General features: G+C 44.6%; 1 protein-coding gene across 1 annotated transcript; it reads right to left on the bottom strand.

The window, feature by feature from the left end:
- Nucleotides 1-362,954: 362,954 nt before the first annotated feature.
- BBOX1 (gamma-butyrobetaine hydroxylase 1) lies at nucleotides 362,955-1,067,115 on the bottom strand. The gene is made up of 8 exons (XM_085643632.1): nucleotides 1,066,961-1,067,115; nucleotides 1,042,430-1,042,866; nucleotides 978,478-978,592; nucleotides 691,965-692,163; nucleotides 485,782-485,887; nucleotides 431,729-431,925; nucleotides 399,927-400,093; nucleotides 362,955-363,676 (listed from the first exon to the last, which is right to left on the bottom strand). Exons 2-8 carry the CDS (start codon nucleotides 1,042,814-1,042,816, stop codon nucleotides 363,513-363,515), a joined length of 1,335 nt encoding a protein of 444 aa, XP_085499758.1. The 5' UTR covers nucleotides 1,042,817-1,042,866; nucleotides 1,066,961-1,067,115; the 3' UTR covers nucleotides 362,955-363,512.
- Between the last annotated feature and the right edge of the window lie 86,318 nt (nucleotides 1,067,116-1,153,433).

Here is a 1,153,433-nt window from a genome sequence, read left to right as displayed (position 1 = left end):
GTACACTGATAAGTTAAGAAACTCTAACTTTGTATAATGACATTTGTATAACATCAACCGTACACATGACTATGCCGTTTAGCTAGATCCACGCGAACTCTAGACCTTAAGTAAATGGGCGTAATTATCCCTTGTTTTACCGAACCTTTTTCAAGTATCGAGTGTGTGTTCCAATGAAATTCTGTATACGCTACGCCATCAACTGTCACGCCAACTACATGTAACTATGTACAATTGTGTCAGATTACTCCTGCCTGTCCTAAAGACTCTGTACTTTTAAGGAATGCATGAAAAACATTTACGGTGTTATGGCTAAAAGGTTAACGAAGGTGAATGTCGGCCAGGCAAGCTGGCGAGATATGTTAAAAGGGAGGACTGTGGAAATGTAGTTTACAACTGAACATCATCTGCGCCATCTTGCCTCTCCCCAGCGCGACGCACAGGAAAGCGCACGGCAGCCATTTTAGGCACCCTGGTCTCTCCCTGCTCATTGCCGATCACCAGCGCGTCCCCCAGGCGCTGCAAGCATTCCCCCGCGCGCCGGCCACCCCCGCTCTCTCATACACGGGCCATAAACCCTCTCCTTCTGCGCGACCCTGCCATGGAACCACATCCCACGCCTGACCGACATCCCATACATGGTCATGCATCTCTTTGATAACCCCCTTCCTCTGCGCCCCATTGTCCGAACCGATCCCAGGCCATCACCTAGCCCTGCGGATACAGTTTATTGCCCCTACTGTAAGGGAAACACCCCACATCAAAGGGATTACAGTAGATCAAGGCCCCCCACCCCCTGAGGCCCGACCGGTCGCACACACCCCCGGGAATTGGCGGAATGTCCAGCTGTGTGATAGCCATCTCCTACTGTGGGTGGGGTGGGGACTTCCACTATAGATATGTGTGGGAACGAGCTCGAAGTGGGGATTCCGAGGATGTTCTTTCATGTATCAAAACAATCTCAAGAATGTGCCATGTATGATAAACCTGCAATAAAGTCATAAACCTGTGTATAAGAGGCCAGGCCTCAGAGATGCAGTTAGAGCACCTCGTGACGATACCTCGCTGTCTGATCTGATGTGTTCCAATCCGACGGAATAAAACTTTGTTTCCTGCCTTCCAGTCTCCGGCGCCTGCCTCTTTATTGGTTTAGCATCGAATGGTATAAGAGGCGATTACCGCCGGGCAATACTTGAAAGGTTATCGACTACGACTGCCGCTACCATTTAACAAACTCAGCAAAGAGGAGTGTGGAGGATGTATCTCACTAGGGAAAAGATTTGAGATTACTAGAGTAGACACAAAGGGTGAAGGGGATGACAGTCAGGTATTAATGTGAGGGAGTGTACGGAACTCTAAACCTGGGGCCCTAGACTCGTTTCAGTGCTAAGCTGCACTGGGTCACCTCTACCCATCCACGCCTGCAAATGTGTTCCACAGGGTGATGCATACGTATTAGAAGGGGCGAGTTCCGCTCATGGACATCTCCCTTTGCCCACAACCAGTTCAGGGACCCCAATATTTATACAGTGTTTAAATAATGTATCCAAATTATATGCAAAGGTAGAGTAGGATAGTGAGTGGTTTAAGTTTACTTTCTTACTTGCCGAACTCGCCGTGGGGCTTCTCCCCGGCTTGAAAGTGCATAGCCTCTGACATGTACCATATATGTATTTTCCAGGTAAGGGGTCTCCCACAAGGGGAGGTGATGCGAGAAATATGGGTGTAACAGGGAGGAGTGACTAGGTAGTATGGTGAGGGGACAGAGGGAATACAGTGTAGCAGTGCGGCCAGGCTGTGATAGCGCAGGTGCCACAGGGAGGACAAAAGAGAAGTAGCCCAAGTAATTCAGGCCAGCAACCATGAAAGATGGAGTGGAAAAGAAGGGGGTAAACAGACTCCCACAAAACAAGTGATATGTACTTGTTTCACCGAATCCTTGCTTTAGAGGGGATCTGGACTTGTCCCTTTCTTTGTGTAACACTTCCACCACTTGATGCATTCCTTTCCTCGCCGGTCGGATTCTCTCCTCTGCCCTTTCCCAGCCGCTGACTTCTGTGCTGGTACCCAGGAGGTTTCCATGGGGAGGAGGGAGTAAAAGCCCAGTTTAAAATGGAGAGCAGCACAGCCTCAAATGGCACCTGCTGCACCCTCTATAAAATTAATAACATCTCATATAAAGATTTCCCTGGGGTACAGCAATGGAGGCGCAGGCTAAGGGGGTGAGTGAAGGGGAAACAATGGGAGAGTGGGCATTTGGGAGTGAAGAAGCAAAACAAGAGAGAGAAAGAGATTGAAAAAAAACTTGCACTCAAAGGAGTGCATACTGAAAAAGAAAAAGGTAGTTCCCAAAATGAGAGCAGTGGAAGGATACAAGCCATTCTTCAGAAGGATGCCAATGAGGCTATGTTCCAGAGAAAGGACAAATACAGGAAGTTGAAGGCATGCCATCAAAGCTCACTGTAAGTTTTTGGGATGGTCCCGAAGATGTCCTTCGGCTGTCTGCAGATGAGAACATGTTGTTACGATGTATTTATAAGACATGCCAGGTAACGCCATGTTATCACCTGTACCGTTAGTTGGTACATTCCGAACCACCCCCACAGTTTATGGTTTGTTCCAAGTCCCTGAAGGGGACATTAGAATGTTGGTGACTGAGAGATGTATTGATGGAGAGAGGAGCGAGGAATAAAGGACTTAACACTCACCTCGTAGTGTGGTACTTCTTTATATCACTGGCGACGATCTGTGTGAGGGGACAGATGTGCCTTGCTCCTCCCCTTCTGTGTGTACTCCATCAGCTGTTCCTGTGAGCATTTCTGGACATCGAATCCTGTGACTAAAGGACTGGTTGATGATCCTGCGCAGTGACCTGTGGCCCTTGTCTATGAACAGTAATACTAAACAAACTTGGTTCGCGGCGCCTAGCGTGAAGTACTTATTCACGAGCGACGATTATTGGTCCTGCCGTGTGCCTGCCACGAGGAGCTGGTCGAGGTGATTTCATCTTCTGTGGGGCCGTGTTGCTGTATCGTTGTATCGCTGAAGCGGCCGGAGTGACCTCATCCCTGCTGCGGAGCGTGTCGTCGTCCTGAGAGGCAGATTCCTATCAGGAACTTCGAGGTGGTCGTTGGTGACTGGTGAGAGTCCTGCTGGGCACACTGTGGTCAGTTCCAGTCACCCAGAGACGCGCTGACTCTCCTTGCTGTGGCGCACCATGCTCTGTTCCAGTCAGCCAGAGATGCGCTGACTCTTCTTGCCGGGGAACTGAGGGAGCGAGTCTGTCTACGCACCAGCAACTGCGAGACACTAGTCTCCGCCTGACCCGGTTGCCTGGTTACTTCAGGAAGCTTTCCGGGATGCCGACGTGCAGCCCTGGGTGCCGGTAAGGTGAACTTCGGAGACACGCACTCCTTGGCGTGTCTCAGTAACTTTTCGGTGACACGCACACCATTAACTACGAGAAAGATTAGCGCCACCATATAATTTCAGTGAGTAGTGTTGTGCGGAGACACGCACTCCATTGCGTGTCGAGGCAGCCTTTCGGTGACACGCACACCAGTGCAGCGGCAAGGGATATTTATTCTAATGACTATATATTCACCAAGTTAGCGCAAGTTACGTCCAGGGCTAATCTTCACACTATCTGGAGGGTATTCTGCAGAGACACGCACTCCATTGCGTGTCGAGGCAGTGTCAGTAACACGCACACAAGTAGAGGAAGGCAGTTTTAAACCCAGCCAGTCAGTCTAAAGCAGTTTAGAACTACGAATCGCGCATAGCGTGCATTATACCTCTATAATCTTTGTCATGCAAAAGTGACGAGTATTGACAACGCACTGACACTGCCGCCATCAGCTAGGAAATGCGTACAACCTATTGAACCTGTTGGGGATGTTCCAATGTACTCTAGCTGCAATGTGATGCACAATATGTTTCATGTAAATTGAATTTGGGTTCGTTGCGTATAATATTAGGCTTGCACATATGTAATCTTGAGGGTTCCTCGGGGTGTTGTTTACTAGTCACTTGCCCAACGATAGCCCATGTAACCTTACATTTGCGCAACATCAGTGTCTTTTCACAGTATTAGGTGTCTTCACGAATTTCCCCACAATGGCGGCGGCCAGCATGCTACAACCAACCCCATTCTTGAACGAAATGGGGGAACCAACCATTCCGTGGGAAGATTGGGAGAAAGTGTTTGAATCTTATCTAGTGGCAATAGGAGGGGAAAAGTTCAGTGCTTTCAGGAAACAGCACATATTGCTACACAACTTGGGTTCAAGTGGAAGGAAAATGCAACAAGAAGGGGCATCTTGCAAGAGTATGTGGGTGCTTTCCTAAGAAAGTGGGGACGAGCCAAGCCACCTCAACGCCAACGCAGGTCAAGAAAATTGTGTTACAGGTTAATGAGGAGAACACTCAAGTGCACCAGGGGTACCCGGTATGTGAGGTGTCTGTCGATGGGAAGAATGTTAAAATGTTTGCTGATTCATGCTCGCCATTCACCCTGGTGAACTTCGCGGATTTCCGAGCGGTGTTAGGAAAAATGCAAGACAAGCTGGATGAAGCGGATATTGCTCCTAGTGGCTATAATAGGGATCCTATACCTATGAGAGGAATGTTTAAAGCGCTGATTTCTTTTAAAGGCCGTCGCACAGTAGGAAAAATTTATGTGGTGGAGAATGGGTCAAACCTACTGGGATGGCAACATCAAAGAGAACTAGGAATCAAATTAGACCCGAACAATCCGGAACAAGTTCTGGTGGTAAATCCTTCAGGTCAGGGGGAAAACGTTCCAAATGAGTTTCCGGAAGTATTTTCAGAGACTTTAGGATTACTCAAGAACTTCCAACACAAAATTCAATTGAAACGGAACGCCACACCAGTGGTTCACAAGACCAGACCAATTCCACATCTGATGTGGGAACCACTGAAGAAGGAGCTAGACAGGCTACAGAAACTTAACATCATCCAGCCGGCGGCTGGTTCTGAATGGGTTGCACCGATTGTCATTGCCAAGAAGGGTCATAGTCAGGACATTCGTGTGTGCATTGACCTATGAGATCTGAATAACAACGTATTAGTGGAAAGACACCCCTTACCCCGCATCCACGAGATGCTGAGCACCATGGGTGAGGCTACATGCTTTAGTGTTCTGGATCTCTCCATGGCATACCATCAAGTGGAGTTGCATCCAGACTCCATGAAGCTCACGGCTTTCACCACACCCATGGGCACCTTCATGTTCTGTCGCATGCCATTCGGGTTGGCCTCTGCGGCAGGGGTCCTTCAAAAGATCATGCAGCATGTGGGTTCACAACAAACGGTTGCAGAATTTAACGCTCTCAAATCCATGTTGTCTATACAGTTTGAAACCGAAATGGACACAAACTCTTTACGTTTGGAATTGGATATTGACGAGGATCTGAATATAAATAGTGGTTTAAAGGAAAGATCCAAGTTCATACCAACAGGCACACACCCTAATATTGATATCTTTTGGGAAAAGGTCAGCCAGGATCTATATAGGCTCCAGGCTACGCACTTTAGAAACCATGACACGATACACAATCTTACCATAGCCGAAAATCGCGCATTAAGGGAGTTAAGATCCAATTCTGCACTAGTCATTCGCGAAGCAGACAAAGGAGGAAACGTGGTGGTTATGAATACAATGGACTATATAGGGGAGATTGAAAGGTAATTAGCTGATACAACCTGCTATACGAAGCTGACTCATAACCCGATGAAATCATTATGTAAATACATCAATGGCAAATTAGTTGAATGGCGGGAGACTGGGCTACTTGATGGCAAGGAATATGAATACCTTGCTGTCGGGGAACCCACCTTCCCGTGTATTTACATTCTGCCCAAAGTTCATAAGGGAGCCCCCTTCCCACCTGGTCGACCAATAATTTCCGGTATTAATTCCCCCACAGAGAGATTATCGGAATATGTGGATGGCTTTCTACAGCCATTGGTACAAAACCTACCTGCTTATGTGAGGGACAGTAAGGACATCTTATCCAAACTTGAGGGCTTAGAATGGACGGATACCCTAGTGTTCACCACCCTTGACGTGTCCAGCCTCTATACCAGTATCAAAAAGGAATTTGGCTTCAGGGCCTTGGAATTCTTTTTGGGACAAAGGTCGGCTGTCCATCTGTCCCATAATGAGATGCTAATGGAGATGACGGACATCATCCTGTCCAAAAACTACTTTCTCCACGACAACGAATGGTTCCAGCAGACACAGGGTACGGCCATGGGTTCCAGGTTTGCGCCCGCTTATGCCGGCCTTTTTATGGGCTGGTTTGAGCGGGTGCACGCCTGGGGCCGACATGCCTCCACATGGATGGAATATGAACTTTTCTGGGGCAGGTACATTGATGATGTTATCATCATCTGGAATGGACCTGTCCCTGAACTGATGAGTTATTTTCATTTTCTCAATGACAATCCATACAATATAAGATTTACGATAAACTGGAGAGTAAGGAGAGGATTGACTTCCTGGACATCCAGTTTTTTGTACATAATAACTCAGTACAGAGTACAGTCCACCGCAAGAGCACCGCCTGCAATAGTGTATTACGCTATGACAGTGCTCACCCCCGACACGTTGTTAACAACATCCCCTTTGGGGAAATGATAAGAATGAGGAGGATTTGTAGCACTCAGGAGGGATTTATCCAAAATGTGACGGAAACCAAAAAGAGATTCATTAATAGAGGTTACCCTGTGCCACTTATGAATAAGATCGAAAAGAGGGCCCTGAAGGTGAAAAGAGAAAGCACCCTAGAGAAAAATACATCACGAATAGGATACAAGAAGCAATCCACCACTGCCCTTGTTACCACCTACAATAGAGACAGTGGTCGGATTTATAATATCCTTAGAAAACACTGGAGATTGCTCTGTGAAATACCGGGCTTAAAGGACGAAATTCCTAGGACACCCAGGGTCACCTACAGACGAGGTCACAATTTGAGGAATCTATTATGCCCTAGTTTTGTAACGTCCCCCAAAACTCCCAATTGGCTGACAGGGGGTCAAGGGGGTTTCTTCACATGCATGAAATGCAATGTGTGTAAAATGGGAATAAATAGGACACGAACGTTTCAATACAATACTGACAAAACACACAAGATCAAACATACCATTACGTGCAAATCCAATTTTGTAACATACGTATTGGGCTGTCCGTGTGACATCATCTATGTAGGCAGTACTAAAAGGGAACTTAAAGTCAGGATACAGGAACGCCTGAGAGCGGCAGTGAAGGGTGACTCTAAGTATCCCCTTACCACACACATTCAGGACAAAGGGCACAAGCCCAATGAATTGTGGTTCTTCGGGATAGACCATATACCACCATCCCCTAGAGGAGGAAATAGAGAGCTGGAATTAAGACGAAATGAGGCAGGTTGGATATGTAGACTTCGATGTGTGGAAATGGGGCATAACACTGAATCTGAAATGCATTACTTTCTCTAGAATAGACTTTATGAAAGACTGATTCAGGTTTATTGTATGTTACCATGTATGTTATCATATGAATCTTCTGTATCATTTCACCATCACTGCTTACTAACCTCATTTTCCTTGACTGCTACCTTGGTAATGCTAATGTCTTTGTTATTATGTACAATCTTGTTGGATCCATGGGTCCTTGTGTATGAATTTGTAGCGGAGCACCCTGATAATTGCTACGCCTCCTGTATCCATTTACCAGCACTACCTACTACTACTTTGGTAATGCTAATGTTTTGTCATTTATTTACAACTTTGTTGGACCTTTTGTCCTCTGTGTATGAATTTGTAACAGAGCAACCTGTTATTCACTACAGCTATTATTTATTAATCTCTCGCTAATGTCCATTACATTAACCATGTTGTCTCTTCTTGGTGCGTCAGGCTATGTTACTGGACTCGTTGAATCCTAATGGGTGATCGGTAACATAGTAACTTATCACTAATGATAGTTATAATCCTGTTTGATCCTCATAAACAAAAATGTATAACATCGGTTCTTTCACACAATTTGTTAGATGCTTACACTCCAATGCGACCCCTCACGACACTCCATACATGAGTTGACACTCTGGAATACGTCCTGTATGCACATCGGTTTTCCTGATCTGAGATATATGATTGGTACTTTTGAGCAAATACGGTGTACTTTACCTTTCTAATATGGCCGCCAGTTTTGATTCTTGCTGTTATAGGATGCCCGTGCCCTGAATAAGCTTAAAATGTTATCGATCTTAAATCCGTTGGGCATTTTATCCCTATGTACACTCCTTTCCCTGTTTTCTGAGACACACGATCAGCTCCATTGAGCTAATACGGCGCACTTTACTTTCCCAACATGGCAGCCGGCCTTGACGTTCGCCGACATACGAGGCCCGTGCCATGAAAAAGCCCAAACTACATGTTACTGATTTAATTCCGTTTGGTTTTTTATCCTTGGTTTTTTGAATTATCACACATATCGGATTTAAGATAATAGGTTGCAAATTTGTCTACCCATAAAGCTGATACTTTCAAGTATGCCTATTCCAACATGGCCGCGGGGTCGCTTGCCTTCTGATTTATCACGGAGTTGTGACTTGTTTGTGCCAAAACACCACTAATGGGCTGTCACCTGCTTAGATATACAGTGCATACATTGCTCTTCGATCGCTGATCGCTGGTGTTCACTAGTTATAAAATATCCAATCGTATGCTTTATTTCGCATGAGATTAATCCATACGTTTTACCCTTCTAACATGGCAACTGAGTTTACCCTCAGCTTCTTACCGACTGTGCTGTGATGTGAATCCCCGGCAGCGAGGCACGGGACTCAGGTGTTTTGAGTTCACACAGGGTCAAACACTATTTAAACACGCGAGCACGAGTCCTGCTTGTTACAGACCGCTAACGGATTGGGTCCCGTCCAGGATTTTGAACATGCGGAATCGGGTAGGTTTTGTAAGAACTTTGGATTGTGTCTCATTCCCTGGTTTTGAGCTGACCTAACTTGCCTTTTCTACTTTAACAAATTTAAATCTCTATTGAGCTAATACTCAAGGGCTGGTGGTATTTTAGTAACATGTCTTTATGTCAAAACAACATCACCCAGAATCTCTATGTTAGCACTAGGACCTACTTATAAACATAACCTTAAATCTTAAAACATTATGGATGGTGATATTGGGACCATTCCATTTTATACTGTTAGTTTGGTTGTAACTAGGTTGATCAGATACCTCATTTGATTTATTAGGTTATTCTTTTTAGTTTACAAATATGGGTTTACCAACATATAAACGAATGAGTGAGTGTGTCTAAATAACTTAACACACTTTGATTCCTTTTGAATTATTAGACTGTTGTGTTCTTAATTTTAGGCATTTTAAAGACTTTGACTCTTATCCTTATCATTGGATATACTTCTGACCCGGTGCTATATTGAAAAAGACGGGACCAGCGATTGCCATTTGTCTGACATAGACCTGTATCCTAATCGACATATTCTCTATTTTATGAATGTAAGTACACATACCCCCAGGGGGAGCTCCCCCTTTCTTTCTCCTTTTTATATAAAAAACGTCTTCTTGGGGGTATATATGGAATACTTGCTTAGGACTAACACGCTTACTAATGCGTACTATGAAACCATTTTATACGCCTTTTTTTACGCTTATCTCCTTGTTAAACTTCTTCCGGTCAGGACTAAGGTTGTCACAACAAATAACGTATTTATGTTAAATTGATATTTACAATCATTAGGAAATTCCTCTGCTTAATGCCCTCTCACTTTGACTTCTTCTAGTGACGTTGAATGATGTTCTAGAAATTTCAAGAAAACAAACACACACAGATTGACTGTTTCTTACGGTGGGTACACCCTTGGGTCTCTTCTTTCTCTTGTTGCTTTCCTTTTAAAACTTTATTGAGTCAGTTGAGAACAAACTCATAATTTTTTCTGACCAAATTAATTACGGTCAATGCAAATTTGGCTGAGGAATGAGACTTGGGTTAAGAAACCAATTGTACTCCATAAACATACACTCTTAAACTGTTACTTAACCAGAAACATGTTAATATGTTGATAGGTTGTTTTTATCTGAAAAATGACGAACATGAATTTACAATAACGGTTAATTCACCTACAATCCTGTTTTTAGCTTGTTTATGTCTTCTGTGTATTGTTAAAAGTAACGTTTTTTTCTTTTTGTAACACGCTTTTGAATTTGTCTTGTGTCAAAGATTATGTTTGTTGGATTTGTATATATTGGATGTGGTTATTCGTGGCGTTTATATATTGTTTTATATATACATTTTGCAGCCCTGAAGAAGTCCCAAGTTGGACGAAACGCGTCGGCTGCTTTGGCTGTTCTTAAATGTCACTTTAACAAATGAATAATAAAGAAGAACTTTTGAAAAAGAAAACATATCATGTACATGGACTAATTTGATATTATTTACATTTGTGGAAGTGGTGCGCCTTTTGCTGTTTATGTCTCATTTTGCCCCAGTATCTGGGGAGGTATTGTGTCAGCGGGTACTACTCAAGAGCGCACACACAGGGTGAATTTGAATTTGTCACCAATTAATTTAATGGGTTAATTGATAATCCGGTGCTGTCCTAGAGGGATACCGCTGACTCTGTTCCTTCTGTCTCATATTGCTACACAACTTGGGTTCAAGTGGAAGGAAAATCTTTGAGTCACTACCGGAACCTGAGGTAGAAGAGGAGGATGAAGATGCTTATGAAACGACGTTGTCTAAATTGCAAAGTCACTTTGGGGACAAAATTAATATAGTCTTGGAAAGACACAAATTCTTCAGTCGGACGCAGGGCAAGCAAGAAAATGTTTCCACCTACATTGCAGTTCTCAGAGGTTTGAGCAGACTTTGTGCGTTCAATGATCTCAATGACTCACTGATCAGAGATCAATTAGTACGCTGTACAAACAACAAAGTAATACAAAGCAAGTTATTGGAGAAACAACCGGATCTTTTAGAAGCAGTTAAAATTGCGAAATCCATTGAACACACGGCAGTCTGTATGAAGGAAATAAATTCAACGGAGAATAACGAGAGAGTATCAGAAATAGCCAATCTGGAGGAGGAATCTGAGGTGTACAAGGTCAAAAATGTACCGCTAAAGAGAAATGACAATTGGCGAAGCCAGGCAGTGGACGCGGAGAGTGGGAAATTGAAATGCTATCGTTGCGGCAGCAGCAATCACTTGGCAAATGATCTCAACTGTCAAGCCAGACATGCTTGGTGTAGGAAATGCAACAAGAAGGGGCATCTTGCAAGAGTATGTGGGTGCTTTCCTAAGAAAGTGGGGACGAGCCAAGCCACCTCAACGCCAACGCAGGTCAAGAAAATTGTGTTACAGGTTAAAGAGGAGAACACTCAAGTGCACCAGGGGTACCCGGTATGTGAGGTGTCTGTCGATGGGAAGAATGTTAAAATGTTTGCTGATTCATGCTCGCCATTCACCCTGGTGAACTTCGCGGATTTCCGAGCGGTGTTAGGAAAAATGCAAGACAAGCTGGATGAAGCGGATATTGCTCCTAGTGGCTATAATAGGGATCCTATACCTATGAGAGGAATGTTTAAAGCGCTGATTTCTTTTAAAGGCCGTCGCACAGTAGGAAAAATTTATGTGGTGGAGAATGGGTCAAACCTACTGGGATGGCAACATCAAAGAGAACTAGGAATCAAATTAGACCCGAACAATCCGGAACAAGTTCTGGTGGTAAATCCTTCAGGTCAGGGGGAAAACATTCCAAATGAGTTTCCGGAAGTATTTTCAGAGACTTTAGGATTACTCAAGAACTTCCAACACAAAATTCAATTGAAACGGAACGCCACACCAGTGGTTCACAAGACCAGACCAATTCCACATCTGATGTGGGAACCACTGAAGAAGGAGCTAGACAGGCTACAGAAACTTAACATCATCCAGCCGGCGGCTGGTTCTGAATGGGTTGCACCGATTGTCATTGCTAAGAAGGGTCATAGTCAGGACATTCGTGTGTGCATTGACCTATGAGATCTGAATAACAACGTATTAGTGGAAAGACACCCCTTACCCCGCATCCACGAGATGCTGAGCACCATGGGTGAGGCTACATGCTTTAGTGTTCTGGATCTCTCCATGGCATACCATCAAGTGGAGTTGCATCCAGACTCCATGAAGCTCACGGCTTTCACCACACCCATGGGCACCTTCATGTTCTGTCGCATGCCATTCGGGTTGGCCTCTGCGGCAGGGGTCCTTCAAAAGATCATGCAGCATATTTTAAAAGGGGTGCCGAAAACGCTTTGTTTCCAAGACGATGTCCTAGTGTACGGGGCCAGTGTGGAAGAGCATGACAATATCTTGAGACAAGTCCTGTTCAGGTTCAGAGATGCAGGACTTACACTGAAGAGGGAGAAATGTCAATTTGGCGTGGAGTCGGTGGAATACTTGGGACATTGCATTTCTAAGGATGGGTTCAAACCTAAACATTGCCTAGTGGAGGCAGTAAGAGATGCACCTGCGCCTACGAACAAAGAGGAACTTAAATCATTTTTAGGGTTGGCCGAGTACATGGCAAAATATGTGAACCACTTTGCGGATATAACTGCCAACCTGAGGGATCTCACGAAAAACAACACGCAATTCAAATGGGCAGAGGAACATGAAACGTCATTCCAAAGAGTGAAGAAGGGCATACTATCAGCTCAGTTTTTGTGTAACTTTGAACACAACCGTAGAACATTTCTTACAACGGACGCTAGTGAGAAAGGACTAGGAGCAACGCTCAAACAAATTATAGAGGGAAAGGAGAGAATCGTTGCATTTGCTTCAAGGTCCCTCACTAAGGTTGAAAAGAACTATTCGGTGGTGGAAAGGGAAGCATTGGCTTGTTTTTGGGGAGTGAAACACTTCAAGTTTTTTCTGTGGGGCATTCAATTTGGGTTATGCACCGATCACAAGCCCCTGGTTTTCATGTTCAACCCGAAGAATTGCTGGGTGGCTGCTGGGTTTAGAGGGTTTCTGTTTCACGATTAGGTATGTCCCGGGGGTCCAAAATTCGGCAGCTGACTTCTTATTGAGAAGTCCTATTGACAAGGAGGAGCAGTTTGAGACTCTTGAGTACCCGGTCTTACAGCTCAGTTTAGACACTATCACCACACAGGAATGGATAGAGTGCATGAGCGCAGACACCAACATGACACAGATCATTGACCTCACAATAAAGGGCTGGCCCAATTCCTCCGACCAGGTGAAGGTAGAGTTGAAACCATTCTGGGAGGTACGTATGGAGCTAAGCGTGGACCATGGTATCCTGTTCAGAAACGACAAAATAATTCCACCAGAAACCATGAGGGACAGAATAATTGACCTAGTACATGAGGGCCACTTGGGCAGGAGCTTAACGAAGGCAAGGTTGAGGGAAAGATATTGGTTCCCCAAGATGGACTCACTAGTGGAGGCTAAAGTTAAAAATTGTATCACATGTTCTAACAGTGACAAGACTAGAACGACCAAGAAGCCACCCTTGTCCCCCGTATCTGTACCGGACAAACCATGGGAGAAGGTTGCGTTAGACATCATTGGTCCCCTCAACTTCAAAGGGGTGGGCAAACAATTTGCATTGGTGCTGGTCGACTTCCACTCCCACTGGACGTTGGTCAAAAAGGTCCATCAGATAACGACCATATCGGTAATTCAGTTTCTGAAGGACACATTTGCACAAGAAGGCATACCGTCCTCAATGATAACGGATAACGGGGTCCAATTCACGTCCCATGCCATGACAGACTTTTTGTGTAAACTTAACATACCACACTTGAGAATAGCCCTATACTGTCCCAGGGCAAATGGTTTGGTGGAAAGGATGAAACGCATGGTTAAAGGGTGCATACAACTGGCGGTGGTTAACAGAATACCCACTGAACAAGCGTTACAGGAAATGTTGTGGGCGTATCACACCACTCCTAATTCGGTCATGGGAGTCTCTCCTTTTTCAGCTCTGAGAGGGAGGAAACCAGGTACCAAATTCTTCCCGTATTGGCTAGGAGGGGGGTCCCATGTCACAAGGGACAAGCACGCTTTCAGGGACAAAATCGATGCACATCAAAGTAGATACAAAACAAAATATGACACCAAACATGGGACCAAGACTCCATTGTGGAAAGTGGGGGACTGGGTATGTGTTAGGATGCCGAGGAGGTGCGAGGGGGAAACCAAGTTTTCAGAACCTATGCGCATCAAGGTTGTAAGTAACAACACAGCCATATTAGAGAATGACCAAATGTGGAGCATGGACAGGTTGGTAAAAACGCAAAGCACACACAATCAACCTGATGACCAAGCAGAGGTGCCACATAACCTTGACATCGAGGGGTTACCTGTCACACGAAGAACATGCAGGGCTCCAGGGTGGCACAAAAATTTTATTGGGTATAAATAGAATCTCTAGCCAGTTATGTTAGTTATTTTTCATTTGCATTAAGGGGGAAGATGTGTTATGATGTATTTATAAGACATGCCAGGTAACGCCATGTTATCACCTGTACCGTTAGTTGGTACATTCCGAACCACCCCCACAGTTTATGGTTTGTTCCAAGTCCCTGAAGGGGACATTAGAATGTTGGTGACTGAGAGATGTATTGATGGAGAGAGGAGCGAGGAATAAAGGACTTAACAGTCACCTCGTAGTGTGGTACTTCTTTATATCACATGTCTTCTTTACATGTTTGCACATGCGCTTAGAGACTGCTGCAAGTTCAATTTATGGTATGCTGCTGGGAATTACTAGCGAGGCTCCATAACACAGCTAACCCCACCTTCAAAGCACGTTAAAAAAACTGAATACATCAGAACAATAATGAAAAATATAATACCTTTCTTTAGCTCTTAAAATATTTACGAAAGGCTGTGGATTTAGCATATTTTTCTAGCACCGCATCCTGCCAAAACTGACCTCTCTGCGCAATGCATTCCAGTGTACAGTCAGAGCATCCATATTTGTAACCTCTATAGGACATTTCCTCAACGTTTTTTGCATTTTACTTGCTGGAAATGTGTATATTTGTTAGTAATCAGTCTCTCAAATGCATATCTGTTTTCAATTCCAGTGAATTGATAGCACTATCAATTTTGGATAGTAATAGCAATACGATTAAGTTTTACATGTCCCGGCAGTGAAAACTCGTAAATTCGTTTTTATTCTGTAGCAAGCCTGACTTTCACATAAGAAAACACTGGGTTATGTTATAGCACCTTATAATGCTTCATTTTGGTTTGAGAGCAAGTAGGAAAATGATACACTGACTGATTTTATTTCTAATTCAAAATCCAACTCAATGGTAAAGTCCGATTTTATGTTACTGCCTCGAAAATGGCACTTTTGGAAAGTTGTCGTTTTACTGCCTATGCCAAATGTGCTTTCTGCCAGTGTCTTATGCCAGCTGACTGGTGAATGACTTCCCCTGGGGTGAGATGTGGATTGGTCCCAGACAATGGAAAAAAGGCTTGTTGTGGACTTTTTGCTTCTTGAGCTGGATGGTCGGGGGTGGCTGTACTCATCCCTTTCCTGAGCTTCAAAGGCTGTCTATCCTGCCACTGGCAGATGTAGCTCACACCTAGACCAGCCGCCCTTTGTCTTCCTAGTCAGCTTCGCTTAGAATCTAGAGAGAGGCAGGAACTGCCCCAGTACTGGTTTAAAGTGACCACGAGGGATAGTCACAAATCTAGGTAGGCACAGGAGCTCTGACCAGGGGAAGAAAGGTGCTGCCATGTTGGATTTGGGTAGACGGTCACTGTGGGATAGTTTGCGGTAGAACACACCAAAAGTCCTACAAAAGTGGGCAGGGCCTTCCCTGGGAAAATTTTACCCCAATGGTTAGGGAGTGGCCAGGAGTATTCCCCAGCCACAGGCTGGCACTTTGCATAAAAGTGGCATACCTGGAAACCCCTTATTAAGATTTCTACACCCGTGTGGATCAGATAAAGAACTGCCCTACTGTCTGAAGGAATACTGAACCCTTGAACCAAGGAGCCCAGAAGGAACTCTATGTTGTCCCTGTGATGGGAGATTCCCTCAGTCTACTAAGTATTTTATTCTGTTTTGCTCTCTATATTCTGCTTTTAGGTAACGGTCTCTCCAATAATAATCATCTGGAGGGCTTACTTTTCCTTCAGAACTCTGGGACTCCTGCAGTGTGTTATTCACTTTTGAATTTTATCACACAAGCACTGAAAATGAGAAGAGAATATGCAGTGTATTTTGAGTGATGTTAGTATTTTATTATTGAAGTATACCTGGTGATTACCTTTTTTATGATGAGTTTAATAATTGTTTCCTTTTTTTATTGGTCACAAACTTTTATCCTCTGTATCTTGTAATGGGGTAGTATAGCAATTCTGTGATTGATGTGTTATAGTATTTATCGTCATAATATGCTCTTTGACCCTGTGTTATTGCAACTCTAAGGGTCAGTTGGCTGACTTCTTGTTTGAGCTACATGGACACAACATCCATCCAGAGGCCTCTCCCTCTGCACTTGTCCAGCTGGTAAGTTCCAACTGGCGCTGCCCTGGATCATACTGCTGGCTTTGCTGGAGTGAGTCCTAACCCACAAGTGATGCCCCTCAAGTCCTGGTCCATTGGCTCGTGTTTAAGTGAACTCCTCCTGCCCACACTGCAAAATCTGGGAGTTAGAAACCTTTTGCTAACTTTTCCTCCAGAGAACAGGTGGGAGACAAGGACCATCATCAAACCGTTGCAGTCGACATCGAATCACCTGTTGGATTTAACTTGCTGGTTTGCCCCATTGAAGGAGATCTGACGTCCCAAAAAGTTTCTAAGTAGAGTGTTCCAATGGGAACAAGGCCAAGAAGCAACCCCTCAACTCAACGGCTTCCTAGGCACAGGCTTCGCCCACTCTAATATTTCCCACCTTCGTTGCTGACTGCACTGGTACCCTGCTCTCCAGCAACTTGTCATTGTCAGCCCCTCTCCAGTTCCAGCTAAGAGCTTGCCCCAATGACATCTTGTCGATAACCACTTTTCTCCAGAAAAATTTCTAAATTCAAAGGTAAACTTTCAACTGGGATGAACCTGGTCCCTGTATCTGATCCACACTCCTTCACTGTCTGCCTTAACTTTTGTCTTTGATCCTGTGTCTAGTGTGGCCAGATAACCATGGCTGGCACTTTATACTTTTTTTTTATTTTGACATTATGTTGGTACTCATATCACCATAGCATTTGCAAGTCTCAGGCCGTTTAAACCTTAATATCCACCTCGTGGTCTGTTACTTTCACATTAGGCCCCACCGCTCTGACCCAGCCAACTGACCCATTGCCTAGAGTGGTGCCAGGTGCCTTGCTGTAATCATAGGACCTCTTGCTCTATCGGAACTTTTCACTCCACCTCCACTCCACCTGGTGAGCATTTCACATACCTTGGTTGTTCTTCCAATCATGCACTCTATATCAAGTCAACAAATCGAATTTACCGCTTTGGGCCAGTCTGTGGCACATGGGGGAGACGGATAAGTCCAGTGTTTACAAATCTCACTCCTTGCTAAAAGTATCAGGTAGAACAAGAGGCCACTCTGCTCCCTGCTCAATAGACTACGTGAGATCATATCCATCCCCAATTGGACTAATACAGGTTTTAATGTTATAGTAACTCCCATGATATCATTTAAGATGTTCTCAATATCCTCCCAGAATACCTTGATCCTAGGACAAGTGAAAAAGACATGTTCTTCATTAGCTCTTAAAAGACCCCATCTTCTACACTCGAGGGTAGGCTGTAGTACGAACTTTGCGATTTTTTTTGGGGGGTCAAATATAATCTTTTGATAGTAAAGAAATACATTTGTTTTAGATTTGCTGGCTTATCGAAAGTTTACAATAATTGCAGAGTATTTTGCCATTTTGATTGACGATCCATCCCCTGGAAAGTATCTTTCCACACTGAATATGGTAACATAATTTTTTGTGCTCAGCCTCCAGAATGTTCCGGCACTAAATAACTACCTCCTTACTTTTGGATCCCACATCCTTGAGGGAGGACTCAAATTACCAGTAACCCCCGGTCTCATGAGCAGAACTCACAAGCCAAGAAGACAACTGCTCATATTTCAACCATTATAGGGAGTCTCTAGTTTTAGCTCTTAAAACATCCCAAGGTAATCCCCCTGTACTGTTGTCAATTTACCCAGGTGGTAATCTCAGCCCACCTTAATGGAAGACTCAGCCCAGCCTTCAGGAATTCTAGGGTACCAGGTGAATCCCATATAGGTGCAAAATCAGAATAAAAAACGTCAGTTTAGGAAGGATCGACATCTTAATCAGATTCACACGCTCATAGATTGTAAATGGCAAGTTCTTTCCTCTAGCCAATAGGGCATCTACCTCCTTTACCACCTGTTTAAAATTGTATAATGGTATTTCATCCACAGGCTAGAGAATAGCAATTCCAAAGTATTTTATCGCTGTCCTGCTTCCCTCATCCAACCTTCCACATTGCACCACACTACCTCCAACTTAGAGTTATTTAACAAGTATCCGTAAAAGGACCCAAACTCCGCCAACAGCCTCTGCACCCTAGGTATGGTTTGAACAGGGTCAGATGTATAAATGATCAGATTGTCGGCATATAAGGCAATCCTGCTGCTAAAATAGGGGGAGTGAAATGGGATAACCTTATTATCTCTTCAAAGTAACTGGGCACATGGCTCAATATAGATGTCAAACAAAAGAGGCAAAAGGGTGACAGCCCTGCCTAGTACCCCTTTGATTACTAAAACTCCTAGACAATGCTCCATAAAGGAGAATTCTAGCTGATGAGTTTTTATAAAGCCTCCGAAGTGTATAGATGAAACAGGAGACGAATCCCAATATTGACAACGCCCCCCACAAGTATGCCCAACATACTCGGTCGAATGCCTTGGCCGTATCTATCGTGGCCACAGCCAAGGTGATTGAGCGAGCATTGGCTAGATCAATAGATCCAATCAACTGCTGCGTAAGTTACGATCCGAGTGCATCAGTTGGGCGGCCAATCTAAGTCATCTCCATGCCAGAATACTCATAGAAACTTTATAATCTGTGTTCAGTAGGGAGATTGGGTGACGGGAGTCTGCCTTCCTGGGATCCTTAGCGGGCTTTATAACCAAAGCAATCATAGAATTTGGGATCTGCCCCACGATATGTTTCCCATTCTTGAACAATCTCCTCTATTAAGAGCTTATAGAGTTGTGATAGAATGGCATCTGGGTCGGCAGCTTTCCCGTTCTTGATATGTGAGAGGTGTTCCCTAATTTCCCCTTTGGGTATTGGTGCTTCCAACCATTCTTTACCCTCCACTTTGAGCCCCGGAAGCTCTACACTCATCAAACATCCTCTAAGCCTATCCGAGTCCAGGAAAACCTTTGCTGCATATAGTTCAGAGAACAAGGAGACCAAAAGGGCCTGCATATCTTCAATCTCATTCGAAACATATCCCTGATGTCATTCCTGTACCTCACAACCCATGCTTTCTAGGCCAGCAACGCACACACACTCAAATTGTCTCATACACCCAGTTTGCCAACACTCTCGAAACTTCGTATCCAATTGATTTTATAATTTAACGGCGCCTCCTCCAATTGTTTTAATACGTTTTCCCTGTCCCTATCAAGCCCCATTCTTTGGAGTTTTTTGCGATGTCCTGTCTGATCATGGCTACATCCTCCTCTAAAAACTTTAGTGCGGGCAGCCACTTCACCACGTTTTTGTACTAGTGCAGTACAGGAGGCTTGGATATCCGCCTGATTGGCCTCCGATACCTTGAATCTATTTTTCATCTCCCATTTTAGGCTAAGGACTATGGCGGCCAGTGATTCCTCATGTTTCCCCCTAATTGCTCCACCTGCTTCCATCACCTGCTGAGAATGCTCTGCTACTGATCCTGGCTCGTCTGCTACTAAAAGTGCCTCAAACCTGTTACTTATAGAAATCTGAGCTATACATCATAAGCTATCGCTTGACCCACTTTCTGTTTCAGAATTCATAATTTTGCTGGGCGGGGTATCTCTGCCCAATAACAGACACAGCAGTAACAGTCTCTATGTTCAAGAACCTCTGGCTCACGCCCTCTTCCAAACCCCCCTCCACACTTTGTGGGGTCAGTAGGGTCAGGACTTTAAAGAAGGATTAAACGGAAAGGGTGACCTTAATCTGGGGAGGTGGAATCTTTCTGCACCTTCTGTGAGGCCTCCTACCAGGCAGCTTTGAAGTTTTCCCAAATTTAGGGTGACGGTCTCAACATCCGCCGTTCTTTGAAACAAGCATATCGGCCCCTTCACTATATCCTTAGCACTGGTGGCCACATATATTGGGGAAAAATCAATCCCCGGTGTTGTAGTTCTGATATGCAATGTGTACCTTGTGGTCTTACCGCCAGCCTTATCAGCCTTATCTATGGGCTGAGGGTCTCCTGACCTTCCTTCTGACTTGTGCTGCCTCTGCCACAACTGCTGCGAGCCTTAACGCGGGCAGCCCTGCTACGCTGCAACTCCTTGGTGACTTCCTTCCAGTATGAGATCCCCACGCTAGCCGCCTTCGGAGTGAACACTGTTGCGGTCGTCTCGGAGGGCCCCCGAGGCAAGGCCATCGGGGTCAGAATATGCAGGCCTCTCTACCTGGTACGGGCCACACGGTGGGGACTGGGAAGCTCACTGCATAGAAAAACACATTCCTCCCCAAGGGAGATTGCAGCTGCTTAGCTCACAGCCGCTGTGTTCACCGTACTTTTTGCTTTCGGGCACTATTTTTTAAGTCTAACTTTAAAAATTAATATCTCTGGTTTTACCAATTGAATTTTTGTTAATTTGGTATTATTTTTTTGAAATATTGTCTATCTTTATAAATTGGTTTGGGATTTTTTGTGGGTTTGGTTTCACTTCATAACTGTTTGAGTGTTGGATACATACTTTACACATTGCATCTAAGTTAAGCCTGACTGCTTTTGTGCTACCAGAAGGTTAAGCACAGGTTGATTTAGTCACTTTTACAGTTCACACTGATAAAGATTCTGATTAATATTTAAGATGAGTTCTCACCACCCCTCAACTAATACTCCAATCTCTTTCAATAAGCTATTTAGTATATATTAACTGTCTATGGACTGTCTCTATAGCTTATTCCAAACCAAATATATGGAGTAAACATATTAACTGTACTTTGGGATAAGTTGCTAGACCCTCCAAAACAAGCTGACGGTCATCTGTGCGGAGGATGACTCAAGGAAGACACATTTTCTGGCCCACTTGCGAGAGTCGGTTTCCAACAGAGGAAGTTGAGGGCTTACCTCTATCCCAAAGTGTGCTATCAGACTGGAGGTTTGGGAGAACTGTGTTCCAACCGAACGCTGTGGTGAGCTTTGGGGCTCTTGGCTTGGAGATGGGAGCCTGCCCTGATGGAGCCAAGATCTGCAGCCGTAAGCTCAGAGCTGCAGCGGCCCACTCAGAGTGGTTGGGAGACTCTAGGCCGGTGCAGAGGCCTGCCTCTGGGATCTGAGAGCTGACGCTGCTGCCGGCAGTATCAGGCACCAGGAGAGGCCCGACTTGCACAACTAGCCTGCCCTGCTTGAGGCGTGGCTTCTTGGTGGTGTGGGGCGGGCCTTGGAAGGCAGCTATAGACAACCATGGGTCCTGAGGCTGCCTGGATTGAAGAGAGACCACTGGGATGGAAGTGGCCTGCTGCAAGACTGGTGCAGCTCAGGACCCCTCTGCCAGCTGGTTATGAAGGAAAGGTGAGTGGAGATGGTCTGGGAGGGATCATGGCGTGCTGTGGGGCTAAATGATGACCTGCTGAGTTTTTAGAGGTCTTGCGCATTGCATCCGGGTTCCCAGGGGACACAATTGCAGTGCTTTGGTTGCAGGGCTGCCCATGGGGTCTCGGGGGCTAGAGCATCATTGTGCATTGGAGGAGACATCCCATTATTTGAAAGGTGGCCTTGAGCAGACGCCGGGCCATCTCTGGAGATAGCACTACCCCATTGACACCTCCTGGTGTAACAATTTTAAAAAGGGGAAAAGGAAAGCGCTGCAGTCTAATAAGATTCCAATCAGCACTAAAAAATATGGAAAATAGCTGGTGCAAACTGTACCTTGGAAGATATCGGCCACCTCATTGAGGAAAGCAAGTCCATTCTAAAATCTAAAGAAGCAATTCTGTCTGATACGGCTGGCCCTATAACAGTGCCTGATATGTTTAGGCAGGAGAAGACAAGAAAAGGCAATGATTTCTTTAAAGGAGGAGGATCTCATGAAATTACTTCTGGCCCTAATACCTCCCTTGAAATAGTTGATTTTATTGGAGTATCAAAGCCTGCACGCTTGCCGCTGTCCCCAAAAATCCCTATCCTTCCAAATACTCCTTGTAATAACAGGTTTGCACCTTTGGATGTTCCAACCCCCCACCCTCAACTTATCTCCATGAGTACTGAGCAGACTAACATCCAGACAAACACTGAAGCTATTGATAGTATTGATACTAGCGCTATGAATTCTGCAGAGAATGGAGGCTTGTGTTATCTATGACGTGACCTGCAGGAACTAAGTTTCAAAGCTTACTGAGAGAATTGATGAACTTGCTAAATCTCAGCCTAATGAAATTGTTAATTGTAATTATGTGGCAGGAAAATCTTTATTAGGGAACTTTAGTTGAATTGCTAAACCTCTCGAATTGGACATGCCCACACCGACCATCGCCCCTGGCTCACACACTCACACTAAGACTCAAACCCACTTCTTTCAAACAAATCTTAGAGCTCACAGCAAGGGTAACTCAGGTTTCAATATCTTCCGGGAGGGCTCCATTAACTACCCAGATGCTTGCTCTGATAATAATAATCTACTTACTAGTAGCAATAGATTATCATCATGGTCAACTAGGGCGAGGCACCCTGCCAGATGACAAATCGATCAGTCCTCAGGTCGGTGCGGGCTAGTTCATCATACTCAGCCATTTAAACCATACTTCCTTTCCACTAATGGACTAACTCCCCCACAGAGGTTGGTGATAGACCTGGAGGGTAGTTTACATGACCCCGCCCCTAAACATGATCCTGGTGCTCTTTAAGTTAATGAGTCCCTAGTTAATAAGGTCATGCATTTGGTTAGGTTCAAGCACAACTGCCTATCAGTAATAAGATCAGATATTGTGCATGTCAAACTTTGTTCTCCGGGTCCACATCATTTGATTATATTTTTGTGACACTAAGCAGCAAGACCCTGGTAGATGGGCTTATTAACCTAGAATTATGCACTACTTTAATGGGAGGACTTCCTCATTCACTTAGACTCAGGTTGTACCCTCCATCTAGTTCTGATGTTTCTAACTATCCAGTGTATCATTATCCCCCTGCAGGCAGCACACAAAAATACAGGAGTGGAAGGGTCAAGCTTAAACTTAAATGACTAACCGAGGCACCAGGCTGATCGAACTCCGCTGATTAGTAGTGATGAAATCAATACAATTGACAGCATGGCTCTGCAGTTAGCCTGGCAAAGCACCACCCTTATGATGCTGCTGGGACGGGGTAATCTACTTTAGAATGTTTTTTTGGAGGGGTGAAATGGGAAGGCAAACAGGAACCATTCAGATGAGTGTTTGGCAGGGGATGCCATGAGCCACGAAGGTGCTCCCCCAAAAGCAGATCTTACCATGATATCATGGAATTTGGCCGGTATAAAAATCTAAACTTTGTGACATTGAATATGGTACTTATATTGGGTACTTTGATATAAGTGCATTCCAAGAAACCTGGGCTGTAGATAAGGTGGTTTTAGTTCTTATAATGTAGAATCTATACCACCCCCAAAATGTGTCAGTTTCCTTAGGGGGGCTATTAATATTGATGAGAAATGCTGTTCCAAGCACACAGTCATTGTTAAAAGCGGACTCACCTTATTTAATGTGAATTATCCTCAAGTTCTCTTCTGGGTTCAATATGGTAATATTCAATGTGTACATGAGATTGGCACCTACCGATAACAATTACCCTGTTTTGGAATTCCTTGATGATCTAATCGAATTACATCAGAAGCAGGCTTACGTCTTTGTTACTCGAGACTGTAATGACACATTTGAACCCTCAGCTTGTATTAATACTCTGATTGAGCTGGAGGAACATACCAACTTTAACTGGCAAACCACTGAGGCATTTTTCCAACATAGCCTTCAGCTAGATTCAATTGTAGTGGTTAGAGGCCTAAGAGTGTGTAAAGGCTGTACCCATTCAGATCAGGAGATGGCACCCACCTTTGGCAGGGGGAGTATAAGAGTATTATTGATTACGTGCTTGTTGATCTAAGGCTTTGGCAACTTCGTCATGACATGAAAGTCCACAATGGTGCTGACAGTGATCATAACCTTGCATGGGGATGTCTTTAGTGTGGCACCTGTTTAACTGAGGTACCTCTTCCTCTAAAATCCAACAACTATAGACAGATTGCATGGCCCCAAGTATTGTCTAATTCAAACCTCCTCTCTGAAATGTATTACTGGCATGTTGAATACTTGACTGATTTCGTAGGTTGCATGGATTTTATTCATTTATTTATTTATTTGTGTTTTATAGATCGCAAACTTGATCCGTTAGTGTATCAGAGCGCTTTACAGGATTAACAAGTTGTATACAAGAGACATAAAAGAGGGGGTGGAAACATATAGGATAAAAACATGTAAATACATTTTACGGGAACAAGAGGTGCCAGATCCCAGGGTGGGATGCCCGGATGTGCCGGGTGGATAGCACCCAGTTAATCCAAGGTGTGGAAGTAGAACAAAGCAAGAGTTAGGAGAGGAATTTGCCCATTAGGAAGGTTTTGGCCTCCGTTTTAAAGCGTGCCAGGGATGGAATTATTCTAATGGCGGGTGGGAGTGAGTTCCATATTCTTGGTGCAGCCCCAGAGTAAGTTTTTTTCCCCGCAAGCGTGCTGGTTGGAGCAAGAGGTCTCTGGTGGACTGGGAGTTTCTGTTTCTCCGGATACCACAAGTTTCTGGATGAGAAATGCAGGGGAATTTTTAGTAGAGAGCCTTGTGAGTGATATATGCCAGTTTAAGTTGGATTCTGGCCTCAAGAGGAAGCCAATTCAGAGCTTTCAGGTGTGGTGAGATGTGGTCGAATTTCCTTGAACCTGTTACTAGTCTGGCGGCCACGTTGAGGCAGGCTTTTAATGGGGCCAGGAAGGTCTTGGGGAGACCCGAGAGGGTAGAGCAACCATATTCCATTCTAGAGATGACTAGTGCCTGGACGACTGCCATTTTTAGGTCCGGAGTGTCAAGGAAGGGTTTCAGTTTTCTTAGGTAGCTCAGGTGAAATCTGGCTGCTTTGGCCTTCGAGTTGATGTGGTCACGCATGTTCAAGCTGCAGTCTAGGGTTATTTCAGGGATTTGGCGGAGTTCACTATGGTCGGTGGGCAGTTTAAAGCTGTGATCGCCTTAATCCATTCCTGAATGTCAGGGTTGGTTTTGGGTGGGGAGTTTAGGAGAAATTTTGTTTTTTTTTGCATTGAGTTTGAGACGGTTAGAGGTGAGCCATTGGACAGTCAACTTCAAGGCCTCATTCAGGGAAAAAATCTCCTCAGGAGAAGAGATTTTTTTATGTAGATCTGGGTGTCGTCGGCATACATGTGGTAGGAGATATTTGCGGTGTGTAGTACTTTAGCTAGCAAAGTTTGAGGTAAAGATTGAAGAGGGTAGAGGACAGGGTTGATCATTGGGTGACTCCAACCGTGATAGGAGAGGGAGTGGACTAGTTACCATTGATTAGGAATCGCTGTGAGCGGTTCTGGAGAAAGAACCTAAACCATTCAAGGATAGGGCCATCCAGTCCCATCCTGAGTTTGAGGCATTCAAGGATTTTTCCTGGTTGGCCGTATCGAAGGCCGAGGATAGATCTAGGAGGATTAGGAGACAGGTTGTGCATTGATCAAGGGCTTAGAGGGCATCATCTATGATGTGGAGAAGGGTGGTTTCAGTGCTGTACCCAGGCCTGAATCTGGATTGGAAGTCGTCTAGTAGGTGGAAGTTGGTGATGTTATGGCTCAACTATTAGATATAGGTCTAAAGTTGTCAGGGGAAGCGGGATCCAGCGTAGGTTTTTTAAAGATGGGGAGGACTCGGCCGGCTTTCAGAGAGTTAGGTATCTACCCCTGCAGAAGGGAGGCATTGATTACTGTAGTCCAACTAGGAATGATAGATTGAGAGGCGGCGGCTAAGCAGTTAGAGGGGAGTGGGTCATTAAAGTGGTCATTCAGGTTTGAAGGTGAATAGAGTTTTCGAGACGGAATGTTCGTCATAAACTTTGAAGTTGGTCCAGTGTACTTGGTTTTTGGGTGATGTCTGGGGGGGCAGTGCGGAGAGCGGAGGTAGATCCGGAAGGGGTTGGGAGCAGGTGGCGGATCTAAGTATGTTTCCTGGGGCAGTAATTTTTTCAGAGAAAAAGGAGGAGAATTCCTCGCATGATATTAGGGATTTAGGGGTTTCTTTCGATGTTTTAGTCAGTTTGTTGTATTGGTGTTTGAGCATTTCGAAGAGCTTACGAGGTTTGTTCTTGGCGTTCCCCAGTTCTGATCTGAAGAATTCTTTTTTTGAGTTGAGGATGTTCCTCTTATAGACATTTCTGGAGTGGCAGAGAAGTTTTGAATGTGCGGCTGTAGGGTGCTGTCTCTAGTTTCTTTCTGCCTGCCGGAAGGATGTCCTTTCATTGTTGGGGGACCCGTTGAACCAGAAGTTTCTGTTTTTGTTTTTGTTTCTTTTTAGTTTTAGCAGACCAAGATCATCAAGAATTTTAGATATAGTCGCGGAGTAATGTTTATTGAGGTCGTTGACCATTGTGATATGGGGGGGGAGGTCAGACTTGCAGTGAGCAGCCAGTTCCGCTTGATCAAGATTCTTGGTGTCTCTAACCCACGTTTCGGAATCACAGGTTGAGGTACCATGTCTTGTGGGTGGATGATGACATTCCTATCCTAAAGATCCATGAGAAGCTCTTCCCTATATATTGGGGCCACTTTTATAAAAATGTTATACATAAGCAAACTCCCTGTGTCAAAGTGAAACCTTGGTTTAACCAAGGATGTAAACAATCCAAATGAGCTCCACAACTGGCTGTTCAAATGCATTGACGCACGGAAATTGTAAAGGTTAGAAATAATTATTTAATGACACTTGAGATGACTAAGGGTCTGATTACAAGTGGTGGAGGCGCGGTGGTGGTCGGAGACCGCCGGACCTGTGGCCTGACCGCCGTATTACAACTACGATAGTCAGACTGTTGTGAGACCTCGGCAACCATGGGGAACCACGATCCCTGGTGGTCTTGAGGCTGCAATATGCTTGGCGGTGTCGCTGCTGAAATGACAAGCATATTACGGGTTTCCTCACCGCTAGCAGTTTCATGGTGGTGAGTCAGCCATGCACATGCTGGCAGTCAGGAAACAAAGGGCCCCCTGTTGCCTCAGCCCCATGGGATGCATGCATGGGTGCACATGGTGTGCCCCTCTGTGTGTATGCACCCCCTTTCCTGCACGGCATGGACTCAACAGTCAATGCCGTGCAAGAATGGGCTTTGGCGTTCCCATTGTGGTGCCTTTTTGAAAGGCTCCACTGTGGGAACGCCAAATGACCACTTGCCAGACTACAAAATACTCATAATCTGAAAGGCGGCCTATGGCCCTCTTTGGCAGTCTTTGAGTGGGGCGGCAGTGTGACAGTCCTCTTCAGGACTGCCAAATTCGTAATCAGGCTTTAAGAGTAATTGGCAAGACACCAATTGACAAGTTCTACTCTGTGCCCCTTGAACAGATTATAATAAAGCTTTTTGGCACACCGAATCCTGGAAGGTACAAAAACTCTTTCTTATTATATCCAGCCAAGCCAGACAAGTGGGCCTCACAGTTTACAAGCTTGGATTCCTTAGCTGGTACAGCTGATCTGTTCTTGGTCCCAAGTCCCAGGAACACCACCCCTGCCACCCATAACATAACTGCAAACTAGCTCTAACCTTTAGCTTATCTGATTCTCTTGTTGCTATTGGTCGTCTCAAGCCGGCAAAGGTACCCAGCCCAGATAAGATCCTAGGGGATTTATTTACATCTGAGGCAACGTCTGGTCTCTTATCCAATGCCATTGCCCACGTGGAGAAATTCCTCATACTTGGAGGAGAGCCAAAATTATTCCAATCTACAAGAAGGGAGATAGTGACAACCCTTCCAACTATCACCCCATCAGCCTTATGGATAATCTGCAGGAGATTTTTGCTAGGCAGGTTCTTGATAAGTTGTTAAATTGGGTGAATAAACATCATATATCGTTACCCCTCCAAGCATTCTTTTGTGCAAAGACCAGTATTGTTGACGAGGTATTTAGATTTGCCATCCTGTATTGGAAATAGGGTTTGCTCAACTAGAAAAATCGTTTTGTAGCCTTGATCTATGCGCTACATTTGATCATGTCCTGCCTGGTAAACTGTGGATTGTTTTTGATGAAACGGGTGTCCCTGCTAATCTCATTGTGCGTTTACATGAAAATAACTATGTGCAAGTACGCTGGGTAGATAAAGGCAAATTTACTGACTGCATTCCTATAAATTGAGGTATTCTTCAAGGGTGTGTTTTAGTGCTTACATTATGTCCTTTATATGTCAACAATGTGGCCATTTACCTACTGGGTTGTTTGAATAATTCACCTGTCTTGAATGGCCTACTGGCCCCAATCTTACTTTTTGCTGAGGATTTGTTACTTATTTTCAAGATACCAATGGGTCTTCAAAACGTAATAGACAAATGTATTAAGTTTTACAACCATAGGGGCACATGCATCAAGCCTTTCTCCATTCGTAAATTGGCTGAGTCGCAGATTTTGCCCATTTGCAAATGTAAAAAGGCCTTTTCAGATGCATGTACCTTTTGTAAAACTCAATTAAGGTCAGCACAATTTTTTTGCGATTACCTTAATTGTGAATGCATTTAGAGAATCGCAATTTGCTTATCCCTACTTACCGATGCATGTAGCCTTTCCGAAAAGCAAACTGTGCATTTAGGAACTGCTAATTCATTTGTGCATGCTTTGAAAAATGCACAAGAATGCATTTTTCAAAGTGCCATGTAGCGCACACATGCCCGTAGATCATGAGTGTGCTTCACATGTGCACACTTACCTTTTTTGGGATGGGCGTGCTTCAGGGGGGCCTTAGGCCCCCAGGCACACTTGGATTTGCATTGGCAATTTGTGATTACCAGTTTGGTAATCGCAATTTGTGAATGCATTACCATTAATTGCTATGGGCCTGTAGGTCCATAGGAATGAATAGAGTCACATGAGATAATAGATATTCACAATTTCTGAATCGCTATTAGCTAATGTTAAAGAATCAAACATTTTATTGCGATTCCTACATGCATAGGCATTTGCGATTACCAAATAGGGATTCCGAAAAATTGCTATTTGGTAATTGTAAATGAGGTGTTTGATGCATGTGCCCCTAAGAGTCTTAGGGCCAGATTTATCAATAGTTTTTCCCATTCGCAAATGGGAAAAAGCCTTTTGCGATGTATCCTCCCAAAAAGCATTCTCAAAATAGGGAATCGCAAAAATTGCAATTCCCTAGTCTGCGAATGCATTTAAGGAATCTCAATTTGCGATTGCCTAAATTAAATGCAGGAAGTCAAAAAAATTGCGACCTCCCGAATCAAAAATTACCACCAGCTTCAAGTTGGTGGTAATATGCAAATTCCATGAAAAATGCACTTTTTTGCATTTTTCAAGGTGCCATGTGGTGTACATACATGCCCTCAGGGAATGTATGTGCGCCGCATGTGCACACATGCATATTCCAGGGGTGCAACAGGGTGTCCACTTGGCACCCTTGCACCCTCGAAATTGCATGCGCAATTTGCGAGTACTTCTTGGGTACTCGCAAATTGCGCATGCAATTCCCATGAATGGGAAACCATTCCTTAGTTGCGACTAGCAATTTGCAAGTCGCAAATAAGGAATATGTAGGAATTGCAATTATTATTGTGAAACCTAGATACATTGCATTTTGCGATTCCATAATAGCGAATCGGTAAAATTTGCTATTATGGAATCCCAAAATCCAATACTGATACATCTGGCCTTTAAAGCTGAATGTAGCAAAAACTAGGTTTATGGTATTTGGGGCTAGATCAATCAGAATTTGTGTTATGCGGGTGGGGGCTGATATGTTAGAGCGTTTTCAAAGCTTTGATTATTTGGGAATAAAAATGTCTGATAATTACGCTTGGTGCTCTCAACTTAATTAGAGCTTTAACCTCATTCAACACAGGTCCAAAGCTATTTTACACATGCACTTTAGAACCAGCTCCCACTTAATCTCCCCTGCCTTGAAAGTCTACATAACCAAGGCTCAGATTGCCACCCTTTGTGGAGCTGAATTGTGGGGCTAAAATGACTTACCGAAATTAACTATTGCTGAGAATAGTTTTATAAGATCCCTTATCTCAGTCCCAACAAGTACTCCCCTTGTACCTTTATTTTTTTATACTAGGCTCAAAGGAATTTCAGATGTGGCAAAAATGATGCAATTGGTTTCTCAGTTAAGACTATGGATCACTCCAGAGCTAATTGATTATAGGTAGTCTGTAAAAGAACTAATGAGTCTGACAAACTCATCGAAAGTTCCTTGGTTAAAGTATGCATCTAGTTGGCTTGCAAAATTGGGTCTAATAGGACTGTGGGAAAAACCAGAAATTATCTGCAAGGCTGATGTTGCAGCTCTAAAGTCTTGTTGCCAGGCATTTGTTTATGATCACTATGTTTTGAACATGAACAATGGGGGCCTAACCTTGATTTTAAGTTTACATTGCATTTTCAAGAGTAGTTAGATAGTATCACACACATCCCTTGCTAAAAGCTTGTATGTTAGATTCACATTGGACAATTTACCGCTTAAAGTGTTAGTAAAGAGGGGATATTTCCTGGTACATGTCCCACTTGCGCTGTAGGTCCCGAATCGGAGGAACATATTTTGTTCTCTTTTCTGGTGTACCGAGGCACTCGTTGCATGTAGCTCTGACCGGTGTGCCTTAATTTAGGGAACAGGAGATATTCAGTAGCTTTTAGGGTATCAAAAGCTGATACCTCGAGCCATATAGTATTTGATGTAAGTTGATTTTTATTAATTGTCTGGTTCAAGAGAGATACTATCTTTATTTAGTTTGCTGTCTTTGGCTGTCGGATGTTTTTGTTACCCATAGCTGCAATATCGTCCCCCAGTAACAAAAGTGGGACAAAGCTTTCTGCTAGACCCCCCCCTCCGTGCCAGCCAAGCTCTTTGCCAGTACCATGTGAATATATAAGTTAATTACAGTTATTTGAAACCATTACAAATTATATATGTGGACAGCAAACCATGTAAATTAATGTATTTATGGGCAATTATATAAAGGGGTTTAATCCAGCAAGCATAACTTTTATCGAGCATAAAGTGTACATATAGACTATAGATCTATCTATCTATCTATCTATCTATCTATCTATCTATCTATCTATCTATCTATCTATCTATCTATCTATCTATCTATCTATGGTTACTATTGTTACTATATATATTATCTACTGGCGGTCGCCAGTAGATAGTTATAGTTAGGACCGAGTTTCCATAGAAAATCTGAAAATTCTATTTTGAATAACTTTGGCGCCGGTTGACAAATCGTCGTGAAATTTTCAGAACTAATGGGGTGCTCCGCTCAGCTCCTACCCTCAAAGTCTCGGGGTGATTCGTCAAGCGGGGGCTGAGAAAAAAGGGGGTCCCAAAATGCGTTTTCCCCATGCATTTTCCCATAGGACCTTTAGTCGAAGGTACAGCCCGAACGGCTGAACAGAATTACTTGAAATTTGGCAAAGAGGTAGTCCTCAGGTCAGGGATGTGCCCTTTGCATATATGGTGTCAATCTGTTCAGTAGTTTCTGAGGAAATTGCAGCTAAGAGTACATAAATATCTATATGCGTGCACGGTGCCGTGCGCTAGCGTAATTCTGATTGGTGGTTAGATGTCAGTCAACATTCGAATCGGTCGAAATCAGGAAGTGTCGGACGTCATTTTGTGTGTGGCAGTGAAAAACAAAGGTGGAGAACGTAAAAAGAGGGCAGGGTAGAGAGTTCCTGACCTCCTAGCCTTTGTCAGGGGGTCCCTGATAGACCCCGAAGGGTGAAAAAAACATTTTATTTTTTTTTTCAAAAAATCGCGGGGTGCGCGCACGGTGCGCGCACGGCGGCAAAAAATTCCTAAAGAAAATAGAATTAAAAATCAAGTTTAAGTGTTTAGATGTTGGTTGGCTCTAAAAAGAGCCGTTGTGTTCATTGAGAGTTTTTTGGTACCTATAAGTAAGTACCAATGCAGAGTCTTTAGTTCAAGAGGAAGACTCTGTTCCCTTCATCTGTGAAATTTACACCGTCTCCTCTATAAATGCCTTGCCACTCCCCTCACTATTTCTTCTTATTACCTGGGAAAAGGAACTGAACAGGTATCAATTTTACTTGAAAATGGCAGAACAGCAGTCTACTTCAGGGAGTGAGGAGGAGATCTGGATGAACTCAGAAGCATTGGTTCATAGTAGTTTGTGTTCCAGAATCTTCAAACACCACACCCACTCCCCTCACTATTTCTTCTTATTTCCTGGGACAAGGAGCTGAACAGCTACCAATTTTACTTGAAAATGGCAGAACAGCAGTCTACTTCAGGGAGTGAGGAGGAGACCTGGATGCACTGAGAAGGTGTCTTTCAGTAGAATGGCAATATGAAAAGAAAGATAGTTGTAAAATGGAGGCTTACATACTTTTTTTTTAATAAAAAGAACTCATTGGCTGTTTCAGACCATTCAACACTAAAAACTAGGCTGTATGTTTACATTTTTAAAAGCATGTTTTGTATTGGTTCAGAAAAATGTGTTCCCAAAGAACATTACTTTGGATTTGCTGTTAGGTTTGAAAAGTCAAGCAATCTTGCTCTTTGGATTAGAAACATTGTGTGCTGAGCTTCTGACCTCTCTGCTCACACCTGTGTTCCATGATCTGTTGCTATGCTAGCAGGCAGAAGTCATGTTGAGGGTAGGAATCATTTGGAAAGGGTTGAAATTTGCAACCAATAGAAATGTGTGTTTCCATGTAAAAGAAAGGTGGATAACGTGAAAAGGGGGCAGGGTAGAGAGTTCCTGACCCTCTAGCCTTTGTCAGGGGGTCTCTGAAGGATCCCGAAGGGTGAAAAAAACATTTTATTTGTTTTAAAAAATTTGCGGGGTGCGCGCACGGTGCACGCACGGTGCGCGCACGGCGGCAAAAAATTCATTAAAAAAATAGAATTAAAAATCAAGTCTAAGAGTTTAGATGTTGGATGGCTCTAAAAAGAGCCGTTGTGTTCATTGAGTGTTTTTGGGTACTTACAAGTAAGTACCGATGCACAGTCTAAAGTTCAAGAGGAAGACTCTGTTCCCTTCATCTGTGAAATGTACACCGTCTCCTCTATAAATGCCTTGCATGTTGTAACGCAAGTTGTTGTGGTATATAGAACCCATACCATAGTCTCTGAGGAAAGCAGAAACAGACTTATTGACGTGCTTTCTTGCTTTCTCAATCTGCGGACAATATTGGTTGGACCAGTTCCACTTTTGCCTTTGGCATATATTAGAATATACAAAGGTAGTTTGTGGAAAAAGTGACATCAATTGCACAAAGGTGTCCTTAACAAGCATTTCCAGACCTACCCCAGTTATAGTGCCTAGGTCATTTCCACCACAGTGCACAATTATAAGGTTAGGCTGTGGGAGATGTAGAAAGGATTTCACCAAAGGCATTAATTGGTGCCACTTTAACCCTCTCTGACCAATCCATTTAATGTCTACATTTGGCAAAGCAAGGTCATTCACAATACCTCTTTTTTCTGCATACTTTTCACTCCAGAAGACATAGCTATGACCTACAATCCACACTGTGAACATCTTTCAAGGAGATCTGGATGCACTCAGAAGGTGTCTTTCAGTAGAATGGCAATATGAAAAGAAAGATAGTTGTAAAATGGAGGCTTACATAATTTTTTTTTAATAAAAAGAACTCATTGGCTGTTTCACACCATTCTACACTAAAAACTAGGCTGGATGTTTACATTTTTAAAAGCATGTTTTGTATTGGTTCAGAAAAATGTGTTCCCACAGAACATTACTTTGGATTTGCTGTTAGGTTTGAAAAGTCAAGCACTCTTGCTCTTTGGATTAGAAACATTGTGTGCTGAACTTCTGACCTCTCTGCTCACACTAGTGTTCCACGATCTGTTGCTATGGTAGCAGGCAGAAGTCATGTTGGGGGTAGGAATCATTTGGAAAGGGTTGAAATTTGCAACCAATAGAAATGTGTGTTTCCATTTGAAAAAATGTGGGAAGCAATGTGATTTGAAGTTAACATGTATATGTGTGAAAAAACAGAGGGAAAGTTTGCCATTTACTGGTTCTGGTGAGAAGTGTACAGCTCAGGGATTCTGGCTCTGATAATCTGCTGTGTGAGTGCCACATTTCTTTCTCAACTAACTACTTTTAGGCTCATTTCCTTTGCTCTAGTCTAATCACTCACCCAGGTTCCACATGCTCATGGTCTCAAGTAGCTGTTAGGACATGTGCTCTTTTCTGCCTCTCTAAACTATAAGGAAAATGTGTCAGGCTGTTACAGTAATTATCACTTGCTCTACCACAGTAGTAAATGTGCTTTGAAATTGCCAATCAAATATCGTTTTCTGCCTAGAATCACACCATGAGTCTGTCTGCACACAGAAATTGTTGTCAGAGATTTAATTTGTGTTGCTCTTGTTCTGTAAGACTTGCACTCGTAGGAAAGGGGCAGCTTGTTTTCTTGAACTGTGCTGGTTAGCATTCAGCACAACTCACTATCTCACAGATGAGAGGCAAATGCTAACACATTTGAAATCAACATGGTAGATTTTCCTTCCACTCCTGCAATGGGTGAGGTAGTTCCTACATGTTCAAAACTCCAATTAACCCTTACCACACATGTACTCTTACATACATCTCTGCAGTCTTCATGCAGTTGAGCAAGCGTCCCTGCATATCTCTCTTGCACCTGACAATACACATTCTCCAGAAGCACACTCTTAGCACACAGGCAGCTGATTTTCCTGCACTCCCATGCTTAATATTCAGCACTGTGTGGTATTTCAGATAGCAGTGTGTAACGCTAACACATTCAACATCACCAAGGCTCATTTCCTTTGCTCTAGTCTAATCACTCACCCAGGTTCCACATGCTCATGGTCTCAAGTAGCTGTTGGGACATGTGCTCTTTTCTGCCTCTCTAAACTATAAGGAAAATGTGTCAGGCTGTTACAGTAATTATCACTTGCTTTACCACAGTAGTAAATGGGCTTTGAAATTGCCAATCAAATATCGTTTTCTGCCTAGAATCACACCATGAGTCTGTCTGCACACAGGAATTGTTGTCAGAGATTTAATTTGTGTTGCTCTTGTTCTGTAAGACTTGCACTCGCAGGAAAGGGGCAGCTTGTTTTCTTGAACTGTGATGGTTAGCATTCAGCACAAATCATTATCTCACAAATGAGAGGCAAATGCTAATACATTTGAAATCAACATGGTAGATTTTCGTTCCACTCCTGCAATGGGTGAGGTAGATCCTACATGTTCAAAACTCCAATTAACCCTTACCACACATGTACTCTTACATACATCTCTGCAGTCTTCATGCAGTTGTGCAAGCGTCCATGCAGATCTCTCTTGCACCTGACAATACACAGTCTCCAGAAGCACACTCTTAGCACACAGGCAGCTGATTTTCCTTCACTCCCATGCTTAATATTCAGCACTGTGTGGTATTTCAGATAGCAGTGTGTAACGCTAACACATTCAACGTCACCAAGGCTCATTTCCTTTGCTCTAGTCTAATCACTCACCCAGGTTCCACATGCTCATTGTCTCAAGTAGCTGTTAGGACATGTGCTCTTTTCTGCCTCTCTAAACTATAAGGAAAATGTGTCAGGCTGTTACAGTAATTATCACTTGCTTTACCACAGTAGTAAATGGGCTTTGAAATTGCCAATCAAATATCGTTTTCTGCCTAGAATCACACCATGAGTCTGTCTGCACACAGGAATTGTTGTCAGAGATTTAATTTGTGTTGCTCTTGTTCTGTAAGACTTGCACTCGCAGGAAAGGGGCAGCTTGTTTTCTTGAACTGTGATGGTTAGCATTCAGCACAAATCATTATCTCACAAATGAGAGGCAAATGCTAATACATTTGAAATCAACATGGTAGATTTTCGTTCCACTCCTGCAATGGGTGAGGTAGATCCTACATGTTCAAAACTCCAATTAACCCTTACCACACATGTACTCTTACATACATCTCTGCAGTCTTCATGCAGTTGTGCAAGCGTCCATGCAGATCTCTCTTGCACCTGACAATACACAGTCTCCAGAAGCACACTCTTAGCACACAGGCAGCTGATTTTCCTTCACTCCCATGCTTAATATTCAGCACTGTGTGGTATTTCAGATAGCAGTGTGTAACGCTAACACATTCAACGTCACCAAGGCTCATTTCCTTTGCTCTAGTCTAATCACTCACCCAGGTTCCACATGCTCATTGTCTCAAGTAGCTGTTAGGACATGTGCTCTTTTCTGCCTCTCTAAACTATAAGGAAAATGTGTCAGGCTGTTACAGTAGTTATCACTTGCTCTACCACAGTAGTAAATGTGCTTTGAAATTGCCAATCAAATATCGTTTTCTGCCTAGAATCACACCATGAGTCTGTGTGCACACAGGAATTGTTGTCAGAGATTTAATTTGTGTTGCTCTTGTTCTGTAAGACTTGCACTCGTAGGAAAGGGGCAGCTAATATGATAGGATTTTAAATGCTCAAAAAAAATATAGTAATATATTTAAATTACATAAAGGTATTTTTTTTTTAGTTTCTTTTAGGTATTGGTGAACAACACCGAAATAAATTAAACATGCCTATAAAATCAAGAAAGAGAAAAGAACAGCAAAAACATCTATATTTGAAGACAACTGGACAACACAAATTAGTTGAAGAACCTCATGTTGGAAAAAAGAAAAAGTCTTCTGTTACGCAGACTAAGGATTTTTTTAAAAATATCTTCAAACATAGAAAAAATTTAAAAGATATATCCACTGGAAATAGGGTTTCAAGTAGAAAACAACAAGACAATACAAAGAAAATACTAAATGCTAATGTACAATCAGAAGCAAGAAAGAATGACTTAAAAAGAAAAACAGAATTTCAAAACATTCGTAGAAAAATGTTTCAGAGAAGAGTGATGTTCAATTTGCTAATGGATGTGAAAAAATATAGGAAGAAAGCAACATTTTATAAGAAAAAGAAACATATTGAATCAATTGTTGCAAAGGCTTTGGAATTAAAAAGAAAACTATTCATTTTAATTTTGAACAGGATCCGTACATTAGATAAAATAGTCAATGTAATGAAGTCAAAAAGCAAAAGGAAAAGAGTAGTGAAAAAAAATAACTTTTGTAAAGTGTTCTTAGGAGAATGGAAGCATAGTTCAAGTACTGAACCATTTTTTAATGAAGAGAGTTATCTTCAAAGTAATAGTTTGCTGCATGCAGTTGACACCAGTGGTCGAGCTTATGAAGTTAAGGATGGTTGTGTAATGGAAAAGGAGAAAATGGTTCCAAGAAATGAGGAAGAAGTATTAGCTGATGAGGTTATGGGGAAACGTCCTAAAGCCCCAGTGTAGACTTGGAATTGTAGTAGTATTTGTACTGTACGACAAGAATCTATTGATAAATTACGTGACTTTCTAAGAGAATATAGTAAAAAAAGTGTTAAACAGAAGATTAAGGTGCTTCAAAGACTAGATCCATGCAGAGTGAGAAAGAATACTGGTTTGCAAGGACATTCTCTGGTTTGTCTTTCTAGGAAAGTTTGTCAAAGTGTTTTTCACCATTTTAGGATGCTGGCAGTACATCATACTGAAATGAGAAAGTTTGTGAGAAGATTGTATTTTGCTAAAAGTCCAGCACTAAAGTTAAATGAGTTGAATAGTGCTCTGTTCCGTGGATCTGTATCAGATGTAGAGAAGGTTATTGATGATATTCAGTTTTGTTACTTTGGTCCAGAGCAAGAAAGTGCAGGAATTGAAACAGTTATTGAGGAAATTGTGGAAGAGTAAAGATTTTGAAGATCAAATGACAAAATTTACTATCATCTCTAATGAAAGACCAAATATTACTTGTATTTGTTGCTGGAGAAGCCATTATAAAACTCAAACAAGGAATGTTGATCTCTATAAAAAAAAGTGAAAGAGAAAATAATTTTGAGTGGAAGGATTTTGCTACATATTTATTTCTTGAAATTGTTTTGATTTGGGTGAAGATCAGCGTATTTGTAAATACTGTTATAACAAGTTAGAAGAAAATAAAATGCCAGCTAGAGCTGTACATAATAATTTAGAATTGGTTGATATTCCTGCAGAACTTAGGGCCATATGTAGGTAGAACGTGTTTTGTGATTCTCTAATTGCAATTTTTAGGGAATCGCAATTAGAGAATTGCAAAACGGAATGTAGGTAGGATTAGCAAATAATTTTGCGAATCCTACATATTCCTTAATTGCGAATTGCAAATTGCAATTCGCAATTAAGGAATACCTCCCCATTCATTCCTATGGGCCTAGAGGCCTATAGGAATGAATGGGAAGACATTCTCAATTTGCGATTCTCAATTAGAGAAACGCAAATTGAGAATGCAATTTCAAGTGTGCCAGGGTGTCAAAAGGACACCCTGTTGCACCCCTGAAATGAGCATGGGTGCACATGTGGCACACATACATGCCCTAAGGACATGTGTGTGCACCATATGCCACTTTGAAAAATTCAAAAATATGCATTTTTGAAAGAAATCGCAAATTACCACCAACCTGTAGTTGATGGTAATTTGCGATTCCTTAAGGCTAAATTGCACTTTTTAGGTGCTTCTTACATTGCATTTAAGGAATCGCAAAATTTGCGATTCCTTAAATGCAATTGCAAAATAAGGAATCGCAAATTTAGCGATTCCTTATTTTGCACGCAGATTTGCCTTCCTACATACCACTTAGCAAAATTGCGATCGCAAACGCCGAAATTCGGCGAATATCGGCGTTTGCGATCGCAATTTTGCTTTCTACATATGGCCCTTAGTGATTTAAATACGTATGAGTCTATACTCATTCAATGTGTCCATCCGTTTCAGACTATAGTTCGTATGGAGCCCAAAACAGGTAAATTACCTCCTTCAGATTTACAAAGAGGTTTAAAAGGAAGAGTTGTCTATTTGCCATTAGATTTGAAAAAAAATATTGAAACAATTGATGCAGATAGTTTGGAAACTGAACCATTAGTTATTCTGGTTAATGGTGTACCTACGAAGAATAAGAAAATTTGGCAGGAGCTAGTAGATGTACGAAAAGTACAAAGAGCAAATTTATATTTGAAAAGAAATAATAAGTACTATGAATCAATTTATATGGATTAAGATGAAGAAGTTTTACTAGCAGACACAGGAATACCAACTGGGCAAATTGAAAAAGTGGATAAGTCAAAAGAAGAAGAAATTTATGAACATTTCAGCATACATCCTCTTCATTCTAAAGAAGTTATGGAAAGACTATTGATCTGTTTCAGATGAAAAAAGCAAAAGGAACTCCTGTGAGTGTATGGGAGGAGAGCTTGGAAGCTTGTTGTTTTCCCCAGCTGTTTCCTACAGGAAAAGGTGGACGATATGATGAACGTCCAGTACAGATTCCTGCTTCTGAGTATCGGACTACAAGATTATATGCAGAAGATCCAAGATTTCGTCAAAGTATTCCTTATTTGTTCCATCTTTTATTTGAAAGTGACTTGTCTGCACTATCTTATGCAGTAAATCACATTTTAAAAACTGGACTACATCTACATAATGTGTCTGCAAAGGATTTTATGAACAAAGTGCAACAGCGAGATGATCATTTGGAATCTCAATTGATTAATCTGATGGCTTGTCAGCGTGGAACTAATGAATATTGGTACCGACGCCATGGAGAATTGAAATGTATGTTATGGAATTTAGGAACTTAGGAATTTAGGAACTCCTACATGGTTCCTTACCCTAAGCTGTGCTGAGTACGCTTGGGATGATTTACTGGATTTTCTTTGAGAAGCAAATTCAAATATTGAAAACATCCAATACAAGACAGCAGGAGAATTGTGCTCATTGGATCCGGTTAATGTTTGCAGATATTTCAATCATAGATTTGAGGCTATCATGTCCTTCATCTGCAAAAAAACAAATCCACCTCTTGGAGAAGTTGTGGATTTCTTTTGGAGAAAAGAGTACCAAGCAAGAGGTGCTCCTCATATTCATATGCTGTTGTGGATCAAGGATGCCCCAAAATTTGGAACAGATTCTGATGATGCAGTTTTATCTTTCATTGAAGAATATGCAACATGTGCTATACATTAAAGCACAGAAGAAAAAAACTTAAAAGAGCAAGTTTTACATTTCCAAAGTCATCGGTGTGGAAAATACTGTCGCTGAAAGTACAAGAGTAAAGATAAATTCTACACAAAATATCGATTTGGATTTCCACGACCTGTTCTTTCAAAAGGAAGAGTAAACAGTTTTATGTCAGCTGTGCGACATACCATTACAAGAAAATCTCTGAAAACAACCTAAGAAGAAAAGAAGAGTCAAAATATATAATTGACTACAACCCAGTCATTTTATCCATGTGGAATGCTAACATGGATATTCAGTATGTAGCTGACAATTCTATTGCTGTTGCTCGGTATGTCACATCTTACATCACTAAATCTGAGAAAACGTAATTGAAAGAAATGTGGGAAGAGATTTCTCACGAGAAGACTGTCAGTAAAAAGCTATACAGTTTCAGTTTAAAGATGTTATCGCACCGAGAAATTGGGTCATACGAATGCTCAGATAGGTTATCATCTGCAAGTCTGTACTCCAAATCCAGAAGAATAATTTGGGTAAGTTTAGTACTTGCAGGAATGCGAAATCGGGTACTGAAATCTATTCGAGAAATTGAATGTTTAGCAGAGAACGAACCAGAAAGTACAGACATTTTGAAAACAAATATGTTGGACACATATTACCCAAACAGAAGTCATCATCTTGAGAACATGTGTCTCTATGAAGTGCTGCAGAACTACATTTATAAACGGAATGCCACAGAAGACATCAACAATGGAAAATATAAAGTCTTTGGTGAGGAAGGATGTTTGGTGAAACAAACAAAAGGAAGTTTGATTAATCACAGGAAGCTGAGTTGCGACACTACTGACAAAAAGGAATTTTACTACTTAGCACTTTTACAGCTGTTTAAACCATGGCGTTCAGAGGATGAATTACTTGGAGATTTTCAGAGCTATGAAGATTCCTTTAATGCATGCAAAGATAACATAGAATGCAGTACTTTCTCAAATTATGTACAAATGTTAAATGAAGAAATTGAACAAGAAGCTACAATTGCAGCTGAAGTAGCTAGAGACAGTTCTCAAGACAGTCAAAGTTCTGGTACGCTCAGTCAAGATCCTCTAGGACAACCAATCGTAGAAAATGAAGCTGCAATAGCCATGACTGAAGTGGAAACAGCTATGAATCAAGCTCAGGAAGATTTAATAGACTTACCAAATTTGGAACAACAACTGAATGATGAACAACAACAAATTTATGAAGAAGTCACAAAACAAATTGATCATGGATTACTACATGAAAATAAAGAGTGCTCATGCACAGCATTTGAACCAATCAGAATGTATGTGAGTGGACAAACTGGAACTGGAAAAAGTTTCTTAATTAAAGTAATTAGAAGCTACCTACAGAAAAAAACTGATTCAGTTTTGTCTTGTGTTGTTACTGCTCCAACTGGGTTAGCAGCATATAACATAAAAGGAATTACCTTACATCGTTTGCTAATGTTACCAGTAGAGCATGAGAACAAAATAGAATACCACAAGCTAACAGGAGAAGCATGTTTTGAAGTTTCAAGACTGTTGAAGAAAATGAAAGTTCTCATTATTGATGAGGTAAGACTGGTATCAAACTTAATGCTTGCCTTTGTGCATTTAAGAATGCAGCAAATTCTAAAGACAGACTATGACGTGTTATTTGGAGGAAAACATGTTATAGTTTTTGGGGATCTACTGCAGCTCACTCCAGTTAAAGGACAACCAGTATTTAATACTCTTACACATGAAGACATGAAAAAGTCATTAGGAAGTATAGGTAATGTGAATATTTAGTCCTACTTTGAGTACAAATAACTCATTACCAATATGCGGCAAGCAAATGATGATGATTATGCAAGTATTCTCAAAGATATCAGAATTGGACTACTCACAGAAAATTGGCAGAAAAGCTTTACAGAGTCGATTGCTATGTAATTTGTTTCCAACAGAACAAATAGTTCCAGAGAAAATATACAAGAAAATTGCAGAAAAAAATACTGTAATCTGCTTAATGCCAACACTACATGAATGCTCTATATTCAATGAAGAACTTTTGAAATTGGAAAATGAAGAGATTATGAAAATGTAAGCCGTGGATAAAATACAGCATGAAGGAATAACTATTACATTGACAGGCAAATTGAAAACTAAATTGGATTCTCTAGAGAAAAACATATCAAAAACAGCTGGTTTAGAAAAGAATCTTTATGTATGTATGAACTGTCGAGTAATTTTAAGACGTAATTTGAATGTAGAAAAAGGTTTAGTGAATGGAGCTATGGGTAAAGTTGTGGGTTTTGTTAACTACCAGAAAAAGATGGAATTGAATTTTGTAAATAAAATTTGATCAGATTGAAGAGGTTAAAGACATTGTCGTTGTTCAGTTCGTTTTTTGCTTGTGAAAGACTTATATGTACGTGTTAGACCTGGCATCATTGGCATGAGTCTCTCCTCCATTTTTTTCTGTTTGCCTCCTCTGTTTACGATGTTTTTGCTGGATTATTGCTTTGGGCACTGTGCCACTGCTGATCAGTGCCACAGTGCAAGTGCTCCCTATGTTAAATTGTTACATTGATTGGTGTTACCATGATTGGCTTGGTTGACTTACTGTTCACACCCTAGTCTAGTGCACTGCGTGTGCCAAGGGTGTGTAAGTTAACTGCTGCTGGTGGGCTTGCAGCACTGGTTGTGCCACCCACAGAAGCAGCGTGTAAAATGTGTCTCAGGCCTGCCACCGCAGCGCCTGCGTGCAGTCCCTGACTGCCATGTCGACTTGGCAAGGAAACCTACTTGCCAGTCTCTAAACCTTCACTTTGCCACATTTCAGACACCTCTATGGTAGGCCCTAGGGCAGGGTGCATTGTTGGTAAAAGGTAGGTCATGCCCTGATGTGTGTGGCATGACCTAATAGTGAATTACAGCCATTTTCGTTTTTCACTATTGAAGGGCTACCTGCCTCCAATAGGCCAGACTGGGCAGACTGATTATTAACTCCATTATAATCCATCTGACTCAGGGAGCATGGTAGCAAGTCGAGTTTAGTATCCCTGAACTCAGAATTTAATAACACACCCTTTAGGATGGATGGTTTTTAAATTCTATGTTTGAAAATAGCACTTTTAGAAAGTGGCTATTTTCTTGTCCAACTATCTACCGGTCTCTGCTGGTTTGGTGTGTGTGTCAGGGGCTGGGTGGCTCCAGAGGTCTGAATAAGTCAGTGTGGGGTGAATGGGGCGTTTACACATAGAGTGAGGGAAGAGTAGCCTGCCCTGCCTGACACAATACTGGCTCCGCCTCCTGCTGGGCGACTGATAGCCCTGCTCCTGCCAGTGACAATACTGGCTCCGCCTCCTGCTGGGCGGCTGAGGACTCTGCCCTGCTCAGTGAATAGGCCAGGTGCCTCTGCCTGGCAACACCCACAACAAACCTGAGATGGTGGGAATCTCCCTGCTTGGACAAAGGGAACAAAGGGAAAAAGGGGTATAAGAGAAGGACCCCTGAACCAAGAACTCAGATCACTTCTGACAAGGAAACCTGTACCAAGGACAAGAAGCCTGCTGATCTAAGGACTAGCCTCCCCTTTCTGCCAGAGTGCTGTTTTGCTGTGGAGGAACCTGAAAGCTGCTTCTTTATTTTTGCCAAGGAACAAGGAGAGAGGAACTTGGTGTGTACTCTCTGAACACTTGCTAGGAAATCTCCAAGGGCTGGAAGAGTGCCAGTCTCCTGCTGAAGTCACAGGGCCAAAGGACTTCACCATTTGCTGAATTGCTGGAAAGTGTTGTTTCCAGTACACAAGGGAAAATCTGCAGTCTCGACGCCAGCAGCAACGCCAGTGAGCAGTGGGTATCGGCCCCGGCTCCAAGTGACCCCGTCTCGACGCCGGTATCAACGCCAGTGAGGAGTGAGTATCGGCTCCACCTCCAAGCGACCCCGTCCCGACGCCGCTGCTGATCGCATCGACTCGACGCCCTTCTCGACGCCGTGAGCACTGCTCCGGCCCGACATCCCTCGACACCGCTGCGGATTGACCCGACTCCGAGGCACGATCGACGCCGACCTCGACGCCGACATCTCGACGCCGTGGATCCTCGTTTTCGTCGTTTCTCAAGGTACTGTACTTGTGGGGTCTGTTGCGACTCCAGGCTCGACGTAGCGCTCCTCGCGGTCGACGCCGAACCGTGGGAATCTTGTAGACTCGACGTCGTGTGACTCCTGTGGGGGTTACATTGTTGCCAAAGAACTGTGCTCAGAAGAATACTTTGCTAAAGAACTATTTGCCAATAAGAAACCTTACTTGAACTATTATTTTTCCTTCCAAAGAGTATTTATTAAGACTGTGGTATATTTTTGTCGTTATTTGGTCTTGTGCTAAGCCTTATATAAAAATACTATTTTTATAATAACTTCTGTGTCGTGTCCATCTGTAGTGTATTCACTTTATCACTGTATGTGGTCATAAATGCTTAACACACTGCCTCTGAGATAAGCCTGTCTGCTCTGCCAAGCTACCAAGGGGGTAGCAGGGGTTATCTGAGTGTGTAATCCCCTTTCCCTGACTAGAGTTGGTAGGTCCCTATTTGTCAGAAGTGTATACCTCTGCCAACTAGAGACCGCCGGTTCTAACATTGGTGGCAGCGGTGGGATTTGAACTTTGCATTTATGACTCATGTGCAGTGATTAGTGTACGCTACATAGTGAAAGCAGACCATAACGCAGCCACAGTCTGTTTGGTAGGATATTCTATTTTTGTTCTCCGCTTTCCTGGAGCTTATTTTTTTAAACACTGCCAGTTTTGACCATGGAGAATGCCGGAGCTACTACACCTGTGGAGATTGTTGTGGGGGAATTTGATAAGGAGAAGATAGATTCCTACACGCTAAAAGATCTAAAAGGATTTTGCAAGCAGTTTAAAGTTCCTACCACAGGTGTCTCAAAGAAAGAGGGCTTCTTGAAAGCGCTAAAGGCCTGGTTAGAGGCCAGAAATCCCTCTGATCCGGTGGGGGTACCGGAAGAGGAAGAAGAAGAGGAAGAGGAAGAGCCCACAGGTGGGCCAGTGTCATCTCCAGGCAGTAGTGCGTCCTCTAGGAGCCTTTCCCCCGAAGAATTAGAAGACAGGGAGAAGGAGAGGGGGTACAAGTTAGAAATGGCAAAACTTAAATTAGGAGGGCAGTTGGAATTAGAGAATGCAAGAAGCAAGAGAGAAGCTGAAATGGAGAGCAAAAGATTAGATTTTGAGAGAGAGAAATTAGCGTTTGAACGTGAGAAGATGGTGAGGGAGATGGAGCTTAAAACTAAGAGTTTAGAGTTGAATCCCTCTGGTGGCAGCACTCCATCCGTGCCTGCAGAAAGTAGGTTTTATTTTCCTAAGGATGTGATCAAAGATTACAGTAAGAATGAAGATATTAGCCAATGGTTTAAAGCGTATGAGTTAGCATTGTTGGCCCACCGGAGTCCCTGAGAAAGATTGGGGAACGGGGTTGTGGAGCCGCTTTACAAATGAAGGGAGAGATACCTTGTTGAGCCTTCCTGCTGAGGATAGGATGTCTTATACTCATATGAAAGATGCTTTAATGCTGAGATATGGCTTAACTCCAGAAAAGTACAGACAAACCTTTAGAGAATGTAAGAAGTTGCCTGGTACTACGTGAGTTGAATATGTGTCTTTTTTCTGCAGAACCATGGATGGTTGGATAAAGGGTAGCAAGGTTGATAGTTATGATGCTCTTTATGATTTGTTTGCTTGGGAGCACTTGTCTAATAACTGTTTTCCAGAGCTACGCCAGCACCTTGTTGATAGCAAGATATCTAACCCTAGAAAACTTGCTGAGGAGGCGGACCGCTGGGTCAGTACCAGGGTCCACAAGGGTCCAGTGGGAGACTCAGCCAAAGGTGGGCAGGGTCCCCAGCAGAAGAGTGGGGGGGACAAGGGTAAACAGAGGGAGTTTCAGAAAGGGCCCCAAAGTAGTCCCCAAGGGAACTAAGGGAAGGGTTCCCAGCCTCCCCCTGTAAAGAAGCCAGAGGCCCCGACAGGTAAACCTGTTCACAGGGGCCCCTTGACCTGCTATGCCTGTAAGCAGGTGGGACACCGTTATTATGATCCCCAGTGTCCCATGAAGGATTCGAATGCACCGCCGCGTGCACCCCCTCGTCAGGTAGCGAGTGTAGCCCTGGGAGGGGATGAGATGGGTGCCCCCGGTGGGTGGGGTCCCGCAGAAATGTCCCTGGTCTCTTTAGGAGACGTGGAAATGGTCCCTCCAACCCCTCTGCCTAGTAACACTAAGAAATATAGGCAGTGGGTGACCATTAATGGCCATAGGGTGGAAGCTCTCAGAGACACCGGAGCGAGTGTGACAGCTGTCAAGTGTCACTTGGTGTCCAGAGAGCAGGTGGTCCCTCATGCATTCTACCCCGTTGTAGCTGCTGACAACTCACAGAGTCAGTGTGAGGTAGCTCAAGTTCCCTTTGAGTGGGGGGGGGGTCTCAGGTACTCTTCAGGTTGCTGTGAGGCCCGCCATGCCTGTTGATTGTCTCTTGGGCAATGATTTGGAGGACTCCCCTTGGGCTAAGGTGGAGAGAAAATCGCATCTGGAAATGTTGGGTCTGCCTGAGTGGGTGTGTGCGACCACCCGGTCCATGTCAGTTAGTAAGGGTGTTGATGGGGCCCTGGAGCCTGAAAGTATGGCCCAGGTCCCAACCGTGAAGAGAAGAGGCAGGGGGCGCGGGAAACCGTCCCCCATCGTTCCCGCGGTCCAGGAGGGAGCAGACCCTGAGGGGGATGCCCTGGAACCAACAGGAGAACAAGTGGCCGAACTGGGAGACCTGCCCGAGCTGACCCATTGGCAGCAGGATGGTGGTCCCTCCAGGGAGGAATTTTGTGCTGAACAGAAAGTGTGTCCTTCTCTTGTGGGTATGAGGCAGCAGGCCTCAGCCCAAACGACAGGTGATCAGTCAGGATCACATTGGGTCTACTGGGAGAACGACCTCCTGTATAGCGAGCCTAAGGCTGCTGAACCTGGGTCAGCCCGTGTGCTGGTGGTACCCCAGCGCTTCAGAGCCTTCCTACTGGGGTTGGCTCATGACGTTCCGTTAGCTGGACATCTGGGGCAGGACAAGACCTATGACAGGCTTGTCACCCATTTTTATTGGCCCCAGATGAGAAGGGATTCAGATATCCATTGTAGGACCTGTCAGACTTGCCAGGCAAGTGGGAAAAGTGGGCGGAAGCAGAAGGCTCCCCTCCAACCTTTTCCCGTCGTCAGTACCCCCTTTGAGCGAGTGGGAATTGACATTGTGGGGCCACTGGACCCCAAGACAGCCATGGGCAACAGGTTTATCCTGGTCTTGGTGGACCATGCCACCCGGTACCCGGAAGCCATCCCTCTCCGCACAGTGACGGCCCCCGTGGTGGGACGGGCACAGATGGGTGTTTTCTCCCGCATGGGGTTCCCCAGAGAGGTGGTGTCAGACCGGGGCACCAACTTCATTTCGAATTATATGAAGTCTCTGTGGAAGGAGTGTGGGGTAACCTACAAGTTTACCACTCCTTACCACCCTCAAGGTAATGGGCTGGTTGAGAGATTCAACCGGACCCTAAAAGGCATGATCATGGGTCTTGAAGAACCAATGAGGCGTAAATGGGACGTCCTCTTGCCATGCCTGCTGTTTGCTTACCGTGAGGTACCACAGAAGTCTCTAGGGTTCAGCCCCTTTGAGCTTTTGTATGGTCACCCGGTAAGAGGACCTTTGAGTCTGGTCAAAGAAGGCTGGGAGCAATCTCCCAGGAAACCTCCCCAGGATGTATATAGTTACATGCTGGCCTTTAGGAACCAGACTCGGCGCTTCAGAGATCTTGCTCAGGCAAATCTGGCGGCCAGCCAGGAAGAGATGAAGCGGTGGTACGATCAGAATGCCACTCTGGTGGAGCTTTAACCTGGTCAGAAAGTTTGGGTCATGGCCCCTGTGGAACCTTGTGCGCTCAAGGACAGGTGGACTGGACCATTTGAGGTTGTGGAGAAAAAGAGCGATGTCACCTACTTGGTGGACTTGAAGTCTCCCAGGAACCCCTTAAGGGTCCTGCATGTCAACCGGTTAAAGCCCCACTTAGAAAGGTCCGAAGTGGGCATGCTCCTTGCCACAGATGCTGGGATGGAGGAGGAGAGTGAGCCTCTTCCTGACCTCCTGTGTGCAAAAGAAAAAGATGGGTCAGTGGATGGTGTTGTCCTCTCTGACACACTGACCCCTGAGCAGCAGCAAGATTGTCGCCATCTGTTGGTACAATTCCCTGATCTGTTCTCCTTAATCCCTGGTGTCACTCAGTGGTGTGTCCATGATGTGGACACTGGGGACAGCACTCCTGTGAGGCACAAGGCCTACAGGGTGACTGAAAAGGTCAGAGCATATATCAAGGAGGAGGTCTCCAAGATGTTTGCCTTAGGGGTGGTTGAGTCCTCTAGCAGTCCTTGGGCCAGCCCAGTGGTCTTGGTCCCAAAGGCTGCAGCGCCTGGTGCTTCACCAGAACTTCGGTTCTGTGTGGATTACCGAGGACTCAATTCGGTCACCAAGACTGACGCGCACCCCATCCCCAGAGCTGATGAGCTCATCGATCGGTTGGGGGCTGCCCGGTACCTTAGTACGTTTGATCTAACGTCTGGGTACTGGCAGATCGCCTTGACTGATGGGGCAAAAGAGAGGTCTGCATTCTCCACACCAGATGGGCACTACCAGTTCCGTGTGATGCCCTTTGGGATGAAGAATGCCCCTGCCACATTCCAGAGGTTGGTTAACCAGGTATTGGCCGGGCTGGAAGATTTCAGCACCGCCTACCTGGACGATATAGCAGTGTTCAGCGCCAGCTGGGAGGAACACTTGCGCCACCTCCAGGAAGTGTTGTTGGCCCTGCGCAGAGCAGGCCTCACAATCAAGGCTAGTAAGTGCCAGATTGGGCAGGGTTCAGTGGTGTACTTGGGGCACCAAGTAGGGAGCGGCAAGGTGGCCCCCCTGCAACCCAAGATAGATACCATCCTGGCTTGGGAACCGCCCAAAACCCAGACTCAGGTGAGAGCCTTCTTGGGTCTCACGGGTTACTACAGGAGGTTTGTCAAGGGGTATGGCAACATTGTGCACCCCTTGACCTCGCTGACTTCCAGGAAGCAGCCGAGACTTGTGATCTGGACTGACGCCTGTCAGAACGCCTTTGACACCCTGAAAACTGCAATGTGTACAGCACCGGTCCTCCAGGCACCCGACTTTTCAAAAGAATTCATTGTCCAGACAGACACTTCAGAGCATGGTGTGGGGGCTGTTCTAGCACAGATGAATGAGGAGGGCCGAGACTTACCTGTAGCCTTCATCAGCCGGAGGTTACTTCCCAGGGAACAAAGGTGGAGTGCGATAGAGCGTGAGGCATTTGCTGTGGTCTGGGCGCTGAAGAAGCTAAGACCCTACCTGTTTGGGACTCACTTCCGGGTTCAGACAGACCACAGGCCCCTCAGATGGTTAATGCAGATGAGGGGTGAGAACCCAAAGCTGTTGAGGTGGTCCATTTCCCTACAGGGGATGGACTTTACGGTGGAACACCGCCCTGGTACAGATCACGCCAATGCTGATGGTCTGTCCAGATTTTTCCGCCTTAGTGATGAGGACTCCCTGGGTGAAGGGTAGTTCTCCCCACATTTCAGCTGGAGGGGACACGTGTTAGACCTGGCATCATTGGCATGAGTCTCTCCTCCATTTTTTTCTGTTTGCCTCCTCTGTTTACGATGTTTTTGCTGGATTATTGCTTTGGGCACTGTGCCACTGCTGATCAGTGCCACAGTGCAAGTGCTCCCTATGTTAAATTGTTACATTGATTGGTGTTACCATGATTGGCTTGGTTGACTTACTGTTCAGACCCTAGTCTAGTGGACTGCGTGTGCCAAGGGCGTGTAAGTTAACTGCTGCTGGTGGGCTTGCAGCACTGGTTGTGCCACCCACAGAAGCAGCGTGTAAAATGTGTCTCAGGCCTGCCACCGCAGCACCTGCGTGCAGTCCCTGACTGCCATGTCGACTTGGCAAGGAAACCTACTTGCCAGTCTCTAAACCTTCACTTTGCCACATTTCAGACACCTCTATGGTAGGCCCTAGGGCAGGGTGCATTGTTGGTAAAAGGTAGGTCATGCCCTGATGTGTGTGGCATGACCTAATAGTGAATTACAGCCATTTTCGTTTTTCACTATTGAAGGGCTACCTGCCTCCAATAGGCCAGACTGGGCAGACTGATTATTAACTCCATTATAATCCATCTGACTCAGGGAGCATGGTAGCAAGTCGAGTTTAGTATCCCTGAACTCAGAATTTAATAACACACCCTTTAGGATGGATGGTTTTTAAATTCTATGTTTGAAAATAGCACTTTTAGAAAGTGGCTATTTTCTTGTCCAACTATCTACCGGTCTCTGCTGGTTTGGTGTGTGTGTCAGGGGCTGGGTGGCTCCAGAGGTCTGAATAAGTCAGTGTGGGGTGAATGGGGCGTTTACACATAGAGTGAGGGAAGAGTAGCCTGCCCTGCCTGACACAATACTGGCTCCGCCTCCTGCTGGGCGACTGATAGCCCTGCTCCTGCCAGTGACAATACTGGCTCCGCCTCCTGCTGGGCGGCTGAGGACTCTGCCCTGCTCAGTGAATAGGCCAGGTGCCTCTGCCTGGCAACACCCACAACAAACCTGAGATGGTGGGAATCTCCCTGCTTGGACAAAGGGAACAAAGGGAAAAAGGGGTATAAGAGAAGGACCCCTGAACCAAGAACTCAGATAACTTCTGACAAGGAAACCTGTACCAAGGACAAGAAGCCTGCTGATCTAAGGACTAGCCTCCCCTTTCTGCCAGAGTGCTGTTTTGCTGTGGAGGAACCTGAAAGCTGCTTCTTTATTTTTGCCAAGGAACAAGGAGAGAGGAACTTGGTGTGTACTCTCTGAACACTTGCTAGGAAATCTCCAAGGGCTGGAAGAGTGCCAGTCTCCTGCTGAAGTCACAGGGCCAAAGGACTTCACCATTTGCTGAATTGCTGGAAAGTGTTGTTTCCAGTACACAAGGGAAAATCTGCAGTCTCGACGCCAGCAGCAACGCCAGTGAGCAGTGGGTATCGGCCCCGGCTCCAAGTGACCCCGTCTCGACGCCGGTATCAACGCCAGTGAGGAGTGAGTATCGGCTCCACCTCCAAGCGACCCCGTCCCGACGCCGCTGCTGATCGCATCGACTCGACGCCCTTCTCGACGCCGTGAGCGCTGCTCCGGCCCGACATCCCTCGACACCGCTGCGGATTGACCCGACTCCGAGGCACGATCGACGCCGACCTCGACGCCGACATCTCGACGCTGTGGATCCTCGTTTTCGTCGTTTCTCAAGGTACTGTACTTGTGGGGTCTGTTGCGACTCCAGGCTCGACGTAGCGCTCCTCGCGGTCGACGCCGAACCTTGGGAATCTTGTAGACTCGACGTCGTGTGACTCCTGTGGGGGTTACATTGTTGCCAAAGAACTGTGCTCAGAAGAATACTTTGCTAAAGAACTATTTGCCAAGAAGAAACCTTACTTGAACTATTATTTTTCCTTCCAAAGAGTATTTATTAAGACTGTGGTATATTTTTGTCGTTATTTGGTCTTGTGCTAAGCCTTATATAAAAATACTATTTTTATAATAACTTCTGTGTCGTGTCCATCTGTAGTGTATTCACTTTATCACTGTATGTGGTCATAAATGCTTAACACACTGCCTCTGAGATAAGCCTGTCTGCTCTGCCAAGCTACCAAGGGGGTAGCAGGGGTTATCTGAGTGTGTAATCCCCTTTCCCTGACTAGAGTTGGTAGGTCCCTATTTGTCAGAAGTGTATACCTCTGCCAACTAGAGACCGCCGGTTCTAACAGTACGTAGGAAGCAGTTTCCATTTTCTCTAGCATATTCTGTAACTATTCACAAGTCTCAAGGATTAACTGTAGATAGTGCTTTTGTAAACATTGGATCTAGTGTGTTTAAAGAAGGTATGGCATATGTTGCTTTGTCACGAGTGAAAAAATTATCTGGTTTATTCATGATAGACTTTGATGACTCAAAAGTTAGTGCTGATGCAAATTGTGTAAAGGAGTATAATAGATTAAGAAGAAGCTATGCTCATCATTTAGGTCAGTATCCTGTGTTTGAAAAACGTGTTGTTTGTCGGAAAAGGAGAATTGAGAATATCTGTAATGAGGATGTACAGAAGAGAAAACAAAAGGAGAGTGATGTGATTGCAAGCAAAAAGAAAAAGGACAATGTTGAAGAGGTTGTTGGCTGTCATTTTGAAAATAGCTCTGGTGTCAACTGCTAGGCTAATGTAGTGCTGAATGTTGTATTTTATCTTGAAAGTTTGCAAGAGCAGATAATACTAAATCATGAAAAAAGATTTTGTTCTCTGCTGAGTTTCCTTTATGAGAAGCTGAGTAATGATAAAACTAAAATAGAAAGTGCTTCTGATGTTAGAAATCTTTTAGATGTATGTTCTGGATGTACACAGTTTACTGAAAATGTCCAGCAAGATGCACAGGAATTCTTAATGTATATGCTTATGGTACTGGAAGATGAAGGGGTAGAAATAGAAAATATGTTTGGTCTCTCTTATAAATGGGAACATTGTTGTGAAAACTGTATGAACACATGCAGCACTAATGTTGATTCTGAAAGGTTCATACATTTAACACTACCAGAGAGTAAAGCAGTGACTTTTAGTAAATTAGTTAAAGATGCAAATCACAACATGGAATGTTCTCAATGTAAATCAGAAATGTTATCAACGTTATTTTTAAATAAATATGGAAAGTATATAATTTTAATGATGCAACGTTGTAGAGCTGATGGAACAAAATTGGACACTTTAATAAAGAAGTTTACAGGAAACAATTATCAATATCAGGAAAGACTTTTCTTGCAGTTGCAATAATTTTCCATGATGGACCTTCTATAACTTCTGGTCATTACACAGTTTATCTAAAATGTGAAAAAGGCTGGACACTGTGTAATGATTCTCAATTGATTTTCAAGCAACGTTTGCCTGCAGAATTACCAAATTCATACTTAATTTTTCTAAAACCAAAATTTTAGATACAAATTGCAGCATCTGAAGAAACCATTATTTCGATTTTATAAGATTACCATTGGATATTTCACCTAAAAAGGGTTTAAAAATGACCATTTGGCCTCATGGAAAGGTAAATGTTACTATTGTGGACTTCTTTGACAGATATTATTTTGGTGTATGTGCTTAAGCAACAAGATTTACAGACGTTATTTATTGCAAATAGTTATTGATCTTAGAAGATATTTTTAATATATATGTGACATTTCTATCAAGGTATGTTTTACTGAGGATAGATTCAGGGTTTTTTTAAACAATCTTTCAGATTGTTTATTTTTTTGCCTGCTGTTAAGTGATGAATGCAATTGATATCACTATTTTCAGTGAAATTTAATATATTCTGAAAACAGCAAAAAAGGGCAAAAAAATTACATTGTTAAATATGAAAATATGTGGATTGTATTCTAAAATGTATTGTTAAATATTACTACTTTTTTTCTTTTTTTTCAGATCGAGAAAGAAAATTTAGGAAATTGAATCCTTTTTTCTTGCAATTAAAAAAACCCATTTATTTATAATTAAGTTATTTTGTTGGTCAGGTAAGTTTAAAATATCTGTATTTCTCACCCCTTCACTTTCATGATCCCTTTTGTTCACTTCTCCTCACTCTGTTTTTCTCATTCCCCTTCTCTCTCTCTTCTTCCTTTACTGCTCTTTCGTAACTCCCTCACTCCTTCTCTACTACTCCCCTAGGTTTACTGCCTCCACCACTATTTTTTCAACGATGTTTCTCTCCCTGTGTCCATATGTCTCAGTCATTCTAACTGCCTTAGTCCTTCTCAGTTCCTTGCTCTCTGTCTCTGTTTCTGTTTCTCTCCCTTTGTCTGTCTTACCCTTAATTTACTTAACATCTCTGGGGAAGATTTACAAGCCCCCTGTGCCACCACTACGTCACTTTTCATGACGTACTGGTGGGGCAGGGGGCTCCTCCATATTTACAAGGAGAGGAAAAGCCACCCTGCGTGACTTTTCCTCTCCACTTCACACGCAGCACTGTGCGTTGAAGGGGCGGTCAATGGGTGTTGTTGTGGGTGTTCCCACGCAACACCCATAGAACTAGACACATCTCCAGATTTACGAGAAATCGTAACTCTGGAGATGCGTGTGAATGCTACTCCACCCTAGAGGTGGCGTAGCGAGGTACAACGAGGAGAAATGTTTTCATTTCTCCTCGATTTTTCCTCTTTCAGTGTGTGCTGCATGCTACAGCACGCATTGAAAGAGGAAAAAGCCTCTTGTGATTGTTTTTGTGCAGGAAGGTGTCGCTTTCTGCAGAAGAAGAATCTCCCCACCACGCAGGCATCCTTGCAGCATGGTGCAAGGGAGACTGCACCGGCGCATGGCTGCAGTTTGTGCGCCAGCGCAGGGGAAGCATAGGGATGCGATATATTCTTGTAAATATGTCGCATCTCTGTGCTTCGAAACTAACGCAGCACGGCACAGCAAAATTACTTGCTGCACCGTGCTGCGTTAGTTTGTTATAAATCTGCCCCTCTGTTTCTACCACTCCTCCTCTCTCCATTACTCATTTTCCATCTATGTTAATTTTTTAACCTTCTCTGTCATTCTCCTTCCCTCACCTTCCCTAATTGTCACTTTCCTTTACTCATAGTCACTCCTATTCTCCTACTTCACTTCCTCCTGTCTGTATCTCACACCCCTTCACCTTTTCGCATTCTTTCCTTCACTCTCCCTCACTCTGCTTTGCTCATTGAAACCCTGACTCCCTTTCTCTCACTCCAGTTTCCTAAATCCCTCCATCCCCTCACTCCCCATCTCTCACTTTCTCTTACCCCCTTTTCTATCCTCAGACCTGTTATCTCACCATCACTCCACTTCTCTTACTTTCAATCCCTTTACCCTGCTGTACTTCATCCGCTTTGTCTGTTACTCCCTTTTCCTATCTCCGTCCCTTACTCTCCTTTTCTCACTCCCCCTCCCTCTCTCTCCATTACTCACTGCCATTCCCTTACTCATTTACTCTTCTTACCTGTATCCTCTACCCTTAGTCCTTTTGTTGCAGTCAGTCTTTCACTTCCCTTTCATGACTGATTATACTTTCCTTTTCTCACTCATTCTGTCAGTCCTTTCCTCCTCTTCACTCAGTCATTTCAATCATTTCAATCATTCATGTATACACTACACATTCATTCAATACAATTACAACACAGTATGTTAAGAATATAGCTCTTCTTGGAGAAGTGAAGTGAGTTCTGAAAAGAACTGTTTTTTTTGTCTTTTTTGTTTTGTAATTTTTTTTAGTTTTTTAACAATTTTGTATTTTTTTGTTTTTTTTTAGAGCAGCAAAAAAAAAACAGGGAATGAAAAAGTGTTCAACGGGAACAAAAAAAAAATGGAAAAAATTATACGGTGGAGCATGTGTGCTGCTGGATTTTGTTCTCTATTAAGTTGATGCTGCTCTCACCATAACAGAGAACAACATTGCACACATTGCACCGTATATGAACCTTCTGGAACAGAGGGTGGATATCCAGAGGTCTTGATGCAGGTGAATCTGCGGCCGCAGATGATGTGCTCGGCTGAGCTCCTGGAGGGTTGTCTCTTGTGGCTCTTGTGGATTCACGGGCATAAGCCACAGGATGCACTTTTTAAAAGTGCCTCCGCATAGTAAAAATGCTAAAGGAGTATTTTTTGGGGGGATCTCCTCTAGAAAGGACAACTCCACAAACAGTGCAGGTGACTTTTGGGGCATTCACCTTCTTCTGCCCCTCTGGAAAAGTAAAGAACTTCCATATGAAGGAGTCCTTTTGTTTCCTCTGGCTTGGTGTCACAAAGGTCTCCTCTTCACTCTCTGTAGAAGATTGCTGTTCTGCCATTTTCACATAGTGGAAAAGCTCTCCAGCTCCTTCTCCCAGGAAATAAGAAGAAATAATGAGGGGAGTGGGTGTGGTGTGTGAAGATTCTGGAACTGAAACTACTACGAACCAATGAAAAGTGTTATTTCGTAATCACATGACTTGCCGTGCGCGCACCGTGCGCGCACCGTGCGCGCACGGAGCACGCACGGAGCACGTACGCATGCGTGCACGGAGCACACACGGAGCACGCATGCATGTGCACACGGAGCACGCACGGAGCACGCACGCATGCGCATACGGAGAAGGTGCGTAAAAACCCTAAAAAAAAAAAAAAAATGTTTATACGTTTATGGAAGATATTAACTATGCTGTTCAACTTTATCAAAATTTAAAAAAAAAGAGCTGAGCCATTCCATATTACAGGATACAGTCAATCTATAACTATATATATAGGTAGTTTATTGTAAAATAAATATATAAAAAATATAACAATACATACATAAATTAGCATTTAACATTTTTTTCAAATTCAGTAAAAAAACCCATAGGTTTCACACGCGTTAAAGTTAGGAATTAGCATTTAAAAAACCTTTGAAATTCACTGAAAAAACCATAGGTTTCACACACGTTATAGTTAGGTATTAGCATTTACAAAACCTTGCAAATTCACTGAAAAAACCATAGGTTTCACACACGTTATAGTTAGGAATTAGCATTTAAAAAACCTTGCAAATTCACAGAAAAAACCATAGGTTTCACACACGTTATAGTTAGGAATTAGCATTTAAAAAACCTTGAAAATTCACTGAAAAAACCATTTCACTCGTACAAAACCATTGAAATTTCCCGTTATAGTTGGTTCAGCTAACTATAACTCGTGCGCCCGCAATCCACTGCTGATGACGTCACATATTACATCACTCATGACATGGTCAGTGACATCATCCATTCTCAAAACCACACATACTCCAATACCAATAACAACATACCCACTTATTAACTCTTAGGTCTACATACACCTCCACTCATTCACCTGTACAGTCACTCATACTTACAGTCACTCCATACAAGACTATCATATGCATTTATACACCTATATAGACACTCACACACCACCAATCATCCATTGAGGTACTCTCACACCTAGTCAGTCATGCAAATAATCACACTCCCATTTACTCACCTATGCAGTTATACACAGTCAAGTTCACTTACTCATAAAAATAGTACCACATTCTTATGCTCTTATAGAATCATTGATACAAGCACACACTCATCCATACTGTCACTCTCACAATCACACACTCTCACATCTACCCACTTATATACTCTTACACGCATATATACTGCCTTTCACATATGTAGTTAGTCCCAAATGTACCACTGAGATATACATTCAATCCCTAATACACCCATACATACACTCACTCAACCATACAGTTCATCACAGATGAACTCTTAAAACCATGCACCCATAGAATCACCCACTCACACATTTATGCATAGAGTCACATACACCCTACCCACACAAACACTCAGGAACCCATACAGATACTCAGACAAGCAATCAATAACTCATATAGACACTCATATAGCTATTCACAAAACCATGCAGCCACTTATACACCAACATACAGACACATACAGACATTTACACAGTTTAGTCAGTAGTCTGCAGTAAGATACATTTAATGACTCACTTATAGAGTCAGTTACGCACCACAGAAAATCATCCATTTACACACTTGTACACCCACTTATTCTTCAACAGTCCTTTCCGTATATATATTAAACATATTAAAATTGTTCAGAAACACATACTCAATGGATGATGTCATCAGTGATGTCATCAGTGATGTCATTTGAGATGTCATCAATGATGTCATGAGTGATGTCACTGACCATGTCATGAGTGATGTAATATGTGACGTCATCAGCAGTGGATTGCGGGCGCGCGAGTTATAGTTAGCTGAACTAACTATAACGGGGGAATTTCAATGGTTTTGTACGAGTGAAATGTCCAGCTAACTATAACATGTGTGAAACCTATGGTTTTTTCAGTGAATTTTCAAGGTTTTTTAAATGCTAATTCCTAACTATAACGTGTGTGAAACCTATGGTTTTTTCAGTGAATTTGCAAGGTTTTTTAAATGCTAATTCCTAACTATAACGTGTGTGAAACCTATGGTTTTTTCAGTGAATATATATATAAATATATATAGATCTAGTAACCACAATCCTGTAATTGATTCCACTTAGCAACCACACAGGTACGGACCACGATATGGAGATGAAATAATCCTTGTATTGTAGATTTAAATGTGCATGTGCATAGTTTCTTCCAAGCAAGTGCCCAACCTGACGCCTTTCAACTGCCAAACAGCGGTCTTGATCACATGATGCACTGGACCTATCAAATCATATATATAGTGACAAACTGTGAGCATGTGATCCAACAATGCAAATTAGATCAAAAATGAACAGTGGAGATCGAAACAATCCTGTTTCCTAAATTCAGCCTAATAGAATAAATATGTATACGTATTTATCTATAGATAAATAGATAAAATCTGGTTCATAAATAATAGCATAGTGCTTAAAGAACCATAGCATTCCAAAATATATTCTACGGCAATATTTGATCATCCTGTACAACTCATTTAATATATCTCTAAAGTGCTATTGTTGAGTACAAGTGCAAAAAGTGCAAACGTGAAAGTGCTAAGTGTCAATATTAAATATATAGCAGCATATAGCAGACATCTTGTATTTATCCTCATTATACAAAGCCCGTGCAAAATTAGCAATTCATTTCTAATATGAAACTTCCACAGTACAAGCATGCTTTCATGAGTAATGTAATGTGAAATGTAGCCACTTAATGAAATTACATGCAGAATAGATCAAATAATGAGGCAAAAAAATCTATCCAAAACAATATTGGACCAGTGTCCGTACTGTATTATAAACAATGTGACGCAATGATAAGAACCGGCCAAAACTCCGTAAAACCCTGTAAAATCTGGGGAACCCCAGATAAAACCAAGTAAAACAGAGAGCTGACCAGATAAAACCATTATGTCACCCATTTATATCCTCACCGATTAAGAATAATGCATAAATATAGTAGCTATAGTTTTACAGTACTTATGTTTCAAACAGATAAGTAAAAAATTGATTAACATAACATTAAATAAAATATAAGAATTTAAGACGCTAAAAACCGGGTCACCTCCCACTAAAACCAGGTAAATCTAGGCAAACCTAAAATAAAACCTAGCCACAGCAGAAAATAAAACCAGTTATACAGCGTCATAAAACCCTCAGAATGAAATACAAGTACCCATGGCTCTCACATTGACTATAAAAAGTTATGTAAATCTTCACCGGTGTTAGGCCATTCGGCATTTTAGTATCTAGTAACATGATAAACTCTGATTCCAGTTGTCTCAGCCTTTTTTCCCTATTTCCCCCCCAGCTACATTTGGGTACTGAACTTATGACATAGTAGCTGAGGTCATTGAGATTATTATTGTGTACTAGTTTTAGATGCCGTGCCACAGGATAGTTTGGATCTGAGTTAACCACTGCTCTTAGGTGTTGGAGAATCCTGTTGAATACTTGCAATTTGGTACTGCCTACATACATTAAATGGCAAGTGCATTCTAATATATAGACTGCATAGTCAGTTCTACAGGTATAGTGACCTTGTATTTTCATAGGCTGAGGACTGAAAGCAGTAACATATTCAGAAACCTTCTTACCAAACTTACAGTCATGACATGAACTGCACTTAAAGAAGCCTGATCTAGCTGATAGCCAAGTGTTAGATGTAAGTGCTTCAGGACTATCCTCAACAAGTGCATCTCTCATTGATGGTGCTCTTCTAAAAGTAAGTATTGGAAGCTCAGGCAGAATTTATGACATGGTTAAATCAGACCGAACAATCGGCCAATTTTTGTACACAATTTTGCGAACTTGCCTTTCCTGTTGGCTGAAAGTTGTAATCAATCTGATGTTATTGATAAGTTCAGTATCTTTAGGAATCGTATCATCATTAGTCCGACTAGAAAAGATGTCAAGACTGGATGCTGCCATAAGGCACCTGTGTAACTTTTAGCTTTGTCAAGGGCTATTCTCAATTCATTTGTCCTATAGCCTCTGTTTAAAAATATGTCATAAGCTTCAGCCTGGCAGTTTCTTAGATCCTTTTCATGACTGCAAATACGCCTGATTCTTAAAAACGCACCATATGAAATGATCCGAATAAGGTGGCGAGGGTGAGAACTATTCGCATGAAGTACAGAATTGCCAGCTGTTATTTTTCTATGCAACCTAGTCTGAATTGAGTTGTCCCTTATATAAAACTCGACATCCAAGAATTGTACCTTTTTATTACTGATGTCAGTTGTAAATTTAAGATTAAGTGTGTCGTCATTAAGTTTGTCAACAAACTTTCTAGCCAACTCTATAGACCCTTTCCAGATTAGACAAATGTCGTCAATGAATCTCTACCAATGGAGTACATGTTGGTCAAAAACAGCTTTGTGGGCAGTTCTAAGGACATGCTCCTCCCACCAACCCACATGTAAACATGCGTAGCTGGGCGAGAAGCATGCTCCCATCACCACACCACGCAGCTGCTGTAACACTTCCTTATTGAACATAAAATAGTTGTGGGTCAAACAGATTTCAATCATTTTGTTGTGTTCATGCATATGAATACTTATTTTTTCCCAAAAATAGCGAACTGCATTGATACCGTCAGCATGGTGAATACTGGTATACAGTGAACAAATATCCATAACTATTAGATAACAGTCTTCCTCCCATTTTACTTTTTTGAGTTTACTTAGAAAGTGTCCAGTGTCTCTAATAAATGAAGGCAGATTCTCTACATACTCATGTAGGAAATGATCAGCATATTTGGACATAGCTTCCAAAAGACTTTTCTGTGCCGAAATGATTGGTCTGCCTTGAACTGGTACCACATTTTTATGCACTTTTGGGATGAAGAATAGTATTGGAATGATAGGATATTCATTTTTTTTAAAACAGTATTCATTTGTAGTCAATAGACCCACTCTTTTCCATTGAGCTAGTTCTGTGAAGACAGTATCTTTAATTTGTCTTAATTCCTGAAAGCTGGCTTTTCTGTAACATTCAGTATCACTGAGATGACGCAGTGCTTCCGCCATATACAACGACCTTGGCCACAACACAATGTTGCCCCCCTTATCAGCTTTGTTGATTATGACTTTTGTGTTTTTTTGTAATTTGTGAATGAGTTTGGAATATTGGATTTCAGAATATTTCCGTTGTCTGTTCTGTTTATAACAGTACGATTGAGTTTTTTCAAATCCTCGACCACACATTCAATAAAAACATCAATAGCGTCCCTCGGAATCATTGGGATGAAAGTGGAGGGAGGTCTGAAAGGGCTGTCTACAGGACTGTTGCAGATGATGCCCGCTTCACGTAGATTGTCCTGTGTTAAGTTAGATGGTGTTTCACTTACTCCAGCCAGTGATTGTGCTAATAATAAGGTGCCATAGTCTGATGCTTGTAAAAAATTAGAGCATAGTCCTTGAGGTGCCCTGACATTAGATGTGATTTCCACTGCATTCTTTAGTTTGAGCTTACGAATGCATTTGAAAACATCTACCCTCATCTGGATGTATTTGAGACAATTGGTGGGACAGTAAGACAAGCCAAGTGCTAATAGCTGTTTTCTGCAACGGATAGGGTTATTTCAGATAAATTGATCACCGTGATATCTGTCAACTCCGATCCTGTTCTTACTTCTTGCTGTTGAAGTTTTTCTTGCCTTTGCCTTTGTAGCCTGAGTTTCCGCCACTGTTTCCTGCATCGGTTCCTTCTGCACCTTGTTTCTGCACAAGGTTGCGTGGTCTTAATGTTTGTCGGCGGTCTTCCACTAAAAAAGTAAGCTCTTCTCCCGGGGCGAAATCAGTGGGTAATTGTATTGACTTATGCCCAAGATTGTCCTCAGAGTCACCGCTGCTTTCTGCACTGCTGATTTCGGCAGAAGATGATTGTAAATTCACTTGAGCTGTCGATGTGGATGTGCCGCCTTTGCCGTTTTCTTTGGCAGGCGCCCGCCGTTTTATATTATCGAATTTTTTCAAAAAATTAAAAATGCATCCTGTTTTTTAATCGCGCTTATCTCTGGCAAATTTGAAAATCTTTCTTTCTTTTATGCTTTCCTCTTGTGTTTTTTAAATGAATTTCAATCTCCTCCTGCCTTTTCATTACTTGGTCTTTGTGCTCATTAGCTTCCAGCATAGCGTTGATTTCCTCTATCTCCTTGAATATTTTAACTCTATCAATCTCGGAGTACTTTATTAGTATGGATACCATGTTCATTGATGCATCCAGATTGTTGGTTGCCCACTCTTTTAACATCAAAGGATTCGGGTTTTCGAATGAAGGGGCAATCATAACCCGCAAACCTCGCGGAACTCTTCTAACCTCCTTGTACTTTCTAACGATTTCTTTTCCCACCACTTAGTCATCTCAGTGCGGAGCAATTTTTCTAACTTTTTTAGCATGGTTTTTATGTCATTGTTAGTGTTCGAATTACTGGTTTGATTTTTTTGTACTTCCGGTTTGTTGAGTAAAGTGCGTCTGCCACTGCTTCCCGGTCCCTTAGCGCGTCTGCTGTGGATATCATATTTGTTTAAGTAATCTGCAATCAGTCAGTGGTCGCCAGTAGGTAGTTATAGTTAGGACCAAGTTTCCATAGGAAGAGCATTTTTTGTTTTGCTTATAACGTTGGCTTTGTTTGATGAATCTTCATGACATTTTCCAAACTAATTATTTGTTCATATCAGCTCCTATTTTAAAAGTTTGGGGGTGGTTCATCAAGGGGGGGCGAGAAAAAAGGGGGTTCCCAAAACATGTTTTCTCCATGTTAATTTCCATAGGAAACTTTAGACCAGGCTACAGGTCGAACGGGTGAACGGAATTACCCCAAATTTGGCAGGGAGAAGGGTCTTGGTCTAGAAAAGACGCTTTTGTTTATTTGGTGTAAATCCGTTCAGTAGTTTTGGAGAAATATTGAATTTTGCAGAAATGGATATTTGGTAATTCTGCCATCGTATTGGCTGAGGTGTTACGAGCATGAGCTTGATGCTTATTGGCTGCGAGCTGTTGCAACCAGGAACTGTTAGCAGCCATTTTGTGATTCCGTTGAAATGAGTAAGGGGAAAAAGGGCGAAAAGAGTAGGAAACAGAAGGATAGGAGCACTGTAACCTCTGTGGGGGAGAGCAAAGCGAAGTAGTCACTCCTACCGGACTGAAAGTGCGGTGTTGCTCAGCTGAGATGAGATGCTGCTACACTCAGGTATGAAACCGAGAGCCTAAACCGTGAGGTCATTGCTGTAAAGTGATGTGCTCTGGTCTTTGTAGCATACCTGTGGAAGTAGTGTTAGTAGGCGTTTATACCATACAGGGAGTGGGAAGCGAACTACTGACCTCTACCATGCGTTTATACTATACCGGAAGTGGGAAGTAAAGTACTCACGCCTACTGGTGTGAAGACTCAAGGATCAAACTGAGCTGATTGCTGTAAAGTGATGGGCTCTGGGCGTGTAGCATACTCACCGCTGTAGTATAACTGTGTAAGTAGTGTTAGTATGCGTTTATACTATACAGGGAGTGGCATGCGAACTACTTACCCCTACTGGTCTGAAGACTCAGGCATTGAACCGTGAGCTCATTGCTGTAAAGTGATGTGCTATGGGCACTGTAGCATACCTGTGGAAGTAGTGTTAGTTTGCATTTATACAATACAGGGAGTGAGAGGCGAACTACTCACCCCAACCGGTCTCAAGACTAGTGGATGAAACCATGAGCTCATTGCTGTAAAGTCATGTGCTCTGTGTAGTATTCCAATGTAAGTCATAGTAGAATGTTAGTATGTAATGCTACTATAATGTAAGTATGTAATGTTAGAATTTAGGGCTGTCATGAGGGGAATCTTGAGGAGTTTGTATACGGTGCTGGAGAAGACGGTTGCCTTGCTGTCGGGTCTTATTGGTGGCTGTTTAAGCTGTCTTCTTTTCCTGCAATAAATCTACTTATCGGATCCACTACTGTCTTCCTCTTCACTACATAAATTTGGTGACGAGCGGAAGAAGGTAGAAAGAAGGCAGCACTCACCAAGATTTTGAGCTTTCTTGCGTTCTGCTGAAGACCCGTTTTCTTGGTGAAGCTGTTTCTACTCATCCCAGGGTCGTCGGCTCATCGAACTATGTGATTCTACCTCTGGTAGGATTTATATTTTTTTTTTTGGGCTTCCTCTGCCTCTTCACTACACTCTGGTTGCTGTACTACACGTGTGCAAGTAGTGTTAGTATGTGTTTATACTAATTCTGTAGTTATGCAGTAACCAATGCATCATGGCCCTATGGAGCGCCACCTCCCAGGCGCAGCTCGTACAATGTCCCGGGGTGTGCATCCGCGGGACATTTATGTTTGCTATTACAGGGCGGGAGCATGGCTTCCATCCTGTGATAGTAAATTGTTGTTTGCCTCATTGACGTGAGAGAAGGAAAGCCTAGTATCGCTTCAATAAAGCGGCTCCGGATGGTAAACATGGAGAAAAAAAAATGAAGCGGGGTCTCACCCGTTCATTTAAATGAACCCACTGGTGGGTAATGTTCCGGGGCCAATCCTATTATTATATTGCGGGGTCTCTGCAGCACTGGGGACCTTAATCTCACATGTAAATTAGGCGCGGGAGGGCACAGAGACGTTTCGCAGCCTAGGGGATCGACACCTCCCCAGGTATTGTTTACGAATTGTTCGGGGGGCTTCGAGGCCAACTCAAGACCGGGGATCGGCAACCTCCGGGGCTTTACTTAAATATGCAGGGTGGGCCTCGCCAGTCCTTGAAGCCTCGGTGGCCCTAGGCAGTGCCTTATTGGTTCTGTAATCACACGGGCAGTAGTCATGGTGTTATAAAGTGATACACTCATAGAACCCTTGCCGTTGTAGAATTACCCAGGCTTCATTTATGTAATGGTCTGTTGGTTTATATTTGGTAGGTGCACCGCAAAATTACAACTGTTTTCCCTCATAACCTCCTATCAACCGCCGATTTTCACAATAAACTACAGACAAGTGTGGCCAGAAGACCCATACACTCACTTATTTATTGGTAAAAAAAAAAACTTTTATTAAAACAACACAAATAAATGGAAAGGTAAATTTATTCGAACAAACAAAAGTAAAACATGAAAGAAGTGGGTGGGACTCCATCGGAAGCAGCGTAGAAAACCTGCAAGAGAAAAAAGAAACATAAGTATGTGTGCCATGTCCAAGAGAAAAAGAAAGGTAGTCAGAATGAAAGGAAGAATGCGAGAAAGGGACAGAGAGCGATTCGGTGGTAGGGAGAAGGGGAGGGAGAGTTAAAAGAACAGAGGGAGGAGGAGACAGAGCGTCGGCCTACTGCACCCAGCCCTCACTGTTCTCCTCCCATCTCCCGTGTTTGTGGGATGGTGGGGACCACGAGAAACAGTGCGGTCCAGAAAGTCTTTAAAATGAAGCAGAGATATGAATGAGGCCAGAGATTATATTATTATCTACGGCAACATCGCTTGCCTGCACCTGTGCACCCAGGGTGTTGCACCCCAGCCCCTTCCCCCGCACTGTGCTCAAATGCAGCTCCAGCACACGAGACTTCACTGCTCACCTGCCACAACCGGTGTGTCCAACGACGTGCCGGTGCGAGCTCCGACTCCGGGGTGCCTCTCAGGGTGGCACAGCAGGTCTCCGGTGTGAGACGGTGTCTTGATTCCACGATGGAAGGCGTCAGAAAGGCCAGAGCATCATTACCGGTTGAGCATCTGTCTGAAAAGGGAGAAATAATATAATGGTGGAAACGTCTTAAGGTAAATGAAGGTTTATTTCAAGCTTAAGAGAGTAAACCAGTCGAGTGCATCCTTCCTTCTTGAAGTACGATCTACCAACTGTTAGTGGTAATCGTGGTTCAAAGAGGAGTTGGAGTGTACGAGAATACACAAGGTTAAATAATAACATGTTATGCCAACATTCACATACAAAGGAACAGAGCGCATGCTAGAAGCATAATGTGCATGTGCAATGCAGTGGCGCAAGCCTGTGTGCATGTACACCTAGTAGTCAGCTCACTACAGTGCCCCAAAAGCCAATGCCACTTGTCTGTAGGGCAGCGCTGCCCGTTGGCTCAGGCCAACAGTACGGTCCAGCAGGTCCTTAAAATGAGACAGAGATGTGACTGAATGAGGTCAGAGATCACATCATTACGCACGGCAACATCGCTTGTTTGCACCTGTGCACCCAAGCTGATGCACCCCATCCCTCCCACCGCAAAATGCTCAATTGCAGCCCCTGTGCACCCAGGCCCCACTGCTCAACTGCTGTCATTGGTGTGTGTCCAAACACGACGGGCAGCAGGGTTCACGATTCAGATAGAGTTTCGATTGCAAGGATGGTGTACACCTCATGGATCCCTTTTTTTATTGCGCATTGTGATATGCGAGGTAGATGGATCCATATCACCTGAAGCAGTGTGGAAGAACTGGGACATGTGGCGTTGTCGTTATCCTATTTATACGTACGCAAAGTGGGCTGGGCTTGCGTACGCCAAGCCAGCGTAGGGGTGTGAATAATTATTCCAGGGACCTGGGCGTTGTTCAGTTCCTGCCTGGGCAGGAAGTGTACTTATGTGTGTGTCCCTGTTGCAGTTTTGACATCATACAAACCACAATTTACATTAATGTAGCATGTACCGGGAGGGTGGCAACTATCGCTAATGAGATGCTGTCCAAAAACATTGAATGGACAACATCACATGTCGTTGTCAAGCTGGTGGATATGCGTAGACATGCATGTCAATGGTGTGTGGTATTATTGAAAGTGTTGCTATCGCGAAGCGCACACATGTGAATGTGCTCGGATGGAGGGAGGATCAGCAGTGAGGTTACGTCATACACAGTGATAACGCTCATTGCAGTCAAGCAATGCATGTCAAACGTGAAGCTGAAAGTCTGACATTTGACACACTACTATACTGGTAAAGCCTGACAACAGAGCATACTGCAACACAAATCTAAACATGACTCTTTACTGTTTGTACATGTGATCTAGGATGTGCACTCTGCCCGTGGCTGATGATACCCCTTCGAGCCACCAACACCCAGGCCGAAAGGCAGCACAATAATGCACGCACACACACACACCAGGGGCATCGTGTAACACATATCTGTTTCTTGATGTAATGTTTCAGATGCATGGCTATCACACTTGGAAGGCTACTGTAAAGAGCATTATTATTGATCAAGATAATTGTTGCATGTTGTGTGTACTATAAGATATGTATACACAGCAAAACACTTTTCAAAAAAGCTCTGTAAGCAGAAGAGGTGTCTCTCATCAAACGGTGTAGAGAGAATGACTAAAATGGGTGGGGTCCTCCATCTGATCCAATGGGAAATGTTATAAACCAATCAAACGATTTTTTTAAGGTCACATGGCAATCGCGCACCGAGCGCGCAATGAGGCCGCACCCGACGTGATTTTGAGAAAATATATTTACCATAGTATAAGTGTATTACAGTTAGAAATATATAAATGTGGAAAATATTTTAGATTATCGCTTGCTCTCATATACACTTTAAACGTATTTAGATATAGTTTTGAGACATAAAAAAATAAATGAGGGAATGGCGTACCCGGCATAATACCATACGTCTATGACTTAACACAGGGCCTGGCAGCGTGCACTCGTCGCATACGGAATGCACAGCCGGTGGGACCCTATACGTATATGACGTAACACGCGTATTGGTACCGCGCACCCATCTCATACCAAACTAGGAGCTGGCGCGATCGTATAAGTATATGATGTTAGGTGGGACATGGTGCTATGAAGCCGTCAGATACGAAATGCGCATCCTTAACGAGTTTCGCAATACGGCAGATAGGATTTGCGTGGGGATGGAGCTTGGTACACTACCGGTACGGGAGTCTAGTTTTCTCCCCCCCCCCAAAAAAATATACATACTGTTTTTTGAAGATATAAAAAATTACATAATTTTTCAAATTTTAAAAAAAGGATAATAGAGTTCAAAAACATTACAAAAAAAATAGAAAAAATATAGGTTTTATAAATAATAAAATTAGAAATTAACATTTAAATAACCTTTGAAATTCACTGAAAAAACCATAGGTTTTACAGACGTTATAGTTAGGAATTAGCATTTAAAAAACCTTTGAAATTCACTGAAAAAACCATGGGTTCTACAGACGTTATAGTTAGGAATAAGCATTGAAAAAACCTTAGAAATTCACTGAAAAAAACATAGGATTCAGGGACCTTATAGTTAGTTGGACATTTGACTCATATAAAACTAGAGAAATTCGCCTGTTATAGTTAGTTGAGCTAACTATAACTCGCGCGCCCGCAATGCACTGGTGATGATGTCACATATTACATCACTCATGACATGGTCAGTGACATCACTCATGACATCACTGATGACATCTCAAATGACATCACTGATGACATAACTGATGACATCATCCACGTGATAATCTGATGCACAAACTTTGATACACGCCCGCTAAAATACAGACTACTATTTTTTAAACCATACACACAAGAATGCCAGATACTGCATACCACCCACTATTTCCTTGGTCTACACACATCCAGTCACTTATACATGCAGTTAATCATCAATACAGTACTATAATATGCCCTTATACACATATACATACAGTCACACTCCGCCACTCATCCATACAGATGCTCACACACCTAGTCAGTCATGCAAAAAATCTATCACATACCATTTACTCATGTATACAGTTATACACACCAACTCCGTTATTTATACACGCACCACATTGCTTATTTATGCAGCTACTAACACATACTTACTGTCTTATACAATCACTGATATAAACAGACACTCATTTATACACCCACTCCTGAAATAACTTACTCTCACGTACAGTCATTTATATATTCCAACACTCACATATACTGTCTTAAAACATATGTAGTTACTCACACATATACAACTGAGAGATTCATTCACTCACCAACACACCCATACACACTCTAACTCACCCATACAGCCCTTCCCAGATGCACTTTTTAATCCATACAACCAGTAAATCACCCACTCAGACATCTATGCAGATAGTCACAACCCCCCACCCACCCATACATACACTCAGGTACCCATACAGATACTCAGACAACAAATCGATAACCCATATAGACATTCATGTAGCTACTCACCAACCCATGCAGCTGCTTACACACCAACTGAGACACTAATACAGACTTTCACACAGTTTAGTCACTAACCCATACATTCAGCAACACATGTTCAATCACTCACTTATACAGTCAGTCACGCACCTACTAAATAATCCATTCAGGCACTTGTAAATCCACTCTTTCTTCAATACACCTTGGCATAGATATATATGAAAAATATTTAAACTTTACATAAACACACATTCACTGGATGATGTCATCAGTGATGTCATCAGTGATGTCATTTGAGGTGTCATCAGTGATGTCACTGACCATGTCATAAGTGATATAATATGTGACGTCATCACCAGTGCATTGCGGGCGCGCGAGTTATAGTTAGCTCAACTAACTATAATGGGCGAATTTTTCTGGTATTATATGAGTCAAATGTCCAACTAAAAATAACGTCCCTGAAACCTATGTTTTTTTCAGTGAATTTATAAGGTTTTTTAAATGCTAATTCCTAACTCGCTTCTCACTCTGTCTTAACACAAAACTTCTCCTTTTTAAATCCATTCTTATCATTCATTTTATCCCTACTCTGAACTCTACTAATCATGTATGAAATCATGAGCATAAACCTAACACAACTACAACATGAGGATTTTTTTTAACTACTAATCTTGGGTTCCTGAGTAGCCTGCTACTTCCCGAAAAAGCACTTCAATGCTTCATTAGGGGTCGTAAGAGCTACATAAATACATTTACAATTTACAAATAAGGAGTGTGAAAATGACACCAGTCTCAGACACCCTTGTGCTTCTCAACACAAGGCGCGTCCTCTATTCACACGGTGTGTTTTTTGTCTGTTGGGTGGTCTTCCTGTGCTTCCTGTTGAAACAGCTTTCTGAATCCCTGTTAATTTTGCCTGACCTTGAGGCACTGTATTTCGTAGGGAGTTCATTAATGAACAAGCATTGGCATAGCCAATAGGTCTCACCTTTGAAACCTTATAAGTGTTGAGCCATGAAGCACATTATCTAGGTGGTGTGCCGCAAGGGATTGAAGAGCTATACAATTACTACACACTCAGGAAACATTTATGGACACTTTCCAAAGCTTTTTAATGCACAGACAGAAAGGCAAGTGACTCAAGACATGTCAAACGCACTATAATATTCTGTGTTTGACTGCATCATTAGAGTATTAAGCAGCCTATGAAAAAAAGCAGTGAAGTACTTTCCAATGGTGAAACCGTCCCAACCCTCCTCTACCAGGCTTCCAGTCACCAGGCACCCGTCTCCAGATTTTTCCATTCAAAATACTGCTCGCACCATCCGTTGACTTCTGTCGCCCCTGCCCTTTAAACCAGCCACTTGGGTATAGGAGTACTAGGCATATCAACAACAACAAAATACTCTCATTTGTCAGGTAGAGGTGAAATAATGTATAAGCAGGAATGCCGTCGGCATTGCTTAATCTCCGTGCACCTAAAAACAAATAAATTAATCTGACCTTGTGTAATGTAACTAGCGCTCATTTAAAGTGCTCCAACACCTTCGTATGGCTCAAGTTCACATTATATAATAACAAATAACTCACTGTCCCTGAGGAGATCCCGTGAACGTACTTAGAAATTAGCCCTCTGAGAGGAGGAGGACAACAGGGAGAGGCAGCGGGGTGAGCATGCAGCGACATGGGAGGAGGTAGGAGGGACCAGTATTACCTCCATTGGGCAGGCACATGGAAAAAAATCAATAAACAGAGGTAGTGTTGGCATCACTTAAACTTCGCACACCTAAAAACAAATAATTACCCTGACCTCGTGTAATGTAATCAATATCTTTGAGTCAGTCAAGTTTGGGCTCTGTAAAAATGGCCTCAAGAATGAATCTGACATTGTGTAATGTAACTAGCGCTCCTGGTTGCTTGAGATCACATTATATAACAAGCGTCAGAGAAAATTCAACAGGAGTTGCCCAAGCCTTGCCCTTAACTATGCTGCAAGGTTGGGCCGCTGACTGTCTGGTGACCGAAGCTCGCTAAAGCAACAAGCAGCGAAGCTGGAGGATTTTGGGGGAAATCTTTGCATTTTGAAGTCAGAAAAAACTTAAAGAGGTGATTTCAAAAACAGTGTCTGACATTGCAACTCGGTATTTGAATGAGAAGGGAAGATTAAGTGATGGACGCTGAAGTTGAACCACCAAAGTCAGGCAAACAGCATCACAAGCAGGAATCAAAGTAAATAAATAGTCCCCCAAATTAACACATTAACACAGAAGCATCATTTTGACAGTAATTGGGCAGTACTCTCTATGGGAGGAAACCAAACACAAAAAAGAGGGACAAAGAGGAAGGATTAACCACTAGCAAGTAAGCATATTTGAGAGACAATTGAAGGGATGAATAATGCAATGGGCAGGCTTTAAGCCCACAGAGTGAATCCAGCATGTCTCGAGAAAGACAGCTCATTCATTCCTAGGCTCGACCTAAAAAGGGGGGTTGAGTTGAAAAACTGCTCAGAAGTGCTGTTCATTACAGATACAGAATTGTTTACCTGTCTGTAATTATTTGTAACCATAGAAAAAATGAAAGATGTGTTTTGATTAACTCTGCGTGCTGACACAAATCCTTCTAGAGGAATATCCGTAATCTTTGGAATGACGTGTGTTTCCAGTACTGATAATTGAAAAATATTAACTAAAGAGCTAAGATGATTACATTCAGGCTTAAGTACTAAACAAATTCAACAAACTTTACAATATGTATTTAATAAGAGTATGGTAAAAAAAGCATTGTTTTGTTTCGATGTGGTTGGAGCAATCCATTGATTGCCAGGTAGGTGTAGCTTTACACGTGCAGCTACATAGATACAAATAAACATCTGTAGGTAACTACTTTAATGAAAACAGGATACGCGAAGACACACACAGGAACCATGTTAATTCAAGTAAGATTCTTCAGTGAGCCACCCTAGGAAGTAGCATGTGCCAGCAAACATGTTAGTACTCTCCTTGCAGTTCTTTACTGCCATGACACAACCCTAAATACCATCAATCGAATCCCAAATAGGTGCACCAGGACATTGAAGGTTCTGATAAAATACAACAATAACACGACAATCCAAACAAGTTTTCAGGTGCAATTGTTAATTTTTAGGCATTCTAAATGTAGAAAAGTGCAAATTATACCTTTATGTTGACGGAAAATTGTACAAAAGAAATGTCCTAATACAAGAAGACTTGGTTATAGATTTCTTGAAGCAGCACTAGTTAGTCCATTTTCAGAGGTGTGGATAGCTGTTAGTAATTGTAGATGCTGATTAGATTGAAAGTGTGAGCGGTGAAATGGCGTGAAGAATAGTGATATTAGGAGTATGGTAGTGTGGGTGCTGCCTCAATTGGTAAAATGTTGATGATTACTCAATGCAATTTTTACTTGAGTATGAAATATCTAAAAAAAAACAAGAGGCGTTTAGCAAAACAGGATCTGTTTGTTTAATTAAACATAGCGGCCGGTAGAGCAGTTACGGGCACAGGGTCTAAGGACTGTTTCAATTTACATTGAGTTGGCATCCTTCTTAAATGCAATTTTCTTCAGTTTGTAAAGTTCTCAGACGAACCATATATGTGAGGAATGTTGATTGCTGCCTTAGAGTCAAGATTAATGGTCAAATGATTACTACTGGTGGTTCTCGACCTTACATGGGTAAAATGTTTCCAGATGTCTGGCATGGGAAGTGCATGATCAGTGTGTGTGCTGTGTTCTGATTTGCTATACACTCCTATCTCATGTGGCATCTGAATTTATGTTGTTTTAGGAGCACGCATACCCCCTCCGGCCATGTGAGCTTTATTGGGGTCATTCTCCCTTGACCACTGTAATAGCGATGCAGCTATCTGTGGGATTAAATTAGGATTTCCTATTCATGCAGTTATCTGCCAGCTATGTGCCATCCTACCTGTGACCTATAAATCAGTAACGCCAGGCTTGGGTCTCAGAACTAGCCTGACTATGTATTTGCGAGCCGGGTTGAAGTTGAGTTCACGACAGGTGATTTCATTACTAGGGACATGATTTAATTTTCATAATTGAATGTGTCGTTTTCCATATTAACACTACTGTTTTCCATATTAACATTTTAAAGTATAATATATGAAGGCTGAGTTAAATAAGTTTCCACCTCTTCTGCTTATAAAATTGCTTTAAGCTTACGTTACTGAGTTTTGATCCAACAGCTTGATTTACATTTTTTAATACAATGTTAAGGGACTTAACAGACAAACCTGAGGGCTAGTAGAAGTATGGGAAAGTAGATGCACACAAGGTTTGCTTTAATTGAGTGCTTAGAGGAGTTAAGTTTTAATGACAGCCTGGGATAGTAAATTTTCAGTTTGACATTTTTGATGCATATGGATGTGGAGGTCTCAAAAAATGATGAAGAGTGAAGTTGGGTGTCATAGGGTCCGATTCACAGAACTAACTTAAGACAAAGTCCTAAACTTCCTACCATTTACTCATTTTGGTATTCACAGAAGGCACTTACTAATTTTGGTATTCACAGAAGGCACTTACTCATAGATAAGTAAGTGCCTTCTGTGAATACCAAATAGAGTAAGTGCCTTCTGTGAATACCAAAATGGGTAAGTGCCTTCGGTGAATACCAAAATGGTAGTAATGTTAGGATTTTGTCTTAAGTTAGTTATGTGAATTGGGCCCTTAATGTGATCAGGGGAAGGAAGATGTAGTGAGGACCGGGTCTCATAGTGGAAATTAGTTGGGTAGTTTTTCAAGGATATTGAAATGAAGGATCTCAAAATGATGATTGATGGAGTGTGCTTACCTATATGAGGAGGTCTGGCAGTGTGATGTAAAAGATATAATCGCATGTTCACTGAGACATGAAGGAGAGGCGGTGAGACAAAAAACATGTAGATGTAGAAAACAAAGATCTAGATTGTTGCAAGGTTATAATTGGGGGTTATAATTAAGCCTGGGCAAAGCACTACGCTACGCTTGCGTAGTTTGCGAAGTTCGCGCTACTTCGCACTACGCGAACTGCACGTAGCACAGTGCGAACACGCGTAGCGTAGTGTTGCGTAGTGCTGCGGTCATTTTTTGCTTGCTCGCGGTCCTCAACGTCAAGTTGGCGACCGCGAGCAAGCAAAATGACATCCCGGCGAGACTTTTTCCTTGTTCGCGATTAGCAACTTCAAATTGGCGATCGCGAGCATGGAAAATAAACCTCCCGGCGAGATTCCCAATGCGAGGAGGTCAGGTTTCTCATTGCGAGTGGTCGCGTATGCCCGCGACCGCTCGCGATGAGAAACTACCAGTTCGCGTTGAGAAAGCTGAAGCTCGAGTAAAAATCTACTCGAGCAGCAGAAAACTACAGCTCGCACTGTGCAAGATGCCACTTTCAATGATTGCACAGTGCCGGTTGCTTGTCCGCACTGTGCAATCATTGAAAACGACATCTGGCACAGTGCGAACAAGGTACTACGCAGTTCGCGAAGTGCTACGCGTAGCTCGCGTAGTGCGAACTTCATTTTGCGTAGCCTTGCGAAGTGCTACTTCGCGAACTACGCCCAGGCCTAGTTATAATGGGGTTTGCAAATTTGAGAGATGAGGCTAAGAGAGGGAAAGACAACTAAGAGAGGATCTATCAGTGCTTTAGTATTGGGTGAGCAATATATGCTGAAACTACCAAAGTAAATGATACAGGATTTGGAAACTGAAATTGAAAAGATGAGGTTTGATATGTCAACAACTACATTTTTGTTAGTGACAGCGGTAGATTGGTGTTAATATGGATGACATCGGTTGGGAAAAGGTTGTAAGTGAGCGTATACATTTCGGGGGTAGTGAAGTCATGAAAGTAAGATGGAAAAATACTGTATTGCTTATCTCTGAGGATTTATGTTTGATGTCCACAGCTCTTTTTAGCTCTAAAAGGCTCAAGCAGGAAATATGCACAGAAATGTCCCCTATTCTGAAGCCATCATTCACTACGGGACACTGGAGCTAGATGCCACGGGAGGGTATAAGAGGATGCCAGCACCTTGGTCCCCTGGAAGAAGTACTCTCTGCTGAATGCTACAATCTGCCATGGGCAAGCTCCAATCCAATCAATGCATCGTTCTAAGTTTGATTTTTTGAGTATAATTGCATTTGATAATTAGTAACACCTGTTTTGTGCATCAGGTATGGACAACAAAACATTTAGTAAACATCACGTTATAATCATTAACAGTTTTATTACTATTGGGCCCGATTCACTAACTTCTGTGAATACCGAAATGAGCAAGTGCCTTCTGTGAATACCAAAATGAGTAATTGCCTTCTGTGAATACCAAAATGGTTGTAAGTTTAGGATTTTTTCTTAAGTTAGTTCTGTGAATCGGGCCCATTGTTTCCAAAGGGTATGCTGCTATGTCCATGCAATCAGGATTTCAGTGCTATGCGGAGACCATGCAAATATCAAACAGGAAAGTCTGGAAGGCAATAGCAAGTCACAGTTATAGTGCGACGTGAGGTCAAAGAGCACAACCCTCGGAGGTGTTAGGAAAGATAATCTTTGGGCAGCTCAAGGTGATAAAAGTATAGGGCACAGAAGAATTTCTTTAAGCATCACTGATTTGCATTCTAGTCATGTGATCATGCATCCTACTTCTTGGCCAACCAATTGAAATTGTGGTGCTGTGCACGGTCAGGAAAGGTTCATGTAGGAAGGCAAGGTGTGGTGATGATTGCATTGGGGACTAGGGGTGTCCAGGGCTGCTGCTCTGTCATATGGTTATGTGGTTATAAGAAGGGCATAGGTTGAGATATAATGTTTCTAGTCAGGTCAGTCTGTAACTGTTGATTATGCTGTTTTAGCTAATCATTCAAGAATAGTGTGTTAAGGGAGAGCTACACAGACATCAGAAGGGCAAGTATGATAATGGTTAAATGCAGGCAATTACCAGAACAGAAAGGGGCTCCCCTGGTGCAAGAGAAGGGGATGCACCCCATCCTAGTATTCTCAGATATGTACAGGCTACTGTAGAATATATTTTAGTGGCACCAATGTAGATTTGAATCAAAGGAACAGGGGTTTTAGCATCTTGGATATCCAATTTGGATTTTAATGTTTTGTGAAACCCTCTTACAGAGGAGACAGGAGCAATCATGAAGCAAAGAGGCCCCCAGTTGGCAAAAACACATGTCCCGCCCTCAGGGTCAGCACAAGCTGATAAAAAGAGCATATCTCACCATAGATTTTCTTTTAATAGATAACTCCGGCCATGATTATGAGCTACATGGTCTTTGCCACTCAAGAGATTTTGGGGCATATTATCAAGAAACGGCGTTGAAATTATCGCCGCTTTAGCGGCAGAAAACTGCAGCTAAAGCGGCGATAATGGGCTTGATAATATGCCCTTGAGAATTTCCATAGAAGCCCATGTCCTGGTGTCAGCATGGGCTTCTATTGGAATTCTCTGCGGCATATTATCAAGCCCATTATCGCCGCTTTAGCAGCAGTTTTCTGCCGCTAAAGTGGCGATAATTCTAACGCCGGGCTTGATAATATGCCCCTATGATCTTAGATGATAGTCATGAATGAGAAAAAGGTCCCATGGGCTGCAGAGAGAGAGAGCACATTTTAGAAAACTTTACAAGGAAAAGCAAGAGAGGCCACTTTCCAAGGTGAAGTCCTAGGCAATGAAACTAATCATTAACCGAGAATAGCAGGGAAGAGTCTTGTTACAGCCTGTCAATCAGTTGGCTTGATAATAGAGCTGCAAGTGCACAACAATGCAATGTTCAGATATCTGATGAGCGATATGCAGTGCTTCATTTACAAGACATCATGTAGGGCCGCAAACAGGGATTTGATCTCCATTGTAGATCTACTACATAACCACAAAACTGCTTTCTCTGAAAAATACTAAAATATCAATTTCTGCCCAGAAGAGTAAGCCTTCTTCATTCGGTAGTTTTAGTTTGTTTTTGAATAGCATGTGCTAATAACCCTCTAGTGAAGCTCTACTCCAGGAATTTTAATTTAGTTAATCAATAAATTAATATATGTATGTAGATTTGTAAAGCTTGAACCTACCCAAAAAGCAGTAGGATACTGAACTGAGTCGAAGGCAAGGATACAGCGAGCAAGCATTTAAGTAACTTATTAGTCGACTTTCACTTTGTCATGATTTAGGGTTCGTTAAAGATGTATGTCTCAAAATATTTCCTGAATTGAGGCATACTTGGGCAATCCATGTGGATTTGGAGATATTGTTCTAGACCATAGCTGCATGGTTAGAAGAGGACTTTTGCCTTCTCTGATTTTCACATCTTTGCCGCTCGTCTGATGGTGCCTTGACTGCGGGTCTGACGAGTGCCAACCGAGGTGGTTTCTAATCTTGATGGGTTTGAAGATGGTAAGGGTTGGCAAGAGGAGGCAATGGAGTTGTAATAGGAAGGAAGTGATAGAAATATAGTTTTTTAGGTCCTTGATAAGACATGCTCTGATGCATAGAATGCTTTTGAGAGCAGTTCTGAAGTTGCTTTCTGGGAGGAACAGTTTTGATTTCTAGGAGGAACAGTTTTGACATATCTTGTGTATTCTTAAGCTATATACATGAAAGGTAAGATTCGCTTCTAGGATGAATCCAGTTGAATTTTCATTGGGAGAAAGTTTCTGTTCAAGTTTCATGTCAATGGGCCAGTTTTACACTATTGTTCTTGGCAAACAGCAGGAATTCTGTCTTGGTAGAGTTTGTTTCAGGTGAGTGTTGAACATACTGGTCTGGATAAGGTGCAGGCTGTGTTGGAGCATTGGATGCCTAGACAAGAGAGACTTTGAAGTAGAGTTGTGTCTTCTCAGCCTAATGGTGAATGTTGATATTGCAGCAATAGCAGCTCCATGTAGAGGCTGAAGATGAATCCCTGGATTACCTACAGGCCGTAGGGGTCTTCTGCCACTTGGAAAGGCCAATGTTAAAAAACTGTTGTCTGTTGGAATGATAGGTAGAGAATCATGGAAGGGCATTGGTGGTGCATCTTATTCAAGACTTCAAGGTATGAATGAGAGTGTGGTGGGTGACAGCCTCAAAGGTAGTCAAGAGGTCCAGCAAGATCAGCAATATGTGGTCATCATCCATGGTCATACAGGCATCATTTACAATATGTAATGTAACTGTCTCCATGCTGAAGCATGATCTGAAGGCCAGATTGCTAGTCACACCGGATTTGTGTGGGGCTGAGGTGATCTTTGAATTAGGAGTAAATTGCATTTTCAGTGATCTTGCTGCTGAACAGTAGGTGAGTGATATGCTGTCTCTAGATTTTCTAGAGGAAAAGAGGACATTTTTCTAGATCCCCTGGCACCAAGGTCATTGTGCCACTCGTGGAAGTTGTAGTTCAACCATTCCACAACTTACTGCACCCTATTTGAGTGAGATGTGTTTGGTAACTATTAATCCCATGAGACATTACAGGGATATTTACTCATGCACCATGCTTACCATGACTCTCCAATACTGACATTTTATTTTTGAATTCCACAAGCCTTCTTTTGTACAACAAAGCTCCATGGTGCTCCAGCTTGGCAGTTCAGCCCTGCATCCAAGGTGGAAAATGTTCTGTTTCTTTCTCTCACCTATCTCTTATTACCCTTAACTATCTGTTTATGAAGTCCTGTAACCTCTTCCCCCAGGTTGCATAATCAATTGATGTGAATGTAATTTCCTCCATCAATAGATCTCACATGGGTGGATGTGCTAAATGCAATGCCAAGTGTTACTGGAGGTGGTTGTCAAAATTTACACATTTGCCCATTCCACCTCTCTTACCCAGGGATGAAAGGGACATCATAGTGCTGAGACTTTATTACAACAGAATGTGTCCAAGGATAGGTAATGTGACATTATTTCCACAATCTATGGCACATGGATTCTGCTGAAATAACCATTTACAGAGTCATCCTGAATCCTCAGACTTGAGGAGTTCATCATTGTTAGACCGGTCAGACTTTAGGTGCTTTTCCTCCAAACATTTTGCCTACTTATCTCCAGTTTTGTGCTGGAATTTGTTTTTTTTGGCCTTTGCAATTTACCACTGCTAACCAGTGCTAAAGTACTTGTGCTCACTTCCATAAACATGTTTTGATTGGCTTACACCTGATTGGCACATTCAATTTACATATACGTCCCTTGTATAGTGGTATACCATATACCCAGGGCATGTAAATTAAATGGTACTAGTAGACCTGCAGCACTTATTGTGCAACCATGTGAAGTAGCACCTTGAAACATGTACCACACCTGTAATTGGAGCATAAATGCCGTTTTAAACTGCCAATTTGACTTGGCAATATAAACCCCTTGCCAACCCTGAAACTGTCCTGGCATTGAATATAAGTCACCCCTAAGGGAGGCACTAGGTAGCCCATGGGGTAGAGTGCATTATAATTAAAAGGTTGGGCATTTACTTTAAAGTTTTACATGTCCAAGTAGTGAAAAACTTCTAGATTCAATGTCACTACTGTGAGGCCTATGGTAGAGCGCCTCATTTAAGGGTGGGCGTAGTTCGCGAAGTAGCACTTCGCGAAACTACGTAAAGTGAAGTTCGCACTACGCGAGCTACGCGTAGCACTTCGCGAACTGCGTAGTAACATGTTCTCACTGTGCAAGATGTTGTTTTCAATGATTGCACAGTGCAGACAAGCAACCGGCACTGTGCAATCATTGAAAATGGCAACTTGCACAGTGCGAGCTGTAGTTTTCTGCTGCTCGAGTAGATTTTTACTCGAGCGGCAGCTTTCTCAACGCGAACTGGTAGTTTCTCATCGCAAGCGGTCGAGAGTATACGCGACCCCTCACAATGAGAAACCTGACCTCCTCGCGTTGGGAATCTCGCCGGGAGGTTTTTTTTCCATGCTCGTGATCGCGAACAAGGAAAAAGTCTCGCCGGGATGTCATTTTGCTTGCTCGCGGTCGCCAACTTGACGTTGAGGACCGCGAGCAAGCAAAAAATGACCGCAGCACTACGCAACACTACGCTACGCGTGTTCGCACTGTGCTACGTGCAGTTCGCGTAGTGCGAAGTAGCGCGAACTTCGCAAACTACGCGAGCGTAGCGTAGTGCTTCGCCCAGGCCTAGCCTCATTATTCAGAAAACTGTAGGGGTGCATCATAGTCACCGTTAGTCAGCACCCAGTTATGATAATGGAATTTATTAATGTGTGACTAAGAAATGTAAGAAAAATCTGCTTATAATAGAGTGATTAGAAATGTAACCACGCCATTTATGATGTCGTAGTCAATTGCAAATGTATTTTAGCCAATTCATAATGATTGATTTTGTGTAACGTGATGCATTAGGTTAAAACGTGCACCATATTGAAGTCCGCACATGCAGTTTGCTTATTCATATAGGAAGTGTAATGAACATCAAGCCTTATAGTGTGATTTTAGAAGAGTGAGTTTAAATTGTGCAAAGGCCTGATCGCATATACGTTTAAAGAGAAAGGCCTGTTCATTTCTTATGTTAGCTAAATATTGTAGGCCGAAAATGATTTCCCTTGTTAAGGCTTTCGGTTTCAGGACGGTAGAAAATCTCAGAGAAGTGGAAAGTTTCTCGTTCCCATGTTTCTGTTGCAGGTGCAAGAATATTTAGCTCGTTAGAGAGACTAACCCTTTGTTCTAGGAGTTAGGATGGTATGAGAAGCCAATATGGGAGTATACTGGAATGTAGGGATGATACTTTCGGTAGAGAAGATGCCTGAGACCCAAGGATGAGTGAACCGTCGTTGGAAGGGAGACAAGTTTCACTGGAAAAGTACTCGAAGAAGACCTGGCTGAAGAGGTGTGCCGGAGGGCGTGTTCTATGTTTTTGGGATTTTGAATTAGGGACAGTGCCCCGTGGGTTGAGCAGTTGAGGTTTGGATGGGGAGCTAGAAAGAGCATCTTAGAGTGAGCTCTGACTAAGTGAGTGCACTTCTAAGGAAGTCTTCAATTCTGACACCTTTTTACTCTTGCCTGGGATAATGCTAAGTAGGGATTTCACCTTAGAGATACAGTAGGGATAGACTAACTGACTTTGGGGCGTATTTACTGGGACAGCGATAAAAAAGTGCAAAGCGCGCTTAGCGCTTGTTTATTTATCGCTGTCTATCGCAGGAATTTATCGCCCTGGTAACTGGTTATTACCAACGCGTTACTCCAGGGCGATAATATTCCAGGGAAATGGGCCAACATCGCTGGAAAACCAGCGATGTTGCTCCCAAAACAGAGATAGCCTTGGTGATACGACCCTGTGGTCATATCACCATAATTCCCATGTTAGCTATGCCTTAGTCAGGAATTTACAACAAACATTAAATTCCTGCGTTGAGGCATAGTTAACGGGATTTAAAATATCGCTACCCCTCGAAGATGATATCACGAAGCTGGGGTAGCGATATTTTCCCATTTTGTTTTGTCAGGCACGCCTCCTTTGCATCTCATTAGAGATGCAAAGCGAGGCGTGAACAAAACGGGAGCTGAAACAAGGAAACACGCGCTAGCGTGTCCTTGCAAATAATGCGATATAATTATCGCCACTTTTCGGCCGAAAACGGCCGCAAAAGCGTTGATAATTATGTCACCAGCCCTTGATGATATGGCCCTTCCCTTTAGGTAAATGACTTCTAATGTAGAGATTGGAGTAATCATCGCTTGCCTTATGTTATTGGAGCTGACAATTCTTCTTATTCTGAGTCGGATGAGACTCCTGCGTAGAATGTTCTTTGTATTAGTGCCCATTTATTTCCTTAACCTTGTGCTGAGGTGTTTGTATGTGCATTTATTTTTGGCTTTGTATTAAATCCCTAAAAATTGAGATTTGGAGTCAGTGGTCCTTTGGAGTTAAGATTTGATTTACAAAATAGTATGAGAAATCATTCACTGGGTCGACATTTTCTTTAAAAGAACTGCACACTGTGTCCATTGTGTTTTTTCTTAATATGGTTATGTGTTATGTATATAATGTGTTGTGATATGTAAATATATATGTTAATTTTTTATGATCACTTCACGTCACTAACTCAACTGCTATTATATATGGTTTATCTGTGTGTGTGTATATGTACATATATATGTTCCAATTGATTACACAATTTTCAAATACTTTATCATAAAATCATATTGTGAAATACATTATATGAATTTTTTCTTTGGTTTAGAATTAAGTTAACATTGAATGTTGGTCTCATAAAGCGAGAGATAGAAGAGATTGGAATATTTTATACTTTGTGTTAAGAAACAGGTGGAAGAACCACTGTACCCATATAAGAGAAATATTGAAAGGCGCCATGAAGGCGAGGATGTTAGATGTAGTGAGATTGAAAGCAGAGGTAGATGAGATAATAAATGGAAATATTCCTCTTGAAAGGGTTGACATTTACGAGCAAGATGAGTTACTTTTCGTAGCGAAGGATGTGACTCGCAAGGCAAAAATTGCACATGAGAAACTGACAGAGTTGGCCAAGAAGTATGAGGTGGATTTGTCCAAAATGAAGGCATTGCAGGGAAACCATAGGTTGCAATATGGTGACCAAAAACTGGAAGAGAAAAGGGTCATAGGGCTGAGAACACACAGCAGAGATTTGATTATAGCGATGCGTGCATGGATCATGCTTGAAAATGGGAGGATAGATGGTCCAAGAAAAAGAGTTCCAAAAGGACAGTTGGAAAGACGCCACCTCGCCACCTCCAGGTGGAGGGACGGTAGGCATAGGGAATTTTACTTTACGAGAGGTACAGAATGGAGGGTACGTGCATGTGTCTTGGAGTAGGGGTGATTTGGCTGCATTTACGAACGATTTCCCTCGGCTGAGGGAGAAGCCTGTAGAATGGTACAAACAGGTTGATCGCTTTGTCAAGATCTCAAAAGTGTTGTGGATTGATTTGAACACGTTGTTTGACATCGTAGTTTCAGAGGACTTATGGTCCGCATGTAAGATTGCTGTTGAATGGCCGAATTCAGAGCCAGAAAGGAATCCTATCACAAATGGTCCATCACCCATAGTTATGAAAAGGTTTGAGCAAGTGATCACCTGGTTAAAATAGAAAATTTCGCCTCAGGATATTGATTGGGTTAAGATAGATCGGACAGTCCAAGAACCAAAGGAGACGGTGAACGAGTACTATGAACGCCTTTTGCAGGCCTTCAAACAGTACAGTTGATTAGATGCCTTAGATTCAAAAGACATGTGACAGTTTGTTTCGAAGTTAGTGTTGGGTTTGAGACCAGAAGTTAGTCTCATGATACAGCAACATCTGATCTGTTGGCAGAACAAGCCAGTGGATGAGCCAGTGGATGAGATCTTGTGGTATGCCAGATACTGCAGTGATGAGGTAGATTCAAAGCACAGGAAGTTGAAAGACAAATTGATGCTTGTTCAGATGCAAACGGCTCAAGTTCAGCCTAGCGGAGGGATGTTAGGAAGGAGACAGGGAAATAACCAAGGAGGAAACCAGAATGTCCAAGGTCAGGGAAGACCAAAGTCAGTTGATCCTAAGACAGGAGTGGATGTGGCGACATTGAAGAAGACCACTGCATGTCATCTTTGTCACCAGATTGGACATTGGAAACACGAGTGTCCTTTAAATCCGATTAACCAAGTGCAACAGGAAGTAGAGATAGTTCAGGTACCTGTACCTGAAGTAGTCCCTACAGTGACTAGACCAAGGTCGATGAAAGGGGGGACGTTTAGTCTGCAGGTACAAGTTCCCCAGCCACCTATGGTTCAATATGTTCAGCAGGGAACTCGGACTTATCAACAGATGCCCTTGTTCGAAGGGTATGAGGAGTTCAGCCCAGATCCGTTGGCATGACGGTGCCTGAGAGGGGTGGAAGACTGCACATTTGAAGCAGTCTTGGAGGTAGACCAGAGGGGACCATTTGTGGAAGCAGATGTTGATGGTCACCCTACCACCTTTTTGGTTGACACTGGTGCTACCCGGTCTACTGTGAGATCCGCATTAGTCCCTAACCTACCAATCGTTCCAAATTGTTGGAGTAGCAAACAAGAAAATGACCAGTCCACTGACAGAGCCAATTCCTGTGAGAATAGGAACTTTCCGAGATCGACACCAGTTTGTGGTGTGTGTCTCGAGTACAGTTTGTATGTTAGGAAGACATCTGTTGTGCAAATTAAATTGTACCATCCACTGCACACCGAAGGGAGTTGAAGTACAGACAAAGGATGATGATGCGACCTTTAAAGTTGCAAATCAGCACTTGTGCATAGAAATGTACCCAGCATTGACAGTGGAGGAACTTCCACTTGATTTGAGAGATTCAGTGTCACATGAGGTGTGGGACTTCACTGGAGAAGAGGTTGGGTTGATCAAAGGTGTAGAGTCAGTGGAATTCCCTAGGATGCCCCAGTACAATTTGTCACCCGAGACTATTGCAGGGATTAAGCCTGTAATTGAGTCTATGATCAAGCAGGGAATTCTGAAGGAGATCATGGGTAGCTCATGTAATTCACCTATCATGGGATTACAGAAACCGAGTGGGAAATTCAGGATTGTGCAGGACCTGCGAAAGGTCAACACGATAGTTGTTCCATGCTGTCCAGTGTTACCGAATCCATCTGTGATTCTGTATCAGATTCCATGTGAAGGTGAGTGGTTTACAGTGATTGATTTGTGTCAAGCATTCTTCTCGATTCCACTCCATGAGGAAAGACAATTTCTTTTTGCTTTCCAGCTGGAAAATTGTGTGTTACCGTGGTGTCGTATCCCTCAGGGGTACACAGAGAGTCCATCAATCTTTAATCAGATCTTGAAGAAGAATCTTGAGAGTCTTGTGTTGCCCCGGAACTCTGTTCTGGTGCAATACATCGATGACTTGCTCATTGCCTCAGAAACAGAAGACGCTTGCAGGATTAACAATATTGCCTTACTGAATCATTTGGCAGAGAATGGACACAAAGTGTCCCCAAACAAATTGCAATACTATTTGAGTGAAGTGCAGTATTTGGGTCACAGAATTGAGAAGGGCAAGAGGAAGGTGTCACCAGATCACATTGAGGCAATTATGAACATGCCTGTGCCTACCACACAGAGGGAAGTCAGAATGTTCTTGTGGATGGTTGGCTACTTTCGCCAATGAATTCCCAACTTCTCCTTTGAAGCAAAGCCTTTACAGCGGCTGACACAAAAGGATGTGAGTGATCCGGTACCATGGGATAACGACTGTTTGATGTCATTCTTAAGGCTGAGAGAGGCTATGTGTCGTGCTCCGGCTTTGGGAATGCTGGATTACAACAAGGCTTTCTTGTTGTTCTCTTGCGAGAGAGAAGGTTGTGCATTGTCAGTTTTGACTCAGAATAATGGAGGTGTCCGTAGACCAGTTGCCTACTTTTCAGCTAATTTAGATCCAGTAGCTTCTGTGTTGCCCGGATGTCTCAAATCCGCTGCTGCAAGAGGTGTCAGTATTGAAAGGTGTGAGAGTATTGTCATGGGACATCCACTTATAGTTTATGTGCCGCACTCCATTGAACTGTTGATGATGAGGGCCAAAACACAGCACCTCACAAATAACAGGTTAACATACTATGAGCAAGTTATACTTACCGCAGAAAATGTGACTTTGAGGAGGTGTTCTGTTTTGAATCCCGCGATATTGATGCCCATTCCAAATGCAGATGGTGAAGATTGTGAGGACCATGACTGTCTGGATGTGTCTGAACTATGCACCAAACCAAGACCAGACATTGTTGATGAACCACTCCCTGATCCTGATGAAACTTTCTTTGTGGACGGTTCATGCTTAAGGGACAATGTTGGTCAATTAAGAGCAGCGTTTGCTGTATGTACCATCACTGGAGTTGTTGAAGCTGCTTGTTTAGAGGGAGTACACTCCGCACAAGTAGCTGAAATCATTGCTTTGACCCGTGCCTGTTTGGCTGCTGATCAGATTCGGAAAACAATCTACACTGAAAGTCAGTATGGGTTTGGTGTGGTTCATGACTTCGGGCAGCTATTGTCACAGAGAAGTTTCATGGCATCTTCAGGTACGCCCATCAGAAATGGGGAATATGTGAGACAATTGTTGGAAGCATTAGTGTCCCAAGGAAATTGCGGTTGTCAAATGTTCTGCTCATAGTAGAGGGACTGATTTTGTTTCATTGGGTAATAACTATGCAGATGAGGTTGCCCGTTTCTGTGCAGAACAAGGATGCATATTTACAGGAGGCTACACTGAAGAAAGCCAAGAAAGAACCACGCTTAGCATGATGTTAACCATGGCAGACACTTGGGAGGAACTAAAGCGCTTGCAGGATGAGGTTACTGACCAGGAACGAGATTGCTGGATAAGGTCAGGATGTGAGAAAGGAGACGTGGATGTGTGGGTCTCGAGTGATGGTCAAGCTGTGTTGTCAGAAAGTCTGTTAAGCCCAATGGTAAGATTGATACATGGTGCAGTACATCTTGGCAGGGATGCAATGGTGCGAGTGTTTAGACAGACATGGTACAATCCAAAGTTTCGTGCAGCGGCTGAAGCTGTATGTCAGAGGTGTGTAACGTGTCAACAAATGAATGCAGGAAAGAAAACTGCTGTAACTTTGAGCCACATTGAAAGGTCAGGAGGGCCTTTCAATAGAATGCAGTTGGATTTCATTGAAATGCCAAAGTGTAATGAGTTGAGGTACATATTAGTCATGGTATGTATGTTTTCAAGGCGGGTGGAGGTTTACCCAACACGTAGATGTGACACACTTACCGTAGCTAAGCTATTGTTGAGGGATCTCATCCTGAGGTTCTGTTTTCCGACCTCTTTGGAGTCGGACAGAGGGACACATTTCCATAGTTAGATCATGAAGTTGCTCTGCGCCGCATTGAATGTGGATCATAGGTTAAAATGCAGCTACCGACCAGAGGCTTCTGGGATCGTGGAGCAGGTTAATGGAACCTTGAAAGCACGGATGGCAAAAGTGTGCACCTCGACCTCTTTGAAATGGCCTGATGCACTGCCCTTGGTCCTCATGAACCTTCGTAGTGTTCCAGATAGGAGAACAGGGTTATCACCTCACGAGATCTTGATGGGGAGGGCAATGCGATTACCAGCAATACCTGCTACCGCGCTAATTAGCATCACTGATGATTTAATTCTCGATTACTGCAAGGGACTGGCTGATGTAGTCCGCTCTGTGTCTCACCAGGTGCAAGCAGCAACAGTTCCAGCCTCAAGTGACCTGTGCCCCGACCTGTGCCCGGGAGATTGGGTGCTAGTTCGCATACACGTGAGGAAGAGCTGCCTGGATGTTCGTTGGTGTGGCCCGTACCAGGTAATACTGGTCATGAACACGGCAGTGAAGTGTGGAGGTTGCCAAACTGTGTGCATGCCTCCCATTCCCGCAGAGTTTCAGCATCCTTGGAAGAAACAGCCCCTCTTGTGAATGAAAATCCAGCTGAGGTGGCAGGGCCATCTGAGAGGGCAAGTCAAGCTGTGAGGGTTGCTGATGCAGTTGATTATGCACTGGATCGAGCTGAAAGGGGTTGTGGCAATCAAAGCCCCGAATTTGACTTGGACGGAGAAAGTATTGCTGTGGGAGGAGTTGAGTCAAATTCAGCCGAAGCAGAAAGTAGTGCACAGGGTACCCATCGGGAGAGCAGAAGTGCTACGAGAGCAAAAGAGGTTTGGCCTGTGAGCCAGAGGCGGTTGAACCTAAGATTGGCGCCTGAAAGAGATCTTGCCCCAGTTTCTGAAACGTCTGAATCTGAACGGAGTGACGAAGAGCAAGCCCGAGGTGGTCTGAGAAGATCCAGGAGAATAAGAGTGCCGTGTCAGAGATACGCCTCACCGGAGTGGAAATACGTTGTGACTGATGCCAGGAGTGGTGAGCTCGGTGAGGCTGAGGTCCATGACGTTGGTCAGCGAGTTTCCAAACCTGAAAGTGGATGTTTTGCTCTTGGTCCCGGGAGTGGAGATCAAAGGAATACTGACTCTCACTATTCTGAATCCTCCACGTCTAAGTAGAATTCATGAACTAATCCTGGAGAAGCTGGTTTTTCCAACATTTGGTTATGTGCCACCACACCAGGAATTAGTGTGGCTTTGTCTTGAACTTTTGCAGCATGTTTTAGAGATTCTGGGAGCTGATTTTATTTTGGACTGAAAGTGAATTTTGTTGTAATTAAAAGTCTATAAAGAAGATAACCTAGGCCCTAGTGGAAGAAGAAAAAATTTAGGGACTTTCCGTCAGGACGACAAAAGAGGGCTAGGGAAGTCTTTTGTGGACCGTGTAAATAAGGAACTGAAATTGCAAGGGGATTTCCAGCTCTTGAAGTATTGTTCGAACTGGTTAGCAAGCAACGTTTGAAGGAGAAAAGAGACTCTTAATTGTTTGCTGCTGAAACCAAGAACTTTGAGAACTTTGCGAGATCATGGGTGCTGGAAATACTCATCGTAGATCCAAATTAGTAGTAGGTGCACTTGTAGGTGGAGTGATAGTCTCTATAATTGTAATAGTTGTAGCTTCATATATCGTTTCACATGAGCAGGAAGCGGGGGTACAGGGAACACCTACATCTACCACTTCTAGCCAAAAGGAGGTCACTATAGGAGCTGAAAGAGCTTTACTAATGGAAGAGAATCATAGATTTCACATAGATTTGTCTAGAGGTGATTTTAAGCCTAATGGGTATGCGAGGCGAGGCTGCTATATGAGTACGTGGATGCGATGGATGCGAAAGACTGTTACGTGTGTATGCAGTTCCCTGCCTCAGTGGACGAGGGTATTAGATATCACCATCTTCCACTAACGTATGGAATTTCATGTAGCTTGTTCCTTAGTATTTTTTATGACAGAGGTCAGTTTGAGTATTTCTTTTCCAATTACGATGCAGTATTTCCTGAAGTTCCAGCTTACAAGCATTTGAATAAGTATGATTATTATAAGTCAGAAGACAGACTTCAGAAGTATTTCATACCGTCTTTGGAACTAGATACGGCTTATGCTCATCGGCATAACTTGACCTGTTCATTGTCAGATGTAGAAAAGAAATGTGTAGATCAGGTAGAAGATAGATATAGAAAACTAACACAAACACAAGATACAGGAGACAGTCCAGTAGATTGGACTGATGAAGAAAGGTTACACAGAGCCAAAGGGAGTTATGGTCCTATTGCATTGGACAAGGAGCAGAGAGTGAAGTTGTGTGTGAGACGTTATCAGACCTACTATGAAAAGGTTCCGGTAGGACAGGGTACGTGTGATCATGTCTTCACCATGGAAGATTCTGCTAAGAACTTTCTGCAAGGCTCAGTGCAAGTGATTCCAACTGTTTATTATGTGTGTGGAAAGAATATTAATAATCCACATTTGTAAAGCACGAACAATCACACGTAAGGGTCTCTAGGCGCTGGGGGCCGTCGGGAAGATTAAGCAAGCTATTGCCCAGAGTCACATGGTGCTGGGTTAATCTGCCATCGGCGCCGGGGATCGAACCGTGATCCCCAGATTCCAGATTCAGTCGCCCTGGCCGCTGTGCCACACCTCTTCCTTGCCTATGTCAGGTTGCCTGCGAATTGGTATGGTACATGCTATTTGGGAATTATCTTCCCGAAGATTTACCATGCAGAGGATTTGGAGTTTTAGGAGGATGGACAGCATTTGAGAGCAAAGAGAGCTGCGAGTGCAGGAGCCGTGATTGGAGACATCTTTGGAGCAATGATACCGAGTTTGGGTGTGGTTTTGAATGATGTGAAGATTAGAAGATTGGCGACTGTGGTTGATGAGTTGTCAATGAATACAGCGAAGTCATTTTTACTTGTGGATGGAGAGATGTTATCGATAAGGACGATGGTTTTGCAGAACCGTCTTGCTTTAGATATATTATTAGCAAAAAAGGGCGGAGTCTGTAAATAATTGAAAGTTCAGGAATGTTGTACGTATATTCCAGATAAAAGCAAGGATCTGGAGAAATATATAGACGACATTACCACGATCCATCATGAGATAGAGGATTTGACCGAAGAGGGTGTGTGGAAAAATATTGGTAAAGGATTTGGTTGCGTGGGAAGTTGGTTTGCTAGCTTGGGAAAAGGGTTCCTTGGCTTTGTGCTAAAACCACTCATCATTGTTGTGGTCTGTGTGGTTTGCTTGTGGGGAGTCATCAGAGCTTATAAGTGGTATGGGGAAACAGAGTTGAGAGAGCACTCAGAGGGAGTGAAATGCGAATGGCCAGACTGCAGGACAGTCAATATCAGAATCTTAAGAATCGGGAGAGACTCCAACGGGGGAGGATAGCAACAAGTACTGTTTAGGTCGGTTCTTTCTCCAAGGGAATTGTGAAATGGTGTGATAACATTAGTCATCAAAGTGGGGAACTGATAGAGCGCCACGTTAGTCAGAAAATTGTAGGGGTGCATCATAGTCACCGTTAGTCACCACCCACTTATGTTAATGGAATTTATTAATGTGTGACTTAGAAATGTAAGAAACATCTGCTTATAACAGAGTGATTAGAAATGTAACCATGCCATTTATGATGTCGTAGTCAATTGCAAATGTATTTTAGCCAATGCATAATGATTGATTTTGTGTAACGTGATGCATTAGGTTTAAACGTGCACCATATTGAAGTCCGCACGTGTAATTTGCTTATTCATATAGGAAGTGTAATGAACATCAAGGCTTATAGTGTGATTTTAGAAGAGTGTGTTTAAATTATGTAAAGGCCTGATCGCATATACGTTTAAAGGGAAAGGCTTGTTCATTTCTTATGTTAGCTAAATATTGTAGGCCGAAAATGATTTCCCTTGTTAAGGCTTTCGGTTTCAGGACGGTAGAAAATCTCAGAGAAGCGGAAAGTTTCTCGTTCTCATGTTTCTGTTGCAGGTGCAAGGACATTTAGCTCGTTAGAGAGACTAACCCTTTGTTCTAGGAGTTAGGATGGTACGAGAAGCCAATATGGGAGTATACTGGAATGTAGGGATGATATTTTCGGCAGAGAAGGTGCCTGGGACCCAAGGACGAGTGACCCGTCGTTGGAAGGGAGACAAGTTTCACTGGAAAAGTACTGGAAGAATACCTGGCTGAAGAGGTATACCGGAGGGTGTGTTCTATGTTTTTGGGATTTTGAATTAGGGACAGTGCTCCGTGGGTTGAGCAGTTGAGGTTTAGATGGGGAGCTAGAAGGAGCATCTTAGAGAGAGCTCTGACTAAGTGAGTGCACTTCTAAGGAAGTCTTCACTTCTGACACTTTTTTACTCTTGCCAGGGATAATGCTAAGTAGGGATTTCACCTTAGAGATAGAATAGAGATAGACTAACTGACTTCCTTTTAGGTAAATGACTTCTAATGTAGAGATTGGAGCTGACAACTCTTCTTATTCTGAGTCGGATGAGACTCCTGCGTAAAATATTCTTTGTATTAGTGCCCATTTATTTCCTTAACCTCGTGCTGAGGTGTTTGTATGTGCATTTATTTTTGGCTTTGTAATAAATCCCTAAAATTTGAGATTCGGAGTCAGTGGTCCTTTGGAGTTAAGATTTGATTTTGTTGATTATGTACTAAAATTTTAATTTCCTCCCCTCTACAATATTTAGCAGATAAAAAGATACTGGCGACTAGAGAGGATTCATGGTGATGGTAAGGTAGATAAGAATCCGGCTTCATCATCTACAAATCCCAAAAGATAACTTTGGGTTGCCTTATTACATTGAATAAGTGCTAACTTTTGATTGGGACCAAGGAGCCAGTTATTTTTTTGTATCTATGAAATTGTAATGAAAAATCCCCCTTAATTGTAAAGTCAGATTTGTAATTAAAATTTTGAAATTGCCACCTTAGAAAGTTTGCATTTTCCCGCCATTAACCTTTTTGTGCCTGCAGCCTCTCTTGGGAAGACCTGGGCGGAGCTCGCAGAGTTTCTGAGGTGATGCCCTTAGATTAAATCAACAGACAGCAGAGCTTCAAGAGCTAATTTATAGCAGCTTTATTGTACAGCATGCCAATTAGAGACCTCACGCATAGAGGAGAAACAACCAACTGCCAAACTTCAATAAACAACATCCCTGCAGATGCTTACATTCTAGATCTCTGCATCTTCTCCTAGCAACCAGAACTTAGAAGAGATGCTTATTACATAACACCACATCACTTTCCCCTTACAACATCAAAATCAGAGAAAAAGTATTAACAAAATCAAACATAACAGACCTCAGCTTGACCGGACATAAAATGTCTATTGCTATGTCCACCCACGGGCTACGTGCTTGCTCTCTATTGCTGATCTGACGTGATCACCATAGGTTGTGTTCTGCACTTCATAACCTTGTCACTAGAAGCACATTGAGAACAATCATGCACAACCCTCTCTATGTGTACATTCATAGCCAGATACAGTATGCCTCTCTGTTCCTCTCCTTGGTTTTAGCAATTCCCATATGACTAGCATGAGCATTAGCCACAAGTTTGCTTCTCAAACTCTCAGGAACAACCAATTTACTTCCACGTATTAGCATACCATTCATTACAGCCAAATCAACGTTGACATGCAAAATCATATGAGATCCTCCACACAATTCTGTCTCTCTCCCCATCCACATTGCACTTTAGCTTTCACTTGTTTCAATGTTGGGTCATTATCTAGGCTTTCTTTCCACAACGCTTCAGAGATTAGCCCATCACTAATCATACAGATATTTACCTCCTCATCAAGTTCCTCTCCTGCAAAAAAATCACACTCCTCAGACGAATCAGAACTCTCTCTAGTTCCACACAGTCTGGAAAGACAGTCTTTCAAAATGGTTTTAGAACCAAGTAAGTATGAGACCTTGAACTCGATTTCTTGCAACACTACCACCTGTTACCTTATCCTATGAGAAACAAAATCAACACCTTTCTTACCAAAAACTCCTTTCAATGGTTTGTGATCAGAAATTACCTCAAAGCACTTACCCAACAAGAATTTTTTTAGTTTGCGTAATGCCCAGTTAACACCAGCAGCCTCTTTCTCCACCACTGAGTAATTGCATTCCGCTGCCCTCAAAGGCCTGGAAATTAACAAAATGGTTTTCTCAGAACCTTCCACATTTTGCAGTAAGCCAGCCCCTAACCCCTTAGAACTCACATCAGTCATCATATACGAGATTTTAGAGGGATCAAAACTAGCAAAACTGGGAGCCTGTTTCAAAGTTTCATAATCACATCAAACTCTTCATTACATGCTTGACCCCACACAAACTGTCATTCCTTTTTTAATAAACCACGCATGCATTCAGTTTTTTGTGCAAAGTTCGGAACAAACTTATTGTACAATTCCGCCATCCCCAATTCTTCTTTATCCTTGGCATGGTTCAGAATGGAGATGGCATCTACCAACAATGGTTTGGAGTTAATTCCTGACCCAGAGATCAAGTGCCCCAAGTATTCAATTTCACCAACATCAAATTTGCATTTTTCAACCCTTAGGGTGAGGCCAGCAACCAACAGTTTTTCCAAGACAGTAGACAATCTCTCATCATGCTCTTTTAAATCAACCCAATAAACTAGTACATTGTCTTGATAAAACTTAATCCAAACAATACTCTTCAGCACACATCCCATCACCCTCTGAAAAACAGAGGCTGCGGAGATGAGTCCAAAAGGCATCCTGAGAAATTTGAAGGTTCCGAATGGTGTGATAAAAGTTGTGAGGTCCTAAAATGAAGGATGAAGCTTGACCTAATGATACGCTGAAGAGAGATCCAACGACGAAAAATGTTTTGCTTAACCCAGAGATTACAACATTTCGGTAATGTTAGGAAGTGGGTAATGATCAACCACTACCTCCTTGTTCAGCTCGCTCAGATCAATGCATAGCCTAGCCTCTCCATTGGATTTGCAGGCCATGACAACAGGAGAAATCTACTCAGTGGCCTCCACCTCCTGAATGATCCCATTCTTTACAAGTTAGTCCAATTTGTTTCTCATGCTATCTTACACGAATAGAGGAACACCCCTAACCTTCGCTTCTCTAGGAACAGCGCCTGACCTTATTCTTATGTGATGGACATAGTTTTTGAGACAACCCAACTTCTTCATAAACACCTCTGGAAACCTTTTGACCCAAGTTTCACTCCCCCACTCACAGTGTTAACAGCTGGTAACTCTTTTAGGCACACTGAGGGAAATTCATTGAGGTCTAAGTATACATACAGATCATGCTGGTGAAACCAACTAATTAAAGAGTCCCCCTTTACGGAGATATACATTTTTCCAGGGACAATTCTCCCCTTAAATTCAATTGTGGCCCAAAAATATTCCAAGAGATCAATAATTCCTACTCCATAACCCTTAGGTTTGATGTCAGGCTTGACTAACTTTACTTTACCTAACAGTTGCTGGTCATAGATTCCCTTGGGAATAAGCGTAATCTTAGCCTCTGAGCCAAAAAGCATGTTCACAGACTGGTCATTAATTAACATCTCTTCAAATGCACCTTCATTACCTGGTTCTTTGACCTGGAGAATTACAACATTCTCACTAGACTGATCATAAATCTCCACTTCCCTGACTTTCTTTTGCTCCTTGCTTGAATTGCAGCACCTCGAAGAATGTCCCTTTTTTACACAACTGGAACACGCGACCTTCCACTCTGGACACTCCTTATGGTTGGCAATGTGACCAGAACTCACACACCTGAAACATTTTCCTTGAAAGGTTTTGAAATTAAATGTTTCAGTCTACATCATGGCCTCATCAGATCAATTTTTGAAAGGCTTATCAGAGGATTTGTTACACACCTCTCTGACTACATCACCTTCACTCTTTGATACGTTGCTTTCTTTACGGATCGTGCCCACGCAGGCTTTTGAATGCTCATGAATTTTCAAGGTAGTGATTACTTCTTGCAGCGAAGGATTGCCTTTTTTTGCCACAAGCTGTCCTTTGCTTTGTCAATAATGTATCCCAGCATTAGTTGATCTCTTAACCCTTCCTCTACGGTTGCACAAAAATTACAAGTGGATGCCAATTTTAGCAACATGGTGATGTATTGCTCAACAGATTCTTCCTGCATTTGCATTCTCTTTCCAAATTGGTAACGTTCCAACACCATACTCACTTTTGGAAGATAATGCAAATCCATCTATCTGATGCAAATTTCTATTTCATTCAAAGCTGAAGTTTCATTGTCAGGAAGCTCAGGGAGATTCTCAAAGACTTCTTGTCCCTCTGAGCCTTCACAATGCATAAACAAAGACAACTTCCTTTCAGCGCTCAATGAAGTTCCAGACACTCTAGCATAATTAGCGAACACCGTCTTCATCTATTTTAACCATAGGATGATAGGCTCACCTAGAGAGGATAAGAAAAACAGAGGAACAGTAAAAGTTTGCATTTTGAAACTCTAACTGGGCCCCCCTTAGAGATGTAATGAGGCACCACCCAAATACAACCGTCTCAATACTGGCATGAATATGCAGCAAAACATATAAATGAAAATTATAAAATACACTTAGAATACAAATCTCCCTCTCTCTTTCGTCTTCCTTCGAGTTCATGGGCCACAAGTGCTGTGCATGTCAGTGTTGGGAAATAAAACACAGTATACCTTTCCTTTCTCAAAACAGACACCGTATAACCAAAGCGACAAACAAGATAAGTCATGCACATAAGCAAATAATGAGAAGAGCTGTGTACATCAAGGAAATTACCCTGTGACCACAAAGAAATATTATAAATAAATCTGAAGAAATAGCTAAAAAGTGGTATCTTTACTTATATCGAGTGGGATCCATAATCATTGGTGGTTCGTCCATTGGGGGCGTTGGGGCGTAGCCCCCCCGCCGTAGCTCCCTCGGCGTTTCTAAACTTAAGTAAATTCAAAGACGCCGAGGGAGAACCAACTGACAATCATGTCAGTCAGCATGACGTCGGACCGCCCACCCCCTTCAGAGTCTGAAGGGGGTGGGCGGTCCGGCGTCATGTTGACTGACATGATTGTCAGACCAGGGGCAACAGGCAGCAGCACAAGTGTGCATGAGTGGGGAAGGTGAGCGAATTTTCACCCGTGCCCAGTCATGCGCACTTGTGTTTGCACTGGCTTGCGCATGCCCATTAGGAGCCCCTCGGTCTCCTAATGGGCAGGCGGCGGGCATAGCGTAAGCTGTGCCCTCAGCCAATCCTGGCGCTGCTGGCAGCGCCAGGATTGGCTGAGAGGGGTTGGCAGGCCCCTCCAGTGCCGTTCGTGAAGGCGCCCAGGAGAGCAGAGGTCTGAGAGGTGGCGTGGACCCGTGACCGGCTGTGAGGTAAGTTTTTTGTTTAATATTGGTCTCAAAAAATGTGGCAGTCATAATTTATACACGCCTGCAAATAAATTATATTTTGTATCCTAATCAAGTTATGAAATAATGTGTATACGTATTTTATGTTAAGGGACATTTGAAAGCACTGGTACGCTTGGCGCTCTAACCATATTCGCACACGTATTTATATTATTGTGTATTTTATATAGAGCTACGATGCTGACTTCTCTCTGCTTCGCAGCACTAATATGGAACCTTAATTATAAAATAGCGTGAATGATTTATTAAAACTTGACATATATGTTGCACCGCATAGGTAATATTTTGCAACTTTATTAGCTAAAGAACGATATTATTAATCATAATGCCATTATATAATTCCGAAAAAAAAACAGTAACAAAAATTGTAGCGATATTAACCCTTATAATGTTCAAAATTATAATGTTGCGTTTTCGAACAGATGAGCTTCACAAGAAATATATTTTTTCTGAGAAATGTCAATTAAGGCACCACGTTCGTCTGTGAAAACATTCGCATTAGACAAGGTACTCTTCAATAACCCCATCTCTGAGAACTCGCTTGAATTCATGTGCCTTTAAATCGCTGTCTACAGTCACTGAACACCGCCGATGCGGATTCTGTTCTAGAAACAACGTCTCTTTCTTTTGGGGGGGGGGGAGTTTTAGAGCTCGAACTCGACCGAAAAGTATTAGAGCACTGGTTGCGCTACAGACGGGCTCATTGATTTTGTTAGAAATGGGGAGGTAAAGTGGTTTGCCCAGAATCACGGGACGTTGAGTTTCGCTGCTGAGACTCGAACCTGTTTCTCCCGCTTCAAGGTCGATTACTCTAGCCGTTAGACCACATCCTCTTCGGCGTGAAATGTACAAAAACTCAAGGCCGCACCGGGAGGACCTCCGAGAAAAGAAAAGCTCTCGGATATTTACCGTACCAGGTTCCTAAATTTCTCCTTTGCTTTCTTTCTACGCCGTACATTTTGACCAGGATTATTAATTACTGCTCACCGTGGTAGTGGTGGAGTCTGGAAAAGTAAAGGCCAAGTGACTCACAGAGACTGGTGAAGTATGTATAATAGAACTAGATAAAAAGAGTCTAAAAAAGAACTGGCTAATTGTGTGTTACATAATTGATCAATATGACCTCTGGACACGTTTTAATAGTGTCTCTGGGAAATGGTTAATAGAAACTTCTGCTTAGTGATTCTGAAGGAAATGTTTAATAGTGGGCTAGGGAACTAGCTAATAGCGCTCCATGTAGTTGGTAAATAGTGCCTCAAGAAATTGGTTAATAGATACTAATCGATCTGGTGGTTAAAAGTATCTCAAGAAACTGGGTGATAGTGTCTGAGAAAACTTGCTAATAGTGTCTTGTGGAATATGCAAAACATGTGCTGCAGAACTGGTTATACGAGTATCATGCAATTAGTTAATAGTGTCCCAGGGAATAGTTTAGTAGTGTGTTATGGTGACATTACACTTATACCCAACTTTTACGGCTCACTACTTTCAAATGTCACCAGCCGCCACTGTCCATAATGAAGTATTACCGTGGCCACCACGGGTAGTGTAGATTCCCAGACGATGAAGCGGGCCTTGTATTATCAAAGTGCTGCTTCAAACCCATAAGTAAGTCAGACAAAAGAAGGCAAATTAGTGCAGCAACTACAAAACGGAAGCTCCTTCAGTAATGCCTCAGAAGACGTGAGCCGCTACATGACGTAAAGAGTCAGGCAATAACAGTAAAGTTCTGCGCATGGACGATCAGTATGTCAAGCAAGAGCAGGCAAGTTTATACGTACTCCACAAAATGTCGGGTCCGTATGTAACGTCTCACACGACATGCGTCACTGCGTGATGTAGAGAGTCAGGCAAGGACAGTCAGGTTTAGCACGCGACCAGGGGCGCAAGTTATCCTCCATCAACAGTACCTGCAAGTGGGGGCTCAACCAAAGCCCAAATCGAAGTAGAAATTAAATGTTCCTCTACTCGGCCTCAATACGTAAACTCGGGACCACGCTGCTCCACCCGACCTCAGTGCACGGAATCCTCTTATTCCTGGAACACGATAGAGAGCAGATGCAGCCACTCTCGCTTCAAATCACGCTCATCCCAAGCCGGATGCTGACATGAAGTTGCAGACACGGAGAGAAGGTGAGCTACGAAACCTCTTCATGTAATAGATGCTGAGTAGGAAGGCTGTGTTGAGGTGTCTTGCACCAAGAAGATCTATGTAGAATGTTCACTCATTGCCAAAATGAGGTGATCCCTTAGAATAAATCAAAAGGCCGCTGATCTTCAAGAGCTAATTTGCAGCACCTTTATTGTACAGCACGCCGATTAGAGACCTCACCCACAGAGGAGAAACAACCAACTGCCAAACTTCAATAATCAACATTCTCCCTGCAGATGCTTACATTTTAGATCTCTGCATCTTCTCCTAGCAACCAGAACTTAGAGGAGATGCTTATTACAGAACACTGCAGTTTCACTCCATTGAATTACTGAAAAACTCAGACAAATTCCACAGAGTTCCGCGAACAGGCGGAGTATTGCAGCCACACTTAGTCATGATTAAAGAAGATGTCTCCTCTCCTTAACCACAGCCGGGAATGCTTTTTCGCACTCCCCTTCCACCTGCGCTGAAGGGTAAACTTTATCAGCCCATAATCCTTACCCCTAAAGTGGCTGCTGTCATAGCGCATCTGGCTCACCTTTCCGTGAGTGTATTACTCAAACTTGATTACAAACAACATGTTCAGTTCCCTTGCTGTGGACTCAGTCTCTGCACCGACACCATAACATCACTGCATGCTGCACACAGTGCACAGGAAACGTGCAGCAATAGAAAAGGTTCCCTGGCACTGGCTTGTTAACTCAGCTGTTCGTGCTCACTGTTCCGTAACGTTAGTGTGGTCAACAACCTCTCTCACCAGATTCTTGACCACACTGTCTCAATCAAGCAGTCTCACCTTTTGCAGCAGCCCATCTCCCAGTATCTCAGCCCTTGGGTAACTTCACCTTTTCCAATATTCATCCCTCTCCCTTTTCAGCCTTAACTTCCCCTGCAGCCTCTCCCCACTCCAGAGCACAATGGACAAACTCCTGTCTGAGCAGGATGTAACCCTTTCTTCAAACTATTGATCAGACGGTCTGAATCAGATGTAGCAGTTTCACCCAGACAGCCACCCCTCTTCTCCAGAGCCGCAGCCTCGCCTTCCCCAGCATCACCTCTTTTACCCAGGCTCCACACCAGATAGCCACATTTCCTCCACACCTTTCCCTGCAGCCACCCCTTGCTGTAACTTCAGCCCCCCGGGGTTGCAAATAAACCTATGAGACTCGGGCTGCCTGTGCTGAGGGGTCTCCCTGTCTCGGGCACAGGCAGAGACACCAGTCGGTACAGCACCAGGTGCAGCAACAGATAGCAGGCAGACTCCATGGTAATGCAGTGGCTGTAAAGGACAGTTCATAATGATGGGCGCATGGCAGAGACGGGAGCAGGAGCGGCTAGTGATCCTGCATGACATAAGGTTGCTGCCACTCCTGACGTCTAAAGGCTACACGGAATTTTAAAAGTAATTTAACACCAGAGGGAAGCCCCTGTACACAACAGATATTAAAACTGAAACTGTCCCTGCTCCGAACAAACTTGCTGTAGCTAATGAGAGTTGAGTGTTAGATGCGGTCATCTGATGATACCGCTAGTCATGTGAGGAGGAAGTTGCCAGCGCCAACAGGAGCAGCGTTGAGAAGACTGTATCTTTTCTTTGAGCTCATGTTTTATTGCTGGTGGGGGTGAGTGACCGCACCAAACCCAGCACACTCCGCTCCATCGGCAGTAGCCAAACTCTGCTCGCCAAACAGAGCATCGGAGTGGCAAAACTCTGCAAACTCCGCCAGTGAAGTGGAGTATACCACCCATGCCTAGCCTTGGGTCATATGACTGGGAGTAACTGTCAAACTGCCAGACTAGAAATTCCTTCCAGACAGTCACACAATAGAGGGATAAGGTGTGCCTGAATGGGCCATTTGCTAGCAGATTGGGGAAGGAGCTGAGCACAGCCCCACCTACAACTTAATAGGCTGTGCTCTACCTTCACAGAAATTACTTATCACCTCCACAGCGTGGAGCCAGGGGTGGCGATTCAAGAAATTGTATATGCTTCAATGAATCTTTCTAGAATCTTCTTTCACCTTCCAGAGGAAGGGACACCCGGTTTAAAAATATGACTTTTAGACCAACTCTTCAGTTCTCTCCTGGACCTGTGGAAATACTCTGAGAGGACTGCCTGCAGCTGTAACCTGCTGTGGACTCTGCAAGACTGCTTTGTTGTACCTGGACAGACTGCTTTGCTGCCTAGAGCTTGCCTTGAACACTCAGAGGCCAGCCCTGCTGCTGAGCCCTGCATCTTCACTTGACCCCAGGACTACCAAAGTGAATCCAAGGGCTAGTTTGCTTGCCTCCTGATCTGATCCACAGGGGCACAAAAGTCTCCCCTCATCTTGAACCTGCATCAAGACCCAGCCTGAGTGAGTCCTGGACCCCCAAGTGGTGCCCAATCAGTCTTAGACCGTTAGCTGTTATGCTAAAGGTGCTCAGATGGACAAAATCTTAAAAAATGAGGACTTAGAAACTTTTCAGCTAAAAACTGCTCAGCGAACCCGAGAGAAGAACGAGACCTGCCAGCTCATATATCCGCCTGAGGTGCATCGCCGGTTGGATTGAATTTTGTGGCCTCTTCCCTGGAACAGCAAACACTGTTCAGCGGTCATTCGCCAAAGCGGCATCGGAGCCCCTGGAACTGTCTTACATGTTAATTATTATAATTCGAATGAATAAAAGTATATATACTTTACTGTAAGAGTTTTTGATTAAGAATTTATTGTGTTGGCTTAGAAGAGTTGTGTGTTTAGAGCTGCATGATAAATGGGGACTCTTTTGCCTTTACATAAATTCCACTTCCTGTTGGTTTGTTGAACTGTCTTTGGTTACAGCCTCCTGCTTCATCACACTGGAGATTTTAAACTTCCAAAAAAGAGACTAATTTAGAACATAGAAATCTTCACCCCACCATTGACCCAAGGCTCACAGACAATGACGCTCCCTCCTCAGGCATCACCTGCAGCATTTTTCTCAAAATTAGTTTTAAGTCAGAAGGTTAGCGCTGACTTAAAACCCATCTACTTGTTGCGTCTGAACCGTGCTTCATTGTGACATATTTTTTTACTTTGACTCAGTCTCGGGTAACTAGATTTCCACCGTTGGTGCTTTGATCTTTTAGGCGTTGGTTTTTACTAACAACTTAAAAAATTCATAACTCCTATTCCATTGATTGGATTTTCGGCATTTTTTTGTCAAACTATTTATTAAACTGTACTCTATTTTTCCAAATTGGTGTGGAATTTTTCTTGCATTGTGTTTTCACTTTATTGCTATTTGTGTGCTGCATGAATACTTTAAACATTGCCTCTAAGATACGCCTGACTGAATTTTGTACCACGATATGCAGAGTGAAGCACCGATTAATTCAATTGTGGCTGTTGCTTGACCAGGGCTCACATCAAAGTCAACCAACTATCCCATTTCTCACAATTATGCCTACTTTTGTAAGAAACTCAACAATATGTTGCTTGTTGTTCTTTTTAACATGGTGGTCTCCGTTTTGGATTTTCCACTCACTCTGTTTTTTTCTTTAGACTAGGTGCCTGTGATGTACTAGTTCACTTCACCAGAATCATTCAGAATAAGAACTTTGTTTTTCCTTTGATGTCTTGCCTGTTGGCACCAGTGGGCCACCGCTACTATCATTAAAAAGCACCTTTGGAAAACCCTGCATTAAAGTATGGCCAGATTATGAGACAAAGCAAACACCCCTTTATCTACTCAGGTAAGAAAATACATTTTGGGAAGGAGGAATTGCTGTTTATTTTCTGTATGTTGCCAGAAAGCTGCAGGCAGGAGGAAGCTAGCTGTGGAAACTGAGGACATATAAAAGAAAGCACAAGGAGACAGGTAAGCGTAGTTAAATGGGACAGTAAAGTAGTGGGGGAAGTTGGAGAAAATAGAGAATACAGAAGACCCTAGTGCATACTGGTTGTTAAAAGTAGGTAATATTAAACACAAATTACCAGCAGAACCAGCAGGAATGGCTTGTGTTGAGGCTTGACCATGACCCTAGAGGGTGTGGGGGGGTGAGAAGGTGGGTTTTCCAAAAACGAGAAAAATAAAGAGGAAACCAAATAGGTTAGTATATATTCTTTAAAAGAAAGGACATATTACAGACAATCAAATCTACTGCCTGACTACTCAATCCTTTCCCTCCCTTAATTTCAAACCTAAAAATAAAATAACAATGATACAGAAGCAGTGGCTGGGTGATGGCGCACACTTCAATTGGGTTAATTAATGTCCATACAGCAAACAAATGATGGACGGAATGCTGACAATGCAAACATTCACCCCCAGTCAAAAGATCTGGGTTAAATCCATTGCTCCTTTGCCCACTACGCCACTCCAGTTTGGACCCAGCCATATGCAAATCAGTCTTGACCCTGTGCCCCATGGGAACAGTCCAGACCGAACTGCCAGGCCAGGTCCTCCCTGGACCGGAAACAAGCATCCTGGGACCGGTATCAGGGCATGTCACCCTTCTTCACCCAGGCTAGCTTGAAACCAGTGGCGCATTGAGCAAGGGACCCATGTAATTGCTGTCCATAAAATATACAAAAATGTGTCTTTGGTGCTTCAGGAGGAAGGAGAGCCACCTAGTCTCCCACAAAACAGAAGAAGATCTGAGTTTTCTCCTTACACAATTTCTTGAACAAGCTCCAAGCACTTAATAGTACAATAACAAATGTGATTTCGGTAATTAATGTCCAATGTCTTTTATTCAGACATAAGTTATTATTCCTCTATTATTTCATCTGTACAAAATTCTTGGTCGACAGCAACTTCCCGCCAAGCCAACAAGTGTTTTGTCCATTTAGTTACAACTGGACTTCATCAGGGCTGTAAAGTGAGGGAATGAAGAAAGTCACTGAATTGCAATACACCCTTCACCAGGTCACCAGGTGTTGCAACAGTAGTGGTAGAAAAGTTCTGTAATTCATCCATATTAGTTATTGAATTCGTGATCAGTGCAAAATAAAGGTGAAGAAATATAAAGATTGGAATAGAAAGCCGTGAAAGTGAGGGAACGAGTGTAATAAATCCCTCTCAAACCACACATGTGTCAAAATGCCCCCATCCTTCAAAGTAATCAAAAGGCCCATATCGTGCTCGATATTACTATGCCATTAACAAGTCACATTATTCAGCACTTCGCTCACCTCATAGCAATTGTTATTATGTCCTATATTCAATTATCAAGGTAAATCCAAATCCAAAATCTAAGGATCAAAAAGAACCAGTATATAACAATCGCGTTTTAACATTCCAGTTATATATGCAGTCCATCCAAACAGTAAATGCACTCACCCGTCTGTTACTCTGTATTTGATTACAGACTCTATACTTATTAGTATAATCCCACTTCGCAACCTGTAGGGTTAAATGAATATTGTGTCACTTCCACGTAATCTCATTGAAACTGCGCGTCAGTATTGTATGTGTCAAGATACCAAACTAAATTACATCTATCCATTTCAACGTTAAAATCAATGTGCAATTAATCGCATTGCATCCACATTCTCTCTATAAATCACTATTTGGCTGTGCCTATGTTCTTAAGTAATTGAAACAATGACATACATTCGCCCGATAACTCGGCACGAGAGGCCTCCAAAATTAGAAAAAACTACAAGCCGTGTGGCAAGGACCATAATAACTGTGGCGTGCTCGATTACCATTATCGACAAACAAACTAACATCACGTACCGATAGGTAGAGTGCTCCCGTCGGCTGAAAATCTCCCGGCGTTGTGCATCAGCGCCATCTTGCACTCGCAAGTTCAAGTTACCCGGGACCGTAAGTAAAATCAATCGTAAATGGCAGCCATATTGTAGTGTGTATACACCTAACATGTATCACAAATTGCATATAACCTTGTTTATAGAATTGCTTATTAATATTAAAACACATAGTATGTGTAGCAAGTATCTTAAATCTGTAAATTTTGAAAAACACAAGAGTCGATCAGCAAATTAACAAAGGACTAAAAAAAACAATATTACAGGCGGCCAACTTGTAACTTTCAAATGGTATCTAGTTACCATATACCATTCTTCAAACTCAATCTCGTAATAATATCATGCAAAGAGTACTTGCATTGAAAGTAATAAAACATATAGTACGTGTAGCAGGTGTCATAAATCTGTACATTTTTAAAAAACGAGACAGTCGATCATCAAATAGACAAAGGACTAAAAGAACCAAAATTATTGGCGGCCATCTTGTAATTTTCAAATTCTATTAAATACCATATACCATTCTTCAAACTCAATCACATAATAAAAACATGCAAAGAGTACTTGCATTGAAAGCAATAAGTATGACTGCCATATCCACATATATGATTAGAACATCGCAGTGTGAATGTTTATCCATGTCCGCGGTTAGCTACTCTATATCCGCGTTTCACGTAAAATATCGCTTCACTAGTTACGATCCAACCCGCATGCCAATGTTAATGAACAGAGTGTATTAGTAAATATTACACAAGAACCCCGAACCATAAAAAAGAAGATATAAATAAAGGATAAAGAGTGAAGAAAAGAAAAGGGGCATTTGTACCACAATGGTAATCAGATTCCCAAAATCATGCAACAGGAGAAAGATAGGGAACAATCATTTTCTCATTTCTTGTTAACACAATAGTCATCATTCAATGCAAGTATATATCACATGTCGACAGAACCACATTAACAGCTTTGTCATTCTTAAAAGTTGCACAATCTTGCCGAATTAACCAAAATTATGTCGTGTACATCACTATTTTCAACTTAATATTCTTCAGATCAGTAGAGGTTACAGAGGAAATTTGCTATCATAAGCAATGCCAATGCATTATTCGTATCCAAAGTATTGTTTTCTTTTTGGGATTGGCCAATACAATAAAACAAAATAATACAGACAGATATCACAGATAGTTTTGATACATATAAAGTGTAATGTACTGAATTAAACCATACAGAAGTTAGTCTCCCAGGAAGTAATGTAACTCCCGGTCAATATTGAGACCATCCTCAATTGCTCTGAGGCGCATTATCCACACCGCCTCTTGACAAAATAATCTTAACTCTCTGTTCCCACCCCTCACTAGAGGTGGTATCATTTCAATGCCATGAAAGTGAAAAGTCCTATGTCGGTCCTGCTTCTCGCAGGTCATTGTGTGAACTGCAAATGGATACCTGGGGTCACCTTGTTTGACTGCCCTAAAGTGTTCTTGTATCCTATCTTTAAGCATTCTGATAGTGCTACCCACATAAATTCGATCACATTTGTAAATTAAAACATAAACTACAAACTTTGTGTAGCAATTGATGTTAGTAATGATTGGAAATTTTGGACTATTATTATAGGAGAATTTCTTTAACAACCACACAAAATATACATAACAAACAGTATCCACATTGATGTGAACCCTTGTTCCGTAGTGTAAGTCAATCCTGTCTCCTAGTCTGAGTTGAATAGCTCGGGCTGATCATACCTCTCAGCGTTATCCCCTTACGGAAGGTAATGCTCGGATTCCTGGGGATAAATGTGGCAATATTTTTTTCTCCCATTAGTAGATACCAATGTCTTTTCAGTATTCTACTGATGTCCCCTGTAATGCTCCCAAAGGACATGATTGGTCTTATCAGGTCCTGTTGTCCAGTATAGGTTCTTTGATTGTCAAAGAGTGTATCTTCTCTATTCAGTCTCATGGCTTTGGTGGCAGCTTTTTTAATAAGCTGTTCACCATAACCCCTATTTCTAAATCTCACTTTTATATCCTCAATGTTGCTATTAAAATAATCATTACAGCTACAATTGCGCCTTGCCCTAACCATCTCGCCATATGGTATTGCTGCAATATGATGGTTAGGGTGCGTACTAATGGCATGTAACACTGAGTTGCACAATGTTTCTTTTCTGTACATCCTGATGTTAAGTTGGTGATCATGTATATACAATTCTACATTTAAAAATAAAATCCTCTGTTTGCTGTAATGCATGGTAAATGCCATGTTGTAGAGGTTGCTTTCCAAGTGTTGTTTGAAAGCATGTAATTATTCATCTGTTCCAGTCCATATTAGTAAAATATCATCTATAAACCTGCCCCAAAAATATATACACTGTATCCAATCACTTCCTGGTCTGTCCCAGATCCACTCCCTCTCAAACCAACCCATGAAAATGTTGGCGTAAGAGGGAGCGAACCTAGAACCCATAGCTGTACCACTTGTTTGTTGGTACCATCGACCCTCGAATAAGAAAACATTGTTCTGAAGAATGATCTCAATAATCTTTATGATCATTTCAGTATGTAAAAGTAATTCTACAGGTCTCTTATGTAGAAAATGTTTGAGAGCAGTCATACCAAACTCATGAATAATGTTTGTATAAAGGGATATGACATCCAACGTGACTAGAGTCATCTCCAGCCCACACCCATACCTAACACCCCTATTTACTGACACCACTCACGCAAAGCCGCTCAATATACAACCGCCTATATCATCCACAACCCCCAACTCGACTCAGTCTCAGAGACCCAGAAACAAAACAGCTGCAACACCCGCCCGAGACGCCTCTTCCCTTCGCTATATAAAGACGATCACGACTCAGTCTCAGAGACCCAGAAACAAAAGAGCTGCAACATCCGCCCGAGACACCTCTTCCCTTCCCTACCTAAAGACAAACCAACGACTGGCCCTGCTGGAGAGCCAGCTAGAAACAGTCATTCTGGGCCTCTCCGAAATAGTACGGAACCTCACCACACTCCGAAAATCCACCCAACATCCACTTCCGATTCCCCTATCCGCCAGCACTAATCACTCACGGCCTCATGAGACCCAATGGCTCAGCTGGAACAGAACCCCTCTCCCAAACCAGGCTGAAAGACCCATAAGAACAAGAGCCTCCTTGTCCACTAAAGAAGCAATAGATCTTGCCTCCACATTTGACACAACCACTACTGTCACCCCCAGATCCAAGATTCAGGTGATCACTGGTATGGGAAGAGACTGCCCCACCACCAGACCCTTAAGACCCCCAGCCCTACTCACTAATATCCCCAGTGCTCAACTAATGAAGAACCCCAATAACGAGAGATCCAACACCAACTGCATTCTCATTAACTGCAGGTCGGCATCCAAACATGCAACGAATTGGCAGAGACCAACCTCACACATGACATTGACATCATGTTCATCACCGAAACTTGGCTAAACGAGTTCTCTCCCCCAATTATGGACATGCTTGTGCCCCCAGGCTTCACTATCTTACACAAAGACAGAAAAAACCAGAGAGGAGGGGGCATAGCAATCATACACAAGAACAGTGGGCCCGATTCACAGAACTAACTTAAGACAAAATCCTAAACTTACTACCATTTTGGTATTCACAGAAGACACTTACTCACTTCAGTATTCACAGAAGTTAGGAGTCCTAACTTTAGGACTCCTAAATGCCTTCTGTGAATACCGAAAGTCTTAAAATTAGGGTTTTTCTCAGTTTAGGAGTCCTAAAGTTAGGACTCCTAACTTTACTACTACTAAACTGAGAAAAATCCTAATTTTAAGGCTTTCGGTATTCACAGAAGGCATTTAGGAGTCCTAAAGTTAGGAGTCCTAACTTTACTACTACTAAATTGAGAAAAATCCTAATTTTAAGACTTTCGGTATTCACAGAAGGCATTTAGGAGTCCTAAAGTTAGGAGTCCTAACTATACTACTACTAAACTGAAAAAAATCCTAATTTTAAGACTTTCGGTATTCACAGAAGGCATTTAGGAGTCCTAAAGTTAGGACTCCTAACTTCTGTGAATACCAAAATGAGTAAGTGCCTTCTGTGAATACCAAAATGAGTAAGGGCCTTCTGTGAATACCAAAACGGTAGTAAGTTTAGGATTTTGTTTTAAGTTAGTTCTGTGAATCGGGCCCAGCATCTCTATAATGGAAACTGACGCCCTCAAATATAACTCTTTTGAATGTCTTACTACAACCATTAAGATGAGTGACAACAACTCACTACTCTGTCATCTCCTCTACCATCCGCCAAGAAACACCTCCTCCTTCGGAGAGCACCTCTCTCCGACCTATTAACTCATTCCTCACTCCATGGCCCAAACAACATACTTCTAGGCGACCTCAACTTAAACTGGAAAGATGAAAACATCACGCTAATCAAAACCCTCAATGATCTTCTAAACAACCTCAATCTCACCTAACACTGCACTGAGGAAACCCACAGCAAAGGATCTATCCTCAACGCCATTATCGCTCATGCAGACACAGTCTCCATCGACCACACCTTGCCTGTGGACTGGTCGGATCACCATATCATTTTGTTCCACCTAAACCAAAGGATCCAAGACAAACCCGGGACTCGGGACACACCGCGCTGGGTGAGAAATATAAGCCAAATCCCTCTTGTAGACCTGGAGGAAAGGGTAAGCTCCCTCCTCCCTTTACACACGGATGAACTATCAGCAACTGAACTCACTTTTCAGTACAACTCCACCATGACCTCCATTATGGACCAAATTGCTCCCCTGAAACTAAAAAGAGTCAGGAACATTCCTTTCAGATCATGGTTCAATTCAGACTTAAACTCAGAAAGAAGAGAACTAAGAGCGGCAGAAAGACTGTGGCAAAACAACCTATCCACAATCCAACGAGCTAGACTCAAAGCCGTAAGAGGGAGATACAACAAACACATAAAAAAGGAAAAAAACGTCCTTCTTTTGCAATGCCCTGGACAAAGCTAAGAACAGACCCAAGGAACTATTCAGCCTCATCAAGCAACAAACCTCCAAGCCCCCTACGACACAAGTTAACGTCACCAAAGACCTGTGTGACAACTTTTCCAATTTCTTCAATGACAAAATCTCCAAGATAGAACTCTCCTTGGTCATACAGAAAAGCCCCCACAACAGTAAATTGCCCACTGAGTCAGAAGATTTCACACCTAAACCCCCCCAACTTATGGAAATCCTTCAACCCCATCTCCGAAGCAGAGGTCAACAAAATGATCTCTAACACCAAACCCTCAGCACACGTCATGTATCCCTTACCGGCCCAACTGGCCAAAAAGCTCAAATTATGCCTAGCCCCGCACTGGACTAAGATTATAAACAGCTCCTTGAGCACTGGAGTCATGCCTGACTGTCTTAAAGTCGGCCAAGTCACTACTCTACTGAAAAAACCTGGCTCAGACACAAACGATCTGAACAACTTCAGACCCATCTCACTTCCCTCTCGTAACGAAAATTCTGGAAAAATGTGTTCTCATCCAACTCACTCAACACCTAGACAGCACCAACCTTCTTGATCCTCATCAATCGGGGTTCAGAAAAGGATACAGTGCAGAGTCAGCGATATTAAATGTAATAGACGATATGCTCAAATCCCTGGACAAAGGCCATTGCTGCCTACTCATACTGTTGGATCTATCGGCAGCCTTCGACACGGTTGACCACAAACTACTCATCAAAGCACTTCAAGAAAGGGCGGGAGCAGACGAGGTAGTCCTACAGTGGTTCACCTCTTTCCTACAGAACTGCACCCAAAATATAAAAATCAAGAACTTATCGTCTGACCTACCCCCTGTATGTAGGGGTGTCCTCCAAGGATCAGTACTCTCACCACAACTTTTCAACATATATATGGAGCCCCTCACCTCCATACTAAAAAAGAACAACATTCCCTTCCACCTCTATGCAGACGATACCCAAATTTACCTGGAATCCTCCTCCATCGAAGACATCCAGAGACTGAACGCCACCCTACAAGAAGTCCAGCACTGGCTCTCACGCAACCACTTAAAACTAAATCAGGACAAGTCGGAAATCCTCCTCATCTCTAACAACGAGGAAAACACCCAAATCACAGAATGGCCATCGAGGCTCTCAATCATAACCTCACCCTAGCTGATTCCGCAAAATCATTGGGAATCACTCTGGACCCCAAACTAGACATGAACATACACATCAGAAACACTGCAAAAAGTGCCTTCCTCAACCTTAAACTGCTCAACAAAATAAAACCCTTCATCCCTCTTAGTGACCTCAAACAAGCTACACAATCCCTGGTACTGTCCAAACTGGGCTACGGAATTGCAACCCTCACAGGAGCACCGAAATCCCATCTAGCTGTACTCAGATCAACTCTGAATGCAGCAGCAGAATGGTCAGTGGTGTAAAGAAATATGATCACATCTTGCCTGCACTCAAAGAGCTAAAATGGCTCTCTGTCGAAATGCGTGCCAGCTTCAGAACCGCTTGCCTCATGCACAAAGTGTTGCACACAGGGAATCCCGCCTACCTGGCTGCTAAACTCCAGAAGGCCGGGCAGTCAAGAACCCTGAGAAGCACAAACACTCTACTCCTTATCCGCCCGAAATCTCGCAGACAAAAAAACGCATCTCGATCATTTGCAGGAAATGCGCCGAAAATATGGAACTCCCTTCCAGTCCAAATCAGGACTAACCCCTCCTACATAAAATTATTCCAAAGGCAACTCAAGGACTTCCTCCTCAACTGATCTCCCCCATATGGATATCTACAAGCCAGTCGCCAAAGACAAACCATAGTCGCATAAGGACACTTTGTCTTCAATGACCTCTACCACACTCTCCGCATTGACCACCTCCCGCCCCCCACTCACCGGTCGAACCCATCCATGAGTCATGGGGTTCCCTACGACTACCTCAGAGGGGTGACAGATTTTCCCTTTACATTCTACCGCGATAACTGTCATATGGTCCCTGTACAGTCTACTGCGATATCTTACTTACGAGTGACATGTTTTTATTATTTATTTATTTATTTTGTTTTTTATATATACTAAATTTCTTAATGTATCCTATGAGTGATTCTTGTTGTAAAGCGCTCCGATACCTTCGGGTCTGGTTAGCGCTATATAAAACTCGTAATAAATAAATAAATAAAATAAATCTCATCATCCCACAAAATGTCATTCATCATATTTAAAACATGCTTTGTATCCCGAATATATGATGGTAATAATGGTACTAAGGGTTTCAAAAAAGTATCTACAAATTGCGACAGGTGATCTGTGGGGCCCCCTATTCTGAATACTATTGGCCTGCCTAGTAGAAAGGGGGTGGATTTATGAATCTTCGGTAAAGTGTAGAGACATGGCAATCTTGGTCTATCAAGCTTAAGAAATGTATATTCCTCAAGAGAAGGCAACCCTTGCTCAGACGACTTTCTGAGTTCCTTATTCACTGTATTTGTGATGTGTGCTATCAGATTAGCATCCAGAGCTGTATAGCATGTTGTGTTCGCCAACTGTGTATAAATTTCATTATTGTAATCCGACCTGTTCATGACCACTATACTCGTCACGTTTCAGCAGTACAAGTGAGCGTCTCTCTTGTTCAGTGAGATTGTACATGCCTAGGTGTCTACTTCTAATCTTATTGATAGGTACACGATGCAAGTCATCCCACACATTTACTAATAAATATAGAGTCTGTAATCAAATACAGACTAACAGACGGGTGAGTGCATCAACTGTTTGGATGGACTGCATATATAACTGGAATTTTAAAACGCGATTGTTATATACTGGTTCTTTTTGATCCTTAGATTTTGTATTTGGACTTACCTTGATAATAGAATATAGGACATAATAACAATTGCTATGAGGTGAGCGAAGTGCTGAATAATGTGACTTGTTAATGGCGTAGTAATATTGAGCACGATATGGGCCTTTTGATTACTTTGAAGGATGGGGGCATTTTGACACATGTGGTTTGAGAGGGATTTATTACACTTGTTCCCTCACTTTCACGACTTTCTATTCCAATCTTTATATTTCTTCACCTTTATTTTGCACTGATCATGAATTCAATAACTAATAAGGATGAATTACAGAACTCTTCTACCACTACTGTTGCAACACCTGGTGACCTGGTGAAGGGTGTATTGCAACTCATTGACTTTCTTCATTCCCTTACTTTACGATTCTGTTAGTTTCAGCCCTGATGAAGTCCAGTTGTAACTAAATGGACAAAATACGTGTTGGCTTGGCTTGAAGTTGCTGTCGACCAAGAATTTTGCACAGATTAAATAATAGAGGAATAAGAACTTATGTCTAAATAAAAGACATTGACATCAATTACCGAAATCACATTTGTTATTGTACTATTGAGTGCTTGGAGCTTATTCAAGAAATTCTAAAAATAAAATAGTTGATCAGTCTTGCAGACAGTTTCTTAGAAATAATAGTGCTCCTCCACTCGCTTAAAATAATTTTTCTATTTTGCCACTCTAAAATCTATGGGCGAAGTCAGTCTCCCTTCATGCACTGCACTGTACATAAGATGGAGCGGAGCTATGTATAAGAGGGGTGAGGAAATGGTTTCTCCCACTGTAACAGAAAGGGGTGGGGAAAGACAGCTACATCCAGGAGTAAGTCAGCTTTGGAAACATGGGCTATAGAAAACACAAGGACCAATTTGGGGTAACAAACATTAAAGTAGATTTAGGAAAACTGCATTGAATTATTTCAAGTAACTATAACTTGTGCCCTAAGGTAATTATAACTCACACACTCGCCATGCACAGTTTTCTCATCAATAATGTTACTGCAAATGTTACAGTGATATTATCAATGATGTCATAGAAGATGTCTGAGTGATGTAATATCTAGGGTAATTATTAGTGCACGGTGATGGCATTAGTAATAGTTACCTCAGGGCACAGATTATAGTTACTTGAAATAGCTCTAACCATTACAGCTGAATTTCTATGGTTATGTGGGTGTAACCTCTGAACCTAACTATAATATCCCTATAACCTTTTGTTTTTTACTGATTTAAAATAAAAAGAAATCTGTTTCCTAGCTATGACCTTTGGTTTTCAGTGAATTTCTTGTTTTTTTTTATGTTGAACAAGCTGTCCATTCCAGTAAACGGTTGGGGGAAGAGGTTGGACGCAGGGCCTAGCCTGGCATTGTTCTGCTCCCACCCGAGTTTCCTGGTCATGCACCCCTCCTCCTTGCCATCTAATGTTCAAGTCCATACCCCTGCTCCCTCATTATAGCCCTGTGTAGCCATTGTTACGCCACTGCCCTTTCCGCCTGCCCTGAACAGTTAGGTTACTTCCCAATCCACCTCTTCTTTACCATCTGTTGTCTGAGTCCATGCACCAGGCCTCTTCTGCCCTGCATGGTCAAATATGCTGCCACTGCCCTCCATTTAGCGTGATATCCATGCTCAGTCCTCTTGGCCTCCTTTTCCCAATTCTGTGTTCCATCATTATCCTCCTGCTTAGCCCCTGTTCTTAACTTGCTGCCCCCACCCTCCTTCACCTTGCGCTCTGATATCTGCCTGTATGCCCCTGCTCCCTCCTTTTTGCCCATCATGTTCCATGGACCTGCCACTGCCCCTACTATCTACTTTGGGTGTTCTGTTGAGCTCCCACTGCCACTCCCACCTGCCTAGCCATATGCCATATGGCTGCCATCTGTTCCTGCCACATCCATCCTGCCTGTCCGAGTACTACCCCCCTATCCCCTCCCTCCTGTCCTCAAGAGCAATTTTGTTGGAACTCCCTTCTGATCTCCATGCTCTGTTGTGCTGCAACTACTCTTCTTATCTGCCATGCATGGTCTGTTGTGAAGCCCCTTCCCCTGCCTTCTCTTGCCTGTGTCCAGTCCCTACCTCTCCCTACTGTCCTTCATGGTCATTTGTGCATGCCCCTGTCCTCTCTCTCTCTTGCCCACTATGGCTGCTGTGCTGTCACTAACCCTCCCACTTGCCATAGATAGTCTTCTGTGCTGCCACAGCCCCTCCCACCTGCCCTGTGTGGTTGGCTTGCTACCCCTGACCCCCTCCCACCCTCCCTGCGTTGTCTGTCTTTATGCCATTATAATCTTACTATTGCCCTCCATGGTGTTTTGTGCTTCTGGTGCCCATCCCTTCCCTCCATTGTCAGATTGCTGCTCCTGCCCTAGCCTCTTCCCCCTGCCCTCTGTTTTCCATGTGCAGGCCATTATCCCCTCCCTCCTACCTTGTCTGATCTGTTGTCATGCCTCTGCCCCCTCAAATCTGCCCTTCATGGTGTGTTATGCTGCGACTGTCCGGTATGTTCAGCTTGCTGCTCTTGCCTCTGCTGTCTGTTGTCCTTGTGCATGGCCCTGTTCTCTCTCTATTGCTTACCATGCTATGTTGTGATACACTGCTGTCCCGCTTGCCCTGTGTGGTGTACTGGGCTGCTGCACCCCTGGACGCCTGCGAAGTAAAATCCATTTGGTGGTCCTGCCCATCTCCCTCCTTCCCTCTGTTATTCAAGTCCATATATCTACCCCTATCATCCTGCCCTCCATGATCCAATGTACCAAACGTGCCAATATTTAGAACTTGATAAGAGGGAAATTTGGGGGGAAAACAGGGGAATTGATTCTCCCCATTGACTTAAATTGAAAAAGAGGGGATTTTAGACAGGAGACAAATAACAAATAAAGTCCTTTTGGGCTAAAAAACATCGGGAATCTCCTGCCTGAACCGTGTCTGTTGGCATGTATGTTTGTACTTCCACTGCCTCTTTCTTCCACCTTCAATGGTCTGTTATATTGCCACAGCCTCTCTTGCCTGTCCTGCATGGCTGGTTTGTTGGCCCTGCCCCAATTTCCCCTGTTCTCCATGGTATGTTGTGCTGCCACTGCCCCTCCTCCCTGCCCAGCCTGATCAACTTGTTGCCTTTGCACCCTCTTTCCTGCCCTCAATTAACCAAGTCCTTGTACCTGACGTCTGCCTCCCAACAGTATTCTAATTAACAAATAAATTGCGAACATTCTATATTAATTACAAGAGTGTGGCATGCCTGACGTCATCTTGATGGAATCAAAACTGTAATAACCAAAACATTTCCTCTAGAAATTATAAAAATAAGAGGGTCTTATTCCCATGGAAATTATGGTTAGTGCTCTAAAAGACTAAAATGATGACATATTTTCTGAGCTCTCAAATATCAACAAAGCACTTCTAAATTATTTGCTATCTTTATGTTTTTCTAATCCAGTTGATAACTAGATTATATGTTACACATACGGGAGAGGATGTGATGTTCCAGCCAGAGCTGCAGACTTTGCAATCGTGCAACCAAGTCGAGTTTCGGCGTCATCTCGGCATCATGTGACTATGAGCAAATTACATAACTTCACCATTCCAAAAACCAAAATAAATGTGTCCTTCTGTAATGTAACTGCTGCTCATGTAAAACACATCAATATCTTTGGGTGAAGCTATATAAAAATGCAAAAAGCTACTGAATCTCAAACCTTCCTGCAGCACTGCCCTATGTCAAAGGAAATGGGCAGGAATGCGCTGCATCTATGAGATATGGCACAGTCCTGTCTTCTTTTACTGCACTGGCACACCAATGGCAGTCTGCTCTTAAATCAGGTTGTTTTTGTGCAGGTATAACATCTTCCTTCTCAAAACAACTGTTAAGTGGCCCATGGGGAGGTGTAGGCTTTTGACGCATTACGTGGGAATATCCACTGTAACGTCCATGGCACACCTCCCTATCGCGAATATATGACGTTACAATGCAAACAAATACAACGCATGCTTTTACAATGAGACTTTTACAACGCAACTGACATTACATCGCAAGTTTTTACAACGCATACCATTACAACGCAAAGGTAGTATAATACATTGAATGATCCATTACAACGCATACTTCCACAACGCACACTTTTACAACGCATTATTGTTTATTTGTATAATAAACCCCTAGAGTAGGATGCAGGGAAAATAGAGGTTTTGGGTGGGGAAGTGTATTAAAACGTGGGTATTCTAAAGTAATGCATAAGTATTAATATTAACACTCGAGTGCTAAAATTAATACTCACTTATCATATTTGTGAAATAAAAACATGCCAATTATACGACGATATTTAATAAAAATACCCATAAGTAAAATTAATACTCGAGTGATAAAATTAATCCCCGGGTACTTTTTTAAACCAATAACATATTTTGTTGTTTAATATAACTTTACTAAACATTACAAAATATATAAAACCCATATAAAATAAATATAAATAAAACTTGAAGTAAATAATAAATATTTTATAAACCATATTTTTCCATCATACACACTTAACCAAAAATTTCAAAATTTTCCAACATATACACCAAACAACTAAACAAACATTAATACACTTAATTTCACAAAATAAGCCACCATTAATAATTAGTCAATTTGCACATAAGAATAACACAATAACGGATTTAAAATAACATTAATAATCAGCGGATTATGATCCGAAATTATACGAGGCGAGATTGAAATCGAAGTATTATCAACAAAATGGTCAGAAAGGAAAACATAATCCAAACAGACCATTTTTTTGTGGGGGGCCGAAAAATATGTGTAGCCATCTAGCTAATTCTTGTGGTAAGACCACAAATCGATCATTGAGTGCTCCTGGACCAATGCTTGCAGTGCTCTAAATACTCTCGGTTTCTTGCCCGCATATTTTATTTGACCTGTTATGAGATTAAAATCTGCGGGAAGATTGATATTAAAATCACCGCATAAACAAATAGGATGGGGCCAAGAGGCTAATTCTACCTTTAGATAATGCAGGACTGCAGGATTGTCAACATTTGATCTGTATACAGTGCATACTGTCAAAGGTCTACCATTAATTGAGAGCTCAGAGATAGCCCAACGGCCTGCATTATCTTGGGAAGTTCTGGCACAGAAGCCTAACCCCCTCTTTGCCAAAATTGCTACCCCTCTAACCATAGAGGACTGTCGAGAGCAGCCAATTAGATCATACCCGGGTATTTTCAATTGCTCGCGGTTGTTCCATGGAATGTGTGTCTCCTGCAGACATAATATCTCTAAATGCAAAACCTGAACAACCTTTGAAAATAATGCTCTCTTCTTTCCATCATTGAGGCCACACACATTCCATGTTGCTATACAAATTTTACCCACTGCCATCGAATACTAGACACAACAATAAAACATGCAAAATGACTATACTGATTGTAGTAATGAGGACACCATGATGAAAACTAGTCAATTTGTCAAGCTTTTTTCCTTTTTTTCATGCACCTATTACCCACCCCCACCCCCCTCCCCAAAAAGCAACCCATCCTTGACTCCCCCGAGCCAAGGCCCATCCCTCCCACCCTGTCCCAGTGAGGCCCAAACCCCCCACCCAAGGCATACAGACCGAAGTCCGGGCGATGGAAGTGCTGGTGTTGGCCGAAAAGTCCTCCCCCGATGACACTGCAAACTGAAGAACACCCCAGGTAAAGATGCTAAAAATAAACCTATCATATCAGAATAAGCTAGGAGAAACAACAGCAATTGGGGATCCCTGCACAGAGGAGTCTGGATCAATAAAAGTTATAACAGAACAGAAAAAAAATAACTTAGATCCGGGCTACATCTGCTTACTAAATTGAGTCCAAAAATGATTTAGCCAAAACTTCAGACTCAAAAAATTGAGTCCGAGTCTGATGAACCACTTTAAGCTTGGCAGGGAAGAGTAGGAAAACCTGCGCCCCTTTAGACTGGAAAGGAGCAATAAGTTGGCGGAGCCGCCACCTCCGTTCGACAGTAGCTGGACAAAAGTCCGGCCTTACAAAAAATTGACAGCCCTTCCCTGACCGGTGCCTGTCCGGTCTGGCTAAATCATATATTCTTTCTCTAGCTAAAAAATTGTGCAAAGAAATTAGGATAGCACGGGGTCTGTTAGGTGTTTGATCAGGACGATGTTTAGGTTTAAAGGGAAATCGGTGCGCCCGCTGGACTTCCAGCTGCCAGTCCCATTCCTTAACCTCTGGAAATGCTTCAATGAAAAGATCGATCACAAACTGCCTAATATCAGAGCCTTCCAAACCCTCGGGAACCCCCAAAATTCTTAAGTTGTTGCGTCTAGCCCGATTTTCCATGTCCACGAGCTTCCATTGAATGTCATCCCGCTGAGACTGAATTGCGACTATGGTGGTCTTTTGAGTTACTAAGTCATCTTCCAGTGTGGATATCCGCGTCTCCGCTTCTCTGACCCTAGATGCTATATCTGTGCAGGTTTTAATCACTCTTCGGAGTGAATTCTGTATCCTACGGCATGCCCCCTGTGCTCTAGCACTCTCCTGACGTGTCTCCTCGCGATGCGCCATTAATGTTTGGTAGATTATGGCTAATGTCATGGGGCCAGTAATGGGGTCCATCTTAAGATCGAAGTTGTTTTTAGCCTGATCTTTAGGATTAACATGCAAACCGGGCTGTGCTGAAAAAGAATAGTCCCAGGCTAGGGAGCCTTCCTCTATACCAGGATCCTGGGGTGCCCGACGAACTGTAGGAGGGGCAATCAAGGGGACAGATGGATTCAAAACATCGTTGATTCGCCAATCACCTGCCTCGCTGCTCTCGTCGTCGTCGTCAGACCAAACCTTATCTAGCACCTCGTCATCAGCAGAGGACCCCATATGATCTGACAAAGAATAAAAATTATCCCCGTCAGTATCAGCATCGTTATTCAGAGACCCAAGGGGTAGGGAAGCTGATGGAGTAGTTATTTGGGGAGAGTGGGCTGCCTCTGCTGGCTGTATAATGGATGGAGAGCCTGGAGGGACTACATCTCCCAGCATTCCCTTTGGTTGCACTTCAAGAGGCGACACAGACTTTGAGCGCTGGAAGCTTCCCGCCGTGCCCTTCAAAGAGAGCGCCGTCGCATCGGGATCGGGATCCACAGTATTTCCAAGCACTACGGGAGTGGAGGGAAGAGAGGAAGATTCGGTGATGACAGAACCCTGTAAGTTTTTATTTACAGTTCCGGCTGTCCGTGTTTTGAACATTGCCGGCACCGAGGGTGATGAAGGTTTCGGTGTTTCCCTACTCTGCAGCCCGCCTGACCTCGTTTGAGGAGCTCCGAGAGTGCTGGGGCTGACAGTGCATCTGCCGCCGTTGTGGCCGCAGCCGCCGAGGTCGCTGATTTGGATGAAGCTCGAGGCGGGTTCTTCGTCTTCGGGGGCATCACCGCAGCACTGCCGTCAGTAGAGTGGAAACCAGGACAGCGATAACCAAACACAGGTAACGTGGCAGCCTTCAGAGTCAGTCGGGTTATCAGGGTCTGCTGCCGTAACTTGCCATAATATTAGTTGACCCACCAGAGCATCGTAGATTAATCTTCCCCCATGCTATATAAGAGAAAGGATTTAGTACGTCATCGGGGGTGAGAGAACGTCGAGGACCAGCTCACTCGACCAGAATGGCGGCCGCCATCTTGCCTCGATCCGCCATCTTGCCTCGAAGCCTCCTAGAGCATGGACATTCGAGAGAAAGCTTTTGTCTGAACAACTATATCTAGACCATATGCGCCCATGGGTAACTGAGTTTTTAGACTTGAATAGGGGGTCAGCACAGAGCAATATCATTTAGGATACATTTAAGGCAGGAATTCGAGGTGAAACAAAAAGCTTCTCGTACTCTCGGCAGAGGCGATTGTCTGAGCAGACTAATATTCGGGTCGACGCACTAAGGCGTGCAGAGGTCCTTCTTACTGAGGCAATCAGGGAGGACCGCGATATAACACATCTTCAAACTCAGGTTGCGATTATTAGGGCTTCTTTGCTCGAGTTTTTCGGACAGGACCTGGCTGCCAAATATTCTCAGTATCGTCAGATGATGTTCGAGTTTGGTGAACAATCTGGTAGGGTCCTGGCCAAACGCCTCCAGCAGCGGGCCCATGCTAATCGTACTATTAAGATCAAAGATACTCAGGGTCACATTCAGGACACTCCTGAGGGAGTTCTGGCGGTTTTCTCTGAGTTCTATAGCTCTTTATATACTGAAGAACTTAATGATACTAATGCAGATAACGAGTTTGTTTCCTTTATAAATGATCTTAATACCTCAAAAGTTACAGACCAGCAGAACACTATTTTGGCAGCTCCAATAGAATGGGAGGAAGTCGAATTGGCGCTGGACTCACTAGCTAAAGGCAAGGCGGCTGGCCCGGACTCCATTCCTCTTGAGTTTTATTCCATATTTCGTACCGAGATACGGCAGGATTTTTTAACCATCCTCAGAAATGCACAATTGGGCCGCATTCCAGACTCCTGGCGCTCTACAACTATTATTCTTTTTAAGAAAAAAAATAAGCCAGAGCTAAATCCTGCATCGTTCCGCCCGATTTCGTTGATTAATACTGACAATAAGATTTTTGCAAAAATCCTAGCTACAAGGTTAGCGTCAGTGATATCACCTTTAGTCTCTATACGCCAACACGGTTTCATCCCTGGTAGAGACACAACAGACCATGTTCGGCGTGTTATAGCTTTGCTGGACTGGGCACAAGTCACGGGCTCCCCCCTGGGTGCAATCCTGTTAGCCGCTGAAAAAGCGTTTGACAGGGTTGCTTGGGGGTTCCTTTGGCGAACCTTACCCTGGAAGTGGTTTTGCTCAGAGTTTATCTATGCCCTGCAGTCACTATACATCAAACCTTCTGCAACCCTATCTATATCAGGGCTTATATCAAGACCGTTTGATATTAGCAGGGGCACTAGGCAGGGTTGCCCGTGCTCACCCCTCCTATTTGCACTTTATATAGATCCGTTTCTGTGCAAACTTGAACTGACTTTAAATATTTCCCCTGTCAGGATTAATACGTATGAGTTTAAAATTTTGGCATACGCCGATGATATTTTGGTCCTGACTAGTGACGTCTTCACTGCATTCTCTGCTATTAAGAACTTAGCACAGCAGTTTGGCCAGTGTTCGGGCTATAAGCTTAATGCCCAGAAAACGCAAGTGGTTCAATCCACAGCAATGGCCCCATCCGATGCACCAGTGGTTCAAAGTGCTCAGTATTTAGGGATTTTAATTACATCAGCAGTAGATAAGTTGCCCGACATGAACATTTTGCCTATTATAGACTCCGTTGGCCTAACTCTGCAAAGACTAGATAATTTACATCTATCGATCTTTGGTAGAAGGAATGTCCTAAAGATGTTAATCTTACCTAAATTTCTTTACTTATTTAGGACTATCCCATTAGAATTTGCTCTAGTCTTGTCCGTGCGGAGAGATGCTGTAGCAGATTTCTTTGGGGATACCGCCAGCCTCGGTGGTCAGCCAAATGGATGCAACTACCACTGCATAGAGGTGGGTGGTCTGTCCCTAATTTGTTGTTATATAGCTGGACAGCTCTATTGCAACATTTAGCTGTTCCACTGTTTGGTGATAGAGCAACACTTCCGCTTTGCCGGGCACCCTCTATATTTGAAATTGGATTAGGAGAGGAGGCCAAGGGAATCTTACTATCAGTCCTCGAACCTAGTTACTACAAAAAAACTAAGTTTAAAGTAATTATCTCAATGTACTCAGTGTGGAGGAAGGTACGCCGTAGATGGTCCATTGCTAATGTTAATTATTTCACCCCTCTGTCGTCAGCTAGACTGTTACCCTCCATCTTTCAAGATCAAACTACATTTCGGTGGAGGCAGCTTGGTATTACTACTCTGGGCGATTTAGCATATGAGGGCACCATGGCATCTTTTCTTTTTTTGAAAAATAAGTTTAGTTTGGCTACTCATGAATTCTTTAAGTATCTGCAGCTTCGGTCCTATTTAGGTAAACTGTCAGCCAATACTCCTACTCTGTTTGCTAAGCACAATCTTATGGTTATGATCTTGAAGAACTCAAGGATAGGCCCGCTCTATCAAAACTTACTGCTCGGCCTTCCTGACGATCTCTCCCTTTATAACATCAAATGGGGAACTAAGCTAGGTAAGACTAGTATAGATATTACGCATTCATTAGAGCTGTCTAGCACAGTATTAATCTCAGGAAGCCTGCGCTCCCAAAGTTATATGGCCCTATTTGATCTTTACTACACCCCAGCTAAAATATCTAAATGGGGTGGTAGGGGCCTTTATAGTTGTCCGAGATGTGGTCTACCAGCAGCTAATAATGCACATATGTTTTTTGCCTGCTCAAAATTGGCTCAGTTCCTTCAAGATGTTCAGGTATTTATGAACACAAGTCTTAAAATTCCAGTGGAGCTATCCCCCGAATTAGTTATATTAGGTTGTGAGTCAGACTATTCGGCATTAAGAGCGAGCCATACTACAGCCCTAATATTTATAGCTATGTCTGTCATACGACTGTGTATTACATCGGAATGGGTTAGCTCTACCCCTCCTACCTTTTTGAATTGGAGAGCAAGGATGTTAGCCCTCCATAACTTAGAATTAGCTGTGTTTATGAGGGGTGGTAGGAGAAGACGAGAGAGGGGGGTAAGAATTTGGGCTCCTGTAACGCAATGGTTGAATAACTGAAGGATATATTTAGCCTTATTACTGCACAAATGTATTTTTTTCCCTTTCTCTTTCCTTCTCGTGTTCCTTCTTTCTTTGCTTATTCTTTTATATAGTAGCCAGTGCTGCCACGCGTTATGTATAATTTTTGTCTTTTATTGTCTTAAAACTTTTTTTTTCTCATTTATAGATACCTATGATGTATTAATATGTTATGAATCATTGTAATGTCTTCAAGTTGTTCAATAAAAAAATAAAAATAAAAAAAAAGAATAACACACAACTAATAGAAACACAAAAAGTAAACCATGATTTTTAAATGCACGGAAACAAAAGTCCTACAACTCTTTCATTGAAATTACTTTGACCCGGAAATAGCCAAAACGGATGTTATAACATACGAAAATAAAAAGCTATGAACATAACATAACAAAAAAATTATTTACATTCACACACAGCATTAAAAACACAATAAAAAAACATGCACAAGACATATTTTCATTTCAAATAACGTTCAACACAACAAAACGTATAAAAGAAGCCGTCCACCATTTAAAAAGTTGTAGTTACCTGATTACCAAAGACTGCACGTGCATTTTCGTACTCAAAACTATAAACCTCAGAGAGAGCCATCTAAAACACCAAGTACAAACTGTAGAAATGTTTAACTATTTAACAATTTTTCTATATGCAAATATACTAAAATAAAGCATATTCATTTTTTTCCAGTTTGTTTGAAAACTTTTCAAACTTCTACAAAATATTGCAAAATACTCTGTTTGGGACAATATATATAAAGTAAGTGAATAAAACTATATACATATTTGTTTACCGCTTTTAAACAAATATATAGTAGTGGGTTTATAAAAAATATTCCAAATAGAAAGGATACTTCCTCAAGGAAAATAATAAATAGTTTTATTTTGAAAATTGTATTCCAAATACAAATACTGATTACCTTTCAAAAAATGTTATAAAGTACGACTTTAAATTACTATTCCAACTCCAATAGGTGCTTGCCTCAGGGAAGGTGCAGGATAGTGGTATATTAAAATTTCTATTCCTACTCCAAAGGGTGCTTGCCTCAGGGAAAATGATGGATAGTGATAGAATTGAATTTACTATTCCAACTCTAAAGGTGCTTACCTCAGAGAAGGTGCAGGATAGTCTTTTAGTTACAATTACTATTCCTAATCCAAAGGGTGCTTGCCTCTGGGAAAATGCTGAATAGTGGTGGGGTCAAAATTACTATTCCAACTCCAGAAGGCGCTTGCCCCAGGTAAAGTGCAGGATAGTGGTATGTTAAAATTACTATTCCTACTCCAAAGGTTGCTTGTGTCAGGGAAAATGCTGGATAGTGATGGTGTTAAAATTATTATTCCAACTCCAAAAGGTGCTTGCCTCAGGGAAGGTGCAGGATAGTGGTATGTAATTAGTATTCCTACACCAAAGTGTGCTTGGCTCAGGTAAAATGATAGAGAGTGCTAGTACTAAATTTACTATTCAAACTCCAAAACGTGCTAACGTCAGACAAGGTGCAGGATAGTCTTGTTGTTAAAATTACAATTCCTACTCCAAATCAATCAATCAATCAAGATATTTGTAGAGCGCGCTACTTACCCGTGAGGGTCAAGGCGCCAAGAGGGCTTGCGCTACTCCTCGAAGAGCCAGGTCTTGAGGAGTCTTCTGAAGGCGAGTGAGTCTTCAGTCTGCCGTAGCTGGGTAGGTAGGGTGTTCCAGGTCTTTGCGGCGAGGTATGAGAAGGATCTGCCGCCGAAGGTTGTTCATTCGATGCGGGGGACGGTGGGGAGTGCGAGGCTGGCGGAGTGGAGCTGGCGGGTGGGGGTGTGGAAGCGGAGTCTGCTGTTCAGGTAGGCAGGGCCGGTGTTGTGGAGTGCTTTGTGTGCGTGGTTGAGGAGTTTGAAGGTGATCCTCTTGTCGACGGGGAGCCAGTGTAGGTTTGTCAGGTGGGGGTGATGTGGCTGCAGCAGGGGACGTTGACGATCAGTCGGGCGGAGGCATTTTGGATGCGCTGTAGTCGTCGTAGGTGTTTGGGTGGGATTCCGGCGTAGAGTGCGTTGCCGTAGTCCAGCCTACTGCTGACGAGGGCCTGTGTCACTGTTCTTCTTGTTTCGGTCAGGATCCACTTGTAGATCCTGTGAAGCGTGCTGAGGGTGTTGAAGCAGGAGGAGGAGACGGCATTGACCTGTTTGGACATGGAGAGGTAGGAGTCGAGGATGAATCCTAGATTGCGTGCGTGGTCGGTGGGTGTCGGTGCTGTCCCGAGAGTGGTCGGCCACCAGGAGTCGTACCAGGCCGAGGGGTTGGGTCCGAGGATGAGGACCTCTGTCTTGTCCAAGTTCAGTTTCAGCCGGCTGCTCCTCATCCAGTCGGCGATTGCCTTCATTCCGTCATGGATGTTGGTTTTGGCGGTGCGCTGGTCCTTGGTGAGGGAGAGGATGAGCTGAGTGTCGTCAGCGTAGGAGATGATGTTGAGGTTGTGGTCGCGGGCCACTTGTGCGAGGGGGTCATGTAGATGTTGAACAGCGTAGGGCTGAGGGTGGAGCCCTGGGGGACGCCGCAGATGATGTCGGTGGCTTTGGATCTGAAGGGTGGGAGGCGGACGCTCTGGGATCTGCCGGAGAGGAAGGATGAGGTCCAGTCGAGGGCCTTCTCTTGGATACTGGCTTCTTGGAGGCGTGATTTTAGAGTGCGATGGCAGACCGTGTCGAAGGCGGCCGAGAGGTCTAGAAGGATGAGGGCTGATGTTTCGCTATTGTCTAATTGCCGCCTGATGTCGTCTGTGGCGGCGATGAGGGCAGTCTCGGTGCTGTGGTTGCGATTGAGACGGGTCCAGTATGTTGTTGTCTTCGAGGTGGTGAGTCAGTTGCATGTTGACGATTTTCTCGATGACCTTCGCCGGGAACGGGAGTAGGGAGATGGACTGGAAGTTCTTGAGGTCCTTGGGGTCTGCCTTGGGCTTCTTGAGGAGGGCGTTGATTTCGGCGTGCTTCCAGCTTTCCGGGAATGTCGCTGTTTCGAAGGAGATGTTGATGACCTTCCATAGTTGGGGGGCGATGGCTGCATCTGCCTTGTTGAATATGTGGTGTGGACAAGGGTCTGTCGGAGATCCCTAGTGGATGGAGTTCATGACCTTGCGTGTCTCATTGTCGCTGATGTTGGACCAGGAGGTAAGGCGGTTGGCGTTGTTGGTGTTCGGAGGAGGGGTGGAGTCTGGCGTGGTCGGGTCGGTCGTGGTGTTGAAACTGTTGTGGATGTCAGCGATCTTGCGGTGGAAGAAGAAGGCCAGTGAGTCGCACAGTTCCTGTGAGGGTGGGTTGTCGTTGGTGTTGGTGCTGGGGTTGGATAGTTCTTTAACAATGCGGATGAGCTCTTTGCTGTCGTGTGCATTGTTATCCAGGCGGTCTTTGAAGGAGGACCTCTTGTCTGTTCTGATGAGGTGGTGGTGTCTGCGGGTGGCGTCCTTGTGGGCTGCGTGGTTGTCCGGTGTGCATTCGTGGAGCCATTTTTTCTCCAGTTTTCAGCATGTGCGTTTGGAGGCCAGGAGCTCATCGGTGAACCAGGTGGCTCTCTTGCTGGCGTTGCTGTTGGGGGTTTCTTCAGTGGGGCGAGGGTGTTGGCACAGTCATCGATCCACTGTCTGAGGTTGCGGGCTGCGGCGTCTGGGTTGGTGGGGTCGGTCGGAGGGTTCTGGGAGAGGGTGGTGATCAGCTGATCTTCAGTGACTTTGCTCCAGCCGCGGCGAGGCAGCTGTTGGGTGTGGTGGTACGTGGTAGGTTTTTTGAAGGTGAAGTGAATGCAGCGGTGGTCGGTCCAGTGGGGTTCGGTGGTATGGTTGAAGGTGACGTGGGTGCTTGCCTCAGGGAAAATGCTGGATAGTGGTGGGTTTAAATTACTATTCCAACTTGAAAAGATGCTTGCCTCAATGAAGGTGCAGGATAGTGGCATGTTAAAATTACTATTCCTACACCAAAGAATGCTTACCTCAGAGAAGTGCAGGATAGTGGTGGAGTTGAAATTACTATCCCAACAACAAAGGATGCTTGCCTCATGGAAAATGCAGTATAGTGGTGGGGTTAAAATTACTATTCCAACACCAAATGATGCTTGCTCATAGAAAATGCTGGATAGTGGTGGAGTTAAAATTGCTATTCCAACTCCAAAAGATGCTTGCCTCAGAGAAGGTGCAGGATAGTGGTGGAATAAAAATGACTATTCCTACTCCAAAGGATGCATACCTCAAAAATAAATGCTGGATAGTGAAGTTGTTCAAATTACTATTCCTACGACAAGGGATGCACACCTCAAAAATCGTACTAAATAGTGATAAAAATGAAACTACTATTCCTACTCTAAAAGATGCCTGACTCAGTAAAAATGCTATTGTTAAAAACTAAGGGGTCGATTAGCATGGCGGGCGGAGGCACCACCGTGGAGCTGGCGGTGGTGGAAAATGCTTTTTCCGCACGCCAGCAGTGGTCTTCATGCCCGCCATATTAGTATAGCCAAACATAGCCCACTTCCCGTCCGCCGTGGTGCGACTCGAACCCCCATCAAAGTGCACCCGGAGACTCACCGTTGTGCGGAATGACATCCCATCTGCTATATAAATCAGGATGCCCCAAACATCCAGTCGCACCGCAGCGGAGAAACCGCCCAACCAGAGACGGTGGAAGCACTACAGCAGAGAGCGAAACCAGAGGCCCGGTCCCTTCCACCCGGTCCTGACTCTACACGTCTTCCCGGTGCTGTACCTGATACATTATCATCAACTCATGGACCGTTGCCGACGACGCCGCAGGTATGCAAACACACAATTCCACACACAACCACAAAACACAACTCATGGGCTGCTATAGATTGCCTGTCCACACTAGACACCCTGGTGGGCACAGGAACACATCCACAAGTGTACCCACACATGTCCAACCTGTCACAAAGTTACCCGTCCGCATCCAGGTCACCCATCTACCACGATCATGAAGTAATGTCCCGGTCACGTCGCCGCAGCGGTGAAGACGCCTGAAAACATGCGCACAATGCAGAAGGCAGGGCCAGCGCCAGGCCTGGGAAGTGCACAAAGACCACAGGGCCACACCTCCACCCTCCACACACTAGGCCCCCCCACATGAAGGGACATGCCATGTGCCCCTCCTGTGCTCCCCCATGCACAACAACCAGCCAGGTGAACCCACACCCTGCACCACACACAAAACAACTAGGGAGACAGCCACAGCAGGTGTGGCTGCAGAGGAACACACAGCACAGAAGCACAGGGCAAGGGCAACCCACAAACCTTAACAACACCACACTCATGGCAAGAAAACTGAGTCCTAGCACAAAATGAACACACACAGTTAATGAACAATCACTCTACTGGACACACAGCCTGCCAAGTCACACAGACATATCCCACACTGACACACCGCCACATACTCACCACATGCCAGCAGCAATGGAGCACAAGATATAGGAAAGCTAAAGTGAGGTGCACACAAATGAAAGGCCAAGGAGCTAACCACCAAGCATGTGTACATCACATGCAAGAGAAGAAACATATAACAACACCCTCAGCCCATCAAATCACACATGGCTGGCACAGTGAGTGAAGTCAAACCACAGTCACCTCAGTGCAACAACTCTGAAGTACTGGGTATTTTAAGCCCAGCGGTGCAGGGGAACACACCCTATGACTTCGGGGTTCTTCCTGTTTCAGACCTACAGAAACACAGAGTCTTCTGGGTGAAGTCAAAGATCAGTTTATTGGCTGCAGACCAATTATAGGCGTCCTAGAAGTACAACAGCGTGTATGTTCTCAGGAGACTGCTAAAAATCACAGAAACGAGCTTCTTCTTAAATACAGATTTTCCTGCCTCAGGCATACATTCCTGGGTTTATGGCATGGTCATTCAAAGTGTACATTACAAACGAAAAAGCAGAGTCATGATGACCATCCCACATTCCAGTGGAGCCAGCCCTCAATTATTTACACAGCAAGGTTCAGATCCCACATTAGATATCGATAGGCCCCAATAAACATGAGCATCTCCTGTTTTGGGAAACAAGCCATAAAGCAGGAACAGTCAGATGTGAAAGAGATTAGCCGGAGGCTCGTGTAGGATGAAAAGACTTTATGGTGTGTCAAGCCCTGATGCTAATCACAGGTGGCCAGAGGACGGGGAACTTGTGAGACCAGTTTGACCTGGGGCAGCGGAGCCAAGCTGCCCAGGTCACAGAAAAGTCAAGGAAAGGCACATGTGCTCTAAAAGGCCCGTTTTAGCTTCATACTATATAGCCTATGTGAGGGCAACCATAAGATGCTCACCGTTACAAAATGGAACCCACGCAGTGATGTGAGATAGCGTATACACAGTGCATTCATAGCTAAAACGTTACAGAAAGCACTTGTACATACCGCATTAACCATTCGCGGTTCACTACTATCGAGATAGACAGGGGTAGGGCCCTATCTCCTACGCGGTCCCAAATTCTAAAGTACGACAGACCCTCCTTTTGCCCTTACATAGGCAATAACGATACTCATTTCAATCCGAGTCTAGGTCAATATTCACGAAGTCATGGAGATGTTGCTGTAGCATCATCCTATTACTTAGCTCGTCCCTCGATACAGGTTTCCTTACACATAATGTAGCACAGAGGCCACATATCGCAGGAGCACACTGTATGCACAGACAGAACAGGAAAAGGATGGCTAAGATCATTCCAATGACCATCAGAACTTTCCAACCCCAGGCAGATATCAGTTCCCAGAACCATCCCACCAGTGACCAATCTCCTTTATCCACGTGTATGGACTCAGATATTTTATGCAGTTTGGAGATGGCTTGATAGACTGTTGGAGCGTTGTCTGGTATGAAAATGCAACAACTGGATTGGATAACCTTACATACCCCACCGCGGTCTGCAAGTATGACGTCTAGAACCATGCGGTTCTGCAAAGTCATGAGGCGATCCGCTTGGAGCTTAGCTGTCAAATTACCAAGGGCACCAGCCGTAACATTAACAGTGGACTCAACCACACGAGTCAGTTGTCTCAGGTTCCTACTATTAACCATAGGTCCCCAAAACGGCAGGAAACCCAAAAAGAAATCTCCCGCTTCCTGACCGGCAGTATCCTCCTTACTAATCACGCCTCTCACAACACTGGTCTTGTGATAGTCGGAGGCGGCAGTAAATGTTGGCGGTAGCAGATTTGCAATATAACATGTGCCCGAGAAATCAGGGAGCAACCATGTATATGCTCGGTCATCGCAGATAAAATATGTACCCTTGGCAGCCAAAAACGCAGGGGAAAACTGTGACGGAAAAGTGTACGTTTCAGTACAGTCACTTCTTCCCAGTTGAGCCCTAGGATTCTGACCATTACCTTGCAAACAGAACCGACCTATGTGGGGTACGACCCAGATTGGGGATGAGATTTTCCGCTGTCTTTCACCTAGACTAATACTATACCCCGTCGCGTTCCACCCTACATAAGCTCTCAGCTCTTCTTTGGGAATGGATGAGTATGCATCGATAGCTCTACTCATATCGGCAATTCCTTTCACTAAAGCTTTGTTATTGGTACTAGGTCTGATGGAACGCGGTTGTCGCGGGGAGTACGCTTCTAGTGCATAGAGAAACATGGTCTGGAATGCCCATGGCGATCCATTGTAACTATACGGCAGCACCAGATAGGGAATACCCTTATTAATGGTATGTGGCATTAAACCACACACCCAACAATTGGTTGTATTCATGACTAGTTGGTGCTGGTGCAGGAGCTGAATAAACGAGTTATTCACAAACTCTGATCGTCTAGCTTGTTCATGTTCAGGCAGAGGGTGAAAAGAGTGTGAGGAGATAGTAGGAGGAGGCATAGGCTGTACAGTGGGTGCAATGGGCTCTTGAGAGGAGAAGAATACAAATCCTACAGTAAACACTACCATACTACATAATACAAACAGGCATAATAATACAAAACGTTTGCGTGTCATGATTTCACACATTCTTGTTTTAAAGTTCGTTTCCTCAGTGAGTCTCTCCATCTTACAAAACTCCATCCTCTAATCGTGCCGCTCGCGGCGGGTGAGTATCTTCTGCTAAGGAGTACGCCTGTCAGTCCAGGGAACGCCCTAGACCAACCAGAACCGTCGACCTAACGTCTTCGGCCTGTACCCCAAAGTCTTGGCACCGCGACCCTGCGGCTGAACCCGGATGGTGGTTCGAAAAACAAAAATCAAGAAAGTCCTTCAGATGGGAGAGCTCTGGTTATCAAAAAATAAAAAGGTAAAAGAAAAAAGAATATTTATTTGTCCGTGGGCCTTGGCCTCAGATTGTAACGAAAACGGCCAGGCACTGTTTGATCTTGAAACAAGAGTTCAGGCTCTGTAGTGTCCAATCGAGCTGACGGTGGCACAGCTTCTTGCAAAATATCGTCACTTTCCTGCGCTGAAGCTGTGCCTTTTATGCGTGCATCACTGAATGGCACAAAACGAGGTACAGTGTCTGTTTCAGAGTCTGCGATACCCTCCTGGACCCACTGGTCATACGGCAGAGGCAAAGGGATCCTTTTCACGTGGGTGCCGTGGATCCAGTTTTTCTTCCCCTTTACTCGAACCGCTGATCTCGTAGATAGGAGCACGAGATGAGGGCCGATCCAACGAGGCTCATCGTTGCTCTTTCGCTGAAAATTTTTCACCAAGACCCACGTGCCCGGGTCAATAGGGTGTCCTGGAGCCTCAGAAGCCGGGGGGAGAGTATCATGCACCTGTTGGTGTAAAACACGCAGTTTAGCTGTCAAATCATACAAGTAATCAAGTAACACTGGATGCTCGATCTCACTGAATTTCATCGGTCTTGGCACACCCCATACATTGGCCGGGCGGCCAAAAACGACCTCGTAGGGACTAAGTCCCACTCGTGAATGCACGGTCATTCTAGTGGACAGGAGTGCTAAAGGCAGGGCGTCAGGCCATTTAAGACCTGAGCTCGCTTGGATTTTGGCCAGCTTGAGTTTGAGAGCGCCATTGTAGCGCTCTACTAATCCATCTGATTGGGGGTGGTTTGCAGCGTGAAACTTCTGCCTTATACCTAGTCCCTCACACACATTCTTCATCACTTTACCCACAAACTCACTTCCATTATCACTCCACACCATTCTTGGCATTCCAAACCTAGGGAAAAATTCCTTCACAAGGGCCTTGGCTGTGGATAGAGCAGTCTTATCTTTTAGAGGCTAGGCCTCTATCCATTTTGAGAAAGCGCAAACAACCACCAATACATATTTCAGGTTGTTGCACCTTTCCATGTGGATAAAATCTAGCTGCAAAACTTCAAATGGATATGATGGAGGCGCAAAATGACCAGCTGGAGTTGGGGTTCCCCTACCAGGGTTGTACTTCAAGCATACCATACAATTCTTGACCACATTTTCTGCACACTTAGGAATTCCAGCATTCTGCCATACTGGAGCCAACAACTTACAGATTCCTTTCGTACTGATGTGTGCCATTCCATGTGCCATAGTAACCACTGGACGTCACTTGTAACAACAGGGGAACCCTACTCACAACGGAACCAGGGTAATGATTAGATATGGAAGAACAATGGTTCCAGTGGTTAATAAAAAATGATTTAGGCAATATATATATGCACAATGGCAATGAATTTGTAAAGGACTTCGTAATGTCAGAGGACAGAGAGAAAACTCTACACAGTTGAATCAATACTGTATTTTATACACAGCAATAAATGGTATATACATTTCTTTTGAATCAAAAACATACAAAGTGTTTTAACCGTAAAAAGGTTTTTTGGTGCTCGGTGTCCCCAAGTGAAAATTGGAACCCAAAAGTGACTGTACAAGATAATAATGTTTTTTTAGAAAAATAGGTTTCCATAAATAAGAAAAAGAAACAGAACGACCATATCAATACAAATTTTTGAACAGTTTATGTATGCAATGATACAGGCTGAATTGTGGTCTGTTCTGTGTGTTTGTCGACGGCGTTTCGACCCTCCTGTGAATGCGGGGTCTCTTCAGGACTTAGGATACTGGGACATCTGAATGTAAAGGGCACAGCTAAAGTGAAGTGCTTTCGTGAGAGGTGAATTAAAAAACTCACGTGAGGACCCAGCCGGGTTCTCACGGAGTGGCTGGCTCTTTAGATAGGGAAGACAGGGCACAAAACAGCTCCTCTGATACGTTGCTACAGCCGTAGCAATATGAATCCCCTTATCTCTTCTTGGCGTTTTGGGGATCGGACACACGATAATGAAATTAGAGATCAATCTTCTAATCGATGTAGCGGTCTGGATAAGCTACAGATGAACAGGCGTACGATGCGCTCTTGGTATAGTAACCACTGGAAGCACATATGCATCAGGTAACAACCATCGCCTATGTTCTGACAAATCAATCCAACAACCATTCTCATCCAACTTACCCATACTTTCTCTCCACTTGCTTAACTCTTTCTCTGTGGCTTCAGCTTGAAGGGACTTTACACGTTCTATTGTGTTTTCACACATTCCAACATCACCAACCCATCTGGCAGGGCCTGCAACATACATTCGAGTCTTCACATCTTTTGCTGTTTCTTTCGCGACTTCATCAGCAAACGCATTACCACGACCAACATCATCAGTGATTTTCTTGTGCGCACTGCATTTCATAATCGCAACTTGTAACGGTAGGGTCAGTGACTCAAGGAGATCATTCACCAACTTGCCATTCTGAATCTTAGCTCCATGCGAAGTCAGGAACCCACGTTCCTTCCACAATCGCCCAAAACTATGAGCCACGCCAAAGGCGTACTGGCTGTCTGTATATATATTCACTTTCATTCCTTCAGACAACACGCATGCTCTCGTAAGGGCAATCAATTCTGCTGCTTGAGCCGGATTCTGTGGCACACGCGCAGTTTCAACAATCGTGTGCAAAGTCGTGATAGCATATGCAGCAGTCGTATCACCATTTGGAAGCTTGAAACACGAACCATCCACCCATAAGGTACCATCACACTCAGTCAGGGGAGTATCTTTGAGATCTACTCTTCCTTTCGTCTCTTCTTCTGTTCTGAACAGACAATCATGTTGCTCAATCTCATCTAGGTCTACTGGAATTGGTAATAGTGTAGCTGGATTCAACGTGTTGCATCTCTTTATGTGTATATGGTTTGCTAACAGTGTTAGCTCATAACCAGATAATTGCGCACTAGTTCAGTGCTGCGTATTGGTCCTGTTTAACAATGTGTCCACAGCATGTGGAACCATGACAATCAATGTATTATCCATTACTAGTCCAGCAGACTGTCGAATAGACATAGCTGCAGCGGCTGTGGCTCTCAAACAACTTGGCAATGCCCTCGCTACAGGGTCCAAGGTTGACGAAAAATACGCGCATGGACGTGGTCTGTCGCCAAAAGGCTGTGTTAACACTGATAATGCACAACCATCTTTCTTGTGAACATACAATTTAAAAGGCTTGCTGTAGTCAGGGGTACCCAACACAGGAGCTGAACACAATGCATTACGCAATTCCAAAAAACTCTTCTGACACTCTTCAGACCATGGGATAGGATTCGGTGTATCCTTACATGTTAATGCTAACAAAGGTTTTGCCAACAAAGAAAAATTAGGAATCCAATGCCTACAGTATGAAGTAATACCCAAGAAAGCACGCACTTCTCTCTGTGTTCTTGGCACACTCAACTGTGCAATGGCTTGAATTCTTTCTGGGGTCAGTTTCCTTCCCTCCTTCGATAAGAGATGACCTAAGTAGGTCACCTCTTGTCGACAATATTGCAATTTTGAGACAGACACTTTGTGATGGAAGGCAGACAAATGACGCAACAATGACAAGGTAGCGTGTTTGCAAATCTTTTCAGTATCCGCGGCGATCAGTAAATCGTCGACGTACTGAATGAGGATAGCGCCATTGGGTAAAACCAGTGCATCAAGCTGCGCTTTCAAAGCCTGACTGTATATTGATGGGCTTTCACAGTAGGCCTGGGGAGCGCGTTTAAAGCGGAAGCTTCGACCTCCTAAACTAAAGCCAAAACTGTCTCTGCTCTCCTCTGCAATTGGGATGCTAAAGAAAGCCTTCTTTAGATCGATCACTGAGAACCATGCGGCGGAGGCTGGAATCATGGTTAACAAGGCAGTTATATCAGGGACAACTGGAAACTGCGGTACAACAATCTTATTAACCTCTCTAAGATCAATCACAAATCTGAAAACAGGTGGCTGTGAAGGATCCGTTCGTTTTAAGACAGGTAAAACAGGACTATTGCAAACGTTGCCTCTTGTCTCTTCAATTACACCCTTCTTAATCAAATCACTGACAATTTCTAACAACGCTTTCTGACCCTCATTGGAGATCTTATACTGGGGAATATGTGGCAATCTGACATTGGCTTTTAAAGTGACCACATATGGCGGTATTTCCAAAAGACCCACATCATTGGGACCAGTAGCCCAAAGGGCATCCGGAAGGGATGACAATTCAGGTGGCATTGCATTTTTAGACAAATACATCGGGGAAATCACTTTCTTGCCTAATGTAAGCTGTACTCCTGAGGGAGAACAATACAGCGTGGCATGCAATCGTTTTAGCAAATCTAAGCCTAGCAAATTTTCACCACAACCTGTTGTTAAAATGAGGGGTGCTTTCAGCTCACAAGGTCCAACAGAAAGCGACATAGGACTAGAAATCGGGTTCCGAACTGGGGCGCCAGAAAAACCTACTGAGACATTCATTTCGCCAAACAAAGGCGCGCCAGGGAGTTTTGAATGCATGATTGAACTCTTCGCAGCACCAGTATCCAGCAGAAAGGGCTCCGTTACATTTGCTGTAGTTACTTTAACATAAGGTCCGCTCTGATCCACTGGCACTGAAACAACTCCCTCTCTCTGTCTACGGCTGTCCTAGTAATTTTCATCCTCTACATTGTCATCTTCTGCATAATAATCATTATTGTAATACTGAGCTGTATTACCAGTTGCATTGGCTTGCTGATCAAAGCTATTTATGGCATTTTGAGGCGGAAGAGGACGCGCGTTCCGGAGAACATTTCCACGCCCTCTGTCTCTAGGAGCTTGCTGACCACCTCTACCTCTTGCGCCATACGCATTACTGTTACGCTGCATTAATTTAGGGCAACTATATTTAAAATGACCTTCCTCTTTGCAATATGAACATTGGTTGGGACCTACAGGGATTCGTGGTTGATAATACCTTGTGTTTGCCTATAATTATTCTGTCCTCCACGTGGCGGATAGGCCTGCTGCAAAAGGACCTTTGTCTTTAGTTCTTTCGTTTTCTTATCTGTTCTATCCTTCTCATCTTTGTCTCTATTCTCATAATACTGTGCAGTAGCCAGTATTTGCGCTGAAGAGGAAACAGCCCAAGAACTTTCTGAGTCTTTAAGTTTCTTACACAACTCAGGGAGTAGATTTTGCACAAATTTATCGACAAATAACCGTTGGCCACCTTCAGTGCTCATGTCTTGACCACTGTGGTCGATAAACGTTTCTTCAAACCTGGTGAAGAAATCGGACACTGTCTCATCTTTCTTCTGCTTACATGCTGATAGTTTATCCCAATTTACGCGCATCGCAGGCATTATAGTTTTCATGTAGGTAATAATTCTACCAGGGAGCGCTGCTATGAGGGGCTCAGGTTTTGCACCACCAACTTGTCTAGTGTCTGCGGCAATGATATTAGCCCATGTGTCCCCTAGTTCTGCAGCGTGATCTACATTACGAATGGATCCCCATAAAGGCTGTGGAACCACATTCCCAAACAGCATATCTATGTCGGCTAGATTCATTACACATGATTCTGCAGTTTGTGACAACTCCTTATAGTATCCTGCAGGGTTTTTACGGGGGTCAGGCAATGTCTGCTTAAGCGCTAACACCTTGGATCTCTTCCATGGGACATGCACTCAAACACGCTGAAAATATGGCTGAACAGGTGGGTTAGCAGCTAGATCACCAGGTCTCCAAACTGGAGGAACCTCGCGCATCGGATATTGGCGCGCTTTTACCCCCTTCCCTACAGGGAAATCCTGGTCAAACAATGATTGCTGACAATCGCCATTTCTGAGGGACAGTAAAGTCTCAACTGCTTTATCTACATTGGGGCCCACAATTACACCTGTTCCGAAATCAAATCGCACTCGACACAATTCCTGTGGTTTTGGGTTTGCACCCTTATCCTCCAATTCCTCACAGAGGAATTCACACATTTTATCAAAAACATACCTCTGTTTTGGGGCATCCCATTGATGAAAAACATTAACAACCGATTCCACATCATAGCATGAAGGGAAACCAATCCACCTACGTGCCAGATGATCTAACACCTCTTTCTCTTCGGGACCAGGCAGCTGACTACGCAATTGCTTACGCTGTAAACCAGGAGTCGCACTAGATGACCCAAAGAGAGGCGACATTAAACTGGTAACTACATTAGCTAGTCGTTGTCGTGCTGAAGGAGAAGTTGAGGCAAAAACAGGGGGATAGACAGAGGGAAGAAAAACAGATTCAGATACAGGTACCGGGGTAGTGTAAGAAGGAGCGCCAGGGGAAACCACTGGCGTGTTAGACAAAGTCGCAGGAAGCGCTGGGGTAACAGGTAGCAAAACTGGTGGCCCTTGAGAGGGCTGCACTGCAGGGATAGGAGCCAGCTGAGGAGGAGCTGGTAGCTGCGGGAAGGCTTGCGGCATATTTACTAGAGGCTGCGCATTTACAAGCTGTGGAGGTGCGGTGGCATTTTGCGCATATGGGGGTGGCGAACTGAACAAATCGGACATTAGGGAATCTTTCTCATTCTCTTTTGTCTCATCTTGCACAAGGGGTGCCAGAACAGGGTAACATTTATCAATCCCTAGTTTGCGCTGCCTGTGCAACTGTTCCTTCATTTGTTCCTCCTCATTATCTTTAAATTGCACAGCTGCTTGCATCACTGACATACCTCTCTCTCTCTTATCTCTTTTCGCTAGTTTAATTTCCTTCTGTTTGGCTTCCTTTCGCCATAGGCGGAAAGAATCAAACATCGCCGGCCGGGCTTTCTTTTTAAACAATTTAACTTCCAAATTATCTAAGATATCTGTATCGAAACTACCATTTTGGGGCCATTTTAACCCACCGTCCTTTCTGGTGTATCGGATCCATATTTCATTATATGCAATGGGGCCCACGCCATGTTTTACATAAAGCTCATAAGTTGGAGTTCCAATTGGAGGAACTGGACATGAATCCTCTAACTGGAAATCCCTTTCACAACCCAAACAAAACAATCTACAAAATACACTAGAACCAGCCATCTTTGCTCACTAGTCTAGTTTCAAACGTCAAAGGATTATCGAATACGATAGTCTCGTGAATACACGAGTCCTCTGGCTTTGGGACTTGCAAGCACCAAATCGAAATGATCCCGAAGGATACCAAATTCAAACTGGGAGACGCTCCACTTATACTTAACTGAATATTGATGATCGATGTCGTCACCAGAAGACTCTCTCGATTGTTTCGCTCTACCAAAATCGTCAAGGGTCCAAAACAGGGCGATTAATCAGGGCAGCAGTCCTTCGTAGCCGTCGGGACGCGGAGAACCTCGCAGAAAAGACTTTCGGACCACGTCGACATGCAGGGGTCGATGAAGTGGTGAAGTGGCGGCCTTCCTCCAGAATTTCCACACGAAGCTCCTCACGAACCTCTGGCTTGGACCGGTACCGCTGAAATCGCGCCGAGTTGGGCACCAACTGAAGTACTGGGTATTTTAAGCCCAGCGGTGCAGGGGAACACACCCTATGACTTCGGGGTTCTTCCTGTTTCAGACCTACAGAAACACAGAGTCTTCTGGGTGAAGTCAAGGATCAGTTTATTGGCTGCAGACCAATTACAGGCGTCCTAGAAGTACAACAGTGTGTATGTTCTCAGGAGACTGCTAAAAATCACAGAAACGAGCTTCTTCTTAAATACAGATTTTCCTGCCTCAGGCATACATTCCTGGGTTCATGGCATGGTCATTCAAAGTGTACATTACAAACGAAAAAGCAGAGTTATGATGACCATCCCACATTCCAGTGGAGCCAGCCCGCAATTATTTACACAGCAAGGTTCAGATCCCACATTAGATATCGATAGGCCCCAATAAACATGAGCATCTCCTGTTTTGGGAAACAAGCCATAAAGCAGGAACAGTTAGGTGTGAAAGAGATTAGCCGGAGGCTCGTGTAGGATGAAAAGACTTTATGGTGTGTCAAGCCCTGATGCTAATCAGAGGTGGCCAGAGGACGGGGAAATCGTGAGACCAGTTTGACCTGGGGCAGCGGAGCCAAGCTGCCCAGGTCACAGAAAAGTCAAGGAAAGGCACATGTGCTCTAAAAGGCCCGTTTTAGCTTCATACTATATAGCCTATGTGAGGGCAACCATAAGATGGCCACCGTTACAAAATGGAACCCACGCAGGGATGTGAGATAGCGTATACACAGTGCATTCATAGCTAAAACGTTACAGAAAGCACTCGTACATACCGCATTAACCATTCGCGGTTCACTACTACCGAGATAGACAGGGGTAGGGCCCTATCTCCTACGCGGTCCCAAATTATAAAGTACGACAACTCAGGGAGACAGCAAGGCAACCCATGCATAGGCACAGGGATGAAAGGAAGTGTAAGACATCAAACAGTGAACAGCCACATATCTGTATCGAACTACTTGACCGGAGTATGTCAGTAGCACAACACACAGGGCCCATTCCAACACTCCATGACTGTCAAACACAAGTAGGAATCTTCACACATACCACTCTCATCACACCTTCAGCACACAACACCAGTGTCAAACACACAAAAGGGTGCCAATAATGTCCAGTCAATACACTGACAAACAATCACACTCCCTGGGGGTTTTCCACAAACATCACACACAGACAGGGATGCCTGAAGCAATTATTGCACAAAAGCAACAGCCAAACACATAACCCAACAAAACCACACACAGAATCACAACAAAACCAGACATGACCTGTGCAGCAAAACTGTTGAAAGGCAATGAGAGCACAGACAGAACAGGAGTGCACAACCTCATCAGTCAGGAACAATGCACAGACAACATACCACAACACAGACAAGAAGTGCACCATCACAAATCAATCATCGACACAAACTGGGAGAAATGGGCCTACAATGACAGACAGACATACCACACCATCCATCAAGTCAACATGGTGTCACAGTGTACCACATGCCTGAACATGCACACGAATGACAAGAGACAACACAAATATGAGAGGAGAAAACACCAAGGACGCACCTAAAACAAGCACAGGAACTAGAACAGACCTAAGTTCATGTGACAGACACACAAGTAAGGCACACCACACTAGCAACACAAATCTGAATGAAACACACCACACCAACAACACCCACACACTGACATGCAAATAGAACATCACACACAGAGCATCTATCAGCTGCAAGAGACAACACAGCCCAAACATTGCACACAGCCACATCAAACACACAACAGATGCACATGCCAATAAATCACATTGCAAAAACACCGGACATCAGGGGATGCACACCAGGCAAGGACAAGACAACATACACTCACAGCACTGCATGCACAACAAGCAGTGTGTGCACACCAAACATACCAGTTCGACACACATATGAGTGACACACCATGAACACCCACAACAATCAGCACAGCACACAGGCAACATCACACTCAGGAAGTGAAGCAGTACCTCAGCAAACACACATACAGCTAACCCAACAGCCACAGATGCACAAGTCTCGGACCCCAAAGTGGACACAACATGACCTTAGGACTGTGCAGCACAAACAGTTGAACTGCATATGAGCAACCATGACTACTAATCAGTACAAGAAAATCACATTTAACCAATTGGGGAAATGTCCTGAGTGGCACATTGCTCCTGTGCACAGATCTGCACCACAAAGCACAGTGTTACAAATGAAGTGATGGGGAGGCACACACACAGGCAACCCAAGGGGACAGATGACATGAAAGTGAAGTGTTGTGTGCGTCAGTAGTAGATATGGCAGGAGTGTACCATCCACAAATAGATGGAGTGCAGACTCACAATGGGTATGCATCTGAAGCACAGATAGGGAATGGTATGACACCACACACTACATGCCATACTGGAGGCAATAAAGCCCCATGTGACAGCAATGCATGAGAAAACACACCCACAATGTCAGTGTGGCTGAGCAGGTCTGCACAGTGACCACAAACAGTATCAAGGCACATGGCTGATCAAGAAAACACAACACTGACTTGCCAGTCACACACTCTGCATACTCACAATTGCCAAAACCAACAAGCAGGAGTCAGCCAGAACTGCAAGGACACACCAACACACTGCACAGTGCACAACATACAACACACACATGTGCACACAATCACAGGGCTGACCATTCACACAAACAGGCACTCTACTCCTGGGTGACACGTGTGTAGTTGACATTGTAGGGGCACACACACATCAACACTCCCGACAAAGTCACCCCATTCACACTGCACACTTCTTGACCACCCAAGTGCACACATTGAAAGTAACCCATGTGATTAGGATGACTACCCATCACAAGATGACTATACACCTATACTGTTAGGCACACATAAAGTAAGATCACACATACATGATTTTCCTGGCCCTCCTGCCTGCAGTCCTGTGGATAGAATCCCACTCTGTGCTGGCAGTACCTCCAAACCTGACATGTGTACAATATATCTAACATGAACAAAGAATGATTATGACAACAGTATGTCATCGACAACCACCATCGACAACCACCATCATTGCACCCACAAGCATCAGAGTCAAGAAGAACTGAAGTCCCTGTCACCCCTGTAAAAACTAGAAAAAGTGAGACAAGCCATTGGCAGTGTTGAAGTGGCATACAGAGCATGTGTCACAGTAAAACATACCCACACAGAAAACACTTTAATCAGTAAGGACACTGACAAATCAGACAACAAGAGCAACTGTCTTTATTCACATATTGGACAGATAGGCACTTATATCAGACAAGAGCAAGGCCAATGGCCAGCACAAAGTGCAGAGTAGTTACATGAGATGCTGCACAGGCAAGTGGCAAACAACAGTGAATAACAAGGCCAGTGGCCAGCACAAAGTGCAGAGTAGTTACATGAGAAGCTGCACAGGCAAGTGGCAAACAGCAGTGAAAAACAAGGCCAGTGGCCAGCACAAAGTGCAGAGTGGTTACATGAGAAGCTGCACAGGCACGTGGCAAACAGCAGTGAAAAAAAACAAGGCCAGTGGCCAGCACAAAGTGCAGAGTAGTTACATGAGAAGCTGCATAGGCAAGTGGCAAACAGCAGTGAACAAAAAGGCCAGTGGCCAGCACAAAGTGCAGAGTAGTTACATGAGGAGCTGCACAGGCAAGTGGAAAACAGCAGTGAAAAACAAGGCCAATGGTCAGTCCAATGTGCAGAGTAAGTCCATGAGAAGCTGCACAGGCAATGGGCAAACAGCAGTGAACAACAAGGCCAGTGGCCAGCACAAAGTGCAGAACAAGTCCATGATAAGCTGCACAGGTAAGGGGAAAATAGCAGTGAACAACAAGGCCAGTGGCCGGCACAATGTGCAGAGTAAGCCCATGAGAAGCTGCACAGGCAATGGGGAAACAGCAGTGAACAACAAGGCTAGTGGCCAGCACAAAGTGCAGAGTAAGTCCATGAGAAGCTGCACAGGGAATGTGTGCGACTGTACCCTGCCAAACAGTCAGAGGGGTAACAATGGGCAGGACAGGCACCGCTGTGGGCGAGACAGGTGTGTGAGGGTGACTTCCACTCAGACTTGGCTGTCTGTCGGACTGGGAGCTGGATGTGTGTCAGGGACAGTTGGAGGACTTGACCAGGGAGAGAGAGAGGCCCAGCTGAGGTAGAGGCATCAGTGGCTTGGGAATCCAGAGGGCTGCTTGGACCAGGTGGTGTAGTGGCATGTGGAGGTGGAGTCATGCTGCCTGGAGACACAGTGTGGGTGGGAGATTGTGGTGGGGTGCCTTTCCACTTCTTGGGGAGTCACAATGGCTTCCCTGTTTTGGGATTAATGACATGTGACGTTGACACAACAGGCACACTCACCACCAAAGCTGCATCAGGTGCAGATGTTGGTCCTTCCTCTGGGGACATGCTGGATCCAGCTGTTCACTTGGCCTGGCCTTGCCTTTGCCCATTCATCCCCTGTTTGCCAGGTTTACCCCCTACAGTGCCCTCCTTTCCCTGCTTCACAGGGCTTTGGATGGGAGTTGAGGTTGCGGGTGAATCTGCCTTGGAGCTCTTATGTGTATTTTAGCAGGCACCACCATCTCAGCGGGCACGAAAACTGTCTGCTTTTCTTTGCGAGGCGCTTTAGAGACAGGAGAGTCCTTGGCTGGGTATGCCTCTGAGGCATGTGACCCTGAGGTCTGCTTCTTGGCTTTGTGGCCCTTGGTGTCACCAGACGGGCTTTTGTCTTTGCGCTCTGGGGTGGCTTTAGTTTTCTGTGGGGATGGTGTCTTCGCCCTGGACCCCTTGGGCTGCTGCTGCTGTGTGCTTAGTGTGCTGTATCTTGCCCTTGATGTCTGTTGTGCGTGGTCACTATCGTCAGTTGTGGCCACTGGCAGGGGGGTGGACAAAGGGACTGGAGCTAGACTCCGAGATTGTGCCAGTTGAAGGGATGCCGTCACTGTGGAGGACAAAGACTAGACAGTCCGGTGTAGCCCACCCACGTCTCAATGTATGCCCTCCATGAAAGCAACCACCTGTGCCAACTTTTTGTTGTGGTCTATGAAGGCATTGAGTAGAGCTGTCTGGCCCACACACAGCTGGCACAAAAGGTCCACAGACTCAGCACTGATGGCAGCAGGGTGAACAGGGACAGGGGCAGCAGTGCCTGGGGTGAAGGACACTCTTCCCTTCTTACTGTTGCGAACACGGGCAGCACTAATGGAAGTAGCTAGGAGGGTGGGCACTGTACACTGTGTGGTGGAAGTGGAGGCAGAGTCCCCGTTCCCTGTGCCCGCCAACATGGGTACGTCACCACGGGTGTCAGATGACGTTGAGGTTTGCGTCTCTCGCTGTGATTCCTCAAGCAGACTCCTGTCCCCCTCCGAGGCGCTGGTCACATCTGTGTCACTGTGCTCCTGTCCAGCTGTCGTGCTTAATGCCTCACCACTGGTGTCCGTCCCTTATCCTTCCGTGCCCATGGGAGATGCTGCATGAGAGAGAGAGATGTAGGGTCAATTCATTGGTATCAACAGAACAATCATATTCAAGCAAAGCATCACTGAAGATGATGAAATCTACATGTTGCACACCACCCTGTGCAATAACATTGTGCAACCTCAATTTTTAACTCGAACATTGCATGTCAACAAGCAAACCAGGCATAAGTGAACAATGCGATGACCATACAGCACAATATCCTGCCGGTGGCTTCGTTCAACCAGACATAGCTCTAAGCCCCAGTGTCATCTCCGCCACGTTCTTGCTCAGCCGGCAGATGTCATCCCACCTCTTGTGACAGTGGGTGCGCCGTCGGTTTGAGACAACCAGAGCCCGCACCTTGCATGCAATGGCCCTCCACACGGCCTTACGCTTATGTACTTTGAGCTGCAGGCATGGAAGACGAGAGGTGGAAAACATCAGTGACACAGTGTTATGTACCAGTATCTCTCAGTACAGTAGCATGATACTAACTCATACCAAAGCCACAGATATGTCTAACAGAGACAAAAATGCATCTCACATGGAACATCAGCATGGGAGTACCACACGTAAATGCATGCAGGTGTGAGGGTGGACACAGTACCTGCCCATCTCATACACATGCAGGATGCTATCACAGAAAGCTACGTGTAGCCTGCCCATATCTACTGTTCATTTTTAGGTAGAGCAAGACATACATTACATATCAATATATGTTTGGGGGTAGACTTACTGTGTCCAACACTGCGCAGCCCTCAATGTCCTTGCCCTATGAATGGCTCTCTGTGTCATTGATGTCACATTGAGGGACATGATCTCACAAACCCACACCCTTCTCACAAAGCCCGTTGTTTCCAATCTACAGGGCTGAGCTGGCACATTGATGGAGAGTAGGGAAAAAAAGACACATTTAACACTCTGTACATTCAGTGATCTGTCCTTGTCAGATTGGGCGGTGACTGTGCAGGTCAGGTGGGCTCACACTGAGAAGGACAACAGGGACCCACACAGCCATTCACAAAAGCAATCACTGTCCTGACTCATGCATTACCAACTTGCTGCATCACTGTATGGCTGACCAGACAATACATTACCCTCAAATCTTGATGTGCAGGCAGGGAAACGTGAGAAATAGGCTACACACCCCTTCCCCCTGAAGAAAGCATGCTACGCAGTGCATGACAAAACCCCACACTCTCAGGCACATACTGCAGCTGCTCAACTTCATGTGTGCCCCCCCGCACTCTCACTCACACTGCTGAAGACTTACCACAACATTTGGGGCACAATATAGCCTTGGATACTGTGTGAGCACCTAGTCCACCAAGACCTCCAGCTCCTCGCTGGTGAAGGGACTGGCCCGGATCTTTTCAGTCCTCGACATCACTGTGGCCAGGAGACAGCAACAGCAGCAGTTGGTGTTGAGGGGTGACAGGCAGGAGTCCCTGGATACAGCAGCAACAGCAGTTGGTGTTGAGGGGTGGTAGACAGCAGTCCCTGGATACAGCAGAAGTTGGTGTTGAGGGGTGGCAGGCAGCAGTCCCTGGATACAGCAGCAGTTGGTGGTGAGGGGTGGTAGGCAGCAGTCCCTGGATACAGCAGCAGCAGCAGTTGGTCGTGAGGGGTGGCAGGCAGCAGGCTCTGTGATCTGTGGTACACACACATATATAGCCCTCTGGGCTAGTTTCAGTGGTTCTAAGCTGCTGCAATTGGTGTTCCAGGTCAGCCTTTTTCAAATGCATCCAATGACTGGCTCTGCGGTGGCGGAGCACACCTACCACGATTTTCTAAATTGCATTAGGCTACAGCGATTGCGGTTCCCATTGACTGTAGGGCATGGTCCATGGCAGTGACACACCTCAGGGGCCAGGTGTGCACTACTGCGGTGGTGCATCTTTCAATTGCATCCAATGACTGGCCCCGCGGTGGCAGATCACGCCTAGCGCGATATTACAAATTGCATTAGGCTACGGTGATTGCGGTTTGCATTGGCTGTAAGGGCATGGGCCATGGTGGTGACACACCGCTGGTGCCAGGCGGTAGCTATCGCGATATGGGTGCCATACATTGACATACATAGAGCATGCCAACCGCCATTTGAGCATGTGTATATGCCTATCACTACCGCAATTGCGTTTTGGGCATTGGTGGTGAAACACCGCTGGTGCCAGGCGGTAGCTACTGCGATTTGGGTGCTATACATTGACATGAGTGACTGTGATTTGGGTGGCAGAGCATGCCAACCACCATTTGGCAATGCTCTAATGCCTATCATTACCGCTATTGTGTCTTGGGCATTGGTGGTGACACACTGCTGGTGCCAGGCGGTAGCTACTGCGATTTGGGTGCCATACATTGACATGAGTGACTGTGATTTGGGTAGCAAAGCATGCCAACCGCCATTTGGCAATGCTCTAAAATGCCTATTATTACCGCGATTGTGTCTTGGGCATTGGTGGTGACACACCGCTGGTGCTAGGTGGTAGCTACCGTGATTTGGGAGTCATACATTGACATGAGTGACCGTGATTTGGGTGGCGGAGCATGCCAACAGCCATTTCACAATGCTCAAATGCCTACCACTACCCCGATTGTGACTTGGGGATTGGTGGTGACACACCGCTGGTGCCAGACGGTAGCTACCGCGATATGGGTGCCATACATTGACCTGTGTGACATTGATTTGGGTGGCAGAGCATGTCAACCGCCATGTGAGCATGTGTATATGCCTATCACTAACACAATTGCATTTTGGGCATTGGTGGTGACACACCGCTGGTGCCAGGCGGTAGCTACTGCGATTTGGGTGCCATACATTGACATGAGTGACTGTGATTTGGGTGGCAGAGCATGCCAACCACCATTTGGCAATGCTCTAATGCCTATCATTACCACTATCGTGTCTTGGGCATTGGTGGTGACACACTGCTGGTGCCAGGTGGGAGCTACCGCAATTTGGGTGCCATACATTGACATGAGTGACCGTGATTTGGGTGGCGAGCATGCCAACCACCATTTGGCAATGCTCTAATGCCTATCACTACCGTGATTGTGTCTTGGGGATTGGTGGTCACACACCGCTGGTGCCAGGCGGTAGCTACCACGATATGGGTGCCATACATTGACATGAGTGACCGTGATTTGGGTGGCAGAGCACTTTGACAGTACCTATGGACACATCATGCTGTGTCAATGACCAATGGGCAGTTATCAACAGTGCACAGTGGACACATGATTAATGGCACATCATTGTGCACACAATGCCAATGTAACATTTAGCCCACTGATGACTACACATGCCATGTTTGTGTATGTGATTTTGTACATTGGCATGTACTCCCTCACATGTCACTTGTGATATTGATTGGCATGTACACAGAACAGTGTTGTGATGAACTCTCCAATGTGTACACATGTCAATGTGTGAAAGTGCTGAGAAAATCACAGTGATGTATGTCTTAATGAACAATGTGCAGATTTGACTGTCTACTTTTCTTGGCTCATGCACACACTTGTTGTTTACGCACAGCCTGTGGTCATTGTGTTGTTGATGAGTGCCATGTTCAACTTACGCCTGAAGGTGTGGCAGGTACAGCAGCTAGGTATGAGACAGTAGTGTTGCAGTTTCACACATATGCTGTATGAAATACTCTCAGGCCTGCTCATGCTAGATGTGGCCATATCCCTTTGTGCATTCTCATAGTCAGATGTTGTTTTGGAGGTACTTGGTGTGTGAAAGGGGACAAGTGTATGAGTAGTGTAGCTGAGGGTGTCCCTACATGTGAGCTGCTCTGTTACTCAAATGTGATGACAGTCATTGTTGGCATTGTGTCAGTCAAACCGTAAGATGTTGTACACATCTTATGGTGTATTGCATTGACATGTGTTCACTTTCCTCTCAACTAGGAGGAGACCAAATCTGCATCGTACCTTCACAGTGCTAGCAGACATGGAGAATGAGGAGGTCATCCGGAAATTCCGTCTGTTAGAGCCACCCTACAAAACCTATGTGCTCTGTTGGAGCTTCACCTGCAGCCTCGCAGAGCATATCCAACAGCTTTCACCCTAACGTCTAAGGTGATGGCAGTCCTGTATTTTTTGCCACTGGATCATTCCAGCACATGGTGTCCAGCGCAGGTGGGATGTCGCAGCCTATGTTCAGCATGGTGCTGCGTGATATCCTGTCTGCTATGATGATCTACAAGGACAGATATATCTATTTCCCCAGGGGGCGTGAACTGGCAGCTGTGAAGGGAGATTTTTATGCCCTTGGAAACATCCCCCATGTTGTTGGTGCCATTGATTGCACCCATGTTAGGCTTGTTCCACCACAGGCACGTGAGCACATCTACAGGAATATTAAACATTTCCACTCCATAAATGTGCAAGTGGTGTGCCAGGCGGATATGATCATCCCGCACGTGTGTGCCAGTTTCCAGGCTCAGCCCATGACTCATACATCATGCATAACAGCATTGTACCACAGCTGATGGCTAATCTGCTTCCTGAGCCTGCATGGATTGTGGGCAAGTAAGCATTGTCAAATAGCGTGCTGTGTGTATGACATGCTGTCCTCTGCCACAGTAACATTCAATTTTTCTCTGTGTTTATCACACTTAGGTGACTCTGCATATCCCAACGGTCCTTGGTTGCTGAGCCCACTGCAGAATCCCAGGACACCAGCTGATGTCAACTACAATGATGCCCATGGGAGGACACGTCGTGTGGTGGAGCGTACTTTTGGTCTCCTGAAGTCAAGATTTCGCTACCTGGACAAAACCGGAGTTGCACTGATGTACTCGCCCAGGAAGGTGTATCAGATTGTAGTGGCATGCTGCATGCTCCACAACCTGGCGATTCGCAAGGAGATCCCCCTGATCCTGGATGATGATGAGGAATCAAGGCCCCCACCTGCAAACTAACCCATGTCCAGTGACGAGGATAGTGGAGAGGAGGAAGGTTTCGACCTGCATCAACAGCTCATCAACTGCTACTTCACTTGAAGGTGAGTGCTGATGTACAATGGACCCATTGTCTGATGATGTTGCTGTTGTTGTGAAGGTGTATGTGAGCTTTGAGACTGCAGCCGGTTGTTGACTCAGTGGTGGCTGACAATCTTTCTGGGACAGGGTAGTTTGGAACATCTACCGGATGTATGTTGGCACTGTTTGCTCATTGTGATGTGTGCATGATGGATTAGCTTGATGGTAAGTGTTGTGTGATGTCTGTGATGCCACACCCAGACTAGTGAATATTGTTCTATTGTGTTTTTCTAGGTGCCTTCAGCCTCTCCTTGCCTGCATACATACCATACTCCTGGTACATTGTGATCATGGTGAAGACTGCACATCCTGGATTAAACACGGAGCAGAAACAACGACATGTGTGTAAGGTGTATTTATTTACAATGGTGACGTGAGGGGGTCAACATTACATTTACATTGAGGTGATTAGTGAAGCAGTGAGTTGACAGTTATGGTAAATGAGAGAATCGAGTAGTCACCAAATTTTTGTGGTGACCCAGTCCAACAGACAGATGCCATTCACAAGGCAGTGTGGGGAAGGATAGTCCAAAACGTCAATGCATTAGTAAAGTGGGTTGTCATCATGGCTGGCTCCGTGTCTGACGTTTGGCAGGTGCTTTGCCACGGGATACTCCCAGGGATTTCTTGGGATGGCCCCTTCGTTGCTTGGCAGGGGACTGCTCTGCTGTAGGGCCAGTGGGGTCTGAGGACTCACCCCTCTCTGTGGCCGCAGGGGAGGATGTTGAACTGTCATCCTGCGGCCCACAAGGGGGAGGTGGAGGTGTTGTTTGTGGTGCAGGCCTGTCCCTCAGTACCGTCACAAGCTGGCCCAAGAGATCCACAATTTGGCCCATGTGGGTGTCCATGGACCTCATCAGCAGGAGAAGCTTGGGGGAATCTTCTTCTGACCAGCCCGTTCATCACTGGGCCCGTTCATAGGCCCCAAGGACTCTGTTTATGTTGTCCAGGGCTTCGGTCCCAGACTCTGGTTGTCTGTGACTGACCCTGCCCCTCCCACCTGCCCTGCTGCCACGGACCTGTTGCCTCACCTCAGTGGGCCCTCGCATCCTCTCCCTGCCCTCCTCAGTTAGTTGTGTGGGGTGGTCATCCTCTGGGACAGTGTTGCAGGCAGCACTGGTGGTGGTGGCGGTAGAGGACGCACAGGCCGTAACAGCAGGGGTCTGCAGAGACGTTGGTGTTGCTACAGATGTGGTGGGGGTATGATGTGGTCCTGGGACCTATTGCGCCCTAGCTCACCAGATGGGCCGGCTCCAAGCTCCTGGTCCTCTGAATCCTGGGAGTCAACATCCAAGAGTCCATGTTCTGGTGGGGGGGGGGAGACTGGCTCTGCAGGTTGCTGGTGTTGTCCTCTGCAGTCAGTTCTTGGTCACCTGTGGGTCAGATGGGAAATGGTCATTGTAGTACACCCTGCAAGCTTTCTGTTAGCTGTGTATTATTCACTGTTTGTACACCACACAGTTGACTAAACATCACATTGTTTGTATGTATACTGTGCCTCCTGAGATGATGTTGAGGTACATGCATTACTTGTCCATGGTGTGGGGTGTCAAAACATACCATGCACCACATGCATATTTTGTGATTACAGGAACACAGGAACATGTTGCCATCTAGGGACTAGCGCAACAAAGATTTTCTGTGAAGCCTCTTTGTTGATTACTCTGCCCTGGCAGACGTTACATCTGAGCATGAACTGGCCATTGTCATTTCATGCATACCTTTGTCATTTCATGTGCATTTCTGAATTTGTATTACCAACCATGCTCTCTTTGTTTTCATATGGTCCTTGCTGCTCTGGCCCCATGGCACTTACACATGGCATTCAGTGCTGTGCATGATTGTGCACAGACTTTCTTCTACATGTGAATTGATTTGTCACACTTGTGTTGCTGTGACAGTTTCATTTGCTTAGCTGTCTGCACATTGTGAGTGGCAGTAGGATTGGTGTGTGTATTTGTGCAATAAGAGGGCTGGTGTTGTCATATGCCAACATGCTTTTTGGGAGGAATGGCTGGGTGCATGTACTGGCTACTTACCTGTTATGTTTTCAAATGTGGCTTGGATTTGTGACACATCTGTGTGTGTGTGTGGTGGAGGCTTCCTTCTTGCTCAGGGGTGGGACAAGAAAGCATGATAGGTCTACCTACCTGTTAGTTTGAAGTAGACAGTGCAATGACTGACACATTCATCTGGGTGGGAGGGAGTTCTCCGTCTTGATGAGCTGGGGAACAAGGGGCATGGTGGGAGTAATACTGCAGTCTTCCCACCCCCAAACCCCTCTCCCTGTGAAGATGTCTACCTACCTGTAAGTTTGTTTGTAGTGATACAATGGCTCCCAACTGCATCTGGGTGGGGGAGTGCACCATCCTGCTCAGGTGTGGGACAGGGGGCCTGGTGGGAGTTGTAGTGCAGTCTTCCCACCCCCAAACACCCCAACCTGTGAAGAGGGTTACCTACCTGTTATTTTTAAGTGTACAATGCAATTGCTGACACATGCATCTGGGTGGGAGGGATTGCTGCATCTTGATGAGCTGGGGAACAAGGGGGCATGGTGGGAGTAGTAGTGCAGTCTTCCCACCCCCAAACACCCTTCCATGTGAAGATGGCTACCTCCCTGTAAGTTTGTTTGTAGTGATCTAATGGCTGCCACATGTTTCTGGGTGGGAGGGAGTGCTCTATCCTGCTCAGGGGTGGGACAGGGGTGCCTGGTAGGAGTTGTGGTGCAGGCCTCCCACCCCCAAACAGCCCTCCCAGGGAAGATGGCTACCTACCTGTGAGTTTGGTTAATGAGATACAGTGGCTGCCACATCCTTCTGGGTGGGGGAGAGCTCCATCCTGCTAAGGGGTAGGACAGGGGTGCATGGTGGGAGTTGTATTGCAGGCCTCCCACCCCCAGACAGCCCTCCCTGTGAAGATGGCTACCTACCTGTAAGTTTGTTTGTAGTGATACAAAGGGTTCCAACTGCTTCTTGGTGGGGGAGTGCTCCATCCTGCTCAGGTGTGGGATGGGGGCCTGGTGGGAGTAGTAGTGCAGTATTCCCACCCCCAAACACCCCAACCTGTGAAGATGGCTACCTACCTGTTATTTGTAAGTGTACAGTGCAATTGCTCTCACATGCACCTGGGTGGGAGTGAGTGTTCCATCGTGATGAGCTGGGGAACAATGGGGCATGGTGGGAGTAGTATTGCAGTCATCCCACCCCCATGCCCCCTTCCCTGTGAAGATGGCTACCTACCTGTAAGTTTGTTTGCAGTGATCCAATGTATTCCAACTGCTTCTGGGTGGGGGAGTGCTCCATCCTGCTCAGGTGTGGGACAGGGGGCCTGGTGGGAGTAGTAGTGCAGTCTTCCCACCCCCAAAGACCCCAACCTGTGAAGATGGCTACCTACCTGCTATTTGTAAGTGTACAATGCAATGGCTGACACATGCATCTGGGTGGGAGGGAGTGCTCCATCCTGATGAGCTGGGGAACAAGGGGGCATGGTGAGAGTTGTTGTGCAGGTCTCAAACCCACAGACAGAACAACCTTGGTAAATGGCTGCCTACCTGTTTGTTTGTAGTGATCTAATGGTTGCCACATGCTTCTAGGTGGGGGGAGTGCTCCATCCTGCTCAGGTGTGGAACAGGGGGCCTGGTGGGAGTTGTTGTGTAGTCATCCCACCTCCAAACAGCCCTCCCTGTGAAGATGGCTACCTACCTGTGAGTTTGGTTGATGAGATACAATGGCTGCCAAATACTTCTGGGTGGGGGGGGAGTGCTCCATCCTGCTCAGGGGTGGGACAGGGGTGCCTGGTGGGAGTTGTGGTGCTGTTTGCCTCGACACATGCCACCCTGTAAATGTTGTGTAGCTTTGGGGTGATTCAGACGAAGTGAATGTTACATCTGTGAGACCTGTGTTCGGTATTGTGGTGCAGATGGATGGACTTGGGCTCAGGAGGTGCAGCTTTTTTTTTTCAGTGTTTTATATAGCGCGAACTTGACCGAATCCAATCAGGTATCAGAGCGCTTTACATAGCACCAGTTACGTTCATGAGGACACACATTCATTTTTTTGTTAGGCACGGGGAGATTAAGTGATTTGCCCAGAATCACAGGATGTTTAGCGTCGTTACCGAGACTCGAACCCAGTTCCCCCAGGTCCGAGCCTCCGAGGTCGAGCCCTAACCGTTGTACAAGACAGTACATAGCAGTGTGATGGTATACATTTGTTTGTACTTACCGGCCTGCACTCCCCCGGCTATTCCTGTGAGACTCTCTGGATGCAGTATGGAAAGCACCTTCTCCTCCCATGAAGTGAATGTTTTTAGTGGAATGAGAGGGCCACTGCCAGTCCTCTGAGCCAGCTGTCTTCAGGTCATGCCACCGCTACATGATTTCATTTCTGTTGCGCGGGGTGGTCCCTACTGCATTGACCTTGTCAACTATCCTTACCCACATTTGTGTTCTGGTGGCTAATGGTGTCTGTTGGACCAGGTTACCAAACAATTGTGGTTCAACTCTGATGATCTCATCTACCATAACCTTCAACTCACTCTCTGTGAATGTTGGCCTTTTCTGTGGTGCCATGGTGTGTGATGTGCCAAGAGGTTAGAGGTGCAGGTGTGGAAGTGGTAGTTGTGGTGGTGATGTATATGGTGTGTGATGTGCAAAGGGGTTAGAGGTGCAGGTGTGGAAATGGTGGTGGTGGTGATGTATGTGTGGTGTGATGATTTGCCTCTCCTTTCAGCTGTGGTGTTTGTCCCTTCACTTCTGGAGTATTGCAAAGGATTCTGGTCAGGGAAAGGGCTGGTATTATACTCAGCTATATGGGTGTGTCAAAATGGGGTATTGCTGTCAGGTGGGTTGGCCTCGGATTTGTACTTTTTGAACTTGCAATGGGGGTGTGTCTTTGGGATGTGTTAGGTGTTTTTGGGGGCAGGACTAGTTTGCTGTGTGCACTTGGTGGCCTTGTTGTGTGTTTTTATTTCGACCGCCATTTTTTTTCGGAGCGTCCGCAGCAGTGGCTATGCTACAGCCCTTCCGCTGTCTCCCATTCATCACTGTTTGCGACCGTGGTGGTCGGAAACAGCGGAACGTACCGCAGTCACATCAAGGATATCCTAATTTTCCGGCCAGTGTCTCGGCTGTCCTGGCGGCGGGTTGGTGTGTTTCCGACGTAAATCCCAATGCCACGGACGGGTTTTCGCCTTCTCCGCCAGCTATGGGCGTTTTTTCGGTGGCTCTTACCGCCGTGGTAGTTATTTTTTGGGGCCGTTGATCCTAATCAGACTGCCGGTTTTGCTGCGGTACCGGCAGGCGGTTGTTTTCCGCAACCTAATGGGCCCCTAAATTACTAATCCTACTGAAAAATTAACTTATCTCAGTAAAACATGCTTTTACAAACCAAATATATTTATTCTTCTTTTTTATATATCAACAGATTACTACTTCATCCAACAACTAAATACGAACAATATTTGGACTGAAAATATATATATAATTTCCTAAAATATTTACACAAAAAAAACAAGTAAAGAAATGATATAGTATGCAAACACAAATGAAGCACATTAAAAAACAACATCATTATAAGTTATAAACAATGTTCAGATAATTTTTCTTTCAGCTTTCAAAACTTTTCAACGAAAATAAAAAAGAAAAAACATAACAAGGTCATTTTCACATCAATAAATTATGCATTAAAATGTTTACTTCTACTATTATAAATAAATGCATTTTTTTTGTCCCACAGAAAAATACATTTAGCAGATAAATATAAGATTTCAAAAACAAAAGCCAATCCAAAAACTTAACTATGTTTCTCTCCCTAGGAAACCTTTTCAAAAATTATATATATGTAATAAAACACATTATATATTTTTCTTTTTAGAACCACCGAATAAATCAATCAATTTTCCAAAGAAAAATAATCAAGCAACATCTAATTCAAAGGTAAGTAAAACTCAAATATTATTCTATAAAACAAAATAACTTTTTTCTACCAATAAAGCTTGATTGTTTTTGTAAAAAGCCAACAAAGATAGAAATACAACACATTAAAAACACTAAACGGAACTTGAAAATGCATAAATTGTAAACTGTTAAATTGATTACATAAAATATACTATCATTTTTCCTCTAAACAGGTATCTAGTACAAATTATTTGAAAAATAACAATAATTTACATCTTTTTTCTCTTTTCAGAACAGAAAATGTCTACCCCTTCAAAAGAAGCCAAATACATCACATCAAAACAAAGGAACAGACTGCTGAACCATAGTGGGTATGTTTATTGTAAAGAGAGACTATCTGAGCCCAGGTGCCATTGGAGGTGTGTGCAATACTACTCAACCCATTGTACAGGCAGAACGGTTACTCATGGTGACACTGTTTTAAGAACCACAGACCATAACCACTCTGCCTCTTCAATGGAGATTGAAGTTAGAGAAAGAATTAATGAAATTAAAGATATTGCATCCACCTCCAACGACCCCTGTGGTGTAGTTTAAAAGGAGGTATCCCAACACATTCCCCCACATGTTGCAAGTAGTGTGCCCACCATACCTAATTTGCGAAGAATTGTTCAACGTCAAAAACAGACAAGTAACCCATAAAGAGTAACACCCCAAACCTTCTGTGACATAATAATTCCACCTGAACTCTCTGTTACTGTTTCTAATGAACCTTTCCTTATGCATGACAACCAAAACCCTCAAAAGAGACTACTAGTCTTTAGCACACTCCATAATCTAGTAAGGTTAAAAAACAGTGATATTTGGATGATGGGTGGAATATTTAAAAGCGCGCCCCATCCATTCACCCAAATATACACTATTCACGCATACATTAACAATACAGTAGTTCCCTTAGTTTACAGTTTGCTCCCTGATAAACAATCCTCATTATACACTGAATTATTGTCAGTGATAAAATCTAAAACATCCAACAAAAATCTGAGATTAGTAATAATTGACTTTGAATTAACTTTGATTAATACAATAACCAAAACATACCCAGATGCTCAGTTTCTTTAGCTTTAGTACAGGCGGGACAAGAATCTAATAATAAATTAACCAATTGCCATATCTGAATCCAACATATAAACTTTTAGCAAGAGGGGCCGAGATTTGATCCGGGAAGGGTTCAAATTGTGAACATGATTTTATAGCTAAAAATTTGGATGTTAACTGACCATTAGTTAATTTATTAATTTATTAGCATAGTGATCTCGCACCACCTCCCAGGACCTGGCTTTTAATCTCAGTAAATCACTTCTTGTGGCCCTATCTGAGCGTTCCCATTGGTCCAACATATTCATTGATTTGCACCAGTCTGCGATATATTTAAAGCACAGTAGTTTTTTTGCACCATTGTTCATCAATACCTCCCGTAAGGAGTTACGGTAGTCAATGAGTTGGGGGGTTATCCATTGACACAACCAGTAGATTAAAGGTTTCAGAGAAGCCATGTCACCAATTCATTTCATCCCAAGATCACAAAAGAGGGAAATTAAAGGAGTTGTGATGGGTACCGAATGAGAGACCTAACAAAGATATTTTCACAGATCGTTAATTTATTAACAGTAGTATAGCCCCATATCTCTGCTCCGTACAGTGCTCCACTTTGGGCTTTTGCACGATAGATTTCCAGTGCTGGGGATAGGGATTTGGTGTAAGATTGTTTGTGGAATCTTAGTATAGATTTAGATCTTTGACATAGGGTTAGGTAGCTCTTTCTTAGCTGGTGTTCCCAACTGAGTGACTCATTCAATCCTATGCCAAGGTAATCGAAATATTTTACCCGTTCAAGGGGTTCGCATGCGATCTTGATCTCCTGTAGGCCTCCCCGTACTTTCCCAAACACCATATAATTTGTCTTGGAGGTGTTAAGTTCCAATCTCCTGTCCTTGAAAAATTAAAAAAATCTGTCCAATAAAATTTGCAGACCCGTAGGTGTTGTGGATATTAATAAGAAGTCATCTGCAAAAAGCAGGATAGGGACTTTCTCCCCGTTCAATGAGGGGGAGTCATTCCTACAGCACATTAAACTACTCGCCACATCATTAATGAACAAAGAAAACAATGTGGGTGCGGGGACACACCCCTGTCGCACCCCTCGCTGTATCGGTATCTTCTCTGTTAGTTCACCATTTTCCCCCCATCTGACCTGGGCGTAGTTGTCCCTGTGGAGTCTGGCTATCACTGTTACCAAATCTACTGGAGCACCTAGATCGAGCATGATCTTCCATAACAAGTCACGCAGTACTAGATCAAAAGCAGCTCTCAGATCCACAAATGCTACATAGAGCTTCTGTTTTCTGAGTAGCACATATTTCCATGTTAGTAAAGTGATTCTGAAAGCTTGGTCACACGTGCTTATTTTAGAACGAAAACCCGCCTGATATGTGGACAATATCATGTTATCGTCCATCCAAACATGAAGTTTGTCAAAAACTTGTCTAGCAAAAATCTATTGTAAATTGTCAATCAGACTGATGGGTCTATAATTGGAGGGGATAGCAGCATCGCCCTTTTTGAAGATGGTAATTATCTCAGCTCTCCTCCATGTTTCTGGAATATCCCCACCAGCCACTATGCAATTAGATAAAGGATTATAATAATAATTTCTGATTTGTACAGATCACCCCGGTATCAGGTCAGGACCAGAAGCTTTACCCACCTTTAATCTACTGATCGCTGACAGGGTGTCATCTAGGCTAAAAATCAATGCTGCGTCATTTTTAGTCGCCACAGGGGCAATATTTACAGAGTTATGATTGATCATGTGGGTATTTAAGCTACCCTGGTCCTCCGTCCTGGAATATAGTTTTGAAAAATGGTCCACCCAAGCCTCCGGCTGAATATGATAGCTGAGAGTAGAAACATTCTCCAAGCTGCCCTTTGAGACTATATGGCAAAAAGCGACTATCTTTGCATTGTGCAGCTAAAACCAGATCTTGCCAATTTTTATCAGCAAACTCTTGCTTTGCTTTGCTTAGCGCTGCTTTATAACTGTTACGAGCAAGGGTTACTTCGGCTCTACTGCGCTCTCTGACTACTAGTTGCAGAACCCTCTTGGCTCTCTTACTTTCATTATTAAATCATTTATTTCCCCCTGTGCTAGCAGGCCTTCTGCCAGAACTATTTTTGGTGAAAACAGTTTGTAAAACTCATGATGCACCGATGTAATATGCGTTAATTCAGGGGATTGTGTACTTCTCACACTACTACACAGGTTAGTCCTGATCAGCTTGGACTTTGGGCCAAGTAACTCTTTTACGGTCCGAAGTTGCATGGGGCTCTTCAATTTTAGAGATGTAACTTGAGAAATTCCTATCCATGTCTGTGCCCCTCATTTTTAGTAACAAAGAATTATGGTCGCTATCGGTCCTCTGTTCGATAGTCATATCCTCCACTAACGACCACACTCTTACATCAACAAAAATATAATCAATAATACTTGTGCAGGCGCCCCTTTTTAAAAGTGGCATGTCTTCCTAAATCAGATGCAGTTCTCCCATTACAAGTCCTCAGGCTCCTACCTGTAATTAAAGAAGCAATCTGCAATGAGACAGTTGATAGACATCGGCCATATTCACCAGCAACCAGGTTAAGAATACCCCATACCTCATCCTCTTCCTCGAGTAAAGTGCTTAGTAGGAAAGAGGGTTTGAAAGCAGCGTTAAAATCTCCGGCAACTATAATTTTAGAATTAGATTGATGGACTCCCACCAAGTCATCTAGCAGTGAAAGTACAGGAGATTCGCTGCTATATGATTCTGACCTAGTATAAACATTAAACAAGGTCAAAATTAAGCCGGTCGGGAAGACTAGCTGGATCCCGATAACATCGTGGGAATTTATTAATAATTGCTTATACTTGCAGGCTAAAGTATTTTTTACAAGGATTAACTGCCCACCGCTAGCCCTACCCATTGTTTTGGGTGGGTTAGCTTCCACACTATATGTAGTATAGCCATTTATGTGCATCCGATCTCCGGCCCAGGTCTCTTGAAAGACACAGATATAGTTTTTTCCTATGTAAGAGAACCATTCTGGATCTTGGAGTTTAGAATGGATCCCCGCCATGGTCCAGGATATTAATGTTAATCTATTATTTGCCTCGTTTTTGACTATGGATAAACACCCATGAGTATCTACACTACATGATGGATCAGTGTCACTGATTGAGTCAATCGGGTGTATTGTTGGAGAATATTGCAACGAGGGCATGGTCGTAGCTGTACTAGTGGTATTATTGGTTAAAACATCGGTATTTACAGTCAATTGCAAATTGCTAATAATTGGTTCAACAATATGGTTACTACCCTGAGGCTCAAATATTGGCTCATTATCAGTAATCAAATGATCTGGGTGGAAATAGCTCTTGTTATTCGCTAATTGAAGGCAGGCTGGAGCTGCCGTATTGAACTCGCCCCTTGTGTAGCTAATATGAGATCGTGGTTGCGTGATCTTAACTGGCATTGTTGTTGATAAGCTACTATTATTTTATTATTTAACCAAAGCACTTCTGGGCTACAACAGGAAAAGCTGGTAATATTCCTGAGTCAATCTGCCTCTTGTAGCTCAGAAGCTGACCTCTGTATTAGTTTAGGGCACTGTCGTGTATCTGTCTCTGGCCTGCAGTACTTTAAATGAATAGATAAGTTGCTTTGAGGATTTGTCCTGATGTCTAGGGCCACTAAGTCATCGGCCATCCTGGCATCTTTCAAGATAAGGCCAATCTCATCAAAGGCAGAGTTCTAGGGAGAGATTCTTTGGGCGTGGGCAATATCATCCCTGGTAACTGAATAGCAACCTTTAGTGTGCCTGATCCAGTAAATAACTTTATTGATCAATGAATCTTCAGATTCATACTTGATATTGGCTGCTGTTTAGGGACCCTGATCATAGCAACTTAAAATATTTTGCTAAAAGCCCTGTTTCTAGGGCAAGGAGTGGGAGTATAATTCCGTTCTCTGCTTGTTGAAGCATTTTGGGAATTAGGAGTCAATGTCGGACTTGATTGCTGTAGCGGCCAGGGATTAGATGATCTGGAATTAATTAGAGTATTATTATTGCTCAGCTGAAGAGAATTAACTCTTGTGCTTCGCAGGGGGTGCCGGGGACACTGGAAAAGTGGCTGAGAGTATCGGGGTCCACTATTGCTACTAACTACCTCAAGTGGTTCATGGGTCACCTGGGGATAGGAAAACTGCTGTGCTTCTGATGATTTAGTCAGGGTGGTCTGGGTAGACTGGCTATGCTGAGTAATTGATTTAATTCATGATTTTGAATTTACTTAATGTGGCAGTCAGTCTAAGTATGGCTCTTTTCAGCTCTCCTACTTTGGTTCTCAGTTCGTTAATCAAAGTAGTGCACTCCGCGTTTGTGTGTGCTGATAATCCAGGTAACAAGGTTTCTACAGGGAGACTAGACGGAGGGATCAGAAACAATAACATCATCATCACCTAAGTCAGAAAATGGCAAAAAACAATTACTACAATGAACAATGTCAGTTATAACACATGAGGGAGCACATGAAGAAGATGAATCTGTCACATCCAGACTAGGTGGCTTCCCCAGGGTATTAATTGTAGCCTTTGCATGTGCTGCAACCTTTCCAAACATGCTGGGTATAGGATAGGATAGGATAAGATACAGATTTTTATAGAGCAGCGAATGCTGAAGCGTATTGGCGCTGATACAACACAAAGGGGGACGAAATCCTCAGATGCAGGCCTCTTGAAAGAGCCGTGTCTTTTAAAATTTTTCTGAAAGTTTGACTGTTTTGTATAGATTTTAAGGAGTGGGGAAGTCTATTCCAGAGTCCAGCGGCACAAACCGAAAAAGCTCTGCCGCCCCATCTAGCTTTCCTGATCCGATTGATCTTGATGAGACTCTGAGTGCTAGATCTTAGCACACGGCCGGCGGTATAGGGAATGAATAGCTTCTGAACATCCCTGGCACCACCTCCGAAGACAGCTTTATGTACTAGGCATATAGCTTTAAAATCTATGCGCAGATGGACAGGGAGCCAGGGTAATGCAGTAATTCCCCCTGAGATCGATTGATCTCTTGGGACGTCCAATAATAACCTTGCCGCAGCATTTTGGAGAGTCTGCAACCTTCCTAACTGCGTCTTGTTTATCCCTAGCAATAAAGCGTTGCAGTAATCTAGTCTGGATAGGACCAGACCTATTACCACAGCTTTACGCATTTCAGCGCTGATGAAAGGAAAAATCTTATGCAACGTCCTTATTAGGAAGGAGCAGGATGATGCAAGGCTGTTGACATGAGCTGAAAAATTCAGCTGATTGTCAAACAGCACGCCCAGATTTCTTAATTTGGGCACGGGGCAGTGACACTACCCAGCCCCTGCCAGCCACCAGGATCTGTTCCACAGGGGACTTCCATGACCAAACTCAATAATCTCGGTTTTCTCGGTGTTAATCTTCAGGAAGCTCTCCTGCATCCTGCGTATGCACGGCTGGGCAATAGATGTACCCACTGGGATTGAATGTGAAGTAAGTTCGGGCTCTCGGGGTACTGGTGGATCCGAAAGTAACAGTTCTTCACATTCAACAATTAAAATGACGATTCAGTCAATCACACAATTCCCTCCAACAGCTTTTGCCATCCTTTTGGTTTTCTTGGTTTTTGTGGCGACTGAGGACCCCTCAACTGCCTTCCTCTTCCCCGTAATGAATGTTTCTAAGCTTTTAACAGGATGAAAAATTCCTTGGAAAGCAAATACGGGTAGTGCAGATGGTAAACTTATTTTTCCACCCGGTCACCAAAACCTATACCCCCAACACTGTAGTACGAAAGTAGCCAACCAGTTTAATTAATATTAGGATGAAAGAACAGTCATGATGATAAAATAAGTGTCAATGAAATGTAATAGCTAATGGAAGCTCGTTAGCATACCTTTTGGCAGTCAGTTATTAGATGGCTGGCCCAGCCCAGACTCTTCCAGACACTGATGGGCAAGGAAGGGCCCGCCCTTGGCCCGGGCTTCGCCCGCGTGCGTTCCGCGCCACGGGAGCCTGCAGCCGGTTAAAAGCGGGCGCATCCTGGTGCAATGATGACGTTGCAGCAACGTTGCATTCTCGAGACAGCGCATGGATTCTGGGGCAGTGAGTCCTGACCCCCGTTATCGATGCCGGGATACTGATGAGGAGTGCGGCAACCGATCTTTCCACCGCCGCAGGAGTCTGCAGCCGGTTAAAAGCTGGTGCCTCCTGTCGCATGATGATGTTGCGGCGATGTTGCGCGCTCGAGACAGCGTGATGGATTCTGGGGCAGTGAGTCCTGGCCCCCGTTAGCGATGCCGGGATGCTGATGAGGAGTGCGGCAACCGAGCTTCAGAGGATTTCTTTCTTCAACTCTTGGATTACATTCCATCCATTACTTCACCAAGATTCCTTTATTTTTTGTAAAATCCATAGTAAATAATAAAGAATCCAATTGCAAAATCCATAAACCGATAATAAAGATATTAATATGCACAGTAAAAACAGTGCATATCCTAAAAAACGCACCCAATAAAAAAAATCCCCAAAAAAAGATATTGTTATAAATACATCTAACCACGACGAAAATAAAAGTATATATCTTTTTTTTTAAAGTGTGACGCTAAACTAAAAAAGTACACTTTTCAAAACACTTTTGTTTCATAAAGTGTTTAATATATATATCATTAACCACTTTATGACACAAAAATAGTTTGTGAAAAAAAGAGAACCGACGTGGGCCTACTACCGCAACATTTAACGGCGGAAATTAGTTGGTAAACATACATCAAAAGTACCTATAAACGCCCGCGGATAGATATGGTTCATATAGACCGATTTCATTGATTAACGTGGAGGCTAAGATATTGGCGAAGGTGCTTGCCACTAGATTAGTCGCAGTCATCTCTTCCTTAGTGCACCCGGATCAATCGGGCTTTATGCCCGGTAGAAATACGGCACTTAACATCCGGCGTCTCCATAACGTGCTCGCACGTAGAGACTATATCGAGGAGGATGCTGTGGTCCTTTTGTTGGATGCGTCCATGGCATTTGACTCTATTGAATGGCCATACATGTTCGCGGTCCTGGAGAGGTTGGGATTTGGTCCGAAAATTTCTAGGCTGGGTGCGGTTGCTTTATACTGATATACAGGGTCAAATACGAGTCAATAACTACACCTCCCGTGCCTTTACGTTGCGAAGGGGCACCCGACAGGGTTGTCCACTTTCGCCACTGATATTTTCCCTCGTGCTGGAGCCGCTCGCGGCGTGGATACGGCGGGATGCAATGATAGGAGGGCTTAAATGGACAATGGACCACGAAGACAGAATATCGTTATATGCTGATGATATACTGCTACATCTCGCCTCCCCTTATACATCCATCCATGCTGTCCTGAACATATTTACAAACTTTCGGAAATACTCCGGCTATGCCATTAACTGGAGCAAATCTGTACTGTTTATGCTTCGAGGAAGGGCTCCCCGTCTTCCGGCGAACTGCACGATAGAGGTGGCTAGAGATGGTTTCCGGTACCTAGGGATCTATGTCACGACGGATCTGGCCCTGTTTCACAGTCATAACCTGGCCACTCCGCTGGCACGGTTGCGAGTGGATGTAAAGCACTGGAGGTCCTTGCCGCTGTCACTAGTGAGACGTGCAGCTCTCTTTAAGATGTTGACTCTCCCGCGGTTCTTATATATTCTTCAGAACTGCCCGAACCGTGTTCCAGATGCATATTTCGCAGCGGTGGAGAGTGAGGTCCGTACACTGCTGTGGGATGGCAGAACCCCACGTGTGTCACTGAAAAAGTTAACCAGGGGGTGGTATGATGGTGGCATAGCCCTTTCAGACCTTAAACTATACTACTGGGCTTCGCCACTGGTGGTGGTGAATCACTGGAAATACCACTCTCCCAATGACCCGGCATATGGGCTGGACAGCTACCAAACTGGACGCGCCGGCTACCTGGGTGCACTGTACTCCAAAGTCAAGAAGCAGAGGTTTATTGGGCCCACTTCTCGCACAATAGATATCTGGCACCAGGCGAACTCCCGTCTGGGTTGGGTAAATACACTTACAAAAGCGACACCATTGTGGCAAGCCCAGGGACTGGGTACCCTGTGTCATCAACCGGGGTTCCACAAGTGGGACACCATCGGAATCTCAGTAGTGGGGGATTTGATCAAAAAGGGTTCCATCCTTAGCTTCGAGGAACTTAAGGAGAGCTACCACATGGCACAAGGGGAACTGTTCCGCTATTTGCAGATCAGACACGCCCTCCTGGCGGCTTTCACAAACCTCAAAGACATACCAGAATCGTCACCCTTAGAGGACCGGTTGTTAGATGGGCCACTGCACTCGAAGGCCATAACCCTAACGTATAAAAAATTATGTAATAACTTGCCCAACACTTTCGAGAAACTTAGAGAGAAGTGGCAAAGCGACTTGGGGCCCATTCAGGAGGAAGAATGGCAGGAGGCATTAATGTCCCCTAGAGAAGCGGCTATCCCCCTCCGCTTCCGACTGATTCAACTCAGGATCCTACATAGGTCCTATATGACGGGGGTCGTCCTGGCCAAAATAGGCACTAGGGCGGACGCGCTCTGTCTTAGGGGGTGCAAACAAACGGCCACCTTTTTCCACATGATCTGGGAATGCCCTGCTGTGAAGCCGCTATGGGAGGGAGCCACAACCAGAATTCAGACTGCACTGGGGAAAAAGTTACTCCTCACACCTCAGCTGGGTTTACTGAATATATGGGCGGCTACAGACCTCATGGAAATTGAGCCACAGATGACGACACTAGGATATACCCTGATTAAGCGTGAGATAGCACGAAATTGGGGGCTGCAGACATACCATCTGTTCGAATATGGGTGAGGGAACTTGATAGGTGTATGGTGGCGGAAAAAGAAGTATTCCTAACAAGTGGCTGCCCCAAAAAGTGGGATAAGAAATGGAAGGCATGGAATAGCTATCGGGGAAATATATGCGTACCACCAGTAGTGGAATTAGAAATGCGAAGAAACGAACTCAGGGATGTGCTGCAATTGTAACTGTAACCCATTATCCCCTACCTATATGTATTATGGTCAGAAACTGTATTGGCAAGGTATGATGTACATGACTGTTACCAAAATACCAAGTTCAATAAAAAGAATAAAAAAAAAAAAAGGACCGATAAACACATTTGCTTCATCTATCTACCTCCCTTGTCTCTCCTTACAATAAACATTACCACTACACAATGCTCTCCCTTGCTTCTGTTCTCTCCAGCGATGATCTCTGTAATGATGAAAGTTACGTTAACGCGTCAACATCATTTTTTTTTTAAAGATAAAAGAAGGACATTTTCTCACATTGAATACAATGGAAAAGTGTGAGAAAATTTTACAAAAATGTATTATAAAATGTTACTGTACATAATAAAATACAAAACTATGTTTTTAAAAATATTTATATGTCTACTCTATTTTTAAAAAATGTATTTCGATAATTAAAAATATGTACATTTATTAATGAAATTTTTTTATAAATTCATTACGTCATGTATTTGTTTATACATGTTTATTTATGTCCCCAAAAATATATAAATGCTAAATAATTATTTTGTAATTTACACATTGAAATGTATATATTTTATATATTTTAAACATGAATAATTATTAATTTACATCTACTTCACATTAGATTATACCTATAATTTTACCCCATTAAAATCTTAACCATTATAATATTTAAACATCACAATACTTATTTTTTCATTGCTAATTATTTAAAAATAACATATTTACTTCATACATTAGCAAAAATTAAATGTTTACTTAAAAATGAAATGACACAATTACAAACAATTTCCTTTACATATTAAATATAAAATAATAATATTAAATATGAAATATTAAATCTAAACTTTACACTTGCATGTCGATATCCGTATATTTTTACGTACGAATCGTACAAGTCCCGTCCCACCGGTGAAGTACGATTCGTACGTGAAAAATACATACGAATCGCTTCGGGAAAAGGTCCACGAGACGTACCCGGACAGTTTTACATACAAATCGTAAAACTGAAGTCCGAGCGCACAAGTACGATCCGTAACGCCCTTCCGATTATACAAGTGTATGTAAAACGTCCTGTATGGAGTGAACTCTGTACCACTCGTATCCCGGGTAAACTTGTGCCCGGGATACGAGTCGTACAGCCCGCCCCTCCCCCCGCGTATGTCCACATGTGCCCCCGTATGTCAGCACCGTACCCCCCGTATGTCAGCACCGTACCCCCCCACATGTCTGCACCGTACCCCAGCCCCGTACTTGTACGCACCGTACCCCAGCACTGTACCCCAGCCCCGTACTTGTACGCACCATACCCCAGCCCCGTACTTGGACGCACCAAACACCAGCACTGTACCCCAGCCCCGTACTTGGACGCACCGTACCCCAGCACCGTACCCCAGCCCCATACTTGGACGCACATTACCCCAGCACCGTACTTGGATGCACCGTACCCCAGCCCCTTACTTGGATGCACCGTACCCCAGCTCCGTACTTGGATGCACCATACCCCAGCACCGTACCCCAGCCCCGTACTTGGATGCACCGTACCCCAGCACCGTACCCCTGCCCCGTACTTGGACGCACCGTACCCCAGCACTGTACCCCGCCCCTGTACTTGGACGCACCGTACCCCAGCACCGTACTTGGATGCACCGTACCCCAACACCGTACCCCAGCCCCGTACTTGTACGCACCGTACCCCAGCACTGTACCCCAGCCCCGTACTTGTACGCACCATACCCCAGCCCCGTACTTGGACGCACCGTACCCCAGCATCGTACTTGTAAGCACCGTACCCCAGCACTGTACCCCAGCCCCGTACTTGGACGCACCGTACCCCAGCACCGTACCCCAGCCCCATACTTGGACTCACCGTACCCCAGCACCGTACTTGGATGCACCGTACCCCAGCCCCTTACTTGGATGCACCGTACCCCAGCTCCGTACTTGGATGCACCGTACCCCAGCACCGTACCCCAGCCCCGTACTTGGATGCACCGTACCCCAGCACCGTACCCCTGCCCCGTACTTGGACGCACCGTACCCCAGCACTGTACCCCGCCCCTGTACTTGGACGCACCGTACCCCAGCACCGTACTTGGACGCACCGTACCCCAACACCGTACCCCAGCCCTGTACATGGACGCACCGTACCCCAGCACCGTACCCCAGTCCCGTACTTGGATGCACCGTACCCCAGCACCGTACCCCAGCCCCGTACTTGTACGCACCATACCCCAGCCCCGTACTTGGACGCACCGTACCCCAGCACCTTACTTGTACGCACCGTACCCCAGCACTGTACCCCAGCCCCGTACTTGGATGCACCGTACCCCAGCACCGTACCCCAGCCCAGTACTTGGACGCACCATACCCCAGCACCGTACCTCAGCCCCGTACTTGGACACACCGTACCCCAGCACCGTACTTGGATGCACCGTACCCCAGCACCGTACCCCAGCCCCGTACTTGGATGCACCGTACCCCAGCACCGTACCCCTGCCCCGTACTTGGACGCACCGTACCCCAGCACTGTACCCCGCCCCCGTACTTGGACGCACCGTACCCCAGCACCGTACTTGGACGCACCGTACCCCAACACCGTACCCCAGCCCTGTACTTGGACGCACCGTACCCCAGCACCGTACCCCAGTCCCGTACTTGGATGCACCGTACCCCAGCACCGTACCCCAGCATCGTGTATGTACGGACCTTACAACAACATTGCGTATGCGAGCACGGTACAACAACATCGCGTATGGATGCACCTTACATACGCGAAAATGACTCGTACTGAACCAGGCCACAGTAAAACAGCACAAGGAGGGTCAATTCGACTCGCACAACATCACAAAACACGTCTACAGTACAAAAAACATCAAAATGACTGACCTGGCATATACAAACAGGTAAACAGAGGCCCAAACTCACAACACCTCTTATAACAAACCCACCAAAAATTCAAACTCAGGCCCACCCACAAATGGACCAATAAAAAGGGCCCACACACACAAACCATGAGCCTTTGCAACAGACTCACAGCAGCTACAGAGCACACCCCAACAACTGCACCCATACACCTTAACATATACACCTTCACACACACTCCTTCACACATACCACCTCTTCACATTCTCACACACACCTTCACATTCACACACCAAATCACACTACACCCACCAGCAGGCCCTGTCACACACACCCCTTACACAAGCACACACCGCCGGGGCAGGCAATGGACTTACCCACTCTCACAATGGACATGTGACACAACAAGATCAATCCATAGCCAAAGAAGCATCCAAGCCAAAAATCCACATGTCAAACACTCAGGAGAACATATCAATCTGTCCCCCGCAACATACCCATCCACAAGTGAACAGTGAGGGGAATGCTAGGCACATACAACTACCTGGAGGAACTGTGCCAACTTGAACATGTATGAAACATAGATGTCGCATGAAACAGCATTAACATTGTCTCTCTCTCACATACAGGGCAACGTAATGGATCTCCACCCAACAATGGGGGGGAAGAATCCCAGTCCCAGGCTCGGGAGGATCCTGATCCCACCGGCAGCGACGCCTCTCAACACTCCGTGGATGACCCCAACCCACCTGGACCCTCTGGTGTCCAACCCCCTGCAGCACCTGCCTCAGGTACATCTGTGCCAACCACCACCCCCATTCCTGCCACATCCCAGGAGACACCCAGGAGCCCTGCCCGCACTGAACAACTGAGCCAGTCTGACCTGGAGGGACAAGGTTCGCCGGGAACCCAGGAGGAGGCAGACAACCCCGCAACTGCCATCCCTCAGGGGTCCCGTAGACCCGATGTGCCCACAATGGCAGACCAGGCTCGTGTGGGCAGGGGTGGTGGGTGTGGAGGTAGGCGGAGGCGAGAACCTGACCAGCCAGCTGAAGGGACCGGTATGTCACACATACGCAACATCATGGAGGCATACCGGCGTGACACCAGAGCCATCAGCCAGGTAGTGGAGACCCTCACAGAGATTAAGAACCAGCAGGCCGAGCAACACACCAGCCAACAACAACACCAAGGACGGATCGAGGCAAGACTGGCTGAGCTCCTGGCGGTGCAAACGGACATAAGCCGGTCACTCCGTCGAATCGTCGACAACATGGGCAGGGAGGAGGAGGAGGATTCGACCAAACGGAGCGTCCCAAGCATCGTCAAGGCCTGCATCTGAGGGTCCCGCGAGGAAGGTGGGTTGTCCACGGAAAAGACCGTGAGAGGCAGCGGACCATCCACATCTCCCAGGTCACCTGGCCTGGCACCTGGCCTTCATGCGCAACAGCAGTACCTCATTCACTGACATTCTCTGCCACATGGACTTGCTGGTCACAGTCTGACCAATGATGACAAACACTGTGTTCTGGACTCTGATGACTTCAAATGCAAAGGATCCCATCTCCCCCTGCGAACTTTGGATTCTAGGCACATTGTATAGCACCTATTTTTACCCACAATAGACGCCCCCCACCGATAATAAAACTAATTTTCTTTAACTAGATGTTGCAGTCATTTTGCATGAGTCCACAACATATGCGTGGGGAAATGTCAAACTATGCCTGAGTGTTGAACTAACTCCAGCCATCCATACCCTGGGATCTGAGTCCGGTACAGGACACACATGGGTCACAATGTATCATCCAATACAGACATGGAGCACAACACTCACCCGTGATGGCCTCAAGCTGCTGAGGGGGGGCTTGCAATACGGTGCGGACAGACCAATTTGGAAGAGCATCATTAAGGTGTAGAGGTCATGGCTCATGTGGAGGTGCCCGGGGAGGGAGTCCCAGGTATGTTTAGCCAGGTGGGAGAACTATGTCCTGCATGCTGGACTTCGGTGGATGTGAAGAATGTTGGCCAGGGCAAGGTTGGATGCACGGAGTTGGCCCAACGGGGTCTTGGATGACAGATGTCCAAGGTTGGTTTGGGGTCTGGGGTTATGGACTGCCTCCTGAGTGTGGGTGAGGAGTCTGAAGTTCATCCTGCAGCAGACAGTGATCCATTGCAGCTATCTCAGGTGGACGGTGATGTGGCTGGGGCACGGGATGTTGAAGCTGAGGTGTGTAACCATATTTATGCGTGTGCTTGGGTACTCTTAATTTTGACTTTGTGTTGCTTTTGCCACAATTACTTAGGGAGGCTAGTGGTTTTCTCCAACCCTTTAGCACTGTAACTAATTTGAACTCCATAGATACCGGGTGTACTCACCATATGCGCCTATTATCTATTAACAATACCACTGCCTTGAACGTAAATTCCAAAATATACCTACCTGTTTAATAATATCCCTCTAGAATTTGCAAGAGCAGATTTGCTTAGAATACATGGCAAGATTTCCTCTTTCATATGGGCAGGTAAAGGGATTAGCTTGTCCTGCAAAAAATTAAGGCGTAAATTGCAGTATGGGGTCATGGGCTTACCTGATTTACAGCAATATTGTTGGGCTTACCAGCTGAAAAATTGCAGGATGCTATTGCTCACTCCCGATAATTTGTTAACAGGGCTCCTTTAAAGTTTTCAAAAAAGTAAGTTTGAAGACCTTACGTATGGCGTCTAAATTATGGTCAAGTTGTCGAGACTGCTTGGGACTCTCGTATCATAGTGGGTGGGCGCCTGTATGGGACGCCCCCGGAACTCCGGAGTGTTTTCTGGACGTTTTAGTTCGTCCTTTGATAGAGGCTTGAGTCACGTACTGGAAGGACATTGTTTTGGGTAATGAATGCCATCCTTGGGATTACTGGAACAACATAACCAGAGGCGCCCTTTCGAGGTTTAAATTCTATCAGATCGTTTCTTGGTGTAAGGGCCAATGTTGGTCTGTATTGGAGGAAAGTTACTTACAAGATGTGGCCCCGAGGAAAAAAGAAGTGGCTCTCTGGTATTGTCACCTCTTAGCTGCAGCAGACAGAAAGATCGATAAGCCAACTCGAGTCTGGGAAAACTACTTGCCGATAGAGGAGCTAGATGATATATGGCAAGTATCTATAGACACTCTTTACCCGTTAATTAAATCTGCTGCACTCAGAAAGAACCACTTTTTCAAAATCCACATGCTATACTAGTCCCCTCTAAAAATCTCAAGAATGAGGGGTGGTGGAGGAGCAAGATGTCTCAGATGTGGCTCCCTGAATGTAGATGACATCCATATATTCGTCTCCTGCTCCAAGTTATATGAATTCTGGAAAAATGTGGGTAAGACCATCTCAAGGGTGCTGGGTTCAGACGTAGAGGTAAGCCCATCTCTTATACTCTTTGGGGTAATTTCTAAATCTAGGGGGAGGTGTGTTCCAAATGTATTGCAACATAGGTTGGTGTTCTATTTGATCCTCCTGGCTAGGAGAGAGATATGTAAATTGTGGCGTCAGGTGGCACCACCCTCCTGGAATGCCTGGTGGAATTCTGTCACTTATTTTAGAGCTTTGGATCAAAGGGATAATGCTTATAGAGAGAGGCCTGCCACTGGGTTATTTTGGAATTTGTTGGACGAGACACCTATGGATTAGACTAGATCAGATTAGGTTTCGGTTAAGTTCCAATGATTAAAACCTCTTGGTCAGCTAAGGATGTGTACTTTGGGTATGAATAACAGCTGAGACTGAAAACATCAAGTCATTAGCATCAGCGGTGGATCAGGTCGAGAGGTTGCTATGGCTACGGAGGTCAAATTAGGAAAATGTAAAAAAAAGTTTTAAATTTAAAAAAAAAATGAAATTACACAATAACGAACAATTTCCATTACATATTAAATATAAAATAATAATATGAAATATTAAATATTAAATATAAACTTTACATTTAATCATTAAAAATTGTAACATAAATATGAATTCCTGAGTATTACATTTTATTTTAAAAATCAAAACAATCATTTCTATAAAATGTTACCTAATACATAACAACTTACACTTATTATTAATATCTGAGTATTCATGTATCCAAAAATATACCAATTCCATACAAAAATTAGTATCATTATTATCATAAACATTGAGCATTTAATAGCAAAATTAATATCTGAGTATTAAAAAAATCTTAAAATAAAATTCACAAAAATGTTTTCCATTAATTTTTGCCTAATAAATAACAGCTTAGGGGTCCATTAGGATGGCGGGCGGACTGCTGAGACTGGCCGCCAGTGGTGCGGCGGTCCCGCCATGACAATTAGGATGCCACGGTGGCGGTGGCATCCCGCATATATTACATTGTGGCGGGCGGTGCTGTAGCAGCACCCGCCACAATGCAATATATGCATGGTGTGCATTGGCATGCACAACATGACAGGCACCACACGGTGCCTGCCCCTAAGTTCAGCTCCCCACCCCGCTGGGGGCCCACAACGGGCCCTCAGAGAGAACGCCGCATGCCTTTCGATAGCGTAGTCTCTGCCATGGAAAGGCATTGAAAATGTCTCATACTAATATGGATGGCGGTGCCTGCACGATACCGCCAACATATTATGGGCCTTTTCCGCCCGGTAGGCAATCGTGACGATTGCCTACCGGTGGAAAAGTTGCAGACGGTCTTTCCATCCACTGCAGTACCACCTGCCATGCTAATGTGGCGGGGGTAAAAGGCCGTCCGGCGGGGTGATTTGGCGGGTGGATCGCCACCGCCGGTCGGGTGGTGGCGATCCGCCCGCCATGCTAATGAGCCCCTAAGTATTAATATACAAATTCAAATTTTGTGTTTAATATACATGTCTGAGTATTCATTTACCAAAAAATACACCTATTCCATAAAATGATCATTGTTATTATTATCATAAATATTAACTATTTAATAACAATATTAATACCCAAGTATTCATAACTTTAATACTTAATATTTGTTATATTATTAAACATACATTATCAAAAAGGAAAACAAAGACTTACCATACAGTACTTACCAATGCGTTGTAAAAGCATGCGTTGTACTTGCGTTGTAATGGCATGCGTTGTAAAATCATGCGATGTAAGTGTATCTGCATTGTAATGGTTGTGTTGTAAAGGCATTGCGTTGTAATGCCTGCATTCTAAAGGATGTCTCACTTTATCGCAGTGTGAGGTAAAGCAGTGACTTGCACTTCGTTGCCTCACACCATATCTACGAGCCCATAAAAAGCCACACAGGGTGGCTTTACATGGACTCGTAGATATGTCGCTGCAGTGTGCGCCACCGGAGCGTCACTGAAAGTGGAGTTCCGACAGTGCACTGGGCTTATGATTAAGGCCAAATCCTTCGGCTACATTTGGGCAATTTTTTAATCTGGTGGCCATCTTGGGTGGCATTTGTTATGAAGCCCCCTAATTTCCTCATTGGCTGCAGTATCCTCAGTAAAAAATGTTTTCAGTTTTCTACTCTGATCCCATCAAGATGGCGTACATAAGTGCCACACTTTTGGCATAATTCAGAAGGTTAGCACTCTAGTCGCTCATTAGAACACTGTAGTAAAGTGTATGATCACCGGGGGATTAACTGGCAGTCTGCTACTTCTGTATAAAAAATCGATGATTCAGTCTGCGTGTCAGAATGTTTTAATGAAATGGAAGAGAAAGATGTTTGAGAACTCACTTAAAAAGTATCCTAATTTTTCTTTCTACTGCACTAACCATAATTTCTATGACAAAAAGAACCCCCTTATTTTGTTCCTTTGTAAATTAAGGGCCAGGTGTATCAAAGGGTTTTACCCATTCTGTGTCTATGGGAAAATGTTTTCGTACATAAGACCTTAAATGTTTTAAGTTTTACCGGTTTTACTAAATCAAGATGGCTTCATGTGTGCCATACTTGTGTCATAAGTAAGACTGTTAGCACTCTAGTTGTTCTTTGGAACACTCTTGGAGGCTGCAGTAGAACACAAGGGAATCGACTGACAGGCTGCTTCTGTTGAAAGTACATGTTTTACTGAGAATGTCAGACTTTATTGTCATATGGCTGAGAAATATAGTGTACATTTACATAAAATATGCTCTCATTATAGCTTCTAGACCACCTTCCATAATCTCTATGGGCACAGTTTTCTCTCAAGCATGATTCATGAAATCTCAGCAAAAGGCTTTTTCACAGGGTGAAATTACCTTAGAACACACAACAATTCAAAAAATTAGTAAGGTACCATAAACAAATGATTTATATTGTAACTAAAATCTGTTATCACTCTTTATACGTACTCCTTTTTGTGACCCTCAAAACCTGTCTTTTACTACAATGCATTTCAGTAGGGTGCTATCAGGTATATTGGTCTCAAGATGGCTGCCTGCACTTCCTGGTTGAAGTTCTGACAGCCAATCAGATCTCACCATGTGATCTGTTCTTAGTCTCTGCACAAATATACAAATTTTATGCTATGTTATGTTAGGAGGGTTTCATAAAGCATACGTAAACCAACAGGTCTCTTGGCGCTGAGTTAGTGGCCAACACTGAATCTGCATCTAGCTGAAGGCTTTAGTAAAAAGTCCATGTTTACAATTTTTTTCTAAGACATATGAAATTTGCTGACTGCCTAATTGCAATTGGCATGAAGTTCCAAAGTTGGTGTCCTAGCGTGGAAAAGCATGAGTCACCCATCCTTTTGCGTCTTAATCTCAGGGCCACCAATAGACACATTTACGCAGATCTAAGGTTACATTTTGGGCAAAATCTGTGGACCCTTGTAGAAAGGTATTTGGGACCTTTATTGTGAATTGCTTTGAAGAGAATGCATCCTGTTTTAAACATGGATCGCTGTGCTACTGAAAGACTGTGATTTTGGTTGATAGGGAGACCCAGGTTAGTAGAATTGGCATAGTCAATTCTAGACAGGATCAAGGCGATAATCATTTGAGTGCTGGTGTCCCTAGTAAAAAAATCTTCAGATTTTTCTGAATTTCCTGAGTTGGGAAAAGCAAGATGACATAACCATGCTTATCTGTGATTGCATGGATAGGTCTGCGTCCATTTGAATGCCAAGACTTTTTACCATGCTCTTGGGGTTAGGTGGGGGACCTAGCTCTTTAGGCCAGTAAGTAGGAGTCCAGTAATTTAATTTATTATTGGAGATGACAATCTATGTTTTATCAGAGTTGAGTTTTAACTGGTTGCGATTCATCCAGTCTTGGATGAATAGCAAAGTATTCTTAAAAAGCTCCTTAGAGTCCAATTTCTTGTCAATTGTAAAAATCAGCTGCATATCATCCGCATAATTATAGATTTTTACCTTAATTTGTTGTAAAGTGTGTATCGGGGGTGGATGTAAAGGTTAAAGAAATGAGGGGACAGGGAGGAGCCCTGTGGTACTCTATGGTTTGTGATAACTATAGCAGAGCTATAGGGTATGAGACGGATATCTTGCGTTCAGTCTTTTAAGAAGGATTTCATCCACTTTAATGCAGTTCCCCTAAGGCCTGCCTCAGCCATTTGATCATCAGATATCATGATCAGCGGTATCGAATGCTGCCGACAAGTCCAGTAGGAACAGTGCTTGTATGTATCCCTTATCAGCCACTTCTTTGAGGTCATGCACTACACTTAAAATGATTGATTTGATGGAATCAGAGGGCCGAACACCTGCTTGGTGGGGGTCTTGGAAGTTGGACTCTTCCAAAAAGGAACAAAGTTGTTTAACTACATGTGCCTCTAGAAGTTTGGCTGGATAAGGTAAAAGCGATATGGGCCTATAGTTGTCTAGCCATTGACGGTTCACACCAGGTTTTTTTTAAGCAGGATTATGACTGCTTCTTCGAAGGCGCGGGGGACGACTCCTCACATAAGAGATAGGTTCAATGAAGACAGACTTCTATCTGGGAAGGACAAAAAATGCGATTTTTGTATGTGAGGGGACAAACATATTTATGTGAGCCTAATTTTACTTTATTTAGTAGTTCTGTGAGTCGTTCTTTATTTATACATGGGAAGGTAGAAATAGTAGTAGGGTTACTATCTTCCTGTGTGTTTTTCATATCCTGTAGGCTAGGGACAATGCAATCTTGTATTTTCTTTAATTTGTCTAGAAAAAGAGACTCAAATCATGGCACAATTTCTGAGAGGGAGTGGTAGGAGGTATTACTCGGTTGGGGTTAGATAAATCCCCTACTATATTGAAAATGTCTTTTACTTTGTTGTCTGAGTTTATAACTTTGTTAGTGAAGAAGGATTTCTTTGGCTCTAAAAGTTTATTTTAGACTACCAAGCTTACAGTAAATAATTTCTTAGTTTCTAGTGAGTATGGTTTACGCCATTTCTGTTCTGCCTGACGTGTTCTTAGTTTGGCTAATTTTAACTCAGCGGAGAACTAATTGGATGCCGCATGTCGCCGAGCTTGACTGGGTTGAATTTGCCAAAGGGCATGTATATTGCTTGCCTTCAATTGCCAATTAGAGATCTTTCTCATACTTGTCAACGTTGTCTGTCATGACAGGCAAATTGAGTGCCAAGGTATTATTGTGAAGGGAAATCAAATTTGGGAGATTCCAATTTCAGGTCATAATTTTGATGCACGCAAGATGTGGCTAAAATAATGTCACTTAAAGTAAAGCTGATAAGGTGATGGTCTGACCCGATGCAGGGGTTGATAACTAGATTCTGGAGAGAAAGGTTGATAGACCATACCTGACTGAGCGTATGTCCTTTAATATGTGTAAGCACATGTATGTGTTGTTCAAGATTCAAACTCTGTAATATTTCAGTCAATTCCCTGGAGCCCTTGCTCCCCTCTTCTTCATTCGCCCAATAATTCAAATCTCCAATTGTCAAGTTTTTTGTGTGATCCACAGTCAGTAAGGCGATGCTTTTTGAAAAATGTTCAGAAAACTCCAACATCGCTATTGGCGCCCTATGGATAATTAGACACACCAATGTAGAGGTGGGAGAATCCAGTTTAATTGTTATATTATCAGCTAGTGTGATCCCTAGTAGAGAGATGGCTGTGAAAGAAAGGCACTTTTTAATAGCTGCTGTCACACCGCCCCCTCTTTTTCCAGAAGGTCTATTTGTCTGTAAAAGGTAATAGTTGTCTGGTAGTGCATCTAATATATATGGGGTGGATACATCTGTTAACCAAGTTTCTGTCATAAACAGGATATCATGAGAGAAGGTGTCAAGCAGGTTGAATAACTCTAATTGATGTTTAACAATGGAGCGGGTGTTTAAATATATTGTTTAAATCCTTTAATGGATGGTTGTAGACTGTGGAGGCAGTATTCTTATGACTTGGTAAGTATTTTTCAAGCAAAAATACACTTGGGTCCATTGCTGGGCCACAGTTAAGAAAGATGAGTCTGTTGAGCTTAAATTTAACTGAGGGGTCAAGTTGCTGCTTAGCTTGTGGGGCCAGAGGTTTCAGTTCTTCAAATGTACAGATACGTTTTTGGGCATAGTAACTGGCCCTTGGCCCTGTGCGGCTGCGGACGAATGCAGACGGATTTGTGTTTGGCGCTCCTTCTGCTTGCCAGCGGCGCGTCCGCGCTGCCGCCATTGTTTGACGATCCGCAGAGTACACCAAACTCCTACCCTCCTCTACCGATTGGTTGCTCCCTGCCCAATCAGCTTCTTACCAACTCACTTGTTGGAGGCAGCTTAAGGCCATCAGAATGCCACAATTCAACTACTTACAGCCTCATGCATCAAGCCAAAATCCAGTCGGTAAAATACCGATTCGCTAATAGCTCCCGGTATTGAGTTAAAAATACCCAATCCCAATGCATCAACCCCAAATCAAAAATCGCTATTTAAGGAATCCTTAAATAGTGATTCCTTAAATAGCGATAGCTTTTAAGGAATCCCAAATTGAGATTCCTTAATTTAAGGAATCTCAATTTGGGATTCCTTAAATGCAATGCATGAAAGTTAAAAAATTAGCGAATTCGCTAATAGGGGGAGCAAATTACCATGAAGATGAACTGCATGGTAATTTGCTAAAAGTTTGAAAAATGCACTTTTGTGCATTTTTCAAAGTTTCATGTTGCGCACACACATGCCCTTAGAGCATGTGTGTGTGCAACATATGTGCACATATCAATTTCAGGGGTGCAATAGGGTGTCATTTTGACACCCTTGCACCCTTGAAATTGCATGAGCAATTTGCGAGAACCTACTGGTACTCGCTATTTGCTCATGCAATCTCCAATTCATTCCTATGGGCCTGGAGGCCCATAGGAATGATTGGGATGGCATTCCTTAATTGCTACTCGCAATTTGCTAGTAGCAATTAAGGAAAGTTAAGGAATCGCTATTTGAATAGCGATTCCTACATGCATAGCCTTTTGCTATTCCTTATTAGCGATTCCTTATTTTTCGCTAATAAGGAATTGCAAATGGCATTGTTGATGCATGTGCCCCTTAGAGATTTAAGTTCAAATTCAGCAGTAGAAATGATAAAAATAATATACACAGTGTAAAAGTACCAGTTTAAAAAGGTAACACGAGTTGCAGAGCTGCGTGAAGGCTTCTAACACCATGTCTGTGCTTCCGCCATTGTTTTAAGACCTGCGGAGTACACCAAACTCTGCCCCTCCCCTACCAATTGGTTGCTCCCGGCCCTATCAACTCTTACCAGCTTACTAACTAGAGGTGGTGAAGGCCGCCTGGACGGCGCAATTCAACTACTTAAAGGCAACAATACAGATTCAAATTCAAATTCAGCAGTAGAAATGATAAAAATAGTCTCATTGTAGAAGTAACAACTAAAAATGGTAACACGGGTTGCAGAGCTTCTAAAATGTGTTTTTCCTTTATTACCTCCAAAACTACTGAACAGATTTACACGAAATAACACAAAGGGCTCCTTCTGACCTACGAGCTATCTTTCTGAAAAATATGGTGTAGTTCCATCCAGCTGTTTGGGCTGTAGTTGTGTTCAAAGTTCCTATGGGAAATTGCATTGGAAAAAAGTGTTTTGGGACCCCCTCTCCTTTTTCTTGGCCCTTGTGTAATGAATCACCCTGAAACTTCCAACACAGCAGCTGAATTGTACTAATTTGGAAAATTCTGTGAGGATTTGTCAAACAGCACCAAAGTTATAGGAATAGTTTCTCCTATGGAAACTGGGTGCTAACTATAACTACCAGTTATAGTTAGAGCAATCAGAAGAAACTATAACTCTTGCCCTAAGGTAACTATAGCTCACACCCTTGCCATGCACTGCTAATTACCTCACAAATTACATCACTCACAACATCTTCTATAACATCATTGATAATATCACTGCAACATTTGCAAAAAACTCATTGATAAGAAACCTGTGCATGGCAGAGGTGCAAGTTATAGTTACCTAAGGGCCTGAGTTATAGTTTCTTCAGATACCACTAACTTTAACTGTTGAACTTCTATGGTTTTATGTGTGTGAAATGTGAACCTAACTATAACGTCCCTGTAACCTACATATATAAAAATACATATATATATATTACCAAAGTGTCTGTATGGGTGTGTGAGTGGTCGTGAGAGTGTCTGTGTCTGGGAGTGGGTGTGAGATTGTCTGTATGGGCATCAAAGTGGGTGTGTCATTGGTGATGTTACTGACCATGTCATGAATGATGTAATATGTGATGTCATCAGCAGTGCATTGCAGGGGTGCGAGTTATAGTTAGCTGAACTAACTCTAATGGACAAATTTCTCTGGTTTTGTATGAGTGAAATGTCCAACTAATTATAACGTCCCTGAAACCTGTGGATTTTTCAGCGAATTTCTAAGGTTTTTTAAATGCTAATTTCTAACTAGAACGTCCCTGAAACCTATGTTTTTTTTGGTGAATTACAAAGGTTTTTTAAATGCTAATTTCTAACTATGACTACAAAGGTAAGAAATGTGAAGAAAGAGGAAGAAAAGCACAGAAAGAAGAAAGACAAATGCAGAAAGAAGCAACAGAAATCTAGAAAGACAAAGAAAAGTGCAGGAAGAAGCAAGAGATGTTCAGAAAGAGCCAACAGAGGAGCAGAAACTCCTCCTGTGCCCCATGTTTTTGCTGACAGGTGGTAACTGACTCTGACTAACCAGGCCTAGAGCCAGTGCTATGCTAAAAGACACTTAGAATACAGTGTAAACACTTACAGACACTAGGGAACACTATGCGTTGGGGTACTACTGTGATTATCATGACCACCTCTGTACTTGCCATGAGTTAGTGCCTGGGTCATTGCATGAGTACATGGGAAGTGACTGGATGATTAGAGTGCTGCAAGGACAGTGCATGGTGATTTTATAACTGCTTGGGTTTTGGCAGAGTGATTGGATAAGTACATGTTGCTGGATGGGTGATTGGAGGAGTGCATGGGTAGTGACAGGGAGATTGCTGGAGTTCATGGGTACTACCTGGGTAATTGCAGGAGGGAATCAGTACTGTGTAGGTGGTTAGAGGTCTGTATGGGTAGTGCATAGGGGATTGTAGCAGTGATCAGTTAGTGCCTGGATCATTTCATGAGTACATAGCTACTGAATGAAATATTAGAATACTGCAAGGAGAGTGCCTGAGTGAATTTCTAAGTGCTTGGGTATTGGCAGAGTGTTTGGATTAGTACATAGTAGTGGCTGACTGACTGGAGGAGTACACGGGGAGTGACTGGGTCATTGCATGAGTACATGGGTGCTGATGCGATGACTAGAGTACTGCAAGGCGAGTACATGGTGAAATTATATGTGCTTGGGTTTTGGTGGAGGGATTGGATAAGTACATGGTGCTCGCTGGGTGATTGGAGGAGTGCATGGATAGTGACAGGGCGATGGCTGGACTGCATGGGTAGTGCTTATGGTATTGTAGCAGTGCATGGGTCATTGCACAAATGCATGGGTAGTGACTGCAAAGAGCGTGCATAGTGAATTTATAAGTGCTTGGGTTTTGTCGAAGTGATTGGATAAGTACACACATGTTACATCAGGCCCGCCCATCCCTTCACCACTGTGCAAATGCGCCTCCTGGTGGGTTTTAAGTTGGGGGATTAATTCCCCTTGAATCCTGAGGGTCCCTGGGGGCCAACTAGCTCACCAGGTACCTCCAGTAAGCGCCACAGAGCTGCGTTGCAGAGAGGTGGTCTGAGGCCACGCCCCTTTTTACACCTCTCTGCAGTGCTTACTGGACGTACCAGGTGGGCTAGTTGGCCCCCAGGGACCCTCAGGATTCAATGGGACTTAATCCCCCAACTTAAAAAGTGCCACAGGGCACATTTGCACACTTTTCACATCAGGCCCCACCCCCTGCCTTTACCACTGTGCAAACCCACCCCCTGGTGTGTTGTAAATTGGGGCATTAAATCCCCATGAGTCCTGAGGGTCCCTGGAGGCCAACTAGCCCACCAGCTACCTCCAGTAAGCTCCACAGAGCTGCATTGCAGAGGGGGAGTGGCCTCAGACCACCTTTCCGCAAGGCAGCTCCCTAGCGCTTACTGGAGGTACCTGGTGGGCTCCAAGGAGGCGCCAGGGGACACGCACAGGAGCAAGCTGTCCCCCACCCCAGACGGGGGCTCTCTTGCATCAGCCCAGCCAGCTGCAGCCCACCTCCGCCACCACAGCCGGCAGCATGTTCTCTTACCCAGGGCAGCATGGGCCGGCCCACATGGCCTTCTCCCTCGCCAGCCCCAGCAGTTACATGCCGCACCGCCCTGTCATCACAAACAGCACCTACAACGGGCTGCTGAGCGGCGCATCGGGGAAGAGCTACCCGACGCCCGGTTACCCTTACAACCAGCAGTACGGCCACTCGTACCAGGGCGTGCCCTTTTACCAGCTCTCGCAGACCAGGCTGGTGCCGGGCAAGGTGCAGGTCTACCTCTGCAACAGGCCGCTCTGGCTCAAATTTCACCGGCACCAGACAGAGATGATCATCACCAAGCAGGGCAGGTGAGCGGGGCTAGGGGCAGGGGGGCTGGGGAGAGAAGCATAGGGTCTGTGCGGGCTGGGGTCTTGAGAATGAGGTATGTATTGGTGGCAGAATGGAGCATGGGTTCTGCACGAGTCTGTATGAATCCTCTATGGGGCAGGGGAGTGCAGCATAGACTATGTGCGGCGTAAGAGAGGGGACCCACATGTACAGGGTAGGCGAGTGATCTTGCAGAGTTGTACAGACCAGGAACATGGGGTTTGGGGTCTGTAGAACGGGGCATAAGAACCGACCTGGATGTCTATGTGGAGAAGGGCAGTCTGAGGAGAGTGGTTCTGTGGTTTGTGAGGGATGTTAGAGCCAAGCCTCTAGTCTGTGGGGGACACAAGCGCAGATATGGGGGTTTGTGCAGGGTATAAGAATGGAGTTGGGGCATTTGTGAGGTATTAGATTGGAGCCTCTGGTCAGTGCGTGGCAGGAGCGCAGATCTGGTGTTTGTGTGGGCTATTAGAATGAAGCTGGGGCATTTGGGAGACATTAGAGTGGAGCTTCTTGTCTGGGCAAGGTACAAGCGCGGATTTGGGGTTTGTGTGGGGTATTTCAAAGAGCTGGGGCATTTGTGGGGCATTAGAGTGGAGCCTCTGATCAGTGAGTGGCAGGAGCGCTGATCTGGTGTTTGTATGGTGTATTAGAGTGAAAGTGGGGCATTAGAGGGGAGCTTCTCGTGTGTGCAGAGCACGCACTGTGGATCGGGGTCTGTATGGGGTATTAGAGTGAAGCTGGGGCATTTGGGGACATTAGAGTGGAGCTTCTGGAGTGTGCCATGCAGGAGAGTGGTTTGGGGCAGAAGAGTGGCACTGCGTTCTGGGTGTAGTAGGCTATCAGGGACAAGGGCCAGCAGGATCTCACCGAGGTAGGTGAGTGTGGCCGTGGTGTGAGGGACAGGAGCTCGGAGGGTGCAGGGAGTTCTCACCCGCCCTAATCAAATTCAGCCCTGCCATTGAGAGGAGAGAGCGAGGGGTTTGGATTAACCCTCCTGCTCTAAAGCAGGCTCTAGCTTTGTACTCACAGGAGGAATGCCACTGTGCCCGAATGGCCAGTCCAGCCCTGGTCAGGATTCCAAGCAGACGCCCGCTGCACTTGCAGGCAGGACCGGTGTCTGCCCGGGTTATTATTATTATTATTATTATAACATCTATTGAGCGCACTGTTACCCATGGGTGTCCTGGCGCTATGTGAAATCTTACCTGAGGACCAAAATCATTCTAATCAGCAAACAACCAAGTTTTTAAAGCTTTTCGGAAGGCTAGAAGGCTCGACATACCCCTCAGATACGGAGGAAGCTTATGCCAATCTCTGGCTGCATTAACTACAAAGCTTTGTCCACCCCATGTGGTCTCCTTTACAAATGGCACATAAACCAGTTTGGCTTCGGATGAACGTAATGTTCTATTTGGAGTATACCAGTACAGCCGCTCTTTTAGATAGGTCAGTACTGCTCCATGAAGTGCCTTGTGAACAAGACACAGTGCTTTGAACCGAGTACGCTTCCTGACTGGAAACCAGTGCAGTTTCCGTATCTCTTTCACTATTAGAGCGTATTTTGGAATGCCCAACACCAGTCTAGCAGCGGTATTCTGCAGGAGCTGCAGCCTCAGCATTAAGCCCTCCTGAATGTTAAAATGCAGACTATTGCAGTAGTCCAGCCTCGACATGGTGAGTGCAGTGATAACTGTTTTACGGCATTCTGTGGGTAGCAATGGCAACATTTTCTTGCAGGACCTAAGAACAAAAGACGTAGCCGAGGTCACTGAATTTATTTGATCTTTAAAATTGAGCTTCTGGTCCACCCACACCCTAGGTTTTTAACCTTCCTGTTGGGTGCAGGGAGGGGTCCCAGGGCGTCTGGCCACCATTCCGGTGTCCAAAAGTTGGGATCAGTGCCAAAACATACCACCTCCGTCTTGCTGGAGTTCAATTTAAGGCATTTTTGGGCCATCCAAATCCCTACGGCATTCATACACCCTTTAAAACGGAGGGCCGTGCTCTTTACCTCAGATGGGAGAAGAGACACCACAATTTGCGTATCATCCGCATAAGTAGTCGGACTAAACCCAAATGATCGAATAAGAGGCGCCAGAGAGGATACATATATATTGAATAATGTCGGACTCAATGAGGACCCCTGCGGGACCCCACATGGCAATGAAAAAGGTTCTGATACAAATTACCCCAAAGCCACCCGCTGACTCCGGTTCGAAAAAAAATATCCTTAGAGTCTCCAAGCTGAACCCTGTACACCAATCTCCTGCAGCCGGTCCATCAACAGATCGTGATGGACTGTATTGAATGCTGCAGAGAGATCTAGCATAATCAGAGCAGCCTTGCCACCTTGATCTAAAATAGTCCGTATCTCTTCAGTAGATTTCAAAAGTGCCGCTTCAGTACTGTAACCCCCTCGAAAAGCCATACTGAGTTTGATCCAGAGCTTGTGTAAGTTCCAGAAATTGTCTAAGTTGCGAATTTCCATTTCTCTCGATAATTTTAGCTGGTATCGGAAGTCTGGATATTGGCCTGAAATTACTAGGGGGCATATTATCAAGAAACGGCGTTAAAATTATCACCGCTTTAGCTGACACTAAATCAGCGATAATGGGCTTGACAACATGCCCTTGAGAATTCCCATAGAAGCCCATATTCTGGTGTCAACATGGGCTTCTATTCGAATTCTCTGCGGCATATTATCAAGCCCATTATCGCCGCTTTAGCGGCAGTTTTCTGCCGCTAAAGCGGCGATAATTTTAACGCCGTGCTTGATAATATGCCCCTTGGATCCTTAATGTCAAGATTGGGTTCCTTTAATAAGGGCAGAATAGAGGTTTTTTTTCAGTCTAGCGGATAATAACCCTCTCTATACATCAAATTCAAGATGGGTGTCAGGACTCGAGCAACTGGCTCTACTGCTAACTTTAGGATCGCTATCGGACAAGGATCCGAAGGGGAACCGGATTTCACCTGCATAAGAAGATTAACAGTTTCTGTAGTTGTAAGCTGGACAAAATTGTCCAGTGACCCTTTCTTATCTAGATGCAGGTCATCCGCTTGGCCCGCCATAGTCTTAGGGGTTACATTAGTGAAAATGGAGAAAATAGCATCCACTTTTGCATAAAAGAAACTGGTCAATGTTTCACAGTGCTCCTGACTAGGTGTAAATGTAATGGCCACTGGGTTGGCCAGGCTAGTGACTGTATTGAATAATTCCCTAGCTGAGTTATTAGTCCTATTTATCTTCATGGAACAAAAATAGAAGGGTTACGCAGTTCTCGCTAGATTCGGCTGCACCGTGACTCCTCTGCCTGGACTCCCCAGTTGGCTCCAGCTTGGAATTGGCTTGTCCTGGGCTGCACGCAATATGGAAGATGCAAATTAACCCGGGTACGGGCACTCTGGCTTCTTAGGGGTATATGGAACATATGATGTGTTTGAATATTGACCAGTTCTTGGTGTTTTGTGCTATATGACTCATTAATAAAAAAATTAGAAGTCCGACCTGCAAAACAGATTTTTTATAAAATCTGTAGAACACATTCAAGCGGTCTTTGGTGGTAGTTTCCGCCAACATTGCTAACGCTACTGGCATGCACGTAGGCCCAATTTGAAGACGGGGTAAAACTGCAGCCAGGGCAAATACCGTAATTATGATGATCAGCAGGAGTCCATTGGCATTTTTGACTGCTGAGGAGCAAGAAGGCGGGAAGATGACCTCCATATGAGAATCCACCCCTTTCTCTGTGGAGGTGAAGCCCAGGATGCAGAGGACACACAATTGATGGACGGAATGCAGAACAAATCAAAACATTCACCCCCAGTCATGAGATCTGGGTTAAATCCATCATTCTTTTGCTCACCATGCCACCCCAGTTAGACCTGGCCATATGCAAATCAGTCTTGACCCTGTGCCTCATGGGAACAGTCCAGCCAGAACTGCTAAGCCAGGTCCTACCTTGACCGGAAACAAGCATCCTAGGACCGGTTTCGGGGTTTCACCCCTCTTCACCCAGGATAGCTTGAATCCGGTGGCACAGTGAGCCCCGGACCCACGTCTGGGCATACTCGGCACACTTAGGGCGAGGAAGCAAAAGACACACAATTGATGAATGGAATACAGAACAAATCAAAAAATTCACCCCCAGTCATGATATCTGGGTTAAATCCATCATTCTTTTGCTCACCATGCCACCCCAGTTTAGACCTGGCCATATGCAAACTAGTCTTGACCCTGTGCCTCATGAGAACAGTCCAGCCCGAACTGCTAAGCCAGGTCCTCCCTGGACCGTAAACAAGCATCCTAGGACCAGTTTCGGGGTTTCACCCCTCTTCAGCTAGGATAGCTTGAATCCAGTGGCACAGTGAGCCCTGGCAACAGTCCATCATATATATATATATATATATATAGTCATAAGCAGTGTATTGCAACAGGACGAGTTATAGTTAGCTCAGCTCAGCTAACTATAACTGCTGAATTTCTCTGGTTTTCTACTAGTGAAACTAGAGGCTAACTACAACGTCTCAGCAACTTTGTTCTTTTCAGTAGATTAATATATATATATATATATATATAAATTCACTGAAAAGATCAAAGTTGCTGAGATGTTGTAGTTAGCCTCAAGTTTCCCTAGTAGAAAACCAGAGAAATTCAGCAGTTATAGTAAGCTGAGCTGAGCTAACTATAACTAGTCCTGTTGCAATACAGTGCTTATGACCTCACATATTACATCACTCATGACATGGTCAGTGACATCACTCATGACTAGGGGTGGGCGGAATTTGCGTAATCGCGTTACGCAAATCTCCGCGAAACGGTAAAAAATCTCCGCGAACACGCAGAAATTCCGCGAACACGCGGAATTGCTTGTTCGCGATACTTTTTTCCTGTTCGCGATCGCTGTTTGCGTGCTCGGGGTGAAATATCTCGCGAACACGCATATTGAGAACGCGAACAAGCAAAAAATTTCGCGAAGTCGCGGAACGCAGATTTTTGGGCAATTTCGAGTTCTCCGCGGAACGCGAAATTACCCAAATTCCGCAAATTCCGCGAACGGAACGGAATTTACCGCCCAGGCCTACTCATGACAACTCAAATGACATTACTGATGACATCATTCAGTGACTGTGAGTGTTTTTAAAATGTTTATGAGTGTTAAATATATATACCAAGGTGTATTGATGAATCAGTGGGTTTATGAGTGCCTGTATGGATAATTCAGTGTGTGTGTGACTGACTGAATAAGTGAGTGATTAGGTGTCTCAGTGAATGTATGTGTGAGCATCTAGGTTTTGAGAATGTCTGTATCAGTCTGTTAGATGGTGTCTAAGTGGGTCTATGCGTTGGTGAGTGGGTACATTAGTGGCTGTATGGGTGATTGATTGGGTGTCTGAGTACCTTAATGGGTGTATGAGTGTCTGTGTGGGTGGGTGAGAGGGTGTGTAACTGCCTACATGGATGAGTGAGTGGGTGAGTCAGTAGCTGTATAGGTTAGTGAGTGTGTAAGTGAGGAACTGTATAGGTGACTGAGTGTGTGCATGGCTGTGTCAGTGAGTGAATGGATGTGTTAGTGGTATATGGGTGAGTAACTGGATACTTGAAAGGCAGTATAGGTGAGTGTTGGAGTATATTAGTGACTCTATGCATGAGTGAGAGATTGTGATAGTGGCTGTATGGGTGAGTGTGTGTTTGTGTCAGTGACTGTATAGGTGAGTGAGTATATGTTAGTATCTGTATTAATAAGTGTGTGGGTGTGTGTATAACTGTATAGGTGAGTAAATGGCTGTGTGATTGACTCTAGGTGAGTGGGTAGGTGTGTGAGTAGCTCTATGAGTGACTAACAGTGTGTGAGCGACTGTATGGGTGTTTGAGTAGATATATCCATGGCTGTATTAGTATGTGAGTTGGTGTGTGAGTGGCTGTATGGGCGACTGAGTGGATGTGTGTGTAGACATATGATTCAGTGAGTGGTTGTGTATGTACTAGTATGGGTATGTCAATGCTTTCAAGAATGGTAGTATATATGGGGGTGTGAGTAGGTACATCAGAGATTCTGTAGATGATGTAATCAGTGATGTCACTAGAGATGTAATCAGTGATGTCACACGTGATGTCACCGACCATGTCATGAGTGATATAATTTGTGAGGTCATGAGCAGTGCATTTTGGGGGCACAAGTTATAGTTAGCTGAGCTAACTATAGCTGCTGAATTTCTCTGGTTGTGTATGAGTCAACCTTGAGCCTAACTATATTGTCTCTGTAAGCTTTTTTTTTTTCAGTGAATTTCTATGTTTTAAAAAAATTCAATTTCCTAAGTATAACGTCCCTGTAACCTTTGGTTGTTTTAGTGAATTTCTAAGGTTTTTTTAAAATGCTAATTTCTAACTATAATGTCCCTGTAACTTTTGGATTTTACAATGAAATGTTATTGTTGTTTTATTCTATTTCCTAACTATAACCTCCCTGTAACCTCTGTTTTTTTCAGTGAATTCCTAAGGTTTTTCAAATTCTGTTTCCCATCTATAACGTCAATGTGACATATGATTTTGTAATGAAAATTTTATGGTTTTTAAATTGTATTTTCGATCAACAATGGCTCTTTAAGGTGTATTTTTATAAGTTTTTATTTTCTTCAGTGGATTAATAAGCATCGTTTTTTTTCTTTAGGTTTTTTATATTCGTGACAACGTTGCGATGATCGTGATCATGTCGTAAAATCACAAAACAAAAGCAGACATTTAAAGACCACCACCACTTTCCAAAATTTTAACTTGAAAAGTTAGTTCTAGGGGGCATGGCCAAGGCAACCATCATGACGGTCGGTTGAAACGCAAGCTCCACCACGAACCATCCTGATCCAGCAGCCATCCACAACACCAGCTGCTGCTGCTTATTCCCCCACATCATGACTTACCCGGGCGGACCCCCCGGTGGCTCCCTCGGCTCCAGGTGGCTGCCAAATGATTGGATTACCGCGCCACTGCAGAGGCGAGGGGCTGGGCCTGCACAGCAGTGGAAAGCCTTCCCTGAGGCGAATGAACCGTCGAGTGCCGGGGTGGGCCACTGGGGAACTCCAGAGAGGTGTGGAGCGACAATGCCCCCGCAGACTCATGGTGGGCTGGGGAGCCCCCCTGATGACGAAAGTATGCAATATTCCAGAAGGCTTGTGCCGTGGCGGCCTGGTGATCCCCACAGCCTGACCTGCTCCACTGTATGCCTGGTCGGAGCCCTCCTCCCCTCTCCTACCCTCCTTCGGTGGTGGTCTCCTGCCACAACCTGTGGTGCCTCCCTTGGGAGGCCTGACAGAATTGAGTTTCCCGTTCCATTGGGACCGGAAGTTGGAAAAAGCGCCTGTGGGTGAATGGAGGACTGCGGACTTGTCCAGCCTGAAGATGAGAAAGTTATGCCTAGGGCTGCAGGCTCGCCTGGGGCAGCTGCCGATACCATTGCGGGCCCCCCTTCCTCTGGTGCCTTGCTATCCCGTGCGGACACTGCAGACACTGACCTCGCTGCATGGGTCAGTACAGGGTTGGTCCTTGGTGCCTCCCCTGGAGTGGCAGACTGTGGGATACGCACTGGACCAACAGTCCGGAACTGCAGAACATGGGCCTGCAGTACCGCCTCCTTTTCCCAGCCAGACTCCGATTCTTTTTCCAGAACAAATACATCTTCTTTGACACACCAGAGGAAGCTTGGCAATGGCTAACGGAGGAGAGGCTGCTGCAGGAGCACTCCTCACCCTCCTCCAACAATCGAGGTCTGACTGTGTGCCCTGCTGCCCGCTCCCAGCCCTGTTTCAGGGGGCAACGCCACTGCTCCCAGAGGTGATGCTGTGGAACTCACTCAGCCTCACCACTGGGTTCCCACTAATCACTGCCCTGTCTTGGAAGACCAAGCAGAGAGAAGGAAGGTTGACCCCGGGACGATCGTGCAGCCTCCATCCCCCTCTTGATAAACTCCTTGATTCCTCGGCCAGACTCAGACCTTTCCCACAGTCCTGTACTCTGCCTGCCCTCTGTCATGGAACTTGACACCTGAAGACACCGCCATGGTTCCCCTGTGCTCATCGGGGCAAAGTTGGCCACTGGTCACGGGTCCAACCACCTCACCCGGGACTAATATTGACCTTTCAGTTGCAGCAGATGTTGATAAATCCTGTCTCCACATTGGTTCACCCCAAATCCTGTTGAAGACTCACTAATGCAATACTCAATGTTGCCTTCACTGTTTTGATTTCCTTCGGCAACAGATGCATCCAGGGCAGAAGTATGGGGAGGCATGGGAGTTGGGTGGTGGGGTTTTTGTGATAAGTATTTGTTGATTGTTTATGACCTTTCTTTCTCTCTAAGTAGCAGCACACTTGATAGCTTCTTTTGTGCCATGACCCCCACAGCCCTACCCAATTTCAGTGTCTCCCAAACACCCACTTCATTGCCACACTGCTCCCCCCTGAAACCCCTTGCCGGTTGTGCAATCCACCCTGGATCAAGCGCTCTGCAGTCTTTGCATTTGCCCATCACCATTTGCCGGATGTCCTCCTCCTGCAGTAAACCCACCTTCAGGGGGAACGCCGTCCTTTCCTGTCCCCCAAAGGCTATGACAGGGTCTTTTATATGAAGTACTCATGGGGGTAGGTGGGTTCGCCATCCTCCTGCACTGTTCCTTTCCCCTTGTGGTCTCCCAAGTTTCCAGCGATTCCCAGGGGCATTTTCTAAATTTGGAAGGCACCCTGAAGGGATGAATGATCGTATTGCTGTCCATCTACGTCCCCTGTGCCGCCCTGGCAGGCTGCCTGGCAGACCTCTTGACACTTCTCACCCCCTGCTGATGAGTACAGGCCCCAGCTAGGCCCGTAGAATACAAGGGTTCGCTCTCCTGTAACAAAAGCTAGAAGGAAGTTGGCACGGAAACTGCAAATACAAAGACAGAGTTTATTAACCCTTAAGGGTGGTCCTACAACCTACACAACACTCTTCAGTATTGCATAGAGTAGCACAAAGAACTTGCGTACGTGGTCCCCTTTTATACACAACAGAGGGGCTCATAAGTGGGTGGATACAACATAGAGCAAAATTCATTACCATTTATGGACATTTTCGATACAGGATCTATATATGGGCGGAGTTAACAATTTCCTGAGCCCGCGAAAACATGGTCAAACAAGAACTAACTGATAACAGATGTGGTCAAGTCTGGGCATGCGCCAGACGGACAAAGGAGCTATTTATAGACTGTTACTAGGCGGATTACAAGAGCAACTAGCTAAAAGGTAGGACTCTTCTCGTGCAAAGCACGTGGAGACATAATCAATATAAAATGGAGTCCCGACATTAGTCAACATAAGACAAGAAACACATTTTGACTCTAGAGAATTCATGTCTTAAGTGAATGCTTAATCATATCGCTGTTTTAGTTTTCAACAGACGACCCTTTCAGCATTTACTGAAGACATTCGGCTTGTTAGGATAATCATCATATATGTCAATTTTCATCATCTCTTCCACCTCTTTGTTTAAATGTTTCTGATAGGTGACATTGGCAATAGCTTTCTTATCAGGAATACAGAATGACATACATAAAGAACAGAGTAAAGGACCACACTGAACACAGATGCAACAGGAAAACAGAACTGCTACAATAATACAGAGACCAGTTAAAACTTTCCATCCCCATGTAGTGATCAATGCCCAAAACCATCCAGAAAAGGTCCAAGTGCCATTTTCTGTATGAATTTCAGCTGCGATTTTATGCAATTTATTAATAGCGTTATAGACTGATGGCGTGTGGTCAGGAATAAATACACAACAGCTACTTCCGATAATCCTACATGCTCCACCTCTGTCTGCTAACATAACATCTAATACCATACGATTCTGTAACGCAACAATTCTAGTGATTTGCAATTCTTCCGTAAGATTCCCAAGAGCAGCAGCAGCTTGATTTGTTACAGCCTCTACAACTCTTGTTAATCGTCGAACCTTCCTACTATTTAAGGCAGCTCCAACAAAGAAAAATAATCCTAAGTTAAAATCAACATACTGCTGTAAGCTAGTGTCAGCCTGGTCAACATCATCAATAGATAAAGTACGTTTATACCTATTTACAGTTACATTATTCAATAACTTCAAGTCTTTATGATAGGATGCAGGTGCTAAGAATACAGGGGGTAATAAGAACGCTACATAACATACTCCGGACCAGCCGGCTGGTAAGCGATAATAACCCTTATTCCCACATACGAAATACGTATTATGGGAAGCTAAGAAAGTACTATTATTTAATCCATCTATATTCAAAACAATAATACAGTCACTAACACCAACAGGAATATGACCCACACTCTGAACACACAGGTCCGCTTGAGCTTGTGCCACTTGAATCACAAATTGTTCATTCCCAGCAGTGTCTCTGGTGTTCGTGAAGATGTAGGGGATCGATTCATTATCTGGTCGATATTCTTCCCACTCCCATATTGTCCCATTCGCTTGTGGATAGCCTTCTTTATCTTGATGACATTCCCTATTAAGTCTAAAAAGTAGTCGTCCCACTGTAGGTTTCCGTGTGGCAAAAAGCAAAGTGTACCATGCTCTACAAGAGCCGTAATGAGAGAAAGGAAGAGGTATGAACGGCGTTCCTCCTTTCTTCTGATGAGCTGGCATCATACCACATATCCAACAGTTCGTAGCATTTGTAGCAACATGGGTATGATGCAACATCTGGATGAAAGTATTATTCAGATAAGACTGGCGATGCTTTAATTCTTGATACGGAAGGGTGTAAAAGTAGTGCTCCTCAGGCACTGGAGTAGTCAAAACAAGTAACTCACGGGCAGGAATCACATCCTCAACAAACCACGTGGTTATACCAACAATGGCTACAATGATAATAAAACTTGTCGCACAAAAAATCTTCTTCTTCTCCATTTTATAGCAAAAGTCAATATCTTCCTGAAACTAAAAGGTTGTCAGAACTCTTCCCCTTAGGCAGCCGTTGATTTCTTCACCAGCGGGCCAAGACGGGTGTCACTACACTAATGCAGGGCTGATCTCCCCCCCTTGCCTCATTGGCTCTCCGTTTCACTAACCTAAGGGCCGTTCTGACAACGTGTCCTGATACAGAAAGAAATCACTTCCTCGGTCTGAGATGATATCTTCTGCCTCCAGGAATCGCCCGGTCCGGGAAGAGCTCCTTAGTGTCGTTTGGTTCCACAGCACGGCTTGTCTCTGCCATCAGGATTTCTCGATGGTCGGTCAATACAGCAGGCTCCACTAATCCAGGCGGCACTTTGCGACAGTGCAAGGAGTGGATCCAGTTCTTCCGATTGGAGACTCGCACAGCTGTCCTTGTTGCGAGCAAGACCTGCTCAAGACCAACCCATCTCGGCTCCAGACTGTTCGTCCTTTCAAACACCTTGATCATAACATGGTCTCCAGGCCGGAGGTTATGTCCTTCACCTGTGGACCGATCAGGGAGCGCTTCTCGAACCTGTTGATGAATAGAAACCAAATTATCCGTTAACTGTGCCAGATAATCATTCATCATTACACAAGGTACATCATACACTGACTTCGGTTTCGGTGGACCCCAAATATTCATTGGGCGTCCGAACACGATCTCATATGGCGTGAGACCGGTCCGAGAATGCGGTATCGATCTAATTGACAATAATGCCAGCGGTAAAGCGTCTGGCCAAGTCAAAGAAGTCGAAGCTTGGATCTTAGCGATCTTAAGCTTCAAAGTACCGTTATATTTCTCAACCAATCCCGCAGACTGAGGGTGAAACACTGCATGAAATTTCTGGGTAATTCCCAGTCCTTTCAGGACATACTTGATAACGTCTGCTATAAAATGAGGTCCATTATCACTCCACAACAATCTACAAACACCATATCGAGGGAAGAACTCCTTCAATAGCATCTTGGCTGTAGTCATTGCAGTATTGTCTTTCGTAGGGTATGCCTCAACCCATTTGCTGAAGGCACAAACCACTACTAGAACATACTTCAGATTGTTACAGCGCTCAAGCTGAATGTAATCCATCTGCAAAACCTCAAAGGGTGCAGTAGGTGTTGCAAATCCTCCTGCTGGAGTTTGTGTACCCTTTCCTGGGTTATACCTCAGGCAAATCATACAAGTCTGCACTACCCTCTTTGCCGTACTAGCGATCTCCGGATGCTCCCAAACTCGTGTGAGTAATTTGACAATTGCGGAAGCTCCGACATGCGCTAGTCCATGTGCCATCTGAACCATAGGTTGTACGAAAGCTGTGGGTAACTTCCATTTATCCATCTGCTTACTTCTCCAACACCCTTCATCATCTAATTCTCCATCATTGGACCATTGCTCCCGTTCCTTATTGGAAGCGGTTCTCTGTATCTCCAGCACTTCTCTCCTAGCATCGTGCCATCTTTCTGCCTGTGACTTCACAACATACATTGCAGTAGAGCCAGGCTGCATCGCAGTCTCTCGTGCCACCCGGTCTGCCAAAGCATTCCCTTCTCCAACTTTATCAACCACCTTTTTATGGGCACTACATTTAACTATAGCAATCTTCTTTGGATATGTCAATGCAGTCAAAAGGTTGTGAACTAACTCTCCATACATTATCTGTGCTCCATGTGACGTTAGGAACCCTCTCTCCTTCCAGAGTAGGCCAAAATGGTGCGCTACTCCGAAGGCATAGCGGCTATCTGTATAAACATTCACACAAAATCCTGCACTGAGCTCACATGCTCGTGTTAATGCTATCAGTTCCGCTGCTTTCTGCGGTATGCGTGCTGTTTCCACTATTGTTTGTAATGTGGTAATTGCATACGCTGCTGAAGTCGTACCATCTGGTAGCTTCAGGCATGATCCGTCCACCCACAGTTCTCCATCTACATCTGTAAAGGGCGTATCCTGGAGATCAATACGACCCTTTGTCTGTTCCTCAGTCACAAGAATACAGTCATGTGCCTTTCGTGCTTCAGACTGAGTTTCCGGGAACGGCAACAATGTGGCTGGATTTAACGTTGCACACCTCTTTAACGTAATATGAGGAGCCAAAAGCGTCAACTCATGTCCCGTTAAACGAGCACTGGTCAAGTGCTGCATCATTGTCTGATTAAGCAGAGCATCAACAGCATGGGGAACTAATACCAACAGCTTATGAGATAACACAATTCCCTCGCTTGGGCGTATTGACACAGTTGTCGCCGCAACCGAGCGAAAACAACCAGGCAATGCTCGGGCAACAGGATCAAGTACAGCCGAAAAATATGCACAAGGGCGCTGCTTGTCGCCGTGCATCTGCACTAAAACTGATAATGCACATCCATCTTTCTCATGTACATACAATGTAAAGGGCTTCGTATAATCAGGGGTCCCTAACACTGGTGCTGAGCAAAGGGCTTGTCGCAATTGCTGAAAGGCAATTTCACACTCATTTGACCAGGGAAGAGGAATTGGGGTATCTTTTGTCAAAAGTGCTAACAATGGCTTAGCTATGTGTGAAAACCCCAATATCCATTGCCTACAGAAAGAAGCAAGACCCAAAAATGCACGCACATCCTTCTGTGTGGAAGGTACTGGCGTGTCCAAAATTGCTTGAATACGATCTGGTGTGAGTGCACGCCCCTCCTTAGACAAAAGGTGACCCAAATAACTCACCTGTGGTCTACAGAATTGCAATTTCTTCCTCGACACTTTGTGATTGTGAGATGCCAAAAAGGAAAGCAAGGATAACGTGCACTTCTCACACAGCTCAGGAGTGTCGGCCGCCAACAAGATGTCGTCGACATATTGTATAAGGGCGACACCATCAGGCAGAACAAAGGAATCCAATTGTCTTTTCAACGCTTGACTGTAAATACTAGGACTCTCTGTATAACCCTGAGGGACTCTACAAAATCTATAAGACCGATTATTCAAAGTGAAGCCGAAGAGGTATCGGCTATCAGGATGAATAGGAATCGAAAAGAAAGCATTTTTCAAATCGATAACCGAAAATGTGGTCGCCGTTGGCGGGACCAGAGTAAGTAATGTCGTGATATCAGAAACCACTGGATACTGAGGTATCACTATCTTATTCACCTCCCTTAAGTCAATAATAAAACGATAAACCCTAGTATCGGTATCTTTCTTCAAAATGGGTAAAATAGGACTGTTGCAGACGTTGTAGGGAACTTCCTCCACTACTCCCACCTTAATCAAATCCTGCACAATCTGTATGAGTGCCTCCTCCCCCTCCTGGAAAATACGATACTGAGGGAGGCGTGGTAATACCGCACCCTCCTGGACGCTAATGTGGACAGGCGGAATCACCATCTGTCCCACATCAGTATCCGAAGTGGCCCACAAAGTACGAGGGAGAGAAGCTAATACAGTATCCTCTGCAACCACACACATCCGTTCTGTCATGGGGTGATTATCATTTAGTATCACATGTACTCCAGTAGGGGAGCAGCGGATCGTAGCTCTGAAATGCTTAAGCATATCAAGACCCATAATGTTGTCAGGCGTGTTCGGGGCAAGCAAAAACGGACAAGGTGCAGAAAGTTGTTCAACACGAAATGCAAGGGGTCGGGATAGAGGGCTTCGAGAGAGTGTACCATCAAACCCTACCGATGTAACCATTAAGCCAGATGGGGGAGCCCTCGGAACCAATTGTTTGGACAGCGCACTGTGAGTAGCCCCTGTATCAACTAGGAACTGATTAGTAGAACCCAGAACATTTGCTGAAACATAAGGACCCCTCTGATCAACCGGCACTTCAACTGATTCCAACCCCCATCCAACGCAATCCTACGCATGCTGCGATTCATGGTACCCAGAACGATCATTCCCAGCCATTTGATACTGATTTTGCCGATCAAATACATTAGGTTAGGCTCAAATCGAGCACGATCATTGGAATTCCCTCTGAAATTCGAAAAGCCCCCTCTACCTCTCAGCGGTCCCTGACCACGTCCCTGACGGGGTGCATATAGTACCAGACAATCCCTGGCCCAATGACCCAACTGTTTACAATACGCACATTGATTTCTATTAACATCTGACCGACCTGAAGTGGGACCATAGAATCCTCCTCTACCTCTCTCAACACCCCGACGAGGCGGACTATACACTTGTGCTAACATCACCTTAGTTTTCAAATCTTTCGATTTCTTCTCCTCATTCCCCTTCGCTTCTTGTTCCTGACGCTCATAATACTGAGCCATAGTCAGGAGGGATGCCGGAGACGAGGTGGACCAAGAACTTTCACTCACCTTTAATCGAGCTGCTATTCCCGGTAATAAATTCGCCACGTATTTATCAACAAAAAGATGTCGACCCGTATCATCCGTTAGCGACTGACCACTGAAATCATGAAATGTTTCCTCAAAGCGCGTAAAGAAGTCTGAAACTGATTCATCAACCTTCTGTTTACACGAGGCTAACATATTCCAGTCAATCTTTTTAGGGGGAATAATCGTTTTCAACTTGATCAAGATAGCAGCAGGGAGATCTAAAATAATCTGGGGCGGTTTTTGCGCGGGTTTTCTCTCCCTATCCTCATCCTCAATCTCAGACCACTTGGCCTTGAAAGCGGCTTGATCATCCACCTTCCGCACAGATCGCCACATATCCGGTGGTAAAATGAGCCCAAAGAACAAATCTATATCTGCTAAAGTCATAGTACAAGAATTCAAGGCCCCTTCCACCTCTTCGTAAAAGGCCGCTGGATTCTTGCGGGGGTCAGGCAATGCATTCTTTAATGCCATAACATCAGTCCTATGCCAGGGAGTATAAACCCAATTATACACAAAATATCCCCTAGCATCGGGGGAAGACATGTCTGGACTAGTTCCTGCTCCTTTAGGAGGAACATACAAAGGTGCCGCCTCTCGCATCGGTTTAGCATGCACTAGTTCACTCTTATCTGAATGGGAGGTAGACGATTGTTTTCCGCCGATGTGTGAATCCGATTTCTCCTTCTCCCCTGTCTTTTGGCGCGCTCTCTCTTTAAGTTCAAGCATCGCGTCCCGCAATGTAAACAGCCGTCGAACCGCATCGGGTACCTTGGAGGGAGAAAAGACACCGTTACGTAATGCTTTAGAATCTGATACTACATCATCAGGCTCAAAAACATCAGAATATTTCCGAAAGGCAGTAATCACTTCATCAGAAAAAGTTTCAACAAAATACAACTTTTCTCTATCCTGCCAATTGTCCAAAAATTCCAATAATTCAGTAAGAGATAGCTTGCCTTTAAGCGCACGAAAAGAAATTTTCCGAAGCTCACCCATACGATCAGTTGATAACATGGACCGCGTGTCTACCTTATCCAAAACCGATCCAGAATCCTGTGACCTCGGGGCAGACGCGCCAACATAAGGGGGCGGAGAGCGATCTAATAAATGAAAATCATCTTCGAGATTAGTAAGGACAGGATAAAGTGGCTGGCGGACAGCATATTGACCTGAGACTTGCAACCTACGCTCTTTCTCTTGTCTCTCAGCCAGTTCTCTTTCCTCCCGACGCTTCGCTTCCTGTGCTCTCATATGATCATTTTTCTGTTGCTCTTTATCAATCAGCGCTTTCTCACGTTTCTCTCGCTCACGCACTTCCTTCACCCATAACCGTACACATTCAAACATGTCTTGTCGAGCACGCCGTTTACATATACACTGTTCCACATACTCAATCTTACGCATATCAAACGATCCATACAAAGGCCATCGTAACTCAGGATCCTTTTTGGTGTATTTCCTCCACACTGTGCTTTACATTATAGAGGAAAGACCATGCTTGTTCTGCTTGGGTTTTCGGATCAGATAGAACCCACTCATCAGGGCCTCACTAACCCAGCCAGAACGTTACCCCCTCTCTAGAACCTATTTACAATCCTACAACCACATATATCTATCACCTAAGGACAGGGGATTCCTACTATGTATACCAAGATCTCACAATCGGCGGCCTCGCGATCCCCTACGAATCCAGACCTCTCTGCCCAAACGACAGTATCACAAGTGGCGGCCTCGCGGTCCCATACGAACCCAGACCTCTCTGCCCAGACGACAGTATCACAAGTGGCGGCCTCGCGGTCCCATACGAACCCAGACCTCTCTGCCCATACGACAGTATCACCAGTGGCGGCCTCGCGGTCCCATACGAACCCAGACCTCTCTGCCCAGACGACAGTATCAGCACAAGTGGCGGCCTCGCGGTCCCATACGAACCCAGACCTCTCTGCCCAGACGACAGTATCAGCACAATCGGCGGCCTCGCGATCCCCTACGAATCCAGACCTCTCTGCCCATACGACAGTATCACAAGTGGCGGCCTCGCGGTCCCATACGAACCCAGACCTCTCTGCCCATACGACAGTATCACAAGTGGCGGCCTCGCGGTCCCATACGAACCCAGACCTCTCTGCCCAGACGACAGTATCACAAGTGGCGGCCTCGCGGTCCCATACGAACCCAGACCTCTCTGCCCAGACGACAGTATCAGCACAAGTGGCGGCCTCGCGGTCCCATATGAACCCAGACCTCTCTGCCCAGACGACAGTATCAGCACAATCGGCGGCCTCGCGATCCCCTATGAATCCAGACCTCTCTGCCCATACGACAGTATCACAAGTGGCGGCCTCGCGGTCCCATACGAACCCAGACCTCTCTACCCGGATGGCAGTCTCATACGACAGTTCATCCTATGGTTACCATAACATACAAAAAGGGCTCACTATTCATCAGATCACACAAGGATTGTCAGTTTGAGTACAGCCTGTTCTCAGGTTCGAGGGGCTCCTCTTTCCCTTATTCAGTTACCACTTACCTGATCAGGGTTAACATCTGTTCATGTAGCCGCAGCTGACTAGAAGAATAGGCTACCCTCTTATACAAGAACACGCAGTACATGTTGGTTCACTACAAACTGAATATTTTATTACTCATTACATACATAATCACATAACATTACGATATAACACATAACCTGCAAAGAAAAGTGAAAGATTAAGTTGTACACTCTAATAAGAAAGGGTCGACATCACCTTAGTAGTATGTAGCCTGCACTCAGTGGTCATCTAGGTTCCCTTCTCGTCTGTATCTCGGCTCGCCGGGAGTCACCCTTCTTCGAGTCACTGGAACCTCTTCCTTATCGGCTACTCTCTCCTCTCTGGCTATTCTGCTAGGAAAGCATCTGTCTCTCGGTTCTTCTCCGCCTTCAAGATGGCGTTTGTCTTCCCTGGAATAAGTAGTAGCTTTACTGCTAACGGCCAGATGCCGCCTACGGACTGAACATGTAACTGCCTAAGACTTTCACTAATATAGAGGTGCATTTCCTCATGGAAAATTCCGGCCCGTAACCTGCCGCCCACCAAATTCTTGTACCTCCCCGTACCAAGGACACGTTCCCAGCCGGCCGGCCTGATGTAGTGTCTTCGGCATGAAGAAAAATACAATCCTTCGATAAGGGCCGGCCTGAACCGGTTCTCTCCAAGCGAATAACACCTCATAACTAAAACATAGCTTTTGGCCTAGAAGCATCCCAAGCTGCCGAAGCAGAAAGAAAGATGGAGTCTCTCCCGTTTGAGGCCTAACCGGCCTGAATTCAGCACAGCTCCATGAAATACCCTCACTATAGGACAGGTTATCCCTAATACTAACAAATCTATCCCCTAGGCTATATATGCAAGCCCTGATCTATGGGGAAGGGCACAGAATCATATCAAAGTGCCTAGTAAATAGGCTCCATTCACTACTCTAACCCTTAGGCTTGAATGATAAGAGACTGAAGTCACATCCAATCACTTGTTAACACAAGAAGGCCAGGAAAATCGAGCAGAACATTTCACCCTTGACTTCAGTCTATTATACATTCATTAAATGGAACTAACATCTGTGGAAGAATAATATGAAACAAAACTAACTGATCTATGTCGAGTACCAGGTGTGCAGAATTGAAGTAGTGAAGGAACACACTGAATAAAGCAACAGATGGAAATCAAAATGGCGATAGTAATCAGAATACCTCCTAATATTTGACGTAAGAAATGCAAATCAGGTAACCAATTAAAGAGCCAGTCAAACCAGCCCTGATCAATGTGTTTTCTTACTTCTTCTGTCAAGTCATGTAGCTTGTTAATGCGAGCTCGAATGGATTGTGTATGATCAGACAAGTTAAAACAACAAAGACCCTCAAAATCGGAACAATCGTGTCCATGTTTAAGCAAAAGATAATCAATGGCCGCTCGATTTTGCAAGATAGCCCTTCGTTCACCCTGGGCGTCTAATAGCATGTCCGACAGGACTGTGGAAGTATTATTAATGGATTTCACCATCCAGCAGGCCATTTTCTCAATAGATTTGGCATTATAAACTGCCAAAGCGGGAACACCAATAATTGAAACAGCCAGGCTAAGATATTCGGACTTAGAATATAAATGCAAAGATGAATCACAATCCTCCTGTAATCTCACTGTATCTCGAATCACACGAGAATTGGCATTCGGATGTGACGAGAACATTAGTAAACTGAGTCTCGTAATGGCACAAGGGCCACCAGAAATATTTGCGGGGACATATGGCCAGGAAGTATCACCACATGAGAAAAGCCATCCGGCAGGTAGTAACATCGTGCGATAATGACTAGGGGTAACTACCAAACTCTTGCAAGTCATATTGTTCTGGACCGAAGCACATGTTTTCGGTGTCCTTTGAAAGCACAAAGTTCGCTCATGAAGGGTGAAGGAAGTAACACCTTTCAATTTCAGACGCAGACATTCAGAAATTGCACTAGGATTGCACGTAAGGAAAAAACACATATCTCCTTGTGTGATATTATAGGTAACTATTTGGGACTGGACGGGGGGTATCTGGTCTGGTAGTTCAGTACATAAGGGGCAATACGCATGGGTGGCAAAATCGCCCAGAAGAACATTGGGGCGGGCCTTTGAAATGTTAAAAATATTAGTCAAAGTTTCCAGCGAGGCAGGGACAGCAACCAGACAGGTCGCTAAGATGTCGTGTACAGATCTCATCGGCGTCAAACAAAAGTGAGGGGCATCGGTCACCCTTTTCGCCAGTAAGGTCCAAAAGTTCGATGATGAATCCCACGCAGCGAGGGAACGCGACACTTGGGTGCGTAGCTCATCCCGGATTGACGGGATTCCTCCTCTCTCGTCGAACCAACCCGAAAATAGTCCGACGACGACACATCATGCAGCAGCAGTCCAAAGAATGATCTGAAAGAGAATCAAATACAGGCATTAATCATTCTCGTAAGTAACATTTGTCAGCCGGGACCGCTTCCCAGCTATCTTTCCCTGGTCTCATAACTAAAATGGTGTTGTCATGACCGGTGGCGATGACCTCTGCTTGTTCAGGGGGATTCTTAGGCGACTGCACCCAAACCCTGGCCCCAGGGTTATCTGTGGAGCCAAAACCTTTCTGGCCTCGTACAGTTAGCAAAGTTGGGGCAGTGCCTTTTACCATCCCACCACTGAAGACAGGCATTATGAGTAATCGAGCCACTCGGTCAGTTCGATGGATCAGCAAGTCAGCCTCACTGCTATTCAGCAGGAGCACCTTAATCTCTCCCTGATAATCACTGTCAATGACCCCTCCAAGTACCTGAATGCCTTTTACAGCCAGCCCCGATCTAGGGGCGATTAATCCAAAATTCCCGGGTGGTATATGAACACCAACACCGGTCGCGATGATGACCCGATCTTTACCTTTTATAACGGTGTCATCCATGGCATGCAAGTCTAAACCTGCCGACCCTGGGGTCGCTCTACATGGAGCCATAGCTCCGGGAGTAATTTCCCAGTACATCACAGTCTCTCTGATTTCATTTGGCTGAGCATTAACATTCGGAGGGAACAAACGCATAAGTGGAGATTCAGCATTTAGAAAAGGACGATTATTCAAAATTAATAGCGCTTGGGGCAAAAAGTCTCGCCAATTCTTATATTTGTCATCTGTCAATTTACGCAGCTGCTCCTTCAGCAGACCATTCAATCTCTCCACAAGACCCGAGGCCTGCGGATAGTATGGGATATGAAATACCCAGTCAATATTGTTTTCCACACAGAATTCCTGTACCAATCTTCCACGAAAATGGGATGCATTATCAGATTGAATTTGGAATGGCACACCATAATACATCATAATCAATTCCAATGTTTTAATGGTATTCAATTGGGTAGCTTGCTTACAGGGAAGGGCTACCAACAAGCCACTGTATGTATCGACAATAGTGCAAACATATTGACAATTCCTACTCATGGGAAGTGGACCGATGTAATCAATCTGCCAAATTTGAGCGGGCAGTTTCCCGCGATGTAAATGACCTTTAACAATTTGGGGCACTTTGCGCTGCCTGATATGCTGACAAATGGGACAATGTAAAATAGCATTTTTAATTAAATCTAGGGGAATATAAATTCCTCGATCAGCAGCCCACCTGCTAGTGGCTTTCTCTCCAAAATGTCCTGCCTTCTGGTGGGCCCATTTCGCCAATCCCGCAATATCAGAATCTTGCCTGTCCACCACTGCCTCAGTAATTTTAGATTTCTCATCTGCAATGTTATGAAAAAATTTGTCAAGAGAATCTATCGGGGTGTGAGCATCCACATGGAAGATTGTAACAGTACTCTGTGGGAGCATCTCCCAAATCTCCTGCCATAATTCTTTTCCCCACAATTGTTTTGAATGCAATTCCCAATTATGGAAATGCCAAGTCGGTAACCAAACTGCCAGTCCATTGGCAGTAGACCAAGAATCGGTGAAAATATGACATGTGCCAGGTAACTCTTGTTTCAGAACTTGATAAACAGCATAAAGTTCAGCAAATTGACTGCTCTTACCCTCACCAGTTGTACTCAGCAATTTTTGTGTGATCGGATTATAGGACACCGCTTTCCAGTGCCGTTTCGTCCCTATGAACCTTGCTGAACCATCCGTAAACCAGACATGGTTTCTGTCCTCTGCGGACAAATCATCAAAAGGTCTACCCCACTTAACAGGAGACTCCTGTACTAAAGGCACGGAACATTCACTCTCAGTCTCAGTCGATGGCGCCCGCGCCACCTGCTCATGCAAAGATGCAACTCCTTTTTGTCCCACACGTGCCCTGTCTTGTATATACCATTTCCATTTAATCACACTCGCCTCTTGAGCATGTCCAATTCGGTGAGTTTTCGGCGAACTCATAACCCACTGCATGATAGGAATTTCAGGTCGCAAAACTATATCATGACCCAAAGTCAGTTGCTCGGTATCCACCAGAGCCCAATAACATGCAAGTAACTGTTTCTCAAAAGGTGTATAACGCTCACCAGCATCAGGTAACTTTTTGGTCCAGAAACCCAACGGCACTCTACTCCTGCCTTGCTTCTGCCACAAACTCCAATTCGCATAAAGGCCCTGTACAGACACATTCAAATCCACCTCACCATCACGTACGGGCCATAAATCCAAAGCATGTTGAATTGCCTCTTTTGCTAGGTTGAACGCATCTTGCTGTGGTTTATCCCATTCAAATGCATTCTTTTTACGAGTGACACGGTACAAGGGGGCCAATATTTGACTCAAATGAGGAATATGCTGACGCCAAAAACCAAATAAACCAATGAAGCTTTGGGCTTCTTTCCTATTCCTCGGAACTGCAAAATCCAGAATTTTCTGTTTAACCTGAGGGATCACTTCACGGTGTCCTGCATGCCAATTAATACCCAAAAATTTTACAGCCTGGGACGGGCCTTGTAATTTATCCGGATTGATTTCCCAACCTTTCTCACGCAGGCACTCAATGACTCTGTCCAATTGGGTCTGAACTTCCTCTTGTGTTTCGCCTTGGATCAAAACATCATCAATATAATGACACATCTGAATTTGTGGATGAACCGGTACCTCAGCCAAATGCTCTGCCACCAACCGGTGACATATCGTAGGACTATGTACATAGCCCTGAGGAAGACTTCTAAACGTCATCTGACGCCCATTCCACGTAAAACTGAACTGTTCCTGACACTCAGGGGCAATCGGAATCGAAAAGAAAGCATTAGCAATATCAATGGACGCATACCATGTACCTGGATGTTTTTGGATTCTTTCAATTAGGGTAATAACATCCGGTACTGCAACAGTCAAAGGGGGTGTGTGTCTATTCAATTCTCGATAATCAACAGTCATGCGCCAAGAATTATCACTCTTACGTACAGGCCAAACAGGATTATTCCAAGCAGAAGTAACTGGGGTGATAACACCTGCATCCACCAACTCCTGAATAGTGGTACTAATCTCTTCATGACCACCCGGAATACGATACTGCTTCTGACGAACCACTTTTGTCGCCTGGGGAACTTTTATGGGGGGCATTCGTAAACGACCAACCCGCACAGGCCTGGACGATATATAATGCCTAGTTCCAAATTGGTAACATCCATCATCTAAGTGCAAAGTCATTCCTTTCAAAATATCAATTCCAATTATGAATTCTAAGAGTGGCACCACTAATACAGAGTATTCTTTTCTAGGAATTCTACCTATTCTCATTTCAAGTAAGGTTTGAACTGCGGGAGTTTCCTTTCCACCTAATCCGGTAATTGTAAAAGGCTGACCTTTAAACTTCTTTGATTTTCCATGAATAAGAGTGGCCTCCGCTCCTGTATCTACCAATGCTCGGGCCCTTTGGACATTACGATGTCTCCAATAAATATCAATATCTACATAGGGTCTACTATCTCTGTGAGCCCATCTGTGTACTGGAGCTTGACCTATTTCCTAGTCATCTTTACTACGTTCTGTGTACCAGGATAAATCAGGATAAAGACTCTCACGTTTCCTAGGTATCGATACCTCCTGTTCATATCCATCTCCATTACGAAATGGATTACTGTTCCCTGCATTGTACTGCGGGTTTCGATCGGCCAATGTATGTCGATCCTCTCTCCTTCTCAACTCAGGGGATTGATCCCTATCATCTCTGCGTCTGCTATTAACATAATCGTCTCTCCCCCTCTCTCTTTCCCTCTCACGACGGGGGGACAAGTCACGCACATAACGTCGATCATCACAACGATCAGAGCGCCCACGGCGGTCGTCATCACCGCTACCGTCAGAAAAACCACGATCACACTCAGTCGTCCGAACACGCCGGGCACCCTCTTTCCGATCCAAGCCACGTTTGCGAAACATTTCCCACAAACGAGAAGTAGTCTCACCATCAATGTCCTCTTTCCGCACACCATCGGCCAGAAGACCAAGAAACATATCACGTCTAGTAAGTTTATTGTCACCAGGAGTACGAGTGTCAGGCCGGGATTGCCGTTCAGGTTTAAACCACTCACCCAACTCACCGAGTTGGCGTACCGATTCAAGCACCACAGATAACATGTTACCAGTCTGATTAATCAATAAAGTCATCATAACCTGCTTATAAGCAACAGGAGAAGAACGAATAATACGATTCCGCACAGAAGATGTCAAGAAACCATCAAGCAACCTGTCAGCAGTATTCTGAAAAATTGCCGTTTTCTTCACCTCCTCTTTGAGACGTTGCGTAGCATCGCGCAAAGTATACCACGGTTTGTCATTCACAGGCCAATCAGATTCAGTAGGATATTTTTGATTACAACCCTCAGTCGCCAATTGAAGCAAAGAAATTTGACCACCAACATTAAAGTTGCGAAAATGATCCTGTACAGTAGAATCCGAACTCAAGGAACAAAACTTCAAACAATCGCCAGCATCCAACATAATGCAAGCAGCGCCCAGTTCATAAAGGCGCACCATCCATGTGAGTAAGGACTCACCAGCTCGCTGCCGAAATCTTTGTAAAATATCACTAATTTCTTGTTGAGTAAAATCCTCCAAAGAGTCTAAAGCAATACCATTCGGAGCACCGGGAGCCTGCTGCAACTTCCGCCGAAAAACCGGATGTACCGAGACCGCGGGACGAGCATCACAAGGAGCTCGACCAGTACACGTAGAGGAACAATCAGTGTAAGAAGGATCGACCCCACTCGAAGGACGAACGCAATCATGGAGTGCACCATCAGAGGCGCAAGAAGCAGATTTACAATCACGGCCGGAGCGAGAGGACTCGCGCTTGGCAAACTCCTCACCCGAGGAAGGAGAATCACTGGAGTTCCAGATATTACCATCCCATTCATCAGGATTCCAATCCAGTCCGGCTTTCGCCACGACCAGACGCACCTTTCGCTTCGAAACTCGACCACGCCGATTTTTGTATTTATAACGAGCAATTCGCACAGCCGCCCTCTCGGCAATAGTTTGGTACGTATCAAGTTTGTCGGCAAGCAACTTATTTTGACACCGCAACAAAGTATGAGCATTCTGAATCTCAACAAAATTCGCTTCCACATCCTTATGCACATTCTGTAATTTCAACAGCCTCTCATGCAGGATCCTGTACGCAGACAGAACAATCCAACCTCTGCGCCCCAAAACGGGAAGGTCATCACCCTTAGATATGGGCGCCTTCTGTAAACAAGCGATCACATCAGCCGGCTCCGCCAGTTACAAAAAAGAATTCCAATTCTCACTCAAACCAGTAGAATCAGCCCACTCACGGGCTAAGGCCTCATAAGGCGTTGAATCCCAGCCGGGAATATCAACGGGCAACTTAAAAGTAGATTTCGACTTTCTAGAAAACATGTTGGAAAATAAAGAAAAAGAGAGAAAGAAAAAGAAGAAAGAGAAAAGAAAACTACACTCACAGTTATGTAAAAATAATACACAAACGAAACCACACACGCACCAGAAGCAAACACAATACAACCACAACGCACACAGGTTTCGTAAACGGTTCGTGACGCCAAATGTTCTGCTTGGGTTTTCGGATCAGATAGAACCCACTCATCAGGGCCTCACTAACCCAGCCAGAACGTTACCCCCTCCCTAGAACCTATTTACAATCCTACAACCACATATATCTATCACCTAAGGACAGGGGATTCCTACTATGTATACCAAGATCTCACAATCGGCGGCCTCGCGATCCCCTACGAATCCAGACCTCTCTGCCCAAACGACAGTATCACAAGTGGCGGCCTCGCGGTCCCATACGAACCCAGACCTCTCTGCCCAGACGACAGTATCACAAGTGGCGGCCTCGCGGTCCCATACGAACCCAGACCTCTCTGCCCATACGACAGTATCACCAGTGGCGGCCTCGCGGTCCCATACGAACCCAGACCTCTCTGCCCAGACGACAGTATCAGCACAAGTGGCGGCCTCGCGGTCCCATACGAACCCAGACCTCTCTGCCCAGACGACAGTATCAGCACAATCGGCGGCCTCGCGATCCCCTACGAATCCAGACCTCTCTGCCCATACGACAGTATCACAAGTGGCGGCCTCGCGGTCCCATACGAACCCAGACCTCTCTGCCCATACGACAGTATCACAAGTGGCGGCCTCGCGGTCCCATACGAACCCAGACCTCTCTGCCCAGACGACAGTATCACAAGTGGCGGCCTCGCGGTCCCATACGAACCCAGACCTCTCTGCCCAGACGACAGTATCAGCACAAGTGGCGGCCTCGCGGTCCCATATGAACCCAGACCTCTCTGCCCAGACGACAGTATCAGCACAATCGGCGGCCTCGCGATCCCCTATGAATCCAGACCTCTCTGCCCATACGACAGTATCACAAGTGGCGGCCTCGCGGTCCCATACGAACCCAGACCTCTCTACCCGGATGGCAGTCTCATACGACAGTTCATCCTATGGTTACCATAACATACAAAAAGGGCTCACTATTCATCAGATCACACACGGATTGTCAGTTTGAGTACAGCCTGTTCTCAGGTTCGAGGGGCTCCTCTTTCCCTTATTCAGTTACCACTTACCTGATCAGGGTTAACATCTGTTCATGTAGCCGCAGCTGACTAGAAGAATAGGCTACCCTCTTATACAAGAACACGCAGTACATGTTGGTTCACTACAAACTGAATATTGTATTACTCATTACATACATAATCACATAACATTACGATATAACACATAACCTGCAAAGAAAAATGAAAGATTAAGTTGTACACTCTAATAAGAAAGGGTCGACATCACCTTAGTAGTATGTAGCCTGCACTCAGTGGTCATCTAGGTTCCCTTCTCGTCTGTATCTCGGCTCGCCGGGAGTCACCCTTCTTCGAGTCACTGGAACCTCTTCCTTATCGGCTACTCTCTCCTCTCTGGCTATTCTGCTAGGAAAGCATCTGTCTCTCGGTTCTTCTCCGCCTTCAAGATGGCGTTTGTCTTCCCTGGAATAAGTAGTAGCTTTACTGCTAACGGCCAGATGCCGCCTACGGACTGAACATGTAACTGCCTAAGACTTTCACTAATATAGAGGTGCATTTCCTCATGGAAAATTCCGGCCCGTAACCTGCCGCCCACCAAATTCTTGTACCTCCCCGTACCAAGGACACGTTCCCAGCCGGCCGGCCTGATGTAGTGTCTTCGGCATGAAGAAAAATACAATCCTTCGATAAGGGCCGGCCTGAACCGGTTCTCTCCAAGCGAATAACACCTCATAACTAAAACATAGCTTTTGGCCTAGAAGGATCCCAAGCTGCCGAAGCAGAAAGAAAGATGGAGTCTCTCCCGTTTGAGGCCTAACCGGCCTGAATTCAGCACAGCTCCATGAAATACCCTCACTATAGGACAGGTTATCCCTAATACTAACGAATCTATCCCCTAGGCTATATATGCAAGCCCTGATCTATGGGGAAGGGCACAGAATCATATCAAAGTGCCTAGTAAATAGGCTCCATTCACTACTCTAACCCTTAGGCTTGAATGATAAGAGACTGAAGTCACATCCAATCACTTGTTAACACAAGAAGGCCAGGAAAATCGAGCAGAACAATGCTTCACATACATATCCCTATTAGGAGTCCCCTCTGGGGGGGGCTGGAGCAGATTCCTCAAGATTTAACCGGTTTCCAAAGCAGCAGCACCACTTACGGAGTGCGCTAAAAGCAGGCATGCTAAAAAATAATGCAAAATATGCAGTATTATCAAAAAAATGGCACTTAAACTTTGCGCCGTTCAGATTTAAACAACTCCGGAGAAATATCTCCACATTACCTGCCTATATGTGTTGCAACGCATATATTCTCACAGTAATCAATACAAAATATGACCGGTCATCACAAATCAAACTCAAATAGCCAACCCAGGCTTCAAAACTCGAAGCAAGTACCGTACAACGGTTCTTACCAATCAAGAGTGTCCAGATTCCAACTGCCAAGTTCCAAAATTCGCCCAAACGGCTATCACACGGCAAACCGACAGAAGAGGTCTCAGTCGAGGACCGGCGCCACCCAGATGGTCAGCTCGGAAGGGAAGGAAGAAACCTCGGGATGCCAGGACTAAAAGACGCCGCTGGCAGTGATCACATCCCCGGCCAAATTCCTCACCTTCGTCACGACCAGTCCTTCGAGCATCCGAGTCGCCGATGAGCCCCACGTGACGGGCGCCAATTGATGATTACAGGCCCCAGCTAGGCCCGCAGAATACAAGGATTCGCTCTCCTGTAACAAAAGCTAGAAGGAAGTTGGCACGGAAACTGCAAATACAAAGACAGAGTTTATTAACCCTTAAGGGTGGTCCTACAACCTACACAACTCTCTTCAGTATTGCATAGAGTAGCACAAAGAACTTGCGTACGTGGTCCCCTTTTATACACAACAGAGGGGCTCATAAGTGGGTGGATACAACATAGAGCAAAATTCATTACCATTTATGGACATTTTCGATACAGGATCAATATATGGGCGGAGTTAACAATTTCCTGAGCCCGCGAAAACATGGTCAAACAAGAACTAACTGATAACAGATGTGGTCAAGTCTGGGCATGCGCCAGACGGACAAAGGAGCTATTTATAGACTGTTACTAGGCAGATTACAAGAGCAACTAGCGAAAAGGTAGGACTCTTCTCGTGCAAAGCACGTGGAGACATAATCAATATAAAATGGAGTCCGGACATTAGTCAACATAAGACAAGAAACACATTTTGACTCTAGAGAATTCATGTCTTAAGTGAATGCTTAATCATATCGCTGTTTTAGTTTTCAACAATGCCGCAGGGTCTCACCATGTTGGGTGGTGACTTTAATGCAGTCCCCACACTAACCCTCGATTGCACCTTCCCCACAGCCTCTAGGGGCTCTAGGACCAGACTTCTCAATGACTGGACTTCCTCATGGGGCTTCTGTGATGCTTAGCGGTCCTGGCACCCGACTCGCCGCCAATTCACACACACTTCAGCCTCCCATCACACACACTCCTGCATTAACCTGATTCTTCTACCGGCTCCAGATTGCCAGTGGCTGAACTACATTGACATACTACCCAGACGGGTCTCGGACTGCTCTCCCTTACTCTTCTGCCTGGGACACTCCACTTCAACACTGGGACCCATGTGATGTGGCGCATCAAGGCATGGTACCCCTTTGTCCAAGCACCGAGAAAAGAACTCCAATCCTATTTCCGTAATAACTTGGGAACGGTGGCCCGAGTGAGCACCCTGTGGTCCACCAGCAAAGCCACCCTCCGCGGATTCGCAAAATACTTGGTTAGGTTGCAGGAGCGTGAGCACCTCTCCCTCATCACTCAGCCAGAAACCCAGGCCTCACGCCTGAAACAGCGCCTCCTCTCCGACCCACAGGAAGCAATTTCCCACCAGCTGCATTTTGTCCAGCAGGACATACTCTTATACTCCCTAGTAGCTGCTAAGCTCCTCTGACGTGCAAGGATGGTCAACATTTATAGCAGGCTATACGCATCATGCCCTGCCAGACATTCCCCAGACCATTGTCCTTTACTACAAGGAATTGTACTCCGTACTTAGGGACAAGGACTTGACGGCAAGCAGTTGCTTCGTAGACTCGATCAACCTCCCGTCCCTCTCCAGGGAAGACTCCAAACTACTTGACGATCCTATTTTGGTGGAGAAAGTTGGGGACACTCTCTTAGGACTGAGTCCTGGGAAAACTCCAAGCCTGGATGAGTTCCCTCTGGAATACCTGATGAAAAACCGAGACTTACTTCTCCCCCAACTTTTCGTGGGACTGCTTTGATTGGCAGTCACCCATTCCTCTCCGCAGACTGAGCTTCAATTATTTGGGCATGTGGGAAGCTCTGCACCTAAAGGTCACCTGGTCCCTGAATCTACAACCGCTGCTCCGGAAAGTAAAAGTGGACCTGGCTAAGCGGCAAAGCCTTCCACTTAATGTGATAGGCCGCATAGCCCTGTACAAAATCATGATATTGCCCTGCTTCCTCTACATCCTCCTTGTTAGACCTGGCATATATTGGCATGATTACCCATGACTTTTTGACTCTACCTCTTTTGTTTTAGATGCTTTGGGTACTTTGCCACTGCTGAGCAGTGTCAAAGTACAAGTGTTACCTATGTAAAGTGTAATGGCAATTGGTTGGCCATGATTGGTATGTTTGCCTTACTAGTAAAGTTCCTAGTGATGTGCACGGTGTGTGCCAGGGCTAGCAATGCAAAGGCGCGCAGAGAAGGGAACTCAGGCCTGCAGTGAAGGGCCTGCATGCAGTTTTCTAAGTTAGAGTGTTGTCCTGATAAGTGCAACCACTTGTCAGGCCTTTCTTTCCCTTTTACATACACATTGGGCACCCCTGTGGTAGGTCCCGGGTAACCCCTGGGCAGGGTGCAGTGTAGGTAAAAGGCAGGACATATACTGAGGTGTGTGCTATGTCCTGACAGTGAAAAACACTCCATTTCGTTTTCACTGGTGAAAGGCCATTCTGCCTATAGAACAGAATGGGGGAGGCTGGGTATTGTGTTTTGTTAGCCTAGTTTCCTCTAAGTTTATAATGGAGAGGTGAAGTTTAGTATGTATGAACTCACAGTGTCATAACACATCTTTCTATGAAAGTGGTTTTGTCACTGTGTGTTCAGAAACCACTCTTTTAGAAAGTGGCTGAGTTTTGTGCTTTAAGCATTTCTGTGTGTCTCTGCTGAATGTGGATTCTCTGTCTGGATCTGAGAGGTGAGAGGAGCTGGGGGATGTCTTGACCCAAGGGAGGGGTTGAGAAGGCACCGGGCTGACCTGCATCTGGAGAGTAGGCGAGGAGAAGCCCCAGGAGGTGAAGAGGCCTGGGTTGCTGCTATAAAACAATTGACCCTTCTCCTGCTGATTGATTAATGATCCAGACCCCCAGTGTCAAAGGGAGAAAGGTGACACTGGAAGGGAGACACCCAGAACTGATTTAGGTAGGGGTCAGGGACCCCCGAGCACAATGAACTTCAAATACATTTAGGGGTGTAACTATGAGAGCTGAAATCCCTGAACGTTGGAATGGAACAGAAATGGATTGAGACTGAAAAAGCTTGGACCCATTTCGTGGTCAAGAGGAACCTCTGCTAAGGAAGGAACAACTGAAGAGACTGCTGGGGTATGACCAACCCTTGCTTTGTGATCTGGGGCTGGTCTGCAGTTTGCTGTTCTAACCAAGGGAGAGGCTGTTGGGACTGTGCTTGGTGCGCTGTGTCCCCCTTCTTGATGAAGACTATGCTTTGTGCTGTGTCCTGTAACCCCAAGGTGAGCTGGCTCCCTGTTTGGAAACACAGGAACATAAAAGTTTCCGGAGACGTTTCAAGCGACGCGGTGGGTGCGTGTTGTGGCAGCTTGGACCCTCAGAAGGTGTGCCCTGGGATCTTGGGCAAACGAAGGAGGAGTGAGACTCAGAAGTGCTGGGTGTGTTTTGTGGTGCACCACAGGCGCTGGTGAAGAGCGCCTGGTCGGCGTGTGCATCAAAGCTGGAGTGAGTCTCGGACATGCAGGGTGCGCGTCGTGGTGCACAGGAGGCGTTGGTGAGGAGCGCCTTATCAACATGTGCATCGGAAGTGGAATGAGTCTCGGACACACAGGGTGCGTGTCGGGGTGCACCGGAGGCTTTAGAGAAGAGCGCCTGGTCGGCGTGTGCACCAGAGGAGAAGTGAGGCTTGGACACGGTGAGCGTGTCATGGTGCAGCCAAAGGCGTTGGTGAAGAGTGCCTAGATATCGGGGCACCGGAGTTGGAGTAATTCTCAGTAAAGCAGCGTGTGTGCTTTGGTGCAACCTGGGACTGTGGAGGTGATCGGCTGATCATCGTGTGCACACGGTGTGCGTGTCTGGATGTATGATGTTACAACGCATGCTTTTACAACGCATGCTGTTACAACGAATTTTTTACAACGCAAATGCAGTGACAACACAAGTCTTTACAACGCAAGTCTTTACATCGACTTGCACTAGATGGCGTGCTAACATTAAAAAAGTGTAATTTACTATTCTAACTCCAGTCCACGTAACAGTAGAGAAGGTGTTTGGATAGTAAACTACACTATTTTTAATGTTAGCACGCCATCTGGTGCAAGTCGATGTAAAGACTTGCGTTGTAATGGCATGCGTTGTCAATGCATTTGCGTTGTAACAGTTTCGTTGTAATGGTAGTGCGTTGTAAAAGTTGCGTTGTAAAGGTCGTTCCCCGCGTGTCTTGGTGCCAACTGAGACCACAGGAAGGAGTGCCTGGTGAGCGTGCACTCGGAGTCGACAAGGAGTCCCATCAGCATTGTTTGTGTGGCTTCGTGGCAGAGGCGACCCGGGGGGTGCTGTGGTGAACTTGCGCCCGGAGTAAAGTAATCTCGGGGGCGTGGGGTACGTGTGCCCCATGGCCGCCTAAGACCTTCTTAACACTAGCAGCCCGGACTGGCAGCCCCGGAGGAGCTGAGCTGCCCGGCCAAGCTGCTGAGGCCCATTGAAAAAGTTCTGCATGGAAGGCCCAGTTCTTGGAAGGAGGAGAGGAGAGTGGGGTCGCACCCCCAGGTAACGTGGATCACTACCTGGGTGGGGTGCGGGCTCGGACGGAAACTCTCTTGGCCTCTCAGTCCTTCTGATGATCTGAGCCTTTGCGTCAGCTCAGATTGGGGCCCGTACTGACGAAAGGAGTGGCAGTACTGGGGCCCGAGTAAGAAGCTGTACCTTGTGTCATCGTTGATACGTGTGGGGGCAACTGTTATCGAAGAGGCTGATTGTCGTAATACACATTGCCAATATTGCTGCTAACGAACTGCCAGACTGTCTTATGACACCTGACATTATTTTAGCATAATGAAGTACCCGATTGTAGTGCTACGTATTGCATTATTTCCCCCTTGCGAAGTACATGATTGTAGCGACCCGCATTGCATTATTTCTTCATTGCAAAGTACGTGATTGGGGTGTGTCGCATTGCATTATTCCTTCATTGTGCAGTACATGATTGTAGCGGTACGCATTGCATTATTTCTCCTATTGCAAGGTACTGGGACGTATTGTTACGTACTGTATTATTTCTCCTTTGCCTAGCACAGGATTGTTTCATTAAGTATTGCACTATTGTTAGTCTACTGCAACGTGTGTGATTCTAGCATAACGACCAGCATAGCATGTTGAAAGCGGTGGTTGGGATTTGAACCTACCAGCCAGCCCGAACGAATATTACCTTTTATTCTATGTCGGCTTTTGTATCGTGTGGTCTGATCGTATAACTTTTTGTATAAGGTTTATACTCTTTTTAATCAAATTTGTGTGGAGTCCATTTGTGGTGTCACCAGGGGGTTGCTGTGGGCGTGGTTGCACATACTGTACGCTTGTGACTTGGAGATAGGCCTGGCTGTTCATGCCAAGCTACTAAGGGGGTGAGCAGGACTAATTCAAATGGTGTCCTTTCTCGGCCTAACATTGAGTGGGGATCCCCGGGTCTCTCACTTGGTGACAGTAGTGGGGGACTGGGACTCCGGCTTCCAACACTCCTAAACCTTCCTCTCCAGATTCCGAGGTCTTGGTTCCGCAAGCTGAAAAGTGATGCACTGACCTTTTTATGGCGGGGATCACGGCTGCCACTAGCACTTATCCACTGTCAACGAGGCCCCTTTTATGGTGGGCTAGGCATGTCTAATTTGTACCTCTAATATCTTGCCTCTCAGCTCCTCGTCTCCCACGACTGGTCAAACGGGCAATGCTCGGACCCGACATATAAATTAGAACTCTTACGGCTCATCTTCCCTACTCTTCAGGCATTGCTATATGGCTCCCGATCCCCTCCCAGTTGCCCATGGTCACACAAATAGTATTTCTAACTTGGCACGCCTCTCTACGGCATGTATAATGGGATGGTAAACTCACACAACAAACCCCTCTATGGCATGACACCTGGCTGAAGGAGGTGGCAACATTCACCGGCTTCAAAACATGGGACAGCATCAGGATCTCACAATTAGGAGACGTGTGGTCAGGAACACACATACGCTCCTTCTCAAATCTGCATGAGTCATTTACCCCTGCACATACCCAATTCTACAAGTATCTCCAGGTCAGGCGTGTGTCCACCTGATAATCTTCTCTGATATTTTACAGAGGAAGAGAAGAGAAACTCTAATGAACTGAACAACTGTTGAACTTGGTTGGATACGAAAATATATATACATTCAGTTAAACAAATGTTTCCAGTCTCTGCCAAGGGTGTTGACAGCAATAATACCCACTTAATAGACATAATCTACACTACTACTTTGTGTACATAATAGCACTGAATACACACTGAGCATCGCATGAGCACGCACTGCTAACGTGCTCATCCTACAGCCTTCCTAAGTTGTTTGAGCGACAGGAAGTCACCTCCATTTGAGTTTGTGGGACTTATTTATGAGCTACTGAGTCACTTTTGTGCCACTGATGATTAACTTTTTGTGACTCAGTGGAGGCATAAAATATGTGCCACGTTGCTCCATATTTATGAAGTGATGCATCTACGTAAACCACTGCGCTACATTATACCTGCATCATGTATATTGTATGCAGGCTGGGCGTTCCCCCGCATCACAGCCTCGTAGAAGTGGCACATTGTAATCTTTAAGATTTCAGTGTGCGAATTTTAGGATGCAACTGCGTCAAATCCTTACGCCTACCTCATAGCAGGCGTAAGGGTAACGCAGTGCTATAATCATAATCATAGCCCACCCCCCTGCATTGCTGGAATTGTGTCACACTTCTGACACAACTCCAGCAATGCATCAGTTTTATGCTGACAGATATGTCAGTAATGCTGACGTATCTGTCATTCCTTGCGACATGATGCGTCATACAGCAAATATGATGCATCTTCATGTCACAAGGAGGGTGCAGTGAAAACTGTAGCATCTCTGTTTTCACGCAGCGATGCAACAGTTTTCATAAATAAGGCCCTGAATGTTATTGTATAGCACAGCCTCCATCACTCTTTGGATCTCTTAGCTGGTAAACACTGCAGGGCAGATTTAACAAGCCCCTTGCGATACTTTTGTGCAGCGGCGTAAACAATGCCCCACATTGCGGCCCATTTACAATGTGATGCATCTAGGGAGATGCGTCACTTTGTACAGCCCTGCTTCACATTATACCTGCTTCAGGTATAATGTATGCAGAGAGGGCGTACCGATGCAGAAAAGCCTCGTACAAGTGATGCAGTGGAATCTATAAGATTTCACTACATCACACTTCTAGGACGCCACTATATCAAAACCCTACGCGTGCTTGGAGCATGCGTAAGGAGTGACGCAGTGTATTACGAATAGGCCTCCTCATGCATTGGTGGAGTCGCGTCGTGCTTGTGACACAACTCCAGCAATGCATCAGTTTTATGCTGACAGATATGTCAGTAATGCTGACGTATCTGTCATTCCTTGCGACATGATGCGTCATACAGCAAATATGATGCATCTTCATGTCACAAGGAGGGTGCAGTGAAAACTGTAGCATCTCTGTTTTCACGCAGCGATGCAACAGTTTTCATAAATAAGGCCCTGAATGTTATTGTATAGCACAGCCTCCATCACTCTTTGGATCTCTTAGCTGGTAAACACTGCAGGGCAGATTTAACAAGCCCCTTGCGATACTTTTGTGCAGCGGCGTAAACAATGCCCCACATTGCGGCCCATTTACAATGTGATGCATCTAGGGAGATGCGTCACTTTGTACAGCCCTGCTTCACATTATACCTGCTTCAGGTATAATGTATGCAGAGAGGGCGTACCGATGCAGAAAAGCCTCGTACAAGTGATGCAGTGGAATCTATAAGATTTCACTACATCACACTTCTAGGACGCCACTATATCAAAACCCTACGCGTGCTTGGAGCATGCGTAAGGAGTGACGCAGTGTATTAGGAATAGGCCTCCTCATGCATTGGTGGAGTCGCGTCGTGCTTGTGACACGACTCCAGCAATGCGTGACTGTTGCGCCAACAGATGAGTCAGAATTTCTGACGCATCTGTCAATCCTTGCGCCATGGTACCCCGTATTGTAAATATGGCGCATCTATGGTGATGCAAGAGTTTCAGAGGCTGGCGCAGGGAAACTGATGCATCTATATAGATGCATGAGTTTCTTGTAAATAAGCCCCCTAGATTTGGTAAATTGATAAAAGAATAATTTCACGACATCAGTCTTTGTTTATCAATGTTTTAACTCAGGTACAGTGGCACAACTAACAAGTAATGCATAGTAGATAGGCTAACTGGTATAATGTACTCATTTATGTTGTATGGATATATTCGATCATTTGTGCATCTGTCCTATAGTTGAAACGGCTTTCTCTTTCCTAAATTTAGAAATAAATAGGGGAAAGTCCTTCCTATAAATCTTCCACTTTTTATGGATTCTGATAGTTGCATTTTATTTTGTTTTAGGACCTACAACTCAAATAAAATAGAAAGCGGTTGTAGGAAATGTAACGTATAGTAATGACAACTGCGACCACACGATGGTAGCAAAACCTTAAAAACTTTGGAAAGTAATGTAGAAAATAGAAATCGTGTTTTGAGTTCAGCTATATTCCAGAAGCTGCGATATATTTTCTGCTTCACTTCCTCACCTGACAAGGGATTCTATTCTCCTTATGGAATTATCGAGAGTGGATGAATCTGTAGAGAGGAATGGAGCTCCCTGTGCAAATGCACACAGTATTCTTTTTTTCGTCATGGTAAATCATTTTGCCCCCTTTAAGACAGAGTTACTCCACCAGTTTAGGAATGCCCACAAGCGTCCATTTTTCTCTGCACCCATACATGTATTTACACCGGTCAGCATTCGTTTTGGGAATTCCTGGCGTGCGTTACAAAGGTAAATTCATGCGTAAACGTAAGAGTGAATTTACCTTTGTTAGTCAGGGTCTTCCATTTTTTTACATGTGTTAAACTGTACACATAACATAGCTTTACAGATAAAAGTGAAGATAATCATTACTATTATTGCTGTCATAAATGTATATTTATTAACCCAAGAAACAGAGACGTGCATTCATTTGAATTAAATCAAATAGACAATCACAAACACAAGTCTCTAGTTACTTTCATAGGGCCATATCAGCAACCGCCAGCGATAATTATCGCTGTCCATGCTTAGCGATAATTATCGCTGTCCATGCTTAGCGATAATTTTCTTATCGCTGGCTATCTCTGCTTTTTATCGCCCTGGTAGTGCGTTATCATCAACGCGCTGCTCCAGGGCTATAAAAATTCCAGAGATAGCGATGTTATCGCCGTTTTGCAGGGAACATCGCTGGTTTCCCAGCGATGTTCCTTGCAAAAGGGCAATAACCTTGCTGATACGACCCTGTGGTCATATCAGCATAAGCCACCCCTAATGTTAGGGGTAGCTTAGTCAGGATTTTAGCAGACGTAAGGGGCATATCAGCAACAACCGGCGATAATTATCGCTAAGCGCACTTAGTGTTAGGCTAATTATCGCTGGCTTGCGTGGATTTTTATCGCTGAGATAGCGTGCTATTAGCAACGCTTATCTCAAAAGCGATAAAAATCCTCACGCTAACTGCCTAACACGAGATTATCACTGGAATCCCAGCGATAATCTCACGCAATGTGGCGTTAGCTTGATGATAGGGACTCACATACTTAGCCATGATATCCACCTTCCATAGGATATCATGGCTAAGTCAGTCCTGACACACAAGATGATGGACGGAATGTTGCACAAAGGCAAAACATTCACCCCCAGTCACAGATCTGGGTTTAATCCATCGTTATTTTGCTCACCACGCCACCCCAGTTCAGATATGGTCATATGCAAATCAGTCTTGACCCTGTGCCTCATGGGAACAGTCCAGCCCGAACTGCCAAGCCATGTCTTCCCTGGACCGGAATCAAGCATCCTAGGGCTGGTTTCTGGTTATCAGCCATCATCAGCCAGGATAGCATGACTCCAGTGGCGTAGTGAGCACGGGACCCACGTCTGGGCATACCCTTCCCACATAGGGTGAACAGCAAAACACACAATATGATGGACGGAATGTTGCACAATGGCAAAACATTCACCCCCAGTCACAGATCTGGGTTTAATCCATCGTTATTTTGCTCACCACGCCACCCCAGTTCAGACATGGCCATATGCAAATCAGTCTTGACCCTGTGCCTCATGGGAACAGTCCAGCCCGAATTGCCAAGCCATGTCTTCCCTGGACCGGAATCAAGCATCCTAGGACCGGTTTCAGGATAGCATATGGCTGGGTTCAAACTGGAATGGCATGGTGAGCAAAAAAACGATGGATTTAGGCCCAGATCTCTGTACTGGGGTGAATGTTTGACATTGTTCTGCATTCTGTCCATCAATTGTTGTTTTTGCATTTGTCACCCTGAGTGGGACGGGTATGCTCAGACGTGAGTCCCGTGCTCTCCATGCCACTGGAATCAAGCTATCCTGGCTGAAAAGGGGTGAAACCCCAAAACCGGTCCTAGGATGCTTGGTTCCAGTCCAGGGAGGACCTGGCTTGGCAGTTCGGGCTGGACTGTTTCCATGAGGCACAGGGTCAAGACTGATTTGCATTTGGCTGGGTTCAAACTGGAATGGCATGGTGAGCAAAAAAACGATGGATTTAGGCCCAGATCTCTGTACTGGGGTGAATGTATGACATTGTTCTGCATTCTGTCCATCAATTGTTGTTTTTGCATAAGTCAGTCCTGAAGCAGGCGTAAGGAAAGTAGCAATAACAGGGGTTATCGCTACTTTTCTTGCCGCTATGCTTCATAGCGTGTGGCTTGATGATAGGAGAAATGTCGCTTAGCGACATTTTTCCTGTCATGTCAGGTCACGAATGCCCACTTTGCATCTAATTAGTGATGATAAGCTGGGCGTTAGGAATTCCTACGCTAACGCAAGTTTTCACGCGTTAGCGTGAGCTTGCTAATTAGGCGATAATATTATCGCCGCTTTTCGGCTGAAAACGGCCGCAAAAGCGGCGATAATTCTATCGCCTCGCCTTGCTGATATGCCCCTTCGTTTTTGGAGAAAACAGCAGTTTTCTCCAAAAACTAACGCCTGTTAAAATGCAAGGGTATCCTTGCTGATAGCGCAACGACGCGTTATTGCTCTCCTGACATGTAGTGTATGTCAGGAACGCACACTTTGCATCTCATTAGAGATACAAAGGTAGGCGTAATGTAAAAGGGTGCTAACATGCGAATACGCACCCTCTTGCTGATAGGGCGTTGGTTTTATCTCTGCTTTTCTGGCTTTTAAAACCAGAAAAGCGGAGATAAAGCTCTTGATGATATGCCCCATACTTCTTATTTTTCACATTAGAAGCTGAAAGGATAATATGTTTCAGTAACAGCAATTGCGATAATCTCACGAAATGTGGCGTTAGCTTGATGATAGGGCCCCACAAACTTAGCCATGATATCCACCTTCCATAGGATATCATGGCTAAGTCAGTCCTGAAGCAGGCGTAAAGAAAGTAGCGATAACAGGAGTTATCGCTACTTTTCCTGCCGCTATGCTTCATAGCGTGGGGCTTGATGATAAGAGAAAAGTTGCTTAGCTTCATTTCTCCTGTAATGTTAGGTCAGGTACGCCCACTTTGCATCTCATTAGAGATGCAAAGCTGGGCGTTAAGAATCTGGGCGCTAATGCAAGGTTTCACGCGTTAGCGTGACCTTGCTAATTAGGCTATAACATTATCGCTGCTTTTCGGCCGAAAACGGCCGCAAAAGCGGCGATAATTTTCTATCGCCGCCTTGTAGATATGCCCCAATGTAGGTTGACTTGATGGCAGAGAAGTAGAGGTAAGTTCAAGCAATAGCATCAAAGAACCCCATAGGTGTGTGCTCTGCCTATGGGTGGCACCTGCATTATGCACATACCTGCTGTTTTGTCTAACCAGTATCTGTGGTGTGACTGCAATGTTATGTTAAATAATGCTATTTCTATTTGTAGGGCACGCATATCACCCGGAAGTGTCTCCGGTCCCCTCTGAACGGGGAGTGCTGGTGTATCTGGGGCCTATTGTAAGAGCCAGGGTTTTAGGGGAATATTATCAACGGCCAGCGATAATTATCGCTGTCTGTACATAGCGATAGCAATATTATCACCAGCTATTGCTGAATATTATCGCCATGATAACGCTATATTTACAACGCATAGCGCTATGGCGATAATATTTCAGCGATAGCGGTGTTTCAATGGAACATCGCTGGTTTTCCAGCGATAGTCCATCGAAAACAGCGATAACATTGCTGATAGGACCCTGTGGTCCTATCAGCATAATCCATCTACCATTAAAAGTATGCCTTAGTCAGGAATTTAACAGAAGTTAAATTCCTGAGTTAAGGCTGAGGTAGCGGGATTTTTTTTATCGCTGCACCTCCTTGTTAATATCGCGAAGCTGCCTTAACGATATTAGCATTTGTTGTTTTCATAGACATGCCTTCTTTGCATCTCATTAGCGTTCGAGGCGAGGCTGTGAAAAAACGGGCTCTACATCAAGGAAACACGATATTGCGATATAATTATACCCACTTTTCGCCCAAAAACGGACGCTAAAGCGGCGATAATTATATCGACAGCCCTTGCTAATATGCCCCTTAGTTTCTTCTGGAATTCAAGGATGGAGCTGGTGGCTCTGATCAGCATTGCACGAATCACAGGGGATATTATCAAGGGCTAGCAATATTTTTATCGCCGCGTTTGCGTCCGTTTTCAGACGAAATGCGGCGATAAAAATATTGCTTTATTTACAAGAGCACGCTAACGCGTGTTTAATGGGATTAGCGCTGGCTTCAACATCGCATTGCCTTGCATCGCTAATGAGATGCAAGGGAGGCGTGTCCCGTGAAACAACATGGGATATTATCTCTAACCCAGCTTCTCTCTATTTACAGGTGTATCGCTAACATGCATAGCGATATTAAAATCAGCGCTAATCGGGTATTTTGCCGATTTGTAAAGCCTGCTATTTTTCTTACTAATCCATATCTATAATGGAAGGTGGATTGTTATGCTGAGTCCACGTCTCCCTATCTACAAGGTTTTCCCTAACGTGGTTTTCTATCGCTAGAATTCTGGCGATTTTGAATCTTTCGATGCGCGTTGGTAATAGTGTGCTAACCGGGCGATAGTCGGCGTTAAAATTTTACACGCTAATTGCGGCCAGCGATAAATATCGCTGCCGGTTGATGATATGCCCCCACTTTCGAAATAGTTCTGGTGAACCTGGGCTTCTATGGGAATTCTCAAGGGCATATTATCAAGCCCATTATCGCCGCTTTAGCGGCAGTTTCCTGCCGCTAAAGCGGCGATTATGTTATCGCCGTTCCTAGATAATATGGCCCTATGATTTTGCACCTAATTGTGTGTGTGCGCGCATCGAAATGTGGTTTTTGTTCCAAAGGGCTTTACAACATAAAATCGTCTCCAAACGTCTCTTGACGTTACATCAAAGGTGATTTTACAACTGAATGCGATTTTGCACCTAAAAGTGTTTCAAAGCTCCTGCTAATGTTGCAAAGGAGAATTTTGCAGCTTACCCTGTCAAACAGCCTCCCAGTCCTGTCTAAGTATACTGAAACAAAACCACAAAAGCTGATTCTCCACAGCAAGGCTCAACCACACATACATATGACTTAATGAAGCCGTAAATGGTAGACTGTCGGCGTGCACAGATGGCACCCTGAAGGTGGGTTGATAGGGGCATAATAGTTTTTCAGCCAGAAATATAATGCTTATTCCTACATCCTACCAAGCACAGGTGGAGCCCCACAGTATGGCTCTATGAAGGCGCCAGTGGTAGGCTGTGGTGTGCTCAGATGGCGCCTTGGGGGAAAGGGGGGCTGCTAGTGGCCATAATAGGTGTGTAGCAAGAATTATAATGCTTATACCCCCTATCTCGCAAGTTTAGGTGGAGTCCCACAGGAGGGTCTTGTGCTTCCTAGGCCTATTAGGGAGCAGGTACTTTAAAGATTATTGCCTGTGGTCTTATGCCCTTTGTGTACCATAATCTTTATAGCTCATTGACTGCCCGCTGATGCCAATAGGCCGGTCTTATTTTAACAATATTTTATCATGTTTGTATGGCTGCCTACTTCGTTTAAGCTTGTCATGGGTGTCCTTTAAATTTGTGGTCAAACTCTTGAAAATAAAGTCTGGGCCGAGGGATGAAGCTGCTTTTTGATTTCTGGCACTTTTTGCATCTACTATGCACCTTATTTTGCATTATGCAACGGTTATACGTTCAAGTTCTAGGAGTCCCATGTTAGTGCTTACATTGGGAGGTTTCCCTAAATCTTGTTGTCACCCTAGGTGTGTGTGGGGGGGGCACTACCGTAGGATCCTGCTGCTTTGCACCTTGTACTTTACAGTACTTTACAGGACTAGGGTGGGAGGCAAGGGGAGGCCCTAGTGGACGCTCCTCCAGGTGTGATGCTTTACGTTTTTACATTTTGATCGAATGGTTTTGTTAGATGGGCTTATGTACAACTTTTTTTCTTTGTTTTTATGTTTATGGATTTATTAACTAATAAACTTAAGCTTACTTCTACACACTATTGACCTCAATCGTGATGTATTTCAGATCTGTAATCACAGCTACTTACTCCTAGTCAAAGCACACATCTTCTATCCATTCCCGAAACAGAATTGCACCGAAGCTGGATCACCTACATGAGATGGTACAGAGTCTGGAAGCCGCACGTCCCAGCTCTCGCCCACAAGCGATATCTTTCCAGGGACGGCTCTCTTTCCCTCATTGCACCTCACTCAACGCACCAATTCAAAGAGTACGCATCATGCACACCAACCTCAATGCTTTGCAGCATTCCTCCATGCACTTTACCTCTAACTCACCCCATACACCCATATACCCTGGGGCATATTCACAATAAAGTGGCAAAGCTTGCCGTTAAGCCAAGAAGGCTAACGACACGCTTCGTCACTTTAGAAACGCAGGGCTGCACCATATTTACTAGAATATGGTGCAGCCCTGTGGTTTCAACTGCGGTGGCGCTAAATTAATCTGCCTACCGCCAACACAGGCACCCTTGCACCATAGTGCAAGGGTGCCTGTGTTGAGGGGAAGATTGTTTATGTGCGGGAAGGTCCCCCTTCCTGCACATAAACAATCTTTAAATGCCATTTTGTAACTTCTATGTGTGCAGCTAAATGCAATACATAAGCTGCAAAAAGGCATTTAAAAAAAAAAAAAATTATGTGCAGGAAGGAGTACCTTCCTGCACATAAACAATCATTAGCGTTTTGCTGTTTCTCTGTGTGCAGCCCAAGGCAGCACAATTGGAATCAGTAAAAACAAAGAGAAATAAAGCATTTCCCCTCGTTTTGCCTGTTTAAGACCAGGTTTTTCCCTGGTCTTAAGTTTGCCACTGCCTCCTATTCACGCTGCTCTTGTAGATAGGGGGCAGCGTCAAAATCAATGGGTTTTTCAGTGGAACGCCCACCACAACACCCACTGCCCCCCCTTCACGGTAAGTGTCGCATGAAAGGGGGCCTTATTTACAAGGCAGCGTTAAGCCACGTTAAGTGGCTAAACGCTGCTTTGTAAATAAGGCAAAGCTTTCGCCATCACAACATCACTAAAAGTGACGCTGTGATGGCGATAGGGGCTTGTAAATATGCCACTCTATGTTCAATGTTCTCACAACATTTCGTCTTACTACAATCTACAGTCTTTTAAACACATTCAAACTTCAGCCTACCATTGCACCCCGAGAAGAATCACTTCCTGTCAGCCCAGTCGCCCATTTCGTATATATCACATTAAGACTGTCAATCTGAAATATTGGTATGCAACTTTTAGATCTGCCCTGAAGCAGGACTTTAACCTTGAAGATATTGCACCAACTTAAACATTGTTTTCATTTTCTATTTTGCTATCCTACCTCCAGGAAATAGTATACCATCTCCCATCTCAATGGAACAAAAACTGTTGGAGAGTTGTATTTAAGTCTAAACTCATTACACAGTATCTGAACCATTGAGGTTGAACCTGTATGCCACTTATGTGATAAAAAAGAGTTTTATTCATGATTTCCATGATAATAGTGCCTTATCAAACCACCTCCTTTGTTATCAGATTTCCCTAAGAGTAGAGACACTTTCATTGCACCACCAGCCAGGAAATCTGTCGAGAAAGAACCAGTACTCCTGACATATTCGATTAATCCTCCTTCTGTTAATCATGGATCTTAGACATTTAATAGGCTTCAAATAAGAAGATAGCTGTGATGTTGGACAGTATGGAAGCATTTTTGGCTGTGTTATTGTTGGACCTGGCCCTTTTTGCAGGGTTATCCCTAAAGTTTTTGCTTTCTTCCTCCTATTTTTTCTGACCTGTTTTTGTTGGTTTTAGGACTCTGGGCACTTTACCACGTAGAAACCCATATTTCTAACAGTTATACTTGATCAGATGCCATTAAGTAATTTATTATTTAGCTGTACAATGGAAAACAGAGAAAAAGCCATGTGTTTTGCAGCAGAAAGTAATCAGTGCATTATAAAGAGAAGATGCCGTTCAGGGCTGAAATTGTTCATTTGGCATGAAAGCAGTCATGACCGATTTGGCAGCACATATATGTAGACTACCACCGCAGTCTACCATGCACCCCTGCTACGTTGAACATTCAACCCAGCCGTAAATGAAACTCTTATAATTACACACAGATTTATCTGTGGCACACAGTCACAAAATGCTTCAGAGCAGTGCTCCAGAGACTGAAATTCTGAGATACAGTTCCTAACTGATTTATTGCAAAGATTTGCAAACCAGATAGGTTTCAGGTACTTTACATTCCCGAAAGGATGTCTGAATGTCAAGGGATATGAGGATTTCATTAGTAGAAGTTCTGATCCAAGCAACATAACCCTGGCTTTTACACTGTAAGAGCTCCATGCAAATCTCTCGAAGAACCAATCTGAATGTGAACAAAATTGTTTTGCTTCATCCATTGTTTTATGATGGCTCAAAAACTTGTCTTTCCTGATCAGATATGTCTTTATATCTTTTTGACTGATTTAAAAGAATGATATCGGCCTAATTCACAAACTGTACTCTTAAATAAGTTTACACCTTTGAGGAAGTTTACAGCTTTTCGGTATTCACAACCTGCACTTTTGCAGTCACTTACACTTTTGTAGTGAGTCCGGCACCACACATGGCCAACCGCTGGTACTGCAACAACCTCCCATAAAACAATCATGGAAATATGTTAAATTAAATTAACATTATTTTTCTGAAGTTTAAATTAAAAAATAAATGACCACCTAAAGTAAAAAAAATGCAATTAATAAATATTAAAAGTGACATACAATTGATGAAAATTACTTTAATCATGTTTAAAAAATGTATTGTTACATTCTTACTTAAATTCAAAATAGGTTATTAAAATATTTCACAATAAATAATAAATATGTACTATTTTTATATATTTTTGTGAAAAATATTATGCATTTATTTATATATTCAACAAATTAAAGTAATTTAATTTAACTTAACATTATTTTCCAAGTGGCTTTATTTTATGTCCCTACCTCCCTTATTTTCTACGGGACGGTGATGCAGTACCAGTGGAAGGTCACATGCAGTGCTGGACTTACTTCTGTGCTTTTTTTTTTTCTTTTTAGGTTTCGCCTGCACATCGCTTTGCTGTGCTTGTGAAATCTATTGTATTAAATATATCTTAGAAAGGACTTATGTCCCATTCCCTTGCTTACAATGTATTTCATTAGTTGTTGTGCTTGACACTTACTTTTCCTCCTTTTCTATTGGCTGTAGCATGCTGTTTCCTTTTGTTCCTGTGTTGTTATTCATGTGCTTCTCTTATCAGTTTACAGTCGCAGAAGTATTAATTCCATCTGCTTTTGTAGAATATAATATAATGCTTTCTGTTTAGGATTTCTTTTGAAAATACAGTTCTTCACACATGCATTTGCATGTATTATCCCTGTGCTCCTCATCTGACTCCCCCCGAACTCCTCATTGTTTACTTAAGTATGTCTGGTTGACTCAGAAATGACTGGCAGCCCATCTCACTCACAAAACCTTTGACATTCGTTTATAATACTGTTAATCATTTATTTCAAATGTATTTAAGTTGTTCCTTTTCTACTCCTTAGCACCTTTTTAATGCATGCATTGCGACTTGCAAATGCACGCCTTGCCATGAGCCATTGACATCACTGTTGACAGGCAACACTTTATTCCCATAAATACTGGCCATACCCAAAAATGAGGGCTGACAGTGAAGTGCTCCCGGTCCGAGCCGAACCATGAGGGTCCTGGCTGTATTGTTCTAGTAAGATGTGTTTTCTCAACACCCGTCTTGTCTGAATATTATCGTTGTGTTGTCAGCGGCAAAGTGTTTTGGACATTGACTCTTTCTCCACACTCCGTCCCAGAGTTCTGCAAGTTTTAAGAGCAACTCTCTGTAGTTGTGTTTAGATAGAAACCACGAACAGCATGTTAAGAATTTTGAGCCAATATTTTTGATTTAAAAGAACTGTGTTACAAACAGAACGTTACTACTTGTTTCTCTCTCCCAATGGTATCGGGATGCATGCTTCTCAGGTATGAAGCAAACTGATTAAACACAATGCATTCTATTCAATCATATCCGTCAATGAAAAATGTGTTCCTTTTTCCATTTTAGTAGTCTTGGCACACCTAACTAGAGGATGACTTTCCTGTTAAAGACCATAGCTTTGATCCCACAGAGGTCTATACTTTTTTTTGTTTGATTTTATTGGGGATAGCAAGAAAAAGAACAGGAAGACAGTAAATACAATAAGTCCTATTTAACAAAGTAATTGTAAGGGAAGAAGAATATGTAAAGATTAGACCTATCAAGCTGTATATAAACAAAAAAATATATGTCCTATATACACCAAAAGGAAGGGAATGGAATAAAGGGGTGGAGAGCAATATATAATTACTCTATGATATTAAAGTGAAAATATTAATAAGAGATTTAACACTGAAAGCTTAACAATCAGGAAAAAAAAACTAAAATAATTAATAGAAGTATGTACAAATATTTACTAATTATTTGGAAAAAAGAGAAAGGGTGAGGTGAAGGTGGTTTTCGTACATCATCTGATGTAGTAATAATTTTAATCGTAGAAGTGGCAGATAAAGATAAGTATGTGGTTACAGGAAGCCATAAGAGATCTCTTTTAATCGCTAGAGATATGGCAGAAACGTAATTAGTGTCTAATCTATGATGAAAACATACAGCGTTCCACCAGTATTTAAAGGTAACTTTATCAGCTTGTTTCCAATTTGAAGTTATTAAATGAAAATCCTAATGCAAAATGCAAAATGCTGATAGCTAGACGGGAGAACATGGCGGCCGGCGGCCGGCGGTTAGCGGGTCGCGGAGGCTCCTGAGGTCGGGACGGTTTTTTACATTTCGTAGTGGTGCGCAATACCGGTACTTTATGTGAAATATATATCTTGAAGCTGTGGACACAATCTGGATATAATTTAGGATGTAATTTAAATTTTTTGGGGAAAAGAAATCGAGAAATATTGTAAGTCACCTTACCGGCGGACCGTGGGCGGGTCTTCGAGTAGGTCTCGTCCGAGTCCCACTGTCGAGGGAGCGGAGGTGAAGCAGTGTGTTCTTCTGTGTTTTCTCCGCAGAATATTCCCCCGAGAGAGTGGCAGAGGTGGCGGGGCTTGTTGCAGCCACCCCGGACGTGGCATCCCTGTTGGAGGAGCGAGGGAGCGAGCGTCGGGAGGAGCGGGTTGCTTTCTGGTCCCGGGTGGCCCTGGAGCTGTGCCGGGGCGGAGGGCAGCAGCAAGGCTTCCCGTTCATGGTGGTAGAGGGAGAGGAGCAGCATGCGGCAAACTTGACAGTTCAAGAAACAATCTGAGGAGAAGCGAAGCACAAGTGACCCCCTTGGAGAATTTAGACTCTGATACACACCTACAACAACAAGTAAGTGTTCTATCTGCTGAACAGGGCGGGGGGCGGTCTAAGAGAGGCTCTTTAGGGAAAAAGAGGGGGTTAATTGGTAAACCACCACCACGATACACTCTAAGGAGCTCAGGACGCGACCTATTCTCTGGGTCACCAGAGGTCGCGGAAATAGGTGATTCCAGTGTTTTAACTTGTAAAGCCCTCCTTGCAAGTCTTTCCCCCAATGGTAAGACTCAAACACATTTTGAAAAATTAAATCTTAAACTTAAGGCAAAAAAGAAGTCAACTCAGGATCAGAGGAAAAATACAATAAACCCTACCTCCTCATTAAGAGATTATTTTAAGGTACTGCCAAGCACATTGATACTTAAACCGGTAGAGAGTATGTCTAAAGAAAGCAGTACTGGTAATTTGGTTGATTCTACTGAGCGAATTCAATACTCCGAGGGTATATTAACCCCCAATAAGTTTCAGTTATTGGCAGACCTCTCAGTAGAAAAGGAAGTAGGGGGGTCTGTGATACAAGACACAGCCAATAATTCATCAAGTCTGGAAAAAGATGGGACCTCTCTAATTAATTCCCAAGATGGGGGAAAGGAGAAGGATCGACATGAAACAACAAGGGAAAAAGTGGGGGGCTCAAGTACTCAGCGGTCAACCTTAGATCTCCTACAGGCCCTGACGGAGGAGATGAGGAACAGATTCCAAGTCTCAGAAAAAAATTAATCTGACATCAAACTTTTCTGCGGAAAAATGTAAGAGAAGCTGGATTCTCTAACAGTCAGAGCCGCAGCATTGGAGATGACGGTGGCCGAGTTAAAAACAAAAGTGGATGAAAATGTAAAAGTTCTTAATAAAATAAAAGAACAAGAAGCCAGCCTACAGGATGAGTTGGAATCTATTGAGAATGTCCAAAGAAGGAATAATCTTCGCTTACTCAAAGTGCCTGAGGGGGTCGAAGGTGATAATATAAAATCATTTGTAGTAAAATTGATTAAGCAAACAACTAACATTGAATGTTCAGAACAAGTCCTCTTAGCAGATATTCAAAGGGTGCATAGAGATCCTTTTAGATTGAGCCCGAACAAGACCAGACCTAGAAAAATTCTAATCCACTGTTTGACATACACTCTAAAAGATAAAGTATTAAACAAAGCTTTAAAATTGAATACATTAAGTGCAGAAGATTTCACTTTCCAAATCCGCTCTGATGTCTCCTCTATAACCGCATCTAAACAGTGGGAGTTGGGAAAGCTTCTAGAACCTCTTAGACAGTCAGGCGCAACGGCTCAACTCAAATTCCCAGCAACACTAAAAGTGATGTTTAAAAATAAAATGCATACATTTAGACGAGTGGAGGAGGCAGAAACCTTTTTACACCATATCACCATATCACAGCTCAAGAATAATGAACTGACGGTTTGAAGAGAGGAAACAAAAAAAAACTTATCAGCTTTTATTTAGATTTTTTTTTTTTAACGCAACTTTATCAGCAACCTTAGCAGTTCATTTTCAATTATCATTTGGTATAAGCTACTAGCTATTAAAGGATCTTAAGAAAGTAATAACCGTCCGGACCAAAGGAAGGAGAGCCTCAAAGGCCAGGGTAGGGCCATAAGAGAAATAGTGGGGGTTCTCCAGGGAAGCACTAGGGTGGGAGGAGGGGGGGAGATGGGTAGTGCACTAGGTGGGGAGCATAAGGGGAAAAAATGTGTGTCCAACTTGCCATGTAAAGTTTAATAAAATTGCACCATTTATCTTAATCAGTGATGACACAGGCCTCAGGTGATCATGCTACATATTTGAGGGTCTTGACATGGAACCTAAATGGGTTGAGGGTTAAACACAGGATGGAAAGGATATTTCAGTATTTAAAAGATGTCCCGGAACAAATCCTAATCCTCCAAGAAACACATTTAGTTGAAAAAGAGATGAGGAGTCCGTGTAAAACTAAAAATTGGATTAAAGAGGTTATCTGCACTACACAACAAATAACAACTAAGGGGGTAGCAATAGTTATAAAGAAACATCCTGCTATATCAGTGGAAGGTTTTAAAGTGGATAAGATGGGAAGATGGGCCGTAACAAACATAAGGTTTTACTCTCATAAATTCATGGTGGCAGGATACTATGGTCCTAATTTAGACGATCCAGCGCCGTTAAGGGGTCTATGTGCCAAGCTATTGCCATTTTGAGAACCTTTGATACTGGCAGGCGACTTTAATTTAGTTCTGGATCCTGTGATGGACAGATCTTTGAATAGTAAAACATTACAGAATTGCAAAATGAGATCCCTACTGAAAAATACGATGAAACCGTTAGGCTGGACGGACATATGGAGAGAAAGAGAGGGCGGTAGAAGAGGATATACGTTTCATAACAAGATGCAAGGCCACAGGTCTAGATTTGATTTTTTTCTAATCAGTGCGATGTTGAGGGGTTGGGTGACATAAACGAAACATCTTGCGGGCCATGTATCTGATCATATGGCTGTAACATTAACGTTGAAACTCCCTAGTAAACCAACAAATGAAAGATGGACGCTAGATCGAGCCATCTTGTCTGAGGAAGAAATAATAGAAAGACTAGTAGTAGAAACCAAGATCTATTTCTCAACTAACTTAGAAATAGTATGGGATGCCTATAAAGCCTGCTTAAGAGGTTGGATAACGTCGATCCAAATAGCTAGACAGAAGAAACATAAAGCAGAGATAAAGGAAATAGAGGATAAAATTCAGGAGTTAGAGCACAACCTCATTGTCCAAGGAGATAGAACACAAGCGAACATTACTGATAGACTACTATCTCTCAGAATGGAGTTGTCAGGGATATTGGATGCGAGGCTGCAAAAGAGATGGCAGTCTAGTAAGATGGCATACTTTGAATACGGGGAAGGTTCCGGCAAGCTTCTTGCCTGGAAAACTAAACCAGAACTAGCAAGAAGCAATATCAAGGAAGTGGTATGTAATACTACTGGTAAAGTGTGTCAGACTCCCGTAGATATCGAAGAAGCTTTCCGAAAATACTTCAAGAAAGTTTATAAAGAGGAACTTACACCACAGGAAAATATAATAGAATCTTGGCTCCAGTGTTTTCCCTCTAAAAAATTTAGTGATGAGGCCTTAAGTAATTTTAACAAATCTATATCTCAGTCTGAGATTAAGAATGCAATAGAATCAGGCAAGAAAGGCAAAGCGCCAGGGCCAGATAGGCTTCCGGCCGAACTATATAAAGCCCTGGCTGAGGTTCTGATTCCAGTATTGGATAAATTGTTTATTCACATTTTTGAAAAAGGCGGGAATATGCCCCCCTCATGGGATGAGGCCACGGTTGCCTTGATTCTAAAACCATCTAAGCCTGCAAATCAGTGTGACTCGTATAGACCAATTTCTCTGCTTAACCTTGATTATAACATCTTTGTCAAGGTTTTGGCAGAGAGGTTGAATGGTATCATGAGTGGTTTACTACATCAGGACCAAAAGAGTTTTGTCAGAATGAGAGGTATTCAAGAGCTAACTTATAATTTGATTGGCGCTATTGATCTTGCCACATCATATAAACTACCATTGGCCACTATTACGCTGGACGCTACGAAAGCTTTCGATCGGGTCAATTGGGTTTATTTAACTAAGGTATTGGAGAAATATAATCTGGGCGAAAAATTTTGTAGGGTCATCTACTCAATCTACCAAGCCCCGATAGTTAGAATTTTTATAAATGGTAATCTCTCCCCTTCTATACATGTGCAAAGAGGGACAAGACAGGGATGTCCACTCTCGCCAATGCTCTTTAATTTATATATAGAGTCTTTTGCAGAAAGCATCAGGAGACATGAGGATATACTCCCGTTCAGATTTGGCAATTGGGTAAAAAAAGTTTCATTATATGCAGATGACATCATGGTATATACCTCAGATCTTGAGAAAACCATTCCCATTATATACAGCCTAGCTCAACAATTTGGTAACATCTCTGGGTATGAGATTAATCAGTCAAAGACAGAGTGTATGGCCTGGAATTCCACAGTCAGTTCTTTTCAATTAAAAAGAGAAATTAGATATCTGGGAATAAAAATTACTCAGGATATCAATGATATACCCAAGACAAATCTACGCAAAATAGATAAAGAAATCTCCGATTCTTTAAAAAGCTGGGCATATTTACCTTTAACATTAATAGGAAGGGATAATCTAATAAAAATGATGCTTTTACCCAAATTGATCTTTGCATTCCAGAATATACCGCTAGCCTTCAAAAAAGAAAGTTTGAGGAAAATCCAGTCAAAAATTAATTCATTTATATGGGCTTCCAAGGGTATTAGAATATCCTGGAAGAAACTTCGGAGAAGGAAGAACACGGGAGGTCTAAGTGCGCCTGATATAATTATCTACACATGGGTTTTTCTAATGAAGGCAGGCAAAATGCTTATGAATGAGCCTAATTTCTCAGATATAGGTAGGATGTTTAGGGAAATGTTGCAAGATCCAAAAGGAGCTGAACATGCTTTTCTATACAAATTCGGAGACCCACGCTTTTTTAAGAAAGTTCGACTGAAATCTTTAAGGGACTTTACAAACACTTGGTGCAAAATCAGAAAGCTGTTAAAAATTAGCTACTATAGCGCTATGGCGCCTATTGGGATACACCAGGATCACCTGAGTGGACTAAAGATTCATTAATAACATCTTTAAAATCTGCCGGAGTAAATTGCTGGGCCCAACTTATTCCAGAGGGATGTCTGCTACCTTGGGAAGATCTCAAGATTATAACGGACAATCAATTATCTAAATTTGAATATATGCAAATAAAAAGTTGGTCCCAGGCGGTTGGTATTTCGGTGGGTTTTACAAATGAGCTAGAGACCATTTTGAGAATTGGACAACGGAACAAAAAAGAAGTGGCAAAACTTTACTGGCTCCTAATAGATCTGGCAGATGGTTACTTTATTCTTCCATCACAACTGTGGGGCGAGTGATTGCCGGGCGTCAGCATGGAAGCTATATGGCAAGTATCTTTTGACCTACTATATTCTACAGTCCAAGCTGCCAATTTAAGGAGAAACCACCTCTTTTCTATTCACAGGGTGTATTGGTCTCCTTTTAAGCTGTCGAAGTTTGCAAAGGGTACTATTCCATGCTGCCCAAAATGTCGGAAGGATAAAGCTAACAATGAGCATATGTAGATAAACTGCCCTAGATTACAGCAATTCTGGGGTCCTGTAATAAAAGGTATGGAAGACATATTCAGGTTCGATATTCAGGTGAGCACTTCTTTCATATTCTTTGGTATCTTACAGAATAACGAATTGTTACCCTTGGATAATAAGCTGTGTTTCAATCTTATCTTATTAGCTCGCAGAGAAATTTGTAAATGTTGGATCAAATATACCCCTCCGACATTTCAAGACTGGTTAAATTCTATTAAATATGTAATGAAACTGGATATCGCCACAAAAAAAGAAAAAAGCAAAAAGAGGGCCTTCTGGACACCATGCCTTGGCTGGTTAGACAGTCTTTAAATTCAGGGGTATGTTTGTCCTATGATTATGCCTCTACATGGAATTACTTTACCACTCAGGCTAGTTCTTGGGCCGTATAGATAGAAGAATGGAACGGACCAATCACGAAGTGTAAAGTGCAAACCATTAACATCAGAGTTCTCTTTCTGTTGTCAATATAAAGGCGACAGCAGAGCAAATCGAGTTAGCGCTGTAAAGACTTAATGGCGTATGAGGACATAAAAAAAAAAAATTCAATGAAAAGCAACAGCTGAAAATAGATCGAGGAGCTTAACATTTGATTGTGACTGCGGCCATTGGGGTGTCAAAGAGCCTAAGAATATATTGGTTAAAGAAAAGGAAATATTGACTTTAAAAATCTTCTTAATTTGTGTCTAAACCATATGCCAAAACTGATAAATAGGTGGACATTCAAAAAACATGTGCTTTAAATCAGCAATGGGGCAGAGACAAGACCAACAAGTAGAAGGGGTGTTTAATGAGAAAGACGCTAAAGTCATTGGAGAGAATAAGACTCGTTGATAAACAAAATAAAGGGTTTTTGTGGTGTAAGCAGCTCGAGAGATTTTAGGAAATTTCGACCATAACTTATCTCATGAGTTCTATACTTTTTGAGATGTTTCATTTTGTTCTTTTCAGTGCCAGTTATTTTGACCATTTATTAGGTAGGATGCACTGTGTTTTTTTCCAGCATTATTTAAGCTCTTTTGTTGTGTGCCAGAATCAATCATACTATCTTGCAGAAAGCAAATAGGAAGTGGGCATCGTTGAAGCGGATGAACCAATCTGGTTCTGACTTCGCAAGTAACTCTAGCACAGTATTTTAGGCTAATTAATAAAAATTATGATCAAGCAACTACAAAGGCAATGTGCAGCTTTACTATTTCACATTAACAGACAACTGATACCACGCTGCCAATTTATGGGTAAGAGGTAAGATTGCAGAAGAGCACTTTTGTTTTATTTTCTTAAGACCGTAGGACACTTTAGCTGGGGATGTTTTCTCGTTTGGTTTTATTTACTCTTAACCAGCCTTGAACATCTTAGCAGAGGGACAATGCACTATTTCTCTTTTGATAGACACAACATACACAATGTACACTAGCTACTTAGGTGAGCATATTTTTATTTTGGCGAGGTTATGCTATTTGCCAATCTTGTTCCCCAAAAGATGGCTGCCTCAGGTCCATATGATCCCAGTCCATATTTAATGCTCCTTATTGTAGTCCATTGTCCATCTCTAAGAATGCTGCATAATATTGCAGCTTCAACTCCAGTCTTGAGCTATAACATGACATGCTCGTGTAGTTTCAATGCATTTTCTCATGGGAGTTGTAGTTTACTAAGAGCTGGTTTGACTGTTTGGCTGGTTTTACCAGACTTCATAAGCTGGCATTCCTTGGGTGGCATTTATTGTTTAGAATCTCACCACATTTATGGTGGTTTAGCATTACAGAACGTTCAAGCATTGGGACGCATATGCTTTAATGTACACACAATCCGCGCGTATCAGAGGTAAACACCCGTCAGATTTGTTTTTTTATCTAGCACTCCTGTGTTTTTGTCCATAACTATACATTGTGGTGTTTCTTTTACTACAGAACACCGGTGCCCAAAATGACAAATCCGAGTATATAACTTTTCAGGCAATGGAGTAAACTCTTTTGCACAAGTGCAGAACGTGTGCACATTCGCTAGTGGGAAGTGTACTGAGCCGTGCAGTTCTATAATTTTAATGCAGCTGCTTTCTCTGATGGAGGCAGATGTTGATTTATTGGCCACACGTGATTCACTTGCGCACATCATGAACAAGGGCCTTTGTGCTGTATGTGATAATCTTAAACCAAGGGTAACTTCAGATTACCAACGTATGCACTTGCTGTCATCTCTAGGCCAAGGCCTTATGTGTGTCTCAAGTTAAAGGATTAGCACCAAAAGAAGTTTCATGTGCAGGGACACAAATAAAACCATCTAATGATCAAGTTCACTCACTGTGTGATGTTGTGCATGCTGCCAATAAAACAATCTAATAACCAAGTTCGCTCAATGTGTGATCTTGTGTATGCAGAGTCCAGTGGAGAGTTTGAGGCTTGCTTTGAAAATAGCACAATATATTGCATTTTTCAATAAACAATTAATAACACTTTAACAGAGTTTCAGTAACTTATTTGCACAACTACTCACAAAACTACAAATTACAACACAAGAAAGTATTATTAATCACATAGGCCAAACCTAATGCATTTACCAATGCTAGATTTAGTAGTAACTTACACTCAGAATTTGTGAGTACCGAAAAGTAGTAAAGTTGCTCAAAAGTTAACCTTGTGAATCAGGCCTTTTATCTTTTTAGATTTGCTGTACTATTTAGTAGTTGTTTTCCATGAACAGAGGACATTTAATTAAATCCAGGAGAGGAGAGGGAGCCCACACACTGTTGTGGTGAACCTGGTGGGTGTAGTCAGTCAAGTTCTCAGCAATTTGCAGGATTGGAGAGGTTTTGCTGGACCGGATTCAGCAGTTTCAGGGGGACTCAAAGAATGAGCCTGTTCTAAATTTAACAAAACATGTCGAGCAGGGAAAGACAAGACACAACAGATACCGCATCTGATGTTGTCTAGTGGCAATAGCTTTCTCATAATCATTATTTAAACAAGTCTAATGTAAAATCTATCAATAAATGTGGCAACCTAAATGTGCAGCCCTGAAAAAGCACATGGTCTGGGGAATTAAAATAATGCCCCCTGTGCCCATCCTTAATGATGGCCCAGGTGATCAGGTACCTGCCCGTTAGTGCCATAAAGGGCAGGTCTTGCTTAAACAGATCAGGTGAATAAACAGGCCTCATGTTGAAAAGGAATCATGAGTAGTATTTAAACCTGTTGACCCAAGATATCTTGAGATATGTGAATCAATGTTAGGTGTATGGGAGCAAAAAATTAGAACCTTAAGTGAAAGACACTAGCTTTTGGGCACAGACAGTAAAATTATGGTGGGTTAATACTAGATATTTTGGAAATGAATCCTATTACATCACTTTCCTGTGCTCCAGAGGTAAATACTTTGCTGTCCTTCTTTGCTGCCCAAATGTTCAATTGAGTAGAGTGGGGCCATGTTTTTTTTGTCTTCAACACTGACAGCCCCAACTCACTAATTAATTCTATAGATAGTTTATTTGCAGGTTGTAGCGATGATAAAACCTTCATTTGAATATGAAAATATGTATCTCACGCACTATGTTCTACAATTTGTCAAGGCATTAAAAATGAAAATATTAAATAAATTTAACCAAAGCACCAAGATTTGGCATTTCAATTACATTCATAAACACAATAGTTCTATCATACTCACAAATATACCCAGGCTACTCACAAATGAAGCAATGGATTTTCGCTTTGCATTATTAAGTGCCGAACAACTGAGTAAAATGCAGGAAGCGGTATCAGGAGCCTCCTTACATAGTGTACAATCATAGGTCTTGCAGCCATCCCTGACAGTTTCCACTTTATCGCAGCCAAAGTTGCAATAAACTTATTGCCCCAATCACAAGCTGGTGTAAACAGCCCACAGCACCAGTTTACCCATGATAGCAGCCGCAAAACAACAATGCCCAACAGGCCGACGTCACGAACACAGCAGACAACCAATATCACACCGCACACAAAACCGCTGGCTGTGCTGCACCTGTTGGCCCCTGGTACCCCCTAACCAACAGGAGTCACAGAGCCAGCCACATCCAAGTCCCTTACACCTGTCCTGGACATCACCATCAGCCTGGTACCCCAGTCCCCATACGTCTAACACAATACGCAGGATCCGCTCGAGACCAAGCAAGGACCATACGCCATAGCTGGATGCATGTACGTGTTGGGGGCAATCCACGGCACACATGTCATACCTGTGCCCCCTGGTGACACAGCACACAATCACTGCAACAGAAAGCACACGTTTCACATCAATGTGCAGGCAACAACCGAACACCGTGGAACCTCCACCAATGTTGCCTCCAAACCCAGCCAGTGTGCATGGACCCTTCATCCTCCGACAGTCCATCAGCAACCAAAGTTCCCAGGATGGCACCAGTGGAAATGCACAGCCCTTGGCAAGTTCCAAATGAACACCCCACTCACCTCAACTTCACAACCATCCAACTCACAACTCTGGCAATGCACACAACACAAAATCACAACCAACATGCAAAACAACATGCCCACATACCAGACTCGACAGAACAACTCACAATGGTAACTTGGGCAAGCCGCTAACATGAGCCATCAATAGCATGGCACCTCAGCCACACACTGGCCCAATGTGGGGAGAGGTGGCAACCAGGCATGTGTGAAGGATGCAGGAGAACCATGATTGGGAAAGTACACAATGCCAAGAGTGGCGGAGATGTGCTGGACAGACTGCAATATGCCGAACACACCCATATCCATGGTGACATACACTGCTGGTGCATGGAGTGTAGTGGACAGTGGATGCAACCATGTTACACCAGCCAGCGGGGGAGTTCATGGAAATGTTGCCTGTTACACCCCCCGTAAGAGTAAGCGGAGTGATATGGCATGGCCTACACCAGGCCAGCGTAGGGGTGTGAATAAAAAGCACGTAGCCCTGGGTGTGGTCCTCTTCTTGTAAGCCCAACGTCTCTGCCTGGGCGGCGCCTCTCATCACGCCATGAGCGGATATGCCTGCGATCCTGTGCGCCTGCCGTACTCCGGCCCGCTGGACCCCAAACCCATCAAGCCCGCCCCTGCGTAGCCAGGCCACACTGATCACCTTCCAACACCGGCGTGTGACAATGAGGGCCCACCACGTGCCTGTACAAGCTCCAAGCCTGAGGCCCGTGACCTTGGCAGCCTCTCAGACCATCACGGCCTCCACGACACAGGCCCGCTTTAGTCCTTTCTCGTTGACATACTCTACTGCCGCCTCCAGCCTACACTATGGTCAAGTAGGTCACACATTTGGAACTGAGTCTTGATTACACCATGGCAGTGAACATTAATTAAGGCAGAGTTCATGTCACTATACTCCCTTTGATGTGGTGCCACCAAGTCTGTGCATAACATCACAACCACACTTGTCTGTGGGCATATGCAGACTACTGCCCTCGGCCTACGCTGCGCACGAGTAGGTCACAGACTTGGAACTGAACATCGATCATTCAAAGGCAGAACACATTTCATCGCACGCAAGGAGAGGCGTAAGAGGATGACGTGTTGCAGTCCAGAGGGAATAGGATCACCTTTACGTCGGTGATTGAACACTACCGACAACTGCCCTGGTGTCACTAACACTGTGCATCGCGAGCCAACGATGGGTGGGTGTGGTCCCCTGCTGACTACTGCCTTCGGCCCAAACTACGGCCAAGTAGGTCACACATTTGAAACTGAGTCTTGATCATACATTGTCCGTGTATGCACAAAAAGGAGGATTCAACTTCACTGTACTCCCTTTGTTCAGGTGGCAGCAACCATGTGCATAGCATCCCAACGACACATGACTGTGGGCCCTTGCTGACCGCTGCCCCCGGCCTAGACTGCGGTCGAATAGGTCACACACACCTTTGAATTCAGCCTTGATTTATCTATGGCACACTTTATGTCATTGTACAGGCGTCATCACAGACTACATCCCCTTTCAGCCCCTGTGCCACTATGTCTATTCCCTGAGACCCATGGACACTCTCTGATTCGACTTTGGTGGCGACTGAGTCCATGGACTTGGGGTTGTCGTCGCCAACATGGCGATTATACTGACTTTTTGGTGAAAACGTGGCCGTGGCATTCCACCCCTCCATTTGCTGCTTCCGGACAGCTTCCACCCTCTGCATCATGCCCTGGAGGACACTTTCCACTGTCCCCCGCAACCCTCTGCAACACACACCTCGAACATTGATGAGGACCCGCTCAGGCCGCATGGCCCATCTGACTGCACCGCAAGTCACCATCCTGGCTGGGTGCCTGTGCCGGGCGCAGTGCATCTGGGGCCACTAACTCTGTGCTGCTCATGTCTGGGACCCCTTTTTCTGAGATATTGGATGGACTCTGAGGTGATGGCCTTGGGGTCATCAACGCCATGTGTCTGTGGCCCTGCGCTGTCCGCTGCCCCTGGCCTCAACTGCGGTCAACCAGGGCTCACACATCAAATCGAGTCCTGACCGGCCCGGACGTTGCATCACCGCAGGAGGCACACACCACCACCGCCAGGACCAACTCCAACCGCCATCTGCCAGAGTCGAAACGGTGGTCCTGACAGACTGACAGAGTTGCTCACACCTGTCGTGGATGTCATCATCAGACTGCCACCCTGCTCAGCACTCCAGGTGCCACTGACTCAGTGCACTGCAAGCCATTGTCCGTTACTGATTGAGTTTTGTGTTGTTGAGAGTTTGCGCATCAATGTCACCTCAAGCAGTGTGGGAGACCTGGGACGTTGATGAGGAAGATGATGCAGGTCTAACACACCCCACTGCATCTGCATCAAGAAACTGTCGAAGGGACACAATCCGAGACTTTTTCTTCACATGGGCGCGCTCAGCTGTAGTGCCCCAAACTCAGTGCACAGCAACTCATGGACACTTCTGTTTGCTCATTGTGTGCCCTCTGGACTTGCTCAGGCTACCTCCAAGATGCTCCGCAGTTGTCCCCATGATGCTGGTGTTGTGTGTTTACGTATTCATTGAGTTACCTGTTGTATTTGTTGCCAGCGTCCAACAACTCCCTGAGGGCTGGCCTGCACCCACCCCACACAAATCCAGCACAGGCGTCACTGTACATGTGGCCCTGCCAATAAAGGTGCCGGGCGCACGTGCCCGTAGCCAGTTCAACATAATATCTGCGTGTGTCCCTGTGGTCTTGTTGTATGCATGAGGGCCCAGGGTCCTACGACATTACATTGTGCTGTGTACAGCGGATGCAGGCATGTCACCGCAGGCATCGGGTTTGAGCTTGGACATGGGCTGTTGTAGGGCATCGGTGTCGAAGGTGTGGTGGTCCTCCCCGGCATCACAGATGTGTTGTTTTCTGTGCTCTATTGGAGGTGGTGTGTGCCCCTCTGCAATGTGAAAAGGAGATGCATGTTGACACTATGTTGACATGTATGTTGGCGCTTTTTTCTGGGCTACATGCAGACTGTATGACAATGTACAGTGTGACTGTTTGGGAGGTGCTGACTACTGCTGCGGGACAGTGTACATTTGGACTACATGACGGAAGTGAGGTCATACACGTACATTTCATTTCATGGTTTCCTGCTCTTTCAGATGTAGTAGGCATGTTTCTGTGCATGTGTGGAGCCAGTTGTGTCCTCTGTTCTGCAGTGTCGGCTTTGCGCATTGTACCATGTTGTCGTCAATGTGGGTGTGCTGTTCTTGCTATGTGTGTGTGCTGCAGTGTGCCAAGGGGATGAGGGACATGATCCAGGGTAATTGTGGGTGTGCAGTGTGCTACACCTCATTGTGCATGTGTGCCACTGTGGCCATCTCCCCCCGTCCTCCCAGTCCCTGGTCGTCACTCACCCTGTTGATGTTGTGTCAGGTCCTCTCGAGCTGTGTCCGTACTCCCTACTCCTTGCATTGTCTCCACACTGATGACTGTGGCTTCGGTTTCCTCCAGCTCCTCCTGTGGCGCAGGACAGCCACCTCCTGTCGCCGTTGCAGCCTTCCTGCTGGCAGCGGCTTTGTGCCTGGTTTAGGTTGTCACATCATGCCAGCGCCTCTTGGCCTCCTTGATTGGCCTCCTCGGCACTCCGACTGCATTCCAGGTGGTCTACTTGCGGGTCAGTTGCTGGTAGTGTTCTGTCACCTCCGTAACGCTGATCTGGTTTTGCTGCGGACTGCACCCCGTCTTCCTCTCCCCCTTCTCTTTGGCCGTCCCCGTCCCTGTTGTTCTTTGCTGGTGGTCAGTGGGGGTTGTGGGGTTCGCGTTGGCCTCTGCGCTGGGTCAGGGTGCATCCATGTTGCTACGTGCTTTGGCTTGTTTCTGGTGTGTTGTTTCTGTGGTTTTTATGGTGCATTTTCCCACCAGACGCGTGGGATTTGCAAGCCTGTGGCTGGTTTTCACTACTTTTTGTTCCGCGATTGGCCCCTTCGCATGATTTTCTGCGCTCACGTTTCATATTTTGTGGCGTTGCGTTGATTTTTGCGAGGCCATTTGATGCGATATCTGGTGACTATCGCATGCTACCGCCGCGTTGTGAATACTTGGTTGGTACGGCGTAATTTTCCTGCAATAGGCTGTGATGTTGAGAATTGCGTTTCGCTACTCTTGCGGTAGTTATCTCATGTTCTTGTAAATATACCGCCATGTCTCTAAGTGTTCAACTCAAAATTGAGTAAAAGCACACCTGGCAGCTGTATCCATAATCACCTCTCGATAGACAGCTGGAATATTTCCTACGTAAGCTTTGCAGCAGTGAATATAGTTTAATTTCCTCTACAGACCACTGCTGGTGGTGGTGTAGGCAACCTAGCATTTCACACTTATATCACTGAAAAACATGTCTTAAAGCAGGCTGCTAGTGTCACAGTTTTACTTTTCACAGGTCCCTCATCTGCTACAGATGGGTTTTATTTGGCGCAACCCTTATTTTAATTCATGGAAACCACACATCAGGATATTCAGTTTAAGTTGAAAAAAATCAAAGGAAGCAAAAGCAAAGTAATTCATTTACTGGAAACAAGCTTACAATCAACATGCTCTATGTGATTCCACGGGCAGGTCCTCAGTATGAGTGGCCCAGTAAATGGGCTGGAATTTCTCCACCCCTACAGTTATCAATATCCTGGTTACTCCAGAGTTAGAGAACATCTGGCCATTGTGAGTTGAACCCTGAGGGCCCAGTAAAACAAAAGAGGAATTACTGGGAATTGGTAGTTTTAGGTCTGATTTCCCTGGTGATTCCTAATTTTGGGCCAAACTTTTTTCCAGGGGTTATGGCTGTGCCTGGCATTTGAACTCCGTAAAATCAGATGCCCATATTTTACCAATATTTATTCTAAGGGACCGATCCCAAAGTTGTTCGGAAGGCCTCTGAATCGGATCTGGCTTTCCCGGATCCGATTTGTAGCCCTTGTCCCTGACCGAATCGTACACAGGTCCAAATGACCGAGACAAAGATCGCGTACAAGTGGACCGAATTGTTTCTAGGACCTGAACCTGTCCATACAACTTGATTGTAGCCGATCCGTGCCACGTAATGGAGCCAAATTCTGACTGAGTACGATGCACGATTCGTACAGCCACTTTGCCTCAGTCTCAGCAAAACTAAACGAAACGGCTATCGGAATAGTAATTCATGGGACGTAGCAGGCCCTCCTTCACCCAGGCCCTCCGAATCTGTCACTGGGGTGTGCCCATGGGTCCACCCGATCCAACATGTACAGTGGTGCCCACCACAGGGTGAACGCTTTTCCCGACCCACCCCTTTTTGCTATGTGAGCTTGTGTACACGTCTGTACACATGCTCCCATAGAGTTCAATGGGAGTCTGAGTGAACCGAGTCCGTAAGCGGCTGCGTCATACTCGCTCATTCTCGTATCTGACGTGAGAGTGTACGAGGGAGACATGAGAGTTCACTAGGTCCGAAGTGGAGGAGCGAGCGAGTGCGAAGTGGTGTGGCCTGGGATGAAAATAGCCCCGCAGCCACAGCTGCAGAGAGTGTTGGCCCCTTGCCCCATGCTGGGACAGGGCGGACATGGCGGAGTGGAGCAGTGGCACAGTAGTGCTGCAGGTCATGACGGTGACGGTGCAAGAGGAGCAAGCGGGGCAGCAGCAGGTGAAACACGGAGTGAGGACGGCAACTACCCGTGACCCCGTAACCCTAGAGGAAGAAGCAGCAGCAGTGAATGGTGAGTGGCGCGAAGTGCGCTGAGAAGCCTGTCTTTTTATGTCCTTAAGAGCCTCCAGCAGGACAATTAGCATCAGTCCCTGGGTTTTGGACGAGGACCCCGTTTCCCGTTCTCCTCTCCTTCCATCTCCTCTCATCTCACCTCCCAGGCAACGAGGGCTGTCAGGTGCAATAGCCACCAAAGAAATCAAGGGGGAGAAGGATTAAGCAGCAATCAGCAGCAACCAGCAGCAGCAACCAGTAGTCAGCTATCAGCGGCAGCGGCAAGAGCAGGGATAACGAAAGCGAGCGTGGTCACCGTTAGGGGTAACTGTGAAGTGCGTGTCCAGTGAGTCTGCAGCTCATCTGCAAGCCCTGCTCTATTCCTCCTGCCTCCCAACCTGCTCGTGCTGCCTACTTTGGCCTGCCAAGTTCAAAGGCCAAAAGCCCGTGCCTTAGGCTTCCAGTAACTTACCCGAATACAGTGAAGCATGCGATCAGGGAAGCAGAGAGGCACGGCCACACTAAGGAAAAAGAAGCAAAGAGCGGTTCACGGGACACTTACTGTAAACATCAACCAGATACTCGACCTGCCACAAAATGTACCAGTAAGCACTACAGTCAACACTCTCCACCCTCTTACACCTGAAGCTAGATCTGCAGCCTACAAGTCAATTGGCCTACAACCAAAAATAACGTCCAAATTTGCCTTTCTGAAAGACGCCGGGTCAGCTGTTTTCTCTAGTAATATTAGTATTAAGGGCTTACCTGCTCCTCTGAGCCCCATCGGGACCATCTGCAAGGGGATCCCCGACGCTAATATTCAGCTTGGTAATTCGGCAAATCAGACAGCCACAGCCACTATGCTCCATGGGGTAGTTACTACTACTATTTCTACAGGCAGACTTGGGGACCTATTAGCAGCCCCGGCTGGGTAAGGGTATAAGAAAACCGGGAACACACCAAACCCCCTACAGATAAGGACCACTCTCGCAGCCACTCTTGTAGCCATTCCTCCTGTCAACTCGGACCTTATATCTGAGCTCACTAATTCACCAATAAAGAATGGCACACAGGGCCAACTTAGCGCAATAACAGACAGAAGCGTGGAAATCTCCACCAACATACCCCATGTACTGAAAGAGAATCCACAACAACAAGGGGATGGTGCGAGTGAGTCCACACCGTGCACATTTCAGGGGCAGGGGCAGATTCTGTCAACTCCCGACGTTGAGGATGCTTGCAACCTGGAAAGAGATATCTCCTATATTCAATCAAAAGAGTGGGAGAACATGCTCTCATCGTAAGGAGAAGAAGCCCCCAATCCCGTCGTGCCCTCACCGGTCCCAAATGGGGGGAAGGAGGAGGAATTTAAACAGGAATCGGCATGGGCCACAGTTTTGGACATCCTACAAAGGTCAGCCGATGCTATGACATACCAAGCTAATAAAATGGATATACAAATCAGCCTATTAAATACATTGGCGGTGTACGTCGCTAACATAGATGATAACATCACAAACCTAAATAATTTGATTAGGCAAGCTCAATCGGCTGCAGACTATCCACGACAAGGTGGCGACTGCTCACCAATAGTAGACAAATTAAGCACGCTCCCAGAGATGATGGCAAAGCTTCTGGTGAACTTAAAAGAAATCACCAATGCAAAGTCTTTTCCTCAAGCTAAGGAGTCGGTGCCACAATCCCCACTAACAATGCCCAAGAGGTGGCAAAACCAGGGGCTAGGGGGGGCGAGGCAAGGGCTATGCCAATGCCCCCGGAAACAATGACCATAAGTGGCGTAAGAAATAACCACCAAGAGTCCCGAGCTGCTGAAAACACAGTGCCTACTTCAACTCTTCCATTAGACAAGGAAACGGAGGATTTCAACTGTAAGGGGAAAAGGGAAAAAAATCGAAAGGGACGTACAAAGATCCGTCGTATTGTACATGACTCGAGTCTTTATCCACTGTTCAACACTCACACACGAGTAGCCTCGACCGGACTTAAGGATTCAAATGGAACAAATGACGCAGCTAAGGAAGCGGAGAGATACATTACTCTATTTGGCAACATCAAAAAGCAACAGCCTGGTTCTCCACTTCTTAAAGAGGTGAAGGCTGCTGCCAGGGAAGACCTTGAGCCTATTAGAGCAAGCATTGCCATAGCCAATAGGTCTCGCCTTTGGGACCTTTGTAAGTTTTTGGACACAGCGATTGGCTTTTGCAATGTTTTAAAGCTATGTTTAAGAGCTCTACAGCACCACTCTACAGTTACTCTACAGCACCACTCTACAGCACTTCTCTACAGTACCCCTTTACAGCATCATTCTAAAGCACCACTCTGCAGCACCCCTTTACAGCACCATTCTAAAGCACCACTCTGCAGCACCATTCTGTAGTACCCCTTTACAACACCATTCTGCAGCACCATTCTGAAGTACCCCTTTACAGCACCACTCTGCAGCACCACTCTACAGTACCCATTTACAGCACCAATCTAAACCACCACTCTGCAGCACACCTCTGAAGCACCCTTCTGCAGCACCCCTCTGTAGCACCACTCTGCAGCACCACTCTGCAGTACCCGTTTACAGCACCAATCTAAACCACCACTCTGCAGCACCACTGTACAGCACCACTCTGCAGCACCACTCTGCAGCAACACTATAGCACCACTCTACAGTACCCCTTCACAGCACAAATCAGCAGCACCCATCTGCAGTCCCCTTTTACAGCACCAAATCTAAATCACCAATCTGCAGGACTACTGTACAGCACCACTCTGCAGCACCACTGTACAGCACCGCTCTGCAGCACCACTGTACAGCACCAATATGCAGCACCATTGTACATCACCACTCTGTGGCACCACTCTGCAGCACCACTCTGCAGTACCCCTTTACAGCACCAATCTAAACCATCACTCTGCAGCACCACTGTACAGCACCACTCTGCAGCACCACTCTGCAGCACCACTCTGCAGCACCGCTCTGCAGTACCCCATTACAGCACCAATCTAAACCACCACTCTGCAGCGCCAATCTGCAGCACCACTGTACAGCATCATTGTACAGCACCACTCTGTAGAACCACTCTGCAGCACCACTGTAGAGCACCACTCTGCAGCACCACTCTGCAGCACCACTCCGCAGCACCCCTTTACAGCACCAATATAATCCACCACTCTGCAGTACTACTGTACAGCACCACTCTGCAGCATCACTCTGCATCACCACTGTACAGCACCACTCTGCAGCACCACTCTGCAGCACCACTCTGCAGTACCCCTGTACAGCACCACTCTGCAGCACCACTCTGTAGTACCCCTTTACAGCACCAATCTAAACCACCACTCTACAGCACCACTCTGCAGCACCACTCTGCAGCACCACTGTACAGCACCACTCTGCAGCATCACTCTGCAGCACCACTCTGCAGCACCACTGTACAGCAGCACTCTGCAGCAGCACTCTGCAGTAACCCTTTACAGCACCAATCTATACCACCACTCTGCAGCACCACTCTGCAGCACCACTCTGCAGCACCACTGTACAGCACCACTCTGCAGCATCACTCTGCAGCACCACTCTGCAACACCACTCTGCAGCACCACTCTGCAGCACCACTGTACAGCACCACTGTACAGCACCACTCTGCACCACCACTCTGCAGTACCCCTTTACAGCAACAATCTAAACCACCACTCTGCAGCACCACTGTACAGCACCACTCTGCAGCACCACTCTGCAGCACCACTCTGCAGTACCCCTTTACAGAACCAATCTAAACCACCACTCCACAGCACCAATCTGCAGCACCACTGTACAACATCATTGTACAGCACCACTCTGCAGCCCCACTCTGCAGTACCCCTTTACAGAACCAATCTAAACCACCACTCTGTAGAACCACTCTGCAGCACCACTGTAGCGCACCACTCTGCAGCACCACTCTGCAGCACCACTCCGCAGCACCCCTTTACAGCACCAATATAAACCACCACTCTGCAGCACCAATCTAAATCACCACTCTGCAGCACTACTGTACAGCACCACTCTGCACCACCACTCTGCAGCACCACTGTACAGCATCACTCTGCAGCACCACTGTACAGCACTACTCTGCAGCATCACTCTGCAGCACCACTCTGCAGCACCACTCTGCAGCACTACTGTACAGCACCACTCTGCAGCCCCACTCTGCAGCCCCACTCTGCAGTACCCTTTACAGCACCAATCTTAACCACCACTCTGCAGCACCACTGTACAGCACCACTGTGCAGCACCACTCTGCAGCACCACTATAGCACCACTCTACAGTACCCCTTTACAGCACCAATCAGCAGCACCCATCTGTAGTCCCCTTTTACAGCACCAATCTAAACCACCACTCCGCAGGACTACTGTACATCACCACTCTGCAGCACCACTGTACAGCACCCCTTTACAGCACCACTGTACAGCATCATTGTACAGCACCACTCTGCAGCCCCACTGTAGAGTACCACTCTGCAGCACCACTCCGTAGCACCCCTTTACAGCACCAATATAAACCACCACTCTGCAGCACTACTGTACAGCACCACTCTGCAGCACTACTCTGCAGCACCACTGTACAGCACCACTCTGCAGCACCACTCTGCAGTACGACTCAGCACTACCCCTTTACAGCACCAATCTAAACCACCACTCTGCAGCACCACTCTGCAGCACCAATCTAAATCACCACTCTGCAGCACTACTGTACAGCACCACTCTGCACCACCACTCTGCAGCACCACTGTACAGCATCACTCTGCAGCACCACTGTACAGCACTACTCTGCAGCATCACTCTGCAGCACCACTCTGCAGCACCACTCTGCAGCACCCCTCTGCAGTACCACTTTACAGAACTAATCTAAACAACCACTCTGCAGCACTACTGTACAGCACCACTCTGCAGCCCCACTCTGCAGTACCCTTTACAGCACCAATCTTAACCACCACTCTGAAGCACCACTGTACAGCACCACTGTGCAGCACCACTCTGCACCACCACTATAGCACCACTCTACAGTACCCCTTTACAGCACCAATCAGCAGCACCCATCTGCAGTCCCCTTTTACAGCACCAATCTAAACCACCACTCCGCAGGACTACTGTACATCACCACTCTGCAGCACCACTGTACAGCACCCCTTTACAGCCCCACTGTACAGCATCATTGTATAGCACCACTCTGCAGCCCCACTCTGCAGTACCCCTGTACAACACCACTCTGCAGCACCATTCTGAAGTACCCCTTTACAGCACCACTCTGCAGCACCACTCTACAGTACCCATTTACAGCACCAATCTAAACCACCACTCTGCAGCACACCTCTAAAGCACCCTTCTGCAGCACCCCTCTGTAGCACCACTCTGCAGCACCACTCTGCAGTACCCGTTTACAGCACCAATCTAAACCACCACTCTGCAGCACCACTGTACAGCACCACTCTGCAGCACCACTCTGCAGCAACACTATAGCACCACTCTACAGTACCCCTTCACAGCACAAATCAGCAGCACCCATCTGCAGTCCCCTTTTACAGCACCAAATCTAAATCACCAATCTGCAGGACTACTGTACAGCACCACTCTGCAGCACCACTGTACAGCACCGCTCTGCAGCACCACTGTACAGCACCAATATGCAGCACCATTGTACATCACCACTCTGTGGCACCACTCTGCAGCACCACTCTGCAGTACCCCTTTACAGCACCAATCGAAGCCACCACTCTGCATCACAACTGTACAGCACCACTCTGCAGCACCACTCTGCAGCATCACTGTACAGCACCACTGTACAGCACCACTCTGCAGCACCACTCTGCAGCACCCCCTTACAGCACCAATCTAAACCACCACTCTGCAGCACCACTGTACAGCACCACTCTGCCGTACCACTCTGAAGCACCACTCTGCAGCACCACTCTGCAGCACCGCTTTACATCACCAATCTAAACCACCACTCTGCAGAACCACTGTATAGCACCACTGTACAGCACCACTCTGCAGCACCACTGTACAGCACCACTCTGCAGTACCCCTTTACAGCACCACTCTGCAGCACCACTCTGCAGCACCACTCTGCAGCACCACTCTGCAGCACCACTCTGCAGCACCACTCTGCAGCATCACTCTGCAGCACCACTCTGCAACACCACTCTGCAGCACCACTCTGCAGCACCACTGTACAGCACCACTCTGCAGCACCACTCTGCAGTACCACTCTGCAGCACCACTGTACAGCACCACTCTGCAGCACCACTCTGCAGTACCCCTTTACAGCACCAATCTAAACCATCACTCTGCAGCACCACTGTACAGCACCACTCTGCAGCACCACTCTGCAGCACCACTCTGCAGCACCGCTCTGCAGTACCCCATTACAGCACCATTCTGAAGTACCCCTTTACAGCACCACTCTGCAGCACCACTCTACAGTACCCATTTACAGCACCAATCTAAACCACCACTCTGCAGCACACCTCTGAAGCACCCTTCTGCAGCACCCCTCTGTAGCACCACTCTGCAGCACCACTCTGCAGTACCCGTTTACAGCACCAATCTAAACCACCACTCTGCAGCACCACTGTACAGCACCACTCTGCAGCACCACTCTGCAGCAACACTATAGCACCACTCTACAGTACCCCTTCACAGCACAAATCAGCAGCACCCATCTGCAGTCCCCTTTTACAGCACCAAATCTAAATCACCAATCTGCAGGACTACTGTACAGCACCACTCTGCAGCACCACTGTACAGCACCGCTCTGCAGCACCACTGTACAGCACCAATATGCAGCACCATTGTACATCACCACTCTGTGGCACCACTCTGCAGCACCACTCTGCAGTACCCCTTTACAGCACCAATCGAAACCACCACTCTGCATCACAACTGTACAGCACCACTCTGCAGCACCACTCTGCAGCATCACTGTACAGCACCACTGTACAGCACCACTCTGCAGCACCACTCTGCAGCACCACTCTGCAGCACCCCCTTACAGCACCAATCTAAACCACCACTCTGCAGCACCACTGTACAGCACCACTCTGCCGTACCACTCTGAAGCACCACTCTGCAGCACCACTCTGCAGCACCGCTTTACATCACCAATCTAAACCACCACTCTGCAGAACCACTGTATAGCACCACTGTACAGCACCACTCTGCAGCACCACTGTACAGCACCACTCTGCAGTACCCCTTTACAGCACCACTCTGCAGCACCACTCTGCAGCACCACTCTGCAGCACCACTCTGCAGCACCACTCTGCAGCATCACTCTGCAGCATCACTCTGCAGCACCACTCTGCAACACCACTCTGCAGCACCACTCTGCAGCACCACTCTGCAGCACCACTCTGCAGCACCACTCTGCAGTACCCCTTTACAGCACCAATCTAAACCATCACTCTGCAGCACCACTGTACAGCACCACTCTGCAGCACCACTCTGCAGCACCACTCTGCAGCACCGCTCTGCAGTACCCCATTACAGCACCAATCTAAACCACCACTCTGCAGCGCCAATCTGCAGCACCACTGTACAGCATCATTGTACAGCACCACTCTGTAGAACCACTCTGCAGCACCACTGTAGAGCACCACTCTGCAGCACCACTCTGCAGCACCACTCCGCAGCACCCCTTTACAGCACCAATATAATCCACCACTCTGCAGTACTACTGTACAGCACCACTCTGCAGCATCACTCTGCATCACCACTGTACAGCACCACTCTGCAGCACCACTCTGCAGCACGACTCTGCAGTACCCCTGTACAGCACCACTCTGCAGCACCACTCTGTAGTACCCCTTTACAGCACCAATCTAAACCACCACTCTACAGCACCACTCTGCAGCACCACTCTGCAGCACCACTGTACAGCACCACTCTGCAGCATCACTCTGCAGCACAACTCTGCAGCACCACTGTACAGCAGCACTCTGCAGCAGCACTCTGCAGTAACCCTTTACAGCACCAATCTAAACCACCACTCTGCAGCACCACTCTGCAGCACCACTCTGCAGCACCACTGTACAGCACCACTCTGCAGCATCACTCTGCAGCACCACTCTGCAACACCACTCTGCAGCACCACTCTGCAGCACCACTGTACAGCACCACTGTACAGCACCACTCTGCAGCACCACTCTGCAGTACCCCTTTACAGCAACAATCTAAACCACCACTCTGCAGCACCACTGTACAGCACCACTCTGCAGCACCACTCTGCAGCACCACTCTGCAGTACCCCTTTACAGAACCAATCTAAACCACCACTCCGCAGCACCAATCTGCAGGACCACTGTACAACATCATTGTACAGCACCACTCTGCAGCCCCACTCTGCAGTACCCCTTTACAGAACCAATCTAAACCACCACTATGTAGAACCACTCTGCAGCACCACTGTAGCGCACCACTCTGCAGCACCACTCTGCAGCACCACTCCGCAGCACCCCTTTACAGCACCAATATAAACCACCACTCTGCAGCACCAATCTAAATCACCACTCTGCAGCACTACTGTACAGCACCACTCTGCACCACCACTCTGCAGCACCACTGTACAGCATCACTCTGCAGCACCACTGTACAGCACTACTCTGCAGCATCACTCTGCAGCACCACTCTGCAGCACCACTCTGCAGCACTACTGTACAGCACCACTCTGCAGCCCCACTCTGCAGTACCCTTTACAGCACCAATCTTAACCACCACTCTGCAGCACCACTGTACAGCACCACTGTGCAGCACCACTCTGCAGCACCACTATAGCACCACTCTACAGTACCCCTTTACAGCACCAATCAGCAGCACCCATCTGTAGTCCCCTTTTACAGCACCAATCTAAACCACCACTCCGCAGGACTACTGTACATCACCACTCTGCAGCACCACTGTACAGCACCCCTTTACAGCACCACTGTACAGCATCATTGTACAGCACCACTCTGCAGCCCCACTGTAGAGTACCACTCTGCAGCACCACTCCGTAGCACCCCTTTACAGCACCAATATAAACCACCACTCTGCAGCTCTACTGTACAGCACCACTCTGCAGCACTACTCTGCAGCACCACTGTACAGCACCACTCTGCAGCACCACTCTGCAGTACGACTCAGCACTACCCCTTTACAGCACCAATCTAAACCACCACTCTGCAGCACCACTCTGCAGCACCAATCTAAATCACCACTCTGCAGCACTACTGTACAGCACCACTCTGCACCACCACTCTGCAGCACCACTGTACAGCATCACTCTGCAGCACCACTGTACAGCACTACTCTGCAGCATCACTCTGCAGCACCACTCTGCAGCACCACTCTGCAGCACCCCTCTGCAGTACCACTTTACAGAACTAATCTAAACAACCACTCTGCAGCACTACTGTACAGCACCACTCTGCAGCCCCACTCTGCAGTACCCTTTACAGCACCAATCTTAACCACCACTCTGAAGCACCACTGTACAGCACCACTGTGCAGCACCACTCTGCAGCACCACTATAGCACCACTCTACAGTACCCCTTTACAGCACCAATCAGCAGCACCCATCTGTAGTCCCCTTTTACAGCACCAATCTAAACCACCACTCCGCAGGACTACTGTACATCACCACTCTGCAGCACCACTGTACAGCACCCCTTTACAGCACCACTGTACAGCATCATTGTACAGCACCACTCTGCAGCCCCACTGTAGAGTACCACTCTGCAGCACCACTCCGTAGCACCCCTTTACAGCACCAATATAAACCACCACTCTGCAGCTCTACTGTACAGCACCACTCTGCAGCACTACTCTGCAGCACCACTGTACAGCACCACTCTGCAGCACCACTCTGCAGTACGACTCAGCACTACCCCTTTACAGCACCAATCTAAACCACCACTCTGCAGCACCACTCTGCAGCACCAATCTAAATCACCACTCTGCAGCACTACTGTACAGCACCACTCTGCACCACCACTCTGCAGCACCACTGTACAGCATCACTCTGCAGCACCACTGTACAGCACTACTCTGCAGCATCACTCTGCAGCACCACTCTGCAGCACCACTCTGCAGCACCCCTCTGCAGTACCACTTTACAGAACTAATCTAAACAACCACTCTGCAGCACTACTGTACAGCACCACTCTGCAGCCCCACTCTGCAGTACCCTTTACAGCACCAATCTTAACCACCACTCTGAAGCACCACTGTACAGCACCACTGTGCAGCACCACTCTGCACCACCACTATAGCACCACTCTACAGTACCCCTTTACAGCACCAATCAGCAGCACCCATCTGCAGTCCCCTTTTACAGCACCAATCTAAACCACCACTCCGCAGGACTACTGTACATCACCACTCTGCAGCACCACTGTACAGCACCCCTTTACAGCCCCACTGTACAGCATCATTGTATAGCACCACTCTGCAGCCCCACTCTGCAGTACCCCTGTACAGCACCACTCTGCAGCACCACTCTGCAGTACCCCTTTACAGCACCAATCTAAACCACCACTCTGCAGCACCACTCTGCAGCACCATTGTACAGCACCACTCTGCAGCATCACTCTGCAGCACCACTCTGCAGCACCACTGTACAGCAGCACTCTGCAGCAGCACTCTGCAGTACCCCTTTACAGCACCAATCTAAACCACCACTCTGCAGCACCACTCTGAAGCACCACTCTGCAGCACCACTGTACAGCACCACTGTACAGCACCACTCTGCAGCACCTCTCTGCAACACCACTCTGCAGCAACACTCTGCAGCACCACTGTACAGCACCACTCTGCAGCACCACTCTGCAGCACCACTCTGCAGTACCCCTTTACAGCACCAATCTAAACCACCAATCTGCAGCACCACTCTGCAGCACCACTGTGCAGCACCACTCTGCAGCAGCACTCTGCAGTACCCCTTTACAGCCTTAATCTAAACCACCACTCTGCAGCACCACTCTGCAGCACCACTCTGCAGCACCACTGTACAGCACCACTCTGCAGCATCACTCTGCAGCACCTCTCTGCAACACCACTCTGCAGCAACACTCTGCAGCACCACTGCACAGCACCACTCTGCAGCACCACTCTGCAGCACCACTCTGCAGCACCCCTTTACAGCACCAATCTAAACCACCACTCTGCAGCACCACTGTACAGCAACACTCTGCAGCACCACTCTGCAGCACCACTCTGCAGTACCCCTTTACAGAACCAATCTAAACCACCACTCCGCAGCACCAATCTGCAGCACCACTGTACAGCATCATTGTACAGAACCACTCTGCAGCCCCACTCTGCAGTACCCCTTTACAGAACCAATCTAAACCACCACTCTGTAGAACCACTCTGCAGCACCACTGTAGAGCACCACTGTAGAGCACCACTCTGCAGCACCACTCCGCAGCACCCCTTTACAGCACCAATATAAACCACCACTCTGCAGCACTACTGTACAGCACCACTCTGCACCACCACTCTGCAGCACCACTGTACAGCATCACTCTGCAGCACCACTGTACAGCACTACTCTGCAGCATCACTCTGCAGCACCACTCTGCAGCACCACTCTGCAGCACCCCTCTGCAGTACCACTTTACAGAACTAATCTAAACAACCACTCTGCAGCACTACTGTACAGCACCACTCTGCAGCCCCACTCTGCAGTACCCTTTACAGCACCAATCTTAACCACCACTCTGAAGCACCACTGTACAGCACCACTGTGCAGCACCACTCTGCACCACCACTATAGCACCACTCTACAGTACCCCTTTACAGCACCAATCAGCAGCACCCATCTGCAGTCCCCTTTTACAGCACCAATCTAAACCACCACTCCGCAGGACTACTGTACATCACCACTCTGCAGCACCACTGTACAGCACCCCTTTACAGCCCCACTGTACAGCATCATTGTATAGCACCACTCTGCAGCCCCACTCTGCAGTACCCCTGTACAGCACCACTCTGCAGCACCACTCTGCAGTACCCCTTTACAGCACCAATCTAAACCACCACTCTGCAGCACCACTCTGCAGCACCATTGTACAGCACCACTCTGCAGCATCACTCTGCAGCACCACTCTGCAGCACCACTGTACAGCAGCACTCTGCAGCAGCACTCTGCAGTACCCCTTTACAGCACCAATCTAAACCACCACTCTGCAGCACCACTCTGAAGCACCACTCTGCAGCACCACTGTACAGCACCACTGTACAGCACCACTCTGCAGCACCTCTCTGCAACACCACTCTGCAGCAACACTCTGCAGCACCACTGTACAGCACCACTCTGCAGCACCACTCTGCAGCACCACTCTGCAGTACCCATTTACAGCACCAATCTAAACCACCAATCTGCAGCACCACTCTGCAGCACCACTGTGCAGCACCACTCTGCAGCAGCACTCTGCAGTACCCCTTTACAGCCTTAATCTAAACCACCACTCTGCAGCACCACTCTGCAGCACCACTCTGCAGCACCACTGTACAGCACCACTCTGCAGCATCACTCTGCAGCACCTCTCTGCAACACCACTCTGCAGCAACACTCTGCAGCACCACTGCACAGCACCACTCTGCAGCACCACTCTGCAGCACCACTCTGCAGCACCCCTTTACAGCACCAATCTAAACCACCACTCTGCAGCACCACTGTACAGCAACACTCTGCAGCACCACTCTGCAGCACCACTCTGCAGTACCCCTTTACAGAACCAATCTAAACCACCACTCCGCAGCACCAATCTGCAGCACCACTGTACAGCATCATTGTACAGAACCACTCTGCAGCCCCACTCTGCAGTACCCCTTTACAGAACCAATCTAAACCACCACTCTGTAGAACCACTCTGCAGCACCACTGTAGAGCACCACTGTAGAGCACCACTCTGCAGCACCACTCCGCAGCACCCCTTTACAGCACCAATATAAACCACCACTCTGCAGCACTATTGTACAGCACCACTCTGCAGCACCACTCTGCAGCACCACTGTACAGCACCACTCTGCAGCACCACTCTGCAGTACGACTCTGCACTACACCTTTACAGCACCAATCTAAACCACCACTCAGCAGCACCACTCTGCAGCACCAATCTAAATCACCTCTCTGCAGCACTACTGTACAGCACCACTCTGCACCACCACTCTGCAGCACCACTGTACAGCATCACTCTGCAGCACCACTGTACAGCACTACTCTGCAGCATCACTCTGCAGCACCACTCTGCAGCACCACTCTGCAGCACCATTGTACAGCACCACTCTGCAGCATCACTCTGCAGCACCACTCTGCAGCACCACTGTACAGCAGCACTCTGCAGCAGCACTCTGCAGTACCCCTTTACAGCACCAATCTAAACCACCACTCTGCAGCACCACTCTGCAGCACCACTCTGCAGCACCACTGTACAGCACCACTCTGCAGCATCACTCTGCAGCACCTCTCTGCAACACCACTCTGCAGCAACACTCTGCAGCACCACTGTACAGCACCAATCTGCAGCACCACTCTGCAGCACCACTCTGCAGTACCCCTTTACAGAACCAATGTAAACCACCACTCCGCAGCACCAATCTGCAGCACCACTGTACAGCATCATTGTACAGAACCACTCTGCAGCCCCACTCTGCAGTACCCCTTTACAGAACCAATCTAAACCACCACTCTGTAGAACCACTCTGCAGCACCACTGTAGAGCACCACTCTGCAGCACCACTCTGCAGCACCACTCCGCAGCACCCCGTTACAGCACCAATCTAAACCACCACTCTGCAGCACCACTGTACAGCACCACTCTGCAGCACCACTCTGCAGCACCACTCCGCAGCACCCCTTTACAGCACCAATATAAACCACCAATCTGCAGCACCACTCTGCAGCACCACTCTGCAGCACCACTCTGCAGCAGCACTCTGCAGTACCCCTTTACAGCACTAATCTAAACCACCACTCTGCAGCACCACTCTGCAGCACCACTCTGCAGCACCACTGTACAGCACCACTGTACAGCACCACTCTGCAGCATCACTCTGCAGCACCTCTCTGCAACACCACTCTGCAGCAACACTCTGCAGCACCACTGTACAGCACCACTCTGCAGCACCACTCTGCAGCACCACTCTGCAGCACCCCTTTACAGCACCAATCTAAACCACCACTCTGCAGCACCACTGTACAGCACCACTCTGCAGCACCACTCTGCAGCACCACTCTGCAGTACCCCTTTACAGAACCAATGTAAACCACCACTCCGCAGCACCAATCTGCAGCACCACTGTACAGCATCATTGTACAGAACCACTCTGCAGCCCCACTCTGCAGTACCCCTTTACAGAACCAATCTAAACCACCACTCTGTAGAACCACTCTACAGCACCACTGTAGAGCACCACTCTGCAGCACCACTCTGCAGCACCACTCCGCAGCACCCCTTTACAGCACCAATCTAAACCACCACTCTGCAGCACCACTGTACAGCACCACTCTGCAGCACCACTCTGCAGCACCACTCCGCAGCACCCCTTTACAGCACCAATATAAAACACCACTCTGCAGCACTACTGTACAGCACCACTCTGCAGCACCACTCTGCAGCACCACTGTACAGCACCACTCTGCAGCACCACTCTGCAGTACGACTCTGCACTACACCTTTACAGCACCAATCTAAACCACCACTCAGCAGCACCACTCTGCAGCACCAATCTAAATCACCTCTCTGCAGCACTACTGTACAGCACCACTCTGCACCACCACTCTGCAGCACCACTGTACAGCATCACTCTGCAGCACCACTGTACAGCACTACTCTGCAGCATCACTCTGCAGCACCACTCTGCAGCACCACTCTGCAGCACCCCTCTGCAGTACCGCTTTACAGAACTAATCTAAACAACCACTCTGCAGCACTACTGTACAGCACCACTCTGCAGCTCCACTCTGCAGTACCCTTTACAGCACCAATCTTAACCACCACTCTGCAGCGCCACTGTACAGCACCACTGTGCAGCACCACTCAGCAGCACTACTATAACACCACTCTACAGTACCCCTTTACAGCACCAATCAGCAGCACCCATCTGCAGTCCCCTTTTACAGCACCAATCTTAACCACCACTCTGCAGCACCACTGTACATCACCACTCTGCAGCACCACTGCACAGCTCCCCTTTACAGCACCACTGTACAGCATCATTGTACAGCACCACTCTGCAGCCCCACTCTGCAGTACCCCTGTACAGCACCACTCTGCAGCACCACTCTGCAGTACCCCTTTACAGCACCAATCTAAACCACCACTCTGCAGCACCACTCTGCAGCACCACTCTGCAGCAGCACTGTACAGCACCAATCTGCAGCATCACTCTGCAGCACGACTCTGCAGCACCACTGTACAGCACCACTCTGCAGCAGCCCTCTGCAGTACCCCTTTACTGCACCAATCTAAACCATCACTCTGCAGCACCACTCTGCAGCACCACTCTGCAGCACCACTGTACAGCACCACTCTGCAGCATCACTCTGCAGCACCACTCTGCAACACCACTCTGCAGCACCACTCTTCAGCACCACTGTACTGCACCACTCTGCAGCACCACTCTGCAGCACCACTCTGCAGTACCCCTTTACAGCACCAATCTAAACCACCACTCTGCAGCACCACTGTACAGCACCACTCTGCAGCACCACTCTGCAGCACCACTCTGCAGTACCCCTTTAAAGAACCAACCTAAACCACCACTCCGCAGCACCAATCTGCAGCACCACTGTACAGCATCATTGTACAGCACCACTCTGTAGCCCCACTCTGCAGTACCCCTTTACAGAACCAATCTAAACCACCACTCTGTAGAACCACTCTGCAGCACCACTGTAGAGCACCACTCTGCAGCACCACTCTGCAGCACCACTCCGCAGCACCCCTTTACAGCACCAATATAAACCACCACTCTGCAGCACTACTGTACAGCACCCCTCTGCAGCAACACTCTGCAGCACCACTGTACAGCACCACTCTGCAGCACCACTCTGCAGTACGACTCTGCACTACCCCTTTACAGCACCAATCTAAACCACCACTCTGCAGCACCACTCTGCAGCACCAATCTAAATCACCTCTCTGCAGCACTACTGTACAGCACCACTCTGCACCACCACTCTGCACCAATCCAAAGCACCACTCTGCAGCACCACTCTGCCACACCACTGTAGAGCACCACTCTGCAGCACCACTCTGCAGCACCACTTCCCAGCACCACTTTACAGCACCAATATAAACCACCACTCTGCAGCACCACTCTGCAGCACCAATCTAAACCACCACTCTGCGTCACCACTCTGCAGCACCACTCTGCAGCACCACTGTACAGCACCACTCTGCAGCATCACTCTGCAGCACCTCTCTGCAACACCACTCTGCAGCAACACTCTGCAGCACCACTGTACAGCACCACTCTGCAGCACCACTCTGCAGCACCACTCTGCAGTACCCCTTTACAGCACCAATCTAAACCACCAATCTGCAGCACCACTCTGCAGCACCACTGTGCAGCACCACTCTGCAGCAGCACTCTGCAGTACCCCTTTACAGCACTAATCTAAACCACCACTCTGCAGCACCACTCTGCAGCACCACTCTGCAGCACCACTGTACAGCACCACTCTGCAGCATCACTCTGCAGCACCTCTCTGCAACACCACTCTGCAGCAACACTCTGCAGCACCACTCTGCAGCACCACTCTGCAGCACCACTCTGCAGCACCACTCTGCAGCACCCCTTTACAGCACCAATCTAAACCACCACTCTGCAGCACCACTGTACAGCACCACTCTGCAGCACCACTCTGCAGCACCCCTTTACAGCACCAATCTAAACCACCACTCTGCAGCACCACTGTACAGCACCACTCTGCACCACCACTCTGCAGCACCACTCTGCAGTACCCCTTTACAGAACCAATGTAAACCACCACTCCGCAGCACCAATCTGCAGCACCATTGTACAGCATCATTGTACAGAACCACTCTGCAGCCCCACTCTGCAGTACCCCTTTACAGAACCAATCTAAACCACCACTCTGTAGAACCACTCTGCAGCACCACTGTAGAGCACCACTCTGCAGCACCACTCTGCAGCACCACTCCGCAGCACCCCTTTACAGCACCAATATAAACCACCACTCTGCAGCACTACTGTACAGCACCACTCTGCAGCACCACTCTGCAGCACCACTGTACAGTACCACTCTGCAGCACCACTGTGCAGCACCACTCTGCAGCAGCACTCTGCAGTACCCCTTTACAGCACTAATCTAAACCACCACTCTGTAGAACCACTCTGCAGCACCACTGTAGAGCACCACTGTAGAGCACCACTCTGCAGCACCACTCCGCAGCACCCCTTTACAGCACCAATATAAACCACCACTCTGCAGCACTATTGTACAGCACCACTCTGCAGCACCACTCTGCAGCACCACTCTGCAGCACCACTGTACAGCACCACTCTGCAGCACCACTCTGCAGTACGACTCTGCACTACACCTTTACAGCACCAATCTAAACCACCACTCAGCAGCACCACTCTGCAGCACCAATCTAAATCACCTCTCTGCAGCACTACTGTACAGCACCACTCTGCACCACCACTCTGCAGCACCACTGTACAGCATCACTCTGCAGCACCACTGTACAGCACTACTCTGCAGCATCACTCTGCAGCACCACTCTGCAGCACCACTCTGCAGCACCATTGTACAGCACCACTCTGCAGCATCACTCTGCAGCACCACTCTGCAGCACCACTGTACAGCAGCACTCTGCAGCAGCACTCTGCAGTACCCCTTTACAGCACCAATCTAAACCACCACTCTGCAGCACCACTCTGCAGCACCACTCTGCAGCACCACTGTACAGCACCACTCTGCAGCATCACTCTGCAGCACCTCTCTGCAACACCACTCTGCAGCAACACTCTGCAGCACCACTGTACAGCACCACTCTGCAGCACCACTCTGCAGCAGCACTCTGCAGTACCCCTTTACAGCACCAATCTAAACCACCACTCTGCAGCACCACTCTGCAGCACCACTCTGCAGCACCACTGTACAGCACCACTCTGCAGCATCACTCTGCAGCACCTCTCTGCAACACCACTCTGCAGCAACACTCTGCAGCACCACTGTACAGCACCACTCTGCAGCACCACTCTGCAGCACCACTCTGCAGTACCCCTTTACAGAACCAATGTAAACCACCACTCCGCAGCACCAATCTGCAGCACCACTGTACAGCATCATTGTACAGAACCACTCTGCAGCCCCACTCTGCAGTACCCCTTTACAGAACCAATCTAAACCACCACTCTGTAGAACCACTCTGCAGCACCACTGTAGAGCACCACTCCGCAGCACCCCTTTACAGCACCAATCTAAACCACCACTCTGCAGCACCACTGTACAGCACCACTCTGCAGCACCACTCTGCAGCACCACTCCGCAGCACCCCTTTACAGCACCAATATAAACCACCACTCTGCAGCACTATTGTACAGCACCACTCTGCAGCACCACTCTGCAGCACCACTCTGCAGCACCACTGTACAGCACCACTCTGCAGCACCACTCTGCAGTACGACTCTGCACTACACCTTTACAGCACCAATCTAAACCACCACTCAGCAGCACCACTCTGCAGCACCAATCTAAATCACCTCTCTGCAGCACTACTGTACAGCACCACTCTGCACCACCACTCTGCAGCACCACTGTACAGCATCACTCTGCAGCACCACTGTACAGCACTACTCTGCAGCATCACTCTGCAGCACCACTCTGCAGCACCACTCTGCAGCACCATTGTACAGCACCACTCTGCAGCATCACTCTGCAGCACCACTCTGCAGCACCACTGTACAGCAGCACTCTGCAGCAGCACTCTGCAGTACCCCTTTACAGCACCAATCTAAACCACCACTCTGCAGCACCACTCTGCAGCACCACTCTGCAGCACCACTGTACAGCACCACTCTGCAGCATCACTCTGCAGCACCTCTCTGCAACACCACTCTGCAGCAACACTCTGCAGCACCACTGTACAGCACCACTCTGCAGCACCACTCTGCAGCACCACTCTGCAGTACCCCTTTACAGAACCAATGTAAACCACCACTCCGCAGCACCAATCTGCAGCACCACTGTACAGCATCATTGTACAGAACCACTCTGCAGCCCCACTCTGCAGTACCCCTTTACAGAACCAATCTAAACCACCACTCTGTAGAACCACTCTGCAGCACCACTGTAGAGCACCACTCTGCAGCACCACTCTGCAGCACCACTCCGCAGCACCCCTTTACAGCACCAATCTAAACCACCACTCTGCAGCACCACTGTACAGCACCACTCTGCAGCACCACTCTGCAGCACCACTCCGCAGCACCCCTTTACAGCACCAATCTAAACCACCACTCTGCAGCACCACTGTACAGCACCACTCTGCAGCACCACTCTGCAGCACCACTCCGCAGCACCCCTTTACAGCACCAATATAAACCACCAATCTGCAGCACCACTCTGCAGCACCACTGTGCAGCACCACTCTGCAGCAGCACTCTGCAGTACCCCTTTACAGCACTAATCTAAACCACCACTCTGCAGCACCACTCTGCAGCACCACTCTGCAGCACCTCTCTGCAACACCACTCTGCAGCAACACTCTGCAGCACCACTGTACAGCACCACTCTGCAGCACCACTCTGCAGCACCACTCTGCAGCACCCCTTTACAGCACCAATCTAAACCACCACTCTGCAGCACCACTGTACAGCACCACTCTGCAGCACCACTCTGCAGCACCACTCTGCAGTACCCCTTTACAGAACCAATGTAAACCACCACTCCACAGCACCAATCTGCAGCACCACTGTACAGCATCATTGTACAGAACCACTCTGCAGCCCCACTCTGCAGTACCCCTTTACAGAACCAATCTAAACCACCACTCTGTAGAACCACTCTGCAGCACCACTGTAGAGCACCACTCTGCAGCACCACTCTGCAGCACCACTCCGCAGCACCCCTTTACAGCACCAATCTAAACCACCACTCTGCAGCACCACTGTACAGCACCACTCTGCAGCACCACTCTGCAGCACCACTCCGCAGCACCCCTTTACAGCACCAATATAAAACACCACTCTGCAGCACTACTGTACAGCACCACTCTGCAGCACCACTCTGCAGCACCACTGTACAGCACCACTCTGCAGCACCACTCTGCAGTACGACTCTGCACTACACCTTTACAGCACCAATCTAAACCACCACTCAGCAGCACCACTCTGCAGCACCAATCTAAATCACCTCTCTGCAGCACTACTGTACAGCACCACTCTGCACCACCACTCTGCAGCACCACTGTACAGCATCACTCTGCAGCACCACTGTACAGCACTACTCTGCAGCATCACTCTGCAGCACCACTCTGCAGCACCACTCAGCAGCACCCCTCTGCAGTACCGCTTTACAGAACTAATCTAAACAACCACTCTGCAGCACTACTGTACAGCACCACTCTGCAGCTCCACTCTGCAGTACCCTTTACAGCACCAATCTTAACCACCACTCTGCAGCGCCACTGTACAGCACCACTGTGCAGCACCACTCTGCAGCACCACTATAACACCACTCTACAGGACCCCTTTACAGCACCAATCAGCAGCACCCATCTGCAGTCCCCTTTTACAGCACCAATCTAAACCACCACTCCGCAGGACTACTGTACATCACCACTCTGCAGTACCCTTTACAGCACCAATCTAAACCACCACTCTGCAGCACCACTCTGCAGCACCACTCTGCAGCAGCACTGTACAGCACCACTCTGCAGCATCACTCTGCAGCACGACTCTGCAGCACCACTGTACAGCACCACTCTGCAGCAGCCCTCTGCAGTACCCCTTTACTGCACCAATCTAAACCACCACTCTGCAGCACCACTCTGCAGCACCACTCTGCAGCACCACTGTACAGCACCACTCTGCAGCATCACTCTGCAGCACCACTCTGCAACACCACTCTGCAGCACCACTCTTCAGCACCACTGTACTGCACCACTCTGCAGCACCACTCTGCAGCACCACTCTGCAGTACCCCTTTACAGCACCAATCTAAACCACCACTCTGCAGCACCACTGTACAGCACCACTCTGCAGCACCACTCTGCAGCACCACTCTGCAGTACCCCTTTACAGAACCAACCTAAACCACCACTCCGCAGCACCAATCTGCAGCACCACTGTACAGCATCATTGTACAGCACCACTCTATAGCCCCACTCTGCAGTACCCCTTTACAGAACCAATCTAAACCACCACTCTGTAGAACCACTCTGCAGCACCACTGTAGAGCACCACTCTGCAGCACCACTCTGCAGCACCACTCCGCAGCACCCCTTTACAGCACCAATATAAACCACCACTCTGCAGCACTACTGTACAGCACCCCTCTGCAGCAACACTCTGCAGCACCACTGTACAGCAGCACTCTGCAGCACCACTCTGCAGTACGACTCTGCACTACCCCTTTACAGCACCAATCTAAACCACCACTCTGCAGCACCACTCTGCAGCACCAATCTAAATCACCTCTCTGCAGCACTACTGTACAGCACCACTCTGCACCACCACTCTGCACCAATCCAAAGCACCACTCTGCAGCACCACTCTGCCACACCACTGTAGAGCACCACTCTGCAGCACCACTCTGCAGTACGACTCTGCACTACACCTTTACAGCACCAATGTAAACCACCACTCCGCAGCACCACTCTGCAGCACCACTGTGCAGCACCACTCTGCAGCAGCACTCTGCAGTACCCCTTTACAGCACTAATCTAAACCACCACTCTGTAGAACCACTCTGCAGCACCACTGTAGAGCACCACTGTAGAGCACCACTCTGCAGCACCACTCCGCAGCACCCCTTTACAGCACCAATATAAACCACCACTCTGCAGCACTATTGTACAGCACCACTCTGCAGCACCACTCTGCAGCACCACTCTGCAGCACCACTGTACAGCACCACTCTGCAGCACCACTCTGCAGTACGACTCTGCACTACACCTTTACAGCACCAATCTAAACCACCACTCAGCAGCACCACTCTGCAGCACCAATCTAAATCACCTCTCTGCAGCACTACTGTACAGCACCACTCTGCACCACCACTCTGCAGCACCACTGTACAGCATCACTCTGCAGCACCACTGTACAGCACTACTCTGCAGCATCACTCTGCAGCACCACTCTGCAGCACCACTCTGCAGCACCATTGTACAGCACCACTCTGCAGCATCACTCTGCAGCACCACTCTGCAGCACCACTGTACAGCAGCACTCTGCAGCAGCACTCTGCAGTACCCCTTTACAGCACCAATCTAAACCACCACTCTGCAGCACCACTCTGCAGCACCACTCTGCAGCACCACTGTACAGCACCACTCTGCAGCATCACTCTGCAGCACCTCTCTGCAACACCACTCTGCAGCAACACTCTGCAGCACCACTGTACAGCACCACTCTGCAGCACCACTCTGCAGCACCACTCTGCAGTACCCCTTTACAGAACCAATGTAAACCACCACTCCGCAGCACCAATCTGCAGCACCACTGTACAGCATCATTGTACAGAACCACTCTGCAGCCCCACTCTGCAGTACCCCGTTACAGAACCAATCTAAACCACCACTCTGTAGAACCACTCTGCAGCACCACTGTAGAGCACCACTCCGCAGCACCCCTTTACAGCACCAATCTAAACCACCACTCTGCAGCACCACTGTACAGCACCACTCTGCAGCACCACTCTGCAGCACCACTCCGCAGCACCCCTTTACAGCACCAATATAAACCACCACTCTGCAGCACTATTGTACAGCACCACTCTGCAGCACCACTCTGCAGCACCACTCTGCAGCACCACTGTACAGCACCACTCTGCAGCACCACTCTGCAGTACGACTCTGCACTACACCTTTACAGCACCAATCTAAACCACCACTCAGCAGCACCACTCTGCAGCACCAATCTAAATCACCTCTCTGCAGCACTACTGTACAGCACCACTCTGCACCACCACTCTGCAGCACCACTGTACAGCATCACTCTGCAGCACCACTGTACAGCACTACTCTGCAGCATCACTCTGCAGCACCACTCTGCAGCACCACTCTGCAGCACCATTGTACAGCACCACTCTGCAGCATCACTCTGCAGCACCACTCTGCAGCACCACTGTACAGCAGCACTCTGCAGCAGCACTCTGCAGTACCCCTTTACAGCACCAATCTAAACCACCACTCTGCAGCACCACTCTGCAGCACCACTCTGCAGCACCACTGTACAGCACCACTCTGCAGCATCACTCTGCAGCACCTCTCTGCAACACCACTCTGCAGCAACACTCTGCAGCACCACTGTACAGCACCACTCTGCAGCACCACTCTGCAGCACCACTCTGCAGTACCCCTTTACAGAACCAATGTAAACCACCACTCCGCAGCACCAATCTGCAGCACCACTGTACAGCATCATTGTACAGAACCACTCTGCAGCCCCACTCTGCAGTACCCCTTTACAGAACCAATCTAAACCACCACTCTGTAGAACCACTCTGCAGCACCACTGTAGAGCACCACTCTGCAGCACCACTCTGCAGCACCACTCCGCAGCACCCCTTTACAGCACCAATCTAAACCACCACTCTGCAGCACCACTGTACAGCACCACTCTGCAGCACCACTCTGCAGCACCACTCCGCAGCACCCCTTTACAGCACCAATCTAAACCACCACTCTGCAGCACCACTGTACAGCACCACTCTGCAGCACCACTCTGCAGCACCACTCCGCAGCACCCCTTTACAGCACCAATATAAACCACCAATCTGCAGCACCACTCTGCAGCACCACTGTGCAGCACCACTCTGCAGCAGCACTCTGCAGTACCCCTTTACAGCACTAATCTAAACCACCACTCTGCAGCACCACTCTGCAGCACCACTCTGCAGCACCTCTCTGCAACACCACTCTGCAGCAACACTCTGCAGCACCACTGTACAGCACCACTCTGCAGCACCACTCTGCAGCACCACTCTGCAGCACCCCTTTACAGCACCAATCTAAACCACCACTCTGCAGCACCACTGTACAGCACCACTCTGCAGCACCACTCTGCAGCACCACTCTGCAGTACCCCTTTACAGAACCAATGTAAACCACCACTCCACAGCACCAATCTGCAGCACCACTGTACAGCATCATTGTACAGAACCACTCTGCAGCCCCACTCTGCAGTACCCCTTTACAGAACCAATCTAAACCACCACTCTGTAGAACCACTCTGCAGCACCACTGTAGAGCACCACTCTGCAGCACCACTCTGCAGCACCACTCCGCAGCACCCCTTTACAGCACCAATCTAAACCACCACTCTGCAGCACCACTGTACAGCACCACTCTGCAGCACCACTCTGCAGCACCACTCCGCAGCACCCCTTTACAGCACCAATATAAAACACCACTCTACAGCACTACTGTACAGCACCACTCTGCAGCACCACTCTGCAGCACCACTGTACAGCACCACTCTGCAGCACCACTCTGCAGTACGACTCTGCACTACACCTTTACAGCACCAATCTAAACCACCACTCAGCAGCACCACTCTGCAGCACCAATCTAAATCACCTCTCTGCAGCACTACTGTACAGCACCACTCTGCACCACCACTCTGCAGCACCACTGTACAGCATCACTCTGCAGCACCACTGTACAGCACTACTCTGCAGCATCACTCTGCAGCACCACTCTGCAGCACCACTCAGCAGCACCCCTCTGCAGTACCGCTTTACAGAACTAATCTAAACAACCACTCTGCAGCACTACTGTACAGCACCACTCTGCAGCTCCACTCTGCAGTACCCTTTACAGCACCAATCTTAACCACCACTCTGCAGCGCCACTGTACAGCACCACTGTGCAGCACCACTCTGCAGCACCACTATAACACCACTCTACAGTACCCCTTTACAGCACCAATCAGCAGCACCCATCTGCAGTCCCCTTTTACAGCACCAATCTAAACCACCACTCCGCAGGACTACTGTACATCACCACTCTGCAGTACCCTTTACAGCACCAATCTAAACCACCACTCTGCAGCACCACTCTGCAGCAGCACTGTACAGCACCACTCTGCAGCATCACTCTGCAGCACGACTCTGCAGCACCACTGTACAGCACCACTCTGCAGCAGCCCTCTGCAGTACCCCTTTACTGCACCAATCTAAACCACCACTCTGCAGCACCACTCTGCAGCACCACTCTGCAGCACCACTGTACAGCACCACTCTGCAGCATCACTCTGCAGCACCACTCTGCAACACCACTCTGCAGCACCACTCTTCAGCACCACTGTACTGCACCACTCTGCAGCACCACTCTGCAGCACCACTCTGCAGTACCCCTTTACAGCACCAATCTAAACCACCACTCTGCAGCACCACTGTACAGCACCACTCTGCAGCACCACTCTGCAGCACCACTCTGCAGTACCCCTTTACAGAACCAACCTAAACCACCACTCCGCAGCACCAATCTGCAGCACCACTGTACAGCATCATTGTACAGCACCACTCTATAGCCCCACTCTGCAGTACCCCTTTACAGAACCAATCTAAACCACCACTCTGTAGAACCACTCTGCAGCACCACTGTAGAGCACCACTCTGCAGCACCACTCTGCAGCACCACTCCGCAGCACCCCTTTACAGCACCAATATAAACCACCACTCTGCAGCACTACTGTACAGCACCCCTCTGCAGCAACACTCTGCAGCACCACTGTACAGCACCACTCTGCAGCACCACTCTGCAGTACGACTCTGCACTACCCCTTTACAGCACCAATCTAAACCACCACTCTGCAGCACCACTCTGCAGCACCAATCTAAATCACCTCTCTGCAGCACTACTGTACAGCACCACTCTGCACCACCACTCTGCACCAATCCAAAGCACCACTCTGCAGCACCACTCTGCCACACCACTGTAGAGCACCACTCTGCAGCACCACTCTGCAGCACCACTTCCCAGCACCACTTTACAGCACCAATATAAACCACCACTCTGCAGCACCACTCTGCAGCACCAATCTAAACCACCACTCTGCAGCACCACTCTGCAGCACCACTGTACAGCACCACTCTGCAGCATCACTCTGCAGCATCTCTCTGCAACACCACTCTGCAGCAACACTCTGCAGCACCACTGTACAGCACCACTCTGCAGCACCACTCTGCAGCACCACTCTGCAGTACCCCTTTACAGCACCAATCTAAACCACCAATCTGCAGCACCACTCTGCAGCACCACTGTGCAGCACCACTCTGCAGCATCACTCTGCAACACCACTCTGCAGCAACACTCTGCAGCACCACTCTGCAGCACCACTCTGCAGCACCACTCTGCAGCACCACTCTGCAGCACCACTCTGCAGCACCCCTTTACAGCACCAATCTAAACCACCACTCTGCAGCACCACTGTACAGCACCACTCTGCAGCACCACTCTGCAGCACCACTCTGCAGTACCCCTTTACAGAACCAATGTAAACCACCACTCCGCAGCACCAATCTGCAGCACCACTGTACAGCATCATTGTACAGAACCACTCTGCAGCCCCACTCTGCAGTACCCCTTTACAGAACCAATCTAAACCACCACTCTGTAGAACCACTCTGCAGCACCACTGTAGAGCACCACTCTGCAGCACCACTCTGCAGCACCACTCCGCAGCACCCCTTTACAGCACCAATATAAACCACCACTCTGCAGCACTACTGTACAGCACCACTCTGCAGCACCACTCTGCAGCACCACTGTACAGTACCACTCTGCAGCACCACTCTGCAGTACGACTCTGCACTACACCTTTACAGCACCAATCTAAACCACCACTCAGCAGCACCACTCTGCAGCACCAATCTAAATCACCTCTCTGCAGCACTACTGTACAGCACCACTCTGCACCACCACTCTGCAGCACCACTGTACAGCACTACTGTACAGCATCACTCTGCAGCACCACTGTACAGCACTACTCTGCAGCATCACTCTGCAGCACCACTCTGCAGCACCACTCTGCAGCACCCCTCTGCAGTACCGCTTTACAGAACTAATCTAAACAACCACTCTGCAGCACTACTGTACAGCACCACTCTGCAGTACCCCTTTACAGCACTAATCTAAACCACCACTCTGCAGCACCACTCTGCAGCACCACTGTACAGCACCACTCTGCCGTACCACTCTGAAGCACCACTCTGCAGCACTACTCTGCAGTACCCCTTTACAGCACCAATCTAAACCACCACTCTGCACCAATCCAAAGCACCACTCTGCAGCACCACTCTGCCACACCACTGTAGAGCACCACTCTGCAGCACCACTCTGCAGCACCACTTCCCAGCACCACTTTACAGCACCAATATAAACCACCACTCTGCAGCACCACTCTGCAGCACCAATCTAAACCACCACTCTGCAGCACCACTCTGCAGCACCACTGTACAGCACCACTCTGCAGCATCACTCTGCAGCACCTCTCTGCAACACCACTCTGCAGCAACACTCTGCAGCACCACTGTACAGCACCACTCTGCAGCACCACTCTGCAGCACCACTCTGCAGTACCCCTTTACAGCACCAATCTAAACCACCAATCTGCAGCACCACTCTGCAGCACCACTGTGCAGCACCACTCTGCAGCAGCACTCTGCAGTACCCCTTTACAGCACTAATCTAAACCACCACTCTGCAGCACCACTCTGCAGCACCACTCTGCAGCACCACTGTACAGCACCACTCTGCAGCATCACTCTGCAGCACCTCTCTGCAACACCACTCTGCAGCAACACTCTGCAGCACCACTCTGCAGCACCACTCTGCAGCACCACTCTGCAGCACCACTCTGCAGCACCCCTTTACAGCACCAATCTAAACCACCACTCTGCAGCACCACTGTACAGCACCACTCTGCAGCACCACTCTGCAGCACCACTCTGCAGTACCCCTTTACAGAACCAATGTAAACCACCACTCCGCAGCACCAATCTGCAGCACCACTGTACAGCATCATTGTACAGAACCACTCTGCAGCCCCACTCTGCAGTACCCCTTTACAGAACCAATCTAAACCACCACTCTGTAGAACCACTCTGCAGCACCACTGTAGAGCACCACTCTGCAGCACCACTCTGCAGCACCACTCCGCAGCACCCCTTTACAGCACCAATATAAACCACCACTCTGCAGCACTACTGTACAGCACCACTCTGCAGCACCACTCTGCAGCACCACTGTACAGTACCACTCTGCAGCACCACTCTGCAGTACGACTCTGCACTACACCTTTACAGCACCAATCTAAACCACCACTCAGCAGCACCACTCTGCAGCACCAATCTAAATCACCTCTCTGCAGCACTACTGTACAGCACCACTCTGCACCACCACTCTGCAGCACCACTGTACAGCATCACTCTGCAGCACCACTGTACAGCACTACTCTGCAGCATCACTCTGCAGCACCACTCTGCAGCACCACTCTGCAGCACCCCTCTGCAGTACCGCTTTACAGAACTAATCTAAACAACCACTCTGCAGCACTACTGTACAGCACCACTCTGCAGTACCCCTTTACAGCACTAATCTAAACCACCACTCTGCAGCACCACTCTGCAGCACCACTGTACAGCACCACTCTGCCGTACCACTCTGAAGCACCACTCTGCAGCACTACTCTGCAGTACCCCTTTACAGCACCAATCTAAACCACGACTCTGAAGCACCACTCTGCAGCACCCCTTTACAGCACCAATCTAAACCACCACTCTGCAGCACCACTCTGCAGCACCACTCTGCAGCATCACTCTGCAGCACCACTCTGCAGCACCACTCTGCAGCACCACTCTGCAGCACCACTCTGCAGTACCATTGTACACACCACTGTACAGCACCACTCTGCAGCACCACTCTGCAGTACCATTGTACACACCACTGTACAGCACCACTCTGCAGCACCACTCTGCAGTACCCCTTTACAGCACCAATCTAAACCACCACTCTGCAGCACCAATCTGCAGCACCACTGTACAGCATCACTGTACAGCACCACTCTGCAGCACCACTCTGCAGCACCACTCTACAGCACCCGTTTACAGCACCAATATAAACCACCTCTCTGCAGCACCATTCTGCAGCACCACTGTAGAGCACCACTCTGCAGCACCACTCTGCAGCACCACTCCGCAGCACCCTTTTACAGCACCAATATAAACCACCACTCTGCAGCACCACTCTGCAGCACCAATCTAAACCACCACTCTGCAGCACCACTGTACAGCACCACTGTGCAGCACCATTGTACAGCACCACTCTGCCGTACCACTCTGAAGCACCACTCTGCAGCACCACTCTGCAGCACCCCTTTACAGCACCAATCTAAACCACCACTCTGCAGCACCACTCTGCAGCACCACTCTGCAGCACCACTCTGCAGCATCACTCTGCAGCACCACTCTGCAGCACCACTCTGCAGCACCCCTCTGCAGTACCCCTTTAAAGCACCAATCAAAACCACCACTCTGCAGCACCACTCTGCAACACCACTCTGCAGCACCACTCTGCAGTACCATTGTACAGCACCACTGTACAGCACCACTCTGCAGTACCCCTTTACAGCACTAATCTAAACCACCACTCTGCAGCACCACTCTGCAGCACCACTGTACAGCACCACTCTGCAAAATCACTCTGCAGCACCACTCTGCAACACCACTCTGCAGCACCACTCTGCAGCACCACTCTGCAGCACCACTCTGCAGCACCCCTCTGCAGTACCCCTTTAAAGCACCAATCAAAACCACCACTCTGCAGCACCACTCTGCAGCACCACTGTACAGCACTACTCTGCAGCATCACTCTGCAGCACCACTCTGCAGCACCACTCTGCAGCACCCCTCTGCAGTACCCCTTTACAGCTCTAATCTAAACCACCACTCTGCAGCACCACTGTACAGCACCACTCTGCAGCACCACTATAGCACCACTCTACAGTTCCCCTTTACAGCACCAATCAGCAGCACCCATCTGCAGTCCCCTTTTACAGCACCAATCTAAACCACCACTCTGCAGGACTACTGTACAGTGCCACTGTGCAGCACCACTGTACAGCACCACTCTGCAGCACCATTGTACAGCGCCACTCTGCAGCCCCACTGTACAGCACCACTCTGCGGCACCACTCTGCCGTACCACTCTGAAGCACCACTCTGCAGTACTACTCTGCAGCACCCCTTTACAGCACCAATCTAAACCACCACTCTGCAGCACCACTCTACAGCACCACTCTGCAGCACCACTCTGCAGCACCACTCTGCATCACCACTCTGCAGCACCACTCTGCAGCACCACTCTGCAGCACCACTGTACAGAACCACTCTGCAGCATCACTCTGCAGCACCACTCTGCAGCACCACTGTAGAGCACCACTCCGCAGCACCCCTTTACAGCACCAATCTAAACCACCACTCTGCAGCACCACTGTACAGCACCACTCTGCAGCACCACTCTGCAGCACCACTCCGCAGCACCCCTTTACAGCACCAATATAAAACACCACTCTGCAGCACTACTGTACAGCACCACTCTGCAGCACCACTCTGCAGCACCACTGTACAGCACCACTCTGCAGCACCACTCTGCAGTACGACTCTGCACTACACCTTTACAGCACCAATCTAAACCACCACTCAGCAGCACCACTCTGCAGCACCAATCTAAATCACCTCTCTGCAGCACTACTGTACAGCACCACTCTGCACCACCACTCTGCAGCACCACTGTACAGCATCACTCTGCAGCACCACTGTACAGCACTACTCTGCAGCATCACTCTGCAGCACCACTCTGCAGCACCACTCTGCAGCACCATTGTACAGCACCACTCTGCAGCATCACTCTGCAGCACCACTCTGCAGCACCACTGTACAGCAGCACTCTGCAGCAGCACTCTGCAGTACCCCTTTACAGCACCAATCTAAAGCACCACTCTGCAGCACCACTCTGCAGCACCACTCTGCAGCACCATTGTACAGCACCACTGTGCCGTACCACTCTGAAGCACCACTCTGCAGCACCACTCTGCAGTACCCCTTTACAGCACCAATCTAAACCACGACTCTGAAGCACCACTCTGCAGCACCACTCTGCAGCATCACTCTGCAGCACCACTCTGCAGCACCACTCTGCAGCACCACTCTGCAGTACCATTGTACACACCACTGTACAGCACCACTCTGCAGCACCCCTTTACAGCACCACTCTGCACCACCACTCTGCAGCACCACTCTGCAGCACCACTCTGCAGCACCACTCTGCAGCACCACTCTGCAGCACCACTCTGCAGCACCACTCTGCAGCACCACTCTGCAGCACCACTCTGCAGTACCATTGTACACACCACTGTACAGCACCACTCTGCAGCACCACTCTGCAGTACCCCTTTACAGCACCAATCTAAACCACCACTCTGCAGCACCAATCTGCAGCACCACTGTACAGCATCACTGTACAGCACCACTCTGCAGCACCACTCTGCAGCACCACTCTGCAGTACCCGTTTACAGCACCAATATAAACCACCTCTCTGCAGCACCATTCTGCAGCACCACTGTAGAGCACCACTCTGCAGCACCACTCTGCAGCACCACTCCGCAGCACCCTTTTACAGCACCAATATAAACCACCACTCTGCAGCACCAATCTAAACCACCACTCTGCAGCACCACTGTACAGCACCACTGTGCAGCACCATTGTACTGCACCACTCTGCCGTACCACTCTGAAGCACCACTCTGCAGCACCACTCTGCAGCACCCCTTTACAGCACCAATCTAAACCACCACTCTGAAGCACCACTCTGCAGCACCACTCTGCAGCACCACTCTGCAGCATCACTCTGCAGCACCACTCTGCAGCTCCCCTCTGCAGTACCCCTTTAAAGCACCAATCAAAACCACCACTCTGCAGCACCACTCTGCAACACCACTCTGCAGCACCACTCTGCAGCACCATTGTACAGCACCACTGTACAGCACCACTCTGCAGTACCCCTTTACAGCACTAATCTAAACCACCACTCTGCAGCACCACTCTGCAGCACCACTGTACAGCACCACTCTGCAAAATCACTCTGCAGCACCACTCTGCAACACCACTCTGCAGCACCACTCTGCAGCACCACTCTGAAGCACCACTCTGCAGCACCACTCTGCAGCACCCCTCTGCAGTACCCCTTTAAAGCACCAATCAAAACCACCACTCTGCAGCACCACTCTGCAGCACCACTCTGCAGCACCACTCTGCAGCACCCCTCTGCAGTACCCCTTTAAAGCACCAATCAAAACCACCACTCTGCAGCACCACTCTGCAACACCACTCTGCAGCACCACTCTGCAGCACCATTGTACAGCACCACTGTACAGCACCACTCTGCAGTACCCCTTTACAGCACTAATCTAAACCACCACTCTGCAGCACCACTCTGCAGCACCACTGTACAGCACCACTATGCAAAATCACTCTGCAGCACCACTCTGCAGCACCACTCTGCAGCACCACTCTGCAGCACCACTCTGCAGCACCCCTCTGCAGTACCCCTTTAAAGCACCAATCAAAACCACCACTCTGCAGCACCACTCTGCAGCACCACTGTACAGCACTACTCTGCAGCATCACTCTGCAGCACCACTCTGCAGCACCACTCTGCAGCACCACTCTGCAGTACCCCTTTACAGCTCTAATCTAAACCACCACTCTGCAGCACCACTGTACAGCACCACTCTCTAGCACCACTATAGCACCACTCTACAGTTCCCCTTTACAGCACCAATCAGCAGCACCCATCTGCAGTCCCCTTTTACAGCACCAATCTAAACCACCACTCTGCAGGACTACTGTACAGTGCCACTGTGCAGCACCATTGTACAGCGCCACTCTGCAGCCCCACTGTACAGCACCACTCTGCGGCACCACTCTGCCGTACCACTCTGAAGCACCACTCTGCAGTACTACTCTGCAGCACCCCTTTACAGCACCAATCTAAACCACCACTCTGCAGCACCACTCTGCAGCACCACTCTGCAGCACCACTCTGCAGCACCACTCTGCATCACCACTCTGCAGCACCACTCTGCAGCACCACTCTGCAGCACCACTCTGCAGCACCACTGTACTGAACCACTCTGCAGCATCACTCTGCAGCACCACTCTGCAAAACCACTCTGCAGCACCACTCTGCAGTACCATTGTACAGCACCACTGTACAGCACCACTCTGCAGCACCACTCTGCAGTACCCCTTTACAGCACCAATCTGAACCACCACTCTGCAGCACCACTCTGCAGCACCACTCTGCAGCACCATTCTGCAGCACCCCTCTGCAGTACCCCTTTAAAGCACCAATCAAAACCACCACTCTGCAGCACCACTCTGCAGCACCACTGTACAGCACCACTATGCAGCACCACTCTGCAGTACCCCTTTACAGCACCAATCTGAACCACCACTCTGCAGCACCACTCTGCAGCACCACTCTGCAGCAACACTGTACAGAACCACTCGGCAGCACCACTCTGCAGCACCACTATGCAGCACCACTCTGCAGCACCACTCAGCAGCACCCCTTTACAGCACCAATATAAACCACCACTCTGCAGCATTACTGTACAGCACCACTCTGCAGCACCACTCTGCAGCACCACTGTACAGCACCACTCTGCAGCACCACTCTGCAGCACCACTCTGCAGTACCCCTGTACAGCACCAATATAAACCACCTCTCTGCAGCACCACTCTGCAGCACCACTGTACAGTACCACTGTACAGCACCACTGTACAGCACAACTCTGCAGCCCCACTCTGCAGTACCCCTTTACAGCACCACTCTAAACCACCACATGCAGCACCACTCTGCAGCACCACTCAGCAGCACCACTCAGCAGCACCCCTTTACAGCACCAATATAAACCACCACTCTGCAGCATTACTGTACAGCACCACTCTGCAGCACCACTCTGCAGCACCACTGTACAGAACCACTCTGCAGCACCACTCTGCAGCACCACTCAGCAGCACCCCTTTACAGCACCAATATAAACCACCACTCTGCAGCATTACTGTACAGCACCACTCTGCAGCACCACTCTGCAGCACCACTGTACAGAACCACTCTGCAGCACCACTCTGCAGCACCACTCTGCAGTACCCCTTTACAGCACCAATCTAAACCACCACTATGCAGCACCACTCTGCAGCACCACTCTGCAGTACCCCTTTACAGCACCAATCTAAACCACCACTATGCACCACCACTCTGCAGCACCACTCAGCAGCACCACTCAGCAGCACCCCTTTACAGCACCACTATAAACCACCACTCTGCAGCATTACTGTACAGCACCACTCTGCAGCACCACTCTGCAGTACCACTGTGCAGCACCACTGTACAGCACCACTCTGCAGCACCACTGTACAGCACCTCTCTGCAGCACCACTGTACAGAACCATCTGCAGCACCACTGTACAGCACCACTCTGCAGCACCACTCTGCAGTACCCCTTTACAGCACCCCTTTACAGCACCACTCTGCAGCACCACTCTACAGCACCACTCTGCACCACCACTCTGCGTCACCACTCTGCAGCACCACTCTGCAGTACCCCTTTACAGCACCAATCAAAACCACCACTCTGCAGCACCACTGTACAGCACCACTCTGCAGCACCACTCTGCAGCATCACTGTACAGCACCACTGTACAGCACCATTTTGCAGCACCTCTCTGCAGCACCACTGTACAGCACCATCTGCAGCACCACTGTACAGCACCACTCTGCAGCACCACTCTGCAGTGCCCCTTTACAGCACCCCTTTACAGCACCACTCAGCAGCACCACTCTAGAGCACCACTCTGCACCACCACTCTGCGTCACCACTCTGCAGCACCACTCTGCAGTACCCCTTTACAGCACCAATCAAAACCACCACTCTGCCGTACCACTCTGAAGCACCACTCTGCAGCACCACTCTGCAGCACCCCTTTACAGCACCAATCTAAACCACCACTCTGCAGAATCACTGTACAGCACCACTCTGCAGCACCCCTCTGCAGCACCACTGTACAGCACCACTCTACAGCACCACTGTACAGCACCACTCTGCAGCACCACTCTGCAGTACCCCTCTACAGCACCAATGTAAACCACCACTCTGCAGCACCACTCTGGAGCACCACTCTGCAGCACCACTCTGCAGCACCACTCTGCAGCATCACTCTGCAGCACCACTCTGCAGCACCCCTCTGCAGTACCCCTTTAACGCACCAATCAAAACCACCACTCTGCAGCACCACTCTGCAGCACCACTGTACAGCACCACTCTGCAGCATCACTCTGCATCACCACTCTGCAACACCACTCTGCAGCACCACTCTGCAGCACCATTGTACAGCACCACTGTACAGCACCACTCTGCAGCACCACTCTGCAGTACCCCTTTACAGCACCAATCTAAACCACCACTCTGCAGCACCACTGTACAGCACCACTCTGCAGCACCACTCTGCAGCACCACTCTGCAGCACCACTCTGCAGTACCCCTTTACAGCACCAATCTAAAGCCCCACTCTGCAGCACCAATCTGCAGCACCACTGTACAGCATCACTGTACAGCACCTCTCTGCAGCCCCACTCTGCAGTACCCCTTTAAAGCACCAATCAAAACCACCACTCTGCAGCACCACTCTGCAGCACCACTGTACAGCACCACTCTGCAGCATCACTCTGCATCACCACTCTGCAGCACCACTCTGCAGCACCACTCTGCAGCACCATTGTACAGCACCACTCTGCAGCACCACTCTGCAGTACCCCTTTACAGCAACAATCTAACCCACCACTCTGCAGCACCACTGTACAGCACCACTCTGCAGCACCACTCTGCAGCACCTCTCTGCAGCACCACTCTGCAGTACCCCTTTACAGCACCAATCTAAAGCACCACTCTGCAGCACCAATCTGCAGCACCACTGTACAGCATCACTGTACAGCACCTCTCTGCAGCCCAACTCTGCAGTACCCCTTTACAGCACCAATCTAAACCACCACTCTGCAGCACCACTCTGCAGCACCACTCTGCAGCACCACTCCGCAGCACCCCTTTACAGCACCAATATAAACCACCACTCTGCAGCACCACTCTGCAGCACCAATCTAAATCACCACTCTGCAGCACTACTGTACAGCACCACTCTGCAGCACCACGATACAGCACCACTGTACAGCACTACTCTGCAGCATCACTCTGCAGCACCACTCTGCAGCACCCCTCTGCAGCACCACTCTGCAGTACCCCTTTACAGCACCAATCTAAACCACCACTCTGCAGCACCACTGTACAGCACCACTCTGCAGCACCACTCTGCAGTACCCCTTTAGAGCACCAATATAAACCACCTTTCTGCAGCACCACTCTGCAGCACCACTGTACAGCACCACTGTACAGCACCACTCTGCAGCCCCACTCTGCAGTACCCCTTTACAGCACCAATCTAAACCACCACTCTGCAGCACCACTCTGCAGCACCACTGTAGAGCACCACTCTGCAGCACCACTCCGCAGCACCCCTTTACAGCACCAATATAAACCACCACTCTGGAGCATTACTGTGCAGCACCACTCTGCAGCACCACTGTACAGCACCACTCTGCAGCGCCACGCTGCAGCACCACTCTGCAGTACCCCTTTACATCACCAATCTAAACCACCACTCTGCAGCACCACTCTGCAGCACCAATCTAAATCACCACTCTGAAGCACTACTGTACAGTACCAGTCTGCACCACCACTCTGCAGCACCACTGTACAGCACCACTCTGCAGCACCACTCTGCAGCACCACTGTACAGCACCACTGTACAGCACCACTCTGCAACAGCACTCTGCAGTACCCCTCTACATCACCAATCTAAACCACCACTCTGCAGCACCACTCTGCAGCACCACTGTACAGCACCCCTTTGCAGCACCACTCTGCAGCACCACTCTACAGTACCCATTTACAGCACCAATCTAAACCACCACTCTACAGCACCACTGTACAGCACCACTCTGCAGCACCACTGTACAGCACCACTCTATAGCATCACTCTACAGTACCCCTTTACAGCATCAATATAAACCACCACTCTGCAGCACCAATCTAAACCACCACTCTGTAGCACCACTCTGCAGTACCCCTTTACAGCACCAATCTAAACCACCACTCTGCAGCACCACTGTACAGCACCACTCTGCAGCACCACTCTACAGTACCCCTTTACAGCAACAATCTAAACCACCACTCTGCAGCACCACTCTGCAGTACCACTCTACAGTACCCATTTACAGAACCAATCTAAACCACCACTCTACAGTACCCCTTTACAGCACCAATCTAAACCACCACTGTACAGCACCACTGTACAGCACCACTGTACAGCACCACTGTACAGCACCACTCTATAGCACAAGTTATGGTAACTTTTTAGTAACTGTGGACATTAGTAAACAGCACCTTCCTAGGTATGTCCACGTAGGTTACCAGTGAAGCTCAGTTTTTTTTGTATTCATGGTACCTCTACATTGCAAAAAAAAAGATAAGTGTGGGCAGCTTGTATAGCACGCCCCCCACATGTGTTTGAAATGCATTAACACCTTGCTTCTAAAAGACGGCCAACTGAAGCCGCCAACAAGTCTGGAGTGGTGTGAAGCGTTCCAATAGTTTGTAACTGGATTTGAATGGGAGTCTGGAGTGGCACAGTAAAGAGAAAAGCCACTTTCTTCTAAAGATCGTTGTCATAGAAAGGGATGTAAATGTGGCTTTGATCAACTTGCACATATGGGGGCTGTTTAAACTACAGGCTGGCAATTGTCTTAAACAGAAACAAATGTTGTACGAAAATTAACATTTCATTTGCGCTGTAACAGTTTTGTTTGTAAAAAGTGTCACGAAATCTCTCCCATAACTGCTTCCTTTTAAGACCCACTCTTTAAACCTATATGCTAAAATTAAAGCAGGCATAATGTAGCATTGTGGAGGTGGGGAGTAGGGCCTTTCTATTGAACGCACGTCATTGGCAGTGTTAATGTGAGCAGAGCGCGTCCTGGAACGATCCCACGGCCTTATCTGTTATACCCACTGTGCAGCCGAGGAACCAAATGTTGATGTGAAAACTTCCTGAGGAGGAGCACGTTAAACATTAATAATTTAAAGCGGGTCTAGAAATTAATTAAAGAAGTGCGCAAACATTTGGGAATGCCTAAACTTCTTGATAAATACATTGTTTTTCATGTTTAATAAATATTGCATTACCTCTTGCACATAAATAAAAAGACATGGAGAGAAAAAAACGTACGGAAAAGAAAACCGAAATAGCCGTTATAGAAAGTAGTGTATAGAAACAAAAAACATAGTAAGACAGAAAGAGGTGTAGATAGATACGGAAGCATAGACAGTGATACAGAGAAATAGAGCGAGAATAGGTTATCAAGAAAAACACACATGTTATATTTTAGTGATTTTGCCTGTATTTTTAAACAGCACAACTGTGACAGCACAGTGCGTGAGAGAAGCCAGTAGATGGTAGGGATGAGGGCAGAGTCAGTAACTTCAGCGCTCAAGCAGGGAGTGCCCTGGAGCTATCCCAAGGCCTTATCATTTGTTATACCAACTGTGCACCAGCGTAAGTAAGTAAGTAAAAGTTTATTGTTTCTGATTAATTAAAACCATTACAAAAGTTCATGATAAGTACACATTTCATCTGTTTCTAAATTTGAAAACAGTTTTAAAAAGAGAATAAAAGTTAAAAAGTAAAGGTTTAAGAATGTTCATGATCCCTTGATTTTCTGTGCACCGTCATCTGTTTTAGGTTGTTTGAGCTTAACTAGTTTCAGGAATTTTACCAACAGTCCTTTCAGATGTAAAAGTCTTGGGTCAAAGCATGCAATGACTGCTTGTCTCCGTGTACGTATGTTAAGGTAGTTTTCAGGAGAGCTACTCTTTCCTCTTTTAGCTTTTTGCAGGAGCATATCAGATGTTCCATATCTTATTTCCCTGAGCCACACAGCCTACATGTGGGCCCACAGTTCTTTCTCAGCCACGGTTTTATGTGAGGTATGGCTGGTAAGATTCCGAGCCTGTGTTTTGAAAATGCTTCTTTTGATTTCCTGCAATAACCCAGTCCGAAGTATGCCTGTAGCCCGGGCGATTTATAAGAGCTCAGTATCATCCATGCGTGGTGTCTATGAGCGAAAGTAGCTTTATCCTCTGCAAATGAGAGTCGCTTTATGTTCTTATTTACAACACGTTTAAAATGTGTGTTCGGGAGGGAGGGAAGTTCCCCATAGATCTTTTAGACCTGTCTTTACTAGTGACTCCTATAGGTAGTTTTTTGCAAGTGCAGTGGAGCTGCCACGCAGGTTTTCCCAAAGCTGGTGATTCAGTGTGTTTACAGGCGAGTTCTTTATTTTATACCGTAGAAAGGAAATGGTCCCAGAACAAAGATGCTTTAAAAGCCTGAACAGAATCAGCAGTAATGAATATTACAACAATGAAATAGCATCCAAGTGTTATTTAATCACACCTAGATGGGAACACATTTATGTAGAAAAGGATTCACAATATTCAATCAGTGCGGGGTGCCACGGGATAAGGGAAGGGAGTGATGGATTGGGTAAGGTAATGGGATAAGTGACATGAAAGTACTTATAATACTCGTACAAATCAATTGTTTGGCACGCAGTATTGTGCCAATTAATCAGTATGAAATTCATTCACAGAAGAAATAGATGATTTGACAAAAACCATATACGATCAAAAGAAACCAGTGCACATTGCACTATTGTGGGTATTGGCAAAGTCTTATGTCGACATTTCGACCCCTAAGCATTGGTAGGTTGCTGAAGTCCTTACTGGCGGGGTCTTCCTCAGGACAAACAGAATGGTGGAGCAGAGAGGGGAGGCACCTAAAGAGACATTGGGTAAGTATTAAAAACTGTGTCGAGTCCCAAGCGAATTTATTTAGGGAGACTGGGTGAGCGAAAGCATCGCCATAGTTACCATATTAGAAACAAGACATCTAGTCACTAGGAACTTTCGCGTCCGGGGGCGCAGGGCCTGGTGGGCTCCAAGGACTGTTAGGGCGGAGTACACCTGTAATAAATTTAAGGTGTCATTGTAACCATCCGTGAGCGGGCTGAATGGATTCAAATTGATTCAAAAATAGAAATAAATGTCACTTACTAATAATGATCAAATCAACGAGGAGGTGCTATTTACTCCAACATCACACGCCGTGAAAGACATCGGTGTGACAAGTGAAATTAATCACGGAGGAAGTCGGCCTCTATGAATAAAATGGAAAAGAATACTAGTTTAAAAACAGATGGAAATCCCAACCTAGAGGATATTCAGCTAAGGACCTAGTCCCCTAATCTGTCATCCATAACAACGATTTAATGAGGGAAAAGTCCGCACCGTGGAGTGTGGTGGGACATACACTGTATCGGTATAACTGTGCATCAATGATAAAGGTGAGGACAGGAGGTTAAAAAATGTCTTTCTAGAAAAATGCCCGAAAAAACAAGTGTGATTGAATCGCATCACATCCAGGATAAAAGGAAATACACTTAGACAAATCCGGTATACATTTTCGATACCGATGGTGATTAACCTTAAAGTGTTAAAAAAACTTAAAAAAACTACAGAGTGTGGAAAATAATGACACGCAATGCAATTATGCTCGCAGCGTGAGAGAAACAGTTTAACAAAACAGACGATCCCATACCTTAGGCGGCTGCCATGACCTGTCGTGCTCGCGGTTTCAGACAAAGCACTGGACCCGTTGGGAGAATTCACTAATAAGGAGACGCCGTGCGCCGCGTGACGTTCAACCAGGCGCAGCAGCTAGATGCTAGCGGCGCCGGTGTAGTAGAAGAAAGACACCGTGAGTAGTTCAATGGGGAAGAGGGCAATGGGCTCGTTAATCCATCTTGTTGACATAAAGGGGATGATGGACATTAATTCCGAGCGATAAATTAAAGGCTAAACGAATGGTTGCACAATAGTTAAGGGTGTATTTAACAAATATAGATGAATCTACAAGTCTCGATTGAGGCCTCTGGCGTGAATAAAGCAGACCGGTTCGTGAGCATGAAGGGACAGAAAGTGGGCATACCTAAGGGGGGTACATCGCAATAGATCATGGAAATACGTATTTACAGACAAAAATGAAAAACATATTTGAACAAACAGACGACATCTGGATGCGCATTGATTTTTAACACACATGTCGGCCTATGTGAATAATCATTGACCCGTTTTACTATTGACAGTAACAGAGTATTATCATGGATAGGCATAGCAGTTAGAACACAGGTGACATATAAATATAGATATAGCATACATGAATCGCATGTTTCAAAATTGTTAAACAGGCAGATGCTTTAAAGACTCCATTAGCAACAGAAGCGACACAAAAGCTGGATGGATCGAAAAACAGTGGCCAGCTTTTTTTTAGTTACCAAGAGTGGCTAATTGGGCATTACTAGGATCTTGTTCGTTCAGACCCATGTTAACAGTGTCAAAGCGAATCATCCATTTGGACTCCCTGATGGTGAGAATAGAGGATATATTGCCACCCCTAGGGCCCAGTTCAGTCTTCTCCACCACAATCCATTGCATTTGCTCGGGGCTGTGTCCTAGTTCATTGAAATGTTCAACTAGGGGTGCTCCGGTCACATTGCATCTTATTCTACTTTGGTGCTGTAGAATTCTCGCTTTAATTTTTTGCTGTGTTTGGCCAATATATAATTGGCCACAGGGGCAAAGGATCCCATAGATAACGTTAGTCGAATTACAGTTGGTGTGTGAATGTAAAGTGATAGTCTGATGTTTATAAACAAACTTTTTGGATTGAATTGTAGTTGGGCATGCTTTACACGATCCGCACTTAAAATGACCTGTGACGGGTAGTAGATTCCAAATTGACTGGATAGTTGGTTCAACCGGGTCCTCAAGGAAAGAATTTACCACATGGTCCTTGATGCTCATGGCTTTTCTGAAGGAATGCATAGGTAAGTTCAGTTGATTGATTTCAGTTGATACAATACCCCAATGCTTGTTAATTATCTTTTTCATGGCATTGCTTCTAGTTGAGAACATTGTCACACATATCATCTTGTTGCTCGTTGGTGATGTAGCAGGGTCTTTAGCTGTGAGCAAATCATCACGTGGGTTGTACCAAGCCCTCTTCTGGGCCCTCTTAACCAAACGCTTCGGATAGCCCCTAGCGATTAGTCTGGCACTCAGGTCCTCGGACTCTGTCATGTAGTCCACTCGCTTTGTGCAGTTCCTGCGGATCCGCAGGAACTGACCTACTGGGAGATTATCACGCAAGCCACGTGGGTGGTAACTGCTGTACCTTAACAGGGAATTCCGTTCAGTTGGCTTCCTGTATAGGGTAGTGAAAAGTTTGGCATCTTCGCTGAATATTTTTAAATCAAGAAATGGTATCTCCTGTGTGTTGAACTGAATGGTAAACTGGATGTCTTGGTCACATCGGTTAAGCCACTCATGGAACAAATTAAGTTGAGGTATATCGCAATTCCAGATTATTAATATATCATCGATATATCTCTTCCATAGATTAATGTGTCCAGAGAAGGGGTTGTTGTAGAGGACGAAACGCTTTTCAAAATTGTCCATATACAAGATCGCCAGGTCTGGGGCAAAGGCAGCCCCCATCGCAACTCCTTTCGTCTGTACGTAGTACTTTCCTTGGAAATAGAAGAAATTCTTCCTCATAGCAATAGTCAAAAGGGCTATAATGAAGTCAGTAGGTACCCTTATCGGTGCTGGTCTGGAGTTCAAGACTTCTCTCATAACTTCCAATGCTGGTTCCTGAGGGATACTGGTGTAAAGTGAAACAATATCACAAGTAACGAGTATTTGCTCGCTGGAGTCGAATGGTTGTTGATCCACCATGTTGATGACTTGCATGGTATCACGCAGGTACGTTTCTGTTTCCTCAGCCAACGGTTTTAGAAAAAAATCTATGTACTTACATAGAGGTTCCAATAATGAACCACAGCCCGATACAATTGGGCGCCCGGGTGGATGAAGAATATCTTTATGTATCTTCGGTAGGGTGTAGATGGTAGGTAGTCGTGGGCATTTCTGGTTCAGGTACTCGAATTCCAATTTGCTTAGAAATCCAAGATTCAAAGCTTCCAAAGTGATAAGATGGATTTCACCCATCAAGTCCTTGGTGGGGTCGGACTTGAGCAAGGAATAGCTGACACCATCTTGCAGTTGTCTCAAAATTTCAGATTTATAAGCGGTCGTGTCCTGTACCACTATGGCTCCCCCCTTATCAGCGGACTTGATCACAATGTCCTTGTTGTTTTTAAGGGTCACGAGTGCAGTTTTTTCAGACTTACTGGTGTTGGGTATAGTGTGTTTGTATGTCGACAGTAGGGTGTTGATATCCTTCAGAACCATGCTCTCATACGCCAAAATCCTACTACTCATGGCATTGGCAGGTGGGAAGAACTTGGATGGAGGCCTTAGCCCTGTATGGGATTTAGAGGGATTATCCTCAGCATTTCTGAAAAAATATCTGAGACGGATCTTATGAAAAAATCCATAAAGTTCTGTCTTGAGATTGAATGAATTTGGATGGGACGAACGATAGACCTTTTGAAAGAACAGCTTGTTCATCTGTGTTCAGATTGTATGAAGAAATGTTGACCACTGGATTATTATTGGGCTCTACCATCTGTACACTTTCCTCCTTGTTGAGATCTCTCCATGATTCTCCTGTTGGAAACGGACCTGTTTGGGGGTCGAGCCTCTGCCTCTGTCCCAATTCGTACTCGGTGGGTTCTGCTGGCCTCTCAATGGTCCTCTTGGCCAGTTGCCGCCTCGTCCTCGCGGAGGTCTCCATTGGCCTTCCCCTAAAAAAGGAAAATAACCTTGAGGAGGGTACCAGTTATCACGATAGTTGTCACGGTAGTTGTAATCGTAGCTCGGGCCCTGGACCTCCGGGTCACTGTCTGAGCTCACAGTGGAGTCAGAAAAATTAGTGTAGTTCCTCCTTCCTCTGAAGGCACCTCTGCCTCGTCCTGTAAAACGTCCCGAATTGTCTTGCTTGTAATAATCCTCGTTGAGGTAGGGGTACGTATTCTTTTTCTCATAAAACCTGATATCCTTGGAGAGTTTGTCTAGCTTCTTATTCTGCGTAGTAGTTTCAAAGTCTTTTAATGATTTGGTAAGATTCTCCAGGGCACTTTTAGCATTGATCAGGGTAGAATCTCCTGCGATCTCTTGTTTAAGGGCAGCGATTTCCCTCATCAAAACTTGGACCTGTTCTGCCGCTGTCTCCACTCCTAACACCATCCAATGTCGCGAAGCGTTGTTTGCAATGAAGCTGAAGCCTTCTTTAAATTTAGGTATGTCAATGAAGATGGCAGGTTCGTTTTTAATCTGTAGTCCAACCGGTATTATGCTAGCCTGTAAATATTTAGTAAGCAGATGACCATGAAGTTTAGTGCGGATTAATTTCTTTTCTAGACGTTCGAGTTGTGCTATTTTATCGTTGAGCGTAAAGTCAATATTTGGTGTATCAGAAGACAGAAAAAGATTCTGCGTGCCAAACAATTGATTTGTACGAGTATTATAAGTACTTTCATGTCACTTATCCCATTACCTTACCCAATCCATCACTCCCTTCCCTTATCCCGTGGCACCCCGCACTGATTGAATATTGTGAATCCTTTTCTACATAAATGTGTTCCCATCTAGGTGTGATTACATAACACTTGGATGCTATTTCATTGTTGTAATATTCATTACTGCTGATTCTGTTCAGGCTTTTAAAGCATCTTTGTTCTGGGACCATTTCCTTTCTACTGTTTAATACCCAGGTCCCAGCGACTTTTTGGGTTTACCCTTTGTTTAAACGCTTTATTTTATACCAGCATTTGATGTATGATCCTCGCCTGGCGAGTAGTTGCTTGGTTAAACCAAATTCTAGCCGGATTTGAGCCTGTGAAGTATATGATGGTAAGTTTAGGAGAACTCTGTAAGCTTTTGAGATAGTTATGTCCAGCAGTTTTGCATCTGTACCTCTTAAGGCTTCACTACCGTAAGTAATTGATGACTCGATTTTTACTTGAGCGACTCGCAGTAGTGGCAGAAGAGTTGGCCCAGACAGATTGGTTTTAAGTTGTCTGAGAGTTGTTGCAATCCTCTTGGTGGCCTCAAGATGTTTTGAAAATTGGCCGCCGCTGTCGACAATGACACCAAGATATTTGTATTCAGAGCAGTTCTCAATTGCCCTTGTACCAAAAGACCAGGAGAAGGATTTTCTTTTTTTGGATATTGTCAGTGTTTTGGTTTTTTCAATGTTGACTTCGAGCAGATTGTCCTCAGCATATCCGTGCAGTACATTGATAAGGTGTTGCAGACCTACCTTAGTGTGACTAATCAGAACCACGTCGTCTGCATAGGATATGCTGGGCAAGGTTCGACCCCCCAAACGAGGGGCGTGTGCGTTGCAGGACTCTAGAGCTGGTGGCAAATCAGATGTGTATAGGTTGAAGAGAATTGGTGCTAAAACGCACCCCTGCTTAAGGCCGCTTGTGGTTGTTATGCGCCTTGAAAGGTGGGTGCCGTTTCCGAGCTTCACTTGGACCCATGTGTTGGAGTGCAGTTCTATCAGAAGATTTAAGAGTGGTGCGGGGATCCCCCATAAAGCTAGTTTCCTCCACAGATTTGCTCGATTGACATTGTCGCAGGCTGCTTTAAAATCTACAAAACAGAAGTGGAGGCTTTGTTTAGTCTGTTTTGCTTTATCAATAAGTAGTGATAGAGCTAAGAGATTTGTGGTTGTTCCAGCGTCTCTGCAGAATCCTGTTCGGCTAGGTGGAATTAAGTTGTTCTTAGTAGCCCATTCACGCAGCTGAATCAATAATAGCCCTGCGAAATACTTTGCCTCAATGTCCACTAGAGCAATCAGGCGATCGTTTTTAGGAAGAGCTCTGTCGCCTGCTTTGTATATTGGTGAGATAACTGAGCCCTTCCATGACATTGGGAGGACCCCAGACAGGCTGGCCGAGGTGAAAAGTGGGGTCAGAATTTCTGACCAGTACTCCGGATCGTGTTTAAAGAGAGCTGGTGGTATTCCATTTGGCCCTGGTGCTCCATCTTTCCTCCCTTTGTGGATTAGTTCCCTGATTGTGACTGCACTGATTTCAGGTGCTGCCTCTTCATGTAATGTTGTTATTTGCTGTGGGTTGGTCGCTTGAACATCCTGGCGCCTAATTGCTCCGACAGCCTGTTGATTAAAGTGGGTAGTTAAGAAGAGTTCCCAGGAGTCATCTGTTACATGTGATGTTATCCCTCCATGTTTGGGGTTTAGGAATTTATTCATGGTGGACCAGAAGCGCGCACTGTTATTTGCTTTAATGTCACAGTGAAGTTTAGCCCAAAAGTCATCTTCTTTGCATCTTTTGATCTCCCATTTAAGTTTTTTAAGGTCAGCCTTACGTCTGCAAAGCTGTTTAAGTGTGCTTGTGCCCCCCTGATGTGTCCTCTGAAGCCTTAGTAGTCTGTTTATGGCATTTCTTTGTTGTTTCAGGGCCGATTTCTGAGCCCTGGATATCTTCCCTGTGGTCAATGAGCAGTGTGACGGGTGGTGCTGAACTGTGGTAGAGTAGAGGTTTGAAAATACATCTGTAAAGATCTCCCATAGGGCTATAGGATTACCCATGGGGTATTTCAGACTGTTTAATTGAGATTTTGCTGCTGAGCATACCTCCTTTGTGTTTGCCACTGAGGATTTAATTCTTTTAAGGTTTATTGTGTGGCAAGCTTGGGATCCTTTAGGGTTAGGAAGGGTTAACCCTATAGGATCCCAAGCTTGCCACACAATAAACCTTAAAAGAATTAAATCCTCAGTGGCAAACACAAAGGAGGTATGCTCAGCAGCAAAATCTCAATTAAACAGTCTGAAATACCCCATGGGTAATCCAGCGAGCAAAGGAGCATTCACAGCGATAGAAGACACAAATGAAACTGACGAAGAGGGAGGGGGAGAAGGGAGGGGGAGTGCGAGCAAAGGAGCATTCACAGCGATAGAAGACACAAATGAAACTGATGAAGAGGGAGGGGGGAAGGGAGGGGGAGTGCGAGCAAAGGAGCCTGATTACAGCAATAAAAACACAGATAGCAGCTGTGCACGTGCACGAGCTCGAGAACGCAAGCTGTAGGCTAGCAAAATCCTCTGGTGGCACTTTTAAAACCCACTTACAAAATGTCTCGAAGAGACAGCATGCGCTGTTTCAAGCGAGACCTAAAAAGGTGAAAAACAGGGCTTTATGACAACATCCAACTCCAATCCTCGGACCCCACATCCTTATCTTGGGCGGAGGGCTCAAAGCGCACCTGGCAAACAGAACATTTTGACAGCACCAAATCACCTAATCAGGCTCAAGCTAGCACCTGGCAAACTGAACACTTGGGCAGCAGAAAATCATCTAATCAGGTTCAAGCTAGCGGGGTGCAAATTGGCAATGGAGAAGCCCAAAAGAGCCAAAGAGTACCGAGCAGGTCTGTTCCTCCATCTGAACACAAAGCAATCAAGGATGTAGCCCCCAGAACCTTCACAGGAAACTTCTCAACGCACTCCATGCTTGGGGCAGGGCCTCTGGTGGGATACTCTGAGGCAGCCCCTGGGCAGGGAACTCTCTATAGGGAACCTAGTCAAAGAAACCATATTAATTGCGACACAGAGAATATCCACTCTGCAATTAAATCTGAAGGCCTTCAGACCACTAGGTCAGATCAAGCAATTCCAACATACACTCTATTTTATCCAGAGTATACAGCAGCTTTGACATCTTAAATTGTGGGAATATTATGAAACGGATAGAAGCCATAGGCCTGTGAAAACGAAGTTACATTACAGGATATTATCTCTATAGAATGCAGACATCGTACTATCTGGAGATTTCAACATGTGGCTGATGTCTGACCTACAATAGGTAATAAAGATGCAGGAAAGCGACTGGGCCATACTACCGCAGGATCGTCCTGGATGGAGCAAGGAGGACCCAAATGGCTGTGCACTCCATGGTAATTTGGAACATCTTGGCCTTAGAGCCCCTAACTGGCGTTTCCTATCTGACAAGCCACCTGGTCTCTCATTTTAATTTAAAACCAGCTTGTCTCTACTCTGAAGGCTGCTAAACAGGAACAACGAAGGGCTTACTGGAATTCCTTCTGGGCCAGACTATACCACGACATAAGGTCAAACAACTCTGCGAGGTTTTGGTGCACTTTAAATAGTTTAGGGGGCAGAGTCCCCAAAGTTGCCTCATCTAAGATATTGGAATATGAGTGGTACCTCTAACTGTAAAGTCTTTTCAATGACCTACAAGAACACAACTACAATCAGGTCACTGGTACAGAGGACAACAAAGCACCCAAAGCTCAACCTTCGATTGAGGGCAATTTACCTCTTGAGCACTTCCATACAGCGCCAATAATCCAAATGCAGACTGAAATTTACAATCAGGTTACTGGTACAGCGGGCAGCATAGCTCTGGAGGTCCAAACCTGGATTGAGGGCAACTTACCTCTTGAGCACTTCCATACAGCGCCAATAATCCAAAAGCAGATTGAAAAGGGATGAAAAGATGGTGAAGTATTTCGCAGGGATAATACTAAACTCCCTTATGGCATGGGCCGAAGCATGCTCTATAATTCCACCAGACCGAACCGGATTCACAAGCAATACTGGCACTACGGTCAATCTTATGGTACTTTCCCTTTTAATCGACCATGCAGGGGGTTTATTGATTATAAATCGGCTTTTGACAAGGTCAACGGGTCAAAGCTGTGACAGAAGCTTTCCTTATTGAACATTCCAAACAGCTTATTGAGAGCTGTGCAGCTTTTGCATCAAAACACGTGGGTCAGGATCAAGACTGGAGACGGCTCAAGACTGTCAGAACCAATTTCGACAATGCAAGGCCTCAAGCAAGGGTGCGTTCTGGCCTCCACACTTTTACATTTATTTTTATCTGATCTCCCAGAAGCCCTGAATCTAGCTAACTTGCATCCACCCAAAATAGGTAGTCTTCACCTATCAAACCTATTGTATGCCGATGACGTGGTTCTTTTAAACCACACAAATATAGGACTACAACGGCTCTTGGATGCAACCGCTGTATATTCAAACAAGAATGGGCTTCAGATCAATAACAAGAAAACTAAAATCCTGGCGGTTCGTTCAGGAAGGCCCAAGAAACTGGCATGGGTCTTAAACTCGGAAAGAATAGAAGAAACCAGCTGCCACAAGTACTTAGGAGTCTTCTTTAATAATAATGGCAGATACAAGAGTCAATTGGGTGAACACTAAAAGAAAGGAACTGCGTTAGCATTTGCACTCAGCCCAACATTCGCTCCAACCCTTCAGGCGGCCCAGGCAAAAGGTTTTCCAACTCTAACCTATAGAAGTGATGTGCTAAAAGGGCTAGACAGTGGCAAACTAGACAAATTAGTCGCAAAAGTTTTTAGAACAACGTTCCAGCTACCTTCCCACACTTCTCCGGCACAAATTAGGCTGAATTCGGTATCTCTAGACAGTCAATGGGCCGAATGGCGACTTTTCTAATGAGTTGTCTCAAGCTGAGGGCGTCAAAGGAGGGCAGTCTGGCTTACCACTTATGGGCCCAGCTGAGCACAAGATGATGGCCAGCGGAGCACTTCTATTGGTCCTACGGGCTTAGTATCCCTGGCCTGAGCGAGCTCTGGAACTAAAATGCAAACCAAAATGAATTCAAGAGGCTAGCAAAACTCAGTGCGAAAAGACTTTCCTCAGCAGAAGATAGGGCTAGCCTCTCTGCTAGAAGTCACGGTTGGATGACTCTTAGCACGTACGCACAGTTGAAACCTCAGAGTTATCTAACTCTCACTTTCAGTGCACGCACCAAGCTCTGCTTCTTAAATCTGAGAATGGGGTTGATTCCATTGACCTGCCATCTTCCCGAATGGAAAAGAGACTGTGCCCTGCTTTGCGGCAAACACAGGGAAGATCTATTGCATGTACTGTGTTTGTGTCCTAACCTCTTGAAGGAAAGAAGGTCTCTTCTACGAAGGGGTTGGATCGACAAGGAGGTTAGATCCTGTAGAGGCGCAGTGTTGGCATGCTTTGATCCTCGGAAAATCATCCTAAACTGCGCATTGGTTAGGTTTATGGATCGCTTTGCAAAAAAACTAGCAAAGGGGAGATGCTCAACGCTTCCTCGGCCTGAGACCTAGACCCCTTACCATATTAGTTGCTGAACAAACTCCTCGTGTGGAGCGGACAGGCTCATGGACAGTTTTTGGACAAAAAAATATTTAAAATTGTCATCAGAAGGGGTGTAGCCCACAGGTTAGCTAATCCGGGACTCAAATGTTATTTTAAACTAGGACTGTAGTCCCCTAATGGGAACACCACTATAGGAGTTATCGATAGTGCACTTACAGTAGAGTTTTATATGTCATGATGTCGGGTGCTTTTATCTACAGGAACCTGGGATTTATTATCAATTTTAAATTTTGGAACATTTTTATTTGTAGTGTTTGCAAGGGTTTTAACAAATCATGCAATAAAGTTTCTTCTTTCTTCTACTCGCTCGAACGGACTTCCGGAGCACGTTTTAGTCGGAAAGCCCCCCGGATCCAAGTCGTACAGAGGCCTTTCCGAGCGAGATCAGAATCAGCCCTTAATATTAATAAATCATATTTAAAGTACCAATCTGAATAAGAAAATAATTCAAAAGACACATTCATATTGATAATTAAAATATTTAACAATAAATAAATATAACAAACGCTTTTCAAAATAAACAAACACTTTCACCATAAAAAATCAACAATATATAGATAGCAAATAAACAAACAATATCGTAAAATGAACATTACCTATTCAAAAACATAAATTAACAATATTAAATAAAACATAGAATTTCGTAGCTTACATTTTGATAAGTGAATAGATGATCCAAAAAATACAACCACTAACAAAAATTGTGATAACTAAAAAGCCGCCACAAATAAGCGAAAATATATACGAGAATAATAGAACATCCAATACGACTCCAACAACCCAGGTAATCCTGCCCAAACCCATAAATATTGAAAAATTAAATAAAAGTTTCAGGCGTACAGTAAAAACAAGGAAGACAAACTATAACTTTGGTTACAAAATAACTAAATGTGTTTTCCTTGAAAATAAATAAAAAACATTTAAGTTAAAAATATCATCCAATGTTCGAAAATAAAAACTATAACTGGAAAACCCACCAAAAAGCACAACTCTCTTATACAACAATACATAGAAACAAAGAATTAAAATCGATGTTAAATAGATACAACAGACATATAATTACTAATAAACATTACATTTTACAATAAGGCCTTCCCCAATAGCACAAACTATTTACCACATGCTGCTACACTAAAAAAGAATTAATGGAAACAGCATTCAACTACAAAAATTGCTTAAGGGCCTGATTTATATATTTGCTACATCAAAATGGCGACAGAGTATCCCAAGATAATGGTCCGCCCACCAAATCTAGCTGCAGGCAGGTCTTAGGTTTAATTATGCCGGAGATTACTCCATCTCTGTGATGATTAAACTCCTCCTTAGGTGGGTAGAATTAGGGGACAGTTTTCCTTGCCCGTCACCACCACGAAAACCCTGGTGGTAATTGGCAGTAAGAACTGAGAGGAGAGGACTCTCATGGCTTGGAGGCATTTTTTTTCATAAAGCAAATCCCACTTTCCAATTTTCTTATTGGTAATTAAAAAGAAAACTGTTTGAAGCAGGGATCCATCATGTTGGCAGAGCCCTGTACCAAACTGTAAAGAGCATTGACAGTTAGTCCCTGACAATGCTTTGAAAATTACCTCAAGTTTATTAGTCATGGCAATGGAGCAAGGGGTTGCTGCCCACCTAAAACCTTCCCCCTACCAATCACTCATTAGCACATAAAACAGCAACTGGAAACTACGACTGGAAATGTCACAAAACTCACAAAACGATGAACAAAGGCTAAAAGATCAAAGGAACTGGAAAGAAAATTACAGAAAAACCTAAAAAGAATTCCATGCATAGAAACCAATTTAAAAATGTATTTTATGTATTAATGTTTCTAAAATAACATGACAAAAATGTTTTAGAAACGTGTGTTTAAAAAATGTACAAAAATATTTTATGTATAAATATAAAAGACTGATTCAAATATAAAACTATTTTTCAGTGCATTTTAAAATGTTGCTTGAATATGAATCTACCTTGAAAAAACAAAGACAAGAGGGATTTGGCAAAACAGGAACAGACAGGTCTGAGGACTGACTCAATGTAGAATCGTTGTAAGGATCTTTATATACATTTCTAGGGGCATCATAAAACTATTCATAGAGAGGAATGTGAGCCTAGTCATGGAACCATAAATTATTTCCACCTGATAAATGCAGTTGGCTCTCGTCATGCGTGGACACGATGCGGGCCAGTGGGTAAGTGTCCACATGTCCAGCATGGGAAGCGCTTGACCACTGAGTGCATTGTGTGTGCTATGTTGTGATTGGCTGAGTATTCTTAACTTCATGTGGCCTCTAACTTTATGGTGTTTTGGGAAAGTGTGCTCCTACAGCCATATGTGTTTCATTGGGGCGAATCTCCCTTAGACCATTGTGGTGTCACTGCTAATCTTTTTTGTGGACATTTTTGGAAAGAGACATTTACATGCTTGTATGCCTGCATAAAATACAGAAAACTTTGTCATAAAGTAAACTGTTGTGCATATAATCATTGGTATATGTTCTCTTACGATCAGTTACTAACATTCTCAACCATCTTTACATCATGACAAGTCAAGAGTTGCTTACAGTATGTCTCCGCTTGCTTTTACGAAGGGTATTTCAGTGAATCTTAGCGCATGTGATAATGATTATCAGCCAAGGAATAAGTCAATGTTGCAAAAATCAACAAAAAAAATCTATAAGACAACTGGGTTAATATGAAAGGTTGCACATGTAGTGTTCAGTTGTACCATCGCCAGTACTTATTAAACCGTGCATATGGGATTGGGGCATATGGGGTGTGTGTGTGGGTGGGTTAGACCGGTGGCTCTTTTCTAGGCTGATTATCAGGATCACTGATATAACATCGACTCTCATAACATCGAACTACAGAATTATTGATTTAAGGTAAAAAGGAAACAGTCCAGAGATCTTGAGTCTGGATATAAATCCCTAAAGTTCTGGAGGAGTTTTGCTCGAGGCTCGGGAACTTTTCAGCCTCAAAGGAACAAGTGAAGAGAGGGTTGTGAGCATATATTCCTCCTTTCCAAACACGTATATATACCCATCAGTAGGTTAATTCCTTTTTTGGATGTAACAGAATTCAAGTAGGTTGGAGTGAAAGTAGTTATTTTTATTTATCACTTAACTGACTCCATTTCACTCATTATAGGTTTTTCATAGAAACATTGTGAAAGAGAGAGAGCCCACATGTGTTTCACCCCGTGTGGCGAGTAAGGCCAGGGCTTTCTCAAGGCTGTTGAGGGAAGAGAGAGAAGTGTACATTTTGGGGCATATGACTCCCAAGCGAAGAAGAGGGACACCAGCCAAGGGTTGGAGTGAGGGAAAGCATTAAATAGTGTTTTTACGGTGTTGTCAATTTCTTACTGGATACAAAAGTGCCATAAGTGAGAGGTTTAAAGAGTGAAGAAGCAGTTACCTTTAACCAGAGCTGTAGAAAAGGGAGGAAAAAGTGCCAAGAGAATGGGGTCATTAAGTCCCTTGTCTATTCTGATAGTTCTAAACTAGAAGCCAATGTGTGAAAATAGATGGTTACAAACAGTAGGGAACAGCAATGCTGGCATGCGGCATATTGCAAATTGTTTCTGTGCAAGTAATACACAAGTGTGATGGGAGTAGCGAGAAGACAGACTAATCGCATTATGGTCTTAACCAGAGATCTTGGGCATGCAGTATTGAGGGGTACATGCAGGGTCAGAGCATGCTTGATGGTAGTGAACGCTAGGTCGACTAATGTAAAATACCTATTTAAATCTTTCCAGCAGGATAAGGTATCAACGTTAAATTCATAAATTTTCAACGATTGTTGCATAACATTGTAAAACATCCAAATCTGCAAAAACAAACATATTTTATAAACGATTCATAGTCATCATTAGAAAACATGAGAAAGAGATTCTCAATGATTATTTAATTATTATTCAGCTTTGTATACGAAGACGCCCAAAAAATATCGAGCACAGTCACTTTGGTTTAAGGGTACAATCCCTTTAGTTCAGAAGAGGTAATCTAATGTGCTTGGTTAGGGAGGGTCGTGTTATTAGGTAATTTTTAGGTAATTATTTTTAAAAACTACTGTTATTGAAAGGCTGACAATTTTCACAGATGTGCGTAAATGTAACATTATGGTGAGAATGGAAGGCGAGAAAGTATATCCTTTTTGGATTCTAGGAGAAAGTGTTTCCATTTTATACAGTACAAAGCATTTTTGTTAATCTGTTGGCAACATATTTGCATTCATTGAGAAGGACGCCACTTGTTAGCTGATTTCAACAAGGCATAACTTCAGTAACATATCTGTATTCAAAGTTATCTGTTTTCGATATTCTGCCACTTGTGCTTGGACAACTTTTAACTATTTTAAACCGAGGAGAGACAGGGATTCCGTATTTAATAACAGTATAAGATTAGATTCAATTTAGGGTGCTTGAAAGCATGATTTTAAGCTATGGCAGAGTGGTGAGGAACCGAAACAAAGTTATACGGAGTGAAAAAACATGTCACTAGTACCACGTTACGTAGCAGTCATCCTAGCGCTGTACTGGCATAAGCATGAGACAGCGCTGGTCAAAGGATATGGAGGGGGTAACTTACTTCAAGATCGATTCAGTGTAGTCTACAGTGAATCGATCCTGAAGTAAGTGACCCTCTCTTTATAGAATAATCGAGTCAACAATGTTGTAAACAAAAATATTGACATACAATCCACAAAATAGAAATAACACCAATATCGATAAAAAATATAGTTTTAATAAATCTTGATTACAAAAATATCGACAACAAAAATATCGAGGACAAAACTATTGAACACAAAAATAGCGATAACATTAAAATAAAATGAAAGACATAAAAATACGATACAAAAAATATCAACAACACAAACATCAATAAAATACATATCAACTATATTGAAAATAAAATTGAAACATAAAAAATACTATTTACATTACTAAAATAACATATACCAATTAATTTAGATAAACAATAAAATGAATTACGAATTAACCACGTTGATTTGAACAAATAAATTAAATATACAAAAACAAATTAATAGACAAACAATATAACATAAAAAATAAATCCAAAGTAAAGAAAATAAACAAACATAAATATATATAATGTATAAAAAAAGATTTTTATCTACATATAAAACAATAGACAAAATAAAAATAAACAATAAATAAACAGAATAAACATTAAATAAATCACAAAGTAACAGCTAAAAATTTCAAAAAAGCTATCTCAACCAATAAATTTAAAACACACAAACACAAACCAATAGAAAACTCTAATTAATTAAACAAAGACTATAAAAACAATCAAATATTTAACATAAAACCTACTGTATAACGGATGACCACGGAGGAAGAGCGAACCTTCAAGAGGGAGAAGAAAAAACGAAAAACAACTACACCAAAAACTATTCCAAACATAAAGGTAAGCACAAAACTTTATAACTAAATACATTAAAAAACGTGTAAGATTTTAAAACATAATTTCCTTCATATTTGACATATTCAACAACACTAAATTTGCTTCTAGAAAATTAACCACAAAGATTTACGTACACAACAACAATAAAATATATGACTACACCAACAACTAACAAAAATTAGTTAAAAGAACTAAGCTGAATAAAATAGCCAAACATAGCTAAAAAAAAATCTTTTATTTTTAACAGCTTTTAAAAAAATCGACATAACCAGAAGATCTATCAAGGACACTCCATCAACTAAAAATGAGTAAGTATATTTATTTAATTATGAATAAATAAAAATAAACACTTGGGGGTCAATTCCGATCCTGGATTTTTTTCCCCGTACGACTCGTATCCGTATTTTTTTACGTACGAATCATACAAGTCCCGTACAAACGGCGAAGTACGATTCGTACGTGAAAAATACATACGAATCGCCTCGGGAAAAGTATACGAGACGTCCCCGGACAGTTTTACTTACAACTCGTAAAACTGAAGTCCGAGCGCGCAAGTACGATCCGTACCGCCCGTCCGAAAACAAAAGCGCATGGAAAAGGCTCCGTACGGAGCGAACTTTGTATGACCCCTACCCCGAGTACACTTGTGCCCGGGGTACGGCCCCCCAGCCTCCCACCCCTCCCACGTACGTCCGCACCGTACACCCCACCCCCGTATGTACGGACCGTACCCTCCACCCCCTCGTATGTACGGACTGTACCCCCCACCCCCCGTATGTATGGACCATACCCCCCATCCCCCGTATGTACGGACCATACCCCTCACCCCGTATGTACAGACCGTACCCCAGGCATACCCCCAACCCGCGTATGTCCGCACCGTACCTCAGGCATAACCCCACCCGCATATGTACGGTCCGTACATACGCGAGGATTGGTTACGCCTGGGGTACGTTGCGGACATATGCGGGTGAGGGGTACGCCTGGGGTACGGTGCGGACATACGCGGGTGCGGGGTACGCCTGGGGTACGGTGCGGACATATGCGGGTGGGGGGTACGCCTGGGGTACGGTGCGGACATACGCGGTGAGGGTACACCTGGGGTACGGTCCGTACATACGGGGGGTGGGGGGTATGGTCCGTACATATGCAATGTTGTGGTACGCACCGTACATGATGACACGTACGATGTGGGTGATGGCGTGTACGTCGCGTAGCGGGCCCCCTATTCCTCGTGCATCGCAGAGTACTTAGCTTTTCCGGCACTTTTTGGCTCCTGTAAAAATATAGCCGTGCGGAGTGCTGTAGGTACGAATCGTACTTGCTGGTCCGTAAAACGCTGCCTGACTCCGTGCGGACGTCGCGTACGCGCTGGTCAGGATCAAAATTGTATGTATTTTTTAGCCGTACGGTGTTTTTTACGATTCGGACGGAAATGGTATTTCTGTACGAATCGTACTTGCTGGTTTGTACGGTGGAATTCCCGGGTACGAGTCGTACGGAGAAAACGCTCCGTACGACCATTCGTACGCGGGTTTTACAGGATCGAAATTGGCACCTTAATAATATAAATAATCAAATTACCTAAATTTACAACGTAATATTTTATTTTTCACAGATTATAATTCACAACAACTCCACCCAAAAAAAACCAAAACAAACATTACGTTTGAAAAAAATGCCAAACCAAAATAATATAAAGTTATAATACAAAGGGGCATATTATCAAGACAGGCCATAAAATTATCGCCGCTTAAGCGGCAGAAAACTGCCGCTAAAACGGCGATAATGGGCTTGATAATATGCTCTATGGAATTCCAATTGAAGCCCATGTTAGATTTGAAGGACATCTAACCTGAGCTTCAATTGCAATTCCATAGAGCATATTATCAAGCCCATTATTGCCATTTTAGCGGCAGTTTTCTGCCGCTAAAGCGGCGATAATTATATCGCCTATCTTGATAATGTGCCCCAAAGTATGTATATTACATAACCAACAATTAGACCTAAATATTAGAAAACGATAAATTTAATAAAAAATGAATTATTACTAACAAGTACTTTTTCTTAACTGACATCTTCTACAAAATTCAACAGAAAACAACATCAATGAAGGAAACTTCACCAACTGCATTCAGTAAGTATTTTTATTTGTTCAATAAAAAATAGACTTTAAAAGCAAAACAAATAAATAAACTAAAACTATAAACCTTTAACTTCGAAAACAGAAACAAAAGCAACATTACAGAAAAATATAAAAATTAAGTATATAAATTAATCAACAAATACAACAAACTAATTAACAAAATTAAAATACATTAAAAAGCAAATATAACTAACAAATATTTTTCTCTTGCCAGCATTTACAAAGTACAACCTACAACTAAATCATCGAAAAATACATCAACGAAAAATAGTATTTTTTTCCCAACTATGTAATAACAGAAGCTAAATAAATAAAATAACACAATAAAATGTAACACTTTAATAACAATACTATTTTGCTTTTATACCAACTGAAAAAATAAATAGATAAACATCAACAATAGAAAGAAGATCCATCAAGAAAATAAAAACAAAGTACATGTACGTTTCCTTCAAACATATTAATTATACAAAATGTTTATTGTTTAAAATATTATAATTAAGAAACATCACAGATTAACCAAAAAATGGCAGAGGGAGCAAAATGTATTACTTCACAAAAGGGGAAATGTCTTCTCTGCTACATGGGTCACACTTATAACCAAGAGAAAATGAGTGGAAACAAATCACGTTGGAAATGCAGTAAATTCTACTCTAACTCTTGTTATAGTAGAGCCACTACAACAGAAACCAATGTAGTAAATGTCAAAGAACATAACCATCCCCCCAATGTAACTGAAATTAAGGTCAGAGATTCTCTTGAGACAATAAGAGAAGCAAGTACCAGCTCGCAACAACCAAGTACCCAAATACTTAAAAATGTGTTTAATGTTACAAGACAACTACCGTTCATCTCCACTCTGAAGAGATTAATTTCCCGAACTAAAAGAGCTACAGCTCAAACACCACCCACCCCTCAAACCTTTGCTGAAATACAAATATTACCTGAATATACCATCACTCACAGAGATAAAAAGTTCTTTCTCCATGAGAACAAAAGTCATGAAAAACAAATTCTCATCTGTGCAGCAAATAATTACTTACAAAAACTAAAGATCTGCGAAACGTGGATGATGGATGGCACATTCAAATTTTGCCCCAAGCCTTTTTATCAATAATACACAATCCACAGCGAATATGAAGATACTAACATACCCCTCATATATGCACTACTCCCTAATAAACAGAACACCACATACATAGAGCTCCTAACAAGTAAAAACAATACACCAATATCTACTTTCCGCTAAAAAATCATCATTGATTTTCAACAATGATTCAATCAATTTTAAAATTATACCCACACACTGCTATACAGGGTCACTATTACCACTTTAATCAAAGTATCAGGAGGCACCTACAAAAATCTACTTTAAGTATAGATTACGCCACCAATAGCAACTTCGCCTACCAAATAAAAAAATGTATATCTCTGGCCTATGTACCAACAACTGAAGTAGCAACCCATTCCAATTTACTTCTTGAAAGCCCTTTCTATCAGGCAAATGAAACACAACTAACTCCCTTTCCTCCACTACTTTGAAGATACTTGGGTGGGAAGGTTACATAGGTCAGGGCACATTAGGCATCCCAAATTCCAAATACCTTGGTGCAACGTATATGACAGCACTCTAGCTCAAAAAGCAAACACAAACAATGCAGTGGAAGGATGGCACAATGCCTTCCAAGCCACAATTGGAAGAGGACAACCAACTCTACACATACTTATAGAAGCTATTAAAAAAAGAGCAAAGCTACAAGAGCTCAGATTCAAGCAATCCCTAACAAAAATCAGCTCCAGGCTAAGCAAACAAACTAAAATGATGTTTGAATATCTACAACATAAAACTAGACTATTTGCAAACACCGAGAGGCAGATTTATAAGAAAGTGACGTATCTGTATAGATGCGTCACTTTCCCTGCGTCACCCTTGGAAACCCTTGCGCCACCATAGATGCGCCGTATTTACAATACGGCGCACTATGGCGCAAGGATTGACAGATGCATCAACAATTCTGACGCATCTGTTGGCGGAAAAGTCACGCATTGCTGGAGTCGTGTCGCAAGCATGACGCAACTCCAGCAATGCGTGTTGAGGCCTATTTCCACTACACTGCATCACTACTTACGCCTGCTTCAAGCAGGCGTAAGGTTTTGACGCAGTGGCGTCCTAAAAGTGGATTGCAGATTTCACTGCGTCACATTTACGAGGTCTTCCTGAGTGGGAACGCAGGTATAATGTGACGCAGGACTTTACAACGTGACGCATCTCCCTAGATGCATCACGTTGTAAATAGGCTGCATTTTTTGTGCCGCTGTTGCGTCAAAAAAAGTGACGCAATGGTGGTGCAGGAAGACGCAAGGGGCATGTAAATCTGCTCCGAAAGGTCTAGAATACTTAGACATGATAGCTAAACAACAATATTAAACACCATAAACAGTTAAATCTGCAAAACATATAAACAACATAGTTCTACTCTTTTTGAAATCAATAATTATAACTATGGGGCTGATTACGATGGCGGTCGTAGGCCTCTCCGCCGTTTAGTTACTCCTGCGGCAGCCCTCGTAACCACCATATTACAATGGGAAAGATAGCCCATTTCCGGTCTGTCGCGGAGTTTCCGTATCCGCCAGATTTTTGGTTCCGCAACAGTGCCGGAGGGAGCCAACAGAGAAAGACCGCAGTGCGGAATGAGGTCATTGAAAAAAGTATACTTTATTACATCAATTGCACAAAAGACCTGCTTGTGATTGCAGTAATATTGAAACATTTTGAAAGCTGAAAATACATTACAAATCATTTATATAATGATGCACATTTAATAAAATTCATAATATTGGTAAAGCAAGTATTTTACAAGTGTATCGTTGATGCAGATACTACCACTTTAGTATCCAAGAAAAGAGTTGATTCAAGAGTTCAAATTCTTGGCAACCTATTTTCTATTTATATAATTTTCAACATGCATTATACACTTTCCACAAATGTATTGATGTTCTACAAAACCCAGTTATATGTTGGCGCATTTTGGTGTATCTTAATTTTCTCAACACCTTCTTCAAGACTGTTATCATATTCACAAATTTCTCATTATTTATCATAAAATCATGTATCTACAAAACAATAAAATACAATTAAAATGAATTTGTTCATGGTGTGAATTAAACAACTTCTAATCTTGGTTCAGGGTAGCCTAGATTCACCCATATTATCTCTAAGGTGACTGCTCATAAAGTTGGTTATTAAGTTCTTATTACAAGACATCATGCTAGTCTTCATATCTATACATGGAGGGGTTTAAATTACAGGTCATTTTTAATTGTGGAACACCCCACTCAAATGTAATTTAATGTGTAATCCGTCTGGATCTGTTATCACCCATTCAATACTTTTATTACACTCCCCTTATTTTGATAAAAAGGCAGAAATCTCACCCAGGTTATCTGCATATGATGTTTAGCAGATTTTTCTTCTGTTCACCTTGTCCGCAATTATTCCAAGGGAACCCTGCAAATCACAGGCTTGTTAAGCTAATGTATGTTTAGCTTTCACATTGTTTTAATATTACTGCAATCACAAGCAGGTCTTTTGTGCAATTGATGTAATAAAGTATACTTTTTTTCAATGACCTGGTGTAGATGTTTAATAATGTAGTGTTGAGCTTCATGGTTCAGTGCAAACTAGTGATAAGACGAAAATGTGGTCACAAAAGGGAAATTTTCTTATGCAAAATAACATTACACATACATGGACCTGGTGTCAGTAGAAAGAGCCAACACAGGCCAAAGCTGCATCCCTCAACATCAAATACACAACATATCCACATACTAAAACATTAGATAGCAAACTCAGTTGGACATCAGGGGGACTCACACCGGGCAAAGACAATGCAACATACACTGACAGCAGTGCATGCACAGTAATCAGTGTGTGAACACCACCAAAACCAGTATCACACATATCTGAGTGCTCCACCATGAACTTCAACATCACAAATCATCACCGACGCACAGATCACATCACACTCAGGATGGGTAGCATTACCTCAGCAAACAGACATACACTTTAGCTATCACCTACTGCTGCACAACTCTAGAAATACACAGATGCATGGAACATGACTAGAGGACTGTTCCGGAAAAACATCTGCACTGTACATGAGCAACCATGACTGCAATCAAGTAGAAGAAAATAGCACATAACAAATTGTGGAACAGTCCTTTAGGGGCACATTAGTCCTGGACACAGATCATCCTCCCACAGTATAGTGGAAGCAATGGGGAGGGTCACACACTGGCAAGGCATGGGGTGGAAGATATTAGACTGAAGTCGTGTGTCCATTAGTATTGGATAGGTGAGGAGTGCACAGAGCAAAAACAAATAGAGGAGTAACTCACAATGTGTAGGCATCAAAAGCCACTCTGTGATGTGTCTTGTACTGTGCTGACTAGTGGTGTGTTCTTGCTGTAATGGCATCACCTGACAAGTAAATGTCATCCTCTTGTGTCTTTCTAGGTTCCTTCGCCCCATCAATGCCTCATCACAATCAAAGCTTGTGGTACATTGGAATCCGAGTTGACATTGTACATACTGTGATAAACATGGAACTGACACAAAGGCATAGGTGTATCAATAGTGTTTATTTTCAATTCGATTGGATCAAAATTAAAGTGGATGTAAGGAAATGTGTGCATAGTGAGTGTATGAGTTGTCAGTGATGTCAAAAGAGACCAATAGAGTAGTCTCCACATTAATGGAATCACACAGTCCAACAAACTCTTGCCATCAACATGGCAATGTGGGATTGGATAATCAACAAGGTCAATGTTCAGGGCAACACATGTGCCATCGTGGATGGCTCAGCAACTTGGCTTTGGTTGGTGATTTGCCATGTGATCCTCCCGTGGTGTTTCTCGGACGGCCCCTCTTGCATTTGGCAGGGGGGGCCTCTGCTGCAGGCTCAAAGGTGTCTGAGGAGTCATTGTCACCCATCTCTGTGGCCGCAGCTGAGGTGGTGTGTGTTTCAGCAGGCTGGCCACTGGAGGAGGGTTGAGCCGTCATTTGAGCAGCATGTATCTCCCTCAGAACACCCACAAGCTGGTCCATGAGATCCACAAGTTGCCCCATGTGTCTATGGACCTCTGCAGCAGGCGGAGCTCAAGCAGTTCTTTGACAACCTGGCCCATCTGTCCCTGGTTCTGTTGGTATGCTTCAAGGACTCTTGCAACGATGGCCAGGGCTTCTGTCTCAGTGGCCTCATGTGATTGTCCCTAGTAGCCCTCCCACCTGCCCTGCTGATACAGACCTAAGGCATTGGCTGTCTACGCACCGGCAAACTCTCTCTGGCATCCTCTGCTTGTGTGGTGGTGTTGCTAACCACTGAGCCAGGGACAGTGTTGCAGGCAGCAGTGGTGATTGTGGAGGTGTCTGCAGCACAGGTCGTTGTAGCAGGGGTCAGCACTGTGGTTGTCGATGGTCTGTTGATTGTGGTGGTGGTGGGGACATTAAGGCCCTGAGATGGAGTGCGCCCTGGCAGTCCTGAGGGGCCAGGTTGTTTCTCCTCCTCCGAAAAACGTAGAGGATCAGCATCAGAGAGTTCACGTTCCGGGTGGGGAGACTGACTCTGCTGGTTGGTGGTGTTTTCAGCTGCTGTTGCTTGGGGATCTCCTGTTAAACAGAGGTGAGATTGTCAGTTAAGTGGACTACACAAGCTTGGTGTCAGACTTTTGAATGTTAAATATGATACGCCAAGCATTTTACATTGAAATCACTTGGTACTGCTGAAAGATTATGAGCATCATGACATGATTGGTCATCATCTACCAACTTGGTGCACATCAACTTTGGTTTATGCATGGATTTTGTTTACTTTTCAGATAATCTGTTTCAGCAAGGCAAAAACTTGACAATTGTATTATTTAAATGTGCTTTCATATCATGTGGTTTTGTTTGTTTGACAGATTGACCATGCATGTTTTGGGTTCATATGAGCCTTCATACTCTGAAACCATGGCACTTACACATTGCATTCTGTGCTGTGCATGATTGGGCCCTGAATTTACTTCACATATGACTTGGTGAGTCAAAGTGTAATTTCTGTGAAAGTTACATGCGCTTAGCTTTCTGCACACTGGATGTAACATTTGGATCTATACAGAGTTAGCTGCCATGTGAGGGATGTGGGGGTCATATGGCTCCATGCATTTTGAGAAGGATGACCGGGTGCATTCACTGACTACCTACCTGAAGGGTAACACAGTGGAGGGATATGGCTGCCACGTGGTTCTGAGAGTGGGGAGTATTCCATCCTACTCAGGGGTGAAACAAGAGAGCATGAGAAGGCTACCTACCTTTAAGGTTGAGGATAGCAAAGAAATGGCTGCCACATGGTTCTAGGTGGGGGGAGTGTTCCATCCTGCTCAGCTGTGGGACAAGGGTGCCTGGTGGGAGTTGTGGTGCTGGCTGCCTATCTGCAAACCCCCTCCCTGTTGAGAAGGCTACCTACCTGTACAATGAAATGGCTGCCACATGGTTTTGGGTGGGGGGAGTGTTGTGGTGCTGGCTGCCTATCCACAAATCCCCCTCCCTGTTAAGATGGCTACCTACCTTTAAGTTTCAGGAGAGCAATGAAATGGCTGCCACATGGTTCTGGGTGTGGGGAGTGTTCCATCCTGCTCAGGGGTGAGACAAGAGAGCATGAGAAGGCTACCTACCTATAAGGTTGAGGAGAGCAATGAAATGGCTGCCAAATGGTCTGGTTGGTGGGAGTGTTCCATCCTGGTCAGCTGTGGGACAAGCATACCTGGTGGGAGTTGTAGTGCTGGCTGCCTATCCACAAACCTCCCTCCCAGTTAAGAAGACTACCTCCCTGTGAAGTGGAACAGAGGAAGGGAATATGTTACACATGGCTCTTTGGTGTGGACAGTGTTCCATCCTGCTCAGGGGTAAGACAAGAGAGAATGAGAAGCCTCCCTACCTGTAGGTTTGAAGAGAACAATGAAATGGCTGCCCCATGATTCTGGGTGGGGGGAGTGTTCCATACTGCTCAGCTGTGGGACAAGGGTGCCTGGTGGGAGTTGTAGTGCTGGCTGCCTATACACATGCCCCCATGGAAATATTGCTAGCTACCCTTGAGTTGATTCAGAGGAAGGAAATGGTAGATATGTGAGACATGTGTTGGGAAGAGTATGTTGTACCTAAGTGCATTTATGTCTAGGAAGTGTAGCTTTCTAGTTGTGCAAGACAGTACATGGCAGTGCGATGGGATACATTTTTTGGTACTTACCAGCCTCCACTCCCCTGGCTATTTCAGTGACACTCTCTGGATGCAGTATGGCAAGCACCTTCTCCTCCCATTTTGTGAATGTTAGTAGTGGAATGGGAGTGCCACCACCAGTCATCTGAGCCAACTCATGGTTCCTGTTGGCACGGTATTTCACCCTGGTCTTGAGGTCATGCCACCTCTTCTTGATGTCACACACTGTGTGGGCAGGGTGGTCCCTGCTGCATTGACTTTATTGACTACTGGTGTCTGTTGGACCATGCTTCCAAACAAATGTGGTTCTACTCTGATTATCTCATCTACCATCACTGATAACTCATTGTCAGTGAATTTTGGCATTTTTTTCTGTGCCATGGTGTGTGATGTGCAAATGGGGGACAAGTGCAGGTGGGAAGGTGATTTTGGTGATGTGTGAGGTGTGTGTTGGTGTTGTTGGTGGTTGTGATGGTGTGATGTGTGATGATTTGCCTCTCCTTTGTGCTGTGGTGTTTGGCCCTTCACTTCTGGAGTTGTGCAAAGGATGCTAGCCAGGGAAGGGGTTGGGTTCATACTCAGCTATGTGGGTGTGTCCAAATTGGGTATTCCCGTTAGGTGTGTTCTCTGTGTTGACCTGGGATGTGTATTTTTGTATGCCATGGGGGTGTGTCAAATGTTTTTGAAGGCAGCCACACTTGGAGGTCTTGTGGTGTGGTTGCATTTGACCGCCATTCTTCTTTCCGTGCAACTGCAATGGTCTGAACGCAATGATCATTCCGCCAGCTCTGCCATTCATCTTTCCACGCGACCGCAGTGGTCGGAAAAGACTGACTACAGCAGTCGGAGGGCTTTTCCATCCGCCATCGTAATGATGTCGTAACTATGTCATGTAAAATATAAAAAAAACACACAAATATATATGACATATTATAATTATTGAATAAAAAAATACAAATAAATCAATGTAACTAAAAACATTTCCCACCCATAATAATTAAAAATAACTTACAGTTATGTAACAGTAGAGGAGCCTGGAAATCCAATAAATCCATAGAAAATAATTCGAAAAACAAATCCATTTGAACAGGGACCCCCAAACAAAGGCAAAAATACAACTGTAGAAAAAATTCTTGAACAACACATTCCTGTCAATAAGGAAATTCTCAAAACCCACAAATTTGTGTAAAAAAACCTCAAAAATTAAACTGTAGAAAAAAGGCTCCGACACAGCAATCCTCTCAATAATGAAACCCTCAAAAACCTGAAAAATAGCTCAAAAAAGAAACGCTCCAACGAACCTGAAAAATAAAACGAAATGTAAACCTTCTTTTTCTCAAAAAACAAAATACATTATCCTTTTTTGTAAAAAAAAATAAAAAAGTGTCGAGACCACCATCCGTTCACGATCAGGAAAATCTGTAAATAAAACAAAACAAAACAAAACCCACCCACAATAAAACGTACAAACCCACAAACATTAACATTAACAATAACCACAAAATAACAAAGTTAAAATATACATAACTAACACTACATAACACTCTACTCTAATCCAACTCTACGGCAAACACATAAAACACTAAACTACCAAAATAACACCTAACTACACCAAAAATGAACAAACATGGTTCTCACAAACTTAACTAAATTACTACTACCTCGCCCTACCCTAAACCTACCTTCAAAGTTAACTAAAACAAACTTACCTTAAACGACGAAACGCAGCTCCGAACCGCGAGGTTCCGTCTTCCAAAATGACCTAAAAATTAAACACATAGAAAGCGAGGAAATTAGAAAAAAAAATGGCCAAGTAATAAAAATGAAGAAATTACTTACTCCCCATAGAAAACGATGGCGAAATATTATGAAAATACAAAAAAAATCTATATTTTTTATATATCGTAATTTTTTTTACAAATGTTCCGCAAAGATGCAAAAAATTGTAGACTATATATTAAATATTATATTATCAAAAAACAATAGATATAATATTTAATATATATTAAAATGTATGTTTATTTAATGTACTGTAAATTTACCCAAAATATTAAAATGCATAATGAAAACCAATATGTGAAAATATATATTTGTAAACTATGTAATATAATAAATATTATTTGAATACAAATAATATTCAATATACTAAATAATAAAAAATATAACAAATCTGTAAAATACATGTTACATAATTGTATTAAAAAATAAAATTATATTAAATATATTAAAAAATTGTGTAAAAAAATAAATACAAATGTTTACATTTTGACATAAAATATAATAACCAATAAAAGGCAAAGGGGTCTATTATAATAGCGGGCGTATCGCCACCGCCCGTATGGCAGTGGTGATCCACCCGCCATTATTCTCAGCCCGCCTCCCATTTCCCCCCGCCATATTAGGATGGCAGGGGGGACCCCAGCGGACGGAAAGACCGTCCGCTGGTTTTCCGCCAGTCTCACAGGAGACCAGGCGGAAAAGGGGTCTAATATGGTGACGGTGTCTGCAAGGCACCGCCGTACATATTAGCATGCAGGCGGAAAGGTATGCAGTTTTTGCCTATGGGGGCAAGTAGCGGGCCCCCAGGTAGTTGGGGGGTGGGGTGTGCACATGGGGGGTACCTATGGTACCTCCCTGCATTGGTACGGACAAAGTGGCTGGCACCGCACGGTGCCTGTCACCTTGTGCATGCCAATGCACGACGTGCATTCCCAGCATTGTGGCGGGTGGTCCTGTGAGCACCGCCCGCCACAATGCTGGGAATAGGGGATGCCACCACCATGGTGGCATCCTAATTGCGGGTACGGGACTGCTGCACCACTGGCGGCCAGTCCCAGCACTGCTAGGGTGTGCCCGCCATCGTAATAGGCACCAAATTGTTTACAATAAATAAACTATTGATATATTCAATTTACTATTACATGACTATACTTCAAAAAATGCAAACATTTTCAATCATGTTTTAAAAATATATGTATATTAAATATATTGTTAATTTTGCAATTCTACAATAAAAATGTATGTTAAAAACATTGTAATTTTACAAATCTACATGAAAAATGTATATTAAAAAATATAAATTTTCCTTAATCTACATAAAAATGTACATTACAAAATATTAATTTTCCAAAATCAAAATACCTGGATAAAGTTTTTAATATTGTGAAAAAATGTATAACAAATGCAAATGAGAACAAATGAACTGTAAAACAAAAAAAACCATGTGTGACCAATAAAGATGTTTACAAGAATAACTAACTTACATCACCTTTCTTATTTAAATGTACATAGAAAATAAAAAATTAAAATAACTAATAAACAATAAAAATGTATTATGCCTAACTCCAAAATCAACAAAACTCATGAAAAATGCTGGAAAATAAAGTAAATTAAATTACTATTACAACTCCAAAACCAACAAAACTCAGGGAAAGTGCTGGATAATAAAACAAATGAAATTACTATTCCATCTCCAACATCTCCAAAACATAATAAGCTCAGGGAAAGTGCTGGATAATAAAACATAATAAATTACTATTCCAACTCCAAAACCAACAAAACTCAGGGAAAGTGCTGGATAATAAAACAAATTAAATTACTATTTCACAACTTCCTAGCCACCCCGAAACACACCAAATGACCCTTCTCCTGCCGGAGCTGCATCTTCACCACCCTCCGAACCACCAAACTGACCACCGCGACAGAACGCAGCCACCTCAGATGCATACTACTGAACACCCACTCCACACGCAAATAGGTCATCGAACTCTGGGACCAGCTCGACACATCATCCCCGGACGTCGCCATCCTGACAGACACCTGGATGAACGCCTCCTCGGCACCCGATATCGCCATAGCCATCCTGGATGGCTACAAGATCACCCGCAGGGACCGCACCAACGGAGTAGGAGTTGGAATCGCCATAGTCCACAAGAACACCCTCAGGGTCTCAACCAGCACCGATGACACCCTCAACACCGCCGAACACCTGCACTTCCAGATCCACATCGACCCCAACACCACCCTCAGAGGAACTCTCATCTACAGACCCCCCTGACCCCTGCCTCAGTTCTGCGACTCCATCGCCGACTTCGTCAGCACACATGCCCTCGTCTCCACAGACTACATCCTCCCCAGAGACCTGAACTTCCACCTCGAGAATAGCAACGACACCAACTCTACCACCCTGATTGACAACCTCGCCAACCTCGGACTCACACAGCTCGTCACAACGCCAACCCACTCTGCCGGCCACACGCTTGACCCCATCTTCTCCGCCAGCTCCCATGTCACCTTCAACCACACCACCGAACTCCACTGGACTGACCATCGCTGCATACACTTCACCATCTGGAAACCTACCACGCACCACCGCACTCAACAGATCCCCCGCCGCAGCTGGAGCAAAGTCACCGAAGACCTGCTAAACACCACCCTTGCCCAAAGCCCACCTGCCGACCCACCGACTCCGACACCGCCGCCCGCAACCTCAGGTGATAGATCGACGACTGCGCCAACACTCTCCCCCCGCTCAAGAAACCCTCCAACAGACACACTAACAAGAAAGCCAGCTGGTTCACCACAGACCTCCAGGCCTCCAAGCAAACCTGCTGAAAACTAGAGAAGAAATGGAACGGCGAACAGACACCGGACAACTACGCAGCCCACAAGAACGCCATCTGCAGACACCATCACCTCATCAGATCTGCCAAAAGGGCCTCCTTCAAGGACCACCTCAACAACAACGCGCACAACAGCAAAGAGCTCTTCAGCATCGTGAAGGAACTCTCCAACCCTAGCTCCAACACAACGACATCCCACCATCGCAAGACCTGTGCGACTCCCTTGCCACCTTCTTCCATCGCAAGATCGCAGACATCCACGATAGCTTCAACAACCAGGGCGCGCAGGCAGCCACCGACACCTCAGACAACATTGCCACTACCCGCATCAATCTCCTGCTCGTCTGGACCAAATTAAACGACGACAACACCATCAAAATCATGAACACCATCCACTCCGGCTCTCCGTCAGACCCATGCCCTCACCACATCTTCAACAAAGCCAGCGCCAACATCACACCTCATCTCCGCAAGGCCATCAACATCTCCTTCGAGACCACAACCTTCCCGGAGAGCTGGAAGTACGCCCAGATCAACGCCTTACTCAAGAAACCCAAGGCAGATCCGAAGGACCTCAAGAACTTCTGGCCCATCTCCCTGCTCCCGTTCCCGGCAAAGGTCATCGAGAAGACCATCAACGGACAACTGACCCGCTACCTTGAGGAGAACAACATCCTGGACCCACCCAGTCCAGGTTACGCAGCAACCACAGCACCGAAACTGCCCTCATCGCCGCCACCGATGACATCAGGGCCCTGCTGGACAACAGCAAAACTGCTGCCTGAAGCTGAACTCGGACAAGACGGAGGTCCTCATCCACGGCGCCACCCCCTCAGCCTGCGACTACTCCTGGTGGCCGACCGCACTGGGAGCAGCACCGACACCCACCGACCACGCATGCAACCTGGGGTTCATCCTCGACTCAACACTCTCCATGACAAAGCAAGTGAACGCTGTCTCATCCTCCTGCTTCAACACCCTCTGCATGCTCCGCAAGATCTACAGGTGGATTCCCACCAGAACTAGAAGAACGGTCACCCAGGCCCTCGTCAGCAGCAGACTGGATTACGGAAACACCCTCTACGCAGGAGCGTCGGCCAAACTCCTGAAACAACTTCAACACATACAGAACGCCACGGCACACCTGATTCTCAACATCCCCAGCAACAGCCACATCACACCCCACCTGAGAGACCTGCACTGGCTTCTCGTCACAACACCGGACCGGCATACCTCAACAGACGACTCACCTTCTACACCCCGAACCACCAGCTCTGCTCAGCCAACCTTGCCCTTGCCATCGTCCCCCGCATCCGAAGAGCAACCACCGGCGGCAGATCGTTCTCCCACCTCGCTACCAAGACCTGGAACACCCCATCCTCCTATGGCAGACCCAGGACCTACTAACCTCCAAGAGGCTACTCAAGACCTGGATATTCGAGCAGTAGCAGCACCCCCCCCCCCCCAGGCCTTGAGAAATGCGCTTTACAAATGTTCTGATTGATTGAAAACAAACTAAACTCCGGTAAAGTGCTGGATAATAAAACATAATGAATTACTATTTCCAACTCCAAAACCAACAAAACTCAGGAAAGTGCTGGATAATAAAACTAATTAAACCACTATTCCAACTCCAAAACAAAATAAAAATCAGGGAAAGTGTTGTATAATAAACCAAATTAAATTATCATTACAACTCAAAACAAACAAATAAACCCAGAGAAAGTGCTGGACAATAAAACATAATATATTACTATTCCAACTCCAAAACTAAAAAAACTCAAAGAAAGTGCTGGAGAATAAAAAATTATAAATAAATATTACAACTCTAAATTTATAATCAATAAAATCATTATTTGTATCAAATGTATCTTTATCATACATTTTGAAATTAAAAGATTAATAATTCTTGTCTATAGAATATTTTTTTTAAATGAATTACAAATATAGACAAATTTACTCAAACATCAATATAACCTCAATATTTCTTTTTCAAATTTAATTTTACAAATTAAAAAAAATATAACATTTTGCAATTTCTACTCTGAATAAAAAAAGTATTTTAAACAACATTAAAAAACGACCCCTACCCATATCCCCTCCAAAATCAATACCACACTACTAAATTCTCTCAAACAATTCTAAACATTTTTAAAAATTGACATTAATATTTTTAAATTACTCGCTACCCTAATTCACTATAAACAAAATAACCCGCTGCAAAAACTTTACAAATATTATAAAACATTTCTATTTTAATTAGTTTTTTTAAATACTCCACATACATATCCCCTAAAAAAAATCTCAGAAATAAATATTTGAAATATTAGAAAAATACTTTTACATTATTTTGCATTTATTTTTAAATAACTCTCCACCTTTATACACTATAAGCCCAACATCCCACTCTTAAAACTTTACAAATGTATTTTATATATATAAATTGCATACCACATTTTTTAAATTACTCCTCACCCTTATCCCCCATGAACCCAACATCCTAGTCCTAAAATGCAACCAAAATATAAAAAATATTTAAAGTTTAATCCTAAATTTTTAAATTACTCCCCTATAAACCCAACATCCCGCTCCTAAAATCTAATTAAAAATAAAATAAAACACATTTTTTAACATATATTTTTTCAATCTATAAAACATATAATAATGAATACTAAATTAATAATAATAAAATACTAACATTAAAGAAAAAAAATCAACATAATTTACAATATTTTTGACATCGAAATTTACAAAATCGATATTTTTGCACTACATAAAATTTGATATTTTTAACTACGAAAAAAACGTACCTCGATATTTTACACCATCGAGTCGATAATAATTCAGTTCGATAGTTCTACGTCAATATTCTGTCTCTGCAACGGTTATCCTCTATATGGTATGTATTATCTATTGACCTGTCTCGCGGTCACCACAGCCCTTTTCAATGTTGATGATCCCTCCCTTCTCCCGGTGACTATTCCTCTGCACCAGCTTCCCCTCCCTCAGATGATACAGTACTGGCCTCTGGGTCCCCACCTATATAACAATATGGATCCTCCCAGCTCACCAGAACCTCAGACCATTTGTCGGCTATAGGGAGCTTCCTCACTTCCCTGGTCTCTTCCTGGATCAAAGCCCTCTCCTCAGCCCTAGCCCATTGCGTCACATCGGTTCCCCATGCGTCTACCACCGGGCCAAATGCTGATTTCCAGGTCATACCTATACGTCATTTGGCTAACACCAGTGCCAGAACTAAAAACCTTGGGGCTTATTTACAAGGCACTTGGGCCACTTTTGTGTCAGTTTTCCCATGTTCAAAATGATGTAAAAGTGGTGCAAGGGCCTTGAAAATAACCCTAGAATACAGGTTTCTAAAGAACCAGGTGGAGAGTGCCCAATGTCGCGTTCAGTGCCTCAATCACCGTGTCCCAAAACGGGCACAACTGAGAGCAGCCCCAAACCATCTTTCATCGCACCACCAGGCAGGAAATCTGTAGAGAAAGAACCAGCACTCCTGACATATTTGATTAATCCTCCTTCTGATAATCATGGAACTTGGACACTTAAATAGGCTTCAAATAAGACAATGGCTGGTATGTTGAACAGTAGAAAGCATTTTTGTATGTGTTATTGTTGGACCTGGCCCTTTTTGCCAGGTTATCCACATACTTTTTGCTTCCTTCCTCCTATTTTTTCTGACCTGTTTATGTTGACTTTAGAACTCTGGGCACTTTATCACGTAGAGACCTCTATTAACAGTTACACTTGATCAGATGCCATTGAGTAGTTTATAATTTATCTGTGCAAAGGAAAACAGAGAAACAGCTATGTGTTGCAGCAGAAAGTAATCAGTACATTATAAAGAGAAGATACGCTTCAGGGCTGAAATCGTTCATCTGGTATGGAATCAGTCATAACCAAATTGGTAGCACATATATGTGGACTACCACGGCAGTCTACCATGCACCCCTGCTACTCTGAACATTCACTCCGGCCACAAATAGAACTCATATCATTAAATACAGATTTATTTGTGGCATAGAGTCACTAATGCTTCAAAGCAGTGCTCCTGAGACTGAAATTCTGAAACACACTTCCCAACTGATTTATTGCAAAAATCTACAAACCAGATAGGGATTAGGGACCTAACATTCCAGAAAAATATTGTCTGAATGCCAAGGAATATGAGGATTTCATTAGTAGAATATCTGATCACAGCAACATAACCCTGCTGTTGCACTGTAAGAGCTCCATGCAAATCTTTCCAAGAAAATTGCCTGCCAGAACCAAGCTTAATGTGAAGAAAATAGTTTTCCCTTTTCCATTGTTTTATGATAGTTTAAAAACTTGTCTTTTCTGATCAGATGTGTCTTTGTACCTTTTGTATGATTAAAAAGAAATACATTGGCCTGATTCGCAAATTGCACTCTTGAGTAAGTTTACATTTTTGTGAAAATGTACTGCTTTTCGGTATTCACAGACTGCACTTTTGCAGTAAATCCAGTACCACACATGTCCAGCCACAGTTACTGGAACACCCTCCCATAAAAAATAATGGAATTATGTTAAATTTAATTAACATTGTATTTCTGAAGTTTAAATTAAAAAATAAAATCCCACCAGAGAAAAAGAAATACAGTCATAATTATTAAAGGTAATGCATACAATTAATAAAAATTACTCTAGTAATGTTTTTAAAAAAAAGGTTTATTTAGTAGTAAATTACACTTGAAATTTGTGAATACCAAAATGTAGTAAACTTACTCAAAATTTACCCTTGTGAATCAGGTCCTTTACCTTTTTAGACTTGTTGTACCATTTAGTTCTTGTATCACATGAACTGAGGAAATGCACTTAAATCCAGGAGAGGGAGCCTACAAGCTGGCATACTGGGTGAATGGGGTCAGTCAACTTTATCTATTTATTTATTTATTTGAGTTTTATATACCGCGGGCTAGACCCGGAGGTATCAGAGCGCTTTACATAAGGACCCACAAATTACGAAATTACATCAGTTACAAGTTACATCAGTTACAAGAAAACATTTCAAGAGCGTCGGAAGATGAGATAAATGGAGCTTAGAAGGGTAAGGGGGTGGGGTAAAGGTGTAGGAGGGAGAAAGGATGGAGATAGGATGGATGGAGAGACGGAGGAGAGTCTGCCCAAAGTCCGGCTGGGTTGGTGATGGGCGAGGGGTAAGTCCACAGCCCATCTCCTCTATAGCTATCAGGTAGCTCCACAGGGCATCGGTCAAGCAGCTAGGTCTCAATGAGAAAACAGTTAGAGAGCAAAGAGGAGGAATAAATGGAGCGTAAAGGAGAAAGTGGGTGGAGTAAAGGGGTAGGAGGGAGAGTACGACAAAGAGACTAAGTAAGGTCTGCCCAAAGACCGGCTGGGTAAGTTCTAAGTGATTAGCAGGGTTGGAGAGATTTTGCTGGTCATGTTCAGCAGTTTCAGGGGGACTCAGTCGAGCAGGGAAAGAGAAGACATAACAGATACAGCATCTGATGCTATTGCTATCTAGTGGCATTAGCTTTCTCATAATTATTAATCAGAACAAATCTAATGTAAAATCTATCAATAAATGTGTCAATCTAAATTTTCAGCCCTCAGGAATCACAGGGTCGGGGAAATCAGAATAATGCCCCCTGTGCGCCTCCTTAATGATGGCCCAGGTGATCAGGTTCCTGCCCTTTAGTGCCATAAATGGGCAGGTGGTGCTTACAAGCATAAGGTGAAAAAATAGGCCTAATATTGAAAAGGAAACATGAGGTGTATTTAAAACCTGTTGTACTAAGATATCCTGAGATACGTGAATCGATGTTCGGTGTATGGAAGCAAAAAATAAGAAACTTAAGTGAAATAGACTGGCTTTTGGGCACAGACAGTAAAATTTTGGTGGCTTGATATTAGATATTTTAGAAATTAATCCTATTACATCACTTTGCTGTGCTCCCGTAGTAAACACTTTGCTGCCTTTCTTTGCTGTGTGCTATGTTATGATTGGCTGAGTGTTCCTAACTTCATATGGCATCTAACTGTATGATGTTTTGGGAGAGCGCGCCCCTTCAGCCATGTGTGTTTCATTGGGGCCAATCTCCCTGGACCATTGTGGTGTTGCTGCCTATCTTTTTTTGGGGCATTTTTGGTAAGAGACATTTACAAGCTTTTATGCTTACATAAATTACAGCAGACCTTGTCATACAGTATACTGTTGCACATTTATATGTTATCTTACAATCAGTTAATAACATTCTCAATCGTCTTTACTTTATGGCAATTCAAGAGTTGCTTACAGTATGTCTCCCCTTGCATTTGCGAAGGGTATTTGGGTGAATCTTAGCGCATGTGATAATGTTTTCAGCCAAGGAATAAGCCAATGTTGCAAAAATCAAAAACAGTCTATAAGATAACTAGGTTATAAAGACAGATTGCACATGTAGTGTTCAGTTGGACCATCGCCAGTACCCTCTTAAACCGTGTATGTGGGATTGGCGCATATGGGGTGTATGAGTGGGGTGTTAGGCCAGTGGCTCTTCTCTAGGCTGGTTCTACTCTATATGGTATTTTTTTTCTATTTCTGTCAGGGTTACAGCTCCTGTCTTGTACGATGAGGTGGAGGGAACTGCTACCGCCTGACAATAGCACTAGGGGTGGTTGGCCTGGGTCATGGTCACCAAAGCCCTTCTCAGTGTTGATGATCCCTCCCTTCTCCCGGTGGCTCTTCCCCTGCACCCGCTTCCCCTCCCTCAGATGATGCAGTACTGGCCTCTGGGTCCCCACTTATATAACAACTGAATGCTCCTAGTTCACCAGAATCTCAGTACATATGTCAGCTATAGGGCCCCTCCTCACTTTCCTAGTCTCTGTCTGATCAATGCCCTCCCCTCAGCCCTAGCCCATTGCAAAAATCATCTGAAACTTAATGCAGACAAGACCGAGGTCTTGTTTTTCAGTCAAGCATCTACTTTCCTGTCGTGCCTCTGGTGGCCGAGAGAGTTGGGCCTCCCACCCGTACCTAAGCACTCAGTTAGAAATCTTGAAGTTAGGTGGGAGAAGGGCCTCTTCTTCACAGTGCAAGTCCAGCAAATCTCTGCTGCCAGTTTTGGAAAAATTAGATCCATCAGGAAAGTTTTGTGTTTCCTTCCAGAAAAGAGCAGTAGGATTATGGTCCATGCATTAGTAACCTCTCAGCTGGATTATGCCAATTGCCTCTACCTGGGGTTGCCTGGCTACCTGATCCCCAGGCTGCAGATGGTTCAGAATGTGGCTGCGAGGCTAATCTGCCGGGTCCCATTTCACAAGCATATTCCCCCACACTTGAGACAGCTTCATTGGCTTCTAGTGGCCAGGAGGATTGAGTTTAAGGCACTCAGCCTCACTTTTCGAGCCATTCATGGCAAAGGCCCAGGCTACCCCAGGCTGAGGCTTAGTCTATTTTGACAGGAGCGTATCTTGAGATCAAATCAGTAGTGTCTCCTCTGTGTCCTATGCTTCGCAAAGATGCAACAAGGGTGCAGGTCCTTCACAGTAAGAGCAGCCAAACTATGGAACGCCTTGCCTAGCCACCTGCGCTTGTTAGAAACTAAACATGAGTATAGAAAGGCCCTAAAAACCTGGGGGCAGATTTATAATAACTGGCGCATCCCTGCATATCAGCAGGGATGCGCCAGTTATTGTGCGCCACAGCTCCGCCACCATGGATGCGCCGCATTTACAATGCGGCGCACCATGGGGCAAAAACGGCACAGATGCGTGACGCATCTGTGCCGTAAAAGTGGCACATTGCTGGAGTTGCGTCACAAGCGCGACGCAGCTCCAGCAATGCTTTGGGGGGACCTATCTTCACAATGCTGCATCAATCCTTACGCCTGCTTCAAGCAGGCGCAGGGTTTTGACGCAGCATGGGCTCAAAAGTGACTGAGTGAAATCTTGTAGATTTCACTCAGCCACTTATAGGAGGCGTTCCTGCGACGGAACGCCCCCTCCCTGCACAGGTACGCCTACTGCTGGCGCAGGGCTTTACAACATGACGCATCTCCCAGATGCGTCACGTTGTAAATACCCCGCAGCATGGTGCAGGATTTGCGCCGCCGCTGCGTCACAAAAGTGACGCAACGGCGGCGTAAATGAGGCGCAAGGGCCTCATAAATCTGCCCCCTGGCTCTTTAGGCAGGGGGAGTACTATCATGAGCTGCTCAGTCTCTCTAGTCTGTTTTGCTACCACCGGGCACCGCGGTTGAGGTAGCCGTGTGCTTTATAAATGGATATTGATTGATTGATTGATTGCCTCACATCTAATCTCCATGCTTCTACTACCGGGCCAACAGCCGATATCCAGGCCAGCTATGCGTCATTTGGCTAACAACACCAGGGCCAGATCTGCAAACCTTGTACCCAATGTATGTGTCTTCGGTCTGGGGAATAAACCTAGAATACAGGTTTCTAATGAACTGGGTAGAGAGTTCCCGGGTGTAGTGTTCAGTGCCTCAATCACAGCGTCCCAAAATGGGCACATCTGAAAGCAGCCCCAAACCATATGTATGAAGTCAGCGTCCAAGTGTCCACATCATTGACACGCGTGGGGCCTACTGCTGTATACCACCTGGAACTTATGCAGTGTAATATATTTCATGGGCACATAATTAAATTGAGTGCTCCATTCGTAAGAATGTGCCCTGTTGATAACTGTCCCCAGCCATCACCAGCCCAGCTTTAGCACAGGCCGACAGTTGTCTGGCTGTAAAAATAGATATGGGTTCACCGTGGGGGTCCCACCAAAAGAAGCGCTGGGGCATACAGTGGCATTCCTGCTGTCTTCAGCACACATCTGCACCAGCACCTCAAGACCGCTGACAGTAGCACCCCTGGATAAACGATCATCACCGCCGGGCACAGTAACTTCCCAGTAGGGTTCCCAAAAGGGTTAATTGGCCCATCGTCCCCAGCTCCCCCGATTCACCACATCAAGCCACATTGTAATCCACTAGAGCTGGGAAGCCAGGAAGTGCAGCTCAAAATCTGGGGCGCCTAGTCGAACCTTCGCAGGGGGCCATCAGAAGACAGCCAGTGATACCAGGTGATGACCGCCATCCCATATCAGGTCTCGCAACAAGGTGTCCAATTGTTTAAACCAGGAGATTGGCACCCCCATGGGTAGGTTGACAAAAGTAGAGAAGCTGCAGGAGCATAACGATCTCAGACACCAAGATCCGGGCCATGATGGGCATAATAAGAGGGTACCAGAAAGGTATGCAAGACTTCAAGGACCAAAGGGATTTCCCTAAATTACCTTCTCGAAGCTCCTCCAGAGAATGGAAAATCTGGATTCCTAAACAGAGGAAGGAAGTGGGGGCCCATGTTAGTCCAGAGGGAGGTCCGGTAGTCACTTTGCACCAGGGGGTAGCAGGAAAACATATGTTTTAGGTGCATGAACTCTGAGTCCTGACACGGTCTCAAAGTCCTTCAAAATGTCTAGCGCTTGTGTATTGCCCATGTTACCATCTCTTAAATAGAGGAGTATATCATCCGCATAAAGTGAAAAAATGTGTTTGGTTTCATCGATCTCTATACCAGAACCTCAGGCTTCCTGTCTAAAGAGCTCTGTGAAAGGGCTCAATGGCCAGAGAAAATAACAAGGGGGGCGACTGACACCCTTGTCTAGTGCCTCAATGCACCTCATATTGAGGCGAGTATGTGTTACGGGATACAGTCGGAACACAGCGGCCTCAGCCACGCATGATCTGATATCGCAAGCGAAACTACGCTTGCCTTAACCACTCATATACCTTAACCATGCACATGCGTGGTTGAAGCATATGGGTGGTCTAGTCATTGGCTGGCTGGCGGAAGCAGGAAGAAGAAGGATCGGGAGAAGACGTGATGCGTTGAGGTAAGTGGGGTTTTGGAGAGTGGGGGTGGTTGGGGGGTGTAGTTTTCAGGGCTGGGGGGTCAGGTCGTTTTCAGTGCTGGGGGTCGGGTCGGTTTCAGGGCTGGGGCTGGAGGTGGGGAGTTTTAGGGCTCAGGGCATGGGACAGGAAAAGGCAGTTTCCAGACCTGTGAAGGGATATGGCTCCATTGGGACCACCTTACTGAATTGACCTCTAAGAAAATACTTAAGAAATTAAACTGGACAGTGAGCTGTAAACAGGCTTTTGACACTCTGAAGGAAGCGATGTGCTGAACATCCATTCTAAAAGCTCAAGATTATTTTAAACAGTTAGGGCAAACACATGCCTCTGAACATGGGATAGGGGCGGTCCTATTCCAAACCAATGACGATGGCCATGACCAACCTGTTAATTTAATTAGCAGGAGGAAACCGCGTTGGAGCAGCGTTGGAGAGCCATTGAGAGGGAAACCTCTGCTGTGGCTTGATCCCTTAAGAAGTTGAGACCATACTTGTTTGGCTCTCACTTTCTTGCTAAAAGTGACCACAGGCCATGAAAATGAAAGGTGAAAACCCCAAGCTGTTGAGGTGGTCCATTTCCCTACCGGGAATGGACTTTACAGTGGAAAACAGACCTTACTGACCATGCCAATGCAGATGGCCGCTCCTGGTTTTTCCACTTAGAAGATGAAGCCTCTGTTTGGAAAGGTTACTCTTATTCTTTTTCATTTTGGAAGAGGGTTATGTAGCAAAGCGCCCTTTTTGCCTGCTATTTGATGTGATTTCGACTGATAGAGCACTGGTTTCCTGCTAAACAAATTGGTACAATTGTTTCCGCAATTAGCAATACCTTTGGTACTCCCAGTAAGACCTAGTAAGTGGTACCCCTGGTACTTAGGGCAAGGATGCTAAAAAGGGGACTTAAGGGCTACAGCACACATTGTGCCACTCTAAAGGACCCCTCACAAAACACATACAGACTGCCACTGCAGGCTGCATGTCTTGGTGCAAATAAAAGTGAAAAAACAACATGGCTCACATCCCCATGTGGTATGCCCACAGACACTGTATGCAGTGTAGGTAAGTCATCCCTACAGCAGATGTTAAGACCATGAGGCAGAGTGCAATATACTACATTGGAGGGCCTATCTGCTCGAGCAGATACCTATTGATGGTTAGCTCTATTTCTGTCAGTACAAGTGAACAAGGAAGCCATTTTTGAGTACTTCTGTTGGACACTGGTGAAAACGAATTCCGCAGCTTCATGATGGCTTCTCTGAAATTAGGGATGTTTGGTATCAAACATCTCATATTAATAAACCCCACTGACGCCAGTGTTGAATTTATTGATGCATGCACACAGAGGGCAACTTAGAGGTGCCGCCTGAAAACCTACCAGCTACTCGTGTTCTGATGACTAGTTTATGCCAGCCTGCCGCCAGAGACAGTTTGTGACCCCCAAGGGTGCGGGATTACTTTCGCAGGAGGCCAGAAACAAAGACTGCTCAGGTAGAGTGGGTTAAACCCCCAATCACAGGATGATCTGCAGATTATCATTCCAGATCTTATATTGTCTAGGACAGCTAAGAGGGTCACCTCCATACTGTTGGTGGCTCTTACACCTGTTTGAGATGGGTCTAGCAATTTATTGGTTTTGAGTTGGTTAATTGTTTATTAACCAGCTTCTCCATAACTTTAGATAGGTAAAGGAGTTGGGAGATTGGCTTATAGTTGGCTGGATTGTGGACGTCCGTGCCTGCTGTTTTCAGCAGAGGGGTCACAACGGATTTCTTCCAGATTTCTGGGAATACAGCAGTGTCCAGAAATTGGTTGAGTAGTTGGGTTACATGTGGGCATAGTGTGTGTATGATCTGAAAGAAAATGAAGTGTGGGCAAGGTTTAAGTGGAGACCCTGATTTAACTTCCCCATTGCCTTTGCAACCTGTTTCTCTGTAAAGGGAAAAAACTTCCAAAGCGGGATCGTGCATCAGGGTGAAGATCCAAGGATTCCCAATTGGCCTTGTCTATGGGGGGTGTATTGCTGAAGGTAGAATATATCTCGCTGATTTTATCAGAGAAGAATTTGCTTATCTTCTCGAAATATTCTTCTGAAGGAGGCAAGGTTTGGGACATACTTGCTGGTTTGCATAGTTCTTTTGCTATTTTATACAGCTCTTTAGGCGAGTTGCTGTTCTTGTTTATTCTCTTTGGGAAATAGGTTTTCTTAGCATTCTTAATAGCAATGTTGTAGATTTTCATCCCTACCTTATATACCAGCCGTGTCCTTATCCTGTTTAGACAATCTCCATTTGTGTTCCAGCATTTTGCACTTTCTTTTTAGTGTCCTGGGTTCAGGCAAATACCATTTCTCTGATGGTGTTCTCCTTTTGGGTTTGAGTTTTAATCTAGGTGCATATTGATCTAGTGTATTTGAGATCTCAGATTGAAAGCTTACTGCTCCCATGTTGAAGGGGAGTGCACCTAGGGCATTTGGATCATTAAGAGAGGAGTGGAGTTGAAATGAGCCAGGAGTAACCCGCCTCCATGCTCTGTTTGCCACTGATGGTGGCAAAGGAGGGTGTGCTGGGGTTGCCAGCAGGCTGAACGAAAAAGAAATTAACGAGTGGTCTGTCCAGGAGAGAAGCCTGACCTCTTGGATATGGGTGGATTCTATATTACAAAACACTAGGTCAAGGGAATGCCCTGAAGTGTGCATGGGTCCTTTAACAAATTGTTTTAGTTGCAGATTCTGCGTGTCATTTTCCAGATGTTTTGCCACAGGATTGTTTATTTTTTCAAAATGAACATTGATGTCCCCTATTACTACAAAATGCTTGTGTTTCAAGCATGAGGGGAATAGTTGGGTGAGCAATAGTACACTGAAAACTGATTGATATCCAGGTGAATTATAGATTAACACTCCACCTAGTGTTATATGGCCACCTCCGGATACCTGAAACGATAGGATCTCATGTTCTCCTAGCTGTGCCACTGTACTAGGGAGGCAGGTAAAGCAGTCCTTAAACAAAATTGCAGGTCCTCCTCCCTTCCATCCCTGCCTATCTTGTTTTAATAGTTTACATTCGATAGGCAAAGCATTGGCGATATCAGGGGAAATATTGTCATCAAGCCAGGTTTCTATGATGAAAACTAAGTCGAGATTCATCTCATTTAAAGTGTCTCAGATCTCAAGGGAGTGCTTGGGTACAGACCTAGCATTGACATAAATGCAGTTCAATTTGAACTGGTAGTCAGTTTCTCTATGTGACCAATCTGACTGTGCTTGGCAACACCGTTTGCAGCTGAGATATGAAAAGGGTCCTCCATATTCCCTGGGTAAACTTTCATACAGGGTGCTTTGTTACATGGTATGTGCCTAGATAATGCAAGGAGTGTCTCTAGAGTAGTGATAGTATCTACTGTGGTCTGGTTTGAGAGGAGCAGGGGTTCTGGTCCCTGGTCCCGTTTGGGAGCAGACGGGCGCAGGCGGACTTGCCTTAAGCGCACCTTTGGCTGCGCTCGTTGACTGCGCGTCCGCTTTCACCTCGGTCTAATATAGGGGAGAGTGCGGCAAAACTAATCCACCCGCCTCGTCACCCGGAAATGGACTGGGTTTGGCCCTCCACACAAATGGCAATCTGCAGCGGGAGACCAGGGTGGGGAGGCAGGTAAGAACAGCGTGATTTTTATCTGTGCTGAAGTTTCCTAAAAGAAGTTAAAATATGTACAAATCTAAAATGCTTACATATGTTAAAAATTCACCAGTAATAGATCAATTAGCCAAGAGGCAGCAGCCTTACCACGATCTGCAGCGTTTCCACTTGCACATCGTCTAATATAGGGGAGAGAGCGGCAAAACAAATCCGCCCCCCTCGTCAACCGGAAATGGACTGGGATTGGCCCAGGGACTATCTGCCATGCCCTCCTCACAATCGGCAATCAGCTGCCGTAGACCAGGCCATCGAGGCAGGTAAGAACAGCATGATTTTTCTCTGTGCTGAAGTTTCCCAAAAGAAGTTAAAATATGTACAATTCTAAAATGCTTACATATGTTCAAAATTCGCCGGTAATAGATCAATTAGCCAAGAGGCAGCAGCTTTACCACGATCAATAATACACATGATGAAATGTTAAATAATGTATTAACTAAATAGAAAAGGAAGCTTGATCCTAGGATAAATCTTGAGATTCCGAATGAGGCATCCCAGTGCTACAGTGAAGTAGTGAGTAGACAAATTAAAATAAAAATGCAGCTATTTTCTCAATCGCTTCTTTCTCACACTCTAGAATTTTTTGACAAGTCCATATTCTTTTTTTTAAAATATATTTTTATTTGCATTTCCAACACAGAACATAATAAGTATGCCACATTGAAACGTCCATCTCCTAGTACTCTGCCTCCACCCACCGCCCCCTCCCCCAGCCTAGCCCCAGACACCTCGATACATTGATATAGAAGCACCCACCATCCATGGAGGCCTCTCGGTGCATCCAAGTCGTTCCCCTATGCAACCAGGCTGTCAGCACCGCCCTCTCCTCCCCCTCAGAGCCCCCCATCTAGGCCATGATATCGTCGCCACTTCCCCCATACTCTGGCGAATTTCTTCGGGCAGCCCTGTGCTTTGTATGTTACTCTTTCGGCCGCCATATACATGTCCATCCCCCTCCTCCAGTCTTCGAGCGTCGGGGGATTCGGGGCACCCCATTCCCGTGCCACGTCTCTCTTGGCCACTACTAACGCTAGCGTCAGGAAAATGAGCTGGGGTCGAGTCAGGTCTATATCATTCGTTAGCCCTAGTAGAACTAATTTGGGCTCCAGGGGTAGGGTCATCTCAAGTACGTTCCCGAGTTCTCCCACTATCCTGGCCCAATAACTTTGGAGGACCCCACACTCCCAGATGATGTGGTAGAAGTTGCCTTCAGCATGTCCGCATCGCAAACAGCTAGGGTCAGTGGCCCTCCCCATTCGGTGTAGGCGGAGTCGATCATAGTAGACTCTGTGTAAGATCTTATGTTGGATGAGTCGGAGCCGAGATTTTATTGCCACTACCCTCGGGTGCATCAGGGCAGTTTCCCAGTCAAGCGTGTCCATTTCTCCTACATTCGATTCCCACATATTCCTCAATTTCACCAACCCGTCCGGCATGTTGTTAAGTAGGTTTTTATAAGTCAAGGAAACTATCTTGGTCTGCACCTGTTCCTGTAATAGGCGGCCCTCCAGCGGCGAATAGTCCGGCAAGGGGACTGACAACGCCTCTTCTGCCTGCCATGCGTGGCGTAGTTGTGCATACTTTAAGAACTGGGAGCAGTGCAGGCCGTACTCTGCCCTTAATTCCTGGAAGGACTTTATGGTGCCCTGGCGCTGGAGGTCACCCAGCACGGAGATGCCAACATCATCCCACCGTCGGAATCCTTTCCGCTTATGTAACTCTCGCAACCAGGCACACCTCCAGATGGGGGTTTGTCTAGACGGTTTGTGCCGCCATCCAATTCGTCTTGTCGCCCTATCTCAGAGCTTTACCGTCACCCTCGTTGCCGATAATAGTGCAGCCTTCCCCCTCCCTCCATAAAGATTGTGCAGACATGTGCGGCGATCTAATTTTGCCCTTCCCAGTCTATATGTGGGGTGGTCCGCCGAGGCATGTAACCAGTCGTTTATTGGCGTGAGATGCTCCGCCCAGTAGTATGCCTCTACGTTTGGGAGCGAGATTCCTCCATTGTACTGGTTTCTCTGTAGCGTCTCCAGCGCTATCCTGGGCTGTTTCCCCAACCAGAGCAGCTCTCTCAGACCCTTGTTTATTTCTTGAAACACCCGACACGGGAGGGGGAAATATTCGTTTTGTAGTGCATAGAGGAATCGCGGTAAGGTGATCATTTTATACATTGCCGCCCACCCTAACATTGTGAGTGGGAGGGTCTTCCATCTGGACGCATCCTCCTTAAAGTTCAGTAGAACCCGTTGGATGTTCTTCGCATATGAGACAGAGCTACTAGTAGTTATGTAAATACCTAAATATACAAACCCGTCGGTCGTCACCCGTAGTGTCTCGGGTATCGCCCTCCCCAAGTCTCTCTCCCCGGGATTGTACAGGACCGATTTATGCCAATTTTTAGTATAGCTCAAGTTCGACCCATAGCGCTCGAACAGAGAGAATAGTCTCGGGATCGAGACCTCCGGGGATGTAACATACAGCAGGATGTCATCCGCGTACAGCGAGATCTTCTCTTCATATCCCTCACCTTGATAGATTTTAAAACCAGCTATCTGGCTATCCTGCCGTATTTCACATGCCAGCACTTCTATGGTGAGGGCGAATAGTAGCGGGGACAGAGGATATCCCTGACGGGTCCCTCTTCGTATGGGGAAGTCTTTTGACTTTAACCCTTGCTTGAGGGTCCGTGTAGAGAAGCTTGATCCACTGTCTAAATTTTGGACCCAATCCAAACTTTATCAGCACGCTATCTAGGAAGGGCCAATGCACCTCGTCAAACGCTTTTTCAGCATCTAGGGAGAGAAAAACATGCGCGCAACAAGTCCATATTCAGACCAATTTTGGATATTCATATTTACTTATTTCAACAATGTGCTTGGACATTAAAATGGCTTTTTATTGCTATTACGATAGCTTGGGCTATCATAGTTAACATTTGGGAAGCTAAAGATTTTCCTCAGTATGACATGTGAATTATTAAAATGTTAAACCTGTTGAATTTGTACCTTTGCACTTGTGCTCTGTAATCTCGCTCCTAGCGTGCCCTCACTTCCTGCTTGAGCACTTCCGGTGACAGTTACGGTCCAGTGCTCAGAAATAGCCAGCTGCTGAACAGCAGGGCTGAGCAAGCCCGTCTGCGCCCAAACAAGACCAGGAACTCCAGCTCCTAAATCACGGTACAATGCTACTTAAAAAAAACATAGCGGCCGCACTCAAGTCGGAAGGGTTGTTATGGTTACAAACGGGAACTGGACACCAAAATTACACAACCCTCTACCCGAGGCCGCATCGGCCTGCTAGGACTTAGATTTGCCACCCTCAATACCCGTTCTTTGCAGAAACATAATCTTGAGGTCTTCTCGCTACTTTAAGATGACACTCTGGATATTTTAGGAATCACAGAGACTTGGCTTGAGGAATCCTCAACCCCGGACCTGGTAGCCGCTATGCCTCCGAACTATGCGGCCCTCTACCACAATAGACCTAGCAGCTCTAGAGGGGGTGGGGTCGCAATCCTTTACAACCATCTTCTTAAGGCTGAGACTCTTTGCGCAGAATGCATAGAGGGGGCTGATGTGTTAGGGGCGAAGTTCTTCTGTCAGACTGCCTGTCTTGTCATTCTAATAGTGTATCACCCCCCGTGAACACCGTCCAGGTTCGCTGAACTCTTTACGGAACTTGTATATGATATCCGCTCACCGTACCAATGTATTGTGGTGATGGGGGACTTCAACTTCCACTGGGATCAGACTCCCAAAGAGAGCCAGGCTAAACAATTGGAAGAGACTTTGATCTCACTAGGACTCCGCCAACTAGTGAATGGCCCCACCCATGAGAAGGGCCATACACTTGATCTGGTTTGGACATCCCATCTGTTCACCAGTCTCTTGCTTATCAGTCCCTGCTCTTGGTCGGACCACTATGTAATTAGCGGCCGGTTCCCACTCTTTAAGCAAGTAACCCATCCACCTCCGGAATGGAAAGTGTTGCGGAGCTGGAATAAAATCAGAGCTGATGACCTGGTTACTATCCTATGTAAATCTGCCTCTTTAAGTACAACTCAGGGAGACCTTGACGCACAAAGTGCTTCCCTGTCGCCAAGGCTGAAGAATGCTTTTGATACGGTAGCCCCAGCACGCCGGGAAAGAACAAGGGATAAAGGTAAAGGGGCCCCCTGGTTCAATGATGCTTTACGAAATATGAAACAAACTCTTCGCCAATGCGGGAGAGCCTGGCGGAAAGCTTATGACCCAGGCGCTCGGTTAGAATACCACTCGATGTTTGCAGTCTATAAAAAGGCAATTCTGACAAGGAAAGCAGAAGTCTATGAAGCAAAGATTGCGGCTGCTAACAACACACAAAAAGAGATTTTCCATATCCTGAAAGAGTTAGGACAAAATAAGGAACAGAAGCCTTCTGTAACGCCCTGAACGTCTCAGGATCGTTTAACAGACACGACAATGAGGACGCAACCACTAGTGAAGGGTTAGTTGTTTTAATGAAGGCAAATATAATACAAAGAATAAACAAGTTATAGTCACTGGAATCCTCCAGGCTAAGTACGTTACCAGCCCACAGCACGGATGGTCCTAACCGTCCTCTGCATATATGCCGGTCCCGGCGTATGCCAACAGAGGGCAGAAATGAAATGGCCGACAATGCCAATCGGTAGGCTGTGAGGGGCACGTAGAGTGTTGGGGAGAATCGAGGAGTCAGGGAAACACCCAGCCGGGGTCTCTACCTGAAGGGAGCAGCCGCTCAACCTCTTCCTCAGACTGCACCGGGACGCGGAGTCACCTCCTGGTGATGCGTCACCGATACCCCAATCACAAGCAAGAAGACTGAACCGAGAGCAGCCGCTCGATCGATCCTGTGGACTTCCGAGTCTGTAACGCGGCAAACACCTCCTGGTGTGCGTTACAGCTGGCAGTCCCTGTGTCTCTGGTCGGGCTGGGAGTTACGACTCCAACCAGCAAAAGCGCCACTGCGCTTGGACTCAGCCGTGTCAAAAAGCGAAGCTCAATGGTTGACCGGTAGAGCTTCCGGGTCCTTCACAGGTGACGATGGGGCAAGACACGGCCCAGGGAGTAACGACTCGACCTACCTCCGTTCTTGCCTTACTGGAGCACCACTCCGGAACACTGCTCTTCACGAAGCAGGTACGTCGGTGTGAACACAATATCCGACAGCGTTGTACCTCCCGGTTCCTCCCTTTATAGGGCGTGTTTTCCTTGAGTTATGTAACCGCTCTCCTGTTTACATAAGGGCGTGTTTCCTTGAGTTATGTAACAGCTCTCCTGTTTACATAAGGGCGTGTTTCCCTTGAGTTATGTAACAGCTCTCCTGTTTACATAAGGGCGTGTTTCCCTTGAGTTATGTAACAGCTCTCCTGTTTACATAAGGGCGTGTTTTCCTTGAGTTATGTAACAGCTCTCCTGTTTACATAAGGGCGTGTTTCCCTGTATGACAGGAATTCTTGACAGTACATCCTCCCTCTCAGCGGCTCCCCACGGGTCCAGCGCTGGCAGGAAAACGCCGATGGAACAAGGAGACCAAGCGCGGAGCATGAACCCCTTCAGCCGGTTCCCATGAATGCTCCCCCGGGCCATAGCCTTTCCACGCAACCAGGTACCACAGCTTCCCCCTGCGCCATTTGGACGCCCGTATGCCCGACACTTCATACTCCACCTCCGACTCCACGCATACCGGCCGAGGTGTCCCAGACGGCTTGGAGGGTGCTGGTTTGAGCAATGATACATGAAAGACAGGGTGTATCCGCAATGACTGGGGCAAGCACACCTTCACGTTCACGGGACCCATACACTTGGTAATTCGATAGGGGCCCATGTACTTGGGATGGAACACACTGTTCTTTCGAAACCTCATGTTTCTTGTGGATATCCAGACGTAGTCTCCAGTGCGGTACAGTGGCCCGGGCCTTCTCTTCCTATCTGCCGCAGCCTTGTATCTTCTCTTGGCCTCTATTAGGACAGCCCTTGAGCGCATCAATGTGTCTTTTATGTGTGCCACCCTGTCCGCTGTGGCGGGAATCCTGTCCTCTCTGAACGGATGTAGAAATGGCAAGAACCTGGGATGTTGGCCATAGTTGCTATAGAACGGAGATGACTGTGTGGAGCTGTGAGTGGCGTTGTTATAGGCTATCTCTGCAACCCATAGCAAGTCGACCCATTCTTCCCTGCCCTGGTCCACAAAACATCGCAGATACTGTTTGAGCGTTTGGTTCAGGCGCTCGGTTTGGCCGTCCGTTTGAGGGTGGTAGCTGGTGGACAGGGCGGTCTTAACATGCAGCGCAGTGCACCAAGTCTTCCAGAATTGCGCAGTAAACTGCGACCCCCGGTCCGACACGATCACCCCAGGTAATCCATGCAGTCGTACCACATTCTTTAGGAGTAGTGACGCCAATTCCCCGGCCGTAGGGACTCTCTTGCAGGGGATGAAGTGCCCCATTTTCGTCAAGTAATCCACCACCACCAGTATTGCCGTCATCCCCTGGTCTACCGGTAGGCCCACCACGAAGTCCAGTGATATGCTATCCCATGGTCTATCCGGGGTTGGAAGTGGATGTAAGAGCCCTTGGGTTCGGCCATGGTCGGCCTTCATGGTAGCACACGTAGGACACTCCTGTCCCCACCTCCTGACATCCACTCTCATGGTTGGCCACCAGAAATGCCGTCCCATGCTAGCCACCGTTTTTTCAAAGCCCAAATGACCTGCGCATGGAGAGTCATGGCACCAGATGAATGCTTGTTTCCTTAGCCTAGGCGTGGGTATCAATAGGCACCTGCCCTTCAGGGGTATCCCGTCCTTCAGCTGCCATTCTCTGTGACTGAGGAGCCACCTCCGCCATGCGAATGACCTGATCCCTCTCTTTATTCCCCTCAGGAAAGTATCCGGTTGGATAACCCCCAATACCATCCTCGGGGAAATGATGGAACGCTCGGTCGCAGGCAATGGTTCCTTAACTGCAGATTGACGGGACAGGGCGTCCGCCTTTCGGTTTTCCGTCCCCGGCCGATATGTGATGCGGAAGTTGAACCCCGCAAAGAAGATCATCCACCGCAGCTGCCTGGGAGAAAGGTGTCTAGTGGCCGTCATGAACTGTAGGTTCCGATGGTCCGTGTACACCGATACCACATGTCTTGCCCCCATCAACCAATGCCTCCATTCGGTGAAGGCGTCCTTGATTGCGAGAAGCTCCTTCTCCGCAATATGGTAGTTGCGTTCGGCGTCGTTGAGTTTGCGGGACATGTACGCAACGGGATGAAGCACCCCTGTGTCGTGGTTGCGTTGGGACAAGATAGCCCCCAGCGCCACATCCGACGCGTCCGCTTCCACCACGTAGGGGAGATCCGGATCGGGGTGAGCCAACACCGGCGCCTTACCAAAGGCGCTTTTCAGGGCCTCAAAGGCTTTGTTCGCTTCAGGGGACCAGACAAACTCCTTGGACTTCCTCAGTAGCTGTGTGATTGGGGCCACCACTCCTGAAAATCCATCTATGAACCGCCTGTAAAAGTTGGCGAAGCCAATGAAACTTTGGACGTCCTTCACGCTTTGGGGCACCGGCCATTCTTTCACCGCCTTGATCTTTCGTTCTGCCATCTCCTGTCCCTCTGGACTCAGCATCACTCCGAGGAATTCCACGGATGTGACGTGGAAGTCACACTTGCTGAGTTTACAAAACAGCATGTTTTCCCTCAGCTTTTGGAGCACAGCTTTGACGTGGTGTACGTGCTCCTCCACACTGGACGAATAGATGAGGATGTCGTCGATATATACGACCACGTAGATATCCAACTCCTCTCTGAATACCTCATTCAAAAAGTACTGAAAGGCTGCCGGGGCGTTGCACAGACCGAACGGCATGACGAGGTACTCAAAAAGGCCGAACCTGGTCTTAAAGGCGGTCTTCCACTCGTCTCCGTCCCTCATGCGCACCAGATGGTATGCCCCTTTCAAATCCAACTTGGTGTAGATACGAGCTTTCTTGACCTGTTCCAGAAGTACACTGATGAGAGGCAAGGGGTACCGATTTTTTATGGTTATCGCATTCAATGCCCTAAAGTCCACACAGGCTCTCAGCTCCCCATTAGCCTTCGGGATGAAGAAGAGTGGCGAGGCGGCCGGAGACTTGGACGGGCGGATGAATCCTAGCTTGAGGAGTTTATCCAGGTACCCCCGGAGATGCACGTTTTCAGGCTCCGTCAGGGCATACAGCCTGCCGCTGGGAACGCTGGCCCCTGGCACCAGGTCGATCTGGCAGTCAAACTGTCTATGTGGTGGTAGCACTTCCGCCTTCACCTCATCAAATACATCCTCAAAACTGTGATAAGCCTGGGGGAGAGCCACATCTTTTTCTGCCGCTGTAGCCACCGTCTGACTCCCGCTCTCATCTGCGTCAAGGGATTCCGTTCTTATTCCACAATGCAGGATGCAATACGGTGACGTCATTTCGATGCGATGTGTTGGCCAATCCACAAAGGGGTTGTGTTTCTGTAGCCACGGCAATCCCAATATGACGCCATATTGGGGCGCTCGGATGATGTTAAAATCGATTTGTTCCAAATGGTTCCACCCATATCTCATCGGAAGGACCCCCGTGTGCTGCCCGATGGGCCCCGTCACCAATCGCCTTCCGTCTACCGCATAGACGTCTTCGGGTACTGCTTTGGGAAGAAGCACTAGCCCTAGCCTGCATGCCTCGTTGTGGTCCATAAACATGCCAGTGGCCCCTGAATCCACCATGGCCACAACGGGTATCCACTGGTCATGCACTCCCACGTGCACCGTGATAAACAGGTGTCGTTGTCCCTTAGTGACCGAGTTGGAAAGTGAAGGGATGGATGAGTGACTCCGAGATGCCCCTTCTCTGGTCTTGGAGTCCTCTAGTTTTCCGCCGGTATGTCCACCACGGCTGTTACCGACCGGTTGGCCCGATAACGTGACGTCTTCGGTTTGGCAGGGCATTCACGTACGTAGTGGCCTTTTTTGCCACAATATAGGCACAATCCTTGTTTACGGCGTGACTCTTTCTCCGTGGCTGTGAGGCTCGCTCTTATTGCGCCGATGTCCATGGGTTCTCCCTTGGATGCGGTGGAAGTTTCAGGACTTCCCACCGTCACAAAGGATGGAAGGGATTTTCCTTTTCTCCCATGATCCCCCTTTCTTTCACTTAGCCTATGTTCCAGCCGTAATACCAGGTTGATAAGGCCCTCACACGTCTTGGGTTGAGGGTCAATATGAGCCACGGCGTCCTTGAGCTCATCGCACAGCCCTTGATGGAAGAGCGCCGTCTGTTTAGCAACAGGCCACTTGGTTTCCGCAACCAGCCTTCGGAACGCGTTGAGATACTGCACCAGGTCGTTGGATCCCTGTCTCAACTCAAGCATTTCACGGTCCGCCGTGTACGAGTCAGCCCTTCTGTCGAATACCTTCAGGAATTCCTCGCGAAAAGCACCCCAATCACATAAGAGGGGGTCGTCCCTGCTCACCAGAGGTACGGCCCATTGTGCCGCGTTTCCAGCCAAATAGGATATAAGGAAAGCCACACGAGCCTGACTCGTGGGGAACGCCTTTGGTTTGCACGATAAATGTAGCGCCACTTGTGTGAGGAATACCTGCACTGTGTTAGGATCCCCACTGTACCTCTCTGGTGTCGCCAAGGGGATGGCTACCGGCATTTCCACTACTACCGCAGGGGTCTGATTCGTGAGGGAGGTGCTGGGCGTGAGCGGGTCCAATTGGATAGCATCCAGTCTGGCTTTTACATCGGCTGTTTCTTGCCTAGAGGCAGCCACTTCAACTTGCATGGCCGCTAAAGCAGCCAGCACATCATCAAGTGTTGCCATGTCTGTTATCGACCGGGAGACAGTTAGTGTTATTAAGGTCGGATATTTTGTAACGCCCTGAACGTCTCAGGATCGTTTAACAGACACGACAATGAGGACGCAACCACTAGTGAAGGGTTAGTTGTTTTAATGAAGGCAAATATAATACAAAGAATAAACAAGTTATAGTCACTGGAATCCTCCAGGCTAAGTACGTTACCAGCCCACAGCACGGATGGTCCTAACCGTCCTCTGCATATATGCCGGTCCCGGCGTATGCCAACAGAGGGCAGAAATGAAATGGCCGACAATGCCAATCGGTAGGCTGTGAGGGGCACGTAGAGTGTTGGGGAGAATCGAGGAGTCAGGGAAACACCCAGCCGGGGTCTCTACCTGAAGGGAGCAGCCGCTCAACCTCTTCCTCAGACTGCACCGGGACGCGGAGTCACCTCCTGGTGATGCGTCACCGATACCCCAATCACAAGCAAGAAGACTGAACCGAGAGCAGCCGCTCGATCGATCCTGTGGACTTCCGAGTCTGTAACGCGGCAAACACCTCCTGGTGTGCGTTACAGCTGGCAGTCCCTGTGTCTCTGGTCGGGCTGGGAGTTACGACTCCAACCAGCAAAAGCGCCACTGCGCTTGGACTCAGCCGTGTCAAAAAGCGAAGCTCAATGGTTGACCGGTAGAGCTTCCGGGTCCTTCACAGGTGACGATGGGGCAAGACACGGCCCAGGGAGTAACGACTCGACCTACCTCCGTTCTTGCCTTACTGGAGCACCACTCCGGAACACTGCTCTTCACGAAGCAGGTACGTCGGTGTGAACACAATATCCGACAGCGTTGTACCTCCCGGTTCCTCCCTTTATAGGGCGTGTTTTCCTTGAGTTATGTAACCGCTCTCCTGTTTACATAAGGGCGTGTTTCCTTGAGTTATGTAACAGCTCTCCTGTTTACATAAGGGCGTGTTTCCCTTGAGTTATGTAACAGCTCTCCTGTTTACATAAGGGCGTGTTTCCCTTGAGTTATGTAACAGCTCTCCTGTTTACATAAGGGCGTGTTTTCCTTGAGTTATGTAACAGCTCTCCTGTTTACATAAGGGCGTGTTTCCCTGTATGACAGGAATTCTTGACACCTTCCTTCTGTATGGAAGATTGCAATAAGTTCCAGGCCTTCTTTACATCAAATGTGAATGAACTTCTGACGGAAATCCATCTCTCTCCTATGCCCCCCTGCCCTTTAGCACCAGTACTCCCGCCCCCCATCTTTGATAAACCCCTTGCCACCTTTCCCATGCTCACGCATGATTCTCTGTCTCTACTAATAGGGCGAGTGAAATCAGGGTCGCCTGCTGACCCCTGCCCACTAAGGATTTTCAAGGTGGCATTTCCCGGGATAAAAAGCGAGGTTCTATCACTCCTTAATCAATCCCTGGAAGCAGGTCATGTCCCCAACAACTTCAAGGAAGCCCGCGTCAGCGCGCTCCTAAAAAAATCTGGGGCGGATACAAAGAATTTGAAAAATTTCCGGCCAATTTCCCAACTGTCCTTCCTTGCAAAAGTACTGGAACAGCACGTGTTACATTCATTTTCACATCATCTAGAGGATAACCATTTCTTAAAATTTAACCAGGCTGGGTTTAGAACCCACCACAGTACGGAACTGGCTATGCTGTCCGTACTAGATGAATTAAGACTGGGGGCAGATACGAAAAAACCATGTGCTCTGGTCTTGCTGGACCTATCCGCGGCATTCAACACGGTCAATCATGACCAACTATTGTCGAGGATCTCAGAGTTGGGCATCCAGGACACGGCCCTTGCGTGGCTTACATCCTTTCTTAGGGGCCGCTCCCAGAGAGTAAAGCTGACTGACCATGTGTCCGACCCAGGCATACTCTCATGTGGGGTACCACAGGGCTCGGCGCTTTTGCCCCTCCTTTTAAACGCCTACCTCCAGCCCCAGTTAGCTGCGCTGAACCAGATGGAGTGCCGGATCTACAACTATGCTGACAACACTCAAATTATCATCCAGATAGACAACTCCTCGACTGCCCACTCAAGAGTTCAAAATATTCTGAAATTCACGGTCAACTGGACGACGGCCAATTCCCTCAAAATTAACCCAGATAAGACTGAGGTATTGGCCGTCAATACTGACGCCAATCCCTGGAACGATCTCTTTCGGCCACAAGAGCTAGGCACCTATCCGGAGCCAGCCTTGGCCGTAAAAATTAAAATTGGGAATTAAAATCGATGCCAAGCTTTCCATGATCCAGCAGGTGTCAGCAGTAGTGGGCACATGTGTCAGCTTGTTGAGACAGCTATGTAAACTTGCCCCCCTTCTCACCTTCGCCACACTCAGACTGGCGGTATCAGCCATGATACTGTCGAGATTGGATTACGGCAATTCCCTATATATCGGCCTCCCGGAAAAACTACTGGCCAGATTACAGGTTATCATGAATGATGCCGCCAGACTAATCTTCAGAGTACCTAGACGAGCTCACGCCACCCCACTTCTACGTCAGTTGCACTGGTTTTCCGGTCAGGCAGAGAACAAAGTTTAAAGACCTCTGCATTGCTCATAAAGCCATCCATGGCCAAGCCCCGAGGTATATCAAAGACCGCCTAGTCAAATACACCCGAGTAGGATACAACGGTCTGCGGAGGCCAGCCTGCTGGCCTGCCCCCACTTCTGCTTGTCCTCCAAAGGAGGAAGAGCTTTTACAACCTCCATCCCCCTAATTGGAATAAATTGCCAGAGAGTGTACGCAAGAATCATGCTCTCCTTCCATTTAGGAAGAAGCTAAAGACAGTACTCTTTTCGGAAGCCTGGGGCACAATTTAATCTATACGGTCTCCACACGTGCTAGGGCAGGGCTCTCTCATAGCGCTTACAGACCTGAAGGTGATAACACACTTTATAAATGACAATTACAATTACAAAACATATGTGAGAAGGCAAGAATGTATTTCAAAAGAATGAGTTTTCTGCAAAAATTTAAAAAATATATAACGTGTGGACAGTTTGTATCCTCTGAATTTAGTATTGTAAATATAGATGATAGAAATAATGAAATGTAAACGTGTATCTACAAGTATAGTAATGGTATCTTTACATTTATTAGAAGTCAATTCAAAAGACAAAAAAAACAAATGATCACTTCAGTCTAGCATAAAGTGATCACCCTACAAAGGCCTCGCCCACACTAAGAACTGGGCATCTCTCATCTTCCCAAACAAACGAGAAACCCACTGCGTTTTCCATTTCTCTTTGAGGCCTGGGGATCAGCCTAAATGCAGCAGCTGTGTTTAATACATCATATTGAATTCACACCGGATTCTCTGAGAGGCCCCTGGCAGGAATGGGGGGAAGGGCCCCCTAGCACCGCAGGTGAAGCAGTGGTGCCCGGTGCGCCTCACGTAGGAACACCTATGTAGAAGTTGTAAGCACATTTCCTACTTCTTCCAGGTTACCAGATAACTTCCTATAACTCAATATAAAAATCTAAATATTCAAGTGAGTTAGTTTAGTTGCTTTGGTATAAATTAACTGAATTCCTGAGCAAGCTATTGGAGAAGCACATAAACCCACATCTCTCCAATTATGTCGAACGGACGCGTAGCCTTGACTCTTCCCAGTCGGGTTTTCGGCCTAACTACAGCACAGGATCAGCCCTTCTAGCGGTCACCAACAACATCAGGATGACACTAGATAGGAGCCATTCCAAAATTTGGGTGCTGTTGGATCTATCCGCCGCGTTCGACACAGTTTCCCATCAGATACTGCTCAGGAGGCTGGAGGAGATTAGACTTAGAGACTTGGCTCTTCAGTGGATGACGAGTTTTCTATCCTCCCGTTCGTAGGCTGTCAACCTCGGCCCATATCGCTCAGCCCCAACAGAATTGACCACGGGTGTACCTCAGGGCTCTTGTTTGAGCCCGACTCTGTTTAATATCTACGTGGCTCCCTTGGCCAACCTGTTAAGGAGTTGCGGGTTTATTCCCATCTCCTATGCTGACGATACTCAGCTGCTTTTTCCGTTTCCTGCACTCCATCAGTGCAGGAAACCTTCTCTTCGGGAATGAGAACTATTTCTCAGTGGATGAGGAGTAATCTCCTTCAGTGCAACGTGGGAAAGACGGAGATCATGCTTTTTGGGGAGGCCCAATTATTGTGGACCCCTAGTTGGTGGCCAACTGATCTGGGTACCCCCCCCCCCATTCCGAAAACCTGAGTCAAATATCTTGGCGTTCGCATTGAACAGACCCTCACTATGAAGGAACATGCTGCTCAGACAGCTGGCTCCTGTTTTCAAGTGTTGGGTCTGTTGCCCCGTATCCTCCCTCTGCTCCCTGATTCGACCCGGAAGACACTGACCCAGGCACTTATTTCAAGCTGTCTGGATTATTGCAACGGTCTGCTGGCCTCCGCTAACGAGGCCGCCTTTGACAGACTGTAGGTTGTCCAGATTATGGCGGCACGCCTGATCGTCAATGACCCCCCCAGGACTGCCTTCCGTTGCTTGCTTTACAAGCTTCACTGGCTCCCTATACGGGAGCGAGTAAAGTTCAAGGTCTGTTGTATTATACATAAGGCCTTGGCCAACTCTGGCCCTACTTATCTTGTGGACAAATTCATCCTTTACATGCCTCGGAGGTCTCTTCGCTCAGAATCTAAATTCCTACTTGAGGTACCTGGAATTAAAAAGGCCCGATTGGGTGGCAAGTCCCTATCTTATCTGGGCCCCCGCTATTGGAATAAACTTCCTTTTCAATTGAGACAGTGCACGGACAATCTCCATTATAGGAAGCAGCTCAAGAATTCGCTCTTATGTTTTTAATTATTAACAGACTGTTCGCCATATGCCGCCCGTCCAAGCGCAGAGATACCCCTTCGGGGGTCGATTCTCGTGCTCTATAAATAAATAAATAAATAATACGGCAAATTCCCTTGCGTAATAAAGGAAATACCAGGACTACACAATGCTGACTCTGATGGCACAAGCACTACTGAGGAATGTAATACAAATTAACATACAAGGAAATTTGTAATGTCCTTTTTCATGTTCTTCTGCTCCATCTTTCCCACTTCTCTAAAAACAAAACAGGCAAACATTGTTTTATTCCCCCTCTATCCCCCTCTAAGTGCAAACAACTTTGTGGCATATTACCAAGGGCCTCATCGCCGCTTTAGCGGCACTTTTTGCCGCTAAAGCGGTGATTTTTTTATCGCCCCATCAGCAAGCTGTCGCTAACAGCAGTTAGTGACAGCTTTCTGACGAAAGTGACCGGTTTGGGTGCAGCTTTGCATGTCAGCGATATTTATCGCTAATGACATGCAAAGTGGGCGTTCCCAACATCAAAGCGACTGAAAACAGTCGGTAACTCACATTCCCCTATTACCAAGTCCCGCAGAGCGAAACAATAAATCGCGCTAACGGCGAATATCGCCTGAAAGTTACACCTGCTAAAATCCCTACTTAGGCATGCATATAATGGGAGGTGGATTATGGGGTTACGGCCAGGATGTTCGCTGGTTTTTCAGCGATGTCTGGCTGTTTTTCACGCTATCGCTGGAATATTTAACGCCATAGCGCTATTCTTTGCTAATACAGCGTTAGCGTGGCTAAATATTCCAGCGATAGCCGTGATAAAACTATTCGCGCTAAGCGCGCTCTGCGATGTTTATCGCAGTTTGTTGGTAATATGGCCCTTAGATACATTCTTTTGAAATGTGAACAGTTTTGGTGCATCAGTTCATCAACATCCAGAGACCTCAATATCTGTTAATTACTCCAATATATCAACTCCATTCTGTCAGTAGACAATAAAAACATAATAAAAAATCTCATTTGGGGAGTATCGCATGACAATAAAATCATATCGCAATCGAGTTGCAGTTACTGTGCTACACTTTGGCATAAAACAATTAGCGAATATTTAACAGTGAGGAGGGAATGTCCACGATTATAAAATATCAAACAGTGAATAGGGAATGTTCATAATGTAATCTTTTCTAAATATTACTTTACAATGGAATCATATCGAAATCAGGCTGCGAGAGCTATACCCCTATTGACATACTAAATTCTCATCTAAAAGTTGTTGCTTCACTATAAAATCGTATCAACAACAGACTATGCTTGTCATGCCCCACTTTAACATAGTCCAAATATAAAATAATAGGAAGTCAAAAACAAATGTTCATTTTTAAAAACACTATCACTCCTTTAATCACAATGCATATTTCATTCTCAATTTCAGGGCTTGGGTAATAAAATTCAAGACTGAGCTGCATATCAAAGCAAACCCTTCTGACGATTAGTGAAAGACCTTCCTCTAAGAATGGGTGTAAAAAGCATATTCTAATAAAAGTATACAGGGTACAGAAGAGGATAAAGTGCTTGGTTCACTGGTGTGACTTCCCATCACATGGGCAACACGGTAATGAGGGAAACCAAGTGCCTGTAACAGGAATGGCTACTTGAAAATTTCTTTTATTCCCTCTAAGACGTGTGAGATAAAATCAAAGTTCCAGCTCACTTTTCTTCTCCTGCCCAGTGGTGTGTGAGAGGGACTGATCGTGACTCTGTGGAGAATCTAAGGGACACAGACTACGCTGTACTTCTTGCCCCAGGTGAAACCCACAAACATTGGGAAACATGTCTGGGGCTCGCTGATTCTGATTATTATTCCAAAAATGTATTTTCTTCTTCAGGTTAAATTTAACCCTGGGCGTAGTTTGCGAAGTAGCACTACGCCAAGCTATGCAAAGTGCACTACGCGAGCTACGCGCAGCACTTCGCGAACTGCGTAGTATCCTGTTCGTACTGTGCAAGATGCCGTTTTCAATGATTGCACAGTGCGGACAAGCATCCGGCACTGTGCAATCATTGAAAACGGCATCTTGCACAGTGCGAGCTGTAGTTTTCTGCCGCTTGAGTAGATTTTGACTCGAGCGGCAGCTTTCTCAACGCGGACTGGTAGTTTCTCATCGCGAGCGGTCACGAGCATACGCGACCACTCGCAATGAGAAACCTGACCTCCCCGCGTTGAGAATCTCGCCGGGAAGTTTATTTTCCACGCTCGGGATCGGCAACTTGATGTTGCTGATCGCGAACAAGGAAAAAGTCTCTCTGGGATGTCATTTTGCTTGCTCGCGGTCGCCAACTTGATGTTGAGGACCGCGAGCAAGCAAAAAATGATCGCTGCACTACGTCACGCTACGCTACGCATGTTTGCACTGTGCTACGTGCAATTCGCGTAGTGCGAAGTAGCGCAACCTTCGCAAACTACGCGAGTGTAGCATAGTGCTTTGCCCAGGCTTAGTTAAATTCCACAAAAATCCCCATGAAGTTACACCTCTGACTGCGTGGGTGACAAACTCCAAATCTTGAACTACGCTGTTTAAAATCTATACCCCTGAATTTGCCTCCTGGTCATGAGCATATGTTCTATGAAAAAGCTTGAAATTTGCTTGCCGAGAAGAAAGGAGCAGCATTGTGAACTATGTTGTGTATGATACATTGAAAATCACCTGCTGAGCAAGGGAGAGGCTATGGGGTCTTCCGATGGTAAATTGTAGGGAAATTAAAAAAAAGTTTGAAAAAGAATAGTAATTCTTTTTTGTTAAATATAAATGTAAATTAACTGTATATATTTATTTTAAATGCAATACTAAAGAATAAATACTACACCACTAATTACTTAATATAGTAATATATATTTAATTATTAAAATATACAGAAGTGAAAAACAATAATTTTTCTGAAAGAATAGACTCTTCTCTGGCAGCTAGGAATACATTCATACTACATAGTGCCAGCTCACCATCGATGTCTCCCAGGACATGGAACAGTATTGAGGTCCCACGCAAAACAGCCTGCAGTGTAATTGACTACATTGGGAGACTATAAGGACAATTTGTGCATTTTCCCATGCACCAAGTCCCATGGTTGCTCGGACGTTTGTTACTGCTCAAGGAAATGTTTCAAACCATTGGTTAAACTTGCTGTCCTGTTGTCGGTTTTGGAAGCATCAGTAGGTTGCTTACTTTCAACTATCTATGTATGACTCTTCTCTTTATGCTGATCTTTTCTTTCCTTCTTAGCTCCTTAATCTTCTCTCTTGCACTAGTCCTTCTCAGTCGAACATGGGCGGTTGGGTACAACTTCCGTGGTTGATCTTCACAGCATAGAGCGGGTGTGGGGAGAAATTCATGGATGAACGCAGAATGTGTCTATAGTGTCTGAGGAACTTGTACACAGCCTATTCCTTGTTCACATTTTCCATCTTGGCTATTGGTAAGGACCTTGGTCAGAGTTCTCATTAACCATTCAATTTTGCTGTTGGCTAGGGTCCCAAACGTGTAATCTTTCAGTGTTTGTAATTTACAGAGTTTAAGTAGTTGGTCAATTGTTATCCTTGAAACAGTGGTACATTGTCTGTACAAATTTCTTGTGGATTACAACACATGTTTCTAGTTGAGGATTCCTTCTTTGACTCAGGTTTAGGTTTAGGGATTTGTAAAGTGCATGGCTACCCTTGGGCATCTCAGCGCTGATGTGAAACAGGACAGGCAGATGTTAGCGCATGAATTTAGGGGAACAGCCATGTTTTAAGTCTCTTTTTGAAGGACAATTCGTTTTCAATCAGTCGGAGCTCTGGATTCATACTGTTCCAGGCCAAGATCAAATTTAAGACCCTCTACCTGGCTCATTCAGCCATGTTTGGGAGAGGCCCCATTCTGGTACAAAAGCTGGTCTCCCACAATACACCCGTCGACATCTCAGGTCAGGATCTAACTTTCTAATGAATACTACCAGAATCAAGAGATCTAGATGGGGTAGAAGGTCATTCACACATCTGGTACCTAATCCTGACCTGAGATGCCGACGGGTGTATTGTGGGAGACCAGCTTTTGTACCAGAATGGGGCCTCTCCCAAACATGGCTGAATGAGCCAGGTAGAGGGTCTTAAATTTGATCTTGGCCTGGACCAGGAGCCAGTGAAGCTCCTTCAGGGAGGATCTGACTGATTGGTGTCTGGGTATGTTCAGAAGCAGTCATGCAGCTGCATTCTGTACCACTTGCAGTCTGTCCGTGACGTATTTGGGGGAACCCAGATAAAGAGAGTTGCCGTAGTCAAGCCTCAATACAACCAAGGCCTGCACTACCATCTTCCTGGTCTTTTCTAGGAGTAGGGACATTATTTTTCTAATTGCACGAAGTATACCAAAACAGGTACTTGACAGTTTTTTGGCCTGGACCTCCATTGTCAGATTCTGGTCCAGCCACATTCCTAAGTTTTTTATAGATGTTTTAGGAGGGGGGCGGCACATATTTAGCTGGCCAGGGTATCTCTGAGCAGGGGCTAAAGTTGCTGCCCAGAATCATTAGCTCGTTTTGTCCCCATTCAGCTTGAGGCTACAGTCAGCCATCCAAGAACGGATTTTTTCCAGGCAAGGGGTTAGTTGCCTATGGCCAGAGTTAAGGGAATCTGAGATTGAGACCACTAATTGTGTGTCATCGGCATATGACACAATGGAGAGGCCAAACTCCTGTATTAGGTGGGGCAGGGGGCTAAGGTATATGTAAAAGAGTTTCGGGCTTCGGGAAGATCCCTGAGGGACTCCCCAAGGTGCTGAGAAGGAGTCTGACATGATTCCGGCCTCCATGCATTGAAAGGATCTCCAAATTAGGAATGAGGCCACCCATTGGTTAGCTGTGCCTCTAATTCAAATTTCCTCAAGCCTTTGGATCAATACTGTGTGATCTACCTTATCGAAAACCGCACTTAAATCCAATAATACTAGCGCTGCGGCTATTCCTTGGTCTAGGATGTTTTTTAGTTTTTCAGTGACCACAAGCAGTGCTGACTCCATGCTGTGTTTTGGTCGGAATCCCATCTAGGTCTGGTGTATGATGCTGTTGTCTTCCAGGAAGTGTGAGATCGTGCTGTTCACGTGTTTCTCTGCAATCTTGCCTAGGATGGGCAGCAGTGAGATTGGGCGATAGTTAGCCAGAGCGGCAGGCTCCAGTTGTTGTTTTTTTGTAGGGGTTTGATGATGGCGTGCTTCCACTCTTTGGGGACCCTGCCATTTTTGAAGGAGAGAGTGATGAGATGAGACAGTTGGTTTAAGACAGCTCTCCCGCCTTGGGCAACAATATGGGGTGGAGCCGGGTCTAGAGGAGAACCGGATTTGATATTCTGTAACAAGGAGCCCACCTGTTCCTCACTCAGTTTGGGAAAGGATAAAAGGGCAGGGGGGTGAAGAGTCCTGCTTGTTCTACCTTACTTGGGGATTTCGGGGTACTGTTGGAGTCCTCCGGGCTTGCTAATATCTTAGTGGTGTTAGGGTGGAGGGAATTATAAATATTTTCCACCTTGCTCTTGAAGAATGAGGCTAGCCCATTGCATCTCTCTTTTAAGTGTTGGGAGCTGTTCGTTCCTGAGTCAATTGTAGTGAGGGACTTGATTATTTTAGCAAAAACCAAAGGAAATGATGTACGGAGTGTTGAACATTGCAAGCACTCACCCCCAGTCAACTGATCTGGGTTTAATCCATCACCGTTATATAGCCCACTCTGCCACCCCAGTTCAGACATGGCCATATGCAAATCAGTCTGACCCTGTGCCTCATGGGAACAGAGCAGCCCGAACTGCCAAGCCATGTCTTCCCTGGACCGGAAACAAGCTTCCTAGGACCAGTTTCTGGCATTTCAGCCGTCTTCAGCCAGGCTTGCTTGAATCCAGTGGCAAAGTGAGCAAGGGACTCACGTCTGAGCATACCCTGCCAACTTATGGCGAACACAGCAAAAACCAAAGGAAATGATGGACGGAGTGTTGAACATTGCAAGCACTCACCCCCAGTCAACTGATCTGGGTTTAATCCATCACCGTTATTTAGCCCACTCTGCCACCCCAGTTCAGACATGGCCATATGCAAATCAGTCTGACCCTGTGCCTCATGGGAACAGTGCAGCCCGAACTGCCAAGCCATGTCTTCCCTGGACCGGAAACAAGCTTCCTAGGACCAGTTTCTGGCATTTCAGCCGTCTTCAGCCAGGCTTGCTTGAATCCAGTGGCAAAGTGAGCAAGGGACTCCCGTCTGAGCATACCCTGCCAACTTATGGCGCACACAGCAAAAACCAAAGGAAATGATGGACGGAGTGTTGAACATTGCAAGCACTCACCCCCAGTCAACTGATCTGGGTTTAATCCATCACCGTTATTTAGCCCACTCTGCCACCCCAGTTCAGACATGGCCATATGCAAATCAGTCTGACCCTGTGCCTCATGGGAACAGTGCAGCCCGAACTGCCAAGCCATGTCTTCCCTGGACCGGAAACAAGCTTCCTAGGACCAGTTTCTGGCATTTCAGCCGTCTTCAGCCAGGCTTGCTTGAATCCAGTGGCAAAGTGAGCAAGGGACTCACGTCTGAGCATACCCTGCCAACTTATGGCGAACACAGCAAAAACCAAAGGAAATGATGGACGGAGTGTTGAACATTGCAAGCACACACCCCCAGTCAACTGATCTGGGTTTAATCCATCACCGTTATTTAGCCCACTCTGCCACCCCAGTTCAGACATGGCCATATGCAAATCAGTCTGACCCTGTGCCTCATGGGAACAGTGCAGCCCGAACTGCCAAGCCATGTCTTCCCTGGACCTGAAGCAAGCCTGGCTGAAGACGGCTGAAATGCCAGAAACTGGTCCTAGGAAGCTTGTTTCCGGTCCAGGGAAGACATGGCTTGGCAGTTCGGGCTGCACTGTTCCCATGAGGCACAGGGTCAGACTGATTTGCATATGGCCATGTCTGAACTGGGGTGGCAGAGTGGGCTAAATAACGGTGATGGATTAAACCCAGATCAGTTGACTGGGGGTGAGTGCTTGCAATGTTCAACACTCCGTCCATCATTTCCTTTGGTTTTTACTTGATTATTTTAAACAGCTCCTTTGAGGAATTGGCATACTTTGCTATTTTTTCATCAAAGAAGGCCGCTTGCGCTTTCCTGATGTTCTTGTGGTAGTGCTGTATAGCTAGTTTCTAGGCTATTCTGAGCTCTGGATTGTCAGTGTTCCTCCAGTTTAGTTCTAGCTTTTTATAGCTATTCTTTTGAGCGACCAGCGTTGGGCAGAACCAGGATGATCTGTTAGAGTTTTTTATAATCAGTGGACCCGACTTCTTGAAGTTCCGGTCTATGGATCCATTTATCACACAATTTTGAGCTCAGGATACTTGCTGCAGTCATTAATGACAATAAAATGAAGGTGCAACCACATGATTGATGGAATGTCATCTCCTATTATTGGTACTGGCAGTTCCCTTTATGTGGTATGAAAGGAGGTTTGTGATGGTACATTCTACTTGAGTGTTGAGATAAGGAACCCATACTTTCTGTCTCAGCCTCATCTTAGTCTTAATGATAGCTTAATGTGTCTAATTTGAAGGTTGTTCTAGTTGGGGATAAGCACGTGGAGGATGGCAACCAAAATCTGCCCTTAAGAGGGGACCTCTTTTGCAGGAGTATCCAACATTTTCTGTAGTGAGAGCTACTTATGTTCAATGAAAACCACCCCAAGCTACTAATTATTAGCTTTGGAATAGTGACCATATAAAACAGAATTACATTAGTAGCCACTCCATGCAAGGTTGTCAGCAGTGATCACCTCAGTGAATCAAGCAGGGTTGCTAACTGTAATGTAAAAAGGCTTTATCCATTTGGAATGCCTCTACATGAATAATAAGAAAGAGCCAATCTGCAATTTCCCTTGCCTCCCTTACTCTGTTTGACCTGTCCATCACTGCACGGTCATCTCCAAACGTTCTCCCTTTGCTCTCCTGCTTTCTGAACTGCTGGTGACTTCTGGCCACTCTAGCACAAGCAAAGGAACATGTGTGGTGCTGTGAGAAAGGTCATCTTTTGACATGGTTATCCCCCACTTCTTGCCTGGACATTGATGTGGTTTCAATTGTACTGCACAGGGTCCCTGCCAATCAGGTTCCCTGTACTAGTGCTTCTGTCTCAAAAACTATTCCCCAATTGACCCTTCAAAACCCCTGTAAGTCCCTCATAAAAGGTACCTGGGTGCCAAGGGCATTGGAACTGAAGAGGATCCTCGAGGGACCTCTCACCAAGGCCATGCAGACTACCACTCCAGCATGCATGGCCTGGTGCAGACAACCTGACTAAGTTGACATGGCAAACTACCTGTGTGCCATGCCAGCTAGCACTGCCTAAGATATAGGTATGTCACCCATCTAGCAAGCCTTACCATCCCCAAGGTAGGGTGCACTACATCCCAGGTGTGGGCATATCTGCATGAGCAGGTACACCCCTACAATACTGGGGTATATTCCTTAATGTTGTAAATGCCAGGGAAGCCATAGATAGTACATGAGTTTTAATCTCGACAACTCAAGTTCCACAACAAAATTCATTGAACACAGTTCGTAACAAACTACTCCTCACACTGAACCCACACTGATGTCAGTGTGAGATTTATTGTAGCATGTACTCAGAGGGTACCTCAGAGGTGCCCCCTGAAAACCCATCAACCCTGGTGTGGGCACTGACTGGCTTTAAGAAGCCTGCCACACACAGACATGTTTCTGGATCCCTGGGTGGAGAGCCTCGGCTCTCTGTGACCAGAAACAATGCACATCCTGGGCAGAGGTGTCACACCTCCTACCCCAGGGTGGGCCAGTGCAAGAAGGGGAAGCTTCAAAGGCCAGCCCCCTCTGTAATGCGACACCCAGCCTCTACTGCTAGCAGCAGATAGCAGCCCCTGGTTTATACCCCCACTTTAGGCAGGAAAACCGGAGGGAAAACTTAGAAATACTAGGAGGTTTGCCCACCTTTGCCAACTCCACTCCTCAGGTGGAGGAGGCGAAGTTAAGCACACTTTTCAGTCTCCTCCATCTTGAAGATGAGGGGGACTCCTCCAATCAGGGCTAGGTCTATGCCTCCTCCCATAGGAGAGTAGCTTAATAGTGGGTGCAGTCACCCCAGGCAAGGTGTCCATTGGCCCAACCTACTACTTCCCTAAAAAGCCCAGTAAATGTAGTTTTTAGAGGGCTCCCGCAAACCTAGAAACTTGTTACCTATGAAGAAGGACGAAGAAGACGCCTTGCAGAGAAACCTGAAGACGACGACTGACTTGGCCTCAGCCCTACCGGCCTGTCTGCAGCTTTCAAGACCCTGCAAGAAGACAACACGTGTCCTGTAGCCCCCGACTTCCAGAAACCCCAGGTAGACTGTCTGCACTTTCAAAAAGACCAGGAATCCTGAGGATAGCGGTTCTGTCCCCAAGAATCCAACACAAAGGCCCTTGGTGCCCTGTGGATCCACGAGTCCTGCCCAATCTGCACCCAACATCTAATGCCTATATCCAGATGGCCTATTGGCCCAGACAAGGTTCCCCAGTGATCCGGATCTCAAGTCCAGCATTGGTTGACCCCACCTGGACTACATGGCGACACCTGCAGCCTGAATCCAGATTCTCCCTCTGACCACAACCAGCTTCGGTCGGAAGACTCTGACGTCTAAAAGCACCCTTGTACCTGAAGCCCCTGTGCTTTGAGGAGCTGAATCGACTGTGCACCTATGACCCTCTACATCTCTACTTACCTCTGCTGTCATTAGTCTTCCTCCTGATCCCTCCGGTGTGACGCCTGCATTCTATTTGTTGAAAGCAAAATCCTCATTGAGAAGCATTGGTCGCCTGATGCTGAAATAGCACCCTGCACCTGGCGGCTTCTGTGCCGCTGGTGGAGTATGTTTGATGCTGCATTGTGCCCCCCAGTGCTTAGCCTAACCCCCAAAAGTTGGCCCCTGCAACCAAACTATTTGCCTGCAAGCAGTGTGGCTTCAAGCAACCCTAGCCTCCATTGAAACGCATTGGGCCGAAATCCGATTTTGACCTCAGCACCCGGCTGCCACTGGTGGTACAGTTTTGGTACTCACCTGCCCCTTGTCCCTTGTTGACCTTTGGTCCCAAAAGACTAGAATTGTAAGTGTTGTACTTACCTGTTAAACCACATTATTGTTTTCCCCATAGGATACCTTTGCAGTCGACTTTTTAAAGTGAAGAGTATTTTTAATTAAAAACATACTTATCTTATTGCAAAGATGTTGGTCTTAGAAAAAGTACAAAGCTTATTTTTATAAAATTGGTGTGGATCTCTCCTTTTGAGTCGTGTGTCCATTATTGGTCAGGTTTGTGCTATAAATGTCTTGCAGTCCTCTGTGCTAGGCCTGATGCTGTTTGCCCACCCTACCACTAATAGAGCACTTTGGGTTTTACATTGAGCTCTGTACAGTTTTGGGGAACCCCTGGACTCTGCACGGTATAACCACCTAGTGGAATACTATACACAGAGCCAGTTTCCTATAGGCGCTTTGTGCTTTTGGGTGCTGTACTTACCTAACACGTTGATCATTCTGGTCACATTTTACTTATTAAATTTACGTTATTTTTCTAAATTGATGTGGACTTTTTTCTTGTGTTTTCCTTTTACTTTGTTACAGGATCTCTACTGCATAAATTATTTACACATTTCCTTTTAGTTAAGCCTGACTACTGTTGCGCCAAGCTACCTTAGGGTTAAGCATAGCTTAATTTGGGGACTTTGGTGGTTCATCCAAAGAGGAAGTACGTTTTTTGCATGAGAGAGGTATTCACCCCTTACATCAAAAACCCAATGTACAACAAATGCCTTAAACATATTTTGCATATTCAACCATTTTTCTCCGAACATCAGTTTCTGAACAAATTTCTCAAAATACATACATTTTCATCTCTAATACAAGCTTTTCAATTTTGTTATATATATGATAATTCAGCCAAGGAAATGTTTCTGATTTATTATGCTGAGCTGCATACAGCAGAGCTCCTTACAGGTAGCTAGAGACCTACTAGTAGCCCACTAGCTAATCCTTCGAGAAGCCTGCTCTTTTGCAATGGATAGTTTATCCATTACAATGCTTGAACCCACACTTTGGATTCTGGCACGCAGTACAGTTCTTTCAAGACGAGACAAACAGTTATTATTAACAATGGTATCCTTGACATGGCGGAAACATTACCGTCACTTTGGCGATATTAGTTATGCTAGGGGTCGTGAGTAGAGACCCTCAACAATGAGTCTGACATACTCCGCTATATATCTTGCTTGGTCGCCTTCAGCAGAAGAGGCTAATCAGTGATGGGGTGATAGGTGATCGGTACGATTATTGACAGCTCTGTATAAAAGTTTGAATGAGTATTCTGGCAATTAGAAAATCCACTTTTCAACATGTTGAGGCAATTTGGACTTGCACCAATAAAACAGAGGGGTGAGGGGTTTGTGGCCAGAATGCGTAAGTGGTTACCAGGAAGCAGATGTGGAAGTGTCAGCAGCCCTTTTGTACAGCATTAACTTCCCTCTCAAACTGTGAGCACTGCATTTTGGTGTCAGTGACAGAATTGTGTTGCTTGATGGTAGTGGCATATACCAGAATCTGGCAGTTATGAAAAATGGATTAGTTGGCTACTTTAGTAACAAACCTGCCAGCTAGTCTTAGTGAGGAAGAGCTCCTGTATGAATAGACTCTGGTTATAGTTGTCACCAGTGCTGTGTTCAGGTTTAATTTCTGGTTGTCAGTTTGAGGCATGGATCACGATGTTGCGCTAATATCTACCAGGCTATTTTATGTCTGAGCATCATAATGCCACACCTAGGCTATCATCTTGATTTCCTTTCTGCTATGTCATCAAAAGATGATATCAGATACCTATTTTCTTGTTCAGATGAGGTAATTTCATATGACTCATTGTGTGGACACGGGTTCATGCCGGTTTGCAGATGTTTTACTGACCTCTTTAGTTTTGTCATTGGTTTGTCCGGTCAGGGTTGTGTGCATTGTGAAATGATTTTCCCTTGTGCTCAGCATGAGCAGCCTCAGTGTTTAAGTGAGTTTTCACAATACCTGGCATGGCTTGCTTTTTGGTTGTTAATTGTCTGACTACAGTGGCTGACATTTTAATTCCTATTTCTGCTAATTATGTTTTTATGGGGTGACCTGCCAACCATAACTCAATGTGAGCAGTGTGGGCCCCACTAGTTTTGTGAATTATCTAGAATTAGCATGTCAGGTAACAACAATTTAGCCTGATGCAGGATTTCCTGCCATAGTTTAGAAGAATGTCAGCCTTGGATTATCTGCATTCTTACCACTTCATCTGCATTAGTGAATCCATGTGCTCGCAAGGCGTGAATACAAGCGTAGAACATGTGGAGGGGTTAACATGTCCCATGTTTTGCCTGATGCAGTGCGGGAGAGTGGATTACTTGTTGAACGGAGTGAGCTACCACTTCAAATAATAGTCACAATTCTTGTCAGGGTGAACCACAAATGTCAAAAGAACCTGTGCTTATCCCTGTGGTAGCTGGATACAAAACAGTCAGGCTTAACAGAGAAGCAATGAGTAAAGCATTTACACAGCACTCAAACAGTAATAAAGGTACAACACAACACAAGGAAAAACCAAACCTATTGAGAAAAATAGAGTGAACTTCAATAAATAAAATAACCACAAAACTGCAAGAATTCAAAAAACAGAACAGGAGTTATGAGTTTTTGAAATTGTAGGTAAAAATTGTGACAAAGGCACAAACCACTGATAGAGCACTGGATCTTACAATGTAATCTCTTAGTCAAGTCATCAAAGATTTTTCTCCATTGGCATAATGGACCTTTGTTAGCTGCTGTGAAGCACTGGAAGGGAGGAAACATCAACAATACATTCCTAACTTGTAAAGCAAATATGACGCAACAATAAGGACGGGAAATCACTAAATATAGTTAAAGACTTTTATTTTGGATCAGAAATCAATCCAGTATACACGCAGACCAAAAATAAATTCATTCAGTACTGCAGCACAATAAGTAAGCTAAAGTATCACAGTAGGTTAAGGAGCAATACTATGACATATTGAAATGCGATAATCACAATTGAATAACTACAGATTAAACCAAACAGGTGTTCCATGAAGAAACTTCCCTTCTCTCTTCTAAACATAGATCGGATATAGGATCATCTATCAAGGGTCTCTAAATAGGGAGCATATGAAAAAGTGGCAGCATGATCAGACTTCAGTAGAAACCTAAGGAAAAGAGAAATTTGTGTTACCTCTCTAAGTCTAAAGGGAATTTCTCCCAACAAACTAAGGGGCATATTATCAAGGGTCGGCGATAAATATCGCAAAGCGCGCTTAGTGCTTGCATATTTATCGCCGGCTATCTCTGGAACTTATCGCCCGGTTAGCGCGTTATCAACAACGCGTATCGCCGAGGCGATACATTTTCCAGAGATAGTGTGGATATCGTCATTTTCCATGGTGGAAAACTGTGATATCCTAGATGATAGGGCCTGTGGTCTTAGCCACAGAATCCACCCCCCATGTTAAGTATGGCTTAGTCAGGAATTTAACAGACGTTAAATTCCTGCGTTAAGGCATACTTAACGCGATTTTAAAAATCGCTACCCTTCCTTGTTAATATCGCAAAGCTGCCTTTGTGATATTTTCCCTGGCTGGTTTCACAGCCATGCCTACTTTGCATCTCATTAGCGATGCAAGGTTAGGCGTGCTGGAAAAGGGCGCTAAGTCAGCAAAACCCGCGATAGCGTGTCTTTGCTGATAAGGCGATAAAATTATCGCTGCTTTTCGGCCGAAAAGGGCCGCAAAAGCGGCGATAATTTTGTAGCGCCACCTTGTTAATATGCCCCTAAGTGTGAGAGCCCCAATTTAAAAGTAACAGGAGATTTGAAACATTTGTATCTCTTTCACACTACGAAGGACCAATCAGGTCACTACTTGAGTACATATGCAACATCTATTACTCAGGCTCACATCGCATTATGATCATAAACCTGCAAGTAAAGGAGAGAACATGCTGGCAAAGCAAAATCATTTCAACTGAGGCTTGTAGTTAGGCTAATTTAAGTAAGTATTAGTATGCACTTTTAATACATGGTTATACATGGTGTGTAGCTTTAGGAATACATGTAAAAAAAAGAGTACATACTTACATATGCACCTATAACTTGAAATGCAAGTATAAAATCTGATTAAGAAATACATGCTTTCATTGTTTAAACTAAACATTAGTGCACACATATATAAATCTCTAGTCTGTACAGAGAATACATTTAAGTAATGCTTTAAAAATGCTTCACACATGTTAATAAAATTAAGGCACATGGGGGCACATGCATCAACAATGCCATTTGCGATTCCTTATTAGCGAAAAATAAGGAATCGCTAATAAGGAATAGCAAAAGGCTATGCATGTAGGAATCGCTACTCAAATAGCGATTCCTTAACTTTCCTTAATTGCTACTAGCAAATTGCGAGTAGCAATTAAGGAATGCCATCCCAATCATTCCTATGGGCCTCCAGGCCCATAGGAATGAATTGGAGATTGCATGAGCAAATAGCGAGTACCAGTAGGTTCTCGCAAATTGCTCATGCAATTTCAAGGGTGCAAGGGTGTCAAAATGACACCCTATTGCACCCCTGAAATTGATATGTGCACATATGTTGCACACACACATGCTCTAAGGGCATGTGTGTGCGCAACATGAAACTTTGAAAAATGCACAAAAGTGCATTTTTCAAACTTTTAGCAAATTACCATGCAGTTCATCTTCATGGTAATTTGCTCCCCCTATTAGCGAATTCGCTAATTCTTTTAACTTTCATGCATTGCATTTAAGGAATCCCAAATTGAGATTCCTTAAATTAAGGAATCTCAATTTGGGATTCCTTAAATGCTATCGCTATTTAAGGAATCGCTATTTAAGGATTCCTTAAATAGCGATTTTTGCTTTTGGGTTGATGCATTGGGATTGGGTATTTTTAACTCAATACCGGGAGCTATTAGCGAATCGGTATTTTACCGACTGGATTTTGGCTTGATGCATGAGGCTGATGGTGAATATAATTGAAGTGCATGTATATAATTTGCATTTTGTGATGTGAGAAGATAAAGTCTAAATTGCACAACTCCACTGCCAAAAGCAGGTATCTGGTCGCGTCGATGGGGACAAAGTCGCAAGTTCAGGCCAACCATGATGGAGTGCAGGCCTGATACAGGACTAGGTTCATCCCACTGGAAGTTTTGGCTTCTGGGTTTGACTCTAGACTGGCCTGTACGAAAAATGCCAGGCAGGCCCAATTGTGAGCTGCATCTGCCAGTGACAGGTTAAGATTCTTCTAAAGTGAGGAACGGATGGGTACAGCCCCTAGGCTACTCTTTGAAGTGCAATCATGGCAGGGGCACAGCCCTTCCTCAACCATTCTGTCAGGAAGACTCACTACCCTCTAATAGACAATTTACTGTGGGGGAGCAATCAACAGTCAGTAGGCCCTAGACACATTCGGCTTAGGCAGAAACATACCGACTTTCTAAAAGTGTCAATTCCAAAATAGTAATTTAACATCTGACTTTACCATTAAAGAGGATTGTATATTACAATTATAATTATAATTAGTGGAAGAAGTATTTTCCTACCTGTTTCCAAACTGAATTTAGTGCCTATTAGGTGTAATAAGCAAACTATCAAGCACTCCTGCCCTATGATATAGTTATAAGTATCAAATAGGAAGGTTTAAGCCTATCAAAATGTTTCTTTTTCCAGGTAGAAATGGCAATTTAGATCTGTACTAAAGGCTGCAGAGGCAGGCCTTAGATATGTTATACAGTGCTATTTTAGAAGTGACACAATGCATGCTGCATCCCACATGTAGCATTTAATTTACAGGCCCTGGGTACAGGTAGCAACATATAATAGGGACTTGTAAGTACATTAAATGTACCAATCAGGTGTATACCAATTTAACCATGTTTAAAAAAGGAGACAACTTTGCCACTGATTAGTAGGAGCAAAGTGGCCAGAGATCTAAAGCCAACAAAAATTGGTTCTCCAAAAAAAGGGTAGTGCAGACAAAAATCTGGGGGAATACCACGCAAACAATGGTCATTTTCAACACCCAGTATGAAACGTTTGCAGTCAGGATTTGTTTGGGTGATGAACTGTTTTGTGAGGGCAGTCAGTGCTGCATTATAGTAGTCAGGCCTAGTGTTAGGCAGCGCCTGAACATCTTTTCGACTTCTTGCCCTTCCAGGTGAAGGAGGCTCAACCTTTCTATTGCTGCGTTAGTCTCTTGTAGTGATATATGGTAGTTTGCAAAGGGGTTATCCATGTATTGCACCTAGTTGCGACAGATGGATGTGACAACGGTGTATCAAAAGGCTGGTTGGCCTTACCTGCGCTGTGGAGCATGGCAACAATGTTACATATAGTACAATGTCCAAAAGATGGAGTTGATGGTGACCCCTGCACTTTACAAGCAATGTCATATGATCTTGGAACAAGTTTCTCATTGTGACAGGTGCATTAATGGACATGGGTTAAAGGCAAAGGCATGGGACAATCAGGTACACAGAGAGAAACAGCAATTCCTGTAGCAAAATGTCTTTAAGGCACTGTGCGGTCAGTGCCGGGGCCATAAAGCACGTGTGGGGTGTTATCACAGCTTTGCATGCAGGTTATTGCATGGTAGGGTAAGCCATGAAGCACCTCCAGGTGCTGTTTCCCACCACTGTAGTCAGTATGTGGGCCACTGTTCAAGAGAGCCTGGATGGTGGGACCATGTGCAGCAAGCATGTGCCTTACAGAAGAGGTGATATGTGGTGGAGAGCTCTGCTGACTGTGGACCCCAGAAGTTGGAGGTTGAGGGTCGGTGCAGACACTCCAGTACCCTCATTTGTGAAGGTGAGCAGCTTCTCAGATGAAGTGAGGCTAGGTAGTCTAGGGCTGGTGAGAAGGTAAAAAGGCAAAATTGTGGGCATATTGCAGAGACTATGAGGGGGTAGGTTCAGCCTTGTTGCCATAATGTTGTGTCTCTCTTTTTTTATTTACATATTTATGTAGCACGAACTCGACCCGAAGGTATTGGAGCGCTTTGCACGAGCACCGAATTTACATTACACATTCAGGCACGGGAAGATTAAGTAATTTGCCCAGAATCACAGGATGTGGACGCGACCCCGAGGCTCGAACCCTGGTTTCCAGCACCAACTGAGTTCTAGACGTGCACAGCCAGAATAGGCAGGGGATCTTTATATTAGAACTTGTTTCATGTTTAGGACTGAAGCATTTAAAGAAATAGTGGGTCATAGCATACAAGAGCCATAGGATTGCAAACACCATAATAAACCTGGTGGGTGTTTTTATCCAATTAACTAACCTCAGGGCCCAGGTTCTGGCTGCAACCACACGCACCATGCTTTTATGGAGAACCCCCTTAAGCAGGAGACTGCTGGAACTGTTTTTCAGTGGTAGGAAGATCAGAAGCCCCTGACTCAGTGAACATCAGACATCAGCCGGAGGGCAGAGAATATATAAAGAGTTTCTTTGAAAAAGTTTTGTTTCCTCCCAATATGCCCTTGATAAACTCAACGACTCAAGCTATGTAGCTGGGATATTGATCAGCCCTTTGGACCAGGGCTTGAAATAGAAAAGTGTCAGAGCACAGCGGGGCACAAAGCTTTCCAAAACATGACTGGTCTTCACTCACACCCGTCCGGAGCTCAACTTATGTCCACCTGCAATGAAGCCGGAAGGCCGTGCCACAAGCCCAGCCCTCTCATTGGCTTGCTGCGGCTGATTGGCTTCTACCACTGCTTACACAGGCAGCCACTATTGCAACATATTGTTATAAACTTGACCTTGGGCACCTTTCTAATAACAGGTCAGGTTCTCTGGTGCATTCCTCTGCGAGCACTGGCAATGTGATCTAGCGCCTGAAGCTGAAATGTTGGCGCTTTGCTACAAACAACAAATGTAATATCTGAAGTGAAATTCAACCAAGAACTTGCCTTTTAAACAATCTGATTTTACCGGCGCAGTGTCATTTTATTGCATTTCAGAGTTGTTTTTCATACAAAATACATTTGTTAATTGTTTACCACACAAATCCCGTAATCATGTCCAACAGGTCAAGGACCTCAACATGGAATTCACATAATGTCAGGGTGTTATGTAAAGATACTGCAAGAGCTGCTAGGTTTATCTAAATTTAAGACTGGTACAAAATTGCCTACACTTGCCTACTGCATTACTGGATCAACCAGAAACAGATTTTAAAAAAAGTGCAATCAAATTAATTTATATTTACATATTGAACAATACGTAGATTTAAATAAGAGAAACTGTAAGATTATGTAAATGAAGTTCACATGTCTTTGGAAATTATGCACATCAGTATAAGATTCCTGCGAAGGTGCAAGCAGATACAATCTAAACAAATCAGTGCTTAGCCCTTTCTTGATGTTCTCACTGTCAAGGGGGTTAGGCGTCACCACTTGATTTATCTGAGGACAATATTAACTAAATAACATTTTTTGTTATCTCTGTGAGTGGTGCAATCATAAAAGTGAAGTGAAAATGTCATTTTCCTGCATCCTTGAGTGCCTGCTTCAAGCAGCGCAGTCTGGACATGACCACGTCCCAGTCCAGGTAGCATCCCTCGAGGTGCCGCTGGGTCTGGCTGGCCGGCTGGTAGCTGCGTCGCCCATGGAGGATTCGCCAGTTGTCAAATGTCACTATTTGTCCTACAACAAAAATAAGATGCGCATACGTCATCCAAAAACTCTTGGGGGATTATACTAAAGGACACAAAGGGTCATGTCATTAAAATGAGCAGTTGCAAGCAGCAGATCAATGCTTACACAAGGTTTAGAAAAGAACCCCTTTTGATTCGACGTATTTAAGGGGGTTTACAAGGATTCGGAGTTCATGACCGAGAATGCAAGAGGAATGATGTCTCTTCATTTGAGGGTTTTTATGATAATGCATTTAAAAATGGACACGATAATATTACTTTTTCACTCCTTTCTGGGGGGGGGGGGTAAATACAGATGTAAAGTTAAAAACAAATTACCATGGGAGGTCTAACCTTGATTATAAACCATATGGCATGGTGCTGCCCACAATGGTTCTCAGAGAGTTTATCAGTAATGTATGTGTTTGTCTTGCCTTCGTCTTGTCCTGGGAGGGTGGGGAGTTTTATTTTGGGGGCGGGCAGGCTAAAATGTTAGAGCTACATCTCGAAATATCCATCTTCCTGCGCATGCCTTTATAAACAAGAGTAGGAGAGCCGCGGGTGGGACTAGGAGGCCCTGAACTCGCACTAATGAAGATCACTGGGATGCTGGGATTTGTGGCTCGTGTTTGAGCGTTTTTATAAACGTAAAATAATGCAATTAGCGTATAGAAATACCGTGTAGGCCTTAAAACGAGAAGCTACATTTGTATAATGGCAAATGAGAGCACATGGGGGCATATTATCAACAAACAGCGTTAAAATGATCGCCGCTTTAGCGGCAGAAAACTGCCGCTAAAGCGGCGATAATGGGCTTGATAATATGCCCTTGAGAATTCCCATAGAAGCCCATGTTCTGGTGTCAACATGGGGTTCTATGGGAATTCTCAATTGAATTATCAAGCCTCACGCAAAGCAGCACAGCGACAAGAAAGTAGCGATAACCTCTGTTATCGTTACTTTCCTTATGCCTGCTTTGAAACTGACCTAGCCATGATATCCTATGTAAGGTGCATGTCATGGCTAAGTATGTGAGGCCCTATCAGCAAGCTATCGCCAAACTTTGTGGGATTATCGCTGGGTTTCCAGCGATAATCTCACGTTTGGCAGCTAGCGCTAGGATTTTTATCGCTTTTGAGATAAGCGTTGCTAATAGCACGCTATCCCAGCGATAAAAATCCACACTAGCCAGGGATAATTATCCTAGCGCTAAGTGCGCTTAGCGATAATTATCGCCGGATGTTGCTGATATGCCCCCCTGTTAGAGACAAAACAAGCAGCGCTAGCAGATAAGCGCTTGCAGATAAGGCGATAAAATTATCGCCGCTTTTTGTCCGAAAACGGACGCAAAAGCGGCGATAATTTTCTAACTCCTGCTTGCTGATATGCCCCAGGGTTAGCGTGAAGCTCGATAATAGGAGAAATGTCGCTTAGCGACATTTCTCCTATTATCTTGCTCTGAAACGCCCACTTTGCATCTCGTTAGAGATGCAAAGGGAAGCGTAGTGAAAAAGGGTGCTAACATGCGATTTTGCATGTTAGCACCCTGTTGTTAATAGGGCGATGTTTTTATCTATGCTTCTTTGGTTTTTAAAGATAAAGCCCTTGTTAATATGCCCCTAAGTGATGCGAAATAAAAATCTTAGCAAAACATTTTAATAAAACCCTTTGAAAATTCCAGCAATCTTATCATTGACTCTTACAAACTGATTATTATACTATGATATATAAATCAATATTTATTTGAAGCTCTCATCTTTGCTTGCCTTGTCTAAGGCCCAGCGACCAAAGAGCCAGTAGAGCGCAGGGACTTTTTTTTATAGAAGATGACACAGAAATTCTAATATTGTAAAGCAATACTTATTCTAGTCTCTGCGCCAGCACTTGTGTACAAAAATTGCATCTAATTTGCTCCTTACTGTACTTCTTGCAATGTATTATAATATACTATTGCTTGTTAGTGTGATTATAAATAAAAAGCAAAGCCTAACTGTGTGAAATTAGTAAAGCACACTGCAATGAGGGTAAACGGGATCTGCTAAAATTGAGTGAATGTTTATTGGAATATCAAAATGCGCAGCTGGAAGAAGAGTACATAGACAAGCTGCCAGATCATTACCACGTGAAGTACATATTTTACGCCAGAGGCCACGTTACATAGATAAAACTAGTATTACCGAATCCCAAACAAAGCAAGGGTGCTGACACCTAAGTTACATTTCTTACCATTCGGTCAGTCCAGAGAGCATTTAAAATGTTGATGTGAAACTATACCACAATCGATTCACCCAAGACAATTTTAGGGCTCTTACCTTCCCTTTGCCATCCTGAAAATAAACTTGCTCCCTATTTTGAGTGGAACAATCCACTGACAATTTTCTGATGGGAAAATAAATGTAAAGGTTTTGGGAATACAAACAAACCTGAAGATCTGTGGGGTGCACGTTTTACAGTTGTACTGCCCTGGAATCCACCAATCCACTCATATGAACACATTTACACTTGAACTTTATCGTACTTGCAGAATCAGATGTTTTAAGTGTGAATACATTTATTTATGGGGGCTAACTCTGTTTCTCCTATTAAATGCTGCTATATGTGCAAATATAGTACAATTAGAAGCACATATGAAATTATGAATTGCACCTAAAATGTTGTTTTAAGTTTACTCTACAGTTTTTGGGAGTGCCATTCCCATAGTTCTTTATCTGATAAATTTAACATGCTGACTAAAACATTGCCTTTTTAGCTAAAGCAGTTGTTTCCTACTGTACCACAAGTATCAGGCTCATATAGAGACAAGTTTTTAGGTTTCACCTGCACAGCACTAGGACTGTGTTTGTGAAACCTTTTGGTTTTAATACAAACTTACATTTGGGCCTATATCCCGCCCCTTCTCTATCCTGGCTTATCATTGGTTCCTGTGCTTGTCACTTACTTTTACTTCATTTCTGTGGGCCGTAGCATATTTCCCTGCATTTGTCAATGCTTGTTCCTAGTCTGCTTCTCATCAGTTTCCCATAGCCGAAATACTGTCAACTTCCACTTTTGTGAAACTATTTTTCCATCAAGTTCTGCCTCTTTCTGATTTTTCGTCATGCAGCAGATTTATATAGCACAACTCAGAGGGATTAAGTGATTTGCCTAGAATCACAGGATGTTGCGCTGCCAGGAATCGAACCGGGATCCTTAGCTCTCGAGTCAGCAGCTCTGGCGGCTGCACCACATCCTGTCCACTCCCGTAATGTTTGATGGGGAGACTTTTTCTTCGTCCCCTGCTACCAATGCTTTTCATGGGACAGACGCTCACTGTACAGATCGAATAGGGGGTGAACACTAAATTGGCATATTTTTTGTGCCTCTTTTATAAACCTCCAAACAACAACTTAGGTTTATGGGCAGAGCGATCATTAACAGAAGGTCAGTATGAGTGAAGTGGAGGTTCTGGGAATAGCCAAATCCTTTTGTTAGACTTGATACTCTTTAGGAAGTGTTTCCCTATGCCTTTTGATTTTCCTCATGGGTTTTGCTGATTTTCTTCTTGTTGTGTTAGGAGTCTGGGCACTTTCCCACTGTAATGCAGTGTGAAAGTGCATGACCCTTCCTATACATGTAGGAAGTGGTGCTTACCTGATCTTTTAAAATATGTCTTAAGCCTGCAATTGCAGGCCTATGGGTGCACATTTGCACTAGACTACTAGAGCACCCCTAGGGTAAGCCCTGAGAGGTGAAACCAGTGGTAGTTGAAAGGCAGAGCAGGTACACGTGTTCCCTGCCCAGGTAGTCAAGAATACCTACGTGTGTGTTCCCTACCTATGAGGTTCACTCTCCCATAGGTTACCTGGGGTAATGGTTAAAATTACTTCAACCTGCAAAAGAGGCTTACAGTGGAGCAGCCTCATCATGCTTCCAATCATTGAATTCACAACAACAAACCCTCTCTTGTGGTAAAGGTGGATTTGTCATTAATAACTTAGAAATGCCACTTCTAGAAAGTGGGCCTTTCTGTTCTAAAACCCTTTGAGTGCCTTTTAGTTTGTCTCTAGTCCACACCTGAGGCTGGGGGAGAACTTCTGTGCTTTCCCCAGCGACACCCATAGACATTGGGTATGCAAATGGAATGACTGACTTCTGCCATTTGAGGAACTGGCTGGATAGACTGGAGGTGGAGGTTTTGACACTTGGATCATGGCCCCACAAAAGATTAAGATCTGCATTCCAAGGCCTCATGGCAGATAGGACTCACATTTAGGGGAGACATATGTGGTTCAAAAGGGAACCCTTTGAACCATCCCCACTTCAAAGGCACACTACAGTATAACTACTGGTGCCATACCTCAGCAGGGCAGAGATACACTTGTGGGGATGTGGGACCAGACATCCTGGACTACGTGTTGCACGCTGCCAGAGGAATCTGTTGTGCACAAGAAGGATTAATGCCATTGGAAAGGACCGTGCACCCGTCCTGAATAGTTGCTGACTATCTGCTGCTGTGTGGCACCCTGAAGTGTGCTCTCCAAGGGCTTGTTGGCTTTCCTCCTGTTCTTTGTGGAGGTCTCATGGACATGAAATACCTCCAGTGAAAGACCGACATCATCTATGTGTTCCACCTGTAGAGCGGTGCCCTCTCAAGTGCCTACTTGTCTGCGGGATACAGACTGCAGCGGGGTGTGAGCGTGGAACTAAGTATTGTGCCTGGAGGCTAGATTACCCTGAGCAGAGCTCCAAAAGTCTTGCCCGCATCGAAGGAGTGTGGTCCCTGCAATGCAGGGCCTCAGCACGCACACGGGTCTCGTTGGTGATGAGCAGATTCACTAGTTACTGGACCCAGCCAGGCCCACTTTGCCGTCCGTGATGCCTCTTTCTCGTGCGACATGCTGACTGCATGCTCATTGTGTGCGGTGTCCAATTTATAGGTTGTGACCCTCGAAGGGATGGTGAATCAGGAGTGATGCTTCATTCTACCTCTTGGCGTACTACTAAACTTACGATTGTCTGTATGGGACCGGAATGTCTGTTGTGGCTCATCTCATTACGCACCAAACGTTGTGCCTCATTTCAGGGAGGTATGGCAAACCCGACTGTGGGTTGATTGTAACTGGATTCTCTGGTGTGACTCGTATCCTCACGCACCAGACGCTGTGCCTCATTTTCAGGGAGGTACGAAGAACTCAACTTTTGGTTCATTGTGAGCAGATGGTTTAGTGTGACTCACATCATCACACACCAGATATTGTGCCTCCTTTCCAGGGAGGTACGAAGAACCCGACTCGTGGCTCATGGTGACCGGACTGTCTGGTGCGACTCCGATCAAGGCGCACGAGACGTTGTGTATCACTTCCCATGGGGTACGGGGAAAGCTGCACCCAATTCGCCAAGAATTCAGTTTTTCCCTCAGAGCGGCAAATCATCTTCCCTCTCCTCACCCAGCCCAGCGACTTCGTGTTGCCAGGTAGTATCGCCCAACAGGCCTGGATGGTTAGAGTAAGTGACTAGGCTGAGGAACACTTGTGAGAGAAATTTCCAGTTGTATTTATAGTGATGCAGTGGATCCGCCACCCCTTCCGATCTTGTGCTGGGATCTGATTGCCTGCCAACAATTGACACCAGGAAGTTGTGACAGTCATCTTGTTACTCAGTTGAACTGAGTCACCGAAAAAAAGATTAAAAAACAGAAAAGAGGGCATGGTAGAAATTCCCCAACCCTCTAGGCCTCTTAGGTGGGTCACACAGAGTCCGTAGGGGCAAAAGAGCATCACTAAAAAATGTGTGTGTCTAAAAGGTTTATGGATGTTAAATATATATACACACCAAGGTGTATTGATGAATCAGTGGGTGTATGAGTGCCGGTATGGATGATTTAGTGGGTGAGTGACTGACTGTATAAGTGAGTGATTATACATGCCTCAGTGAATGTATGGGTGAGTGACTAGGTTGTGTGAATGTCCGTACCAGTCTGTCATCTGGTGTGTAAGTAACTGTATGGGTTGTTGAGTAGGTACATGAGAGGCTGTATAGGTTATTGGTTGCTTGTCTGAGTATCTTTATGGGTGTATGAGTGTCTGTGTTGGTGGGTGAGGGTGTGTGTGACTGCCTACATGAATGTGTGAGTGGGTGAGTCAGTGCCTGTATGGATTCATGAATGTATCTGTAAGGGGCTGTATGGGTGAGTGAGTGAATGTATGGCTGATTCGGTGTGTGAATGGATGTGTCAGTGGTACATAGGTGAGTAACTGCATATGTGAAAGGCAGTATAGGTGGGTGCTGGAGTATATAAGTGACTGTATGTGCGAGTGAGTGATTGAGAGAGTGGCTGAATGGGTGAGTGTGTGCTTGTGTCAGCAACTGTATAGGTGAGTGAGTATGTGTTAGTATCTGTATGAATAAGTGAGTTGGTATGTGTATAACTGTAAAGGTGAGTAAGTGGCTGTATGATTGACTATGGGTGAGTGAGTAGGTATGTGAGTAGCTCCATGGGTGACTGACAGTGTGGGAGTGGCTGTATGGGTGGATATATCAGGGGCTGTATTAGTGAGTGAGCTGGTGTATGAATGGCTGTATGGGTGACTGAGTAGATATGAATCAGTGAGCGGGTGTGTACGTACTGGTATGGGTGTGTCAATGGTTTTGAGAATGGTAGTGTGGATGTTGGAGTGGGTATATGAAAGTTTATATGAGAGTGTGAGTGGGTGCTTCAGAGATTATTTGGATGATGTCATCAGTGACGTCACTGACCATGTCATGATTGATGTAATATGTGAGGTCATAAGCAGTGCATTGGGGTCGTGAGTTATAGTTAGCTCAGCTATAACTGCTGAAATTCTCTGGTTTTGTACAAGTGAAATTTCCGCCTAACTATAACGCCCCTATAACCTTTGGTTTTTTTTCAGTGATTTCTAAGGTTTTTTAATTCCATTTCCTAACTATAACACCCCTGTAACCTTTGTTTTTTTCAGTGAATTTCGAAGGTTTTTTAAAATCCGAATTCCTAACTTTAACGCCCCTGTAACCTTTGTTTTATTCAGTGAATTTCTATGGTTTTTAAAGTAGTAGTCATGTTTGCAGAGTAGTGAAGAAAGGGGGCGGGCCCTTCGACCAGCTCACAGGAATTCCACTGCGTAGGACTTACAGGAGGAACCATGAGGGCTTCTTGGCCCCCAAGGTCCCTCTGGAGCCAAGGGGACTTCATTCCTCAATTAGTAGTGTACCAGGAGGCATGTTTGCAGTGTGGTGGAGAAAGGGGGCGTGCCTTTGACAACGTCTCTGCAATCCTTCTGTGTGGAACATACTGGAGGTAACAGGAGGTGTAGTTGGCCCCTAAGGACGTCCATGGGGGCCAACTACCCCTCCTATTACCTCTAGTAAGTCTCATACACCAGGATAGCTGAGCTCTGAAAGCAGGCCATGCCCCTTTCTCCATCACTCTGCAAATGTGCCTCCTGATGCACTACTAGTAAGGGGATAAAGTCCCCTTGGCTACTGAGAGTCCTTGGGGGCTACCTACCCCTCCTATTACCTTCAGTAAGTCCCATACAGCAGGTTTGTTGAGATCGATAGCAGGCCACGCCCCTTTCTCCACCACTCTGCAAACGTACATCCTGGTGCACTATTATTTGGGGGATTAAGTCCTTTTGGCTCTTGAGAACAGCTTTGCATGCACCGATTAAATCTCCGGAGCCTGCCCCAGTGGGCGGAGCCATTCGCATGGCATTATGGTTCCGATAGTGCACACAGTTAATTAAACTCCAGTTAGACCGAGAGGTAGGCATCTGATGACGGCTGAAAAATACAGCAGGCAGCCAACGAGACCTTGCATCAACCCACTGGGGTATTTTAACAATAATACTATTTGGCTGGCAAAATGGAATCACTGGAGTTTAATTAACTGTGTGCACTACCAGAACCATAATTCCATGCAAATGGCTCCACCCACTGGGGCAGGCTCAGGAGATTTAATCGGTGCACGCAAAGCTGTTCTGTTTCAGCAGTAACGAGCCAATGATTAAGGGAAAGAGCTCCCGAAACGCGTCTGGGGGCAAGATAAGATGACTGTTCCCTGCGATTACCTGTATGCAGCTGCCTCACAATAAAGAGATGTATTCATACCTACCAGCGGACTCTACCATTGGGGCGACTCTTTGGTTTGGATATTAAGTGGCTGAGCCCAGCCGCGGGAGAGTCCCAGCACGAGAGCGTGTGGGCTTGTGATGGCACCAATCCGGTGTCACCAGTATGACGAGAGGTAGGCATCTGATGACGGCTGAAAAATACAGCAGGCAGCCAACGGGACTTTGCATCAACCCACTGGGGTATTTTAACAATAATACTAGTTGGCTGGCAAAACGGAATCACTGGAGTTTAATTAACTGTGTGCACTACCGGAACCATAATGGCATGCGAATGGCTCCGCCCACTGGGACAGGCTCAGGAGATTTAATCGATGCACGCAAAGCTGTTCTGTTTCAGCAGTAATGAGCCAATGATTAAGGGAAAGGGTTCGCAAAACGCGTCTGGTGGCAGGATTAGATGACTGTTCCAACAGTTACCTGTATGCAGCTGCCTCACAATAAAGAGATGTATTGATACCTATATATATGTATCCACAATTCTCGTCGTAATCCTTTTGCCGAAAGAACAAGTGCAGACCGCATATGGGTGCAAGTATTTTCCAATTTTATTGAGCTACATCTGCCATAACGCATTTCTGCCATTACCGGCCTTGATCACAAGATCATATGATATATTATATATATATATATATATATATATATATATATATATATATATATATATTATCTACTGGCGGTCGCCAGTAGATAGTTATAGTTAGGACGTGGTTTCCATAGGAAATCTCAAAATTCTATTTTGAATAACTTTGGCGCCGGTTGACGAATCCTCGCGAAATTTTCAAAACAAATGGGGCGCTCCGTTCAGCTCCTACCCTGAAAGTCTCGGGGTGATTCGTCAAGCAAGGGCTGAGAAAAAAGGGGGGTCCCAAAACGCGTTTTCCCCCTGCATTTTTCCATAGGACCTTTAGACACAGCTGCAGCCCAAACGGCTGAACACAATTACTTGAAATTTGGCAGAGAGGTAGCCATAAGGTCAAGGAAGTGCCTTTCGCAGGTCTGGTGTAAATCTGTTCAGTATTTCCTGAGAAATTAGCATTGAAAAGCATATCAATATCTATACGCGCGCACCGTGCGAGCTGGGTGCGCGCACCCTGCCGTGCGCGAGCGCAATTCTGATTGGTTGTTAGTTGTCGGTAAACATTAGAATCGGTCGAAACCAGGAAGTGTCAGCCGCCATTTTGTCTCTTGCAGTCTGAGGGGGTGAAAATCAAAGGTGGAGAATGTGAAAATGGGGCAGAGTGGACAGTTCCTGACCCCCTAGCCTTGGTCAGGGGGTCACAGAAGGACCCCCAAGGGAAAAAAATATATCTTTTTTTAAAATCGCGAGGGGCGCGCACCCAGCGCGCACTGCCAATCGTGGGTGCTCGGTGCGCGAAGCGCAACGAGTGCCCACGGAGCGCACACGGTGCGCGAAGCACACCGTGCGCGCACGGTTCGCAGTGCGCGCTGGGGGCGCGCAACTCGCGATTTAAAAAAAAAAAAATATTTTTTTTCCCCCTTGGGGGACGGTGTAAAACCTGAAAAAAAAAACCACAACTTAGCCATTAAAAAACCGTACAAATTCACTTAAACAGCCATAGGTTTCACACACGTTATAGTTAGGAATGAGCATTTAAAAAACCTTGCAAATTCACTTAAAAAACCATAGGTTTCACACAGGTTATAGGTGGACATTTCACTCGTAAAAAACCAATGAAATTCCCCCGTTAGAGTTAGTTCAGCTAACTATAACTCGCGCGACCGCAATCCACTGCTGATGACGTCGCATATTACATCACTGTATTCACTAAGATACTGTTAATAAGTCAGTTATACAATTAATTTTACAAAAAAAACATCCCTTTAGACACTTATTTACCCATTTATTTTTCCATTAAACTTTAGATATACATATATAAAAATATTTTTTTTTTCAGAAAGACACATATTCACTGGATGATGTCATTAGTGATGTCATCAGTGATGTCATTTGAGATGTCATCATCATTCTCCTATTCTGTTAATGTTCATTTAGTCATTTAATCACCAAGATGAACCGATAATTCCTCGCCCACATTCATGCCAGCGGGATTTTTATGAACTTGTAGGCAGTAGAAGGACATTGACCTATCAGGTTAATGGTCTAAAGAATCCTCGACCCATTAAGAAGTTCATAACATGTAACACAAACTATGTAGTTTATTGCCTGGAATGTCCGTGCGGCCTACGATATGTGGGCAGCACGATCCATTGTGTTAAGATTCGCATCCTGGAGCATATGCGAGCGATAGCTAAGAATGATATCACCTACTCTGTTGCGAGACATTACTCTGAAAAACATAATAGCAATAGGGAGCTATTACGCTATTATGGTTTGGACCAAGTCCCCATAAGTGTCAGGGGGGGAGATAGAATCAAACAACTGCGCAGGCTTGAGTCACGTTACATTATAGATCTGGGAACAAAAAATCCCGCTGGCATGAATGTGGGCGAGGAATTATCGGTTCATCTTGGTGATTAAATGACTAAATGAACATTAACAGAATAGGAGAATGTGGTCTAACTATAGGGATCAGGAAGATGAGATTTTGTAAGATGTTACATTTATTTAAGTGGTACTGTTTCTGTGTGATGACTGTTAACGTATCTTTCTGGTATTTATATAATGATTGGGACAGAGGCTTTTGTTTATGGGTCATATATTTGCTTGAATGGTAGGGATTACAATGAGGCTCAGGTCGATACACGGCGTTATGTTAGTAAACTCTCTTTTTTATATACATGGCAATTGATTTACAGTTGCATGCTGTTCCTCTGCAATGGAGGAATATATCCTCTTCATGTTTCACTGCCGATCTTGCAATGATGGTAGCCGATATACGGCTCAATTATGGTCAAGTTTGTGGGACTTCACGAGCTGATACACGGCATAATAACTGTGTAGTAAATGCACATATTTATGATAGCAATTGTTTTTTTGAAAATGAAGACTAACATTGGGAACCTATTTATGGTGAAATGTTTAGCAATTCGAAATTTGTATTTATACATTTTAACAATTGTTTCTCCCAATGTGGCGGCTGATTTCTGAAGGCGATTGTCCCATTTTGTTGTCCCATTTTGCTGTCCATGCGGAAGAATACCATGTGACTCTTGCTTTGCCTCTTTAAATATGCCGTTTTCTGGCGCGAATTTTGTAAAACATTTGATTAAGGCATCGCCGAAACGTGTCATGTTTTCTCATGCTCGCAATGCAATAAATGATTAAATAACTGCAGGAGTGTCCCGCTGAGTGCTTTTCCAAGTTCCTGAAAGTGACTGGGAGTGAGCGCGCATATATATATATAGCTATATAAGAAAAGAGTTGCCTCCAAATGAGATCACCACGCACGGTAAGTTAGAGTCCTTTTAATCAGGGGAGCACAACAGCATCACAACCAGCGTCTCAAAGCACCAATGTCATAGCCAGATGTGTTTCGAGCGTTCCTTCGCCCTTGGTCACTGGCAGGAGAAAACAGCAGTTAAGGCAAATCACGCGCAAATTAAATCTCCCGCCAGAGTGGGCGTGTGCGCAGGTGTATCCTGGTACTTGTGGTTTGCCAAAGTCAATGTAAACCCCAGTGGGCTCCGCTCTTCCTCCCAAATTAAAATTCAAACCCCAATGGGCATGCTTGGAGCAGTCTGTGTTGCAAGCCGTGTCAATAATACTCCTCTGATCGGCTTACCGTTCTTGCAGTGTCCTTTATTATTGACGTTGCAGACCCGCTCTCTCCAGCAGTGGGACTTTCTCACGTCGTGCTCCTCTGATCAAAAGGACTATGTAGATATATATACATATATATATGTGCCTAGGGGTATAGGTGGTAAGGGTATCTTTCGAGTTTAGGGCAAGAGCAAGGTAAGAGTATTGGGTGGTAAAGGTATGTTTAGGGATGGATAAGAGTACTGGGTTTTACGTTTTTTTTAGGGTTTAGGGGTAGGTAAGGGTATTGGGTTGTTAGGGTATTTTTAGTGATTAGAGTGGGTAAGGGTATTGAGTTGTAAGGGTATTTGTTGGGCATTTTGCAGGGTATTAAGAGTGGCTGACGGTATTGGCTTGTAAGGTTGTTTGAGGTTTAGAGGTGGGTAGGTGTATAAGGTGGGAAAGGTATTTTTAGAGTTAAAGGGTGAGTAGGGGTATTGGTTACAAAGGGTATTTTTAAGGTTTAAGGGTGGGTATGTGTTGGACTTGGCCCTTTTTGCAGGGTCATCCCAGAACCTTTTGCCTTCCTCCTGTATTTTTCTGACCTGTTGTTGGGGTTTTTATGACTCTGAGCACTTTATCACTGCTGTTCAGTGCTAAAGTGCATGTGCTCTCTATGGTAACTTGGTAAGACTGGTCAACACATGTTTGGCATATTTAATTTACCTGTCAGTCCCTTGTACAGTGGTGTCCCATATACCCAGGGCCAGTAAATTAAATGCTAGTATGGGTTTGCAGCACTGCTTGCGCCACACAGAAAAGTAGCCTTTCAAACCTGTCTCAGGCCTCTGCCACTGCAGGGCCTGTGTGCACAGTTTACTGCCGCTGTGATGTGGCAAATAAATTGGTTGCCAGGTCTGCAACTCCCCTTTTTCTACATGTCAGTCACCCCTAAGGTAGGCCCTAGCTAGCCCCATGAAGGAAGGACACATGCCTTAACTGTGTGGCATGTCCTGGTAGTGACAAACAGCCTATTTTGTTTCTCACTGCTGTGAGACTGCCCTCTCATAGGAATGCATTGGGGATTCCCTGATATGTGCTCCAGTGGTAATTCCTGATTCGAGAGGGGTAGCATGATCAAGTTTGGTATGTTTAGAATTGTAGTGATAAATCCTGCTTATTGGTCATAGCGGATTTATTATTACTATTTTAGTAATGCCACTTTTAGAAGTGGGCATTTCTGTGTGCTATGTGTCTTTGTGCCTGCCTGTTTTGTATTGACCAACTGGTTCGGACTGACAGGGGGAGAGGGGATGTGCATTCACTCCAGTTAGTCCCTGGGTGGGTTGAGGTGTGGCCTGTCCTGCCTGGGTGACTCAGCGCTAGGCTGAATAGACCTTGGCTGAATTTAGAGTAGTGTGAGGAGTTTCCCCTGGCATCTGAATAGGCGTGGTCTGCATTTGGAGTGGTGGGAGAAGCAGCAACTGCACCTGCATAGGGCTGTGTCTGTTTTCCACAATGATGGCTCCATCCCCCTGTGGTGTGTCTGTGGCCGAGGCTTACACTAACAATGAAGGTTGTTGTTTACTTAAAAATATATTTTAAAGTGCCCCCCAGAACTGGTTTGAATTGGGCTCAGAGCCCTGTGCCAGAGGGAAGAACAACGACATTGCTACTATAAGGACTGGGGCTGAGACCCCATGTCTGCTGAGCTTGTTGAACTGGGACTGCAACAGGCGCTGCTGGCTACAGACTGGCAGGAGGATCCGCCATGGGACTTGATGAAGCAAAGTGCTGACCTACTGACTGCTTGGTAGAAAGAAGAACTGCCACTGTAGTTATCTAGACTTGTTTGTGCTGGTCTGCCTGTGCCCTGTTGTTGGTATCCCCAGTGATCTCCCAAGGATGAGTGGCTTGTCCTGGGTGATTTGGAGCAGTGTGTGGGGATCGCTGTGCTTTTTGCCCTGTGGTCTGAAAACAACGCATGTGAAGCACCGGTCAGGGCCTGGTACAGCACTGTGTTTCCCCACCCAATTGTTGCAGAGCACGAGGAGGGCACTGTCTGCCTGTCCCAACGGTGGTTCAGGGAGGTGCATGCAGTGCTGCTTTGTCCCCGTGTAGCACATGGTGAGCACTCCAGTTTTCAAGTGGTAGTAGCCACAGCCGAGGCTCTCAACAGGACTCCGCAGGTTGCCGTGGCAACAGGAAGCCCAACGGAGGCAGCGACGAGTGGAGAAGAGGCGCAAGGACTTCATAAACAGGGGCGGGCCATACCCCAGAGACCCTTCCATCTTGTCTCAGCAGGGACTACTGAAGTTTGAAGGCTAACTGTTTGTCTCCTGTGGAGAGCCAACTGACAACATGAGGATTGCACAGCCGCCGCATCAGAAGACTTCAGGCCTAGGTCATGAAAGACCGGAGAGATGCTGAGTGACCAGCTATGGCAGAGTTGTGGCGGTGGTGCATGTGGAACCGCTCAAGTTAAGGGGCACCCATAGAGTGGTTTCCCCGCCATCCAGGTAAGTCAGGCAGCTCTGGAGTACTAGCAGCGGCTCTGCACGTGGCACACGGCTGCACTGATTTCCCTCATTACCCTTAACTACGGGAGACCCAGGGAGGTCTTCCCCTGACCAGTTGCCCAGTAAGTGCTTTCCTTCGCTACGTATCTGCACCTTCCTGGGGGGCATTGTGGTGTTTGTGGCAGCTCAGGGTAAAATTGCGACAGAGGCCCCCGCTCCTCCCGTTGAGCAGAGGAGGCGCATCGGAGGTCCTGACTGGGATCGGGGAGTACCACATTTCTAGTTGTAGGCTGGCAGGTGGTCCAGAAGCCTACCGCAAAGGGGTCAGGATAGCAAGCATTAACTCAGAAGTGGCATTCTATGTGTTGTTCCCTGTTATAAGTTTATTACCATAATGTGTGAACTCTACTAGTACTTACTATAGTGCACTGCTGCTGCTGATGGTTATGCCTAATGCTTTGTGCTAAGTGCAATCTTACCAGTAGTTACTGGCTGCCCTAACTAACTGTGATGTTTATGACAGTGGCCCGATTGGGCGAGAGGTTTATGTAAGTCCCAGTAAAGTCATGACACGTGCCTAGTAGCACAGTAAAATATGTGATTATGTTCTTCTGTGTTTTTATGGATAATACAAAGGCTATTTTGAAATAACCTTGTGTGGAGTTTCTTTTGTGGTGTGCCTAGTGTGTGGCTGCTTTGTGAGTGTGTTGCGCAAATGCTTCACACATTGCCTCTGGGATAAGCCTGACTGCTCTGCCAAGCTACCAAGGGGGTCAGCAGGGGTTATCTTCGGTGTGTAAGTCACTTGCCCTGACTAGAATGGTTGGTTCTGCCTGGCTTAGGTGTATACCCTAGCCAATCAGAAACCCAATTTCTAACAGTATGGGTATTGGGTTGTAAGTGTATTTTTAGGGTTTATGGCAAGGCAACGGTATTGGGTTGTATTGGTATTTTTAGGGTATTAGGGCAATGTAAGGGTTTTGGGTGGTAAGGGTATTTTTTGGGTTTAGGACAAGGTAAGTGTATTGATTGGTAAGGTTATTTTTGGGGTTTATGGGTGGATAAGGGCATCGAGATTGAAGGGTATTTATAGGGTTTAGGGGTGGGTACGGGTATTGGGTTGTAAAGGTATTTTTAGTGTTTGGGTGGGCAAGGGTATTGAGTTGTATGGTTATTTGCAGGGCATTTGTCAGGGTATTAAGACTGGGTGAGGGAATTGGCTTGTAAGGTTGTTTTGGGGGTTTAGAGGTGGGTAGGAGTAGAAGGTGGGAAAGGTATTTTAGGGTTTAGGGGTGGGTAGAAGTATTCGGTGGGAAAGGTATTTTCAGGGTTATGGATTGGTTAGAGGTATAGGGTGGTAAAGGTATTTTTGGGGTTAAAGGAGAGTAGGAACATAAACTATATATATAAATATCTATATATAGATATATATGTGTGTGCATATTACCTACTGGCGGTCGCCAGTAGGTAGTTATAGTTAGGACCCTGTTTCCATAGGAAAACCGCAACATTCTATTTTGAATAACTTTGGCGCCGGTCGACGAATCCTCGCGAAATTTTCAAAATAGGTGGGGCGCTACGCTCCGCTCCTACCCTGAAAGTCTCGGGGGGATTCGTCAAGCAGGGGCTGAGATAAAAGGGGGGTCCCAAAACACGTTTTTCCCATGCATTTTTCCATAGGACCTTTAGACACAGCTACAGCCCGAACGGCTGAACAGAGTTCCTTGAAATTTGGCAGAGAGGTAGTCTACAGGTCAAGGAAGTGCCTTTTGTAGGTTTGGTGTAAATGTGTTCAGTAGATTCTGAGAAAATAGCCTTTAAATCAATATATATATCTGAGCCAGCTTACGGTGCGCTTACGGTGCGCTTACCGTACACTTACGGTGACGTGCGCGAGCGCGATTCTGATTGGCTGTTAGATCTTAGTAAACATTCGAATCGGTCGAAACCAGGAAGCGGCGGCCACCATTTTCTCTCTCGCACTCTGAGTGGGGATTAAAAAACAAAGGACAAAAACATGTAAAGGGGCTGTTTAGACAGCTCCTAAGCACCTAGCCATGTTGGGGGGAGTCCCCAAAGATCCCCCAAGGCCAAAAACGGAATTTTAATTTTTTCGTTAATTTCGCCGATTACGCTTACCGTACGCGTACGGTAAAAAGTTTAAAAAAAAAAAAATTATCCATACTCTCCCCACCCCATGTGCAAATGGTGCCCGAAGGGCACCATATGTGCATGGCATATCACAGATGTGAAAAATTAAAATATTACCTTTCACAACGAAGCGCATCATATGTCCTCCATGTGCGCACGGTGCGCGAAGCGCATCGTGCGTACATGGCGCATCTAGTGTAACGTGGGCACGCGGTGCGCGAAGCGCACCGCGTGCCCACCGTGTGTGCACGGCACTAACTGCGTAAAGTGGGCGCGCACGGAACGAACTGCGTTAAGTGGGCGCGCACGCCACGAATGGCGTAAAGTAACTTAGCATTTAAAAAACCGTACAAATTCACTGAAAAAACCATAGGTTTCACACACGTTATAGTTAGGAATTAGCATTTAATAAACCTTGCAAATTCACTGAAAAAACCATAGGTTTCACACATGTTATAGTTAGCGGAAATTTTACTGATAAAAAACCAATGAAATTCCCCTGTTATAGTTAGTGCAGGCAACTATAACTCACGCGACCACAATCTTCTGCTGATGACATATGTGTCTTTATGAAAAAAAAATATTTGCAGAGGATTGCGGTCGCGTGAGTTATAGTTGCCTGCACTAACTATAACGGGGGAATTTCATTGGTTTTTTATCAGTAAAAAAGCGACTCAATCCCCCAACTTACAAAGTACCAGAGGGCTCATTTGCACAGTGGTGCAGTGAGGGGGCGGGGCCTGATGTGACAAGTGTGCAAACGCACCCTGTGATGCATTTTAAGTGGGGGGATTAAGTCCCCTTGAATCCTGAGGGTCCCTGGGGGCCAAAAAGCCCACCAGGAACCTCCAGTAAGCACCACAGGGCTGCACTGCAGAGACGTGGTCTGAGGCCACGCCCCTTTTTACATCTCTTTGCAACACTACTCTTTGGTGCTTACTGGAGGTACCTGGTGGGCTAGTTGGCCCCCAGGGACCCTCAGGATTCAAGGGGACTTAATACCCCAACTGAAAACACGCCACAGAATGTTTACACACGTCACATTAGGCCCCGCCCCCTCCCTTCACCACTGTGCAAACAAGCCGCATGGCGCGTTTTAAGTTGGGGGATTAAGTCCCCTTGAATCCTGCGAGTCCCTGGGGTCCAACTAGCCCACCAGGTACCTCCAGTAAATGCTACACAGCTGCATTGCAGAGAGGTGTAAAAAGGGGCGTGGCCTTGGACCACCTCTTTGCAACGCAGCGCTGTTGCGCGTACAGGAGGTACCTGGTTTCAAGGATTCAAGGGGAACTAATTCCCCACCTTAAAACGCACCACGGTGCGCATTTGCACAGTGGTGCAGGGAGGGGGCGGGGCCTCCGCCGATTTGCCGGTTCCTTTTTTTTGCTTCTTTTTTTTAAAAAATTGGCTGGGGGGCTGCATGGTCCCCCTTCCCTGGGCCACTTTTGGCCCCGGGGACCTCATCCCCCGGGGCCTGGCACCCTTGTTTTTTTTTACTATCTGGAGGGGTACCACGTGGCCCCCATCCTAAGGCCAATTATGGCCCCGGGGACCCCATCCCCCGCGGCCTAACCTCTCCATTGGGGAGCGTGGGGGGAGCCCCAATTCCCCCACGGTCCCGCCGGCTCCCTGCCTCCTGCGGGAGCAGGCATTGCTTACCCAGAAGGGGAACTGCTAACATGCAGCTCCCCTTGTGGAAAAGCAACCTGCTTTGGATTTTGGAAGTGAGAGCAGGAAACCTGCTCTTGCATCTAAAATCCAAAGCAGTGTTTGCTATGACAGGGCAGGAGCCGCACGGCTCCTGCCCTGCAATAGCAAACACATCGGGGACACTGCACAAGCCGGCCCTGGGGGGCGGCGGACCCCAGGGTCATTGAGTGCTCCAGGAGGGGGGCTGCGCAGCCCCCTCCCTACCATTACAAAGCCCCAGGGAGGTGGTGGTCCCCGGGGCTCGGGCGTCCGTAACGGACCCCCGCATACGCATATTTAGGGCCCCGGGGAGGTGGTGGTCCCCGGGGCATGTGGAGGGCTCGAGCCCCCCACAAAGGTTATTTAAAAGGTAAATAGAGCTCTGGGGAGGTAGCAGTCCCTGGGGCTGCGGGGGGGACTGTGTGCCCTCCGTGGTTGTTTGTAAAAGCCCCGGGGAGGTGGTGGTCCCCAGGGCAGCGTGGGGGGTTGGGACCCCCAAGCATTTTTTTAACAGCTCTGGTGACGTGGCAGTCCACGGGTCTGTGGGCCCCCGCTAATGAATTTGCAGTGCCCCCAGGACCTGGCCCACCCGGGGGCTTTTTTTAAACAAAGCATGGTTGCCCGCACTTCTTGGTTTTTTATAATGTTGGCGGGATCCACAACCCAACGCGATTTCCGCCGAAATTAATAGGTCAGGGTGTGTCTACCACGCCCTCTTTTCTTGTTTTTTCACCTCTTTTTTCTGTTTTAGCACAGAGTCACAAGTTGGCTGCCAACACTTCCTGGTTTGGAGTGTTGGCAGCCAATGAGAATGAAGCTCATGCTTGGGAGGGTTTGCGAACCCACCGCTGCCCTAAATATCGAAACTTTTTCTACTGAACAGATTTACACCATTTAACAAAAGGCCTATTTCAAAACCAAAACCTACCTTTTTGCCAAATTTGGTGTAATTCAGTTCAGCAGTTCAGGCTGTAGCTTTGGCTAAAATTTGCTATGGTAAATAACATGGTGAAAACACGTTTTGGGACCCCGCTTTTTTCTCAGGCCCCCGCTTGACGACTCACCCTGAAACTTTCAAAACAGGAGCTGACCAGAGCAGGTCACGAGTTTTCGAAAATTAGCAAAGATTCATCAAATGGCGCCAAAGTTATTGGGAAAACAAAAAACGCTTTTCCTATGGAAACTAGGTCCTAACTATAACTACCTACTGGCGACTACTACTATATATATATATATATATACACACACACACATATATATATGTATACTTTTTTTCACTTATCTTATTTATACGTACCTGTATGGTAAAGGTAAATGCATTGTACAAAATGTGTGGTAAAGGCATGTACAGTAAAAGCATGTGTTGTAACGTAACGTACAGGGAAGAGGTGTGGCGCCGCGGCCAGGGCGACTGACTCCGGAATCGGGGGATCCCATGTTCAATCCCCGGCGCCGGCACAGATTAGCCCAGCACCATGTGACTGTGGGCAATAGCTTGCTTAATCTTCCCGACGGCCCCCAGCGCCTAGAGATCCTTGCGGGTGATTGTTTGCACTTTACAAATGTGAATTATTATTATTATTATTATTATAATTATCCCCATTCAATTATTCATGAACAGCTTTGAAGGAAATCATTGCAATACATTTTGGCACTGCATCCTTACAACATTGGAGTTGTTTGAATTTATTGGAGGTGTTCATGAGGTCCGTGCCTGGAGTTCCTGTCGAAGGAGTGGCAGGCCAGGAGCTGGAGTGATTTAGTTACGATATCCAGGGCAGGCTGATTCCGGATTCACAGACCCTCCCATTTTCAAAGTGGCACAGCTGTGGAGTCAGCCATCTACGTTGCGGCGTATTGGACCTAACTCGGAAGGAGTAAACATCAGCTGTGACCCCCATCCACGTATCAGCACACAAGCACTGGTTTCCCATTTTTGACAGCGAGGAGCTGCGGATTCTATGCGGTCGGAGGACTCGTGGAAATGCATGTTCAACACCGGTAACAGAAATCACTGCAGCGCGTGATTATTACGATTGGTACTGGTGTTGGATTAATCTCCATAAAACAGAGGATTTCCAGTGCGCATATTTTGTCACCTCCATTATGTCAACCAGTGATGCGCTATGCAACAGAGAAGCAAAGGCTGAATCACTGTTTCAAAATTTGCCAAGTATCAACTCTGAATAGAGAGCTCCCACTAACAGTACAGTAAATAATGATGTAAAGTCCTTGTGAAGGACTCTGGCGAAACTACTCAAAAATGTGATAATTAAGAGTTACTAAGTGGTGGGAAAAGAAATCCCTAGAAAAATATCAGGAAGTCAATCGTGTACCCAGGGGTCTTCGAATCCTCATTCATACTAAAGAAATGGGCGGAGAACAATCTACAGGCCTCGATGAATATGGTACACATATTGATTAAATAGGCTGAGATAGACAGGGAAGCAATTTTAATTGAGATTAATCGTGTCAATGGACTTTTAGATGCCACAGGGCAACATGAAGTTATTACAAAAGGGCGTGCTGACATAAACGTTCAAATTAAAAAACATGAAGATATTATCAAGGCACGCAAAGTGTTTAAATTTGGACGTGACCAGAACGACTATGCTACGGGAAGAATTTTCACCTTCTCCAGGATGTTTGATAACTATAACCGACAGGCCCTTACGAGCAAAATATCGGAGCCAGCACGGGGTGCACCCAAAGGTAACTCTGTTGCCGATGTGGATTCTGACACTAATTCTCTCACCTCGAATAATGATTCGGATGATAGCCGTTTAGTTGCGTCTGGGGCATCTACTATCTGTGTAAGCAATTTGACCCCAGCAGAGGAGCTGAATTTTCTCCGAGAGGACCGGAGGCAGACCGTGTGTCCCCGCAACCCTCAGCAGCAGCAAGGAGAACCACCAATCAATGCAGGAGGGAGAGGCAGAACAAGCACTGCAAACAATACCAGCAGAGGGAATACAGCAAGGAAATGGAGACGATGAAGCACACTATCCACAATACAGTCATCAACCTCACTGAGACAGTGTTAACAACAGCAGAAACCCAGCTTTTATCCTTGGGACTCACGTACTGTCCTGTCAACCAGTTTTCATAAAATCAAACCAGAATTGATGTCTTTAAGTTTATTAGGAAAGTGAAGCTCATCAAGTATTTCCAACTCAACAAACCTCCTACAGCTCCGTCCAATTTGACATCAAGTATGGCCACCCCTGATGTAAACCTACAGGTGAGGTATATTTCCACACTACAGGCAGAACAATCCTTGTCTAATGACAATAGTACCACAAGTTAGACGACACAACAAGTCAAGATTGCAATGGGCATTAACATCAATAAAGCAGCTACCAGTCCTTTACGCCCTGCATCAACATTTTTACCACTCATACCAAAGGATGTGGTGGATATTTTTAACGATAGAGTTGTGGAAGTACTCAAATGTCTCAATAAAACCATGATGACAAATCAACGTTGCAGGAATTTCAAAAATGCCCAATACCAAACCTTGATCAACAAGTTGAAAAACAATCACGATATCATCATAAATAAATCCGACAAAGGTGACAACGTTGTACTGTAGTCTAAAAAACAATATCTGGCTGAAGCTAACCGTCATTTGTCAGAGGTCCTGTGTTATAGAAAATTTTATAAACAGGAAATTCGGCTGGTTCAAGAGAAAGTGGGTAAATGCCTCTCACAATGGAAGAGGCAGGGCCTCTTAACGAAAGACTAATTGAATTTCTTAGTAGAGGATCATCCTGTGATCCCCATCCTCTACTTCCTCCCTAAGGTTCATAAAAAGACAGTCCAGATTCCAGGAAGGCCCATTATTTCAGCCCAGAAGAGTATGTTGGAAAGAATTTCAAAATATGTGGACTATTTTCTACAGCCTCATGTCATCACTTTACCATCCTATGTGAAGGACACCTCTGATTTTCTGAGAAAGATCAATGATGTGATATGGCAACCAAATTATTTGCTTGTAGTTATGAACATGAAATCATTGTATACAAGCATTAATCACTCTGATGGATTGGCTGCAATCAAAAACTATTTGTACTCTAGAGATATTAGTATGAAAGAACACAACTGCATGCAACTGCATGCAAATCACTATGATAGAGCTTCGCCTTTTTAACAACTATTTTTTATTCAATCAAAATGCATATCAAAAGCTCAGAGGTGTGGCTATGGGGGCATGTTTCTCCCCCAGCTATTCATGTCTCCATGTGGGCTGGTGGGAGGAGCATGTCCTCAGGGCCAAGCATGGGGTGGACTGGCAAACACATGTCAAATTTACTGGCGGTATATTGATGACATATGTCTAATCTGGGATGTAAGTAGAGAGGCAGCAACTGAGTTTGTAACATCTATTAACTCGAATGAGCAAAATCTTAGGTTTACTGCTACCATTGATGATTTTAGTGTTGAATTTTTAGATGTTCTCCTCTATATAAGCGAGGGTAGGATTCATACGAAATTGCACCACAAACTAACTGTGGGCAACTCGATTTTGCACGCTGCATCCCCACCACCTAATCAGGAGCATACCATACGGTGAGTTTGTGAGAATTCGCCGTATTTGTACTTTAGATACTGATTCACAAGAATGTCAGCAAGAGGCATTGCGTCGCTTTTTAGATCGAGGCTATAAGAAGTCCTTGTTGGTTCACGCCTTGAATAAACCGAATGATCTTTTAGAGATGACCTGCTAATATCTAAAAGAGACCGTGTTTCAGCTTCAGTTTCCCCCGCTGTTGACATTGATAATGACATACAAAATATTAGACTCATCACTACTTATAGTCAACCGGAGTGCAGAATCCGTAAAATAATCTATGCTCAATGGCCGTAGTACTAACTGATATAACGCTAAGACCCATATTACCTATTCTGCCTGTGATTACATTCAGGAGAGCACCCTCCATGAGGGATGCCCTAGTTAAATCGAGTCCTGAGTTAACACCTAAGAGCACTTGGCTTATTAAAATGTTTTTTTTTCAAATACAACTTGTTTCGTGCATGCACCTTTGCGACTATTACAGCATATTATGTAACTGCATTTTGTGACAAAAAGATTCAAATTAAGGAACATTTGACTTGCCACACCGAGTTTGCAATTTATAAGTTATGTTGTACTTGTGGCCTTGAGTATATAGGGAGCACTAAGCTCCCTGTACATAAACGGTTTCTACAACATGTGCGGTATATTGTCAATTTCGATCCAAATTATACTGTTGCCAGACACTTTAAATTGGTACACCAGAATAAACTCAAAGATTTGGAGTATTCTGTGCAAGGGGCTGTTCCCATTTCCGGAAGGGTTGGGAACCGAGGAAAAAGCCTGCGTCAACTAGAAACCGATTTTATACTGGCTCTGGATACTAAAATGCCCTATGGTCTCAATACCAGCAAGGACATGCTCAACTTCCTCTAGTTATATGTGCACCTGAATCAGTAAGGTTGTGTAAGGTATTAGTATAATTATGGCTCCCAGTTCATCAAGAACATATGACTTTACCTGTATGATGTTTATTTGTAAATAGTACTTTTTGTATCTCTCTGTGCTCTGTTATTTAGTGGCACTTGCACTTTAGTATTATTCAGGCTTGGATGATTGGTACATGCTGGTATGAAAATTGCAAGTTGCACAGCACTTCTTGCATGGGTTATTTGCTTTTTTTGCACACAGCACTTTATAATTACAGACTGCTCTAATTAGAGTATCACGTCTCAAGATTCGATTTTCATAATGATGTAATAAATTAATTTAATTTTTTATATATTTGCTTAGGTGCATAGTTTTGCACACAATGTGCAATGGTGTAGTTACATTTCAGCACTGAAAGATAATGTCCCTTGGCATGCCAAATATTTGGACCGTCAGATCAAATAGGTTTTGTCATTTTGCATTTGCACTTTATATCTTTATTATGTACAACGTGGATCTACAATTAGAGAAATAAGCACTTGCACTTTATCTACAGTTTGTATCTGTCATTATTTATAAAATTGCAGCCAACAGTGGTCTATGATACCTCATTATCCCAATGTATTGTTACATATAATGTCAATTTTGGAATTTTTTATGGGGGTCTGTTATACAGCACTAGCACTTTAAATCTAATCCTGAGCAATATAATTATTTGAGATTCTGCTGTTTAAATATGTATCCTTTCCGTGTTGCATAGGTGCGAGTAGGATATCTGACGATTTTAGCAACTATATGCTAATTTTAAACAGCCTAACATATTTGCAAATCGTGTCTGATTCCTCTTATTTATTGTAATATGTACATAGTTTTTTTATATCTTGGATTTACATCATGTTTCAAACTTTCATTGATGACCTGTGAATTGTGCAGTCTTTCTTTTAATTTCACAAACGTGGCATACAGTTCTCTAAAGCCATAAGTGCGTACTTTGTATTTATTTGTTCGCTGTCATGTGGTGCGTCATGTGATCAAGCTCGCGTGAGGCGAGCAAAACGCGTCATGGCAGGCACTATGCCTGAACAGCTTTGGAGGAAATCATTGCAATAAATGTTTGCACTGCATCCTTACAACATTGGAGTTGTTTGAATTTATTGGAGGTGTTCATGAGGTCCGTGCCTGGAGGTCCTGTCGAAGGAGTGGCAGACCAGGAGCTGTAGTGATTTATATAAATTTATATATATATATATATATATATATATATATATATATATATATATATATATATATATATATATATATATATATATATATATATATATATATATATATATATATACATTATCTACTGGCGGTCGCCAGTAGATAGTTATAGTTAGGACCGTGTTTCCATAGGAAATCCGCAACATTCTATTTGGAATAACTTTGGCGAACTTTGACGAATCCTCGCGAACTTTTCAAAATAGGTGGTGCGCTCCGCTCCGCTCCTACCCTGAAAGTCTCGGGGGGATTTGTCAAGTGGGGGCTGAGAAAAAAGGGGGGTCCCAAAACGCGTTTTCCCCATGCAATTTTCATAGGGACCTTTAGTCCAAAGTACAGCCCGAACGGCTGAACAGAATTACTTGAAATTTGGCAGAGAGGTAGTCCTCAGGTCAGGGAAGTGCCTTTTGCAGGTCTGGTGTCAATCTGTTCAGTAGTTCCTGAGAAAATCAAAAGTAAAATCATATATATATGTGGGCGGTGCCTAAGCACACATCTCATCCTGAGATCTGATTGGCTGTCAGCACTTCATCCAAGAAGTGTTGGCAGCCATCTTGGGACCAATATACATGATAGCACCTCATTAAAAAGCATTGCAGTTAATAGAAGGTTTTAAGACTTTAGTTACATTATAAATCATTTGTTGATGGTACCATACTCATTTTAGGAATTGTGGTATGTTCTAAGGTGATTTCACCATGTGAAAAAGCCTTCTGCTGGGATATCATGATTGAGAGAAAAATATTTTCTCATGCTTTTCCCACAGAGGTTTGGAAGGTGATCTATAAGCTAAACTGAGAGCTTATTTTCTGTAAATTCACATTATCTTTCTCAGTCATGTGAGAATGAAGTCTGACATTCTCAGTAAAACATGTACATCCAACAAGGGCAGAGAATGTCAGTTGATTCCCTTGTGTTCTACTGCAGCTTCCCAGAGTGTTCCAAAGAACAACAAGAGCGCTAACAGACCTACTTATGATAAACGTATGGCACATCTGAAGCCATCTTGCTTGAATTAAAGTGTTAACTCTTAAAACATTTAATTTAAAAAGGAACAAAATGAGGGGGTTAATTTTTCCATAAAAAGTATGATTAGTGCTGCAGAAAGAAAAATTAGGGCACCTTTTGAGTGACTTCTCAAATCCTCTTCTATTTCATTAAAAAATTCTGACATGCAGACTGAAACATGCACTTTCAATACCAGCAGCAGTTTTCCCTGGTGAGCAGTAGCTTTACTACAGTGATCTAATGAGCAAAAAGAGTGCTAACATTCTGAATTTATGGCAAATGTGTGACACATCTGAATGCCTTCTTGATGGAATCAAAGTAAAAAACTGAAAGTATTTCCTACTGAGGAGACTGCAGTAAATGAGGAAATTAGGAAACTTCATAACAAATAAGTCTCCCAAGATGGCCACCAGAGACAAAAGAGCCCAAATGTAGCCCAAATATCACCAAGATGTAGCCCAAGTATAGCCCAATGACAGAAGTGTGCAAAACACTTATTATTTTGTGTTTTTGCAGTGTTATATAGTGCAGACTTGTCAGGTATTGGAGTGCTTTACATGAGCATTGGTTACATCACACAAGAACAAATTCATTTTGGTTGTAGACATGGGGAGACTAAGTGATTTGACCAGAATCACAGAATGTCGAGCTGAAGCAGAAACTCCAACCTGGTTCCCCAGTTGCAAAGTCTGCAGTTCTGGAAGTAACACCACATCCTCTCCCCTAAGTGCAACATTTAATCAAGTGGTCAACTGGATAAAAAAACATAAAGATAACAAATAATTTAAAAGTGCTTTGTCGCTATTTGAAAACTCAGAAAATATGTCCTTATTTTAGTCTTTTAGAGCACTAACCATAATTTTGATGCCAATAAGACGCTCTCATATATGTAATTTCTAAAGGAAATGCTCTAGGTATTACAGTTTTGATTACATCAAGATGACGTCAGGCGTTCCACACTTTTGTAATAAATATAGAATGTTAGCAATCTAGTTCTTCATTAGGATACTGTTGAGAGGCAGAGTCCAGGGGCACGGACTCTGAAAATTGAAGGCAGGTAGGAGGGTGCAAAGGCAACAATTTAACCACACTGAGCAGGCAGGAAGGGCCGTGGCAGCACAACAGACTATGGAGGGCAGTGGAAAGGGGGGCAGGGGCAACACACCAACAATACAGGACTTGCAAGAGAGGCTGTGGCAATGTAATAGACCATTGTGGGCAGAAGGAAGAGGCAATGGTAGTACAACCATACATGCCAACAGACCCTGCAGGGCAGGCTTCAGGGTTTGCAGCAGCACAATACACCACACAGGGCATGCGGGACGGGAGTGAAGCACAACAATCCATAGAAAGCAAGAGGGAGGGGACAGGACCATGCACATGGACAACAGAGAACAGAGGGGCAAGAGGCAATGGTAGCTAGCTGACCATAATGGACAGACAGGAGAGAAAGCTGCAGCATAACAGACCATAAAGGGCAGGAGGGACGGATCAGGGGCATTACAATGGAACAGACAAGCCAGGAGGGAGGGAGTAGGAGTCTGCACATGTAAACAGAGGGCTGGGGGCAAGGGGGCAGGGCAGGAGCAGCAAGATAGCCATGGAGGTCAGGCAGGATGGGCACTAGAAGCAAGACACACCATGAAGAGCAACAGTGAGACTGTGATGGCATACACACAGACCATGAAGGGAAGGTGGGAGGGGGTCAGGGGCAGCTAACTGACCACACAGGGAAAGTGGGAGGGGCCATGGCAGCACAGAAGACCATGCATGGCAAGTGGGGGGGTTAGTGGCAGCACAATGGCTATGATGGGCAAGAAGGAGGGTGCAGGGGCATGCACAAAGGACGACGGAGGATAGGAGGGAGGGTCAGGACCTGTGCACAGACAAGAAAGTTCAGGGGAAGGTGCCTCACAACAGACCGCACGGGGCAGGCAGGAGGAGCAGTTGCAGCACAACAGACCAGGGAGGGCAGAAGGGTGTGGCAGTACAATGGACCATGTAGGACAGGAGGAAGAGGATAGGGGCATGGCATGTGGACAGGCAGGGTGGAGGTGGCAGGGACAGGTTACAGTCATCTGACAATGCTAGGCAGGTGGGAGGGGAGTGGCAACTCAACAGAACACTAAGAGTAGATAGGAGTGGCAGGTCCATGGAACATGGTGGGCAAAAAGGATGGAGCAGGGGCATGCACAAAGACATCGGAGGGCAGGGGGAAGGAGAATAGGGGCAGCAAGCTAAGCACAGAGTTTAAGCAGGAGGTCAATGATGGGGCATATAATTGGGCAATGGAGGGCAGGAGGAGTGGACTGGTACATCATACTAAATTGAGGGCAGTGGCAGCACATCAGACCATGCATGGCAGGAGGGAGGAGGCTAGTCCATGGATTCACACAACAGAGGATAGGGAGGAGAGGGATGGGGCAGCAAGCTAACTGTTCAGAGAAGGTGAGTATTAGGAACTTTAATGTTTTTAAAACTTGTGTCTGTGCGAACTACTTAAAATATGAACAAGTATGCAGCATAATCTCACTTTTATTCAGGAAGAAGAGGACGTTTGTGACTGTGACTCCGGGTTCACTTGGCAGAAACACCCCCTGACCCTCCACTCCCTATCACAAAATGTAATGCCCGTGAAAAGGGTAGGTGAACACAGTGTTATATAGAACATAGTCCTGAGAGCACGATTGAAAATGAAAACTAGATATAGTGTATGGTATAAACTATGCACCAAAAAGTGTGATATAAGATGAACCGGGCGTGAAATATAATATGCAATACATTGTGCGCAATGACAGATTCATTAGAGAGCGCGAGATAGCACAGGCACTAGCGCGTGCTATGCGATATGTACCTTGGAGTGTAATATGCACAGGGCAGTGTTGTGTAACCTAACTAGTCTCTAAAGTTGTAATATAAAATATGTGCTGGGGAGTGTAACGTTGCATATGCACTGTGACAAAGATATGGATCCCAGATTGTAATATGTATGGCATAGCACTGTGCGTTATAACATAGGCATCGAGGAAGGCACGTTAGATGGGGCAATATAACCCGTGCGAAGACAAGTGTGGCATGACATATTCACGGGGTGGTGTTACAGTGCACATGGGCTAGAGAGTGTCATAGCATATGCACTAGCTAGTGGAATACAACACAGAGGTGTGTGGCACTCAGCAGGCAATGGTGGGTGTAACACAGCATTGGGCTCTGCCAGGAGCGCGCTGTGACTCTCAAGTGATGTTCGTCCCCTTTCCTGAGAGTAAAATAAAAAGTATTACACATCCGGCAGTGGATGTGTGTTTTATTAACCGTGATGTGGGTTTCTTGCATAGTTTTTGTCGAATTTTTGTCGAATCCCCTTTGAATGGCTTGGTGTGCATGTTTATTAAATGTGCCCGTCAATAGCTACCCATGTTTGTATAAATAAACAACAAGGGTGTCTAACGGTATTAGGCACGGTAGGGCATCAGACATGTCAGAGCTTCACTACTGGTGTAAATACATTCCACGTGGATTCATTGTATGCATAGTCGCCTTTTATTGAATATCACGCAAATCGTCATGGTGATAGGTACGTACGGTTTGTCCAGCATGTCCTAGGTGTGTCTATAAATATATATTTTTTAAAAATAATAAAAAACAGTGGCCGGCCCTGGGGATTGGGGTCAAAAAAATATAATTAGGAGACAGGCCCTGGGGGATGGGGTCATCAGGGCCAATAAATTAGAATAAGAAGGGGAACCACACAGCCCCCCTTTTAAAAAAATTAAAATAAATAAAAGACTGGCATCGTGCCGGAGGCCACGCCCCCTCCTTGCAGCACTCTGCAAATGCGCCCCCTGGCGAATTGTAAGTTGGGGAATTAATTCCTCTTCAATACTGAGGGTCCCTGAGGGCCAACTAGCCCAACAGGCATCTCCAGTATGCGCCAGGGAGCTGCGCTGCAGACAGGTGTTCTGAGACCAAGCCCCTTTTTACACCTCTCTGCAACGCAGCTCTGTGGCGCTTACTGGAGGTACCTAGTGGTCTAGTTTGACCCTAGGGACCCTTAGGATTCAAGGGGACTTAATCTCTCAACTTAGAACAGCCACAGGGCGCGTTTACACAGTGGTGAAGGGAGGGGACGGGGCCTGAGGTGACGTGTGCAAACACGCACTATGGCACGTTTTAAATTGGGGATATAATTTCCCTTCAATACTGAGGGCTCCTGGGGGCTAACTAGCCCACCAAGTGCTTCCAGTAAGCGCCACTGAGCTGCATTGCAGAGAGGTGGTCCAGGCCGTGCCACTTTTTACACCTCTCTGCAACGCAGCTCTGTGGCACTTACTGAAGGTACCTAGTGGGCTAGTTGGACCTTAGGGACCCTCAGGATTCAAATTAACTTAATCTCCCAACTAAAAACGGACACAGGGCGTTTTTACACAGTGGTGAAGGGAGGGGACGGGGCCTGAGTTAACGTGTGCAAAAACGCCCTGTGGCCTGTTTTAAGAGGTAGTTTTAATTAGGGGTGGGTGGAATTTGCGAAATTAACTTTCGCAAATTATCGCGAAAATGTTTAAAATTATCGCAAACAAGCGGAAATATCGCGAAGATGCGGAAGTTTTTTTCCGGCATGTTCGCGAGATTTTCTGCATGGTTGCGGGTCGCCAACTTACCCATGTGGTTGCTTGCGGGCGTGGCCATTTTGTTTTGAGTTTTCTCGCGGTGCATGACCGCGAGAAGAAAGACGTGATCGCGCGACGCATGACGTCACTGCGGGCGCGAACTGTCGCGAGACAGCGCAAATGGCTAAAAACATTACAACATGTCATGGAGAACGCGACCGGATCAAGAAAACTTGTCGGCGAACGCAGGGATTCAGGTAAGGCGATCGCGCGCGCGCGAGAATGTATTATTTTATAGCACGAGCAAGAAACAAATTATCGCCAAGCTGCGGAAACCGGAATTTTTGACATTTTCGCGCTCTCCGCGGAACGCGAAAATGTCAAATTATCGCAATTTCCGCGAACGGAACGAAATTTTCGCCCAGGCCTAGTTTTAATCCCCCTGCCCTATTATATATTAGGGGCTTACAGAGGAGGTCATGCTAATCACAGGGGGACCCCAATGCATAATGTTCCCTAGTGTATGTAGGTGTTTTCACTGTATTCTAAGTGTCTTTTAACATAGCACTGGCTCTAGTACTGGTTAGTCAGACTCAGTTACCACCAGTATCTGTCTGAAAAAGTTGAGGGTACAGGATGATTTTGCAACAAGGCTTCTTTCTGCTCTTCTTTTTGTTCTTTCTGCACGTTATCCTTCTTCCTGCACTTTTCTTCGTATTTGAGGACTTCTGTTGCTTCTTTCTGCACTTCTATTTTTTCTTTCTGTGCATTTTTTCTTCTTTCTTCACATGTCCTATCTCTGTAGGCATAGTTAGAAATTAGCATTTAAAAAACCTTTGAAATTCACAGAAAAAACCATAGGTTTCGGGCACGTTATAGTTAGGAATTAGCATTTAAAAAACCTCAGAAATTCACTGAAAAAACCATAGGTTTCAGGGGTTTTATAGTTAGCTGGACTTTTCACTTGTACAAAACCATTGAAATTCCCCCGTTATAGTTAGTTCAGCTAACTACAACTCGCGCGCCCGCAATGCACTGCTGATGACGTCACATATTACATCACTCATGACATGGTCAGTGACATCACTCATGACATCACTGATGTCATCTCAAATGACATCACTGATGACATCACTGATGACATCATCCTTGTGATAGAGTAGGCAGACCTCCTCTCACCCTAATATAACCTTTGATACACACATTCAAAAATAGAGACTAAAATTTTCAAAACAATCGACATACCAATACCAGTTACAACAACCTCTTCAGTAATTCTAAGATCCACATACACATCCACTCATTCACCAACAGTCCTATACAGTCACTCATACATGTACTCACTCATCATATGTACTCATACACCTATACATCCTGTTACACAATGCCACTCATCCATAGAGTTACTCACACACATAGTCACTCATGCTAATAAAGAATCAAACATACATTTACTTGCATATACAGTTATACACACACCACCACACTTACTTCTACGGAAACTTACACATACTTAGTCTTTTAAACAATCACTTATAGAAACACATACTTATTCATACAGGAACTCTTTCAATCTCTCACTCTCACATATACTCACTTATATACAACAATAGTCACATATACTAGTTTAAAACATATGTAGTTACTCATAAAGACACTATTGAGACAGTCATTCACTCACTAACACACCCATACACACACTCATCCACCCATACAGTCCTGCACACATGCTGTCTTCAACACATACAAACAGTGAGTCACTCATTCATGCACCTATGCACTACATAATACCCCCCACCGAACCATGCAGACACTCAGACTGATACTCAAAAAAACAACTAATAACCTATATAGACACCCATTTAGCTACTCACCAACCCATGCAGCCACTTATACACAAAGTGAGAGACTGATACAGATATTTACATATTTAAACATTACTCACTAAGCCATGTATTCACTATGATACACTTAGTCAGTTACACAATCAATTTTTCAAAAACAAATCATCCATTTAGACACTTATATACCCATTTATTCTTCCATCGACCTTGAGATATACATATATAAAACATATTTAGTTTTCAGAAAAACACACATTCACTGGATGATGTCATCAGTGATGTCATCAGTGTTGTCATTTGAGATGTCATCAGTGATGTCATGAGTGATGTCACTGACCATGTCATGAGTGATGTAATATGTGACGTCATCAGCAGTGCATTGTGGGTGCGCGAGTTATAGTTAGCTGAACTAACTATAACGGGGGAATTTCAATGGTTTTGTACAAGTGAAAAGTCCAGCTAACTATAACACCCCTGAAACCTATGGTTTTTTCAGTGAATATATATATATATATATATTATATATATAAATATATATATATATATATATATATAAATATTTATTTATTTATATATATATATGCGTTTCACCAAACTCCCACATCTGCTGATCAACAAGCGGACACGGACACCAGTTAAGTGCGAATTTTTTCTTTATTTGCTGACGCTCAGCATAGCAGATGACGCATTTCGCCCATTAACTGGGCTTGATATGTATATATATGTATGCCACTAAGTTCACATGGACTGCCAGCATTGAAAATTGCCTTAATCTCATGGATTGCTAGCACTGAAAATAAAGCCCTCAACTGATTCCGGAGTGTGTCGTGCTTTTCCTTTGGGGAACTGGCGTGGTTTTGGTGTAGAGTCAGCAAGCTGGTTGCTGACAAAACGACACACCCCCTCGTTCTGGAGCACCTTGGGAAACCAGCACTGTGGATTCTTGCTTTGGTGGCAAAACAAGGCGCCCCCCCAGCAGGTGTATCGCCATTTGGTTGTATGGACTGCATTGGGGAGAGAGGAGGCATCACGGTGTGCCTGATTAAGAAATCAAGGAGGACTTTGCTTTTTCACCCCCGCGGGCACTTGAGCTGGTGTGTGGCCCGTGCTCATCAAATTGGGAGCATCACTGGATGTTTTGGAGCGTTCCTGAAACCTTTCAGCCACCCGACCGGACTGCAGGTACCAGCATGCAACTGCCTGTGGGTGTGTCAGCGCGATGCAAGGGCACATGATTTGGAGGAGGGGCACAAAGATCATTTAAACAGGAAAGGTTTTAAGAGCAGCTGTACTGTTTGCTGACCCCTGATGGACCCTGTGTAACTGGCACTGACGAAGGCGATTCACCGCTGAAACGCGTATGCCACTAAGTTCACATGGACTGCCAGCATTGAAAATTGCCTTAATCTCATGGATTGCTAGCACTGAAAATAAAGCCCTCAATGGATTCCGGAGTGTGTCGTGCTTTTCCTTCGGGGAACTGGCGTGGTTTTGATATATATATATATATATATATATATATATATATATATATATATATATATATAATCTACTGGCAGTCGCCAGTAGATAGTTATAGTTAGGACCGTGTTTCCATAGAAAATCTGAAAATTCTATTTTGAATAACTTTGGCGCCGGTTGACGAATCTTCGCGAAATTTTCAAAACGAATGGGGCGCTCCGCTCAGCTCCTACCCTGAAAGTCTCGGGGGTATTCGTCAAGCGGGGGCCGAGAAAAAAGGGGGGGGTCCCAAAACGCGTTTTCCCCATGCATTTTCCCATAGGACCTTTAGTCGAAAGTACAGCCCGAACGGCTGAACAGAATTACTTGAAATTTGGCAGAGAGGTAGTCCTCAGGTCAGGGATGTGCCTTTTGCATATATGGAGTCAATCTGTTCAGTAGTTCCTGAGAAAATTGCAGTTAAAAGCACATACATATCTATAGCCGCGCACCGTGCGAGCACCCTAACGTGCGCGAGCGTAATTCTGATTGGTGGTTAGATGTTAGTCAACGTTCGAATCGGTCGAAATCAGGAAGTGTCGGCCGCCATTTTGTTTGCTTTCAGTGCGAGAGTGAAAAAGGAAGGTGGCGAACGTGAAAAGGGGGCAGGGTAGAGAGTTTCTGACCCCCTAGCCTTTGTCAGGGGGTCCCTAAAGGACCCCGAAGGCCGAATTTTTTTTTTTTTGTTAAATCGGGGGGTGCGCGCACCGTGCGCGCACGGTGAATAACCAAAAAAAAAAAAGCAAAATGTTTTTAATACGTAGTTTATTGTAAAATAAATATATAAAAAACAATAATAATACATACATAACTTAGCATTTAAAAAACTGTACAAATTCACTGGAAAAACCATAGGTTTCCCACACGTTATAGTTAGGAATTAGCATTTAAAAAACCTTGCAAATTCACTTAAAAAACCATAGGTTTCACACATGTTATAGTTAGGTGGATATTTCACTCGTAAAAAACCAATGAAATTCCCCCGTTATAGTTAGTTCAGATAACAATAACTCGCGCGACCGCCACTCTATCACAAGGATGATGTCATCAGTGATGTCATGAGTGATGCCACTGACCATGTCATGAGTGATGTAATATGTGACGTCATGAGCAGGATTGCAGGCGCGCGAGTTATAGTTATCTGAACTAACTATAACGGGGGAATTTCATTGGTTTTTTACGAGTGAAATATCCACCTAACTATAACATGTGTGAAACCTATGGTTTTTTAAGTGAATTTGCAAGGTTTTTTAAATGCTAATTCCTAACTGTAACGTGTGTGAAACCTATGGTTTTTTCAGTGAATATATATATATACTTTTATTTCACTTATCTCATTTATACGTACCTGTATGGTAAAGGCACATGCATTGTAAAAAATGTGTGGTAAAGGCATGTACAGTAAAAGCATCTGTTGGAACGTACAGCCCCATTCAAGTAATCATATGTTGGAGAAATAAATGTAGTTAGTATATCCAACTCAACATACTTGGGACTGCAACAACTCCAGCCAGACTAGATTACTTACACATATGATTGCAGCATTAGTTCTCTAGTACTCTGTCTAGTCAAACATCACTACTAATCGTACTCAAACAATTATTAAAGATGTAATGGACACACCTTCATCTCATTTTCTGCCAATATTGTATAGCTAATGTACAGAAAATCTCTTCCAACAAAATCTGAGCCTAGAATAGAGACTCACTAAAACTCTGCAAGCCCTCTTTTACGGTTTACATGGCTTTTAAATGGCAGGTGTATCTGACTTCTATCAACTTTATGTGAAGGACCTTAGGGCTCTTCCCCTTTTAGTGCACATTAGATTTACCAGTTTGTCGAGAACTCATGAATGATAGTATATGTCTTCACTAACTCACCAAGTTACTAACTCATTGAGTTAGTTTCACCACTGATAAAGACATAACCTTTCATATTTGTATTGACTTTTCCTTTCACTTTGAGTTATCGACTGTCCGTTATGAGAAGAACCGTGATACTACCATCTCCATTCCTTGACTTGCTTTGGTTCTTCCTTCACCCTTCCCTCTTTCTAACTCTATTTTGTAGCTGAAGTTCCAAGTTGAATTCTTTTTTCTATAGGTTTAGCTTCTTTTTTTGGCAGTTTCATTTTCCCTGACAGTGAGTGAATAGCAATTGAGTACCCCATGAGTTTATCCCATGATATATTGCACTGGGGATAAGACAGTATAATCTTGAACTCATTGTGTACTTTTTCTTTTTTATCTATTAAATATTGAATGAATTGATTCACGTAGGTTTGTATTAATGCTATCCAGAGTGTGTTTTTCTCATACCAATGTAGTACTTAAAGAATGTTATGCTTTGCAAAAGTTTCCTTTGAGAGCGTGTGACAAACAGCAACATATGTAAGAAGATCAAATGGGTTTTGTATGCATTTTAGCAAACAAGGGACCCTAATAATTACCAGGTTTCATCTTGTAACAGAATGTATTTTCTGGTATATTCATGAGATTAACAAACTCCTTCAAAGCTGAATAAAATGATTGAACTTCTTCAATTGGTATGTCGAAGACGGAATCTCTTGTTGCATTATTAAAATTGATGCGAAAAACCTGCTTGTTGTCATCCAACCTATAAGAGAAAAACAGAACACAGTAAGCAGTTTCACTTGCAACATAAACAGTATGTTGTACATGCTTCTGATTTATGTCTGACGTTTGAGCGATTTATGCTCCATCACCAGGTCATGTTTGTTTATTTCTTTAATGACTTGCTGCTCTGAGGGGCATTAGAGGTATTTACATGAAACATTAGTATTACACACAAGTATGAAGCAGTGCTCCTACGCAATGGCGGATGAGCGTGGCCCACTGGTTGAGAGCCAGCAGCTAAAAAAATAAAACAATATTTTACCATTGTTTTATTTTTCAGCTGCTGGCTGAGCCTGCATGTGCATGGAGTGGCGGGGCCGGGGCATGGGAAGGGGAGGAGAGTGGTAGGTGCACTTCTAAGTGCGCATGTCTGTTTGACCTGCCGTCTCAGGCATGCCAAACTGACATGTGCACTTAGGGTTCTCCAACAGGTGGGTTGGAGAAACAGCACAGATTTCCTGTGACTGAGTAAATGTTAATCCAGCCTGCTCAGGCCAATACCTGCACTGCTCTCATGCTTGAGAACAGCGCGGGTATTGGATGGAGAGTCTGTGATGCTATCACAGGGACTTCTGAGACTAGGAACAGAGGAGCGCAAGACAGCTGGCAGCACCAAGACTGTCTTTTATTTTTTTAATTTATTTGTAAATCCCCCATGTGCGCAACACTCTCCCTTCCACTACTAATCTGTCTCGGCCGCCAGTGCAAGTATGGAGAAGAGAGCAATGCAGTGTAGTTACAGATTTTAGAAACTGTGAGACGTAGTAAAGTTATGAAAATTATAAAGGTACAATAGAGGAACTGTGACAGAAAAGAAAAGTGCCAGTTACAATGCAACGGCATTTGTGTGCATCCAGTGCCTAATTTGTGGAAAAAAGAGTGCCTGTGCCCAAAGCTCTGCTCAGCAGCCTGCAGCCAGTGCAATTAAAAATTGGCACACTAAATACTAAGGCTGTGGTAGCCTAAATCCACCTCGGGCCTCTTTACTTCATTACCAGGCACTCCCTGCCCCTTTATCTCACTCCTGCATGTTTCTGCTTTCTCCCTTTCTTACTTTTTCATCTTTCTCTTCTTCCATCTTTCTCTTTTGTTTAGTTTTCCCTCTCTTGCTCTAGGAAAATAACTGATGTGGAAAATTAAGCGCCCAGTCCCCAATAATAAGTGCCGGTGCCCAGTACCGCCAACAAATTAAGCACTGTGTGTGTCTCTAAAGTAACTTCAGTTATAGTCGAAAAACTGCTTTTCCAGCAATTTCCTGGCAGACAGGAGGTTCAATCAGTGGTCAAAAGCAAAGAGATCACGATGCTGGGAATGACACTAGTTAAGAAACTGATTTAATACAACACATTTTAAAAATATTTTCAAGCTGAAATGTTGGAAGTGTGTAATGTCCTAGCCTTCTAGCCAGGAAGAACGTGGAGTTGGTGTTCTGGAGTCTGGCTGTCAGATGGTGGGAGTCTCCCTCCCGGTCGGAAGCAATAAATGTTTGCACCTTTAAACTTTCCAACGACTTAGGGCGGCAACTCTGCTGCTGGGTTGAGTTACCGCCCTAAGTCGTTGGAACGCGATGCAAACATATAGCAACGAAAGTGCTTTTAAAAGGGATGAACACTGTACTTGATACATATTCCCTTGACTTGGTGGGAGCTGGTATGTGGGCCCATAGCTCCTGCTAGTCCTTCTTTTGATGTTGTCTGTCCAGGGAGGTGATTGCTGACCTCGCTTGCCCTGATGAATTTGCCACAAATGATATGGCAATGAAACATGTTGGCCGTCACTAAAGTGGTCTACAACATGCTGTGTTTTTAAATTTGGTACAGACTCACAGTTCGGAATAAAGGAGAATAGTGTCTGTGAGTTTAGTCCATTTTAAATTGAGACTTCTTGTGTCTCATCTCTTTCACGGGGGACAAACGTTTCTTTCTTTTTCACTTTCTTCTCCACTGGACACATCATTTTTTTTGTGAGAAAGTTATCAATGATGATACAAACGTGGGCAAGCTGGTGAGAACCTGCCAGTAGCTCCTCTGGAGGTGCGCACGTGAGATACTTTCTTACACAATTATTTTGCACATATACATTTGAAATTGGTGGTATGTGTCAATTAATTTTTTTAAAGCACTGACTGACCCCTTTGTCATTTCCTTTCTGTTTTCCTCATTGTAATAGAATCATGAGGCACGCAGGATTGGGCTACACTAAGCCATTAAATAGGTGATTGAGGTTTTTGATAAAATTATCTTTCCTCTTCCCATTCCTGTATATATAAATTGAGATAAGTGCCTATGTGCGCCAGATCTTTGTTTTCAATATTGAAGGAGCCAAATGCGGCAGAAAATCTTGAAAATGTATAAATAACTGAAGCTGGCATTGCTTATGTGCCCGATTATCCAAAGGAGAACATGTTTTGTTTGTGTTTGTTTTGGTCACCATTCAGATCACAAGTCATTGTGAAAGGAGCAATTCAGTATGATTGTACTGACAGTTCTAATCAATAATCATGCATTGGTTATAAATCACCTCAGGATTTACGAACAAGGAATCATTCATTTTGACACCATTGATTTCTTGCATGACTAATAAAGCTAAAAACCTGGCTACAATGATACAAACACAAAGGAAGGTTTAGTGCCATTAGCTGATAGTTATACACAAGTCGGTTGTATCCATCAGCACAAACAAGGAAGGTTTAGCAGCTCCCACATATTTCTTAAAAACTTCTGGAGAACCCATACTGCCATGGAAAAAGACTGGACAGAAGGTTTTGAAGCATTTGAGCAAACTATAGGTGGTGATTCATTCACAGCTGCTAGGAAATTGGCTATGTGGAAGCACTGTTTGGGTGCTGAAGGAAGACGGATTTTGAAGCACTTACCAGCTCTAGAAGAAGCGGGGGGATGAAGGGAGTGAAGAAGAGGATGTGTATGTAGTAGCAGTTGAAAAATTGAAAATGAATTTTGGAAAAATAAAGAATGAAGTTGTGGAGATGTTCAAGTTTCTGAAGAGAAGTCAACTGGGCAGAGAATGAGTGGAGAGTTATGTTGCCAGTCTGGAGTCACTTGCAGGAATGTCTAACTATAATGAGTTACAAGTTTAATTGTTAAGGGATTAACTGGTGTTAAAATTGAACAACAAGAAGGTTCAAGAAAAGCTGTTGATCACAGAAGGATTGACGCTTCAAATGGCAATTAACTTAATGAAAAGAGCTGGCTTAACAGATGAAGGGCAAAAGGTCAGAAGAAAATGTGGAGGCGGCAGAAAAGGAACCATGCTTACCTAGAAGAGAGGAGGACAGTGGTTCTAGGAGATTCAGAGACAAGAAAAATGTATTGTGTTATAGGTGTGGGTATAAAACTCATGTAGCTGCTAAGGAGTCGTGACCAGCTATAGGACAATTATGCCAGAGGTGCAGAAATAAAGGGCATTTTGCAAGAATATGCAAGGAAAGAATGGGAGGTGTGAGCAAGAGGAGACCCACTGTGAGTGTGATGGGTAAGTAGAGGATGACAGTGAAGGACAGAATGTGATTTTAGAAATTCAATCAATTGGAAAGACTAGTAAAGACAGTCCATTTTGCAACATCCGCATAAATGTGATTGAAGTAAGGCAGACTGAGGTGCAAGGTATACGCTAGTTGGGGACGAATATTTGAAGGAGTTCCTGAAGCCTGAGCTCAAGAGTCTGGATGATTAGTGGCTTATGGAAATAAGTCCATTGAGTTGATGGGTTTCATTGAAGCTAGACTTGATTTGCAGCAGAAAATCACAACGTCTGAGGTGTATTTTTACCAAGGAGGGTTCTTGTTTGTTAGGTTGGCCTCAACAAAAGGATTTGGGTATTCGCCTGGTTCCTAATCATCCAGACCAGTTGTTGGGCACCTGTGAGGAAGTGATTCTGGTGGATGCGGGGGTACTATATGTCAGTGAGTTAACATGGGTGTTTAAGGGTCAGGTTGGGACCCTAAAAATATTCATGCACATAATTGTGCTTAAAGAGGGGGCAATGCCTGTGGCTCACAAACCCTGTAGTGTGCCATTATTTATGAGGGGAGCCTACCTCAAAAATTAGGTTGTGTAAAGAGGGGATAATTGAGGAAATTAAGTCGTCTGGGTGGTTGGCTTCAGTGGTGTTGGCCAAGAAGGGTAATAGTGATATAATTATGTGTGTGGACTTAAGGGATTTGAATGAGGCAGTCTAGGTGGATAGGCATCCTCTTCCCAATATAGGAGAAATGTTGACAACCATAAAAAGAGCTAAGGTGTTTTTCACTTTATATCTCTCTTCAGCCTATCACCATAGTGTGCTTCACCCTGAGTGCAGACCCTTAACATCGTTTGTTACTCTCGAAAGAGCTTTCAGATATAAACGGATGCCATTTGGCTTAGCTTCGGCGGTGGCCATTTATCAGAGGGCTATGCACCACTTGCTGAAAGACACCCCTAATGTGACAATATTCCAGGATGATATTTTGGTGTTTAGAAGTGATGAAACAGAACATTACACAGCACTGAAGAGCATGTTGAAGATATTACAGGAGTGTGAGTTGACTATAAAGAGGGACAAATGTACATTTAAGGTGGAAAGAGTGGAGTATTTGGGACATTGGATCAGTGGGGAAGGAATAGCTCCCAAGATGAAATTGGTGTCCCTTATCGAAGATGCCCCTTCACCAACTTGCAAAGATGAGTTACGATCTTTTTTGGGTTTAGTCGAATATTATTCTCGTTTTGTACCCATGTTTGCCAAAAAGACAAAAAACATGCGCAGTCTTATGGTCAAAAATGTGAAATTTGCTTGGTGTGAGAATTGTGAGAAGGAGTTTAAAAACTTGAAAGTGAGCATTCCCATAACACCTGCACTTAAACCGTTTGACACTAATGATCCAACTAAAATAAGCACTGATGCGAGTCAGGTGGATCTGGGGGCAGTGCTATTACAAAGGAAGAATGGGGTGGAGGTTACTATTGCATATGCTTTAAGACCTTTGAGCACCGCCGAAAAAAAGTATTCCACAATCGAGAGAGAAGCGTTGGCCTGTTCCACCTGACTATGTCTATGCTTACAAGCGAGTTATTCCTCTAATGGACCCCTCCTTTTCTCCTTTATTAACAGATCCTAATATTGATTTAGTCTTTGCTGTGGGAGAATCATTACCGCGTCAGGAACCACTGCTGTTGAGTGAGTTCCCACTCTTTTACCCTAAATATCGTACAGAGAGTGAGATGTCCCAACACCACTCTGCTACATTGACACTGTGTATCTCTTTAGATTTCAGGAGCTACTCAATAGCCCGCAAGGGAACGCACGTTGACCGTCCTTCCAAGTAGGTGACAGTCACTTCACCTTGACTAGCATTCACCCCTTATACACACACCGCCACTACACTGACTCCACTTATTTCGATTAATCCTAGGTGCTCTTCCCAGCCCTGCCCTGACAAGGACCCCAACGTGAGAAATAAATCACCCTCTATATCCAAGGGGTCGAAACGTAGAGAATCTACCACCTGTTCGCAAGCTCAAAGAATTAAACAACTTAAGCAATATGTACCTTTGAGCTATGTTCATATATGGGAACAACTGACCTATGTTAGGCTGGAAAGGTCCAGTTCTATGTAACAACAAATGTACACATGTCACCATACCTTTACCCTGTCCCTCACCCACTGACTCACTACCATTGACCCTACCCTTCCTTTTCTTCACAACGAGATCACTGTAAATATTGAATGCACTACTACCATTAATGCTTTGACTTCATATTGCATTTAATGCCTGCATAATTCATGGAATTAAATTCCTGTTCTTTGAATCATATTGAGGCTCCAAGCGGTGAATGTTTTTTCCATTGAATTTGTTTTTACAGAAAAGTACTACCACAACCATTTCTAGAGCATACTGCATTACTGACCCAGGTCGGATAGGTTTTCATGGGTTTACCCCGTTAAAACTCAACACACAACATGGCATTGAGCACATTTGTTCATATCTGTATTATCCTCAAAGTAACAGTCTTGTAGAAAGGTGGAATAGAACATTGAAGGGAGGGTTGCACTTGGCTTTTATCAAGGGTAGAGTATTGGAGAGTGGCAGTGAGGAAGTTGTTTTGGTCATAATGCACCATGCCTCGATATGTAACAGGTACATCGCCTTTTGAAGAAATGAAAGGTCGGAAGGCTAGAGCTTTAGTGTCCAGAGGAGTGGAACGTATGAAGTATTTGGGGAAGGATGGCTCGGCAAGGTTGATGATTTAGAGACGGGTAATTGGATTCAGATACAGATGGGCAAATGGTAGGAAAGGGTCAATCCAAGTATTGATGGAAATGCCCGGAATCGAAAAAGAATTGTGAGAGCTCCGGGGAGAAATGAGGAGAATAGATTTGAAGTTGAGTCTGGGTCGGGGGTCAGTGGCGATAATATGACCAGAGTTCCTAGGGATCACAAGGGTAATACAATTCCAGGAAGGTTCAATGAGTTTCTAATGTAAGCCATGACACTTTGTGTCAGTGTGTTTATGAGGGGTCAGTGGGTACTTTTGCTCTATTGCATTAGTTTTGTATTTATTCTGTGGTGGTCATAAATTAGTTCATTGTTGTTTTCCGATTTATATTCTTTTACTTTTATGTTGAGTGTACTATGTCATTTTTGTAGGTGCATTTGTTAAAGGAGGTAGATGTTAATGTCCTAGCCTTACAGCTGGAATGAACGTGGAGTTGGTGTTCTGGAGCCTGGCTACATCCAGGTTCCAGGGTACTTGCTCTGGTCAGTTGTTTGGAGTCTCCCTCCCAGTCTGAAGCAATAAACTTTTGTACCTTTAAACTTGATATGGCCTCAAGGACCCGAGTTATTTCAAAGTGTTTGCTTCTCAAACCTTTCTCTCCATCGAGGCTGGTCAGAAGTGTGATGGGAAAAGGAGACTTAAGTAAAGATTTTTTTGTAATGCAAGATATTATAAATGTAACTACTGACTCAACCAGCAAGATTTTTTTTAATGTATTATGTTATGTATACAGCATAACTATGACAGTGGTTTACATTCAAATGTTTTCAAGAGCTAATATTGATTGCTTCAAGATTGGGCACGGATTGGAACAGCTTACTAATAAACAATTCAGCGAATGATGATGAATGTAGAATTTGATGACTGAGTTTTATTTATTACTCTAGGACACTGGAGTATGTATTGTCTGGAAAGATGAGTCTTAAGAGGTTTCCAGAAGATAATGAGTAGTGTCTAGAGTTCTGAGGTCACAGAACAGAGAGCTGCAATTTGAGGAGGCAGAACCAGAAAAGGACTGTGTTTGAGGTTCTGTACTTCGGTGTTTCGAGATTATGAGAACATCAGCATAATATAGTCTGATACGCCGATAGATGGCATAGTGGATAAAGCAGCAAATTTTGAATTTGAATAGGACTGATTTGGGCAACTAATGTAGCTCGTGAAGTAATGGGTAAAGGTGCTGAGTTCACTACAGAGCGTGGTACTATTTTAAACAGTGCTAAAGATGATCGAATAACTCCTGTCAATAGTGTATTGACAAAATGACTAGCAAATGGAAAGCATTTGCTTAGTGTAAAGTATGAAGTGATACATTTAGTATTTTATGAAGAACAAAGTTAGCAGTTTTTGCCAATTTGTTGGTATGAGTGACAAACACCAGAGCTTATTCAATTGTAAAACCAAGGGAAATGGATGATAGGTTCAGGCTATATAAACATCCTTCCCACATTAGGCTTTGTAAGAAGTTGGGATAAAGTGGGCTTTCAGATGAAGGAAAGTTTTCTGGGGGTTAAGAAGGATGAAGTTGTGTTGCATCCAAGACTGTCACTGGTATAGACAGTTTCCAAGGATAGTGATGTCAGCTATTGTTGAGATTTCTGGGCACAAATGGGTGGTGTCTGCAAATTGGGGAAGGGCAGGAGAGTATGTAGGGTCAGGCTTAAAGGCTTCATGTAGAGGTTCAATAACGTGGGCATAAGAGTGGAATCGTATAGAACACATGTTAACAGTAGAGGAAATGCAGTCTCAAATCTTAACCAAATTTGATCTTTCAAATAGGAATAATTTCAATCTGTTTAGTACCTTGCCTCAGCTCCCATGAGGTACCCAACAATTAGAAGTCTTCAGAAATCAACTGTATCAAAGGCGGCTGAGAGATCTAACAGAATGATTATGCATGGTGTACATCATCTAGTATCTTTCTCTTTACCATTTTAATGCTAAAGCCATGTGTGAAAAAAGTTCTTTTAACACCAACGGGAGGATGTCAATATTTACAATGGAAGAGATTTTCAGTGGAAGGGATATCCTATGGCAGATGCTGTGAGGCATTACTTGGAAATGCTTCTGGGCTCAAAGTCCCTATCACAAACATTGCATCCATGAGTATGTGTACCTTCACACAATGGATGCATCACAGAAATACTGTTGGAAGGCATGATTATTCATAAAATTGGCACAGTGAGTGTGCCACATCGTGTTTTCACACATGGCTTGCACCATGTCATGCAGCCTACGATGGCAGTCTGCATACAGTTTGTATGGGTGTCCCCGGTTGGCTTACAAAGACAATTAAACGCTTTTCAGAATACTGTGAAAGGAATGATTCACTTATTGATGTCTCAAAAATAATGATATTTTCACATAATGCAAATCGGAAATGTAAAATGCATTGATGGCTTAGGGGTAAACAGTTACAGACTGTGTCCGACTTTACGTATTTAGTCCTAAAAATTTCAAATATAACTTAAATTGTACCTCACACATCCATTAACAAATACAGAGAGCAAAAGTAGCAGCAGGAACATGATGGGATATCGACTCAGCACTAGGTCAGAGGACAACTGAAGTTCTCAGGGAATCTCATAATGCAAAAATATCTAATGTATTGTTTTATGGATGTAAATGAGAAAAAACAAGGACAATGGATAGTTCAATTCCTAGGACAGTAATGTGAGTGTATACTCAGCAGGAAGGGTTGCAGGGTGCGTGGCGGTGTTTGCATGTTGAAGTTTAGCAAGGGGCGTGTCTGTTGAAGAGCAATGTTCAGAGTTAGTGCTTGGAGATGGGGAGCAACGTTGCCTGTGAGAGGTGTAGCGGAAGGTTGCCACAGGCTATGTCTGCAAGGTAGGAAAAGGAGCAGACTCACGATCTGGTCTTTCTGGGGCGGGGGAACACGGCATAGGCTAGCTGGTATGATCATCGGGTCCTTTGATGTGCCATGGAAAGAGAGTTGGACGTTAGGTATGTTGGCCCAGTGTTGTGGATGGCTGTGTGAGCCTGGGTGAACATCTTGAAGGTGACTCTAGCTTTGATGTGGAGACAGTGGAGTGTGCGCAGGTGGTGGGAGGTGTGACAGGGTCCTGGCAGTGTGAGGATCAGTCCTGTGGTTGCATTTGAGATGTCCTGCAAGTTGCAGATGTGGTTCATGTAAATTTCGTCATGGACTGTGGTGCCATTGTAGGGTGAGCTGTCTCACAGGGCATGAGTGAGTGTCTATGTGTGTTTGAGTAGGTGTCATTTGACTGTCTGACATAGGAGGCAGAGTATGTGGAAGCAGGATGATGAGACCAGATAGATCTTGCAATTATCTTGGACATCGGAGTCTATGATGGATTCCATGTCGTGTGCCTTGTCCATGTTGGGGTGTGGGCTCCCCATGCTGTGTGAGGAGTGAGGACCCTATGTAATTCCATGCGTGGAGGTTTTGGAGCATGATGGGTACTTATCTTTTGTTGTTGGTCACTTGTATGCAGCTGTTTGACATTCATTTAGCAAGCTCTGCCATGGCTTCTCAATACTTGTGTTTGCCGGTGTTGTGTTAGTTGGATGTGTTGAGGAGGAGTAGTCAGTTGTATGCCTATGATACAATGTTGAGTCCATAGCTAATCCCGATTGTGGCGTGCGGAGCCATGTAGATATCGAAGATTGTAGGGCTGAGTGAGTATCTCTGGTGGACTCCACGGGTGGTTGTTGTAGGCTCCAAGACAAAAGGGGGGTGTCTGACCCACAGCGTATGTCCGTTGAGGAAGGAGCAGATCCAGTTGAGGGCCTTGTCTTGAATCCCTTTGTTGTGCAAGGGTGCCTGTCTTGGCACAGACTTGAAGTACTGCACACAGTTCATGGGCGACACACATGGCTGCACATGTGCATTGTACTTTCGCATTGAATCGTCACTTCGCACATCAGTAAGCACCCAAGCTTTTTCTCGTTTTTCTCAGTCTTATTTTCACGGGTGTCTTCCATTCCATACGTTTTTAACAACGGTTACTCCTGGGTACTTTTGTATACACTCTTCAATCACAATTAAGAGTAATTTACTCCTTTCTTCACTTCTGCAACATTCTATTTTTTCCATTGAATTGCTAATGTTTTGATTCAGGCCAGTTTAGAATTCTTTGTGCCTTGATACGCTGCATCATGTATATGTTTGATTACAAAAAATTTCATGTATGTACATAGCTATGGTTTTCAATGTTGTTTTTGCTTTCATTTTTTCTAGCTGCCCCTGAAGAAGGGATGAGAATCATCCCGAAATGCATTGGGCTTGTTCTTGATTTTCTCCAGAATTGACGATACAATTCACTGCTCTAGGGCAGTTTACTATTGACTGTATTATTATTTTTTTAATCGTTTTACTGTTTGCAGACTGAACAGTTACTGTGTTTTTCGTTTTCAATACAATGAGTTAGCAACAAATTAAGTGTTGTTTGTTTAATTGATTGTTTATTAGATTGCTGGTTATTCCATCACAGTTTAAACACACTCAGACTCCACGGCAACTTAGTTTAGTTGTTCAAAACTACTCTAACTGTTTCTTTCCATCGCAGTGCACTCAGTACACTGGTGACTGTTCACCAGCAATATTGCAACACAGAGATGTGTGCCATGTCAACTTTGTTTTGCCTTGTACCCAGACACTCTGCCTGCAAGGGCAGTATGGTTGTGTTAGGGTACAGGGCCTCTAAGGATGTCACAATAAGTGCTGCAGCCCTTAGAGGCCTTCCCTGGTCACAAGGCCCTGGGTACCTAGGGGATCCATTTACCAAGGGCTGACATGTGGCCAGGGTTTGCCAATTTGGAATTTTAGTTTCTAGGGAAGGAACATAGGCCCTGGGCACCTGATTGGCAGGAGTCCAGGGCACACTCAGTCAAAGTACATTCAGCAATTCAGCAAAAAGTGGGGGAATACCATGCAAGAAATATGGCACTTTCTCACACATATGTCCTACATGGACGTGGGTCAGAGTTGGTATATTGCTAGATTATGCTATCTGATCAATGTGGGCAGTGCAATTTGGCCCGTGTAATCTCCTATGACCCCCTGTGCCCCTTCTTCACTGTCTGCCTCCGGTTGTCTCATCTGTGCCTTCATCGCAAGTGTAATTTAGTTTGTCCCACTGCGCCCCCATCGGCCGGGTTTAGTTGTATTGCTCATTTACATTTCTTACCCTGTATTCGGACACGTGTTTTTCAAACCTCCTCCGCTCTCCCTTCCCACCACAGTATCCCCTGCTGACCCACACAGCAACACGCCCATTCGTACCGCCCACACGCCAGGCTGATCTTCCCTGGGGTACGTCCACGCCAGAACCGTGCAAAGTGCAGGAACATCCTGGGACCGCAAACGCAACTACACACGTTGCCACTACGATGCTAGCACCCTCAACATAGGACGATCGCACACCTGCTTCCTGCCCGGACCAAAACGCACACAGTGACACCTCTCCTGCCGGAACAGCATCGTCACCAGCATCCGATCAGCAGATCCACCCACTGGGTAGAAAGTCAACTACCTCAGATGCATTGTCCTCAACACCCGCCACGGATGCCAACCCACAAGTGAACTCTGGGACCTACTCGACTCAACCTCCCCAGACATGGCCTTCATGACAGTAACCTAATTGTACCCCTCCTCGGAACACTACCTTGCCATAGCCATCCTGTGCAGCTACAAGATCAACCACAGGGACCGCACCAATGGAGTAGGAGTAGGAATTGCCATCGTCAACAGGAACACTCTCAGAGTCTCAACCAACGACGACATCCTCAGCAACGCCGAACACCTGCACTTCCAGATCCACACCAATCCCAACACCACCCTCAGAGTAACCCTTGCCTACAGAGCCTCCAGACCCCAAACACAGTTCTACAACTCGATCGCCAACTTTGTTAGTACACACGCCCTCACATCCACAGACTATATCCTTCACGTTGACCTGAACATCCACCTCGTGTACATTAACGGCACCATATCCACCACCCCGATCGACAACCTGGCCAACCTCGGACTCATACAACTCGTCACAACACACACCCAAACCCACCACATCAGCCACACGCTTGACCACATATTCTCCGCAAGTTCCCACGTCTACTCCATCCCACAACCAACCTTCCCTGGAACAACCATCGATGCATCAACTTCGCCTTCCATGAAGACACCACGCACCACCACACCCAACAGATTCACCGGCACTGCTAGAGCAAAGTCACAGAAGGCCAGCTAACCACCAGCCTTGCCTGGAGCACACCCACCAACACTGACTCCACCGCCCAGAACCTCAGACAAAGGATCGGCGACTGCGCCAACACCCTCGCCCATATTAAGACACAGTGCAACAGACACAGCAGCAAGTAAGCCAGCTGGTTCAATGCAGAACACCAGGCCTCAATGCAAACCTGCCATGAGCTAGTGAAGAAATTGCACCGTGAACAGACACTGGACAGCTACGCAACCCACAAAGACGCCACACGCAGACACCATCACCTCATCAGATCCGTAATCGGGCCTACTTCAAAGACCGCACGGCCAACAACACACACACCAGCTAAGTGCTCTTCAACCTAGAGAAAGAACTCTCCAACACCAGCTCCAACACCAACAACATCCCACCTTTGCAAGACCTGTGCAACTCCCTTGTCACTTTCGTCCATCACAAGAGTGCAGACATCCACGACAGCTACAACGTCACGACTGCCAAGAATAGCACTGAGACCTCCATCCCCATGGACACCATCCGCACCCTGCTCTCCTGGACCAACATAAACGACACAAACACAATCAAAATCCGGTACAACATCCACTCCGGATCAACGTCAGACACATGCCCACACCACATCTGCTCCAAATCCAGCACCGCCATTGCACCCCATTTCCAGATAAGCATCAACATCTCCTTTGAAAATTCAACATTCACTTAGAGCTGGAAGCACGCCGAGATCAACCCCTTACTCCACAAACACAAAACTGACCCCAAGGACCTATTAAACTTATGTCCCATCTCCCTGCTACCATTCCTGTGAGAAGTCATTGCGAAGGCCATCAACTGACCCACTAACTCTATGAGAACAGCATCCTGGATGTTATGTTATGTTATTCGTGATTTGTAAAGCGCACGGGCACCCAGAGGTTTCATGGCGCTAGAGAAGAGAGAAGATGGTAAGCAATATCTTAACCGTGTGCTTGTTTGAACAACCAGGTCTTCAGTGCACCCCTGAAATTCATTAGATTCGTGCAACTCCGGAGTGATAAGGGAAGCGAGTTCCAGATCTTTGGGGCCCAATAGGCAAATCGGCATCCGCCGAGGCGTTTCTTTTTAAAGAGGGGCAAGGTGAGGAGGGACAGGTGGGCAGAGCGGAGATTACGAGTCGGTTCGTGTTTCTTTATGAGATGGTTTAAAAACTTAGGGCTTTTTCCATGAAGAGCCTTAAAGGCTAGGCAGCCCACTTTGAAGGTTACCCGTTGGGCTACAGGTAGCCAATGAAGAGTGGCTAGCAGTGGTTTCGCCGAACTCCTACCATTGCATTTAAATATTAGGCTGGCCGCTTGATTTTGCACACTCTACAAGCGATTATAGAGAGCCGAGGGGATGCCTAGATAAATGGAGTTAGAGAAATCTAAGCGGGAGAGGACCAAGGCAATTACCACCTGGATGAGGGCGGAGTGCGTGAGCAGATGAGCAATCTTCTTAATCTTCCGTAGCTGGAAGAAACATGAAGAGATCACATTTCCCACCTGACCTTTTAAAGAGAGATTGATGTTAAGGGGGATCCCAAGACTTTTTACCGATGTGGAGGGAGGCGGGGGAGATCCCATTGAGGGCAGCCAAAAATGAGGGCCCCAGCTGGTTGCACTTTTACCCGGGAGTACCAGCTCGGTCTTTCCAGGGTTGAGTTTTAGATGGTTCATCTCCATCCACCCTTGAATGTGCAACATAGTGGCCTGGAATTCCTCAACTGAGTCTTTGGAGTTTAGTGGGAATATGAGCTGCAGGTCGTCCGCATAGTTGTATATTGTAACCTTCCTGTTTTTCAAAGAGTACAACAACGGTTTGAGGTACAGATTGAACAGGGGGGGGACAATGACGAGCCCTGCGGAACGCCGCAGGTGGTGGAGAGTTTGGGTGCCGTGAAGTTCTCAAGCTTGACAGCCTGAATCGGTCATTCAGAAAGGACTTGACCCATCCGAGAGCCGTGCCTCGCAGGCTGGCCTGTTCGACACGGTGTAATAAGATAGTAAGATCCACCGTGTCGAACGCTGCCGACAAGTCCAGAAGCACCAAGGCCTGATGTATGCCCTTATCGGCATTAGACCTCATTATGTCCAGGACAGCTAGGATCACCGTCTCGGTAGAGAGGGCCTGGCGAAAGCCGGCTTGATTGGGCTCTAGAAAGTCAGACGTCTCTATAAAACTAGAGATACAGCTGGCCACATGGGCTTCTAGAATCTTTGCACCGAAAGGGAGGAGTGATATGGGTCGGTAGTTCGATAGATTGGAAGGGTCAGCACCAGGTTTTTTAATTAGTGGGACCAGCGTGGCATTTTTGAAAGAGTTGGGGACTATTCCCTGTAACAGGGACTCATTCAGGAGGGGAAGTATTCCTTGGGATAGTGTAGAATAAACTTCCTTCAGTATGTGCGGGGGACAGGGGTCGTTGGGAGACCCGGACGTTACTCGGTTCATCAATTCTGCTAACCTCGATTGATCTATAGGAGGGATAACCTCGAGTTCGTGGGGATTTCTGCAAATGTCCACTCTTTCCGCAGTAGTCAAGCTGGACTGAATACTGTCTTTTATAATGGCAATATTATCCTTAAAGAAGTCATTGAGCTGATTGCACATCATTTGAGTGGGAACTTGTGAGGGGGAAGTTCTGACATCATTACATAGGTCATTTACGATCCTGAAAATTTCTCTGGAATTGTTTTGGGCGTTAGAGATTTTTTCAGAGAAGAAAGCTGCCTTAGCAGATAAGATAGTGTTTTTATACTTCCTGCGGGCAGCTGTATATAATGATCTATCTTTATCAGAGTACCCGTGTCTCCATTTTCTCTCCAGTTGGCGCACCTCTAATTTTTAATTTTTTTGGGCATCCATGCGGCGAGCACGTGAGAACTTGGTAAGAGGAACGTGCTCGTTGCTGGCTGCCAGGAGCCATTCAGTGAGGTCTTTGTCCATGAGGTTAATGTCTAGGGGAGATGCTGGGAGGGAGTTGGCCAGAGTAGACAGGAAAACTTGTTTATTTAGTGAGCTCCATTTCCTTGTTAGCCCCCCCGGCAAAAGCGGGAGCCTTTAAATGGCCGTAAAAGGTGATGGAGAATTGCAGTTGGTGATGATCCGACCATATGCAGGGCATTACCGTTGGAGTGGATAGTGGGACATTACAAGACCAAATCTGGTCCAGAATGTGTCCCCTTTCATGGGTAGGGGTCAGAACTGATTAAGAGAAGTTCATGTGGGAGAGAAGCTCAAAAAGTTCTGTGGCCTGGGGTCCTGCTTCCGGGTCATTGTACCAATAATTTAAATCCCCAATCAACATGACTTTATCATAATTGACGATTAGGCTGGCCATTTGCTCAGACAGCAAGACTGGGAATGTAGGCATAGTTTTGGGTGGACGATAAATCAATACCAGCACCATAGTTCCTTTGTCTGATTCGAATTTAATTACAAGGTTTTCCGTGTCTGGTAGGTCCAAGGGGGGTAGAGTGGTAAACGTATGGTTTTTATGAATGATTGCGGCAATGCCATCCCCAGGTTTTCCTGGTTCTCTGTTTGCCAATAGAATGTAATAGTCTGCCGGTAAAGCTGTGAGAATATCTGGTAAGGAGTCCGCCGTGAGCCAGGTTTCAGATATAAGTAGTATATCTGGTCTATCAGATTTAAGTAATAAGAAGATGTCTAATTGGTGTTTTACCAGAGATCTGGTGTGAAGGTATAGACAGTGGAGGGTCGAGGCATTTGGACTTGGGGTGAAGCTAGTGGAGATAGAACTTTGAGGTGTGGTATAAGAGTTCTCCTCTATTAGATGGAGAGGATAAATGTTATTAGCCTTTAGGCAGGTGAGTGTGGCGGGATCGGGGTCGGGGGTGCCAGAGTGTTGCAAAGAGAGGAGTTCGAGAGAAGTGTAGCTGTTAATTTCTCCATTCTGCCTATTCCCTGGGCCCGGCCAGGAGCGGACGGGCGCAGACGGGCTTGCCTTAGGCGCGCCCGCTGCGCTCGTCCGCTGCGCGTCCTTGCGAGGCACATGATTATGAGGAAAGATGGGGGTGTGGCCTAGCGGTAGTGGGCGTGGCTTGTGCGTGTCCCGGGGAGATGGCGGCAAGAGGAAGAGAGCCCCGCGTCAGCGCTAAAATCCGCTGCACGGGTGATCCTAGGAGGTGCCCTATCACCAGATCGAGTGCTAGGAGGGAAAGGTGAGTAAAAACACAGTATTAAACAATCACAAGTTTTAAAATACTGACAGCGATTCTCCTGGCTTTCCGCCTCAGGAGTTAGGACTTCTCTGGGCGCGCTCGCAATCAGCGCGACTTATAGGCGTCACAATAAGGGGTGTGGCCTAGCGGTAGTGGGCGTGGCTAGTGCATGTCCCGTGGAGATGGCGGCAAGAGGAAGAGAGCCCCGCGTCAGCGCTAATATCCGCTGCACGGGTGATCCTAGGAGGTGCCCTATCACCAGATCGAGTGCAAGGAGGGAAAGGTGAGTAAAAACACAGTAATAAACAATCACAAGTTTTTAAAATACTGACAGCGATTCTCCAGGCTTTCCGCCTCAGGAGTTAGGACTTCTCACCGTCCCATCCCATTCACGCTTCAGCTGCAACTCCTGCAGCAAAACTGCCCTCATCTCCACCACCAATGACATAATGCCACAGATGGACAACAGTGAAACAGCAGCACTCATTGCCCAGGACCTGTAATTCTCCTTCAACACTGTCTTGCACCGCACACTATGCACACGCATACATGACACGGAGATCAGACACAAGGCACGTGACTGGACAACCTCCTTCCTCTCCAGCAACACCCAGGCCACCTGCCTTCACCCTTCATACTCAGAATCCACATTAATCTTCAGCGGCTTACCCCAGGGCTCATCCCTCACACAACATTGTTCAACATGTACATGTCACCGCTCGCACACGTTACCCGACTGCACAACCTCAACATCATCTCCCTCACCATGGCCACCCTCACTTACACAACCAAACACCATGTAGGACTGTAAGCTGTTTCCGAGTGGAGGAAGAACTGCCAACTGGACATAAACTCGGACAAGAAATGCTCATCCTCAGATCCACCCCCTCCGCCTGGGACAACTCCTGGTGTGTGGCCGCCCTGGGAACAGATCCACCACCACCCAACTACGCATGCAACATGGGGTTCAACATCAACTCTACTCTCATGCCAAAGCAGGTAAACGCCGTCTTGTCCTCCTGCTTCATCACCCTCTAGATGCTTGTAAAGTTCTACAGGTGGCTTCCCACCGAAACATGGAGAACAGTCACACAGGCACTCATCAGCAGCAAGTTGGAATACGGAAACACCCTCTATGCAGGAGCTTTGACCAAACTCCGGAAACAACTTAAACGCATTCAAAACGCCTCTGCACGCCTTGTCCTCAACATCCCTCGCCGACAGCACATCACACCCCACCTTGTCGTACTTTAATCTTCGGAACCGCGTAGGGGACAAGGCCCTACCCCTGTCTATCTTGGTATTAGCGAACCGCAAATGGTAAATGCGGCATGTACGAGTGCTTTACTCGTCGTTCTAGCCCTGAATGCACTGCGTACACGTGATCTTGCTGCACTACGCGGGTTCCATTTTGGAAGCAGTGGCCATCTTGTCATTGCCCTCACATAGGCTATAATGGAGCAAATACGGGCCTCTCAGTACATGTGCTCTCTCGTGACTTCTCGGTGACCTGGGCAGCTGGCTCTGCTGCCCCGGGTCAAACTGGTCTCACGAGCTCCCCTTCCTCCATCCACCTGTGATTAGCATCAGGGCTCGACCCATCATAAAACCCTTCTCATCCTACACAAACCCCCGGCTAATCTCTTCCACACCTGCTTGTTCCTGCTTTATGACTTGTTTCCCAAAACAGGAGATGCTCATGTTTATTGGGGGGTCTGCTTACATCTAACGTGGGATCGCAACCTTATTGTGTAAATCATTGTGAGTTGGCCGAACTGGAATGTGGGATGGTCATCATGACTCTGCCTTTTCTTTGTAATGTACACTGTTATATTGCCGTTTCATAAAACTCAGGAATGTATGCTTGAGGCCGAAAAAGGCCTATTTAAGATGTAGTCCGTTCCTATGATTTGCAGCAGTCTCCTGAGAACATACACGCTGTTGTACTTCTAGGATACCTGTCATTGGTCTGCAGCCAATAAACGATCCTTTGACTTCACCCAGAAGACTCTGTGTTTCTGTAGGTCCGGAACAGGGTGAAACCCCGAAGTCATAGGGTGTGTGCCCCTGCACCGCTGGGTCTAAAATACCCAGTACTTCAGTTTGGCGCCCAACTCGGGCCGATTTCAGCGGTACCAGTCCAAGCCAGAGGTTCGTGAGGAGCTTCGTGTGGAAATTCCGGAGGAAGGCCGCCACTTCATCGACCCCTGCATGTCGACGTGGTCCGAAAGTCTTTTCTGCGAGGTTCTCCGCGTCCCGACGGCTACGAAGGACTGCTGCCCTGATTAATCGACCTGTTTTGGACCCTTGACGAGTTTGAGAGAGCGAAGCAATCGAGAGAGTCTTCTGGTGACGTCATCGATCAGTAATATTCAGTTAAGTATAAGTGGAGCGTCTCCCATTTGTTTTGGTATCCCTCGGGATCGTTTGGTTTGATTTGGTAATTGGTGATTTGGTGTTTGCAAACCCCAAAGCCAGAGGACTCGTGTATTCACGAGACTATCGTAATCGATAATCCTTTGACGTTTGGATCTAGACTAGTGAGCGAAGATGCCTGGTTCTAGACTATTTGGTAGATTATTCTGTTTGGGTTGTGGAAAAGATTTCCAGCTGGAAGAATCATGTCCGGTTCCTCCGGTTGGAACTCCAACTTATGAGCTCTATGTAAAACATGGCGTAGGCCCTATTGCATATAACGAAGTGTGGATCCACTACACTAGGAAAGACGGTGTTTTAAAATGGCCCCAAAATGGTAGTTTCGATACCGATATTCTAGATAATTTGGAAATTAAATTGTTTAAGAAGAAAGCCCGGCCGGCGATGTTTGACTCTTTCCGCTTATGGCGGAAGGAAGCCAAACAGAAAGAAATTAAGCTAGCGAAAAAGAATAAAAGAGAGAAAGGTATGTCAGTAATGCAAGCAGCTGTACAATTTAGAGACAATGAGGAGGAGCAGATGAGAGAGCAATTGCACAGGCAGCGTAAGTTAGGGATTGACAAATGTTACCCGGCTTTACCACACTCTAAGCAAAATGGGTCCGAAGACAAGGAGAAAGATCCCCTAATGTCACACTTGTTGAGTTCGCCACCCCCATATGCGCAAAATGCTATGGCGCCCCCTCAGCTTGTGAATATGCCACCTCCAGTTAATGTATTGCAGGCTTTGCCGCAACCACCAGTTGCCGCACAACCGGCTCTTATTAATGTAACGCAGCCCTCTCAAGGGCCGCCAGTTGTGCTTCCAACTGCCCCCGCGCTTCCTGTAACCTTGCCTAATTCACCAGCGGCCTCTCCCAACACTTTTCCTTGCACCACTTCGGTACCTGTTTCTACGTCCTCTTTTCTTCCCTCTGTTTTCCCCCCTGTTTCTGCCTCAGCTTCTCCTTCAGCGCGACAGCGTTTAGCTAATGTGGTTACTTCATTAATGTCGCCTCTCTTTGAGTTGTCTGGTGCGACTCCTGGTTTGCAGCGTAAGCAATTGCGTAGTCAGTTGCCTACCCCTGATGAGAAGAACGTAATAGACAGCATGGCGCGCAGATGGGTCGTTTTCCCTTCATTGTATGATGTGGAATCAATTGTTAATGTCTTTCATCAGTGGGATGCCCCGAAGCAGAGATATGTGTTTGAGAAGATGTGCGAAATTCTCTGTGAGGAATTGGAGGATAGTGGTAGAAATCCGAGGCCACGAGAATTGTGTAGAGTAAGGTCCGATTTTGGAGCTGGTATGATTGTGGACCGCGATATAGATAAAGCAGTTGCGGTTGTACTGTCCTTCAGGAATGATGGATGTCAACAGTCATTGTTCGAACAGGATGTCCCGGTGGGGGGAAAGGAAAAAGTGCGACAATACCCCATGAGAGAAGTGCCCCCGGTATGGAAGGAAGCGGTTGCAGCTGTCGGTGCTAACCCCGCTGTGGCAGCACATTTCCAGCGTGTTTGGGTGCATGTTCCATGGAAGCGTTCTGAGGTGTTAGCGCTTAAACAGTCCTTACCTGATCCCCGTAAAAATCCGGCAGGTTATTATAAAGAATTGTCACAAACGGCAGGATCATGTATTATGAATCTGGCTGACATAGACATGTTGTTTGGTAATGTTGTTCCACAGCCCCTATGGGGGTCAATCCGTAATGCGGATCATGACCAAGAACTAGGGGATACATGGGCTAACATTATTGCTGCCGATGCAAGACAAACTGGTGGCGCGAAACCTGAGCCTTTAGTGGCTGAACTCCCTGGTAGAATCATCACGTATATGAAGACACTAATGCCAGCAATGCGCGTAAATTGGGACAAGTTATCTGCATGCAAGCAGAAAAAGGATGAGACAGTGTCAGACTTCTTTACTAGGTTTGAGGAAACGTTCATTGATCACAGTGGGCAGGATATGAGTACTGAGGGTGGCCAACGGTTGTTTGTGGATAAGTTTGTGCAGAATTTACTCCCTGACCTGTGTAAAAAGCTGAAAGATTCAGAGAGTTCTTGGGCTGTTTCCTCTTCAGCGCAAATACTGGCTACCGCACAGTATTATGAAAACAGAGATAAAGACGAGAAAGATAGAACAGAGAAGAAAACGAAGGAATTAAAGACAAAGGTCCTTTTGCAGCAGGCCTATCCGCCACGTGGAGGTCAGAATAATTATAGGCAACCCCAAGGTGTCTATCACCAACCCCAACAATTTCAGAACAATCAGCAAATGAATGGGTATTATCAACCGCGTGCCCCGGTAGGTCCCAACCAATGTTCATACTGCAAAGAGGAAGGTCATTTTAAATATAGTTGCCCTAAATTAATGCAGCGGAATGGTAATATGTATGGCGCAAGAGGTAGAGGTGGTCAGCAAGCTCCTAGAGGTAGAGGGCGTGGAAGTGTTCCCCAAAATGCGCGTCCTCTGCCGCCTCAGAATACCATTAATAGCTTTGATCAGCAAGCTAACGCGACTGGTAATACGGCCCAGTATTACACTAATGATTATTATGCAGAGGACGGTGATGCAGAACATGCTGATTACTAGGACAGCCATAGACAGAGAGAGGGAGTTGTTTCAGTGCCAGTGGATCAGAGTGGACCGTATGTTGAGGTGACTACAGCGAATGTAACGGAGCCTTTTCTGCTAGACACTGGTGCTGCAAAGAGTTCAATTATGCATTCCAAACTCCCTGGCGCACCTTTGTCTGGCGACATAAATGTTTCCGTAGGTTTTTCTGGCGCCCCTGTTAGGAACCCGATTTCTAGTCCCATATCACTTTCTGTTGGACCTTGCGAGCTGAAAGCACCTCTGATTCTGACGACAGGCTGTGGTGAGAATTTGCTGGGACTGGATTTGTTGAAAAGGTTGCATGCTACATTGTATTGTTCTCCTTCGGGAGTACAACTTACATTAGGCAAGAAAGTAATTTCCCCAATGTACTTGTCCAAAAATACAATGCCGCCTGAATTGTCATCCCTTCCGGATGCCCTTTGGGCTACTGGTCCCAATGATGTGGGTCTCTTGGAGATACCGCCATATGTGGTGACTTTAAAGGCTAATGTCAGACTGCCACGTATTCCCCAGTACAAGATCTCTAATGAAGGCCAGAAAACACTGTTAGACATTGTCCACGACTTCATTGATAAGGGTGTGATTGAAGAAACAAGAGGCAACGTTTGCAATAGCCCGATTTTACCTGTCTTAAAACGAACGGACCCTTCACAGCCTCCTGTTTACAGATTCGTGATTGATCTTAGAGAGGTTAATAAGATTGTTGTGCCACAGTTTCCAGTTGTCCCTGATATAACTGCCTTGTTAACGATGATTCCAGCCTCTGCTGAATGGTTTTCAGTGATCGATTTAAAGAATGCTTTCTTTAGCATCCCAATTGCAGAAGAGAGCAGAGACATTTTCGGGTTTAGTCTGGGAGGCCGAAGCTTCCGCTTCAAACGCGCTCCCCAGGGCTACTGTGAGAGTCCATCTATATACAGTCAAGCTTTGAAAGCACAGCTTGATGCACTTGTTTTACCTAGTGGCGCTATCCTGATTCAGTATGTGGACGATTTACTAATCGCCGCGGATACTGAGGAGATCTGTAAAGAAGCCACATTATCATTGTTGCACCATTTATCCGTTTTTCATCACAAGGTGTCCTTATCTAAGCTGCAATATTGTCGACAAGAAGTGACCTACTTAGGTCATCTCTTATCGAAGGAGGGAAGGAGACTGACCCCAGAGAGAATTCAAGCCATTGCACAGTTGAGTGTGCCAAAGACACAGAGAGAAGTACGTGCTTTCTTGGGCATTACCTCATACTGTAGGCATTGGATCCCTAGTTTCTCCTTGCTGGCAAAACCTTTGTTAGCCTTAACATGCAAAGACACACCGAATCCTATCCCATGGTCTGAAGAGTGCCAGAAAAGTTTTGTGGAATTGCGTAATGCATTGTGTTCGGCTCCTGTGTTGGGTACTCCTGACTACAGCAAACCTTTTACATTGTATGTTCACGAGAAAGATGGTTGTGCGTTGTCAGTGTTAACACAGCCCTTTGGCGACAGACCGCGCCCATGCGCATATTTTTCATCTACCTTGGACCCTGTAGCGAGGGCATTGCCAAGCTGTCTGAGAGCGACAGCTGCTGCAGCGATGTCTATCCGACAATCTGCTGGTCTGGTAATGGACAACACATTGATCGTTATGGTTCCACATGCTGTAGACACATTATTGAATAGAACCAAGACACAACACTTGACTAGTGCACGCCTATCGGGTTACGAACTTACACTGTTAGCGAATCACATACACATAAAACGATGCAATACACTGAATCCAGCTACATTGTTGCCAATTCCGGCAGACTCAGATGAGATTGAGCAACATGACTGTCTGTTCAGAACGGAAGAAGAAACGAAAGGAAGAGTGGATCTGAAAGATACTCCCCTGACTGAGTGTGATGGTACTTTGTGGGTAGATGGTTCATGCTTTAAGCTCCCTAATGGTGACACGACTGCTGCATATGCTATCACGACTTTACATACGGTTGTGGAAACTGCACGAGTGCCACATAATTCGGCCCAAGCAGCAGAATTAATCGCCCTCACGAGAGCATGTGTGTTGTCTGAAGGAATGAGAGTGAATATATACACAGATAGCCAGTACGCCTTTGGCGTGGCTCATAATTTTGGGCGTTTGTGGAAAGAGCGTGGGTTCCTGACGTCACATGGAGCTAAAATTCAGAATGGCAAGTTGGTGAATGATCTCCTTGAGTCACTGACCCTACCGTTGCAAGTCGCGATCATGAAATGCAGTGCGCACAGGAAAGTCACAGATGATGTTGGTCGTGGGAATGCGTTTGCTGATGAAACCGCAAGAGAAACCGCACAGAATGTGAAGACTAGAATGTATGTTGCAGGCCCCGCAAGATGGGTTAATGATGTAGGAATGTGTGAGAACACCATAGAGAGTGTGAAGTCGCTTCAAGCTGAAGCCACAGAGGAAGAGTTAAGCAAGTGGAGAGAGAGTATGGGTAAGTTGGATGAGAATGGTTGCTGGACTGATCTGACAGAACATAGGCGATGGTTGTTGCCTGACGCGTATGTGCTTCCAGTAGTTACTATGGCGCATGGAATGGCACACATCAGTACGAAAGGTATATGCAAGTTGTTGGCTCCAGTATGGCAGAATGCTGGGATTCCCAAGTGTGCAGAGAATGTGGTCAAGAATTGTATGGTATGTTTGAAGTACAACCCTGGTAGGGGAACCCCAACTCCGGCCGGTCACTTTGCGCCCCCATCATGTCCATTCGAAGTTTTGCAGCTGGACTTTATTCACATGGAAAGGTGCAACAACCTGAAATATGTACTAGTGGTTGTTTGTGCTTTCTCAAAATGGTTAGAGGCTTATCCTCTAAAAGATAACACTGCCCTGTCCACAGCCAAAGTCCTTGTGAAAGAGTTCTTCCCCAGGTTTGGAATGCCGAGAGTGGTATGGTGTGATAATGGGAGTGAGTTCGTGGGTAAAGTGATGAAGAATGTGTGTGAAGGTTTAGGCATCCAGCAGAAGTTCCACGCTGCAAATCACCCCCAATCAGCTGGATTGGTAGAGCGCTACAATGGAGCCTTAAAGCTCAAATTGGCTAAAATTCAGGCGAGCACTGGTCTTAAATGGCCTGATGCCCTGCCTCTAGCACTCCTGTCCACCAGAATGACAATACACTCACGAGTGGGACTTAGTCCCTACGAGGTGGTCTTTGGCCGCCCGGCTAATGTATGGGGTGTGCCAAGGCCCACGAAGTTCAGTGAGATAGAGCATCCAGTGCTGCTCGATTACCTGTATGATTTGACTGTTAAACTACGTGTTTTGCACCAACAGGTACATGATACTCTTCCTCAAGCTTCTGAAACTCCTGGACACCCTATCAACCCTGGTACGTGGGTGCTAGTCCGGAACTTCCAGCGCAAGAGCAACGACGAGCCCCGCTGGCTTGGCCCTCATCTTGTTCTTCTTTCAACAAGATCAGCAGTGTGAGTGAAAGGGAAGAAGCACTGGGTTCATGGTACTCACTGCAAGGTAGTCCCCTTGCCTCTGCCATATGACCAGTGGGTCAAAGAGGGTATCGCCGACTCTGAGACAGACACTGTACTCCGTTTCACACCATTCAGTGATGCACGCCTAAGAGACACAGTTTCAGACCAGGAGAGTGACAATATTCTACAGGAAGCTGTGCCACCATCGAATCGACTGGACACCACTGAGCCTGAACTTTTGTTTCGAGACCAAACGGCACCTGGCCGTCTACGTTATAATTTGAGACCTAGGCCCATGGACAAATAAAGATCTCCTCACTATTTCCTTTTTGACATTTTTTACTCTCCCATCTGAAAGACTTTCTTGATTTTTTGTTTTTCGAACCACCATCCGGGTTCTGCCGCAGGGTCGCGGTGTCAAGACTTTGGGGTACAGGCCGAAGACGTTAGGTCGACGGTTCTGGTTGGTCTAGGGCGTTTCCCTGGACTGACAGGCGTACTCCTCAGCAGAAGAAACTCACCCGCCGCGAGCGGCCCGAGTAGAGGATGGAGTTTTTTAAGATGGAGAGACCGATCGAGGAAATGAGCTTTAAAGCCAGGATGTGTGGAATTGTAAAAAGTAAATGTTTTGTCCTTTTGTGCCTTTTTATACTGTGTAGTATTATGATGTTTATTGTAGGACTTGTGTTCTTCTCCGCTCAAAAGCCTATTGCACCTACCGAACAGCCTACCCCTCTTTCTACTGCCTCCTCTCACTCTTTTTACCCCCTGCCTGAGCACGAACAGACCAGACGATCGGAGTTCGTAAATAACTCGTTTATCCAGCTCTTGCACCAGCACCAGCTAGTAGTGAATACGACTAATTGCTGGGTCTGTGGGTTAATGCCACATACCATTAACAAGGGTATTCCCTACCTGGTGCTACCGTATAGCTCAAATGGATCGTCATGGGCATTCCAGACCATGTTTCTCTATGCCCTAGATACATACTCCCCTCGCCAACCGCGTTCCATCAGACCCATCACCAATAATAAGGCTTTGATGAAAAGAGTTGCCGATATGAGTAGAGATATTGATGCATACTCATCCATTCCTAAAGAAGAGCTGAGACCTTATGTAGGATGGAACGCGACGGGGTATAGTATTAGTCTGGGTGAAAGACAGCGACAAATCTCATCTCCAATCTGGGTTGTACCCCACATGGGTCGGTTCTGCTTACAGGGTAATGGTCAGAACCCTAGGGCTCAACTGGGTAGAAGTGACTGTACTGAAACGTACACTTTCCCGTCACAGTTTTCCCCTGCCTTTCTAGCTGCCAAGGGTACCTATTTCATCTGTAATGACCGAGCATATACATGGTTGCCCCCTGATTTCTCGGGCACATGTTATATTGCGAATCTGCTACCGCCTACATTCACTGCCGCCTCTGATTATCACAAGACGAGAGTCGTGAGAGGCGTGATTAGTAAGGATGACACTGCCGGTCAGGAAGCAGGAGACTTCTTCTTGGGTTTCCTGCCGTTTTGGGGACCTATGGTCAATAGTAGAAACCTAAGACAACTGACACGTGTGGTTGAATCCACTATAAATGTAACGGCTGGTGCCCTTAGTAATCTGACAGCTGAGCTCCAAGCGGACCGCCTTATGACTTTACAGAACCGCATGGTCCTAGATGTTATTCTTGCAGACCGCGGTGGGGTATGCAAGGTCATCCAATCCAGTTGCTGCATTTTCATACCAGACAATGCTCCAACAGTGTATCAAGCCATCTCCAAACTCCACAAAATATCTGAATCCATACACGTGGATAAGGGAGATTGGTCATTGATGGGATGGTTCTGGGAACTGATATCTGCCTGGGGTTGGAAAGTTCTGATGGTCATTGGAATGATCTTAGCCATTCTTTTCCTGTTCTGTCTGTGCATACAGTGTGCTCCTGCGATGTGTGGCCTCTGTGCTACCTTATGTGTAAGGAAACCTGTATCGAGAGACGAGCTAAGTAATAGGATGATGCTACAGCAACATCTCCATGACTTTGCAGACATTGACCTAGACTCGGATTAAGATGAGTATAGTAATTGCCTATGTAAGGGCAAAAGGAGGGTCTGTCGTACTTTAATCTTCGGAACCGCGTAGGGGACAAGGCCCTACCCCTGTCTATCTTGGTATTAGCGAACCGCAAATGGTAAATGCGGCATGTACGAGTGCTTTACTCGTCGTTCTAGCCCTGAATGCACTGCGTACACGTGATCTTGCTGCACTACGCGGGTTCCATTTTGGAAGCAGTGGCCATCTTGTCATTGCCCTCACATAGGCTATAATGGAGCAAATACGGGCCTCTCAGTACATGTGCTCTCTCGTGACTTCTCGGTGACCTGGGCAGCTGGCTCTGCTGCCCCGGGTCAAACTGGTCTCACGAGCTCCCCTTCCTCCATCCACCTGTGATTAGCATCAGGGCTCGACCCATCATAAAACCCTTCTCATCCTACACAAACCCCCGGCTAATCTCTTCCACACCTGCTTGTTCCTGCTTTATGACTTGTTTCCCAAAACAGGAGATGCTCATGTTTATTGGGGGGTCTGCTTACATCTAACGTGGGATCGCAACCTTATTGTGTAAATCATTGTGAGTTGGCCGAACTGGAATGTGGGATGGTCATCATGACTCTGCCTTTTCTTTGTAATGTACACTGTTATATTGCCGTTTCATAAAACTCAGGAATGTATGCTTGAGGCCGAAAAAGGCCTATTTAAGATGTAGTCCGTTCCTATGATTTGCAGCAGTCTCCTGAGAACATACACGCTGTTGTACTTCTAGGATACCTGTCATTGGTCTGCAGCCAATAAACGATCCTTTGACTTCACCCAGAAGACTCTGTGTTTCTGTAGGTCCGGAACAGGGTGAAACCCCGAAGTCATAGGGTGTGTGCCCCTGCACCGCTGGGTCTAAAATACCCAGTACTTCAACCTGGGAGACCTGCACTGGCTCACCGCCAACAAGTGGATCACCTTCACGCTCCTGAACCACCCACACAAGCCCCTCCACAACACCGGACCTGCATACCTCAACAGACGACTCAGCTTCTGCACCCCAAACCAGCAGGTCCGCTCCGCTGACATCGCACTCGCCACAGTCCCCCGCATCTGAAAAGCAACCTACTGCGGCAGATCATTATGCCACCTTGCCGCTAAGAACTGGAACACTCTCCCCACCCTCCTACGGCAGGCACAGGACATGCTAACCTTAAGAGACTCCTCAAGAATGGGATTTTCAAGCAGTGGCAGACTCCCACTCCCGCTCCGTGAGACACTCACGGGTTAGTGGTGCACTTTAAAGATGTTGTGATAGGAAAATGTGATTGATTGCTTTTGCACATACATGGTCATCTTACTGCCTATCCGTGTCAGGTGACACATGTACATTGACTGTATTTCCCTTGCTGGACGTTCTTGTGAATTCACAGCCCCTTACTTATTGCCTTAGTTAATTGGTCAAGGAAACACGCAACTGTGTGATTTTAGGGAATTTATTTACAAGACAAGGTTTTGACTGGACCAGAAGTGGACCATACGACAGGATTGGCTGGATGCCCGTTGGAGTGGCAGGCAGAGTCCATTGTGAGTGACAGAGCCAGGGGAAGAGGAGGAGTTTGCAGTGCCATTGTCAAGGAAAAAAGAGATTTGCTGCAGGTCTATGTGTGGGTCCAAGCTGTATGTTGGTGGACGTCAGAAGACAGTGGAAGGGGAAGGTCAGTGGAATGATGGTATGTACAATCCAATGGTGAGACAGGCCTTTGTACGTCACTGGTAGGTGTACTTGCGCATTACCAGGGTGGCAGTTTCATCCTCAGATTCGTCCTCTGATGTGTCATGTGTCTCACATGTGGGTGATGGTATGGTGGGAGCAGCACTGTGAGGCACAGACACATCAGGGTGCGGAGCTGAGGATGTGGATGCGCCAGCAGAAGCAGATGTTGGTGCAAGACCGTGGGGAGGTGCAGATGTGATATGATGTAGCAGGGCCTGCCATGTCCCTTCAAGATTGCGCTGGTGTTCAGCCGTGGCAGCCATCTGTTGGAGTTCCCTCCGCTCCCTGACCTCCATTATCCATGACAGTCTGGATAATGCGGCACAGACACTACTACTGGAGCTATCCTGCCGGGACAGTGTGTCAGCTCTCCGGATCAGGACCCCAGCAATGTCATCCAGGGTGCGTTGGATATTATTGAGGGGTATGTGGATGTCTGACATCCTCTGCATGTGGTTGTCGAGGCGAGTCACCCTTGTTGGCCACGCACATCCTTGCACACAAGTCAGTCACATGTGCTATTTGGCAGGTGTGATGGTCTTGCTGTTGGCATGCTTACTCGTGCACGTGTTCAGTCACATTCACACTGCATACTCATTTTGGCACATGGGAGTTGCGGCCTTGTGAAGATGATTTGGATATGGGTTGTGATGGTGCAAGGGGTGCATTTTGGCAGCATGATGCGTCTCTATGTGATGTGGCATTTTGCTATGTGATGTGGCACTTATTTTGTGGTCTGCTGATGTACCTGGACTGTGTTTTTCTAATGTTTCAGCGCACATTTTAATGTCAGTGTGTCCGTCAAAGTGTGTCTTGCAATGTTTATGTTGGATCAGTTGATGTGTGTCCATGCCACCATGCAAAAGGCTGTCTGGGACCTGAACCACAGTAATTGTGGGTATGCAGTGCTATTTATTGTACATGTGTGCCATTGTAGCCATCCACCCCCGTCCACCCACTTCATAGTTTGTACTCACCCTGTGGTTGTGTCTGGTCACATTCAACAGTGTCCCGACCCGGCACTCCAACCACCGTCTCCTCGGTGATGACTTGCACCACCATTTCCTCCTGCTCATCCAGCTCCAGCAGGGGCCCAGGGCTACCACCTCCAGTCGCCATAACTGCCCTCCGGTTGGCTGCCATCTTCTCTTTTGTGTTCTTTTTGCTGTCGTTCCAGCGCTTCTTTACCTCCTCCACGATCCTCCTCTTCCTCTCTCCCACAGCATTGACCTTTGCTGTGATCTCCACCCAGATCTGTTTTTTCCTGGACAACGGCACTGTCCTCCTGATGAATAGCTCCTGCTGATGTTCAGCCACCAGGCCATACAGGACCTGATTCTCCTGGTGGCTGAACCTGAGGTTCCTCCTCCTCTTGGCCTTCCCATGGCTCTCTCTCTCTGCTCCTCCTGGCTGGCTGTGGGGTATGCTGTAGGCTCTGCACTTGTCCCAGCCTCCTCCATTTCTCTGCTCTCTTCTGTGGTCTCCATTTTCTTTTTCTTTTTTTTTTTTTTGCCGTGCTCGGGGGCCTTTTATAGTGCATTTTCCCGCTTGCTGCATGCAAAATGCAGGCCTGTTGGCAATTTTCGGGCTGATTTTGGCGATAATTGGCCCAGCGCAACTTTTCACGGCTTAGCGTGTGTTTTTTTATCGCCGGCGCTAAGATTTTATCGCCATCCATTGGCGCCGGAACTGCTAGCTATCGCTGGCTAGCGGTGCCTTGCTAATACGTCGCTACTATGGCGAGAAAAACAGGACTTCGCCGGCGATAACATTTTTCGCGCTAGCAGAAATTTGTTGATGATAAGCCCCTTGATGTCTGTTAAATTCCTGACTAAGGCATAATTTTAATGGGAGATGGATTATGCTGATAGGACCACAGGAAAACCAGCGATGTTCCATTGAAAACACCGCTATCGCTGATATATTATTGCCATAGCGCTATGCGTTGTAAATATAGCGTTATCATGGCGATAATATTCAGCGATAGCCGTCGATAATATTTCTATCGCTATGTACGGCCAGCAATAATTATCGCTGGCTGTTGATAATATGCCCCTTTATTAGAAATCACTTCGGTTTCATTATGGAATCTCGTTATTGCTGCGCCTTGTCTTAAACTGATAGATGATAAATTAATTAGTATAGATAGGACAAGTAGATATTTTAGTAGTCCGAATTAGTTTAAGCATGCACTGGGTTATTTTAATCGTCTTTTGTCATTCATAGATGATTAACTAAAAATGTGGTGATCTGTTATCAAAACATTTTTTAGTTTGTGTTTTGTACCTTTTTTTTAAATGCACAGCATAGCTGGTTTCTTTTTTCATCTTCTAATATTTTAATTGAGTGTAACGATAGTAATGTTTCTCTTGCCTGGTCGACATAATATCAAACAAAATAAACTTCACTTGATATGACTTGACCACAAGGTGGCAGCCACAGACCGTTCTAAAAATAAACGCTTCTCACAGACACATCTTGTACTATTACAAGAAAAGACAAATAATACGGGTACACTGTCCCATACAAAAAGTGTATACTGTATAAACAGATGCCAACATTTCAACAGAGGTTCAGGCCCTTTTATAAATTAAAATGTCTTATAATGCTACTTACTCAATAATGTTTTGTTTAGATTGCAGAGAAAAATCACAGTAATCCACTCCAATGTCATTAAAATCAACCAAGGTGGAAGAGAGAATACGAAATGCTTCAGGGTCTTGTTCTCTAAGCTGGCTGCACACGTGGAATCCGTCGATCACCTCGCTTTCACCTCCAGTCTCAGCTTGCCTCAAACAGTGAAGAAACTGAACCTGCAGCGCATTTAAAACACATGATAAAGACATCTCCATCAGAATAACTGCAGGTCTTCAAATTCATACACGCACTGTCAAAGGCAGCGGGTAGGCTTTTCTATCGGACAAGCACACGATGCACAATACGCATATATGCATAAATACACAGAGAATCCACACACGGACATAGACAAATATATCTACAGACACCAATTTTCACAAAATCCCCAAAACATATTCCAGCAACAAACAAATAGACTTTAGTAAAGACAACCGACTGTTAACTATTGGATAATTCAATGTACAATTGGACACAAGGTGATGTGCCTCAGGAGAGAATAGACTGACATGCAACATCGGGGTGAAGGTGAGGAGCGGACGGAAGCACAGGGCGGGATGCACCCGCGGTGTTCCAAATATTGGTGCCCCTCAAGGGAGCACTGGTGATTCACTTCACTGGGCGCTGCATCTTAGGGGAGCACTTGGTGAAGTGGCTCACAAGCGGAGAAGGAGATGCTTTTGAAGTTCTAAGGGGCATATCAACAAGGGCTTTATCTCTGCTTTTTTGGCTTTAAGATAAAACTAGCGCCCCATCAGCAACAGGTTGCTAACACGCAAATTCACATGTTAGCACCTCTTTTACTCTACGCTTCCCCTTGCATCTCTAATGAGATGCAAAGGGGGCGTTCCAGAGTAAAATATTAGGAGACATTTCTCCTATTATCAAGGATATCGTGAACCCTGTTAGCGATAAAAAAAGCAGCGCTAACCGCGGTTAACGCTGCTTTTTTACGTCTGGTATTTTTCTGACTTAGCCATGATATCCTATGTAAGGTGGATATCATGGCTAAGTATGTCTATCCCTATCAGCAAGCTACCGCCAAACCTTGTGGGATTATCGCTGTATTTCCAGCGATAATCTCACAATTGGCAGCTTGCGCTCTGAATTTTTTCGCTTTGGAGATAAGCGTTGCTGATAGCACGCTATCTCCGCGATAAAATTCAGAGTTGGCCGGCGATAATTATCCTCACGCTAAGAGCGCTAAGTGATAATTATCGCCGGCCCTTGCTGATATGCCCCTTAGTTTGGGGAACCGCCCCAAGAGGAGAGTTTACTTTCCAAGATAGGCCTCTACCACATTGCGTGGGATGTGAAGTCACCGGTGACACAGGGCTCCCGAACATGAAGTCAAACCGCACAGTCTTTTGGTGAGAACATAATGAAGTAAACGGCGGAGTGAGACATTTCACGAGAAGCTAGTGATTGTATTTCTGCTTTTCTACGATGTGATCTTTACAATGTTATGCACAGTATGAGAAAAAATAATTAGCGCATCTCCCAGAGGGCTAGATATCGAACAATCTATGATGATAGATATTCATTTTAAAAATATTCTTTAAACCTGATATGGTAAGTACGAGCAATAGATTTGAATTACTGATAGCACAAACCACCAGGTTTTCCGTAACGTCTAGGCATGTAAGATGGGAATACTTTACAGAGTGGCACAGTTGCAAGATGCATCATTCACTAGAGTGCAATGAGAATACAACCTTGCTAAAGGCCAATTATAGAATGAGCTCCTCTAAAAACATAACTTATGGGTGTAGTAAGTGATTGCACTCACATGTAGTAGGAAGGCTATAGGGGGATGGTCACTCCGACTTATGTGTCGCCTGCCAAGTGGTGCCCTCATTCTGCACACTAACTGCACTCCAACTCCGTCGTGGTGCATATGCAATGTGCCTCCTGACAGTCTGCCTCTGTGCATATGTCTATAATACAGCTTGGGCATATGGGCAATTGAATTTCATCATTTGCAATGCGCCATGCCATGCCATGCCACATGCAAATGAGAGAACACCTCCTTCATAATATATATGGACAAAGTGTGTATAGCTCCTGCTTTAATACTAAAGTGTCCTGGAGATGCAAAAAACTGGTACTTATACCTGTTTGCCTCAGCAGCAGTTCCATAACATGGTCCATAATTTCATTCCTAGGAATAGTTGGCAGTGGAACACTTTACCTGCTGGGGCACCCCTGCATCCTGAACATTATAGTGTTTTGTAGCTGGCTGGTCCTGAAGAGAATTTAGGGGCATATTATCAAGACAGGCGATAAAATGATCATCGCTTTAGCGGCAGTTCGGCGATAATGGGCTTGATAAAATGCTCTATGGAATTCCAAATGAAGCTCAGGTTAGATGTGAAGGACATTTAACATGGGCTTCAATTGGAATTCCAAAGAGCATATTATCAAGCCCATTATCGTCGTTTTAGCTGCAGTTTTCTGCCGCTAAAGCGGCGATAATTTTATCGCCTGTCTTGATAATATGCCCCTTAGTTCCTTTTGTCCTGAATGTTCCAAGAGACCTTTTATCCTGATCCTCGTTAGGTTGGAATATAATTTTGGGCCAGTAGCACCTTTTCATTGGGATCGCTAGAAACTATGCAGAAGAGGAGTGGGGCTGTTAGAACAGTCAATGATCATTTATATAGCATCACTGTGACCATAGAAGCACAATTGAGTGGTAATCTTCAGACTTCAGAAAGTATTAGGGGGCATATTAACAAGGAACAGGGAAAATTAACGCTAAGGGCGCTTAGCATAAATTTTTTTAACGCCCGCTGTCGCTGGATAATATCGCCTGTTCATCGATTTATTAACAACGCTAACCGCCTAGACGATAAAAAATTCAGCAATAGCAGCATTTTGGGAGGTTATTGCTGGTAATGCAGCGATAAAACTACAAGGCTAGGGATATCCTTGTTGATAGCCCATGGTGGGTTTAGCCATGTAATCCACCTCCCATTGGATTACATGGCTAAGTCTGAAAATTAGCAGAAGTAAAAAAGCAGCGTTAACCATGGTTAGCGCTGCTTTTTTTGTCTCTGACAGGGTTAGCGTGAAGCTTGATAATATGAGAAATGTCGCTTAGCGACATTTCTCCTATTATTTTGCTCTGGAACGCCCACTTTGCATCTCATTGGAGATGCAAAGGGAAGCGTAGTGCGATATTTTTATCTCCGCTTCTTTGGCTTTTAAAGCCAAAAAAACGGAGATAAAGCCCTTGTTAATATGCCCCTAGCTTTTTCTAGAGAACTGTTAGAGGACCGAAGCGATCCAGTGGCACTTAACTCGGAAAGAGGACATCTGCTCAGATTTGATTGCATTGTCACTCATGGTGAAAATTGCAAGCCTGCAAACATGGTTCCACATGAGCTTGCACTGTTCATACACAGCTTCTGAAATCGTCCCCTTTACCTGCTTGAGATCCAGAAACTCAGCAAATTCGGCAAATTCAGGATCTATTGATATAAAGTCCTAATAGCATCTAGCATCCTTGCCCTCTTCACTGGCTTCATTGAGCTACTTGTCGTTTCCAGAAATGGGTTACCCTCTGGAGGATGCTGCTCCCTGAAAATCAAAATGAGGACCTAAGACAACTGATAAAATCCCTGACAGCCCACGTCCTGCGATATAACAACTTCATGCACTCACAAGTTGACCACTTACTACTCATATCTATTTATAATGAAAGCTGTTGCTTTTAGTGCCTATAGGAAATATTAAACTTAGTCTTTCTTCGATTTTTGTAGTTCTTTTGCTTTTAGTTAAAACATATGCATTTGCCTTCGATTTTAAAGTTCTTTAACTCCTACACGTATTGCTGTCTGAAGTGTTGTTACCGCTCATAACCCTATCATACTAAGGATTAATTAGAATTTGTCATGCCATTCAACACATGCCAGGATAATGGAGGTTCCACAACCACCTGACTGGCATTACACTGCCCAACATATTGTCATATCTTTCCTGGGGCTCTTTTCAGTGAAGCGGCTATATCATGCCTGCTGGGCAGTATTTATTCTGAGCGTGCTAAATTTCTGCAAGACAAAAAATCAATGATTTTGTTGTTCTGTGAAATTCCCCTCAGCATTTGCTTGTGCCACTGCTTTTTAGGTCTGGTGTCAGCCAAGACCTTTTAATTTTACTAAAAATATATCTATCATATCTATAATATATTTACTTAAAGGGGCTTTTAGCCATCTCTCTCCACCCATTGGTCCATTGTTGTGTCATTCACCTATTGCTTCTGCCTAATACTAAAACATACAGCATCAGACAATGGGTCAGACTACTTCAGCCACTGACTAACTTCACTATAAGTGACTGCATTTAGCACTTTCCCAAGAAGCACCTCCGCACACAAGTTAGTTGCTTTTAGTGCCACTGTTTTTGGTTTTACTTTCTTATTAATTTAGTGTTGCCTCTGTAGAACCTGGTATAGGGCACATTCCGGCGTTATCAGTTCCTGTCTCCTGCCAATGCTGTTATAAATTCTTTTTGAAGTGACCTTTGATTATCTGGCTGTTGCTTTTCACACCACACCAGCAACTCACATGCACTCTGAATATAAGATCATGAGGGTGCTCTTTCCCTGTGACTGTCTGTCTTTCCTTTATTCTTTCTTTCTTGAATGAAAAAGAATTTCTAAAGCGCATGGCTGCCCCTGAGCGTCCCAGCGCTACGTGTACACACAGACAGACCTCCTCTGAGCCGCATCCAGAGATGTTAGTCATTCTGGGGGACAAGGAACGTTTTAAGGGATTTTCGGAATCTGGTCAAGCTAGGTTCTTTCCTCATTGATGTTGGGAGGGAGTTCCATAGCTGACCCGCGTTTATTGAAAAGCGGCGTCCTCCGGTCCTTGTTCTTTTTGCTCTCGGGATAGCTACCAGGTTTTCCTCGCCAGAGCGGAGCGTTCGTGCTGATTTGTAAGGGCGGATCAGATCTCTGAGGATCGGAGGGCCTGTGCCTTGGAGGACTCTGAACACTGTACAGAGCGCTTTGAATTTCACTCTCGCTCTTATGGGCAGCCAATGGAGCGCTTTCAAGGCCGGTTTTGCTGACGTTCTTCTGGGTGTGTTCGTCAGCAGTCTTGCAGCTGCATTCTGTGCCCTCTGGAGCACGTTCAAGGTGTATTCCGGTGCAGCCAGGAAAAGGGCGTTGTTATAATCCAGTCTTGACAGAATAAGGCCCTGTACCAGCAATTTCCTAGAGTCTAATGGGAGTAAGGGCATAACTTTCCGTATTGAGCGGAGCAGCCCATAGCAACACCCTGCAGTTTTTTTCGCCTGAGTGTGCATCGACAGCTCCGGTTCAAGCCAGACGCCGAGACTTTTTATGGATCCCTTCGGGGTCGGAGAATCTCCTAAACAAGTCGGCCACATACATTTGGGGAGGGAGGTGCAGAGATTTCCCAGCAACATCACCTCGGTTTTGGAGGCATTAAGCTTGAGTCTTGAGTCGGCCATCCATGCCATGATGTTGGTAAGGCAGGCGGCAAACTTCTCACCATGGCTTTCTGCGAGAGCGAAACAATCAATTGGGTGTCATCCGCGTACGTTGCGAGTTTCACTCCAAAGGGTGCGACCTCCCCTCCAGTGGGGCCATGTAGACGTTAAAAAGCGTAGGGCTCAGTGAAGAGCCCTGCGGGACACCACACTGAAGGGGGGTGGGCACTGATCTATTGTTGCCCTCGCACACTTGATATGTTCGATCACTCAAGAATGACGTTAGCCAGGTGAGCGCCAGGCCTCTTACTCCCAGCTCCTCCAACCGGTGGATCAAGATCTTGTGATCCACCGTGTCAAATGCCGCGCTCAGATCCAGGAGGACCAGGGCTGCTGATCCTCCTGAATCTAAGATGCACCTGCCCTCTTCTACCATGGTGATCAGCGCCGAGTCAGTGCCTTGACCGGGCCGAAAGCCAGTCTGGGTGTGCCGTAATAACTCGTTAGATTCCAAAAAGGACGAGAGTTGCCGGTTAACCCATTTCTCAGCAATCTTTCCCATCCCTGGCAGTAAGGAGATTGGCCGAAAGTTGGACAAATCGGTGGGGTCAAGCCCCGCTTTTTTTAGCAGGGCTTTTACTATAGCCTGCTTCCAACTGGGGGGGACCTTGGCGGCGGCAAAGGAAGCATTGAGTAGATCTACTGCCGGTCCCGCTATGACATCCATAAACTGCTTTAGGATGTACATAGGCATGGGATCCGTCGAAGAGCCACTTTTTTGCGCGGCCAGCTCTTTACAGAAAGCTTCCCTGGTGATCAGGGCAAACTTGTCCAGCACGGCTCTATCAGTGGCCAGACGGCTCTCCCCCAAGGGCGGGCTCTGACGGGGCAAGGGGAGGCCGGCTATGATGTTTTGAATTTTCTGGTCAAAGTACTGGGCCAGAAGGTTACAGCGGTCCGTACTCCCCTCTGAGGGTTCTGGAGATACTGGAACTTTGAGCAGCTCTTTGAGAATTTTATAGGTTTCCCTTGAAGAATTGGTTGATGATTTTATCCTATTTTCAAGGTAGGCCGCTTTGGTGGCATTGCGTGCCACTTTATAAGTTCTCATGGCTGCCCTATACTCTTCTTTGGAGTTTCCTGCCCAGTTTTTCCGCCAGTCACGTTCTTTCTTTTTACAAATTTTTCTCAGAAGACCCAGCTCTGGGGTGAACCATAAGGATTTGGGGCCCCCGTCTTCCTGTTGGCTATTTTCAGGGGAAGTACCGCATCTAAAGCTGTGCTGAGCCATTCGCAGAAAGCCTCATCTGCCTCTATAGGAACCCTATTAAGCACCGGGATGGTATGTGTCAGCTTGCGTGTAAGATCGCCGACCGGGAGTTTCGACCATGCCCTTACTGGTACTTGTGCTGTGGCTGCCGGGGAAAATGGGGGAGCTGTAACAAAACCCAGTTGAAAGGGGATCAGGAAGTGATCCGTGCAAGGGAGAGGCAAGGACGGTGACATGGAAAGAAGGGGAAGATTAGAAAACACCGTATCCAATAAATGGCCCTTGACGTGGGTGGGCTCCTGATTATGGAGGGTGATGTTCCCCAACCCAAGTTCAGATCTAAGGTCGTTTGCAGCTTTATCCTCCGCTGAGTCGAAATGTAGGTTTAAATCTCCAAGCAGGAGAAAATTGGGTGCCGACGCTATTAGCAATGGGGCCTCTTCAAGCAGAGAGTTCGCAAACTGCTTGATGTTGCCCGGAGGCCGGTAAATCAGCAACCCCGACAGTGAGTCGTTGGGGGACAATTGAATCTTAAAGCTACAACTTTCCGCATCCAGGATAGACCCTTCAGCGGCCCTACATGTCAAAATATCTCTATATATAATGGCCAGCCCGCCCCCTCTGCCTCGCGATCTGTGCAAGCAGAAGATACAAAATCCGGGGGGAAGAGCGTTCGCCATGTCAAAATCCGAACTGTCAGATGTCCACGTTTCCGACAAAAATAGCACATCAAGCTTGTGATCCAAAATCAGATGGTGGATGTGTAAGGAGTGCCTAGGTAAAGATCTACAGTTCAGGAGGGCTAGTCGAAGTGGTTCCCTAGGGGGGGGAGCATTCTGGGCCTCTTTACTTTCCGTAGTACATAGAGTTTCTTTCCTTCCTTCTGTTTTCTTTCTTTCTTGCATTTCTCTTTCATTAACTTTTCATTCTATCATTCCAACATTCCCTTTTCTTTCTTGCTTTCTTCTTTCTCTCTTTCTTGTTTCCCTTTTTCTTTTTCCCTGCCTTCCTCTCTTTTTCTAGTTTCTTTCTTTCTAGTTTCTTTCTTCTGTCTTTCTACTTTTTGCCTTCCCTCTTTTTTGTGCCTTTTTTATTTTTACATGCCTTACTCTTTCTTTCTTTTTTATTGCTTTCACATTCTTTTTAGTCTTGCCTTCCTCTTTTGTCCTTTCTTTTTTCTTTCTTGCTTTCTTTTTGGCTTTCTTCTTTCTTTGCTTCTCTATTTCTCTCTTTCAAGTTTCTACTTTTATTACTGATTTCCCATTGTTTTCTTTTCATGCTTTCCTCTTTCTTGCTTTCCTATTTGTTCTTTCTTTCATTTCTTTCTGGCCTTCTTATTTTTTCCAATACTTAATTATTTTCTTTCTTTTTTCTTTCTTCATTTCTTTCCTGCCTTCCTTTCTTTTTTGCCTGCCTTTCATTCTTTTTTCTGCCTTTCATTCTTTCTTTTTCTAAGAACTGTCTTTCTTTCTTTCTTTCTTTCTTTTTTCTTTTCCTTCTTTGTTTCTCTATTCCTCTCTTTCGAGTTTCTTTCTTTATTACTGATTTCCCCTTGTTTTCTTTTTATGCCTTCCTCTTTCTTTTTTCTTGCCTTCCAATTTTTACTTTCTTTTATTTCTTTCTGGCCTTCCTCTTTCCTTTGTCCAATACTTAATTTTGTTCTTTCTTTTTTCTTTCTTCATTTCTTTCCTGCCTTCCTTTCTTGCCTGCCTTTCATTCTTTTTTCTTCCTTTCATTCTTTCTTTTTCTATGGATTGTCTTTCTTTCTTTCTTTCCTTTCTTTCTATCCTTCTTGCCTGCCTTTCTGTCTTTCTTGCCTGTCTTTCTTGCCTTCCTTTCTTCACATTGCTGAAACCCCAGTGCCTCTACACCTTCTGCACTTATGATAACTATGTCTCTGCTTTATGCAGCAGTCGTCAATGCCTTAAATTGATGTCTTGCTAATTGCGTGGTGTGCACCTAAGCCTGGCATACCTGGCAGAAGGAGGGGTGCTTAGACTCCAGATTACTAAAGAATGACTTCAACCACAGATGAAAATGTTTGACGATGCGAAAACAGCACTTCACTGATTACATTTGCTACAGTTGAGGAAAGTGCCTTTTTCTAATTGACTACTGTGTAAACCTGTGGCCCTAAAGGACAGGAGGTGTTTAAACATCTTCCGGATTAGTATGATGGTGATGCCTTTGGTCTAAATGAATCAGAAATATGTATTAAAAAACTGGATTTCCATTATCTGCCTAAGATAAGCACAGTACTAGAACGCTATCCTTTTGGACAGCTCACGCAGAAGCCAGGTGAATCTGTGGAGGAGTATATAACATCGTTGAGAAATTTAGCATGTACTTGTAAGTTTGGTCCTTTGTGTGAGGAACATCTAAGAGACCAATTCATGTTGGGGGTTGACCATTGATAAATCAAGGGAATCCTTATTGAAAAGGGACCACCCTTTGTGGAGTGAAGTGTTGACCATCTCTTAGACCTTAGAGCACTCTGTCGGATGTGCTGACACCCTGAGAAAGGATTCTACGTCACAAGAGAAGGGTGATGGTGACAAAGTTAGGGGTGTGAAAGCCAAAGGGATAAAAAAGGATGATTCTAAGGTATTTGGAAAAAAGACAACATTAAGGAGTATAGGCAGCAGCTTCATTGTTTTCGTTGCAACAGTTCATTCCCTTTTCAGCTGGATATATCAAAGCTGAGAGTTGGTTGTGTTTTGACCCAAAGGAGTCGCCTGAAATTAGGTTGAGGTAGATGATTGGAGAAGTTAAAACACGTGTTTCTCCAATAAATGGAAGACGTATGAAAAATTCCACTGCTTTGAAAGTGAAACCTTTTGTTGTGTTGTCGGATGCAGTGAAAACCAAATATGAGGAATTATTCCTTAATGTTTTTAGAAAGGAATTGGGATGTTTGAAGAATTACATCCAGTTTATTAAAATAAAACCAAGGTCTATTCCCAAGGCATGTAAGATTAGGAGTGCTCCTTTACGGGTGAGAGATGAGATGCCCTGTGAGTTCGAAAGATTGGAATCTGAGGGCATTATTGACAAGGTTGAAGGATCAGAGTGGTTGTCTCTGGTAGTTATGGCTAAGAAGGCGAGTGAGGATTTGAGGCTGTTTGTGGACTTCAGGAAATTGAATCATTTTGTCATTGTGAATCAGTATCCGTTACCCAATATAATTGAAATGTTGTCATCAGATCAGATTACATCCGTTATCTCAGGAACTAACATCATTTATCACTCCATTTGGCACATTAAAATATGTTAGGATGCCCTTTGGCCTGATTTTGGTGTCTTCAGCATTTCAGAGGATGATGGAAGATGTCTTAAAAGGTGTCCCTGGAGTTAAGATATACCAGGATGCCGTGCTAGTGTTTGGGAGCATGGTTGAGGAGCATGATAAATGGTTGTGAATGGTCCTTAGGGAATTACATTTGTGGGGTCTCACGCTTAAGTTGAACAAATGTAAGTTTAATGTAGACTGTATAGAGCATCTAGGTTATCAGATTTACGGGGGAGGTATTCGCCCCAGGAATGAGTTGGTAACTACAATTACTGAATGCCATCACCTACCAACAAGGATGAGCAGGTGAAGTTCCTGGGTATGTCTCAATACAATGGAAAATGTATTACCGACTTTGCTGAGAAGAGTAAATGCATGAGAATTCTGTTAAAAAAAGGGGTGGAATTATCATGGTTGAGTGAGTGTGAAAAGGAGATTAAGGCACTGAAGGTAGACTTCTCGAAAGCCCCCAGGCTTTCAAGTTTTGAGCCGGATCGAGAGACAGTTTTGATGATAGATGCCAGTTTAAAGGGTTTTGGAGTGGTCTTAATGCAGGTGATTGATGGGCGTGCAAGAACCATTCTTTTTATCTCCAGACGTTTTAGAGGTGCAAAAATTAAATACTCAGTCATTGAAAAAGAGGCACTGGTTATTTTTGGGTGGTGAGAAAACTGCGGAAAGTTTTGTGGGGATCTGATTTCATAATCAAAACAGACCATAACCTGTATATTGTAGCGAGTGGTTGTTGCGCAATATTCACGGCTAGTCCGTTATTGGGAAGCTATTAGTGCGACAGGGGGGAGGGGGTTGTTGGGAGGGGTTTTCATGTGGTTTTATTTCATTTGGATTGCTCTTTATTTCTCCTTGATCTCATTTTTGAAAAGTCAAAGTCACAATGTTTTATGCTTATTGTGCTAATGTCTCTGGGTTACAGAGCCCTGCTCTATATGTGTCATTTGATGAATAAATTTTGTTTGTCAAAAATTGATGCAACTTCCAACAGAATATGCAAGTGGGTCATCGCATTGCAGGAGTTTGAATACAAGGTAATCCATGCTCCTGGGTTGGAGAATATTTTAGCTGATTGCATCTCTCGCTTGTGTAAAAAGACTGACAGTTAAGGGGATAAGGGGATATTTTTGGTGAGTTAATATATGAAAAGGTAATTAAGGGGTGTGAGGTAAGAATTGGAGAAAGACCAAGAGTTGCAGCAGGTAATTGAATTAGTGATGTTCTCTGGCTGGGAAAGGATAGGGCCGTGACCGGGCAATGAAGAGCTACTGCGAAGTGAATGATGATTTATTGGTCAGAGATGGTCTTCTTCTAAGAGAGTATAAATTGATACCCCGAGCCTCCAGGCATTTTGATGGATCGTGTATTTGCGTTAGCACATGAAAGTCATCTAAAAATTTCTAAGACGAAAATCAGAATTCGGGCAGAGATTTCTGGTGGCTAGGTGTGGATATGATGGTGGAAAGGAAGGTAAGGGATTGTACAGAGTGCCTGGAAAGTGACAAGATTTTAAAATGTAATCCAATACTTCTTTTGACCCTGCAATAGCACATGGACTCTGCCATCTGTGAGTCCTGCCCTGCCAAGTGGTGCCAATCCAGTCCTTAGCCCTTAAAAGTGAGCTTTTGCTGTGTAGAACCATAACAATCAATGCAGTGATGACTTTGCACTGATTGGAACCAATGCATTGCCCTTCAACACCGATGCAGGAGCCTATTTATGTTATCAGTTAGATGGGCTGCGCAACTCGATGACGGACAGCAAAGCTTGAACCGAAGCACTCAATCTTTGATTTTGACGCTTCCTTCATTAAAGGTACTTTTTCAGTGGGACCTGCGTGAGTCCTGTAGCCAGTCTGCCCTCTATCATGGTCGGCAGGATTTCATTGCGATGTTCACGCAAATTCTGGTGATAAGGAACCATGTAGGGCCCATTAGTGCTTGTGGGACCTTGGGTGCATGTAGGGGGGCACACGATGTGCCCCCCTGTGTGCATGAACCCTCTTTCCCTCTTAACAGTCCATGCCTTGCAGGGAAGGGCTTTGTCCTTCCCACTGCGGTGCCTTTTTTAAAGGCATCGCTGTAGGAACGGCAAATGACCACCCACCAGACCAGGAGAATACTCCTAATTTGGTGGGTGGCCAGCGGTTGAGTTTGGCGATGCAGGAGCAGGGTGCGGCATGCCACCCTGCTCCGGCACCTGCAAATTCTTAATCAGGACCTTAGAGTGTATTTAGCTTACCCTGACCAGAGTAGTGGTGACTGCTTGTACAGGGTGCATACTCTGACAACCAGAAACCCCAATTCTAACATTGATGGCAGCGGTGGGATAAGACTTGTGTTTCTGCAATACCATATAGTAACTCATTGTTCACTACAACTTTATACTAAAGCGAATTCAAACCTTTTTTTAATTCATTCTATATTGGCTTATTTGCTTTTTCCAAAAGTCTTTTTTCCCAATACTAATTTTTCCTGCAATGTTGCTGACCTTATCTGGCAATATCGAATTTGAGCTGGCCAATCTGGAGACCTACACAGTGGCCCAGCTCAAGGGATTGTGCCAAGAAAGGAGGGCATTTACTAAAGGAAGTGCCAAGACTGTAGATCTTTAAAAAGACTTAAGAGCAGCAGCCAACCACACCAATACAGAGGATGAGGAGAAATGATCAGAGTCTGAGAAAGAATTGGAGTAAGACTTGTCTGGAGGTCTTGTCATGCAGCCTACTGATGTAGGGGGGTTAACATCCTCGAAGGACTTCAAGGAACCTGTTCCCAGAGGAGCTGGAGAACAGGAGGGACGAGAGAAATTTGAAACTGGAGAAGGAGCATGCCCTTGCCAAGCTAAAAAAGGAGCTGCCCTTGCTAAAATGGAGAATGAGCAGGCTCTAGAGGAAAAAAAGCTGGCCATGGAAGAGAGAAAAATGGCCCATGAGCTCAGCATGAGAGAGCTGGACACAACAGCCCTACAAGTGGGGTCAAGCAACAGCAATTTTGGCAGCATACATGCAGCGTCCACTGCAGGAGTCCAGAGTCCAGATCCACAAGGATTGGTGCCCAGTTATGAGGTGAGGGATGACATAGACAAATGGTTTGCAGCCTATGAAGTGGCTCTAAGACTGCACAAGGTCCCAGAGGAGTTCTGGGGTTGTAGTATATGGAGCTATATGACCACAGTGGGGAGGGACATGTTCCTTACACTAAAGGTATAGGACCAGACATTCTACACTGCTATGAAGGCCATTCTAGTCAGTAAGTTTGACTGACCCCTTAGAGGTATAGGCTCAGATTCAAAGGCAGCCACAAGATTTCATAACAAACATGGGTGGATTTCTCAGATTATACCAGAAAGGCACTGAAAGTTTGGGTGAGGGGCAGCAAGTCTGATGATTAATCAGGGCTGCAGAACTTCATTTTAAAGGTGCACATGCTTGATATTTTGTTCCTAGAGCTGTACCAACACCTGGTTGATAGCATGTTAACTGACCCCAGGAAACTTGCAGAGGAGGCGGATATGTGGGTCAGCGCCGGAGTATCCAAGAAGGCACCTGAGGGGGACTCCCAAAAGGGTGGGCAGGGTTTCCACCAGAAGAAGGAGAGGGGAGATTAAAAGACAGAGATGTCTAAAAGCCAGCAATACAACTCAGAGGGGAAAGGCCCTGATTCTCATTCTCAATCTGGCCACCAGAAGAAAAATTACCCTCAGAATAGTCAGCAGCCCAAGACTTTCAAGTGCTATGAGTGCTTTGAGAATGGACACCTCAAAGGGGATCCCAAGTGTTCAAATGAACACCACCTCCCACTGGAGGAAAACCTCTAGGGGGTGGCTAATGTATTGCTGGGGGAGGAGTTTGTCCCAGTTATTCGAAGCGAGTTAAGTGGGGTTACCCTAGTGTCCCTTTGGGACAGTGAGATGTTCCTAAGATCCATGTGCCCTCAAATACTACAAAGTATAGGCAAGGGGTCACCATCAATAGGCAAGGTGTTGAGGCTCTGAGCTATACAGGTGCCAGCATGACTGTGGTAAGAAGTCAGCTGGTGTCCCCAGAGCTGGTCATACCCCATGCATTCCACCAGGTTGTGGTGGCTGACAACAGAGAAGATCACTGTCCTATGCCCCTTGTTCCATTTGAGTGAGGGTTGCTTCAGGACTTCTGAAGGTTGCTATGAGCTCTGCCATGCATGTGGACTGTTTGCTTGGTATTGACCTTGAGCACACTACCTGAAAGAAATGTGGAGATGTTGGGGTTATCTGACTGGTTCTGTGCTACCACACGATCGATGGCTGCCTAGGATGGGAGTGAAACAGAGCTGGAGCATGAAATAATGGCCCAGCCAGCTGCTAACAAGGGGAAGGGCTTAGTGTGTGGGAAACCAGTCCCTGAATGTAGTCCCAGTGAGATGGATGGGCCACCTGAGGTGGCCGTCCCAGGGTCCACTTAGGAGGGCATTGCTTGATGGCACTTGCTGAACGTCTTGTAGAAGAAGGACTCACCAAGGAGGAGTTCTGTAGGGCACAAAGGGAATGTCCAACCCATGAGGGCATGAGGCAACAGGCTGGAGCCCAAGCAGCAGGTGATGCCTCTGTGAGTTATCAGATTTAATGGTAGGATAACCTACTTTACAGTGAGCCTAAGGCTCCTGTGCATGTGACAAGAAGTTCCCTGGTGGTCTCCCAATGCTACAGGGCCTTCCTACTGGATCTGGCTCATGAAATACCCCTGGCAGGACACCTAGGCCAAGACAAGATGTTTGCACGGCATGTCCCCCACTAACTGTCCTAGGATCAAGAATTCCTCAGATGCATTCTTTAGGATTTGTCTGACCTGCCTGGCCAATGGGAAGACAAAGCAGAGGCTGAAAGCCACCACCTAATCTCTTGCCTGTCTTTGGCACTCCCTTTGAGAGGGTGGGGATCCACATTGTTGGGCCTATGAATTCTCAGACTGCATTAAGCAACAGGTTTATCATGGTTCTGGTGGATCATGCCACTAGGCACCCAGAGGCAATCTGCCTGAGGGCCATGATTGAACCTGCAGTGGCAATGGCCCAATGGGGATTTTTACCAAAGTGGGTTTCTGCAGGGACGTTGTGTCTGACAGAGGCACAAACTTCATGTTTACATATATTTAATCAATGTAGAAGGAGCGTGGGGTAACTTACAAGTTCTCAACTCCTTATCATCCACAAACAAATGGACCTATTGAGAGATTAAACAAGATTCTGAAGGGCATGATTAGAGGTCTACCTGAGGTCCTGAGGAATAAGTAGAACATTATCTTTCCATGCCTGTTGTTTGTACAGGGAGTTACCACAAAAGCGAGTAGACTTCAGGGCCTTTAAGCTTCTGTATGGTCACCATGTCAGAGGACCTCTGAGTTTGGTCAAGGAAGCGCCCAGGAAGATTACCCAGGATGTAGTGGGCAACATGCTGGTCTTCATGAGCCAAATGACTAAGTTGTGGTCGCAAGCTTCAGACAACTTAGAAACCAGCTAGACTGTGATGAAAGACTGGCATGACCAAAATTCTACCACTGTGGAATTGCAGCCTCGGCAGAAAGTGTGGGTTATGGAACCCGTGGAACTCAGAGACCACCAGGACAGTTGGTCTGGGCCCTATGAGATGATTAAGATGAAAGGTAAGGCCACCTACCTGGACAATCTCAAGACCCCCTGGCATCCCCACAGGTTGTGCCATATCAATCATCTCAAATGCCACTTTGAGAGGTCTGAGCTCACCATGTTGTTGGTGACAGATGGAGAAGAGGAGGAGAGTGAACCTCTCCCTGACCTCTTAGACTACAAAAAGAAAGATGGGTCTGTGGAAGGAGTAATCCTTTTCTCCAGTCTAGCTTCTGGCAGCACAGAGACTGCCCCCAATATGCCAGAGTGATGGTGGGCGGGAAGCTTTCTAGCACAGTCTTCCTACTGGAAGCTTTCATAGAGAAACATAGGAGCAAACACAACCTGGTCATAGCAGGTGATTTTAACTGTACATTCGAACCTCTTGACCATGACGATGGTTGCCTAAGTAGCAAAGAGAATTCTCTTTGGGGCATTCCATCTCTATCTCTGACCCCGATAAAAAAAAAAACAGAGGCAGCACTTCAATTAAAGAGTCTGTGCATAGAAAGGGGTGTTAGGGCTGTAAATGGGAGGACAACATCGGATTGTAGGGCCTGCACACTTTTAACAATGGCATTAGAAGCAGTAGAATTGATTACATCCTAATTAATCTGGAGCTGTGGTCTGGCCTTGTAGACATGAAGATACAAGAAAGAAGCGAGAGCGACCACAACCCACTATTGTTAACCCTGCAGATGCAGGGGTTAAACTAACAGACACAGCTAACTGAGTTGGTGACTGGAGATGTAATTCCATCAAATGACTTGCGTAGGGTGAAGTGGGCATTGTTAATTGACAAAGAGAACATTCTAGAGCAGATGAGGCAGAGGTGGAGAATATCTTAACAGCTATCACCAATATAGTTGCCCAGGAAAATGAAAATGGTGCTATTATACAGGCTCATGAAGAACTGTTTAACAAGCTCAAATGCTTCTTTATTAAGACCAATAAAACTGGTAGCAGAGACAATCTAAAGTCAGCGAACTGGTATAATAAGGACTGTAGAATAGGCTTCAAGAAACTGTCCCAAGCTATAAGAACTAAATCAATGGAGGAAATTAAACTGGCTCGGAAATTGTACAAAGAAATTCAAAACACAGCCAAAAAGGAGTCAGATGAAACACGATGGAATGATCTTCTACTTGCGAGCAACGAAAAAAGCATGCAGAAATTTTGGAAGACAGTAAAATGGGGCAGTGGGGAACCCAGTCAAGCGCTCGACAATTAGGTAGCATCAGATCATTGCGTTTTGTTTTTTGAAACACAGTCCCGGGCACACGTTCAGATTATAAATATACAGTATAAAATTCTTCCTGAAGTGAAGTAAGTTAAGGTCGACACCAGTAAGTTCGTTGTGTTGAGTTTTATATATATTATTCTTAGAATAGATAGAAAAACAACCAGCCGACACGTGTTTCGTCACCTGGGAAAGTTATCCCATGACTCTTCGGGGCTGAAAGGTAAGTATGTTGAGCATGCAATATCGTGGGGCGGGTGATAATTCCAACCCGGTCTTAAACGGGTATGAAGACAACAAAGTAGGTGGATGACAGTTAAAGGATGAAAAGTAAGGGGGGATGGGTATGTCGGTCTTCAGGATTCCGAGGCAGTAAGCGGATGGGTATGTCCGTCTTACTAGTGGTCCTGTGAGTGTAGTAGCTGGAGAGTATCATGGGGATCCGTCTCGCTTTCCGCATACGGAAAAGTTTTGTTTTTTGAGGCCCAATTCGCTGCTACACCTAATAGCTTAAACCATCAACCCATAATAGAATCTGATACCTTTATCACCTTTGGAATTGGAGAGGTAGAAATCGCCTTGGATGCGATTCCAAAGGGTAGAGCTCCTGGCCCTGATTGCATCCCGGCAGATCTATTTAGGCATCATAGAGCTGATTGGCTTAAGTATATCCACACACTAGTAAATGTAATAGCCAGAGGGGCACCCATCCCAGATTCCAGGCGTGGTGCTGAAATAATATGTAAATGTAAATGTATGTGTCTTGTAAAGCGCACTGCTGCCCTGAGGCGTCGTGGCGCTGTAGACCGCTGGGGAACCCGTCCTGGCTATCCCTGTGAGATGGTCCCTCCTGGGTATCTCCAAGGTGAAACCAGGCATCCCCGGCGAATGTGGGGGGCCGTTGTGGAGATGAGGCAAGCTAATGCCCAGAGTTGCCGAGTGTGTTCCTGGTTAGAGTAGGTACCGAGGCGAGAATTATCGAGTCCGTTTTGACCCTGGTCCACGACCCTGCCGCGTCGGGAATTGAACCCTGGTCCCTGGCCGATTCTCTGCTTGCGGATCTGCCGCCTCTAACCAGTGAGCCACACCTCTCCAATTTACAAAAAGGGGGATCGTACATGCCCAAGCAACTGCAGGCCTATAAGCCTTATAGATTCGATCCAAAAAATCATATCCAGGCTAATACTGAGTCGAACTCAAACATGGATATGCGAACACGATATTTTATCAACACTTCAGGCTGGATTTTGATCGCACGTCAGCACTATCGACCAGGTACCCTGTGTAAGACCTGGGGTCTCTAGGCCCTATGGGGCGGTAACGTGACACCAAAGGTCTGTGTGTAAAGCAACCATACAACACGCACCTCACATGGGACAAGGAACACACACAATAAGTGACGCCACACGGTAGGAGTTAAGTAAATATTCAAGTTTATCCAAGCAGATCACGTTAGATGCAGTTCATGAGGTAGCAGTACATTTCATAAGCTGGTAATACCACAAATGACATTCATAACAAATCAGTACTGCCTGAGGTACAACTACCTTTCACCTACAGGTACACGCGCACTTCACTTTCCTGTAGCGCCTTAGGGGGGTGATGATGGCGCTAGGCGCGCTAACTGGTGAGGACCTCAGAACGGGGCATCTAGCACAGAGAGATACTCATAATAGATGTCATTTAGCATTTCATTATGGAACATGAATAACAGTGCGCTACTCGTAATCAATAGCACGTGGTACTTCAACATGGAACATGAATAACAGAGCGCTACTCGTAATCACCAACACGTAGCACTTCAATATGGCACATGAATAACAGAGCGCTACTCGTAATCACCAACACGTAGCACTTCAATATGGCACATGAATAACAGAGCGCTACTCGTAATCACCAACACGTAGCACTTCAATATGGCACATGAATGACAGAGCGCTACTCGTAATCACCAACACGTAGCACTTCAATATGGCACATGAATGACAGAGCGCTACTCGTAATCACCAACACGTAGCACTTCGATATGGCACCTGAATAACAGAGCGCTACTCATAATCACTAGCATGTAGCTCTTCGATATGGCACCTGAATAACAGAGCGCTACTTGTAATTATGGACATTGAGCACTTCAATCCGGCACAAGGATATCAGAGCGCTACTTGTAATTGTGGGCGCTGAGTAATTCAATGTGGGGTAGGACAGTCAATGCGCCTCACCGAGCTTTTAGCGGGAAGCGTCCGGGACGGGAGGAGCAAGTCTCTCGGCTCCGGTGCAGTTCGCAGGGCACCTCGCTCCAGAGCAGTCACGGGGGCACAAGGAGAGGATCCCTCGGCGGGGTCTCTCCGTCGCGTTGGCAGGGGGAAACTCCCACGGAGAGGGGACCCGGGCTCAGGGTGCGGTGCGGATCCCGACCAGTAGGGGGCGCACCAGGGGCGATCCCAGCCTCCGGGCTTACCTCGTTCTCGGCGTCAGACGGCATCCGCTCCAGCGACGATGGGGAAACTCGGCCCCAGGCCTCGCGCACCTTCTCACTCAGCTGCGACGGCAGCGGCGGGGCCCCGGACTTCTCACGGGCCTCGCGACTCTGCAGGGCACTTCTTCCGGCCTCCGGGCCTCGGCGGTGAGCGCGCTGGCTTCCACTTCACAGGGGGGCTCAAGTTAAGGATGGGGGTTCCGCGCTCAGCGGAGCACGCTGCCGGGGGTCCTAGGCCAGGTCAGGGAGCGCAGGGGTCACAGCGCTAATACCTGGTCGATCCCCGGTGGCTCTTCAATCTGCTTTGCATACGGCTTCAGGGGTCAGTCTGGACACGCAGTCTCAGTGCTTGGCATATAAGTTTGAGAGTTCAATCTGGACACGCAGTCTCAGTGCTTGGCATATAAGTTTGAGAATTCAATCTGGACACGCAGTCTCAGTGCTTGGCATATAAGTTGGAGAATTCAATCTGGACACGCAGTCTCAGTGCTTGGCATATAAGTCTCTGTTCTTAGATGTTAGATAAAGTCTTGTTGGCGCAGATGTATCTGGCGCCCTTAAAGGGGTTCTGTTACAGGGGGGTAGGGATGGAGAGGGCGACTAGATCCTTCCTAGTCAGGCTGGGCAGAGAGTCTCTGGGTCCTCCAACTGCTGGGCAAGATCAGTGGGTTTCACAGGGTCCCTCACTCACTTAAGAGGCAGCACCTAAATCCTGTCACTCTCAGAGGCATAAGTCCCTGGCTAGGCCCTACCGCCTACACTCCTGGTGGATTCTTCCAGCTCTGCTTCACCCCAATGGCCAACTCACCACAAAAGTTTCCCTCCCACTCTTAAGTAGCCCTAGGTCAGGTGACCTCTAGCCAAGACGGCAAAAGAAAAACCACACCTCCCTTCTAGAAGGTTCCAGCACTTTCCAGGAGCTTCCCCACTCTACCTATGGGACAAAAAGGCAGGCTGGAGTCGCAACATTGTTGTGGGGTTCCAGCCAGCTCCTGGCAGCTAGGGTGCTACTATGAAAGACCACTCTGCAGTAGCAGGGGCCTGTGGCAGCCATCTTAGGAGAAGGGAGCACCTGCACCTTAACACTGATTGGCAATGAAAAGGCGCCCGGAGACCTAGTCCAACATAAAAATGAGGGTGGGAAAAATGAGGCACGATACAAAAATGGAAGGGGAGACCACCCTAGGGCTGACAGGTCCAACACCCTGTATGAAGCATTTATAGATCTCAAATCTGCGTTTGACTTGGTCCCCCGTAATAAGTTATGGGATGCCCTGAAGGAATCAGGGATGCCATCTGATCTCCTTGCTTTAATTGTCAAACTGCACAAGTCTAATTATGCACAGGTCCGCTGGGGTTCTCAGGGAATGATCACGGATAGGTTCCCGGTAACAAAAGGGGTCCGTCAAGGGTGCGTCCTGGCCCCTACCCTTTTTACATTGTTTATCAACAGGGTAGTTAATTACTTCTCCAAATATCCCACGGATGCACGCTCACTTGCTGGCACGAAGGTACCCCTTTTAATGTTTGCAGATGAGACCCTTATTCTATATAAAACAGAGAAAGGCTTGCAACAAGCTCTAGACAGATTTAAGGTCTTCTGCAATGATCATGAGTTCGTAGTGAATGTAGATAAAACAAAGTTTATGGTTTTACATAAACGCAAAGTGGTGAAAGGGAGTGTATACATGGACAATGCCCAGCTGGAACAAAATGATATGTTTACGTACTTGGGGGTAACATTGGAAAAGAAGTTTAACTGGAAACCCCAGATTGACATATTGACCCTAAGGCATGCCCAACACGCAGGTGTCTTACTTAAAGAGCACCGGCTTTCGCAAACAAAGCCGGTAGGCCCCGCACTAACGATATATAATGCTAAAGTTCGCTGCGCAGCACTGTCAATTTGTTCCAGTTCAGGAAGAGCCTGAAGACCTGGCTTTTTAATCTTTAGGCTGTTCTTATTGCTTCAGTTTCAGTTATTTTTCTCATTCTTTTGCTGTGTTGTGTTATTTTTATTCTGAGATGCAGGTGGAAAGCGCCGGGACACTCTTTTCGAGTAGCCGTGCGCTATAAAAGAACGCTGTAACATAACATAACATAACATAAAGTTAGGGCCTCGATCTTATACAGTGCTGAGCTTTGGGGCTTCGAAAATATAACATCTTTAACAACAGCCCAGAACAAGTTCCTTAGAGTTTTAACTGGACTCCCACAATCAACTCCCTTAAAACCCCTATATTTAGACATGGGTTGCTGTGAAATAGAGGAGATAGCTTGGTTCAGGCCCATAGCATATTGGAGAATGCTCTGGACTACTCCGGAGCTGCTTCCCCAATGCAAATGCACTTAATCATGTAAGGGAATCTGATACATCCTGCAAAATAACATGGCTACACAAAATTAAGGGCACACTGGTGGATATGGTGTTTAGCCACTTGTGGGAGGATCCAACAGGTAGCACTTTTCCACCTAAAAAAGCCTTCAAGGAAGCTTACAGGAATATGGCTAAAGTAAAGTGTCTGTCACCTGTCCAGAATACTTCCCTTTTGGGTAAATTCTTGGAGCACAAGTACGATACTAAGTTTGAGGCATACTGTTCCAGTTCTACAAATTTAAGTTAATGGGAGTATGGAAAGGTGTTTTATCCAGGTCACCATAATAAATTACTGAGAAAAACTCTGTGACATAAAACCATAATCTAAAAACATTCAATTTATTCTGGTTTTTTAACATTTTACCATTTTATGATTTTTTTTTAAAAATGATCTCTTTTAGCATTTTGAATTTATATAACATGAATATGTGAAGGTTTGCACTGTATTTTCTTGGCTGTGTCTTTAATGATTGAAAAAATAGAAATAAAGACTGATTTGATTTGATTTGACTGCGCCCAAGTGTTGGGAGAGTACGCCTTTCTGTTCTCACTTATTCCTGGGACCACCCACCTGTGTACCTATGATGTGGATACACGGGACAACCTCTCTGTTAAGAATAAATCTTACAGGTTGTTGGATAAGGTAAGGGCCAGCCTTAAGAGTGAACTCCCTAAAATGCTGGAATTGGGGGTGAAAGAACCCTCCAGTAGCCCCTGGTCCAGTCCTGTGGTTCTGGGACCAATAGCTTCCCCACCGGGCACCACACCTGAACTGGGGTTCTCTGTGGATTATAGAGGGCTAAACTCAGTGATAAAGACAGATGCTCATACCATTGTTCGGGCTGATGAGCCTTTTGACAGGTTAGGGGCTGCCCAGTACTAGGCTAACAAGGCCAGTACTCACCAGATAGGGCAGGGGTCTGATTTTGAAAAACAAAAATCAATTGCCTCCTAAAACCTGGGAGTTTTCACCCATGGTGCAGGGGTCAATATTGTTTTTTCTTGACTGTGACGGACAGGTAAAAAAAGTCCACCCTAAAAACAGCCTTCAATGTAAAGTTATTTCTACAATGGAACAAACTCCCTCAACAGAATACTTCCAGCCCACTCAATTCCCATGAGGCTGGTGGCCTGAGGGTTTGGTGTTAAGGGTCCTCCGCTAAGTTTGTGATGGAGTACCCTGTACGCACCCTCTATATAAAGCTCTTAGTCATTTCAGTATGTCAGTCGAGGGTCCATCAAACCACATAAACATCGCCCTTCTGCTGAGGCCATTTGTTTGGCAGAAAAAGCTCAGAGAGGACAAAGCTATATTTTGCAGCAACCTAGGTTTTTAACAGTGGGGATAGGTTTACTGCCTCGTCCTGGTCTTACCTTTTGTTTTTGTGCCCCTGGAGAAGGAAGGGAGAAGGCCAACCGCTTGACCCTTTACGAGGAGTTCTGGTCCCTGGGTGCCAGAAGGAGTCAGGAGTCTTTGGGTTTTCTTTCTTCCAGCAGGGCTGTAATGCATTGGGTCAGCACCTGGAAATTTAGTTTTCTCTCTTTCTTTCCTAACCCCCATTATCCATAATTTGCTTCTTCCATTAGTAGTTCGGTCTCCTGTGGGGTTAGAGACTTGGGGAGGGTGAGGATACAGGTTGCCCAGCCATATTTCACTACCATGAACCCTTATGAGAATCCAATGGAAATCATAGTGCAGGACATTAACAAAAATTCAAGAGGATTTAGACACTGCCCGACAAAAATGGGCCTATCTCTTGATTTGCATAAATCAGATACTTCCTGTTAGACCTGTCAGCCCTTTGGCAGTTCCCTCCTTACTTTATTATTTTTGTCCCTTTCCCCCTTCTCATTTTTTCTGTCTACCTAACCTTTTTGGTGCTGATGTAGAGGTTCTGGGTGTCTTTTCCACTTCACATGTGGGAAAGGCGCAAGGTGCTTCCCTGAGGTAGATAGCTGAGAAAGGTAGGATTCACAAAATGGTGGCTCCAACTGTCACCTCAGCACCTGGACCATGACTGCTATGGGAGGTTCCAGAACCTTCTGGATCTCTCTGGCAAGTCAGGTCCAAGGTGATAAATAGAGGTGACAGGAGGGCGGCCATTTTAGAGGAGAAGAGGCTGCAGGCTAGTCAGGAGTAAGGCACGTGAGTGGGGAGGTGGCTGCGCTGGACAAGGAGTGGACAGATCTCAGGATTTGCCAGGGTATCTTTATCAGTGACATCACCCTCAACCACCTGACCGATCCCTGAGCGCAGCCGTGCTTTTGGAGAACCCCGTCCCAGAGAAGGTCTGAAGGTAGTGGAACCCCTGATTCACCGGACCTGGGAGTGAGCTAACGCCAGGGGCCGCCTACTCCCCAAATCCATTGTTACCTGGGATTGCAGGACTGGCTGGGTGTTGCCACCCCCCTTTGACAGATAGAAGAAGTGCTCGTGCCAAGCCCTAAGAGTCTACCTGACCTCTGTCACCGTTCCAGTGTGGGATCCGGCACCCGCTAAGCCGCCCCCCCTTTCAGGACCCGTCTTGAAACCCTGGCCGCCACCTTCTTCTCCCCCAAGGTTGTGAAGTTTACCTGGTGCCCGACGGCAGGAGCCGCTGTCGCTGTGGAGCCTGAGGGAGGGATTGGCCCCAGAGGTGTGTCAGGCGAGGGAGCGTCGCGTCCATGCCCGTGAGGAGATCAACTCTCCGGAAGTGCGGGAAGTGAGGCGGGGAGGCTGCCCTCATCACGTGTGAAGGGCCTAGCGCCGCCCCACTGTTGCCGGACGTGATCGGAGGCCACACCCTGTGAGTCGCACTGAACCCGGGGACTGGTGGACGGGCCTTCCAGCAGTAGTGACGAGGAGGGGCGTGCCATCTGCGAGTGGAGAGTGCATTATAGTAATCCCTGGTGGGAGGTGTCCGGAGGGTGTGCGAAGACCCCCCCCCCTCCCCTGTAGGAAGGATTCCTGCATCCGGATCAGGCAGCAAGCCCCGTTCCCCGAAAGGAGGGAACGCTCGTACTGGCAGCGGTGCATCATCCTCAAGGAGGACTACAAGAGTACACAGTAAGCTGGGAAGTATGTTTGAAGGCTAAAGGGGGACCCAGTTGAACCGAGTGTTGTTCCGGGGGGAAACCGAGTGCTGGCTGTAAATACCGGCACCTCAGCCCAACCGAGGGTGCGACTGAGGTGATTGGATAACAGGTCGAGATCAGGTGCCAGCGAGAGCCTAGAGGTACTGCCAACTAGGCAGAGAATAGCACAACGTTAACGTAGCCTACAAGCGGACTACTTGAAGGAAACAAACTGGTTGCCAGCAGTTAATGAACCTCGCTGTCCAGAGAGACCCGTTGAGATCAGGGGATAGGCTGAATTGTGTAATGGGAGAGTGCTCTTCAGAGCGCCGTCTGTGAGGAGGTTAACAATTCCTTCAGAGCCAAGGCGCCGGGTGGGACCACCTAGAGGGGCTACTGATCTGTTGTAGTGGAGTTACTCCGAGGGGACTGTTACCGTAAATTAGAATGAAATGTTTACCCTGACATGTGTACAAAGGGGTTGTCTTGAAACGTACTGTAAATGTTTATTTTGAAAGTTAAAGAAAAGATTATCTAGGACAGGAACGTCCAGGTTTGGACTTAGACTATAGAGAGAAGTTCCTATGCAAATGAAATGAATTGGTTCCCATTGTATTGTTGAATTGAGAACTGAATCCTCATCAGAAAAGAAATGTTATAAAGCTTCAGTAACTCTTTACAAAGAAAATCGGTGTAGTGTTCTTTTTGAGTGATGTGGCGCAGGATTGCGAGCTGAGTGAGATGCAGGCCTGAAAAAGCCAAATGGAGTGTTGAGCCAAGTGACCTGAGCCAAGCTACCCCCTTAGACGTAGGTCTAACACTTCCTATTTCTATAACCGGTGTTGCTTCATCCACAATGGTAAGGGAGGCCATAAACATCACAACAAGCCATACTTTTGCAGTGTTTCTGTGGGTCAGATGGTGATTCAGGCACAAAGTAAGCCAATGACTTTAGGCCAACAAAAGAAGTATGCAGGGGACTCCCTTTGCAATATTTCCTTGCTCAGTGCCACTTACATTACATTACCCACCCTCAATAATTTCCTAATGATACAGCTAAGGTGGCATTCTTGTCATCATATTGTACCAAGCACACTACGATGCGGGCAAACCCTTGATAATAAATCAGAATACAATACTATTCCATTTGTGAACGATTTGTAGCCTAATTTAAAGCATATTCTGAAAACAACAGACCACTCAAGCCACACATTCAGGCTTGCTTATGTTGAGACAAGGAAATAGGAGGGTACTAACTTTTATTAGTCAATTTATGCAATATTGTGCTGCTGATGATGGAAAGATGCAGCTGCCGCTGAAGCATTTTCTCAAGGACACCAAGAATACCTGGTTGATGCTTCACCATTGGTAATGAATCACCCTAATATCACTCCAGAATTTATTTTTTCTCACATAAATGATTGATAAACAGGAAAGAAGCAGAAAGCAAGACAGGTGATATTCTGTCGAATTCTGTCTCATGTCCCAAGAGAACTTTCAGATCTGCTCTCCCTTCAGTTTACCCTACACAAATAGGCAATATATGGAAACCTCTTGCCTTTGAGGAAAAGGAATGAAGGTGATGACCGTTCCTCAGTGTCTATTGTCAAAATGTTTGCCATTCTAGTAAACAATGACTGCAGCTGGCAGGAGGTGTACGGACTGAACCCTAGATAATGGACCTGGTTTGCACAAACTCACAGCTGAACAGTGTGCCTCCCATCTGAAGGCTTATTTTCAATTAAGCATCCTTATGTCATGAACTCAAGGGCTTACAATCTGGGCTTAAATTGATTTGGGGGCATCTGGGGTTATCATGGACCAAACGTTGTAGAACACCCATCAAATTCCTGTGCAAGAAAAAGAAATACCCGAAGCCATCAGGAGTGGTCTCCTATGAAACTTTGCCTCTTATAATGGTTACACAAATTTCTTGAATGTTATACAAACTCAAAATGATCACACTAGATCTCATTGAAGCTCCTGTTGTTCCTCTTGTATTAGGTACCAACTGGCTCCGTAATTCTAGTATTGACAATGAAGAGTTAAAGACCACCTTCTCATCTGATTATTACATGTACCAGAGCCCCAGCTCTGTGAATTTTGAATGGTTTTGCTGTGCATCCCACAGCAAAGACAAGTAAGGAAGAAAGTCTAGGAGATTGATTAGAGGTTGTGTGTTCTCCAGCCTTTAAAAATTTCCCGATGTATTTAGTAAAAAGGGAGTCAGCACCCTAACTCTTCATCGAGAATACAACTGTATTAGAGGCTTTTTGCCAGCACAAAGATTCCTCATGGCCAGATTTAGCCACTTACAGTACAAAAAGATGAGATGCTGAAACAATCATGGCTATTCACAAAGGTAACTTACACCTCTATTTTTGCACTTTAGAGGAGGACTGGTGGTGTATTAAACCACAGTGCTCTTGGCTCACATTTCTTGGAGCCACCATCATGGGTGTAGGGGAAAGTACACATTCTAATGTTAACCCCTTATGAGGCATTAAACCGCAGGTGCTGCGCATCTGCGCAGAAGGCACACCCCTTGCATTCATGTCGCCAGAACCTCAGTCCATTTTACGAGCAGTAAGAACAGTCAGTTCATGTACACACATGAAAGTCTGCTAGTGATAGAGAATAACAATGCGGTGGCTAGCTGTTGTAAAGGTATGCCAGTAGAGGTATACCGATCTTTTCATGTAAAATCTGTAGATGAGTTTGTATGCCCCAGTGTGAACTAGAAATAATGGTAGAAGAGAGACACAAAAGTTCATGCTCAAGCAGCCACAGATAGAAGGGGGCTTTTGAGGAAAACCGATAGGTAAAGAGAGCAAAAGAAATGGGTCAATGATAAAATGCCTATATTTTAATTCAAGATCAATTCCCAAAGACTGCATGAAGGCCAAGGATACTATTAACAGCAATAAAGCCTGATTTGGTATTCATCACCGAAACATGGTTAAACAACCACATTATGCCAATCTGTCTGAAGCTATACCTGATGGGTATACAATACGGAAATGTAACAGAGTCAGGAGAAAATGGGATGATTTTGTATTGTGTACAAAGAAAATGTGTGGGTCCAACTCACAAGGCAGGATGCATGTTAGACTTACTCTTTTCCAGTTTAAATTCCATGGCAGTCCAATCAGTAGAGCCCACAACATAGTCAGACCGATTCTCAGTGCAATTCTACTTTTGTTTAGCAGATGACAGGAGGGATAATCTGAACACGATTCCTATTACCTGGAGACTATGGAGAAAGTCAATCCTGACCTTTTCACCAATAATTTCAATCCCCTAATAATGAGAGAGGAATGTTCCACGGATTGAGCAGTTGTGGAGCTGGAAAATGTAATGGCTGCATCCATGGATGTTTGCGCCCAGAGAAGGAAAATCAATTCTGCAAATAGACATCAATCTTGGAAGTAGTATCCAGTAGAGCTAATGGCAATAAAAAGAATTGTAAAACACTTGAGCGCAATTGGAGGCGTACCAAAAGACTAGAGAATAGAGGGATTTATAAAAATGCACTCAAAGTCTACTTCAAAGAACTGAGACAAGCTAAGGGGCAATATTTTGTAAATAATTGAAGGAAAAAAGAAATTATCTAAAGAACTCTTTAAAATAATTAAGGAATTGGCACATCCAAAAGTGTTGATCTAAACAGCAAAGCTTCTGCATCCTTTAGTAAGGAAATAGTCACATTCTTTAATAATACAAACATGACCAATTACTTAAAATGTGGAGTTCAACCACCCATGGAGGAGGAGCTGTTTAAGGATGCTAAATTACACCCAGAAGTCACCTCTAAATGGGGTAAGTTCATAGAATTGACAGTAGAAATGGTTGAGGGGATGATGGGAAATGTGAGGTCTGAGTCCGCATTAGATCCTTGTCCCCACTTTATATATTCTCTTCTAACTCCCACACTTGCACCATATGTAACATTGTTCCTGGATAAATACTTGACGGAGGCAGAGTTTCAAGCAGCCTGGCAGCGGCATTTGGTGGTGGCACTGGCAAAGAAGGGAGGGCTGGATGCTTCCACACCATCTAATTATCGTCCCCTTTCAATGACACCCTACTTGGCCAAAGTACTGGAAAGATTGGTCACTATTGGAGAGCAATAACTGGGCACTTCTCAAAACAGGATTTAGAGCAAAAAACAGTACAGAAACTACTTTACTAACAATGATGGACAATGTTAGGTCATTAGTAGACCAAGGTAAATCAGCTGATGATAGTCAGTTGATTATCTCTATGGATGACAAGTATAATGAAATGAAGGGGAATTCAGTTGACTGCCTTTTCAGAGGTAGTAGAATGGCTGCAAATTCACTGTTTAAAACATAATGTGGACAAAACACAGATTTTGCTGTTTGGGGGTGCTAAAAAAATCTAGAATGATGCGTGGAGGCTAACACTAATAGGCCTTGCATCAAAACCAAAAAAGTGGTTACAAATTTGGACTTTTTAATTGATGATGCCCTTACCTTGCAGGAACAAGTAACTAGGGTATGTGGGATTTGTTTTAGTCTGTTAGGTACGCTTTGGAAACTATTTTAATAGATCCCAGTGGTATGGAGAAGGGAATTTGTACAAGCCTTAATTATGAGCTGGTTGGATTATGGGAATACACTGTACGTAGGCATCTCAGAGTACTTGTTCACATAACTCCTGACTATTCAGAATTCAGTGCTAAGACTTATTTGTAACAAGAGCAAGAGGAGTTTAGCCTCGGTCTGTCTTAACGAACTTTGCTGGTTCCCAGTTCACAAAAGATTTCATTTCAAGCTAATGTGCCATACGCACACAGCACTTTATGAGCAGGGCCCGACAATGCTACAGAGCAGAGTTACCTCTCACAAACCCATGCAGAACCTTCGATCAGTAAATCAGGATTTATTATCCTGGAAAAGAATTAGAAATCTAGAAAGGATGTTCGCTTTTGTAATTTTTGGCAGCAACCAACTAGAATAAGCTTCCTCAGAATTGATGTGCTGTGTCAGATTTGTTGGTCTTTCGAAAGAAACTGAACACCTGGTTGTATCCACTTTAGAGTCTCGATTGGCACTGGGAAATGATGAGGTATAGTGCCAGATATCCCTTTGGGAATGGAAATTCCCTCTAAAAGTACAAAATACAAATACAAAAAGTCCCTGCCTTTATTATTTTCTATGGGAGAGTGTTGCCATACCAGTGGCTGACCCTGTGCGGTGCTGGACTTACTACAAGTCTAAGTGCACTTTGTGAAAAGCAATGAGATAACCTTTTTGTGGGTGGGTGGGTGTCTGCCCCTCACTAAAGCCTTCCAAAGCACCCCTTAAACCCATCCTTACTCTTCCCTAAACCACCCCCATTTAAAGTTGAGCATGCCCCATGCTAGCCACTCCCACATTTACAATTAAGTAGTAACCTTATATGTATTAGAATCTCTGCATAGAAAAGATAAGAGAGGTGGGGGTGGAGATTTACACTTGTAAGTTTGTGAATTGTATTTTCTAGTAAGTAATAAGTGATACTACCTCAGCATTACTTTATATACTACAAAATGCAGTTTGTCAAATGGGCCCAATATCTTCAAGAAAACATGGAGAAAGGATTTATTAGGCACTTTACCCCTCCAGCTGAAAAACTAACTTTTTAAATCCTGAAACCAAAAGGAGAGCTCTGTCCCTGTATCAATTTCAAAGAACTGAACACCATCACCATCTGAAATTGATATCCTCTTTCTGCCCCTATAGCAGTGTTGCTGGATCAGGTAAAAAATGCCTCCATTGTTTCCAAATCGAATTAAACAGCAGAGTATATCCTCATACAAATCAGAGACAGGGATGTGTGGAAGACTGCTTTAAACACTTACCAAGTTACCCACTTAACTACAGCACTTATACTCCGCTCTCCAGGCTGCAATCTTCCTTTTATTGTTGATACTGATGATCTCATTCTTTTTTATGGGAGCCATACTGTCTCTAAGAGATCGAGACACTGCATGTTGTAGTATATTTTTCAAGATTTTGGTAGCCAACTAAATGTAACTATACTATTTTACTATAATATACTACCTTTATACAATACTACAGGTTGCTATTAAAGAAGCATCCAGCACCAGAACCACTACTTTAAAAAAGCTCACATAAAAGAACGCATGGACAGACCACAAGAATCTTCATAAAGTCTGCAAAAAAAGATCTGTTATATTGAAAAGAATCACTATATCTTCCTACAGCAGAGCTACAGACACAGACGTGACAATCGTAGCAAGACCACTGACCTCCTGGTTTGGGAAACTGCTCTCCCCTTGCTCTGCTCCGATGTTGAGGCACTGCCACCAGTGCCTTTCTGGTTCCAGCTAGGTGTTTGAGGCCCTCCTCCACCTGTAGGCTCTTGCCTGCGCCTCATCTCTGGTGGTCCAGTGGAAGAGGCTGCTATTCTGCTGGTCCGCTCCATGTTTTCCAGCCTTATTCTGTAACTTTTTTTCAGATGCCTGTCTTTTCTGTGTTTTTCTATCTTTCTCTATTTTTTTGCCTTTTTTCTGCCTTTTGTTCCCTTTTTTCCCTGTTTACCTCTGTTCTTACTGTTTCCTGTCGCTGCTGCCCCCACAGCCCCTCCTCCCTGAGTGTTTACGCGCTCGCCTCCCAGCTGCACTTCCTCCTCTGACCCCTACTTAATGACGACCGCTATGCTGCCGAGCCGCAGGCGTGCCAAAGGCAAGCCTATCTGCGCCTGTCTGTGACTCGACTGCGACCAGCGCCAGCGACGCTGGGCCCTGAGCCCCCACTGCTATGACTCCAGCACTCTCCACGCACTCAACCCTGGACGCAACAACAACTGCCTGGTCTCGATGCCGAGCAACTCCCAAGGCCTGTTCTCCTGCTGCAAATGCTGCCGCACCTTCACCCACCTCAAGCTAGCTATCGCCAACCTCAGAACAACACTCTGCGGAACACTCGCCTACAGACCACCCGGTCCCCGCTCCCTTTTCACCAACACCATCGAAGACTACATCGCACCCAACGCCCTCGCCTCCACGGACTAAGGACTGCTCAGAGACCTGAATTTTCACCTTCACACCCTCAATGACCCCAACTCCACCGCCCTCCTAGAGAACCTCACCAACATTGGACTGAAGAAACTCATCTCCACCCCCACCCACATGACAGGCCACACTCTTGACACATCTTTATCGGAGAAAACAACATTCACTTCAGTCACACCACGGAACCTCTCTGGATGAACCACCATTGTGTCCACTAATCCTTCTCCTTCTCGAAACCCACCGCACAAAAGCCTACGCCACGCCTCCCACACAGAAACTGGAGCAAGATCACCGAAGAGCACCTCACCTCTGCCCTCAGCCGCACTCCTCCCCCTACCATGACATACGCAAACACTGCAGCCAAAGACTTCCACCAATGGATTGCCGACTGCGCCAGCACGCTCGCCCCCTCCAGAACTCTGACAGATGACTCACGACAAAAGCCACCTGGTTCACCATGGACCTCCGAGATTACAAACGCTCGTGCCGACGACTTGGAGAAAGCATGGAGAAACAGAAAAAACCCCAAAGCATGCACCGCCTACAGGGCCGCAACCACGGCACTCCACCAACTCATCAGATCTATGAAGAGAAACTTAATTCAGGACAGAATCATCTCCATATCCCACAACTCCAAGGAACTCTTCACCATCATACAAGAATTCACCAGACACCACAGCAAAACCACCATCGCCCCTCCCTCCCAGGACCACTTCAACAAACTCAGCTCTTTCTTCCACCACAGATCAGGACACTATACGACAACTTCGATGACCAAGACCGAGTCATCTACCCATCACCACCCACCAGCTATGCCACCCAGTTGACCCTCCTCACCTGGTTCCCTATCATCACGGAAGACACCGCAAAGACTATGAAGAGCATCCACTCCTGAGCACCCACTGACCCCTGCCCGCATAACATCATCCACTGTGCCGCCTCCGCCATCGCACCAGAACTACAACAGACAATCCACTGTGCCCTAGAAACAGGCACGTTTCACAACGCCTGGAAATGTGCCAAAGTCAAATCCCTTCTCAAGAAGCCCTCCTCAGACCCGACGAACCTCAAGAACTAGAGGTCCATCTCTCTCCTCCCCTTCGACACCAAAATCATCGAGAAAATCGTCAACACTGAGCTAGACTGGATTCACTCTTTCCTCTCCAGTAGAACACAAAGAATAAGACTCCTGCCCTTCCTCTCCGAACCCACAGAGATCATATGCATAGTACCTTCAGAAAAGTCCTTAAGACCTGGCTCTTCAGGTGATCTCAGAGCTGCCCAAACCCCCCTCCTTCAGTACCTTGAGACTCTCAAGGGTGAGTAGGTTGTAGAATTAAAATACATTTAATGGAAAGCGTGTTTGTGGGCCTTAAATTTACAGCCGACATTTCATACTAACACAAAAGTTGTTTTTCTGCATGATTTTCTCCTCTGCTGGTGCAGATCAAAGGCGTTCATTAGTTAGTGAAAAGCACATTTTATTTTAGAGATAGTGAGGCAAGGAAGAACTGGCAGAGACAAATGATTTTAGTGAAAAACAAAAGGCGTATTAACAGTTGGTACTATCAAACGGAGGGAGGAATCCAAGGAAGATTTGCAAGTGAAGACTAGATTCTGGGAATAGTGTTCAAGGCCCTAAGTTCTTTCTTCGGAACTGGAATAGTACTGTGATGTGTATAAGGTAATATTTCTCGAATCTTAATTGGGCATTCTTCATAGTGAACCCATCTTTTGTTAGTCTGATTCTCTTTTAGACTGGGAGAGGTACAGTAGTAGGTGTTGTGAGTCTTTTCCATGTATGGGGAGAACGATTTAAACCATTTGTCTAGTCATTAATTCCTTTTCCTTACGTTTTTTTGGAACGCTGGAACTGAAAGTCTTATATGTTCTCTGCTGTTGAGGAACAAAATTGAAAGACGTTTTGCTCTACCTTTGGTTATTATACTTTTATGCTATGTTTTTGAGATTGATATATCAGTCTGCCTTTGAGTTTGTAATACACCTTTTAACTTAAGTTAGCCCTGCTGGCGCCCTGCACCTTTCAGTCTTGCTCTACGCTATGCTCTGATTGAATTGTTTTTACAGTTTTTACCGCTCTGTTTGTTTTGCTAGTAATTATTCTGCTGCTAGCTTTTAAACAAATGTAGTTGTTGCTCACCGCTTTTGCATGATCAGTTTGCTCCTTTGAACCTCAGGGCCAACCCCGTTCTGCCACCGCTGACGTGCCGATTGAGCGGAGGACGGACCCTTCTTTGCTGCTCATTCCACACACACTTCCGGTCAGGACGTGGTCTAGTCATCCACCGGAAATCAGTATTTAAACCCCAGATAGTGCGGACACGCAGCGGACTCAAGTTAGCCCTGCTGGCGCCCTGCACCTTTCAGTCTTGCTCTACGCTATGCTCTGATTAAATAGTTTTTACCGTTTTTACCACTCTGTATGTTTTGCTAGTTAATATTCGGATGCTAGCTTTTTAACAAATGTTGTTGTTGCTCACCGCTTTTGCATGATCAGTTTGCTCCTTTGTTCCTCAGGGTCGACCCCGTTCCGCGATGGCTGACGTGCCGATTGTGCGGAGAGCGGACCCTTCTTTGCTGCTCATTCCACACACACTTCCGGTCAGGACGTGGTCTAGTTGTCCACCGGAAATCAGTATTTAAATCCCAGATGGTGCGGACGCGCAGCGGACTCAAGTTAGCCCTGCTGGTGCCCTGCACCTTTCAGTCTTGCTCTACGCTATGCTCTGATTAAATTGCTTTTACCGTTTTTACCGCTCTGTATGTTTTGCTAGTTCTTATTCTGCTGCTAGCTTTTAAACAAATGTTGTTGTTGCTCACCGCTTTTGCATGATCAGTTTGCTCCTTTGTTCCTCAGGGCCGACCCCGTTCCGCGATGGCTGACGTGCCGATTGTGTGGAGAGCGGACCCTTCTTTGCTGCTCATCCACACACACTTCCGGTCAGGACGTGATCTAGTCAGCCACCGGAAATCAGTATTTAAACACCAGATGATACGGACGCGCAGCGGACGCGCGCCGCGAGCGCGCCTAAGGAAAGCCCGTCTGCGCCTGTCCACGCCTGGACCGCGCCCAGGACCAGACCCCTGGTCCAACGACCTTCCATATGCTGAGAAACTCTGTTAGGGAGTTAGCTCTTCTAAATAATACGAAGGATAGTTGCTGTTTGCTAGGTCCTGGTGAAGGCAATGCAAGCTGTTCATGCGGATTTACAATTCCGCAAGCGCAAAGGATCAATGCCCTCCAGTCTCCCCAAAATTTTCTGAGCCATAATCCCTCTAAACTCTCTAACACAGCTGAGATTTACGCTGGCCTTGTCAACGTTAGATGATTGGCAAAGCACAAATATGAAGTTGCAGTTATAATAGAAAATTTGGGATTAGATATACTTTTTATAATGGAAACTTGGGCAGATGCTGCCTCCGACCCAGATTTTATTTCCGCAACCCCCACTGGATTTCGAGCAATCATGGTAGATAGGCCTTTAAAAAGAGGCGGTGGAATAGCTCTCATTTTTAGATGAACACTTTCCAGTGACTTACTACCCTACCTCATCGTCTTCTTATGAGGCTCTCCATTTCGCAATTGAACTCAGTCCTAAGTTGACCTTCAAAGGCATTTTATTTTATCGACTGCCAGGCACTAGAAGCACTTTTACAATGAATCTTGATAGCCTCCTTGAACCTACTCTTTTAAATAAGGATTTTACTATCCTTGGAGATTTTAATTTCTATCTGGAAGACAAGGACAATAGAGAGACAGGGGCGCTTTTAGACACTTTGGTAGCAGTAGGCTTGACCCAGTTAGCACAAACCCCCACCCATGAGGCAGGGCACACACTAGACGGCATTTTCACTTCGGCCCATGGGCTCATAGTAAAGGAAACTCTTCCTCTGATGTGGTCAGACCATTCATTTATCAAGTTCAGTCTTCCAGGTACTACTGTTGGACATGTTGGTACCACTAAGCCTCCTGCCTCCTCTCATATAGTATGGAGTATAGTAGACAAAACAATCCTCCGTACCCATCTGGAGGGTTCACCACCACAATTCCAGGGCCACACTGACCTAGCAGTTACCAACTATACCAACTGGCTTATTGATGCAGTCAAGGCCTCAGTACCCACAAAAATATCTTCAGGAAATAGGAACATTCCATCTGCCCCCTGGTTTTCTGATACACTTCGGAAAGAAAAACAAAACTATCGCCAAATGGAATGTCGTTGGCGAGCAAATTATCACTCGCCGGAAAGGAAAGCTTATAGAATTGCCTTAACGCAATATAAAAATCTACTAATATCAGAAAAGAGGGGCTATTTCACCAAACAAATCGAGACAGCAAAAAATTCCCCCAAGGAATTATTCATTGTAGTTAACAAACTTACTTTACCCAATGAGACAGGAAGGAAGGGCAACCAAAAGTTCTGCAACGATATCGCTGCAGCGTTTAAGCAAAAGTCCTGGATATTTTTAAGGTCTTCAAGGATGGATCAGGGCCTCCCCCTATTGTTCAAACGATCTGCCCCGACCCTGATAAAAGCACCCTGCTCAATTTTAACTCTGGTATCTTTCCCATTAGTTGGAAAGAGACGTCCATCCTTCCGCTGTTAAACAAAACCCACCCTGGATGTGACCGATCCAAATAACTATCGACCTATAGCCAGACTGCCTGTACCGGCAAAAATAATAGATAAAATCATGAACATTCAATTATCTCAATTCATCTGCGAAAACAACTTGCTTGATCATTCCCAGTTCGGATTTCGCAAAGGACACAGCACAGAAACGGCACTTATTAAGGCCACCGAGGAAATCAGAGCGGTGATGGACGGAGGAGGCACAGCCGCCCTTGTGCTCCTCGATCTGTCTGCCATTTTTGACACGGTTGATCATGTCCTTTTGCAACAGCGGTTGGAGAAACTGGGGGTAGGGGGCACAACTTTGGCCCTACTATCCTCCTTTCTTAAGGATCGGAGATTAACGGTGTCACTAGATGGATTTAACTCGGTGATTTACAGCCTGCCATGTGGAGTGCCACAGGGCTCTTCCCTAAGCCCTTCCTTGCTCAATGTTTATGTTTCCTAACTGGCCCCTCTGATCCAGGACTTTGGGTTTAGTCTGACATCATACGTCGACGATACCCAGATTGTGGTGGCTGTATATAAACATCAAACCCCTCCTTTCCAACAGTTTCAAAATTGTATGTGTACAATAAACAGATGGATGAGTACACATTGCCTCAAACTTACCTCCGAAAAAAACTGAGGTCTTGATTTTTGGAAACATGCAGCCAACTTGGGACAATCTGTGGTGGCCGGCAGAGATGGGAGTACCACCCAAACCAGCAGCCAAAGTTAAGAACTTGGGTGTATGGATTGATAATAAATTAACACTCTCTCAGCAGACCAATACTATTGTCTCTGCTTCACACTTTCTTATAAAGAAAATAAGTTTGATCCTTCTGTACATCCCTGCGGAGACCAGAAAAATGGTGGTAACATCTCTCATCCAGTCTAAATTGGATTACTGCAACGGGCTATATCTGAATATTCAAAAGCAGTGTATAAAGAAGCTTTAGATGGTCCAAAATACAGCAGCACGGCTATTGCTCAACATCCCCAGGCATAAATAGGTATCAAATGAGATTTGTAAGTTGCACTGGCTCCCTGTACCTCAGCGTATTGAATTCAAGACATTGTGTCTGGCCTACAAGGCACTGATTCGCACAGGTCCCTCCTTTCTCCAGAACCCCTTTGTATTGTATAAACCTACAAGACACCTCCGGTCTGCAGAGGCCAGACTCTTAACAGTTCCAGGATTTGTGCCTCGCACTGGGGTGGCCGCAGTCTCCATTATGGCACCTCCAAGCTTTAGAATACTCTTCCAATTGAACTCAGAAGTGCAAGCTCCCTATCCAGCTTCAGGAGAAGTTTAAAGACCTGGCTGTTTCAGGACTAGACGCTGCGTAGGCTTTCTGTGTCCCTAGCGCCAAGACACCTCCAGGTATTTGTGCGCTTTTAGAAATCCCATTAACATTAACATTAACTTCAAGCTATTGACTTATTGCGTGGTATTCATGATCATTCTGTAATTTAAGATCTAAATTGTTGTTAACCCCTTTTCCTCATAGGCTACTAAAAAGGTCTACTGACCAGAATCGAATTAGAAGCTTCTCACTAGTATAGAAAAAGAAAAAGCTCTTTTCCTTCCCATGTGCCACAGCAATGGTTTTAAAACGCAGCCCAGCCCAGCCTGAGCATAAAAGAGCCCCACATTCTTTTATTTTTTGCGCAGATGATTGATTGCAGGGCATGAAATACACAGTGCAGAACATATATGGAATTTAAATTCCATGCCATCGGTACATTTTCTACACCATTTACCTGGCCCTACAGGAAAGTTAAGCCACTTTGGTAAATTGAATGCAAAGTACGTTTTAAGGGGGAACCATTGGCGCTATACTAAGGTTTAGAAGGGGTATGGCACAGAGTTCCATGTCCAGCAAAACCAGACAGGACAGGAAAAATGGGGGCAACGACAAATATGAATGAAGTCCTTTCTTACAAGAACCAACTCCATTTTGGGCACCACTAGAAACACAGCTTTCAGTTTGCTTAATGCCAGAATGGCGTTTGGTGCTGCACATGAATAATAATGTATCAAAACAAACATGATGGCATGTGTTGTTGCTTTATGAGTATTTTCTCGAAACATACTGTAAATGAAACTTAACTGCCAAAAGCTAAAAGTTATTAAAAACGAGAGATGAAACTCTTTATAGTAATCCAAATATACTTCTGTAAAACCATCACGATTCCAGCATTACAGAGAATGTGACGGTCTTCTCGAATAGAATCCAGAAAAGACTTTCATGTTTCTCCTTAGCTGCATCTATTTTAGTATTTTCCAAACCATGAGGCTTTTATCAAGAAATAGTAATATGTGACAAACAGTAACACTTTTTTGCTGCTTCCTCCTGATGCGGTCGAGGCCAAGTGTAGTCGAAAGTTCTGTTTCGCAGAAATGAACTCAGGTTTCAAAACTGACTCTCAGTCCAGCGTCAGAGGGAATACAACTCAATGGGAACTGCTTCCTCCAGTATCAAAGTTAACCTCACTAATGACATACACAGTGTTTACTTCCCAAAAAGGAATTCTCGTGGAAAATGTATCAATTGTGGCTTGAAACAGACGTGTTTCTGGAAAAGCAGGACTTGGTGGTCTCACAAGAATGGATTTTCCACGTAAGCCCTAACCAGAGCAGACCTTTCAAGCAAAAAAAAGGTTGGCCTGTGAACTCGGAAATGAATGTACATTATGTCTCTCTGGATGTACCGCAGAACAACATCCAAACAGGGGCATTATGCTAACGCCAACATAATTGCTAGTAAAGTCTGAAATAAAAACTCTCTGAGCAGGAATGTGCCAAGATGTAAAAAATAATTCGTGGGTGTAAGGAAGAAATATCAAATAAATGCAACAGAAAATAAATAACTGAGAAGGTTCACCACATCTCAGGCGAGGTCCTGATTTGAAACAGTTGTTATGATGTTTTATTGTTGGGTCGAATTCTTTTTACTTGTTGGCACAGTATTTATACCTTTGTTGGTTATGCGTCAGTATATACAAGACTTGCTGTATTTCTATTTCCCATACCTTTTTTTTCCCTCTTTTGTTTTGCTGCGGGACAGCCTGAGCTAGTGCGGGGTTGCCTAAGTTGGTAATGCTAAAGCACTGTTCCCTCAGCAGAGTGAAGATATGAATCAATCAATCAATCACACAGGATTTGTAAAGCGCAGCACAGTCACCCCTAGAGTGATCTGGGCGCTGTGGCTCTGTCGGAAAGCCAGGTCTAGAGTTTCTTTCTGAAGTCTGCCAGCTAGCCGGCTGTACGGAGCTGGAAGGGTAGGTCGTTCCAGGTCTTGGCAGTGATGTAGGAGAAGGAGCGGCAACCAAATATAGCTGGCACGGATGAAGGGGATTGTGCGAGAAAGAGTGAAGAGGAGCGCAGGCATCTGGAGGATTGGTGGAACTTCAGTTGATGATTGATGTAGGCAGGTCCTAGGTCATAGAGGGCTTTGTCGGCGTGCATGAGGATCTTATACTGGCATTTCTTCTGAATGGGGAGCCAGTGGAGATCTCTCAGTTGGGGGGCGATGTAGGTGCGTTTGGGGAGGTCGAGGATGAGTCTGGCTGCAGTGTTCTGTATGGTCTGGAGCCTTCTGAGGAGCTGGGTGGAGATGCCAGTATAGAGGGTGTTACCATCAGTTGAGGCGGAGAGTGACTAGGGCCCGAGTGACGGTCTTGCTGGTGTTGGTTGGGATCCATCTGAAGATTCTGCTGAGCATGCAGAGTGTGTGGAAGCAGGAGGAGGCAACTGCGTAAACTTGTCATTTCATGGTCAGTTGGCTGTTGAGGATGATGCCGAGGTTGCGTGCATGGTCGGTCGGTTTGGCTGTAGGTTCTGCAGGCCAATAGCTGTGGTCCCAAGCTGAGGTGTTCTTCCCGAAAATCAGTACTTCAATTCTGTTGGGGTTGAGTTGGAGGCAGTTGTCTCTCATCCATTTGACTGTGTTGGTCATGGCATCGCAAAAGTTGGTTTTGGCACTGGAGGAGTCCTTGGTGAGTGAAAGGCTCTGTTGAGGTTTGTCTGCATAGGAGATTATGTTGAGTCTGTGGGATCTGACGACATCTGCGAGGGGGGCCATTTAGAAGTTGAACAGGGTGGGGTTAAGGAATGAGCCTTGTGGTACACTGCATATGATGTCTTGGGGTTCAGAGGTTAACGGAGGCAGTCAGATGCTCTGTGGGCATCCTGTAAGAAAGGAGGTGATCCACTTGTGGACATCTTGCTGTATGCCCATGGAGTTGTGGGAGACGGTGTTGAACACAGTGGAGAGGTCGAGAAGGATCAGAGCCACAGTTTCTCCATGGTCAAGGAGTGTTCTGATGTTGTCTGTGGCGACGATCAGCGTGGTCTCAGTGCTGTAGTAGGCACGGAATCCTGATTGTGAGGCATCCAATAGGTGGTTTTATTCCAGAAATTCGGTGAGCTGCTGGTTGATGGCTTTCTCCAGTACTTTGGCCGAGTAGGGGAACAGGGAGATCGGACAGTCATATTTGAGATTGCTTGGGTTGGTGGAGGCTTTTTTTAGGAGAGGTCTGATGTCTGCGTGTTGTCATCTGTCAGGGACGGTTGCTGTGGAGATGGAGGTGTTGAGGATGCTGGTGAGATGCATGCTGATTGGGTTCGTTGTGAGGTTGTAAAGATGTTGGGAGGAGGGGTCAGTGGGCGCCATGGCGTGGATGGAAGACGTGATAGCTGAGGTGGTCAGAGCTGTGAGTGGAGACCAGGTGGTAATGATTTGTCAACCTCAGCGAGCATCCTATTGGCCAATGCTAGTGCAGGGAGGTGGCTGGCATTGTCTTGGAGTCTGCTATATGACCTGTGCCTATTCACAGGAGGCTAATTCAAGTGATACACAGATACCCACATTAGTTCACCCACCAGTGCTTAATTTCTAAAAGAATGAAGGCCAGTACCCAGAGTTGTTCTCAAAAGCTTGCAGCCAGTGTTAATAAATGGCAGTGCACCCATTACCAAAGCTTCGTAGTCTTGAATTCACCTCATGCCTCTTTAACCTATGACCAACACTACCTGCCACTTTACCTCATACTTGCAGATTCCAGCCTTCTCCATTTGTGCCATTTTTTCTGTGTTTCCACTTTGTGCGTTTATCCTCTCTAGCTCTCGGTTAATGTCTGATATGAAAAATAAGTGCTGGTCCCCAAAATGATTGCAGTGTGTCCCACCAGCAAATTCCTGCTCGAATTAGTCACTGCCACCAACGTCTAACCAACCTGACACCAGGCTCTACAGGTTCTTATCAGATAGGCACTGGTTTTAAAAATATTTTTCATCACATGTGCTTGGGGTAGTGGCCACTGAAGGTAGGAATTGCTCACAGGTGACTAAGGTCTTTTGCTGTATGCATTTTTGAGCCCCTGAATGACAACCACTAGGTCTGAGTTCTCATGGAGCAGGTTCAACATTCCTCCAACAGACTGCAATGCAAGAGACATCCAATTAGTAATGCTTCCAGTGCTATTCTCAGGAACTACCTGCCTTCTGACTCCTGAAATATATTTCCTCCTCCGTCTAGAGGCCTCTTAATGGAAGAGTGAATACTTGGTGAGAGGATCTCTCAAGAGCACCTGAGAACTACAGCAGATGCATCAGCATAGGTGGAACAAGATGGCATCCACAGTTACAAAAGCTAAGATACAGTTTGTCCAGGTGGTGAAGGACCAATCCAATTCTGACATGTACATTATTGTCAGGTCTGCTTGAGTACTGAGCACTATATGTAAATCAGGATATTTTATAAACCTGTTGAAGGACACTTAGGGCCTGATTTATATGTTGGCAGGAAAGGATCTCTGTTGTAGCGGCACCAGAGTTCCCTCCTTGCTAACTTAGTGGTCCACCCGCTTAATCTTTATGCAGGTGGACCTTACGTATTTTCCACGGTGGAGACTACTACATCTCCCCAGTAGTCAAACTTCTCCTACAGCCCTGCTGAGGGAGACGACTTTACATCGCGGTCATCACACCGCGATGCCATTACAACGCGGTCGCTACAATTACTGCGTTGTTAATACGCAAAGCCATTACTACGCAAGTCATTACATCGACTTGCAGTAGATGGCGCACTAACATTAGGAATAGTATAGTTTACTATTCCAACACCTTCCCTACTGTTACGTAGGCTGGAGTTACAATGGTAAATTATTAATTTCTAATGTCAGCGCTAGGCCTGGGCTAAATTTCCGTTCCGCTCGCGGAAATTGCGATAATTTGACATTTTCGCGTTCCGCGGAGAGCGCGAAAATGTCAACATTTCCGCATTCTGCAGCTTAGCAATAATTTGTTTCTTGCTCGCGCTGTAACATAATACATTCTCGCGTGTGCACGATCGCCTTACCTGAATCCCCGCGTTCGCCGACAAGTTTTCCCGATCCGGTCACGTTCTCCACGAGATCTTGGATTGTTGGTGGCCATTTGCGCTGTCTCGCGACAGTTCGCGCCCGCAGTAATGTCATTGGTCGCGCGATCACGTCTTTCTTCTCGCGACCATGCACCGTGAGAAGAGTGAAAACAAGATGGCCGCGCCTGCGAGCAACCGCATGGGTAAGTTGGCGAGCCGCACCCCACGCAGAAAATACCGCGTCCGCATCTTCGCGATATTTCCGCTTGTTTGCAGAGATTTTTAACATTTTTGCGATAATTTGCAAAAGTCACTTTAGCAAATTCCGCCCACCCCTAGTCAGCGCGCCATCTACTGCAAGTCGATGTAATGACCTGCGTAGTAATGGCATTGCATAGTAACAATGCGCTTGTTGTAACGACCGTGTTGTAATGCCAGGCGATGTAATGACTCGCGTTGTAACGAGTCATATTCCCCTGCAGAATAAGGGCCGTCGGTGAAGTGGCTATATGTCAGCACGCCCAATTGGGATGGGCAGTCATATAGCCATTTTTTCTGTCTTTCACTGCCACGTAAACTCTGGCAGTGAGGGACAGTAAAATGCAAATAATGCAACCCTCCCCATGGGAGATGACTTCCATGGTGAGAAAAGTACTACTTTTTTATTTTTACAAAGAAAATCCCATATTCCATTTTGGGATTTTATTTTTGTGAATAAAAAAACAGTATACCCTTTGCTACAGGGCTGCGTCATGTTGACATTGTACTGTGTGAATTAATGACACATACCCTTGATTATAAATATTTGTGATAGACCTGCTTTATATATGTTAATATCCTGACCATTCATAAAGCCAATAGGCCCACTTATTATAATTTGGTGTATTGACCCTTTGACAAAGTCAGTAGGTCTGCCTTACATAAAATTAAGCACTTTATATTGTGAGATCACATAGCCAGCCATGGACCTCTGGGGGGCTTGGGCACCAGACCCTACACTCAAACCCCGCGGTGCACAGCTTGTGTACAGCAGAGAGGGTAGGCAGCAGCAGAGAGTTGAGTTAGATGCAGGTCCTGCCAGCAGGGCATGCGCAGGGCGGAGTTGGTGTTACCTATGGTAATAAAATTTTATTTTACATTAAAAAAATTCTAGAAATTCACTGAAAAAGTCAGAGGTTAAGGAGACTTTAATATTAGGTATGGTAATAATACCTTCCTTCCCATTAGATAAAAGTTTTTTGGAGACCTTTTTTTCAGCTCCTGGTTGACAGATAGCCCTCAAACTTTCCAGTAAGGAGCTAATGCAGATGAACTATTTTCTTCGAAAGATTCATGAAGATTCTTTGAATAGCCACAAAGTTATTAGAAAAACCAAAAACACTCTTTCTATGGAAACTCTGATGTAACTATCACTAGACAGGGAGAAGTGTAGGTCCCTGCAAAGTAAGTATAGCCTGAGGGCAAACAGTCCTGGCTAGTTCCCTCTTCTGACAACCTTGTGAATCACTTTCAGATGACATGGATGGAGTCTGGAAAGGCTGTATCCCATTGTGCCTAATTTGTCATCCGTTGAATAAATAAAAAAATTAAAAAAGCAATGGGATACAAAGTTTCTCTCTCCTCTGCCTTTTTCTCTCATCTGCAGCAACCTGTACAAACTAGACACTGCTCTTGGCCACTTGGCTTTGAGTGCATTACTTGCTCTCCTAGCACTGCTGACCCTATGACCTACTACCATCAGACATGACATGTTATAGCTACACATTTCCTCTGCTGACGCATTAGATATACACATTGGTGGCCTATTTATAGTCTGTTGATTAGTTTGCATTTGAAGTCCTCTTACATTGCACTTTTCTGGGGGCACATAGTGGTTAAGTGATCGGAGCAGCACATGCATATTTGTGTATCCATACCACTGTGACTTCGTATCGCTGAGAGGCGTACAAGTGCTCAGGTGATGTGAGTTATCTGATATCAGCATCTTCCATTTGGCAGCCACTTTCACACAGTCTACAAGACCATGAAGGAATGTTCTATGTGCAGGATCCTATGACAAGTGTAAAATCTGTAGCATTGTCCCTTCTAAGAACATGGGCTTTTTTGTGCGATACAGTGCACCTGCACACATTACCTCACTTTGCACTCTGACATTTGTAAGGTGCCAGTTATGACTTTAACTAATACTTCTTTGATATCTGGCATCTGGCATTATGTCACAACTCTGTAGGGTATATATATGCATGCTACTGTCACTACAGAAGAGAGAGGCCTTGTTCCTTATTTTGGAGACCAAACCCAGGACATGACTATTCTTGAAACTGTATCTGTGGCTCCATAAGGAAAGTGACACTAATTAATTATTAACTTCTCTGGAGATGATCTGCTTGATACGTATGAATGTATAAATATATGGTATTAATATAGTGTGAACATAGTCGAAATTCAGTGGTCTGTATATAAACCTTCAAGTTACAAGTGTCCTCATCCTAATCCTGCTTCCATACAAACATTTACAAAGTATTTCCATTTATATCTTGAATCACTTAGTTTGGGTCTCTAAGGCAGGCTGCTTGTGGTCTTTGTGTATATTGTTGTGTTAGGAAGAGTGCTACATGTAGGTCAAAGTAGGGTGACTTCTTTTTGATTGTCAAATATTTACCAATACCGGATTGTTTCAGAACACTTTGTGTTTATGGCAGAAGTTAAGTAATAACCACTGGAATTGGCTCTTATTTATTGGTTCAATGCAAGAAGATTGTACAAAGCGATCCTGTCCTTTCATACTCATTTACTTGTGCTTATCCTCTGTCACAATGGGCATGTTGGAGGCGGAAAACATCTACTTTATTCACAAATGCACTTATTGTAAGTGAACATAGTATATCTTTGGAGTCTGTGACATTATATAACATCCCAAGTCTTCACAAAGCTACGTGTTTTGTTCATTTTTGATTCTTTCATTCACTCCCTCTGGAGACTTTGTTTTCCATCCGTCCATCTTCTAGTTCACTTCCACATTGTATTCAGCAAAGACCTTTACAAGTGAGTTAGTTCCATTAGTGTATTCCGTTTCTTTTAATACTTCCATCAGGACATTGAAGATGACAACTGTAGGAAAGTAGTATCTGCTTCTTATGGTTACCCCCAATTTTTGCTGATGTCACACTGTTTTTAGACTAGTCTGACTGGGATCCTGCTATTCAGGACCCCAGTCTATCTGATTTCTCCCTTAAATTGCTATGTATGTACTTTAGGTACACTCCAGATTGGATACTAGGGTACCCTTATCAGTCCCTAGTATATGGTACACCATGTACCCAGGGGATAGGTACCCGAGAGGCCTCCCATGGGCTGAAGCATATATTATGCCACCCATGAGAGGCTATTCAAATTGACACGGCAAGTCTGCTAAAGCAGACTGTGTAAGCTGGTGCTTGCACCACTTACTTAAGATATAGGTTCACTATATCTGTCTAAATCACTACACTTAAAAACCTATCAGTCACCCCTATGGCAGGCCTTATGAAGGCAGGGTGCTGGGTTTACGTGAGAGGGTGCCCCTGCATGAGCAGAGCCCCTCTGCAGCCTTCGGAGACCATTCTCCAGGGTTGTCTGTGATACAGCCAGACATATATGTTTAAGTGCATTACAACCTTGCGGTAAATGCTAACTTTAAAACGGCTGCTTAGAAACATGTTGTGTTTGGTGTCAAACACCTTGGAATCATACCTCCACACCAGTAACTGGTGTGGAGGTATGATTCCACACTTCTAAAGGGACATATGTGGGTCACCGGTCTACCCGGTACCAACTTTCTCGACCTGGGCAGCACAGAATGGACGCTGCCAGCCACAGACACGATTCTGCTCTCCTGCTGCTGAGCCAAGCTTGAGCAGAGGAAGGCTTGACAATAGGCATCCTGTCTCAGGGAGGTGTGACTGCCTCCTAGACAGGGTTTAGTGTATTGGGGCTGGGTGGGTGCACTCTGAGAATGCCAGAAAGTTGGCACTGGAGGACCATTTGGTGTCCCTGTGAATAGTCCAGCTCAAACCAGTTCTGGGAGCCATTGGCTCCTGCTCTGGTGTGCAACTGGACAAAGGACATGGGTGTAGCCACACCTCTGTCCTGCCCCTCCCCTAGGAGAGTCCACAGAATCTTTCCCACCCCTTCCCATGGGTATAAAGTGAGTTACCTGACTACAGGACTTTAGATTTTACCTGGACAAGATTCTGCTAAGAAGAAACCAAGTACTTTGACTGCCTGCATGACGCTGGACGACTGAAGAATCTCCCTCAGAGTAAAGGAGATAGTCCCCTGGAAAAGCAGGCACCTAAACGCATCTGACTGGTTGGCTTCTCCCGAGCTCCTGAAGGCTCCAAAGATTTCAGCAATGCAGGAGGTGGGTTCCCGAAGGTCCCTGGGGTAGATCTGACCTCTCAGCGATTCTGAGACCAGTATCCCTCGTGGGAACCGTGCAACCTGAACCCCTGTGCCCCGCATACATATGCTTGTTGACAATTACCGATCTGGTGCATTGGACTCTGTGTAGTCCTGATCCGACCTGTCCTGTGGGCTGGTACTTTGCAAACTAGCTTGAGGTCTCCTCGCGATCCTTGGTCCGTTGGCTTGAGGGTCACCTTGTTTGTTCTTGGGCCTCCTTGGTTGCTCCAGACGTGCTTTGACTCTCCATTGCTTGGAGAGTCCCCTGGACCATGCTGATCCACACGGTAACCTGTTTACTCTGACCACGTGGGTTGGCATTTGCCAAGGCTTGTTGGTGCTCCAGCCGGACATCGACCCCTCAGCACTCGACATCCTTCGTGGGACAGCTCACCTCCGGATCCTGGACATCCTCGACCTCTCCTGGTCCCCGCGACTGCAGAATCAAGCAACCTTTCTTCGCACCAGAAGCACTCGACATCGGTGGGCATTCGACAACTGAGACCCTGTCTCCTCTGCTTTCAGGTTCTTCTCACCTCAAATCCAGGCTTGGATTCCACTGGACATTCTTCGCCCTCCTGGCAGCAGTACTTCTTTGTGACTCTTCACTGAAAACGACAAAGGTTTCCGACACCACTTGATCCCTATGCACCCGGCTCCTCTGCGATAGCTAACAAGGGTACCTCGGTACTCACTGGTGGGTTGGCCTTAGAACCTCCTATGTTCCAAAGAGTTTGCTCAAAGTCCTCATAGAAGTGTCCTTAACTTGTAAATTTACAACCGCAACTTTCCCATAGAGATGTATGGAGCACATGGTCGTGTTTCCTCACTGCACCCGTCCTCTGTGGGCTCCCTGTATCACTCCTCAGGGTGGTTCCTTGGGGTCCCAGCGATTCTACTTGCTCTAGCCACTGTGTCTAGTCAAGTCGTTATTGTTATACCATTTGTTTAGTATATGGTTCCGTCTCCCCCTGGAGCTCGGTGTGTAATTTGCTATTAACGAATGCTCTATTGATTCATTATTTTGTACTTTGTGCCCTGGTTTTGTGTAGAGGCTAGTAGAGAGTGTTATATTAATAAATACATATTTTTATACAACACTGTGTGGTTCTCCTTTCCTTGAGTCATTTAGGAGGTGATATTCTGGTAAAACAAACTGCTTTACATTCCTTCAAGATTAAGCCTGAAGGCTGCTCTCCACAGCTCCCACTAGGATAGATTTCTAAAGGGTATCTTTGACCTCATACATCATAAGGGTTGTGTGGACTGGTACAGGGTGCCCACTTTAATTAGTGAACAGCATATACCAGGCCACCTTCTCACAACCACCATGTCTGATGAATTGTGAGATGAGAACATGCACCCTATTCTGTGCACAGTCTAGTTTTATATTCCATTGAGAAAGAGGAACATAGGAACCAAGGATTAGATGTATGAATAACTGGCTGAAAAATACTGATTGGCTAGTAAACATTTTTAAGAACCAATCTAATCAGGTTCTTAAAAATCTGAATAGTGGTGGGTCACATTCCGACCTACCTCATGAATATTACTAAGGTAGGTTGCAAATTTTGCGACTTACTACAATTGGAGGCCATCATAGGGACTTAGTACCTTTTTATTTCTCATAACCATCAATCAATCAATCAAATGGGATTTATAGAGTGCTACTTATCACATATGAGAATCTCCAGGTGCTGGAGGAGTGCGGGGGCGTTCTGCTGCTGTTTTTAAAAACCTGATTTTCAGTCTCTTTCTGAACTCCAGTAGTGTTGGTACGGATCAAAAAGGTATGGGGAGGTCATTCCAGAGTTTGGGGGCAAAGTGGGAGAAGTATTCGCCACCGCTTCTGTTCTGATCATTCAATTGTGGTGGGAGAGTTGAATGGAGGAGAAGCCAAGCTGTCTTGTCGGCAGGTGGAAGTTCACTCTCTGGTTGAGGTAGGCTGGGCCCTCGTTGTAGAAGGCTTTGTAACTTATAGTGAGGAGTTCAGTTCAGTTCAGTTCAAATTAGGAGTTTGAAATGGCAGCATTTGCTGACAGGGAGCTGGTGCAGTGCTCTGAGGGGAGTGGTCATGTGGGTCCATCTTGGGAGGTCAATGATGAGCCTTGCGGCCGCATTCTATACTGTCGAGGAGACTATTTTGGAGTTGGGTGTTGATCCCTATATATAGGAAGTTGACATAGTCCTGGCAGCTTGTGATGAGTGCCTGGGTGATGGTGCTTCTGGTGTCTGTGGGGAGCCATTCGAAGATTTTCTTCAGCAAATAGAGAATATGGAAAAATGCTCAGGAGACAACATTCACCTGTTTTTTCATGTATAGATTGCTGTTGAGAATAACGCCTTGATTATTTGCATGTTCTGGGGGCTTAGGGTGGGGGGCCTAGTTCAGTGGGCCACCAGGTGTGGTCCCAGGTGGAGACAGTGCTCCCAAAGATGAGTACCTCGGTTTTAGCGGTGTTAAATTTGAGACATTTGCAACTGGGAAACTGGTCATGCTCTTGAGGAAATTGGCCATTGTTGTTGGTAGGATCAGAGGAAAGGGACAGGATGAGTTGGTTGTCATCCACGTAGAATATGATGTTTATGATATGAGATTTGACCGGGGTGGCTAGGGAGGCCATATAGGATTTGAAGAGGGTGAGGCTAAGAGAGGAGCCTTGGGGGGACTCCGCAGATGATGTCCTTTTGAGCTGAGGAGTAGGGTGGAAGGTGGATGCTTTGGGTTCTACCTGTGAGAAAGGAGGTGATCAATTTGAGGGCATTCCCTTGGATGCCCTTCTGGTGGAGGCCGTGGAGGAGGGTGTAGTGCGAGACGGTGTCCATCCCTCCTGGATGTACGATCATTCAGCGGGGCATTCCTGGAAGCTGTAGCCAGGCATCAGTCCACTAGGGTGGATACATTCACTCCAAGTTCCTACTGAATCCCATTTTAGAGCAGCAAAAAGCTCTGAACATGATTTCAACATGGCAAAAAGCTCTGAGCTTGACAAACCTGGTTTCTTTCTCGCTTAGGGTGTAACCTCTCTAGGCACACCTCAGCACCTTGACCCGGTAACCCGGAGATCGGAAAATGTATTAATCCCACTTTTCTCCAACTGCTGGGAAAAATCCCTCTGGTCACTCAGGGCAGGCTATGACTCCACAGGACCCTTATTGGTGTCAAAGGTCCCTCTGCTTTTTGTGTCCATGGAGTAAGATAGCAGGAGGTCAGCAAATTGATGCTTGTAGAGTAATTCCACTGGGTGCCAAGTAGACCTCTGGAGGCTTCTTTCTTACTGCAGGGACGCCTTTTGCAACTGTAATGCTTCCATGCCCAGGGCTGTTCTGAGGAGGTGGTGGAAAGTCACCAGTCTTATGGCATGCACTAGCTAGTGATTGGAGATTTTTCCATACCAAATCTAGTCTACCTTCTCTCCTTATATCCACCATCCTTTTATATCCACCATCCTTTTGCAGCACTTCCTCTTTGCCTTACAGAAAAAAATCACAAAAGTCTTCAGTATAAGACGGAGTAACCGATCATCCACTAGGAGAGTCTGACTCACTGCAACCAACTCCCATATTGTGATTAGGTCTTCTCTGCACTGGGACTAAACTGGTTCTCTTTCCTCGTTGTCTCTCTTGCTGGATTTTTGACAAGAGGTCTAGGAGGACTCTAGAAATAAATAGAAGCAGTTCCATCGGGCATCTTCAAGTCAAGTAGGGCCAAGGATGACTTTTGTTCCACCACCTGCTCCTGCCACCTCCCTGATGTCTTAGCCATGGTATGTGATCAGTTATTGCCGGCTCCCCTGCCTACATGAGCCAGAGGCTATTTTCCTCTGACAAAAGAGCCATAAATCCTAGTCAAAGAATGTGTATTGGCTTCTGGAGGTATGATAAAACTGGTTTAAGCCAGGTATGGTTCAGGCAGCACAAAGTATGTTGTAAAGCTACTTCTCTATTAAAGTTATCAAAAATCTGATTGCAACATTAAAATAGATTTTGAAAGCTAAGTTGAAAATAATGTTGAATGATATCTCCACATTAAAAAGTGATGAAAACTGTTTTTGCAGGAACATTTTGGTAGTTCCTATTTCAACCCCTCATTATATTTGACTTCAAGAACTAGAACTGACCAATCTGAGTGATCCTATTTGCACAAGGCCTGTAATGTTGTGGTTGTCTGTTTGGCAGAGGCATTGTCACTCACAAAAGATATAAACGTCAAATCCTTGTCATGTTATAAAGGATTACTAATACCAAGGTTAGCTTATGTTAAAAAAGCACAGGGGGAAATTGGTATTTGTCATGCCTTTTCAGACCCCACCTCATGTTTAGATCTGGACAAGAAATGCGTTCGCTGTTTACTGTTGGCAAAGCTAAAGAAGGCCAGGATTAAGGCTGAATCTTTAAAACCAATGGTTGCAACCTACTTGAGTTTAGGTGCTGAGGCCAGGACAATGACAAATTAAATATTGGATCCCATGAGTAACTGGGAGCGGTCTTTATTATTTTGCTTTAAGGCTGACACTCTTAAATACTTGTTATCCTTCCCAGTTGGGTTTAAACACAACCTCAATGTAAGGACATGCCAGTGTAAGGGTACCTCAAAACAAACAATGATGCATTTTTTATTTTTCTGCAACTTTTACAAGTTTTTTACCAAAATGTTATTAGTCACTTTGCTGAAGGCAAAACATTTTAGACATTGTAGCTGAGATTATAATTTTCTTAAACAACTTGAGGGTGAAATCCAGTTTTTGAGTGGGACTCTCCCTTCGTGCAGCCATCTGCTCAAGGGAATGCTTTTTTTTTTTATAAACGTGATTGTCTTATGTTTACGCTTTGAATTGGAGATTTTATCATGTTGTATGTGGTTTTATCAAGTCCACTGCTTTTTTTGCACTAGAATTTTAAATCTGATGGATAAATGTATTTTATTGTACTGTTTTGATCTATGTGCTTTTATGGCTGCGGACAGATGAACAAAGAATAATAGAGGTAAAAAGAAAAGAGGTAGACAGACTCAAGATCACAATGACAGATACATCCAAAAACGTCAAAGAAGGACTTGTTAGTGCGCACATTTTGCTCTTTTATTTGTAGGGGTGCATTATAATCATGGGTAGCCTGCATCTACATATGATCCTTTATTGTATTAACTTAGTTAATTAGAAAGTGCACTGTAATAACGTAAAAGCTGATGTGCTAGGGATATTTTCAATGTAAATGTGAAGAAATTAACGTTACAACTGTGTATGATTAGTCAAAAACATTAGAGTGCAGAATGTGTACATGTCACTGACAAGTACTCACAAAATTGATGTGCTTATGAAACGTGTTAATTTAGATGTGATCAGTAATTATGCTCAGTTTATAGTTGTAATTTCATGAGGCTTTCTGTTAACATTTCTTATGTTGACCGATTTTGGTAGGCCTGATTTGAATTTTTCTCCTGGAAGCTCTCGCATTGGACTTACTAGTTCATTTCATGTGCATGTTGGATTTGTTCTTTCTTACGTTTCTGTTGCAGGTGGAAAATTCATCCTTGTTAGCAAGAATAAAGCCTTCGTTTTAGAAGTTAGGGTTAGTGAGGAGAGGATACATTGAAGGACTGATAATAAAGACCTGTGGTACTTTCTCATCGGAGTGAGCCTGGGAATCAGGTCATCTTGCCAAGGCCTGGGACCATCGCTGCAGTATGGAAAACTACCCACGAGGAGGTGGCTTGACGGGATGGTGTGATGCCACAAAGCATCTTGGGATACTACACCTGGGAAAATGAAGTATCAAAGTTAGGGACAGTGTCAGGGACTTCTGACTTCCCCTGAGAGAGAGTGCATCTTAGACCAAGCTCTGTTGCTTTATGGCACTTGAGCTATCTAACGTGAAGAGACTTCTTAGGAAGACTTTACGCACTGACACCTTTATGGCTACTGCCCTGGGAAATTCTAAGTAGGGATGCACCGTTAGTGGTAGTGTAGGGACAGACTAATAATTTACCCACAAACCTCCAATGAAGGGGAATCTCAACATTTGTGCTGTTATCTTCTGCATTCTGATTCTCGAACTGAATATTCTGTGTATTCTGCACCGCCTTAACTTAAACCATAGGTTCAGCTTTGTATTAGTTCCAGTGTAAGTCTACACCCTCATCGTGAGGTGCTAGTATGTCCAACTGTTCTTGGCTTAGTAATAAACTAACAAACTCTAACTGTGAGACTGTGATTCTTCAGATTCTTAGTCCACTGGAACTGTATGATTGATTGGCTAACAACTTTTTGCACCTCCATGCTTGCATGCCGACAAAAAGAGTCATTGGCCCGGGTTTCCAGAGTAGATCTAAAACGTGGGACCCGGCTCCTTCAGACTAGAGTGGCGCATGCAACCAGCGATGCAGAAGAAGAACCAAAATAGCAGATGTAATCTTTCTAAGAGCCACGCCGTCCAATGAAAATAAAGCAGCCTCCATTGATAGAAAAAAAAAACCTAATGGTATTTAGAACTACTGAAATGCAGATTTTATTGACCAAAGCCTTCAATGAAGAACCACCAGCCCAACCTTTATATGCGTAGAGCGTGTCCTAATAAAGATTTGTTCAGTACTCAAATTACAAACCTACATTTATGTACAGTAGACGGCTAATAATACTGTTGACTTTAAGTCTGGTTTACAGTCTGGCTTAAATCTGCGCATAACCATGCACACCCCAAAACCTGGAGCTGCACACATGAACATTTGCCTACTGGCTTGCCCTTACCCCAGGCGGATATTGAAGGGCTGGATAGTCAGTGTGAAGGCTTAATTTCCCCGATGTATATGCTACGTTATTAGCATCGATTTTATCTTGCACTTGCCATGTGTACCTTTAAAGAAAAGAGAAAAAAAATGCAAATAACAACAGTGTTTATTGGCAGTTGCGATGAGTTAACTGCATTGCTTTGTATTAACAAAGAGGGTTACGCTATTCCTACTGGGGAGCTTGCGTACATAGAGCAGAAGGGCAAAATGTAAAGAGTAAAAGTAGAGTGGCTTCCTTCTGTACCAACGTCCTGAGAAACATCTAGGGGTTGTGAATGCACACCATAAAAAGCCGTAAAAAGGAGAACAAAGAATTCCCAGTGTGTGCACAGACCTCAATTTACATTGGTCACCAACAACTCGTGACTAAGTTTTAACCAGCATCCGTGAACGTAGGTGAAATAAACGAATTGATAAACTATTATGGGCATAAGAACAGACTTAGCATACAACAATTTGAAACTGAAAGCTCACATTACTCAGCGTTTAATTTCGTGGAAAGGGTCACACGAGTGCAGGCTACATCATTGACTACACGCACCATCGGGTCATGTATGACACTGTGGGGGAGATTTACATAAAAGTCGCAAAACGCAGCCCCCTGCGAGGCTGTAATGCGTTGCGCAACAAGGAGGGAGCAGGAGAGCGCCATATTTTTAAAGGTATGGCTTCTTCACTTTCCCTGGCGCCGGCTCTGATTTCAGCTGCCTTGCGCCATGCACACACCTTAGCGATGTAGCGCTTGGGTGTGCATGAGTGTAGCATGGGGTCTGTACAGGAAGGGTACCCTTCCAGTATAAAATACCATGCTAGACACGAGGGAAAGCTTTTCCCACTTTGTATGCATGCTGCACAGTGCAGCATGCATGCAAAGTCATAAAAAGGAAGGAGAAATTACAGCATTTATCCTTCCTTGCGCGAAGTTGAAAAGGGTGCAGTTTTCTCGCGCTAAACTCAATCTACTGGATTTAATAAATTGGGTTTAGCGTGAGAAAGCTTGGGTGGTTGCATGGGAACGCCCATGCACCACCCTTGGCACGTTCCCACGGTGCAAAGTAATGCGAAGCAGCATAATGGGCTGCTTCGCATTACTTTTATGTTATTTCCAGTGCTAAACAAGTTTAGCGTTGAAAAGTTAATTAGGAAAAAAAGATTTTATGCCGCTTTGCGTCACTTTGTGATACAAACACGGCACAAAATCTTAATAAATCTCCCCCTGTGTGTGCTGGCCTAATGGCTGTGCTTTCTGGGCTGCTTGTCTGTTGATATCCCGATATCCACCAGCACATATATGTTGGTGATTCTGGGGGATATTTCTGAGAAGTTTGTGATAAATTGCAAAAAGACACACACCTGCCTGTTGAACACCACTGCAGCCTGACTTCTCCCACATAATGTTGTAGTGATGCTGGCACCAGAACTAGTAAATTGTCAAGACCAGGTCAGGCATAAGTGGGGTATTTGTGCATTTGTCCTCCCCGACTTCCTAAATCCATTAAAAATTCAAAGTAACAAAGTAAGAAGAGGTGCTTACTGTGATGGAAGATACATTTGCCATGAATATGTGATATAAATTGCAACTATGTGTAACGTAGGAAAGGAATATGGGCAATGTAGCAAAAATGTATCTACGGCAAACAGGGGAAGGATATGGACTATAATGAAAAGAACATTCTAATGGGGTAACAGTGCAGTGCATTCATGGGTGAGTCACATGAATTATGAAAACAAACTATAGCTAGGACAGATGTTGCAGTTCATACATGGGGGAGTGATGGTGACTGAAGACCAAAATATGGCAAGAGCTGGTTTGAATAAATGACATCAGCAGCAATTGTTAACTCATCTCCTCCATCTGGGAGAAAAGTCACTCCGTAAGCGAGTCTAAGGGTTTGATCCTCTCATATTAGCCACTTCAGCAGCGGCTGTAGTGGAATCATTATAAAGACTAGTGGTTGGGGAAGGGTGAAGAGCCTGGCAATCTACATTCACTCCTACTTGTTAAGTATTTCCATACCACTATTGTCCTTCATTCACAATTGGCAATCGCTCATTAAACAGAAGAGGTTACTCACGGTCACCCACTCAGTGCTACAACAGGCTGGGTGCTGGTGTGAAGGCCCTCTACAAGGTGCCTGCACTTTTCTAGCAGTTATTGTTGATATCACTGGATTCACAATACACTTTAATTTTGTTTAGCTGAGGGAATACTGATGTTCATTGTCAAGAGGTTGCAGACATTGGTGGTTAGTCAAGGACAGTTACTGCATTGGTACCTGTAGCTAGATCTCAAAATAATGAATTGTGTCTCAACTTCAAGTGGGACAGAGACAGTGGTGATAAAGTACTGTGCATAAAGTGGAACCAGAAGATCATGTGGGATGCAATGCTGGTAGTTACAGTAGTGGGGGGTTAGAGGAATGGCTCAGCTACTCCTGATACAGTATAACCACCCACTTCCTCCTTGACACTTGCAATCCTGAGGACACAGTAAATGGACCTCCCCTTCTTTATATATAGTGATAAACAACTAGGCCTTCTCATCTGTTCTGAAACGAGTGTCTAAGGGCATAATCATATGTGTGTACCGCTGCACTGAATATTTAGTCTGGAAGCCATGATTCTCTGGGTTCCAAAGAATAAGATTGCTTGAAGGTTTTCCATTTAGTAGCACACACCACTCTTTCTACAGTCCATCTGGGTGTACTACCACAATAAAGAGGTTTTAATATCATCCTACAAGAATACTGACTGCAGAATATTGTGTACCACTACATCACAAGTATATATAGTTAACTATAGATTTTGCATTCATAACCCCATATCTACTATATTATCGAGGAAAATATGTTCAGGTAGGTGTAGATTTGGTACTAGTAACTCAACATCTGCTTACCTTGATAATTTATATCTGCAGTCAATATTCATGTAGGTAGATATGCTTGACCTTATTTGTTGAAACAAAACCTTAGTCGGAGACAACCACGCACCTAGGACTATTGATGAGGATGTGAAAATTGGCCCTGGTACAGACACTGGAATTCTTGAAACCGTATAAATGAAGGCATTTTAACTGGTGGAACATTAATCGGTGTAAGGAGGTGAACGTGCGAAACTCTTATTCTGGGGAGTCTGACTGTGCATTTAAAGGTTGATTTTAAGTTTGGACACAGTGAAGGCAACTGTATCCTGCTGAATGGCAAGGGCCTGGGTACTTACTCCCTAGAAAACACATAAAGAAGAGATCATAAGAGGTTTTTAATGAGGTGTGGGTGGAATTTCAATTACGCCAGGATTGTCAGGGTAATTTTGGCAATTCTGCGTTACTCTTCAGTGTAGAATTTATGATAATAATGTGATTATGCCTGCTTGTGTAATCAGGAGTAATTTGGAGGAAACAATCTTCTAACAAGGGCACATTTACAGAGCAGTTGCTCGTGCTGCTGCCTATGTTACATTGAAATTTAGAGCTATTTTCTTTGCGCAAAATGCACTTGGGTGCATTTCTTATTAAGAAACTAGCACTTACATGCCAGGAGTAAATTAATGAAAAATTCTACCCTTAGCGCATATTTAACGAGCAGATGTTTGCATGCATTATTCATGTTCTGTTGCATTTAGCTCTATTTCTTAGTGAAAAATGCATCCTCGCATCCATTTTGGATGAGAGTGAGCATTTTTGCTCTAAGAAAATGCAGTTAAATGCAGAATGACTGTTCTTGTGTAATTCTTTTTTTTTTTTTTACGGAGCTTTCTATAGCGAAAACTTGACCCGAAGGTATCGGGTATCAGAGCGCTTTACATGAGCACTAGTTGCGCTACATGAGGACACATTCGTTTTTGTTAGGCACAGGCAGATTAAGGGGCAAATCAGCAAGGGCCTGCGATAATTATCGCTCAGCGCTTTTAGCGCGAGGATAATAATCGCAGGCTAATGCTGGATTCTATCACGGAGATAGCATGCTATCAGCTACGCTTATCTCCCAAGCGATAGGAATCCATGCCTTAGCTGGAAAACAGTGTGATTATGGCTGGAAATCCAGCGATAATCACACTGCGACCAGAGATACCTTGCTGATAGGGAAGGGTGGCCTTAGCCATGTAATCCACCTCCCATTGGATTACATGGCTAAGTCAGTTCACATGCAGGCGTAAGGAAAGTAGCGATAACTGTGGTTAGCGCTACTTTTCTTATCGCTCTGCTTGTTTGCGTGCAGCTTGATAATTGGAGAAATGTCGGTTAGCCACATTTCTCCAGTTATGCTGGCACGGAACTCCCACTTTGCATCTCATTAGAGATGCAAAGCTGGGCATTGTAAGGGGCGATAAATCAGCCAAACATGCAATACCGTGTCTTTGCGGACAAGGCGATAAAATTATCGCCACTTTTCGACCGAAAACGGCTGCAAAAGTGGCGATAATTTTTTATTGCCGCCTTGTTAATAAGTCCCTAAGTGATTTGCCCAGAATTACAGGATGTTGCACCTCCTTGCTGAGACTCGAACCCGGTTACGTGGAATCTCACAGAAGTTTTGGTGAATTCTGTGTGATTATGATACATGGACTTACGCGAGTTATGCCCACCCCCACTTTCAAAATACCATAATTTAGGGAAAAGTTATAGCTCACCATTGAGAATACATTGCAGCAGGGTTAGGGGCTCCTTTAGTACATTTAAATAGTAAAATAAATACGCATAGGCATGTTGATAGTTTAGAATGTGACGCTATATTATTGAGCCTGAAAACTCAGTTCAAATAGAAGAGTGTGAGCTGAGACAATTGACAACAAACTGAATCCCAATATAATAATAAATGTAGAAGAAGAAAATATGAAGGGGCTGAGGCGTTTCATAACATTATAGAAAGATTTAACAAGATTAACATACATTTAGGGGGCAAGCTCTGTTTTCCACATGACAATGAAATCCCTCATAACCGATCGTCTGAACTATTCTGCAGGGCAGAAATGTGTGTGGCTTCTTTTAAGTTAAACAAAATGTCAAGAAAACGTTAGAATTTTAAGACGTGGCAGATTTGTTTTTTCTTGAATCAATTTTGAGCTTAGCAGTTGAGGAAATGTGGTTAGGATTCTCATACTTTAGAATATGAAGTCATATGTTAAAAAAAGTATGTATACCATAAGTTAAACAGAACCCAGCGGTCTTTCCTTGGATTGGATGAGGCTTAGCTAAGTAAGTTATTTTGAGTCCAGGAAGTGAACAGAAGAAATTCAGAACTACAAGGAACCTTCACGGCGAGACGTTTTCAGGTCGTAGCCTGCAAGAAAGCTCAGCTGTCTGGTTGTGAATGTCTGCAAAAGCCGATAGTTTTATTGGAAAGCAACTCTGTCTATTGCTTTTCCTTGGCTTTTTGGTTTCTCACTCTTATTTTCTTGTTTTCTAATCAATGGTTTTCTTTGTTTTCGCCTGTTCATCTTGTCCTCGCTCCTTCTGTGGAACAAAGGTTGTTTACCTTCTCGCTGGATTGCTCCTTATACCCTTCCACAAGTGTCTGCTGCCGGGAGCTTTTTTTCTAGGACTACTCCATGAAAGTATCAATGTTTGTAATTTTTTCTGTGTTTTCCACTTCTCCTGGCACATATCTTTTCATTACATTATAAAAATGCATTTTTCATAACTTTGTCCTTCGAGGCACTCATTCACTTTTACAAAGCTTTGCCCTTCGAGCATCTCTCCCAGGTGCTTTAACTCCATGTTGCACTCTATCTTGTGTGTGCCTCCACCACCCTACATGTTGTTCTGTCTCGGTTTGCTTCCCTCCTGCGTCCTACGTGTTGCTTCCCCCGACCCGCACCATACGTATTGCTTTCTCCTGCCCACATGTGTTGCATCCACCCGCTCTTCATGTTGATTCTCCTGCCACCTTGTTGCCATAGCTGCCAAGGTTTCAGATTGCTATGTACGACATTATGATAATTTCAGTGTAATTATGAGTGACATTTCAATGACTATGAGTGACACTTACTTGTGAGCAGAAAATCAAGCAATAAAGACTAGGGAAACATATAAATATCAGAAGTTATACCCATTTGAGCTACGAGAAACTAAGAAGATCATGCAACCGCTGCAAATGCATGAGGTGGCTGGCTCATAATTGAAACAAAATTATCAAAATATCACACATAGCAATCTGAAACCTTAGCAAGTATGAAAGAGGGCGGGCATCTCTTTCAATGAAATAGCATTGAAGACCGTACCCATACTCCTGTTCTTGACACTGAGCCTTCTTTACTCACATATTTCAGAAAAGTGATAGTAAGACCTTGTTTGATTCTATTGAATTCCTTCTCTTGTACAATGCTGATCATATAATACACTTGTAAATTTTGGATTGCATATTGTATTGAATAATAAGAATAAAAAGGCAGAAGCATTGCCAAATAGGAAAAAATAAAAGATAAGCAGCATGGTAAAATAAAGAGAATAAAACAAATCACTTTTACCAGGTGGTGTTCGTTGTACAAGACGAGGTCATGCAAAAAATGAATGTGATGGGAAAAGGTGTATCACTTGCAGTGGGGTGAACGGAGTTGGTAAAGCTGCCACTGCAGGGGCCACCTTATTCATAAGCAAATGCTGTAAGCAAAGTAAAAGAGTTGTGAAGTTGTGAAGCTTTTTCGACTGGATCTCAAGACGGCCGCCCTCCCTCTTCTCTTCTGGGCTATAGAGATTCATGCAGACCGACTGACTCGTCCCCACTGCCTGACTTCTTGATGGCCGACCCAATAAGACCCTCTGCGATGCTCTTTCCTCCCCGGGTCTATAATCATTGATCATCATTGGGACCTCGACCAGCCTTCACCCGACCCTGTTCGCGCCCACCCACCAAGAACTTTACTCTACGAATTTCCCTCGACAGCAGAGATCAAACCATTTTGACTGATGCCCGGTGGAGCTACCTCGCAAGCTAAAGGGGAGATGGTCTTTGGATTCCTTCCTTGACCATCACCTACCCAGCCTTACTTTGGGCAAACTCTCCCGCATCTCTACTGACCTTTTCTCCACCCCCACATTCCCCTACCCCCCACCCCCCCTCCGCTCTACTCTTTCCAGCTACTGACCTTCGCCCTCACCTGTCCTTGCCCCTTGTCCCCCACCCTGTCTTTCTGTGAACGTTTTCCCTCACCACTTGAGACCTAGCTATTTTGTCTGATGCCAGATGAAGTTACCTCATTTAGCTATAGGGGAGATGGACCATGGATTCCCTTCTTGGACGTCACCTACCCAGTCGGTCTTTAGACAGACTTCCTTTTGTCTCTCCTGTCATCTCTTCCCTCATCCTCCCTCTCCTCACCTCTCCCTCCCCCCTCCACTATTCTTTCCTCTCTACTTTCTCCCCTCTCCTAATGTATTGCTTATTTATCGAGTGAGGAGACGCTGTGGAGAGCTTGTGCTGGCTGCTGTTCTCTTGCCGTTTTTTTGACTTCTACAGCCTGCCTGCCATATCACTGATCCTCGAGGTACCCGCTGCGCGGGTCCCGCATCGCCTACCTTGTTGGGACTGAGGCTACATCAGACTAGAGCAGCAGGGCTGTGAGCGCCAGGGCTGGGACTCCATTTCCCAGGAGTCCCTGCGTTTGGTATCACCTGCACCTGGACGCTCTCCCTGTTTGCCCCGCCTCTGACCACCGACTGAAGAGTGCAGGCTTGCACTAGTAACACTGGGAGACAACCATCTATCGAGTGAGGAGACGCTGTGGAGAGCTCATGCTGGCTGCCGTTCTCTTGCCGTTTTTTTGACTTCTACAGCCTGCCTGCCATATCACTGATCCTCGCGGTCCCCGCTGCGCGGGTCCCGCATCGCCTACCTTGTTGGGACTGAGGCTACATCAGACTAGAGCAGCAGGGCTGTGAGCGCCAGGGCTGGGACTCCATTTCCCAGGAGTCCCTGCGTTTGGTATCACCTGCACCTGGACGCTCTCCCTGTTTGCCCCGCCTCCAACCACCTATTTCCTTTATCTGGAACTGCTGCTGACGCTGCGCGGGAGCGCGCCGGAAGAAGCCCGGGACAAGGGCGGGACAGTCTGCGACAGTCCGCGACTGGCAGAGACTGGACTGGGCTATTTACGCTGCCCATTTATTTTGGTAAAACGTTATTATCGTTGGTTGCCCCTCACAGGCTATACGTATTGTGATTGGCTACGTGACTGTATATATTGTTTTGGCGTTGCTATTGTTAAGGCTTGGTTTTTTTGTTTTTTTGTTTTCTCTTTCTCTTTCTTAGCAGATCACTTTGTATTTCTAAGGGTAATCGTGTCCATAGCGTATTGTGGTGCACTATGTCTAATCCAAAGCTTCCTACGGCCATAAATACTATGGATAACTAATGGAGGTAGTAGCTAAAATCAACACCGAGAGGAGAGCCTCTCTGGGGTTGGATGTATCCCCGGAACTTGCATTGATGGATTTCCCCTCAGCTGATTTACCTGATTTAGCTAGTAGCAGTAATAATGTGATATCTGAATCTGCTGAAAACATCAACTTGACCCAGCCTAGCTGTGCTGCTGTGGCAAGTAATAGTGAGGAGGAGACTGAATTGTATACAATAGGGGGAAAAAGCCCCAGTGGTTGTTCCACGTATGACAAGAAGAGTAGGAAAGTGTCAGCCTACTCGTGGAGGCCTACGGTCAAGTCAGAAAAAGCCGGCTTCCCCACCTAATAAAGCAGCTGGGGTTGAAGAAGAGGGGTCGACTGATGATATTTGTATGGCCCTATCCAACGCTCAGTTTAAGAAGCTGTTGGGTATGATTGACTCGAAAATTGGTGGCATCGTTAAACCCCTGGTTGGCAGGATAGAACAGTTAACTGCAGAAGTGAACAGGCTGGGGGATCTCTTGGACAAAACTTTAGTTAAAGTAGAGAGTCTACCTGACGAAGTCGTAACTAGAGTGGAGACTAAAAAGGGTACAGTTAGTCCGGATGATGGAGGAGTAGTGACTGCTTTGCCTAGCCAGCCGGTGGTTCCACTGCTAGCCACAGGGGTGCTGTTTCAGGGGATGCTGTCCCTCAAGGTGAATTTATGGCTGTGAACACAGCAAAGGGTTCGGCTGAGCTCATTGTTGAGGCTTCCTCTCTGGTACTTGTGTTAGCCAACGTCCCCATATTGCCTCCAGGTCAGGAAAAGTCTACTCCTTCTCTGTTGTCTAAGGCTCTATACTGGCTGTCTAACAACATGGTGATAACTCCCTGGGGCAAGCAACAGCTGGCAGCAGAATTAGTTATGGCAAGGAGGGTGGAGTGGATTGGAAGCAGCCCTAAAAGATTTCAGGGTGATTGTGTTGTTTAAAATTTTTCAAACCCTGAAGTATTAACCGATATTCTTCCGAATCTGTTACCGCCACAGCGAAGAACTGCTGATATTATCCCTCTGACCCTAGACTTTTTCTATCACCGGAGAGGGAGGGGCCCCAACCCTTCTATGCTGCGGACGAAATGGAGCATGGTGTCAAAACTGGGGAGAAGGGGGTCACAATCTGCCGAATGCGGCTTTAACACAGGAAGAAGGGTTGTACATTCTGAAGAGTGGGGAATACATTTAGAAAATAGGTTCTCGGCTCTTTCAAACTTAGACGAATGCGACTGACTTCTTGGGGCCGAAAGTATTGTTCTATCTGAGTCAAATGATCAGGGTAGAAGCAGTCCATCTACATTTCAGGGTGTCGATTGTGGAAATAAGTTATCTCCTTGTAAGGCTATCTGTAATAGTGGCCAGCCTAGTGCTGTGGATTTAGTTATGGGTAACCTTGGCACTCCTGATCTTACCCTTAATACGCTAGTGGGTACTATGACGGGGGCACCAAACTTAATCTCTTGGAACTTGGCAGGTTTTCACTCTAAAATTGAGTGTGGGGATTGGCTTGGTTTTGTTACCTCATTTGATGTATGTTTATTTCAAGAAACCTGGGCATGTGAACCTGTTTTTGTCTTGGGGTACTTAAATTTTTCTGTACCAGTTATAAAAGGACCAAGAGGGAGACCAATGGGGGGTCTTACCATCTGGGCTCGACAGTCCCTCAAATTTTCTATTAAATGTATGGTGACTAATTCTAACGATATCCAGTTAATTAGGATAACTAATGATACTTCAGGTTCTCTTGATGTTTACAAGGTGTATGCTAGAACCACCAAGGGTGGACAATCAGGAGGGTTAAATGCCCTGGGCGACCTCCTTGACATTAATTCACAAGGCAAGAATATTATTATAGCAGGTGATCTTAATCGGACCTTTGAGCCCTTAGCGACTGGCGAGGCTTTTCTTGGAGCTGAAGAGGATTCACTTTGGGGTATCCCTGCTTTAGAACTGAAGCCAGTCACACGTTGGACTGAGGACATAATAGGCCTGAATGCTATGTGTCTCGAAAAGGGACTAAGAGCCTTAAATGGTAGAACAAGATCAGATATAAAAGGCTCTATGACTTTTGATAATGGGAGACACAAAAGTAGAATAGATTACGTAATTTGTAGCATGAATCTATGGTCGTCTGTATGTGACATGGAGGTTGTTGAGAGACCTGCGAGTGTTCATCACCCTCTGTGTGTGGTGCATAAATGGTGGACAGCTTTGAACGATTTGAATTGCTCTAACATCCTTGCTCCTCCTCTTGTCATTCCTGGCAATGATTTGCACAGGTTAAGATGGGCTACTGTGGAGTCCAACCAACAGGTGATTGACATTATTAACCTAGAAACTGATAAATCTATTATGGCCATGGAATTGATTAGTGCTCCTCTTGGCTTGGCTGAGGTGGTTAAGATCCACGATTCTCTCTTTGGTCAAATAAAAAAACATTTCCTGAAACCGGTTGCACGTAAAGGGGCAAGAGTATGCAAAAATGCAAAATGGTATAACGCCAATTGCAGAGCCGCCCGGTTCGCTTTGGGCCGTGTAATCAAAAAGAGGGATCCAGTGGCTATCTCCCTAGCCAGGAGGGACTATAAAGTCTGTATAGTAAATGCCAAAAAAGCTTGGGACGAGCAGCATTGGGTAAAACTGAAAAGAGCTAGTGACAATAGGAATCCAGATTGTTCTGGAATATTGTTATGTGGGGTTGCGAGAAAACAGCGGACCCCCCAAGTAACAATGTCCCTCAAGAAGACTGGGTGAAATTTTTCAGCTCTCAATACGCCAGTAATAATCAGATAGCTTGTGAGGATAGTATTGCCTGGTCTTTTTCTCAAGAGAATCTCTTCACCTATAAGGAGACAATGACTGCCCTCAACACAGTAAAAAGAGGGCGTGCCCCTGGTTTAGATGGTGTCCCTGCTGACATCTTTGTAAACGATAAGGTGCGATGGTGTAAATATATTCATTTATTGATTAATTCCATCGCAAAAGGTGCTGAGGTTCCGGCATCCTGGCGGGGTGCTGTGATCATCCCAGTGTTTAAAAAGGGCGATAGAGCTCAGCCAGGTAATTACAGGCCAATAAGCCTCATTGACAACGTGCAAAAAATAGTTGGCCGCGTTGTTGTAAACAGGCTCCTTGACTGGGCAGAGGAGAATAATATATTGTCTCCCTTCCAAGCAGGGTTCCGAAGAGCGACGAGTACTGTAGACCAGGTCTTTCGCTTTCAATTACTGCAATGGAGGACTGTGGTGCTGGGAGAAGGCAGCCTATATGCGGCTTTTGGCGATTTACGGGCTGCCTTCGACCTGGTGCCACGGGCCAAACTGTGGCAAGTTTTACATAGCATAGGGGTTCCACCGGCGCTATTATCGCTGATAATGCGGCTCCACGAGCAAACTTTTGCGAAAATTCAGTGGGGTGGATACGGGATGGTCACAGCGGACTTTTCCGTTGAGCGTGGAGTGCGTCAAGGATGTTCAATGGCTCCGACCTTGTTCACTCTATTTATTAATGGTGTAGTCTCCCGCATGTTATCAGTGTCAGTGGATGCTCCTTCACTTGCAGATTTAAAAATTCCCATTTTAATGTTTGCGGACGACACGCTTATTTTATCAAAAACACCTAGTGGTTTACAGCGTGCTCTGACTATTTTTGATACATTTTGTGGCGAACATGGCCTAGAGGTGAATGTCACTAAAACCAAATTAATGTTTTTTAAGCCGCATCGTAATTTTAAACCAAAAATTGTCATGAATGGCCGGTCCCTAGAGGTGGTGAAATCATTTATGTATCTGGGCATACAAGTTGCAGATAATAATAGGTGGTGCGAGCACATAGACATCGCTACATTGCGACACAAGCAATTATCTGGTGCCATTAGTTTGGAACATAGGAAGTCTTTGACTAAACCTATTAAGCCAGTACTGAAGGTTTACGAAGCGAAGGCAATTGGTTCCGCTCTTTATGGTGCGGAGATGTGGGGGGTCGAAAAATTTAGTTCCCTACAAATCTCCGAGAACAAGTTTCTACGTTCCATTACAGGTACCCTGAAAAGCAGCCCATTGCTGCCTTTAAGGTATGACCTTGGTAGGAAACAAATCACGGACCTAGCTAGACTCCGCCCAATATTGTACTGGCGAAGGCTCTGGACAACTCCAGAGCTTTCTCATTATGCGGAAGGGTTTATTGATGTTATTAAGGCTGACCGTTTCCATAAGATCGGATGGCTTAAATCATTAAAAGCATCATTGATTGAGCTTGGGCTAACCTCATTATGGGCAGACCCAGCTGGTGTAACCTTTCCTGCTAAATCTGTCATAAAAAATATATTTTGGGAATATGTTGTGCACAGGAGTCTGAGTAAAGCTAGTACTGGTTCCGTGACTGCTGGCTTTCTGGAAGTCAAATTATATCCCTCTTTGGAACCCTATTGGGACATTATTACAAAGCCGGGAGACAGAAAGCTCCTTTTTCAGTTGAGAGTGGGAGCTCTTCCCATAAGGTCCTTCACATCAAAATGGGTAGAAGGGGGGTGTGACTCTTGTCCGGTATGCGGGCAGGGGAAAGAAACTCTTGGCCATTTTCTGTTCGTCTGTCAGGCTTATTGTGAGCCAAGACGTGTTTGGTTATCACCTATGTGCAGGAATCTTGGGACTACCTGCAGCTCTGTTGCTCTGCGTATTATATGCACAAGCCCAGTTACTTGGATATTAATTGCCACCGCTAAATATATGGGATGGGCATGGACGATCAGGCAGAGACTGCTAGTTATTTAACTATTCTCTGTTTGAAAATGCTTCCCATGGATATTATCATTAATTAATTTTAGATAACTAGTTTTATATGTTGGCTAAATTTTTAAGATGTATCTGTATTTTATCATATTTTTTGTTAAACAGGTATTATGGGAAATTGTCTGCAAATGAATGTACCTTAGTTGATTTAATATTGTATTATTTGATTTTAATCGATTGTATTTCAATTGCATTTTAACTATGAGTGTTTGTCCTGCTTTTATGAGTAATTACTCGAATAAAGCATTATTTGACTTGACTTGCTTATTTTTTGACGTAATGTGTAATTGTGATCATTTTCTGTTACCTTGTGGAACCTAATGTAAAGCGCTCTGATACTTTCGGGTCTAGCCAGCGCTATATAAAACTCTTTAAATAAAATAAATAAATAAATAAATAAAGTAACTACTAATATCAGCCCCAGAATTAACACCAAACAAGCAAGGACTTGCATTTAGACTGCATAACCACAGGACTCTATAACAGGATGCCTATATGCCATAAATTAATTAGTCAGCTGACTCCCGACTCCAGCAGCCGCCGTCAGCAGTGTCATGACAGCATGATTGCTGGGCAAGCCTCAGGAGAGGCTGTGAGACACACACAGCGGTCACAGTCAGGCAGGCTTAATTATTTCAAAATGTAACACCAGTAAAGTGAGCGACCCCGGGAACCTGCACATCACCCCTACACAGATAACTTACTTGCATGAGTCAATAAACTAAGAGAACTGCATGCACTCTGTAGCAAAGAGGAACCATTTATGAAATCTCTTAAAAACAGACTTACTGTATATATGTTTTGCTGTTGGTTTTAGAACAAGCTTTTTCGCATGGTTCACCCTGCAGCAGGGCTTCTTTTCCAACTGCAAAGTAGATCTTCTTGCCCAAGCTGTCAAGACAGCGCCCCTCCATACGTGCTCTCTGATCACTCCAGAAAGTACGCTGTCTGAACAGATATTAACTTTTCCAGTTTGATACTCTTAGAGTTATGAAGTTTCCCTGTTCATGTGAGAGAATCTCTTCCAAAGAGGTTTCTTTCTTGCATTCTGTTATTACGGCGCAACCCGCAAACCAGCCAGCGTGGAGCCGCGCCTTTCTCTAAACTTCCCGCTTCCCGGCAGCACAATGTGACGTCTCCTGTGGTGCAATTGTAGCAACAACCTGACTGCTCATTGGACACTACCTCAGATCATGATGTCAGGCTGCCGCGATGCGCCCCTATGATCACATATGATATTGAATCCATCATAAGTCAGGCACTGCAATTCAGTTGTCACTGTGAGCCTGCCAGCACTGCTTTAGCTCCCAGTACGGGAGCCTAAGCATGCTGATGGAGCACAGTGAGCAAAGTGCACGCTACGAGCAGCGCGCTGCTGCTGCCTGCCCTTGGAGCTTTCAATTAAGGTTGAGATACAATACAGATATGCGTGACAATGCATTTCAGTGCGTTAATGCGGATTACCACACTGAAATGCGTTAGTCTAACGCCTGATGTGTGATACTTGGCAGGACTGTGTTACTTCCTCACCCTCCGTGATTTCTGCCCTGCTTGTTGTTTCCCTATCTGCATTCTTTTCCACCTGCGTTCTTTACTTCTCCCGCTTGTGTTACTTTTTTTGCTTTTTACCGTTCCAACTTGTATCAGTAAACACAAAAAAAAAAACCTTGAGTTATTTTGTAGATGCGTGCATGCTTGGTGCACGCTTACAAAATGCTGCAGCTTGCAGCATAGGTTTTTTCCCCCTGTTGATTAACCATGCTGCATTGCATTGGAGATGATACCAGAAAGGAAAAAAAACATTGGCTAAGGCTAAATCTATTGGCTTTGCCCATGCTCGTTATCTGCAGCTTTTACTAATTATTGACGTCTTGTTTGCATTGGGTATTCAGAAAACAGGTAGTGCTTGTGTACACAGACTTAAAGCAAGCCTGAGAGTTATAAAGTATGGGGTTTTTGTTGGCTTTCGAAGAATGTCCCTCAAAAAAATGAAAAGCAGAGGTACACTGAAGCAGGCCCTGGGATTTTATGACCCTTTCCCAAAAGGAATTATGTGAGACAGGCTCATACGAAAGTCTCTCTGCTAGCACTAAACTTTGATTTTGTTATGCTAAGAGATTGTCTTAATTGAAAACGTTGAATCCATCTGTAATTTTGCACAATTACTTGTTATTTATCCACAGTTTTTTCCATTAAAAATGTTTTTTACAACGAGTATTTTTCACATGTATTTGGTAGGTTGTTCTTTGGTCTGGGTAACCCCATTCTTGCCGGAAGAGACAAGAAGGTATTAGTGCCAAGTGTACTATGCCAGCTTGGAACGTGTCGCATGTGACTGGGGTACCTGCAATAGACAGTAAGATCATAGGGCAAAAGGATGAGTTTGTAATTAAAACTCATAAAATTCATGCCCTCTTACTCCCCAAGTTCATTTATATGGCCATTCACCAGAGGTGACAGGTTAATCATATAAAAGAAAGGTTCTGGAGGTTGAACACGTACTTTGAGCTCTCCCCACATATATCAGACTCCCCATCGTCGTGGACTCCTTGTTTCCTCTCCCGCTCCCATATCAAGTTTCTTAAGTTTATTAAACACACTTTTACCACCCTAGCATCAACAACAAACTCACATATATAAAATGTTAATATGAACAGCATAGGTCATATATTATGAAATAATAATAAAAATATATATGAAAACTACTCAAATACGTAATATAAATCGCTTCAATATAAGTAGCGGTAAAGGTATCTCGTGCTTGCTTGATTAGGAGAGCTATGTAGTGGACAGTCATCACAGGGTTGGACACACAGGTAAGCATATTTGAGGTTCACTACGTCTCATTCAGAAATAAGCTCCGCTGCTGGACATTTTGCAAGAGTCCTGCAGCCCTCTTAGGGGCAGATTTACAAACCCCTTGCGTCACTTTTGCACCATTGTTGTGTCACTTTTGTGACGCAGCGGCAGCGTAAAAGTTGCGGCCCATTTACAACGTGACAAATGTCACTTTGTGACGCCTTGCACCACATTAAACCTGCGTCAGGTTTAATGTATGCAGGGTGGGCGTTCCGTCGCAGGAAGCCCTGTAAAAGTGATGCAGTGAAATCTACAAGATTTCACTGAGTCACTTTAACGTCCATGCTGCGTCAAAACCCTGCGCCTGCTTGAAGCAGGTGTAAGGAGTGACGCAGCATGTTAGGCATAGGGCGCCCCTGAGCATTGCTGGAGTTGCGTCGTGCTTGCGACACGACACCAGCAATGCGTGACTTTTCCGTCAACAGATGCGTCCGAATTTCTGACGCATCTGTCAATCCTGGTTTTGAATGTTGGCGCAGGGAAAGTGACGCATCTCTACAGATGCGTCACTTTCTTGTAAATCTGCCCCTTACTTAAGAGATTAAAAAACGTTGGTCCTAGATTTTGTTGCTGTTGCCTAAGAGGAACAGGGAGCAAAGTGCCAGAAAATAAAAAATGAAGAACTATTATATTTAAGGCCTGAAGGCTTTGCTGGAGCTAGAGTGTACTCCTCCCAGTGCAACTAAAGGCAGTGGTATGCGACTCAATGCAGGACCTCATATCGCAGCACTTTGCAGCTCCTGACCAGCTGCTCCACCTGAACAAGCGGAGCAGCTCAACCCAGCACAGGACTTGCATCTCAATGCTAAGGACACACAGGTATATCTCCCAGCGGGTCCAACTTAGTCTGTACACAGCCCAAGCTCAATCACGTTTAGCCTTGACTTGTGATTTTGTCCCAGTCCAGCATTTATTATTAAATCATGTATTATGATTATTCAATTTAGTCTAAATTGGTTTGGGAAACCCCTGACCTATACCGGGTGATCCCTTGTGTCTGGACAAAGCTGTACCTCTCTGATGAGCCCTAACTAGAGTGAAATACGTGTCAGGGGTTGCTTTTATTCATTTCAGCCTGGCTTGGTTGGTATTTTACCAATCCAAAACTGTAATATTGTGCCTGGAGAAGTAAAAGGCTTTTGCCATTTTCAGCTTGGTCTGGATGGCACTGTGATAATCCTATGCTTAAACACTTTGCTGTAGAAATGGCAAAATACTTTTTTCCTTTCTATCTTGGAGCGGATGGCACTGTGCTAATCCTATGGTTAAAGATTTTGACAATTGAGGTGAGCAAATTTAGAGTGTCGCTGGTGTTGTAGGGTGCTCTATACAGGAGCTGCTCTTCACCTAAACTTGTGCCCTCTCATGGAGCCATAGATGGCCCCAGGGCTGGCTTCAGCAATGTCCCGGATTCCCACCCCCGGCAGTTTGCTATGAATTGGCAGGAGCACCGCTTTGCCAAGCCATAGCAAACACTGCTCCATTTCTAGTAATCGAGAGCAGAAAATTCTCTTGCTTACTAGAAGCGCAGCAGAATTGCTTTACGCACAGGGAGCTGCATGTAAGAAGCTCACTATGTGTAAAACTAATGCCGGCTCCCGCAGGAGTTGGGGAGCTGGCAGATATTGCTGGGTACTTCAGTGTTACCTCGCGGTCCCTAACATTAAAAAAGTGGGGACTCTTGGCAGGACCAGGGCACCAACACTATAGGCTGGGTCCCGGGGATGTGGTCTACAGGGCCAAAATTGACCCAAGAGGGGGGCCGTGTGGCCCCCTCCCTGTTTAAAAAAAATATATAAGTGAATAAAAGCAAGCGCTGGAGGATGGGGTCCCTGGGGCTGAATTGGGCCCGGGGGAGAGAGGGCTGCGCGCCCCACCCCCTCACCCATTGAAAAAAGTTGTGCCCCGGGAGACTGCATCCCAGGGGCTGAAAAAGGCCAAGAAAAGGGACGGACCACGAAGCCCCCTCATTTAAACTTGTTTTAAAAAAACCTCCGGCAAGAAGCCAAAGGCCATGCCCCCTGCACCACCAATTTGCAAACACACTCTGCTGGCACAGTGTTGGTTGGGGGATGAAGTCCCCTTAGATGCTGAGGGTCCTTGGGGTCCAGGAACCCCTACCTCTAGTAAGTCCCAGACAGCAGGATTGCTAGGAGGACTTGGAGCCCACGTCCCCCTTTCTCCACCACTCTGCAAACGTGCCTCCTGAAAAAACCTTAGAAATTCACTTTAAGAAAACAAAGGTTACAGGGATGTTATAGTTAGGAAATAGCTTTAAAAAACATACAAATTCACTGAAAAAAACCCAAAGGTTACCGGGGTTGTGTGATGGAAAAACACATGCCTCAACAACACATGCCTGAACCACACGGTCTTAACCATGACCGCGTCTTTACCACGCAATTTTATGGTAAAGACTTGATTGTCAATGGGACGTGTGTGATAAAGATGACACTCATGCTCCTCTGCCCTGAGCCCTAAAATTCGACCCTCCTGCAGTCTATTCTACCCACCCCAACCCTATAAACTTCCCTGACCCCCTATCTTGAACCTTAATACTCCACGCCCCAGCCCCTAAAAGCTACTGTGACCACAGCCCCCCTCCCTGAGCACTCAAACAAGCCCCCATCCCCTAAAACTTCCCCCCACCCACCCCCTGCCACCTCGACCTGAAAACTGCCCCTTTCCTTTCCCCGAGCCTTAAAATCCATTCCCCTAAAAACTACTCTGACCCCAGCCCCCTCCCTGAGCCCTCAAACCAGCCCCCACCCCCTAAAACCTCCCCCACCTACCCTCTGCCCCAGCCCAATTGCCCCCTTAGCCTGTAAACTGCCCCTTTCCTGTTCCCTGCCCCTATCCCTAAAACTCCCAACCCTGAAAACTACCCCGGCCCCTCCAGCCCCCAAACAAACAAACTGCCCTCCACCCCCTTCCCCTGCCTGAACCCTAAAACTCACAACCCCCTCCAAGCCCTGAAAACTACCTCTCAACCCCTACAGACTATTCCCCACCCCCACTTACCTCACGGCCTTGATATTTACTCTTCCTGCTTACTGCTCTTCCGCCAAGCTACAGCCAGCAACTAGACCGCGATATTCCTTAACCACGCATATGTGTGTTTAAGGCTTATGCGTGGTTAAGGCATATGCGTGATTATGCTTGCGGTCTTGCTGAGGCCACGGTGTTCCAATTGTTTCCCATTACAAGGACATTATAGTTAAGAAATAGAATTTTAAAAAACCTTAGAAATTCACTGAAAAAACAAAGGTTAAAGGGATGTTTTATAGAATTTCAGCATTTATAGTTACCTCAGCTGACTATAACATGCAAACTCACACATTACATCAATCATGACATGGTCAGTGACATCACTGATGATATCTCAAATGACCTTTGCATATTACTATGGTGGGCAGGGCCAAACTGTGAAGTTTCCACGTGATTTGTACAGTTCAATACTTGTAGCAATTTAAAGGGAAAAAAATGTCTCTGCTCTCACCAGTTAAGGACAAGAAAAAACGCACTTGTCACGGTCACTACAGATGGCCTCCAATAGCTCAACGATGCATTCACCTCCACTAAGCATTTCAGATCGTCTTTCAATTTGGAATTGCAGAGAAAATACACCTGCTTTGCCTTCCACAACCCAGAAGTCAGAATATATTTTTTTTTTTTTTACAGAAGTGGAGCTTTAGCTGGAGCACCTGGTATGTTTATATTTGTAGGTTCGTTCTGTAGAGGTTTAATTTCTTTGAAATGAGCATCAGGTTCAGAAAGGCCCCGGGGACCCCATCCTCTAGGACCAGGCCACGACTTAATGGGAGTTCTTAAAAAAAAAATATGGGGGCAGGGTAGTGATAGCCTGACCCCCTAACCCCATGGAGGGAGACCCAGAGGAACCCCACCGAGGGCCAAAAAGGAAAAAATAAGACATCAAACGTTCCATTCCCGGTGCATTTTCATGGGATCTAATCAAGATAAAAATAAATGGTGGCCAGGTAGTATTTAATCATGATAAGCTCCAGGTAGCCTACTTTTGGGGCTGTTTTTGTACCCCAAGGAGGCCACCCCAGGGGCCAAAAACTATTTGTATGGGGCGGGGTGCTGCACGACAAACACAAAGTCCTCTCCCAGTTGACAAGAGCTTCAATATGCTCATGCCTGCAGGGAGTGGACTTTAAATCTATGAAACATTTAAACATTCTTCCTGCCTGCAGGGAGCAGCATTATTAGCTGCTCCCTGTGGGCCGGAGCAATGCCCCACTGCACCCAATGAGGAGATGGTGGGTGCCCTGGTTTGGGCATCACGGTATACACCTTCTATTTTACAGGGCCTCGGAGGAGGTGGTACCTGGGGCCGAAATTGGCCCGAAAAAGGGGTTCCAGTGTCTTCCTCTCCGTAATATTAATGCCTAGCCCTGGTGGAAGATGTTAATATGGATGGTCAAAACCCATCTTTCTGAGCTACCGGGTCATGTGAGGTCCACATCATTGAACAGGTTTATTTCTTCAGCCTCTGAGTGCGTTCTACCATCTATAGGGAATTTGGGAGGCAGTTTGAATTTCTAGAGCACCAGCAGTTGCTCCTGTACATGCACCACCAGTGGTCAGCTCGTGGGTGATCTGTTGGTCTATATACGCAGATATGTCTCTAGGTATGTTGCTTTGTCTGCATATATGCAGGAATGTGTTCAACGTATGCAAGGATGTCCCTGCATGCATGCGTTCATGCATTATACAAAAAGTTAGGTCTTGCTTTTTGCAGCACTTGGAATAACAGCTTTTTATCAGACCAGAAAAAGAGCATTAAAACACTATGATGTTGGGAGTTCATGAGAAGATATGCGTTGAAAGTTTAGGTTAATGTTTTCTTCCATAAAAAGGTTTATCAGATAGGATGGAATCTTGCACGCTTGTAAACCTTATAGCAAACCCATTTAATAGATCAAAGGAAGCCTTGAAACACAAGGATGTTTGCAACATGTACCTTTAAATTATGAGATAAAATCGAAGCAATTAACAATAAAATGAAAAACAGATGTCAAGGTTTTTGGCTAATCCAAGGAATTGGTATGAACCTGAACCATGCAGTCATTTAATTGTTTTGTTATGTATTTTGAAAAGTACAAGGAAAATTACATTAACAAAACTGAGAAAACAAGCACTAAATGAAACAATATGTAGTGATTTTATATTTAATCCGTGCTGTACTATGAGCACCCTACTGATGGCAAAAGCTTTACGGCAGTAAACATGAATATTTAAGTGCGAGGTACAGCATTAGACATTAAAAAATTATCTCTTTAAAGATGGTTCTGGTGCTTCTTAATAGGTCATTAACATCGAATGTAAAATATGTCAAATACTGGCAACAATCCCAAAATACAGAAACATCTTTAGAAATCTGCTTCATACAAACGATGCACATTTCGACTAATAAAAGTGTGACCATCCGTCTTGTCGCCGCTCAGTCATTTCTGAAAATGCTTCAAATTTAGGGGCACAGCTGCATGGTGTATGCAAGTGAGGTTTTACTGGATGAACAGCTGGCTCATCTGCAACCTACCCCAGATTTCCGTTGTTCCGGAGGTGACCTCAAAGTCCTTATTATCAACACCAGTATGTGGAGGTGTTAGGGGTGGTTCTTGTCGTGTTGTGTATGTTCTTGGAGGGGGTTTATGAATGCAGATTGGTAATTACAGTGTACTATATCAGTATATTAGGTTTTAAATATAATTGTACAAAAATACCATAGCCAGAATATCGACTATCAATATATCGTCAAAGTAAAGTATATATAGGTAATTATAGATGTATTATTCTTAACTCTAAACATATGTACTCTCTCTCTCTCTCGCGATAGATAGATAGATAGATAGATAGATAGATAGATAGATAGATAGATAGATAGATAGATAGATAGATAGATAGATAGATAGATGGAATGCAGAGTGTTTAGTGTTCATTCAAAGTTGGGATACTTCTATAGTGCAGTAATACCATTATAGCATTTTGGTTGTGCTCTGAAATTCTACAAGTGTGATATAATGCTATAAAATGTTTGTAGTTGTTCCAACACCACTCCTGCAGAATTACTTGATTTACCCCCGTTTTTTAATCTGATTACCACAAGACTTTTACTGGCGACTTTTAATGATGTAATGCAGAAATATCCTCTTACCCTGAATCAGTGGATAAGATAATGTACAGGTACCCTATTTCCGTCTTTTTAATCCATTTCTTCACTTTCATTAACCACGGGTATTAGTTCAGAAGCATTCTCCCTACAATGACTCCCCTCAATTAATCAAACTGGTGCAGTCAGTGGCCACGCCTAACTGCACTACTATAAAAATATTTACGCTGTGCCCTCTGTCAAAATCAATGGTGGTACACACAGAGCCCAGAACTATTCGGACCACCCCATTCTATAACTGTGCCACTATGAAAAACTGATCCAGGCTATGACATCTCTATGGGGCATATGCATCAACCAAACTAATACCGATTCCTTAATAGCGAAAAATAAGGAATCGCCATTAAGGAATCGGTAATTGGCATGCATCAACAGATTCGGTGAAATTTAGCGATTTCTTAAAAATCGCTAAATTTACCGATTCCTTAATAGCGGGGCACGCAAACGGCCCCACTAGCAAATAGCGAGTTTGGTAATACCGATTTGGCTAATAGCGAGTTCGGTAATACCGAATTAGCAATTACCGAATCGGTAATAGCGAAATCGCAAATTGCCGCGTCGCTCCGGGAACAGGCTGATGACATCACCAACCAGGAAATACTGCTGCCCCACCCACATAGCCTCGACAGAGGAGCAGACAGGAGCTGGAAAGAAGGACAGGCTGTGCAGAGTGAGGCCACACAGATTCTGCCATTCACATCACACATCCATCATGTCGCAGGAAGTGCCATCCAGCGCAGAATCTGCACGGAAGCGCAAGAAGAAGTTTTCGGACAGGGGCCTCTTTGGCAAGCTGTCCCTCAAGGTGCCTGAGACCGAGAAGCGGCGCATCTGGCAGCGCATCCGTGAGAGGGTCAATGCGGTTGGCGTCACTAGCCGCAGCATCGACGACCTTAAAAAACGGTGGTATGATCTGCGGAAGCGCGCAAAAGAGAGGATTGCTGAGAGGCTCCGGGAGGCAAGAAGGACTGGAGGCGGAACAAGCACTGCACCATCCAACACAGCCCTGGAGGACCTTGTGGAAGGGACGATAGAGCGGGAAGCCGTCGTGGGGGTGATCCAGATGGACACGTCCGGCGCAGCCACAAGTGCCCAAGGTAAGATGCATGCCTGTGCCACACCCAGCATAGCGTAAATCCATACCCATGCCCCCAGCCCAATCTCACTGTGTCTGCAGCTCTGGCACAGTCAGTTCCACACATGACACTACTGCATCTTGGGAGTTGTAGTCTAGTCAGCCCAGAGTGCAGGTACAGGCGTAAATCCTCTGAGCACACAACACATATTTTGTACATGGCTGTAGACTGTTCATTTGTTGGACCACAGAGGGACATTGATGGGTACAACACTATGTAGGTGTAATCATCCCACTAATCATGCACTGTTTCACACACAGATGCATCACCTGGGGACTCTGACGACAGCGACCAGCTGATCATATCTGAGACACCCGTGGAGTCAGACCAGGAGACTGCGCAGGATGCGCACGCACCGCCAACACCTGCCACCCCACCAGCACCACCTCCACCAGCGCCACAATCAACGGCACCAGCACCAGTGCCACAAGCCAAGGCACCTGCGCCACAAGCCAAGGCACCACCACCTGCGCCACAAGCAACGGCACCAGCAAGCCAGCCTGCAGCTAGTACAGCCACAATACCGCAGAGGCACAGGCACCAAGTTGCGCCCTTGCAGGAGATGGCAACCCCCCCCCCGCAATTGGCACCCACGCAGCGCACATCCACACCACCTGCTGCACCACATGGAGGCTCAAGACACGCACGGCGTCACAGGGCCCGTCGCAGTTCCGTCTCCTCAGCTGACCAGGATGTCCCAACAACCTCTGCAATTGAGGAGAGGATGCTGCGTACACAGAACCTGCAGGGAAGACATGTGGCTAGCATCAGCTGCAACATCGTGCGCCTAGCGAGGGAGATGCGCGCCATGACTGCAGCAGTCACCGACATGGGCTCCGCGGTCAGGGACATGGGCACGGCGGTCAGGGACCAGACCACTGCGGTTGCTGATGGCAATGCTCAGCTCAGGGAGGAGGTACGTGAGCTCACCCGTGCCATCAGGGAGGGCCATGAGTCCCAGAGGAGGAGTAACCGGCAGCTAATGTTGCGTTCTGTCGCCGCTACCAAGGCCATACAACGGCACAGCAACTGCACCGCTGTGTTGGCACGCCGCACAGTCTCCCTGCAGGTGGACCTTGGGCACTTCTGCGGTGATGTGGCCAAGTCACTGGGACACATCACCACTGCTGTGGAACAACTTCAGAGCAGCACATGCAGTGCTGCAGCATTGGGAGGGGATGACACCAGTGAGGCTGCCTCCAGTGTCAGCAGCGTGTCACTGGCAGAGGCCAGCACCAGGCGCCGAAGTTCGCGTGCCTCCACGGGGACAGGCCGTGGTGAGGGTTTGGATGCACCTGAGCGGAGGCTTGGTGTACGTGGCAAGCGCCACTAGAAATTTGGACATGCTGCAGGTCCATGGTGGAGCAACCATGGCCATCCAATTATTGTGTTTGCACAGGCCTGACTTTAAGGAACCTTTTATTTACATTTATGCAATCGGAGCATGATTCACAATGCTAGTTCTGTTGCACAATCCTCAGTGCTACTGTGCATTAAACAGTTGCACCCAACACCAACTTGTAATGTCTCATTTTACCCAGGGTCAAAAATGATTTTGCATTATGTCTGTCCGCCTCCTATGGCCCTCTGCTGTGTTTGGGATGTGTGCCGGTCGTCGTTGGGCGGGTGGTTGGTCAGCCTGGGGGTCGTCATCCCTGTCCACCTCCATGGGTATCCCCCTTCTGGTGGCAATGTTGTGCAGCATTGCACATACAGCAATTATTCGACAGCATGTGTCTGGTTGGTATAGCATGGCGCCGCCAGTCTTGTGGAGGATACGGAAGCGGCTCTTGAGAATCCCAAAAGTCCGCTCTATCACATTCCTCGTGCTGATGTGTGCAGCGTTGTAGCGATGTTCCTGCGGGGTTGCTGGATTTAGGTATGGGGTTAGTATGTATTCCCGCAGGGCGTAAGCACTGTCACCTAGAAGATAGAAGGATAGACTTAGCATTGGTGATGTACATACATGTGTGGTGTTGGTGTGGGGAAGCGTAGTTCTACTTACCTAACAGGAGTCCCTCTCCAAATTCTCCATTGAGTATTCGCCTGTGCATTCCACTGTTGCGGAAGATGTATGAGTCGTGTGTGCTCCCTGGGAATTGTGCCACTAGGTCCGTTATGATGTTGTTCGCATCGCACACAACCTGCACGTTGATCGAGTGGTATGACTTGCGGTTCCTGAAAAGGTACTCATTTGCTGACGGAGGGCATATGGCGATATGCGTGCAGTCGATGCATCCAATCACATGTGGGAATTGTGCCACCTGGTAGAAAGCCTGTTTGGTGCGGTCCAACTGCTGTGGGGTTGTGGGGAAGCTGATGTGTGTGTGTAGCATTGTCAGCATGGCATCTAGGAATTTTTTGAAGAAGCGTGACAGTGCGCTTTGCGACACACCTCCGGCAACCGCAATTACCCCCTGGAAACTCCCTGAGGCCAGTAGGTGCAGGCTGCATAGGACCTGAACGTGCGCAGGGATTGCATTGGTCCGGTGTGTCTGGTGCTGCAGTAATGGTTCCAGGTCTGCAATCAGGCGCATGATCATAGCGCGATTGAGGCGATATTTCTGGTACACCTCGTCCTCATTCTGGCCGAGCAGGGTTATGCGCAGTCTGAACACTCGCTCCTGGACCCTTCTCCTGCGCTGTCCTGCTGCATTGATCCGCATCCTCCTTGCAAGCACGTAGAGGGCAGCCATTTTGTGGGAGCCAACAGGGTCTCCTGGGCCAAATTGAAGGGTTTAGTGATTGCCTCAATCATTTGCACATGTAGGAATTTTTTTTTTTTTATTTATTTTTTTTTTTTTTGTGACTTTACCTCCAGGTTTTGATTCCCCTTATTTAGCTCTGGCAAAATAGCGATTTTTGGAATTTTCGTTATTAGCGAGTTTTGTTGCATTGGGGTGCGATTCGTTATTTGCTATTGGCAATTTCCAGGAGCTAATAGTGATTCCGGTAATTGCGATTCGGTATTTAGCGAATCGGTAAATTAGCCTTTTGGGTATTAGCGATTCGGTATGTTCGAGGTTATTTATTTAGCGATTCGTTATTTGCTCGGGTTTTGGGTTGATGCATTGGGATTGGGTATTTTTCACACAATACCGGGAGCTATTACCGAATCGGTATTTTACCGACTGGATTTTGGCTTGATGCATAAGGGTGTATATTGATTACAAATCAGGGAGTGATCCTACTTTTAAATACTCCATTTCTCTGAAGGGGTTTAATGAAAGAAAGGACTGTGGTTCTCCTATCCAAGGTCTGCCTGGTACAGTAGCCACTTAGAACCAGTATAACCTACTATCTGTGACATCAGTGAAGTTCAGGTGAGTATCCATCCACACTCAAGGTTGTACCCTCTGAAGTTTTATATATATATTTTTTAATACTTTAGGTCAACTGCACTTCTTGAGGTTCATGGCAAGTCTTGTTACTTTCTGACACCTATGCAGAGCCTTTGATACCCAACACTCAAGTAGTTTGAATCGTTTAATCAGCCATAGAGAGCTTTTTCAAAAACCTACACATAAATTAATATGATGAACTAGAACACCTGCATGCATTTTAGGTTTTCTAACAGCTAAAATATTACACACTAGGCAATAAAAGGTGTCTTGTTGCTACCTAACTCTAGTACAATATTCAAAATTGGTCTGGATGCTTAATGAAAATCTCTCAAGAGGACATTACCCCCAGGTCCCTACGTCCTCGACACCTTCATTACAAGTGAGATTTACTATCTCACCGACAGAAAAAAAGGACGAAGGAATGCTGGACCTACCCTCCCCCTCCCACTGGGAGTACATAAGGCGTACCGGTCCCAGCATTCCTCCTGTTCTTTTTTTCTGTCATACTGACAGTGGTATGGACGTGGCAGGAGTGGGGGCGCTCCTGCCTATTGCTGGTTACTTACACGGAGGCTGCTGGTCGGTCCTTCGTCAGAGGCCTCTCCCTCCATGCCGGGCTTGGGGGGAGTGGCGCGGGCTTCTCCTTGGTTGTTTCTGCCACGCAGCGGTGGTGATACCGCGTTGGCTTTCCTCTGGCCCGATGGCCGCCCCTCCTGGCCTGCCGGCCTTGCTAGGGAGCGCGGCTGGTTTGCTGCTCCCGGATTGGCTGCAGCTTCCTTCCCCTTCCGGTTTTCGGTCTGCCTGAGTTCCGGTTTTTTGTCAAAATTGTTTTTATTAGCCTCAATAAAAAAAGCATAACAAACGGAACAGACCATGACATGTGCCTCATAGCGGAGTGGACCAGCAAGCGATGATAAATACAACAACAACGTACCGACCCTTAACGTAACCCCGAAGAGGCGAGCTTCCCCAATCGTAACATACGCTATTGGAGGGGTACAGAAGAGCTAAAATAAGGAGGGGAAGCAGGCCCTGGAATTATGCCTCGGAGACATCCAGTGGGCGACAATCGGGTACTAACAGTCCGGCGCCGGTCCGGCACTCTAAAGGCTCAGTCTAAGCATCCAGCTGACACTGTGTCGTGAAGCTACAAATCCAATTTATAAACACCCCCAACTCCCCACACTCCCTCCCTCCCCACCCACACCACCCCCCAAATCAAATGAGAAAAAAAGGGAAAGAGAAGGAAAAGTAGGAGAGAAAGAGACAGGGGAGGGACTCCGGTAGAGGGCCCGAAGGCCCGGTGCTGGGACAAGGGAGGGGAGAGGCCCGTCCAGAGCGGGGACAAGTCAAGGGTTCACCCAGGGACCCCGCAACAGTGAACTATACAATCAGGGGATGTCACCCATATCCGCTGCGGCCTACTACAATTGGAATAGCCGCAGGCCCCTAAGCTGGGGCGGGCAAACCGTCGCCGGCAAGCCTCCAGAAAGGAAAGTCACCAGTGGGCCCCTCTTGAGCTCAAATGCGGCATAGTCATCCCTGAAGATATCCGCCATTCTCTCTAGACTCAGGAGTCTCCAGAGGCGGGCATGCCACATCGAGGCCGTGGGAGCCGCCCGCTTCTTCCAATTGGCGGCGATAGCCACCTTCGCCGCCCCCAAACACAGCCACATCACGGCCTTGTCCGCTCTGGTTTGGTAGCGCAGGGAGGGATCTCGTAGGCCCAACAATGCTGTCGCCATGGAGGTGGGGACCGGGTAGCCCAACACAGATTTAATTTGCGCCAAGATCTCTTCCCAGAAGGGCCGGATCGTAGGACAGGACCACCAAATGTGCTGAAAATCCCCCAGCAACCCACACCCCCTCCAGCAGCGGCCAGAGGTGACTGGGAAAATACGCCGCAGTTTAGCTGGATAGAGGTACCAATCCACTATTACCTTCATGTGCGCCTCTCGCAATTCTATTGAGTGGTTGTGCTTAGAGATTTCCGACCACAACGCCTCCCACTCCCGTTCCTCAATCGGTCTAAGCAGCACCTCCTCCCATTTAGCCTTAAAGCGCGGGGACGGGGAGACTACAGTGGCCAATAGGTGACCATAAAGAAATGAGATTGCCCCCCTCATGGCTGTGGTAGTACGCGCAAATTTTTCAAATGGTGTCTGGGGCCTGTGGATCGCTGCCTGAACCTCCTGTGATTGAAGCCAGTGCCTGAGCTGGAGGTATCGATAGTGTTCAGTTTGCGGAAGGCTAAAGTCAGTCCTGCATTCGGAGAAAGTCATCAAACGTGACCCCCTAAAGAGATGTCCGATCATTAAACAACCCCCCTCCTCCCACGCTGCAAATGGCCCTCTAGTGAGTGCCGGCGGGAAGGCCGCCAGCCCATGAATAGGGGTGTGGGGGGAAGGGAAAGTGGTCCACCGTTCGTCCGAAGCCAGGGTATCCCAAACCCGCAACGTTATTCTGGTCTGATTTCCGGTTTTGACGGCGGGACGGTAGTCAGGCGCCTCGATGTTCCCGGCTGTGGGCTGCTTGTTATAAACGGGCCGGTGGGGTGAGTACCGCATAGCAGTTTTGTGCTGTGGGGTTTCTTTGTTTTTGGCTGTGCTTCTTGTATTCTGCTGCCATGGGGAACCGTTCGAGGAAGAGGCATCATGTCTTCCTCTTCTTCTTCTTTGTCTGCTGCTTCCAGGTTTTCTTCCCCTGCCAGTTCTCGACGCTGTGATGGTGGTGGAGTTGCGCGTATTAAGCGCTTAATATGTGAGACTTTGACTGAGATGGGTGATGTTGGGACCCGTCGCAGGGGCCCTGCTCTGGTTTCTTCCGACTCTTCTGGCGATGAGTCTGCTTGGTTGGGGGACGGTGATTTAAAGGGCAAATATGTGGACAAGGGCGCTTTGCCGGGTATTCTGAAGCATGTTAAGGAGAACATGGGGTTCCCTGATGAGGACGCTGCGAGTACCTCTAGGGGGCCTTTGTTACGTCAGTTTCAGAGTGCTGCCACCCTGGCTGAGGACGCCGTGCTGAAGGATCCTGTGGATAAGGAGGCGGATGTTGCGCTCGGGAAGGTTTATTCTGGTTCCCACCTGACATAGCGGGCTGACGTCTATGGGACATATGTTTCTCAGTCTCTGCTGTCTGACCTGAAGACGCTCTATCAATCTATGGACAACGCCACAGACTGTTCCGGTTTCCTTGAGCAGATCGAGCGCCAGGTGGTGCTCCTGTCCGATGTCTCCTTTGACGTAGTACGTGCTTCTGCACTGTCCGGCGGGGCTTGTGTGGCGGCTCGTCGCAGTCTTGTCCTTTACAACTGGAAGACTGACTCTGCACAGAAGGCGTGCGCTTTGCGTTTGCCTTTCCAGGATACTATGTTGTTTGGGGGGGAATTGGAGGCCAAGTTGCATAAACTGTTTAAGGAGAAGAAGCATTCTTCTTCGTTTAAGGTCTCCTCTTCTGCTCCTGTCCCTTCTAAATCCAAGTCTTTCTTTCGTCCTGCCTCTCGTAGACAGTTTGTGAGAGGCGGGGGAGGGTTTACTTCTGGCCGGGGTCGGGATCGTAAGGCTAAGTCCCCTCCACTTGCCAAGCCGCGTTCCTGACTCTTTGGCGGTGGTTCCCGGGTTGTTGGTTGGAGGGCGGCTGCGCTTCTTCCTGATGGCCTGGGTTCAGTCTTGTTCCGACGCCTGGGTGTTGGAGTTCATTCGCCTGGGTTGTACTCTGGAGTTTTCGGTTCCTCCTCCAGATTCCGGGGTTCGGCCGACTCCCTGGCCTTCATGCCGTTTGAAGCGGGCTCATCTCTCTCAGGGGATTGTGGATCTTCTTCGGAAGGGTGCCGTTCAGGAGGTTCCTACTTTGGAGATGGGGGAGGGCTTTTATTCCCTGATCTTTCTGGTTCCCAAAAATACAGGGGGTTTCCGCTTGGTTTTGGACCTGAGGGTGATGAACAAGTGGGTGACCAGGGTTCCTTTTTGCATGGAGACTTTGCAAAGGGTGCTTCCTTTGGTGCTTCCGGGTCACTTCATGTGTACCCTGGATCTTCAGGATGCTTATTACCATGTTCCGATCCATCCGCGGTCCCGCCGGTTTCTGCGGTTTTGTGTTCTGGGGCGTCATTATCAGTTCATGGTGTTGCCCTTCGGTCTTCGGTCGGCGCCGAGAGTCTTTACGAAGGTGGTGGCTCCTTTGGTCGCGTGGCTTCATCTCCGAGGGGTGATGGTGTACCCGTACATGGACGGCTGGTTGGTCCATGCTCCCTCTCGGGTCCTGTTGTTGGAGGCCCGGGAGGTGGTGTGTTCGGCGTTGCGGGCCCATGGCTTCCTGATCAACTTCCCCAAGTGTCAGCTGACGCCGTCTCAGGACATGGTTTTCATTGGGGCCTGCTTCCATTCGGATCTGAACCGGGTGTTCCTCCCCGAACCTTGGGTTGTGACACTGGTGTCCCTTGCTCGGCGTTTCAGGGTGGGGGGTGCCTTTCCGGTGCACCTTTGGTTGCGTCTTATGGGTCTTATGGCGGCGACTGTTTTTACGGTGGCGTGGGCGCATTTCATCTGCGTCCTCTTTGGGTGTACCTCCTGTCTCTCTGGAATCCCCTGTCCCGCGATTTGGAAGTTCTTCTTCCAGTGTCTCCTGTGGTCCTCCCGGTTCTTCTGTGGTGGTCGGTGAGGGGCCATCTGTCGCTGAGTCTGCCTCTGCAGTCTTCCTCTTCTCTAGTCTTGACGACGGATGCCAGCTACTAGGGGTGGGCTGTGACCTTGGGGTCTCGATCCCTTCAGGGTCGTTGGTCCCTCCTGGAGAGCCGCCGGTCGTCCAACTGGCGAGAGCTGACGGCTGTGTCCCGGGCTGTGATGGGTTTTCGGGGTCTGTTGCTCGGTCGGAACGTGTTGGTTCGGTCTGACAATATGGTGACGGTGGCTTATCTCAATCATCGAGGGGGGGTTCGTTCGGACTCTTTGAATGCGGTGGTTGTTCCCCTGTTTTGTTGGGCGGAGGGCCATCTGCTGTCTCTGACAGCGGTTCATATTCGGGGAGTGGACAACTGTGTGGCGGATGTCCTGAGTCTTTGCTTTCCGGATTCTCTGGAGATGTCTCTCACCCCGGTTGCGTTTCGGCTTGTGTGCGGGAGGTTTGGGCTTCCCTTTCTGGACCTCTTTGCCTCCAGGTACAATGCACAGCTTCCTCACTTCTGCTCCCGGTTTCTTCAGGTGGGTTGCTGGGGGGTGGACGCCCTGTCGATTCCTTGGCCATCCCGTCTCCTCTATGCCTTTCCTCCTCTGGCTCTGGTTCCCCGATTTCTGGCCCGTTTGTGTCAGGAGGATCGGGAGGTGGTGGTGGTCCTGCCGTTTTGGCCTCGGAGGTCCTGGTTTCCGACGGTACGTCTTTTGGTGGTGAGGGGTCCCTGGTTTCTTCCCCTGTCCCCGTCTCCTCTGAGGTCTTCCCCATCCCTGTCTTTTCTCCGGTTGCGGCTGTCGGTGTGGAGGTTGAGAGGCAGGGTTGGAGGTGGCATGGTTTCCCGGAACATTTAGCGGTGGCCCTTCAGGGTTCCCGGCGGCCTTCTACCCTCAAATCTTATGATCGGCATTGGGGTAATTTCGGTCATTGGTGTTCGGCGTTGTCCCTGTCCCCATTGTACTGTTCCTTGCAGGTTGTGCTTCAGTTTTTGTGGGAGGGTTTCGAGAAGGGTTTGGCTGAGTCCACTCTACGTGCCCAGTGGGCCACGGTTAGGGCGTTTCGTTCCCCGTGGGGGAATCTTTCGGATGTTGAGGACTTGGTTTCTCGTATGCAACGCAGTTTTTCTATTTCTCGTCCTATGCCTCGCCCTTCCTTTCCCCTGTGGGAGTTGCCCTTAGTTCTTCAGGTTTTGATCGGTCCGCCTTTTGAGCCTTTAGCTGAGGTGGCTTTGAAGTTTCTTACTCTCAAAGTGGTTTTTCTGGTGGCCGTCACCTCTGCTCGTCGTCTTGGGGAGTTGGGGGCCTTGATGGCGCGTGAACCTTTCTTGTCCTTCACGGAGAGTGGGGTGGTGCTTCGCCTTGATTCTTCTTTTGTGTCGTAGGTTTCTTCACAATTTCACAGGTGCCAGGCATTGGTCTTGCCTGCCTTGGGCTTTGTTTTGGATTCTCCTGGTGGTCCCCGGTGGTCCTTGTTGGATGTGTACCGGGCTTTGCGCGTTTATCCTGATCGCACGGCGGTGTTTCGCAAGTCGGACTCCCTTTTTGTCTCCTTTGGGGCTGCTTCACGTGGGGGTAAGGCTTCTTCTGTGTCGATCGGGTGTTGGCTGAAGCGAGTCATTTCCTTGGCCTACTCTCTGTCTGGATCACTTCCTCCTTTGAAGGGTTCAGGGTCGTTCTACAAGGGGGGTGGCTGCCTCTTTGGCGGAGGTTTGGGTGTTCCTCTCTCTGAGATTTGTAGTGCTGATACCTGGGCCTCTTCCGATACTTTCATCAGGCATTATCGCTCCTCAACTGTTGGGGGATGATGGAAGTTTTGCGTTGGGGGTGTTGAGCTCTGTTCGCTCCTGATGTTTTTTTTTTCTTTTTTGTCTCCAATAAATCTCTGGGTTTGTTTTGCTGTCCTGGCGGTTTGTTATGTTTTCTGGAATGAATGCCGGTGTCTGCTTTGGTATTTCTCACTTGTAATGAAGATGTCGAGGACGTAGGGACCTCGGGGTAATGTCCTATTATTTACCGGTAATCTTCAATACTCCGGGTGCCGTAGTCTTCGACACCTTCATGACTTCCCTCCCTCCCTGTCTGCTGCCCTTCATTGTGGCTTGGTATTTCAGGAGGAATGCTGGGACCGGTACGCCTTATGTACTCCCAGTGGGAGGGGGAGGGTAAGTCCAGCATTCCTTCGTCCTTTTTTTCTGTCTGTGAGATAGTAAATCTCACTTGTAATGAAGGTGTCGAGGACTACGGGACCCGGAGTAATGAAGATCACCGGTAAGTAATAGGACATTACAGGTGCAACTATCTTTCATTAACGTTTAAAGGAAAAACAGCATCAAACAATTCATTCAAATGCTCCAGGATATGATAGGACACTTAGAAATATCAAACCATTCCTTCCACAATCGGACTTCAAGCAGGTGGTCCAAGTGCTTGTCTTGCCGATAGTAGACTATGGCAGCGCTACACTCTGTGGCCTTCCAAATACACCCTGGCCCCACTAAGGGAATCACTGAACGCTGCAGCTAGACTGGTTACAGGCACCAAACGAAATGAGCACATATCCCCAGTCCTAAAATCTCTTAAATGGTTGCCCTACAAAGCTTGAATTCAATTAAAGATTGCCCTTCTGACACACAAAGCCCTGCATTTCCAAACTCCCAGGTACCTAGCGCAAAAGCTTGAAATATCCTGTAGTGGTAGAGCTTCAAGAAGTGCTAACACTTTCTACTTGAAACCACTCATCCTTAGCAAAAAGAGAAATTGTCACCGAGCCTTCTCCGGCGCTGCCCCAAAGATATGGAACTCTCTTCCACCGGAAGTACGCAGAATCTCCTCAACTACTGCATTCAAACTGGAAACTAAAAGATTCCTAAAGACTAAATTCTTACCTTAATTAAACTAGGCCCTGCTGATAGAAGACATTGATCCTACAACCATTATTCCATCATTTTGATGCTGCTCTTCTTAACCACATAGTGTGCCCCCCTCTGTAACCCACGATCTACCTGTTATTGCATTACTCTCCCTGACTCCTATGTTCTCGAATTATGAGTTTCTTCCTGTTTTGTATTCTTACATGGTGTCGATATTGCATTTATGTCCTTCCTTTCATCCTTTTGTAAAGCACTCTGATATCCTTCGGGATCTTGTTCGCGCTATATAAAACTTTATAAATAAAAAAATAAATACAACACACAGAAGCATCCTTTCTCTGCAGTTCCAACGCATGCATCTCTCTTTAAGGGAAATGTGAGCTTCTCTCTTAGGGCTATTTAATAGATCAAATGGGTTGAAAATGTCCTGGATCAGATAGCACTGAAAAAGCTCATTTTCCTTAAGCCCACCAAGGTGTCCTCTTCAGCCAGTCCAGTCGGAAGAACAGTCTTTATTCTACCATTACTGCATTATTCCACTTTAATAAGTGACTGCACTTCCCTATACTCACGAGCTTTGAGGATTTTACCAGAGTTTCTTACTGCCAATTAAATTATGAAGTATGAACTCTTGCTAGCAATCATTATGAACACTTTCAACTTAATTTATAAAACATGACATGTTGCTTTACTTCAATGTATTCAATAGAATTCTAGGGATCCTGTAAACATTTGAAAGAAATATTATCTATAAATCACGTCAGAAACTTTTGATTTAAGAAACAATCTTTCCAGGTAACTTCAATCATAGCGCATATGATTAGAGAAAACTGTAGTATATAATTGTGAATGAAGTGCACAATTGGTCATGGAATTCAACACCTGGTCTTTTTGGGTGAGCGGGGTATGGTGCTGCTTTATTTTTTCATGAAAAGTGCATTAGCCAAATTTAAAGATTTTTTTACGTGGGACTTTATCAAGAACTCGAGAAAGAGACAATCTCATTGAAAGGCCAGTACACAGCAGGTATATAATAAGAATAATTGGTCTCAAGGTATATATAAATGAGCATTTTATTTACCTGTTATTAAGAAAACAACAAATGACATTGGAAATTTGCTTTCATGAACTTGTCTCTGTTCCTCAATTGACTCATGAAACATTTGTATTTAGTTCTAAAAAGAATCATATACCTTAAGTAGGTATAACACAGTCCTGTATAAGTTACCATTAGTTTAATATTTCACGAGAATGCGCGCGCTGATTCAACATTTTGTACCAAAGGTTTCAAAGACAGTTCAGGAGTTTTCCAGAAGAGGCACAACCCACGTTTTCACGAGTATCAGGGAGGTTTTATTTTGTAGCAATGTCTTGTATATTTCTAATGAATACAGACAGGCTGTGTGTGTTTCATTCCTGCTACCAGGAAATGTTCTTTCAGCCAACACAGTAAACCATTGCACTTTCCAGGAAAAACATATTTACAGGCGCACCAGCAAGGTAAGCTGACGCACTGAGAAACCAAAGTTCCCTTTCTGGGACACAGGCCAAGGTGTATCATCGCCTCCTCAGACTAGCACACAGTGTGCCTAGGGCAACATGATGCATGAGGTCGGACTGGATTGACTCACGGCTCATCTGTTTGTATGACGTTCTCCAACAGAGAATTTTTGGATAATGTGGTAGCTGCTAGATTCAAGAAAGGCTGCATGAGCTGGTACCGCAGCAATTGGGGAGACACTGAAGAATCCCTCAATAATGATGTTTAGTCAACAGTCATTGGCATGGGGGTGAGGCATAAGGTGAATAGGGTGCAATACGCGGAGTCACCAACCAGCCTCATTGAGGCTGCCTTAAAACCCCAAACTTGTGAGCGATAAGGTTGTCAGAGTGTCACCCGACTCTCGGGTAAAGGGCTACTAGATGCCAGTAGCGTGCTTCTGGGTGTGAGCACCTTCTTCTCACCAAGTTTATGATAACTCATATAGGTAAGTAGGTAAGGGCGACCTTCACTAAGTTGAACCCTTTTCTATTGCCAGTTGGTGCAAAATAATAACTAAGGGTGTCATTTATGTGTGAGTGGTAGGACCGCCAATCTGCCAGGGTGGCCAAGAAGGCACCTCTGCAACCCTTGGAAAAGTGGGCATCATTCAGCTTGCTGTACTTCCTGTCGGTCCTTTCTCCGTGATAAAGCTCCATCCAGGAAGGTGAGAAATGCCGGAGACAAAAATAACTGTGATGGTTATTCTGATAGAACTATGTGGCACTATAGAATGAATTATAACCGTAAATGAGGACACTGGAAACAGACATCTAAATTTAGGGTACATAATCGTTAGAATGCAGGTGTGAGAGGCCAGGCGTCGGCCATGTTTTTTTGACAGGCGACAGAGTCTGCTGTATTACTGCTTGAAATGCCACGTCCCAATATAAAATCTAGACCAATAAACAGCGACTTGGCAGGCTAGAGCTCTAAAAAGGTCACACGTACAACATATGACATCGTAGCTAATGGGCGTTGTTGGAAATGGCCGTTTTTGCAGGGTTATCCCCAAATGTTTTGCTTCTTCCTCCTATTTTTTCCTGACCTGCTGTTGTTGGTGTTAGGACTCTGGGCACTTTACCACTGCTGATCAGTGCTAAAGTGCATATGCTCTCTGTTTAAATTGTGTTATGGATTGGTGTTTCCATGATTGGCATATTTGATTTACTTGTCAGTCCATAGTAAAGTGCACTGAGTGGGCCAGGGCCTGTAAATCAAATGCTACTAGTGGACCTGCAGCACTGATTGTGCCACCCACATGAGTAGCCCTGAAAGGTAACTCAGACCTGCCACTGCAGAGTCTGCACACAGTTTGTAACTGCCATATCGACTTGGCACTTGCCAGGCCCTAACCTTCCCTTGTCTTACTCGGGAATCACCCGTAAGGTAAGCGCAAGGTGCCCCTGTGGGCAGGGTGCAGAGTATGTGAAAGGTAGGACATGCCCTGGTGTGTGTGGCATGTCCTGATAGTGAATTACTGCCAATTTCGTTTTTCACTATTGCAAGGCTACCGGTTCCCATAGGAAAGAATGGAGAGTTTGTCTATAACATCTTATAAACATAACTGGTCCTGGGAACAAGGTGGAGAAATAAAGTTTAGTATGCCTGAACCCAGAATGTTAAAATGCATCTTTTGGTGCAGATGATTTTTACATTATGTGTTTGAAAATACCACTGTTAGAAAGTAGGTATTTTCTTGCTTAGCCATCTTGTGTGCCTCTGCTGGGGTTCTGGATTAACTGTCTGGCTTTGGGATGATAGGGGCTGGAGAGGGGCAGTGGCTCCAGAGAGCCTGATGGGTCAGTGCTGGGCTGAATAGACCTGGGCTGCATTCAGAGTTGCCGGAGGAGTTGTCACTAGCACCTGAATATGCCCGGTCTGCTTTTAGAGTGGTGGGAGGAGATTTTCCTTGCACCTGAATAGGCCCTGTCTGCCTTGGACAATGCTGTATCTGCCTCCTGCTGGAAAGCTGGGCCAGAGAGGACCAAACTGGTTTGGACTAAGCACATACACTCTCTGCCTGAGAGGGCAAAGGATTTTGGGAATTAAAAAAGTGGAGCCTACACCCCTAAACTTTAGAACTCTTTTGGACGAAGAAGACTGCCAAGAAGAAGAGCTGGAGAAGCTGTGAGGAGGTTCTACCACTTTGCTGAGGGTTTTGCTGTGTTGGCCCGCAATAGCTGCTTCTGTCTTGGGCAGTGAAATGACTGGACTGAACTTTCTACAACCTCTTTCTTTCACTATCTCCAAGGGCTTGAGGTAGAGCAGTGGTGGGCCTTAGTTACCGTTTCAGGGCTACTCATGTGGGTGGCACAATCAGTGCTGCAGGCCCACGAGTAGCATTTGATTTACAGGCACTCAGTGCACTTTACTAGGGACTGACAAGTAAATCAATATGCCAATCATGGAAACACCAATCCATAACACAATTTACACACAGAGCATATGCACTTTAGCACTTATCAGCAGTGGTACAGTGCCCAGAGTCCTAAAATCAACAACAGCAAATCAGGAAAAAAATAGGAGGAAGAAGCAAAAGGTTTGGGGATAGCCCTGCAAAAAGGGCCATTTCCAACAGGCGTATGCAAAATGTCTATCATATGGACTAGCGACAGTTATTTAACATAGCAACTTCTCAAACTTCTCCACTCCATTTGCCCATTAGTTAAGTTGTCTGATGGCGTGTTATGCAACGTCCAGCGTGTATTGAAGGCAGTCTACGACTCGGCAGAGCTCTTGCACTGAAATGCATTGTCACGCATATCTGTATTGTATCTCAACCTTAATTGAAAGCTCCAAGGGCCCGCAGCAGCAGCGCGCCGTACGTAGCGTGCACTTTGCGCACTGTGCTCCCGCAGCAGGCTTTGGCTCTCATACTGAGAGCTAAGGCAGTGCCGGCAGGCTCACAGTGACAAATGTACTGCAGTGTCAGACGTATGATGGATTCAACAACATATGTGATCAGATGGGCGCAGCACGGCAGCCTGACGTCATGATCCGCGGTAGTGTCCAATGACCAGTCAGGTTGTTGCTACAATTGCGCCGCATGGGACATTGTGCTGCTGGGGAGCGGGAAGTTTAGAGGAAGGCACGGCTTCGTGCTGGCTGGTTTGTGGGTGGCACCGTAATAACAGAATGCAAGTACGAAACATCTTTGGAAAAGATTCTCTCGCATGAACCAGGGAAACGTCATAACTCTAAGGGTATCGATCTGGAAAAGTTGATATCTGTTCAGACAGTGGACTTTCCGAAGAGATCAGAGAGCACGTATGAAGGGGGGCTGTCTTGACAGCGTGAGCAAGAAGATCTACTTTGCAGCAGGCAAAGAGGCTCTGCTGCAGGGTGAACCGTGCAAAAAAGCTTGTTCTAAAACCAACGGCAAAACATATTTGCAGTAAGTCTGTTTTTAAAATGACATAAATGGTTCCTATTTGCTACAGAGTGCATGCAGTTCTCTTAGTCTATTGACTCATGGAAGTAAGTTATCTGTGTTGGGGGTGGTGCGCAGATTCCCAGCATCGCTCACTTTACTGGTGTGACATTTTGAAATAATACAGCCTGTCTGGCTGTGACCTCTGTGAGTGTCTCACAGCCTCTCCTGAGGCTTGCCCAGCAATCATGCTGTCATGACTCTGCTGACAGCGCGGCCGGAGTCCGGGAGTCAGCCGACTCTAATTAATTTATGGCATATAAGCTTGAGGCAGCTATGCTTCATGTTAGGGCCTCCCACATCCTGTTATTGAGTCCTGTGGTACTGCAGTCTAAATGCAAGTCCTCTCTCTTTTTGGTGTTAATTCTTAGCTCAGCCATGTGACCTGCTCGCTAGATGTCTGCTTTTTATTGTTTTCTAGTGGTGACATCTGAGGCTGATATTAGTAGTTACTTAAAATTCTTAATTTCCCACTCACAGCATTTGCTTTTAAATAAGATGGCCCATGCAGTGGTAACTTGACCAACTCAGTTCAACCCACTGCAAGTGATAAACCTTTTCCCATCACATTCATTTGTTGCATGTACTTCTCTTGAACAACAAACACCACCTGGTAAAAGTGATTTATTTCACCATGCTGCTTATCTTTTATTTTTGCCTATTTGGCAATGCTTCTGCCTTTTTATTCTTATTAGTCAATACAATATACCATCCAAAATTCACAAGTTTATTATATGATCAGCATTGTACAAGAGAAGCAATAAAATAGCAATAGAATAAAAGTCAGTCTTCCTACCACTTTTATGAAATATGTAAGTAAAGTAGGCTCTGTGTCAATGTTATGTCATGTGAAGAGATGCCCGCCCTCTTTCATAGTTGCCAAAGTTTCAGATTACTATGTGGGATATTTTGATAATTTCGTTGTAATTAAGAGCCAGCCACCTCAGGCATTTTCAGCAGTTGCAAGATCTTCTTAGTTTCTCGGGTCTAACTTCTGCTAGTTATACATTTCCCTCGTCTTCATTGTTTGCAAGGAAGTGTCACTCATAGTCGTTGAAATGTCACTCATAATTACACTAAAATTATGATAATGTCATACATAGCAATCTGAAAACTTGGCAGCTATGCTCATGGGAATACCCTCTTTGAAATGCTGGAAGGACAGGGGCGACGGAAACATGCCCGGCCGTCTGAATTCACCAAATTATGTGCACAGTCCTAGTCCTAGTCCTGTTGTGTTTGGAAAGGGAGCTGTTTTTGCGGAAAATAAATCCTTTCATGCTAGATATGCAGTTTTAGAGCAGTCAGTGTATCTCAGTCAGACATGTAGGTAAGTGGCAGTACTGCTGGGTGTGAAAAGGAACTGTGCATGTGAAAAGGAGTCACAAATGTACTACTTGCTAAATCGGCAACCAGAGTCTGGAATGTACACATTTGCTTAAAATGTGAACATGCTGGGAGATTTCAAGACAAATCAGATGTATATGTTGCCTTAGAGGAGACATTAGTGCAGTGCAGTACATCTCAGAGACTGTGGTGTAATCTGGAAGGAATGCAGCCTTTCTGCCAAGGTTTTTTTTTTAGTCACTTGAACTCTTTTCAGACAAAGGTAGAGACTAGCGCTGTTGCCCACAGTGGTAACTTTTCAACTGACTCGGCATATATCAGCATCCGCACTGGAATTGTTATTTACTGAACCAGGAAAGCTCCATTCTGGTCGCCATGGATTTTGTGGAAAAAACAAAGCGAAAAATGTGATTTATAAGAGGAGACAAGGAATACGATTTAGCCAAGACTACAGATGGAAACAATTTAACTTGGAAATTGTATTTTTAGTTGGTGAACACACCATAATTCAGTGCACGGCTGGCTTCCTACTCACACACACGTTAAAGGACTTACTTCACTGAGGGACGGCATCGAACACGTTCACTCGCACAGCCCGAAGAGGGCTGCATAAGATCAGTGCTTGTTTATATTGACAGAAACCCATTACAGGGCTGATTTCCCTGTTTCCAGTACGTAGTAAATGCACTGATAACATCCAACGAGATAATGAGCTCATGTTACGGTTGTAATCAGTTGCCAAATGGAGTGTAATGAGAGACTTGGATTTAAGAAATAGTGGACATATTTTCAAAGTTCTTTTATCAATCAATTAATCAGGATTTATATAGCGTGGCTAACCCCCTAGTAAGGTATCTGGGTCCTGGAGGCTTATTTGAACAGCCAGGTCTTGTGGGCCATTCGGAATTCTGGAAGTGAGGTGATGGTCCGGAGGTGCGTGGGGAGGCAGTTCCAGGTCTTTACTGCAATGAAGGAGCGTCCTCCACTTCAACTTCGGCAGATGCGGGGAGTATGGGCAAATGAAAGGGAGGCGGAGCGTAGTGTTCTCGATGGTTGGTGGAAGTTCAGGCAATGGTTAATGTAGGTGGGTCCTTGGTTGTGTAGAGTCTTGTGTGCATGGGCCAGCAGCTTGAATTAGCATCTCTTCTATACGGGGAGCCAGTGGAGTTGCTGGAGGTGGGTTGTGATGTGGGTTCGTTGGGGAAGGCTGAGGGTGAGTCTGGCTATGATGTACTTTATGGTCTGAAGTTTCTGTAGGAGGTGTGCGGAGATTCCTACGTAGAGGGCGTTGCCGTAGTCCAGTCTGCGGGTGATGAGGGTCTGTGTTACGGTCCGTCTCGTGTGTAATGGTTGCCACTTAAAGATCTTACGTAGCATGCGCAGATTGAGGAAGCAGGCGGATAAGACAGCGTTGATCTGTGATTTCATGGTGAGATTATTGTCAATGATGATTCCGAGGTTTCCTGCGTGGTTGGAGGGAGTGGGTGCTGGTCCTAGGTCTGATGGCCACCAGGAGTCATTTCATGTGGTGCTGCTATTGCCAAAGATCAGTACTTCCATCATTTCTCTGTACAGCTGCAGTTAGTTGTTCTTCGTCTACTTCACTTCCACAATGTAAACCATTGATTGGGTGGTCATTTGATGGCACCCAGTAGCAGATCAATTGGCTTCAACAACTACTGTGAGAAATTGGGCTATTGGTGGAGGGGTGTAAACCCTTCTCAAGCAACAACCAAAATTCTTGCCAGAGTGAACTACAAAATTCATCAGTGCTTAAACCTCTGGTAGCTTGGTTCAGGCTTAACTTTGAGGCAGTGTGTTAAGTGTTTAAGCAGCACACAAACAGAAATAAAGTGAAAACACACACCAATTATGAAACATTGAATATGTTTTATGAGCTTTCAACAACAAAACCCGATAAGTAGAACTGAAAATATTTAATTTTAAAGGTTTAGCTAAGAGTAGTGCCAAGGGGTGCCAAACACCAACTGAGGGTATCTGGTTACACTGGACCAGGTCAAAGTCACAAACTGCTATGGAGTGCAGGCCGGGCAGAAGATGAAGTTTGGCCTACTGAGAGTTGTACCATATGTCCTTGGAGTGAGGTCTGTGTGGCGTTGCTTAGTGAGGGTTTGTGTAGTCCGTTGTCAGTTCTGATGGGACTGTGTGGCAATGCTTTGCGGGGCTTTGCATCACTTGGCATCAGTTACGATGACGTTTTCAGATGTGCCACAAGACATTGAGGGGCTTTGCGTCACTTTGAGCTGGTTCCAATGAAACTGTTGGCAGCACTGAGGTGAGGCTTTGTGTGGCTATGCAACGCTTTGAGCCTGATGTGATGCAACCTTCTGTTTCAGTTAGGACAGGAGGTGTTCTCTCTGATGCCAGCCAAAGATCCAGGACCTGGGAAGGCACTTTTTGGATATGAGCAACCCACTCCAGCAGAGGCCAACAGGACTCAGGCACGTCCAGTTGTATGTTCAGGCAGGTTCACTGCAGCAGGTCAACTGAGCAGTTGCAGGGAGGCATCTGGAGCTTGTTATGTCCCTGTAGCTCAGAACAGCAGGTCAGTCAACTGACCTTTTAAGTCACTCTGGTTGTCCTGTGTTCAAGGAGAGGGTCCTCTCTCCTTCAAGCAGCAGGGCAGGCCTCAACCAGCAGGGCAGTCCTCTGAAGAACGAGGTAGGCCTCAATCAGCTGGAAAGACCTCTGGTAGCAGCAGGACAGTCCTTTGAAAATCAAGGTAGGCCCAGTGCTTTAAATGGGCCGGTACTCACCGGTATTGAGTACCGGCACTTCTTATTTTTATCACCCTGAGTACCGGCACTTCTCTACGGCCGTGGAGAGTACCGGTACTCATGGAGGGTAGGTGCATTGGCCTCTAGTGTTGGTAGCCTGTCTCTTTGTTCAGCCAAATCACTTTTAAAGCCCTGAGCTGAGCCCCCGCTGAACTCTTCAGCGTGGGCTCATTTGCATGCTATCCCAGTGTTCGCTGTCATGCTGTGTTGCAAGGAATTGAGGCAGCCCAGTGACAGCACAAAGAGAAAAGCCATGGGAGGTTAAAAGGGCTTTAGTCCCACCTGATTCTTTTGTGTGAGTGTCTGCTTATGTGGGTCCGTTTGCCTGCTTGTGTCTGCGTGTTTTTGTGAGAAATATTACAAAATCACTGTTTGACTTTCATTTTGTGTAAGGAATTAACCTGATTTTTTTATAAAAAGACATTTCTCGTGTGTATTGCAACCAGTATATAAGCCGATAAACTTTGCATCTCTGGCATTAAGCCCCGCCCCTAGCCCCGCCCACTCGCCACATTTAAATGAGTACCTACACTATTTTTTTCCCATTTAAAGCACTGGGTAGGCCTCAAGCAGCAGGGCAGTCCTCTGAACTACAAGGAAGTCCTGATAAAGTCTTCCACAAGTCCAGGAGTGTACTAAAGAGGTGGTCTGAAGGTCTAACATTTATACCTGGTGTCTGCCTTTAAAATGAGAAAAATGTCTAGGCCCCCCAAAAATAGTTCTGGAAATTCCTTCCCCCTGCCCAGGCACAAAGAGGTCTGGAGTGACAGTGGGCTGGTGTCAAGTTATTTGCGAGTGTGCTAAGACAGCCCCTCTGAAAGACAAGTGAGGCATGGAACAGCTGCACCCCTCACATCTTAGCAGGATGGCCCATTGTGCCAACACCTAGTCCTCCTGTGTCTCTCTGTCTGGGAGGATTACACAAAGGCCAATTCGCAACTACACCCAGTCATGTAAACAAGGACACAGGATATAGACTTGAAATGGTTAGGACAAGAAAATGCCAACTTTCTAAAAGTGCCATTTTCAGAACAGACACTTAAAAATCAGACTTTATCATTAAGAAGATTTTAAAATAACAATTCTTTTGAGACCAATCATGACATTCTTACCTGTTCCATATCAAACATTAGCTCCTAAACATCATGTAAATTACTTACAAACTCGAACCTTTTTTGCAGAAATATGAGTAGCCCCATTTGAGAAGGGATTTTTCTTAACAGTCAGAAGAATAAGAGTGTGCTTTTGAAGGCCCGTACAGTGACTACATCATTTCTTAAAGGCCTTCTCCTTGGTTACAGGCACTCACCTGCAACTCTGATGTAAAAGAGGGCGTTTAATGACCCGTATTGCCCTAAGCGTGGGCACTATTGCTTTAGTATTGCCCAGAGAGCATTGCTTATCTACATTTAAACCGTGTGATTCTGGAATAGCAATTAGCAGAGGTAAACTGTTATTTCTGTTCTAAATTGGAAGCTGTTTGATCTACAATTTACAATTCATAGAAGCGTGCGGCTAGGTCGGTTTTTAAGATTATATGCACTTTTGATCGAAATAGCTACTAAAATATAACGAAAAAGCATTGCACATTTGTTTAGGGAAATGATATTGATCAGCATTAAATTAATTACATCAGGGGTTGGGAAGATAACATAATTCAAGAAAGGAAAATATAACATTACAATACTTCCGGGTTAGAAATTATAATGACAAAGATTTTAGAAAAAAGTAGGTTCTGCCTCCCCGATGGGTTTGCCCTCTGCCCCCTCACTAAAGAAGAAAGGTAGGTCTTCAAAAAAGGCAACTTCCCTCCCCAGGAAGCTGATTGATGAAGGCTGGGCTGGTACGATCACAGACACTCGCTTTTTCGCAAATAACCCACTTATTCCACTACAGCCTGGTTTCCGCTGCACTGCGGGCCACGGTACAGATGGTCTTCGGCGTCACATCAGAGAGATTTTGATTAGAGATGCGTCATTCTGTGTGTATTATACGTGCTGCTGCCAATAAAGTTCCTCTAACCGTGGGAGTAGGGAAGCTGCGAGCAAAAATGGACCGGCAGAATTCAAAGTGGAAAATGGAAGAAGAGGCGCCTCAAATGTAAATATCAAATGTGTCACACACTTTTAAACTTTGTTTATTGATAGTGTAAAAACAGTTGTTTTTTCATGTTTCAAACATGCATATTTTAAAGACGAAAGTGGTGTTATTGGGTAATGAGCAAATTGAATATTTTTCGTGGGAACTCATTGTGAACAATGTAGTGGTTTGGCATTGCTCGTGGTTTAGCCTTCGTGGTTAAGGAATTCGTTGTTTAGGCAGTAGTTGTTTAATCATACATCCGTTTTAAAGGGTTACTTCAGTGGGTGGCAAAATAAGTGCTGCAGGCCCACTAGTAGCATTTAATTTACAGGCCCTGGGTACATGTAGTACTACTTTGATAGGGACGTATAATAAAATTAAATGTGCCAACTGGGTGTACGCTAGGCCTGGGCGAAAATTTCGTTCCGTTCGCAGAAATTGCGATAATGTAACATTTTCGCGTTCCGCGGAGAGCGCGAAAATGTCAAAAATTCCGGTTTCCGCAGCTTGGCGATAATTTGTTTCTTGCTCGCGCTATAAAATAATACATTCTCGCGCGCGCTCGATCGCCTTACCTGAATCCCTGCGTTCGCCGACAAGTTTTCTTGATCCGGTCGCGTTCTCCATGAGATGTTGTATTGTTTTTAGCCATTTGCGCTGTCTCGCGACAGTTCGCGCCCGCAGTGACGTCATGCGTCGCGCGATCACGTCTTTCTTCTCGCGATCATGCACCGCGAGAAAACTCAAAACAAGATGGCCGCGCCCGCAAGCAACCACATGGGTAAGTTGGCGACCCGCAACCATGCAGAAAATCTCGCGAACATGCCGGAAAAAAACTTCCGCATCTTCGCGATATTTCCGCTTGTTTGCGATAATTTTAAACATTTTCGCGATAATTTGCGAAAGTTAATTTCGCAAATTCCGCCCACCCCTAGTGTACGCCAATTTAATCATGTTTAAAGGAGTGAGCACAAGCACTTTAGCACTGGCGAAGAACACATGCCAACAATAAATTTCAGCAAAGAGGAAGTGATGAGGCAAAAAATTTGGACAAAAACCACCCTAAAGGCTGCCAGGCCTCACAACTACCAATGGTAGAACCAACAAATCCCATGAACCTGACAACTCAATGCTCTGAGTAACAGATGGACTGTGTGTTGAAACCCATGGAAAAGCTGGGCTATGGACAGCTTTCATCACTTTCTCACTCCTCCATGGGCCAATGCAAAGCTCAAAATTGAGAAAAGAACGCTTTAGTAGCCGGAATGGTCATCTCACGGAATTTACTCTTGGCCAAATTTTGACTGATGGCACACTGAAATTGCCTGCAGCACTCAGGGAAGAATGCAATATCATTGTAGGACAGGCATGGAGATAATTGCAGTAATGTCAGATTAGTAAATATCAGGACAGGTCCACTTCACTTACACCCCAAGAAATGGTGCGAATTTAAATGGGTGGTCTCCAATCTGTACGGACATTCTAAACAACTAAGACACAATCTCCAAAATGTCTGGCAAGCCAAGCTCATCTTAAACTACACAGATCAAGAGTGGTCAGAACTAATTGAAACAAATGACAATCGTCCATAGGATTATTATTCAGAGTTTTGTTTCTTTAAACCACTGCCCAACTGCATCCACAAGGACAATATGAGCTCTGAACTTGAACTGCTGAAGATGAGCCAGCAGAGAGGCAGGTAAAGTCAATTAATCTGGTCCTGCCCTAATCTATGCATGTTCTGACAAAAGGTAATGACAACAATGAGGTTCACAGTGGCTCAATCCTTCTCTATTTCTGCTGATACTACATTATACATCCCACATCCTAAGAATTATGATTCACTAGGTGAAATCGACTGGAACAGGGCTAGCAATCAGTTTAATGAGCTTCATGCAACTAGGGAAGCTCCAGTTATCTCTCAAGCATGAGGACTGGTTTAGAGACTTAGCAATGGGAGTGACACATAAACAATTGATTTACAGTTTGTCAGACCAATAATATCTTTTTTGTTCAGACCTGGGATTCTTTCATCAAAAACGTGAAAACACCATTAATAAGACCCATACACAGTATGTTACTTATTGTTACTACTATAGTTCATTCCTTCATTCCTAATTCACCGTTTTGTTCCTTAATAGATTATACTACTCAATATACTCCACTTCAATGTTCTTTCCAGCGAGTATTCCAGAGGATGAGTATTCCTCATAGGAAACTAATGAATAGCCCTTTTCCCACCTTTTCATATTCTTTTCCAGTTTCTACAATTACAGGATCAATGAACTGTGGCAGCAGACTTTCCAACACCCTGCTCATGAAGAAATCATGAAAAGACGCTGGGGCTTGGTAGTCACACTCTCAGCAAGCCTGCATCAAACACCACTAGGAAAGCCCTGAGCTGGAACCCTCAAGGGAAAAGGAAAAGAGGAAGGGTATGTAACACCTGGTGCCTAGGCCTCGAGGCTGACTGCACGGAGATGGTTTACAACTGGAGTCAAATTGAAAGAAAAGCCCAGGACAGAGATTGTTAGAGAGTCCTGGTTGATGGTGTATACCCCAGGAGGGGTAGTAGGCATAAGTAAGTAAGTACTCTTACAGGAGCTAACCGAGTGACTTCCACATGTTTATGGGCTCTGGAAATATATATGTAATACAGTCTCCCTAGTCAGTACAGCAATCTGGTGGCCATAATCATGGGGCTCACAAACTTAATTTCTTGTTGGCGGCACCTTGATATTGACAACCTTATATGTTATTCTGTTTCAGTACCAATTAAGCTCCAATTACATAATATTGAGGTAAAAAACATCGCAATACAAGAATATTGCAGCAAAAATATCCAGGACAAAAATACTGACTTTACATACTAAAGTACAAATATATAGTGGGCAGAAATATTGGTGTTATAAAGGTAAGTATATGTATTTGAAAGTATTTACCATCATAATACCTATCAAATAAGAAACAAACAAATTAACTTGAAAAAATATGACATCTAAAAATATATGTAATCTAAAGATAAATTTATTAGTAATAAAAAATATCAAATCAGTAAAACTAAACTAATAACATTGTAAGCTTTATAACAGCTATATATATATATATATATATATATATATATATATATTCTTATTCACTGAAAAAACCATAGGTTTCAGGGGCGTTATAGTAATCTGGACATTTTACTTGAACAAAACCATTTAAATTCCCCCGTTATAGTTAGTTCAGCTAACTATAACTCGCGCGCCCGCAATGCACTGCTGATGACGTCACATATTGCATCACTCATGACATGGTCAGTGACATCACTCATGACATCACTCATGACATCATCCAGTGAATGTGTGTTTTTCTGAAAATTACATATGTTTTATATATGTATATCTCAAGGTCGATGGAAGAATAAATGGGTATATAAGTGTCTAAATGGATTTGTTTTTGAAAAATGTATTGTATAACTGACTGATTAAGTGTATCTTAGTGAATACATGGCTTAGTGAGTAATGTCTAAAAATTTGTAAATATCTGTATCAGTCTCTCACTTTGTGTATAAGTGGCTGCATGGGTTGGTGAGTAGTTACATGAGTGTCTATATAGGTTATTAGTTGGTTTTTTGAGTATCAGTATGAGTGTCTGAGTGTCTGTATGGTTCGGTGGGGGGTATTACGTAGTGCATAGGTGCATGAATGAGTGACTCACTGTTTGTATGTGTTGAAGACAGCATGTGTGCAGGACTGTATGGGTGGATGAGTGTGTGCATGGGTGTGTTAGTGAGTGATAGTCTCAATAGTGTCTTTATGAGTAACTACATATGTTTTAAACTAGTATATGTGACTATTGGTGTATATAAGTGAGTATATGTGAGAGTGAGAGATTGAAAGAGTTCCTGTATGAATAAGTATGTGTTTCTATAAGTGATTGTTTAAAAGACTAAGTATGAGTAAGTTTCTGTAGAAGTAAGTGTGGTGGTGTGTATATAACTGTATATGCAAGTAAATGGATGTTTGATTCTTTATTAGCATGAGTTACTATGTGTGTGAGTAACTCTATGGATGAGTGGCGTTGTGTAACAGGATGTATAGGTGTGTGAGTACATATGATGAGTGAGTACATGTATGAGTGACTGTATAGGACTGTTGGTGAATGAGTGGATGTGTATGAGGATCTTAGAATTACTGAATAGGTTGTTGTAACTGGTATTGGTATGTCCATTGTTTCGAACATTGTAGTTTCTATTTTTGAATGTGTGTATCAAAGGTTATATTAAGGGAAGAGGAGGTCTGCCACTCTATCACAAGGATGATGTCATCAGTGATGTCATAGTGATGTCATTTGAGATGTCATCAGTGATGTCATGAGTGATGTCACTGACCATGTCATGAGTGATGTAATATGTGACGTCATCAGCAGTGCATTGCAGGCGCGCGAGTTATAGTTAGCTGAACTAACTATAACGGGGGAATTTCAATGGTTTTGTACGAGTGAAAAGTCCAGCTAACTATAACGCCCCTGAAACCTATGGTTTTTTCAGTGAATTTCTAAGGTTTTTTAAATGCTAATTCCTAACTATAACGTGCCTGAAACTTATGGTTTTTTCAGTGAATTTCAAAGGTTTTTTAAATGCTAATTTCTAACTATGCCCACAGAGATAGGACATGTGAAGAAAGAAGAAAAAACGCACAGAAAGAAAAAAAAGAAATGCAGAAAGAAGCAACAGAAGTCCTCAAAGACGAAGAAAAGTGCAGGAAGAAGGATAACGTGCAGAAAGAACAAACAGAAGAGCAGAAAGAAGCCTTGTTGCAAAATCATCCTGTACCCTCAACTTTTTCAGACGGATACTGGTGGTAACTGAGTCTGACTAACCAGTCCTAGAGCCAGTGCTATGTTAAAAGACACTCAGAATACAGTGAAAACACCTACATACACTAGGGAACACTATGCGTTGGGGTCCCCCTGTGATCAGCATGACCTCCTCTGTAAGTCCCTAGTATATAATAGGGCAGGGGATTAAAACTAGCTCTTAAAACGCGCCACAGGGCTTGTTTGCACACGTCACCACAGGCCCCGTCCCCTCACTTCCCCACTGTGTAAACACGCCCTGTGGCCGTTTTAAGTTGGGAGATTAAGTCCCCTTGAATCCTGAGGGTCCCTAGGGTCCAACTAGACCACTAGGTACCTCCAGTAAGCGCCACAGAGCTGCATTGCAGAGAGATGTAAAAAGGGACACGGCCTAGACCACCTCTCTGCAACACAGCGGAGTGGTGCTTACTGGAAGAACCAGGTGGGCTAGTTGGCCCCCAGGGTCCCTCAGGATTGAAGGGGAATTATTTCCCCAACTTAAAACGCGCCACAGGGCTTGTTTGCACATGTTAACTCAGGCCCCGTCCCCTCCCTTCACCACTGTTTAAACACGCCCTGTGGCCGTTTTTAGTTGGGAGATTAAGTTCATTTGAATCCTGAGGGTCCCTAGGGTCCAACTAGCCCACTAGGTACCTCCAGTATGCGCCACAGAGCTGCGTTGCAGAGAGGTGTAAAAAGTGGCACGGCCTGGACCACCTCTCTGCAACGCAGCTCAGTGGTGCTTACTGGAAGCACCTGGTGGGCTAGTTAGCCCCCAGGGGCCCTCAGGATTGAAGGGGAATTATTTTGCGCCATGGGGCGTGTTTGCACACGTCACCTCAGGCCCCATCCCCTTTTTCACCACTGTGTAAACGCGCCCTGTGGCCTTTCTAAGTTGCGAGATTAAGTCCCCTTGAATCTTAAGGGTCCCTAAGGTCAAACTAGCCCACTAGGTTCCTCCAGTAAGCGCCACAGAGCTGCGTTGCATAGAGGTGTAAAAAGGGGCGTGGCCTCAGAACACCTGTCTGCAACGCAGCTCCCTGGCACACACTGGAGATACCTGTTGGGCTAGTTGGCCCTCAGGGACCCTCAGTATTGAAGGGGAATTAATTCCCCAACTTACAACTGGCCAGGGGGCGCGTTTGCAGAGTGCTGCAAGGAGGGGGCGTGGCCTCCAGCGCGATGCCGGTCTTTTATTTATTTTATTTTTTTAAGAAGGAGGGCTGTTTGGCCTCCCTTCTTTTTCTAATTTACTGGCCCTGGGGACCCCATCCCCCAGGTCATGGCCTTTTTTAAATTTAAATTCTTTAGGAGGGGGCTGCGTTGCCCCCCTCCTCAGGCCACTTATGGCTCCGGGGACCCCGTCCCCTGGGGCCGGCCTTTGTTTTTTCTTATTTTAAAAATATATATATTTATAAAAACACCTAGGACATGCTGGACAAACCGTATGTACCTATCACCATGACGATTTGCTTGATATTCATTAAAAGGCGACTATGCATAGAATGAATCCACATGGAATGTATTTACACCGCTAGTGAAGCTCTGACTTGTCTGACGCCCTACCGTGCCTAATCCCGGTGCCCCCGCCGGTGGGTACTCTCCAAGTAGACACCCTTGTCGTTTATTTATACAAACATGGGTAGCTATTGATGGGCACATTTAATATACACGCACACCAAGCCATTCAAAGGGGATTCGACAAAAATTCGACCAAACTATGCAAGAAACCCCCCTCACGGTTAATAAAAAACACATCCACCGCCGGATGTGTAATACTTTTTATTTTACTCTCTGGAAAGGAGACGAACCTCACTTGAGAGTCACAGCGTGCTCCTGGCTGAGCCCAATGCTGTGTTACACCCACCAGTGCCCACCGATTGCCTCACACCTCTGTGTTGTATTCCACCAGCTAGTGCGTATGCTATGACACTCCCTAGCCCATGTGCACTGTAACACCACCCCGTGAATATGTCATGCCACACTTGCCTTCGCACGGGTTATATTGCCCCATCTAACGTGCCTTCCTCGATGTGTATGTTATAACGCACAGCGCTATGCCATACATATTACAATCTGGGATCCATATCTTTGTCAGAGTGCATATGCAACGTTACACTCCCCAGCACATATTTTATATTACAACTTTAGAGAGTAGTTATGTTACACAACACTGCCCTGTGCATATTACACTCCAAGGCGCATATCGCATAGTACGCGCTAGTGCCTGTGCTATCGCGCGCTCTCCAATGAATCTGTCATTGCGCACAATGTACAGCATATTATATTTCACGCCCGGTTCATCTTATATCACACTTTTTGGTGCATAGTTTATACCATATACTACATCTAGCTTTCATTTTCAATCGTGCTCTCAGGACTATGTTCTATATAACACTGCGTCCACCTACCCTTTTCACGGGCATTACATTTTGCGATGGAGGTGGAGGGTCAGGGGGTGTTTCTGCCAAGTGAGCCCAGAGTCACAGTCACAAACCTCTTCTTCCTGAATAAAAGTGAGATTATGCTGCATAATTGTTCAAATTTTAAGTAGTTCGCACAGACACACATTTTAAAAACAATAAAGTTCCTAATACCCACCTTCTCTGAACAGTTAGCTTGCTGCCCCATCCACCTCCTCCCTATCCTCTGTTGTCTGAATCCATGGACTAGCCTCCTCCCTCCTGCCATGCATGGTCTGATGTGCTGCCACTGCCCTCCATTTAGCATGATGTACCAGTCCACTCCTCCTGCCCTCCATTGCCCAATTCTATGGCCCATCATTGACCTCCTGCTTAGCCTCTGTGCTTAGCTTGCTGCCCCTATTCTCCTTCCCCCTGCCCTCCGATGTCTTTGTTTATGCCCCTGCTCCATCCTTTTTGCCCACTATGTTCCATGGACCTGCCACTCCTATCTACTCTGAGTGTTCTGTTGAGCTGCCACTCCCCTCCCACCTGCCTAGCATTGTCAGATGACTGTAACCTGTCCCTGCCACCTCCACCCTGCCTGTCCACATGCCATGCCCCTATCCCCTTCCTCCTGTCCTCCATGGTCCATTTTACTGCCGCACCCTTCTGCCCTCCCTGATCTGTTGTGCTGCAACTGCTCCTCCTGCCTGCCCCGCGCGGTCTGTTGTGAGGCCCCTTCCCCTGAACTCTCTTGTCTGTGCCCAGGTCCTGACCATCCCTTCTATCCTCCATGGTCCTTTGTGCATGCCCCTGCACCCTCCTTCTTGCCCATCATAGCCATTGTGTTGCCACTAACCCTCCCGCTTGCCATGCATGGTCTTCTGTGCTGCCATGGCCCCTCCCACCTTCCCTGTGTGTTCAGCTAGCTGCCCCTGACCCCCTCCCACCTTCCCTCCATGGTCTGTGTGTATGCCAGCAAAGTCTCATTGTTGCTCTCCATGGTGTGTCTTGTTTCTAGTGCCCATCCTGCCTGACCTCCATGGTCATCTTGCTGCTCCTGCCCTGCCACCTTGCCCCCAGCCCTCTGTTTCCATGTGCAGACCCTCTATTCCCCCCCCTCCTGGCTTGTCTGTTCCATTGTAATGCCCCTGATCCGTCCCTCCTGCCCTTTATGGTCTGTTATGCTGCAGCTTTCTCTCCTGTCTGTCCATTATGGTCAGCTAGCTACCATTGCCTCTTTCCCATCTGTTCTCTGTTGTCCATGTGCATGGTCCTGTCCCCTCTCTATTGCTTTCTATGGATTGTTGTGCTGCACTCCCGTCCCGCATGCGCTGTCTGGTGTATTGTGCTGCTGCAAACCCTGATGCCTGCCCTGTAGGGTCAGTTTGATGCACCTCTCCATGTCCCTCCTGTCCTCTGTTATCCGAGTCCATGTCCCTACCCCAATTCCTCCTGCCTACCATGATTCAATGTACCATACTTGTGAACATTTTGAACTTGGTAAGAGGGAGATTTTGAAAAAAAACTGGGGTATTGATTTTCCCCTTTGAGTTACATTGAAAAAGAGGAGATTGTAGACAGGAGACAGATCAAATAAAACCCATTTGAGCTTAAAAACATTGGACGTTTCCTGGCTGAAACGGGTCTGTTGGCATGTATGGTTGTACTACCACTGCCTCTTCCTTCTGCCCACAATGGTCTATTATATTGCCACAGCCTCTCTTGCCAGTCCTGTATTGTTGGTTTGTTGCCCCTGTCCCCCTTTCCACTGCCCTCCATAGTCTGTTGTGCTGCCACTGCCCTTCCTGCCTGCCCAGTGTGGTCAAATTGTTGCCTCTGCACTCTCCTACCTGCCTTCAATTTTCAGAGTCCGTGCCCCTGGCCTCTGCCTCTCAACAGTATCCCAATGAACAACTAGATTGCTAATATTCTATATTTATTACAAAAGTGTGGAACGCCTGACGTCATCTTTATGTAATCAAAACGGTAATACCTAGAGTATTTCCTTTAGAAATTACATATATAAGAGGGTCTTATTTGCATCAAAATTATGGTTAGTGCTCTAAAAAACTAAAATGAGGACATATTTTCGGAGTTTTCAAATAGCGACAAAGAACTTTTAAATTATTTGTAATCTTTATGTTTTTTTATCCAGTTGACCACTTGATTAAATGTTGCACCTTGGCGAGAGGATGTGGTGTTACTTCCAGAGCTGCAGACTTTGCAACTGGGGAACCAGGTTGGAGTTTCTGCTTCAGCTCAACATTCTGTGATTGTGGTCAAATCACTTAATCTCCCCATGTCTACAACCAAAATGAATTTGATCTTGTGTGATGTAACCAATGCTCATGTACAGCATTCCAATACCTGATAAGTCTGCACTATATAAAATTGCAAATACACATTAAGCTGCCGATTACGATCCTGTAAAAACCGGGTACGAACCGTTGGACGGAGCATATTCTCCGTCCGACGCGTACCCGGTCGCAACAATATACAAACATGGAAGTACGATTCGCACGGAAATACTATTTCCGTACGAATCGTACAAAACCCCGACCGACGAAAATAAACATACAAATGTGATCCGGGAAAGCACCGACGTGACGTCGGGATGCACGCAGCCTGCCATTCACGAACCAGGAAGTACGATTCGCACCGACGTCATCCCGCACAGAGAATATTTTCCGGCAGCCAAAAACTGCCGGGAAATCAGGACGACGCGAACAAGGAGTACCTGCACGCGACAGTCAGACATGGACCCGAACCTACGTGTCATCCCGGCCCTCATAGCAGTCGACCTCCTCTGCAGGTTACGCCGCAGACGCCGCAGAAGGTCAGAAAAACAAAGGGAGGGGGAAAGGGAGGGGGGCAGGAGCAGGGGCAGGCCACAAAACCCCCACCCAAGTCACACAGCTCACATGCCCTAGACATACCTGACCTCCAGGCCCTGGTCACTACGAGGGGGTGGGGGCGTGTCCAGCAAAGCCAGCGTCCGCCACAACGGAAGTGGTTGACGACGCGAACCGGCAACACAAAAATACAGGTACGTCCCGTACCCACGCCTTAGGAGCGTGGGTACGAGTCGTACCACGCCCACACCTACGTCACCCCAACAATGGCGGGACGGCTGTACCCACGTGGCAAAGGCCTGGGTACGGCCCGCACAAGCATTCCACAGCGTGGGTATGGATATGTACGGACCGTACCCCCACCCCGTATGTATGGAGCGTACCCCCACCCCAACCGTGTATGTACGACCCGTACCCTCACCCGTGTACGTATGGAGTGTACCCCCCATGCCAACAGTGTACGTACGGACCGTACCCCCACCCCGTATGCATGGAGCGTACCCCCCACCCCAACAGTGTATGTATGATCCGTACCCTCACCCATGTATGTATGGAGCGTACCCCCACCCCAACCATGTATGTACGACCCGTACCCTCACCCGCGTACGTATGGAGCATACCCCCCATGCCAACAGTGTACGTACGGACTGTACCCCCACCCCGTATGCATGGAGCGTACCCCCCACCCCAACAGTGTAAGTACGACCCGTACCCTCACCCGCGTATGTATGGAGTGTACCCCCACCCCAACCGTGTATGTACGACCCGTACCCTCACCTGCGTACGTATGGAGCGTACCACCCATGCCAACAGTGTACGTACGGACCGTACCCCCACCCCGTATGCATGGAGCGTACCCCCACCCCAACAGTGTAAGTACGACCCTCACCCGCGTATGTATGGAGCGTACCCCCACCCCACCCGTGTATGTACGACCCGTACCCTCACCCGCGTACGTATGGAGCGTACCCCCATGCCAACAGTGTACGTACGGACTGTACCCCCACCCCGAATGCATGGAGCGTACCCCCCACCCCAACAGTGTAAGTACGACCCGTACCCTCACCCGCGTATGTATGGAGCGTACCCCCACCCCAACCGTGTATGTACGACCCGTACCCTCACCCACGTACGTATGGAGCGTACCCCCATGCCAACAGTGTATGTAAGACCCGTACCCTCACCCGCATACGTATGGATCGTACCCCCCATGCCAACAGTGTATGTACGACCCATACCCTCACCCGCATACGTATGGAGCGTACCCCCACCCCAACAGTGTATGTACGGACCGTACCCCCACCCCAAAATTGTATGTATGACCCGTACCCTCACCCGCGTACGTATGGAGCGTACCCCCCACCCCAACAGTGTATGTACGACCCGGACCCTCACCCGCGTATGCATGGAGCGAACCCACACCTGTGTATGTCCTAAGCGTACATATCCTGAAATAGGAGGGTTGGGTGCAGAGTCCTCCCAGCAGTGCCCAGACACAGGAGGGGTGTGTGCAGAGTCCTCCCAGCAGTGCCCAGACACAGGAGGGGTGGGTGCAGAGTCCTCCCAGCAGTGCCCAGACATAGGAGGGGTGGGTGCAGAGACCTCCCAGCAGTGCCCAGACACAGGAGGGGTGGGTGCCTAACACTCCCAGCAGTGCCCAGACACAGGAGGGGTGGGTGCGGAGTCCTCCCAGCAGTGCCCAGACACAGGAGGGGTGGGTGCAGAGTCCTCCCAGCAGTGCCCAGACACAGGAGGGGGGTGCAGAGTCCTCCCAGCAGTGCCCAGACACAGGAGGGGTGGGTGCAGAGACCTCCCAGCAGTGCCCAGACACAGGAGGGGTGGGTGCCTAACACTCCCAGCAGTGCCCAGACACAGGAGGGGTGGGTGCCTAACACTCACAGCAGTGCCCAGACACAGGAGGGGTGGGTGCAGAGTCCTCCTAGCAGTGCCCAGACGCAGGAGGGGTGTGTGCAGAGTCCTCCCAGCAGTGCCCAGACACAGGAGGGGTGGGTGCAGAGTCCTCCCAGCAGTGCCCAGACACAGGAGGGGTGTGTGCAGAGTCCTCCCAGCAGTGCCCAGACACAGGAGGGGTGGGTGCCTAACACTCCCAGCAGTGCCCAGACACAGGAGGGGTGTGTGCAGAGTCCTCCCAGCAGTGCCCAGACACAGGAGGGGTGGGTGCAGAGTCCTCCCAGCAGTGCCCAGACACAGGAGGGGTGGGTGCAGAGTCCTCCCAGCAGTGCCCAGACACAGGAGGGGTGGGTGCCTAACACTCACAGCAGTGCCCAGACACAGGAGGGGTGGGTGCCTAACACTCCCAGCAGTGCCCAGACACAGGAGGGGTGGGTGCCTAACACTCACAGCAGTGCCCACACACAGGAGGGGTGGGTGCAGAGTCCTCCCAGCAGTGCCCAGACACAGGAGGGGTGGGTGCAGAGTCCTCCCAGCAGTGCCCAGACACAGGAGGGGTGTGTGCAGAGTCCTCCCAGCAGTGCCCAGACACAGGAGGGGTGGGTGCCCAACACTCCCAGCAGTGCCCAGACACAGGAGGGGTGTGTGAAGAGTCCTCCCAGCAGTGCCCAGACACAGGAGGGGTGGGTGCAGAGTCCTCCCAGCAGTGCCCAGACACAGGAGGGGTGGGTGCAGTGTCCTCCCAGCAGTGCCCAGACACAGGAGGGGTGGGTGCCTAACACTCCCAGCAGTGCCCAGACACAGGAGGGGTGGGTGCCTAACACTCACAGCAGTGCCCAGACACAGGAGGGGTGTGTGCAGAGTCCTCCCAGCAGTGCCCAGACACAGGAGGGGTGGGTGCCTAACACTCCCAGCAGTGCCCAGACACAGGAGGGGTGTGTGCAGAGTCCTCCCAGCAGTGCCCAGACACAGGAGGGGTGGGTGCAGAGTCCTCCCAGCAGTGCCCAGACACAGGAGGGGTGGGTGCCTAACACTCACAGCAGTGCCCCTGCAATGAAAAGGGTGGAGTACCCACAGATCCAATGCCCACAAATGTCAGTCAGGTGCACAAAGATCCTGCAGTACATGTACCACATGTGTGCGAGGCTGGGAGTATACACATGCATAGCGCCGAAAAGAAAACATGTCCACATGAAGTCATGACAACATTCTACATACACAAGTACAGTGACCACCAAGGACGCCACGAATGATGCAGGTGGAGACATCGCTCAGCATGCATGGCCCAAGTCTAACGAGTCCGTCACACACCCAGCCAATGTAGACACAGCTCAGCACCACATATTGGAAAGACCCTGCAGGGAAGATGTCAGGTTACACAGAGGAAGGAACACACCTTGGGACGATGTCACCATGCAGTAACTGCTTACATGAACAAAGTTATGTAGCCAACATCTTGTGATGGCACACAGATACCAGGATCCACCCTATGACCAGCACAAGATTACAATTCCCACACACCCAACAAATTATCACCACCCAAAATAATGGGGCAGGTCCACCAACAGCAATACCAGACAGACAGTAGTGTACTAGGGAAAAATAAATTGCTTTAATCAGCATCTGTTTGTCCCTTGAAAGTTCAAAATGTACAATGCCCATAGGGCAATCCAAAGTTCAGGTGGGGGACACAGTGGGACGCGTGTCCCCTAGCTTGCCTGCACAGTCAGACTCCGTCATCTTCCAGAGGAGGGAGGGCATCATGTGGGGGGGAAGGACCAGGCACCGCAGGGACATGAGGGCGAAGGGTAGGCGTCGTGGGTGCAGGGATGGAGGACTCCCCCACAGGGGGTGGGGCAGCGCCAAAGGCGGAGGCCAGGATGGCGCTGCACAGCTTAGCAAGGTCCTCCAGCGACTCCCCTGCACCCGAAGGAACCACAGGCCCCAAGGAGGGGGGGGTCAGAGAAATGGGTTGCAGCGCAACTGGGGGAGGGTGTGGACGGGGGGGGACTCAACCACCCTGACCGGGGACTCCCTTGACCGCTTGCGGGGTGGTGTCACTGTGGGGCTCAGGGACAGAGCGGCCATGAAGGAGTCTTTGCCGGATATGTGGCCAGGAGAGCTGAGGGGAGGGGATTTGGAGGGAGTGGATTTGGTGGAATGCGGACTCCCACTCTGGCTGCGTGGCTTACGTTTGCCCCCCGACCCAGTGGGTGTGCCTACTTCACCCTGTGTGTGCGTGCCAGGAGGTGTGCGTTTGACCTTCCCTGCTGGTGTGGTGCCTGTGTCTGTTGTGGTGGGTGCATGCTGACGTCTGGGTGTACGTGGGACAGGCATGGGAGTGGGAAGTGTGGATGGGTCAAGGGGTAGGGGGTTGGATGAAGCGCTGCAGGAGACCCACTGCTGCAGTCAGTGTCGAGTCAATGGACCTCAGCAAGTTGCATTGGTCAGCCTGCGATGGGAAAATGCCCTCCAAGTATGCCTCCATGTTGTTCAGCACTTGGCTGTGGCCATGGAGGACATTAAGCATCGCAGCCTGACCAACCTGCAACTGCCGCTGGATGTCCACAGACTCGGCATTGGCAGCAGCAGTGGAGACAGGGGCAGGGGGTGCGGTGCCTGGCAGGAAGGAGACATGCGGTGACGGGGCACGCTGGGAAGGGACACAAGCAAGTGGGAGGCGGCTGATGGCAATGGAGGGGGCGGGGAGAGATGTTGTGCCGCTGTCAGCTGCTGGTGCAGCCTCCGCCCACTCGGAGAGATCATCCTCGGACCCGTCAGCTTCATATTCTGTGGTGGCAGTGGACAGGTCCTCGGCCTCAATCTCCTCCGCCTCAGTTCCACTCAAAGTGCCAGGCACGATGTCACCGCTGGCACTGGTGCTCAGTCCCTCCGCTCCGTCTGTGCTGATGTCTCCCTCCGTGTCCCCCGACGATGCTGTGGGCAAGGTGAAGAGACAGCAATTAATCATACACCTGTATACATATGTCACATGAGTCCAATCTACATAGGTTACAGTGCATAGCCTGAAAAGAAAGATGAGTAACATCTACAAAACAAGGTACATATGTAGGGCATGCAACACACAGTTGGTTGACCCACCATGCCACTGAAAAACTTAGGAGAGCATGACACAATAGCAAATGACATGAAATGGATTTTGACAGAGGAGCCAGGCCCTGGGGACAATCCAGCACTGCATCTGCACCACACAGCGTTGCCGAAAATAGGGATGAGCAGGGACCATATCCATGAACTTGAGGCACATGCTGCATAGATAATACTGAAAACATGCCCACCATGACTGGCTCACTGCACCTTGAGTGTATGTCCAGACAAACAGCACACACTGGCCAGACCGAGCAAGGAGATTTCAGGTTTTGACATGTAGGCTTTGCCCGCACCAACCACCCCCTACATGAGACAATTAGTTGAGACACAGGAAGCACTTACATCTCTTAGTCTGGGTGAAATACACATGGGCTGCATAAATGCAAGATTGGACACCAAATACCCAAGGTGCACCTGTCCAAATAATGATGCACAAATGGTCATCATCAGATGATTGTAACAAGACACACAGGCACTGGCCACCGTGAGTATGAACAAGGAAAATCAGGTCAGGCTGTACAGTGGACACTTGTACTACATTTTACGTCAATATACATGGTGCCAGGGGACAATGGCACAGAGCACAACCTATGCTGTGGACACTGAGAGTGTCCACATTTTGTGATGACACACGATACCTAGGAAAATATGCCCCAGGGGACAGTAGTGGCCACACAACTCCATGGTCCTGAATGGGAATGACTGCAACACACGCCACCATCCCTGCACCATGCGTATTGCACACTCATGCACATCATGTCACAGGCCACAACATAGGACATGTGTGCTGTAAGGCATGACACTTGAGAGACTAACTCCCATGTCTGGACTCTGCATCAGTGCCAACTGACATGGAACCCACAAGTACTGAACTGGACAGGGCACAGGCAAGGTCCCAAAACCTGTTACACACCACCCCCACACATGATGCTACAGGCATTGTTCACGTGGATAAAGTGCCAGCCTAGATACCCTTGTGAAGGAGTGACTACACACAGACCAGGGAACACATTGCAAGGAGGGGAAGGGAGGCAGGAGAGCACCGCTATACTGTGGGTAACAGGATCTGCACAGCACCTTTAAACCCTGGCAGTGTATCCATGCAACTGTGCACTTACAAATGCTGGTGACACACAACAAACACACATGTACCTACCCCTTTCCTGCTGCTGCTTCTCCTGTAAGCGCCTGTCCAAGTCTGGAAAGACCACCGCCAGCACACGCTTGTGGATGTGGGTCAGACGGCGGCGCCCGCGGTTCTTATGGGTCTCAGGTGAGTCCCCCAGCAGGACCCGTGCGATCCTCCGCGTCCAGCACCGGATATCCTGCCAGCGTTTTCTCACCTGGGCCAGGCGCCACTTGCGACACTCCGTCCTCCTCACGGCACTGACGGCGTTCATCCAGATCTGCTTCTTGGCAGAGGCGCCTACCTGTGAGGATGAACAAGTGACACTACATCAATACACCTGGCACATGTCACAGAGACACATATTAGAACAAATTTGCTGTTTACAACAAGGCATAGTATGCATCCAACGCATTGCACCTTTGTCATAGGGACATGATCCTCTGGGGAAGGGCAAAAGCAGTACGTGCCATTGAAAGTACACAGGTGGAATGAGGGCAACGACACAATCAATGATCCAGGCTCACACTGTGCATCAGAAGGTACACCAGGATTATGTGCAGCACCTCTAAGCAGTCACATGCCACAGGCCACTGACGCTACCTCAGCAGAGTACACAGAGACACACAGGCACAGGACATTTACCTGCCATTGCCAAATGCAGCGACAAATCTCACTCTGCACATGTGCCACTAGACGGGGGGGGGGGCTCACAGGTGTGGGGCTGGCTCTGCACGTCAGACACACAGCACTGCTCCCTGCTCACATCAGATGGGCAGGGTATATCCATCCCTCATGCAGCCCGGGTGCTACACTCCACATATGCACCCACCCACATGACAGGGGACTTACACACACACCGATGTCCAGGGTACGAACACATCTTGTGAAACCTCTCAGCACAGGTACACAGAACTAACACACATCTGTGGGTACAGTCACCTGTCACACTGGGCTGACCACATAATCAAATGAGGACTGTAGAGGCTACATTCCCAGGAGGACAAGACAGGCAGAATGTGGCATGCACCATGCAGTGATTGTCACAGTAAACACAATGCAAGTGAGGACGGCAGACATGCACCACAGCATGCTCTGGCTGGGAGACATCAGGCATTCCCCCCCTGGGACCCCTCCTACAGTACATAGCATGTGTGTCACACCTGGACACAATGCCAGAAGTCACAGTCACAAAAAAGGGACACAGTCTGTGCTATTAGACTCTGCACTCACCTGATACCCTGGTCGCCATACAGCAGGGGGTACTGTGGGAGGATCACATCCAGCAATGCCAGGTTCTCCTCCAGGGTGAAAGGCTGTGCCCTCTCCACAGACCTTGACATGGTTCCAGGGAATCAGGAGCAGCAGCTGGGTCGTAGAATCCAAAGATGTGCAGGCAAGTGCTCCCTCATGGGACCTGGCTGCCTTATATCTGCCTTGCTGGCCTGTTTCATGCACAGGAGTACAGAGTGATTGGTCACTCACATTTGCATCCTAGGTTTCCTCCAATCCCTTCAAACCTAGCACAGTCAGTGGGTTTTTATTGTTTTTTTTCTTGAGCATGATGTCAACTCCAGAACCACATTGCAACAAAGTAGATTCATTCAAAATGACTTCTGCTGTGCACCTTCCGGAAAAAATTCAAACTTTAAACTTGGTCTCCATGACAACCAGCATGCATGTAGGCCTTTATACTTGTCCCTCATGTATCCCCTATGTAATTTGGAGTTTCACACACAGGTACGGTGCGTACCGGGGCCCTAGGGCACCCCAAATGCATAGCAACGGTCCGTACAGGTATGTGTACGGTCCGTATCACTATGGGTATGCATACGCGAGAACACCCATAGTGATAGTGAGCGTACGCACGCGTGTACGGTCCGTATCACTATGGGTACGCATACGCGAGAACACCCATAGTGATAGTGAGCGTACGCACGCGTGTATGGTCCGTAACACTATGGGTGTTCTCGCGTATGCGTACCCATAGTGATACGGACCGTACACACGCCTGTACGCTCACTATCACTATGGGTGTTCTCGCGTGTGCGTACCCATAGTGATACGGACCGTACACACGCCTGTACGCTCACTATCACTATGGGTGTGCTCGCGTATGCGTACCTATAGTGATAGTGAGCGTACAGGCGTGTGTACGGTCCGTATCACTATGGGTACGCATACGCGAGAACACCCATAGTGATACGGACCGTACACGCGTGCGTACGCTCACTATCACTATGGGTGTTCTCGCGTATGCATACCCATAGTGATACGGACCGTACACATGCCTGTACGCTCACTATCACTATGGGTACGCATACGGCAGCACTCCCATAGTGATAGGGAACGTACACAGGCCCTCTGAGCGAATGTACGGTGCCTTTCACACATCACAGTGGTGACAGGCAGCACACAGGAAGGAATAGAGCTGACATACTTGTCCATGGATGGACATCAAGGCATTGTCTGGGCAGTACTACATGTGTGGGGCACAGGTGTGAAAGGCTGTGATGTGGCACATTACTCCTGAGTCGAGAAGGCAACAGATGTATGATAAGATGTGTACAGATGTTATGTGTGACGGTGCAATGTGTGCCAGGCATGCCCTTCACTCTTTTGACATGTGTGCATGTCGTACTGCACACTTGGGATGAGCGTCACTGGCATGGCACAGTCAACAACACACGCAAGTGTCCCCTGATGCCCGCTACAGGGGTTACCACACCAGACATGTGACTACCCACGGTGCACGATGTGTCTATGTCATGCATGTGTGGTGTGTTCCAATTAGCTTGATGTTGGTGCACCCTCAAAAGCATCAGCTGTTGCAGCAACCAACATGTGTCTGTGTGTAGATGGACATGGCACATTGTTACGCACACCAGGCCACATGTGGTATCGGATGTGAGGTGCGTATGTATGCATGGGACACGGAGTAGCGTAACAAGGACCTGTCTGCATCCTCTCAATGAATGTGTAGTGAGTCATTACATGTACACCTTATTGGCAAGGTGTGTGGGCTGTCCTAGTGTAATGTCATGTGACCTGTGGCTCTAGTGTTCCGCTACCTGTCTCTGAAATCAACATCCTACTTCTGCTGATGTGTTGATGTATGTCACTCCTGTGTTGCGTCTGGCTGTTCACTTACACTGGGACACAGCTAATCCCATGCCATGGCATGTGGAGGTTCACAATCTCCGTGTGTAGCTGGGTCTTGGTAGGAGTGTCACCTGGCAGCCATTCGTGTCCAGGGCATGTGGCACATACCTGACTCCGTATGTAGCATATGTGTATTGACAGATTAACATGTGCTCAGTACAAATAAATTGTTGTTGTAGTGCACTCACTCTTCCTTGTCACTTCCAAATTAATGCAGAGCGCCGCCTCTTCCCCGACCAATTCCGGACTTGGCTGACATGCGGGAGAATGACTGTATACGGTGCTACTGCTTCCCCCAACCGTTGATTGAGGAGTTGACGGCAAGGCTGGCACCACACCTGCGACCGCTGCACAGGTATCCTACGGCACTGACACCCAAGCTGAAGGTAATGGCAGCCCTACATTTTCTTGCCACGGGTACCTTTCAATATACCATAGCTCATGTTGGTGGCATGTCCCAGAGCATGTTCAGCCGTGTGCTGCATGATTTCTTAGAGGCCATGTTGCTTCACCTGGATGAGTTCATCCATTTCCCAACTCCTGAACTGTTGACTGGGGTCAAGCGTGGATTCTATGCCCTGGGAGGGATGCCCCATGTCATTGGGTCCATAGATGGGACACATGTGGCTTTGGTACCACCACAGGCACAGGAGGTAGCGTACAGGAATCGCAAGCACTACCACTCCATCAATGCCCTTGTGGTGTGTCTATCCAACATGGTGATTTCACATGTCTGTGCTCGTTTTCCAGGATCAGCACACGATGCCTACATCATGAGGCGTAGCAGGGTGCCTGAAATGATGATGCAGCTGCGCAACGAACGAGCATGTGTTGTTGGTGGGTACACTCTGTCTGTCCTGTATTTTGCGTAGACTTCCAGCACGACCGCTTCTCCTGTCCTACTTATGTCCATGTGGTTTCCATGTAGGGGACGCTGGCTATCCCAACATGCCATGGCTGATCACACCTCTCCGCAACCCCAGCACGCCGGCCCAGCTCCGCTACAACACCACCCATGGCCGGACAAGGCGAGTGATAGAGAGGACATTTGGCCTCCTGAAGAGCCGATTCAGATGCCTCCACAAGACCAGCGGCGCCCTCCCATATCCCCCGGCGAAGGTCTGCAAAATCTTCATGGTCTGCTGCATGCTGCACAACATGGCAGATGAGAAAGCTGTGCCACTGATCCTGGATCAAGATGATCAGGACCATCCACCCGTGGAGGATGAAGGGCTTGGCAATGGGGCTAGTGATGTGGAGGATGTGGTTCCGCAAGAGGACATCCGGAGTCGGCTCATACGCGACTTCTTTGCTTAGTGGTGAGTACCAGTGTCTGTGTGTGCACGCATTGGTCCCCGTGTGGCATGTATTGCGATGTGTGTGTCCATCTGCATGTATGCCACGTGAGTCAGAGGTGTGTGTGGATGTGTCACTCCAGTGATGGTGCCAGTGATGAGTGTATTTCCCCAGTCATAATTGTGACCTAGCATGTTGTCATCCTTACATGTGTCGAGTACATGCAAGTGGATGAGCTTTTTGTGGCTGACTTCTTGTGTGTCTCTCATCCCCAGGTACTTGCGCATGCCGTCTGCTGGTTGCATTGTTGTGGCACTGCTATTCCTCATGGACACGTCATCGTGTGCTGACTCAGCCTTACACGCACGGACAAGTTTGGAAGTCTCCTTAGGGTAAGGGATGCATCAGGGGTGTATTGGGTGTGGCAGTTGTTTACGATGTGTGCACACTGCCCCTGTCGATGTTTGGTTCCTCTGCAGACATGTCGCATCACCATGGGACACATGACATGTAGCTGGGTACACCTGAAAAGATGGTCAGACTTGTTGACAGTCATCTGTGATGGGATAGTGGATTGTGATGATGGCATCAATGTGTGTAACACTGCCCTCGGACACATACGGTTTGCATTGGCTTGACATGGTGTGGGACTTCCACATCAGAGGATCAATGGTGTATGGCAGCCTCTCTGTGAGCAGCAGGGGGTGTTTAGCTGTTATCCGACACTTGTGTGCCAGTTCCATGGCTATCACGCATTTGTGCTGCAGAAGGGGGGTTCCAGTGTTGGACCCACATGTTACTCCACATGACCTGTTTATGTGTACTCCGAGTTGCCTCTGCATTCAGGAATACATGAATAATAGAGGTGTCCCTATGCCTCCAAGGTGCCTATTCTCAGTCAATGCTGGTGTGTTGCCACGGTGCATACGGCATGTCTGGCATGGTTTTCCCTGATAGTGGCTATGTGTCTATGTGTCGAGTAGCAAGATGCAAGCTGTTTGTGTGGAATTAGACTGTGTTTTGTGCATGATGTCCATGACTGTGTGGGTATTGTGACATGTGCCATCCCCATGCATCCAACGTTGGCCAGGCCACCATTCTCTGCATTCACCTGACTCAAGCTTGCAGGACATGGTTCTGCCACCTGTCCACACATACCTGGGTGCCCCCCAGGACACTCCACATGATCCCTGACCTCTGCGAATGGCTGTCGCTGTACACAATATGTCTGTCGGCACGGTTGTGCGGCCACCCCCTCAGCTGGATGGGCCCATCACGGGTGGGTATGGTGCTCCATGTCTGTCTTGCCTAATACATTGTGACCCATGTGTGTCCTGTGCCAGACTCAGGCCCCAGGGTGTGGATGGTTGAAGTCAAATGAGAACTCAGGCATGGTTAGACTTTACAAGACACATGTAAGGTAATAATGCAAAATGTAGGCCTCATCTCTTTATCGTGTCACTTTTTATTTTTGTTGGGGTACGTGGGGTGGGGGTATGACATGAGGGGCTTTCCGGGTGTGTGGAATCCAAAGTTCACTAGGGGAGTTGGTGTCCTTGCCATTGGAAATCCTCAGAGTCCATGCCACAGTCTTTGTCAACATTGGTCAGACAGTGACCAGCAAGTCCATGTGGCAGAGAATGTCTTTTGCTGCTGTGCTGCTGTTGGTCCAGTGGGCCAGGTGCCAGGCCAGGTGTCCTGGGAGATGGTGCTGTTGCGCTGACCCTCACGGTCTTTTCCGTGGACGACCCGCCCTCCTGCGGGGACCCTCAGAAGCAGGCCGTGACGATGTTTGGGATGCTCCGTCGGATGTCTCCTCCTCCTCCTGATCCCTCCCTGTGGGTGGTGATGTTCTACGCCTGGTGGCACAGGGAGGGTTGCCCATGTTGTCGGCTATCCGACGGAGTGAACGGTGAATTCCCGTGAGCACCGTCACGAGCTCAGCCTGTCTGTCCTCCATCCGCCCTTGGTGTCGCAGTAGACAGGCATGTTGCTCCGCATGTTGCTGGGCCTGCTGGGTCTTGATCTCCTCGAGGATGGACACAACCTGGGCCATGCCCGTGGTGTCCTGCCGGTATGTCTCCAGGATGTTTCTGACATGGGAATATACCGGTTCCGTAGCCAACTGGTCAGGCTCGTGCCTCCGCCGTCCTCCACTCCCACCACCCCTGCCCACTTGCACCTGGCCTAACATTGTGGGCACATCAGGTCTCCGGGACCCCTGAGGGGTGGCATTGGCGTTGTCGCCTGCCTCCTCCTGGGTGCCCGGTACACCGTGTCCCTCCTGGCCAGCCTGGCTGCATTGTGGTGGTGGGGCAGGGATCCTGGGTGTCTCCTGGGATGTGGCAGGAGTGGGGGTGGTGGTTGGCCCAGTTGTACCTGACCCAGGTGCTGCAGGTGGTTGGACACCAGAGGGGCCAGGTTGGTCGGGGTCGGGTTCGTCCACAGAGTGGTGAGAGTCGTCGCTGCCGGTGGGTCCGTCATCCCGCCGAGCCGGGTCCTGTGAGTCTTCCCCCCCAGTGTTGGGGGGTGATCCACGACGTTGACCTGTGTGTGAGAGAGACAATGTTATTTTTGTTCCATGCAACAACCATGTTTCATTCGTTTCTAAGTTGGCACATTTCCTCTGGGACTTTGGATATGTCTTGCATTCCACTCTCAGTGCACTTGTGCATGGGTATGTCCCTTGGCCACAGCTTTTGCGACTTTACCTATGTGTGGCACAGTCTTACTTGCTGCGTCAATTGTGACTGCAGTCAGCAGTGGAGTGAGCAGGTGTGGCGAGCCATGCATTGGCGCCTTCCGTGTTGCACTGTACGTGGGCACATGGAGTTGTTCCACACACTTATGTAATGCAGGTAGCTGGCGTTGTGCTCGTGCACAGGTTGAGACATGGCCCAGTGTTTTGCCATGGAGAAGAGAGGGGGATTCAGGCACTGGCCACCCTTGTCTACATGCACGCAGTCCACCTGCTGACGTGCAGACATTCCCACACCCCCCAAGGCTGAATTGGTCTCCCTGTGTGTCCCTTTCTCACTCCCACTCTGTCCCCCTCTCCCTCCCTCTGTGTGTCACCCTCTGTCACCTCAGCCCAGCTTCCTAGACACACACTTTTTCCAGTCCTTTGAATGGCCCTTGGCTTGTTGATGTGAGTTTGTTTCTGATCACCAGGCACCCATTGGGTGTAGTGTCTGTGTCTGCGCTGCTGCTGTGGTGGTGTGTGCTGCCACTCTTTCACAGTGTTGGCTGTTCATTAGCTGCTGTCATGTGCAAAAACGTGCCGTCACCCCCATGTCTTAATGCAAGGCGTACGCCATTTGCTGGCAAGTCTTTCCTGTGTGGGGACACACTGTTTGTCTGGCTGTGACCTAGGCCATATGGGCAGAGGGCATTGTTGTCTGCTTATGAGTTGCACTATGTGATTTTTGGGGCCCAGCACTCCCGCCATCCGGCTTACCGTGTCTTGTGTTGGTGTTTTCTGTGGCCTGTGACTTTGCATTGTCCAGCTGGGTGCATGGGGCATGGTGGCGCCAGTGGCGCCAGTGGCATGTGCGTGTTCATGGAGTGTGGTTGAGTCGTGCGATAGCTTGGGGTGGTTGCGTGCTTGATTGTGAGTTTGGTTGTGGATGACGTTCCCCCCATGTGAGGTGAGTTGTTTGTGTACTCACCCGGGTCTCGGAGTCCTTCTAATCCGTCCACTGACACCACCGGCAGTATGGCCATCACCCTCTCCTCCCAGGGATGGTAGTGTACGGGTCTGCGGGGCGGCCCTCCTCCAGTGACGTTGGCCTGGTTGTGGTCGTCAGTCATTTTGGCTCGGACCCTCCTCCTCCACCTGGCTTGGCATTCATGCCTGGTCCTTCTGGTGGCCGCAACAGCATTCACAGCATCGACAATCCTCTGCCACATGGCTGTTTTTTCGGACATGCAGGTCTGTCTGACCAATGTTCCAAAGAGGTGTGGCTCGACTCTGAGGATTTCGTCGACAAGGACCTCCAACTCTCGGCTTGTGAACTTTGGATTCTTGTTAGTGGGCATGGTGAGGGGTGTGGGTGTGGATTCTTGTGGGGGGTGTGGGTGTGGATGGTTGTGGGTGTGTGGGTGTGGTTGTGCAGGTGTGTGTGTGAATGTGATGAGGGGGTGTTTGTGAAGGTGTGTGTGTGAAGGTGTGCAAGTGTAAGGTGTAGTAAAGGTTCAAGTATGGTGCTGTAGGTTGTCTGTGGGGTCTGGCAGCAGTGAGTCTGTTGCAAAGGCTCATGGTTTGTGTCTGTGGGCCCTTTTTATTGGTCCATTGGTGGGTGTGGCTGTGTTTGAACTTTGGGTGGGTGTGTTATAAGGAGTGGTTGTGTTTTGGGCCTCTGTTTGAGATTTTGGCAGTTGCAGGTCAGTGAATGTGTTGTTTTTGTGCTTGTTGGACATGTTTTGTGGCTTTGTGCCATTCGAATGGTGTATTCTTGTGTTGTTTTGCTTTGTCCTGGTTGTGTACGTGCGTTTTTAGCGTGTGTACGGTGTGTACTTCGGGAATTTTGTTGTACAGTGCTGTCCTTGTGTCTGGCTTGGTACGACTCGTACATGCGCGATGTTGGGTGAAGGTGCTGGTGTTGGGGCCTGGGGTGCGCTCCGTACTTAGAATGTTGGGGTGGGGGTACGCTCCATACATAGGTGGGTGAGGGTATGGGTCGTACATACACGGTAGGGGTGGGGGTACGCTCCATACGTACGCGGGTGAGGGTATGGGTCGTACATACACTGTTGGGGTGGGGGTACGCTCCATACGTACGCGGGTGAGGGTACGGGTCGTACATACACTTTTGGGGTGGGGGTACGCTCCATACGTACGCGGGTGAGGGTACGGGTCGTACATACACTGTTGGGGTGGGGGTACGCTCCATACGTACGCGGGTGAGGGTACGGGTCATACATACACTGTTGGGGTGGGGGTACGCTCCATACATACGCGGGTGAGGGTACGGGTCGTACATACACGGTTGGGGTGGGGGTACGGTCTGTACATACACGGTTGGGCTGGGGGTACGCTCCATATGTACGCGGGTGAGGGTACGGGTCGTACATACACTGTTGGGGTGGGGGTACGCTCCATACATACGCGGGTGAGGGTACGGGTCATACATACATGGTTGGGGTGGGGGTACGGTCCGTACATATACGGTTGGGGTGGGGGTACGCTCCATACGTACGCAGGTGAGGGTACGGGTCGTACATACACTGTTGGGGTGGGGGTACGCTCCATACATACGCGGGTGAGGGTACGGGTCGTACATACACTGTTGGGGTGGGGGTACGCTCCATACGTACGCAGGTGAGGGTACGGGTCGTACATACACTGTTGGGGTGGGGGTACGCTCCATACATACGCGGGTGAGGGTACGTGTTGTACATACACTGTTGGGGTGGGGGTACGCTCCATGCATACGCGGGTGAGGGTATGGGTCGTACATACACTGTTGGGGTGGGGGTACGCTCCATACATACGCGGGTGAGGGTACGGGTCATACATACACTGTTGGGGTGGGGGTACGCTCCATACATACGCGGGTGAGGGTACGGGTTGTAGATACACAGTTGGGGTGGGGGTACGGTCCGTACATACACTGTTGAGGTGGGGGTACGCTCCATACGTACGCGGGTGAGGGTACGGTCCGTACATACACGGTTGGGGTGGGGGTACGCTCCATACATACGCGGGTGAGGGTACGGTCCGTACATACACGGTTGGGGTGGGGGTACGCTCCATACATTCTCGGGTGGGGGTACGTCTCGTACATACACAGGTGTACATACACGGGTGGCGATTCGACTCGTACATAGGAGGGCTGCGGGGAGTGTTGGGCGCGTATGCGGGCACATGTCTCCATGGTTGCTATGGGAGTTCGGTGCGGACGGTGTTTTGTCCATACGGTTGTAACATTGGACGCACGGGATGGATCGTACTTGCGCGGTCGGAATTCACTTTTCACATTTGTACGGTAAATCGTCCGGGGACGTGTCGGACACATTTTCCGACCCGAGGACGTGTGGGGAATAATTCCCAATGCGATTCGTATGGACTTTTTCCCATGCGAATCGTAGTTGGCAGTTTGTACGGCACTTGTACGATTCGTAAGGTAAAAAGACCGGATACGAGTCGTACGGGGAAATTTTTTACAGGATCGTAATCGGCACCAAAATAAGTGTTTTGCACACTTCTGTCATTGGGCTACATGTGGGCTACATCTGGGTGCTATTTGTGCTTCATTTAGGCTCTTTTGTGTCTGGTGGCCATCTTGGGAGATTTATTTGTTATGAAGTTTCCTAATTTCCTCATTTACTGCAGTCTCCTCAGTAGGAAATGCTTTCAGTTGTTTACTTTGATTCCATCAAGAAGGTATTCAGATATGTCACACATTTGCCATAAATTCTGAATGTTAGCACTCTAGTTGCTCATTAGATCACTGTAGTAAAGCTACTGCTCACCACGGAAGTCTGCTGCTGGTATTAAAAGTGCATGTTTCAGTCTGCATATCAGAATTTTTTAATGAAATAGAAGAGGATTTGAGAAGTCACTCAAAATGTGCCCTAATTTTTCTTTCTTCAGCACTAATCATCATTTCTATGGCAAAATGAACCCAAACATTGTGTTCCTTTTTAAATTAAATGTTTTAAGTGTTACCAGTTTATTCCAAACAAGATGGCTTCAGGTGTGCCATACTTTTGTCATAAGTAAGACAGTAAGCGCTCTAGTTGTTCTTAAGAACACTCTGGGACATTCTGTCATTAGGCTATACTTGGGCTACATCTGGGTGATATTTGGGCTACATTTGGGCTCTTTTGTCTCTGGTGGCCATCTTGGGAGATTTATTTGTTATGAAGTTTCCTGATTTCCTCATTTACTGCAGTCTCCTCAGTGGGAATACTTTCAGTTTTTTATTTTGGTTCCCTCAAGAAGACATTCAGATGTCTCACACATTTGCCATAAATTCTGAATGTTAGCACTCTAGTTGCTCATTAGATCACTGTAGTAAAACTACTGCTCACCAGGGAAGTCTGCTGCTGGTATTCAAAGTGCATGTTTCAGTCTGCATGTCAGAATTTGTTTATGAAATAGAAGAGGATTTGAGAAGTCAAAATGTGCTCTAATTTTTCTTTCTGCAGTACTAATCATAATTTCTATGGCAAAATGTGTTCCTTTGTAAATTAAATGTTTTAAGTGTTACCACTTTATTCCATTCAAGATGGCTTCAGGTGTGCCATACTTTTGTCATAAGTAAGACTGTTAGCGCTCTAGTTGTTGAAGTACCGGGTATTTTAGACCCAGCGGTGCAGGGGCACACACCCTATGACTTCTGGGTTCACCCTGTTCCAGACCTACAGAAACACAGAGTCTTCTGGCTAAGTCAAACATCGTTTATTGGCTGCAGACCAATTACAGGTATCCTAGAAGTACAACAGCGTGTATGTTCTCAGGAGACTGCTGAAAATCATAGAAACGGACTTCATCTTAAATACACTTTTCCCTGCCTCAAGCATACATTCCTAGGTTTTATGATACGGTAATAAACAAGTGTATATTACAAAGAAAAGGCAGAGTCATGATGACCATCCCACATTCCAGTTTGGCCAGCCCACAATGATTTACACAGTAAGGTTCAGATCCCACATTTGATATCAATAGGCCCCAATAAAACACGGGCAGCTCCTGTTTTGGGAAACAAGTCATAAAGCAGGAACAGTCAGGTGTGAAAGAGATTAGCCGGAGGCTCGTGTAGAATTAAAGGGTTTTATGATGGGTCAAACCCTGATGCTAATCACAGGTGGACGGAGGAAGGGGAGCTCGTGAGACCAGTTTGACCTGGGGCAGCAGAGCCAGCTGCCCAGGTCACAGAGAAGTCACGGGAAAGCACATGTACTGTGAGGCCCGTATTTGCTCCATTATAGCCTATGTGAGGGCAATGACAAGATGGCCACCGCTCTCAAAATGGAACCCGCGTAGTGAAGCAGAATTACATGTACACAGTGCATTCATAGCTAGAACGATATATAAAGCACTTGTACATGCCGCATTAATCATTTGCGGTTTGCTAATACCAGATAAACAGGGGTAGGGCTCTGTCCCCTACGCGGTGACAGAGATTAAAGTACGACAGACCCTCCTTTTGCCCTTACATAGGCAATCACTATACTCATCTTAATCCGAGTCCAGGTCGATGTTCACGAAGTCATGGAGATGTTGCTGTAGCATCATCCTATTACTTAGCTCGTCCCTCGATACAGGTTTCCTTACACATAAGGTAGCACAGAGGCCACATATCGCAGGAGCACACTGTATGCACAGACAGAACAGGAAAAGAATGGCTAAGATCATTCCAATGACCATCAGAACTTTCCAACCCCAGGCAGATATCAATTCCCAGAACCACCCCATCAGTGACCAATCTCCTTTATCCACGTGTATGGATTCAGATATTTTATGGAGTTTGGAGATGGCTTGATAGACTGTTGGAGCGTTATCTGGTATGAAAATGCAGCAACTAGATTGGATAACCTTACATACCCCACCGCAGTCTGCAAGAATAACGTCTAGAACCATGCGGTTCTGCAAAGTCATAAGGCGATCCGCTTGGAGCTCAGCTGTCAGATTACCAAGGGCACCAGCCGTTACATTTACAGTGGATTCAACCACACGTGTCAGTTGTCTCAGGTTCCTACTATTCACCATAGGTCCCCAAAACGGCAGGAAACCCAAAAAGAATTCTCCCGCTTCTTGACCGGCAGTATCCTCCTTACTAATCACACCTCTCACAACTCTGGTCTTGTGATAATCAGAGGCAGCAGTAAATGTAGGCGGTAGCAAATTCGCAATATAACATGTGCCCGAGAAATCAGGGGGCAACCATGTATATGCTCAGTCATTGCAGATGAAATATGTGCCCTTGGCAGCCAAAAACGCAGGGGAAAACTGTGACGGGAAGGTGTACGTTTCAGTACAGTCACTTCTTCCCAGTTGAGCTCTAGGATTCTGACCATTACCCTGTAAGCAGAACCGACCTATGTGGGGTACGACCCAGATTGGGGATGAGATTTTTCGCTGTCTTTCACCCAAACTAATACTATACCCCGTCGCGTTCCATCCTACATAAGGTCTCAATTCTTCTTTGGGAATGGATGAGTATGCATCAATATCTCTACTCATCTCGGCAACTCCTTTCATCAAAGCCTTATTATTGGTGATAGGTCTGATGGAACGCGGTTGGCGAGGGGAGTACGTATCTAGAGCATAGAGAAACATGGTCTGGAATGCCCATGACGATCCATTGTAACTGTACGGCAACACTAGATAGGGAATACCCTTATTGATGGTATGTGGCATTAACCCACACACCCAGCAATTGGTTGTGTTCATTACTAGTTGGTGCTGGTGCAAAAGCTGGATAAACGAGTTATTTACAAATTTGGATCGTCTGGTCTGTTCGTGCTCAGGCAGAGGGTGAAAAGAGTGAGAGGAGGCAGTAGAAAGAGGTATAGGCTGTACAGTGGGCGCAATGGTCTTTTGAGAAGAGAAAAACACAAATCCTACGATGAACATCATTATACCACACAGCGTAAATAGGCACAGAAATACAAAACATTTACTTTTTACAATTCTACACATCCTTGCTTTAGAGTTTATGTCCTCAACGGGTCTCTCCATCTTAAAAAACTCCATCCTCTAAACGGGCCGCTCGCGGCGGATGAGTGTCTTCTGCTAAGGAGTACGCCTGTCAGTCAAGGGAAACGCCCTAGACCAACCAGAACCGTTGACCTAACGTCTTCGGCCTGTACCCCAAAGTCTTGACACCGCGACCCTGCGGCTGAACCCGGATGGTGGTTCGAAAAACAAAAATCAAGAAAGTCCTTCAGATGGGAGAGCCAAAAATGTCAAAAAGGGAATAGTAAAGAAATCTTTATTTGTCCATGGGCCTTGGTCTCAAATTATAGCGGAGACGGCCAGGTGCTGTTTGGTCTTGGAACAAAAGTTCAGGCTCAGTGGTGTCCAGTCGATTTGATGGTGGCACAGCTTCTTGCAGAATATTGTCACTCTCTTGGTCTGAAACTGTGCCTTTTATGCGTGCATCACTGAATGGTACAAAACGAGGTACAATGTCTGCCTCAGAGTCGGCGATACCCTCCTGGACCCACCGGTCATATGGTAAAGGCAAGGGGACTACTTTGCAGTGCGTGCCATGGATCCAGTGCTTCTTCCCTTTTACTCGCACCGCTGATCTCGTTGATAAAAGCACAAGGTGAGGGCCGATCCAGCGATGCTCGTCGTTGCTCTTGCGCTGGAAGTTTCGGACCAGGACCCACGAGCCAGGGTTGATAGGGTGTCCAGGAGGTTCAGAAGCTTGGGGAAGAGTATCATGTACCTGTTGGTGCAAAACACGCAGTTTAACAGTCAAATCATACAGGTAATCGAGTAGTACTGGATGCTCAATCTCACTAAATTTCGTAGGCCTCGGTACACCCCATACGTTGGCCGGGCGGCCAAAAACCACTTCGTAAGGACTAAGTCCCACTCGTGAGTGTATGGTCATTCTGGTGGACAGGAGTGCTAAAGGCAGAGCATCAGGCCATTTAAGACCGGTGCTCGCCTGAATTTTGGCCAGCTTGAGCTTTAAGGCTCCATTGTAGCGCTCTACTAGTCCAGCTGATTGGGGGTGATTTGCAGCGTGGAACTTTTGCTTTATACCTAGCCCTTCACATACATTCTTCATCACTTTACCCACGAACTCACTTCCATTATCACACCACACCATTCTTGGCATTCCAAACCTAGGGAAAAATTATTTCACAAGGGCTTTGGCTGTGGATAGGGCAGTGTTATCTTTCAGAGGATAAGCCTCTATCCATTTTGAGAAAGCACAAACAACCACCAGTACATATTTCAGGTTGTTGCATCTTTCCATGTGAATAAAGTCCAGCTGCAAAACTTCGAATGGATATGATGGGGGTGCAAAGTGACCAGCTGGAGTTGGGGTTCCCCTACCAGGGTTGTATTTCAAGCATACCATGCAATTCTTGACCACATTCTCTGCACATTTGGGAATTCCAGCATTCTGCCATACTGGAGCCAACAACTTACAAATTCCTTTCGTACTGATATGTGCCATTCCATGTGCCATAGTAACCACTGGGAGCACATATGCGTCAGGTAACAACCATCGCCTATGTTCTGTCAGATCAATCCAACAACCATTCTCATCCAACTTACCCATACTTTCTCTCCACTTGCTTAGCTCTTTCTCTGTGGCCTCAGCTTGAAGCGACTTCACACTCTCTATTGTGTTCTCACACATTCCAACATCATCAACCCATCTTGCGGGGCCTGCAACATACATTCTAGTCTTCACATTCTGGGCTGTTTCTTTCGCGGTCTCATCAGCAAACGCATTCCCACGTCCAACATCATCTGTGATTTTCCTGTGCGCACTGCATTTCATGATCGCAACTTGCAACGGAAGGGTCAGTGACTCAAGGAGATCATTCACCAACTTGCCATTCTGAATTTTAGCTCCATGCGACGTCAGAAACCCACGCTCTTTCCACAGTCGCCCAAAATTATGAGCCACGCCAAAGGCGTACTGGCTATCTGTGTAAATATTCACTCTCATTCCTTCAGACAACACGCACGCTCTCGTGAGGGCGATTAATTCTGCTGCTTGGGCCGAATATGTGGCACTCGTGCAGTTTCCACGACCATGTGTAAAGTCGTGATAGCATATGCAGCAGTCGTGTCACCATTAGGGAGCTTGAAACACGAACCATCCACCCATAAAGTACCATCACACTCAGTCAGGGGAGTATCTTTTAGATCTACTCTCCCTTTCGTCTCTTCTTCTGTTCTGAACAGACAGTCATGTTGCTCAATCTCATCTGAGTCTGCTGGAATTGGCAATAACGTAGCTGGATTTAGCGTACTGCATCTCTTTATGTGTATGTGATTTGCTAACAGTGTAAGCTCATAGCCTGATAATCGCGCACTAGTCAAGTGTTGTGTCTTGGTCCTATTTAATAATGTGTCTACAGCATGTGGAACCATAACAATCAATGTGTTGTCCATTACCAACCCAGCAGATTGTCGGATAGACATCGCTGCAGCAGCTGTCGCTCTCAGACAGCTTGGCAATGCCCTCGCTACAGGGTCCAAGGTTGATGAAAAATATGCGCATGGGCGTGGTCTGTCGCCAAAGGGCTGTGTTAACACTGACAACGCACATCCATCTTTCTCGTGAACATACAGCGTAAAAGGTTTGCTGTAGTCAGGAGTACCCAACACAGGAGCTGAGCACAATGCATTGCGCAATTCCACAAAACTTTTCTGGCACTCTTCAGACCATGGGATAGGATTCGGTGTGTCTTTACATGTTAAGGCTAACAAAGGTTTTGCCAACAAGGAAAAATTAGGAATCCAATGCCTACAGTATGAGGTAATGCCCAAGAAAGCACGTACTTCTCTCTGTGTTCTTGGCACACTCAACTGTGCAATGGCTTGAATTCTTTCTGGGGTCAGTTTCCTTCCCTCCTTCGACAAGAGATGACCTAAGTAGGTCACTTCTTGTCGACAATATTGCAGCTTAGAGAGAGAAACTTTGTGATGGAAAGCAGATAAATGGCGCAACAATGACAATGTGGCTTCTTTACAGATGTTTTCAGTATCCGCGGCGATTAGTAAATCGTCCACGTATTGAATCAGAATAGCGCCACTAGGTAAAACAAGTGCATCAAGCTGCGCTTTCAAAGCTTGACTGTATATGGATGGACTCTCACAGTAGCCCTGGGGAGCGCGTTTGAAGCGGAAGCTTCGGCCTCCCAGACTAAAACCAAAAATATCTCTGCTCTCCTTTGCAATTGGGATGCTAAAGAAAGCATTCTTTAAATCGATCACTGAAAACCATGCAGCAGAGGCTGGAATCATCGTTAACAAGGCAGTTATATCGGGGACAACCGGAAACTGTGGCACAACAATCTTATTAACCTCTCTAAGATCAATCACAAATCTGTAAACAGGTGGCTGTGAAGGGTCCGTTCGTTTTAAGACAGGTAAAATCGGACTATTGCAAACGTTGCCTCTTGTTTCTTCAATCACACCCTTATTAATCAAGTCGCTGACAATGTCTAACAATGCTTTCTGGCCTTCATTAGAGATCTTGTACTGGGGAATACGTGGCAGTCTGACATTGGCCTTTAAGGTCACCACGTATGGCGGTATCTCCAAGAGGCCCACATCATTGGGACCAGTAGCCCAAAGGGCATCCGGAAGGGATGACAATTCAGGTGGCATTGCATTTTTAGACAAGTACATTGGGGAAATCACTTTCTTGCCTAATGTAAGTTGTACTCCTGAGGGAGAACAATACAGTGTAGCGTGCAATCTCTTCAACAAATCTAATCCTAGCAAATTCTCACCACAACCTTTCGTCAGAATCAGGGGTGCTTTCAGCTCGCAAGGCCCAATAGAAAGTGACATGGGACTAGAAATCGGGTTCCTAACAGGGGCGCCAGAAAAACCTACTGAAACATTTATATCGCCAGACAAAGGTGCGCCAGGGAGTTTTGAATGCATGATTGAACTCTTTGCAGCACCAGTGTCTAGCAGAAAGGGCTCCGTTACATTTGCTGTAGTTACCTTAACATACGGTCCACTCTGATCCACTGGCACTGAAACAACTCCCTCTCTCTGTCTACGACTATCCTAGTAGTCATTACTTTCTGCATCACCGTCCTCTGCATAATAATCATTATTATAATACTGAGCTGTATTACTAGTCGCGTTAGCTTGCTGGTCAAAACTATTGATGGTATTTTGAGGCGGCAGAGGACGCGCGTTCTGGGGAGCATTTCCACGCCCTCTGCCTCTAGGAGCTTGCTGACCACCCCTACCTCTTGCGCCATACGCATTACCGTTCCGCTGCATTAATTTAGGGCAACTATATTTAAAATGACCTTCCTCTTTACAGTATGAACATTGGTTGGGACCTACAGGGACACGTGGTTGATAATACCCATTCATTTGCTGACTGTTCTGAAATTGTTGGGGTTGGTGATAGACACCTTGGGGTTGCCTATAATTATTCTGACCTCCACGTGGCGGATAGGCCTGCTGCAAAAGGACCTTCGTCTTTAGTTCCTTCGTTTTCTTTTCTGTTCTATCCTTTTCATCTTTATCTCTGTTCTCGTAATACTGTGCAGTAGCCAGTATTTGCGCTGAAGAGGAAACAGCCCAAGAACTTTCTGAATCTTTTAACTTTTTACACAGGTCAGGAAGTAGATTCTGCACAAACTTATCCACAAATAACCGTTGGCCACCCTCAGTACTCATATCTTGCCCACTGTGGTCAACAAACGTTTCTTCAAACCTAGTAAAGAAGTCTGACACTGTCTCATCTTTCTTCTGCTTGCATGCAGATAACTTGTCCCAATTTACGCGCATCGCGGGCATTATTGTCTTCATATATGTGATGATTCTACCAGGCAGTTCTGCCACTAAAGGCTCAGGTTTCGCACCACCCGTTTGTCTAGCATCAGCGGCGATGATGTTAGCCCATGTGTCTCCTAGTTCTGCAGCATGATCCGTATTACGTATGGATCCCCACAAGGGCTGTGGAACCACATTCCCAAACAGCATATCTACATCAGCCAGATTCATTACACAAGATTCTGCAGTCTGTGACAACTCCTTATAATAACCAGTAGGGTTTTTACGGGGATCAGGCAATGACTGCTTAAGTGCTAACACCTCAGATCTTTTCCATGGAACATGTACCCAAATACGCTGGAAATGTGCTACAACAGGTGGATTAGCATTTGCATCAGCGGGTCTCCAAACTGGGGGAACCTCACGCATCGGATATTGGCGTGCTTTTACCCTCTTTCCCACAGAAACATCAGGTTCAAACAACGACTGTTGACAATCATCATTCCTGAAGGACAATACAACCGCAACTGCTTTATCTACCTCGCGATCCACAATTATACCAGTTCCAAAGTCAAACCTCACTCTACACAACTCCTGCGGGCTCGGGTCTTTACCACTATCCTCCAATTCTTCACAGAGAATTTCGCACATTTTCTCAAACACATATCTCTGTTTTGGGGCATCCCACTGATGGAAAACGTTGACAACTGATTCCACATCATACAGTGAAGGGAAAACAATCCATCTACGCGCCATGCTATCTATTACCTTTTTCTCATCAGGGTTAGGCAATTGACTACGCAGTTGCTTACGCTGTAAACCAGGAGTCGCACCAGATGACTCAAAAAGAGGCGACATTAACGTAGTAACCACATTAGCTAAGCGCTGTCGCGCTGAAGGAGAAGCTGAAGCGAAAACAGGGGGGAAAACAGAGGGAAGAAAAGGGGATGCAGAAACAGGTACTGGAATGGTGGAAGGAAGAGTGTCAGGGGAGGCAGCTGCTGAATTAGGCAAAGTCGCAGGAAGCGCGGGGGCAGTCGGGAACACAACTGGCAGCCCTTGAGAGGGCTGCGCTATATGGACAAGAGCCGGCTGCGCAGCAGCTGGCGGTAGCGGCAAGGCTTGCAGTATATTAACTGGAGGTGGCATATTCACAAGCTGGGGAGGTGCCGTGACATTTTGAGCATACGGGGGTGGTGAACTCAACAAATGCGACATCAGGGGATCTTTCTCCTTTTCTTCTAACTCATTCTGCTTAGAGTGTGGTAAGGCTGGGTAACATTTGTCGATCCCTAACTTACGCTGCCTGTGCAATTGCTCATTCATCTGCTCCTCCTCATTATCTTTAAATTGTACAGCTGCTTGCATTACTGTCATACCTCTCTCCCTTTTATTCTTTTTCGCTAGCTTAATTTCCTTCTGTTTGGCTTCTTTTCGCCATAAGCGGAAAGAGTCAAACATCGCCGGCCGGGCTTTCTTTTTAAACAATTTAATTTCTAAATTATCTAAAATATCGGTATCGAAACTACCATTTTGGGGCCATTTTAAAACACCGTCTTTCCTGGTGTAGTGGATCCACACTTCGTTATATGCAATAGGGCCTACGCCATGTTTTACATAGAGCTCATAAGTTGGAGTTCCAACCGGAGGGACCGGGCATGATTCCTCCAGCTAGAAATCTTTTCCACAACCCAAACAAAATATTCTACCAAATATTCTAGAACCAGGCATCTTTGCTCACTAGTCTAGATCCAAACGTCAAAGGATTATCAATTACGATAGTCTCGTGAATACACGAGTCCTCTGGCTTTGGCGTTTGCAAACTCCAAATTACCAAATCAAACGATCCCGAGGGATACCAAAACAAATGGGAGACGCTCCACTTATACCTAACTGAATATTGCTGATCGATGGCGTCACCAGAAGACTCTCTCGATTGATTCGCTCTCTCAAAACTCGTCAAGGGTCCAAAACAGGTCGATTAATCAGGGCAGCAGTCCTTCGTAGCCGTCGGGACGCGGAGAACCTCGCAGAAAAGACTTTCGGACCACGTCGACATGCAGGGGTCGATGAAGTGGCGGCCTTCCTACGGAATTTCCACACGAAGCTCCTCACGAACCTCTGGCTTGGACTGGTACCGCTGAAATCGCCCCACGTTGGGCGCCAAACTGAAGTACCGGGTATTTTAGACCCAGCGGTGCAGGGGCACACACCCTATGACTTCTGGGTTCACCCTGTTCCAGACCTACAGAAACACAGAGTCTTCTGGCTGAAGTCAAAGATCGTTTATTGGCTGCAGACCAATTACAGGTATCCTAGAAGTACAACAGCGTGTATGTTCTCAGGAGACTGCTGAAAATCATAGAAACGGACTTCATCTTAAATACACTTTTCCCTGCCTCAAGCATACATTCCTAGGTTTTATGATACGGTAATAAACAAGTGTATATTACAAAGAAAAGGCAGAGTCATGATGACCATCCCACATTCCAGTTTGGCCAGCCCACAATGATTTACACAGTAAGGTTCAGATCCCACATTTGATATCAATAGGCCCCAATAAAACACGGGCAGCTCATGTTTTGGGAAACAAGTCATAAAGCAGGAACAGTCAGGTGTGAAAGAGATTAGCCGGAGGCTCGTGTAGAATGAAAGGGTTTTATGATGGGTCAAACCCTGATGCTAATCACAGGTGGACGGAGGAAGGGGAGCTCGTGAGACCAGTTTGACCTGGGGCAGCAGAGCCAGCTGCCCAGGTCACAGAGAAGTCACGGGAAAGCACATGTACTGTGAGGCCCGTATTTGCTCCATTATAGCCTATGTGAGGGCAATTTATTTTTTATTTATTTTATTGAACTTGTATTGCGCGCAGCTACCCGCAGTGGGTTTCCCGGCGCCAGGGATAGATTGGAGAAGAAATCAGAAGACAAGCGATTGCAAGAGGGAGACATTGACAAGATGGCCACCGCTCTCAAAATGGAACCCGCGTAGTGAAGCAGAATTACATGTAAACAGTGCATTCATAGCTAGAACGATATATAAAGCACTCGTACATGCCGCATTAATCATTTGCGGTTTGCTAATACCAGATAAACAGGGGTAGGGCCCTGTCCCCTACGCGGTGACAGAGATTAAAGTATGACATTGTTCGTTAGAACACTCTGGGACATTCTGTCATTGGGCTATACTTGGGCTACATCTGGGTGATATTTGGGCTACATTTGGGCTCTTTTGTCTCTGGTGGCCATTTTGGGAGACTTATTTGTTATGATGTTTCCTAATTTCCTCATTTACTACAGTCTCCTCAGTAGGAAATACTTTCAGTTTTTTACTTTGATTCCATCAAGAAGGCATTCAGATGTGTCACAAATTTGCCATAAATTCAGAATGTTAGAACTCTAGTTGCTTATTAGATCACTGTAGTAAAGCTACTGCTCAACAGGGAAGTCTGCTGCTGGTATTGAAAGTGCATGTTTCAGTCTGCATGTCAGAATTTTTTAATGAAATAGAAGAGGATTTGAGAAGTCACTCAAAATGTGCCCTAATTTTTCTTTCTGCAGCACTAATCATACTTTCTATGGCAAAATGAACCCCCTCATTTTGTTGCTTTTTAAATTAAATGTTTTAAGAATTACCACTTTATTTCAACCAAGATGGCTTCAGGTGTGCCATACGTTTGTCATAAGTAGGACTGTTAGCGCTCTAGTTGTTCTTTAGAACACTCTGGGAAGCTGCAGTAGAACACAAAGGAATCAACTGACAGTCTCTGCCCTTGTTGGATGTACATGTTTTACTGAGAATGTCAGACTTCATTCTCACATGACTGAGAAAGATAATGTGAATTTACTGAAAATATGCTCTCAGTTAGCTTATAGATCACCTTCCAAACCTCTGTGGGAAAAGCATGAGAAAATAGTTTTCTCTCAAACATGATTCATGATATCACAGCAGAAGGCTTTTTCACATGGTTAAATCACCTTAGAACACACCACAATTCCTAAAATGAGTATGGTACCATCAACACATGATTTATAATGTATCTAAAGTCTTAAAACCTTATATTAACTGCAATGCTTTTTTAATGAGGTGCTATCATGTATATTGGTCCCAAGATGGCTGCCAACACTTCTTGGATGAAGTGCTGACAGCCAATCAGATCTCACGATGAGATGTGTGGTTAGGCTCCGCCCAGATATATATGTGATTTTACTTTTGATTTTCTCAGGAACTACTGAACGGATTTACACCATTTAAGCAAAAGGCACATGCCTGACCTGAGGACTACCTCTTTGCCAAATTTCAAGTAATTCTGTTCGGGCTGTATCTTCGACTAAAGGTCCTATGGGAAAATGCATGGGGAAGACGTGTTTTGGGACCCCCCTTTTTTCTCAGCCCCCGCTTGATGAATCACCCCGAGACTTTCAGGGTAGGAGCTAAGTGGAGCGCCCCATTAGTTTTGAAAATTTCACGAAGATAAGTCAACCGGTGCCAAAGTTATTCAAAATAAAATTTTCAGATTTCCTATGGGAACTCGGTCCTAACTATAACTATCTACTGGCGACCGCCAGTAGATAATATATATATTTTTATATATAAATAATTTATTGAAATAACCATTAAAATTAAAACTAAAGCAAACATAACTGAAAGTAAAATTTGTCAAACAATAAATATACAACAAATTAAATAAGTCAAATAAAAATAGTGTTAGAATAAATAAATTACAATTAATTAAATTACAAATTACAATTTACAAACATCGCTGCAATAATTTGTCTAACAAATACCAAACAATCTATAAAAACTAATGACAAATATTATAAATACTACTGTAAATAAAATCCTACAAACTTTAAAAAAAATATATACAACTCGACTAAAAATGGAGATATATTTGTAATTTTAATTCCAGTGTAATAAAGATTAAATAACTACTATTAAAAACAAACCATTATAACTTCATTAAAAAATAAAATAAAAAACACATACATGAAAGAAAGTCAAATTTACTATCTCCTCTCCAACCTGGGCATCTGAGTACCTCCTTCAAAAAGTCCCACAACACGGTAAAATGCATTTTCCACATATAATGCTAGATTGACAATAGGTACTTTTTTAGATGGGACATATAGATTAGGCAAACTACTCTTTACACGTTATCAAATGTTTGGACATTTTTAAATAAAGGCATTCTGGTCCAGGTCTATCTAGAAAGGCAGATCGACATCTGGCCTGTTGGCTAATACTTTTTGGTTAATTTGTGTAAGATTTAAGTCAAAATTAGAAAGCACAGTCAACCTGTAGGAAGTGTTGGCTTATTTGCTCAAGCTTAATTTCATCACTATCAATTTCATATAGCAAAATAGATTAACTGAAACAGCAACATCCCTCCCCACAGATGCCATATCACATCAAAGTCTCAGATAACTGGTGCATGAGCGGATATTGTTATTAATACAGTATGTACGCTTTTGGTGGCCCTGAGCAGGGCCTTTCTCAAGAATAAGGGGCAACCTAGTAACCCTGAGACCCAGGTATGACAAGCAATAAAGACATTAGTGGTCTCTTTGAGGGAAGTGTAGCCCCTGACTTCTATGGCAATAGTTAAAAAAACCAGGCCCGGCAAAGAGGCTACGCATACCATTCTCCACTAATTGACAGATAGTGATGTTTTACATGGATGACAAATGCATTTAGTCTGGGGTTGGCATATTTTAGGATGGTAACAGATTCATTCAGGCTGCAACACCACTTGAAGTTCTAATTCTTACTTGAATGCATCCTTACTCTTGGCCACCCCTATTAAGAAGCAAACACATCAGACTCTTCTTAAAAGCTCAACTAAACAGGGCCAAAAATCAACCAAGGAAACTCTTTGAAATTATCAAACAACAATCCGCTCAACCGTTAGGTCCAAACTCCCAACCAAACTACAGCAATTTTGCCTCCCACTTCCTTGAAAAATCTAGAAATATAGAGAATGAACTACGAACAGCAAATGATCACCTCAAAAAAATACCTCCTCCTAACCCCCATTCACCCCCATCTGTACAAACGCCTAAATAAAATGCACTCTCCCTCAAAAACAAAGCGTCCTGGAACACTTTCAAATCTCTTAACGAAAATGACATTCTCAAGATCTTAACATCACTTAAACCATCTAATTATTTCTGCGACCCCCTTCCAGACAACATTTTCAGTGAGATCAAAACCTCTTTAATCCCCCTCTGGACTAAGATAGTGAATTCCTCCCTACTGCAAGGAACCCTTCCGAGCTGCCTAAAAACAGGTCAGGTAAACCCCATACTAAAAAAAACGCAGAGCTGACCACACAATCCCAGATAACTACTGTCCAATGTCCGCTATTCCTACCCTAGCTAAACTACTGGAGAAATGCATCCATTCCCAACTATGTAGCCACATATCTCAATTCCACCTCATTGACCAGTTGCAATCAGGCTTCCGTCAGGACCATTGCATGGAAACTGCGGACAACGTGCACAGAATACTAGACTAAAATGAATCCTGCCTCTAGACCTATCCTTAGCCTTTGATACGGTCAAACACGATAGTCTCCCAGACTTACTGGAACACAGAATGGGAATATCTGGGAATGTCCTAAAATGGTTTGCCTCCTTCTTAGACAGCCGAACGCAAAGAGTCAAGCTCAACCAATCGATGTCAACCTCCACCAAGTTCACCTTACGAGTACCCCAATTTTCCTCCCTCTCTCCTACACTCTTCAATCTATTCATGGAGCCCTTAACTGAAATTCTGAAACTCTCCAATGTTCACTACCACATATATGCGGATGACACCCAACTATACCTAAAAGTATCATCACCTAATGATATCCGCTCAATCAATACAACTCGGCAAAAAACACACAACTGGCTAACCAGAAACCACCTCAAATTCAACGCGCTCAAAACCGAATTCCTCCTAATTACATTTCTGCAAGGACATGTTAACATTGAAGACTGGATGAAACATTTAACAGCCTTCAACTGCAAACCACACATCATATACTCCGCAAAATCTCTAGGAATAACAATTGACACAAATCTCAGCATGCAGGAACATAGCAGTGCAGCCACCAGAGGAGCAAACTTTCATATGAACATTATCAGAAAACTAAAACCCTTCCCATCGATGACCTCAAATTTGCACTGCAAGCCCTAGTGATACCCAGACTAGACTATGTGAATATAAACTTATGTGGTCTGCCGAGATCCAGTCTGGCTCCACTAAAAGCCTTGCTCAACACGGCCACAAGACTGGTCACCGGCTCCAAAGGGAACAACCTAATTAGCCCTGATCTAAAGGCACTGAACTGGCTCCCTTTTGCGGCAAGATCACAGCAACAAATCGCTTGTATGACACACAAAGCCCTGCACTTCAACACACCAAAGTATCTAGCAGATAAACTGGTGCTATCAGGTGGTGGCAGATCATCGAGAAGCACCAGCACCTGGCTACTGAAACCGCAAAAATTCCAGAAAAAAAAACATACAACCCTACTTTCTCTGGTCTAGCACCTAGAATCTGGAATGCCCAGCACCCAGAAAGTAGAATGAACCCTTCTAGCACTTCCTTAAAAAATGAAGTCAAGTTGCTTATAATGAACACATTCCTACCTAACCCCATCACTTAACTTGCTCTCCAAACAGAACTTACACCTGATCTTCAGGACCATTGACTTTCACTCTCTTGAGTACCTCTGAACCCACTACAAATGTTTGACATCAAGTTTGCCCTCTCTACTCTCATTTTGTACCTATGGTATTAAACTTCTATGTGATGTAACCTCTGTAAAGCGCTCTGATACCGTTCCAGGGTCTAGCCCGTGTTATAGATTTTTAAAAAAAATAAAATAAAAAATAAGCCTTCCCTGTGTGTGTAGAATTTATTTAAGTGCCCAAATTAAACAGCATTCAGGTAACACCACTCCTGATCACCTTTTCAAAACACTTACCAAACCCCATGAACCACTAATAGAACTGGTTTTATTACCCTAACAGCTTGCTAATTTGCATGCAAGCCACGTTGATGTTTTCCCTGAAAGACTGACACACACATCCTTGATTGTGGGATCTTTTGCCACAGTCCTATGGTGTCTTCTATGTATATTTTCCATCCTGATGATGACCCTTCTCTAGATAATTGTGGGTTGAAACGTCCATAGACAAGTACTACAGTGGACTGTTTTTTAAACTGATCTAGGATCTCAACACCAGTGGGAGTATTTGGTTTTACATCCAATTGTCTTTATCAGTCACATAGAAAATAATTGCATTATGTATAGCGCTTGCATACTTGTTCAAAAAAGAGATATTTTCATTGTGAAATAATAATAAATTTGTATAGCGCATTTTAAACCTTATTAGTGAAGGTTTTTTGTAACTATTGCCATGCATGTCAAGACCTACACTTCCCCCACAGGGACCACTTGTACAATTATTAGCTGAGTAGGGTTCAGCATGAATTCTTGAAAGGGTGCTAGAGACGCTGGAGAAAATAGTAAAGTGACTGCATATCCATAGATCTCCAATCCCTATTTAACCCACTCACAAATGTGTTCTGTGGGTGGCCCTGGTGGCGGGCAAGGGTTAGATGTTGCACCACAATATAATCTCCTGCCCAAAGGACTTCAATCTTTTCAAAAACAATATCAGAGTTAGCAAGAATATTTCCTGATTAGAATTTGGGGCATTAGATGCTATTATTAACATCTTTTGGAAGGAATGTCTATACTGAAGCAATAGTGTTCATTTGAATGCTTAATGAGTAGTATATCCCTATTTTTCCCCAACTTGCCAACGTACGCCCTAACAAGGATTTGTATTTCCTCACATGTAGTATAAATGTAGAACTCCAACACCATTAAAGATGGCATATTTATCCTAATTTCCATCTCGAATACTCTTCTGCCTAAAATGTGATCCTCTTATGGAATACAACCGGCACACAACATGTCTTAGACTTCACTGGGGTGTGATGTTGAGTCAGGCAGTATTTATGATTAGGTAAGCAGACACCCTTAAACACCATATGTGTCTCTTCCAGAAGCATGGCATCAGGTTTCAAAGTCAATCTACCAAGTATGCAAAGGAGCCTGAAATCAAACCAGAGATCAAACCACTGCACTGCACTGCAAAGAGAACTGCTGTACATTGAAATTTAGTCAGCTCCTTCGCTAATTTTTTTTCTATTCCACTTCCTTTTTCCACTTTCCTGACCATGTTATTCTTGTTAGCTTGCCCTTCCATGATACAGCATCCGGTAGTCCCAATAGTGCCTTCCCCTATCGAAAGTATAGACCTAGTAGGACTGGATGTCTAGTTGAAAAATAGGAGCAAAAGGAAACCACTGTTGGTGCTACATGTTTTTGTTTCAGAGTGCATGTGTGAACTAATCCACTGCTCTCAGGGAATTTTGCATTAGGCCCTCAATAAGTTATCACTGAAGGATATCATATTCAGCGCTCTAACTTCATACATGATCCTATCTTTCAGACTAGAGGAGCAACGCTTCGCCAGAATTACCCTCAAACTTGCATCTGTGGACTTGCATGGGCAGCAATCCCTGTGATCATACTATGAATTGATTACTTGAAGAACAGTTCCAAGCAAAGTCACACAAAATTCATTGATATACTCCCCTTTAGATGACTGCCTCACAGTCCGGATACTTATGGTGGCCCTCCAAATCATTAAGCTTATCTCTAAATTACCGAGGCTCATTATGTACAAAAGTGTTTCACTGTGTTGTTGTGTCATTACTTCCCCTAACTAAGGATCTCAGTGAAAGACCTAATTGGCTTTGAAGGAGGGGCTCAGCCAGACCTTCAAATATGTTGGCCCGGAAAGACACAGTAAAACGAGAAGCTGCATGCAGAGGGCATTGTCAGGAAGATGATAAATGTTTGCTGCATTTTGGTAAGCCAGTGGCAATCTGGAATTTTGTTTAGCAAGTTTGAAAGCAAATGAACAACACAATCTCTGTGCAACCATTGACTAAACAAATTACCAGAGCTGGCAAAAAATATGTGGGTTATCGGTCTTTTGGTAGATATGTAGGTGATCAGGGTGAAATTTCTTTTTTTTTATTTTTTTTTAAATATATTTTTTATTAAGCCAGTAGACAATTACAGAAAGCATCAAAATATAGCAAACATAAGACAGAAAAACACAGAGAGAGATAGTCAAGTGGTTGGATATGCGAGAAAAATAACATTTGTACAATCGGAGATAATAAACATATATACATATCTAGGACCGAACCTTGGAGTTTAAGCCCCTTACACATTAATTAAATTCTAGGTACCGATAGGCAAGTATCAAAAGGATAGACTAAAGAAAATAAATAGTGGTTTGCAAATAGCCTACAACTGCATTTACAGAGGGAGCATGAGACTTTTACCACCAGGCAGATTAGGATCCTTCCGAAAAGCGGGGTCTACATATGATCTTATATTGCAGGTGTCATAAATTCAGTTAAAGCCCCCCAGATTTTAGCGCCCAGTCTTCGCTTCTGTAGGCCTTTGATAGCATGTAGGTTAGTTTCTAGTTTGCATATAGCAAATAGCCTTCCTCTCCACATATCAAACGTAGGGGGTTCCTTCTGGCGCCACAGTGAGGCTATACATAATCTTGACACGGCGACAGCAATATATATTAAATATCTGATTGTATACATTCCCTGTGCAGATATATCATCCTCTAGCACCCCCAGCAACATACCTGTTGGGGCTATCTCAATCTGCACCCCTGTGACTTCCATTAAAAAGGTCTGCATCCTATTAAACAATGATTTTAGATCTGGACATGTGGCAAACATGTGAACTATATCTGCCTGATCCTTCGCGCACTGGGTACATTTATCCTCATTTATCCGCCCCAACGTGCAATTTTTGCCAGAGTATGATACAAATTAAACATAGTTTTAATTTGCTGTGTTTTTAGGTTGTAAGATTTTAGAAGTTTGTCAGCTAATGTAATAGATTCTTGTAAAATATTGCCCTCTACAGACAGCCTGGCATTCCATTTAGCATGTTGTGCCTCCACATCATCCTTTTGTATTTCCGTAAGTGCTTGATATATATTACCATTTTTTTCCCGTCCCTTCTCAACTTCTAATAGATCATTTTTCTGTGCTAGGCGTGAGTCATCCCCTCTTTTGCTCAGATAGTCTCGAATGTGTAAATATTTGAAAAAATCTGCTTTGGGAAGATTGTAATTAGCCATTAATGAAGTATATGTCCTAGTACCTACCACTACTGTCTACTAGGTTTCCTAAAATCAAAATTCCTTTGCTTCTCCATCTGTTCATGATGCCATCCAAGAAAATAGCTGGCAATAAAGCTGTGGCATCCGTAGGGGTATAATAATTAATCCTGCCGATCTTCAGATGTCGCCTAATCTGAAACCAGGCCTTTTGGGCGGCCTGAAGCACCTTAAATCGTTTTTTTTTATAGTAACTGGGCTCAAGCATTTTAAAGAAGGTTCTCTCTGCTGTAGAGCTTAGTAACAACTGAAAAATATGAAGAGTGTCCTCTATGTTTTCCTCATTTGTCCCAACCAATAAAATTCCCACATTCTGCAGTAGGCAAGTCCAATAATAAAACTGGAAGTTAGGAACTGCCCAGCCTCCTCGTTCACACGGAAGGGTCATAAATGTCCACGCTCAACGAAGTTTTCCCTGTGCCCACAGAAAACTACTGCAGATAGACTGCAATCTCTAAATCTGCTTTCTTGTAATTTCAAGTGGGACTGCCCTAAAAAAATAAAGCACCTTTGGTAAAATGTTCATTTTTAGAACATTACATCTTCCCAACATTGATAAGTGAAGACTATCCATCCTATCCAATTCCTTTTTAATCTTGCATAGCAGAGGCTCCCAATTAGACATGACCATCGAGTCAAGGCATGCATTCAAGAGCACTCCCAAATATGTTGCCTCCTCCATGACTCTTGGGTCATTAAAAAGTGCTTGATCAGTACATATAACCTGTGTCTTCGCTAGGTTTAGTTTGTACCCAGAGCTCCTCCCATAAATTGATGCAAGTTGGTCGGTCTCTACCAATGTGGTGGCAGGATCCAGTGAGACGATCTCTATATCATCTACATATGCAAATATTTTAACCCGTTCTTGCCTAGGGCCTAGTAGTGGTATGTTAAGCCTTTGTTCCAATGGGTTTAAGAACGGGTTAATATATAGCGCGAATAGCAAGGGAGAGCAGGGGTAACCCTGCCGGGTACCTCTTGATATGGATACAGGGTTTGATTCTAGCCCTAACGCACAAACTCGCGCGTGTGGTGATCTGTACATTGTTTTAATTGCCTGAATAAACCCAGCACCAACCCCATACCACCTCATTGTTACCCATAAAAAGTCCCAGGAGACACGGTCAAACGCTTTTTCTACATCCAATAGTATCACCCCACGTGGCAATTTACGTGTGTTGGCGATATCCAGCATTGTCGTAACTTTATTTATATGGTCGACCGTGCCTCTACCTGGTATGAATCCGTGTTGATGGACCGAGACTAAGGGTGTAATCACACAAGAGAGTTGTGATGCTAATATCTGTGCATAGATTTTCCCATCGCAATTTATAAGCGATATCGGTCTGAATGACCCTGGAAGTGTGGGAGGTTTATCTTTTTTAAGAAAAATTATGATACTAGCTTCATCCCAGGATGCAGGTGCAGCGCCCTCTTGTGCCTCACGAAAAACAGCTAGCATGTCTGATTGTATTTCTGGCAATAGAAGTTTATATAGTTCTACTGGAAGCCTATTGGGGCCGGCAGCTTTTCCTGTAGCTAGTGAACCTACGGCGTCTATAAGCTCTTGCATTGAAATAGGCTCCTCTAGCATTCTCTGGTCTTCTTCATTCACAATTTTCCTATGAGGATACCTATATAAATCTTCCCCTCCTCTTTGAGTGTCACTGTCCTGAGTACAGTCCCTCATAGAAAACCCTAAATACCTCTAGAATCCCCTACGATGTTTCTACTATGTTCCCTGCTGAATCCTCAATTGCCGCAATAGATTTTTTCACCTCTTTACATGTGACCTTTTTCGCAAGGCATCTACCTGTTGCCTTCCCAAACTCGTAACACTCTTTCTTAAAAAGATGATATTTCTTTGCAATATCTTTGGCCCATTCCTCATTTATCCTAGCTTTGCACATTCCCACCTCTGTTTGTGCCTGTGCAATATCTAGCTTTCCCTGTGCTGCTTCTATCAAATTGCACTTGGAGTGACGTAGTTCCTCATATAGCACCATTTGGTGCTGTCTAAGTTGTTTCTATACATGTAGTCCGAAGCTTAGTATCTCAGCCCTAAGTCCTGCTTTCATTTCATCCCAAACTATACCATACTTAGAAGAGTTGCGATTTATGGCCAGAAATTGTGTTACCCATTTTCGTACATGACTAATAAACTCTTCATTAAGTAGTAACTTCCTGTCAAAGGAAAATGTACTTCTGGGTCGTATTAAGCCATGCATTATGAGTTTCAACAGGACTGGGTTCAGCCGCGGTCGGTAGTAGGAGTTCCTGCAGGGCGGTGACGTGGGGAGCGGGAGGGGCAGGGTGGGGGGTAGTAAACTATGGATTACGGAGGTTTACAGGTAAGTAAACATATAAATTAATAAAACAAATTTCGTTGCGTGCACTGCATTGCCAAATGCGATGCAGTGCACGTAACGAAATTCGTTTTATTAATTTATATGTTTACTTACCTGTAAACCTCCGTAATCCATAGTTTACTACCCCCCACCCTGCCCCTCCCCCTCCCCACGTCACCGCCCTGCAGGAACTCCTACTACCGACCGCGGCTGACTGGGTTGTGGTCCGAGGTTATTTGAGGAAAAATCTGTATGTGTGCATGTTTTAGATAAGTTTTTGTTACAAAAAAATAATCTAATCTAGTTAACTTTTGATGAGGGCAGGAATAGAGCGTGTACCCTGGTTCTGGATGATTTAACCTGGGCCATACATCGACTAGGCCATGTTCGTCAAGAAGTTGCTGTAAGGCTTTATATACCTTAGGTTTCTTGCCAACGTATTTATCTCCCCCCAACCCATGAGCCCAATTGGATATTAAAATCCCCCGTAAATATTAGAGGGGTTTCCCAGTTGGACAATTCTGTATTGAAATATTCAATGACTTGCATTTCATCATGATTAGAGCCATATACAGAACATATTGTACATTTCTCATAAGCTGTGATACATTCAATCATGGCCCATCTCCCATGTTTATCTGCTGAACTTTTCATGATTTTTAAAAGGCATTTTTTTCGCAATAATAGCGACACCTCTAGTGGTAGTTCCTTGGGTAGTACACACCTGCAACTCATACCCTAGCTCCCTCAATTTAATGTGTTTGATCCAAGGGACATGTGTCTCTTGGATACAGACTACATCGGGTGATATATTTCTTATTTCACGTGCCACTCTTTGCCGTTTCCCCCTCTCATTAAGTCCCCGCACATTAAATGTACACACAGTTAAAAATGCCATTTTGTCCTGGTTTAAAGAAGCAGATATCATTTCCTGTCTCTCTTAACATCATCTCTCTTTCCTTCATAAGTCCTGTAGTTACTGCTGGCTTTTTTTTATAATTTTTGCTCTCCCAGCCCCACCCCTCTTGGTAGCCACCCTCCTCCCTGCACCGGAGCACCACCTCTCCTCCTCACTTCTGCCTCCTTTACCAATGAAGGCCCCTCTCCCCAGCAAAGAGGCTGATAGACCCAATGGTCTACAGTGATTGAGAGCCTCGTACCCACCCCTGTACCCCCGTGTCTCCCTGTGTGCATAATACCCCTAGCTCAAACATATAGCAAACACTAAGAAAAACATTTAAGCAATAAAAAAAAAGAATTCACTAGCATGCAGATCAGCATAAATCTACAAAAATCTACAGAAATTACAAGCATTACTCCTGCTGGCGTTTAGCTAGGGTTTCCCTAACTTATGTGTTATCTTCCCTAGGGCTTGATCTCTTGTAGATACTCTTTTGCTTTCGGGTCAGATGTAAAAAATCTTGTTTTCTCTTTATATATTATTTTCAACTTTGCTGGACTTAGGAGAAATGCTTGTGCACCCTTATCCTGGAACGGCTTGATTAGCTGCCGTGGTTGCCATCTTTTTCCCACAGTAGTGGGACAGAAATTGGGACGAACAAAGAACTCTACTCCAGCCGCTTTTCTCTGTGTATCTGGCGTGGCTAGATCGTACAACGCCTGCCTGGACAAAAAATTAGACAAGCATATCAGTATAGCTCTGGGCCTCATATTAGTTTGATTCTGCTTCACTTGAAAGGAAAATCTGTGAGCTCGTTGTATCTCAATATCCCATGTCCACTGGACCAGTCCTGGGAAAGCCTCTGTAAAAAGTTTCACGACAAATTTCCAGGGGTCTGAGCCTTCGATCCCTTCAGGTAAGCCAAGAATTCTTAAATTATTCTGCCGCAGGCGATTTAACATGTCCTCAATCTTCCAGGATAGGTCATCCCTGTGTGTTGTCAACGCGTCAGTGGCTATTTTCTGTGCTACCATCTCATCCTCAAGAGTAGAAATTCAATTCTCGGCTTCGGATATCCTTTCCGCAATTTCTGAACAGGATTTAGGCACCCGCCGAATCAAATTCTGCAATTTTCTACATGCGCCTTGAGTTTTTTTACTTTCCGCCCGGCTTTCTTCTCTATGTGCCATCACTGTCTCATTATGACTGTCAGTGAAATGCCCTCTGGGCGTTCTGGTGAATTGTGTTGGTCTAGTCCCCCCGGTAAAGGTTCATTATTGGGTCCATTACCCAGTTTCTCCTTTGGGGTTTGACCTGGAGAGGCCTGCATATCAATCCACTGTGGTGCGTGTGGTATAGTTTTCTTACGTACAGTCCAGGCTAGACACCCTGTTATCTTTCCCGGGGGTCTCCTCCTCCTGGCATATACTGCTGGTTTTCCTCCACCGCCCACTTGTTAAACTGAAAGGGTCCTCAGATATCTGTAGGGATTTGTTGCCAGATGAACTAGAATGATCCGAGAGTGAGAAAAAGGGCCCTTCTGCATCTGTCTCCAGCGTATTTACACCCTCACTGTCTACACCATCATTAGAGCCATCTATTTTGTTTGCTAACACCCTGCTGCCAGATGGCAACAAAACTTCTGTCTTAAGTCTGTCCTAAGTTTGTCTTAAGTTTGTCTTAAGTCTGTCTTAAGTCTGTCCTAAGTTTGTCTTAAGTCTGTCTTAAGTCTATCTTAAGTCTGTCCTACTACTTTTGATATTCACAGAAGGCATTTAGTAGTAGTAAAGTTAGGATTTTGTCTTAAGTTTGACTTAAGACAGACTTAAGACCGTCTTAAGACAAACTTAAGATAAACTTAGGACAGGCTTAAGACAGACTTAAGACAGACTTAAGACAAACTGAGGACAGACTTAAGACAGACTTAAGACAAAATCCTAACTTTACTACTACTAAATGCCTTCTGTGAATACCAAAAGTAGTACGTTTAGGATATTGTCTTAAGTTAGTTCTGTGAATCGGGCTCATTGTATTAGTCACAGCGGATCCTGTAGTCCCACCATCTCCCTCGCTCACCTTGGCAGTTTCCCAATGCAGCAGCTTCCTCAGAAGTGTCCTGTCCCAGAGGCAGCTTTTTGTCTTTCCTGGCTGCCATGAGGATTGCAGGTGTCACTCTCTTCCCGCTATCGATATTACTGACCGGGCTGTTGCTGCTATCTTCAGCCGCTCCACGTCGTTGTTTGTTTTGGGCACTTTCCGGGGGCTTGCTCAGCACGACGTTTCCTCCAGCACCGCGGGTCTTTCCGCTTCCTGCACTCTTCGGCGGCATCCTGGCCCGGCTAACAATCCTATCTCGTCCCATAGGCACCCGCCAGAAAACTCCTCCACAGCCACGGAAACGCAACAATCGCGGGCAACCCGGTCTGAAGTGCTTTGACAGAAGTAAGTCCCACAGCATTCCCGGAGTTAGTTAGTAGCTCGCTAGTAGTTCTTTCCGTTGTGCATGCCGATCCACCGTCTCACACCGGGGAGATCAGGGAGGTCAGGTTACGAGCGCTCACTCGGCTGAGTGACCAGCCGCCATCTTGCCTCGCGAAATGCAAAATTTCTATATCCAAGCAATGTTGTTCATTTCATTGGGTCATGAGCAGAATATCACCATGTGCCCCCCCACACTCATGGGCAGGATCAGCATACACCCTGGTATGTATTTTTATTTTCTCATCATTAAGTAGCCAAAAGTAGGATTTCACTGCACCCCAATCATATCTCTCCAGGTACAAATCAATGGTCACATAGCCATGGGTCAACAATTTCCATACACAGGTAGGTGTTGTTACTCACAACTTATCCCACTTTTTGATGGAACCAGTGAGGCTCCCATCAGCAGCTGTCATGCGATTCATCTGTATTCATAAGTATTAAAGCGCAAACCACCTCTCTGATCATGGTATTGTTTTCTTCAGCATCATAGTCCATCTTGTCCGCACTCTAGTTTCAGGAAACAGGGTCTCCTTTTCCTCACATCGGTATCTCCAGCTCAGCCTTTCGCTCAGCAGGTTCGCTACAGAGTTCCTGGCATGAGTTGATAAGCAAGATCTTGGCATGACATCTAGTTGGAATTTCTCCTCCATCTATTAAATGTTTGGGAGTCTCATTTCCTTTTCATTGATTCTGGCTATGGTGAAGCCAAGGTTGAAGTGGAGCTAAAATCTTGAGGCAGCAGTGGACCAACGTTCCACTCATAATCTCAGCATGGCTAATGAGTTGGGAAAAATAGGTTAAATATGGCGAATTATGGGAGAAGGCTAGGAGCTTACGGCCTAGAGCTCCTTATCACACCAGCGCTGATCACATCATCAAGTTCACCATTTTAATTCCCTCATATAGGGATAGACCCCTTCATCCAGAGAGAAAACACAAACTAATTAGCAGCTTTATTATGTAGTGCAGTACACTTGGTGAGGCGCCGTTACTGACTGTCCCACCAGGTGAAGGGTCCCACCAATGTAACATTGCATTGCAGGCTGTAGAAACAATTCTTCATAAAATGTCCTCCCCCCAGTGGCAACCCCTCTTAACGGGAAGAGGGCCACATCTTTCATGTTTTCTGGCTCGTTTTTTTTTATTATAACAAAAGTGAATAATTATCTTTTGTTGGACCTGACATCATTGGCATGATTTCCCCCAAAGTGTTGCCTTCACCCTCTTGTTTTAAGAACCCATTTTTGTGGGCAATTTACATTTTACCACTGCCAAACAGTGCTAAAGAGCTTGTGCTCGCTCCTACAAACATGGTGCAATTGGTTTGCACCTAATTAGCACATTTAATTTACTTGTAAGACCCTAGCACATTGGTACTACATGTACCCAGGGCTTGTAAATTAAATGCCACTAGTGGGCCTGTAGCACTTAAACGGTCTTCAAAACATTTATCAAGTCTGCATTGCAACCTGTCTGCAGTTTTAAACTGCCATTATGAACTGGCAAGATAAATCTTTTGACTGACCTAAACCTTCCTTTTTAATACATATCGGTCACCCCTAAGGTAAGACATAAACAGCCCATAGGGCAGGGTGCAGTGTACTCAAAAAGTTAGGCATGTACTTTTGACTTTTACTTTCCCCATTGGATAACATTGAGTTACCTTCTTACATTTAATAAATGTCAACACTAATTTGGAACCAGATTGACATTCTGAGTGTAGTGTCTAAAGCATTGTAAGTTAAAACCCTCTTTAGTGGTAAAGTCAAATTTTATGTCACAACTCTGAAAAGGGCAATTTTAGAAAGTTTGAACATTCTTTTCCTAATCATTTGGTGCCTGCAGCCTGTAATCTGGGTCACATGACTAATGAACCACCAACCCCACTCTTCAGTTCACTTCTGGACCTGTGGAAGACTCAGAAGGACTGCGGTGCTTCTCTGCTAGAAGGACCGCTACTCTGTTGCAATGGTGCCCTGCTGCCATGTTGCCTAAATGAGAAGGACTGGACCTGCATCTTGAGCCCAGGACCACCAGAATGACTCCAAAAGCTAGCTGGCTGGTCTCCTGATCAAAGCCCCAGAGACAGAAAAGGCTCCCACCTCAATGAACCTAGCACCTCGACTCTGTCTGCTGCACGCCCTACAAACAAGTGGTGCAACCCCAGTCCTGGTCCCTTGGAAGTGGGCTTGGCGGTGGTCTGGCAGCCCAGCTGTGGTCCTATGAGCAGAACCGATGCAGAGCAAACCAAACTCCTTGCAGTTGCATCAGAACAGCCACTGCTCAATGCATCCCCAACATAGGACCTGTCACTGCAGCCCGCAGATTCCTCTGAAGCACCGCTGTGCAACGCATCCTCAATACCGGTCTTCGATCACTAGCCCTCGTCAATTGCATCCTCAACAGTGACTCAACAATTTGCATAGCAGCCCTGAAGCTCCCTCGGATCAGCTGCTTCCTGATGCATCCTTGACACAGGACTTTGCATCGCAAGCCATATGTCAACGGCATCCTCTGGACCTTGCAACACTCCATAAACCAGGGTTCAAGGTACTGCTTTTAGCCCCAGATAACCACAGTTGGCGCTTTGGGCTTCTAAGCACTATTTCACTTAAATCCTTAAAATTGCATATCTCCAGTTCTAATGATTGGATTTTTGTCATTTTGGTCTCAAATAATTTATAAATTCTACTCTAGTCTACTCTATTTTTCTAAATTAGTGTGGGTTTTTTCATTTGTTGTGCTTACCCTTTATTACTGTTTAAGGTGCAGCATAAATACTTTACACATTCCCTCTAAGTTAAGCCTGCTTTATCTAAAGCTAGCAGAGGGTTGTGCACAGGTTATTTTAGGGTTTGCTTGTGTTTCAACCTGACAGAGATTGTGGACCTGAACCAGTAACCACATTTCCTACATCTATTATTCACTTTAGATATATTAAGAATGCAAACTTCTTTTGGTCTGTCAACAGTTTGTTTCTGATGGCTGGTGCAGCCACACAAAGGCACCTGCCTCAGCCTTCAATGAGAGATTAGCAGGAGTGGAGACATTTCGTCCCTGACAATGGTGCCCTGACATGCCTCTGCCCCCCCCATTTGTGACATGCTAGTTGTCACAGCTTAAGGTAGATATGGGTGTTGCAGGCTTATGCTAGGCAGTGCCCTTGGTGGCACATTCCAATCAGTAAGTCAGCCCACTATTTCCCAACTCTTCACAGAGTGGGGTGAAAGAACGGAGACTAAAACCTCAAATCTGAGGCTGCACAGTTTTGAGGTTTCAGTTTGGTGCCTCAGCACCAGAAGCTGAAAGGAGCAATCTTCCCAAATAGGGCGGCAAGGTAAGTAAAAAGGTTTAAAGCTTTTAAATGTTATGTGCCACAACATATGGATAAGTGAGTGTAATTGAAAGTAAAAGTGTGTCTGTGAGAGACATCATGTGTATGTGTCTGTGTTTGGGTGTGTGTTTGAAAGTGAGATAATCAGTGGAAGGAGTCAGTGAGTGGAAATGATTGATAGGAAGAGTGAGTATGAGTGTGAGTGTGAATGAATGATAGAGAGTGAGGAAGAATGACAGTGAGTGTTACTGTCAGAATGATGACAGTGAGTGTTACTGTGTGTACGACTTAATAAGGAGGAATTAGTGAGAATGATTGGGACTAGTTGAGTCAGTGAGATTGAATGAATCAGAGTAAGACTGATTGACTGAGGATGAGAGAAAATGAGTGGGACTAAGTGAGACTGACTGTGAATTAGTGAGACTGACGCTGAGTGAGTCACAGTCTGGATGAGTCAGACAATGAGTGACACTGGATGAGTCAGAAAATAAGTGAGATAGAAGGAGTCAGAATGAGTGTAACTAAGTGGAAATGATTGAGACAAGGGGAATCAAAGAGAGATTCAGGGATAGGTAAGTCAGAGTGAGATTCAGTGATAGGTGAGTCAGAGTTTGATTGAGTGAGTGTGACTGGGGCTGAGTGAGATGAATAAGACTGAGTGAGACTGAGTTAGACTAACTGAGAATGAGTGAGACAAATTAAGTGAGTCAGAATGAGACAGAGTGAGCCCCAATTGGCCCCATTGTGAAGTCAGGCACGTTCACTGGAATTCGAGCCAAAGATTATACCCCACCACTTTTAAAAAGGGCACCAGCTGTCAATGCGTCCACCTGAAGATGCTGAGACTAGATGGTTATAAGCGTCATAACAAACTGAGAAGTGCTATTCAATGCTCAAATATCATTAGGTAGTAGAGACCTTATATAGTCATACAGAAGAACCTTCATTGTACTACTCCTGTAACTCCGAAGCAGCCGACAGGAGACATGGACATGCAATAAGAAACTCATGCAAACATAATAAACGTTTACACCAATAAATACACAAATAGTCGGTTATACCGTATTTTTAAAAAATATATCACAAATAAACTCACGCATGACAGGTCCCTTGATTAAATCACAGTTTACTGAAGAGACTGCTAATACTTTAGTCACTGTACCCTTAGGGGAGGCCGCCCCAACCAGAGAAAGTAATATCCGACATAGTCGGAGGGGAAAGAAGAGGGAAAGAAGAAGAACAGGATTTGACGTATCCCTAAACGGAAACAGAAAAAACTGTGGTTCCCTTCTGTAATTGAGGAGTTAAATAGTATAAAATCACCATCAAGTAGGAAGGTTCCTGGGCCCTTGGGGCAATCTATATTGAATGTTGGTCATAATGCAGGGCTAGATAACGGTAATCAGCCGACCTGCTCGAACTTGATGCTGATTAAGCTGCGGAGCCAAGAGGGTCAGGAAGAAAGAGAGACTCCTAAAGTCAACATAGGTGACATTGAGAATCAGAGCTTTCCACGCAACACTATTTTAGCTAATTATGAAACAAGTTGAGACCATATACCAGGAAACGTATTGACAAAGTCATATGTCGCTGTATTAGAACAGGGTCTACTTAGCGGTGGTGCCCCTCTTCTTACTTGTGGACGATATACTTTCCCAGTACAGTTTGATCCCGGCCAGGGGAGAGCTGGGGAGGGGGACTTAATCACAGTTTGTAGCAGTAAGAGGGTTAGGTCAGAGAGGGGATCGGTCTCGGGCCGATTGGTAAAAGGCCCATAGGGCATACAGGGCGTGGTGTCAGGCAGGTGAACAGGACTTTTCTCTTTGTTTCCCTGTTCGACACTGACTCAATGTTACTGAATAGAAGCACCCTTCTTCAGTTGCTTTCAGAAATAGAAGACTTGCGACCAGTAACAAGCAAAGACCTTGAGTTGGTCTATTTAGACCTGAGGAGTGACCCTCCAAGTACTAGAGTCACATTCCCGTCAGGGGTAGTTTTAATGTTAGTACTAGCTTATGTACATTCCTTTAGGAAGAGAGGAATAGACGTGCTCTCTCATGTGAACCCTTGCCCAGTTTCATCAGAAAGTTCAGGAAAGACCACCAGGTGCCAAGTAGCGGGTTCTCCACTTCCATGGGCATTATAATCCCTATAAATCCTAAAGACATTGAAATAACAGCAGGGAGAAATCTAGGAAATAGAGAAATTATCATTATAGGTCCCCAAGTTCAAAGGCCAGTAGTCCCATTGTCGAGTATGAGATGGCCCAGTGGAGCTGGGTGGCCGGTACCCTGAATGACTCAAAAGCATCTACAAAAATGCACTTTTTGCAGGGGTAACCAATTGGGAAGAATCCTATCCTGGAATTTAGCGGGGGTAGGAAAAACTAATTGTAAGCTTAAATTGTTATTAGACTATGATCCTAAAATATTTTGCCTCCATGAAACCTGGAAGGGTGGGGATTTCATTTTGAGAATTTGTATGTATATTGTTGTGCAGCAAAATCTTCTGTAAAAGGGCGTGCTAGTGGTGGCTTAGCTATTTTACTTAGCTGTACCATAAGATGGGATCCTGTGATTTACAGTCATCCCTCAAAGTGTTGTATGGGAGTGAAGTTGAGGATGGGTGAAGATAAATCAGGGCAAGCTGTTTTTCTTTTTCTGGTAAACGTGTATATTCCCCCAGAGAGAGCATCCAACTCACTGGTTGACTCAATCTGTACTTATGTGCAAAGGATAAGTAGCACTGAAGAATGCTCACGGATTGTGATGGTGGGTGATTTTAATGGCAAATTATCCAATGATGCAGTCATGTCTTTTTCAATCCTTGAACTGGAGGAAGTATGGTCCATTCCAGATTCTTTACTGCCCAATCATTTAAGATCAGATAAACAAGGCCTGTTACTTTTGCATAATTTGAGAATGTTCGACCTAGTACTGTTAAATGGCAGATTTCCAAAGGATTCCCCAGCCTCCTATACTTACCGGAGCCCATATGGTCACTCATTAATTGATTACATGGTGGTATCTTACCAACTCTTTAGTGTATGTACACAATTCCAGGTATTTCCAACAAGCATTAATTATCATAGAATTTTGGCTGTTAATGTTGATATAGAAATCGAGAAGCCTGAACTCTGGAATCATAGGGGCAAAAAGGTTTTATATAATTGCAGTAATGGGCGCAATAAAATAAAATACAATAAATAAATTAAAAATAATTTGCTCCCAAGTTTTAAGAGAGTCTTTGAAAATATTGCCTTTGTTTGTACTCAAGAAACCCCTATTGACAGGTTTGAGAGAATCCTGGCTGCAATTCGATCTTTTGGAATAAAAAAGCAAGTTCACAGTTATGCACCACCAGTGATTATATCAAGGGAAATCAAAAAATTGAATCGGGAAATTAATGCATTCATTAGAGCACAATTTAGGCTGTCTACGATACCAAGGCAAAGAGAAATTAACAGACTAAAACAGGTACGGAAAAGGAAAATGGTATCAGAACGTAGACGGGTCGAAGACTCAAATTGGGTTAAACTTCGAGAGGTTGCTCAAACCGGTGACACTAGGAAATATTGGGCACTGATAGCAAAACTTTGCGATTGGAGAGAGAAGTCAAAGCCCATTTTGATTCCAGATGCAGAATGGTCTGCGTATATTTCCCATCTGTATGCTTTAAATTCAGCAGTTGGATGGAATCAAGATGCTGTCCCATCCGTGGGGAGCGAATATGGAGCACCTTCATGCCCTGAAATAGAGGGTTATATTAAAGGGGCAAAATACTCTAGAGCGATGGGCCCAGATGATGTACCAATAGCCATTATAAAACAGGGTGGCGAAGCGTGGGCAGAATTTTTTCATCCACTGATTGTCCATTGTTATACACATGGCGCCATCCCTCAAACGTGGAAGGGAAGTATAATTGTCCCACTATAAAAAAAGGGTCAAAAATTATTTGCGAAGAGCATTCTTACCCATCTGCAAGATTGGGCATTCGGAAACAATCTAATTCCCGTAGAACAAACAGGATTTTGCAAAAACAGCGGTACCCTGGATAATATCACCGCCTTGCAAACTTTAACCGAAAAATATCCAGTGAGCCGGGTCATTTGACCAGGTAGATCGGGGGACGTTGTGGAGAAAACTGGTCATCTTGGGGATATCAGGGAATTTATTACTATTGGTTATTGCACTGCACTCCTCTACTTGGACGCAGGTTTTATTGGGGGGAACACAGGGTCTTTCGAGAAAAATAGAAACTAATAATGGGTTGAAGCAAGGGTGCCTTTTGGCCCCTCTTCTTTTTTCTATTTACATTATTGATTTGCCAAGAAGAGTGGGGCTCAGCAAAGGGGATTCCCCTAAATTAGGAAATTTAAAGTTGAGCCGCCTGCTATTTGCAGATGATGCCATATTAATAGATTTAACGCCAATTGGACTTCAAAGATGCCTTGCTGAGTTTTTTAGGTATACAGAAGAATACTATTTATAAATACATTTTTTAAAGAGTAAAGTTATGATTTTTAGTTATCGGGATGTAAAGTCAGAAAAAACTTGCATTGGTTCTTGGGAAATGAGAAACTGGAAGTAGTAAAGTTTTATCCATATTTAGGAAAAATCTTTACAAACAGGTGTTCCGGTAGCAATCATATGGATCATTGTAAAGGCAAGGCAATCTCACAGGCATTTGCAATTAATCGGTTGTATGCACACTGCGGGAAAAGACACTTCACACATATTTTATCAGTCTATAAAATAAAGATACCACCAGCATTGAGCTATGCCTGTGAAACAAGAGATGCCCAAGAGGGGACATTTTTGAGAAAGTGGAGGGATGGATCTGGCGCCATATATGTAACTTGAATTGTGCTGCTCCTATCACATCGATTAGGCATGAATTCGGTTTACTCTCCACTTATGTGCTATCTATGGCTGCATGCTTAAGATGGAGCTATGCACGAGTAAACAGCTCCGAGAATATGTTACGGGTAGCACTATGTGAGGAAATCTTTCTCAGCATGAAAGAAAAGAGTGCTCTTTTTAGGAATCATTTAAAAGCAATGACAATGTTCGGCTTAGATATGGATAGTGCAGTGGCACTCTGTAAACGTGCTTTGAAAATTAGAATTAAAAAAAAATCTATGGGGTTTCTCGCAAAAGAGATACTAAAATGTGTGCAGAGAATAGTAATGATGATTGTACTGTGGGGAGTAGTATTTACAAAAAACCCCAACCATATGTTTTATGGAATCTTAAACATGGAGTACGTAGACTTATTCTGCTGCTTAGACTGAATTTACTCACTCTAAGAATCGTAACAGGAGATTGGGAGGGCATTGCTAGACAGGAAAGACTTTGTCACTTATGTAACTCCTGTATACAAGACTTAAATCATGTCCTTTTTGTTTGCTCCACTTTACAACCAGTACATCGCAGATACCTAAGAAATTGTTTATCAAAGTATAATATCACTACAGCAGAAGAGGACTGTAACTGTCTGCTGGCACCTCCATCTGAACATTTATGTCTTACATTTTTTAGCATTTTTAAACAATTTTTAAATATATATTAGAAGAGTATTGATTGACTTACTACGTATGTTACTGAGCACTTGCACTTTTGCAACCTTTTTTGCTGCTAGCTATCGTGTACTGTGTGTTGAAAATCTCTCAGTGAAGTTTAAAATATTCTTGCACCATTATTATGCTGCTGGTTATCTTGTACTGTATTGTGAATTGACAAATTCCCGCTGTTCACTACATGGTTATGCTGCTGGTTATCTTGTACTGTATTGTGAATTGCAAATCCCAGCATTTTATTATATGGTTTTAATTTTGAAAGTTTTTATGATAGCATTAGATTGTAATCTTCGTAAAAGTCCCCTAAGTACCCATCGATGGTAAACTGATTACACATTTTCTTACTGAGGCTTTAGATTATTTTCAGACAAATAAAATTCCCGCTTTAATTTTATTATTAGACGCGGAAAAAGCTTTTGATTTAGTGGTATGGACAACCTTATTTGTTATTTTAAACCACTTTGGAATTCCTCCACAGATTATTAGTTTAATTCAAAATTTGTACACGGGTGCCAAAGCCAATATAATCATTAATTCAGTTATGGTTGGTAAAGTATCGGTTCAACGGGGCACTAGGCAAGGTTGCCCCTTGTCCCCTATTCTTTTAGCATTTTTTATTGAACCATTAGCCACAGCTATTCGGGAATCCGTAAATATCTCTCCTCCTATTCCCTCCATGGCAAAAATCAAACTATATGCCGACGATATTTTATTACTGATTAAGTCGGATATTCAATCTCAAACTGCCGCTCTTCAGCTTTTTGAGGAATTCGAACATCTGGGTGGTTATCGAATTAATAAAAAAAAAACTGAAATACTAGTTTGTGGTGGGGGTGAGGTTGAGCTACACACTGATTTATCCGGCTGTATTAATTCTAGACCGAAGAGGTATTTAGGAGTTATGTACTCTGTTTTGGTTTCCGATTTAGTTATGTTAAATTTTGATCCTCTTCTACGCAAGGTTCAATCTTTATTCAATAGATGGGAATCGTTGCCATTTTCCATCTTAGGGCGAGTGGCACTTATAAAAATGTCTATTCTTCCGTTATTTAATTTTTTATTTTCTGCCATTCCCTGTTTTTTGCCCAGTGGTTTCTTCTCAAAAGTATAATCATTATTCACAGGGTTTATATGGGCAAAAAAAAGTCCCAGGATCGCAATGCGGATTCTTTACGCCGATACAGAATTGGGAGGTTTAGCCGTACCCAATATTAAAGATTACTATAGCGCATATTTTGCCCAATATTTAGAGCGGTTTAAATCTGGAACGCAGACCCCAACTGTGTTTATTAATTTTTTTATTAATAGAATTTGTCATGAGGTTCAGATTCCTTCTCCGTTACATATTTCTAAATTACCGAAACGTACTCGTTATAAGACGATGCTTTGGTTTTTTAAGCGTCAGGATGTCTTTCTTAAAAGATATTCTCTCCCGCAATTTAATATTAGAACCCCCTTAAGGAATGCTCTCCTTTTTTTGGGAATAAAAATTGGAGTTGACACTGTACTACAATGGGCACTTTCGGGATTTCATTCTTTGTTAGATTTCTTGAGGGAGGGGACTTGGCTGTTACCTGGAGAAATGCAGCTTATTATTCCTGGGAACTTTATGTTACTTGGTTCGTATGTTTCTATCTTTAAAACGTTGGTACAAGTCGAACCAATCAGCATTGGTTCCTCCAATCAGCTATGGGACGATTTGTTTACGACTTCTAGGACGAGGAAGCCAGGGGTATGGAAACGTGTTCTAGCAGAATATACTGCGGATGATTTTAGCCAAAAAGCAATTAAAAAATGGCAAGAACAGGAGAATCATGCACTTACTATTAATACTTGGAAAATTATAAATAAACTGAATTTTAGTGTTCTTCGAGGATCTAATTGGAGAAGAATGCTATTTTTCAGTAAATGGCTTCTGTATCGTACTCCTGCTGCCATTGCTAAAATGTTTCCTAACACTACCGCCACCTGTTTTAGATGCCAGCAATATACTCCTGCAAACTGGTCCCATACTATAGCTAACTGTGTTAAAATGATGCCTTTTTGGAATGAGATATTCGAATATTTGCAAAAGTATTGTGGGATTCTGATTACTTATAATGTTAAATTAATATTGTATGGATACGATTCCGATCTTGGCTTGACAGAACAGAGGGTTAAACTATTATTTATTGCAATGGCAGTTGCAAGGTCATTAGTCCTGCAGAACTGGAAGTCAGTTCAAGTCCCTCTCTTTAGTGCCTGGCTGCAAAAAATTAGGAATGTTAGAAAGACTGAAATGCGATATGCACAGCGAATAGGTGGGATTATGAAGTTTAATAGAATTTGGAGTCTTTACTTTGTGTAATGGTTGATTTCCGTATTTCGTAAATTATTTTCTTCATGTTATTCTGTATTTTTTCTTTCTGCTTGCCAATTTGTATTTTTATTCTCTGTGTGCCAACTTATGGTATTATCAATTGTAACTCTGACACAAGATTTTCAATAAAAAATATTAAAAAAAAAAAAAAAAAGATGGTAAACTGATTTATTATGGATCAAACCTCTTGGCACTTGAAAGTTTATTGAATGACTCCCATATATACGGTTGTCCTTGTTTTTATATGATATGATATGATTAATTTAGTACTTCACAGTCTCTCTTTTTATGGAGTGTAATGTTGATTTTTAGATTTATCTTTGTTCTTTTATGCGGAACTCTTCGGAGTCCTAAATCATACTAAATAAACTGTAAAAACTGTACACAAATAGTCTTTTGGGAAGTAATCTGGAAAGATGGATACACAAATCAACAGTTGGGAGCTGTATAATGATGGAACACAAGGTAGAACATGGTGATATTTGAATGCTGATCCTTTTATTTAGGTGAATTTTGTGATATGGGTAATACGTTCCAAGACGTACTTTATAATTGTTTTAGCTGTGGCGCTACAAGAGAGAATGAAGTCTCAAAACATGAAGTGGTTTGCATAGGTTATGGGTGTGAAATACAGACATCAAGCTCACTGAGTATGGTGATGAGAAAGAAATGAGCTGAAACTATGGGACTGTGTACAATGTGAGTGTTGTGAAGTTGAAATATTTGAATCCCACCTGGAAAAGTCATTTGAATAAGGATTGTATTAATGAAGGGAGTGCACAACCAGTTTTGCAGTTATCATTGTGTTGTAGCTGCATGGGCCTCCTGGGATCAGTCAGCTCTTGGTAACCAATAGAACATAAAGTTTGTTTTGAAGTGTGGTATCCTTGTGTTTCAAGTGCCTGTAATTTTGGAATTCAGCAGAAAGTTGAAACAAGAACTTTAGTGGAAGGAACTTTACTGGGTTCGACAAGGTGGGTTTTAAATTATAATAAGCGAGGCTGTGTTGATGATGGGAACTGGTTTTCCGTATTTGTGGTGTTGATAGGGTGTGAAATCTGTAGGTTTTTAGAAGCTGGAAGCATATGGCAGTTCCAAGATCTAAAAGGCATTCTCTGTCACATGACCTTATTTGTCTAATCAGATTAGAATTAGATTAGCCAGGGGGAGGAGCCAAGATGGCGGACGGACAGGACATCTGAGCTCCCGGCTCCGCAGCCCGTCTGCTGTTTGCATGATATCCTGATCTTTAATCCTGCCTACGGCGCGAGCAATTGTCACCACGGATGCGCTGATACTTTCCGCATTCCTCCGATGTTCCCGCCGGCTTTTTTGGTCGAGGAATCATAGAGTTTGCCGACTTTGGACTTTGCCCACGCAATCTGGCCCGACCACCGCCACCGGACACCGCTTATCACGTACGGTGAGACGACCTGGGGCTGGACCGGCGACTGGGGAAATGTGACTGGACGTGGAGTGGGCGGCCCGGCGGAGCCTTCTTCGCGACGGAGAGAATTCCGGTACGATTGGGTCCTGGCCGGTGTATTTTCCTTTGTCCTCCCGCCAGCGGTCAGAGCGGTGTCCGTTCGAGGGCGCCCACCACCCGCATTGCAACACAGCCTAGGGCTCTCCCATCGTGGGAGCCCCGTCTAGCAAGCAGTAACCCCTCTTGCCGTAACTACTGTCCCTCCATCCCGTGGTGTCGCCCTCACCCCTCCGAGGTGGGCTAACGGCAAAACTGGTACCGGTGCCGGTCTACCTCGCCGGATAGGCGGAAGCCGCCATATCCCTGACGCAAGCTTCCCTGCCTACTGTCGAGCTGGAGGGTGTCCCGGTGGCGCCTCTACATACTGTCGGCATGCTGAAGCAGGGGGCAGACCTAACCTATGGTGATATCCTTCTAGCCCTGGGGGACTTGCGGGCGACATGGTGCCAACGCACTCGAGAACTGGAGCGGAAGTTCGATACCGCTATGCCACCCAGGGAGCTGCAGCGGTTGTCTGACCCCCCAAGGCCTCTCATTCCCTTCGAGGCGGATACAAATTGGCGACAGGGGGATACTGTGGAACGTCCTCTCCCTGGTAACAGTGTCGAGGGTTCTTTTAAGGACAAAGTTGCAGATACAAAGCTCCCTTCCACTTTCCAAGCCGAGACTCTGCCTCTGCAAGTGTTGCCATGTCTGCCTCAACATCGCCGGAGTGTGAGCCGTTCTGTGGGGAAAACTGTGTTTGTCACTATCGATGTGGTGATGGTCTCTGACTGGGAACTCTCGCTTCTTCCCCCTCTGTGTCATCGTTGCCGGGAGCGGCCATCTTGCTCCTTTGTTCTGCCTGAGGTACACTCCCAGCGGCGGCCATGTTTGGTGGGGTCTCCGCGTTCAGGCCAGGGTTGAAGTTGCCACCCTTGATGATCCTGCCTGACCGCCTGGCATGACCCGGACTAGAATATCTGTTTATGTATCGGTTGTGCCGCATGTGTGTAATTTGCTACTGTTTCTTGCGGGGGTGGATCTGTGGGGCCGCTTAGGATCGGGCCGGGTCTGGGCGATTCCCTTTAGTTTACTGTACGTATTGGCGGGCGGGGACTAGGACGGGACTGCTAATTGTTTGCTTTACTCACACATTTGGAATGGAGTCTCCCCACCTGCCGTCTTGCTTGCTATTTCAGTAGTGCTGACGATATACAGGGTGGGGGACGCTTAAGGGGCTGTGGTGACCGGGAGTATGTGAAAATTCCTCCTCCTGCTTTCTCTGGGAGTCGGCGGCTGGGAGGTTCTTTCCCACTCTCCAGACTCCCTTTCCTACTTGGGGTTCATCTGGGGCGACAGGCATGCCTATTGGGGGGGGGTGGGCCGTGGCCTTCCGCTGGTATGCAGGGTGGGGGGACGGGATGTGTTCTATGTCTTCTTTGTCTCTATGGCCCTCTTTCTCTTCTGATCTCTCTGCCTCTTTGGTTTCTTTCTTTTTTTTTTTTTTATGTTTCTTTGTTTCTTCGGAGTCGGGGCTCAGTGTTAGTAGGGAGTTTCTTGAGTTCTATCATTCTGTGATATAGTGTATGCTCTTAGTTCCTGGATGGTGGCCACCTGCTCTCTTACTAATGCCTTCCTATATAACGCCACCTTCTGGGTGCTCCTTGAACAGTGATGTCTCTCCTGGTCAGTGATTAGCTTCGACTCCTTTCGATGTTCACTACATCGTACTCGACTACACCATAAAATTAAACCTTTTCTTATCCTGCCATTATTGTTCTATGTTTACGAATGTCATTGCAGCCGGCCCCGAGGGGTTGTAGGCAGACGCTGTGTATTTTGCATCTACCGAAATAAAGGTTTTTAAAAAAAAAAAAAAAAAAAAAAAAAAAGAATTAGATTAGCCAGAAGTTCTAGCAGCAGTTCTAGCAGCAGGGACTGGCTTGAAAAGCTGCTCTTTCCCAGTTGAAAAAACATTCTTTTGGTCAAATGGCCTCACTCCCTCCCCTTCGTCAATCAGTCAAGATGCGGCAACAGCAGAAAACAGGGCTGGTTGCAAGGTGTTATAACATGGAGGAATGGGAGTGATTTCCAAATGATATTGTGCTCCGAAGTGTAAATGGGAACCTTGATGAAACTCAGTGACATAAGACTGTTAGGGAAACAAACATTCTTTTTGGACACATGACACTGATTAGTTGACCATCGTCACATGACCATGCAAGCACAGTCATGGTGCAATGATGCGGTGGCAGAAGTCAAGGGTGGATGCAGCGACGGTGAGAACACGTTGGGAAGCGGGCTGCAAAAGGTAAACGTTTAAGGATATTTGCTTAACAAGATCAGCATGCCTTGCAAACAGTAAGAGAACTGTTAAAAACTTGGATGGCAACTATTTCTTTGACATGGGGACTTCCAACATGTAAATATGAAGGCTAAATCAAGTTGCAGTGATGGCTGTAGGCTTGGGAGGTTGCACAATTATCATCCAGTACTCTATCCTTAACTAAATTTAGATGTAGGAATCAATCAATAGATTGAAGTAAAAATAAGAGTGAACCTCTGTCCCAACATGGCATAAATGTGATGGGAAACAGCGTTTACAACGCTGTCTCCACAAAGCGGTAACTTTACAACGTGTTGTTACCACGTGTGACATTACATTGCAAGTCGCCTCAACAACTTGCTGTAGGGGCGTGCAAAACCTGGGAATGTGTTGGATTTGAAATCCAACACCTTCCCTGCTGTTGCTGTTGCACAAAGTGGAGTAGGAATAGTAATAAAAGTCCAGCACGCCTACAGCAAGTCGTTGATACGACTTGCGATGTAATGGCACGTGTGGTAACAACGCGGTCGTGGTAACGAGTGCGTTGTAAAGGCATGTGTTGTAAAGGCATGCGTTGCAACATCACATATTCAAATATGATTACAGGTATACCTGATCCTGCAAATGCAAGCTTTATTTCAGTGGATTCCATACCTATGCACTATTGGTCAAATAAGGTCAAGTGGACCCCGAATATACTGAAAGGAGTCTAGGAAATTATAGGTGCAGTTTCCTTATGATGATGGTTGGTTAAGTTACTTATATGTGTAGATTGTAAATGTCATTATATTATGCAATTTGCCAAGTGTTTTATAGTGTTTTATAGTGTATCATGACTGTAATCAGCCAACAATAAAAGTATTTATTTGTTTAGCTGAACAGACACAGAACCAGCAGTAGATTATAATTATTTTTTTTAAAGATCCCCTATATGACAGAGAATGGGTGATAAGCTTCAGCAGTTTCTGCTTGGAAACCTGATAATGTGGAATGTGCATGGATAAGCAGTCACTTAACCGCAGGCTGTAGCAAGCTTATATCCAACCATCAACCCACACACCACTTTCCTGTTCCCCAAATCAATAATCTATTAACTGTTTCATTAGTAGAGCTAAGCTATACTTAACAGGCACTACCTTGACACGAACTGGATGCCATCTCAGGAGCAGAAGGAATGTGTATGTTAGTTAACCACATCATTGCATGGAAAAGGTGTAGCGCAGCGGCCAGGGTGCCTGAATCCGGCCCACAAGGTTCATGGTTCGATCCCCAGTGCCGGCCGAAGCTTAGCCCAGCACCGTTTGACTCTGGGCAATAACTCGCTTAATCTTCCCGATGGCACCCAGCACACCTCTTCGGAAGTAGCTGTGCGCTTTACAGATACTGGTATTTCATTTCATTGCACATATAAAGTTGCAAGCTAAACTGAATCAAAAGGAAGAACCGATTGGAAAGCACAAAAACGTATCTCTAGCCCAAAGACACCTCATTGATAAAACCCTAGAAAAAATGAATCTACTGACAAAGACAGAATTTAAGTCCCTTGTTGCTTTAATTTCATTGGGCTCATCACTAGACCCTATTTACCCTAGGATGTGGAAAGAGAGGTCAGACAAATTCCTTCCAACACTCAGATCGATATGTAACTAATCCCTGGCCACCGAGATGGTTCCAAGGGAATAGAAGAAGGTGCTAGTCACCCCCCTACTGAAAAACCCCTGGCAGATACTTAAGAGCCCAACAACTACCGTCCCATTTTGAGACTCCCCTTCCCTATCAAAATACTGGAGAAATATCTCAGCAAGACCTTGGCATGCTTTTTAGTAGAAAATGACCTTCTTGAACCAGAACAGATTGACTTAAGACCAGCACTTGGAACAGAATCTGCACTAATTATAGCATCTAATGAACTGAGTATGCAATTAGATGGTGGCCATATGACAGTCCTGGTCCTATTTGACCTATCGGCGGCATTTGACACTGTCAATCATGAAATCCTGCAAACACGTCTTGAAGAAATTGGAATAAAAGGGGTGATGCTCAATTGGTTTTCGTCCTACCTCTCAGACAGATGGCAAGCAATAAACCTATCATATTTCACATCCAAATACAAAAGGATGGAGAACGGAGTTCTGCGGGCTCTGCCCTGAGCCCTATTTTGTTCAATATATATCAAATTCCGCTGCCAACCCTTATTAAATCTTTTGGGGTAAATTTCATAAACTATGCAGATGACACCCAACTATTTATCTCATTAGATAAATCAGGTGCAAATCAGATAAACAACCTCCAGGCTTGCCTGAAAGAAATAGCACAATGGCTTGACCAGAACATGCTGAAATTCAACGGAGACAAGACTGAATTTCTCTGCTACTCCCTGAAAGTTACACAAGAAACACTCCCTTCCAATTTTTGGCCTTGGCCTATGAATTTAGTGCCAGATCAAACACACTCAGTACAGAACCTGGGTGCCCATTTTGATGACAGGCTCTCAATGGAAACACAGGTAAATAAAACAGCATCCATTTGCTATGGTTCATTAAGAAGCCTAAAGAAAATCGTTCCACTGTTACCACAACCTTACAGGAGACTGGTGGTACAGTCCTCTTTACTGAGCAGATTGAACTACTGCAACGCATTACTTATAGGCTACCCAGACTACCAGCTCAAAAAACTCCAAAGGATCCAAGTGCTGGCTGCTAAACTGGCACTAAACAAAGGGGGAAAAGACTCAGCAACCAAAGCACTGCAGAAACTTCACTGGCTCCTAGTAAAAGAGCGGTGCACATTCAAGGACCTATGCATAATTCATAGGGCGCTACACGGCGCACAGCCTAAGGCCTTACAGCAGAAAGTTACACCCTATAAACCTACGCGAAAACTTAGGTCATTGGACACCCACCTGAGAGCAGTACGCCCGTTCAAATGAACATTTGCAATGCAATCGGTCTTGCCTTTGGGATCTTATATGTATTTAGCTAAGCAGCACATTAGCCTGGGTGCTGAAACATATACTGTTCTTTAACATGGAGGGAAAGTAAGCACCAAACTGCGTAACACGCCAGGTATGGGAACACATGGAGAGAAATATTGCCTTTCAGCAGGAAATGGTATAGTCCAAAGCTCTGTTTTTAATATAAAATCAGGGCCTTCGGTGATCATGTCACTGAAAATACAAGATTTAAAAAAAATATTATTGTCTACAGGTGCTCGTGGAAGCCAATTTCTATGGACTAGAATCTAGAGAATGCTAAAGTTATTCTGGTATTGTACTGACCTTTGCTGGTCGTTTCATTTCAAGAAAGTTAATTAGAGGCAGTTGGCAGAAAAATAAAAAAAGAAGGTCTCTCAGGAGAAAGCAATTCGGGTATTTTACTGACCTCTACTGGTCGTTTTCTATCAAAACAGTTCAAGAGAGGCAGTTGAACAAGCAGAAAGCAATTCTGGTATGTTACTGACCTCTACTGGTCATTTTCTATCAAGACAGTTAAATAGAGGCAGTTGAACAGAAAAAAAAGCCCCTACGTGGAAGCAGACAAGTCCTAGGGCTGATCTCCAGAGCCCACAAAGTACATACACATATAAGTATATACTAAAGTATATACAAGAGGTCTCAAATGCTTGACCTAAAAAACAGGGAGGCAAAGCATTCCAAATAAAAGAAGCACAACTATGGAATAGACTGCCACTACAGCTTAGGAATAACTCAAACGTACTAAGTTTCAGAGAGAACTTAAAAAGGTGGCTATTTCGAAGGTAGAAAGGGCAAATGAAATATTTGTAAATGACTAGCCCATTGCTCCTTCTAGCAGTTACCCCCATGACATCTTTCCAGCGCCCAAATACCCACTGGGTGATAGTTGCACTTTAGAAATAGATATTGATAATAATAATATGTGGCCTTGTGTTAGTGAAAGGAAGAATATCCTTGTGGTTTGTTAACTGAGCATGGAAACAAGCCATTAATCGCTAAAATAGCAGAGGACCAAAAGATTTAGGCTTCTCTGGGAGGGTGGTAAGTAGTCATCTGTAAATTCATTGGATTGACTGGAGTCAGTGCTACAGCAAAAAAGCCTAGGCAGCTGCAATTGTAAAAAAGAAAGCACAGAGAGGCAACACAGAAGTAAAACAGCACAAATGCTAGACAAAAGAAGATCTCTCCGGACTCTTCAATGACATTAGTCAGGTTTTTTTAATAGTTGCTTGAATCAAGACAGCGAAGAGATCCGTGATACCTCAAATTGATGAAGAAAATTCACAGATAGTGTGTCCCATTCATCCAGTCCGGCTCAAAAATGAAATGTTCACTTTGGTAAGTTGAACATTAAAAAGTTCATATTCCTACTTTTAGAATCGTTTAAGCACCTTCCGAGGGACGCGATGTTTCACCCTCCCACCATCGAAGAAGTACTTCATTTCATTGTTGATCCGGACTGGATGAATGGGACACACTATCTGTGAATTAACTTCATCAATTTGAGGTATCACGGATCTCTTCACCATCTGCGTACTTCTGAGAACATACCATTAATCGCAGTACGGCTTTTTACTGCCCTGAGGAAGCCCTATTCAGGGTGAAACACGTTGGCTGCATCGGCGCTTCGCTGTCTTGATTCAAGCAACTATTAAAAAAACCTGACAAACGTCATTGAAGAGTCCGGAGAGATCTTCTTTTGTCTAGCATTTGTGCTGTTTTACTTCTGTGTGGCCTTTCTGTGCTTTCTTTTTTGTATCACAGTACGGAGGTCTATTGTCAGTGGACCTTGGAGGTGGGCAACAGCAACTCTGTGTACAGCTGGTTAGTGCAGCGTTAATTATCTCTTGCTGCCATCTGTCTTCTTTTTGCAGCTTCAATCTCATTAACAGCCAATCCAACTACTGTTCATCACATGCACCATAGTCTTCGGTATCCTTTAACTGCATACTTTATAAATAACAGTTTATGGTGCATTACACATGGTAATGATAACATGTATGAAAGTAATTTGTAGAGAATTTGTGGAACCTCACATAAAAAAAGTCAATTCAATGAAAGTTACGTTATGCCTGTCTCCCTTAGTCTTGTCTCCAGTGGGTGATGGTGTGGGGGGACAGAAATGGTCCCTGCCACAGCTCCATCCATATTGGCACCTCACCTTCAGAGTTCAATGCTACCACTTGACGAACAGTGGCTCTAGGGGTGGTTGGTAACACATGAAAATGGTGGGGCAGCCAAGCAGAACTTGAGCTGGTATTGCAGAGCTCATAGTGAGCACCAGTTACATTACACTATTTAATTTTTTTTTTTTAAATGTACAAAGAAAAATTTAAATTTAACTTACTTTAGCAGCTTGCACACGTCCCAGCACGTTCTTGATGTTCTCCAGTCACTGGCTCCGACTCCTCCGAGCGCAAGATTCCACAGCCAACTCCCTTATCCAAACCAACCAATGTTAAGCAGCATAAGTGAAGCACCTCGATTGGCTGGAATAGGCTGGCTCAGTATGCTAAGGGCAGTGGAAGACTGTGCCTGCTCTCCAGAGAGGTCTGAATTGCACATGTCACAAGATAGCTGGCCAAACTGACATGCACACTTCAAACGGAATTAGCCACTCCTCACTGCTGGCAGTCGTATGGCCCCACCCGCCCTCACACTCAGTTCAGCTGCAGAGAGAAAAATTAAATGGCAATAAAATGGTTGAATTACCATTTTATTTTTCACACTTTCTGTGCAGTAGTGGGGGAGAAACGCTCCCCTGCTTTTTTTAGGAGCCGCCGCTGGGTGGCTACGAAAAAAAGACATTGCTCCGTGCGCAATATACATATCAGTGTTTCAGATTAGAAGAGTGAGATTTTGCCAATTGGGGTTTCTATGCAGCAGGATGCTAAAATACAGGCCTTTTTACTTTAAATTTTAATCAAGTATTCGCCTCATTTGGAGTTTTGGGATGCAGCCAAACCAGTCAATGAGACAAAATAGGCGCCTAAAGTCATTAGTGCTATAAACTTTCAATAGCACTTGTCACGCAATTGAACAGCAACTGAGGAATGCAAATGTTGCTTTAAAAGGCTGTGCACTGCTTTTTCCCGTTATAGATAAATAGAATTCACCACAGTGAAGATAAAGATTTAAATCTCGACATTAATTTTAAGGTTTTATGTTCCATCAGTTTGTAATAACATGTACAGGATTTTTAACTTTGTCCTTTTAATAATGACAGTATATTGTAATGATTTTAAGTAATTGAACAATAAAACTTAATAACATAACATAACATAACGGATGTATGACGTTACAATGCATGCTTTTACAACGCATGCCGTTACAACGCATTTTTTTCAACGCAAAATCTGTTACAACGCAAGTCTTTACAACGCAAGTCTTTACATCGACTTGCAGTAGATGGCGTGCTAACATTAAAAAAGGGTAATTTACTATTCTAACTCCAGTCCACGTTGCAGTAGGGAAGGTGTTTGGATAGTAAACTACTCTATTTTTAATGTTAGCACGCCATCTAGTGCAAGTCGATGTAAAGACTTGCGTTGTAATGGCATGCGTTGTAACAGATTTTGTGTTGTAATAGTTTCGTTGTAATGGTAGTGCGTTGTAAAAGTTGCGTTGTAAAGGTTGTTCCCCTAACATAACACATATTTAATGCACATTAAGTGCACTTCAGTGAAAATCGTGATTAAGGCAATGCACAAACCTATACCTGGCAGTTCTTTCTATTTGTTATTACTATCACACACACAACACACGTGCATGCATGCACACACAGGCACACACAAGCAGAAGGGCGCACACATACACACAAGCAGAAGGCAACACACACACAAACAGTTGCCACAGTGTAGTTAGTGTCAATGGGCCGATTCACAGAAGTAATCTGAGACAAACGTCTAACTTTACGACTTCTGGTATTCACAAAGGGCTTTTACGAGTAGTAAAGTTAGACTTTTGGTCTAAGTTTAGACCAAAAGTCTAACTTAGACCAAAAGTCTAACTTTAGTAGTAGACTTTTGTTTCAGTTAAACTTAATTTTTGGTCTTAAGTTAGGAATTGTGGTCTTAGTTAAACTTATGACCAAAACATAAGTTTACCTGAGACAAAAGTCTAACTTTACTACTTGTAAATGCCATTTGTGAGTACTGAAAGCCGAAAAGTTAGACTTAAGTCTCAGTTTACCTTTATGAATTGGGCCCAATGTGTGTGCATTGTGTTGTAAGGATTAATGAATATGCTTGTGATGCCACCACCAGATGCGCATGTAGCCTGAGTTTAGATGTTGTTACTTACTTATAAGTCGCATATAATCAAAATCCCCAGCAACTAAGTGATGTGCAGGCGGTGACTAACCATTTTCCATTTTGATCCCGACACTCTTTAATCTATATATGGACCCCCTTGCTCCCTTGTCTGAGGCATGTGGCGCGACAATAATTTCGTATGCTGACGACACTTAGCTTCTGTTCACATGCGACAAGGGCGAGGACTTTAGAGGGGATGAGATCAACAAATGCCTGACGGGGTTTTCCCTTGGCTCAGGAAGAATCAATTAAAATGTAACCCAGAGAAATCTGAGATAATTTTCTTTGGCTCTTCATCTTGTGACGAATGGAGAAAATGGTGGCCATTAGACATGTCACCTCCCCTAACCTCAGTCAATACAGTTAAAAACCTGGGGGTTAAACTGGATGACACCCTGTCCATGAAAGCTCAAATTCAAGCTGTAGCCGGGCCCTGCTTTGGACTCCTAAGAATGCTCAAGAAATTTCTACCCCTACTAGCGATCACCCACAGGAAGACCATAGTCCAAGCCCTCATTGTATCCAGGTTGGACTATGTAAATGTCTGGTACCTGGGTCTCCCAGAGTTCCTACTGAGTAGAATTCAGGTGGTCCAGAATGTGGCCACCAGGGCGATTTTCATGTTGAGACCCAGAGCTCGGATCTCCTCTAATCTGAAGGCTTTGCACTGGCTTCCTGTTCGAAAGAGAATTCGCTTTAAAGCCTTGGTTTTAGCTTTTAAAGATTCACATGATACAGGCACCCACTATATCAGAAAGTTTTACACTATGTCCCTGGTAAAACCCTGATGTCCTCCTTTTGGCAGCAGGTGATTGTTCCCAAGTTCCCCGTGCCCGCATTGGTCGCTGCTCCTTTCAAGTTCAGGCTGCCTATCTGAACTTGAAAGCTTGAACCTTCTGCCGGTGTCACTCAGACAGGTGCCTGACTTACTCACTTTTAGGAAGCGTCTGAAAACCTGGCTATTTCAGTAACAATCTTAAGGCTCCTTCCCTTTTTCAGCACTCGTAACAGTACTGCCCTGAGGTTCTTTAGCACCGGGATACTCATTCTGAATAGCTGTGCGCTCTATAAGTGCCAATTAACATAAGTAACAAAATATGTAGCTGTTTTGTGTGCTTCCAGGAGAGGAAAACTACACATCAGTGTAGCAGCCCCAGGAATCGCAGACAGCTTGCATGTTAACAGAGTGCCAAAGTGCCAGTGGTGTCTATTTTAGAATAGGTATGCTGTTAAGTGCCATGTGGGAGCAGTCAATTCCACCTACCACACACGGGAAAAGGGCAACAGCATACATTTCATTGCCATGCTTTGACTTTCTGCCATGAATGTAACATTTGATAAACTGGTGCACTCCTCTGTTGATGCATCTCAGAACCTGACATGAGTATCAAAACAGGCTTGCCTGTGAGATGCCAACACTGTCAGATGTAACCTTCTAGAAAGTTTCAGCGGCCATGAAATGGAGTATAGCCAGTATTTTGACATATGCAGGAACAGTCTGAGAGCAAGCTGCAGGCGAATCAAGCTCCTGCTCCCAGTTTGTAACCATTTCAGTTATCACATCAGGTGAGAAGTGGCATCAGGTAAACCTGGACAGGTCAAAGATAGTGAATCCTTTGCCTGTAATCCCTCTCTTTTCTCCACAAATAATTGTTCCTCAAAATAAGGCGGAAAGTATGATATATGTTCACCATCATAGTAAAGGAAGAAAAATTTGTTTGGTGGATGAGTTAGTTTCCTATGTGGTCAGCCTAGCTGAGATTGTTTGGTGGTGAAATGTGTTTCACCTCTAAATGAGTGGTGGAGTTTAGAACAATCACTCCTTTCATTATCAGGTGTGTTGCAAGTCTTGTAAGCCTCATTATAAAATGGAAATTGTTTCAAGAAAAACAATTAGGATATTAACTAGGCCTCGGAAAATAAAAATTAAGCTGGCGTAGTTTGCATAACTTTGGGAATTTAACATCATGATTGTTATGTGAAATTACGCCACTTTGTATAAATATGCCCAATTTGCAGTAAACATTTACTGTGAATGATACCATTTGAGGTAACATTTACAGAGAACGGTTGGAAACATAGGACTCAAGCATCTGCTCGCACTGCTTTGATTAAATGCATCCTCACACCCAAAAATGACGTTAGGACGCATTTTGGAGTTATATTTAGAGTAAATTGATTGATCAGAATTTCATATAATTACGCCTAGTATCTCTGAAGTTTCATTTAATTACGGAAAAGTAAATTACAAGAATTTCATACCCCTTATATTACGCAACAAATTATTGTTATAAAATTCCACAAGATTTGCTTTAAAGAAAAAAAATACTTTAACCAAAAACAGTAAGCCATGATATACAATTAAATAAGATTTGCTTAAAAAGATTGTACAATAAAAAAAACTGAAAGAAAAATTTACATTAAACAAGATTTCCAACATCCTTTAAAACAAATGAAGATATAAAAAAAAAATAGTCCTATTTTTTTTCAAAATATATGCTTGACTTGGCAGCCTTTGATATGGTCTTCCCCAAATCCTTTTGCCTTATCCCCTTAGGTTTGCTGAAATTGTTTTTCTTGGCTTCAGGACTCTCTGCACTTTACCACTGCTAACCAGTACTAAAGTACTTGCACTCACTCCCTAAAACATGGTACATTTAATTGACTTGAAAGACCCTCGCATACGGTATCACTGGTACCCAGGGCATGTAACTGAAATGCTAATAACGGGTAACTACACTCATTGAGCCACCCACTAAAAGTAGCTTTTTAAAACATGTCTCAAGCCTGCCATTGCATCCTGTAGCGCAGGTTTAAACTGCCAATTCGATATGAGAAAATAAACTGTTTTACCAGGACTAAACCTTTCTTTTTACTACATATATAAGCCACTCTTAAGCATGCCCTAAAATGCCAATAGGGAAGGGCACACTGTATTTAAAAAGTAGGACATATGTTTTAAAGTTTTACAAGTCTTTGTAGTGAGAAACTCCGACATTCGTTTTTAACTACTGTAATGCCTAATTCTAACATAGTATAACACTGAGTTACCTTATTACTTTTAATAAGGTGCTAACGTTTGATTGGGAGCATGTTGAAATTCTTCCTTGGACTAAAATGTATTTTAATTTAAAATTCTCTTTAATAGTAAAATTGGAATTTAAATAATAATTTTTGAAAATGTCACTTAAAAAGAGTTGGCATTTTCTGGCCCTAAACATTCTGATGCCTTCTATCTGCCTGAGCCTGTTAATTATTCCCTTATCAGACATGTGTATTGGGCCTAAACAGTGAACATTAGGGTGTCGCTGGGAGAGGTCCATCCTGCCAGGATGGGAAGGGCAGAGCTGTTCCCTGCCACACTTACATTTCAAAGGGCTGCTCCTGACACCAGCCTTTTCTCACACTACACCTCTTGGAGCCTGGGTAGGGAATGAAAGGGTAAAGAACTTTTCAGAACCAGATGTGGGACTAGATATTTGAACCTCCTGAGCCACTCCTGGACCTGAGGACATTACAGAAGAAGGACTGCCTCGTTACCCAGACGACTGCCCTTCTAATTGCTGCCTGCCTTGCTCCCCAGAAGACTGGAACGCTGTTTGAAGCCGGCCTTGCTCTAGTTATGTTATATTGATTTGTTCAGCACACTAATCACTAGAGAGGGTATTCTGGACTTTCCTGCAGCTACTAGAAGACTGCCCTGCTGCTTGAGGCCTGCCTTGTTCCCCAGAGTCCAGCCCTGCTGCTTGAGACCTCCATTGTTTTTCAGAGGACTGCATTGCTGCTTGAGGCTTGCCCTGGTCTCTGAGAATGAAGACTGAACCTGTTTCCTTTAACCCAGGCTAACCTTAGTGACTCCAAGGGTCAGATGACTCTCCTCATATTCTGAGCTACAGGGACATAACAAGCTCCAGAGGTTTCCCGGAAACTGCCAGATGACCTGCTGCAACTACCCCTACCTGGACCTGCAACTGGACCCATCTGAACCCTGCTTGCCTGTGCGGCAGTGAGTTCCTGATCCCTAATAAGTGCCTTTGAAGGTCATGTACCTTTGACTGTCATCAATTGAGCTACTCCTGTGAAATCCTGAGGTTTTGAGCTCTGCGCACCAGACTTTCAGACAGAAACATTTTAAGCAGGACTGATCTGGTCCCTATATCTGTCCCCCACTCCACCGTGGTCAGCGTGAACTTGTGACTTTGCCCTGGCCAAGAAAGACCAGTTAGCACTTTTTGCTTCTTGGTGCTATTTTTACTCAAGGCCTTCAAAATTGCATATCTCCGGAACTACTGATTAAATGTTTGTTGTTTTGGTCTCATTTTACTTATTAGGTGTTACTCTATTGTTCCAAAGTGGTGTGTTTTCACTTTAAAACTGTTGGTGTGCTACATAATAACTTAACACTGTGCCTCTAAATTAAGCCTGACTTATTTTGTGCCAAGCTACCAGAGATTAAAGTGCAGGTTAATTTTGTGTCTTTTGTGGTTCACCATGAAGAGGATTGTGGTTGTTGTTTGAGAAGGGTTCACATCCCATCAATCAAAAACCAAATTCCCTAAAATATTACTTTAATTATTTTCTATTAAAGTTTGTTGCAGTAACAGTGGTTGACATGTGTGGTGCTGAACTTACTCTAAAGGCTAACCTGGAATACATTTACCACTGTTTCTGGTTCTTTTCTTCCTAATCCCCTACCATGTTGTGTGTAAGTATTTCTCATTTACCAATCACTCCCCCTGCTCCTTCCCAGATTCACTAAACAAAGGTACAAGTATGTGTGCTGAAGCTCTACACTGAGGGCAGAGATCTTTTCAAAGGAATAATATGTTAGTTGGATTACTCAGTACGTGGTTTGTGACTATCTTTTTGCAGTATGTGATTTGTACAATGGTAGTACTTGTAAACATAATGGAAAATGCAGTTTTTTAATAGCCCTGTGTCTCTAAATAACTTCTCAGTGTCCATTCTTTGATAGTTCATGGGTGGGGGGTGTTCTCTTTTTACCAATTGCTTTACAAACAAATTGTGATCCAATATTAGGGTAGTACTGTTGTATGAAGAGTTCCTCTGAAACAATCCTAGGCAATGTTAAAGAATATACTTTTAAGATACATTATACAAATATTCACGATCAATGACCAATATGTTGATAAAAATCATCTGCTTTTACTCAAGAATTCTCTCACTATAGAAGGAATAGCATATAGAAGGAAAACTGAATGAAAGGGTTTAGGAAACATCATATTTATTAGGAAAGGGGTCATCTACAGGTATTGATATTGTACTAACTCAACTCAGGTAAATTGCTGGTGATATTCCTTCTTCCAGTACCTGAAAACATATGGTTTAAAATCATCAAAATAATGCGAATAATTTAAAAACCCTTAACGATTTCACTAAGCTGTGTATGGGGTGGATGGTAATGTGTCTTTTTTACTTCAGGACAAGGGACTAAGTCCCACAGTCCTGTAATGTCTGCCAGCAAAATGTTAATTATTTTGCTGTCAGCCAACCAGAGTGTTCTCAGGAGCAAATTAGTCTAAGGGAAATAAAGCTCCCTCGGCCAATCAAAATGCCATATTTTTAATGTGTGCCCCCACGGGAGTTCCTCGAGCATCTCGCGGACCCAACCGCCTATACAAATATTTTTTACCCTTAAGATATAAACTACTAAATGGATTTACACCAAATCACAGAAAGCACAATCTGTGGACCAAGGTCTAGCTTTCTGCCAAGTTTGGTGTAATTCCATCAAGCACTTTTTGCATTAGCACTTCTTAAAGAAGTCTATGGAAAATGCATAGGAATTTTGCATTGGACCCCCTGTTTTTCATGGACCCCACTGGACAGATCACCCAGAAACTTTCTATGCCCATTTGGTCAAAAAGCACCACCTTTTTGGAATGTTTTGTGGAGAAACTGTGCTAAAGATATTAGCAACACAAAAAATGCTTTTTTTGTGGAACGTCTGAGTCTTCATTGTCTGTGTTCCCTGTGTCTTTCCTCTGGTACCTGAAACTGAGCTGCTGGGATCTATACTACTAGAAGAATAGTTGTTATCTGTGAGGCCTGTATCTGTTGTGTAACATAAGTGATAGCTTTATGGTGTAGGGTTTGTGGAGTGCCCTCATCAATCGGGAGCACTACTGGAGATATTTGGCTTTCTTGCTGTCTGAGACATGAGCCTATCGGAAAAATATAACCTCTGGAATAGCTGTGCTCACTGAGGGCTCAGCATCTGTCACATCTGTTTGCTCTAATGGATGGCTCTGCCTAAGACCTGACGCTGTCAGATGCTCTTCAAAACTCTCTGAGGCCTTTGAGGAAAACAGCTTAAACTGCCTCTTGCAGGACACATTCAAACAAATAGAATCATTCTGATCTTCACTTTTCGAAGTTAGGTGAAGCCTCTCACTGGTTTCAGTACTCAATTCATGCAATTCAATCTTTACATGGGCCCTCTGAAAGTACTAATTTACAAACAGGACATCTTGCTCTATCCAAAACTGGATAACATAAAACTTGTATCCAGATGGATTCTGGAAGACTTGTCCACCTCAAAATAGCACTTTATGGAACAATCGTAAAACTCATTTCTTCTCAATCTTCCTAGACTCTCTTCCTACCACACATAAAAGTAACATATTTTCTCTTTACTATGTAAACGATCAATTAATCTTCGTAACACTATATTTTGGTGGTGATTTTCTCTTGTATAGTACGCTATTGCTCCTCAAGACTTATGGTCTGGTTGTGAGTTTGGAGGTCCTGGAGTGGGCCGCCATGCCAGTGCCCCACTCCAGGACCGTGAAACCAATACTCAGACCGCCCACCAGATTATGAGTTTTCTCTTGGTCTAGCGGGCAGTCCTTTAGCGTTCCCATGGTGGCACCTATTAAAAAGGCACCGCAATGGAAAGGCCAAAGGCTGTTCCTGCTTGGCATACACTTTAAAGTCCATACCATGCAGGAAAGGGAATGCAAGCAGTCGGCTCTGTAGTTTCCTTACGACCACACTTTTAATGGTGGGCTCACCGCCATTTTAAGTGAGGCGGGCAGGAAATTTCTAATATGCTCAGCAGTGCAGCAGCGGCCCCAGCAAGAATATTAGGACCTCTGACAGCCGCGGGATCCATGATCTCCATCGTTAGCGGCGGTCCTCCACCATATTCACGTGGCAGTCCAGGGACTGCTACCACGGGTTCGGCAGTCTGATGGACTGACAAACTTGTAATTAGGCCCTTAGACTCTTCCCAGTAAATATTCCAGTAAGGATGACTGTCCCAGGTACGTTTTTAGCTGGAATCCACACATTTTTTTGAACGTTTCATAGTACAGATCATGCTTGGACAGCATCCAATCATGCAAGAAAACCTATGTCCAGACCTGGGATACCAGAAGACTTATCATTTTAAAGACATTTCATCAGTAAAAATATTAAAGCGGAAATCTTCTCATCTTCCTAACAAAGAAGGACTGCTGTTCTCTTTTTCTTGCGTCTCTCCCCTTATCTTAAATTAACTATGTTCTCCTTCATTAAGTAATAATAGCCCTCTAGCCTTCTGCAACCTTGTCTACAGACAGTTGTTTCCGTCTACTATGTACAACACTATGTAGCCTTTTCAGGGTATTGGTCTGTACCCTGTAATTCTCGTAATGTATTACTTCAATACAATTTAAACCTAGGTGAATGTTTTCCTGTAGCAAACTAATATGAACAAATGTACAGAGAAATTAAAAGTAGCAAGAATACAATTACTGCAACACAGTAGCCAGGTTGCAAACTCTGATGGATGATTGAAGATTCAAGATACATTAGGTGCACCACAATATTTAAAACAAAATGATAACTTTAAAGAAAAATGTATCTTGATTGATGATTACACCGCCTAACAAGGCCACATTTTCTACGGTAATAATGAGGACTCCCCTGGTGAAAAATTGCCAGAGAAGACACATTTAAGTGCCCCTATATCAATTCAGACGCAAACACCTTTTTCATGATAAAGGTAAACATTATAAACTTCTGCACAACCACCTAAGTACCACTTAATGACGCTTGTCAAATATGCAGGCATTTCAGAAGCAATATCTGTAATTAGTTTCTAGAAAGGTTTCAACAGCAAGCCCTGCATAGTCTATTCTGCAGACTGGTTCCTTTTCTAGGATGATGGGTTGACAAAGTAAATTTCCCCTGCATCTGGACTGTGTCAGGCGGTCTATTTCATTCTAAGAGCTGGAATGCCTCGGAAAAAACGGCAGGATGCCACACTTTAACAGCAGTGCTCTGTCTTTCCAGTGGCTATCGGTAAGAAATACTGGCACTTTTTCAAAGAAGAAATATTATTTCTAATCCAAGGTTTATTTTACATTAAAATACCGATATTAAGCAGCAGACTGAAAGGAGGCTGTCAAAAACACTAAAGAGCTCTCTTCGGGATGAGGCTCATCTTTCCACTGCTTGCATTTTCATGTCTTAAGTGAATTTGCTTTTACAATGTTTTTCCACGGTCACTGATGCTCGTTTGAACAATTCACCCCTATTCAGTAGCCTAACAAAGGGGCATATTATCAAGAAACGGCGTTAAAATTATCGCCGCTTTAGCGGCAGAAAACTACCGCTAAAGCGGCGATAATGGGCTTGATAATATGCCCTTGAGAATTCCCATAGAAGCCCATGTTCTGGTGTCAACATGGGCTTCTATTGGAATTCTCTGCGGCATGTTAACAAGCCCATTATCACCGCTTTAGCGGCAATTTTCTGCCACTAAAGCGGCGATAATTTTAACGCCGTGCTTGATAATATGCCCCAAATAGACGAATCAAACATGACTACCGGAAGACAACCTCTACAAATGGCTAGGTGATTGCATTTAAGAAGGATCATCCCTTTATTCACAACTAACTCTGGGGCATATCAGCAACAACCGGCGATAATTATCGCTAAGCACACTTAGCGCTAGGATAATTATCGCCGGCTAGCGTGGATTTTTATCGCTGAGGTAGCATGCTATTAGCAACGCTTATCTCAAAAGCGATAAAAATCCTAGCGCTAACTGTCAAACGTGTGATTATCGCTGGAAACCGAGCGATAATCCCACAAAGTTTGGCAATAGCTTGCTGATAGGGCCTCAAGTACTTAGCCATGATATCCACCTTCCATAGAATATCATGGCTAAGTCAGTTTCAAAGCAGGCGTAAAGGAAAGTATGCTGCTTTGCGTGAGGCTTGATAATAGGAGAAATATCGCTTAGCAACATTTCTCCCGTTATCCTGGGGAGGAACACCCACTTTGCATCTCATTAGAAATGCAAAGATGGGCGTAAGGGAAATGGAGACAAGGCAAGGTTTCACGCGATAGCGTGACCTTGCAGATAAGGCGATAAAATTATCGCCGCTTTTCATCCGAAAACGGACGCAAAAGCGGCGATAATTTTTTAGCGCCTGCTTGCTGATATGCCCCTCAGTTTTAGCTTGCCTCAAGGTACCTTTCGCAAAAAGGCAATCCTGTTACACATTTATCTTTATATTATTTTTCTTTCTATATTATCCCATTAAAATATGCGTTAGCCCATTAGAATGTGCAACCTGTACACCATTTTTGTCATTATATTTCTATGATTTCATTGCATATTCAATGTATTATATTTTTATTCAAATATGATTGAAATGTAGAATCCAAACATCTGTCTCCTTTGCAGTGGCTATCAAGGGTTCATAGAAATGGTCTCAAATTTATTTTGGACATATAATACTATGTTGAGGCAAGTTATCTATTCTTTGGTGCGTTTAACTGGGACCCCTTCTCACTGTACCTTTTCAATGTGTATATATGGCAATGTCACTTGCCCAGCAGAGGGCTGGTAAGAAGCACCACCATTTGCATACTCACATTTCTTAAGTCGCCTTCTCTTACACACACAACTTTTGACATACATTTGTGTGCGTGACAATGCAGGATAACATTCTCTGAATCAGCATTCCTTACATTTCCACATCGTAGGCACACTATCACAACACCTTGAACATTCAGTACAGGGGATAAAGTTTGGTGCGCAAATGTCATTACTGTTTTTGACAGGTAGGCGACAAAGCTATCAAACTAGAATAAACAATTGCGGTCTGATAGGGGTTTTGACATAGTCACATGGCTGCTGTTTATTATATATACAGAACCACTTCCTTGTTTAAGGCAGAGGAGCACTCAGCCTGCATTGCATGGTCACTGCATGCCGGAATTCCAGTTCAGCTGATTCCTGTTTACAAACACAAGGGATGTCCAGCTCCTCACTGAGACAGACAGCCTGATGACACTTACCAGCAGGTATTGGGGAGTTAGGCCACGCAGCAGGAATTTGACAAATCACCCACCCTAGGTAAGACAATGTTATGGAGGGCTAGCAGGAGTAAACTATACACAGTACTTATATGCCCGCATATATTCACTGTTATAGCACAATGGTGTAATTGTTTATCCTTTTCACTGTTCTCATAATGCTAATTGTGCTATTCTGTTTAATTCTACTGATTTTCACAGTGCACATATTTTATACAAGAATCACAATGCTTCAATAAATATTGAAACACCCTTACTGAGTATTTCCTGTGTAGTTCTTTAGGTATGCATGAGAGTCCAAACTAAAGTGTTCTAGATCTGTTACCACAATTTCCTTGGGAAATCAGGGTTGTGCAGTTAAGTCTGGGTATTTACTGTTTAATATTTCTATGGCTGCCGCTGCCTGTCTTTCAATTATTGCTGAATGAGTACAGTTTTCTAATGCCTAGCAAATGTCTACCAAATACCTTTTTAACAAAATATAGTTGAACTGAATAGATATTAAATTGGTAGGCTAACCCCTTATGAAATTAAAACCTTGCCTGACTTTCAATGAAGAAAGACAGTTGCACTTAGGCTTGCATACAATGGTTCTGAACACACCCAACAAAATATCATATGGACCTGTGCTGTGCCAAAGTCTTCACGTCAATCACACATCAAATCACACATAAATTTCAGCAGATACAATTAACCTAATGCCACCCTCTTCTCTGCACAATCCCTGTTCCACTGAAATATGCCATTGTTGCAAAGTCATCCTATGCCCTGGCCACCCCCATTTTTTTTGTTCACTGGTACTGGTGGTAACTGACTCTGACTGTCCCTGGGCTCAGCCTAACCAGGCCCAGGGCCTGTGATATGCTGAAAACATACTTAGAATACAGTGACACACCTACATACACTAGGGTGATAAGTAGCCCCTGGGGTAAAAGAGCCATTCTGGGAAGAGAAGGTTCTCCTGCATAAGAATGCCAGACCAAGGGGGAGGGGTCGTAAACAATGATCTTCAAATGAAGGAGGAGACAAGCAGAAGAAAACAGTTTCATTTGCACCCCTACCCTTTGAACCCAGACAGATGGCAGGCAGGAATGGGCAGATGCTAGTGGGAGGGAGTCTATGGAGTGAGCCAACGTGGAGGTTGGTTTAGCCAGTTCTTGCCTCTCTGTTGATACTTCAGCCCATATTGAATTTTGGAGAAAAACTGCTTTTTTGGAGACCATTATGCCACACTTTGGAGGAAATATTCATGGTCTGGTGTGTTGCCCTGCACCTCAATGGAGAGGAGTGCCCTCCTATGTGACCCGAGAGAACACTGAATAAATTTCTGCCTCTCAGATCCGCTGCTTGAAACTAAAGGGAGATGAAGGGTTCATGCTGGAAGTTTGATTTGCACCAACCAGGCCCTGCACTCTGACTGAGTGCGCACGCTACACAATATGGAACTACAGCCCTGTGGATGAAACCTGCTTCAATAGGTCTAAAGAGTGGACTTCCTGACAGCTGCAGATTAACAGAGCTTACAATACCATCACCACTAAGAATCCCCAGCCTGAAGTACTACCAGTGGATTTATAAGGGTTTTGTCCAAGTGGATTGCGAGAATTGAAGTTCCAAACTTTCAAGGACCACCTTGGAGCTACGAACCCCTTGGAGTAAGTTTTGGTCACATTGGGACCCTCAAAGAAACTTCAGGAAGAAGTTCCAGAAGTCTGGAGAATTTTGGAGCAACTTTTGAAAAAAGCATCATAAGTCAAGCTGGCCTGCCTTCCAGGTTTGTCCCACTGAAAAGCTACGAAGGTCCGACTTCTAGAGTTTGACATAGAGTTGATTAAACCCCAAGCCGGCGAACCCTCACCGAATCCGGCCTGGTGAAGAGCATCAAGTGACCGCAAGAGAAAAAGCACTGTAAAAGCTTCTAAGTCTGAACGTAGAAAAGGGGACCAGGACCAACCGCAAGAGTCAAGCCGCCCACCTTCAACCGTTAGCAGGCCTGGATCTCTGGTTTGCTCTGCTAGAAAGCTCCAGAGGTCTGACCTCCATAAGTTTGACCGGGAGCTTGTCGCAAGGCAAGATGGAGACCCCTAACCGAATGCAGATTGGCTGAGAGCTTTGTGGGACCATGGGAAGAAAAGCTTCAGAAAAGTTTCTAAGATAGAAGGTAAAAACTTTGACCGAGACCTCCTGCACACATGGCTCCATCGCGATCGGCCTGATTCCATCGCGGTCAGCATGAAACGTTGATTTGTCCTGGTCTAGCATGACCAGATGTCCCAATAGGTGCTATAGGTTGTTGTGTGCTATGTAGTGCTAAATTGTTAACAATTCATATCTCCAGTTCCCTACATTGGATTTTTTTCATTTTGGTGTCATTTTAAACATACAAATATGTCCTATTTTTATAAACTGGTTTAGGATTTTTATTGTGTGTTGTTTCTTAATTATTTACTGAATTGGTGTTTTTAAATGCCACACATACCTGTCTTTGAAGTTAAGCCTACCTGCTCATAGCCAAGCTACCAAGGGTTGAGCATAGGAATCATTTTCTGAGACTAACTCACAGTGTGATTCTAGACAAGCACCACTATCCCTAGGAGTTTACCAAAACTCATTCACTACATTGCAAGTGGTAAGAGAACTGCACACAATCTACATATTTCAGGACTGCACTTTAGTGTCAAAGCCTGACTTATTTAATCAAAGCATAAGCAAAAACTGCCTTCTAATGCTACTAAAACTTGACAACAAGACAGGTTTTAAAACAGTTATCTGTCAGCAAATACACGATATTACCACATACTTCTCTCACAGTGGTTCCCAAATGCACACAGACTCACAGTGTGATTCTAGACAAGCAACACTATCCCTAGCAGCTTACCAAAACTCATTCACTACTGTGCAAGGGGTAAGGAGACTACACACAATCTACATATTAAAGTACAGCACATTAGTGTCAAAGCATGACTTATTTTTTCAATGCATAAGCAAAGACTGGCTTCTAATGCTACTAAAACTTGACAACATGACAGGTTTTAAAACAGTTATCTGTCAGCAAATACACAATGTTACCAAATACTTCTCTCACAGTGGTTCCCAAATGCACACATACTCACTGTGTGATTCTAGACAAACAACACTATCCATTGCACTATACCAAAACACATTCCTTCATCTAGAAGAAGTACTACATTTTAGTATAGAAACATAACATAACTCATTTCACAAATTCATAAACAATGATTGGTTTCTAATTCTACAAAAATATAAAAACAGCACAGTTATCTGTCTGCAAACACATGAAAAACACAAATGCTTATCACAGAATGGTTTTTACATGCACACACACTGTCAATAAGATTGTAGAGGAAAAAAGTACTCCCTACACTTTGGCAGGAGAAATACATTAGTCTGATTAAAATCAAAATACTCTACATACATCCCCTCACAATTAAATAACTCACCTTTCAAGTTGTTTTGTAGATTAAGAAGTATATCAGTCACACACCAGATTTTCTTTTACAGAATCTCTGCACTGTGCACCTCTCAGCAAAAACAAAGAATGGAAAAGTTTACCTTTCATTTTTCACACATATACATGTAAACATCAAATCACAATCCTTCACACATACACTCAAAAGCAAACACACATTTCTATTGGTTAAACATTTCAACCCTTTCCAACTGAAATACATTTCAACCCTTCCCCCAATCTGCCTTCTGCCTCTTACCATAGAAACAGGTCATGAAACACTGCACTGAGCACACATGTCACAAGTTCAGCACACAATGTTGCTAAACAAGACAGGAAGTGTGTTTGACTTTTCAACATATCAGCTTATCATATATAATGTTCCTTACAATCTGTTTTTGTTAACCAATAAGAATCATACCTTTAACAAACAGAAATATACACCCTAACTTTCAGTGTAGAAAGTAATCATACAACCAATGATTTCTTGTCTTTTTTCCCAAATAATTCCGTGGATCCACGCACCCAACGCGAGAGAATCCGTGCACCCACGCGATAGGATGCGCGCACCGTGCGCGCATTTTGCAGTTTAAAAAAAAAAAAAGGGGGGCCCCAAGGGATCCTTCTGGGACCCCCTAAGCACCTCAAGAGGGTCAGAGTATTTTCATTCTGCCCCCTTTATATGTTTTACACACTTATTCCCCTTGCTTCTTCAGCCTCGCTTCTACCGAGGCAGAAAATGGCCGCCAACAGTTCCTGGTTTCAAATGTAGACAGACACTCGACAACCAATTAGCATTCAGCGCGCGATCGGGAGGGTGCACGCTTGGTTCGGGAAGGGTGCACTTACGGTGCAGGGAGGGTCGCGGATCCTCCCCGGCCATAGATATTTATGTACATTTAACTCTAATTTTCTCTGGAACTACTGAACGGATTCACACCATTTATGCAAAAGGCACGAGTCTGAACTAAGGACTATCTCTTTGCCAAATTTGGTGTCATTCCGTTCAGCGGTTCGGGCTGTAGCTGCGACAACAGATCCTATGGGAAATTGCATGGGGAAAATGCGTTTTGGGACCCCCCTTTTTTCTCGGCCCCCGCTTGACGAATCACCACAAAACTTTCAGGGTAGGAGCGGAGCGGAGCTGGCCAAGAGTTTGGAAAATTTTGCGAAGATTCGTCAACCGGCGCCAGACTTATTGGGAATAGAATGTTGCGGATCTCCTATGGAAAATAGGTCCTAACTATAACTACCTACTGGCGACCGCCAGTAGGTAATATATATATATATATGTATGCAGCTCCAAACGCACGCGACAATAAGCACATGCAGGCACTCTCAGGGATTACTAGCACCTTTTATTCGCAGATGCGTTTCAGCAACAGCTTTCCGCAGTGCTAAAAGGTGATAATACCAAATGCACAGCGCTACATTTAAAATAGAACAATGTCTCTCCTGATTGGCACTTGGTAAATTATGGTAAGTAAGATAGGACTCAAGAAGTTTTCACTGAATTTGGCCACCATACTTGCAAGGTAAATACTCAATGTTATCTTGTTGCCATATCGACTTGCAAATAATTTTCATATTGAATGTTCATTAAAAGTTCTTCCGAAGGCAAGCCACAAATCAATTTAGTCCACTCCGATGTTCAATATATATATATATATATATATATATATATATATATATATATATATATATATATATATATATATATATATATATATATATATATTTCCAACAATGGCCAATGGCTTAGGAAGGCACACACAGCTCGCCTGCCTGCTGGCATACTCTCCACTCGCCTCGATCCCCAGATAATTTCTTCATTAAGCCAACGCATTTCGAGGCTCTCTGCCTCTTCTTCCAGGTCTGATTTGACAAAAATGAAATGCAAACTCGTTTAGACTCTCTTTTCCAGCATAGCGAGTGGAGAGTATGCCAGCAGGCAGGCGAGCTGTGTGTGCCTTCCTAAGCCATTGGCCATTGTTGGAAACATGATTAACACGGGCGCCATACCGTGGGGAGGAGCACCATCTCAAGAAAGAAGAGAGGCTGTTTTCGGTAACTATCGCCGGATGTTATGCAGCACAGTAAGCCGTTCCAAATACACTCACCTCATGTTCCTGGACCTTACTAAAAGGAGAAAAATATGTAAAATATGGACCAGACTGCAATGCACCTACTGTGGATAAGACTGGTCACTCGTTTTGAAAACAACACATCCCAGAATGCACTACTTCAAACAGGTGCAGAGAGTTCAGCCCACGAGGGGTTTGTGAACCAATAAAATGCTGGAAAAGAGAGTCTAAACGAGTTTGCATTTCATTTTTGTCAAATCAGCCCTGGAAGAAGAGGCAGAGAGCCTCGAAACGCGTTGGCTTAATGAAGAAATTATCTGGGGATCGAGGCGAGTGGAGAGTATGCCAGCAGGCAGGCGAGCTGTGTGTGCCTTCCTAAGCCATTGGCCATTTTTGGAAATATATATATATATATATATATAAATATATATATATATATATATATATATTATTTTTTTTCACCAATTTCCTCAAGGAAGGAATCACTGCACACCAAGGAAGTTATATGATTTCGGATTTTATTCTTTTCGTGCAAATTGTCACCAACTCCACCACCAACGCGTTTCAACCACAATCGGTCTTGCTCACGGTATGTGAGTCCTTTTTCAATGTTCTTTATTTATAGTGATACCCATATTAGCCATTAGGAGGAATTATGGGAGTTGTAGTTTCTATTCACATATATCATTTCACATGTTTGCGATATATTGATGTTATTGCAGTGTCTCATTTGGGGGATTTAATCACGTCTGCATAATCTGAATATTTACATTGTGTCCATGTAAATAATAAGTCCAGATAATTTATACTATGTTGCATTGGCATGTGTTTTATTCTTTAGTCCAAACTTTTGGTGCCAGAGTAATTGCTTAGTGCATTTTTACCCGCCGGGTTTAGGCTTAGTGCCCTTGTGGCCATGTTACGTTCAGATGCTTGCAGATGTAGATGTTTCAAGTCATTACCCCTTCATATTGGTCTGATGTTAGTTCATGTCGTACAGTAGGCTCATAGATGGCTATGTAATTCTTCATCGCCGTTGAGGCCAAAAGGGGCCTTCGTCTTAAAGCGTATGATCATCTTGCTTTCCAATCTTCTTAGTTTCAGTGTTCTGTTTCCTCCACGTTCGTTTTTTGGGACTGTTGTTAATCCGAAATATTTAATGGTCTGTTTCATGTTCTCTTTGTGGATTTTGAGATGTTTCACAATAGCATAGTTGGTATCATCATTTTGTACTGCCCTCAGATGTTCCAAGATTCTTTTCTTTAGGGGGCAGATGGTACTTCCTATGTACGATAGTCCGCATCCACAGACAATGACATACACTACGTATGTGGATTCACAGGTGATCCTCTCAGAGATGTTGAATTTGTTACCCATGAAGTCCACTGTTTCCTTCTTGTTCATGCCGTGTTTGCATGCTTTGCACGTATTGCAACGTATAAAGCCTGTTTGTTTGGTCTCCAGCCAGTTCTTAGATTTGCTGGTGGTCATCATATGGCTCTTAACCAGTTTGTCTTTTAAGGAGGGAGCTTTTCGATATGAGACGTTTGGATAGTTGCCAATTTTTTGACCAATGTCTGGATCCTTTCTCAAGATATCCCAGTGTCTTTTTAGGATATCTATTATTTGGTAGTTTTCTTTGCTGTATGTAAGGACTACTCGAATCGCGGCATTCTCTTCTTTTTGTTCTTTTGTCTGTTTCAGAGTCTGTGCTCGGGGAATTGCTCTTGCTCTTGCTTGACCCAGTCTTATGTCTTTCTCATTGTACCCTCTTTGCTGGAATCTCATTGCTGTTTCTTCGAAAGTTCGTTCCATCTCCAAGTCATCTGAGCAATTGCGTCTCATACGCAAGAATTCTCCGTACGGAATACTCTTCTTTAGTTGTGGAGGATGAAAACTTTCACCGTGTAGAATGCTGTTGGTTGCTGTTGGTTTTCTGTATAGTCTCGTCTTGATTTCTTCATTTTCTATGTATACCGTTACATCTCAGAACTGAATTTCTAGATCACTGATGTTGTGAGTGAATTGTAGACCAATTTCATTTGTGTTCAAGATGTTCATGTATTCTTCAAATTCACTCAGACTTCCACTCCAAATAAGGAAAAGGTCGTCGATGTAACGTAACCATAGTTCTGTTTTGGAAGTGTATGTTTCATTTTTCTCATCCCAGGCTATCAGCTTCTCCCACCACCCCATCGTGAGGTTGGCGTAGCTAGGAGAAAATGAAACTCCCATAGCAGTGCCACACTGCTGGGAGTATATTTGGCCATCAAAAATGAAGATATTATTGTAGAGACAAAGCTCGATCATTTCCATGAGCATTGTTGTATGTTTGGATTGTCGTATGCTACGTTGTTTCAAGAAATACTCAACAGCTTGGAGTCCAACGCTATGTTTGATGGAAGTATATAGTGATACTACGTCGATCGTTACGAGATAGTATCCTTTGTGCCATCCAAGATCACTCAGGATTCTTAAAAAATCCCCCGTGTCTTTTATATAAGATGTTAAATTGGTAACTAGTGGTGCCAAGAAAAAATCCACATAGTCTGAGATGTTTTCATAGAGTGAGTTGCAACTCAACATTATGGGCCTGGCTGGGGGATTAATTAAGGTTTTGTGTATTTTCGGTAAGAAATACATTGTGGGCATCACTGGACTGTCATTACTTAGAAAGAGGGATTCCTCTGATGTCAATAAGCCCTCCTCCTGCCATTTCCTAATTTTTAATCCTAGATTTATTGTTAAATCATTGAGTGGATTGCTGGTCAGTTTGACATAGTTCTTATGATCATCCAGTTGCCTTTTGGCCTCTTTGATGTAGTCACTTTTGTTTTGAATGACTACATTGCCCCCCTTGTCTGCCGGTTTGATTATAATTTTATCATTTTTCATCAAGGTGTCAATTGCAAGTCTCTCCATTTTTTTTAGATTTTCTTTCTTGTGGTTATTGTTAGTTTTAGTCAGTGTTTCTAGATCCCCAACCACTAGAATCCCCAGCCTGAAGTACTACCAGTGGATTTATAAGGGTTTTGTCCAAGTGGATTGCGAGAATTGAAGTTCCAAACTTTCAAGGACCACCTTGGAGCTACGAACCCCTTGGAGTAAGTTTTGGTCACATTGGGACCCTCAAAGAAACTTCAGGAAGAAGTTCCAGAAGTCTGGAGAATTTTGGAGCAACTTTTGAAAAAAGCATCATAAGTCAAGCTGGCCTGCCTTCCAGGTTTGTCCCACTGAAAAGCTACGAAGGTCCGACTTCTAGAGTTTGACATAGAGTTGATTAAACCCCAAGCCGGCGAACCCTCACCGAATCCGGCCTGGTGAAGAGCATCAAGTGACCGCAAGAGAAAAAGCACTGTAAAAGCTTCTAAGTCTGAACGTAGAAAAGGGGACCAGGACCAACCGCAAGAGTCAAGCCGCCCACCTTCAACCGTTAGCAGGCCTGGATCTCTGGTTTGCTCTGCTAGAAAGCTCCAGAGGTCTGACCTCCATAAGTTTGACCGGGAGCTTGTCGCAAGGCAAGATGGAGACCCCTAACCGAATGCAGATTGGCTGAGAGCTTTGTGGGACCATGGGAAGAAAAGCTTCAGAAAAGTTTCTAAGATAGAAGGTAAAAACTTTGACCGAGACCTCCTGCACACATGGCTCCATCGCGATCGGCCTGATTCCATCGCGGTCAGCATGAAACGTTGATTTGTCCTGGTCTAGCATGACCAGATGTCCCAATAGGTGCTATAGGTTGTTGTGTGCTATGTAGTGCTAAATTGTTAACAATTCATATCTCCAGTTCCCTACATTGGATTTTTTTCATTTTGGTGTCATTTTAAACATACAAATATGTCCTATTTTTATAAACTGGTTTAGGATTTTTATTGTGTGTTGTTTCTTAATTATTTACTGAATTGGTGTTTTTAAATGCCACACATACCTGTCTTTGAAGTTAAGCCTACCTGCTCATAGCCAAGCTACCAAGGGTTGAGCATAGGAATCATTTTCTGAGACTAACTCACAGTGTGATTCTAGACAAGCACCACTATCCCTAGGAGTTTACCAAAACTCATTCACTACATTGCAAGTGGTAAGAGAACTGCACACAATCTACATATTTCAGGACTGCACTTTAGTGTCAAAGCCTGACTTATTTAATCAAAGCATAAGCAAAAACTGCCTTCTAATGCTACTAAAACTTGACAACAAGACAGGTTTTAAAACAGTTATCTGTCAGCAAATACACGATATTACCACATACTTCTCTCACAGTGGTTCCCAAATGCACACAGACTCACAGTGTGATTCTAGACAAGCAACACTATCCCTAGCAGCTTACCAAAACTCATTCACTACTGTGCAAGGGGTAAGGAGACTACACACAATCTACATATTAAAGTACAGCACATTAGTGTCAAAGCATGACTTATTTTTTCAATGCATAAGCAAAGACTGGCTTCTAATGCTACTAAAACTTGACAACATGACAGGTTTTAAAACAGTTATCTGTCAGCAAATACACAATGTTACCAAATACTTCTCTCACAGTGGTTCCCAAATGCACACATACTCACTGTGTGATTCTAGACAAACAACACTATCCATTGCACTATACCAAAACACATTCCTTCATCTAGAAGAAGTACTACATTTTAGTATAGAAACATAACATAACTCATTTCACAAATTCATAAACAATGATTGGTTTCTAATTCTACAAAAATATAAAAACAGCACAGTTATCTGTCTGCAAACACATGAAAAACACAAATGCTTATCACAGAATGGTTTTTACATGCACACACACTGTCAATAAGATTGTAGAGGAAAAAAGTACTCCCTACACTTTGGCAGGAGAAATACATTAGTCTGATTAAAATCAAAATACTCTACATACATCCCCTCACAATTAAATAACTCACCTTTCAAGTTGTTTTGTAGATTAAGAAGTATATCAGTCACACACCAGATTTTCTTTTACAGAATCTCTGCACTGTGCACCTCTCAGCAAAAACAAAGAATGGAAAAGTTTACCTTTCATTTTTCACACATATACATGTAAACATCAAATCACAATCCTTCACACATACACTCAAAAGCAAACACACATTTCTATTGGTTAAACATTTCAACCCTTTCCAACTGAAATACATTTCAACCCTTCCCCCAATCTGCCTTCTGCCTCTTACCATAGAAACAGGTCATGAAACACTGCACTGAGCACACATGTCACAAGTTCAGCACACAATGTTGCTAAACAAGACAGGAAGTGTGTTTGACTTTTCAACATATCAGCTTATCATATATAATGTTCCTTACAATCTGTTTTTGTTAACCAATAAGAATCATACCTTTAACAAACAGAAATATACACCCTAACTTTCAGTGTAGAAAGTAATCATACAACCAATGATTTCTTGTCTTTTTTCCCAAATAATTCCGTGGATCCACGCACCCAACGCGAGAGAATCCGTGCACCCACGCGATAGGATGCGCGCACCGTGCGCGCATTTTGCAGTTTAAAAAAAAAAAAAGGGGGGCCCCAAGGGATCCTTCTGGGACCCCCTAAGCACCTCAAGAGGGTCAGAGTATTTTCATTCTGCCCCCTTTATATGTTTTACACACTTATTCCCCTTGCTTCTTCAGCCTCGCTTCTACCGAGGCAGAAAATGGCCGCCAACAGTTCCTGGTTTCAAATGTAGACAGACACTCGACAACCAATTAGCATTCAGCGCGCGATCGGGAGGGTGCACGCTTGGTTCGGGAAGGGTGCACTTACGGTGCAGGGAGGGTCGCGGATCCTCCCCGGCCATAGATATTTATGTACATTTAACTCTAATTTTCTCTGGAACTACTGAACGGATTCACACCATTTATGCAAAAGGCACGAGTCTGAACTAAGGACTATCTCTTTGCCAAATTTGGTGTCATTCCGTTCAGCGGTTCGGGCTGTAGCTGCGACAACAGATCCTATGGGAAATTGCATGGGGAAAATGCGTTTTGGGACCCCCCTTTTTTCTCGGCCCCCGCTTGACGAATCACCACAAAACTTTCAGGGTAGGAGCGGAGCGGAGCTGGCCAAGAGTTTGGAAAATTTTGCGAAGATTCGTCAACCGGCGCCAGACTTATTGGGAATAGAATGTTGCGGATCTCCTATGGAAAATAGGTCCTAACTATAACTACCTACTGGCGACCGCCAGTAGGTAATATATATATATATATGTATGCAGCTCCAAACGCACGCGACAATCAGCACATGCAGGCACTCTCAGGGATTACTAGCACCTTTTATTCGCAGATGCGTTTCAGCAACAGCTTTCCGCAGTGCTAAAAGGTGATAATACCAAATGCACAGCGCTACATTTAAAATAGAACAATGACTCTCCTGATTGGCACTTGGTAAATTATGGTAAGTAAGATAGGACTCAAGAAGTTTTCACTGAATTTGGCCACCATACTTGCAAGGTAAATACTCAATGTTATCTTGTTGCCATATCGACTTGCAAATAATTTTCATATTGAATGTTCATTAAAAGTTCTTCCGAAGGCAAGCCACAAATCAATTTAGTCCACTCCGATGTTCAATATATATATATATATATATATATATATATATATATATATATATATATATATATATATATATATATATATATATATATATATATATATTTCCAACAATGGCCAATGGCTTAGGAAGGCACACACAGCTCGCCTGCCTGCTGGCATACTCTCCACTCGCCTCGATCCCCAGATAATTTCTTCATTAAGCCAACGCATTTCGAGGCTCTCTGCCTCTTCTTCCAGGGCTGATTTGACAAAAATGAAATGCAAACTCGTTTAGACTCTCTTTTCCAGCATAGCGAGTGGAGAGTATGCCAGCAGGCAGGCGAGCTGTGTGTGCCTTCCTAAGCCATTGGCCATTGTTGGAAACATGATTAACACGGGCGCCATACCGTGGGGAGGAGCACCATCTCAAGAAAGAAGAGAGGCTGTTTTCGGTAACTATCGCCGGATGTTATGCAGCACAGTAAGCCGTTCCAAATACACTCACCTCATGTTCCTGGACCTTACTAAAAGGAGAAAAATATGTAAAATATGGACCAGACTGCAATGCACCTACTGTGGATAAGACTGGTCACTCGTTTTGAAAACAACACATCCCAGAATGCACTACTTCAAACAGGTGCAGAGAGTTCAGCCCACGAGGGGTTTGTGAACCAATAAAATGCTGGAAAAGAGAGTCTAAACGAGTTTGCATTTCATTTTTGTCAAATCAGCCCTGGAAGAAGAGGCAGAGAGCCTCGAAACGCGTTGGCTTAATGAAGAAATTATCTGGGGATCGAGGCGAGTGGAGAGTATGCCAGCAGGCAGGCGAGCTGTGTGTGCCTTCCTAAGCCATTGGCCATTTTTGGAAATATATATATATATATATATATAAATATATATATATATATATATATTATTTTTTTTCACCAATTTCCTCAAGGAAGGAATCACTGCACACCAAGGAAGTTATATGATTTCGGATTTTATTCTTTTCGTGCAAATTGTCACCAACTCCACCACCAACGCGTTTCAACCACAATCGGTCTTGCTCACGGTATGTGAGTCCTTTTTCAATGTTCTTTATTTATAGTGATACCCATATTAGCCATTAGGAGGAATTATGGGAGTTGTAGTTTCTATTCACATATATCATTTCACATGTTTGCGATATATTGATGTTATTGCAGTGTCTCATTTGGGGGATTTAATCACGTCTGCATAATCTGAATATTTACATTGTGTCCATGTAAATAATAAGTCCAGATAATTTATACTATGTTGCATTGGCATGTGTTTTATTCTTTAGTCCAAACTTTTGGTGCCAGAGTAATTGCTTAGTGCATTTTTACCCGCCGGGTTTAGGCTTAGTGCCCTTGTGGCCATGTTACGTTCAGATGCTTGCAGATGTAGATGTTTCAAGTCATTACCCCTTCATATTGGTCTGATGTTAGTTCATGTCGTACAGTAGGCTCATAGATGGCTATGTAATTCTTCATCGCCGTTGAGGCCAAAAGGGGCCTTCGTCTTAAAGCGTATGATCATCTTGCTTTCCAATCTTCTTAGTTTCAGTGTTCTGTTTCCTCCACGTTCGTTTTTTGGGACTGTTGTTAATCCGAAATATTTAATGGTCTGTTTCATGTTCTCTTTGTGGATTTTGAGATGTTTCACAATAGCATAGTTGGTATCATCATTTTGTACTGCCCTCAGATGTTCCAAGATTCTTTTCTTTAGGGGGCAGATGGTACTTCCTATGTACCATAGTCCGCATCCACAGACAATGACATACACTACGTATGTGGATTCACAGGTGATCCTCTCAGAGATGTTGAATTTGTTACCCATGAAGTCCACTGTTTCCTTCTTGTTCATGCCGTGTTTGCATGCTTTGCACGTATTGCAACGTATAAAGCCTGTTTGTTTGGTCTCCAGCCAGTTCTTAGATTTGCTGGTGGTCATCATATGGCTCTTAACCAGTTTGTCTTTTAAGGAGGGAGCTTTTCGATATGAGACGTTTGGATAGTTGCCAATTTTTTGACCAATGTCTGGATCCTTTCTCAAGATATCCCAGTGTCTTTTTAGGATATCTATTATTTGGTAGTTTTCTTTGCTGTATGTAAGGACTACTCGAATCGCGGCATTCTCTTCTTTTTGTTCTTTTGTCTGTTTCAGAGTCTGTGCTCGGGGAATTGCTCTTGCTCTTGCTTGACCCAGTCTTATGTCTTTCTCATTGTACCCTCTTTGCTGGAATCTCATTGCTGTTTCTTCGAAAGTTCGTTCCATTTCCAAGTCATCTGAGCAATTGCGTCTCATACGCAAGAATTCTCCGTACGGAATACTCTTCTTTAGTTGTGGAGGATGAAAACTTTCACCGTGTAGAATGCTGTTGGTTGCTGTTGGTTTTCTGTATAGTCTCGTCTTGATTTCTTCATTTTCTATGTATACCGTTACATCTCAGAACTGAATTTCTAGATCACTGATGTTGTGAGTGAATTGTAGACCAATTTCATTTGTGTTCAAGATGTTCATGTATTCTTCAAATTCACTCAGACTTCCACTCCAAATAAGGAAAAGGTCGTCGATGTAACGTAACCATAGTTCTGTTTTGGAAGTGTATGTTTCATTTTTCTCATCCCAGGCTATCAGCTTCTCCCACCACCCCATCGTGAGGTTGGCGTAGCTAGGAGAAAATGAAACTCCCATAGCAGTGCCACACTGCTGGGAGTATATTTGGCCATCAAAAATGAAGATATTATTGTAGAGACAAAGCTCGATCATTTCCATGAGCATTGTTGTATGTTTGGATTGTCGTATGCTACGTTGTTTCAAGAAATACTCAACAGCTTGGAGTCCAACGCTATGTTTGATGGAAGTATATAGTGATACTACGTCGATCGTTACGAGATAGTATCCTTTGTGCCATCCAAGATCACTCAGGATTCTTAAAAAATCCCCCGTGTCTTTTATATAAGATGTTAAATTGGTAACTAGTGGTGCCAAGAAAAAATCCACATAGTCTGAGATGTTTTCATAGAGTGAGTTGCAACTCAACATTATGGGCCTGGCTGGGGGATTAATGAAGGTTTTGTGTATTTTCGGTAAGAAATACATTGTGGGCATCACTGGACTGTCATTACTTAGAAAGAGGGATTCCTCTGATGTCAATAAGCCCTCCTCCTGCCATTTCCTAATTTTTAATCCTAGATTTATTGTTAAATCATTGAGTGGATTGCTGGTCAGTTTGACATAGTTCTTATGATCATCCAGTTGCCTTTTGGCCTCTTTGATGTAGTCACTTTTGTTTTGAATGACTACATTGCCCCCCTTGTCTGCCGGTTTGATTATAATTTTATCATTTTTCATCAAGGTGTCAATTGCAAGTCTCTCCATTTTATTTAGATTTTCTTTCTTGTGGTTATTGTTAGTTTTAGTCAGTGTTTCTAGATCCCCAACCACTAGATCATGAAAGGTATCGATTCTATTGCCAGGACTAAGCACAGGGCAAAATTTAGATTTAGATTTGAAAGCAGTTGGTTCTCTTTTGTCAGTACATGTTTGTAACTGTTGTAGGGCTTGAGATTCAGTTACTTCATCATTGTTTGTCATAAGTTCGTACGCAGTAACCAGGACAGGTATATCTTCAATTGTAAGGTCACTGGTCCAAAGCAAAGCATGCAAACACGGCATGAACACGGCATGAACATGAAGGAAACAGTGGACTTCATGGGTAACAAATTCAACATCTCTGAGAGGATCACCTGTGAATCCACATACGTAGTGTATGTCATTGTCTGTGGATGCGGACTATGGTACATAGGAAGTACCATCTGCCCCCTAAAGAAAAGAATCTTGGAACATCTGAGGGCAGTACAAAATGATGATACCAACTACGCTATTGTGAAACATCTCAAAATCCACAAAGAGAACATGAAACAGACCATTAAATATTTCGGATTAACAACAGTCCCGAAAAACGAACGTGGAGGAAACAGAACACTGAAACTAAGAAGATTGGAAAGCAAGATGATCATACGCTTTAAGACGAAGGCCCCTTTTGGCCTCAACGGCGATGAAGAATTACATAGCCATCTATGAGCCTACTGTACGACATGAACTAACATCAGACCAATATGAAGGGGTAATGACTTGAAACATCTACATCTGCAAGCATCTGAACGTAACATGGCCACAAGGGCACTAAGCCTAAACCCGGCAGGTAAAAATGCACTAAGCAATTACTCTGGCACCAAAAGTTTGGACTAAAGAATAAAACACATGCCAATGCAACATAGTATAAATTATCTGGACTTATTATTTACATGGACACAATGTAAATATTCAGATTATGCAGACGTGATTAAATCCCCCAAATGAGACACTGCAATAACATCAATATATCGCAAACATGTGAAATGATATATGTGAATAGAAACTACAACTCCCATAATTCCTCCTAATGGCTAATATGGGTATCACTATAAATAAAGAACATTGAAAAAGGACTCACATACCGTGAGCAAGACCGATTGTGGTTGAAACGCGTTGGTGGTGGAGTTGGTGACAATTTGCACGAAAAGAATAAAATCCGAAATCATATAACTTCCTTGGTGTGCAGTGATTCCGTCCTTGAGGAAATTGGTGAAAAATTGAATCGAGGATTGGCCCGTCCTCGACACTGGCACCCGCTATGCGATAGCGCGCTCTCCCTTGGGGCCGTTTGACGAGTCGACATTGTGAAGTGAGAGGCGCCCGACATTGGAAATCCAGTGAAGCGGTGACGACATACGAGACTCGGGAACTGTTCAAGACGAGTTTCGTTATTGATTTGGAGTCAGTGGTTGTACTGGGAATCCAGTACATCAACAGCACAATCAGTCAAGTCATCACACTGTGATTATACAGCGAGACGAACGCTGTAACAAACTGATAGGAGGAGCTGTTTGAAGTCCCGTCTGCGGTGTGGAGTATCCAACGGATCGGAGTCGGAGGACCCCGCTACGACGGAAAAACACTCAGGTAGGCGGCTTCTTCTTTTCTCTCCCCTATTGAACTGTGAATGTCGTAGCTTGCATCGTCAGGATATCAATACCTGAACAGATGCAAAGGAAGTTAAAGGGAAAGTGCACACCAGAAAACTTGTGAACCACCGAATGTGAGTCTCGGCGGATAATTATATCACTTATCAGCATGGAAGCGAGAGCGGCGAAACGCATTCAACGAGCGGAAACCATGTTTGTAAGAGCAGGCACAATATCACAAAAGGAAATAACTAGTGACAAGGATATCAGTCAGAGTAGGAATCTCAAACAACTTTTCGTTCAGCTTGAGAGACTATTGAAAAAAGAAATAACTAAAAGCTGGGAAGTGATTACGCTAGAGAAATATATCGAGTGCGATCGAATACCAAGAGGACTGAGAATTTTCACGCTCCCCAATCACCCTGACACCAAGCCTGAGATGCTAGAGGAATGGGGGAAAAACAGCATGCAGTGTTCAAAGAACATGGTACTGATTGTAATCAAGTACGCCAAGAAAGATATAGAGGAGCTGCATGAGAACATCAGTAAAATCGAATCACAGATTACCAGTCTCAATCAAGAGGAAGAAAGTAAACAACTACGAAAAGATATGGAGAAAAACCTAGACAGACATGAAAACGAGGTAGAACAACGAAAGCAGAGGAAATTCAGAAGAGATCAATTAGACTATGAAACAGGAGCAATTCTAACCTTTGCTCGAAGATTTGAAGTCTTGAAAGAACAAATGGGGAAGAACTCAAAAGCAGCACTAAACGTACCAGTAACAAGTGGATCAGAATCAGAATTAAGTGAGGAAGAAAGAACAACAAGAACAGGACACTTTACTTTTTTAGAGGAGATGAAGCTGATGTACATCGATCAAAAGAATCCGAGGGGCCAAGGAAGAGGACGAGGCCGAGGCCGAGGGAGAGGAAGAACTTATCACCAATCTTCAAAAGAAGGAGAAAAACGAGAAGAGGGGGCGGGACAACCAAAAAGTTACCCCCTACGCAATCGTTTGAAGAAATGAAACAACCAACAAGAACAAAAGTGAACCTAATCGTGAATCTTTCCGACTATAAATTGAACTCCCACGAACAAAACTTACTCAATAAAGGATTAAGCTTCTGCCCAGAACAACATCACAATCATATAGACACAAGAATCGATATCTACAAATTTGTGAGGAAACTAAAACTTGCTAAGTTTTTTAGTAAATTCCCGAATACAACAAAAAAAGCTATCACAAAGAAAGGAGCACCTGAGACCAGTGACCTTACAATTGAAGATATACCTGTCCTGGTTACTGCGTACGAACTTATGACAAACAATGATGAAGTAACTGAATCTCAAGCCCTACAACAGTTACAAACATGTACTGACAAAAGAGAACCAACTGCTTTCAAATCTAAATCTAAATTTTGCCCTGTGCTTAGTCCTGGCAATAGAATTGATACCTTTCATGATCTAGTGGTTGGGGATCTAGAAACACTGACTAAAACTAACAATAGCCACAAGAAAGAAAATCTAAATAAAATGGAGAGACTTGCAATTGACACCTTGATGAAAAATGATAAAATTATAATCAAACCGGCAGACAAGGGGGGCAATGTAGTCATTCAAAACAAAAGTGACTACATCAAAGAGGCCAAAAGGCAACTGGATGATCATAAGAACTATGTCAAACTGACCAGCAATCCACTCAATGATTTAACAATAAATCTAGGATTAAAAATTAAGAAATGGCAGGAGGAGGGCTTATTGACATCAGAGGAATCCCTCTTTCTAAGTAATGACAGTCCAGTGATGCCCACAATGTATTTCTTACCGAAAATACACAAAACCTTAATTAATCCCCCAGCCAGGCCCATAATGTCGAGTTGCAACTCACTCTATGAAAACATCTCAGACTATGTGGATTTTTTCTTGGCACCACTAGTTACCAATTTAACATCTTATATAAAAGACACGGGGGATTTTTTAAGAATCCTGAGTGATCTTGGATGGCACAAAGGATACTATCTCGTAACGATCGACGTAGTATCACTATATACTTCCATCAAACATAGCGTTGGACTCCAAGCTGTTGAGTATTTCTTGAAACAACGTAGCATACGACAATCCAAACATACAACAATGCTCATGGAAATGATCGAGCTTTGTCTCTACAATAATATCTTTATTTTTGATGGCCAAATATACTCCCAGCAGTGTGGCACTGCTATGGGAGTTTCATTTTCTCCTAGCTACGCCAACCTCACGATGGGGTGGTGGGAGAAGCTGATAGCCTGGGATGAGAAAAATGAAACATACACTTCCAAAACAGAACTATGGTTACGTTACATCGACGACCTTTTCCTTATTTGGAGTGGAAGTCTGAGTGAATTTGAAGAATACATGAACATCTTGAACACAAATGAAATTGGTCTACAATTCACTCACAACATCAGTGATCTAGAAATTCAGTTCTGAGATGTAACGGTATACATAGAAAATGAAGAAATCAAGACGAGACAATACAGAAAACCAACAGCAACCAACAGCATTCTACACGGTGAAAGTTTTCATCCTCCACAACTAAAGAAGAGTATTCCGTACGGAGAATTCTTGCGTATGAGACGCAATTGCTCAGATGACTTGGAAATGGAACGAACTTTCGAAGAAACAGCAATGAGATTCCAGCAAAGAGGGTACAATGAGAAAGACATAAGACTGGGTCAAGCAAGAGCAAGAGCAATTCCCCGAGCACAGACTCTGAAACAGACAAAAGAACAAAAAGAAGAGAATGCCGCGATTCGAGTAGTCCTTACATACAGCAAAGAAAACTACCAAATAATAGATATCCTAAAAAGACACTGGGATATCTTGAGAAAGGATCCAGACATTGGTCAAAAAATTGGCAACTATCCAAACGTCTCATATCGAAAAGCTCCCTCCTTAAAAGACAAACTGGTTAAGAGCCATATGATGACCACCAGCAAATCTAAGAACTGGCTGGAGACCAAACAAACAGGCTTTATACGTTGCAATACGTGCAAAGCATGCAAACACGGCATGAACATGAAGGAAACAGTGGACTTCATGGGTAACAAATTCAACATCTCTGAGAGGATCACCTGTGAATCCACATACGTAGTGTATGTCATTGTCTGTGGATGCGGACTATGGTACATAGGAAGTACCATCTGCCCCCTAAAGAAAAGAATCTTGGCACATCTGAGGGCAGTACAAAATGATGATACCAACTATGCTATTGTGAAACATCTCAAAATCCACAAAGAGAACATGAAACAGACCATTAAATATTTCGGATTAACAACAGTCCCGAAAAACGAACGTGGAGGAAACAGAACACTGAAACTAAGAAGATTGGAAAGCAAGATGATCATACGCTTTAAGACGAAGGCCCCTTTTGGCCTCAACGGCGATGAAGAATTACATAGCCATCTATGAGCCTACTGTACGACATGAACTAACATCAGACCAATATGAAGGGGTAATGACTTGAAACATCTACATCTGCAAGCATCTGAACGTAACATGGCCACAAGGGCACTAAGCCTAAACCCGGCGGGTAAAAATGCACTAAGCAATTACTCTGGCACCAAAAGTTTGGACTAAAGAATAAAACACATGCCAATGCAACATAGTATAAATTATCTGGACTTATTATTTACATGGACACAATGTAAATATTCAGATTATGCAGACGTGATTAAATCCCCCAAATGAGACACTGCAATAACATCAATATATCGCAAACATGTGAAATGATATATGTGAATAGAAACTACAACTCCCATAATTCCTCCTAATGGCTAATATGGGTATCACTATAAATAAAGAACATTGAAAAAGGACTCACATACCGTGAGCAAGACCGATTGTGGTTGAAACGCATTGGTGGTGGAGTTGGTGACAATTTGCACGAAAAGAATAAAATCCGAAATCATATAACTTCCTTGGTGTGCAGTGATTCCTTCCTTGAGGAAATTGGTGAAAAATTGAATCGAGGATTGGCCCGTCCTCGACACTGGCACCCGCTATGCGATAGCGCGCTCTCCCTTGTGGCCGTTTGACGAGTCGATATATATATATATATATATATATATATATATATTCTCCACAAATTGCCCAAAAGCATTTAAAGGGGCACTCGTCATCACTTGCACCCTCCGGCCTGTTTATGCTGCTTGATCTCGCACTCCAGCCATTGATCATTCTGCCGACGCGTTTCGAGGCTTCAAGCCTCTTCTTCTCGGGCTGCTACAGAACGGCATCACAAGCTCACATAAATGTTATTTCCGGCATCTTTTATTTCTACTGCCGTAGCCTTGACTCGCTAAGTGCATTGTCATACAGGTGCATTCTGGAATATAAAGTTCCATATGTGAGGAATCAATAAAACCTTGAGTAGGTGTAATGCACAGTCTGGATTAAAGAGCTTTCAGTTCTCCTTCGTAGGATACAGAGTGCCAAAGATCAGCTGTTTGTGCATATGAAGTGATGCGCTGCACAGGATTCGAAAGGTTTCGCTCCCCAGCCTCTCCAGTTCGGTGGAGATGGTGCCCCTTCCAGGACAGGGCTGCCCTGTGTAAAAATTCTCCACAAATTGCCCAAAAGCATTTAAAGGGGCAGTCGTCATCACTTGCACCCTCCGGCCTGTTTATGCTGCTTGATCTTGCACTCCAGCCATTGATCATTCTGCCGACACGTTTCGAGGCTTCAAGCCTCTTCTTCTCGGGCTGCTACAGAACGGCATCACAAGCTCACATAAATGTTATTTCCGGCGTCTTTTATTTCTACTGCCATAGCCTTGACCCGCTAAGTGCATTGTCATACAGGTGCATTCTGGAATATAAAGTTCCATATGTGAGCAATCAATAAAACCTTGAGTAGGTGTAATGCACAGTCTGGATTAAAGAGCTTTCAGTTCTCCTTCGTAGGATACAGAGTGCCAAAGATCAGCTGTTTGTGCATATGAAGTGATGCGCTGCACAGGATTCGAAAGGTTTCGCTTCCCAGCCTCTCCAGTTCGGTGGAGATGGTGCCCCTTCCAGGACAGGGCTGCCCTGTGTAAAAATTCTCCACAAATTGCCCAAAAGCATTTAAAGGGGCACTCGTCATCACTTGCACCCTCCGGCCTGTTTATGCTGCTTGATCTCGCACTCCAGCCATTGATCATTCTGCCGACGCGTTTCGAGGCTTCAAGCCTCTTCTTCTCGGGCTGCTACAGAACAGCATCACAAGCTCACATAAATGTTATTTCCGGCGTCTTTTATTTCTACTGCCGTAGCCTTGACTCGCTAAGTGCATTGTCATACAGGTGCATTCTGGAATATAAAGTTCCATATGTGAGCAATCAATAAAACCTTGGGGAGCAAAACCTTTCGAATCCTGTGCAGCGCATCACTTCATATGCACAAACAGCTGATCTTTGGCACTCTGTATCCTACGAAGGAGAACTGAAAGCTCTTTAATCCAGACTGTGCATTACACCTACTCAAGGTTTTATTGATTCCTCACATATGGAACTTTATATTCCAGAATGCACCTGTATGACAATGCACTTAGCGAGTCAAGGCTACGGCAGTAGAAATAAAAGATGCCGGAAATAACATTTATGTGAGCTTGTGATGCCGTTCTGTAGCAGCCCGAGAAGAAGAGGCTTGAAGCCTCGAAACGCGTCGGCAGAATGATCAATGGCTGGAGTGCGAGATCAAGCAGCATAAACAGGCCGGAGGGTGCATGTGATGACGAGTGCCCCTTTAAATGCTTTTGGGCAATTTGTGGAGAATTTTTACACAGGGCAGCCCTGTCCTGGAAGGGGCACCATCTCCACCGAACTGGAGAGGCTGGGGAGCGAAACCTTTCGAATCCTGTGCAGCGCATCACTTCATATGCACAAACAGCTGATCTTTGGCACTCTGTATCCTACGAAGGAGAACTGAAAGCTCTTTAATCCAGACTGTGCATTACATCTATTCAAGGTTTTATTGATTGCTCACACATGGAACTTTATATTCCAGAATGCACCTGTATGACAATGCACTTAGCGAGTCAAGGCTACGGCAGTAGAAATAAAAGACGGCGGAAATAATATTTCCTGTGAGCTTGTGATGCCGTTCTGTAGCAGCCCGAGAAGAAGAGGCTTGAAGCCTCGAAACGCGTCGGCAGAATGATCAATGGCTGGAGTGCGAGATCAAGCAGCATAAACAGGCCGGAGGGTGCAAGTGATGACGAGTGCCCCTTTAAATGCTTTTGGGCAATTTGTGGAGAATATATATATATATATATATATATATATATATATATATATATATATATATATATATACACACACAAATGCATAAGCAATAAAGGCATAAAGAAATAGCAACAGATCAAGCATTTCTCACTATTAAAACATATGCATGATTAAGACATATTAAAAACATTCATGCCAAATAGTAATAGCATCTTTTTGGTAGAAACAGGTGGACAACGGGGAGGCGGTGGGACAGTGAAGAATCCACAGGCAGATACTGTATCCACCAGAAAAAGCGTTACCGAAGGTAAGTAACTTGTTCTTCTGATGGATACTTCTGTCTGTGGATTCCTCACCTTTTGAATAGAATCCCCAAGCCGTACCTCACCCAGAGGAGGGTGTCCACCTGACTAAACCAAAAATCTTGCAAAACAGATAAAGCAAAATGGCCATCCCTCCTAACCTCCGAATCCAATTATAATCAAATAATTTTTTGTCGAAATTAAATTTAAAATAATACTTTAAAAATACTTTTATTAATGAATTTAGACAAACACTTAAAGAAAACTTTTATTTATAATTCATTTAAAGATATTTCATACTTTACAAATTACGCCGAAGTCGCGACCCCAGCGCGACTTTTCAAAATCGCTACCAGAATGCGTGCAGCCATCGTGTAGGGTGCGCGAAGGGTGCGCGACTTCTGTATAATATAGAAAAAAAAAGTTTGACTATAGTTTTCCTAACTAAAAATTATTCACAATTATGAATTGAGGAAGCTTCCGACCCACAATATCCACCAAGAAGGAGCGGCACTCAACAGGTCTTGCGTAAATCAGGATGTAGTTTATTCCATCAAGATAAACAATCAGTAAAAGAGCGTCTACGCTTTTCGGCGCGAAGCCTTTGTCTCGACGATATATATATATGTACACAATATATTTTTGTCTTGCTAATAACTTTGATGCTGCTTTGCCGATCCTAATGAAATTCACAAAACTAGTTTGCCGCTCACTTCAGCTGCTGTTTGGAAAGTTTTGCAGTGATGTGTCAAGTGGGGGATGAGATAAATGGGTTTCCCAAAACGTGTTTTCTCCATGCAATTTCCCAAAGGGATTTTAGACAAGACTAGAGCCCAAACCACTGAACGGACTTACACCAAGTTTGGCAGAAAGCTAGCTCATGATTCAGAAGCAGCCTTTTTCGTGACTTGGTATAAATCTACTCAGTAGTTTTGTAGTTATTAAAGAAAAAGTAAATTTGCATATCTAGGGACACAAATCCTCTGTGGAACCGACAGATCTCATGCTGAGATCAGATTGGCTGCCAAAACTTCAACCCAATCAGCCATCTTGGGACGCGGACTCATCCAAGTCCCAAGAAAAAAGGTGAAAAAAAGGAGAGGGCAGGGTAGGAACACCCTCACCCCTAGCCCTGGTGGTGGCGTCTCACAGGGACCCCGCCAAGAGGCAAAAACATGTTTTTTTTCAATGTTACTGCAAATTTCTCTCTCCCTTGGGTGGGCCAGGACGCGGGAGGGAAATAAATTTCATATTACGGGAACCAGGCCAAATAAGAATAGGGGGAGGAGGGCCGCGTGGCCTAGACTTTTTTCGGCCTCAGAAACCCCCTCCCACGGGCCTGGCCCCCCTTCTCGGCCGTACTCAGCCCCAGAGACCACATTCCCCAGGGCCTGGCCATTGATAGGAAAGGGAGGGGGGCGCAAATCCCCCTCCCATAGCTAATTATGGCCCCTGGGACCCCATCCTTCAGGGTCAGGCTCCTGCTATGTCCCGGGTTGCCCATTCCCAAAACATAGCGTGTTTGCTCTCACTTGGTGGGAGCAATTTTAAAGCTCCTACCAATTAAGAGCAAACAGTAAGTCAGCTCTCAACCGGGGGGTAAGTAACATGCTCACGCCAGCTGAGAGCAGACTTTTCATCTGTTTCCCAGCCCTGTCCCCAATTAATAATAGATGAGGCCTCAGGGATGGAGTCCCTGTGGGCCATATTGGCTACCAGAGAAAGAGGCTGCGTGCCCTCCTCCCACTTATAATTATGGCCGGGCTCCAGCAGATGGAGTCCCCTGGGGTCAGAAATAAGCACAGAAAGGGTGCTGCATAATCTCCTCCCCATTTACAATAAGGCTGGGCCCCAGAGATGGGGTCCCCAGGGCTAAAGTACGGCCAGGGGAGGGGGGCTGTGTGCTATGTTTTTTTTCCATGGATTGGATTAACGTATGGTAATTAAATATCACCTTATGATTAAAAAAAAACTAGAAATTCACTGAAAAAACCAAAGGTTACATCGATGTTATAGTTGAGAAATAGCATTAAAAATCCATAGAAATTCACTGAAAAACAAAGGTTACAGGGACATTACAGTTAGGAAATAGAATTAAAAAAACATTAGAAATATAATAAAATAACAAAGGTTATAGGGACGTTATAGTAAGGCTCAGAATTTACACACACAAAACAATAAACAATATATCTCAAATAACTACAACTCATTCCGCAAGGTAGCTGAAATGTGCGCCCTCCCCATGCACTGCTAAATACCTAACATATTACATCACACATGACATCTTCTATGACATCATTGCACCATTTGCAGTAAAATTATTGATAAGAAAACTGCGCATAACGGAGGTGCGAGTTATATTTACCTTAGGGCACAAGTTATAGTTACTTGAATTAACTATAAATAGAACTGCCAAATTTCTATGGTTTTGTGTTTGTAAAATCGGAACCTTATTATTTATGTGAATTTCCAAGGTTTTTTAAATTCTATTTTCTAACTCTTACGTACCTGCAAACTTTGCTTTTTGTCAGTGACAGATGGATAGATAGATAGATAGATAGATAGATAGATAGATAGATAGATAGATAGATAGATAGATAGATAGATAGATAGATAGATAGATAGATAGATAGATAGATAGATAGATAGATAGATAGATAGATAGATAGATAGATAGAATATATAAAATATATAGGAAGGAACCAGCTTCCAATGAGATAGGTAAATATAGAGACGACTACCCCGTGCTGAAGACAAATTTAGCCTAGAATAATCTGACGTGGCGGGTCTGAACTTTACAAGGAAACTAAGGCCCTGTTCACAAAGATAAATTCCATGGTAAATGTATTGTTACTATCATATTTACTTTTTCATGTCTGCAAGAAATACACAAAGAGTGTCCTGGCAGGGGTAAATCCATTTACGTGTCTGGAGATCTCTCCAACAACTACATGAACTTAAATACTCATAAATCCAGTTAGAGGGGGGAAATGGGTTTTTCAAGGCATAGTTTATCTTGGAAGTATGAGAGTGACCACAAACATGTACAATGGTGGGCATTCCCAAATTCCGATCCAACCCTATCCCACCCATTTAATTGTGTCAGATTTACTCCAGCACAGGTCTGGAGTAATTCCTCTTTCACAGGGAGAAAAAGAAATGCATAACCACCAAATTTGATGTGGATGTATGCCACAATCCGGGTCACTTTTTATTTTATTAGTATGCAATTGAGAGACTGCTGCAATTTTCGCATAATCATAGATTTGCTGCATTTGCCACAGAATCCAACATCTGCTGCATAATCAAAGGATGGAGGAGGCAGTTAAATGCCAAAATATAGCAATAATCAGCAGAAAGGTGTCCAGTCAACCTTTGTAAAAGGCCTTCCACTGAGCGGCAACATGAGTTGAAAAACAAATTGTGTCTAGCTCGAATGGGTCAAAAGTTAATAAAGTGCAGTGATGTATGTTGCCGCTCAGTGGAAGGCCTTTTGCAAAGGTTGACTGGTCACTGTTCTGCTGCTTATTGCTATATTTTGGTATTAAACTGGTACTAAGGAGGTGCACCCAATGCCCAGACAGTGTTACCAAGTGTAAAAGGAACAAAATAATGAAGTAATACTATCAAAAAATGTGCCACATCACGTCGCATAATTTGTCTTTTTTGCTGCATAATTTATTTTACGCGTGCCGCATAATTTGGCCCTACCTTGCTGCATAATTCTAGTCCCTCTGGCCATAATGCTGCCCTTCTCTAGATGTCTGACCAGGAGCCTAAAATAAGCGAAAGGCGATAAGTCCGAGATTATAAAGCATATCATTAAATAAATAAATACATATGAAAGGGAGTGTAACATACATTTTAAGAATGATCTTGCTTTGAAGTGATCTGGTAATTAAGTGCACAAGTTCTATGTGTACTGTAATAATGCGACTGTGTTAATCCCTGCGATAGCTAATATTAAGATGCATGATCATTTTTACAATTATTGCAAGAGGCTTGCAGCTATACACTGCTCTTAGAAACACATCCAGAAGCAACAATTCACCACTGACAATGTATAAAACAGGTAATGGCAGTGAAGAACGAATTAAAAGGCTAGATTTTCAATAGTGAAAGGATATTTCTGATGAATTCTTCCAGAACTCACTAACGATGTACCAAGAATTAATGGTAATGTACTTCCTGCCCTTTTATATGCGGATGATGCGGTCCTTATGGGCCGCACTCCGAACGCACTACGCACTTTAGTTGGGGCTTTGTACCCTTTATGGCAGACCTAGACCTCTGTACCAATTTTAAGAAATCCTTCATAATGACTTGCGGCCCAAAACAACACTGCATCAACTCAATAACCTCAGGTCCTGAACGCTTACTACGCACCCGCACTTTCCTCTATTTGGGTCTAGTATTCTCTGACACTGGATCCTGGGAAGCTCACGCTGCTCATAGTAGAAGTAACTCAATTCTGAGTCTCCCTCAACCAAAACAGGCAGAGGTAGTTTTACCCTTAGAGAAGATCTACAAATCGCAGTGCATCCCCACCGCCCCATATATGGTGCTGAAGTCTGGGGTTTTATAAATTGTAGTGGGATCCAAAGAGAGGAAAATAGATTTTGTAGGAAACTTTTAGAGGCTCAAATCTCCTCCCCAAACTATGTCTGTCATAAGGAACTAAATTTGTACTCTATAGAAGAGTTTATCAGGTCACGTCCAGCTATATTTTGGCTAAAAATGTGGCTAAACCCAGCTGCGACTCTAACAAGGGAGATTATTGTAGAGTGCCTTAACTGTGACAAGGGAGGGTGTATACCCTGGCTTTTTGCTTTTAGAAAAAGCCTAACCAGCATGAACCTAGAACACATCTTCCTAAACCCACCAGCACTAGAGGGTATGAATAAATGAGTCCTCATGGGTGCATTGTACGAATCCTAAAACAACGAAAAACACGCCATAAAATGTTCAAAACCATCAGTCGTTAGGTACATGTCACTACTGGAGTTAAATAGCCCTCAAACGCATATGCCATCCAAATACCTCCTGAAGAGCACTGGGCATTGAGAGAGAAGCCTGCTTTTTCGCCTTAGGGATGGCACTTTAAAATACTCACTTTGCTTCCCCCTGGGATTTAACATTAATCTTGAGCAAATGCCCTGCTCGTGGGGCACTGGCAGTAACCAAACGATAGTACATTTTTTATTCTTTTGCAATTTTTACAGAAAATATACAAAACAATACTTGATTCCGTATTTTAAGGCATTTGCTAATATTGACTATAGAACAGCGTACCTTGAGATTCTTAGACTTGAAAGCGATGATTTCATTTTTCGTGTCAGCTCGTTTTTGAGAGCGGCAGTCTACTCACGTATTTCTATGACCAGTTTTTAATGTGTTAAGGGCACTCGAACACATAATTCCGCTGTATCGCAAGCATTTACTCTTATTTTATAGTTGGAACACCAACCAAAGTGCTATCTGCAGGCTGGAACATCCAAAAAGCGCAAAAATTTAAATGTACTTACATTATGCTGCTAACATCGTTAACAACTGATTGCACTTTACTTCAACATGATGATGCTGCTATATGCTTGTCCAACCCTTTTTAATGTGCTAATATTTCAACGCTGTAATCTGCCCGTCAATTTGAAAATCTTAACCACGATATCGTTGTTTGTATATCATGTCCCTTTTAATGTTTGTACACAACTGTAGTCTTTTTATCTCGAAAGTTAATTTTAACTCCTTCGCTGCGGCGGGAATTCCACCGCAGCGCTGGGGGAGGTTTGGGGGCAGCGCGGTGGCGCTGTGCTCATGACGGAGCCACTCTGTCATGAGCCACGGTTGAGCTGTGCTCATGACGGAGTGGTTCCGTCATGACTCCGCCAACCGCGCTAATCGCCCGCACAAGCGGGGAATCAGCGCAGCGTGGGAGGAGCGGCGGCCAACGGCCGCAGCATGACGGAACCACTCCGTCATGAGCACACGGCACCCGTGGCTCATGACGGAGTGGCTCCGTCATGAGCGCTGAAGGGGTTAACTATAGCTTTTTATACTGTGCTTTTAATCAAGAATTGTACTGCTGTTGATGTATTTGAACTGTGCTTTTATGGATATTTTTATCCGAATAAAGGTCATTGAATTGAATTGAATTGAATTGAATTGAATTGAATTCTTCCATAAATTGAAGCATAATTCGGAGGATAACACAAATCATAATTGGTATGCTATATATTGGGAAGGAGGGTAAAAAGAGAGCAAGATAGAATTTATTTGAGCCATAGTTACACGTTTCCCAGATTGCGTCGCTAATTGACTCTTAAAAACCTTACTGCCAGCTATCTTGAATACAGAATGTAATAGAAGTTTGAACTATATAAATGACAAACATAATAAATGTTATTATCGTTTGATGTTAAAACAATCTTGCTTGCGTCAGTGGACTCACAGACCCAATTTTCTACTCAAAGTACCACAATGCACCACGAGAGAGAGAACAGTCATCTTACATTATTATTTTTCATTGAGAACAACATATTCTTCTGCATGCACCCAAATGACACATGTGTAAAAGTGCACGGGCAAATTCTCGAAGCCTACATTAATAGGGATCAACTGGGCAATCTTTTGTCACAAGTATTTACCATTGTCCTTGGAACCACAAGAAACAGATACTGCTGTGAACTCAATGAAGGTCCAAACACCCCCTTTTCATGCTTTGACTTTCAGGGATGATTAGGCCAAACAGTCAAAGCTTACCCTTAGACTAGAGGATGGTGTGGAGTATAGTCATATACAGCTAGCATGGATATAATGCACGATGCTAAGTGCCCAATTACGAGTCTAGCGGTTGGAGGACCGCCAGACTCCTGGATGCGTGGCAGTTTTGGTCCTGCCACCGCCATGCCGGCGGTCCGACTAACCCATTATGGCGGGGGTGGTCGAACTGCCATGGGACCTCTGCCGCTGCCGGTGTACTGCCATTCGCTGGAGTTGGTACGCAAGTCCTGAGGCTGCAATATGCTTGGAACGACCGCTGTGGTCCTGCCAAGCATATTACGAGCTTCCTTTCTGCCACAGTTTTCATCAAAACTGTAGCATAGAGGAAACAGAGGGGGCCCTACAGGGCCCTCTGGTGCCTCATGCCGTGTGTATGCACAAAGGGGGCACAGCATGTGCCCCACAAGTGTGCATGCACACCAGTTCCTGCTCTGCATGTGTGGTATTCCCATTGCGGTGCCTTTTTCAAAGGCACCGCCGCCTGTGAAAGAGGCACCGCAGCAGGTACCTCCATGCTGCCTGCCCACAAGACCACTGTTAAGTTGTGATGTGGCGGGCAGGCGGCAGCGACTCTTGGCGGTGCAGGGGTGCGGCAGTGGTGTGCCACCCGCCACGCCAAAACTCGTAATCAAGCCCTAAATATTATTCAGTCTATTATATCTTTTTTGAAGAGAAAAGATGGGTATCCCTCTTAAGCCCAATTACTTAGTAATAATGTTCACCATAACTTACAGTAACAGCTTTTATTTAAAAAAAAATACAATAAGCAAGGACCACACTGAATTCCTGCACAAATGAATATACAGCCGAAGCATGATTGTCTTTGCAGCGGCCTGTGACAGCACTGCAAAACATCCGGTTCAATTACGGATACAATCTTACTCAGCTTAAGTGCACACACTAGAGCTGGATTTCTTCCAGATGGGGCTGCAGCATCAAATCACTCACTGGGTTGGCAGTTGGAGAGGCAACCGGCTGCAAAATGAGTCATGGGATGGGATCACTGGGCAAGGACACACCTGTTACCAGGCACCACCAGAAAGGAGATGTGCTGTCACAGCACAGAATGAATCTAAGGATCGAAGAGCAGGAGACCAGCGCTTAAATGGGCACAGATAGAAACAGGATGCTGATCACAATGAGAGAGCGGAGCAGTGGCGTCAGCTGGAGCGGGGGTCTGCAGCTGAAGTCCTGCTGGTCTGGTGGAATCCGCAGGACAGCAGACTGTGAGATAAAGACACATTTCATAACTGGTGCTGCTCATGCGCTTAGGGTGATCGTCACTTGTTATCAGGAGTAGGCAGCCTAAGGTCACAGGGGTAGACCAACAGCATGCAACAGGAACTCACTCTTAATATCTACTTTTTGCAATTCAGTGCTACATCCGAGCGCGGACTCCGGGCTGGGAGTTTGCCCTCTGTCTCTTCATGCATGTTTGGCTTGCTCCTGAAAAGCCCAAAACAGGCAACACAGAGACACATTTTGCCCTTAGCAAATATGCAGCATTCTATCCCTCTGTAGATTTTTTGAAAGAATTGTTACGTGTCATGAAATAAATCAGGCGAAGATGAACAAAAATATTTAGGGGCAGAGAGTGGCGGGAGGATGGGAGGGAGCCTTTAAAGAAGAAAAGTAAACTCCTTTTCAGAGATTTCGACCTGGTTGCTGAACGTAATACTCTTATGGAAACCTCTGCCAATCAACTGATACCTGGCTGAGGTGACTAAATGCTAGCATAACTCTGTGTCTCTATCGCTAAATTTGCCAATGCACCGCTGTTCTGCCCTGCGATACATGACAAATGCTTGACAACATTTCATGAACAAAAGGAGGTATGATTTTTCTGGTTACAATAATCGTCATTACCAAATGTTAAAATCCCCTCTCCCGAAATTATTTTACATGGTTTTGCCTGATGGCAATAAATAAACTTCAACTAAGACATCTTCTTTCATTTTTAGGCTAGGGTTGTCCAACGTAGGCCTAGAAGAGCTGAATCTATGCAAGATTTGCAGGATGTCAACAATACATCTAAATGAAACAATTTTATATATTCAGTGGTTATCTTGAAAAGATGGCATGGATCTGGTGCTGCTGGACCTAGGCATATGCAGGTTTCATCAATGTTGTTTCAGCATGGGATTTGTTATTTGCACAAAAGTTGCTAAACCTAATTAATTTTTGAGAAGACTATAAAAATATAAATTAGGTATAGCAGCTTAAATATGTATATCAACATGTCTTTTACTAAAAAGGGCATTGCTCACAAATCTTCTAGTTATACAGAGAGATGGAGGATAATATACATGTACAAAAGTGACTGAAAAGCAGGGGCGGTTTCTGAGCGATGGCGTCGAGGCTCCGCCCTATTTACTTTCATCCCCGGTTGACCGTTGCCATAGTTTAAAACACAAACTCTTAAAAAATCTGTGTTAAAAAAAAAATGTGCACACGTTTTTCTTGGGGCGGGTGCTGTTTTTGCCATGATTAGTCTGAGAGAGACTCTCATTATAGTGACACAGTGCCTGCCAGCACACAACATTTCCTGAACCTGTGGGCGAGTCCAGAAGCTAATGTATTTGCTGGGCTGAGAAGCTCACAGCCCTGAGGGTTGAGAGGTCATCAGCTTGGCAGAGACATTGCCAGAAGGCCCAGTCTCCACCCCCTGAGGACATGAGGGGAAAAAAAGCCCCGGGTGTTTTACACTTAAGCCCTGTAGCACAAGGGCTTCACGTCCGTCAGAGAAGGGAGAGGATGGTCACCCCACCCTTTCTCAACTCATCATGGGGGGTGGTTCCTGCCCTGTGACAAGTTGGGAAAGGGTGGGAAAAAGCTTCAAGCAAGTGGGAAACCAAGAATTCGAGTCTGCGCAGTTTATCTTGACTTCAAACTGCACACACTCGAGTTGTCTGCTTCCCGCGCTGCTGTTTTTTTGAGGAGCAGCGACAGTCCTGATGGTTCCCTAGTGCACCCCCATGAGTGGACCGCGGCATGGCACCAAGTAACTTGGTAAGCAAAAAAAGTTTAGTTACTTAGAATTTAATTAATGAATTCAGCATGCCACTGCAAAATAAATCACACAAGCAATGTTAAACAAAACCGGAGTCCATTTTGACAGATAATTGCTTAACACATTTGATAACATATTTTGCATGCCCAGGTGCATGGTTCCCCAATACTTTCCTTAACAGAGCCCAAAGCAATATTCAGCGAGGACCAATAGGGTCCCGGGGAAAACTAATTAATGCGTCATCAATACCGGGCTCTTTCAGGTGTGTGGAGCACTCAGAGGCCCATCTGACCCCCTGTTTGGTTGCACTGAGTGGGTGTGAGAAGTTGGCCTGGTATCTGCTGTTCACTAGTTAAAGTGGACACCTTGCACCAGTACAATTCGACTCTTATGGTAGTAGGTTTAAGACAACCTTTTAAGGAAAGCTATCCTAGTGGTAGCTGTGGAGAGCAGCCTTCAGGCTAAGTCTTTAGAGGAATGTAAAGCAGCTTGTTTTACCTTATAATCTCTTGAATTTCTAAATGAAAGGACACCACACAGGTATATATATCAAATATATATGTATTTATTACAAACAACTCTCTGCTAATCTCTTTATGAGATTAGAAGTCAGGAACATATGCATAAATCAACGTTTCACAATAAGTTAAGCAAAAATATGACTGGGGCCCTAGGGGCGTAACAGACCATATACTAAAAAAGAGACTTAAGAACAACGACTTGCAAAGGGACAAGGCCTAGGACCTTTCAGAAGTGCTGGGGCCTCACAAAACCACCCAAGGCAGGTAAGTAAAGGACCCACGGGAGACGCATGCAGTGTGAGAACACAGCCGTGAATCCCTATTGACTTCAATGGAGCAAGTCGCGATTGGAAATTAAGAGTTTAAGGATACTTCAGGAGAGTCTACAAGCAAGTCACTTACAGGGTAAGTAGTCTAGAGCCAACACCCACAGGAGCACCGTAGTGCTGGAGTTACCTCACCCAGGGAAGCCGGGTGCATAGGTGTCTTTTAGTGTCGGGTCACGGCGTCGTTTTCAATGGGAGCCAAAGAAGAATTGCTGCTTGTAAAGACAGGAGAAGTGTCCGGTGGAATCCAAGGCTGGATTCAGAAGAAGGACGACCTGAAAGCAGAGGGGACAGTGTTCAAAGTCACTTGGCAGTGACCCAGGGCAAGGAAGATGGATGCCCACAGTCGTCGGGCTATTTCAGGTGATCCACGGGTGTCTTGACTCTTCAGGCACGAGGTCCAGGAGGTGTCGACGATGACCAGGAGCTGGATTTGGCATATGCCACAAAGTCTGCAGCTTACTGCAGTGTTGGTGACCAGATTGGAGCCAATAAGCCTTAGTAACAGCAAGTCTCGTGGAAAAGACAAAAAGTCAACGGTGCAGACCAGCAAGGTCTGAGGGACTCACTCAGCGAGGGTAAGTCAGGGCAGGCCTGGAGCAACCAGAGGAGCCCTTTGGAACTGTAGAAAAGTCTTCTGGGGACTCACAAGCCAACCGGCAAGGGATCGCGAAGACGCCTCGGGAGGATTCACTCAACAGGGGCCCACGGTCTCTCAGGATGGGGTAGGCCTCTGATCTTCGGAGGGATTCCTGCTGGAGGCTTGGACCACATGTGGTCCAATGCACAGGTTCGTAGACCGTCGTGAAGGGGTTGCACTTGAAAATAGTGCACGATACCCAGGGATTGCGGTTCCTCGTCACTCGTGGGGTCCACTTGCCTCAGTGTCACTGGGGACACACGATGACCTTGGAGAAGTCAGGAAATCCTCTTCCTGGGCTGCAGGGACTTCGGGCACCGGCGGGAGCGATGGAGTTTGCGACCGTTGATTGCAGTTTTTGGTGCCTGCCAAGCAGGGGATTCACTCCTTGACTCCAAGGGAGATTCTTCCGTCTTCCAGAGGTAGTGGAACGTCGAAGGTCCAGGATTCGTCTTCAGAGCATCATCCAGGGGTATCTAGTTTGCAATAGCAAGGGTTCCCTAACTTATACTGAAAGGAAGGGAGGGACTAGCTCTATGACCCCACCTATGGGAGGGTCAGGGGAGCGGGTGGCTACACCCACTTCCCTTTGTCCAGTTTCACGCCAGAGCAGGGGCAGGTAGCCCCTGAGCTGGTTTGAACTGGTGTATGCACAGAGGAGCCTACTGCTCCCCCAGTGCAGGACTTCAAAGCACTCTAGGAGTGCACCCACCCAGCCCCAATACACTAAACCCTGTCTGGGCGGTGGTCACACCTCCCTGTGACAGGATACCTATTGTTGGGCCTCCTTCACTGCGAGTTTCGGTCATCAGCAGGAGGACAGCCCAGTGTCTGTGACTGGTGGCATCCATTTTGTGATGCCAGGGCTCTTCAGGATTCTACCGCGTTTCCACAGTAGGTACATGTCTAGACCTCTAGAAGGGTGGGATCATACTCCCACACCAGTTACTGGTGTGGGGGTATGATTCCAAAGCGTTTGACACCAAACACGACATGTTTTGATGCAGCCATTCCAAAGTTAGCATTAACCGCGAGGCTATAATGCACTTAAGAGTATATTGTTTGACCGCATTCACAAACAGCCCCAGAGAATAGACTCTGAGAGCTGCAGAGGGGCCCTGCTCAGGCAGAGGCACCCCTCACATGGAAACCAAGCACCCTGCCCTCAGGATTGATAGGGCCTGCCTTAGAGGTGACTGATAGGTTTAAATATGTGTGCAGGGAGAGATATAGTGAACCTATATCTCAGTGAGGAGTGCTAGCACCACCTCACCCAGGCTGCAGTAGCAGGCCTGTGGTGTCAGATTTAGTCTGCTTCCCAGGAGTAGCATAATACATGCTTCAGCCCCTGGTAGGCCTGTGAAGTACCTATGCCCCTGGTACCTAAGGTACCATATCCTAGGGACTCATAAGGCACCATAGTATCCAATCATTAGTGCACCTAAAATGCAGTTTAAGTTGTTTAGGGAGAACAGAGAGGCTGGGGCCCTGATTAGCAGGGTCGCAGCCAGATTATAGCCAGAAACCAGTGTAAACATCAGAAAAAAAGTGGGGGCAACATAAGAGGCAGATCCTGCTCTCCTACAGTGGGCAAACTTGGCTGCAGTCCTGTGCAGGTGTCTCCGTAATGTTGATTTTTATTTTTGTCAGTTTGACGTCTTCTGAGATTGTGAAAGACACCTTACAGACAATATGTGCAGCTGGGTGTGAGGGAGAATTATCCCAAGCATTGGCTGGAATAACTTGTGCAAGTGTACCTGAGTTGTTGCATGCTTAATGAATGCAGCTAATCAATCAATGAATCAATGAATCAATCAGGGAATTGTGATGCACGCTACTTACTTGTGAGGGTCTCAAGGCGCTGAGGGGGGGAGTAGCTCCAGTCAGTCAGAGAGCCAGGTCTTGAGGGTCTTCCTGAAGATGTGCAGAGTGGGTGTGTGTATTATGTTGTTCGGGAGCTCGTTCCAGGTCTTTGACGCAACGTAGAAGAAGGCTCTTCCACCTGCTCTGACTCTGCAGATGCGCGGGTTTAAGGCGAGGGCGAGGTCGGCGGATCGGAGGTTTCTCTTGGGTACATGGTAGGCGACTGTTACGTGGAGATATTGGGGTCTGATGTTGCAGAGGCATTTGCATGTGTGGGTAAGTATCTTGAAAGTTACTCTCTTCTTGGCGGGAAGTTAGTGGTGGTCTTGCAGGTGTGCGGTGATGTGTTCATGTCAGGGGCAAAGAGGACGAGTCTGGTTGCGGTGTTCTGTATGGTCCGGAGCATTCTGAGCAGAGATTTGTTGATCCCGGCACAGAGGGCGTTTCTGTAGTCTAGTCTGCTGGTTATGAGTGCGTGGGTTAGGGCCTTCCTTGATTCGGGGTGATCCATTTGAAGGTCTTGCGAAGGATGCGAAGGGTGTTGAAGCAGGGGGAGGCAACGGATATGATGCTGAGGTTCCGGGCAAGATCCGTGGGTTGTGGGAGGGCTGCCGAGGGCGGTGGGCCACCAGGTGTTGTCCCATGCAGAAGGGGAGGTTCCGAGGATAAGGACTTCTGTTTTCTCTGAGTTGAGGTTCAGGCAGGTGCTGCTCATCTAGGTTGCGACGTCCTTCATTCCTTCCTGGAAGCTGAGTGTGGTGGTGAGGGGGAGAGGATGAGCTGGGTGTCGTCAGCATAGGATAGTATGCTGAGTCTATGCTGTCTGACAATGATGGGGGGCCATGTAGATGTTGAAGAGTGTGGGGCTGAGCGATGATCCTTAAGGTATTCAGCAGCTGATTACTGTGGGTACGGAGATAAAGGGAGGAAGTCTGATTCTTTGGGTTCTGCCAGTGAGGAAGGAGTAGAACCAGTCCAGGGAGGGTCCCCTGTATGCCGGCATCGTGGAGTCTGGCGGTGAGAGTGCGGTGGGAGACTGTGACGAAAGCTGCAGAGAGGTCGAGCAGGATCAGGGCTGCGGTGTGTCCTTGGTCGAGAAGCATGTGGATGTCTTCTGTGGCGGCGAGTAGGGCAGTCTCGGTGCTGTGGTTGCTGAAGAATCTGGATTGGGAGGGGCTGAGTGTGGAGTTCTCTTCAATGAATTTCTATGAATTTCGTTAGTTGGACATTGACGATCTTTTCGGTGACTTTGGCCAGAAGGGGAAGAGAGAGATGGGTCATAGCTCTTGAGGTCCATTGGATCTGCTGAGGGCTTCTTGAGAGGAGATTGAATTCTGCGTTCTGTGCGTTTCCAGTCATCGGGGAATGTGCCGGCTTCGAGGAAGGCATTGATGGTGCGTCGTAGCTCCGGTATGATGGCAGCTCTGTGGAAGATGTTTGGAGGGCAGCAGTCCATGGCGGCTCCTGAGTGAATGCCTTTCATGGTTGATGCAGTGTCTTCAGTGGTGACTGGGGTCCAGGAGGAGATGATAGGCTGACTTTCGTTTCTGGAGGCGAAGTTGGTTCGGTGTCCAGTGTCTGTTTGTTGAAGTTGTCATAGAGGGATCTTATTTTCAGGTGGAAGTAAGAGCCGAGTTTTTTGCAGATGTTCTGGGAGGGTGTGACGTCCGTGGCTTCGCTGGATGATGTTGAGGAGTTCCTTGGAGTTGCTATTGATGGCGTGGATTTTATGAGGGATGAAGGTCCTTTTTGTGGATCTGATGAGTTGGTGGTATTCTGTCATGACGTTCTTGTAAGTGGAGTGGTGTTACGAAGCTTGGCTGTTTCTCTAGTTATTCTCAAGACATCTGCAGGTACATCTGGATTCTTGGAGGTCGGTGGTGAACCAGGAGGCCTTTCTGGGTCGCTGTCTGTTGGGGTTGCGGAGGGGGGAAGCTCGTCTGTGCAGTTGGTGATCCATCTGTGAAGTTTGTTGGCTGCGGAGTTGGCATCGGTCGTGGTGTGGGGGCTTCACAATTGAGGGTGGAGTTGAGATGCTCCTCTGTGATCTTGCTCCAGTTTCTTCGTGATAGGTGGGTTGCCGGTTTGGGTGTGGTGGGTTTTTCTACGTGGAAGTGAACGCAGTAGTGGTCCATCCAGATGGGTTGTGTGATGTGGCTGAAGTGGACGTTGTTGCCTCTTACGAAGACAGGGTTGAGGGTGTGTCCTGCCTTGGGGGTAGGGGTGGTGACGGGTTCTTGCAGTCCAAGGTTGGTGAGGTTGTCCAAGAGGCTAGAGGAGTTGGGGTCGCTGAGATTGTCAAGGTGTGTATGGAGTCCATTGAGGTGATGGCGTGGGGCACGATGAGGTCGGCGATAGTATTGGTGAATGGGGTTTGAGGTCTGGGAGGCCTGAAGCGAGGGTGCCTCATAAAGCCGTTCTGGGGCTGGTCTGTATCTGGAAATGGAGGTGTTCAGTGGGGGATGGGGAGTTGCTCATGCTGGAGTTGGTGAGTCAGAGGGAGCTCTTGTGTGCGATGCGAGTCCTGCTCCTGGACAGTTGGGGTGGTCCTTCCTCTGGCTCTTGTATCCAACAGGGATGGCGGTGGCGATGTAGGGGGTGGAGGTGGAGATGGTCCATGTTTCCGTGAAGAAGGCGATGTCTGGAGAAAGGGTGTCAAGGAGGTCCCAGATCTCTACTGTGTGTCTGTGCAAGGAGCGCACGTTGAGGAGGATGCATCTCAGGGCTTCGGGGCTGCTGCATCCAGCGTTGGGACGTGGGCCATGGCAGTGCGGAGGGTTGTGAAGGTTTGCCAGCAGAATAAACAGGAGAACTGGCCATGGGTGCTGGCCAGTGTAGACAGCTGGCAATTGTTGTACCTTCCAGGGTTGAGTGCAAGGAGGGCAGCAGAGTCTTAGTGGTGAGTGGTTGGGGAACCAGGGTCCCTAGCGCTGGCTACAGACGGGTCGCAGACGGGTGGAGACGGGCTTGCCATTTGCACTCCCGCTGGCACGCTGCGAATCGGCCACTATTAAATAGGGATGGGGGAAGCACAGCTGGGAGGCAGGAACCAGCAGTGGGAGGGGTCACGGGGGCAGCGGCGGTGGGTAAGAGGACAGCGAAAATGGGCATGGAGGACACAGGGAAGGGCACAAACAGGCAAAATAAAAACAGACAAAATAAACAGAGGCATAACATTATGGACCACTGACATAACATCAACACTCAAAAGATCGACCTACAAAATTATTGACACACAAATATTGATAACATAAATATCGATACTCTATACTTATTTAAAAAATACACAAATATCGGCACAAAATTATCGACAAACTTTAACATCAATATTACTAATATCGATCAAAAAAATATCGCAATAACTAATATCGAGAACATTAAATAAACATACAAAACGACACAAATATTGATAACAAAAATATAGATCACACTATAATTGCCCCCCAAAAATATCGACACCTAAAAATTAATTTAATAACACAAAATATAACAAAAATAATGTAAACAATATCACAAACACACAACATATTAAATAAATAAATTTAACATTAAATACATTCTAATTCAATAAAATAACTTTAACATATTTAAACTTTATTATACTTACAAACACTATATACACTATATATATTAAAAAAATATTATTTAATATACATGCAATGCAAAACAAAATAAAAATAATGTACTATTACACTTTTTAACAAAGTAAGAATAAAAACTGTTCAACTGAACATTAATTAGCGTTTCCCAAGTAAGGAAAAAACTGCCAAATTAATTGAAAACATTAGTAACAACCAATGAAAAATACCTACAACTAAAATAACCCAATAAGATTGAAAGCACAATTAACCAAACACTATATAAACTAAAGAAAATTTAACATTATTTTATGCTCCAGCTACAAAACCAAGAATACGGGGAATCCCTGCCAGATTGCTTCTGGAACACTGGACTCCATCATTGAAAGCTCTGAATACAACTTCAAAAAGTAAGTAAAATATCTATTTAATGTTACACTGCATAAAATAATAGTAAAGCCGTTTTATAATAACTAAATAATTAATGTATATTTAATTTTAATTATATCTCACCTACAGTAACTTCAACACATACTCAACTACCTTCAAACATCATCCAAAAACCACCTTGCCAAAAAAGTGTAAGTCTCAATTAAACTATTAAAGCAAGTAAAATTCCCAACCGAAATCGCCCACTAACCACACAAACCCCAAAATGAAATACATGTTGTTAAACACATTTAGTAAAATGTACATTTTTCTTCTGCAGGAAATCAAAAGAAACACTAAAGGCAAGCATCAACAGAAGCACCTCCGAGTCAAAAAAAAGTTCAACATATGCAAACATGTAAGTATATTGTTGTATATGAAAACCTGTATTAAAATTAAAACAGTTACAATACATTTAATATTTTTATATATATTTCTCATAGCATTTGAAACATCAGACTGACTGAAGGTGCCACATTCATAACTTCCAATAAATGGAAATTCTTTATTATGTTACATTGGATACGTCTACACCCAGGAGAAACAGACAGGCATCAAAATTAATTGGAGATGCAGCAAATATTATCGAAATGCACATTATGGGAGGGATACAACAAAATAAACTACTGTGTTACATGTTAAGAAACATAACCAACCCCTAACATAGCTGAAATAAAAGTGAGATACGCTTTAGATGCTCTGAAAGATATTAGCATTAGCTCTCAAAAACATACTACTGCAATATTAAAAGTTGTACTCCCCAGAGTTCAAGAACATGTAACTGGCCAATTACCCTCTGTCTGAACGTTAAAAAGGCTAATGGCTAGAACAAAAAAAGCAACTGCTATCACCCCACCTACCCCCAAAACTTTCAGTGAAATACAAATGCTACCTGAACTCACTGTATGTCATAATGAAGAGCAATGTCTACATTATGACAATATATCTAACGACAAATGAATTATTATATATGCAACTCCCACAAACTTACTTAAACTTTAAAATTATGAGACATGGATGCTGGATGGAACATTTAAAATATGTCCCAAACCCTTTTACTAATTATATGAAATCCATGGACTGTATCACAATACCAAAATCCCCTTTATATATGCCCTGTTACCAAAAAAAACAATCACTACCTATGTAAAACTCTTAACAAAAGTTGAACAAGAAACTAATAATGACTATCCTCAAAAAACTATTATAGACTTTAAATAGTCAATGATACAAGCCATCCTGAAAAACTACCCTCACACAGCAATACAAGGTTGCTATTACCACTTTAATCAATGCATTTGGAGCCACCTTAAAATATCTATGCTCAGTGTAAAATATGCAACTAATAGCAATTTTGCATATGAAATTAAAACCCAATTGCACTAGCATTCATCCCAATAACTGGTGTAGCAGAACACTACAATCTCTTAATAGAAAGCCCCTTCTATCAAACAAAGGAACATAAACTAAGCCAACTACTCAACTATTTCGAGGACACCTGGGTGGGAAGGCTACACAAATCTGGACACAGGAGACAGCCCAATTACCACATTCCATGGTGGAATGTGTATAACAGTACCCTAAACAAAGAAGCAAACACTATTAACACAGTGGAAAGGTGGCATAATGTTTTCAAAGCCACAACAGGCAGAACCCCATCAACCCTACATAAATTAATACAATCATCCCAAAAAGAACAAAGCTACCAACAACTAAGTCTTGAACAGTGTGTAACACAGCTAGGTTCAAAATTAACTAAACAGACTAAAACAATATTCGAGCAGCTACAATACAAAGTATGGGGTCTATTAGGATATTAGGATGTTGGGCGGATCGCCTCTGCCCGAATGGCAGTGGCGATCCACCCTACAACACACCCAGCCTGCCACCTATTTCCCCCCGCCATATTAGTATGGCGGGGGGGAGCCCGGGGGACAGAAAGACCCTCTGCCGGTTTTCTGCCGGTCACACAGGTGACCGGGCAGAAAAGGGGCCTGATATGGTGGTGGTGTCTGCTAGACACCGCCATCCATATTAGGAGGCAGCGGGAAGCAAGCGGATTGTGCTTTCGGGGGCCCGTTGCAGGCCTCCAGGGTATTGGGGGGGTGGGAGGTGCACCCCTACATTATCATGGACAAGGTGGCAGGCTCTGCACGGTGCCTGTCATCTTGTGCATGACAATGCACAAAGTGCATTTCCAGCATTGTGGCGGGCGGTGCTGTGAGCACCACCCGCCACAATGCTGGGAATGGAGGATGCCACCATCACGTTGGTGGTGGCATCCTAATTGCAGGTACGGGACCGCCGCATCACTGACGATGGCGTGCGGACTAAAGTCCGCCCGCCATCCTAATAGGCCCCTAAGACTCTAACCAAACACTAAAGCTAGAATATCTAGAAACAATAGCTAAATCCCTACTTTAGAACAGTAATACACAAACATAGGAAAATGGTAATGGTGCACTAAATTCTTAAATAAACATTTCTTTGGAAACATGTAAAATATAAAAATTATGTCAATTCATTTTATCTAATTTTTTTAAAATTCTTTGACATAATAAATATATTTTATATATTTACAAACGTCATTAAAAATGACAAAAATACATGCCCCTCCCATTGTAAATAATTTAAAATGACTTACTTTGTTATTGCTGAAGAATTGAATCCAAACTGCCATAAATAAATCCAAACATGTAAAAATCCCCAAACTTACTTAAAAGTACCCCAAAAAATGGCAAAATACAACTGTTAAAAATATAATCCACCATAGACTCCAATCCATTAAAAACCTGAAAAATGTAATTAAAAAAGAAACGCTCCTGGAAAACCCGAAAAATAAAGGATTTGTAAAATATTTATTAGTTTACTAGAAGCTAATACCCAGTTTCTTTAAAAAAAAAAAGCATGCTTCTCCGAATGGCAACTTCCAAATGACAAAAACCTATAAAAAAAAACAACACAATCCCTCCCACACAAATAAACAATAAAATCATTAAAAAACACACATAAACATACTAATTACACCATACTCTAAACATATTTATACATATAATACATACCCTAACACCTACCTATCAACGAACTAACCGCATTTCGCAAACGCAAAACTACTAACTAAACCGCACCAACAAAACAAAATACAAACTAAACATACACTATACACTACGTAACTACCTTCACCCTACACCTAAATTAAGCCTAAAAGTAATTAAATTAAACTTACCTTAACCGATGCGACGCAGATTCCAACAGCGAGCTTCTCCCCTCAGAAATAACCTAAAACAACATAGATAGCCTACAAAATACAACTTAGTTTAGAAAATTGCTACCTAAATGAAATAATAAAAATACTTTTTTACATTAAAGCCAATATACATTAGAAATGCAATACAAATTTTTTTCCCTAAAATTATAATTAATATTACTAATGTACTAAACGTGTTTTCTTTACTGTTTAAACATTTTATACAATGAGAAAATTGTAAAAAAATGTGTTATTAAAAATGTACACTGTATGTAATTATGTAATGCATATTTACAATGTAAATAAATATTCTTTAACTGTTACCAAAAAACTATGGCCCCATTAGGATGGCGCACCCTAGTGGTACTGAGACAGGCTGCCAGGGGTGCGGCAGTCCAGAACCGCCAATTAGGTTGTGACCGCCATCCTGGCGGGCGCATCCCACATCTTTAACATTGGGGCGGGTGCTGCTGTTAGCAGCACCTACCCCAATGCCAAAGAGGCATGCTGTGCATCGCCATGCACAAATTGACAGGCACCACGCGGTTGCCTGTCATCTTGAGCATGGCAATATAGAGGGGTACCACCCCCCAAGTGCAGCCCCCCACCACCCCCGGGGGCCTGCAACTGGTCCCCAAATCAATTCCCACCAGCCCTTGGGGCCTTAATCGCTAGGCATCATAATATGGATGGCGGTGCCTTACAGGCACCGCCAACATATTATGCCTGAGTTCTGCCCAGCCGGCAATCGTGACTGGTAATATGGCAGGGGTAAATGCGGTTGTGATGGCGGGCAGGCCGTGGCGATCCCCCCGCCATCATAATCACCCCCTATGTTATAAAAAAAATGTATAAAAACCAATGGAAAATTACATCTTCAATTAGTAATTTTTTTTACATATTTACCAAGTTCTACATTATAAAAAAGTTAAAACTGTTTCATGCACCTTACAATCCCGCAAGTACGATTCGTACAGAAACACCATTTCCGTACGAATCGTAAAAAACACCGACCGGCTAAAACATACCCACAATTCCGATCCGGGACACCGCGTACGCGACATTCGCACGGAGTCAGGCAGCGTTTTACGGACCAGCAAGTACGATTCGTACCCACAGCCCTTTGCACGGCAATATTTTTACGGGACCCAAAAAGTGCCGGAAAAGCTAAGTACGCCACAATGCACGGTAAAAAGGGGGCCCGGTACGCACCGTACCCCCATCCCTACACATCCGCACCGTACCCCTAGCCCCCCCCATGTCCGTGCTGTACCCCCACCCCCGTATGTACGGTGAGTACCCCCACCCCCCGTATGTACGATGCGTACCCCCACCCCCCGTATGTACGGTGCGTACCCCCGTATGTACGGTGCGCACCCCACCCCCGTATGTACGGTGTGTACCCCCACCCCCCGTATGTACGGTGCGTACACCCGTATGTACGGTGCATACCCCCACCCCCGTATCTATGGTGCGTACCCCCAGCGCTATGCGCTGGGGGTACGCACCGTACATACGGGGGTGGGGGTACGCACCGTACATACGGGGGGTGGGGGTACGCACCGTACATACGGGGGTGGGGGTACGCACCGTACATACGGGGGTGGGGGTACGCAACGTACATACGGGGGTGGGGGTATGGCGCAGACATGAGGGGGTGCTGGGGTACGGCGCGGACATGGGGGGTTACTGGGGTACGGCGCGGACATGGGGGGTGCTGGGGTACAGCGCGGACATGGGGGGGTGCTGGGGTACGGTACGGATGTACGCGGGAGGGGTGGGAGGCTGGGGGGGGCTGTACGACTCATACCCCTCGCCTAGGTGTGCCCGGGGTAGGGGTGGTACACAGTTCGCTCCGTACGGGACGTTTTACATGCAGTTGTATATTCGGACGGAGCGTATTACCTGCGTTTGTATATTCGGACGGACGGTACGGATCGTACTTGTGCGCTCGGACTTCAGTTTTACAAATCGTACGTAAAACTGTCCGGGGACGTGTCGTAGACTTTACCCGACGTCATTCGTATGTGTTTTCCACGTACGAATCGTACTTGCCCGTTTGTACGGGACTTGTACGATTCGTACGTAAAAAAATATAGATACGATTCGTACGGGACATTTTTTTACCGGATCGGAATCGGCACCTATATGTTTAAATATGTTCCAAATATGTAATGTCAGCAAAAAGAATGTACTATTATTTCTCTTTATGACAATATATATATTAAAAAATATTTAATAAAACAAAATGCATATTATTTAGTTGCTTGACTCTTTGAATACAAATAAAAACTTTAATAAAATATAAATATTGTGTTATATTCAATTCCTATATTAATTGTTTTCTGTATTTACAATAAAATAATTATCTTAAATTAAATATCACATATTTTTTTAATACATATCCATAACATACTATTACCACTTAAATCATTAACCTTCCTACAAAATAAAAAACTAATATATACTACACCCACTCTACACTATATCAACTCAGGGAAACTGAATGACACTAAACATATATAATTTACTATTCCCACTCCAAACTGTATTAACTCAGGGAAGGCGTAGGATACTAAACATAGATAATATAATTAGGCCTGGGAGGTGAACTTCGCTCTGTTTGTAGAGTTTTCTGAGTTTTCTGCACTCCGCACTCCACGGAGCTCGTGGAGTGCAGAAAACTCCGCTTCGCGATGTGCAGCAGAGTTTTTTCCCAGCTCGGGTTCGCGGTCGCGAACGGTAAGTTCAAGAGCGCGAGCTGCCGCTCGGGTAGAGTTTCTATCCGAGCTGCAGGAATACCAACACAAACTGCAGTTCGCACTGCACCCCGCCACTCGCGGAACTTCACTGAGCTTTTTTGTAACTTCGCGGGGTTCCACAGAGCAAAACTCTACTAACTACGCCCAGTCTTAAATATAATATTCAGACTCCAAACTAGAAAAAGTCAGGGAAAGTGCTGGACACTAAACATATATAATTTACTATTTCCACTCCAAACTGTATTAACTCAGGGAAGGTGCTGGACACTAAACATATATAATTTACAATTCCCAATCAAAAATTCTAAAAGTCAGGTAAGGCATTGGATAGTAAACATATATAATTTACTATTCCCACTCCAAAGTATAAAAAGTCAGGGAAGGTGCTGGACACTAAACATATATAATTTACTATTCCCACTCCAAACTGTATTAAGTCAGGGAAGGCACAGGGCACAAAACATATATATTTTATCATTCCTACTCCAAACTTGAAAAACTCAGGGAAGGCATTGCATAGTACACATATATAATTTACTATTCCTACTCCAAACTGCATCAGCTCAGGCTGGGTGCTGGACACTAAACATATATAATTTAATGTCCCCACTCCAAACTGTATTAAGTCAGGGAAGGCACAGGACACAAAACATATATATTTTATCATTCCTACTCCAAACTTGAAAAACTCAGGGAAGGCATTGCATAGTACACATATATAATTTACTATTCCTACTCCAAACTGCATCAGCTCAGGCTGGGTGCTGGACACTAAACATATATAATTTAATGTCCCCACTCCAAACTGTATTAAGTCAGGGAAGGCACAGGACACAAAACATATATATTTTATCATTCCTACTCCAAACTTGAAAAACTCAGGGAAGGCATTGCATAGTACACATATATAATTTACTATTCCTACTCCAAACTGCATCAGCTCAGGCTGGGTGCTGGACACTAAACATATATAATGTACTACTCCGAATCCAAACTACATTAACTCAGGGTGGGTGCTGGACACTAAACACATATAACTTACTATTCTCACTCCAAAATATATAAAATCAGGGTGTGTGCTGGACATTACACATACATAATGTACTAATCCCACTCCAAACTACATTAACTCAGGGAAGGTGCTGGACACTAAACATATATAATATACTATTCCTACTCCAAACTACATTAACTCAGGGAAGGTGCTGGACACAAAACATATATAATTTACTATTCCCACTCCAAACTACATTAACTCAGGGAAGGTGATGGACACCAAACATATATACCTTACTATTCCCACTCCAAACGGTATTAACTCAGGGAAGGTGCTGAACACTAAACATATATAATGTACTATTCACACTCCAAACTGTATTGATTCAGGGAAGGCGCTGAACACTAAACATATATAATTTACTATTCCCACTCCAAACTTGAGAAAGTCAGAGAAGGCATTGGATAGTAAACATATATAATTTACTATTCCCACTAAAAACTAGAAAAAGTCAGGGAAAGTGCTGGACACTAAACATATATAATTAACTATTCCCAATACAAAGTGTAGCAACTCAGGGTGGGTGCTGGACACTAAACATATACAATTTACTATTCCCACTTCAAACTACATCAAGTCAGGGAAGGCGCTGGGCTCTAAACATATATAATTTTCTATTCCCACCCCAAACTAGATTAACTCAGGGAAGGTGCTGGATACTAAACGTATTTAATTTGCTATTCCCACTTCATACTAGAAAAAGTCAGGGAAGGTGTTGCACAATAAACATATATAATTTACTATTCCCACTCCAAACTGCATTAACTCAGGGAAGGTGCTGGAGACTAAACATATATAATTTACTATTACCACTCAAAACTACAATAAGTCAGGAAAGGTGCTGGACCCTAAAAATTATGATTTACTATTCCTACTCCAAACTACATTAACTCAGGGAAGGTGCTGGGCACTAAACATATATAATTTACTATTCCCAATCCAAACTACATTAACTCAGGGAAGGTGCTGGACGCTAAACATATATAATGTACTATTCCTACTCCAAACTTGAAAAAATCAGGAAAAGTGCTGGACACTAAACATATATAATGTTCTATTCCCACACCAAACTATATTAACTCAGGGAAGGTGCTGGATACTAAACTTATTTAATTTACTATTCCCACTTCAAACCAGAGAAAGTCAGGGAAGGTGCTGGACAATAAACAAATATCATTTACATCCCTGAGTTAACTACATTAACTCAGGGAAGGTGCCAGACCATAAACATATATAATTTGCTTTTCCCACTCCAAACTACATTAAGTCAGGTAAGATGCTGCACACTATAATTTTCGATTTCAACCCCAAACTATATAAACTCAAGAAAAGTATACAAAAATATAACTTTTAAATGTAATATTGCCAAATAAACTACATAAAAACATATAAAATAATACAAATTATACATATATTTACATATTCCCATTTTTAAAAACATATCCATAAATATATGATTTTTGTAATAAATGTTATATCATAAGAAAAAATATATATTTTTTTTAATTTATTTTCAACATTTTTCCATTTTCTTTTATTAACATTTAAACATAACTCAACAAATTTCACAAAATCTCAGAACAATGTTAAATGTTAAATTTTTTCCCAAATACATTAAAAATTGATTTTACATCTTTAAAATTATGTTAAAAATAACCCCATTATGATCTACCACCCCAACATCACACTCCTAAATTCCAAAATGTATATTTTTATTCCAATTCTTTTTTCTTTTAATTTCATTTTTTTTATAATAAAATACTCCCCACCCTTATCCCCTATAACCACAATATCCCACTCCTAAAAGAAATGTATATTTTTAAATATATTTTATGAATTATTATTTTTTTTTTTAAAACACTCCCCTCCATTTTTCCCTATAAACCCAACATCCAGCTCCTAAAACACAATTTTTAATTTCATCAATATTAATAAAAAAAGTACATTTCAAATATTTTGTTTTAAACATTTCCCACCCTTATCCCCTATAAACCTAACATCCCACTTCTAAAACACAATTTTAAATTTTATTTATACTAATAAAAAAATGTAATTTTTTTTTCAAAACATTCCCCACCCTTATCCCCTATAAACACAATATCTTGCTCCTAAAACATTTTTTGTTTAACACATATACAATTAAACATGAATAATACATTTAAAATGATATACCATATTAAAAACTTCACAACATTTACAAAATCACTATTTTTTAATAACAATATTTTTTAAATCGATATTTTTAACAACGAAATTTTATACAACACAACAAATCGATATTCTTGACATCGAGCTGCTGGGGGAGAGAGCAGGTCTCTGACCAGGCAGTCAGAGGTCTTGCTCAGACACCAGAGCAGCGGCTGTCATTAGATAGGAAAGTGGGGAGGGAAGCGCAGCTGGGAGGGGGGAGTTGGCAGGGGGGGAGGGGCCGCTGGGGCAGCAGCGGCGGGGAAGGGGATGTTGAAAACGGTCACGGAGGACATAGACAAGGGCAAAATCAACATGCAAAATAAAAACAGGCAAAAGAAGCAGAGACGCAAAATACAGGTAAAAGACAGACAAAAAACAGAACGGGCACATACACAAGACAGACAAAAGCGGACCAGCAGAAGAGCAAGGCTCTCCCACTGGACCACCAGGGATGAGGTGCAGGTAGGAGCCTGCGGGTGGAGGAGGGCCTCAAACACCCACCTGCACAGGGCAGCGGCAGTGGCACAACAGCGGAGCTGCTGGGGGAGAGAGCAGGTCTCTGACCAGGAGATCAGAGGTCTTGCTAGTGACCCATACTACGTGTAACCTAACTGTGTCACACTGGGGTGCCATTGATTAAGCATGGAAGCTCAGAAAATGGTTTTGTTATAAAGTGTGAAAATCTGAACACTTTGCGCTGGTCAGTGTTGACTCAGGTGAAACGCATCTGTTTCTTTCCTTGTCACTGACTGGTGGCTTTATGTTCATGTCAGCCTAAAATCTAATCTTGCTGAGAATAGTGAAAACAGGCTGTACGTGCCTATGTCTGTGGCAAGTATTAAGAAGAACAGTCTCTGGCTGCAAATCCACTTGCAGAGCAGTTGTTGGGCACTAACCAGACAGTCTGTAGGCAGGGCATTGATTGATGTCGGCTCCACTACTTATGGCTCACTATTTATGATGAAGTCTGTCAGGCCCAGCAGCGATCGTACATGCCTGTCTGCAGCTCCTGCCACAGCATCTCCTAGTTAATGATCTTGATGTGAGAGTTAAGTCCAACATGATCTATATTCTCTCAGTATGGGTCTCTGTTTTGCTATGAGCAGTACAATTAGATATAGCACGAGAGTGACATCACTGTAGACCGCCGGACATCCATTTGAGTGATACAGTCTTGTAAGCATTTCACAACTTTCAGGTGACTGGGGCACTTTTAGTCTTTCTTGCAGGAGGTGGCCTAAAGGTCCATTGAACACTTTTCTCCAGGGTAAGTCTTAATCTTTCAGTTCCCTCACCCTAGTCCAAGCATTCAATGCAGTGGCACGCTCTTTGCTCTTTGCTCTGTGGGTGACATCACTTGCTATCTGGGTGTGACATTTTTATTGCTTCAGCCTTATATTTGTTAGTAAAGCTGCGGCTACAGTACTGCACATGTCATGGTGATGCATGAAAGAAAAAATACTAGCCTTTCTCTATCATCCTGCTTTGGGAACCTGTCCTTAGCCCCTGATGACTCCAGGCTACTCTTGATCTGTTTGTGTTACTCTTGGAGCCTTCTAGACCTTGGTGGTGGGAATTGCTTTTCTTTGCGGCCTAGAGTTGCAAATCATGCAAATTGAACCTTGGCGTGAAAGCTTAAAGAAATATGGTGCCCTATAATTGATGGATTTCCATGCTCTTTGCAGGCTATATGGATGAAACAATGAGAACTGCAATTCAGGCTGTTTTTTTAAAACTCTGTATGGATGTCTTGTTTTTCTTTTTGATTGTGTGAAGTAGGTTTTCCCTAATGAATTCCAAAAGTTAGCCAAATGTTCCATTTATCACTATGGGAAATGGTCACTGGCCTCCCAAAAAATACTGTGCCCCCTAAAGTGAACCCCACGTGCAGCCCAGCCTCACCACACCTCAAACTTCACCAGCTGCACCTGCTGAAAAGTATTTCCCAGTTGAATTCTGGAATTGGGCAATGGCATGGCTCTTTGTCGAGTATATTTAACCAAAATTTCAGCTTTAGGGAAATTAGCTCATTTCATTGAATGCATGGTAAAACCATTTTCTCCCAATATCACACGATATTCAGCCTCATAAATTGATGTTTTAAACAGATGCCACAAGATTGCTGAGTGGGTTCTCATGTTACAAATTACTACATAGCCATACCAATTTCATAGGTGTATGATGTGCATTCAATTATTAGACTCGTGTTAAACTTCAGGATAGTTTGCATTCATTTTCTCTGTGTCCACTTGGGAACATTGTGTTAAAGAAGTTTAAAAGACAGGTCTGGGGAGGTGTCAAAGCCTTAGAAGAGAGGTCCTGGTTATACTAGAGTAGGGGATGATGTTGCACCTGCTACACAGGATGTTGTGACCACAAAGAGAAAGGAGTGCGCGCAACTGTCACCAAAGACAAACATTATGAATCATATATGCTCAGGGAGTTAGTGTATCTGCTACATAGTTCCCTGCACACATATATCTACCACTTTCTAACAGCCTATGCGAAGAAAAGCTCCGCGGAATGACAGTTTGGCCTCATTTAAAAAAAAAAAAAATCTCAAGGGAGCACATGACACCCTACAGCCTCCTAGGGAGGTACGCGCTTGCTTGCTTAGGTCGCTTAAAGCCTTTCCGAAAGTACTTCAAGTGGGGGTTTGTGTTTTTTGCTGGCTACTCCCCTGGTGCAGAGACAGTTCACATCTTCAGCAGCAGTGTGCTCTAAATGCTCATTACCTGTTCCTTGAATATCCTTTTAATGCTTTGATCATCTCATTGGGAGATGTAGAGCACTGCTCAATTTGTACAAAAATAAGTGCCAGGGCTCTCACCAGGAGGCCGCTGCAACGTGTACGACCCACTGCCCTGCCAGTGCTATCAATGACAGTACCAACACTAACCGCCAAACACCCACAAGTGCCACAATTCAGACTATTCCAGGTCCACAAAGATATGAGGCTATAAGAATTGTTTGGACGGCAAGTATTAGTCACTTTTACATATTTGTAATCAATAAACAACTAATACTGTGTTCATCTCCCAAGCAGACAAACAGCGCCACCATGTGAAAGACTGTCATATGTGCCAGTGTTGACAGTTAAGTGCTGATGCCGACCACCAGTGATCACTGGCTTAAATTAAGCACTGATGTAGAGAGCAATGGCGAGCTCTATTTGCAATGATCACGATCTAGGGTTGGTCTGGACAACAGCAGCAGGTGTCTTCTCTTTGGATAACTCATCACAGGCAGAAGTCCTTATGGAAGCAACTGGGCCTTTAGACCAGTTTGTATAACGTAGGTCTTCGGCATGTCAAGCAATATATCTTCTACTCCTCGGATTTCAGTACGTGCAGGTGGTGCTCTCATCATTCCTGTGTTGATGCACAGATCTCTTTGAAGTCCGAAGATGAACTTGAATACCTGGGTCCGAGGACTCAAACTGCGGCAGCTGGTAACATAGGTTACCTACAATCTTTTGGAGGGATGAGGGTCATCTTGTTATAGATATCGTTCAGCTCCGGAGTAGCAAATATCCAAAAGGGCACATTAACTCTGGTTAATTATGTCAGGCATCCCATAGTATCCAGGAGGTTTGTATATCTGACCCTATCCCCCCTCAGCCAGTCCTTTAGAGTTATTGAGCTTAGGTCTCATTAGCAAAGGCGGACAGCTGATGCAGGGGATGTGCAGAAAGCCCATCTTCATTGTTAAGTTGCTGTGACTTGTTCATCAACGTTTTTAACATGTTCCTTTTCTCTGGCCGCAAGCAGATTTACAGGAACTGTCTGGATCCAGGAGGGGTAGATGAGGAGTGACCAGCAGAAGGGGGGCATAAAGGAAAGGAGAGCCAACATATTTTCTAGCTACCACTGTCCCTATCACGCAAACAGTACAGAGGAACCCTCACCGGACTACCTCACCCGTCAGGCATCCAGGAACTCATCATACACACCACTCATATTTAGGTGCAATGAGGGTTTCCATTGGGACATTCAACATATTTGTTTTCATGGAGACTCAGTAGGCAATCTCCCCAACTATGGTTAACAGTAAAAAGGTCACACTAAATGGCCTGGCCTTGGGGAGAGTAGTCACCCATGGAAAAAGGAGTTCTACAGTCAAGGAGAGCCTAGCATGTTGCTGAGGAACAACAGTTATGTAGCAATCTTGACAGGGGTCGCGAGACACAGATCAGCTCTGCAAGAAAACATAAGGGGTTGGTCAGAAGGATGAATGGGATATATGCATATGGCTACTATGCCAGTTACTGTCATATGTAAAAGTGAGAGGGAAAAATGGGAAGAAACACTCACTACTGCTGCAGGCTGTCCTGGCAGACAATGGTGACATGATGATAAGAATGCAATATAAAGTTTAATTCGATACACACATGTTGTTGATTTCTTGATGAGGGCCCACTGAATGAGTTGCTGTATAAACTATTGAGGTACATCAGTTGTATATCAATACTCAATCATCGTGCATACAATTTCTACTGGAGTTTGTGATGAATGTTTGAGCAGGAGGTCACATGCAACGCACTGAGAGGCATATTTACAGGAGGCTTGTGTCGCGTTTGCACCACGCAATGTGGTGCATGCGTGATACAAACCTCTAATTCTGATTTATGAACCCATGCACAGCCACTTTGCATGGCTTAGAATGGCCTCATAAATCTGGAGTAGTGCAACTCAGCGAAATTTGCTATGTTGCATTGCTCTCCTCTGGGAGCCCTTCCATGGGTGTTGTGGTGGGTGTTACCACGCAACTCCCTTGAATTTTGGTGCATTCCCAGATTTAGAAGGACTTGAAAACCTGGGAATGCTCCAAAATGTTACATCTTCCCAGGAGAGGCGTAACAAGGGGAAATATCTTTATTTCTCCATGTTTCTTCTTCTGACGCTCAGGATTGTTTTTATGCAGGAAGGTGCACCTTCCTGCACAAAAAACAATCATTCATGCAACGCAGGCACCCTAGCCCCTTGTGCGCCAGTGCAGGAATGCACTGTATGAGTTAAATACGGTAAATGTCTTCCCTTTCCCAGTGACGCAGTGCAGCGCAGTAAGGTGACTTGCTGCACTGTGCCACTTTTTTATAAATATGCCCCTGAGTATATCAGACAACACAGATCTTGGCAAAGGCCTAGTGGAGTGATACAGGTGGCAGGAGTGATCTGATCATGTGAAGAATAAATGGCACAATGTCCAAGCACTAAAGCCTCCAATACAAGTTTGGAGTAATTCCGGATAGGGCAGGAAACTCAGATTTCGACCAAGAGATGCTACAGTAATGCAGCCTAGATTTTTTCCACCCATATATTTGCCCAGTTAAAGGCTGGGCAGGCATATGGGCTGGAAATGGCAGAAAAATGGCAAACTCCTGCAAGGATACTGTCTTCTAGTACCTATACCTGCAATAATTCGCTATTTCTAAGAACCTGCAGTAGAAACTCCAGTTGCTGGAATACCTCAATATGGTCCTCTCATGCATACCCTCACTGTAGCAACCATTTACCGATCCCTATTAGCCTACTTTAGTTCCAACAGCACACTTAATCCAACCAAAACAGTGAAGCCGAAAAATGGAAGCCATACAGCACTCTACTGATGTCAGCGTTGTTCTCCAAGCCCTCGTTCCTGTCTTGCTGCTGAATGTGGGAAACCCATTGCTCCTCATACTCCAAAATGCCACTCCTGCCTTCTAATAGCCATGTTACCTGTCAGTAGTATACCTGTCCAGACGCATGAAAAGATCATCTCATCACAACTATTCTCATGGAGTGTCACTCGCTCCCTTTACACGACTGCAACATTTCCATGCCCAGCTGCGTCATCTACAAAGTCACAAACCCGTGACAATCTGGCTGAGAAACTCAGCATCTGTTGTGGATCTCGACACACTCACAGCTAGGACATGTCCTGACTGGGGATGAAGAAATGCTAGAAAGAAACGTAAGCAGGAATCAGACCTCCATCAATGCTTCCAGGTTATGGAACAACAGTCCTGTAACCTACAGAGCTGCCCAACCTTGCTCCTACTCAGAAAAGCGCTGAAACCTCACCTTGTTAAAGAACACTACATTTTGAATACTCAGACTGTCCCTTTGCCATCTGGCACTACAGTTTACCCCTGCTCTTTTTTCTATAAACATTCGTAGATTGCACCATGTGTACTGCTCTCCATTGCTCTTTGCAGGTTGGTGCTCTACAAATCTCCACAGATATATATACCCGCTTCATGTTTGGAAAAATGACCACGTCTCCAGCCCTCCCAGGGCACACAGGTTGCAACCGCAGGTACATAAATAATCGAATTCAAGACCTTAGGTAATATGCATCAACACCTTTGTACCAGAACATACGCTCTCTATCCAACGTATAATCATATGAGCCGGCAAGAGCACTATGTTCCATCACTTCATGCTAGCTTAACACATCAGGTTCAGAAATACGATAATACGAACAACCCTTCTCTGCAAAGGTGACCCGACTATGGAATAGTCTTCGGCTGAAGATCACAGCAGGCTCAGAGGAGCGCTAGAATAATGTGCTTTGGTCCTATTAAAGTGATATACAGCCATTTACAAAAGACTGCGCAGTGTAACCAAAAAAACCGAGATGAGCAGAAAGTAGATCTTCATGCATTTAATATTTATTCTATTTTCATGGAAGAGTGCATGAGGAATGTGGTAGCTAATACTACTCCGGGAAATGTGTGCCTCTTAGCATCAGCAAATAAAGGTACTGACCTGGCTCCGTTAAACGTGAAAGTGTTCAAGCTGAATATGCATGGGATGGCCACGATCTTCAATAAATGAGGGTCACTGTCGTAATATGCTTTAGAATTATTATACATTTTTTTGCATTGCCAATAGGCCACTATGGTGGAGCCCGTTGTGTTCAGCAAAAATGACACTAGCATCCAGTGTGTGTGTTGAGCTCATGCCCTGGGAAAGTTTATGTTCAAGGCTACTTTTCAGCAATTAGATCCTGTTTCATGTTTCCATATTTAGATTTCCAGGAGTGCACAAATGCATGCAGCAAACATGCTAAGGTAACAATGCATATCTTACACAGCATCAACGAATCAAATGAAATTCCTGAAATGTAAAGGGATCATTAACACTTGCCTCTTGGTCCAGCACAGTGGCTAATAAAATAATGCATCCTCTCATAATACCCTTCTGAACTGTTATTAACAATATGAAGAAGTGTGAGTAGGGCAGGCAGAGAAAAGGAAAACCAGCTAGAATATGTTACACCTGGTAACCTGAGACATCTGTAAATCTTAGTTATCGCCAGAGATGCGGATCAAACTCACCACAGAATGACTGCCACAGCGCACACAGCGCAACGAGTTGTTCACATCAGTGCGTGCCTGGTTGGTTAATGAAAACAGCGAGAACAGACCCGCACAAACCTATACGGATACATTTTATTTTAACAAGAGTCTATTGAAGGTAGCATAGGTGGCCGCCGGGCTGCCGGGCTGCCCCCTCCTAGCTGTGTGTCACAGTACACTGTTCAGGGCATGTGAGATGATTAAGACAACAGCTGTTTCAGAACCAGCCTCCGCTCATGCGGGAACCCAAGACCACAACAACTAAATCTGCAGAGCAGACATTAATACTTAAACAAGCTTTTCCTGAGAATATGGTGAAAACATCTGGTCCTATAAATTAGTCGTAGAAAGGCTTGCATGTTCTAGCCAGCGCTTGTTCAGCAGCAGCCTGGAGACAATAAACACATAGGACTGGGCAAGGGATTCCTAATAGTTTAACCTCCTTTCACAATCTAAGTCACCCTGAATCATACCCAAGCGTTTCTGCACCTGCTCCTTCCGAGCAGATGTTTGGATGATTACATGGTGGTGTTCCTCTAACATGAGGGGCCCTTGCAACAAGGCGCTTTAGGAACTGACAGCTGTCCTATACCGGTGTTGGAGGAGGACCTGATGAGCTCTGTCAGGACTTTTTACTTGTCAATCTCAGGCACGGTGAGGGTGCAACGCACGGCATTGTGCATTACCAATGTTACCCATGCAAAGTATGATGCATGGCACGTCATTGTTTCTATTGCACTTTATAAATAAAGGTCATCTGCTTTAAAACTGCTTATTCTGTCATAATTCCCTCGTAGGTAAATTCATTGCCGTCATCATTCAAACTATTACTTCAAATTAAAAGTCAGGTGATTGAATTGTTGTGCTTGTGAATGGCTGCAATAACTACGCAATAGGAGACATAATCCTCCTGTCCGGTCCTGTCAGAGAATGCTCTCTGTTCCACAACTTCTATTCCAACAACATGGCATCCAGGATTGCTTCACTTTGTCAATAATGCTGAATCTTAGCACTATGGCTGTTTGTAATTACTCTGTGGTGAAGCTGCAGTAGAACACTGGGCAATCAACTGACATACTGCTGACAGACATGTTTTATATAGTGTTAGACTTAGCTTTTTCAGCGGGTTTATCCCCAAACTTTTTGCTTTCCTCCTGTATTTCTTCTGACCTGTTGTTGGTGGTTTTATGACTCTGGGCACTTTACCACTGCTGATCACTGCTAAAGTGCATATGCTCTCTTTTTTAAATTGTGTTATGGATTAGTGTTTCCATGATTGGCTATTTGATTTACTTGTCAGGCCCTAGTACAGAGCACTTTGTGAGAAAACTGTCACATTTACAACTTTCATTGAACTGAACTATTTCTACCATTTGAAAACCTTATGTTTCAATACTGTACTGTGGATTTTTGTTGTTTGCTCTTGTTCGGTTTAGATAAAGATCACTTATTTTTCTAAATTGGTGTGGTGTCCATTTGTAGTGTTTTTACTGTGTTGCTGTATGTGTTCACAAATGCTTTCACACTGCTTCTGAGATAAGCCTATCTGCTCGTGCCAAGCTACCAAGGGGGTGAGCAGGGGTTATTTTAGAAGTGTATCCCCCTTACCCTGACTAGAAGCAAGGGTTCCTAGTTGGAGAAAGGTACCAACCCCTGCCAACTAAAGACCACCATTTCTAAAATATAGTACTTCAGACTTTTCATCATATGACTGAGGAAGCTATTTGGGCATTTATAGAAAATGCTTTATCATTTTTGCTTCTGGAGCACATTCCATGACTTCCACAAGAAGATCATGAGAGGAAAACATTTCCTCTCATACATATCTCATCAAATCCCGGCAGAGGATCCGCATTTTTCACAATTATAGTCGGCTTACTCCCGGACTCCGGCCGCGCTGTCAGCAGTGTCATGCCAGCATGATTGATGGGCAAGCCTCAGGAGAGGCTGTGAGACACTCACAGAGGTCATAGCCAGACAGGCTGTATTATTTCAAAATGACACACCAGTAAAGTGAGCGACGCCGGGAACCTGCGCACCACCCCCAACACAGATAACTTCCTTGCATGAGTCAATTGACTAAGAGAACTGCATGCACTCTGTAGCAAAGAGGAACCATTTATGTCATTTTAAAAACAGACTTACTGCAAATATGTTTTGCCGTTGGTTTTAGAACAAGCTTTTTTGCACGGTTCACCCTGCAGCAGAGCCTCTTTGCCTGCTGCAAAGTAGATCTTCTTGCTCACGCTGTCAAGACAGCCCCCCTCCATACGTGCTCTCTGATCTCTTCGGAAAGTCCACTGTCTGAACAGATATCAACTTTTCCAGATCGATACTCTTAGAGTTATGACGTTTCCCTGGTTCATGCGAGAGAATCTTTTCCAAAGATTTTTCGTGCTTGCATTCTGTTATTACGGTGCCACCCGCAAACAAACCAGCACGGAGCCGTGCCTTCCTCCAAACTTCCCGCTCCCCAGCAGCACAATGTGACGTCCAATGCGGCGCAATTATAGCAACAACCTGACTGGTCATTGGACACTACCTCGGATCATGACGTCAGGCTGCCGTGCTGCGTCCATCTGATCACATATGTTGTTGAATCCATCATACGTCCGACACTGCAGTACATTTGTCACTGTGAGCCTGCCGGCACTGCCTTAGCTCTCAGTATGAGAGCCAAAGCCTGCTGCGGGAGCACAGTGCGCAAAGTGCACGCTACGTACGGCGCGCTGCTGCTGCGGGCCCTTGGAGCTTTCAATTAAGGTTGAGATACAATACAGATATGCGTTACAATGCATTTCAGTGCGGTAATGCGGAATACCACACTGAAATGTGTTAGTCTAACGCATGATGCGTGATACTTGGCAGGACTGCATGAGCTCTGCCGAATCGCAGACTGTCTTCAATACACGCTGGACGGTGCATAACACGCCATCAGACAACTTAACTAATGGGCAAATGGAGTGGAGGAACGGGCCAGTGCAGTAGACGCACGAGCAGGTGGGCTACGGAGGGGCTTAAACAAACAGGCATGGGCTTAATTGCCTCTTTGAGAAGTTGCTATGTTAAATAACTGTAGCTTGTCCATATGATAGACATTTTGCATACGCCTGTTGGAAATGGCCCTTTTTACAGGGTTATCCCCAAACCTTTTGCTTCTTCCTCCTATTTTTTTCCTGACTTGCTGTTGTTGATTTTATGACTCTGGGCACTTTACCACTGCTGATCACTGCTAAAGTGCATATGCTCTCTTTTTTAAATTGTGTTATGGATTAGTGTTTCCATGATTGGCTATTTGATTTACTTGTCAGGCCCTAGTACAGAGCACTTTGTGAGAAAAGCGTCACATTTACAACTTTCATTGAACTGAACTATTTCTACCATTTGAAAACCTTATATTTCAATACTTTACTGTGGATTTTTGTTGTTTGCTCTTGTTCGGTTTAGATAAAGATCACTTATTTTTCTAAATTGGCGTGGTGTCCATTTGTAGTGTTTTTACTGTGTTGCTGTATGTGTTCACAAATGCTTTCACACTGCTTCTGAGATAAGCCTATCTGCTCGTGCCAAGCTACCAAGGGGGTGAGCAGGGGTTATTTTAGAAGTGTATCCCCCTTACCCTGACTAGAAGCAAGGGTTCCTAGTTGGAGAAAGGTACCAACCCCTGCCAACTAGAGACCACCATTTCTAAAATATAGTACTTCAGACTTTTCATCATATGACTGAGGAAGCTATTTGGGCATTTATAGAAAATGCTTTATCATTTTTGCTTCTGGAGCACATTCCATGACTTCCACAAGAAGATCATGAGAGGAAAAAATTTCCTCTCATAGATATCTCATCAAATCCCGGCAGAGGATCAGCATTTTTCACAGGGTGACGATACCCTTAGAACTCACTACAATTCCTAAAATTAGTATAACACTACCAACAGATGATTTTCATTGGGACAAAAGTGTGTTATCAGCTTTTATATTTATTTATTTTGTGGCAGTCAAAAGCAGGCATTCACAACCACTACAATTACAATTAATTTCAATGCCAAAAAAATTGAAGTATTTTTCCCCAAAATAAATCCAACAGGCATGCTTCTTGTAATCTTCCACCGTCCTTTGAAAAACATAACATCTAACAAACAATTTTGTAATTTCACCCCAAATTTTAAGGGACTGATTTACAATAGCAATATTATCTAAGGTTAAGGATACACTCACATAGGTATTTACCGTTGTGAAGTCGGGGCCCTCAACTTCGTCTCGGGCCCTCTGACTCCACCCCAGTCAATGGCTAACTGGGCATGCTCTCTCCCTTGGATAACATTGCTTAAGTTTTAACATTTTTGGCTACACTGCTTCCACAAAAGGAACAGATTACAGGTGTTTTATACAGTCCTTTCTCTTTGTGGAACCTACCTTTATTTGAAAGCAGCAGTCGTTAGCCTAATTATTAGCTGGATGCTTTGATTTGTTTGACTCCCATTTCTGATGCCTCACTCTGACTCAAATGTCAACTCTTAACTTTATCATCAATCTGACTCTGTCCAGACTGACATTCCCAGGTTGGATACTCGGCTTGGCATGCGTGAGTTCATGGCATGAATAAAAGAAGTGGAATACCTGTGTTACCTCAGTGTGACCCTGTAAGTGCTTAAATAAAAGTAAATCAGAACTCAGTATTTTAAAGTGAATATATTCATGAACTGTTCGCTGCTAACAAATTGACCAGTACAGCAACTTTGATATGGTAATAACACAATTTACGGCCTCAGAGATTGCATTTTACAATGACTTTCCTAAGGGAAAAAAGAGTTCTTTCTAGTCGTCAGAGGGACTCCTGAATGTGATTTTATCTAACTACACAAATTGCAAGAGAATGAGATTTGTCTCTGCCTTCTGCGGAGCAACTTATGATGAGGAACTACCAATTATAAACTTTGCTGGAACTCCTTAGCGAACACACCGGTCCACAGGAAGTAGTCCATCCATCAGATAAGAGCAAACTAGATATCAGAGTTTAAAACAATGCACTGTTTTAGCGTTGATTCTACTTATTGAAATATTTCAGTTATTATCTACAAAGCCTGCACCTGCAACCCAAAGGCTGGCAGCAACATAAAGAAAAACATAACATACTCCTGGTAACCTCCACCCACCTATTTCCATTCACTGGCTTACGAACACATCATGCGCTAGTCCCTCCTCCCCACCCGACGTAAAGTACAGCAAAAGTGGCTCCATTTAACTCTAATCAACTAAAAACCCAGTTGGGAGGGGACACTGTGTTCAGTAGTTTGAGATATTTAGCTCACATTAGTTCACAGAACTTGTTAGAGGGAATAACAATATATGAGGATCATATCTCACTAGAACTGTTTGTTTATTCGGTAGTCTCAATGCAGTGTTTTACACAGAGACAGTGTAGAGAGAACCTGTGTGCTGAGACATGATCCTTTTTTTCAAACTGAAGCTATAACCAAATCATTTTACACCAATTGAAATGTGGTAATTGGTTGGATGGTAAACCAGCGAGTAAGGGATTGAAGTGGTCCAGAACAAATGTAATGCTTCTTGAAACTAAGGGTCTGATGTAGCAGTTTTCTCCAAGGGGTTCGACTGGGCAATTGCAAAGGCATGGAGCTCTTTTACCCTAGCGCTTTTGATGAAATGTGGGGGTCCCTTACAACTGTGTTTTTCCTTAAAATGAATTAAGTGATTCACCTCAATAGGAGCCAACATTTCTGCCCTCTCTTCGGACATCAATATGTAACTTTGAGTGAAAATAGGTTTTATCCATGAATACGAATGCAAATGTGCTTTGAGGTATGCAGTTCACAGTTGGTGGTGTGAAACTCACACTTGTATATCAGCAATCGTTGAGTTAATTTTTACCAATGGTTGATGTGATATATGCATGATGGGCACTTTGCACCTATGCCGTACAAGTTACCAGCTTGGGAATACGGAGGGAAGGGTGAGGATGTGGCTTAACGGTCAGAGCTAGCTACTTTGGAACTTGGGAACCAGGTTAGAGTCTTGGAATTGGCTCAACATCCTGCGATTCTGGGCAATTCACTTAATCTTCATGTTCCTACAAAAAACAAGCATTTGCAATGCAAAAGGTCTCGCCTTCATACGAGTTTGAGATTGTGTCATTGTAAATGACAATGGTTTTTATTTATGTTTTCGGTTTTAAAACATAAATAAAAGGCATTGCAATTAAAATACTAAGAGCTTAAACTCTCGCAAGTGCAATACCTATTGCATTGCAATAAAGTGCCTTCTCGACTGCTTGTTAGATTGTAAATATCAGAGGAAGAGACTGGCCTGCGGCGTCTTCAAAGTAGTGATCAATAGTGCAGTGAAGAAGATGTGTAAGTGTTGTAAATTACACAAACACAAACTGTGAAGTGAGAGTTACATATGATCCAATCTATAAACACTAACAAAACTCCAGCTGTAGTAGGGCCCTTGCTTCACCTCCTGGTGTAAGGCGGGCTGTGCTTTACGGCAGGCATAGAGGGATGGAGGTATGGTCTTGGCTGCAGCTCTGGCCTTGTACAGTGCCCCTGTTATCACTAGTGAGCGAGAGGCGCTGAGGTGGTGGTATTGGTATTGTTGTTGTTGGTGGTGGTGGTATTGGTGGTGGTGCTGGTATTGGTGGTGGATGTACTGGTGGTGGTAGTGGTATTGGTGGTGGTGGTGGTATTTGTGGTGGTATTGGTGCTGGTAGTATTTGTGGTGGTATAGATGGTGGTGGTGGTATTGGTGGTGGTGGTGGTATTGGTGGTGGTGGTGGTATTGATGGTGGTTGTATTAGTATTGGTGGTATTGGTGGTGATGGTATTGGCCATGGTGGTACTGGTGGTGGTGGTATTGGTGGGGGTATTGGTATTGGCAGTGGTATTGGCGGTGTTAGTCTTGGACTGGTGGTGGTGGTATTGGTGGTGATGGTGGTATTAGATTGGTGGTGGTGGTGATGGGATTAGTGGTGGTGGTATTGGTGGTGGAATTGGTGGTGGTGGTATTTGTGGTGGTTGTATTGGAGGTGGTGGTGGTGGTATTGGTGGTGGGTATAGGTGGTGGTGGAGGTGGTGGTGGTATTGGTGGTCGTATTAGTGTTGGCATTGGTGGTGGTGGTGGAATTAGTAGTGGTGGTACTGGTGGTGGTGGTGGTGGTATGGGTGGTGGTGGTATTGGTGGTGGTATTGGAGGTGGAGTTGGTGGTGGTATTGGTGTTGGTATTGGTGGTGGTGGAGGTGGTGGTAGAGGTGGTGGTAGAGGTGGTGGTTGTGGTGGTATTGGTGTTGGTGTTGGTGGTGGTATTGGTGGTGGTAATATTGCTGGTATTGGTAGTGGTGATATTGGTGGTGGTATTGGTGTTGGTGGTATTAGTGGTGTTATTGGTATTGGTGGCATTGGTGGTGGTATTAGTGGTGGTGGTATTGGTGGTGGTGGTATTGGTTTTGTTGGTATTAGTTGTGGTATTGGTGATGGTGGTATTGGTGGTGGTATTGGTGATGCTATTGGTAGTGGTGGTGGATATGGTATTTGTGGTGGTATTGGTGTTGGTAGTATTAGTGGTGGTGTTGGTGATGGTGGTGATATTGGTATTCGTGGTGGTGGTATTGGTATTTGTGGCATTGGTGGTGGTGGTATTGGTGGTGGTGGTACTGGTGGTGGTGGTTTTGATGGTATTGGTGGTAGTATTGGTACTAGCGGTGGTTTTGGTATTTATGGTGGTGGTATTGGTGGTGGTGGTATTGGTGGTGGTGGTATTGGGGGTGGTGGTATTGGTGGTGACGGTATTGGTGGTGGTATTGGGGGTGGTGGAGGTGGTGTTATTGATTGTGGTGGTGTGGGTATTGGTAGTGGTATTGGTGTTGGTGGTGGTATTGGTAGTGGTGGTATTAGTGGTGGTATTGGTGGTGGTGGTATAAGTGGTGGTATTGCTGGTGGTGGTGGTGATATTGCTGGTGGTATTGGGAGTGATGGTGGTATTTGTGGTGGTGGTATTGGTGGTGGTGGTATTGGTTTTGTTGGTATTAGTGGTGGTATTGGTGATGGGGTATTGGTGGTGGTATTGGTGTTGGTATTGGTGGTGGTGATATTAATGGTGGTGGTGGTATTGGCATTGGTGGTGGGGGTATTGGTGGTGCTGGTATTGGTGGTGGTGGTTTTGGTTTTGGAGGTATTGGTGGTGGTATTGGCAATGGTATTGGTGGTGATGATTTTGGATAGGTGGTGGTGGTATTGGTGGTTGTGGTGGTATTGGTTTTGGTGCTGGGGATATTGGAATGGTGGTGGTGGTATTGGTGGTGATGGTATTGGTGGTGGTCATATTATTGGTGGTGGTGGTGTTGGTGGTTGTGGTGGTATAGGTGTTGGTGTATTGGTGGTGGTGGTATTGGCAGTGGTGGTATTGATGGCAGGGGAGGTGGTGGTATTGATGGTGTGGTGATGGTATTGGTGGTGGTATTGGTGGTGGTATTGGTGATTGGTGGTATTGGTGTTGGTGTTGGTGGTATTGGTGGTGGTGATATTGGTGTTGTTGGTATTGGTGGTGGTGGTGGTGGTATTGGTGGGGGTGGTATTGGTGGTGGTATTGGGGGTGATGTTGGTGGTCAGAATGGTTGTACTGACAGTGGTATTGGTGGCGGTACTGGATTGGTGGCTGTATTGGTGGTCGGATTGGTGGTGGAGTTGGTGGTGGTATTGGTAGTGGTGGAGGTGGTGGAATTGATGGTGAAAGTGGTGGTATTGGTGGTGGTATTGGCATTGGTGGTGGTATTGGTGGTGGTATTGGTATCGGTATTTGTGGTATTATTGGTGGTGATATTGGTGGTGGTGGTGGTGGTGGTAGTGGTATTGATGGTGGTGGTGGTATTGGTGGTATTGGTTGTGGTGATATTGGTGGTGGTAGTGGTATTGGTGGTGGTGGTATTGGTGAAGGTATTGATGGTGGTGGTGGGTGGCATTGGTGGTATTGGTGGTGGCATTGGTGGTATTGGATTGGTGGTGGTGGTATTGTTGGTGTTGTCATTAGTGGTTGTATTGGTGATGGTGGTATTGGTGATGGTGGTATTGGTGGTGGTGCTACTGATGGTGGTGGTACTAGTGGTGGTGGTGGTATTAGTGGTGGTGGTGGTGGTATTGGTGGTGGTATTGGTAGTGGTGGAGGTAGTGGTATTGCTGGTGCTGGTGATGGTATTGGTGGTGGTGTTACTGGTGGTGGTATTGGTACTGGTGGTAGTGGTATTGGTGCTGGTATTGGTGGTGGTGGTATTGGTGATGGTGGTATTGGTAGTGACATCGTTATTGGTGGTGGTGGTGGTATTGGTGGTGGCAGTGGTATTGGTGATGGTGGTGGTATTAGTGGTGGTTTTGGTGGTGATGGTGGTATTGGTGGTGGTATTTGTGGTGGTGGTGGTATTGGTAGTGGTAGTATTGGTGGTGGTGGTGGTATTGGTGGTGGTATTGGGGGTGGTGATATTAGTGGAGGTGGTGTTGGTGGTGGTATTGGTGGTAGTGGTATTGGTGGTGGTGGTATTGGTGGTGGTATTGGTGTTGGCAGTGGTATTGGTGGTGGTGGTGGTATTGGTGGTGTTGGTATCGGTTGTGGTATTGGTGCTGGCGGTGGTATTGGTGGTGTTGGTATTGGTGGGGGTAGTGGTATTGGTGGTGGTGTTGGGGGTCCGATTGGTGTTGGTGTTGGTGGTAGTATTGGTGGTGGTGGAGGAGGTGGTGGAATTGATGGTGGAAGTGGTGGTATTGGAGTTGGTGGTGGTATTGGTGGTGGTATTGGTTGTGGTGGTATTGGTGTTGGTGGTATTGTTGGTATTGGTGGTGGTGGTACTGGTGGTGGTAGTGGTATTGATGGTGGTGGTGGTATTGGTGGTGGTTTTGGATGTGGTACTATTGGTGGTAGTGGTAGTGATGGTGGTATTGGTGGTGGTGGCATTGGTAGTAGTGGTTGTGATATTGTTGTTGGTGGTGGTATTGGTGGCGGTATTGGTGGTCGTGATATTGGTGGTGGTATTGGTGTTGGTGGTGCTATTGGAGGTGGTGATATTGTTGGTGGTATTGGTATTAGTGGTGGTGGTGGTATTGTATTGGTGGTGGTGGTATTGGTGTTGTTATTGGTGGTGGTATTGGTGATGGTGGTATTGGTTGTGATGGTATTGGTCCAGGTGGTATTGGTGGTCATGGTGATATTGGTGGTGGTGGTATTGGTGGTGGTGGTATTGGTGGTGGTGGTAGTGGTGGTGGTGGTATTAGTGGTGGTGGAGGCAGTGGTATTGGTGGTGGTATGGGTGTTGGTAGTATTGGTGTTGGTGGCATTGGTGGTGGTATTGGTGGCAGTGCTGGTATTGGTGGCGGTGGTATTGGTGCTGGTATTGGTGGTGGTGGTATTGGTGATGGTGGTATTGGTAGTGACATTGTTATTGGTAGTGGTATTGGTGGTGGTGGTGGTATTGGTGGTGGCAGTGGTATTGGTGATGGTGGTGGTATTAGTGGTGGTTTTGGTGGTGATGGTGGTATTGATGGTGTTATTTGTGGTGGTGGTGGTATTGGTGGTGGTAGTGGTAGTATTGGTGGTGGTGGTGGTATTTGTGGTGGTATTGCAGGTGGTGGTATTATTGGAGGTGGTGTTGGTGGTGGTATTGGAGGCATTGGTATTGGTGGTGGTGGTATTGGTGGTGTTACTGGTGGTGGTGGTATTGGTGGTGGTATTGGTGTTGGTGGTGGTATTGTTGGTGGTGGTGGTATTGGTGGTGTTGGTATTGGTTGTGGTATTGGTGCTGGGGGTGGTATTGGTGGTGTTGGTATTGGTGGGGATGGTGGTATTGGTGGTGGTGTTGGGGGTCGGATTGGTGTTGGTGTTGGTGGTGATATTGGTGGTGGAGGAGGTGGTGGAATTGATGGTGGAAGTGGTGGTATTGGAGTTGGTGATGGTATTGGTGGTGGTATTGGTTGTGGTGGTATTGGTGTTGGTGGTATTGTTGGTATTGGTGGTGGTGGTACTGGTGGTGGTAGTGGTATTGATGGTGGTGGTGGTATTGGTGGTGGTATTGGTTGTGGTACTATTGGTGGTAGTGGTAGTGTTGGTGGTATTGGTGGTGGTGGCATTGGTAGTAGTGGTTTTGATATTGTTGTTGGTGGTGGTATTGGTGGCGGTATTGGTGGTGATGGTATTGGTGGTGGTGGTATTGGTGGTGGTGGTGGTATAGGTGGTGGTATTGGTGGTAGTGGTATTGGTGAAGGGGTGGTGTTGGTCGGATTAGTGGTAAAGTCAGTGGTGGTATTGGTGGTTGTTGAATTGATGGTGGAAGTGGTAGTATTGGTTGTGGTGTTGGTGGTATCGGTGGTGGTATTGGGTATGGTGTATTAGTGGTATTGTTGGTGTTGGTGGTATTGGTGGTGGTGGTATTGGCGGTAGTGGTGGTAGTGGTATTGATGGTGGTATTGGTGGTGGTAATGGCGGTAGTGGTATTGGTGGTGATATTGGTGGTGGTATTGGTGATGGTGGTGGTATTGGTGGTTGTGAAATTGTTGGTGGTATTGGTATTGGTGGTGGTGGTATTGTATTGGTAGTGGTGGTATTGGTGTTGTTATTGGTGGTGGTATTGGTGATGGTGGTATTGGTGGTGGTATTGGTTGTGATGGTATTGGTCCAGGTGGTATTGGTGGTCATGGTGATATTGGTGGTGGTGGTATTGGTGGTGGTGGTGGTAGTGGTATCGGTGGTATTGGTGGTGGTGGTATTAGTGGTGGTGGAGGCGGTGGTATTGATGGTGGTGGTGGTGATGGTATTGGTGGTGGTATGGGTGTTGGTGGTATTGGTGTTGGTGGTATTGGTGGTGGTGGTATTGGTGTTGGTGGTGGTAGTGGTGGTAATGGTATTGGTGGTGGCAGTGCCACATGATCCTGTGTGCTCTGAAGAGAAAAGTCTATTATTTGTACTTAATGGAAAAAGGCCATCTATGTAGGACCCTTGTAGCCGATGATGATTTGCTAAGCCATTTGAATATCAGCATTTTAATGGCATCTCCTGAATCTCTGTTATAATGCAGACATTCTTGGTGACCTGGCCTGCTCCTGAGGGGGAAAGTATCCCTTGAGGGCAGAATTAGGCTACTGAACGGCCATGACACATACATACACATCTGGAATGGCTGTCGTATTTCAAGTGTTAAAATACAGAATAAGAAGGCTCTCTGGAAGCTATTTCCACCACACATAGCTTAACAAAATGATCACTAAGGAAATACATAAATAAATGAAATAGGAAATAAGACATAAATAAGAAATCCACACATAAATTACTGAATAAGTAATCTATATATTATTCCTCAGACATAATTTTATTTTATTTTAGTTTGGATATTTGTACTGAGCGAGCCTTGGAGTGGGAAAAATTGGAACTGTTGGAAAGTGGATTATTATTAGTGGTAAATATATATATATATATATATATCTCACTGGCAATAAGGCCACTAACACAGTCTAGGGCTCTGAATAGGTCTCACAAAATTATTTCCAAGCTCAACTCTTGGTAACCTGGCTGCAAGCAGGCATGCTTAGCGTACGAGACAGGTATGTAAAGCATTTAAAAACACTAATTCAGTAAATAATTAAGACACAACGCAAAATATTAATCCAGTACCAATTTATAAAAATAGAAAACATTTACATATTTAAATCGACACCAAAACAGAAAAAATCCAAAGTAGGGAACCGGAGATATAATTTTAATCTTTTTTTAGCAGTATATAGCACATAGAAACCCCATAGCGCTTATTGGGACCTCTGGTCATGCTAGACCAGGACAAAGTCAAAGTTTCAGGCAGACTGCAATGGAGCCCTGCGCGGCTACCCCTCAAGGTAGCCCTCGGTCAAAGTTTTACCTCCGGACTTAGAAACGTTTCTGGAGATTTGTCTGCCAGTGACCCCCGATGCTCTTCCCCAGTCCGGGTTTGTGAAGGGTTTGCTGGCTTACTTTCCATGGAGTTCCAGGTGAAACTCTGGAAGTCGGACCTCCAGAGCTTTTTAGCAGGACCAACCAGAAGGGCAGGCCAGCTCACCATTGAAGGTCGCCAACTTGGCTTTCGTGGTTGAGTCGGTCCCCCTCTAGAGCTTTTTTCCAAAGTTGCTCCAAAGTACTCCAGACTTCTGAAACTTCTTCCTGAAGTTCCGCTGGGGGTCCCAAAGTATCCTAAACACTATCCAAGGGACTGGTGTCTTCAAGATGGTCCTTGAAAGACTGGACCTTCAGTTCCCACAATCCACTTGGACAAAACCCTTACAGATCCACTGGACTCACTCCACGCTGGGGATTCTTGGTGGTGAAGGTCCAGATGAGCTCTGTTAACCCATAGCTTACAGGGAGTTAACTTTTTCTTCCTCTTGAAGCAAGTTAGGTCCACACGGCTGTAGTTCGCAATTGTGCAGCAGGCGTAGCCAGTCAGTCAGAGTGCTGGGCCTGGTTGGTGCAAATCAAACTTCCAGCATGGACCCTTCTTCTATTAGTTTCAAGCAGCAGAGGCATTTGGAAAGATGGACCTGACCTTCTAAACCTGTCCCATTCTACCTTTGGAAGCTCATGATTTACGACCCCTACCGCCTACTCAGCCAATCCTGTGTAGCAGAGCCCTCTCCTACCAGATAGCCTCTATCCCCGGGTGCCACTTATCACCTCATCAAAGCAGCCTGGCTAATCCTCTTAACTCTGACCAATCTGGGAAGAGGGCAGGAATGCTGAAAATTGGCCTACATACAAGAAAGTCTTATAACTTATTTTCTGTATACTTTAGGATAAATTCAACAATAGCATATTGTTGTATTTATATATACCATTCTCCTTAGTCCTTGAATAATATTTTGCGGTAATATCTAGCGATAGTTATGAGTTCATAAACTATTGCAATGTTAACCTATGTGGCTGGGGATCTATAATATAATATATGAAATGTCCAATTTCTCTATCCTCAGGGCATATCAAACTTCTTTTATAAGGGTCCCCCTTATAATTCTATGCCCCTCCCCACCCCTGGGACATATAGGAGAGACCCTGGGGCTAACTAATATGCCATCATATTCTAGTTTATCACTTTCTAAGTGCCCCAACCACCAAATTCGTGTTTGGGCACAATTTACTTTTAAAAGCAGTACTGCAAACAGGGCTGACCTCAGGCTCTCAGCAGCGCACACATGTAAGTGCAGGAAGAGCTGCTGGCCTCTAAACTGTCAAGCCTCATTATAGACTAGGGACTTAAAGATAGTTTTAATCCCCCTGTCCTATTATGTACTAGGGACTTATAGGGTAGGTCATGAGATTCATAGTGGTACCCTAACACATAGTGTACCCTAATGTGTGTGTGTGTTTTCGCTGTATTTTCATTGTGTTTTCAGCATAGCACTGGCCCTGGGCCTGGTTAGGCAGAACCCAGGAACAGTCAGAGTCAGTTACCACCAGTACCAGGTGCCCAGGGTACAGAATGACTTTGCAACAGGAACAAAATAGAAGAAAACACAAATTAAAAGGTATCCCTCAGTGGCCAACTATAATATCCCTGGAAGGGTGTGGTGTGCTGTAAAGGAGGGCGGAGGCACGATTCAGTCACTGCTTACATTGGTCGTGAACGTGGATCAAATTAACATATCTTTATGGCACTATCTTTCTTAGCAATGAGCCTAAGAAGGGGCTTTATGTATATAGTCTTTCTCTACTAAAAATAAGATATTAAGCACTGCCATTTGAACTCCTCTATACTATGACCCTTTTCACGTGATTTTCTCTTTCAAGGTCTATATAACTCACATTCATATAATATCATCGACAATCAGGAAATAAAGTATCCGGGGCATTTTCACAAATGCAATCAGATTTCATCTCTCTCTATCATAATAAATCATTCAAGCCTAAGTTATCTGTTCACTTTTGTAGACGACAATCCAAATTAATGTGTCCTTGGACGTCCATCATAGAAGATTGTTCTTATTTGCTTCCTCTAAAAGCAATGCATGTCCATAGGAATATATAAAAGCAACAGACATGTTTTTATTATTTACCAGAAACAGTCCACAATAATTCCACAGATGTGTGTGAAAATATGAGTTGGTGCGCCCCTTTGTTATGGAAAAAAATCTGGTCTTTTTCTAAGAAGCCTGTTTCATATTCCTAGATTGTCTTGCTCTGTAGACTCTTAAGCTCTAATTCTAAAATTACATGTTGCTACATATACAAACAGGCACGTTCACCTCAACAGTTTTTATTTTATACATTTGTGATTTAATCAATAATATCACCTAGTGTTTCCCACATTGACAGTATCTATCAGCATGCTATGTAATTAATCTATTTTCCACCCCAATACCAAGCTTTACTTGACTCTTTCTTTTCTCGATGGACATCAGTCCTGATTTAGTTGACACCATGGCAAAGAAATAACCATCCTTGAAATCCAGTCACACATATTTGATGCTGTTAATGAAGGCACCACTAGAATGTTAGTTCTTTCAGACATTAGTGCTGCTCTCCACACCACAGGCCATTAAAACCAGCTATGTCCGTTTTCTAAATATGCATTACTCTGTAACACCATTCTTAATACATGTCCTAAATTGTTACCTGCTGCTCAGCTATCTAATATAGAATTTTGTATCAGCATGTTTAGTCACACAGGACACATAGCCTCTAAAGTGTATAAAAAGCTTTCTTCTCCTAACTCCTTTTTTATGATTCTTACTCAAAAATGGTCATCATACATGAGTATACCGCTCGCAACTGTGTCATGGAAGGATATTTGGAGAACCAATACTGTTCGATATCTCCCGGCTAATCTCATAAAAACTAATATTAATTTATTATACCAATGCTTTTTGTCTCCGGGAAAATTATTTCAAGCTAAACTTTTAGGTACACCAAACTGTTGGCATTGTAATATGATGACTGGAGATTTACAACATATATTATATAAATGTTCTGTTATCTTTCAATTTTTGACTGATGTATGAAATATTATTACCCGGATTTTTTAAATCCGAACATCTTTATCTTTTTCTATATTAATCTTTCATCATTTTCTCTTAAAACTCTAATATCTCCTAATTGTAAACTTTTTGATTTCCTTATTTCAACTGCGCTTAAGCCAATTACTTCGAATTGGAAAGATGCTAAACTATTATCAGTTACTGCTTGGCGAGAATGGATTATTTTTTTGAGACTTGGACATCTCTCATTTCTATATACTTGTAATGACTCTTCTACTTTCAGGCCCAACATGTGGTCTAGTTTAGATTCATATATTACTGCAGGTACTTCAATATGAAATGTATATTATAGTATTTATTCTCTATTATATTTTCATTTTCATTGTAGCCCCTTCTTTCTTTCTGATACTTATTCTTATAGTCTCATGTCTGGATGTAAGTTGCTGTGCTATATATTTCTCTTGTACTTGACATCCTATTTCAGTCCTTACGGTACAGTGTTTTTTTTTGTACTGTGTTTGTTGTATGATAAACTTATATTTAATAAACATTTCTGAACATTGAAAAAAACAGCTATGTCCATGCGAAGAGCTGTTAGGATTATTGGACTCCATCTCTATATTCCATCCATGCCCCTTTACAACTCATCTCTGAGGGGCACCCTGATAAGCATCATTCCAGTTATGTGAAGATGGCAATGGTTTAACCTATTACCTATACACCAATGGCACCGAGCCCTATCTATGCATCACCAATGCATTATATGGCTCTACATCTACCTGTATGACTTTGAGTTGTGGCTGCCTCAGTCTTTCCAGATAAACAGTGGAAACAAACCTGAACATCAAAGAAAAATCAACTATCCTGTGCATTGGAATCCATTATCTTGACACTGAACATCCTATGGTCACCTATTCTAATGAGTTTTCCCTTCTATTCCCAGGGAACCACTAAGAAGTAGTTGGTACAAGTATCAACTCCCAACTTGAAAGTGCCAACTCCCTTTACCTCTGTCTGTCAAACACTGTAGTCTCTGTAATGTATAAGGTTATAATGGGATGGGAGGTAGAAATAGCAAAAAGAGTGGCAAAATGTCCTTGAACTCCCAAACAAATAAACTGAAATCACTTTATAAGTTTCTCATGAGCAGGCAATTCCAAAGAGAAATGTGTGTTACATTCCAGCAGTACCAACGGTATAGGAAATCAACAACAACAAAACAATCAACTGTGAAAGTTTTAAGGCAAAACGTGGCAAGAAACCACTGAGTACCAATTCAGATTTTTTGAGGCAGCAATTTAAATTTTGGGTTGTAGGTAGATCGTAATAGAATTCCATATTTTTATGATACAATAGGTGCTGTGGGGGCTATTCTCAATCTATATAGCACCCAGGCTTTTGGGTTAAGAAGGAACGTTTAGGAGTTAATTAGCTAATAAATAAAATAGGTTTCCTAAAGGGCAGATTACATTTTATTTGCTGAGGTTTACTGCAGAGCTTTTAAACTGCAGTCAAGCCAGAACACAATGGTGCTAACTGAAGACTTATATTTTAGTTTTACATGTGGACGGTGTAAATGCTCACTATAGCTTACATAATAATTTTAACTTCTATGTCATTTGTGTATTTCTTCTGCTATTTACTATGGTCTTACAGAAAGGTTAAATAAGCCAATTACATTAAACCATTTCATGGTAGATATTTTAGGGGAGAGCAATGGCGTTTTGCCTATGGTTTGCATTAGCATGGCACACACGGTGCTAAAACAGCAGGCCACTGAAAAATGAGGGTTAATGATAACAATGATATATTTTGTTACACAATGCCTTTTGAACATATGATTATTTCTCTAACCAACAGTGAATTCCTGATCAACTTTGTTTAACAACCCAATGTGATGTGGAGTCCTGTTGGGTAAGGCTCTCACACTTTAATCGTTGACTATTAATTGTGAAGCCCGTCCTACATGTTTGAGTGCCTTTTAAAAATTATACAAATACATATTTCGGGTTACATTCAATATATAAATTGATTGCACATATAACTATCAGTCATATTCATCACTAGAAGTTATTTTCTTTACACCTTCAAAGTGTTTAAATGTTGCTGCATGCATTATTATCAGATTTCACCATCAAATTATTAAAGATTGAAAATATATGAATATATTCTGAGAGTCCTGAACATTATTGCTACAGTACCAGCTGTATGTATTTGAGTCAAAAATAGAGCAACATCAATGAGTGTGATCATTGCTTCTCTGATTAAAGCAATGCCAATATATATCCAAAACTCCACCACTAGCTTACAGATGAAATGTCTTCTCTTGACACCATACTGATGATTGCTAATTCAGATAATTTAAGAAAATTACGTTCTTCTGTTTTAAAACATGCTCACATGCCTCAACGTTCTCAATGCCGTGTAATATAAATAAAGGGACAACTAAACTCACCCATAAAATGTGAGACGCAAAAAGCCGATCCTTTTGCAAAGTGTAACCAGCTCTCCTTGACTTGTGGGGGCTCCATCTAAAAGCACAATTCCAGCTTTCTTCAGAGTAGTCAACCACTGCAAGGCATGAGCATCACTAGTCAGAACATCTTCATATGACATGGTAGGCATCTGAAGATCTGACCCCCATAACTGGCACTCTGGAAGACAAGGCATTTTGCAACATGAACATACGTTCAATGAAGAGAAAAATTAACAACAAAGTTCAGCTGGGCAATATTAATGCTCTGCTTCCGGAATTACAAAACACTTTTTCAACTTTTGTTTTTTATACTATTTCGGCAGTATATTCATGATTGAGATATTGATGCTTGATGTATCGATGCATGTTGAGGATACTTTGGTTGACTATTTCATAATCTGATTTAGATCAATTGGAAATTATTCATTGAGATACATAAAACCCCAATATCTACAGGACAACATTTTATAGAGTCCCATGCTACCGTTAAAGAAGTTTGCTGTAGTTCATTTTCTCTGTTACATTAACCCCTTCAGTGCCACGCCCTTTCCCCCTCCTGTGCCGGGCGTTGCACTAGTGGGTGGGGTTCATGACAAGATAGTCTCGTCATGGGCACAACGCAACCGTGCTCCATGACGAGACTATCTCGTCATGGGCACTGAAGAGGTTAAGTCTTCTAAGCCCAGACTGATCACATTTTCTGACAAGAACTTTGCCTGCCACGTCAAGTACTATTAGACGAGCCATAAACAAATACCTCTTGTCCAAGACTGAACCACTACAATAGCTATATTGCTTTTTATGGCATAGTTTCTTTAAGATCAGACACAAATAATCACACTTAGAAGTTATGGTTCTTGTTCTCAAAGATGAATTTATTAGTAGAACTAACACCAGCTTGCCGAAGCCTTACTCTAGTATTTAAACTCTATTGATATACCTAGCCACCAATTCAGGTTGTTTACCACTGAGATAGCATGGTGAGGGAAAGAAGTGCAAGTGCTGCTTTACCTGCATTCTCTTATATTCAATGTCATCAAAAACCGCAAAGATACTATAGAAAAGCAAGGTGATCTACCCCTTCCCCGCATTAAAGCAAAGCAGAGAATACTGTGATGCTACAAAAATAGGGGTAGGGGGGACAAGGAGCTGGATATAGGTCCAGTGACTCGTGCTCCTTAAAACTAGAATCGTAGTCTGTGGGAGTCACAGTTTCTCTAAGAAAGAAGTACAGTATAGAGTAGAAGGCTGTAGTCGTTCTCTAATTATAGTGTCTGAGGACAGCGAGTCTTGGTGCCCTCACACACCCCTAAGGATGTCATGCTTCATCATGGGGCAGTGCTCCCCGTCGGGCAGGCACTGCAATGCCCTACGGGTCCCTTGTTTGGAGATCTTTTAAGTGATAAAGCCATACGGGTGTGTGTCGGTCTGTGTGGCAGGTGTGTCCTATTGTGAGGTTAAAAGATGGCTGCAGGAGTGGCTAGTGAATTTAATAGGGAATAGCCCCTCTGTCATCAGTAACAAACAAGAAGGTTGTACTGCTTGAGGGTGATAATGGCCCTTGGTAGCTATACAGGTGTCATGCCCATAATGGGCATGTAGAAGGTCAACATGTTTCGCACAGTTAGTGGTCTCAGGGGGAGATCCCTTGCGCTTCTTCAGGACTACTACTCTATACTTTACTTCTTTCTTAGAGGATCTGTGACTCCCACGGACTACGATACTGTGGTGCTATACCTTGCCAGAACCACAGGAGTTCTTTACAGATTCACAGAGAGTGGCAGACCTCTTCCATGCTCAGGAGCGACATTTATAATCACATTTGTGATGAAAAGATTAGCAGAAATCAGTTTCAGCCATATCTCGAAATAGGAGAATTCAACTAAACTTCATAGCACTGTACCCAATGATTTCCCAAATGTATCATTTTAAATGGCAAAATGTCTAACGGTCATATTCATTCTCACCATTTCTAGGAAAATTGACACCAACGAGGGACATTTTCTGACTTGTGTATATATTTTTAATTGATTTTTCAGATAAGTTGATACTGTGAAAAATATGGTCACGTGCCATAAACTTGAATTCGATTTTAATTTGTAACAGTAATCAGTTGAGCAGCTGAGTTTTACAATTTTCCATATTTTATTGCATTTCTTTGGGGTTTCCACTTTTTTATTTTTGTCATTTACAGTTAATGTGGCAGCTTGAGAACAGGGTTATTATCTAAGGAGTAAGATTTGCGCAATCTCAGATATAAATGCCAGTTTTTGGGTTTTTTAAATTAAAAGTTAAAAAGACAGAAAACTTTAATCAACGAAGAATAAAGGTGCTGTCCAGTTCTGGAAAGGAAGCATAGAAGGGTAAAGGAAGAGGAGAGGAGGCTCTCAGCAGATGTGGAAAGGCCAGAGGAGAGTGAGTGGATAGGATTAAAGGAGGAGGAGTGGTACAAAGATCAAGACATGTTCAAGGAGAATAATAGGATGCCAGGAAAGTGATATGAAGAGCATACACATGATAATAGGAAGCTATCTTATTCCAGGTAGGACTATAAGTCCTACAAAACACAAGCATTGGCAAAGCCAGTAGGTATTTCCTTGTTGAATTATTTACTTTACCAATGTGTTTTGCCAGTACTTTGCAGCATCGCCAAAGGGAGAAAAAAACAGAGAGAAAAAGGGTGTGATGACGCAGTCGCTGATGCCGGCCATGTCATTTCGTTGGCGATTCAGCCGTGGGGTTTAGCCATCCCATTGCACAACCGTTTTCATGCCCTAAATAGCCTGGATTCTAACAACTGACTCAGCCCGGAGAGCCCGTTACCCCCGGGTGAGGATATCAACAAGTGGGTTATCGAAACCACTAATGATATTTTGGTTTCGGAGCCAACCAGGGTGGAGGATTCTCCTGATAATGATTGTAGGGGGCCATTTAGTGGAAATCAAAGGGAGGAAAATAACCCTAGTGTAATTATTACACTAGATAGGACCAACATAAGGGGTAAAGGAATAATTTTAGCCAGCTGGAACGTCGCATGATTGAAATCCAAGGGGAAGGGTCTGGGCTGGCAGAATTTTATCAACACCTATGACATTGTATGTTTCCAGGAGACATGGTGCAGGGAAGAAATTAATTATGAGGGGTTCGTCTCATACAATTTGGTGGCGAAGGGCACTGGGCCGGGCAGAGCTAAAGGTGGTTTGCTGATATTACTTTCAATCCACCGCCCAATTATAGTAAAAAGGTATATAACAGTGGGAGAACATGTTCAGATTCTTTAGTTGTTAGAGGAACAAGCCCATAACATCTTGATGTTAAATTATTATAATAATATTTTTGATAGTTCTAGGGATGTAGTCGTCCATGATTTGGCTAGTGCCATTGAAAATTTAAACCTAGAAGTTAATGTTTCTTTTGATTTTGTCTGGGTTAGTGACTTTAATATTCCATTATGTGAACTGTCAACTGAAAAAGTTTGTGGATTTACCAATGATGCGGGAGTGGATGACCTGAATTTTTGTCATAACAACTATGGAGATGCATTAAATTATTTTATGGGTTACTATGACTTAGAAATTCTAGGTCTCCCAAAAGAGGAATCTGGACAAATTATCCCTACCTTTAAGGGCCATCATTCCTGCTCAGTTATTGATCATGTGATCGTTTCTTCTAATATTATTTCTGGCTGTGCTCCCCCCAGGATTGAAGTAACCACCATAAGCGACCACAATTGTATTATTTTGGAAACAACTTTTTGGGGTGATAGTTGTGTTAAAGTGGGCGCTTCGGTTTCTAATTTAGAACCGCACAGATCAAATGGTGTTCGTCTGAGATTGGTAGGGGACAAAGCAAGTGACTTAATTGGTCCCATTGTGAGGGATTGCTTACCAAATATCAACCTTATTTTTTATAATAGTACTGATGAAACACAGGTTTTAAATGCTTTTAAGGATATTAACAAAATTATTGAGGCTAGATTCACTAAACCTAAGGGTGGCCAGAGTAGTAACGGACCAAGATGGTTTGATCATATGTGTACCCGTCTATTAACTGAATTAAAACTTGCTCTTGCTAAAAAGCCTAGGGACACTGAATCAGTAACCAAATTAAGGCTAGAATATAAGCTTGCCCTAAAGCGGAGGAAGAGCGAGCTACAGCAGTCGGCATGGGACTCTTTTAATCAAGCAGCTGAATTATCCAACAGTACTTTGTTCTGGGCTACTGTTAACTCTCCTTTTCTTAAGCACGAGAATATTCCAATGTTAACCTCTAACGTCCCGAGCGACGGCTGGGTTGCTCATTTCTCAAATATTTTTGATTCTAATAGCTGTTTGGGCACTTGCCAGATTAGATGGCCTGTCTTACCCTTGAACATTACAGTCAGTGAGGTAGAATCTGGCATTTGTGCCAGCAAGGGGGGGAAAGCTCAGGGCCCGGATGGGGTGCCCATTGGCGTGTACAAAACAGTCCCCAAGATGTGGAGCCCTCTGCTAGCAACAGTTTTTAATGCTGCTATATGTACTGAGACCCCTGAAACATGGGATGGAATCTATTATTATACCAATACATAAAAAAGGCAGCAGGTCTGATGTCAAAAATTATCGACCCATCTCCCTTCTTGATTCATCTGTCAAAATTATGAGCAGAATTATGCTAGTGAGGTTAGAGGAATGGGTCGAGCAAGAGGGTATCCTAGCTGACAGTCAGTATGGATTTAGAAAGGGCAGGGGCACACTCGACCAGTGCTTTAACCTTGATTTATTGATCGGGAAATACACTTAAGCTAAGCCAGGCTCACTTTATCTTTGTTTTGCAGACCTTAGTAGTGCCTTTGACATGGTTGACCACTCGATTTTATGGTCAACCTTGTTACAGTTAGGTGCTCCAGAAGGTATAATTTTTTTCTCGCTAGACTGTATGGGAATTTAAAAACCTGTGTGCGTTTTGGGACTAAAGGAGAATGCACCCCAAAATTTAGTGTAAAAAGAGGTATCAGACAGGGCTGTGTACTGGCCCCCCTTCTTTTTATCTTATTTATTAATGGAATTGACGCAATTTTAAAAACAATTAAAGCAGATGCCCCACAGATCAAAGGTTCCCCTGTGCCAGTGTTATTATATGCTGATGATGCTGTTCTGCTTTCCAGAACTCCATTAGGATTACAGCGCTTGATTGATAGATTTTCTACCTTTATTAAGGATAGGAAGTTGACTATCGATAAGGGGAAAACATACATTATGACATGTGGGGCTAAAAGCAAAAAGAAAAGCAAAGTTTTAAATTCCTTTTTTATAGATAAAGACAAGGTGCATCAAGTGGATACTTTTTGCTATCTTGGTATAACCTTCTCTAATGATAGAAAGTGGCTCAACGAATTTAAAAATATTCGTATTAAAATGGCAAAAAATGCCCATGGTGTCTTTAGATTTGCTGCGAAGATTGGGGACCGACGTACCAGGGACATTTTTAAGATTTATCAAGCTAGGTGTGTTAGTATTGCTCTGTATGGGGCGGGTGTTTGGGGACACTTTACGCCCATACTTTGCAGTTGGAGGAAAATGCTTTTTTTTAAAAACTCCTGTTACTACCATCTACTGCCTGTACTGAGCTTACCCATCGAGAGCCGGACATTAATTTTCTTACTGATCAATTATCTTTGAGGCCACTCATGATCTGGCATTCTATCTGGCTCGAGGAAGAAAAATCTTTCAATAGATCGGTCATTGAGGATTGTCTCTCGTTGGATACATTTCTATATATACCCTGGTTAAATTATGTTGTCAGATGTTTTTCAGAGATTTTTAATTTAAACATCTTGGTGGACCCTAATGCAGCATCTATAATACCGAAACAAGAGTTGAGAAAATTTTTTGGGGCATTTGCTGCAAGGAAACGGGCTATTGCTAATGGCTCTCTATCTACTGTTATGTTTTATAATAAACATAACATTGTTGAAGGTTTTCCCATTTACCTAGTATGGGTGACTAGGCCATCCCATAAGTTTGTTCTGACCAGACTGAGGTTTGGTATAGCCCATCACTTAGTGGCACTGCCAATACTTAAGAAACATCCACAGGGGCCCTGTATGTGCGATGGCGTCTCCAAACAGAGCACTATGGACTTTCTCTTAATTTGTAAACTGTATATGAATTTCCGTATTGCCTATTTAAAACCTATGTTTTTTAAATATGGTGTACGTACAGTTAACCAGGCTATGAGCTTAATTTTTAACTTACAACATGTCGATATCTGTTTTTTTACTGCTATGTTTTTAACCCAATCTATTAAGGCCAGGAAAGTATGTGTTTTTAACTTAACTTATATGTAATATTTAGGTTTTGTCTGCAAACTCGTTGTACCTGACACCCAAATGTATGTTTTATTCTTTTTTGTTGTGCTTTTATGGTCATTTTATATGTACCGAATAAAGCTTCATGAATTGAATTGAATTGAATTGCTAACATTTATGACTCGCAAAAGCAAAAGTTAAAAAGACAGAAAACTTTAATCAACGAAGAATAAAGGTGGTGTCCAGTTCTGGAAAGGAAGCATAGAAGGGTAAAGGAAGAGGAGAGGAGGCACTCAGCAGATGTGGAAAGGCCAGAGGAGAGTGAGTGGATAGGATTAAAAGAGGAGGAGAGGTACAAAGATCAAGACATGTTCAAGGAGAATAATAGGATGCCAGGAAAGTGATATGAAGAGCATACACAGGATAATAGGAAGCTATCTTATTCCAGGTAGGACTATAAGTCCTTCAAAATACAAGCATTGGCAAAGCCAGTAGGTATTTCCTTGTTGAATTATTTACTTTACCAATGTGTTTTGCCAGAACTTTGCAGCATCGCCAAAGGGAGAAAAAAACAGAGAGAAAAAGGGTGTGATGACGCAGTCGCTGATGCCGGCCATGTCATTTCGTTGGCATATGTATGGGTAATGACATATGCAAGAGTATGTCTTACCACAAACGTGCAACCCTACAGAATGATGAAGGGGCCATTTTCTCTTTTTTCTTTGCTGATTTAAGATGACGGAGGCCACTTAGGTTGGTAAATACTAAAAATTACAATGTATTTATGCGTAACTTCATTTCAGATAGCAAAGTGGCGCAGAAGTAAATTGCAGATGCTAGATCTCACAAAGAAATTATAAGAAAATATTTAGCATAGAGCGGCTGGCAGTAAAATGCAGCTGTTGGGATTAAGAAAGCGCATGCATGCTCTTGGAGCGCCTACTGAAAAAGAAAAAAAGAAGTTCTTTACATGAGAGCAATGGAAGCACACTCCTAAGGATGGTCCAGGGAAGGGACCAACACAAGAGGAAGGCAACCTATTGAATAAGAAGCATGCAAATGAGAGTGACTATAAATCCAACCAGAGGTAAGCAATGGGAGAGCTAAAAGACCACTGTAAATTCTGGTCATGGACATAAGAGGTATTTTGCAAACATGCTGCAAAAAGCTGTCTGGTAGGCAAGACCTAAAAAAGTAAGAAGCATATATATGAGGAGAAGGCTGAGTGTGGGTTAAGTACAAGTGTTTCCTGGCTTCTTTCGTGAATTGAAAAGTAAACTGAAATTCCAATGGTTCGTTCACACACATTTTAGGAACCTTAACAATAATAAGGAGTTGAATAGAATTGAACAAAGAAAACAGAAATCTTTTTTCCAGAAGTCCCCAAATATAGTTATATATAGTATATAGTAATAGATTTTTCGAATTAACTGATACTATTGTTTTTACCAATACGTTTTGCCATTGCTGTGCAGCAGGGAAAGAAAAGTTGTGTTGATGCAGCCACCACTGCTGGCCCCACTGAAGGCTCCTTTTTAGCTAGAGAATAGACGTCTTTTAATACACAAAACGACCCATCTAGAGATGGTCCGCTCGTGTACGGCCCGACCTTTCTTGGCACCCACGTAGCCAACAAAGAGTTGATCATCCACCCGGAACTGTTTTGTGCGATCCAGGTAAAAGGAAAGCGCACGTTTTGGGTCCAGACGGTGGAGCCTCTCTTCCTCTTTTGAAGGATGTGGAGGCGGAAAGAAGATGGGCAAAGTGATGGTTTGGTCGATGTGAAAGGAGGTGACCACCTTGGGCAGAAAGGATGGACGAGTTCTTAGGACAAGCTTGTCCAGATGTACAGCCAGAAAAGGAGGTTTGGATGAAAGAGCCTGGAGATCACTCACTCTTCTGGCAGATGTGATGGCTACGAGGATTGCTGTCTTAAGAGTTAAAAGACGTAAAGGACAGTTGTGAAGCAGCCTAGAGGGAGCGCATATCAGATAGGTCAAGACCAAATTCAAGTCCCACTGAGGCATTACGAAAGGGATAGGAGGAAAAAGATGAGTAATGACTTTCAAGAAATTATTGACAACCGGGGACTTGAAGAGAGATGGTTGATTAGGAAGCCTTAGAAAGGCAGAAATGGCTGAGAGATAGCCCTTGATAGTGCCCAGAGCAGACGCCCTGCTGGGCCAAGGAAAGGAGGAACAAGAGAACCTCAGAGAGGGGGGCAGAAAGGGGATCCACAGCCTATGCTGCTCACCATGGCACAAATTTGTTCCATCGGCAGGCATATACTGTCTTAGTGGAGGAACGCCTGGCTGCCAAGATTACATCACATATTTCAGGAGGCAAGTCAAATGACGTCAACTGCTGTTGCTCAATCTCCACTCAAGGAGGTGGAGGCTGGACATGTTTGGGTGGAGGACCATCTCCTGCTGCTGCAACAGAAGATCCTCCCGAAGAGTCAGTCGGATCAGAGGATCGGTGGCCATGTTGAGTAGCTCGGGACACCAGACTCTTCATGCCCAAATGGGTGCCACAAGAGTGACTTGGGCCCGGTCGCGCTTGATATTCTTCAACACTCTGGGCAGAAGTGGTATAGGCAGAAAGGCGAAGTCGCACTGAAAAGCGTCACCTAGCGAGTGCCGCCTTGGAAATTCCAATGTGCACATTTGCTGACATTGCCTGTTCTCTTCAGTGGTGAATAGATCTAACCAAGGCTCTCCACACTGCTGAAAGAGACTTTTCACCACCTCCGAGTGAAGACGCCATTAGTGATCCATCATGCACCTGCGGCTGAGTTCGTCCGCCCTGGCGTTCGGAGAACCTGCCAGGTGTTGAACCACTAGGGATATGCCCTGATGTTCCAGCTATGTCCAGAGGTGGAGGGCCTCTTGATATAGGGTCTACGACCCCACCCCGCCTTGTTTGTTGCAGTGGTGTTGTCTGTGAACACCTGCAGTACTCTTCCCTGGACAGAGGGAAGGAAGGCTTTCAGTGCAAGACAGATCGCCCGCAGCTCCAGAAGGTTGATGTGGAGCCCAGACTCCGCTTGAGACCAGAGGCCTCTGATCTCCGCCTCTCCCATGTGGACGCCCCATCCCAGAAGAGATGCATCAGTCACCACCATGAATTCTGGTTGAGAAGGGAGAGGGATCTGCTGTTGACCCATTGCTGGTTCGTGAGCCACCACTGCAATTGGTGTGCAGTGCCCTCTGAGATCTGGACGTAATTGGACAGACTCCCCTGATGTTGTGCCCATTGGAACTTCAGGTTCTACTGCCCAGCCGGCATATGCCACCTGGCATGATCTTCCATTAGGATGCAGGAGGCCATCAGGCACAGAGGTGGAGGGTCATACTGACTGAAACCCAAGATAAGGGCTGAAAGATCGATATCATAGCCCAAATATCCCGGACTCGCTGCTCGGGAGGCTAGACCCCAAACCGTGTCATGTCCAGAACCGCTCCGATAAAGAAGAGTTTCTGAGAGGGAATCAGGTGTGACTTCAGCACGTTGATGGAGAACCCCAGCGAATGTAGGAGGTCGGCCGTAGTCTGGAGGTGGGAAACGACTGCTTGGGGTGAACCTGTCTTCCACAACCAGTCGTCGAGATAGGGGAAGACTAGAACCACTGATCTGCGCAGGTGAGCTGCGACCGCTGCCATCACTTTCGTGAACACCCGAGGGGGCGCTGGTAAGGCAGAAGGGGAGCATGGTAAAGTGATAATGCTCATGGCCTACCATGAACCGCAAGTAGCGCCAGTGGGCTGGCAGGCGAGAATGTGAAAATAGGCGTCCTGCAAGTCTAGCGCTACCATCCAGGATCAAGGGCAGACAAGAACTGAGCAAATGTCAAAATTTTGAACTTCTCCTTCTGGAGGAAGTGAGTGACGCTTCTGAGGTCCAAGATAGCACGCAGGCCTTTGTCCTTCTTGGGTACCAGAAAGTAGTGGTAATAACAACCATGACCTACTTCTGGGACAGGAATGCGCTTGATGGCTCCCTTGGCCAAGAGAGCCGCTACTTCCTGCTGGAGAAGGTCCAGGTGATCCTCCGACATGCGATGGTACCGAGGTGGCATGGCTGGAGGAGTAGTCTCGAAGGGGAGGGAGTAGCCCCTTCGGACTATCTGCAAAACCCACCTGTCCAACGTGATGGTGCGCCAGTGGGGGAGGTGATCGCGGATCCTGCCACCCACTGGCGATTGATGGGCCCGGAAGGTCAGACAAGAAAGGTTTGGAGGCAGAAGCAGAGGGGAGGTTGGTGGACTGGCCCGCTTGCTGGCCCCCAGAACCACGGCGGTGGTTCCCATGTCCCCGGCCGCACAAAGGTGGTGCAGCTTGCACCGTCTTGTGGCTCTGGGTGCGATGTAGTGGAGAAGGGGCGAAAAGCAGGCTGCGCAGGGCGAGTGGACAGGCCCAAGGACTTGGTCGTAACCCGGGAGTTCTTGAAACGCTCTACAGCGTGGTCTGCTTTGTCACCAAAAAGGCGACAGTCATCGAAGGGCATGTCTAAAAGAGCGCTCTGGACATCCCCAGAAAAGCAAGTCGGCCTTATCCAGGTGTAGCGTCGAAGGGCTACCGTCGTTGAAATCATCCTGCCTAGATAGCCGGCAGTATCCAGCCCACAGTGGATGGTAAACTTTGCTGCATCTCTCCCAGCGGCAACGGCCTGGGAGAGGATGGCTTGGGCCTCCTCCAGACACTGAGGGAGCACTTGCACAACCATATCCCAAACAGAGTGGGAATAACGACCCGATAGGCATGCAGTATTTACCGACCACAGTCCCAAGCTGGCAGAAGAGAAAAAGTTTCTTCCCAAGATGATCCAGCTTCTTGGATTCCCTATCTTGTGGTGCGTTAGGGAATGCGCTCTTGGAAGTAGTAGCTTGGACCACCAAGCTTTACAGGGTGGGGTGTTGGGAGAGGAAAGTGGTGTCGCCCCGGGCCGGGCGGGTGGCGTCGGGCAACCATCCTATCCACAGGAGCCACAGTGTTGGGCCTGGACCAAGTACCCAAAAGGATGTCGGTCAGGGCTTCATTGAATGGCAGCAGGGGTTCCGACGAACTTGCTGCCAGTTGAAGCACCTCTGTCAGGCGGTTAGTCCTGACTGCCACCGTAGGAAGCTTGAGGTTGAGAGCCTCAGCCGCCCTACGCAACACCACTGCGTAAGATGCTCCCTCCTCCGTAACAACGGTAGAGGAAGACAACATGCCAAGGTCTGGGGAGGTATCAAGACCACTGTCATCCCCCAGATCCTCTCTCCAGTCCTGTTCGTACTCTAACTGGTCTGATAAAGGGTCTCCACACCCCTCCCAGTCTTCCTCACCCTCCTCTGGCTGCTAGGTTGGCTGAAAATGGTGAGGGTGGAACACAGGGGCAAAAGTACCCGACGTGCCAGGATCCGGCTCTGTGTTCACGTCGGGATGGACGCCAGGGTGAACACCAGCTGGAGGTCCTGGCAGCAATGGTAGCGGACGTGGTGACGGTGGAGTCAGCAGAGGTGTCACAAGGTCGACCTGCACCGGTCCGGATCCAGGCCTTGATCCAATGGGGGCCTGCAGCACCGGGGCCGGAGCTGCCAACATGGAAGGCCTAGGGCCCCCAACTGACTCTGTGGGGCCCGAAGGTGCACTGGCAGAGTCAGGCTGCCCAAACACGGCATGTATGGCTTCGTAAAACTGACAAAGATAGGGAGGGGTCGCTCCGGGTCCCGGAAAGGGAGGGAACCCTGGAGTTAGCCCTTCAGGCTCCGCAAGCGGAGCCACAGTAAAGTGGCCCCGCCCGCATCCCTTGTCATGTCAGCCAACTGACGGGGAGAAGTCGAAGAGCAACGATGCTTCTTCAACTTCTTTTTGTGCTTCAACTTACCCGACCCGAGTACGAAGACTTTGATGGCGAATGAAGATGGCTCCGCGACCAGTCCCTCGACCTCCCTCCCGACCAGCACCACGAACGGCACAGAGCCAAGTGCTAGCGCTCAAGAAGCTTTTGGGACCGCTCCCGCAAAGCCTTCGGAGCCATGGACAGGCAGTCGGAGCATCACTCGGGGTCGTGATCGTGCTCCAGGCAAAAGAGGCACAAGCGGTGCTGAACCGATATCAGTCAGGTACAGGAACCGCAAGCCTTGTAGCTGGGCATCCCTACATGCACCAGGAGTAGTTCGGACTCAAAAATCATCGACAAAAGTCACAAAAAGTTCAGTCAAAAAGTGACTGGAGGTACCACTCTCTCCGGATCAGCGCTGGCTGGCGATGGAAAAAGTAAGAACTGACGTCAGCGCGCGAGGGCGGTGTCTAAGTAGCTACCGCGACGTCATCCCAGCGATCGCGACGCCAATGACGGACACAGAGCTGACCAACGCCACCTTCCGACACGCAGAGGTACTGCTGATGAAAAAACTTTCCGGATCCAGTCTGACACCTAGGTGTAATTATAAGGTAAGGAATCTATAACTAACTGTTTCTTATCCAATTTTCTTATCTTTTTGTTTTAAGGGAAGGGGCCAAGAAGCCCCACTCCCCCAGGCCATTTTCGGCTCCAGGGACCCGATACCCTGTGGACAGCACTCTTTCTTTTATGGTAAAAACTAAAACAAAAAGCAATTCTGCTTCGCTTCATGGAAACAAGAGAATTTTTCCTGCTCTTGCTTCTGTGGAGTCTGCGGAGGTGTCACAAGGTCGACCTGCACTGGTCCGCATCCAGGCCTGTATCCAAGGGAGGCCTGCATCCCCGGGGCCTGAGACGCCAGCAGGGTAGGCCTATGGCCCCCAACTGAGTCCGTGGGGCCTGGAGGTGCGCCGGCAGAGTCGGCACACGGAGCTGCGGGAGAGGCCCCGTCCACATCCCTTATCACGTCAGCCAACTGACGGGGAGCAGTCGAAGAGCAACGATGCTTCTTCGACTCCTTTTTGTGCTTCGACTTACCCTACCCCAAGTGCGAAGACTTTGATGGCGAATGAAGATGGCTCCGTGACTGGTCCCTCGAACTCACTCGTGACCGGGACCTCGAACGGCACAGAGCCAACTGCCAGTGATCAAGAAGCTTTTGGGACCGCTCCCGCAAAGCCTTCGGAGCCATGGTCCGGCAGTCGGAGCATGACTTGGGGTTGTGGTTGTGCTCCAGGCAAAAGAGGCACACGCGGTGCAGATCCATCACCGATATCAGTGGGGTACAGGAACCGCAAGCCTTGAAGCCGGGCATCCCTACATTCACCAGAAGTCGTTCGGACTCAAAAGTCATCGAGAAAAGTCACAAAAAGTTCACTAAAAAAGTGACTGGAGGTACCGCTCTCTCCAGATTAACTCTGGCGGGCGTAGAAAAAGTAAGAACTGACGTCAGCACGCAAAGGCGGTGTCTAAGTAGCTACCGTGACGTCATCCCGGCGATCACGGTGCCAATGACGGATGCGGAGCCGACCAACGCCACCTTCCAACACGCAGAGATACTGCTGCCGAAAAAACTTTCCGGATCCAGTCTGACGCCTAGGGGTAATTCTAAGGTTAGGAATCTATAACTAACAGTTTCTTCCAGATTAAGAATTATTATTCATAAATGGGAGGGGGGGACATGCGGCCCCCTCCCCGGGCCGATTTTGGTCCTGGGGACCCCATCCCCGGTGCCAAGGCAATTTTCTTATTTTATTTTTTTAAGGGAAGAGGCCAAGCAGCCCCACTCCCCCAGGCCATTTTCAGCCCCAGGGACCCCATCCCCTGAGGCCAGCACTTATTGTTTTTTGGTAAAAACAATAACAAAAAGCAATTCTGCTTCGCTTCATGAAAGCGAGAGAATTTTTCCTGCTCTTGCTTCCGTGAAGTGAAGCAGAGTTTGCTATGGCATGGCGGGAGCAGTGCTACCTCCAAGCAATAGCAAACTGCAATGTCCTGGGGGTGGCCACCCCAGGACAGGGCCATGAAGGGATCCTGGAAAAGGGCATCACAGCCCCACTCCCATCTATATTGAGCCCCGGGGAGGTCATGGTCCCAGGGGCTGGGGGTCCGCAACAGACCCCTGCCTTTATTTAATTTGTGCCCCAGGGGGTGGTGGTCCCTGGGGTGGCAGGGGAGCCGTGTGTCCCCCTGCTTTACTATAAATTAGCCCCGGGGAGGTGGCGGTCCCCGGAGCTTTGTCGGAAGCTGGAGTCCCCCAGGCATCTTTTGAATTTAGCCCCAGGGACGTGGCGGTCCCTGAGGCTGTGGGGGGGCCACATGGCCCTCCCGCATTTAACATACATAGCTCTGGGAAAGTGGCAGAATATTGTGTCTATAATGACTAAAAACGGGTAGGAGGGCTAAAGAGGGGTATAGCTTTCTTTCCACAACATTCTTTTTTTAGCACATAAGTGATTTGACGAACTGAGATGATAATGACTAATGAAATATTTCACTGACTGTTTTAAAATTAGTATTGTATGATTTTATTGTACTTTATATGCATGATACTCTGTGATGTTTGTACTTTTATGCATTAAAAGCAATGTGAAATAAAGGATTGATTAATTGATTATTCAGAAGACATCCCCGAATGGATTGAAATATGGCATTTATCTTCCAATCCAAACACAAAGAGATGATGGACGGAGTGTTGAAACATTTCAAACACTCACCCTCAGTCACAGATGGGAACAGTGCAGACCGAATGGCCAAGCCATGTATTCCCTGGACTGGAAACAAGCATCCTGGGACTGGTTTCGGTCTAACAGCCCTCAACAGCCAGGCCAGCTTAAATCAAGTGGCAAAGTATGCAAGAGACCCACGTCTGGGCATACCCTGCCAACTCAGGGCGAACAAAGCAAACACAAGGAGATGATGGATGGAGTGCTGAAACTTTTCAAACACTCACCCCCAGTCACAGATCTGGGTTGAATCCATCATCATTCTTTAGCTCACTTTGCCACCCCAGTTCAGACACAGCTATATGCAAATCAGTCTTGGCCCTGTGCCGCATGGGAACAGTACAGACTGAACTGCCAAGCCATGTCTTCCCTGGACCGGAAAAAAGCATCCTGGGACCGGTTTCGGGATAACAGCCCCCATCAGCCAGGCTAGCTTCAATACAGTGGCAAAGTGAGCAAGGGACCCACATCTGGGCATACCCTGCCAACTTAGGGCGAACAAAGCAAACACAAGGAGATGATGGACAGAGTGCTGAAACTTTTCAAACACTCACCCCCAGACACAGATCTGGGTTGAATCCATCATCATTCTTTAGCTCACTTCACCACCCCAGTTCAACACAGCTATATGCAAATCAGTCTTGGCCCTGTGCCTCATGGGAACAGTCCAGACCGAACTGCTAAGCCATGTCTTCCCTGGACCGGAAACAAGCATCCTGGGACCGGTATCGGGCTAACAGCTCTCATCATCAAGGCTAGCTTGAATCCAGTGGCAAAGTGAGCAAGGGACCCACGTCTGGGCATACCTTGCCAACTTAGGGCGAACAAAGCAAACACAAGGAGATGATGGACGGAGTGTCTGAAAAGTTTCAGCGCAAAGCTGTCCTTTTTAGTGGTGTGTTTCAGTTGCCAGGCATCTAGCAGACCCTGATCACTGTTTGTATGATGCAATATAGCGCTATTGGTGATATTGATGGTGTCTAGAATGGTGGTAAGAGCCAGGTTCTATTTGTCTCGCACCGTGACAGTGGCCTGGCCAAAGTCTGTCAGTTACATCAATATAGAAAGGAATATGGATTTGGAAGTGTTAGCAGCACAAATGAAGTCTAAAATCAGTGAAGCATGCTAATTTTAGATAAGACATTCAAGTCTTCACGGTCCAACATTGTTTTTGGAGGGTTTTGCGATGGAAGGATATGTTGATGAAAATGACCAACAAGTAAATTTTGTAGCAGCAGATTAAATAATGATTGGTTTGGCGGATTAAATTGTATGAATACCACTACTACTGATCACTTTGTCGACCCAGTTTCTCCATTTTTTGGGATTCCAAATAGGTTGGCTGCTGCAGGAGAGTAATGTGTCAGATATCGATATAAGGAAGCTTAAGATCATCTTTCACTTGAACATCAGTGGTTTATCAATGGGATAAGCAACTGTTCACGGACAACAAATTCAATGTTGACAGCAGACTCAGTACATGTATGTACATGGTGTGCGGTTCCTACTGCCAATATTAAGTGCATATTCTATCAGAGAAATAGACGAGTATTAACCTCTATGTGTGGTCTGCAGGAGGTAATGGGTAGCTTGTGGCTGTCTGGTGGTTAGGCAAAACAGTGAAGTAGGAATGATTGAGGAAAGGACATTAAATATCATTGCTTTGGCTTCAGAAATATATCAAGTAACAACACATGTTACTTCAAGGTAAAGAATGACTTGCAATCACCTACATCAGCATGGTAAGGAAGCAATCACCCATCCTGTAGGAGTACACAATAGAATAATGTGCAGGAAGGCACCCATAGTCATCATTAGACAACACCAGTCATGTTGAAGACTGAATGGCCTTAAAAGCAAAGACAATAGATACTAGGTGGATATTCCATTTAGTGCTAAGAATCACTGGTTTCAGGGATTGAAGAAACCACATTGATGTGTGTGAGTCGTGTCCTGTAGGAGCGCTGGTTGTCCATTCTACTTGACTACAGTCTGCATCCTCCTGAGGTGTGAGCCGGGAGAGACGCGGTACTGTTATTTTTAAATTGCGAGGTTTGCACATTTGTTTTAACTTATTGAAATGCTGTTCCATAGTATTGCAGGGTAAATACTCGTTTTTAACTTATTATTGTGTTTAGAAAGCGCATGATTGATTGGCTAGTGTCTGTGCCTTGCACACGCGCGCTGAAACTACCAGAGGCCAATTAAGAGAGGCGAGCAGAGGACCAATCACGCTGCACCAGGGGCAGTATTTAAGAAACAGGCTGGCACGAGCGCGCCCACTGCATCCTCCTGAGGTGTGAGCCGGAAGAGACGCGGTACTGTTATTTTTAAATTGCGAGCTTTGCACATTTGTTTTAACTTATTGAAACGCTGTTCCATAGTATTGCAGGGTAAATACTCATTTATAACTTAAAATTGTGTTTAGAAAGCGCATGATTGATTGGCTAGTGTCTGTGCCTTGCACACACGCGCTGGCACTACCGGAGGCCAATTGAGAGAGGCGAGCAGAGGACCAATCACGCTGCACCAGGAGCAGTACTTAAGAAACAGGCTGGCGCAAGCGCGCCCACTGCATCCTCCTGAGGTGTGAGCTGGGAGAGACGCGGTACAGTTATTTTTAAATTGCGAGCTTTGCACATTTGTTTTAACTTATTGAAACGCTGTTCCATAGTATTGCAGGGTAAATACTCATTTTTAACTTATTATTGTGTTTAGAAAGCGCATGATTGATTGGCTAGTGTCTGTGCCTTGCACAAGGGCGCTGACACTACCGGAGGCCAATTGAGAGAGGCGAGCAGAGGACCAATCACGCTGCACCAGGGGCAGTACTTAAGAAACAGGCTGGCGCGAGCGCGCCGCTGGCACGCCAAAGGCAAGCCTGTCTGCGCCCGTCCGCGCTTGGATCGCGCTCAGCGCCAGCCATGCTGCTGGCGGCCCCCCCCCCCCCGGTGAGAAGGTTGTGGACTAAAGAGCAGCTGCTTGCTTTTTCACAGTCTAACTGTTCAAAGCCTATATGTTTTGAACCTGATAAGATGTCAATAGGAGGCAGAGGGCATACTAAGTTCCAGTGTGGGTCTTGTAAGTTTGATTTAAATAGGCTTTCCTGGTAGAAAGCTATGAGCCCTGATATATTTGAAGAATTGCCTCATTATGATCCCCCCTATAGCCCTAGTTACGGACAACAGATTAAGGCCGGTCTGATCAACTGCCGATCCCTCCCTAAACATGCTGCAGACATTTGGCTGCTATTAAAAACGTATGATTGGGACCTGCTGTTTGTGACAGAAACATGGCTGAGAGAGAGCTCTAACCCTGATATTTGCCTAGCAATTCCTATGGGCTATAGATTAATTAAAGTCAACAGGGTAGTCAATAGGCTAGGGGGGGGGGCCTTGCCATAATTCTAAGGGAAGGTTGGGAAATTTCATATTAGAAAATCGAAGGCATGGGGCTCATAGAGGCCATGTCCTTTCATATAAAATTTTCCAATAACTCCTCGATGGCGGGACTTTTGGTATATAGACCCCGAACACCGTGGCCACCTATTGGCCGGTACTGTTTGACTGTATTGCAAATCTTTCTGTACGATATTCTAACTTCACCGTTCTTGGTGATTTTAACGTCCATATGGACAATGCAAGTTGCTCTTTAGCCACCCAATTAGGAGATACCCTAAAAAGTTTAAACCTAACGCAAAAAGTACTATCTCCAACTCATGCAGCCGGCCATATTTTAGACCTCCTTTTTACTAATGACCCTGTCATTAAGGTGGAAGAGTTTCTTCCTGTAACCTGGTCAGACCATATGTTGGTCACGTTTAGGATGAGTTGGAAGCTCTGTGACAGCCATAGTAGATCTGTCACAGAGAATAGGAGAAATTGGAGGAAGGTTACGCTTCAATCTATGAGGGATGAATTATACAATACCTCCCCCGTATTGTCAGGGAATCCTAATTTAGATACGTCCCTTTTTAATTCATGGATCAATGTAGCCCTTGATAAATCAGCACCGATTAGATCATGTAAAGTGTCTAGGAGCAAACCATCAGCACCATGGTTTAATATGGAGCTCCGTAGCGAAAAGAGTCGATGCAAGAAACTCGAGCGAGTCTGGAGAAAGGACTACGAATCCTCAGCTAAAGGGGTATATAAGGCAGCACTAAAAAAATTCCATACGTTGAAACGTAAGGTTATGAGAGACTATATGGCAAAACAAATTATGGATGCTGACAACTACCCCAGAGAGATTTTCAGGATAGTAGAGGGCTTCATGAAACCCCAGATCCTAAAAAGTACGATTTTACCTTCTCTGACATTCTGTGAGGAACTTGCTGCCTTCTTTCGTGATAAAATTCTGACCATCTATTCTGCCTTTTCGGCGGCAGAAATGCAGGATACGACAACTGTCAACACATTAGACAAGTGGTCAACCTTTCGCCGGTTTGAGAAGGTAGCTTCTTTGAAGGAACTAATGAAAGTTTAGTCAGGTTCCCCTCTCGATCCTTGCCCGGCCAGAGTTTTTAAACTTTTAGCGCCTCTCCTCAATGATACCCTGCATTCTCTCTGGAACACGTCTCTGGAGACTGGAATCTTTCCATCTGACTGGAAAAAAGCTTTTGTCCGGCCTATCCTCAAGAAAGAGGATGCCGACCCAGCAGAACTAAAAAATGTCAGGCCTATATCCTTACTGCCAGCTCCAGCAAACATCCTAGAAAAGGAAGTCCAGAGGCAACTCTCAGACTTCCTTGAATCCAATAACCATCTACATGATTCCCAATCGGGTTTTAGGGCAGGATATAGCACGGAGACTGCTCTCCTAGAAGTTGCAGAATCAATTTGTGAAACCCTCGAACTAGGAAACTGTGCAATGTTGGTGCTGCTGGATTTATCTGCAGCATTTGACACGGTCTCCCATAAGATCCTCTTGAATAGGTTACATCATGTAGGAGTGACGGGGACCGTGTTGCATTGGTTTCAGTCATTCCAGGAAGGCAGATCGCAACAGGTTTTTCTACATCCTCATGTTTCCAGCTCCAGATACATGTCGCAGGAGGTGCCACAAGGTTCGGCATTGAGCCCTTCACTTTTTAATGTCTATCTTGCGCCTCTTGCGGCAAATGTGGAAAAATGGGGTGTGCGTGTTGTCTCATATGCAGATGACACGCAACTGGTCTTCTCCGTTAAAGAACAAAGCGAGACAGCCTTCAACAATTTTAGGCAATGCCTTTTAAATATCTCTTCCTGGATGACAGAGAGTTGCCTAAAACTAAATACTGATAAAACGGAGGTTCTATTTTTTAATCAACCTACTCCGCCACGTACTGAGCTATGGTGGCCAGTAGAGTTAAATCCTCCTCCGTTACCTGTAACTTCGGCAAGGAATTTGGTTGTCAGGTTTGATTCACAACTTTCAGGCAAGGCACAAATTATGCATGTCTCCTCTCAGTTTTTCTGGAGACTGAAGGCGTTACGTAGATTTCTACACTTCCTACCTACGAATTGTAGGAAATCAGTGGTTTATGCTCTTATCACTTCTCAACTTGACTACGCTAATAGCCTGTACATCGGCCTCCCTGACTATCTGATGAGGAGACTGCAGCGTATCCAAAACTCAGCAGCTAGGCTCATTAGAAATGTGCCCTTACGATATCACATCACTCTTCATTTGCGTAGCCTACACTGGCTCCCGGTAAGGAAAAGAGTTCAGTTCAAAGCTCTTGTGTTGGCTCATAAAGCAACAAGAGGGTTAGGCCCTCTCTATCTGAAACGGAGGCTTCAGAAATACCATCAAACAAGAACGCTTAGATCAAACAGCTGCAATCTTTTGGTCACCCCATGCTTTAGGAAGGCAAGGACAGGTGGACGCGCTTTTGCCGTTAAAACGGCAATGCTATGGAATACACTACCGAATGATCTCCGACAGCTTCATGCGGAATTGCCTTTTAGGAAGGCCCTGAAAACCTGGCTGTTTGGGCTACCCTAGAGACTTCTGCGATCTTTAAGCCTCTCCCTTCTCAGGGCTATTAGTATACCATCCTCCAGATTCCACCACTCAGTTTATTCATGCATCTACATTTTAGGGATAATTGTGAATGTGCATCAAATCGAATACATGATCTCTCTGCTATTCAGTCTACACAACTGATAACACTTCCAACGCATAAAAAATGTCATTTTCTGAATCACATTTCTAATAACATCTCCAACATCAGATCAGAATATCCTCTACCAGTATGCTGGTATGGTCATTATGTTATCCTGTTCCACCTCCCTAGAGTAGGAAAGAAAACTTTCTTTGTCTAACAGTCAAGGCTTAGTCATTGCTGGTCAAAACTGACTGCAGCAAGCGGTCCCCTCTATTGAATGATGAAATATCAGAAATGAATCTAAAAGTCAAAGACTGGATAAAGGCTGGATGATCTTATGAGATCAGCCGGCCTCAGGACTGGGCCCCTTGTTTTTCTACGCAATTAGTTGAATTTAAGAAAGAATATAAAGGAAGTGGAGTAAAAAGAGTTATGCCACCAGTAAATTAAACTATAAGAAATCAGTAAAGAAATACCTTTATACCATAAGAGAAGCACAAACTACTTATAGTAGCACTAGGATAGAGAGTGCACCAAAGTCAACAAAAGAGTTACTTAAAATAATCAACTCTTTTATGAAACCATCTAGCCTGCTTTCTGGTTTCTCGCCTTGTAAGTCCTGCTGCAATACGCTAGTTAATTACGTTCTTGGAATAGTCAACAGTATCTGCGCATCTTTGGCAGGGAACACTGAGCCCAGTGATGTTGCCAATAACCCTCCTCAGGATGGAATGCAAAAGAGAAACTATCAGCATTCCCCACTTGTGAGGAAAGAAGACATCGAAGGGCTCATAAAAACAGTAAAATCTTGATCCCCGCTTCATCTGGCACCCCTTGATATAGTGAAGAAAGGAGAAAATGCAATCTTTCCAGCTCTGACTGAAATTTTCAACTGTGCACTGGAGACTGGTAGCATTAGAGTTGCCTGGAAACATGCTTTTGTGAGACCTCTACTAAAGAAACCAGCCACGGCCGGTCCATTGGGGCTGAGGTGCCATGCCCCCTCACCTTTTGCCCCTCAAGAACAGTGTCTGGCAGGCTAAAAATGTGACACTGTGCATTTTCAGGTCCAGCAGCTAGGAGCTAGACATGCGCTAAATGCGCAGGCTCCAGGCTGCCTGAGCTGAACTTTGCTGGGCTGAGGAAGTCACAGCTCTTGTGGGCATGATCTCCTCAGCTCAGCAAATGTCCTTGAGGCCCCCCCTCAGTGACGAGGGGTAGCGTCACTCATTGCCTCGCACATGGGCACTTCAGTTTTAAGCCACACCCAGGGTCGAGTGTCAATCAGTGACACTTCATCAGAGTGGGATGAGGTCAGCAGTCTCACTGACCACACCCCACTCTGTGACAATGTAGGAAGCTCTCAGTCGGTGGTCAAAAGACTTCAAGTGATACAAAACGCAGCTGTTCGTACTTTGCTGAGAATGCTGAAACTTCATTCCATCTCATCTTCCTTAGCTTCCCTACACTGGTTGCTAGTAGTCAAGAAGATACAGTTCAAGGTTATCTGCATAGCCCATCGGGCAGTGCAACAGGAGGGTCCGCATCTTTTATATATTTGGTACAACAGTCCCTGAGGCTCGCTATGATCCACAGATCTAAGATTACTTACAGTCCCTAAGATCAAGAAAGCCAGGTGTGGAGAGTGCTCGCTTTTTAATCTAGCAACCAAATTATGGAATGATCTACTAGCTGCACTTAGAAACAATAAGGAGGAACTGAACTTCAGGAAACAGCTGAAGACCTATCTTTTTACCTAATACATAATGTTTCTGAGACTGGTGTGATCTTTCAGCGCTAAGAGGTCTGTTAGGTAGCCATGCACTACTGAAGTGCCAAAATTAGAACAGAATAGTGAGGTTAGGTCACATCCACATGAATATGTGCTTCCCTATTGAGGGTTGAGTTTGAATGGGAAGTACCGCAAGCTGGGTCCTTGTGACACAATTTTGTTGCTCTGCTGGCATGACCCCCTACCAGGGCTTTGCACAATAAGGGTCTGTTCCATACAGAAAATTGCCAGCCTCTGATAAACAGAGGCCATCCCACTAGGAGGAATGAGGATGTGGCAGTCGGTAGGTACTGCTCCTCTGTCTTCTTTGAAGGGATGAATCAGATGGTCGCTGCAGTACTGACAGCTAGCCCAAGAAGCATCAGTAGGCCCTCATTCAGGATGTGGATTGGTTCCCAAATAACAATATCCGCATCCGGGTGCTGCATTGCCCACTCCAGTGGAGTCACTGGACACTTATTCCCTTGGTTTCCCATGAGTTTGGGTGGCGCAGGGGACTAAATATCATTTGTAGATTCTGGACAATGACATGGATTTGAAGGAGCTCTAGATAGAAGCGGCCAAGTCCTACTTCTAAAATGTATGTGTCCTTTGGAATGCAACTCAGCTGAGGTCAGTCAGAATATATTTTATATGTCATAACAGTGATAAAGGTAATATAATAAAGACATTTAAATTGGTTTCCATTTATGTTGCTGATTTGATTTAGATGGTACTTTTCAGTCAAAATTACAGATTTAATTTTGAAATACATTTTAATTAGCAGGTCATTTGGGACATATACATTTTTTCCTCTGACTTCCAAATCTTTACTCTCCACAAAGACAGCTGCATGACCAGATTACAAATAATGGCAATTTGGAAGTAAAACAGCTATCCCTCTAAACGTAATAGATGTGACTGTCCTTGATTAGAAGGCAATGTCAAGGTTAAAAATAGATGTGCAGAGTAATAAAATTGTGATACCCAGCATATAGATGAACTGCTGTGAAGACGCTTCTCAATTACAGTTTGTAGAAAAAGGTATTTATTGAGAAATCCCAAATAACAGTCAACGGGGCCCAGCTGATCAAACCAACCCCTTGTCAGCCACAAATTCGCTTCTTTTATATTTCAAGCTCCACATTCCATGTTCCAACATGGAATGTACTACCAACCTTCCCCAGCCCTTGAATAATACAACATACATAAAATACAAACCGAATCCCCACATAGCTCCCCCTTTATAAAAAATAAGATAAATGCATAAAAATTTATAAAAAGAACAGATAAATGTGAATAAACAGAATAAACTAACTAAAACTGTATGCAAGATGCACTAGCAACATGCAAAGAAAACCAACAGATAGAGACCAAAACATAACTTAATCATTTGCTAGGAAGAAAATGTCTTCTTGTACTTCTTCAGGAAAACACTTGTGTCTCTTGATCTTCTTTACTTTTAGTCGAGTCGCCAACTGTACACTTCGCCAAGCATGACATTTCCACCTTCGACCAATGACAGTTTTCACAGCTTGCCCTCTGATTTCAAAGATGCCAATGGGTTCTCTGAACTTAGATTTTCCCTTTTGTAACATTAGAGGTTCTTTAATCCATACAAGTTCCCCCACAGAAAATTTCACATTTCGTTTTTTCTTAGATGTGTATTCTTGCATTTATCACGACTAAACTTATCGCTTGCATGTTTAGCTTTCATGGATTCCTGCAACACTTCACACTCGCCTCACACCATCTTAAGGTTCCAAAATGGGTTCAAAGTTGACACAACCTTCCTACCTCTCATTAACTCAAACAGTATTGAACCAGTGACAAAATGCGGGGTAGTTCTATAAGCCCACACCACTTCTCTGATGGCAACTGCACAGACCGCTTTTGCTTTAAAAGCACTTTGAATACATTCTACCAAAAACCTATTAAATCTTTCAACTTTTCCATTGCCTTGAGGATGAAACAATGGAGTACATAGATGCTTCACACCCATTTTCTTCAAAAATGTATTCATACTAAGGGCCTTATGTAGGTGGGCTTGCATTTACCACTTCATAAATACCGAATCATACCGATTCGGTATTTATGAAGTGGTAAATGAAATGTAGGTAATGAGTCGGTAAATATTACCGATTCGGAAAAATTCGGTAATTACCGAATCGGTATTTACCGATTCGGTAATGAGGCATACCTTCCCATTGATGGGAAGGTATGCCTCATTACCGAATCGGTAAATACCGATTCAGTAATGGGGAGCACATGCAAGGGTGGCAGGGTGTCACATTGACACCCTGTTGCACCCCTGATTCGGCCATGTGTGCACATGTGGCGCACATACATGCCCTAAGGGCATGTATGTCTGCCACATTGCACACTTAAACGTGCACAAAAATGCTTTTTGTCACCTATTCGTCATTTACCACCAACCTTTAGTTGGTGGTAAATAACGAATCCCCACACCCACCACACACTCCCCCTACATCTCATTTCATGATTCGGTATTTACCGAATCGGTAAATTTACCGAATCGGTAATATTACCGATTCGGTAATTTTACCGATTCGGTAAATACCGAATCATGAAATTCTCCCCCTACATCTCAAAAGCCAAAATACCGGTCGGTAACGGTATAATTACCGAAAATCGGCCGTTATCGACCGGTATTTGGCTTCCTACATGAGGCCCTAAAAGAGATACATTGTACCCCATTGTCAGATAGTAATTCCTCAGGAACTCCCTCTTTGCTGAACACATCCTATAAAAAACAAATAACTAATGTTGTGTTGGGCTCTGATACACCTCTTACCTCCACTCATTTAGACAGATTATCAATCAAGACAACAAAATATCTCATACTATTTATCAATATGTGACACAAACCTAGACAATCTATGGACACTGTTTGCCACACCTTCTTAGGAGATAACACAGGCCTAGGTCAAGGGGTAGTGGTGGAAAGATGCTTATCATGTAAGAACATTGTATACACTCCCTTACCAATATCTCTACCTCTCTATCCACACTAGGCCACCAAATATCTTTTTGGATTCTGTGTTTGGTTGCTGTCATACCTAGATGACCTGAATGAGCCGTTTCCATTATTCTTTGTTGATAATAGCTTGGAGGCAACAATTTATCTTCGCTAACTAACACCTTATCTTCCGAAGATAATTACGTAGCCACTTTACAATATGGTAGTAGATTTACATCAAGTGTTTCTTCTTTCAGCCAACCAGTGATTACATGTTTAACTTGTTTTAAAACACCATCACTTTCCAACGAACACAACCATTCTTACATGTTCTCAAAAATTACTCTATCCTCTACTTGTGCAAGAGACATTCCTCTATGCCCTCGTGTTCTTTCAATTCCATTTCCTTGCTCACTACAGGTAATCTTGACAAAAAATCAGCCGTAATATTTTTGCCTTGTGCAATGTGAACAATCATGAATTAAACTCTAGTAGTTTTGTTGTCAACCTAGATAATCTGGCCACAGCTTTTTGTCATTTTCAGACCTGACAAAATATCAACCAAAGGTTTATGGTCAGTTTTTAACCAGAATTTCCTGTCACAGACATAAGATCTAAACTTCTCTATGCTCCATACACAGGCTAACATCTCTTTCACAATTACTGAGTGCTTCAACTCAACGTCCTTCAATCTTCTGGATGCAAATCCTACTGTCACCTCTTTACCATCAACCAACTGTGATACAATAGCACCCACACTGTCGTACTTTAATATTCGGGACCGCGTAGGGGACAGGGCCCTACCCCTGTCTATGTTGGTATTAGCGAACCGCAAATGGTAAATGCGGCACGTACGAGTGCTTTATATATCGTTCTAGCTATGAATGCACTGCGTACACGTTATTCTGCTTCGCTACGCGGGTTCCATTTTGGAAGCAGTGGCCATCTTGTCATTGCCCTCACATAGGCTATAATGGAGCAAATACGGGCCTCACAGTACATGGGCTTCTTCTCTGACTTCTCTGTGACCTGGGCAGCTGGCTCTGCTGCCCCGGGTCAAACTGGTCTCACGAGCTCCCCTTCCTCTCTCCACCTGTGATTCGTATCAGGGCTTGACCCGTCATAAAACCCTTTCATCCTACACAAGCCCCTGGCTAATCTCTTTCGCACCTGGCTGTTCCTGCTTTATGACTTGCTTCCCAAAACAGGAGATGCTCATGTTTATTGGGGGGATCTGTAAATCTAATGTGGGATCTGAACCTTATTGTGTAAATCATTGTGGGCTGGCCGAACTGGAATGTGGGATGGTCATCATGACTCTGCCTTTTCTTTGTAACATATCCTTGTATATTGCCGTTTCATAAAACTCAGGAATGTATGCTTGGGGCCAGAAAAGGCCTATTTAAGATGTAGCCTGTTCCTATGATTTGCAGCAGTCTCCTGAGAACATACACGCTGGTGTACTTCTAGGATACCTGTAATTGGTCTGCAGCCAATAAACGATTCTTTGACTTCACCCAGAAGACTCTGTGTTTCTGTAGGTCCGGAACAGGGTGAAACCCAGAAGTCATAGGGTGTGTGCCCCTGCACCGCTGGGACTAAAATACCCAGTACTTCAGTTTGGCGCCCAACTCGGGACGATTTCAGCGGTACCAGTCCAAGCCAGAGGTTCGTGAGGAGCTTCGTGTGGAAATTCCGGAGGAAGGCCGCCACTTCATCGACCCCTGCATGTCGACGTGGTCCGAAAGTCTTTTCTGCGAGGTTCTCCGCGTCCCGACGGCTACGAAGGACTGCTGCCCTGATTAATCGACCTGTTTTGGACCCTTGACGAGTTTTGAGAGAGCGAAACAATCGAGAGAGTCTTCTGGTGACGTCATCGATCAGCAATATTCAGTTAAGTATAAGTGGAGCGTCTCCCATTTGTTTTGGTATCCTTCGGGATCGTTTGGTTTGATTTGGTAATTTGGTGATTTGGTGTTTGCAAACCCCAAAGCCAGAGGACTCGTGTATTCACGAGAATATCGTAATCGATAATCCTCTGACGTTTGGATCTAGACTAGTGAGCGAAGATGCCTGGTTCTGGACTATTTGGTAGATTATTCTGTTTGGGTTGTGGAAAAGGTTTCCAGCTGGAAGAATCATGTCCGGTTCCTCCGGTTGGAACTCCAACTTATGAGCTCTATGTAAAACATGGCGTAGGCCCAATTGCATATAATGAAGTGTGGATCCACTACACCAGGAAAGACGGTGTTTTAAAATGGCCCCAAAATGGTAGTTTTGATACCGATATTTTAGATAATTTGGAAATTAAATTGTTTAAGAAGAAAGCCCGGCCGGCGATGTTTGACTCTTTCCGCTTATGGCGAAAGGAAGCCAAACAGAAGGAAATTAAGCTAGCGAAGAAGAATAAAAGAGAGAGAGGTATGTCAGTAATGCAAGCAGCTGTACAATTTAAAGACAATGAGGAGGAGCAGATGAGCGAGCAAATGCACAGGCAGCGTAAGTTAGGGATTGACAAATGTTACCCAGCTTTACCACATTCTAAGCAGAATGAGTTAGAAGAAAAGGAAAAAGATCCCCTGATGTCACATTTGTTGAGTTCACCACCTCCGTATGCTCAAAATGCCACAGCACCTCCCCAGCTTGTGAATATGCCACCTCCAGTTGATATAATACAAGCCTTGCCGTTACCGCCAGCTGCTGTGCAGCCGGCTCTTATCCATGTAACGCAACCCTCTCAAGGGCTGCCAGTTGTGCTTCCAACTGCCCCCGCACTTCCTGCGACTTTGCCCAATCCAGCAGCTGCCTCCCCTAACACTCTTCCTTGCACCACTCCAGTACCCGTTTCTACATCCTCTTTTCTTCCCTCTGTTTTTCCCCCTGTTTCCGCTTCAGCTTCTCCTTCAGCGCGACAGCGTTTAGCTAATGTGGTTACTACGTTAATGTCGCCTCTCTTTGAGTCATCTGGTGCGACTCCTGGTTTACGGCGTAAGCAATTGCGTAGTCAGTTGCCTAACCCTGATGAGAAAAAGGTAATAGATAGCATGGCGCGTAGATGGATTGTTTTCCCTTCATTGTATGATGTGGAATCAGTTGTCAATGTCTTCCATCAGTGGGATGCCCCAAAACAGAGGTACGTGTTTGAGAAAATGTGCGAATTTCTCTGTGAGGAATTGGAGGATAGTGGTAAAAATCCGAGCCCGCAGGAATTGTGTAGAGTGAGGTTTGATTTTGGAACTGGTGTAATTGTGGACCGCGATATAGATAAAGCAGTTGCGGTCGTATTTTCCTTTAGGAATGATGATTGTCAACAGTCATTGTTTGAACAAGATGTCCTTGCGGGGAAAACGGTAAAAGCGCGACAATATCCCATGAGAGAAGTTCCCCCGGTATGGAAGGAAGCAGTTGCAGCTGTCGGCAATAACCCCGCTGTGCCAGCGCATTTCCAACGTGTTTGGGTGCATGTTCCATGGAAGCGCTCTGAGGTGTTAGCACTTAAACAGACATTGCCTGATCCCCGTAAAAACCCAGCAGGTTATTATAAAGAGTTGTCACAGACGGCAGGGTCATGCGTTATGAACCTGGCCGATATAGACATGTTGTTTGGTAATGTTGTTCCACAGCCTCTATGGGGGTCAATTCGTAATGCAGATCACGATGCAGAACTAGGGGATACATGGGCTAACATTATTGCTGCTGATGCGAGACAAACTGGTGGCGCGAAACCTGAGCCTTTAGTAGCTGAATTGCCTGGTAGAATAATCACGTATATGAAGACACTAATGCCTGCGATGCGCGTAAATTGGGACAAGTTATCTGCATGTAAGCAGAAGAAAGATGAGACAGTGTCAGACTTCTTTACTAGGTTTGAGGAAACGTTTATTGACCACAGTGGGCAGGATATGAGTACTGAGGGTGGCCAACGGTTATTTGTGGATAAGTTTGTGCAGAATTTACTTCCTGACCTGTGTAAAAAGTTGAAAGACTCAGAGAGTTCTTGGGCTGTTTCTTCTTCAGCGCAAATACTGGCTACTGCACAGTATTATGAAAACAGAGATAAAGACGAGAAAGATAGGACAGAAAAGAAAACGAAGGAATTAAAGACAAAGGTCCTTTTACAGCAGGCCTATCCACCACGTGGAGGTCAGAATAATTATAGGCAACCCCACGGTGTTTATCACCAACCCCAACAGTTTCAGACTAATCAGCAAATGAATGGGTATTATCAACCACGTGTCCCTGTAGGTCCCAACCAATGTTCATACTGCAAAGAGGAAGGTCATTTTAAATATAGTTGCCCTAAATTAATGCAACGGAACGGTAATGCGTATGGCGCCAGAGGTAGAGGTGGTCAGCAAGTTCCTAGAGGCAGAGGGCGTGGAAGTGTTCCCCAAAACGCGCGTCCTCTTCCGCCCCAAAGCACAATCAATAGCTTTGATCAGCAAGCTAACGCGACTAGTAATACGGCACAGTATTATAATAATGATTATTATGCAGAGGACGGTGATGCAGAGAATAATGATTACTAGGACAGCCATAGACAGAGAGAGGGAGTTGTTTCAGTGCCAGTGGATCAGAGTGGACCGTATGTTGATGTGACTACAGCAAATGTAACGGAGCCTTTCCTGCTAGACACTGGTGCTGCAAAGAGTTCAATCATGCATTCAAAACTCCCTGGCGCACCTTTGTCTGGCGATATAAATGTTTCAGTAGGTTTTTCTGGCGCCCCAGTTAGGAACCCGATTTCCAGTCCCATGTCACTTTCTGTTGGACCTTGCGAACTGAAAGCACCCCTGATCCTAACAACAGGTTGTGGTGAGAATTTGCTGGGATTAGATTTGTTGAAAAGATTGCACGCTACACTGTATTGTTCTCCTTCAGGAGTACAACTTACATTAGGCAAAAAAGTGATTTCCCCTATGTACTTGTCTAAAAATACAATGCCACCTGAATTGTCATCCCTTCCGGATGCCCTTTGGGCTACTGGTCCCAATGATGTGGGCCTCTTGGAGATACCGCCATACGTGGTGACTTTAAAGGCTAATGTTAGGCTGCCACGTATTCCCCAGTATAAGATCTCTAATGAAGGCCAGAAAGCATTGTTAGACATTGTCAGCGACTTGATTAATAAGGATGTGATTGAAGAGACAAGAGGCAACGTTTGCAATAGTCCGATTTTACCTGTCTTAAAACGAACGGACCCTTCACAGCCACCTGTTTACAGATTTGTGATTGATCTTAGAGAGGTTAATAAGATTGTTGTGCCACAGTTTCCGGTTGTCCCTGATATAACTGCCTTGTTAACGATGATTCCAGCCTCTGCTGCATGGTTCTCAGTGATAGATTTAAAGAATGCTTTCTTTAGCATCCCAATTGCAGAAGAGAGCAGAGACATTTTTGGTTTTAGTCTGGGAGGCCGAAGCTTCCGCTTCAAACGCGCTCCCCAGGGCTACTGCGAGAGTCCATCCATATACAGTCAAGCTTTGAAAGCGCAGCTTGATGCACTTGTTTTACCTAGTGGAGCTATCCTGATTCAGTACGTGGATGATTTACTAATCGCCGCGGATACTGAGAAGATCTGTAAAGAAGCCACATTGTCATTGTTGCGCCATTTATCCGCTTACCATCACAAAGTGTCTCTCTCTAAGCTGCAATATTGTCGACAAGAAGTGACCTACTTAGGTCATCTCTTATCGAAGGAGGGAAGGAGACTGACCCCAGAAAGAATTCAAGCCATTGCACAGTTGAGTGTGCCAAAGACACAGAGAGAAGTGCGTGCTTTCTTGGGCATTACTTCATACTGTAGGCATTGGATCCCAAGTTTTTCTTTGTTGGCAAAACCTTTATTAGCATTAACATGCAAAGACACACCGAATCCTATCCCATGGTCTGAAGAGTGCCAGAAAAGTTTTGTGGAATTGCGTAATGCATTATGTTCAGCACCTGTGTTGGGTACTCCCGACTACAGTAAGCCTTTTACATTGTATGTTCACGAGAAAGATGGTTGTGCGTTATCAGTGTTAACACAGCCTTTTGGTGACAGACCGCGCCCATGCGCATATTTTTCATCCACCTTGGACCCTGTAGCGAGGGCATTGCCAAGCTGTCTGAGAGCGACAGCTGCCGCAGCAATGTCTATCCGACAATCTGCTGGTCTGGTAATGGACAACACATTGATCGTTATGGTTCCACATGCTGTAGACACATTATTAAATAGGACCAAGACACAACACTTGACTAGTGCGCGATTATCGGGGTATGAACTCACACTGTTAGCGAATCATATACACATAAAAAGATGTAATACGCTGAATCCAACCACGTTATTGCCGATTCCAGCAGACTCAGATGAGATTGAGCAGCATGACTGCCTGTTCAGAACGGAAGAAGAAACGAAAGGGAGAGTGGATCTGAAAGATACTCCCCTGACTGAGTGTGATGGTACTTTATGGGTGGATGGTTCATGTTTCAAACTCCCTAATGGTGACACGACTGCTGCATATGCCATCACGACTTTACACACGGTCGTGGAAACTGCACGAGTGCCACATAATTCGGCCCAAGCAGCAGAATTAATTGCCCTCACGAGAGCATGCGTGTTGTCTGAAGGAATGAGAGTGAATATATACACAGATAGCCAGTACGCCTTTGGCGTGGCTCATAATTTCGGGCGACTGTGGAAAGAGCGTGGGTTCCTGACGTCACATGGAGCTAAAATCCAGAATGGCAAGTTGGTGAATGATCTCCTTGAGTCACTGACCCTACCGTTGCAAGTTGCGATCATGAAATGCAGTGCGCACAGGAAAGTCACAGATGATGTTGGACGTGGGAATGCGTTTGCTGATGAGACCGCGAAAGAGACAGCGCAGAATGTGAAGACTAGAATGTATGTTGCAGGCCCCGCAAGATGGGTTAACGATGTAGGAATGTGCGAGAACACAATAGAGAGTGTGAAGTCGCTTCAGGCTGAAGCTACAGAAGAAGAGTTAAGCAAGTGGAGAGAGAGTATGGGTAAGTTGGATGAGAATGGTTGTTGGATTGATCTGACAGAACATAAGCGATGGTTGTTGCCTGATGCATATGTGCTTCCAGTGGTTACTATGGCATATGGAATGGCACATATCAGTACGAAAGGTATCTGTAAGTTGTTGGCTCCAGTATGGCAGAATGCTGGGATTCCCAAGTGTGCAGAGAATGTGGTCAAGAATTGTATGGTATGCTTGAAGTACAACCCTGGTAGGGGAACCCCAACTCCAGCCGGTCACTTTGCACCCCCATCATGTCCATTCGAAGTTTTGCAGCTGGACTTTATTCACATGGACAGATGCAACAACCTAAAATATGTACTGGTGGTTGTTTGTGCTTTTTCCAAATGGGTAGAGGCTTATCCTCTGAAAGATAACACTGCCCTATCCACAGCCAAAGCCCTTGTAAAGGAATTTTTCCCCAGGTTTGGAATGCCGAGAATGGTATGGTGTGATAATGGAAGTGAGTTTGTGGGTAAAGTGATGAAGAATGTATGTGAAGGTTTAGGCATAAGGCAGAAATTCCACGCTGCAAATCACCCCCAATCAGCTGGACTAGTTGAACACTACAATGGAGCCTTAAAGCTCAAGCTGGCCAAAATCCAGGCGAGCACCGGTCTTAAATGGCCTGACGCTCTGCCTTTAGCACTCCTGTCCACCAGAATGACGATACACTCACGAGTGGGACTTAGTCCTTATGAAGTAGTCTTTGGCCGCCCGGCCAACGTATGGGGTGTGCCAAGGCCTACGAAGTTCAGTGAAATAGAGCATCCAGTACTGCTCGATTACCTGTATGATTTGACTGTTAAACTGCGTGTTTTGCACCAACAGGTACATGATACTCTTCCCCAAGCTTCTGAACCTCCTGGACACCCTATCAACCCTGGCTCGTGGGTCCTGGTCCGGAATTTCCAGCGTAAGGGCAACGACGAGCCTCGCTGGATCGGCCCTCATCTTGTGCTTCTGTCGACGAGATCAGCGGTGCGAGTAAAAGGAAGGAAGCACTGGATTCATGGTGCCCATTGCAAAATAGTCCCCTTGCCTCTGCCATATGACCAGTGGGTCAAAGAGGGTATCGCCGACACTGAGACAGACACTGTGCTTCGTTTTGTACCATTCAGTGACGCACGCCTAAAAGACACAGCTTCAGTCCAAGAGAGTGACAATATTCTGCAGGAAGCTGTGCCGCCATCGAATCGACTGGACACCACTGAGCCTGAACTTTTGTTTCAAGACCAAACGGCACCTGGCCGTCTCCGTTATAATTTGAGACCAAGGCCCATGGACAAATAAAGATTTTCCTTACTCTTTCCTTTTTGACATTTTTTGCTCTCCCATCTGAAGGACTTTCTTGATTTTTGTTTTTCGAACCACCATCCGGGTTCTGCCGCAGGGTCGCGGTGCCAAGACTTTGGGGTACAGGCCGAAGACGTTAGGTCAACGGTTCTGGTTGGTCTAGGGCGTTTCCCTGGACTGACAGGCGTACTCCTTAGCAGAAGAAACTCATCCGCCGCGAGCGGCCCGAGTAGAGGATGGAGTTTTTTAAGATGGAGAGACCGATTGAGGAAATGAACTTTCAAACAAGGATGTGTAGAATTGTAAAAAGTAAATGTTTTGTCTTTTTGTGCCTTTTTGCACTGTGTAGTATAATGATGTTTATTGTAGGATGTGTGTTTTTCTCTGCTCAAAAGCCCATTGCACCCACTGAACAGCCTATACCCCTTTCTACTGCCTCCTCTCACTCTTTTCACCCTTTGCCTGAACACGAACAGACCAGACGATCAGAGTTCGTAAATAACTCGTTCATCCAGCTCTTGCACCAGCACCAACTAGTAGTGAACACGACCAATTGCTGGGTGTGTGGGTTAATGCCACATACCATTAACAAGGGTATTCCCTACCTGGTGCTGCCATATAGTTACAATGGATCGTCATGGGCATTCCAGACCATGTTTCTCTATGCTCTAGATACGTACTCCCCTCGCCAACCGCGTTCCATCAGACCTGGTACAAATAATAAAGCCTTAGTGAGAGGAATTGCCGATATGAGTAGGGATATTGATGCATACTCATCCATTCCCAAAGAAGAGCTGAGACCTTATGTAGGATGGAACGCGACGGGGTATAGTATTAGTCTGGGTGAAAGACAGCGAAAAATCTCATCTCCAATCTGGGTCGTACCCCACATGGGTCGGTTCTGCTTACAGGGTAATGGTCAGAATCCTAGAGCTCAACTGGGAAGAAGTGACTGTACTGAAACGTACACTTTTCCGTCACAGTTTTCCCCTGCGTTTTTGACTGCCAAGGGTACATATTTCATCTGTAATGATCGAGCATATACATGGTTGCCCCCTGATTTCTCGGGCACATGTTATATTGCGAATCTGCTACCGCCTACATTTACTGCTGCCTCCGACTATCACAAGACCAGAGTTGTGAGAGGCGTGATTAGTAAGGAGGACACTGCCGGTCAGGAAGCAGGAGATTTCTTCTTGGGTTTCCTGCCGTTTTGGGGACCTATGGTCAATAGTAGGAACCTGAGACAGCTGACTCGTGTGGTTGAATCCACCGTCAATGTAACGGCTGGTGCCCTTGGTAATCTGACAGCTGAGCTCCAAGCGGATCGCCTTATGACTTTGCAGAACCGCATGGTCCTAGACGTTATTCTTGCGGACCGCGGTGGGGTATGCAGGGTTATCCAATCCAGTTGCTGCATTTTCATACCAGATAATGCTCCAACAGTGTATCAAGCCATCTCCAAACTCCATAAAATATCTGAATCCATACACGTGGATAAGGGAGATTGGTCACTGGTGGGGTGGTTCTGGGAATTGATATCTGCCTGGGGTTGGAAAGTTCTAATGGTCATTGGAATGATCTTAGCCATTCTTTTCCTGTTCTGTCTATGCATACAGTGTGCTCCTGCGATATGTGGCCTCTGTGCTACCTTATGTGTAAGGAAACCTGTATCGAGGGACGAGCTAAGTAATAGGATGATGCTACAGCAACATCTCCATGACTTCGTGAACATTGACCTAGACTCGGATTAAGATGAGTATAGTGATTGCCTATGTAAGGGCAAAAGGAGGGTCTGTCGTACTTTAATATTCGGGACCGCGTAGGGGACAGGGCCCTACCCCTGTCTATGTTGGTATTAGCGAACCGCAAATGGTAAATGCGGCACGTACGAGTGCTTTATATATCGTTCTAGCTATGAATGCACTGCGTACACGTTATTCTGCTTCGCTACGCGGGTTCCATTTTGGAAGCAGTGGCCATCTTGTCATTGCCCTCACATAGGCTATAATGGAGCAAATACGGGCCTCACAGTACATGGGCTTCTTCTCTGACTTCTCTGTGACCTGGGCAGCTGGCTCTGCTGCCCCGGGTCAAACTGGTCTCACGAGCTCCCCTTCCTCTCTCCACCTGTGATTCGTATCAGGGCTTGACCCGTCATAAAACCCTTTCATCCTACACAAGCCCCTGGCTAATCTCTTTCGCACCTGGCTGTTCCTGCTTTATGACTTGCTTCCCAAAACAGGAGATGCTCATGTTTATTGGGGGGATCTGTAAATCTAATGTGGGATCTGAACCTTATTGTGTAAATCATTGTGGGCTGGCCGAACTGGAATGTGGGATGGTCATCATGACTCTGCCTTTTCTTTGTAACATATCCTTGTATATTGCCGTTTCATAAAACTCAGGAATGTATGCTTGGGGCCAGAAAAGGCCTATTTAAGATGTAGCCTGTTCCTATGATTTGCAGCAGTCTCCTGAGAACATACACGCTGGTGTACTTCTAGGATACCTGTAATTGGTCTGCAGCCAATAAACGATTCTTTGACTTCACCCAGAAGACTCTGTGTTTCTGTAGGTCCGGAACAGGGTGAAACCCAGAAGTCATAGGGTGTGTGCCCCTGCACCGCTGGGACTAAAATACCCAGTACTTCAACACCATAATGGCTATCATCCACCGACACATGTGTATCCCTTCCTTCAACATATGGTTGAAGTGCAGGAGATGCTACAATACTATGTTTGATAATTAGAAAATGTTCTTGATACTTTGATGTCCATATAAAATCCACTCCTTTTTTAACTAGCTTCTAAAACACTCTGTTAAACTTTGAATAAATTTAGCATAGAACTCACACAAGCCAATATAGGAACGTAACTGATCTTTGTCAACTGGGTGAGGAGCATTAATAATGCCTTCAACAATGCCTGGTTTGGGTTGGACACCATCTTTAGAGAGAACATGAACCACATGTATAATTTCATTTACTGCGAAAATACATTTATCATCTTTAATAGTTACACCACTATTTTGTAAAATAGTCAGCACACGTTCCACAGCCTCAGTGTCATATGGCCGTTAGGGTCATTGTCGACATTGTTAAGATAACATGAGCTCTGCTGTCAAGATCCTGCTTTTGAGCACGATACTACATGCCTTTATTTTGCAAGACTCTGTTTGTGTCTTTCACCTGAGAACCATCTGCTTTTTGCGTTCTCTGCCTGTTCCTTGAGTTTAGTCTGAACACGGTGTGCATGGTCGATAAACAATGTCCCTTGTTATTCTGTTCTGGTCAGTCCCTAGCCCCTAGACCAAACATGCTAACACAGCAGCGGTTGCTGGAAACTCGGGCCTTGATATTATGGGAATGCATGTTGGCTTAACACACACTTGGAGAGGGACCATTCCAGGGATAAGAGCTATGATGTAAAAATACCATCTAGGCACTAAGGTATGGGGTCTGCTGACAACACCCAGAGATCTTTATTTATATAATAAAACTTTTTCTAGTCAAGGGGAGGGTGGTTAGGCCTTATAGTCCTTTATCCACTGTCTGTATACAATGACATCCCACTTTATAATCTATGGAATTGCAACAATGCTAACTGTTTTAGTTTTATGAGTTTTGCTGTTGGTAGTGGCCCGTATACTGCATTATAGAGCACTGTAGGTAAAATAAACATTTTGAACTATAACAGTGACTCTGTCAATTTTAATTGTGGACAAGTACGAGTGAGTGAGCGAAAGGGTACGTCTTGCTACCACGATTCCTGTGAGAGTCAGGAGTGTTGTGTTCTGGGTTGTCTAATCATTTGTAGCTTCATGATCGTGTAGGAGAGCGAATGAGACACTATAGCTAGTCGGTTTGGGGATTTTGGGTACTGAGGCGGTAGGAAGGCTCAGCACCTACAAAGAGAGGTCTCGTTTCCTTGTGCATAGTTCTGTGTATGTGCAAAATCCCAGAATTTCATTGTGCATTAAAATATCGTCTTGGAATAAAATAACATTAGGTGTACCTTGTAAAATAATAGTCATTACTTTTTGAAAGACTGACACAGCAGAGGACAGACCAAATGGCATGCGACAGAATTGAAAAGTACCCTCATGTGTGACAAATGCAGTGAAAAGATGAGATAGTTCATCCAGCACAACTTGATGATACTCCTCACGTAAATACAATTTTGAAAACCATTTGGACTGACCTACGGCTGTGATCAAGTCATCACTACGTGATGAGGGAACATTCTCTACCCAAATTGCTCTGTTGGCTGACCTCAAATCTATGCATAATCGCAATACATCAGTTTTCTTCTTTGCTAAAATGATTGGTGACAATCAATGTAGCATCTACCTTCTCAATGATGCCATCACTCTGCATGTCTTTTAACATTTGTCAGAGTTCCTTTGTTATGCTATGAGGAACATTCCTTAACTTATGTTTTACAAGTAAAACACATTCTTTGACCTTAATTGTGTGAACAAAATCCTTGATCTGATCAATTTTGTTCTAAAACCCTTTCTCAAATCTCCTTTCCCAATATGCTTTGTCACATACCGCATTTATTAATGAAACAGGGTGTATTTGTCCAGGTTTAATGATCATCCCAAACTCAGCTTGGTGCCAAAGTCCTAAAATGTTTATGCCTTTACTAGCAACACATATTATGCCATGTATAGATTTACTTTCAAACTCAATGTCTCCCCAGAAATATCTGCATAAATATATCCTACTGCCTTCAAATGCAGTTGTCACAACATCCGGGGGTAGCAGCACTTTCTGAGGTCAACACTCTTTGTACTTTTCTACAGAAATAATTGTGACTCTTGCACTTGAATCCACAAGAAGGGGAATAAAAGTGCCCTCAATTCGAATAGGAATGAGTATAATATTACACCTTTTCTCACTTTCTATGTTAATTTCTACACAATCCACAGAAAGTACCAATTCCTCGACTCCTCTCTCTATGCCGTCACAATTATCACCCTTTTTCTTAGTCAAGAACAGATCTCATAGTGAAGCATCTACCGCCCCTACAACCTTTCCCAAAATGGCAACTTTTTCTTTACATTTTAAGCATTCTTGCGAAATAGCTGGACAGTTTTTAAAATTTGACACATGAGTGTGGGCCCACATCTAAAACAAATCAGTTTAGACAAATTGCGTACATGGCCTGCCTGAACCACACTGATAGTAACATTTATGCTTCCTTTACTAATGGAAACACCCACTTTACCACTCCTTCCTGAAGTATTGTTATTCTTGATCAAACTTAAAATTTTACTTTGTGAATCAACATTCACCAAAGCCATATGTGGATTTTCATTATCCAATTGCTTAGAATCCAGTTGTGAACACTCTATGTTCTTCGCTATATCAATAGCTTCATCCAGTGTTGGATTCTTGCAAGATAACAATTTCTGTTTAGAATTCCAGCTAGAGACTATCTGGTCTCTGATCAGTTGCAAGGTAAAATTTTCAATTTCACAATATTCTGCTAATACTTTTAAAGCAGTAATGTAAGAATCAATAGATTCATTAGGAGCTTGAACCCGAGTGAAAAATGTCTATCTGTGCACTACAAGATTAACCTAGATAATTGCTTTATAGCAAGTTGATACTCATCTAAATCGTCAATGTCATGTATGCTGGTAAATGATCGAATCCATTTTGACCTTCAACTCCAAGATAGTAATAAAGTAAACTTCTTTTCCTCACTGGTTTGAATTTCAGACAATCAATAGCACCTAGATATGCATAAAATGATCTGTACCATAACCTCTATTTTATTAGTGGTTCACCTGGTTCTTGTAAACTGGGTGGAGTTACTGTTTGCATTTAGCACAAGATTCAATCACACAATTTAACAAAAATAGGCCAAGTAAGACAATGAAGAAGAAGAGAAAAATAGACAGATTTTAAGTTCAGTAAAATCCAAATTTCCGTAGTAAATCGAAGTGTGCCCAATACTGTTGACACGTTATGGACACCTTAAAATGAAAGAGATTATGTAAGCGTGGCAATCGCTGTTGACATGTAGGAAACAGCTGGAATCATTTGCTTATCGATGTTGTGAGCAAAACCAGAGTAGACCAATTGAGGCACTGTAAGCAATCGCCAGAGCAACCACTAGTTGAACTTGTACTATATGGTAGCCTCCTGACAGGCATTTGGGTAGTGCATCGATGGTCAGGCAAACAGAGAATGCAGCACAGAAACAGCATGTATAAAACTTGAATCGGAACTCGGAAAAATTGAAACCGAAAACAGCTGACAAACACTGTTGAAATTAAACACAGTGAGAGTACACTATAAGTACGTGCTGATTTGATGCATGTGCGCATATGCTCAATACAATGTATTGAGCCTTCCCACATGTGCTGAATGATTTTACACCAAGTGGGGCTCGTGCTTCATGACACTGTTTGACCTCACGCACAGATTGCCATAACATGAGGCTCGCGTTCCCTGAGACACGTGAGTGCCCGTAAATGTAATTTAATTAAAACCGGTGAACACAAGTCAAAGCATAGACTTGAAAACATACACAGCAATACAAGAGAGTTCCACAGCGAAGCGCACTTCAAGCACTCGCTCCCTGGGCCAAGACTAGACAAAATTACCGCAATATCCCAGCTCGTCACCAACTCTGTGAAGCCACCTCTCGGTTGTAGTTTGTAGAAAAAAGGAATTTATTGAGAAATCACAAATACCGTTTAACAAGGCCCAGCCTATCAAACCAACCACTCGTCAGCCACCAGTTTGCTTTTTTTACAATCCAAGCTCCACATTCCATGTTACATCAATCCAAACACCACAACTCCTTTACAGGGTTTTACTTTAATTTCACTGATAAAGGGCATAATGTGAAGGGGGAAGATCAATGTTCAAAATCTGACAAAAGAATATCTAATGTATCATCAGCCCCTCAAACAGAAACACCACACTGGTTAGATTTTCATCTTCATCTTCTTACATGGAAATCTAACTCTCCCAAAAACTGTGGCAGGTCCCACCACAATGCTGGGTGTCATTAGGCCATGGTGCAGTAATCACATGAAAAGAAGAGTTTGCTAGTATATTAGGGACAAGACACTACACTAAAACTAATAGATTTCAATGTATCCTTCAGTAAAGTTCTACTGGATTTGTATTACACTGGGCTAGTCACAATCCGTCTGGACCAGTAGTGGCTGCTACTGAATGGGAGGGGGTACAGAAGGTGGGAAAATAAAGGAATAAATAAAGGACTTACCTGAATACCGCCTGCAGCCAGCCTCCATCCGCCACCTCTCCTACGTCCTCTCTGCAGCAGGAAGCACCTTAGCCCTCAGTCTTTCCTAGCCAATCACAATGCAGCCTCACAGCAGCATTGTGATTTGTCGGACTGAGAGGCTAGGCTGTACAATAAAGCCTGTGGCGAACATGCAAAGTTCGCATGACAGTTTGGCCAGCCTGTCACAGCTGGCAAAATGTCACTTAATGTGCAGCCACCACTCCTCCTCCCAGTGACGTGGGGAGCCCAGCCTCACCCCCGCCCTAACAATCTGGCTTCAACTGCAAGCACAAAACCAAAAATAAAATAGTAATAACAGAAAGTAATTATAATTTTATTTTTTTGAGTTGAGCTGGCCATTGAAGCAGGGGCAACGCTCCTCTGCCTTAGCAGAGGAGCCGCTGCCGGTTAGGACTCTTGACAAAGAAGCACTGATGAGTCTGGTGCACAGCTAGGAATTACCTGGTATGCAGATGTTAGTTGTTTATTCTGCATAGAATAGTTGTCTATTGTGGTAAATCCTCACTTGTGTACACATACCAGAATTGATTAAAGACATGTATGCAAATGTACTTTCTATTGTCAATTCTCCTACTCATTGAATAATGCCTAATATGGAATAGCAAACCTAGGATATTGAATATGAATAAACTTGTATTAGTTTTTCTTTTTTTATTGAGCAAATTTGTGATATTCTTATAGCTTATATCTTTTGCCAATATAACAAGTTACACTTTGAAATACTGCACTTTATTCCGCATTTTATGATTACAAATGCAACAACGTAAATATGTATTCCTCCCATAACAAATGCCACTGAAGGTCAAAAGTCAATGTGAGAAGTCATTTTAATCATCTTCTAATTTGGTATACTGAGAATAGCTGTCTAAACCTTCTTTCTTGAAACGGTCTCTAGCTGTCTCAGAAAAACAGTCTGAGGTAGTCAAATGTTTAAAAATCAATGTTCAAAGTGAGAATATGCTCTGTAACTTTAACCTGCCTATGACGACTCCTTTGCTAGAACAACTCAGTCCTTTTGTTTACGTCACCTTAAGCCTTGACGTCAAACATGAAAAAACGGTCTGAGAAAGAAACCTGTATTAGTGAGGTGTTAACAATGTGGAGGGGCATGTCCGGGACTTCTCCTTACACAGACTTGATGATGGAGGAGGAAAGTACTTTATATTTAAGTGTGTTCAGAATGCTACAGAGAGCTGTGTGGGAGCTAGTGTAAAAGGATGACCAGCTAGTGGAGTGGCAACTGGGTGTAGCTGATTGTGTGGATGACGATTATGAATTTTTGATGTCACATCTAATTTTTTCTCCATGAAAAGTGGTTGATCGTGTAACATTGGTGGGATAGCAGTTTTGTGGAAATTTAGCTTGCAAACTGAACATTATCTGCGCCATCTTGCCTCTCCCCAGCGCCACGCACAGCGAGCACACAACAGCCATTTTAGGCACCCCACTCTCTCCCCCGCTCATTGTCGATCGCCAGCGCGTTCCCCTGACGCTGCAAGCATCCCCCGCGCACCGGCCACCCCCGCTCTCTCATACATGGGCCATAAACCTTCTCCTTCTGCACGACCCTGCCATGGAACCACATCCCACGCCTGACCGACATCCCATACATGGTGTAAAGACGAGGCGATGGCACTAGGATGCTTTTCATATGCAGTATTTATTACTAGATACAGAGAGCCGTCCCAACCGGTACAGCTACAGTCCAGAGTCCCAACTGCTCTCTCAAGAACCCTCGAGCAGAACCCTTTAAACATTCCATGTGACATCACGATAACCTCATCAACATCACATCACCACACCTCCCCCCTTTTTAATAAAAAGACACTCATGACAACATAATAATACAATAAAATGTATACAGAAGAAAATAGAGAAAGAAAAACCTAACATAATATAATTTAAACATAATCTCGTAACCTGCTTGATTTTGTAAGAATTCTGGTGCTTCTTCTAATACAACTATCATTTCTTAAAGTATCTTTTCCCTTTACTCCATTCTTGTTAGAATAACATGGATCCTTAGCTACTCGAGAAGTATTCCACCAATTTCCGTTGGCCAACTTAACAGCATTCTTCCTAATATCCACAACTTGTTGAGAGTCTAGAAACTTTGAAAGACCTTTTCTGACTGACACTGGATTCTTTACTCTAACCCAATCTCCAATACAAATATTGTGGACATCTTTCTCCATAACAGGTTCAGTTCTTTTACAAACTTCCGAAGATTTTTTGTTGGCATAATCCCACATGCTCCCCATGTCACTAACACGGTGAAAGGATTTCACCATCCAGAAAGGATAAACCAATGAAGGAGCTTTTCTCCCTCTCATGAGTTCGAATGGACTAAAATTGGTAGCCACATGGGGCGACGTGCGATATGACCAGACAAGATCACACACTGCTTGGAAAATGCAAGTCTTTGACCTAAAAGCTGCTTGGACACACTCTACAATAACTCTGTTGAACCTTTCGGTTTTTCCATTGCTTTGAGGATGATACAGAGGAGTTCTAGTGTGTTTGATACCACAAGAACGTAAAAAACAAACCATCTCTTTCGAGATAAACTGTACACCATTATCTGTAAGAATTTCCTCCGGAAAGCCCTCCCTAAGAAAAATCTTATTGAGACAAGTGATAACACTTCTTGAATTGGGAACACTGATGGGTTCAACCTCAACCCATCTGGATAAATGATCAATAAGCACCCAAAAATATTTTGAATTGTCAGGAAGAACATGAAAAGGCCCAAGAAAATCCATGCCTATTTTCTGCCATGCTCTCCCAGGAGGAGAAACAGGAGAATCGACAGTGCCCTCTAATACTAGGACTTTATCACTATTATTGCACCGTACACACTGTTTAACTAGCTCATCAATTTGAGAATCCATCCTTGGCCACCAAAAATCAGACCTCACCTTTCTTTTAGTGATAGTTGCACCCAGATGACCCGCATGAGCAGCCAAAATAATTTTATCCCGGTAGCACGAGGGAGGTACAAGTTTGTCGCTTCTGACAACTTTACCACCTTCAAGAGAAAGTTCACTGTTAACTTTCCAGAACATTTGAAGATCTGGAGAAAGAAGTTTTTCCCTTGGCCAACCTTTCTTGATCAATGAAACTACCTCGCTAAGTACAACATCTTTATTAACTTCAGTGACCCAGTCCTCCTCTGCAAATGAGAGATTGTCCTGATTAACACATGCTATAAAACATTCCTCTACATCAGTTTCACAATCTTGTTCATCTGTATCGTGAATAGGGAGCCTAGATAAACAATCCGCTCTGCTATTCCTCCCTCCAGGGATATACTCTACCGTGAATGTGTATTCTAGCAATTTGGTCGACAACCTGGCCAATCTGGCAGTGGTGCGTTTGATATTTTTCCCTGACACGATGTCAACTAAAGGTCTATGATCTGTTCTAAGGACAAAAGATCTGCCCCACAAATAGGATTTGAACTTCTCAACACTCCAGGCACAAGCTAACAGTTCTTTTTCGATGACTGAATACTTGCACTCAACAGGACGAAGAGTCCTGGAAGCAAATCCTATTGTGTACTCTCTCCCTTCAGCAGATTGCGACAGCACAGCACCCAGACCATACTCACATGCATCCACTGTGACGATAGTTTGCCTACCTTCCACAAAAGCTTGTAAGGCAGGTGCACTAACAATGTGACTCTTAATGAACTGAAAACCCTTTTCACATTCTTCTGACCATTCAAATGTCGCTCCTTTCTTAAGTAGATTTCTAAAACACTCTGTAGTTTTAGCAAAATCTTTCATGAATTTCGCATAAAACTCACAGAGTCCAAGAAAAGACATAAGTTGTTCCTTGTTTTGAGGGGCTGGAGCTTCTACAATGCTTTTGATTAAACCAGGTCTGGGTTTTATACCTTGTTCTGATATTACATGACCTAGATATTCAATTTCTTTCACTTTAAAAGAACATTTACTTTTCTGTAAAGTTACCCCTCGACTTTCTAATACACTGAAAACTTGATTGAGAACCACATCATGTTCAGTTTCACTTTTAGTGAATACAAGAATGTCATCTTGGAATACTACAACATTGGGATTATGTCTAAACATCTCAGTCATTAGTCTCTGAAAGACCGCAGCCGCAGAAGCTAACCCAAAAGGAAGTCTGCAGAACTGGAAAACACCATCGGGAGTTACAAAGGCAGTGAGATGTCGAGACTGAGGATGAAGTTCGACCTGATGATACGCAGCTTTGAGATCCAATTTGGTAAACCATGAAGACGACCCAACCTTCGCAATCAGGTCCTCAATACGTGGAAGAGGAAAACCGTCAACCCAGATGGCCTCATTAAGACTTCTCAAGTCGACACACATCCTTAAGTCCCCGGACCTTTTCTTAGCTAAAACAATAGGAGAAAGCCAAAGGGTGGACTCAACTTTTTCAATTATGCCCTGCTCACACAAATTTTGCAGGTGTTTAGAAAGATCCTCTCTGATACTCAATGGAACATTGCGTAATCTGTGTTTGACAGGGATAAAATTCTCTTTAAGCTTTATAAAGTGTTGAAAATTAGTAATTTTTCCAAGACTATTTTTAAAAACATTGCTAAACTTTTGTTCCCAATCATTGAGTGACTGTGTGGTAGAAAGCGAATAGGTATATTCAATGGAATGAATATGACTCTGATTAAACTGCTTGTCAATGAAAACAGGGTTCTCTAAACCAGGCTTGATGGTTAATCCAAACTCTGCTTGATGGATGAGACCAAGAACATTGATCCCCCTTTTTGCAACATAAACCTTCCCATTGATGGTTTCACCTAAAACTCCAATAGTGGCCCAAAAGTATCCCAACAACTCAATTCTACTCCCCTCAAAAGCTACTGTGAGAACATCCGGTGGCAATAGACTCTTCTGATACCAGAACTTTTGATACTTTTCTTGTGCCACAATAGTGATACGAGCTCCTGTGTCAACTAGAAGCCGAATTTGACTAGTTTCAATTGTAACCAAAACTTCAGGATCAGGAATGTCTGCTTGCCTCTCTTCATTACGATTCTTAACCACTACAACATATTCTTGACTAATAACATCTTCATCATAACCATTGTCCTCTTCGTTAATTACACATCTAACATTTCTTCTTCTGCCACTCATACAAACTTTAGCAAAATGACCCATTTTGCCACATTGCCCACACTGTTGATTGATGGCCGGACAATTCTTAAAAGAAGAAACATGTAAAGAAGAACCACATTTGTAGCAATATATCCTTGAACTATATTGTCTATCTTGCGAAAAAGATCTTCCACCCCTAAAAATGCCTGGTCTTCTCATATTACCACGAAAAACATTACGCCTAAAAGTATTGTCATGCATGAGAATAGGAGGTTTAATAGAACTAGCACCGGGATGCTTGGTGGAAACAGCACCAGAAATAGAAGAATTAGCTAGAGCAGACTCAAGCTGTTTTGCGTCATCCATCGAACTTTCAATACTTTTTGCAATATCCACTGCTTTGTCTAGGCTAGGATCTTTACACGTTAGTAACCTTTCTTGTATCTTTTTACAATAACAACGTGCAACGAGTTGGTCTCTCACTAGTTGGGAGGTAAAGTTCTCAAATTCACATTTAGAAGCCAAAACTTTTAGAGCTGTAATGAAAGTATCTATACTTTCATCAGGCTTCTGTTTCCTTGTAAAAAATTTATATCTATGCACTACGATATTCTTAGTTTTAGTGAAATATTTATCCAATTGTGCCACTGCTGTTTGAAATTCGTCAGGATCTTCGCCTTCAGGTGGATCGTAGGGAGGTAGATGATCAAATACATTTTGTCCTTCAACCCCTAGATGATAATACATTAGATTCTTTTTCCTTTCAGGCCTGTATCTCTGACCATCAATTGCACCTAGATATGCCTTGAACGACCTAAACCATAATTTCCATTCCAAAGGAGGATCTCCAGGTTCTTGTAGAAAAGGCGCTGGAGCAATAACACTCTGCATATTGTCAATAAAAATAAAAAAAACTGTGGAATGAAATTGATTAATAAGTAGAAGAAATAGAAATGAGAAAAAGAAGAAAAGAGAGAAAAAAAAAAAATATATATATATATTTTTTCCAAAAAACGTCTGAAAATTCACTGCTTCTGCAAGGACGCAGAAAGTGAGAAGGTTAAACTCTGCTAAACTGAGAAGAAACGCAAAGCTAACTCTCTTCTCAACTACCAGTGAATACAGACACTGATGAGAGAAACAAAAAAAAACAATTTAAACCACTAGATGGTAACGTTGCACCGTGTAGAGGTGATGAGCTTGGTAAGATGCATATTTATTTATATAAAAAAAAAAATTAGCTTCGCAAATGCAGAAGTATATGAATTGTCATTGTCCATAAGAAAAAAAAACGATGCACATCTGAACATGTGTCAAATAGCTGCGTGCACAAAACGTTTGCTTCAAAACGCTAAGCTGTGGTACTCCCAGCTGAACACTACGTCGTGTTGCAGGTAACAAATAGTTAAGAAATGACCAATCCAAGATGGCCGCTATGAATACTACGTTGCGTGCTGACGACAACCTCGAAGCATCTCAGTTGAGGAGATTGTAGAACCCGCGCTGTCCTCCTTCGCTGATCTCGAGTGAAGATTCTACCACGTCATCAAACAGGAGAGACCGCGGACGGGTGAACACCTCCGGTTCCCTGTAATAACGATGAAGATAGGCGACCGGAGATAACGGAGAACAGGAGAAAGTACAATCTTTCAATAAGGTATTTTCCCTCTTTGCAGACCAAATCACAGCGCAGTGAAATCTTGCTCGTATGAGGACTTAAATACGAAATGTTTCCGTTATTTTCTGCTCGCATGAAGACTTAATAGCAGAAATCTTCCGTTTTCTTTTAATTACGAGCTCCAGGCATATAAGTAAAATATGAAATGGGCACGGCTCTCTGTAAACGCTCCCTGTAGGCAACAATTTAACGTGAGATAAAAAAAAAAATACTCACAGTTAAATACCTGGAACTCCGGCAGTCAATACTTAGGGATACCACAGAAGTAGCAACTCATTATCCCATCCTCTGTCGCCACTGTAAAGACGAGGCGATGGCACCAGGATGCTTTTCATATGCAGTATTTATTACTAGATACAGAGAGCCGTCCCAACCGGTACAGCTACAGTCCAGAGTCCCAACTGCTCTCTCAAGAACCCTCGAGCAGAACCCTTTAAACATTCCATGTGACATCACGATAACCTCATCAACATCACATCACATGGTCATGCCTCTCTTTGATAACCCCCTTCCTCTGCGCCCCATTGTCCGAACTGATCCCAGGCCATCACTTAGCCCTGCGGATGCAGTTTATTGCCCCTACTGTCAGGGAAACACCCCACATCAAAGGGATTACAGTGGATCAAAGCCCCTACCCCCTGAGACCCGGCCGGTTGCACACACCCCCGGGAATTGGCGGAATGTCCAGCTGCGTGATAGCCATCTCCTACTGTAGATGGGGTGGGGACTTCCACTGTAGATATGTGTGGGAACGAGTTCGAAGTGGGGATTCCGAAGACGTTCTTTTAAACATCAAAGTAATCTCAAGAATGTGCCATGTACAATAAACCTGCAATAAAGTCATAAACCTGTATATAAGAGGCCAGGCCTCAGAGATGCAGTTAGAGCACCTCGTGACGATACCTTGCTGTCTGATCTGATGTGTTCTGCTCCGACGGAATAAAACTTTGTTTCCTGCCTTCCAGTCTCCGGCGCCTGCCTCTTTCATTGGTAAATTATCGAATGGTATGAGAGGCGATTACCGCCGGGCAATACTTGAAGGGTTATCGACTGAAACTGCCGCTACCATTTAACAATTGGCGTCCCAAGCGTGGGGCCCATCAGAGACACGTGGATCCAGTGGGAGAGGTCCTGACGACAGAGTGAACGACTGCAACGATCGGGAGAGCTCCTGCCCAATAGACCCTCGTCTGGCAGCCGATCATCCGAACTTCACTGGTTCCGAGCAGACCTCTCTCGAGTGATCTACGGTCCTGACTGGGAACCATCAGGAGTTCCGCGGCAAATACGGAGAGTAGAGGACGATCGGGCACTGGAGGCGGAAGACGAGAAACTGTCCACGCGGTCCGGGTAAGGTCGTGAAACACGACAAATTGCGAAATAATTGATTGATTATTGGAAATACTAGTATTGCTCATTGATTGTTCTCTTTGAGATATTCGCTGTCTACAAACGGGGAGGAGTAGAAATACTCTCTCTCTCTTCCTTTGCAGATAGTGAAGGGTAGGTAACGCAGACTTTTGTCCCCGTTGAAACCCGTCGTGCCTATCTTTATCTCCCCACTGATTGATTGTCCGAACATTGATTGTTTTGAAGAATAGTGCTCTTTGAGATATTCTCTGTTTGCAAATAACGTAGAATAGAAATATTCTGTCTAGTCTTTGCAAATAGTGAAGGGTAGGTAACGCAGACTTTTGTCCCCGTTGTAACCCGTCGTGCCTATCTTTATCTCCCCATTGATTGATTGATTGATTGATTGTCTGAACACTAGTTGTTCGATATTGGTTCTTTGGAGGTATTCTCTGCTTACAAATAACGAGGAATAGAGATATTCTGTCTAGTCTTTGCAAGCAGTGAAAAGATAGGTAGTGCTGACTTTTGTCCCCATTGAAACCTGTCATGCCTATCTTCTCCCCACTGATTGGTAGTTGGTTCTGCCCGGACCGCTTATTAGAGGTGAACCACCCGGCTCCACTGGAAGGCACCCCTAATAAGGACATGTTCACTAAATATGGACTAGTCGCCGTAGCGTATAGCAAGCTATGGCATAAATATACAAGGAAGGACCCCGAGAGTCAGTGGCCACTGATGGGATCCTTCGACGACCATAAGATAGAAGTGCTAGAAATGGCTCTGCGTAGCAATAAGACGACGCCTACTATGCTTGACAGTATCGGCATGTGGCGCAAAGAAGCAACGCAACGGAAAAAGAGGGAAGAAGTAAAGGCAGAAAAGGAATTACGAAAGGCAGCGCACCTTGCCGCTAGAAAGTTAGAAGAAGAAATAAAGGAGAGAAGGGAAACTAAACTAAGACAGGATCCCGAAACCTCAGGCCAGTACGCTGTTAGGACCCCCTCTATGCTCTACCCTGAGTTGTCCTCTAAGCAACGAACGAGTGACGAATTACTATTAGGTCCCCCAATCATTTACATGCCCCCTCCATACGCACCCTCCCAATCGGTAGTGCAACACCCACAACCCCCAAACACGAGCGAAAGCAGTACAGGGGCCTCGGTCCTCACGGCCTCCGCACCGGCCGAGCCTCTTGTACTGAACACAACGTCGGCAATGACGTTGGATGACCCTGAGATAAGAAAGAAAGATTCCACCAGAATGAATCGACTAACGAAGGATGAACGAGCAGGAATCGACAATTAGTAAAGGCACTGGTGGGGTCCTTTTTGACCTTACAAAACTAAAGTAATGCTAGGAGATAGCCCTTTGTGGGATATATGAAACCAAGGGAAGGAGCCAAGCTCACGGTCGAGACGGCCACGAGGTAGCCCGACTCCATTACTCTCGCTACCTAAACATGTCTGCCCTACTGCCCACCCCGCCCAATAAGCATGACAAAATCCTGCACAAACGGAAGCCTGCTGACACCCACCATCGACGTCACCAAACTAGGGCTAGATCGCGCACAATTGGGCTATGTTATTTTTCCGATTACGCAGTAACATCCTTGTGCTCGTCGCCAGATTGCAAATATGTACAAACACTCCAACGAAGTAGTATAGTTATAACATTTTAATAACTTATAGATATAACAAACACACCAACAGGGTAAACAGGTTAAAACACGTTTTTAAACAACTATTTACATGACAGTCTGCTGCAACCTCCATCCCAAAGCCTTAACGTCCACGTGACACCGTCCTCGCCTCTCCTTCCTCGAAATTGCAACATTGGCCTGTTTTGGGCGGTCCTTTTAGTCAGCTCTGGGCTATAAAAACCATGCCAAATCCATCGACATCAGTGGCGGACGATTGTGCGAATAGGCCGGAGGCTATACGAAGCGCCAAAGCTCTGGCAGCGCCAAGGCGGAGTCTGCCTTGCTGGGCGGATCTTCCCATTCTCTTCTTCTTTCTTCAATAACGGAGGGTGCCCTGGCCGGGGGAAGCACCGCGGACAGGCCTCCCCCACCTCCCCAGGTGGAGGCTCGCCAGCAGACGAGGGCACCCCAACCGTCGGATCTTCCCATTCTCTTCTTCCTTCAGTAACGGAGGGGTGCCCTGGCCGGGGGAAGCGCTGCGAACAGGCCTCCCCCACCTCCCCAGGTGGAGGCTCACCAGCAGATGAGGGCACCCCAACCGTCTTAATTCACCGGCCAGCTGAGCTGCACCCAATCGTCTTTAATTCGCCGGCCAGCTGAGCTGCACCCTGCCGCTGCACGCGACCACCAGACAACCGCCCAAGCACGGGTTCACCAGGATCGCCACTAGCGCCCGACGCGAGGAGTGGGCCCCCGCAGCCAAGTAATCGGGGACCCACCCCGGTGGCGATACCATCCAAACTGCTGTCGTTGCTGCTACTGGAATCACCCCGGTGGCGATACCATCCGAACTTCTGCTGTCGCTGCTACTGGACCCACCCGGTGGCTGTACCGAAGAGCTGCTACTGCTGCTGCCTTTGGACTCCGGCGGTCGGTTCTCCGGATCCAGGCCTAGCCCACCGTGAGGCGATTCTGGACTCGAAAACTTGTCTGCTCGGGCGTGGGCCCCACCCTTGACAAAACGCCCCCTCAGTTTTGCAGGGTCTGCGGGAGTCATTGGCACTCGACTCCCGCGGACTTCCGGCAAGGACAAACCGCCGCCATCGTCCTTTGCACCGGACAGCAGCCACCTTGCCTCCGCTTGGTGCAGTTAGAAAGACTGATTCAAGACGTCGGCGGAAGAACCCGCCTGCTGCCCCGCCCCAAGAACGGGCCACGACATTGCTACAGGATCGCGGTGACGCCATGCTGACGCAAGCTGACGCTAACGAAAGTTCTCGAACTACCGAAAGGAATTCTGGTCCAACAGCTAATTCATGGAAAGACTTAGACTGTACACTGGCCCAACCTCGCCCCAAAATGGCGCCGATGTAGGAGAGGCCTACAACTCCTTGTGGCATTCCAGTCACGTGGCATTTGTGTTAAAAGGATATGTATGTGATATTTCCACACATGATGAGCAGAGGGACGGGAAGGGTACTGACCGAACGTACGTGCAACCTTACTGATTGCTGACCTACCCATTTTTATTTTTATTATTCTTAGATGCTAAAATAGTGTTGCTCATGATACTCGACGCCTCTCACGCCGTGGCCGGCCTGAACGGTTGTAGGCCCGTATCTTGTATACTGACATTGTTTTAAATAAAGGGCCTCTTGAAAGAATTACGGAATCAGTGTCATGACTAATCACATAGGTTGATAAAGATTTCTTCTTTTGAATAAATGATTGTTACTCCCAAGCAATAGAAAACAGATAATGCAGTCCCCATTTGCCTGAATCTTTTTGATTAACGGAATTTGTACCCATCACACCTATCTTTTTCCAAGAGTTGTCAAACAATGGTCAACCATAGCTTAAGGTATATGCCGAACGCAAGGTATGGTGTCTTGCACCTTAATACACGACCGATTGAGAAATGCATGTATGACAAGGGAACCCGAATTTAGGAGATGAATAAATTAGAGCATCTTTGTCTCGGACAAAAAGAATAATAGGTCTGGGATATTACCCACTCCTGCGGCTAGCCTGGTACGAGGTAAGTAGAACTTTTTCATGTCTACACGCGCTAAGGTACTTTGAATACTGCACATCCCCTCCCCTCTTTTTCCCCTCTATAGGTCACGACGAAGCTCCGACTGAAGAATGAAGTGGACATGGACCGCACCGTGTTCAATATCAGGAAAAACATAGACAAACGTTGTGGGATAGTGCATAAAGTGCAGACCACCCTTGGGGACATGAAAAACTATATGGTGTGATTGTGCGTGTGTACTGCGATTATACGATATGAATGTGTATGCATTTCATGCTTGGGTCACTTGAAGAGAGCGTCACCATATGATTTAAGTACTCGTCCATCGATCAAAGGGAGGAGAGTAGAAGGTCCGACACCCCCCCCCTCCCCAAGATAAACTACAAAATACTGAAAATACGCAGCATGCATAGGAAAGAGGACAGGAAAGGAGAAGTCCCCGCACTCAACGTAGTCCTGAGTCTCCGTCTTAAGTTTCTACGCTTGATGCATGTGCTGTCGCACCCTATCCGGTATTTGTGTGTACGTGATCACCGAATTTATGTCTTTCCCCCGCTTGTGTTTCCTTACATAGAACAGACCCATGCTACTGCGTGTTGTGTGTGCACCAAGTGGCCTATTTTCGTACCCATGTCTCTCTCTCTCTCGTTTTTTGTCGTACATATGCCAAATAGCCTACTTGATGCACACGGCTCTCTCTCTCTCTCTCTCTCTCTCTCTCTCTCTCTCTCTCTCTCTCTCTCTCTCTCTCTCCCCCACTCCCTCCCTCACTCACTAAAAGGCCTTCTTGCCCTTTTTCTTTTTGAATAAATTAACGACACATACCTCCTCGGTAAGTGTATAATTGGCCTGGAGCACGGTGGTGTTCGAACAAATTGACTGAAACAAAACGACCGTACTTTACCACATTACTACCTCTCCTTTCTACAAATATTGAGCTTAATTGGCTGAGAAAAGAAAGGACAGGTAAGACGACTGATGTCTCCCAATTTGGCCCTCATCACGGGGACTATATGTCAGTGGTTTCCGTTTTTTCAGAGCTTTAACAACACCATCTCCACCGCCCAGAATTGCCCCCACCCAATTACCCCGAAATAGAATGTCTAAAGCACCCCGTTCTCCCAAAATAACCCCAGCCCTATACTAGCCGTCTCAGAGTATTTCGAACGAAACAGCTGATGACCTTATTCTTCAAAAATAAAAAAAAATATACATCGCCTAAACTGATAAGGGTTACCTATTGTTTCCAGCAAGAATAATGTTTGGCTTATGTCCCTCCCCGAAATAGATACCTGTGAACCCATGACAGTAGCACCTCGCACTCTTTTCATAAACTTAGCAGTCCTCGGAAGGAAATTTGTATTAACAAAACTTGTGTTGAGATGAACGAGTCTCTGCCGGAGAAGCCGGTTCGAATTTTTAATAGACTAGAAGGTTGACAGATGTCAGGCTTCCTGCAACAAGTATAGGGCGCAGGAATCGGCACCTAGAAGGCCAGACGATGGACAGGGACAACCACAGAAACTTGCACCACTCAATGATTAATAGATTAGTAACACACACACTAACATCAGAGTTAATAGACATCAATCATACAGCAACCGATAAAAGCATACCCGCAACTACTCGGTGGTTGGGAGAGAGGATGAAGTATGTAAATGTCTTCCCTGCCAACTCTCTAAGATTTTGTTTCTTGTACTCATTTAAAGATAACGTGCTGCCATCGGAAGGGAGGGGTCGGACGTGACGCACAGCCTGGCTGCAGACCATGGAACATCTATGACATCGACCAAGGGGGAAGCTACGAAGCAAAAAGGGCGTGAGACGAGACACCATTATCAGGATGATAAGCGCGAAGGGCTACATCGAGGCCCCCTGCTCACTGACCAGCGTGCCTGAAGTCTCAACCCGTCGGGCCCGATTGATGGGCCCAGTGCTGGAAGATCCTGCTCTCCTTGGTCCGCATTTTGATCCGATCCCACTCCACCCCCTCTTCCCTTGGCATCCCGACGCACGTCACACCCTTCTCTCTCTCTCCCTCTTTTATATGGATTATGAATTTGACCTAACTACAGAAGAACAAAAAGCGGGTACACTACCTCAAAGTACCTATGATGAACTGTGTTAGGGAACAGGACTGTGATTGGAGAACGGCGAATGATCACACTCCGCCACGTGAGAGATTGGATTTGAGCTGGACCTTAGCTCCACCGCCGGTGCTCAACAGTGCCAACGAAAGAAGAACAACAATAAGAGCTTACCAGTGATGGCTCTTCGTAATAGGACACTGGAAAGAAGAACCCATGTTAAAGTTGAAAAATCCTCTCCCAACCACCTTTTTATATTAACTATCTTCCTATCGAGTTTTCATGATGTTGCATCAGTCACTTCCGACTGCACACTGAGAAGTTTAGAAAAACCAACTTTGTATAATGACATTCATACAACACCAGCCATGCACACGACTATACTGACTATCTTTTTGATCCACACGAAGTCTGGGCCTTATGTAATGTACAAAATATCCCTTGCTTTGCCAGAAACATTTTTTTTGCTTTACAGTATCCTATTTGTGCTCAAACAAGCTCCCCTCTTCCTACCCCTGGGCCTGACATGCGGCGCAGCTGATGTAACTTTGTATGTACTACCTCCTCGCCTACTTTATCACCTGTATGTAACTATGTACAAATGTGCCAGATTACTCCTGCCTGCCCTAAAAACTCTGTATCTTTAAGGAATGTACGAAAAACATTAACGATATTATAGCTGAAGGTTAACGAAGGTAAATGTCGGCCAGGCAAGCTGGCGAGATATGTTAAAAGGGAGGACTGTGGAAATTTAGCTTGCAAACTGAACATTATCTGCGCCATCTTGCCTCTCCCCAGCGCCACGCACAGCGAGCACACGACAGCCATTTTAGGCACCCCACTCTCTCCCCCGCTCATTGTCGATCGCCAGCGCGTTCCCCTGACGCTGCAAGCATCCCCCGCGCACCGGCCACCCCCGCTCTCTCATACATGGGCCATAAACCTTCTCCTTCTGCACGACCCTGCCATGGAACCACATCCCACGCCTGACCGACATCCCATACATGGTCATGCCTCTCTTTGATAACCCCCTTCCTCTGCGCCCCATTGTCCGAACTGATCCCAGGCCATCACCTAGCCCTGCGGATGCAGTTTATTGCCCCTACTGTAAGGGAAACACCCCACATCAAAGGGATTACAGTGGATCAAAGCCCCTACCCCCTGAGACCCGGCCGGTTGCACACACCCCCGGGAATTGGCGGAATGTCCAGCTGCGTGATAGCCATCTCCTACTGTAGATGGGGTGGGGACTTCCACTGTAGATATGTGTGGGAACGAGTTCGAAGTGGGGATTCCGAAGACGTTCTTTTATACATCAAAGTAATCTCAAGAATGTGCCATGTACAATAAACCTGCAATAAAGTCATAAACCTGTGTATAAGAGGCCAGGCCTCAGAGATGCAGTTAGAGCACCTCGTGACGATACCTTGCTGTCTGATCTGATGTGTTCTGCTCCGACGGAATAAAACTTTGTTTCCTGCCTTCCAGTCTCCGGCGCCTGCCTCTTTCATTGGTAAATTATCGAATGGTATGAGAGGCGATTACCGCCGGGCAATACTTGAAGGGTTATCGACTGAAACTGCCGCTACCATTTAACAGTTTCAAGGATGGGGTTAGCGTGCTATTTAATGTCCCTAAATAGGCGTTACCACCAGCAGGTATGGAACACAGATTTCACAGCTCTTGCAGATCTCATAGACGCCAGCACTAACAGGAGCAAGGGAATCTTCACCATCATCAAGTTTTCACAGTGCCTCCTGCCATCTCCAGCAACATCAATCCCTCACAAGACCTCTGTAACAAGGTTTTGGAATTCTTCCATAACAAGATCACCTTCATATACAGCAACTTCAACCCTCAATTGGATCTCATCACCACTGCAATTCAACTTCCCATCAAAGCTGATGAACAAACCCTGACCTTGTGGCCTGCCATCTATACCATCAAAATTGCTGCTACCTTGAAAACCATCCATTTGAGGTCTCAACCTGACCCTTGCCACCACCACACCTTCATCAAAGGACACCTAGTGTCCGGTTAAGCAATACCTTCCATCCTCAAAACCTGATTATACTCAGCCACATTCCCAGAAACCTGAAGAAATGCCCCAGTCATGCCCTGCTAAAGAAACCAACTACTGACCTAGCCACTTTTCAAACTACAGACCTATCTCCCTCCTACCATAAGCAGCAAAGGTCTTAGAGAAACTAATCAACCAATGCCTCACCCACCACCTCAGCACCCACCAACTCATCTATGCTACACAGTCTGAATTCAGGCCAAACCACGGTAAAGAAGCAGGACTCATCACTACCACAGAGGACATCTGAATAATCCTTTACAGAGGAGACACAGCAGCCACCAATCTCATGTGGGGTTCAGCATTTGACAAAAACTCTCATCCCATTCTCATCAGGTGCCTGCATGAGATTGGCATCCAAGGACCCGCTGTCTGCTGGATCTCCTCCTTAATGGATAGAACACAAGCTGTATGCCTGGCACCGTATTCCTCAGAAGCCCACAAACATATCTGTGGAGTACCATAGGGTTCATCGTTCAGCCCCACCCTCTTCAACGCATACAAGATCCCTCTGGCCAACATCACCCAACCACACATCAATATCCTCTCCTATGCAGATGACCCCTAACTCATGCTCTCCGTCTCAGAAAAGACCCCCTACACAAGAAACAATGTCACCACCTGAATGTCCAAAGTTGCTAACTGGATTAAAGCCAACTGTCTTAAGCTTAACACCAATGAAAAAGAAGTAGTGATCTTTGGAAAGAACATCTCACCTTGGAACCCCAATTGGTGGCCCACTAAACGTGGACCCACACCCAGAACCCACACCAGGAACCCTGGAATAATCATTGACAGCAAACTAGAAATGTTCGCACAAGTCAATGCTGTCACTGCAACCTGCTTCCACACGATTAAGATGCTGAGGAAGATCTTCAAATGGCTCCCAAGCAACACTAGAGAAAACTATCACTCACGCCCCAGTCACCAGCAAAATGGACTATGGGAACTCGCTCAATGCTGAGATTACCAAGCAGCCTACTACAAGACTGCAAACCATTTAGATCTTGGCAGCCAGACTCATCCTCACACTCTCAGGCGGAACTCAGATAACACCACAGCTCAGGGAACTACACTGGCTTCCGATTCACAAATATGCTCATCTTAAACTCCTCGTACACATATTCAAGGCACCACACAACTTAGACTTCACCTACTGAACAGTTACATCTCCTTCCACCAACCACCCAGACACCTCTGCTCTACAAAGTGCTTAATAGCACACACTCATGCACACACCGAAGTAGGAAGATGGGCACTCTCTTACATCGCTCCTAAAGTGTGTCACCGCCTCACACTCTGCATCAGAGCCACCTCCTCTCTTCTTGAATTCCTCTAGAAGCTGAAGACCTGGGTTTGATTCAATTAACCAACCTATCATAGGCTGGGCTAGGCACACACCTCTGCTCAGCACCAGGATACCCTTGTGGGTGATAGTGTGATTTACAAAGAGTGACTTGTTTTTTGCTCCATTGGTGGTAGTCTTGTAGTAAGGGTTGGGGGGATTACTTTCAAAAGTGTAATGTCATCCTCACATTCTAATCTTATACTCTTGTCTTCGTATGGCAAACTTGTTTTTTGGGTGCCCCAAGTTGTTGATGGCTTAGATGTACAGGGATGGGTTTTCAGAGGAGAGTAGCATTCTACCTGATTCTTCGCAGTTGAGAATGGTGTTGACATGTGGTGAGGGGTGGAAGTGCATGGGTAGGTTGATCAGTTAGATTCTTGAAGTTGTTCTAGAAGTCATTCTAGATGAAAGTCCTTGAGGGAGTTAATTTAATTTACTCCTTTTCTGCAGCCCTTAATATGGGGGAGTACCCCAGTATGTTGCCTTGAATTGGGTTGGTGATGTGTTTTATTTATAGCATGTTGAGAAGACAGTCATGGTCTTCCTGCATAGTTCCAGTATACTTCAGGCAGCATGTGAAAGTTATAGTGGGGATGTTAGTTGAACGCACAGGCGATCTAGTCTGACATTTCTTCTATGAAATTCTTGTGGATCCAGGTAGTTGGATAAGAGGAAAGGACAACGTTTTACAGGCTGCAAGAGGAAAGTGGCAGGAAAAGAGCTCAAAAGATATGGGTGTGGCCATGTGCAGAACCGCCTTGACTTTTGTGCTCCTGAAAGTCTCCCTTCAGTTTTATAGATGTGATTTATGTCTTAGATGGTGCATTCAGTGGAAAGTAGAGTGTCAAGTAGCCATGTTTATGAAGTAAGGTGTGAACCAAGTGGCTAAAATAAAAAGAGCATCTGAGTTGTGCTGTTTGATGATGTTGTTGATGTTGGGAGGCACAACTAAATATTGAGTGTGGATTGATGAGCATGAGTTGAAGATGGTGTGATGCAGGCTGTGTGTGTATTCTAGTGAGAGGTATAGGGAAGAGGGTGTTGGTGTTTGATGTACAAGTATGGTGAATATGTTTGTGAGGCCTTGGTGAGAGAGTGGTGTTGAGATACAGATGATGACTGGTTGCTTACCTTGGCAGCCCAGGTTCTGGGTCCTAGGTCCCCCTGTCCACAACAAGTCCGAACAGGTGATGCCCTTGCCCTGGCCTCACTTTGCTTGCATGTCCTGATGAGGGATGTCTTGGGGCCAGATTACTGAAGAATTTGGTGAGATGGAAAATGCAGTGATGTCACTTCATGTTAAGAGGGATACTGGGAATCAGAGATGTGTTCTAATTAAGATGTATGCTGGAACATGAAGTGTGCTTGCCTGGTTCTTCTTTTAAAGATGGTTTTGGCAAGAAACAAGCTAAACCGCTTCCTTAACAGATGCATCCTAAAATATGGAATGATGTCTCCTTATTTAGAGACGGATGCTGGGAGGTCTGGATAAATGTTCTTGTTGAGAGGAATGCTGGGAAATGGAAGAAACCAAGAGGAAACCAACAAATTACTTGCTAGCTTCCTTCTATTGAAGATTCCCCAACTCCCCTGCTTCTTTCTTCAATTAAGACAGGCTTTGCTGATGGCTTCTGTCTGAAAAGGATCTTACAGGCACTGTGTCCCTCGATCTTGCCTACTCTATCCTCATTCCTTATATACCTTTTTCTCACCAGACTGTGTGCGAAACTGGTGGGAGAAGAGAATTATCAAACTATTGGTAAAGCAGCTTAACCTGGATCCTAAAACTGAGAGCAACTGCACATGCATTCTTACTCCCTAGCATTGCTAGCTTAGGAGAAATGTCTGGGCAAATACCTAACTAGTCTTTTAGAGAGCTACAAATTGATATGTTTTGTTATGTTTATGCAAGTCCTAGAGTGTGAACAATCTCTGCGGGCATTCCTGGTCTCCAATGGCCCCCCTAAGAGCCTCCCTCAATTCAGCTGCCAGGCTCTTCATGGGTACTAAAAGAAACTGCCATGTTCCCCCTGACCTTAGATCTCTCAATTGGCTCCCATTCGAAGCAAGAATTCAACTAAAAATTGCTTGCATGACTCACAAAGCTCTTCACTACAAGACACCGAGATATCTGTCTCAGAAACTGGAGCTCTCAGGTGGTGACAGATCCTCCAGAAGTTCCAGCACTCTTCTTTTGAAACCACAAAGATTTACCAAAAAGAAAACATAGAACCGAGCCTTCTCTGAAATCGCCCCAAGGATCTTGAATGCACTGCCCCCAGAAACCAGACGGAATCCTTCTACTGCCTCTTTTAAGGAAGAAGTAAAGTTTCTACTCATGAGTACGCTTACACGAACAACGAATTTGACCTGCATAACGGATGTTGTCCTACATTGTTTTAGATGCCTTTGCATTTTATATCACTGCTCATACACCTTTGTAACTATCTATAGCAGAACACAATATTGGCATATATCATTTCTTTGCTCTATGATTCCCCCTGTAAAGCACTCTGATACCTGCAAGGGTCATGTGCGCGCTATATGAAACCTTCAAACTAAATAAATAAATAAATAAGTGACTGATAAACAGGCTTGCATAATTATGTCACGGCAATGCAATCGGGTCCATTTAAAGATTTTCCTTATCATACATGGGTTTCCAAAACAGTAGCCACATACCAACTCCACTTGGTTTTTCATGGCTTCAATTAAAATGACGATGGTCTTGGCCACATTTTTGAGAATAGAAGGACATATTCTAAGATCAACTAATGTTTGCCTTGCCAAAGAGAATTATCTCTAATTTTGTCCCCGTTCAGTTTGTGACACTATTGTCACATTCAGAAGGCTACAATGCACATGCAATCACAGAAATTTAGTAGAGAAACTTCCTGACCATCAGCAATCCATACATCCAGCCAAGGTGGGTGTTTACCCATGCATGGGCATTTACATGTCTTTCGTCTCAACATCAGATGATCTAAGAACTGACCAAGATGCCGGACATCCAACAGATGTCCTCTTGTTGGGCCTTTCCATCTAAGTCAACATGGTTGATCACTCCTACTTGCTTGACAGGTTGGCCACAATTGAATTAGGTGGCTCCACCCTATTCTGACTTTCATCTTTTCTAACAGGGTGTTCTCAATCTGTCATAATTTAAACCTTTCGGTCTGAACCTTCTCTAGTAGTGTGCAATGTCCCTCACGGTTCATCATTGCCTCCATTACTATTTACCATACATGTAAGGTCTTTGATTCATAGTATTAAATCCTTTGGCCTGGACATCTAATTGGAATTTAAACTTGATCACCCTTCAGAGGAGATCTAATATACACAAAATATTGACTGCCATCCAAATAGTGGATTATTTTCAATATGTTAAAGCTCAGTATAGACACAGCAGGTGTTGATCTGTGTCCCAGATAAACTGTGAAATGCCAAAAAACTGGCTTCCACTTTGACAAAGAACTTCTTATGGAAAGTTAGGATCAACTCGGTAGTCACCCCCTGCCTCTTCCAACTACGACTCTTAAGGAAGATTCTTCCTGTTATTCCTCAGAAGACGAGAATCTATTTGGTCGGCAGAGACATTTGGTCTCAAATTGACTATGCCATCAACTGCTATCTGTGTTTCCTGACCAAAATATTGAATTTTCTTAAACACATGGCTGGCATTCTTGTCACTGGGAAGCAAAGTTTGGACCATGTAACAGTAACCTGCATAGGCAATCGTGTTTAAAACTGTGCATGGTTCACCAGCCTCTGAAAGGTAGTGGTGAGCCTGCCATCCAGATCTGAATCACTCGATATCTACCTTGTTGTGCACGTCACTCTGCTTCCATTCTTAGAGTCACAGTTCCTCACATCAGGTGAGCCTGCTATGGAGGGAGAGCCTTTTCAGTTCTGGTACCAAACTGTTGAACAAATTGCCAATAGCTCTCTGCTGCATAACAAATCATGCCTTGTTGGACTTGGTCCTCTCTGCAGGGTCACCCCCAAACATTTTGCCTACACCCCTCTTATTTTATTAAATTTGTTTTTATTGGGCTTAGGACTCTGTGTACGCAACCACTGTTAACCAGAGATCAAGTGATTGTGCTAACTCCCTAAATCATGGTAAAATGGCTTACACCTGATGGGAACAATTAATTTACTTGCAAGTCTCTAGTACATATACATGTACACAGTGCTTGCAAATTAAATGCTACTAGTGGGCATGCAGCCCTCATTGTGCCATCCACTTAAGTAGCTCTTTAAAACGTGTCTCCTGCCTGCCATTACAGCCTGTGTGCAGGTGTAAACTACCAATTCGATCTGTCAAAATAGACCTTTTCCCAGGTCCATTCCTCCTTTTTTAATACGTATAACTCACTCCTATAGTAGGCCATAAACAGCCAATTATGTAGGGTCCCCTCTTATTACAAGATAGCACATGTTCCTAAAAGATAGTTCATGTGTTTTTAAGGTGTATATATTCTAGTATTGAAAAACTCCCAAATTCGTTAATCATTACTGAAAGAAATTGGGCTCCTGGTTTGGGGAGTGAAACCCTTCTCAAGCAGTAACCAAAATCCGTGTCAGGGTGAAGTCACAAGCAAATCCAAAATAAACCTGTGTTCAGCCCTTTGGTACAGAACAGTCAGGCTTAACTTAGAGGAAATGTGTAAAATATTTGTGCAACACGCTAAAACAGCAAGAGTGAAAACACAAAGCAAGAACAATCCCACACCAGATTAGTAAACTGGAGTACATTTTAATATATGCAACAAGACCAAAACAACAAACATTCAATCAGTAGAACCAGAGATATGTAGTTTTAAAGAATTAAGTGAAAATAGCACCAAAAAGCACAAAGCGTCCACTGTGGATATCTGGTCGCACTAGATCAGGAAAATTTACAAATTCAGGCCTACCATGAGGGAGCACGGGCCAGCTACAGGAACCTACTTAGGCCCACTGAACAAGAGTACCTTAAATCCTGGTTGTGGAGCATTGCGAGGTTCTTCATCAAGAATGTGTCACGCAGCAGTGGTGATGCAAGGTCCAGGTCAGAGATGTATCGCATAACATTGGTTCTGGGGAGCTGCGAAGTGTGATGTAAGGTCCTGCCTCATTGTACTGGAGACCATTAACTACGGCGAGTGCCATGCAAAGTCCTGCATCGAGGATGTGTTCAGCACCGGTTGATTCAGAAGAGCCTGCGGGGCTTGCGATGCTAAGTCCTGCGTCGCCGTCAAGGCTACCAATAATGAGGGGCTTAAGATGTGAGGGCCTGTATCCAAAATCTTCGCACAGATGTGATTTTGATGAGGCTGAGAGGGTGATGCAAAGTCTTTGTGCTGGGAGAGTCTCTTGAGCATAGGTAATGTGATGGGTGTGCTAGACCCACAGATGGGCTGGAAGAGCACCTTCAGGCCCACTTCCAGGGGTCCAGGACTGGGGTAGCACCTCTTGGCATGGTAGGACCCACAGATGCAAAGTCCAGGTGCTGGTTATAAGTAACTAGCCCTTGGAGTCACTCTAGCAGTCCTGTTTGCAGGTTGCAGGCCAGTCCTTCTCACCCAGGCTAGAGGGCAGCGGGGCTGCACAGCAGTCCAGCAGAGTGCAGTCCTTTCAGCAGCACAGCAATAGTCATTTGTCCTGGCAGAGTCTTTCACAGGTACAGAACTGTAATGAAAAGTTGGGTCTCAGGGTCCAATATTTATAACTGGTACCCACGTTGAAGTAGGAGAAACTTCCAGAGGTTTACACCCCCTAGAGGGGTTTGGAATTTCCTGCTTCCATACCCTGGCACTAGATTGTCTGGGGTCACAACAGACTAGTGTCAAATCCCTTTGTGAGAGTGCTCAGGCAGGGCTTTTGTGATGTTCGAGTGTGGTCAGTGAGAGCTCCTCCCCTCATTAACAAAGAGTGTTCCATCCTGCCAACACCTGGCTTCTCTTTATTTCAGTGTCTGGAAGCAATACTCAAAGACCAATTGCCAACTACACCCAGTCATGTGCCCCAGGATACAGGCAGCAGACACCAAATGGTTGGGTCAGGTAAATGCCAACTTTCTAAAAGGGACATTTCCAGAAGAGTGATTAAAATTCGACTTTACAATTAAAGAGGGCTTTTAATTACAATTCTTTAGATACCAGACTTGACCTGTTTACCGGTTCCCAATTGGAAATTAAAACGTATTAAATGTAAAAAGGTAACTACAATGTTATCCTATGTGGGAGGTAAGCTTTGCAGTAGTGTAAAATGAATTTAAGAGTTTTTTAGTACCAGGACATGTAAAACTTAAAAGTGTATGCCTAACATTTTAAATGCACTGCACCCTGCCCTCTGCGCTTTTCAGGGCTTACCCCAGGGGTAACTTATATGTATTAAAAGGTTTGGGCCTTGCAAATGGTTTATTTTTCCAGGTCAAAATGGCAGTTTAAAACTGCATACACAGGATGTAATGGCAGGCCTGAGACATGTTTAAGGGGCCACTTAAGTGGGTGGTATATTCAATACTGGAGGCCCACTAGTAGTATTTAATTTACAGGCCCTGGGCAAATGTAGTTCCACTTTACTAGAGACGTACAAGCAAATTAAACATGCCAATTAGGTGAAAGCCAATTTTACCCTGTTCTAAGTAGAGCACAAGCACTTTAGCACAGGTTAGCAGTGGTAAAGTGTGCAGAGTTCTAAAAGCCAACAAAAATAGGCTCAGAAAACAGGATGGTGAAGGCAAACATTTTGAGAATAACTCTGCAGAAAAGGCCAAGTCCAACAGCTACTGTGAAGCCTACCTCCCTCATAGGATAACACTGGGCTAGCTTATCACATTTAACAGGTATTAATGTTTGACTGGGAACAGGTAGACATGTTATGTTTGGCCTCTAAGAAATTGTAATTTGAAATCCTCTTTATTGGTAAATTCAAATTTAAAGTCACAATTCTGTAAATTTCACTTTTAGAAAGCTTGCATTTTCTTGTCCTAACTATTTGGTGCCTGCAGCCTGTGTCCTGAGTTACAACTGTGATTAAAGTGACCTTTGTGTATTTCTCCCTGACAGTGAGGCAAAGAGGGGCTAGATGCTGGCAGGATGGGCATCCTACCAGGATGGGAGGGGCAGAGCTGTTCCTTGTCTCACTTACATTTGAAAGAAGGTGTTTTTGCACACTCACATAGAACTTCACACCAGGTTTTTATCACCATAGACCTCTTTGAGCCTGGGCAGGGAGGATGGACATTCTGGAACAAGCTGTGAAGGGAAAGCTCTTTCTTTCACTTCAAAGCTGGCACCAGGTATAAATATAGATCCCTCAGACCCACTCTGCAGTTCACTCCTGTACCTGGGAAGGACACTCAGAAGGCCTGCATCATCCTTCAGAGGACTGCCCGGCTGCTAATGGCTTGCTTTGTACTTAAGAGGACTGCCCTGTTGCTTGAGAACAACCCTGCTGCTTGAAGCCTGCCTTGAACCCTCAGAGGTCTGCCTTGCTGCTTGAATCCATGACTACCAGAGTGACTGAAAGGGCTTGTTGGCTGGCCTCCTGTTCCAAGCCACAGAGACATAAAAAGCTTCAACAACTTGAACCCTGCACCTGGACCCTGCATGTCCAAACCTTCATGTGGTACCCAACCAGTCATGGATCCTTGGAAGTAGTGATAATGGTGCCCAAACTGTCAAAACCCAAATCACGGGACCTAGGAAAGTTGAGCTAAAAATTGCTCTGAGAAGACTAGGACCAGCTTGACTTCACAGTAACTCTTGCAATGTTCTTCTCCACAGGAGCAAATCCTGTTCAGTGGCTACTCGCAGAAGAAGTATTCAGCCTCATGTAGTCCTTGTCGGCTATAGCCTGCAGCTTTATCCCGCTGGAGATTTTAGATTTTGAAAAAAGTCCCAACATGGATATCTTCACCTCTACTTCCAGCAGCTCTCCAACGATGATGACGCCTCCTCATTGGACATTGCTGGCTTCTTTGCCCCGCTAAACGTGACCTTCTCAGACATTTTGTTTCAAACTTTTCTCTAAGTATAAAGATAAGAGAAGACCAGGTCCAATCCACCTCGTGTAGCTGAATCTCGCTCCATTGTGGTCGGCCATAACTTTCAATTCTGTTGTTGCTGAAAAATGTTTGTTTGGGTAGAAATACATTCTTATTAGTAAAGGCAACCCCAACCACTGAAGTACATTCTAAATCCTGAATTTGTGCTTCTCTAGCGCAAACACTCTATATTGCATGCTGGTATGGATTACATGTGATTTCTACACCTTGTAATGCTCGTTGTCTTATGTTACATTGACTATAGACTTATTTACGCGTGTGTGATGTAAAGTGCCCTGACACCCTCTACAGGTTTGAGTAGCACTATAAAACCAATTAAATGCATGTGAGAGAGAGGCTAGGGAGAGATGAGGGGCCCTGGTGGAGGGAGTTAGTGAGGGAATGGGTGGAGCAAGAGGTCATTAGGGCTGTACAAAAAAAAGACTGTTGTACTAGACACCACCAATGCTAAAGCCGTCCGCGTTTACCTTCAAAGATCAGACTGCTTTGGCCTTGTTGTCAGTCACAGCTTCCATCAAGTCTGCAACCCATCTCTCCCATAGACCAAAACTTTGATTCCCTACATTTGTCTTTCAAGGTGTGGCTAAATAGGGCAACTTGACTGTGCCTGGATCAGGTAGGACAGTGAAAAAAAAAAATATATATATATATATATTCACTTAAAAAACCATAGGTTTCCCACATGTTATAGTTAGCTGGACATTTCACTCGTAAAAAACCATTGAAATTCCCCCGTTATAGTTAGTTCAGATAACTATAACTCGCGCGCCCGCAGTCCACTGCTCATGACGTCACATATTACATCACTCATGACATGGTCAGTGGCATCACTCATGGCATCACTGATGACATCATCCTTTTGATAGAGTGGCGGTCGCGCGAGTTATAGTTATCTGAACTAACGATAACGGGGGAATTTCATTGGTTTTTTACGAGTGAAATGTCCACCTAGCTATAACCTATGGTTTTTTAAGTGAATTTGCAAGGTTTTTTAAATGCTAATTCCTAACTATAACGTGTGTGAAACCTATGGTTTTTTCAGTGAATTTGTACGGTTTTTTAAATGCTAAGTTATGTATTTATTATTATATTTTTTATATATTTATTTTACAATAAACTACGTTTAAAATATATATATTTTTTTAATGGTTTTTCACCGTGCGCGCACCGTGCGCGCACCGTGCGCGCACCGTGAGCGCACCCCGCGATTTTTTTTTTTAAAAAAATTCTGCCTTTGGGGTCCTTCTGACAAAGGCTAGGGGGACAGGAACTCTCTACCCTGCCCCCTTTTCACGTTCGCCACCTTCCTTTTTCACTCTCGCACTCAAAACAAACAAAATGGCGGCCGACACTTCCTGATTTCGACCGATTCGAATGTTGACTGACATGTAACTACCAATCAGAATTATGCTCACGCACGTTAGGGTGCGCGCACGGTGTACGCACGGTGCGCGGCTATAGATATTTATGTACTTTATCTGCAATTTTCTCAGGAACTACTGAACAGATTGACTCCATATATGCAAAAGGCACATCCCTGACCTAAGGACTACCTCTTTGCCAAATTTCAAGTAATTCTGTTCAGCCGTTCGGGCTGTACCTTCGACTAAAGGTCCTATGGGAAAAATGCATAGGGAAAACGCGTTTTTGGGATCTCCATTTTTTCTCGGCCCCCACTTGATGAACCCCCTGAGACTTTCAGGGTAGGAGCTGAGCGGAGCGCCCCATTAGTTATGAAAATTTCGCGAGGATTCATCAACCGGCGCCAAAGTTATTCAAAATAGAATTTTGAGATTTCCTATGGAAACACGGTCCTAACTATAACTATCTACTGGCAACCGCCAGTAGATAATATATATATATATATATATATATATATTCACTGAAAAAACCATAGGTTTCACACATGTTATAGTTAGCGGAAATTTTACTGATAAAAAACCAATGAAATTCCCCCGTTATAGTTAGTGCAGGCAACTATAACTCACGCGACCGCAATCCTCTGCTGATGCTAATACTGTATTTAGACACTTATTTGCCCATGTCTTCTTCCATACATTTTTAGCTATACATATATTACAAATATTTTTTTTTCATAAAGACACATATGTCATCAGCAGAAGATTGCGGTCGCGTGAGTTATAGTTGCTGCACTAACTATAACGGGGGAATTTCATTGGTTTTTTATCAGTAAAATTTCCGCTAACTATAACATGTGTGAAACCTATGGTTTTTTCAGTGAATTTGCAAGGTTTTTTAAATGCTAATTCCTAACTATAACGTGTGTGAAACCTATGGTTTTTTCAGTGAATTTGTACGGTTTTTTAAATGCTAAGTTACTTTACGCCATTCGTGGCGTGCGCGCCCACTTAACGCAGTTCGTTCCGTGCGCGAACGGTGCGCATCGCGCACCGTGCGCGCACAGTGAGCACGCGGTGCGCTTCGCGCACCGCGTGCCCACTTTACGCAGTTAGTGCCGTGCACGCACGGTGGGCACGAGGTGCGATGACAAAGCAAGAAAGCACGTCAACAAATCTGTACTTACTTGTAGGTACCACTAAAAAATCATTTCATAAACACAACGGCTCTTTTTAGAGCCCCCTAATATCTAAACACTTAAATCTGATTTTCATTTTTTTTTTTTTTTTTTTTCTACCGTACGCTTACCGTAAGCTTACCGTACGCGTACCCCGTGATTTTTTTTAAAATCAATAAATGTTTTCTTTTTACTTTACAGTCCTTCTTTGACCCCCTCACAAATGTAAGGGGGTCTGTAACTCTCCTCATTCCCCCCTTTCCTTGTTTTCACTCTTTTTTTTCAGAGTGAAATACACAAAATGGCGGCCGCCGCTTCCTGGTTTCGGCCGATTCGAATGTTTACTAAGATCTAAGAGCCAATCAGAATCGCGCTCGCGCACGCCACCGTACGCTTACCGTAAGCGTACGGTAAGCGTACCGTAAGCGGGCTCAGATATATATATTGATTTAAAGGCTATTTTCTCAGAATCTACTGAACAGATTTACACCAAACCTACAAAAGGCACTTCCTTGACCTAGGGACTACCTCTCTGCCAAATTTTGAGTAATTCTGTTCAGCCGTTCGGGCTGTAGCTCGTTCTAAAGGTCCTATGGAAAAATGCATGGGAAAAACGCGTTTTGGGACCCCCCTTTTATCTCAGCCCCCGCTTGACGGATCCCCCCGAGACTTTCAGGGTAGGAGCGGAGCATAGCGCCCCACCTATTTTGAGAAATTCGCGAGGATTCGTCGACCGGCGCCAAAGTTATTCAAAATAGAATGTTGAGGTTTTCCTATGGAAACGTGGTCCTAACTATAACTACCTACTGGCGACCGCCAGTAGGTAATATATATATATATATATATATATATATATATATATATATATATATATATATATATATATATATATATATATATATATATATATATATATATATATATATATATACCTGTTTATGGCTTTAATAATCAGGATCCTCCCCCTTTAACTGTATCTGTTGGTATGTATGCAGTTGTGCACTGTGCCCCTGTGCTCAAACTTCATGAGTTTTATTGTAATAAGATGGTCAGTCATGTATTCATCAGGTGTGGGTCAGCTCTGCTCCAGGGTCGGTCTGGTCTATAGGGCAATCAGGCAGTGGCGGATGGGCTGGTCTATTAAATCGGTGGGTGAGCTATTTTTTTTTGCAATTTGTGGGCTTTTTTTATGGCTAGATGAGCAGGTATTAGTGTTGATTTCTCTATTACCACAAACATTGCCTGCAGCAAACACAAATGTATGCACTCTCCCATACTCAAAGCATTCATACATGAAGTTTGCTGAATCCAGTCTGTGTTTTCAATGCAACCGCGACCGGCGTTCGAGGGCGAGGAAGACGCCACAGCTCCCACTTGGAATTGTCTCAGTTCATCCCAGCTTCTTTCCCCCGCTTTCATTAGCGGTCGGCGGGGGGGTAGGCTGTAGGCTGTAGGCTGGGGTGGATTGCGGACTCCAGTGCAGTGCATCACGGTGGGCCTCGGCTAGCCGTGATTCCCTTCTGGTCCGGGGCTGCGGTAGCAGTCAGACCGCCCCTTTCCTTCGTCAGTGCCTCTTCGCCTCCAGATCCCATGGCAGACAGCTGACTGCACTGCCACACAGCCTCACAGCACGCAGCACACAGGAAAGCAGAGAGCGGAGAGCTGTAGAAGAGTACAGCCGGTCAGACTGCGCTTGGAGGGTCCTGCCAAAACACAGAGGTTCACAGAGGTCCACCTATTGGTCCAACAAGCGGTCCAGCAATTGCAATTGGAGATCGGCCAGCGACCAGCGAGTGGCGGTGAGTGGTGAGTCTGGGCACTTGTTGCCTTGCCGCCCTGTCGCCTGCTCACTTCATTACTGGAGTTGGTGTTGGCTGGTGTTGGTTGGCTGTGGCACTATCAAAGGTCAATATCAAAGGTCAAAGCTCATAGACATAGCCCACAGTGCACAGCTTACAGCTTACAGCCTCCACCACGCAGAAGTGTCAAAAGAAAAAGGCAAGTAGCTTTGGGGGAGCCCGACAAGTTTTTTTTTTACATACAACCAGCACTTGCAGGGAGGCATAGTCCGCTGCAATCACCGCGGGTGGCGAATATCAGGACTGTGCGGCGGTATTGTTAAAAATCACAACATCAACTTTAAAAGACTTGTAAGACACAATCAATCTTTATTAAATAAGAAAAAAAAAAGCAAATGTCTCATTCCACATAAGCTATGAGGTCAGGGCGTGAGAGAGCCACACTCCCAACAACAAAAAGGAAAAAGAAACCCCAAGCCTCGACCACAAAGAGCAACAAAGCAAAATCTGAGGGAGGGGCGCTGCCTTTAAAGTCGCCAGTGTATGGAATGTTTGCAAAATCGATCAGTATACCAAGCAAGTTCAATTTTTTAAAGACCCTGCAGATGCAATGTTATCCCACCACGAGGAGCAGGAGGGAAGGGATCATCATTTACCATCACCAATCGCACCAACTATTCACATAGGGAATATAAAACCAAAAAAGGATCAAACTAATACAGGGTCCACAACTCTAATTAGGTTCCAGCAGGATCAAGAACGCAAAGAACAAATGGGCCAATCATGGGTGTCTATTATGGACCAGGAACTCCTGACGAACAGAGAACACTCATTACAACAGGACCAACATTCCATTGAATCTCCTGCAAAACAAACGCCACAAAAATCCGGACAGCAATTTCAGAGCACCGGGGCCCAACAAGCAATTGAGGTACAAGTAAAAATCAATAGGCAGCCCTTAAACCTCACACAACATGTGGAAATAAGCGAAATTGATAGCAAAACGCAAACATCGACCTGTATAGTATCGTCGCCTAGTTTACAAAACACGCCAACAAATGAGGTAGTAGGAGGAAAAAACCAAGGCGTAAAGGGAGCAGAAGCCCATAGTAGGCTGGTTCAAACATCCGAATATATGTTACCATACAGTAAAGACAACACACAAAATTACTCAATAGCCAAAAGCGAATTTTTAAATAATGCTCCAGTAAAGGACCAGCATGGCCAAAACATTGTTATTACACACCCAGTAGTAACGACAGACTCAGGAACTGTATGGGATATTTTCTTCAAAACATCTCAACTCACACTTGATGCACTGAACACCAATCAAGCAAGATGGATGTCCTAGTGGATTTGCTCAACATCATGGCAACAACAATATCAGGGATTGATCAAAAACTGGCAAACTTGAACAAACTGATAACAAGAGCCCAAGCATATGCAACCAATTTAAACACAGATTGCACCTGTGGGCCTACAATTGACAAATTGGCATCAATCCTGAAAGTGCTTTCCACCCTTATCGAAGATCTAAAGACACAATCAGCTCAAATAGTAGGTTATAGAACATCTGTGACAACTGAGCAAATTAACAAAGAAAAACCCCCCAAAAAAGATTGTACAAATTCAAACACAATCATAAACATGGACTCAACAACCATTACTCAATCAACAGTAGCTAGAGGAAAGCCAGATAAAGAAAAGAAACACGATAACCCAACCAGCACTACTGACTCAAACCTGTCACGACGTATGAAGAAAAAACAAAAAAAACAATTGAAGCGCCGAAAGACCACACAAATCAGAAGGAGCTGGGATCAGTCTAAGCATGTCTCTACTGAGGCCATAATTAACTCCCCTCTAAATCAGGAAAGGCAACTATAAAATAAACTATAACTGATATTCATTAAGACCCAAAAACTAAATAATTCTTTGGGTGAAGGTTCTTACACAGAAAAATATTACATCAAACCCACCAGCGCTTCAGGAACCAATGCCCACGGAAAACAGTGGAGTACAAAAAAAACTGTACAAACAACAAATGAAACTGTTAGGGAAAGAATTGAACATGGATTATTTAAGGAATCAAAGGGAGGCGGATCAAACAACCAACAAATTGTGTACACTAATCCTGCCAATGCACCAGGAGAGACGCAGCGTAAAGGAACACCACACTCCGAACCTGTGTCGGGCAGAATACTAACCTCTGCCCGCACCAGAAACAGGTGTAAAACAATTCTTCAACCAAAGTATAAATCAAAGGGGAGACACGATACACTGAACAGAGGGAATTTACTAAGGCTCCTTCTACATATACCTTCATTGTCTCACATAAAAAGTGAAGATATAGTTAGGGTTCAATTTGAACCAAAAGACGAAGACATCTGTAAAGAATATAATATAGTGACCTGGTTAAACCATTGCATGTCTGAAGCAGTGCTTAGAGAAAAATATATTTTTACAAATTGTGGTATTGTTATAATCGCACCAGAACAAGAAAAGTATCCATTAATTCTACCTGAGCCGTCAAACATAACAAATCCGACAACGAAAGTCAAAGAGCTCCCATAAGGGATATTGAGAGGCACATCAAAAATACACTTAGACAAAAACTATAACAAACTAACCATTTCAGTAAGGAGACAGGATGACACGACCATAAGTAGGACAGTAAAAGACGATGGGCTACTGGAAATTCAAAGGAACGATCAATTCAGTAGGATAAGCAGAGAGTTACAATGTGGCACTCCTTATTCCTGATGATCAAGTGGTCACAATTGATACTTTACGGAATCAACAAGGGTTGTCCACCGCAAACCCTACAGTATCAGAAGTGTCTAGTACACCGCACAGTAACCATAAATTACTTTCCAATCTTAAAATCATTTCTTGGAATGTGACAGGCATACGTAAAGCGCTTAAACAAGTAACAGCATTAATACATGATGTTTTCACAAATTGAAAGCTGACTTGATTTGCAAAAGTGGGCCACTTTGTTTAGCTATCTGATACACTAATGGCAGGCCACTTTTATTTTGGCGTCCAAGCCTATTTTATATCCTAGCCTGACCCTGGGTGGCTCCTCCTGAAAACACCACAGGGTGAGGATCAACTGATGTTTTCTAATTGGCTGCAGGATTTTATAAATATTGTTATGCGTTTTTATTGTAGTAGTAATAGTAATGTAGCATGAGACTAGGCTCAATAAATAACCTGGTTGAGCATTCATACATGCACTGTTCGAGGAGTCAACAATAAAACTTAGGAGCAGAGTTAAGAACTAACTGCTGAAGCATCAGGTTAACCCTACAGTTAACCTTTGAAATTACTGTGGGTGTATAGTTAATAATAAAGTTTATAATACCTATGTTGATTACACTGGAGTCATTAAAATGCACATTACTAACAGCCACAATTCATTCTGCCAAGCTGTCTGTTAAAAATTACCAAAAAAATAAACAATCAGAAGCTTGTATACTTTTGTTTCCCTTTCAAATAATACAATAGAGGCCTGCATACTGTTTTGGTATTGGGCCCGAAATTTACAGAGTTTTAATAAATCCAAACCATCTGCCTGAGACATGGCAGATTGAATACAGAACCTGGCTCAAAAATGATTACTAATCCAGACGAGCTGGAAGAAGCAGGCTGCAAGAGAATCTTCCAACTTTACTTCTCTTTATTTGTTTTTCTTTAGCTACTAATTAGGCATGCCTGGATGTTCAAGCCATAAAAGGGAGGTCAAATCATAAATTGTGTACATAAGACACTTTGAAAAACGTTCTAAAAAAAAAAGTTAGATGCTGATCGATAAACGAAATCACAAACTTATTGTTTCTTCAACGGCATAGACACAAAATCTCCCTTGAAATTTTTATTGTAAAAGAACTATACCAATTGATATCAACAGCAATATTTGGTCAAATTGGAAATGTAATGAATTTACGGGGCTTTTCAAGGGTGAAGTGAATTTCGATAACAGCTGGAAGTAGCACATATGAGAATCAATGTTATGTTTTAGGTCAGTGGCTGCCTACAATCTAAGAGCTCGATTACGACTTTGGCACAGGTGCGCCGGCTGACCACCGGCACAAATGCGCCAAAACCGCGCAAGGTTCGCCCACCTTATTAAGAGTTGAACTCGTGTAAGGTGGATGATCCTTTGCCTTACCCATGGCAGGGACTGGAAAACAGGCACCGCAATGGGAACGGCAAAAAAGTTCCAGCACAGCATAGACGGTGACCTCCATACCATGCTGGAACTTTGGGGGAATACAGACAGGGGGGTGCGTGTTGTACCCTCCTGAATGTATCCCCATGGTGGGGAGGGCATAGGGGCCCATAAGGGCCCCCTTTGGTACTGCACCACCAGCCTTTTCATGGCAGGACTCCCGCCATGAAATGGCTGATGGTGCAGGAATTGGTAATATGCTTAGTGGGACTGGCGCAGTCCCGCTGGGCATTTTACATTGTGGTGCACCTATGCCACCACCAGGGTACGATTGTCACCAGTATTCCATCGTTGGTATGACTTTGAAAGTCGGAATCCGGTGGATGGTCGACCGCCACTGCTGCGCCACCGCGAGTGTGGCAGTTGTAAGACCGCCACTTTCGTAATCAGGTCCTATAGCTGCATTAGCCACAACCTAGCTCGGAGAGTTTGCATACAAAGCACCAGATGTACAAAAATAGGAATAACGATTAGCTAACTGCAATTTTTTGCAAATCACAATTAAGAAATGGCTATGGTTAATGAATGAAACTCTTTAAAGTTTCAATAATTATTCATATTGGGTCGCAAATTTACCTAACTCATGAATATCAATGAGGTAGGCCGCAATGTGTGACCCACTGGGATTTGCTGCCATCACAAGGATGGTGGCATGCTGGGGTCAGTAGACCACCATGTTTGTCATTGATTTAAAAAGAGGCAATCTTTTTAGAATGTGATCATAATGACCAAATTGATTATGTTGAAAAAAAATCAATCCGATAATGCCTACAAAGTGTAAAGAAAGGTGCTGAGGCATGAATAGGAAAAAACATAAACGTTCTAAAGCTAAAGCATCTGCTTTACACAACTCAGAAATAAAAAGCAAACATTCCAGCATACTGTTAGAAGCTGTCTGCCTTTACAGTGGGAAAAGATCTTATCTTGACAGAAGCGAATGTATCTTGGCAGTGAATTGGGGTGGTAGGCCAGGGAGTCACATCCTGGCACCCCAAGAGAGGCTCCACCCCTTCAAGAATGTCAAGGGGCTCTATTGGCCCCAACCAATGTGACCGCTAGGTTCTGCAGGGATGTAATAAGGCGCAGCACCTGCCCCACTGCGTGTCAGACGTATTTCTTTTAAGCAATGTATCTCTCAGGTGGCTGTCCCCTATCTCTACTTTCACTCCTTGCTGTCCTGCTCCTTTCTGATTTTCCTTCTCTTCTTCACTGTTATGTTATGCAGGGCCTGCAAAGAATGATATGGTCTAAAAGCGTGTGGTCTAATCGATGCAATCCCTGTAACAGTTCTTGCAAAACTGAATAAAACATGTTGAGATAAACCGTGTGTAACAGCTTTAGTAGAAGTATCGAAAATGCATGCAAGCAAGCGAAGTTATAAAAAAAATATAGTTCCACACAAAAGCGAATGAACACTTTAAAGTCATGATGGTAACTGATAGAAGCCCCCTTTTAAGATGTATTAAATACGAGAGATTTCACAAGCCCATGTGCAGGTGAAACCTAAAAAGGGCAATAATAAGCCTTTCGACTTAGCCTAAATGTGGCTAATTAATTCTAAACTTCAAATGTATATTATAGGAGGCAAACTGGGAATTCTTTGAAAGGTATCCGCATTGACCCTAGTAGTGTTTGTCGTCCAGGATGAGACCCTCCCTAGTTGGCAGAGGTATAAGTGGTGGTCCACCTGGGTGACCAGCCACCTAGAAAGATCAACATTTGCTGAACTGTTGGTCTTTGTGCTATTTGCTTGTTTATTTTAAATCACTATGAAGCTACTCTCTCTAATTTCCATAAGGATTCAAAGGCATCTTTTTTCTTCGGCGGCATCTGTTAAGGCTTGCAGACACATTATAAATATGTTCAAATGCGAGCCCTGGAACTGTTAATCCCCCTAAATCCCTCACTTCCTTATGTATTTTTCCTTTACAGTCAGTGTCGACTTGACACCGACCTCACAGACTTTCAGTAGAGATATTGGCTAGGCCTTGTTTCTGTTTTCACCTCCTAGAAGGCTGTTACAAATTACCTTATGGACAGCTGCCTGAAACAGGGCACGAAGAAACATCTGCTTAGAGACTCTCTTTCTCCTTTCAAATGACAGGAAAAGTCGTTCCACCCTTTAAAGGAAATAACCTTTCAACACAACTTATCGCTGCAGTGCCTCGGGTTCCTAAAATAACACCGCTGGAAGGCCATTCTGCTATTGTGCATTAATGTAAAATATATTTTGAATTCTGATTCACTCCAGAGACTCCTAATCGACACAGTGACAGCGTCCAGTCCTCTAACACGGATATAAAATGTCTGAAATCAGAAAGAAGGTCCCAGCACGCGTTAATAGTAACTCGCATACAACCTGCGAGGACAGGAAATTCCTCACGGGACAGCAACTATAATGTTCTGTAGGAGACTTTTAGGAGCCGGTGCCTTGCTGTTAATGGATTCTGTTACTACCCAGAACTCGGCCCTGGCTATGTCTGCAAGCGGAACTCTGTGAGCAAGAGGTCACAGATCACTTTACACGCTTTCAGTATGATATTTAAGGGTTAGAAGCATTTACAGCTTTCGCACAGATGTGAAAATCTACGGCCCCAGCTGGATCAAGTACTGGCGTGGGAGGGCGCACAAGCTAGAAAGAATAATTAAAATGGGAAAGTGGTTTTGGCGGGGTAGACCTAAACTCCCAGGGACAGATTTACAAGAAAGTGACGCATCTGTAGAGATGCGTCACTTTCCCTGCGCCAACATACAAAACCCTTGCGTCACCATGGATGCACCGTATTTACAATTCGGCGCACCATGGCGCAAGGATTGACAGATGCGTCAGAAATTCTGATGCATCTGTTGACAGAAAAGTCACGCATTGCTGGAGTCGTGTCGTAAGCACGACGCAACTCCAGCAATGCTCAGAGGTGCCCTATGCCTAACATGCTGCGTCACTCCTTTCGCCTGCTTCAAGCAGGCGCAGGGTTTTGACGCAGCATGGACTTAAAAGTGACTCAGTGAAATCATGTAGATTTCACTTCGTCACTTTTACGGGGCTTCCTACGACGGAACGCCCACCCTGCATACATTAAACCTGACGCAGGTTTAATGTGACGCAGGGCTTCACAACGTGATGCATCTCCCTAGATGCGTCACGTTGTAAATGGGCAGCAACTTTTACGCTGCGTCACAAAAGTTACGCAACAGCGGTGCAAAAGTGACGCAAGGGGCTTGTAAATCTGCCCCCCACTTCTTCTCTTTGTTTTTCAAAATAGTTTAACAAAATATAAAATACATATATCTTACATGTGTGGCTGCTCAACTGACACGCCTACCCAACACACATGACAACTAACCAGAGGTGGCACAACACCCTGCCACAGCCAACAGTCACAGTGAGAACTGAAAAATGGCTACGTGTCACAATCCACATGCTAGATTAGAAAGTATCACTTGAACAACTTGCTCGCTCATCAACTCAGTTAGTTACTCAGAAGCAGTGCCCTCCCTTCCCGTTGCAGAAAACAGTTGACCTGAAAAGAGATTCCAAGCTAGCAACCTCGGCATAGCCCAAAACAAGAATGAAGTGCTGCTATGTGAACAGCGCACCATCAAACCCAAACAGCCAACAGGAGGCTAGCCCCTCTTGTTAATGAGAAAACCTAAATACATGCTGGGACCCTAGCAGGAGACCCACATCAGGGTTGAGTGTGGTCATGTGACTAGTCTGTCCATCAACTACAAACAAATAATCAGTAGCTCGCCGTCTTTCCTTCACAAACACTTCCAAACTACAGGCAAACTCAACAAGGCGCAGGGTCGGCTTTAGCGCTGGTGGCACCCGATGCGACAATCATTTCTGACGCCCCATGTCTCCTTCCCCAGATTCTCTCATTACCACCTGGCTAAAGTGCCCCTCATCTCTCCAATCATAAGTTATTGCTAGAACCGCACCCCCCGTGAAGTCAGCGCCCCCTCCACAGGTCAATGCCCAGTGTGACCGCACTGGTCGCACTGCCCTAAAGCTGGCCCTGATTAGGTGTGCACACAAAGGCCGTAAAAAGCCAAGTGGGCATTCTCTTTAATATTTTTCAGGAACTGTAAAGGTCAAAGGCCAGATGCCTTGTCTCACACACACAATCAAGTTATCATCGGGTGCTTTTTTTTCAAAAACACACACACAGTTACAAACACACCAGCAGCTGTGCAGTAAAATTGCCATTAACTTTCATAATGCACATATGGGATTGCTTTTCTTTCCATGTTCACAGCAGTGTTAGACCTGTCACCCTTAGAGTGGCCTTTCCACCAACTTTATACCTTATGACGTCCATTTTTGCCTTTCCTTTTTGTTGGCTAGGACTTTGAGCACGTTACTGCTGCTAACCAGTGCTAGAGTGCATGTGCTTCTCACCTAAACTAGGTGACATTTGGTGTATACCAGATTGGCATATTTATTGTACTATCGAATCTCTTATAAAGTGGTATACCATATACCCAGTGCATGTACTTCCAGTGCTACTACTGGACTGCAACACTGATTGTGTCACGCACAGAAGTAGCCTTTCATATCTCAGGCCTGCCACTGCAGTGTTTGTATGTGTAGTTTACTGTCATTTCGACTCACCATTTAAAACTACTAGCCAAGCCCTAATCTCCCCTTTTAAAAAAAAAAAATCTTTGTATTAGCCATGTAAATCATGCTTCAGATGAACAGCATACAAAAACGTACAGTTGTTGGATTGATATGTATAGCAAATCCCCTATGCTGCACAATATATTGTTCCCAGCGGCCCTCTACTGCAACCAGTACGCTCCAGGGTGGCCCCAACCTCATAGTCTCTTTGGGAATCTTGGAGATGCTCCGCTTGGCACTTTCCATTGGCCTCTATACTTTGCCCATGCGCCCCATATCTTTCCCCATTTGCGTGAGCAGCCCCTACTCTGGTAAATCGATTGTTCCCCTTTTTTACATATGTCACACTTAGGGTAGGCTGTAAGTAACCCTAAGGGCAGGACGCTATGTAAGTAAAAGCTATCATGTACCTTTATGTTTTGCAAGTCCTGGTAGTGACAAACAGCCTATTTCGTGTTTTACTACTATGAGACCTACTCCTCTCATAGGTCAGTATTGGGAATTCCGTAGTCTACTTTTAAGCTGTTTTCCTGATCAGAGAGGAGCTGCTTTTTCATGTTTGATATGTTTGGAATGGTAATGAGAAATCCTCATTACTGGTGAAGTTGGACTTAACATTACTGTTTTAAAAATGCCACTGGTAGAAAGTGGATATTTGTCTGTACTTGCTGCTCTTTGGGCCTGACAGCCTGTCTCCAATACACGCCCATGCTGGGTGACAGCTACACTTTGTGCATTCCATCTAGACAGCCACAAGCACAGGAAGGGCTGGATGTGACCTAGCACTCATCTGAATACATCTGCATTCTGATAGCCTTCCTGGATAGGAAGGGGTAGAGGTGGCTCACACATACATCTGTATAGGCTGCGTTCCGTCATCACACAAAGCACTGATCTACCCCCAATGGTCAGCTTGGCAGACAGGACTCGGTCAAAAAGGATCCTTGTGCACATCAGAGAATTCCCATGAAGTTACCCTCTACATCAAAGGCACTATTGGGTATAAGTGCAGGGTCTCTGACCCTCTAAGATCTGGATATTGAACTGAACCTGTGTGAAAAGGAGGGCTGCGCTGCTTAAAGGACTCACCGGACTGCTTTTCTGGAAGGACAACTTTTCTGCTTGTTGCCCTTCTGCCTGCTGCTCCCTGACTCTGCTGGAAGGACTCTTCCTTCCCTCCAAGTGATCTCCCAGGGCTTGTTGGCTTGACTCCTGTATTTTGAAGTCTCAGGGCCACAAAAGACTTCCTACAATTCTGCTAGTGCCACTGGACTCCGTGTTCGGTGAGCCCTACCCTTGTCTGAGGTGCTCCATCTAATCTCTAGGTCTAAGAAGTAGGTTCTGCAGTTGCTTTCACCACCTATGGCTCCTGAAATGAAGCTTTAGGGCTCTTTGCAACTGTGAACGGGCCCGTTCGTACTGCCACAACTTTGTCTCCTTGCACATTAAGCATCACCGCCCGCTACCTTGAGGCCCCATCTGCCAAACTTGATGCCTCCTGACTCTTCGCACCCACAGGATTATCGATAGCGACTCTCTACTTACTCTACTTGCTCCTGGCGACCTTCTCCCCTCTTGGCTCAGTTTGAGAAGATAAAACTTCAGTGGGACCTGTTTAGAACTGTATACGATCTGCGCTGCATTGCAGTCGGCCTGAACTTTGGATTTACTCCAGTCTAGCACAACCTAAAGTAACCTTTTAGGGCTATTGACTTCTAAGCAATATTTTGGGTTTATTCTTTAAATATTCATAACTCTTGATTTTTGTTGTTTTAGTCTTGTTTTATTAATAAATATATAATCTATATTTTAAATCTGGTGTGGAGTCTTACAGTGTGTGTGTGTGTGTCGTGAGAAAGTGCCCTCTTTCTGCATGGTTGACCCCACTTTTTGCTGAACTGCTGATGTGCTTTGACGGAATGTGCCCTGGGCTCCTGCCACTCAGGTACACAGGGCCTATGTTCCTTCCTTAAAACTCAATTGGCACTCTCTGGCCACACTTCAATCGCTTGTAAATGGTACAACAGGTATCCAGGGCCCTGTGACCTGAGATGGCCTCTAAGGGCTGCAGCACTTATTGTGCCACCCTTAGAGGCCCTGTACCTTTACACTAACACACTGCCTTTGTTCTGCACCAAAACACGCAGCCTGCAAAGTGAAGAGTTGACATGGCACACATCCTTGTTTGCCATGCCTACAACACACTGACCTGGCATAGATCAGTCACCCCTCTAGCTGAGTGCACTATACCAGTGGTGGGGGTACCAGTGCATGAGCCCTGTACCCCTACAGAGTTTAAGTCAATTCTTAGATATTGTAAGAGCAGTGCTGCCATTAAGAGTATATGGTGCCGGGAGTTTGTCATTACGAACTCCACCGTACCATAATGGCTGCATTGAAAACTGAGAAGTTTAGTATCAAACTTCTCAGCACATTAAACCCACACTGATGCCAGTGTAGGATTTAGTGATAAATCCACACAGAGGGCATCTTAGAGATGCCCCCTGAAAAAAGACCTAACATCATTGTCCAGGCTGAGTGGCTGCTTTGAACTGCCACCACCAGATATGTTTCCGGACCCCTGGGTCGAGAGCCTGATGCTTTTGGAGGCCTGAAGCAATGCACATCCTGGGACGAGGTGCCAATCCTCCTCCCCAGGATGGGCAGGGTCCATGAAGGGGAAGCTTCAAAGGTTGCCGCACCTGTGAGCTTCCCCAGGCCTTTTGCTGCCTTCAGCAACTGGTCCACACCGGTTCTGACCCCCACTTTGGGCGGGAGAAACGTTGAGAAAACCAAGTGAAGAAGGGAGGCGTGCCCACCTCTGCCCACTCCACCCTTCCCTCAGGTGGGGGAGGCGAAGTGAAGCACAACTCTCAGTCCCCGTCATCTTGCAGATGGAGGAACCCAGCCACCTAGGGTGAGGCATATGCCTCCCTCCAACTGGAGGGTGGCATAATAGGGGGTGTGTCCAATCCAGGGAAGGGACCCATTGGTCCCAACCTTTTTACCTACCTATAATGCCCTGAAATCTAGTATTTAGGGGCACCCCTGAACCTTGCTTCCTCAGACAAGAAACTACAAAAAGAAAAAAAGAAGAAGGACCGAACTACCATGCTGAAGCTAAGAAGAGGAGGACGCCCACTAACTTGGCCCCAGCCCTACCGGCCTGTCCCCACCTCGAACCTGCAGAAGCGAAACTCCGGTGTGCCCTGCAACCAGCAGCCTCATGAACCCTGTGTACCTGCGGTGCCTTCAAAAGAAAATACTCTGTCTCCCGCGAACACCGGATTTGTTCACCATCAGACTCCAGGTCCGGCAAAGACTGCTAGTCTGCACCACTCTGCACCCACGGCCCGAGTTCTAGTGGCCCAACATCATGAGGAGGTCTCCCCGGCGATCCTGACCCGATATCCGGTGAACCCTGACCTGCGTCATGCCTCCAACCGACGCCTGCAGCATCAAACCGGAAGGTACCCCCAATCGCGACCAGGAGCTGATAAGTAGATCCAATCCTAAAAGGCACCCCTGCACCCAATGCCCCACGGCCTTGGGTATCCCAACCAACGGTGCTTAACCAACCCCCAGCATCCCAACTTACCTCTCCAAGTGGTGGTTGCACCCAGATGACCTTCGTCCCCGAGCCTGCAGTGTGTTTGCAAACTGGAGACTCCCCATTGTAAGTTACAAGGCACCCGATGCCAAAACGGCACTCTGCACCCAGCCGCCCCAGTGCCGCTGAGGGTGCTCATTTTGTCCTGGCTTGAACCCCCATTTGCACTGAGCCTAAATCCAGGAGCTTTGCTCCCACAGCTAAGTGGCCTGCTAGTCAGCAGCCACCCGGAGGCCCTCTATCCCACTTTGGATAACAATGGGCCATCAGCACTCGGCACCAAACTGCCCTAGTGCCGCTGAGGGTGTAACCAAAGTGCATCCTTGACCCTGGGGGACCCCTGAGTCTACCCCCAGAATACCAAATCCCACAACCGAATACTTACCTTTGAATCGATAACCCTATTTTCCTCCATAGGATAACGTTGACTGTTTTTCTCTGAAAAGTTTTTAAGTGTGGAGTTGGAAAATCTAAGAAACCCTTTAAAACTGTAACTAAATAATAAAAACGCTTTTACTTACCTGTTTACAGGAAATGTCCCAGTGCAGTGTCCAGGTATACCGTACTGTGTAAGAAAAGTAATCTGTAAAGTAATCTACTTGACATTCTACTAAAAAGCCAATACAAAGTATATGTACAGTATATCTAAAGCATTGCATTACTAGTAGCTCTACTGTAATCAAATCAAAGTGCACATACAATTGCAATTCAAACTGTTTATAAACTGCATTACTACTGTAAAGTATGTATTGCTTACCAAAAATAACTAAAAGAATATTTTTATACAAAACCAATTGGTCTGAAGTTCAGTCTTTGAGTGTGTCATTTGCTGCTGATTGAGTGTGTACAACAAATGCTTAACACTAACCTCTGATAAAGCCTTACTGCTCAACCACACTACCACAAATAGAGAGTAAGGTGCTATCTACTTTTACCCCTGCCACCCTTTGGGGTTCAACTGGACTCTGTGCACACTATACCTCACTTTGGTATAGTATATACAGAGCCAGCTTCCTACATGTGTGCGTTAAATAAATACTTTACACATTGCCTGTAGATAAGCCTGACTGCCCAGATTATCTGATTGTGTACTTAGCTTACCCTGACTAGAGTGGTGGTTACTGTCTGGCATGGGTTCATACCTCAGCCAACGAGAAATCCCATTTCAAGCAAACAGGCTGTGATATAGTGGGTCTATTCTGGCCCAGTATTAATCACACAGCATCACAATGGAAAAGCATACTGATAAGTTACTATGTAATTAGGTGTTGCATTTAATTTCTATTTTCATTTAGATGTACAATTTATCTTTGAGAAATTGCAGAGCTCAGAAACAGGATGCAAGAATATTTATTTATATTTACATTAATACACATACTCCTATAAGTTAAAAAATCATAAACATTTCAAATAGTACTTCTGGAGAGCTGCACCATGTACAGTCTTCTGAGGAGTACTTAGGGGAATTTGGCATTTTTTATTTCCCCATTACTGAGATGTAAACACAGTAGAACTCAACATAGGGGAAAGACACACAGCTTTGTTAATGTAAATTCCTATCTTTTTCTACAAAGGGGAATACATTGATCCCCATTAATAACATCCTCATCGTACATCCCACAAAGTTCAGGGGTGCAGCATTCATTCCCTTTCAACCCTGGTGAGGAAGTTTCACCAGGATTTTGCATAAATTAATCTCTGACAATTTTCATGATGGGACAGAGTCAGAGATCAGTTTGTAAATGTCAACAAACTCTCAAGCCAAAACAGAAATTGATACACTCACTTCTTCTCACTTATTGCTTGGGGTAGGTCCTGGTGTACAATTCTGCAGTAGTCAAACACTTTTGCATGCCAGGGTCCATAACACAATATCAGAGTTTGCGTCACAGCTTGCATTTAAGCAGGTGAGCTGCGTGGTCGCCCCCAGGGCAGCTGCTGTTTGCGCTGCCTTCGAGCAGAGCATCTCTTTCTTTCTCTCCATAGGTATCAACTGCCAGTACTTTAAAAAAGAAGACAGAGATCTCCCTGCAGGCAAGTGCAGTGAGTGACTGCACCTGCCTGCAGGGGGATGTCTGGGGGGGGAAGGCCACATGACCCCCTTACTCCCTGCCCACGCCACTATGCTAATGAGGAGACGCCGTCTAAAGATAGCGCATATGCTCTAAGTGCACCAATGCTATCTGTGTTACAGATGAGGACCAGGGCCGGACTAGCCGTAGCAGGCACCGGGCATTTCCCTGGTGGGCGGCCAGGGTGGGGACCGGTTTTAGGCCCTGGGGACCGTTTTTGTTACAGGGTCTCTGTAACAAAATCGTCCGAAACCGTCCTTGACAAAGAGCTCAGCTGCACCCCAACACCCCCCTTCCCCCAGGGACGGGGTGGGGGGTGGCAAACACTTTGCCAGGGCCGGTTTTGGTTCCCAGTCCGGCCCTGATGATGACGCCCATGTGTCTGTGCCTTCAGTAATACAATATTGGCACAGCGGTGTAGTAAAGGGGCGCTCATGCATGTTGCCAGTGTATTGTTGTGGACACCTGGTAGGTATAACTAGGGCCACATTTGATAGCAAACGTAAGTTTATGGCCACAAACTACACTTGGAATAAGGCCCTCATTACTGGTTTAAATTCCCAAAACATAGTCAATCGGTAGAGGGCAGACTCCTATCCATTATTGAAGAGAAAATAAACACACAAAATATACTGCGTGGATAACAGACTTTTTGCTAAATATGGTTTGGAAACGATTAAATCAGATATTATTTAAAGCATGAGTTAATCTGAAGGTTGGATGTCTGACAGGACAGCAAGCTAAGTAAAACCTAGACATTTTCTCTGAAGAGAGACACATCTCGGTCAAGATCAGGTAAGGTAAAATGCACTGAACTATTGAATGTTTCTAGAGCAGCACATTATTCACTAATGATTCAGCCTTGATATGCAAGCTGGCCTTGCACGTTATAAGAAAATATTCGCCAAAAGTGAGGGCATCTTCTGTAAAAATGATCTGAATATGAAGTTGCTAAAACTGTGAAAAGGCTCTAGCAAAGCTCTTGTTAAATGCTGCCCTTTAAATATTGCATAGCCATATGTTTAACTAGAAGTTTATCTTAAATTGCTCCTTTACTCCATGGGCTATGTGCAGTGTGAGACGCTGAGAGCGGTCAATGAAGAATGTATAACAAGAAGTAGACGGTTTGGTCTCTTGTCAGGTCTGGTTTGACATGTGAAATCATGGCTCCGCCTGGCAGAGTCTCCATGACAAAGATGTAAATAGAAGTCTAATGTGGGTGAAAGATAAATCCAAAGGTAAAAGTGCTTGATATTAACCCTGGGCGTAGTACTACGCTAAGCTCGCAGAGCGTGCGTAGTTTGCGCTATTACGTACTACGCGAATTGCATGTAGCACAGTGCAAAAACGCATAGCGTAGCGGGCTTTTTTTGCTTACTCACGGTCTTCAATGTCAAGTTGGCGACCGTGAGAGAGCAAAATCAACATCCCGGTGAGACTTTTTCCTCGTTCGCAATCAGCAACATCAAGTTGCCGATCGCGAGCGTGGAAAATAAACATCCTGGCGAGATTCTCAACGCGGGGAGGTCAGGTTTCTCATTGCGAGTGGTCGCGTATGCTCGCGCCCGTACACGATAAGAAACTACCAGCCCGCTTTGAGAAAGCTGCGGCTCGAGTACAAATCTACTCGAACGTCAGAAAACTACAGCACGCACTGTGCAAGATGCCGTTTGCAATGATTGCACAGTGCGGACAAGCATCCGGCACTGTGCAATCGTGCGAACAGCATTTCCCTACCGCAGTTCGCGTAGCTACAAGTAGCGTGCATAGTGCGAAGTGCACTTCGCGTAGCTACGGTAGCGCTACTATGCAAACTACACCCAGGGTTACTTGATATGAGATTCTAGGGGTTCACCTTTCATGCAGGCCTACAAGTAATAACTGGGATCCTTGCAAAAGGTTTCTTAAACTGGGAAATTTCTCCAGGAGAGGGCGCAAGGCACTGGAAATACAGAAATACAGAGACGTGGAAAACATTTTCAGAAGATAGTCATCTCACATGGGTCTCTTAAAGCACTATGGCACCTTTGTCTCTCAATCAAGTTGAGTGTCTGGCGACAACAATGTACTTGCTGTAGTTCGAGGATATATATCTTCTTGTGACAATAATCAGCACAATATATAGGCAATACAGTGAACAAAGTGAATTATAAAGAAGAGACTTCCAAAAGATAACTGTGACCTTTGCTACTCATATTTAAGTATCTAGCTATAATTGCACCTATTATTTCACAGAAGCTGATATCTTAGAAGTTATCAATCATGCAAAAGTTAGCAAAATAGCTAAGACTGCAGAGTACATATTTAAACATTACTCACTAAGCCATGTATTCACTAAGATACACTTAATCAGTCAGTTATACATTCAATTTTTCAAAAACAAATCATCCATTTAGACACTTATATACCGATTTATTCTTCCATCGACCTTGAGATATACATATATAAAACATATGTAATTTTCAGAAAAACATACATTCACTGGATGATGTCATCAGTGATGTCATCAGTGATGTCATTTGAGATGTCATGAGTGATGTCACTGACCATGTTATGAGTGATGTAATATGTGACGTCATCAGCAGTGCATTGCGGGCGTGCGAGTTATAGTTAGCTGAACTAACTATAACGGGGGAATTTCAATGGTTTTGTATGAGTGAAAAGTCCAGCTGACTATAACGCCCCTGAAACCTATGGTTTTTCAGTGAATTTATAAGGTTTTTTAAATGCTAATTCCTAACTATAACGTGCCTGAAACCTATGTTTTTTTCAGTGAATTTCAAAGGTTTTTTAAATGCTAATTTCTCACTATGCCGACAGAGATAGGACATGTGAAGAAAGAAGAAAAAACGCACAGAAAGAAAAAAAAGAAATGCAGAAAGAAGCAACAGAAGTCCTCAAAGACAAAGAAAAGTGCAGGAAGAAGGATAACGTGCAGAAAGAACAAACAGAAGAGCAGAAAGAAGCCTTGTTGAAAAATCATCTTGTACCCTCAACTTTTTCAGACAGATACTGGTGGTAACTGAGTCTGACTAACCAGTCCTAGAGCCAGTGCTATGTTAAAAGACACTCAGAATACAGTGAAAACACCTACATACACTAGGGAACACTATGCGTTGGGGTCCCCTTGTGATTAGCATGACCTCCTCTGTAAGCCCCTAGTATATAATAGGGCAGGGGATTAAAACTACCTCTTAAAACGCACCACAGGGCATGTTTGCACACGTCACCTCAGGCCACGTCCCCTCCCTTCCCCACTGTGTAAACACGCCCTGTGGGCGTTTTAAATTGGGAGATTAAGTCCCCTTGAATCCTGATGGTCCCTAGGGTCCAACTAGCCCACCAGGTACCTCCAGTAAGCGCCACAGAGCTGCGTTGCAGAGAGGTGTAAAAAGTGGCACGGCCTGGACCACCTCTCTGCAATGCAGCTCAGTGGCGCTTACTGGAAGCACCTGGTGGGCTAGTTAGCCCCCAGGGGCCCTCAGGATTGAAGGGGAATTATTTCCCCAACTTAAAACGCGCCATAGGGCTTGTTTGCACACGTTAACTCAGGCCCCGTCCCCTCCCTTTACCACTGTGTAAACACGCCCTGTGGCCGTTTTTTAAGTTGGGAGATTAAGTCCCCTTGAATCCTGAGGGTGCCTAGGGTCAAAATAGCCCACTAGGTACGTCCAGTAAGCGCCATTGCAGAGAGGTGTAAAAAGGGGCACGGCCTGCACCACCTCTCTACAACGCAGAGCAGTGGCGCTTACTAGAAGCACCCGGTGGGCTAGTTGGCCCTCAGGGTTCCTCAGGATTGAAAGGGAATTATTTCCCCAACTTAAAATGTGCCACAGGGCGTGTTTGCACGTCACCTCAGGCCCCGTCCCCTCCCTTCACCACTTTGTAAATGCGCCCTGTGGCCGTTCTAAATTGAGAGATTAAGTCCCCTTGAATCCTAAGGGTCCCTAGGGTCAAACTAGCCCACTAGGTACCTCCAGAAAGCGCCACAGAGCTGCGTTGCATAGAGGTGTAAAAAGGGGCGTGGCCTCAGAACACCTGTCTGCAACGCATCTCCCTGACGCATACTGGAGATACCTGTTGGGCTAGTTGGCCCTCAGGGACCCTCAGTATTGAAGGGGAATTAATTCCTCAACTTACAACTGGCCAGGGGGGCGCGTTTGCAGAGTGCTGCAAGGAGGGGGCGTGGCCTCCGGCATGATGCTGGTCTTTTATTTATTTAATTTTTTTAAGGAGGGCTGTGTGCCCCCCCCTTCTTTTTCTAATTTATTGGCCCTGGGGACCCCATCCCCCAGAGCCTGCACCCTAATTTTTTTTGTTGAAAAAAATTTATTTGGCCCACCCAAGGCCTTAATCGGCCCCGGAGACCCCAACCTTCGGGTCATGGCCTTTTTAAAAAAAATTCTTTAGGAGGGGGGCTGCATTGCCCCCCTCCTCAGGCCACTCATGGCCCTGGGGACCCCATCCCCCGGGGCCGGTCTTTGTTTTTTATTGTTTTAAAAAATATATATTTATAGAAACACCTAGGACATGCTGGACAAACCGTATGTACCTATCACCATGACGATTTGCGTGATATTCATTAAAAGGCGACTATGCATACAATGAATCCACGTGGAATGTATTTACACCGCTAGTGAAGCTCTGACGTGTCTGACGCCCTACCGTGCCTAATCTCAGTGCCCCCACCGGTGAGTACTGTCCAAGTAGACACCCTTGTCGTTTATTTATACAAACATGGGTAGCTATTGACGGGCACATTTAATACACACGCACACCAAACCATTCAAAGGGGATTCGACAAAAATTCGACCAAACTATGCAAGAAACCCCCCTCACGGTTAATAAAACACACATCCACCGCCAGATGTGTAATACTTTTTATTTTACTCTCTGGAAAGGAGACAAACCTCACTTGAGAGTCACAGCGTGCTCCTGGCTGAGCCCAATGCTGTGTTACACCCACCAGTGCACGCCGAATGCCTCACACCTCTGTGTTGTATTCCACCAGCTAGTGCGTATGCTATGACACTCTCTAGCCCATGTGCACTGTAAAACCACCCCGTGAATATGTCATGCCACACTTGCCTTCGCACAGGTTATATTGCCCCATCTAACGTGCCTTCCTCGATGCCTATGTTATAACGCACAGCGCTATGCCATACATATTACAATTTGGGATCCATATCTTTGTCACAGTGCAAATGCAACGTTACACTTCCCAGCACATATTTTATATTACAACTTTAGAGACTAGTTAGGTTACACAACACTGCCCTGTGCATATTACACTCCAAGGCGCATATCGCATAGCACGCGCTAGTGCCTGCGCTATCTCGCGCTCTCCAATGAATCTGTCATTGCGCACAATGTATTGCATAATATATTTCACGCCCCGGTTCATCTTATATCACGCTTTTTGGTGCATAGTTTATACCATATACTATATCTAGTTTTCATTTTCAATCGTGCTCTCAGACTATGTTCTATATAACACTGCGTCCACCTACCCTTTTCACGGGCATTACATTTTGCGATGGGGGGTGGAGGGTCAGGGGGTGTTTCTGCCAAGTGAGCCCAGAGTCACAGTCACAAACGTCCTCTTCTTCCTGAATAAAAGTGAGATTATGCTGCATACTTGTTCATATTTTAAGTAGTTCGCACAGACACACATTTTAAAAACAATAAAGTTCCTAATATCCACCTTCTCTGAACAGTTAGCTTGTTGCCCTATTCACCTCCTCCCTATCCTCTGTTGTCTGAATCCATGGACTAGCCTCCTTCCTCCTGCCATGGTCTGATGTGCTGCCACTGCCCTCCATTTAGCATGATGTACCAGTCCACTCCTCCTGCCCTCCATTGCCCAATTCTATGGCCCATTATTGACCTCCTGCTTAGCCTCTGTGCTTAGCTTGCTGCCCCTATTCTCCTTCCGCCTGCCCTCCGACGTCTTTGTGCATGCCCCTGCTCCATCCTTTTTGCCCACCATGTTCCATGGTCCTGCCACTCCTATCTACTCTGAGTGTTCTGTTGAGCGACCACTCCCCTCCCACCTGCCTAGCATTGTCAGTTGACTGTAACCTGTCCCTGCCACCTCCACCCTGCCTGTCCACATGCCATGTCCCTATCCCCTTCCTCCTGTCCTCCATGGTCCATTTTACTGCAACACCCTTCTGCCCTCCCAGGTCTCTTGTGCTGCAACTGCTCCTCCTGCCTGTCCCACTCGGTCTGTTGTGAGGCCCCTTCCCCTGAACTCTCTTGTCTGTGCCCAGGTCCTGACCCTTCCTTCTATCCTCCATGGTCCTTTGTGCATGCCCCTGCACCCTCCTTCTTGCCCATCATAGCCATTGTGCTGCCACTAACCCTCCAGCTTGCCATGCATAGTCTTCTGTGCTGCCATGGCCCCTCCCACCTTCCCTGTGTGGTCAGCTAGCTGCCCCTGACCCCCTCCCACCTTCCCTCCATGGTCTGTGTGTATGTCATCATAGTCTCATTGTTGCTCTCCATGGTGTGTCTTGTTTCTAGTGCCCATCCTGCCTGACCTCCATGGTCATTTTGCTGCTCCTGCCCTGCCCCCTTGCCACCAGCCCTCTGTTTCCATGTGCAGACCCCTATTCCCTCCCTCCTGGCTTGTCTGTTCCATTGTAATGCCCCTGATCCGTCCCTCCTGCCCTTTATGGTCTGTTATGCTGCAGCTTTCTCTCCTGTCTGTCCATTATGGTCAGCTAGCTACCATTGCCTCTTTCCCCTCTGTTCTCTGTTGTCCATGTGCATGGTCCTGTCCCCTCCCTATTGCTTTCTATGTATTGTTTTGCTGAACTCCCGTCCCGCATGCCCTGTGTGGTGTATTGTGCTGCTGCAAACCCTGATGCCTGCCCTTTAGGATCAGTTTGGTGCACCTCTCCATGTCCCTCCTGTCCTCTGTTATCCGAGTCCATGTCCCTACCCCAATTCCTCCTGCCTACCATGATCCAATGTACCATACTTGCGAACATTTTGAACTTGGTGAGAGGGAGATTTTGAAAAAAAATGGGGTATTGATTTTCCCCTTTGAGTTACATTGAAAAAGAGGAGATTGTAGACAGGAGACAGATCAAATAAAGCCCATTTGAGCTTAAAAATATTGGACGTTTCCTGGCTGAAACGGGTCTGTTGGCATGTATGGTTGTACTACCACTGCATGTTCCTTCTACCCACAATGGTCTATTATATTGCCACAGCCTCTCTTGCCAGTCCTGTATTGTTGGTTTGTTGCCCCTGCCCCCCTTTCCACTGCCCTCCATAGTCTGTTGTGCTGCCACAGCGCTTCCTGCCTGCCCAGTGTGGTCAAATTGTTGCCTCTGCACTGTCCTACCTGCCTTCAATTTTCAGAGTCCGTGCCCCTGGCCTCTGCCTCTCAACAGTATTCCAATGAACAACTAGATTGCTAACATTCTATATTTATTACAAAAGTTTGAAACGCCTGACGTCATCTTAATTTAATCAAAACTGTAATACCTAGAGCATTTCCTTTAGAAATTACATATATGAGAGAGTCTTATTTGCATCAAAATTATGGTTAGTGCTCTAAAAAACTAAAATGAGGACATATTTTCTGAATTTTCAAATAGCGACAAAGAACTTTTAAATTATTTGTAATCTTTATGTTCTTTTATCCAGTTGACCACTTGATTAAATGTTGCACCTAGGGGAGAGGATGTGGTGTTACTTCCAGAGCTGCAGACTTTGCAACTGGGGAACCAGGTTGGAGTTTCTGCTTCAGCTCAACATTCTGTGATTCTGGTCAAATCACTTAATCTCCCCATGTCTACAACCAAAATGAATTTGATCTTGTGTGATGTAACCAATGCTCATGTAAAGCACTCCAATACCTGACAAGTCTGCACTACATAAAACTGCAATTACACAAAAAATGAGTGTTTTGCACACTTCTGTCATCGGGATACATGTGGGCTACATCTGGGTGATATTTGTGCTGCATTTGGGCTCTTTTGTCTCTAGTGGCCATCTTGGGAGATTTATTTGTTATGAAGTTTCCTAATTTCCTCATTTACTGCAGTCTCCTCAGTAGGAAATGCTTTCAGTTTTGTACTTCGATTCCATCAAGAAGGTATTCAGATATGTCACACATTTGCCATAAATTCTGAATGTTAGCACTCTAGTTGCTCATTAGATCATTGTAGTAAAGCTACTGCTCACCACGGAAGTCTGCTGCTGGTATTAAAAGTGCATGTTTCAGTCTGCATATCAGAATTTTTTAATGAAATAGAAGAGGATTTGAGAAGTCACTCAAAATGTGCCCTAATTTTTCTTTCTTCAGCACTAATCATAATTTCTATGGCAAAATGAACCTCTCATTGTGTTCCTTTTTAAATTAAATGTTTGAAGTGTTACCAGTTTATTTTAATCAAGATGGCTTCACGTGTGCCATACTTTTGTCATAAGTAAGACAGTAAGCACTCTAGTTGTTCTTAAGAACACTCTGGGACATTCTGTCATTGGGCTATACTTGGGCTACATCTGGGGGATATTTGGGCTACATTTGGGCTCTTTTGTCTCTGGTGGCCATCTTGGGAGATTTATTTGTTATGGAGTTTCCTAATTTCCTCATTTACTGCAGTCTCCTCAGTAGGAAATACTTTCAGTTTTTTATTTTGGTTCCATCAAGAAGGCATTCAGATGTGTCACACATTTGCCATAAATTCTGAACGTTAGCAGTCTAGTTGTTCATTAGATCCCTGTAGTAAAACTACTGCTCACCAGGGAACGCTGCTGCTGGTATTCAAAGTGCATGTTTCAGTCTGCATGTCAGAATTTTTTTATGAAATAGAAGAGGATTTGAGAAGTCAGAATGTGCCCTAATTTTTCTTTCTGCAGCACTAATCATAATTTCTATGGCAAAATGAACCCCCTCATTTTGTTCCTTTGTAAATTAAATGTTTTAAGTGTTATCACTTTATTCCAATCAAGATGGCTTCAGGTGTGCCATACTTTTGTCATAAGTAAGACTGTTAGCGCTCTAGTTGTTCGTTAGAACACTCTTGGACATTCTGTCATTGGGCTATACTTGGGCTACATCTGGGTGATATTTGGGCTTCATTTGGGCTCTTTTGTCTCTGGTGGCCATCTTGGGAGATTTATTTTTTATTAAGTTTCCTGATTTCCTCATTTACTGCAGTCTCCTCAGTAGGAAATACTTTCAGTGTTTTACTTTGGTTCCATCAAGAAGGCATTCAGATGTGTCACACATTTGCCTTAAATTCTGAATTTTAGCACTCTAGTTACCCATTAGATCACTGTAGTAAAGCTACTGCTCACCAGGGAAGGCTGCTGCTGGTATTCAAAGTGCATGTTTCAGTCTGCATGTCAGAATTGTTTTATGAAATACAAGAGGATTTGAGAAGTCACTCAAAATGCGCCCTAGTTTTTCTTTCTTCAGCATTAATCATAATTTCTATGGCAAAATGAACTCCCTCATTGTGTTCATTTGTAAATTAAATGTTTTAAGTGTTACCACTTTATTCCAATCAAGATGGCTTCAGGTGTGCCATACTTTTGTCATAAGTAAGACTGTTAGCACTCTAGTTGTTCGTTAGAACACTCTGGGACATTCTGTCATTGGGCTATACTTGGGCTACATCTGGGTGATATTTGGGCTACATTTGGGCTCTTTTGTCTCTGGTGGCCATTTTGGGAGACTTATTTGTTATGGCGTTTGCTAATTTCCTCATTTACTACAGTCTCCTCAGTAGGAAATACTTTCAGTTTTTTACTTTGGTTCCATCAAGAAGGCATTCAGATGTGTCACACATTTGCCATACATTCTGAATGTTAGCACTCTAGTTGCTCATTAGATCACTGTAGTAAAGCTACTGCTCACCACGGAAGTCTGCTGCTGGTATTCAAAGTGCATGTTTCAGTCTGCATGTCAGAATTTTCTTATGAAATAGAAGAGGATTTGAGAAGTCAAAATGTGCCCTAATTTTTCTTTCTGCAGCACTAATCATAATTTCTATGGCAAAATGAACCCCCTCATTTTGTTCATTTGTAAATTAAATGTTTTAAGTGTTACCACTTTATTCCAATCAAGATGGCTTCAAGTGTGCCATACTTTTGTCATAAGTAAGACTGTTAGCACTCTAGTTGTTCGTTAGAACACTCTGGGACATTCTGTCATTGGGCTATACTTGGGCTACATCTGGGTGATATTTGGGCTACATTTGGGCTCTTTTGTCTCTGGTGGCCATTTTGGGAGACTTATTTGTTATGACGTTTCCTAATTTCCTCATTTACTACAGTCTCCTCAGTAGGAAATACTTTCAGTTTTTTACTTTGGTTCCATCAAGAAGGCATTCAGATGTGTCACACATTTGCCATAAATTCTGAATGTTAGCACTCTAGTTGCTCATTAGATCACTGTAGTAAAGCTACTGCTCACCAGGGAAGTCTGCTGCTGGTATTCAAAGTGCATGTTTCAGTCTGCATGTCAGAATTTTCTTATGAAATAGAAGAGGATTTGAAAAGTCAAAATGTGCCCTAATTTTTCTTTCTGCAGCACTAATCATAATTTCTATGGCAAAATGAACTCCCTCATTTTGTTCATTTGTAAATTAAATGTTTTAAGTGTTACCACTTTATTCCAATCAAGATAGCTTCAGGTGTGCCATACTTTTGTCATAAGTAAGACTGTTAGCACTCTAGTTGTTCGTTAGAACACTCTGGGACATTCTGTCATTGGGCTATACTTGGGCTTCATCTGGGTGATATTTGGGCTACATTTGGGCTCTTTTGTCTCTGGTGGCCATTTTGGGAGACTTATTTGTTATGGCGTTTCCTAATTTCCTCATTTACTACAGTCTCCTCAGTAGGAAATACTTTCAGTTTTTTACTTTGGTTCCATCAAGAAGGCATTCAGATGTGTCACACATTTGCCATACATTCTGAATGTTAGCACTCTAGTTGCTCATTAGATCACTGTAGTAAAGCTACTGCTCACCAGGGAAGTCTGCTGCTGGTATTCAAAGTGCATGTTTCAGTCTGCATGTCAGAATTTTCTTATGAAATAGAAGAGGATTTGAAAAGTCAAAATGTGCCCTAATTTTTCTTTCTGCAGCACTAATCATAATTTCTACGGCAAAATGAACTCCCTCATTTTGTTCCTTTGTAAATTAAATGTTTTAAGTGTTACCACTTTATTCCAATCAAGATGGCTTCAGGTGTGCCATACTTTTGTCATAAGTAAGACTGTTAGCGCTCTAGTTGTTCGTTAGAACACTCTGGGACATTCTGTCATTGGGCTATACTTGGGCTACATCTGGGGGATATTTGGGCTACATTTGGGCTCTTTTGTCTCTGGTGGCCATTTTGGGAGACTTATTTGTTATGGCGTTTGCTAATTTCCTCATTAACTACAGTCTCCTCAGTAGGAAATACTTTCAGTTTTTTACTTTGGTTCCATCAAGAAGGCATTCAGATGTGTCACACATTTGCCATACATTCTGAATGTTAGCACTCTAGTTGCTCATTAGATCACTGTAGTAAAGCTACTGCTCACCAGGGAAGTCTGCTGCTGGTATTCAAAGTGCATGTTTCAGTCTGCATGTCAGAATTTTCTTATGAAATAGAAGAGGATTTGAAAAGTCAAAATGTGCCCTAATTTTTCTTTCTGCAGCACTAATCATAATTTCTATGGCAAAATGAACTCCCCCATTTTGTTCATTTGTAAATTAAATGTTTTAAGTGTTACCACTTTATTCCAATCAAGATAGCTTCAGGTGTGCCATACTTTTGTCATAAGTAAGACTGTTAGCACTCTAGTTGTTCGTTAGAACACTCTGGGACATTCTGTCATTGGGCTATACTTGGGCTTCATCTGGGTGATATTTGGGCTACATTTGGGCTCTTTTGTCTCTGGTGGCCATTTTGGGAGACTTATTTGTTATGGCGTTTCCTAATTTCCTCATTTACTACAGTCTCCTCAGTAGGAAATACTTTCAGTTTTTTACTTTGGTTCCATCAAGAAGGCATTCAGATGTGTCACACATTTGCCATACATTCTGAATGTTAGCACTCTAGTTGCTCATTAGATCACTCTAGTAAAGCTACTGCTCACCAGGGAAGTCTGCTGCTGGTATTCAAAGTGCATGTTTCAGTCTGCATGTCAGAATTTTCTTATGAAATAGAAGAGGATTTGAAAAGTCAAAATGTGCCCTAATTTTTCTTTCTGCAGCACTAATCATAATTTCTACGGCAAAATGAACTCCCTCATTTTGTTCCTTTGTAAATTAAATCTTTTAAGTGTTACCACTTTATTCCAATCAAGATGGCTTCAGGTGTGCCATACTTTTGTCATAAGTAAGACTGTTAGCGCTCTAGTTGTTCGTTAGAACACTCTGGGACATTCTGTCATTGGGCTATACTTGGGCTACATCTGGGGGATATTTGGGCTACATTTGGGCTCTTTTGTCTCTGGTGGCCATTTTGGGAGACTTATTTGTTATGGCGTTTGCTAATTTCCTCATTAACTACAGTCTCCTCAGTAGGAAATACTTTCAGTTTTTTACTTTGGTTCCATCAAGAAGGCATTCTGATGTGTCACACATTTGCCATACATTCTGAATGTTAGCACTCTAGTTGCTCATTAGATCACTGTAGTAAAGCTACTGCTCACCAGGGAAGTCTGCTGCTGGTATTCAAAGTGCATGTTTCAGTCTGCATGTCAGAATTTTCTTATGAAATAGAAGAGGATTTGAAAAGTCAAAATGTGCCCTAATTTTTCTTTCTGCAGCACTAATCATAATTTTTACGGCAAAATGAACTCCCTCATTTTGTTCCTTTGTAAATTAAATGTTTTAAGTGTTACCACTTTATTCCAATCAAGATGGCTTCAGGTGTGCCATACTTTTGTCATAAGTAAGACTGTTAGCGCTCTAGTTGTTCGTTAGAACACTCTGGGACATTCTGTCATTGGGCTATACTTGGGCTACATCTGGGGGATATTTGGGCTACATTTGGGCTCTTTTGTCTCTGGTGGCCATTTTGGGAGACTTATTTGTTATGAAGTTTCCTAATTTCCTCATTTACTACAGTCTCCTCAGTAGGAAATACTTTCAGTTTTTTTACTTTGATTCCAGCAGAAAAAAGGATTTCCGATGTGTCACACATTTGCCATAAATTCAGAATGTTAGCACTCTAGTTGCTTATTAGATCACAGTAGTAAAGCTACTGTTCACCAGGGAAGTCTGCTGCTGGTATTGAAAGTGCATGTTTCAGTCTGCAAGTCAGAATTTTTTAATTAAATAGAAGATTTGAGAAGTCACTCAAAATGTGCCCTGATTTTTCTTTCTGCAGCACTAATCATACTTTCTATGGCAAAATGAACCCCCTCATTTTGTTCCTCTTTAAATTAAATGTTTAAAGAGTTACCACTTTATTCCAATCAAGATGGCTTCAGGTGTGCAATACGTTTGTCATAAGTAGGACTGTTAGCGCTCTAGTTGTTCTTTAGAACACTCTGGGAAGCTGCAGTAGAACACACAGGAATCAACTGACAGTCTCTGCCCTTGTTGGATGTACGTTTTACTGAGAATGTCAGACTTCATTCTCACATGACTGAGAAAGATAATGTGAATTTACAGAAAATATGCTCTCAGTTTAGCTTATAGATCACCTTGCAAACCTCTGTGGGAAAAGCATGAGAAAATAGTTTTCTCTCAAACATGATTCATGGTATCACAGCAGAAGGCTTTTTCACATGGTAAAATCACCTTAGAACACACCACAATTCCTAAAATGAGTATGGTACCATCAACAAATGATTTATAATGTAATTAAAGTCTTAAAACCTTCTATCAACTGCAATGCTTTTTAATGAGGTGCTATCATGTATATTGGTCCCAAGATGGCTGCCAACACTTCTTGGATGAAGTACTGACAGCCAATCAGATCTCACGATGAGATGTGTGGTTAGGCTCCGCCCAGATATATCTATCTTTTTAACTCTAATTTTCTCAGGAACTACTGAACGGATTTACACCATTTAAGCAAAAGGCACAAGTCTGAACTGAGGACTACCTCTTTGCCAAATTTGGTGTAATTCCGTTCAGCAGTTCGGGCTGTAGCTGCGTCAACAGGTCCTATGGGAAAATGCATGGGGAAAACGTGTTTTGGGACCCCCTTTTTTCTCAGCCCCCGCTTGACGAATCACCGTGAAATTTTCAGGATAGGAGCGGACCATAGCTGGCCAAAAGTTTGGAAAAGTTCGCGAAGATTCGTCAATCGGTGCCAACGTAATTCCAAATAGAATGTTGCAGATTTCCTATGGAAAATAGGTCCTAACTATAACTACCTACCTACTCACATTAAAAAGTGTCTTTAAAAGGATTGCTGATGTTCGCACCGGCACCCTTGCATATAACAGGCACCTCCTGTTCCACAGTTAGCTGCCTGCCCCAAGAAAGCAGCCGCGGACCCACAAGTGTTTCGCGGTGGTGCAATCCCGCGACCAGGCTGGCCGCTATACAAAATGCAAGAAGAGTTGCCCCTAGAAAGAAAGTAGAAAACAAAAGAAGAAAAAGGAAGGAAGGAAAGAGGAAAGAAAACCCAGAAGGGAAAACAACCAATTTCAAAATCCAGGCAAACTTATCAGTTTTGTTTGTTATCCTATATACATTTTTACGATTTTTACAATGTTATCTTTGTAGGTCATGGTGGTTGGTTAGATCTCTCTTTACACGTGTGAGTACATCTCCTCATCTTTTTGAGTCCATTGGGGGCCAAAGTTCTAAAAGATAGTATGTGATGCGATTCCTTCTGTCTCAAAATCCTTTCTCGAGTGCCACCTCTCACATGGCGCTCGACTATCTCCACCGCATACATTTATTATTTTTTCCAGTCCCTTTCATGGCATTTTTCCATGTTTTCGGCAACAGCATAACTGCGATCCCTGTTTGTTGTTGCCCTCTCATGCTCCAGAATGCGCTTTTTCAATTCGCAAACAATACTCCTCACATATTTGAGTTTGCAGGTGCACTCAATTATGTAGATAACATATTGACTAGTTGGTTGATTTTCCACTTTTTTTGGTTTGCCATTGAGATCTCCTTCAAATTTTGCACAATCTGATATACTTTACAAGTGGAACACTTGTAAAATCCTTTAATATCTAACCATGTCTTCTGTTTTTTCATTTCAAAGTGACTGTGAACTAGTTCATCTTTAAGGTTTTTCGCTCTCCTTTGTGTAATTCTTGGATAGTTTCCCACAATTTTTCCAATAGTGGGGTCTAGACACAAGATAGTCCAGTTTATTCGTAAGATTTTTTCAAGTTGTTTCGATTCCGTGGAAAACGTTGTGATTAATCGAATTACATCCTCTTCATTATTTTTCTGTGGCGTTTTGTTCTTTATTATGTCAGATCTTGACTGTTTTTCAGTTCTTTCTAGACAAGATGTTAAAATGTTTTTGTTATATATTTCTTTTTTTGAATCTGTGCAGAAACTGTATAGAAAGGAAATGACAAGCAACTCGGTGTTGTATCCAAAAATCTAGAATCATCCATACACAAAATGGAACATTCCAAATGGCAAACTTCCAAACCAAAGAAATATTATTCAATGGAAAAATGTATAGGATCTGAACAATGAATTGGGGATTTGATCCAAGCATAAGACACAAACTATTAGAGATGGGGTTCTCTAGTTAGCAGAAGTATGCACCTTTGTTCAAGTAGGGACCCTTCCTTCTAGTCAGGGTAAGATGATTGCATAATTGGGATAAACCTTGCTCACCCCCTTGGTAGCTTGGCACGAGCAGACATGTGTACCCAAAGGCAATGTGTAAAGTATTTATTACCCCAAACACAGAGTCACCCAGTGAAAACACCATAAATGGACACACCAGTTTCAGAAAAATACATTATCTTTATCTGAGCCAAGCAAGACCAAAACGACAAAAATCCAACATACATGTATTAAGATATCACTTTTAAAACAGTAACCTCGAAAACAAAACCTATAGAAAGAAATATATCCACCTGGAGCTTTTACAATGTCATGATAGGCACAAATCCAAAGTACGGTGCCGACCGTGTGCTGTGCAAGCCAGCCACGGAGTCACACAGACCGCTGAACAACAGTACCTTGGAAACTAAGTCAACAGACGATGCACAACGTTGTGGAGATAAGGCATCGTGCCGAGGCGAAGCCGGTTCTTTTCTGCCAATGGGGAGGCAAAGCATTGAATCCAGGACAGGGGAACTTAGGCAAAATCAGCGATGAGGCATCAGTTCCAGTGAAGCAATGCAACGTCAAAGAGATCTTGGAGTCACCCCCGTCAGTTATCAGCTCCGCGAAAACGTAATGCTGGCACTGGTAACATCGGTGTGAGCGCTGGAGTTGGGAAGGCCGATAACTGCAGACATCACCAGGCAGCGAAGGGCATCAGAGCTGCGATGCAGGCGGGGTGGTGTGCCGTGTACTTCATGAGCGGTGCCCCGGCCTCGGTGCAGGCCAGGGCATCGCTGATGGCGTCGGAATTGTTCTTCTTGCTTTGCAGCCACAACCACACAATTCTCAGCGCCCATGAACTGGCGCACTTTTGAATGCAGGATTCCACAGAGTAGTGCAAGTGCTGGTCAGTGGGTGCAGGTGAAGTTTGTGTTGCCCTGAGACTTCAGAACATGAGGCAGGCGCACACAAGCCTTTGTAGATTCTTCTTAAAGCATATTCACAGCAAACATCCAGTCCTTGTTCTCCCTGTGGCAGAAGCAGCAACTACAGGCCAATCCAGAAAAGGGACAGTACTCCTCCTTACAGCTCAGCTGTTCTCCTTGGCAGAGGTTCCTCTTTAGTCCAGAAGTGTTCTAATTCTCTAGGGTTTAATGTCCGATACTTAAACCCCATTTTTCACTTTGTGGCAAGGGTCTCTGAGCCCAGTCCAAACCAGTTATATTCTCTATGGCCTACAGGAGGTGGAGATAGCATTGTGCAAAGGATACACAGCATATTCAGGCGCTAGAGAAACTCCTCCCACTACTGTAAATGCAGACCAGATCTATTCGTCCCAGCTATGAATCACCCAGGAAATGTAGGATATATAGGAAAGGTAGGACATACCTCAACCCCCAATGTGACTGTCTAGAAGGAATGCATATCCATTATTTATTCTTGTGTACAACTAGTGAAAAAACATGGATGTGGGGTTTAATGGATATGCTCTGATCCTGTGGGGGTGCTGGTGGACGTTTGAGGGCCCCTGCCAGTGTCAGCCACATTGCATCACGAAGTGCGCTGCTCTGGAGCAGTCCCTGGCTCGGGTCCATACCGGCCGGAGGGGGCCAGCCTTGTGGTCAAACCAATACGCGCTGTGTTCGTACCACTGGCACATGTCGCCTGGAGGTGGCCAGCCTTTTGGTCAAATCAATAGGCGCAGTGTTCGTTCCACTGGTAATTTAGCCGCTCAGTGTTTATGAGCGAGCTGTAGACAGGGAAGGGCTCACTCATGTTACCCCTTCAGTGCCTTCTTTGCCTCGGCCTGGGGGAAGTGGCATCCCTGAGCTCCTTCCAGACAGAGAGCCGTGCTCCTGCAGCCTCCACCCAGCTGCAGCAGCCCTGATGGCCCCACCTCAGCCAAGCCACCGCCGTTTCTTACCTGTTGATGTGGATGATCTCGACAATGACGATGTCTGAGGCCAGGCAGCCTCCTCCTCCTCCCACTTCGTCGCTGCTGATATTGGCCATGGTTTCCCTGCAGTCTGCTTGCTGCTGCAGCAGCAGCCGGTGGAGCAGGCCTGGCCAGCTGCGGCCGCCTATGCTCCCTGAGCCAAGGGATGGAGAGGGGCAAGGAGGGAGGAGGCACTGGGCAGGATGGGGCCTAGGATAGCAGCATGGGAAGGAGGGAGCACCCTGAATCACATTGCAGAGGGACGTGGCTGCTAAGCAAAGCGGGCACCATGTTAGGAAGTAAGCAGTTGGCGCATATGCACATTAAAGGTATTCGTGGCTGCTAAGTGAAGCGGACGCCATGTTAGGAAGTAAGCAGTCGGGGGACATGCACATTAAATGTATTACTTGGCTGCTAAGTGAAGCAGACGCCATGTTAGGAAGTAAGCAGTCGGCGCACATGCACATTAAAGGTATTAGGTGGCTGCTAAGTGGAGCGGGCGCCATGTTAGTAAGTAAGTAGTCCCCAATAAGAAACATGAAGACCTACAGTGTAAGGAAACTGTAGTTGGCCTGTGCGCCTCGCCTAAAAACGGAAATAATGTATTAGGAGCACCAACCAATAGGAAGCCAGTAAATTAAAGTGGCACACAAGAGAACCAATGACAAATGGCGGGATTACACTCAGTGTGAGTAATTACAGCAGGTCTTGCAGACTGCGCATGCTCAACCTAAAAACAGCCTATATCCAGCTTTATAGCTAGGCAGCCTTTTAAGATCCAAAGAATCCTTCTATATTTTTATGCCTAATTGCACAAGAGAATTATAGTTATAGCTGATATGCCCACCGTAGCTCCATTTTATTGAATGTATGCCAGTATTTAATATATATAAATTAAGCTATTCAACTTACTGTCAAAAATAAACAAAGCATTTATAGTATTAATTAAATACATAACTTTTAACCACATGTACTACACATTATATACAGATACAAATGTTAGGAAATTAGCTAATATTTGTTTAATTATTATTTTCGTGCTAATAGTTATAATTTAAATGAATATATTTAAATGATCATTTAAACCACATTTAATTTTTTGAGGAGATAATGTGCTGTAACTTGTGCTTTTATTTGCTTATATTGATATGATTTTTTTTTATTCATATTTATATTAAAATATATTTAAACCGTTCCTTATACTTTCCCAAATGAAGATCTGAACCTCGCTGGTGGAGATTCCTCCAATAGGTAAACATCTACTTGTAGTAACAGTACACTCATAACATCATTCGTAGAACTCTCCACCCCCTCATTTAAGGGGTTGCGGATATATGTGTGCACCTAAGTGTAAATCTATACCCATAAATAGTGAGCTGCAGAAAGTGGAGAGGTACACCTACATGTAAGGAGTAGTTACACACATTGAGGTGATCTACACTTGCTTGTGTACCTTTGGGGATCAGGCCATAGGGGTTTTTGTTTTCTCAGCCGCGACCACCCAAAATATGGTATGTTGCCACAACTTTTGCTGTGGGCCTGGCTTTTAAGCTATTAAAAATTAACTTAAACATACTTGGGATCTTACGTCTTCAAGTTTCGTTTTAAGTGGTTACATATTAACCTCGGATTCTCTGGTACTTTGAGGAAGTACGAAGTTCAGAAAAGTTCAGCTTTCAAAGTTTTAACTACAGAAAATAAATGTATAGTTTACCTGATTGGATGTGCTACTTTCGTAACATCTAAAAGTCAGCAAATAATTGACTTAGAGCTTTACTGTAATGTATGGTTACGCTTAACTTCACAGAACGTTTAACCTTGTATCTCAGAATCTTTAACTAGGAAGACACTGATATTCATTGCAAGGAGTGGGTATTATGCTACCATCCTACCCACAGCCAGTATCTCAGGCCTCCTGACATATAACATCAGGATTCTTTCTGCAATCTGCTGTTAGCCCAGCTGTGTCTAAAACCTCAACTGAAAACATACCAAGATAAGATGTTACCCCGAAACTTGTTGTCCGTGTGCTACACATTTTTTGATAGTCGGTAAAAACAGGGACACATTAAAATGATACTATAATACCAATTTAGTAGAAAAATACAGCACAAGATAAAAGGTTAAGAGCACAATAGAAACACATGTTCAACCTCAACTTTTAAAGAATCGAGGATCATACCAGAGGGTTCACATCCTCTCTTCGGGGCTCTACAGCGCTATAGCTTGTTTTGTGGCAAACACCCCAACACACATACATACACACACACATAGATGACGATCTCATCTCACAAAATAAAGAAACATCCTGAGGGGACTCAGGGAATTTCAATATGTGAATACTAAAATATGCTTTGTTTCATCATAGAAAAGTCTCCTACATAAGTGAGCAGGCAAATTATTCCACAAAAAGTCATACAATTTACTTGTACTAAATAGTTTGTAGACGTGTTCAGCAGGCATAATTTGGAAGCGTGAACCCCTTTGGCTGGCACTCATCAGTGTTAAATGGTAGGCACACAGGTGAGGCGTTGTCGAGTATGAGAATAGCTGCAGTTACACATGCATATCATTTTCTCTTTATTTTATTTATTTTTTAATTGGAATAGAAGTAGTGCAATACAGGGTGCAGGGGCACCAATCTCTCAAAGTGAATATGGTACAATACAAAACATCTTGATGGGAGTATGACTCCAAACAAGACATGCCTGGTCATCAACTCCTCAATGATTCATTATGCCATTGACTTAGAGGGGCTCAACATGAATTACTTATAAGGTATAATAGGAGGTAGGGGTGCACTGTCATTCCAGAACAGATTAATTACACTCATTGATGCCTGGAAACCCTCACTTACATGGAACATGTATTCCGATTATAATTCAGTTTAAGTTCATATTGATGTTAACCTCTAAAGTAATTGCAAAAAGTCCACTTTACTGCGTGATATGTACACTGTGCAGCTGGCCTTGGTGAAGTAATCATTATACTACTTTAACAGAGGTAGCATGATGTGTGCATTAATTCAGACAACAGTCAGGAAATGCCCTCCCATGTGGTCTTCATTTAGTACTCAGACGCTGACCATCTGCTTTCCATATTAGGGAGGTTCTGCAAGAAGCTGTTTTATTCACATGGATGGAGTTCTACGTGAAACATCCTCTTTTCTAACATGAATTGCGGGAGTAACAGCTTCAGATACAATGAGACTTAGATGAGGAGACCGCCCCACAAAAATGTTTCAACTTTATTTCCAATCTTCTCTGATGGCCCTAGCATCAAAGTAACCCCAAACGTTGAATCGGAAAAGGATACATGCACACATAGAGGACATGGAACTATTATAAACAATTATAGCAAGGAAGCACACAATCTTTCCATCTAGAGGATCAGACATCTTTTACTTTCCAGGATGAAAACGTTTTTTAAGATGTTCATCACATTGAAAACAATGCAGGAAAACGCCTCTTTTTGCATGAGCACTCCCATTTCTTCTGTAGCTTTGACTCCGTGCAAATGCACTGGGACTCTGTTAACCAGGCCCAGTGCATGTGCTCAGACCGCTATAACATGTTGAAATGGCTGAATCTATGATTGGCACACATAACTTACTTATGAGTTCCAGTGTAGCCTCGGCTTGTATGTTGACTGTCACTAATGGACTGCAGCACTTATTGTTCCACCACTAAACTGACATGGTAAAACATGCCAACAGGCCTGCCACTACATCCTGGTGGTGCTGACCTGTCAAAATCACCTTTTTCACAGGTTTAAGCCTTCCTTATCAATACATATATGTCTCCCCTAAGGTGGGCCTTAAATGCCTATAGGGCAGGGAGCTTGGTATTTGAAAAGTTGGACATGTATGGTTAATGTTTTACATGCCTTGGCAGTGATAAACTTCCAAAGTCTTTTTTCAGTATGGCAAGGCCAGCTCTCCTATAGGCTACAACTGGTTTACACTATTTTTTTTAATAAGTGTTAAATTCAGTTTGGAAATACCTAGAAAAATGGTTAAAGGACTCATTTTAATAATTATTTAAAATCCACTCCAATTGTAAAGTCGTATTTTAAATTATTATTGTATTACTATGAAAGAACAGATACTTTTAGAAAGATATCTGCTTTCTACCCAAAACCAAAAGGTTTTTCTGACAGTGTCCAGTTGTCACCTGACCCATGATGTCTGTCCTGGAGTGAGATATGGATTGCTCATAGACAGTGGACCAAGTGCTTTAGGTGGGGGAGGTGTCTTTCTTCTTTGAGCAGGATGGCCTAGTGGCTGTGCTTTGCCCCTTTCTGAGCTTCAAAGGATGCCTACCTTGTCACTGGCATGTGTAGCTCATACCAGGGCCTGACCCCTTTTGTCTTTTAGTCAAGCTTGCTCCAAATCCAGTGAAAGGAGCAGAGCTGACCAGAACTCTCTTGGGGTGGACAAAAGATTGCTCTCCACCCACAGGCTGGCATTGGCATAAAAGTGGCACCCATGAATACCTTCTTCAGAACACTTCTGGGCCTGTGGCAGACAGAAGAAAGTGCACAGTGTGTGCACAGGGCCTTTAAATCAAATGCTAATTGTAGGCCTGCTGCACAGTTTATACCACCCACATGAATAGCCCTGCAAACATGTCTCAGCCTGCCACCTCAATGTCTGTAAGGGCAGTTTTTAACCGGCATGTCGACCTGGAAAGTGCACCCGTCTGGTAAGGCAAAACCCTTCCCTTTTATTACATATGGTGCATCCCTAAGGTAAGCCCAAGATAGCTCTGTGTGCAGGGTGCGTTGTATGTGAAAGATATGACATGTACTGGTGTGTTGTACATGTCATGATAGTGAAAGACTGTTAATTTCGTTTTTCACTATTGCAAGGACTATCTCCCCCATAGGTTATCATTGGTAACATCTTAAAAGTGTAACTTTCAATTGGGAAGAGACAAGAGATTTTATATTTGGGTTAACTGAAATCAGAATTTAAAAATACATCTTTCTGTGGAGGTGGTTTTTAAATTGTGTGTTTGAAAATGCTACTTTTAGAAAGTGGCAAACAAAAGGAGATAATGAACAGAGCGCTGAAACTTTTCAGACACTCACCCTCAGTCACAGAACTGGGTTGAATCCATCATCATTCTTTAGCTCACTTCACCACCTCAGTTCAGACCCAGCTATATGCAAAGCAGTCTTTACCCTGTGCCTCATGGGAACAGTCCAGCCCAAACTGCCAAGCCAGGTCTTCCCTGAACTGGAAAGAAGCATCCTGGTACCGTTTTTTGGGTAGCATCCTTCATCAGCCAGACTACCTTGAATCCAGTGGCAAAGTGACATACCCTGCCAGCTTAGGGTAAACAAAGCAAACAGAAGGAGATAATAGGTGCGAAGTGCAGCGGTGCGGTGTGCGATGCCCTCAGGTCACGGTGCGAGCAGCGGTTCGGTGGCAGCGTCAGATGGCGTCGTCGGTGAGACCAGGGTCGAAGTATGAAGTGATGCGGTGCTCGTCGTGGTGTTCAGCAGGTCACGGTGTAAGCTGAAGCTCTGTCGTCGGCTGACAAACTGGAGTCGATGGTACTGGCATCGGTAGGCCAATGCTGCGGTGCGGGATGAGGGCGGTGCATCATGATACTTTATGAACAGTGCCCTCGAACCACGGTGCAGGCAGCGGTGTAGTCGGGGTTACCAAGGCAGCATCGTGAAGTGAGGCAACGCAGAGTGCGGTGCCCACAGGTCACGATGCGGGCAGCGGCTCAGTGGTAGCATCATTACAAGAAAACAATGGTTCTATCGGGTTTAAGTAAAACAATCGCTTTGTTATGCAAATAAATCAAGAAATGACCACACAAACTAAGAGTACAAATCACGTTAACGCTAGATTTGGAGGGTGTGATGTCGTTTTTTATATAAATTTCAGCATTTATATGAAAACACCCATATTACTTGTAACGCAAGGTTACCAATGAAGTAAACTCTAACGTGAAGCAGTGAATCAGTGACAAGGTGACAAAAGTGACAATTTTGTGCAAGATATGTACAGTGATCAAATACAAAGGAAACATTCTATGTACATCATATACAAGAGGAGGGCCAGTATCAAGGAAAAACACAATGGCGCTGTTTCATGAGTGAATCAAAATACATTCGGAAAACAGGTCTTGAACTGGTCCTAGCAGTTATCGTCGACGTTTCAACCCAAATTATGCGAAATTAAATCGTCATGCAGGGTCTTCATCAGGACATTAAGAAAGGCAATGGCAACCTAGCCGGTGGTATAGGATGGCCTGGCAATCCGTTGTATGCGTTTCAAAAGACAGAGCGCCTCATCAAATGTGGTCTCTAAACGGGCGAACCGCGTCCGATGAGTGGGATACGTCCGAGATTCAAACAGAGTTTTGAATTGGAAGGCAAGCGATCATGACTCACGCTGCAGCACCTCCTCTCTCAGTCGGAGGAAGTGGTAGCATCAGCAGACATCGTCGGGGAGACCAGGGTCGCGGTGTGGCGTCTCCTCCCCCTACTCTAAATGCAGTCCAAGTCTATTCAGCCCTATCCTGATTCACCTAGTCTATCTGGAGCCATGGCTCCTCCCCAGCCCCTGTCATCCAAAACTCTGACAGTCAATCCACAACCCCAGCAGAGGCCTACTGGATGACTGAGCTAGAAAACACCTACTTTCTAAAAGTGATATTTTCAAACACAGAATGTAAAAATCACCAACACTAAAAGATGCATCTTTAGATTCTGAGTTCAGGCGTACTAAACTTTATTTCTCTACCTAGTTCCCAGGGCCAGTTATGTTTATAAGATGCTATAAACAAACTCCCCATTCTGTCCTATGGGAACCGGTAGCCTTTTAATAGTGAAAAACTAATTTGGCAGTAATTCACTATCAGGACATGCCCACACACCAGGGCATGTCCTACCTTTCACATGCACTACACCCTGCCCACAGGGGTACATTGGGCATACCTTAAGGGTGACTGACATGTAAGAAAAGGGAAGATTAGGGACTGGCAAGTGGGTACACATGCCAAGTTGACATGGCAGTCCTGGACTGCACATAGGCTCTACAATGGCAGGCCTGAGTTACAGGCTGTTTGCGTGGGTAGCCCAAAACAGTGCTGCAGCCCACTAACAGCATTAGATTTACAGGCCCTGGCACACTCCGTGCACTTTACCAGGGACAAGTAAATCAAATATGCCAATCATGGAAACACCAATCCTTAACATAGTTTACAGCAGGAGCACTTGTACTTTACCACTGATCAGCAGTGAGAAAAGTACACAGAGACACTAAGCCAGCAAAAACAGAGTCAAAACCGGGAGGTCAGAAAGCAAAAAACTCTGGGGAAACACGCCAAAAGATGCCAAGTCCAACACTTGTGTTGGACTTGTTCGCTCTAAGTTGACAGGGTATGCCCAGACGTGGGTCCCTTGCTCGCTTTGCCACTAGATTCAAGTTAGCCTGACTGATGAGGGATGTTAGCCCAAAACCGGTCCAACAATGCTTGTTCCCGGTCCAGGGAAGACATGGCTTGGCAGTTTGGGCTGGACTGTTCCCATGAGGGTTAAGACTGATTTGCAAATAGCTGTGTCTGAACTGGCGAAGTTACCTAAAGAACAATGATGGATTCAACCCAGATCCTTGACTGGAGGTGAGTGTCTGAAAAGTTTCAACGCTCCGTCCATCATCTCCTTCTGTTTACTTTTAGAAAGTGGGCATTTTCTTGCTTAACCATCCTGTGCCTCAGCCTGTCTCTGAATACATGTCTAGGTCAGGATGACAGCTGGTCTGTTTGTGCATTCACTCTAGACCACAGGTTTCCAAACTTTTCATGCTGGTGACACACTTTTTTGACATTCCTGCTTTAGTGACACGGTAATGCGAGCGAGCGTAGCGAGTGAGCCGGAATCACCACAGAGGTGTTCGGGGGGTTTAAAAAATAGTGGGCAAATGGTGCATTTTCAATCAAATTGGAGAAAGCAAGAAGGTTTAATAAAGCAATTGTGAATCTGTTTTTAACAAAGACAGTGACTGGCAAAACAGGGAGTAAGGTTAGGTTTGTGCCTGAAACAAGAATATAATCATGCACACATCGACACATGCCCCAGTGATTTACAGCACAAAAAGGGCACCCCCACAGCATATGGAGTGTTGGTTTTGGCAAACGTTTCTCCCTTCTTAAATACTAAAAAGAAACATGTGAATCAAATTAGAATAATTCCCAGTTAAAAAAAACAAGGCAGTACATTAGATCAACTGTCGGTTGGGTTGTGGAGTTTTGTTTCGCCACGTTATCAAAAGAAAACCTATTTCCTGTATTGGGCCAAATATTAAGTTGCTGGTGAGCTATTATATAATAATCAACTTTAAGCATGTTGGCCTTGTTTGTCATATTCTGTCTTTTTTTTTTTAGGTCCCGTCTAGGCTGCGCATGTGCTGTCTCGAACAGCATGTTTTCAATCTGTGGGCTTCAGCCCGCCCATTGCCTTACCACTTGTTTGCTCCATCGTGCTCTCATATCCGTCGTTCCCGTTAGTCCATAGCATAAAAGCGTCATGCTTCTTCCTGTGTTTGACCCTCCCCCTGAACATGGACCAAGTGCTTGCGTCCTTCCACTACTCCCGTTATAGGAGCTACTATTTTCTTTGTCTTTGAGCACTCCACACGAGTGCTGGTGTTTTCACTCACTCCATCTCCTCCCGCCCGCCCCAACCCTGTTGATTCGTTTTCTTTGTAGATCGGCTTTATTATTCACCTCACTCACCGAGCCAGCAAAATGATAAGTGATGTGTACTTACCCCTTTGAGCTCATCCACTTACGCACAGATCAAGAAAATAAATGGCCTTCCTGCTAGTTAGGAGCTTGGGCCTCAGTTTTCTAAATGCACCTGTTTTAACTAGCATATTAATAATTTCCTAAACACCGCTTCATGGTTCGTTGTAAAGGAAATGTACTATGTACCTATCTACTAACTTACACTGCAAAGATCTCTTGCCCTCGCTTTTCAGTATTAGGGCACACAGGTGAACTTCATCATTACTAAAATGAGCAATAGCTGCTACATAGCGTCAAGAGATGCACATGCATCTCTTGGCACTATGTAGTAGACCGGGCACAAGTTGAGGGTAGACTGAGTCTATCCACTCTTTTCACAGGGTGATCGCAGTCTACCCTGCTATGAGATTGGGCCCCACAGAAATATGGTAAACTTGTCTTGGTGCAATTTTTAGACACCGGGACACATTCAACAGTGCCTGCACATTGTTTGCTTTTGTTCCAAGCAGCCATGTACAGACGGGGAAGGGGCTTATCAGATTCCAGCTGGGCCTATAACAAAGGTCGAAGTTAAGGGGCCATCAGGTCTCCTTTTCTTGGAGTATCCAGGCTGGGAGCTATCAGGAGCCTCACATCTAAATGAAATGGAGGAGAAACAAAGGCACATAGCTTATCACATCACATCACACAAGAGGCAGGCATGCTTTTGACTTTGTTCAGTCCTTTTATATAAGAGATATGCATGTGTGTAGGAATGTCAGATTTGTTAGTCTGTCCCAGTATTTACACAAACAATTTAAATGCCACTATTTTGTTTTGTTTCTTTTACAGCGCTATAGTGCTACTAATCCCATTGTAGTGTCAGAGTGCTTTATACATACACATTATACATTGACAATAAATGATGTGTGTAAATCAAGGGAGTGTTACATAAGATGGGGAGAGTTACAAGGTGTAGGAGCCACATGTCCTTCTTGGCTCACTGTGCTATATTAGAAGAATTACAATGTATGAACTGCAAGTAACAAAAGGATCTCTGTGTTCAAAGCGCTAACTCACTTGCCCATTTACATACAATAAAAATCTGTCATCTGCGCGTTACATAATGTGCTTTCCAGGAGACCTATTAACCCTCAATGCTACTTTGATCCAAAACTGGGACTAGACAAAACACAAACCTCTCCAGCAAATAGTTATTTTACCATTATTATTATTCCCCGAGCTTTACTGAGCACACAAAGATCTCTGCCACAGGTGCCTTAACCCCATGATATTTTAAAATACAGACTTTGCAACCAGTTGAGTAGAACAGATTTACTGCCGCATTTCTCCTTGTTGCCAGTTTCTTTGTGGCAGGATTTAAAAAAATAAATACATGTTAAGGCCCTGATTTTGCATCGGGTTGCATAATTTTTTTGCACAACCCCGAAGCAAAATCTAATTTGTTAAATATTGTAATGAGCTCAAATGTACTTACGATAGACCTGCTAAACAAACATATAACTTTCATGTTTGGTTTCTTGTGCTACTGGCAGTGACTAATATTGATTTTTAGTTTTTGTTTTCAGCGGCAGTCATTAAAGCTGTGAGATAATTGAGAGGATTTGTTAAATAATTGATAGTTGTCATTTTGCTTTGTCGGGTTATTACCTGGTAAAAGTAATACAGTTGTTCAACTCATCGTTCAGTGGGAAAAGCCTGTTGTTTAGTTCAGCTTTTTGTAAACAGCAGTGTGCAGGGGTGAGAGTATTGCCTGAAACAGCTTGAAGCAGTAACTGCTAAAGAGCAGTGAACATGTTGCATTAGCCATGCGTTAGGGATTGTTTAATGACATGTCTTAACCAAAAGGGTTGGGGTGTTGGGTGTGTGTAAGTGAGAGAGGGACATGGAATAAGGTAGAAAAGGGCTGGTAAAAATGGCCCCATGGCCTGCGACCTCTTATTTAATTATCCTGATCAGGCCCGGCTCCAGGAATTTTTATTTGGGTGGGCCAAGGGTGCATTTGGGGGGGCCACTGCGGGATCGATTTGTCGCATATATGTCTAGGCAGGCCTGCTTCAGGGCCCTCCTTTATCTCTTCTTAGTCTTACAAGGCCCAGTAAAACGCACTCTTTTCCAAATCTCTTTCTAAATATTATCACTCTCAAAAAGTGTTTTTTCTATGAAATGTTCCTTTGATGGGAAAAGGAGGTTTCTGAGGTGGTAGTATCAGGCAACTGACACTACTCGGGCTCCCTCTGAGCGAGCCTTCAGGGAGAATCCCTCTTCATTACTACCTCCACCTGACCCCGGACTCTGCAACGCACTCCCTTACAGGCTTGATTATCCACTACTCCTCTCCAGTGCACCTTATCTCACAGCTGACCTTGGGCCGTAGCCCCATATCAGGCACCATCGGGCTCCACTTTCATTTTTCCCGGTAAAAACAATAGTAAAATCACCTTCAAACTTAAAACATTGAATAAAGCAGTAAATATAATTAGCACGCACTTTAAAGTATGTTCCACAGTAGCCTGTATGACCAGACTGCTAATTAAACAAAAACAGAAAGGCCATGACAGGGCCGGGTTTAGCGCTGATGCGAAAGTCTTTTTTGGCGCCACACTAATAACCTCTTTCTCCGTAAATACCTTTACTACCACCTTCCAACAGTGCCCCTCATCCCTCCATGGCCCCCCCATTGACCTCTTCCTCGGATTCCCTCACTGCCACACTCCACAAGTGCCTCTGATCTCCCCATAGCCCCTCCCCCTCGTGACCTCCTCCTCGGATTCCCTCACTGTCACCCTCCACCAGTGCCCCTCATCTCTCTGTAGCCCCTCCCCCTCATGACCTGCTCCTCAGACTCCCTCTCTACCACCCTCCACCAGTGCTCCTCGTCTCTCCCTAGCTCCCCCCCTCCACCCCATGACCTCTTCCTCGGATTCCCTCACTGCCGCCCTCCAACAGTGCCCCTCATTGCTCCATAGCCCCTCCCACCACCACCTCCTCCTCAGATTCCCTCGCTGCCACCCTCCAACAGTGCCCCTCATCTTTACGTAGACCCTCTCTCATATGCATTTCATTTGTTGTATAGCGCTACTCATGTCAGTGTAGTGTGTGTCAGTACTTTACACCACGCACACATTATACAGAGACAATGTGTCATACAAGTATGTAAATCAGTCTACAGGGAATGTCACATAAGCCAATGAGGATGACAAGGTGTATGAATCACGTCATACATGCTGGTGGGCAATATATTTTAAGAGGGTTTGGTGTGGGGAAACAACTTTAGGATTTAAAGAGTATTACATGGGGGTCAGCTTTACTGATAAAAATGTATATCTGCCCAAACATACTCATTTCAGCAACATTAGAATAATGAAAGACTGAGGAAGTTCTAACTATATCACAAAACAAAAATAAGCGAAGTTCTAACTACACCATTCATGTTTGTATGCAGCTCTTTGGTGACAGTTCATTGGTCACTGTCCTATGTTAGGATTGTAACTTCTGAACTGCAAGTAGCACAAGGATCTCTGTGACAAAGGCAGTAACCCACTGAGCTTCCACATAAAATACAGTTGATCTGCATTTAAAAACTACGGACAGACAAACGATTGCCCTCCAGCAGGATCATTAATCACCAGCGTTATCTGGGCATGTTGTGTTGTCTTATTTTATCCTGCATCGGTCATGATAATGATAAAAAAATTGTTTAAATGAAGCACGCACAAAGTATGTGTCCTGCTGGTCCTGTGCACATTTTAAATCGAAAAACAAATAGTGACAAATTCTCCTACCTACTTTATTAGTCAAACTGTGTCACAGCCTGGTGTGATAAACTGCTGCAGGGGTCGGGAAAGGTGACCGGAATAAACAAACTTCTTTTCTCCTGCACTGCATAGAAAAGGAAATATCCACGCAGCAGGACAGTCGGCAAAGGTTACCGGTGACAAACAAAGGATTTGTCCCTTTCGCCATGTGGAGATGGAGGGGTGAAAAAAAAAAACAAAGCCTCGTTAATGGTCTTGTAAAGACCTGTGAAGTACCCGGGTGCGGCTGCGATAATCTCAAAGCTGTGTGTGTGTGTGGGAAGCTGTCTCAGCCTGGGCGCGCGCACACACAGACAGCTCTTTGAGCTCAATTCAGTTGCGCCCCTGCCTTCAAGCCCTCACTGCGAGGGCCAAGGCTCCTGTTGCGCGACACACCCACGAAGGTCAGGCGACACAGTAACGTGTCGCGACACATACTTTGGAAAGCTCTGCTCTAGACAGTCACACGAAGGGAGCTGAGGTGTGGCCTGCATATCCTGATTACCCATCACCAGGCTGATGGGCCTTCCTAAGCTAGAGTAGTGGGAGGAATTGTCACTGCCACCTGAATAGGGTTGTGCATATCCTCTCACAAGGCTGTCTCCACCCCCCTCTGGAGCCAGGTCATGGCCAGGCAGGATCTGTGTACTACAAAGACTATACTATGAAGTATGCCTACTTCAAAGGTGGAAAGGGGTATTAATATTGGACCTGAAAATCGCACATAGAACACGTCTGAATAAAGAGGAGATTCTGCCAAGAGGAAGAGCTGGGAAAGATGTAGGAGGAGAACTGCAACTCTGCTCATTGCTGTGTTATGCTGTTCTGCTACTTGTTGCTTCCTTCTGTATTGGGCAGTGGAAGGTCTGGACCGTTCTTTCTTATCAAGCTTATCAAGGTTCTCCAAGGGCTTGTGTAATGAGGTTATGGATTCAGTGCATACGTTGCTAAGTTAGCATAGGTTAGTATAAACTTGGCTGCCATGTTGCCGCTTTTGCACACGTTTCTACGTACATTTCTTTTGTACAACTCCTCTGCCTGTGCTCGCTCACACGAGAACCGTCTACCTTTCACTTCTCTTGCTGTACTCTGAGGCTCTGTCTGCACAGCGTGTTCAAGGTCAAAAACAATGTGCTCTGTTAATCTGCTGTTGGTCAGTCCCACGCATGTTAGACATAATACTGCCACAGGTGCACTACTGAAAATCTGGTGCTTTTAATATTGCATTGTAGGCATGTTAAGACATTTTTAAGAAAACCTTTCAGAGAGGAAGAGCTATGTTTGTCCGGAGATGTAAATCCTTGCATTTAAACCTGGAGGTATGGGGTCCCCCTGACAAAGCCCAGAGGTCTTCTATAATTACCATAAACTGGTTCCTAGCAAAGAGAGGGTGGCAAGGCACATTAGGCCGTTTTTCCATTAGCTTTATAAAATGATCTCCCTGTTCATATTTTATGGAATTTTAACAATGCTCACTATATTGAGTTTATGCATTTTGCTGCTAGTATTGGCTTGTGTACTGCATTATAGAGCACATTAGTTAAAATAAACGTTTTAAACTATACTGTGTCTCTGATTACTTATGTTGTGGACAAGTATGGGTGAATTGGCGAAAGTGTTCTTGCTCCCGCGATTACTGAGAGAGTCTGAGTCACTTGTTCTAGGATGTCTAATCATTGGTAGCTTCTCTGTAGTACGGAGAACGAATGAGACACTATAGCTAGTAGGATAGGGGTTCCGGGCACTAAGGTGGGTTGTTGGTACACCACTATACACTGAGGTCCTGGTTTCCTGCGCGTAGTTCTGTATATGTGCAGAACCCTGCAACACTTGTTTGTGCTTTCCTCCTGTTGGATGTCTCAGGGCCATCAAAGACTTTATCTGCAGCTCCCCTTAACTCCTCTGCTGAGAATTCTGATGAGCCAAGCGGTGACTGCTCCAGTTCTGGGCCCTTGGAGGTTGGTTTACTGCTTCAAGAGCTAAAATCTTATCGCCCCTCAGCACCTTTTATCCCCCCACTTGCTTGCAGTGCGATTGAAAAACCAACGCATCGCCACAGTGTGGGTGAAAAACTGACGCATCACCCGTTCACAGCTGGAAGAACTGCTGCCGAGCACCGTGTCTCTGACGACCAAGACTCCGGCTCCGACGAGCCCCCTCTGTGCACCTGAAGGAATTGACTCATCACCTGCTGGCGGCTGGAGAAATCAATGCAGCACCTATTTTGCCACCACACTCAAGCGCATCCCAATTTCCCATGTATCGCACCTGGGTGCCAAATTTACAGCGCATCACCCAGCAGTAAAGATCTGCTATTGGATTTTGATGCATCGCTTCTCCTTGCAATAAGGAATCAACGCAACACTTCTCCTACGTGCAGCAGAATTGACGCCTTCATTCCCCCCTGGGGCTCAAGAATCGACCAACACATTGCTCTTGTTTTCAGTCGCTTTCCTCGTTGCAGCAGTTTTCCATCTCGGATTTTGATTCATCAAAGGTAATGTGTGCTACAATCAACACATTCATAGAGTTCCATGGACTGAATTGCTTAAACATTTAAAAAGTGATATATTTGCTTATGTATGTTGTTTTTTTGTTGCTTTGGTCTTCTTTGGTTTAGATAAAGATTGGTTACTTTTCTAAACTGGTGTGGTGTCCATTTTTAGTGTTTTCTCCGTGTTAATATGTGTTTTATGTTCAAATGCTTCACATATTGCCTCTGAAATACGTCTGACTTCTCTTGTCAAGCTACCAAGGGGGTGAGCAGGGGTTATCCTGGGGGTGTAACTCCCTTACCATGACTGGAAGGAAGGGTTCCTACTTAGACAGAGTCATACCCCTGTCAACTAGAGACCCCATTTCTAACACTGGTGGTCAGCTGTAAGGCTTGAACCTGTGTTTGCACTTAACATACAGTGAATGGTGTACACTACTTCATAGTGCAGACCATTACAAGACCACATACTGCTTTTTTTCTGTTTATTAGAACCCTTGAGTTTTTGGTCTACAAATTATGTCTCAGCCTGGTGAGCTAGCATTGGAAGTTGCAGAGGCTGTGTTTGAGATAGAGAGGCTGAGATACTATATGGTGCCTCAACTTTAACAGATCTGCAAGGATCTAAAATGCCCTGTTAAAAGTTCTGCTAGGAAAGAGGAACTGCAAAAGGTGCTGAGGTGCCGGTGGGCAGCAAGAGAAGCTGCGGAGGCAGAGAATGAGGATGTGGAGGTACAGAACCAACAAGGTGATTTTGGAGCTCAGGATCTGCCTGTGGGGAAGCACCCTCCAACTCTGGCAGCAGTGTTACATCTAAAGGTGTATCCCCAGAGGAGCTGGAAGAAAGGTGACAATCCAGGGAGCATGAACTGGGATCTTGAGAAGATCAAGTGGTTAATCAAAAGCAAAACGATGGAAATGGAATGCAAAAAAGTTTGAAATGAAGTAAAAGCAACAAGAAAAAGAGAAGCAGAAGACCCTTGCTCTGGAGGAAAGGATAGTGCTTTTGGCTCATGAGTTAAGAATGAAGGAGCTGGACATCAAGGCCAAGCATGCAGAGTCCAGCACAAATGGTGGCAGCGTACATCCAGCGCAACCTGAGGGAAGGGTGTACATTCCCATGTATACAGTAAAGGATTTCAGAAGGGAGGATGTCATACACAGTTGGATTCTGCCGTATGAGTCAGCTCTCCACATGCACCAGGTCCCTGATATACATTGATGACGGGTCTTTGGAAACACTTTGAGGTAGAGGGGAGGGACCCTTTGAGAGCCCTGGGGCCACCACAAAATCTCACCTACTCTGCCATGAAGGACACCCTGATCATTAGGTACTCACACACAGCAGTACAAGGTAAAGTTTAGGAGATACATGAAGTCTGAGTCCCAAATTTTGCTTGAATGTGTAGATTATTTTTTGCAGAGCACTGGATGGTTGGGTGAAGGGCAGTCAGGGAACAGACTAACAGGGGCTATATAATTTAATTGCATAGGAGCACTTGTATAGTCTTTGTTTTCCAGATTTGTGCCAGCATCTGATTCACAGCAAGCTGACTGACCCCAGAAAGCTTGCTCAGGAGTCAGACCACTGGATGAGTAGCAGGGTCCACAGGAGGTATGAGGGAGACTCCGCCAGGGGTGGGCAGGGTCCCCAACAGAAAAGTGTCGGGGACAAGGGTAAATAGAGGGAATTCTCTAAAGGGTAAGGATTCCCATCCCCCAGGTAATTTGATCTTTACAGTGAAGCCTGCAGAGAGTACTCCCCACAGGTGTTATGCATGTGAGCAGGAGGGTCATTTGAAGAGGGATTGCAAGTGTCCCAATCGGGCACCTCCACCCACTGGTGGGCAGTCAGGGGGGTCAGTTAGTGTAGCACTTGGTGACCAGTTGGTTACAAGAGAAGGGTGGGTTCCAGCTGAGATGACCCGTGTCTCACTAGGGGACAATGAGATGGTCCAGAGGACCCTCGTGCCTGAGAACACAAAGAAGTACAGGCAGTGGGTGACCATCGATGGACAGAGATTGGAGGCTCTGAGAGACATGGGAACCAGCGTAATTTCCGTCAGCTGCCACCTGTTGTCTGAAGAGCAGGTGGTCCCTAATGTGGTACACAATGTAGTTGCCGTGAACAACTCTGCGCGCCAGTATAAGGTGGCACAGGTTCCCTTTGAATGTGGAAGGGTGTCTCAGGTTCCTTAAGGGTAGAACTGTCCCTTGCCCCTCTGATCTTCCTAATCTTGATCTGGGGGCGAGTTGGAAGATGAAGCGGTCGGCGTTTCCCAGGGACCGGTGCTTTGATGGATCTATGATGATGTCCCCTGGGCGGATACCTGAATCTCTTCATACTAACAGCAGTACCCGAGCAACCCTGGCCGATGCCCGGTGGAACTGTCCCACGCAGCTATGGAGGAGTTTGGCTCGAGTTCCCCCCCGCGGCCGGCACCTACCCAGGAGGATATCTGGCAAGGTTTTCCTCGTCTCCTTGCTGTGTTTCCTCCTCTTACCCCTCCTTTTCCCACTGTCTTGATACTATACGTCAATTTCCCTTATTATTGTGTAATCTCATGTTTTTATACTGGGCTTCTGTAACTGATGTAATTTTGTAACTTGTAAACCGCTGATCCTCATGTAAAGCGCTCTTCGGGTCTAGCCAGTGCTATATAAAACTTCTCAAATAAATAATAAATAGCTGTGAGTCCATCCATGCCTTTTGATTATCTGCTTGGTAACGACCTGGAGTCATGTGGAATGCAGGTCACACTTGGAGACGGTAGGTGTGCCTGAGTGGGCATGTGTGACCACTGGGTCTATGGCAGCCGGTAAGGGGGTCAGAAGGATCTGGGCCTGAAAAAGTGGCCTAGGTGCCTGCAGAAAGAGGAGGGGAGCAGGAAACCCACCCCAGGAGTGCCCATGGTCAGGGAGGAGGCTGAACTTGAGGCAGATGCCCCGGAAACCTACAGGGAAGGAAGTGGCGAACTGGGAGGCTTGACTGAGCTGAGGTAGAAATTCTGCAAGAAGCAGAAGGAGTGCCCTTCTCTTGAGGGTCTATGGCATATGGCAGTAGACCAGGCAGCTGGCAACGAGTCTGGATCACAGTGGATCTACTGGGAGAATGGTATCCTGTATAGTGAGCATAAGATTGCTGAGCCTGGGTCAGCCTGTGTGCCAGCGCTTTAGAGCCTTCTTACTGGGTCTGGCTCATTATGTGCTTTTGGCAGAAAATTTGGGGCAGGACAAGAACTTTGAAAAGCTTGTCACCCTCTTCTTTGGCCCCAGATGCAAAGGCACTCTGATGCGCATTCAAGGTCTTGCCAAACTTGCCAGACAAGTGGCAAGAGTAGAGTGAGATGTAAGGCTCCATTCCAACCTTTCCCTGTCATGAGAACCTCTTTTGAGCAGTGGGCATTGACATTGTGAGGCCCCTGAACTCTAAGACACCCATGGGCAAGAGATTCATCCTTGTCTTGGTTGATCATGTACCTGGAAGCTATCTCTCTGAGGACAATGATGCCACCTGTGTTCGGCTGGGCACAGATGGGGATTTCTTCCCGCATGAGTCTCCCTAAGGATCTGACCAGGGTACCAATTTCATGTCCAAATACATTAAGGTCATGGTAGGGGTGTGTGGGGTGAACTAAAATTCACCACTTCTTACCACCTCCAGTGTAATGGGTTGGTTGAAAGGTTCAACCGTAACCTAAAAGGCATGATTGAGAGTCTGCCAGACTCATTGAGGTGCAAGTGGGACATCCTCACACCATGCCTTATCTTTGTTTACAGGGAGGTACCATAGAAGGGGTTTAGCTTCAGCCCCATTGAGCTGTTGTATGCGCACCCTGTGAGGGGACCTCTTAGTCTGGTGAAGGAATCCCACCCAGCATGTATTTAGCTACATGCTGATCTTCAGAATGGGCACACTTCAAGAAATTCACTCAGGCGAACCTAGAACCCTGGAGGACATGAAGCGCTGCTATGACCAGAATACCACTCGGTTTGAGCTTCAGCCTGGCCAGAAAGTGTGGGTAATGGTCCCAGTGGAGCTCCGCACTCTACAGGCCAAGTCATCCTGTGTTTTTTACATGAAGGAGCGCAAGAATATTGTCACCTACCTAGTGGACTTGCAGACTCCAAGGAACCCCTTAAGGGTCCTACATGTGAACCGCCTCAAAATACACTTTGGGAGGTTCGAATTGACCATGTCCTTGGCTGCAGATGAAGGGATGGAAGAGGAGAGTGAACCTCTTACTGACCTCCTGTTAACCAAGGAGCAGGATGGCTTCATGGAGGGTGTGAATCTCTCCCCTACACTGACCCTGAGACAGTTTGCCTCTCTGTTCTCCTTGACCCCAGGGGTCACCGATTGGTGTACTCAGGATGTGGATACTGGGGATAGTCCATCTGTGAAACACAAGATCAACAGGTTGACTGACAAGGTCAAAGCCAACATCACTGAAGAAGTTTCCAAAATACTATTTGTGGGTGCGATAGAGCCCTATAGCAATCCTTGGGCCAGCCCAGTGATCTCGGAGCATAGTCAGAAAAGGTTGGACTGACTACCTCTACCCCGTTTTTTTATCTGTCTTATTTTATGCTTGCATTCCTCATCTGTACTATTTGTAGAGCCAGCCTGACTTCGCTTTACAGCTTTTAATGTGGGGGGGAATTAGAATTTTAACTAGAAAAGGATTACTGCTTACCTGATACCGAATTGAAATGTAGATTTGAATCTGAATTTGTGTACCTTGCACCTCATACGAAGCACACGCTTCGATATTATTTTATTTGCACTTGCACTTTCCTCTCCTCTCCGCCCCTTCCGGGAGGAGAAAAGGAGCTTCTTAGGTCCGCCATTTTGGGGCAGTTGCGCTGTAGTGGTTGGAAGGCTCTAGTACTTAATGAGCCTGCCAACGTGGATGTACAGTGGACGCGTTCAGCAAGCATGCCGCTGGCGCGCCAGCCATGCTGCCCAAAAGCACCCAGGTATTGCGTATTCACCAAGTCTGCTAAAAAGTTATGACACAAGGAAAAATTGTGACTGCCCGCTATCACCGGATAAGGTCAAAGGTCCCCTTTCATGCCGTAAATTCAGAACTGTGTTCACAGATACCTGCCCCAAAGTCACGGATATGAAAGCCTTAACACTCAGCAGCTCTCAACTTAAAAAGGGACTAATTAATGCACGCTCACTCTGTAAACACTCTCATGATATGAGAGAGCTGATTACCGAGCTACAGTTCGATTTCCTTTTCATCACTAAAAACTGGCTCAAGGAACAGTGTAACCCTGACATTGCTGTAGCACTCTCCCCTAACTATATCATTTGCAGGAAAGACAGAGAGGAAACTAGAGGATGGGAGCTGCTATCATTTTTCATGACTCCTTACAGTGCACAAAGTTTGACCTCGACTCATTAAAAGGAGCAGAAAGCCTAAGCTTCTGCTTCACATTCAATGCCTCCTCTCCTTCACAGGAGGCTTAATCTACCGCCTGCCCGACCCCAGCTCTGTTTTTTTTTAAATCACTAGGAGACACCCTAATTCATTTTTTTGCTCTGGTATGCTAATTTCACCCTCTAAGGAGACCTCAATCTCCACTTAGAATGCAGAAATGAGCCAGGATTGGGCAATTTTCTCAAAATCATAGAATCACTCGAAATGCACCAATTAGTCATTACTCCTACACACCAGGCAGGTCACATGCTAGATGGAGTTTGTTGTAACTCCACCTCACTAGTGGTCGACACCCCCATTTCCCAAATATGGTCAGATCACAAATTTATCCCCTTCAGCATTAAGAAGCCAGTTGCTAAACACTCCACTAAGCAAATATCCTCCCCTCACCCAAGGCGCAAGTAAGCTCAATTGGTTACTAACCCAAAGTTGCCTACTCTTGCTTATGCTTCCACACCTACTCTAACTGATGATGCTGCGGAAGATACACAACTCTTCCATAATTGGATAACTTCAATAACCGATGAGTTAGCCCCACTAGAACAACCTAATAACAAGCGTAAAGCCAAAACGCACCAAGCCCCTTGGTACACTCCCACTTTAGCTCAACTGCATCTCCAGTGTAAACAACTTATGATCCAGCAGAACAACATTATTTTAAATTAAGCAGGAAAAAATACCACACACATATTAAATGAGCATAAAAAGAGTACTACTCCAACAAAATCTTTGAGGCACACCATGATCAGAAAACTATGTTATCTATTATAGTGTCCTTCACCGATCCTAAAACATTGAGTAGGGAAATTCCCCCATCACAGACCTTATGTGACCAGATTTCGGTCTTCTTCGAGGAAAAAATCCATAATATACAAAAAGATTTTATTACAATACCCTCGCAGAACTTGGACTTAGAGCTTGATCTTGGGCACACTGGTCCTTCATTCCAGGCCTTTGGAATAGTTTCATTCAAGCAGACACCTGAGGCAATTGCTGCCTGCAAATCGGGCTCCCCTCTCGACGCCTGTCCACCCATGATCCTGCACCAAATTATAAACATCATTAATCCGGTGATTAATCAGATAGTCAACTCCTCATTAGCTACAGGCACAGTCCCAGATGAATGGAAACTAGCCATGGTTAAACCATTGGAGGAAAAAAAATATATTGACTCATCAATTCTCTCAAACTCCAACCAATATCACTGCTACCCCACATTGGGTAAAATCACAGAAAGACTAGTTAACAGCTAACTATCCAACTTTCTCGAAACTGCTACATCCACATCAATCAGGGTTCCGCCCTAAGCACTCAACGGAATGTGCGCTATTGGAAATAGTTGATACATTAAAATCTACTGCAGATAAAGGCAGGAAGGCGGTTCTGATTTCACTCAATCTGTCAGCCGCATTTGACACCATCTCTCATGACATCCTCCTCACATGTTTAAACAATAGCGGCATTTCAAACACAGCATTGGCCTGGATTAGATCCTTCCTTACTAATCGTAGACAATCAGTGGACCTAGGATTGTTTCTCTCCTCCGAACGTCCTATTGCATCAGGCTTACAACAGGGCTCCACTCTCAGCCCTTTGTTATTCAACATATACATGGCCCCTCTCATCTCCTTGATATCCTCTTTTGATATCGAAGTAACATCATACGCTGATGATACGCAATTGATCTTATCCCTGGACAAAGATTCCACTAAGGCATAATCTAACTTTAAACTATGCCTAACAGAGGTCATCCAGTGGATGAAGCTTAACCATCTCAGGTGTAATACAGATAAAACTGAGATTCTCCTGATAGGAAAGGACAATCCCTTTAAGCCGAGTGCGTGGTGGCCAGAAGATGCAACAGAACCCCCAAATACTGTGTAAGTGGCAAAAAACTTGGGAGTGAAATTCAGTATTCACTCTCCTTCCGACCGCATGCCCTGACGGTGATAGGGACTTGTTTTAAAGTAATCAAAACACTTTAAAAAATTTTTGACTTTATTCCTTTTCCTGCGAGGAAGACAGTTGAAGTGGCACTTATCCTGTCACAACTAGACTATTGCAGTAGCCTGCTAGCAGGAGCAAATAAACAAGTACTTAAGAGACTACAAGTGGTACAGCACGCGATTGCTTGCCTAGTTTTAAAAGTACCACATAGATCTTCCTGCTCGGCGGCCCTTAAAACCCTCCACTGGCTACCTTTACATAAGAGAATCTTATTCAAAGTACCTTTAATCACCTTTAGAGCATCCTTAAATCTAGGACCAATGTATCTGTCTGCCAGATTCACCCCTTACACTACTGCCAGGATACTCAGATCCTTATCTGCAAACTTTTTCAAGCCCCCATGCTTTAGGTGAAAAACTAAATGCGGAAAAACCGTAGCTGCATTAGGAGCAAATGTCTGGAATCTTATGCCAACGCACCTAAGGTAGATCAAAACAGAAACCCATTTCAGAAATGCCCTGAAGACCTGGATCTTTGGATCCTCAGATGAATTGTACTCATCAATCATATAGTGCCCTCTCTTGTCCACCTTGACTTTCTCCTGCATAGCGCCATGATCCTCCTTTCAGAGTGACAGCTGCGCTCTACAAATACCTATTCGAATTCAAATCCAAATCTTGGTCCCAAAGCCTGCTCGCCCGGTGCCACACCTGAACTGCCATTCTGTGTGGACTACATTGGGCTCAATGCCATCACCAAGACTAACGCGCAACACCCCCGCGAGAGCTGATGAGCTCATAGATTGGCTGGAAGCTGCCAAGTTCCTCAGTAAGTTTGACTTAATGTCTGGGTACAGTTATATTGCCTTGACCAACTGGGCCAAACATAGGTCAGTGTTCTCAAAGACGGAAGGGCAATTCCAGTTCTAAGTTATGTTCTTTCAGGTTGAAAAATGCCTCTGCCACCTTTCAAAGGTTGGTCAACCAGGTGTTGGCTGGACTGGAGGATTTCAGTGCCGCCTACCTGGATGACATTGCAGTGTTCAGCTCCAGCTGAGAGGATTACTTCACCACCTTTTGTAAGTGTTGAAGGCCTGCAGAAGGCAGGCCTCACTATTAAGGCCAGTAAGGGACAGATAAGGCAGGAGTCTGTGGTGTACTTGGGACACCAGGTAGGAAGCGGCCAGGTGGCACCCCTACAACCCAAGATTGACACCATTCTGACTTGGGAGCACCCCAAGACCCAGACAGAGGTTAGAGCCTTTTTAGGTCTTACTGGTCTTACTGGTTATTACCGTAGATTTGTCAAGGTCTATGGCACCATTGTTGACCCCTTGACTGTGCTGACTTTCAGGAAGGAGCCCATGAAAGTGATCTGGACTGAGGCTTGCCAGACCACATTTGATGCCCTGAAGGCATCCATGTCCAAGGCGTACGAGGCACTCAACTTCTCCTATGAATTTGTTGTGCAGACAGAAGCTTAAGCCCATGGTGTGGGGGTGGTACTCTCACAGCTAAACGAAGAGGGCCTGGACCAACCTTTAGCATTTATTAGAAGGAGGTGACTTCCCAGGAAACAAAGTTGGAGCACAATTGAAAGGGAAGCTTTTGCTGCGGTCTGGGCTCTGAAGAAGCTAAGAGCCTAGTTGTTTGGGACTCACTTCTGGGTTCAGACAGACTACAGGTCCCTCAGATGGTTAATGCAGATGAGGGGTGAGAACCCAAAACTGTTGAGGTGGTCCATCTCCCTACAGGGACTGATCAGTGCTAAAGTGCAAGTGCTCCCTTTGTAAATTTGCATTATGTTTGGTCATCCATGATTGACATATTGGATTTACTGGTAAGTCCATAGTAAAGTGCACTGTTTGTACCCAGGGCCTATAAATCATATTCTACTAGTTGGCCTGCAGCACTGATTGTGCCGTTCACATGAGTAGCCCTGCAAACATGTCTCAGGCCTGCCTTTCCAGTGTCTGCAAGGGCAGTTTCTAACTGCTATGTCGATCAAGCAACTGCACCCACTTGCCACGCCCAAAACCTTCCCTTTTATTACATGTAAGGCACCCACAAGGTAGGCCCTTGGGCAGGGTGCAGTGTACGTGAAAGGCAGGACATGTACTTGTGCCTTTTACATGTCCTTATTGTGAAATACTGCTTATTTTGTTTTTCAATATTGCAAGGACTATCTCTCCCATAGGTTATCATTGCAGCTATCTTTTAGCATCTTACAAGTGTAACTTTCAATTGGTAACTCAGAATTAAAAACACATCTTTCTGTGAAGGTGTTTTTAAAAGTGTGTGTTTGAAAATGCCACTTTTAAAAAGTGGGCATTTACTTGCTTGCCCGTCCCGTGCCTCTGCCTTCCTGTGGATTCCATAACTCGTTTATACTGACAGTTGTGCTGGTTGTGCATTCACTAAAGGCAGTCACACATTTGGAAGCTGAGGTGTGCCCTGCATATCCTGATTACCCATTACCAGGCTGTCCTCTCATAATGCTCTATCTAACCTCCTGTAGTGTATCTGGAGCAAGGTCAGGGCAAGGCAGGATCTGTGCACTACAAAGACCATTGTTTGAAGTATGCCTACTTCAAAGGTGGAAAGGGGTATAAATATTGGACCTGTAAACCCACATTTTTAGAATACTTAGGGGTCAAGAGGAGAGTCTACTAAGACGAGGAGCTTATCTGCAGCTCCCCTAACACTTCTTCTAGGAGTTCTGACCTGCCAAGTGGTGCCAACTCCAGTTCTTGGAGGTGTTGTTGCTGCATCAAGAGCTGAAAATCCACGCATCACCCTTCAGCACTGTTTTTTCAGCCGCAAGCTTGCCGTGAGTTGAAAACCCAACATATCACTTAGGTCCAAAAATCGACACAGCGCCTATTCGCAGCTGTAAGAACAGGGGGCCAGAAGGGCCAATTGTGGAACAGTTTTGGTGAAAGAACACTGGTACTGGGAACCTAGACAGCAGGGACCCAGTATTCTAAAGTCAAAGTTGCATCAAACACAACCCCATTTTCTCACGGTGGACTGCCATCCACCCCAACTAATAATCCAGTTTCTCACAAGTAACATTTTGCATGGTACCCTCTGCATTATTACAAAACAATGTGGATCAAAGTAAAAAACACATAAGAACACACTTTATTGCTACAAAAGCAGGGCTCAGTGCCCATGAATTCCCAACAGTCATGAATCATAGATCAAATCTTTAAACTGTATAACAATCTACTAGGAAACCATCCCTCAAAGTTAATACATATATATTCAGCTAGGGCTTTATGACCATGTTTATAAAAGCCTGCTTTGAGTGAAAGCACTGTGGACCTTTTTAATTACTTAGCTATTATCCCATCACTCGGGGTACCTGAGGACCATGGGAACTATCAATGCAAGACAAGCCTAGGAGCAGGAAATACAAGTAATGAGTCAAGAGGCTCCTTATATTCAGCTTAGCTTCACAGGCGAACCAATAATTCAAGAATGAAGGCATACACAATCTTTCTTAAGTGAAATGCGTGAAGGAATAAAACATAGAGCAAATACAACAACCACTGAAGGGCTGATCTATCATTTAGAAATAAATTGATTTCTCTAGGTAAGAGTTCTCTAATTTAGACTACAAACCTAACACAACATGGGGGACACAATACAAAAAGCTTCCTATAGTTATTTCGAATTGCTTCAATCTAGTTCTATACAGTGACTGTACACTAGCGATGGAAGAGTTATGCATTCTGTAAGCCGGGCCTCTCAACTCTCTTGTGTGCTTTATGTTGGCTCCGGACAACTTCTTTGCAGATTTTCTTTTAATCTTTAGAGAAGAATTTGAATGTGATTAATACACTTAATGAAACCTTAATACATCTGTTGAGGACAAGGACATATTACATGATTTCCTCTTAGAAGGGAAATTACTGAACATGTGTTTAAAGGATTGCATATGAATGTTTGTGGCTTGCTACTGTTATTAGCAGACTGAAAAGATGTCTATATGGAGGTGTTGGCTGCAGTGAGTGTGTGAGAGGCTCATGAAAGAGCACACTCTTTATTAAGTGAGAAAGAGCAGCAACGACGGCAGCGGTAGAAGTATACACCTAAACCCAGCCAAGCAACATTCTCTGCATCTTCTCATCACTTGCTCAGTTTTACAGCAATTTATGACTCCACACTTACAGCCTTCAGAAAATATCTATAAGCATATTCTTGTTAAATTGGTTATCATGATTCTGAATTATTTCTAAAATTCTATATATGATTTTACAGCTATTTGATTTTAAAAGCTGCATTTTGCTACTTCATTTTTATGCACTATTGATTTACAGTCAAGTACTTTTTTAAAAAATGACTTTTGCTTTATATTTGTAGAGCACCGTGCTGCTTTTATTTACGACTGTTCCGGAGAATTTTTTTCCGTACACATAAAACAGCAAGGTGGCAGAGTACATTATAGACACAGCTGACACTACGGGTCGGATTTACAAAGGTAAACTTTGACCAAAAGTCTAAGTTTAGACCTAAAGTCTAACTTTACTACCACTAAAGTTAGACTTTTGATCTAAGTTTACATTTGTGAATCAGGCCCTACATGTTTTATTAGGATTTACCTCATTCCCTGCCTGTTTGTCCTGTCGTGGTAAGAACAGAGAGCCCGAATATGGTAGTGCCTACAAGTTGTAGGCATAGTCTTACCATTTCTATACATTAACCCTTTTTAGGAAGCATAAAAACATTTTAAAAATACGCCCGGAATTCATTGCCTGTTTCCCCATATCTTATACGGGTCGACTACACAGGCCATAGGTTTAGAGGTAGCAAAAACCTGCATTTGCGCACGAGATCCTATTTTTTCTGTTCTCAACATGCAATGCATGCTTCCATGAGGGAAATCTTTTCCCTATCGATTTCAAATATAGGATAGGAAAATGCTTCAGGTCAGAGGATGATCCTAAAATTCCCACTGGCCACACACCTCCCCCCGCTTAGAACACCCATGTTACCACCTTTTATCAATCTTATGTATTCTGAAATTCTAGTCACCTGCTGGGCTCCTGCAGTTCGAACATCCTCGCACGAGACCCCAATCACGATCTGGTTAAAGAGGTATGATGTGCTTATCACACTTGTTAAAGACAGGTGCAGCAGGGTGAATGTGTTACCAGGTAAATACCTATTATTCTGGCTTTTCACTTGGAAGACAAGGCTTATCCCATGGAATTGCATATGCATCAACATTTAGCAGACATGGTATCTAAATGAAATGCCATCAGTTTTAATACTCAGAAACTAACCTGGGTATATTTTGGACAGTACGGCAATGACAGTAGTAGTCACAATCCTGATACAAATGGTAACAGGAGTTACCCCGCATAGTGCATGATCTGGGCCTAAATGTATAGAACTGCTAATTCTATGACTGACAATCTGCACACAATGTTCTCTGCACCTCAGCACGTCCACTCTTTTGAAACTTTCTTGGCTAAGGTTAGTGCAACCTAAAGTCCTAATAGAAGGAGCATCAGGCAATGAATGTAAATGTTGTTTGCAGAGAGTCTCTGTTATTGATCAATATACCTGTCAGAGTGTCGCTTACACTAGAATGGCGCAGTGAAGTGGCATGTGCAAGGGTACGCCAACCCAGATGTGGACCACGTCAGGTGGTGCCTACTATCTGCTATAGGTGGCCTGTATCGCTCGAGCTAAGTACAGCTATCGGTTCCCACACGAGGAAGCCTACTGAATCCAAGAGCTAGTCGGCATGGTTCCAGAATACTAAAGTACGAATATCGCCTCACATAAATATCAGGTTTAAATGATCATTCACAAAAATAGGGCCCAAATGGAGTTAATGATACAAAATCTACGCCAGAAGAGACCATATTTTAGTCAGCGGTATTTAGAGGAGAATTACATAGGAAGATATTTTTATATGATATTTTGACAAGACGGGGTCTGAAGAATTTCATTTCAGAAGATTGTTTCACTATTTTTCTGTTCAGTGCTTGGATGACCATTTCTAGGTGCATAGCACTTCAAAAGTAACACGAACTGAAAACAGAGAACGCGAGATTATAAAAGTGGAAGCTAAAAAGAAAAAGTTTACGTGTCTATACAGAACGACAAAACTTAATACCATGTCAACCTTACAAGTATTAGGTGGTATAACTGGTACACGTGCTTCATACAAGACCAATCTGACGTTTAACTCACAGTGATCCTACTTTTCACAATATTTTTCAATCGACTACTAAAATATTTTGGTGTAGGCAATTTCCATAAACTTTCAACTGTAATTCCAGTGCCTTCCTCTTACATAAACATTTATTTTGGCCAGTGTGAAGCAGACCCCTTTCTCCACTCGGGTCTGCGCCGCCAGTTCTCCGCGCACAGCGCCAGAGAAGGCTGAAGGCGCTAGATGTTCGGCCCAATTTTATGTCCCCCTCCTCTGAGGCCGCCGCCTGCCAATTTTACATAGTTTTTACCCCTTGGGCGTTCAGCACATTTTTCTCTTTCTGCTCTGTAAATACCAAAAACTCGTGAATAAAAAATATACGTCGAAAGCAGAGCCTGCAAACACTCTTACAGGTCAGCTGTGGCCCCAGGGGTCGCTATCAACACAACCAGTGCCTGGAGCTGTGATGCAGATCGCACATGTTCCAAGTGTGTGCAGTCAAAGCGGAATTCACAACTGTTTTGCCAAGTTAGATAAAAATGCCTGCCAGCTAAAACCTTTAACATTTCCACTGAGTGAAAATTACAGCACAATTGGCTTTCTAGTGCAGGCGCTCTCCGAGCTGAAACTGGACTCCCAGTGTATCTGCTGACGCTGCACACCGCTCGCAGCTCTGCTGGTTTTGAAATGCATCTTTTCATTGGTACCAGGCATATAAAACCTGCACAAATGTCTCTTTCTCTCAGCACTCATATGCACATATCAGCGCGTTCTCTTTTCTCTTTTACACACACAAACATATCTGAGTTCTCTCGCTCATGCACACTCATTCAAACGTGTCTTGCTCGGACACACACAGATGAACACACATCAATATATACAATAGAAGCAGCATATATGAATGTGTCCACACACATGGACACACTAACGTCTCTCTTTTGTACGCGCACGTGAAAACACATATGTGCACACTCAGCGAGCAAACAATCGTCTTACAGAGACAAGTAGAACCCATTCCCGGCGCTCCTCCATATACATACGTGTACACACACGTGTGCACGCTCAAACAAGCACACACGTGTCTTACACACAAACTACTGTCGGTCTTCAATACATACGTGTACAAACATGTGCACATTAAAGCAAGCACACACGTGACACACACACACACACACACATATCCACAAGCACCATTTGGGTTAACTTGCATTTGAAAACGGTACCAGCCCCAACAAACCAATGTGCAGGTCTGAGCAGAGTTGGGCTCAGAAAATACTTTGGACAGAGGACTAGGACTACCTTACTGACGTAGGGCCCATATGGCAAGAGGCATTCGGCTATGAAAGGCCAGTTGTCGACTTCAGTAGCCTATCGACAACTTGGCTCGGTTCGGTCCTGACCCTTAGACATCGGACGGAGACCGGACCACCAGGGACACATCATCACAGAAATAGGTGAACCTTGTACGGCCTGAGCTAGGCATTTGCCTCGACAGGGACGCACCCTCAGAGCTCTGCCATGGCAACGAGGCAACATAACAACGACCGACAAAGCACCGAAATCAATACATAACTATCACGCTTCAAATGGAATGAATGTATCAAACCATGTAATGAAAATGATAAATATACATTACACTAAATCTCATTTGACACAGTTGTCTGTTAAAATAAAAAGCTAGTTTATAAGGAACTAACTTACTTTCACTGAGAGAGAATGGAACAGGTTTCTCAGCACACCGCACAATTTACAGGAAACTAATGTAGTGGCATGAATGACTAGACTGAGAAAATAAATACATTCGCTGATGTGATGTTAAAGTTGCCCAACTAGCAGGAGGGTTGCTGCTGGTAGCCAGCACAGAGGTTGTGGTTTGCTTTAAGCCCACTTACCATCAAACAGTCCTGGAAATGATGAAACAAGCATTTCCAATGCAATCAGTCTCGCCTTTGGGACCTTATATGTATTTATCTATGCAGCACATTAGCCTGGGTGCTGAAACATCTACTGTTCTTTAACATGGAAGGAAAGTAAACACCAAACTGCGTGACACGCCAGGTATGGGAACCCATGGGGAGAAATATTGCCTTTCAGCAGGAAATTGTATAGTCCAAAGTTCTGTTTTAATATAAAATCAGGACCTTCGGTGGTCATATCACTAAAAATACAAGATTTAAAAAAAATATTAATGTCTACCAGTGCTCCGGTAAGACAATTTCCATGGACTGGAATCTAGAGAATGCTAAAGTGATTTTGGTACATTACAGACCTCTGCTGGTCGTTTGCTATCAAGAAAGTTAAATAGAGGCAGTTGCAAGAACATTTTAAAAAGAAAGTCTCTCAGCAGAAAGCAATTCCGATATTTTCTAACCTCTACTGGTCGTTTTCTATCAAGACAGTTAAATAGAGGCAGTTGAACGGAAAAAAACCCTAAAAAGCAGGAACCTTCAAGAGTGAGATTAAGGGGCAGCAGTGTATGGTAGTGAATTAAAGAGGCCCGATTAGAATTGAAGAGTACACCGCTTTGGTATGCGGCACACCGACATTCAATTGTACAGGCCGCAGGCTTCTAAGCAGAGCTCGGGGCATAGGGACTTACTCTTCTAGAAATTAAGCACCAGCAGCAATGTGCTTGCTTACACAACAGCCAGCGCTACTGTACAATATATCTATAAAAACATTGACGAAACCAATTGATCTTGCATAGGCAAAAACCATTTGCTTTGCCAACATGGCTGAAAGTAAAGATAATAACGCTATGAGGTAAATAGCAGATACAGTGAAGGTGAAGCTGAAAATCAATTTTGTGGTTCTGTGACCCAACTTTCATTTTTAAAATTGGGAGTTTGACCTACACATCAATTATTCAAAATGAAAGGGGTATTTAATAAATATTTTGTTTCCTTAAAACAATAAAACACGTTTTTGGTGCCAGAAAACTGTTTCTGGAGTACATATTTTTAACAAAACGGTCTGTTAGAAAATACATATTTTTGAGGAGGAGCTGGGTACTATAACATTTAGTATGTCACTCACTTCAGACACATGGGCACACAGCCAGTGGTCCACACAACTTCACACGTAGACCCACACACATACACAAATATACAAACAGGGTCCAGACCCGACGCCACTGCTTAGCCGGTACCGGCGGGGGACTGATGTGGCCAGTCGTCCGCTAGGTGCTACTTAGCAGATAACTGCACTCACTCACATACAGTCAAATAACAAGAGACGTATAGAAATGCACAAATGAAAAAGGCCAAGTGTTCAAGTATAAAATCGAAACCACAACCTGAAAAGTAGCACCTTAGTCGGGTTTCTAAATGGACTCCTTCACCGATGTTAAGTGTGGCCGCGTTGAAATAAAACAAGCATTGCACTGCTAATAGGTTTCGGCTATGTGAGACCTACTGAAACTTGAAAAGTTTTTACGACATGTTGCACGCGCGGCATGCAGTTCAACATGGCTTAAAGTAAACAAAACAAAGCAGCGCTTTTTTGTTTACGTTAAGGCATGTTACACATCAGCTCGCGCTGCTCTGCAACATGTCGAAAAAACACACTGACAATGCCAATTGGTCTCGCACAGGCAAAACCTATTGGCTATACCAATGCTCGTTCAGGTTCAGTAAGGTCTATCTTAGAGTTGCTATTGCGTCTATCATTTTCTGAAAGGTCTGCTAATATTCCCACTATTTTTCCACCATTTTCCAGCTGCTTGACATTATTATATCACACATTACGATAATGAAAATATAGATAACATGTCAAGCGAATACGAGGTAACATAGCATCTCTCAGAAGCTCTCCCTTCCTTGGCTGCATCTAGCACTTGAGGCTGCAGCTTTACGGCCTACTGAGTACCAAGAGGCACGGGACAAAGATGTTGGGGACGCAAGTTCTCGGTTACTCTCCGCACGGCTCCACTGTGAATCCCTTACCGTCAGTGACTGCCCCCATGTTGAAGGCGTCCGACGAGTAGCAGGGGAATCTGGTACCCACAATGCAGCGGAGCAGAAAAGCAGTGAAGCCTGTGTCCCGCCCCTCGCAATGCTCCTCCTCTTCGAACCACGGCACCTCCCCGCTTACTTCCAAGCAGTTCACCGTGAGCACTATGAACCTGTGTGGGACTAGTTGTGAAACAAGCATTTGCAATGCAATAGGACTCACATTCACATGACACCTATTGCAGTGGAAACGGGAGTGCAGGCAGAGGATAAGGCACGAATGGGAGTGCCGGGGGGGCGTAAAGTCACGGACACGAGAAGAAAATAGTGTTTGAAGTAAAGGGGCCAGTAAGCATGGAAGGATACACATGACGACATGGCGGTTATGAGGAGGGACTAACAAGCCTAAAACCAATCGGAAGGCAGCATTTAGGACCTAAGCCAATGAAAAAGATGGGCGGGAAGTGGACGGAGCTTCCACAAAGCTTCCACGCTATACTGAATACTGCATGCCTCGCAAAGAGAGCTGCGAATGTGCTGCAATGCTAGGCTCGACCTAAAAACTTGGTATCTGCTCACAAAATACCAGCAGTACTCCAAAAATTCAGATGCAAACATTAACATTGTTTATACGTATGACAATACATTTTCTAAATACTGTATGATTGATGATATTCTGTTTTAATAGGAAAAATAGTACCTAGCTAAAAATAAATAGGGAACACCGAAGAGGAGATTTTTCTCCCCCTCTTTTAAATATAAATTATTAATGTCTTTAAAATTCTAGTACCATTGCAAGAAAGGGGTGTTTAAAGACACCACATACCTTTGGAGGAAGGTGTAAAGAGTTTGTTCAACAAGAACACTGGATACCGGGCCAAGCAATTGTGAGCAGAATACAGGTACAGACAATATAAGTTTATGAATTTGGGCGAGTGAAGAGTTAGTTTGGAAATAGATTTCTGAGAATATACATTGTTTATAATAATTAACAGTTTCCTAGGAACAATAATTGTACGGACCAAACAAAACATCTGGCACATAGAAAACCTACAAAAAAAGGGAGAATTGATACCGAATGAGTGGCTCTAACCTGACCAGGTGAGATGAGACAATGAGCAAAAGATATATTTATACCCTCTTTTAAAATTATGTAAAATCCGAGGAGAGAAAAAAATATATTTACATGTCTGTATTACATAGAAGTGGTGGATTATAAACATGGAAGGTGCCTTGAAAATAAGATTGAACTGAGACTTGATAAAAACCTGATGAAATAAGGTAAAAAGAGGATTATATACATAATAAGGACTTACAAGCATATAGTATATTCTCTATGGGTCCATGTCAGCCTATTTCTTTGCCAAATCCGGTGGGAGGTCACCAGGGAGATTTGATATATAAGAAGAAGCCCATATGATAGTAGCTAAGATATGTGACCACGTTGAAGCAAATGTATATAAATTTAAAAAAGGGGACAAGTGGATCAAGTGAAATTAAGATGTATGTTTTCCTTTCTTTTAGGGACACCAGTATATAACAAGGGTATGATTTTGAACAGTTAGATATAACAAAGGACATGTTTAAAGATAGAAAAATGTTTGTAAAATTTAAATGTGGCAGGAAGTTTTTATAAGAATACAGTCGATCTAAAAATTAATGAGGAATATTGCCATACACAAATAAGTGTCTAAACAGTTATTTACTGTTTTGCCTCATACAGGATTTGAGTTCATAGGCAACCATATAGTGCCAGGATGAGAAAGCAATGATTGTCTTGAAAAAGATGGAATATTACCAAAAAAAAACATCGAAACGCGTCGACGCCTTTGTATTGAACACAATCCATGGAAAAAGTCTACCCTGCAGATTTGTATAAGCCATTGCATCCAGGAATAGTCTTTATAGAATCTTACTGATTGGATGTGTTACTTTATGACAAAATATATTGTCTTTTTGTGTCTCTCTATAAAGATTTTTAGGTAGTTTTTATTAATTGGGGATTTGTAATGAATGTGGATTGTTTAGTGACCTTATATATTTAGTAGCGATATATGTTTTTAAGTTGTTTTTAAATATTGCCACATAAATGAAATCTTAATAAATGAACAAAAATCTTTTTTTTAAAAAGAAGATAGCTTGTTGTTATTGTCTGTATATTTGTTTAACTCTACCATATGGGCTATATAACTAGGAGGTGGGGTTGTTATAGTGCAAAGGTCAGATTTCTGGCTTGTGTATCCTAACATTGTGGTTAGTGATTGTTTTAAAATATTTTTTGCCAAGGGATTTACTATTTCTACCTCTCAGCTAGGTTGGCCACTGGTTGGTTGAGTTCAAAATCACTTTCCCTCACCTCACTAAAGCGAATAAGGCCCCCACCAAAACATATACGCTGTAGGGGACTGAACAAGGTCACAGCCACCAACTGGGAGGCCACCTTGGCTTCAGTTTCGGCTGGGAGCTACATCACTCATCCTCCCACGGCAGAAGGTTTTCGCAGTTGGATCACCAAGGTCTTAGACTTGGTTGCTCATTTAAAAAACTATGTCAGTAAAAGAGAAAAACCCTTGGCTTAATGGTTCTCGGAAGAGCTTATGGCTCTTAGGCGTCATTGTTGTAGACAAGAACGGAAATGTAGCGCTGATCCTTGCTCTCGGGAAAAAGCTAATCAGAAATCTTTTCTGCGAGAATATAAACACGCCATCTTCAAGGCCACATCCTGTTTTCTCACAGAAAAGATCGTATCGGCAAACAACTCCTCCAGCATCATATTCAAAGTCAAAAGAGAGATCGCTGAGTCACCAGGGACATAACTCTTAAACCCCTGCCAAGACTACTGTGACAGAGTAGCAATCTACTTCCAGGAGAAAAAGTCCTTAAAATCTTTCATGAGTTTACCCCTACTATAGGGGACAAACCTTCCACAGGGGTAGCCGAAGGGCAAAACGTTGATCCATCTAAGGGGAAACTCACCCAGGTCCGCGGGGCGTATGCCCTGTCCTCTATTTGTACAAATAACAGCTCAGGAAACCAAGGAACTGGGCCTAAAGTTCGGATCTCCTTCGGACCCTTGTTCGCCCTTGATATTCAGACTTGCACCTGAACCCACAGCTAACTTCCTGTGCAAGGTCTTCAACGACACAATCCTGTCCGGCAACTATCCAGCCACCTGGAAGGAAGCAATTTTCTCACCTCTTCCTAAAAAAGCCAATGTCGACCCCTCTGATATGAAGAACTTTCGACCTATCTCCCTTCTCCCCGTTTGTGCCAAAATTCTAGAGAAATTCATCAATGTTGGACTGATAAAATACATTGAATCCAATGAAATCCTTGACAGCTCTCAGAACGGGTTTCGTGCCGATGACAGCACTGAAAACGCCCTATTAGCAGCCACTAACTGCATTCGCACACAGGTTGACCGAGGTGAATCCATGGTTCTGATTTTGCTCGACCTTTCAGCGGCATTCAATACCGTCTCCCCAGTGGCCATGGTCCAGCGACTGTGGGAAATTGGAGTTACTGGAAGAGCCTCGCACCTTCTTCAATCTTTTATGACCGGCAGAATGTACATCGTTAGGTGCGGAGGCTTCAGAGCAAGGGCCTTTGGCCTTCCCTGTGGGGTCCCCCAGAAATCTTCTCTCAGCCACACTCTTTTTAACCTCTATGTGACCTCACCAGCCATGCTGTTGAGATTGTTCATATTCCAGGTGCTCTCCTACGCGGAAGACACACAAATTATTGTTTTCGTAACAAATGATTTGCAATAGGTCGCACAAAAGTAACATGCTGGATGAAGGGCAATTCATTAAAGATCAATACGGATAAAACGTAGTGCTATTTTTTGGCACACAGAATTCTATCTGGTCAAATGCCTGGTGGCCTGCAGACTGTGGTCCCCTTCCTGTCCAAGTCAGAACAGCAAAAAATCTGGGGGTAACTTTTGATGAAGGTTTGACCTTTGATGCACAGGTCAGTCGTAAAGTCAGCACCTGTTTCTACATCTTAAAAATCTTGAGAAAGGTGCTTCTGTATAATCCATCTGAACTGCATCGGTCCACAATCATCACACTAGTCACTTCCCAGCTGGACTACTGCAAATGATTCTTAACATCCCAAAGTATCAGTCAGCCAAGGAAGGGATTCGAGCCTTGCACTGGCTCCTCAGCAGGAAGAGCATTTTCTTCATGGTCCTGAATATGGTATATAAGGCCATGGATAGCAAAGGCTCATCACATTTAAAAACCATGTTTCAGTGGTACACTCCAGGGAGGACCTTGAGATCTTCCTCACAGAAAAAAATGGTTTCTCCTGGATTTCACAGGTCCAGGTGGGGCGGTTGCTCCATTTCCATGGCAGCCACCAAACTCTGGAACTCCTTGCCGCCCTCCATCTCCAAGATGCACTCTCTTCCGGTCTTTAGGAAACTTCTGAAAACCTGGCTATTTGCTTCTTAGCTGAATGTAAGCATTTCTTTCTCCTCCCCGTCCGTTCAGCGCCTTGACACCCTCGGAAATAAGTGCTCCTTATGAATATTATCCAATTCTATCTGGTGAGATATTTTTTTGGAAGGGTTCAGACCTGGTCTGAATCTGTTCACATGGCCTGGAGCAATGAGCTTCAGCTGGAAGTCGATAATAATGTGGCAGCGACTTAATACTATTGAAGCCCTTCAAAGTATTTAACACTCTTGGCCATCACTTACATTTCATGAAGTTGATGTTGTTTTCCTTTACACTATTCACTCAGTTACCCCAGGGATGCGTTCAGGCTCATGACCCAGTAATTTGTCCATGTGAGCCAAATAGATACAGGCTATATTTCAGGACAAAAGATTTTAAAGCCTAATTGCAATGAGACCATAGTATATATTTACTTATTAATGTATTTGTGGTTTACTGTAGCAAAGATAAGACCCAGTACTACAGTGGTTTTCAGGAAGAAATGTTATTCTGTTGTAGAGAAACTAATTTACTTTGAACAGTGTCTATAAAACAGTCAATCATGCAGTCCGTAAGTGAGTATGGGTTACGGCTGGTAGAACCAGAGGTGCCATGCGGATGACAGTTCAGGGGCTGCTGGACGTGGTCGTCTCTGCAGGGTCACCCTAAGACTTTTTGACTTCAACCCTCCTGTTTTCTGAACCCGTTTTTGTTGGCTTTAGGACTCTGGGCACTTACCATTGCTAACCCGTGCTAAAGTGCTTGTGCACTCTCCTTAAGCATGCTAAAACTGGCTTATACCCAACTGATACATTTAATTTACTTATAAGTGCCTAGTAAAATCAAATGCTACTAGTAGGCTAGCAGCACTTATTGTGCAATCCACGTAAGTAGTCTTTTTAAACATCTCTCAGGCCTGCTTTTGCAGTCTGTGTGTTCACTTTTAAACTGTCATTTCAGTCTGGAAAATTAGCCTTTTGATGTGCCTAAATGTTCTTTTTTAATACATATAAGTTACCCCTTGGATCAGCCCTAAACAGCCTTTAGGGCAGGCTGCAACATATTCTAAAAGTTGGACATGTAATTTTAAGTTTTTCATTTCCTGGTAGTAAAAAACTCCCACATTCCGTTTTCACTATTGCAAGGCCTACCTCTCTCATAGGATAAAATGGGATTACCTCCATACACATAATAAGTGATAACTTTTGATTGGGAGGCAAGTCATGTTATGCAACGCAATGCAATGCAACGGTAAAGTTGGATTTTAAGTCACAATTCTGAAAATGCCACTTTTAGAAAATCGGTTTTCTTGTCCTAACCATTTGGTACCTGTAGCTTGTTCCTGGGTCATATGAATATGTGTAGTTGGCTGTTGACCTTTGTGTATTCCTCCCAGACAGCATAACATTGGAATGTCTGAGTGGTGGCGGGATGGCCATTCTGGCTTAATAGGGAGATGGAGGTGTCACCTATCCCACTTGCACTTCAAAGGCACAGGCCCAGGTCACACGCCAAGGACTTCACACTAGCCTTTTGTGCCCCCAGACAGACTGGGACCACGGCAGGGAGGGAGGACATTCCAGATACATCTGAAGTGGGAAACTCCGGAAGCTTCTCCCACTTCCAATTGAGCATCATAAATAAAAAGGAGATCCTCAGACCCACTCATCAGCACACTCTTGGACCTGTGGATACTATAGAAGGATGCCCTGCTGCTTGAGGAGTGCCCTGCTTTCTGAGAATAAAGACTGGACCTGATCACCTAATTCCAGGCAGAGTGACTCCAAGGGTCAGCTGACTGACCTCCTGTTCTGAGCTGCAGGGAAATAACATGTTCCAGAGACCTCCCTACATCTGCCCAGTTGACCTGATGCCTGGAGCTGCAACTGGAATTGCCTGAGCCCTGCTTGCTTCTGCAAGAGTGAAGCCCTGATCCTGGACCCTTCGCTGGATCACAGTGCACTCCTCAGACTCAAAACAGAGAAATGGTCAAGCTTTGAGCTCTGTACGACAGCAAAAGTGCTAGTTCTCACCAAGATCTTGCCGCCTGCCAATGTGAAGCTTCAGTGAACCCAACTCTTCACACTACAACAACCACGAGCAACGATCCAAAATGCAAAATCTGCACTTCACATTACAGCAGAGACAACCCGCAGTGATAGCCAATGAGACCCTCCAGCAACGACCATCTGCGATGTCCGTCAGGATGTTTGCACTTTGTGCTTTTAGATGCTATACTTACCTAAAACCTTTGAAATTGCATATCTTCGGTTTTACCTACTGGATTCTTGTTGTTTTGGTTTCAAATAATTGATTATATTTTACGCTATTTTTCTAAATTAGTGCAGTATATTGTTTGTATTTTCACTTTTATTACCTTTTGTGTGCTGCATAAATACTACACACACTGTCTCTAAGTTAATACTGATTGTTTTTGTGCCAAGCTACTAGGTGGTTAAGCAAAGGGTAACTCAGTGACTGTTTCTGGTTCACCCTGACAAGGATTATGGTTGTTGCTTGACCAAAAACACAATTTCTCACCAGGAGTCTAAGACGCACTAAGCTAGAGCCACAGCTAGCATGAGAGTTTAAGCTAAGAGTGGTACTGGAAGAATAAGAGTTTCCATTTAGTTTGGAATGATTCAGAGCAGGAGAAAATCCTAATGGTGCTATGGATGGAGTGAGATATAATTGGGAAACTACCAAAATAGCCTTGATAGACAGTCCGCATTATTTAGAGGAAGGGGCTGTCCAGTAAGGGACTTGGCATTTCTGAGTGATCGTAAGCAACTTGATGGGAGCAGTTTCAGGGTCTGGTAGTTGGGAGTACCAGAGGTTACTGTTTTGTGAACAATGCTGGGTACTTTGAAATGCTGCTGGCTTCATTGGAACATATTCAGGGTGATCGGAATAAGTGAAATGTGATCAAATCTTCTTCTCCCTGATTCCTATTTTTGACGATAAACAATTTGGGTTCAAGGATTTTGGGCTGAGTCGAAATGCTGCCTATAAAATCAGGAATATGGATCTCCTGATGGATAGAGATCTGTTTTGTTCTTTTCAAGTACCTGCCTGTCCCATTCCCAATTCATTCCTTTAATCATTTCCCATCCTCAGATGTGTTCTGGGCCATCTTCCAGAATGTAAATGTAGTGAAGCTATGCTCACAATAATATTCTCTTCCCTTGATCACTGGACTGGCATTTCCTTGGGGATCACAGGAGACTGAGCCACTCAGCTGTAACAGCTACTGAATGCTATAAAAAGGACATTTAGCAACTGTGAGAAAATGGACTATTAGTTGGGGTGGAGAGTAGTTCAAACTAAGTAATAATTTCACTAGCCTTGCTAGAGCCCAAAAAAGGTTTTCCACATTAAAACCTGAGCTCAACCGCTGATAGCTATTGCACAAAGCAGATAGGCTTAACTTAAGAGAATGTGAGAATGTGGAAAAGCATTTAGAAGTACCAAAACAGTTAAAAAGTAGAATACAGAAACATAATAAAATCCCACAACCATATCATAAAAACAGAGAACCAGATTGGCCCTGGTCAAAAAAAGAAATCTCACAATTAGAAAATTTCCATAAAAAGTAGATTCCTCAGTGGAGTAAAGCTGTGGGTTGGATTTGAAAACTGGCTTGTCAACAAGGGGTTGACGAAGGACAATGTGTTGTTGAAGCGGTTGATGAAGGTGGGAAAAGCTCTGGATTTTGTATCCAAGATGCTGCTTGTTAGAATTGGGGTCTCTAGTTGGCAGAGGTAGGTACCTTTGTCCAAATAGGCACTCTTGCTTCTAGTCAGGGTAAGGGGGATACACTTCTAAAATAACCCCGGCTCATACCCTTGGTAGCTTGGCATGAGCAGACAGGCTTATCTCAGAGGCAGTGTGTAAAGCACTTGTGAACACATACAGTAATACAATGGAAACAAAACAAATGGACACCACACCAGTTTAGAAAAATAAGTAATCTTTATCTAAACCAAAACAAGACACAATGAAATAAAAATCCCCAATACAGTAATAAAAATATGACTTTCAGATGGTAGAAATAGTTCAATTCAAAGCAAATTGCAGATGCAACACTTTTCTCACAAAGTACCTGGGATGCGTCACACAAACAACCAAAACGGGCCACAGGGAAGGTGATGCATCAGTTCCTTACACTCAAGGAAGGTGATGCATTGATTCCTTGCTCCGGGGGAGGTGATGCGTCGGTTCCTTACTGCAGCGCAGAGGTGGTGATGCATCGGTTCCTCACCGGAGAGAAGGTGATGAATCGGTTTCTAACTGCATGGTCAGGGAATGAGTCTGTTTCTTACTGTGTCCCCCAACTATGCAACAAACTTGGTGCCTCGATGCAAATATCCGCAACAATAAGTGAACTCCTGCAGCCGCAGAGCAGGCCTTGTGTCGAACTCGGTGCAATGATCTCGAAGTTTGCAGATCTGTGCACTCGGTGCGGCGATTTCTCGAGACATGGCAGGCGCTGCGATGGTTTCTTTGGTGATGCGTCAGAAACAGGTGCGGATGCATCTCGCTTCTTCGAAGTTGCGTTGATTTTCTAGAGGCCCAAAACAACAGCAGGAACCTATTTGCAGGTCAGAACTCCCAGCAAGGCAGTTCAGGGGAGCTGGTGGTGAAGTCTTTATGGCCCTGAAACTTCTGAACAGGAGGCAAGCTCAGTTTCTAGGCATTGGAGATATGTTCCTCAAGCAGGGGACACAAAGCAAAGTCCTGTTCTCCTTTCCTTGACAGCAAGTAGCCACTGCAGGCCTACCCCAGACAGCAAACAGCACAGGGGCAGTATTCCTCCTCAGCTTCTACGGCTCTTCTCCTTGGCAAAGGTTTCTCTTAATTTCCCAAAAATGATCTAAAAGTCCAGGGTCTGGGCCCCTCTTTTTATACACAAAAATCATTTGTTCTCTGAAGGCAAAGAGTGTCTGTACCGAGCCAAAACCAGCTCTGTCCTCACTGGTGCAGCTTCCTGGCAGAAGGTGGAGACAGCATTGTTGAAACCAGACCAGGTCCATTCAGATGAAAAGGAAATCTCCTCCCCCTACTCTAAATCCACCCAAGGTCTATTCAGCCCAGAACTGACTCATCAAGCTCCATGGAGCCACTGCTCCTCCACAGCACCTGTCATCCAAAGCCAGACATGCAATACAAGTACGTAGCAGAGGCATACTGGATGGCTAAGCAAGAAAATACCTACTTTCTAAAAGTGGTATTTTCAAACACAGAATGTAAAAATCACCCTCACTAAAAGATGCATTTTAACATTCTGAATTCAAGCATACTACATTTTATTTTCCTACCTTGTTCCCAGGGATAGTTATGTTTATAAGATGTTATAAACAAACTCCCCATTCTATCTATCCTATTGGAACAGGTAGCCATGCAATAGTGAAAAACGACATTGCCAGTAATTCTCTAGCAGACATGATAAACACACCTGAACATGTCCTACCTTTCACATACACTGCACCCTGCCCACAGGGGTACCTTGGGCCTACCTTAGGGGTGACTGACATGTAAGAAAAGGGAATGTTAGGGTCTGGCAAGTGGGTGCACTTGCCAGGTCGACATGGCAGTACCAGACTGCACACAGGCTCTGCAATAGCAGGCCAGAGTTACATTTTACAGGTTGATTCTCTTGGTGTCACAATTAGTGCTGCAGCCCACTAGCAGCATTTGATTTACAGGCGCTGGGCACACATAGTGCACTGTACTAGGGTCTGAGTAGTAAATCAAATTTGCCAATCATGGAATCACTAATCCATAACAACAATTTACAAAGGAAGCACTTGCACTTTGGCACTGAACATCAGTGGCAAAGTGCCCAAAGCATCTAGGCCAGCAAAACGGAGTCCAACACAGCAAAAACACAGGATGCAAAGGCAAAAATAGAGGAGACCCACATCAGACCCTGTGAATATTTCTATCATTGGACTTAGAATCTATTCTAAAAATCAGATTTCCTCAGGGGGGCAAGGTTAAAGGCTGTAGCCAAGGAGTATTCTAGATTGTGTCTGTGGAGGAGAAAGTAGCTGGAGCTGTGATGAAGTCAGGCCTGCAGGTGATGCACCCTGGGTGAATCGGCTGACAGATTAGTCCCGGCCACTTGAAGGTTCTCCAAGCAAAGAGTTAACAAAATGCTTTTATAAGTCCCTGGTTTCCAAGGTTTAGGCAGGTTGAGTAAACTCTGACACTAGCCAAGGTTTCCAGGACCTCAAAACAGTACTTGGGGGTCAGGACTCACTCCAACAGAAGCCACCGGCAGGGTCTAGGGCAGGACCCGGGGCAGGTAAAGTTGAAACTGGTTAGCAGGAATCTTCCAGGAAAGTGGGCTTCTTGTGTCCCTAAAACTTAACAGAAGGTCAGCCAACTGCTACTTTGTCCTGGGTAAAAGTGGCAGCAGTTCCAGCCTATTAGGTTTAATCACAGGTCTTAACATTAGGTACAGTCCTTCTGGGTGTTCCACAGGTCCAGTAGCATTCTAAAGAGGGTGCCCAGGGGTGCCACATGTATACCTGGCACTAGCTTGTAGGTGGGGTTACTCCTAGCCCTCCTTAATCAATAGGGAAAACACTCTCAGGTGCAACCCAACCCACTTTTGCAGCAGTTCTTGTTTCCTGGCAACTAACAATCCCACACTGTTCTTCTCTACCTAAATCCAACATAGCAGAACCTTTCTTCCATTGTGTAGAACTCCACAATACAGGTGTAGCTATGGAACAGCAAGTGGGCTGCCATGTCATGTTCTTCTTTTGATTTCCCAGTATAACTTTACCCTAGTCATTGGCCTTGAACATAAGGGGCATATCCAATTCAGCCATTCCAACCTATATCCCATCTTTACCACTACTTGTAGCATAAAGTCCCGTTTAATGGTGTCATAGGCCTTCCAGTATCTAGTAAAGACAAAGCATACTTCTCCTTTGCCGCAATTGATGAATATAAAACATGAGTAAATCTACTCTGATTGTAAGTGGTAGGGTTGCATGGCATAACATTTCATTGGTCTGGGTGTATAACATTTTAGATTACTCTCATCAGCCTTTTCGCCAGGGCACTACTTAATATGTGTATGTCTGTGCAAATCTAAAGACAATGGGGGATATGATGAGCAGTCAGGCAGGTCTCTCTTGTTTTGGAGTTGTGCCTAATCTAGACTCTCTCTTAGGGTATGGAAGCACTTTAGTGCCCTTGTCTCTAGGAAAACATCCAGCAAATGCATGCATGGAAAAATGTGGCATAGGTCTGCTGTGAAACCATCACTCCCCCAGTCAATTGGCATTTGTTAAGTTAACTATTGCTGCTACTAATTCATATTTGTGTTATGTTTCAATGGGGTAACCCGATAGACCACTGGACTCGGGTGTATATATTGGTATATGAAAAAACAGTCACAGTGGAACAAATTAGCTTAATTAGAACACAGGTTTGTGAATATAAACTTAAATTGAGTTATGACAACACCTTATTGAGATACACAAATGACTTCATTTAATCGTATTAAGCATAGAAAAAGGTCAACATATCAACCTATTAAACAGACAAATGCATGTCAAAATCATCATTTTCAATTACTAAGGGTGTAAGTGAAGTGAAAAGTGCAACATAAATCGGGATAAGTGCAGACGAAGTGAAGGGGAAGGTCGTGTGTTTAAGAACATCCAAAATGAATTTAAAGACCTAACCTGCCACTTGAATGGCAATAACACAAATGCAATAACATTAGCAAGAAAAGCAGTTGTAAAATCACTGTCAGTCTCGTGTATTGAACAAAGGGAAAAGTCGTCGACGTTTCGACCCCTAATCGAGCCAGCAATTAGGAAATCTTGGAAGCGGGGTCTTCTTCAGGACCAGCGGGGGGTAGAGAAGATGGACTTACACCAGCAACAGCAGGGGAAACTCATGCTGGACTATTTGTAGAGTGGGCCCGAACGGCTCCATTCAATGTTGAAAACCGGTGCTATTGATGGCAATATTCTTTACGGTATATGATGAATCAGAATGGGCAGTGGTTCAAACGTACCCAAAGCGCGTGTCCTGGCCTCCTGTCCTTTTTTCACGCTGCTGCATTCCAGGAGTCTGTATTTTCAGCTGTGGCTTCTCCTTGTGGTGGGTGTTTCTAGGGACTGTACTGGTTTTGTTCATAAATCCCTTGGATGTGATGGACATTCTATTCGTCTATACCCCCCGCAGCAAATGAGTCGTCACGACTCATTTGCTGGTCACGACTCATTTGCTGCGGGGGGTATAGACAAATAGAATGTCCATCACATCCAAGGGATTTATGAACAAAACCAGTACAGTCCCTAGAAACACCCACCACAAGGAGAAGCCACAGCTGAAAATACAGACTCCTGGAATGCAGCAGCGTGAAAAAAGGACAGGAGGCCAGGACACGCGCTTTGGGTACGTTTGAACCACTGCCCATTCTGATTCATCATATACCGTAAAGAATATTGCCATCAATAGCACCGGTTTTCAACATTGAATGGAGCCGTTCGGGCCCACTCTACAAATAGTCCAGCATGAGTTTCCCCTGCTGTTGCTGGTGTAAGTCCATCTTCTCTACCCCCCGCTGGTCCTGAAGAAGACCCCGCTTCCAAGATTTCCTAATTGCTGGCTCGATTAGGGGTCGAAACGTCGACGACTTTTCCCTTTGTTCAATACACGAGACTGACAGTGATTTTACAACTGCTTTTCTTGCTAATGTTATTGCATTTGTGTTATTGCCATTCAAGTGGCAGGTTAGGTCTTTAAATTCATTTTGGATGTTCTTAAACACACGACCTTCCCCTTCACTTCGTCTGCACTTATCCCGATTTATGTTGCACTTTTCACTTCACTTACACCCTTAGTAATTGAAAATGATGATTTTGACATGCATTTGTCTGTTTAATAGGTTGATATGTTGACCTTTTTCTATGCTTAATACGATTAAATGAAGTCATTTGTGTATCTCAATAAGGTGTTGTCATAACTCAATTTAAGTTTATATTCACAAACCTGTGTTCTAATTAAGCTAATTTGTTCCACTGTGACTGTTTTTTCATATACCAACTAATTCATATTTGGTCAGCAGGGCATTCAGTTCTCTCCTCTGCTTCTACGTAAGACTTGGATGTCCAATCCCACTGAGAAAAGCATGCACACCCACACTATTCTCCTGCGGTGGTCTTGTATAGAACATTTCCAAGTGACCGCCATCTTACCACTGCTTTCTCTCAGGTCATAAATTACTGTGTGAGGCCTCTCAAAGCCTTCCTGTTTTATTCAATCTCTTTGGAGTTTTCACCTAAATATGGTGTGAGTGAATTTGTCAAATCTCGGTTTCTATATTATCTTCAACTCCAATTATTTGCAGTTGTGTGACTGTCTCGTTATGAATATCAACTGTGTGCTCCAGATGGACTCTAGAACCATATACTTTAGGAAGGCATTCCCAACTCAATACCAACTTCAGTGTTTCCCAGAACCACTCTGTCCTTTACTTCTCTCAATGCTATCACCATGCCTGGCTTTGTCCTGTCCTCAAGAGGCTATCAAACACACTAGGCCATACTCAATTAAGGGCATATATCAAATATAAATGCATATATCTATAAAGAGCACAACAGCTTTTAACATTTTCAAATAAAGACGTATGTTATAGTATTTTGCGAAATATACTTTTGTTATACACTTCTCGCTTCCATCTATTTGCATACTTACAAGAACATATCTCCACCATCTCTGACTAGGCTTCCCAACAGTGCCCCTATGGTGAGCACCCAATTCATGGTCACACATATGGTGTGGTGTCTTTTCTACATGAATGGCCACCAAGGTAAGGAATTTGGTGCTAATGTAGTGCTAGCTCTTGATTTTATTTTTCCATCCACGCTACTACATTGCATTGGTTGTAAATACCTATCATTGACTTGTATACATTTTGTCTCCATCAATCTCAGAGTCTGTTTTGGTACTCACTAACCTTGCCAATCTCCTCAGCTCTGGTTCAGTTCTTTGGATGCCCCCTTGTTCTCTACATAATTGGTGTTAGTCCCTTCAGACTGTCAGTCAATGAGAATTCTTCTGCTGCCAGCGTCCTGTCTTCCCTGAATACCTTCTTTTCCTGTCTCCACAATGTAGAATCAAGGATGCACTACTTTTTAACGAGTGCCTCTCTCCTACCCAAAATAGTGACCATTTGATCGGGATACAGAGTGCCTTCCATCATGCTCCAATTTCCTTGACTATGGACTTACGGCTGGACATTTCAAGAGCTAATACCTGGAGAATGGATGTACATAGATTCAAACTACCAAAGAGAATAGAAACTATTGGGCTACCTTAAAGATTACTAAGAAGAAAATTACCAGTAACTGCCTGCTAAAACCTATGGTCTGCGGCAAAGGATTATCACAGATGATTATTAATTGACACGAAAAAAAAGAACTATTGCATAAATAACTTTTGGAAGCAGAAATAAAGGATGCCACCAATCAGTATCCTCTCGACCCTTCGTCGAGGAGTCTGTATCTACTCACAACAAAAAAGTATGAACTGAAAAATAAACTTACAAAACAATCAGAAAAGGTTCTCCACCTCATCAACACATCAAGGGCCACCACTAGGAACATGAGGAATAGGCTGGCTGACACCTATCAACTCAAGGAGAGGGCAGCACAACCTCCTAGACCCGCCCTTTTAACAAAGTATGGGATCCAACTCAATTGCTCTAGGGACATCATTTTCAGCCTTTTATACCACCCTACATACCTCAGCCCCCAAAGATACAACTGCAGAAAGCCTATTTTTCTAACATCTCACAATAGTCCGCTCAAAATGCAAAGCCTTCTATGAACGTATAGATCTTCACCTGCAACCATCACATGAACTAGCAATACTGAATGCCACACATAACATTGGCAAAAACAACAATTGATGGACAGAATGCAGAACAATGTCATACATTCACCCCAGTACAGAGATCTGGGCCTAAATCCATCGTTTTTTTGCTCACCATGCCATTCCAGTTTGAACCCAGCCATATGCAAATCAGTCTTGACCCTGTGCCCCATGGGAACAGTCCAGCCCGAACTGCCAAGCCAGGTCCTCCCTGGACTGGAAACAAGCATCCTAGGACCGGTTTCGGGCTTTCAGCCCTCGTCAGCCAGGATAGCTTGATTCCAGGGGCATGGAGAGCAAGGGACTCACGTCTGAGCATACCCTTCCCACTCGGGGTGACAAATGCAAAAACAACAATTGATGGACAGAATGCAGAACAATGTCATACATTCACCCCAGTACAGAGATCTGGGCCTAAATCCATCGTTTTTTTGCTCACCATGCCATTCCAGTTTGAACCCAGCCATATGCAAATCAGTCTTGACCCTGTGCCCCATGGGAACAGTCCAGCCCGAACTGCCAAGCCAGGTCCTCCCTGGACTGGAAACAAGCATCCTAGGACCGGTTTCGGGCTTTCAGCCCTCGTCAGCCAGGATAGCTTGATTCCAGGGGCATGGAGAGCAAGGGACTCACGTCTGAGCATACCCTTCCCACTCGGGGTGACAAATGCAAAAACAACAATTGATGGACAGAATGCAGAACAATGTCATACATTCACCCCAGTACAGAGATCTGGGCCTAAATCCATCGTTTTTTTGCTCACCATGCCATTCCAGTTTGAACCCAGCCATATGCAAATCAGTCTTGACCCTGTGCCCCATGGGAACAGTCCAGCCCGAACTGCCAAGCCAGGTCCTCCCTGGACTGGAAACAAGCATCCTAGGACCGGTTTAGGACTTTCAGCCCTCATCAGCCAGGATAGCTTGATTCCAGGGGCATGGAGAGCAAGGGACTCACGTCTGAGCATACCCTTCCCACTCGGGGTGACAAATGCAAAAACAACAATTGATGGACAGAATGCAGAACAATGTCATACATTCACCCCAGTACAGAGATCTGGGCCTAAATCCATCGTTTTTTTGCTCACCATGCCATTCCAGTTTGAACCCAGCCATATGCAAATCAGTCTTGACCCTGTGCCCCATGGGAACAGTCCAGCCCGAACTGCCAAGCCAGGTCCTCCCTGGACTGGAAACAAGCATCCTAGGACCGGTTTCGGGCTTTCAGCCCTCGTCAGCCAGGATAGCTTGATTCCAGGGGCATGGAGAGCAAGGGACTCACGTCTGAGCATACCCTTCCCACTCGGGGTGACAAATGCAAAAACAACAATTGATGGACAGAATGCAGAACAATGTCATACATTCACCCCAGTACAGAGATCTGGGCTGATAGCCAGAAACCGGTCCTAGGATGCTTGATTCCGGTCCAGGGAAGACATGGGTTGGCAGTTCGGGCTGGACTGTTCCCATGAGGCACAGGGTCAAGACTGATTTGCATATGGCCATGTCTGAACTGGGGTGGCGTAGTGGGCAAAAGAACGATGGATTTAACCCAGATCTCTTGACTGGGGGAGAATGTCTGCATTGTCAGCATTCCGTCCATCATTTGTTTGTTGTAACGCTTTTCGCCCTAAGTGGGATGGGTATTCCCAGACGTGGGACCCATGCTCACTACGCCACTAGAGTCAAGCTATCCTGGCTGATGACGGCTGATAGCCAGAAACCGGTCCTAGGATGCTTGATTCCGGTCCAGGGAAGACATGGCTTGGCAGTTCGGGCTGGACTGTTCCCATGAGGCACAGGGTCAAGACTGATTTGCATATGGCCATGTCTGAACTGGGGTGGCGTAGTGGGCAAAAGAACGATGGATTTAACCCAGATCTCTTGACTGGGGGAGAATGTCTGCATTGTCAGCATTCCGTCCATCATTTGTTTGTTGTAACGCTTTTCGCCCTAAGTGGGATGGGTATTCCCAGACGTGGGACCCATGCTCACTACGCCACTAGAGTCAAGCTATCCTGGCTGATGACGGCTGATAGCCAGAAACCGGTCCTAGGATGCTTGATTCCGGTCCAGGGAAGACATGGCTTGGCAGTTCGGGCTGGACTGTTCCCATGAGGCACAGGGTCAAGACTGATTTGCATATGGCCATGTCTGAACTGGGGTGGCGTAGTGGGCAAAAGAACGATGGATTTAACCCAGATCTCTTGACTGGGGGAGAATGTCTGCATTGTCAGCATTCCGTCCATCATTTGTTTGTTGTAACGCTTTTCGCCCTAAGTGGGATGGGTATTCCCAGACGTGGGACCCATGCTCACTACGCCACTAGAGTCAAGCTATCCTGGCTGATGACGGCTGATAGCCAGAAACCGGTCCTAGGATGCTTGATTCCGGTCCAGGGAAGACATGGCTTGGCAGTTCGGGCTGGACTGTTCCCATGAGGCACAGGGTCAAGACTGATTTGCATATGGCCATGTCTGAACTGGGGTGGCGTAGTGGGCAAAAGAACGATGGATTTAACCCAGATCTCTTGACTGGGGGAGAATGTCTGCATTGTCAGCATTCCGTCCATCATTTGTTTGTTGTAACGCTTTTCGCCCTAAGTGGGATGGGTATTCCCAGACGTGGGACCCATGCTCACTACGCCACTAGAGTCAAGCTATCCTGGCTGATGACGGCTGATAGCCAGAAACCGGTCCTAGGATGCTTGATTCCGGTCCAGGGAAGACATGGCTTGGCAGTTCGGGCTGGACTGTTCCCATGAGGCACAGGGTCAAGACTGATTTGCATATGGCCATGTCTGAACTGGGGTGGCGTAGTGGGCAAAAGAACGATGGATTTAACCCAGATCTCTTGACTGGGGGAGAATGTCTGCATTGTCAGCATTCCGTCCATCATTTGTTTGTTGTAACACACATAACATTGGCGGCTTCTCTAACCATCTAAAGGGATGGGTCGACTCATCGATAGTGGTGGCCAAAGTATAACTATTACAACACTGGAGGATGGTGACACCACAGACCATAGAGGAATAGTCTACAGCCATGGCGTATACAGAATCCCACATGCGAGTTACTTATAAGCTCAACCATCAGCTAAATAAATTTGAGAACATTTGGAACTCCTTCCTGGGCTACAATGTAGTAGTGTCATTGTGCTAGGGTTGCCAGTAGATTAACAATTATGTTGTCTCTTTGTTCTGGTTTATTGATTTTTCTCATTTTTTTGTTTCCTGCTAGTGCTATGGTTTGGGTGAATATAATTACGCCTATATCAGACTCGACTCCTACATTATGTAATCTTGTTATCAAATTGCTATGCTAATTGGCCTATAGTAGTACTGGCGAGACTGCCTATTGATTCTAGGAAGAGAATTATCTTTCTAGATTACCATAGATACCTCTAGTACGCTGTTTCTGTCTTTTAGGAATCCTTGTAAAAAGGCATGAAACTGGAGAAGGTATTATAGTCACTTGCCCTTATTTTGGACTCACATAATGTAGCATGTTTGAATGTCATTGCCTATTATCACATAGATGGATACTCTGATATATGTACCTTGTGCCTGATAATCTGTCTGTTATAAAACCAACCAAAAATATTTTTTTAAAAAAACAAAAGAAAGAAATGAGCCCCTTTGTTAGCCTTGATTAGTGTTCCTGAGAACTGCCGTTTTGTGGATGGTAGGGGTAAGAGCAGTCACCTAGATATGGCCACCCTTCTGTCTGCCCGATTCCTCCTTCTGCAGAGCTGATGACAGTTTGGTGCAGAAACCTCACATTCCTTTGTGCCTCTGTTGTTGGTGCTACAGGCCAGGGAAAGCCCCAGTGCTACCTACAGTGAGAAGCATCACTTCCTAAAGGCTGTGCTTGGAGAAAAGCCTGAGAAGGACATTTGAAAGAAGAACTGGTCCTACAGTTTGAGATATCCACATGCCCCCTTTTTGAAGCTGTGTATAAAAGCTGGATCCAGGAGAAGAGAGATACTGCATGTTTCCACAGACATTGCAACATCGAGAGAGAGCTAACTGCACGAAAGGAAGCTGCAGAGGACCTGTGTTCCAAGTGGCCACCATGGTCATTCCCCAGTTAAGTTCCTAGCAAGAACTGCAATGGTGTGATTGTCATAGGCCCATTAGGGGCTGCACCTGTGTACTCATCCTAGACACGAAAGGAGGCTACAGCTGCCGTGATCATCATGAGTCCCGTGGAGGCCTCACATACCTCTGGTCCAATCGGGATCTCAAACGAATTGACCACCGTTGGTGGACTCATAGAACTGAACTTGGGCACACACTCAAACAGATCCTACCTGCATCAGACTTCCACCTACAGCCAAGTAAACCTTCTGATGACTGAAGAACTTAGCAGGAGGGATGTCCAAGGCTGTAAAGGACAATTTGTGACAAGGCTGGTTGCCTCCACCCCTATCTCCTCCCTTCCTTGTCACAAGAAGGGAACCATTCCTAGAACGTGAAATTACACTGGTTGAGATAACTGAAGATATTGCTGACCTTCCTATTTGCGTCTCCTGGAGAGTTTTATAAAGCAGAGACCTCACTACTGACACTATGGTTTATGCTGCCTACATAGGGAATGCCTACAAATAGACACATTCAGACTCATTTCTAAAGTAGATAAGGATCCCCTGACTGGTGCAGTCATCACCCGATAACCTTGAACACAAATAATTTAGCTACGATTATAGCCTCCAGACTATTAAAAACAATCCATTCTTTAGTATATTAAATCCAGGTAGGCTTTCTACCTGGCTGTGCTTCCAGGAATCATATGTGGGTATTAAAGCATCTACAACAGTAGACCCACAATAAATCAATGGATGCTATTACGTTATCTCTTAAGTAGGGGTATTTTAAATGATCATTAGCCAGGACAGGCCTGGGCTCCAAATGTATTTTGAAAGTCAACTGACTTGTTAAGAGATTAATTGTGCAGGTTAACTGTAGGACATTTCCTTTCATAATGATCATATTTGGAAGTGGCATGCAACCGGGCAGTCCACTACCCCCACTGCTTTTTCTTCTAGCTCAGGTGCCACTCCAGATGCCATCAGGTTATCCACAGCTTATACAAAAATACACATACACGCAGGACAGGTGGAATTCTTTTTGTATTTAGATGACATTCTCCTTACTCTAACTAATACAGGCACCTTGATATCAACTTTGATGTCCAAGAAATTGCACATAACCGACTCTACTGCCAAAGGTATGCTTCTGCGGTTAGACCACTGGTTGCTTATCTACTTAGGATGTGCCTCTCCTCATCCACAAACAAACACTGACACAAACTTATAATGATATTAAGTCATTTGTTTGTAGGACTCTTAACAGTGGATGAGGACATCTAAGCTACAAGCATGCACCACAACTGAGAGCGGCACATCCCCATAAGGGCAAGCTTACTACGTGGCAGACTAGTTTCATAACTGATAAACTACCTTCCAAGAACAAAACCTGCTCTTGCATGGGAGGCTTTGGAAAGTGATATGTTGCACTGCACGCAACGGCTTGGGCATAGTATATACAAATAAGACAGTAATACAGCCACTGACTAACCTGGTAACCACAGCCATGCTTATTCACTGAAATTATGTGCATAGACAGTTAGGGTTTAGTCCACACTGCGCAATAATGTGAGTTTTTGGTGCAATGCTGATATATGTATAGGTGACTCTACAATCCGATGGAGGAACTGGTGTTGAGGGGCATCATAAGCAAACTGTTTCATGATTGCATATTCAGGACCATCTACACCCTTGAACCTGTTATATTTCATATCGGTACCCTAACATAGGTTTAGAGAACATCGTACTCTTTCCCTACATCATCTCCCCTTCATTTCATATGAACGAGACTTATAAGGACATAACTCCAAATAAGGACAGAATGCCTTATAGGGACTGAACGCCTTATAATGACTGATGCCTTTTAAGGACCAAAGCTTTCACCTAGTTCTATGAGGAGGGTGGGTTCTGACCGATCGATATTGCTAAGACGTCATCCTTAGCACATATGAATAATTTATGAGTACACTCTCCAGGGGGGCATACTTCACCTCTCCTATCTACGCACAAAGGTTTAATCCCCAACGTCATCCTCATACTGAACAATGGGTAACATACGCACATAGACTGTATAAATACAGCACCTCTTGCTATCAGTAGGCAGGAGGGATCCGAGACTTCAAGGACGACACACTGACCAGAGACGCTGCGGCTCCGGCATTCCATCGCTCCAGCCGACAGTAGTCTAACTATCCATGACGGGGTGTCCAACTCAAGTCCAGGATGAAGTCTCACACTCTCACAATTCAGGTATGGAGGTTCGACTAAATCCTAGCAGGATTCTTGGCTCTTAGATTCAAGATTATTAGGCTTTTAGGCTTAGTAGCTCTTTTTCACCTACTTACATGCTAGGTACACTCAGGTACATCTAGACAGGCATCTTAGGAGTACGCACTTTAATTTATAAATGCATTTTATATTCATGTATGTGTTCATGACTATTGCAAAATGGTAGAACAATACTATTCCTTTTTATTCACTGTACTGCTGTTACTATATCTCTGCTACTGTGTTACAGTTGTAGCAGCACATTTGTTTTACATGAGAAGAACAACAGTACAATAAATTCTTATTGTAAACACGCCCGACTGTTTCTTCTTTGTATCTCTCTGAGAGCAAAACAAGCAAGCACAAGTGACTGGGTGAAAAGCAATATATTGTTTCCACGAGTCTGAGGCTATTGTGTTCTGAGGTTGCAAAAACTAATCTCTCTGATAACAGGAGATTCTAGTAGCACTACAAGCTAGCTAATGCAAAAACAGGCTAACATATTCAGCGGGGGTGTACAGAGTCAGTCTGCCACCCGACCCACAGTTTATGTTATCCGCATATGCGTAGGTTCTGAATGAAGGGTACTATTGGAACTACACTACATGGCGCCCAATGTGGTCTAATGGCACTCAACCGTTTGGTTTGGTACATATTTAACAGTAGAATCAGTCACGCTTAATCTCAGACACCCTACTTACAAAACTCAGAGACGTCTGGAGTGATTGGGAAGAAACTCCGCCACAGCTGAGTAGGCGAGATATCCTATGTATTGGCTGTTGGTTATTCAAGCTTGAAGAAAATATTCCCAAAATTGTGCATAAAACCTTTGCATAAACTTCCTTAAAACAGATATTCCGTGTTCTAAACACAGTATTGACCAAGAGGGAGATTTAAACCATCTAGCCCAGGGACTTAATCAGTCTGGTGAGGAAAATGTAGATGAAATACAAATTGCAGCCAAAGTAAGATAAACTCTGACAGTTAAACTTGTCAAACATGGGTTATCACCCAGAGGAGGTGTAGTAATATTCGTGATAGAGGCACACGAAGATTTCAAAACAGAGGTATTCTACTCTTGGGTTACATTCCCAGAAGCAGATGCTGTAACAAAAACTTTTTAATTATTCATACATGAAGAAGTTCCAGCGGCCTACACTCCGTTTGAGGAGACTGAAATTCTGCTTACTTACCAGGAACATATTTTCTGGTTTAATGGCGCCCTACCCCACACAAGAACAAGAGCAAGGCTTGGTCCTTTAGGAAGACCAGGAGCAACATGGCTGATATTAGTGACCTATGCACCGCATCCAGACATTGACACAATGCCAGGTGATGAGCTGCTTGTTTAACACAAAGAGTTGCTAAAACTTTACTGAAACATGACACACTTTGTCTTAAGGACACTAGCGGTCCAACCAACAGTAATTACACCAAATCCAGCTCCTACACAGAGCTCAGGTACTAAAATTACTCCACAAACATTACATGCGGTAATGGGCAAAGTGCCCACAAAACGTGAACAAATTCCCTTCTGGGTAGCTCAGAAAATAACGCAGTTAGATGCAGTATTCCCAAATACCACACCATTTGAAAAACACAGAATGTTAACAATCTGTTTTCCCATGGGGATTACAACACAGTTAGAGGATTGCGCCTTTTGGGGTACAGTCTTTGCTGCCATATATACCAGAACTCATGGTATTCTTTCATTAGCAGTAATTCCTGATGTATTAAGTCAAATACAAAATGAGTATGGAGAAGAACCTGCCCTATACTTAGGGATGAAGTTATTGAATAACTACGACCAAGTATCAGCCATAATACTAGCTAACATTAAAGGGGAAGCAGCATCAGTGGCAATCCGCCAACGCCTAAGGGAGGTCGGCCCGTTATTACAGGGGGCTGAACTACCCAAAATAATTGAAACTGCGTATGCAGAATAAGGAAGGGATAGTTTGGGGGAAAAGCTTTAAATCCTCAACTAGAGGGCAGTCCTTAAAAGGACACTTCTATGCAGGCACCTACTTCTTCTAAAAAGAAGTGGAATAATAAAAAAGAAACCTTTAAAGACAAGAGATCTCAGTCCCAAGGTAGGTCTTCTCCACAGGAGCCCTCTGAAAAGAGGTACAACCTTAGAAATAGGGATAATATTAGGAAACCTGACAGGTATCAGGATACTGATACACGTTCATCTCTTTCCTTTCAGGGCTCGAAGAAAAGCTCCGAAAGAGAAGGACGGTCAGAAAAAAGAGAGGAGCACACACACTCCAGAGACAAGCAGCGCGCTCCAGACTTTACTTCTAAAAAGTAAGATAAGCAAAATCCAAAACCTCAATTTAAGAAAAAGTAAGTTGCTGGTCTGAAAATCAGACATGCCCAGAATTCTGAGGACACAAATTCTGAATGAGGAATGGGCTCTGACGATGCAAGACAGTGCGTCAGAAGGAACAATAGCTCACCTGAACCTGAAGGAATTTCTGGTGACAGCGGAGTTGAATGATTACATCACGGTGGAAACACCAGACACCAGGGTGAGCGTCCCACATAAGTTATATGAAATAACACTCTTGATGGAGGGGGACAAGCCCAGGAAAGTAAAAGCTCTTTTTTGGAAGAACTTATCATCTGGTTATGACATCCTGTTAGCAGAACAAGATTGGCCACCTGCATTCGTAAAGAGTGCCCCAGGGGAGAAAGTGTAATTTTTCCTGCATTTTCCAACCACATTCCCGTTCACCTTAAATATACACATGCACAGGAGTGGGCAGTCAAGCTCCGGCACTGTACAAAAATCACGCAGGGTGGGATGAGAACTCAACCTACCACGTGATTCCATTAAAAGTTTCACCAAATGCACAGAGACAATATCCAATAAAGCAAGAAGCTAAAAAACAGGTCAGGAAGATCTTAGATCAACTTGAATACCAGGGGGTCATTGAAAAATGTACCTATCCAATGAACAATCCTTTGTTTCCTGTCGATAAATCCAACAATGCATATCGTCTAGTTTTAGATTACAGACATTTAAACTCATACACAAAGAGATTTGCTGTCCAAAATGCACATAGTGCCGCATTAATGAATAACATTATGCGCAAAGAATACAAAACCACACTTGATATCTCAAATGGATTTTTCTGTCCAAATATAGTGTCTGAAAACAGGTAGCATTCAGTGCGTTAGGGTCTCAACGACAATTTTGTCGACTAGCCTAAGGTTACCAAAATAGCCCCGGGGTATTTTCAGCAAGAGTAACAGAGATACTTCAAAAGTCTGATGAAGAGGCGTTGTCCTATGTGGATGATATTTATCTGACAGACGACAACTTAGAGAGGCACTTGATTTAATTTAACTTTAAAAAATCAAAAATAACCCACCTCAATGTCCTATTTTTGGGATATGAGCTGTCAAGTGAAGGCAAAAGGCTGGCAGCTAACTTTTTAGAAAAGTGTGTGCTGCTCCAGCCTTTAAAATCATTAAAAAAATTGCAGAACATACATTTTAGATTATGCACAAAGGGTAAAACCTTCCTCTGACTTACTAAAACCTGACTTTTCAACCAGAGATTGGACACAAGAACATACTAATATTCTTTGTTCACTCCAGGAAGACATGATTGCTTTCAAACACGCGTAAACGTATGCCACTTGGTGATACGAATAATTGCGGGTCAAAGCCGCTACACTTATATGACCTTCAATGAAGGAGAAACTGTACCAATTGCATACAAATCACACTTGTACACAAATGCAGAAATGTGTTTCACTTCAACAGAAAAAATACTGACTGCTGTTCAGACTTCTGTAGCAAGAGAAAGAGCACTGGCTCGGGGGAAACTCATTATTGTCGTAACTCCGGTACCAGCCTTAGAAGCTGTTACAAAGGCCAGCATCCCAAATGCGAAAGCGTTACATCCAAGATAGATACAATGGGCTAATTCTCTTACTGCAACAGATGTTGAATATAGATTTGATCCAAATTTAAAAACACAAGCATTCCTGCAACATGAACAAGAATATCCTCTATCAAATGAAATCTTGCCTTTAGATCAGTATGACTATATCATTTACACTGATGGATCTGCTCAACCGGGAATAGGAAGTAAGCAGCAATATTTTTCGGCATGTGCTATCGTTAAAGGTCGCATGCGTGATGGCAAGTTCCATCCTTGCTGCACAAAGACGCAATCTCGAGGAGACAGCATGACTCAGTTGGCAGAATTAAAAGCACTGATACTGGCACTTGTAAATACGGATCACGAATTCCCCACACTAATCGTGTGTGATTCTTTTTACTGTCTACAGTCGTACAATGAGTACTTACAACATTGGAACAAAACGGGCTTAAATATGCAAAAAGGTGGCACAATTAAACATAAAATGCTATGGGAACAGGTAGCAGAGTTGAAAGCCGAGCTACCGAAGACTCACGTGATTAATACACTGAGGGGCATATGCATCAACATTAGCATTTGCGATTCCTTATTAGCGAAAAATAAGGATTCGCTAATAAGGAATAGCAAAAGGCTATGCATGTAGGAATCGCTATTCAAATAGCGATTCCTTAACTTTCCTTAATTGCTACTAGCAAATAGCGAGTAGCAATTAAGGAATGCCGTCCCAATCATTCCTATGGGCCTCCAGGCCCATAGGAATGAATCGGAGATTGCATGAGCAAATAGCGAGTACCAGTAGGTTCTCGCTAATTGCTCATGCAATTTCAAGGGTGCAAGGGTGTCAAAATGACACCCTATAGCACCCCTGAAAATGATATGTGCACATATGTTGCACACACACATGCTCTAAGGGCATGTGTGTGCGCAACATGAAACTTTGAAAAATGCACAAAAGTGCATTTTTCAAAGTTTTTGCAAATTACCATGCAGTTCATCTTCATGGTAATTTGCTCCCCCTATTAGCGAAATCGCTAATTTTTTAACTTTGATGCATTGCATTTAAGGAATCTCACTTTGGGATTCTTTAAATGCAATCCCTATTTAAGGAATCGGTATTTAAGGAATCCCTATTTAAGGAATCGGTATTTAAGGAATCCCTATTTAAAGAATCGCCATTTAAGGATTCCTTAAATAGCGATTTCTGCTTTTGGGTTGATGCATTGGGATTGGGTATTTTTAACTTAATACCGGGAGCTATTAGCGAATCGGTATTTTACCGACTGGATTTTGGGTTGATGCATGAGGCTGTGAGTCATCAACGTGATGGCGTTCATGTTGCAGGGAATTCATTGGCTGATGAAGCCGCAAAGGGGGCTGTTCGCACAGCTTCCATAGCTGCACTGACTCGTTCAAAAACGAGAATAGACAGAGATATTATTGTAGCCTTCATTGCATCACGCAAAGGCAGCACAGCAGTATCTAAAAGGTTTCCACTCAAATACTCCTACAAGTGAGATGCACAAAACATTCCATATGCTCAGATTTTTGGAGTGGGGAATAGAGTAATACCAAATATGGTTTGTAGGCAAGGTTTAATATTAGCTGCACACAAGGGTTTGGGCTGTGTGCACACTGGCGTTATAGCGACTGTTTCTTTACTGAAACAGCGCTATTGGTGGCCAGGTTTAAGTAAGCAAACTGAAGACTATGTCTTGAAATGCGGCATCTGCCAGCAGATAAAAGGCTCCGCCGTTGCATGCCCGGCACAGACGCCATTGCTAAAATCTGACAAACCTCTCGCATGTGTGTACTTGGACCACTGCGGCCCCTTACAAATGGACAGGGCTTACAGATATATCATGGTTGCAGTGGATTCATGCTCGAGATTCCTATGGGTATGGCCTCAGCGTTCTGCTGACGCTCAAACTGTTATAAAAGATTTGCGAGTCTTTATTGGCACATACGCAGTTAGCACATTACACTCTGGCCGCGGCCCTGTGTTTAGCTCTCGGGCTTACAAAGAGGCCATAGAAGGAATGGGCGTAGCATTGCGGTTCTCATCTCCGTACCATCCTGAGGGAAATTTGGTTGTGGAGAGAAAAAACTGGACTTTACGCAATCTTTAATAGCTAGGGTATCAGGCAAGGGTGGTAGTTGGGTCACATGCCTTTATGGGGTACCGCAGGCATTAAACAACCAGCCAAGAAACTCTCTAGGGGGTGTCACTCCATATGAGGTCCTCTTTGGGACACAAATGTGGGTACCTGATCTTGATTGTGAAGGCACTGTGGCGGATGAAAAACCATTTGATATCCATGATCGTTTGGCTGTTTTACAGGATATAAATGAATCCAGAACAAAACAAAGCAATGTCCATCTAAAGCAGACCGCTACTGAAGAAGTCAAGGTAGTCACGGCAAGACTTGACTGGATCCCAAAAGTCGGGGATCGAGACAGAGAGAAAATTGCAGGGACAGAAAGGAATTTGGACCCTCTTACAGAAAACCTGTACCAATCCTTGCAGTACACAGAACAAGAATTGTGCTGCAATCGCCTCTTGCCCGAAAAAAGGAGAAAAGATTTGTCTCAATTGACTTAATCAAACCACACTTGTGGCCGATAATAAACAGTAGGCCTAGTGGACTCTGCTGTAGCAGACGCCCTCCTCTAGCTACAATCCAAGAAGTACAAACAGAAAGACTCATCACATTTGAAGATCCATCTGTAAGGAATAAAGGACCAAGCAACAATGCTATGGAACTTGTTCCACTTGAACCAGACATTCAAATTCTAAATGAAAATTAGAATAATTCACAAGTTGCAATTAGACCTAATACAGACGTCTACATCAACATGCCTCGTCAAGAGGGAAAGAACATTTCAACCAATCCCGATGCAATTCCTACAATTGATCGAACTGCTTCTGGCTATTTCATTAACTTTGATACGTTTTCTCTGGATTCAGAAACGACGCCAGCCAAAAGAAAGTTCAAGCAAGAATTAAAGAACTTTCTTCTTTTTCTTCAAAAGACATACCTGGTATCACCTTGGATTGAACTCTGGGTAATTTCTGGGATATTGTTTTTTCTTTTCTGGTTAAGCTTAGTATTGACTTTTAGTATGCTTATCAATGGACACTATCTTCAACAAGGTTCACCGGCCCAAAAGGTCAACTTCCTACTGAAGCCACATCCATCATCACATCGTGAACAAAGAGACTTGTCATCAGTGAACATTACAGCAGTTCCTATACCCGATGGTATAATATGGGACAAGGATGATTTCAACATTTTCGGCCCGACCGAACTTCTAAAAATTAATCATGTATTTAAAATATTATTAAGTGATTTCATTACCTCCAGTACCTTTTCTGATGATTGGGACACTGAAACAGTAAAAAACATGTTTTCTGATTTAGAGAAAACTGCTGCATTTTCTAATAATGAAATGATAGAGGGTTCTTCAGACTATGGCAAATTGTACTGTTACCAACATTATGGTCATCATTTCCTGCACAAATCCATTTCACCTAGGAATGTATTTTAGTACCATCAGTGGGAACATTGCCCAACACCACCAAAACGTAGTTCACAACTGTTTGCACAGAAATTTGCATACTTTTCAAGATATAACACAACAGATCCAGTATCATTTTATTATAAGGGTGTGCCAACATCAGCACTGAAAATTATGTTGACAAACACCAAACAGATTTACTCTGCTTCCTTTTTGGCCCAATTGTCTGAACAGGGTTTCCACCTATGGAAAGACGAAATTGACTTAAAATCAATTTGGGGTTCAAGGAACTGGCAAGTCCAGGGTACAGAGGCACTATTTAGAGCATGCCTCATTCGACAGCAGATGATCTTTTTAAATGCTACTGTGCAACAGACATCCTGTCTCGGAATAGCCAAGATAAAGGACCTGAATACTCCAAGGTTACCTACACCAACACAGGGGTGGCAAAATACTTCTATAAAGGAAGGGGCAACAGTTGATTTCATACTAAAGTACAATAGATCAGACCCAAATTGAAAGGAGTGGGTGGTTTGCCCCTTAGACACCAACACGTCATATAAGGTTCCTGAACATCTTCAAGGGACTCAGTATGCATAGGCCCGATCCACGATATGTACAGAGAGCACATCCAGGGGTAGTGACATCCTATAGTGTTGGGAAGTTGTGCCTAGATTGGCTAGAAACCTCAACACTTGCAGAAGTGAAACAACACTTATCTTTACTCTCACAAGACATGGATCTTAGTGACTTTTTACTAGGGCCTAGGAAACAACGTCAAAAACGTTTCATATATGCAGGCATTTATGCTGCCTATAATGAAATCTGGAAGATTTCCCAACAAGAAGCCGCAGAGAGAATATGGGAGATAGACCGTATAAACTTAGAAAAAGCTTTTGCTGTGGTAGATAATGGATTAACAACTTTGACCTCCAGAGTATATTCATTGGGCAACATTGTATCTTCTGCTATTGACATACTGGAACAAGATTTAGCCATACTACAACACGGCCAATCACAGCTACGTTCTATTATGTTATTAAGCTGGACTCTGCAATCTTTGCGTGAAGGAATTGAGCCTTGGTGTTTTATAAACAGTACGTCTCTGTTTTCAGAATACAATCTTACTGATACACAGATAGAAATGGCACAAAGAGGATCTAAATATACACAATTCTGCAAATTGAAAAACTGGAACGGTTACCATTTACAGTAGCTGAACTGCCATCAACAGATTGGCTACTTCATGGCGAAATTACTATCCCGGTCACGACCTTTCAGTTTCACTATTGCCTTGAGCAAAGGCAGATAGGCAGATATGAAAAATTGGGTAAAGAATACATTAAGAAATCCTGGGATTTCCCTATAGATTTCGATGCCGGAGTGGGGATCTTAGTGGTACAAACTGCAAGAACGCTTTAAACGGTTCTCTCATGTGTCAAGATATTATTTTGCACGGAACTTGTAATGGTTCAATTTTGAATCTGTTTTGCCACATGAAAGGAACTCCAGCTGCTGTGATCACGCCAGCATTTAAGCGACTTTCGAATGGGAGTTACTTAATGCTGAGCGATCAAGGTTGTTGTGGGATGCTCCCAGGCATCGCATATCTGGTCACCGTGAACACCAGGGTTATTTGCTGAACGCAAGTATTATTTCCTCCGACAAGTACAGTCAGGGAGGTGCCGATATGGCCTTCACTGAATGTTTCCATTATACAGTTTGATGCTTTGAGCAGAATGAAAGCCATGCTTTTACAGCAAACCGTGCCGTTGACCTCCGCTCGAGAAACCTTTGAACTCCAAGTCGGAAGGACCTCGACAGAGATACAAGCACTAATCCGTACCAACTGCCCCCTACATTTCATAGAAATGGTGGGACGTATCTTTACTATGTCAGATATGAGTGGCATTGTACACCTATTTAAGACCATAGGGTCAGGATTCCTTAACACCTTCCAGACAATCCTCAGAGTTATTCCTAACTTTATACACTCTGTATTTGGAAGCATTTTCGGGGGTCTACCTCTGATCCTGCTCGTTGTAGCTGGAATCCTGATTATCATCTACCTGCTGCGCAATGGACAGACCATCCGCCAGCAAGATTGCAAAAGCTCTGCTGAAGAGATATTACCGTGAGCGCATGGTACAGCATCTGGGTGCACCTCGCCTACGAGAACTGAGTGCTTCTTGGTTCCTATCCTTCAGACCAGTCTTTGACGACTGCATCGTATCTGTCTTCCGATGCCTGTTCTGTGGAGGAGAATGCGAGTTGGACACCTGCCTGACACCTGACACGGAGACGCCAGCAGACTTAGACTCCAGGCTGGAACCCATGTGGTCCCATGCACGGCTCTGTCCCCAGCGTATTCCTATCTTGACGCATGCCTTCCTTGAGGAACCGCAGGTGCCTTTCACAACTGAATTGAATTTCAGCTCCAGCATTGGCACCGAGATATCGAATTTAGCACCGGCTACCTCCACAACAGCTGCTGGCAGGGAGGAGTTTCATCTATGCACACTTGACGTGCTATGCGAGGTATTGCAGTGTTTGTCCCCTGCTGTAGCAAGCAGCGATAATGTTATGTCTCCCAGCCAGGACTTCTAATCTAAATGTGGTTCACCGTGTGCTGGGAACGACTTCAGAAATTTTCTTTCCCCTTTTCATAATAACTTTTTTCAAATTGACACTGTCAATAAGCATGGCCTTCTAAGTACGCTTGCAGTAGGTCAACTTGTGTGATCGAACTCATTTAGAACTGTGACTTGTGGAACTTTACAACGAAATGTCAAACTATTACCAAAGAACATTTATGGCCTCGTTTTTTAAATTGTTTTTAAATGATTTTTAACATTTTTGGAAACATTTCAAATGACTCTTGATAATATTATGCACTGACACTGTTATAAATGTGTATCTCAACATGTGTATTATTATTGTTAAGTATAAGGAGGAGTGGGTGTTATATTTCATATCGGTACCCTAATATAGGTTTAGAGAACATCGTACTCTTTCCCTACATCATCTCCCCTTCATTTCATATGAACGAGTCTTATAAGGACATAACTCCAAATAAGGACAGAATGCCTTAAAGGGACTGAACGCCTTATAAGGACAGACGCCTTTTAAGGACTAAACTTTTCACCTAGTTCTATGACAAAGGTGGGGTTTGCCCGATCGATATTGCTAAGACGTCATCCTTAGCACATATGAATAATTTATGAGTACACTCTCCAGGGGGGCATACTTCACCTCTCCTATCTATGCACAAAAGTTTAATCCCCAACGTCATCCTCATACTGAACAATGGGCAACATACGCAGATAGACTGTATAAATACAGCACCTCCTGCTATCAGTAGGCAGGAGGGAACCAAGATTTCAAGGCCGACACACTGACCAGAGACGCTGCGGCTCCGGCATGCCATCGCTCCAGCTGACAGTGGTCTAACTATCCCTGACAGGGTGTCCAACTCAAGTCCAGGACGAAGTCCCACACTCTCACTATTTAGGTATGGAGGTTCGACTAAATCCTAGCAGGATTCTTGGCTCTTAGATTCATGAGTATTAGGCTCTTAGGCTTAGTAGCTCTTTCGCACCTACTTACATGCTAGGTACACTCAGGTACATCTAGACAGGCATCTTAGGAGTACGCAGTTTAATTTATTAATGCATTTTATATTCATGTATGTGTTCATGACTATTGCAAAATGGTAGAAAAATACTATTCCTTTTTAATCACTGTACTGCTGTTACTATATCTCTGCTACTGTGTTACAGTTGTAGCAGCACATTTGTTTTACATGAGAAGAACAACTGTACAATAAATTCTTATTGTAAACACGCCCGGCTCTTTCTTCTGTGTATCTCTTTGAGAGCAAAACAAGCAAGCATGAGTGACTGGGTGAAAAGTAGTATATTGTTTCCACGAGTGTGAGGTTATTGTGTTCTGAGGTTGCAAAAACTAATCTCTCTGATAACAGGAGATTCTAGTAGCACTACGAGCTAGCTAATGAGAAAACAGGCTAACATATTCGGCGGGGGTGTACAGAGTCAGTCTGCCACCAGACCCACAGTTCATGTTGTCCTCAAATGCGTAGGTCCTGCATGAAGGGTACTATTGGAACTACACTACAACACTGAGTTTGGGTGGGAGCCATGCCTAGTAATATTGACAGATGTTATACTATCTGAGGATATGTTTGGGCCCCATCTCTGTGTCCATCCTAGATTTACAAATTAAAAAATACTTCACACTGTGGGAAACCTTGCAAGGATGTGATATCAAGCCTTTACAGCCGGCTAGTTGAGCACTTAGCCTGTAGATTATCCTAGCAAGGGTCACTGTGCTGAGAGTGCACTACTGATGACTGGTCTGCTTTACTAACCTCAGCATACATTTGTCAGGAAAGGCAGGCTGAAACTTCTATATATAATTTTACACAACTAATAAAGAACCCCATTGAAGTTACACAGGACATGACTGCTCCTGCACTTGTAGTGTTGGAGATGCAACTGGCCAGAATGCAATTTGCTACATATACTCAAGCAAATTTTCATTCCACAGCAGTATCGGTCTGGGGTGTGGGATCAAGTGTCCGATGCTTATGGCTTGCCTATACCTTTATTAACCCACCTGGCCATTTCATATTATGTGACAGATGTACTTGGACTAACTACCCATGGTCATAGACATTGGTGGTGGCCAAGGTTCACATCTTATGATACTGGCCATCAATTCAAAACTAATGTCAGAGGACTGGTTGATGGAAATTATCTATATTGCTACCTGTGAAAATATAGTCTATAAGATAAATGATCAGCTGGTAATTGTTTAGAAGACTTGGAAACTGTTCCTAGACACATAGAGACATGTGAGCATTAACAGATGCCTTATCCTATTAAACTTACATAATTTTTGCTTACCGGCAGGTTGCCGTGGGGCATCGCCCATGATTGAGGCTTGTGGCTCTCTTCCGGATTCGCGCTGTCCTTTCTGGGTCCTCTAGGCTCCCGTAGGGCGGAGCAGGTATGCCATTTTGGACTGCACCCCTATAGTCGTGCAGGCTATAAAAAAATAAGCCTGGCGCGACCGCGCAGAGGACGGCGCCAGGGGCCAGTCACCCTGCTGCCTGCAGCCCAGATTTGGTCCAATTTTCCTCCGATGAGCTATGTGCCCACAACTGCGAGTGCATCACCATAGGTCTACGTTCGGTTCAAGTAGAGTTGGGACAAAATTCTTATGGGAGGTGGTTTTTTGCGTTATTCCAGAGTCTGGTAAACTCCTCAGATAGTCCTAAGATGGGCCAATACTTCCTACTGAACTGTTGTTCTCTCCCCAAGCACAGATTTAAATTGCAGACTTGATTGTGGATAGACAGATGACTGCTATCTTCCTGGTGCAAACATGGCTACATGCGCTGTCCGCTTCAGACATTTTAAATGCCATTCCTAGGGGCTATGCAGTAACAAGATTGGATAGACCTCAGGGAAGGGGAGGCAGGCTGGCAGTGATATACAAGCAACAGCTACGCTGCAGCCTGTCAGAAGTCCAGATCAGTGGGGACGAAGCAGCCTATTTTTTTTCCAACTATTTCAGGTCTGTGCTTTTTCAATGGCCTGCTGATTTATAGGCCGCCGGGACAGCTGCCCTGTTCATTTCGGCACTACTGGATATGATTCGGGCATTCGCCATTCAACACTCAAAGTTCCTAATTTTAGGCGATCTTAACCTACACTTTGAACATCCTACCTCACAGAATAGTGCAGATTTAATAGAGGACCTAAAGTCGCTTCAGCTCCTGCAGTTGGTACAGGAACCTACTCACATGCGGGGCACATTCTTGACCCAATTTTTGCAAACCCTGATTTTGTGAAAGTTGCCACCCCAATTCATATCGCCTGGTCTGGTAACTATGCGATCCCTTTCCAGATTTTGGATACCCATTCCCTTCCTAAGCCAATCCAGGCCTAACCCATCAAAACTCGAAACTGGACTAAGGTCAGGAGACGCTTACTTCTTGCCCTGAGTCATGGTCCTCCCTGTCTAGAAAACTGCCCAGAGGCCGCCAACCTGCAATTCTCAACATGGTATAGGAAGCATTAAATACGATAGCACCATGCAAAATACAAAATTGTGCATGCTCCAGACCTTCAGCTGGCTGGTTCACAGAGGACCTTGCACAAACCAAAAAACTGTGCAAAAACTTAGAACGTAATGGTGGAAGCATTGCTGTCCCCAAGACAAAGAGTCTTACCTACACTCGCTAAAAGAATACCATAAAAAGATCAGGGTGGCGCAGACAGCATTTTACACACAAAAGATCGACAAGGCCAGGAAACTGTATCTGCATTGGCACCCAGATTATGCTCGATGCTTAGTATGTGGTTTGAGACCGGCCGACTTCCAGCTGAGTGGAAACATGCAATGGTGATCCCGCTCCTAAAAAAATCTTCTCTTGATCCCTCTAAACCAGAGAACCTTCGCCCCATTTCTTTTCTTCCTTTTGTGTTTAAACTGGCTGAAAGGCAAATCAACTCACAATTGACAGAGTTCATCACAGAGAAGAATATCTTACACGAGACCCAATCAGGTTTCAGGCCACAGTATAGTATGGAATCAGCCCTGCTTTTGGCCTCAGAGACACTTTGTAGGGTGGCTGATGAAGGAAAATTAGAGGCTCTCATCATGCTGGATGTCAGCGCAGCATTCGATACAGTCTCGCACACTGTGTTACTGGATTGACTGTGAACACAGGGTATAAAGAGTAGAGCCTTTGATTGGATTGCAGACTTCCTTCATAAATGCTTGTTTCAGGTTATTCAGAAGCCATACACCTCGGACATTATCCCATCACAGCGGGGAGTGCCTCAGGGGTTGGCACTGAGCTCCACCCTCTTTAACCTTAACCTGCGCCCATTGGCCGACTGTATCGAGGGTCATGGAGTGAAGATGGTGTCATATGCTGATGGCACTCAGCTTATTATTACAATAGCTAATGATGATGATAGGGCTGCAGCAAATTTTAAACTTTGCCTCGCTGACCTAGCGACATGGATGCAGGCCAGCTGCCTAAAGTTGAATGCAGAGAAAACAGGGGTGCTGGTGGTGGGGAAACAGCCCTCTATCTGGTCCTCGGCATGCTGGTAGGCAGATTTGGGCCCCACCCCAAGCCCTAAACCCAAAGTGAAAAATCTAGGCATCCTTTTTGAGGCACAGCTATCATTTGACAGTCAGATCAGGGCCACATGGGGCATATGCTTGGGGGTGCTAAGATTGATAAATGAGGTCCGGAGGCTAATACCGGCCGCAGCACAAAAAACAGTAGTGCAGGCCTTGCTGGTGTCTTGGCTACACTACTGTAATGTACTATATTTGGGTACTTCTAGAGGCAGGCTGGTGATGCTGAAAAGAGTACAAAACGCAGCAGCCCGGATGCTACTGAGACTACCGAAATGGTCCTCCATTAGCCATGATCTGGCTCAACTTCACTGGCTCCCAGTGAAACACAAAATCTCGTTTAAAGCCCTGTGTTTAGCGTAATGTATCAGAGGGGTCCCTGCTATCTCTTCCCCCTGATAAAGGCTCACACTTCATGCAGAGCACTTAGATCTAGAGAAGCAGCGCTGGCAGTAATCCCCAGAGTACGTTGCGCAAGACTGGGGGGCTGGTCTTTTGGGCTGCGTGCAGCCAAGATCTGGAATTCAATGCAAATTAACCTAAGACTTGAGTGGTCTGAGGCAAGTTTTTCGAACACCTGGCTCTTTAGACAGAGTTAGTGTTCCTTTTGCACCTGACTCGCCAGGCCATGTTGCTGCATAGCACAGGGATACTCCCTCTGACTAACCAGGCCCTTTATAAATCAAAAATGTCATTCATTCATTCATTCAACACTCCCCACAGGCTTATCTCTTCATGCTACTCTTAAGTACTCCACATCCTGATGGATCTTCCATTCAATTCTTAATTACCTTGCCGCATGGATCTGTGCCTGCACGGCTTATCTTGTCTTTGACGCTAACATTTGGCACACTATCTCACAGGACTGTTGACCTGGCAGACACTGTACACCTTGAAGGGAGCTGACTATTTACAAATGCCCAACACATAACCCTGTTCACACCTATATTAGATACCTTGGAAGTCAGTCAATGGGCGGGATGGTGAAATTAATACTGCATACTGGACTGTTGACAGCATTCTCTAGTCATTTCTTATAAACTAAAGGACCTGCATGTGTCAACAGCCCTTCTGTTGCTTCTGTTGGCTTTGGGCCCTACATTGTGGTACTGTGATTGTCTTTCCCTAGGCCCTGATAATACATTTTTGCAAAAACAGAAAAATATATTGAGCAAATAGGAGACCAAGAACATAGGATTTAATAGCCACCACTGGGAATATTTTTCACCTCCCCCCATTAGGCTTTGCATTTGACTCGGTCACTTTTTTGAAGCTGTAGATTTCCATGAAGTTGGATACTTTCACGGCAAAGTCGAACTCAAGCCTTTATCTTCATAGCAAAAACCTACTAGTAGATAAACCTGGATTTTTTTGTATGCCAATAATGCACCTTTCCTTGAATAAATCAGCACAGTGTCCATGTCTCTATGTGGTTGAAAAATACTAAGTCTCACAAAGTTTTTAGTGCAGGCTTCTAAGCACTAGGTCTCTCTCCTAGAAGGGCTCTCTCTCTCAGGGTCTAGTCCACAGCTGTCTGCGGGGTCTTCTTAAAGTCAGGGAGATCTTTTGATTTGTGTGTCCTGGTAGCAGCAAGGGGAGGCCAGCAATTTGACCCATAGAAAGAATTTCGAGTCCCTGAGTGCAGCACGAATCATGAGTATTAGGATCTTTGTTATTGTAGCAACCAGGTAGAGTTTTCATACTTCTTGCACTTTCCTTCTAGGTACAGAAATGTTCTGAGGAGGTGGTAATGAGGTGGCATTCTTATCCCGTGCACAACCAGTAACTGAAGAAGCCCTTACAACCAATCCCGGCAACCTTCTCCTCAAATTCCAACCTACTTTTCGTCACTTCTGTTTTCAGTTTAATACAAATCTCCCCAAAGCCCCTGATTTAAAGTGGTGCTAGCCTTCCTTCAGCTGCAGGAGCCTTTTCCCTTATTGTACTTACTACCCTGAAGGGATGCGTTCTCCTCCTATATTTCAGTGATGGAATTGGCTCTCCCTCCAGCTGGGAATATAGAAAAAATGTCTATGGTGGCTCTGGCCGTGAATGATTTTGGTTTCTGAGATTGTCACTTGGAATACTCAAGTCAAAAGAAATAGTTGTTAAGGCTGCCTGTGTGTTGAAAACCGTTCCTGTCTCCCTCCCTGATGGCAAATTCCTTCTAAATAGTGACTATTGAGACCACTTCTGCCTTCCTGCTCTCAGAGACAAGCCCACTGCTCTGCAGCGGGAATCACAAATTGCAAGTCTGGCTTCTGTATTCAGTGTCTCAAATAGGGTGCTGCGCAAAACATTTCTAAAGCAGTTTGTTGCAGGCAGCATATAACTAGGCCTGTTCATGGAAACTTTAGCCTTACCTAAACAGTGACAAACAGCCTTTTGCAACTTTTCACTACAACCGTATGCTTTAACTAGCATCTAGCATGTCCCGCATTTCATATTAAACCCCCCAGCCTATTAGGCTTACATTGTACACTTTAGAGGTCACAAAGCTAAGTTAGCTAATATATACTAAATGGTTTTCCTACATTTCATGTGATACTGCAGTGTTTTTAAACTGCAGGTCAACCCGAGTGCTACTATCATGCTCTCTGGTGCATGATACTATGTCACATATGCAAATGATATTAATGCATACTGCCGCTCACATGTGACGTTATATTCTTTGTTACAGTTGCAGTTCGTGCGTCAGCTTACCATAGCTTTACCAGAGCCTTTTTAAAGCATGGGCAAAGTGAGCTCTAGCCAGTCACGGCCAGCATGATTCACGGGTGGGGGCAGGGAATGCCACGGGGATGGGGTCTCGCGGGGGTGGGTTGGTTTAATTTTAAATAATAAAAAAATATGAATTTACATTCGCCGGCCCGGTCCGCTCCAGCTTCGTCTCTGTTCCACACAAGCAGCCTCCCTCCCCTCCCCTAAGCCAATCTCAATGCTGCAATGGCAGCATTGTGATTGGTTGCAATGCCAACCACACAGGCGTGTATGGGGTGGCCATTTTCTCCATGTAGGCTGCATGTAGGCTACATGCAGCCTACATGGAAAAAAGGGAGTGTGTGTATGAGTGGTTTGGGCGGCCCTGGGGCCGACCAAACAGTCAGGGCCCTCAGAGTGGGCAAGCCACTCCTCCCCTGCCCTAGAGCATGACCTCCCAGCCCCAAACAAACCCTTCTGCTTTCTCGCAGTGCGAGAAGCAGAAACAGAAAATGGTATTCATAATACAATTTTAAGTTTCTGCTTCTCACAATGCGAGAAAGCAGTGGGGCGATGCTCCTCCGTCTACATGGTGGAGCCACCCCTGGCTCTGGTCTAGGGCCCAAGACATTCAGGGGACCCCAGATAGAGCCAGCTCTGTTCTACAGAGAGTCTTGCCCGGATGACCTTGAATAATTCTTACACAGATTTTTTAAATACTGTTTTCCTTTAATTTACTTTTATTGTGGGTGATGTGTGAGAGTCTATGACAGATATTTTACAGATAAATGTTGTGTTTAAATTTTATGCAACATACATAAAAAAGCTTCTTTTAGATCAAAACAGACCTCACAGAAATGGGAGAGTGTCATAGAGATTATTTGTAGTAATAATAGTGAGCTGCTGCTGTGTTACAATATTGAAAACACATCCCAATCCGTGAATATTCTATTTAAACACATTTAGATTTTGGAGGATTGTGTCTGAGCACTGTCAGTGACCTGGACAAAAAGGCCATGAAAGAGCTGAAACTGGATCATAAAATCAAAGCTGTTCCGAACTGGGGCCCCCAAAATTCCTTTAGCCTAGGGCCCCCAAAATCCTTAAGATGTCCCTGAGCCTTACTGGAAATTTAAATAAACCCATTCTGAAAAGCCATTTTAAAAGTACAGTTTTAGGGGTGGAGTGCACACAGAGGGCACATAATGACTGTGTCAAGGAGCACAAAGTTATAAAACGAGCAGTGCTCATAAAAGGCAACAAACTGAGCGGCAGTTGTTCAGAAAGGACAAATATTCCCCAGTAATTATGTTTCTTGATCACTATTACATCTCTGTTATTAAACTAGGTGTCCTTTTTTTTTTACATAATATAATATAACAGGGATGTTTGTACAGCGCACATTCACCTTGAGGGGTTTCTCAACACCACTGACAAATAACAAATGCTTTTGTTAACCCAATTGAATGGCACGCAGCATATGTAGACTCAATGGGATTCAAACCTGTGGACATGTTGTTCGGCAGGTCCTTGCAGTGGATGCATGCATTCGGTGTGTCAATAGGCCAAACACTAATGAATCATCAATACAATCTTGCGTCACCCAAACTCCTGTTTCAACACCGTGTCCTCTTTTTACAATAGACCATTTTCTTAAACAAAAAACGTGCTAATTCCCTTTACTTAATTGGTTCAACAATAATTTCACATAAATCCGCTATCATATATTATTCCTCATCTTTTCTGAGTCTTTGAGATATCCTTAATATTCAGGTTGCACCCGCACTGCCTGTGGGGTGTGTCCCCAGGGCTACGAAATAGCCTCCTACTGGAGGTTGTTTTATCTCCAAATTGCATAGGTAATCCTTTTGTTGAATAAATGTTCAGCCAAATGTTTCAATTCATACCTTTTTATTTTAATCCTTGTAAAAGTCACTGTAGTTTATTCTCACTGCAGTTCATTCTTAAACATGACATTTTCACTTCCCAATGCATTTCGGAAACAATTAGCTTTTGGTCAATGACAAATCACTGGGTTCCCCGACTTTGTTGAATGGCTTGACTTTACCTGTTCCTTGTGGCTATCCTGATTCATCTCAATACCAAGAAGACTCTTGTGAACGGGGACGGTACTGCTGATTATCCCCAGATGAAGGCCACACAGAGGCCGAAATACATTGGGAATTGAAAATGTCATGTTTAAGAGACACGGTCAACCATGTTAGCAGGTTAGTTACTATGTTAGACTCTGCTATTGTACTGAAAAAGCCTTGTGGAGTGGTGCTACTTGATGCAGAGAAAGCATTTGACCGTGTCCCTTGGGTGTTTTTATGGGCAACTATGCGATGGCAAGGCTTTGGATCTGGTTTCATTCATGGTAACCAAGCTATGTACATATCCCCGAAGGCAAGAATCTGTACACTGGGACTTGAGTCTGACCCTGTCATAATATCAAGAGGCACCCGAAAAGGGTGTCCTTGCTCCCCCTTATTATTTGCCCTCTACATTAATCCTTTTTTTAATTTATTGGAAAGCCGGTAAAATGTGCTGTCGGTGTGACCAGGGATGGAGGTCATTATATTAGCATATGCAGACAACATTGCGGTTGTCTCACCAGACCCAGCCAAGACCTTGACAGAGATCGAACAACTAGAAGCTGTATTTGGGGAAAGATCTGGTTTTAAATTGAATATAACAAAAATGCAAATAATCTGTACAGAGCAAGTACGTATTAATGATCCTAGGGTTGTAGAGGAGGCTACATATCTGGATATTCGTATGCCTGGACAAGATGGTATTATCTAACTGGGAACCTCTGGTACAGAAAATAAAAAAGTATCTGGATAGAATAGAAGGTCTACATTGGTGGGCAGATGTAATATCTTGAAAATGGATGTCTTGCCTAAAATACTGTATTATTTCAGATCCGTTCCTTTGGAACTTACGGGAAAGCAACTTAAGAAATTTCAATCCATTTGTAGTAGCTTCTTGTGGGCCCAGGGTAAGCCCCTTCGAGCAATGAAGTACATGATTTTACCACTTTCTCAAGGTGGTTGGGCTGTTCCTAATTGTTTATTTTATTATTGGGTGTGTTTACTACAACAAATGGCAATCTTACTGGTTGGGGAATGTGAGGAAAAGTTAGAAGAGTCTTCGAATATTTTTTAAATGCTGTTGGGCTCAAAAGCACAGAGGTGTTTCCTCCAAAATCTAGAGCCTAGCTACTATGAAACAACTTGATTTAAGGTGGCTCAGGCTACCCATAAAGTGTGGTTGCAGAAGTATTTGAAGATCGGTAAACTTAATTTTTATATGCCTACCTCCTCCCAAGGATTACCTCCTTCTATCTTCTCTGACACGGTTATGGCTAGATGGAGAAAATAGCAACTTATGCCCTTGGGTGGGTTTAATTGACAATAGTGGTATTAAGGTTTACTCCTCATTGGTATCCAAATAGGATCTCCCTAAAAATGATTTTTTTAAATATCTACAAATTCTGGATTATTTTTTTTAAAAAAAGAGTAGGTAGTAAATCTGGCCCGGAAGGAATCAGGATGCAAGGAAAGATTGGCGCCTTGTAACAATGTCTTATTGAATTGCAAGGCGATGGTCTGGAAATACAAAAACTCAAATGGAATACCAAACTAGATCAGGGAGAGAATATATTACAAGAATCAATTGCCTTTGCAGATAAACTTCTGATTTCCTCCAGCCTCAAAGCGCAACATTATAAAACCATATTTAATTTATATTATACACCTGCCAAAATTGCACGGTGGTGGGGTTAAATAAGGGCAAATGTACGCGCTGTGGGATGGATCAAGCTGATAGCCTGCACATGCTTTTTGAATGTCTAGATCTAAGACAAAAGATTAATAAAATGGAGGCTTTCCTGACAGAGGTAACTGGGGACAGATTGTGAATACATCCTTGTGGATGCTTTTAGGCGTATTAGAGGAATTACTAGCTGCACAGGGGAAACATGAATTCAGGTATTTTATATTTATATCTGTTGCGGTGGCTAGACTGTGTATATCGTCACTAAGGAGGCAAAAAGAGCCACCATCTTTTGAAATGTGGAGGGGCAGACTATATGCTATATGCAACTTAGAACATAGTCATTTTGCCCTTAAAGGGCTAAAGAAACATAGGTTAGGCATTAATTGAATTTACTAGTGCAGTGTTTTTAAAAATTGTGAATATTTTAACTTGCCTTTTTAAACGACTTGAAACTCGTGTGTGCAATATTAGCTGCGGCGAGGCTCCTGCACCTGATCCTTCTCTCCCGGCGCAGTCGATTGAGGTGCTGACGTCGTGGGGTTAAAGGGCGCCAGCCGCCATCTTACAGGGATAAAAACTGGTTGCGGTCCAGCTCTAGGACGCTTCCCGGCCCCCTCCGCACAGTATAAATATCCATGCTTTCCCGTCCGCGCAGCGGGCGGGCACAGCGGGCGCGCCGTCAGCGCGCCAAAGCCGCGCCAAAGGCAAGCCCGTCTGCACCCGTCCGCGCCGGGTTCGGGCCGTCGGCCAGAACCCCTGGTTCATGCTTGACAGGGGCGCAGATCACCTATTCATCGGATTCTTTGCTCCAAATCAGAGCTGAACATAATGGATGTCCCCACTACAATGTTGAGTTAGCTATTAGAGATGCTATCATCAGATGTCCAGAATGTAAGTGTAATCTACCATTTATAATTAATCCGAGACATGGAAGGGCTGGAAATGAAATAAAAAATATTGTTGTGGCATTAATTAATGCACGTTCAGCTGGTAGGCATGGACAAGAAATAGCGGATTTTATCCAGGACAATAGTATAGATATTTTATTTTTGACAGAAACATGGTTGGATGATACCTCTGGCCCGGATTTAGTGATTGCAGTCCCACCGGATTTCTCCATCCAGAGAATGGATAGGCGGGGAAAGAAAGGGGGTGGCGAAGCAATAATATCCCGGTCTGAGTTTCCTACAAGAACCAATCCCATTCACTCTTTGTCTTGTGAAGCTCTATATTACAATATCCTGCTTACACCTACATTTAACCTCAAAGGTATACTTATATACCGGCCACCGGGTCTCCGCAATTCGTTTCTGTCTAACTTCAGCTCATTGCTGGGAACTCTAGCTATTGAAGACTCCTGTATGATATTAGGGGATTGGAATTTCCAATTAGACAAAACTGATGAAACAGACACACAAACACTATTGGCAGATCTAGATGCCTTTGGCCTTTCCCCGGCGATCACTACATATACTCACGAGGCTGGCCACACTCTGGATGCTATTTTTTCCAATATCAATGGGCTAAGAGTCTATGATATTTTGCCACTTACGTGGTCTGACCATCATGCAATATTGGCTGGGATTACCGTCAATTCTTTACTCAGTAGGAAACACGTGTCCAGAAACCAAGAATATTTTAAAATTTGGAAAGATTTAGACTACGTTGCTTTTAAAAATAACCTAGAAAATTCATGCCCTAAGATTTCCCAAGAAGCCAACATTGCTGCCAATCGGTACACCTTCTGGATTGGAAATGCGATAGACACACTTGTACCTATAAAATCTACATCAAAAAACAGAAGGACACCTTCTGCCCCATGGTTTAACGAGGAATTAAGAATAAAAAAGCAGCATTGCAGAGCCCAGGAACGTTGCTGGCGTAGATCCTATGACAACGAGAGCAGAAGGAAATACAAAGATATCTTACACTGTTATAAAAAAATGATCTATGAGGCAAAGAAAAAGTTTTATGCACAGCAAATAGAGAATGCTAAAAACTCGAGCAAACAATTGTTTGGAGTAGTCCAGCAGCTGGCAGGTATAGCGGTAGATCTAGCCCCCCCCCCCCTCCTCGCAGAGCTTTTCTGATTCGCTAGCTACATTCTTTTTTACTAAAGTAAATGATATCTATATAGAGTTTGGTTCCAAGGATAATGTAGACAATAGAGTGTCTGATCATGGCCAGTTGAACTGTTCCTTGGACCAATTCAAGGATATAGATACCACATACATGAGGACCATCATACAGCAGATAAAATCAGGATCAGCATTGGATCCCTGCCCTCCAAAAATTCTTCTCCCAGTTTTGGAAACGATTATAGAGACGGTCACCCTAGTCTGTAACACCGTATTTAGAACAGGCATTTACCCAGATAGCCTAAAATATACAACAATTAAACCTCTTCTCAATAAACCCTCTTTGGACAAAGAGGAGCTTAAAAATTATAGACCTATTGCTGGGCTACCATTCCTGGCAAAAGTGCTCGAGAAGGCTATAAATTCCCAGCTGGCAGAATATATAGAACAATATAAATTGCTGGATGATACACAATTCGGCTTCCGTAAGCTTCATGGCACGGAGACGGCCTTGATTAAAGCCGCAGATGACATTAGAGTCATCAATGATCAAGGTGGGACAGCAATACTAATTTTGCTGGATCTCTCGGCGGCCTTCGACACGGTCAATCATTCTATTCTGATTGACCGTGTCGGAAATCTAGGCATTCAAGCAAAAGCCAAAAATCTGCTCGCCTCCTTCCTATCTGGCAGAACACAGGTTGTTACACTAGGCCCTTTTAAATCTGCAAGTCTGGCATTACCTTGTGGGGTTCCGCAGGGCTCATCCCTAAGTCCGACACTTTTTAATATCTATGTGTCGGACTTAGCTAGGGTTATTAAACAACACCAGATGAGCCTGACATCTTATGCGGATGACACCCAGCTTGTGCTGGCCATTAAGAACGATGTGGGGGAGGTAGCGGCAAGGTTCCAAGAGGGTATGCTGGCAATTAGAGACTGGATGGCACAGAATTGTCTGAAATTAAACTCGGAGAAGACTGAGGTGATCATCTTTGGGAAACTTTCCCCAGGGTGGTCATCCGTCTGGTGGCCTCCAGCTATGGGAACATTGCCTATTCCAGTATCTAAAGTCAGGAATTTGGCTATTGTCTTCGATGATAAACTTAATTTCGCTTCTCATGCCAATCAGACGGCAGCAACTGCCTTTCAAAAATTGAGGATTATCAAAAAGGTCATTCCGTTTCTACCTGATAATGCGGCTAAAACAGTGGTGAGTACTTTAGTTCTCTCTTCTTTAGACTATTGCAATGGTAAATGCTCAAACCTGGGTGATAGCGAAAATGCAGTCAATTCAGAATGCGGCGGCAAGACTGCTTTCCAAAACCCCCAAGTTTGCCTCTATTAGTCAAACCATTAGGGATTATCATTGGCTTACTATCAAGAACAGGATTAAATTTAAGACTTTATGTCTCACTTTCAGAGCACTCAACAAGCAAGGCCCACAAGTTCTTCAAGATCAGCTAATTCTATATCAACCTACCAGATCCTTAAGATCTGTGACCAGTCTACAAATCACTGTCCCTCGCACTAAAACGGTGTCCTGGGGAGACATACGCTTTGTGGTATCAGCAGCTAGAATGTGGAATACGCTACCTCAACACATTAAATTAAGTCAAACTCTTTTGCAGTTCAGAAAATTACTAAAAACTTGGTTATTTAACCAATAATTATGTTTCCTGTATCTGCCATATTTTGTTTCTTTTGATTATTACTGAAAGTCATAGCGCCAAGACATAGGGCATACGTTGCGCTTAATAAAATGTTAAAATAAATAATAAATAAATAAATTAAGACATGGGGGCACTAGTGGATCATTTGAAATAACTATGATTTAAATTCACCTTTATGTTGTTGCTTGCCCTGGCCTCTGTATGTGGGCTTATCTTTTTTCGGTGTTTAATAAAGGATGAAATTGGAGAAATACTATATAATTGTATACACCCATTAATTATAATTCATGAGGTCTCTTATATGTCTACATGTTTTCGCCCTCTCTCTCTCTTCCCCTGCTATTTTATTTAATTCTTCCCTCCTTCTGACTTTGACTCTGTTGTTTGCTTCGGTTCTGCTATTACGTATATATCTGCAATTTGTTTTGAAACTGCATTGTGCCTAAATGTATGTTGTGGTCCCTCTTGCTTTTGCTCCTGTTTAAATAATTTCACTGTATATGTATATTATTGATTATTGGCTTACCAAAAGTTAAATATAAAATAAAAAAGGAAGGATCGCTTGGTTCCTGAAGGCTGAGCCTCTGCTGGCTCTATCATTGCACGCATTTAGCCATGGGCCCACCTACCAGGTGTCAGAAGGCTTGCCCTATTTCGGGTGGGCCTTACAATGCCTATTTGTCATGTTTGTGGCTGCCATGTAATCCATGGTGGTTGCCAAAATAAAAAAAATGCAGAAATATCCAACAAGGTTTTAAAGCTAGGAGGAGAAAGCCACTCAGAGGTTCTAGACTTACTGGAATCTCTCGTTAGTAACCTCAATAATATTGTAGTAATCAGCATAATATTTAAAGGCATGGATGTCCAACAGGTCAGAGAACTGGAACATTAACAGATATTCCAGATAAACAAAGACTAGGCAGACGGTTCACATTTATATTCACTATACGTATGGGTATTCAGTGTTAACAGTTTAAAAATCTACCACAGGCCTGGCCTTCACCACCCAAATTTGACAGCCGTGATGTGAATGATAGCCGGGGGTTACTACATACCTGTGAAGACATTTCATTAAGTGCCGGGCGGTAGCTTTAAAATGAGATATCGTCTCCCGCAGCACAGGAGTTAGTACATACCTGCGAGAACTCGGAGGACTGCATAATCCAGCAGGCAATGTGGCAGGGAGGCTCAGCCACATTTCATCAAGCTGAGGATGGGAGGTCTAAAATGAGATCTAGTCCCCTACAGTGCGGTAGATACTACATACTGTCAAGTGGCTACATTAGGCCCGGATTAAAAAATTCATTTTTACATGCTCACGTACTTACGTTACCGTCTCTCCATAAACACAATGACATTTGACACACATTCATTTGCGTGCACATACAGGATAATATTCTCTGTACTGAGCTTTGCTTACATTTCCACTTCGTAGGCACACTATCAAAAACCTTGCAAATTTTGTACAAGGACAAGTTCATCATGCAAACTGTTGTTATTTGTTTTGGCTGTTCGGCGACAGAGCCTTTACAGTAGAGTGCACAATAGTATGACTGGGGCTTTGGCATGGTAATATGGATAATGTTATTATATATAAGATATTGATCCTTTGTTTAGGCAGAGGAGCATTTTGCTGGCACTGAAAGGCCGATCCATGCCAGAATTCCAGCCCAGTGGATTCCTGTTCACCTCATGCTGGTAATGCTGCCCAGCTCTCCAGCAGGATGGGCAGTTTGATTACATTTACCCACAGGTAATGGGGAGTTAGATCACCTTACTGGGACTGGACAGATCACTCACCCTAGACATGATAGGTTAGGATGCATTAGATGGGAGTACAATATATTATAATACTTGTATGCAAGCATATATTTTCTGTAATCAGCAAAAAATGTTAACTATCTTTTTCACCATTCTCTGTTTCTTGCTATTGATTATTGCAGTGCAAGTATTTTACTCAAAAATCACAATGCTTTAATAAATATTGAAACACTTTACTATGTATCTCTTTGAGTGTGCATAAGTAACTAAGAGAAAGGGCTCTAGATTTTTTACCTCAATTAGTCATGTTCTAAGGTTGCACATCCATTTGTTACCTATCAAGGTTAGGGGTACAGATGGTGCACTGTGAGCTAGCAGGACTTTGGCCAACATATCCAGACGTTGTGCATGGAATCAGTCTTGCACAGTTCTGAAGGTTATGCTGTTCAAAAAATGCACAGTTTTACTTGTGAAAGTATAAGCCGTCCGCCAATACCTGCTGGGCCTCGGTGGGCTGCATAATTCAGCAAACAAAGTGGCAGGGAGACACAGCTTTAAAAGGAGATCTTGTCTCCCGCAGCATGGGCCATGCCCAGGCAAAGCCCCGGAAAAGAGGGGCCCATCCATGCCCATCAGAGCCCGGAGGAGGGTAAGCTGGGCCATCCCTCTTTTCCCTACATTTAAGGTACTTTGAACTTGGTGTGTGTTTGTTTTGCTTGTTAGTCGTTTATTTTTTCTGAATCTCCTCAGTGAAAATTCTAATTTACTGCCAGTTGCTTTGCCCTGGTCTTCCAAAGTTAGATCTTATGGACCTTCATGGGGAAGAAGAAAACTGTTGGGTGTAGCTCACCTCCCACACCCCCCACAAAAAGTACTTCTATCGATCGTATATTGGTGAGGGCTATGGAGGCCGATACTACCGAGATTGTCCTCATTGAGAGAAGGCTCTCGCTTAGTATGCGTACAATGGCTCCAGCTCCTAATCATAAGGAGCTTGTGGTTTCTCTCCCTGGTACAGATGTGGTATTTAGTCTGCCTCAAGCTGCCTGCTGGGGGCCCACTATCAATGCAGACACTCCTGACATATTAACCAACAGGCCAGTCTGTCACATGCTCAGTCTCCTCCAGTCTCTATAAAACTCTAGCGAGTTCCAAGGAGCAAATGTAAAGCCTCCCCAGAATATACATTTTTGGGCAATTAAAACTACTCAGATGGCTCAAACCTAGTCTGTAGTGTCAGTTCCTCCTCCAATTTCACTCCTCCCTTTTTCTACCTTTGTGACAAGAGATTTAGGATCCATTCTATTAGACCAAACAAGTAGGGATCAATTTTTTTAATCTCTTGTGGGAAAATCGAGGAGCTGCTCAAAGTTGAATTTTACCCGCTTATAAAGCAGCTCAACAAAATGGAGCTGAAAATTGAATCACTTTTCAGTCAACATGGCCAAGCTGAATCAGTTAGTCTTGGATCACACTCTTTCTCTGCTCCAAATACAGGTGGTATAAGGTCAACCGAGGAACCTTACCTGTGCCAGTCTAAGGACCTTGCTTCTGTTTCTGCACCCGGGAGTAAAGTTTCATCTGGGTCGTGACTACCTCATACGCAAACAAGGGCAAAACATTAATAAATCATCACTTGGGGAACCTGTTCCACTATAAATCACACTCATCCCTGCCTAAAATTAATCTACCCTACCACATGTCTATATGTCGCCATTCTTATTGGAGCCCCTCCATTACGTAGTGGTCAGGTTGAGTCTGCGAAGAGCTTGGCAATTAAGTCTTAGACTTTGAAGAATAATTTGAATATCTTTATAAGACAGGCAGACAAGGGTGGAAAGTTTATTTTTAATGTCTGTGACTATAACATGGAGACTTTGCAGCACTTGTCATGCAAAACAGATATTAGCAAAGGAATTAGGTACAATGCAATCCAAATGGAGGCTTCGAAATTTTTTAAAATGTGGCTTGATAAGGTCATGTTAGACCAAGAAGAGTTTAGATACCTAGACATCAACAATACAACTATATTTATAATTTATTTTCTGGTAATGATCCACATGAAACAAGGTGAAATGTTCCATGCAGGCCAAGTGATTCTGGAATAGGATTGGCAATGGAAAAGATATTAGAGTACATGGATATGGTTTTAACACCATTAGAATTGGGTCTGGCATCTCACATCAAAGACACGAAGGATTGATTTTAGAAATTACATGACATTCCTTGGAATGACAATCTGAGGATGGTAATAATGGATGTAAAATGTCTTTATACCAGTATCAGACATAAGGATGGGTTGCAAGCAGTGATATACGTTTTTGGCATGAAACGTGCTAGTTTTTATAACCATGCAAAAATAACAATTGTTCCTTATATTAGGATAATCTTTATCACCAAATCTTTGGCACTGCAATGGGTGCTAAGTTTGCTCATTCTTATGCCAACATATTCATGGGTTGGTATGAGAGGGACCATGCATGGAATAGAGGACCAATGAGGGACATCAAGATGTATGTCAGACATAAAAAACTACATACACAATCCTTTTGCAAAAGCACAGGTAGTAATAGCGTGTTACACTATGGATAAAGGCATTCTTTGAACCAGAAAAAGAATATTCCTTCTGGGGAACTTATCAGACATAGAAGACATTGTTCATGGATGACTATGATAAAGAAGAATCTAAAACTATAGAAAGGTCTAACAACAAGGGGTACCCTCTATCAACTCTCATAAAATCAGCAAATAGAGCGAGTAGGTACCAAGAGAATCTTTACTTACGAGAAATGATAAAAAGAAACACACAACTAATAAACAATTGAGATTTGTCAGTAAATTCTGTGCACAAAATGGTAAAATCCTTAGAAAACACAGGGATGTTTTGAAAATAGACAAAGGTCGGAATAACATTATTACCCAGTATCCTTTAGAAACCTTTAGGAAAGCAGAAACACTGAAAAACGATTTAAGGCCCAGTGACATGCATAGGTTTGTTCCAAAAAGCTCAGGTAACTGGTTAAGAGAAAAACCTGGAGAATGCTTTTGATTAAATAATTAAGTATGCTGCACGCTAATCGCAGACAAAACAAAGGAAGTTGTTAACCACAATAAGATTAAAAACCTTACAATCAAGCTTTTCATTAATTGTAACACTACCTTCTGTGTCTATGTGATCACGTGTCTTTGTCAAAAATGTCACGTGTCTTTGTCAAAAATGTTATGTAGGCTCTATCGTTTGCCCCTTGAAAGAGAGAATTAAGGAACATATACATTCTATAAGAAAGTGTGATGAGAGATCCCCTCTAGGTAAACATTTTAAATAAATCCATGATGTGGATGATGTGTCCAGAATTTCAGTAATAGAGATAGATCATATTAAGGCACACCATAGAGGAGGAGCCAGGACACAAAACTGCATAAGAGACATGGTGGATTGAGACACTGCACACAGTAGATGTAGGTCTTAATCTAAACTGAGATTATCACATTACAATATAGAAGAGGAAGAATGTAACAATTCTCTGGCAAAACTATAAATTAGACGCCTTTTTCTTACCTTCTTCTCATCTTGGAATAAGGAAATTGTTGGTTTTGCGAAAATACTGGTTATTGTGGATAAGGGGCGGTGCAAGAAAACCTTTTCCTCTACTTTAGCTTCTTATTCTAACATGTTTCTGCTTAAGAAGAAGGCCTCCAGCCATACATCACTGAAAGCACCTGATCTCATCTGATCTCAGAAGTTAAGGTAGAAACAATGATCCAAAGAAAAATACTTTTACAGTATGAATAGGGCATGTCTATTTATAGAATTGTGTGTCTCTTGTCTCTCTAGGAAAATTGTTGTGGCATTTTGAGTACGGTTTGGTTTGACTTATTTTTGTATTCAACTTCAGAAGGAGATAATGAAAGTGTGAACTTTGCTTTGAAAACGAAGAAGCTAATTTTTGGAGACGTGAATATATGTGATTGGGCAGCCAAATCATAATGTCATACGATGACAAGAAAGTTCAACACAAGGGTTTGATTCTAAGGTGTGGACCATAATGATTCGTGCTTTATGAAATATTGGAATTCAATTTTTGGTAATGTATTATTGGTAGCGTTAATATAAGTTCTTTGACTACACAATTACTAAAAGTGTTGGTGGTGCTATGGCTATATAACCAAGCATTAGCTAATTTTCAATTTGATAATTGTGTATCTATTGGGAAGTTTGCTGTAAATAATAGAACTTTCAGCAACTTGAGTTAATGTGACTAGGTTGTCGAATGGTTCTGGAATAGGATGTTAGAAAGGGAGAGTACAAGGGTTCGATCCTGGGGTGTGGACTTTGGTGCAAAAATTATTTTAATGCTTTATATTACCTTATGTTAATGAAGGATTGTCAACAACAAAATAAGTTCTCTTGTTTTAACAATATTATTAGTGGTTGACAGACCTAAGGCTCTATCAGCCTAACATCAGGCATTTTTAAAAATAAGTAAAGAATGTGGGTTCCAGACCGACTGCCACGATTTTGATGTTGGACGGTTTTACTTTTTGGTCTGAATATTTTAGTTTTACTATAAGAACATGGCATATTGTGAGTTGTTCAATATACTGTGAGTTGTACTGAATACAAGGTTGAATGGCTTGATATGATGGAAAGATTTCTTTAGTGAATATGGGCGTTGACAGTCTGTCTCAGGAGGATTTACTGTGGTCTGAGACCACTTGGAAATTTAAATTTTCAATTAACCTTAATTGAATTAACGGTTACTTTTGATCAGGTGTTTAAACTTGAAAGATACTGTGGAAAACACTTCAGTTGCTGTTGTCATGAGGGAGCGGCAACACACTGGAGGACAGGCGAGCAGAACAGCAAAGTGTAGCAAAGTTAGTTTGTTATCAGGATTGGGCTGGGAACACCTAGTAACTACAGTTTGTTCTAATTTTTATAAAGGGCATATTTTTCAGTTGAAAAATCTCTATGTGTGGCAACTTGTTTATAGACGGTAAGCTTGTTAAGAACAATACATAAAATGCTGTAGTTACAGTAACACTTGATGTGAGATGAGTTCTAAATGAAAACTTACATGTTACATATAGCTCGTAAAATAACTTTCTCAACAAATGACTTGTGTAATTAGATTTGGGAGGTGTTAAAAATGTTGCATTTGAAGTAAATGTTTCTCTATGTACAAGAATGCTGTTTATTGCTTAAAGTGACTACTAGATTGGATATATTGTTACAACATATTATGTGGTGTTTATACAATCAGCGAGTGAAAAGTTACTCTACAGAAATTGTCTCAGCAAGTAAAGAATCTTTAAAGACTGGTCATCATGACTGGTAAATGGGGTACAATATCAATAAGAACTGTCTGATGCTTCTTCAATCGGAGTTAGTGTCTATTAGATGGAATACATTGTCACAACTCACATTTGGGGTGCTTGTGCAACTAGCTTGTGATAAGTTAGTTTACAAAAATTGTCTCTGCCAGTACTGCTGTACGGTTTTAGCTTTCTCAGTAGGAAATGTTTGTTTGTTGGACAACATAAACGGGAGGGCACCAGGCTGATTCCACGACCCCTGCACGATATGTTGGCCTATAGACCTACTAGCTCACAGTGTCACCATATATACCCCTAACCCTAGTAAGGTAACAAATGGTTTGGGCAACCTCAGAACATGACAACCCTGACTCCCCAAGGAATCGTGGTAACAGATCTAAAACATTTTCGCTCAGTCACTCGTGCATACTCAGAAAGATATACAAGAAATATACAAAGGGGCATTTCAATATTTATTGAACCATGTACTTCTTGTAATAATTATATGCACTGCAATGGTTAATAGGCAGAAAAAAGTGATTAGCAGTATAAGAACAGTGAAATGGATAAACAATTCCACCATGGTTCTAAAACAGTCTATATATGCTGGCATATAAGTATTGTGTATAATCTCCTCCCACTATGAGCTTCCTAACCGAGTTGCCTAGGACTGATGTCCTGCCAAGAATCCCCTGCTGGATTATTTAATTTCCCATTACCTGAAGGTAAGTGTATGCAAATCCCCATCTGGGTCACAGGCTGGACATCCCTCCTCGCAGGGGGTAAACAGGTATCAGCTGGGCTGAGACTCCGACTGTAGCAACAACCTCTAAATGACAGCAGAGTGCTCCTTTGATGTAAACACGGAAATGCATGTGTATTTATCATAACATCATCCATGCTTTGAGGCTTTAGCCAGGCTGACATATGCTTATTCTCTTGTAATAGCCAGGTCCCCTCATGAAGAAATTACAAACAAGAACATTTGGACAATGTATATTCAGACCTTGTACTAAATGTTCAAGGTGTCATGATACTGTACTTACAAAGTGGAATTATAAGCAATGTAGTTTCAGAGAAACTAATCATGCACTGTCACGCAAGCAAATGTATGTCCAAAGTCATTGTGTAGAAAAGAAGGTATCTTAAGAAACGTGTGCATGTAAAAATGCCAGTGTTTCCTTCCCAGGCCTAACCTAGCCACGTGACAGGGAAGATATTTGCTGACTGGCTAACATAACTGTTAACTGGAATACAGTGTTAACAGAAATGTGCGGTGCTCGTGCGATTGGTATGGGAAAATGTAGATCAGATGAAATGCTGTAGGCTGTCCTTTATTTGCCATTGTGGCTTATCAATATGGATAAATCTAGACTTCCACTTGCCCTTTTGTAGCGTTTTTATTATAGACTGCCTCAGGAATTTTATATTTTTTACTTTTATATTTTTGAATTAGAGCTCTGTGTACTTAAGGTACTGAGAGATATCACGCAAAAGGAATAGCCAATTGTTCCCAGCAACTACAGACAGTGATGCCAGAGACTCACTTCAGAGCAGGTATATGGAGCAAACATGTTCCCATCCTACCCCCACAGCAACCACTGAAGGAGTGACCACAGCCACTGGGAAATCCGCACAATCAGAGCCAAGATCCAACACACTAGGAATAGAAGCGTCCCAGGAAAGCTCGTAGAATTACTGAAGCATGGATGTGCTGAAACACTGTAGCACACGTTCACAGCACAGAAGCACATGTGATAGTGGCAGTTCCCTTCGATCTTGAGATGGTACATCCATCGCAGAGCAGAAAAAATAAAAACACAGTCCCGACATTCAGGAACAGGACAAGCAGAAGACCTCCAAATACACTTTCGAGCATAGTGTGAAGGAATGTAGGGATTAGTCCGAAGACTGTCTGAAGGTACTAACCAAACCAGAGGCTGAGCTTTTAAAAAGTATGCTGCTCCACAGTATGAGACATACTGATACTAATGAGACAAAATGCGGTGCACCAATTCTCTAAAATATTGTGGGAAATTACTGCGCAGTAGAGACTGCATCTCCGAAGAGGACATTGCAACTTGAAGATTAAACGTCTCATTTGCAGATTTAAGGCCACATCTTTCTGAAACAGTAAGGCTTTCAGTCTGCTCAGGGCATCAAAGTGCACGCTCAAAAGCTTTTTTAAGGCCAAAGAGTCTCCTCCCTAACTTTACGGGAAGGTGGAAACAATACTTGTGTACAACAAGTGGCAAAGGAAGAAACCGTGACAAAATATGCTATGCCCGGTCTCATTCTGCAGCAACCTTGATCTTTCAACATCAAATAACTCCCATTGAAGAGCAATCTGAAAGTGGGATGAATCATGGCCGTTGGGAAACCTTTCAAGTAGCAAAATAAGAACCACTCACAGCCGGTTGCACTGAGAAAATCTTCAGTTTACTAATTCCAACCATGGAATTTAAAAGGTAATTTCCAGTACTCATGTACATACCCTTCCCCGAAGACTCTATATCTGCCCACTTGAAGGTGTTGTACACAGTACTGGAAATGAAATGTCATAATCAGCAGAGTATTGTACCCATGGATTATCCAATCCGCGAAAGCCGTTTCAGCAACAGTGAAGGGTAACTTCTCTAGGTATAACATAGTGTATGTTGCATCTTTGCATGCCGTGAGTATTTGCTGTTTTGTAAGGTGGTATGGTGAAACCAGGTTTGCAGCATTAATATGTTTGCCATGGTACACGACCAGAACGAAGTGTCTGAAATGTCAAACTCAATAGCAGGATGGATCTAAGTTCTGCCTACCCATGTTGCAATACGGAGAGTTTATGTTGTATAATGTCTATTGCCGATGACACTATGTTACCCAGGGAGCACATTCTAGAGGATAAGGTTATCATACCATTGTAAACTTCAGCTATAGCCTTTTCTAAATTTGCCCTGTCAATCTCGCGTAATCCTTTAGCAGCTTCCAGCTCAGAACCTTTCCATATTTCATTGCATATTGCATACAAGAATAGTTTTTTATGTGGTTTTCGAGGACCGAGCAAGAAGTCCTGCAGTTCCAGGTCATCAGAAAGAAGGGACAATTGTTGCTTCAACTGGGAGAATGTTGAGGTTTTTAGCCAATCAAGGCACAACTTCCCAACACTGTAAATTGTGACCTCCTGTGTGTTCTGTCAGCACGTAATGCAGGTAAGTCCTGCTGATTTTAAAGCCCTCGGTGCTACCCAGGAACCATGCTTGACATCTGTTACTATCTAAAGGCCGGACTAACCATCCCTTCCAATTAGTGTCTGATTAATTATACGTGCCATTGCGTAGCATGATTTCTAGTGCTTCTTCGTTGTATTTTGTAAACTGCTGCCAGTTTTCAAAACGTACAAATGTGAGAATGTGTGGTGTGTGAAAATCCTTGATCGCAGGTAAACTAAGACATAATGTTTGTGCACAATTTTGTTCAGGAAAATCATCTGTGCTGGTATAAGGTACTCTCTAAACAAAACCTGTTCCCCTGAACCTGCCAATCTTTTGTTCCCCAAATTGATTTGACATCAATAGTGTCCGTCCAAAAGTGAAACCCTTGAATGGACAGCTGGGAAAGAAAGGAACCTCCTGTATGGTTCTCATACCACTGAGAGATTATGGGGCAGCATTACTGTGGCACTGCTTGGTTTCTTCTACAGACTCCCACTGTGCCTCAGCAACTGTTGCATGGCCAGTCTGTTCACATGCTCATAAATAACAACACGGGCAAGCACAGAAGGCCTTTGGGCACTTATAACGCACTTTCGTCAGGAGCGCAGACTTCTGTTCCCCAGCTCTGCTTGAGGGATCTGACTCCCATACCTCTTTTGAACAATTCTGATACTCCTTCAAAGTGGTCTGACTTATGGAAAGATACCGATGTTGATTTCAGTTATGGTCACAATATTCCCACTGTAACATTACCTTCCTGAATGAAAGATCATGCTTAAAGTGCTCCAAGGTCACCAGCTTGGGGGATTTCTGTAAATTGCTGAGGCAAGTTTACAGATTCAGCTTGGCTAGACTTAATTGCTCTCAATGACTATGTTGTATTACAGGAAACATGGGAAACAGCTACGATATCCTGTCCTGGTTTTGTATGCTGCTCTTGCCCAGCAATACCCTCCATTTGTGATAGACCGAAAATACGTTTTTCAGTTTGGATTAAAATTCCTGAAGGTGAAGGTATCACCTGTGGAGACTGTACTTCCAGCTTTTATTGCTTTGCTTAATAAGACAAACTTCGTTTTTACTTTTATATGGCTAATTTTATAACAATGATTTTGTAAATCTTGTTTGTACCCTCTAAAAGCATTAATTCTTTTTCTTGCCGATCTAAAGCCTATGGGACCTAGCAAATTGAAACAACCTAACTAATACCTTTGTGGGGACTTCAACGCTAAACTCAATCAATCAATCAATCAGGGGTTGATAAAGCGCGCTACTCAACCGTGAGGGTCTCATGGCGCTGGGGGGGGGGGGGGATACAGCTCCGGTTCAGTCGAAGAGCCAGGTCTTGAGGTTCTTCCTGAAGGTGTGCAGGGTCGGGAGCATCTGATGTTAACTGGGAGCTCGTTCCAGGTCTTGGCAGCGATGTAGGAGAAGGCTCTTCAGCCTGCTCTCCTTCTGCGGATGCGGGGGTCTCTGCCAGGGTGAGGTCGGAGCGGAGGTTCCTTTTGGGTACGTGGAAGGAGACTCTCTTGTTGAGATATTTGAGTCCGATGTTGTGGAGGGATTTGTTGGCATGGGTGAGAAGTTTGAAGGCTACTCTCTTCTCGACGGGGAGCCAGTGGAGGTTTCGTAGGTGTTGGGTCATGTGTTCATGCCAAGGGGTCCTGAGGACTAGTCTGGCTGCGGCGTTCTGAATGGTTTGGAGCTTGTGTAGAAGAGTTCTGTTGGTTCCAGCATAGAAGACGTTGCCTTATTTCAGTCTGCTGGTTATGAGTGCATGGGTGACGGTCTTTTTTTGCATTCGGGGGTATCCATTTGAAGGTCTTTTGGAGGATGCGAAGGCAGTTGAAACTGGTGGAGGCGACGGAGTTGATCTGGCGGGTCATGGTGAGGGCGGAGCCAAGGATGATGCTGAGGTTCAGTGTGTGGTCTGTGGGTGTGGGTGGGTTCCCGAGGGCGGAGGGCCACCAGGTGATGTCCCAGGCGGAATTTGATGAACTAGGATGAGGACCTCGGTCTTCTCTGAGTTGAGCTTCAGGCAGCTGTCTTCCATCCAGGCCGCGACGTCCTTCATTCCATCCTGGAAGCAGATTCTGTTGTCTTCCGGGTTCTTCGTGAGGGATAGGATGAGCTGGGAGTCATCAGCGTATGATACTATGCTGAGCCCATGCTGCCTGATGATGGTGGCAAGGAGAGCCATGTAGATGTTGAATGGGATCTAATAATAAGATTCAGTGGTCGGACCATCTGCTCTCTAAGCAGAAATGAGCTGATCTTAGAGGGCGGGAACTGGGAAGATATCTGGCTAAACATGATCTTGTGAATTTAGTACAAATGTTTCGAGCAGATTGTACATCACTGCCCTTGTTTAGGACTGTACAGAAGTGCTTCAATTATAGATGACATATTCTCAACACATAATCTTTTAGAATGGTTTTAGCAGGGGGGATTTTTGCAACCGAATGGAGCCATCATAATGCCTTGTATCTCGAAGGATACGTTCCAATATATTAAACGACTCCTCCAGAGGAATCAATCCCCATAAACAATTTGAATTGCTCCAGCCAGTAAAGAGCAGGCAGTATATGCCTCACTGGTTTGATAGTCGTTGCTCGGTAGCCAACCGTAGGTTACGCAAGGCAATCTCGAGTAATGCTAAGGTATCTTACTACTGTATGGGAGGCCTGCAAAGCATACAAACTTATTGGTAGGTCAAGGAAGAATGACCTGAATCATCGGGATTGGATCCTATTGGAACTTGCATCCTCATCCAAGATCAGTAAGAACTTCTCGCAAATTATGAACGGAATTAAACAAAGGGAAGCACCACCAAAGTCCCTTTTAAGTTGCAATGTTCCCAGCCCCAAATGGTTCCTGCATTTTAAAAGCAAATATGATATAGTGGAAGATGAGAGTATAAGGGGCAGTTAAGGGATATATTATCCAATTCACCACTTCTGATAATTACCCTACAGGAAGTAACCCTGGCCAACAGACAAAGCCCTGGAACAGGATAGGTTCTCCATGAATCTAATTAAGTGTAACATAGAGTTGTGGGGGCACTTGACAACGAATATTTTTAACAATGCAATAGGTAGGAAGATGCCTAAATCCTGGTCACTCTCTACTATACTGCCGATCTTTATGAAAGGGGATCACAACTCACCAAAATGCGTGAGGGTTGGAGTGACACCAAGAGTATTTGAACAGGTAGCTTTTAAACCTGTTTTTATTTTTATTTCTTGTGACTTGTGGTTTTTAAAGGAAGCATTCTTTTAAATATTATCACTGTTTTTATCTGCACTCACCTCTTGTGCATCCTAAGCTCCTCGCTCCCCCAGTACTTCTTCTATCACTCGCCCGGCCGCCATTTTAGTAGTAGCGCAGGGAGCAGTCTAGCGTCTGCTCCCCTCACGCTACAAAAGAGGGGCATGGTGCGAGTGCGCAGCGGACGCGCGCAGCGGGCGCGCCGAAGGCGCGCCAAAGGCAAGGCCGTCTGCGCCCGTCCGCGGCCGACCGGGGCACGGGGCCAGGAACCCTGCTCCTTTTTCTCCCACTATACGGAGGTATAGCTCCCAGGCCCTCTTCTCACTTAGAGGGAAGGTCTCTCCTCTGTGTGTTCCCTCCTGCAATCCCATAGATCAAGGAGTGACCTGTTCCCACTGTGGCTTTCAACTCCCTGGTGTTCCTACGGGCCAAACTACTCTAGTCCGTATGTACCTACTGAATTGCAGATCTCTCCCCAAACATAGTACTGAGATCTCATTGTTCCTAGAGGAAAACAAACCTGATGCCTTATTTCTGACGGAAACCTGGCTCCACTCTGAATCTGACCCTGATATTATTAATGCCCTTCCTAAGGGCTATTTGATTTTACGGGTAGATCGTCCCACTAGGAGAGGAGGTGGATTGGCTATTATCTATAAGGAAGGGTACAATTGTCGGAGCTTGCTCAACTCTATACCTGATTGCGAAAGCCTAACTTTCGCTCTAGATTTCTCTGCCACTTACAACTTCTCTGGGACACTTATTTATCGTGCACCGGGACCTATAGGGCAATTTCTCCATGGCCTTTCTCCCCTACTAGCCGACTCAGTGTGTAGCTCGGCCAACTACTCTCTGTTAGGAGATTTTAACATTCACTTTGACAACTCCAATGACCATAATGCCCTTGATCTGTCCGAAAACCTTGCCGCATTACAACTGCTACAGTTAGTCACGAAACCCACTCACTGTAAGGGTCATGTTGGATCCTATTTTTAGCAATTGCTCTGACCTTCTGGTGGAAAACCCTGTACCACTTCCCTGGACAGATCACCTTCTGATCCCTTTTAAGCTGCTTATTGTGCACAGCCCCCCTCCTCCGACTACTGCTATTCGGGCAGAGCAGAATTGGTCTAAACTTTCCCGAGTGGACTGGACCTTGGCCTTCGAGTCATCAAGACCACCTCCTACATTGGACCCTACCCTGGCCAACCTTAATTTTAACAAGTGGATTCTGAACTCTCTAGATGCAATACTTCCTTTACAATGTAGTAAACCTAAACGTGCCACAAAAACTGCCCCTTGGTATTCCCAAGACTTGCGAGAAAGCAAGCGCTACTGTAAAAAACTAGAGAGGAAATGGCGGCTAGATTTCTCACCCTCCAGGAAAAGGGCCTATAGAGCTGCCATAAAATCCTATAAGGAAAAAATCATAACAGCACAAGCTGCTTTCTACGAAACAAAAATTAATGCAGCTCCCTCTAAGCCAAAAGAGATCTACAATATCGCTAAAACCCTTCTCAAACTCCCAGAAAAAACTCCCAACTCTTCGGACGCCCAACGTCGCTGTAACGATTTGGCAGAGTTCTTCCATAGAAAGATCCAAGCGATCTACTCCACCTTCCCAACTACCCAGCCTTTTCTAACATCGACTAAAGATGCTGGGTCAGAGGGACTGTCCCGGGCCACTCTGGAAAAGCTTCCTCTACTGAATCTGGCCACCCTACAGGCTTTGATGTCCCAGGTCAAGTCAGGCTCACCTAATGACCCCGCGCCCCCGCGCTCTTTGATCTCGGTCAGCCCGCTCATTATGCCGATTATCATGGATGTGCTTAATGCTTCCCTTACCACCGGCATAGTCCCACTACCTTGGAAACAGGGTATGGTAATGGCTCTGTTGAAAAAACCTAACTTAGAGAGTAACAACCCGTCTAACTATAGTCTAATCTCACTCTTACCTTGGTTAAGTAAGATTCTAGAGAAACATGTCAACAAGGCACTGATGGAGTTTCTCGAAACCAATCATTTGTTAGATCCCTCCCAAACTGGGTTCCGGCCTCTGCATGGGACTGAGACCACTCTGGTTGCAGTGATGGAAGAGGCTAGGAAGATTATAGATCAAGGAGGGACCGTGGCCATCCTCCTCCTTGATCTAAGTGCTGCATTTGATACTGTGAACCACAGCATCCTTCTTCAGAGACTCTCTAATCTGGGAGTCTCCACCCATGTTCTCTACTGGTTTAAGTCCTTTCTGTCCAACTGCTCTTTTCAGGTCTTCGAGAATGATGCTATCTCCCCTCGTAAACCCCTAGGGTTTGGAGTACCGCAGGGTTCGTCATTAAGTCCAACACTTTTTAATATCTATATGACCCCGCTAGCTGCAATTGTCCGCCCTTTCGGGATAAAAATTGTAACCTATGCAGATGACACGCAGCTAGTAGTCGCACTTGATCAAACCCTGACACAGACTACCAGTAACCTGAGGGACTGCGTAGAAGCAGTCGCCTCTTGGATGACCTCCTCCTGTCTTAAATTAAATGGAGATAAGACAGGGATGATGCTCTTGGGCAATTCCTCAAATGCCATCAATAACTTCCTCTGGCCATCTTGCCTTGGCCCCACTCCTATTCCCAAGGACTCAATTAAGAGCTTGGGATTCTGGTTGGATAAGACCCTTAACTTCTCACACCAGGCGGCAAAGCTCTCAGCCACCTGTGTCGGTATGCTCAGGCTTATCAAAAAAATTCTCTCCAGACTCCCCTTTAAAGCCAGACAGATTATGACACAAGGATTGGTACTTTCTCGTCTGGATTATGGCAACGCCCTCTATCTGGGGGCCCCCCAGTCCACCATCAATAAGCTGCAGGTCATCCAAAACTATGCAGCACGAATGCTCTTGCAAGCTCCCCGTCTCGTCTCTATAAAACCTGGCCTAAGGAAATTGCACTGGCTCCCAATTAGGGAAAGAATTGCCTTTAAAAGCTTATGTATTGCCCATCCCACCTTCTGGAAGACTGGCGCCACTATTAACCATCCTCTGATCTCCCCTTATCTCCCAACCAGGCATCTCAGGTCAGCGTCCTTGTTTTTGACCATAGTGCCAAAAATTAAGAGATCCAGAGCGGGCGGACGACTGTTCTCCTATAACTCCTCAAGACTTTGGAACTCCTTCCCTCTCCATCTGCGCTCAGAACCCAACCATCTCTCCTTCCGAAAGGGGTTAAAAACGCTGCTGTTTACCACCACTGACTAGGTCCCTCCACCCACTCATGCATACTCAGTTCGCTAGCGCTGGGACGCCTCAGGGTAGCCATCGTGCTTTATAAAAACTCTTTTCATTTCATTTCATTCATTTCAAAATGCCACTGCACCATCTCTCTTATAGGCAGTTCGGTCAATATCATTGGGTGGGTGATATTCAATTGTTTAAAATCCAGGACGAATTCCAATAGCATCTTTTGCCCCTATCAATTTGGGTCAACAGATCTAAACCCTGGTTGATGTTGCTGGATTTAGGCGTGGAAGTGGTGCTAGTAAAGGTTTTGCACTTCTTGCACGAGAATTTGGTAGCAAGGGTTCGGTATGACAGGGGAGACAAATTATCAGACTCATTCCCACTTGCTCAGGGGTGCACCAAGGCTGCAGCTTAGCGCCCTTCTCTTTGTGGTCTACATTAGGAACATGTGCTCTACTCTGAAACAGTCACTAGAGACATTCTGATGTCTAAACGTACATCTGTGCCAGAAATGCTCTCGGCAGCTGATACAGTGCTTATGGCGTGGACTCCAAGGGCCCTGCAATTTATTTATTTGAAAGTTTTATACAGCACAAACCTGACCCTTGCAGGTATCAGAGCACTTTACAAGGTAAGTGTCTTAGTTACATAGGTACAAAGTGAATAAAAGGTTCAATGCTGGTCAATGATAGTGCAAAAATTCTATCATGGATACATGGGTCAAAGGTACATACAAAACATTCAATGTATATCAAGCAAAATATAGATACAGTATCCAGGGAACCTGGCTGGACAGTAGACAATAAAAGGTTCTATGTAGAAGATACGTTGTGTAGCATAATAACAGTAGTCCATGCTCAAGTGAATTTAGCCATGAGAAGTGATTTCACTTCTTTTTTGAAAGATGCTATAGAGGGATTAAGTCTAGTTTCTGGGCGTAGAGCATTCCATATTCTAGGTGCCATCCCTGAAAAGTTTGGGTATATGTTTTCTTCTTATTGAATCTTTGCGGTTTCAGTAGAAGGTTTTTAGCACTTCTTAAAGATCTGACCCCACACGAGGGCGCCAGTTTCTGTGCCAAATAGCTAGGTGCGTTGTGGTGAATGGCTTAATGTGTCATACATGCTATTTCCAGATGTATTCTGGCTTCAAAAGGTAGCCAGTTAAGGGATTTTAGATCAGGGGATATGTGGGAGCTTCTTTTGGAGCCAGTGATAAGTCTAGCTGTGGCGTTGATTGAGGCTCTTAGAGGGGCCGTTGCAGCTCTGGGCAAGCCGCAGAGAGAGACACTCCCGTAGTCAAGTCTTGGGATGACTAGAGCTTGTACTGCCAGTTTGAAGTCTTTTTCCGGCAGGAAAGGTTTCAGTTTTCTCAGAGTATATATCTGAAAGTTTGCTCCTTTTGTTGCGTTGCTTATGTGTTTTTGCATATTGAGGTTTCTGTCCAGTGTAATTCCCAGCGAATTCGCTGAGTCAATGATGAGAGGTTGGCAGTTGAGTGCAGTAAGATGTTTGATCCAGTCTTGCATTATGGGTACTTGGGCGGGAGGAGCGATTAGGAGGAATTCGGCTTTGAGGGCATTCAGTTTTAGATGGTTTTCTGCCAGCCAGGTCTGAGTTTTTCCGAGAGTTGTGTTGAGCGCTTTGATGTCTTCTAGGGTATGGATCTTAAGGTATAGTTGTGTGTCGTCAGCGTACATGTGACATTGCACGTTAGACGAGTAGAGAATTTCAGTGAGTGGTTCCATGAATAGATTGAACAGTGTCGGAGAAAGTGAAGATCCTTGTGGGACTCCTAACGTGACCGGGACGGGTTTGGACAATGAGTGGTTGACCTTAAATCGTTGCGACCTGTTTTGGAGGCACGAAGTGAACCAATTTAGAACTGATCCAGATAATCCCCGATTGTTGGTGGAATCTATCACATCGTTTTTGAGCAAACTGAACCTGGTCAGAAACTATGGTAAATCACACATTATGGCTTGTGGTCCAAGTAAGAAACCTCAGATTAAGTTAATGCACAACAGCAACCCATTTTTAAGCGTGAATGATTTTGATTATCTGGGGATTACTTGTAGTAGTGCAGGGTCTTGGCACACACATATTAGAAATTCTGGTTTAAACTTAGCAGAACAGCTGGTGCTATAGTTTATCTACCTCAGGGTGATGGAAGGGGCACAATTTCCCCTCCTCTTAACATTTATAATGCTCGGTGTGTTTTTGTGACTCTTTATGGGGTGGGGGTTTGGGGTTACAGCGACACTGATACCCTTCAGGCCAAAGTAAAACACATTTTTAGGCAGATTTTATATTTACCCCCTATGAGTTCTGATTTTATTTTACACTCGGAGCACCGTCTTATGTTTACATCTGACTTTGCTAAACTTGCGCCACTCTTACTATGGATTAGTGTGTGGTCAAATACCGAGGCAAAGATGAATGGGGAAATTATTCTAGAGACTGTTTGAATTTAGATAAGGGCCTCTCCATCCCCTGGCTGGTTTGTGAATGCAAACTTTGCAAAGCGCTGAATGTGCCAACTTTGTTTGATTCACCTCTTACTATAAGGAATTCTGATAAGAAGAAGGTAAAAGTCATTTTTTTGTGGATGTCTGTCATTCTTGGAGACTTAAAATTGAAATGAGTAGGAGGACAGTAACAACGTATCTTATCTTTCATGAACCCGAGGATTCTGTGTTTTATCCTACAATGCCATTGTCACGGTGGGAGCGATCTTTCATTTTTTGCTTTAGGGCTGGCACTGTGGTCTGGCTTTTGAATTTCCTGGAGATAAATGCTGAGTTGGTTTTGCCAGAAGTGGCCTGTCCCTGTTATGGTCACTCAAAGGAAACTGTAATGTACTTCATGTTCTTTTGCACTTTTTATACATTTATGTTAAATTATTCATCAAATCTATTTTAAAACCATTGGGTTTTAGGAAATGCAGGGATGCACTGTTTAATCTTCAACTCTAGGCACCCATAACGTTTGCCACGGGATCTGTGCTTTCCTAAAGGTAGCAGTGAGATCCAGGAGGACGATGGAGGGTTTTTACTGTGGAGGAATCGGCTGTTGGATCAATACTACTGATTATAGCATGGGGCTGTTGTTTTCTGATTTGCCAAATTCTTATCATTGTGTTATGTGTGCTATATTGATATTGATGTTTTATTGTTGCCTGCTTATTTTATGTATCTTTTATGTGCATTCGCATGCCAAATAAAGTAAAGCACTGATTTGTTGATTGACTGATTGATTGATTGATTGATTGATAGCCATGACTACTGATTGTGTTAATAAAGACAATGAGCGCCTCTTCCAGGCAGGTCCGTGTGGAAAGAGTGATCTAAAATATTAGATTAATGCTTTCTGTACTTTCAGTCAGTAGCTGGGTGAGCACCAGCAATAGCAGAATTTGCTGGCAGTCAACCAAACATCTACAACTGCTTTGCAAGCTATGCACATTTGTTTATCATCTCTTTTTTATCTCCTTGACTTAATCAAAACCAAACGAATGCGGCTGAGTAGGATTTAAAATAACTATGCAATAAATGTCCGAATATTTAGCCAACCAGTCCATCATTTACTCAGCATCAGATTTTGAATAACCCACCGTTGCTACAGCTGGCAATGGAGGTGTTAAGAGGTTTTGTCAATTAATATTCTTATCTCCGTTTAAATGAAAATTAAAGCAAAGCTGAAATATTTTTTCCATACTTAAGTATATAAATAAGAGATGGTTCTACAAAACACAATTTCAAGCAAAATGAACAACCGGCAACTTTACCACTGAGCATTTCCAAACATGTCATGAGTTGTCAGTGCACGAAATGAGGCATGAAAAGAGCAAGAAGTAATTATAACATTACGAAATTCTATGAACTCTTTATTTTCCATATTGTTCTCATTTTTAGGCCTCGGCTAGCAATGCAGCACATGCACTGCTCGCTTTGCGAGGCATGCAGTATACACTATAGTGGGGAAGCTTCGTGGAAGCTCCGCCCACACTCCGCCCATATTTCTTATTGGCTTATTTCCTCAATGCAGCCTTCCAATAGGTTTTATGCTTGTTAGTCCCGCCTCATGACGACCATGTCATCATTTGTATCCTGCCACGGCTACTGGCCCCTTTACTTCAGGCACTATTTTGTTTCCCTACCTCCCCCCCCCCCCCCACCCCCCGCAGTCCGCTCTTCTCGGCCTCTCCTACTCGCACTCCCGTTCGTGCACTTTCTTTGCGTGCGCATTGCTCCCCCCGCCAAGAGCTGTCTGTTTATGCTGTTATGTCTGTTTATGCTGGGGCTAGCATTCTCAGCGGCAAATGCCCCACATTAGTGCCATCTCGGGGCCTTTGACGAGGATAGTTTGCCGTTTGACTTAGCCTTATTAGTGATTAAAGAAAGCAGGGATAACGCAGTACCAAGCTATTAAGCTGGTGATCCGGACGTGTTTCCAGGCCATAAAAAAAGCAACAGTACTCCTCGGCTGCAAGCGGAGCATGAATTGGGAACAGTAGCAGCACGAGGGGCCGGGGGTGCGTGCAGGCGAGCACAGGTGAGCCTGAGGGGCTGCCGAGTAAGAAGGGCACCACAGACCCCCGCTATAGCGACAGAGGTGTGCTGCACTGGGATCGGAGGGTCTGTGTGTGCGAGTGTGTTTGTCTGAGTCAGGATGTGTCTGTGTATGTTTTCTATGTGTGTGTGCATCTGAGTCGGTGTGTGTGCGGGTATGTTTGTTTGTGTGTGTGTCTGAGTCAATATGTATTTGTGTGTGTGTTTTTGCAGAAAACGGTCTCTGCCCTGTTTCAAGCTCCCGGACGCTCCATCTTCTGTTCCGCCTCCGCCTCCAGCTCCAGACCCTTCTCCTCCCTGCAATCGGCTGCTTAGCACAGTGCCTCCATGTGCCCATGCCATGTGCTCACTCACGCCCTATGTGCAACATGGCACAGGGTAATGCAAATGTCCGTCTACTGCACTCTATACACACATAGTAATATTACATGGACGTATTCCGGACAATGCCCACTGCTGGGGATGCCCATACAGTCATTACATACAGACTGCGGCTTTACTCATTTTGCACAGGGCATCGGACTCGCCCTGCAGCTTTGAACTATGCCTGGTGCACTCCAACTATAATAATAAGCTTGTGAGTCCTGTGCTCAGGGCACAGTAGTGGCACATTCCTTGTCCTGCCTACAGCATCCCAACTAACTGGCACAGTCTATTTAGTTTCTGTAGATCACCTCACGTGGTCCTGTCAGTCCACTAAATCAGAATACCGCCACTCTAATTGTCCCTGGACTCTTAGACATTTGCATAGTGCCTCCTTATTAGATCCAGCTTCTAGTTGCGAACACCATAACCAAAGTGAACTCCCTTTTCAAAAATGCTATGCGCTGCACCATTTTTAGAGAGGCAGATATTTGTAGCATGCCATTCCACGTGCCTGGCACTCAACGTACATGTGTGGCGCCTCTAGCAAGAACATGCTGTGGGAAATGCCACCACAATGAATGTTTTGGTCTTTCTCAGTTCACAACCTTAGACCCTGGGCTTCGCCAAGTCTGAAAACTGGACAACAGTCATCCCTAGGTGAGCAGGCTTCTGTGTCCAAGGGTGTTATAAGAAGAGGATGTGGCATAACGGCCAGAGCTGGACTGTGGAGCTGGGAAAGCAGGTTCGAGCAGTGGCGTAGCAAGGAGGGGGAGGGGAGGGAGAGGTGGTGCACCCTGCCTTTACGGCTGCCGCGTAAATACTCATATAATAGGGATAATGTGTATAACTGGGACACTTGCTAATAAAAGGGGAGTACTTGACAAAGCCAATAGCCTGGCTTGGTGGCGCCAAGACATGCTTTCACAAATGCTGATTTTTCCAAGTGGTACGAAAGGGGTTTGACTGATCACGTCACTTTATCACCGTGCATGCTAATAGTTACATTACACAATAAATGTTGGCATGTATACAGGGCTTTAAGTGGGCCGGGTCTTGCAGTTGATGAAGTTTTAACAAGCATTTGCAATGCAATAGGTCTCGCATTTACGTGAGTTTAAGCTATTGGCATTGTAATTGACAATGCCTTTTATTTATGTTTTAAAAAACAAAAATAATACCTGGTGTGTCACGCAGTTTGGTGATTACTTTCCCTCCATGTTAAACAACAGTAGATGTTTCAGCACCCAGGCTAATGTGCTGCATAGCTAAATACATATAACGTACCAAAGACGAGGCTGATTGCATTGCAAATGCTTGTTATGTCTGGGTACAGCCAGATGTTGGCATTTTTAAAGCTCGTGGTATCAACGTACAACACATAACAGAGGGACTTTGTGTCAGACCCCTTCAGCCATTGGTCTATTTGGGTCAGCCTCCAGCATCCACAGCTTGAAGAAAGGGTCATTCCCATTTTGGATGAGATCACAGAAGTATACGAACTCACCATTAGCGACAGGTTGTTAGGTGTGTTGGTCTAATACACAAACAATGCTTGCTTCCTAGCCTCCATGGACTGCAGTGGGGATGCATTTGTGCTCCTAAAAGGGTTTCCACTCTCCTGTAAATGCTGTGCCAATAGTGATTTAGAATCTGACTGTGATTTACTTCTGCATGTGAACTGGACTCCAAAAGGGATACCACAGTCCCGCCCGTGTTGCACAAAGGGATGTTTTGCGCCAATATGTGATTTCCTAAATGCAATTTTGATCCTGGATGTGATCTTCAATGTTACCTATTTGCCATTTAAACATGATTTTGCACCTGAAAGTGATTTTGTACATAAAAGTGATTTGTGCCTCTAAACGTTTTTCACATTCATGCTGTCGTCGTGCACCATTGGTGATTTAATACTTTGAAGCCATTTGGCGGCAGGATGTGATTTTTCATCCAACAGGTGGTAGCAACATGCTGCTTATTGGGCATCATGCAGGTTTTTATCTCTTCACATAAATGTATTTAGTCCTTCAGTATGTATAACACAATGACGGTACAAGATGCTGTCAACAAAAGTAATAGTCACACTGTTGCACTCCTTTTACACTTTTTCCCTTTGAGTGAGTGTGGTTGCACCTATATGTGATAGTACACACATGCTTACTTTACACCTCAGGCGATTTTGACCCTAACTACACCATTGCACCTAAATGTCATTTCCACTACTAAACATATTTCGCTCCTAAATATGATTTTGCATCTACTATGTCTTTTTTTCCATTCAATCATGCTACTGCACTCTTGATGTTGCATCTAAATGTAAAGGTGCACTTAAATATAACGTTTGCACCAAGGAGTAATATTGCACTCGTGTCTCATTTTAAATGTAAAGGTGTTTTTTGGTTCCTCAAATAAGTTTTTATTGATGCTGATGTTACTGTAAGAATTATGCTGAATCTGTGATTTTGCAAGCAAATGTTCTATTGTCAAATATACCACAGTTCTGCGCACTTTCCTCCAAGCTCCAAAAGTGAATCTGAATGTTCTATATATGTATTTATTATCATAAATATTCTCCACATTCATCCTCAAGGATCACCGAGGCTGCTACTGAACCTAGTCTAAAGTAAAACAAGTGTGAGGTGATTCTGATAAAGACTTTTTACACCTAATGTAGCATTTTCACAATTGACTGAATGAGTTTAGTGGCGGAGGGGGCAAATGTTTTGCCCAAAAGCAAGTGGCTGGTGCTATCAAAAGACAGGGCTCCGAATGCCAAGGCTGCCTTGTCTGGATTCCACATTTAGCCTCTTTAATCCACCACCAGGCGCTGCCACCCAGTAGAGAGACATATTCACCTTCTCAGATAGTATTTAATTCTGAGTGTTTAGGAAGGATGTCTAAGGATGCAAATACAAGCTGACGCTCCATGTGAATCCCAACCAGGAATGATTGACCTTCCCAACCACAGGCCACTTGCTAGGGAAGTTCATCCCACAAAAACAACTGGAACAGATGCCGAATGGTGCAGAACTTCCGATTCTGGGATGCGCTCAAGCCATTCCTAAGAGCATGTACTATGCGCTCCTCCTGACAGGTCCTCTGTAAAACTGAACAATACAATAAACAAAACAATATTGATTTCGTACTAAAACTCTGAGATTGAAACACCGAACAATGGAGGTGAAAGGGATGCCAATAAATGTCAACAATGAGGCATGTCTGGCAGCCACTTCAAATTGGCACCTACCAATACCATTGGTTAAGCTATCACGATGGCTTATGCGTGTAGAAGCGCAAGACACAATCAAGTGTATGAAAAGACACATGTTGGCACTGTAAAAATACCCAAAAAAAATCAGTATTCCACCCTTCCCATCTATCTTTCGGATTATATTGAAAGTCAATAAAGTAAATATGCATTTTATTTTGTCTAAGTTACGTAATTTATATTTATTTATATTTCGTTACAACTTTACCCATGAAAAGAGTTAAAGGGAAGACATCGAATCATGTAAATAAACTGGCCTCTATAAAACATTTGAGAGTTGCAGTTAAAGTATCAGGTCAAATTATGGTAAAAACATCCCATCTCTTCCAGCGTGGCCTCTGTCGAAGAATTTCACAGCCTTGCCTTATCTACATCTAGTGTAGACAGGGTAGACTTTCCTTGGAGACAGTAAAAGAAAGCAGCTTCGACTGAGGTAAAGGAAATGGAATTTCCTGTACTTGAAGAAAAAGTAGATCATGGCTGTGTGTGCTAAATGGAAAACGTAAATCAATCACATTGGCGTTGCCAAATCAGTTAAGTAGAAGTCTAAGTTACCCAACTTGTCATAAAAGTTTGAAGATTTCTGAGAATAAATGTGTCATCGTTAGGACTACCTAAATATGCTTGTTTATTGTTAAAGTAATTCAGGCAATCAACATGTTTCGAATATGTACAAGACAACCTAATATTAATTGCTTATATATACATTTAGTAACTGGAACATTCTTGAGCGAGAGAAAGAGAACTCGCACAGAAATTTCCTCAGACAAAGATGAATGACATTAGGATCCATGCCTTGCATTCCAATGTTTGTATCAGAATTTTTTTTTAGATACTTAGGGCCAGATGTTTCAAGCTATTTTGCGTTCGCAAACGTTGCGAATCGCAAAAATAGGACGTTTGCAAACGCAAATTAGCCTGATCCAATGTATGAAAGTTATCACCATCACAAAAAAGGTATTCCCAAAAATGCGAATATACATTTTGCAAAACAACTCTGTGAATTCAGAATTGCAAATTCGCAATTTGAGAGTCTCAAATTGTGAAATTGCAAAATTTGGAGCTTGCAAATTGCGTATTCGCAAACAAATGTATGATATAGTCACAAATTGCGAATGAGCCAAATTTCGCTATTTTGCACTTTCAATTTACCACCAACTCAGGCCAGGTGGTAACCAGGTGCAAACTATTTAAACAAGCCCAGAGTGCCTCAGTTTCTTTCACAATGGCAGCGCTGTATGTCATAGTGAGGGGGATGCGGATTCAAGCGGGAGCACAGAGATGGAGGATGAAACAGGAACACATTTACAGAGTGCGCATAAACGTTTTTCAGCAGACAGAGGAAGAAATCCATGACAAATATAGACTAGACTCAGCACCAATACTAGACCTGATAGCATCAGACCCACAGGACACAAGCCACAGACCCGCAGGAAAATAGCCATACCCACTGTTAGACCTGGCATCATTGGCATGAGTCTCTCCTCCATTTTTTTCTGTTTGCCTCCTCTGTTCACGATGTTTTTGCTGGATTATTGCTTTGGGCACTGTGCCACTGCTGATCAGTGCCACAGTGCAAGTGCTCCCTATGTTAAATTGTTACATTGATTGGTGTTACCATGATTGGCTTGGTTGACTTACTGTTCAGACCCTAGTCTAGTGCACTGCGTGTGCCAAGGGCGTGTAAGTTAACTGCTGCTGGTGGGCTTGCAGCACTGGTTGTGCCACCCACAGAAGCAGCGTGCAGAATGTGTCTCAGGCCTGCCACCGCGGCGCCTGCGTGCAGTCCCTGACTGCCATGTCGACTTGGTAAGGAAACCTACTTACCAGTCTCTAAACCTTCACTTTGCCACATTTCAGACACCTCTATGGTAGGCCCTAGGGCAGGGTGCATTGTTGGTAAAAGGTAGGTCATGCCCTGACGTGTGTGGCATGACCTAATAGTGAATTACAGCCATTTTCGTTTTTCACTATTGAAGGGCTACCTGCCTCCAATAGGCCAGACTGGGCAGACTGATTATTAACTCCATTATAATCTATCTGACTCAGGGAGCATGGTAGCAAGTCGAGTTTAGTATCCCTGAACTCAGAATTTAATAACACACCCTTTAGGATGGATGGTTTTGAAATTCTATGTTTGAAAATAGCACTTTTAGAAAGTGGCTATTTTCTTGTCCAACTATCTACCGGTCTCTGCTGGTTTGGTGTGTGTGTCAGGGGCTGGGTGGCTCCAGAGGTCTGAGTGAGTCAGTGTGGGGTGAATGGGGCGTTTACACGTAGAGTGAGGGAAGAGTAGCCTGCCCTGCCTGACACAATACTGGCTCCGTCTCCTGCTGGGCGACTGATAGCCCTGCTCCTGCCAGTGACAATACTGGCTCCGCCTCCTGCTGGGCGGCTGAGGACTCTGCCCTGCTCAGTGAATAGGCCAGGTGCCTCTGCCTGGCAACACCCACAACAAACCTGAGATGGTGGGAATCGCCCTGCTTGGACAAAGGGAGCAAAGGGAAAAAGGGGTATAAGAGAAGGACCCCTGAACCAAGAACTCAGATCACTTCTGACAAGGAAACCTGTACCAAGGACAAGAAGCCTGCTGATCTAAGGACTTGCCTCCCCTTTCTGCCAGAGTGCTGATTTGCTGTGGAGGAACCTGAAAGCTGCTTCTTTATTTTTGCCAAGGAACAAGGAGAGAGGAACTTGGTGTGTACTCTCTGAACACTTGCTAGGAAATCTCCAAGGGCTGGAAGAGTGCCAGTCTCCTGTTGAAGTCACAGGGCCAAAGGACTTCACCATCTACTGAATTGCTGAATTGCTGGAAAGTGTTTTCCAGTACACAAGGGAAAATCTGCAGTCTCGACGCCAGCAGCAACGCCAGTGAGCAGTGGGTATCGGCCCCGGCTCCAAGTGACCCCGTCTCGACGCCGGTATCGACGCCAGTGAGGAGTGAGTATCGGCTCTACCTCCAAGCGACCCCGTCCCGACGCCGCTGCTGATCGCATCGACTCGACGCCTTCTCGACGCCGTGAGCGCTGCTCCGGCCCGACATCCCTCGACGCCGCTGCGGATTGACCCGACTCCGAGGCACGATCGACGCCGACCTCGACGCCGACATCTCGACGCCGTGGATCATCGTTTTCTTCGTTTCTCAAGGTACTGTACTTGTGGGGTCTGTTGCGACTCCAGGCTCGACGTAGCGCTCCTCGCGGTCGACGCCGAACCTTGGGAATCTTGTAGACTCGACGTCGTGTGACTCCTGTGGGGGTTACATTGTTGCCAAAGAACTGTGCTCAGAAGAATACTTTGCTAAAGAACTATTTGCCAAGAAGAAACCTTACTTGAACTATTATTTTTCCTTCCAAAGAGTATTTATTAAGACTGTGGTATATTTTTGTCGTTATGTGGTCTTGTGCTAAGCCTTATATAAAAATACTATTTTTATAATAACTTCTGTGTCGTGTCCATCTGTAGTGTATTCACTTTATTACTGTATGTGGTCATAAATGCTTAACACACTGCCTCTGAGATAAGCCTGTCTGCTCTGCCAAGCTACCAAGGGGGTAGCAGGGGTTATCTGAGTGTGTAATCCCCTTTCCCTGACTAGAGTTGGTTGGTCCCTATTTGTCAGAAGTGTATACCTCTGCCAACTAGAGACCGCCGGTTCTAACATTGGTGGTCAGCGGTGAGGATTTGAACTTTGCATTTATGACTCATGTGCAGTGATTAGTGTACGCTACATAGTGAAAGCAGACCATAACGCAGCCACAGTCTGTTTGGTAGGATTGCCTATTTTTGTTCTCCGCTTTCCTGGAGCTTATTTTCTTAAACCCTGCCAGTTTTGACCATGGAGAATGCCGGAGCTGCTACACCTGTGGAGAATGTTGTGGGGGAATTCGATAAGGAGAAGATAGATTCCTACACGCTAAAAGATCTAAAAGGATTTTGCAAGCAGTTTAAAGTTCCTACCACAGGTGTCTCAAAGAAAGAGGGCTTCCTCAAAGCGCTGAAGGCCTGGTTAGAGGCCAGAAATCCCTCTGATCCGGTGGTGGTACCGGAAGAGGAAGAGGAAGAGGAAGAGCCCACAGGTGGGCCAGTGTCATCTCCAGGCAGTAGTGCGTCCTCTAGGAGCCTTTCCCCCGAAGAATTAGAAGACAGGGAGAAGGAGAGGGGGCACAAGTTAGAAATGGCAAAACTTAAATTAGGAGGGCAGTTGGAATTAGAGAATGCAAGAAGCAAGAGAGAAGCTGAAATGGAGAGCAAAAGATTAGATTTTGAGAGAGAGAAATTAGCGTTTGAACGTGAGAAGATGGTGAGGGAGATGGAGCTTAAAACTAAGAGTTTAGAGTTGAATCCCTCTGGTGGCAGCACTCCATCTGTGCCTGCAGAAAGTAGGTTTTATTTTCCTAAAGATGTGATCAAGGATTACAGTAAGAATGAAGATATTAGCCAATGGTTTAAAGCATATGAGTTAGCATTGTTGGCCCACCGGGTCCCTGAGAAGGATTGGGGAACGGGGTTGTGGAGCCGCTTTACAAACGAGGGGAGAGATACCTTGTTGAGCCTTCCTGCTGAGGATAGGATGTCTTATACTCATATGAAAGATGCTTTAATGCTGAGATATGGCTTAACTCCAGAAAAGTACAGACAAACCTTTAGAGAATGTAAGAAGTTGCCTGGTACTACGTGGGTTGAATATGTGTTTTTTTTCTGCAGAACCATGGATGGTTGGATAAAGGGTAGCAAGGTTGATAGTTATGATGCTCTTTATGATTTGTTTGCTTGGGAGCACTTGTCTAATAACTGTTTTCCAGAGCTACGCCAGCACCTTGTTGATAGCAAGCTATCTAACCCTAGAAAACTTGCTGAGGAGGCGGACCGCTGGGTCTGTACCAGGGTCCACAAGGGTCCAGTGGGAGACTCAGCCAAAGGTGGGCAGGGTCCCCAGCAGAAGAGTGGGGGGGACAGGGGTAAACAGAGGGAGTTTCAGAAAGGGCCCCAAAGTAGTCCCCAAGGGAACCAAGGGAAGGGTTCCCAGCCTCCCCCTGTAAAGAAGCCAGAGGCCCCGACAGGTAAACCTGTTCACAGGGGCCCCATGACCTGCTATGCCTGTAAGCAGGTGGGACACCGTTATTATGATCCCCAGTGTCCCATGAAGGATTCGAATGCACCGCCGCGTGCACCCCCTCGTCAGGTAGCGAGTGTAGCCCTGGGAGGGGAGGAGATGGGTGCCCCCGGTGGGTGGGGTCCCGCAGAAATGTCCCTGGTCTCTTTAGGAGACGTGGAAATGGTCCCTCCAACCCCTCTGCCTAGTAACACTAAGAAATATAGGCAGTGGGTGACCATTAATGGCCATAGGGTGGAAGCTCTCAGAGACACCGGAGCGAGTGTGACAGCTGTCAAGTGTCACTTGGTGTCCAGAGAGCAGGTGGTCCCTCATGCATTCTACCCCGTTGTAGCTGCCGACAACTCACAGAGTCAGTGTGAGGTAGCTCAAGTTCCCTTTGAGTGGGGGGGGGTCTCAGGTACCCTTCAGGTTGCTGTGAGGCCCGCCATGCCTGTTGATTGTCTCTTGGGCAATGATTTGGAGGACTCCCCTTGGGCTAAGGTGGAGAGAAAAGCGCATCTGGAAATGTTGGGTCTGCCTGAGTGGGTGTGTGCGACCACCCGGTCCATGTCAGTCAGTAAGGGTGTTGATGGGGTCCTGGAGCCTGAAAGTATGGCCCAGGTCCCAACCGTGAAGAGAAGAGGCAGGGGGCGCGGGAAACCGTCCCCCATCGTTCCCGCGGTCCAGGAGGGAGCAGACCCTGAGGGGGATGCCCTGGAACCGACAGGAGAACAAGTGGCCGAACTGGGAGACCTGCCCGAGCTGACCCATTGGCAGCAGGATGGTGGTCCCTCCAGGGAGGAATTTTGTGCTGAGCAGAAAGTGTGCCCTTCTCTTGTGGGTATGAGGCAGCAGGCCTCAGCCCAAACGACAGGTGATCAGTCAGGATCACATTGGGTCTACTGGGAGAACGACCTCCTGTATAGCGAGCCTAAGGCTGCTGAACCTGGGTCAGCCCGTGTGCTGGTGGTACCCCAGCGCTTCAGAGCCTTCCTACTGGGGTTGGCTCATGACGTTCCGTTAGCTGGACATCTGGGGCAGGACAAGACCTATGACAGGCTTGTCACCCATTTGTATTGGCCCCAGATGAGAAGGGATTCAGATATCCATTGTAGGACCTGTCAGACTTGCCAGGCAAGGGGGAAAAGTGGGCGGAAGCAGAAGGCTCCCCTCCAACCTTTTCCCGTCGTCAGTACCCCCTTTGAGCGAGTGGGAATTGACATTGTGGGGCCACTGGACCCCAAGACAGCCATGGGCAACAGGTTTATCCTGGTCTTGGTGGACCATGCCACCCGGTACCCGGAAGCCATCCCTCTCCGAACAGTGACGGCCCCCGTGGTGGGACGGGCACTGATGGGTGTTTTCTCCCGCATGGGGTTCCCCAGAGAGGTGGTGTCAGACCGGGGCACCAACTTCATTTCGAATTATATGAAGTCTCTGTGGAAGGAGTGTGGGGTAACCTACAAGTTTACCACTCCTTACCACCCTCAAGGTAATGGGCTGGTTGAGAGATTCAACCGGACCCTAAAAGACATGATCATGGGTCTTGAAGAACCAATGAGGCGTAAACGGGACGTCCTCTTGCCATGCCTGCTGTTTGCTTACCGTGAGGTGCCACAGAAGTCTCTAGGGTTCAGCCCCTTTGAGCTTTTGTATGGTCACCCGGTAAGAGGACCTTTGAGTCTGGTCAAAGAAGGCTGTGAGCAATCTCCCAGGAAACCTCCCCAGGATGTATATAGTTACATGCTGGCCTTTAGGAACCAGACTCGGCGCTTCAGAGATCTTGCTCAGGCAAATCTGGAGGCCAGCCAGGAAGAGATGAAGCGGTGGTACGATCAGAATGCCACTCTGGTTGAGCTTCAACCTGGTCAGAAAGTTTGGGTCATGGCCCCTGTGGAACCTTGTGCGCTCAAGGACAGGTGGACTGGACCATTTGAGGTTGTGGAGAAAAAGAGCGATGTCACCTACTTGGTGGACTTGAAGTCTCCCAGGAACCCCTTAAGGGTCCTGCATGTCAACCGGTTAAAGCCCCACTTAGAAAGGTCCGAAGTGGGCATGCTCCTTGCCACAGATGCTGGGATGGAGGAGGAGAGTGAGCCTCTTCCTGACCTCCTGTGTGCAAAAGAAAAAGATGGGTCAGTGGATGGTGTTGTCCTCTCTGACACACTGACCCCTGAGCAGCAGCAAGATTGTCGCCATCTGTTGGTACAATTCCCTGATCTGTTCTCCTGAATCCCTGGTGTCACTCAGTGGTGTGTCCATGATGTGGACACTGGGGACAGCACTCCTGTGAGGCACAAGGCCTACAGGGTGACTGAAAAGGTCAGAGCATATATCAAGGAGGAGGTCTCCAAGATGTTTGCCTTAGGGGTGGTTGAGTCCTCTAGCAGTCCTTGGGCCAGCCCAGTGGTCTTGGTCCCAAAGGCTGCAGCACCTGGTGCTTCACCAGAACTTCGGTTCTGTGTGGATTACCGAGGACTCAATTCGGTCACCAAGACTGACGCGCACCCCATCCCCAGAGCTGATGAGCTCATCGATCGGTTGGGGGCTGCCCGGTACCTTAGTACGTTTGATCTAACGTCTGGGTACTGGCAGATCGCCTTGACTGATGGGGCAAAAGAGAGATCTGCATTCTCCACACCAGATGGGCACTACCAGTTCCGTGTGATGCCCTTTGGGATGAAGAATGCCCCTGCCACATTCCAGAGGTTGGTTAACCAGGTATTGGCTGGGCTGGAAGATTTCAGCGCCGCCTACCTGGACGATATAGCAGTGTTCAGCGCCAGCTGGGAGGAACACTTGCGCCACCTCCAGGAAGTGTTGTTGGCCCTGCGCAGAGCAGGCCTCACAATCAAGGCTAGTAAGTGCCAGATTGGGCAGGGTTCAGTGGTGTACTTGGGGCACCAAGTAGGGAGCAGCAAGGTGGCCCCCCTGCAACCCAAGATAGATACCATCCTGGCTTGGGAACCGCCCAAAACCCAGACTCAGGTGAGAGCCTTCTTGGGTCTCACGGGTTACTACAGGAGGTTTGTCAAGGGGTATGGCAACATTGTGCACCCCTTGACCTCGCTGACTTCCCGGAAGCAGCCGAGACTTGTGATCTGGACTGACGCCTGTCAGAAAGCCTTTGACACCCTGAAAACTGCAATGTGTACAGCACCGGTCCTCCAGGCACCCGACTTTTCAAAAGAATTCATTGTCCAGACGGACGCTTCAGAGCATGGTGTGGGGGCTGTTCTAGCACAGATGAATGAGGAGGGCCGAGACTTACCTGTAGCCTTCATCAGCCGGAGGTTACTTCCCAGGGAACAAAGGTGGAGTGCGATAGAGCGTGAGGCATTTGCTGTGGTCTGGGCGCTGAAGAAGCTAAGACCCTACCTGTTTGGGACTCACTTCCGGGTTCAGACCGACCACAGGCCCCTCAGATGGTTAATGCAGATGAGGGGTGAGAACCCAAAGCTGTTGAGGTGGTCCATTTCCCTACAGGGGATGGACTTTACGGTGGAACACCGCCCTGGTACAGATCACGCCAATGCTGATGGTCTGTCCAGATTTTTCCGCCTTAGTGATGAGGACTCCCTGGGTGAAGGGTAGTTCTCCCCACATTTCAGCTGGAGGGGACACGTGTTAGACCTGGCATCATTGGCATGAGTCTCTCCTCCATTTTTTTCTGTTTGCCTCCTCTGTTCACGATGTTTTTGCTGGATTATTGCTTTGGGCACTGTGCCACTGCTGATCAGTGCCACAGTGCAAGTGCTCCCTATGTTAAATTGTTACATTGATTGGTGTTACCATGATTGGCTTGGTTGACTTACTGTTCAGACCCTAGTCTAGTGCACTGCGTGTGCCAAGGGCGTGTAAGTTAACTGCTGCTGGTGGGCTTGCAGCACTGGTTGTGCCACCCACAGAAGCAGCGTGCAGAATGTGTCTCAGGCCTGCCACCGCGGCGCCTGCGTGCAGTCCCTGACTGCCATGTCGACTTGGTAAGGAAACCTACTTACCAGTCTCTAAACCTTCACTTTGCCACATTTCAGACACCTCTATGGTAGGCCCTAGGGCAGGGTGCATTGTTGGTAAAAGGTAGGTCATGCCCTGACGTGTGTGGCATGACCTAATAGTGAATTACAGCCATTTTCGTTTTTCACTATTGAAGGGCTACCTGCCTCCAATAGGCCAGACTGGGCAGACTGATTATTAACTCCATTATAATCTATCTGACTCAGGGAGCATGGTAGCAAGTCGAGTTTAGTATCCCTGAACTCAGAATTTAATAACACACCCTTTAGGAATGGATGGTTTTTAAATTCTATGTTTGAAAATAGCACTTTTAGAAAGTGGCTATTTTCTTGTCCAACTATCTACCGGTCTCTGCTGGTTTGGTGTGTGTGTCAGGGGCTGGGTGGCTCCAGAGGTCTGAGTGAGTCAGTGTGGGGTGAATGGGGCGTTTACACGTAGAGTGAGGGAAGAGTAGCCTGCCCTGCCTGACACAATACTGGCTCCGCCTCCTGCTGGGCGACTGATAGCCCTGCTCCTGCCAGTGACAATACTGGCTCCGCCTCCTGCTGGGCGGCTGAGGACTCTGCCCTGCTCAGTGAATAGGCCAGGTGCCTCTGCCTGGCAACACCCACAACAAACCTGAGATGGTGGGAATCGCCCTGCTTGGACAAAGGGAGCAAAGGCAAAAAGGGGTATAAGAGAAGGACCCCTGAACCAAGAACTCAGATCACTTCTGACAAGGAAACCTGTACCAAGGACAAGAAGCCTGCTGATCTAAGGACTTGCCTCCCCTTTCTGCCAGAGTGCTGTTTTGCTGTGGAGGAACCTGAAAGCTGCTTCTTTATTTTTGCCAAGGAACAAGGAGAGAGGAACTTGGTGTGTACTCTCTGAACACTTGCTAGGAAATCTCCAAGGGCTGGAAGAGTGCCAGTCTCCTGTTGAAGTCACAGGGCCAAAGGACTTCACCATCTACTGAATTGCTGAATTGCTGGAAAGTGTTTTCCAGTACACAAGGGAAAATCTGCAGTCTCGACGCCAGCAGCAACGCCAGTGAGCAGTGGGTATCGGCCCCGGCTCCAAGTGACCCCGTCTCGACGCCGGTATCGACGCCAGTGAGGAGTGAGTATCGGCTCTACCTCCAAGCGACCCCGTCCCGACGCCGCTGCTGATCGCATCGACTCGACGCCTTCTCGACGCTGTGAGCGCTGCTCCGGCCCGACATCCCTCGACGCCGCTGCGGATTGACCCGACTCCGAGGCACGATCGACGCCGACCTCGACGCCGACATCTCGACGCCGTGGATCATCGTTTTCTTCGTTTCTCAAGGTACTGTACTTGTGGGGTCTGTTGCGACACCAGGCTCGACGTAGCGCTCCTCGCGGTCGACGCCGAACCTTGGGAATCTTGTAGACTCGACGTCGTGTGACTCCTGTGGGGGTTACATTGTTGCCAAAGAACTGTGCTCAGAAGAATACTTTGCTAAAGAACTATTTGCCAAGAAGAAACCTTACTTGAACTATTATTTTTCCTTCCAAAGAGTATTTATTAAGACTGTGGTATATTTTTGTCGTTATGTGGTCTTGTGCTAAGCCTTATATAAAAATACTATTTTTATAATAACTTCTGTGTCGTGTCCATCTGTAGTGTATTCACTTTATTACTGTATGTGGTCATAAATGCTTAACACACTGCCTCTGAGATAAGCCTGTCTGCTCTGCCAAGCTACCAAGGGGGTAGCAGGGGTTATCTGAGTGTGTAATCCCCTTTCCCTGACTAGAGTTGGTTGGTCCCTATTTGTCAGAAGTGTATACCTCTGCCAACTAGAGACCGCCGGTTCTAACACCCACACATGTGCAGATCCTATGTTCACTGCACTTACTAGCATCGGGGAGCTTCCAGGGGGTGATAGCTGCAGCAGGAGGGGTATCCCAAAGCAGCGTGTCATGTTTCTTCAATGCTTTCTTGGATGCAATGGTACACAGGAAACAATGTAACTTCAGATTCCCACTACACCACAGGTATTGCAGCAGACAAAATTGGATTTCTACCAGATAGCATAATTCCCAAATATAATTGGGTGCCTTGATGGGACCCATGTAGCCCTCTGTCCCCCCTCAGCCAATGAGTATGTGTTTAGGAACAGGAAATAATTTCATTCACTCAACATCCAGGTCATATGTAATGCCTCACACATAGTAACTGACATAGGTGCCAAATATCCTGGTAGTACACACAATTCATTCATATTCAGACACAGTGGAATATACACACGTCTCACTGCCGGTGAATTTGGCGAAGGATATCTGCTAGGTAAATGCTTGTAACTCACTCTGAAGGACTCATTAGAACTGTAGAAATAGGACGTATGCTTTTCATCCTGTCGGTGACAATGCATATGATGTGTGCTCCTTCATACTCAGACCATACCTCAATTCTGCTACTCAGAGTGAAAGGAAATGCAATGCTGCACACAAGTCTGCACGCAATCTTATAGAGCGGACATTCCGACTACTGAAGAGTAGGTACTGCTATCTACAAAAAAGTAGAGGAGCACTGCAGTATAGGCCAGAGATCAGTTGCAAAATTATGGCCCCTTATGACATGCTGCACAACCTAACAACAACCAATGGCATACCATTGGACCTCACAGATTCGGAGTCTTATTAAGAGGAGGAACCAGGTCCACGTCCCAGAGCAGCAGGTGGTGCAGGAGCAGCAGATGAGATCACACACAACTATTTCTAGGTGAGTGATGACGAGAAAAAGCAAATCATGACTGTTGAACAATTGTGTTTTATTGACCTTAATATCAGGTAAAATGTGTGCACACAGCCTTCAACTCCTTACTTGTGGGTGCCTTGTGTTGCTCAAAATGGCATATATACAGTCCATGCATAAATTTCAGCCATTTTAGTCGTATGCCATGGGTTACCTCACTCATTTGCATGCCTTGGCCACTGCACTGACTATTTCTTGCACCCATGCACAGCACTTGAATGGTCAATGTTCACACTGCCCTCCCTTGATGATGAGGCTTCGGATGCTATTTCTTGCCTTACACTCCGCCGTCTGGGCTCAGTTACCGGTGGAGTAATGCTGCAGCGGTTGGAAGCCTCCTCACAATCCCCTGCACCCAGAATACCTGTGCTAGCTATGTTGGCTGTCTGTAGCCGCTCAACAGCAGTGGTGACCTGCACCAAACCCCTGGCAACATCCTGGCTGCAGTGGGCCATTTCCACCTGCATGGGCACAGTGCATCTGGACAGGACAGCTGTGGCATTGCACGGACAATTTTTGTACCCATCCAAAAGGCTAAATAGGTGTTCCTTTTCACAGCGTCTGGAGGCATGGTCCCTCTGCATGGTTGTGCATAGCTCTTTGATCGCTACAGTCATGTCCTTAATACTGTCTGCATTAGTAATATGACCCTCTGCCACAGTGTTGTTAAGCTCCCTGATGCCGGCCTTGATGACAGTCATGTTGAGATTTTAGGACACCAACTGCCTTTGTATTGATTGCATGCTTTTTAATTGCAGCTGCTGTACCTTCATCATAGTGCCCTCCAGCCCAGAGAAGACAGAGGATTCCTCTCCTTCGTCAACAAAATGTTGTGCCCTTGCTCTGCGTCTGAAGCGATTGATGTTGCTGCGCTGCACAAGAGACTTATCAGTTTGATGCTGTGTCTGCTCTTCGGGCCTTGACTGCGTCTCATCCTCGATGTCTTCCACTCCTCCCTCCAACTACTTTAGTGGAGCCACAGTGTACCTGTGTGGTCTTGGTGCAGGTGTTGTTTGTGTTGTGGTGTCTGACTCTTCTTCCCCTGCCTGTTCCTGTAGCTCAGGTGCCTCATTAATGTGTGCGTCTTCACCCTGTGGCGCAGGTTCATCTGTGAATACAAGAGAACTAACTACTCATTGTGTGTCCTGCTTTCTGTTATTTTCAAATTAAATATACTTGAGTTGGAATACCTAAATGCTGTGCTTAGCTTGGTCATTGACCGGTGTGAGTCAACTGCGGATATGTCTCTCTGTATCACTGCTTTACTATCTTATGTGTGAGACTGCATCTCCCATGATGCATTGCTAGTTGATAACAAAATTGTGGACTGGAGTGGCAATCTTACTTGATCATTGTGTCATTTCTAAGTGGGGTGTTTAGTGAGTAATGGGTATGGGGTAATTTTGCATGCATCTTACCCTGTCTGGTGTTGTTTGTGGCTGAGCTGTCATTGTCTGATATGCCACTGATGGATTCTGGCAGTATGGTGGACTCCACCAAGCCCTCAAGGGGTGTGGACGCTGGCTGTGTAGATGGTCCTCCACCAGTTTTCTGTGCATCCGCAAGCCTGCTTGCCACCTTCTCTTTTGCCCTTGAGCACGAGTCTTACCAGCGCGTGCGTAGATCTTCTATGGAGCGCTGTGTGACCCCAATGGTATTTACTTTTGCTTGTACTTCCAGCCAGATCTTACTCTTCTCTGACTCAGGAATGTGCAGGGATTTTTTACCAAAGAGTTGTTTATGGCTCTTCACCATTTCCTCAATGAGGACCCCCAATTCTTTCTCACTGAATTTTAGTTTTCTTTTGCGTCCTGCAGCCTCCTTTGCCTTCTCCTGTGTAGCCATTATGTGCTTTTGGGCCTGCATCCGAATAGCAAATTTGCTAATTTGCGGTTTCTGTTTTTGCAAAATCGCAATTACAAATTTGCTATTTGTTAATCGATAATTCCAATTGCAATTTTTTTCCGATTTTTTCCCTGCATAGCTTTTTGCGATATTAAAATAGCGATTCGGTAAAAATCGCTATCTGGGAATCACAAATTGCTTTTTTGATACATCTGGCCCTGAGAGACTCATATAAGTCTTTTTCAACGAAAAACACCAATGTTGCTTTCGGGGACTAACCAGAGCTTTCGAAGCCGACATAAGCTACAGCCAAGTAATAATGGCCAATTGAGGTGGGCAGTGGTAGGTGAAACATTTGGAATTTTAGTAGGAGTATTTTGCATTTTTGTTTCCACATTAAAAAAAAATCCCAGTTCTAACATTTTGTTTTGATACTTTGAGTATTTCCCACTTACGCAGTGACACCATATTTCCACATAAGGTAACCATGCCACATTGATGTCATTTTTTTCCCAACATCCTAAGGTACTCAGGCTTTGTAGTTTACCCTTTAGGGAACCTAGTAAATATATATATTATTGGTGGGAAAAGTGGAAACAAGTGCTGTGCAAAAAAAGAACATGTTTTTCTATAACAAAAAACAAATCAAAGGTTTTCTGTGCTGGGATCACCATATTCTCAGCTTTCAGGACCAGCAGAATTGTATAGAAAAAAAAAATGTTTTACCACAGTGATCCCAGCAAGATATACATTTCTGAAAAGTAGACATAATTCTGATTTCAGCAAGTGGTCAATTGTGTAGATCTCTTGAAGGATTCCCCAAAGAAACTGTTAAAATAAAAAAATATTGAAAATGAACAGGAAAAAGCAGACATTTGTGACAATGCTTTAATCTGTAAATTCTTGTCACAATGGCTACTTCTGACAGACATTTCTGATCACAGGGATATATAGGGTTTGTACTTTCTCCAAAAACACGCGATACCCAGAGCCAACAACTCAGAAACACCTTGTACCTTTTACCGACTATACAGCAATTCATGTAGTGAAATATGAGTTATAAAAAATGAGTATGAAGGAAAACTTGGAACCCAGTAAGATTAATGACATTAAATTATTCTGGCACCTCATGACCGAATTAAAGGCAGATAAGTTTAAATCACACAATTACAATATCTTACCTGATAAATAGGTGTCACATTTCTCTACACTTTATGTGCCTGGGATCTGCATGATTCATCCACTAGTACTGATAATTTATTTTGATGCCTCCATAGCCTTGGATCCCACTACCCCGATCATTTTTAGGTCTCGTCTAGCGTTGCAGCGCGAATGCGCTGCACTCGCTTTGCGAGGCATGTAGTATATACTATAGTATGGAAGCTTTATGGAAGCTCCACCCACTCTCTGCCAATTGGCTTTTGTCTTAAATGCTGCCTTCCGATTGGTTTGAGGCTTGTTAGTCCCTCCTCATTCATCATTTGTATCCTTCCACGGCTATTGGCACCTTTACTCCTAGCACTACTTTCTTTTAGGCCTCGTCTAGCACAGCAGCGTGCATGCGCTGCATCGCTTTGCAAAGCATGCAGTATATACTGTGGTGTGGAAGCTTCGTGGAAGATCCTCCCACTCCCTGCCCATTGGCTTTAGTCTTAAAGTCTTAAATGCTGCCTTCCGATGGGTTTGAGGCTTGTTTGTCCCTCCTTATTCTTCATTTGTATCCTTCCATGGCTATTGGCCACTTTACTCCTAACACTATTTTCTTCCCTGTCTCCCCACCCCATCGCCCCCTCCCTCCGTCTGTGACTTTTCAACCTCCCCTGCCCCTCCCCCCACTCTCGTTCGTGTTTTCTTGTCTGCCGGCACTTCCGTTTTCATCTTTAGTATTGCCACCTTGAAATATGCGCGTTCAAGATGTGTGCTGTACAAAAACTTCTCTTGTTTAATGAACTAGATTTTAATGTTACTCCAAATATAATAAGACTCTAGGCAACATTCGGGGTATGCATGGCAACTGAAGCCTCTTAGTTCACAAATGGCATTGTTGTCGGGCAGGAGGAGCGGCAGTGTTTTAACTCCTGCTCAAAACAAGCACTTTTAATAACTTTCTCTCAATTTAGTACTATAATCTTGTGTACTGAGGTGGCGCGCTAAAGAAATACACTTTTGTGAATTCTGAAGAGACATTATCGCACATTTACATCATGTTTACTGTATGATTAACATGCTTATCATTTTCACGTCTCGCCCACTGGCCCGTATACTCTTGGCTCTTCTCCGGCTGGCTCTACCTGCTAATTAATATATTGGCTTGCGCACCTCTAACAAAGAGAGATAAATGGATACATGATAGTGAGCCCGGTAGATGGTAGAAAAATAGACTGGTGCAGACAAACAGACAAAGTCAGTCCCCATTGCCTCACGTCAGAATCATCAATTTCAATAACCTGGAAATCTGCCGGCAACTCCCGCATGCCCCAACCTCATCCCCCTCACCTATTCTTAGCAGAAGCGGCAGATTCTGAGCTGTGCCCTGCTGGTGCAGAGGAGCATGGCAGAGTCTGTAGAAGCGCTAGGATCCCTAACCTCTCTGGGCAGGCACCTAAGCCGTCCGGGTGCCTTCACACTCATGATAAATGAATACATTATGTTCTGTGCTTTAGTCGCCCCTCTGTGATCACTGTCTGGTAGATGAACCTCTGTGTTAATAAACACATTCAAAGAGGTGGTTGGGTACAAACAAACAACAGCCACAATACCGTACATTTTGAATGTGTAATTAAATAACTGCTCATTCCATGGCACTACCAAAACTACATTTGGACACATTTGCTCAACTGTAAGAGACTCCCTTCTATGGGTCATTTAACAACTCAGGGCTTTGGGGATTTGGTAACCTACTTTGGATGCTGTGTAAAAGAGTAAATACAAAAATTAATGCAATGAAACTAAGCAACCAGTACTATCTAAAACACTGTGAAAACTGACACGCATTCTGGCATTTTGTTTAGTTAATGTCGATTTCCTCATAGATGCGAGTAAAGTACTCTTAATATCTTAATGAAATCTGCACTCTTTTAACTAATAGCACCGGGCGACCTTTGACAACTAGGCAATGAATACATTTTCATGTACCCCCGAAGCCCCCCTGCCCCGTTGGCAAACTTCATTGCCTCCCAGTGTTTTGGCGATAACCAAGACGCAGGATAGTGAGTCAAATAGTCCAGAAAATGAAAGAGAAGCCGGGATTCAGATTCACATGCTCCGATCCCGATCGCGTTATTTAGTCTGTAAGCACTACTTTTATTACTGAGTTTTGCATTATTAAAGCACCACAGTGTGCATGTGTGGCGACACTTCACCCATGAGGTACGTGCCAAGCAATTGTTGACACAATCCACACTGCGTCTTTTTCAATATATTTATTATGAAGTGGAGGACCTTTCCAAGGGATTTTGCATTCTACATACATTCACTCCAAAAATAAAACGTGTAGGTAAAAAAGAAATTGCCATTTACAACGTCAATAGCTCTAGCTCACAAATGCGAGACCTATTTGCATTGCAAATGCTTGTTAGTCTTGACGACACTAGTAGAGCGATCAATTCCCTAAAATCTGCTAAAGCTCCTGGTCCAGATAAAATTATGGGAGACTTATATAAAACAGAACCCCTGATCTGGTATGTATATTTAAATCTACTGTCTAATGCAATAGCAGGGGGGATATGGTACCAAACTCCTGGCTTGCGGCAGAAATCGTAGCAATCCACAAAAAGGGAAACACAAGTGACCCATCAAACTATAGGCTTATTAGCCTTATCGATAATGTCCCCCCAAAAAATTGTAAACAGATTTTGGAAAGGCTTCTTGATTGGGTAAATACAAATGAAATATTGTCTCTCCTCCAGGCTGGTTTGAGGATAAAGATCAGCACAATAGATCAGATGTGTAGATTTTCGATTTTATATTGGAAATATGTTCTTTTACAAAATCAAAACCTTTATGTGGCTTTTATTGATCTTGGAGCAACGTTCGATTTAATTTCTAGACAAAGATTATGGCAGACTTTGATTGAAAGGGGGGCCCCTAGCAATTTAGTATATTTAATGAACAAACTTCACAAAAAACATTACGCTCACATCCGCTTGGGCACGAAGAGAGAATTAACAGAAGGTATCCCCATTAAAAGAGGCATCCGACAGGCTGTGTTTTTGCACCCACCTTATTGGCTATATATATTAATGATGTGGTAGCACTTTTAGAGCAATGTATGAATGATTCACCGGCCCTGAACGGCAAGAAGATTCCTATTCGATTATTTGCCGATGACTTCCTTTTGATCTCTAAAACACCCACGGGTCTCCAGATATTAATTGACACGTTTTTTTGTTTTTGCAACTCTAGAGGCTTAGCACTGAATGTAAACAAAACCAATTATATGGTCTTTGAGAAGACCAAAATGAAATGCTGTTCCGTTAGTGCAAGTAGAGAGGCTATAGAAAGAGTACATACCTTTGATTATTTGGGTGTGAGACTAATGGATAACCTTAGGTGCACAAGCCAGTTTAAGAAAAGTGTTTTTAACCATTGAGCACAGATCCAATGCCATTGTAAGGTTTTGTAACCGAACAACGTCACCCTGGAAGTTTATCGAGCAACAGCCCGGGGCGCAGCACTATATGGGGCCGAGATCTGGGGACATGCTCACTTGTTGACAACAGCAGAAAATACATTTATTAGGAAATTGCTCGCCCTTCCATCGAGCTCACCTCTCACTCCTATGTTTTTTGACGTAGGAATGAAAAGAATTGCTGATTTGGTTGTTTAAAAAAACCTTACAGAGACTCTTTAATAGAGTTACTAAAAATCCCAAGAGCAAGGAACATACCTTGGGTTAAATTTATTTCAAATTGGATAGGCAAATTGGATAGGCAAACTTGGCATGCAGAGTTCTTGGGATGATCCATCTGCGATTTGTAAAAACGAGCTCAAGATGATAAAAGATCGCTATTGGGCTTTTATAAATGAGAGGTATTTAACCCTCAGCCCTAGGGGGCCAATGACTGACATGTTTTTAGATTTTAAGTCATTTCCAAAATTTGAGCCGTTTTTGGATCTTATATCCCCGCCCCTATCAAGGAGCCTGTTTTTACGTTTTTGACATCGATCACTTCCTCTACTATCTTTTACATGCAAATTGCGTTCTAATCAAGATCTTGCCACATGCCCTGCGTGTGGTTTGAGCGAAAATACGAAATGCATGTAATGTTCTTCTGCTCCGAGCATAGTAACCTACACCGCAAATGTATTGTGCCCATCTGCCGCAATATGGGCACAAGAAGCCATTTGGCAGCTTTTAGGATTTTAAAAAGTTACAAAGTTTAAAAGATTAGCAAATTCCTGCAAGCTGTTTGGTTCAGGAGAGCTAACATTTTGAAACAGCTTGGTTGAGGACGTGGTAATGCTAGGCTACTTAATATTTTCATCTTTTTTAATCAGATTGCTTCTTGCACATCAGTTTTTTGCACTATGCACAGTCACTTTGAGGTTTCACTGTTTCACCTCGTACGGATGCTCCCCTATGAAATTATTTTAGTTGAAAATAGATGCCTTGTCACCCAGAATGCTGCTCAGATCAAGGAATAACATCTAGGATCTATCAATTATACATTACTTTTAGATATATCTACTGTTTTTATGAATTATGTATTTTAATGACTTAGTCTTAAGTAGATGTTCTTTCATCTCACAATTTTAGTGTCTTGTGTATTATATTACAATTATTTTTATACATGAGTGATTTTCCTACATGTTGTATGTTGTAGTATTGCATTTTTTTATTGTGTACACTTTTAAGGTTATCCAAAACCGAATAAAGTATCTTCTACTACTACTATATTTCTGAAATGTACACAGGATACAGAGTTTAGGAACAGTAGTAGTTGGTACACTTCTGCATTTGTGCTTACTCATGCTATCATGTGATTCAGACAGCATTTTGCAAAAAATCTTCTTTCATGCGCATTGGCTTACAACCAGAAATGCAGGAAAATCCAATCGGTAATAACAAATATTCTATTTTTCTGTGTTCTCCCACAAGTTTCTATAAAAATGGCACCTCACATGTTTGGTTTTGCCTAGCACCCATGAGAGAAAAATACCCAAAATTCAACATGGACAGATCACATTTTCTCATGAAAACCAACCCTTTTATTTTTTTTACAATGTAGGTAGCTGTGGATTTTGTGCCAGGGTTTGACCGTAATCCAGGGAAATTTACCAAAGCAAGACATTTAGGAAAATTAGACACCCAGTTGAGTCCAGGGTGGTGTCACCTGCATGGATCTCACAAGCTTCATTTACCAATAAATCCCTTGCAAACTTCATATTTTGGCTAACAACTATTTTCCTCACATTTCCATGAGGCAAAGTCCCATAATCTGCAGGATCCCCAAATTTCCAACCACCCAGCATTCGCACACGTCTTCTGATAAAAATGGTACACCACTTGTATGAATGAGCCTAGCACCTGCAACAGGTAAGGGCCCAAAACGTAACATGGATAAAACACATTTTTCCACTGAAAACTGACCCTTTTTTATATTTTGGGTTGCTGTGGAATTTGGGTTCTAGCTCAGCCTGCACTCAAGAGAAACCTACCAAACTCAGACATTTCTGAAAATGATACACCTGTGGGAGCCCAGGGTGGTGGATCTCATAAAGGTTTGTTACACAGAAGCCCTTGCAGCCCTCAAACTTTGGCTAAAAACACACATTTTTCTCCCATTTCTGTGAGGGAAAGTTCAGGACTCTGTCGGCATCGGCCAATTTCCTGATCACACTTCTCCTGATAAAAATGGAACAACTTGTGTGGGTTGGTCTAGCGCCTGTGATAGGAAAGCACCCACAACACAAACATGATAGATCAAATTTTCCACCCATAAGTGACCCTTATCTACAATGCGGGTTTGATTTGGAATTTAGGCCCTAAACTCAGCCAGCACCCAATCAAACCTATCAAACCCAGAATTTCTGAAAACTAGACCTCCGATTCCGAGTCTAGGATGGTATGTCTTGCCTGAATCTCACAAGGGTTATATCCAGAAGCCATGCTAACCTCAAACATTGGCTAAAAACGTACATTTGCTTCCCATTCTGGGAGGGAAAGTTACGTAATCCGCTGGGACCCACACATTTCCCACCACTGAGTGTTCCCACACGTCTTCCAATAAACACAGTATCCCACTTGTGTGGGTTGGCCTAGCGTCCACAGCAGAAAAGGACCAAAACACAACACTGATCAGATGTTTCAATCCAAAACCCTCCCTCTCTTTGTAAGGTGGGTTGTTGAAGGTGTTTGGGCCCTAGGTCAGTCTTCACCTAGGGAAACCCACCAAACCCAGACATTTCTGAAAAGTAAACACTAGAAAGGAGCCAAGGGTGGTGTGACTTGTGTGGATCTCACAAGTTTTTTTACCCAGAAGGCCTTACAAACGTTAGTTAAACTTAAGTACTCTAATCTGCAGGGGATCCACACATTTCCCACAACCTAGGTTTCAAACACACAAAAAGTACCCAACTTTTGATGTTGGGCTTAGCATACGCTATAGTGAAGAGCACAAATCTCAGTGTAGAGACCTCAACATTTCATTGAAAAAAATCATATAATTTGGCAATGTGCAGTTGTGGTATTTGGGCCTGGACTTGGCAGCCACCCAGGAAAACCTACCGATCCCAGGCATTTTTTTAAACTAGACACCTGGGGGAGTCCTCGGTGGTGTGCCTTGTGTGGGTCCCATGACGTTTTCTTACCCACAATGCCCTGTACACCTCGAACTTTGCCTAAAATCAATGATTGTCCTTGTATTTCTACTTCTGGAATCTGCAGGGGTGCACAACATTCCTACCTCCTAGCATTTCCCCACTTGGCCCAGGTACCGCAGCTACTGCTTTCCAATTCTGCCACATTGTGTTTTGAATCCTTTTGGGGTAGCGTTTTGGCAAGACCTCTGGAGGAACACTGGGTGGTAGGATTTGTGGATTTCTGAAGCTTTTATTACAGAAATGTGAGGAATAAGTGTGATTTTAGAAAATGTGGGGTTTGCAGGGAAATAAGGGTTAGGGTGTGTTTTAGAATCCATGCAAAGCACACCACCCAGGGTATCCGTGGGTGAGTGTTTTTCAAAAATGTCTGGGGTTAGAAGGCTTTCTTCGGTGCAAACAAGCATGGGCCTGAATGGTGAAGCCATTCAGCATGGCAAGTAAAAGGAAATTCGAATTTATCTCTACGCTGCTGGCCCAAATGTCAAAGCTACACACAAAAGAATCCAACTTTTTGTCTTGCTTGTCATGTGAATGGGGATGCACTCCTGTGGGATCACGGCATAAAAAACATTTTGTTTCGTATTTTGGCCTCAGGTGGCACGGTATCCCTACCCTAACCCTACATATATAATTTTATAAACAATTTCAGGACAGGCGACCAGGTACCCGAGTTCTCTAATATCTCATTTTCTCATGCTGCGATCTGCCAGTCAGAGTGCTCGCTCCCACAGGAGCCTTACTCCCGCTGGAGGGATTTTGCCCAAGGCGAAAAAGTCAATCATCAATCAATACTTATAGAGCACAACTACTTACCTGCAAGCGTCTCAATGCGATGGGGATGGAGTTTTACAATTTCATCATAGAACCAGGTCTTCAGGTCCTTCCTGAATTGAGGCAGTGATAGTGATTGCCTGAGGTGCAGAGGTAGGGAGTTCTAGGTCTTTGCAGTGAGGTAGGAAAACGATCTTCCTCCAGTCAATGTCTTGCAGATTGGTTGGATAGTGGCCAGGGCCAGAGTGGAAGTGTCTGGTTGGTGTATAGAAAGAGAGGCAGTGGATGAGGTATCCGGTTCTGGTGTTGCGCAGGGCTTGGTAGGCGAAGGTTATTCTTTTGTTGATCAGGAGCCAGTGGAGGTCTCTGGGGTGACCGGAGACATGGTTTCGGCAGGGGATGTCCAGGATAAGTCTGGCGGAGGTTTTCTGGATGCGCTGAAATTTCTTTTGGAGTTTTTTGGGTCATGCCAGCGTAGTGTGCATTGCTGTAGTAGAGCTTGCTGCTGACAAGCGCCTTGGTGATAGTTCTTCTTGGCTCAGTGGGGATACACTTGATTATATTTCAGACAAGGCAGGAGGAAGATATGGCATTGATTTGGCAGTTCATAGAGAGCAAGGAGTCAAGGATGATGTTGAGGTTGCGTGTGTGGTCGGTGGCTGTGGGGGGGTTCCGAGTGCCACTTAGAGTCCAGGATGAGGACTTCGGTTTTGACTGAGTTTAATTTTAGGCAGCTCTCCTCCATCCAGGCAGCTACTACCTTCATCCCAACGAAGTTGCTCTTAGCAGCTGTAGGTTTGTCAGTGATGGAGAGGATCAGCTGTGTGTCGTCGGCATAGGAGACAATGTCGAGTCCATGGGTTCTGACGATGGCTGCGAGCGGGGCCATGTAGATCTTGAAGAGGGTGGGGCTCAGGGAGGAGTCCTAGGGGACTCCGCAGCTGATCCCTGTAGGCTTTGAGGAGAATAGTTTGAGCCTGACTCTCTGGGTTTAGGCTGGTGAGGAAAGGCATGGATCCATTCTAGCGTTTTACTGTGGATACCGGCTTCAAGGAGTCTTGTGCAAAGGGTGTGGTGGGAGACAGTGTCAAAGGCATCAGAGAGGTGCAAGAGGATGAGGACCGTATTCTTGTCTCGGTCGAGGGGAGTGCGGATGTCATCAGTTGTGGCGAGAAGTGCAGTCTCGGTGCTGTGGTTGCTCCCGAAGCCAGATTGGGAGGGGTCCAGGGTATGGTTTGTTTTGATGAATTCTAGAAGTTGGGCATTGATGGTCTTCTCGATGACTTTGGCTGGGAAGGGAAGCAGAGAGATGGGTCTGTAGTTCTTGAGGTCCATAGGGCCAGCAGAGGGTTTCTTCAGCAGAAGGTGGATCTCTGAGTGTTTCTAGTCTTCAGGGAAGGTGGCAGATTCAGATTCAATGGAGCAGTTGATGGTGCTGCAGAGTTCGGGGATGATGGCAGTGCCTTCTAGGTTGAAAATGTGGTAGGAGCAGGGGTCCGATGGGGCCCCAGAGTGGATGTTTTTCATAATCTGTAGGGTGTCGTCAGCAGTGAGGGTGGTCCGTTTGAGCAGTATCGGCTGAGATCTGGAGCCTGCGGTGAGGTGGTTGAGGTTGGGGTGGGGTGGGTGGGTCCTGGATTGCTAAGCTGTCATAGATGTCTAAAATCTTGCAGTGGAAAAAGGTGGTGAGGTTGTCACAGAGATCTATTATCTATATCAATGCTCTATTCTTTTTTAATTGGGTTCGAGGGACGCACACAATAGTACATCAAACCCAACTGTCTACATATACAAGTATTTTGATTCTTAATTTCTCTAAAACTACTGACCTGATATATGGCAAATCACAATCAGCACGCTTTCTAGACCTAGATCTAGCTTCCTGTCAAATTTGGTGCAATTTCAATTTAGCGTTTAATGCAGTAGTGCTATTCAAAAAAGTCTATGGAAAATGCATGGGGTATTTGGTCTTGCCCCTTCCCCTTTTCTTGCCCACCCTACTTGTCAGATCACCCAGAAACTCTTTGAAGAAACTAGGCCTAGGAAATTCTTTCTGGAAAGTTTCATGAAGATTTGTCAAACAGTGCCAAAGTTATCTGAACACCAGAAAAAGGCCTTTTTTATGGAAATGTGGACCTAACTAGGACTACCCAGGGATGACTGCCAATGGGTAATATATACATACATATACACATATACAGATATATTTTAACTCAAGGATAAGTACAATGATATTGAGGCTTGTATTATGACTTACTCTCTCTACTATCAAACTAGACACAGGTTGGCCTGAATAATAAACAACACGCTATTACCAAATTTTAGTCTGCAAGCAGAGTGCTGCAGCATCTGTGCTGCAATGCAACGATGAATATTTAAAAAACATATTTCATGACTAGAAAGTAAAGGTTCAAAGATTACATTTATTTTGTTATTCCGAAAGGTCTGATTTCTAATTATGCCATTTTTAATTATGTCATATTTAGATCGAGCCTCTAGCTTTTGTATCCTCTTCTAAGGACTCTGGCACACCCACCAATTGCCATTGGTTGTTTCATGTGGCATTTAGAAATGCTGACTTGTGATTGGTGCATTTCTGCAAATGTCCCTCCTTTGTGTGCTTAGCTCTGTTTCTGGTGATTTCAGTGAGCGAACATTTTGGTTGGCCATCACACTGTACAGCATGTGATGTCCCCTCCTCTCTCTTCCTTTCTCCTTTCTCCTGTATGGGCATTGCATTTTTTTTTCTGGTGATGTTAGTGAAATGACCTTCTGTTGACCATTACACTCCAGTCCAGGCTAGGGCATCAAGTGTAGCATGCTAAACACATTTGTACTTCTAGGAATACCGCAGGCTAGTATCCATAAAGGAAGTAAGGACATACACTGGCAGACGTGCACTGAAACGGAAAAAGAACTACACTAAACGCGTGTCAAAACACACGAGCTGCGAGCATCTAAACGGGAGAAACTAAACACTCGCTATTAATGTGTTTTGGGTGAATGGTGGTGTTTTAAGTAGACAATTTGCTGCCTTTTGCTGTGTGCTTTTGGACTCGCTTATCAGAATCTGCTCCTTGTGACATCAGTGATCCTGGGGGTGCATTCCTCGGAGCAACGGTCAGATTTCTTCATATCTGGGGCAGTGTATAAGGAAGAATATTTCATCCGCGGGTTTTGTTGTTGACAAATGCTGCTCCAGTTGGGTGGTGTGGCATTGTGGGTGCCACAGGTTAACTATTTCTCTGAAAATGTCACTGTCCCTTTTTCCCTTTCACGGATGATCATGTGGTCACCTGATTCAGATATTTAAAAGCAACAACCACACCTTAATTAGTACATGAAGACTGAATGTGCGTTATTTAAAAAGAGGACATAGTTCTGGGTAGGCCTTATTTTGTGCACTCACTCCCTCATGGTATCTCGATCACAACTTGATTTCGAGGTTCCTTTATATAGCTCATTTACCCGGCGCCGAAGCCTCGTAACAATATATGGGTCCACACGTCTAGAGACGTGTGGACCCGTATATTGTTACGAGGCTTCGGCGCCGGGTAAATGAGCTAAATAAAGGAACCTCGAAATCAAGTTGTGAACATTCAGTCTTCATGTACTATTTAAGGTGTGGTTGTTGCTTTTAAATATCTGAATCAGGTGACCACATGAGCACAGGATGACAGACTGACACGTCAATATCCGTGCAAATTCATCTAGTGTCGTCTGTGGTGTAAGACAAGGAGGCAAGGACCCCTAAGTAGTCACCACATCCTAACGTATTATCCAAAATTATAAGATTGCACGTATACTCCATGGGAGAATATTATATTTGTCCTGAAGAAGGTGGTCTTTTATGTTTTGAGTCCCACCGAAACGCGTCGACGCAAGTCTAGAAGGAAGACTATAGATTTTATCGACATCTGCTTTCCGAACTATTAAGTGGCATTACTACCTAGGAAAGGAGTTGATCTTGTTCATATGTCTTCCATCTTTGCTGATAAGAAAACATTGTTTCTTACGACTTCTCCCAATGTCTCTGTTTGTTGAGTATCCATGATTATGTACATTTAATTATGTTTTTAAATTTTTAATCTGTGTGATATATGAATTTGTTATTGTATAAAGCTATATGATTAGTTTTTAATAAAATACATTGATTTTCTGCATATGAATATTGGATTAGGTTCTAATTTGGGTGTCTTGTTCTGGTGACAGAATGTGTGTGTGAGTCTATAGAAATTTAGTGTGCCAAGAAGGGGAATTTTGCTTGTGACCAGTGTCTCTGAAAGGGCACCAGGACGAAATCAGGCGGAACTCGACATGACAGTAACTGTGCCCCAGGCCAAGCAGCCCTCAGAGACACGGCCCTACTAACACTCTGTGTAGGTAAATAATCTATATATACTATATCCAAAAGGCCTTAATGCCATCTGTACACACTGCTGTATTTCATTCATGAATTCACTCACGCCCCGCCCTGGAATGTAGTCCGCACTAGACAAGGTCTCAGGGGGCCTGGCGCCTTACTTTCATTCACTCACCTGATGCATCTAATAAGCCCGGGACCCACAGGATGTTGCCCCATTAAACCCAGAGTGCAGCACAATTTGTGCCAAGCAAGCACCACCAGCAAGTGCACATGCCACTTTTAGAGCGGCAGGAACTTAGCCATGAGCACTGAAGGTGCAGTACAGGCCCCACTAGGGTGGGTGGGAGTAAGGCACAAGCACCTAGTAGAGTGTTCCCCTCAAACCCTGAAGTCTGCACCAGGGACTAGGAACATCAGCAGCCCTCAGCTCCCTCTCCCCTCCACCCTCCCCGACCCGACACCACATAGGCCCACAGTAGGATGTATCCACCGAGCTGAGGCTACTTGACACATGTGTATATAGTGAGTTTTGAGGGGGCGGAGGCCGTCACCCTGTGGGATTCCTGGCCATCTTTCAACCGGTGTATTGTGATGTTTCACACAGTCCTGTCTGGATTCCCCAAACTGGTATCTCTCTCACCTTTACCTGGCTGGCCTGATAGGGCCCTCTCAAGTCTCCTCATGCCGTGCCCTCTTAATCTCCCCTCTACCTTTTACGCTTCCTCCCTTCCTGCAAGAACCCTTAAGGCACTCCCGTAAAGTGCTATCATTCAGTAAATTCAGTCAATTTTGAGATTGGGTGCTTTTTGAGTAAGACTCTTTCTTCGGTCTGAATAGTGTGTATGTTGAGTTGCCACTGGTAATGGGTTATGGTCTACTTTGGTGTCCACAGGTCATCAGAAAATTCTATAGTAGACTGTTGAGTAGTTTAAATTACCTTTGTCAGTCACACCCTTCCAGTCACAGGGTTATAGATGTTTTTTTGGTTATGTAAAAACGTGCACCAGCCAGAACAAACCACCTAGTTGCTGATTATAATAATTCATTCTGTACAGGCCATGCAGCAATTCATTTTGTGAAATCTAATGAATTAAAACTGTGGATGATCAAGGGTCGTAAGCTCTCTATATATACAATTACAATTACAATGATTGACTTGTCCGACTCCAACAACAGCCGGCAGAGAGGAGGGTCCCAAGCTCACGATGAATAACATTGCAAGGAAATATATCATGACACAGAGGGGTATGGGCCAGGGCTAGTGCAGCGAAACAAGCAAAGTACAGGGGAGGCGACGGAGAAAGAGTTATGAGAAATGATAAAAACTGGTAAAAAAGAAAATAGTAGAGGTGTACCATGGCATGTGAACACAGGTTTTCCCAATGCTGGGGGAGCAAATGTAGGGAGTGCACCAATGTCAAAATGCTATTTTTCCCAGAGTGCTAACAATCCTTGCACTAGTTCTGGGCGCATCTCTTTTCTATCAATATACTTTTTAGTGAGTTTGTCTTAATGAGGAGTTATGTTTTGAAAACTGTTTTGAATGAGAAGTACAGACAAAGGAGAACACAGGAAAGCCTTTTTACTTTTTAAAAGAGCTTCTAGAATTTCAGGGAGCCTTGTAAAAATGGGGAGTGAGAAAATATTTCTTACATTCTTGCATCTGGGAGAGCACTGAAGATGGGGAGGGCTACTGTGGCAGAGATAGGGCTTTTTAAATATCACAAATCACAAATTAAGGACCACATAATCTAGCTGTAAGGTGCTCCGCATTTTAACAGGCAGGCTGTGAACTTCAGTTACACAGACAGATGGTGCCAGGCCTGCCAGTGCTGGAGCACCCATGCTTCTTACCCAGTGTGCTTCTTCCTCAGGGCACATGGTCTCTTTCGTGGCGGCCACTGTGCTGTTGGGGTGCAGAGGATGGGGGGCAGTGGGGAAGCCCCATGCCTTACGGACTGCTCATGAACTAGGGCAGGAGGAGTGAGCTAGGGTGAAAGTTGGTATATAAGCTAAGCTAGGAAAGGTATGGGGTGGCCACAGGAGCTTTTCCATTCACGTTTACCTTTAAAATGGCCATCTCCAGAAAGGGGGCAGGGCTCTCTCTACCAGCAGCTGGCCATAAAGAGCAGACTGCCTGTTAACACCTATGCATGGTTTCCAAAGTGATGTGTATCCCAGCGTGGCTGAGCCTGCATTTATACTACACTGTTGTTGCGTACATGGTTGAAAGTGTGCGGTAGCTATATAGACCCCCCGCAATAATTAAGCTGATTTGACATGGATACTTTGTCAGGCATAAACACTGATTGCAACGACTACCAAGAAAATTGACCAGAAACCAATATGCAAGCAACAAAATACTAGCACGCAGCATCCAATATAATGAACACATACAGTTGACCACAGATGCACCTTGTCTACCACTCTAACACAATGCCTTTAGTAAAGTAAGAGACAAATCAGATTTCATGCGCACCCTAGATGTGGCCTATGTTTGCAATATAGATGGAGTCAGATCATCGCCAAGGGAGGTTTTTCCCAAAGTACACATCCTGAGTTGATGCGTTTCAAGAGCTCTTAAACATTTGCAGCTGCTCCCGCAAATCAGTAGTGGGAAAGAGGGGAGGGGGGGGAGAGAAAGAGTGGTAGGAAAAAAAATTTGAAAATCACATACCTGCCAGCCAGCTGGATGGCCAGCTGCCACCTCTCTTCTGTCCTCTCTGCCCTCTTACTGGCTTCTGTTCAAACAGGAAGCAGGAGAGGCTCCCCTAAGCCAATCACAACACTGCAGTGCAGCATTGTGATTGGTCTGAGCTCCGTGGTTCGGCTCTCAGCCTGGATAAGAGAACATGCAAAGTGCGTTGTGTGTTGTTCTGCGGGGAGGCGAAAAGGGAGGCGGCGTGACTTGGGTAGTGGGTTCCGCGGTATTACCCCCATCTTCTGCTTCCCTGTCCGGGGCGCTTCGGTTTGGGCTCAGCGACAGCCAGGGGTCACACACCGATGGCTCGGTGGGGGCCTCTGCGGGGACTTCCTTGAACCATGAAATGTATGGCGATATTTCCTTACTCCCTCTTCTGGCCGTTACCATGGTTCCATTGCTGGCAACTACTGTCCAAGCACCTGGTTCATGGATGGTCCTGAACTTTTCCCCTGGCCGGCGGTCTTTGAGTAGGACGGTGGCACTGGGTCAGAGTGACCGAGGTGCAGCATGGTGTCAAGCACTGGCTCGGTTGTTCTGTCGTTCTCTCCTTGCTTGTGTTTCCTGGGCATCTAGAGGCAAAAGTGTCCACCCTGGACACATGGGGATCAGATCTCTGCTTGGGCCTTTGTGCATCAGTGACCATGGGCTCCGCAGCGTGGTGCAGAGTGGAGATCTTCAGTATTCCCTGAGGAATTCGTGGAGACGCTGCTCTGGATCTGCTTGCTCCACTGTGGCAATGCGTAGTATCTTGTTTAAAGTCCGCATGAAGCGTTCAGTGTCGCCGTTGGCCTGGGGACATTGAGGCGTGACACGGTGGTGGTGGATGCCCCGCTGACGCAGGAAGGTCGCAAACTTAACCCCATGGAGAGGGGGTCCATTATCGCTCCGGATCTCTTGGGGAAATCTGAACGTGAAAAAATATACTCTCCATGATGGGGCCCACATGGGCGAAGGCGGTCGACATCTACTATGGGATATTTCGAAAGGCATCCACGAGCAAGAGAGTGTTTTTCCCTCCGGGGTAACTCCCAAAGTCTATGCTCACCTTCGACCATGGGAGGGTGCAAGACTCTTCAGTGATCGCCGAGGTCGGCTTCTCGGGAGCACTGGTCAGTTGGCAGGATGGGCAACGGCGAACTAGGTCTTCCACCATTTCTTCAAGTTCAGGGAACCAGACATTCTCTCTCATTCTCGCCTTCATTTTGATTACACCTTGATGTCCTCCTTGGGCTTGCTGGGTTGCTCGGTATTTCAGCGCTTGGGGTATCACGAGCCTCGAGCCCCTCAATAGTATTCCGTCTTCTGTGGCGCTCAGCTCGCTCCTCACCCTCCATATCTTCGTCAGCCCTTCTCGGTCCTCCGAGTGCCCAGGCGTTGGTCTGCTGAAGGTAGTTCCTCCACGACCCTTCTTGGACCTCCTGGAGGGTCCGAGTATACACGGTGACTTTCTTGGCGGATTCCTTGATTTCCTCAAGTGTCATAGCCTGGAGACACGCTGCCGCAGAGATCATGTTAACGTACTGTTCTGCCCCTTCAACGTCTCCCTCCTCTTCCTGTGGCACTGGATGTCGGGACAGAAAATCCGCAGGATTTGTTGCAGGGATTCTGCTTATACACAGAACTATGCGTAGAACCCCAGGACCTCAGTGAGTTGTGGTGTACCAGAAACTCACCTCAGAACCCAGAACCCAGTATCCGGCTAGCTGTAACGCCCTGAACGTCTCAGGATCGTTTAACAGACACGACAATGAGGACGCAACCACTTGTAAAGGGTTAGTTCTTTTAATGAAGGCAAATAACATACAAAGAACAAACAAAAGTTATAGTCACTGGAATCCTCCAGGCTAAGTACGTTACCAGCCCACAGCACGGATGGTCCTAACCGTCCTCTGCATATACGCCGATCCCGGCGTATGCCAACAGAGGGCAGAAATGAAATGGCCGACAATGCCAATCGGTAGGCTGTGAGGGGCACGAAGAGTGTTGGGGAGAATCGAGGAGTCAGGGAAACACCCAGCTGGGGTCTCTACCTGAAGGGAGCAGCCGCTCAACCTCTTCCTCAGACTGCACCAGGACGCGGAGTCACCTCCTGGTGATGCGTCACCGATACCCCAATCACAAGCAAGACGACTGAACCGAGAGCAACCGCTCGATCGATCCTGTGGACTTCCGAGTCTGTAACGCGGCAAACACCTCCTGGTGTGCGTTACAGCTGGCAGTCCCTGTGTCTCTGGTCGGGCTGGGAGTTACGACTCCAACCAGCAAAAGCGCCACTGCGCTTGGACTCAGCCGAGTCAAAAAGCGAAGCTCAATGGTTGACCGGTAGAGCTTCTGGGTCCTTCACAGGTGACGATGGGGCAAGACACGGCCCAGGGAGTAACGACTCGACCTACCTCCGTTCTTGCCTTACTGGAGCACCACTCCGGAACACTGCTCTTCACGAAGCAGGTACGTCGGTGTAATATCCGACAGCCTTGTACCTCCCGGTTCCTCCCTTTATAGGGCGTGTTTTCCTTGAGTTATGTAACAGCTCTCCTGTTTACATAAGGGCGTGTTTCCCTTGAGTTATGTAACAGCTCTCCTGTTTACATAAGGGCGTGTTTCCCTTGAGTTATGTAACAGCTCTCCTGTTTACATAAGGGCGTGTTTCCCTTGAGTTATGTAACAGCTCTCCTGTTTACATAACCTCTCAACCGCTAAGCATCCTGGGAGATGTAGTCCGTTTTCGCTGGTTACCGTTTTCCTCCCCTCGTATGACAGGAATTCTTGACACTAGCATAAGTGTCCCATTCGTTATCCGAGATTTAGCTCGGAGGTCCCAATGAAAAGACAACCCAGAACACGCGACTCAGTACATACTCAGGAATGGTGGGAATCGGAAATACCTGTTCGTATATTATTCTCACATCAGTCCACAACAAGAATCAACAGAGACACGGTGAAAATAAAAAGAGTTTATTTTTATAGACCACGTGTCCTAATATGCAGTACTTTGGCTAATACAAGCAGACAAATGATTAAAATTAAAACCATCAACATAGTTAAAATTCCATAGAATATAAAAGGGGTGATCATGTTATAATGACAGTGGATACTACCACTTTCCCTTTACTAAGAGGCTAATATTATTATTAGACTAACAGAAGGTCTCTCAGGCTTGAATAGGGGACCCCATACCTCAAAGATCAGCTTAGTGAAATCACATCACAGGAGCATCAGGAGACTTCTCGCAGGAAGGCTCGTCTTCGGTCTGAATAATAAACATGATGTCCGTGATATTAAAAGCACCAACTTTCAGGTATGTGCAGCTGCTCGTGTGTTATGACTAAATAGTGGGTCGATCAACCTAGAGTGGAAAACATGCATTGTCTAACAACTCAGACTGTTTGTCACATCGTGTGCAGACCAAGGTCGCTTCGCAGAGCTCGGGATGGTAACAACAGATTGCTCTCGTGTGAGGCAAAACTCGAGTCAGCAGCTCGTTTAAGCAATAACATGTAAATGCAGTGTCGTGTGCAAAAGCAGCAAGATGGCTTTCTAACTTCTAACGCGGTTATGCTAACTTAACAATGTATGTACGTATTAAGGGAGTCCTTACTACATGCCCCCTGGATCGAAGCACTACTTAGTATGCAAGAAGAGAGAGAGAACGCAGAGTTCAAGCACGACAGAGCAGAACAAGGCGTATCCAATTGAAAAAGGAACTGGTCAGTTCAGGCAAAGTTCGAACAGGAAAAAACCTCAAAAATAGAGAGGAAAAACAAAAATTGCAAACTGGAATTGGGAGGTGAAAAAAAATGAAAAAACGCCTCACCGGGCAGAAGTGTAGACGTACAGGGCCAGTTCAAGACACGTGAGGAAAACACTGTGGACGAAAGTTCACTTAATCCATAAAAGTATAAGCAGCATATGTGGCCACTGCTTCCAGCAGAAAATCATTGGCACGGCCACTGAAGGTTTCAGCCATCCAGTTAAGTAAAGAAAAGGAACATACATGTTCTTCTATCAGCGGAGCCTCTAGCACCATCAGAGGGCAACCATCGTGTACTTCCAAGTAACTCATATCCAAGAAGTCATATGCCGCTCTCACGATGTCCCAATTACCCAGGATACCATGTGCCGCACCGCAGGCCATAATCCGAACTCCAGAACAGGCAGACTCGTGAGACACTAAGGGCCTCATCAGCCGATCAAAATCCGGGTCCGGAGACACCATGTTGGTTAAACACAAATCCATAGGCCATTCAAAGGGACAATCTAGGCAGTGGAAGACAGGTTGCACGCAGGTGAAGTAGGAATACCGGAAGGATAATCCATATGCCAGGCTCAAAGTCGCCAACGGCAGGACACCATAGTAATCAAGCATCCTGTCACGAAGAAGCTGCAGACGGGACAGGCTGACGTGTGGCACAGAAAGAGCAGCCATTCCGCAAGATGAAAAGTAAAAGTAGCACACCTGCCACTAGAGCCAGAATTAACGGGACACCTCCAAAGACGCTGGAGAAAAGAGAATGAAAAAATGCCGGAATCACACCAAAAATAGTTTGGAAAGAAGTCACGAGGCCCGAGCCCACAAGTTTAAAAAAATGAGCCAGGCCAGTCGTGGACGAGGCATTGAAAATTGTTTGGATCAAAGCACCAAAATGCAGGGGGAGGTCAGTATTCAAAAGCGCCTGTACCTCGGTGCGCGTATTTGCTACGTGAAGGACAAATGTTTCCCGGGAGGAAGTCAATGGCACCTCCTTTTGGGACAATAGCGCTCTTATTCTGCTCATTTTGTCGAACTCTGCTTTCAAGGTTGGAATTGAAGGCCAGATAGAAGCATCCAGCCTCCCATGTGGGGGTGGAAACAGGACGTTATTGCAGCAGACAACCCTCTGTGTTACAGTTACTATATACGGGATCCCTACTAACATCCCGCAGCAAGCTTCATTGTTTAAAATTAAATAACTACCGTTTGCAAGCAGCGTGAAAGATGGCGTAATCACTGGTACCGGGATACCTTTGAGGACGCAGGCCAAATTCGGAGCGTGTACATTACATGCACCGTGCAATTGAATGTGCCTACAAACAACCGAATGATCAGGTGACGTCGTACATTCTTCACCCTTCAGATAAACCTCAGTACCGTCCCTAGTACATCTATACGTAAAGGGGAGGGACCAGACTTCATGTATGAAAGCGGTACCCAGCTGTTCATATCTACCCAGAGCATAGTGTTTCATACAAGAGGTAAACTTAAAAAGCGCAAACGGTAGACTTATCAATCCGTGTAAGAGCCACACAGCGGAATCGACTTCCGCAACAGAAAAAGGTAACGGCTCCAATTTCTCAATATGGAGCAGGGAATATGTAGCATCTTTCATGGACATGAACTGCTGTTTGTCAGTAAGGTTAAAGGGAAGAAATAACGATGTTGTATTCAGATAGTCCCAAGGGACCTTCCCTGCCTTCAATGTTTGTAACGTCCAAGCAAACTGCATAACAGAACGCAACTGGTTTTGACCATGATACAACACAGACATATCATCCTGCACAATATCAACAATTGAAGACACAATATTATCTAATGTATAAATGCGAGAAGAAAGAGTGTTAATGCTGTTATCAATAACTGCTAATACTTTCTCCATATTAGCCTGATCAATAGCTCTCAATCTTGAAGCTGCCTCAATTTGCGACAGTTTCCATACTTCGTTGTAAATAGCATACGCCCATCTCTTGGATCTGCCACCCACAGGACCTTTAACAAAATCATTCAAATCTATTTTGTCATGTAACTTTGATAAATGAACTTTGACAGATGCCAAGGTGGAATGTCGCAGCCAGGACTGACATAATTTCCCTACAGAGTATGTAGTTACTGTATGTGACGACTCCAACCGGGGGCCCACTCGATCTTGAGTATACCCCGGTGTCAGTCCTAGAAAACGACGTTGACAGGTATCAGAACTGCTTTGCCAAATTAACCAACCTTCACTATCAAATTTCGAAATGTTGAAGGACGAATTGGAAACCAATAGCTGCAAAGCAGGAAGGGACAGATCTGTGTGATTATCCCAATTCGGGTAAGCACCCAGATCCGGCACAGAAGGCGAATTTAGTTTTTTAGAAGTGGCCAATCCGAAACAGGTGGTTTGGAAGATGGTTGCATTTAAAAACAACATATGATTCGGTACTAGACAGGCACGGTGTAAAGCTTCAGTTCCCTGAACCTGCCACGGTTTGGAACCCCAAACCGACTTAAGATCAACAGTAGCCTTCCATAGATCATAACCTTTGATTGACAACTCATCCATAAAGGACTTAGAATATAGCAATTTGGTGTGTGTCAGTCTAACCTTGGAGGTAGACTCAGGCTTAACTTTAAAATAAAAGGAAGCCGGGGCTGAAACAGTGAAATCAGTAAAATAAGTAAACTTATCAACTAATGTGTGTGAACTGCCAAACGAGGGGGTGGGACAATGTTCCCACTGGGTAAAATTTACAAAATTTCTAAACGAATTTGATTTATGCAAGAAGTGATTGCCATAATGTTGAAAACAATACTGTTCCGCATAATTAGCCGCATTTTCATACAAATCCTCAGCATCAAAAGCGGCATAATATTTCAAATCTGAAAACAGTGCTTCAATGGCGTGTACATCCCAATCATCAGAACGTATGTTCTGTTTAACTACATCACCCATAGAAACACGAAATACATTAGGCACATTAATGACCTCTGTAGGCCCATGAATTTGAAATTTAACAGCATCCCATGCGATTCCATCCATGATGGGCCAGGCAGTAATATTCACAAAAGTCTGGTCCCTTTTCATGATGTGGGATGAGGAGTGGGGGGCCAAAGTTCCATTGATAAGTCTAATTGTCGATCTCTCTTTGAGATAATGTCCATCCACCAAACGGAAGAACACTACAACAAATCCAATGGACATAAACAAAAAAATACCAAAAAGCATCAACCAGATGTATGTCCAAGGAGCTATCAAAAAATGCTTCTTAAACCAGCTCACAAAAACAGCAATGTTTGATGGGGGAGGTGAGGGCAAAGAGTTAGTGTCAAAGGAAAAACGGGACTGGCCAAGTGCTGTAGATTGTAAAACAGGCGAAGGTCCACGTGTAGGATAAGCATACTCAGTCTCATCGGACAAACCACCAGCCGGTGGTATCAGCAAGGGATCAGTAACTGAATGCATCTCGATTGCAACATCAGACAAGGTGGTAGAAGCAGGAACCATCACTGAATTTCTTTGCATTGTCTGGCATGAAACTGCCGGAGTCATACTAAGAAGTATCGGCCACTCGCTGAAGTTTGACATTGTCAATAGAGATGTACCTGTTTTCTTTGCGACCAGGAAGTGGAGGTAAAATGACTGTTCTTGTACCCTGCACTCCAAGCACTGGAACTGGTGCACGATAAGAGGGGCCGAACTCCTTCTTGTTCTCCACCTTCTCACGGACCAGATCACCAACTCGGGGTAGCCAGCCGACTACCGTAATCTGAACCTCAGCTTCAGACGTGGAGGGCAAATGTTCTTTCGAAAGAGAGTCTCTGGCTTCTTGTAGAGTCTGCAAAACAGCACAGTGATCATCTACGTCAAAGGGTGCGGTCGACGCCGCAATGTCTAGACCATTAAGGTCTGGAACAAACATTCTGATTCCGAAGAGCATCATGTACGGGGTCCGCCCACCCAGAGACCTTCTAGGGAGATTATTTAGTGCACGTTGAACGTTATACAAATGGGCTAGCCAGTTCCGGCCTGTGCCTAAAACACGTGCTGTCAATGATTGCTTTAAGTCACGGTTCATTCGCTCCACCACACTATTACCCTCAGGTTGGTAGGGAGACGAAAATTTGACAAGGACCCCCAAATTTTTCATAGCCTCCTTGTAAGCCTTAGAGGCGAACGCAGGGCCCTGATCAGAATGGAAGGTACCACACGCAAAAGTTCCCACAAAGACACGCAAATCCCTTATGACAGTCCGCGAGTCAGCACTCCTTTGTGGCCACACCCATAGAAAACGTGTGCACGAATCCACTGCAACCAAGATGTACTTGTACGCAGTATCAGAAGAAAAAGGACCGCAGTGATCTAAATAAACACAACCAAATGGCTTATTAGAGATGTACAGCTGTGTCTGAGGTGGGCGCGCAACAGTAGAAGGTTTAATCTGTTGGCAAATGTCACAATCAAGAACATAAGCGCGCGCTTGTTTATATAAACCAAACCACCAGTAACGTTGTTGTAGCAGAGATATTGTAGCTGACACACCGGCGTGGGCAGACGCCAACCCCTCATGTGCAGCCAAGATCAGTGCTGGTCTGCAGTCCGCGTTGGGAATTATTCTATCACCAACGTCGTTAATCCTCACTAACGGGACGTTATCAGGACTTAAATGGTAAATATACCGAGAGGGAAAACCCTTCGGGTAATCTCCTCCCTTCTCTGTAGCAGCAATAGCTGCCAAGATGTCATCATCAATCTTACTTTTGGATCTTGTAACTGCTGCCACTAAGTATGTAGCCACTGCTGTTTTCGCTGCCTCGTCAGCTAAGCTGTTGCCGACAGCATGGACACCAAGCCGCTGGTGACCAAGAGTGTGTATAACACTTACGAGTGGGAGACAGTCTTTAAAGTCTGCCACTCGAACCCAAAGCGTTTTATGCTTAATTGTGCTACCTTTAGTGTCACGGTAATCATTCTGAGACCAGAAGTGTAAATTGTCATTGTAGGACTGGACACAGTAGAAGGAGTCACTCACTATAAGAGTAGTGACTCGGGGATCAGCAAACTCCAGTGCAAGCACTAGAGCCCGGAGCTCCGCCAATTGCGCGGTACAATCACCCAATGACTGCGTATGCACTGCATCGGATTGGAATTCACCATTTACGAATGTACCTACGACAATTGCGCAAGCCGCTGAATAAGCGTGCTTCGATCCAATTGCGGGTTGCGCAGACCCGTCAGTGTATATGACACAATGGTATTCTTCGAGCGGGCGCAAAGACAGAGGTGCCGGATGAACGAATTCATACTGCAAGTACTCTTGAGTCTGTAATGAGGCATCAAAGATGTAAGTGACGTCTGGCGACGTCAGTGTTGTAGCCCATTGTATCCACCGTGTATGCAAAGCTTTAGAATTGGGTACACTTGCTTTAGTCACTGCTTCTAAAGCAGGATATGGAGTTACAACCAGAATCTGTTTCCCATGCGACAGTGCGCGTTCCTTGAGGATCGCCATCTGCACAGCAGTCAGAACTTTTTCGACCGTGGAAAAACGTAATTCAGCAGAGGTGTACAAGTGGGATTTGTACGCAATGGGGACTGTGTCGCCCTCATTAAACGTCAAATACGTGAACCCCACGGCGCCTGGTACTATTCTTATCACCAGGTTAGTGCGGTTATCACGTGTCAGCAAGTATTGTGAAGCAAGAAGGTCAGCCTGTAAAGACTGTAAAATAGCAGAGTGTTCTAGCTGCCAGCTAGACTTCGAAAATGAAGGCTGTACCAAGGCGTAAAGCGGCTTGATACGCTGGGCATAATCAGGAATATACGTACGGCCGAAATTCAGAAAACCCAGCAGAGATTGTAATTTCTTCAGTGTCGTAGGAGCACTCAAGCGTGCACACTTTTCCAGAAAGTGGGGGGCTAACCCCTTACCTTCATTGTTGAGCTCGTAACCCAAAAACAACACTGTATATTCTGCGATGTGAGACTTCGCAAAATTGAATTTGTAGCCATAGTCTGCAAAACTCACGATTATATTGTCAACGCGAGACAGATGCGGCATCAGCTCATCATCCGTAAGATAGATATCGTCAACATATGAGTATGCTTCGGGGTCTATTCTTTCTAAAAGAGAAACCACGCGAGCAGAAAAGACGCCAGGGCTATTTTTGTAACCCATGGCTAATCTTGTAAACTGTTTTTGTTTTCCGCCCGAAGTAAACGCTGTCCACTGGCTACTCAGTGTGGACAGGTTGTGGCTAAAAAAGCCATTGGAAATGTCAAGTGTCGTTTTAAATCTTTTACGCACGAGACTGTCGACCAAAGTTGAACTATGTGTATTTTGTACCGCGCAGGTGCCGGTAATCCAAAACTAAACGGTACGAGCCGTCAGGCTTCGTTACAGTGAATAAAGGGTTATTCATAGGGGACACACATGTTTCAATAACACCCTGATATTCCAATTGTTCAAGGATTGCCGCGACGTGAGGTCTCGCTTCACGACGCATAGGATATTGGGGTTGAGGCTGGGGCATAGACCGCAATGGAATCTCATGGCAGGGGGACAATCTGTCCCATCCCACCTGAGTGCGATACACCGCCGGCGCAAGCGCAAGCGCCCACTCCTCAGCATACACTTCAGCTTGGTCCTTAGGCACTGTGTGCGCAAAGGACGGGAGGATTACTTCCTCCCCTCTAGGAGCCTCTAAAATGAAAGCTGGGGGCCAATCTGCCTCCGCTAGGAGGATATCATAGGTAGTGGTCAGATTATCCCAAAAAATCCCTTTTATTGTACGTTGTATGTCACCCTCAATTAATAAGACTATTTCATAAAGTCGATCGGGGGGAGCCACTCTGGTGTCAGCTGTTTCCACAGTAACCGATATATCAGTTGCTGTCACCGCCAGAAATGGACGCAGAGCTTGACGGACTATGGTAATTTCCGCTGCGCTGTCCAGGAGCGTCAGCGCCCATGTCCGGTTCCGAAGCTGTGTCCGCACTATCTGAGGCATACCTTGCCGTCAGAGCCGCCACTTTCTTCTTCTGAAACGGGGGTCTTTGTCGTGCAAATTCGTCCTGCTTGCCTTTACCCTCAGTCTGTCGGGGCTGGTCACGCTGTTGTGGAGCACCCCGACCTTTGCCACCGCCTCCGCCACCGGACTGTGTAGCCGATGTTTCCTGTGAAGAACGAGGAGAGCGCTGTTCAGAAACCTGAAATCGATCAGGAGACTTTATAGCAGCACGATCGCGCAGATCATAAGTGCGTTCACTACTAGACTGGACGGGAGAGGCAGGCCGAGAGCCCTGTTTCTGCTGCTGCTGCTTCCCCTGTTGTTTAACCTGCCATTTTTGTTTAGGAAAAAAGGGCCGGTCGTCCTTACCAGACGTTTCTGCCTTACCCTGCTGCTTTAGATCGGGATTCTTTATGACAGGCTTAACTCCTAAAGAGCTACGACCCAAATCCCGATAAGCCTCTGCGATTATTTTCGCAAATTCCTGCGGTTTGTCCTCCTCAGGAACTCGTTTCAGTTCATTACGAACCTGGAAATGCAAAGCATCACCCTTCAGGTTACCAATTATCATGGTAGGCACCAGGTCAAATTGCCCGAGGAGCCGCATCCCTAACTCTATCGCAGACTCCGCACCATGGTTCTCTTGAACTCTTTTGATTACGGAGGGCAGCTGCAACATAGACGGAGTGCCATAGCACTGCGCGTACGTCGCTGCAAAGACCTTGCCCCAATTTGTACAATCGTCAATGTGTGGGACCAAGTCTTTAGGCAAACTAATGGTGAGGATCCTGTGTTTCTCCACAGGTGAAGTATTCGGGTAAACCGCTTCTATTTGGTCAAATTTCTCAGCAAGCCAAAAGGGGAAATCATCCCTAGTAAGGGGGCGCTTGCCCATAACAGAATTGACCATAACAGGACTAATGACCACCGCGTGATGATCAGTAGGCTGCCCCGCAACAGCAGGCGCCCCCGCCTGCATATTGCGCGACACATACTGCACCAACGCCCTATATACCGTAATGAGGGCAGTGTGTAGTACACGCAACTCAGCCACCGTCACCATGAGGTAACGGGGATGAGGCGTAAATCCGGCTAGTACCGGCCAAGTGGCCCCTGCAATTGATAAAGGGCCCATTCTCGGCGGTATAACCACATGGGGAAGGGCGCCATTAAACCAAATAAGATGCTGCCAAGCAGATATTGGTATTTCCTGTGTCCTATACGGCGTATAGTTCGCCGGCACTGCAGCGGCAGTGTAAGAATAAAAGGTGTCATCATCCCCCACCGCTGGAAGCGTCACCCAAGAGTAGAACAACTCATAGGGATGAGCCGCATCGGCTCCCACCACAAAGATGACGTTCATACCAGTGTCCGGTACCCCATACTGCGTCAAATGACGTTTTAGAGCCGCACGGCTATGCGCCGCAATTTCCACCGACATTAGGACAACACACGTGAAACTAACAGTAGCACCAGGGTTCACTAACCTTTTTAATTATCAAGCTTGAAAGAACCTATATCAATAGACCTAGGTAGGTTTAAATCCGTCAGACTTGTTATCCGGAAACAAGAATGAGGGAGTTGTGGACAAACGCGAGCACTACTAAGGCGTTTCAACTCATAGACCAAACGTTAGGTGCGCCATGTTGCAGGGATTCTGCTTATACACAGAACTATGCGTAGAACCCCAGGACCTCAGTGAGTTGTGGTGTACCAGAAACTCACCTCAGAACCCAGAACCCAGTATCCGGCTAGCATAAGTGTCCCATTCGTTATCCGAGATTTAGCTCGGAGGTCCCAATGAAAAGACAACCCAGAACACGCGACTCAGTACATACTCAGGAATGGTGGGAATCGGAAATACCTGTTCGTATATTATTCTCACATCAGTCCACAACAAGAATCAACAGAGACACGGTGAAAATAAAAAGAGTTTATTTTTATAGACCACGTGTCCTAATATGCAGTACTTTGGCTAATACAAGCAGACAAATGATTAAAATTAAAACCATCAACATAGTTCCAATTCCATAGAATATAAAAGGGGTGATCATGTTATAATGACAGTGGATACTACCACTTTCCCTTTACTAAGAGGCTAATATTATTATTAGACTAACAGAAGGTCTCTCAGGCTTGAATAGGGGACCCCATACCTCAAAGATCAGCTTAGTGAAATCACATCACAGGAGCATCAGGAGACTTCTCGCAGGGCATCAGGAGACTTCTCGCAGGAAGGCTCGTCTTCGGTCTGAATAATAAACATGATGTCCGTGATATTAAAAGCACCAACTTTCAGGTATGTGCAGCTGCTCGTGTGTTATGACTAAATAGTGGGTCGATCAACCTAGAGTGGAAAACATGCATTGTCTAACAACTCAGACTGTTTGTCACATCGTGTGCAGACCAAGGTCGCTTCGCAGAGCTCGGGATGGTAACAACAGATTGCTCTCGTGTGAGGCAAAACTCGAGTCAGCAGCTCGTTTAAGCAATAACATGTAAATGCAGTGTCGTGTGCAAAAGCAGCAAGATGGCTTTCTAACTTCTAACGCGGTTATGCTAACTTAACAATGTATGTACGTATTAAGGGAGTCCTTACTACAGATTCTTTGCTCCTGGTCTGTTCACGACCTCCATCAAACAAGATCAGGTAGGTTTCTCCCTCATCTTCCTCTGTGGAGGAGTCTCCTAGTCCTTAATACCTCCAGCTTGTCCTTTGTGGTTCCTCTTTTGCGCTGAGTCAGCTAGGGACAGTTGTCGTAGGGTGGCTTTTGTCCTCTAGTGTCACGGCCTTGGTTCCGTCTCCTGCACACTGCAGCAAAATGGTTGGGGATCCTACAGTTGGCACAGGTTTAGCCTTGCACAGGGCAGTCCTCATGCCCACAATATCTGCACCGCGTCTTAGACGCTTCGGGCCTTGCCTTCCTGGGCATGTCATTTCGTGGTTTCGTCCGGAGGGCGTCCGCCCGCTTCGTCTTAATGTTCTCCGGTTAACTTACGGCTTGGTGAGGGCCAGGTCCATTTTGTTGGCCCTGGATGCTGATAGATCATGGGTCCTCGTTAGTATCAGTATGTCCTCTGGAGCAATCTTTGGTTGGCCCAGGATGAGGCCTCTGAGTATCTTGTCTCGGCATCCTTGTATGACCTGGGCCCTTATTTCCTTTGGCTGATCGTCCTCCGTGCACGTGCTGGCCAGTTCAAATAGGCGGGCATAAAACGCATCGATTGACTCCTCCTCTCTTTGGCAGGCTTGGCGCAATTTGAACCATTCGAAGTCTGGATTGTGCTGGGGGTCGAAATGCGCATCTAATGCTGCTACTGCAGCGTCGTAATCCGTGGCAGTGCCTGTGTTCGGTAGATGTTTGAACAATTTAAATATTTCGTCTCGCAATAGTGGAGGAGTAACGACCTTTTCATTGCCCAGTCAGTCTCTCTAGTTGCCACACAATTGTTATTCAGATGTTCAATCCAGATTTTCCACCTCGGGGATGCTGTGGCCGGGTCTTCTAGTTCACTGAAGGGTGGAAGTACCCCGGTAAGTGCATGTTGGACTTGGAATCTGGGTGGAGCTGCGGCTGTTCTTCATCCCCCATTTTCCTGTGACTATGAGTCTCTTCTCACACTCCTCCATACCTAGTCTCTGTCAGTGCAGCGGGGCCTGTATGAAGACTTCCCATGCTGATGTTTTCTATTTTTCCTGTTTTCCTGGCTCTGTGTGTGGTGTAGTGGAAACTGCTGCTGTGTTTCTCCACCCTCCTTTTGATTGTTTTAATTTCTGTTTTTATTTCTGTCTCCTTTTCCCTTTTGTCCTTCCTCCTGCCCTGTGGGCAGTAAGTAATGCCTTTCTTGTCTGATCGAACGGGCCGTCCAACCCAGACTCCTACTGTACAGTCTTTTATGGCTTCCACTTTGTGTTGTGGTCTTTGCTCTGGGCTCCTCTTTTCTGCTGAGCCTCTTGCCACGCACTGTGTTTCCTGGTACTGTCGCCCTTCTCCTCTTCTCGGGGCTCCGCTCACTGCTGGGTCATGTCGGGGCGCCAGAGCACGCTCGTCGCGCGTCTGCTAGGGTGACCAACCGTCCGTAAATTTCACGGACAGTCCGTAAATTGGACCTCACGTCCGTTGTCCGTGAGGATCCTTTTTACGGACGCCTTTTGTCCGTAATTTTAGGCATTACAGAGAACAGATCTGATGGGGCCGCCTCGCACTCCTCTGAGTGTAAGAGCAGCCCCACACCGCCCATTGTCATTCCGTGTGCGGCTGATTGCCACATGCAGAATGACAATGGGGCAGTCTGGGCTGGCACAGCATGTGGTGGCCTCCTCCAGCCTCCGACCAGGGCAGGGCATTCTGTCACCTGGAAGTGCAAAAACGCCCATGCTGCTGCTACCTGAGAATCCAGTTAATGAAGGAAGGCAGTGAAAGAAGATCAAAGGAAAGGATTATAGTTATAGTATAGCAGCCATGGTTGCTGCTTTTTACTTTTATGCAACTAAAAACCATTGAAAAAGCCAATAGTTCTGGCTTGTTGTAGGTGTAACGTTACTTGCTCTAAGTGTAACGTCACTTGCTGTATTATATATTTGGATGCAATGACACAAGCAACAAAAATACCAGTCGGGCGGCACATTATATTAAGCACTGATTTTTAGTTTGTGTTTTAAGCCACGCATTTTATTACATTAAACACCCTTTTGGAGAGACCCCCGTAGTTTTTACATCCCACTTAAAGCTCTGGAAACAACACCATGTCAAAGTCGCCCCACGTCCAGGCACTGTGCATCATGCATGACTCATGCCTTCCACTTTTTCAGATTGCCTAAGTGCAGGGGCATAGTGAACCCTGCCCCACCCCACCCCTTGCTTTAGGAACTACAGCGAGGGTGGAGTTCTTGATGGGTCTCATAATTAATGTGAAAAGGTGAGTGAATAAGTAAATGAAGGGATGGGTGGAGGGATGGGTGGATAGATGAGTGAAATGATGGATTGATGGATGAGTGAAAGGATGGATGCGGTGTGAGAGAATGGGTGGATGGATGAGTGAAATGGTGGATGGATTGATGAATTGATAAGTGAAAGGGTGAATTGATGAATTGATAAGTGAAAGGGTGAATGGATGGACGGATGAGTGAAAGGGTGGATGTAAGGCTGGATGAGTGAGTGAAAGGGCGGGTAGATGGACAAAAGGATGGATAGATGAGTGAAGGAGTGAAATGGTGGATGGATGAGAAAGGATGGATGGATGAGTGAATGGATGGATGAATGATAGGTTCAATGGATGGTTTCATGAGTGGATGAGTAGATGGATGGGTGGGTGGATGGAAGGATTGATGGCTAAGTGAAAGGGGATTTGAAAGAAAAAGGGGGATGGATAAATTAATGACTGAATGGGTGAATGGGTAGAAGGATGAGTGACTGGATGGATGAATAAGTAAGTGAAAGGATGGCTGGATAGGTAAATGGCTGGATGGATGAGTGAATGGATGGATGGATGGGTGGAAGAGTGGGTGGATGAGTGTACGGATGGATAGGGTGAAAGGGTGGATGAATGGATGATGGATGAGTAAAAGGGTGGATTGAGGGATGGATGAGTGAAATGATGGATGGAAGGATACGTGATGGATAGGCTTGTAAATGGATGAATATAGACATGGATGGGCACATAGATGGAAGGACAGAATGAATGGTGAAAGACTGAATGATGGATGAAAGTATGATTACACATTGTAAGCCCCATTATCTTAAGCAACATTTCCTATACATTGACACTCACATTTATATGAGTGATTGTCTCTATATAATATGTGTGTGTTGTAACGCACTCCAACACTCTGCCCCACATACTTGGGATGAGTAGCACTATAGAAGAAATTAAATACACGTGAGAGAGGGTCTATGTGAAGATGAGGGGCGCCATTGGAGGGTGGTATCAAGGCCGGACTGGCCGAACCGGGCACCAGGCGTTTTCTCTAGAGCTGGAAAGGTGGGGTCGGTTTCGTTATCACAAAAAGACCTGCACATTTGCTTAAAGCTGCGCGCACACTGACAAACCATGAAGTGCACAATTGTCTCAACCTAATATAAACTTACTTTCACTTGTACTTTAGTAGTTATCTATTTACTTACTTATATACTATTGCGCAACCTTCTCTGATGTGTCTGTAAAACGTACCTATTGTCCTGAATTTTGACCTCCTGTCCTGAATTTTTGTCCTGAATTTTGACCCCTTGTCCTGAATTTTTACACTCACTGTCCTGAATTTGCACCCATGTCAGTTGGTCACCCTAGCGTCTGCACTAATGGGACTGGACTCGCCTTGCAGGGGCGGGGCAGGCGTTGCGGCGAGGAGACCACGCTCGAGCCACAATCGCAACAGCCGGCCGCAACTGCAGTCGCACGGGGGCAAAACAGGGGCTGGTGCCTGGCGATGTCCTTGAGCGGCGATGCACTCGGGGCACACAGCGGGGCAGCACTCACTCGCTGGGCTCTGTCAGCTCCGTTGGCGCACCACCAGCATGCGGGGCAACGCGGCGGTCGCGGTACTTCAGGGGCCTGTCACGTTGGGCACTTCAGTGGCTGGGCTATCACAGGGCACCAGGAAAGGGCGAGGGTCAGTGTCGTGACCATGTTTGTGCTACAGGTGAGGTGAGGCCCAATTACAGTAGGGGTTTGCAAACAAATGAAGGGGCACGCACACACAGTGGTAGAGGTGTGAGTAGTACACCCCTGAGCAGGCTCTTCCCTTTTATTAAACCCCGCAGCCCACATATGACCTGCGGATGACATGCACACTGGTTCCAGCTAGCGGAGTCACAATCACAGGAACGGTAACCATTACAAATATCACTATACTCTATACAACAGCACTCTGTCCTAACACTACTCTTTACTACTATCTGCACACTAAACTCCACTATACGGCGAGACCTATTGGCATTGCAATGTTTGTTTTTCAATGTGTTGATTAGAAGGCACGTTTCTAAGGAATGCCTATGAGCAAGCAATGGTGTTAAAATTATATTTGAGACCTTCGTAGGATCTGCATCCAGAAATAGTTGGTACATTTAAATTTTGGCCCATCTTACATCTCTTGCTTACGCACGACATACAATTGGCAAGTGGCTTGGGAATCTATTCCCTTTGTGGTTTTTACTATACTCCATCAGCAGAAGATTCCGGGAAAATGAACAGAGTTTTCCACAATGAAATTCGACATTGACAAAATACATCTGATCCTCCTCTAAATAAATATTTTTACAGACGTTTTAAAACAACAGAAGCTGGAGAAATGAATGCACATGGTGTCTCTGAGTAAAGAGACTGTTTCCCTTTAAAAGGGAGCACGAAAAGCTGTCTGTCTCATGGTCATTGGAAAGAATGTTTCTATGTATTATTTGTTTTAGCGGCCTATTCCACAAAAGATATATAATTAGAAATTACTAGAATAGCAGTCACGAAACAAATCAATAGTGTAACAGCTTTTGTACAAAACTGCACAAAGTGTGCGACATAGGGTTTAGATAGTTTGATGAACAGCTTTCATCATTGTAGCAGCCAGGGCAGAGACTCTTATGCGTTCCAGGTGTTGTACTACAGAATATCGTGCAAGGCTCCATCTTGCAAATGAAAGTCCTGGCTAAGTCCTGGGCTGGCCAAGAAAAGATGGAGCTGTGCCTTGCAATATATAAATCAGCAGCCATGTGCCCCTAGAGCATTTTATGGTGTGTGTCTTTGCATTATGGAAACTAGTATAGCTATTCAACATATAGCGATATTATTATATAGTGTTACTGTGTGAGCAGTTAAATATTAGATTGCACTCGACTATTCCTTGAAACGTCTTTAGTGAGATGGTCCTTAAATAGGAGCTGCTTGAGTTCCTGCCAAATTTTGTATTTTGAGGGGCTCACTGTCACTTCCTACCAAATAGTAGTGGATGTACTGAGTGATAACACTAACTGATAATTGTATATCACTCTCTACTAGATATTTGACGTTTTAGAGTACGGAAACTATCACCCATATCACATTTAGGAACCTTGGACCAAGCAAAGACTGAACCAGCAGAACCAGGATTTAAACATCTGAATGTTGGTTAAACACAGCTCCCTCCAGAGTGACACACGCACTAGATTTTCTAACCAGGGTGTCACAGATCTTTATTATGGCTGATGTAACAATGTATGGCATTGGCAGCTATATGAACAAGTGGGTGACCAGTTAGAATTAGGTCTGCTTTTGTACCAAGAAGATACATCACAATAGAAATGAGTAGCTACATTGGTTTGTCTTCTACTCATAAGAAAAACGGGCACTACCAAAGCTGGTAGTACTGGTATTGGCTGCCAGCTTATTGACTTTGACAGTTCTTTTTTTCTGTCATGGTTTCTGTAAACCTTTATTGCTGGGGAAGCTGCTGTCCCTCATAAATGTTTAAAAAACCTACACTGGCTAGATGCAAAAAAAAAAAAAACATTACCATAGTAGTAACTGGAACTGAAAGGAACTCCTTTGTACGTGGATGTGCTCCTTGTGAAAGGAGAGCATGCCGTACCTCACAGTGTAGTCAGTCAATGGCTGAAGTGGACTTGTTCATTGCCCAATGATGAATGCTGGAGTGGATGAAACTAAAATGTGAATGACACAACAGGCTAAGATATGATGTCTAATTGAAAACCATTATAACCAACTTTAAGTAAAATCAAAAGGTAATGGCTAACACCAGATCTAAGGAAAAATGGATATCTGTCTAATGTTGTCTGCCAGCTTTTTCCCTTTGCTAATGATATTTTTTAGATGTTTTTATAAATCATTCTTAGTAATAGATAAAAAAGGCTGAAAATATAAATACACAGAGAGGCTTGCACAGAAAGATATATGAAGAGGGTGTATGGACAGATAGTGTTTCACTGCTAGTTAAGCTAGACAGATAGCTAGATGGATAGGTAGATGATTGCATAGATGGTGATGGTTGCAAAGAGAGATGGCTACATAGATAGAAAACACAAAGCAAGAAAAATTCCACACCAAAAATTTCGTTCATTTCAATAAATAAAAAAAAGTTTGTATCCAGCATTTTGTCCTTCTCGGTCAGCCTGAACATCTGGAGGATGTGTCACGAGGCGGTGGTTCCGATGGTGTGCGGACTGCAATGCAAGGTACTGGATTCAAGATGAGTTGTGCAGCAGTTATTCCGGGCAGCAGTGGGACTGCAATGCGAGGTCCTCCACCGAGGATGTGTTGTTTAGTAGCGATTCTAGGGCATTGCATTGAAGAAGCATCACGTATGGCGATTGCAATGAGCTGCAGGGTCCTGTGTTAGGGTTGCGTCAGGAAGTGGCAGTTCAGATGCCGGGCTATGAGGTGCGGCGCTGCACTGTGTCGGTTCTTCCTGGACCACAGCTGAGCTGGGAAAACATCTTCATGCCCACTTCCAAGGGTCCAGGATTAGGGTGGTGCCACTTGTGGGGCAAGACTCACAGTACATGGAATCCAGGTGCTGTGTTCAAGGTGGTTGGAGCATCTATCTCTGAGGCTCTGATCAAGAGGACTATCTCTTGCAGTCTCTCTGGTGGTCTCGGTTCAAGATGCAAGTCCAGTCCTTTTCACTCAGGCAGAAGGGCAGCAAAATAGCAATCCAGCAAAGCAGTCCTTCTGGGTCTTTCAAAGGTGCAGAGGTGTACTGAAGAGCAGGGTCTGAGGGTCCAATATGTATGCCCAACCGCAGAGGTGTCTGGAATATCCTGCCTCCCTGCCATATCCCCAGCTTGTCTAGGGGCACAAAAGACTGGAGTGAAATCCTTTGTGAGTGTGCTCAGGTCGAGGCATTGTGATGTGCAAGTGTGGTAGGTGACAGCTCCTCTTTCTTATAAAGTCAGAGATGACCCATCCTGCCAACACCTTTTCCCCCTTTGTCTCACTGTCTGGGTGCAATACACACAAAAAAGTACCAGGTACAGCTAGTCATATGACCCAGGATACAGGCTGTAGGCGCCAAATGCTAAGGACAGGAAAATGTCAACTTTTTAAATGTATTCAGCATTCCGTCCATCATATGTTTGAGTAGCACTTTTAGCCCTAAATTGGATGGGTATGCCCAGACGTGGGTCCCCTGCTCACTGAGCCACTGGATTCAAGCTAGCCTGTCTGATGAGGGGTAGTACCTCGAAACCGGACCCAGGATGCTTGGTTCACGTCCAGGGTGGACCTGGCTTGGCAGTTCGGGCTGGACTGTTCCCATGAGGAACAGAGTCAAGACATACGGCTGGGTCTAAACTGGGATGGCATGTAAGCAAAAGAACAATTAATTTCACCTAGATCTCTTGACTGTGGGTGAATGCATGATGTATTCGGCATCGCGTCCATCATTTGTTTGTGTAACCTTTTAAAAGTGCCATTTTCAGAATTGTGACTTAAATTCCAACTTTACCATGAAAGAGGGTTTTAAATAACAATTCTTTAGACTTGAAACTCAAGTTTCCTACTTGCTCTCAATTGAAAGTAATAACTTATTAAATATAACAAGGTAACACAATGTTATCCAATGGGAGAGGCAGACTTTGCAGTAGTAAAAAATGAAGTGTTATTCCCTACTAGCACACGTAAAACTTAGACACATGTGTGCAGCTTTTTAAACACATCCACCCTGCCCTAGAGGTGACTTTGGATTAAAAAGTATGATTTCGGTCTGCCAAAAGGTTTACTTTGATAGGTTCAAAACCACACAAACAGGCTGCAATGGCAGGCCTGAGACATGTTTAAAGGGCTATTTAAGTGGCTAGCACAATCAGTGCTGCAGGCCCCCTAGCAGTATTTAATCTACAGGCCCTAGGTATATGAAGAACCACTTTACTAGATTTAAAAGTAAATTAAATGTGCCAATTGGATGTAAGCCAAAGATATCGTGTTTTTAGAAGAGAAAGACAGACAGACAGACAGGCAGACAGGCAGACAGACAGACAGACAGACAGACAGACAGACAGACAGACAGACAGATAGATAGATAGATAGATAGATAGATAGATAGATAGATAGATAGATAGATAGATAGATAGATGAAACAGCACAGATTGGAAATATAATAGCTAAATGTCTATATAAGCATGGCTTATAAGAGCACTGAAAGCAAAACAAGAAAGCCATGCAAACTGGACATACAGACTATAGTCCTCAATTAAAGTACCAGCATGAAATACAGGATTGCAGTTATAAATGCACTTCATTTATTTAATTCGTGACCTTTAGAATGCCATGTATGAAATGCTTGCAACATTATATCATGCTCAATTTTCTTAGTAGTGCTGTTAGGAACGGAGTGCGCATAATTTTACCCACGATTGGTTTAAACTTGTGAAATGGAAAACCACTCTTGCTTCCCGTAATGTAGCTTCTTTAATGTAACAGAGTACATGTCTGAAACAAGTACGGAACATTGAGTCATTTCAATCTGTTCGTAAGATTTACAAAAATGATTACGCACATATGAAACTGCGTTTGTTTAAACTTGTCTTTGACAGTGAAGAACATTAATTTTTTTATCCTCCATGGTTTGCCAAGGCATTCAAGCAACGCAGAAGTAAATGAAGGCAGAACCAGTCTTGCAGGCATTACTAATAGACTGTGTACACTAGATGGATGTCAGAGCTGTGTTGCATGCTGGGATAGGTGGTCCAATTATTGCACAGAGTTTCAGCTGTACAATCAGATGTGCATGTGTCTCGCATATGCAGTTGTTAAAATCTCTCTTAAGGCGAAAATTGTTACAGGAGAAAGTTACAGTCTATTCATTTCCGTCATTTCGTTAAGTCCTTGAGAGGCTGTATTAAATTTCATTATCAAATACGCCTCTCTCCTAGTTAAAGATATTTCAGGATCTCCACCTCTTGTATTGGGTTTGATGATGCTGAGGACTGTCCAATTAAATTCCTACTCATTATGTTTGCGTTCTTGGAAATGGTTCACTAAGGGTGCGCTCAGCACTTTGTTCTCCAATCTGGAGCGATGTTGCACAATTCTTTGTCTGACCTCCTGGGTGGTTTTGCCAATATACATTTGTGATCAAGGGCAAATGATTGCATGAACTACATTTTTTGTTTTGCAATTTGAAAAATCCTTCTGTGTCCATTGTTCACGACCATTTGTGTATACCGTTCCTTCAATGGTAGAACTGCAGGACTGACAATTTCCACATTTATGGTGGCCTTGAATCGATGGAAGGTTCAGAAAGGAACTCAAGGTATCTGTTTCTTTCTGCTTTTCATCTGCGGCCCTGATTATACTTTGGCCAATACTGGTGTTTTTCTTTAAGGCGAAGAGTGGTATGTCCAGGTCCTCATCCATCCCTTTGATGAGATGCCAATTCTGGTGAATGATCTTTTTAAACGCATTTGTATGTGGGCCAAACGTTAATACACATACCAATCTGGTCATTGTGGTTTTGGGCTTTTTGTGCAGCAGTTCTTCCTTTGGTGTGAACCAGGCCCTCTTCCTCGAGTGTTTCAGTAATTTCTGTGGATGCCCTTTCTCTCTTAGTTTCTCCATCAGCGTAGATGAGTGGAGGTCATAGTCTTCCCTCCATCTGCAATAACGTCTCACTCTCAAGAACTGGCCATATGGTAAGTTATCTCTTAATCTTTTAGGATGGAAACCCTTGAAGTGCAAAGCGGTGTTTTTATCTGTAGGTTTGGTGTATAAAGTGGTTATTAATCCAGTTTCTTAGGGTCTTACCTCAACATCAAGAAATGTGAGACTTGTTTGACTATGGACTAGGCTGAATTTTATATCAGGGTTTCTGTCATTTAGCCAATTGTGGAAATTCACGAGATCTGCTTCACCAAATGTCATCAAGGTATCGATACCATTGTAATATATGGTTGACGAATAGATTATTGTTGTACACGTACTTTTCCTCATATCTAGACATGTACAGCACTGCCACTTCTGGGACGAAGGGACACCTCATTGTGGTCCCCTTAATTTGGACGAAGAAATCGTTCTTGAACTTGAAGTAATTCCTTTTAAGTGCCAGAGAAACTAAACTTAAGATGAAATATGTCGGTACTTGATGCGGGCACTCTCTGCTATCAGTATAGGATTCAAGGGCTTCTAATGCATCTTCCTGAAGAATTTGAGTGTTATAACGAAACAACATCTAATGTCACCAATCTTTGGTCAGCAGGGTTGAAGTCAAACCCTTCCACTTGTTAATGAAATCCATTGTGTCTCTTAGGTACGAGGTGACATCTTTCAAAAATAGTTACAAGAATATATCTACATATTGGGACACAGGTTACAAACCTGAGTCACACCCCAAACAATTAGACGGCAAGGAGGGGTGGTTGCATCCTTATGCATTTTAGGTCAAAAGTAAATCACAGGTGTTCTTGGATACTTTTTAGTAAGGTATTCAAATTCTTTGGGACCCAAGATGCCAACTTATAATCCTTCATCTGCAGTCCTAAGTTTACTACTCCTAAACTGAGAAAAATCCTAACTTTAAGACTTTTGGTATTCACAGAAGGCATTTAGGAGTCCTAAAGTTAGGAATCCTAACTTTACTACTCCTAAACTGAGAAAAATCCTAACTTTAAGACTTTCGGTATTCACAGAAGGCATTTAGGAGTCCTAAAGTCAGGACTCCTAACTTCTGTGAATACCGAAATGAGTAAGTGCCTTCTGTGAATACCAAAATGAGTAAATGCCTTCTGTGAATACCAAAATGGTAGTAAGTTTAGGATTTTGTCTTAAGTTAGTTCTGTGAATCGGGCCCATTGTTCTCAGGGAAAGTTGTTCTTTGTGTACATCTTCTGTGTGCTCAATTGGTTAAGAGATGAGAGCTCGACTTGTTCGAATGTTGACATTTCTTTAGGAAGGCTATAACTGGGAGGGCTAAATGTAGACTTGTTACATAACCCTGATACTTCAGCCTTATTGGTGTATTCTTTGTTCTTAAATAATACGTTCAGACGAATCTTACGGAATAGTTCCATGGCTTCCATCTTCAATTGTACAAGATCTTGTTTTTGGCTGGATATGAATTTCAGTCCTAGTTCCAAAACTGGTTCTTGTTCTTTTGTGAGGATTTTGTTGGATAGATTGATTATAGCTGATTTTTTCAAGACTTGTAATACAGGCGCATGGTGCGCATTTCCCAGGGTTGAGGTTTGTAGTGTTCTCTTTTTTTTTGTTGGCCTCTCCAAAAAATTATTGTTTTTTTTCTTTGTTGATTAGAATTTGAGGGACCTTCTCCTGCATCAGATTCTCCTGTTGACTGTGAGGATGATGTTTCAGAGAATGTAAAAAACGTTCTTCTTGAGCGTCCTTGGTAATCCAGTAAGAACCTCCTTGAGTCTTCCCTGGAGTAGAAATCTTCTATTATATGCGGATAAAGCATTTTAATGTTGAAGGTTTTCTTATCACTTTCGAATTTTGTAGTTTTGAAATTGATGGTATTATTCTTGAACGTTGCAATTTCTTTCTCAATCTTCTCCAGCAATGTTTTGGCCTTTGATACTGTGTGATTGTCTTTAATTGATTGCATATATTGTTCTTTTTCATTTGCTTGTGTTTTGGAAATTCTTTGTGCCGTTTCTATCGAGTGTACCATGAGGTCTCGGCTGCATTTAGTACTAATAAAACAGAAACCTTTCTTGCATTTAGGATCTTCAATGAAGATCACAGGAACATTTTTCACTTGTAGGCCCCATGGAATGGTACCCTCCTTCAGGTGTTCCAGTAGAAAATAGCCATGTAATTCAGTCCTCATATGCTTTTTTTTGTAATCTCAGCAGTTTGTCAGACTCATTCTGTTGTTTGACTGTGGGGCTCAACGTTATCGTAGGTAAAAGAGACGGTTTAGAGATTAATTTTTGGATGTGATCTTTGGTGAATGATAATGCGTCCTTCTCCGACATGACTGAAATGAGGATGTGCCTGGTGTGGCAAACCCTGTTGTGCTATTCTGAACCCATTCGATTAATATGGTGTACCCAATACCCACACGGGCAGTTGCTCGCTCTCAAAACTGTAAACAAGGGGGATTGGGCCCCTCATAAAATAATATCAACAATACAGTGTATTGGTGCTTTAGGTTCAAACATGCATCATCTGCTGAGCTGCAGCCAAAAGCAAGGAAATATCACAACAGTCCCTTACAGAGGAGCCAAAGGCTTCCAGGATGTCTGAAACATCATAAAGATTTCTGACAAGCAATTATCCGCTCTTCGTATAGCCCGAACAATGCTACGGTTGTGCCAGTGTGCACACCTTGGTAACCGAGAGTAGTGGATACAATGTCAGAAGATCCGAAGCTCAGGTGACTGGGGAATTGTGAATGTTTATCTGCAATAATGTATTTCACATGATGCTACTTGGTATTTTAACCAACAATGTTTGCTGTACTCATTTTACAGCTTAAGAGAAACATTAGTGACAAGAATCAGAATATTGGAAATGGAGGAGCCATACCTGATGAGCAGCCTGAATATCAACACTTCACGTATAGAGAAAAAATCCACCTTTTTGTATTGAGGACTTACAAATAGTACATTATATATGCAAACTCTCCTGCAGCAGGACGATGATGCAGTTAGCTAAATGCGTGGAGTTTTGGGACATAGGCGAACTCACTAATGTAACCCTCTTCCCTCCTTTTATTTTGAAACTTCAGTCTCTTAAGTCAGCCTATGCTACTGGAAGTGTTTTCCGATTTGTCACCAATTGTCTTATTGCAGCTCTTGTCCTTCTTTATATTTTCTCTGCTCCCATTCCCAGGGAGAAATGGCAAAACAGCCAGTGCTCAATTTGAGCAGGTGGTTGTAGGTGGGATCCACCGGCACTCATTTTGGGGAATGAGATCAGAAATTGACCGCAAGCAAGAGAGGGAAATATACACAAACAGGGAAGAAGGGGAAGAGAAAGACGGAAAAAATGGCACCCAGGAGAAATCAGGGACCAGCAAGAATAAGATAAAGGGGAAGCAGTTTCTGATAGAGGTATATAGGCCTGAGGTGGATTCAAGGCTTTGCAGGCTGGGTATGTGGCACAACGATTTTAAATAGCACCACAGGAGCAGAGTGTTGGGCACTGTCACTCATTTAATTGTTCGCAATGTCAACTCTAAAGTTGTATTTTACTTTCAATTACTGTTGCAACGACTTTTAAAAGCAAGGTTAGAGGAGGAAAGCTGGGATTAGACAAGTAGTTCATGGGGAGTTACATCGTATTTGACAAAACACCATCGATATTTGCACAAATCAATGCTAGTAAAAGTTAATGTCTAATATAGATTCTGTACTAAAGCAGAACCCTGCACTGTGCAGGACAAGATAGCAAACTGCTGTTCGGTGTGGCAGAAACGGAATGTGGGAGAAAATAAAGAGAATACATCCAAACATTGTGCCTTGTTAATGCCTGTCTTGAGGGGATGGTATTTCTTGGTGTTAAGCCCTGTCTACAAGTGTTGTTAGATAGGTCTTTGTATCAAATACCATGGGTGGTAGAGTGACATCCATGGGATGCCACCTTGACGCAAAGTAACCAAAAGCAGTGCTAAGCACTATTTGCATTACTTTTAGGGCTGTTTTTCACAGCAAAAAAAGTTTTGCATTGCAAAGTAAATACTTTATCAACAATGTGCAGAAGTTTACGTGACTTTGTACCAGTGCAAAGTCTTCTTAAATCTGCCACGAAAAATAGCTGCAAACACTGGTGTGCTTCGGTGAAAGTCACATTACTGACATTTTTTTTACTCATTACTCAATACCATTTCTCCAATGTCCTTCCCTACACTACATTCGATTCCTCCTCTGTATCTTGACTGTTGTTTGTCATCCCTGGTTGCCTGACTTTGTCACTGTTTCCTACCTTTCTCTTCCACCTCCTTGCTCCCTGTACCAGTACGAATTAACCACTGCTTACAGGCTAACCCCTTCCCATGCTAATAAGGGTTTTACTTTAGCAATTGACAGTTGTAAATCTACAACCGTTTACATGAAGGGAAAGAGTAAAAGTGACTTTTTTTTAATGCTCACAAAATGATGTTTGTGGGCATGCACACATTTTCAAGGCAAATCACAACTTGAGCCGCCCAGGCCTCATTTATGGTGAGGGTGTTTTACACCCTGTACGAATATGCTACTATAGGATCATATTGCAAGGGAATACATGTTTTTACTAGTACAAGGCCACCTTCTATGAATACCATACAATCATAAATCGACCAATCTTCAAGAAGAAAAGTGCATCTATTACTGAAATGCATCTGTGACCCACTTTGATTTTGTTGTTAGTAAAGTAGAGTAATGTGCATTCATTAGTCAGAATCCCAAGGTTTTCGCGCTCTCACGGCTTACAAAAGGTCCAAATTAGATGTGTGAGACTCCATTGGGCATTTCCTCTGATTATCCTTGTTTGGGTAAAGTAAAAACCCTCACCTGCACACCCATCAACCAAATCTTCACATAAAGAGCACTAAGGAAAAGATCGAAAAATTTGAATCTTACTGCTATTGTTCCTTTATAAAGGTCTTCTTAATTTTTATTAGATACTGTAAGATACTGTGAATCTGCTTGTTGATTTAAACTTGAAACTCATATGATACAATCATAATCTGATCCCTGACAAACAAAGCATCCACACATTCTTGCTCTGAATTTCCTAAACTTTCGGACATATGACTGATACAATTGGATCTGTTGTTTTTTTTTTAAAGCATGGGGAAGCCCGTAGTCGGGTAGCCAGGCGCTGCACAAATCAGGTGAATAGAATAGAAAGAAATCTCCTATCCTATGTACACATATCTAATTCGCACCCACACATACACCACAAATGCGTACCATCTAACATCAATCACAGAACCACTCTTGAAACTTTCTTGAATAACATCCCCTCCTCAACACTATTATTTATCAGTGATCACCAACAACTGCCAATCTAGAAAGTTCCATATCAATCCTCTCTTTTTAGAGGATATTGTTAAAAGCTGGTAAATCCACTGATGTAAGCGTCGCAGGCATGTAAAGTACTTAAATGAAGATTTATTAAGATTCAGGTCACATGAGAATCATCCCAGCCAACCTCTTCTGGTCAGGCTCCAGCTATAAATCAAATGATAACATTGTCTTGTGAACATTGTCTACCATGATGTTCCAGTGGAATGTGACATAGTCACATTCCACCTCAACACTCTCAAGCGCCAAGTTACCACACACCTCCCTCTCTAAATACCAAATAGGCAACCCTAATCCATAACAAAGACTCTACAAAATAGATTACAAAGTATAAAATAACTTACAATTAAAATAGCTACAAACAATACTGAGTAATGTACCTCATTTAATTAATGCAACCTATATACCTATTGACTAATGCATCCTAAGCATTGTTTGATGAATGTATTTTAAGGACCTTAATGTACCATCTCATTGTTCTCTCCAACCTTCTCTCCTTCTTCATTGTGTCTCACCACAACTACTCTATTGAGATTCCACACTCTGGTGTCAGCAGTCTTAACAGCTTTCCTAAAAAGTTGTATTAGATGTATCAGAAAAGTTGATGCTTCCCCTAGGCATTCTGATCCTTACCCAATTACCAACTTATACTTTGGAGACCTTTAATCTTCTTTTGTCATCAAATCATTTTTTTCTTTCCGTTCCCTTCACTACCCTTTCTTGTACTGTCTCACTCTCATCCTTTTCTTCACACTTGACATTCACCCAAAAAGGCAAAATCACACTTTTAGGTTTCCTCCTTTTGAACAGTTCAAATGGAGATTTCCCAGTAACTGATACACTTCAACTTTTCTTCATATTTCTTCTATCCACTCCACCTTATTGTCTCTGACTATCCTGATGGTCTCCTTCAGCACCCTGTTGAAGCATTCTACAAGGTTGGCCTCTAGGTGATATAATGCACATTGTTTGTGTTTGATCCTTTTCTCTATCAACAACTCCTCCATTTCTCTAAAGACCAATTGTACCCCATTGTCTGTAAGTAACACACTAGGAATTCCCTACCTACTTACAAGTTCTGTGAGAAAAGCTACAACATGTCTGGTTTCCAATCCCTGGGTAAATGTTTGGCCATCTCAAGACTATGTCCATCAGTAAAATGATATATGTGGATCCTAACTTCAAGTGAATTGGCCCTAGTATGTCAAGCAAAGCTTTATCCCATGGTCTCCCCAGTAACTTCCTCACAACCATAGGTTGAACTCTGGGTTTTTAGTATTTTGTCACTCATCATGCATTGTATGCACACTCTCACTATCCTTTCTGCCTCCATGTCCACCAATACACTGTTCTTAATCTTCAAGATCCCTGGGTGGCCTTCATGTGCCAATTTCAAACATGAATTCTGCAAGAACACCAGTGGACTCAACCTCGTTCCTCGAAATAGGCGTCACTGCTTCTCTTATAATTCATCTCTTACTTTCCCACATTTTTGGCATTTTCTACTATCACTAACAAATCTAGCATTACCCAGACATCAACAGTTTAAATAACACCTGTATCATTTCATTCTCAACAGTCGCTGTTCTCTACTCCTCTTCAGAAATAGCCATACCCTCCATGGCGCACAACTTCACATCTCTCCAAATTCATCATCTCCACTTGACATTTCATCCTCACTTGTCAGCAACCTAAACAAAGCATTAGCCAGAAGATTTCTTGCTCCTGTGATGTATTCCACAATTAAATTATTCTTTTGCAAGAGAAAATCTCCCTCAGAGGTTTGTGATCCATCTTAACCTTGAACTCACAACTCCATAGAAAAGACCTCATTATCCTCACTGCCCAGTATATACCCAGGGCTTCCCTCAATCACTGAGTATCTCGTTAAACTCGGTGACACAAACATAATGGTCTTGCCCTGCTTCTGTCCATATTGGATCAATGTAATGCTCTTTATCTGCACATTAACAGGAGATCTATTCATAAGCTGCAACTTGTTCAGAATGCCGCAGCAAGACTGATTCTGGATCTTCCCAAATTTCATTCGATCTCCGCTGCCATTCGAAAATTGTATTGGCTTCCAACCGAGAAGTGAATTCTGTTTAAGGCCCTATTAATTGTCTATAGGGCACTTCATGACTGATGTCCAGAAGGAATTAAACACCTCTTCCAATGCTACGTCCATGCCAGACAGCTAAGTCTGCCAACAAAAATTGGCTGGTTGTGCCCAGGTTTAGGAGGGCAAGGTGGGGAGGAACAGCCTTTGCTGTGGCCGCATCTAAACTCTGGAACACCCAACCCACATACATTTTCTGTCTCGAATCATACCTTCTCTTCAGTAAATCTTTAAACACCTGGCTCTTTGCCCTCTAATTTTTCTATTAGAGGGTTGATACTTCCTTCCCTCTGACCGGGTTTCCGTTTTCAGAGCCTTGACACCCTTGGGCATTTGTTTGCGCTCTACAAGTTGATCATTCATTCATTCATTCATTCATTCATTCATTCATTCATTCTTGGAATTATTCACCTCTCCTAGTATCGATACAGCTCCCAACCCCTTCACACTTGCATTCGTGATTAATGTAGACTTCATGATAGAATCAAAACTTCTCAGATTGGGGGCTACAGCTAGTTCATATTTTATCAACTTGAACTCCTTTTCACAATCTTGGTCTGATTCAAAATCTGCTCCCTTATTTAATAGTCCCCTCATCTTCACACTCTTAATTGCCATTGCAAAACTGGGTATGAACTTGCAATAATATTCAGTCATCCCTAAATATCTGAGTAGTTCCTCTTTGTTTTGGGGTGATAATAACCCACTGATTGCTCCAATCAAACTAGTCTTTGGTTTTTACCTTTATATGAAATTCCATGCCCCAGATATTCAATGTGCAATTGCCTGAATTTTCTCCCTTTATGTTTAAGTTCACAGCTTAAAACCTCCTGAGGACTTCTCTCACTCTCTCATCATGTTCAATTATGTCGGAGCCACAGATAAGTACGGCAACCTGGTATATCTTGACTCCCACTAATCTTTTCAGAACACTCTCCATTGCCCTCTGAAAAAACAAAGCTGCTGACACTAGCCCGAACAGCATTCTCCTATACCTAAAAGTGCCAAAAGGTGTCACAACGGCGGTGACATCCTTAGACTTCTCATCTAGCACTATCTGGTGGTACACCGATTTCAGATCAATAGAAGAAAATATTCTGGCGCCCCTCCAAGATGTTAGCTTGTCTGCTACATTTGGAATGGGACACTTATCCATCACAACTAGGCCTGGGTGTGAAAATCAGCTATGTTCGTGGAGTTTATCCCTCTCCGTGCTTCGCATTGCACGTAGACTGCAGATCCTCACTCGCACTCGCTAACTTAACATACGAGAGCGCAAGCGAGGAAAATCATACTCCAGACCACCTCACAGCGTGATTTCTCAAAGTTGATGGTTGCGAATGGCCGCTACTGTTCGCATTAAGAAAACTTCCTTTCATGTTGAGGAAGCTGCCGCTAGAGTAGAAGATCTACTCGAGCGGCAGAAAGAAGCAGCGCCTTCTTGCGCTGTGCATGGTGCCTTCGTACTGATTTTCCAGCGTGGGACAAACACCAAAGGCTAAAAATCTGAGTGAGCGGCATGATCTAACGTTCTCCGCCACTTGCAGAACTCAGCGTAGCGCGGTGAAGTTTTTTGGTCACTTCCACAACACCTTTGTTCAGCTCCCTTAGGTCCACACACAACCTCAACACTCCACTGCTCTTTCTTGCCACTACACTGGAGCCAGTCATTTTGTACCTTCTACTTCTTCTATCTCATCTTCCTTTTCTAACTCGCCCAGGTCCACTCGCATGTCCACTCTCAACGCTAACAGCACATTGCATGCTTTTCCATATATTGGTAGTACTCCCTTATCATGAGCATGTATACATACCCTATGAGGAAACCTAATTCCGCCCTAAACACTGATTTAAATTCTTTTATTAAATTTGGTGTGAAATTCTCATCCAGGAGATCATCTTCTCCAGGTTTCACCAATTCAACTGATTCTTTGATAACAATAGGTGGATCATTGTTTGGATCCAGCATTATACACTGATCTCTTAGGTGTAAGCAGTTTAAGATGCTATTGTCTTTTGCAGAAACCTATATCTTGTACTCAAGCACACCTACAAAATAACCTTTTAATTTTATCGGTTCCCCTCCATAGGTGTACTGTCTGATATCCAGTTTCCTAAGGGTCACTTTTCCCACCAACTTCTGATTGGAGAAAACATTGGACACAAATGATATCTTAGCCCGTGAGTCAATAATCCCTTGTTTCTTTCCCTTCCACTAGGATGTCATCAATAGGACAGTTCTTGGCCCCATTCTCAACTTGCAAAACAATTTGTCCACGTTCAAAGTCAGATTCACCATTGTGTTGTTCTACAAGCACTTCTTTGACTTTGGCTTATATCCCTTTACCTTTGCATTCATTCTGGTAGTGGCTTTTTCAGCCACAATTCCTGCACATGGCCTTTAATGCTGGACATTCTTTGTGGAAAGCCAAGTGACTATTCCTCTCACACCAGATACACTTTCTCTGGTCATTAGTTTTCTCCTTCAGCAGTTTTCAATCTTGACACCCTTGCTTTTGTTTCACCACATTGATATCCTGCCCAGAGTCCTTCTCAATTATATCAACACATTTCACTGAGTGTTCAATTTTCTTCACTATTACCAACACTTCCCCAACAGTGGGATCATCCTTTTGCCAATGTTCATCCCTGATCTTTTCAATGCTGCACCCCAGAACAAACTGGTCCTTTGTTCTTTCTTCTACAGTACCCATAAACATACATGGTGCTGCAAGTTTCCTCAAATTTGTGATGTAATTCTCTATGGATCCACCTCCCTTTTAAACCCTCTTGCCAAAATGGTATCTCTCAAGAATGGTACTGGCTTTGGGCAAGTTGGGGTTGCCCAAATTCCTCATAAATACATCATATTAATTCAAATCTACTGCATCATTATCAGACAAAGCAGGAAGATAATTCAACCCTTCCTGCCCTTCGGGTCCTAAGCAATGCAATAAAAGAGCTGTTTTTCATTCAGAGCTCAATGTTGCTCTCCATATTCTGTCGAATCTCATACATTTCTTCCACTTGTTCCATTTTATACTGGGTTCAGCTGGTGATGGCAAAAAGAATGGAAGTGCTGTAATGTTCTGCATGCTTTACTGCCAAATAGACCAAAATGAACTAACTACATCCAGTTAACTAGTGCAACAATTAGCCCACCAGTATCTTGTGCATCGCACTATTATCATTACATTTGCATAATGTACCCCCAATAGTTTACTTGACTGTTGACTTTGATTTGAGGAAAACCCACTGTTTCCTTTTGCTATCATTCCTTATTCTTGTGAATACAAAATCCCAGAGGCTATTATAATCGCCTAAGTTGTACTTGTGAAGGGGGGTGCCTATCACCCTCAGCACACAGGCACCAATTAATTTGTTGTAATGCCACTTTAAATAGCCTAATAATGGGCATTATCTGTACCTTTCACTTCCTTGTGAAGAGGCATGCCTATCGTGTCAGCTCATAGGCACAGGGCACAGGCAAGATTATTCCTTTTTTTTCCTTTACTTCATTGTGAAATGGCATGCCTATCGGCATCAGCACACAAGCCCAATAATTACTTTTGCGCAGGCAGTAGCATGCCTATTGCTGAAATTATTGCAACGTGAGCAAAGCAAATGTTTAACGTATGCACAATGAGCATGGATGCCTGTCACTGAAACCAATGCAGTTGAATGATGTAGGCCAATAAAAACATGCCCAATTGCACAAAGTGGCCTTTCTGATGTCGGTTTATGATGTTTTCTGCAGGGAATCAGGCTTGTTTCTTGCGCAATGAACGCTCGAGACAGGTAAGCACTTGAGACACTTCACTGTCTCTCTGACGATTGTGGCTCACAACAGGCATGCTTTGGAACACACTCACGCCGGCACATCTCCAAAGAATGCGCTTGAGTCTGCGATGCCCGAGACAACACAAGCCGAAACACACATGGGGCCCCACGGCAGCAGTTAAAGTACAAGGTGGGGTAAAAATAAACAATCTTACGCACTTGGATCTATTCTCATGGTAAAGTGCCCTCTCTTCTTCTCACCACACAGAATGCACTGACTCCAAGTTTCTTTGAATGCACCCAGTCGCGGGTGGGGGAGGTCGCATGGGGAGGGAGGGGTCGCGCGGGCACGTCGCACGGAGGATTTAATTTTGAAAAAAAACAAAAAGATTTCTGACGCCCGGGTCCCGCGTCATCTCTGTTCCTGCTCTCCTGCCTCGGGCAGGAACAGGAAGCAGGAAGCCAGGCTCCCTCCCCTAAGCCAATTACAACGCTGCAGGCAGCGCTGTGATTGGTCGGGCTGCCGCCCAGCTGGGGGCTTATGGCGAGGCTATGTTCTACATGCAGACTGCCTGCATGGAGAAGGGCAGAGTGCGCATGACTGGATGGGTCACCTAGAGGGCCGACCAAACAGTCTTTGCACACTCATGAGTGGGCACACCACTCCTTCCCTGCCCTGCTCGCAGAGCAGCCTAGCTCACCGGCAACCAAATATAAATTGGTAATAATTGAAAGTTCTTACCAACTTATGTTTCTGCTTCTCGCACTGCGAGAAAGCAGTGGGCCGATGCTTCTTCGCCCTAGTGGAGGAGCCGCCTCAGAATGCACCTAATGTTTGCGCATGGGATGTTGAGATGATTTCTCTTTCTTTTCCTCGTCTTCTAGCTTCCTAGCTGCCTTCTAGCATCTTTCTTGTTCCTCTTTTTTTTAAATCCTGTATTTTCGGCTAGCAGCCAAAGGGAATGGGCGCTCACTAGCGCGGCTCCCGCGCCCTCGTCCGCTAATCCGGCAATTATTCTGAAAATTATAGCAGCAATGACCCCATAAAAATGTAAAAAGAAAAAAAATACGACTGGACTCTGTGACTGCTGAGGTATCCCTTGTGTGGGCCGATCTCCGGAACATGAGTATGAGAGTTAAGAAGGTAGAGGAAACTACCAAACAAATCACTATGGGTACCTCCCAACTGAAAAGGCAGATTGATGACTACGAAGGCAAAGCACGTCGAAATAACATGCGCATCCTGAGGGTGCCGGAGGGAGCAGAGGAACCGGAAGCGGGCCTTTTTATTGAGGAACTGATAACGAAATATATAAATCCAAAACGTCCCTCTATTTCTTAATTGAAAGGGCTCACCAGGTACCAGGGGGACGTCCCAGACCTGGGACACCACCTCGTCCATTATTTGCTAGAATCTTCAATTTTCGAGACCGGGAAGTGATACTTCAGACAGCAAGGAATACCCACCTATATCACTGGAGAACAGGCAGATTTCCTTTTTTCTGGATTTCACAATGGAAGTCAAGACTCAACGTCAAAGTTTTCTGGAGGTGAAGAGGGTGCTCAGAGATCAGCATATAAAGTATGCTCTTCCCGGTCAAACTATGCGTCGAAGCAGAGGGGAAAAATTAGTTCTTCCCCACCCCAGAGGAGGCTTAGGACTGGCTGGAGGGCTGGAGACAAGTGGGAAAGCCAAGCAAGGAAAGACACAACGGAGCAAGGTGGACCAGACCGGACAATTTTCGAGGCCCAAGTAATGATCCAACGGGGGGAGGACCGGGCACAACTCCTGGCAGCTGAACTCGCAGTGTGGAATAATTACCAGTGATGGACTCAGAATACAGATAAGTGTATAACAGATTGTGGGCCCAGGGATGGAAGAGGGGAGACCAAGGATACCTGGGAGGGTCGCCTTACGAGACCCCGGATATGACATTGTCTTACTATCCAGAGCGGGGATGGGGGCGTATTAAAGACCATATGTTATTTGATGTTACGACTGAGATGGGCTGTGGTTAACTAACTTAACATGTGAACCGGTTACAGCTTAGAAGTGTCGATCAGAACAGGGATGGGCGAGGAGGGGGAATAAGCTGCTTCCCATACACCTACTTATTCAGGGGGGGGGGCGATGGGCACTCTGCCGCGTTGGGGAGCGGGTAGTTTGAATTCCACTGGCAGAGGGGCAGGGAGGGGGATCAGTTCGGGGGGGATTTGTTATGTTTAGTTAGCATACAAGTGACGTTACGCTATGCACGTACACTAAGCTTATCGCAATTCTCCATCCAAGGCCAGCACAAACTAGCAAATATATTGGTAGTGAGCGCGGCCATACCCCACCTCTTGTCCTACAGACAGGACAGAGGGCTCTCGCCATCAACAATAATCATGATGACCGAGACTTGTGGCTCGGCTTTGACCCTCAACAGCTAGAATGACTACACAACTTATGACACTTCACTAGCAATCCTAAGCTGGAACATCAACGGATGGGCGATGAAATTAAATGGGTAATTGTTATGCAATACCTCAAATGCCAGGCTCCCGATATCGTCCTCCTACAAGAAACACATTTGGTGGGTAATAATTGTAAGGCTCTGACTAGATGGGGGTATACATCCGGGTCTGGAGGCACAGGTTTATTAATCAAGAAATCCCGGGGTAGGTTTGCGATCCTAGAGGCTAGCTGGGAAGGGAGGCTGGTTAATATTATCTCAGTTTATGCCCCCTCAGCTTTGGGCAAAGAAACACTGGTAGACCTTGGTACGGTCATGCTCGATCTTCCAATTGGCACGCTGATCCTAGGGGGTGATCTCAATATGACATCCAACGACCAGGTGGATAGACAACCGGCACGCCCCACACCAAGGTGAGGTGGGCATCTATCAGAGTTTTTGGCTGCCATGGGCCTCACAGACATATGACATCACTTTCATCCTAACCTGACACAATACACATATTACTCTAATGCACATCGCAGCCTCTCTCGCATAGATTATCTTTTGACCCACTCGGCAACCATCGTGAGCTTCTGGAACCCATGTTGTCTCCCACATGGTATTTTGGATCAGTCCCCGGTATGGGCTGAAATCTCACATAATAAACAGCGGCAGAGAACTACAATAACTATAAATCCCTGGTTACTCAAAATACCAGACATCAAAGAACGCTTGCAAGAGCACTCTGAAAACTATTTTAAAGAAAACATTGGGTCTGTAGATTCAGCATGGGAGTATATATGGGAGGCATATAAAGAGGTAGTAAAGGGATAGGCACCAGCTCTTAAAATGGGATATATTAAGAAACAACGGGCACAGTTAGAACAAGTGGAAAATGATCTCCAGATTTTAGAGGCGGAATAGACGCAATCCTCTACCGAAGACACTCGACATAAATTACAAACTAAACAGCTTGAATATAAAAACATGGTGCGTGAGCAGGCCGGGGCAAATTACTGGCAACTCAACACAGACTGTATGAGCTTGGGGATAGGGCAGGGAAGCAAGTGGCATGGCTGGAGCGGAGAGGGCTGGCCGAGCGGTGGGTCCCCCAGTTAATTATTGACAGTACCCTGACTATAACAGATCCACAAGAGATAGCGGAGGCATTTGCAGATTACTTTGAATAAATGTATACTCCATCGGTTACTGCCACCGCTGATGACTCCCGACAGTTTCTGGTGGATCTGCCACTGCAGGTTTTGTCCCCCAGTGAAAGAGAGGCCCTGGAGAACGAAATTACTGTAGAGGAAGTCCAAAAGGCGATCAGGAACATACAATCTGGGAAGGCAATGGGCCCCAACGGGATCCCCATTGAATTTCTCAAATCTAATAGCACCCTATTTAAAAGACATGTATAATCAGAGCTATGAGAGGGGATACCTACCAGAGGATCAAAGACTTGCCTCCATTGTTGTCATCCATAAACCAAGGAAACCCAAGGGCGAATGTGGTTTATATCGGCCCATTTCATTAATTAACGTTGAGGCCAAAATTCTCGTGAAACTACTAGCTTCTCGGTTGATGCCACTCCTCCCCTCGCTCGTGCATGCAGATCAATACGGTTTTATGCTGGGCTGCAGCAAAGCCCTTAATCTCCGCAGGCTCCACAATGTGCTTGGCCAATAACACGTCATCGAGGGGGATGCCATAATCCTATCACTGGATGACAGAATGGCATTCGACTCAATAGAGTGGCCCTACCTCTTTGAGGTGCTATAGCACCTGGGATTCAGACCAACATTTTTGGGGTGGATCAGGCTGTTATATATGGACCTCACAGGACAGATCAAAGTCAATAACCACACACCCCGTGTGTTTCCGCTGAAGAGAGGCACCAAACAAGGATACCCCCTGTCTCCCTTGATAATTTCTCTGATATTGGAGTCTCTTGCGGCATGGGTCAGAGGGGACGTTCTGCTAAGGGGCCTGAAATGGGCAGAGGGACAAGAGGATAGGTTATCTCTCTACGCGGACGATATCCTGCTCTATCTAGCAGCCCCCATAAAATCGCTCCACAGAATCTATAATATTGTTACAAACTTCAGGAAATACTCTGGATACTCAATCAATTGGTCTAAGTCCGTGCTTTTTTCACTACACGGGCCGGTTCCTAAATTCCCACCCGGATGTGCAGTCGAAGTGGCTTAGACTGGGTTCTGCCATCTGGGAATATACATTACCCCGGATCCTCACATTTTCTATATTAATAATCTTGTAGCCCCCTTGGTCAGGCTGAGGTCTGATGTGAAACACTGGATGACTTTGCCTCTTTCTTTAGTAGGCCGAGTGACCCTTTTTAAAATGCTGGCGTTACCACGCATCCTCTACATTATACAAAACTGCCCGATTAAAATACCATAGTCTTATTTCAGAAGCGTCGAGAGTGAAGTAAGGTCCCTGTTATGGGATGGGAGGGCCTGCATAAGTTGACTAGGAGCTGGTATGATGGAGGTATGGCTCTCCCGGATATACGCCTCTACTACTGGGGCTCACAGTTGGTGGTGGTAAACCACTGGGTATATCATTCCCCGTCAGACCCAGCCTATCTCCTAGATAAATACCAGATGAGGAGAGAGGGATACTTAGGGGCTCCTTATTCTAGGACCAGCAGAGGTCGCTTCTTTGGCCCTACAGCTCAGACCATAGCAGTCTGGAAGCAAGCTAATAAGAAAGTTGGCTGGCTGGACGTCATGACTCAGTCTACGCCGCTGTGGACCACTCAAATACTTGGGATGTTATGCCATCAGCCTGGCTTCGATAGGTGGGATACCATGGGTATTTCTAACATCAGTCACCCCTTGGAAAAAAGGAAAAATTTTATCATTTACACAACTAGCAAAAGACTATGACTTGGTGCGCGGTGAGCTCTTCCATTATCTGCAGGTTCAACATGCTCTTCAAGCCGCCCTATCTGAGATTAGGGAGGTATCAGAATACTCCCTTCTGGATGATAGGTTACTTACGGAACCATTGCCGAGAAAACCAATCTCACTAACTTATCGTAAATCATGTAATAACTTGCCCGACCCACTTAGGCGCCTTTGTGAACAATGGCAGGCTGATTTAGGTATATTAGAGGATGAGGATTGGCAAGCCGCACTTATGTCTCCGAGAGAATCAGCCATACCACTCAAGTTTAGGCTTATCCAACTGAAGGTACCACACATATCGTATTTCGCTGGGGCTACACTCATGAAAATTGGGCGACGGGAAGACACCTCTTGCCTTAGAAGCAACCCTTTACCACACTTTATGGAACTGTGCACACATTATGACTCTTTGGAAAAAAGCCACACTGCACATGTGCAGGGCCAGTGGGAGGGAGATCCAACTGACGCCGAGATTGGGGCTGCTGAATATTTGGGAGGCAAAAGACCTTACTGAAGTGGAACAACAATGGGTCACCCTGGGTTATACACTAGTAAAAAGAGCAATTACTATGCATTGGGGGAGTGCTGATGTGCCGAATGCAAGGGGTTGGGCTAATTAGCTAGATAAATGCATGATTGCAGAAAAAGAGGTGTTTAAATCCAGAGGATGCCCCAAGAAATGGAAAAAAAATGGGGAAAATGGAACATTTATCGGGGGAATATGCACCTCTCCTACGGTTGAGATGGAGATGCGAGAACAACAAAGAACTGACTACTTATAAATCAATGTATGTGGACCTACTAATGCCTGACAACTATAATGCATGTTATGTAAGATGTCTGATAAGATATTGATAATGTCTCACTGGTGACTGTTTAACTTTATAAAACAATAAAAAGATTTATTAAATTAAAAAAAAAACAAATCCTGTATTTTCTTCGGCACCAGTATTGAAGCTGGTTTCCTCACTGATGTAAGATTCGCAGGGATGTAAAGTAGTTAAATGAAGGTTTATTAAGATTCAGGTTACAGGAGAATCATCGGAGCCACCTTCTGGTCAGACCCCAGTTGTAAGTCAATTTGTTTTTCAGCTTTGCATTGGCCCTACGCTTGGCTGACCAAGCCAAATATCTACTGATATGCTTGTTTTCTTCATATCTCTATTGCAAAACAGAGTTGTGGCTCAGAATTTCTTTTGACGTAACAAATTCCTACATCTCAAGCTTTGCACAGCAGAGTTTATTTTTTCCTTCAGGGGTTGGTAAGGCAAGATAACTTGCCATTTCCTTAGAAAATTCCTTCTCAAACCGTGATCTTTTTATCATTCTCTTACCATGGATCTTATATGCAATTACTTTCCCTCTGAAGAAAGCTTTAAGAGCACCCATACTGCAAATTCCGAACCTGTATTACCGTTAGAGTTAACAAATTCCTTTAACTCCAAGCGCATATCCGTAACACACTGCTCATCTGCTACCAGGGATTTGTCAAAAACCCATCTATATCCAGACTGGCACCCAAGGTAGTAGGTAGGAGGCTGGTGGTCTACAGCATCCGTCCCAAACACCCAAGACTCCCTTAAATATCCGTGAGGGCCTATCACATACTAGAGGAAAAGAAATTACACATTCATGAGTCTATAACCATTCAAATCTAGAAAAAAGTGGAGCCCCACTATCCCTTGCTCCCTTCTTCTTTGTGCTGTAGGGACTGGAGAAATACTTGCGCTGTCTCAATTGACTGAAATTTTTTAAACTTTCCTTTATGGAGAGCTTTCAATTTGGATTGCTGGCTAATACCAGCAGGGACCCGAGCTGCTAAAAACAATTTATCATGCCTTTAAAGTCCTTTCTATGCCTAGCAGAGAAAGCAGACATATCTGAAAAAATCTTAAATAAAAAGTTATCTGTGGTTTATACACTTTGTCACGAATGGCAGATACCATAATCTTTTCTTTAATTCTGAAATCCCCAAAGTTCACGATAATCGTTCTTGGATATTTGGAATTGGAGTACTGGACTGCGAGTACATAATGAGCCCGAGCAACAGTAAGGTCGATCTTCTGTGTTGCAACCTCTGGTCACACATATTTAATGATAAGATCAGAAACAACTTCTGTCACTGATTGTCCATTCTCGCGGCCTTTGGGGACTCCAGTTATAGGTAAGTTGTTTCTTCGCGACCGGTTTTCCGAATCGTCCACCTTGATTTGTAGATTTATTAATTCAGATTGTAGCTTGTTTACTTGGTCAGTTTGTTGAAGTACGCTCTCTTCCAGATCTGAGATCCATTGTTCTGCTTCTGTAATGCTTGATGTAGGCTGTTGGATATCGAATTGGATTAAGGACTGTTGCATTTCTGTTCTTATTTGAGCTAGTTCCCGAGACAATTTCATGCTTTTTAGTACTGCAGGATCTGTTGTAGTAGGGTACCCATACTCTTTGGGCATTCAAGTGTCGATGAAGATTGCAAAATAGCCAAATGTACAAGCAGTATTGTTAGCAGGGCTTCAGTTGTAACTTCCATAGCGGTGTTAAACAAGAAGGTATCAGCGGTTGACCTTGCCCCCATCTCACCAGAGGAGCGCTCATCATGCATGTCAAGGCTTGTGACTGGCTTCAGTACTATTACGCTTGTCGTTTTAACCTGATGTTTTGCATTAAGGCCAAAGAACAGCGGGTAGGCTGACTGCTGCTTGATGGAGGCCCGTTGCTGTCAAAGGTTCAATTGGAATAGAGGGGCTCACTTCTAATTTCAAGGGAGAGGTATGGTTTAGTAGGTTTGAGGCATAGTCTATGTTTCTATGAGTATCTTTAAATGGCAGGGATCCCAATGTAGCAACAGAATCCTTGGGCCCCAGGTGACCATCCATTTCTCTAGAGCAAGGGTGCCCAGATATCTTATTAGAGGAGTCTTTCATGGGCTTGCTGTTAAATAGCCTCTATTCCATCTCTTTAGAAGAGGAATTACCACGTCGGCGGGTTTTCAAGCTCTATGAGGAATTTGCTACAGGTTTAGGCTTTACAGAGGTGTCTTGAGAGATTCTTTTCATGGTCCTTACCTTCTAGGACATAGGAATGTGGCCTGGGAGGAGGACGCAAGTCACACCCAAAACCTTGTTAGGCCACTTCCGCACCCGCCTCCCTGGTCACCAACAAAGGGGCTGCCTAATGCCAACCCACTATGGAAAATAGGGCCTCAAACCATGTGGATAGCCCAAATAGGCGTAGTTAATATAATGTTAATGTAATGACGCCATCCAAGCAGAAAAAACTGACCTGATTTCAACTGTGTAAGGACATTAGACTTCGAAATCTCTGAGGCCAAAGCTCCGTCCTTGTGCCCCTTCGTTTTGAGACCCTCGCCTCAGCCTCCGTCTCACTGCGGCTCCCTATGGCTCCATGAGCCGACAAACACAGCAGCTCGACCTCAGTCAGGCTTCTGACGTCTACACTCATACAGGCAGCTTGTAACTTTGTTCAGGCTCCCCACTTTGTTTCCTGCTCTCTAGGTTTTGCCGTTCCCCGCCGACTTAAAGCGGCTGAGAGTGGACCGACCGCCATCCAGCTGAGTGCGTCCTTGTCAGCCACCGCCACACCGCGCTGGCTCGCCGTCCACCAGGCCCATCCCACCTTCAGCCACAGAGCATGATGGGAGCTCCCATGACCATCCTCCCAGCTGGAAGTCAATCAATAACATTACCTTGAGAACATTCCTCATCATGATGTTCCAGTGGAATGTGACACAGTCAAGCCTCAGAAGCCCCAGGTTACCACAGATTTGTGTTTGACTCTATCAAATCCAAGTACATTGCAACTGTAATATTTGATCACGTATTTATGGGGCAGCTTACATAAATATGCAAACATTTATAGAAAATTCATTTTCATAAAATGTAACTGATAGGAAGAGCTACACCTGAATGTTCAATAAAAATATTATTTTTTTGAAAAAGTCTTCAAGTTTTTTCAAAAGTAGCTCTAGATTTCAGAACAATGTTTATTTAGGAAACAACATATTTTGAGATAGTCGCATAGGGGAAGGTGATGGGAACAAGATCTCTTTTCAGAATCATCAGATATCCAGTAAAAGAGGAAGTCTCAGCTTCCCAAACACACAAGTCTACCATAAAACCATTATTGTGTTTCCTTGGAGGCTGTGACATCAGGAAATGACACAAAAAACTTTTAAAATAGTCTGGCCTGAAAGGTATAGCTTGGATGCCCTTGGCATTTAGTGTTTGCCCATCATTCAATGACATAGCTATGAGAGATTAAAAGCATAGCAACTTAAAAAGAATTTGAATATCTCTTTAAAAGTCTCCAATTACAAGATTTCAATTAATGTTTAAATTCAGACCAGCTTGGTAAGAATATATATTTAATCCTGCAGGGGCAGTAATACTGGATTCATGTAGGAATCCTATTCTCAAATTATTTATGTTTTCAGTTAGCATTTAATGACTTTTCTTTTTCACACTAGTATCTCAAGTACAATTGACTAATGTTTGTGCACAAGGAAAACTATGAATTTGAGTAGTTTTACTTGAAAGTATAGCTAGCAAGATGATTGTCATCCTAACATTACAAAAATTACTTTCCATTTTATTAAGTGTAACTGAAATTGGCAATCCACAACTGCTTAGATGGATATGGAAAAATCGACCACCCAAGGTTCGGTCTAACCCATTGACCCATATCTTTAAAAAAGAGGTGAAAAAGATCCCAATAAACAGATTCCTCTCCTAAAAGTCAAGATGAGCCTGTTGCCTTAGGCGCATTGGCCGGTACAAGTGCTTTCATACTAATACAAGGTTGAAGCACATCAATCCTTGTAGAACCCACACAAACATTGTCCCCGGGGTTCCTGGAACAGAACCGATGCAAAGCAGAATCATTAAAAACTACCCTGGCGAACACATTCCAATGATTCATACACAAATATTATTAACTCTGTTACCACATACCATATCTTGCTGGAGTTCTTAAAAGTATTTGTTTTTATTAGATGTTCTTTTTATGTATCAGCTCTTCATTTGTGTTTATCTATCATATATACAGCGCTCTGATAACCTTAGGTTATGTTCATGCTTAATAAAACACCAGAAATATATAAATAAATAAAATTGACTTTTTGAAATAGATAATTGTTGGAGAAATTACCATCCTGACATCAACTATTGAATATATGTCGTAACTGGTTGTTACGATTGGGAATAGATTTGACTTGCAATACATTTAGATTATAAGATTAGGGTCAAAACATCCTACAGTTGCCAATGACTATTATTTTCACCCAAAAAATGAAAGTCAGTTTACATGTAAATTTGATCAAAATTATTATTGGTTGTCTCTTGCTCTTCTGCTCATGTGTTTGTTTTGAATCTTTGGTTGCTTTACCATGACTTAAATACTATTTTATAGTTAAACAATTAAGTTCCATTTCAGTGAAATTGAGCTAATACAAGTCAATAACATCTAAATAATAAAAAATAGGACACATTTAACTACGATAAAATGCTAGTAGAGCTGGTAGCCTGCTGTTCCGCAAATGATGTAGAAAACTCAAACTTAATTGCGGTAACAATATTAATTGGAGGACAAAGAGATAGAGATATTAGAAGGACATTCATCAACAATTCTTAGTTGTCTGTATGGTCAACACAATGCTGATAATTGTACACTTGTTTAATGCAGATAATTATCATCACAGTGGAACTTAAAGATAGTATTTTAGTAACTGTAAAACACTGTATGATCATTTACCTTTAACTTAGTTTTCCAATTCAATAGAAACTAATCAAAAGTATGTTTGTTGTATAGCTGCTTATATATGAAATTAAAATGGCAGTCAAATAGTGTCTCTACTCTGAGTGACATCAAATACTTAAAATCTGCAATTTCATTAATTCACATTAAATAAATACAAGTATGAAATCAGTTCTGTTGCAGTATGGAAGATAAAAACAAGTTACTTGAGGCAACTGACCATAGTAATAATAATAATAATAATACTGAAGCTTGTATTGCGCAACAACTACCTCAAGCAGAGGTATCCCGACGCTCTAGCAGCAGGCATTGCGCGCAGAGAGGCTGCAGCACTACAACCCAGCCTAGTCAGCCCTAAAGAGCCAAGTCTTCAAGGCCTTTCTAAGCAGGTCTCTGATTTAGCCTGGTGGAGGTTCCCAGGCAGGGCATTCCACATTATGGCTGTTCTAACTGCGAGCGCTCTACCACCCAGACGTGCTTTCGCAAAGTGGGGAGTACAAAGCAAATTTTGAGAGTTTGACCTCAAAGCTCAATTTTGCTTATAGCAGCAAAGTCTTTGTTTAAGGTAGCCGGGGCATTTTCCATTGAGAGTCCGGTAGGCCAAAGTCATGGCCTTGAATTCAATTCTTTTGGCTACTGGACCTCAAGAACTTCCGGCCCATCTCGCTGCTCCCGTTCCTGGCCAAGGTCATCGAGAAGATCGTCAACAGACAGCTAACCCAATACCTCAAAGAAAACGGAATCCTGGACCCCTCCCAGTCAGGGTTCGCCAGCAACCACAGCACCGATACCGCCCTCATCGCCACCACCGACGACATCAGGACACTGCTGGACAACGGAGAGACCGCGGCCCTCATCCTCCTGGACCTCTCCGCCGCCTTCGACACCATCTGCCACCGCACACTACGTGCACACCTCCACGCCATAGGGATCCGAGACAAAGACCTGGAATGGACCACCTCCTTCCTCTCCGGCACAACCCAGAGCGTCTGCCTCCCCCATGCCGATCCGAAGCCTCCGAGATCATCTGCGGCGTACCCCAGGGTTCCTTCCTCAGAACAACGCTGTTCAACATTTACATGGCCCCGCTCGCACACGTCGCCCGACAGCACAACCTCAACATAATCTCCTACGCCGATGACACTCAACTGATCCTCTCCCTCACCAAGGACCCCATCACCGCCAAAGCCAACCTCCACAAAGGAATGATGGCCGTCGCCGACTGGATGAAGACCAGCCGACTGAAGCTGAACACGGACAAAACGGAGGTCCTTATCCTCGGCTCCAACCCTTCAGCCTGGGATGACTCCTGGTGGTCGACGGCACTGGGGGCAGCCCCGACACCCAACGACCACGCACGCAACCTGGGAATCATCCTCGACTCAACGCTCTCCATGACCAAGCAAGTCAATGCCGTCTCCTCCACCTGCTTCAACACCTCCGTATGCTCCGCAAGATCTACAGGTGGATCCTGACAGATACACGAAGAACAGTCACCCAGGCCCTCGTCAGCAGCAGACTCGACTACGGAAATGCCCTCTACGCAGGAGCCCCGACCAAGCTCATCAAATGACTGCAACGCATCCAAAACGCCTCGGCATGACTGATCCTTGATGTACCAAGCCACGGCCACATCACCCCCCAACTAAGAGGATAACCTTCAAGCTCCTCATCCACGCACACAAGGCACTCCACAAGACCGGCCCAGCCTACCTCAACAAACGGCTTTCCTTCTACATCCTCAACCGCCAACTCCGCCGACCTCGCACTCACCACCGTCACGCGCATCCGAAGAACAACCACTGGCGGGAGGTCCTTCTCCCACCTCGCCGCCAAGACCTGGAACACCCTCCCACTGAGCCTATGACAGAATCAAGACCTGCTGACCTTCAGGAGGCTACTCAAGACCTGGCTGTTCGATCAGTAGTGGCCCCCGCCACCAGCGCCTTGAGACCCTCACGGGTATGTTGTGCGCTCTACAAATGTTTGATTGATTGATTGATGTAAATGCCAAGAGACATGGTGCCGAAACGGTATGCATCTGACCAGTCTCGCAGCCGCATTCTGTATCCTCTGGTGGCGGCAGATAGAATATTTAGGAAGGCCAAGGTATAAGCCATTTGCGTAGGCTAGCCTAGATGTCACTGTGGCATTGACTACGGATTTGCGGCAATCTTCCGGTGAGAAATGTAAAATATTTTGGTGATTTCTTAAATTACTGAAGAAGGTAACGTTGACCTGCTGAATTTTGGCCGAGAAGGTGAGATCAGCCTCCCATCTCACACCTAGATTTCTGATTTTAATGGCGGGTGAAGGCGGTGGACCCATTTCTGATGGCCACCACAGATCTGAAGCTGGCAATGGGCCCTTTCCGAAGAACAGTACCTCTGTCTTTCCTGCATTGAGTTTTAATTTGTTTGTATTCATCCATAATGCTATGTCTCTCAGACACCCTTTAAAGTTCTTGAAAGCATCTACCGTCTGCTCTTGAAAGGGGAAAACCAACTGGGTATCGTCAGTGTAGGAGATTGCTTTCACTCCCCAGTTGTCAAACCAAGAGAAAAGCGGAGCTAGGTAGAGTTTAAAGAGTAGTGGGCTCAGTGCTGAGACTTGAGGGACACCACACCAAAGATGTGTGGGCTTTGATTCAAATGGTTGTGAGGCGACTCTCTGGGTGCGACCGCTTAAATATGATTTCAGCCAGGTCAGCACCTTCCCCCCAAAGCCCGCATCTTGTAGTCTCTGGTCCAATATGGCATGATCAACAGTGTTGAATGCAGCAGGCAGATCCAGGAGCACCAGCAACGCTGATGCCCCTGAACCTGGCGACCATCTCACTGACTCAGCCACCTCAAGAAGAGCGGTCTCCGTGCTGAAACCCGCCCAGAATCCAGATTGTGGGTCATGCAGAAAGCCATTGCTCTCAATAAAGTTAGTCAGTTGGCACTGGACCAGCTTCTCCATTTTACCGGGTGCGGGGAGCAATGAGATTGGCCTAAGATTGTTGAGCTCTCCTGGGTCACCATTTGTTTTTTTTCTCAGGGGCAGAAGCGTCGCGAGTTTCCATTTGTCTGGAAAGACGCCAGTGTCAAGAGAAGTGTTCCAGATATGAAACAGTGCCCCAGTCAAAGAAAGGGACAGCATTTTCCAGAGTCTAGGAGGGCATGGATCATCTGGGGCACCTGCTCGACATTTTTGAATTTCTGCTAATGACTCTTAAGGCAAGAGAGGTATGAAATTAGAAAACGGCAGAACCTCCACCGCTTCCAGTGGTGTATCTAATTTCTCTGTTGCCTCTGGTGCCGAGAAGGAGTCGCAGACCTTTGCAATTTTATTAGCAAAGAAACTAGCAATATTTTCACACAAAGCTGGAGAAGGTATCACTTCAGTCTCTATTGCTTTAGGCTTAAAAAGGTTTGGAGAACCTTAAAGACCTCTCTACTGGAGTGATCTGCATGGTGGATACTCGAGACAATATAATGGAGTAATGGAGAAGAAGTCTTTTGAAGTTTCCTCCTGTCTCCCATCTGGTGAGAATCAGACTTATTTAAAAATATTCAGTTCACCCATTGATTGTTTCTCACTGTCACTGTCAGACTGAAGGTATCTCACAATAACAAGTGATTAGAGCTATGACCAATTAGTGGAGAGCTGTATGAAAATATGATTAACAGAGTTTGCAAGTTTGCATTGTTAAGTATTTACTCTTAAATAGTAGCCTAAGAAGGAAGACAGAAGGGAAAAACTATGGTTATGATCTCTTCGTAACCCTTCATGGGTGCATAGGTTGCATGAACTGATTTACTACTAATTATCTTTAAAAAGTGTAAGGATTTGAAAGTATAGACTTTCATAGAACAGATTATGGTTATCATTTTCGATGATATGAAGAACGAAAAAGTTAAAGTGAATTAGCAAATAATTTCTTAGATGCTTATAACATTCACCCAGCAGTAGGGACCATTACAGGGTATTGATCTATCTTATTTCACAAGTATAAGCAATGTAATTGAAATAACAGGTTTACCTAGATGACTTAATTCTTCTTGCATTTGAGCTCTAGATTGCTTAGAGAAGCATCTTTTCTTCAGCCAGTCAGCATCAAATTCACTAGTGTGTCCATCGGGCCAAGTAATACATACCTGTAAGAAAATGAATACAACACATTGATCAAAAAGGAGTTGGATACATGTGACAACAATTGTAGAAAGGAAAATCAATGGATCATTATACTTCTGGTGCATGTAGTGTATTGAAAGCATTCCGATAAACTCTTGAACAGATAACAGTAACTTAAGAATAAATAATACTTATTTTCAGATAGAACTCATAATAGTCAGGGTCACAATTGTAAAATAGGGGTAGCATAGCAAGATATTATTCAACAAATTGCATTCTTATTTAGGAAAAGCAAATATGGCACCATGCAAAATGATGAAAAAATGTTTTATTCATGAGATTAAACGTTTTCCCTCGTCATAATTTGTTGTTGGCCTTATCACAAATCTACCTCCTTTTTGAGTCCACATTTTGTTACATTATAATTTGTTGCTGGCATTATCACAAATCTTCCACCTTTTTGATTCCTTAGCTTTTAGTCATTCTACTTCAGTATTGAGCTTATTTTCACAACATCTATGATAACCAGGTCGGGAAGTCCTTCAATAAGGAATGATGACTGGTTGTCTGTCAGGACATTGAAAGAGCAGTACAAATCTGAGTTAATATTTGTCAAGCTAACAAGGCAACTGAAAGAGAATGATATCCACGTCCACAATTGCTGATATGATAACCCAGCTTAATGGTACCAAAGTCTTCTCTCGCCTTGATCTGAGCAAAGGAACCCATCAGTTGGTTTGTTCAGATATAAGCGACGAAGGGCCAGATGTAAGACACTTTTTAGCAGTCACAAACAGGGAGTGGGTTAATTCGCGACTGCTAAAAAGGTTTGTGGTATGTACAAACCCAATTTCCGAGTCGGTAACCTGTGACCGACACGCAAAATAGGGTTTGCGAGTCACTATTTGTAAGGAGTGTGCCAGGGGCATCCCTTAATAATAGCGAGTTGCACTGGTATGAACAATTGTTTTGCGACCGCATAGCACAGTTACCACCTACATCTAGTAGGTGGTAAGCCAGTCGCAAACGGGAAGGGGTCCCGAGGGGACCTCTTTCCCTTTTTGAATGTATGTGTAAGTGTTTTTTAAGAGCAGGCAGTGGTCATATGGACCTCTGCCTGCTTTTAAAAAATTAAAAGAAAACTTTTAATTCTTTTCTTTTAAATGAATTCCAAAACCTAATGAGGTAGGTCTTTAGCAACCCCATTAGGAATCGAAAACAGTGCCTGAGACACGTTGTACAATCCATTTTTAGAATCACAAATTGTGTGTCGCAAAACATCGCAATTTGCAACTCGCAAAATGGAATGGTTGTACATCTGGCCCAAAACGTTGCCGTGTCATCAGCTGCAGAACTGTTTTAAGATGTAATTCGCCACATAATACATCCTATCATGCATGCTTTCAAGTACAGTGATGATATATTGGTATTTGGGCCCACACTAAAGGAACATGATAAAGCTCTTACACAAGTGTGCCGTTTACTTGCTAATGCATGTCTGACTTTTAATGAAGAGAAGTGTGAGTTCCACAAAACAAAACTCTAATTCTTTGGCCACATTATATCTGATAAGGGATTGACTCCAGATCCAGCTAAAGTGCAGGCTTTGTCAGCCACCTGTGATGGCTTCCACAGCTACTGTTCTCAGTACATCCATGATTTTGCCACAGTAAGTGCCCCAATAAGAGACTTAACTAAACACAATGCTTCACTTCAATGGTCACACAAATGTAAACAAAGCTTCCAGAAAACAAACATGCAATAGAGAACACCACTGAAAACAGCCTAACTTTGATTCAAAACTACATATAGAAATTGTTGTTGACACTAGCCCGATAGGGTTGGGTTCGATTCTTGACCAACACAATAGGCATCCAAATGCTTGCAGGCATATTGTGGTATGTGCTAGCAGATATTTGTCACAAACTGAAAGTGCCTATTCACAACCTGAAAAAGAAAGCCTAGCTGTGGTGTGGGCTTGTGAACATTTTCACGTGTTTCTATATGGAAAGCATTACACTCTTGTCACAGATCATCAAGCATTGCTTACCATCTTTGGTAATGCTAAAAGCCAAGAGGACCCTTGTATTGAGAGGTGGGGGTTGTGACTGCATGAATATGACTATACTACTGTGCACCAACCAGGGTAAGATCAAAACCCGGCTGACTACTTTCACAAGTGCCAGTACAATGTCATAGTGCCACTTTCAAAATAGTTGAAGCCTACATTAACTTTATCGTAAAGTCCAATACACCTGCCACTAGATCAGTGTAACAGATCATTGCTGACACAAGCACACACAGTATTATGATAATACTCAAAGACATTATTGCACTTACAAATTACAGTGAATATCAGAAGTTTAAAAATGTGAAAGATGAACTTTTCGTTACCCAAGAAGGTATCGTCTGACGAGGTCTGAGGAGTGTCATACCGAAGAGTCTGAGACAGCAAGTCATTGAACTTGCACATGAGGGACATCATAGAATTGTCGCCACTAAGTGAGCTCTCTGAGACCGAGTTTGGTTTCCTCATCTTGATGAAAGAGTAGAACGAGAAATAAAGGCCTGCATCAGCATCCATTGAACATACAATACAATACAACACAATTCTAGAGTGCACAGCTACCTCACAAAGGCGTCACAACGCTAAACAAGCCTGATCTTCCAAAACATGTATGGGAGAAAACTACTGTTGATTCCTCTGGGCCCCTTGACAATGGACAGCATTTAATGGTAGTCATTCATGAGTATTTTCGTTTTCCCTTGGTGGAAGACCTCTCGCCGATCTGTCACAAAAAAGTCATTGGGAGGCTACAAGCTATTTTTGCAACATGGGGTGTTCCTACAATTTTGAATTCAGGCAATGGTCCACCTTTCAACAGTCAAGAAGTCAAAGACTTTCTAACTCATTTAAATGTTAAGCATCAGACAAGCACACCTCTTTTGACACAAGCAAATGGTGTTGTTGAGAGTTTTATGAGCACCCTAAAACGGCTGTCCAGAGTGCTGCACTGAAAAACCAGCTCTTTATTCGGCTCTTCGTGCATACCTGTCAACTCCCCATTAAACTGCAGGTAAATGTCCTGCAACACTGATGTTTGGGAGACACCATGAAGATCAAGTTGCCACAATGGACACTGCATGAGTGATTGATAATGGTGAACTTAGTCAAACAGATTCATATTTTCATATTCTGTTGCATTACCTGCACTAATGTATTGATGTATGTTGTTTTTGCCATGCATTGTCAGGATACTAATTCAGTAAGTGCATAATTTTGTAATTTTGCACAGTATTTATGATTTATGTCGTTTTGGTCTATATTTTATGTACAATATACTATATATATTTACATTTAACCCTGTGTGGAATCTCTTTTGAGGTGTATTTATTGTGTTGCTGTTTGAATGTGTTACGCAAACGCTTTACAAATAGCCTCAGATGATAAGCCTGCCTGCTCTGCACCAACCTACCAGAGGGTGAGCACAGGTTATCTTTGGTGTGTAACCTACATGCCATGAATAATAGAGTGGTGGGTTCTGTCTGGCTTAGGTGCATACCCTAGCAAACCAGAAACCCTGTTTCTAACATAGAGGTAATAAGGAAGTTTTCAGTATACCAAAACAGGAAGTGCTGTGAAAGAAGGTGGGAAATTTGTGGGAAAATAGTTAGAATTGGGCCGAGAGAATTCTACATTCTCTGGTTATTGTACATGATCTTACCACCACGTCATCAGAAAACTCCTGGATGTGGCAAGAGAACAAACATCCTTCAAGAAGAAGATGCTGCCAGAAGGCTGGAAGAAGAAGACTCAAGGACTCCTGACTTCCTGGCAACCATGGTCCAGAACTGCTCTACATGGTTCAGATAGTTGTCCTTCTTTTTCTTTTCCAGTTCTATGGATACAAAGAGCAGAATGACCCCTAACATCAAGAATGCCTTATTGCACAGATATCTGGTGCATAGAAACTTTGCCTAAAGGCAGCAGTAGTGGCTGCGGGGAACTGTTTGTCTTCTGTGATCATGAGTTAAATCATATTACACACTCTTGTAATTTAGCAATTAATTGGGTGGTTGGTTGACTGGGGTGGGGGTCCTGGCCAAGCAGCAACCACAATCCTTGTCAGGGTAAGGCACAAGCTAACCCTAAATTAACTTTTGCCAACCCTCTAGTAGCTTGGCACAGAGCAGTCAGTCATAACTTAGAGGCAATGTGTAAAGTGTTTGTGCAACACATCAAACGGTAATAAAGGGAAACAAACCACTCAAAAAGGATCCCATACCACGTTAGATAATTAGAACATTCTTTAATAAATAAACAAGACCAAAATGACAAAATTCATATCCGTAGAACTGGAGATATGCAATTTTAAAGACCTCAGTAAAAATAGTGCCAAAAAGCACAAAGTACAAATGAGGATATCTGGTCGCACTGGAGTGGGAAAAAGTCACAAGTTCAGGCACACTGACTGTGATGGAGGACAGGCCAACAACAGGGACCGAGCTATGCCCACTGAACAGAGTACCTTAAATCCTGGTTTGCAGATCGAAGATGAGTTGCGCAGTCAAATCGCTGAGTTGGTTCTGAATAGCAGCATGGCTGCGGTGCAAGCATACAGCGTTGTCATTGAGGATCGTGCCAATGATGCTTGCAATGCATAGTCCGGCGTCAAGGATGCGTTACCCAGTCAGGGAGATGCATTGGTTCTGAAGAGCTGAGAGGTTGGAATGCAGAGTGCATCATCATCATTGAGGCTGTTGTTGATGCGGGACATGAGGGCATGTGACAGGGATGCATTGTGCATGGTGGTTCCAATGAGGCTGCCAAGGCGATGAAGGTCTAAGCGATGGGTCTAATTCATGCAACAGCGATGATGCCTCAGTCCTGTGGGGGTTGCTTTGAGCAGCAGAGGAGATCTGTCAGTTTTGCTGGATCCACAGACGCGAGGAGGGCACCTTAGGCCCACTTCCAAGGGTCGCCGACTAGGGGGGCACCACTTGGCGGGGTAGACTACCAGATGGCAGGTGCCGGCGTCGAGGTTCTTGGCGCCTTCTGTCCCTGAGGCTCAGGTCAGGAGGCCAGCCATCTAGCCATTCGAGTCACTGTAATAGTTTTGGGTTCAAAAGATGTAAATCCAGTCCTTCTTACCCAAGAAAGAGGGCAGAAGGCAGCAGGTCAGCACAATAGGGTAGCAGTCCTTTAGAGCACCAATCCAGCAGAGTGGCAGGCCTTATTCCAGGTAGAGCATCCTGAGGAAATAAAAATTGTGAGACCTATGTGTCCCCTATGTGCCCCCCAACGCTTTATGTACACATGCATGTATCCCATGCATTTCCCCTCCATGGCCTGTCTATCATGATGCTTATGCTATAACGTGGCCTGCCATCATCCAGTCTCCCATGAGAGAAACGACAAATCTGCACTGAGGCCTACACGTTTTGCATCATGTTTTCCTGCATTTTCATGAAAACCCATGTTTGTGGCTCAGCCAGAGCCGAAAAGAGGTTTCAGGCCTCAGACGCCCTGAGAGCTGCAGCTGCGTATCCTTGGCCTTGCACACTTGGGACTCAGCCAAAGGGGCCCTGTCCGAGGTGCCGAGACAGTATTGAGCACGGTTATCTGCTTACTCCTACTGAACCACATTCCTGCCTGGAGAAGGAGGAATAAACACGACCCGTCTGCAAAGGAGAGAGCCTAGCCTTTCTGTCTCTTTTTGTGTGATTGCAAAGCTCACGTCAGTGAAAAGCCCATAGCCCCCATGTAAGGCCTACGCAGTGAATGAAGAAATAGATGCCACATTGGCTCTTGGTGATGGGCAACCTATATCACAAATCAGTCCCTGCTCCGGACTTTAGATATCAGATAATACAAGATGTACTGGTCGTCCTGACACTGAAGGTCTCACTTCCAGACTCCCCGATTGCACAACAGCCCTTCCCCACGTCAGTTACACGTCATGCTCGAGTTGAGCACAAGTAAGGCAAAGTTCCAGTAAAGTTCCAGCTGATCACGCAACCCCTTCTAGGCATCCACCCACCTATGACATTCACCTATGATCATCAAGTGGACGCCCACATGGACGCCCACCTTCACGCCTACTTACACACCCACATGCTCTTATCTCATTCTCTCTTGCTCTGCCTGAAGCACTCCTGCTTACGTATATTATTGAATGTATATATACTGTACTCTGTGAATAAAGTTTGAGAATTCTGATCAGAAGACCCTTCCTGATCCCTTGTTCTGATGGAACCATTCTCCCTATAACTCGAGTTATTGGAATAAAGCCCTTTTGAACCTGATACCACAGACTCAGCCTCTTGCTTTATGCATGATCATATTGATACATATAGAAATTATGAGTGCGTAATACTTTATTTACGACATTAATGGCGCCCGGACAGGGACAAATCTCTTTCCCCACGCGCCGGAGATGAAGGTCCAGTTTTGCCCCCTTCCACAGCCGTGACGGACTTCAAGTGCGCACGTCGCGGGTTTTCCCGCCAACTCCCTCAGGCCAACGAAGGAGACGGACTGCGACCAGGCATCCATACGAGGCGGTGAGGATTGCGGATCGTCCCGACCCAGAGCCCACCCTGCGAGAGAGCTGTGTCCGAGGTTTCTAGAGATCCACCAAAGATACGCCATTCCCTGCGCAGCGTCAATGTCCGAGGCCTTCAAGTTCTGCTTCCCGGTGAGTTTTTCATGGGGGTTGCATAAAGACGGGTTCATTTAATGAACACGGTAAAGACGTGACTCACTTGTGAGACCGGTATGTTTTCAAGTATTCAAGAGCATGCATCAAGTATTCAAGTCAAGTATTCAGGTGAACCGATTTAACTGTATGAATGTTATTGTCTTAGTCAGGTTCAGTTAGGTTTGAATGTGTCAGGTTTTTATGTAAGTTTGTTTCATTGTGATTTTTGTTTTTGGGTCATTGTGATTTTTGTTTCCGGTTACATTCCAACATGCCGTTGTTTTCGAAACTGCGTAAGATATGTACCAGAAAAGGTGCACTAGAGGAACCAGTTAACATTCCGCCTAGAGACACACCTGGACATTTCATGTACTGTAAGCATGGTTTAGAAGCCGTGTTGTTTTTAGAACTATGGGTGGATTACACGAAGGATTTAGAGACAAAGTATCGATGGCCTATCACGGGAACGTGGGATGCGGAATGCATTATGAAGGTAGAGGAAGAGTTATGGAAGAGAAAATGTAGACCTGCTCAGAAGGATGCCATTGAGTTTTGGCGCAAGGAGTCACATAGAAGGACAGAGTAAGTGTTTCACAAAGCAGAGAGAAGTAGACAGGAGTCTGAAAAAGCCAAAGAAAAGAAGTTACAGGAGGAAGGGGAGCGGGTAAAAAGAGAACAGGCTGAAAGAGAAAAAAATACTGTTGTTGCTGGTATTTATCGCGTCCTTTCAGAGGAACTAGCAAGAGTGGCCCCAGTAGAAAGACCAGTTAGAGTGCCACCGCAAGTACCCCGATACATATAATAATGATATAGTAGCCCAAAGGTTCTTGAGCTTCCCACCAAACAAACAGCGCATAGCTGGTGTTTACATGGTCCAACATTTGATTACGTTGTCAAAAGGAAGTTGAGAGGGGTGTAGCTAGAGAAGGACCAACCCCTGTGATTTGATGACACCCCTAATGTACAAAGTGTTAACGAAAAAATAATTAGTGATCGGTTAAAAGTTTAGCTTGAGAGAAATTGTGGGTATTTCGAATTTGCAAATTGTTCAAGAATACAGATTTGTGTTCTTGGTGGTTCAGTGAGCCAATGTGCTGGGTCCAGACGGTTGTGGGTCCTGATTCACGCTGAACATGCAGAGACTCCCACCTATTAGAGGTTGATAAAATAAGTACCATTGTGTGAAGTACTACCCAATATCTGCCCTGTACTAGTAAATTATGTGCTGTACATTATTCACAGTGAGCGTTTCTACTAAACTGAGATTAGAAAAAATAAGATTACGACCCCCTGAGAACAAATTGTATATAAAAACGATTTTTCAATAGGGCGAATTATTGCAGTTTATATGGAATTGGGAAGACTTTTTGTCTTTGACAGCTTCAGAGTGAGGAGAAGGTGGGGGCTAGGATAAGGAGCGGAAAACGGGAGGTGAAATCACTGCTTAGAAAGCTTCTCTGACATAGCATCTGTGTAATGCCTACAGCCGGAGAGCCTTGAGGGCCAGGAGTAGATAAAAAAAAAAAACAGATGGCTGGCAGCCCAGGCTCAAGCCGCGCTGAGGGGCTATTTTTAGCTTCTCTGATAAGACAGGGCAGCTGAGAAATGAAAGTCGAGAAACCTTCCTTTGTTCGATTCTGAGCAAGACCAGTGCCCCGAGGAAATGTCTATGGAAGACTGTTGTTTTATTTTTTTAGCAAATGTTACATTGCTTCTAGACAAAAAGTAAAATGATGCTCTTGCTTGAAATTTTAAGGGCTATATGCCTATATAAAAACGATTTTCAAATTCAGACAATTTTAAATTGTGGCCCAAAGCTGCCACCAGTTGGATTGGCAAAATGATCCAAAGGTTACAAGTATGAGAAGACACATGAGATATGCGCCTTCAAATAGGAAATCAGGGTACATTGTGTTGAAATAAATGTATTTTTTTTGTCATAACACCTTTCCAAAAAGAAATGTTCGTGTGTTTTTCATTTTTGATTATTCTTGCTGGTCCTATGTGCCAGAAATAACGCAGTCAGTCCAGCTGACAGCTGCTCATCATTAGGATGAGCTTCTGTCAGATGGGGGGTGAGTAAGGCAGGAAAGGAAAATCAGTTATTGATTATAAGCCTGACAAATTAAGCAGGCCAGAATGTTCGCCTCTGAGCTGTAGGTGCGGTAATTGCGCATCACTGCTCATTTATATATATTATTGTATGTTATTGTAATTTGTCTATGCTTTCTGTGCTTGGTATACTGATGGCTTGGCATATGTATTTTATATATGTTTTGTTTTTGTGTCGTATTGACCAGTCTGTTTAGCATTAATACAAGTTCTCCTGGGCGTTACAGAGATGGTCGTGACGACGTAAATCTTTGTGCAGCACTTGGCTGGAACTTGTTCACAATTACTAAATTTCACAGACATGATATTACCATTATCATGCTGTCAAAATAGCAGACAACACGTTATCAGTGTATGTCTAATTGGTATTGGAGATGAATAAAAGAAGAAAAAAGGTTATGCAAGACTAAAATATGTGTCACGTGACTGCCCTTCTCTTATAGACAGGCAGCCTCGGTCATATGTTTCCAGATTGGACATTAAGGAACAATTATGATCTGTACGCTCGCATCTTAACACTTGAAATGCCTGTTTTAAATAAGGACTGCCACCCCAGAGTGACAACTCTGTCTTTTAGAATGTTGTAAACGGGTTTCCACAAATGAGGCTCGGTATTTAGGGTAATGAGAAAATATCTGACAGGATTTCCTTTTTCAAGTTTGCTTTAGTAAGCTCATTCTTGTAAATAGTGGCGCCAAAAGTTGACATGTTTTTAAATTAGGCTATTGGGTTTGGGCTTCTGAAGGGAGACGTTTGAATATGAAAGGCGAGGGATGCAGCTTATTGTATAGGTGGAAATTATTGCAAAATGACTGATTTCTTTAGCAGACAAATTATCAATTATGAAATTATCAAAATTAATAAATGTTCTTAAACTTGGTTTTCCAAATATTTAGGAAGCTTAGCATTCCTATTAGGGCCTCCTAGCATTAATATTGACTTCAGGTTGGTGTAGGTTCACATAATAGAGACATTTGCATATGAGATGTCATTTGGCCAGCCTATGAGCTCACACAATGAGGTTTGTACATTTGCTAGAAGGATTTCTCGCCATTTCAAATGCGCTGTGCATCTCCTATAATTTTGCTTACGCCCAGTTGCTACACACAGGGTTTGATAGTGTTTGACAGCAGTGAAATCTGTTTCAGATTTCCTCCTGTCAAAAAGGGGGGAAGGAGGAGAATATTGGCTTCCTGAGGAGAATATTGGCTTCCTGCTGGCCCCTGAGGAGGTTCGCTTCCCAATAGCCCCTTAGAAATTAGCCCCCTTAGAAATTAAGCCGAGGAAATAGGTATGTTGCTCTTCCCTTTTCTCATGTTTTATTGTGATCTTTCAGGGGAATTAGTTGTGGGCACCGGAACGTATTCAATTGATTTCTGGCCTTTCACAGCCCAAGACACAAAAGGAGGTACGTGCATTCATTGGCCTCACTTCATATTGCAGGCAGTGGATTCCCCAGTATGCTTACATAGCCAAGCCCCTAATACAGTTGACAACACAGGAGGCAGCTTCTACTAATGTCCTCCCTTGGACACAAGAACACACTGTGGCATTTGAAGAATTAAAAAGAGCTTTATGTCAAGCACCAGTTTTAGCGATCCCTGATTACAACAAATCTTTTATGCTTTTTGTGACAGAGCGAGATGGAACAGCACTATCTGTCCTAACACAAGATCATGCAGGAAAACACAAGCCCTGTGCTTATTTTTCTAGTACATTGGACCCAGTAGCACAGGCTTTGCCTGCGTGCCTAAAATCTGTTGCAGCAACGGCCTTAGCCATAAGACAAAGTGACTCAATAGTGCTGGGCCACCCCCTGACAGTACAAGTACCACACGCAGTGGAGGTTCTCTTGAACCGGACACAAACACAACACCTGACTGTAGCGAGAATGACAGGTTATGAGCTGACGTTATTTCAACCACACATAGAGATCAGACGATGCAACATATTGAATCCTGCTACTCTTTTGCCCTCCAATACAGAAAACGTTTCCCCACATGACTGTGTTGAAGTAATACATACCGTGACTAAGCCAAGACAAGACTTGACAGACGTTGCACTCCCAGACCCTGACCTAACACTCTATGTTGACGGCTCATGCATGAGGACGGGGGCGGGAGAATTAGTGGCAGCGTATGCAGTGACCACTGCTACTGAAATCATAGAGACTAAAAGAATAGACATACTGTCAGCACAAGCAGCAGAGCTCATCGCTCTGACACAAGCATGCATAAGAGCTAAGCACTTGAGAGTAAAGATTTACACCGATTCACAATACGCATTCGGGGTAGTTCATGATTTCGGAGTACTGTGGAGAGAAAGAGGTTTCTTGACCTCTCACGGGGCCAAGATACAGCATGCCCCCTTATACAAGCCCTTCTGGAAGCGATACATTTACCGACAGCTATAGCTATCCTGAAATGCAAAGCACATACTAAAGCTACAGATACCATTTCTCAAGGCAATGATCTGGCAGACCAAACTGCTAAACAGACAGCTCAGACCCCACTAGACATGACGAACTCACAGATACCATCAATGTCCAAAGCCATGACAGTCAGGGATCCTTCCAGGGATGTACAAGACCTACAGACACATGCTACTCTAGATGAATTAAAGAAATGGTCGGAACAAGGAGGGGTACTGACTGATCAGGGTTGGATGACTAAGGGCAAAGCAACATGGTTTCTTCCTGATTCAATGGTACAAGTGATCATAAATACCGCACATAGTCCTGCACACTTAGGAGAGAAAGCAATGCTAGACAGCTTACAGAATATCTGGTTCAACAAGCACCTGCGTGCAGCAGCGAAACAAAAAGTCAGAACATGTATGATCTGTTGCCAATTCAATCCAGGTAAAGGCATTCCGATGGAACAAGGTGGATTCCATCCACCTGACCACCCTTTTGAAGTCCTCCAGATGGATTATATCCAAATGGACAGATGTAGAGGTTACAAATATGTCCTGGTGGGGAACAACCTTTACAACGCAACTTTTACAACGCACTACCATTACAACGCATTTTTTACAACGCATAATCCATTACAACGCATGACATTACAACGCATGACACTACAACGCATTTTTAAAAACTACCTTTACAACGCATTCCATTACAACGCATACTACCATTACAACGCATACCATTACAACGCATAATATTACACTATACTATCCAACACTTACCCTACTGATGCACCCCCTGGAGTTAGAATAGTAATTTTTACCCTTATACTATCCAACACTTACCCTACTGATGCACCCCCTGGAGTTAGAATAGTAATTTTTACCCCTATACTATCCAACACTTACCCTACTGTTGCACCCCCTGGAGTTAGAATAGTAATTTTTACCCCTATACTATCCAACACTTACCCTACTGATGCACCCCCTGGAGTTAGAATAGTAATTTTTACCCCGATACTATCCAACACTTACCCTACTGATGCACCCCCTGGAGTTAGAATAGTATTTTTTACCCCTATACTATCCAACACTTTCCCTACTGATGCACCCCCTGGAGTTAGAATAGTAATTTTTACCCCTATACTATCCAACACTTACCCTACTGATGCACCCCCTGGAGTTAGAATAGTAATTTTTACCCCTATACTATCCAACACTTACCCTACTGATGCACCCCCTGGAGTTAGAATAGTAATTTTTACCCCTATACTATCCAACACTTACCCTACTGTTGCACCCCCTGGAGTTAGAATAGTAATTTTTACCCCTATACTCTCCAACACTTACCCTACTGTTGCACCCCCTGGAGTTAGAATAGTAATTTTTACCCCTACACTATCCAACACTTACCCTACTGTTGCACCCCCTGGAGTTAGAATAGTAATTTTTACCCCTACACTATCCAACACTTACCCTACTGTTGCACCCCCTGGAGTTAGAATAGTAATTTTTACCCCTACACTATCCAACACTTACCCTACTGTTGCACCCCCTGGAGTTAGAATAGTAATTTTTACCCCTATACTATCTAATACTTACCTTAAATGTAATTTAATATTATGCGTTGTAATGGTATGCGTTGTAAAGGTAGTATGCGTTGTAATGGTAATGCGTTGTAAAGGTATTTTTTTAAAATGCGTTGTAGTGTCATGCGTTGTAATGTCATGCGTTGTAATGGATTATGCGTTGTAAAAAATGCGTTGTAAGTGCATGCGTTGTAAAAGTGTGCGTTGTAACGTCATACATCCGTCCTGGTAGTAGTATGTTCACTGACAAGGTGGACAGAAGCTTATCCAGTCCCTGATTATACTGCTGTAACTACCGCCAGACAATTGGAGCGAGAGTTTTTCCCACGTTATGGATTACCGCGTGTCGTATATTCCGACAACGGTCAGCCTTTCTCCTCTGAACTCATGAAACAGATGTCCCTTCTGTTAGGGTATACCTGGAAGTTCCACTGCGTACGACATCCTGAGGCAGCAGGCCTTGTAGAAAGACACAATCAGACCTTAAAGATAAAACTAGCAAAGATTTGCGCAGACAAAGGTGTAGATTGGATGGTAGCCCTGCCGGTTGCCCTCTTTTACATGCGAATGGTAGCCCATTCTAGAACAGGCTTATCTCCCTATGAAGTGGTCTTTGGTAGACCACCGAATATGTGGGGCACTCCGATGCCTAAAAAGATTACTGATGTTGATAGTAACATGCTGACAGATTACCTGGCTTCCTTGATGTCTGCACTACTCTCTTGTCGTTCGCAGGTTGCTACCGCCTTCCCTGACAACACCCAGGTCAAGGAACACTCCATCGCTCCTGGGGATTATGTCCTAATAAGGAACTTTGATAGATCGAGCCCTCTTGAGCCGAGGTGGAAGGTGCCGAAGTTAGTGTTATTAACAACGAGGACAGCCGTTAAAGTCGAAGGACGGAAAGGATGGGTTCATCTTCATCATTGTAAACGCTACTTCGGGGATAACGATTCTTTTAAAAAGGACACAAACTTTTCAGACTTTGAGCCCCCTTTACTAGAGGAGACTCCCCAGCAGGAGTACAAAGCTAAACTTAGATCTAAAAAGTCAGAACCCGTTTGATCGATTAAGTCCACTAGGTGGTGAAGCGGTTGAACATGTATTCTGGCTTGCATAAGATCTCGGACAATAATAATGATAAAAAGAGCAAGATGAAAAGCAAATACTGTAAAATATTACGTGGTAGATGTATAGTGACTTTGATTTTTCTATCTCTTCTGTGCATCACGATAATATGTATCAGCTTAATACTACATGCTATTTTCCCTCCTATTGCCTCACTCTTACACTCCTCCACTAATGATACCATCATAAAGCACACATTTAGTGATCTGCCATCCCATGAGCTATCATATCAACTTGCCTTACGCAACAATACCTTTATTCAGATGCTGCACCATTCACATCAGACTAGCAATGCTACAGACTGCTGGGTCTGTGGCCGACTTCCCCCGTATCAGAAGGTGAAGGGAGTGTGGCCTCCTTTCCCTTTTCCGTTCTCCCATAATGGTTCTTGCGGAGCATGGTTTGCCTTAATGACATCAATCAACGGTGATGCCAAAGAATGTCAAGACAAGGAGTGTAGAGGCGACTGGGTATGGGGTAACTTGACTAAAGTCATGAATGAAGCATGTTTCCCAGATGAAGAAGGTCTTCCCCAAAGGAAAGGTACAGATCTAGAAAATGAAGAGTATCTGCAAGGAAATGCGACCCTGGACTTTATAGCGTTGAATGTCAAGCCCATACACAATGTAGGTCCATCCTCAAATACAGTCCTGCCAGTAAAAGGGAACTTGTGTGTCAGAAAAGAAGGATCAGTACATTTGGGGCACAGCGAGTGTAATACTATAATAGAGTTTAAAGACAAAGGAAAGTCCTATTTCAGAGCATCACGACACACCTACTTTATTTGTGGCCAGACAGCCTATGTACAGCTGCCCTTAGACTGGGGTGGGACGTGCTACATATAATTTCTTTTATTCCTAATAACGCACCGTCTGTATACAAAGCAATAACAAGGCTCCACAAGATTGCCCAAAGCATACATCAAGACCCAGGCACGTGGACTTGGTCCAGTTGGCTCTGGGGAGTAATATCGGCATGGGGATGGAAAGTGTTGACCGTCTGTGGATTAATACTACTAATGATATTCAGTTTTTCTCTATGTCTGCAGTGTGGCCCGGCCGTTTGCGGTCTGTGTGCTACTGCATGTGTTCCACATCCCCATTTACAGAGCATTGAAAATGGAAAAATAATGCTGCAAGAACAGATCGGCTGTCTCATGAGAATAGATGTGACATGAAGGGTCCACTAGGGGACAAGGAGGGAATGAGGAAATAAAAATTGTGAGACCTATGTGTCCCCTATGTGCCCCCCAACGCTTTATGTACACATGCATGTATCCCATGCATTTCCCCTCCATGGCCTGTCTATCATGATGCTTATGCTATAACGTGGCCTGCCATCATCCAGTCTCCCATGAGAGAAACGACAAATCTGCACTGAGGCCTACACGTTTTGCATCATGTTTTCCTGCATTTTCATGAAAACCCATGTTTGTGGCTCAGCCAGAGCCGAAAAGAGGTTTCAGGCCTCAGACGCCCTGAGAGCTGCAGCTGCGTATCCTTGGCCTTGCACACTTGGGCCTCAGCCAAAGGGGCCCTGTCCGAGGTGCCGAGACAGTATTGAGCACGGTTATCTGCTTACTCCTACTGAACCACATTACTGCCTGGAGAAGGAGGAATAAACACGACCAGTCTGCAAAGGAGAGAGCCTAGCCTTTCTGTCTCTTTTTGTGTGATTGCAAAGCTCACGTCAGTGAAAAGCCCATAGCCCCCATGTAAGGCCTACGCAGTGAATGAAGAAATAGATGCCACATTGGCTCTTGGTGATGGGCAACCTATATCACAAATCAGTCCCTGCTCCGGACTTTAGATATCAGATAATACAAGATGTACTGGTCGTCCTGACACTGACGGTCTCACTTCCAGACTCCCCGATTGCACAGCAGCCCTTCCCCACGTCAGTTACACGTCATGCTCGAGTTGAGCACAAGTAAGGCAAAGTTCCAGTAAAGTTCCAGCTGATCACGCAACCCCTTCTAGGCATCCACCCACCTATGACATTCACCTATGATCATCAAGTGGACGCCCACATGGACGCCCACCTTCACGCCTACTTACACACCCACATGCTCTTATCTCATTCTCTCTTGCTCTGCCTGAAGCACTCCTGCTTACGTATATTATTGAATGTATATATACTGTACTCTGTGAATAAAGTTTGAGAATTCTGATCAGAAGACCCTTCCTGATCCCTTGTGGTGATGGAACCATTCTCCCTATAACTCGAGTTATTGGAATAAAGCCCTTTTGAACCTGATACCACAGACTCAGCCTCTTGCTTTATGCATGATCATATTGATACATATAGAAATTATGAGTGCGTAATACTTTATTTACGACAATCCAAAGGCCAAGAGTTGTACTGAAGAGTTGGTTTCTGAGGTCTAGTATTTATACCTTGTTGTTCCACTGAAGTGGAGAAAAGCTTCTGGAGGTAGGCCTTTGAAGTACACAGGTGTCCTTCCATCCTGGCCCGACTCCAAACTAACTACTGGAGGTATGCAGCACTTTGTGAGAAGTCAGGACATATACTTTTCAAGTGTAAGTGGTAGTGAGCCCAGCTCCTCCCGCCCATCCTGCCAGTGATGGCCCTTCCAGGTACACCTAAGCTCCCTATTGTGTGTGGCTGTCTAGGAGGGATACACAAAGTCCAACTGACAACTACACCATGTCATGTGACCCACAGGCACTAAATAACTAAGAGAGGAAAATGTCAACTTTCTAAAAGTGGAATTTTCAAAATTTTAATTTAAGATTTGACTTCATTATGAGTTAGGATTTGTCATTACAATTAAAAAGACCCAACAGGCTCCCTATTCCCATTTGGGAATTACAGCTTATTAAATGTAATGAGGTAACTCTAATGTTATCTATCCTATGGGAGAGGTAGGTCTTGCAGCAGTGAGAAACAAATGTAAGAGTTGTTCACTAACAGGACATGTAAACTTAGAAAGTACATGTCCCACTTTTTAAATACATTGCAGCCTGCCCTGTGAGCTCTCCAGGGCCTACCCTAGGAGTAACTTACATGTATTAAAAAAGGAAGATTTGAGTTATATCCTCATAATGTTCATGCATGTCACCCAGCCTAGCTTTCTCCTAGCTGCTCAGCCAGAGTGAGAGATGGTATCGGAACGTTGGTGTGACTGTGATGAATGGAATGCCTGGGTGCCTATGTGGATGAGTGGTGACAGTTGGAGATGGGCTGAACAGCAGGGAGGCTGCTCCTGGTGGGGCTGGTTACCTGCAACATGGAATCAATAAAGAAAAGTACAAAACTCTACCTGGCTACCTGTGTCAACCTGTCATAGGGTACAACATATTTTGGCAATGACTGGATCTGGACTCAAGCGTTTAAAACGATATAAAATCTGACTAAAAATCGACAAGGTTAACCTACAGGAACCAAAAGTACTGCAGAAACCAAGAGTAACTACAAGAAACAAGAGAACCAAGAGAGTAGAAGCCACGCATAACAAAGTAAAGAGCGTCTTGTTTGGAGCTACAGGCAAGTCAGCCCCATCAGTGTCTTTGCCAACTGATAGCCCCTGCCTGGCCATGCTCCATTGATCTTACAAAAAGGTCTTTGAGGTTAGTGTGTCACTGGTGTAAGGCACACTACTGCCACATGTGGGTGATCCAGCCACATAGTTTTGTGTGAGGTCCACAAAGAGTATATGGTTTGAAGAAAAAGGCAGCTCATAATCTCTAAAGCCATCAAAGGATTACTTCAAATTATTGCCAGCATCCTCGATCGCTTAAGGTTTACTGAGGAAGTTTTTTGCTGCGTGTTGGTGCAAAACTTGTGTACACTGCTTTGGGGCAGCTTAGTCTCAAAGTGTGGACTTCAAAGGGGCCACACAGGAGTGGTGTGGTTGTGTTCTAGACATTTTTATTGAAGATGAAGCATTCGCACAGTGACCGTCTGACACGACAGTCTGTATCATTGTTTTTTTTTATTACTGCTTTGAAGATTCATGAAAGAGCATGCACAAGGGCTGCTGCGTATCCCAGGTGAGACAACTTTGGTCCGATGAGTTTTATTAAAATTTGAGGTCGGTTTGGTGTGAGCCGTTTGGACCAAGTACAGTGTGTTCAAAGGGTGCTACAAGTTGTTATGTTCTTGCGCAACCTCACCTGCTTCTGGTATCTGCATGGTCCACCACAAACATCTTTTATGGTGTTACACCCCTCGACGATCTTGATGCACTTCTCTTTCATCAAACCTGGTTCTGTGTCACTGTTTGGTACACGTCGGGACCGCACACCACCCGGTGCAGCCATAATAACGTGCCGCCATCCTTTCTTCAAATTCACGGATGAGCAGTTGAGTGTAGCTTCGTGTATATACAAAAACTGTCTTTGTTAGCTAATTAGTGAGACATCGCTCACAGAATTACTTATTGCATCTCATTTGTTTTTCATCTCTTCACGTCGTGGGATTCTTTTGGACAGATGCTCCTCACGATTACTGTCCTCGAGTAATGGGTCAATTTGGCTTAGTACTAGTGTCGGGGGAATCTTTCACATTTGATTTCATATCGTACAAGTCGAATCAGTTTCATACATCTGAAGCATTCGTCGAATTCTGAAGAGATCACATCTGTGGTGTGCCGTGAAATAGTGTATACCTTGGACTGTTGATGGTCATTGTCACACTGGCATTTGTTCTTTGTAATGCCAACATTTTACATGTGTCTACTATGGTTTAACCGGTTTCACATGGGGTGTACTGTACATGTGTGTGTCCAGAGTAGCACAACTCAGGTGAGAGGTCGCTCACCGGCAAGAGTTACAGGTTTCAAAAATATTATAAGAGGTATTCATGAAGAGTTTACATGATTTACAGTTCATTTCTAGTAAAGTTTTGTGATGCCACAGTTTATGCTTTTTTACACTGAGGTGGCATTTAAATTATTGTGGGTGGTAGTCCCTTTACACTCCCTTACAAGAGGGTGGCTCTGGTCTTGGTGGGTGGTTCCCCACCTCTATGTGTTGTGTGTTGTGGTTACATTATATATGAGGTTTTGTGTTGTGATCAAAGTGTGTAAGTCGTCATTCGCTGCATGTTTGGTTTGATGTGTTTGTAAGTCTCCCCACACTTAACATGTTGTAGTCTTGTGTGTAAATCGCCCTGCGCCTCACGTTTTGTTGTCTTGTGTGTAAGTCGCCCGTGCATCACTGGTTAGTATTGTGTGAGTAAGTCGCCCTGCACCTCACGTGTTGTTCTGTGTAAGTCTCCCTGCGCTTCAGGTGTTGTTGTGTGTAAGTCGCCCTGCGCCTCACCGTGTGTACCCTCTGCGTTGTTCACCTGGTGGTGCACGTGTGTTTTGTCTCTCCCTACTCTGGTTCGGTCTTTGCGTTTTGTATCCTTCTTGTTGGTTTCACTCTTTTGCCTGTTTTTGCTTTGGGTGTTTGTCTTGGGGTGTGGCCCACCTTTCACTACCTTTTTTGAAATTGTTTATTGGGAAGGATGGGGCTATTGCTTGCCATTGATTTATTCCCGCTTGTCAATATTTTTCCTTTTCCTTCAGGTTATGCAGTGTTCCTACTCTTGTGAAGTTGTATTTAGTTTTGCTTTCCTGAGTTTGAACATTTTCTCTGTCTGTATATTTTCTTGTATTGTTTATAGTTATTCCCATGTTTTCCCATACTTTCATTTTTCATTTAAAAGGAAGGGGATAATGTTATATCCTTGTAATGTTTATGCATGTTATCCAGCCTACCTTTCTCCTAGCTGCTCAGCCAGAGTGAGAGATGGTATCGGAATGTTGGTGTGACTGTGATAAATGGAATGCCTGGGTGCCTGTGTGGATGAGTGGTGACAGTTGGCAATGGGCTGAGCAGCAGGGAGGCTGCTCCTGGTGGGACTGGAGTGAAGGCTGTGAACTAGAATAAAGACTGATGTTACCTGTAACATGGAATCAATAAAGAAAACTACAAAACTCTACCTGGCTACCTGTGTCAACCTGTCATAGCGTACAACAGTTTGGGTCTGGCAAAAGGTTTATTTTGCAAAAAGAACAAAAAGAACAAATGATGGACGGAACGCTGAACAATGTCAAAAACTCACCCCCAGTCAGAGATCTGGGCCTAAATACATTATTGTTTTGCTTACCGCGTCATTCCAGTTTGGACCCAGCCATATGCAAATCAGTCTTGACCCTGCTCCCCATGGGAAAAGTCCAGCCTGAACTGTCTGGACTGGAAACAAGCAGACTAGGACTGGTTTTGCGGTATCAACCCTCTTTAGCAAGGATAGCTTGGATCCAGAGCCATGGCAAGCATGAGACCTTTTAAAGTTATGTGTGCTCAAGTGTCACATGTCTGTTGTTGTTCCTCTGCAACTCAAAATGACCTTGCATATCAGGGGAGCAAAACTATTCAACGGTGTTGGGCTATATGGTTACTGAAAAATGAATGAATATTTGCTTGCAATTTAGCAGAACAGAGACAAAAACAGAGCATGATCAATAACCCTCCTTGTTCTTTTGACTACCAAGTAAGAAAAAGGTATAAAAGATACTGGTAAGACAGATAGCGTGAGATACCTGAATAACATTAGGGAAAAATCTGAGTTAAGTTGACTCACACAAGGCAAAATAGACAAAAACAAGATCTCAAACAAATAGCCTTTTCTTAGGGACCCCTTGGACATTGCAGCACCGGCCCATTGAGGAGTAAACATTTCTTCTGACGTGAAAACCACCCAGAGGCACTAATTGTGACTCCCTGGAATTGGTAAGGAACAGCACACTATGTTATATTTTAGCTAGAGTTAGGGAGTGTGTGTGCCGGACCTTTATTACTCCCAGTCACTCTATTATTTATTGTCTGCTTATATTTTTAACCAAGTCTTATATTTTTCTCTTGATTATTACCCAATTGTTGCTTCTGACAAGTAGCATATCACTCAGTCCAACAAATGTAAACCCTAAGACATTTTACTTTTATTATCATTATTAGTATATATAGTACAATTGAATCAGAATCTGATGTATCCTCAATATGTGTATAAGCCAACCTTGTTATGTTATATTGATTTGTATAGGGCACTAATATCCAGAGAGTGTATCCAGGTGCTTGGGCAGGTGTGTAGGATTGTGGGCATCAAGGTGCTTATATGAAGAGCCAGGTCTTCAGCTTCTTGTGGAACTCAAGAAGTGAGGAGGAGGCTCTGATGTGTTGAGGAAGGTCATTCCATGTCTTGGGTGTGATGTAGGAGAATAAAAATCCTCCAGTTTTGCTTTTGCAGATGCGGGGAATGTGTCCGAGTGAGAGCGAGGAAGAGCATAGGTATGTGGTGGGTTGGTGAAAGTATATGCTGCTGTTCAGGTATTCTGGTCCTGTGTTGTGTAGGCCTTTGTATATATGCGTGACAGTATTTTGACTGTATCACTATAATAATAATAAATCACTATAATAATATCATTATAATATTAATGTATCACGCTGATCCTGTGTCCCTATTTCTTCATTCAACTTTCTCAGAAAGAAAAGGATCATGTAGGGCCTAGGAATCACCTTCATATTTCTTCAAATTGGGATAATTTATCATTTATTTCATGTACTATTTTTTCATTGTAAGCTATCATGTACATGCGTTCCAGCCATTTTTTATGTGATGGCAGCTTTGTGGTCTTCTAGTGCTAAAGTACACCTATCTTAGCTACTACTAATGTAGAAGCAAATCATTGTTTCACATGACTGTTCGATTTCCGGAGACAGAACATATAAATGGCACCCAGAAACTAGGAAGCATTCGAATTTTTTAATAACCCACCAACCCTCACAGCCCTCCATATGCAAAGAGACTAACCCTGTGGCCTCCAAGGCTTAATCATCTTGCTAGATCTATTGACAAAGTTTCTTGGTAGTAGTATTTCCCTTTCAGGAAAATGGAACCGCACAATCATTAGTTATTTCTTGACAATCTTTTGAGTGTGACAGTCATATGTCTCTTCATTTTTATTTGTATCTTTATCGGGGTGCTATTCTGTTCTTTCTAGCACCTACTACCAAAAGGTGTCAAACGCCACAACCCAAGGGTTAGATAAGCAAAAATTATAACAATTGAAAGAAATATGCAGCACACCCTTAAATTAATCAGGATAGTTTCAATTGAAGTATAGAGCAGTTCAATGGCTTATTTGATACCAAGCCAATACTCACACATTTGTTGGTGAACAATACTACATTTACAGATATTTCAATACTACTCAAAATATCAGACTCCACATCTCTGGCTTGTCTTCACAAATGTATTTCTCTTTCTTTTTCTTTGATGGTACATCCAAAACAGAACCGCCAACACGTGTTTCGTCTCCCCTTAGATTTTATCAAGGCTGTAATACAAGATATATACTTCATTTATAGTTTTGTCAAATTAGAGAAACATATTCAAAGGAGAAAAGACTAAAAAAACATCTAACACATACCACCTAAACATAGTTAAATGTACTATACATAGTACAATTCTTTATTGTTACATCGACCATTCCAAATCACATTTAAAAAAGGAAGGAAACAAATGTCCTCCAAGATCTTATAAATATTAAAGATCTATTATGCATCCTCAAAATTTAAACAAACAAGGACATATTCATTTTTTTTTGTCCCTACAAATTATAAAGATTAGAGAAAGACACCAAAGAATCCGACAATATTCAAGTGCGTAAAAAGATATAGATAAAAAGCCCAAAAGAAGCACCACAAAAGAATACTAAAAGAATAAGTAGACACCCAAAGTTTGTCATGAAAAAGAAATCCACTCATAGGACACACTCTATATTGACCTTATAGTTTTCTAAACTTTAACCTGATGCCAAAAATACCCAAAATTCGCAGTGAATAGACGGTAGCTCACCTACCAAAAAAGCGAACTGTTTTCTGACCAAACAATGCATCCCCATGGGCAATTGTGAAAATTTGCTCACATTATCATCAGAGTATTCCTCACAAATTTATATGATAAAAGGAGAGTCAAAAATCAGAGCGCAATCGAACCTATTATATCTTGCATGTTATTTTTATTGTCAAATAATATTATTATCTTCAATTAACTACAACCTCCTATGAGTTTTTCCTATTCATTTTTTGTTCTAAGTGAACATCCCACTCCTCGTACCTAATTCCACTTTTTATGTATATGTGAGTCAAGTAGACAAGAGACTTCAAAAGCAGGATAGATTGCGAAGAGATATAACGAGTAGTTGAAATCATTCTACTTGTTTAAAAGGGAGAGAGAATAATTCATAAAAAGCTGCTTTTCTTCATAGTGGTTCCCATATGCAAATTTTGTGGACTCTAAAGTTATACGGATATAGGTCTATCTTACATTTTTAACGTCAGTTTCTAGAGCATAGACAAAATGTTGTTCCTTAAACTATTGTCACTTGTTGCACTTGCTATACTTGACAAATTAGACTCACTTACTGACGTAGAAACTGTCTGTTTAGCTTCACCAGATTTCTCCATTTTCCCTCTCGGTTTATACTCATCAAATCTCTTCGCAAAAGTATATGTCCTACCACTTCTGTAGTCATTCTCATCACGTTTAAGTTTTCGAATTTTCTTATCCTTTATGTAATTCTGATGTGCACTAAGCACCTCTTTCAAAATTCTATAGATCTTTTCTGTAGCCTCTTTAAGATTCAAAGTTCGAATTTCCCCTTCAATGATATCAATCTCTTCCAAAAGTCTTGACCTCTTCCTTTCTGCATGTTTTATTCATATATCCATCATCCCCAAAGAGAATGAGGATATTAAGTTCTCTCAGTGCAACAAGTGACAATAGTTTATGGAAGAACATTTTGTCTATGCTCTAGAAACTGACGTTAAAAATGTAAGATAGACCTATATCCGTATAACTTTAGACTCAACAAAGCATATGTGAACCACTATGAAGGAAAGCAGCTTTTTATAAATGATTCTCTCTCTCTTTTAAACAAGTAGAATGATTTCAACTATTCTTTATATCTCTTCGTAATCTATCCTTTATACGAGTTTCCCTCATGTGAAGGCTCATACAAGAGAAATAGAAAAATAAGGGAGTATGTTTTTAGTGTTGTTTTAATGAAAACAAATAAAATTAACTAATGATATAGTTTTAGATTAATAAGTGAGAAGATTAGAAAGATTACAAAATCTGTGTAAACAATCCTAATTTGGAATGGCTGATGGAAACATGCCACTATAGTATATAATTGTAAGTCATGTTATGTGAACATCGCGCTCGACCAATTCATATGATCCAAATAGTCAGGGTCAATTGAGAAGGAAATATTCTAGTAATAGTATTTGTCATCTGATAAGTAATTAGGTATAGAAATCTTAGGATGAAATATAAGATGACACTATAACGAAATAAACACATCCAAAATGGCATGTGTTTTTAGCCACCAGGTGAAGAAACGTACATAATTTTCTAATGTATGTTCACATTACATGTCATGTGACCGGAGACGCACAATGCGTGTGGTCTTGTTTATGTAAATGCGGGAGATTTAAGCGACGCTAGTACGAAATAAACACAACCAAAATGGCGTGTGTTTTTTGCCATTGGGTGAAGAAATCAGTTTCCCAATGTATGGTCACATGACATGTCATGTGCCCGAAGACGCACATTGCGTACGGTCTTTTTCACGTAAATGCGGGAGATTCAAGCGTCTGCTCACACACAGAATAATGAACACGTAACAGAACGTGGACGCTGTTGATTACATTCTCGTAAGCTTTTCCATATTTGGAACGTACGGGTTGACGAATATGGCGGGCTTTGGCTGGGACGAACTCCTGTTGAGTTAAAGAAATTATCCCATTATACTTTGCCTTTTCTTCCTCTTTTTGTAGAATGAAACTTATCAAGGTTGACTAAATTGTTGGTCGGAACTAACTCTTCAAACATATTTTTAAGGTGAGATTTGTCCGCCAATAGCAGGGTATGCTTAAGTGGCAATGATAAGATCTGTACGACGGGTTTACTGACCTGACTTACAATAAAGAGTATTTGAGATTATGAAATAATAATAGATGTGCGAGTTGTCCAAGGTGTGTTTCCGTATGGATGTAATTGGTATCGCGTTATGTTTAAAATTACTATACGGAGGCTTTTGAAGTCTCTTGTCTACTTGACTCACATATACATAAAAAGTGGAATTAGGTACGAGGATTGGGATGTTCACTTAGAACAAAAAATGAATAGGAAAAACTCATAGGAGGTTGTAGTTAATTGAAGATAATATTATTTGACAATAAAAATAATATGCAAGATATAATAGGTTCGATTGCGCTCTGATTTTTAACTCTCCTTTTATCATATAGATTTGTGAGGAATACTCTGACGATAATGTGAGCAAATTTTCACAATTGCCCATGGGGATGCATTGTTTGGTCAGAAAACAGTTTGCTTTTTTGGTAGGTGAGCTACTGTCTATTTACTTCGAATTTTGGGTATTTTTGGCATCGGGTTAAAGTTTAGAAAACTATAAGGTCAATATAGAGTGTGTCCTATAAGTGGATTTCTTTTTCATGACAAACTTTGGGTGTATACTTATACTTTTAGTATTCTTTTGTGGTGCTTCTTTCGGGCTTTTTATCTATATCTTTTTACGCACTTGAATATTGTCGGATTCTTTGGTCTCTTTCTCTAATCCTTATAATTTGAAGGGACGAAAAAAAAGATTATGTCCTTGTTTGTTTAAATTTTGAGGATGCATATATCTTTAATATTTATAAGATCTTGGAGGACATTTGTTTCCTTCCTTTTTTAAATGTGATTTGGAATGGTCGATGTAACAAAAAAGAATTTTACTATGTGTAGTATATTTAACTATGTTTAGGTGGTATGTGTTAGATTTTTTTTTAGTCTTTTCTCCTTTGAATATATTTCTCTAATTTGGCACAACTATAAATGAAGTACAGATCTTGTATTACAGCCTTGACAAAGTCTAAGGGGAGACGAAACACGTGTTGGCAGTTCTATTTTGGATGTACCATCAAAGAAAAAGAAAAAGAAATACATTTGTGAAGACAAGCCAGAGATGTGGAGTCTGCTTTTTTGAGTAGTATTGAAGAATCTGTAAATGTAGTATTGTTCACCAACAAATGTGTGATTATTGGCTTGGTATCAAATAAGCCATTGGACTGCTCTATACTTCAATTGAAACTGTCCTGATTAGTTTAAGGGTGTGCTGCATATTTCTTTCAATTGTTATACATCTTGCTAGATCTAATGAAGAGCGAGAGAGCTATTACACTTGATATAAAAAACCATGGTCTGGAGGTCTCATATCTGTGGTAGAGATGCCTATCCATATTTGCACAGACACATCTTCCAGAACTCACTCTACTTAGAAAGCTAATATTTTTATGACAAATGTCCCCAAGTTGAAATATGGTCGAAAGGAGGGCACTGAGTCACTTTACAATAAATTCACACGGTGAATTTAATCTAAGTGTCAATGTTGAGCTATAATCCACAAGGACAATATTTCAGCTTTACACCTTGCCTATGAAAAAACATAAATCTGGCTCTAATTTATGTAATTGATTTAGCTGTAAGTCTGTTGGCGATAGGGTCAAGGACCTTTCGATTGATAGATTCCAAAATCCAATTTAAAATGAGTCTGCAATATGTGGAGAGTGGTAATGTCGCCCAAAGGACTCTTGCACAGGACCTCAAAAACCAAATTAATCTATTCTGTCTATGGCCCCAAGCACATCAAAAAAACACATGGAGAAGCTTTACTGGAATCGGATTTGCCTATGTCTATGAAAGAGAACTTGATTCAAAGTGCCAGTATCTTATCCCATATGTCGCCCATCCCCCTCACTGATATGGTTATTCAACCAACAAGCATGAATTTAGAGGGGCCTACACCAGCATCTTCACCAGAGCTGCATTTACTCTCATGGAACATTGCAGGCTTGTAGGGTAAATTGACTGACCCTGATTGGAATTCATTTATTAATCAGTTCGACATAATCTTGCTCCAAGAGACTTTGTCATTAACTGCAGAGAACAATAAAAGATACACCAACTATAGTATTGAAGCTTTACCTTTGAGAGTGGGCTGACCTAAATGGGGAATTTTAATTTGGGTTTGGATTGCTTTAAATCTGACTGTGAGGTATATTCCTATTGATTGTCACAACATAATTGGGCTGATTGTAAGAGGATTCAATAGCCCATATATTAACCTGTATAACATTTATAATCGTACAGGATGCCCCTTTGTCTAATAGGCCCTATCATTCCCCATTGGTTATTGCTGGGGACTTTAATGTGTCCTTGAAACCTATCCCTCATATCAATTCTATAATGGAACTAGAAGATAGAGCCAGAGACTGGATCATGAGCTGTTAAAAAGATGGTCCACTGTGGCCGTACAACTTAGTGCTTTAAAACTAAAATTTGTTAGACGTGCTTGCATTGGCAGATCCTAATGGCAGACCCATGTCTGATTGCCATAGAGAATAACGCAAAATAAATCCGACATCAGGGATCAGAAAACCTAGCTAGATGGGAAGGGAGGGGTCTACTTAGTGAGTAAGATGCACCTGAACTAGAGAAAAGAAAATACTTTTCTTGAGTCCCCTCACTCAGCAAAGGTTTCCCCTAGGTGACATGCTTCATCATTGGGTCCATCCCAAGCATCTACTGCTTGGGGCATGCTGCGACTTGCGACAGTTACGTAGGAGCACTATTTAGTGAAGACTATGTGTAGTGCAGTGAGAGGGGAGTGGTGTGGGTTTAAATTAAAAATTACCTAGCTAGTGAGCGTAAATGAGTTTATTCGTGCTCCTAGTTGGTAAAGGATAAAAAGGGGGGTTAATAAAAGGGAGGAATTAGGTAATAATGTGCTAATAGTCCCTAATATTGAAAGCCAACATGTTTCGAGGTTATTCCCTAAACCTCTTCTTCAGGACCACATGGGGACCAGCCCCATGTGTACCACTCCGTGCAAAGACGTATAATAAGGTGATAAAGTAAAAAGGAAAAATAAACGCGCACATTAGTGTCCGCGTAAATCAATTACATACGGTTAGATTGAACGCGTAGTATTTAGTAGTTAATCAAAATTTGCCTCATGGTCTGCCGGGGTGGAGGAGCCTAAATAACCTTGACTCGGCTTGCCTCCGTCAAATTGACCTATTGGATCCCATCGGCGGACCGCATCTTGGTCCCTGATGTCGGATCTTTTTTTGCGTTATTAGTACCTAGGAGGACGAACCTAGCCATTTCCTCCTCTCCCCTCTCCTTATTTTGATATGCCATAGAGAATACACTTTCTCTAGGGGTAGGTCCAAGAGTATAACAGACTATGTACTTTTAAATTTAGACTTATGTCAACATGTGTATCATAGAAGACATTGACCACTATCCCTTACAACTGTCTACTAATTCTATATTGTCCTTCAGTACCAACCTTAGATGTGACTGCTCTGTAAATGTATTGTTAGCCAGCAACAACAGGACAGCAATCAAGTGGGGAAAGCCTCTGAGCAACTCAGATATTATGGCTTCATTTTATAATACTGTTAATATATTTGCTGGCACTTTAGTAGAAAACTTCGACACTGAGGACCTATTGATAGGAGTGCATCAAAACCTGTTTAGCTCCTTAACTTTGACATGTACCACTGAAAACAAGCAAAATAGCCCAACCCTCTTAAACATATACCCCAGGTATAAAGCTCATTGTAGGAAGGCCAAATCTAAACTAATAACGGCTTTAAGACAAGGGGATATACAGATAATTAGAGTAATGAGAGGGATATACAAAGATGGTATGATCTTCTAGAAGTGTCCGGAACAGGTACTCTACATCTTTATGAAAAAAACATATTTTGCCTCATTTTATAGTGATCCAGCACCTTCAAGTGATTTGATAGCCCAGCAAAAATATAATCCAACCGCACCATTTATTGGTGATGTTGAAAACGATTCTGCCTTGAGTCTTACCCTAGAAGACACTCACAGAGCCATTAATCGCCTCAGACCTGGGAAAGCTCCCGGTCCTGATAAAATTCCAGATGATTTCCATTGATCAGAGCAAATAGTCTGGGCCCCCTATATTAATAATTTGTTAAACAAATTACTGGGAGGGGATGACATCTCTGACCCATTGCGAGGTGAATAAGTTATAACGGTGTACGAAAAGAGCTATAGAAATAATCCAGGGAACTACCACCTTATAAGTCTGATAGATAATCTTCAAAGGGTATTTTGTTCTTCGGTCCTGGATGTGGTATAGTAATAGATAACTGTTACTAATATTCTATTTCCCTCACAAACAGGGATTAGAAAACGATTAGCACAGTCCATCAGACATTTCGGGTCACCTTACTGCAGTGGTAATATCTTTAGTTAACCAAGGATCATCTCAACGTGGCCTTTTTGTCAATCTTAACATGGCGTTTGATTTAGTTTCCACAGTCAAACTGTGGGCAGTCTTAGGCCAGATGGGGATGAGTCCGGACTTGCTAGATATAATAATAACATTTCAAGAAACCGAATCATACTCAGGTGAGATGGGAAGCAGAGGGGAAACTAACAAATCATATCCCAAATGAAGACTTCTCTAAAAGGCTGCATTTTAGCACCAATCTTATTTTCACTTTATACTAACCGTGTATTCAGATACCTGATCGTTTGTACCCATGATTCACCCAGACTTTGTGGTAGCCCCGTATTAGCCTTTTATTAGCTGATGATACCCTATCAATCTCTCGCACCATTATGGGCTTTCAAAATCTGCTAACAAAATGTACGTTTTTTTGCAATGAGAGGGGCCTAGAATTCAATAAGCCTGAATGCTGGATACACAAATACCTCTGCAGAAGATGTTTTTAAATCTTAAGTTATTGCTAAGCACAGTGTCCCCTCTGAGGTCAGCGCCCCCACCCCAGGACAGGGCCCAGTGTGGCCGCACCAGTCCCACCCCCTGAAAGCCAGCCCTGAGCAAAACTGTTTCTCCCAGAAAACACCTTCAAAACTGCAGTTGAAGTACTTGTGCTCTCCCACCTCAACTGCTGCAACATCATACGCCATGCTCTCTCAGACCCACATTACCCACCCCTTAATGCAATTCCACCATCAGACTGGAAGAGCAAAAATAAAATACAAGGCAACAGGTATTTTACAAGTATGCATACATAATCAAAATATCATCATGGTATCCATCAGGGCAGCCACAGCCCAGCTACAATTTAATAACGAGCTGAACACATGCCATTTTATAGTTTTAACATCACAAAATAAGAGTCCACTTCCACTATCAAAATTGCGTTTGTTTGAAAGTCAAAAGAGAACATATATAAGTGAACCATTGTTAAACCATTTTAAAACTGGTCCTCCATTTTATGTCTGTTTCAAGAGTGCCTTTTTGAAATGTGCTCGTGTTTTGTAAAAAGCTTGCTTCAAAACTTGTGAGTTTCCACTTTCTGCTCCCAATTTTCAGAGTGCAGGTGCAAGGCGTAGTGTGCCCATTCAACTGAAAGTAGTTTCCAATCCCTTTTAAGAACTATAGATGATTTAGCTCTTTACATGTATTTCTATGAGTGACCTCATTGATATATGAGACTCGATGTTACCCTAGTGAGGCAGAATACTTGGCTGTGCATGTGTGTTTCTATTCAAGCTGGGGGAATACAAGTTGCTCTTTAATATCTCCATGACTGTGTATTGACTGTTCAATTCTTTCCAGATACATTGTGCCTTCACAAAGGGTACTGTGACTAGGATAGACTGATAGAGGATCCAACCGGACAAAGACACCACAGTCAAGGGTGTGGGAACTCCGCCTGTCAGATTGGACTTGGTTCCCGGCAGACCCACACAAAAGAATTCCCTGGAACCATTCGAGACACGTGATCTCATCAGCTCTATCCGGACAGTAAGAGGTGAGTTGCCTAACAGTAATTTGCAGTCATCGTGGACCAGGTAAGACACCAGGACTGGGTCCGTAGTGCATGAAGGGGAATGGGGGTTCACTTTGAATGTTGTTGGATCAAACTGACTTCACGGAGGAGACCACTTTGAATGTTGTTGGATCAAACTGACTTCACGGAGGAGACGGAGGGTTAAAGTCCCCTGTCTGAGGTAGGGTTTGAGTCCCGGCCTCAAATAGGGTTAGAGTCTCTATTCTAATCCAGGAGAGGCTGAAGTCCGAAGGTAAAAAAGTGTAAAGGTAGCTCCAACACCCTGAAAACAAGTACAGGTTGCAAACCCGATCTAGCTAAACTTGAAACTGCAGTATAAAACAATTGTTGTTGGATTGAAATTGATTGTCTTCATAAAATGTTTTGTTGTATGTTTAAGTGTTATAACAAAAGCAAGAGATTTGATGAGACTCTACTACAACCAGACCTGACACGCCAGCATGGTACATGGTCAAAAGGAAGGACTATGTTTTAAGACAATTGGGTTTACATCACACACAATGATCCACACAGACAATGGTCAAAATGCGGGTCATTTGAGGAAAGACGAATAGACTATTTAGAAGATTGTTTGAGAAAATGTGACACAAAAGGTAAGAAGGTAAGGTTATTAAAGAGGGAGATAGTGGACGGAGTCAAGTGATACTTTTGGGAAAGTAATAAAATGTGAAAGGAAATGATGATGGAAGAGGTACATGATGAAGCCTGTCGAGAACAGGAATTGGCAGTAGAGAGATATTTTGTATATAAAGGACAAAATATAAAGATGAAAATACCCCCGTTAGAAGACACAAGTAGGGGGGAATTTAAGGAAAAGGCATTACTGCATTGTCCAACTATACCACCTCCTTTAGGATTTAAAGTAGTATATTTGCCACAACAAGAAAAGTTAACAGGAGGACAGGGAAAACAAATTACTAATCAGAATGCCGAAGGTGTAGCCAACATATTTGTCTAATGCACTAGACAAAAGGAATGAACCAGAAACAATGTTGAGATCAGCTAGACAATTATTATTGTTTCCCACGGGTTCCTTAGGGGAATATTGACAGTAATGTATTTAAAAAAATGAAAGAGGGAGGCTTTGACACTCTTACATGTCTACAAGGGACAGCATTGATGCAGTATATAAATGATTTGTTATTGGCCAGCACTACTAAACAACAGTCTACCAGATATACTGTAAAGGTACTGAATGTCTTAGCTGCCAGGGGACACAAGGTGTTTCCTGATAAGATACACATTTGTTCAACAAGTGGGCTTCTACTTGTGACACAATTTGCAGATGGGCAAGCAAAACTAGACAAAGAGCAGATAAAATAAATGTTGACTGTGCCCCCTTCAATCACACAAAAACAGGTGCACACATTTTTAGGAATGGCTTATTACTACCACCACTGGATTTCGAATTTTCGCTATTGGCAAAGCCGTTGTTGGTCCTTACCCCGAGCCATGGCCTTGGACAGCAGGTCATGAATGTAGGTTCCTTGCCATTTGGCAAGCTCTCTGTGAATATCTTGCTTTGGTATTTCAGAATAGTATTTATCTGCATGACTACTCTTCACCTTTTTTGTTTATGGATCCGATGGGTGTACTCTTGAGGTATTCACCACGCAGGGGGTGATTACAAAAGATCATGCGCATATTTCTCTGCCGCATTTGATGAAGATGCAATATTTTGAAGGCAGCCATAATACCAACTCATGTTGAAAGTGCAAAATAACCCTTTGATAATCATGAGTGCATTCACAGGATGGAGATGCAGACAAAGGGCATGATAGACATGCAGGATATGTTATTTGATGATGCTGAAAGGGGGTTATGTTATGGATAATTGTATTCATGTTTGTGCATGTAAAACACTAGAATGGTTGTAATAGTGTGCACTGAGACCATATTTCTCAACTCATCAACAGGGTAAAAGCTCTAGAGATGGCAGATAATGTGAAGATCCAGAATACTAATAAACATCAAGTTGTTCCCATCAGAGTACATTACAGCTTGGAAAGGGAACACAACTGACATGTCTGGCTCACAGGGTTGATGTAACTGAGTTGTGTTTGAGAACTATTTTGTACTACCTGACAACTACATAATGTATGACTTTTTATAGTTCTTTACTTCATTTACACACAGGAATTCGTAAGCCATGCAGATTTATTCTCCTTAACATTTTCTACCATTAAATAATTGTGTATTTATGAGCTAGAAATGTATAACAGCCAGTTTAGTAGACTTTCTATTTTGTCAAATCACAATTCTCTGAATATGCCAAAAGTATGCTTCCTAATTCTGCATATATTTAATATTTTTCTTGCTTCAGTCAAAATGAAAGTTATCGCCTTCCTGATCTCCATCTACACCTGTCTGCCAATCAACTTTAAACATTTTTTTAATTGTGATGTTATATACATTTGCATTCAGGGTGACAAAGTTCAAAGAGATGCATTGATTTTTATTTTTTATAGTATAGAGAAATATGGGGACAGTACACACATAAATTTGGCATCAAGATAGCAGGAATCAAAGTCGCAACAGCTGGAAAAGCCATAACAAACCCAAAATATACACAATTCAATGTCATTACGATGTGGCAGAAATAAAATAAAACCAGCTAATGATTATTCTCAGACATAGAATACTACCACACTACAACTTGCATAATCCATCATGGAAATCAAATTCATATACTTTCAAAATACCAAATATATTAATTAGCTGACTGTTCTATCCACAAAGTAATCAGGGCTCAAATTCTTGTCCCCCTGCCTCTTGTGACCTTGAAATTTGTACAGAGAAATATCCATATAAAATCCACATATAGTATGTTTCTAAAAATCTTGACCTACACATTGAGAATGTTGGCAGGTCAGGATTTAGCCAACCTGTAGTAATACATAGTAGAGCCACTGCTAAAGCAATAAATAGTAAACATAATTCTCACAAATGATCAACATTATCTTCCATGCAGTCAATCACACCTAATATCATATCAGGAGCGATTCGAACTGGTGTACTTATAATCCTCCAAAGAAACCTTCCTATCTCTTGTAAAAACAGTGCTAGCTTGGGCATAAGAAGAACATATGAGCAATCTCTGCGTTTGTATACCCGCATAGACAAAATTTCCCACTGAACTTATCTCCCTACTTTGCTACTTTTGCTGAAGTGTGATAAAGATTAAAGATTGTTTTAAAGTGTTGACTCTTCAAACTAGGCTGACAACACTAACTTATTGCCTAATTCCAGAGATTCCTGGGGTAAGAGGCCTGTGACACATAGCCTAATCTCGCATTTCGAATTCTGCAGCTCTAGATCATAAGGAGAGGCTTGCACCAAATCATCATATATTGGGCCAATCCTATCCCTCCATCGTATTGCTTTCACTAGAGGAAAGGTTGATACTGACTTTATATCCCTAACATTCTAAAAGCAAGAAATCTGGCAATAGAAGAAATTTAAAAGAAACCCCCTCACCAATCCGTATTCATCATCTAGCTGTAGTTGTCCATTACTATGCACGTCCCTTGCAACAGAGAGGCGCTTCTGTTCCCACCGAATCATAATTGGATTGTAAAATACCATTGGGAAAACTCACTGGGCTTTCATAGGTGTATACAATTTTATCTTGGGGATCCCCAGTTTCCGCCTAACTTGCACCCACACCCTGAATGCTGCTTTTAGAATCTTAAATCTTGTCTTCTAGTAGCTAGGCTCCAATACTTTAGCCAGATGTCCTTTGGTTTCGCCCCCTAAGATAATTTCATATATTGTTGGCAATTCTGCCATGATAAGTACTGCCATATGTTGGAGGATATAAGCCCAATAATAAAATTTAAAATCTGGAACCGACCATCCACCACGATATTTAGGAAGAATCATATATTAGGCAACCCTCCTTGAGGTCTGGTGTCCCCAAAGAAACTTAAATCAAGCGTTTTGCAAACCTGACAGACAGAATTTGCTAATTTCGAGTGGGACAGTCCTAACAATATAAAACACTTTGGGGAAGATGGACATTTTCAGCACATTACACCTTTCAAATAATGATAAGTCTAAATGATTCATTCTGTACAGGTTTTGCTTAATCTTGCCCAATAATGATGCCATATTCTATCCCACCAGTTTATCTAGATTTGCTGTCAGTTTGACACCTAAATACAGTACTCCCCTTCCTCAGTGCAGAGTAGTAGAGTTTTGGCCTCATTCAACCTATACCCTGAGCAGGGACCGAACCGCCTGGCTAAGCCTTCAATTTCTGGGAGTGCCATTGCAGGATCAGCTGTTATCACTGTGATATCATCTACATATGCAAGGACCCTATATTCCACCTGATTAACAATAACTGGTTTAATAGGCACGCTTTCTCAAGCATAGCTATAAAGGGGTTGATATATAGGGCAAATAGCAAAGGTGAGCAAGGGCAACCCTGCCTGGTACCTCTTGAAATAAATATGCCTTCAGATTCCTGCCCCATTAAACAAACAATAGTTCTCAGTGATTTATAAAGGACTCTAATGGCCTGGATAAAGCTGTTACCAAAACCTTTTCATTCTAATACTGCCCATAAGAATCCTCATGACTCACGGTCAAAGGCCTTCTCAGCATCTAGTAGGATTAAGTTGAGCGATAGTTTATGAGCTTCAGCCACATCCAGCAATGTAATGACACTCCTAACAAGGTCAATCGTGCCCCAAACAGGGATGAAACTGTGTTGGCGGACAGAGACGAAAAGCAAAATAACCATATTTAATCTATTAGCCATTACTTTGGAATGGATCTACTCATCACTATTAATTAAAGTAATCAGCCTATAAGAATCAGGTAACAGTGCCGGTTTATCCTTTTTTTTAAAACACTATTATAGCAGTGGTATTTCAGGATGGTAGAATTATCCCTGCTTGCGCTGGAAGAAACGTTTGCAACATATCCTACCTAAGCACTTAAAAAAAAGATCTAAAAGATTCCATTGGGAGATTATCGGGGCCAGAAGCTTTTCCTGTGGATAGTGATTTATTAGCCTCCCAAATCTCACCAATAGTGATTGGAGAATCCAAGATAGCTTAATCCTCATGTTTAAGTGTAACAACCTCCAAGCTCCTAAAGAGATGTTCATACTCATTAGCCGGATATTCAAGCTCTTCAGAGTAAAGGGCTTGATAAAAGTTTTTAAAAGCCAGAGCACTTCAGGCGGTGATTCACAAATCTGTTTTTGCTGATCCTTTATAGCCAGGATCCCCTTTTCAATCTCTCTCTATCTAATACGTTTGGCTAACAATCGCCCAGTATTTTCACCAAATCCGCAGAAGTCTGATCTATATTGATTAAATTTAGCTGCTATTCCTGTCCCAAGATGTCAGTTAATTGTAGACTTCAATATAGCAAACGTTTGTTGAACGTCCTGCCCATCCAACCCGTTCAGTACCTGCCTGGTAATTTCCCCCTCAGCTAACTGCAGTTGACAATAAAGGGTATGTATTTCTGTTGGTGTAAGCTGTAGCTAGGAGTCTCCCCACGCACCCCTGCCTTGAGGGCCTCCAGACAAAACCGCTGAGAGCTGTCCCTCCATTAATAACCAAAGCTGCTCAATCCACTTACGCATATGCTTTAGATATATTATATCTGCTAAAAGCTTCCTATCAAATGTCCAGGATCTTTGAGGCCTGATTATACCTGATACATGAATTTCTAAAACTTATGGACTATGATCCGATAGAGCCCTGGAGAATATCTCTATCTCAGCTTGAGCTGCCAAACTAGAAGACTCAAATAAAAAATCCATCAAACTAATTTATTATGGGGGAACAAGTAAAATTTAAACCCTGGGTCCGGGGCCTTGCACTTAGACCACATATCTATAAGGCCATGATCCCTCACCAACCATTGACTGCCCAATGCAACTTAGGTTTCCTTCCAGAATATAGATGACTCCCCAGATGGATGTTGATATCCCCACATAAGATGAGCGGGGCAGGCCAAGCAGGCAATTCTATATTCATGTAGTCAAAAATAACAACGTTATCTATATTAGAACCATATAATGAGCAAAGTGTAAACTGGGCAATGCCAACCCTACACGCAGCTGTTGCCCAGCACCATGATTTATCCACTTTTGCCTGGTTACTAGTGCAAATATACTTGTTTGCTGATACTGCCACGTCCTTTGAAGCTACCCCTTGTCGTGAACAGGCACATAGTGAAAAGCTTTAATCATTGAAATATCTATCTTTATCCCATGGTACATGTGCCTCCTGGATACATAAAAGATCTGACTTCATAGCCTTCCATCCCAAAGCAACCTTCGCTCTTATGGCCCTATCATTAAGGGCGCAGATATTGATAGACCATATCCGAAGTTTTATTCGTACCCGTAGCCCAGATAAAAAAGGCCTAGCCGGTATTACCTCCATCAAACCTGAAAGTTACCATAACACCGGATGTTATCCAAAACAAAATGCACCACTTATGAATAACTATCAAAACAACAAAAAACAGAAAAATGCTGATCCCGCAGGCCTAAGACCAAATAGAGCTGCCGTTAGTACTACTGCCCCACAAAACAATATCTCCACAGTTGCTGTACAAAAGTTTACTTTCCAATGCGTCATGTTTGCTGTAACATTCAAATGGTACATCCTGAGTGTTCACCTTTCCCCTAACCCTTGAGCAGCCCACCCTTCTCAGCCAACTACCCCAACCCCAAACACCTCTCCCAGACCACCTTCCCCTGTCACCTAGTGAAATCTGGTGGACCATCCAGGTCCATTGATAGTGAATTACTTCCCCCCTCCACTCCCGACTGAGCCAAATCCTTCTTAATGCATAGCCAAACCCCTTACAAAGATAAAAAAGCATTTAAAAACACAGCAAGTCTCGTACCATCCAAGAGTGATAGATTAGGCAAAGCTTTAACCCAGCACAAAAATAATTCTATCCTAGACCCTTTACAATTTCCTTCACTTTGATTTCAGAAACAAAGAAATGGATCATGTCATGACAAATTACAATAATTAGGCCTGGGTCCCTTTTTCCTGGAAGGCTGTACCAATTGGCAAAGACGACTCAACCTTTCCACAGTGATGTGGCAAAAATCTAGCCTACCAAAGAACATACAGCCATCAATTGATCTTTTTCGGTCTGGTAGTGCCAGATCTGAAATGGCTTGCACAACAAAAAACTTGCAGAGGTAAATTAGTATTGCCTTGGGCTTCGCACCCTCCTATGACCCCTGGAAATTCTGCCTAACAGGGAGCCTATACGCCCTCTAAACGTCTGCCTCCCGGTTCCAGAGAATTCTGGGAAGGCTCCCCTGAAGGCCCCCACAATAGATTTACAAGCATCTTCCCCCTCCTTCACTTCGGGGATCCCCAGATCACTTAAGTTATTCAATTAAAGGTAATTCTCAAGATCATTGAGTTTCCAGTGGGTGTCCACCATTTTTGTTCTCAGGAGATGAAATCCTAGTCTCAGCGTCACCCATCCTTTCTGAGAACTCAGAACACGTTTTAGCAACACACTGGATTGCGCCTTGCATTTTCCGACTAGCAGATAGAGTTCTGCGGCGTTCTGTTTGTGTCTCCTTGCTGAGCGCTATTATACTTTGACAGAGTACCTCAAGTGACGCAGCTTCTGGGGGATTAGAAATACTCCCTGCGCCAGTGGAAGCACCGTCCAAATGGGGAGATACAGAGTAGTTCCTAATTAATTCCTTTGCACCCCCTGCACCTTCTTCTTCTGAGCTGACCTATTTTTTTTGTCTGTGCCAGGAGCATCCATAGATGGAGCCCTTTGTCCCTCCTCCAAACTGCTTAAATCACTTGGGCCACTACAAACTGTGTTAGCTTTAGAACATTCACCAGATAAGTCTGGTTCTCTTCATTTGTGCAATCCGAATGATCAGAGAGCACAAAGAAGTGATCACCTGTCTCCAGATCTATATGTGCCGTAGTCTCAGTACCATTAGGAAGTTGCAAGCATAGTGTGAGATCTTCAACTGGTCGATTGGCAGATTCACTCTCCATGACAGACATCAGAGTCTCCTGAGGCCAAGGCCCCTCACTCCCACTCTCACTCATAACAGCCCGAAGAGCCACACTGACCGGCAATGCCATAGTCACTACCAGCTTAGTAGCAGAATGTAGTGCAGAGAGAGTATCCTTGCCTACTATGGCAGAACTTGGGGGATCCCCGTTGTTCACTTGCCTGGAGGGTAAGTCTGTACCCTATGACTACTGATAAGCCACCACCTCAGACTTAGCCTTATCGCGCTGCGCATCCTGGTAAAACAGGCAGCCAGAGGCTGTACCTGAAGAGACTGGAGGTGTTGAGGGTACAGGGGTGTTAGGCTCAGGCCTGTCTTAGAACCAGTCAGTTTTGCCGGCTTTATTAAAGTCTGCCACAGAGGCCACTAAGCTCATAGCAGAGGCTGTCTTAAGGGGACCGAGCCAAGAACCCTTGTCTCCGGGCTTGGCTTGTCACTTATCTTTTTTGCTGAGGCTGCAGCTAGCTCACATCGCCAAAGGACCAGTTCCATTCTGGCTGCTGCATAAGCAGCACTCCCCCTGGTCTTTATGCCTCTATCGATATTCGGCAGCATTCTCCTTGGATCCGGGACACAGCAGCCCCAGCTTCTGGATGCCGGTCATGCCACACAAACAGCCAGCGGAGCCACTAGCCGTCTCCAGGTATGTTGTGGCAAAATCCTCGTTTATCCTCGATATAGCATTAATCCTTGAGGTATTTATTATGGTACACTATTTGCCATGAGCATGGAAGGTAAGAGCCACTTGAAAATAAAAGGAGGTGAGTGAAATCTTTGGTGCCGATTTTCTGTACTATCATACATGACTTAATGAGGTGAAAATCGGTTTAAGAACGAGTTCCAGCAGTAACATAAATGACACACGTTGTAAATATAACATGTTTCAAATACATTTAGAGGAATAAAACTTGCTGCCAAAGTATAAACAGATTAAGTAGACATAATACCTCAGTCACAAGAGTCAAAAGTACAATTTCATGACGCGCGACTGTGCGAAAACAAGATGGCAGCCTCCCGGTGAGCTCCGTATCGGAGGGGCCTGTTTATGACGACAAAGCATTTATTTCCAGTCAGAATTTACTGGAAAATGCTCTAGCAGTCTTCTGAAGCCCTACCTGTTGCTGTGGTGCTTACCCCTGGTATTCACGACGTCAGAAGTGGTGTTTTTCTCCCTCCTGTTTCAGCTTTGATCTCTGCTTTAAGGTTCTGCCCAGATTTCCTGTCCGGGTGGGGGGAGCAAGTACTCAGGAAAGAGCCTGGCTTTGGCCTTACCACCCCCACTTTCTGTTTTAGCAGCTGCACCAGCTTTTTCTTTGAAGCATTTTTTCTACATTTATCTTATTTTCCGGCACTTTGCATTTATTTACTCCTTTCATTTTTATAATACGAAAATAGAGAATAAAAATGTGCAAAATCCTCAAAATAAGAGGAAAGAACAGATTTCTCCTCCTCCAGTAAAATCTAAAGTGGTGGAATCTAGTGAGCCTTCCTTGGCATTAATTCTTGAAAAGCTTCATGCACTTCGTGCCAAACACTGATACCATTGTGTCAGTGATTAAAAGCCTGCGCAAAGATATGGCTAGAATGTCAATGAAAGTTTCAGATAATTCAATTAAAATACAAGATAACAAAGTTAAAATTAATGCTTTTACACCACTTGTGGCAAACATTTCTCCTATGTCTACTCTTCTTCTGGACATGGAAAATCGTAATAGGTAATACAATTTGCATTTTTTTATTTACCAGAGGATGTTGAAGGTTCTAATTGAAGACTATACTTGGAGAATTTGATACCTGGTCTTTTAAACATTAAGGGGTCTATTATGTTGGCGGGCGGATCGCCACCGCCCAAATGGCAGTGGCGATCTGCCCGCCATTTATCACCGCCCGCCTACCATTTCCCCCTGCCACATTACGATGCGGGGGGACTCCGGTGGAAGGAAAGACCGTCCGCCGGTTTTCTGCCGGTCGAGTCGTCGCCCTGGCGGAAAAAGGGCATGATATGGTGGTGGTGTCTGCAAGACACCGCCATCCATATCATGATGCAGGCTGAGCTATGCCTTTCCATGGTGTCATTGCTGCCATGGAAAGGCATGCGGTCTTCTGTATTGGGGGCCCGTTGTGGGCCCCCAGGGTGTTAGGGGGCGGGGGTGCACTTGGGGGGTACATTTACATGCACAAGGTGGCAGGCACTACACGGTGCCTGTCACGTTGTGCATTCAAATGCACAACATGCATTTTGTACCTTGCAGCGGGTGCTACTTGCTTTTGTACAAACTGCGGGATGCGCCCGCCAGTGTGGCGGGCGCATCTTAATTCGTATGGCGGGATCGCTGCAACAATGGCGGCGGGTCCCTTTTGCCGTTGCGGTGGCCAGTGGTCGCAATAGACCCCTATATTTTCAGAGAAATTTGAAATCGATAAAGCGCATAGGATCCCATCTTATCGCAATCCTCATCACACTAAGCCAAGACAAATGATTTTTAAGGTTTTACGTCACCATCATTTGGTCTTGATAAGGAAAGCAGCACGGGAAATTCCATCCTTAATGGTTAATGGTAATAAAAAATTATTCACCAAGACTTCGCCAAGGAGACTGTTAAGATTCGTAAAGAATTCACTGACATCCGTCCTCAATTGAGAAGTCTTGGATTTAAATATGGCCTGTTTGATCCTTCAACAATGTGAATTTGGAAAGATAATTTTTCAAAGTCCTTCCAACGTCCGGAGAATTTAAAATTATTCCTGGAACAACACTCACAGCATTCTATGGATACGCATGATTCTGCTACTTGAATATTGTTTTAACATGTATTTCTGACTAATTTTATTTTTCTCTCCACACTGAGTCCAACAGGCCGGTCGTGCTTGTAAAGCATGTGTGAGTTTCAAATCTGTAATTAATGTTTATTTGTGGTCGTCTTTTTTATGTTTGTTTGTCTTTTCTCTTTTCCCTCCTTTTCCTTATACAATGTTCTAGAACTACTATTTTCCATATTTTTCTTCAACTTTTTCTCCTCTTAGATCTTATTTTTTTTACTCTCTATTTTATTATGGCTAATGTTCATAATGTTGAAATAACCTCTTTAAATGTCAAGGGTTTGAGACATCCTGTAAAACGTATAAAGATTTTAGATTATTTAGGAAGTTGTAAAGGATATTTGTTTCATACAGGAAACACATATTGAAGATAAAATATTAGATTATATGGAAAAAAAGAGGGTTGATACTATTGTCTCTGCTAAAGGTAGGAAAAATGGTGCTGCTATTCTTTTTGCTAAAAGACTACATTGTCAAAAAGTAAATCATCGGATTTGGAAGGTAGATACGTCATAGTTAAAATTAAAATTTATGATTCTGTCATGTATTTACTTAATGTTTATGGTCCAACTGCTGATGATCCCATGTTTTGGTCTAATTTAACTACTGAAGTACTCAAGTTAGGTAACGTTCCTCTTATAGTTGGAGGAGACTTCAACCTTATTTCTGATCCTTTATTAGATAGATCTTCTCTCACTAAATTTCAACCTCTAAAAGCTTTTCTAACTTTTAAATCTTTCCTTAAAATTACAAAATTGATTGATATTTGGCGATTACATTTTCCTTCGGAAAAAATGTTTACCTTTCTCTCTAATCCACATAACTCACATTCGAGACTTGATTATTTACTAATTTCCAGACAATTAATTAATTCTGTGTTTACTCCTACTATTGGCAATATTTATATTTTGGCTCATGCTTAAATTTCTTTTGTTTTGCAATTAAATTCAAATTTTAAGACACAATCCAGATGGAGAATGAATACTGGTATTGTTCTCAATGAACAAAACAAACTGAAAAGCTGAGATGCTTTTCAGGATTACTTTCATCTTAACCCAGAAGGTTCTAGATCCATGGTGAATAGATGGGACGCTTTTAAAGCTCATATTAGAGGTTCTTTTATTTCTCGAATGGCACATGAAAATAAAACTTTTAATGTAAGAATTAAAGAATTGGATAAGCAAACTGCAAAATATGAAAGCCTTTTCATTACTTCCAATGACCCTCAATATAGGTTCAAATTGCAAAAACTTAGATATGAAATTAATTCCATCCTTAGCAGAAGAGCTGGTAATCAACTCTCCAAATCTAAAGTCAAATTTTATTTTAATGCTAACAGATCTGGACGGTTTTAGCCAATTATCTACGCATTAAAAAAGTTAAAACTCAAATAAATTTGGTTCATGGCCCCAATGGGAAAATTGCCCTTTTGCCAAATGATATTGTTAATGAATTTCTAAATTATTACACTACTTTATATACTAAACCTAACTTTGATGATTCTTCTTTAATCGATTCTTTTTTATCTACATGTGGATTACCCAAGATTTCCCTTTTAACTAAAAATGAATTAGATTTGCCCATTACTGAAGATGAAATTCGATTAGCCATTAAATCTCTTAAACAAAATAAATCCCTAGGACCAGATGGCATTCCAGCAGAATTTTACAAGGAATTTCAAATACAATTTATTCCTCATTTATTTAAATTATTTACCTTTTTTAGCTCCACAGGGACAACTACAGGTTATTTTACTGAAACTTTAATTGTTGTATTACCCAAACCTAATAAAGACCCGACACTTGTTTTAAGTTATCGTCCTATTTCCTTATTACATCAAGATTGTAAGCTCTATGCCAAAATACTTGCAACTAGGTTAACCTTTGTTTTAGATTCTATCATGCATCCAGATCAGTCTGGGTTTATGAGAAATGGATATTCTGCAAATAATACAAGAACATTATTACATGTTATAGAACAAGGGTCCAATTTACCTTTACCATCAGGAGTGTTAGCATTAGATGCTGAAAAAGCCTTCGATAAAATTAATTGGCAGTTTTTATTTCGTACTTTATTTGCATTTAATTTTGGTGACATATTTATTCGTATGATATCTGTTCTTTATTCTACTCCTACAGCATGTTTATTTATTAATGGCCAAACTTCAAACCAATTTTCTCTTTTCAGAGGTACCAGACAGGGTTTTCCCCTCTCCCCGCTCATATTTCTTCTTGTTATTGAACCTTTGCTTGTTTCTATTAGGAAATATGATGATATTAATGGTATCAATATTAAGGAGGTTACTTTTTTAAATGTTAGCATATGCAGATGATGTACTTTTATTTATTAGCAATCCTATCTCCTCACTCCCTCCTTTATTTGAGATTATTTCATCTTATTCAAAACTTTCTGGTTTTAAGTTAAATACTAATAATACTGAATTTGTTCCTATAAATATTCATTGCAACCCAGATATGTTACCCATGATGGATATAATTTGGCAAAGAGAAAAATGTAAATACCTAGGCATTTTATTTTCATCTTCTATGAAAACTACATTATCATTACATTGCGATTCTATTTTAAGTTACATTAAGGATAAAATATCTAAATGGTCTTCAGTTCATCTTTCGTGGTGGGGAAAAATGGACTCCATAAAAATAAATGACTATAGCACAATTGTGTTTTATTCTCTAGCCATGATTCCTACCCAATTTCCTATAAAGTTTTATAAAGATGTAGATCGACTCTTTTCTAAATTTCTTTGGAGCAATAAAGCACCTTGTATTAGTTATAAAAAACTAAAATTGCCTAAATGTAATGGAGGTTTTGGTGTACCAGATTTTTTTTCTTATCACAAAGCTTTTATATTAAAGCAAAGTTCTCTTTGGTTTAATCATTCTCATTTGATTAATCCCCCTACATGGCTTTCTATAGAAAAGAGTTTAATAGATCCATTTCCTTTACCTTCTTTGTTAACTATGTCCAATAAATCAATATTTTTTAATACATCTGTTATTTTAGAATCCACTAAGTAATAGTACATGATTTCAATTTAATTTTTCAATCACCCATGTCCATTACTGAAGATATGTCATTCTGGTATAATTCAAGCATGAAACGTACTAAAAATGTTAGATTTTGGCATTCATGGATTAAAGATGGTAATTTTTGCCTCAAAGATATCTATTATAACAATGCTTTTATCTCTTTTGATGTTCTACAGGAAAAATTTAATTTACCTTCCTCTGATTTACTCAAATATGAATTTTTATGCAATTCTATTTTAGATTAATTTCCTCATTATATACCTTCTATTGCTAAATCAGATTTATCAATTTATATTCAAACTCTCTCCACTTTGCCTCATGATGTTTCAATCTTGTATAAAAAGATGATTACATTTTAAGGTGAATGTGCTTTTGACATTTTGGAATAATGCGCTTTCTCTATCTTTATTTTACGAAACATGGAAAACTATGTGGCTTAATAGTATTTCAGGATGGTTACCTGTTTTGCTTTATCAAACAAACTCATATATTTTATATCATTGTCTATGGTCTCCACTGAGATGGTTTCAAGCTAAACTCCTTCCGACTTCAAAATGTTGGCACTGTAATTTGCATACTGGTTCGTTAAAACATATGCTTTTTGAATGTCCTTCTATATTTACATTTTGGACTGACGTTTGGGATGATATAAAAAAATACTTAATATTCATGATGATTTAACATTTAATTTGCTAATTTGTAAATCTGTCGTTCTTTCTCAAAAATGAATTGATTTAGAAGGTAAACTTTTTAATTTCCTGTTATCAGCAGCTTTAAAATCCATTACCTCATGTTGGAAAGACGTTTCATTATTATCTGTTCATGTTTGGTGGTCCTGGGTTATTTTTACTAGAAGAAGAGCCCTTGTATCCTTGAATGATGTTATTCATAATTGTAATTCTTATTTATTTTGGAAACCTATTGATAATTATCTATCTTCTTAAAATGCATTTAACTATAAGTTAAGTATTTATCGATATTCTTGCATAGTTTCTATTTGATAGTAGTTCTATCTTAATGATTATTATTAACATATGTATAATTGTTTATTCTCCCTCCCTTTTTAATTTTCTGTAACAATATATTATATTATAATGTACCTGTTAACATTTTATTGATGTTGATAATCTTCATATATTCTCATTGGGTACTCATTGTACTTTTGTTTGTACTGTCTGTTTGTTAACTTAAAATTTAATAAACTATTCTGAACACACAATAAAAATTACAATTTCATAAGTAGCATTATTATAAGAACAGAAATAGTACGACTTACAAGTTAACAACAGTATCTATCATGAAGGATTTTCTTCACTGGGAAAATTATTCTTCAGAGAAGAAGAGAAAAATGTAAAGTTAAAAATGCCCAATTTCTCATCATGGCTACCTTTCTACAGTGCAAATTGGTGTACTACTGGAAGAGTATGTTAATTACAAAAAGCAGTACTCACATTCATAAGAATTGTTCATAAGAATTGTTCTAGTAAAGGACATTTCTGGCCTCATGTTTGTAACATGCGAGAGTCTATACGAGAAATAAAGAAAGATACTACTAAGGAAGAACAAAGATAATGGTCTGTGACTGGCACACATTTGAATGGGTGCTGGAGGGACGTAACAGGAACACACTTCATGCTGCCAGACAAGTATCTTTATCAAATGACAGTAACATTGGCTAGCCATGCCCGCATCGGTAGGGATGAATTTGTGAACTGTATGAGCATGTCTTGGGTTAACAATCACATTAGAAAATATGCAACGGAGGAATGTCAGTGTTGTATGGTGTTTAAAAGCTCTAGGGGTGAGCCAAAGTTATACTGTGCCTATCACCCAAAATTTAAGATTGTGAATTATGTGCAGAAACATAATTAACATGGTTGGATGCTTTGCTGCTTGCATTAGTGAGCATGAGAACCACCCTGATGCAAGACAAAGAGTCCCACGGAATAGTTACTGCCAGAGCAATGACAGCTTGGGTGGGGGGTTACGGAAAGAGAAATGACAGCTGATATGCCACATGAACTGATGAGAGCCTATTGTTTTACAGTGACTAAATGTCTTGCTTCTATTAACCAGCAAGTGAAGGTGATCTTGGCATTTTTAAGGTAGTGGGTACTGCTTCAAGAGATCCGAATGTCTCCAGCCCTTATTGAAAGGCCAACAGTAAGTCCTGCTGGCTACAAAAACTGTTGTCAAATGTACCAGCAACAGAAATTGAATTCATGTAGGTCATCTGACCATGTCATGAGTGATGTAATATGTGACATCATCAGCAGTGCATTACGGGGACGCGAGTTATAGTTAGCGGAACTAACTATAACGGGGGAATTTATATGTTTTTTTACGAGTGAAATGTCCAACTAACTATAACGCCCTGAAACCTATGTTTTTTTCTGTGAGTTTCAAAGGTTTTTTAAATGCTGATTTCTAACTATAATGTGCCTGAAACCTATGGTTTTTTCAGTGAATTTCAAAGGTTTTTTAAATGCTAATTTCTAACTATAACATGCCTGAAACCTATGGTTTTTTCAGTGAATTTCAAAGGTCTTTTAAATGCTAATGTCTAACTATAATGTACCTGAAACCTATGGTTTTTTAAGTGAATTTTTAAGGTTTTTTAAATGCTAGTTTCTAACTATGCCTACAGAGGTAGGACATGTGAAGGAAGAAGAAAAAACGCACAGAAAGAAGCAAAAGAAAGGCAGAATGAAGCAATAGAAGTCAACAAAGACGAAGAAAAGTGCAGGAAGAAGCAAGACATGTGCAGAAAGAACCAACAAAGGAGCAGAAAAAGGCCTTGTTGCAAAATCATCCTGTGCCCACAACTTTTTCAGACGGGTACTGGTGGTAACTGCCTCTGACAAACCAGGCCTAGAGCCAGGGTTATGCTAAAAGACACTTGTAATACAGGGAAAACACCTACATACCCTAGGGAACACTATGCGTTGGGGTACCCCTGTGATTACAATGACCTCCTCTGTAAGGCCCTTGTACATAATAGGACAGGGGGATTAAACCTACCTCTAAGTCAGAGGTGCACAAATATGCTACTTTAACTACTATTTGCATTTGCAGAGTGGTGGAGAAAGGGTGCTGGGCGTCCAACCAACACTCAGAAATTCCACTGTGTAGGACTTATAGAAGGTACCAGGAGAGATTCTTGGCCCCCAAACTCCCTCAGGACTAAATTGGACTTCATCCCTCATCCGTAGTCTGCCATGAGGCACGTTTGCAGAGTGGTAGAGAAAGGGGGCCACGGCCTCCGAAGACGTCTTAGCAATCCCACTGTGTGGGACTTACTGGAGGTAATTAGAGAGGTAGTTGGACCCCGAGGACATCCTTGGGGGCCAACATCCCAAACTATTACCACCAGTCAGTCCCACACAGCAGTATTGGTAAGTACTCGTACTAGTCCACGTCCACTTTGCCCACCACTCTACAAACGCGCTCCGTGGCACGCTCTTGGATGGGGATTGAAGTCCCCTTCACTGCTGGGGTCCATTAGGGGCCAACTAACCTACCTTTTACCTCCAGTAAGCCCCACGCAGTGGAATTGGTGAGAGGTAGACAAAGGACATGTCCCCTTTCCCCACCACTCTGCAAACACGCCCCCTGGCACGTTGTAAGTTGGGGGATTAAGTCCCCTTGAATCCTGAGGGTCCCTGGGGTCCAACTAGCCCATCAGGTACCTCCAGTAAGTGCCACAGAGCTACATTGCATAGAGGTGTGAAAAGGGGCGTGGCCTGGTCCACCTCTTTGCAACGCAGGCCTGTGGCGGTTACTGAAGGTACCTGGTGGGCTAGTTGGCCCCCAGGGGCCCTCAGGATTAAAGGGAAATTAATTCCCCAACTTAAAACGCACCATAGGGCGTGTTTTCACACATGTCACCTCAGGCCCCGCCCCTCCCTTTACCACTGTGCAAACGCGCCCTGTGGCGCGTTTTAAGTTAGGGGATTAAGTCACCTTGAATACTGGGGGTCCTTGGGGTCCAACTAGCCCTCCCGGTACCTCCAGTAAGCGCCACAGAGCTGCATTGCAGAGAGGTGTAAAAAGGGGTGTGGCCTGGACCACCTCTCTGCAACGCAGCGTAGTGGCGCTTACTGGAGGTAGCTGGTGGGCTAGTTGGCCCCCAGGGACCCTCAGGATTGAAAAGGAATTGATTCCCCAACTTAACCCCTTCAGCGCTGCGCGGATTCCCCCGCGGTGCTGAAGAGTCAGAGCGCGGGCGTGGTCATGACGGAACGGTTCCGTCATGAGCACAGCTCAACCGATGCTCATGACGGAACCGTTCCGTCATGAGCATGGAAGGGGTTAAAACGCGCCACAGGGCGTGTTTGCACACGTCACCTCAGGCCCCGCCCCCTCCTTTCACCACTGTGCAAACACGCCCTGTGGTGCGTTTTAAGTTGGGGAATTAAGTCCCCTTGAATCCTGAGGGTCCCTGGGGTCCAACTAACTCACCAGATACCTCCAGTAAGCGCCACAGAGCTGCATTGCAGAGAGGTGTAAAAAGGGGTGTGGCTTGGACCACCTCTCTGCAACGCAGCGTAGTGGCGCTTACTGGAGGTAGCTGGTGGGCTAGTTGGCCCCCAGGGACCCTCAGGATTGATAAGGAATTGATTCCCCAACTTAAAACGCGCCACAGGGCGTGTTTGCACACGTCACCTCAGGCCCCGCCCCCTCCCTTCACCACTGTGCAAACACGCCCCGTGGTGCATTTTAAGTTGGGGAATTAAGTCCCCTTGAATCCTGAGGGTCCCTGGGGTCCAACTAACTCACCAGATACCTCCAGTAAGCGCCACAGAGCTGCATTGCAGAGAGGTGTAAAAAGGGGTGTGGCCTGGACCACCTCTCTGCAACGCAGGCCTGTGGCGCTTACTGGAGGCACCTGGTGGGCTAGTTGGCCTCCAATGGCCAGCAGGATTGAAGGGGAATTAATTCCCTAACTTAAAACGCACCACAGGGCGTGTTTGCACACATGTCACCTCAGGCCCCGCCCCCTCCCTTCGACACTGTGCAAACGCACCCCGTGACATGTTTTAAATTGGGGAATTAATTCCCCTTCAATAATGGGGGTCACTGGGGTCCAACTAGCCCACAAGGTACCTCCACTAAGCGCCACAGAGCTGCGTTGCAGAGAGGTGTAAAAAGGGGGGTGGCCTGGACCACCTCTCTCTGGCGCTTACTGGAGGTACCTGGTGGGCTAGTTGGCCTCCAGGGACCCCCAGTATTGAAGGGGAATTAATTCCCCAATTTAAAAAGCGCCACAGGGCGCGTTTGCAGAGTGTTGCTGGGAGGGGGCGGGGCCTCCGGCACGATCGCGTCTTTAAAAAAAAAACATTTTTTAGCAGGGGGGCTGTGTGTTCCCCTTTCTTTTTCCTTTCTTTGGGCCCTGGGGACCCCATCCCCCAGGGCCTGACCACTTTAAAAAAATATATATACATATATGAACGGGAAGGGGGCCTTGTGGGCCCTCCTCCCATGGCCAATTCCAGCCCTGGGGACCCCATCCCCCTGGGCATGGCCACATCTTTTTTGTATTTTGTGGAGGGGACTGCGTGGCCCCACTCCTGAGGCATCTATTGGCCTCGGGATCCGCATCTCCCAGGGCCGGTTTAATAAAAAAAAAAAAAAGTATTATTGTTTATTTTTGGGGAGGGGTCCACTTCTAGACCCAGGGACCCCATCCCCTGGGGCAGGCCCTATCCGTTGGGGACCGTGGGGGGAGCTCCAATACCCCCACGGTCCCGCCGGCTCCCCGCCTCCTGCAGGAGCCGGCATTGCGTTTCCACATTGGGAGCAGCTGACATGCAGCTCCCCGTGTGGAAAAGCAATTCTGCTTTGCTTCATTGAAGCAAGAGAGCTTCAATGAAGCAAAACAGTTTGCCATGACAGGCCGGGAGCTGCATGACTCCCGCCCTGTCATTGCAAACAGCAGTGTCCCAGGGGTGGGCACCCCGGGACACTGCAGGAGCCGGCCCTGGGGGGTGGCGGTCCCCAGGGCCATGAAGGGCTCCAGGAGGGGGGCCGCGCGCCCCCCCACCTGATGCACAGCCCTGGGGAGGTGGTCGTCCCCAGGGCTCAGGGGTCCTGCATTTAAATACTTAGTGCCCCGGGGAGGTGGCAGTCCCCGGGACCTGTGGGGGGGCTTTTTAAACAAGCTCCGGAGGGGTGGCGGTCCCCAGGGCTGCGGGGGGGCCATGTGCCCCCCACACATATTTAAAAAAGCCCGGGGGTGGCTGTCCCCAGGGCTTGGGGGGGTTGTGTGCCCCCCAACCCACATTTTAAAAAACAAGCCCCGGGGGTTGGTGGTCCCCTGGGATGGGCCCCTGCAATTATAATATGTCATGCCCTCGGGACTTGGCCCACCCGGGGGCTAAATAATAACGAAGCGCTTTGTTTTTTGTTTTTTTTCGGCCAAAATTTGCGCTGGGTGCACCAATCTCGCCAATTTTTTTTTTTTTAAATGCGGGGGTCCTTGTGGAACCCCCTGAGCAGGCCTAGGGGGTCAGGGTGTTTCTACCCTGCCCCCTTTTCTTTTTTTCACCTATATTTCTCTGTTTTCTTGTGACTCGGTTCTACCGAGTCACAAGATGGCTGCCAACACTTCCTGGTTTGGAATGTTGACAGCCAATTAGAATAAAGCTCGTGGTGGGGAGGGTCCGCGGATCCACCGTGCCTCTTAATATCGAAACTTTTATTTTTGGATTCTCTCAGCAACTACTGAACGGATTTACACCATTTAACAAAAAGGGTGTTTTCTGAACCAAGGGCTACCTTTTTGCCAAATTTGGTGTAATTCCGTTCAGCAGTTTGGGCTGTAGCCATGTCTAAAGTTTCCTACGGAAAATAACATGGAGAAAACACGTTTTGGGTCACCCCTTTTTTCTCGGCCCCCGCTTTGCGAATCACCCCAAAACTTTCAGGATGGGAGCTGACCGGAGCGGACCACAAGTTTTGGAAATTTCACAAAGATTCGTTAACCGGCGCAAAGGTATTGGGAAAAGAAAAAACACGTTTCCTATGGAAACTAGGTCCTAACTATAACTATCTACTGACGACCGCCAATAGATAAGATATATATAATGGTTATTATCTAGGCCCAAAGAAGAGAGCAAGTTGACCTACAGAAGAGATATAAGACACAGGTAATTGCGTCAGGGTGTAGGAATGAATTACAGAGGCCACTTGAGGATGCGGAGTAGGCCTCAGCCTACGCTTCTTTGTTAAATGTTACTATCATTTCCAGGAAATCCAGGGACTTCCTTTTGCAGCAGAATAACTCAGAGGTAAAAGACAGGTATACTCCATATCTTACATTGTCAGATAACACTACAGGAACACCTTGCATGCATGCCAACGAATCACGAACAAAAGTGGGAGATAGTGTATCGGTACTAAATTTTCACTTTCCAATGCTTCTTGGCTTAGCATACCTTTGTATGCAGGGAATTAACCCTATTGGATATGTGGGTTGAGACCCTATTCTTGGTTACCCCTAAACCGGACATGTACTTGCTCCCTTGGAGTAGTATTTCCCTATATCCGGCACCATCCCACAGAACATGTCCTCAAACATAGACTACACAATAGTCTGGCAAGAGAAAGAGAGGGATTGGGCCAGGTAGATACCTCAGCCCATGAGACAGGGTATATGTTGCTGGGCTATTTACACCAACAGGGGTAACCATTAATTCTAGAAAGTTGCAACAGGTCACCTGTATGAAGCAACAATAAATGAGACAACTAGTGCATTGGTGAAGATCACAGTAGAGGTGTTTGCAATGAGACAACTTGTACTCCAAAATCGCATGATTTTAGACAAGCTCCTTGCTGAAAAGGGAGGTGACCGCCAAATGGTTTAAACTGAATACTGTACTTTTATACCCGATAATGCTTCAAATGTTTATAAGACCATCGAAAATGTACATGACATCAGGATTCAAGTGCATGATTTCACTGGACAAACTATGTGGAACAACATTTCCTTGCTATTTTGATCATGGGGATGGACCATTCTTAAATGGATAATAATAGTGATAGCAGGGCTATTACTAGTCTGCTGCGGTGTACAGTTTTTTCCTGCCTTCATGAGGTCCTGTTTCTCATCTCTTTTTGCTTCCCTATGGCCCAAACCAGTTAACATTTCCATGACCAATGCAATGGTAATGCAGGATGTTGTAATAGAGGAGCTGTATAAAATAGAAATTTTATAATGATTGAGAAATGATACTACTAATGTTTAAACGAAGGCTCAAAGGGGTTTGTGAAAGTCACAGAGAACATATATAAGTGAACCATTGTTCAACCTTTTTGAAACCGGTCCTCCATTATAAGACCTATTTTAAGAGTGCCTTTTTGAAATGTGCTTATGTTTTGTAAAAAGCTTGCTTGGAAACTGGTGAGTTTCCACTTGCCTTTTGTGAAAACACAGGCGCAGGCAAGGCGTGGGCTCAGCCCAGATATGCAATCTTGATAGAAATAGTGTTTTTGCTTTAACTAGGATCTTGAAGATTAAGATAAGTGTGCTGTGGTATGAATAAATCATTCCTTGAACTTTGTTTGAACATTTTGAAACTGACCCTTCATTCACTATCTGCTTGGGGGTTGTTTTTTCATCTGTTCCTTAGGCAGAAACTTGTGAGTTTCCAATTTCTGCTTGCAATAATCAGATTGCAGATGCAAGTCATGGGTATGCCCACTCAACTAAAAGAGGTTTCTACCCCTTTTTGCGAACTGAACGAAAGTAGAAGATTTAGCTCTTAACATGTATTTCTATGAGCGACCTCTTCTATAGAAGACTCGGTGTAACCCTAGCAAGGCAGAACACTTGGCAAGTGGTCGATGCATGTGTGTTTTCGCTCGAGCTAGGGAAATAAATATTGCTCATTATTATCTCCATGAGTGTGTATTGACTTTTCAATTCTTTCCATATAAACTGCACTTTCTCAGTTGCCCCCCCCCCCCCCATCACTCGTTTGACAATCTACAGCATTCTTCTACCTTTTGGCTAATTGAAAATAACATAAACATACATATACACATGAATTTGAAGCCATCACAATGTAACCCAACAGAGACAAAGCAGTCTATATATTACAAATGTATGGTGGTTTGTACTTTTATGGGTTATTTTTACTTAGATCTTCAAAATTGCATAGCTCTGGTTTTACTGATTGGATTTTTGCATTTTTGTTTGAAATAATGTAATACAAATGTACTCTATTTTCTCTAAATTGGGGTGCAGTTTTTCTGGTGTTCTGCTTTTACTTTATTACTGTTTGAAGTGCTGCATAAATACTCCACACATTGCCTCTAAGTGAAGCATGGCAGCTTATGTGAGAATGAATATTGATCCAAGATGGCGGATTGAGGATCTGAGCTGAGCAGTTCATCTGGAGGTTTCTCCCCTATTCCACTCTCCTCGGCGAAAATGACCGTAAATGATACTAACGGACAGTGTTTCTGTTGGGTGTAACAAATAAAAGAGCTTTCAGCAACTACGAGCAAATTACAAGGCCCCCTCACCGAGACGAAAGAATTTGACTAAACCTGCAGTGGACACACTATTACAACGGCATGGCGGTGGAGGCAGAGGAAGCTGACGATAATTCTCACCAATGCTAAAGCTCCCGAGGGCTATCCGTTTTTTTCAACATATTACACAAGGACTGTCAAGGAGCCCGGGGCTTAATTGGCTAAGCCATAGTATCCACACAGCTTCCCTCTCTATCTCTCTTACCTGGCAGTCGATGTCTCCGAAGAAACCGCAGCGAGCAACACGGCACAACAAACAATCGATAGGACCCGTGGTCTTCCCAGCCGGAAATGCACGAACGATTGAAGCGACAACAGCTGAGCTCTCTGACTCCTCATCCAATACCGACGAACTTGTGCCAAAGAGTAACGGACGCCCTCTCACGGAGGCAGTGAGGGCTGAAACGAAGTCTTTGCAGCAGGAGAAAGGGAGTACAAGCAAGCAGGTATTGAGACCACCGATCCTACTTGCTGACTCACTCCGCAAGGGGCTTGACGGAGGCTTAACCACCACAAAGACGATTAAATCTCCGGTAAGAGGGGGAGTGCTATCAGGAGACAAGACAAGTAGTTCTTTATCGATCTTAGAATCTACTACTCAGAAAGCCTCCATAACTTCCGCGAGTAGCGGGGGGGGGGGGAAATATATAACTCACAGGGGGTTAAACAATTAAAGCAAACAAAAACTTTCGCCTGTACTACCCCTATAGGGCACCAAACGATCCCTATCGGCTCTCCAAGGGAACATGTAGAGGTTGTCACAATGGGTGCTCTAGAGATTTTTCGCCCCGGCCCCGATCTAAACTCAGTCCCGCTACCTCTTACTCTGGGGACACACCCCGGCTTCTCCGATTTACTACCCACTGCAGAGCTCGCTGGTAGCTCACAATGCTCGCCGCAGGACATAGGGACATCCGTGGTAGAGACACAGGTTACTGAACTTATCAAATCTCACAACCACACGGAGCTAGACTCTCTTGAGGGTCTGGATGCTGAGGACAGAAGAGAGGAAGAGGCCAGGTCTGAAGATGAGGCTGGCAAGAGCCAAACGAATGGCCTCTACACGGACTCGAAGACAAAATCCCGAGCAGGAAGGGGCCGAAAACTCAAAAGTAAGTCTCGGGCTAAAAGAGGATGTAAAACCATCATACCAAATCGATCCCTCATAAATAATACTCAGAATCTAAAGAAGATTCATTTGGATAAAAGCCCATTAAGAAAATGGATGGAAGCCAAAAGTATTGTTAAAAATATGACGCAGAGACTATCAGGGGCAAGCACACTCGAACCTACTCTTGTAATAGAAACCCTCTCCTCCCCAGATAATTCTGTCATAGCAGCAGCAGAAAATGATGTTTCGCTTAACCTTTCATCAGATGGCTTAATTTCTCAAGAACCACCTCTGACCCAAGTACATGGGGGTGATCCTCCAACGGGCATAGATACAACCTTGCAGTCCAGCGTAACCGCAACCTCTACAACAATATGTTACACTTTGCCCCCTCTTATCAAGAGCTCTATCTCAACTGCAAGCACTCTCTCTCTACCTCAAATGGATCCCTCATGTACCTCTAAAAAAAGACAAGGTCAAGCACTGTCTGATTCCTCCTCAGTAGACACTATTCTCCAGCTATTGAACGATCAACGGGCCGAAGCTAAGGAACATTACATTCAATTGAGGGAAGACAACAATAAAATGAGAACCTCACTGCAAGAACTTGCCGCTAAACTGGGGGGGATATCTCAAGATATTGCTGGACTTCAAGAACGAGTTGTCGAGATTGAAGAGTCAAATACAAATATGACCATCGCAGTCGAGAAACACGATACCCAGCTATTGACATTGCGTTCAAAGGTAGAAGATTTGGAAAATCGGCAAAGACGCTCCAATCTGAGAATTTTTGGGATACCAGAGGGTTTCAAGGGTTCCGATCCGAGGGCTTATCTTGTTGGACTATTGCAGAAAGCTTTTCCAGATCTTGTAGACTGGGACTGGGATTCTCAAATCCAACGTGCACATCGTCTTCCTCTGGTTATGAGAAATAGGGATAATCAGTACCCACGTCCTCTTATAATTTGTTTTGGAAACTTTTTATTGCGCCAAGCGGTTTGGCAGAGAGCACGGCCTAATGCCCCTATAACCTTAGGGGAGCTTTCATTTTTTGTCCGGTCAGACCTCAGCAAAGAAACAACGGATAAACGCTGGCAGCTCCGCAAATTGATCGACCCCATCAAATCTAGTGGCGGTCAGGCGTACCTGCAGGAGCCTGCCCGCCTTAAGGTCATTAAGAACGGTCGTACTCATTTTTTCATTGATGTTAAGGAAGCGGAAGCATATATTTCTAGCTTTAGCACGGGCAAAACATAGTTTTGGCATATTAAATATACAGATAGCTGATTGATGACCCTTATCACCATGTATAGATAAGATACAAGATACAGACTAGGTACAGATTTTTTTTTTTTTGCGAGGCTGGGGTCGGGGGGATCCTCAGGATGATCTGCTATATGCGCTGCGGCAGCTGTTATTCAAGGGTGGTTCTTCCCCGGCATGGGGGCAGAACCTGGGCGGAGGGGGGAGGGGGGGCTGGGGGTTCTTGGGGGGGTTAAAATCACTAAAAAAATGTTTACAGGCTGATCGAGCGAATTGTTTTGTGCACATATTAGTTCTAGTTTTCCGGCACATATCTACAAACAACAGGGAATGCACTAAGACACTTGATATCAGGGTTAAGTTCCCAACTATCTACGAATGTATGAAATAAAGTTCTTGGCCTGGAACGTAGCCGGGCTTAATAGTAGAAATAAAAGACTATTGATTTCAGCAGAACTTAAATTGCATAATCCTCATATCGCCCTTCTCTCAGAGACACATATTGCCGGGAAGGACAAGAAAATACTTATCCAATTAGGCTATGACATTGTGGTCTGCTCTACTTTCGAGCACTCCATAAGAGGGGTCGCGATTTGAAAGGATAAACGATTTAGGATCGAAATACTACAGACTTTCTCCTGCAAAGATGGTAGATGGGCAGCTGCTCAGTTTAGCTATGAGAATTATAAATATGTCCTATGTGTAGTGTACGGTTCTAACACAGATGAACCGATGATCTTTGATCAGCTGAGTATTAAACTTCTGGATTGGGAGGGAGAACTCATTATTATGGGGGACTTCAATTGTATTATGGATTATAAAATAGACACAACTAGCTCTGGTAGCTTTCAAAGGATGCGCAAAAACCGTTGTCAATTCTTGAAATATGCCGTATCCACAACATTAAAGACGCTTGGCGCTATCTATATCCAAATTTACCAGGATATACATATTATTCTGCGCCTCATAAATCGTGTTCAAGATTGGATTTGGCATTAGCAAGTGACCACTTATTAAAATTCAGCACTATGGATATATGCCCCCGAATCTCATCAGACCATAATGCAATAATTCTGGCTATGGCCATACCACATAGGAGGATCCCGCCTAGACCATTCTCCTTCCCCAGGTATTTAGTCACAGACACACAATATTTGACTCAGCTTAAACTACATTTGATCGAATTTTTGGAAATCAATATCGACACAGCCATATGTATTACGGTCTGGGACGCCTGTAAGGCGAGCATTAGGGGTTTCACCCAAACTTATTTGATTAGACAAAATTCCTAACGCAAGAAGCATAATGCCCAGATAGTCTCCGAAATAATCACTCAAGAAGAACTGTTGGCTTCCGCAATACGATTAAAATCATCAACAATTACAGAAATAGGTCTCAAACTTACTTTACTTAAAAATAAGGCTAAAACTAAATGTATTCAGAAGAGCAGTGCAAGTATTCACAAATTTAAAATAACACAATATGAGGGCGGGGACAAAATTGGCAAAATCTTGGCTTACAAAGTTGCTGAGGATAGAGCCCGAACACTGATTACCAACATCCGGGGGAGCGGTAACAAAATGTACAATCATCCGACGGATATAGTAGAACAATTTGCAGATTATTATAGAATACTGTATACTCCAGAAAGCACACCTAATTTAGAAACAATACGGGACTATTTGGACAAATATCTAACAAACCCGCAGACCGTTTTAAGAACAGATTCACTCTCGGATGACATTACCAGGGCAGAACTACGCCAAGCAATAGACCTCTTACCGATAGGGAAAGCGGCGGGGGAGGATACAATACCCTTGGAACTTTACAAAGCATGTTTAGCTGAACTGGAACCTTTTCTATTGAAGGTAATGCAATACGTTGGGCTAAATGGTAAAGCTCCGAAGTCATGGAACAGAGCAAAAATAATTTTCTTTTTGAAAAAAGACAAACCAAAGGAGGAGAGAGGGTCATACCGACCCATATCTTTGATCAATACTGACGCCAAAATATTTGCCAAAATTCTAGCTTTAAGATTATCTCCTATCCTGCCCCAAACCATCAATCCCCAACAACACGGGTTTATAATTGGGAGGGACACAACCAAACATGTAAATACGGCTATCACAGCTTTTGATGTCGCAGAAACAGAATCCACCCCACTCGGAATGATCTTACTGGATGCCGAGAAGGCTTTTGACCGGGTGGGATGGGACTATCTTTGGTGCGTCCTCTCTAAAATTGGGTTTGGGGGGCAATTCCTGCGAGGCATACAGGCTTTATATGACAATCCTACGGCTTGTACCTGTTATGGGGGTTTGACTTCTCCAGACTTTCCAATTTACGTGGAACCCGCCAGGGATGCCCTCTCTCTCCCCTTTTATTTGCTCTTACACTGGAACCATTTTTGTCTGCTCTCCAACTTCAAACTCAAATTGTTCCTTTCAGATCGGGCACACAAGTGTTAAAAATAACAGCATATGCCGATGACATCGCGGTTTATTCACAAGACATAGTGGAGGCACTACAAGGCATCGTTCTTGAGGCCGGGAAATTTGGGACAGTCTCCGGATATAAGCTTAACATACAAAAGACTCAAATTATAGCTAATTATATTCCAGCGATCGCGGTCCCTGAGATCTGCAAAACTGTAACTTACTTAGGAGTCAAATTAACGGCAAAAATTCAAGAAATCAACAACATAAATTATAATGAATTAATTAAATCTACTATACTAATACTTAAAAAATGGCATAGACTTCCTTTGAATCTAATTGGAAGAATTAACCTAATTAAGATGAAGGTTCTGCCCAAATTTGTATACCTATTTCGCTCTATTCCATTAGCCTTAAACAATACTTTTTTTAAACGACTCGATGGGGTACTCAGTAGCTTTATCTGGTGCTACAAAAAAGCGAGAAGGTCGATGAATCTCTTAAAAAACAATACGAATATGGGAGGGCTTAACTTCCCTGATTTCAAGTTATATTTTTGGTCTACATTTGTCTTGCGCATACGTTCTTTACTAAACAGAGGAGGTGCACTCTTTTTTCATTCTTTTATGTTAAAACATGACTCAAACATGTTTCTACTGCGGGCTAATGACCCCAACTACTTTAAAAGAGTCAAATTTAAGACTGCAAGAGACCTAAAAAAGATTTGGGATAATATATTAACTTTTTGTAAAACCACTTTTTTCCACTCAAAATTACCATTATGGGGCAACCCTGGTCTTCCAGCGATTTTCTATGAACACAGTGATAATGGTTGGGCTAGGCAGGGAATTAGGGTATTAGGGGACTTATATGGCACGCAAGGGTTTCTAGATTTTAATGCTTTAAAATTGCTTTATGATCTTCCTGAAGTATAAACACCGACAGATACAAGATTATCTGATCAATAAAAAACATCTTGTGGAGAACCTCGACTGTGACATATGGAACTATTTATATTCCACAGAAACCAAATCAGTAATAAGTGATACTTATAGTCTTTTAACAAGTTTCAAACCAAATGACTGCTCCAAATTAGCTGACAAGTGGAGCAGACTATTAGGCTCTAATATTACATCGAAAGAGATAGAACGTTCTCTCTCAAATATTAATAAAAATGTACGATCCTCAAGTCTAAGGCTACAACAATTTAGAACGAGATGTATGCTATATTACACGCCAAAAATTATTTCTAGATGGTCCTCTAATAACTCTTTCAGCGACCATACAAAATGCCCTAAATGCTCCGCCCATGCCGCTGACTTGGATCATATGTTATTTTCTTGCCCCACTTTTAAAGATTTTTGGACGGACATTCAGAAGGCTCTTGAAATTAAACATGTCCAGCTTCCCTTACTTTCTGCTGCCTCGGTTTTACTAGATATTTATCCCACTTCCTTCTCACAGGCCGCTCTGGCTTCAATCCTTATGTCCTGCGCTAAATTAACCTTGGCCAGAGCTTGGATACGCCCTGATCCACCAACGGTCTGGGACTGGTGGGGGCTGGTAACCGAGATCCACTCGATGGAGCTAGCATTAGCAAATCTTAGGGGGACACGCTCCTTGATAAAACACAAAATGAATTGGGGTACTTTTATGGAATAGCGTGGCTCTTTTTCTCTGTTCTGTGCTGTTTTATGTTTTTTATTCATGAGAATAACCTGTTGATTGTAAAGACAAATACATGTATTAATGTATGTTATATCCTTCAGCCTGTACTCAAATAAAAATATTCCAAAAAAACAAAAAAAACAAAAATGTACTCTATTTTCTCTAAATTGGGGTGCAGTTTTTCTGGTGTTCTGCTTTTACTTTATTACTGTTTGAAGTGCTGCATAAATACTCCACACATTGCCTCTAAGTGAAGCATGGCAGCTTATGTGGCAAGCTATCACAGCGTAGAACACAAGTTAATTTAGGGTTTGCTTGTATTTTGCCCTGACAATAATTGTGGTTGCTGGTTGGGTAGGGATTCACACTCCCTTAACAAGTAACCCAATGTTCTAGAAAGCCCAAAAAATGAGAGAATTATTTATGGTAGCAAATTAACCATCTGCCTCTTTGGAAACTCTAGCAGCCACTTACCAATCATAGTCTTGCTCAAAAAAGGACACCTCTTAAGAGATGCTGGAAATATCTCACATTTTGCAATTTTCTTTTTACAACATATTGCTTTACCATGTAATTTGTAACTATTTTAATATTGAAAAATGTTTGACACATCACTATGTAAATATGGCATGTTGTTTCCAATAGTCATGAGGCATCATATCTGCATTATCCCTCATTCGATTATGTATTGTGAAACGCACAATCTACATCAAGATTAAACTGTGGACGTTCATGAATAACCCTGAATACAGCATGCATAACCAAGGTTGCCCATGAACATAAAACCTTGACATATACCATACTGTGAGCCAAACGTACAAAGCTTTTTAGTTCAGTTAGTTTGACTAAATCCATGATGAAGTTGTAGATTACACATGCACAACTTCGGTGATATTCATTTATTTGGAAACTCAAAAAAGTCGCCTGGGATCTCCTTGGGCCAGATATGTTCAACTCCTTATTAATAAAAGTGCACCAGTGGCGAAGTCCTTTCTATATGTACTAACTGTATATTATTATTTCCTGAATATCAAAAAATGTAAGACTTTTTGTGGTCAATTCACAAAGGCACCTATGAATATGTGGAGTAGTATTCCGGTAATATTATTTCACACACTCATAAATGCATTTATCTATTGCCCCATTGTTACTAGTGCATAATTTACTCATAATTGGGCACTCTTTAAGTGTGAACAGGTGGAGTTTCAAAGTGAATAACCACCAAGTGGTGAGTCATTGGCATGGGCAGGGATATACACTGCAAGTCTTGTGAATTCTTACAAAGAACTAGGTTTTAGGTACAGCAAACTTTTTCTGAGACTGTCTAACTTACATATGAAAGGATCTGATGCAAGTAGGAAGACAACAAAAATGTAAACTCCCATTTTGTGTGTACGTTTTAGAAATAGTTGGCAAGCAGGATGTTTTTAACAATGTGAGAAAATCAAAGAAGAAACAGAACTCAAAATTGTATTTTTTCCTCCTATGCATGATTAGAGGAGGCATGTGTTAGGTAGCTGTAAGGTTACTGAAAAACTAATCAGCAAATATTTTTAGGAATAATAAACATTTTAGTTTTTTGGTGTGTAATGTATACATACTTAGCGGAGAATGTTATATGTTACTCATGTGAATATGTATATATCCTTAGATAAGTCTTCTACCTTACGTTTTGTATTATTTCTACTGCCTACATCATATTTTTATCTATAACTATGTTACATATCGTAACAGGTTCTGAAAGACAGAACTGCATGCAGAGTTACTTCATACCATTTTTTCCCTGAAGCGTGTTTTGCCACAGTTTAATTGATGGATTAATTATAGTGATGTGAGGTACTTTAAGGTTGACTGGATGATTGCAATTAATCCTTGTGAATAGGTCTAATGAGACCTAAAGTAAGAGGGCTGAAACGTGGCAAATAACTTTATTAGGCTGAGCTCCTGAGATTTGTGAACAAGTGAAAATATTTGACATTGACGGACTGTTCATGGAACATTGCAGGGCCCTAATAGGCACATAAAGTGCAATGGGACTCAAAATATGGACCTATAGGGAACTATTATAAAAGTAGAATCAATTTGGCAAAATGAAATGATTTGAGGCATTCATACAAATGTAACACACTTAGATTATAAGACTGAAATGAAGATGGTGACAATAAGTGCCATTGATGTATGTATGCATATGTTGTCAAGATTTATGTTTAATGTGTAATTTATAATTTTCAATAAATATATGTTTACATAGCTGCAATGCATTTTTTAAACAAAGCAAACTGAAGGTGCAAAACTTGTGTCTTCAATAGTGAGGTAGTTCTCAACTGTAGAGTTGTAAATAAGAACACAATCAATTCCTACTGTAAACCGTGTTTTTAGAAATATTTTGTAGCCCAGATTTGCATAGGATGATTCTGGCAATCCTCTTACTAGCCTTACAGTTTGGGAGGTCGAACTACGCCAATTTTGGGAATTTCTTTTTCAAGTTGTTGCCATCTAACTTCCAAATGTTGTCAAAGTTTAAGAAATATATAAATTTAGGTTCGTACCAGAAAAATACATCAAAAATTACTGTTTTAAATCGAAAATTTGCCCAACAGCATAACCTTCAGCTTTACAAGATTACAATTTCTGCCACAATACTATTTATCAACCACATGAAGAATTTACTTAAGAAACATGTGTATCCAAAGAATACTACTGAAATAATGTTTTCTAAAAAACAGCCGTATTCTAAAACCAACACTATTAATAGCAAACAGACAGTTGTTAAGGACAAGATCATTGAGCAGAGAGAATTAATGAGATGCTCTTGGACAGCAGCAGACTGATGGGGGTTAATAATATAGTTAAAGGGATGGTGACAAAACATATATTTAAACATGATATATATTTACATATAGTATATATCAAGCAGAACGTAAGAGAGATGTGGGCTATGTTAGGGTGAGTGTGGGTTCTAGTGGAATAGAAATGTTAGAAAATGTGTTGTTAGGAATAGAAAGAGGACATACACGTGTTTGTTTTCTACACAAGAGGTTATTTTGAAGTACCTTTCCTGTATTTGCTAAGTTCACATTCTTCACACCAGTATTGACATCCAGTTCATCAAGGGATAACTTCCGTGCTTTAGCTGAATCTAAGAAACAGTTTGGGCACTGGCAGTTATCTCGTAGCCATACAAAGGGATAAAAGCTTTCTCTGCCATCTTCCCACAGGATACAGATGAATCTCTTGCCATCCAAGGCCTCCACTCTTTGGATCGTGGTGTTGATGTTAAAAGGATGAGCTTCCTGAATGGCCCCAGCAGTGTGCTGCCAGCGACTCCAAGAGACAGGGCAGCCTGGAGGGACCCGTCTGTTGGTACATCTCAGTACAGTCTTTGCAAAATTGTGCTGCACTTTGAACTTCAGAAGGCATTTCACCACAGAGGTCCACATTTAGCAAACCTTTCAAAAGCAGGATGCTATTTCCTTTAATGAAAGTATACCTAAATAAAAAATATACCGAATTAGAAGTAGAATGACCTAAAACATACAATTTCTTGCTTAGAAAAGTAGCATACATTTTAGAGCCTTCATGTAAGAGCTCCGCCAAAGCTATATTTTGGCACTGTAACATATGGTTTTTGTTATTCAACTCAATGGTACACATTTTTTCACTTGATTTAAAACCTCACATCTTCAAACAGACACCCCTGGAGTGATTGCACCAGTACACAGAGAGACCATACCAGTTCTTATTACAAGCTGAAGACGTGTGGCACATGTATAGCCAGTATCCAGTCAGAAAGTCTCTCTGAACTATTCATGAAGCTCTACTCCATTCTATGGGCAACAAGTGACTACAAACGAAAAGAGAGGTCAAAATATACAAAGTATTTATGCAAATATTGTTTATGCTGGTAATCACTACTTGAACAACATAAGGTCCAAACCTCAAAGCCATTTATTTATGTAAGTATTTATATATATGTTTTATAGTGCTGCATAACGCCTTTCAGCTACTTCAAAGTGCTGTGGAGCATAACAGGTGTACAGTTAGGGATAGGGTAAGTGTCTATATTTGAAATTGGATAATCAGAACCCTTGTTCGGCGAGAAAGCTTAAAGGAAAGCTTTTTTACATAATTAAGTTTGCCAGTGTATCCTGAAATGCTTGTACTATGGCACAGATCTGAGGGAAAGGTTGTGGGTGTTCTACAACCCCTTGCGCCTTGCATTCCTAGTGTTCTGTCACAGTGTTTTACCTGCTTGAGAGATCACTGAGTAGATAAAGGAAGAACAGAGGTTTCTGGCTGAAGTGTAGTAAGCAGCCAGTCTCTACAGGTAAACTGGACAACTAGAGTCACGTATACTTTTTGAACAATGCCGAGAATCTTTAACTTGATCCTGGCTGTGACTGGAAGCCATTGGAGAGGTGGGATTCATGTGGTTGTGTTTGCTACAATCATGGCAAATTCTGATTGCCTGGTGTTATATTAATTAATGAACTTCTTCAGAGCAGTAAATATTGCAATTTGCACGGGGAGCCCTTATAGGGGCTTTTGTCCATTTCACGCAGGGGTAAGTTTGGAGTACAGGGAAGGATTTCTGAAAGCAGGGGGAGCTGGAGGTGCATTTCCTTGATTAACCTGGGAATAAATCCAGTTTTGAGTCAAAAATTATCCCCAAGTTCCAGACTTTTAGGGTAGTAGACAGACTGTGGCTCTGTGACTTGCGGCCGCACGAAACACAGTGAGATTTCCTTGATTTCTTATATAAAGGTAATCATGGTCTTGACTTAACTTGTGCAGGGGTCTAAGCATGAGATATTGTTAGTGGGAATGTTTGGTCTGTTGTCTAGACAGAAGTGGCTTTGAATACCATCTGCATACATTTATGCATCTAACTTAAACATACATGTGCAAATGACTTGATTTCTAAGTGCGACTTCTCAAAATAGGAAATTGTAATTATAAATCCATTTACTCACATGCCATGTTATATGGGAATATGTCAGTTCCCATGGGCAGGGAGTGAGTATTCCACGGTGTGGATGCCCTAGAGAGACTGTGTATTTGTGGTGCAGATGTTTTTTCAGAGTTTCCCCAATCTGAAAATTGTTATAGAATTACTCCGGAAAAGTAAATCAGTTTTCAGAGAGGTAATGGGCAGAGAAAACTGACACATTTGATAGGACTCAAAAGAAGTCATTTCTAAACATGTAAAAGTATTTTCCCTGTGGGGAAATAATGGTTACACACCAAAGCATACGAACAAGTGATGGATGGAAACCTTGAATTAATCTTAGTCACCGGAAATTACTCAGGGCCACATCCCAACCTATCGTTATTTTGCAAATCATGCCACCTCGGTTTGGACCTAGCTATAGGTAAATCGGCCCTGCCCCTACTCCAATGGCAACAGGTTAGCAATTGCAAGCACATTCGTGTTAAACACGTATGCATGCATCAATGTACACCTGCTGCTGCTTTTGAGAACTCCTAAAAATGTGCCATGCTCATAGCTTTCTAGTAGTTTTTCTGGGATGGAATTTTTTCAGAGCAATTCATAAATCTAGAGCCCTAAGTAGGTTTAATAATATGGATGCAAATTTGCAATTGTATTTGTGAACTGGCTAGCCCTCTTAAATAGCACTCCACATTTGGGGAAAAGTATTTATTTTGCCCTGATGTTTCTCAAATCTCACTAGTGTCTGTCTTGTCAAGTGAGGGAAAGGGCATGTACTAAAAGCCATAATCACAGTGCTCTTTCAGAACTGAATGAAAGAATACTGAATACATAACTCTGTATATGGAGCCAATCCATTTACACCGTACTGCACACTCTCATATCTTTCTTGTCTGTTCTCATGTGAAAATCAGTAGAGGTGAGGAGAGCACTGAATTTATACCTAATATTCACTTTTCAGTAAAATAGTATTCTAACCTTTAAAAGTGACCTGCTTTTAGTAAATACGCTTTGTTTAAACCCACACGTCTGGCATTTTGTTAGAAGGCATGGTTGGCAATAGTTAGGCTACATTGTGTGTGTTTCTCATTGGCCTTGAAAGCAAATCCCATAATGAAATAACATCTTGCACTACCACAAAATAAAAGCTGTGAGTAGATTCACTTTGCTGAAAACACTCCATAGCAGAAATAACTTGTAAGCTTAAAGAAGAGAGTAATGAAAATAAGTCAGAATATGATATTTCTCTTTTAAGTTCTGAACAGAAAAGGCATACTCAGCAAAATATTGCATAATACTTTTATCAAAGCGACAGAAGTGTTGTTGCATATTTATTATTGACCATGTCCAAGCATGTCCTTTGTGAACATAAAATCTGTAAATACCAAACTGTATAATTTGGATATTAAATTTAAAAAATCATCAGTGATGAATAGTTAATCGCATTAAGGCTTTATTGTATGCTAAGGCATCCAGATTGTAAGTTGCAGCACTTTCTAATTTCACAGCATCATCAGAACGCAGACTCTAAGAGGATTCAGCTACCGCTACTGATGATGCCATTTCGGACGTGGTGCAGCGTAAAAGAGGATGTTTCGATGTGGCATATTTATCTAATCAGAAGCTTTCTGGTATGAATTGGAAGATTTCTTTTTTTTATTAAATCTAAGCATTGCCATGTTTTGAGGCAATTGAAAAAGACAGTGAAAAAAATAAACAGTGGTTCCTGTGAGATATACAAGTGAAAGGAATAGAACTTGAAAATGTCATTCAGCAACAACATTTAGGAATGTTGGTTCGCTTACTGAAAATCAAGAAGCATTAGATGAGTGGTGTAACATTGCCTCCAGAAACTACTAACACATATTTATTTAACTAATTGTGTTAGTTTATTAAATTCCGTTCATTATTTTATTTTGTGTTATCTTGATTTGTCAGGTTATTATTGTTAGACCTAGCATCCTTGGCATTGTTTACCCCCTAACATGTTGCAGTCAACTCACCTGTTTGCATACTTGCTTTTTTTTTTTTAATATATCTTTTAATTGAAAGGTGAATCAACACAACAACACAGCACATTTCGATAATTGGTGGTGCTCAATGTATGGGAGGCCACGGACGTCACCCGTATGGACAAAATATTCATGACTGTGGGGTGGATGGTGGCAAAACATAACCTTGCACGTGAATGGAGGGCCGACTGAGGGCCTGGAAAAAATATATATTATAAATGTGTGACGTCCGTGCCCTCCCACACATTGAGCAAATACCAATTTGCAGAGGCCACCCCATTTCCTCACACACCTCATTTAAACAAGAAATTACGGAACACCAGTAGTTCTGAATGGGTGGGCATTCCCAGATCATATAGAAAAATGTCCCATTCTGGTTGCAACCTCGATGACACAGTGAGGAGGTTGCCTTGCCCATATGCACCAGAGTGGTGCAGGGGTAGTAACGTCGATGTAGGATTTTTAATTGTACAAGGCGGAATCTGGCCCTAATGTCCACTTCTCATGGGGATGCCAGCATTTCCTTGCTGACACCCCCTTGTAAATTTCTGTAGGTCAATACGAGCAGGGCCCCCATCCTAGAGCGGGGTACGGAGTTCTCTGTTTATGGTTTGAAAGTAGGAGGGGGATACCAAGAATTGTGTGTTTTGGAGTATATACAGAAACCGGGGAAACACCATCATTTTAAACAGAGCCGCTTTCCCTAGGAGAGACAGAGGCAGGGCCCTCCTATGCTGGGTATCTCTTCAAAGGCGCCTCAGGGATGGCTCTAGATTTTGGGCGTATAAGGTCTCATAATTTGTGGAGATGTGAATCCCTAAGTATTTGAACCTCATCAGTCTCTACTCTTATCATGCAATCTCGGGGGAGTCTCTGGAGATTCCCATGTAAGAGGTATGTAAGCGATTTATTCCAATTGGTTATGTACCCGGAGTAGTGCCGGAATATTGTGAGAATTCGCATTTCTCTGTCGACAGAAAGGGGAGGGTTAGAGATGTATAAGAGAGTGTCATCCGCATATAAGGAGATGCGGTCTTCCCATCCGTCTGTCCACCTAAGCCCCCGAATAAAGGGTTCCTGCCTAATCCACCCCTCTAGAGGCTCAAGTACTAAGGTAAATATGAGTGCCACAGAGAGCAGCCTTGGCATGTCCTACGTTGTAGGCGAAACAAAGAGGATGTACTGCCATTAACAGTCACTTGGGCGAGAGGGGTAGAGTCAAAAGACGAAACCAGCAATAGCACCAGGGTGTCTGCTTGAATCCTAATAATATGGCCCAAGACACCATGGGGCGCGAAGTAAGTTAAGTGAGGGTTGTGCCCTGGGATAAAGCCAGATTGATCTGGGTGTATTAGTGATGACACAACTTGGAGCAGTAATTTCACCAGTATTTTAACTTTGGTGTTGAAAAGTTATATGGTCCTATAGGAAGCGCACATATCCAGGAGTTGTCTTCCTTATGAATTACTACAATGTTGGCTAATCTTTGGTCACGGGGCAAGATACCTGCATCCCAACTTTTCTGCACATGTGATACAGGTGGGCGCTACCAATGTAGCTGTTAGTTTATATGGCTCAATAGGAATTTCGTTAGGGTCCAGAGCCTGGTACGGGGCAAGGCCTGAATCGCCTGGCTAACCTCGTTTGCAGTAATTTCTAAAAGCACCCCATTCTTAAGGAAGCTTACTTTGTTTTTGCTACCTTTAGGACTCTATGCACTTTACCACTGCTAACCATTGCTAAAGTGCTTGTCCTCTCAGCATAAAACATGGTAGGATTGGCTTTCACCGTATTAACATATTTAAAATATTTGTAAGTCCCTAGTAAAGTGCCACTAAATGTGCTGTAATTTAAATGTTACTAGCTAGCTAGCATCACTGATTGTTTCCATCACTAAAGTAGCACTTTAAACATGTCTCAGGTCTACCATTACAGCCTCTGTGTGCAGTTTTTAGACTGCCATTTCGACCAGCTGAAATAAACCTTTTGCCAGGACCAAACAGTCCTTTTTTAGGTCAAGCGTCAGCATGTTTGCGCTGTCTGCAAGACACATTGTGTTGAATTATACCACTTTATTCCCGCCCGCTACTTACTATTGGTTTCATCCGCCGTTGCTCTTCTTTCCTGCCCCCTAAGTCATTGACACAGCGCTCCATCACCTCCGGACAAAGCTAAGGAGCCTCGGCCATGCAGGCTCTCCTTACGATCAATTTCTTCGTCTCTTTTTTACAGCACTTTTTCTTCTAATGTACGCCATGCTGCTGGACACCAGTCTGATTTAATGTGGCCATCCCACTTCTTATCATTTGATTTCTTTTTTTTTTTACATCGTAGTTTCTCATTTGCCCGGGCAGCCCTCTCGCCTGGCAATATTTCCACCACATCACTACCCGCTCTTCATTGCAGACACGAGCTGCTTCGGTCACGGGGCTCCCTCTTACCCTCATTACGCAGCAGCACCCTATGAGCGGCAACAAAGCCTGGCACGGGTGCTGATGTGTTCCCGGTTTGTGAATTCCTGGAAGGTGTAAAAATGTATATTTGGCTATAATATGAACATGTGTAAATAGGGTTTCACTGCCTTCCATTCTACAAGTAGAGGGCATGCTATGCTAGCAGCTAATTTCCAGACAATTCCTTTCTTGCGTTCTCTTTGGACACACTTAAAATATTAGTGGTGTTGCTGCTGATCAATGGGATGAGTAAACAGTGGGCAAGCAGGCAGACAGGTTGCGGACACAGCAGACCACCAATGTAAATACAAAACTACTGATAACCTGCGTTCAGCCGAGGCAGAGACGCAGACTTACAAACTGCACTATTAATCACTTGCTTGGTTCAAGCAGATGCACTTTCTTTAAATGCTGCATTATTGGTAACATGTCAGTCAATTAAACATAGTCTATTGTAGTTTAGCTGCAAACCCATATAAATGATCTGCGTTGTATCATAAAAAACCTTACTCATACGATTTTTCATCATTGATTACAACCAGTAAGTCAACAGAACATGTGGAAGTTTTATGTAACCCTAGGCAGAGTTCGCGGAGTTGCACTTCGCGGAACTACGCAAAGTGTAAAAAAAACTCTGTCGCACTACGGGGAGCTCCGCGAGCGGCAGAGTACGATAGAAAAATGCCATTCGCGGTGATTGAACAGTGCTGGATGCTTGTCTGCACTGTGCAATCATTGCGAATGGCAAGCGGTCCCTGCTTTCCTTTTCTGCTGCTGGAGAAGATTTTTACTCAAGCACAGTTTTCTAAACGCGAACGGGCACATTCTCAATGCGAGCTGTCACGAGCATATGTGACCACTCGCAATGAGAAACCTGACCTCCCCCCCACCTCTGTGTTGAGAAATCTTGCCGGGATGTTGATTTTCTACGCTCCTGCTTGCAAACTTGATATTGACGATCGCGAACTAGGAAAAATCATGCCAGGAGGTTGATTTTCCTCGCTTGCAGTCGCCAACTAGACGTTGACGAACGCGAACGAGGAAAAAAACTCCGCTCCGCAACGCAAGTTTTTTGGAACTCCGCGATCTCAGTGTAACGCGGAGTGCAGAACACTCTGCAAACTCCGCGAGCAGAGCAGAGTTCACCACCCAGGGTTAGCTTTATGTGCAGGATACGTGTATAAAAATCCCTCAAAGTTCATTAAAGTCCTAATTGTTGTCCCTTCTTTGATCATTATTAGACACGATTTATTTAAAACAAAACTGTTGGAAATAATACATCTGAGAACAGGTACATAAATGATGTATCTGGGAACAGGGACATAAAACATAAACATGTATTTTTTTATATATTTATTTATTTTCAATGTGTTGATTGCCAAAATAACGCTAAGCGAGGGCGTGAACACTGTGAACTGGTGAGCTTAAGTCACATTAGCAGAAATGCCACAGCAAGGCTGTAATGGACTTTCACAGTGACCTTCTCAAGCTGTGGTAACAACAAACCGCAATCATTACCTTACGTCTGTCCTTCTAAGCCATAACCTCACGGGGCATGCCACTGTTTATGTTTATCTGTGTTGACCAGTAGTGTTTTTAATGGGAGAGTACCAACAGTTTTCATCAGTAGTGTTACGTTTTGTATTTAAGTCACACAGCCATTTCTCAGAACTGCTATCACAAAACAGAAATAAACTTTGCGGCAGTCAGAGCGAAGCTGGAGACCTGTAGAGTAACAGTAACAGTCTGTATAAATGTATAAAGTGACTGGACAGGTTCCATGATTCACTGTCAGGACAGTTTAACAAACAGGAACCAGCCACTGTTGCAAGTTCAGGCGTTTTTAAAAAACATAATTCAGTGTGATAATGTGTGCATCAAGTGTGTTTATTGTGTCCATGGGTAAAAGATATGGTCATTTACAACTCCAATACCTCTAACTCAAGCAAATGCGAGACCTATTGCATTTGCAATGCTTGTTAATACATATGTCACCACTAGGGTAGGCTCTTCATAGCCCAGAGGGCAGGGTTTAATGTATTTAAAAAGTGGGACATTTACTATTTAGTTTACAAGTCCTGGTAGTGAAAAACGCTTACATTCATTTTTCACTACTGCAAGGCCTACCTATCCCATAAGCTAACATTGGGTTTACTTATTACACCTAATAAGTGATAGTGTCCAAATAGGAGCAGGTGACCAGTTCATGTCTGGTGTCTTTGGAATTGCAATGATAAATCCTCTCACATGGTGAGGTTGGATTTTAAATTACAATTTTGAAAATACCACTCTAGAAAGTTCCTCCATTAGCAATTTAGTGTCTGCCACCTGTCTTTGGGTCACATGACTGGGTGTAGCGGACATTTGAGCTTTGTATATTTCTCCTAGACAGGCACACACAACAGAGAGCTTATTTGTGTCTGGATGGGCCATCACTGGCAGGATGGGAAGGCAGAGCTAGGCACAGCCCTGCTTACACTTGAAGAGGTTGTGTCTTGCCTCAACAAAAAAGGGCTGCATACCCCCTGTAGACAGGGAAGACAGGATTCCTGGAGACTTCAGAGGGAAAGCTTTAGAAGCTTCTGCCCACTTTAAAGACCTGGGTGTAAACATTGAACCCCAGAAAACCAACTCTTCAGTACACTCCTGGACCTTTAGCTACTCTGACAGGAAAAAGTACTGCTATGCTGCTGAAAGGACTGCTGCCCTGTTGTGCTGACCTGCTGTCCTCTTGCCTAGGTGAGAAGGACTAGACCTGCATCAGTTGAACCCAGGACCCCAGAATGATTCCAAGGCTAGTTGGCTGGCCTACTCACTAGCGCCTCAGGTACAGAAGGCTCCTCGACCATAGCACCTGGACTCTGCCATCTGTGAGCCTACCCTGCCAAATGGTGCCACCCAAGTCCTGGACCCTTGGAAGTTGACCTAAGGTGTTCTGTCAGCCTCTGTGGATCCAGTGGAACTGATGCATTTTCTCGGTGGTGAGGCGCAAAGACTGGCATTGAATCACAGGCCACAGCCTCATCAGAAGTGCCATGATGCGATGCATCCTCAGTGCAGTCCCTCGTGCCCCTCGTCGACGGCAGTCTTGATGCCTGAATCCACATCACAGCTTTGCAGCTCCTCGGAACCAGTGTATCACCCGACTCTGTAAAACCCAGATGCCGGACTTCGCATCGCAAGACCTCATGAACAGGATCTTCGATGATGACGCAGGCCCTTGCAACACAGCCTCGCCATATCTCAAAACACATACATTGCTTTGGTTGCCTGACGCATACCCTTGAAATGCTCTGCAAACAATGATTTAATGTACTTTGCTCAGCAGGCATAACTGGGTTCCTGTAGCCCACCTACACCCCATAATGGTGGGCCTGAACTTGTAACTTTGTCCAGGTCTGGCACAACCATATATCCACAGTTGGTGCTTTGTGCTCTTTGGCTCTATTTTCACTGAACTCTTTATAATTGCTGGTTCTACTGATTGGATTTTTGCAGTTTTGGTTTTGTTTTATTTATTATAAATCTCTATTGTCTAGACTGGTGTGAGATCCTTTATGTGTGGTGTTTTTCACTTTATCACTGTTTAAACTGTTGTAAAAATACTTTACACACGGCCTCTGAATTAAGCCTGACTGCTCTGTGCCAAGCTTTCAAAAGGTTGCGCACTGGGTAATTTAGGGTTGTGTGTTATGTTAGTCTGTGGTTGCTGCTTGATTAGGGCTCGCTTCCCAGTCAACCAACAATCCCATTTCTCACAGTTATATTCAAGAATACTTGTAAAGCACGCCATGTGTAATCTGCAGAAAACATAGCAGCAGCCAGCATGCCTTAACCTTCACAGTTTCTGTCAAGTCAAATGATCTTTATTCGTTTAATAAAACAAAATAAAAGAAAACAATGTATAAAACCGTTAACTCACAATATATCATAAGACTTAAGTTATAAAAACAAATATGTGAGACAAAAATAATACGTCCACCGACATAGAGTAGCTTAAAAACCATCACAAATCAATATTCCTTGCCAAGATTAGACCATAAAGTGACTTGTGCATAGATAAACAAAAAGAAATATGACATCAAAAATCCATCAAAGACTAAAACAACTCAAATAAATATATCACCGTTAAAACATGACATGCCCATCATATTCTTCAGCCTTACAACAACAGATATAAATTATAAGCATTTGTGCAAATATATTCAATTTGCAAAAGCATTACTAGGAAACAAAGATACCATCAAGTCAAAAACTCTTGCAGAGATTAGACAATGAAATGACTGGTGCAGAAATAAACAAAGCAACAAATAAAACATCAAAAACAGATGATAAGTTGAAACAGCTCAAATGCATACCACCTCTTTAAAACGTTACTCCCCCAACATATTCCTCAATCTTACAGCAGCCGACATAAACTTATGGACCATTGTGAAAATAAGTTTGCTTTGCAACAGCTGCCAATAGAACAGGGCTGGCCTAAACCTTCTAATATTCAGAAGCTTAAGAAATAGATTTAAAAACTGTTTGCCTGGTACAATGTACAATTTGCAAAAAAAGAAAAAAAATGTAACATAGATTGAGCTATGCATGAGTCTTAGGGACATAATTCAACATATGAGTTACAATAGGCATCACGTAGATAAGTGACCAAAAAGTGAGTTTTATTAAATCAGAACCAAAGCAGATAAAATCTCTGTCAATTGTGATGTAGGGAATAAAATTAAGGTTCCATGCAATCTGTAGTTTCTGATAAGTGGTAGGCAACCACCCTTTTCTTTTTTAACTCATGGAATTCCCTACACCGGCCGCACAGGGCAAGAAATTCTGGGCCAAATTTATCACACTTGTATCGCCCTTGCACCATGCAATAGGGCATAAGAGGGACGCAAGTCTTAAGTTAAATTTATCGAGCCACGGAAGGCCACCTTGGATGGCCTTGTGTAGCTTGATAAATCTACAGTAATGCAATGCAGCGTTAATCACTGTGTTACATTACTCTGCCCCAGAGAGGCGTTCCTTGTGTGGAACATGGGTGTTCCTACACATCCACCCATGGATTTTAGAGCATTCTGAGATTTACCATTACTGGTAGACCCGGCAATGCATCAAAATGCTACACCTCCCCTGGTGAGGCGCAACAAGGAGAATTATCTTAATTTCTCCTCATTGCTGATGTAGCGGAAATGGCATTTTGTTTGTAGGGGTGCATTATAATCACACTTGTAGAGCACACCCGCATATAATCCTCTGTCGTATTAACATGAAATGTTAGAATTGTGAAATGGAGTAACTTGAAAAGTGATGTTTTAGGCCACTGAAAAGTAACATGGAGAATTAAACATAGAAAGTGAATGTAACTAGCAGAAAACATTAACGTGAAGAGCTTGTGCTGTGAAACTGACAACTATTCATGTCTTATATGTGTTTATTAACTGTGGTGTTTTACATGTAGGTAAATGCATTAATTGAATGTGCCTTATTTTTTTATGCAACTCATTCAAAGCCATATGCTGGTTTCTTTGTAGACCTGAAATGCATTTCTCTGGAAACTCTTGCTTTAAAGAATTAATAGCTGAATTTTATGTGTGCAGGAGAATATGTTCTTTCCCACGTTTTGTGTTACAGGTGAAAGAAGTGTTCATGTTAACTAGAATAATGTCTTTGTTTTACTAGTCGGGCAAGGAGAGAAGAAATTACATCTAATAGCTGAGGTCGATAAAGGAAGGTAGTTGTGCTTCGCACAGGAGAAGGCCTAGGGACCAAGGACAAATAGTTTTGAAAGAAGTACATCGTTGTCCCATGGAAAAATACCGTTAGGAGAGTACCCGAAGTAGATGGTGTGACATGCAAAGGATCTTGGAAAAAGCTACTTACAATATTGTTTTGTTGGGAGTAGGGAAAGTGCCCAATTCTTCTTCCCCTGCCTTCAGAGACAGAGCATCTAAGATCAAGCTCTCTAATGATAGCTTTATGTTATATGATCCTTCGATGGTATAGAGACTTCTTAGGAAGACTCCACATGCTGACACCCTTTTATCCCTTTCCTGAAGATGCCTAAGTGGGGATGTCATCTTAGTGTTAGTGTAGGGATAGATTAATTCTTTATACTCACCAACCCCTGATGCAGGGACTCATGATTTTTGATACTCTGAATTTTGTTTCTTGAATTAATTGTTTTATTTATGCTACATCATCGTCATTGGATACTTAAATTTGGCTTTATGCTAATTCCAATGTATTTTAACACACTTGTCTTGAGGTGTCTTTATGTTCTGTTATTTTTGGCTTTGTAATAAATGAACTAACTTTGCATAGTTGTCTGTGGTTACTATGTTTCCAGAGGAAGGCTTGTTGAATTGATTGGCAATAATAACACATTTTCTCCCCTCTACGCTTACATGCTGCTAAAAAGAACCATCGATTGTGTCTCTGGAATAGGTCCAGAACTTATCGATCCAGCCCTTTAATTACTTCCTTTTTCTATGTGTGCTACATTCTGCAGAACACATAGAAAGAGAACAATACCTCTCAGGATTGATAAGATAAGATGACAGTCAATAGAGATCCTATCAACTCTAAATCTCTAAAGTGTATTACCATACATACCGGGTTCCTCTTTGGGGCTGTTCCCCACCCAACTTACCCGCTGCACATTATTAATATTTCTATATAGAGTTTGCCAGCTGAACAAGTCCAGAGATCTGCCCAACCAATGTTCAACTTAATTTTTAGTTTTAAGTCATCATCAACCTGATTATTGGTTAGTATGACTTAACTTCAAAATCTTGTTATATGATCTAGGGACCAAACCCTTACTCAGATGATCGTCTGACTTTATTCCCCTTGAACCTGTTTCTGATTGATCACCCAATATCCTCCTGTGCCCTAATATAGGGGTACAAATCTGCATAGAGGGGGAATCATTATGCAATAAACCCATAGACTTAATAAGAGTCTTAGCTTTCACTGAATCACTCACCAGTGTACCAGTATTCCCTACCAAGCTAGGCTCTACTCTGGAGGGTCTGTTAATACATACTGGTCCTAAAACCCCCCAGCTTTTATGTGCAACCTTGGGACCCCCTCAGTCTATTAAAAGCTTTAATGAGGAACCTTTGCACTTGAGTAGATCGAGTACTGGATTGAATGATTTAACCAAGGCTGCTACATGCATCTTGATAAGCATAAAATGAGTTGGATCATCTCCATTCTTATGCGTCGCCTTTATTAGCAGAGGCTCCTTGCTGTCACCCTTACTTGGGAGGGCAGTTGTAAACTAATGATAATGGTGCTTTAGAAATATTAGGAGGATTTTGTCATGCATGTTGGCTGGCCGACCATTGCCCTTTTTCTTTTTGGTTGGGGGTGAGGTTGTGTTTTTGTTAGTATCAGTCAGGTCATTACTCTTTTCAATCGTTAGGTCACCATTAAAAATGCATGGATTAGAAGTTTCTCCTACGGCTTCTTTGTTTCAAGTATTGTCTGGGGAAAGAGGGCCCTCAATGATCTCCATTGACAGCGATGAGGGTTTGGAGGCTCAAGTGGACCTCTCCTGCTTCTCTGAATTTGACACGGATATCGAGGAGGTAGAGGTTAGGAGTATGGTAAGATCTGACGAGGCATGTAAGGCCTCAGGCTTTAAAATGGGCATTGTAGATCCATTTGGAGAAAATATTTTTGATCGCCTTCTTATCAAACAAACACTCTTTGTCCCCTGAGTAAGTGCCTTCTCAACACATTGCTGAGTATGTCTCATTTTGGCTCTGAGTACCCACACCCCTCGCTCCCAGACAAGGTCGAAATGACCCCAGAACTAGGTGCGAAAGTTGTTGTATTCATTGCCATGGGACAGAAAGGACCATAGAAAGGGTTTAGACAAGGGCCTGAAGTCTTGCCAGGACCATCTCCTTGACATTACTGGTCCTCTGACTAAAATGTATGAGATGGCCGAGGTAGCTTTTCTCGGCGATACTCTTCTCTTTTTGACCCAAGGAACTGCGCCAATGGGCCATTTGCCTCCTCGGGAATGCGAATACCATGCTCTCAAATCAGAAGAGGAAGGGCATTCTTCTCCAAATCGACCCTCAACTGGTAAAGCTGCTTTTAAGGAAGGAGGTCCAGCCTCTCAGGGGCTACTCTTCAGTGATGACATGAGGGACATGGCCAAATATATTAGGGTATTTGGAACAAAGGGTCGTTCCTCTGCCGTGGTTAAGCTTCAACAAGACACTCCCTGAGCCATGGCACAATGATCCTGCATTCAAGCTTTACAACCCATGCAAGCTTCTATACCCGAAAGCACAGATTCCGCGAGAGTTCTTTCAGAGGTGATCAAAAGCAGAGAGGATTTTCCACAGCTAAGGGTTTTGAAAGACCTTTAAGGTACCCCTATAAAGGTGGGAGGCCGATTGGTCCAGTTTTGTGGGAATTGGAATTTAGTGACTCCGGATTCTTGGGTTCTGTACAGGGTCAGGGGGTACTAGATCGAGTTTGTAGGATCCCCAGTACAAATGAGGATTCCTCTGGAAATGGAGTTCTCACAGGAGTACACAATCCTAGTGCAACAGGAGGTAGAGGATTTACTGACCAAAGGGGCAATTTGAGAGGGAACAGTATCAGGTTTTGTCAGCAACATCATCCCAGTAGCGTAGAAGGACAAAGGTTTGATGCTTTTGATAAATCTGGAAGATCTAAATGAGTGGGTGGTATACTATCATTTCATAATGGAAGGGTTTCACCTTTTAAGGAATGTACTGATAAAAGGGGATTGGCCGACAAGGATGCATATCAGACCATCCCAATTTTGGCCCCCACATCAGACATTTCTCCAATTTACTTGGATGGGCAAGCTTTGGTAGTTTTGCAGTCTCCCGTTCGGGCTCTCTTTGGCTCCTTGGTGTTTTACCAAAGTCTTTAGTCCAATAGCGGCCTCGCCCTGAGAAATGGAACTGAGACTAATAATATGATATTCTGCTAATGGCTCATTCCAGAGTGGTGATTTCTCATCATACAGACCTCACCATACACTTACTAGAACACCTGGCTTTCATCATAAACAGGAAGAAACCATGTCTGGTGCCAAGCCAGGAGATACAGTTTCTGAGTTTTGTCATGAACACATACAGGCAGAATTAAAGTTACCAGGGGAGAAGTTAAGGAAGCTTTGCAAGGCGTTGAGGAAAATATTAGGGAAAAAGTTGTTTCCCTTATGATTTATGGCGAGGATCCTGGGTCTCCTGTCTTTGACGATCCAGGCAATTTTGGCGGTGGGTCCACAGTATTACTGGGCCCTCCAAAGACTCAGGGCACGAACGTTGAGAGCATCCCAGTCTTACTCCCAAACGCTATCTTTGGACCAGGAATCAAGGGAGGAACTACTATGGTGGCTAAGAATGCTGAAGCATGGAATGGCAAAGCCATTTTTGGAGAGGAGCCGGAGATCGTAATAGAAGCGGAAGCCAGTTTAGAAGGATGCAATGCGAGATGTGGAAGCTCATTAGTAGGGGGACACTGGGCAGTTTAAGGAAAGAAGTTGAACATCAACTGCTCGGAATTACTTGCAGGTTCATTTGCAATTCACTGCTTCACCAAGGACTTGATGAATATGTTAGGTATGGACAACGTATCTACAGTGAGGTACGTCAACAAAATGGAAGACCCTCACTCCAAGGGGGTTGCGGATAGCAAAGGTATTCTCGGGTTACTGCTTAAGGAGAGGAGTTTTGGTTGTGGAAAAATATATCCCTGGGATAAGCAATGGTGTGGTGGATTAGTTTTCCCAGAATTTCAGAGATTCCAGCAATTGGAGGTTGGACAGGGACATATTTCTGAATATCCAGTCAAAATGGGGGCCCTTTGGGGTGGATCTCTTTGCAGAAAGACTGAACACTCAGCTGTTGACATTTTTTAGCTGGAGGCCGGACCCTCTGTCTTGGAGGGGTGGATGCCTTCCTTCAGTATTAGAGGGGCCTAACACCTTAAGATTTCCCAGCATGTTGCCAAGACTGCTCTTGCATGTACATCGGAGCAGAGAGACCACAGTGGTGATAACACCCCTCTGGAGGCCACAGGCCTGGTTCCCAATTGTGCTAGATATGACTATAAAATTCCAAATTCTAATACCGACATTCAGAAAAGTAATTCCAGGCCCAGAAGAAGAGTTACACCCTCCTATAGAGCAAGGGCTACTGGTACTGATGGCCTGGAAGATTTCAGGAGACAGTGACGAATCCCAGGCCTTTCGTCAGATGCTTTCCAACTCATATTTGAGTCATGGGCACCTGGAACAAGGAAAGCATATCAACTGACTTGGAAGAAATGGGTTTATTGGTGTTTTCGACAGAATTACGATCCTGTTTCAGCTGATCTAGTACATGTGGTTAATTACCTATCAGAATTATTCGAATCAGGGCTCTTCTATAGAACAGTTAATGTTTACAGATCAGCTATAGCAGCGGGTTATTGTTTTGGGGACGGAGTCTCTGTGGGTCAGAGTTTACTGACTAAGAAAATCATGCAAAGTATGGGAGTACTAAACCCACCTACAGTGAAATTCACTGCTCCACGGGTCTTAGTGAATTGGGGTGAGAACTCTGATCTGTCTCTGAAACGTCTGGTGTCTTTCAGATGGACATTGGACATGAAGGGCTTGGATGTCACTAGTAGGGCCTATTAACCTAAAGGGGTTTGCTTTTATTTTAAAAGAAGTCCAAAGACTATGTCAAGTTCTATTTTCTATACTTTCTTTACAGAGAATGATAGTCTTTGCACAGTGAAATGCTTGAAGGAGTATGAAAGGAGAACTGAAGTTTTGCGAAGAAATGCAGCACAACTGTTAACCCCTTCGACGCGCATGACGGAACGGTTCCGTCATGCACGTCGGTTGCGCTGTGCGCATGACGGAACCGTTCCGTCATGGCCCCGCCCGCGCACGGAACCTTCAGCGTGGCGCGGAAATCCGCGCCGCGCTGAAGGGGTTAATATCTCATAGATGGTCTCATAGAGCTGTTTCTTTCCTCACCTCAGCGAGATGGGTGAAGGAGGTAATGAATGAGGCCGGTGTGGGTGTCACTGTTTGGTGAACATTCCCTTAGGGGTACATCAGCTTCCAAAGCTTTTATCTTGGGGAGAGGGCCTGCAAGCCATCCTTAGGGCTAAAGATTGACCAAATGAAAATATGAGTAAGTGTTGTTGTTTTACACCCATCACAAACGCAATTGATAATGTGTTACATGCACTTTAAACTTGCATAATATTAGCCTCTGTGTCATGCCATACAATATAGATTTTTCACAGCCTGGGTGGCAGAAAATCTGGATTTTATTAAAGACACAGAAGCTAAGATTATCCCTCCACATTGATACCCTACCTAAAGAAGTTAAGGTTTATTATCTCAAATAAATGTTGGTTTTTCTTTCAGAAAAGAAACCGCCTCTGTTTGGAATTTCTGGCTGTGAAGTTTTATGTACTGAAGTTTAAGTTCTTTTGAGTTATCTTGTTCACAGCACCGAAAGAAGGGAGATGGCTGTGTGTGGGGGGACTTTATACCTTGTTAGACTGTTCTTTAAGTTCTATCTTTTTCAATTATTGCTACTGTGAGCTGGAAATAAAGGAGGTTTGCATAATCTAAGCCTATGTGTCTTTAATAACATCCTGATGATTTTTGCCCCCAGGCTGTGAAAAATCTAAATTTTCCTATAGAAAATTGCATGGGGCAAACATTCTGGAATGTGGTATCTGACATAAATCGGATGTCAGTGGTGGAACCAGGGTATGTCATGATAGATGTGGGATGTAGAATGCCTTTGGCGTTCTTGGTTTGGCAGTTGTGAGATGAACCCTGGAGCTGACAGGTGGATGAGGCGTTTGTTACTTATATCTTACAATAAAGATATTAAAAGATCATTTTAGGAAGTGCCTCTGTGCCAATAGCGATGAGTTGAAGGAACAACACATGAAAAAGGGGATAGCTGTGACAAGTGAACCAGGTGAACCTGAATCCTCAACACCAAACGCTTTATTTTATGGTATTTACATTCGACTGGCGGTGCGGACTATTCCTGCCCTCAGAGTCTGTGTCACAAGCTTGCTCTGCATTTGATGTATTTTGGGAACAATAAGCGGAATTGTGCCTGTTTTACGGACACAAGGAGGTATGTGGTCAGTGCGTGCATTGTGAGGTGCCGGTTCATGTGTGAGAGAGCGAGGAACCCTGGAGGAGGAACAGTACTGATTATGTGGAAGCCGAGGTGTCCACTGCTCCTGCGACATGCTCTGTGACGAGAGCAAGTATGTGTGTTGATGGACCTCTGGAGTCCATAGCTCTTGCGAAGTGTGAAGAGATGAGAGGACCAAACGTGCTCTTGCCATAAACTGGAGTCCTGAAATGTTATGACATATCTACTGTGACGTGCACACCTTAGAACATCTAGACTGCTCGCTGAGGGGTGGAGCATAGGCTTGTTTTTGTGTCAGTACATGTGTGCCTGTGGTGATATTAGAATATGATGTGGTTTGGTTTGATATCTACTCCCTCGGCCTTTCAGAGAGTGATGGAGAGTGTGTTGGAGGAGGGTCAAATGTGTCAGAATTTTTAAAGACGATGTGCTGGTGTTTGGTGTTTCAAGGCAAGATCATGACAGTAGGTTGCAGAAGGTACTGAAATGTTTTAGGGAGAGAGGTTTGACCCTGAAGGAGAGCAAATGTAGGTTTGGATGCGAGGAGATTGTGTATTTGGGACTTAGATTGTCGGAGCTGGAGTGGAAACAAATAAAGAATTGGTGGACACCATTAAAAACCTTCCTATCCCAGAAAATAAAGAGGATTTAATGAAGATTTGGGGAATGGCAAAATATCAAATTAAGTTCATTCTACACTTTTCGAGCAGAGCCCGTAACTTGAGGGGTTTGTTGAAAAGGGGGGTCAAATTCTTGTGGTCAGAGTTATGTGGAAAAGAGTATTATAGTTTGAAGGAAGCTCTAGCCAAGGCCCCCTTATTGAAAAGTTTAAACATGCTTGATAAGACATACCTTATAACAGCTTCAAGTCTTAAGGGCTTGGTGGCAGTCTTAAAACAGGAAAAAGATGGTAAGGAGAGAACAATATGTTTATTTCAAGAAGTGTCAAGGGTTCAGAGAACCAGCATATTGTGATGGAAAGGAGGGCTCTTTGTATTTTTTGGGCAGTCAAGAGATTGAGGACATTTGTGTGGGGCTGTCAATTTGAGGTATTATCAGATCACAAGCCTCTTAAGGAAATGTTGGGGAAAAAAGGACTTGATGCGGTATCTAGCCGGATTAGTAAATGGGCGGTGTCATTGCAGGATTTTGATTTTAGAGTGAGATACATTCCAGGAGAGGATAATCAGGTGACAGACTGCTTGTCCCGGTTGGTGTAGATGAAAGATCATCAGGATGAATGATGATGGTTTGATGTAAAGGGTGTGAGGAAACAGACGGAGGTATATTGGAGCAAGAGTGGAAGGAATAGCTGGTTAATGATGAAGTATTGAAACTGGTTTCATAACAGATGGTGCAGTGTTGGAGTCTAGTAATAAAATGGCACCGGAATGTCCTGGGTTTTAGAAGGTAAGAAACAAACTTTCAAGGTATCATGGACTATTGAGGAGACAAACTAAACTAATTCTGCCTGGAGGATTGAGAACTAAGTTGATAGCTCTGGCTCATCAAGGTCATCTAGGTTTTAGCAAGACCAAGGAGAGGTTAAGGCTCACTTTTTGGTGGGCAGGATTAGACACACAGGTGGAGAGAGTGATCATGGACTGTTTGGAGTGCAGAAATAGCAATAAGGGGCGAGTGACTAGAACTCAACCCATGGTAGAATGCATAGTGAAACAACCAGAGGGTCTGTGGGAACAAGTGGTACTGGATAAACTGGGTCCTGTATCAATTAGGTTTAGGAAGTATTATATACTGGTGATGGTGGATCTTTACTCTAGGTCACAGGAGATAGGTGTTACAAAAGGTATAGCGACTAAAAATGTAGTTAACTTTTTGAGTGAGGCTTTCCTAGGGAAGTCATACCCAAATCGTTATTAATGGATAACAGGGTGCAACTAGTCTCGCGGGAGATGGGGAGCTTCCGTAACAGAGGGGAATTAAATATGAGAGGTGCTCACTTTACCACCCTGAATCCAGTGGTGTCGTGGAGAGATTCAATCAGGTTCTCAAGGAAGCCATCCAGATAGCAAAACATGAGGCAAAAGATTGGGGGGAGGTAATTCAAGCAGGGGTGGCGATATATTGCTTTACTCCACATTTGGTTTCAGGGACAGTGTTATTTGAAATGTTCCGGGGAAGATAGCCATACTTCTTGGTGTGTCCTCTGTGGATTAGTCGGTTTGGTGAGAGGGTGTTGAAGGGAAATAATGAATGGATTGAGAGGCAGCAGGGAAAAGAGCACTATGACAAGAGACAGGCAGTGACGAGGATGGTGGTGAAAGTGGGTGATTGGGGCAGGATAATGTTACCAGTAGGCGTGAAACAAGGAAGAAGGTTTGGACCACCGATGAGGGTGTTCAAGACATTTAATAATGCGGTCAAAGTAAGTGATGGATGCATTTGGAATTTTCAAAGGGTGACGGTTTTGAGAGATGGTCATCATTGTACTTCTTTAAGGGGTGGAAAGAAAATGGAAGGCCCCTTGGTGAAAATGCAGGAAAAGGAGAAAAACTGATGTTGAGAAAGAGAGAAGGGTTGGAATATGTGCTCTATGAGGGTAAAGAAAGCACCAGCTCATTTCAAGGATTGTGCGTGATTGCACTGGGTGGAAAGATTTCAAGGTCATGTAACCTAGGTATGTTTAGGTATTATTTTACGGTATAGTGAACATTCTTTCATTGTATGGATTTTGCATTATTACAACGTTTTGTATATAGGGCCTTGTAAATGTGTTATTCATGTAGTTTGCCAGTGGGAAGTTAATAAGGGAATGTTGGTTCTAATTATTATTATTGTTTTTTGTTTTAAAGAAGGGAGATGTGTATTATTTTACATAAAATGGATGTCAATTGTGTGGTCAGGGTATGTCATGATAGATGTTGAATGTAGAATGCCTTTGGCATTCTTGATTTGGCAGTTGTGAGAAGACCCTAAAGCTGACAGGTGGATGAGGCGTATGTTACTTACGTCTTACAATAAAGCTATTACACGATCATTTCCAGAGGTGCCTCTTCACTACACCCCACTTTCTCTCAGTCCTTGCTTGATAGATCACCTCAAAACTTGTCAGGAATGAGATTAAGTGGATTAGACTTTTTTGGGAAGGTTTTGTGAAGATTCGTCAAACACACTCAGAAGTTATTAGCAACTCAAAAAATACATTCCTCTGGAAACGTGGTACTAACTATACCTAGTGGCACAGCAAATTCATCAGCTGTGGTGGTGGAGCCTAAAAAGAGACATGTTTCAGGACAAATAGAGCATTAACACAGGCCCAACTTGCATACAAGCCAACACTGTAAAACTAAAATGTTGATAATTTAGGGGGCAAAAGAATTTTGCAAAAAAAAGCAATTTTTGGCTTAAAAATAAAAATCAGGATTCTCCCATCTGAATCTGGCTTGTTGGCATGTATGCATGTGGCCCCATCTAGAGACGCTACTGCTGTATGTGTCTTGTAAATGGGGGCTTCTATGTCTTGTTTGTGAGTTGCTTATGGGGCATAGCTTCAGGGGAGGATGTTTGGGGAGTTACATCCCCCTAAAATGTATTCTCGAGAAAACAGTTGGGTGCAAAGGCTATCAGTTAGGTATGATGAAGTGACTGTCAGATATCACCTAAGATTTTTACATGCCCACACAGACAAAACACACACACAATAAACACTCTCTCTTGTCTCGGTTTTGAAGTCCGTAAGAAAGGTTGATTAGTTTGAAAGATGTTTTAAGTGTCCCTAACAATCCTCCCTCCTCTTTCCTCTCTTTCCACTGCCCCTTAAGTCACCTCATGTCCTGCTTCTCCTATAATGTGTTTTAACAAGATATCCCAGCATGACAGTTGGAAAATATGAAGCTCATACCTCCCTGGTTGCTTATGTGTGAGCGCCTGAACGTAAGCTTTCTGTCTGTATAGTTGCCTGTGCAAGGCGGTATGTGTGCTGTTGCTATATGTGATAACATAACGCTGCACTGATAAGGCAATACGGTGCATTCCTGCCTTTTCCCCAGAGCTGGCGCTCCTCTTGGCTGCGTAGTACCAACACGGGTACCCTTGCACCAGGGTGCATGGGTGCTTGCATTGTAAGGATTGTTTGTGCAGGAAGGGGCGCCTACCTGCACAAAAACAATCCCATAAGGCGTGTTCCTCTTCCTATGTGTGCTGGAGAATACAGCACACATAGAAAGAGGAAAAAACTAGGAGAATTCTGGGAATACGTCAAAATCCATATTTGTTGTTTGGGAACACCCACGCAAGGCCAATGGAAATGAGTCCCTGGTGCACAGTAATGCAAAGCAGCGATATGTGCTGCATTGTATTGCTCGAGCTTTAGGAAGCCAAGATGGCTTTCAGTGGCTTCATAAATCAGCAAACTACATAGGGAAATTACTTGTGTGATACCTAACGGGTATTAACGAAGTAAAATGAGAAACCCGACTGGGGTTGGTCATGTTCTATCAGGTACTACACATAATATGTGTTAGGCTGGTTTAAAGAGGTAGATTACACCATATAACCACCCGTTTGTAGATAGATGTGATTTTATAAGGTCCTGATGAATCGCCACCAGATTGATTGACTACTAGGCGAGAAACATGTTGACCACACAATAGAGCACCCTACCTGAGACATAACCTCAGACATGCGTCGTTGTTTCTTTTAATCAGGTTGGGAGACCTATTGTTTAAAATTGTTTTTGTTAGTACTTCCAAACCTGTTTTAAACTTCCTTCAGGTTACACACCTCCACTCACTCATCTACACTGGTTAGGCCCTCACCCACACTGCACCAAACGGCAATTTGGAATAAAAGATCTCCGCCAGAGAGGGCCTCATAGGGAGCCCGGCAGATATTGCAGCGCCAACCTGACGAGGAGCAGCCCTATGATGACACATGACACCCAGCCGGATGTGTGAGGGCCCCAAATTCCAAGAGGAGGAATCCCCATCCTCCTACATCGCATGACCACGCAAAACCGGTTCCCCTAGTTTTCCCTAGTCTCGTAATTAGGAACAGCACACTTTCTGTATCTTTTCATAAACCAAGGGCCATATTTATGGCCATCACACAGCACAGTAATCTTGCTGCACTAAGCTGTGCTGCACCGTGTGACAGGGAAAGGGCAGGAATGTGCTTATTTAAGTCAATACTGTGCATTCCTGCCTTTTCCCCTGGGCTGATGCCATTTTGGCTCCCTAGAGCCAACATAGGCCCCCTTGCACTGTTGCAAGGAGGACTGTTTTGTGCAGGAAGGAGAATCTTCCTGCACAAAAATGATCCGAAGGCCTTTTCCTGTGTCTGTGTGTGCTGCTGGACACAAACAAAGGAGGAGAAATAAAGGAATGAAAAAAGAGGCAAAATAAATATATTTCGCCTCTTTACGCCTCACCTGGGGAGGTGTATGTTTTTGGTGCATTCTCAGGTCTACCACTACTGGTAAGTCTGGGAATACGTCAAAATCCATAGATTTTGCGTGGAATACCAACGCAACACCCATGGAAATGGCTCCCGGGCACAGATAAATGCAACACACCGATTTGTCAGGCGTTGCTTTACTCGAGATGTATGATCTCACTTGGCCAATTAAGGTGACCTTGCGTGGCTTTATAAATCTAATTTTTAACTTGGGGGGTGGTAGAGCCTATAAATATGACCCTTCGTTTTTATTTTGGCAAAGGGGCTGGTAAATATACCCGTGTCCTAAGCTCAGCTTTCAGCGTGAAGCACATAAAGCACGCCGCATGAGCCTTAAACAGTGGGCTCTAGCAGGATGACAGCAAGCTTCATATTATCATTCTAAAACACAGACTGAGATTTTCTCTCTTCCTTGCCGTCACACCAGAGACAGCTGAAGAGGATCACTTTTACAGGCCTCCGTAGACATCCGTCTCTGCAAAAAAGAGGCAAGAATAGCAGCTATTCATTGTAGGGCCCCTCACCTCCCACGATTCCCTCATATGACACCAAAGGAAACAAGTGAACATATTACCTGGAGCTCCTCTGAAATCTCGCTGCTGGAAGCGCGACCTGCAGGTTGCCACTGACGGCCCGAAGTGAACTGAGTTCTTGTTACAGTATCTTCAAGCCCTAAATCACACGGCGCTGCCGAAGGGGAGTTACCAGAAGAATCAGTGACAGCAGTTTAATAATCTTCCATCAGCTGCCAGAGCGACACCGTGACGTAACGTGACCAGGAAATGGAGCGCAGGCTGCCAAGTGGGTGAAAGGTCAGCCGCGTCGAACCCGGCGTCCCTGCGCCGCTGCACGCGCATCGAGCTAAACCCTGCAGTTTTCTCCTAACGTGTGTTTTTGTTGTCGTGGAAAGGGAGCAGGCCTGAACTTATTGTCACCTGAAAAGGTTCGGTAGTTTTTGTAACATTCGTCGCTTATTGTGTCGCTGGATACACTCTGCCATACGCAGCGTTACAGAAAGGACAACCTGCGCCCTGCACCCAGCAGAGCAGAGACCTGCGGGGGAAACTTAATAACCAGAGAAGTTCAGGTCAAGTCTTTTCAGCATTCCTTCCTGCTGTTCAGTACAACTGCTTTATCGACGAGTGTCTCAATATTTGTTATGCCTCAAACCTGTAATTTCTCTTTATTTTGACAGGCACGTGTAGTATTTTTTCTCCGAGTGTGCTATACTCTTTTCTAGCGCTGTCTTAATATTTATTAAGCCTCAAACCTGTAATTTCCATAGCTGCCAAGGTTTCAGATTGCGAAGTGTGACATTTTTATACTTTAAGAGTAATTATGAGTGACGTTTCCACAAATATGAGTGACACTGTTTCACAAAAAAAATAAAGGAATGAAGACGAGGGAAACACAAATATAAGAAATAACCCCGTCTGAGCAATGAGAAACACTTAAGTTAGCTGCTGCGAAGCACCAGAAATGGAAGAGCAATAAGGTTTGAGCCCTTCATGACTAGGCCGCCCTAACAGGATGTGTGAGACCCCAACAAACTCTTACCCCGAAGCAAGTGGTCCACGGCTCAGTCGGCGCGCTGCTGTGTGCCCAGCACCGGTGTAACCAGCGCAAGGCCGGCTTTAGCACTGGTGGCGCCCAGTGCCACAATGTTTTTGGGCGCCCCCCCCCCCCCCATGACCACCTCTGCCACGGATGCCCTCCCTACCACCCTTTAAAAGTCTCCATAACCACTCTCTCTTAGATGCATTTAATTAATTTTATAGCGTCACTCATAGAAGTGAAGGGTGTCAGAGCACTTCACACAGCACACACATTACACAGAGACTATCAAACTGGTGTGTAAATCAGTGCATAGGAAATGTTACATAAGACAGAGGACAGCAAGGGGTGGATTCACATGTCATCCATAGAGGTAGGCAGTATAGTTGAAGAGTACTTGGTCTGGAGAAGCACAAACTCTGAATTTGAAATGTAACACAACGGATTGGGGCTCCCTTTAATAACAAAAACGGATTTGTACCCAAATGAACTCTTTTTGCAACATTAGAATAATGAAAGTCTTGGGAAAAAATCCATATGCTCTAATCTATACCTTAAAGTCTGAACACAGTTCTTTGATGACAGTTAATAGCTCACTGTAAACTGCAACTAACAAAAGGAAGTCTCTGACAAAAGCAGTAACCCACTGACCTGTTCACATTACATTCACTTTCTGATCTGCATGGTACATGATCTTTGCAGCAGGCATATTAACCATCTGCGCTGCCTTTTTACCATGAATCATAACTTCCACGACTCAAAACTTCTACTAGATGAAACTCCGATCTCGCCAGGAAGAACATTAATCACTGGAGTTTTCTTGACATTTTAATTGTTCCTAGAAAACGGAGCAGCAGGTGCTTTTAAGCACAAAATAAACTAGCAAACAGGTGCCCCCATGTGAAGTCAGCACCCGGTGCGGTGGCAGCGGTTGCACTGCCCTAGAGCCGGCCATGAACCAGCGTCCCAGATGAGTTGCCGTAATGAGTAATACACTTGAAAGGGACAGACTAACAGCCACGGTGGCAGAGAGCACCAGTCCGGCGCGCGTTCATTTGGGGGAAGTGGCTGAAAGGCGTGCACGCATATACACAGTGCGGAAGGTGAGTGAGCCAGTGTGGGGTATGATTAAAATGCGTTGTAGCAAGTCGCAAAGCAAACTTTATCTGCACTGATGGAAACAAACTTCCATGCAGCGGCTGAGAATTGCAGTTTAAGGCTGGGCCGCCCGCCTTCTTAGAGTCAGTCCTCCAGTTTACAACGAACTACTTATTGGACTCCCTTGACCTGTCTGCATTCAAGGCTCAGCTGCAGTACTGTAGCATGTGCCTGAGTTCTAGCGGCGGTCGTGGGGATCCAATTACCGCTAGGCTCTGAAAGAATTGCCAATTGCCCAGTGTTAGACCTGGCATCATTGGCATGAGTCTCTCCTCCATTTTTTTCTGTTTGCCTCCTCTGTTTACGATGTTTTTGCTGGATTATTGCTTTGGGCACTGTGCCACTGCTGATCAGTGCCACAGTGCAAGTGCTCCCTATGTTAAATTGTTACATTGATTGGTGTTACCATGATTGGCTTGGTTGACTTACTGTTCAGACCCTAGTCTAGTGCACTGCGTGTGCCAAGGGCATGTAAGTTGACTGCTGCTGGTGGGCTTGCAGCACTGGTTGTGCACCCACAGAAGCAGCTTGTAAAATGTGTCTCAGGCCTGCCACTGCAGCGCCTGCGTGCAGTCCCTGACTGCCATGTCGACTTGGCAAGTAAACCTACTTGCCAGTCTCTAAACCTTCACTTTGCCACATTTCAGACACCTCTATGGTAGGCCCTAGGGCAGGGTGCATTGTTGGTAAAAGGTAGGTCATGCCCTGATGTGTGTGGCATGACCTAATAGTGAATTACAGCCATTTTCGTTTTTCACTATTGAAGGGCTACCTGCCTCCAATAGGCCAGACTGGGTAGACTGATTATTAACTCCATTATAATCTATCTGACTCAGGGAGCATGGTAGCAGGTCGAGTTTAGTATCCCTGAATTCAGAATTTAATAACACACCCTTTAGGATGGATGGTTTTTAAATTCTATGTTTGAAAATAGCCCTTTTAGAAAGTGGCTATTTTCTTGTCCAACTATCCACCGGTCTCTGCTGGTTTGGTGTGTGTGTCAGGGGCTGGGTGGCTCCAGAGGTCTGAATGAGTCAGTGTGGGGTGAATGAGGCATTTACACATAGAGTGAGGGAAGAGTAGCCTGCCCTGCCTGACACAATGCTGGCTCCACCTCCTGCTGGGCGACTGATAGCCCTGCTCCTGCCAATGACAATACAGGCTCCGCCTCCTGCTGGGCGGCTGAGGACTCTGCCCTGCTCAGTGAATAGGCCAGGTGCCTCTGCCTGGCAACACCCACAACGAACCTGAGATGGGGGGAATTTCCCTGCTTGGACAAAGGGAACAAAGGAGAAAAGGGGTATAAGAGAAGGACCCCTGAACCAAGAACTTATATCACTTCTGACAAGGAAACCTGTACCAAGGACAAGAAGCCTGCTGATCTAAGGACTTGCCTCCCCTTTCTGCCAGAGTGCTGTTTTGCTGTGGAGGAACCTGAAAGCTGCTTCTTTATTTTTGCCAAGGAACAAGGAGAGAGGAACTTGGTGTGTACTCTCTAAAAGCTTGCTAGAAAATCTCCAAGGGCTGGAAGAGTGCCAGTCTCCTGTTGAAGTCACAGGGCCAAAGGACTTCACCATCTACTGAATTGCTGAATTGCTGGAAAGTGTTGTTTCCAGTACACAAGGGAAAATCTGCCGTCTCGACGCCGCCGACGCCGCCGCCGCCGCCGAATCCAGCTCGACATCGTGAGTAAAGGCTCCAGTGTCCCGAGCCTTCGACGCCGGCCGCCGGGCCCGATCGACGCCAGCAGCAACGCCAGTGAGCAGTGGGTATCGGCCCCGGCTCCAAGTGACCTCGTCTCGACGCCGGTATCGACGCCAGTGAGGAGTGAGTATCGGCTCCACCTCCAAGCGACCCCGTCCCGACGCCGCTGCTGATCGCATCGACTCGACGCCCTTCTCGACGCCGTGAGCGCTGCTCCGGCGCGACATCCCTCGACGCCGCTGCGGATTGACCCGACTCCGAGGCACGATCGACGCTGACCTCGACGCCGACATCTCGACGCCGTGGATCATCGTTTTCTTCATTTCTCAAGGTACTGTACTTGTGGGGTCTGTTGCAACTCCAGGCTCGACGTAGCGCTCCTCGCGGTCGACGCCGAACCTTGGGAATCTTGTAAACTCGACGTCGTGTGACTCCTGTGGGGGTCACATTGTTGCCAAAGAACTGTGTTTCAGAAGAATACTTAACTTTGTTGCTAAAGAACTATTTACCAAGAAGAAACCTTACCTGAACTATTATTTTTCCTTCCAAAGAGTATTTATTAAGACTGTGGTATATTTTTGTCGTTATTTGGTCTTGTGCTAAGCCTTATATATAAATCCTATTTTTATAATAACTTCTGTGTCGTGTCCATCTGTAGTGTATTCACTTTATTACTGTATGTGGTCATAAATGCTTAACACACTGCCTCTGAGATAAGCCTGTCTGCTCTGCCAAGCTACCAAGGGGGTAGCAGGGGTTATCTGAGTGTGTAATCCCCTTTCCCTGACTAGAGTTGGTTGGTCCCTATTTGTCAGAAGTGTATACCTCTGCCAACTAGAGACCACCGGTTCTAACATTGGTGGCAGTGGTGGGATTCGAACTTTGCATTTATGACTCATGTGCAGTGATTAGTGTACGCTACATAGTGAAAGCAGACCATAACGCAGCCACAATATGTTTTTGGTAGGATATTCTATTTTTGTTCTCCGCTTTCCTGGAACTTATTTTTTTTTAAACACTGCCAGTTTTGACCATGGAGAATGCCGGAGCTGCTACACCTGTGGACATTGTTATGGGGGAATTTGATAAGGAGAAGATAGATTCCTACACGCTAAAAGATCTAAAATGATTTTGCAAGCAGTTTAAAGTTCCTACCACAGGTGTCACAAAGAAAGACGGCTTCCTCAAAGCGCTGAAGGCCTGGTTAGAGGCCAGAAATCCCTCTGATCCGGTGGTGGTACCGGAAGAGGAAGAAGAAGAGGAAGAGCCCACAGGTGGGCCAGTGTCATCTCCAGGCAGTAGTGCGTCCTCTAGGAGCCTTTCCCCTGAAGAATTAGAAGACAGGGAGAGGGAGAGGGGGTACAAGTTAGAAATGGTAAAACTTAAATTAGGAGGGCAGTTGGAATTGGAAAAAGCCAAGAGCCTGAGAGAAGCTGAAATGGAGAGCAAAAGATTAGATTTTGAGAGAGAGAAGTTAGCATTTGAACGTGAGAAGATGTTGAGGGAGATGGAACTTAAAGAAAAGAGTTTAGAGTTGAATCCCTCTGGTGGCAGCGCTCCATCTATGCCTGCAGAAAGTAGGTTTTATTTTCCTAAGGATGTGATCAAAGATTACAGTAAGAATGAAGATATTAGCCAATGGTTTAAAGTATATGAGTTAGCATTGTTGGCCCACCGGGTCCCTGAGAAAGATTGGGGAACGGGGTTGTGGAGCCGCTTTACAAATGAAGGGAGAGATACCTTGTTGAGCATGCCTGAAGAGGAAAGGGCGTCTTATACTCATATGAAAAATGCTTTGATGCTGAGATATGGCTTAACTCCAGAAACGTACCGACAAACCTTTAGAGAATGTAAGAAGTTGCCTGGTACTACGTGGGTTGAATATGTGTCTTTTTTTTGCAGAGCCATGGATGATTGGATAAAGGGTAGCAAGGTTGATAGTTATGATGCTCTTTATGATTTGTTTGCTTGGGAGCACTTGTCTAATAACTGTTTTCCAGAGCTATGCCAGCACCTTGTTGATAGCAAGATATCTAACCCTAGAAAACTTGCTGAGGAGGCGGACCGCTGGGTCAGTACCAGGGTCCACAAGGGTCCAGTGGGAGACTCAGCCAAAGGTGGGCAGGGTCCCCAGCAGAAGAGTGGGGGGGACAGGGGTAAACAGAGGGAGTTTCAGAAAGGGCCCCAAAGTAATCCCCAAGGGAATCAAGGGAAGGGTTCCCAGCCTCCCCCTGTAAAGAAGCCAGAGGCCCCGACAGGTAAACCTGTTCCAAGGGGCCCCATGACATGCTACGCTTGTAAGCAGGTGGGACACCGTTATTATGATCCCCAGTGTCCCATGAAGGATTCCAATGCAGCACCACGTGCACCCCCTCGTCAGGTGATGAATGTAGCCCTGGGAGGGAATGAGATGTGTGCCCCCGGTGGGTGGGGTCCCGCAGAAATGTCCCCGGTCTCTTTAGGAGACGTGGAAATGGTCCCTCCAACCCCTCTGCCTAATAACACTAAAAAATATAGGCAGTGGGTGACCATTAATGGCCATAGGGTGGAAGCTCTCAGAGACACCGGAGCAAGTGTGACAGCTGTCAAGTGTCACTTGGTGTCCAGAGAGCAGGTGGTCCCTCATTCATTCTACCCCGTTGTAGCTGCTGACAACTCACAGAGTCAGTGTGAGGTAGCTCAAGTTCCTTTTGAGTGGGGGGGGTGGTCTCAGGGACTCTTCAGGTTGCTGTGAGGCCCGCCATGCCTGTTGATTGTCTCCTGGGCAATGATTTGGAGGACTCCCCTTGGGCTAAGGTGGAGAGAAAATCGCATCTGGAAATGTTGGGTCTGCCTGAGTGGGTGTGTGCGACCACCCGGTCCATGTCAGTTAGTAAGGGTGTTGATGGGGCCCTGGAGCCTGAAAGTATGGCCCAGGTCCCAACCGTGAAGAGAAGAGGCAGGGGGCGCGGGAAACCGTCCCCCATCGTTCCCGCGGTCCAGGAGGGAGCAGACCCTGAGGGGGATGCCCTGGAACCGACAGGAGAACAAGTGGCCGAACTGGGAGACCTGCCCGAGCTGACCCATTGGCAGCAGGATGGTGGTCCCTCCAGGGAGGAATTTTGTGCTGAGCAGAAAGTGTGCCCTTCTCTTGTGGGTATGAGGCAGCAGGCCTCAGCCCAAACGACAGGTGATCAGTCAGGATCACATTGGATCTACTGGGAGAACGACCTCCTGTATAGCGAGCCTAAGGCTGCTGAGCCTGGGTCAGCCCGTGTGCTGGTGGTACCCCAGCGCTTCAGAGCCTTCCTACTGGGGTTGGCTCATGACGTTCCGTTAGCTGGACATCTGGGGCAGGACAAGACCTATGACAGGCTTGTCACCCATTTTTATTGGCCCCAGATGAGAAGGGATTCAGATATCCATTGTAGGACCTGTCAAACTTGCCAGGCAAGTGGGAAAAGTGGGCGGAAGCAGAAGGCTCCCCTCCAACCTTTTCCCGTCGTCAGTACCCCCTTTGAGCGAGTGGGAATTGACATTGTGGGGCCACTGGACCCCAAGACAGCCATGGGCAACAGGTTTATCCTGGTCTTGGTGGACCATGCCACCCGGTACCCAGAAGCCATCCCTCTCCGCACAGTGACGGCCCCCGTGGTGGGACGGGCACTGATGGGTGTTTTCTCCCGCATGGGGTTCCCCAGAGAGGTGGTGTCAGACCGAGGCACCAACTTCATTTCTAATTATATGAAGTCTCTGTGGAAGGAGTGTAGGGTAACCTACAAGTTTACCACTCCTTACCACTTTCAAGGTAATGGGCTGGTTGAGAGATTCAACCGGACCCTCAAAGGCATGATCATGGGTCTTGAAGAACCGATGAGGCGTAAATGGGACGTCCTCTTGCCATGCCTGCTGTTTGCTTACCGTGAGGTGCCACAGAAGTCTCTAGGGTTCAGCCCATTTGAGCTTTTGTATGGTCACCCGGTAAGAGGACCTTTGAGTCTGGTTAAAGAAGGCTGGGAGCAATCTCCCAGGAAACCTCCCCAGGATGTATATAGCTACATGCTGGCCTTTAGGAACCAGACTCGGCGCTTCAGAGATCTTGCTCAGGCAAATCTGGAGGCCAGCCAGGAAGAGATGAAGCGGTGGTACGATCAGAATGCCACTCTGGTTGAGCTTCAACCTGGTCAGAAAGTTTGGGTCATGGCCCCTGTGGAACCTTGTGCGCTCAAGGACAGGTGGACTGGACCATTTGAGGTTGTGGAGAAAAAGAGCGATGTCACCTACTTGGTGGACTTGAAGTCTCCCAGGAACCCCTTAAGGGTCCTGCATGTCAACCGGTTAAAGCCCCACTTAGAAAGGTCCGAAGTGGGTATGCTCCTTGCCACAGATGCTGGGATGGAGGAGGAGAGTGAGCCTCTTCCTGACCTCCTGTGTGCAAAAGAAAAAGATGGGTCAGTGGATGGTGTTGTCCTCTCTGACACACTGACCCCTGAGCAGCAGCAAGATTGCCGCCATCTGTTGGTACAATTCCCTGATCTGTTCTCCTTAATCCTGGTGTCACTCAGTGGTGTGTCCATGATGTGGACACTGGGGACAGCACTCCTGTGAGGCACAAGGCCTACAGGGTGACTGAAAAGGTCAGAGCATATATCAAGGAGGAGGTCTCCAAGATGTTTGCTTTAGGGGTGGTTGAGTCCTCTAGTAGTCCTTGGGCCAGCCCAGTGGTCTTGGTCCCAAAGGCTGCAGCGCCTGGTGCTTCACCAGAACTTCGGTTCTGTGTGGATTACTGAGGACTCAATTCGGTCACCAAGACTGACGCGCACCCCATCCCCAGAGCTGATGAGCTCATCGATCGGTTGGGGGCTGCCCGGTACCTTAGTACGTTTGATCTAACGTCTGGGTACTGGCAGATCGCCTTGACTGATGGGGCAAAAGAGAGGTCTGCATTCTCCACACCAGATGGGCACTACCAGTTCCGTGTGATGCCCTTTGGGATGAAGAATGCCCCTGCCACATTCCAGAGGTTGGTTAACCAGGTATTGGCCGGGCTGGAGGATTTCAGCGCCGCCTACCTGGACGATATAGCAGTGTTCAGCGCCAGCTGGGAGGAACACTTGCGCCACCTCCAGGAAGTGTTGTTGGCCCTGCGCAGATCAGGCCTCACAATCAAGGCCAGTAAGTGCCAGATTGGGCAGGGTTCAGTGGTGTACTTGGGGCACCAAGTAGGGAGCGGCAAGGTGGCCCCCCTGCAACCCAAGATAGATACCATCCTGGCTTGGGAACCGCCCAAAACCCAGACTCAGGTGAGAGCCTTCTTGGGTCTCACGGGTTACTACAGGAGGTTTGTCAAGGGGTATGGCAACATTGTGCACCCCTTGACCTCGCTGACTTCCAGGAAGCAGCCGAGACTTGTGATCTGGACTGACGCCTGTCAGAACGCCTTTGACACCCTGAAAACTGCAATGTGTACAGCACCGGTCCTCCAGGCACCCGACTTTTCAAAAGAATTCATTGTCCAGACAGACGCTTCAGAGCATGGTGTGGGGGCTGTTCTAGCACAGATGAATGAGGAGGGCCGAGACTTACCTGTAGCCTTCATCAGCCGGAGGTTACTTCCCAGGGAACAAAGGTGGAGTGCGATAGAGCGTGAGGCATTTGCTGTGGTCTGGGCGCTGAAGAAGCTAAGACCTTACCTGTTTGGGACACACTTCCGGGTTCAGACAGACCACAGGCCCCTCAGATGGTTAATGCAGATGAGGGGTGAGAACCCAAAGCTGTTGAGGTGGTCCATTTCCCTACAGGGGATGGACTTTATGGTGGAACACCGCCCTGGTACAGATCACGCCAATGCTGATGGTCTGTCCAGATTTTTCCGCCTTAGTGATGAGGACTCCCTGGGTGAAGGGTAGTTCTCCCCACATTTCAGCTGGAGGGGACACGTGTTAGACCTGGCATCATTGGCATGAGTCTCTCCTCCATTTTTTTCTGTTTGCCTCCTCTGTTTACGATGTTTTTGCTGGATTATTGCTTTGGGCACTGTGCCACTGCTGATCAGTGCCACAGTGCAAGTACTCCCTATGTTAATTTGTTAAATTGATTGGTGTTACCATGATTGGCTTGGTTGACTTACTGTTCAGACCCTAGTCTAGTGCACTGCGTGTGCCAAGGGCATGTAAGTTGACTGCTGCTGGTGGGCTTGCAGCACTGGTTGTGCCACCCACAGAAGCAGCTTGTAAAATGTGTCTCAGGCCTGCCACTGCAGCGCCTGCGTGCAGTCCCTGACTGCCATGTTGACTTGGCAAGGAAACCTACTTGCCAGTCTCTAAACCTTCACTTTGCCACATTTCAGACACCTCTATGGTAGGCCCTAGGGCAGAGTGCATTGTTGGTAAAAGGTAGGTCATGCCCTGATGTGTGTGGCATGACCTAATAGTGAATTACAGCCATTTTCGTTTTTCACTATTGAAGGGCTACCTGCCTCCAATAGGCCAGACTGGGCAGACTGATTATTAACTCCATTATAATCTATCTGACTCAGGGAGCATGGTAGCAGGTCGAGTTTAGTATCCCTGAATTCAGAATTTAATAACACACCCTTTAGGATGGATGGTTTTTAAATTCTATGTTTGAAAATAGCCCTTTTAGAAAGTGGCTATTTTCTTGTCCAACTATCCACCGGTCTCTGCTGGTTTGGTGTGTGTGTCAGGGGCTGGGTGGCTCCAGAGTTCTGAATGAGTCAGTGTGGGGTGAATGAGGCATTTACACATAGAGTGAGGGAAGAGTAGCCTGCACTGCCTGACACAATGCTGGCTCCACCTCCTGCTGGGCGACTGATAGCCCTGCTCCTGCCAGTGACAATACTGGCTCCGCCTCCTGCTGGGCGGATGAGGACTCTGCCCTGCTCAGTGAATAGGCCAGGTGCCTCTGCCTGGCAACACCCACAACGAACCTGAGATGGGGGGAATTTCCCTGCTTGGACAAAGGGAACAAAGGAGAAAAGGGGTATAAGAGAAGGACCCCTGAACCAAGAACTCAGATCACTTCTGACAAGGAAACCTGTACCAAGGACAAGAAGCCTGCTGATCTAAGGACTTGCCTCCCCTTTCTGCCAGAGTGCTGTTTTGCTGTGGAGGAACCTGAAAGCTGCTTCTTTATTTTTGCCAAGGAACAAGGAGAGAGGAACTTGGTGTGTACTCTCTAAAAGCTTGCTAGAAAATCTCCAAGGGCTGGAAGAGTGCCAGTCTCCTGTTGAAGTCACAGGGCCAAAGGACTTCACCATCTACTGAATTGCTGAATTGCTGGAAAGTGTTGTTTCCAGTACACAAGGGAAAATCTGCCGTCTCGACGCCGCCGAATCCAGCTCGACATCGTGAGTAACGGCTCCAGTGTCCCGAGCCTTCGACGCCGGCCGCCGGGCCCGATCGACGCCAGCAGCAATGCCAGTGAGCAGTGGTTATCGGCCCCGGCTCCAAGTGACCCCGTTTCGACGCCGGTACTGACGCCAGTGAGGAGTGAGTATCGGCTCCACCTCCAAGCGACCCCGTCCCGACGCCGCTGCTGATCGCATCGACTCGACGCCCTTCTCGACGCCGTGAGCGCTGCTCCGGCCCGACATCCCTCGACGCCGCTGCGGATTGACCCGACTCCGAGGCACGATCGGCGCCGACCTCGACGCCGACATCTCGACGCCGTGAATCATCGTTTTCTTCATTTCTCAAGGTACTGTACTTGTGGGGTCTGTTGCAACTCCAGGCTCGACGTAGCGCTCCTCGCAGTCGACGCCGAACCTTGGGAATCTTGTAAACTCGACGTCGTGTGACTCCTGTGGGGGTCACATTGTTGCCAAAGAACTGTGTTTCAGAAGAATACTTAATTTTGTTGCTAAAGAACTATTTACCAAGAGGAAACCTTACCTGAACTATTATTTTTCCTTCCAAAGAGTATTTATTAAGACTGTGGTATATTTTGTCGTTATTTGGTCTTGTGCTAAGCCTTATATAAAAATCCTATTTTTATAATAACTTCTGTGTCGTGTCCATCTGTAGTGTATTCACTTTATTACTGTATGTGGTCATAAATGCTTAACACACTGCCTCTGAGATAAGCCTGTCTGCTCTGCCAAGCTACCAAGGGGGTAGCAGGGGTTATCTGAGTGTGTAATCTCCTTTCCCTGACTAGAGTTGATTGGTCCCTATTTGTCAGAAGTGTATACCTCTGCCAACTAGAGACCGCCGGTTCTAACACCTAGCCAGAGTTCCAAACCTTTAGTCACCCGCTCTCGCCACCGCAGGAGGCGGAAGCCGGATGTAACGTCCCTCACAGCGGAAATTGTAATTGGCCACGGCCTCTGCTGAAACAGATCACTTTCACAAAATAATGCGCGCCCAGTAATACTCGATACATTGTAGCCAAGTGCTCCACTTCAGCCAGCCCTAAAGTCTGCTGGGAGCAACATTCTTGTCACAGCACCATTCCAGTCTCTAGTTTTACAGTCAGCATAGCAGCGCTAGGGCTTGACAGCCTAGGCAGAAGCTATGCCTTCAATGCGTGACTTTGCATTTCAGTGCGGTGATGCGGCTCACCACACTGAAATGCGTTAGTCTAATGCCCGATGCATGGTACTTGGCAGGATTGAATAATTTCTCTTTATTTTGACAGACACGTGTAGTGTTATCCCTCCGAGTGTGCTAAATATTAGTAGTACTACTCCTTTCTAGTGTTCTCCTAGCACACGTGCCTATAAGTGCTTTGTATATAGTTGTACGATGAAAATACTTTTTTTTTTAACAGAGTTTTATATAGCACAAACTTGACCCGGTATCAGGTATCAGAGCGCTTTACATAGCACCAGTTGTGTTACATGAGGACACATTCATTTTTGTTAGGGAACAGGGTTGCCAGTGCTAACTGTTGTGCTTATTGAAACAGTACTCATGTACAATGCTTCGATCTGCCCGGCCAATCAGAGATCAGCTGCAGCAGCTACCAGAACAACCCAGTCACAAACCACTGTGCAGCCCATGAATTGCTATATATCAGCTTTAATAAACAAGCATTTGCAATGCAATAGGTCTCGCATTTTCGAGAGTTTGAGCTATTATCATTGTAATTGACAATAGCTTAAACTCTCGCAAAAGCAAGTGTCCCATGCCAAGCTTTCACGTTAAGGTCGGACGCGGCCCTTTCTTTAGATGCGACCCGTCTAAAAAAAGGGGCATGGCCGACATTAAAGTGAAAGTGCCGTATGTGGCGCTTTTACAAAAAAAATATATGCAATGCAATAGGTTGACTCAAACTCTCGTCAATGTGAGACCTATTTTTTTGCAAAGAAGTGGCCACCATTGTCCTGGGCTGCTTTGAAAGTGAAAGTGCATGGCATGCTGAAAGTTGCAGGAAAGCAGCTCCTGCCTGCAGTACTAGAACCTCATTAAAGAAAATAGTGCTTAAAGACTAAATACGATGTACCTTGTAATAACAGAAGTAAAAGGGCCAGTCCTCATGGGAGATTACAAATGAATACAAGGCGATACTAAGGAGGGATCAGGAAGCCTATTAACGAATCAAAAGTCAGCATTTACGAAGGAGAATTACACAAGCCTCTGAAAGTATGGGTGGAGAGTGGGCGCATGTGCTGCCCAGGCTTGACCTAATGGCACTGTAGTACTGTGGCTTTTTGTACGGAAATGTGAATGTATGGAAAGTGTCTGCCACAAACGGATCAAATGTTATTCAAACTACTGCACACTGTGGTGATGAGGGGCAACGCCGCAACTTGCAATGTGCAGAAGTTAAGTGTTACCTATCGGCAATTGACTAATGCAGTTAGAAGTGACCAGTTTACTGACATGGTGCAAAATCACCCAGCAATGGACAAGCTGAGCTCTGATGCCTTAACTTGTGAAAATGCCACAAGAAAGACGGGTTTATAACAAATCTGGAACTATGTCAGGGTGGTCCGTTCATAGGCGCGGCAACTTCAAGGTGCCTGTAGTGTGAGAAAATGGTAAATATAAAACTAAAGGCCAGTTTTGGACCATCACAGGGAAGCAGCAAACAAATGAGGCTTGCCTTTTATTGCAAGGAATGTGTTCACACTGCCTTGTGTTCTGCTCAGTGCAGCAATGAAGATGTTTTAGAGCAATCTGATGTATTCCAGGGCAGTGTTATTAACATGGCGTGCGTGCAGTTATGAGGTTAAATCAATTATTATTAGTGTCACATTTATAGTAAGATCTCCTGCTTAATGGGTCTAGTTTTCTTCCTTAATAAACCTATTCTTTTAGCTGTCCGATCTTTCTAGAATTGTGCTAAAAAGTCAAATGTATGTCACAGAATACTTGCATAGTTTGCTTTACCTCATGCAATTGGACGCACAACTTGCCTTATAATTTAGTTAGCTCGTCCACATATTTTTCTACTCTAATGCCACACAATTTCATCGAGTGCGCTCATTGCCAACCATCTCTGCTTGGAAATCATAAATGGGGAGGAAGTAACTACATTGACTATGACCCAGACTCTCCACAATAACTCCACGTGCAGCCGAACATAAGTTCTCCTTGGCTTAAAGAGGTGCTGGCTTTGTCCCCCTCCTTGTGCCTTCATTGGTGGGTTCAAATGTGGACTTGGCCTGGCGAATGGACTTGTATATTGCAGATCACACCTGTGTTCAGCCTGTTGTGTTACCTTGAGCCTCTCGGCTGCACAACAAGCCAATTAAACGTTCAGATCAGTTGAAAGTACTGTGGTTTATTTTAGAAAGGGGGGAGGACACGCAGTGCCCAGTGAGGCCTGGCGCACCCACGTGAGCTGAGCCTGCCTTTCATCTATTATTGTGTAATCTATGGCCAGATCTGAATCCATGTGTACATCTACATATGGACCTTAATACACAGTCCAGTTTCAAGGAGTCTCTGCCTTTTCTGGGGAGGGTGGGAGGGGTCGCCTCCAAGTACTGGCATAACTGCTATAAATGCCCTTGTTGTTTGCACAGTACCCATATCTCAAAGACTGATATTTTATTTTCTTCCAAATCATTTTTTCCCCTATTATTACCTCCATTCCGGAGGGCGGGCGCGAACAGTGGGCAGGAAAACTCTTTGAAGCTTTCGGCCGGTGTGTTGGCGCGGCCTTTTCTTTTGCCCAGCTGGCCATAAAAGAGGGCTTGGGACTGCTGACAACTGCTGACAACTGTGGGCTCATCACGAGAACGCCGCGCTGCCCTGGGGGCGATATCCACCGGACTACCAACATCTGAACGCGGGACTGCGAGGACCAGGCTGCTTGGCGGTGAGCGCAGCTGCATCCTCTTCCCGGCTCCTCCCCCAGAAGGATCTTGACGCCTCGCGGCACCCGCTTCACGGGTGCCGCTCGTAGGCTTGGGACTGCTGACAACTGCTGACAACTGTGGGCTCATCACGAGAACGCCGCGCTGCCCTGGGGGCGATATCCACCGGACTACCAACATCTGAACGCGGGACTGCGAGGACCAGGCTGCTTGGCGGTGAGCGCAGCTGCATCCTCTTCCCGGCTCCTCCCCCAGAAGGATCTTGACGCCTCGCGGCACCCGCTTCACGGGTGCCGCTCGTAGGCTTGGGACTGCTGACAACTGCTGACAACTGTGGGCTCATCACGAGAACGCCGCGCTGCCCTGGGGGCGATATCCACCGGACTACCAACATCTGAACGCGGGACTGCGAGGACCAGGCTGCTTGGCGGTGAGCGCAGCTGCATCCTCTTCCCGGCTCCTCCCCTCACGCCCCTTTGTCTTCACCTTGCACTTTTCCTACCGCGCGCAAGCGGGACGCGCGCGGGACTAAGCCCGGGGCGAAGACCGGGCTAAGAGCGGGCCGTTTGAGGCCGTTCGAGACTGGAGACACTGGGCTGGGCCACCCCCCCTACATCCTAGTAAGCGTATTTGACTGTGACCTTCTAATCGATATTGGTGGGAATAATGTCCAGGAATAAAAATGCCGCCGTTGGTACATCTATGGCAGGGACCCTGGACAATTTCATTGTTAGAGCTGCTAACCTGCTAGAACGAGAGATAGACCTTACTGAGCGTCGTTTATCGCTAGAACCCTTTACAACCAAACGCTCATCTCTAGGGAAAATCGCCTCATCTGTCACACCAGGGGCAACCACTACTAACCCTATACTTACTGAATGTCTGTCTAGTGAAATTGAAAGTGCAGATCTTAGTACGGATTTAATTATTGACAGTAACAAGCGCAGAGATATTATAAGGTCTACTACACCTATAACCACCACGGCAGTTGCTGCTAACAATTTAACTGAAGGTGTTTCTACTCGCGCACAATTACATGCAATAACCGAGGCTACCTCACTTTCCTCCTCCTCCCCCTTAAATTTAGGAGCAAAACCGAAATTTAAGGCTGCTCCGCAAGCAAAAGGGGGGAGACAACCAAGAGGGTCAAAAAATAAACATAAAAATAAAACAATTGCGTCTAACATTACCTTGGGCGCTGCCGAATATCCTTTGAACGAAGTCACCCTAGACCTGACCAGGCAACTTGATGTCGGGTTTCAGTCCAAAATAATAGAAGTATTTGAAAATTCAACCCGCCTGATCCTGGATAGACTTTCCAGGATTGAGGAGCGATTACAGAAGTTAGAAAAAACAGCCTCTGTTAATTTAGAACATAATCAATGTCTGAGGACAGACCTACTTAGGGAGCTCCATGAACACCCTCTTCTTGCCAAAACTGCCAGCAACCCAAAAGAGAAAACTCCTCCCCCCATGGCTTTGCCGCTAATCGACAAGCACTTGGGACTATTAGGGGACAATTGTGCAAACACAGCCCGTATTGAAAATACCATGACTAGTAGTGGCCTTCAAAACTCTTATGCAGGAGTAAAGCCCCAGCAGAATCCATCGGAAGTTAACACAAAAACCAATAACCTTATTCCACAAGATAGTAATGAGGTAGTAAATGGAACTGCTTCTGTCCAAGATGTAGTTCCCAAATTACCTACCTTAGACCTTCCCCCAGAATCCTCACCCTACGTCATTATACTGGCGGGAGTACCTGGCCTGCAGGGAAAAACTAATGAGTCTTATTTAGAATTGAGGAACAAAACTATCTATTGGCTTAATTGCAACCGACCCCTCCCTCCTAACATTCATACTAAAATCCTATTTGTACGGAGAGTTAGTTGGGTCGGCAGAAGGAATAAAGACATACTGGGAGACTGTATAATTGTTAATTTTAAGGACACTCAGGCTGTAAAATATATCCAGCACGTACAATCTCTTGACCCTAACACAAACATTATTCCATTACCTCTCGATTACTTTTATCCTCATCATTCAGCAAACAAGCGGTGGGAATTAGTAGGGAGGGCAAAAACACACACTAACCAGGCAAGAGGTATGTTGCCTACACCCAGACAAGGCTGGTTGGAGACCATTCCACTGTCAAATAGGTATAGCAGTCTGGACATGGTCGACTGACTACCCCTGAATTACAATGCCGTCGAACTTGCGGGGGAAGTCGCAGTGGGTGATAAGCCAACCTCACCGACAGACCCACGGCCCGTAAAATCGTTAACTTCCTCAGAGAACAACTTAGGAATTATCCCTATTAACACTGAGGACAATGAGAAAACTGACCATCTTACACTGTCGAGCAGCGGATCCTCCAAATCTGTTGCTCCTGGTGTAACCCCCATAGTGATCTCATCTTTAGAGGGCGACACATGCCATTCTATTAGTTTTTTATCCTGGAATGTTGCAGGGCTGTCCTCCAGGTTAGGCGACATAAATTATGCTTCCTTTATTAAACGGTTTTCGATTGTCTGCCTCCAGGAATGTTGGACGGTTGAGCCCATTCACATGAATGGTTATCGTACTTACCACACGCCAGCTGTACACACCCTGAGAGGGAGAAATAAAGGAGGCCTCTGTATTTATGTCTCAAACTGCTTAAAGGAAATTAAGATTTCTTTTTTCTCCAACTCCATCTTCTACCAGATTTTGCATGTAACACTGGGAGGCAATCAAAACATTAATTTGATAAACTTCTATAACAACATACCGAAAGACGCTTGGGCCTCGACCTACAAAGAATTGCTTGAGACCCTTAAAAATATAGATGAAAAAGAACGCATTGATAGCTGTGTGATTTGGATGGGCGATTTTAATTATTTCTTATGCCCATTGAGCGACCAAAACCTATGTGGACTGGGAGAGATGGATGGTGTTCCTGTGACACATTTCTCACATACATCTTTGGGAAAACACCTCAATGAGATACTTTTTTCCCTGGACCTGGGCTTTGTGAACGACCTATGCTCCCCACCAGTCTCTTTTAACCCCACATTCATTGGACGGGGCTGCAAATCAATAATTGACTTCATGTTAATATCCAAACGCTATTCTCACTATATTCTTGCGTTTGAAACATGCGAGGTAGCAATGAGCGACCACTTACCGCTCAGTATGTCCCTTAATACAATGCTGGGTAATAAGAACACGGTTACTAAGACCCAGACCTTGTATGACTTCAATTTAGAACTTGCAAAGAAGAACGGTTATACCCTTAAATGGGACAAAGTGGAACCAGTGGCCTTCCTAGGAAAGTTAATTCGCTCCAAGGAAGAGGAATTTAATATCTGTCTTACAGAGCACATTGAGCCTCTTAAAGTCAATGATGCTTTTCTTAGTATCTCGGAGGAAATTAAAAAGCTACTCACGAGAACAATGCACCCTGGGGCAAACAAAATTAAGAGATGGTTCGATAGAGAGTGTAGCAAGACCCACGCTCATTTAATGGAACAATTAAAAAGGGAGCCTAGGGTAATGGCCGAAGTTAGATCAGCCAGATCTGCCTATCAACAGGCAGTAAAAAAAAGGAAAAAACAAATTAAACAAGAAGCCTGGAGTACTCTTCGGGAAACCTGTATCTCCAAAAATAATACCGCATTTTGGAAAGCGGTGAATGCTCCGTTTTTTTCCAAAGGTTCAACAGACTCCATTGTAATAGCAATCTCGGAAGAAGGCTGGTTGTCCTTCTTCCGTGAACTTTACACAAAGGACTCTCAGGTCGAGATAGAAGGGGACTTTGTTCCAGGCAATAAGGACATAGTACCCTATCAAATAAACACCGATTTTACTATGGAGGAAGTTATGATAGCCATCAATAAGAGCCCAGCGGGTAAGGCCCCGGGTCCGGATGGCGTTCCCGTTGATGTTTTTAAGGCTAACAGTAAGTTATGGGCCCCCCTGCTAACCAACGTTCTTAACAGTTTCACTAAAACGGGCTTCCCAAAGACCTGGCAGGAAGCCATTGTGGTACCCATTTTCAAGAAAGGAGATCGTAGTTCACCTAAATGCTATAGACCGATCTCCTTACTTGATTCACTCATGAAGATCGCGGGGAGAGTCATACTCGACAAACTACAAGCATGGGTGAACGACACAGGTACTCTCTCCCAATTTCAATACGGTTTTAGGGAAGGTCTAGGCACAATTGAGCAAGGTCTGAATTTAGCACTCCTAGTAGCCAAATATGTCGAGGCAAAAAAAGAGAACTTATTTCTTACATTTGTGGATTTAAGTTCGGCCTTTGACTGCATTAACCACAATAAACTTTGGCTAACCATGCAGGAAATGGGAGTGGACCCAAACCTCCTTATATTCATTAGAGAACTATATCGGGAGGCGGGCGCAAGGGTACGTTATGGGGATAAGGGGGACTATACCTCCAAATTTTCCATAGAAAAGGGTGTGAGACAAGGCTGTATTTTAGCACCTTTTTTATTTAACTTATATATTAATTCGGTCGCGTCTCACCTCCTGGGAGATAAGCAGGACTATCCCAAAATTGGTAACTCCTTTATCCCCATTCTCCTATACGCAGACGATGCTGTAATCATGGCCCGGACCCAAATCGGTCTCCAGAGATCGATTACTAGCTTTTCCGAATACATGGGCAGTAGAGGCCTAAAGATTAATATAAGCAAAACATTTAACATGTGCTGTACAAAAAAGAATAATCTCAGCTGTAATTCATTTTTGTCTAACAAGAAAATCATGACAGTTAATACTTTTTCGTACTTAGGTATCACCTTTGACAATAAGGGAACTTGGACAGCGGCAGGTGATTCCCGAAAGCTAGCATTCTCACGAGCAATTGGGGCGGTTAAACATTTTTCAAACAGGGTTGGAGGTCGCCCGGTACCAGTCTTGCTTGATATTTATAGAGCTAAGTGTGTATCAACTGCAATATATGGTGCAGGAATTTGGGGGATTGTGAACACCTCAAGTACTCAAATCCAGATCTGCCAGAATGCTTTCCTGCGGTATTTACTGGCTGTGCCGGGGTCAACTTCTTCTTATGCTTGTCATCAAGAGTTGGGCGTGCCCTATATTGCTGATCTCATCAAACTGGAGCCCATCTTGCTGTGGCATAAAGTCTGGTCTGGAACTGAGACAGTCCTGAACAGGGAAATAATAAAGGATTGCCTAGGCCTAGATGGAGCATTGAAAATTCCCTGGTTCAATTATGTAAGGAAATTCTTTACTGAGCTAGGCCATCCGGAGTTCTTTAACTCTCCAGCTAGCATGACGAATTTCTCAAGAAAGAAGCTCAAGCAAATTTGTCTGCACTTCCTCTCAGAGGAACGCTGGATGTTAGAGAAACGCAAGAGCTCTGTCATGGCCAATCAGCTACTTATTACTAACCCGGGTATCCAACCATACTTGAAACTAGTCCCCAGCTGCTATATTCGTATGCTGCTATCTCGTTTTAGGGCTGACATCTTTTATAGAATGGTCACATTCCCTGAGAAGAATTGCTGGCTCAAGGAACTTATTCCCTGTCCCTGCGATCAGATTTCTGTCCAATCTTCCATCCATTGTATTCTCTTTTGCAAATTTTATTCAGAACCTAGAAAAAGTATTCTTCGACCAGTTTTAAAAAAGCTAGGGTTGAGACAATGTAGAGCGGCGCTGGTCAGATTACAAATGTTAGACGATGAATTTCTTATATTATCGGTCTCTATGTTTCTAAAAACCGTTATTAGATTCAGGATCTCTATGAACTAGATCATTTTTAATATGCTGTTATTTTTAACCTTGGAAGTTTGATCTAATGAATGTAATATGATGTATATCTGCTTTTATGGTTTTGTATTTTAAAATCGAATAAAGCTGTTTCTGAATCTGAATCTGAACCTCCATTTATCAGAATAATACATTTCGAGGCACTACAGCTACATGCACTCACCCTCCGCTCGCTGTAGGTACCTGTGGGCCGACACACCTCCTAAACTCTGGTTGCCCAGTGCCAGGCGGTGGTGCAGCAGCATGTCATGTGCCCTATTGCAAGGAAGGAAATGTCTTCTGTTTGAACTGTGAAGTGCAGGCAGGGCTTTAAATGGGCTTAAAAAAGGAGCGCGGGGTTCCTAAAAGGGGCGTGGCCTGCATAAGTCTGTGGCTCACATAGGTAAACTAAAATCCATATACAGTGCCCCCCTACCCTACCCACACATTTGCAGAAAATCACAAGTGGCATGCCTGATCATTGCTCTGTGCGCTCTACAAAGAGGCCAAGGATTGGATGGCCGAGGGTTCTGACCATCTTTTTTAACCCATTGACAGGCAATGAAAGAAACTCGCCCTGCCTTCCCCCTACAATAACCTGGATGGATTCAATTCAAAGCGAGCAATATACAAGAATAACCTGCTGCCTGGAACAAAATACCTTAACAGAACATCCTGGAGATGAGAAATGCTCTTAGGGAATGCAATATTATGTAAAGCATCTGAAATAAAACAGAAACGGCATGGATTACTACTATAACTTGTTTCAGACCTTGGTTCCACTAGCAATAAATGCCTTCAAAGGGCCCTCTCCACATCGTACAAGAATGCTAGACTTGTCATAGAGCGTAAAAAAAAGTCAGTCGCTAGATATATGCACATTGAGAATGTCTCATTGAGAATGTATAATTCGCGGTTTCCAGCTACCTGTTAAAACCGATCGGCCGTTGGGAAAGGGGTTTACTCTTCAGGCTGAGGACTGACACCATGAAATTTATGCTCTCCCCGCGGGTTTTACTCCTAATCACGATCTCTTGCCATGTCCATGCAATAACCAACATAAACAATCGATGTTGCACTTTTTATGTTTTTGTTCTTATTATTCAATATTTACTAAAAGGTTTCTGATTCCTTATTTTAAAACCTCACCCGAGATTGATTACAAGGCAGTTTATGGGAAGGTCATTGCTCTAAAAGACGATGAACTAACCTTTTGGGTTGGCTCTTTCTTGAAGGCGGCGGTGCGCACTTTACTTAATCGTTTTTATCCCGTAGGCCATATGTTTTTAATGATTTGTTCCATTATCAGTTTGTGCATTGTATTACTAGAGGTCCAATTTTAATCTTAATCCTAGTTGATGTTTTAATTGTTTCTTTGTTTTTGGAATTTGTGTCTGTACTTTTCTTTTCTTTTTGAAAAACTTTATTCGACAATTAAGCCATGAAAGTATCGTACATCAAGCAATTACATTAACATGGTTTAAGGAGAAACAGCAATAAAATAAACTCAACACAAGATATTTACACTTAAACACCCTAGATTACGAAATATTCCATGATTACTAATCGATGCTAATTCCTAGACATCCAGTTCGATTAAAGCAATTCATTTTTAAACAACAATATTAACTCATCCACAACAAAAATTAATCGAAACCACAAAAAAACCAAGACTAAGGTTTTTACATGTGAGGATGGATGGGTAAATTTATATAAAATGATAAAAACATGACTACATTAGGGTGCCTTATCGTTGGTCGCTTTCACATTAGAGTGTCTATGCCGTATAGTCCAAGCCCACTTAATATATTTAGCCATTGCTATTGCAATTGTCGGGCTTGGATCAGAGCGCAAGATTCTTAGTGCCTCTTCATACCTTCGAATGCCTATAAGGCGACAGACAGGTAATACCCATTTGTTTCGAGGGTGCTCATAGAGGGGACAAAAGAAAATGAAATGACTAAGAGACTCAATCGTGTCTCTACATTTAGGACATTTATCCTGCGACCCATTAGTCCATTTGCACGTAAATGTACAAATGGGAAGGGTACCTATCCTAAACTGGAAATATAATTTACGATCGATTGGTTCTTCAATCATGCCCCAGAATTGTTCCTGCCCAGGAAGGGCCTTAATCTCTAGGTATCTAGCTGTTAGCTGGGATGTACTCCCCCTGGAAACAGATTCCATGACTACGAATTCCCAGTACTTAGCTTTAACAATATCTTTTGAAGGGAAAACCGCGTTTTGGGGATCATCCCATAGATTACTCCATCCCAGTCTGAAAAGTAGTGTTTTGATGGACTTCAGCCATTCTATTTTATGAAAGAGGTCCTTCTCCATTATTTCTTTTAATCCCAAAGCATAATGCCTGAGTTCCTCAGTTGACCAAACCCTACGCCAATACAACAATGGTCGCAGATTAGCAGTGTCTTGCAAGGTTTTTAGACCGAGGTCCCAAAAGAGGGGTAACAGGGGAGTACTTTGTGGTACACCAACGATTTTACGTATAAACTCGCTCTCCATTGTATTCAGACGTATGGGATTGTTACCATAGCCCCATAGCTCTGCACCATATAATGATGAGCTACGAATCTTCATTGAATAGATTTCTAGAAGTGGGCTTATTGGCTGCGAGTGCGAAGCTTTAAATCTTTTTATGAGAAAGCCTGTCTGCTGTTGGAACTTCAGAATTGACATGTCTAGTTGGCTTTTCCAGCACATATTCTTCTGTATCGTGACTCCCAGATATGTAAATGCGTCGACTTGTTCCAGAGGCGAGCCACCCATTACGATTTTACCACCAAACGGTTTATAGGATCTACACGGGTTAGGGCCGTTAAGAACCATAAACTTGGTCTTGGAAACATTTATTTCCAAACCACGGAGCAAGCAGAACTCTTCAAAGCGTCGGAGGGTGAGCTGCAGGCCACTCGGAGTTTTGGAAATCAGCAATGTATCGTCCGCGAACATGAGAACTGGGATACGAGTACCATTCATAGCCGGTGCATCCGAGGGGACCCGGGAGAGGGACTCAGCCACCCCGTTCACGAAGAGCGAGAACAAGGTCGGTGCCAGAACACAGCCCTGCCGAACTCCACGCTCCACGGGGAAAGACTCCGTTACCTCCCCCTGCCGCCCCCATCGGACCCGAGCAAAATTGTTCTCATGTAAGCGGACCACCAATGCCAACAACTCCGGCGCCATCCCCAACTCCTCCAATACCTTCCATAGCTTGCCTCGTGGGACCAGGTCGAAGGCCGCCCTTAGGTCAACAAACACAGCATATAGAACCCCTTTATCTAGAACGACTGTCCGCCAATAGAGGACGACAAACCTGAAGACCTGATCTATTGTGCTTGTTTTTGGACGAAACCCAGCCTGTAAAGGACTTAATATACTGTTATCTTCCATCCAGGTCTGAATTTTGCCCAAAACCAGTCGGCCCAGGATTTTTTGCATAGCGTCTATTAGGCTTATGGGCCTATAGTTGCAAGCCAGCGATTTGTCCCCTTTTTTATATATCGGGACAATTTCGGCACCCTTCCAAGAATGAGGGATACTCATTCCCTGGGCTATGGCGTTAGCTAAATGAGTAATGTATAAACACCATCTTTTTCTATTGTGGAGAAATACATCGGCCGGGATACAATCCATGCCAGGTGCACGTCCCTGGGTAACCATGTCAAGCGCTGTATCAACCTCCTCTGTGGTAAACACAGGGCTATTATAGAACGGCCTCTCCCTTTGGTGCATACTAGCATCCTCGATACCTTTACAATATTGTGACTTAAAGAAGTCTATCCAAGAACTCTGGGGTACATGGTTATGAGGACTGTCAATAATTTCGCCCCTCTTCCATTTAAAAATATCCCAGAATTTTTTCTGGTTTTTCTCTGCGCATGCTGCTTTTAATTCTTGCCACTCGCACTCATCCCAATCTTTTTTTGCTTTCCATAAGGTCTTTTTGTGTGCATTGCGAGCTATTTTAATCTTGCTCATATCCTTAGTTTTGAGGGCGAGACCCAAATTGCTGCGCGCATATTTGCAGGAGGCGTTATACCAATCCTCCTGTTTGCGTTTAGGGGCTTGTTTTGCTTTAAAAGGTCTGCAAAAGCATGATTTCAAACTTGCTACTAGTTTTTCATATATAATCTCTTGTTCAACTAGAGGTTGACAATTGTTATCTATTGCCATGATTGATAACAACGCCTCTTCCACATAGGACTCGATGCTGCCTAAAAGATTAGGGTGCTCAACAACGTTACGCCATTTAAGGTGGCGTTCATCATTTGATAAAACGGCAGCTGGACCAATCATTTTTTCAAAACCATAAGTCTCCCTATCGCCCAATCCTAATTTAAAAGTTGCAACTAGCGGGTTATGATCACTTTCTATCCGTGTCTCAACCACCATATCCACAAGGGTATGCCACATCCTTAGGTGAACCAGGAGATAATCTATGTTACTTGCCCTGATGCCATTATCATACGTTTTATTGCATGTCCTATCTGATATGGTTCTGCCGTTAGCCGCCCTCAATTGGTTGCTCAGGCAAAACCCATTCAGATACAGGGCCGCCTCAGTCCACTTGGTCACTGCCTTTGTCTCAAGCAGTGGAACACCCCACTTCAGATCTTCATCCTCTACTAGAAGCATATCTTGAGACCCTAGAGGCTCAAAATTTGTATTAAAATCACCCGCTATAAGTGGGAGCACATCGATGGGGTTAGATTCGACGAGAGTACTTAGTGCAGCATCACCTCAGAAATTTTCCCACCAGGTAAGCCCCTTACGTATACATTGTATACGTTAATTTTGAGGTTTGATGTACAAGTCAATCTAACTCCCAATATATCATTATTCTGGGTTAGAATAGATTGAATTTTACACCCTAGGCTTTGTTTGATCCAAATGACCAAACCTCCTGATGGTCGTCCCTTAGATTTTTTGACCGCCGGGACATAAAAATTCAAATAGCCCAACATAAATACAGGCTCTGTTGACCATGTCTCCTGAAAAAGACAGATATCATGCTTGTTAATGAAGTCTGCCCACAGAGGAGAGAGAAGTTTAGAACCAATGCCCGCAACATTCCAGGATAGAAACAGCACATGACCAGCGGGATTAATTCCGCCATTAACACTCCCATTTTTTAGTATAGGTAAAGGGACTACACCTTGTAAAAGGTTAGGGGCGCCCTCAATACTTAGATTTTCATATTGGAGTTCGCCTTGTAAACCTCCCTCACCAGCCCCTCCAATGTTAGCTTGATCATGAAACCTACTGGCATTAGTTCCATCAGCTATTCTAGGGAGATCCCATTGGCGTGTGCCCTGTACTTCCTCTATGACTACATGCAGTTTTTCATGATTGCCCGATGTCATCGGGGCCGCATATAGCATTTTATGTTTAGGATACACTCTACCCTTATTCAGTCAGTCGCAGTCCGCTAGCCCAGAGAGCACATCGAATCTATTGATGGATCTTATGTCCTCGTAAGCGTTACCCCTCAACAGAGAGCCCCCGCAAATAAACCCACCTAGGGGCAAGGACATGGGTGCATAGAAAAATGACAATGGCATTGTGCGTATTAGGGGAGAAGGGTCGATTTGGGGCCAAGAGCAGATATGTTCCACGCACCATCTATCCCTAAAGTTAATAACAACACAATCCCCCTTCAATGACTTAGGACTCCTACCCACCCAATTCACTCGCCTAGCATACAGGATTTCAGCTCGCATATGGGTCGGCAATGGTCGCTTATCATTGAGCCAAAAGGTACATTTGTTCTTTAAGTCCCCATAAGATTCTCTTGCTCCATCGGCCAAAGGTGGAACCCCCGTTAAGATCACCACATAAGGGGCGGCTTCCGGGGGCAGATGTAGATCAATTAGGGCCGATGAAGTTTGCGCAAGAGGTTGAACAAGTGGGGGTGGCTTGTCCCTTTTAGCTCTGCCTGTCCCAGGGCTATTTGTTACCACAGATGGAAGTGGATGGTCGGCTCTGGGTTGGTTACCAGGAGCTGGGGTGGGTTGAGATCCATTAGAATTAGTGGGATTGTTTTTCACAGTTGCATTATTATCAATAAGGTTGGTCTCGGTACAATGGCCTACTACACCAGGACATTCCTTTGGTACTCCCAAGCCTTGCCTGCCACCTCGGGGTTGGGCCGCTGCAAGTGAAAGTTCCATACATGTCAGTCTACTTTCAATCGAACCAAGCCTTTCATAAATCGGGTCACACAGATTCTTTACAATTCTTTCTAGTCTCTTCCAAAATATCTTTGGGTCTGATTCTGCCCCACACATAGACCCCGTAGATAATGATAGGTCTGGCCGCGTTTCAGTAGTTAATGGTTTAGGACATGGGGGTAAATCCCTCCTTATGGCAGGGGGAGGAACGTGGTCAATATTAGGCTTCTTCCCAACAACAATCTTTTGGTTTCCCCTGCGAGATTTTTTCGAAGTAGGGGCTACTTGTTGGTGATCAGATGCCGCTATTCTGTTGCTAGTAGAGCGGGTTTTGATACTTGATAGAGGCTTAGAAGTCGGGACCATATTTGCGCTGTTCGCGACATCAGCATTATCAACCAATATTTCGATCACAGGGGTCGGACACATCATGAGATCATCATTTTGCTCTTCCTCCAGAGGAGATATGCAGGTCATAGAATCCGACCTAACGGGCTGACCACAAGGTGGTGAACTTAGATTAGCCATACTAAAGAGGACCTCTTGTCACATAGGATATCTAAAGATAATCTTTTTTCAGTTAGTTCGATATCCTTTGCAAGCACTGATTGCACCCGAACCAGGAAGTTGTCCAATGTTCCCATTAGTGCTCCCCCAGTCGACTGTGTAGTAAAACCATCCCTTTTAGCAGACTTTTCCATCCTTCGATAATACTAGCAGCCACTTAACACGAATTCCCACAGCGTTACACACAAGGGCCTGATGCTTACCCTTTGTTGATTCTCTTTAGGCAATGCTTGTTAGGGGAAGGTCCCGTTCCGGTCTCGGTCGATCTCGGACGGGCTCAGACGGGCCCGCCCTTGGCCCGGGCTTCGCCCGGCGCGCGCCCGCACGCGTCCCGCGATGCGTGGGCCGTGAGGAGTCTTATGGCGTCAGGGCGGGAGGGCGGGAGTACGGGAAGAGGCCACAGCTGTGTTAGATTACGGGGCTGCTGGTCCTCGCAGTCCCGTGTCCGTTGCTCTACCTCAGCACCCAGTCGCCTTTGAAGATGTTGTCAGTTCCCTCGATGTGGCAGCACTCGCCAGATCCTTGGTTTAAAAATTAATAAAAATGGCACACAAACAGGCTCCAGACACGAACGGCACCCCGTCTGTACTTTTATGGATACGCACTTTTATCCAAATAAAGTTTATATTGATTGATTGATTGATTATAACTTGTTTACATTCGCTGTTCAGAAATCGATCAGCGTTTTTTCCTGTAATCCAGAGGACATGGATACAGGGCCCCAAAGTGATCCGTTTCACTGCCTGTTTTTAACTCCTTCGCTGCTAGGCCTTTTCTCCCCCTGTGCTAAGCCTTTTTTTGGCTATTTAGGTAGCTTTTTGACCACATAAGGTATACCCGCCAAATCCCTTGCAAACCTCAAACTTTGTTAAAAAACAAACACATTTTCCTCACATTTCTGTGATGGAAAGTTCTAGAATCTGCGTGGATCCCGGTTTGCAGGGGATTCTGGGTAGGAAAACATTGGGGGATATATGCAAGCCATACCTTGCTAAACTCCCCCCGGTGTCTAGTTTTCAGAAAAGTGTGGGCTTGGTAGGTTTCCCAAGATGGCCTCCGAGCCCAGTGTCAAAAACCCAGGAGACACCCCCCCACATCCTCCCAAAAAACTAGGTTGTTTTTTGATAGGTAATTTTGACGTCTCCCCAATATGTTTTGAGCCCTTGCTTGTCGCGGTTACTTGACCCATGCACACGACTGAGGTACCCTTTTTATTGGGAGACCTGGGGGAACGCTGGGTGGTAGGAAATTTGTGGATCCACGCAGATTCCAGAACTTTCCATCACAGAAATGTGACGAAAATGTGTTTTTTTTTTACAAAGTTTGAGGTTTTCAAGGGATTCTGGGTAACAGAACCTGGTGAGAGCCAGACAAGTCACCCCATCCTGGATTCCCCTGGGTGTCTAGTTTCAAAAATGTATAGGTTTGCTATGTTTCCCTAGGTGCCGGCAAAGCTAGGGTTCAAAATCTACAGCTAGGCACTTTGCAAAAAAAGGGTCAGTTTTCACTGTGAAAATGTGGTGTGTCCACGTTGCGTTTTAGGCCGTTTCCTGTCGCGGGCACTAGGCCTACCCACACAAGTGTGGTACCATTTTTCTCATAAGACTTTGGGGAATGCGTGGTGGGTGGAATTGTGTGGATCCATGCAGATCCCAGAACTTTCCGTCTGAGAAATGTGAGGAGAATGTGTTTTTTTAACTAAGTTTGAGGTTTGGAAGGGATTCTGGGTAACAGAACCTGATGAGAGGGGGTTGGCGGCATTGGCATGCCCATTCTGGGCAGCCCCATCCCAAACTTTGAGGGAAATAAAGCCCTGGTGCCTTGGGGTCTTTCTGCCTGAGGGGCAGATAAGGGGCTATTGCCCCATATGCCTCCCGGTGGGGCAGAAACACTGTACCATTTTTTGGGGGGATGGGGGCATTGGCATGCCAATTCTGGGCAGCCCCCACCCCTAAGTATATGAAAAAAAATCCCTGGTGCCTTGTGGGCTTTCTGCCCCCCCCACCCCCTATTGCCCCCATCTGCCTCATGGAGGGGCAGAAAGTCTTATGCCTTCTTTGGGGGGTAGAGAGATGTGGACCAACTCCAAAACATAAACATTGAAAGATGCGCTCGGTCACAACGCCGCCATGGCCATTTTGAAATGAAACTTATCATGCCTTGTTTACTACAGTGGCAGAAGAGGAAAGAGGAAAGCTAGCCTATAAGAAAACAAATATCAATGGCGGCAATCGCGCTTTTAGCTGTAAACATCCTAAACTAATGCGCGGGTGCCGTGATTGATTTAAAAGTAAAGAAATAGAAAAAAAAGCATTTTTCTATTTCTTTACTTTTGATGCAATCACAGTACCCGCGCTTTAGCTGAAAATGTGTACAGCTAAAGCACAGGCACCGCCATCGCATAAAAAAAGTAAATACATGGAAAACAAGCATTCGCAATGAAATAGGACTCGCATTTACGCGAGACCTATTGCATTGCATCATGGACAACGGAAGAGGGTAGGCACGGACAACGGGAGTGCGGGCAGGGGAGGGGAAGAAGGCACGGACAATGGGAGTGCAGGCGGGGGAGGGGGTGAGAAGGCACGGAAAAAAATAAGTGCTCACACATACCATACTGTGTAACACTCGAAGTAAAGGGGCCAGTTGCCATGGGAGGGTACAAATGACGACAAGGCCATAATAAGAAGGGACTAACAAGCCTCATAATCAATCAGAAGACAGCATTTGAGAAGGACAAAGACACAAGCCAATGAAAAAATTGGCGTGGCAATGGGCGGAGCTTCCCTCACATAGTGGACTACAGCAGATCTTCACAAGAGCAGTGCTTGCGCACTGACTCTAGGCTCAACCTAAAAAGCTAACACGCCCAAGTTGTCAAGGTCCACGCGTGACTAGTTAGGCCAATCCTGTCCTTTTTCTTAAACCTCTGGGATTTGAAGTTCCATTTTTATATTGGGTTAGGTTAAATAGGGCCACAAGTCCCAGAATTCTAAGAACCAGGACTGGCCTCACTTGTCACGCCTGGAAAACGAAGAGCTGCATTAATTCAACTTGGTGCATCCTCTCTGGTGAGAATAAATGCACACACTGATGCATTTTTCCATCATTGACAATGTGTCATCCATTTTATCCCTGTTAAGCACAAAGGTCTTTCCTTTGAGAAATTAGTCTCTCGCCAGAATTACTAGATGTTATATCACCATTTCCAGTTAGCGAGCTACCCTGTCTGCCATGTTATGTTATGTTAGGTGCTATTTATAAAGAGCAACTTTCGCACCGAGGAGCATCATGGCGCTATAGATGATTGAGTTTCCGGTATGGAGCAACAGCTACTGAGAAATAGGTTTAAAGAGTTAGATCAAGGCTTTACATCGAGCATCAGAAGAAGTCAAGATCCATGTTTTTAAGGCTTTCTAAAAAGGGTTTCTGACTGGATAAGGCAGAGTTTACAGGGGAGTTGGTTCCAAGCCTTAGTGCCTAATACTGCAATAGATTTCCCTCCTTTGGAAATACATTTAAAGGTTGGGGGTTTTAAGATATTTGAGTTAGAAGATCTAAGCGTGCGACAGGGTACGTAGTGAGTAAATCTTTATCGAATGTACTGGGGGCCAGAGGAATGAAAGCTTCTAAAAGTGATTATTAAAAGTTTTAACAGTATGCTTTTGTGGATGGGAAGCCAGTGTAGTGTTTTAAGGGTGGTTGATGCGGAGGATTTCCTGGGCCATTTGAGTACTAATCTTGCTGCATCGTGTTGAACCATCTGAAGTTTATGAAGGACTGATTTATTAGTTCCTGCCATCAGTCTGGGGTGGCAAATTGCAGCCTCTAGCTGCCCATTGTCCAGTTACATTCTAACTGTCCTACCCAGTTGGCATTTTCTTTTCAACAGAGTAACTTCTACCTACATGTCTTTGGAGACCAGATGGCTCCATTTCACCGGGACACGTCGTTTCCATTCCTGGACTTTGCTTTTATATATTGTTGTTATGATGTGTGTTGGGCCAATTAGCTAAAAAATAATAAGCCAAGATTAAAACTCCCTGAATGAACGTATATGTCAAAGCAAAGTCCATTGTCTACAGGGCAAGCATCAACAGGAAAATCTATTGAGGAAATAGCACAGAAAGAGCTTCCATTAGTGATATTCTCGTTGACCCATCTAGTGGTGGAGCATGAAACGTCACTATTCCTGCACTCTAAATGAGGTAGGCGATGCCAGAGATGGCTGGACGGGACAGCTGACAATTCTGCATGCCCACAGGGGTATGTGATTTCATGTGCACCTCAGTGGTGACATAGCTGTTCTGGGGCCTGGCACGGTTGATGTTGGCAGGTGCTTCTTGTTCAAGTCAGTGGTGCAGAACAGGAAAGGGTGAGGATGGGGGTTTGCACTTTGGCTCCTCTGAGTTGGTAGGGGATCAGTGCTTCATATGGAGATTGATCATTTTCTTCAGTTCGGTGGATGGTGCTTTTGGGGTGATTGGAAAGGAGCAGTGTTGCCAACAGTTGGGATGCTGTGGTTCATTTGGGGCTTGTCCAATTGGTGTAATGGTCAAAACAATTGTCCATAAACTGCAAAAGCACAGCTTACTAACTATGTGATTGGGGGGCAGTGCCCAGCTCAGTTGCTAGTACTCAAGGTACCGTCAGATGTGTTTGACACCGAGGTGGTGTGGGGAGTCTACCCACTTGTTAGTGTTTCAGAATGAGATACTTAGTTACTTAAACTGACATAACAATGTTGATCACAGTTGGGATGGCAGACATTTTAAAGAGCTCTAGCAAGTAACGTAGCAATTGGTAGTTGAGAGGTGGGTGATGAAGCTTGTCACAGCAGAGAACGGTCATGGTGTGATGTCCTGTACTGGAGTTGTGCTTGAAAAATACACAGGGCCAAAAATAAGACTCCCTCTCTTGGTGGTGAGGGTTCATGCTTATGATGGAAAAGACTTTGGTATCAACCATGTAAGGCACAGAGATCCTGGATTCTCGCTGCTAAATCTCAGGTTAAAACTTGTAATCATATAGTAATACTGCAGTTGGGAGATATTGCAACCTGTGGTCTCAGTAAAGAATGAATGTATTATTATCACATTGAGATCTGTAGGTTACTCATAAGGAGGGTCATAGAAGGGCGATCTCAGGGGAAATTGAGAGGAATTGCTTATCATGCTTCCAAGTGTAGCACATGGTGAAGGAGCAGCAGGTGCAAATCCACATGACAGAGAGGGAGATTGGAACTCTCAAGAATGAATATTACATTTCAGAAGAAGAAAATGTAAAATGTTATGTGTCAGAAGATATATCAGTTTAGTATGGAGCAGGAGGCATAGAAAGGTCATGGTCTTTCCCCAGCTGAGAAATCTTTGCACATATCTAATGAATGTTTCACATAGGCCAATGTTGGATAATGGCCCTCCCTGAAGGGTCACCCCAAACTGTCTACCTTCCTTCACCTCTTTTTCTGACCTTTTTGTTGCTTTAGGACTCTGGGCACTTTACCACTGCTGACTAATGCTAAAGTGCATGTGCTCTTTCCTCTAAACATGGCATAATTGGTTTACACCTATTTGGCATATTTGATTTACTTTTAAGTTCCTGTGATTTACTTGGAATTCCCATGTATAGTGGTATACCATATACCCGGGGCCTGCTACTAGTAGGCCTGCAGCCCTTATTGTGCCAGCCACAGAAGTAGCCTTTCAAACCTATCTCACTCCTGCCACTGTAGTTCTTGTATGTGCAGTTTACTGCCACTTCGACTTGGCATTTAAAACTACTTGCCAAGCCTTAAACCCACCTTTTATTACTTATAACTCACCCCTAATGTAGGCCCTAGTTAGCCCTACGGGCAGGGTGCTATGGAAAAAATGGTAGGACATGTACTTTTATGTTTCTCATGTCCTGGTAGTGACAAACAGCCTATTTTGTTTTTCACTGCTGTGAGGCTTTCTCCCCTCATACGTTAGCATTGGGAATTCCTTAATACACTTTAAATCTGTATTACCTAATCAGGGAAGATTAGCTTTTTCACGTTTCATATGTTTGAAATGGTAATGATAAATCCTCCTTACTTGTGAAGTTGGATTTAACAGTGCACGTCTTAGCTGGGTGACAGCTTCACTTTGTTCATTCCCTTTAGATAGACACAACCCCAGAAAGGCAAGGCTCATCTGAATTCTGAGTACTCCTCTGCATTCTGATGGGTCTTACTGGACATGGAAGAATGGGAGGGGCTGACACTTACACTTCAATAGGTAGTGTCCTCTCCACACACACAACACTGATTTAACCCACTCAGATAGCCTGACAGACGGGACTGGGAGAAAGGGATCCTTGTGCACTTCAGAGTGCTGTTTTGAACTGACCCCTACGTCAAAAGCACTTTTGAGTATAATACTGGCTCTCTGACCCCCCACACAATTAGACACCTCTGGATAATGAACTGGACCTCTGTCAGAAAGTCTGCTGTGCTGCTTAAAGAACTCTACTGGGCTGCTTTTCTGGAAAACTGTTTTTCTGCTTGTTGCCTTGCTGCCTGCTGCTCCCTGACTCAGCTGAAGGAGAGCTGGACTCTTCCTTCCCTCCAAGTGATCTCCAAGGGCTTGCTGTTTTCTGAATTCTCAAGGACCCAAGATGTCTTGCAATTCTGCTGGTGCTGCTGGACCATCTGTGAGTCCTACCCTTGCTTGAGGTGCCCTCTCCAGTTCTGGGCCTCAGAAATGGGCTCTGCAGCTGTTTTGCTACAAACTCAAGGCTTCGTCACCACTGCGCCGATAGGAACAGATGCAGTGCCCTTCAAGACCGATGCAGTGCTAATCTGGAGATAGCCCTGCGTGGCTCGACAACGTGGGACCTGACTGTGAGGTAAAACGAGGATGTAGGGCTGACATTGGCCCGACTGCGTGAATCAGAACCGACACATTGCCTTTATTGTATGGAGAAGATTGAAGCATTTCATTGCTTGCAACTAGGAAAAATACTTTGTTCACGGGGGCCTGCATTGGTCATGTAGCTGGCCCGCGCTTCAATGATGTCGGCCCGAACTTTGTGTTTGTCTGGTCCAGCATGACCTAAAGTATCCTTTTTAGGGCTACTTGCTTCTAAGTGCTTTACTGCATTTATTCCTTTCAAATTAAATATCCCAACTTGTATACTTAGTTTGTTTGTTCTTTTGATCTTGTTTTGTTCAGAATATAATAATCTATTTTTCGAAACCTGTGCGGAGTCTTTATTTTGTCTATTCATTGTGCCACTGTGTGTGTGTGTGTTGCACAAATACTTACATATTGCCTCTTTAGATAAGCCTGACTGCTCTGTCCCAAGCTACCAGAGGGTGAGCACAGGTTATCTTTTAGTGGGTACTTAGCTTACCCTGATGAGAGTGGTGGTTCCTGCCTGGCATTGATACATACCTCAGCCACCCAGGAATCCCTTTTCTAACATGTGTGAGAATATGACTTGTGTTTGTGCAATACCATAGTAACTCATTGTTCACTGTAACTCTTTATAATGATCATTACGAGTTTCAAATTCTCCTATTTCTCTCAAATTGGTCATTTTTCTAAATTTACCTTCTGCTTCATCTTCATCAACTTGAGACTCTGTTGTTGCACCAGTGAAACCTTGACAGATTAAAAATGGATCTCAGATGCCTGCCATCTTGCAGTATGAGGAAGCAAAGGAGGTTCTGCAAGGAGAGGAGGCTGCCTGTTAAGAGAGGTTCCGACAGTCTGGACCTCATGATGTCCCTACATGCATTAGAGTTCAAACGCAGGGCGGAAGCAATACCAGGAAACTCTGATGGGAAAGACCCCCTTGGAATTCTAGTGAATGATTCTCCACCAGAGACCAAAGAGGGCAGTGTCCCTGAGAAGGAAAAAGAGAAGAGAAATGACTGAGCAAAGGCTCCAGAAGAGAGAGGGGAAGCCACTGAGAGCGTGTGCCCTAGTGGGTCCTATGCTGGGAGCAGTCTCCTCCCAAACCCTGTCCCCTGGGGGGCTCATGCACAGACTGACTGAGAGAAACCGGAGGCTGCAGCTGGCCCAGCTGGCTACAGAGGAAAGAACAGCTGAGGCTGGTAAAGCTCTGCTAAGGAGAGAAAGGGCCTTAGCCATAGATAAACTTGCCATGGGGGCAGCTGAGGCTGAGAGAGCCATGGAAGAGAGAATGGCCTTGTAGGCTCATGAACTGAGTCTCAAGAACCTGGATATCAGAGCCATGTAGATAGGGACAAGCAACAACAATATCGGTGGCAGTAAAACTACTCTGTCCAGTGCTAAAGACACAGCTCACATACTCTGAGACTCGGTGCCTAGCTTCAAGGAGGGGGTGACATGAACCAATGGTTTAAGGCATATGAGGTAGTTCTAGGGGTCCACACGATCTCTGAGGAGGATTGGGGAGCTGGCATATGGAGTCATAATCCTGTGGGTTGGAGGGAAGCCCAACTGGCTCTAGAAGTGGGGGATAGGTTGAGGTATATCCCCATGGAGGAGATTCTGGTTAAGAAGTATGAATTCACCCCAGTAGATTGTGGGTTGAGATTCAGGGGCAGTCAGAAACTTTATCATCAGGCCTGGGAGGATTTTGTGGTATACTTTGAAGAGCACTGGATGGTTCGGTGAAGGGTAGCATAATAAACACTTTTGAAAGGCTGTAAAGTTTGATTGCCAGAGAGCACATGATCAGTTATTGTTTTCCGGGGCTATACCAACACCTGTTGAGTGTGAGTTCTCAGACCCCAGGGAACATGCAAAAGAGGCAGACCTCTGGGTGAGTACCAGAGTGTCTGAAAAGGCATTTGGGATTTATCCTAAGGGGATTGGCTCAGGTTCACCCCAACCGAGGGCGGGAGAGGTTCAGAGTGACCCAGACAAGTTCCAGTGTATTGGTGGAGGGGGTAAAGGGTCCCACGCCCATTCTCAGACTAGAAGGAGAGATGGGGGTGAGCAGAGATCCAGGGTGCCTTATTCCCAGCCCCAGAGCTTGGATAGTTCTCAGAGGGAGCACCAGTAAGGGAGCCTAGTTTGGACCATCCACTGAGGGGGAGGGGGGACACAGTGTCAGGAGAAGTTGGAGGCAGCTGCCACAAGCGTCCAATCAGTTCTAGTCTTTGGCAGTACCATTCCATAGAGAAGGGTGCAGAAGCCTAGTTGGAGGGGTAAGAGGGAGACACAGTTCCAAGTGGTAGGATTAGTATGTCAGGGGTTGCCATTGCCAGAACACCCCAAGATTAACCCTGGTGAGGCCTCTTCTGGCTTGGGAGACCTACGCCAGGCAGACTCCTGCACAACACATGCAAGGTGTGTTTCTCTTGGAGGGGCAGGTCTACTTCCCTGGAAGTCCTGGCTTTTTAGGCACATGTTCAGGCTAAGGGTACCAACCCCGGGCTGAAGGACCAGTTGCAGGATATTACACATGAATTGGTGGGAGAACTGGGCAGAGCGGCTGTTACAAGCACCCTGAGTTCAGCTTTCTGCCTGTACCACTCTCAAACGGAGGGTACAGAACCCCGGATGGGGGTGGCAGGCAGAGGAAGGGCTCACCCCCTGACTCCTGTCCATCCCAAGGGTACAGACCCTGAGTTTGAGGGCCCATTGCAGGATACCACTCCTGAACTGGTGGAAGATTGAGTGGAGAAAGGATGGATGATGGACTGAGTCTTTTTAGACACTTACCCCCGGTCACAGATCTGAGTCAATTCCTTCATCGTTCTTTAGCTCGCTTCGCCACCCCAGTTCAGACCCAGCTATATGCAAATCAGTCTTGACCCTGTGCCTCATGGGACATTCCAACCCGAACTGCCAAGCCAGGTCTTCCCTGGACCGGAAACAAGCTAGCCTGGCTGATGAGAGGTGTTGACCTGAAACTGGTCTCAGGATGCTTGTTTCCGGTCCAGGGAAGACCTGGCTTGGCAGTTCAGTCTGGACTGTTCCCATGAGGCACAGGGTCAAAACATGAATAAAGCTGGGTCTGAATTGGGGTGGCAAAGTGAGCTAAAGAACGATGATGGATTCAACCCATATCTGTGACTGGGAGTGAGTGTCTGAAAAGTTTCAGCGCTCCATCCATCATCTTCTTGTGTTTGCTTTGTTCGTCCTAATTTGGCAGGGTATGCCCAGATGTGGGTCCCTTGCTCACTTTGCCACTGGATTCAAGCTAACCTGGCTGATTAGGGGTGTTGCCCCGAAACCGGTCCCAGGGTGCTTGTTTCCCATCCACTGAAAACCTGCCATGGCAGTTTGGGCTGGACTGTTCCCATGAGGCACAGAGTTGAGACTGATTTGCATATAGCTGGAGCTGAACTGGGGTGGCGAAGTGAGCTAAAGAACGATGAAGGATTCAACCCAGATCTGTGATTGGCGGTGAGTGTTTGAAAAGTTCAGCGCTCTGTTCATCAACTCACTGTGTTTACTTTTAGAAAGTAGACATTTCTCTGTGCTTATAACTCTGCATGCTTTGCAGCTTTCTCCAATACATGTCTGCGCTGGGTGACAGCTACTCTTTGTGCATTCCCTCTAGACAGCCACATGCACAAGAAGGCGAGGCTCATCTCCATTCTGAGTACTCATCTGCATTCTGATGGGTCTTCCTGGGTGGGTAGAAATTAGAGGGGCTGACACACTTATAGAGGTAGTGTCCAGTCCACACACAAAGCACTGATGTACCCCCCACAGATAGCCGGGAAAGAGTACTAGGTTTAAAGTGATCCTTGTGCACTTCAGAGAGCTGCTTTGAAATCACCACCTACATCAAAGGCACTTTGAAGTATAAGTACTTGGTCTCTGACCTCCTCAAAATCAGATACTTCTAGATCTTGAGCTGAACCTCTGTCAGAAAAACAGCTGTGCAACTTACATGAATCAACTGGACACCTTTTTGGGAAGGACTGCTTTTCTGCCCTGCTGCTTGCTCCTCCCTGATTCTGCTGAAGGAGAGCTGGACTCTGCCTGTCCTCCTAGTGATCTCCAAGGGCTTGCTGGGTTGCCTCCTGTTTTCTGAAGTCTAAGGGGAACAAACAACTTCTTCCAGTTCTGCTGGCACTGCTGGCCATTTGTTAGTCTTACCCTTGCCTGAGGTGCCGTCCCCAGTTCTTGGCCTCAGAAGTGGGGTCTGCATCGGCCTGGGTGGTGATCTCCGCTCTGCTGCGGAGTTGGCAGAGTTTTCTGCACTCATCGCTCCGCGGAGCTCGCGAAGTGCAGAAAACTCCGCTCCACGTAGTGCAGCTGAGGTTTTTCCCCACTCGCGCTTGCAAATGATAAGTTCGCGAGCTGCTGCTCGGGTAGAATTTCTACCCGAGCGGTAGGAAGACCAGCTCGAATGGCAGTTTGCACTGCACTCTGCCACTTGCGGAACACCACAGAGGTTTTTTGTCACTTCGTGAAGTTCCGCATAGTGAAACTTCGCAAACTACACCCAGGGTTAGTTCTGCAGCTGTTTTGCTACAAACTCGACACATGGTCACCACTGTGCCGATCAGAATTGACACAGTGCCCTTCGATGCCGACGCAGTGACGACTGGGAGACAGCATGGCATGTTTCGACGACAACGCAGGACCTGACTTCGAGGCTTGACTACAATGTCTCCTTTTGTTCAGAGTATAATCTATTTTTCTAAACCTGTGTGGAGTCTTTTTGTAGTGCATTATTAATTTACTGTGTGTGTGTGTTGTACAAATACTTTACACATTACCTCTTTAGATCAGCCTGACTGCTCTGTTCCAAGCTCTGAGAGGATGAACACAGGTTATCTTTTAGTGTGTATCTAGCTTACATAAACCAGGGTAGTGGTTACTGCCTGGACTGGGTGCATACCTCAACCAACCAGAAATCTAATTTCTAACAGCCCACAAATTGGCTTGAAAGGCTTCTGAGTTTTTTAGCAAAGGTTGTAGTGGGCCTTCTCTCAATGTTAACTAAATAGGATTTTGTGAGTATTGAAGCATTTCTATGATAGAACAATAGGTAATTATGATTAAATCAGACAGTTGAATGCTACAAAAATGCTTAATTTTGATTTGCTCGTAACCACCCAAGAGATTCATAGCTAGTGCCTGAGACAAGCCTCATTACATTATACAGTATTGCATCAACCTATAACAGCCGCCAGTGGATTTGCAAGAGTTCTAATAAATGCCTAGAATTTTCACATAGCTCACAGAATATGCGTGCGCTGGGAGACATGCTTATGAGCAATTGGGTAAATGCTCTTCGATGAAAGCTGCATCCTCTGGCAATTCCACCTAACATCAAAATATGTATCAATATTCCATTAAGGGGAGAGACTGGAGGGTGTGGAAATCTAGGAGATGAAATGTTTCCAAACTTATCAGAATACAGAGGGCTAGTGATACAATTGACTTCTGGGGTGGATACTACACTTCATGGGTACTTTCAATAACTGCCGCACGAAATGCCACTTCAACATGTTTTCCTTGTGTGGCAACATTTTGAGTAGTTTCATTGATGTTCCTCTCTTTCTATCGTTTGTACCCAGCCTCCATACCCTGCACCCTTGTTTGTTCTCCATCTCAGTTTCCTCTGTACCTTTCCTCCCACTTCTTTGTATCCTACTTTACACCTTTGTAGTGTTCCTTTTAGCTTTATTTACCTTCTCCTTCAGTTGGTGCTGACCTCCATGTTTCCGTGGATGCTGGAAAGGCTCCTGGTATTTTTGTTGTTTGTCAGTGGCCTGCCCACCAGGAGGATTGAAATGTATTAAACCATGGAATAATTAATAATTATGTAATCAATGTATGGAATGTGGATGGCGGTGACTGCCTCAGCACCGCCTCCATTGATCACTGTTTTCCTTTCCTGCCGCCCCATTGGGATCCAGGATCCTAGTGGTGGCGGTGGTGTTGTATCGGCCTGATCTCTGTCTGACAGCTGTGCTCCTGATGGGCCAAAGTGTTCAATCAATCCGGGAGTTATAGAGTACGGCAAATCATCCGTGAGGGTCTCAAGACACTGGAGTAGCTGACTGGTTCGAGGTGAGTGTTCATGTGAACAGCCTAGTATTGATTCCTTTCCTGAATTCCCAGTGGAAAGGGGTGGTCCTGTGCTACAGGGGAAGGTCGTTCCAAGTTTTGGCTCCCAGATGTGAGAAGAAACATCCTCTGCTGTTGCTTCAGCAGATCCAGGGGGCGGGGGGTGTTTACAAGGAAGGCTGACCATAGGTGTCTGGTCGGTTGGTGGAAGGGCATGTGTTTGTTGATGTATGCTGCTCCTTTGTTGTGCAGGGCTTTGGATGCATGGGTCGACATCTTCGACTGGCATCTCTTCTGGATAGGGAGCCAGTGTTTCTTCTTGAGGAGCGGTGAGATGTGGGTCCATCTGGGTAGGTCGAGGATGAGTCTTTCATCTGAGTTTTGTATTGTCTGTAGGCACTTCAGGAGGTGTGCGGTGATTCCTACTTAGAGTGTGTTACAGTAGTCCAGCATGCTGGTGATAGTCTTGAAGTTGTTATGGTCTCTTGTTTTTTTGCTGGTGTGCCACTTCCTTTCTAGTTTCTGGCAGTTGTATTTGGTGGATTTCAGCTCTATGGTTGAACCACCTTTCTCTTTTGGATGGTATATTGGATTTGGCTGTCTTGGCTGCGGTGATTGTGTCAGTGCATTCTGTGGTTCACTAGGAGAAATTCATTGGAGCCTGTCCTGGATTGGATTTTATGTCTGGGAGGTGAGAGTTGAAAGGGTTGTTCCACTTGTCTTCTGATATCTTTTACCAGTTTTTGCGCATGGAGCTGGGGGGCATGACACCGGTGTTGGCAGATCCTGAGATTGTGAAGTCAACGCTGCGCTGGTTGGTCCAGGGGAGCTGTGAGAGCTGGTTGTACTTGACTCTATCACTGGACGGGAAGTTGGGGTCAAGCATGTGTCCTGGGATGAGGGTAGGGTCAGTGACAAGTTGTTGGAGGCCGATGTTACTCATGCTTTCCAAGAGGTCCGTTGTATTGGTGCTGCTGGGGTCATCAAGGAAGAAGTTGAGATTCCCCAGAAAAATGTAGTGCAAGGAGTCGATGGTGATTGCGATGATGAGGTCAGGGATGACTTAGAAGAAGCCTGAGCGTGGTCCTGGTGGTCTGTAGGCGCGGGTGCATCTGATGATGCTTTTTCCATATGTGTGGAGGTGGAAGTTGAGGAGGTCTTGCAGCAGATGTTGTTCTTGTAGATGATGGCAATCTCCCCATGTGTTTGTTGAGCCAGTCCCGATGGTTGTTTGATTGTGAGTCTGGCATGGAGCAGGAGTAGGTAACTCTAGCCAGACTAAGGCCTCAATTAAAAGTTAGACATATTGATAACTACTTCATGCCAGGGTAAATGCCAGAGTAAATAGTGCATTTGACTACTGACCTGTCTAATTACAAGTTAAAAACTGCATGCAGTATTCATTGTATTCACTAAACACTGCATGTCTGGGATCTGTGCAATTATAACGTGGTATTTACTGAATGTAATATTTACCACATGCAAAAAAGAACATGTGATACATAAAATCTAATTACAAGTATGTGACGTTTTTGAACATCAGTGTCAAAAATTATTTAAATAAACAGACACCAAAGCACACACTCTGCTGTTTCACTGATAAGAAAGGTCAATGTGGGTGTAGATGATATTGAAATCTTCTTTTTTATTCACAACCAGGTTCTATACATGTTATGATTGGTTTCACCAACAAGAAGCAGCCGACATATGTTTCATCCCCCAAACTTTTCAAGGCTGTAAAACCATAAGTCCCAATTCAAAGCAATTTGATTGTGTAAACCTATAGCACATGTCCAGTCCATGTGTCCATGTGCCACCATGAGGAAAGAACCCCAGAAAATGAAAACCAGGCACTATCCCACCATATACCTACTGAATAAAGATTTCATGCTATGCAAAGTAATCCAATCATCAAATAATACCCTGTGCATCCCTGTAAGGGGAAAGAAGATCCACCAGTGCAAGCTCACAAATCGTAAAAATCAAAACTATGCTAAAAGGAATTCAGAAATTACCTAAATTTATGTCCAATAAATATTATATACTACAAACCTCTTCACCACGATAAGTCCTATCCCAAATGTACAGGCGCTTTGTATACTATAGGGTCCAAACAAAACCTGCTGACATTAAGAGTAAGTACATATCTTTTAAGCAGGGACACCACTATTCTGTAAAGTGTGAACCACACTTGCTACTATATGACAAATCACAATGGCAAGGGTCCATTCACCCCCAAAAGTTAGTAACAACTGTGGAAATCCAAAGAGGGGAGAGAATGTAGCCTTACGGCTAGAGCGATCTACCTCGAGGCTGGGGAACCGGATCGAGTCCCGGCAACGACGCTCAACATGCTGTGATTCTAGGCAAATCACTTAATCTCCCCATGCCTAACTAAAATGAATGTGTCCATATGTAGCGAAACTGGTGCTCATGGAAAGCGATCCGATACCCAATATCTTTGTGTCTAGTTTGTGCTATATAAAACTCTAAATAAAAAAAGAAAGAATGATTAAAGAGCAATTGTCACTCAGCAGTAATCTATTGTGAAACCATGCCGAATCGGGCAACTTACTTTGTTATTATTCCCGCAGGACCATGATAGGCCTGCTTCAAAATCAATGGTGTGTCAATAATCAATAAATAATTAAATGTAGGTTGTCATCTGTCACTGGCCCAAGAACACCACAATCGAAACGCGTTAATGATGAGAGCGCATGTGTATAAGTAATAGTGATACAAAGCATCAGAGAATGAAAATGTGATGTAGTGGAAATCATATTTTGTGTGTAGGGATGCATTATAATCACACATGTAGAGAACATCCTCATATAATCCTTTGTCGTGTTAACGTGAGGTGTAAGAATTTTGAAATGTATTAATCCGAAGCATGATGTACTTAGGGCATTGAAATGTATCGTGGACAAATTTAACGTAGAAAGTGAATGTAACTAGTAGGAAACATTAACGTGAAGAATTTGTGTTGCGAAATTTAGATTTTTCACAGCCTGGTGGGCAGAAAATCTGGATTTTATTAAGGACACGAAAGCTATGATTATGCAAATCTCCTTTATTGCCACAACTCAGCAGTAACAATGAAGAGAATATAGAACTTTAAACAACATTCAATTATAGTATATAGAGCACGAGCACACATCCATCTTCCTTCTTTTTCTTAGTCCGGTGCTACGAACAAGAAACATAACTTTGAAACGACGTGAAGGACTTTATTTAAATAATAGAAATCCATAGGCGACTTATTCTGGAAGAAATATAAACACAATAGGTCAAAAGGAAGAAACCCAGTGGTGGGATAATCTTAGCTTCCGTGTCCTTAATAAAATCCAGATTTTCTGCCCACCAGGCTGTGAAAAATCAAAATTTTATGGCATGAAACAGAGGCCAAGATTATGCAAGTTTAAAGTGAATTAAGCACATTGTCAATCACATTATTGATTGGTCTAAAGTAAAACATTTTAAACATTCATTTGACTAGTCAGTGCCTCTAAGAATATCTTGGAGTCCTACTCCTAACATAAAAGTTTTAGAAGCCGATGCGCCTCTGAGGGAGTGAGTGTTGTGTAATAAATCTTCCAACCCTCCTCAGAGCGACGCAAAGCAAACAGACTCCAGCAGCCCCAAAACACAGGAAATGTATTTGCACCTTCTTTTATTGACATGCCAAGGCAGAAGGCAGACGCAGTGTCACGTCTTGGAACAAGCTTCTTCTGCTCACATAGATATTCAGGGGAGCATATATATGGTACAAGGTGCTGTCATCAGTAAAATCCTTAGACGTGGACAAGGCCAAATACGGTTGTACATATACAAATAGAATTGTCAAGACATAGAGCAAAATGAGGACACAAGGGAACAGAAAGCAAGTTTAAGCAAAACCTGCAAGAATTGGAGGCTTATGACAGCTGTTAACCCAGGGCGTGTCAGAGAGGGCAATAAAAGGTCCTTGCGTCAGGCTGAAATAGATCTGTAAAGGAGGGGCTGATTTTAGGAGCATAGAGCAAGCAGTTTGATCAGAGACCGACATAGTTAGGTCAGTGGGTCTGAGATAGTGTGGGGTAGAATTTGAGATTGATTCACTTATTTGGCTGATGCAAACATGCAGATGTATGTTTTTCCTCACAACATCCCTCCTTCTTGATAGCAATATCAAATACCATTGTAAGAAAAGTATGAATATATATACATATGGTAGAAATATAAAGTATCGATAAAGTACATATCTTTAAATAGCATTACACAGTGTTTAAATAACATGCATAGATTGGTGTAGACACATCTAAGAGGTATTCATTTTTCATCATTGATAAAATTGTATACTAGTACTCAATGCATTTATAATATATATCTATAGCCATTAATTCAAATGATTCTTTGTATGCTTTCTCTACATCTTGTAGTATTTGGAGATATCTGCAGGCTAGCTCCTGCTCTGTAGGAGGTAGAATTTTAACTGCAGAATTTGAATGGATGCTTTTACTACACAATTGCTGTCCCATGGAGCAACAACACTGAAGACAACACAAAAATATCACTATTGTTAAAAAGATACCCGGTAGTGCTAAAAGTAAGTGCTTTAACCATCCTGTTGGTAGCCATGACCATAGCCAGGACCAGTCATCAGAATCTGTAAGTTTCCCTGCTCCACGGAATATTTGAACTGCATTCTTAATTTGTGCCACATCCATTGCAATGTTTCCACTTTTGTTTAAAAAATAACAGCGCGAGGAATTTAATAAAGCGCACAGTCCTCCTTGTTGTAGCGTCAGGAGGTCAAGTGCAATTCGATGTTGAAATGTCTTGGCAGCTACTGAATTAATTTCCATTTGCAACTGTTGAAGTGCATCTCTTGTGGCATTTTATGCTACAGCTAGCTCAGCAGACATATTAACAAGGGCCAATTCTAAATCATATACCCCATATCCAGGAATAAATATAGGCATTAGTTCAAAGAATAGACCTCGTCTAGTTTCCAGAATAGGTACATGTATATCTCTTTTATATCTATGAGCAAAACTCCCCAAATTTAGTGGCTCATGGGCTGCAATGTGTGGCACGACTGAAATGTTTGCTGTAAGATAAGAAATAGCACACATGCCTTCAGAGTGCCGGGGAAGCACCTTGTATGCTTTAGTGCCACAAATAAAATACATTCCACCCTGTAACTGTGTGTCTAATGTGTGATATTTACTGAGAGGAAGGCCTACCCCTTCAGGAAAAGTGTTTTGGAATTAATCACACCATTTGTAATCAATCCATGAAGAATTTATAAGCGTAACATTTACCCATGGTGCCATGTATGAGCAGTGAGCTGACCATAAGGGGTATTCGAATATTTTAGAAATCACATTTGGTGCCCTAGCTTGCTTATTCTTTTGCTCAATTAATGGACCATATAGAAGACCATCAGGTGTCATTAATAGTGTCTATCAATCTACAGTGATGTTCCAGTAATGTATGGTGTAGTTTAATTGTTATCCTCGTACCTTAGCTGTCCAGTTCCTACTTACTAACTGTCTGTCTCTTATGTTCCAATTACCTGTGGCATTATCAAATTCTAATATGTTAGGACACTGGCTACTTTTTAAATGTCCTAAGTATCGGGAAGCTGGGTTACATCCTGAAACATGATGCTTTAAACATACAGGAAATGTTTTTTCCTTGTCATTGTATTCTACTGTAAGTGACACTTGGTATTGGGCTTGAATATTTGGCAGTATGGTACAACGTGGGTACCATCCAATCCTTCCTTCTCAACAATACCAGGTTACGTTGGATATGAGGCATCCTATTCCTTGCGCATAGTTTTGTTTAGGCACAGGTGTTTCATATAGGCCAATTGGGTCGCTTGGGTGTCTGGATAATCCTCTACTAATCCAGCAATTCTGAAGACCTAAAGCCTGGGCAACTTTCTCATGTACTGCAATGAGGGGATGGTCAGCTGGTTGTTGCAATACAGGTAGCACACACATAATTAAGGTACTAAAAAATAGGGTTAGCATAATGGTAAGTATCACTTTCAGAATTTAAAATATTGTTAGGCAGTGTCTTTCTGTCTCAGTTCCAGGGTACTTTCTGTAAGTGTCAATAATGAAAGTTCTTGTGGTGCGCTGTCATCTGCTTCTCCTTCTGGTCCGTAGTCGTCTTGTTCAGGGGCGGTTTTACGGACCTGCCCTCCGTTGCCCTCTTCAGCCTATTTCTGTTTTTTTGGCAGGTGTAGACCATCACCTTTTTCTGACTGCGTTGTGTGCTTCACTCAACAGTATCAGTTGGTGTCACCATTCCTGGGACACTTGACGATGGACCCTCAGCGTTGTTGTTAGGAAAGGTCTGGTGCGTCTCCCCCTTGTTCTGTGTTTCGCGCTGCTCCACGGGTGGCCGGTGCTCATCTGTTAAAGGTGCCTGTGCCTCAGGCGTTGTTGGTGCAGCCCTGCATCGCGTTCCGTGCAGCCACTCAGGATGTCCCTGTACCTTTAGTGATGTTCTGGTATCTCAGTATTAGCTCCTGTATGTGCTTCACATTTTATTACTGCTTTTCTGTTGGGTAGTAGTATTGCCTGTAGCAAATTTTTTACCAAGGGGCCATTTTGAATGGGGCGTCCTGCTGCTGTTATGAAACCACGATACTGCCACAGCTGGCCAATATCATGAACAACTCCAAAGGCATAACGTGAATCAGTGTAAATGTTAACATGTTTCCCCTCAGCTAGGATGCATGCTCTTGTTACAGCATACAGCTTGGCTTACTGGGCAGATGTGCCAGGGGGGAAGGCTGCACTTTCAACTATGGTGTCTACTGTTGTTATAGCATACCCTGCTCTGTAATCTGTGTCTGTTAGTCTGCTGGAGGAACCATCAGTGTACCACTCATAGTCAGTTTTCCTAATGGTGTTTGCTGCAAATCTGGTCTGGGTGTGGTGCATGTCTCTACAACTTCAACACAGTCATGGTCAGGGGTCTCATCTGAATCACCTAGTGGAGGTAATAATGTTGCCAAATTAACAGGTGGGCATCTTTTAATGTTGATATTGGTGTTAGACAACAGAGTGACATCATAACCTGTTTGCCTGGCCGCTGAAAAATGTTGTGCTGCTGCAGATGACAACAACAACTGTACCGAATGTGGCACATAAACAATACAAGGGTAGTCCAACACAATGGAAGTCGTCCTCTCTACCATCACAGCTGCTGATGCCACTGCTCTCAAACAAGCTGGATGCCCAGTTACTGCTGCAGGCAAAGTCACAGAGTAGTATGCCCCATGTCTTTTTCCTGAGCCATGCTGCTGTGTCAGCACACATTTTGCAATGCCATTTTGCTCTGACACATGATGGAAGGGCAGTTTGTAATCAGGCAGCCCCAGGGCTGGCACAGTGCACAACGTCTCTTTCAGTTTCTTAAAACAGTCTGCAAGTTCATTAGTCCATAAAATGTTGTTGGGAGCATCTTGCAGTGTACATTGTCGCAGGATGGCATCATAGGATCTGTACTGAGGGATCCACTGGCGACAGTAGTTCATCATCCCCAGGAATGACAGCATTCCTTTCTTGGTGGATGGAGGCTGCATGCCCTGAATCATTTTTATCCTGTCAGGTGATATGCGGTGTGTACCTTTGGATACCACATAACCCAGGTAAGTCACCTCTTTTTGGCAATGAAGCTTTGTGTCCTCTCTCCTGGAGGTGATTCAGCAGCGCTACAGTGTCTTTTTCACAGGCCTCAAGTGATGGAGATGCCACAAGTAGATCATCAGCGTACTGCAAGATGATGCTACCTCCTTCCAGGTGTAGGCTGTCCAGGTCTCTCTTTACTGCCTGCGCATATACCGTGAGACTGTCAGTATAGCCTTGAGCTAGTCTTCTGAAAGTATTTTGAGTATCTTTCACTGTGAAAGCGAAAAGGTACTCGCTCTCTGGATAGACTCTAATACTGAAAAATGCAGAGGAGAGATCAATAACTTAAAAGTACTCTGCCTCTACAGGTATAGAAGATAATATAGTATTGGTGTCAGGCACAACAGGTGCTAACGGAACCACAATGTTGTTTATCTGTCGTAAGTTCTGTATGAACCTATACTGCCAAGTATTGCCCTTGGGTAATGGAATGATAGGACTATTACAGGGGCTGGAGGTTTTTTTAATGATACCTTGTTGCAAGAGTGATTCAATCCCAGGTTTTATTCCCTCCTCTGCCTGAGGTGACAGTCTATACTGACGGACATAAGGTAGTTCTGCATTTTCTTTAAGTGTCACTTTATGGGTAGGGCATGTTTTCAACAATCCTGCCTCATTTTTGTGTTTTGCCCAAACCTCTGAGTTCACTTGCTCTTGGACCTTGTTTTTAATCAGCTGTAAAGCCATATTCCCTTCAAGCTTGTCAAAAACTGCAGCCCTGTCCTTTCTGTTCATACACAACGTCCAACAACACCCTTCTCCGTCTCCTAACACAGACATGTAAAATCCTTAGTTCTAGGTAAGTCCTGAAGGCGTTTGACCTTAGGGTAGTAACCTGGTGCTACAGCTATGGATGCATGTGGTTCAGAATCTGGCACTTGAAATAACCTCATTTCCTGTGGTCCTAGTTCAATGCTCACTGCACACCCTTGTTTTCCTACATATAATGTGTGCTCGAGCAACTCCATTGTCCAGTACAAATGCTTGTCTGCCCTGTAGGTGTACCATTCAGGCACTGCTCCTGTGAAAAATGCTGCAGTACACTGTATGGGCCCAGGTACTAATGTCAACTGCACTAAATGAGGGACCATTTCACTCTCAATGTCAGGGCTATATTTAAACAGTACTTGAAACATGTTTTCATAAAAATCTCCATGTAATGGAGTCCATTGGTAACGTGTTGGAGAGAGAGACAAGATGGGGAGTGCACATAACACAGAGTCCTCACTTAATTTGCAAGCAGTAAGTGCTATATTAGCCAATTCTAACCTGTCCTCAGGTACTTGTAAGTAAATCTCATTTTGTGAAAAATATAATGTTGCATGCAATTTACAGAGGAGGTCTCTCCCCAGCAAAGCGATGGGTGAATCTGGTGACAGGAGAAACTGATGGGTAATTGTGAAGTCATCAACAGAAACTGGTAGGGGTTCTGACAATTCTTCATGCATCATCACTCCATTTACTGCTATAGTAGTGACAATCTCACCACTACCAGGACCCAACTTGTTTCTTACTGCCAATAGGGTTGCACCACTGTCTATTAGGAAATCGATCTCTTTACCTCCTACCTTAATTTGGAACATGGGATTATCCTCAGGTGTGCCTGATACCTTCATCATAAAGCACTGGGCTCTGGTTGCTGCAGTTTGTTCAATCTCTCTCTCCGCGTGGTCCTATGCTGATCCATGTTGCTCCTGGAAAGAATTCTTCAGGGAGTGCTGGGTCTGCTTCACGTCTCTGGGCATGGGTGGTGCAGATGGCTGGATCTCATTTCTGTCAAACCTTTCATTCCTGTTGTTTCTATCATTTCTATTATACTGGTCACTTCTCTCATTCCAGTCCCTTCTACCTCTATTTCTACAATTACGTCCCCAGTGCCCATACCGCTGGCAAATATGACACCGATCCCTACTCTTATCTCTTCTCTGGTATCCTTGTCCATTATTCTGTCTATGCTGTGCCCTCTGATAGTACATTCCCTCTGGCTCCTCCTCTCTTTTTACTTGCTGCAACATCATTCCTTTGTCATTTTTAGCGATGTCCTTCCTTACCCTAAAAATACCATCTCTTTCCATGGTTATGAGAAGCGTGCACAACTCGTGATATCCTTTAGTGGACCAATCAGGGTGCCGCAGTTTACAACTGATGGCCACAGAAGCTAGCAATCCATTCATAAGGTTTTGCGTAGCCAATACCTTATAGGCCTCGGTGGTGCGCGGTACCCCTGCACTGTTATCCCATGCTTCATTGTACCTCAAGATGTAATCAGCCACTGACTCACCTGGCTTCTGCAACGTGGCAGTGACTTGAGAAAAATCACCATGTTTAACTGCTAGGCCATTAATTGTGTCCCTGATAGACTATAACAAGTTAATCAATCTATTTTCTGTGACATCCATATTATTGGTCAGTATGGTCCAATCTCTTTCCTGTGGAATTTGGAACGCACTTTTTACTAAAGACCATCTGCTCCCATATCCTATTTTTAATAACATTTCTACATCTCAAGGGAGGGGGGTATAGGCAATACATATTTTATTAAGCCACTCATAATATTTTACACTGGCAGTCAGTGTGTCAGGTGCGTCCTTAGTCATTTGGGTTGCCTCCAAGGGGGTCCATGGCTTGAGCATGGCTGTCCCCCCAACACTATTTTTGGTGCAGTTATTTTAGTGTTCAATAGTGTGTCATCAGTATGTGAGTTCTCACCCTTTCCCTTTAGGGTCCGTGTGCGTGACCGTGTATGTATCAGCCTTTCCCTCCTCTCTAGCTTATCCTGTAGTTTATTATTGGAGTGTTGTATTTTCTCCCTATCAGTGTTCACTTCTTCTTGGAACTCATCAGCCTCCTTCCTCAGGTGTGTCAACTGCTCGTGTTCCTCCTCATTTGTTCTCTCTTTTGCACTCAGCCCTAAATCTTCCCTCAGACCAAAAGTGAAAGTTTGGGCTGGGGATTCAAAAGCATTTAGCATGTCCCCTCCTAAGGATAAGTACCCATTCAGGACTGGTGTTCTAAAACTGTCCTTCTCTCGGGCTAGTTGGCATGTCAGATACCCTAGTTAAATCACCTTCCAGGGATATGTGGCAATAAGGTACACGTAATAAGCTTGGTTGTAAAGCCAGTGCTTGCTCAGGTGTGTTATGTCTTTCACACTGAGTGTAGGGGCCTGAAAGTGATGGGTAAATTGAAGTTGCTAGAGGAGGGGATGAGAATTGAGGTGCAGGAGAAACAGGCCCTGCAGACTGGATGTTTTGGTCCAATGTTTGGTGGCTGTTCTCATTGCTGGCTCTACCTGAGACCCAGGAATTAAATTCACTATTTGCATCTACTCTCTGTCTTTTCCTTTCTTCCTCAGTAAGCAACAAGATCTCCTCCTCAGTCAATGCGCTGCTAGTTATTTGCTCATTGTCTGTTCCTTCCCCCCAGTTTGACAAAAAGGCCTTGAGGCTTAGAGGCGATAAACGGTTTCTTTAACTTATTTATGTCAATATTTACTTGGCGGTGCGTCCAAATACATAGCAGAGCAGCTGCCCTTCTAGAAGTAGTGGCATTTGGTATTTCTTTAACCCGGTCTGCTTCAATTGTTGAAAACCCACACACGCTGAGGGCTTACCGGCGTTTCTCTGTAGCTGTTGGACTTTTGCTCACAACTAGCCGCACCCGCTCCGCGGGTGCCGCGTCGCAGTTCTGGGCTTGTGTTGCTGTTGGGAGCACGTTTGCTCACAGCCATCAGGAAGGTCTCGAGGAAGCAGGGATTGAGCCTGTACTATCAGCGCCGCCGCAGGGACTCACCTAACCAGGAGCCCCTGCTTTCCGGCACACCTGCTGACCTGCTGCCCCTCCCACCCCTCGCTCAGAGGGTGAAAAGCGTTCGAGCTCCTCACTCCGGTGTGATTCACACACGCTGAGGGCTTACCGGCGTTTCTCTGTAGCTGTTGGACTTTTGCTCACAACTAGCCGCACCCGCTCCGCGGGTGCCGCGTCGCAGTTCTGGGCTTGTGTTGCTGTTGGGAGCACGTTTGCTCACAGCCATCAGGAAGGTCTCGAGGAAGCAGGGATTGAGCCTGTACTATCAGCGCCGCCGCAGGGACTCACCTAACCAGGAGCCCCTGCTTTCCGGCACACCTGCTGACCTGCTGCCCCTCCCACCCCTCGCTCAGAGGGTGAAAAGCGTTCGAGCTCCTCACTCCGGTGTGATTCACACACGCTGAGGGCTTACCGGCGTTTCTCTGTAGCTGTTGGACTTTTGCTCACAACTAGCCGCACCCGCTCCGCGGGTGCCGCGTCGCAGTTCTGGGCTTGTGTTGCTGTTGGGAGCACGTTTGCTCACAGCCATCAGGAAGGTCTCGAGGAAGCAGGGATTGAGCCTGTACTATCAGCGCCGCCGCAGGGACTCACCTAACCAGGAGCCCCTGCTTTCCGGCACACCTGCTGACCTGCTGCCCCTCCCACCTCTCGCTTGACGCCCCCATAAAAGGAACCCCCCTTCCCCGCTGTGCGGGAGCACACGGGAGCATCCGGGAGAAGCCCGGGACAAGGGCGGGACCATCTTTGGCCATCAGTGGCCAGAAGAGGCCGGGCCGGGCCACATCTCTTGGCTCTGCTAAGTGGGTACGAGAACAACGGGAGTATGGCCACAGGCACTAGAGCTAGTAAATCTAGGAAAGCTGCGGGAAACACAGTCATAGGCACAATGGACCAATTTATATCCCGGGCAGTCTCCATTGTAGAAAAGGAGATAGTTCTAGCTGAACGAAGACTATCCCGGGACTCTATGGGCCTGACACACAAGCGCTCATCTTTGGGCACCCTCGCCCTAGCCCCTAGCCCAGTAAATGTACCACCTACACCACTTGTGGTAGTCGACTCACCGGTCACTGTCGAGAGGGTGAGTCGGATTAGGGTAAGCTCTGAAACGGTAACGACCATTGCACCAGACATTGCTCATGACTCAACACATTTTAACCTACTCGACTCATGCAATCCCTTGCTGGGGGTCCAATACGACGACCCTGAATCTGAGATTATCAACGCCCAAAGCCCTCTTGTTATATCTAACAAGGCTTTACACCTTCCCTTTACAGCTGCACCTACCGAAGTTGGTACCTCCTTAGTAGCGGCTTTAGCGACTGTTCCATCTGGGAAACCAGTTTCAGGTTCTGCAGTACCCAGGAAAAGAAAGCGCCCTGTTAGCCCTTACAGGGGGGGTCCTCTAAAACCACGTAGTAAATTAAGCAGGCACAACGCGACCAAAGGGGGTATCTCTAAAACAACTAATGCTTATACTAGAGTTTCATTACCCAGGGGCCTGGTTTGTCCGCTAGGCACACCTGTCCCGCCAGCGTCTCCTGGCACCACCCCAGTTCCTCAGGTAGCGCACACTGATACTGTCCTCCAACCTCTAGACGTTGAGGGCCTACTTAGGTCTGTGGTAATGCCCCTTGCAGACAAGATTGATTGTCTCATACGGAAATTAGCCACCCTTGAGCAATCAATGTTGGATAACTTCTATGCTGTGAAATCACTGGTTAAATTCCACTCCAAGAGGCAGGGAGAAGACAACGGAGGGTCAAGGTGTGGTACAGTAACACCAGTAACACTAGTACCCTCGGAGTCAATGTCTTGCCATACAGTACCTATACCTGGGAAGGCCCTGCAGTTACTGCAACCAAATACAGGTATCAGTCCTGCTCCACAAACTTCTAATCTTATACCTAGTCTGGGCCCCCCAAGGAAAAAATCAAATAGTCAAGCAGCAAAGACCTCCAAAGTTAAAGTTAATTTTGCCCCTAACCCAGAGGATATAGCGTCAACCTCCAAGGTAGCTGAAAATACGCCAACCGTGCCGAATGGAAACATAATTGTACCTATTTCCATTTCCGGCAGTCAGGTTGTGCCTAAACCTCTAGCTAAACCCCCAGTTAAATTACCACCGGGCAGGACAAAAATTAGCACACCCAATGCTAGCCTCCCCCCTGGGTGCCAACCGTATGTGGTAATCCTCACGGGGGTCCCGGAGCTTGAAGAGGGTTCTTGCGAGTTGTACTCTGATCTCAAACACAAGACCCTGTCCTGGCTCAGATTAAATAGACCTCTCCCAGGGCATATTGATGGTAGGATAGCCCATGTCCGTCGTGTGGGGTGGATTGGAAATAGACGCAAGGACTTAACCGGGGACTGCGTGCTAATTAACTTCAGTGATCCCAGAGCAGCAGGTATGATCTGCAGTCAGCAGTCGCCACACAATTTTTGCGACATACAAACCAGGGACTTGGGGTATTTCTATCGTCCCCCTCCGTTATCTGGGTTTGAGAAGCCTTTGCCGGATGAGGGCAGAGGTGCATGGTATCCTCACTATCCAACCTTGGATGCCAGAGTAAGGGCAAGGACGCCGACTCAAGCGGCTCCACCCCATGGATGGGGTTGGTGACTCGATAATCAAGTTGCATTAAACGCCCCTCCACCTAAGGCAAATGGGTTGTACACAGCAGTGAGTGTCCCCTCGTCATTAGTTACCCCCCACACGTTCCAGCCAATGTCCTTCACCACCATCTCCTCTCCTTCAGGCAGTCGATCTGAGTCTACTGAGCTCATGGAAGGAGTAGAATACTCGGGGTCCCCGAGCAGGGTTGCTGGATGTGCAGGGCCACTGATTCGTCCTATCCTGAAGGCTATCAGTTGGAACGTGGCAGGCCTGAATAACAAGTTGGACGCCCCGGACTGGGTGGCGCTTACAGAGCCCCACGCCGTCTGTGCCTTTCAAGAAACGTGGTGCGTGGAACCAAGGCATAGAGTAGGATATGCTTCCTTCTCTGTCCCGGCAGGTATACCAGTATCAGGAAGAGGGCGCCCATTTGGAGGTCTTTTAGTCTGGGTCGATATAACATTAGGGTGGCGAGTGTATCACCATCCCCAAAAATCACCAGATTTGATGTGGCTCACTGTAATATGTCCAAATAAAGTTGAGCAGCTGGAGATTTTTAACATTTATACACGAGGGGCTTCTGGGAGGGCCTCGTCACCAACCCTCCTGGCTCTAGAAGCAGCCCTGGGGGAGTGTCGTGGCGACTCATTAATTTTGGTGATGGGGGATTTTAACTGCACATTCGAGCCTTTGATGGCCGACGAATCCTTGGACCTGTTTGACGAAGATTCGAGGAGAGGCGTTCCGCCCCTCGATCTTCCAATTGTCAAAAGGTGGACACCCAGAATCGTCCAACTGAATTCCCTTACACTTGAGTTTGGCTTGAGAGCAGCAAACGGGAGAACACGGTCAGACCCAGAGGGTGCACATACGTATAATAGGGTGGGTCACTCATCTAGGATAGATTATATCCTCTTAAACTTTTCCTTGTGGGCCCACTTGGAGGATATGATAGTCTTGTCTTCCTTGGAAAGTGATCACAATGCACTCTCATTATCCCTAATACATTGGTGGAGGGCCAGTGGCTTACTAATTGGAGCTCCTGCGGCACTCGAGCAGAGGTCATTGGGGGGGGTGGTCCCTTCCAATTGTCTCAGACGTTTAAAATGGGACAAAGTGGCCATTGATGAAGAAAAACTATCTTGCATCAGAGCCGTTATTGCCGCAGCCTCTGAAACCCTGGAAAATCAACCTCCTAGCCCGCATAAGACAGCAGCCATGTTCAGTGAGGTTTCGACAGCGTTAGGGGACTTGTTCCTGGTCAAACCAAATCCCAAGGTAAACAAAAACCATGTTAAGCGACAGGGCAAATTAGGCTGGTACTCACAGGCGTGCCGCGCTGGAAAAAGAGCTCTAATCATGGCAGTAAAGAGTGGTGATGCCCTAGCAATAGCTGCTAAACGTAAGTCCTACAAATCCACAATTAATATAGCCAGGAGAGACTGGGAAGACACCTTCTGGCAGGAGCTTCGCGCAGCAAGCATAGAAAAAAATGCAAAAGGTTTTTGGGACCTGTTACGAAAAAAACATAGACCCCTGGACACCGTCATTACATGCAATATAACCGAGGACCAGTGGCACTCACACTTCTCGAAGCTGTATACTGCACCTGCTGCAGAAGCGATGGTCTTCCCTTTACCTCAGATTCTTCAAGGTGCCGGCAGCTATGAGGAGAGTCTATTTTCCAGGAAAGAGGCTGAAATTGCCATAAAATCCCTGGTTCCTCGCAAAGCAGCCGGACCTGATGGCCTACCTGGCGATCTTATCCGCATGGACATAAGCGAATGGGCTATGATGATTGCCTCGCTATTGAACGCAGTCATGGCAGGCGCCCCCCTCCCTGCTTCTTGGATGGCAGCTGAGGTGGTTCCCCTGCACAAGAAAGGTTCAAGAGATGACCCAGCTAATTATAGACCGATTAGCTTAATAGACTGTTCCCAAAAAGTGGCGGGCAAGGTCCTCTTATCTAGGGTCCAGCAGTGGGCTGACGAGAATAAGATACTCTCGGATTTTCAGGCTGGGTTCAGATCCGGGACAGGGACGATAGAACAATCGCTAAGGCTACTTATGATCTACTGGAAGGTCGTCACAATTGGAAAGGGTACCTTATATCTGGCCTTCATCGACCTCCGCACGGCCTTCGATTTGGTGCCTAGAAACAACTTGTGGAAAGTGTTGTGCGACCTGGGTATGCCACCCTACTTGCTTCATTTGATCATGAGATTCCACGAAAATAACTATGCCCAAATACGTTGGGGGTCAAATGGTCAAAAGACCTCAAGAATAGAGGTGAACAGAGGTGTACGACAAGGTTGCGTACTTGCCCCAACCCTGTTCTCCTTATACGTAAATGGAGTGGTGGATTTTTTGACTCAGACTCCAGCAGATGCCCCCCGTCTGGCAGGTCGCCTAATTCCTACCTTACTCTTTGCTGACGATACTTTACTTTTGTCAAAATCTCCGATGGGCCTCCAGCAGCTTCTTTCTGGATTTGACACCTTCTGTAAGCAGCGAGGCCTTTGCATTAATACAGACAAAACTAAGTATCTCATTTTGAATCCCCCACACAAGCTTGGCCCCCCTCCAACATTGGGGCACGTTGCTCTAGAAAGAACTAGAACGTTTGACTATCTGGGCATTCGCTTGGTGGATACAATGAAATGGGACTGCCACTTGACCAAAATGTTGTTGAGCTTAAAAACAGTGACTGGGGCCCTGTTGAAAGAACAGAGAGCAGCATCTACAAGACCAATAGCGGCAGTAATGGATATTTACTCCGCCAGAGGAGTAAGTGCAGCACTTTACGGGGCGGAGCTCTGGGGGATGTCAAATATGAAAGTGCTAACTCGAGCTGAGAATGCCTTCCAGAGAAGCCTAATGTCTCTCGGTCCTTCTGTTCCCATTTTACCCCTGCAATTGGACATGGGTTGCCGGGCGATTGAAGATCAAGCAAAACTACGCCCCCTGTTACTGTGGGCCCGCATCTGGAGAGTGCCAGAGCTCTCAAGTTACGCGGATGGCCTACGGGAGATAATTAATTGCCCCGGCTGGGCAAAAATAAAATGGCTAAGGGACGTCAAGGCTCTATTTATAAATCTGGGGCTGGAAGAAGCATGGCACCAACAGTCAGCCCCGCCCAAATCCATGCTAAAACAAATTTATTGGACATGGGTGGCAAGTAAAAGGAATTCTTCCTCAACGATCTGCAAATCCACCAGAAATTTTGTGGAGCATAAAGATGTCCCTATCAGAGAACTGTACCTGGACATTGTTACTGCCCCATGGGATAGATCTCTGTATTTCAAATTCAGAATAGGTCTTCTCCCGGTTATGGAACTCACATGCCACTGGAAAATACCACACCAGACTGCGCCATGGTGTCCATTTTGCCCTCAGCGTTATGAATCTGTCCCCCATCTGTTATTCGAGTGCCCCGCCTATAAGGTTCCCCGAATGAAATGGTTAAAACCGATGTGCCTTACTTTGGGCACTAGACATTGCAACGTGGCATTACGAATTTTACTTACAGACACTCGCCCATTCTTCGCATGCGCCACCTCGAAGTATTTAGGTTGGGCATGGCGAATACGGTCAAAAAGACTTAGGCAAATTGTTTAATCATGATTTTAATTCTTTTAGCTAAATTAAATAATTTTCCTTTTAGACTAATGTAGAAAAAATGTTGAATTTTAGAATATCTAGGGTTTTTTATGTTTTCTATTTAGTAAATGCTCTAAATGACCTTTAATGTATGTATGCTTTTTAAGATATTTTATGTCGAAATAAAGCCTATTTGACTTGACTTGACTTGACTTGAAAACCCACACTTTTGCCATAGTGATAACAAATGCTGTTCTGTTTGCACATAGTTACTTAATTCCAATAAACACTGGCTTTAAGATGTGGGCCAATCTTTTGCTAATTCTAGCACTTTTTTAGTAGGCTTTTTGCACTCACTATTCACCATTGCTATTGCAGAACAGTCTCTGTATTCAGTGGAAGCATTCCCCTGGCCTTTCTTTTTTGAAAGGAGAGGTTTATTTTTTGCAATTGAAAGCCACTGCTGTAAACAATCTTTTACATAGTGTGAATCCCAGTGTATATACTTTCTGTCAAGCATTCAATATCATCTATCTCAAGAGAACCAAATCTAGGCCACAGCCCTTCATTCCCTTTCTACATCCATACTAGCGAGAAAAAAGGAGTTACATATTCTAAACAATTTGTATCTTTTACAACCTGAGCTGCAGGGCTATCTGCTGGTAATTTAAAATCCTTGTCTAATGACAGTTGTTTAAACAATTGTTTTGTCTTTTTCACCATGCTAGGCCTTACCACCTCCATTATTCCTTTAGAATTGCCGGTGCCCATTGTGCCCTTCGCTTATAACTTTAAACCCTGAAAGATAAACTGATTTGTCTCCTGGAAGGAAAAATGTGTTAAGATTTGGATAGAGAGACTTGAGAGAAAAAAAATCAACAGTTGTGGACCACTCAGACAACACGTAAAACAATCTGACTTCTCTGATGCAATTTGTTTTGATATCACTGAAAGAAGAATTTCAAAGAAACATAGAGGGACAATATTTTTAAAGATCAACACATAAACATAATTAAATACAGTCATTGATCAATGACAGAACAGTGCATATTTGAAAATCATTTCCTTGTGTCCTGCTGCCAGCCAGTAGTCCATGCTTCCCACACTACACTCCGGGAGGGTTGTTGTTATTTCTTCGTTACCCCTACCTTTGGGGTCATAAATTATTCTCTAGCTAGGCTCTTCTGTTGTGCATTATGCGGTCCCGTAGACCACTGCCACATATCAATTCAAAAGGTATTGATACAGAGAAAGATTCTCAATTAATCTTTCTCTTCAGTCCCCTATTTAGATTAAATGCCAGTTACTACCCCCCTTTTTTTCTCAAAAACAAATACTATGTTCTGACTGAGCATTTGAAACACTGAAAGGTCACTCCAGCAAGGCATTTAGCGTTTTACAGCCTACTTACTGGTGACATTACAGTCCTTCAATGCATCTCACTTCTGACGCCATTCTGTTGAGTTATAAATCTTCCAACCCTCCTCAGAGCGACGCAAAGCAAACAGACTCCAGCAGCCCCAAAACACAGGAAATGTATTTGCACCTTCTTTTATTGGCATGCCAAGGCAGAAGGCAGATGCAGTGTCACGTCTTGGAACAAGCTTCTTCTGCTCACATAGATATTCAGGGGAGCATATATAGGGCAGAAAGTGCTGTCATCAGTAAAATCCTTAGATGTGTACAAGGCCAAATACAGTTGTACATATACAAATAAAATTGTCAAGGCGTAGAGCAAAATAAGGACACAAGGGAACAGAAAGCAAGTTTAAGCAAAACCTGCAAGAATTGGAGGCTTTTGACAGCTGTTAACCCAGGGCATGTCAGAGAGGGCAAAAAAAGGTCCTTGGGTCAGGCTGAAATAGATTTGTAAATGAGGGGCTGATATTAGGACCACAGAGCAAGCAGTTTGGTCAGAGACCGACATAGTTAGGTCAGAGGGTCTGAGATAGTGTGGGGTAGAATTTGAGATTGATTCACTTATTTGGCTGATGCAAACATGTAGATATATATTTTTCCTCACAGTGAGCACCGAAGATAGACACATCAACACCACTCTCGCTCATCACTTCTTTCACCCATCTTGCAAGCATGGGAGATGAAACTGCTTTATGGGGGGATCTGTGCGAGATCAGAAGTTGAGGTCCAACACCTCTCAGAGAGGCAGTTCTCTTTTCATACTCTTTTAGGCATTTGACAACACACAAACTTTCATTCAAAGAGAAGAAAGGGTAGAAAATTGAATATGAGATAGTTTTTTTCCTTTTCTTAAGATAAAAACAAACTCCCTCAGGTTGATAAGCTCTGCTAGAACATCTAAAGCCTTATCATCAGGGGTTCATCTAAAAGAAACTAAGCAAAGCAATACAGTAGGCTTGTAAGAGATACATTTAAGAGAAAGGTTAACATTGTCTCCCCAAGAGGAGATAAGTTGTAAAACATTTCTTACGTCCCATAAGGCCGAATATTTAGGGGTTGGAGGATTAAGAACCCGCATACTTCTCATAATTTTCATTGTTTAAAAGTTTTGTGCCACCGAGACGCCATCAACTAAGGAATGACCCGCAGCTATTGCTGATCTATAGACATTAACCGTTGTGTAAGATAGGCTAGAAACAAACAGTTCCGATAGGAAATTAACTACGTGAACTAAATCAGTTGAAACGGGATCATAGTGTTGTTGAATAAACCAGCGAACCCATTTGTTCCACGCCAGTCGATATGCCATCCTTGTTCCAGATGCCCAAGACTCAGATATGAGTTGGAAAGCATTCTGCGAAAGCCCTGTGATTTTCCATTGTCACCTGAAATCTCCCATGCCGTCAAAGTCAATAGACCCTGGTCTATGAGAGGATGAGATTCACCCTCTGGACCCCGAAGTATTTGCTTGAAAGTCAGTATTAGGATTGGAAAGTCTACACTCAGCTCTAAAAGGACTGGGAACCATGCCTGCGACCTCCAAAGAGGGGTTATCACTACCATGTTCTGTAAGTAACGACGGGCATGTAAGAGAAGACGTGGAAGCATGACAAACGGCGGGAAGGCATATGGCGTTAAGCCCCGCCAGTTCTGGAGGAAGGCACCCACCAATGATGCTTTAGGATCTGGCTTCCAGCTGAAGAAGCTCTTTAGCTGGGTGTTCAGTCTGTCCGCGAAAAGATCTGTCCCGAACGGACCCCATCTGTCTTGGATTATCATAAACACCCCTTCTTCTAGTTTCCAGTTGCTGGAATCCTTGAAATTTCTTGAGAACCAATCCGCTACACCATTGTTCAAACCAGGAATGTTGTCTGCTGTTACAGACAGTCAAATGTTCAAGCATTAGCTCCAGAACCCTTTCGCTATTTCCGTATGACCCTTTGAGTGTGATCCTCCCATCTTGTTGACGTATTTCACCGAAGAGACATTGTCCATGCGCAGCATTATGCAACATTTCATTGAATTCTGAGTGAAGCGTCGAACCGCAAAAGAACCCGCTAGTAGTTCCAATCAGTTGATATGTAGTTCCTTCTTGTGTTGTGTTCAACGACCCCCTATTGATGAGTCGTCACATTTGGCACCCCATCCTTCTAGGCTTGCATCTGATTCTATTATCAATTCTGGGGCTTCCCCAAAGATGGCACTGTCATTCCAGGCTTCCGCATTCTTTAGCCACCAAGTCAGTTCCTTCTTGGAGTCTTGGTCTAGACATGTAATTTGTGAGTAGGAGAGATTCATTCTGAGAGCTTTCGTTTTCAGTCTCTAAAGGGCTCTGTAATGTAGAGGTCCTGGAAAAATTGCCTGGATGGTTGAAGAAAGGAGGTCCAGGATCCTGGCCAAAACTTTCAGGGGAAAAAATCCATTGATAGTATTTTTCTGAGCTCTTTCCGAAGTTTCTTTATCTTTTTCCTTGGTAATTTCAGTTCTGCATCCAGTGTGTTGACCATGAAACCGAGAAAGTGAGTTTCTTGGCTTGGTATTATACATGACTTTTTTGTGTTTATTATGAAGCCTAAATGTTGAAGTAGGCGGATAGTAAGATCCGTGTGACGAGTTACCGTCGATTTGGATTGACCCATTATGAGGATATTGTCCTTATAAATAATTAATCTTACGCCCCTTTCCATTAGCAATGCTACTACCGGACTTAATACCTTGGTGAAACACCAAGGGGCTGAAGAAAGCCCGAAGCGGAGGGTGCAAAATTCCCAAAGTGTTCCTTCCCATGTGAATTGGAGGAATTTCCTGTGTGGGTGCCAAATCGGGATAGTCAGATAGGCATCCTTTAAGTCTAGACGTGTTCACCAGTCTCCCTTTCTCAAAACGTCCCTTAGGAGGTGTATTTCCTCCATTTTGAAGTGGTGGTACGTTACCCATTCGTTTAAGCTTTTCAAATTTATGACTGGTCTCTGCTCTTTGTTTTTCTTTTCCACTAGGAATATGTTGCTCACAAAAGCTGTTTGGTAGCTGTCTTTTATTGCCCCTTTGGCTAACAGGTCTTTTACTTCTTGAGAGACTAGTTTTCTCTGTTCCTGAGAGAAGGTTATTTCTTGAGGTATTTTTGTGTGAATGGGGGTATCGACAAATTCTATTTTGTAACCCTTGTATCTAGAACCCACGGGTCTTGTGTTATCATGGTATACTGATACTCTTAAAGCCGAAAAATCTAAATGTAAAGCACTAGAAAGGAAATGGAGAAGAAACTATGCCCCTGATTTGAAAACAGTTTATAAAAAATCTCTTAAAATTTATCACGATCTATGTAAATCTCTGCGAGCTACGTACACATTTAAAACTATCACTACTGCTACTAACCGACCCAAGACACTTTTTAGTTTAGTAAAAAATCTCGCCGGTGCCGAAACCATAGCTAAGATAAGAATTTGTGTGAGGATCTTGCTCTTTTTTTCTCAGGTAAAATAGAGAAAATTCATTCTGAAATAACTAATTCCTCCCTGACGTGTATGATGTCATCTTCAATTTCGGTTCGCACTTCTGTGGAACATCTTAATGTCTCTTCTCAATTAGCCTTCTGGCCTCTTTTGGATCTGGCCTCTTTTGTTTCTATTCTTGATACAATAAAATCTGGCTCACCCAATGACCCTTTACCTATTTCCATTATAAAACAACTCGATCCCATTCATCTTCAGGTTATTATGGAAGCCCTAAATTCCTCTTTGCAAGCGTCTACAGTTCTGTCTGCCTGGAAACACTCAATGGTTGTCCCGTTGCTAAAAAAGCCTACTGCAGACCCCAAAGTCCTTGCTAACTTTCGACCTTTTTCCCTTTTGTCTATTTTTTCTAAGTTTTTGGAAAGACATATTCATCTACACCTTTCCAAGTTTGTTGAAACTAACAAAATACTTCATTCTTCACAATCTGGTTTTCGAGCTGGCTTCTCGACTGAGACCACTCTCTTAGGGGTCACTGAAAGACTACGACTTCTTTTGGACGCTGGAGACACAGTCGCGCTCATATTATTGAATCTGAGCGCGGCTTTCGAAACTATCTCCCACCCTATATTAATTAATACACTGAAATCTTTTGGCATCTGCGGTTTTGCTCTGGATTGGTTAATTTCTTTCCAAGCTGACCGCACTTTTCAGGTTTTTTCTGCTTCGGACAGTTCTAATGTCTTTCCATCGCCTTTTGGAGTTCCTCAGGGTTCTATCTTGAGCCCTTTGCTTTTTAATCTGTATGTTAGGCCGCTAGCAGATATTGCTGACAGTGCTGGATTGTCTCTCTTTACATATGCTGATGATTCTCAAATCATCTTCTCGCTTTCGAAATCTGACCCCTGCTCCATTTCTGCCCTCCAGTCGGGATTACGCCAAATTGCTGTTTGGATTAGTAAAAACTATCTGAAACTCAATGCCAATAAAAGTGAGGTCCTTATTTTAGGTAAGCAGAAAGATCTTTGGGGCCCCTTTTATTGGCCGAATGAGATGAGTGTTCTTCCGTGGCCTGCTGATCATGTTCGCAACCTGGGTTTTTATGTTGATGACTCTTTGACAATGCATCATCAAGCAGTCAAAGTTGATGCTACTTGTTTCACTATTTTAAAATGGTTGCATAAAATTCTTTGGATGTTGCCCAGCGATACCCAAAAAACCGAAGTCCATGCTCTTATTACATCACGGCTGGACTACGGAAACGTTCTGTTTCTGGGTGCGAATAAGGCTGTGTCCCGCAGGCTGCAACTTGTACAGAACTCTGTTGCTAGACTCCTCTGTGGGGTTCCCAGATGTTCTTCTATTTCTGGAAATCTTCGGGATCTACATTGGCTTCGAATTGAAAAGCGAGTCGAGTTTAAAGCATTGAGCTTTATTTTTAAAATCAAATGGGGTCTAGCACCGGACTATTTACAGACCCTTGTTTGTCCCTATGTTCCGACCCGTCATCTTCGCTCTGCTTCACTTGAAAAATTTCTAGTTCCTAGATTTAAACTTTCCAGAATGGGGGATAGATCTTTTTCGGTTCTAGGCCCTACTCTTTGGAACTCAATTCCATAAGTAAGGAAACTTTGTCCCCCCAGTTTCGTCGTTCACTGAAGACTTGGCTATTTGATCAATAATTTTCATAACTTCAGCAATGTCCAGGCGCCGGGAAACCCTTGTTGGGTAGCTGTTGCGCCATATAAATTCAATAAATAAATAAATATCAAAGTCCAATTCCCAGAGAAAAGGGCTAGTCTCCCTTCCACCTTTATAGGGGTATCTGAAGGGTCTTTCAAGGTTCTTACCTGTGGAGAAACCTCTGTTTCTTCTCTATCCCAGAAGGGTCTTGTACGGTTTCTCTGTCTTTGCGGGAGGAAAGATCGGCCTCCATAAAAGGATGTCTGTTGGAATCTTGAGCCTCATCCCAGAAAGGGTCTAGAGGATGATTGTCCACGGCCGGGGAACTGACCCCGCATTCGCCCGGCCATTACAAAAATGTTGTCTTGAAAAAAGACTTTTTTGATGTTGCGTTGTGACTTCTGAATAGAGTTAAAGTCCCCGACATATTTAGCCATGTCGCGAATAAACTCTGCTCCAAAGAGGAGTCCTTGAGAAGAGGGTCCTCATTCTTTATTCGCTAGCTCAATTAGTTTGGGGTCTATTTTTAGGAGAATTCCTTTTCTCCGTTCAATAGAAATAGCTGTATTGGTGTTGCCAATCAGGCAGATTGTCCTTTGGACCCACTGGCGTAATTCTTTAAGGGTCTATAAGTGTCCCTTCAACATAGGCGTTTTAGGCAAGTTCAACATTTTTTGTTATTGTGCCAATTGTGTCCAAGAGGCGGTCTTGACACGATCTTAGGCTCTTGTCAATCCCTTTCCTAGGGTCTTTGACACCCTTGGCTATAAAACCCACGACCTTAGGGTCAAGTTCAGGGGTCATAGCGATTTTATCAGGAAGGGATGGGCGCGGGCACTCAGATCTCAGTCTTGATCTGACTTTCTTAGGGATTTCTTTCCTGAGCCAGAAGGTAATGTAGTCCGCTACATGTTGGGAAGGGAACCATTCTGGGGATAAAGGGTGTTTGATTAGCAAGGGATCAAACATAATCTCCCCGAAGGGGTCGGTAAATTCCCATTTTTGAGCCTGAGGCCTTACTTACCTCTTCAGAGCCTCCCGGTCTTTTGTTTCCTATGTTCTCATCTTCAATGTCAAAGTTTGATGAACAGGAGAGATCTATCTCTGCTTCATTCAGCTCATCACTGTCAATGTGTATAGGGGATTCAGAGTTTGTCTGTCGCCCTTCTGTGATGCCCGAGGCATCGTTCTCGTCACCGCCTGAAAAGCGTGAATCATGTGTTTTCCTTGTTTTCTTAGTATTTTTTGCAGTATCAACATGGTGTTCTGTTGCAGCTCTTTCCTTTGGGGCCTTAACTGCCCCTTCTTTTGTGCCAAAGAAATGCACAATACTGGTGGAGGGCCATGCCCTTGACAGCATTTCAAATTTTTTATCAATTGTCTCAATAAAAGAATCCATGGCTTTATCCATGGCCTCAGAGACCATTGATTCGAGCTTACCTTCAAGGTTAGAATCTGGATTAAGAGACATTGAGGGGGAAATATATAATTAATATACTAAATCAAGTATAGTGATATTCCTTTGTCTTTTTTTATAACACAGAATAAGGGGTCAATGTAGAGTTAAGTAGATTATCAGCCCCTTTTATTTTCTCTTTAAAAGACCGGGGTAGAGATCTAATTGGAGGAGGTGGAAGGGGTTAATTTCTAATTTGTAGCCGAGGAAGCGTAACCTGGTAAAACTATTCGTGTTGCGTTGATGTAACAGCAGCAACTGCCAAATGTTGCTTGCTGTAGTTATGACAACCATGCACATCTCTTGCGTGCGTGGTTGTTCCCTATGGCCATTCCTTCAATTTTCCTCTCCCCGAGATGCGCGATTGAAATGCGCATCGCGGTGGGGAAGGAAGACTGATGGCGTGCTGCGAGGAGCCGGGAGAGCAGTTGGGAGGACACGGAGGTATTTAGACTAAGGGCGGGGCAGCCGTAAAAGACAACATGGTATGTGGCAGTGCTCAGGACAATGGAGGCAGGGACGTGCCTCAGCTGACAGGCCTGGCTCGCGCTCAAAGCGCTGCCAGGCAACTGAGGAAATATGAATTTTCATGGTCAATTGTGTCCCCTATCTTAGACCCCAACGGCTCCATGTACAGGCTACAAGTACATGTATGTTCCCTCCAGTTCCAGCTATGAAGACGCAAATACATGTGCGTCCAAGGTCAACATGCCCTCTTTCAGATCCGCCATGAATGGGTCGAATATTCCATTCCTAAGTATGATTGGCCACCGACTTTATATGGTTCACTTTTCTAGTTTTACAGTTCAGGCGAGTAGGCCCTGAATTCTGCCATCAAGCCTTTTCCTGCTTCTGCCTCTGAAATGCTCCAGCCTGGACCTGCATCCGTATCCATGAACTTTGTCCTACTCCCTGCGCGGCTAACGGTGCCTGACGCGGCCTGTTGCCTGCCAAAAACTGTATTCAGCCTTCAAGTTATCTGCTCCGCTCCTCATCCAATGCATTCCTGTCTAGCAGTTTAGGTAAACATCCTTCCAGCTACCGAGCAAAGGGCTCGGCCTCGCTGTCTTTATGCAAGTAATTCATAGCCCCTGTTACCATGGAAGATTCCTGCCCCCTCGCATCTCATGTAGACACATAGACGCTTGTACATGCACTAACAGTCAGTATAGAATAGATTCCGTCCGAGAGACCTTTCCTTTTGGATAAAACAGTTCCTTAAACAAAGATATTAGATACGATTTGGGATTAGGTTGACCTGACCCCCCAGACTTCTGTCTCCACATGTAGAGCTAAATGTCAATTCCCCTTCACCCTCTAGTTGCACGTCAATCACACGTCATGCGGCTGCGCGCGCATCTCTGCCAAATATTTCTGCTGACACTGCAGGATTCTCTTATGGATCCACCCACTTGTGACATCATTTTAAATGACGTTTCTAGTATACGCCTGTATTTACGCCTATTTTCATTACGTATGTGTATTCTTATCTGTATTATCAGCTGTTACGCCTCCTGCATCTGTCTTAATGCAATGCTTTTCATATATATATTGTTACTTGTCAATAATGTATTGCCTATCCCTTCCTGAACCTTCGTGGTGATGGAATAAGATTGCCTGGTTCGAACCATAATTCCTTTGTAAGGAATAAAGCCCTTTTCAGAACCTCTAATACCACGGATTCTGCCTCTTTAAATATTTACCACATAAATTGGCGCCCGAACAGGGACACGTTCTCATCTCACGCGCCGGAGGTGCGTTGCAGGCCCGGTCTCCTGCCACAGCTGGACGGACAAAAACGCGTACCCGCAGGATTTCCTGTATCTCCCTCCGGCCAAGCGGGGGTGACTGAGGCTGCGATCAACACCCAGACGAGGCGGTGAGAAGTGCGAAGTATCCCGACCAGAGCCTAGCTGAGAGAGCAAGATCCGAGGTATACAGAGGCCCACCAGGTTCCGAAGCTCTGAGTCCAGTCGAGTCCAGTCCGGTCCAGTTCAGTTCAGTTCCGAGGCCTTCCGTTCCGTGCTACCCGGTGAGTACCGTTGCTGGGGAGGCAGTTAGACGTGCACATTAATTTGTGCCGGTCCTGACGGGTTTGGGTACACAGATCCGGTCTGCACTGTTTTAGCAGTGTATCTGTACTGTTTAGCAGTATATCCAGTATGTTCATGTATATAATTCAGTATTATCTAGTATTAGTATTATGTCAGTAACTAGTTTTCTTCTAATTATCATTGTTCGTTAAATGTTAAATGTTAAATGTTTTACTGTGTTCAAAAATTGTGGTATGAATGAGTGTTTATTATTGGGTTTATTGTATTAATTGTGTTCAAGTCCAGTTCAAGTAAGAATCAAGTAGCAAGGTTTAAAGATGCCGTTCTTTTCAAAATTAAGACAGATCAAAACTAGAAAAGGAGTACTCGAAGAAGCTGTTCCCATCCCACCTAGGGACACTCCAGGGTACTTTATGTATCATAAGCATGGCCTAGATGCCGTATTATATCTTGATTTATGGGTGGACTACACCAAGGATCTAGCAGAAAGTCAGAGGTGGCCCACAGCTGGGACATGGGATGCAGATTGCATCATGAGAGTAGAAGAAGAATTATGGAAAAAGAAAGCCAGACAGTCACAGAAAGATGCTATTGAGTTATGGCGTAAAGAATCGCATAGGCGCACAGAGAAAGCGCTCAGACAAGAAGAGAAAAGTAGGGAGAACTCAAATAAAGCCCGAGAAAATATATTAATTGAGGAAGGTATCCGAGTAAAAACCGAACAAGTAGACAGACAACGAAACACTCTTATGAATGGTATGTATCCTCTTTTGGCCGAGGGTTTACCTAAGGCCACCCCGGAAATACCGAAAGATTTGCCACCCCCATTACTCCCGATTAAAGCACATCCCAAGACCGCAAAAGATATTTTCCTTTCCTCCTATTTAGACGACGTAGCTCCCGAATATGTTAATGTTCCACCACACACGCCACCTGTCGATGGTGCTCTACCCCGAGAACATCCGCCCCCAACTCCGCAACCACAAACTCCTCCGCACATTCCAATAGGTCCATCTGTTTCCACCGCTTTTCCCGCATCTACAGTTTCTACCTTACACTCCACAACCTCAGAAGGTGCGACAGGAGGTGCGGCAGCAATTTTTGCCACGCCACCATCACGAAGCAAATCGTCTCTTAGAGATTTAGCAAACCAACGTACACCCCAAATAGCAACGTCCGACATGTTTAAGGAACATCTTGTAGATTGTAGATATGATCCAGTGCCCGGTAAAAATGACAGAATGCTGCTATCATCACTACGTATACGACGAGCTTCAATATATTTAACGACGCTACCAGGAATGATTAAACATTTAGACAATATATATCGCTTTGTCCAAACAGGGCAAGGCCCTGAAAGTATTGACGAAGCCATGGAATACCAGAAAGCGGATATACAGAGACAACTGTTACGTTTCTTCATAAACTGCTTGATCAGAGACAGAGATAGGTCCGAGGTAGACCAGGATGAAATGCAAATACTTACCCGATGGGGTCAGAATATATCAGAGGGAAAACATGATAAACAGACATGTATAGTAGCTATGTGCCGAAAGATCCGCAAAGAAGTAGAACGAATACATAAAGCCAGATTGGAGGCAGACAAAACTGAATCAGAGGGAGAGGAGGAGGAAGAATCAGAAATGCCCACAGGACAATTAGAAACGATAGCCTATGTAGGTAGGGGAAGACCTTGTAACAATACCAGATACTTTAATGACCCGATACGTCCGATACGTCCAGAATGTAACAGACATTTTCAAGCCCCTATGCTAAATACGAAGTCCCCTGAACACTTATTCCAGGCTGCTGATAAATTACTCCGAGACCGAAGGGGGTATCATATGCTCGATTCTATGGATGAACAAGAATTAGCCAGGTCAGCAGTACAATGGGCTGACAGTTCTGAAAAATACAGTGATGATGCGTTAGCACACACGTTTTTGAATCTTACCCCAGACGAACAGCGTTTAGCTGGTATATACATGATACAACACCTCGTTATATTATATAGAAGCCAACACTCCGATCCTGGTCCCCTACCTGATATACTGATAGAATTACTCACGAATAAATGGAGAGGTTCAGGTACTGATTTAATTAAAGAAATTCTAGAATATCGACACCAGTACATTGTCTTCGTATGCCCAGAACATGTTTCAGTTTCCCCCAAGTTGGAAAGAAAAACGTACCACATAGACAGACAGAATCCCTTACGCGAAGTACACCCAATAAGAGGTGAAGACAATAATTTTAAACGCGTGTTTGTGTACGCGCCCATAACTAAAATTGAATTATTAGAAATGAAGAAAGTAGTACCTAGCCATGACAAAGACCCAGCAGGTTTCCACCGTGAGATAAAAGACATGTTACTCATGGGAGAGTATACTTATCCTGACATCATGAAAATATTGAAAGTTTTATTGCCTGCCGGTATTTACGAGAAACTCAAAGAAAAGGAATGGGAGGTGGGAGACCAAAAGATAGATTGGACAGCATTAGAAAACGAAGAAAAAGCCCGAGCTGCAGGTTCAGGGCTTGGGGAAAGGACTACAGCATTACCAGGATTATTAGTGCAGGTACTACCACGTCTATTAACTACGAAAAAGGAAGACTGGGGTGCAATTTCAGCCTGTAAACAAAAACAAGATGAAGACACTAGTGATTTCTATTCCCGATTTGAAAAATGTTTTGGTATTAATAGTGGCATAAAAGCAAGTAGTGAGTCGTATCCACATCTGTTTGTGACAAAATTAGTTGAAAATTCCCTGCCCCAAGTTAAGAGTAGAGTATTAAAATTCGAGAGTACTTGGCAAGGTAACACACCGTCACAGATGTTACAAATGTTACAATATCATCATAATAGAATTAGAGAAGAACAAGAACATGAACAAAGACGTATGAAAGACACGAAAATGAAAATGCTTATTGCTCAGTCAGTTCCAGCTGACGGTCATAAAAAGGGTACGACACAGTCCAATGATTCAGTAGGTCCTGTTAGAGGGACATGCAACTATTGTAAACAGCCAGGTCATTATATACACGATTGCGCAGTTCTGAAACATAATATCTCTACGGGTATAACGAAAGAGACACCACGTCCGCCTAGACAGGATCAGATCCAACAACAAGTACCTCAGAATATACAGCCTATGCCAGCTGTACAACAGACCGCACCACAACAACAACAACAACCACAACAACAGCCACAGCCCATTGCTGCAATACAAAACACGACACAACAAATGTACCAGTATGCACAAAATGACTATCCAGAGTATCAGCGCTACACATGAAATAGCCTAGAGAGGGAAGTTGGCCTACCCCTTATTGAGGTTCCCGTAGATCAAGAGGGTCCTTACGTACAGAGTCAAGTATTAGGGAAAGACAGAAAGTTTCTACTCGATACAGGGGCAAGCAGAACCACTATCAGTCACAGCGAAGTCCCAGGGGCACCCCTCTCAGGCTCACAAAATATTTCCCTTGGTTTTTCAGGAAAGCCTACTATTAACGAAGTATCGCAACCGCTTGCATTCACAGTCGGTCCATTAACACGGACTACAGATCTATTGCTTACTAAATCATGTCCAGAAAACTTGTTAGGTATAAAAACATTGAAGGCTCTAGGAGCTGTAATATGTTGTTCTCCGGAAGGAGTACGACTGTTTTTGCGTGACTTTAAAGGTCACTACGTGTCTAGAGACATAGATCACCGGTTACAGAATCTACCTGCACATTTATGGGCGCAAGGCCCCACTGATGTAGGTTGTATGCATATTACACCATATCGAGTCACTCTCAAAACAGGAGTGGTACTACCACGAATACGACAATACAAGTTACCCCCAGATGCTGTTGTGGCTTTACTGCAAATCATTGACGAGCTTATTGCACAAGGAGTGGTTGTGGAAACCGACTCCAATGTATGTAATTCCCCGATAATTCCGATTCTTAAACGAACAGATCCAAAAGCACCACCAGTATATCGATTAGTTATTGATCTGCGAGAATTAAATAAGTGCATTTTACCACAATACCCCGTGGTCCCAGATATCTCTTCATTGCTAACAGCCATAGATTCAGAAGCAACGTTCTTTACTGTAATTGATCTCAAGAACGCTTTCTTTAGCGTCCCAATCGATCCGGAAAGCCAATATTTGTTCGGATTCAGTTTAAATGGACGAAGTTTTAAATTCGCACGCACACCTCAAGGATTCACAGAAAGCCCCAGCATCTATAGCCAAGCACTGAAAAGAGAACTTGACAGTATCCACATGCCAGCTAACACTGCCCTGCTTCAATACGTCGATGATCTGCTGATCACCGCCCGAAGCGAACCTGAATGTGAAAAAGCATCACTGACGGTTTTACATTTCTTAGCCGACAAGGGGCACAAAGTGTCTCCTTCAAAGCTGCAATTCTGTGTCCAGCAAGTTGTGTACCTTGGGCACTTGCTGTCCAAGGGGGGAAGACAGCTTACACCCGACCGTATCCAGTTAATTGTTAACATGCCGCCACCCAAGACACAAAAGGAGGTACGGGCATTCATAGGCCTCACTTCGTACTGTAGGCAGTGGATCCCTCAATATGCATTTCTAGCGAAACCACTCATTCAGTTGACAACACAGGAGGCAGCGACATCGACTGTCCTCCCTTGGACTCAGGAACATACACAAGCTTTTGAAAGCTTAAAGAAAGCTTTATGCCAAGCACCTGTTTTAGCAACGCCATGTTACAGCAAACGTTTTACACTTTTTGTTACAGAACGTGAAGGTACTGCTTTGTCAGTACTCACGCAGGAACAAGCAGGATCACACAAGCCATGTGCTTATTTTTCCAGTACATTAGATCCCGTAGCTCAGGCTCTTCCTGCGTGCCTGAAATCAGTCGCAGCAACAGCTTTAGCAATCAGACAAAGCGATGTCATAGTGTTAGGACATCAATTGACAGTACAAGTACCACACGCAGTAGAGGTTCTCTTGAACCGGACCCAAACACAACACTTGACTATAGCAAGACTGACGGGTTATGAATTGACATTGTTCCCGCCACACATAGAAATCAGACGTTGTAGTACATTAAATCCTGCCACACTTTTGCCATTAAGTGGAACAGACCCATTGGCACATGATTGTATTGAAGTTATTACTATTACAACGAAACCCAGACAAGACTTGACAGATATTCCATTATCAGATCCAGACCTGACACTGTATGTAGATGGTTCATGCATGAGAACAAACACAGGAGAGTTAGTGGCCGCTTATGCAGTCACAACAGACACTGAAGTTATTGAAACAAATTGTTTCGCTACCTTGTCAGCTCAAGCAGCAGAGCTCATCGCTCTGACACAAGCCTGTATTCAAGCCAAAAATAAGAAAGTTAACATATACACAGATTCACGTTATGCATTCGGAGTCGTCCATGACTTCGGTGTGCTGTGGCGAGAGAGAGGTTATTTGACTTCTCACGGTGCCCACATCCAGCACGGTCCCCTTATTCAAGCTCTGTTAGATGCAATACATCTGCCGACTGCAATATCGATTATGAAGTGTAAAGCCCATACAAAAGTGACTGACATTATTTCTCAGGGTAACGACCTAGCTGACAGAACAGCTAAACAGACTGCCCAGAATCAGACTCATACAACTGACACGACAAAGACAATAGTTCCGACACCAACACACTGCATGACAGTTAAGGATCCCGCCCTTGATGTAATTGACATACAGACACATGCTACACCAGAAGAAATAAAGAGATGGACTGAATTAGGAGGGATCCAAACGGATCAAGGATGGATGACGAAGGGAAAATCTATATGGTTTCTCCCCGACTCAATGGTTCAAGTCATCATTAACACAATACATAGTCCAGCGCACCTAGGAGAGAAAGCTATGCTAGACAGTATTCAACACATTTGGTTCAATAAACACTTGCGAGCAGCAGCTAAACAGAAAGTACGTACCTGTATGATTTGTTGTCAGTTCAATCCAGGAAAAGGCGTTCCTGTAGAACAGGGTGGATTTCAACCCCCCGATCACCCTTTTGAAGTCCTCCAGATGGATTATATCCAGATGGAACGATGTCGAGGATTCAAATATGTCCTCGTAGTTGTATGCGCTCTTTCCCGGTGGACAGAGGCGTATCCCGTCTCAGATTACACTGCCCCGACTACTGCCAAACAGTTAGTTCGAGAATTCTTCCCACGGTATGGTTTGCCCCGTGTCGTGTACTCAGATAATGGCCAACCGTTCTCATCCGAGCTAATGAAACATGTTTCACTTTTGTTAGGCTATCAATGGAAATTCCACTGTGTCCGACATCCCGAGGCAGCAGGTCTCGTGGAGCGGCATAATCAAACTTTGAAAATTAGACTGTCCAAAGTATGTAGAGAAAAAGGTGTCGACTGGATAGTAGCTTTACCAGTTGCGCTCTTTTACATGAGAATGGTAGCACACTCTCGAACAGGGCTATCCCCGTATGAGGTGATCTTCGGTAGACCACCAAATATGTGGGGGACGCCTATACCCCGTAAAATAACTGATGTTGATTGTAATATGCTGACAGATTACTTGGCTTCCTTGATGTCTGCACTACAATCTTGTCGTTCACAGGTAGCTGCAGCTTTTCCCGATAACACTGAGGTGAAGCCCCATGACGTGGTTCCGGGAGATCTTGTACTTATAAGGAACTTCGACAGAAGGAACCCGCTGGAGCCTCGCTGGCAGTCGCCTAAACTCGTCTTATTGACCACAAGGACAGCTGTGAAGATTGAGGGACGTAAAGGGTGGTTGCACTCGTGCCATATCAAAAAGTTTCATGGACTATCATCCGACTTGAATTTTCAGCCCTGCATTCCCTCACAGACTGACTCAAAACTCCCCCTGGTTGACAAGCCAGAAAAGGAAAACTATAAACTGAAACTAAGGTCTAGCAAGTCAGACAATTTGATTGTTTAAGTCCTCTCCAAGGTGAATCGGTTGAATTTGTCTCTGACATGTATCCTCTAGACCGAAATAGAGAGAGAAATAGACAGAAACAGCTCAAGAAACATGCGTACTGTAAATCACTTCGTAGTCACTGCATAGTGACATTGTTAATTATGTTTTTTCTAAGTCTTCTGATTATTATTTCCAGTATATTGTTACACATGTATTACCCTATTTCCAAGCGTGCTTTCAATGCTACTGCCGAACATTCTTTTAGCGAATTACCCCCGCATGAGTTGTCCTATAGATTTGCGCTGCGCAACAACACATTCATTAGTATGTTACATCATTCTCATCAGACCAGCAATGCTACAAATTGTTGGATATGTGGCCGACTCCCTCCCTATCAGAAATACAAGGGAGTTCTGCCTCTCTTTCCGTATCCATTCACACACAATGGCTCCTGTGGAGCATGGTTTAGTTTGATTAATTCCCTAGATTCAGATTCAGTAGTTTATCAAGACAACTGGGTTTGGGGAAACCTGAACCTAGTTTTACTTAAAGTCTGCTACCCTAACAAGGAGGGACTTCCCAAAAGAACAGGAACTGATCTAGAAAATGAAGTATATGGATTAGGTAACTTTACACTTAATCTTATGATCCTGAATATTGAATCCGAAGCTACACCAATCTTGCCCGCTATGTCAGTATTTCCAGTTAGAGGCGAATTATGTGTAAGAAAGAATGGTTCAATACACATGGGCCATAGTAAATGTATCACTGTAATAGAATTCAGTGATAAAGGCAAGTCTACATTTAGAGCTTCCCGTCACTCCTACTTCCTCTGCGGTCACACCGCATACATACGCCTACCCCTAGATTGGGATGGTACCTGTTACATTGCATTCCTTCTGCCACCTGTTTTCCTAGCCCCGCCTGATTATCATAGGAATACCCATTTAGTACACAATAGACAGCAGAGAGATCTCCCGATTGTCGACTACACTGAAACAGCATGGGAGCAATATACAGATTTCAATAAAGGTTTCTTTCCCTACATAGGTACAGTCACTAATAGTAAGCTGATACGTAGATTAACTAGAACCCTTGAAGCAGTAGTGAATGAAACTACTTCCGCCTTAGGCAACTTAACAGAGGAGCAGTCTGCGATGCGGATTGTTGTTCTTCAAAATCGTCTTGTCCTTGACGTCATTCTGGCCGATAGGGGCGGAGCTTGTAGGGTCATCGGATCAAGTTGCTGTGTTTTCATACCAGAAAACGCGCCGTCAGTATATAAGGCCATAACTCGACTTCATAAGATCGTAAGCCAGATACACCAGAATCCAGGCACCTGGACTTGGTCCGGTTGGTTCTGGAGCGTGTTGTCAGCCTGGGGATGGAGGATCCTATCCTTCCTAGGTATTGGCTTTCTCATACTATTCAGTTGCTGCTTGTGTCTACAATGTGGGCCAGCGATTTGTGGTCTGTGTGCCACATCGTGTATCCCGCCTTCGAATTTTCATTCAAGATCCCGGAAGAAGAAAGAAGAACAAATGATGCTATATGAACAGATTGATGGATTGATGAAGATGGATATTTCATGAGGGTCCGTAGGGGACAAGGAGGGAATGAGGAAATATGAATTTTCATGGTCAATTGTGTCCCCTATCTTAGACCCCAACGGCTCCATGTACAGGCTACAAGTACATGTATGTTCCCTCCAGTTCCAGCTAGGAAGACGCAAATACATGTGCGTCCAACGTCAACATGCCCTCTTTCAGATCCGCCATGAATGGGTCGAATATTCCATTCCTAAGTATGATTGGCCACCGACTTTATATGGTTCACTTTTCTAGTTTTACAGTTCAGGCGAGTAGGCCCTGAATTCTGCCATCAAGCCTTTTCCTGCTTCTGCCTCTGAAATGCTCCAGCCTGGACCTGCATCCGTATCCATGAACTTTGTCCTACTCCCTGCGCGGCTAACGGTGCCTGACGCGGCCTGTTGCCTGCCAAAAACTGTATTCAGCCTTCAAGTCATCTGCTCCGCTCCTCATCCAATGCATTCCTGTCTAGTAGTTTAGGTAAACATCCTTCCAGCTACCGAGCAAAGGGCTCGGCCTCGCTGTCTTTATGCAAGTAATTCATAGCCCCTGTTACCATGGAAGATTCCTGCCCCCTCGCATCTCATGTAGACACATAGACGCTTGTACATGCACTAACAGTCAGTATAGAATAGATTCCGTCCGAGAGACCTTTCCTTTTGGATAAAACAGTTCCTTAAACAAAGATATTAGATACGATTTGGGATTAGGTTGACCTGACCCCCCAGACTTCTGTCTCCACATGTAGAGCTAAATGTCAATTCCCCTTCACCCTCTAGTTGCACGTCAATCACACGTCATGCGGCTGCGCGCGCATCTCTGCCAAATATTTCTGCTGACACTGCAGGATTCTCTTATGGATCCACCCACTTGTGACATCATTTTAAATGACGTTTCTAGTATACGCCTGTATTTACGCCTATTTTCATTACGTATGTGTATTCTTATCTGTATTATCAGCTGTTACGCCTCCTGCATCTGTCTTAATGCAATGCTTTTCATACATATATTGTTACTTGTCAATAATGTATTGCCTATCCCTTCCTGAACCTTCGTGGTGATGGAATAAGATTGCCTGGTTCGAACCATAATTCCTTTGTAAGGAATAAAGCCCTTTTCAGAACCTCTAATACCACGGATTCTGCCTCTTATTTTGACTGAGTTATTCTTACTAGACTTTACCGCATAAAAAATAGTACAGGTAATTTAAATATTTACCACACAACGCCTAGCGATTGCGTCTATTTTTCAAAGGACGTATGGTGGAAAGTGAGGGGTTAACTCAGCAATAGTAGATCGGCGCGGCGCATACGCGAACAAAGACCAATGAGGCAGAATTTGAAGGGTCTAACCGACTCGGGAAAGTGAAAGAAAAAAAGGAAAGTGGTGAAAAATACACAAGACTGTAATGTCTAAATTAAGAAGGTATTCAAAAGAGACATTTTTAGACAAGAGATATTGCATAGTAGGGCCGATAGGACCCAGTTATATGATAAACAAGTACAAGCTAGTAAACATATAAATTGTATAAGCACAAATTAATTATCTTGTTGAGCAGCAGCAACAAAGAAGGAAGATGAATGTGTGCTCATGCTCTATATACTATAATGGAATGTTGTTTAAAGTTCTATATTCTCTTCATTGTTACAGCTGAGTTGTGGCAATAAAGGAGATTTGCATAATGTTGGCCTCCGTGTCATGCCATAAACTGACAATTATTCATGTACTAAAGGTGTATATTAATAATGTCATTTTACATGTAGGTAAATGCATTTATTGAATGTGCTTTATTTTCTATTCAATTCATAAAAGCTCATTTGTTGTTTTCTTATGTTAGGTGAATTTTGTAGGCCTGGAATGCAGTTCCCTGGAAACACTTGCTTTAGAATTAACAGTTCGAATTTCATGGGTGCTGTGGACTTTGTTCTTTTTTATGTTTGTATTGCAGGTGAAAGAAGCGTTTTTGTTAGCTAGAATTATGTTTTTGTTTTAGAGAATAAGTTACAAGTGTGTGGTTTGAGTCAACAAAGGGATGTCTTTGTGTGTCACACATGAGAGGGTCTGGGAACAATTAATGATCTATCCAACCCTGACAGAGTGGCATTAAAAACCACACCTTCGCAATCTCTATGCGACTATCTGAACAACTTTTTCATTGACAAAATTAAAATTATAAAAGCAAGCATCCCCATATGCCCAAGGCCCACTTGTCAAATTAAACCAAAAAACCCACACAGGCTAGAACAAATCCCAATGATAAGCCAAGAAGTTTTCACAGACCTATTGACCAAAGTAAAATCTGGCTCTCCTAGGGACTGTTGCCCCTTGGATCCTAAGAGAAGCCTTCACGGCCTGCCCAGACCCAGCCATGGCCCGATTAAACAAATTGCTATCCCAGGGTTACGTACCTGATGCCTTTAAAGAGGCGTTTGTCATTCCCCTCCTGAAAAAGCCAGGAACTGATCCCGGAACTCTTACCAATTACCGACCTATCTCACGGCTTCCTTACCTGGCCAAACTACTCGAAGCCCACGTAGCCAAAAACCTATCTGCCTTTCTGGAGCAGTCAGATTACCTGGACCCTCATCAAGCAGGGTTCCGCCCAGCTCACTCCACAGAACCAGTGATACTGTCAGTCCTGGATTCCCTGCGAGAGAAAGCGGACGGAGGATCCCCCCAAGCCCTGGTGCTGCTGGATCTCTCTGACGCTTTTGACACGGTCGACCACAACATCCTGGTCGACCGCGTCATGGATGCAGGAATCCAAGGATCGGCCCTCGAATGGATAAGCTAAATACTACTTTTAGAAAGTTAGTATTTACTGACCTGACCATCTCAGTCCGCCTCTGCTGTGTGTGTGTTCTGCCTAGCAACGAGTAAGGAGCAGGGTGGGGGGATCCCCAGAGACAGGTTGGCTGCCAGGTGGTGGGTAGGGAGATGACACCTGGATGGGTGGGAGGAGTACACCTTGACTCTTGAATAGACCTGTGCTCTGCCACCACAAAGCCGGCGCCGCCCCCTGTGGGGCGGCTGATGTCTCTGCCCTGCTGCTGAAAGGAAAGAGCAGAGTCACCATAACAAAGTGCTCCAGAACTGGACTGAGCCAGGCCCAGGCCCCCTGGCGCTAAAGAACAAAAGAATCATGGTATAAAAGTAGGAGCCGGGCTCCTAAGAAATCAGAATCCTGTTTTACCACAAAGAACCTCTGCCCGACTAGAAGGAGAAGAAGACGCTGGAGGAGCTGGCCTGCTGCTTGCCTTGCTGAGAAAGGAGAGGAAGAGACTTACTGAAAAGACTTTGCTACTTTGTGCTTGAACATTCTCCAAGGGCTTGATCTGAGCTTGCCCCCTGAACTGAACCCCAGGACCAGTGGGTTCTCTGTGCTTTTGCTCGTCCTCCAATTCGAGCCGTGTGTGCATCCCGCTGGAAAGAGACTGCGCCCCTCATCGCCCCTCCTAGGGCCGTGACACTCAGAAGCTTGCCTGCCTCAAACCCGTGAGAGCCCCGCTCCGTCCAGAGCCGCTCTCTGTCCCCGGGCCAGGTCGCCTGCATCCCTGTCACCGTCTGCTACTGGAGCGCGCTGACCGCGCTATCACCCCTCCCGCCGGAAACCGTCCGGCGACTGTGATCTACGCCGGGTCATCCAGCTGCACTGACCGTGCCCTGCGACCCCGCTTTGCTATCCCCGGACATCTCAGGCCGCGCCGCCCCCTCTGTGGAGACCCTCCGGCACCGCCGTGCTAAAGGGTCGCTGGCCGCGCCTGCCTACTTGCCCACACCTGCTGATTGAGGACCCAAGAACACTTCCCAAGCTGAGAGTCGCACCGACCTGTGCCGACTCTCCACATCACGAAAGAAGTTCCAGTATCGGGCTCGGGGCCCGCAACGCCTTATTTCCCCGTTCGCAGGAGCCGATCTCTGTGAGTACTGGAACCACAAGTAACATTTGCAAGAGACTACAAGGTCTCCATTTGAAGCTACGAACAAAGAACATTTGCCTGCTTTACAACCTGGTGGCATAGCGAAAACGTTGTTGGTCTTGTGATAAGTCTGCTGAGATATATATCCTTATTTTTACATAAAGAAGCGTATTTTTCTATATATCCAAGTCTGGTGTCCGTTTCTGGGGGGATTGATGTATTTACTGTGTGTATGATTGTAAGTGCTTAACCAACAACGCCTGAGGAATCGCCTTGGCTGCTCACGCCACGCACCTAGAGGGTGAGCAAGGGTCATTCGCGAGGGGTTATCCTGCGCCCTGACGTAGAGGAGAGGGTTCCTGCTTGACACAAGGGCAAACTTGCGCCAACCAGAGACCCCCGACTCTAACATTGTTGGCAGCGGCTGGGATTTCGGATTTGCACTTGTAATTTGCATACAGTGAATTATTAATCACCAGATAGTGAGAGCAGACCAAGTAACGCAGCCACAGGTTTTCATTTTTGAACTTTGTTGAGACATCTGCCATTACTGCAACCATGCCTGGCTCACTCTCTGCTGGAAGAGCGCTCTCTGTGATTTCTGGAATAGATGAGGTGGATTGGGAGAGACTGGAAGGCTACACGATGGAGCAATTGAAAGGCTACAGTGTAAAATTCCGAGTTCCCCATGCTGGATTCAAGAGGAAGACCCAGTACACCAAGGCGTTGAGAGCCTGGAAGGAGTCACGAGACCCACGGAATGCGGGGGACATCGTTCCACCCGACAACCTTGAGGAGCCCAGCAGAGTCCGGTCGCCAGAGGAGCTGGCAGACAGGGCAGCAGACAGGGCGCATGCGATGGAGATGGCAAAGTTGGCAGGACAAATGGAAATGGAAAAGCAGAAGTTGGCCCTGGAGGCACAACAACGCCAAATGGATCATGATATAATATTGAAGGAGTTGGAGCTGAAGGCGAAAAGTTTGGACACCGCTCCTTCTGGTGGCAGCACTCCACCGGTGCAGGTAGAGTCCAAGGTGTACATCCCCAAAGATGTAGTAAAGGAGTATTTTAGAAAGGATGACATAGGGCAGTGGTTTAGAGCCTATGAGGTGGCCATGTCTTCACACCGGGTCCCTGAGAAAGACTGGGGAGCGGGGTTGTGGGGAAGGTTCCTTGCTGAAGGGCGTGACACACTGTTAGATTTGCCCCTAGAAGTCCAGACCTCATACCCCCATATGAAGGAAGCTTTAATGACCAGGTATGGGTTAACTCCTGAGCTATATAGACAGAGGTTCAGGGAGACTAAGAAGATCCCTGAGAGTACGTATGTGGAGTATGTAACTTTTTTCTGCAGAGCACTGGATGGTTGGGTGAAGGGTAGCAAAGTGAATGATTATCAAGGGCTGCTTGATTTAATTGCATGGGAGCACTTGTCCAGTCAATGTTTTCCTGAGCTACACCAGCACCTGATTGATAGCAAGCTGTCCAACCCGAGGAAGCTTGCTGAGGAGGCGGACCGCTGGCTCAGCACCAGGGTCCACAAGGGTCAAGTGGGAGACTCCGCCAAAGGTGGGCAGGGTCCCCAGCAGAAGAGTGGGGGGGACAGGGGTAAACAGAAAGGGTTCCAAAAAGGCCCCCAAAGTAATCCCCAAGGGAACCAGCAGAAGGGTTCTCAGCCTCCCCCACCCCCGCAGCAAAACGGGGCCCCGACAGGTAGACCTGTTCCAAAGGGGCCCTTCAATTGTTATAGGTGTGGTGACCCGGGTCACATTGCCTCTGATCCTAAGTGTCGCCTGTTTGGTAAGACCGCACCCACTGGTGCTCCACCCCGGCAAGTAGCTAATGTTAACTTTGGGGAGGAGGTAGCCGTCCAGGAGGGTGGGGGTCCCGGGCAGATGACCCTAGTCTCGCTAGGAGACAGTGAGATGGTCCCTGTAACCTACCTGCCCTCTAACACTAAGAAATATGGGCAAGTAGTGACCATCAATGGAAAGAAGGTTGAGGCTCTTAGAGATACAGGAGCCAGCGTGACCTCGGTGAGGCAACACCTGGTGTCTCAAGAGCAGATTGTACCCAATGCCTACTGTAGGGTTGTCAATGCTGACAACATAGAGAGTCGTTGTCCAATGGCTCAAGTTCCCTTTGAGTGGGGGGAGGTCTCTGGTACTCTACAAGTCGCTGTGAGAACTGACATGCCTGTAGACTGTCTGCTAGGGAACGACCTGGAGAGCTCCCCTTGGGAAAAGGTGGAGAAGACCACGCATCTGAGGATGGTGGGTCTACCCGACTGGGCGTGCGTGACCACCCGGTCCATGGCAGCCAGTAGGGGTGTTGAGAGGGTCCTGGAGCCTGAGGGAGAGGTCCAGGAACCGGCCTTAGGGAGAAGGCGCAGGAGGTGCGGGAAACCGGCCCCCGAAGTTCCCACGGCCCAGGAGGAAGCAGACCCGGAGGGGGATGCTCTGGAGCCTACCGTGGAACAGATTGCTGAACTGGGAGACCTGCCTGAGCTGACCCATTGGCAGCAAGAAGGAGGTCCCTCCAGGGAGGAATTCTGCAGGGAGCAGAAAGAATGCCCTTCTCTCGTGGGTATGCGGCAACAGGCTGCAGACCAGGCCAATGGTGTTCAGGCCAAAACACATTACGTGTACTGGGAGAGTGACCTCCTGTATTCCGAGCCTAAGGCTGCTGAACCTGGGTCAGCCCGTGTGCTGGTGGTACCCCAGAAGTTCAGAACCTTCCTACTGGGGCTGGCTCATGATGTGCCTTTAGCAGGACATTTGGGGATGGACAAGACCTATGACAGGCTTGTCACCCACTTCTACTGGCCCCAAATGCACAAGAATTCATATTCCTACTGCAGAACCTGTCAGACTTGCCAGGCAAGTGGTAAGAGCGGAGGGAAGCCCAAGGCTCCTCTGCAGCCCTTCCCCGTGGTCGGTACGCCATTCCAGCGAGTGGGTATTGACATTGTGGGGCCTCTGGACCCCAAGACAGCCCTGGGCAACAGGTTCATCCTGGTCTTGGTGGACCATGCCACCCGGTACCCTGAAGCCATCCCTCTGAGGACAGTGACGGCCCCCGTGGTGGGACGAGCACTGATGGGAATTTTCTCCCGAGTGGGATTCCCTCTAGAGGTGGTGAGCGACAGGGGGACCAATTTCATATCCACATATATGAAATCCCTGTGGAAGGAGTGTGGGGTAACTTACAAGTTCACCACTCCTTACCACCCCCAAGGAAATGGGTTGGTTGAGAGATTCAACCGAACCCTCAAAGGCATGATCATGGGCCTGGACGGTCCAATGAGGCGTAAGTGGGACGTTCTCTTGCCATGCCTGCTCTTCGCTTACCGAGAGGTGCCACAGAAGTCTCTAGGGTTCAGCCCCTTTGAGCTTCTGTATGGTCACCCGGTAAGAGGACCTCTGAGTTTGGTAAAGGAAGGCTGGGAGCAATCTCCCAGGAAACCTCCCCAGAATGTATACAGTTACATGCTGGCCTTCCGAAACCAGACTCGGCGTTTCAGGCAACTTGCTGAGGCAAATCTGGAAGCCAGCCAGGAGGAGATGAAGCGGTGGTACGACCGGAATGCCACTCTGGTAGAGCTTCAACCTGGACAAAAGGTGTGGGTCTTGGCTCCAGTGGAGCCTTGTGCACTTCAGGACAAGTGGACAGGTCCATTTGAGGTTGTGGAGCGCAAAAGTCCTATCACCTACTTGGTGGACATGCAGTCTCCCAGGAACCCTTTGAGGGTCCTACATGTTAACCGCCTTAAGCCCCACTTAGAGAGGACCGAAGTGGGCATGCTGCTGGCCACTGATGATGGAATGGAAGAGGAGACCGAGCCTCTTCCTGACCTCTTAGTAGCCTCTGAGAAAGATGGGTCAGTGGATGGAGTTAACCTCTCACCCACCCTGACGCCCGAACAACAGGAAGATTGCCGCCACTTGCTGGGGCAGTTTCCCGATAGGTTCTCCCTGGTTCCTGGTGTCACAGATTGGTGCGTCCATGATGTGGACACAGGAGACAGCTTACCTGTGAAGCACAAGGCTTACAGGGTAACTGACAGGGTCAGAGCTTGCATTAAGGAGGAGGTCTCCAAAATGCTTGCGCTAGGGGTGGTTGAGTCCTCCAGCAGTCCTTGGTCCAGCCCCGTGGTCTTGGTCCCAAAGGCTGCTGCGCCGGGAGCCACACCTGAACTCCGGTTCTGTGTGGACTACAGAGGACACAATTCAGTAACGAAGACTGACGCGCACCCCATCCCCAGAGCTGATGAGCTCATTGATCGGCTGGGGGCTGCCCGGTTCCTCAGCACGTTTGATTTAACGTCTGGGTACTGGCAGATCGCCTTGACCGATGGGGCCAAAGAGAGGTCAGCATTCTCTACTCCAGATGGGCACTTCCAGTTCCGAGTCATGCCATTTGGAATGAAGAATGCCCCTGCCACCTTTCAGAGGTTGGTCAACCAGGTACTGGTTGGGCTGGATGCGTTCAGTGCCGCCTACCTGGATGACATCGCAGTGTTCAGTGCCACCTGGCCCGAACACCTGCGCCACCTCTGGGAAGTGTTGATGGCTCTGCGCCGAGCAGGCCTCACGATCAAGGCAAGCAAGTGCCAGATCGGGCACGGTTCCGTGGTGTACTTGGGACACCAAGTGGGGAGTGGCAAGGTGGCACCCTTGCAACCCAAAATTGAGACCATCCTGGCTTGGGAACCCCCCAAGACGCAGACCGCAGTGAGGGCCTTCCTGGGGCTCACTGGGTACTACAGGAGGTTTGTCAAGGGCTATGGAACGATCGTTGCCCCCTTGACAGAGCTGACTTCTAAGAAGCAGCCCAGGAACGTGATCTGGACTGACACCTGTCAGAAAGCTTTCGATACCCTGAAGACTGCCATGTGCACGGCGCCCGTGCTCTTGGCCCCTGACTTCTCCAAGGAATTCCTAGTACAGACAGACGCTTCAGAGCATGGTGTAGGGGCTGTTCTCTCACAGATGACTGAGGAGGGCTGGGACCAACCCGTAGCCTTCATCAGTAGGAGGTTACTTCCACGGGAAAGTAGGTGGAGTGCAATTGAGCGAGAAGCATTTGCTGTGGTCTGGGCGCTGAAGAAGCTAAGACCCTACTTGTTTGGGTCTCACTTCCGGGTTCAGACGGACCACAGGCCCCTCAGATGGTTGATGCAAATGAGGGGTGAGAACCCGAAGCTGTTGAGGTGGTCCATCTCCCTACAGGGTATGGACTTTATGGTGGAACACCGTCCTGGTACAGATCACGCCAACGCTGACGGTCTGTCCAGGTATTTCCGCCTTAGTGACGAGGAACCCCCTGGGCAAGGGTAGTTCTCCCCACATTTCAGCTGGAGGGGACACGTGTTAGACCTGGCACCTTGGCGTGAGTTTCCCTTCCACTTTTTGATGGTGTGCCTCGATTGTTTTGCTGGTGTTGTCCGCTCAGGGCACTGCGCCACGGCTAATCCGTGCCGCAGTGCAAGTGCTCCCTAGGTAAAGTGTACCTGTAATTGATGTTCCTGATTGGTTTATTGGATTCACTGTCAGTCCCCAGTAAAGTGCACCAGGGGTGCCAGGGCTTGTGAATGCC

Source organism: Triturus cristatus, chromosome 3_1 (genome assembly GCF_964204655.1).
Source record: "Triturus cristatus chromosome 3_1, aTriCri1.1, whole genome shotgun sequence".
NCBI lineage: Eukaryota > Metazoa > Chordata > Amphibia > Caudata > Salamandridae > Triturus > Triturus cristatus.
The sequence above is the reverse complement of the archived record's forward strand: the minus strand, read 5'-3'. Positions and strand labels throughout refer to the sequence as shown.

What these genes read in the sequence shown, in the direction of transcription:
- BBOX1 (XM_085643632.1), bottom strand. Translation starts at nt 1,042,816, where the DNA reads ATGTGGACCTCTGTGGTGAAATGCCTTCTGAAGTTCAAAGTGCAGCAC. An exon ending in CCCTTCAATATCCGCCTGGG is followed by an intron (nt 431,926 to 485,781) that starts GTAAGGGCAAGC and finishes AATGCGCTGCAG; the next exon opens with GTTCAGTTTCTTCACTGTTT. An exon ending in TCTAAACAAAACATTATTGA is followed by an intron (nt 400,094 to 431,728) that starts GTAAGTAGCATT and finishes TTTCTCTTATAG; the next exon opens with GTTGGATGACAACAAGCAGG.